Below are 1,153,433 nucleotides of genomic sequence, written 5' to 3'. Positions count from 1 at the left end.
CTTTAACTCTGGCACCTCCAGCTCTGTCTCCTGTTTTTTGGTCAGTGCCACCATCTCCAACCCATATAACATAGCTGGTCTCACTACTGTCCTGTAGACCTTCCCTTTCACTCTTGCTGGTACGCGTCTGTTACAAATGACTCCTGTCACTCTTCTCCACCTACTGCACCCTACCTGCACTCTCCTCTTCACCTTTCTTCTACACTCCTCGTTAATTGGCACTGTTGATCTCAAGTATTTAAATTCATCCACCTTCGCCATCTGTACTCCCTGCATCCTGACCATTCCACTGACCTCCCTCTCATTCACACACATGTATTCTGTCTTGGGCCTACTGACCTTCATTCCTCTCCTCTCTAGGGTATTTCTCCACAGGCTGCATCAAGAAGGGCACCCAGTGTAAAAATTTGCCAGATCGATTTGTGAACAATAATACAGATTGTGAAATTTTAAGCAATATTTATGAATGTCACAGAAGTAGACATAAGACCATTTAATCATATCCATCATGTAGCTAAACATACAAATGGCTAGAAAGCCAAGGCAATGAAGCGAGCCAGATAAGTCGAAATGACAAGGGTTTTGAAATAAAACAATTTTATACGAATACTAAAAGATTCTTCAGGTACCATGAGCAGCACAGAAGTTCAGCAAATGGAGGAATGAGCATGATCATTTAAGAAAGTGTTGGAACATGAAAATAGAGCATAAGGATGACAATAACAAAATTTTAAATACAGAAAGATTACAAGTTCAAATTTGTTTTATAAGGCGTTTGAATTTCAATAGGAGAGAAATTAAATCTGTGTCTCTTTATAGTGACATGGTGTACTGTGTTCCAACACAATCTGTATAGTGCAAGGAAATACTGAAACCCACACAACTTCTTTCCGTTCACAGAAGGCAATCCGGTCCCAATTTATTTTGTTAGATTTCTCACCTCTTGCATGCCCTCTGTGGTGGTCTGTGTCTCCAATAGTGGAAGTTTTCTATGGGAACATCCCCTTGCCACAACAGGCAACATGCCAGTATCGAAGATTAAAAACCTTTAAACAAAGCAGGTAAAACCAGAGGGTAATGGCAAGCTGCATAAACCCAATAGTTGCCACTGTAAATAGAGAAGCAGGCCAGCAGGATAACAGGAGACCAGACGTTTGGGTTAATGGGCCAGCTATATGGGGGAGTCACCAACTGGTCAAAGGTTATGCAGTCCCACAGACAAGACGAGAGTAAAAATCACAACTGTGAAAAATGAGGAAAGGCCAGATCAGCAGAAACATGGGACATTGTGGCTATTTGTTGAATAAGGTCTGTGCAGACAAGGAAAATGTGAGAATATTGTAAGATATACGTAATACAAAAGATGTTTGTGGAAATAGTGCAAAGTCACTTGATCAGTAGCACTGAACTTCTACTGTTTTTATGGGAGCTGTTGAAATAAACTTTGGAAACAAAAGGGCTCAAACAAGCTTCGACCACCAACAAAAAAGAGACAACTCACATGGGAAGTGAAGTTAATGCTCGAGGAAATATTTTTCATCAGAGTTTTGTTCTCTAAACTAAGAAGAAGAAAACAAATAAAATTATTAAATGCACTGATGATATTAATAACACATTAGAAACTGGTAGGAATGTTGCAAAGACTTGGAAACCACCTCATACCACACTGGCAAGTCAATCCTAATGAGTGTCCCATTCACATCATATTGCAGTTCGTTTTTTTTTTTCCTGGCATGGCTATTGTGTTATATATGGATTATTTTTATTAACTGCTCCTGTGTTTACTGACAAGTATCTTGCTGATTCACATTTCACAGTCTGCAGTATTTCGATCCAAACCATAGTGAAGACAGCTTTATACAAATTTATTGAAGTTACATTCATACAGGTAATATTTGGCTCAAACTATTAATAGATTTCTCACAAAGGCTTGAATAGAAACATATTAGCAGAGGACATTAACATTTCAATTCCTTCCATTTGTTATACAACATAGGATATTTACTTACGTTAATGGAAATGTACGTCAATATTTGGAGCCATAAAATAAACATGTACTTCCCCTTGAAAAACGTCAATGTGATTTTCACTGATTTTTAATGTTTCACTTTGTCCATATCATGATAATGAAAAATGACAGTATAAAAAATTTGCATAATGAGCTAAGTCAAAAATAACTTGAAACTTTTGAATATAGAAACCACAAATTAAATTTTCCTTGCAAACTGAATAAATATCCATGCATTATTTGTAAACAATTATAAGTATAGTCTCATTAATGCAGTTTTCCTCAGTTTTAAAGATCTTTTACGGAAAATAAAATGGTGATGACCTTATTAAATGTCCAAGAAGGGAAATAGGCAATATAAAGGCAGAGCACAATTAAGCATTTTTAATGTTTCCTTTTCTATGTCTGTGAGAATATAAGAAATCTATATAGATAATAGTGGCATCTGTAAATTGCAAGGATATAGTTCAACAAGTTAATTTTCATTTTGTCTCTTACCACAAACTTCCAACCAAAGTATCAAAAAAAGTGTCAGAAATATCTTACCATTACCATTACCATACCATGGCAGCTACATAGAGTAAAGAGCAATATATTAGGTTTAATGAAATAACAACAGTTGTTTGTAATAGATGTTTGAGTACTCGTGTGAAAAAGTAACACAAAATACATCGAGATGAAACTGGAAATGACAACCTGGCCCTTGAAGAAGGGAAGGAATATAACACAACACTAACTTTATTGCTTCAATCTTAATATATAAAGCAGAGTCAATATATGTATGTGTGTATTTATGTTTGTTTGTCCGCCATACAAATCTGCACCGGGCATCCGATCGCCACCAAACTGGGGATGGGGCTCCTTTATGACCAGGAGGAGGTCATGGGGTATGTTTGGTTTGGAAAAATGTTTGTGGTGAAGCGCAGGGCACCTTTTCACCGACACAACGTTCGGCACACGTCCCCGTATTTATGATCGACAAGATGACCACACGTTGCAACAGACGTTAACGGCTGCGCCATCTAGCAGCACGTTTGGTCCCTGTGCATCGCTCTTTACCAATGTTTCTTTAAATTGCCAACAGATGGACAGAAGTATCCAAGTATGAGAAGGCTGACTGCTTTAATCAGGTGAAGGGGAACTGCCGTATGGATGTAAAACATGAACGACCTAGTGCGCGTGACTGGCTTTACGTATTTGTGGTGCTATTTGCTCGCTTTCCGACTCACAGTACGATTTCAGTCTTGGTCTTTCTGACTGACTGGTGCTAGTTGTTCGCTTTCCAACGTATTGTAAATAACATACATTCATCTCACTGTGGTGCTTATTCCGTACGTAATACCATGTAATACATTATAATTGTCCTTCTTTTCGCTAATATACCCATGCCACTGAAAAAAAGATGTAAAATTAGAAAGTTCACTTCTGATGCCAGAAAAAAGTCTATTTCAAGGGCGCAAGACGTGAAGATGTTTTCATACCAAGAATTCTGCTGATTCCGAATGATTTACCCTTTGATTTCAAACAGCTACAATTTCATGTTCGTTTGGCTTTTGCTATGTCAATTAATAAGGCTCAAGGGCAATCACTGCAAGTTAAACGCATCAATTTGGAAAATCCATGCTTTTCACACGGACAACTCTACGTAGCATGTTCTACAGTGGGCAATCCTCAGAATTTGTTCATTTTCACACCACAAGGCAAAACAAACAATATAGTGTATCCAAAGGCCCTGGAATGACCACTTATATTGACTATTACAATAAAATGTCAATCAGAAAACTATTTGTTCTATTTCTATGTTCTGTTTATTTCATTTAGGAAATTCACCGGTTATAGATTCCCGGGAAAAGCCGGGTACTCCTGCTAGTTCCATATAAATACCAGTTACATAGAATCTGTTTTACTGGAGCTTGCACAAATAGAATGATGCACAGTCAATGCAGGTGACCCTCAGGTTATTTATGAATGTCAGAAGGAATAGAGCTTGTTTATGTAAGTCAGACCTTACACTGAAAATTCCTTATAATGAAAATATCAGCAAGAATACATAATGTTTTATTACTTATTTAACAGAAAGCTTCAGAATTTCAAATGTATTAATAAAATGACAGTGAAACAATATTACTGTACTTTAACATACAAAACATTTAAACTAAAATGGACCATTACATTATGTTTTCCTTTTCCTTGAACATCCCACAGTTTTTGATAATGATGCCACACCCCAATTAGAAAAGGCATAACGATGGCAAGACAACCCACCACAGCACTATGTTCTGGCTCAGCAGGAAACTAAATTTTGGGTTTAACTGGGAGATCCCTAAAAAAGGCAAAACAAAACAAATGAAAGTAAAAACAAAGCAACCGAAAACCCAGATGAGACACAAGAATCACTGTCAAAATTCAGGCAAGAAGTCAAAAACTGTGCAAGACACAAAAATCAATCACAAAGACAATTGCTGTAAAGGTCTTGAAGGTTTTATCCTCAGATCAGATAAAACTTAGTGGAACTGCTGACCTTTTATCTCATCTGCTGATAAACTTGAGGTCACGGCCCTGAAGACCATGCCCCCAGAAACGCAGGACACAACCCTAACAATGGTTAAACAAAATGGCTTCCACAATAGAAAAAGACTATAAGACTCTAAAATTCAACCCTGATTATGACACACTAACTGATAGTTCATCCCTCAGTTGAGATATGCTGTCTTTGTTGAGGAACTTCTAAGAGTGGCACCCCCCTTTCTTAGCATCTGTACTTCATATGAAGCCCATGACACACATTTAATTGGTTTCTATTGCTTACCTGTGATTGATCTTACTGCACAGCTGTACATGCTGCTGGTAGCATTTGGTGACACATGCGCACAAAATCTTTGAAAATGGGAAAATAGTGACGAAGATGGTACTATGCGATGTATTCACATCAAAACGACTTTTTGCTTCGTTCATAAGTAAAAAAATGGACGTTACAAGATTAAATTATTTGAAATTCAGTTTCTGAGGTTTAATGTACTCAGTCATATCTACGAAATTGCCAGAACACCGAGACCACTGTAACTAAGACCCAGACTTGTTGTGTAATACTTCCAACATCATGCTTCATGGAGGGGATGGTGTGTTGTTGGTAATATACTCTGCCTGAACATGGTATTTAGTTTGAGAACCAAAAAGCTCAATTTTGGTCTCATTAGATCATAGAACCTTCTTCCAGCTGATGCTAGAGTCCCCCATATGCCTTCTTGCAAACTTTAGACAGATGTCATATGTGTTGTTTTTCTTTGCCTTCTTTCACATAAAGCTATGACTGGTGAAGTGCCCGGGTAACAGTTGTTGTATGCACAGTCTCTTCAAACTCAGACACTGTAGCTAGTAACTCAGTTTTTGTGGATAAGTTGCTCTAGGCAAAGTTATAGCTGTACTATACCCTTTCCATTTTCTTCATGATTGATATAACTGGACTTTAAAGGACATCCATTGACTTAGGAATTTTCTTGTATCCATCCTCTGATTTGTGCTTTCAGTCACTTTTTCATGGAAAGAGTCGCTCGCGTGTGTGCGTGCGTAGGCTAGGCCACCATTCTGCCTCACCACAAGCAGGACCTCCCAGATGAGGTGCATTTATACAGTATAACCAGTTAAAACCCCAGACAGCTGATCTTCATTGAACAAATTATGTGACTTCTAAAACCGATTGACTTCCCAAGTGATGATTTGGCTTTGTCAGACAGAAGAGAAAGAATACTTATTCAGTCAATTATTTTGTGTTTTATAGTTGCAGTTAATTTAGATCACTTTGCAGAGGTCTGTTTTCACATTGACATTATAGAGTCAAAATAGAGAATCTTCTGTGATTCAATATTATGTAACGGGGTCCCCGACTCCGATCCTGGAGGGCCACAGTGGCTGCAGATTATCATTCCAACTCTTTTCTTAATTAGTGATCTGTTTATGTTTGAATTTTAATTGACATGTTTTTGTTCCTATCAACTTCTGTTTTTAATTGGACACCTTGCATTATTAAGGGAACTGTTATTTCCCAGTTTCTGCATTTTAGGGTCAATGTTGAAATTACAAAACTAACTTTGGTAAATTTTTAATTAAAATATACTAAGCAGTTATATTTATTTTTACTTTTTAATAATATTTTTGTCCTGATTTTCATTCTGTGTTTGCAGGTGTTCTGGTTCTTTAATCCACTCTTGGTTAATTGGTGAGTTTGACAATGAAGCAGCCATTCGTCAGTCAGTATTGTTTGTCCAGGTGTCTGATCTGCTTTTTTTATTGTTATTATTAGGATACAATTAACAGAGAAATCTACACAGAAAAAGGGCAAATAAAAAGGACAAATTAATAGGAAGACAGCAAAAGACAGTTAAGCATTTAAAGCTATACCAAAAATAGAAATATTTATAAATATAATATACATGTAAAAACCATACTGCTGTGCTTTTCTGAATGCAGAATAAAAGAAGAGAAAAAGACCAGCTAATTAAATGAGACCAGTTATTATTACTGATTGTGAAACTGGTCAGAACAAACACCTGATGTCACAGTGGGTCCCCAGGACCGAGTTTGGGTACCACTGATTTAGAGAAGCAATTATTTTCTGATTTTCAATACATTGACAGAGCTGAATATGGTATGAACTCAACATAACCCAAATATAGAAACACAAAAAAAATCTACCTTCAAGCAACTGATGGTGGTCCAATTCAAGATCCAGCTACGCCAGGGATCTCAAACTTCAGTCCTGGATGGCCCCAGGGGCTGCAGGTTTTCATTCTAACCATTTTCTTAATTAGTGAGCTGTTTTTGCTGCTAATTAACTTCTTTTGAATTAATTTTAATTGACTTGTCTTTTAAGATTTGTTCCTCTGAATTTCTGCATTGTTCCACTGAATTGCTACATTCTTTCCTTAAACAGAAATGAAAAGTGAGTGATCTAACAGAAGACCAACTAAGTCAGGTCCAACCAAATAAAATTAATTCTAAAGAAGTTAATTAGTAGCAAAAAGACCTCACTAACTAAGAAAAAGGTTAGAATGAAAACCTGCAGCCACTGCGGCTCTCCAGGACTGGAGTTGGGGACCCAATCCATCCATCCATTATCCAACCCGCTATATCCTAACTACAGGTTAGGTACTCCGGTTTCCTCCCACAGTCCAAAGACATGCAGGTTAGGTGCATTGGCAATTCTAAATTGTCCCTAGTGTGTGCTTGGTTTGTGTGTGTGTGTGTGTGTGCGCCCTGCAGTGGGCTGGCACCCTGCCCAGGGTTTATTTCCTGCCTTGCGCCCTGTGTTGGCTGGGATTGGCTCCAGCAGACCCCCGTGACCCTGTAGTTAGGATATAGCGGGTTTTTCATATTCATATTCTTCCAAAAGTGTTGCCTCAAAGGCAATCTTCCAGGAGGGCATGGGTGAAGAAGTTGCATGACACAGTCTCCATGATATTCTCATGTTTTCCTCCAGCTTCAGCCATGGATCCAGTTTCCCCCCACAGGTTCAATGTCTGTAAATGTGTAAATCTCTCAGGATCAATCTTCTGAGCTCTTTAATTTTGCCGACATGAGATTTTTAAAGTTTCTTTTAACTGTCTAAAATAAAACAGCTTCCGAAGAGCTTTCATAACTGTAAAGGGTAAATTCACCTCTCGTGTTTGAGAGTTACAAACATTTGTTCCCAAGAACCTGAAATTCTCTAATGCCTTTACTTCCTGCCCATTGATGAGTAAGAGTGAGATTGTTGTTTTCCATTGCTTTTGTTCCAGTTGCAAACAATACAAATGCAGAAGCTAGATGGTAGGCTGGAAGTAAGACATGTAGATGTGGATATCAGGCATTTGACAAAATGCATTACACTTATTTTTGGCCTATTGACCTTCCTAACATTACCTACCTCCAGGAATAACTTACACCTTTCAGCTTTAAAAATCATTAACCATTCTTATGTGATCAAGAAGAGGGCAGATACCGCTAACCAAATCAAATAATGTTGATGAAATGAAATGACTGATTCACCTTTGTCTGTTCTTTGTAAAAACGGTAATGGGAATGGGTAAAAAATGCTTTTTAAAAATTAAAATAGGCCATTTGGGCAGCACACATTCCTGGGTGCACCCAAGATGAGTAAACCCAAGGTGATAATTCCCAGCACACTAGTAGGTAACTTGTTCCTTATGTCCATATGGTTGCTAGTCCATTATAGACCATGCACCTTAAACAATCAGCTTTAAATGTAGCCTTTGACATCATAGTGGAGGGACACAAGTTTATATTTTTTAATACCAGATTTAGAAACCTAGTTGCTCCGACAATTTAGGTGATAGATTTTTCTACATGCAAACGTGGAAGATTTTGCAGGTATTTTTGTGAATAAATAAGGAAGGACTTTTTTAAATTAAAGGAGGGAGATGAATGAGTGTTCCTGGAACAAGAACTCTGATATTATATCAGGAATAAAACTATCAGCTTGCCTATTTCTATACTTCTCTGTAAAAGTAAAGTTTGGTAAAAGAGTTAGAAAACTGCATTTAACAAAATAAACATTAAAGCATTCTATCACACTACAGCAATACTGTGCACCTAATTTGCCTAACGGCATCATTCTGACATTTTTACCTACTCAAGTCTTTCCTTATCTCCTTTTTCTTTTGATTATTTTTCTCCCTCAAGGAAACCCTTACTTTCTCCTTATAATTTTGATCATTCTAGCAAGAAAATGACCATAAAAACGTAATCAGAGATTATATTCAAGGTTATGTCATGGCATTTTATTGGATCAAAGGTGATCTTATAAGCACTAAAGCTATCAGCTCCAAATCCAATACAGATTTAAAGAGCCAGAAATCAAAGACTGCTCTTGTACTTCCTGATCTCCTTTGGGTTCCTGCTATGATCTAATGGCCTGGGACATCACCTGACCTTTTCTGAAGCTTCCATCAATTCTATACTGTGCAGTTGCCTTTACTGGAGCATTTACTGTTAATAACAACACCATTGCCCTCCTGGTGACACCCAATCCCTCTCAAACGGTCCCTTTGCGTCCTATGCCATCTCAATATTCCTTTTGTTCGTAACATTTTGTGATGTAGAAAACCTGCTTTCAGTAATAAAATGGAAGAAAAGACAGACCTTTCAAGAAGTTGATTTTGTTTATACTTCCCATATTGACAAACAAAAAATACATATGAATTATATGATGAATAAGAATAACAGTCCTAGCTTGCTGTGAGATTGTAATTTAATGGTGATGCATGTGAAAATGAAGGCAGGCAAACAGCTTGAAAGCACTGACTAAACCATAATCACTTCGTTCCGTATTGCAGTGAGAAATACACCAATTACAGGCAGAGGACAGGCAAGCCCTGCAAAGTTTTAATTGCTATTTTAACTCTTTTTCCTGCAGTATTCACACACTAATGAACAACAAAAACAATGTTGTTGGCTCATTATTTTTGACTTTGAATGGAACTAAAAAAGTCTCTTCTAAGCTGCCATTTCTTTTTACAAGATGAAAGAATCTGGTTCAAATGTAGGAAAGACTAGCACAGGCATCATTTTATTATCGTACAATATGTAGCTCTATGTGAACACCATAAGACGTGAGTAGGTTTTTCACTGGTAAAGTAAATGTAAACAGTGAGATTAATGGGAGTTAACACAACAAATACATGGCTGAGGATTTTAGTTTTAAAAACTCTTTATCAGAATAAAGGTTCTAAAACTGGAGTGACATTAGAAAGTAGACTGGTACAGTTTCAAAGTCACTTATACTGGCATTTTTTGAACAAAGTACTTTTAAACTCCATTTATTTGTGGAAAAAAAAATGTTTTAAATATTTTGAAAGAACATCCTGGACAATCTTGAGATGATGGCACTGCTCTTATAAGGATGCTGGTTAGGCAGTTGTGACTGATACTGTACTGGACATGACAAGAAGTATAGAGACCTTACAATGGACCCCGAACACATTGCAGAGGTTGCATCTCTGGGCTGGCCTGAGAACATCAGGTGGATTCTGCTATTTGGAAAATAAAAAGTTATCTGCCTTTCTCCTATTGTGACTGCCTATTTGACCCATCATGAGATATGAGTCACAAAATTTCAATTTCACATCACGCACAGAACTGAAAACATAGATTAACATATCCAAAACGCCATGCAAAATAAATAGGAATTGGTTATCAAAGGCAATACCCATCAAAAAATAATTCATTCATCATAAAACTTACTTAATTCAATTCAAAGTCACAGGCGTAAAAGCCCATTCAGGTCGTGCTCTGTACAAGATGGGAAACAGACCTGAAAAGGGTGCCAAGTCCATGGCAGAGCCCACTCATTCATGTACCCACATTCATACAGTACTCCTATGACAGCTTAGAACTGGCGATTAACCCAACCTGAACAGCATTGTTAATGTCAGTTTGAAAAAGGTTTATAAAATGAATTCTGTTACAAGTCTATAAAGTATAACATCTTGCTCATGGAGATTAGAGAAAGCAGAAAATACAAAAAGGTGTTGCTTTAAAGGAAGACATTTCACTTTGGTTTATTTGTTCTTCTTACCTGTTTTTTCAAAACTCCTTTAAGTTTTGCCATTTAGTTGGGCATTCCTTTTGAAATAAAAAACTCAAATAACTAACAGATGTCAATGCATTACTATATTGTAGGTGGGACACCAGGAACCAGGAAGATCCCTTACCATAGACGGGAGGCCCCATGGGAACAAAAGGCATCCCGGCCAAAAGAGGGAAGGAGGTCGCACCTGGACTTGGCAGCCCTAATGGGTGGATGGACATCCCAGCCAGAACAAATGGTTCCTTACCTGGACGGGAAGCCCCAAATAAATGGACAGGCATCTCGACCGGACACGATCTTCATAACTTCCCTGGCTACGACAGAAGAAGAGGACAGAGAAGGACTGTCTCAGAAGGATATTTAATCCCCCCCAGGCACTAGATGGAAGCAGCCCACCATATCGGTGCCCATTCGGGAACCAGCAGGGAATGCAGTTGTGACCCGCTTAGCTGGCTACTTTGAGCAGTTGTTCAAAGCTGATCCTCTGGCTAGGACATTGGATATCTCTGGGTCCAGGGTTCTCAAGGCTGATCCTCCAATTAGCTGTGAACCACCCAATCTCACTGAGATTGCATAGGTGGTGAACCATCTGAGGAGAGGAAAGTGCAGTTTTTGGGAGTGCATATTGCAGAAGACCTTATCTGGACACTCAGCTGTGGAAAAAAAGGTGACACAGTGTCTCCACTTCCTACGATGCCTAAATAGAGAAAGACCCCCATCCTCTCCATGTTCTACTGGAGCACTACGGAGAGCATCCCGAACTACTGCATCACTACTTGATGTGAGAACTGCAGCACCTCACACCACAAATGACTGCCGCAGATAGTGAGGACAGCAGAGAAAAACATTAAAGGGTTCTCTCGCATCTCTCCAAGACAGTTACCAAAAAAGTGTACAGAAGGCTTATAGTATTGTGGACCCCTTCCAATGACTCTTTGTTGTCATACCATCTGGTAAGCAGTACCACAGCATTCATTCTTACTCTGCCAGACTGTGTAACAGTCTCTGTCCACCAGCTGTGAGGCTCCTCAACACCCTGCTGCCCCCCTGACCCACATGACAATGAGGATAAACCATCGGAAACCATGGTCTGCCTACTACAGAGACCTTACACTCACACTCATGTGTGAAATGTGCTTTTAACTACACTGCCTGTTCCCAGTATTTCTATACTTAGAGCTACATATATGTTGGACTAATCTTCTGTTAACACGCTTACTGTACGTATAAACAGTATATCCATGTCTGCAAATTCTTCTGAGATCCTCTATAGGCATTCTTTCACTTTATTTTACTGCAGAATACTGTGGAACGTCTTTCTGCTAGGAGTCTGTTTGTTACAATCTGCACAGTAATATCCACACACTTCTTTTGCTGCCTACATTTCTCTTGCTACATGCTGCTGACGTCATGTAAGATCATAATAATGCTGTTTCTCTTAATTCTTCCTCTGATTTTTCATGCTTCTACAACTCTTAAGCAGCAAACACTAACTGTACTGAACCTTTGACTTTTAATTTTTCTGTTTTTAGTTAGTATCACGTTGCACTGGGGTTCTACACACAAATCATTTCATCTCTATTTGTGCTATGTATATAGTTGAGATGACAAAGCTGACTTGCTGGACCCAGTTGTGAATGCTGTGAATTCTTTAGATTTCTTGAGCTAATACCAATATTTCATGTGAATAGCCTCAATGGAAACATATTTACTAAAAAAAAGTTTTTCACTTTCAATACTTATTTCCCCCAATATATATATATATATATATATATATATAGTGTGTATATATATATATATATATATATATATATATATATATATATATATATATATATATATATATATCCATCCATCCATCCATTTTCCAACCCGCTGAATCCGAACACAGGGTCACGGGGGTCTGCTGGAGCCAATCCCAGCCAACACAGGGCACAAGGCAGGGAACCAATTCCTGGGCAGGGTGCCAACCCACCGCAGGACATATATATGTGTGTGTGTGTGTGTTTGGGAGGCAGTCTAAGGGTTTAACTGGGAGTAAAGGGTTAATGAACGGTACTAATCCCTTTTCTCCCTCTACAACAGACCACCAGAAGGAAAAAACAGTTAAGACACCACCCACTTCCACTTCTTCCCTTACGCCCTCCTGCAGGCCTCATTTCTGCCAGAGATCCATCCTCTTCCTGTCATCCACTTATAAAATCCCAAGCATTCATTCTGCTGATCAGTCTGTATTCTGACTCAGTCTTATATGATTACTCACTGTTTTTTTTGCTTATTGTCACAATATATAGGGTGGACTCACCAAACCATCATCTTTGTTATTTATATTTTCTTCAAAATATACAGTACTGTGCAAAAGATTTAGGCAGGTGTGAAAAAATACTGTAAACAAAGAATGCTTTCAGAAATATAAATAATGATTGTTTATTGTTATCAATTTACAAAATGCAAAGTGAGCGAACAAAAGAAAAATCTAAATCAAATCAATATTTGGTGTTACTACCTTTTGCCTTCAAACCAGCATCAATTCTTATAGGTACACTTGCACAAAGTCAGGGATTTTATAGGATTCTAGTCAGGTGTATGATCAACCAATTCTACCAAACAGGTGCTAATGATCATCAATGTCACACGTAGGTTGAAACACAGTCATTAACTGAAACAGAAACAGATGTGCAGGAGGCTTAAAACTGGGTGAGGAACAGCTAAACTCTGCTACCAAGGTGATGTTGTGGAAGACAGTTTCATGTCATGGCAACATTAAGCACAGCAATAAGACACAAGGTAGTTATACTGCATCAGCAAGGTCTCTCCCAGACAAAGATTTCAAAGCAGACTGGGGTTTCAAGATGTGCTGTTCAAGCTCTTTTGAAGAAGCACAAAGAAACGGGCAACTTTGAGGATCGTAGACGCAGTGGTCGGCCAAGGAAACTTAGTGCAGCAGATGAAAGACACATCAAGCTTATTACCCTTCATAATCGGAAGATGTCCAGCAGTGCCATCAGCTCAGAACTGGCAGAAATCAGTGGGACACAGGTACATCCATCTACTGTCCGGAGAAGTCTGGCCAGAAGTGGTCTTCATGGAAGAGTTGCAGCCAAAAAGCCATACCTCCGACGTGGAAACAAGGCCAAGCGACTCAAGTATGCACGAAAACATAGGAACTGGGGTGCAGAAAAATGGCAGCAGGTGCTCTGGACTGATGAGTCAAAATTTGAAATATTTGGCTGTAGCAGAAGGCAGTTTGTTCGTCGAAGGGCTGGAGAGTGGTACAATAATGAGTGTCTGCAGGCAACAGTGAAGCATGGTGGAGATTCCTTGAACGTTTGGGGCTGCATTTCTGCAAATGGAGTTGGAGATTTGGTCAGGATTAATGGTGTTCTCAATGCTAAGAAATACAGGCAGATACTTATCCATCATGCAATACCATCAGGGAGGCATATGATTGGCCCCAAATTTATTCTGCAGCAGGACAACGACCCCAAACATACAGCCAAAGTCATTAAGAACTATCTTCAGCGTAAAGAAGAACAAGAAGTCCTGGAAGTGATGGTATGGCCCCCACAGAGCCCTGATCTCAACATCATCGTGTGTGTCTCGGATTACATGAGGAGACAGCAGGATGTGAGGAAGTCTACATCCACAGAAGATCTGTGGTTAGTTCTCCAAGATGTTTGGAACAACCTACCAGCCGAGTTCCTTCAAAAACTGTGTGCAAGTGTACCTAGAAGAACTGATGCTGTTTTGAAGGCAAAGGGTGGTCACACTAAATATTGATTTGATTTAGATTTCTCTTTTGTTCATTCACTGCATTTTGTTGATTGATGAAAATAAATGATTAACACTTCCATTTTTGAAAGCATTCTTTGTTTACAGCATTTTTTCACACCTGCCTAAAACTTTTGCACAGTACTGTATATATATATTACACTATATATATTGTGATGTGTGAGTCACTGTCTTGCACCCCAAAACACAAGGCTGGGTCTCAGTCTTCAGAATGATTAGCTTTATTAACAACCTTCAAACGGGAACAGCAAGTATATTTATTGAAGCAGGAGGTACCACTCCATGACAAACAAACACAGCAAACAAGCAGTGACTTCATTAGTCATTCCGCCTCGGCTCCCTCCATCAGTCCTCATCAGGTTGGTCTGGTGACTGCGGATCCGTGACTGGGAACGGATCGTCCTGGAGGAGAGGGGACAAAGAGAGAGTGAGCCAGGTTATTGGCTGAATTAAAGTACCCCACAGCTTGGCGATCAGCCCCTGGCCGACAGATGCTCTGCGTGGGGAGCTGTGAGCACACGTTGTTGCGATGATGAGTTTTCTATGGCCGACAGACTCATAGCTGCATGACAGGGCAGTGAAGGCGCTGTTCAAACAGGACGTGTAGCGTGAACGGGCTGCGTGCACGTCACAATATATATATATATATATATATATATATTGCAACAACGTTGGACAAATTAAATCAGCCAAGGATGAGTCATCAAACATATGAGCTGGCATTACATCACCAATGGCAGGGCCCCTATAAAAATGGTAACTCTGGAAAGCTGCATGCTTTTTGTTTGTCTTAAAACTAGTAATGCTTTCAAGGATAGCAAACAACTAAAGAAGCATAAAATGAACATGAATCCACTGGGTCCGCGCTAGCAGGTACCGCACAGCATTACACTATATACACTATATACTGTACATCTCAGATGACTCTGCCTGCACGTATGGGTTGATAAGGGGAATAAGACAGAGAATAGCAGTCAGATGAAGAACTTTATAAAAATATAAAATATCTGCAACTTAACATCAGCAAAACCAAGCAACTGGTTATTGACTTCTACTGCACTTTCGCATCTATGTCTGGTCTGGACTATATAAAAAAGGGCAGAGCAGTCTCTTTTCCCTTAGATAACTGCGTTCCTTTAATGTGAGTAATGATATCTTTCACATATTCTATAACTATGTGAAGGTCAGTGCAATTTTCTACTCTGTTTGCCTGTCTGGTAACATTATTTCAAGAGAGGCCCAGTTATAGGACACACTCTGGACCCCTTGTCATTATAAACAATACTGCACATCCTCTCTCTGGCACACTAACACTGAAGACTTTCAGCTAAAAATTATTCAGCAGAAGTGTGTCAAGAAACACTACTGGGGCTCCTCCTTAACAGCAAGAGCAATACACCTGCATAATGTGACTGTGACTGTTAAGTCAGAGGTTTTCTTTCTTTGGAATTTTCTTGCTGTATGGTCAATCTGGTGTGTGTTCTGACTACAGTATCTATCTATCCATCTATCTATCTATCTATGAGCTTCTGTAAAAAGTGAAAGTATTGTCACATGGGGACAAATAATGGCCTACTGTATAGGCACAACACCGCAATGTCCAAACACACACACATTTATTCCACTATTTACAAAACTATTTACACAATTACACTCAGTACTTGGTCCTTCAGGCCGCCTCCATTCCTGTCTAGCAAGCTCCGTCCTCTTCCACCCGACTCTGGCTCCTCAAAGAGAGTGAGGTGGCCCCTTTTATAATGCCCTGAATGTGGCGTTTCCTAGTGTGGCGGAAGTGCTGCCCTTGCACCCGGAAGTGCTCCGGGTGTACACCATCCCTGGTCTGTCAGAACTTCCTGGTGTACCGGAAGCACTGTCCCCCAGGGATCAAGGACCGTCCAGGTCATAGACATATATAGATAGACGCCACATTCACTGTGTTGCCCAGTTGACACGATACGTCAGCGCGTCCGCCATATTGCGAGTGGCAAAAGTGCAATTTAAACTAATACAGGTAAATGTGGAAACTGGGTTTTCTGATGAAAAAACCATAACATTTAAAACAGTATAATTTACATACAACAGATTTTGGTGAGTCATTTAAATGCAATTATTTATATCCATTTATACACTAATAATGGCAATTATTTATTATTATTAATTATTACTAATATTATTATTATATTATTATTAAATAATTCTTCCCATATAAGTAACATTTCTCAGACTTCTTCCATCTCCGAAGCATTTCTAGACTTCGTCCAGTTCTTACGCAACACAGTACGGAAGTATTGGTTAATGCCCTAGACACCTCACGTACAGATTACTGTAATGCTATTCTATCTGGCATCCCACAAAAACTTATCCATCGCTTACAACGTATACAAAATTCTGCTGCCAGGATAATAACCTTGCTGTTCTAAATCCACTGAACACATTACACCTATTCTCTCTCAGCGTCACTGGCTCCCTGTTAACTACAGAATACAATACAAAATACTGCTCTTAACATTTAAAACTCTCCACCACCTCACTGATCTCCTCCAGACTTACACTCCCTCTCGCTCACTCAGATCCTCATCTGCAGGTCTACTTTCTGTACCACACATCACACTCAGTGCTCTGGGAGCTCGAGCATCTCTCATAGTGCTTCTCAACTGGAATTCTCTTCCCTCTCATATATGTCAGCTCGATTCAATAACACATTTTGAAATTACCCTCAAAACTTATCTTTTCAAACTGGCATACCAATTGTGAATTTTGCATTGTTACTGCCAGTTATCTTTGTTTGTTTGCTAATTATTGCTTTTGATTTATCATTCTCTTGTTTTAATTTTACTAATGTTTAATTTTATTGTAAGGTGTCCTTGAGTGCTAAGAAAGATGCCTATTAAATAAAATGTATTATTATTATTATTATTATTAATTATTGAGACGAAAACTTGACCAATGTCTGAAAGTCAAAATAGTAAGACTGCAACTGTCAGTCTGGTCTTTCTTTTAACAGTGAAATGATACATTCAATGACAAAAATAAACAATTTTATTATATACAAATTGGCTTAATAATTTCTGAAAACATTTCACTCATGTGGGCGGCATGGTGGCGCAGTGGTAGCGCTGCTGCCTCGCAGTTAGAAGACCCGGGTTCGCTTCCCGGGTCCTCCCTGCGTGGAGTTTGCATGTTCTCCCCGTGTCTGCATGGGTTTCCTCCGGGCGCTCCGGTTTCCTCCCACAGTCCAAAGACATGCAGGTTAGGTGGATTGGCAATTCTAAATTGGCCCTAGTGTGTGCTTGGTGTGTGTTTGTGTGTGTCGTGCGGTGGGTTGGCACCCTGCCCAGGATTGGTTCCTGCCTTGTGCCCTGTGTTGGCTGGGATTGGCTCCAGCAGACCCCCGTGACCCTGTGTTCGGATTCAGTGGGTTGGAAAATGGATGGATGGATTTCACTCATTCCTCTTTCAATCTCTCTCTCTCTCACATGCGCACACACACAAAATGTGGTTACTTAAATATATACAGGACAGGATCTAAAATCCATGAAACAGAACTGTCTTACATAGCCTTTTCCGTGTGTTGCCACTCTGTAATTTAGGAATTCAGTCTGGCAATATGGTGCAGCCTTAGTTTGTGGAAAACAGACACAACTAAAGACATGAGCATAAAATGATGGTTGTCAATTTCAAACTCTGTTTCCTCAATGAGCTCCTTGAGAAAAAACACATCATCTGAACCAATCTTACCCTGAACAAACTGATTGATCAAAGATCCACTTACAGCATGCCCTAATGTCGACTGTTGGATGACACGCTCAGCTACTTTGACCACCTTGACTGTACCCTCAGAAGGAATCATCACACCTCCTTTGTTTTTTAATGTGAGCAAGTGGTAGCTTTGATCATATGATGCCGGTACAGCATCTGTTACCAAACTAGCATGGCACACATCACAGGACAGCTTTCTCAAAATCCCGTCTAGGGGGTACCTCCCACTGCTTCCTTTCAAAGTTTGAGAAATGTTAACAGCTGACAACAATCTACATAGGTAGTGACTAAATACGTTTAGCTAAAATGTTGTTTGGAGGTTCACTTGAGCACATAAATGCATAGCTTTGCTAGCTTAGCCTGACGTAGCTAAAGTTAAGATTATAAAACAGGATTTTGTAATGGCCAAATATAACCAAAACAATCCCTGTGATCTGGTTTGGAGCATACAGCGGCTTGTACAATTCCAAGCAGCACATGCGTGAGGCATCTTTATCCATTATTTCACTCCACAGCAGTGCCACTTGCAATATGGCGGCAACATTGACGTACGATGCTGCTGGTCATGAGGCGTCTAGTAATACTATGTCTATGGTCCAGGTGCCCAGGGAAGAGAAGTGCCGCTTTCCCGGTCCCTAGTTCCTCCAAGCGTCTATCACAATGTGTATATATATATATATATATATATATATGTATATATATACACAGCGCATCACTTTTTCCACATTTTGTTATGTTACAGCCTTATTCCAAAATGGATTAAATTAATTTTTTTCCTCAGAACTCTACACACAACACCCCATAATGACAACGTGAAAAAAGTTTACTTGAGGTTTTTGCAAATTTATTAAAAATAAAAAAACTGAGAAATCCCATGTATATAAGTATTCACAGCCTTTGCTCAATACTTTGTCGATGCACCTTTGGCAGCAATTACAGCCTCAAGTCTTTTTGAATATGATGCCACAAGCTTGGCACACCTATCCTTGGCCAGTTTCGCCCATTCCTCTTTACAGCACCTCTCAAGCTCCATCAGGTTGGATGGGAAGCGTCAGTGCACAGCCATTTTAAGATCTCTCCAGAGATGTTCAATCGGATTCAAGTCTGGGCTCTGGCTGGGCCACTCAAGGACATTCACAGAGTTGTCCTGAAGCCACTCCTTTGATATCTTGGCTGTGTGCTTAGGGTTGTTGTCCTGCTGAAAGATGAACCGTCGCCCCAGTCTGAGGTCAAGAGCGCTCTGGAGCAGGTTTTCATCCAGGATGTCTCTGTACATTGCTGCAGTCATCTTTCCCTTTATCCTGACTAGTCTCCCAGTCCCTGCCGCTGAAGAACATCCCCACAGCATGATGCTGCCACCACCATGCTTCACTGTAGGGAGGGTATTGGCCTGGTGATGAGCGGTGCCTGGTTTCCTCCAAACGTGATGCCTGGCATTCACACCAAAGAGTTCAATCTTTGTCTCATCAGACCAGAGAATTTTCTTTCTCATGGTCTGAGAGTCCTTCAGGTGCCTTTTGGCAAACTCCAGGAGGGCTGCCATGTGCCTTTTACTAAGGAGTGGCTTCCGTCTGGCCACTCTACCATACAGGCCTGATTGGTGGATTGCTGCAGAGATGGTTGCCCTTCTTGAAGGTTCTCCTCTCTCCACAGAGGACCTCTGACAGAGTGACCATCGGGTTCTTGGTCACCTCCCTGACTAAGGCCCTTCTCCCCCGATCACTCAGTTTAGATGGCCAGCCAGCTCTAGGAAGAGTCCTGGTGGTTTCGAATCTCTTTCACTTACGGATGATGGAGGCCACTGTGCTCATTGGGACCTTCAAAGCAACAGAAATTTTTCTGTAACCTTCACCAGATTTGTGCCTTGAGACAATTCCTTTGACTTCATGCTTGGTTTGTGCTCTGACATGAACTGTCAACTGTGGGACCTTATATAGAGAGGTGTGTGCCTTTCCAAATCATGTCCAATCAACTGAATTTACCACAGGTGGACTCCAATTAAGCTGCAGAAACATCTCAAGGATGATCAGGGGAAACAGGATGCACCTGAGCTCAATTTTGAGCTTCATGGCAAAGGCTGTGAATACTTATATACATGTGCTTTCTCAATTTTTTTATTTTTAATAAATTTGCAAAAATCTCAAGTAAACTTTTTTCACATTGTCATTATGGGGTGTTGTGTGTAGAATTCTGAGGAAAAAAATGAATTTAATCCATTTTGGAAAAAGGCTGTAACATAACAAAATGTGGAAAAAGTGATGCGCTGTGAATACTTTCCGGATGCACTGTATATATATATATATATATATATATATATACTGCATGTGTATATATACTTTTTAATATATTTTGGGATTAATTATGCAACTAATATAGTTTTTAATATCAAAAGTGGTAAGGTATACATTGGTGGAATATAAGTACAAAGGTACTTTGAAGTTGAGCAAAGATCTGAAAGCTCTTGTAATGCTTTTCTGACATTTATTTCACTCTTTTGGCACTTCCTCCAAATGGATTTTTGTAAGCGCTCACATTTCTTTCAAACACATCAAATGAATAGAAACATTCCTGGCAGTAATGCTAATGTTAAAGAGCAATAAAATCTCTCTGAGGTTTAATAAAGGTAAGACTGCTTAATGCAAAGCCTTGTGCAATAGCTTCAAAGAGACCAAAACTCATGCGAAGCAGAATGACAGAAAGGTCTCACAGTTAGACTGAAATATCCTTTGTGGCATCTAGCATTAGAATTTGTTTCCAGTCAACACCAGTCTGCTTCTTGTTCATACAATATTAAACTATTTTTAGCAATAAAAGTGTATAAAAAGCATTAATCTTTTAGTTTAACTTTAAAAAACCGTTTCATTTATCATTTTACACAGATTTTAATAAATCAATAAACTCATAGTTGTTGTTAAAATAAATGTAAGTAAAGGGAAAGATGGACTTGCAGGCTTCGAAATAGTGTTTCTTCAATATGTCAATACAATTCTTTCTTTGGTCCCATACATGCATGCATTCATCCATTTTCTAAACCTGCCTATTTCAGTTCTGGGTCTTGGGCTGCCTTTGACTGTAGCGTTAGGCACAAGATGCAACTGGGACTCACCACATCACAGTATATTCAAAGACAAACATATTAGCCCAACTTAGAGTCCCTAGTTAATGTAAAACACGGGTGTCGAACTCCGGTCCTGGAGGGCCGCAGTGGCTGCAGGTTTTCATTCTAACCATCTTTTTCATTAGTGACCAGTTTTTGCTGCTAATTGACTTATTTTCCCTTAGTTTTAATTAACGTGACTCAGGCCCCTTAGTTATTTCTTTTTCCTTAATTAGCAGGCAAACATTAATGAGACACAATACGAGCTGCCACATGACCAGTTGACCTGTGCCCATCACACAATGTCTGAAAATAAAGAAAGGTGAAGGTGGTCTCAGGAAGGTTGATCTCTCAGGTCACCTAAACATTTGAACGGTGTTCTTAGAAAAAAATACAAAAATCAAGAGTTTTGGAAATGTCTGCTGTGGCAGAATGAGAGCAACAACAAGTCAAGGAATTAAATAATGGGTTTAATTAACAGCAAGAATTGGCTTCTCATTAAGAGATTGGCTGGAGTGAAATTGGTTGGAGTTTGATGTTCCAATTTAGCTGGTCATCTGTTGGCTCGTCTTGCATCTCATTTCTTTTTGGTTGTCATTTAATGAAGAAACTGATCAATTCAGAGGACTGAATCCTTAAAAACAGGGCTATTAAAATGAAGGGAAAAGGAATTAATTAGCAGTGAAAACTTGTCACTGATTAGGAAAAGGGTTAGAATGAAAACCTGCAGCCACTGCGGCCCTTCAGGCCTGGAGTTCGACACCCCTGATATAAACCTAAGTGCATTTGTGAGGTGAGTGAAAACCCAAATATGCAGAGAAAATCCTCACTGGCATGTGGTATATGTCCAAATGAAAGTGACCGATCAAGCCAGGAATTTAACTAGAACATCTGGCACTGTCATATCACACTGTTTACTAATGCAATATGTACTATTATGAATTTCTTAATTAATCTGACTTTACAACCAAAAGGAAACATGTAATATTCATTTTAATCTAGTACGTCAATGTATCATACATCATACCATATATTGTGACATGTAAAACTGCTTGCCAGTAGTATGGAATAATGAAAAACAAAGAAATACAAGCGCCTGTCCTCTTATTGTTACACTATTCAGCTACAACAGTTCTAATATCTGAGTGTAGCCTCTTTAACGCTCTCCAGAAAAAAAAAAAAGTATTAGCAGTCAGGCCAGGGAAAACATAACAGTAATAGATAACGCTGCTTGTTTAATAATCAAAAGAACTAAAGTAAAATGGCCTCAGGCAGTGATGAGTGTAACTGCGGAGTTTTGTTCCACATAAAGTATTATAAAATTGACAATAAATTAAAATTAGCAGGCGATTTAACAACCAGGAAACTCAATAAAAAAGTTGTTTTTTTAAAGGGAGGAGGGGGTTAAAACTACAGATATTGCTCCCTATAGCCTTGTTCACACTTTTTGCCTTTACGTGCGTTTTTTTCCATCGTCATGTAATTCATGTAAATCTGCACCACACCAGTAAAACAATGATAGTTTATGGCTGTGATTTTCATTATTGGAGAGAAATGCAGTGCGACATGCTGCATCCTTTTCATCTGAAGATGCAACAAAATGCACTTTTGTGCACATTACTTCACTTTCTCTGCACTACTTTGGAACTCAGCCCTTGCTGTCACCATCATTTGCAGTTTTCAGATCACTATGAAGTAATATTTTGAGAATAGTTCCTGCCTCCAACATGTCTTTAGGATTACAACCAGCAAGACTCTCATAATTATTGATAAAGTGTGCATTGTACTACTGGAACACTCATAACACATGTCTCATAGCTTATAAAAAGGTCTACACATGACAGGAAATGACTCCTCTACTTGTTGTTTCACTAAAAAAACTTCATTTTAACACTAAATGAGAGGCAGACATGCGTAAAATTAATGCATGAAAATGCATCCAAACAGCAGGTAACAGCTTTCTTCCTGCACCCTTGGAATGAGTTTCGAAGTTTCACTGCAAACCATGCTGAAGTGTTCCAATGGACTGCTTTTTTATTTTCAACCTCTGTTTTTTGATTCTGAAAGCATTTTATTGTTAGATTTACATTTTCACAGCATCTTTTTGTTTGTTGTTTTAGGTCACTTTCGCCGCCATTTTCTGTTCTGTTTTTGGAGGCTCACCTATGCCTGTCTGAATAGCCATGGAGGTATAGTTTTCAGGTTGGGATGCCCATTGCTAGTCATCTAATACTGCAATCACATGACATTTTGTGTCATCATTGCTCCCCTATAAAAATTTAAAATTTTTGGATGTCACAAACAATTTCTCATGTGGTAGCACCTAGTGCTATAAATGTTTTCATAGAGACAGGATTTTTTGGTGTATCTATTTGACTTTGCTTCTGTTTTTTTCCGTATAGGGCTTTGTTGAGTTTGTATTTTTTTTCTCCTGTCTTTGAATTTGGCCTTTTTTGTTAATTATCTGATTTTGTCTCATAACTCCTGGTCCTTGCAACCTTTTGTTTCCATCCTAGACACTTTTCTTATTATATCAGATATTATATCTTATTATGTCAGACTAAAGGGAATACACAGCATATTCTTGGAAATAGAGGGCGTGGCAAAGAGCCTTTCAGCCCCTCATCTAACATGTAATGTCAAGAAAACATATAAAACATTTAAACGAATTGTACTTGTAGTAGGTAAAAAGCTCCTAGGCTTCAAGAAGAAAGTTCAACAGGGAAAATGGGAATGATAAAGAGAAAATCAGCACTTTGGTAAATCGCAAGCAAAAGGTTGTGCCACATATAGGTAGAAGATGGCTGATGTGACTGTCTCATGCTATTGTATGTTAGATTACAAAACTGCTATACTCCAGGGGCCTCATGTATAAACGGTACATATGCACAGAAATGTTGCGTAAGAACGTTTCCATATTCAAATCACGATGTATAAAACCTAAACTTGCCGTAAAGCCACGCACATTTCCACGGTAGCTCATACCCTGTCGTACGCAAGTTCTCTGCTTGGTTTTGCAGACAGGCGGCACCCAGCGTCAAAGCAGTGCTACTGTTCCTGTGTGATTACCCTTTCTTTTTTAGATCCACATCCCTGATGCGGCTTTATAAATACACTGAAATTAACCGCATATTGTTTATAAGTTTAATGCATCTGATTGTAATTAACCTGTAACAATATAATGGTCCACAGAATTGTCAAACTATTCTAAAAACCATAACTGCTTTAGCGTTGTTACTCTCACTGCACCTTCTTCTTCTTCTGTCAGCTGCTCCCGTTAGGGGTTGCCACAGCGGATCATCTTTTTCCATATTACTCTCACTGCACCACTCGGAGTATTTATATCACTGTATCTGAGTGTGAATCACAGATCTACAGCAATTGGAAAGAGAATTATTGGTATACAGCATCAAGCACTCGCTGCCTCAGCCATTCGCCATTTGAACTGCTCTCATCCGACCAATGCTTCACAGCCTCGCGGTTCACAAACAGTTTCATCCCAAGAACTATACACGCACTCAATCAGTCCATCAAGTGCTCCTTGTAGAAATGTTCGTACTTGCAAGTTACCGTGAGGTAATTGTACTTATGATACATTTATAATATTGCACAACCTGAGCCATTTTATAAAGCGCGTATTTACATATGATGACAATATCATTTTTAAGATGAAATGCAGCAAAATATGTTTATTATTTTATACAGATAAAACTTTAACTACACGGTGCTGCAGCGCTAGCGAGCTTGAGCTTCGTTCACGGTTTGTTCCTGCCTCGCGCTGTATTCATGCTGTGGCTGGCGCGACACTGGAAGGATAGATGGATAGAATAATTAAACATTACGAAGATATTTCGATGTTCCTTAAAAGTTTTGAAGAATCGGCATTCTAAGCTTACAGATGGCTTAACGTCTATTACAGAGCTGATTGTATGGCAATTGGGTATTTGGAGAAAGAAAAGTAAGGACAGGAATTGGGGGTTAGTACGTTTGAAAAAGACAGTACTTCTGTAATAAAGCATTTCATTGAAGGTCGTGCATGGCGCAGCAAGCATCTTGCGTAAGACATGAACAATCACCGTGCCACCGTGTTCCCATGTTTAATAACATGCTTTAACTCATATCATCACGAAAATGATATCACGTATACTTCTCAGTATTTTAATTATTCAGAGAGCTGTAATATTACAGACGTAATGGATTCTGTGTCCTGTCGGAGAAAGAGCACGTAGTGATTCGGGCACATAGAGCACATATAAGATCAAATACACAACAAAACATTTAACGTGCTACTTTAGTTACGATGGGACTTGAGAAACTAGTAAATTAAACGATTTTAAGATGAAGTTTATGATGTTCTACTTTAATGACAAAATAAACTACTTGATTATAGTGGAAATTTTGAGATTAAAGTTGACATTTCGTGCTTTTTTCACGCTGTGTGCCTTTTTTTTTTCACTGTACCCTAATAAGCATTCATATGACACTCAAATGGTGGGCTCCGAGTCGCCTTTTCACGGCCAACTTTGATATGTGACAACTTCTTTTTTATTTTGGGCAATGTGCGAGCTTTTGAGTTTCTCCGACACGCTATGTCACTCGATCAACTTCCCTTTGTTGCTTATATAACTGTTTAAACCAACAAATAGTATGTTTTTCTTTGCCTCCATTTGGTATTCGCTGAAATTCTTCTATTTTTCCTCGTACTTTTGCCATTGCCTTTTCACAGAACACTGAGCTTAAGGGCTATTTATATTGCTTTGCATATTCAAAGAGGCGTAATTCTGGGAGGAGTTGGGGCGGGACAGCAGGCGCGTGCACAAGCGTTATTTTTCACGCTGATTGGGATTTATGTAGTGGAAAAACGTGGAAGTTTGCATATGCACAGATTCCTGCATCTGGATTTTTCTGTGCGTAAGCACATTTCGGTTTTTGTGCTTACGTCATGTTATAGTGCGAATTCTACGCACAGCGTTATGCATGAGGCCCCAGATGCCCTTTCTAGTTTGCCATTTGATTGCAATTGACTGTGCTATTCTTGTCCACTGAATTGCTGTTGGCATAGATGTGCACCTACTGTAAGTATCATCTTCCTGGCTCTACTAAGGTATGTGATTCCACTCCAGAATGAGAAGTGGTGCTGTCGATAGCTGTATCTTCTCTTTCTCCTGTAGTTATAATCCCGGGAGGACACCTAACCCTGTCCATTGTGCTCTGAGCAGGCCCCACCCCTTCTGGTTGAGTGCTACAAAACCAAATGATCCCCTAAAGGTGGTGTCTCATCATGACCCAACCATTACAGCAGCTCCAGTGTGGCAGACCAGAAGCTAGTGCACATTTTAATTTTTCCTTTCAACATTAAATGGGATTGCCTGGTTGGTACCCCAGTACTCCTTGTGGCAATTTGTTGTCTATCTGCCTGGTCACTCATGCTCTTCCATAAACCCCTCAAACTCTGGCTAAAATGCAAGAAAAGAAGTGTAATCTATTTTGACTATCACTAAAGAATATTGGAAAACAATGCTACTTCAACAACAACAGCAACAACATTTATTTATATACCTCATTTTCATACAAATGATGTAGCTCAATGTGCTTTACAGATGAAAAAAGAAAAGAAGAAAAAAAAAACATATTTATAAATTAGGCAATACTAATTAACAAAGACTGCAGTGGGCTGGCGCCCTGCCTAGGCTTTGTTTCCTGCCTTGCGCCCTGTTTTGGCCGGGATTGGCTCCAGCAGACACCCGTGACCCTGTAGTTAGGATTGGCATAATTAGCGGTTTGGATAATGGATGGATGAATGGATGGATAATTAACAAAGAATAAAGTAAGGTCAGGCCTGGGGAGACAGAAAAAACAAAAAAAACTCCAGAGGTCTGGAGAAAAAAACAAAATCTGTAGGGGTTCCAAGGCCATGAGACCGCCCAGCCTTCTCTAGGCATTCTACGTAACATAAATGACCTCAATCAGTCTTCATGGTATTCAGGGTTCACATAGAAGAACTTGATGATGATGGTCATGTGGACTTCTGGACTTCTGGTCTTTAATCCATCAATGTAGGGACATCATGGTGCTTTGATCAGGTGGTGGTGCAGATCGACACCACAGAAAACTGGAAAAAGAACAGCAGAGAATAACGAGGATCTAAAACGTAGCAAATATTTTTTACTACTGTGACATTTCCTTCCACTTTTTTTGCAGCTCCTACCTCTTTCATACATGGCCTTAGTACCTAAATAAGAAGCACTTTATCTACTTTTCTAGGAAGCAACTTTGCCAGTCACGCGTGGGTTTCTCAGTATAGCTCCGGTTTTTGCTGCAGGATGATGACTCATTTGGACAAAGTTTGAAAATGACCCAGGCTTCAAATAAAGGCAATCAGGAACATATTCCTGTTCCACTTAGACAACAATTTATCATCCTTATAAAAGTGGAAATTACAGATGCAGATCCACTTCCCAGGGTGTTCTTCATTTTTCAGTTACAGATCATTTTTAGTGGTGTTAATTAATGCTTTATAAAATTTTATTTAAAATAAAATAAACCTCATATGCATTTTTAACTGTTTTACCTAGATGGGTAATTTGCGCTAAATCACTAAAATAATGCTCACTGTATTTCTGCATTATTGCACCCAAGAACAATTCCAATGTGTTCCCTAGCGTCTCTTTTACTGAAAATGAAAGTTCAACCCACCGCAGTTATGATCTTGGAAAAGAAAAAGCATTCATACCTTGGAAAAGATATTGCTAGAAAACTTCCATAGTGACTAAGATTATATGCATTTTTATAATCAAATTCCCAAATACAATTATAGTTTAATAAATTATACTAAAAACTACGCACTGTCAATACATAAAATGATTTGTTCTGTTAAACTTTAAGCTACAAATATAAATACATTCAATTTGGTAAGTTTCAAATTTTATTTAAACTATTTATATTTTAACTTAGGATTAAGAGTACCAAGCAATGAAGTATTACAGCTGTTAAGCATCACTGTACCATACACATTTAAATTAAGTTTCTGTATTCAGCAGGGGGTGCACGCTCCCTGGGAATATGTTCTACTAAATCAAAAGTTTTTATATATAATACTGTATATACAGTAATCCCTCCTCCATCGCGGGGGTTGCGTTCCAGAGCCACCCGCGAAATAAGAAAATCCGCGAAGTAGAAACCATATGTTTATATGGTTATTTTTATATTGTCATGCTTGGGTCACAGATTTGCGCATAAACACAGGAGGTTGTAGAGAGACAGGAACGTTATTCAAACACTGCAAACAAACATTTGTCTTTTTTTCAAAAGTTTAAACTGTGCTCCATGACAAGACAGAGATGACAGTTCCGTCTCACAATTAAAAGAATGCAAACATATCTTCCTCTTCAAAGGAGTGCCCGTCAGGAGCATATAAAGTCACAGAGATAGAGAAAAGCAAACAAATCAATAGGGCTGTTTGGCTTAAGTATGCGAAGCACCGCGGCACAAAGCTGTTGAAGGCAGCAGCTCACACCCCCTCCATCAGGAGCAGGGAGAGAGAGAGAGAGAGAGAGAGAGATAGAGAGAGACAGAGTTTGTTTTTCAAGCAAAAATCAATACGTGCCCTTCGAGCTTTTAAGTATGCGAAGCACCGTGCAGAATGTCGTTTCAGGAAGCAGCTGCACAAAAGATAGCAACGTGAAGATAATCTTTCAGCATTTTTAGACGAGCGTCCGTATCGTCTAGGTGTGCGAACAGCCCCCCTGCTCAATCCCCCTACGTCAGGATCAGAGAAATTCAGCGCAAGAGAGACAGAGAAAAGTAAGTTGGGTAGCTTCTCAGCCATCTGCCAATAGCGTCCCTTGTATGAAATCAACTGGGCAAACCAACTGAGGAAGCATGTACCAGAAATTAAAAGACCTATTGTCCGCAGAAATCCGCGAACCAGCAAAAAATCTGCGATATATATTTAAATATGCTTACATATAAAATCCGCGATGGAGTGAAGCTGCGAAAGGCGAAGCGCGATATAGCGAGGGATTACTGTATTGTAAAATGTAATATCTTTCCCTAGTAGTCTGGTGGTGATTCTAAGATCAAGAAAAAATAACACTAAAGAAAGAATACACTTAGCTTCTTTTTTAATATTGGCTGGACACTCACAATAGTACAATATTTGAAGAAGAGCTAATGACAAAAGCATGACACCGTCAGTAGTTCCTGCAGTCAGCTCTTGCCTGCTTCCAGTGAGAGAGAATGCGGAAGGCATTGCTCTTCAGTATGGGCAGGAACAATGTCTTTCATCCAATCCATAGGTGAGCCATAATGTTCAGTGCATTTCCCTGAGTTTTATACTTTTCCAGCTTCCAAACTAAGAACATGCATTTGCCAAACATGGGACTCATTCACAGGAACACTCTAAATCAGTGTTTCCCAAACTCAGTCCTGGTGAACCCCTGTGGCTGCAGGTTTTTGTTCCAACCGGATTCCTAATCAGTGACAACACCTGAGAGCACTGATCTCATTTAATTAGCTGGTATTTTTTTTCTTTTATTCGACATTCAGAAAAGCATAGCAGCATGATTTTTATATTTATAAGACATTTAGAAATATTTCTGCTTTTGCTATAGATTTAAATGCTTAACTCTCTTTTGTTGATTTCATTATACTTTGCCTTTTCTCTGTGCAGTTTTTCCCCCTTTGTTGTATCTTAATAATGACAATTTAAAACGAGCAGAGCAGACACACTGGCAAACAACATTGAATAATCAAAGGCTGCAAGTACTTTAGCAACCGACCCACTAATGAGTAAATAATGGATTAATTAAACAATTAGAAGACCTAGAAAAGTAGAATGAAAATCAAGATGAAAATACTGTTAAAAAGAAAAAAAAAAAACATTATTCCTATATAACTGCTTGGTACATTTTAATTTTTTTTTTAGCAAACTTAGTTTTCTAATTTCTATATTGTTCCCTAAACACAGAACTTGGGAAATATCAGTTCACTTAATTAGCCCAGGAGTTCAATTAAAAACAGAAGCTGGTTGGAACAAAAACCTGCAGCCACAGGGGTTCACCAGGACAGAGTTTGGGAAACACTGCTCTAAATAGAAGACAGTGTCCTCTTGGCCACATATGGATCATCACCAAGCAGAAAGCACATCAGCATTTTTGAATAGCGCGCCAGAGTTGTCTTCCACTTGTTTCTTCCCATCTCCCTGTCAGGTTCTCCCTGTCAGATGGTTTGCGTGGCTTCACCTATATTTATTTATGCCCTCAATTACCCCTTTTAAAAAAAATAATGTGTTTGGAATAAACTGCACGGATCTCAGTGGCACAATTCAAACCTTTAGCTTCAGTTACAGTAATTGAATAAAAACATTTGTCTGTTTCCTGAAATCATTTATTCCCAAACAAAAACAGGCACAGAGCAAGAAGTATCCCTCGATGAGGACTATTGCCAGTCAGACTCACATATACACCCAGAAATGCTAATATAAGTGGATGTGAATAAATGCAGCAGAGATTTAAAGAAATAAATCAGGATAAAAATACTCATAGAGAAGTAAATAAGTACTTCATTTAATGTAAAACAATTCCTAAATTAATATAAAAAATCAAAAAAGGAAAAAAATTAATAAAATAAAATCTGTAGAAAATAAATAAATTTAATTTCCTTATTAAATGAATACAAGGATAATAAACAGATTATTGAATAAAAAGCTGCCATATAGTACATGTAAGAAAAATCCCACCATCACTAAATGTAGGACTCATGAGGACATGAAAGCAGCAAAGTAAAACTAGAAATGGAGAAGATTATTAATAATGCAAAAGATAACACTAAGAAGTCCTTTCAGAGTTTTAGCAGTAAAAGAACAGTCAGTGAAGACGTGAAGTGTATTAAGATCACCATTGGTGAAATAAATTATGCAAAAAAGGATACATCAAATATTCTCTGTTCTTATTTATATGAGGTTTATAACCTGTGATGAGGTTAGTAACATGTAGGTAGCTGCAAAGAATTTGAAAGAATTTCTAAACAATTTGAAGATTAAAGAAAGAAAGAAGGAGGACAAAGAGCTATGCCACAAGACACAGCAGGACTTGTATGAAGGTAGAATCTGGAGGAAAGTAGTGGTAAATTAAGTTGTGATATTCTCCTTGGGATTAATAAAGTATCTATCTATCTATCTATCTATCTATCTATCTATCTATCTATCTATCTATCTATCTATCTATCTATCTATATATCTAATGATAGACAAGAATAAGGACAGGAGAGAGAAGCAGCTTGAGTCAGGCCAAGAGCACTTGAGACTGAAATTAGAGCAGTGTCTGTGGGAGGCTTCTGAAGAAACCAGACTGGCAATAATCCTAACCAACAGAAACAATGAGACTTGTTTTTGAAATATCCATTCTAGTAGCTGATAGAAAAGACAGAAGGGAGACTATGTAGTAATTCCAATAGTGGCCAAGCTGAGAGAGTTTTTTTGAGAAAGGGGATCAAATGAGCTTTTTTGGATTCTGTAGAAGAGGTGTCTGCACAGAGAGAGGAGCTGAAAAGAGAAGAGATGTATGAAATCAGAAGAGGAATGATGAGCTGAAGAAGATGTGTGGGTATGGAATCCAGTGAATAGGTGGTGATAAGTGATTGCAGAGCAGTCCTGAAATATAAGAATCTGTTATAGATGAGGAGTAGGAAAGCGATTGAGTTGGAGGACACAAGACCAGTTTTCAACTGTTGCTGGGTTGCTGAATGACTTGTAAGTAAAGTGGGAGACAACAATATCAGAAAAAATGGAGGACAAATTTGGAATAGCAGGAGGATTCAAGACAGAATTGAAGGTAGGGAAGAGGAGCGCACATACCAAAGAAAACATGGAGTCTGGGAGTGACAAACCAGAAATTGACATTATTAATAAGTGTGTCATTTGCCTGCAAATTAACAACAGCTTTCATTAAGTTGCTTCAGGTTATTACAGTTTGCATTTTCAGAGGTATATTGTAGTCAAAGGTTTGAAGTGTGCCACTTGATCAGTGAGATTTATTCCATAGCATATTATTTTACTCAAAACAGGTAACTAGGCCATAGATTAACACAGTGCTGTGCAAACCAGCTGTCAGGGAGAACATTACTGCCATTTGAGCAACCTGTCAGGGAGATGGGAAGAGAGAAGTAGAGACAACTCAGGCAGGCTATTGATAGAGAGTAGATGTACCCCGTGGTCTAAAGGTCTATTTATGGTCAACAGTTACTGTTTGCTATTTTCATTTAATCTATACCAACAAAATATTTTAGTTCATATTTGGCCAGTGCATGTTCTTATTTTGGAAGCAAAGACTGTGAGAAAAGTATAAAGATCTGGCAACTTCACTGTACATTAGAGCTCACCAACAGACGAATGGAAGATGTCGCTCCTGCGCATACCTAAGAACCATGGCTCCCTCATTCTTGAAGTGGCCAGAGCTGATTGCAGGAACTCCAAAGTTGCACACTTTTGCCGGAAGCTTTTCTTCGAGAATTGTATTATTGTGTGTTCAGCCCATATTTAAAGAAGCTATGTGTATCTTTTCTTCAGTGTTTTTTTTTTCTTTTTTCATCTTAAAATCACATCCGTACCAAGCCCCCTGCTGGATGCGGACATAATAATTTAAGATTGGTCAGATACAAGAGCAGCAGATACAATTCAGCTTCAGTTGATTTTTTCATCAAGGGAGCCATTATTTTCCTTGACTGAGCTGTAGTAGGGCTGAAGAGAAGAATATACTTGCCAAACCAAGAGTTTTTGGAGCCTCACAAGGGACAGTTTGGTGATCAGCATAATCACAATTTGAGGTATACATTCTACATCATGTCTCTAGTATAACAGCAAAGACAAACATAAGGGTGTAACAAATTTGGGGGGAACTCTGACACAAACACTGTTACCCAGAAAAAGAACGGCACATTTTACATAGGAAAGGTATTTTATTGAAGAATGCTACGTATATACAGAAGAGTATATAGAAGAATACATGCAATATGAAAAAAAGGATTACCAAAGTAGCAAATTCTGTAGTATTCCAGGCTTACCTTTAGACTCTGAGGCTATCTAGATGAACCTATAATTAAAGTGCTATTTCCTGCCTCCCAGCCTTAACTATTGTTGCAACATACAATACTCGCTGCCACCATGACCACCATTGTTGCTGTCACTACCACCTTTCTCATCTACAAGTCAACTAACTGAGGAGGTGGAGGTATTTATAAGCCAGGACCAGGCAATATTTCCAGAGCCAAAATAGATTGAACTAGGTCTCAGTAGGAGAGTACTACTGCTGCCAATTAATAGATGGTGGTCTTAAAGCATTTTAAAGGTGCATTACAAGGATCTAATATTTTGGCATTACATCCAGATAGTGGCATCTTGTCTGGGATGTGAATTTTCTTCAATTCTTGTTCTTATTCAATTTTTCATTACAAGGGAAGCACAACCAGCCATACCTTCTACAAAAATCAAATTATACACCCCTTCTTAGAATATTTTTTTGTTCTAAGAATATTAAAATTTCAACTTTTGTTCTCCAACTTTTTAAGTTAACACTCAAGGCCATGATCCGATCTTTTAATATTCAGGATATCTGTGGCCTAGTTTTCATTAGTGCCCCAAACAGCTGTGAGTTCTTGTTCAATTCATCTTTAATTTCTTTCAATTTGTTGGGTAGCACCAACATCAACTTGAAATGTCTGCTGAATGAAGCCACCCACGATCGTTCTATAATATTTCTGGTTTTAAGCACATTAATTCATATTCCCCAATCCCTGCATGTTTTGAGATATTTCCTTTGATACGATGGGAAAGGACAGAGATAAACCCACACAGGCAGTTGGTCACAACTTCATTAACAGCCTTCTACTTCTCATCAAGTCCTAAAAATAGCTAAATATAACTGCAGCTGAGAAAAAATGTAAACATTTTACTTTGTCATTATTTATTCAGCAAACAACTATACCAACATACAGAAGCCATGCATGAAATGTTACTACAAAACATATACCAGATGCTTGCAGAACGTCCTGTAGAAACACTTGAACTTGAAGTAAGCATTTTCGGTGTGAGTTGCTCAGTCTTTAAGTATTGGAGAAGTTTTAGCCTACCTTGCCTTGAAGCACTGCTTCAATTCATTGACATTTGAGTATGGATTTATGCCCAGCTCTGTTAAATGTTAAAGCAGCAGTAAGGTGGAAACTTTTGAAGTCCCTAAATCTTCAGTGATTTAGAATTCTTTTGAGTAAATTTCTAAAATAAGAACCATGTTGACTGAATACCCTGCGGTGGGCTGGCGCCCTGCCCAGGGTTTGCTTCCTGCCTTGCACCCTGTGTTGGCTGGGATTGGCTCCAGCAGACCACTGTGACCCTGTGTTAGGATATAGCGGGTTGGACAATGGATGGATGGATGTTTTGGTCAAAGTGACTAGTATTGTAATACAAAAGGCCTTCAAGGTAATAGACAGTAGGATGAAAGCTAAATCAACAGATTATTCTGGTGATCCATTATAATGTACAGTGCATCCGGAAAGTATTCACAGCGCATCACTTTTTCCACATTTTGTTATGTTCCAAAATGGATTAAATTAATTTTTTTCCTCAGATTTCTACACACAACACCTCATAATGACAACGTGAAAAAAATTTACTTGAGATTTTTGCAAATTTATTAAAAATAAAAACATTGAGAAAGCACATGTACATAAGTATTCACAGCCTTTGCCATGAAGCTCAAAATTGAGCTCAGGTGCATCCTGTTTCCCCTGATCATCCTTGAGATGTTTCTGCAGCTTAATTGGAGTTCACCTTGTGGTAAATTCAGTTGATTGGACATGATTTGGAAAGGCACACACCTGTCTATATAAGGTCCCACAGTTGACAGTTCATGTCAGAGCACAAACTAAGCATGAAGTCAAAGGAATTGTCTGTAGACCTCCGAGACAGGATTGTCTTGAGGCACAAATCTGGAGAAGGTTACAGAAAAATTTCTGCTGCTTTGATGGTCCCAATGAGCACAGTGGCCTCCATCATCCGTAAGTGGAAGAAGTTTGAAGCCACCAGGACTCTTCCTAGAGCTGGCCGGCCATCTAAACTGAGCAATCGGGGGAGAAGGGCCTTAGTCAGGGAGGTGACCAAGAACCCAATGATCACTCTGTCAGAGCTCCAGAGGTCCTCCAGAAGGACAACCATCTCTGCAGCAATCCACCAATCAGGCCTGTATGGTAGAGTGGCCAGACAGAAGCCACTCCTTAGTAAAAGGCACATGGCAGCCCATCTGGAGTTTGCCAAAAGGCACCTGAAGGACTCTCAGACCATGAGAAATAAAATTCTCTGGTCTGATGAGACAAAGATTGAACTCTTTGGTGTGAATGCCAGGCGTCACGTTTGGAGGAAACCTGGCATTCACACCAAAAGTGAAGCATGGTGGTGGCAGCATCATGCTGTGGGGATGTTTTTCAGCGGCAGGAACTGGGAGACTAGTCAGGATAAAGGGAAAGATGACTGCAGCAATGTACAGAGATATCCTTTTAATGAAAACCTGCTCCAGAGCACTCTTGACCTCAGACTGGGGTGACGGTTCGTCTTTCAGCAGGACAACGACCCTAAGCACACAGCCAAGATATCAAAGGAGTGGCTTCAGGACAACTCTGTGAGTGTCCTTGAGTGGCCCAGCCAGAGCCCAGACTTGAATCCGATTGAACATCTCTGGAGAGATCTTAAAATGGCTGTCCACCGACGCTTCCCATCCAACCTGATGGAGCTTGAGAGGTGCTGCAAAGAGGAATGGGCGAAACTGGCCAAGGATAGGTGTGCCAAGCTTGTGGCATCATATTCAAAAAGACTTGAGGCTGTAATTACTGCCAAAGGTGCATCGACAAAGTATTGAGCAAAGGCTGTGAATACTTATGTACATGGGATTTCTCAGTTTTTTTATTTTTAATAAATTTGCAAAAACCTCAAGTAAACTTTTTTCACGTTGTCATTATGGGGTGTTGTAGAATTCTGAGGAAAAAAATGAATTTAATCCATTTTGGAATAAGGCTGTAACATAACAAAAGGTGGAAAAAGTGATGCGCTGTGAATACTTTCCGGATGCACTGTAAATGTATGCAAATGATTGGTTCAGAATTTACTTTTTGTTAACTAATTTGTTTAAAATTCACATTCATTTGTTTTTTGAAGTGGATTGCAGGAGATTGAAGCTTATCTTGGTAGCACTGGGCAAAAGGTGGGAACCAACATGGTATGAGATGCTAAATATTACAGGGGACACATGTTCACATATCCACATTCAGATATACACGGTCAGTTTATAGTCAACTTAATTTGCACTTACCTGAGATGTCAGAGGAAGGCTGAATAACATGCAAACTGCACAAATACAGTGACCTTCTTACCACTGTGTCAGCACTTAATGAAAGTTTGAATTTTAAATATTCCAATTTAATCATTACACCCTTGTGACAGACAGACCGACCACAGACAGACAGACACCGGATGTCAAATGCCACACACGTTTTATTAAACTATTTACACTAATGAAACAGTCCTGCACCACACACAGTGCTCCAGCACCAAACACCCTCTAATACGGGCCTTTAAATATCCGTGGGCCGCCTTTCTTCCTCCTGTCACTGGAGCGTCGTCCATCTCCAGCTCCCGACTCTAGCTCCTCGACTGTAGGAAGGCGGCCCCCTTTATAGTCACCTGGAAGTGTCGCATGAGCACCCATAAGCACTTCGGGTATTGCTGAAAGGTCCTTCCTCCACCTTCCCAGGTGTGGCGGAAGTGTCGATCTCCTGGGTTTTATGAGGCTTGGGGCGCCCCCTGGCGGTAGCGACGGGCCCCCACGGGTTTGAACCTCCCTGCTACTTCCCCGTGGTTCACTTGCTATCCAGGGCAGTTGCCCCCTCATGGCCCAGGGGACGTATAGATCTCCTTCCAGGCATCCCGGCTGGGTCTGACCCCCAGCCTCCTGCCACACCCTTTATCCATAATGGTAACCCAATAAAAGTCAATATTTGTTATATTTTGTGTAGAAGACTGCTGACTGCCAAGCAGACAAATAATCAATGAAATATAGTACTAGAAAAAAAATCAAACTGCAATCATTCGACCAGGTTTGGCATCGTTGTGCTTTGCACGTTGTGTAAAGGTGTTTGATTCTTAGTAATGCTGTAATGGCTTTATTCGGCCCCCATAAGGCAGAATACTATAATAAGCTCAGGTCTTTAAGTAAATCATCTGATGCACTACGTGGGGTGTATAAATAGGGTCTAACAATAATCCATCATAAAATGTATCATTGGCTAGATCTATACTTGCACGGCTGAAGAGTTTCACAGTATGAATTTGATTCTAAATATCTGACAATTATGACTGTAATGACAATTTATTCACTCATTTAGAAGAAAGAAATTAAGCCGTGCATACAGCATCTCTAGACTTCCCTGAAATCACACTGCCTTAATCCATAAGCATCCTCCCCAACACCCCCCACTACTTCTTATAAGACTTGCCTACTGAAACTCAGGCACTGAAAACAGGCTAGACATCTTAATGGGCTCAGAATGACTCAATACATTTATTAATCATTAATACATACATACAAAAAAAGCAAAATAGACTAAATACTGATGGAGCTATGAATATCTTCTAAAACGCAGGCTTTTTGCAGTTTTTACTGAACCACAGCAGGGGAAAAAAAACCATTTTATTTTCTCTGCTTCAACAGAATGTTTCATCTTGCAGACCTCCTTGGATGAGAAAACCAGCTTTGTTGGCGTGAATTTTCTTTCTTGAAAACAAAGGGATTGTGAATGGACTGCTGAACTGGGCGCATAAATCTCTTTGCGTGGTGTGCCTTTTTTTTTTCTACTGTTCGCTGATAAATAAACCCAAGCAAAATCACAATAGTCAATTGGCTCATTTATATGTATCTGTATTAAACAGAGGTGACACATGCAGGAATCCTACAGAAATGTTTTCTGTCTATTCCGCATACATTTAAATGTAATTCAGAGCATCATTCTGCCGACTATAACACCATTGAAAAGTGCATCTTTGTTTTATGCATCTGAATTTATTTGTAAATTGCTAGAAAACACATATCACAAAAGAGCTCAAAGCACCTACTTGAAACTGGTTAATTACTTTCGGGTGCTTTTATTCATAAAAAAAGTGTCAGGTTGCAAAGAATACAAGCAATAAAAATTCAATAATTTTGATTTAGAGCTGGAATTAAAAGTAAACAAATGCAGCTACCACATGCCTGTGGCCAGATTCCACTGCAATGATACGTATGTGTGCCATTATGCTACAGGAACACTATTTAATGATAATCATTCTTTTTTATGTACTACTCATATATCCATTTTTGAACAGGTTTTATCCATGGTGGGCTCTCTCCAGTAGTGGGTGCAATCATTGCTAGGACATGTATAAAAGAATGTGCAAACTCCAAGGCTTGCCATCTGGGAACTGAATGAGGTTCAAGTGTAGTAAATTAGCAATACTGTTTGCTCCCTCATTTAAACAAACAATCAAAAAATAGTATTACTAAGCAGTAAAGGAATACTAGTGTGGTGACATTAAAGAGTACCAAATTCTCAGGCCAATTTCACATCACAACATACAGTTCCCAAACCTACTAAATTTAAGTTGGGATTGTGAAGGGCTGAACCCTTTCTCAGTAAAGTTGGACCCATCTGCCTTAGAGAGCACTTGTCCATTCCAGGACCCACTTAGCCATTCACACGTTCACTCAGACTAACACAGAACTAACTGAGTGCTTCCATTTAACCTAACCTGAGCATTGAATGTGAAAAGGAATATTGGGGCTACCCTGAGAAGAACCCACAAAGACCAGTGGAGAATGTGCAAACTAAACATGGACAACGACTGAGCATGGAAATGGAAACCCAGGATCATGGGGCAGCAGCACTCACTACTGTGCCACCCTATTATCTCTTTATGTAAGATCAGGTAAGAACCTCACAACTGAAGACCATACAAATTAATTTATTGGTCTATTGTTGCTGTATAAATACAAAACACAGCTTTCAGCGTGCAAGAAAAAAAGTTTCCAGTGTTATGTTTGTCTAAATTCCATCGATTTTGGTGAAAATTTAGCTTGAATGCTCTTCACAGGTCTGTTTTTGTTGTTTTGTTTTTCTGAACACACTCTGATTCCTGCCCAGGAACATCTCATTTTCATTTTTTATTCTTGGAAAATAGCACATTCAAACAATTCAAAAACTTGCCATTATTACAGCTAACTGTCCCTTGATTTAAAACTGTTATTCTCCTTGGCAGTGACTCAGACCTCTTCTTAATTGCTATAACCTCTGTTTTTTCAGAGCCATCACCTCTTGAAGTATAAATGAATAAGGCTGATAGAGAAATCAAAACGTATCATTTGGGGCACAATTCAGACTGATCAATCAGTTTGGAAATTTTCAGTTTTATTCATGCCATATTAAGTGACTTAAACTGAGCTGCAAAATAAATGCAGCTGACAATATCAGAATACAAATGCTAATATTTTCAGTTTTATTTCCTCTGGATTTTCTACATTTTCTCACTGACAAAAAGCTTCCATCACATGTGGAAATCTAATAATTTCTTGCCTCTTAATACCTGTCTTTGGTGCCACAGTGGATGGCAATGTTGTCTCATGAATCCAGAATCCTGGGGACAAACGACGCTTTGAATCGTTGTGTTTGTGCCTGTCTGTGTCTGAGTTCTCTTCACATATCCTTAAAGCTGTCAGGTTTTGGCAGTTCTAAATTGTCCCTGTGTATTTGTGCATGTGTAGGCCATGCAATGGACTTACAAACTTTCTTGCATAGTTTGCTGCCTTGTGCTCAGTGGTATCAGAACCAAGAAATTCTCCTGCCCAGTTCTAGCCACCTACTGCCTTGAAATAGGTGAGCTGAAGAGTATCTTATATATAAACGTCTACATGTGAAAGTGTGTGTATCTGTCCATCCTGGAAGTGAGAGGTGGAGTCGGGGTAAGGGCTCCACCTCAGAGGAAACAGAGAACTCGCTTAGCCGCTGATAGCACAAGCGAGGCCAGCATGTCAGCAAAACAAAACCTCAGAAGAAAGACAAAGTCACTTAGCTGCTAATGCACAAGCGATGCAAACACGTCGGCAAAACTAAACCTCCTTGGAGAGAGATGCCCAGAGTAGTTCCTTTCAATTACCTGACATCTTCACATTTCAATTCTTTTTCTGACGATTTCAACAGTTTCTAGGACCCCGTGCTTTTTACAGCACAGGCTTACACAGCTAGTATATATATATATATATCTATATATATATATCCATCCATATATGAATCCGAACACAGGGTCACGGGGCTCTGCTGGAGCCAATCCCATATATATATATATATATATATATAGTCACATGTGTGTGTTTCAGGAACAGCTAAATGGCCAGGGACCAAAAGGGGAGTTCTATAGTCTTTTCTTCTCCTACCACTGCAGGACAGAAGATTGACACCTGTTCCACCTCTGATGTCACTTCCACCATATGCCCTCCTGGATCCACCTCTTTCTGCCTGGATCCTATATAAACACCGCCTACCTCACATCACCTCAGTCATTTTTATATTTTTTGCTGTTGTTCAGCCTTATTCACCATTGGTTCACATTATTTTAGAAATGTTGTCATGCATGTTCTTCAAATATTTTTTCTTGATCATTATTAAAGAACACATGGGGTAGATAGATAGATAGATAGATAGATAGATAGATAGATAGATAGATAGATAGATAGATAGATAGATAGATAGATAGATAGATAGATAGATAGATAGATAGATAGATAGATACTTTATTAATCCCAGGGGGAAATTCACATAAAAAACTATAAAAAACAATATAATTACTGGGTTGAGTATTCTTTTAAGAGAAGTCATTAAATCAAAGGTCTGCACGCTGAGTGAAAAATAACACAAAACCAGAAGTCAGAGTCAAGACAGAATCAAAGTTCATTGTCCTTAAATTCTTTAAGTGCATGGATTATTCTTTTGGAAGGGAGAGACTTTCCTTTATTAATAAAAAATGTAAATGTCATGTAATGTGTGCCACAAATTTAAACTGTGTACATGCCCCGTGACCATTAAGGAAATAAACATTAATTTAATGCAAAAAAAGTAGCTCTCTCACTTTGCTTACTCTTACTGTCAGACCAGGGGAACAAATCCATCCATCCATCCATTTTCCAACCCGCTGAATCCGAACACAGGGTCACGGGGGTCGGCTGGAGCCAATCCCAGCCAACACAGGGCACAAGGCAGGAACCAATCCTGGGCAGGGTGCCAACCCACCCCAGGACAAACACAAACACACTCACACACCAAGCACACACTAGGGCCAATTTAGAATCACCAATCCACCTAACCTGCATGTCTTTGGACTGTGGGAGGAAACCGGAGCGCCTGGAGGAAACCCACGCAGACACGGGAAGAACATGCAAACTCCACGCAGGGAGGACTCGGGAAGCGAACCCAGGTCCCTAGGTCTCCCAACTGCGAGGCAGCAGAGCTACCCACTACTATATATATAAAGGTTTATTTCAAAGTCATTGCTATCAAAGTTGCCATTCATATGTCCACTTTTTGAGTGTGCCCTCTTTGATTATAGATGGCATGCCTGTCCCTGTATTAGCAGGCACAAGACAGAAAGCAAACATGGAACAAAGACAAGTCTCTAATCACTCATGCATACACTACAACACTGCATTTTAGGAATAAATATGTTTATGTTGTCCATAAGCAATGCAACATTTGTTACTGTGAAATATGTGGATTGTCAATCAGGGAAGCATGTCACCCTTGGCAGTTATGGGAGAGCCTGTTCGTGATATGACGAGATGGTCTTCCTTCATTGGTATGTAGCAGCAAAAAAGGGCAAGGCAAGTGCAAAGTCAGCTGTTATAACATCCTCCTGGCTGGTAACATAAAACAGTAAGTTTCAGAAAACACTTTTTTCAGGTGATTTTTTTTCAAATAGGTATAAAAATTTCAAAGCTGATACTTCTAGCTGAACTAGTATAAATGATTGACTATAGATAATTCATATTCATCCCTTTTGTATACCCAGCAGATCAATTGTATTTTCCAGTACTTGGACATGGCTGGAAGGCTGAGAACCCAAAGAAAGAAAGAATATGCAAACTCAACATTAATAGTAACCTAGTTGGAAATTAAATCCAGGCTCCTGGAACAGTGCATAGTATCTTTTATATTTCTATAGTGACTGTATTCTATTTTAGAACTGACAAAATTTCTTGTCATATAAATGTGATTCTATTAGGTGTTGCCATCTCACATCTTCAGGTGTGTATTCCTAGGTTTGCTCAGGTTACCTCCATTAACTCCTTTTCCCTTTCACATTACATAGAAATGCTATTTTGTAAAGCGGTAATTCTAAACTGTATCAATAGTGAATTAATGTGTATGTGTGAGTGACAATATTCTACAACCAACTGGAGTCTTGCCCTGCTTGCTGCCTTGAGCTCATTGTTCCTGAGATAAGATGTGATTTATCACAAAAATGTACATGAAAATTTTGTTTACAAAACTGATGCATGCATATTTGTCATCCATCCATTATCCAACCCGCTATATCCTAACTACAGGGCCACGGGGGTCTGCTGGAGCCAATCCCAGCCAACACAGGGCACCCACACACACACGCTATGGACAATTTAGGATCGCCAATGCACCTAACCTGCATGTCTTTGGACTGTGGGAGGAAACCGGATCACCCGGAGGAAACCCACGCAGACACGGGGAGAACATGCAAACTCCATATTTGTCATTGATCTCTAATATATATTTTAATCTGGTTTGAATTTATTACCTGTAAAAAAAATCTGTCATTTTTCAAACCATTATTTGGATCCCTTCTTCTAATAATTTTTCAAAAGTGCTTTCATATATTTAGATAACATTTTGATTACTTGATTATGTTTTGGGTTCCGTGGTTAATGCTCCAGAGTTTAAATTCTAACCTTGCTGCTGTCAATGTGAAGTTTGCATTTTCTCCCCTTATCTGTGTGGATTTTCTCTGAGGCACTCTGGTCCCATTCAGGATCCTAGACTTGCATACTATGCTAATTCTCGTTCGTGCAGGTTTATGCTGTACAATATTTGCAAGAACAGACCTTATTTGACAGAATATGCAGCACAACTGTTGGTCCAGGCTTTGGTCTTGTCACATCTGGACTACTGCAACTCACTTCTGGCAGGAGTACCCGCATGAGCTATCAAGCCACTGCAGATGATCCACAATGCAGCATCCCATCTTGTAATTAGGAAGCTAAGATGAGCACATGTCACCCCTCTCTTCAGGTCACCACATTGGCACCCTGTAGCAGCACGCATTAAGTTGAAATCCATGATGCTTGCTTACAAAGTAGTCAGTGGATCAGCACCTGTGTATATGGAGATACTAGTGAGGTGCTATGCTCCTTCTCGCCCATCACAGGTCTGCCATTGAACAGCATCTGGTGATGGCACTTCTGTGCGGTATCAAGTCACAGTCCAGATTCTTTTCTTCTGTAGTTCCCAGTTGGTGGAATGGGCTACCCACCTCCATCCATATTACTGATTCCCTTAATGTATTTAAGAAGCAATTGAAAACCCATCTGCTCTGTGAATATCTCTAATTGATAGAAAAAAATGCTTTGCTCTGTGATCATTTATATTATTGGCTAATTTATTGTTCAAGTTTAATTGGCATATTGATTATAATCTCTGATTGTAAATTATTAGTTATCACATCTTTTCACTTGTGGCAATCAACTTTTGTTACCTGACCTACTAGAGTTGCTGAACAAACAGGCTATAGCCTAATGCTATTCGATTATGTTTATCTCATTTGTAAGTTGCTTTGGATAAAAGCGTCTGCCAAGGAAATAAATGCAAATGTAAATGTAATTAGTGACTATGAAGCGGTCTGGTGGGTGTGAAATATCATTCAAGATTGGTTTTCACCTCTTGTCTAATGCTGTAAAAGGCATATTTCGCGCATTATGTATAGGATTTTTCGTTAAAAGTGATTTTTTTTTTATTGCAGCACAATACCACCCATCATTTAAATCCATTTTTAAGTTCAGTGGGATCCAGGGCCTAGTCAGTATCAGGTGCAATGTTATACCCCACTTCCAGATGGTGCACTAGTTCCTTCATCATAACATGAATAGTGATTGATGACTATGATTAACATGTCTACCAATGATGTAAGCATCTCAACTGTTCAGATTATGAAAGTGGCACAAGTAATGTACAGAAAGCAGGTAATAGTAAAGACAGAGCTACATGCTGTATCTATGGAGACTGGCAGAAGAACTATCAAGTAAGCAAATTATTTGCATACTGATTTATAACAGTGTGTCATAGAAATGTCATCTAGCATTTTATGCAACAAATAGAGTATATCATTATGAAAACTGCTTTAAACAAAATGCATCATTGCAAAAAAAATCCTTCAGACATTTTTTTGGCATAGAAACTAAAATGACACAATGCTTTATTTTGTCTGCATGTTACGTTGGTGTAAGCTCTACATCAGTGTGTAATAGCAGGTGCCACTTTGTCAAAGTGTAAATTCTGCATTACAGTTATCAAATTCTGTTTTCTATGTCTACTGATATAAAAAATATAGTAATGATTCAAGGTGTAAAATGAATAACTAAAACAAGTAGTGGATTGTAGCCCTGAACAGTTTAAGGAGAACACTTTTTGAGATGACCTAAGAAAGACAACAAACACACTACCCCAAACAGGATGTCAACAACAACAACAACAACATTTATTTATATAGCACATTTTCATACAAAAAGTAGCTCAAAGTGCTTTACATAATGAAGAAAAGAAGAATAAAAGACAAATAAGAAATTAAAATAAGACAACCTTAGTTAACATAAAAAAGGAGTAAGGTCCGATGGCCAGGGTGGACAGAAAAAACAAAAAAAAACTCCAGAAGGCTGGAGAAAAAAATAAAATCTGTAGGGGTTCCAGGCCACGAGACCGCCCAGTCCCCTTTGGGCATTCTACCTAACATAAATGAAATAGTCCTCTTTGTAGTTAGGGTTCTCACGGAGTCACTTGATGCTGATGGTTATACAGACTTCTGGCTTTTAATCCATCCATCATTGTTGGAACATCATGGTGCTTTGGGTAGATGGTGGTGGCACAAGCCACCACCAATAGGACACCGGAAAAGGAAACAGAAGAGAGAGTAGGGGTTAGTACAAATTTTGAATGAATAGTTATTATAATGAATTGGATATACAGAGTGTCAGGATTAAATTACAGTGAAGTTATGAGAAGGCCATGTTAAAGTAATGTGTTTTCAGTAGTTTTTTAAAGTGCTCCACTGTATTAGCCTGGCGAATTCCTACTGGCAGGCTATTCCAGATTTTAGGTGCATAACAGCAGAAGGCCGCCTCACCACTTCTTTTAAGTTTTGCTCTTGGAATTCTAAGGAGACACTCAGTTGAGGATCTGAGGTTGCGATTTGGAATATAAGGTGTCAGACATTCCGATATATAAGACGGGGCGAGATTATTTAAAGCTTTATAAACCATAAGCAGAATTTTAAAGTCAATTCTGAATGACACAGGTAACCAGTGTAGTGACATCAAAACTGGAGAAATGTGTTCGGATTTTCTTTTCCTGGTAAGGATTCTAGCAGCTGCATTCTGCACTAACTGCAAACGATTGATGTCTTTTTTGGGTAGTCCTGAGAGGAGTGCATTACAGTAATCTAGCCGACTAAAGACAAACGCATGAACTAATTTCTCTGCATCTTTCGATGATATAAGAGGTCTAATTTTGCTATGTTCCTTAGGTGAAAAAATGCTGTCCTAGTGATTTTATTAATACGCGATTTAAAATTCAGATTACAATCAACGGTTACCCCTAAGCTTTTTACCTCCGATTTGACTTTTAATCCTAATGCATCCAGTTTATTTCTAATAGCCTCATTGTATCCATTATTGCCAATCACTAAGATTTCGGTTTTTTCTTTATTTAATTTGAGAAAGTTACTATTCATCCATCAAACTCATGCTACTTTTCAGTCGTTTTCTGTGTCAAACGTTATAAAAAAAAATCCTGAGCTTCCATGCAGGCTCTTTTTTTATTTGGTCTTACCACGTCTTACCTGCAGTCTTCACTCAGGTCCAGGCAATATACACAGTCCATATTTGCATCTCTTGACTGCCATGTGCTTGAATTTGCCAGGCTGGAAGGAAAATTTACTGAACATTACAATATCAACATTAAATCTAAAGTTGCTTGATTTAGCATACATTGCAAAGTCGTCAGTTTCACCAGGAGCCTCATGCATAACGGCGTGCGTAGAATTCACACTATAACATGGCGTATGAACAAAAGCGGAAATGTGCGTATGCATAAAAAAATCCAGATGCATAAATCTGTGTGTACACCAAGTTCCATGTTCTTCTGCTCCATAAATCCCAGTCAGTATGAAAAGTAACACACATGCACGCGACTGCCTCCCCACCCTGTCTCCTCCCAAAATTATGCCTCTTTGAATATGCAAATCAATATAAATAGCCCTTAAGTTCAACATTCTGTAAAAAGACAATGGCAAAAGCATGGGGGAAAATAGAAGAATTTCAGCGAATACCAAATGGAGGCAAGGAAAAATGTTCTATTTGTTGGTTTAAACAGTGGTATAAACAACAAAAGGAAGTTGATCGAGTGACATGGAGTGTTGGAGAAACTCCAAAGGTCAAGTTCACAAAGTCGCACAGTGCCCGAAATAAAAAAGAAGTTATCAAAGTCACCGTGAAAAGGTGAGTCGTAGTGTCATACGAAAGCTTATTAGGGTACAGAGAAAAGAAAAAAAATAGGGGCACAGTGAGAAAAAAGCTTGAAATGTCAGCGTTAATCTTGAAATTTCCACTGTAATCAATTAGTTTATTTTGTCATTAAAGTAGAACGTCATAAACTTCATCTTGAAATCATTTAATTTACTAGTTTCTCAAATACCATCATAACTAAAGCAGCACATTAAATGCTTTGTTTTGTATGTGTTCTTCTATGTGCTCTATGTATGTGAATCACTATGTGCTTCTTAAATGAGATTTCTCTTCCTCCGACAGGACACAGAATCCATTACATTTGTGATATTACAGCTTTCTGAATAATTTAATACTGAGATGTATACTTGATATCATTTTCATGATGATAGGAATTAAAGCATGTTATTAAACACGGGAACACGGTGGCGCAGTGATAATGATGAGCTGGCGCCCCATCCAGAGATTGTTCCTGCATCCTGTAAGATGCTTGCTATGCCATACGCGGCCTTCGATGAAATAATTTATTGCAGCAGTACTGTCACTTTCAAATGTACTAACCCCCAATTCCTGTCCTTCCTTTTCTTTCTCCAAGTAACCAATCGCCACACAATCAGCTCTGTAATAGATGTCAAGCCATCTGTATGCTTACAATGCCGATTCTTCAAAACGTTTAAGGAACATTAAAATATCTTCATAGTACATGTTTAATTTCTATCCATTGTAGCAAGCAGCTGGGGGTGGTACCCAGCCAGGATGCCCAGAAGGACCGGAGGAGATCTTACACCTCCTCCAAACCACGAGGGGCCGACCGCCCTGGTGGCTTTGGGGACCACGGGAACACAGCTTAGAAGCTCAACCCTATAGGGGCCCGTGGTCACCGCCAGGGGGCGCCCAGATGCCTGAGGAGTGCTGGCCCTCAGCACTTCCGCCACACCAGGGAGTTCCGGCAGTTGCTCATTGGGAGGCACCTGGAGCATGTCCGGGTGGGTTTAAAAGGGGCCGCCTCCCTCCATTCGATGGCTGGAGTCAGGTGGAAGAGGACTGAGCTCAGAGGAGAGGCGGTCAGGTGGTCAGGAGAAGAGGCATTGCAGAGAGGGGCCTGGACTAAGGGTGATTGGTGCAGGGGCACTGGGTTGTGTGTGGCACTTTGTAATATAGCAGAAATGAATAAACGTGTGTTGGTATTTGAACCTTTGGTGTCCGCCTGTCTGTGTCCGGGCTGCTTTCCACACCATCTATCCATCCAGTGTCGTGGTAGTCCCAGCAAGAATACAGCGCGAGGCAGGAACAATCCCTGAATAGGGTGCCAGCTCACCACTAGCGTGTCCTCACATGTTTAATTATTAACAATATAGATTATTTAAATGATGTTAAAATTTTATCTGTATAATGTAATAATCATAATTTGCTGCATTTCATTGTAAAAATGATATTGTCATCATATGTAAATACACACTTTATGAAGTGGCTCAGGTTGTGCAATATTATAACTATTGCAAGTTTACAGTGAGGTAATTGTAATAAGTACAAACAGTTCTACAAGGAGCACTTGATGGACTGATTGAGTGCATTTATAGTTCCTGGGATGTTAAACTGTTTCTGAACTGCGAGTTCCCATCAGGAAAGGCACTGAAGTGTTTTCCATATGGGAGCAGTTCAACACACAGACTGTGTGCATGGCTGAGGAAGCGTGTGCTAGATGCTGTATCCTGATAATTCTCTTTCCAATCAGCTGCTGCAGAGCTGTGATTCCACACTCACGATACAGTGGGATAAATACTTTGAGTGGTGCAGTGAGTAACAATGCTAAAGCAGCTATAGTATTTGGAATAGTCTGGCCATTGCGTGGACCATTATATTGTTATGGGTTAATTACAATTTGATGCCTTAAACTAATAAACAATATGTGGTTAATTTCAGTGTATTTGATAAAGCCGTGTCAGGCATGTGGATCTAAAAAAGAAAAGGAAACCACACCGGAACAACAGCACTGCTTTGATGCCGGGTGCCGCCAGTTTGCAAAACAGAGTGGAGAATTTGCGTATGCCAGAAATTGAGCTGGCATGAAAATGTGCGTGGCTTTACGCAAAGTTTACTTTTTATATATTGCGATGTGAGTGTGAAAACATTTTTGTGCGTACACACCGTTTATACATGAGGCCCTAGGTGATCCATACTAAACTGTTTTCCTTGAAGATGGTATTATGAGTGACAGACTGAGAAAATGAATACAGCAGAAGTAAGGGATTACTTTTGCCAGTGGCCAGCTTTCCAGGTGGACTTTGCAGTGAATTTAAACAAAAATGTTCCATGAGCTTGTTTGGTTTAGTCTGAAAAATATTGAAAGAGAAAAAGAGAAAGCAAACAGGCATGGAGTAGAAGTGAAAAATATTATGGTTAGCAAGAAAGTCAAACTTGTCAAACCAATGGTGGTTACACATTTTCAAAAAAAGGATGTAGGTCAAAGTGCTTTATATGTCAAAAAACTAGTTATATCCAAAGTAAAACAAATTACAATTAGGTAAGAATAATAATGAATAAATAATATACAAAAGATAAATAAAAAATGCACACTTACACACGAAAGATTGTCACACATGTGTGTCGAAGGATCTCCTCACTGGCTCGATCAAGCCATGAATGATGCCTCAAGAACCGTGGACCCAGAGATATCCAACGTCCTAGCAGGAGGATCAGCTTTGAACAACTGCTCAAAGTAGCAAGCCCAGTGGGTCACAACTGCAGTGTCATCCGTAAGGACCGTTCCATCAGCTGCCCTGACTGTGACTCTCCAAGGAACAGATTCAGATGTGATACAGACAGTGATGCTGATAATATCCATAGAAATATGATCTGTCTAGATACATACAGTAGACAAGATGCCCAAGGACAGTTATGAGAGTCTGGCATTTTAAATGCAATTCAGGATCAGAGGCGCAGTGTAACCTAAGGTCACTATCTGAGTTTGTCCCAAGGTTATAAAGTGAATTGACATACTCCAGTGATGCCTTGTGTCCACAGCAGTGGTTCCCAAACTTGGTCCTGGTGAACCCCTGTTTTGTCTTGGTAGAGTAATATATTGCTGTACTTTCCCCTATTGTATTATTAATATGTAGCCTTAGAATGCCTAATCTCACAGACTTACCACTGTTTATAAGGTACTATTGTATATAACTTATCCCCACCTTCCCTTCTATATCTATAACCTCGGGTAATTAGATGTAGTAAAAAGACAAGCAGAAGTTAAGTTACACATAAGATAATGTATTATTGATAATATTCATAAATAATAACAAAATGCAAAGTATATTTGAATATTGGCAACCATATAACCTGATTAAATGATGATATGTAGTTCAGGCGGCACATAGACTTGTAGTTACTTAAAATGTCTCTAGTTAAGGCATCATTGGTGCTCAACTTTCAGTCACATGTCTGTTCAAAATGGCTGCTAAACTGTGCTCTTCATTGTGTTTTCTTCATCATTACAGGCCAGCAAGAGATGCTTACTTCATCACAGGTCAGCAAAAGAGAGATTGTGAGGTTAAACACATACATTTATAGATGTTCTGTCCAACCCCGAGAGCCAATAGGACATCATGGTACTTAAAGGCCTCTGAGACAAACCAATTCCAAACAGCCACACCTCAGACCAATGGGGGAATAGAACATCTTAATACCTGCCACCGTCTTTCTTGCAGGGGTAGAAATGAATAAAGCAAGGAAACACTAACCAAACCGGTTTAAGGCACATCTTCCCCCAAATCCTGTCGTAAAATTCAAAGAGGCTCAGTCGTAAAAGGGGGGGCAAACACGAATGCCTCTCACCAAAGTAACATTAAATTACATTGCTTTGCCTAAAAATCAAATAAAGACATACAAAATATTCATCAAGTTATATGTAAAATCTCACATCACAACAACCCCTATGCCTGAAGGTTTTTGTTCCAACCAACTTCCATTTTTCATTGGACTCCTAGCCTAACTGTGTCATTATTTCCCAGTCTCTGTGTTTTGGGGTTAATAAAGAAAATACAAAACTAAGTTTGGTAAAAATGCACTAAGCAGGTATATGTGGAATATGTAATTTTTTAACTTGTTAACAGTTTCTTCATCCAATTTTCATTCTGCTGTTCCAGGTGCTCTGCTTATTTAATTCATTATTTACTAATTAGTCTGACTTTGAAGTAGTTGCAGCTTTCATCATCCCAGGTGTCCGCTCTGCTTGTTGTTAATTGTCACTGTTAGGGTTAAATGAAGGAAGCAAACTACACAGGAAAAGAGGAAACTAATAGGAAAACAGCAAAAGAGTGTTAAGCATTTAAATCTTTAGAAAAAATACAAATATTTCTAAATATCTTACAAATATAAAAAAACATACTGCTGTGCTTTTCTTAATGCAGAATAAGAGAAAATGGAAAAAAGACCAGCTAATTAAACCAGATCAGTTGTTATTCATTATTATCACTGATTGTGAATCTGGTTGGAACAAAAACATAGAGACCCAAAGGGTCCCCAGGACTGAGTTTGGAACCACTGGTCTAAAGCATATGGGATCAATGCACACATCCTAACACTAATGCTGTCATTGCTGAACTGAAGACTTTGGAGGCAAACAATCAACTAGCTGGGGGTTAAAATGGCTATGAGGTTTGGGGCACATTGAATAGCAATAGGAATTGTTGGTTGGTGAGTTTTAAGTGGTAGGCAATAATGCAAGATACCCAAGCAAACAGAAAATTATGTTTATCAGAAGGAACCTGTATAGCTTTTTTATTCAATACTTCCCACCTCTCCCGTTTTTAAACCTTTGTTGCAGTTTGTGTATGAAACACTAAATTTATTAATCAAATGTATGGCTAGTTTTCTTTCATTTGGCCTCTTTTATTTTGGGCAGAGTCTGAGAGTGAAACACACCACTTCTTTGAATGTGCAGCACATCCTAACAATGCACAGAAAATAATCAGTCAATCAAAGGATTACTTGAAGATTTGTTGCCAATAAAAATTTGTTCAAAAATCCAGAGTCAAAAGATGCTACAGTGATACTAGAGAACTTGTCTGTTCAAATGTACAATCTGTTATCTTCCTAATAGGTAACATCGCTTTCCAGTATGCATTTCCAGGGTGGTTAATTAGTCACCTCAGCCATCATGCACAGACTTCGGGAAACTAACAGAGGAATCTCTGGACTCGACAAGGACGGTATAGTTGACAAGTGATGATTGAGTACTATCATTTGGCTTAAACAAACACTGGATTAGCAAAAATCCTAGAACAGCATTAATTTGCATTTATGTCAAGTTAACTTCATGCTCTCACAAATTAAAAATGATCACTGCTATCATCATATTTAATGCACAGACCAGTGGAATAGCTCTGAATGACATTTGCAAGGAGTACTCCAGCATTCACTCAGCCGAGGAGCATATTGAAGAGTTCCTTTCACTTGGCCTATAATTTATTAGAATTGTCCTTATTATCATGAGTGTACTTCATCTATATATGTTTTCCTGGCAACAGAGGGGGATGGAGGAATGAATGAATGAAGAAAAGGATATTAGCGCAAGGCCCAAAAGAATATGTTTATTTTCTCTGCCAAGTTAATAGCAATAATATCCTGTTTAATGAGAATATTCTTTCAGTTGTATGGTGTCTTGCTGTAATATATGCACTGTAGGAGATAGTGGAGGTACCTTGGTCTCAGAAGTCAACACTATATTTAGTATATTAAGTATATTGTATTCCTAGATGTACAGTATTGTTTTTCCAAAATATTTCATTATCAGTTCACGTTTGTCCTTAGTCTTCACTCTTAACCATAACCTACTTTTCATACATACACTATCATTTATCCCACATTTTAATGTAAATTTAAGCATTCTGCTTTATATAGTACTTTTAGACACTAATGAATTACAATGCTTTTAATGAATTACTTTAACTGTGTTGTGTTGTTTCTTAAACACTTTCTGTAAAAGATGCCATATGATATTAAAAATATGTTCAAAGATCCTCTGTAACATTTGTGGTGGATTGCCGGCTTCTTATTCCGGCCCTCACCCCCAGGCCGCCAGGAGGAGCTCTCCGGACAGCACGAACGTGCCCCGAGTTCCAGCAGGGCCTCATGGACTTTGTAGTTTCTACACACAGCCCTGCTGGATACCTTGGATGCCACTGGCAGTCGCTGTAGGGGGGCTCGTGGGCTTTTATGTGCCCTATAACCCGAGAGTACGTCATGGTCACATGACATGAAGAAACGACGTGCTCCCGGGGTGAAGAAAAGGACTGTTTACCCTGACCCGGAAGGAATAAGGAACTGCGGACTGGTGGGCAAGAACACCTCCAGGTCAGGGTGTATAAAAGGACTGTGGGAAAGCCCAGACAGGGAGCTGAGCTGGGAGGTAGGGTGGCGAAGTGTCTGGGCGAGGAGGAGAGCATATTGTATTTGCAGAATTGAGTATATGTGTAGTGAGGAGTGTAGAGTGCTTTGTGCACAGTATAGTTGTAAAATAAATAAGTGTTGTACTATTACCTGGTGTATGGAGTGGTACCTGAAGGTTTAAGAGGTGGACAAAAGCCTTATCTGCTACAGATTGAATGATATTAACATCTCAAAGTAATTAATTGACTATAACATAATAAAATTCACGGTCACATACTGTAAAGTGAAACCAATTAATGGCAGTTTTGTCAGATTTTATACATAAATCGTTCTGTTGCTGTTTGTTTATAGTGAGAAGGTTTACTTTCTATAGGAATTAATTAGAAAGGGCAAATATATGTGAAGAAAATAATATGCCACGTGCATTGGTGTGAGATCTTTCAGGCAAGGATGACAACAGTTCTGAGGTAACGCAGTTATACTCACTAATCATGGCGCTGGAGAGTGGCAGTGTGTTGCATGTTGATTAGCAGATGCATGTAAGAATTGCAGTGTATTCTGTACATGCGACATTAACTTCCCTATAAACTATAAACACTTTCTTGATATAGCAACTATCCAAATCATGTTCAGATTGTATTTTACTGGATTCGAATGGCGTGGCAATTTTGGCGACGTAGTTAGCACTACTACTGCTACTTCACATTACCAGGAACCTGAGTTCAGTGCCCAGTTGTTTTCTTAACCCCTTCACCGCCCTCTGCCGGATATATCCGGCACCGCTGTTTTAATGCTAACGCCATACTGCCGGAATTATCCGGCACATTTGCCTGTGGTTATATGAATGCCTGGCAAGTAGTATAACTGACGGTTTGGCGTGGGTATTATTACTACGTTGTATTTCGACAAGTCTGTGGTTGTTTTGGCCGGTCATGTGACGTGATTCGCATGTAACAGCTGTGAATATGGCGAAACGTAAACTGACTTCAAGTGAGGCTTTGCAGGCGATTTTGGACAGTTCTGATCATGATTGTAGCAGTTCTGAAGAAGATTTTAGTGACAGTGATGAGCAGCAACGTGCGCTGCATGATACTGTGAATGAAGACGCATCGGATGACGGCGCTGAGTGGGTGTATCCCCAGCATCTCAGCTGGGCTGCTGCCCGTGGTGAACTACCTTTTCTGCATTCGTTTGAGGGAACGTGTGGCTTTATTGTTGATGTAAACAATTACACTGCTGAGCAGTTTTATGAGCTGTTTGTGTCACCTGATTTGATCAGACATTTTGTTCATCAGACAAATCTGTATGCAGCACAGTTTACTGAGAAAAATCCCAATTTACCTCCACATTCCCGTGTTCGTGCTTGGTTTGACACTGATGAAAACGAAATGAAAAAATTCATTGGGATTTTGATGTTGATGGGAATAATCAGAAAACCAGATATTGAGATGTACTGGTCTACAGATCCTATGTATGCAACACCTATTTTTGCAGCTGTCATGACACGTAACCGATTCTCTTTGCTGCTGAAATTCTTTCATTTGAATGACAAAAAAAAACGAGCCAGATAAGAAAGATCCAAACCGCGACCACTTGTTCAAGCTACGTCCTTTGATTGATCATTTATTTGAAGCATTTCAGTTGCCCTACATGCCAGGACCGTCAGTTGCAGTTGATGAAAGTTTATTGTCGTGGAAGGGCCGCTTACAGTTTCGACAGTATCTACCATTGAAAAGGGCACGGTTTGGTATCAAGATGTTTTGCTTAGCTGAGAATTCAGGTTACATTTATACATTTCGTGTATACACTGGCAACTTGCACAACATTTAGTGGTCAATACTGCTTGAATAAATGTAAAAAATGTAAAAAAAAATGTAAAAAAGTAAAAAAACAAAAATTGTTCACATTTCGCCTGGCTTGGGGAATATTTAGGGAGTTGGCGGTTAAAGGGTTAATGTAACGTGTATTAGGGTGGAGTTTTATCCGCATATTCCACATCCATACTGTTGATTGCTATGAACTGCTTTGTGAATCCCCTGTAATGCATTACAATCTCATCCTGGGTTTGTTCCTGTCATGTACGAGGACAGACCATTATGATCCCATCAGCCCTATGTTTAAAAAACCCTTTCAGAAAATGAATACATTAATTATTAGCAAATAGTACCACTTTTAAATTTGCAATCAAAAGACAGTACAAAGAACACAATTTCAGACTCAAACAAATAAATATTATAAATTCAAGTAGTTTTATCTTGAAAAATAGTTGAGGTTGACAGTGTTTTAGAGAAGTGACAATTTGTGTCTGAAAACTGAAAGTAAAATATTGATAATTACCTCAGAATGGCAGCGTTAGTAGCAAAAGGGGGCGGCAGGGTTGACAGCTCAACAGCTTGAAGGAAAGTTCAGGTCTATGATGAGCAGGAGCTAATGAGTTCACTGAGTGGGAATGGAGTGAATAGCAATTCTCTTGATACATTTGTATCTATCATCAGGGCAGGTTTCTTAATGAGGCTGTCTGCCAATGTGGACCTCAAAATAAGTTTAAATCTCAGGCTGATTTAGAAAGTAAGTAAGTTTTCTCTTTTTTGAATGAGCTTTTATGCTCATTTTAGTACACCTCTTAAAAATGCAACAGTAGAATTATATGTGCATATTTGTAAACCTTTATTTCATGCTTCATGGAAAAAAAAATGACTGCATCAGGAAATAGCCTGGGAAATGTGTCCCTGGTCACTAGTTGAATCATTCATCATCCACAGTTTAAATAGTCTGCTGTGCAGCTTTCAGAACTAACATTGTCTTGTTATATTATATTTTAATATTTTTTTTCTACAGGTTGAGGCTATTGCATCCTGCATGACATTATGCACATTTTAGGAGGTGTCCTAAGATCTGAATGAATCAGCAGATTGCTTCTGTTTCACAGAGCACCGTTAAAGTCAATTGGTGTGTAATTGATTTTTATTACATAATAACTTCACAATAATTTTGTTGAAATTTTTGCTTAATACAATAGTAGTGTTACATTTAAAAAAAATAATACAATTTAAACAGCCCAGGTAAGCTTGGAATAATAAAATATACTGTGCTCAGCTTGTTTTTGCTTCTTAACAAAGAACCCCCCAAGCAACTCCATGCCCTACAGCCTGTTATTAATCAAGCTGCCATTTAAAAGGGCTGTTCTGTTTACCCAGAACTCAGCCTTCGAGATCTGCACACTCTTGTCTCTTTGTTTTACATTTTTTCTTGTGATTACCATGTTTTTGTCACTTTTCTTGTTTTTTAACTGCTTACTCTTAATACCAGTTTACCTTGTGTTTTCCATCGTATCTTGGCAGGCAGGATTGGTGGAGCAGGCTTCCCTGAAAAGATTGTTTAGGCATTGAGTGTCTTATGCACTCAAGTTGCTTCCCCAGGAGACCACAGTGTAGAACCTAGCACTGGCTACTACACACTGGTAGAACTTCTTTAGCAACTTGCTGCACACATAAGAAGACCTGAGTCTCCATAGGAGGTACAGTCAGCTCTGGCCCTTCTTGTACAGCACCACTGTGTTGTCAGACCACTCCAGTTTGCTGTTTATGTGAAGCCACATGTATTTGTAGCTTTGCCCCATTTTTGCATCCTTCCCCTAAATGGTGACTGGTCTCAGAGGCTTCTTTGGGATGCCAGTAGTTCTGCTGGAAGTTCTTTTTATCTTTCTAATGTTGAGCTGCAGGTAGTTCTCCCTGCACCACCAGATGAAGTCCACCACAAGCCTCCAGCATTTCGAGTCATCTCCGTTATAAAAGCAGCCTACGATGAAGGAATCATCTGAGAATTTCTTTAAGTGGCAAGCACTGGTATTGTGCAGGAAACTGGTTGTGTAGAGGGTAAACAGGAAAGGAGACAGGACAGTTCCCTGAGGTGCTTCAGTATTACACCCCTCTGAGACACACATTTAAAGAAATGTATGCTAAACAAAAGGCAGAAAACATTTATAAATGAGTTATTAACAGACTTCAGAAAAAAAATGGAAAGGAAGATAGCCTAAAAGAAAATATATATCAACCAGGAAGCAAAACTTTCATAAAAAGATAAAAAAAATAATTAAGAGATCAAATCCTGGGTAAAGAATTCTAAATGAGTCAATAATTCTAAAAAAACCTAGGCATCACTTATCCTTCCAATAATTCTCAAAGAGAAAGATTTGAATTCTTACTTCCAAAGTCAAAACAATCACAAAGAAATCGAGAATCAAACAAATCTAATGAAAACCCCACATCTGAAGACTAACATAATAAAACTGCACCAACAAGGGGAAAGTTATAGAGGGAACTTAAGCAAGTGAGACCATTTCTTTTTCAATTGGCTGTTCTTTGTAAATCCTTTGGAAAGCCACAATACCTGAAAGCCATATGTTAATTAGAAGTCCTGGCCATTTTACCTCTGAAGTTGATAATTATTAACAAATAACTGGGGCAAAAAGAAAGTGAAGCCTGGACAAGACACAAGAACTGGCAAAACATGACAGGATCATATTTTATGTTGATCTTTTCAGTGATCAATATTAAATGCAAAAAAGCATTTCTTGTAATTGTAGAAAGTAAATATACTTAGTCATTTAGCTAGATATGAACCATATTAAGCTGAGTGCGATAAACATTTGAAGAACATTTTACACACTTATGTGGTCATTTCCTGCAAAAAACAAATCAGATTGACTGACATCACTCAGTAGTTTTCAAGATGTATGAAATGCACTACTGCAAAAGGTCTCAGATGTTTTTTTCTTGGTTCTTTTTATTCAGAGGGAGATTCTTCTAACCTTATCAGTTATATTTCAAGCTATAGGTTCATCTACTGTACTGTATATTAATAATAATTACGAAAGTTTTCTGTCCATATGGTTCAAAAGTCTACATGAAAGTGTTATATAAGCAAACTACTCATCTAATGCATCTTGGCAATTATATTACTAACTACATGAAGCTGGAGACTTTTTTTTGCAGCAAGGAACAGATGGAAGAATATAATATTCCTAATGAACCTAAAAAGCATGTCTTTGAGCAGTTCGAGAAAAATTAAAATTCCCAGAGGAAACTAATTTGAGCGTACAGATGACAGGCAAACAACTCCAGCACCAAGCATCTTTGTACCACTTTTTCATTAAAAAGTATTGTATTGGATAACAGTTTTACTAACTTAACTAGTATGTCATTACTTGTGTTGTATATGTATGTTTCTGAGCCAATAATATTAGCTATGCAAGACGCCTCTGTAAGCTTGGCTCAGTAAATGTCTTGAATGGCAGACATTCTGTTTTGCATAAGATTTGCGCAGTGCCAGCTCTACCATGTAGGTGAACAAGGTGGTCACCTTGAGGGTGGCAAATTGTTGGGGCCCATCATTTTGTTAGCTATAACAGACATAGCCATTGGAGTCAGGAAGGGGCAGCTTTTGGGGGATCATTAGGCTCCAGGAGTGACTCGCATGGATTTCAATAGGGATACCTCACGCTCCTCAATCAGGGACGACTTGCATGAAAATTTAAGGAGATCACACCTACACACCCCCACTCTTCAATTCAACACCTGCTGCCTTCAATACTCTGTGGTTTGGGCACAATAATTTCAATTTTGCCTAAAGCAGCAAAAAAGCTAGTGCCTGCACTGGTCTAGAAAACTGACAATATCCAGCAGTGAAGTATCCCGATATGCACTTTAATTTTTACATTATACCCTTCTGACATTCCAGCAAAAATGACAATGTTATGATTTGTGCTATTTCTTAATTTTTTTTTTTTTTTACTTTTACTAGGGGCCTCTGCCCCCTGCTCACTTCGCTCGCCAACCTCCAGGGGGTGTCGGGGCACTCCTCCATTAGAGAAAGCAATTGTATTTAAAGAGATAGTATATAGAAGAGTATGAGGGGTGCAGGAGGAAGATGGTTTGGTCCATAGTTATTATATACAGAAAATCAGTTACCTGAGTATTTTACTACAACTGTGTATTTTAAATACCAATGAATAATAAAACGTAGTAAAAAGTAAAAGTAACAAAATAAACTTAATAGTAAAAAAAGTAAAACGTAATGAAACATAATAAAAAGTACATAAAAAATTAAATTACATTAAGCCTTGTCAAAAACAATATTAATTACTTTATCCTCTAACAGAGTGGTGGCTCTGAGGCTAGGGATCTGCACTGGCAATCGGAAGGTTGTCGGTTCGAATCCCGTAAATGCCAATAGGGACTCTGCTCTGTTGGGCCCTTCAGCAAGGCCCTTAACCTGCAATTGCTGAGCGCTTTGAGTAGTGAGAAAAGCGCTATATAAATGCAAAAATTATTAAAAAAAAAAAAAAAATGATTAACTTACATTCTATAAACATTGCATTTCTGTTCACATATTGTTCAGGATATTTTTCTCTTTTTTGTTTATTATGACTTGCCATTATAACCAACTGCGTTGAAGGGTGAATTGGCACTGAGAGTGTCACAGAGTGATATGGAGAGAAGATATGCGCAGTAGGAGTAATGATTGGGCGAGCGATGTGGAGGGGAGTGGTCAAGGCTGAATAACGCGGACATGACGGAACACTTTTTTAGAGTAATTGATAGATTTTAATTTTATTATATATTTTAAAACCTGGCCTGGCTTGCTTTATGTTCATATATGTTTCATTTTTATGTTGTTGCCCAAAAACTATTTTAATAATTGTTTTGTTTAATATTTAAATGTGTCACAATTTAATTTTCCATTCTTAGCATTCGGTTATAGAGTTTCTAGGGTCCGTGTCATGGTTGCTAAGGACCACATTGACGACTCACATCATAAAGGATAGGTAATAAATTCCAAAGCAGCAAAAAAGGCCCTTTTTGGTCCAAGATTTGAGATTCTTCAACCTACCCCTGAGTGGTGAACACCTTTGGAGAAATACATTTTTGTGTCTTCATTTTTGTAGAAAAACAGATTCAGAAAAAAATAAGTTTAAGTTTGGATCTTTGTGGTGGCATGACTTCATAGCAGCTTTTTTCAAATTTTATTTTGGTGGTAGCACAACTTCACTCTAAAGTTGATTTTCAGGTTCAGATTTTGTGTGCTTACATTCCTTAATAATAAGGTGAAATGGCGACCTTAGATTTAGTGGCAAATAGAGTGGTGTGGGGCGGCACGGTGGCACAATGGTGGTGCTGCTGCCTCGTAGTAAGGAGACCTGGGGTCTTCCCGGGTCATCCCTGCATGGAGTTTGCATGTTCTCCCTGTGTCTGTGTGGGTTTCCTCCAGGTACTCCGGTTTACTCCCACAGTCCAAAGACATGCAGGTTAGGTGCATTGGTGATCCTAAATTGTCCCTAGTGTGTGCTTGGTGTGGTGGGTGGGTGTGTGCCCTGTGGTGGGCTGGCGCCCTGCCCGGGATTTGTTCCTGCCTTGCGCCCTGTGTTGGCTGGGATTGGCTCCAGCAGACCCCTGTGACCCTGTGTTAGGATATAGCGGTTGGACAATGGATGGATGGATGGATAGAGTGTTGTGATGAATGCTCACCTTCCAGTTACAGAGAATTTAAGAATTTAGATTTTTGTGGCAATAGCTTGTTTTCTGGTCACAGTGATTTTACAAGCAGTAAAAACTCTCCAGTCGCAGAGAATTTCTGAGTTTTGATTTTAGTGACAGCTGATTCCATAAACAGAGTTCTTCCAAATATTTTTTTTAGATATATTCTTTCATAACTGCATAGCATTGTGGAAGTTTTGTCTTCTGACAGTTTGCCTTCAGTTCTTTGTACTTATTCTGCCAATAAACAAGTGCTATAACAAAGTATACTTTTCCATATTCTGGTCTTGATCCTGTTCTTTAGTCTCAACCTAGTAAGTATCTTAGTGTTTGGCTCTGGCTATTTAATAAGATTTTAGTGAGTAACTCTTTGTAATTCTTGCCTGACAATGATTATGTTTAAGCCCTTAGCTTTTGAAAATCAAAAATCAGTGCTCAGAAAAGTTCACTTTTTCTTTTCAATTTTATTTCTAGTTCTCAAAAAAGAAATATTTTATGTTATTTCTGAAAGAATCATGCATCTCCTAGTTAACTTTGTATGACATTTGAAAAGTAATCTGTAATACACCATTCCAATAGTCAATCTGACACAGTCAGTTTGGGAAAAGAGAGGCAGTGGGCCTCAGAGCCACGAATTGCTTTTCCATACTAGGCACAAGAGAAGTCTGTGTATATAGTAAGCATTGTACTGCCAGCCTGAAACCTTGTGGACTGAGATCATTGCTGGTAGCCTTTTGTGGCAGCAGATTCCCTTCTCTTAACTCAGACTGCAGTATTGTTTTCAACTATAAGAGCTGTGTATAACAATTGTCAGTCAGGTGACATGAAATCATTTGCTATGTGCTTGGACTATCCATCCATCCATCCATCCATTTTCCAACCCGCTGAATCCAAACACAGGGTCACGGGGGTCTGCTGGAGCCAATCCCAGCCAACACAGGGCACAAGGCAGGAACCAATCCTGGGCAGGGTGCCAACCCACCGCAGGACGTGCTTGGACTACTTTATGTTCATTAATCTCATAATTTGTATACTGAGTTGCTATATTTTACAAAACCCATAAAGAAGTTATACTTTGTTTTCATGTCAAACTATCAGACTTTGTAATATCCAATTCAATTCTGAATGCAGTTATTTCACACAAACAGGTGTTGGATTCTGTGTGAACTCACACTTTTACAAAGGAAAAACATTGAGCAAATAAAAATAATGCAAAGATGAGATGCAGTTAATATAAACTGTCATGAGAGAAAATGAAGAACACAAGCCCTGCTATAAAGTCACTACAAAGCGGGAAATCAGCAGGCCCTGATGGTTACCCCGTAGAATTTTATAAGAAATTCTCCACTCAGCTAGCTCCCCTCTTATTGGCAACATTTAAAGAAGCTAGAGATAACCAAATACTACCTCAAACATTTTGTCAAGCATTAATCACTGTCTTTCCTAAACAAAATAAGGACTTGTTACAATGTGCATCATACAGACCAATTTCACTCTTGAATAATGATGTTAAGATACTCTCAAAATTATAGCTAGAAGGATGGAGAAAGTGTTGCCCTTGGTAATATCACAGGATCAAACTGGATTTATTAAAGGCCGACATCTATCTTCCAATCTCCGATGCTTGTTTAATATTATATATTCACCAGCAAAATCAAACACCCCAGAGATATTACTATCATTAGATGCAGAAAAAGCATTTGGTATGATTGAATGGAACTACCTTTTCACTGCATTGGAGAAATTTGGGTTTGGCCCGAATATTTGTGCATGGATCAAACTACTGTATACCAATCCAGAAGCTTCAGTTTGTATTAATAACATTTGCTCAGACTACTTTAAACTAGAACGTGGCACCAGACAAGGATGTCCCTTGTCGCCACTGCTGTTTGCAATCGCCATTGAACCACTGGCGGTTCATTGCCGAAATTCTTATCAGATAAAGGGGATTATCAGAGAAGGACTGGAACAGAAAATTTCTCTATATGCAGATGATATGGTTTTATATATATCAGACCCAGAAAACACTGTCCCTGCAGTTTTAACAGCGCTAACAGAATTTCAAAAGATATCTGGTCTTAAAGTTAATCTGAATAAAAGTATACTCTTTCCAGAGAATTCACAAGCATATAATATTAGATTGGACACCCTACCTTTTACCATAGCAGATCAGTTTAAATACCTAGGGGTAAATATCACAAGTAAACATAAAGCTCTTTATCAACAAAATTTTGCCGTCTGTATGGAAAAAATTAAGCAAGACTTATATAGCATAGATGGTCAACCCTTCATCTCACTCTAGCCAGAAGAATTAACGTTGTTAAGATGAATATCCTTTCTAAACTTCTTTTTTTATTTCAAAACATTCCAATATATATCAATAAATCATTTTTTAAACAGTTAGCTTCAACAATAACCTCATTCATTTGGAACTCAAAACACCCACGTATCCGAAGAGCGACCCTACAAAGACCTCAGGCAGAAGGTGGCATGGCTTTACCTAATTTTCAGTTTTATTACTGGGCAGCAAACATACAAGCCTTAAAATCCTGGACACAAATAAATGAACATACACAGGCTTGATCCGCAATAGAAGTAAAATCCTGTAGTACTTCTTTATATTCCCTGCTCTGCTCTCCAATAAATGCAAGTTATCGCAAATATACTAAAAACCCAATTGTGCTTTACTCACTCAGAATATGGAACCAAATTAGAAAGCATTTTAAGATGGAAAATCTTTTATTGGTGGCACCTCTGCAAGAGAACCACCTCTTTCAACCCTCACAAACATATCCAGTTTTTAATACCTGGAAAAGTTTTGGGATTAAAATCCTCAGAGATCTTTATATTGACAACATATTTACATCTTTTGAACAATTATGTTCAAAATTCAACCTCCCAGCTACACATTTCTTTCACTATCTTCAAATTAGAAATTTTGTTAAACAAATATTGCCCGATTTCCCCCACCTCGCACCCCCCACAATGCTGGAAAAAATACTGCTCAATTTTGAGGAATTAAACACCATTTCTGCATTATATAAAATCCTATTAGAGTCCCTACCTTTCAAAGATCCAAGAGGACATTGGGAAGAATATCTCTTAATCAATATATCAGAAAATGAGTGGAAGGTAGCAAAGCAGAGAATTCACTCAAGCTCCATATGTGCAAAGCATAGAATTATTCAACTAAAAATTATATATCGAGCTCATCTCTCTTGCTTAAAACTGTCCAAAATGTTTCCAGGGCAAGATCCAACCTGCGAACGCTGCAACCAAGCTCCTGCCTCACTGGGTCACATGTTCTGGGCCTGCACCAAACTAACATCATTTTGGGCCAAAATATTTAAGTGCCTTTCAGACAGCCTTGGGGTCACAATCCCTCCTAACCCATTAACAGCTGTGTTCGGTGTTCTTCTAGACGGACTTGAAGTGGAGAAGGACAAGTAAACTGTGATTGCATTCACTACACTTTTGGCACGCAGACTTATTCTGTTAAATTGGAAGAATCCTAACTCTCCTCTGATAAGTCAGTGGGAAACCGATGTTTTATATTATTTGAAATTGGAAAAAATCAAATTCTCAGTTAGAGGATCTGTACAAAATTTTTTCAAAACCTGGCAGGATCTAATCAATATTATTTTAGAATAAGAGAAATAACTATTACCGCATTTAATTCCCTTCTCCATCTCTTATTTACATATATATTTATTTCTTCCTTTCTTTTGTTTATTGTTGCCTTATTAAAAAGCCCTAAGCAATTCTCCTTTGGCTAAGCTCTCCTTCTCAGGGGTGGGGTTTGATTTGTCTTCAATTTTGTTTGGTTATAAATTGATCTATTTGTATGGAATGATTAAAATAAAAATTAATAAATAAAAAAAAGAAAAAGAAAAAAAAAAAGAACACAAGCCCTGAACCACAAGGTGAAAAAAATATGGAGACTTCCTATCTTGTATGTATGACACAGGACATTTTATGTTTAAGGTAGAATTAAAAATGAGCAGTATGCAGGACAGGTTACTTATGTTGTATATAAAACTTTGCAAAGATTAGTGCATTTGAATACAGTAGGGAAGAGTTTAGATCTGTATTAGTGTTCATAGTTGTTATAAAACTGGTTTATTAATGCAATGTCACCTTGTCTGCAATTGTTTCAGAGAAGCAGCTTGTAGTGTCATCACTTCCACATTTATTTTGCAAGCCCATATAATCCAGTTTAGTTTGGTGTGTAGTAACATGGGAGACAAGTCAAAAACACGCAGAATAATAAATTGCACAAATGCATTCATGCCTTTGAACAGTACATAACTGCAGTCAGCAATGATCTAAAGTGTGTACTAGTGAGTGTGGATACGACTTACACTGTGCCCCCCTGTTGGGATACCTAACAACAGCAGAAGATGCATCCATACTACAAATTAGGTTTTTACACTTCACTAAAGTAAAAATGGATTTTAGAAGGGCAATTATTACATTAAATTGTTACATAACAATTTCAGAATTGTTTATCTTTAATAAGAGTTGTGCTGGCTAGGACATTGGGATAGACAATACTCTTTATGAAGAATGCCAAAGGGATTTTTTATGACCACAGAGAGTCAGGACCTCAGTTTTATGTCCCATCCGAAGGACAGTGCCATTTTAACAGCACAGTGTCCCCATCACTGCACTGGGGTATTGGAATCCACATTCAGATCACAGGGTAAGTGCCCCCTGCTGGCTTCGTTCAGCAGAAACTAAAGCTTTTCCTGGTTGGTCTCCCATTCAAGTATTGGCCGGATCCAAACATGCTTAGCTTCAGGTGGATCACCTGTTCTGAAGTGCATGAAAAATGAGTTTAATAAGAACACGGGAACAGTTGGAAACTGGTTAAGGGTAAATTTTGCACAAACGTTTTTAAGTTGTTTTTTTTTTTACACACAGTGAACTATAGAAACATGAAATAAGTTCCCAAGTAATGTGGTGGAAAGTTGGACTGGACTATATGGACATTGAAAACTCAACTTGGAGGAATTAGGTGGATAGGACTGGTCAGCTTTGTTCAGCAGAATGGCCTGTTCTCGTCTATGTTTTTTCTAATGTTCTAATGTCTGAGATTAGAACTCAGTAATCTGGAGAAATGAGGCAGCTGAACTAACTACATCCTAAAGCTGGCAGGTTAGGTCAATAAGCAAATTTAAATTAGTGCACTATGAGTGTGTGTGTGCTAGGCAATCGAATAACCAACTCACACACACACAAGGTCTTGGTACAATTGGTTTTGGAAACTGATAAATGTCCAGGATCGTTACATTCATGACACATGCATTTTTATTGCTGTTGGTGAGTGTGTAAAGAGTGTTGCTATTTAGGTATAATGTAAGGAGCTATACAGTTACTGCACATAGCATATTTATGAATATTTTCATTTTTTGAATGAATCTGCTGTTTAATCATTCAAAGAGTTGGAGAACATTGCAAAGAAATAAAAAGTTCCATCCCATGTGAACGTGTTTTGTCTGCATGCGCTGCTCTGATTGATTGACTTACCGATATTTTAGCAAAAAATGTACTTCTTTTACCCATTATCAGCATACTACTATGTCTTGACATGTGGATTATGTAATACGAGTAACGTGACATTTTTTCATGGACGTTTTTATATTGTTTGCTGTGGTCCAATATTTTTCTCCATAGATGTCCATTTTATCAGACGGTTTCTTTTCTGTGTTCTCCATGAAAACGTGACATTACATTTTTTTCTGAGACATCATTACAAACCACATGGGATATGCAACATATAAAAAATATAATTTTTGGGTGGTATATTCTTGTAACTGTGTTGTCTCAATGAAAAAAAGCAAAATTGTTTTTTTGTGAAAAAGGTTGTGCTAATATAGTGAAAACAACCTAGACTTCCACAACCAAAGAAAACTCTTGAGTGCTGCAGGTTACCATATGGATTATTACTAGAATATTACATTAAAAATAGATAGTGAGTATGTCTAATGAAAGTGTCTCTCTGTCTTTCTTCAAAAGATCATGTCTTGTCGCTGAAAAAAAGTCTTGTCCCAAGACTTTTTATATAATAGAGAGGTGCATATTAAAAAGAGTGGCAGCCCTGAGGTACACCACTTTTAACATGTCTTAATTAAAAAAAAAAATCCTCTAACCATACGTCTTCGTTCACGGTGTTTAAGAAATTTGGCACACTTTGCCTTGAATTCCAACTTCTTCTAATTTAATGACTAGCCATGCATGTGGGACCTTATTAAACACTTTCTGAAAATCTTAGTTAAATTACATCATATACACCTCTCTGGTCATACACTTTTGTTGCTTACACATAGATTTTCATCATATTAGTGAATCACAATCACCCCCCATCTAAACCTGTGCTGCCTATTTACCAATATACTTGTTTCTAACATACTCTGCTCAATTTTTTACCTAGTAACTGATTTCTTCACTTTAGTCATGATGCATATTAAGTGTACTGCTCTATAGATGGATCAGCCTATAAACCCTTTTCAGATACATAGATGATATTTGCTCATATATAGCTTCCCCTGTGTGCTGTGATTTTTTAAAAATAAGCATCAATGGTTTATATATTTATTCAATAGCCTTCTTTATGTACGCTATGATAAATGTTATTTGGGCCTGGCAATTTGTTAGATTTCATCCTACTGAATCCACAAAGCACGTCTTCCTTTCCAATTTCCAAATCACTAAGTACTGTTGGGACATTATTAACATCTTCATACATGTAAACTTCAGAAAAATGCAAGGTCCGTATATTTGTTATTTTACTGTCTGTACATTTTAGTTTGCTCTTACTGTTTCTGATACACCTCACTCCCTCCTTGGCTGTTCTTTTACTACTAAAATACTGAATGAATCTCTTTATGTCATTTTTCATCTTTTCCACATTTTCTCTCTTCTTGCCCTTTAGCTTTACCTTGTTAATCATTAATTACATTTGTGCTCTCATTAGCCCTACACTTTTAACTGAAAGTATTTGGCCTGTGCACTTTATAAAAGTGTTTTATTTTCCTGTGCAGCTTTTTCAGTTCCTTATTTGTCCACAATATGCGTCTCTTTTAATTTCCTGCTACTTTTAAATTTCAAGACAAACTTGTCTTGCATTTTATGTAAAATACTTTTAGATTTGCTTCACTGCTCCTTGACTGTCTTCACATTTAAAAGCTTATCCCAATTTATCTTACTTAGAATTTGCCAAATCCGCTCAAATTTTGTCTGACTAGACTTAAACTTAATAGTTTTGTTTTTGAATATCGTTAAATGTATTGTACTATGGTCACTACAGCTTAATGGTTCAATTACATTAATCCTCAAAAATCTATCTTAAATGTTACAAAATATCAAATCTAAACAGGCTTCTACTCTTGTTGAGGGTCTCTGATTAAAAAACAGTCACTGATTATGTCTACAAGCAGCTTTCTTGTGCTCAATTATTTGGAAAGCTAGCTCAGTTGATATTTGGGTAATTAAAGTCTCCCATGATTATATATCCCTTTCTCAACTTACTTTTTAATATTATTTAAAAGATGCTTGAGATTGAGACATTTGGAAATCTCTACATTGATAATGTATTTGCATCTTTTCAACAATTACACTCCAAATTTGCCCTCCTAGCTAAACACTTTTTCCTTATATACAAATTAGATACTTTGTTATAAGCAACCTACACAATTTTCCAAACCTCTAATCCATATCAATGTTGGCTTGTCTGAATAAAGATTCAGAAACAATCTCCACAGAATATATATATATATATATAACTTTTAATTTTGTTATTCTTTAATGAACCTAGAGAACAATGTCTGAAGGATCTTTCAAATAAAATCTCAGAAGAGGACTGGAACTCAGCCATTCATAGGGAATTCTATAGTTTAAAATGTAGCAACCATACCATAATCTAGCTAAATGTTTAGTGAGACCCAATCTATGAACATTGTTATTTAGTGCCTGCATTGCTAGTCCATTTGTTTTCAGAATGCCCTATACTAACATAATTTTGGTGTACTACTAGACAGGATTAAAGCGTGTAATAAGAAATCAGTTGTAATATCTCATATCACACCACTAGCATGTAAATTTATTTTGCTCAATTGAAAGAATTTCAATCCAACCTTCGATAGTTCTGTGGGAAAGTGATGTTGTACATTATATCAGATTGGGAAAAAAATCTAATTCTGTTTAAGAGGATCTGTATTAATTTTTTCAGAAACATGGCATGATTTCATCAGTATATTTTTAAAATAAAAATATTGGCCTCTTAATTAAGTCTCTTATGCTGTTAGGTGTTTTATTAAATATTAACGGGGCTCTCTACTCATTTTGCTCTCTTTTTTTTGGGGTAGCATCTCAATATTGATTTCCCAACTATTATTCTTTTGTTTTTTTAATATGTTGTTCTTATTTGTTTGACTGACCTCTGTGCTGTTGGAATGTTATGTTTTTTGGAATTAAAAAAAAAAGTTGCTTATTAACCCTGTCATTTTCATTGTGTTGTCTATAACACACTCCCAGTATCAGGCCTTTTATTCCTACTACTCTTAAGTCAAAGCCAGACGTCCTTCTTAAGATGTGGCTCACTATGTAATTAAAGAAGATATGCACACCAGTCCTGTTTTATATAAACGGCAACACCCCAAACGCCATGGTTTTGCCATTCCTAAAGATGATGTAACCATCGAAGTTATTCTCATCCCCATCTCTGTTACTTATCAAGGTTTTTAATATTGCTATGATATCATGGTTTTGTGTAGCTACTGCACATATACTGTAACTCTACCTCACTTGTTTTATGGTAGATACTGTTAGCATTACAGCAATAACATTTTAACATATCACTCATTTTACTTAGGGTTTTTACCTGTGTGCTAGAAATTTAAAAGTTGTCTTGTGAAGTTATTTTTACAATGTTGTGTGTCCCTTTAAATGAAGCTATTAATTTGAAAAATCAAGCATAGCTTCAGGGCAACAAAGTAAAAGTCTTATAGATAGATAGATAGATAGATAGATAGATAGATAGATAGATAGATAGATAGATAGATAGATAGATAGATAGATAGATAGATAGATAGATAGATACTTTATTAATCCCAATGGGAAATTCACAGATAGATAGATAGATAGATAGATAGATAGATAGATAGATAGATAGATAGATAGATAGATAGATAGATAGATAGATACTTTATTAATCTCAATGGGAAATTCAATTAATTAATTAAATTAAATTAATTACAATGTTAAAAAGTATTAAAAAAAACTATGACTTCTATTCTAGATTAATCGATGACCACAGAAATAATCATCACATACTGTTAAGAATATTGTGACTATCATCAATATTGTTTCACTAATATCACTGCACAACAAAGTTTTTGCTTTTTGAACACTCTTGGTGTTTCTTATCTATTTTTCTCTATTTCACTGATCACTCCTACCACTTTCTTTTATGTGGACTCGTTCCCTGGACACTTTTGACTATTGTTTTTTATCAATATACTGCTGCTGGAGTATGTGAATTTCCCCTTGGGATTAATAAAGTATCTATCTATAGATTTTTGGGTGCTGATCTTGAATATCACATCAAAATTTACCCATCACGTACCGTTTCAGAGAAATCTTCAGTTCTGTCATGATTTTTTTCTTATATTTGTATACAAACGTTTTCGCTCCCATAAGTGACTTATCAACAACGGTTTGTGCAGCCTGGGCATGTCCAGGCATGGAATCAGGCCAGGTTGGCAGCTGTTCTGTGGAAGATGACATCCTAGGCAGGTCTGAACGAGCTTGACGCTGTCTAAGCATGCTATAAAGGTGGCTTGCATACACCGATCCTGCTCATTTGGTTAATAGAGATAGTCAGTGTGTATGTATAGTATCAGTATAGTAAAGTATAGTATCTGTAGCAATATAACAGTAACTAAACTTGATGCTATAGACGTTATGGTGTTGGGCGATATGTCTCGTCAATGTCGTAACAGCCGCGATACATTCTGCTATATCTGTGGCGAATATACACTTGCGCCTCAGAGACGTTGGATGAATGCTCTTGTGAAGAAAGCTTATCATCTGTATTTTGGCTGCAAACTTGGTGATCAAGACAAGGAATGGGCGCCTCACATTTGCTGTGTGACATGTGCTGTCAGTCTGAGAGCCTGGCTCAGAGGCACTCGAAAGACAATGCTGTTTGCTGTTTTGATGATATGGCAAGAACAGAAAGCCTATGTGACGGACTGTTATTTCTGTTTGACTAATGTGTCTGGTTTCTCTGCCAAAAACAAGAAGTCAACTGAATATCCTCATCTGCCTTCAGCAATGAGACCCGTGCCACATGACAACAGTCTTCCAGTTCCGAAACCACCAGAGGATTGGACCTTAGACAAACCAGATGAAGAAACTGCAATGCAGGGTACTGACAGTGACATTCACCCGGATTTTGAATTGTGCTCATCAGGCGATCCACATCTGATAACATAGTCCGAATTGAACGATTTGGTCAGAGATTTGGGTCTGTCAAAAGCAAAAGCTGAGCTCCTTGGTTTGAGACAGTAGGAATGGTGTTTGCTGTCACCAGCTACAAAAACTTCTGTGTTTCAAGGCCAACATCATGATATAACCAAATTTTTTGTACAAGTCGACAGTCTCTGTTTCTGTTGTGCTATTGAAAGATTGTTCTCGGCCTTGGGTTGTGATCACAACCCGGAAGAGTGGCGTCTCTTCTTTGATTCGTCAATGTTAAGCCTGAAAGCTGTTCTGCTACACAATGGCAACGTTTATTCTTCAGTACCTGTTGGCTATGCAGCACACATGAAAGAAATGTATGAGAATATGTAACTGTAGCTGAAGCACGTCCAGTATAGCAGGTACAACTGGAATATCTGTGGAGATCTTAAAGTCATTGCTCTGTTACTAGGACTGCAGCTCGGCTATACAAAGTACTGTTGTTTCATCTGTGAATGGGACAGCCAATGCAAAGAGTCGCACTATTCTCGACAGAACTGGCCACTCCGTTAGTTAGTTCCAGGACAGAAAAATGTGGCACATGAATTGCTTGTCGACCTGGCAAAGATATTTTTGCCTCCTCTTCACATACAACTGGGACTCATGAAGAATTTCTTGAAAGCACTGAACTAGGAAGGTGAAGGTTTTCGTTATTTAAGACAGATGTTCCCAAGAATAACTGACGCCAAGATCAAAGAGGGCATTTTTGTTGACCCCCAGATCAGACATGTTATGAGTGACAAGCGGTTTGAAAATCTGTTAGTTGGGCCGGAAAATATTGCCTGGAAAGTCTTCAAAGATGTTGTTGACAATTTTCTGGGCAATTACAGAGCCCCAAAATACATTCAGCTGGTAGACAAACTTCTTAAAGCATACAAGACAATGAAATGCAACATGTCACTCAAGATTCATTTACTCCACTCACACTTCTTCTTGGACTTCTTCCCCACAAATCTCGGTGTTGTCAGTGACGAACACGGTGAAAGGTTTCACCAGGACATTGCTACGATGGAATCCATCAATGCTTGCTGACTACTGTTGGACACTGCAACGTGATGCACCAGACATTGAATACAATACAAAATCAGGAGCAAAACACTTTTAATTTAATGAAACACAAACGTGACTAAATATGTTATTGTCAGTAAACATATAAATGTCTATTTCTCAGAGTTCCTATGTGATGCAGTAAAACCAAAACTATATTTGTGCATACCCAGTAGGTACCTGTCGCAATCAGCAAAAACTTTTCAGGAAGCAAGACTTTTCAAAAAAATTGTTGTGCAGTGGAATTCTTTCTCATAAATCTAAATGACAAACTCTAACAAATGGGAATTTTGTACTGCAATACAAAATGCCTATGAACATTAGCAGTGAAGAGTTTATGAACTTCTTTAATGATAAAATTGACAGTATAAGACCCCAGAATTTAGCATCACCTTATAAAACTAAACAGGGGATTTTCTTCTGAACTACGAGTCCCAAGCAATTCTGCGAGTGCCCAAACTGGGACCATATCAGAGGAGCACTGTCACTTATCAAACTGGGGGATGAACTGTTCCTAGCATACAGGCTCCCACTGTCCATCTAATATTTTTTCTCCCCAACTGGAAGATGAACTGGGAAAGTCACAAGAGAGAATAATATACATTAATATCTATAGTAAATACTGTGCTGTTCTCAATTACTCATTCATTTTTAAAAACACTGGACAAAACTCCATCGGCTCCAGCCAAGTAGTGAAAGTAGGAGTGAAACTGTAAGTGAGTCAGGCCAGGAGAACTTGTCAATTCCAGAAGGTTCATTGAAACTAAACATGGCCTTACTAGCTGCGCTGTGAACTACCCCTCCACAAGTCAGCGGCACCAGCTCCAGCAACTGGACCTGCTACTCCAACCACGGAGCACGAAGGAGATCGAAACGAACAGTCAGAGTTGAAGGCAATGACCACCGCAATGATTACCACAATAACTACTGTTTTCGGTGGGGACATAAAGGAGCTAAAGAAGGTTACAAATGATATAAGGAAAGATATAAAGGACATAAGCATGACAAACAAGAAACTGCTTCAGGATATTAAAGACCAGGAGAAATGTTTAAATAACTGATTTGAGGCAACCTCATTGTCCAACCCACTATATCCTAACACAGGGTCACGGGGGTTCGATGGAGCCAGTCCCAGCCAGCACATGGTGCAAGGCAGGAACAAACCCCGAGCAGGGTGCCAGCCCACCACAGACCTTTAAAAGTCATCTTTTTCTTTCGGCTGCTCCCAAACTGGGGTCGCCACAGCAGATAATCTTCTTCCGTATCTTTCTGTCCTCTGCATCTTGTTCTGTTACACCCATCACCTGCGTGTCCTCTCTCACCACATCCATAAACCTTCTCTTGGGCCTTCCTCTTTTTCTCTTGCCTGGCAGATCTATCCTTAACATCCTTCTCCCAATATACTCAGCATCTCTCCTCTGCACATGTCCAAACCAATGCAATCTCGCCTCTCTGACTTTGTCTCCCAACCGTCCAACTTGAGCTGACCCTCTAATGTACTCATTTCTAATCCTATCCATCCTCGTCACCCCCAATGCAAACCTTAGCATCTCTAACTCTGCCATCTCCAGCTCTGTCTCCTGCTTTCTGGTCAGTGCCACCGTCTCCAACCCATATAACATAGCTGTTCTCACTACCGTCCTGTAGACCATCCTTTTCACTCTTGCTGATACCCGTCCGTCACAAATTACTCCTGACACTGTTCTCCACCCATTCCACCCTGCCTGCACTCTCTTTTTTCACCTCACTTCCACAATCCCCATTACTCTGTACTGTTGATCCCAAGTATTTAAACTCATCCACCTTCACCAACTCTACTCCTTGCATCCTCACCATTCCACTGACCTCCCTCTCATTTACACACATGTATTCTGTCTTGTTCCTACTGACCTTCATTCCTCTCCTCTCTAGAGCATATCTCCACCTCTCCAGGGTCTCCTCAACCTGCTCCCTACTATCGTTACAGATCACAATGTCATCAGCAAACATCATAGTCCATGGGGACTCCTGTCTAATCTCGTCTGCCAACCAGTCCATCATCATTGCAAATAAGAAAGGGCTCAGAGCCGATCCCTGATGTAATCCCACCTCCACCTCGAATGCATCTATTGCTCCTACCGCAGATCTCACCACAGTCACACTTCCCTCGTACATATCCTGTACAACTCTTACATACTTCTCTGCCACTCCCGGCTTCCTCATACAATACCACAGCTCCTCTCGAGGCACCCTGTCATATGCTTTCTCCAGGTTCACAAAGAGGCAATGCAACTGCTTCTGGCCTTCTCTACACTTCTCCATCAACACCCTAAGAGCAAACATTTCATCTGTGGTGTTCTTTCTTGTCATGAAACCATACTGCTGCTCACTAACCATCTCCTCAATTCTTAACCTACCTTCCACTACTCTTTCCGATAACTTCATGCTGTGGCTCATCGATTTTATCCCCCTGTAGTTACTACAATCCTGCACATCCCCCTTATTCTTAAATATCGGCACCAGTACACTTCTTCTCCACTCCTCAGGCACCCTCTCACTTTCCAAGATTCCATTTAACAATCTGGTTAAAAACTCCACTGCCATCTCTCCTAAACACCTCCATGCTTCCACGAGTATGTCATCTGGACCAACGGCTTTTCCATTCTTCATCCTCTCCATAGCTGTCCTTACTCCCTCCTTGGTTATCCGTTGCACTTCCTGATTCACTATCGCCACATCATCCAACCTCTTCTCTCTCTCGTTCTCTTCATTCATAAGCCTCTCAAAGTACTCTTTCCATCTACTCAACACACTCTCCTTGCTTGTGAGTATGTTTCCATCTTTATTCTTTATTACCCTAATCTGCTGCACATCTTTCCCAGTTCGGTCCCTCTGTCTAGCCAAACGGTACAGTGCCTTTTCTCCCTCTTTAGTGTCCAACCTCTCATACAACTCATCATACGCTTTTTCTTTAGCCTTTGCCACCTCTCTCTTCACCTTGCGCCTTATCTCCTTGTACTCTTGTCTACTTTCTACATCTCTCTGACTATCCCACCACTTCTTTGCAATCCTTCTTCCTCTGTATACTCTCCTGTATTTCCTCATTCCACCACCAGGTTTCCTTTTCCTCTTTCCTCTGTCCAGATGTCACGCCAAGCACCCTTCTTACTGTCACCCTTACTATATCTGCTGTAGTTTCCCAGCTGTCTGGTAAGCTCTTCACTGCCACCCAGTGCCTGTCTCACCTTCTCCCTAAACTCAACCTTGCAGTCTTCCTTTTTCAACTTCCACAATTTGATCCTTGGCTCTGCCCTCACTCTCTTCCTCTTCTTGATCTCCAACGTCATTGTACAGACCACCATCCTATGCTGCTTAATTACACTTTCCCCTGCCACTTCTTTACAGTCTTCAATCTCCTTCAGATCAACTCTTCTGCATAGGATGTAATCTACCTGTGTGCATCTTCCTCCACTCTTGTACGTCACCCTATGTTCCTCCCTTTTCTTAAAATACGTATTCACCACAGCCATGTTCATGCTTTTGGCAAAATCCACTATCCTCTGATCTTCTTCATTCCTCTCCTTGACACCATACCTACCCATCACCTCCTCGTCTCCACTGTTCCCTTCACCAACATGCCCACTGAAATCCGCTCCAATTACCACTTTCTGTCCCTTGGGTACACTGTTCATCACTTCACCCAACTCACTCCAAAAATCTTCTTTCTCATCCATTGCACACCCAACTTGCGGTGCATATGCACTAATAACATTCATCATCACATCTCCAATTTCCATTTTCATAATTATTACTCCGTCTGACACTCTTTTCACCTCCAAAACACTCTTGACATACTGTTCCTTCAGAATAACTCCTACCCCATTTCTCCTCCTATCCACACCATGATAGAACAATTTGAATCCACCTCCAATCTACCTGGCCTTACTCCCCTTCCATTTAGTCTCTTGCACGCACAATATATAAACCTTCCTTCTCTCCATCATATCTGATAACTCTCTCCCGTTACCAGTCATACTGCCAACATTCAATGTTCCCACCCTTAGTTCCACTCTCTTTACCTTCCTCCTCTCCTCCTGCTTCCGGACACTTCTCCCCCCTCTTCTTCTCCTTCATCCTCATCGGCCAACAGTAGCCTAATTTCCGCCAGCACCCTGTTGGCTAGCAGTACTGGTGGCGGTCGTTGTTAACCTGGGGCTCGACGAATCCGGTATGGAAATTTGTATTGTTGTCTGCATATTGATGTGGCAAAGTTTTACACCGGCTGCCCTCCCTGACATAACCCTCCCCATTAATCCAGGCTTGGGACCGGCGTGAAGAAACACACTGGTCTGTGCATCCCCTGTGGCTGGGTTACAGACCTTTAAAGGTATGCTAAAAAAATTTGAGGAAAAAAATACAAGAAAATGTATTTGAACAATAGGCATCCACTCCTGATGAAAAAGCAAGGGATACAAAATCCGAATGCAAAGTGCTTGGAGACAGACTAACTGCACTGGAGGATGGCTGCAGAAGAAATAATATCAGAATCGAAGGTCTACCTGAAAACCGTGACAGTACAAACCTAATAAAATTTATAGATATTTTCTAAAATAATTGGAGAGGACTTTAACTCAGACAAGAAGATATCTGCAGCTTACCACATACGTGGATCAAATGCCTCAAAACCTAGAAGCTTTATTGTTCATTTTGAAGTTACAATCTAAAGTAAATTTGATGTCGCTTCTCAGACTGAAACAAGAGATTATATTGGAAAATAACCACATTAATATTTTCCCTGATTTCTCACCTTCAACAGCTGCTAAACATGCCAGATTTTATAGCATTAAACAGCGCTTACACAGCCTCTTGCATTCTGCTGAATTGAGAGTAGATATTCAAGGCAAGCTGTACATCTGTAATTCTCCTGATGGAGTAGAAAAAGAGCTAAGAAAATTGATCCTGACACTTTTTGAAATATGATTTGTGAAATACATCGTGTCCTGGAAAGGCAAAGAAGATTTTACCTGTAATTTGGTCCATTCTCAATAAAACATTTGCCATAACTTTTATGTTTTAATTACAATTACAACTTTTTTTCCCCAAAGGGGATTGTATAATCATGTTATCTGCTTCTCTATGGGTACTGTTTAACATAATTCCCTGGGTTTATTCTTTCAGGACTTTTTAAGGTTATATTCAAAAGATATCTCTACTTTAATCTTTCTACACTGCAGCTGTGGGGCTTGTTTTGTTTTGGACATACTCTGAACCTAGGCATGTCAGAGGGCAGTGACTTCATGAATTGGGATATAGCTTTACTTGGTGAGGCAAAATGAAGCAGGGATGGGCTGGGGGAAGAGAGAAAGAGAGCAAGCTATTTCTAATCTATCCTTTTTACCCCCACAATTGTAAGTACCAATACAACAGTAGGCTTTATAGCCATAACTCCTGGCAAAATTGGAAATGAAAGTTAAAGCTATCTTATGAATAATGTACTATCTTAATTTAAAACTATAAAATATCAAGAAAAGTTCAGAAGCAGTGTCTCTCCTTTGCGAACTGGAATGTCAAAGGTCTCAATCACGAATTAGAGAGAAAAAATATTCTCTCACCTAAATGCCAAGATAGTATTTTACAGGTGTCTCGCTTATTAAGCAAGGATCAATTTCATTTACAAAGAGGTTGGACTGGCCAAATATTCCCCTCCAGCAATACAAAGAAAACTAGAGGTGAGGGAATCTTAATACATAGAACAATTTCATTTTTAGTATCAGATGTAGTATCTGACACTGAAGGGTGATATGTGATCATGATGAGTAATTTATTTAATTGTAAAGTGATTTTGATAAATATCTACATACCCAATATGGATGATAGAGACTTCATTCAAAATGTATTTGCATCTATTCCTAATGTGAACACTCATAAAATTATAATGACTGGAGACTTTAATTGTGTTTTAAATCTAGACCTGGATAGGTCCTCAGCTACAGGTGTGGTAACATCTTTAAAAACAATCACATAGTTTGTAATTGATCAAAACTTATCAGAGGATGTCCCTTGTCACTACTGTTATTTGCCCTAGCCATTGAACCATTGGCTGTTTATTTTCAAAATGCATCAGAGATAAAGAGAATTTTCAGAGAAGGCCTAGAACAGAAAATATCACTATATGTAGATGATATGGTACTATATATATCAGACCCACAACATTCTGTGCAGACCTAACTGCACTAGCAGAAATTCCAAATATATGTGGACTCAAAATTAATTTGAACAAAAATGTGCTTTTCGCAGTGAATTCTTAGCAAACAACTTTAGATTGGACACCTTCCTTTTATCATTGTAGATCAGTTTAAATACCTAGGAGTAAACATCACAAGTAAATATAAAGCTGTTTTTCAAAAAACTTTTGCTGTCTGCTTGGAAAAATATAAATAAGATGTGCATAGATGGTCTACCCTCCATTTTACTTTAGCAGGGAGAATTAATACTATCAACAACAACAACATTTATTTATATAGCACATTTTCATACAAAAAATGTAGCTCAAAGTGCTTTACATGATGAAGAAAGAGAAAAAAAGACAAAATAAAAATTAAAATAAGACAACACTAATTAACATAGAATAAAAGTAAGGTCCAATGGCCAGAGAGAACAGAAAAAACAAAAAAACTCCAGACAACTGGAGAAAAAAATAAAATCTGCAGGGGTTCCATGCCATGACACCGCCCAGCCCCCTACAGGCATTCTACCTAACATAAATGACAGCAATCAGTCCTCATTGTATTCAGGGTTCTCATGGAAGGACTTGATGATGACGGTCACGTGGGCTTCTGCGCTTTAATCCATCAATGTAGGGACATCACAGTGCTTTGATTAGGTCGTGGTGGCGCAGATCGCCACCACAGAAAACCAGAAAAAGAACAGAACAGAGAGTAGGTGTTAGTATGGATTTTGGAGCCACCATGAATAATAATGATAGTTAATTGAATATACAGGCATCAGCATTAAACTAAAATGAAGCTATGAGAAAGCCATGTTAAAGTAATGTGTTTTCAGCAGTGTTTTAAAGTGTTCCACTGTATTAGCCTGGCAAATTCCTATTGGCAAGCTATTCCAGATTTTAGGTGCATAACAGCAGAAGGCCTCCTCACCACTTCTTTTAAGTTTAGCTCTTGGAATTCTAAGCAGACACTCATTTGAAGATCTAAGGTTACGATTTGGAGTGTAAGGTGTCAGACATTCCGAAATATAAGATGGAGCAAGATTATTTAAGGCTTTATAAACCATAAGCAGTATTTTAAAGTCAATTCTGAATGACACAAGTAACTAGTGTAGTGACATCAAAACGGGGGTGATGTGCTCGGATTTTCTTTTCCTAGTTAAAATTCTAGCAGCTGCATTCTGCACTAGTTGCAATCGATTAATGTCTTTTTTGGGTAGTCCTGAGAGGAGTGTGTTACAGTAATCTAGTCGACTGAAAACAAAAGCGTGAACTAATTTCTCAGCATCTTTCAATGATATAAGAGGTCTAACTTTTGCTATATTTCTTAAGTGAAAAAATACTGTCCTAGTGATCTGATTAATATGTGATATAAAATTAACAACCTCTGCTAGGAGACAGAAAGAGAAAGTAAGGGAAGAGAAGGAGGAGAAGAACTAGAGGGGACAAAGGAATGGGGAAAGAAAGTATTGTAGAGAGGGATTCTGCTACATAGCACCAGAGAGCCGTAGCCGGAGGGAATTCCCAGAACATGTGAAGAAAAATGCCAGGGATTTTAAGAGGACAGTGGTGACATAGGGGATCTAATTCCAGTCCGATTAGATGGTGTCTCTGGGGAGTTAAGTTTGACTTGATTGTTTGGAATGTTATTTGTTTTCAATAAAATCAATTAAAAAAGAAAATAGTAGACGCATTGCTGCAATTGTATGGTGCTCTTTTCCAGAGGTGGCTCTCGTTTTATGCTTAATATTGTCGCTATAAGTTATGGCTGCCCAAGGCACTGAATTGGACTATGCTGGTTCAGAATTTGAATGGACAGAGAGCAGAGCCATCCACCAGTATTCTTTCCTGATAATTCAGTTTCAGGATTGTAGAAAGACAGGTCTACATTGCTATCCTCAAGGACCCCTTATGGCAAATCTTGATTAGCAAAGACAATGGTCCTCCTCACAATCCCAATATCAAGGGGTTAAGTAATGCATAATGACAAGACGGATATTGTTTTATTTCATTGATTGGGGTCTAGCAATCCTTATTTAAATAAATATACATCCCACTGAACATATGAACATAAGAAATTTGACAAACAAAAGGAGATCATTTAGTCCATCAAGCCCATTTTTTTAGCGAATAACTAAGCTGTCCTGGTATCTCATCCAGATTCTTCTTAAATGTTGTCAAGGCTTCTGCTACAACTACATGTCTCAGTAGTTTGCTCCAGAGCATAAAGAAGTGCTTCCTGGCTTCTGTTTTAAATGCACTTCCCTTTCCATTTCCACTGATGTCCTCGAGTATGTGATTCTCCCTTAAGTTGAAAGAATGTTGCTGGATTTGCTTTATCAATGACTTATGTGCATTGCTTAGTGGATGAAAATGTTGCGTCAACGTACAGTAATCCCTCGCTATATCGCGCTTCGCCTTTCGCGGCTTCACTCCATCGCGGATTTTATATGTAAGCATATTTAAATATATATCGCGGATTTTTCGCTGCTTCGCGGGTTTCTGCGGACAATGGGTCTTTTAATTTCTGGTACATGCTTCCTCAGTTGGTTTGCCCAGTTGATTTCATACAAGGGACGCTATTGGCAGATGGCTGAGAAGCTACCCAACTTACTTTTCTTTCTCTCTCTCTTGCGCTGACTATCTGTGATCCTGACGTAGGGGGTGTGAGCAGGGGGGCTGTTCGCACACCTAGACGATACGGACGCTCGTCTGAAAATGCTGAAAGATTATCTTCACGTTGCTACATTCTGTGTGCAGCTTTTAACTATGCTGCACGGTGCTTCGCATACTTAAAAGCTCAAAGGGCACGTATTGATTTTTTTTTATCTGTCTCTCTCTCTCTCACTCTCACTCTCTCTCTGCTCCTGACGGAGGGGGTGTGAGCTGCCGCCTTCAACAGCTTTGTGCCGCGGTGCTTCGCATACTTACAAGCCAAACAGCCCTATTGATTTTTTTGCTCCTTTGAAGAGGAAGATATGTTTGCATTCTTTTAATTGTGAGACTGAACTGTCATCTCTGTCTTGTCATTGAGCACAGTTTAAACTTTTGAAAAAGAGACAAATGTTTGTTTGCAGTGTTTGAATAACGTTCCTGTCTCTCTACAACCTCCTGTGTTTCTGCGCAAATCTGTGACCTAAGCATGAGAATATAAAAATAACCATATAAACATATGGTTTCTACTTCGCGGATTTTCTTATTTCGCGGGTGGCTCTGGAACGCAACCCCCGCGATGGAGGAGGGATTACTGTATACCCCTAAATCCTTTGCAGGGGTTGCTTCCTGTATGACAGTGTCACACATCTTGTATTTATACTTTAATTGATGTTCCTTTTGCCCAAGTGTAACATTTTGCACTTTTCTACTTTAAACTGAATTTTCCAGGTGTTTGCCAAGTTTCTGAAGTCTGGCCAGATCCATTTTGAATTCTTTTTGCTGCCTCCTCAGTGTCTGCCATCCCTCCAGTTTTTAGTATTATCTGTGAATTTGACAAGTTTACTAACTATACCAGAATCAGTGTCACTAATATAAATCAAAAAATGTAATGATCCAAAGACTGGACACCTTAGTGACTCTACTGATGACCTCGCTCCTTATCTGTACTCTTTGTCTCCTGCCAGTTTAACAACTAGAGATCCAGTTTTGTGGGTTACCTCTGATGCCTATAGCTCCTAGTTTCAGAATTAATCTTTGGTGGGGGACTGGAGCAAAGATTTTGTGAAAGTCTAGGTAAATTGTGTTGTATGCTTTATTTTTGTCAACTATTCCATTTGCTTCTTCAAAAACATCTAAAAGATTGGCTTAGCGCACCTTACTCTCATAAAACCATGCTGGCTGTTATTTAGAATATAATTTACATTTTGTTTTTATTTTCATTTACATGTATAAATTAACTATGACTGCTTACATCATGAACCTTATCTTCTTATATAATATGTGGCTGTTCATTTGTCTGTCCAGGACTTTAAATCACCTGTAGCTCGCAAACCATTTGAACTATTGACCTGAAATTTGGTACACATATTTCATACATCATACACATATATGACCTTCAATGTTGTTCCTCTTTTTATTTTTATTTTATTTTATTGTAGAATCAACTCTCGGTAGCAGCCAGCAGGGCAGCAGTGCGGCACATGCGTATGGGCATTGTTCTCATCCCTACCATCTTCGCCGTCACTTCCCCTACCTCTTCATATCTTAAATCATTCTTGAGGCAGATTGAAGACTTAAGTGCCAGCTTAAGTGAAAAATTAAGGAAAACGTACTAAGTAATTGCAACACAAACACTGATTTGATCGCTTTTAATGTGAAAAGATGCAGATGAAAGAAGAGAAGAAGCAGGCCGCTAGAGTGGAGAAAAGAAGAGCTGCTTAGGCCGTATCAACCTCAGAGCAAACGAATGCTAAACATACAGAGAAAAAGTATGAAAACTATGAATGCTCAAGTCAAGTGTATTCACTGCATGTTATCGTGCAGTGCGCCGTTACTGGTACCCTAATAAAATACATGGAAATTAAGCCACAAAAATTATTTTTCTCTTGAAAATTGCTTGGGTGTTTGTATAATTCTTTCCACCTAAGCTTAGTAGTGTTGTTTTCCAGTTAGGGACAATTGTTTGTTAAGCCTACCTTTCTTTATTAGAAACATACATGCAGTATCTGTAGCGGAAAAACAGAACATCAAAGGCAAAAGGAAAGTCAAAGGCAAGTATTTGCAATGACAGTATAGTTCTGTGGTCTGCAACAAGAACAGTGTGCTTTGGTAAGACAGTATGGCAAGAGAATGGTGGACACAGGGGGAAAAGCTATGACCAAAAATGTACCTTTTCAGTAAATGGTTAATCAGGCAAGATATAAATTGCTTTATTGCTTTCTGATAATTTACTGCAAATAAATCCTTTTATTGCTAAAAATTAGCATACCCATTTAAATATTGCCGACACCCTTTTCTAAAAGCTCACCACCAGTATCTCATAGTCCATGCTGCTCAACCTTTAAATGAGAGCTGCATCTGTGAGTGTAAAAGACATGTCTTATCAGAGGGTTAAGCATTCTGAACTGAGCTCATGAACTTGTCACAAGCAATGATTTTTGTAGCAGAAATCCACACAAGAACCATTTTTATTCTAATTCTGTTTCTCAGTGTTATTGGCTTCCCCAGGTTCCAATCTTATTAGGGTTCACCTTCAGCATGAGACAGTTTAATATCTGTCTCTCTGTGTCCCATCCATAAAACACATTTAACAATTTTGGCTTCCCTTGAATTGAGCTGATTGTGGCTGCTGAGAGATGAAGTCGTATTATTTTATGCTATGGTTGGCTGGTGCCAGACTCAGACGCCCTAATAGAATATTGATTTAGGTGAGTAAGAAAGTCTTCTGTTAGGCAACAAAATAAAATGCTGAGACCTGAGCTGTGGTACTTTTGACAAGCACTACTAGACAACTGGACTGGTTATATACATGAAAAAAAAGTTTTGAGGAAGATGACTTCCTAAGAAAGGGATAATCACATTATGGACGCAAGTATTAAATGCATATTTGCAAAAAAAAAAAAAAAAAGAATTTGGGAACAGCACTGGGGCTTCAACCTCATTGCTTTAGCTGAACATGCTTTCTTAATTTGGTCCTATATTTCAGGTTTGAGGTGCCACTCCTAGTCAATCTGGGGCTTTAAGTGGAATTGTCTTGGGTCTCCCCCATCCCCAAACCCCATTCCTCCCTGAATCCACTACATTAGTATTTCTTATAACAACTTTAATTTGAACACTAAATATATAAATAAGTAATAAACAAACAAAGAAGCAACCATCACAAGCTCAACTATAACTTTCAACATTAAACAGAAATACTTTTTTTAAATAATCAAAACTTGAAAGTGAATGTACAGGGATTCTTTCAGTTTCTTTGCTTCAAATCACAACAAGACATGTCTACATTTTCTTAAGGTAAATTAATCTATGAGGTCATCACACACCATCTTCTGTGTGAGGTCTCAGCAGATGCTTATGACAGCCAAGATGCTCATCATATTCTTGTGCCATGGATGACCTCAAGTATGTCTTGGGCTTAAGATCTGAAAAACTGGGAACTGGGAGGGTTGCTGCATTCTGGGGCAACCCATAGATTTGAACTTCAATAATATTTAATAGCAAAGATATACCAATTGGTTTGTGTCTTTTATAAGTGAAAGCCTTATTAGTAATAATAATAATAATGGTCCTGGTTATCTATGTGCTGTTACTTGATACAACCAAAGTATCACTTGTGACTTGTGACACAACAACAAAAACAATTTTAATGCTACTTCTACTACTATTAATAATAACATATAAAATACAGGTAGTCGGCGATGTATGACCTATGTGTCTTATGACCATTCAACTTACAACTGTTACTGTGTCTCATAAGCAAATGACAGTTTTAGCCACACCAGCTCCATATGCCGTGACCCATTCATCTTGATCTCAGTTTAATGTGCTTCAATGTGCTTCTCCTGGTCATGGTCACAATGGCAACCTGCTGAGCTAAGACCAGGCCACCCTGTCTCAGTGGCTCCAACTGGTCAATTTTTTCAGTTAGGTCCCAGATAATAGGCAAGGCTGGGGTTGTGGACTAATTGGTAGATATAATTTAAACAAATACATTCTTCGAAACCACACAATCCTGCTCAGGATGAAGAAGGTTTAGAAAATGGATGGATAGACATTCTAAAACAATTGTATGCTTTTTTCAGATGTGGGAACAAGTATGCGATATGTATTGTTGGAAGTATTTAGTTTTAAAATTGATATTCACCTTTAACTGAAAAAAGCATGATGACACAGAGTTTAGTTTGAGTAGTTCTGGTTCCTCATTAGTCCAGTGTCTTGATTTCAAATTTCTCATCCAGTTACTGTCTGTGTGGAATTTTTTACATTATCCCATTGTTTGTATAGATTTTCCTCCAGGTTTTCTCCAAGGGCCGCATGCATAACGCTGTGTGTAGAACTCACGCTAAAACATGTCATACAGACTAAAGTGGAAATGTGCGTAAGTACAAAAATATTCAGTTTCACAAAACCATGCATAAACCATCTTTCACACACTTCAGCTCCATAAATCCCAGTCAGTGTGAAAAGTAATGCACATACACAAGTCTGTAGTCCCACCCCAACTCCACCAATAATTCTGCATATTTTAATATGCAAATCAATATAAATATCAACTTCCCAATTCAGTGTTAGATAGATAGATAGATAGATAGATAGATAGATAGATAGATAGATAGATAGATAGATACTTTATTAATCCTAGGGGGAAATTCACATACTCCAGCAGCAAAAAATATTAAATTAAAGAGTAATAAAAAATGCAGGTAAAAAAACAGACAATAACTTGAATAATGTTCAACGTTTACCCCCTCTGGTGGAATTGAAGAGTCGCATAGTTTGGGGGAGGAATGATCTTCTCACTCTGTCAGTGGAGCAGGACAGTGACAGCAGTCTGTCGCTGAAACTGCTCCTCTGTCTGGAGATGACACTGTTTAATGGATGTAGTGGATTCTCCATAATTGATAGGAGCCTGCTGAGTGCCTGTTGCTCTGCTACGGATGTCAAACCGTCCAGCTCTATGCCAACAATAGAGCCTGCCTTCCTCACCAGTTTGTCCAGGCGTGAGGCATCCTTCTTCTTAATGCTGCCTCCCCAGCACACCACTGCGTAGAAGAGGGCACTCGCCACAACCATCTGATAGAACATCTGCAGCATCTTACTGCAGATGTTGAAGGATGCCAGTCTTCTAAGGAAGTACAGGCGGCTCTGTCCTTTCTTGCACAGAGAATCAGTATTGGCAGTCCAGTCCAATTTATCGTCCAGCTGCACTCCCAGGTATTTATAGGTCTGCACCCTCTGCACACAGTCACCTCTGATGATCACGGGGTCCATGAGGGGCCTGGGTCTCCTAAAATCCACCACCAGTTCCTTGGTTTTGCTGGTGTTCAGTTGTAGGTGGTTTGAGTCGCACCATTTAACAAAGTCCTTGATGAGGTTTCTATACTCCTCCTCCTGCCCACTCCTGATGCAGCCCACGATAGCAGTGTCGTCAGCAAACTTTTGCACGTGGCACATGCACGAGTTATATTGGAAGTCCGATGTATATAGGCTGAACAGGACCGGAGAAAGTACAGTCCCCTGCGGCGCTCCTGTGTTGCTGACCACAATGTTTGGTTAAAAGACAATGACAAAAGCATGTGAAAAAAGAATTTCAGTGAGTGCAAAAAAGAAGGCAAGGAAAAACGTACTATTTGTTGCCTTAAGCAGAGGTATAAACAACAAATGGAGGTTGATCGAGTAATACAGAGCCACAGAGAAACTCAGAAGTTCAAGTTCAGGAAGTCGCATAGTGCCCAAAATAAAAAAGAAGTGGTCAGATATCAAAGTCAACATGAAAAGGCAAGTCATAGCTCATACTGAGGCATATTAGGGTTTAGAGGAAAGAAAAAACAATAGGGACACAGTGAAAAAAAAGGTTGAAATGTCCACTTACATCGTAAACTTCATCTTAAAATCAATGTTAAATTTACTAGAGTTTCTCAGATCCCATCGTAACTAAAGTAGCACATTGAATGCTTCATATTGTATGTGTTCTTCTGTTTCCTTAAGAGGCATTAGCTCTCTGGAAATGTGCTGTTTCAATTGCGGAGTTTTAATTAACCTGAATTTAAATAATTATAAATAAAAAAGGTATTATCCCCCCCTGCATGCAATATGACGGTTACAAGATTACACGAGAAGTATAAAGGATAATTTAGCTCTTTACTGACGGGTTCACGCGGTATTACAGATGGAAGCTTATGACAGACTCTATCAAGCAATGTGGGGGTCTTGACGTACACAGTCTGCCATCTTTCGTCGCCGAGCTGAAAGGATTTTCACCGGACAGAAGACATAATCTTCCGCCAGGCAGCTTCAAAGTGTATTGGCCATAGGTCCATCCTTATATACTGGCTTCTCCACTTGCAGGCTCTTTTTTCTGGATCCAAACAAGGACAGGAAAGGACTCAAACCCCACCTTCAAAAATACAGGAATAGCACAATGCCTACATGCGGTTCTCATTCTCCCAACAAGGAAAGAGGATTTTTGTGCTGACAAAAGACAAAAATATACTAGTCTGACTATTCAATTCTCCAGTTGTCTTTGGCTCTCTAGTCCTGTGCTTGGCTCGGCAATTCTAAATGCTGATGCTGAGCCCCTGTGTACCATACTTGGTCTGCCTGTATGAATGAGTCCATAACAGTGGGCACAGAGAACAGTGACATTAAACTTAATAACAAAACATATTATAACATCTTCTATGTGTTGTACATGTGTGAATCACTACATGCTTCTTAAACGGGCTTTCTCTTACGCCAACAGGACACAGAATACATTACAATCACGATATAATAACTCTCTGAACAATTTAAATACTAAGATGTATAATTGATATATTTCCATGATGACGTGAATTAAAGCATGTATTAAACATGGGGGCATGGAGGCGCAGTGGTAGCGATGAGCTGGCACACCGTCCAAAGATTGTTCCTGCCTCCAGCAAGATTCTTGGTAAGACGTGTACAACCCTCAATGAAATATTTTAATACAGCAGTACTGTTTCTTTCAAACATACTAACCCCCAATTCCTATCCTTTCTTTTCTTTCTCATCATAACCAATCACCACACAATAAGCTCTTTAGTAAATGTAAAATCATCTCTAAGCTTAGAACGGTGATTCTTCAAAACTTTTAAGGAACATTGAAATGTCTTCATAGTACATGATTCATTATTCCATTCATCTATCCATCCAGTCCCAGCAATCATACAGCGCGAGACAGTACCAATCCCTGTATAGGGCACCAGCTCATCGCTACTGCTGCACCACCGTGTCCACACATTTAATTATTAACAGTATACATTATTTAAATGAAGTTAAAAATGTATCTGTATGATGTAAAATACATACTTTAATGCATTTCATCTTAAAATATCAAGAGTTCTAAGAAGATAGCACTTGAAAATCAAAATCGACCTATAAGCCAGTCATCATCATCTGTAAATATGTGCTCTCTTTTATTGAATTGAATTAAATTCCTTTATCTATACTAATAAAAGGCAAAGCCCTCACTCACTCACTCACTCATCACTAATTCTCCAACTTCCCATGTAGGTGGAAGGCTGAAATTTGGCAGGCTCATTCCTTACAGCTTACTTACAAAAGTTAGGCAGGTTTCATTTCGAAATTCAAAGCGTAACGGTCATAACTGGAACCTCTTTTTTGTCCATATACAGTAATGGACTGCAGCTCTCTGGCCGTGGGAGGCGGGGTTGAGGGGGTTGTGTATCGCGTCATCACGCCTCGCACGTAATCACGTGAACTGACTGTGAAGGAGAAAGGACGGCCTTATATGGCGTTCGTTTATAAAACAGCGGACAGGCTGTGTAAAGGCAGCTTCACAAAAAAACAGATCCTTAACAAATTGTTATTGGTATATTTTCCCTCAATTTAAAAAGGTTTTCTTTTCTTCTTAATTAAAATTTAAAAGCAATACTTCACAGCTGCAAAGCCCCTCTAGCGCTGACGTCCGAGGTTTGATTCCCTTAAGGGAGTGCAGTGAGTGTGTACGCCTGATGAGCTAAGAATTAGGGCGAAACACGTGTCGCGTACTCTTTGCATTATTTGACAGTAAACTATTTTCAACCATTCTATGATCTGCTTCTCACAACTGAAGGCACCGTGGCTGATGTTAGCTGACTTGGTGGCCAACCATAAGCATTACCTGGTAGGTAACCACCCATACAATCAGATTGTGATTCAGCTGACTTGCTGGCCAACCATAAGCGTTACCTGGTAGATAACCACCCATACAATCAGATTGTGATTTAGACTACGAATGCCATCAATGTAATTACCCCGATCTACATGCTGTCAAATAAACGAACCACACGCCGTGGCGCAATGTTAGGGGCTTCGCCTCTAGCGCTGACGTCCGAGGTTCGATTCCCATAAGCGAGTGCAGTGAGTGTGTATGCCTGATGAGCCAAAAATTAGGGCGAAACACGTGTCGCGTACTCTTTGCATTATTTGACAGTAAACTATTTTCAACCATTCTATGATCTGGTTCTCACAACTGAAGGCACCGTGGCTGATGTTAGCTGACTTGCTGGCCAACCATAAGCGTTACCTGGTAGGTAACCACCCATACAATCAGATTGTGATTCAGACTACGAATGCCGTGAATGTAATTACCCCAATCTACATGCTAGAGAAAACCTCAATGAAGAAGAAACAGTGTGTAAGCATACATATTAACACATGTGAAATTAAACGTGTGCATTTACGGGGTGATTTCTCAGGCTTAAAAGCTCGCCTTTTATTAAAAAGGTAAATGCAAACTGTTTTCATTCTGAAGGGCACAAACCACGTTGGATTTCAGCCATTAAACGCGCAAAAATGTCGGTACACCAGATAAATAAGCGCAACATATTATCAGTTGTATTGTATGCTTACAATACATATAGAAATGTGTTAATCATTAACTAATAGTATGGGATGGTGTTTTTCAACTCACGCCTTGATTTAAACGATTCCATGTCTTGGTGGGTTTGCGTAGCTTATTGTCAATATCTTTACACCTGTTTTTAAGACTTATTGACTGAAACGGGCTTTCACAAAAAAAGTTAGGGCTTTGCTACAGGATACACCCTCCACAATTTAAGGAAGTAAAAATAAAGGTATATATTTCTGTTTTATTGAAACCTTTTAAGTTCGTATGCATAGCCCCATTTGGCTGTTTTAGTTTTTTTTTTTCTTTCTTCAGTAATATTTAATCTCCTTAAAGAAAAACAACATATGCATTTTACTTTTTTTGTATCTCTTTAGTAATATTTTAGTGTAAAAGGATAACCAGTATTTAAACCTTTTATGTTACTTTATAAAGTTATTTTACACAATTTGAAAAATTAATAAGAAAGCTACATATTTTAGCAGCTGCTGCTTTAATTTTCAATGAAATGAAAAAAGCTCTCCAAGAGAAAACCTCAATGAAGAAGAAACAGTTTGCACTATCTAAAAAGGAGAAACCCTCATTTATAAAGGTTTGCTGCAGATGACTTAACTGAAAATAAATGAATAGTTTCTATGTGTATAATACATATTTATCTATTTGACTTATGCCTTTATTCCAGCAACTTGCAACATCTGAGATACAATTTGTTACATTACTTTTGTTTTTTGCAGCACAGGCAGGTGAAGTGACTTCCTCAGGGTCACACAGTGGTGTCAGTACCAGGATTTGAACTGACAAGCTCCGGGTTTGCTGAAATATTACTGAAGAAAGAAAAAAAATGAAAACGGGCAAATGGGGCTATGCATACAAATGTCCATCCATCCATTATCCAACCCGCTATATCCTAAATACAGGAGCCAATCCCTGCCAACACAGGGCACAAGGCAGGAAACAAACCCCGGGCAAGGTGCCAGCCCACCGCAGGGCGCACACACCCACACACCAGGGACAATTTAGAATCGCCAATGCACCTAACCTGCATGTCTTTGGACTGTGGGAGGAAACCGGAGTACCCGGAGGAAACCCAGACAGACACGGGGAGAACATTCAAACTCCACGCAGGGAAGCGAACCTGGGTCTCCTAACTGGCACCTTTTACTGCGCCACCATACCGCCCGCATACAAACTTAAAAGGTTTAAATAAAACAGAAATATATACCTTTATTTTTACTTCCTTAACTTGTGGAGGGTGTATCCTGTAGCAAAGCCCTAACTTTTTTCATGAAAGCCCCTTTCAGTCAATAAGCCTTAAAAACAGGTGTAAAGCTAAACTTGCAGCACCGCTATTCAATTACACTTGCCTAATGCCTCCCCTAAGGGGAGATACTGTGGGATCTGGGCATCAGTCAAAGCACCAATCACAGGCCCGATTAGAAAGCGGGAAGCTGTGATTTGTCGTCTCCCTCCCATGTAACAATCACAGCCCGTGTTACAACGCACTATGTATGTATGTGTATATGTATATATGTATATGTGTGTGTGTATGTATGTGTGTATATGTATGTGTATATATATGTTGATATGTGTATATATATATATATATATATATATATATATATATATATATATATATATATATATATATATGTATATATATGTGGATGTGTATATGTATATATATATATATATATATATATATATATATATATATGTATATACTGTATATGTATATGTATATACTGTATATGTATATGTAGATATGTGTATATGTAGATATGTATATATATATGTATATGTATATGTATATATATGTTTACATAACCTCTTTAACACACTACTTCTCCGCTGCGAAGCGCGGGTATTTTGCTAGTTGTTATTATATGGTACAATGAGATTCAATATGCAAATCCTCCATAAACTTATTTTCCTATAAAATGATATAATAACAATAATAATAATAATAATATGATAAAAAACAATATGAAAGCATAAGTACAATATACATTTACATATAGTGCAGATAGGACAAATTGTTCATAAAGTGGCTCAGGTTGCGCAATATTTCAACTGTAGGGAAAGTTTACAGTGAAGTAGTTGTAATTCTAAGTACAAACAGTTCTACCAGGAACACTTGATGGAGTGATTGAGTGTGCTTATAGCTGTTGGGATGAAACTGTTTCTGAACCTCGAGGTTCATGCAGGAAAGGCTCTGAAGTGTTTACCAAATGGGGAAAGTTCAAATAGACTGTGCACATGGCTGAGGCAGTGAGGGGTGCACTGAGAGTAACAACGCTAAAGCAGCTATGTTATCTGGAATAGATTTGCCATTCCATGAACCATTATATTGTTACAGATTGATTAAAATGAGATACCTTAAATGTATAAATGATATGCGGTTAACTAAAGTATATTTGATGAAGTCGCGTCAGGGATGTTAATCTAAAAATGAAAGGGAAACCACACAGGAACAGTAACACTGCTTTGATTCTTGGTGCTGCTAGTTTGCAAACTTGAAACTTGTGTATGCAAAAATAAAAGGCTTGTTCATTATAGATAACAACTGATTAGCTGCTCTAAGTGGAAGACTTCAAATATCTCAGCACTTTATACATGATTAAAGATGGATGAAAATGTACGATTAACCAGCAAATCAGTACAGAAGCAGCAGTTTTATAGCCAGTATGGTTGAGAGGTGCAAGCTAAGCGGGAGAAGATTAAGGGACAGATCAAAAACTTTGGCATACAGTGGTATCCAAGGTATATCGATTTATAGGTTAATTATTGTCACATATACAGAGTACAATGATATTCTTAATGGCATGTGCTAATCAACATGCAACACATTGCTATTTCTTGGCACCAGGATAAGTGAAAATAATTGCCTTTACAGAATATTGCCAGTCTGGGAAGCTCATCAAACGCTGTTGTTTTCAAGTATGCTGTTCTGCTGGTTTTGATAAAAAAAAGAGTGTTAATGTGCCAAATCTACACCATATTCAGACAGAGTTTGGATCTGGATCTGTACGCAACAAATGTTTTGTTACTAACATTGCCTTATTACAAACAAGGTCTATCAACAGTAAAGCGCTGGTGCTGTCTGATTTCATTATGTTCCGTAATCTTGATGTTATCATTTACAGGAATATTTTGATTATTTTGTTTCATTAATATTATTTTTGATTATTTTGCTAATATTTTTAATCTCCATTTTGAATCAGCATGGACAACACCTTTTCTGTGATACCTTTGTCATCGTTGCCATGCATGGTCTCTGCTCACGTGACACGTATCATGTGACTTTTACACATGATTCCATCACTCAAAAAAATTACAGAAAGGGGACATAAACATTAAGGGTTTAGGATTATCTTCCAGCTAAAAGTAAATTATATTTTGTGATTCTTTTGAATAGTTGTAGTTTTAACCTTTGTTCCTGGATTTTTTGATTTTTATCTTACAATCTGGTTTTGGTTATTTTTCACCAGGGGGTATATTATTTTATACTTTAAGCTTAACTGAAACATGACAAAAACACAAAAATTGATGACTTTTAATCTATAAAAAATAATATTTGCTTGGTTATGTTTTATTCTGAAACTAGCAGCTATTGGCAGTTGAACTGACTTACAAAACTGAATTGCTAACTGCTTAATCAGAAGGAGATCAACATTACAGATAAGTATTATGGACACACAGAGTTCCTGAAGATTATTGTGGCCTGAAAAAGGACTAGGAGGTGAAATAAACACTGAGCAGTTGTGGTCAAAAGGAAAAAAGCATGGGTCAAAAGCCAGGAGGAAGAACAATAATAATCAACCAAAACTGTAGGGCAAAACAAGAGTCAAAATCAAAAGGGAATAAAGTTCAAAACCAGAAAATGAAACCTGATGTTAGGGCCTACTTAGATATGAAACTAACCAACACTGAAGAAGATGAGACTTTGCTTTTCCAAGGGATAACTTTAAACTGCATTCACCACTCTTTTTATATGTAATGTGTAATGACATCAAAGGTGCAACATTCACAGTCACATGATGAACACTAATGTATCACATAAACAAGAAAAATTAAGACTCAAAATGCAAAATAACCCTCAAAAATAGAGTCCGCGTGTATAAAAATACAAGATAACACAAAAATGCACAAAAAGAGATGTTGAAATATTAAAATAAGAGGAAAGTGAGAGAAAAGAGTGAGGTCATTTGTGGAATCCCTCAGGAGCGTGTCCTTGGACTGTTACTTTATCGAATTTATATTAATAATATAGATCCTAGTATAATTATTAAGCTTGTGAAATTTGCAAATGACACTAAGATTGAATGGATAGTAGAAAATGAGGAGACAGAAAAAACTATTCAAAAAGACTCTGACAATCTTGAGGACTAGGCAAACAAATGGAAAATGACAGGCAAATGGATCTTTAATTATAAGTACAAAATATAAGAGACCAACTTAAGAGCCTCTGGAAAGGATTTAGGTGATATTGTAAAAACTATTGAATATAAATGAAGGATCATTATGCTCGGACTGTATAATGCACTAGTGAGACCATATCTGATGCAGAGTGTGCAGTTTTGGTCACAAAACTAGAAAAAAGACATAGCGGCACTGGAAGCTATTCAGAGGAGAGCAACCAAGTGTATCCTGGGACTAAATGGCATGTCCTAATCTGATAGGTTTAAGTAAAGAATGCAGTATAGAGACCTAAGCCAGGTTTTCAGAATTCTGAAAATGATTGATAAAATTGATTCAGCTTTTAATTAAGCATGGGAGACAAATGGGAATTAAGTGCTTTTAAGACTGGAGCCAGGAAGACACTTTGTGGAAGTCTTAAACAAACTACAAACACATGTACTTGAAAGGGGAAACCTTGATATTGGGACAGTTAGCTATTATCTAACAAAACAAGCTGGACTGACTGGTCTCCTTTCATTTATCCAGATTCTTATGTTCTTAACTTCTTACACATTCTCTGTGTTCGCCTTCTCTTCCCAAGTGCTTACGATAATGTGTGGTACACTACTTTATGCTATTTGTTCATAGTTTTTAGGTGTTATTCCTGCTTAATTTTCTCTTGCGCTTACCCAGAACCTTGTGCTTCATTTCTTTATACTTAATTGGGTGTGTAATGTTTTGATATTAGTTTTTATCCAGAGTTATTTTATTTTTTCTAACCTTCTAATCCAATTTGATTCCATTTGAATATTTCTGAAATGCTTTGATCTTGAGAAAAATGCTATATAATTAATGTGTATTATAATTATCATTGTTATTCCCAGGTAGAAACATACTCCTACCATTTTCTTTTTACCATTTATAAAAAAAAATGTTATAAAATATGAAAGATAACTAAGGATAGTAAAATATTCAGGAGAAGGCACTAAGACAACTTGGCTAATATTAATTTCTCATCAGTGTTTACAAGGCTCAAGAAATGTAATCTTTATGTGATTCCATTACCTAGCTGTTTCACTCTTCTGATTTATTATCATTGCATGCTGCTGTTGAACAGGCAAGTGAAAACGAAAGAAACATTAACTCAGTGTATAACTATTAGGAATGGCAGGTACAGCTTGTTGGTATACAGTATGGCATGTGTGATTTGTAGGATCATTTATGAACTTTTTTTGACGTGATTAATATAGGAGTGTCCTACATGGCTTTGTAACAGAGAGATATTTGAGTGGACCATTAAGAGTGGCAAGCCCACAAGCTGGAGGACATAGTGATGTATCTTTTCTCTCTTCAGTGAAGGAGCACCACTGGAAGATAAGCCATAAACAATGTTGACTGTTTAAATGGAGCCCTGGCCTTTGTACTTTTCACAAATGACTCATTCAATTGAAAGAATGAGTAAAAGAGAGAGAGAGAGAGAGCGGGGAGAACAAGGATGGGGACCATTATCATTTTACTTCAGTGGAACTGCTGTGAATTAATGGACACCCAATGAAAGAGAACCAAGGTGTCAACTCAGATTTTTAACTTTGCTTACAATGCTTTTCTATCAAATCCTTTATTGTGTTCAAAACAATGACTTTTAAACATTTTAATGTCATGTTCTTTTTTGTCATTTCCTCTTGATTCATCGTAACAAGAAAACCTGCACCTATGATATACTGTTTAACTCATCATCATGTCACGTTAAGCAAGATGTCGAACTTTTTGGGTTCTCTGTCTTTTTGGCCCTCTAGACCCAAAAAACCCTCATTTTGAGCTATTTTTGACTATATTATGAGGAGGAAATTACACCCTTACAATAAAGAGTAAACCAAAAGATGTCTACAGCAAAAATGATCAGAACTTGAAGTAGTGCATAACGCATCAATTGACTCTAGAGGTTCACCCCTAATGGGATATGTTTTCACAAAACTTTTAAAAAATGGGGATCGGTATTTGGAGTGTCCTTTTATGCTATTTTGAGGCTCTTGATCATGAATATAATAATATTTTTTATGTTTGACCAGTGGCCCTATACACTAAGAGTCAAAATAGAATTGTCAGTGGTGTCAAATGCTGCACTTAAGTCTAACAACATAATTACAGTAGAGTTTTCTTTATCAGCGGATATCAGAATGTCGTTTCAAACATGCATTAGTGCCATTTCTGTACTATGACCAGACTGAAATTTCTCAAATAAATTGTGATGCATAAGGTGTGACTGAAGCTGATTGTCGACTACTTTTTCTACTATTTTGGAGAGAAGGGGTAAATTTGAAGTGGGTGTATGATTATTAAGTATGTGTGGGTCTAGGTCTGAGTTTTTAAGTAATGGTTTGATGACTGACACTTCTAGTGCATCAGGTACTGTTCAAGTTCAAGTTGGGGAGCATGCACTGGTACAGTGCATTGCCGCACCCACTACACGACGAAACAACTTGGGATCCCGGTTGGCAACCTGTGCCATGCAATAATAATTATTGATAATGTTAAGAATAGGCACTGCAAGAACATCCATTGTGCTTTTTACTATTTTTTTTGGCACTGGATATAGGGAAAAAGTAGTAGGTTTCATTTCAGAAATTGAAGTCAAGACTTCCTGCTCTGTTACAGGATTAAAATTTCTAAAGTGTTGAATGCAATGTGAGACAGGATCTGCCAAGCAAGTATGTGGTTTGCACTATGATGTTGAGATCTGGGATCTTATATTTTTAATTTTCCCTAAAATATACAGAAAATAGGTATTAATATGCAATGCTATTGATTGTAGTAGTCAGTATGTGGTAGATGCACCACTGGTGGCCTTGACTGCCTTCAGTCTCTGTGATTAGATCTCTTTCACCTTTGAATATCTGGACCCTGCAATTTTTCCTCATTCTTCTTTGTAAAACCAATCAAGCTCTGTCAGGTTCCATGAGATAATGGATGAACAGCCCTTATAGATAAATATATAATATAAATATAAAAAATAAAAGCAATGGTATGAAATGGTTTTCAAGAGGAACGTTCAGGACTTTAATCATACCACTGAACAAAACATTGATCCTGTGAAGGTGAAATTATTATTTTCTTTAGTTAAAACTCAGGTGCGTAATTATTGGGAATGAACAGAACGATTTAGAGACGAGATGCAAGTGACCACTAATTCAGTTCATGACATGCAAAAACTGAATGAATCTTAAAATGAGTTGGTAAATACAATCATAGCAGAGCCTTACATCCCTGGTGCAATATTTAACATATTTTACAGTTTGCAGTTCATTAACTTTATATTAGAAGCTCAGCCTTTCTCAAAGTACTCACATACTCAAGCCTAGATATATTTCTAAATTGTGAAGCATAGGAATAATTCTTACTGGAGACAAAGATGCCAAGAATAACTTAGAGTAAGGACTGAACATTACCCAAACTCAGATAAAATGCCTACTCATAAGGGTAATGGTGCAGAACACAGGGGTTGCATATTACATATGATGTCCTCCTCAGGCCATCTAACATCTTCCGTTGGAGCAAGAAACAGACTTCATTGTGCCCCCTGTGTGGTAAGAGTGGGGCCCTGGATCCTGTTCTCAGCTGTTGCTTTAAGGCAGTAGTAGAGGGATGCAACTGCTGGTACCATGACGATGTTCTGAAGGAAGTACCCACTGCCATTTTCACCACCATCTTCCAGTACAGCACCATCACTTAGTTTGATCATATAAATGGAGAAGCCACAAATACATTCAAAGGAGTTGGACTTGCAATTCAGAGCCAACATTCACAAGGAACTGATGTTGTCAAGTTTTATCACAGATTACATACTGAGGCCAGACCATGGCCTTGCTGTCAGAAGTAACAAGGCAGATGATTTTTAGAGATCACAGTATGCTGGACAAAACAGATGGAGGCTTTTGAGAGAAAAAGAGCAGTGGACTAAGAATTGGTAGAAGAATCAATAGAAAGAGGCTGTGTGTACAGTGCTAGTCCATTTAAGTAGGATGCAGGGTTGTTGCTGGTAGAAGTCTCTATTAGGCATCACAGATCCACAACGTCACAACAGAGGCAGCAGAGAAGATCTCTAGGTGGCTATGATTTAGCAGAAGAAATTTATGGACATTTTCTACTCAGACATAAGCTAGGACCTGATCGACCCCCACTAGGTTGCCTGCTCCAGGGAGTCTTATATTAAGAGCCAAAATATCCTATGGCCCCAGGTACATCTCTGAGAATGTGTCTATGTGCATCAGCAGATGTATTTTGTTAATTGGTGCCATGCACCCAAAACAAACTTAAAGTGGGAGTAACAATCAGACTTACATTTTGATTACTTATTCATTTAATTTCTTATGGTATCAGCATGTTAAATTTATTCTGCTAATGAAATACAAACTCCCCCACCCCCCCCGAAAACCTTACTTATTTGAGAAATCCATGTAATCTGTTAACATTTGTATTGAATGTCTCTTAACAGACCTACAAGTGTGGGAAGCCGAATAAAATGGACAGATATAGAAAACAAACAATATAGTATTTTCTGCAAGAGATTCTGAATAAAATAAAATCAAAGTTCTCTGCGACTTGAAAAATGTTGCAATTACCTTGCTTGACAACAGATTTTGTTTGATTATATATAATATAACATAAATGTACTTCTTACAGCTAGAAATAACTATACGTCCTTAAATTCAGAAGTCATTACTCCCAAATAAAATATATTTACAGACTTTTCAGGTACAAATAATGAAATATCTGGTATGTCATCAGTAAGTAAAACACCTCTTTGAACATCTATAACAGATTGTTCTGTGTCTAACAAAGGTAGTGCTAAATGTTTTTTATTATCTGAAATAAAATCTGTTTCTGTGACAAAAAGTACCAGAGGTTGTGAAGGAAGCCACATGTTAACCTGTTAACAAGACATAATGTTTGTATGATGTTTTTCTCTGCTGAATATGTTACAAAATTGAAACAATACAGATTTTACCAGATATAAATTTACTGTATTCTCTTCACAGTATTTAGACACAAAAGATTTTGATCATCTATAAAGATATCTAATAAGGCTAACAATGAAAAGGAGAAAAATATAGTAAAAGAAACAGCAAATAATAGGGCTAAAGTAAAATACAATTGCAGAAGGTAACTAATTGTTAGATATACAGTACTTTCTAAATAAAGTTAACCCTTTGTTTTTGGTTAACCGTGCTAAAATGAAAAGGAGATTATAATTATTTTAATAGCAGTTTTACTTAAATCTCTGTAACTGATGCAGCACTAAAAGATCCTTCTGCCTTATTGATAAAAATAAAATGAGAACTTTAAAGACTGTTAGATGCTTTAATAAATCCACCAACAAGGTTTTGCTTCATAAAATTGTCTAGAGCTTGATTTTCTAGTCTAAAGATAGCAAGTAATCACTCCTTAGGAAGTGGAGCTTCTGGAAGTAAGTTAATAATTCAGTCATGACTATGACATTGAGGTAGGTCAATGCCCACTTTCTCACTAAAATGGTCTCAGACATTCTAATCATGATTAGATAATGAATAAATAGCAAAAAATGAAACAACGAAGGTTTAAAATCTAGTAGAAGATTTTTTTAAAACAGCTAGAACCATGAGCATCTAAATGTGTTCTGTCTTGTTCTAGTTAAAAATAGTATTATCTAGTTCAAACCAGGGTTATTTGTCAAGTTCTACATGAGCTCATTTTATGCTCTTGTTATACTATCTTATATTATATTGGTTTGTCTTTATTTTGCATTATTCATCTAGTTATCTCCCATTTTTACAAGAAAATAACATGTCTATAATATTAAGTGGGCATGCCTAGACAACACCATTTGCGTTGCTACATAAGCTAAAATATGAAACCACAGTGGTCCTTTTATAGTAGACTACTAGTTGATTACCCAGTGGCTTCGCTCACTGAGTGCAAGGGAAAAAAATAAAATGTAGTCTATAAGTTATTAAACAGTAAAACATTAACATTTAAGAAGTAAAGATACATTGAGCATTACTGGAGTGGTTTCGGGTAAACTACATTTTAAAGGCGTTATAACACAACAGGTAAGTAGTAGATCCCTTGTGAAAGGCGCTACACGACTGCTGTGGTATAGAAATTACATTTTCTATGTGATTGTCCAAATTTTTGCCTGACAACCTTGCACTACATGCCTGTGATTTACTTGTTAAAATAATTAATCACAAAAGCAACCTTGAATGTTGTGGGATTTTAGTGACCCGAACTCACCTTAAAGGACATTAAATAGTTGTGCAGGGCAATTTACAAACAGAGTCCTGCTTCGATGGCACCGATTACACTCATTCGCAAAGATTTCCACTCTCCCAGGAACTGGCGGGGGACTTGAAGTGTCACAAACAGTGCGAGAAGAGAGGACGCTGCCCGAAACTGTGAAGCTCTCGACTCAGCAGAGCAGCCTGACATTCTGCGCCTCCCAGAGTCCACTTTGTTCTCATGACCCCTCGCAGCTGAAGGTGGTCTCGTCTTCACATTGTTTACAGCTTGGCGCAATTAAAAAGTAGAAATACGCAAAGCTGTTTTCTTCATCTCTTCTACTATTAAGTATTCCCAATTAAAAAAAAGTTACAATGTGGCAGTTTCAGAGACAGTCACGTGGACGAATAAATAAAACTTATCTGTCAGAACGTGCCTGGCAGCGGACGGCTCAGCGCTGTAGTCCAGACAGGAGGGGTGGGAGAGGGCGACGTGGGGCGCACACAAATAATAACAATTCGTAAAGATGATATAATAATGGCGTCCACAAACGAAGTGATTAAGAAACTATGGCCTGAATGTGTTCCTGAACAGGATTTAGAAAGATTTGAGCCTCCTGTTGTGGATGAGATTGTGTCCATGGGGAAGAGCATGGGTCTTGAAGTGGACAATGAGGACATTAAGGAGCTGGTCCTGGATCACAAGGAGAAGCTAACAATAGAGGAACTCGCTCAACTCTAGCAGGAGCATCATAAGTTGCTCACCGAGGAGCAGTCCTCAGGGGAAGAAGAGGAATGGGTGGTTATAAAAAGTGATCCAATAAAAGCCGTCATGGAAAAATGGAATGAGTGCCAGGATTTTTTCGAGAAGAACCACCCTGACAATGCGGTTGCAAACAGAGTGATAAACATGATGAGCGACCATGATGTCTCACATTTCCGAAAAATTTTAATGCGTAGGAAAAAGCAAGTCACATTAGACCGCTATTTCGCGAAGTCTGATCCACCAGCTAAACAGCTAAAAACACAAGAAATCACAAGAGAGAAAACACCTGAAGGAGAACATCCCTCCATCGTGCAGAGGGTCTCTCCCTCAAAGCTGTGTAACCCCCTTGCACCACCCTTCCGTTATCGGTATGCAAGGTCCTGAGCTCTTTTTTAATGGTGTCGCCACCTCTATTGTGGGAAGGTACACTATTACCCACCTTCAGCCTTATAATCAATAATCAAATCAGTTACTCAAATATATAAACAAAACTCTCTTTATTAAATTGAAACGTGAACAGTTTTTCTAAATTGATAAATTACAACTATATACACTATACATAAAACACAAACAATAACGTATTTAGAACCATATATATATATATATATATATATATATATATATATATATATATATATATATATATACACATATACATATACATATATATATATATATATATATATATATATATATATATATATATATATATATATATAGGCCTATATACAATGGGTCCGAAACTATTGGTGAGCTCACCCGGACGTATTTCCACAGTCAATGAATATTACTCACTCCGTTGGGGGCCCCAAACGTAGCTTGGGTGCGTAGTGGCCAAACAAACAAAACGGAAACTGGCCCCTTCACTTGAAAGTTTACTCAAGCCACTTTAAAACAAATAAACAAAAAAACACACCGACCTTGTTTTTTATATTCTTCCTTCTCCATCTTTCTCAACCACTCTCTTTACTCACTGATCGCCATTTCTACACTTGTGTCCTGCCTGCCGTCTTTCTCTTTATCCACCAACTCTTCTTTTTGTTTTAGCCGCTTGCTACATTTAGTCCTTCTTTCTTTCTGTCTGTCTTGTATTGGCGCTTTGCCTCCACAGCACCTCTCTTTTCTTTTTCGTTCTGTCAGTCTTGCTTCAGCGTGCTGCCTCAACTGCGACTGTCTTTCTTTCGTTTGGTCTTGTTTCGGCGTGCTGCCTCAACTGCGACTGTCTTTCTTTCGTTTCGTCTTATTTCGGCGTGCTGCCTCAACTGCGACTGTCTTTCTTTCGTTTGGTCTTGTTTCGGCGTGCTGCCTCAACTGCAACTGTCTTTCTTTCGTTTCGTGTTGTTTCGGCGTGCTGCCTCAACTGCGACTCCTTCCCGTTCTTTTTTTCGTCTTGTTTCTGCGTTTTGCCTCAACAGTCCTCCTTCTCATTCTTTCTTCTCGTCTTGTTTCGGCGTTTTGCCTGAAACTCTCTTTCTTCTCTTTCTCTCTCACCACTCCCGTCTTCTCCTCTTCGTACCGCGACTCTTCCGAACTATCTTACATCTCTTGATTAACAATCTTACAATGGCGTCTCTCTTCCTGACCAATCTGAGGACACCTACCTATATACTCAACTTCAATAAACTTTATTTACACAAACTCGCAGTTATATATATTCCTTTGAAACCTGACCCAGGTTACAACTGTAACCTCCTTTCCACCCAGCTTCCTCCTCACTTCCTTCATGCCAGAACTTGACTCATGCAAGTTTAGTTTTCTTGGTTGTTTATGGTTAGTTTTTGTATAAATTAAGAATTTTTCAAATTTTAGTTTTTTTCCCTGTGCTTAAAACTCATTAAAAAAAGTGTTTACAGTGAGCGGTTCGCAAGGCTGTATTGTGAACTCTTACAATGTTAGTTTTCTCTGTTGTTCAAGGTTTTTCACAGCGGTTCGTAAGGCTGTAGCGTTAACTCTTGCAATGTTAGTTTTCTTAGTTGTTTATGGTTAGTTTTTGTATAAATTAAGGATTTTTCAAATTTTCATTTTTTCCCTGTGCTTAAAACTCATTAAAATAAAGTGTTTACAGCGAGCGGTTTGTAAGGCTGTAGCGTGAACTCTTGCAATGTTAGTTTTCTCTGTTCAAGGTTTTCTCAGTGTTATTCAATGTTTTTACATTTAGTTTACTATTACACTGTGCATTCTATGATATAATTAACTATTTTTGTGCTTGAAAATCTTAAAAAAAAAATATATTTACATACAATTTGTACGGTCTGGAATGGATTAATTGTATTTACACACAGTCCTATGGGGGAAATTAGTTCGGGTCATGACCAAATCGGGTTGCGACCAGAGTTTTTGAACGAATTACAGTTGTGATTCAAGGTTTCACTGTACTTGATTAAAGTGGAAATTTCTAGATTAAAGTTGACAGGGACTGTGTCCCTATTTTTTATCTTTTCCTTGTACCCTAATAAGCTTTCATATGACACTGAGACCGTGGGCTACGACTCGCCTTTTCACGGCGACTTGATATCTGACAACTTCTTTTTTATTTCGGGCAATGTGCGACTTTGTGAATTTGAGCTTTCGAGTTTCTCCGACACTCTATGTCACTCGATTAACTTCCTTTTGTTGTTTATACCACTGTTTAAACCAACAAATAGTACATTTTTCCTTGCATCCACTTGGTACTCGCTGAAATTCTTCTATTTTCCCCTGTGCTTTTGTCATTGCCTTTTCACAGAACGCTGAGCTTAAGGGCTATTTATATTTATTTGCATATTCAAAGAGGCGTAATTCTGGGAGGAGTTGGGGCGGAACAGCAGGCATGTGCACGTGTGTTACTTTTCATGCTGACCGGGATTCATGGAGCGGAAGAACGTGGAAGTTGGCGTTCGCACAGATTTATGCATCTTGATTTTTTTGTGCATACGCACATTTCCACTTTTGTCCGTACGCCTTGTTTTAGTGTGAATTCTACGCACGCTGTTATGCATGAGGCCCCTGTTCTGTTGTCAATGTAAGATTTAAGTATTTTGTGAGAGTCTGGGTTGGTTGCAGCTGCTATAATCCTTGAATCCAGAACTACTGATAGTCATAACCAAGGATATGTGATGCAATGAGGACAAGTAACAGTAAAAGGTGATGCAAAGTGCTTTGTCCTTTTAAAAAATGTAAAAAATCTAAAACATGGTGCAAAGAATTCTGGTACTCTTTCCCTTAAAGATAAATAAACAATTCCAGTAAAAACAGGTGTGCTGATGGAGGTTAAAATGTTTAAAAAATGATCAATAAATATATCCAGAAAAATGAGGTTAAAATCACTGGCAGAGTTCTATGCTTTAAAACAATCCCCAGTCACTGTGCTTCTTTTTGAAAACAGACATCTCCTCTGCTTGTCCTTTGGGGGTCTCGGCAGGCAGAGCAGACATCCACCAACAGGTGCAGTTAACCTTTAAATGGGCTTGTGTCCCCGTTACTATCCAAGGCATTAAGCAGAGACCTGGGCTGAACTTTGCTCCCATCCTCCGCCACCATTCATTGGTCTTCAAGTGGGAGACATCCGAAATGGTAGGGTTCTCTACATCGATTCGAGTGCCAGCGACCACTAGTGACGCAGGTATGCTGATGTTGATTTTAGACCGCAGAGCACTAATGAAGTAATCGACTGAATCACATCTATTTGTTTGTGAATGCACAATTAGCCAGTCACCTCATCAACACTCTAGAGCTGCTCTGCCACATTACCACACACACATACACCCCTCTGAAGCATGAGCGCTCCTTTTTTTATTTAAAAACTGTGCATCACTGTGGATCCGCATGTATCCTTCCACATTTTATCATTTAATCAGACAAGTGTCATTAAACTGTTATTTGTCTGAAATTACACAAGTCTGATTCTGTTCCCTACAAAACTAGTGAAGTGTTTAGTTTTGCTCTAAATAATTTGTTCTACAATGATAAAAACAAAGGGCTACTGTTACATGTTTACTGTGTTACTCTGAATTAAACATGGATTTGGCCAGTTCTACAGGAGAATCAAGTTCTCTCATCTCACTTATCATTCTGTTTATTAGTTATAAAAGTTTTCTTTTTCAGTTTATTCAGTATGCCAGTTATCTTTAATCCAAATTTGTTTGAATTATTGCAATCAACAGCCAGTATCACAGTCTGGTATTTCATGTATGATTTCCACAGATAACCTGCCCAAAAAAAAAGTCAAGGATTTATTATTCCACCTTCAATTATAAATGTTACTATTCTCATAGTCCTTGGTTTAAGAATCAATAATCTAATGCTATTTCAATTGTTGCAAAAACCTAGATAATCCTTTAGGATTTCAGCTAGAACAAAGTTACAATGATGGCCACTGTTACTCACTCCAGTTGTGCAATGACTAGCAATTAAAAGATTTTTCAAAGGAAGTATTCTGTAAGTTTCAATATAAGTAACATTGCAATAGTCACTTCCACTGTGCTTAATGATATCATCAACACTTGACAGAACAAGCACCAAAACACAAAACAAATACAAAACAAATAAAAAAAGTGTAAATGTGCTTGAATACACTTCAGATCTGACACTGAGAAATCTATTCTTCAGTCTGGTGTGTCCTTAAATAATTTTTCAGTAATGCTGTCCCCAGTATATTTATGTCTAATGTTTCTGGGTGGCAGAGAAACCTGGGTCATTCACTGGTCATCATTTTTGCTAAGAGCCAGGTTATTCTTTAGAATCATATAGTTTGTATGTCCATGGTTGTCAGGATAGCCACCTTCTACAGATAGTACCACTGTCTGAACCATAGTTCACAGTAAAATAATGTCAAAGGCAAACAAAAATGAAATGCCAAATGTAAATTTTACATTCATCCAGTCATTTTCAAAACCTGCACATTCCAGTTTAGGTTCATGGGAATTCTGAAGCTTTTCCATGCATATCAGGAATTATTCCTTTTCTTTTTTGGTTCATTGCTTGGCATACTAATGCACATGCTCATAATCACTCCTGGGGGTGTGGTACCCCCTACCATTTTTAAATACTTTTACTGTTTAACACAATGAAAAATATTTGCTACTAGTCCCATTGGTACAAAAAATGTAGTGACAATATACAGTAATACATTTCAGTAATTTTGAGAAAATTACAATAATTATCACAAAACATGAAACTATATAATACTAATAATAGGTAAATATCAGTTATAAACAAGCAACATTTATCAAACAGACCAAGTAACTTATGCAAACAAATTGGTAGTACTGATGCTAATATTGTGGGGCCAGACATGATTCTCAAACAAGAATACACATCTGAGGACAACCCGTTGGAATAAGTTCCTTTGTAATTGCGGTATGTTACATAACCCAAAACTGTATAGATATGATATTTAAAGGCGATAACTTAGCTTTCTTTAATGACGGTTTACAAGGAAGCCATGACAAGATCTTTCGGTTGGTGGGAGCTCGATGTATAGAGTCTGCCATTTTCGTCGCTGCGCTGGAAGGATTTTCAGGATCGGATGACGGTGTCTCCCATCCGTCCATCGGTTTCAAAGGTATGCCGGGCAATGTTCCAAGGTTTTATACTCTTTCTTCATGTGCAGGCCTCCACTTAGGTAAATCATGCCATTCTAAAAAAGGAAAAGAAGATCCAGTGTCATGCTGACTCTGACACACAGAAATAGTACAATGCCCATTTTGCAGTTGTCCTTAACTTGTCTTGTATTAAAAAGCTTGCCTAGCAGTCCTAAATGCTGGGCCCCTGTACTAAATCTGGCTTTGTGTTAGCTGTACATGTGAGAAGAAAAGAAAAACAGATTTAAAATATTTGCATAGAGCACAGTGATATATTAAACTTAAATTCTGATTACAGATCTATGGATACACAACGTGTTAAAATGCCGTGGCCATATTTTGTCATGGCGTGTTTGCTTTTCCAATTATACAGTAACTAGACATTAAGCCCGTTACAATAACAGGCTGTTAGTAGGAACAGTCTATATTAAATGGCAAGGGACCTTGACCTCATTCTGTTTCTTGTCTTAATTTTTTTTTGTCAAAAATATTTTTGCAAGAAGCCTTATGTAAAATAATAATAAAAATAGAATAGAAACGTATATGACAATACAGTAAATATAATTAATATTACATTTATCCTCTCCTCTGTGGCTGTTGATTGATAAGTTGTTTCCATTTGAAGATCTCCTATCCTGCCTCTCTTTATTTTAGCTTGCTGTGGCATCTCTCCAGCAAGTACTGTGCAGTTCCCCAGCAAGTATTTTAATCTGTGCTGGCGTGCAGCTGATTATTTTATGTATGGCGTCATGATTTTATGTGCGCGAAAATAAATCTACTTTTAAAAGTCACCCTATTGTAATATCATGAAAATTCATATATTTAGGAAAACCCCTTCAACGACTGACACTTTACACTTTACTGGGTCAAGCTTCTTAATTGCAAATCTGACATCCTCAGAGTGAACACTTGCACAACAACAAACACTAATCCCACCTCTTTGGGGAAGCTGGTCTCCGCGTCTCAGTACCCGATTGGATTTTTCATGCCTTATGTTTTAGGTGTTACCTCATTTACCGAAATCCGATTGGATCGGCCACGCGATATTTTATAGGTCCCGCCCACTCTGTCTTGTGTGATGTGTCAGGCGGCCTTTGAAGCATCTGCTTTGAAGCGTCGCACCGCGCCCTGCGCATGCGCACTTCACCAGAAGACACACACACACACGGACACATGGACACACACAGGGATTTTATTAAAGAGGATGTTAAATTTCTAGTTATTCATTTAGACATGCAGTCAAACAGTGGCTGTTGTGCATCCTCATTTGTACATCTGCTGGAAGTGTTAGGCAGATTTGTTAATTCTGGTGTTTAGAGTACTGAAATCTTCATCTCCTTTGGCTCTTCGTTATTGCCAGTGCTTTCGACACAGTGTGACATACCATTTACTTCAAATGTATATTTTGCAGTTCATACTTTCTTCCAGACTCACACCGACTTCTGTGCCATCATCGTAATGGTGAACAATGGAGAGTACACATAGCATCCACGATGACATCTAGTTCACATGTACCACTCGTCCATTGATGCTGTCGAAGGCCAATGTATAATCTGATGCTACAGAAAGGGGTTTCCCTTACATCAGGTTATGTTTCTTTTAAAAATGTGCAATTTGCTCTTGTGACATACAATAGGGATTTTTTTAGAAGACTTCTCGACTGTAGACAGTTTATCATAAACAGAAGCTTTTTGTCTTTTGGTCCAGGTTAATAAGAACATCTCTGATTGCCTTTCAAAATCACTGACCTTACTTTGAGCACCACCTTCATGAGGTGTTGGATTTGTTCAGAAATGTGATACTCAGTGAGCCATCTAATTGTTTTCATCCAGTTTTAAGCAAACTTCACTCATTGTCTCCAGATATATAGATTATATGTCTGGCTTCAATGAGACTACACTGATGCTTCCATAATGGAGTCTTGGTCACAGGTCAATCAGATAAGACTACACTTGATAAAAGAAAGACTAGCACCTTTAAGGTAGACAAAATGCACCAAATGGCTTAATAACATTAAAAAAATCTCATCTAGATAGATAGATAGATAGATAGATAGATAGATAGATAGATAGATAGATAGATAGATAGATAGATACTTTATTAATCCCAAGGGGAAATTCATCTAATCCTATGTGTAAAGTTAAACAAAAAAGCTATCTCTATTTAATATTAGAAGTAAAGTCTGCCATTCATCTGTTTTACTCATACTTAGCAACAGTCATGCTTGCTGTCAGAGAGCTTGAAGGAGGCTTATCAAGTCATAACTTATGTCACCTGAATGCCAGTGGTCCAAGTTGAAGCAGCTTACCTAATATTCACTTTAATTTTAATGTTAATTCATAGATTACACAAAAACAGTAAAATAATTAATAGCAAATGTACAAAAAGATTATTCTAAAGTGAATTCAATGGAAACGTTAAAAGTTAAAAAGAAAAAGCAATGGTATTTGTAAAAAAAATGAGTTTGTAAAAAAACAGCCTTCTTATGTTGATCTTGTAATGGTTGATAGTGGAGAAAGAAATATAAAATAAATAGTAAAGCTCTCAGCATTAGTAAAGAAAAGCAGTATGTTTAAGGCCTCTAGCAGTGGTAACAGGTGCAAGGATACAAATTGTTATAAAATGCATCCAATTTTTTTGACACTTCCAATGATAGTTTTTTTCTAAGAATGTTATAATTTCTTTATTATTTTTTTTGTTTTGTTTTTTTAACCAGTCTAAAGACAAGTTTTCTCGTCAGCTATTCTGTTTTTTTTTTGTTGTTTTTTTTTTTTAAACAATCATAGCTGCTCAGTATTCGGTACGTTATGTTGCTGGCAGAAGAGTCTGGCATGTTAACAGAGTGAAAAAGAGGCACAAATGTCCTTTCACAACCTGTGGGGGGCTTCAATACTAAATTAAGCACCACAGTAAAATACATAATACAGTAACCACTCAGACTGTTACATTAGGTAGATTCTGCCCATTATCAATCACCTTGCAAGAAAAGTCTCTTTTGAATCGTAACTGTGATTTTTTTTTGTGTCACCACTTATCTACATGAACTGTGCAACCACAAGGGGGTGGTGTCACTGAGCCCCAAACCACAGACACAGTATCACCCAACACAGTCACAGGTTCAAATAAAGAATTTTATTTCTCACCAACATGTTTCTTAGTGAGCACAGCCCGAACACACAATTACAAAACACAAGAGTCATTCCACTCTCCTTCCTTCCTCCAAATGTGTCTTTGCAGTGGTCATACAGAGCGCTTCCAGGTCATATGGAAACCAGGGTAGTCTTCCCCTGACAGCGCCCTCTTGTGGCACCCAAGGTCTCTGACAGGACTGCTCTGAAATCCGTGTTTGACAAGTTTATCTATTAATATTTTACCTCGCCAATCATCCTGGCTGGGTTGCAGCTTCTTCTTTACTGTCCTTCCATGTTGGCCTCCCGGCCAGATAATAAGTCACTCTCCATCCCAGCCGGGATGCTAGTCCAGTCGCCTTGGTATTTACAACTGCTTTAAGATTTTGAGGTATGACATTATGTTCTTCCTTTTGTGATAAGATAAAATTGTTAGGAAATATTGCTGTAGTGATTTTGTGAGCACCACCATCCTTTATAATTGCAATCAAATGTGTTATCGGTGTTCAGTTTATATTGGAAGTGACAGTATCACTCCATATAGCTGCTCTGCAAATATGCAGTAATCTAAAAAATACTATGTTCAGTCAGGGTAACCACAGAAGCAAGATATACTGTAATTTAAATTTAGAGATTGAAATTACAATCGAGAAGAAACAGAATAGAAAGAGCCAAAGAAGATAAAAGGAAATCCTGCTGACAAACTATTCCTTACTAGACAAAGCTTTTACCCCATTGTCAGGTTTTTCAGGTGGGGTGGGAAAGTAAAAAGCATGGTTTTCCATGTTGCATGTTGGTAAGATACAGTATGTAAAAAACCATATACTTTATTACAAGGACTGTATTGCCCAAACTAAATCTAACTGTTATACTCTCATTATTTCTTCCAATGAAGGAAACACCAAGTCATTGTTTTCACTACTTAACAATATCACACAACCCCGTATTCTTTACCTTCTCACCTTTACTCAACTGAATTTTGCAATTCCCTTATGTCCTTTTTTAATGAAAAAATCCAGAAGATTCATCAGTCTCTTGGTACGGATTCCTCCAGTACTTTATTTGAATTTCACCCACCAACTCACTCATTTTCCTCTTTTCAACTTCCTACCTTCTCAGAAATCTTATATCTTGTCTGTAAGTCTAAGCCATCCACCTGTCAACTAGACCCCCTCCCTACAGTTGTAGTCAAAGCCTGCCTCCCCTCTCTGGTCCCTCTTATTTCTGCTATATTCCACTTTTCTCTCACTACTGGTACTGTTCCTTCATCTTTTAAAACTGCTGCAATAACCCCAATACTGAAAAAACCTGGTGCCGATCCGACTAATTTCCTATTTCTAATCTACCCTTCATTTCCAAAATTCTTGAAAAAATAGTGGCTGTTCAACTTCATTCTCATTTATCTCAAAATAATCTGTATGAACAGTTCCAGTCTGGTTTTCGTCCCCTCCACAGTACAGAAACAGCACTTATAAAAATGACTAATGACCTCCTTATGGCAGCTGATTCTGGTTTAATTACTATTCTCATCCTTCTTGATCTGAGTGCAGCATTTGACACTATTTGTCACACTACTCTTCTCAATAGATTACCTTCGATTGGCATTACCCACACTCCACTAGATTGGTTCAGATCCTACCTCTTAGGCCGCACTCAGTTTGTTCAGCTTAAAACTTTCACATCCCAACCCACCGCTGTTACTTCAGGTGTGCCCCAGGGCTCTGTCCTGGGGCCCCTCCTTTTCATTATTTACTTCCTTTCCCTTGGCAATATCTTTCGTAAATATAACATTAGCTTCCACTGTTATGCTGATGATACCCAGCTCTATCTCACTAGCAAACCTACTGCTTCCTTTCCACCCTCCTCACTTACTGACTGCATAGCAGAAATCAAATCCTGGTTTTCTTCAAATTTTCTTAATTTAAATACTGACAAAACTGAGGTTCTCCTCATTGGTACAAAATCAGCATTATCCAAAACTGATCACTTTTCATTTGTTTTGAGTCAGGTTAAGAGTCTGGGTGTCATTCTTGACAGTACTTTATCCTTTCAGTCCCACATCAATAACACTTCCCGGTCTGCATATTTCCACTTGTGTAATATTAATCATATTCACCCCTCTCTCACTCCCCACACCACTGCTATCCTCGTTCATAGCCTTGTCACTTCTCATCTGGATTATTGCAATTCCCTTTTCTTTGGTCTTTCTCGCAAATCTCTTTATACGCTTCAACTGGTCCAGAATTCAGCTGCCCGCATCATTACTAGAACCCCCTCTATTCACCATATCACTCCCGTTTTGCAGCAGCTTCATTGGCTTCTAGTTCAGTTCCGAATTCAATTCAAAATTCTCCTACTAACTTTTAAGGCTATCCACAACCTTGCCCCTCCATATCTGTCTGACCTCCTCCATATTGCCATTCCCTCCCATACCCTTAGATCCTCTTCCTCCATCCACTTGACTGTCCCCTTCGTCCGTCTTACCACTATGGGGAGCAGAGCATTCTGTTGCTCAGCAACCCAGCTTTGGAACTCACTACCAGCTGAGCTTAGAAATATTGAATCATTTTCACTTTTGAAATCCATCCATCCATCCATCCATTTTCCAACCCGCTGAATCCAAACACAGGGTCACGGGGGTCTGCTGGAGCCAGTCCCAGTCAACACAGGGCGCAAGGCAGGAACCAGTCCTGGTTTTTGAAATCTAAACTTAAAATTAATTTGTTTAAGACTGTTTTTTCTCTTTGATTACCATTGCTCTGTCTGATTTTAACTTTTGTATTTTACTATTGTTTATGATCTGGGTTTTGTCTATTGTTCGGTGTCCTTGAGTGTTTAGAAAGGCCCCTACAAATAAATAAAATGTATTATTATTATTATTATTATTATTATTATTATTATTATTATTATTATTAAATGGAAGTTCACTGTTCTCTGTACACTTGACAATACAACTGCTGCTACTACTACTACTTCTACTGCTGCTTAACTCACTTCTTCAACCAATGCTAATGATTATATTTCCAGAGAGAAACCCTTTAATCCCTATTTAAGGGTGATCTGCTTATGCCCCAGAACCACTCTCAAGATTGGGGTACCCCATACAAGTACAGCAATACTAGCTCAGAGAGACATGAACTGAATCTCTAAGCCCTGAAGGACCTTGAATTAAGATCAGGCCTGCATAGCAGCCTTAGTGCTTCCTGCTGTTTATTGTGTTCATAAAAGGACCCATCTGTTCACAGTTGGTACCTTTTTTGACCTGTCAGCCTAGGTAAATTGAAATAAGCTTATCTATCTTGTATCTTTGAAAAATGAATGTTCAAAGTCACATTCACATTTGTACAGTAACTTGTTTCTGTGTGTGGATGGGTCCAACCTTTTGTCTTGCAAATTCCTGCTAGCTACAGTATGTGCAGTATTTCTGCTGTAAACTCTGATATGATCTTACTAGTGCATTTTAGACTCTGAAAATAACATCCCGTCATTTGTATTTGATAGTACTGAATGGAAAATTTGTTATTTCCAAATTAAAATTCTACACAGAAATTGATGGAAGACTTTCTGTGCCAAAATGAACTGAAATACAATGTGAAAAATATATTTATTTTGGCACTTTTTTTAAATGTCACAATCAAAAAGAAATCAACAAAATGGTCCGTTGCTGTTCAGTATGACACACAATATTTGTACCAGTATGAAATGCAATGCAAAGGCTATTATATTTTCATTCATCTCCATTCAATTATACACTGAGTGTACCTCAACTAAACATATAGCAGGCTAGTTACATTTCTTTATTTCTCCATGTCTTAATGCTGACTGGTCTTTCATTTTCATTTAGTTTGGCACAATTAGCGTATGGTGTTATTGAAAAAAAAACAATGCACTCCAATGTGTGCCATATTGAAAAGCAATTAATCAACTGATTGAATTATTTTTAATTATGGTAGAAAAATATTGTACTAAAATTAAATGCACAACATGAATACATTTCAGCATATTGTGCATGTCAAACTAAATTTGACTTTGGCACCAGTAGTGTTCCACAGAAATATTTTTATATTGGTTTATGTGAACTTATTTTCAAACATATATATATATATATATATATATATATATATATATATATATATTATAACAAGGCGCTATATAAATGCCTGACCCGACACAGATGGACACGGGAGGCACGTATAAAATAAATAGACTTTTATTGTTCTTCACCTGTGGGGTACGTCTTCCCCATAGGCACAACACAGTCCCAAGTGTACAAGAACACCAATAAGCACACCTCACTCCTCTCTTTCGGCACCACCACCACCACCACCACCACCACTCCTCCTCCTCCTCCTCCTCTAAGCTTTGTCCTCCTCCTCCTGACTCTGGCCATTGAGTGGTGGTTGCTGGATCCTTTTATTAGGCACCCGGAAGTGCTCCAGGTGCTTGATTGCTGACATCCGGCTGCACTTCCGGGTTTGGCGAAACTAGTGCCCAGAAGGGCCTAGCAGCTCCTGCTGCAGCACCTCTTGGCAGCGCCTGCAGAACCCAACAGGGCTGCACCAAACTCCAACCCCTATGAAGCCCTGCGGGAGTCCGAGGCACCACTGCAACCCAGGGAGGCTGCCATCCAGCGTCCAAGGGGAGATATTGGGTTTCCCATGCTTGCTCCTCTGGAACATATGCTGCAGGGCCGTATATATATATACCTGAATATCAGAGTGAGCAGGTAATTAGTATAAAGCTATATTTTCTATATGTATTCTGCATACTGTGTGAAGTAACAAAATAAAATACACACATACGGAATTAGACGCTAAAGAAAGGGTAACACGTTATTATTAAATGTAGCAAAATATTGTGTAAAAGCAGTGACGGTGAGTTTATCATTTGTAAAAAGATATTTTTAATATTCCACTAAATATTTTTTTATTGATCGTTTTACTTACAGTACTGACAAAAGGCGCAATGTTGAGTTTCTAATCAAGCTACTTTGCCCACAGTTGCAGTTTTTTTTGTTTTGTTTTAAATACTAAAGATGTCATAAATGTCCAATTATAAAAGCAAACAATAATGCTAGAAAAGAAAAATATTGAATGACTGGGTGAAAATGAATGCTCTCCCTGACAGACTTCAGATAAGCACTTCTTCAGCAACCTGTAAGTAACCAGAAGCCATTGCAATCCATACTGTACTTTTTTTATTATACAAAACGTAAGTATCTCAAATGTTTAACTGATAATTGAAAGTAAATGTTTATACAGATTTTACTTAGATAACCCTCGACCACAAGGATTGACAATATATGCACTTTTCCCTTTTCCTTTTTATTTTTAATGTTGTAACATATACCATAATAAAATATTGATGTTTCCTCAAACTGCAAGACCCCTATTGAAATTTTCTGTTTAATAGGCCTGTTTATGAAGTAATGTCACACTTTTAGTTACAATCCTGCTGTACCACTTGTCAGCAACTTGTACATTAATGTAATGTGCTTTGTCATGCTGTTGCTGTTGATTAATATACCTATTCCTGGAGAACTATATGCAATAACGAGTTACATGAATTAATACTTTCGTTTTCAAACAGAGGTCTCTTTGTTCTCCTTAAAGTCTGTTTTATAAATGTTAACTGGAGTTCTTCTTCAAGATGAGATAATAATCCTGCAGCAGAAACAATTAATTCTGATACTGTGAATTAAAAAAGTCAAGTTCATTGCAGATAAAAGCCGCCTATGGGAATCTGTTACAGTAGCCGAGCATAATTTACTGCAGTGTCGTTAGAACTGGTTAGATAATTACTAGATATGTCGAGGTTCACAATTCCTGCTTTCCAGATGCAGAAATTAACCAAGACAGATCATTTGAAGAATAGCCATTCTCCATGCTGATAAGAAGAAAGCAGAGACACAGCATATGTACGGTAACTATTGCTGTGTTTTTATATATTAATATATAGAGATATGTGTTTACACACACACACTTATAAAGTGGTAGAACCTGTGGTTTCTAAAACTCTGTGTAATTCCTTTGTCCCTGAGATTTTAATGACAGAGCAAAAGAGCAATGTGCTGTTTTAAAACTCCTGGCGTAGCTTTTTCACATACAGTTACAGATAAAGCAAGAAAAACAAAAAGAAAAGAATAGCATTTTTTATAGAATTTTATTTCAAATATTTTAATCAATACATGATCATTTTTACAATTTATTATAAGCATATACTTAAATGAAGTTGTAACAATGGATTATTAAAAGCTTAAGGAAAGGGACTGAAGATAACTAAATGGTTAACTAAATGTGGCTTAAAGCTTGGGCGCGTGAGTCTTTTGCCTCATCTAGAGGAGCCACCAAGATAGCGGCTAAGGTTAAAATGAAATAAATGTGTAATGAACATTCCCTTAAAAAGCGAGAACAAACTAGTGAGAAAGCCCAAACACCTCTATTATGAAGCGGTGATAAGATCAATGAGAAAACCTGTAGGACACCCCTGTTAATGAAGTGATGTTTAGAATGATGGAAGATTCAACGTGTATATGAACTTAATGGTGGCTGTAGTCGATTGGCTAAGATTATGGAATGCTGCATATTAAGAGTCAGATAACATGATGTTCTAGATAAGGTAATGGTACTAGAAATGTATAAAAGGGAATATATTGTATTAATGATCACTCACTCCATGGACTGAGACATTTGTGCATATCTATCTGCACATAAGGAATTGTTCTGCATTTTCATCTGGTCTTCAAGAATGATTTATTTGAATGCAAAGAAAAGTTTTTTCCACAACAAGAACTTCATGAATTTTCACTGGGTTCTCGAGTGTCCTTCTACATCTCAAACATGAACATGATAGGTTTGTCAATGACACTAAACTGGCCTAATATGAGAAGGTGTATGAGCTTGGAAGAGAACACTGTGATGGCTTATGACCTGCCAAAGGGTGGTTACTGTCTTAATTCAAATGCTAGTCGGATTGGTTATAGCACAAGGAATTTTTAAATCAATAAAACTTGTTCAGTAGAAGCATGAATGGATGTGGTGCCAAGTATATGTGTGATTGAACTGCAGAATGAAAGGATAATGACTGACCATGTCATGCAGGAGCTGGAAAGGTAGATTATAAAGTTCAAATAACAAGTCTAAAAGCTGCTCTCTGAATTATAATGTGGTATCAGGGAGTTTCATGCCCTTCAAGACTATACTAATATTTTTTTTTGTTTACCTTGTCAGTAAACCCTTAAAACAAAACTGAGCCATGATTAAAAAAAAATCAAAAAACAGCTTGTTTAGAAAAGTAATTTTATTTTCAATTCCACTTTAACATATGCCCTTTAAATAAGGAGACTCAAAAGGTTTTGGGGATGGCCACCCCCTATACTGAAAATGTAATCGAGCTCAAAACAGAACTGAATACAGAAGGGAACAAAAAGGCATTTATATGGTGAAGACAGAAAGGGGATGATCCAGGGTGGCTGGAAGAGGAAGTGGTCTCTTGATAGGTGGTTTCTGAGAGGGAAGGTGTCATCATAGGGTGGGTTGGAGGTGACGTCACTATTTGGTTGATTCTTCTGCTGGTCTACAGAGAGACAGATGGATAGATGACAGCGCTAACCCTTGGTCTGGCCGAGACACAATTCTTGAGCCTATCAACCTTCTCCCATGCGCATGTGTGTGATAGCCCCTTATTAGCAAATTTTCAACAGTCTTAAAACTGTTTAAATGGAAGTCTAGTACTTACAATGGGAACATCAGCCATGCGCTGCAATGAAATCTAAAAAAAGAAACCTTACCTTACTGTTACCTTATTTTGGTTTCTTTTTCTGTGTTTATATCTATATGTATATTTACTGCGTCTACATATTTCTATCTACTGCATCTATATATATATAATATACAGTAGTTTAATGAAAGCTGTCTGTTCACATACAGTACCTTCATCCATCCATTTTCCAAACCGCTGAATCCGAACACAGGGTCATGGGGTCTGCTGGAGCCAATCCCAGCCAACACAGGGTGCAAGGCAGGAATCAATCCCAGGCAGGGCGCCAAGCCACTGCAGGACACACACACACACACACCAAGCACACACTAGGGCCAATTTGGAACCGCCAATCCACCTAACCTGCATGTCTTTGGACTGTGGGAGGAAACCATACAGTACCTGCAAATGGGAAATAGATAAATGTTTATTCAGTAAAGAAAAACATAAGAAGAAATTTAGAGACGTAACTTCTAAGCTATTGAATCTTATTGGTTGTGTAATTGAAATGAAGTAATCAAGTATAAGAAAAGTGGGGAGCAAGTAAACAAACTCAGGAAAGAGGAAAGGAGTGAAAAGCCAGATTAAATAGGAAATACAGTAGCAAATAAAGTGGGAGATACAAGTTTTATTAATCTTTCAGTGCTTTAAGAATGTGTTGCCTGAGTTTGAAATGGGGCGTAGGATATCCTTTTTAGATATATTTGAAACCCTATGACCCAGTCCTGATTCAAAAAAGTGAAATATTTTACAAATATTTCAGTGAGATTGTTGTTCCTAAATGTTTTCTAAAACAGTCCCCCTGCTTCATGTATGTAGATAGCATGACCTTTTCTACAAAAATGTAGTTAATTATGTTTTAATATAGGCAGCATTATTGTAAACATTTTTGCATGCGATTCATTAGAATGTGCCGGTGAGGTGAGTAGTTCTGTATTGTGAAAAGAGCAGCAAACAAGAAGTTCACATAAATAAGGTACTCACTTAAGCACTAGTGTATTTGATCAGTTTGTAAAATGATGTTACATTAATTGACCTGTGGAAAAAATAAGTTGTGTGTTTGGGGGAATAGGAATTAGTGAAATGTGCTTTGGAATTTTATTCTAGCATCCATCCATCCATTTTCCAACCAGCTGAATCCGAACACAGGGTCACGGGGGTCTGCTGGAGCCAATCCCCGCCAACACAGAGCAGGAACCAATCCCGGGTAGGGTGCCAACCCACCGCAGGACACACATCCACACACCAAGCACACACTAGGGCCATGTAGAATCGCCAATCCACCTAACCTGCATGTCTTCGGACTGTGGGAGGAAACCGGAGCGCTCAGAGGAAACCCACGCAGACACGGGGAGAACATGCAATCTCCACGCAGGGTGGACCCGGGAAGCAAACCCAGGTCTCCTAACTGCGAGGCAGCAGCGCTACCACTGTACCACCGTGCCGCTTTTATTCTAGCATTCAAATTACAATTTATTCTTCCTTGGTCAAATATTCTGGAGTCATCTCTTAGTCTGAGTGAAGGAAATGTTCACAGTATGAGAAAAATATTCACTCCTATCTGTATGCTTCATTATGTAAAGTTGCTTGATTGTTGCAGCTGAAAAAAACTAAATGTTTAGGTTGCCTGAGATAGAAAGAGTAAAGAATACCACTGTGCTTTATGGTAAAGTTTTTAGTTGCAAAAACTTTATGATAAGACTTACAGTATGTCAAAAAATTGAAAAGTAGCTGATGACACACCAACTGTAAATTCCGGAGATGGATGTAAACTGGTAATTTGGTTGACAAACTGACTTCTGAAGCAGGAGGAAGCACTCTTACAAATCTAGAAATATATCTTGTATGGGTCAGATAAACAGGGTAGGAGGGGAAAACACTTCTTCCATTACATTAGTTTACATCCCGATCGACTGAACTGCCATTATGGCTGTCACTGAAGAAGATTTGCTGCTATGAATCCTTTTCTCCTCCCCAATGCATTTATGTACACTCTTAAAAATAATAGTTATTTAATGTAATTTTATAGTTCTTTACTGGGTTGCTCATAAAATTATTATTTGACAAAGCACCATTCTGTTCTGGGAAGGGTTAACTGCGTGTGATGTTGCTTCTTTGTGCTTTGAAAAACATCCTAATATGCAGAAAAAACAAACTGAAATCTTTAATGTATGGTACACTACCTGGCAGGATAGTAACAGATTAAGAAAACCTGGACTTAATCTGTGTTATAGTAAGAAATAATCCTTTTAAATTCATGACACTTTGGTATTTCACAAATCTGCTGCTATCTCTTCATGGATATTTACTGTATGGAGCTTATTATAGATCTCTATAATAAAATTAAGGTTCTTTATGGGACCTTCATGTTGATGGGTATTTTGGGAACCAAAAATGGTTCCCTTATGACATTGCTCTGAAGAACCACTCTGGCAACTTTATTTTTAAAACTGTACAGTATGAATTAAGTGTGCCTTAAGTTATTGGTATTCTACCTTTCTATTTAACTAGCATGGTTCATTATCAGGTTCATTAACAAATTTAATTCCTATAAGCTGCACTTCAAAATTAAATCTACATCCTATCATTAGTAATTTTTACAGGTTTTGAGCACATAGAATGATTCCCCTGATTAATTAAACAATTTTGAATCTAAGATATGACATGGCCTGAATGTGTTGTCCAATGCAGGATATTCTGAGACAGCGAAAGATTTGGGTAAACACTGTTCTTCCTATTTATTGTGAAGCTGTGTGACCGAAGAGTAACATGTGGAGAGGCGCTTTACTGATCCTACTGATATACAGTATATTAGATCCTGTGAAGTGTTTTGATCAGCTTCACTGTTTCTCTCATTTTTCCTCTAGATCTCTCTCTCATACACTTGATTCTCCTCCTGATCTGATTTATATGCAATGTAGGTAGATAGTCTGGGACATCTGTCTTAAGGTTGAAGTGGAAGACTGGCTTGCCTCAAACATGCATCCTCTCAAGGGGGAGAAAAAAAACACATTTGTTAGATTTATGACTAGTGAACCGGGCCCTTTACGTGTTTTTCTGAAAGATTTCCCTGAAACTGAGCTCTGATTAATGGTCATATGACTGAATAAATGATTGCTTTTAACTTTCTTCTTTTAACCAATTTCAAACAACATCAACTGAACTAGCAGCACACATAGCATATTCTAGCATTATCATTATCACATCAGAATGAAAACTTTCAGATTTGTTTGGTGTTTGTTTGCTCTGCATTAGCAAAACTGAACTTGAAAAAGGTTAATAATCTGCAGCCAGGAAGAGGGATTTGACGAAAACCTTGTGGGAGGAACTATGTGTAAGAAATGTAATCACAGTTGAACAGGGACTGCTTCAGACAGATGGCAAAAACATGTCATGTTCAAGTAAGCTTGACAAGGAATCATTCACTAGCTATTAAAGTAGCAAATCTGCCAATTAGGATTTAGGTGTTGGAGAGTTGATTACATACATGGGTTAATTAAGAACGTAACAGGCCACACAAATAATGCCATTTTGCACTTTTTGCTCAACTTGATGTTTTTAGAACCTTTTTCTAAATCCTGTTACTTTTCATTTTAATTATAATATTTCTTAAATATCTTTTTCTGTCTGTTTATTTCATGCATCTCACATAGAATTAACTCATTCCAAGCTCACTGATTCCAGCTAATGTGTTATCAAGAATGTTTCTATGTTCAAAGTCCGCTGTGGTGTTTAGTGGTTGGAATTGTTAAGTATACACCATTATGAAACAGGCACAAGCTCAGATTTTCATGGTGAAGAGTCTCTAAAGTCAAGTCAATGAGGCCAGCATGTGTTGCATTTACAGCAGTTCATTTTAAAGACATATTGTGAAATGAGAACATTATTCACATTATCGGGGTTATACCGTTCCATGGTCATTGTTCAACTGCTTATTAGGATGAATCACTTGGTCCAGCAAAAAAGGGAAGTGAAGGGAAGCATGTTCTGTATCAACAGAGTTATTTAAATAGAGATAAGTGTGAAATGCAGTTGACAGGTTTTACTGCGGGTCTGCTGGAGGCACCTGCTACTTGGAACTCTAATATGCTCTCTCTTTAAATTTGAGAGTCTTTCTCACAGATTGCACTCTGTTACTTTCAAAAAGATTTTTTTATCATTGTCATTTTTTTTAACATGCAGTGTCATAGCCAAAGGGAAACATTTTGGGGTCTGGAGGACTGTCCTCTTCTAAAATATCTGTTTGTTCATTGATAGAGTTTTATATAAAAGGAAAAAAAATGACAGTAACCACAAGAGGCCACAGGAGCCTGCTGTGAGGTATTAGATAACGATGCAGCTTTGCAATGGGAGAAATACAATAAAAAAGGAAAGAGATGTGTGGCACAGGAGATACTGCTTTTGTATCACGGTTCCAGGGACGTACTTTCAAATCCTACTCGCAACAAAGCATTGCCTGTTAATATACTCCCAACTCCACACTCAATTTAATGATGTCCAAAAAATGCTTCCTGGGTAATTCCAGTGATAACTTTCAGGGATGAGAATGGTCTTGGAAACTTTTCTTGGAGCTCTTCTAGAACTCAACTATCCTGTCCAGGTATCCCTTGTAAGTGCTGTCAGGGATCGTCTGTTGTCCCGACCGAGGTCAAGTACTGATCTCTTGCCAGGAAGGGAGGCCAGAAGAATGCAGGCATCAGAGGAGTTGGCCTTTCTGAAACATATACTCCCCCAATACTCTGGAGAGCAGCATTCTTGTCTCTTTGCCCTTACTTTTCAACCTACAGCCATTATGGAAAATGTAGTCCCAAGCTGCAGTCTGGTGGTACGCTATGCCTACCACCAAGGGGAACTGCGGGGTGGAACCATCTCTGCCTTCTAGAGACTTCTGCCTGACCCAGAAGTGCTTCAATTGAACTATGCCCTGGCACGAGAAGTACTCGTGGGTCTTAGATAAAGGGAACCACCCTTCCACATCTAGTCGAGTCAGAGCTTCAAGGAAGGAAGGCGACACTCACCGGAGGGTGGTGGACAGAAAGAAATGAGAGACCAAAGAGCAAGTATTTATTATTGGCTGTGCTAATTGTCCTCTTAAGAGCTGTGTGGCGTGAGAAAAGCTTACTGGAAGGGTTTACCACAGTAAAAAATCCTTTGGTGTTGGGTGTTTTGTGTCTGGGGTTTGGAGGCTTGACAGCACCCAATACTGTTCACATCCGGCAGTGAAGAATCTCAGTTCTCTATTAACAGAACAGGCAGCCTGCTGGTCACCCTTTTCTCTATAGTGGATAGCAGATGGTCATACATAACATAAAAGTGCCACTCTTCTGTCACCTTTCATACTTGGAAACTACTGCTCCATTGACCAGTGTCAATATATATTTTGACCATCACATGAGTATCTCCCACATATATTTTGGATTTCTCTCCTATAATACTAATATTATTGTGAGACTTTTCTGATATAAAAAGAGACATTTTGATGTAAGGCAGTTATTTCAGATAATTAAGGCAGATTTTTTGAAGTAAGGTAATTATATTGACTAATTTTGGTGCTGGATAGTGCAGTGTGTTACCTGTTGATTAGCATATGCAGGTAAGTGTTTCACTATATTCTGCTCATATGACAATAATGATGTTATAAACCTTAAATTTACAAGGTGTAATACCTTTTGGAGGTGGCTGTTTTGCAACAAGAGTTGACATTGCCAGTGCATAATCTACCATGGCTGGGCTCCAGTTTGGAATCAAATTACATGACTTGATGTTCCTATAATCAGCACCTGCTCCACAATAACTAAATCTGATCATTACCTTATGAATAATTTAATACCATTAACAGTTTTAACAAACTGAAAAACTAGGCAGAAATCTATTGATGATTATGTGCACAGATATACAGTTGTGAACTTTCTATCTATATATTGTTATGACCTACTCTAGATCTACTTGGTAAACTAAGCTTGTTTTCCTTAATTTGGTGCAGATGATTTAATTGGGACCTGTCCTAATTACTCACCTATTGAATTGCCCACTGTTATTAAATCATTTGGGTTTGTGGGTTGGGTGTAAGTATAAAAAAGAAGCTTGTTTGGGTTTAGTGAGTGAGTGAGTGAGTGAGTGAGTGAGTGAGTGAGTGAGTGAGTGAGTGAGTGAGTGAGTGAGTGAATGAGTGAAGAAGAAGAAGAAGAAGAAGAAGAAGAAGAAGAAGAAGAAGAAGAAGAAGTAGTAGTAGTAGTAGTAGTAGTAGTAGTAGTGTGATAGTTTGGGCTTAACAGAGTAAGGTATGGAAAGTTAGGGCTGGATTGTTCTGGCTTTTGGTTTCTTTTTTTTTGTTGTAAGTTCACCATTCAGGTGATAAATGTGGGTAGAGTATCTATCTACGTAAACTTTGTTTAGCAAGATAGCAAACTTAGTGTTGTCCTCCTGCCCTACTTCTGTTTTGTGTGTAACTGTCTCCATATCTGGTGAGGTTTTCTTTTTGACAATAAGTAGAGTCTGTTTTTATTGAGCTGGTTTAGTTATTTTTTTTTCTGGGTTTTGTCTCCCGCTTTCTCACTTGTGTGCGGCCTATTTATATATCCCTAGGCCTTGGGTAGGCCGTAACAATATTGCATGAGAATTTGTGTTTTATTATAAATATTATATTTGGGGAATGTGGAATGGGCATGAGGGCGGCACGGTGGCGCAGTGGGTAGTTCTGCTGCCTCGCAGTTGGGAGACCTGGGGACCCGGGTTCGCTTCCCAGGCCCTCCCTGCGTGGAGTTTGCATGTTCTCCCCGTGTCTGCGTGGGTTTCCTCCGGGTGCTCCGGTTTCCTCCCACAGTCCAAAGACATGCAGGTTAGGTGGATTGGCGATTCTAAATTGGCCCTAGTGTATGCTTGGTGTGTTTGTGTGTGTCCTGCGGTGGGTTGGCACCCTGCCCGGGATTGGTTCCTGCCTTGTGCCCTGTGTTGGCTGGGATTGGCTCCAGCAGACCCCCATGACCCTATGTTCGGATTCAGCGGGTTGGAAAATGGATGGATGGATGGATGGAATGGGCATGGTGCTGGGCGGAATTGAATCAGTTATTTGAATACAGCTTTACAATACCCTTAAAAGTATTCACCCTCTTGGAAGCATTCACATTTTGTTGTTATACAACACTGAATCTCAGGGAATTTAATTTAGCTTTTTTGATACTGATCAATTGAAGAAAAACTCTACACCATCAAAGTGAAAACAGATCTCTGCATAATGATCTAAATTAATTACAAATATCCATCCATCCACATTCTTAACCTGCTTTTTCAGGGCAGGGTCCTGGGGCATCTGGAGCCTACCCCACTGATCAATTGAAGAAAAACTCTACACCATCAAAGTGAAAACAGATCTCTGCATAATGATCTAAATTAATTACAAATATCCATCCATCCACATTTTTAACCTGCTTTTTCAGGGCAGGGTCCTGGGGCATCTGGAGCCTACCCCAGTAGTCATCAGACACAAGAGAGGACCTGAACAGGGTACAAGTCCTTTGCTGGACAAACAATCACACACTAGGGACAGTTAGACAACAATTATTCACCTAATATAAAACACAAAATAACTGATTGCATTAATACAGTGTTTACCCCTGTTAATATGACACAGACTTATACTTATCACTGGTGCAGCTAATAGGATTTAGAAGTCACATCATTAGTTCAATGTAGATCACCTGTCTGTAGTCAAAGTTGGTCATTTAATTGTATTATAAGTGCAACTTGTCTCAAATGTCCAATTTTTGGTGAGTCAGTATGATGACCTAACCTACACAATGAACATTAAAGAGCACTCCAGGCAACTCTCTGAAAAGGTGATTGAAAAGCACAAGTCAGGCGATGGATACAAGAATATATTCATGTCATTGAATATCCCTTGGAGTCCAGTAAAATCAATTATTAATAACAGGGAAGAGTGTGGCACAACTATAAATCGACCTAGAGTAGGCTGTCCACAAAAACTGTGTGACCATGTAAGAAGAACTCTAGTAAGAGAACTATGATAACTTTGAAGGAGTTATAAACCTCAATGGCTGAGATTGGAGAGACTGTGCATATAACAGATGTTGCTTGGTTGCTTTATGGGAGAGTGGCAAAAAGAAAGCCACTCACTAAAAATGGATAAAGAGTTGCCAGAAGGCACATTGGGGACTCTAAAGTCAGCTGGAAGGCGGTTCTACAGTTTGTTGAGACCAAAATTAAAGTTTTTGGCCAACAGACTAAGCCAAACACTAAATGTTATCAAAAACACACAGTATGAAAAGCATGGTGGTGGTAGCAGAATCATGCTGAGGAAATGCTTCTCTGCAGCAGACCCTTGAAGACTTGTGAGGGTAGAAGGTAAAATGAATACAGCAAAATATATCTAAATCATGGAAGAATGCCTCATGGATTTTGTAAGAAATCGATGCCTTAGGAGAAGATTTGTTTTCCAGCAAAACAAAAACAACAAGCATAAAGCCAAGGCTACACAAGAATGGCTTAAAATCAACAATGTTAATGACCTGCAGTGGACGAGTCAGAGTCCAGATCTCACTCCAATTAAGTATTTCTGGTTGGATTTGAATAGTGGTGTTGAATTATGATCCCCATACAACCTGACAGAGCCTGGGAAGTTTTTCAAAGAAGAATGGGAGAAAATTGCAGTGTCCAGATGTGCAAAGATGACAGAGAGAACCTGTGCACCCAGACTCAATGTTGGAATGGCTGCCAAAGGTGCATCTCCTAAAGGGATGACTACTTGAGTGATCAATTATTGTGTGTTTTGTATTTGTAAATAATTTAGATTATTTTTCATTTTGACATTAAAGGCTCTTTTTATGTTCATCAATGCAAAAAAAACAAATTAAATCCAATGTGGTTTAATATTACATAACAATAAAATGTGAAAATTTCCAAGGGAGTGAATACTTTTTATAGGCACTGTATATTCCAACATTTATTAAATAGTCTGGAAATCTAAATGGTTTTGCATTTAACCTCCTCTCTATCCTTTTTCTGAACCCATATTTTTCCATTTGAAAAGACGTGCAGGTTAGGTGCATTGGCAATCCTAAATTGTCGCTAGTGTGTGCTTGGTGTGTGTGTGTGTGTGTCCCCTGTGGTGGGCTGGCACCCCGCCCGGGGTTTGTTCCTGCCTTGCTCCCTGTGTTGGCTGGGATTGGCTCCAGCAGACCCCCGTGACCCTGTGTTAGGATATAGCGGGATGGACAATGACTGACTGACTGACTATTATTTCAACATAATGCATTTGTAGACAACAAGGATGTAGGAAATTGAATGAAAGGTAAAAATGTACAAAGCTAAATTCTGATAAGTGATTATTAAAATAAACAACCAGATTTATCTATAGTGTTTATTAGTTCCAATGACGTTATTTCTGTATTTTTTTCTTGACTCCTTCACAATTACATCTTTATTTTATAAGGCTTTAGCAAACATCCAGCTTGTATTATAGTTGTCTAGCACTGTCACTGACGCCACCCATTACACCATATACAAGCTGTAGAAGGTTCAGTTGTACACAGTGCATAGCTTTAACAAAGTAGAAGCCATCTTCTTCTTCTTTCACCTGCACCCATTAGGGGCTGCCAGAGCAGATCATCTTTTTCCAAATCGTAGAAGCCATTTGATATAAATGTTCTAAAGAAAAGTAGTATTTCTTTATAGATAAAAGAAAGGTTTTGGTGGCTCTGAGGCTAAAGATCTGTGCTGGTATCCAGAAGGTTGCCGGTTCGAATCCCCGTCACTGCCAAAAGAGATCCTACTCTGCTGGGTCCTTGAGCAAGACCCTTAACCTGTAATTGTTCCAGGGGCGCTGTACAATGGCTGACCCTGTGTCTGACCCCAAGGGGTATGCGAAAACCAACAAATTCCTAATACAAGAAATTGTATAAGGCGAAATAAAGAACAAAAAAAAATTACTATTTCCATGTGGCTATTAAATGGTTGTTTGAGAAAAGGTGAACAATCCATTTGACATATAACAAAAAGGAGGAGCAAGCAGAGGCAAAGCCACCAAACAAAATCTAAGTAAGGGAGTCACTCAGAGGAGCTGAGCATTTCAAACAACACATTTAAAAAGAGTACATTAGCAGAGCTGAACATATAGACAGAGGTCAACAGCAAGAACTGCATCCTCCAAACAATTGCTTTGAAGAAGAGGGTCAGGGAACAGGGCTTAAGTCTTCAGATGGTTGTTAAACGAGAGACTGTTATGCACAGAAAATGTGGTGAGAATTTGAGAAATGAATAAAATTCTTCACACAAGTGAGCTGCAGCTGCCAAATGTGATTTCAAAGAAGCGTATGGTAATAATGCTGAGACATAGGGATATTTCAAACAGGGGTTAAACATCATTGTTATTCAGCTTTATGAAGACAGTCCAAACAGTGAATCTAAGTCTATTACTTCCAGTTAATGTATAAGCAATGTTGATGGGAATAAATGTCCTTAATATTTCTGGTCTAATTTCACATAAACTTCATGATCTGATCGGCAAATAACTAGGAATAATTTAATATTCTGAATTTGTTTAGACAGTGTGAGAAGCAGCCCGGACACAGACAGACGGACATCGTTATGTCACCCAACACACGTTTATTCTATACAATATTTACAGTTTATCGTTGCACACACCCAGTGCCTCCAGCACCAATCCTCCAAAGTCCAGGCCTCTCTCTACAGTGCCTGCTTCCTTCAGGCCGCCTCCACTCCTCTCCAACACAACTCTCGTCCACATCCGCCCAACTCCAGTCCTTGTTTGCAGGGAGGCGGCCCCTTTTATACACGCCCGGATGGGCTCTAGGTGCTTCCCGACACTCCTCCACGGACACTCTCCTGTGTGGCAGAAGTGCCGGCTGTGTTCCCGGAAGCCCTCCGGGTGTCCCCAGTCTTCTTCCCCCCAGCACTTCTAGGTGTGACTGAAGTGCTGAGGTCCAGGGCTCTCCAGGCACTGGGGCGCCCCTTGGTGGTGATCACGGGACCCTACAGGGTCTGTACCCATGGCCCCCAAAGGAACCAGGGTGGTCGCCCCTCGTGGTCCGGAGGAGGCATGAGCCCTTCTCCTGTCCTCCTGGGAGTCCCGGCTGGGTGCCACCCCCAGCCGTGTGCCACAACAGTAAGTAATGTAATGCTACTGTGACCCTAGGCCAGGATAGGACAAGTTCAGTGATGGATATATGGAGGGATTAATTGTTTCTGATAATGGCAAAAAAAAAATGAGTTAAGAAAACTGATGGATGGATAGATAGTCACTCATAGTACTAGGACTGTTTTCTCTCTTTTTGAAAATTACATGCAGGTATAGATAATAAAGGTAGCCATTTCTGTCCCTAATTCAGGCCTTATACTGATCATTCCAGCTGCAGTGTAAGTAAAAGAAGATTCCACTCTGTTTTACCTTATAAGGATCTGACCTATATTAAGAATGTGTTAACTCTCATTTTAAAAAATGTGATTCATTAATGCTGCCCAAAGACATTAAATCAATAATTCATATGTCTGCCTCCCTGTTAACATTTTGTGGCAAAAGGAGGTGAAGTGTGTTGTAAGTAAATAATCTGCACCTTTCAGAAGACACAAAGGCCAGATTTAACAAACAGAAATGTAACTGTCATTTACACTTCCGGCAATGCGCCACGCAGCAGCCTTTACAGAGGCTCTCATTCTCCTTTTTTTAAAATGTATTTAGAATTATTAATAGAATTATTAATGGTTTGAATGTAATTAATTAATGTTATTAATTAGTAATTTAAAAGATTTGGCCTGTGGCTTGTTACCATACATTTTGGAATTAAGTTTTAAACTAAACTGAATAGATGTTGCAATAAGCGTAGACCTGGGCACCAGCCCACCTCAAGTACCTCTCAGGCAAGCTGCAAACTTGAGAAATGTCACATGGCGAGCATAAAAGATCTGATCGCTGCCTACATCTATAACATCTGTGATAAAAGGCTCTATATTGCACCCGACTTAACACAGACTCACACTGATGCATGTGTAAAATACAAGACTTTACTTTTCTTCTGCTGGAGGGCACGTCTTCCCTGTGAACCCCCCAGCCACAACACAGTCCAAATAAGCACACAACATAGTCCTTTCCTCCTGGCACCACCACTCCTCCCGTCTAGTTTCGTCTTCCACCTCTCGACTCTGGCTACTGGGTGGTGGTTGCTGGCCCTTTTTATAGCCCACCCGAAAGTGCTCCAGGTGCTTGATCACTTGTTTCTAATTGCACTTCCGGGCAGGGCTGTATAGTTGTCCAGGCCGGCTCAGGGACCCATGCAGCACCCCCTGGCGGCCACTCCAGGTCCCAACAGGACTGTGGAGAACTCCATCTCCCATGGAGCCCTGCAAGAAACTGAGGCACCATCGTCAGCCAGGGAGGCTGCCACCAAGCGTCCCGTGGGAGGTACTGAGATGCCCATGGTTGCTTACCCGGAACATATGTAGAAGGGGCGTCCCAGCTGGGCATGGGACCCGGGCACCCACCACACATTAAGAAGAACAGAAGAACCATAGTGAGGATTAAAGTAAGAGTTATGGAGAGATCAGGAACTGTGATATTTTGGGTACTGCTGAGAACCTCTTATTTCAGATGCTATTTTAATGCTGGGTGGATTTCATCAGACTGTGCATTGATGAAAAAGGTATAATTAAAACTAATTGTGCGATGCAGGCATTGAAGTGTGGACTGAATTTGTCCCTGTCACTGCCCAGGAAAGTAAATTTACATCATCATGTATCATCAGCAACAGAAATGATTCACTCTGTGCCAATATCCTTTTGATGAATCATTCTTAATGCTGGTGACTTCAAAGAATGAATCAAAGCCTATTAGGCGTGTTTCTTTCGTGGACACTGCTCTATCCAAATATTAATGCATTTAAATATAAGTCTATGGCACAATCCAAGCTGGTCTGACCTCATCTAACTGCCACCTACAAGCCTGTATTGTCAGTAGCAGCTCTTTGTTATCCAGACCAGAAGTAGTCATGTATGTTTGGGGGGACTGTCATTTGTTTTTATCGTATTTATTTATTTATTTATTTTGAAGCTTCTGTAAAATTTTAATTTCCCCTTGGGGTCAAATAAAGTATAATCTAATCTAATTTAGGTGAAGGTGAACTGCATGTGAGAAGTCTATATTGTTTCTGTTAATACCTTGAGAAGCGTGTGAATACTTCAGTTCCATTAATGATCTTGCAAGTGGGCATCAAATAGAGAGTTAAGCAGCACATTCCTCAGCCACACACCACTTATTATTACAATTTGATGATTTATCTCATTCAAAGAGCTAGTCTATGTAGACTGTCAGTATTATACGTGTCCTAGCCAATGGCAGCACACAGACAGTCTTAGCTGCCAGCTATGAAAAGGAATTAAGGATGGTGTGCAACATTGTTGTCTAATCACAAGCAGTGTTGGGTGGGGTTTCATCTTCTCAGTTATTTTTATCTAATCAATGGACGTTTTCACTTACTTGTGTTTTTTGCACTAGGTGTGCATATGCCAAACGAGTGACAACATGAATCAACTTTCTCTGCGAAGTATATCCTTCTCCTCTTTTGCTCCAATGACATCATCCCTTGCACGTCTCTGCATGAAGTATAAATCAGCCTCAGTTTCATAGGAGAAACCTGAAAATAACATCAATTAGATGGAGCATCCCTGGGGACCCCAACACTTTTTTTGACTTTTTGTTCTTAATACACAGGATTTATGCAGTGGACACCATCAAGTGGTGACATATGCCTGCACTATTCCTGGCAATCCAATTCATGTTCAGTTCCTTCACTGCATTTTATTTTAGAATAATCAGTTAATTAAATTCACAAAAAAAGGCCAAATGCACATGAACACCACTCCTTATTAATGAGTTCTGGTGTTTCAATTGCCACCATTGTTAACAGGTCCATAAAATCAAGCATATAGTCATGCAGTCTCCATTGACAAACATTGCCAGTAGAATGGGTCATACAGAAGAGCTTGGTGACTTCCTCTTGGTGACTTTATCAATGGCACTGTTATAGTTTGCCACCTTTGCCACAAGTTAGTGCATTTCTGTTTCAAATTTCTTCTCTGCTAGATTTGCTCTGGTCAATTATAAGTCCTGTTATTGTAAACTGGAAACATCTATGAGTAACAAGAGCTCACTTATGAAGTGATAAAACTCACAGAATGGTGCTGCTGTGTGCTGAAGCTCATGGCATATTAAATCTCCTGTTCTCTGTTGTACCACTCACTGCAGAGTTCCAAACTGCTTCTGAAAGCTACATTAGCACAAGAACCATACATCAGGAGCATCATGAAATAGGTTCCGTGGCCGAGCACCTCATTTTGATTTCTTCTCCTTCCATAATGTTGTTTCCATCTTTGCCTTTTATTATACTTAATTTGGCCTGAGATGTTCCTTTTATATCATTTTGTATATTGGCATACTGCAAGAAAGTGTTTTACATGGCCTTTAGCATGTTTAAAGCATCACAAATAAATATATTCCACGAAAGTATTAAATATGCAGAACAGCAAAATTAAATCTTTGAAAAAGTCAATAGGACAATACGTTTAAAAAGGCATGATTGATATATGGGTGAAAATAAAGAGGCACATAAGAATATCAATTATTCAGATACAGTACACCAAACTTTATCTTCAACTTGGACATTACTACAAAAGTGCACAGGGTAATCTTCACAAAGTAGGTGTCACTAATATAAATGAGTAATTTGTAGTATTTGGTACACTTTATTATAAAAGGAAAGCTAATTTAAAATAAGAAGACTAGCACCAGGTAATCTTGAGTGTCTCAGAATAGAATGAGATTTTGGAGCATTAGAACTCAAAGCTACACTGGGGAGTGATAGAACCATGCTGCCATTCTGAAATGGAAAAGAAGACAAAATACTCAAATTACTCATTGGTCCATTCCTTTTCTGAACACTTAATCCAATTCCACACTGGAACATCAGCTGCAATATGGAATTCAAGACTGGAAGACAAAGTAGTTTAGTGATATGTGAAGAAATTATTTCCAAAATGACACAAGTTCGAATTAGTGGTGTTTTAGAAACTGTCTTGTTTTTACGTTCAAGTACTACTCAATTGTGTTTGTTTTTTTAGTAAGTTACCGTGAACATCTCATATTGCTGATATAAAAAAATGTGTAATTTATTCCACAATGCAACAGATAACTGTAACTATATAAGAATACTCAATATATTGCAGTAATTGGTGTAATATAATTGCCATGTATATGTTTACTTTATATTTAAGTTGGTTGTGTTTATATCTATATAAGCTGCTGTCAAAATAAGCTTATTAATTAGATTCAGAAGTTACAGAAGATAGAGGAATGATGAGGATAAACCTCAGAGAAGGACAAAGAGAGGTCAGATGTGTTTCGACTAATTTGGAAGTTGCCATCATCAAGCTGACAGTTTGTTGTAGCATGGTGTAGAGTTGTGAATTCAACAGGCTGGCTATCTGTCTGGTCATTTTAAATAAGTAAAGAATGTGCAAACATATGTCAAGTTAGATTACCGTATAATTTCAAATAAATGTATCCATATCTCACTGGCTGTGGTGGGCTGGCGCTCTGCCCGGGGTTTGTTTCCTGCTTTGTGTCCTGTGTTGGCTGGGATTGGCTCCAGCAGACCCCCGTGACCCTGTAGTTAGGATATAGCGGGTTGGATAATGGATGGATGGATGGATATCTCACTGCATGGACTTAAAATATAAAACAGCCACCATTTGACGTAATGTTTGAAGTCTTTATGAGGAGAAATAAGTTTTGTGAGAACAATATTCCTGAGGCTCTGGTAAATGTTGTGACCACTGGGATTTTCTATTCCTGTTAGTCCTGACAGAACACATTATTTAACTAGGTTTCAGAGATTTTAGGGTCATTATTGAAGTTAAGTGAGATGTTGCTATGATCAAATAATATAAGACAAGAGATCAGTCATTACATTGAAGAGCATGCATTAAATTCATACTCAGAAGCACAGATTTCCCATCCTGAAAGAGAGCTCAGAAACAAGAATTATTACCTTTATAGTTCTACAAAGTTCACAATGTGGCTACTATGTTGTCATAGGACATATGAAACATAAATCATTTGACTAGCAGCTACATAGCATCATAGCACCTAGGCACAAAAAAATGGCAGCACCTATGAAAACAAACACAAAATCGTAATACCCATAACAACAAGTATACGAAAGACGCTGCCAAGAAAAATAATCTTACAAACCAGGGTGAAATGACAAAATTTAACAAATGGTAAAATAATAGATGCATTTCTAAACAAAAACAGAATATTACCTGGTCAAGTGAACCTGAAGAAGACTGCCCTCCAGCCTCACTGAAGAGGAACTCCCATAATAAGTTCGATTGGATTCTAACAGCATTTGGGAGTGTACATCAGCTTTAAAAGTAAAGTAAGTGCATCTGTTCTTTAGAGCTTTACTTCTTTTCTACATTGATGGCTTTTGGTGGAGTTTATATGTAGTTATAATCTCAACAAAGGGTTCAGTTTTAAAAGAACATATTCCCTGAAAATGTGTATTCTACAGATATAATAACTGTAGTAATTTGTGACAAATGTTGAGGTTTTGTTTTTGGAAATTAGTTCTTCATTTTATCATTTTTAATATTTTGTTGAAAGAGAAATATAAAAAAAGCACATATTTCAGTAAGGCAAGTAGATAGATAGATAGATAGATAGATAGATAGATAGATAGATAGATAGATAGATAGATAGATAGATAGATAGATAGATAGATAGATAGATAGATAGATAGATAGATAGATAGATAGATGTTGGCCAGACTTAAAGGCTTCATTCAAATTAGAGAGCATGCAATAAAAAGAAGACAAGAAAGTGTGGATATGCACATATTGTTTGCATCAATCCTTTGATAAGGTGGAATATACTGTAAGCTCCATTGATCAGCAGGGCAGCAAGTCAAATAATGATGTCTCAGTGAAACTGCAAGGGATTAGAGAATTTGCAATTAGCTGTAATGATGTACAGATCCCTATGTACTGTATCTTATCCTCTGGCCCCTGCAATTAAGTTTGGTGTTCAATTGTGCATAATAATGTGCACCTTAAAGACAATGTATATACATTTGAATCTATCTGCTATGTTAAGCACTTGAGACACACTTCTTAACAGAAAACATTTTAATGCAAAACACCTACACACACCTACAAATTTCTTCTTCATTTCAAATTTTAATGATAAGGAGAATATGCTTTTGTTAGTAAGACATTATTTTTCCTATGAGTGCATATGATGAAGTAAACAAATGTGTTCGAGATATATGAATAACAGACACTATTTTCTATTCTTGTTGTTTATTTGATGATTCCCAGAAATAAAAGCAATTAAAATGCTGATGCTGCACACATTTGTTGCAAAAGGTGCTCATCTATGAGTGTATGAGACCATGTGCATTTGTGAGAGCACGACATTAGTTTATGATAAATTTTAAAATGATTTGATTCCACAATAGCATTTGTATCTTCATGCAGATAAAAAGTTCTTCATACTGGTAACATAAGGAAATATTTATTTTGTTTTAAGAATCCATGTAATAGAGATTACACCGAGGTGTCCAACTTTGATCCTGGAGGGCCGCAGTGGCTGCAGGTTTTCATTCTAACCATCTTTTTAATTGGTGAGTGTTTTTGCTGCTGATTAATTTGTCTTGCCTTAGTTTTAATTGACGTGACTCAGACCCCTTAATTGTTTATTTTTCCTTAATGAGCAGCCAAACAATAATGAGACACAAAATAAGTGGCCACATGACCAGCTAACCTGAAAATAAAGAAAGGTGAAGGTCATGTTGGTCTGCTCAGATCACCAAAGCATCATGACGGTGGTCTTAGAAAAAACAGAAAATCAACAGTCTGCTGTGGCAGAATGAGAGCAGCAAGAAGTCATGATATTTAATAATGGCTTTAATTAACAGTAATAATTGCCTTCTCGTTAAGAAACTGATTGGAGTGAAACTGGCTGACGTTCCAATTTAGCTGGTCATCTTTTGGCTCGTTTCACATCTCATTTCTGTTTGGCTGACATTTAATGAAGAAACAAATCAATTCAGAGGACTGAATCCTTAAAAACAGGGCTATTACAATGAAGGGAAAAAACGTTATGTAGCAGTGAAAACTGCTCACTGATTAGGAAAAGGGTTAAAATGAAAACCTGCAGCCACTGTGGCCCATCAGGACCGGAGCTGAACACCCCTGGATTACACCATGTGTGATTTCTGTCAGTACGGTGTCTCACAATGAACTGTGTTTAAATGACATGCTAAACTGCAAGTTCTTGGCTTCAGTCCTACAACAATAGAAATAGAATATGTAATAATAATAATAAGCTCAACATATTTGTATTATCTAAAACTATTTGATCTGTGCATCCATGGAGTAAAACAGAAACAAACCAATAAAGACATTTTCATCTTCCAGAAGGTTACAGGTCATTGTTTATCCTGTAGGTAGATTGACAGAATGACAAGGATACACGACAAAATAAATTTCACTAAGAAACAGAGAATATACAATTTCTTCTTAGAGCCATCCATTTTTGAACTCATCCAGTCCAGTTCAAGCTTGGGGGAACGCTTTTTTAAATATGTGTAGATAGTCATATCTCCCATAAATAAAGTATCTAATACAACTGCAAAAAGAAAGCACTTGAATGAACACCTGACCAGTTATTTATTAGCAATGCTGCAGTTCAGATATGATGCTCATTTATTGTTCTTTCATGAGTTTGTGTGTTGCTGTTTGTGCACGAGTGAAAAGAAAACTTTTTGACATACCTAAGTTTAAGCCCAGTGTTTCACTGTCCATGCTATCTGTGTTCTATTATGTCAGATATTGTAGATGATGTACAGTAGATCATAAAAGAGGCCATAGTGTGAGCGACCTTTGTTATCTTCACTGAGACATAATAAAGAATTACCTGTAACAAATACAAATTGATTAGCAGTCATATTCTAACTTGTTTTTTAGGGTCACAAAGTATATAAGGAATAAAATATTTGAAGTAAGGTCCACCTTAAGATTGGAGTCAAATAGTATTGTGATACCAGACTTTCTGGAGATAGTCAGGAAAATGAATTAGACTTGTACTTTACTGGCACCATGAGAGAGGACTCATGTGTTAATCCTGGGTTTACGCTCTTTTTTTTTTATTCAATTTTGATTCAATGTTTTATCTTATCACAGGAAGCACCACACTTTTGAATTGACCTGTGATGAATGCCTTTGCCTTTACACCTTTTCTTAAATTTCGCTCATTCAGTGTTAAACATCCAACCACCCATCCATTTTCCAACCCGCTGAATCCGAACACAGGGTCACGGGGGTCTGCTGGAGCCAATCCCAGCCAACACAGGGCACAAGGCAGGGAACCAATCCTGGGCAGGGTGCCAACCCACCGCAGGACACACACAAACACACCCACACACCAAGCACACACTAGGGCCAATTTAGAATCGCCAATCCACCTAACCTGCATGTCTTTGGACTGTGGGAGGAAACCGGAGCGCCCGGAGGAAACCCACGCAGACACGGGGAGAACATGCAAACTCCACGCAGGGCGGACCCGGGAAGCGAACCCAGGTCCCCAGATCTCCCAACTGCGAGGCAGCAGCGCTACCCACTGCGCCACCGTGCCGCCCGTGTTAAACATCACCTGCATAATTTAATGTGATCTTGAGAATTTTAAAATCCCTTCATTCATAGTCCAGACCTACTCTACATCTTCTCCCATCATTTCCACAGGCAGGAAGGTAGGAAGCAGCCCTTGACTGGACACTAGACACTCACAGGACACAGTCATGGCTTCACTTTCTCTGGTCTAATTTCAAATTGCCATTTTACCTACACCATGTCTGTTGGCAACTGAACTGTGGCTCAGATACCCCAAAAAGGCATTGATACTCATTGTGCCACACATCCATGCCAGATTATTTCATATTAAATTAAGAAATGAGGATCAGTTAACAGATGACAGCTACATTTAATAATCACCACTTTCTCTGGTTTGATGAGTCTAAGCCATCTGCAATGGATTTAAACAGTTGTCACAATTAATGTTTCAGATTTTTTAAATAAAGAAATTATCCTAAGCCTTAATAAGTCATTCTTTGTCACCTGGCTAACCCTCACTATATCAATGCACTAGAGTGCAGACATACATGAAAGCTTTGGCCTCAAATGCCAATAAATCTTTGCTAATTATGGCATATGGTAACTTTTCCAAACACCCCAGGGCTTTCATTATCATGTAGCACACCTACACAGCTCTGCCCTTTCTCCCAGACACCGGATTTCTTAACTTTATTCAGTTCACGACTCTTAGAAAACAAAACACATATCTTGCAACTTAAAAAGGGGAAAAAAATCAATTTGCTGGCCTAGCACTATGAATACCAATATAAAACCTGACAATGTCTTCAGCATTTACATAAACCCCATCCAGCGTTCTTTATTAGTGTTATATTTCATCACGTCGCATATCTGATATCTTTCACAGAAAAGTGACAAAGGCCATACTCGTATGGTACTGACAGTGACGTTAAGAAAAATGTTGTCCTTCAGCCAAATCATTTTAGCGTCGCCTGCATTGCAAATGTTTATTGCTTGCCGGAGACCTTCTGCGACCTCATCATTTCATAAAGGATAGCTCTGAGAGACACAAACAGTAGCCTAAACTAAATGTGTCACAGTTGCTCTGCAGGCGTTAAGACTCTAGTCGGAGAGCTCAGCCCCACATTTTCCTCAATTTAGCTTACATGCTAACACTTCTTTAACAAAATAAATCCACCGTCAATCCACAGCAACACAAGGCTGAAAATATTAAGACAGCTAGATTGAGACCAGTAATGGAGGTTTAAAACCTGGAACAAAAGCATGCAAACTTTCGATTGAATGTCCAATTTACTATGACTAGCTACTGCGGAACAAAAGAATTGTACTGGAAAAAAACTGTCACTTTTCATCAAACATGCAGTAATTTTCAAGTGAAAGGAAAGAAGTCCCTTTCAATAATGCATAAAAAGGGAACTTGAAGAGATTTTCATTCTTTTATGTGGAAACTGATAAAAAAAGAAGTTTCTTTGTTAGAAAACTATTTACTTCAAGACCTTCTGAAAATGTTACAGTGGCCTTTCTAAGGGAATTGGGGAAGGTGTCAATTCTCCTTGGTAATTTTTATCATCTTCGTCACATTAGAAAAATGATTAAAATGAGTAAATACCAAATGTAGTAAACTTTCATACTGAAAAAAAATATACGTTGCTTTACAATTTTAATTAAGTTTTCAAATACAGCACCATGTTTCCAGTAGTTCCAATCACAACTAGATAGAAACTGTATAATATGTATATGGGAATTCAAATTGTTCTTCTTTTGGCTGCTCCCATTTAGGGGTCGCCAGAGTGGATCATCCGTCTCCATCTCTCCCTATCTTTTACACAATTTTCTGCCACACTGAATGCCTTCATGTCCTCCCTCACCACATCCATAAACTTCTCTTTGGCCTTTCTTCTTGCCTGATGATTCCATCCACAACATTTGTTTTATGATGTAAACCTCACATCTCCATTGCACGTGCCCACACCATCTCAATCTAGTGAAGGATATGAGGGGGGCACTATATATTGTCTTTTTTTTCACCAGCAGGGGGGCACCTAAATTCCTAACTCTCCTGAACTCCACCCCCACTCAATACCCAAGAAATAACTGACCGACAACGTCACCCAGTAAGGGAAGGGAGCTGGGACCCAAATTAGCTAAACTCCAAAGTGCTGCTAAGCACAGGTTCTTTTATATAAAGGGATGACTAACCACCACATCGGATAGACAATCTTTTTAAACAAAAATTGTAATTTTTAATAAAAAAAATACACAATCACCAACATCTAAACCAGTGTTTCCCAACCTTGGTCTTGTGGCCCGCCTGTGACTGCAGGTTTTTGTTCCAACCAGATTCCTAATCAGTGACAACACCTGGTAAAACTGATCTCATTTAATTAGCTGGTATTATTTTTCTTTTATTCTACATTCAGAAAAGCACAGCAGCATGATTTTTACATTTATAAGACATTTAGAAATGTTTCTGCTTTTGCTATAGATTTAAATTTCTTAACTCTCTTTTGTTGATTTCATTATATTTTTTCCTTTCTCTGTGCAGCTTTTCCCCTTCGTTCTTATTAATGACAATTAAAAATGAGCAGAGCAGATATGCTGGCAAATAACGCTGAATAATCAAAGGCTGTAACTACTTTAGTGTCAGACCCACTAATTAGTATATAATGGATTAATTAAACAGTTAGAACACCTACAAAAGTAGAATGAAAATCAAGATGAAAATATTGTTAAAAAGAAAAAAAAAATACATTATTCCCATATAACTGCTTGGTACATTTATATGTATATATATATATATATATATATATATATATAACCAAACTTAGTTTTCTAATTGCTATACAGTATTGTTCCCAAAACACAGGACTTGGGAAATAACACATCACTTAATTAGCTCAAGAGTCCAATTAAAACAGAAGCTGGTTGGAACAAAAACCTGCAGCGAAAGGGGGGGCCACAGGACCAAGGTTGGGAAACACTGATCTAAAAAGAACAAATCAGAGTCCAATGCAGCGCTTGCACAGATGCTCGTGAGTTCCCGCCTCTGTCGATTATCTTCATATCTGTGTAAAACTCTGGAAGTTAAAAAGCTCTACAGACTTTACTCATTCAGCTCGATACTGCATCTACCAAAGGTACTCCACATGATCTTGTCTCAAGGGGCGGCTTCCCACGCTGATCCATCAGCTCCTACAATGACACACACACGGTGGCAGACAGGGCTCTCCTCTCTAATCAACTTGAATGAGCACAAGTAGTTAAGATCAGAGTCTAAATCACCCCAATTAAAGACAACATTGAAAGTAGGGCTGGGCGATTTGGGCTAAAATCAAAATCTCGATTAATTGAACATTTTAACTCGATTACGATTAATGAACGATTATTTTATTTATTTATTTATTTTTTTGCCCTCATAGTTCACTGACAAGTTTTGTACAGTAAATATGCTCACATATTACAAGTGAGAGATTTTTGAATGAAGGGTGCATTACTTGATTTTAAAATAATTGAAGGAAACACACTATCTACTATCTGTGATTATTTATTGAACATCAATGTTGAACAACTGAAATTAAAGCACACATTGCCTAAAACGAACAGTCACTTTGTTCTTATAAAAAAAGTCAAAATAAATAACTTGCACTTTTGGAAACAAAATAAATTATTTTCAATGTTTTTCTTATTAAAAGTAGAAAATAAGTAGTATCTCTTCTAAATAAAATAACTCTTATATATCCTGTAAATAATATTTTAAACAGTGCATTTCTTGCATCTTCTGTAAACAAATATTTTAATGTTGTAATGAAAATAGAACTCTCTAAACACTGTTGCATGAGGTGATCTTAGCGATCTTGTCATGTCACTATATGAACATGAATTTACTCTAAGTTCTTACTAAGAAACACGAGCATGTTAACCTTTTCAGGTTTCAGGCAGGACCTGAGGCATGTAACAATGTTTCCGCCCGAACTGAAAACCCGCTCTGATGGGGAGCTAGTAGCTGGTATGCAGAGATACTTTTTTGCCACCTTACTTAGAGTGGAAAAGTGTACATGATGCTTCCTCCACCAGTCCAGTGGATTTGCCTCACTATCCAGCATGGGGGACACCAAATAGCTGCTCATCTCTGCTTCTAGCGATTGCTGAAGTGACAGAGTGGGTGTAGCTGAACTTGCTGAAGGTGTTGCCTCACTCCCTTTAAAAAAGCTTCCTAATGACCTCTTTTGCTTTTATGCTATTATATTTAATTAAGCTGACGTGTACTTACCAATTGCAAGGTGTAGGCGGTGTTCAAAACACTGCTGCCGTAACCATCCATTAAGCACAGCAGCTTTGACAACATTAGCACCGTTCTCTATCGTAATGGCTGAAAGTTTTTCTTCCGCGAGGTCCCATTCAGAAAGCATATCTTTCGTACCTTGCGCAATCATATCTGCCGTGTGATCGGCTAGAAAATATGCCGTCTCAAGGCATCTCTGGTGCAGCTTCCAATCGTCGTCAATGTAGTGCAAAGTAAGGCTCAAGAATTGGTCCATCGTCCTACTTGACCAGAGATCAGATGTGGCTGCAAAGTGTTGAACATTTTTCATTACAGCAGCTACATTTTTACAACATGTCTTGTACATGTCTGGCAGCGCATTTTTAGAAAAATGTGATCGCGATGGCACAGTGTATCTTCTGTCGAGGTGTTTAAACCCGCTTCGCTCCACTGTAGCCAAGGGAGTCATATCCTTTGCGATGTAATAACAAATAGCGTCAGTTATTTCTTTCCATCTTCTTGAACTCTTCTCATACTGTGTGGCATTTGTGAACGCTTGTGTTATTGACATCTGCTTTGCGGAGGCACTTGTTACTGGGCGCTTGTCAGTCTCTTTTTGTTTTTTTTGAGCCATGCACTGTTCATATTCAGTAACGTGATTGTGCTTCAAGTGTTGAAACAAATTGGTGGTGTTACCTTTGGGCGTCGAAACTGTTTTTTTACAGTGTCTACATCTGACTTCATTTTGTTCAATGTCATCCTTACTGAAGCCAAAATGTGTCCAAATGACGGAGACTGCGTTTTTCTTTGATACAAGCTGCTCTTGTTGCTCAGTTGTGTCAGTGTTTAAGCTCTCCATGCCCGACATGTCGGCGGAATAACTTAACGTAACGGAGCGGGGTTACGTGACTCCACACGCGGTAGTGTTTTTAAAGGGAAAGTAATCGAAATAATCGACCTGGAAAAATTTGATCGATTATAGGTTCTGAATGTCGATTTCGATTACTTTTCGATTAATCGCCCAGCCCTAATTGAAGGTACTCACATCTTCCAGGCTTCAAATAAGCCAATTGGACACACCATTCAGATGATTCCCTGATCTCTTCTCACTCGCGCTGCCTCTCTCCTTCTCACTGGTCGTACCGTCCATCTTGGATCCTGTCAATTTAAGGCAATGCACCCACTGAATGTATCTGGCATAAAACAATCTCCTCCAGCTTTCTGCACTCCTTTGGTGTGGCTGAAAGCAGCACTCACTCTCAGGATACCGCACATAAAACCCCCCAAGTTCAAAACAGATGGCTGATCCTTTAAAGTAAAAGTCCTGCCTCCCAATTAGTCCAAATGCGGAACACGTGACATAGGCTAAATTAAATCCCAAAATGATAGTAGTGAATGCCGCTCCAAAAAAGAATTCAAGAACACAAACACCATAACTAAAAAAATACATTTAAAATAATCCCCTCCTTACCATCCAATAATATAGTGACAAATTACAAAACTTATTTAAATAATCATCCTACACGATGTGAAAAGAGAAAAAAAACTCCAAATAAAAATACCACACAAATCCCTCACCTCTCCCCCAGGTCACATCAGCCTCTCTCACTTGGTCACCAAACTATCGTACCTGTGTTGTCCCTCATTACTTCGAGAGAAAATCATAGCATCTTCAACTCTGCCACTTCCGGCTCTGCCTTCTGTCTTTTCATCAGTCCACTATCTGCAAACCACACAAATATAGCTGGTCTCACCACTGTTTTATAGACCTTTCCTTTCACTCTTGCAGTTACTCTACTCTTCTGTCACAAATCACTCCTGCCACTCTTCTCCACCCTGTCCAACCTGCCTACACTCTCTTCTTCACCTTTCTGCCGCATTCTCCATTGCTTTGGACTGTTGAACCTAAGTACCATATTTTTTGCTCCATAAGACGCACCTGACCATTAGACGCACCTAGGTTTAGAGAAGGAAAACAAGAAAACAAATATTCTGAACCAAATGGTGTACTAATATGTTTAATAAAATATAGCAGAATATTATTTCAACCATGTAAATTCAACAGCGGTATTAAGAATTATTATCACTGTCATTAACAAATAAGGAGAGACTTTAAGGTTCAAGCGCTCTTCTAGTTTTCTGGAAACCCCAAGAACTCCTCATCGCTAGTGTCAGAATTTATGAAGCTCAGTTGCTCACAATCACTTTGCAGGAGCATGTACCTATCATCACGCACGTTTGGACCAATGCTCCCTGAAGTTATATCGCCAGTCTAGTCCCATCTATATTTGTAATGCCACAAAGCCCTTCATCTCGTGTTTTGTTGTGGGTTTTCAGTTTGAAAAACGAGAATGCGGTGCAAGCACAGCCCTCCATTCAAAAAATTGCTCTGCATACCTGTTTGTCTTGTCTGACAGTAGCTGAAAGCTATAGCCTGAAGTAGTCCAGCGGCTGGTAATCTGTCGAGTCCAACAGCAAGCCATGCTGTCTTGTGAAGTCCGGTAGCCAGTTTGGCTCCCACGGATCAATGTCTAGGTATTCCTCCCACACGAACCTTGCTATAGGTGTCCCGATCAGCTGATGCCAGTTCCTCACTCTCTTGTTCGATCTCCTGATCACTCTCAACAAAAGTCCGACTCAGTGATAATGCGCAAAATTTGTTTTCTGCACTCGCTTCGCTCCCTCATGAGATGTCGATGCCATCTTGCCTTTGTTTATATTTGTTTACATTTCGCAACTCACGCACACGCAAGGATTAGATGCCGAGTCAATGAGTCTAACATTCCTCCAAGCACAGAGGGAATGCCTGTAACGTAACAGTGAGCTTTGTCACCCTGTACCCCTGGATGTCAACTTTTGTCAGGTAATACACATCATGGTCTGTGACGCAATATTCGCTCCATAAGACACATAGACATTTCCAACCTTCTTTTGGGGATAAACAAGTGCGTCTTATGGTGCGAAAAATACAGTATTTAAGTTTGTCTACCTTCCCCAACTTTCAGCTGGCAGTCACATCCTTCTATCACCTTCCCTCTCATTCATGAACATGTACTCTGTCTTACTCCTATTGATGTTTATTCCCCTCCAACGTGTATCTCTTCAGTTTCATCTCAACCTGCTGTCTACTATCAATACAGGTCACAGTGTCATCCGCAAACATCATAGTCCATGGAGACTCTAGTCTGAAATCATCTGTCAACCTGTCTATCACCTTTGCAAACAGGAAAGGGTTCAGAGCCAGTTCTTGATGTAATCCCACTCTCACTTTGAACCAGGCTGTCATTCCAACTGCACACCTCCTCACAGTCAAACTGACCTCTTACCTATCCTGTACCACCCTCACATACTTTTCTGTTACTCCCGACATAACTCCTCTCTTGGCACCCTGTCACACACTTTTTCTAAGTCCACAAACACGCAATGCAATTCCTTCTGACCTTCTCTGTATTTCTCCCAAAACACCCTTAAAGCAAACATCACATATGTAGTACTCTTTCCTTGCATGAAACCAAATAGGAATTCAAATTATATAAGATTATTAAAAAATACAGGAAAGGAGGGTCTCTGCTAGATGAAAGGAAGTGGGTAATGAGCCACTAGTAAAATATCAAACGCATACAAGAACTACAAAAAATTTAATAATTTGAGGTCCTTTGATTTGTAACAAAAAACAAATGATAGGAGATAAAGAAAGGTAATTTAATGCCTTAAATGAGATGCTTACCTGGATGAGTGTAGGCTTTGATTATATTGCCTGCTTGCTTCCTGCCCTAGGATGTGCATTTGTTCTGACTGGATGCCAGGTTCAAGCCTAAAATCCTTTTTGCTGTTCAGACAGTGTGCTGCTGTTCATTGTTTTAATGAGCCAACACACCGTGAAACCAAACCATAATGTATGAAGTAAGAAGGGTAAAAGTCTGCACAGAAATAAAAAACATTATGCTCTTGATAGAGTTGAGAAATGTTTTCAACCCAGTTCAATCTGTGAGTCATAGTAGAGTCACGTACTTTAAATGTTTCTACTCTGTTAACAGTGACATTGTCTATTACCAGATTAGTATATGGGGTTAGGTGGGGTGTCCTAAAATCCACAACCATTTCCACAGTTGTCAGGTCTAGATTGTGGAAGCCAAACCAACTGGCCAGCTTATCCACCTTCATCAGATATGGCACCTCATCCTCATGTATGATTAGGTGGTACCATCAGCAAACTTCAGCACATTTACAGATGGATAGCTGGAGGCGCATTTGTTGGTTCAGAAAAGTAGAGAAAACAGAACACACCTTGGTTATGGCATGGTGCTCAGGGTCATGAGCTCTGATTGATACTGACTTAGCTTTTGTTGCCTGATGCCTGATCCTCAGAACGACAGAGATAGAGACATCTGTGGAATAATCTGAGTTCATTATGAGGAGTTTTAGTATGTTATTGTATTAGATGCTGAGCTAAAATTCATAAATAGGAACCTTCCATAAGTATCTGGAGAGGTTAAATGGTACAAGATGCATTGGAGAGCCATGTTAACTGCTTTTTCAACTTTCAACAGAAAAGAAGCGGAAGAGCTCCAAAGCACAATCTGTAGAATCTTGAGATACTGAAGAATTAATCATTCAAATGTTCTTGCTACTAATCACACCGGTACCACTGGTCAGTTTTCATTAAGGCAGGAAATGCTTTGCTTTCTGGGTGCAGTGATAATTTGTGGATAATTTGTACCAGCCAGGACCTCTTGAATCAAAAATGGGTTAAAAATGTCTGTAATCACAAGTGTTGACTCATCAACACAATGCCTCAATGGAGAGACAGGCAAGGATATTGTCTGGGCCTATTGCTTTACAACAGTTCTGTCTCTTTAAGAGCAAACATACTTCACAGATGTACAGCACTTCAGGTAGAGAAATGTCAGTCAGAGGTAGGTAATCATCTGTAGACCTTTCTCAACAGATGAACAATCACTGGTGAAAAAGTGAAATCATAGAAATTGTATTTGGCACTACCATCATGCCTCATTAGTGTGCATTCTATAAAATTCAAATATTGATTTTGACATTAAACAGCATTCAGGCATCAAAAGCAACTCTTTTTGTAATTCTTTCTTTTAAGAAAGATTTAAGCATGAATGAAATAGGACAGTTTTACGATGCATATCGCCATACCACAAGTGCAAAAGAGCTCTGAGCTGTATCAAAATAGTAATAAAAAATAAGCAAAAAGGTATAAAAGAGTGATGTGTGTAGGAAGAATACAAAGTACAAATAAAAGAAAATAAAGCCTCTTTGTTCCAGGGAGACTAACTATACAAAAACTGGACCATGTATGGTGAGGTGGCTTATCCACTTACTTGCCTATAAAAAAGGAAATATCAAGAGTATCCTTCTTCACCTGCCATTACCTCTCTGCAGCCTCTGGACACATTATCTTCCTGCCACTTGAGGTCTTTTCCTAAAGTGAATTATTCATTAAAGGAATACGGCACCCAAATCTTTTTTTAATAGAAAGTGTTACTCACCCCATGTAGTTTATAGTTAGGGATGAGAAAAAAAAATAATCTCATGTTTTCAGGCAGAACATAGAAAAAAACGTATAATACAAGCCAACAATGTGAACAACACATTTAAAAAACCCTGTATTACTCATGTTGCGAAACAAAGGTATTTTTTATTAAAATATTGTCAAGTAGATACTCCTGGGGGGTATTTTTCGTATGCGGATTACTCGTTTAGCCAGATGTAATTGTTAACGATTTGGCCTGATCCTGGATCTGTCGGTTTTTCGAAACTCTTGCTGGATGTGTTGTCATAGCAGCACATCCAAATCCTCAAACCTGCTCAGAGCAGGTTTGTTCTATGTAAACAAGGATTAGCTCACACATGTAATCAGTGTCCGTGCATGGAATTCATTCAGTCATGGCTTCACCGTTCATGAATGAACAACCAATTGATATTGGTGTGCAAATTATAAGAAGAGAATTTCATATAGAGAGGGATTTGCGCTATCGGCAAGATCCTTTATTGCTCCCAGAGGAAATTCTTTTCGAAAGAGACCGCTTTAGCCGAGGGGGAATATTGTACCTCAAAAATTTATTAGGACCTTATATTCGAAGTCAAACTCGGTGAAGTCGGGCTCTCACAACCACACAGACAGTATGCATTGCTTTGAGGTTTTTTGCAAGCAGCACTTTTTTTATATACTGTAGGCGATGCAGAAAATCTATCTAAAAGTGCAGTTTGCCAGGCAATTCGGAAAGTCTGTTTGGCTCTGAAATATTTCCTTTGGGTTTTCATAGTGTTTCCTGGACACCTGCGTGTGCAGACAATAAAAGAGGCGTTTCATGCCATTGCAGGTAGGTAATACACAGGCAAAAACTCCCACAGTTCCATAAAGAATCTCACAATCAGCCTAACATTCTCATTACCAGGATTTCCAGATGTGATTGGGGCACATGGAACAATGTAACTCTCCTCCTGATTAATAATCAGACACAGTGTCTTCATCAAATATTTGACCTTTGTCAATATCTCGTTGGTCAGACACAGGTTCTAGGGATATGACATTCCCTGCAACTGACCCAACAAAAAAGAGGGCTATATGGAACATACATATGGCACACATTGAGGACAAATATATGCAATGACCATCCTTTACCTGAAAAGAAGTGACCACTGTATCCTGCCACTGGTTCTGAGGAGGAGCTTCCCCCTGGAATGCCCTCAGAAACAGGGCGATGGGCATTTTGGTGGAGAGCCAACTCTTCTGTAGGGGTTAGGTGTGGACTGTATGGTCCTCCACCTGTTTTTTTGCTTGTCTGCCTTCTTATTAGCTTTAAAATTAATGTTCTTTACATTATATATGATTCTTTATGTCAACAATTCTTTAAATAGTTATATACCAATATTTACCAGTTTGAAGTATATTCTTGTACTTCACTTTAACCTGTTCCCATGTTCTCCTTGTGCTCACGTTTGATCTGGAATTATGACATATTAAATAATAATTAATCTGACACATAGAAAATGAAACGCTGCTTTCAGTAAGTACAATGCACACGCGTTTAATTTGTCGGCCACTTTTTGCCAGCCTTCTTTTCTGGTTTGGGCTGCTTTTGCAGTGTTACCCCTCGTGCATATTAAATCTTGAAATCCTTCAAGTAACAAACTAACTAACTAATGAACTAACTAACTAACACCCACACACACACACACACACACACACAGCTTGTGTGAAAAAAATGCGTCCGTTCTTTCGTCATTTTGTTACAGCCTATGAAAGACTTGCTGATCATGTTTTCTAGACTCAATATATATGGGCTTTTCACTCAGCGCGGGCGCGCGCATTTATCTCGGATGATTAAATCCAGCTAGACTAATCTAGTACACGGCTGCGTTTGAAAAACCGACTTATCCCGGATGAGTTTCACCGGCATTAACTCATCCAAGATCAGGCATCTGATCTCAGATGATTTAAGCGACGTACGGAAAATACCCCCCTGGAAAAATCAGCACACATCATAAACAAAAAAAAAAAAACACAAGTCACATAGGGCTGATTTTTCTAATGAAAGATAAGATGCTTGCAAATTTATTAAAAATCAAAAAGTGTAATCTCTCTTTTATTTAAGTATTCAGACCCTTTGGTGTGGCACTCCAAATTGTGGTTAGGTAAATCTTGTTTGCTTTAAGTATCTTTGAGACGCATCCAAACTGAATTGATTGAACATTGTTTGAAAAGGCACAAACCTGTGTATATAAGTTTGCACAATTCACACTGCATGTCAGGACAAAAAATAGTCCAAGAAACTTTCTGTAGACTTCTGTGATCAAATTAGGGTATGGGCAAAGGTGAAAAAAGCACTTCTAAAGCACTGCATGTTCTCTGGAGCACAGTAGGCTGAATAGCCTAGCAAGAAAGACTGGCCAGAACCGAGGGAAGGATGAATGCCTTGGTCAGGAAGGTGACCAAGAATCTAATGGTCACTCTTAGAGAGCTTCAGAAATGTTCTGCTAAGATGGAAGTTCTTGTCAGAGGGATGATCATCTCAGCAGCACTCTATCAATCAGGCATTTTTGGTAGAGTCTGGCAAAGCATTTTGACTGGCAAAGAACATACTGCTCCTTGTCTGCCTAATACCATCCCTACTGTGAAGAGTGAGGATGGCAGCATCATGTTATAGTGGCACTTCTCAGTGTCAGAGACATGGAGACTGGACAGAATTGAGTGAAGGATGAATGCAGCCAAATACAGAAAGCTCCTTTGAAGAAAATCTGCACCGGAGTGCACACCATTATGCTGGGACAACGCTTTACCTTTCAGCATGAAAATGTACCAGAAGTACAGTATGTAGCCAAGACAAACGCTGGAGTGACTTGGAAAAAATCTCCAACCGTTCTAGAGTGGCCCAGCCAAAGTCCAAACTTAAACTTCATAGAACATCTGAGGAGACCTGAAAATAGCAGTCTACAGACATCTCCAAACCAATCTAATAGAGCTTGAGAGGATCAGGAAGAATGGGATAAACCGACCAAGTGTGCAAAGCTTGTAGAATACTGAAAGCTGTAATTGTTGCCAAAGGGGCTTCTGTGAACTGCTGAATTAAGTGTTGTTAAGAATGACAAATCTGAGTTTTTGATTTTTATTAAATTTGTTAACCTCTCTAAAATCATGTTTTCACTTTTTCATTTTGGGTTATTGAGAGTAAATTGATGGGCAAAAATGGCAAATGTGTCCATTTACAACTACATTTACAGCACAACACAGTGTGCAGAAACTAAAATAGTCTGAATACCTTCTGAATCCATTGAATCTATTTAACAATTTATTCAGCAAAAACTGCATCTGTTTTTTACATTTTGAGCATATAACTAGATAACTGACATGTGGATTATGCACACACAAGTAACGTGATTTTGTTTCTTTTTTCTATGTGTGATTTTTAGTATCATTTGCCATTGTACAGCATTGGTAATCACTCACTTGTATTATATGGTATTTTTTTTTTAATTTCCATTCTGCTTGTAAACATAAGGTTCAAATTTTTTTCTTGGTCATCACTACAAGCAGAGTGTATATAACACATAAAAAGACTATCATTTTTGGGTGGAGTACTTCTTTAAACAACATCCTGGGGTTGTTTCAAGCCCAACTCTAAAATTACAAAATCACAAGACAAGCAAGTTAGAGTTTCTTCTAGATCCCCTTGAGACCATCATGGTCATAAACCCTAACCCGCCTTATAACACTAGAATCCTTGAAATCTACAAAAAAACTTGTAAACCTGGCCCACCTTAAATTCCTTCGCAACCTCTCCATCAGTGTATTTTGTTTTGTAAATGTGTTGATCAGCACAAGCAGCAGGAAGCCTGCTGTCCCATTGATGGAGCTCAACCTGGGCAAAAAGTTATCCCAGCTCAAGGCTCCTTATCTGTGTGTGAAATGCCTGGAGTTATATATGGTAAATAATACAATATCCTTGAATGGTGAAGAGGTAAGAACTGCTGCCTTAGGGTACTGGGTTTGAGACCGGGCATTCTGCATTTTGAGTAGTGAGCTTGTAACTTGTAAACTTGTAAATACACCATCATCAAGGCACTGCCAGATCTAAAGAGCAGCGTGGCGAATTGCTCATGTACTGAAGTGACTTTAGCTGCAGGCAGAAGTCCCATTTTACTTTATGGTGCCAAGCAGAGTTGTATTGCGGTGCAGCAGTAGTGAAAGCGCTGTAAAGAAGCTGTCTGTTGATATGGTCCTGTCTTTGTCCAGCCTGATAGTGGTCATGAGACATTGTATTTTGATTGCCAGTACAACAAATAGTTCTGAGCAGGGATCAGCCGCAATGCTGCTCTTGTGAAAAGAATGGAGATAAATGCCATCAACTCAGAGAGGGAGAGGCAAGTTCGTTGTACCACTTGAACGTCACTGAGAGAATAATACTGAATGATAAAAAACGAGCGCTAACTTTTACAAGAAGCCAAACTTTACAGCAGGTGTTACAGATTCAAATCAAATGTATTTTTTTTACTATATAATAATAATAATAATAGCAACTCATTACTCAAAATGCACAGTGTCCAGTCTCGAACCCGGTACCTTTGAGTTATAAGTCAGCAATTCTTACCTCTACACCATTCAAGAATACGTATACTGTAAATCTTCGTGTCCATTGATATTTGAGTTTGGGTTTATAACTCATTGGCAGCAACATGTAAATCAAATGCTTTTATTTTCTTTGGTTATGTTCTTGAATAAAAGTGTTCATGTTTATTTGATATTTGGACTAAAGTCTTCACACATTATACTCTTCACATCATTATTAGTATAACATGGAAAACGTTTCTGCTTTATGTATGTGTTCAGCATTTCTTGCATTTCTCGCATTTCCTTTCATCCTAAACTTACCCAGATCTTTATAGACACAGAATACACATGAAATGCATGTATTCCAAATAATGATATACTGTATTATTTACCCTATACAACTGCAGGCACCTCACCTCACACACAGATAAGGATCCTTGGCATGAGTTGGGAGAACTTTTTGACCGAGCTGAGCTCTGTTAAGGGGGATAGCAGGCTGCTTGCTGCTTGCGCTGATCAATGCATTTACAAAACAAAGACAAGGATAGTAGAGGTGAGAAGGGATTTAAGGTGGGCTGGGATTACACATTTTTTCGTAGGCTTCACGGATTCTAGTGTTAACCACCAAACTTCCAGGGCATTTTCTTTTTATTACAAATCTCAAAATTAATATTTCTCCTGTCCTGTGACTTTATATCCCATCACTTTGTTTTGTCAAACCTACAATTCATATGCCCATACTTTTGTAGGCTTTAATTGGTTTTATTTTTATTTATTCATTTATTTTTGTAAATGAGTTCCTAAAAACATTCCAAAGTGTTGTTTGTGACTGTGCTTGTTATCAGGTGGGGAACTGCTTGTGATGTCTCATCTGTGCTGCTCAGCACTGCCAACATGCACAGACTGTGTCTGCGTGGATGAATGGAAGAAAAGCAAAGCAAGCCGTGTCCTTAACCTGATGAGAATTGAATCAGACAACTAAAGTAAACACACCTGTTTTGCAGACTGTTTGCTTGAAAATGGAACTGAACTCTCAAACTAAAGTTCTGTTCAATGAAAGCGTCGTTAGGCAATCTGTTTCAACACAAACTTACATAACACTTTTATCTTCACGTAAAACTGTGTACAGTGGCAGAAAGTATTATGCAGTGATATTTCACACCACCCAGTTTTTTTATTTTTAACTAAACTGTCATCTCAGCTGTTACTTCATATACATTAGGATTATATATAATGATTAAACCAATGTAAAATACCATCCCCACACCTATTTCAATTAAATAATTTGCTCAGATAGAAGAAGGAGAAGTCATTATAATGTGAATCGGTGGTTGTGGTGAGCTGCAAAGACCAGTGTTTAAAAGCACTGGTTAAGTATGGTGTGTTTAAAGGTGCATTAGCTTTAATATCTATCATAGGAATGCATACAGTATTTCACCTTATACGATATAAAAAACTTTGTGGTTAAATCAGGGTACTCTTTTATGCTCTGTAAATATACAGTAATAATATAATGAGTTAATGATAGTGAAATTCTGTACACTCCTATTTTAAATGCACAGCTATCTAGTGCTATCAGGCTTTTTAAGGAATGACATCATTGTCTAACCCCCTTAATCCAAACTAGGGTCTCTCTTTGTGGGGCTGGTGCCTATTCCAGCTAGTTACAAATATATATCCTTCCATATTCTTAACCTGCTTTTTCAGGGTAAGGTTGTAGGGCATCTGGAGCCTATCCCAGCAATCATCAGACACAAGGCAGGAACAAATCCTGGATGGGGTGGGTGCCAATCCATAGCAGGGTGACCACACACACATCACCAGTTCACCTTACCTGGATGTATTTCAACAGTGGGAGTAAAGCAGAACACCTGGAGGAGACCAACACATAGAACATGTTATCTCCACACAGAGAGGTCCTGGGTCATGAACCTTGGTCCCCTTACTACGAGGCAGCAGCACTTTCACAGTACCACCCCTTTTAGGGAATGCTTACCATTAAACATATACAGTACATGGCATTAAAAGCCTGTACATCTATCACCCCTAAGCCTTATTAGAATGAAGATAGCATTCATGTCACTTTCAGGTAGACTAGACTGCTTCCAGATGCTGAGTATCAATTTTATGATAAAGTTCTATAGTTATGATAGCATGATCAGTGACGGTCCTTGGCTCAAAGGCTACCCTTGGATAACTTCTGGCTCACGATCTTCCTAACTGCAAGATAAGCCTGTGCGACAAGCCTGATCTAGTTAACTCCAAAATGTATTTTGCTACTATTGCTAAATTACGTCCCTCATTTATTTAATTGGGATGGAAAGAAAACCTTACTGTATGAATTTGTAAAGTTCCTGAAACTGCCCGAGTGTTTAACTTCGTCATCCGTAATCATTTGTACTGAACAAATCACTACAGATATGAGATTATATCACACTTTAACTTTTAATTTTGTTTTCTGTTCTCTAATAATTTAAATATAAGAAGGCCTGTTCTATGAGCCATATATTTCCCAAAGATTTCTAATCTGTTTAACTATTTTAGTTAAAATTTAAGATATAGGTGTGTTCAAAGATCATACCATTTAACTGTACTGTGATTGGTGCAATTAAAATGCTTTCTAGCTATATTATGTAAATGAACCTAACTTGTAAAAGATGCTGCTCTGTTGAGATAAATCAGTGAGTCGTGCTGCACTGAAATAAAGGGACATGGCATTTCCATCAGTCTGATGTAATAAAGGACATCCATCTTGAATTCATTTGTAAAAATACAACTTCTGCTAAAAAAAATACATAACACTTGTAACATAAAATTCCATCTTCATGCAATAAACAGGCAAAGTTCAAGAATACTGCAAAACACTAAAAATGGCTAAGACCTCAGTGGGTTAACATTTATGAATCTTATTAGAACATTAGAACACTCTAGATGAGAACAGGCCATTCAGCCCAACAAAGCTCGCCAGTCCTATCCACTTATTTCTTCCAAAACAACATCAAGTCGAGTTTTGAAAGTCCCCAGCGTCTTACTGTCTATGAATGAATTGGCTTTTCACTCATATTTCTTCTTCTGGTCCCTTGTCATTTGAGCAGAACAAAAGAAGCAGTGTCCTGTCACCACCAAATGAGAAGAAACACAGAAGCAAGCCTATACTACAGATTATGAATGTGGCAACAAGCAAAAGACAACGAAGCCCAGACCTGCCCTCTGGTTTGTGTCTTCTTGTCAATGTAAGCCATGTAATTGTGAAACTATTCTGATGTCGACATGTCTTACTTTTTGACCAATCTGCATTTCCAGCTCATACAATTGAATGGCCATACTGTCTCCTGGAAAATCTTTAGATATACCGTAGATCATCATGCTCCTGATACTGCAAGCGTCTCAAAACCATGACAATACCATAATGTGCTTGATACCGTTCATGAAGATTTGACTGTAAAGTGCAGTTTTTCTTCAAATGTAATGGGGTTCATGTTAGCCAGACAGGATCCCTTTTTGAAGGTAGTTCACAAGCATTTTGGCAAAGTTTAGGCAAACTGACATATTTTTAGACAAATTAAGTTTCAGTTTAGATATTCTAGCATAGATTACATTTTCTCAAAGCACATATCTGATTGTAGAATCATAAACACCACCATTGATGGAGATGTGAAAGGCCTGCAGATTCCTAGATAAAGTTCAACATCTCTTTGTGATTTAAAGGAAAGTAATATGCCTTGGTGTTGGGGAGATTTTGGCATGATGGCAACTCTTGTGAAGTCTACTGTCCCAAAGTATCCTGATTTTGTTATCCCAAGTTTCATTTGCTTTCTAAAGGTTTTATTTCCCTTCTGCACAGAATCAAACATGGTCCAATCTGATGCCAAGTTTACACCTCCTGCAAACTATTAAGCCAGGTCTAGACAATAGTCTTTTAAATGTCAAACAAGTGCTGCATACAGTACATTCTGCATGACCTTAGCAGGCACAACTCATATTTTTTAATTTGAGTTCAGTTGTCACTTTTGTGTTGTGAGTGTCAAGTTAACCTGTCCCTTAACAACAATTCAAAATTGACATTTTTTACTTGATGTATCTTCTTTATGGATACTTTAGGTTTTGTTTGTCTTTAAATAACAATGGAACATAGCTGCCACATGCTTGTTTTTTAGGAGTCAGGTTTAAGAGACTCTTCTATATTACCAATGGTCTTTTAGCTCTCTTTGCCATGAAAAAATTTAAAACTAAACCAGTTGCAGCTTATCTCACTGTGCCCTCATTGACTTTGACATTAGCACACACTGCTTTAAACAGCAAGCTGCAGTCTAAAACACTAATAATTTGGATTTTTAAGCACCAATAGAACAGAAAGGTTTTTTGGTAGTCAAAATATGTTGGTTCCAGTTGTTATTTCTTGATTACCCACTCCAGTCCACAGAACTACAATTATGTCCCATTCTGCAAAGAATTAAGCTGGGTCCTGCAGGATTAAAGTACCAGAGTAATTCAGGCCCCTGTAACCATACATTTTACTTAAAGGTTAAACATATAGAAGAGAGTGTTACCAAAGTTATCTACAACATAGCAGTAATTACCACAAAATGTGGAAGAGCTTTTTTTGACATACTTTGTTCATCCTCAAGTGGAAATTGTCTTTTTGCATGACCTTAGTGGGTAAGAGTGCAGGTCAGCCATTGTATTTTTCCTGTGTTTAAGAATTTCTTTTAGTGGCCTGTAATTATATCTGCCCTATTAAGCCTAACAGATTCAAATAAAATCACCTATCATGAAATACTAAAGATAATGATGTGACAGTGTTTTCTCAAACATTTCAGTTGAGCTAATGGTTGGTTATTCAGCTTTATGTAGTATTTTGCAGAATAAAAGGACTTCACTACTAATGCAAGTTATTTGTCTATTTATTCTCGTACAGTCTGATAAAAATGAACTTCTAGAACACATAATTAGACTAAAAAATTAGAACAGCCAATCTCCCATCATACCTCCTTCTTTGGGCACCCTGTTCCAGACAAACTCCTTCCAGAATTGGTTAATATGACTGCATGACAGAAAAGCAACCACTTCATCACAATTAAAACACTTTGGGTACTGAAGATTCTAAAGACTTTAAATGAAAAGACATAAACTGTCCTCATGTCCTTATTTTAGTGTTTACTGTGAATTATTGGAGGCTTTCAGTTAATTATTAAGTGGACTTTTCACTCTTCTTGTATGTAACATGTTTTTTAACCATTTGCTATGTTTGTAAAATAATACTTGTTTTGCCCTGGGGATATTTCTTAAATTTATACTTAATTTCTACTTTGACTGTTACGTTTCCTACTTTGACTGTTATGCCTCCTTCATGCTGCTACATATGCTAATCTCCTTAGAGCTGTCTGGTGTCCATGGTTGTGTATGTTCATCACCTTCATGTCAGACCTGTGCTGATCACCTGTGCCTCTAAGGTGGGTATCTTGTATATTACCTTACATTGAAGCCAACCTTTGCTTAATGGAAGCTGATCAGACCTATATGCATAAGTCATATGGATGAGACAGAATCAGGAGGATAGCCACAGAGAGAACCACAACAAAAAGATATGCTAGGAGAAAGGGATCAAATACAAATACAGTATGTCTGTATGGCTTAGGCAGGGACAGATACACAGGCTAGAAGAAATAGGCAAAGGCATTCAAAACAGTAAGGCAAAGATGTAACACCCCTTCCCTTCTAAGCGCCATGTTACGGCTGCCTTAGGCTAACCTGGGGAGGGGGGGCCTGAGTTTTTTCTCCTGCATCTAGCCAATATAAACACATATTGATCATCTCCTGGCGTGAATTGTCTTAGGGAGTAACTATTTAACTTACACAGTTTCAAACTAGGAAACCTGGTTGAAGTCATTGCAAAACCTTCAACTTCCATCAGGCTTAGGAACCAAGACAATGGAACTGGACCAGGGACTATGACTGTCCTCTATTACATCTATTAATTCCAGCATACACTTGATTTCAAGTTCCACCTCTGCACGTTTTGCCTCCGGGACAGATAGGATGACTGTTTCCAGCTCCTGTTGCTGTTTGAGCATCAAATCAGGGCCGAAATTAAGGACTGATTTGTGAGTGAAAAGTGAATGTGGCTTTCCAGAGGGGGGACCGGGGTCCTTTTCCTTCCATGGTTTCAGCAGGTTGACATGATAAACTTGTTTGCTCGGTCGATGATTAGGTAGTTTCACCAAATAACCAACAAACCCCTTCCTCTCTTTAACTTTGAGAGAGAGAGACATGCCACAGTTATAACAGTAGGCCTGTGGAATGGGATGTTGTGTGCATTGGCCATTTATCAGAAGCACTGCATTTGTGGCAAACTTTAGGGAATCGTTGTTCCACTGTTCCTGTTTAAAGGAAGCTGGGGTTTGCCTAAATTGAAAGTGTAAAATAGAGAAAGGGTCATGGTCTACCTCAGTGGGCATGGTTTCTGCCCAGGATGTAGCAGCATCGACTGGTATCACTTCTGTCTGTGACACCACAGGCTCTACCAAATTACACTGGGTGGCATATGACTCCTCAGTGCCGGCTGTAAATATGGCACAGAGACAACTTGAGACAGGTTTCCCATCCATTACTACATTTAAAGGCTTCTCAGGAGTGAGTCATGTTTTACAGCTTTGGATTTCAGAGGACTGCTACTTGAAATGCCCTTATGGTCCTCCTATAATTGATAATACACAAGGCATACCTATACCACAAGTTTCCCCTTGGATACAGGTCAGACTGGTCTTTCCTTCAATCCACTGTCGTGGTAACACGAATCAGCGAGCGTCATTGGAAATGTTGCTGCCGGAATTAATTAATGCAATAACCTTATGGCCATTTACAAGCACCACTCCTGTACAGGGAAAATACAAGGGGTTAGTAGCTGCACAGTACCTTCCTCCTTTCACAATTGGGGATGGTGTGCCCTGCCTCCCCACACTTGAAACAATGCAGGGAGGACAGCACTGTTGCCTTGGAGCGAGGGCTCCTGGTGGGCGACACGCCACATCCGGACTCAATGAGTGGACCTCTCTGTGTACTTGGACTACGAGGCCGCCCTATGCCACTCGAGTGTATTGATTAAGGGCTTCATGTTTTTGTACAACTGTTTATAGACCAGCTGGGCGAGGTATTCGGGAAGGGCATTTGCCAGAATGCTGCAAGCGACCTGCTCAAAGACTTTGCAGGAATCATTTATATCTGGCAGTAACCAGCAACCTACCTTTCTCCAAATGCCTGTGAGGGGGGTGGCCACTAAGGGTTAAACATCCACTCTCTGAATATCTTCGCCTGCTGGTCCAATGAAATACCACACCTATCCAATACTTCGAACATGAGGGTGTGGTAGTCAACAGCGGCAACCTCCCCAAGGTCATAGAAGGTCCACTGCGCTTCACATTTTAGGAATGGTGCCAATATGTTATGTCATTTCCTTGATTGTGTTAAGCTCAAAAATGAGGAAATAAGAGTCAATATCGTCATTCTCTTGTAATGGTAATAATACCTGTGATGGTGCCTTATCCTGTTGGACAACCACACTTGCTTGAATTCATGCCTTTGACTTGGCAAACTAGATTCGGTATTCTCCTACCTGGACCTTGAGTATCTGGAGTTCTGTGGCCATAGCAGTGACAGCTATGTTCAGGTCTTGCTCTTCGCTCATTGTTCAGCAAAACTCCTACCGACTATGCTAACTGCAGAATAAACATAAAAAAAACACAGATACAATGTTGTGGAATACCAGTGTTGTACCCTAGTATACTTGAAAACAAGTAAAAAAAACAGCAAGTTACCGAAGAAGCTCTGGAAATTAACTGAAATACAGAGAAAAACAATGGTTATATATGGTGAGACAGGAAGGAGTGTGTCAAGAGGTGCCAGAACTGGAAGTGAGGTCATCAATTGGTATTCCCTTCTGTAGGTCTACAGATGAAGAAAGAGAGAAAGTGTTAGGTGACAGTGCCAAGTATTCAAACCCATAAACTGTATCCCATGTGTGACAAGTGTTACAGTTTCAGGCCACTGTATCTTCATTGCATTTCTTTAAGTTACTACATTGCCATGTGACTGCATTACTACTAAACTACTATTGTCAAAACTATGTATGTTATTACAGACGGCCTGAATACTATATGTCTGTATACACAACATCTACATGAGCATATTGAAGTACATATTTATTATTATTATTATTACACTGGAACCTCGGTTTGCTAGTAACTTGGTTTACGAGTGTTTTGCAAGATGAACTAAAATTTTTAATAAATTTTGACTTGATAAACGAGCGAGGTCTTGCAATACGAGTAGTATGTATACGCTTTGTCTGCTGAGCGTCATGTGATCACAACTGAGCTGATGGTTCTTCTCTCTCTCTCTTGCTGTGGGATTGTGGGTGATTGTCTCCTATTCTCCGTCTGAGTCGACGTGTCTCACTCATATAGTCAACATCCGTATGAGTGTATACTGTTTACTACAGCATTGTGTGTGTGTGCATGTGCGTGTGTGCGTGCGTGTGTGTGTGTGTGTGTGTGTGTGTGCTGTGATGTGCAATTCCCCATCTTGCACCCCAAAGCACGAAGCTGAGTCTCAGTACTTTAGCGACACCAGCTTTATTCAGCTTGAAACAGCAACAGGACGGTTATTTATTGTAACAGGATCTGCTACTCTCCTATACACAGACACTGCGCATTTATAATGTTCCTTGTTCCTTGTATCACCCATCGATGGCAGGCACTTATAGCATGTCTGCGATCTTTTCGGATTTGCTTTTACGGCGAACTGCTACAGCGCTGGGAGACTGCGATTGCTTTGGGATGCTCTTCCACGTGTTGTCCCATTGGGTGGAATCCCACAAGAGTTTAGAAACTCACTCACACCAGCCATGATTCTTTTCAAAGGTAAAGTGCAGGTTAATTTGTTTTATGTATTTTTACTTTATATTTTGTATTAATCATTTTTATAGGAATAGTTTTGGGTTGTGGAACGAATCATGGATGAGTTTCCATTATTTCTTATGGGGAAATTCACTTTGATATACGAGTGCTTTGGACTGCGAGCACATTTCTGGAACGAATTATGCTCGCAAACCGAGGTTCCACTGTATTACATTGTAACAAGTTGGCAGATATTATCTGTTTAAGCATTCTATTCATCAATACAAAATCAATCATTTTATCTTGGCAAAAAAAAAAAAAAAACTTGTATGAAACATCAACACTGAGAATGGTTGTTACAATGTGTTACAGGTAAAAATGTCCAAAAACAGGCACTTGTAATTTTTCCTTCTCTTTTTTCACTCATTTCAGGCTCTCATGGGGTTGTTTTGATTGAATCAGCAATTACCTGTGAGCCCAATTTAAGACACCTGCTGCCACAGCTATCTCACTGTGGCATTTGTTTCTGTAGTTATTCCCAGGCTTTTATTAGACCTTGGTAGGAAATTAATATAAATTAGTAAACACACTAAGATCAAAACTTTTATATTATCACAAACACCAAAATGCTAACAAGAATTTATTGCTGAAGGAATTGCCTTAACAAGGTGAAAATTAATAGATTTGTCACTAAACACACACCTGGGGGGTATTTTCCGTACATCGCTTAAATCATCCGAGATCAGATGCCTCATCTTGGGTGAGTTAATGCCGGTGACACTCATCTGGGATAAGTTGGTATTTCAAACGCAGCTGTGTAGTAGATTAGTTTAGCTGGATCTAATCATCCGAGATGAATGCGTGCGCCCGCGTTGACTGAAAAGCACATATATATTGAGTCTAGAAAACATGATCAGCAAGTCTTTGATAGGCTGTAACAAAATGACGAAAGAACGGGTGCATTTTTTTTCACACAAGCTGAGCAAGAACTTTTATTCGAAGGACATGAAGAATTTCAAGATTCAATATGCACAAGGGGTAACACTGCAAAAGCAGCCCAAACCAGAAAAGACGGCTGCCAAAACGTGGCCGACAAACTAAACGCTAAGTAGTGTGCATTGTACTTACTGAATGCAGCGTTTCATTTCCTATGTGTCAGATTAATTATTATTTAATATGTCATAATTCCAGATCAAACGTGAGCACAAGGAGAACACGGGAACAGGTTAAAGTGAAGTACAAGAATATACTTCAAACTGGTAAATATTGGTATATAACTATTTAAAGAATTGTTGACATAAAGAATCATATATAATGTAAAGAACATTAATTTTAAAGCTAATAAGAAGGCAGACAAGCAAAAAACAGGTGGAGGTCCACACAGTCCAGACCTAACCCCTGCAGAAGAGTTGGCTCTCCACCAAAATGCCAATCGCCCTGTTTCTGAGGGCATTCCAGGGGGAAGCTCCTCCTCAGAACCAGTGGTTAGGTACCACTTCAGGTAAAGGATGGTCATTGCATATATTTGTCCTCAATGTGTGCCATAGGTAGGTTCCATATAGCCTTCTTTTTTTGTTGGGTCAGTTGCAGGGAATGTCATATCCCTAGAACCTGTGTCTCACCAACGAGATATTGACAAAGGTCAAATATTTGATGAAGACACTGTGTCTGATTATTAATCAGGAGGAGAGTTACATTTTCCAAATAATGTTTGATCAAACTCCACTGTGATCAGTCCCTTGTGCCCCAATCACATTTGGAAACCCTGGGTAATGAGAATGTTAGGCTGATTGTGAGATTCTTTATGGAACTGTGGGTGTTTTTGCTTGTGTATTACCTACCTACAATGGCATGAAACGCCTCTTTTATTGTCTGCACACACAGGTGTCCAGGAAACACTATGAAAGCCCTAAGGAAATATTTCAGAGCCAAACAGACTTTCCGAATTGCCTGGCAAACTGCACTTTTAGTTAGATTTTCCGCATCGCCTACAGTATATAAAAAAAGTGCCGCTTGCAAAAAACCTCAAAGCAATGCATATTGTCTATGTGGTTGTGAGAGCCCGACTTCACCGAGTTTAACTTCGAATATAAGGTCCTAATAAATTTTTGAGGTACAATATACCCCTCGGCTAAAGCAGTATCTTTCAAAAAGAATTTCCTCCGGGAGCAATAAAGGATCTTGCCGATCGCGCAAAACCCTCTCCATATGAAATTCTCTTCTTATAATTTGCGTACCGATATCAATTGGTCGCTTATTCATGAACGGCGAAGTCATGACTAAATGAATTCCACGCACGGACACTGATTAAGTGTGTGAGCTAATGCCTTGTTTACATAGAACAAACCTGCTCTGAGCATGTTTGAGGATTAGGATGTGTTGCTATGACAACACATCCAGCAAGAGTTTCGAAAAACCGACAGATCCAGGATCAGGCCAAATCGTCAACAATTAGATCCGGCAAAACAAGTAATCCACATATGAAAAATACCTCCCTGCTGCAGAAACAACTGAAGTAGGATTTTAATGAGAATGAAAAAGGAGATTAAATATAGAAATGTACAAATGTCTTGAAAAGTTTGTAACCAGGAAATTTCATAAACTTTAAATGTTTTGTGTTGGGTTTTGAGTTTTTGATTGTTTTGGTCTCCTTGTAGAGTTAATCATAACAACAATAGTGTAGCACTGTCGGGGAAACAAAAACAAACTCCAAAAGGGGTGCTTTCATTTTATTTTGCCTACTCTTTCTAGTGTGCCTGCTGGTTACTACATTTGGGTTGAATCTTGCAGCTGGATACCTAAAAAAGGAGAAATTTACTAAAGCACTCAAGCATGGCTAGTGATTTGTTCAATGGCAGGGAACAATCTTATTATGTAGTTTAGATTTGTTTTTGTCTTCTATTAGGATGGCACAATTTCTTGTGCTGCTATCTCGTACAGCAAGAATTCTGGGTTCAAACTGTCTACCTAGTCACGGTTTCTATAGAGTCTAAATGACCTCCCAATTTCTGTTTTAAGGTTTTTTTTTTGCTCATACGTCAAAAAGATGTATATGTAATTGATTTGAGTCTATGTAATTAGTGCCCCATCCATAACTGACTCCTGTTTTTTGCCTAGTGCTACTAGGATAGGCTCACCTGCACGATAAATCAAAATTCACGGGTACTAGAAACAGAGTTACACTTACTATACCAGCAGTTTCCACGTATGTTATCAGAACAGAGGAATGCTGATGTCACCTCTGGCTCAACAAACTGCTTTTCCATCATAGCTGACATAAAATCTGAACCCAAAAAGGAAGATGTTGTCATTTAGATCACAGCAGCATAAACATACACATTCCTTGAGATAGAATGCTGAAGTAAAGATGACATGCCTTCTGCTACTTTACACTGTAAGCTTACCCACAAAATTAAACAGGATTTTCCAACCTGGGACCCCAGCTCTTTTTACAATACAATTTATTTTTGTACAGTGGAACCTCGGTTCACGAACGTCTCGGTACACATACAACTTGGTTTACGACCAAAAAGTTTGCCAAACTTTTGCCTTGGTTCACGACCACACACTCGGTATACGAACAAGCCAAATTCCCTTTCGGTTTGTGCGCGCCGATAATTTCCGCACGTGTTGCATTGTTCTCCATGCGTGCGTGCTTTGGCTGTGAAGTGTTTGTGCTCTATTTCATTTCCCTTCCGGTTCGTACGCACTGATTACTGTATTTAAGCACGTGTTCAGCCTCTCCCTGTTCATTGTTCTCAGTCAGACGTGCGTGCTTTACCTGTGAACTCTTTGTGCTCTACAGTATTTCGTGTGCTTTTGCAGTTAACCATGGCTTCTAAGCAAGTGAAGAGTGGTGAGAATTATTGAGACTTAATTATGAGAAGTGTTGAAATGTTACTTTTCTCTTTTTTCAAATGTTCATTTTTTTCCCTATGCTTAAAACTCATTTAAAAAGAGTGTTTACAGCGATCGGGTTGTAATGCTATTAGTGTGAACTCCTGCAATGTTACTGTCTTGGTTGGCTTTTAAATAAAGTTCGGATTTGTTCAAATGTTCCTTTTTTGCCCCTGTGCTTAAAACTCATTTAAAAAGTGTGTTTACAGCGATCGGGTTGTAATGCTATTCGTGTGAACTTGGTTGGTTTTTAAATAAAGTTCGGATTTGTTCAAATGTTCCTTTTTTTTCCCCCTGTGCTTAAAACTCATTTAAAAAGTGTTTATACAGCGATCAGATTGTAAGGCTATAGCGCGAACTGCTGCAATGTTAGAGAGGGTTGGGGCTCACGTGCTGCTGAGAGAGAGAGCCTGCGCATGCAGCTGAGCAGGGACCCTGGGTGTTTGTGTCAGTGTTATTCAATGTTTTTACAATTACTATTTACTGTTTACTATTACACTGTGCATTCTATGGTGTAATTAACTATATTTGTGCTTAAAAATCTTTAAAAAGATATATTTACATACAGTTCGTATGGTTTGGAACGGATTAATTGTATTTACATACAATCCTATGGGGGAAATTGCTTCGGTTCACGACCAAATCGGTTTACGACCAGAGGTTTGGAACGAATTATGGTCGTGAACCGAGGTTCCACTGTATAGCCCAAAACCACACAAGAAGTGCCGCAGTGGGTTTAACAGGCCCTGCCTCTTGACAGCCCCCCAGCCTTGACTCTCTAAGAAGACAAGGAAAAACTCCCAAAAAAACCCTTGTTGGGAAAAAATGGAAGAAACCTTGGGAAAGGCAGTTCAAAGAGAGACCCCTTTCCAGGTAGGTTGGGCATGCAGTGGGTGTCAAAAAGAAGGGGGTCAATACAATACAATACACAGAACAGAACATATCCTCAATACAGTACGGAGCAGAATTTAACAGTAGATGATATCACATAATATGATTTGGATTTGTTATTATGGCTGATATTTTTTTTACAGAATGTTATATTACTTCATCCCCTCATGAGTAAGAAGACTAATTTAGTTCAACTTAAATGCTTTTCTAAAAGGGAATAAGCCACAATAAGATGAAGATATTTGTTGTGGTGTGAAATTGTGCATACAAGTTGATACATATTTTGTATGTCTTTATTTGTAACTTACACAAACCAATGTTTAATAGTATTTCATTAATTAGTATTTCATTAGTGAGAAGCATTCATGTTTACCCCGTAGGACTGAGTCAGGATAGTGAATTTTATGGCAGGGTTTGGAGAAGTGCCTCAAACAAGTTTGGCAAATGTTTCTCTGCTGGACTCTCTCAGTCAGCCCCCACAGGAAAGCCAGGCTACCTAACTGGCAAGCTTCAGCTCAACATATGGTTTGGAGGGCAGGTGTGAAGGTGTTCTATGCCCCTTTGGTCTGAAGTATGGCTGTCTGGAATTGGCTTGTATCAAAAGCCTTTAAGTAACATGACACTCTATTGCCTCAAGGAGTTGGATAGAAACCCTATAAATTTGCTTACTTTACCTCTGTCTCTCTCTTACAAACATCAATGAAGGAACATCTCTCTGTCACACCATGAACTGAAAAGGACAACACAATGAATTGCACAGGTCAGCAGCCATATTGAGACAGGCATGCGGCCTGTTCTGAAGAAAGCTGACCAAAAATGAGGACTTAACTAGAGACATTTTTAAGTAACTAACAAGTCTGTGTGCTGCCTGAAACTACACATCACCATTCATCAGGTTGTATGATTGCCAATATTCAAATGTACTTTGCATATTGTTATTATTTATTAATATTATCAATAATACATTATTTAAAGTGTAACTAAACTTCTGCTTGTCTTTTACTACACCTAATTAATTGTCTGAGGTTATAGGTGTAGAAGGGAAGGTGGGGAGAAGTTCTAAAGTATAAAACCTTATAAACAGTGGTAAGTCTGTGAGATCTGAGGCATTCTGACAAAGGCTACACATTAATAATACAAAAGGGGAAAGTAGAGTAAAATATTTCTCTACAAAGACAAAACTATATTACTGAAGGAATCTCAAAGACAGTGTGAATCACAGTATTTCTTAAGTCTACTACTAATTTGGATCAGGCAATGCTCATGATTTATGTGTATGTGGGGGAGAAAATAATGAAATGCTTTAAACCTCCGTCATTTGAGGCAAATAATAAACGGGGAGCTAGACTGATATTACAGGTGCCTACTGTGTTGGGAAAGGGGAGAAGGACAGGCACCCTAAATTTGACCCTGTGCCTACTGAATGTGTTTGTGTATCAGTTGACATGAAGAAATTGGCTATTTTAGTTAACCTTCTCCCTCACATTGCCTCTTGCAAATACAGGCTGTGCATTCAGGGAAGGTACTACCCTAGCATTGCGCATTGCATTTCAGAGCCATAATGAAACAAGTGATTATGCTGATGCATGTACAATAACTGCAAATCTGCTTGATTAGCCACCTTGATTTGAATGGAAAATAAGTATAAAAATGATAATAATGTACCAGACTTCAATTTTACACTCACATTATGTCTTGCATTTAAACCTGTGATCAGGGAAGGTATTGCACTTATTGTCTTCTCATTCTTCTGTACTTATCACTGGAGTTTAAATCAGTAATAAAGTTTATTAGTACTTTTAACAATTACAGCTTATTGATACTAGTCACAATAAAGTATTTAATTAAGTGCCTTAGTTTAAATGAAAAAAAAACGTTTGTATTAGCACAAAATGCCCTAATTTGGAGTTCTCATAGGGAATTTAATGTTTAATCTGATGATGTATAAGTACTGTACATAATAAAGAAAAATAGTTGCATCAAATATTTGAATTTATTTGAATAAACATTTTAATTTAAATGTTGTGACCTGAAAAGGTTGCTGCTCAGCCCAAACACCCAACAGAATTGCACAGACAAATCCTGGGTAAACACAATGGTTTTAGTTAACAGAAGTATCTTTCCATAGGCTTCCTTTCCTACCACCTGGCACAATCAAATTCTTTAATTTTCCTTCTCTTTTTCTCTTCCAAAAATGAGTGTTGCCCTGCTCCGCACCCGACTCCAACTGTCAGATATACGTGAGCGCCACCACACTGCATGACAGAAGCACTTCCGGGTCAGGAAGAAGCCTCCCCAAGTAGAAATGTGTCATTTTTCACCCTCTTATGGAGGTCCATAGAAGGTTAGATCACCAGTAAAGGGTCAAAAATTAACAATTGCATTATATTCATAATCACTGACCTGAAGTGAAACCTTAAATACTTGTATTTGAAATTTGTCATTTAGTAACATTCAGGGAGGGCTAAAACCAACAGTACAGAAAAAAATATCAAAAATATTATTATATAACCTCAAAAATAGCATAAAATGACACTCCACATATTTATATTACTAATCCTAACTTTTTGGACGTTTTGTGAAAAGGAGTAACATTGACCCATTCTTTCCCATTATGAGTTGAATCTCTGGGGTCGGTTGATGTTGCACGCACAGCTTCAAGTCCTTCTGATCATATTTCTAAAGACACCTTTTGATTTATTCTTTATCATAAGGCTGTAATTTCCTGTACAAAATATGGTCCAAAAATGGCCTACAAATTAGGGTTTATTTGGCCTAGAGGACTAAAAAAAAAGCTTGACTTGTTGAATAACAAGACATTGTGGAAGATGCCCCGGACACAGACAGGCGGACACGTTTAAGTCACCCAACACACATTTATTCCAGTACTCCATATTTACAAATGTGCACCACAGCCCCCAAAGTCCCCAAAAGTCCTGGCCAACAGTCCAAATGCCTTACTCTCTTCAGGCCGCCTCCTTTCCTCCTCCAAGACTTTGTCTTCCTTCACTCCCGACTCCAGCCCCTGAATGGAGGGAGGCAGCCCCTTTTATAATCACCCGGATGTGCTCCAGGTGCCTCCTGACAATCTTCCGCCGGCACTCCCCAGTGTGGCGGAAGTGCTGAGGTCCAGGGCTCCGTAGGCACCACGGGCCCCTACAGGGTTGAGTTTCAAAGTTCTGTACCCATGGTCCCCATAGCCATCAGGGCGGTCGCCCCCACGTGGTCTGGGGGAGGCGTAAGCCCTCCTCCGGTCCTCTGGGGCGTCCTGGCTGGGTCACCCCCCCAGCCACTTGTGACAACATAAAGATGAGTTGAACGGTATATCCTGTTATTGGGGTTTTCTCATTCCGGTGAGACAGGAAGCACTGGATTAAAAAAATAAAGTGATTTCAAACCGTGATTTCTTAAGAACACAATTTAAAAAAAATAAAATTGCCGGTCCAGGGTCATTAATGGAGCCTGTACTGTCAGTGCAGGGTGTAAAGGCAGGAAACAGCCCTGGGAGGACATAACAAACCCCCCCCCCCCCCCCCCCCAAAGTGACAATGACTACGCATAGAATTCAAAACCCATGATTCTTGATCTGTGAAGCACTACCATGGAAAATCATTATGATATAAATTTAGGTGAATGATGAGTTTTACACCACAGTGCAAAGTGGCAACACAGGGTTTATCTAACCTTTCATCTGTTTAAATTCAATTCAGAAATTGTCAGGGTAATAAAGGGGTGACATCCACTAACTACCATGTATACTATTACAATATGCACAGATGACTAAGCTCATCTCCTCTACTACAAAAGAAACGGCCTAAAATGAAATGATGAGATGAAAAGATGTGCTAAAAACATTTGCTTTTTCTTATGCCTCAGCCCCTTTAAATAAAAACATGAATATCTATAAACTCAGGCTATCTGCCTTCTCTAGGAGGAAGGATCGATGTGACAAGGTCCTTTGAGGGAACTGCTTCTTTCTCGCTCTTGGGAGTTTGGGAGTTTGTATTGGTGGGCACATTCAGGGTTGAATGTCACCTGTCTGTTAACAACATTTACAATTTATCAGTTTTAAGACACAATCACAAGGGTTATGTTTCTGTACACAGCATACAAAACAGTGAGAAAAGAATCTCCCTGATTGATATTCAGAAGCCTTTATCTCACTATGTGCTGCAAAGCAATTAGTTTTCAAAACCACGATGAACCCAGCAGGAAAACCAATTTGAAAATGTGGTAGACACAGGGCTCCAACAGCACTTTGCGGGGAAAGGTTGATCAGTTCTGAGGCGAACTTGACATGAACTTGGCATGGCTTGTCTCAGGCAAAGCACTTATCATGTCTGACACCGGTGTGTCTGCTATGAGGTGGTCAAGCACAATGAAATTGACATCTGCTGACATCAGAATGTTATGTTTTTCATTTATTTCATTTTGCCCATCTTTTCATTTCTATGCCATTAAACTCAGGCTTTCTGTGAAGTGTTACACAATTCAGTATACTTATAGTTACATGCAGTGTTTAGAGCCAAGTTATTAGAAGGATCATTTCTCAGCAACACTCATAAGTGATTTTTTTCATTTATTTCTTTCATCAGTTAAACAAAAACAGGATACACTAAATGTATTAAACATGATGCAGGTTGTGACCCTTGTGATGTTACCTGGGATGCTGAAGAACTTTATATTTCTTTGCTATTTACATAAATGTTGGGTGTATTACCTATTATATAACTATTTTTCTATTGCTGTTTAATATTTGTAAATCTGAGTGAGAAGAATACATTGAAATGACTTTAACTATATCAAATAATATTAGCGAGTAAGAAATAAACAGTAGAAATGCACTATAAAACACATACATTTTTTGACTTTTAAAGCTTGCATTATATGCCATAGCTTACATGTGCGCTTAAAGAATGTGATAAATGAAATCTAAAGTACAAAATACTAAATGCACCAATGAAAAATACATATCTATTTATTAATCCATTTCCTGAACTTCATTTCTCTATATTGGGTAACATTGAAGTTGATGTCTTTCCTACTAAGAACTAATAGGATACAAAGAAACATTTTCATTTGCCAATCAACCTTAAAAGGTGTTTTTAGGTACTGGGAGTCCCCAGCAGAATTGAAGAGGAATACAGAGAGAACATTTAAAATCCAAACATGAGACTCCTCAAACACATTTTCAGGGTTTAACCACTGGATTACTAGTAAGTTGGAGATAATTAGTAGGTGGGGAGCAAAACAAGAGACTGCGCAGGGTATCCTTTCCATACCTAATGGTACAGGTACAATTTTATTACTTTCTGTTTCCTTTTGTTAACTTAAAGTAGTTATATTCATGAGCAGAGTTGGGGTAGTTACTCAAAGAAAGTAATCACTGTAATCAATTACAGGTCACTAGTTAAAAGTCTCAAATTGTAGCAGGATTACTTTACTCACTACTTCCCTAGAAAAAGTTACAGTACCTTACCTGTATGCAGATTTCTTTGTTTTTGCAGGAATGTAAAAGAAATGTGACAGAAAAAAGTAAAAATGAATGCCATGATACACTGCTACATTTTATGACACATGATGCTTATAGCATTTACATTTGATTGTAAATGAAAGACTTTTTTGCTTCTGAAAAAGTAATTCCAAATGAGCTGTTTGATGAAAAGGATGTACATCACAATGAGCATAAATACGAATGCAGCTAAACTTTTATTATATAAGGTGCTGGACACTTCGTGGCTCAATTCACTCTATTACCATGTAACTAGAATTAAAGTCTTCTGTTAACTTTCAATGAGTTGTAAATTTGAAAAGTTCTTTATTTGTTAAAGGAATGCTCCACCCCAAAAAAATATTTTTTATATGTTACTTACCCCCATGTACTTTGCACTGTGGTGGGCTGGCGCCCTGCCCGGGGTTTGTTTCCTGCCTTGCACCCTGTGTTGGCTGGGATTGGCTCCAGCAGACCCCCGTGACCCTGTAGTTAGGATATAGTGGGTTGGATAATGGATGAATGGATGAACTTTGCAATGGTGGACAAGAAAAAAAAAATCATCTAATGTTTTCATGCAAAATGGAGAGAAAGACATTTAGAAGGCAATAGTGACCAATTTTGGGTAATACAACAGCAAACAAAGTGAAAAACATCCACCTGGAAAAAAAAACTCAGATTGCTTGAGTTGCATAATCTACATGTCAATTGCCATTATCCAGTCATATCCTCAAAACATGAAATATGGTTTTCTTTTTCTAAAATACAGTATTATTAAATAGTTACTTCCTGAATTCTCTCTTTCTCTCTGATCCTTAGCTGGCGACTGGAAGTGGTGATTGACCATGCAACTGATATACTGCTGTTGGTGCCATAGGGTCTTCGATGTTGCTTAAGATTCCTTTCCATGCTTTATGGTCCATGGCAACTGTCCTTGCCTGATCAAGGTCAACACCTTGGCTCTTCAAGTCTTGCAGTACATACTTGATCCAGGTTTTCTTGGGTGCAGTTTGTTGTATTCTCCATTGGGTGGGGGACCTCCTCCTCCATAGGAGTCAATGTGGTATGCTGTCTATGCCCAATCAGTAGACATGACCAAACAATCTAGCCGTCACTGCTGAATTTTCTCCTCTACAGTGAGTTGTTGTGCAGATGTTGTCTGGATGACTTCGTTTGAAATACAATTGCAAATTGAAATGTGGAGAATGTGTCGCAGGCATCACATTTGAAATACCTCGAGTTGGTTCAAGTCAGCTTGAAGTAGTGTCCACGTTTCCGGTCCATAGAGCGGAATCAGCAGGATGAGCATGTGGAAGAGACCAATTTTGGTGTTTAGGGTGATGTTGGTCTTCCACAGGCACCACTTGAGTTAGGTAAATGCTGCAGTGGCCTGTCTAATCCTACTGCAGATCTCTATTGACACTTTCTTCTCTTGGAATAGTGACCCCAGGTACTTGAATTCCTGGTCTTGTTCGATTTATAATCCTTCAAGGTGGACAATGGACTGCAATCCATCTGTCACTAGAACCTTAGTCTTGTTTGTGTTGATCTTTAGACTGTATGACTGGCCATTGAGGGAGATAGTGTAGAGAATATCAGTTGCCTCGGTGGCGTTTGTTGTCAGTGAACATCAAGTCTGTCAGAAACTCGTCCTCATCATATTGCATTCCACACCTACCATCGAGTGCCCTCCTCTTGACTGCATTAACCATAAAATTAAATAGGAAGGGGGCACCATGTCTCCCTGGTGAACTCCAGTCTGGATAAAAAACTCTTCAGATAGTTCGTTTCAGATCCATACATGCCTGGTCAAGCCATTTTATGATGCCTGGAGGATCCTGATGACTTCAGGCAGCACTAGTTCTGTCTCCAGTGTCTTTCATAGTGTGGGCCAGTGGATACAGTCAAATGCTGACTTGAAGTCAATGAAGACAATGACAATCTGTTTCCCACATCTGATGCTCTTTTCCATCTATTGGCAAAGGGTGAAGATTTGATCACAACAGCCCCTGTGTGGTCAAAACCCTGCTTGCTCTTCCCAACTGGTTTGTTCCTGATGTTTCTGTAGCCTCGTTTAGATGACCTTTAAGAAATCTTGCTGGTAATAGAGAGGAGGCTAATACCACAATAGTTCTTGCTCTTGTGTTTGTCTCCTTTTTCATGGATTGGCACGATGATTTCTTTCTTCCATGCTGAAGGCACTTTTTTCATATGCCAGATCATTTGGAGCATTGCATAGAGTCGATGCAGTAGAACTTCTCCTCCAGATTTAACTGTCACTGCAGCAACCTGGTCCACTCCAGGTGCCTTGCCATTTTTCAGCAATTTTATGGCTTCTTTCACTTCTTTGATTCCTTGTACATTGGTATTGAACAGAATCTTGAGTTGATTAATAGGTGGGGAAGCTGCTGGTGGTCCCTGTGGTGAGTTGGTGTTGTAGAGTTCTTGAAAGAATTCTCTCCATTGTTACAGTTGTTCTCTTGGTGATCTCACAAAGGTGTGGTACTCATGTTTGGATACTGTTTCCACCAGGTTTGCTGCCACAATGCTCTAGTACGTCTCCCATTCTACTCTCATCTTCTGACAAACCTCCTGGTTTAGCTGCCAATAGAGTTTGCAATTGGTCAGCTTTGCCTGTTTTCATTTTGCTACCAGGTCTAGGCACTGGTCCAAGATCCAGGGTTGCGGGTTATGGGGCATAATGGTTTGGCACATTCCAGGCTGGTTTCAGATATTTGCTTTTCTTCTATGTTCACATCGTCCAGTGGGTCCAACGTGGAAAATCAAGCCGTTCCGGTCCAACAGGTGAGACCAGTCAATCTTGGCTTGAGGTGGTTATTTGCACTTAGATCATTGAAGGTGTAGCTGTGCTGCAGCCCAAACAAGGCAATGGTTCCAAAGTCTGGTCTGCTAATGTTGCATACATCCTGAAGTGATGATCGTGAACTGATTAAAACATAATCTAGTACTGCTGAATTTCTCTCAGGTGGGTTGCACCATGTGAGCTGGTATTTGTGTAGGTGCTGGAAGATGCTATTTCCTACGACCAAGTTGTTTGATGTGGAAAAGGACCACAGGCGCATACTGCTATCATTGACTTCTCCATGTCCAAATTTACCCATCTCTGCCTCCCATCCAGACCAATTTGGTGCTTATGAGGGCATTGAAATTGCCAGCAAGGGTGGTCATTTTGGCTGTAGGAATCGAGTTCATTACATTTTGAAGCTGTGTATAAAATTTGTCTTTGGCTGGGTTAGCGGTGGCCTCAGTCATTGCGTAAATTGAGAGAATGTGGTTCTTGATGGTGCCATCAACAGTGAGTGCTGCCAGCTGGCTGGATATTGGCTGAAAAGCAACTACGCTTTTGATGGCTCAACTGTCCACCATGAATCCTAAACCTGTTTTTTGTTTCTCATCTCAGAGTAGAAGAGGGTCATTATTTTGTCAGTAGTTGGTAGTTGGACAATTGTTGTCACGGATCCAGTGAGTCTCATTTCCCATAATGCTGCAGTCAATATTTTGCATTTTGATGGTTCTTGCACAATGATTTCCTTTTGGCCTATGTGATGTCCATTCGTTCATTCCACTTGGCTACTTGAATCTTCATTTTTGGGTTAATGAATTTCTTATTTCAGTCAGTAATCCATTTCTCACCAGCAACCTAGATCTCCAGTGATTTTGCATCAGCTGTTCAAATACAGTAGCATGAGCACTTAAATTAGTTACAATTTCAATTTCCACACTTTTTTTGCCTGGTTTCCCTAGTTTCCTGGTTCTGTTCATTTTAGCAGAATGACCACCCTGCTCCTTTTGAAGCCTGGCTTGGGACCATCCTTGGAGGAGTTACTTCCTGAATTATCAGTGCATACATACAAAAGAAACCTAAAGCCTCATGGGAAGGACTATTTTGAATTAAAGACAGGACTCTAGACCTATGAATAAAGGGCAGAAGTGGGTCTTCAGTTCTAAAATTCCTCACCATATGGCTTTAGGTTTCCTGTTTTTACATGAGCAGCAGTGCTAATCACTGTACCACCATGCTTCAAACAATAAAAGACACAGACACAACAAATACCACAAACAAGATATAAGAAATGGTCACAAACAAAAATAAGTTAATAAAATATAGATCACTAGTTACAGTGCTTGTTAAAAACAGGTAATAGTCAGTCAATCAGTTTCCAACCCGCTATATCCTAACACAGGGTCACGGGGGTCTGCTGGAGCTAATCCCAGCCAACACAGGGCGCAAGGCAGGAACAAATCCTGGGCAGAGCGCTAGCCCACCACAGGACACACACCCACACACACCCACACACAAAGCACACACTAGGGACAATTTAGGATTGCCAATGCACCTAACCTTCATGTCTTTGGACTGTGGGAGGAAACTGGAGCACCCGGAGGAAACCCACACAGACACAGGGAGAACATGTAAACTCCACGCAGGGAGTTACAAGACAGGTAATAGAATGTTTAAAAAATATTTGCTATCTCTTGCCCTATGTGTACCTTCAGTGCCCTTCTACTATATTTGCGTATGTAAACATCTCTTCATCAGTGCTCCATCTTTCGAGTGTGTTCCCATACAGCCTACTTCTCAGACACTGTCATTATTTTCGAGACATCTTTCTTGCCTCCTGTCTGGTTTTATATGTTTCATCTTTGAAGGCCCCTTTCTCAGAGCACCTCATACACCTTTACTTGTCGTCGTGTGTTCGACACTTGCACTTCCTCATTTGTTGCGTCGCCAAACCCAAATTGACCTATCAGATTGCTTAGAGTGATTGAAATCACAGAACATAGTGTTTTATTATTTTCGAGCTTGGGTCACAAAGTTGCACAGGAGAGTACAGGAATCCAGCCTCACAAAGAACAGCTGTCAAACTTGACATATCAGCCCCAACTCCTACTCAAAAGAACACAAAGTCTTCTTCATCAAGGGAGTACACCAGCTCGGTAGCAGCGGCCAGAGCAGAGGGAGTCTGGGGGAAGAGGGACAGGAGAGTGAGACATCAGGATGACTGTGGCTTGGTCTTTTAAAAGTTCTAAGCCCCTCATGAGGATCATGTTGTGCAGCAAGCCTGCAGCTGATCCTGCTAAGAGGAGCTGTAAGAGTATGTTTGTTTTACATTGAAAAACTGTTTAATAGGGGTTTTGTGAAGGGTTCCCGTGTCCCCCTGCACCAGCGGTTACATTATATAGTAGATAGATTCCAGTATTGGGGTATATATTGGCCATGCCATGAAATGACAGGGGGACTGGCTCATTCCATTATATGAAGTCGTTTCTCTGGGTGTAGCTGAAACAACATTTTTGCTTTCTGTATGTGAAGATGCTTCGCGGTATTTTTCTTCCATCAAGAAAAAGGAAATGCATTAAAAATAACAATACATCTTTTGTTATTATTATTTGACAGGCTCTCTTCTGTTTTCTGATGAGAGGAGAGCTCCTTTAAAGCTTGATTTGAAATCATAGCTGGGTGCTGTGCTGCCAGTGCACAGCATTCAGTGTTTTATATCTAGTTGCAGTCTTCATAATATTCTTATTATGGTCAGCTAGACATGGGATAGAAATCTGACTAGAGTACTGATTGGGTCGTGAAGCACTTTAGCAATGATCTTACAGTGGGCATGCATAAAAATTCTGCACCTGGCTATTATAGTTCTGCGATGTCATATTCGCCTAGCAAAGCATCATGGAGAGCTGAACAAAAAATATTCACCCAAGAAGACCAAATTCAATATTTCCAGAATAATGTTCAGCGAACAAGGTCACCGGCGAATACAGCATATTTGCTGTGATAAACACTTGTTAAATTTCATCGAGCAACAATAGTAATAAGTTACTTTTAACTCTCATCTCTGTTCATGAGCCAGTAATACAATTGGAAATTCATCTCTATTTCCTGCAAAAATACTTTACTGTATCTGACCTCAAAGTGTCAAGGTGTGACAGAACAATTTTCCCTTGAGGTCATGACTGATTTCAACATTCCAGTTTACAAAATTTAACGAGCTACTAATATTATATGCTTTTGTATTTTAGAGTTCTTTTTTCAAAACAGATTGCATCTTTTTAAAAGTAATAACAGTACTTTCCAAATGAACACTAAATAGTTAAGTCTTCTCACACATCATGAAGCATGGCTCACTCAAAAAATATTTCCCCTGACATTAGTGAACTGGCAAGTTGCTTAGATATTAATAGTTATGAAAAATGACAAAAATATCCTAATAAAATTGACATATGGAGTAGCATTATACAAGTAATATAAAAATAAAAGGTTGCAATTATTAATTTCAAACTATATATTTCCCCAGAAATGAGAAAACGGAAAGGAAAGAAAAAGAGCAAGAGATATTATTAAATGTCATTGCCAACTAAAATGATCTTAAGAAGCAGATCAACACAACTATGCAGAAAGGTCCATTTAAATAAACAAAAACTAAACTATGTGATATGGAAGTATACAGTAACTGTAATGGTGTGATATAGTAATAGAAATAATGATAGTATTATGATAAACAATGAAAAGAAAAATAAACAGAAAAGAGGTCAAGAAATTTTTAAATAAAGCAGGCATTATTAACATAACAAGCAGAGAAAAAATTACGATGAGTTTGGTTAAGGGCACTTACTGTATATATCACAAAAAGGCATATTACTTCTAGATGTGAGACATTAGCTAAACTATTTCTCACATTTTCCTATGACTGTAGTATTCAGTGCTTATTTCTATTGTGTGTTAAAGGGAAAGGGAGCAAAGAGAAGAGCAAAATGCAGATTTACCAGAAGATCCTAATGCCATAAAAGAATGAAAATAATTCAACAAACTCCCAGAATTATAGAAACATCCATGGGCCCATTTGTTTTATCTTTTCCAGTTCTAAAATAATCCTTTTTTAAATGTGACCTTCAAAAAGAACTCTTGGCTTACCTGGGTTCATAAGCTTTTCATGGACACCTGAAGTATAGAATCTCTACCTAACAGCATTGTACACAACCCTCTTCTCATTGGTTATCTACATTTATCTGATGTAGATATAGAATTAACTGTTCTCAAAAAGAATCAATCTGGCTCCTCATATTCCTTTTAATGAAGATGAAAGTCCTCAGAGAACGTTTACTTGGTAAATGATGCAATCTTTCAGTTTCTAGGTTTTCCTTCATGATAACTTCTAGGATTTTAATTAGTATTCCCACATGATTTTAATAAGTTTTCCATATTTCTCCCTTTCAAGTATTCCAAGAATTCTCACACTTTCTCATCTGACTGTATATTCAGAATATGATCACTTATTTTGAAGATGTATCTATACTAATAAAAGGCAAAGCCCTCACTGACTCACTCACTCATCACTAATTGTCCAACTTCCCATGTAGGTGGAAGGCTGAAATTTGGCAGGCTCATTCCTTACAGCTTACTTACAAAAGTTAGGCAGGTTTCATTTTGAAATTCTATGCGTAATGGTAATAACTGGAACCTCTTTTTTGTCCATATACTGTAATGGAAGAGGCGGAGTCACGTATCGCGTCATCATGCCTCCTACGTAATCACGTGAACTGAAAACAAGGAAGAGATTTACAGCACGACTCAAACGCGGGAACGAAGGTAAATGACGTTAATTGTTGAGTGTCTTTTAATACTGTGTAAGCATACATATTAACACATGTGCGATTAAACGTGTGCATTTACAGGGTGATTTCTCAGGCTTAAAAGCTCGCCTTTTATTAAAAAGGTGAATGCAAACTGTTTTCATTCTGAAGGGCACAAACCACGTTAGATTTCAGCCATTAAACGCGCAAAAATGTTGGTACACCAGATAAATAAGCGCAACATATTATCAGTTGTATTGTATGCTTATAATACATATAGAAATGTGTTAATCGTTAACTAATAGTATGGGATGGTGTTTTTCGACTCGCGCCTTGATTTAAACGATTCCATGTCTTGGGGGGTTTGCGTAGCTTATTGTGAATATCTTTACACCTCTTTTTAAGACTTATTGACTGAAACGGGCTTTCACAAAAAAACTTAGGGCTTTGCTACAGGATACACCCTCCACAAGTTAAGGAAGTAAAAATAAAAGTATATATTTCTGTTTTATTTAAACCTTTTAAGTTCGTATGCATAGCCCCATTTGGCTGTTTTAGTTTTTTTTTTTCTTTCTTCAGTAATATTTAATCTCTTTAAAGAAAAACAACATATGCATTTTACTTTTTTTGTATCTCTTTAGTAATATTTTAGTGTAAAAGGATAACCAGTATTTAAACCTTTTATGTTACTTTATAAATTTATTTTACACAATGTTGAAAAATTAATAAGAAAGCTACATATTTTGGCAGCTGCTGCTTTAATTTTCAATGAAATGAAAAAAGCTCTTCAAGAGAAAACCTCAATGAACAAGAAACAGTTTGCACTATCTAAAAAGGAGAAACCCTCATTTATAAAGGTTTGCTGCAGATGACTTAACTGAAAATAAATGAATAGTTCCTATGTGTATAATACAATTTATCTATTTGACTTATGCCTTTATTCCAGCAACTTGCAACATCTGAGATACAATTTGTTACATTACTTTTGTTTTTTGCAGCACAGGCAGGTGAAGTGACTTCCTCAGGGTCACACAGTGGTGTCAGTACCAGGATTTGAACTGACAAGCTCCGGGTTTGCTGAAATATTACTGAAGAAAGAAAAAAAATGAAAACGGGCAAATGGGGCTATGCATACAAATGTCCATCCATCCATTATCCAACCCGCTATATCCTAAATACAGGAGCCAATCCCTGCCAACACAGGGCACAAGGCAGGAAACAAACCCCGGGCAAGGTGCCAGCCCACCGCAGGGCGCACACACCCACACACACCCACACACCACGGACAATTTAGAATCGCCAATACACCTAACCTGCATGTCTTTGGACTGTGGGAGGAAACCGGAGTACCTGGAGGAAACCCAGACAGACATGGGGAGAACATTCAAACTCCACGCAGGGAAGCGAACCCGAGTCTCCTAACTGGCACCTTTCACTGCGCCACCATACCGCCCGCATACAAACTTAAAAGGTTTAAATAAAACAGAAATATATGCCTTTATTTTTACTTCCTTAACTTGTGGAGGGTGTATCCTGTAGCAAAGCCCTAACTTTTTTCATGAAAGCCCCTTTCAGTCAATAAGCCTTAAAAACAGGTGTAAAGCTAAACTTGCAGCACCGCTATTCAATTACACTTGCCTAACGCCTCTCCTAAGGGGAGATACTGTGGGATCTGGGCATCAGTCAAAGCACCAATCACAGGCCCGTGGATTTGTATATGTATGTGTATATGTATATATATATATGTATATATGTATATGTAGATATGTATATATATGTATATATGTATATGTATATACAGTATATGTTTACATAACCTCTTTAACACACTACTTCTCCGCTGCGAAGCGCGGGTATTTTGCTAGTTCATTTATATACTGTATTAGTGTTGTCAACCAGTTGTTGCTGTCTTTCCCAGGAGTTTAATGCATTATGTTTAAATTTATTTCACAAATCACTTTCATTTTGCTATACATTTTTGTTTATAATATTTGCCTAAATGTATAATTTCCTACTTTACTTCCTTAACTGTAACATTCTTACTTCTTCTTTTCTTTCATATCTACTTCCCACCTTAATATCAAATTCCTAAGCTCTTTCAATTTGAAAAAAAAAATCTTTCTATTCAGAAGCATTATGTTCTTGCAGTGTGTCATAACTGGTAAGTGTCAGAGTTGTAGAAGAGAATAACAAATAGGATGCTGTTTTTGTTTTGTGAGATGAATACCATAGGTCTGCTACCCTTGTTGGTTGCCTCAGCATTGGCCAAGCTAGGAACTGTGGAAAGCACTGGCAGTGTTTCTTCTGCAAATGCAACTCCAGGCATATATGGGACTGCATCAGGGCCAGAGCTTGTCTCTTCAGGGCCAATGCTTGCTTTTTCCATTTCATCATCCCTTTGTTACGAGTCTTATCATCTTACATGTTTTGGCTTTGGTGAGTCTTTAGAAAGTGATGAATTGTGGGACAAATCATGCTTTGTTCAGTCAGAAATCTTACCAGCAGTATTAGAATTCAGGATAGCCATAATAATTGAAGGACAATGAAGTTAAATTCCAGCAGCTGAAGTTTCTCAAGCTCTCATGACTGGCAATTACATGATCCCTGTAAGAAAAAGTGGGTTTTGACAAAGGTATGAAATTCACAGCTGGAAAGTTGCAGCACATAACCAATGGTAAACCAAAGATGAGTTCCTGAGTTGCTTTTTCAAAGTTTTTTGGAAGTGAAAGCATTATAGTTTACAGGTCTTACGCTTATCAAATGATTTTCTTCCTTGTAAGAAGCCAGGATAGTTAAATAATTATTTCTTAATCTAAAGTCATATTGACTGCCACATTAGATGGTAATATTATTTTTTATTTGTTTCATAATCTGCCTTGCAGATTGATAGTTCTTGTAATTTCCAGACATTGCTTAGAAATATATTTGATTTTTCTTTTATTCACAAGTCACTTAACATTGATATTAAATGAGATGTTAAATCTAATCCTTCCCAGAGAATTCAAAATTTAGAAATATACCTCAAGCAGAAGAATCTGATCAAACTATTTTTCATTGAATGTTTTTAAAGAGAATTTAAGGTATTAACTTTGAAATGATCCTTAGCATAAAATTGCTCAGCTGAGGGCTTAAATATTGTCTCAGGTGGCTTATGATAATAGATTTTACTTTCCTTAGTCCTCATTGCAGAAAATGACCAGATGGATGGATGAACTGATTGTTGGGCACACGTTTGTGGCTTATGCATGTCTAAAATGCCTTAAATATAATGTGAAATATGCCGGGCTGGATTAAGACATTTAGAGTCCCTATGCACTTAAAAGATTTTGGTTCCCTCGACTATATGAGCTGCACTAACTCTCAGTGGACAACTGAACGGGACAGCCAGCATGACCAAGACAAAAACAATCACGTGAACCTCGGTAGACTGTGTGGCAACTTTATTAGATTCTAATTTTGTTGTATTCCTAAGATTAATAAGCAACATTCTATAATTACTATTTTATTACTATTTTTATTACAGTAATCCCTCCTCCATCGCGGGGGTTGGGTTCCAGAGCCACCCGCGAAATAAGAAAATCCGCGAAGTAGAAACCATATGTTTATATGGTTATTTTTATATTGTCATGCTGGGGTCACAGATTTGCGCAGAAACACAGGAGGTTGTAGAGAGACAGGAACGTTATTCAAACACTGCAAACAAACATTTGTCTCTTTTTCAAAAGTTTAAACTGTGCTCCATGACAAGACAGAGATGACAGTTCTGTCTCACAATTAAAAGAATGCAAACATATCTTCCTCTTCAAAGGAGCAAACAAATCAATAGGGCTGTTTGGCTTTTTAAGTATGCGAAGCACCGCGGCACAAAGCTGTTGAAGGTGGCAGCTCACACCCCCTCCGTCAGGAGCAGACAGAGAGAGAGAGATAAAAAAATCAATACGTGCCCTTCGTGCTTTTAAGCAGCTGCACAGAAGGTAGCCAACGTGAAGATAATCTTTCAGCATTTTTAGACGAGCGTCCGTATCGTCTAGGTGTGCGAACAGCCCCCCTGCTCAATCCCCCTACGTAAGGATCAGAAAAAGTCAGCGCAAGAGAGAGAGAGAGAAAAGTAAGCCAGGTAGCTTCTCAGCCATCTGCCAATAGCGTCCCTTGTATGAAATCAACTGGGCAAACCAACTGAGGAAGCATGTACCAGAAATTAAAAGACCCATTGTCCGCAGAAACCCGCGAAGCAGCGAAAAATCTGCGATATATATTTAAATATGCTTACATATAAAATCCGCGATGGAGTGAAGCCGCGAAAGGTGAAGCGCGATATAGCGAGGGATCACTGTATTGTATATATGTATATATTTTTTTCATTTAATATGGGAGCCCTTATTTGTGAAACCTGGTTCAGCTGTGCCATTTGCAATTTTGCACCATATGGTTTATGGCAAATCTGGCAATGGAAAATTTCTGTGGTGCCCCCTCTTCCATTGATGCCCTATGCATATGCTTATTTTGCTTAATGGTTAATCCAGCCATGGAGATATAGTTTGAGTAAGTGGATACTATTGAGCTTTTTTCCTTGCACTATACATAAAGTGTCCTTTCTAGTAGTGTTACAATGAGATACCTGTATAACTACAAAATATCTAAGGAACTTTGAAAACAAGTGGGAGCCTCCAGTCAAACCCAAAGAGTCTTAAACACCTGATCTGTGCCAAAGCCACTTTGGTGTCATATTGTAGTTCCCATACTTGCTGCTAGATGCCTTTAGAGGCTATCTGGACATGAAACACCCTAAAAGCACAGAAGTGATTCCAGAGACCACAGGTTAACAGAAATTATACAAAACATCCACATATCCAAAGGGCAACCCTACAAAGACCTAAGGCAGAAGGCAGCATGGCTCTATCTTTCAATTCTATTACTGGGCAGCAAATATACAAGCGATTAAAAACATGGACATGGAGAGAAATAGATGAACAAAAACAGGCTTGGTACACAATTGAAATAAAATCCTGCAGTACTTCTTTATATTCCTTACTTTGCACCCCAATAAATACGAGTTATCGTCAATATGCTAACAACCCAATTGTGCTTCACTCACTCAGAATATGGAACCAATATAGGATGTATTTTAAGATAGAGAAGCTTTTATCTGTGGCACTTCTGCACAAGAACCACCTTTTTCTACCCTCTCAAACACACAGTTTTTAATGTCTGGAAAACATTCAGGATTAAATCACTTAGAGATCTGTACATAGATCTTTGCATCCTACGAACAATTACACTCCAAATTGAACTTTCCAGCAACACATTTCTTTCACTACCTTCAAATTAGAAACTTTGTTAAACAGAACTTCCCCGATTTTCCTCACCTCCCACCTACCTCTATTTTTAAACTTGTATTGCCAAACCTTTAATTGTTCTGTGTCAACTGGTAGCTCTGAGGTTAGGGATCTGCACTGGCAATCGGAATGGTTGCCTGACTCCTGGAAGTGACTCTACTTCATTGGGCCCTTGAGCAAGGCCCTTAACCTGCAGTTGCTCCATCCTGGGTATGACATTATTCTGCATCCAGCGCTACAAGCAAGTCCTCCAATTTACAGGGAAAACTTGGGGGTTGTTGGCAGGATTGGTGTTTCAGCCACCATAAAAAAACACTTCCAAGTGTGGTGCTGAAGTGTCACCTGCTGCACTCGGCCCCCAATCCAGGTGCTTTGTCGTGTGGTGGGTGCGGCAACCATGCTCCCAGCCTCTCTCTCTGTCTCATTTACCCTGCTGTCTACTTTGTTTATTGTTAATTATCATTATTAAGACACTATTAAGTACAATGGCCAAAGTAAAACTAAAGAAATAAATTTCACAATAAATTTCTTTTATAAATGTACAATAAATTTCCCATTGGGATTAATAAAGTATCTATCTATCTATCTATCTATCTATCTATCTATCTATCTATCTATCTATCTATCTATCTATCTATCTATCTATCTAAAAGAAAAAGAAAGCTAATTTAACAATGAGATTGATTATAGAATGATTATAGAATGGCTACTGAACACCATTGGTTTACAGGTATTTGTATTGTGTTTTGTTTTAATGGTACTATATTTGTAAATATATTCAGAAATTGCATAGGTTTGAGTTGGATTATTAGGCAGAAGAGTAGAACCAGATCTTTACTGAGTAATGTTATTTAAAATATTGCCATTTGGCTTATCTTTCTTACAGAAGTACATAACACATATCTCATTGTTTTTCTCTCATTTCATATTCTATCCACTTGCCCCAGTAAGGGACCTAGTGGCATACAGCTGTCAAAATGTATGCAACTTTTTATAATGATTTTTTTTCACATCGAAAAAAAATTAACTTTTTTTCCAAAAAAGGTAATACTTGTACAATGCCTTCCAAATAATAATATACAATTGTGTTATGCTTCAACCATCTGTCATTTAAAAGGACGCTGTTTTTTATTTCTGTTGTTATGTAAGAATAAATTGAATAATAATAATATATTTAATAATTATTTCTAACAGGCAATTCATAAATACAACTCAAAGTATTTACATATTAATAAAACACAAACCACAAAAGCCAAGGATCGGACCACCAAGGTCCCCGCCTTCGGCCACCACCCAACTCACACTGCACCCGACCTCCTTGGCCCCTCCCATAGGTGGTGAGCCCATGGGAAGGGGGACCCACGTTGTCTCTTCGGGCTGTGCCCGGCCGAGCCCCATGGGTGCAAGCCTGGCCACCAGGCGCTCGCCATCGAGCCCCACCTCCAGGCCTGGCTCCAGAGGGGGGCCCCAGTGACCCGCGTCCGGGCGAGGGAAAACGCTGTCCAAATTTTGTATTCATCATGGAGGTTTTGTTGAACCGCACTTTGTCTCATCCCTCACCTAGGACCAGTTTGCCTTGGGTGGCCCTACCAGGGGCATAAAGCCCCAGACAACAGAGCTCCTAGGATCATTGGGACACGCAAACCCCTCCACCACGATAAGGACACTTGGACACTCGGGTGAAGAGAGGGGCGGAGCTGTCAACTGATCACCACCTGGTGGTGAGTTGGCTCCGATGGTGGGGGAGGATGCCGGTCAGGCCTGGTAGGCCCAAACGTGTTGTGAGGGTCTGCTGGGAACGTCTGGCAGAGCCCCCTGTCAGAAGTAGCTTCAACTCCCACCTCCGGCAAAACTTCGACCATGTCCCGAGTGAGGTGGGGGACATTGAGTCCGAATGGGCCATGTTCCGTGCCTCTATTGTTGAGGTGGCTGACCGGAGCTGTGGCCGTAAGGTAGTCGGTGCCTGTCGTGGCGGCAAACCCCGAACCCGTTGGTGGACACCAGCGGTGAAGGATGCCGTCAAGCTGAAGAAAGAGTCCTACCGGTCCCTTTTGTCTTGTGGGACTCTGGAGGCAGCTGATAGGTACCGGCAGGCCAAGCGGAATGCGGCTTCGGTGGTTGCTGAGGCAAAAACTTGGGCATGGGAGGAGTTTGAGGAGGCCATGGAGAATGACTTTCGGACGGCTTCGAGGAGATTCTGGTCCACCGTCCGGCATCTCAGGAGGGGGAAGCAGTGCAGTGTCAACACTGTGTATGGTGGGGATGGTGCGCTGCTGACCTCGACTCGGGACGTTGTGGGTCGGTGGGGGGAGTACTTCGAAGACCTTCTCAATCCCACTAACATGTCTTCCAATGAGGAAGCAGAGCCTGGGGACTCGGAAGTGGGCTCCCCCATCTCTGGGACTGAGGTCACCGAGGTGGTCAAAAAACTTCTTGGTGGCAGGGCCCCGGGGGTTGATGAGATACGCCCGGAGTTCCTCAAGGCTCTGGATGTTGTAGGGCTGTCTTGGTTGACACGTCTCTGCAACATCGCATGGACATCAGGGACAGTGCCTGATTTCGGCATTTGGGCTGTGCCTGGCTGAGCCCCATGGGTGCAAGCCCGGCCACCAGGTGCTCGCCATTGAGCCCCACCTCGAGGCCTGGCTCCAGAGAGGGGCCCCGGTGACCCGCGTCTGGGCGAGGGAAAACGCTGTCCAAATTTTTTATTCATCATAGAAGGTCTGTTGAACCACACTTTGTCTCATCCCTCACCTAGGACCAGTTTGCTTTGGGTGGCCATACCAGGGGCATAAAGCCTCACTTATGATCATGAGCTATGGGTAGTGACCGAAAGAACGAGATTGCGAATACAAGCGGCTGAAATGAGTTTCCTCTGCAGGGTGTCTGGGCTCTCCCTTAAAGATAGGGTGAGAAGCTCAGTCATCCGGGAGGAGCTGAGAGTACAGCCACTGCTCCTCCGAATTGAGAGGAGTCAGATGAGGTGGCTTGGGCATCTGATCAGGATGCCTCCTGGACGCCTCACTGGTGAGGTGTTCTGGGCACGTCCAACTGGGAGGAGGCCCCGGGGAAGACCCAGCACACGCTGGAGGGACTATGTCTCCCGGCTGGCCTGGGAACGCCTCGGGATTCTCCCGGAAGAAGAAGTCTAGAAGAAGTGGCCGGGGAGAGGGAAGTCTGGGCATCTCTACTTAAGCTGCTGCCCCCGCAACCTCAGATAAGTGGAAGAGGATGGATGGATGGATGGCTGGATGGACAAACCACAACAGTATTAATATGTGTTAAGACAAGGTTTATAAGGGTGTAAGAAAATTTAAGCTCATTCTGGAGATGTACTACAAGTCGATAAAAACCACAAACCCCAATGCAACAAAGTTTTGTTCTCAACAGCAGAAGCCGAAAATACCAACAAGACCTAAGACTGTGGAGGGTCAGCAATATGCACAGTAGCTTCTCCACACATGGTGGGTGAGCTCTTATGTACACTTAACATAACAATTTGCTCTTTGATAGGAAGCCGGTATAATGCTGCCAGCACAGGGCTGATGACTGCCTCACCTTCAGATCAACATCATGGCAGCACTGTTCAGAACATACTATAGACTCCTTTAAAAGAGAGAGATACAAAAAATGAACACTATACATTGGTAATGATATGAATATCTGGGCAAGTTCTTCAGCATCAGATTATAACAAGTAAAGGTCTGGAAATGTTCGTGAAATACATTGTGATGACTTTTTTAGGATGCTCAAAAGACAAATATAAGTCAAATTTGATTCCTAAGGTTAAAACATAAATAGTGACGGTGATATTCCTACCACGTTTTGTGGGGTTTAAAGCATTTAATAGTCTAAAGTACCAATAAGCAAATTTTCAGCCTTACTAGAGAGTTTATCTGTAATGAATTATGCCCTCATTCATGTTCTTATCTAATCAGAAGCAAGTGTTCAGGCCTACAAGACCCATTTTCAGTGTTTACATTTAAAAAAGATACAACAATTATTTTTTTCAACCTGAGATGCAATGTTCTTGGCTCATATTCTTTGAAGAACATGTTAAGGTATGAGTATTTATCAAGTACATACTGTGTTCTCCCCCCAACCCCCCACATCACATTTACTGTATGTTATATAAGGTGGTGTTTGGGTCTTCTAGACTCGGGATCAATGCAGGTGTGGAGACTTTGTAAAACAACAATAACACCAATTTAGGGACATTGTTTCCAAATACCCCAAACCTAATCCTATCAAGCCAATTATTTACATCACCACCAAAGATGAACACACCTATCAACTCCTTCATACCCATCTAACCTCCAACAATACCTTTCCCTTTCACACACAATAACTAATCCCATCTTTTAAAAATGGAATTGTTCAGGGACTCAACAAATAAATAATTCTGTTTATGTGGCTTCTTTCCAAAAACTAACCAGTATGGCAAACAAAATCTCTGCTCAGATGGATTGAAATTGTTTTTTTTTAAGAGAGAGAAGCCAACTTGGCAGGAGTGCCCACTTTGGAAGATGAAGAATTTTCAGAAAACAAAGATCAAGTTTCTGTCAATTTGGAGTCTGAAGGTGAGTTTAAAGAAGAATGTAGGGTTGACTCTCAGATAGGAGGAGAAATGTGGATGTCAGAATTACAGTGAAATTGAATGGTATTCTTGTCCAAAGAGGCAGCCTCCCTGCCTTCCTGCCAATGTGATAAAGATGCAACCAAGGTCAATGCAGAAGGTAGTTATTTATGTGCAAGATCATCATTCATGATTCAAGATCATAAGTGTAAGAAAATCATTCTGCATTAATCTGGAGGAGAGGTGTGTTTTTGGAGAGCAGTGGATGGAAATTGACCAAACCAATTTACATGTGTACTTTGGGCTTCATATACTTGGTGCTGTTTTCAGGTCCAATGGGGAATCCACTGTATCCCTGTGGGATAAAGAAACTGGCCAAGAGCTTTTCAATGCACAAATGTCTCTGCAAACCTTTCACAGTATTTCCTGGAGTATAAGCTTTAATAATCAAGACACTAGATCAGTTTTATGACAGAGAGACACATTAGCTACAATCAGGTTTGTATGGAAAAAGTGGGTGGAACACCTTCCCTTGTGCAGGAACCCTGGGCCCAATGTTACTTTTGATGAGCAGCTTATACTGTTTAGGGGCGACTGTAATTTTCAGGTTAAGGGCCTAACTGAAGGGCTCAATGGAGTAGTTCTTGACATAAAGACAACCAGGATAAGAATACCAATTGCTGTTATGAGCAAATCCTTCTACCATTTAGGAATATAATTGTAACCATTGTTAAAGAACAGTGCTTTGATATCAAAGGTCATACCCTAGTCTGGAACCCGCTTTATATTTGGATCTTGGATCATTATTGCTCTTTTCATTTTGTAACAGGATGGCTGCAGCGGTTTGGAGTGAACAGTTAACATAGACAAAAATTGTATTTGCAGACATGGTAAATACCATTAAAATTCCAGTCTATTATTGTAAAGTACAAATTTGTTTTTTCTATATTTATTGTACCCTTTGAAGTGGAGGAGTGGTCATTGCATGCAGGCAAGGGAGCTAAGAGATAATGGAAGGCAATGGGGCACCTGTGCCCTCCAGACAACACCTGTTAGTCAGCATTGGTGAGCAGAAGTCAAGGAAGAAACTGTTGCCACTGGACTAGTATACCTTTATTCCTAGTCAATTCATAATTAATTTTAGAAAATAGATCAAAAAAAGCAAAAACAGTTAGGTTCCCCATTCATTTTTCTATTTACAGAATATTGTTAAGGTACATACACATTTTTTTCATATTTCAGTTTCAGGTTTTTTAAATCATTTTAAACAGTGACAGATATTTTAGGGTGTCTAAAGCTAACAGGTAATTCATAAAAAATGTGTTTGAACTTTTTCTATAGAAAGTGTTTTAAGTTATTTCAAAAGCTATTTAGATAAGCAGACATTATCTTGAAATATATCTGTTAAGTATATCTTCTAACATGTTATTGTAAAACTAAAACAGTTTTGTTATATATATATCCATTTGTTTCTATAAGCTGTTATTTTTACAACTAATTACATTTACACATATAGTTCTACCTTAGGCATTAGAATATTAAAAAAGAGTCCAAAAAGATTCACTGGAACATTAAATTATAGGCAATATAACAAAAGCATCCATCAGCTATGTAGTCTTACAAACATTAGCATTTTATTCGTTTTTACATTCAAAATATACAAATTACATACATATAACAGTGGATGGGAAAAGAAATAAATATATCAAATGCTAAGTTTTGGGGTTTTTTGGTTAAGTTAAACAATACTTTTATTCTTATTAGAAGAAAATAGTCTAACAAATAAATGTAAAATTTATGTATGGTCAACATTGATTTCTTTACCCATATTTTCTTATGAAGGCTAGTTCATGCACAAATTGTAGGCATCTTGTATTATTTATACACTACCCTGATTGCTAGACTGGACAGGACACAAGTTCATCACATGCACTATTCATACTTGAGATAGTAAGTTCTCCTTTAGGCAGGCGGGTGGTCTCACACAGAGTTTCTGTATATTATCCTCAATCATGTAGGGACTCTAACCCTCACTTGGGAAAAGACACTGGGGTCTTGCACCCTAACATAGTTCCCTCCTTAAACCCTACCTATTATACAATACAATACAATACAATTTATTTTTGTATAGCCCAAAATCACACAGGAAGTGCCGCAATGGGCTTTAACAAGCCCTGCCTCTTGACAGTCCCCCAGCCTTGACTCTCTAAGAAAACAAGGAAAAACTCCCCAAAAAAAAAACCTTGTAGGTAAAAGATGGAAGAAACTTTGGGAAAGGCAGTTCAAAGAGAGATCCCTTTCCAGGTAGGTTGGGCGTGCAGTGGGTGTCAAAAAGAAGGGGGTCAATACAATACAATACAATACAATACGCAGAACAGAACAAATCCTCAATACAGTATTAAAATAAAAATTTTAGATGTACGGAGCAGAATTTAACAGTAGATGATATCACATAATATGATTTGGATTTGTTTACAGTCCTGGAGACCTCATCCATCAAGCTGCCTCCCCCATTTAGCCATTCCACGGCTGAAACAGTGCTGGGCCAGCCAATCCGATGAAAGGACCCCTCTTTTCCACGATTCCTGCGATCCTCTATCAGGGATGACTTTACCTTAGGCAGGCAAAACAACCTGGCAGGTGGACCATGGCAACAAGTGCCACATTTGAGTAACCAGAAGAGAAACAGAATAGGTGAGGGTTAGTATCCAATTATAACTATCATGTTACTTATGTTTTAGTGCTAAAGACTAACAACAGAGATGCAGTATGTACAGTTAATCAGCAGCTCTAGTCAGGATATGCCAAACTGAAGTAGTGAGTCTTCAGCCGGGATTTAAAAGCTGAGACCGAAAGGGGCATCTCTTATAGTAGCAGGCAGACCATTCCATAGTTTAGGGGCCCTGTAACTAAAAGCTCGACCTCCCACTGTTATTTAATTAATCCTTGGAATCATAAGCAGAACGGCATCTTGAGATCTTAATGTGTGCTCTGGTTTGTAAGTCATGATAAGTTCAGATAAGTAAGCCGGACCTTGGCCATTTAATGCTTTATACGTTAAAATATATATTCCCTCCATTCCCTCCAACAATTAACATCTCTGTTTTATCTGTATTTAAAGACAAGTAATTCGCATTCATCTACTCCTTTAATTTACTAACACAACTAATTAAAGACAATATTGGAGAAACTTCATTTGATCTAAATGAAAGGTATAACTGAATGTCATCTTCATACAAGTGAAAATTAACATTATGTTTCCTAATGAGAGATCCCAGTGGAAGCATGTAAAGTGAAAACAGTAAAGGTCCCAGTACTGAGCCCTGTGGGACATCATATTGAACTTCTGTGTATAATGATGGAGTACTGTCAGCACATTTCTGTACATATTGGAATCGATTTGATAAATAAAAACTAAACCAAGCGAGCACGGTGCCTGTAAGCCCAACATCATTTTCTAGCCTGTGCAGTAAAATAGAATGGACAATGGTGTCAAATGCTGCACTTAAGTCTAACAACATAATTACAGTGGAGTTTCCTTAATCAGACGATATCAGAATGTCATTTACAACCCGCGTTACAGTGATCCCTCGCTATATCACGCTTCGTCTTTCGCGGCTTCACTCCATCGTGGATTTTAAATGTAAGCATATGTGAATATATATCGCGGATTTTTCACTGCTTCGCGGATGTCTGCGGTCTACAGTACCTGTGCTTCCTCAGTTGATTTGCCCATTTGAATTCAAACAAGGGACTCATTTGAATTCAAACAAGGGACGCTATTGGCGGATGGCTGAGAAGCTACCCAATCAGAGCACGCGGTTAAGTTCCTGTGTGCTGCTGATTGGCTCAGCAATGGAGTGCTGCATTAACCAGGAAGTCTAATATCACTCATTCAGCATTAACGCACGTTACTGCTAATGCTTCAGGACTGCAGAAAAGGTAAATGTTTTGGATATGTTGAAGGAAGGAAACAGCTACACCGCTGCAGGACACAATTACAGCATCAATGAGTCCACGATTCTTTTTATTAAAAAAGGAGGAAAAACATATGAGATCTACGGCTGCAGTGTCCTTTAATCAGGGCGCAAAACGAGTTGCAAGTGGACGTGATAAGGCAGTAGTCTGGATGGAATCTGCTTTAGGGATTTGGATTGAAGAGTGCTGGAAGAAGAACAACGGCGGTGCTAAACAGTCGCCTGAAGAGGCTCCTTTAGAAGAGCTGTAACGCTATCCTTTGTTGGGCAGTAAAATTAAACTCATCGTTATTGGACAAGTCGTCGTGTCATTGTTGGTGAGTAACCATAATTAATTATTTACGTACAGTACTTATTACATGTACATAGTTTAGTGTCGCTGTACACACATTTTACTGTATACAATTTTTCTTGCATTGTACGTATTTATTGCTGGTGGCCTGTCTGTTGTAATGGCTGTAACGTATGTGATATCGGAGACGCTCGATATCTTTAAAATAATATTTAGGTTTTACTGTATGTAAACTGTTTACATACATAATTTCAATGATTCTTACCTAATATCTAAGAGAATACAAAGGGTTTATGCTGTATAACTGTGCGTGAAATGTTTATAATAGTGTGGGAGAGTTTATAAGGGCTTAAAATATATAAAAATAACCATATAAACATATGGTTTCTACTTCGCGGATTTTCTTATTTCGCGGGTGGCTCTGGAATGCAACCCCCGCGATGGAGGAGGGATTACTGTAGTGCCATTTCTGTACTATGACCAGTGCAGAAACCAGACTGGAATTTCTCAAATAAATTGTAATGTGTAAGGTGTGACTGTAGCTGACTGGCAACTACTTTTTCTAGTATTTTAGAGAGAAAGGGTAAATTTGAAATAGGCCTATAATTATTTAGTATGTGTGGGTCTAGGTCTGACATTTTAAGTAATGGTTTAATGACTGACGCTTTTAGTGCTTCGGGTACTGTGCCATGCAATAATGAACTACTGGTAATGTTTAGAATAGGCGCTGCAAGAACATCCATTGCACTTTTTACTGGTTTTTTAGAATAGGCGCTGCAAGAACATCCATTGCACTTTTTACTGGTTTTATTGGCACTGGATCTAGGGAACAAGTAGTGGGCTTCATTTTAGAAATTAAAGTTAAGACTTCCTGCTCAGTTACAGGATTAAAATTACTAAAGTGCTGAATGCAATGTGAGACAGGGTCTGCTAAGCTAGTATTTGGTTTGTACTGTGATGCTGAGATCTGGGATCTTATATTTTTAATTTTCTCATTGAAGAAGTTCATAAAGTCTGTGCTGCTAATATCTGTTGGTATTTTGCACTGTTGATCTGAATTTCCATTTGTTAATTTAGCCACTGTTCTAAACAATACCGAGGATTTTTATTAGTGCTATTTATTATTGTAGAATAGTATTCTGAGCGAGCTTTAAAGAGGGCTTTTTTATACTTATTAACACTCTCTGTCCATGAAATTTGAAAGACATGTAGCTTTGTTGTTCTCCATCTGCGCTCCAGTTTTCGACACTCTAATTTAAGAGCTCGAGTGTTTTCATTAAACCAGGGAGAGTTTCTATGTGCTTTGATCACTTTTATTTTAAGGGGAGCCACTGCGTCCAGAGCATCTCTAAAGGTCACATTATAATGTGATATTAGCTGATCTAAATGGTTTTCCACAATTACACTCGACTTACTCAAAGTATCTTCAAATTTTGAAGCAGAATTATAAGCTAGATGTCGCACTGTCTTTGTTTTAATCTGAGAGTGTGTTGGCAAGGGCAGGACTAAATCAAATGTAATTAAGTAGTGATCAGAAATAGCTTCATTTAATGAAGTAATATTTAAATTTTGAATTTCAACTTTGTAAGTTATAATTAAATCTAATATGTGGTTATGATTATGAGTTGGACCTTTGACAATCTGACAAACTCCTACTTAATTTAACAAATAAGTAAAACATTTGCTAAAAGTGTCAGTTTCCATATCAATGTGTACATTAAAATCCCCCATCAGTACTACGTGATCATAATTTATAACCAAATCAGTTAGAAAGTTACTAAATAAAGACATGAACAATGAATACGGCCCTGGTAGTCTGTAGACTGGCACTATAATTGTGTTAGAATCTGTTTTAATATTTAAAATGAATGCCTCAAAGGATGTAAAGTTGCCTAAATTTTTAGACATGATTTGGATTTTGTTACAGAGAATTATTCCAAGTCCTCCTCCTCGACCAGAATCTCTAGACTTATGAAGGAACGAGTATCCATCTGGTGACACCTCAGCTAGGGGAACAGTGTCACATTTACTTAGCCAGGTTTCAGTGAGAAGACACAGATCAGATTTTGTACTTAATATAATATCATTTACCAAAACAGCTTTACTGCCAAGAGAGCGAATGTTCAATAAGCAGCATTTAAAACTGCATGGTTCTTTCTGAACTGCTGATATATTTTTTGTTTTAATTTTAAGTAAATTTCTATTACAGATGCCCCTGGTAGAGGGTCTGGGTTTTATCCCTTGGTCTAATTACACACCTTATTTTTTGGTTATCAATTCATTTAAGGTTTGTATCAAGACTAAATTTACTGGATGCCCCACAACAGGGATTTTGGGTAACAGTTTCAGGATAGTAACAGGTGGGATAAACAACAGCCTGTGATTTAAGATCATATGACTGTGGCCTGGATGGTGCTCTAATCAGACAACCAGGCAGTTTTGCTTCCATATTTTGGGATAATACATAAGATCCCCTCCAGTTAGGATGAAGACCATCTCTTTTGAAGAATCCAGGCCTTTCCCAAAAATCATCCCAATTGTTCACAAACGCTATGCTTTTATTTGCACACAAGGGGGGTATTTTTCGTACGTGGATTAGTCGTTTAGCCGGATGTAATTGTTGACGATTTGGCATGGTCCTGGATCTGTCGGTTTTTCGAAACTCTTGCTGGAAGTGTTGTCATAGCAACACATCCTAATCCTCAAACCTGCTCGGAGCAGGTTTGTTCTACGTAATCAAGGATTAGTTTACACACGTAATCAGTGATGGTGCGTGGAAGTCATCCAGTCATGGCTTCGCCATTCATGAATGAGCGACCAATTGATATTGGTGCGCAAATTATACGAAGAGAATTTCATATAGAGAGGGTTTTGCGCGATCGGCAAGATCCTTTATTGCTCCCGGACTAAATTCTTTTCGAAAGATACCGCTTTAGCTGAGGGGGAATATTGTACCTCAAAGATTTATTAGCACCTTATATTCGAAGTCAAACTAGGTGAAGTCGGGCTCTCACAACCACACAGACAGTATGCATTGCTTTGAGGTTTTTTACAAGTGGCACTTTTTTATATACTGTAGGCAATGCGGAAAATCTAACTAAAAGTGCAGTTTGCCAGGCAATTCGTAAAGTCTGTTTTGCTCTGAAAGATTTCCTTTGGGTTTTTATTGTGTTTTCTGGACACCTGTGTGTGTAGACAAAAGAGGCGTTTCATGCCATTGCAGGTAGGTAATACACAGGTAAAAACACCCACAGTTCCATGAAGAATCTCAATCAGCCTAACATTCTCATTACCCAGGATTTCCAAATGTGATTGGGGCACATGGGACTGATCAGAGTGGAGTTTGATCAAACATTATTTGGAAAATGTACCTCTCCTCCTGATGAATAATCAGACACAGTGTCTTCATCAAATATTTGACCTTCGTCAATATCTCGTTGGTCAGACACAGGTTCTAGGGATATGACATTCCCTGCAACTGACCCAACAAAAAAGAGGGCTATATGGAACATACCTATGGCACACATGGAGGACAAATATATGCAAAGACCATCCTTTACCTGAAATGAAGTGACCACTGCATCCTGCCACTGGTTCTGAGGAGGAGCTTCCCCCTGGAATGCCCTCAGAAACAGGGCGATGGGCATTTTGCAGGAGAGCCAACTCTTCTGCAGGGGTTAGGTCTGTACCGCGTGGACCTCTACCTGTTTTTTGCTTGTCTGCCTTCTTATTAGCTTTAAAATTAATGTTTTTAAAATTATATATGATTATTTATGTCAACAATTCTTTAAATAGTTATATACCAATATTTACCAGTTTGAAGTATATTCTTGTACTTCACTTTAACCTGATCCCATGTTCTCCTTGTGCTCACGTTTGATCTGGAATTATGACATATTAAATACTAATTAATCTGACACATAGGAAATTAAACGCTGCATTCAGTAAGTACAATGCACACTACTCAGCGTTTAATTTGTTGGCCACTTTTTGCCAGCCGTCTTTTCTGGTCTGGGCTGCTTTTGCAGTGTTACCCCTTGTGCATATTAAATCTTGAAGTTCTTCATGTCCTTTGAATAAAAGGTCTTGCGCCGCGTGTGTGAAAAAAAAATGCGCCCGTTCTTTCGTCATTTTGTTACAGCCTATCAAAGACTTGCTGATCATGTTTTCTAGACTCAATATATATGGGCTTTTCACTCAGCGCGGGCACGTGCATTCATCTCGGATGATTAGATCCAGCTCGACTAATCTAATACACGGCTGCATTTGAAAAACCGACCTATCCCGGATGAGTGTCACCGGCATTAACTTATCCAAGATGAGGCACCTGATCTCGGATGATTTAAACGACGTACGAAAAATACCCCCCAGGTTTCTAGCCTGCAGTGAAGGGAATGCAATCTGCTATAAATCACATCCCCTCTATATAATCTTGGTAAGGGGCCAGATACAACTAAATTCCGACATTTTCTTTTAGCTTTGGTGCATAGAGAGATGAAGTTCCTCTTTAATACTTCAGATTGCTGTAAATAAATATCATTAGTGTCGACATGCAGCAATAAGGTAGATACTTCATCGTCGGCGACACAGTCCAATGCGGCCTCTATGCCAGAAATCTTGGCCCCTGCGAGGCATTTAACATTAACTGCTGGTTTAACATAGTTTGGAATGCTAACATTCCACACTATGGAATCGCCAATTATGAGCACTTTCTTATTCTCAGTTTCCACAGGCACGCTGTGGAGTGCTGAGAATCTGTTCTGGGTCCGAATTGATAACCTGGGTGCCGGGGTACTAAATTTTGGCTTCTTAGACCCCCGTCTTACTGTTACCCACTCACCCTGTGGCTGAATTTGTGCTGCTGACTTCGGCAGCGCACTGACTACAGTGGGACCTGGAGAGACTGAAGCTGAATCAGAAGTAGCCGAATTGGTTAAACAAACCGAGTGGATCCAATATTTTGTTTGCCTAATTGCTATCAGGTTCCTAACACGGTCCTCCAGTTTGTGTATTTTCCCGACCAACTCTAAATTAACTAAACACTTTTGGCAGGTGAAGCTGTCTGCACTGTCGGCCGGAAAACCTGAACTGTACATTATAGTATGTAGTATTATATATAGTATTATAATGGACTGCAGTTGTGAAATCCACAAAAACACAATATAAATTTTTAAATAACACTTACCAAAGGTTTCTGTCACATTCGCCTATCCATTACGCATGTCCAGCTGGAAATTCCCTGCCATACTGAAAAGGAAAATCCCTAAATTTGGGACAATGCTGGAATTGCAGACAAAGTTGGAAGCACAGTGAGATGATGCAAACCAGTCAGTTATTACACCCCCAAACTTTTGTAGAAAATACTTAGTAATTAAAAAAAATTCTTGAGACATCATTATATATGAACTCCAAACACGGACGTCCTTTATTTACACCTGTAGATGGAATGTGGCATGCTCTCGTTAATGCAGCATGGCAGACTGAGGAAATCTTTAAGAAAGCTCCCATTACTCAGCTAGGTTCATTTACATATAATTACTACAAAGCATTTCAAGCACACCAATCAGCATACAGATAAATGGTATGGTGCAGAAACCTATCTCTGCTATTAAGTATTATGTAAAGTCACAAAATAGTTCATCATTAGCAGTCATGAGTGATTCCTGGTTGTTATATTTAATTTGTTAACAGAGAACAAAATATAAAGTTAAGTCAGAACATTAAAAGTTAAATCTCATTTTGTAATTTAAATATAGTGGTACAAATGTCAGCATGTCCTAGTTAAACAGTCCTCTTACTTACTCAACCCCTCTTTCATAACAGACAAACATTTAACAACATAACTAATTAACTAAATAACTAGAGATGGGGGGCCTAATTAAAGTAGCAGCAAAAACTATGCAATTTACAAAAATTAGGTCTAAACAGAATATTGTACAAAAACATAAGAGAATACAAAGCTTCTGCACATACTTATTTATGTATGAAACATTTATTTTATGTTCTGTAGCTTCTAAAAAATTATTATTTACTTTGTGCCATATTTTTCCAGGGTAATGATTTGGTTGTAGACTGGTGGCAAGTGGGAGGAAGATGAGCCAGATTGTTGGAAGGTGCGTATGCTGAAGGTAAGTAGGAAGACCACTGAGGATTCTGGGAGTGCTGCTATGTAGGTGGTCTTGCAAGCATAGTTTTCTGTTGTTTACCTGTCTGTTGTACATTCCCTGTAGTGTTTCTCTTCTATCTCAGAGAGATAGGAAGGGATTTTATGAAAAGGACTGGTAGATTGAGGAGCAGTCATATAATAAACCAAGTTCAAAATATCAAAATTTCAATCTCATTTTTCAGCAATCCTAATTACCAACCAAAGACCAAAGTTCAAAAACATGAAGCAAAGGATGAATATGCCAGTAAGAACAGAAACAAAACTAACAGATCACAAAAAGGTTTGGAGTAATCATTCTTAGATAAAGTGAGTTTGTATGCAACAATTAAAATACTGTTGGACGTTACAATGTCTGCAGTTACTCTCTCCCAAAGGCTCACAAGAGAATCTCCATAGCATGTCAAACTCAGAATATGGTGACACCTAAAAAAAAAAAAAATGTGAAAAAATGAAAATCAAAAATTAACTTTTTTTGAAGAAGTATAAAAATATAACTACATCAGAAATAAATTCTATAGAGTAAGAAAATATATATAAAAAGATGCCAGCAAAGGAATAATAAATAAAAACAATAAATCCCTTTTTTATTTAGTACTTTGGATTCCAATATTTAAGTTTTGGGTTTGGTAATAGTTCAGTTGCACCCATATCGTCCATACTTTCAAAGAAAACAAAATTCCCTGAATAAAACATACATCCATGATTAAAGTCTTCCACGTATCTGTGCACTATTGGGTCATGGTATCTAAAACACATTAAGATAATTTTGGAATGGGGTCATTGTTAGCAGGTGTAAATGTACCAGCTTCACTATATTTTCATTACAGCTAGAAATCAGTGCTAACATTTATTTAACAAATACTTAATAGGCTGTAGAACAGAAAACAGCATAGACAGGAAGATCAAAGCCAATGGATTGTCCCAATTACAGTGGTGCTAAACAAGAAAGTCTCATGACGCACTTTATTACTTACTCATAGGGCAATGCAGGGTGATCCCTCCCCAACAACCTCATAAAACGTAAATTAGAGGACTCACTCCCTTCAAACTGATAGGTTGCGCCAGGCTTTAGAAATTATATATATATAAAAAAAGTGTTTTTATTTTTTTTATTTGTTAAATGCTACATTTCATACAAGCTGAACTGACAATAGCTATCAGAGAGAGAGAGGCTTGAAACAGCAGTAAAAAAAAAAAGTCAAGGCAGTCGCTTAACAACCTTTTAATTGTCAGATTCATCGACTCAGCATGATTCTGTCAGCAGAGGACCATGGAATGTTGTGAAAAAACCTGCCGCTCATTTACCTGAATGAAGGACTGTCTCTCTAAAGCTCACTTCAATCATGTCAGAAAAAGCAAGAAAATTAGCAGCTTAGGTGTGAAATACTGGCTTTTCCACCTGCCATACTAACAATCTGAACAAGCAGGAACATCCCAAGATTGCAATTAAAAAACTCCAATGAGAAATATGAAGGCATTTTGACCTTCAAACCTCTCAACCCCCCGTATCTTCTCTTCTATCATTTCACTCTCATTTATGTCTAATTTATACACAGCTTTCATTTACACTCACATCCAGCTCTGCATGCAATTTGTGGCAGCGTTCTCAAGAGACACACTCATTGTTCTAAGTTACCAGTCTGTGACTTTTCTTGCTTATCAAAACATAATGAGTCTTGAAACCAGTTTGTCATCTGCGGTATCACTTGGTGAGACACAGGGGAATGAGATAATAGGGTGTTGTTTCATTGTTGTTCTGCTAATTTCAATCATATTTCTAAAACCAACCTCCACACTGAAATACTATACAACCGTTCAGCCATATTTATGAGTTTTTTTGTTTTGCCTTTATTATTATCACTATTATTTTGTGCTTTCTTTGACAATGTGTAAAATAATAAATGGCCTTATTTTCGGAAAGGTGATGATATTTGCACAGCCAGGTGCGCTTCTGCTCAAATACTATATTGTTAACAGAATTGGTTTTCTATCTAGTAGGAAAAAGGCCAGGCTATATGAGAGAAAGAGAAAAAGTGCTTCCATTAAATTGCCACTACTGCAGTGCACTATCAGTCATGAGCCATGCCTTGTGCTGCAGGTCCTCTGCTTCCATACACACAATACAGAGAGCTTTACTTGTACCTTTGGAGAAGTTATTTCTCGAAATATAGCATTTTCTTATCCAAAAAGTCATTGCATATGGCTCTTTACCTTTAAATTGTCCCTGGTAAAATCAGACCCATATACAGAACATGCAAACAACTTTATTGAGCATTTATTCCCTGTTTTCAAAGAAAAGCATTACTTGAATACATGGCATTGCTGATTCAGCATGGTTGAAAGGGACTTTAGCATAACTTGGCATAAAAAATGAACCTAATAATGTAGCAGGCCTCAGCTTGGAAGATGAGCATGTATGTAATTTTTATATTTGTAACTTTGCTTTTGGTTAGCAACCCTCCTTTCATAAAATCTATCCAGATATAAATCCAATTTCCTCTGCTTCTGGAGAGACCATCCTCACCTGAAAAGGACTGATAAAGCTATACCTTGGACTGAGCATAGAGACAGACAATAATAATAATAATAATAATAATAATAATAATCCATTTTATTTATTTAGCACCTTTCCCAGCTCATTTGCACTTCTCAACATACTGTAGATGGACTGTACTGATTGCCTGTTTAATTAGTTAAAACAACAAATGCATTAGCCAATTTGCTGAGAATAAAATACAAGTCAAAACCAATTACAGTTCTTAAGTTAATGGGTAGGGGCCAGGACAGTAAGGGATTTAATAGAATCCTGGGGAATCATGTGTGTCACACTGGAAAACTTAATAAACATACACACCATATAATGTTGTTCCTGGAAAAAAAAACATCTCCACTACCACTGAGGTAGCATAGGACAATTTTCAAGATGTTGCAGACACTTTGTACGTTTATCTAAGGGAAGATAGATAGATTCTATAGTCTGAACACAGACCAGAGTGACAAAAAGGAAGAAAATTAGAAAGAAAAACTTGACTTGGCTTTCACAGACACAATGAGGCATCATGCAGGCTTATTGCTGTTGGTTTAAAGAAGCCCCACTAACATTTCTTGACACAATGTGTCAGCTGAAAGTTCTAAGTGTTAGTGTGTCAGAAAGAGGATATGTAGCATTGTTCATAATGGTACTCAGCTTTGTTTTCATTCTCTCCTATGTTATTACCTAAAGGGGGTGTCCCAGAGTGTCACCCATAACTGAGCCTGCCTTTGAAATTGAATAATTTATTTTTCTTTTGTTATAGTCTTGAATAAAGGTGCACTTGTTTTGTTATACCTTTTGTGAAAATGTTTACACATTATGCATTTCACATTAACATTTTATCAATTTTTACTATAACAAAAAAAAAAATTCCATTTTAGTTTTGTTTTCAACATTTCTTGCCTCGCATTTCCTGTCATCCTACATTTATCCAGAAAGTTGTACACATGAAACACACATGAAATGTATGTATTCCAAATTAAAGATATATTATTTACCCTATACAATTCCAGGCACCTAACACCCAGATAAACAGACTTGAGCTGGGAGGACTTCAGCTGTCTCGGTGGGGGATGGGATAGCAGGCTGCTTGCTGCTTGTGCCGATCGACACATTTGCAAAACAAAGATGCTGATGAGGAGGTGAGAAGGAAATTAAGGTGGGCCAGTATTGCAACTTTTTTGTAGGCTTCAGGGATTCTAGTGTTAATTAGATCGTTGATCTGGTGGGCCTCTCTTGAATTGATGTTACCAGCCAAGCACACCACAGTGTAGAAAATTGAACTAACCATCACAGAATTGTAAAAGATGTGAAATATGTCACTACTCACATTAAAGGAACACAGTCTCCTAAGAAAAAAGAGCCTGCTCAGTCTTTTCTTATATAGTTCATCTGTGCTACAAGACCAACCCAACCAGTCACTGATGTAGACCGCAAAGTACTTGTAGGAGTGCACAACTTCTACTTCCACTCCCCGAATAGTGACCTAACATAGAGGCTCTTCGGTGCGGTGAAAGTCAGTGGTTTTGCTGATGTTATGTTGCATACAGCTCTTTCTGCAAGAAGAAACAAAGTTCTCCATCTGATTCCTTCACTCTGTCTCATCTCCATTATTGTCCAGGACACCACATGCTCATTTGCCTGCTTATCTCTGAGCTTACCCCTTAACAGGGATGGTTGGATGGTATTGAAGGCACAGGAGAAACTCAAAAAATATAATCCTCACAGTGTAGGTAGTTTTGTCTTGGTGAACATAAGAAGATGCATCCTCCACTCCAATATTTTTCAAATTGTAGTGGGTCCAGCTGGTTGACCACAAAAGGACTCATATAGTCCAGGACCAGCCTCTCAAAGGTCTATATGATGTGCAAAAAAACTGCCACTGGTCTGTAGTCATCATGTTCTTTGGAATAGGAAAAATTCAAGATGTTTTCCAAAGCAATGGCATTTTTTGAGCCCTTAGGTAGAAACTGAACAGGTGACAGAATATACCACAAAGTTGCTCAGAACAGGCCTTAAGAACTCAAGGACCGACTCCATTTTGTCCTGCAGCTTTTTCTATGTGTATTTTCTTTAGATGTCTTCAGTTATGGACATACTGATCATCAGTGACAAACTCACTAGGATGAACATGAAATATGTCTGGAGTGAAATGGGCAAAATTACTGTCAAAATTACAAGCCAACTTCTATCTATCTATCTATCTATCTATCTATCTATCTATCTATCTATCTATCTATCTATCTATCTATCTATCTATCTATCTATCTATCTATCTATCTGCTACTATCAGTGACAAGCAAGATGCCAGATCAAATCTAATTGTAATAGTAAATTGTATAGTAAAATCAAGAGAGAACATGGAGCCTTTGTAAAAAGGATGCTAACTGCACAGATCCCGGAACCAACCATACTCAGGCTATGTTCACATTACTATGTTTTCATTTAAAAACACAGACATTAATCTCCATTTTTGCCTTCTGTCCACACTACCTCAGAGTTTATAACCCTTGTAAAAGGAGATTTTTGAAATTTCTTTGTAGAGCTACAGTATATACATTTCAAAATGCCTGCAGAACGTTGCCAAGTGGACAGGTAAAAACACAGACTTCTGAAAACACAGACTCTAGTTAAAATTGTAATTGGTTCGTGCTTATAACATAGCACTTCCCTGATTGGATCCTGCTCAATAAAATGTCTCATTCTCTAATTGGTAACTCTTTATGGAAGAAAACGATATTCCAACATAGTGGACATAGAGGTGCTGCTTTCAACACCGCTGGTTGTGATGCTTAACTGTATGCATCTAAATTGCATCTTGTGCAGTCTGAATGCTGCATACTTGAGCAAAAGGCTAATCATTTGGCAGTCACTACAGTTTTGCAATAAATCTCATGGCTGGCAATGTTACTATTCCTTCATGAATTTTTCCTCTGGTCTACACAGTTTTGGTAATTTTAGTGTGGATAGAGATCCTTCTGTAAACAATGTGAAAACATTAATGAGGTGGAGATCATTTTCATTCAAAAATGTCATTTTTAAATTAAAACATAGTAGTGTGGATGTAGCCACAGTAGCAACTGACAATAACTCTTGAAAGGGTAAGGCTTTTCCAGTAAATTAACCTACTCAATATGCTGTGGTGCCATGCAATCTTATCTCTTTGAAGATTAATTCCAGTGCAACATGTTCTCTTATGCTTTTTCATATGTAACTGTGTTACATTATGTGATCAGTGTGGTGGCATAGTGATTAGCTTCAAACAGTGACTTGGTCTGTGTCTGTCTGTGGTTTGCACAATATTGCTTGATCTTTGCAGGTATTTCTCCAAATCTCCAGATTTTCCTGCAAAGTCCCAAAAAAGTGCTGGATTAACTGTTGATTCTAAATTGAGTGAATGAGGCTGTGTAAATGTCACTAACATATATTACTAACATATCACATTACATAAATTAAAAAAAAGGACATTAGTTACAGTCTACTCTGAATTTCTTTCTTTGAACAGTTGCCTTAATTGAGGCCTGCACTAGTTACCAACCCACTGTGATCAGACCCCTGGGTTTGTGCGTGGAGCGTTCTTTGTAAAAAACTTTCACGTTTGGGGATAGGAGGAGAGGAGAAGGACTTGTCTTTAATAGAGCTAGTATGGTGAGATAGGGTTGCATGGTCTGGCTTTGTTTTTTGGGAATTGTTAAAAGAAATGCAATTGTTTTTAATCCAGCAATCCTGGTGGTAATTGGTTGTTGAATTGTGGAGTGTGTCTAGCTGTATAAATTCTGTTTGGCTAAATAGTCAGGTTAGTGTTGTCCGCATGCCTTTCACCTGTTTTTGTGTGCAAATGTCTCCATATTCTTATGATTATCTTCGAAAATAAAGTGTTTTTGGGGGGTCTCTCTCTCTTTTACAGTACAGGTGGTACCCCACAATTCGACCCTAATCTGTTGCTGGACTAGGGTCGAATTGTGAAATGGTCGAATTGCGAGACACCATTTCCCATACAAGTCTATGGGAATTCAATTAATTGGTTGCAGGGCCAAGAAAAAACCCCAAATACACTTTAAACCTAAAAAAAGTACAGGAAAAAATACTGTAAAATTTAATTAAAAGTTTAACTCACCAACCAACTCACCACCAACTCAAAACCATGAGTTGTAGACCTGCTTTTGTCCACAACTTTTTTTGCTCCCACAGAAACCTTTGCACCCAGAATCTGTTCCCTATTTTTCCAAAATGTTGACACAGTTGTCCTGGGAACACCATACTCCTTCGCAACATCCACGATTCTGGCACCTTTCTTAATTTTTTCACAAATTTTCTTCTTTTTTTCTATGTTCAGCCAAGTGTGCTTCTTGTCTGAATCACTTTTCTGTTCACTTCGCTTGGGTCCCATTTTGCTTTTGTGGCCCACAAAAAACTGCGCAAACAAGTTTCAAAGTTTCTGTTGAAGACAAATCAAGAAAATTACTGTGTAAAATTAAGTAAGAGCAGCACAAAAACACTAGAAAAGTGGCTGAAGGGAGCAAAAACGCGAGTCGACTCTCCCAGGACGGCGCGGACATGTTTTCTACATCGCATTTGACGTTTTGCGTCTCTCAACCTGCACGCTGCACAGAGTGCGTGCAGGTCAAATTGCAGGGCAGAGGTCAAATTGCGAGTCGACCTCCCAGCAAATTCGACCATCGAATTACGGGACGGACGAATTGCGGGAGGTCGAATTGCGAGGTACCACCTGTATTTGTGTGCAGCCTACTTATGTACTCCTAGACCTTTAGTAGACTACATGATTGAATCTATGCATTAATTTAATTTGGATTGTTTGTCTGTGTCCATTGTCAAAGTTCATAAAAAAATCTACAAATATTTAGAAATTAACTAGAAAAAAAGCTGACATTCTAGATATTTACCCCACTGAGTCAACATTTAGCAGAAGCATAAATTAACATGGGTGGCACGGTGGCACAGTGATAGCGCTGTTGCCTCGCAGTCAGGAGACCTGGGTTCACTTCCTGGGTCCTCCCTGTGTGGAGTTTGCATGTTCTCCCCGTGTCTGTGTGGGTTTCCTCCCACAGTCCAAAGACATGCAGGTTAGGGGCATTGGTGATCCGAAAATGTCCCTAGTGTGTGCTTGGTGTGTGTGTGTGCACGTATGTGTCCTGCGGTAGGTTGGCGCCCTGCCTGGGATTGGTTCCTGCCTTGCGCCCTGTGTTGGCTGGGATTCGCTCCAGCAGACCCCCGTGACCCTGTGTTCAGATTCAGCGGGTTGGAAAATGGATGGATGGATGGATAAATTAACATCAGCAATCTTTTAGAATAACTGCACACTGCTCATGTTGCTCATTATCCTTTGGAAAATTGTTCAAGATTCTTCAGGTTCAACGAACGGTTAATGAGAAGCTGTTCTTGCCACTTATTCTTGATGTAATAAACATTCAGGTTTTGGGTAAATCATGTCAGTGTGTCCACTGTTTTAATTTTAAGCCACTTCAATGTTACTTTGCTTGTATGTCTTGGAACATCTCCTGAATGAATGCCCATCTGAATGAAGGGTATTTAAAGTCAATGTAAAGCATTCTCTGGAATTTAGCTGTAAATTATTAGGCTTACTCGCTTATCACACTCTCAGGAATACATAAGGAAATGAATGCATTTTTTATGATGACAACAACCACCCTGACAGTTAAATGTCACATCTCCCCAGGGATGTAGTAGAACAAACAGCTGAAAGACAATGCAATTTTTTATTTAACCAGTTATTGTTACACTAATCAAAGAGGAATTATCTCTTCAGAATCTAATCTCCTGCTGACTGTAGCTACTTTTCCTCTAAGATTTCTTTGGGCTGCATTACATCCATTTTGCAGTAGGCATTCAGCTTTACAAGTCTTTCAGGCCTTCATGTGGAGAACATCCCCACAGCATGTTAGAACAGTACTCTCAGGGTGACATACAGTGTTGTACTTTTTACAGACTTAGCACTCCTGGCCAAGGACACTAAAGGATAACTTGTTATATTATCAGACCATGGAATCATTTTCTGGATATCCAGTGAGACTCTGGTGAGCCTTGTAAATATAATTTGAAGATAAAATTGGAGGTAAATATTAAAGGTTTAGGTTCCATAGCCAGTTAAACATGCTGTCTTACAGTGCATTCCGTATAGTTCATCATGATCTCATTTTGATTAGTTATTCGTCTTCTAGGGGTTCAAGTGAACATTATGTCCCACGTTGGTGTTTGCAATGCTGAGGCTCATTCCAGGGTATTGCTGTGTCTAGGCTTAGTTATGTATGAGAAGGCATGTTCCATGCCAAGTTGTTCTATTTTTTAAACTAATTGAAGGGATATTCAGAAAGAATAGGAACTGTCAGCTTTTCTGAATTTCCAGAGTGTCAGACAATATCTGTCCTTTATCAGGTTCTACTTTTGGTATATTTTGTGGGTTTTTTTTTTTTTTTACTTTTTTTTTATGACCATAAATTAATTTTTGATACTACGTTTAAATATTTTACTGGCAGATGTCCATGTACCCTGCCCAATAAGACTAAAGGTAAAATTACATTTTAATTTCATGATAGGAATGTTAGCAGCAACAACAACATGTATTTCTATAGCATATTTGCATATACTGGATGTAGCTCAAAGTGCTTTAGAAAATGTCAAAGAGGTAGGTATGATATGTCAGAGGGTATTTTTTAAAGGTACGTACTTTGTATACCAACTAATATATAATGTGGACTGATTAATTCCCTTTCATGCAGAAATTTTTAGTATATATAATTTGTTTTCTGAATCTGAAGTATTATTCTTGGGCAACTCATGTATTATCACATAATCATCACACAAACCTTATTTAAGACGGCAGTACCCTTGTCCTAACTCCTCACTTTGGTTTAAATATGAAAACAATCAAGACTTTATGTAGGTAGGGGAAATTTTCAAAATTACTGTAGGCTGTTTTGGTTTTAATCTCTTTTGGTACCAGACTTTTGTTTTGGTGAAAGATTTAATTTTGAGCTCTTGTCTCTTAACCTTCTGCTCATTTCCTCTCCATGGTTTTCCCGGCCTTTAGTTGCCATAATATGTCCATAATATAAACATACTAAAATTTGAAAGACAATGTGTAAATACTGATTTCATTCAGTGGGTCCACAGCTCTTTTCAATCTACATGCTTCCGTTAGGTCAGCTTATCTCGGGGCATAACGTGAGCTACTACAGCTATGCTGATAACACACATCCGTATTTAGCAATAGCACCTGATGACCCCGAATCTCTTTGTTCATTGACACAATGTCGTACTTGTGTTTCTGAATGGATAAGTAGGAATTGTCTCAAGCTAAATAAGGAGAAAACAGAAATTTTAGTGATTGGCAAAAATGGATATAATGAGGGTATTAGAAATAAACCTAATCCATTAGGCTTTAAAGTCAAGACAGAGGTGAATAATTTAGGGGTAATTATTGATTCTGACCTAAATTTTAAATCACATATTAATCAGATTACTAGGGCAGCATTTTTTCACTTAAGAAATAAAGCAAAAGGTTAGGCCCCTTAAAACTTTGCAAGATGCTAAAAAATTAGTTTACACTTTTGTTTTTAGTCAACTAGATTATTGTAACACACACCTTTCAGGACTACCCAAAAAAGACATCAATCGATTGCAACTAGTGCAGAATGCAGCTGTCAGAATCTTAACTAGGAAAAGAAAATCCGAGCACATCTCTCCAGTTTTGATGTCACTACATTGGTTACCTGTGCCATTTAGAAATGACCTTAAAATACTGCTTATGGTTTACAAAGCCTTAAATAATCTTGCTCCATCCTATATTTCAGAATGTCTTTCACCTTACACTCCAAATTGTAACCTTAGATCTTCAAATGAGTGTCTGCTTAGAATTCCAAGAGCTAAACTTAAAAGAAGTGGTGAGGAGACCTTCTGCTGTTATGCACCTAAAATCTGGAATAGCTTACCAATAGAAATTCGCCAGGCTAATACAATGGAGCACTTTAAAAAACTGCTAAAAACTCATTATTTTAACATGGCTTTCTCATGGCTTTCCTTCATTTTAGTTTAACCCTGATATTCTGTATATGCATTTAATTATATTTTTTTTCATAGCTCCAAAAACCTCTATTTTCTCTGCTGTTCTCTTTCTGCTTTTCTGTGGTGGCAATCTGCACCACCACCACCTGATCAAAGCACCGCACAGTCCCTAGATTGATAGACTGAAGGCCAGAGGTCCAAATGACCATCATCGTCTAATTCTTCCATTTGAAGCCTGAAAACCATGAGGACTGATTGAGATCATTTATGTTAAGTAGAATGCCTAGAGGGGGCTGGACAGTCTCATGGCCTTGGAACCCCTGCAGATTTTGTTTTTTTCTCCAGCCTTCTGGAGTTTTTTTGTTTTTTCTGTCTTCCCTGGCCTGACCTTACTTTATTCTTTGTTAATGAGTATTGCCTAATTTATATATACATAAATATACAGTTAGGTCCATAAATATTTGGAAAGAGACAACTTTTTTCTAATTTTGGTTCTGTATATTACCACAATGAATTTTAAATGAAACAACTCAGATACAGTTGAAGTGCAGACTTTCAGCTTTAATTCAGTGGGGTGAACAAAACGATTGCATAAAAATGCGAGGCAAGTAAAGCATTTTTTAACACAATCCCTTCATTTCAGGGGCTCAAAAGTAATTGGAGAATTGACTCAAAGGCTATTTCATGGGCAGGTGTGGGCAAGTCCGTCATTATGTCATTATCAATTAAGCAGATAAAAGGCCTGGAGTTAATTTGAGGTGTGGTGCTTACATGTGGAAGATTTTGCTGTGAACAGACAACATGCGATCAAAGGAGCTCTCCATGCAGGTGAAAGAAGCCATCCTTAAGCTGCGAAAACAGAAAAAACCCATCCGAGAAATTGCTACAATATTACAAGTGGCAAAATCTACAGTTTGGTACATCCTGAGAAAGAAAGCAAGCACTGGTGAACTCAGCAACACAAAAAGACCTGGATGTCCACGGAAGACAACAGTGGTGGATGATCGCAGAATCATTTCCATGGTGAAGAGAAACCCCTTCACAACAGCCAACCAAGTGAACAACACTCTCCAGGGGGTAGGCATATAGATATCCAAGTCTACCATAAAGAGAAGACTGCATGAAAGTAAATACAGAGGGTGCAGTGCAAGGTGCAAGTCACTCATAAGCCTCAAGATTAGAAAGGCTAGATTGGACTTTGCTAAAGAACATCTAAAAAAGCCAGCACAGTTCTGGAAAAACATTCTTTGGACAGATGAAACCAAGATTAACCTCTACCAGAATGATGGCAAGAAAAAAGTATGCAGAAGGTGTGGAACAACTCATTATCCAAAGCATACCACATCATCTGTAAAACACGGTGGAGGCAGTATGATGGCTTGGGCATGCATGGCTGCCAGTGGCACTGGGACACTAGTGTTTATTGATGATGTGACACAGGACAGAAGCAGCCAAATGAATTCTGAGGTGTTCAGAGACATACTGTCTGCTCAAATCCAGCTAAATGCAGTCAAATTGATTGGGCTGAGTTTCATGATACAAATGGACAATGACCCAAAACATACATCCAAAGCAACCCAGGAGTTTATTAAAGCAAAGAAGTGGAAAATTCTTGAATGGCCAAGTCAGTCACCTGATCTTAACCCAATTGAGCATGCATTTCACTTGTTGAAGACTAAACTTTGGACAGAAAGACCCACAAACAAACAGCAACTGAAAGCCGCTGCAGTAAAGGCCTGGCAGAGCATTAAAAAGGAGGAAACCCAGGATCTGGTGATGTCCATGAGTTCAAGACTTCAGGCTGTCATTTCCAGCAAAGGGTTTTCAACCAAGTATTAGAAATGAACATTTCATTTCCAGTTATTTAATTTGTCCAAATACTTTTGAGCCCCTGAAATGAAGGGATTGTGTTAAAAAAATGCTTTAGTTGTCTCACATTTTTATGCAATTGTTTTGTTCACCCCACTGAATTAAAGCTGAAAGTTTACACTTCAAGTGCATCTGAGTTGTTTAATTTAAAATTCATTGTGGTAATGTACAGAACCAAAATTAGAAAAAAGTTGTCTCTGTCCAAATATTTATGGACCTAACTCTGTGTGTGTGTATATATATATATATATATATATATATATATATATATATATATATATATATATATATATATATATATTCTTCTTTTCAGTTTTCATCTGTAAAGCACTTTGAGCTACATCATTTGTATGAAAATGTGCTATATAAATAAATGTTCTTGTTGTTGTTTATAAACTCACTGAGAAAACTGTTTAAAAAAGTTCAGTAATTGGGGGAAAATGCTATGTAGTGACATTTTGTAACCAGCAGAGGTTAATATCACCAAACAATTCGTTTGTTTAGAATCCGGAATTCATTAAGGCATCTCCTATCATACTACATATATGAAGACTCTCTTGTTGCTAAAGGCCATTCCACAGTAATATACAGTCATGGAACATTATCATCAAGATACTGGGGAGGACATATGGCTCTCACTGATATAGCTCTGTGCTACTGGTACAGTATGTCGGAGCACCAGGTGGGAAATTTACCTGTACAGCCCCAGTGCTTTATGATTTGATCCGGAACCTAAGAAATGAATACTACTGGCTATCTGGAAGTGATTAATGACCAGGGCTTGAAAGCCCCTTCCTGCTTCCAGATTGGTGAGTTTCATTGTTGTGACGTTATGTTGTTCATTTGCTCAACTGGTATAACATAGTAAGGCCAGAGTCGTGACGAATCATGGAGTTCAGAAGATGAGCAGAAAGTATATTATTGTATGGTAGGAACATGGACTAGTCAGGACTGTGAGGTGCTGGTAATGTTGAAGTAGGCCTAGGTTTTTAGTATCTTTCCATTTGTGCATTTTACTGCTGTACTTTTTCCTTTTTATTTCAAATAATACCCTTTTTCTTGTACTGTGGCTTTTATGATAAATATTCACGCAGCAGTGTGCCTCAAGAATGAAAAAAGAACACAACCAGGAGATGAAAAGGCACAACAGAGTTCTTGATAACTGCAGAGCTAGAAAAAAGGTTACCATGGTTCAGGCAATGGGCAGAATATTGTGAGTCTACATTAAAGAAAACGCATAAACTTTCAGATCATTGTATAATTTCAGAGAGCTATTATTTTTACAACATTAAAATCTACTATAAAACCATGTTGGGAAAACACAGAGAAATAGTAAACACATATATTATGTGACACAGACAGACACGGGAGGCACACTTATAAAACAAATAAATGTTTTATTTTTCTTTTCTTCTGCCTGTTGGCAACACCTTCCCAGTTTCCACAGGCACAACACAGTTCCAATAAGCACAGCACAAAACCAATCCTTCTCTTTATTTCTTACATCTTCGGCAAACTTTGTCTCCCTCCTCGTGACTCTGGCTCCCGGAGTAGTGGCTGCTGGCTCCTTTTATGACACACCCGGAAGTTCTCCAGGTACTTGATGATTTATTTCTGGCAGCACTTCCGGGTGTGGTGGAAGAACTGCCCATAAGGGCTCAGCAGCTCCTGGTGCAGCTCTCCCTAGCTACGCCTGCGGATTACAACAGGGCTGCACCAAACTCCAACTCCCATGGAGCCCTGCAGGAGTCCAAGGCACTGTTGCAACCCAGGGGGGTTGCCATCTAGTGTCCTGGGGGAGGTAATGCTCTGGCCACGCTGGCTCCCCGGGTCGTCCCAGCGTGGAGACATCCCTTCCAGGCAAGGGCCCCAGCCACATGCTACAATTAATAATAGCAGTTATAAAAAAAATTCTTTAGCGCAAAACTAGCTACTTTAATTTTGCAGTGCAGAGCTTTCAATCACTAGAATTGCTGAACTTGTTAAATGCAGCTTATAATAGGACATAAATTGTTTTTGATTCTTTATTATAAGTATGCTGAACAACCTGTTGGCAGGTATATTTGATGATGGCAATGAGTTCTTTTATGTGTTTTATGGCATCACTACTACATCTTAAAGATGTGGGTGCTTGTAGCATATGTTTCAGTAGTTTCACAAAACATGAAAAACACACTTTTATTTTTCTGAACAATACTGCAGGGTCCACTCACTGAACAACATCCTAGTGTTCCTGCCATGAATTGACCTGGAATATCACAATCACTTTGCCACTGCTTTTGTGCATTGTGGATAAAGTTGATATCAACAAGAATCTATAAGACTGAAACCTTGATATTTGTTTCAGAATCACAGAAAGTACAGCCTTGTCATGTACTGAAAGGTAGAAAAAGTACACATTTTTAGCAATTTTCTGAATTTGGAGTAGAGGGCCCTATTTCTGTGCCTCCTATGCCTACTTATACATCTGCCACAGAATCCACTCCTCCAAATGAGAGTTGTCCCCGTGTGGCTTGCACTTTTAATTGAAGAGACAGGAGACTTTCATAGTGTGTTGTTTACCCAAGTAGTGTGTTAAAATTGACTCAAGAAAGAAATAATTATAAAGTACTGAAATTGAACATCTGAGTGTCATCATGAGGCACTTTTTCTTTCTTGCTCAGAGACACATAGCTTCGCCCAACTAACCAACCATGCTCATGCTTATCTGAATATTTCACTCTTATGTTAGACGTTTGTTTTCTCACGGGGATGCTGCTGACTAGCCATAGTTCAACACTTACTTTAATGGACAGGTTTTGTTAATGTCCATTTATGTTTGGAACTGTGTCCTATGCCTTTAAACAAATCTATGTCTCTATGAGAATTCATCATTTAATTAGTATTTTGTAAAGTTTGTGAATTATACAGAAACTAAATGAACTGAATTCAAAAACTTCCCTAAGAGTTGTCTAGGGAATGAAGCCTACAGAGACAGGAAAGCCGTAAAGCTGGCATGATACGGAAATGTTGTGCCTGCGATTACTGAGGTCCAGGTGAACAAAACAACTCCTTATGAAATCTGAACCTGCAGTAACTGAAGTGCCGCATAATGGTCCAATTAATTATGGTACACCTGTAAAATTCTGGCTTCATTTAATTACTTAATTAATAATACTTCACAATGTGCAAACTTGGCATCTGTTTAAAGGAATTATAAACAAACACTGCGTCTGAAATACATGGAGTCCATTGTAATTAAATGATTAATTAATAATACTTCACCAGCAATGCTGTATGCCTAAGTTAATTATCAACTTAATTAATAATGTCCTGGTCATGTATTGGTTTATTTTAATCCAGGGTAATAGCTTATTTCGTTTTATGCTAATCCACTGATTCCTTCATTTGCTGAACCATTTTTTTCATTATATGATCACAGAAAGTCAAATATATCATAGTAGCATGGTGGCAAAGTGTAAATGAACTGTGGATTGGGTATCACAGACATCACCCTGTGCTAGCCTACATTTGGACAGATTCCTTGCATTAACACGACAAATTGTGAAGGGATACCAAGCTGGCAGGAAGCTGTGTCAATAATGGGACCCCTTTTTAGACCGACGGGCTATGAAGTTGAGCCAAATTTGAAAGAAGTTGAAAATCAATTGGCAGTTCTTAATTGTTCAATACAGATAAATAAATAGTGTATGAAGAATTTAAGGAACTGATGAAGTCTTTAAAAATTAAAGAATCATACTTAAAGCAAGGGTAAGTTTGAGCTAGGCATTGAATAATTACTGGCAGTTTGTGTTCTTTGATAAAGCACATAAAATTGCCAGAAGTTGTTAAGTACAAGTTTGTTCACAAATTCCTTTTCTTATCTATTGTGAATTTTAGAAGTAAATATTTTTAGAGCATGTACATTAGTGTAACAAGTAACCATGAAAAAGTTTATGTAATGAGCTTATTTTTTTTTCTGAATATTTCTAGAATTAATTTGCTATAATTCATAAAATTGTAATAAGTGGAAATTATGTTTTTAATGCTAATTGGACAAATGGTATTCCATTTATTTCTAAACCAAATTTTCATACAAAGATTCTAGCCCAAAGTGCTTTGTAAACAGAAAAGAGCAATTAAAATTGGAAAAGGCAAATGTAAAACTAAAGAAACCCCTAACAGCTGAGATAGTAAATTAAAGTATAACTTAAGAAGTTTCCCTGACTCTACTCAAAGGCAAAAATCAGTGTCCAAGTTGACAAATACTGTATATGCTATGGTCATATGGCCAGAGAGGACAGGAAAACAATCTCCAGCAGGTATGAATGCTGGAAAAATTAAATCTCTAAGTGTTAAATGACCAAATGACCATCCAGCCCCACCTTGGCACGCTATCCTCACAGGTGGAGCAGCGGTAGTGATGCTGCTTTGCAGTAAGGAGATTGTGGGTTCTGTTCCTGGGTCCTCCCTGTGTGAAGAGCACTTTGAGTAGTGAAAAAAGTGCTACATAAATGTAAAGAATTATTATTATTATTAGTATTAGTGTCTATATATAATGAACCGATCAAGAGGATTTAGCTCTGGAGGTCTCATCATAGCAGGATCATCTTCAACCTTTCTAGCATCCAAGGCAGCTAGAGACTACTTGTGTAAGGTATAGGTGGCACAGAATAACATCACAGGATAGCGAAAAGAGAAAACAAAGATAAAAATAATGATTAGTACTAGTTTAAATTAGTGTATTACTATTGTCAATGAAATCCTCCAGTTCAGCAGATGTATATAAAGATTCTTCAGACTCCAGAAATGTTTTGAATATTCTGTTCAGCCAAGATATATTAAGGGGGTACAGTACACAAAAGTTTCCTAGTCTATGCTACAAATCCACTGTAAGAGACAGCCGGCAGCCTTACCTGGCAGGATGCCCAGTAGATGGAATGAGGACAGAGACAGAGAGTAGAGGAGAAGACAAAGTGCTGAGTGCTTTATTGTTATTATTGTGCTTGTGTACTGTGCACTGCAGGTGGGAAACAATTGGGAAGATTTTCCCATAGCCAAATAAAAGTCTGTGTTGTGCTAGAACTTGTGTTTGCATCTCACTGTGTCGGATTTGGGGAGTTGTTAAGCCACCTGCAAGCCACAAGTGGCGTAGTTGGCAGGATTCCTGGCCATCTCTGAGACAGGAACCTACAATTTTATTCTTATGGCGAATTCTGTGGCTCACAGGAGCTTGCCAAAGACCTCACCTGCTCAGAATGGGAAGGAAAAGGAGTAGGCAGTCTAAGAAAACTGCGAGGAGCCAGGTGCACACTACTGTCTTTGCCAGGGTAAAGAGAATTAGGAGAGCTGAGTTAAGATCAGGCAGGGATTCCTGTCCTGCTTCTAATCTCACAGGTCACAGGCCCCATGAGGGGGGCAACGGTGCAATGAGTGCTATTTGCCAGGACACAGCTGGAGACGTTGTTCATATATGGTGCAGGAAAATGCCTAAGGCGACATCTGCACAGTGTTTCCCTGTCTCTTTGTTTTTATTTTGCATGAAACACAAGGCTGAGTCTCAGTACTTTAGCAAAACCATCTTTATTCAGCTTGAAAGAGGAAAAGCACGGATATTTATTGTAGCGGGATCTACCACTTTCCTATACACAGACACAGCAGTCAGGCAGAGTTGTGGCCAGGTTAGTGGCCAAGTAATCCTCTTCCCTGCATTTACAATGTTGCTTGCATCACCCATCGAGATCTTTTCTGTTTGCTTTGGTGGCAAGCTGCAGCAGAGCTGTGAACCTGCTGTTGCTCCGGCAATGGATAAGCAGTCTTCCACAGACGCGGTGATCACAATTTGGGAAGCTCTTCGGCATGTTGTTTAGTTGGGGGAGGTCCCAAGAGAGTTTGGAAACCTCACATTTTCTTGAATGAGTGTTGCATTAATAGGAATGTTTCTTGAACGAGCATCACTGAACCACATAAAAACGACTTTTTCAACGTCTTCAAATGCATCAGTTTGTAACCCAAGATCTTTCTTCTTTTTTTTGCTCGGTCTTTCAAGAAAGTTAATAATGTCGATGGCAAAATTCCAAATTCACTGACATCTTTTTTCTTTTTGCTGCAACTGAGAGCTGCAAAAATGTAAAATTTTTTTTTTTCTAATATCAACTGTTGTCGTTTTTTCGTATCTGCCGTTTCTATAGGAGGGTGACAATGAGTTAAATTCCAATGGTTGTTTTTCAAATGTTGACGAGCAATAAGCAAAAGGTATCAGTGAAAACCACAGAAAACAAAAACAGCAAAAAAAAATAGTCAGAGGAAAGTTCGAAGAAAGAAAAAAAATTGACAGTGTTTCTGTTTGGCGATCATTGTGCACAACTGAGCGGCGACCACAGAACTAACTGCTCTGTGGATGATTCATTCAGGCATTTCAAGGTCTTTTGGGCACTTCGTTGTAATGAAAATATCTGCTGAATGTATTTTGTAGTAATGAGATTTCTATAGACTCGTGTCATATGGGGAAACTGTTGGGACCATAAAAATACTTTGTTGTAATGAAAATTTTGTTGTAAAGATATTCATTGTGTCACACACGTACGCATGGGAGGCAGCTAAAGGGCTTGAGCAAGGGCAGTTCCGAGGCATATCAGGATGTGGCAGAGTGCACTGACTCTTATTCTCCCTTTCATGTAGACCGTTCACGGGAGATTCCACCTGGCTCTCTTGACGTCACTTCCGGGACCGAACCTATGGAAGGAGACCTTGCCGGCTCCGGCCCCTGTGATCTCATGTCCGGGCTCGAACCAATCGCTGAAGACCTTCATGAGCCCGACCCCTATGATCTCACTTCCTGTCTTCCCCTTTAAAAGCCCGCACCTTTTCCCTATTCCCTCAGTTCTGTTTTGGACTTGGTTATGTGCACATTAGTGCCGTATTCATTTAAACGACTTTTGCAGCCAGGAAACCAATTATACGGGTGGCTGCCCCTAACCTTTCTATTACTCTGTGTCGAGTTTGTAACAGTTGTAATGGGATTTTACCTGTAGTATATTGCATACTCATACAAATACATATATTTAGTAACCACTGTCGTCACCTGATTATTGCCTCTGATGGCGGTGGCAGCTGTACAAAGACAGTTCGGTGCTAGCAGCTGCATTCTGACATTCTGTTAAACAGTAAAACAATGGCAAAGTAACACATTTGCCCTTTGAAAAATTCTTTCTTAGACATACTATTTCATTGGAAAACGAGCACACTCTTAACTTGGCCTCTGCAGGATCAGCTGCAGGTTTTCCGTGTAACATGCTTGTCGCACAATGTTTAAAATTTTTAAAACCGAGCTCTGGCCTTCCCAATTGCTAATTCTCCAGTCCTCTCTAACCCAGACCGTGTCTGCCCCAGCCAGTGTTTCCAAGCTGCTGAACCTGCTCAATGAAAAAGTCATTGTGTTCTTTTAATCTGTAGAAGGGAACTAAAGCAGAACGATTACCTTTGTCATTGCTTGTATTTCTGTATGCTTATGTGCTGAAGAAAAACTCCTATTTTGAATAAAGCCTTGAAACTGTTCCTGCATACTCAGCAACTCTGTGACCCAAGCTTTACACAACAATTTATACAGACAAGGGTAAATCAAAATGTAAAAGCAATTTGAAAATTATGGAGTAACTGCTGCGGATAAAAGCTCACGATGGCTTATGTGTTATTCAACATGCACATGCAGTGCTCTGCCATTAGTCTAGTTGTGGTTAATGTCAAATGAACATGGACGCTCTGCTGAGGGATTGCTCCATTGTTGAACAACACTATCGCACCACGTGCCCTTTCTGTCTTTCTGAAATGTTTGCACCACCTTAACACTTTTGTCCTGCTCATTGTCTCTTTTCCATGTGCTTGACTCAAGATTTAAAAAATCTCTTGAACACATGTCTGATAAAGTATTACAACTGGGTGTGGCAAATCAAGGCCTAAACAGAAACTGGTCGTACTTGTGAAGTATACATTGTCATGAATTTAACACCATCATGCAACAGTAGGATAAATGAGAATTGTGAAGTCTCAAAATGTTTTAATTAGCCCTCACAATTTTTTTATTGATCTTGTTGTTTTTTTTCTTTTGAATGTTGCTGCTTAAATACATTTAAAATGTTTTACCATTAACCTATCCTAGACTTTTTTTTTTTTACTTTTTTCACTCAAGAGGTTTAAGTGGGTGGAATGCCAACCTAGGGATTTCATTGAAGGCATTGGGGATGCAAACTGTGGTCAAGAAGATACCTTAACAAAAACAAAAACATTTATTTATATAGCACATTTTCATACAATAATATAGCTCAAAGTGCTTTACAAGATGTCAAAGAGAAAGTTACCAGAAAAGAAAAACAATTAAAAGTAGGCAATGACATTAAAGAATTAAGTAACAACAAAAAAAGGTGAGGTAAACTGCAAAAAAGAGTGTCACTTTTATTGACTTTTTGTTTTCCTTAGGGGTGTTGTGGATAAGAAACTTTTCCACTAGGAAGTTTGTTGATGGACCTTGAGCGTGTGTGGGAAGTTAGTGGATTACCTGTTTTCAAAACAGTTCAAAACCTGTCAGTTTTGAAAAGTAAATATTCTACATTACAGAAATGTTTAAAAGAAAGCCACAAAAGGAAGTCAAAAGATCATTCTAATTATGTAATCAGATTACATAAAGTCTGGGTAAAAATCATATTCCTTGCAGCTCAGTGCAGTGAAGTGCAGAAGTGAGAAAAATATGACATTACTGTATCATCACTTAAATAAGGCTAACCTTTTAAACTTACTTTACAGATGATTCTTCGCCTTTTAGGGAAGCTACAACTAAACTAATAATGACTGTGAATGATGTACAGAAGTCAGTAGTTGTAATTAAAGATGATGTTTAAGGACTCACAGGCCATTAAATAAAGGCCCTTATTGGAAAGTGGCAAAGAACAAGCACTGAATATAAATAAATAAGACCTTTCCCACACTTTATGTCTTTAAATTTGGTTTTGTTCACAACATGTGTTGATGATGACATCTGCACCTGCCATGGGGTCTGAATTTCTTTGCAGTGGCATTGTTGCTGCTTATACTTATGTTTGAAATGAATGTAAATGAATGAATTAAAACTCTGTAAATTGAGACAGAGAGTTTGTTCACATAGTAACAAAATAGAAAAGAATATTTGTTTTCATTTCTAGTGTCAGGAATCCATAGGCTTGGATCATGTGGGGTCTGCAGCAAATATCCAGGTGACCAGCTCTCATCACACTGTAGCTGTGTTGTTTCCTTGGGTGGCCATCTCACATCAAGTGTAATAAATTGTTCCTCTCGTAAAGTGCAAACTATTGAGTATTTCCACCTGCTTGACTAAACTAAACCTGATTGGTTTAGTTCTTTGAACATTAGAATAAAAGCTCAACAGCCGTCTAGCTGTTTCTCCTGCTCTTTTAGAGCAATTCCTGGCTAGCTCTTATCAGTTAATATATAATATCTTACTAATATAAAGTTTTAATGAAACATGTTCAGTTTTCTCAAAAGACTCATCCTGAGCTTGGTAAACATTTTTAAAATTCTTCACCTGTCAAAAACCTGATTAAATGCACAGTTCAAACTAATGGACTATTAAATAATTTTATAGTTAGTAAGATATTTAGTTAAAACCAATGTGGAGGATGACCAGGGTTCATGCCTGGCCAGGACATCCCTTCTACTTGTATTCCGGGGGAGCAGTCATGGACTCCTCAATACCTCCCCCGGGACACTTGGTGGCAGCCTCCCTGGTTGATGCCTCAGTTTCCCACAGGGTTTCATGGGAGATGGAGTTCTTCCCAACCCTGTGGGGACCTGGGATGGCCGCCAGGGGGCGAGACAGAGATGGGTAAGCCCAGCTGGTCTAATCATGGGCCCCACATGGGAATGCAATTGGGTACAGGTGAGCAAGCACCAAGAGCACTCCCAGAAGGGCCATAAAAGAGGCCAGCAACCACCACTCAGGGCCAGAATTGGGAGGAAGAGGACGAGGTGCCTGAGAGGAGTGGTGTTGCCAAAGTAAGGATTGCTGACATTATTAAAGAGGTACTTTGGGACTGTGTTATACCTGTGGGGTTCACGGGGAAGACGTGCCCCACAGTTGAAGAAAAAGATTTGTGTTGTGTTAAGTGCTTGTGGGACTGTGTTGGGCCTGTGGGACACGGGGAAGATGTGCCCCACGGCTGAAGAGAAAATAAAAAGAGTTGTGTTTAATTTATACGTGTCTCAGTGTGAGTCTGTGCCGGGTCGGACGCTTATATAGCGCCTTTATTCACACCAACAATATACATGTTGGATAAGTTTTGCAAAAGCATATAAAATAATGATAGTTTATCCATGCATTTGACAATTTCATCTAGTTATTTACAGTGGAAATGAAAAAACTCCACTTCAAGGTGCCCAAAACCCTATACACAAATGCATGCTGGAAAGCTCAATTGCATGTAGTGCAAAATTGTTCCTTGTAGATAGAGAGATAGATAGATAGATAGATACTTTGTTAATCCCAAGGGGAAATTCACATACTCCAGCAGCAGCATACTGATAAAAAACAATATTAAATTAAAGAGTGATAAAAATGCAGGTAAAAACAGACAATAACTTTGTATAATGTTAATGTTTACTCCCCTGGGTGGAATTGAAGAGTCGCATAGTGTGGGGGAGGAACAATCTCCTCAGTCTGTCCATGGAGCAGGACAGTGACAGCAGTCTGTCGCTGAAGCTGCTCCTCTGTCTGGAGATGATCCTGTTTAGTGGATGCAGCGGATTCTTCATGATTGACATTGTGTACCAAGACATGTCCCTTCTTCCCCCTGGGTCATCAGACCTTTAAGGTTTTGGTTCAGACACCCCTTTAACGAATGTAGGAGGAGCCGGGAAGGAGGATGATATATTACCCAGATGGGAGGTCAGTGCAGAAAGACAAGCAAATTGTCCGGGAGGATGGAAAAATAACTTGTGCCTGGCTTGTATGCTATAACAGATGAACCTGTGGAATCTGACAGTTGAGAACTGTTCCATCCCCCCTATATGCCAGGTGGCAGTGGTCCTCATATGACAACCTAGTCGGGACACCCACTGGGGTGCATGGGAGTACAGAAGTACACCTCTACAAACTGATAGGGAGTGCTGTTGGGGGAGGATCTCCTTACTTTCTTTATGGCCTGGAAGTGTTACCTGGAAGACATGGCATGGGACTGGAAGCATTCCTGGGTCTGACTTAAAAGGAGCTCACTGCCCCACATCAATGAGTCAGAGTCGGGAGGGAGCAGGCAACACTCAACGGAGGATTGAAGGAGACAGTTGTGAACTTATTGTGTAATTGTGGCTGATTTCTGGTAAGGTGATTGCGGAGAAGTACTTTGTTTAAATAAATATCATTTATTTTATCATAGTAACATGTTGAGTATTACTGGGCCCTGGGTTTGGGGCTCATTGAATGCCCCCTTGTGGTCACAAGGATAAACAGATGCTCAGAGTCAGGTCAGGATTAAAGTTATTCATGTGGGTTGGAGACTTCAGATAAGACATACTTAAGGATTTAGCAACTACTGCTTCATGTTTTCTCTGGAATTTGTTCCCATTTTGGTAACAATATAGAAATATTCATATGAGGAGCAAATGCATGTGGTGGGATCTGGTGTTCTGTTAAACAGCCAAGACTGGCAGGTAGACATCTGACTTGAATTAAGTGCTATTCTATCACAGAACACACTGTAGTGTTTATTGCTTTATAATCTAGCATGTTGGCATGAAAGTAGATGTAGTCCTTTGGAAGAAGTCCACATTAACATTAAGATTAAAATACATATTGTATCTGAAATGGAATTCAACCAAAATCCAGATGTTGGGGAAATAGCAAAGCTATTCAAATTGCTTTAGTTAAAGTATATTGACTGGGGTACAGAAGAGTTATAAATAGTAAAGTAAGATGGCTGTTATATTGTCCTAAAATATACTGTATGTCTCAAATTTATATGGATTGGCTAATCAACGTCTGTGTGGAGTCTTCACATTGTCCCAATGTCTGCGTGAGTTTTACATCCTGTGTGTGTGTTATGTGAATTGGTGAGTTTGTAGCCCTGCAACAATTAAATTGTATTAAACATCATTTGAAAACTGACAGATAGACTAACTTATGATTCAGTATATGAAGCATATAAAAATAATAGTTACTATAAAAAAACAAGATACTGGACAGCAGTTGATTTGGAGCAATATTGAATTGCAGCAGCAGCACCATGCGCAAACACAAATTGGTTTAATAAGTGATTCTTTGTTAACTGTGTGCACTCTATAGTTCCCAGTGTATCATCCTTAATTATAGATTAAATGGTCGAGTGACTCAAGTTAATGCTTCATTTATTGTTTGAAAATACAAACTATTTAGAGGGTATTGTGTAGGTTTCATAGGCAGTGAAATGCCATAATTTTGTTTTTGTGACTCTGAACAATTTGCAAACAAAAGCAGCTCTTTTTATTGTTTATAAGTAATAGAAATAATAAATCATGCACTATTATCATTTTTGTGGCAAAAATGAAACCCTAGCAGAATGATTTTCACTTTATCATTTTATAAGGATACAAGGATATCAGCTAAATTAAACAGACACAAATTAATGAGGAATAGTGCTCTGCTTTCTAAAGACTTTATTATTACTTGTATTATTGAAATAATTTTTATAGCCTTTAAGCCAGGAGTAAAATAATACAAATACAGAATAACTGAAAAAACAAATGCAAACAAAAAAAATGCTATACACAAAAACGATACAGTGCTATCAAGTTTTACAGGTTATTGGCAACACTTTTTTAATTTTTTTGTGTATTTGTTTTAAATACTTTTTGCTTTTTTCTGACAAATTCTCCTCGTTTCCAGCCACCATGCTATGACCTAATGTGGTGTGGACCATGGTCAGTTGTTCTTGGTGGTCATTTTAAGATACTTTAAAGGAGACCAGAAAATATAGCCAGATCTGGAGAAATTGTTGAAAAAGGGAATCTAACTGCAAATGAATTGAATAAGTAATTCACCCAAGTAATTGTAAAAGAAAATGTGTTAAAATAATATACTAAACAACAGCCAGTATGGGTTGATAAGAAGAAAATTCTACAAAACCATTCTGTTAAATCTAACCTACTCCTACAAGCTCAGGGAATTAAACCTCTAAACTTGAGCAGAGAAGGCTTTATGGGGACCGATTTTAGTAGAGCCAACAAAGCTGATCCATCAGAATTCTTTAGGTTAAATACTGAATCAAATGGAAATTATGGGTAAGTGTATATAAGGCTGAACCCAGTATGTACTTCTTCACACAAAGAGTTGCCATTTTTACATCACATGAGTTAGACTGTGCTGTCTATGAAAGTTACTGAGCAACCACAAGGTTATTTGGCTACATTCTTTTAAACATGAATTTAGAAATTGCTCTAAAAAGCACATATTTTTTGTAGTCTACTGTTGCATGTGATTGCATTCTATTATTGCTGTTAGTTCTGAATATAACCCAGTTACAAAAATATGTATCAATCTGCAAACAAAAGCAACTGTTTTATTGTTTATAAGTAATAGAAACAATAAAGCATGCACTATTATCATTTTTGTGGCAAAATTAAAACCCCTAATTGAATGATTTTCACTTTATAATTTTTTTTTTCACTTTATCATTTAGGGACCTTTCATGGACACAATGACACTGCTAAAGAAGGCACAGCAATGGCTATTTTTCTTAAGAATGTTTAAAAAACTGGCCTCCTTCGACAGGTGCTGCTGGCTTACGACCACTGCACCCCTGAGAGTATTTTAACCCATTGTATCTGTATGGGGAATCACAGCTGATCAACAGTGGGTTGTGTCGGGAATGCAGAAGATTATTGGGTTGCAACGTCCAGCCCTGGAGGACATTTATACCGTACACTGACTCAGGAAAGCCACCAGCATCTGCATGGACTCACCCATGCCACAGTCTATTTGAACTTCAACTTCTCCCGTTTGTCAAATGCTTCAGAGCTTTTCCTGCACAGACCTTGAGGCTCAGAAACAGATTCATCCCTAGAGCTATAAACGTACTCAATCAGTCCATCAAGTGCTCCTGGTAGAACTATTTGTACTTATAAGTACAATTACCTTAATGTAAACTTGCATTACAGTTGTAATATTGCACAACCTGTGCCATTTTATTATCTGAACTACATGTACATTTACAGTCATATGAAAACGTTTGGGAAACCCTCTCAGCCTGCATAATAATTTACTCTACTTTCAACAAAAAAGATAACAATGGTATGTCTTTCATTTCCTAGGAACATCTGAGTACTGGAATGTTTTCCGAACAAACATTTTTAGTGAAGCAGTATTTAGTTGTATGAAATTAACTCAAATGTGAAAAACTGGCTGTGCAAAAATTTGGGTACCCTTGTAATTTTGCTGATTTGAATGCATGTCACTGCTCAATATTGATTACCTGCAACACCAAATTGGTTGGATTAGCTTGTTAAGCCTTGAACTTCATAGACAGGTGTGTCCAATCATGAGAAAAGGTATTTAAGGTGGTCAATTGCAAGTCGTGCTTCCCTTTGATTCTCCTCTGAAGAGTGACAGCATGGGATCCTTAAAGCAACTCTCAAAAGATCTGAAAACAAAGATTGTTCAGTATCATGGTTTAGGGGAAGGCTACAAAAAGCTATCTCAGCGGTTTAAACTGTCAGTTTTAACTGTAAGGAATGGAATCAGGAAATGGGAGGCCACAGGCACAGTTGCTGTTAAACCCAGCAGTTTTGGCAGGCCAAAAAAATGCAGGAGCATATGTGCAGGATTGTGAGAATGGTTACAGACAACCCACAGATCACCTCCAAAGACCTGCAAGAACATCTTGCTGCAGATGGTATATCAGTACATCGTTCTACAATTCAGCACAATTTGCACAAAGAACATCTGTATGGCAGGGTGATGAGAAAGAAGCCCTTTCTGCACTCGTGCCACAAACAGATTCGCTTGTTGTATGCAAATGCTCATTTAGACAAGCCAGATTCATTTTGGAACAAAGTGCTTTGGACTGATGAGACAAAAATTCAGTTATTTGGTCATAACAAAAAGCGCTTTGCATGGTGGAAGAAGAACACTGCATTCCAAGAAAAACACCTGCTACCTACTGTCAAATTTGTTGGAGGTTCCATCATGCTGTGGGAGTGTGTGACTAGTTCAGGGACTGGGGCCCTTGTTAAAGTCGAGGGTCGGATGAATTCAACCCAATATCAACAAATTCTTCAGGATAATGTTCAGGCATCAGTCACAAAGTTGAAGTAACGCAGGGGTTGGATATTCCAACAAGACAATGACCCAAAACACAGTTCGAAATCTACAAAGGCATTCATGCAGAGGGAGAAGTACAATGTTCTGGAATGGCCGTCACAGTCCCCTGACTTGAATATCATTGAAAATCTATGGGATGATTTGAAGCGGGCTGTCCATGCTCAAATTTAACTGAACTGCAGAGATTTTGTATGGAAGAATGGTCAAAAATACCTCCATCCAGAATCCAGACATTCATCAACGGCAAAAGGAGGCATCTAGAGGCTGTTATATTTACAAAAGGAGGCTCAACTAAGTATTGATGTAATATCTCTGTTGGGGTGCCCAAATTTATGCACCTGTCTAATTTTGTTATGGTGCATATTGGATATTTTCTGTTAATCCAATAAACTTAATGTCACTGCTGAAATACTATTGTTTCCATAATGCACATCATATATTAAAAGGAAGTTGCTACTTTGAAAGCTCAGCCAATGATAAACAAAAATCCAAAGAATTAAGAGGGGTTCCCAAACCTTTTCATATGACTGTATATTGTACTTATGCTTTCATATTGTGGCATTATTAAATGTGCTTTATCTGGTTGCTGTGTATGTTGTTTATGTGTTATGGAACTCATCAGCTATCAGAGAAAAGAGAACATTTGTTTTCATTGACTGTATATGGGATAGCTCTAAACTCGTCACTTTCACTTAGAAGAGTCAGTAAAACACTTCATGGATGTTTTCTTGTCATTTCTGCTTACTCAACATTTATTGAATTAACAGTACATCAGTTGGAATAGAGGATTTAACAGCTAAAAGGGATCTTTATGTGGTATATTGTCAGGAAAAATAATATACTATATGAACATAAATGATTAATGAGTATGTCTACAGAACACAAATATGATTAATGAGTATGTCTATAGAACAAGGTAATGCTAACCTCTGTCAAGCATCAAATAACAAATATCTTTCTTTTTTTTTTACTAATAATTGCGAAATCATGTAAAACAAAACTTTCACAAAGGTATTTCTCTTATAGTACAAGCAGAGTTTGACGTGGTATGGCGTACCTGCATTTTTCTGTTTCAGTGTCGTAGTACTGGCTGTAAATAGTTGCTTTCCAGAGTGTACCAGCACCTTTTACTCTGACCCCCAAGAGTGGCCTCCCCCAGCTCTTGAAAGCAATATATTGGATGTATATTATTATGCTTGAGACTCCAGGGGGGAACCTTCACCCCTTTCTTTTCAATGTAATATATGTACAGTATATCAACACACTCAAAATTATAAGGAGGATCCTCCACTCTTTGATATAATATTCATTTAAAACTCTGAAAAGGACCCACTCAATTACGAAATAGTGTAAAATTTGTAATGCATTACAAGGAGAACCAAACAGCCAGTCCTCTCTATAGGTTATGGCTATGCCTCTGTCCTTTTAACATTGTTTTTTCATTGTATTAAATACAGTAATCCCTCCTCCATCACGGGGGTTGCGTTCCAGAGCCACCCGCGAAATAAGAAAATCCGCGAAGTAGAAACCATATGTTTATATGGTTATTTTTATATTGTCATGCTTGGGTCACAGATTTGCACAGAAACACAGGAGGTTGTAGAGAGACAGGAACGTTATTCATACACTGCAAACAAACATTTGTCTCTTTTTCAAAAGTTTAAACTGTGCTGCACGACAAGACAGAGATGACAGTTCTGTCTCACAATTAAAAGAATGCAAACATATCTTCCTCTTCAAAGGAGTGCGCATCAGGAGCACAGACTGTCAGAGAGATAGAGAAAAGCAAACAAATCAATAGGGCTGTTTGGCTTTTAAGTATGCGAAGCACCGCCGGTATAAAGCTGTTGAAGGCGGCAGCTCACACCCCCTCCGTAAGGAGCAGAGAGAGAGAGACAGAGAAAAACAAACAGTCAAAAATCAATACGTGCCCTTCGAGCTTTTAAGTATGCGAAGCACCGTGCAGCATGTCGCTTCACGAAGCAGCTGCACAGAAGGTAGCAACGTGAAGATAATCTTTCAGCATTTTTAGACGAGCGTCCGTATCGTCTAGGTGTGCAAACAGCCCCCCTGCTCACACCCCCTACGTCAGGATCAGAGAAAGTCAGCGCAAGAGAGAGAGAGAGAAAAGTAAGTTGGGTAGCTTCTCAGCCATCTGCCAATAGCGTCCCTTGTATGAAATCAACTGGGCAAACCAACTGAGGAAGCATGTACCAGAAATTAAAAGACCCATTGTCCTCAGAAATCCATGAACCAGCAAAAAATCCGCGATATATATTTAAATATGCTTACATATAAAATCCGCGATAGAGTGAAGCCGCGAAAGGCGAAGCGCGATATAGTGAGGGATCACTGTAAAGCACATCAATTAAGGCTTCACTTGAGCAGTGCGGGTACCCTATGATAACTTAATGCCCTGTCAAGGGTTGTGTAGTGCATGCTGGTGATATTGTGAACAAAATGACATGTTTTGTTTTTGTGCACTTAATTGAAGTTAGTATAACAAATATGAATGATTTTAAAAATAATTCAAAGAGATTTTTTTCCTCCATCCATCAACTTTCTAAATTTATTTAAGTTCAGTACAAAGACACAAGAGGGAACAGCCTTCTCAGTTAGTAGCACTGAGCCTAAACAGGCCCTCTGCTCCACTGCACGTCACACTTACACCTTCATGTTAACACTATATTCACTCACATAGCTCTGCTTTCATTGAAACCACAATAAAGATACACAAATTGAAATTAAATTTAAAAAATATTCATTTACAACAACACATTGCAGAAGATAGGAGGCAATATCCTTTCAATTTAATATTTACATACATACATTCTCATCTACTCTTCTTGTACAGCTTGGCTCACTGTCGCTAACACCCGCCAGGTCAGTTTGCAATCTTGGGGTGGTGATTGATGAGTTTTTCTGACCACATTTCTGCTATTTCTCATTCATGCAGGTTCACAATGTACAACACCCAAAAGATCAGACCCTGTCTGACAGAGTATGCCACTCAACTTCTGGTGCTTCTGGCAGGAGTACCCACATGTGCTATCAAGCCACAGCAAATTGTACAGAATGCAGCAGCCCGTCTTGTATTTAGCCAGCCAGGGTGGGCACATATCACTCCTCTCTTCAGGTCGCTACATTGGTTCTCTGTAGCAGCACACATTAAGTTCAAATCCCCAGTGCTTTCCTACAGAGTAATCAATGGGTCAGCACCTGAGTATACAGTATGGAGACACTGGTGAAGTCCTATACTTCTTGTTCTTCCCACTCAGGTCTTCCAGAGAATAGCGTCTGGTGATGCTACCTCTGTGTGGTATCAAGTGACAGTCTAGACTTTTTTTCCTTTGTAGTTCCCACTTGGTAGAATGGGCTACCCACCTCCTTCCGTACTATTGTCTTCTTCAATGTATTTAAGAAGCAATTGAAAGCCCATACGTTCTGTTAATACCTCTAATTGACAGAAAAAATGCTCTGTGATAATTTATATTGTTGGTTAATTTGTTGTTTGAGTTTAATCGCTATATTGATTATAATCTATGATTATAAATGATTAGTTATCACATCTTTTCACTTATAAAAATCAACTTTTGTTACCCGCCCTACTACACTTGCTGAACAAACAGGCCTAAGCCTAATGTTACTTGATTATGTTCACCTCTTTTGTAAGTCACTTTGGATAAAAGCATCTGCCAAGAAAATAAATGTAAATGTACTCATCTCTTCTTATCTCATCTGACATTCTCAAACATGGTTAATCAGATACAGGATCATGGAGCACTGGAGACAAACTTGATACAATTGGGTACAAGGCAAAAAACAGCATTGGCTATGCAACCAGTCCATTACAAGGCCCACTTACATAATAACTAACACTTATATGGGGCCAGTTTGAAATCTCTGATGAACTTAACATACATACATGTCTGTGAAGATATCCAGACAATTCACACGGATATGGGGGAATGTTCAGACTCTACACCAACATTAGCCGAACACTGGATTCATAAAAAAAAGCTTGGATGACTATTTTTCTTTTTATTTTCTAATCTTCCACTGATAACCAATTTTCACAGCACTCTCCACTGACCATTTTTGTCACATCTTAGTATATCTAAAGTACTGCACTCATTCATCAGCCATGGAGATTAAAAGACAGGAAAATGGAAAAGAAAATTTTGAACGCAAGCACTGTCACTCATTTGGAGCTAATTTAGTAATTGGAGCATGGGGGAAAAATGGATAGAATGTGTAAACCTCTCAAAGACAGTGATAATTTATAGCTTAAATGCAGCCCATTTCCAACAGTATGAAATACACACACACATAAATGAGGCTGTCTTGCACATACTGGCCTAAGAAAGTAGGTCAATCTCTGGCTAAGATAAGAACCAAGCACTTTTACTATAAGCAGCCAAACCAATTACTGCATGCCAAAAGGAATTATGATTTGGGGAACAGTGAATTGTCCGTTCAGAACAGCTAGATATGTAAACTCCCAGCAATATAGATATGCTTTGTTTTTAGCAATTTAAAATTAGTTTAATTTTAGATTAAAAAGGCTGATGCTGTGCATCACCAGTATGTTGCCAAATTCTCTCCTGATCCTGAGCCCATCTTACACACAAACGTGTCTCGATTCTTGATTATGGCAAATCTGGGCTTTTAACCACTTAAAACTCTTTTTTCCCTTGAACCAATTTAGGGCATTGTAGAATCACAGGCTATCCCACTCCAGGAGAAATTTTCCTTTTTTTTTTCTTGCCTTGGTTTATATTGATGTTTTGGCTTGCGGTCGTGGTCTACTGAAAGCTGGTTACTCTGGTCTCAGATTCCTTAAGAATTTATTTCTAGGCATTTTTGTTGCTCCATCGTGGATTCTTACATCAAATAATGTGTTATGTAGCAACCCTTTGGGAGTATGTAGAGGACAAGAATACATACACAAGAGCTTAAGTATGTTTAAAGGCCACTTGGGGAATTTATTTACAACTAGAGCAAATAAATGACAATGCACACTTCCCACTGTTGTGGCCATGGGAGATGTCTGGCTTTTTAAATCTGGTGCTTTTGCCACAGAGCATGCTGTTAGATGATTATCTCCTCTGGTATCAGGCCACAGATGACTCAGTCCAACATGTGGTCTATTGTTGTGGCACCAGAGCACACTATACAGTATTTAATACACTCTAGATTTAATGGCCCAAGAATACACAAATACAGTCTTAACAGTTATGAATGTTCTTTCAGCACTCAGCTGCTGCTCCATAGCTCTTTGCACCTTCTTGGTCTTGATTGTGTGTTTTGTGTCTTAATCAATGCTGTCACTCTCAGATGCCCTTATATCTCTGGCATCAGTATCCACAGCAATAGCTGCTCTCCAATTCTTTTATGTTCACTAGAAGGGTGCTGCCTCTGACCAACAGATTTGCACAGCGCAATTGGCTCTCTCCTTTTTAACTAGATAAGTGACCAGAGACTCCACCTCCCACAACTTGAAGCATCTACTTTGCAGCCCACACAGTAGTGCTTCCTACTCTTCTATCAGCCTTAAGCAAATGGCTGGTACAGATGCTCAGAAAGCAAGCACCAAGTAGCCACAATGAAATATCCATGCATCCATCCATTATCCAACCCGCTGAATCCGAACACAGGGTCACGGGAGTCTGATGGAGCCAATCCCAGCCAACACAGGGCACAAGGCAGGAACCAGTCCCAGGCAGGGTGCCAACCCACCGCAGGAACAATGAAATGTGTAATATGTTAAAGCACAGGTGTCAAACTCCGGTCCTGGAGTGCCGCAGTGGCTGCAGGTTTTCATTCTAACCATCTTCTTAATTTGTGACCAGTTTTTGCTGCTAATTACCTTCTTTTGCCTTAATTTTAATAACCTTGACTCAGGCCCCTTAGTTGTTTCCTTTTTCTGAATTAGCAGTCAAACAATGACGAGACACAAAACAAGAATCCATATGACCAGCTCACCTGTGCTCATCACTAAATATGTGAAAATAAAGAAAGGTGGAGGTCTCAGTACGGCTGATCTCTCAGCTCACCAAAACATTGTGAGGGTGGTCTTAGAAAAAACAGAAAAATCAACAGTTCTGGAAATGTCTGCTGTGGCAGAATGAGAGTACCAACAAGCCATGGAATTAAATAACGAGTTTAATTAACAGCAAGAATCTGCTTCTCATTGTGAAACTGGTTGGAGTCTGAAGACCCGATTTAGCTGGTCATCTGTTGGCTCGTTTCATGCCTTATTTCTGTTTGGCTGCCATTTAATAAAGAAAGAAATCAATTCAGAGGAATGAATCCTTAAGAACAAGGCTATTAAAATGAAGGGAACAGGAGTTAATTAGTAGTGAAAATTGGTCACTGATTAGGAAAAGGGTTAGAATGAAAACCTGCAGCCACTGCAGCCCTCCAGGCCTGGAGTTTGACACCCCTGTATTAAAGGAAACTTCATTGCTGTCCAGCAAACCTGAATCCCACCAGCCTACCCAGAGAAAGTGCACCAAAGGGCAGCCACCTTATACTTGAGTTGATTGGTCCTAAAGTGGGCTTAACTCTTAAAATTAAAAAATATACTCTGAAATGTCCCATAATACATTTAAATTACCCCATTAAAGAGGGGAAAACCATCAACCTCTGGCTTGTACAGGGCAAAGCAACAAAAATCTTTATTAAAGCAGAATTTATTAAAAAACAAAAATATGAGGCAAAAAAGATTTCCCAGCAAGGCATTCATAAATAGTAAAGTCCCAAAAGTCCTAACCAGATAAGCCAGTAAAACCAAAGCATAAGCAGTAGAAAATAGAAAAAACTCACCAACCACCAAGTGCATTCAATGTACCGCAGAGGGACTGGATTTCAGATGAGATGTTTGATGGTTTTCCCCTTCCCAGTAGCGGTGCTGATTATAAAAGTGTCACAATGTGTTTGTAGAAATCCATAGCTCTCCATTTCTACTTATCTTCTAAGGTTACTTACAGTTGTTGGGAGCATTCCCTCAAAAGAGCCTGACAGGTGGCCCTGCCTCTTGGAGAACTATTACAAAATACAAGGGACATGACACTTCAAATTTAAACACATAGGAACTATAGAATATACAAAACTGACATAAAATACATAATTATGTGAATAAATAACAGTATTAACATAAATGATGATAATCAAAGAATCAAAAATAAATAAAATGGACATAAGCATAAGCCAGAGGGGAAACTCTGGCGTATACATAACAAATGATATCCAAAATATCCAAAACAAATGAACAAAAATATATATATATATAACTAAGACATACATTTTTTTACTGATATGTCTGAGGTTTACATATTCTTAATACCATAATTATTTCCACTTTTTTGCCCTTGCAGGCTTTGTTTGTAATTATGGCTGTGTTGTATTTGTAAGTTTTTATACTTTTGTTAATTGTTTTGCATTATTTAATCATGTATTTACTATGGTAATTGTTTGTTGGAGGCAGATTTTCTGATTCAGTTACGGTCTTCAGGTGCTGAAGCTGTTAAGACTGTAGTTACCTGAGACATTTTTAAACTACTTCCAGTCATAGCTTCCTTGCTATGGCATTAGCACTTAGTAATCGGGTTGTTCAACTCAAAGTTTTTATTTGAAATTTGAATTTGTGATTTTTGGCATTTGGTTATACCTATAATGAATTCAATTCAGTTCTTTTCCTTTTTTTGAATTTTAAATGTAATATACAGTATATTGCAGCTTACAGTATTTTTATTACATTCCTAATTATTAACTTAATACATAAAATAATTTTTGTGTGGTTAAGGTGTTTGATGGTTTTGCCCTTCCCAGTAGCGGTGCTGATTATAAAAGTGTCACAATAAGTTTGTAGCAATCCATATCTCTCCATTTCTACTTATCTTCTAAGGTAACTTAAATTATTTCAACTAGTACTTTACAAGTAGCTTTGAATTGCTAACTGAAACCCTTGCAACATTCTTTCATCTAAGTGTGACTGTGAGTCAGGATAAACATTACTGGTGATAGTGCACCTCCTCTGGGATATAATGAACTGTTGCAACAGTCATATCTTTTGCTTTAGTTTAATATTCCAATCACCTTCTCTCAACCAAACTGTTTCCAGCTGTAAAAACACCTGCACTACACCTGTTTCAGGCAGGCTGTACAGTGTTCCATCTGTTTTATTCTTGATTCAAGTCCTTTTACTGCCAGAAGGGATCCTACCCCGTTGGGTGGTTGAACAAGGCACGTAATTTGAAAATTGCTCCAAGGGCACTGTACAATGGCTGACCCTGCACTCTTACCTCTAAATGCCATGGGAAAAGATAATTCCCCTTGGGGATTAATAGAGAATTTCAAAACAAAAAAATGATGAAGTGGCATGTTTGCTACTCTTGTTTTAGAGAGTTATCCTGTAGCTTTGTCCTGGCATACCAATCTAAGTGTTACACACGAAGCAAAGTAAAGATTGTTTATCATTTTGAGTGTAATTCTAGTTTAGGCCTTAAAAGTCTATTTCCTAAGTGTTAGTGTCTCACCCATGCTTTAATGGTCACTCTCACAGCTTTGCCAAAGAATAAACATTCACCAAATTCAATTCAAGGAAATGCAGTAATAGAGAAAGGAGTAATCCATCACACAATGTACAAAAAGTAATTAGAGCATGGAGACCTCAATTAACCGTGTAAATGATTTCCAATAAGCAGGCAATGAATGCCCTAAAAAAGATGACAGCACATTTCAGTGTTGCTTATTCTTATGCTTCACAAAATGCTACTTAGAGTCTGACATTCTTTCAAAATTGCCTTTTGTTTTATTTCATACAATTGTTGACTCTGGGATGTGTCTAATAGGTGAACTACATTAGGACTGTCCCAGTGCCATAATGAACAGATATTTAAAGTGAAAAATAAATGAAATATTCAAAAATTCAATATATGCTTCTGAGTCACCAAGAGTTAAGCAGTAACAGGTAAACAGGTGGGTAGCATGCACTGGTACAGCGTGTTGCCGTACCCACCACATGACGAAACAGCTTGGGATCCTGGTTGGCAAATCCCCAGGCAGACACGTGGTCCAGACCCACCACCCGGAAATTACCATCAATCTGCCGCAGCCAGGTGTTACAGGTGCGTCCCTTTGGCCTGGTCCAGCCACTCGGGTCCTCAACAAGGAGAATCGCCCTCAGGGAATCGCGCCACATGGCCGTAGTGCCATAACTGACACTTCCTCAAACTGCAAGTAATGTGCCTCATTTGGGACTCCGTGAGCAACCGGTCATTCAACAGAGTGGTACCTAAAGATTCTCAGAAGAGACACAGTACCAAAGGAGTCCAATCTTCATCTCAGGTCTCTGAATAGCATCCATGTTTTGCAAAACAAGAAGCACTGTGACTCTTAAAGACTTGGACCTTCATCCTTTTGCTAAGATATCAGGAGTGCCACACACTACCTTTTGAGCGACCTCATGAACCCCCCAAGTAGAAATGAACCTTGTGTGGCACACCAATCCTACTACAATTAACCTAGTATGGAGAAATTGACAAACAAGCAAACACAAGAGCAGAAGAAGACCTGGCACAGGTGATAAAGTGTTTCAGAAGTTCAACAAAGAAGTTCTAAAAGCTGAGGAGTACAGCATATCGTACCATTTTGCAGGCCTGCTTTTCATAGTGAGGGAAAATAACCACTGAGAGAATCTCTCTGTATTAACCATTTGGCCATACTAATTGCACCCCCAATAATCCCCACAATGTCATACTTCAGATATCTGGAACAATGTGGGATCAGAAGCCCAAAATAAAGAAAACACAAGGTGCCATAATAGTAAAGAGTTCAATCAACAGGCTGATTACCTGCGTAGTCTCACAGGGCCAGATTAGATTATCTGGATGAGAATACACCTCTGGGAACAACTTTTTAAAAAGCTTGTAGAGAATAGAATCAAAATCCACCACTGAAAACCTGCTCCCAATTTCTTCTAGTCCATGCTCTTTAAATGGTCGTGGTTTCTACTTATGTATAAGACAGACAGGGAGAGACAAACTGAACAAAAGACTTGACAGTGAAAGAAAATATGTAGCACAAACTGAAGCACATCTTGCTTCTATTTTGACTCTTGCATCATGTGACAGATTAAGGTCTCTCTCGACCCCTTGAACCCTCAGAACACTCTTCAGACACCATGTAAAAGTCCAATTATTATTTATTCGGACACTACTAAAGTGCACAAAGCACCTACGATCCACAATACTCATATAATAAATCAAATAATCAATCACTACAATAAACAATCCTCTACTCCCAGATGTGTTGCCACCCTTCCACCCAGCTCAGCTCGACGTCTGGGATTTCCCACAGTCCGTTTATAGTCCTTGACCCGGAAGTGTTTTGCCCTCTCTGTCCATGTGACTAGGAACACTTCCGGGTCAGATAAAAATCCTTTCTTCTTCACCCCGGAAGCATGTCATTCCTCCTGTCCATGTGACTTGGATGTACTTCCGGGGCATAGGGCAAATAATCCTTGTTCCTCCCTGCAGCGTCCCCTAGCGGCCCCCACGGCATCCAGCAGGATTGGGGATAAAAACTGCATTGTCCAGGATTCCCTGCTGGCATTCGGGGCACCACCATGCTGCAGGGAGGGCTCCACCTGGCGGCCTGGGGGTATTGGCTGGGATGAATGGCCGGCCACATATCACAGTACTCTCCTCCCAGCGAAAAATCATGGTTTGTTCAGCCCCGTGAGAGACATCTTCCTCCAAGGTGATCCAAAGGTCGGACCTCTGCGATCTCGCTGACACTCCCGTGCAAACCTAGGAGGAACAGTATAAGAATAAATATTTTGGTCCCCTGTCCTCCTAGGACAACTTCTCCATCCGTGGCCCGGCCTGCGGCATTCATAGCACAGCCGCGGTCCCCTTGGTAGTCTCTCTCTATTAGACTGGAAGCCCCTTGGAACATCTGGCTCCACCCTTTTCTCCGCTGAGGAGGATTTTTCAGCCGTCCTTGAGCTTTCCAACTTGTCAGGAGACCCCTTTTTTATTTTAGTGATCTCCTGTTTAATCTGGGGCTTGTTCACAATTTGAGTCTCCCTATCAGTAAAAGAAAGCCCCTTTCCTGTCTGCACCCCTTTAGATTTAACAACGACCGGTGGTGGCGTCTTTAGATCCGCCTCGCTCCGTAAGACAGCACTGTTCAGCTGCTACGGTACGATCGGATCTTCCCCCGCCCACTCGGTCATCGTTTCAGACTCTTCTGTGGGGTTCACAGAGGATTGGCACCCGCTACTGAACAATCGCGGGCCCGGTTCACTCTGTGTCCCTCTATTATGTATGGTACGGGTCTCGCTTACCTGTACCGTCGCATTCTTTAGTACGGGAGGCTCCCAACCAAACCACCGCAGGTATTCTTTCACCTTCCTCAACGGTGCTTCGGCCACTGCTCCCAATTCTCTGATGATCCTCTCAATGTTTGTCAGGACCTGCAAGAAACTACTTACGGGCTCGATTAACTTGAGTTCCTGCAAGTCCAAAATGTTATTTACTTCGACCGGGGATAAGCTTACTTCCTTGTTCGCCTTACCTACCGGCCGGGAGCCAATGAGCCCGCTTGTTGCTGGCACGTGCTCTGACGCGTCTTGCGGAGGCTTCTGGGAATTGGAGTTCTTATTGTCTGAGGGCCAGGTTGCCTTCTTCGACGAACTGCGGTCTGTCTTTATTAATTTGTCAACAGACCGATCAGCCACTTCCCGGCCCTCCTTACCTTCTTGCAGGGTGAGCGGTGCTTCACTCGCCTCCCCCTTCCCCTTTGGAAAGTCCAAGTCCGTCTTTTCACAGACGAAGGCGCAAACAGCGGGATGTGGACCTCCTCCTTCCCGGAATGCTTCGGGTTGGGTCATGTGTCCCTCGCTGGCAGCCAACATGCGGAAGTCTTTAGTCCCTCTCTCCAGCTCGAACAAGAGCGTACCACCTTCTGTAGGAGCTTTTTCTGCATCCCGCAGAGCCTCCGGATGATGATTTCCAAGGTATGTGCAAGGTTCAAAGTATGTTATTTTAAAAATATTATCCATTATATCCCCGCCACATACCTTGATGCATTCTTCCTCCTTAGGCTGCTCCTACGCTCATCCCAAACGTCGGCCATGATGAGTAGAGCTTCTCCGCTGCCGCTCTGCTTACCTCTCTTCTTTCCCATGATGGACTTGGTGATCCTGCCGTCTTAGGGTTCTCTGTCAACAGAAATTTTATAAACAGGTCCTCTGCCAAAACAACGGCCAGAGAATCCTGCCGACTACGCCACTGTGACAGATTAAGGTCTCTCTCGACCCCTTGAACCCTCAGACCACTCTTCAGACACCAGGTAAAAGTCCAATAATTATTTATTCGGACACTACTAAAGTGCACAAAGCACCTACACTCCACAATACTCATATAATAAATCAAATAATCAATCACTACAATAAACAATCCTCCAGTCCCAGACGCATTGCCACCCTTCCACCCAGCTCAGCTCGATGTCTGGGATTTCCCACAGTCCGTTTATAGTCCTTGACCCGGAAGTGTTTTGCCCTCTCTGTCCATGTGACTAGGAACACTTCCGGGTCAGATAAAAATCCTTTCTTCTTCACCCCGGAAGCACGTCATTCCTCCTGTCCATGTGACTTGGATGTACTTCCGGGCTGTAGGGCAAATAATCCTTGTTCCTCCCTGCAGCGTCCCCTAGCGGCCCCCACAGCATCCAGCAGGGTTGGGGATAAAAACTGCATTGTCCAGGATTCCCTGCTGGCATTCGGGGCACCTCCATGCTGCAAGGAAGGCTCCACCTGGCGGCCTGGGGGTATTGGCCGGGATGAACGGCCGGCCACATATCACAATCACCATGTGGTATAATAACAGAAAATAGTGTTTAGAGAATATTATGCTAAAATATAATCCATTATTACAGAAAGGTTTTTCCCTTGCAACAGGTTATGTTTATTTTTAACACATATAATGTGTGATCTGTACACACTACACACATTTATTTGTTTAACAGGTGTTTTTTAAATAGACATTTCAGCCATTGAACGTTTATTCATCGAAACTGCAGGCTTGCTGTCAGTCGGGCAATGTTAACAAGAATGTTATTGGTCTTTGTTGCTTAAAATTATCATCCCTACTTTGAGCTCTGCCTTCATTAAAGAGCAGGGAAATATATATATAGTATGAAAAAATCAAAAGACTTACAGAAGTGAGATTACACTGACACATAACACAAGTTTTGCTCTAAAGTGCATCATGATTCCATCAACAGAAGTATGGCAATAGTAAAAGAATCTGTAAATACAGTATTAGTATGCATAAAACATCATTTTTACTTGCTTTAATTCTCGTAAAAAGACTTGCAATAAGTATAAATTAAAATTTGACAGAGTGATACTGAATGTATCAAGTTATCTAAATGTTGTTTACTGATTAATTAAAGACCATTTATTATAGAATTTATGTGCGGAGTAGGAAAAGTGTACTAGGGGAGTAGTGGTGGGTAAAGAACTTATAAAGTTTATTTCAAAACTAAAAAATAAAAAGTGTCCTAATTATAAGTATACTGAAAACAATTTACAGAGATTTGATATAACCTAGTTTACAATTCAAAACATATATTGTATACAATATTATGGAGGTGATGGGCATGGTTTTCCATTGCGGATGACATTATTGTTGAGATGTTTAACTATGTGCGAAAGGCAAATTCTTGCTCCACAGCACTGCAAAAATGTGGGTTCAGCAGTCTCCTGATCCCGTTTTACTCAGGTAAATCTTGTAAAGGGCCATAGTCATAAACTTACTGTGACAGCACCTGTGAGTTTCAGCAAGATTCACAGGCTGGTGAGCAGTTGGGGAATAAAAATATGAAACCCTTGGGATATGGGACAACTATCAGTGCTTGGAATATAGATATACTTTGTTACAAATAAACCTAGACACCTTCTACAGTATACCACAAATAATAAGTGACATGCAAAGAGGCAGTTTGTAAGATTAATCAGTCTTCACGTTTTATACCCCTTTCAACATGAAATATTATTTCATCTACACTTCCAAAAGCAATATTTATAGATATACTGGACTGAATATGTGTAAGTTTTTATTAGGTATTTTGCATTAGAAGCTGAAAGAGGGACTACTGATTTTAGGAAACCAAAAACACGTTTTTGTTTCTTTGGTCAATCCTAGTTCCATCTGGAATGTTAGTTATTAATTATTCTTTAGTAATTACCATCAGTATGTTATATTCAAAAACTTGCTTTGTTGCATTATGTTTTAAAACTATGTGCTCTAATAAGTATGACATAGATAGGGATAACCACAGTTTTATCTGTTTCTTGGTATTTTGTATCATTTCAGACATATTACCTCTCCCAGAAGTTCTAGGAGTCTCCTGCATACTTGTAGCTGTTCCCTGATGCCTGCCAATTGTATACGATATCCCAGAAATCATTTTTTGAGAATGAGAGACAGACAAGAGAGAGAGAGTAGAAGAAAGTTAAAATAAAGCATCCAGATTGGTCTGTCTTTGTGTACAGTTTTCACTGTAGATAGGCTTTAAAATCCAACTCTCTCTCTCTCTTTCAATATCATTCAGTTCAGTTTAAGGTCCTGCAGTGGCATGGCTGAGTGTGCTAAAAAAAGAAAATACAAAATGTTTGTCAGCCCAGACTAGGCTAAAGAGTCCAGTTACCTAATAGAGATAAAAAATAATGACAGTGTCGTTCGCTGCCCTCTTTGCAGCAGCAATTTTTCTATTGCTCATGATAGGTTAAATGACTATAAAAGTTGGACCCTTGAGCAGGGCCCTTACCCTGCAATTGCTCTGTCCTGGGTATGACGTTAATCTGCATCCATCCCTGCATGTAGGCCCTCCACCCTGCAGGGAAAACCTGGGGATTGGTGGCAGAATTGGCCTTGAATGATCTAACTGTGTAGGATTTAAAAAAGAAAATTGAAATGTGACGATTGGCAAAAACAACTCTACACAGGCCCTTCATATTTACAGTGTTGGTTGTCCAAGTCACCTGGTCAACATTTGTGCCAAAACCACTATTAAGGATCTCTCAGTGTCACTTGAAGAACTGCTCATTGACATCTACTACCACTTAAACATTTTCAAGAGTTCTACAATATTGCCCAGCAGAGAGTACAAAAGCATTGTCCTACACACTGGCATTCTTTAGGAAAAGGTTTGGACCATCTGCTCAATTAACAACCAGCCTTTATTGTATATTTTGAGTCAAGTGAGAATCAGAAGTCATCTCAAATTCAGAAGAGGCTGAAATGAAAATATACAATGTTTTGAGAAAATTCAATTAGATTTTTCAAAACAAGGCGCCCAGCCTCTTCAAGCTGAATCAGAGTGTAGAAGTGGTCCTACATGACACAGTAAGCAAATTTACTAAGCCAAAGGTATTGAGTGGACAGGACACTCAGGAGATAAATGTGAGCAACCCTGAAATTTACCGTGTAGATGAACAACTTTTAATTTGGGTACCTAGCAAGGTGGAATTACAAGAGTTCCTCCAACCGTACTAGACAAACTAATTCTTTAAAGATGCCAGTGCATTCTGCATCAGGAGCTTTCAAAAAATCTTGGAAAGTTCCCAATGAGTGACCAAATCTTGGAAAATCTGTCACTGGTCAATTCAGAAGGCCAAAATGAGGTGAAATCAGAACACATTTTGACTTTGACAGAGAGATTTCCAAATGTGAACAAGGCAGATGCCAGAGAAAAGTTCCACTTGGAAGTCCTGGACTATGAGAGTCAGATAAACTCAACCAACCTTGAAAGACTGGTGCCAAACTAGAAATGTTTGCCCATCTATTTGCTGTCCAATATAAAATCTGTGAGTGCACAACAGTTGAGATTCAGAGAATCCTTTCACTTGATGAAGCTGCTTCTGATGCTACCCCAAATTCTAACTGTGATGTAGAAAGTTCATCCAGAATGGTGCATCACATTAAGACAGAACTCAGAAGTCAGCTGTCTCACAAAACACTTGTGAAACTGACGTCTTGCAAAATTAACAAATTCATTGACACACACCAACATGAGGTTGCTCATGCTCAGATCTGCCAAACGAGCCACATCACCGTACAAGGAAAGATTTCAAAAGAAACAGATACTCCATCAAGTAAAAAAAGAAAAAACACAATAAAGAATATATATGTACTTGAATAATGGGATTGTGGAGGGGCGTGGTAATGGTGCTACCTCCCTACCTCCTGAAATGAGTGTATACAAAGTGGCATGTCTGTCCATGCTTCTGTTGTCATCTCACTGTCTGTCTCTGGCATGAGTGTGATAGAAATACAGATAATATACCGTACATCTTTTGACTATTGCTAATTTTATGGTTACTGTGTTTAGTTGCCAGGCAATGGATTCTTACCATTAAGGAATATTTCAGAGTGCAGTACATGTGTTGATATGAGGTTATGTAAAAATGAAAAAAAGAAGAAAAAAAAAATAAAATAAAAGCTTTACAGGATTTTTAGCAAGCTGAGTATAAGACATAAAAAAGCAGCCTCTCACGTTCAAGACAGTCAAGGAACATAGCATAATACATGAGCCAAGCACTGCAACTACAACACTGCAGGAGGTCATTTTTCCCTACTGTAAAATCTGAAAATACACCTTGATAAATTAATTCTTTGATGAAAAGAAAACAATTTTTTTGCCAGGGGCAGCTAAAATATAAAATATGTACTCTGTTCACTTTTCCCATTTTCGTGCCTTTGTGTGAGATTTCAAAATATAAACGGCAAGTCTGCTAAAGCAAATGGAATCCAGACACTATTCTTCAAATAATTCAGATCAAGATCAAGAAAATATGAAGATTTGATCTTGTTGGGTAAGTCAGCCCCTTGCATTTGCTGTACATTTTATGCATACATAAGATATACATCTAAACAACTGGCAAAGCCAAAAAATGCATTACTAAAGAAATAATTTTGCTTGAATGATTCAAAGGTAGATAGACAGCAGTGTATATATACAGTATATGCTCGATCCTGCAGAATCACCATGGAGGTAGGAAAGTTTGCAGAAGCATCAGTAATGAATAGTGCCATGTTACTGACTGAAATAAAAATGGCATCTATTTTCAAATTCAACAGAAGTCCACATAGGTTATGAGGAAAATAAATGCTGGATGTCTAAAAAGAAGGTTTCTGTCTAAAAAAAAATGTGTTGACTTGCTGGAAGAATATGTGAGGATTGGGAGCTGTTTAAGTGCCTTTACACATTATTTTGAATGTTGTAATATACTTTGTGTTTATTTGTAAAATGGCTTCCCCATTGCTTCCAATTTCATAGGCCAAGTGCTCTACCTTAAGAAATGAAAGGCAGGACAGATAAAAGGTAACCAAGAAATGGAGCCAAAGCAAATTCTTTGAACAAGCCAAGGGTCACAAACCAGTAGAAACAAATAAGACCAAAGTAACCAAACCAAAATGCTAATCAGACATCAAAGACAAATGAAACAGGGCAGTAAATTGTAATCCTAGAGTCATTTAAAAAAAAGCTTTAATACTCGGATATTTGATTTAATTATTCAGACTTGGATGATAAGAAATGTGATGTCACTGCTTTAAATTTTTCGATGATAATGACGTTAACACAAATGCTGAACACAAGTTTGTCAACACCATTCCCTTGCTACAAGAAAATGGTTGTGGCCACACAGTTGTGGTAATCATGATCAAAAAATAAAATAGTGGTATGAAATATCACAATAATGAACACAATAATTTCTAATCATAACCAAATTTAAATGCAAATAACTTAATGTTTGGTGTCTGTTCTTAAATTCTGGGACACACATTTTTCAATAAGAAATCCTTGCAGTTTTTATAGTTTAAGAAAAAAATATTCATCTATGACTATTGTTTAAAAAATAGCAGAAATAAATCTGAGGACCAGAAGAAGAAATGTAAGTCAGGAAGCATAGTAAGTTTTTAAACCAGGTATTCAAGCTAATGGTTCATCAAATTAAAACAAAACCCTAAATTGTAGTCAGAATAACATTGACAAAGAATCAAATACCAAAAAAAAGAGAAAACAGAGTGTTAAATGTCACAGAGTTTACCCATCAGACTCACGTGCCGCAACTCATGACATGATCACCAAGCACCATGGTGATGCTGTAATAGCAATATCACAAAATGTTGTCAGAAAGGCATAAAAACAATTCTAAACAAAAGTAAAACAGAAAACTAACATCAGAATTGGATTCAGCAACCCTAAAACACACAATAATCAAATAATCATTCAGAAATATGCCTCTGAAAAGGAGTAAAAATATTAAAAAGAACATAATTAAATTTGCTTAATCCAATTCTGGGTCCTGACTGGATTTAGTGCTGACAGAGGTGTCAGTAAACACAAATGTACTTTTTTCATTTATTTTCAAGAAACTTTAATTCTGGAATAAGTTGGAGCTCCAGGAAAAATGGAGGATTTTTTGTTTAATTTCCCCATTTATTTCACAGCTCTGTTGTGTTTTTATTTTTTATTTTTTTGTTTCTGGACCAAGCACTCCAGCAATTCTGTTTGTTTTTGAAAGTCTTATTTTTAATGAGCCTTGCTTTGGCCCTTTCCTGCTTGAGACTAACACTCTGGTTTAGTGGCTATAATGTTTTTTTTCACTCATATGCCACTCTCAAAGGAAAAAAAAAACTGTGATACTGTGATATAAACAAAGATCAAGGTAGTAGTTCTGTTTTCCTTCTGGATTAGATCTCTTTCAACTATTATTACAGATGTGAGTGGACCTCTATAAGGAAGTTATGTATCGTAAATATGGTATTAGATGATGGAAGACTTATTGTCTGTAGTGTATGGCACTCCATCCTATGAGCAGGCAACCTCCTTCCACAGAACTGGCTGCTGTAATTCACGTTTATTTACTTTTATTTTAGTTTTCCTGAAACTTTAAAATTGAGTTATATACCCTTTCTGGGGTTAGAGACTTTCTTTAAAAGTTTTGAATTTTTTAATGTTACTTTCAATGCCATTTTGTTTTTCCAACAGGCATCACAATTTTAAGGATTTTGGATCACTCATTGATGTTTTGACACATCCCACAATGCACTGAGACAGTGTGATGATGATGTCATTGGCATAACTATATAAACATCCACCCTTGCAGCTTTAGTTTTTTAAAGGTTGAAAGTATTTTCAAAATACTTGCTTTCTTTTGTCAATTTTTAGGATAAATGCAAAGAATTATTATTATTATTAACAATCTGTACTTTGATTTTTGGGTTAGAATAGATTAGATTAAACTAACTTTATTAATCCCCTGGGGAAATTCAGATGCAGAAACATAAAAATAAGGACAAATAATAGCCAATCAATCAATAATCAAACAATAGCTAAATAAAAATAAATATATAAATAATTAAATATAAATAAATAAATGTATATTGTTCTGATATGTCAAAATGGTATTTCAAATGATCCTGATTATATTGTTTCTCTCTTTGAACATTGGTTTTGACCTTTGCTACATTATGTTTGACCTAATATTTTCTTCTGGTCCTTTCTGAAAAAAATATTCGGAATTTCATTTTAAAGTCACTACACTGGCAGTAATCCCTTGGGTTCATTATGTCTCCACTCCCTGTGCTCCCAATTTTTATCCCCCATAAGTGATCACATTCTTGACATTCTTCAGATGAAATATGTCAAATATATTGTTTTGGCTCTAGTCTGCCAGAACCCTGAATCTGATTAACACAATGACTGCTGGACCATTTATTACCAGGACACTGCATTATAGGTATATACATAAATGATAAATAATGAATTCTATCAAAAATCGTTAAAAATGTAAAGAAATTATTAGAAAGCAACCGTTTTATTATCAACAGTAACTCTGTTAAAAATGTAAACAAACTGCTAATTACTTTATTTTCATCACAAACATTACTAAAAGCCTCGCTCTGAATAAGAGTGCTAAAACATGGCGTAACGTAGAGTACAGGATTAGAAGCACATATTTCACAAATATAATGTTTCTCTGTGCTGTCAAAACTTGTTTCACATAAAACATTTGGTAGCTGGTAATTGTTTTCTGTCATTGGTGCATGTAGTGCTGCCTTGCCAGTTGTGAGAAGTGATGAAGAAACACCTACGAGGCAGGTATCCACATTAGTACCAGAGTCCTCGGGTTCCACATCATTCATTCTCAATCACTGCCATTATCATCAAAATATTCATCTTGAAATAAATCTAGTTGTTTCAAAACATCAGCAGTTCTATATCTTTTTCAGAACAACAAAACTATAGACTATTTATGGCACTATATTCCACAAGCTGTTGCCACCAAAAAAAATCCATGCCTCTCCACTAGATAGCAGCACTATAGTAGGAAACTAAGATAAGCTGGCTGCGCCTGTAGTTGCTGTATACTGACATACAAGTTCTCGGGTATGTCACAGGCTGAATGAGATACAAATTAACTCATACCTTGCATTCAAAATGTGAACCAGTTTTGATAATGTTATATTAAATCCACTGTTTTACTATTATATGCAAACTGTATGTTTTATGATCAATCAAGATATTGCTGTTTCCACAAACATGTATAGCAGCATTTTTCTCTATCCATTTAATTGTACTGAGTTGGAATGTGCACTTTTCTTGTGTTGTAAAATTGGAAGTGAAGTTGAGCGCAGATCCTAAATTAATGCTTTCAAAGGGAAAAATCTGATGTTTTCACAATACAGTTAACACTATTTTGTCCTTTTTCATTATTATTTTTGTAATTTTAGGAGATAATTGCATGGCCTCAACTGAGCAAATCCTTACTGGCTATCAAATAATGCAAAAAATATTTGCTCTTTGTGCTTTTATTATCTTCCTGTCTTTACTCCTTCTGTAGGGCATTTTTTTCTTCCACCAATTTTTTTAGGTTTTTGGCAAATGAATCATAGCATGGTGGAATGTAAAGAGTGCTATCTCCTTGTACAAATTCAGTAGTCATCTGACCCAGGTTGAAGTCGGACTCGGCACTCCAGTAGTTCAAAGAGCTCCAACTCATCATCAGTCTAGGAGAAGGCAAAAATGTCAGTTAGTCACTGCCTGCAAATTTAAACCAAGTTTGATAAATTGTAAATTCAATAAAATTATTTGTAAATTTATTGTAAATTCAATAAAACTGTTGCAAGAAATTATGTCATAGAATTGGACAGTCAAGCATCCTGACAAATAAATTCCACACATTCTTCAGTTGTTTGATTTATAGGTCACTTTTGTGATGTTATAAATGCCACTGTAGTTTGCCTCTTGATAATAGTAGGTGAGAAAAACTTTAGACATAAGGTGACTGCTTGAAAATAACTGCCATATATTCCAATTTTATGATTGTCTTTTTATTGGGTGTAAAACTGAAGAGATTTTTGACACTGGCAACACATATTTCAGCTGATATTACCAACATGCAGTTTTATACTAATCTAAGTACAGCTTCAAACATGGCAGGAGTGCTGTTTCATGGTCTGAGTCTTCATTGACTGCTACACATTGTACTTAGAGGAAAAAAATAATCACACTGCAAAGGACTAATATTTGGAAAAAAAGAATCAAAGGATTGAGGCTTAGGGTGGAAAACAAAAGTGAAATCTTCAAATGGACAAAAGTCAAAACCAAGTGAAAAAGCCTAATTGTTATAACAGAAAATACTTACCAAACCTCAAAGTAAAAAAAGTAAAGCCAAAAATCCCATATGCCTTTAAATAGTTTCTCTAAATAACTAATGATCACTGACAAAGTACTGATGCTGATGAAATGCATCACCATCTTAAATACCCTCAAAAACTTCCTGGGATCACATTGTGGCAATTGAACTCTGTTGCTACCAACACGTCTTCTTAAAATAGTAGCACAAGCAAACGACAAAATAGTGTCATATAAAAACAAAAATATAAAGTGAGAAAATATCCATTACAGTAAAATGAAACCAAAAGCACAAAATAAGTCTAGAATTGAATCGAGGCCATTCTAAAACTTTTGAAAGTCTGAAAAAATAAAAAATACAAAATTAAAATAAAAATCTCTGAATTCATAGCACTGTGTTGGTAAACAGTTTAAAACAGTAAGTTGTAGCTTCTAAACAATTATTCATATCTATGTTAACTGAAAAAATACAATCTTTTAAAAATTCAAATGATTTCAGTCATCCATGTCTTTCTTGTTGACTATCTGCTGCCACTTGTAGCTCTAATATTACATTCAGAGCAGTGACAAAGAAAAAACTGGAGTCAATATTTGTCACAAAAGAGTTTGTTTAAAATGTCTTTCCTTGACTGTTGAGTGCATATGCCCTGGTTAAACCTTATATTCTAACTCAAAAGACTGAATACAGTATATTTTACAGGACATGGTAGGGCACCCAAAAAAGAACACTTTTATAGCTTTGTATGTATTTGGTAACACATTCTGTTTGTCTAATTTGACATACTTGATATAGAACGCTAGAACCCATGACTAGACAGACCTTGTTACTTTGGAACTTTTAGAACTTGTTACTTTGGGAAAATTCAGCCCATTTCCTTTGCAAATAATATTTTGGTCCACTAGGTCAGGAACTTTGGGCCACCTAAATAGTTGATGGGAAGTGTTTTTCCTGTGAATCTCTAAAATCTATTCTAATTGGTGTTAAAAAGGGATCTGCATTGGCAATCGGAAGGTTGCCGGTTTGAATCCCGTAAATGCCAATAGGAACTCTGCTCTGTTGGGCCCTTGAGTAAAGGCCCTTAACCTGAAATTGCTGAGCGCTTTGAGTAGTGAGAAAAGCGCTATATAAATGCAAAGAATTATTATTATTATTGTTATTATTATTATTATTAAAATATTCCTACAATGGCCAGTGTTATCCTCCATCCTACCAATTCAGTTGACATTTGCTGCAATAGGTTGGGAAGATCCCAATGCCTCTTTAATACCATCAATTAAATGAATATCAGAATCACCACCTTGTTCATATGACTAATAAGCACACAGTGGTGGCCTTGCCAGCTTTCAAAAGGTCAGCTCAATGAGGTACCTGTCTGGGTCTGCTCCTACAGTACATCCGGAAAGTATTCACAGCACATCACTTTTTCTACATTTTGTTATGTTACAGCCTTATTCCAAAATGGATTAAATTCATTTTTTTCCTCAGAATTCTACACATAACACCCCATAATGACAACATGAAAAAAGTTTACTTGAGATTTTTGCAAATTTATTAAAAATAAAAAAACTGAGAAATCACATGTACATAAGTATTCACAGCCTTTGCCATGAAGCTCAAAATTGAGCTCAGGTGCATTCTGTTTCCACTTGATCATCCTTGAGATGTTTCTGCAGCTTAATTGGAGTCCAATTAACAATTAACAATTGGTGTTGTGTGTAGAATTCTGAGGAAAAAAATGAATTTAATCCATTTTGGAATAAGGCTGTAACATAACAAAATGTGGAAAAAGTGATGCGCTGTGAATACTTTCCGGATGCACTGTATAAAAGTGAGTTCAATAAATGGCCCTCAAGTGGCTACTCTGATTTCATGTATCAACTAACATGCAAACTGGACTGCTACATCTTAGCACAATTATTCTTTCGTGTAAATGCAATTCATTGCTGTAGGTAAGTAGTGTCATTGTCAATCATTAAATAAGAAAATTCCACACTTCAACCTTTATTGAAGTAATAGTTTTACTGAAGTGTACTGTTAGAAAACAGATGGTTAGGCAAATCAAAAGTAACTTATAGGTCAGTAAAATTAAAATGCATTATGGGCAGTCATGGAAGGAATTATTAAGGAAAAATCTGGGACGCATATGGCAAGAATACATGTTTTATTAAAACACTCAACCTGGGGGAGGTCATGTTTTATACTGGAACTCTATGAAGGAGCAACAAAAGTATATGATAAAAGACGTGCATATGATATTATTTATCTTGTTTATCAGAAGGCATTTGATAAAGGCCCACATGAGAGGGCAGACATCAAAAGAAGCGTAAATTCAGTGTATAGTGTGTAGATATGTGCAAAATTGGTTAAAACACAGAAAGCAAACAGTTATTATGTGAGCAACCTCACCAGGATTATGTGTTGTTAAAAGTGGAGTACCTCATCAGTTAGTACTGGGGACACTGCTATTTTTAATATACAATAAAAACTTGGATTGCGAGTAACTTGATGTGCAAGTGTTTTGCAAGATGAGAAAAAACTTTTAATAAATTTTAACTTGATAAACGAGCGAGGTCTTGGAATACGAGAAGTACGTATATGCTTTGTCTACCGAGTGTCATGTGATCACAACTGAGCCGATGGTTCTTCTCTCTCTCTTGCTGCAGGATTCTGGGTAATCGTCTCCCATGCTTGGTTTCAGTCAGCATGCCTCACTCGTATTGTCAACATCCGTACGAGCATATACTGCTTACTATAGCATTGTGACCATGTGTGTATGCGTAAAGCATTTTTTAATTTTGTGTCCAAGTGTAGTAACTGTTCTTTAGTAATGGTACTAGAATAGAGAGGTATGTAAAATGTAGGAAAGAGTGCCATATTTTGTAGAAAAGAACCACCCAAATAAGGCTGTAGCAGTGCGAGCGATGAATCTGTTTAATGACAATGCAATGTCACATTTCCGCAAAATCCTCAAAAGGAGGCAAAAGCAACTGTCATTGTATAGGTTCCTTGTTAAAGTTGCAAAAAAAAGAAAAAGATTCCAGTGAGCCAACAGATAGCACTGATTCCATTAGTTATAGTGAAAGTCGTCTTACACAATAACCCTCCTCCTCCTCTCTTCCCTCTCCTCTCTCTCGTCTCTCTCACACCAACCACAATTCTTTTCAAAGGTAAAGTGCAGGTTAATTAGTTTATACAATACAATACAATACAGTTTATTTTTGTGTAGCCCAAAATCACACAGGATGTGCCGCAATGGGCTTTAACAGGCCCTGCCTCTTGACAGCCCCCAGCCTTGACTCTCTAAGAAGACAAGGAAAAACTCCCAAAAAAACCTTGTAGGGAAAAAATGGAAGAAACCTAGGGAAATGCAGTTCAAAGAGAGACCCCTTTCCAGGTAGGTTGGGCATGCAGTGGGTGTCAAAAGAAGGGGGTCAATACAATACAATGCAGTACACAGAACAGAACAATTTCTCAATATAGTAAGAAATAAAAAATATAAATTTTAGAAGTACAGAGCAGAATTTAACAGTAGATGATATATCCCATAATAAGATTTGGATTTGTGTAGTCCTGGAGACCTCATCCTTCAAGCTGCCTCCCCCATTTGGCCATTCCACGGCTGAAACGGTGCTGGGCGAGCCAATCCGATGAAAGGACCCCTCTTTCCCACGATTCCTGCGATCCTCCATCTGGGATGACTTTTCCTTAGGCAGGCAAAACAACTTGGCAGGTGGGCCGTGGCACCAAGTGCCACATTTGAGTACCGAAAAGAAAAACAGAATAAGTGAGGGTTATTATACAATTAAACATAAGTAACATGACAGTTATAAGTGCTAATGACTAGCAACAGAGATGCAGTCTGTACAGTTAATCAGCAGCTCTAGTCAGGATATGCTAAACTGAAGTAGTGAGTCTTCAGCCGGTATTTAAAAGCTGAGACCGAAGGGGCATCTCTTATAGTAGCAGGCAGACCATTCCACAGTTTAGGGGCCCTGTAACTAAAAGCTCGACCTCCCACTGTTATTTTATTAATCCTTGGAATCATAAGCAGACCGGCATCTTGAGATCTTAATGTGCGCTCAGGTTTGTAAGTCATGATAAGTTCAGACAAATAAGCCGGACCGCGACCATTTAATGCTTTATATGTTAAAAGAAGGATTTTGAAATCTGCCCTAAACGTAACCGGGAGCCAGTGTAAGGATTTAAGAACTGGAGTTGTGTGTTTATATTTTCTTGTTCTTGTAATAATTCTTGCAGCCGCATTTTGGATTAACTGGAGGCTGTATAAAGAACAGTTTGAACATCCAGTGAACACCGCATTGCAGTAGTCAATCCTACCAGAGATAAATGCATGAATTATTTATGTATTTTTACTTCATATTTTGTATTAATCATTTTTATATGAATATTTTTGGGTTGTGTAACGAATCATCTGAGTTTCCATTATTTCTTATGGGAAAATTTGCTTTGATATACGAGCGCTTTGGACTACAAGCATGTTTCTGGAACTAATTATGCTCGCAAACCATTGCACCACTGTATATAAATGATGTGAATGTTACTAAACTTGGTGGAAGGGCAGATAATGCAGGATCAGCTAAATTGTTTCAAAGGGATTTGGACAGAAGGCAGGCTTGGCCAGATTTGCAGCAAATTAATTTTAAAGTAAGTGAAAATAAGGTATTACACATAAGAAGTTGAAATTCTTGGTTTGAATACACAATGGGATGGGTCTGAAACTTAAAAGTATCCCTTACGGGAAGATTCAAAGAGTCATAGTGGACTTTTCACTATCTACATCCAGACAGTATGCAGTGATCAAGAAATCTAATAGGGTAATTATAGTCTGAGTTGTGGAGTAATAATCAAGGGAGGTTAGGCTTAAGTCATATAGTACAACACACAAGTGAGGGCTCATCTGGAGTACTGTGTTTAGTTTTAGCCTCCATATTACAAACAAGAAGTAGCAGCACTATAGAAACTCCAGAGAAGTCCAAATTGGCTGATTCTGGGACTAAGAGGTATGAGCTATGAGGACACTGAAGGAGTTGAACCTTTTCACTTTAAGCAAAAAGAGATTAAGAGGTGACAAGATTGAAGTGTTTAAAATTCTGAAATGAATTAAGACAGTATTTCTTCCCAGATGTTTCTTTAAAAAAAATTCTGCTACAAGAACACAGAAACGGGGTTGGAAACTTGTTAAGGGCAGATTTCCCACACATGTCAGAAGGATTGTCTTCATGCAAAGAACTACAGAAGCATGGAATGAATTACCAAAGTAGTAAAGTAAAGTAGAGTGTAGGACTTTAGACACCTTCAAATGTTGACTTGATATTATTTTGAATATTGTTGGTGAATAGGATGGATGAGCTTGATGGACTGAATGGTCTGTTCGCATCACAATTGTTGCAATGTTCTAATTAAAACTGTTCATTATTTTCCAAAATGTTTGGCTAAAAGATTAATGACAAATGCCTTTACATAGGAAAACTAACATCAGTAAAGAAGAGTCAATGAAGTCTTTATAGGCTTACCGTCATCTGAACATGGTTATTCAATCAGCAATACATATATCTTCAGTGTCTCTGAGCTCCAGTGTTCATGTTCGAGTACCTATTGTTACAGGTACTATGTAGCTTCCATGTGACTCTGAACAGCATTGAAGCCCCATCCTTTAATCTGTGCAGCACCTCCCATAATCATTGTTTTAATTATTTGTAATGTGAATGATTTTTGAATAATGTGCTTCATAAAACACATTATTTTGAGAGGCACTTATCTCCAGGTCTTCAGCTTTATTTCTACTGTTTATATGTGTCTTTCTGTGTTTTCAGGAACATTAAGTGCCAATGAGGAAACCCTAGGAACACAGAAATACCCACAATGCCATTTTCCGAATTTAAGCACTAGGTTTAGAGACCAGTAAAAAGATAAAAAGAGTATTTTCATTACATAGAGCAAAAAGGCAAAGAAAAAAATTAAACAAGGAGTTATGTTGTTGACAAGAAATTATTTAAAGATACTGTACTGTATAAAGATTGTGGATTAGGGTTTAGCTATACAGAAATGCATGCACACATACTGTGCAGCCAGTGTCCAGAAGCAGAACTGCAACTTAGAAAATAAGCAGTCCTAATTTAGGCACCTTTGATATGAGCTGTGTCCTATACTCTGGATAAATTATTTTTATCCAAAAGTAATTGTGGGTTTAATCATCTTTCATCTGTTTTATACTGTCTGCCAGGGATCTGTAAAAGTATAATAATTCACTCTGTAGAATAATGAAAGCATGTAAATCAAAGAGATGCTATTGGTGGACATTCTTGATATACCTGTAATTTACATAATATAGGATCCTTGACACTCCACTTTATAAAGAGAAAGAGTGAGATAGTAAAATACATTTATGGCAACAGCACAAACACAAAGAAATTCATCAATAAATCATGGAAATGTTAGAAAGAAACAGAAGCAAAAGTCTCATATTCATCACTAGCTCTTTCTGCAAATTCTGTATACACTTTTAAATGAGCAAAACGGTTAAAGAACTGTACTTGAAGCGGCAAGACTATTGGTTTTTGGATATTATTGTTATTAACTGTAAATTTTTTTTTGCGTTAAATAATTTATTTTCCACTGCCCTATTCTAGTTTCTTGAAGGTTTTCAAACTCAGGGAATAGTGATACAGTACATAGATGTTTTGTACCTATTAGTACAAGTTTAACAGAATGTTACTATCATTAGTTTTTGAGTTGGCTATACCACCGTTTTGTAAGCTTCAATATTTTATAGTCATGTTGTGCACTGCGGTTACCTACATTTCCTCTTGTGGACACAGTCCGTTAGTATAGATTTGACTCCTAGGAGGCATGTTGCACAATGTCACCAGTGCTTCTCTTTATAACCCCACACTGCATTCAGTGCAGCATCCAAGATTTTGGATTTTCAATTTGAACATTGCAAATACGTGAACTCTCTGTAATGAACATTGTTTGGTTGGATAGCAATTCTCCTTTCAACTTTGTTAACAGTTATGCATCTGGGTTTAAGTGATAGTATGCTTTTTGGTTATTGATTTCTGTCTTTTCTACTTGTGACAACTTTCACTGTTTAGCGCTTTGGTTTCTTCAACAGTTTTGATCATTTTTGGTATGAACCCTTGTTGCAGTTTCCAGCATAATTTCCTGGTTAACTACATTTAACTACAGTTGACTACATTCCCTGTTGCCAGCAGCCAATTGAGGAGAATTGGCTAGAACTAAAAAAGCTGGTGAGATCTGCCTACACAGCAAATCACTTCTGGATTTTGTAACTGACATAAAATTGATGTAGGAACCGGGCTATTGTAGGCCCACTGCGCATTTCTTCTTTAAATACATACAAAATTCATCTTAATTTTTTTGCATTTCTCATCCTTCCCGTCAAATACCAAGAAGATGTGGCGAAGCATTGCCTACAATGAATCATTTCCATTATATTTTCATTTCGTATTTTTATGTTAGCTTACAAACTTTATATGCCTTAGGACATGTGCCTATCCTGCATGAGACTCTCTTCATGTCACTCAAACACTTTATACTTTTATTGACTGCATACCTCAGGACATTTTTCTGTACATCAGTAAAAGGTTAATGCTCACAATGAAGTTTGCTTCATAAAAACATTGCTGCTTTAATGAATTACATACTTAAAATTAAAGCCAGATATTTAGGGAAACTGATTGTATGGTCAAAAATAGATAGAGGGAAATGGCAATTTCTTTGAGGACCCACTGTTGAAAAGAAAGAAAGGGCAAAGAAAATAGAGACAAGAACCTTTCTTTGAACCTGATTTTTGTTGATGTCTGTGCCATTGTCTGTATCTTGGGAAATAATTTGCTTTGTTTAATTTATAAATTTTACATGGGTTTATTTATTATAGAAGCTTGAATAAGGACTCTGGAACCTAAAGGATTTACTGCTTCTGTATATTCCTTTCTTTGTTTGCTGGCCAAGCTAGCAAAGGTCTTTTAAAAATGGTTTCTGTGCAACACTTTGCTATAGTTACTGAAAACTTCAAGTAATGTCTTATTGTTGTATTGTTTGCTTGTTGAAAATAGCATACTTTAGTCAATCACTAGGGCTTTGCATTGTGTAACATTTTAAAACTTTCCAAAAAACAAAAAATGAATATTTTCTACTAACTTTAAAAAGAACAAATAAATTCTCTTTTATATATTTTATTTTTGTTTATTTCCAATTAAATTAGAATCGTAAGTGCCAACCTAAGTCTCTATTTTTCATTTATAACACAAGCTGTGGCACACCTACGCCAAATTTTTAAGATACTGAAATATTTTTAATTTTAATATGAGAAATAACTTGACACATACTGTAACTGCCTCTGGTAAGACCATTTCACCCCTTCTTTGATACTCACTGTTAATCCCAATTTTGGAGCAAGGCAATTCTTTGGCTTGAAGGAACTGGCTGAATAAGGGAGGACTGAAGTTCATGGTAACATTATTAATGGGCACATTTAGTAGTAATAAAGGGATACGAATGAGTCAAATATGGCCAGGTTAAAAACAAGGAAAAAACTATCAAAAGGGCTAAGCAGAACTAGTCAAGGGGATTAAATGAATGAACAGTGAGACAGGTCATGAGCTTGTTTTAGAACAACCCAAAGGTGAACGAAACGTCTGAAGCATGGCAAATGGCTAATAGCAGATGGAAAGTGTGATCAAAGCCAAATATCATGTGAAAGCCATTGCCCAAGGCAAGCAGACAGTCGAGGGCATGGCAGGTCTTTCTTGGTTCAAGGCTGTATCTTGAAAGTTATTCATATATAATATGCATGGTGTTTGTGTAATCACAGTATAAACATATAGTGGATTTAAAAGCTAAACATGAAATGGGCCATACATAAACATAAGCAGCTACATATTAAAAAGTAAATAAATAAATAATAAAAAATAATGTAATTCATGAAACAAAATTAAGTCATTACATCCAAGAGGTATCTTTAGAGGAGCACTCTCTCTTTTTTAATAATTATTAATGTTTTTAATGTTATTTATAATAAGTGTTAATATTTGGCCTCTGGTTTGTTACTATAAATTTCTGAATGAATTTTAAAATTAAATTAAAGAGATGTTGCTGTCAACAAATCTGCCTATCTCAACTGCCTTTCGGACAAACTGTGAACTTGAGAGTCACGGAGTGTGAGCCTAAAGGACCTGATGGATGCCTACATCTATAACATCTGAGAATGTTGGAGACTTTGAGGAACATAAAGTGGGATGTATGAAATATTCCCATTTTCACCTGGTAGCAGTGTGATCAATGCTGCCTAAAGAAAAGGCAAACAGGTGAAAATCTGGGATGAGGATACAAGTTACAAACTCATCCAAGAATTGAAGAGATGAAGATCCAAAGCAAGAATAAAAGAAAAGCAGAAAGGATTTACCATATATATTCACGTTTAAGTTCTCCCTCATATAAGTTGGGGCATGATTTTACCGTATAATTTCCGGTATTTTATAATGTCAGTCATATACTGTAAGTCGAATGCGGAAAACTCACGCTATTGATCCAAAATATTACGATATGCTAACGCCCACCTGAGAGAGTAACCACTGAGCACACTTCCTTTTTTTTCTATGTATTGTATCTTACATGACCACAGAGTAATACCCAAACTATTCCAAAGTGACGTTTGCACTGTTTTGTGTTTTTTGTATCTTACACCCTCATACACCTTTATTGTAAGAGCATCTCTTATCTATGATGGAGCGTTCGATCAGAAGAAAATATGAAGCTGGTTTTAAATTAAGTCATTGAAGTGGCGAAAGAAATTGGTAACTGCGCTGCTGCAACAAAATTTGATGTGTCTGAGAGACTGATGTGAGATTGGAGGAAGCAAGAAGATGTAAAAAAAAATAAAAAATTAAGTGTCGTATTTTTGAAAGGGTGTATAAGTAGGGGTCTGATTTTATGATCGATTTTTCAGATTTCAAGACCTGACTTATACGTGAGAATATACGGTAGACCTGGCCTGACACTATATAGTGAAGAAATGCTTGATTGCATTTATAGGTTGTATGAACTGTTACATCTCAGAGAGTTATATAGACTTCAGATACTGTGACATTTTGAGTACTGGCTTAAACCACTAATTTCAGATATTATTTTAATGGACAGGTTTCATAAGAATGAGAGGAAAAAGCAGGAGGTCAGTTGGAGATTTATTTCAATCAGCAATGTTGAAAAAAATGGAGCACAGTTCAATTAAAACTGACTGCCCAGGGAGATAAATTACATCAACCTGATTGACTAAGCAATAGAAATGATTCACTGTGTTACAAATATCTTGATGATGAATCATTCTGTATGTTAGCAAGTTCAAACAAGGAAATCAACTTCTAGCATGTTCCATTCATGCACACTACGAGCTGGGCCTGCTCTACTCAAATGTTAATGACTTTAAATATAAACCTGTAGTACAATCTGGTCAGTTCTGACCTCATCTTATTGCCACCTACATCCCTGTTATTGTCAGCAGTGGCTCTCTGTTATCCAAGCCAAAAGTTTTTAACTCTTTGAGGGCTGAACATTTTCTCCAAAAAACAGTTTCTGAAAAGCAATGGTTTCACACAGAAATCAACATAAAACATCTGTTGCTGCATGCTGTGGCTGCCAGTTTGCCAAGAATATGCATCAGGCTTACTGCCAGGCTGTCTTTGCATGGCTGAGTCAAAGTCACAGTGCATTGCAATCTGGTTTCTACCTCTTATCATTGTTAAGTGGCAGACCTCCCTGGCGAACATTGTGCAGTACAACGATTAGCTGGGGACCAATCAGCTGAAGCTGGAACCTGACATTTGTTTCCAATCACTTGTATCAAAATCTGAGTCCGACGAGTCCAGTTCAGAGATAACAGGCAAAACGTCTTCCACGGAGTGTTTTGCTTTACACATTCACTTTGATCTCTCGCCAAATGTCAGTGCCATTTTTGCTGTTGTTTGCGCCTTGCTACTCACATGAGGGCAGGAAATCTCGGTCAAACCAATGAATCTAATTTTCCTTCTAGCAACAAGCGTCCAACTAAAGCATAACAGTTGGTTTTGTCAAAGCTTACAGTCAATTACCATCGTCAACTCCTCCTTTTTGACAAAAGTCGACATCAGCCCTGAAAGAGTTAAATGTGTTTATTTGTTATTATTATATGCAGGATAAGTGGAAATATTTAGGATATGCATGACCTTGTCAACCATTTAAAAATAGATGTGTTTATTAATTAGGTCCATTTATCAGCTAGAAATCTTTGTTGAAAATGTATCTTTTTACTTTTATTTAACATCAACTCATATTTGTTAAATATATTACTTCAGTACTTTATACAGTAGTTGTACGATACTTGGTTGCATTATTTCATGTTGTATTATTCTCTAGTAACAACCCTTATCAAGAACCAAGGTTACATTTCTTCCATATAAAATCAATACAAAGTATTTATTGTTGCCCTCGTATTTTGAAAGTTTTCTCTGTCAACCACAAGTGAACTGGAGATGGAAACAAAGTAACTCATCGTTTCTCTTTAGAACACAAAACAAATAAACTAGGAGTGTGAAAACACCCTAAAATCATCAAGCAATGACTCAAGTTGTTAAATCTGGAAATGCCATCAATAACTTCAACAGGTCCAGCTAGTACAGAGCAGTTTCAACCATGGTTATTAATGGAATATTTGAGAAGTTGTGCAAGTTTCTTTTAACAAAATTTCTAAGTTACACATAGTAAAACTAGTGTGCTACTAGAAGATTGCATTATAAGCTGAATTGGTGAATTGTAAATAAATACCCAGATGTCAGGTAACATGGGCCCAACACTTTATTTTTACTGGCTCTTTGATCAAGTTTTTGTTTTTGTACGAGCTTAATCAGACCAAAATTCCAGTTTGTCCCACACTATCAGTGTTAACAGCAGGCTTACTCAAAATGTAACAGAATACTCTTGCTAATGCAAAGCACCACATATTTATTTTATTCTCTGTGTATTCTGTCCACATTTACCTTAGCTATCTGTTCCCATTCTCAATACCATGCAGAAAACAGACAATTAAACATTGCCTGGACAAAAGGATATGTGTTTGTTACAGCTGCAATGAAGCCTGTGTGTTTCCTGAGCAATGAGAGCTTATCAGTGATAAAGAAATATAACATAAGAAGGCATTTCAATACTACCCACCTCACTACCCAACTCTGACACAGACTTTCCACTGGTCTCTTTCCACTTTCTGCACTAGCCTTTTGCAATGAGCAACAATGTACAACCTTGCTTCAATGATCAAGAGAAAGTTAAATTAGCATTGCTATGAGTGGCGTGCATATAAGCTAAGAGGAAAAGACCATTTATAGATGCAGAGACAGTTACAGAATGTATGCTTGCCTCAGCTGAGGATTTATTTATTTATTATGATGACAATTTTTTTATTTTATGTTCAGTAATTACAAAAACCAGAATTAGGAATTTTTGAAATTGGAACAGGGTATTAGCAACAAACCCACATCTGAAATTCCCATGTAAAAGGCATTCCATATTGAATTAAAAACTACTGATGCCCATGCAGACTGATGAAAGTGAATTAGGCATTATGATTAGTGGCTTGGCATTGGATTAGTGCACAACAGTTTGCCAGTTTTCTGTATTGGAGCCAGATGATCCAATGACCCTCACCACTGCAGGATTAAGTAGGGTTAGATCGAACGTTTGCATAAAGTGAGAGGTTAAAATGAGTTTAGCAGAGATAGTATCCAGACAAAATTATCTTCAGAGGATAGAGCTCAAGGCAACAGAAGAGCTTGAAATATTGTTGAAATATCCTTCCACAAGATAGGAGCAAAACTAAGGAGGTCACACTGTTAAACTGAAAGTAAAGGTAGATCTCTGGAAGATGCCTTATGCAGACTTGCACATAAAGATGATACTGGCTTAACGTTTAGAGATACTAAGCAGGAAAAGGGGGAGGAGGTAGTTATTGATGGGAAGACCCAAAATAGTATCATGTATTCAATTAAGAATATCGAATGGTAAGATACAACAGCCGTAAGTAGGGTGGAGGTCCTTGCACTGGATGTTTTTGAGAATCTTTTGAAGAGACAGAGGGCGTGATGTCCCTTGCAGTGGATGAATCAGCTAGCAGCCACTATGTACCACACTTGCACATCTATGTTAGTCTCTTTGACTTTTGTGAGGGTATACTTTGGCTAATTCCTTTGGAGGGGCACACAACTGGTGAGATTATTTGCCTTAAGATTTTATCATTTTTTGAGGGGAATGGATTGGTGTTAAGATGGATAAATATGCTACAGGGCCTTCCTGCTCAAATGGCATTCCATGGCTCTGTAGTGGAGATCGCTGCATTGCCTTATCCATCAAAGTAAGCTGTGTGCAAAATTTTACAAGTGAGTTAAAAACAATCATGGACTCTGTTATGGCAATTATTAACATCATTCATTGTACTTCAAGTTTCCAGCATTGTCTTTTTTGCCAGTTATTGACAAGCATGTCATCTGAGTATAATGATTTGCTTGTCTCTAATAACGTTTGATTGGCTTAGCAAAGGAAATACCTTGAAATGATTTTGTGAACTTAGGGAGGAAACACTGGTCTCTCTCCATAATTGCAAACAGAAAAAAAGAAGGCACTTTTATGTTTTGATGGCAGAATGACAATTTTACCACTACTGTTTGTTTTCAGAGTGATATTTTCTATCACTTGAATCAACTTAACATAGAGCTGCAGGGCAGAAACAAAATAGTCATCCATCTTGTTGAAAATCTCCATGCATTTCAAAAGAAGTTAACCATTTTTTCTGCTGATTTATGTCCTGGCCAAATGCTTCATTTTCCTACATCACACAGTTTGACCCACACTTCACAAGTACAAATCACTGATGTAATGATGGGTTTTTTAGAGAAACTGAAAAGCAATTTTGCTTCTCATTTTGATAATTTCTGCATTCCCACAGAAGTGATGAAAAGTTTGTAAAAGATCCTTTCATGGTGGATGTTTAAGGAGAGTTTGTGTTGAAGGCATAGATTCTGTTAATGACATTAAACGAAGTGTTGCTAGAACTGGAACTTTAACATTCAGTCATTAGACAACCTTTGAGGCTGGCTGGGTCTGAAAAATTCTGGACAAATGAAATCATTGAGGAGAAATTAGTTCATTCAAGGAGGCTTATGCTGTTTATCCTCACAATGTTTGGTTAAACATATATATGGAGGGAAGTCAGAATTTTTGAGAATGAATGCTATTGTAACAAATAATGGCAAATCTATTACTAGCCAGCACCTCTGCATCACTACCTGCAAATTGTGCTGACAATTTATGAGCATGACTTCACTAATAGTGTATAATCAAAACAATGCAATTTTCTCATTAGATAACAAATACAGCACATGCAAACATAATGTGGGTTGTCATGTAAAAGAGTGAAATGTATGTAAGGATATGTGATGTCAATTAAAAATGGAAATGACTTGCTTGTTTTTACAGAGAGCTATGCTTCTGTGCGTTTTGATTCATGCACCGAGAAATATGTAGTCGAACAATGTGTACAGTAAATTAGTTGAATTGATTGCTTGTTCTTTGTTAAATTAGTCACTTTACAATTGTGAAGTTGAATTGTGAAATCAATGTGTGAAAATGATAAAATACAAGAGACTGTATATACAAAATTGTTTTGGAACCCAAATTGTCTTGTGTAATTTATGATGAATGAAACCCTCTGTAATTACAATAGTAACTAAATGTATGGCCCTTCAACTGGCATTATTATAATAATCATAGAAAAAATTGAGTAGTCCTGCTGTATCGGATGTGTATAGCTATACTGAAATGCTGGTGTATGTACTGATTAAATACAACATACTCCAGTATATTGTATGTTACTACCCAAATTTGAATTGTGGCCTTATTCTCCTTCAGTTCATTATATAAGTGATTTTTATAATCATTTATATTTTTAAGTTCATGTAATAAAATGATATGATATTTTGAAATCTTTTGTTCCACAATACTCCACCTACCATGTTTTCCTTTCCCCATGTCAAGCTGATGCAGATACTTTGTATTCCAAGTTCTGTTTATATATTGAAATGCAATTTCAGGTGAATTTATATTGTTTGCTTTAGCTAACAAAAGTATCACAGATCGTTTCAGATTAGCATATCATCTTAGTACATGTACTGAACAATAAAAGTGATTATAAGGGATGATTTTTCTGTAATTATTATATAGCTGTCTGGAGGACAGTAAGTGAGACTGCATATTTGTGTAGCAACAATATGTGTGAGTGTGTGTATAAGATTCAGTACATGTGCCAGTATGTAAATAGTTGCACAAAAATCATATATATAATATACATGTATACTGTATATATATATATATATATATATATATATATATATATATATATATATATATATATAGGTAAAATTCCATTACAACGAACTCCCAGGAACCTAAAAAATATTTCTTTGTAACGAAAATTTTGTTGTATTGAGATTCTGCATTTATTACTATAGTGCTTTCTTTAACTTGTATCCAGGCGTTTGCAATCATTTCAACAGCTTCTTTCGCGTTAATTTTAATCTCCTCCTGCCTACAAGTTATGCTGATGAGAATTTTTCTCAGCATTTCCTTGTGATGATACACTTTCAGGGTGCGAATGATGCCCAAGTCCAATGGCTGAAGTGCTGCCATGCAATTGGGTGGGAGGAATTCAATGCGAATATTATCTAAATGCAGAAGCATGCTGTGGGCAGCACAGTTATCAATCAGAATCATCCTTTTTTTTTCTTCATATTGTGAGGTTTCTGAACTCTTTTGAGACAGCAGTCAGGCAGAGTCGTGCAGGTCAGTGATCAAGTAATCCTGTTATCTGCATTTACAATGTACGTGCTCCTAACCTTGCATCACCCACTGAGATCTTTTCTGTTTACTTTGGTGGAGAGACGCAGTATATCTGTGAGCCTGCTTTTGCCCCGTACAGACGCGGAGATCGCACTTCGGGACGCTCTTCGGCTTGATGTCTAGTTGTGGGAGGTCCCAAGAGAGTTTACAAACCTCACATTTTCTTGATCGAGTGCCGCATTAATAGGAATGTTTCTTGAATGAGCATCACTGAACCACATAGAAACTGCTTTTTCGACGTTTTCAAATGCAGCAGTACACATACGTTTGCAACTGAGATTTTTCTTCTTTTTTTGCTCTGTCTTTCAAGAAAGTTGACAGTGTCGATGGCAAAATTCCGAATTCACTGGCAACGTCTTTTTTCTTTTTGCTGCAATCGAGAGATGCAACAAAATTAAAGTTTTTTTTTTCTAATATGAACTGTTATCTTTTTTTCGTGTCTGTTGTTTCTATAGGAGGGTGACAAAGAGTTAATTTCCAATGGATGTTTTTCAAATATTGACAAGCAATAAGCAAAAGGTATCAGTGAAAACCACTGAAAACAAAAACAGCAAAAAATAAAAAATAAATAAAAAACAGTATGAGGAAAGTTCGAACAAAGAAATGAAAATGACAGTGTTTCTGTTTGGGGATCATTGTGCACAACTGAGCTGCGGCCACAGAAGTAACTGCTCTGTGGATGATTCATTCAGGCATTTCAAGGTCTTTTGTGCACTTCGTTGTAATGAAAGTATCTGCTGAATGTACTTCGTAGCAGGCCCGGTCTTAGGTATTATGGGGCCCTAGGCGAAAGGGGGGTCCAGGGGCCCCTTGAGAGGGGGCGGAGCCCCCCTGGAAGCTCTGTGAAATGCGTGAAAATTAGACCAAGGAGTCGATCTGGGGCCCCCCGGACGCCGGGGCCCTAGGCGGTCGCCTACTTCGCCTATGCCTAAGGCCGGGCCTGATTGGGACAAATAATGCTGTAGTATATTTAAGTATATATGACAATTGCTCACTCGGACAATTTGTTTTGGGGGCCCCCAAGAAGGCGGGGGCCCTAAGCTATAGCTTGTGTAGCTTATACGTAAATCCTGCACTGCTTCATAGTAATGAGATTTCTATAGACTTGTGTCATATGGGGAAGCTGTTGGGACCATAAACATACTTCGTTGTAATGAAAATTTCGTTGTAACGATATTCGTTGTAATGGATTTTTACCTGTATTGCATTCGTGGTCTGAGTCTCGATGACAAACTCGACAAATGTCAAATAATGCAAAGAGTACGCGACACGCGTTTCACCCTCATTTCGCCTTTGCATTATTTGACAGTAAACTATGCAACATTCCATGATCTGTTTCTCGCAACTGAAAGAGGGCACCGTGGCAGATGTTTGCTGCCCCAAACCTTTTTCTACGTGCCGAGTTGTATAATTTTCACAATATATATACAGTTTATATATATTCCTTAAAGGAACTTATTCATGGCCAAGTAATATTTTGCTTTGGTCCTTCCATTTTCACAAAGAAAGCCCACTGTCCATTCCTGCATTTACATACATCATCAGGTCGGCCATGTCTGTGAAAACTGAAAGGAATACGCTTCACTCTAAGGTTACTCCATCCACAATGTTCCATCTCACATGTTCTCCTTTTCCAATGTTAAATTGATGCTGGTGGTGTACTTTGTATTCCAAGTGTGTAAAAATATTGTAATGCCATTTCAATGAAATGTATATGTTTTTTAGCTAACAAAGAACTGGTACACTGACAGACTGTAGACAGTTTTATAATCAATTTGTTATGCTGCTTAACCTTTACCTACATATTCCATGAAATATGTAAGCATGGCTATAATTTTTATGATCTCTTTATATAGAGACATATTTGTTTTTACTTTTGTCATTATTTTATGTACCTTGACAATTGAAATCACAAATAAATACATTTCACAAATTAATATTGATGAAGTGCACCTCATGGTTTTTTTTTTTTTTTTTAATTGAAAACGTACATAACATTCAAAGTGAAAATACATTCAAATGGTATATATGCTGCATAACAAGAACGTACAGTATTTATTTTTACATTAATTCAAGCTATATTAGGAGCTCTGAGAACATGTGACTACCCATTGCTCCAGTGTACTGTGTAACTAACACATCTCTTATTAAAATCGCTTATTAAAATGCTTCAACTGCATATTTGGGTACATACCCCTTGAGGTGTCATTAACAGTGCAGCTTGAAAATCAACTCACTAATGTTTTAAAAATCTTTAAAAAATTGTTTCTTCAAATCCCAAAAGGGGCTTGCTTGAGTTCAGTAAAAGATTTCAACTTGAAGAAGTTGTAAAATTACAGTGCTTGTAAATCTGAGCATCACTTAGCAGAAGCCTAAGGGAAGATACAATAATTTTCACAGCAGCCCAGATGCAAATAATGAAAATAAGGCCACAAAGCAATTGGAAAATCACAAATTCTGTGAAAATAAATCCTTGTTCTACAGAGATGTATTACATTGTGTAGACCAGAACAGATGGTCTGTGCTGAAAAGATTTTACATTGGGCTAAGTATTGATTGCATGACTGTGTGATTGCTATGATTTTAATTTTTTTTTGTTTGTTTTTTACCATGTAATTCCAGTCTGTCTATTGCATATTTTGTCTTTTCAAATGGTATTGTAAAAACTTGACTTAATAGGGTTTTTAATATAACACCATAACTAGATCTTGGATTTTCACCACTCAAGTCAGATGAAGCATACATTTTTCATGAACAGTCTAAACTAACAGCTTCTGAATACATAAAGTATGTACTTTGGAAAAAAGAAACAGAAATCAAAATTTGCAATTTGATGAGCTCAAAAACTATTCTATTTCATCACTCTTTCACAAAGTGTAGCTAAAATAGGAGCAGCTCAGTCACAGATAGCAAACAGGAGAGAGGTGAGTCCGGCAGGCAGTAAGCTGAGGCTGGGAGGTGAGGATGGAAGTATCAGGGATTTTCTTTAAAGGAGCTTAATTAAAAAAGAAAATAAATAAACTGCATGCATATAGAATAACTCTACAGTCACTCAGGTAACACAAGCTGCATTATTATTGCTCTGTAAACAACACATTACACATGTCAGGTCAACAATGAAAAAAACAAGCAAGCAGATCACCCCACAGGACACAAAATATTAACCACAAACCTAAATTTCACAATGAATACAACCATAAATATTAAGTACAGGATAATTTACAAAAGCATTATTTAAAAAAAAAAAATCGGTCTTATCTGTATGCGTTTAGTTGCTCCTTCTCTGTCTGTGTTTCTGAATTGAAGTAGTATGTTGCAGGGTACACAAATGTCTAAAAAAGAGCAATCTGGCTGAAGTGTGCATTAATAGAGAACTAGCAATGTTCCCATCCAGCAAGATTCCCAAACATAAGACATCTCTTTGATTAGATTTTGACTCTTTCAACAGAATAATGTTAAGTAGTCATTAAACATAGCATGCAACCATGTGCACAGTATAGCCTATAGGAAGATTCCACTGCTGAAAGGATGGTCTTTGCTGGCTATTGAGACTTAAGAGATTCTCATTTATGTTTCATTTAAGAATCAACTTTGTCACAAATATTTCTCCTAAAATTCCTTAGGAGAAATAGCTTTGAACAAAAAGGAGACATGACATACAACTGAGGTAAAATGAGCTAAAATTGAGAATTTGATTTGAAATGCATATTATATTTTATGAGGTCTCTTGGTAGTCTTGTTTTAATCTCTTTCAAGACTTCATATTTTTTACGTATCAATGGGCTAAAACCTTTATCCAAGGTGACTTACAACATTTGAGATATGATATGAGATATGGTTACATTTCTTTTGTTTTTCCAATTGCCGCCAGGCAGATGAAGTGACTTTCTTACACAGTATCAGTAGTGGGATTTGAACCCACAACCTCTGATTTTGTAGTCCAAAGTCTTGACCACTATGTCCTACTGCCTGCCTTTTCTTCTAGAACGAGTATGATGTAATTGGAGCACAGAAATATAAGTTAGAGCAACTAACAGTATTAGTCAGAAGCAAGGACTACAGTTTAGTAATCATAGTAAAGTGTTTTATTACCACAGACAAACTTAATTGAATACACATACGAGACTCCCAGGGTATTTTTTCTCATGAGTTGTGGATGCTAGGGGTCACTGGTGCCCCTTAAACCCAACAGAGAGTGACACAAGGTAAAAGCAGTAGAACATTTTTATTCCTTTGTTCTTTCTTGCACAGTGCTCCGTTAGCACCATAGCCACAGTAAATAGGCATATAAACAAGCACAAACATAAATCTTCTCTCTCTTTCTTCCTCCGTACCTCCCAGCAAGCTTCGTCCACCATCCACCCGACTCTGGCTCCATCTGCTGGGTTCACAGCAGTCCTTTATATAGTGTCCGACAACACCCCTCTTTGGTACACTCGTTTTTTTTTTATTATTATAACCAGTAACGGTGCACTACACGATAACGTGCAGTGAATACACTTGACTTGAGCATTCATAGTTTACATCCTCTTTCTGTGTACGTTTAGCATTCATTTGCTCAGAGGTTGATTCGTTTGCTGCTTCCTGAGCAGCTCTTCCATTCTCCACCCGAGCGGCCCGCTTCTTCTCTTCTTTCATCTGCATCTTTTCGCATTAAAACTGATTAAGTCAGTGTTTGTATTGCAATTACAAAGTATGTTTTCTTTAATTTTCATGTAAGTCTTCAATCTGCCTCAAGAATGAATTAAGATATGAAGAGGTAGGGGAAGTGATGGGGAAGGTTGTAGGGATGAGAACGGCGCCCATATGCATGCGTCACACGACCTCCCTGCTGGCTGCTGCAGAAAGTTGATTCTACAATAAAATAAAAATAAAAAGAGGAATAACCTTGGAGGTCAAACATCACCCCAAAAGCAGATAGCAGACTACACGTAGTATATGTGTACCAAATTTCAGGTCAATAGGTCAAACGGTTTACGAGCTACAGGTGATTTAAAATCCTGGACAGACAAACGAACAGCCACGGTAGCATATTCTGTATAAAGATTCAGGAAAAGGTAGCATGCCAAATCACATTGTGTCATTTTTATTTTGAACCTGTGACTTGGTATAACTCAAGTAAGTGCTGAGCAACAGTTCCTGGAGAGATTTTAACTTTTTACATAATACAAATCTTTCAGTATTAGGACATTGTGTTATTCAAATCCTGTACTTAGCTGAAAACTGCTTTCCAATACACAGATGATGGCAGATCACCCACAGAGTCAAGTAAGGTCAGTAAGTGGTCTTTATATATGCAGTGCATGTGCAAATGATTTGATTTGTGTCTGAGTTCTTAAACACAGGGAATTAAAATATAATTACATTGAGTCCAATATATTTTTGATTTGTCTATATGTAGACAAATCAGCTCAGAAAGGCTTTTCATTACTTAAGATGATGTTTTTATTATTAGCCATTATTTTCTGTCCCTCCACTTCTGACCTCAATTTGAATTTATTCTTATTAGCATAGATCACTATAGAAAAACAGTATGAAAAAAATAACACAAACTCAAAATATAAAGAGAGACACATTTGCAATTTTACAAATATATAATAAACCGAGAAGAGATGCAGAGAAAGTAAAAAGAGATGCAGTAAGAATAAATTGGAGACAATTACTGCAATTAATTTGATAAAGCAATATAAGAAAGAAACATGAAACTTGGGCAGTAACAAAAAAAACCCCTTGTAGCCTAAAAAAATGAATCTTTAATCTCAACATACTGTACAATAATCCCTAATATTGTGTTTCTGCATTATTGGTAATTAATATTAGCCATATAATTGGCAATATATGCCTGGAGCATAACACTATAAGTTTTTAAGGTAAGAAGAGTTAAACCTTTTATGACTTTATATGTGAGAAGGAGAACTTTAAACCTAATTAGAAGCCAGTGAAGTGATTTAAGAAGTGGAGTTATAAGATAATAGATTTTAGTTTTAGTTATGATCCTTGCTGACGTGTGTTGAATTAACTGTAGAGCAGGAAGTGAGTTATCTGAGCAGCCTGACCATAAAGCATTACAATACTTAATTTTGCTTGAAATGAATGAACTAGCATTTTAAAATCCAGCAGGACATCTCCTTCATTTTGTAATATTTCTAAACTGGAGAAAGTAGGCTATAGAAAGTGCAGAAATATGACCACTAAATATTAAATCCATGCCAAAGATGACAATGAACATTATGAATGGATTCCTCAAAACTAAAACGAAACACTTTTAGTTAAGAATATTCGGTTTTACTTTACTATTTACCCACTAAAAGAAGTTAATTTATTTATATTTTTTTAAATTTTTACACACATACTTCACCTAGTGCTTTACTTCAATAAAAATTATTTAATAATATAAGTGAAAATGTGTTATTTGGTTTAAGTAATAAATGCAGCACAGAAATAAACATTAATACAATGTTTCTGTATTGCATCTCCTAACGGCAGTAATATACAGAGAAAAGAGAATTTGTCTCAACATCCAACCGTAAAGTTCACCATCTCTGACTGTGGACAGGGATGGGGAAGCACTCATCCAATTCATGCCTGTGAGAAGCTGTAGCCTATTCTGGCAGCATCTGAACAGGAGGCAGGAAATATCTCTGGACAGGGCACCAGTTCACTACAAGGCCCACATTAACACTTCCAATGATCCAGTTTAGAATTACGAAACAGCCAGGCTTTGGAACTTGGAAGGAAAACCAGAGGACCCACTCTCAAAAAGAGAGCAGACGCAAACTTCACACAGAATACAAGCAGGCATGGGATTTGAACCCATGACATATACCTACTAGCATATCTAAAAGCACAGAATCAGTAGAGGATGAAATACCATTTACAATGCACGCTAAAGCAGTTTCTGTGCTGAGACTCTGGTAAGAGCCAGACTCATTATTTATGTCAAATGTTGCAAGTGACTTTTTCAGCAAAGCCAGTTTGAATTTTGTCTAAAGGATAAAGGGTAGGTTTCACTTTAGAAATCTGACTTAAGGTCTCCTGTTGTGCCATCATTTTAATTTACTGAGATGGCTAGTAGAAGAAGATACATGAGATGAAACAGTGCTACTCAATATGGAAGTTGATGCCTATAATCTTGTGTTTCTATTATGCTTTACATAGCAGACACCATTATCCAAGGCAACTTACGTTATTTAGTTTATTATTTAAGAAAAGTCTGTAACTAATACAAAATGCCATGAAACAGTATCCCCACTTGCTGATTTCTGCTGTTATTGCACATTTTTGACCTGGAATGTTTTCAGATCTTTCACCAAAATCTGATATTAGAAAAAAGGACTTGAGTGAACAAATAATATTTATGTTATTAAATATGTAAATAAATAATGTGATACTTTTCATGTCAAGACAACCTTATCTAATATTAGTTTGCTTGAAGACCTAAAAACATTTGATGTGAAACATTTGCCTTAATATAGAAAAATGCTTTATCATGGCAACGTAAGCCTTTTCAGGTTTCTTATTTGCCATGTTAGCTCTTTTTCTGAATAAAATATTTAATCAACATTTGCATCTGTTAATCTTGGAAAAAATAATCAGAGAGCACCTTGTAGGGAGCTTTGCTACAAACTTTAATACTTTAAGCCCCTGCAGAGTTGTAAACCTGTCACTTTATTGTTCCTCATTTAGGCTCTAATTTACTGCTGTATAGTTAATGATGATAAAAGTTTTCATTAAACTTAGGTGAAAAATTTTCACTTTGAACACCTCTGTTTTGAGAGAAGCTTTCTTTAATACCTCTTTCATATGTGAATAGTAGTTGTTTGACAGCTCATTTATGTCATTAGTTTTCAAGCTTATGTCTGAGGTTAAGATAATGTCAATAAATCTTTAAATACTATTATTACTGAAATCTTTCACAGTCCTCTTTTAAAACTGAATGTTTACTTACAAGGTAAGAAGCGCATCAAAGATAATCAAATAATGATCTACAATTGTTTCTGAATATTAACAACCATATGTAATATTTCAGTTTAAAGTATGATATTAAGAGTGTGGAAGATCTGTCACATTTTGCAGACACACCACAGAGTCAATAATGGAGATAAAAATGTACTAGTGAGTGTATCATCTTCTAAATTTATGTGTATATATGAATATTAAAGTGAATCTGTAACATTACTTGTAGAATAGGGTTGCCATCTTTTACATGGAGAAATAAGGGACAACCCCCCCATCTCCTGTCCCCCAAGCTTGATCCTATAATACATGGGGCTTTATTGAAAGACAATACATGGGCATGTTCCCAATTTTAAAATATGATGTACGAATATACAAAACAATTTGTGTTAGTATTAGTTAGAGTGGTGGCTCTGAGGCTAAGTATTTGCACTGGTATCTGGATGGTTGCTGGTTCAAATCCCATTACTGCCAGAAGGGATCCTACTCTGTTAAGTTCTTGAACAAGGTCCTTAACACTAGAATTATGAAAAAACTTGTAAATCAGGTACACCTTAAATCCCTTCACACCTTTCTGTCAGCGTCTTTTGTGTCTTATACATGTGTCGATCAAGACAAGCAGCAAGCAGCCTGCTATACCATCCAACCCCCCAACCCACTGCCGCAGAAAGGGCAAAAAGTTCTCCCAACTTGAGCCTTGATTATCTTGCAGTGAAGTGCTGAAGTTTTAGAGGGGAAATAATCCCCAAATTATATTATAAAGTTCAAATATACAATACAATGCAATTTATTTTTGTATAGCCCAAAATCACACAAGAAGTGCCACAATGGTCATTAAAAGGCCCTGCCTCTTGACAGCCCCCCAGCCTTGACTCTCTAAGAATACAAGGAATAACTCCCAAAAAAACCCTTGTAGGGAAAAAATGGAAGAAATCTTGGGAAAGGCAGTTCAAAAAGAGACCCCTTTCCAGGTGGGTTGGTCGCGCAGTGGGTGTCAAAAAGAAAGGGGTCAATACAATACAATACACAGAACCGAACAAATCCTCAATACAGTATAAAAATAAAAAATTTACAACTACGGACCAGAATTTAACAGTAGATGATATCACGTAATATGATTTAGATTTGTTTATAGAATCCTGGAGACCTCAGCCATCAAGCTGCCTCCCCCATTTGGCCATTCTACAGCTGAAACAGCGGTGGGCCAGCCAATCTGATGAAAAAACCCCTCTACCACACGATTCCTGTGATCCTCCATCAGGGATGATTAGGCAGGCAAAACAACTTGGCAGGTGGGCCATGGCACCAAGTGCCACATTTGAGTACCGAGAAGAGAAACAAAATAGGTGAGGGTTAGTAACAAATTTAACTATCATGTTACTTACAGTATGTTTTAGTGCTAATGACTAACAACAGAGATGCAGTCTGTACAGTTAATCAGCAGCTCTAGTCAGGATATGCTAAACTGAAGTAGTGAGTCTTCAGCTGGGATTTAAAAATAAACACTTTCACAAAAGGTGCAAGTGCAATACGACAGCGGTAAGAACTGCTGCCTTGTAATCAAGAGGCTGAGGGATCGATCCTGGGTGTTTCGCAAATTTACCGTTTTGAGTAGTAAGTTGCTCTTATTGTTAATATTATACAATAAAAACATACATTTGATTTGTGTCTGTAACAGCCAGGGTAAATTTATAGTACTTGTAAAAGTTAGCGGTTTTTTTCAGTTTTATTCTCTCAGTCACAATCACGATACAACACCCCCCCAAACCCCAGATCTGACCCTGTTAGTTTTTATTTGAAACTGGGGATAACTGTAGATGTGAGTGATGTTTTGAGACAATGGAAATGGAAATTCTCTGATCTCGAGGGATAAAAGCTGACACACAAACGCTGGTGAATCTACCTTCTTCGTATCTCATTGTCACTTGAATTTTTTTTATTCACTTTTATTGAGTGTTCCTGCTCACTCTGAATTATGGTCCATGATGTCAAAGCCGCACTGACAAAAAACAGAGACACAGGTATATATGATATTTGGAATAATTCATTTTATGACCTGTATAGTACATTTCAGAAAACATTGTGGCACTGATGCAACATTATTCATATTATTCATATTCATTCACATACCTTCTTGTGGTTGTAATCAGTGAACTGCACTTTTTTTTCTGATCTTGCCCAGTCCCCACATGTTGCTGTATGGTGCCGTTTCTTTTGTACTCCATGACATGCAGAGGAAAGAATATTACAGAGAGGTCAATTCCACGCTATATGCAATCATCAAATTCAAATGTTAACAGTTCCTACACACACAAGGACCATCCTTCCTACATTTACAACATGTGTACCTGTTGCAATGTACACACTTCTCTCTATTCTGTGGTTCCGATTACATTGAGACCTTTTTCACCACGTGCTCCACTGCACCATCAAACTAAATAAAGAGAAATCGCAAATCTTAGTGTTTGGCAAAAATGGATATAATGAGGGTATTAGAAATAAACTTGATCCATTAGTCCTAAAAGTCAAGACAGAAGTAAAGAATTTAGGGGTAATTATTGACTCTGAACTAAATTTTAAATCACATATTAATTAGATTACTAGGACAGAATTTTAGTTAGACTTCCCTTATAACTTTGCAAGATGGTGAAAAATTAGTTCACGCTTTTGTTTTCAGTCGACTAGATTACTGTAATGCACTCCTCTCAGGATTACCCAAAAAAGACATCAATCAAAAAGAATGCAGCTGCTAGAATCTTAACTATGAAAAGAAAAATCTGAGCACACCTCTCCAGTTCTGATGTCGCTCCATTGGTTACTTGTGTCATTTAGAATTGACTTTAAAATACTGCTTATGGTTTACAAAGCCTGACATAATCTTGCTCTATCCTATATTTCGGAATGCCTTTCACCTTACACTCTAAATCGTAACCTTAGATCTTCAAATGAGTACCTGTTTAGAATTCCAAGAGCTAAACTTAAAAGAAGTGGTGAGGCGGCCTTCTGCACCTAAAATCTGGAATAGTTTACCGATAGAAGTTCACCAGGCTAACACAGTGGAGCACTTTAGAAAACTGCTAAAAACCCATTATTTTAACATGACTTTCTCATAGCTTCATTTTTGTGTAACCCTGATATTCTGTATATGCATTTAATTATAATTTTTTTTTTCATTGCTCTGAAATCCGTTCTAACTTCTACTTCTCTGCTGTTCTTTTCTGGTTTTCTGTGGTGGCGATCTGTGCCACCACCACCCAATCAAAGGGTGTTGCCCCTACATTGATGAATTAAAGACCAGAGGTCCACATGACCATTATCATCTAATTGTTCCACATGAAGTCTGAAAACCATGAGGACTGATTAAGATCATTTATGTTAGGTAGAATGCCTAGTGGGGGCCGGGTGGTCTCGTGGTCTCCCAAGTATACATACTGGTAAATGATAAGATTTTGTTTTTTTCTCCATCCCCTCTGGAGTTTTTTTTTTTTTTGTTTGTTTTTTCTGTCTTCCCTGGCCATCGGACCTTACTTTATTCTACAGTATGTTAATTAGTATTGCCTAATTTTATTTTTATATTTTTTCTTTTTTCTTTCTTCATCTTTTAAAGCACTTTGAGCTACATCATTTGTATGAAAACGTGCAATATAAATAAATGTTTTTGTTCACAGTGACCCTTGCAAAAACACTCACCAAGCTAGCATGTGACACGTGTTTTACAGGGATCATTCATAGTTTCTCCTTTAACTATTTTAAAATAAATTATACAACATAAATTTCCATGGCAGTTACTTTGACCTCATTTACCTCACAACAGATTAATAATACTCAGTTCATTGATTCAGATGGCGAGTGTAGTAAAGCAACACATGCAAGGTCTAATCAGCTTTCATATGCTGCACGCAGAACCATCAATGAGTGGAAGGTAGCAGCAAAACATTCATCAGAGCATTACTGTGTGACGAGGGTAAGATGTTGTGTGCTGAAGATGCAGAAATTTGAGTCAGGTTTTAGTGGATTGGTTATGGTTGAATTATAATGCATCATAACTCTTAAATTACACTGCCTTCTCCATTTCACTGTTCAGCCAGGTGTACATGAAAAGCTCAAACAGACCAGAAGAGTTACTGTCTTTTTTGGCATCCACATAGAAATATGATTTTATACCTATAAACCCAGTAGGTAGTGTGAATTAAAATGTGCTAAGAGTAAATATGGGGTGCAGCTGGTAGTCTTGGCAACCATTTTTAAGAGTTCCCAGGTTCCTGTTTTCATGTGTAGATTTATTACTCTAACAGTAAAGGGAAAAACTAAAGAATCATTTACTTTTCATCATCTCAGTGAAGAAAAGAATGAAAAGGATAAACTTTAAAATGCTGAAGTCTTAATGTTTATTCCAATTAAGGAGTTTACAAATCATTTTCTAATACACAGTCTGTGAAATACTGTCTGTTGTATCCTGCTTCTTATGCCTATGTAGAGTGCACCATGAGGAAGAATTGACTGGATCTACATTAAAGAGAGGTCTCCATGCTATTGTGGGCATGAAGGAGCAAGGCTTCTATACAGCAGAGTATGTTAACCAGAAGGTGAGGTCTAATAACAATGAAAATGAATATATGTACTCTATATATCTAAGCACCGTGTCACAAAAGATAGCACTGGGTTATGGATAAGACTCCTGGGTTCTGATCCCAGCTCAAGCACTGTCTATGTAGAGTTTGCACATGTTTTCCTGTGTGAACATGGATCTTAGTTTCTGATGCTTAATTTTTCTCCAACCTCTTAACTAGATATACATGAGTACCAGATGAAGCATTAATGAGCCTTCCAATCAACTGATATCCTGTACAGAGTTACATTTTTCCTGATCCTTAATGTTTTTTTGGATAGGCGCCAACTCACATGGTATGCAGTAATTTTAGTTGCTTATTAATGACAATGCAGTTTTTAAACGGAGACTGAAACAAATGTTAGTCCAGAAAACCTCGTGTAACACAATACAAAGCTGAAAAAATATTAAAATGGTTCTATCTGTGATGATCTCTTGGGCTTTACCTCACACTCACTAGGATTAAGGATTGCCTCTTAAACAAACATGTAGCTCTTTTGGATTTGACATGAAATCCTATAGATCGAGAGAAACCCATACAGATATCTGCAGACTTTCATAGATTATGACCTTGGCTGAACCAGAAGTGTTGCCATTTTTATATTTTCAGATTGAAATTGCTTCTACCAAAATTTTCAAAATAATATGTGTGTGTGTGTGTGTGAGAATTAATCTTAAATTAAACTGAATGTACATGCATTTTAAGGTTTACTCCTGTTCAGTTATCAAAGTAGAATTCAGATTGTGTTCAATCTCAAACATATTTCTCCTACTGTTCAGAAATGTATTTTGATCTGTTTTGCTAAATCTAATTATATAAATATTCATCCATTCATTGTGAAACCTGCTTAATTCAGTTCAGAGGTGCTATACACAATGTATATCTTCTATTACATAGTGTCACAAAAACGACCATAAGACGTTGAGAAGGTTTGGGGCAGCCACCCATATAATTGTTCCTGGCTGCAAAACAGTTGCAAAACCATTGCCATGTTCACACAATCGAGTCCAAAACAGAACTGATTCTCTATACACAAGATGGCAGCTTTAAAGGCCAGTGGAGGAAGTGATGTCATCAGGACCGGAACTGGAAGTGACATCATTGGCTGCCCCACAGCCAGGCAGGATTTCCCTAGAATGGTCTGCAAAAGATCGAGAGGGAGAATTAGTGCACTTCGCCACCCCCTCGTCCAGCGTGGAATCACATGTATTCAAGCCCTTTAGTTGTGTCCTAAACACGTGTGTGACAGAAGACAATGCAGATTTACAACCTTAAAGACAAATTCACTGACCCTAACACAGTAACTATAATTGTGGCCACCAGGAGGTGCACCAACTCTCCAAATTCCTGACACAACAAATACAGGCATAAGTCCAGCAACAAACAAGGCTTTATTGAGGTGTGGGAAACTTTTTCCCTTCATTCTGACACAGCACCAAATCACAATATAACAAAGCACAAAGCACAATTATAAAGCAGCAGTTTGACTTCTTTCTCTCTCTCTGTCTTTTTCCGCCTCCACTTCTCCTCCGGCAAGCTTCGTCCTCTTCCTCCCAACACTGGCTCCCCAAGTGGAGTGAGGAGGCTCCTTTTAAAGAGCACCTGGAAATGCTCTGTGTGCAGTGGAAGACCTGCAATATAGGGCTCAATTCGCTCCCTGGATGTGACCACGGACCCCACCAGGGCTGAGCTTCCAAGCTTCAAGTCCGTAGCGCTGTAACAAGTCAGGAAGGCTGTCCTCTATTGTTCCGGGGGAGATAAGAGCCCTGGCTGTCCATCACACAATACAATTTTTTTTTCACAGAGTGCAAGTGCAGAGGGCCATGGAAAATTCTCAGGTAAAATGCAAGTATAGATTATACTAATTACTAAATACAGGAATAATACTATACATATAAAAGCACAGATTTGTTAAAACACAAAGAAAATTAAATGGAAACTGATTAACATAAATGGAAGCCAACAATATCTATCCATTAATTGATTGTTAAACAATGGCAAGTTACAAGTTGTAAGGAAGCAAGTCAAAGACCATATCAGACACAGGTGAAATGCTAGAACCCTTGGCCAACTTACCACCTACCCCCATCTGGGCATTCTACAGCAGAGTCAGTGTTGGGCCGTCCATTCGGACGAGAGAATCTTTCTATCAGATGATTCCAAAGTTACTTTACCTGAGGAGACTTTTCCATAGGTAGGAGAAAATCTTGGCATTAGAGCAGTGGCACAAAGTGCTAAATCAAGATACTAAGAAAAGAAACAGAATAGAAGAGCTTTAGTAACAGCTTATAAATATCACATTACTTCTATTGAATAACAAGCAGAGATGCCTTATGCATAGCTGATCAGCAGCTCTAGTCAGGGTATGACCGACTCATGTTGTGAGTCTTCAGCCTGGATTTAAAAGCTGACACTGAAGTGGCATCCCTTAGGCAGATCATTCCACAGCTCTGGGACTAAATCAGGCAAGGACAGTGCCTGAGAGCCCAATGTAATTATCACTAAGAATAAGATTCTTATCAATTTTTAGTACCAGTCTTAAATGCTAGTATTGTAGTAAATCCAATAAAGATTAAATGTGTTGACTTGTAAAATACATATGATATGTTCTTAATACTTTTTCAAATGCACTTCACATTAATAAATTGTAAGAATGTATCTTAAGTATTAAGAAGTCACTCACTTTACTTAACTCACCTGCATAATGAAGGAGCTGAAATATATGTTAAATTAATAAGTGCCACAGAGCCTACTTAACTAGAGCTACTGTGAAATGATAAATCGAACATACCATTTTAAGTAAAAAAAATGTACCTAACCACAAAAAACAAAAAAAAAACTCCAAGTGTTTTACATTTGACTTTCTTCTTATTGCAGAAAATGTCTTTAGTAAGCGAAACAGATGGCACTGACCCAAAGAGCTGATGGCCATTCATGAGATTTAGACACTTTTTTTAGTTTCTTTCAGTTCGCTAAGTTTAATACTGCTGTCAGAAATTTATGAGCCTGTAATAATGATAGATGCACATAGTATACGCACATTTTCTTTAAAGTGCAAGTGAATCTATTTGTTTCACAGTCAGTGAATTGCAACAAATATGTAGTGTACAGCAAACTGCACATGCTGAATTGGTATTTTACCAATAATATGAGAAAAAAATATAGCAGAGAACAACTTTATTTAAACTCTTTTAAATTAAATAAATTGAAAACTAAAACAAAGATATATATTTTTGCAATTTCCAAGGAATACTTAAAATTACACTCATTAACATGCTATACTTCAATTCCATTTGATCTAATAATGCTGCTTAAGTACAAATGGACTAGCATACAGGTTTATGTTATTGTATAGCAAAAACATTCAGTTTTGTTCTCATCAGCAAAAGGTCTATCATGATTAACTGTGCCTCATGAATTAGGCAACTGTTTTGTTCTGCCATTTGTAGAAACTGAACTTTTTTACATATCCATACTATCTGCCTTTGCCCTCTGAACCTCCACTTTGTATAACATACATATCTCAGAAACTGATACTAATAAAATCTTAATTTCTGTTTCAAAATACTGTTGTAAAAGTAGCAGTCATAGTTTGTATTAATGATTACAAAGCTTGCATAAGAATGCCAACTTTAAACCAATTTTCTACTTTATGTATCCTCATATTCCAGAAAAGGGTATCAAAGCAGCTTTAGGTACAAGGCAAGGACTAACCCAGAAAAAGTCTGCCCACTAACCCAGAATATATGTGCCCATTTCATGATAACGAACACACATGATAATAACTGAAATGTAACACCAAACCTTCACTGCACTAAATTATAAATATACAGTTAAAAATGGTTTTGTTCTTGTAGTATTCATGAAATATAGTTTTATATATATATATATATATATATATTCTGGAGGTTGGCTGGGGGCTGTACCCAGGAAGGACCAGGAGATGGATTATGCCAACCCCGGACCACAAGAGGGCAGCCACCCTGGTTTGTATGGGGGCCACGGGAACTGAGCATGGAAACTCAACCCTGTAAGGGCCTGTGGCCACCGCCAGGGGGTGCCCGGAGGATTGAGGAGCCCTGGACGGCAGCACTTCCGCCACACCTGGAAGTGCTGCCAAAAGGATTACCAGGGATGCCCAGAGTGCTTCCGGGTGCTCATGCGGCACTTCCACCACACCAGGAAGTGCCGCAGGAACATTGTCAGAGGGCACCTGGAGCACATCCGGGTGGGTATAAAAGAGGCTGCCTTCCTCCAGTCATTAGCCGGAGTCGGGAGGGAAGAGGACACAGCTCGGGAGAGAAGAGCAGAGGCAGTAAAAGGAAGGACTGTTGCAAGGCCTGGACTTAAGGGTTTTTGGTGTTTGGTTTGGGGCACTGTGTGCTGTGTGGGACTTTATAAAGACTGTAAATAGTGTAAATAAATACTGTGTGTTTGAACCATCGGTGTCTGTCTGTCTGTGTCCGGGCTGAACGTCTACAATGGCATCCCAGATGGGACTTCTGGCCCGTTTATTGGCTGGGAGCCCGGTTAAAAACGAATTTTGTGGACAGCCCGGCACAGCAGGACAGTCTAGACACACTCCGTTGAGAGGCAGTAGGCACACACACCACGTTAAGGGCGACTCACCTATAGACCGCCGAGCAGTTCACAGAAGCACCGTCTTTGCCTGATTGGGGAAAGGAAGAACAGGTGAGGCGGGAGAGCAGCGGACTCCCCGACACACGCCGTCGCCACGGACACCCGGGTTGGCAGTGCTAAGAGAGAAGCCACACGGAGAAGGCTCATGGTCCAGGAGGTAAGTCCCGTGCCCAGTGGCAGCCGACCCTGGGGGGTCAGATTTGCTGTCCCCTGTTTTTGTGTTTCAGGCAGGGACTACCTGGATCCACGTCAGTGTCTCAAGCACGCCGACCTGTGGAGTAGTGCTGGGATGTTCTGGAGAGGAGGAACCGCTGCGCGTCAGAAAGCCACGGCATTGGAACATCTGCTGGGAGGCTTGCCACCCCATTGGGCTTCCAAAGGAAGAGACAGCGGGGGACCAGAAAGCCCTCCCTGAAGCAGGCGACGGATTAGATGGTGTGTGTTGCGTCCCCTCCCAGACCGTCAGGGTGCCCCAGAGGAAAAGGAGGACCCGGAGGAAAGGAAGCGGGTCACCCGACAAAGTGAGACGAGAGTCTGTGGGCTCACGTCTGTTGCAGGGTGACGCTCTGCGGAGGCAGAGGTAGACTCTGATCTCAGCTGAGGAGACGGGGGTTCGATCGTTCCCATCTTGCCTTAAGGTCGCATGGGTACAATGAAATCGAAGGGGAAGTCGACGTTATGAATGCCAGGGTGCCGGTCAAGGGGGGAGACGTTATCCAGACGGAGTAACGGTGTATGCCTAGAGACTAGGACTGGACCCTGGACAAGTATGTCCTGGCTCCCTGCTGTGGAAGATCTGCCCTCGCAGGATGGGCCGCTGCGCCCTACGGGTCTCAGCTGAGAGAGGGGCAATGTGGCGGATGGCCAGGACCCATGCCCAGCCGGGAAGCCTGGAAGCACCAGGAGAGGGACAATACCTCCCCTGGACCACAGGAGGACCACCGCTAGGGGGGCCCGGACAGTTGTGGAGCAATGAAGGCCAGCACTTCCGCCACACCCGGAGGTGCTGGGGGGAAGGAATTCCAGGGACACCCAGAGTGCTTCCCTGTGCTCATGCAGCACGTCCGCCACACCAGGAAGTGCCGCCGGAAGTTCATCAGAGAGCATGTGGAGCACGTCCGGGTGATTATAAAAGAGGCCGCCTCCCTCGAGTGAGTGAGCTGAGTCAGGAGGAAGAAGGCAACGCTTGGAAGGAGAGGTGGAAAGGCGGATGTAGAAGTCCGGAGAGGAGAGAAAGGGACTGACAAAGGTGTTTGGTGCTGGGGCACTGTGTTGTGTGCAGGACTTTTATAATTAAAAGAGTATGTTTTCTGGAACATTGTGTCTGTGTCTGTCTGTGCCGAGGCTGAACTACCACAATATTTATGTTTAAATAACTTATGAAAGGGTTAAATCATTTATATTTAAATGGGAAAAAACAGATAACCTGTGTGCAGGGTATTTTATGACTTCTAGTGCCAGGTCTGTTAGTAGCTTGATGCCTTGCCTGCAGTCTTTGATGTGCATTTGGTTGTTTGTGCCGCAAAGGATGCAGTTTGGGAAGCTCACGCTGTGTACTTCATTCGCCATAAAGTTACTGATAAGAAAACAAGTGTGGCATGAATTACCTATTAATTATCTCCCTTTCAGGAGTACTATGCCTGCTCTATCATTTGCACTTTAATTTTGTTGATCACTTTCTGTGTGGTGAGAACTGCAAGTTGTTGGCCAGGGTAATAAAAAGTGATGCAATGCAGTAAAAATAATAAAATAAGTAGACATATTGCAGGTTCTTTTTTTAAGGGAATATGGCAATTTTCCCACTTCAGATTATTAATTCCTATTCACCCAGTCCACAAAACATAATTAAAGTGCTATTGTTAAGCCATCTATATAAGTATTTATTTTTTTCACATTTTGAATGAAACATTCTCAATACCAGATTCCTGCTACGCCATAACATCTTTGTGGAAAATATACTTTAAAGTGATATCTGCCATCATAATACAGTGCAATGTCTTAAGTAAACAGTTAGAAAATCTACTGCATTCTAGTTTTTGACAGCCTTGGAAAAATGAAAACATAACTATGCAGCACATACACTATGGAGGGAGAGAAAGAAGAGGAAACTGGCTCTTCTCAGTCTGCAGTCAGTCTCTAGTTAGCTTGCTCTCAGCTGCCTACTGCTTGATACGATTATTGACCGGGAAGCAATCTCAAATACTGCATTAGTGTTAAGGTAATTAGGTAACTGTGTGATATTTCTCTCCTCACAAGCACTTAAGTAACAGTTATTGCATTACTACTTGACTAGCTGTTATATGACAAGGAGAAAAAGCTGAGGAAAAAGAAAGAAGACCTTTGAAATGTCTTGATACATAAACTTTAAAATTTGTTTTATTGATGTTTTAGGAAATCCAAGGAGAATATATACTTTGTCTCTTCTGGATTGCCAATGTAGTTTAATTCTGCAGTTGCTAGATGTGTCCATGAGACAGTTACCTGCCAAGTCACACTGCTTTGTCCTCGTTCCTCTAAAATGCCAAAGAGTTATTACTTTGAAGCAAGCTGTTTCTTCTGTTTCTTTCTCATTTCAAAAGCATAATAATGAATGTCATTATTGAAATAAGAAATAAATGCATGAATTAGATCAAAACATTTATTGTTAGTATGTGTGATATAATTTTCTAACAATTTTGTGTTCTGGGCAAAATGAAAGACTGAAGGTTGGGAAAGTATAGATTGTACTACTTTAGTAAAATCACATCAATACAGAAAGTTCAGATGCAATTTACATAGTAAAGCTCTCCTCTATATCGATTTCAATAAATTGAAATTGTTCATCTCAAGCACATTGTAATTTTTTTTTAGATGTTGATAATATAAGGCACAAAAAGGTCAGTAATTATCAGTTCTTTTGTGCTTACCAAACAGCGATAGCACTTTTGTTTCATGCTGGCTTATTATAATTATAAGAGCATACTAGAATCAAACTAAACTACCAAAGGATCAGATCACAAACAGAAATTTTCAATTGCATTTGAATTATAGATTTATAAACAGTAAGGATTGTACATTTGGGAAAATGTGTTTACTGTATGTCCAATAGAAATAAAAAGTAGATTCACAATTTGTTTAAAAATACAAATATACAGAAATATATATGTGAATGTGGAATTTACATCATAAGAGGAAAATTGCTATGCATACACATAAACAAATATAAACAAAAACAAATATAAACAAATAAAAAGGAAAGGAAAAAAATATTTAAAAAAATGCATTTTTGAAAAATTTCTAAAAAATAACATGAACATATTTATACAATCAAAATCATATAAAACAAAAATATGTGGTTAATCAAAATGACAATACAAAATAAAAAAAGCAACAGAACAAAATAACAAAATCAAACTAAAACCAAAAGGAATAAAAAATAGGGCTAAAATGAGGGCAAATGGCCAGGTTGTTGAGTCATTGATGCCACCCTGCTCTATGTGTCATTGCATTTCATGGTGGACTGGCATCCATGTTCAAAGCTGTAGCTTCTACCTGATGCTTTAGGACAGTCCTTCACTTCTGGTGGCATTGCAATCTATATATATAATTCACTAAGTCCATGGCAAGCAAGACGCACGCAAGACAGCCACGCCCGCCAACTCACAGAGCCCCGCCCACCAACAATTCACTAAACAGCCGACCATGGCGCGAGAGCGAAAGCATTTGCCAAGAATGTGTTCATTAATCAAGAACGAAAGTCGGAGGTTCGAAGAAGATCACATACCGTCGTAGTTCCGACCATACACGATGCCAACTGGCGATCCGGCGGCATTATTCCCATGAATAACCAAAGTCTTTGGGTTCTGGGGGGAGTATGGTTGCAAAGCTGAAACTGAAAGGAATTGACAGAAGGGCACCACCAGGTGTGGAGCCTGTGGCTTAATGTGACTCAACACGGGAAACCTCACCCGGCCTGAACGAGGCTCACAGGTGCATGTGAACTGTAGCGTATGGTTGCAAAGCTGAAACTTAAAGGAACTGACGGAAGGGCACCACCAGGTATGGACCCTTTGGAGCCAGGTGTGGTTTCCCGTTTTGCTATCATATAACGTGGCTCACAGGTGCATGCGACTGAGGCGGTGTGTGGAAAATGAACAGTCAACGTGACTCACAAGTGCATGTGGACTGTACACAGACGAAAGCAATTCAGGTGAGGAGTTGGGGGCGGACACATGAGCAGACAGTGCGTACTGAAAGATGACTAAGAGATGACGTAAGAAATCGGCAGACTTGAATGGCGGGGGCGGAATGGGCGTCAGACGATCGAACTTGTCCATCTAGAGGATGTAAATGTCCTAATATGGGTTCCGTAGGTGAACCTGCGGAAGGATCGTTACCGGTTGTGCCGACCCGTCGTTGGATGGTTAGGACCCGAAACCTCTCGGGCCTGCTTCCCCACCCTCTCTCCAGAGTTCCATCTTTGCATTCATTTACAGTCGTATCCTCAAACCCACCTCATTTGGACAACTGTGTCTTTCAGGAAGTGTTCACCCATCAATACATACAGTAGTTATGCGGCGTATGCTATGCCGCAGGTTGGCTAGTACAGAATAAACTTCTAAGCTTCTAAGACAGCGCCTGATATTCATATGTAAGTTTTCTGCATTTGTGAAAGTAACATAAAAAAGTGAGGTATTTTAGTGTGGTTTAAGATTAAAAATCTTAACTCTTTTTGTGATATTTTTGTAGTCTGCTGGTAGTGCCTAAGGAGCTCTCCTACACTTTATTGGATAACCAGCTCATCCAAAAACGAAATGGGGTGAAGAGCTGGATATAAGTAAAATAGAATGAGTTCATAACTGGCCTGATTCTATATAATGAGTAATGTTCAATTGCTTTTGAATAAAAGGGTTGAACTGTCACCTCTCTTGGAAGATCACAGTGCTTTCAAATACCATGGCATTTTGCATGTTGTGGACTGACTTAAACATCTTATTCTTGATGCTATCCTAATGTTGGACAGATTTCATCTGATATAAATCAGATGGACTGTAAAAATATAGGACAAATTTTTGATATTTAGGTAAATGAGCATCATATAATAGCAAGAATATCACATTTAAAACTAAAATGTGTAATCCAGGCATTGTCTGTGATACCTGCCAAGGGAGTAGTTACTGTATATCATCCTAACTAATGTTATTATTCCTCATTCCACACATAGGGACTCAGACACAGAATTGAGTCATTCTTAGCAGCTCTCTAACAATGAATCATTCTGACCTTGACCTGGTGGTAACTACAACCAAGGAAACTTTGGAAGGAACAGTGAAAAACTTCCATCAGTATGTGTCATATTCTACTTGTGGACTCAACAAGCTGGACCTGCTTTATTCAAATAATGACTTTAAATATAAATGTAAATGTAAGGCAGATTTGACTACAATGTGATCTTTCTTACTCCCACCTACAAGCTACAGCAACAGGCCTCTGATCATTATCTTGTGTGTGTTTGGGAGGGGTAGTTTTTTGTTAGGATATTTCTGTTTTTCTTCAGCTTCTGTAAAGTCTTCATTTCCCCCGAGGGGACAAAAATAGTATTGCTTGTCTATCTACAGTATCTATCTGGTTATGGGATTGAATGCATTTTTTTAGATTATTTGAAACATCTATATGAGAATAGTTTTTTCAGCTCAACAAAGCACGCTAGTCCTATCCACTTAATTCTTCCAAAAATACATCAAGTCTAGTTTTAAGGGTCCTACTGTCCACCACACCACGTGGTAACTTATTCCATGTGTCTTTTGAATGAACCTTTTTTTTTTGTTTTTGAAATCTGTGTTTGATTGTCATTTTGTAACACTTCAGCATTTAATTTGTAATGTCTACTTTACAGTATATCATGCTGTTTCTCTGGGCTAATCCTAAACTTTAGGCTAAATTCTATCATTTGAGAGTTTTGTAATAGTTAGTATGATACTAAATACTTCCCTTTGAATCCAGCTTTGTGGACATTGTATTAACTTGTAACTGACGTAATAATACATAAAAACTTAATGAGCTGTGAGATGTTATGTGTTAATTAAATGCAAAGGGTGAAAAGAGAATTCAAAAAGAGAATAAATTTGTTTATTTAATAAATACACCCATGTTAAAGTGAAAACAAATAAATAAGGACAAATAACAAAGAAGTGACATATATGGGAATTAACCAGCAAACATTGACTTCAACAGAAGAACATGGCGTCATATTACACTTCTGTGCCAAAGTGAATTTAATTTAATGTCACAACCAAATGAATATTGTACTGATTTTATTGATTATATATCGATAAACTTTAAGCAGTAGTACAGTCTTAGCTTCAGGTCAAAGGAGAGTAGCAGGATCAGTTAATTAAAATTAATTACCCATAAAACAACCCAATCCATTCTCTAATCCTTCCTTTTCCTTTTCCTTTTATAAGTACCAAAGATATAAAGCTGAATCTGGCAACAGACAAAAAAGGTATGTAACATTTCTCAACGGGACTCAAGGTCATCACAGAGCACATTTACACATAGACACGCACACACCCACACACACACACACACACACACACACACCACCTTAATGTCAAAAATAAGCCTAACATTCACATCATTTAGCATGTGGGAGGAAATCTGAGTACTTTAGAGAAAAACCATAAAAAGACGGACATAGAGCAAAGACAGCAACCAAGCTGGGAATCAAATAACAAGCTGAAGAGCAAACTCCGGTGTCATCAGACCAGACAAAGATAAACCATATTGTTTATTGACTCGAATGACCTTTCAACTTGTAGATCTGCAGTTTCTGCTACTTTTTCATTTCTACATTGCAAGCTGAAAAGAACATCTACAATTGTTACACCTGTGCCTAGCCTCAAATTTCAGGATTGGGCCACCTTTTGGTATATTCATTTTGTAACCCTTGACAATTAGTAAACTTGTAAATACCTACTATATAATAAAATGCCCATGTCTGTGTGTCCGGCTCCACTAAGAATTTTGATTGGGCAGTCATGCAAGTATGAGACACACGAGCATTCTACCTAACATATTGTAAATGTTCCTAAATCAGTCCTCTTTGTTTTCACGCTTCACATGATAGGATTATGATGAAGTTGGTCTCGTGGACAGACATCCATCCTTATTCCATCATTTCAGGGAGCTGCAAGTTGCCTTGATCAGGTGGTGGTAGCGCAGATTGTCACAGAAGAACCGGAAAAGACAGCAGAGAATATTGGGGATTAGTACACATTGCATATCCATTAAGAATAGGATCATTCTATACACATACAGTCAAAAAAAGCCACATTAAAATAATGGGTTTGTAGCACTTTTTTAAAATGTTCCAAAGTATTCCAGATTTTAGATACATAACAACAAAAGGCTACCTCACCACTTCTTTTAAGTTTGTCTCTTGAAATTATACGCAGACCTCCATTCGAAGATCTAAAGTTAAACGCTTTATAAGCCAGCAGTAGTATTTTATAATCAATTCTGAGCAACACAGTTAATCAATGTAATACTCTAATTTTCTTTTCCTGTTAAGATTCTGGCTGCTGCATTCTGCACTAATTGCAACTGATTAATGTCTTTCTTAGGTAGTCCTTTTAGGAGTGCATTGCTGTAATCTAGTTGACTAAAAAATAAAGTGAGAACTAATTTTTCAGCATCTTTTAAAGTTATCAGAGGTCTAACTTTAGTTATATTCCTTAAGAGAAAAAATGCAGTCCTTGTAATGATGTTAATATGCAATTTAAAGTTTAGATCAGAGTCAATGATTACCCCTGAATTCTTTACCTCCACCTTGATCTTTAAACCTAAGTGATCAAGTTGATTTCTAATGCCCTCACTATATCCATATTTGCCAATCACTAAGATTCTTGTTTTTTCCTTATTTAGTATGAGATAGTTACTACTCATCCTTTTGGAAATACTGCTAAGACATTGGATCAGAGAGCAAAGAGCTTCAGGGTAATCAGGCACTATTGATATATAAAGCTGTGTGTCATCTGCATAGCTGTGGTAGTTCACCTTTTGCTTTGAGATTATCTGACCTAATGGAAGAATGAAGATTGAAAAGAGCAGCAGACCCAGAATAGATCTTTGTGATACATCATATACAATATCATGTATCTCTTGTGGCGAGCAGCTGGGGACGGTACCCAGCCGGGACGCCCGGAAGGACTGGAGGAGGGATTACGCCTCCTCCAGATAACGAGGAGGCGACCGCCCTGGTGGCTATGGGGACCACGGGAAAGGAGCTTGGAAGCTCAACCCTATAGGGGCCCGTGGTCACCACCAGAGGGCGCCCCGATGCCTGAGGAGCCCTGGACCACAGCACTTCCGCCACACCCGGAAGTGCTGGGGGAAAGAAGACCAGGGACACCCGAAGTGCTTCCGGGTGCACAGCCGGCACTTCTGCCACACCAGGATTGCTCATCAGGCGCTCATTGGGAGGCACCTGGAGCACATCCGGGTGGATATAAAAGGGGCCGCCTCCCTCCATTTGACGGCTGGAGTCGGAAGGAAGAGAGACAGAGCTCGGGAGGAGAGGAGAGCAGTGGAGGCGGACCTGAAGAGAGGCATTGTAGAGATGCCTGAACTTTGGGAGTGAAAGTCGGTTGTGTGCTGTGTCACTATGAACATGTATAATACACGTGCGTTGGGTTTTGTACTTACGGTGTCCACCTGTCTGTGTCAGGGCCAGTCTCCACACTCTGAAGTACAATCACCACAACTAACAAAGAATTTTCTATATGTTAAATAAGACTATAGCCAATTTAAGATACTGCCAGTGCCATTGTTTAAGGCGATTTATAAGAATACTGTGGTCAATGGTGTCAAATGCTAGACTCAAGTCTAAGAGAACAAGAGCAGATATATGGCCTCTGTCCGCATTAACTTGCAAATCACTTGCTACTTTAACCATTGCAGTTTCTATACTATAATTTGTTCCAAAAACTGAGAGAGACTTATCAAGAATATAACATTTATTCAAGTAATCATTAAGCTGCTTAATAACTGCCTTTTCTAGAATTTTACTTAAGAAAGGCAGGTTAGAAATTGTTCTAAAATTGTCAAAGTCGAAATTATTTTTTTTTCTTTTTGTTTTTTTATTGAATTTATTAAAAACATGTAACATTCCATGCAATCAAGTCAAAACTTAACAGAAGTAAATTTAAATTAACAGCCACCCATGAGAAAGACACAAAGGCAAAGAGCCAGAGTAAAACAACTGAGAATAGTAAAGAGAGAAAAGAGTCTCTTCCCTCAATATAAATGCTTATTCTAAAATATTACTGATTAGGTCCTGCCAGGTTTTAAAAAAATTTGAACAGATCATTTAAGTGAGAATTAGACTTTTTCCAGTTTCAAGTAGTATATAACATCAGTTACCCATCAGGTAACTTAAAAGAGGTGGGTTAGGATTCTTCCAGTTGAGCAAGACAACTCTACATGCTAATAGTGAAGTAAGGGCAATTACAGTTTGTTTGTCCTTCTCCACTTTAAGAGTACACCAAACATAGCTATTAATGGGTTAGGAGTGATTTTGACACCAAGGCTGTCTGATAGGCATTTCAAAAAATTTGTCCAGAATGATGTTTATTTGGTGCATGCCCAAAACATGTGACCCAGTGAAGCTGGTGCTCACATCTTGCCATGGAAATATTTAGGACAATTTTAAGCATGATAGATGTGCTTGAAAAAAGATTTTGAGTTGAATACTTGAATGCTTTGCATATACAGTATGGAGCTAGAGAGAATATTGTGCGAGGCTCCCACTTTGTTTCTGAAATGTTGTGTGAGAGATCCTTTTCCCACTGTACTCTAGGATCGTTAAAAGGAAAGAACTTTAAAATGTGTTTTTATATATCATAGAAATGCTCTCGGAGTCCCCAAGACTGATTAATATCTCTTCTGGAATAGAAATTGGTGAGAGGTGAGGAAAATTGGGCAGATTTCTTTTAGCAAACTTTCTAATTTGGAGATAGTGGAAAAATTGTGTTGATGGGAGACTAAATTTGGAGAGTAATTGTTTATAGGATGAGAAGACAGTATTTATATACAAATCTCTAAATGATTTAATCCCATTTGTTTTCCAAACATTAAAAACTGTGTAAGTTTGAGAGGGTGGAAAAAGGTGGTTATCATGTAGAGGTGCCACAGATAAAATATTCTCTAACTTAAACTGCTTCCTACATTGGTTCCATATTCTGAGTGAATGAAGGACAATTGGGTTGTTAGTATATTGACGATACCTTGTGTTTACTGGTGTACAAGGCAAGGAATATACAAGTATTGCAGGATTTCATTTCTATTGCAGACCAAGCTAATGTGTGTTCATCTATTTGTGTTAATGTCCAGATTTTTATAGCTTGTATGTTTGCTACCTAGTAATAAAATTGAAAATTAGATAGAGCCATGCCACCTTCTGATTTAGGTCATTGTAGGGTTGCCTTTTGGATGCATGGGCTTTTCAAATTCCAAATAAATTATGTTATGATTGAATCTAATTTCTTAAAAAAAAAACTTCTGCTATAAACTTCTCTGTCTGTCCTTCATTGTTGTTTCTGTTTCTTGGGTTTTTAGTATGCATACAAGGCATTACTCTTGCTGGCAGTGCATTTCTTCCTTCAAATGATAATGTGTGAAGTTATTTTCAGAGAATACCTTCCTTCTACCGAGAAAAATATGGTATGTGCTCAGCATCACATTTTTCTGAATGAAATCTCCTTGCCCATCAAGATACCCATCACACAATGTTTCCACCACAATAAAACATGAAATAATGACAATCCTCTTTGAAGAACAGTAGTAATTCCAGTCAAATGAAAAAATTGTGCCTAGTTGCCTTGAAGGTGTTCTTACGGCTTGAGGTAACCAAATACACTAGCACATTATGTAGATTGCTGCCTACTTTTGCAGCTTGTGCCTGGTTTGGAGCCTACTTAGAGTTTTTTAATGTGAGCCATTACCTTTATTGAACTTGTCTTTTCACATCTTCCCATCTAGATGTTAAATAAAGTTAAGACAATCATTGGTAATATATAAGTAAAGATAAACTCATTTAATCTTTTTACAAACAGCGAAAGGTATTAAAATATTGCATACGAAAGACAAACTGTAAAGTAGAGGAGTAAAGTTAAATCTCTTTTGTTCAAAAACAGCTATTGAGCAACTCAAGCTGACATGCGGCAAAGTAGCCTTCTTTGTCTAAGAGCTTACAGATAAATAGAAGAGGTTTTTCTAATCATTCCTCTACATGGTGTCTGCTACTTAAATACTGTAGATGATCATCCAATCAATAACAAATGAGCTCTGGCTATTATTACTTGCTTAAATTGGAATCGAAACCAATCAGGACGTTAATTTAACTACAAACTGGAGCATCTGAATAGGTCTCTACTGTAGGTTCCAGATCTATAAGGTGATCAAGAAACTGCTGGCAATTTGCCTGCTATGTGTGACGTGGTTGTCTAAAAATACTCTGCTCCTTGTCTTTTGTGCTGCAATGCTAGAGGTTTTTTTTTTTTTTTTTTTGCTGTTGGCTACCCATCCATCCTTGGATAACAGCAACAGGCAAGTTCCATACTGAATTCCTGCTTTCAGTAAAACCAAAGAAATTTCACAATTACCTCAGAAGCCTCAACACAGTAACAGAGTGGCTGTGAATTATAAGTAGGAGGAGTAGAGACGTGACAAGCATGCTTTATGTACTTGTTCCCAGAATGAATGGCAAGCCTCTTTGTTTAAGCTGACTTTAACTATACTTTTCCATAATGTTTTATTGTGGAACAATTATAGAATGGGGACTGCTGGGGACGTTGTAGTGCCACAAAGCTTATTGGAGTCAGCACATTGTACGATTGACATGGAGAAGTGGAAACTCTCATTTTATCACTCCCAACTTCTAGATTAACTTGTATAGCATATGTTACGTCAAAGAGAGTTGCAATTACCAGAATGCTGGCAGCAGCACTTTCTTGGCTTATTTGTTGCCTCTTTGGAGAATCTGGGTATTGAGTTTTAGATTCCCTGTTGTTCTGTGTCTGCCAACTCTTTGTTTTTTGATGAATAGTGAATGTTAACATGGTGTATGTCCCCATAGGATAAGACATTATGTCACATAAACATCCAAATAGAACTAAACTGAAACATTATGGAAATATAAAAAAAATCAAAAGCAGTATACATATTTTATAGTAATCCATTATTTTTTTAAGCTTTATCCATCACTTTGATTGTGTTTGAAGTTGTGTACATATCTGCTAGGTTCACTGTACTACCTGTAATGCGCATATTTTAATATTTATTGATTTTCAATGCAGATTGTTGCAAGTGCTGACCACTAAGGATGCTATAAGATCGTTTTTTTTCACTCTAAACACTGAAATTGCCTGCCCTTCAACTTTTTTTGTTGGTTGACATGAAGACAGCCTATAGTATTACTTCAACAACAAAATGGTATTGTAAGTGTTCTTCTCAAACTTTGATCTACTGTACTGGAACAGCACCAACAATGGAAACTTTCTTCCTTCCAATACTTCTCATGTCGTTTTGTGGCTGGAGGTTTCAGAACTCTAACTACTGTAAAATGCAGCACACTCTCTTATTGACTTGTTTGCGGGAGAATATTATACTGTGTAGAGGTTCTTGATTTTGCTATCGTGCTCTTTTGCCAATGACTATGTAATCATGTATAATAATTAATTGCCAGGAGGTGTAAGACTGTAGATTGCACTTGAAGCGACAACATGGCAATATTGCCTTTGTGTAAAATGATTTCTGTTAAAATAACTACTCTGTGAATTGCATAGCAAATTTTCAGTTTGCATCCACAGACTTCACATAACCATCCTGTTTTCATCTGAAATACTATGGTCTTTAATGAACTCAACTACATATACATATTAGATTAGATTAGATAAACTTTACTAATCCCATGGGGAAATTCAGATGCATACAGCAGCAGAAACAAGGATATGTATTCAAAATAAATAAATAAATAAATGCATATTGTGCAGATATTTCAAAGTGTTATTTCAAAATTAACTTAACGAGTTCCCCAGCCTGATAGTAGTAAGCAAAAAAGACCCTCAGAGGAGCTTCTTAGCACATAGTCGGTGGCTAAAATTGCTCCATGAAAGCACCACCTGGAGGGGATGTAAGGGATTAGAATTATGCTGATATGATTAAAATGTTTAGAATTTTTATATTTTAACTCATTGAAAATAGTATAAATTTTCTCTACAATTTCCTACATTAGTTTATAATGTATGAAATAAATTGAGTGTTATAAACTGAAATGTGACTTTACAGTTATTTTAATCTGCTTTCCTCAATTGAAAATTCTCTTTTAAATTTAACACGCACATTATTTAATTCACATAATGTAGAGACCTACCTGGGTAAAATGAACATTTACTGTTGCTTTGATCATAAAGGTTACAACATATGGAGCATTAACTCAACAAAGGAGATCTTATAAATGTTCTTTTTAAGCAATAATCTTCACAGTGCAAGACCCTGCAACATTCAACATAATGAAACTGCTGACTTCCCATTAAGGCCAGATATCAGGAGACTACACCTTTATTTTGCCTGCGATAAAACAGCGCAAATTCTCCCAGTAGAGTGCTTTTTATAGGCTTACACCATTTGTCTGGCCTGAAACTAACAATCAGTTATCATGTTATGCTCTGTGGATCACTCCCCCCTTTAACAGTAAAAAAAAAATACTGTAAGTGGAAAGTTACTAAGTCAGATTTATATAAAAAAATTATCTAAAACAAGTAGAGATATTCTTTCATTATTTTCCATTCCTTACACTGAATTTCCTGACATTAGTTAGGATACTAGATCAAAATATGTGTAATCTCATCATGTTATATATCACCCAGAAAGAAGTTGGCAATATATGCTGCCATAGGTAAATTTTTCTGCCTCAAAGTGCTCTGGACTAGGTTTCCGTCCTCTGAAATATTCATTCTTTTCAAATATTTACATGGATTTACAATAAAAACTTCATTTCTTCCCATTACCTAAAATGAAACTGTTGTGTTGTTTGCAGGTCTTAAATGGCTCATGGTAAAGTAGCTGGTGGCTGCCCTTAAACAGACCAGTGTTCCATATGGTGCTTGACTTTAAATGTGTCAGAAAGGTGTTACACAGTACAGTTTACAGGTTAATGGGATAATTATTTGCAACAAAAATTATTAATAATAATGCTATTTGTTATTGCTATTTTGTTTATTTTTTCTATGTGCAACAGAATGTTTCATTGCTTTGATATGGGTGCCATTAACTCATGTATACATTTTATTTTACAAATCCTATCACCTGTCATGCAAGTGTGACATAAGACATCATGTGGGTGTGAAATATGTATGACAACTTCCACATAGATTTACAATAAAACGCATCATTGGTAGTCCTGTTAGTTAATGGAAGGACTGAAGATTATTCTTAGAAGTTTGTGTTGATTATTTTTTTGACTTATTTTTAACAATATTGTTATGATCTTTGGTGCTCAATTTTATTTTGTTTTTTTTTTCCTTTTGTACTAGACTCCTATGCTGCTTCTGCAGGATGACATTAGCCTTAACAGAGTATAATGAAATAAAGAGATGGTACAGACTTGTCAAAATTCAAGAAAGGGATAACATAAATAAGAAGACTATAATCAAGTAAAGAAAGTTCAGTATGTGTAGCCAAATTTGTGAATAACAAACAGAGTGGTAAAGCCACAAAACTACAGCCAAAATACAAAATGCAATTCATAGCCAAAGGGTAAAAAATAAAATAGTCCAGAAAAAACAGAACTAGCAACAAGCAATAACGCTCTGATTTTTTCTTTCAATACAATCTTGGAAAAACTTTATACCATCACAGGAGTGACATCACATGGTATATATTCCTGGTTGTCCAGTCCAGTAAATAGCAAAACAACCATCAAGAAAATTATCAAGAGATGGCAGCGACTATAAACAAACAAAATGGTGTCATGGAAGAATATGAATCATTTATGTTCTCATACAGCAAACACTTCAGAGCCTTTCCTGTAGGGACATCGCAGTTCAGAAACAGTTTCATCCCAAGAACTATAAACGCACTCAATCAGTCCATCAAGTGCTCCTTGTAGAACTGTTGGTACTTATTAGTACAATTACTGTAAACTTGCGATGCAGTTCTAATATTGCACAACCTGAGCCACCTTATAAAGCGCGCATTTACATATGATGATATCATTTTTAAGATGAAATGCAGCAAAATATGTTTATTACATTATACAGATAAAATGTTAACATCATTTAAATAATCTATATTGTTAATAATTAAACATGTGAGGACACGGTGTCACAGCACTATCAAGGAGCTGGCGCCCTGTTCAGGGATTGTTCCTGCCTTGCACTGTATGCTTACTGGGGCTGTTGATCCGCTGTGGCAACCCCTAACGGAAGCAGCTGAAAGTAGAAGAAGAAGGTGCAGTGAGAGTAACAACGCTAAAGCAACTATTGTATTTAGAATAGTTTGACCATTCTGTGGACCATTATATTGTTACAGGTTAGTTACAATTAGATGCATTAAACTAATAAACAATATGCGGTTAATTTCAGTGTATTTATAAAGCCGTGTCAGGGATGTGGATCTAAAAAAGAAAGGGAAACCACACTGGAACAGTAGCACTGCTTTGATGCTGGGTGCTGCCAGTCTGCAAAACAGAGCAGAGAACTTGCGTATGCCAGGGTATGAGCTACTGTGGAAATGTGCGTGGCTTTAAGCCAAGTTTAGGTTTTATACGTCGCGTTTTGAACGTAGAAACATTCGAATGCAACATTTATACATGAGGCCCAAGGCGTGTGCTTACTTTTCACGCTGACTGGGATTTATGAACCATAATAACGTGGAAATTGGCGAACACACAGATTTATGCATCTGGATTTTTTTGTACATACACACATTTCTGCTTTTGTCCTTACGCCATGTTTTAGTGTAAATTCTACACGCACGGCATTATGCATGAGGCCCGTGATCTTTTTCACTTCCATCTGCCTTATTGTCTTGCCTCCTTGTAATCTGTCATTACAGTGTATAGCCGTCACAACCAGTAGGTATGTAAAAATATTGCTGATATGGCCTATTAAAGACAGAGTGCAGTAGGCTGCATACAACTGCGTGACCAAAAACCACCAAAAAAAAAAAACACCACAGCATAATAAAAAAAAAAGTTCCATTTTATTTTTTTCTTATTACTCACAGAAAAATGTAGGCAATTACACAAAATGGGAGTAAACAAAAGAGAACAACTCTAACTTAGCTAACTAAATGAATGAACACAAAGTTAGGTACACATCACTAATCACATTAATTAAGTCACAGTTACAAGCAGGACATATAACTTAAATACAAAACAACGAAATTTTCATAACAGAACCATAGCCAAACCATCCCAGCCTAACTCTCCACACCTTGATCTGCTAAACACAAGTCCTCTCCCCTCTCTGTTCCCCAAACCTATACAAAAGTTTCAGGTCATCTAATCACAATAGGCAACTTACCTATCATCAAAGAATGAAATACTAGAAAAAAAAGCAAAGCATAGTTATGTAAGTCAAAGCTGTTGTCCTTTCCCCGTCTAAATTAAAATCAGACAGTTTTTTGAATAAATCCAAAATGGCAGAACCCACAACAAAATAAACCACAAAATGGTGCTATGCTATAATGCATTACTATTGCATTATTAATACATGAGGCCGGAGAACAATTGGAAAAAATAGCAGAAAATGTAAAATTACAAGGACAAACTAATACATTTTGATTATCTTACATTATTAGCAACTGTGTTTGGGTCAGTTTACAAAATTCTGTGACAAACTTGGTCATTGGGAAGCTGTTAGAGTAGCTCAGTGCAGAATAATAATTTCCTAGAATTACAGTATAATGGTTTACAAAACATATGATTTACAAGATGATATCAAAATTTTCCCATTTCAGAGGAACTGCAATGCAATGTACTTCACCATGAAAACTATAAAATTGCAAAATGTGAAGTCCACATGGGCCTTTTTATGTGGTCATTTTTTGATAAAGGCTGTGGCCTTTATAAAGGCTATATTCAAAAAAGTTAAAACTATAAATAGGAAGAAAAGTTTTATCCCTCAGTGAAAAGTATACTCCACTGGCACATATGTGCCATTTTAAAGGCATCTTGCATCTCAGTGCCTTGTTGGACAAGCTATTGCACTATGGAAAAAAAGCAGTGACAACAGATGGCTACCTAAATCCTGTAAATGCTTTGGCAGCTTCATATCTACTAGCTTGTTATAATATTTTTGATTTCAATTAAAATTTTATTTAGTCATCAACATGACTGTGCCAAATTTATAAAAACAATCCTCTAATAAAAAACAACAAAACATATTTCCCTTACATTTTTAATTAATTAGAAGTATTTTAGCATGCCGATGTTTGTTTTCAATGTTTCAATTTCAGTTACTCTAATATGTATATAATGAAAATCCCTGATTAGATCTCTTTGGTGCCTAATGTTTTGTACTTCATGCTTATAAACCCAAATAAAAGCCAGACACACTGTCTTGTGCTATAAATGTGCATTCTGTCCAATCAGACTATGAACATGCCAAAGATCCCAAAGTGGGAGGATGAGTTATGTTAAGGGCCTAGGAAAATGAAGAGATGACCTTCTTCTTAGATGAGCAAAACTGAACAAAACACAGAGATATGGAAAGGTTTTACATTTCAAACACCCAGGTCACAGCCTAATTGGGCAAGTAAAAAAAAAAGTAACAAATTATTTCTTGTAAGCATGCTGCTTTTTGTTATTTTTTACTGGTAAATGTTAGGTGCCTTGGTGTTAGACAAAATTATAGTCAAAAAGTAGTTGTACCTAGACAAGTATACACAGATATTTATTTAGAAAGGTGTGACTATAATTCTGCATTGGGGTCAGGGAAGCATTCAATCAGAAAACTAAAATGGCAAGCTACCGCATCTTAAGAAGGCAGAACATCAGCATCTCAAATAGACAACATGCAGAGTGAGAAAGAGAAAAAACATTATTAACTGAAATGATTATAAGTATTTAACTGTCAATACCAATAACTGTAATTTACATTAAGCATGACGCAGAGAGCTATATGATTTATTATTTCTATATGATTTGTTTATTATATATAGAGAGAAAGAATTAAGCTTGTGTACAGTTTAAGGATGTATTAAGCTAACTGAACAAATGTAATTTAATACAGGCACTAAGCTGTAAGAAGTGTTTTCCTGTATGACAAATGTACTAAACTAACTTTTAAGATAGCTTTTGATATTGTATAACCAATTATTATGTGTGATGATCATTATGTGTGAAATGTAAGTTATAATAAGATTCTTAAATTGTAACTGCCTCATAGCTGTTGAAGTGTTGTAACCCTGATGATGCAGAAGAATAGGGAAGTACATGTTTTGCAAAGTGCTGTCTCTGTAACTGTCTTGCAAAATTAGCCATAGCTGAATTGCATAGCCTAAGCTGGGTAGGAAGCCTGGGACTATGGATAGGCCAACAGTTCCTCTTATCTAAAGACTACCGTGTACTTCTCCAGTACTGATCTGATGTGTGATGTGAAGCTACTTGCAGACTCTGCTTGACCTCAAATTGAACTGCCATACTTCCTCTTTCTGTTTAGTACTTTACTACTATAAAACTGAGCTAACTTCCATCCTTGGACAGGCTATCTGATCTAACTGTCAGTGGAACTGGCTGACAGGGGCTGGAAGTCTCTCTGCCACCAAGAATAAAGAAATGGCTTTTTTACTTTTTTATTGGTGTCTGCCTGCTGTTGTCTCGACTTTCGTCCACAGAAGTCAAACAGAACATTTTAACAGTTTTACCTGTGGCTTATGTGCCATTTAGTCAGCTGTGTGGTAAACTGTTTACAATCACCCATGAGGAACAGCAGCTAGGCAGACAGGAACAACGCTAAACTGATTGGCCAATCATTTATGGTTAGACAGCTGTAAAAACAAGGAGAACAATCAGGCAACTACCATTTTGGTTTTGGGTTGGCCGAATGCACAAAAAACACATACATGGCAGCTAATGGCTGATGACATGTTTATGCTTGGTTGCTTCACTGATCGTTTGGCTGGCTGCAGATGCACAAAGTGAGATTTGGCCCTGGCCCTCCAGAGTGCATAGTTAAGATAAATACAGTAAGAAAGAGATGTTCATGAGTCATCTCTTGCAACTTCTCTGTCAACAGACTGACACTAAACACTTGACAGAAAACAAAAGCTTGTCACAACATAGTGATGACTGCAGATGTATATCACTAAGAATGAACAAACAAGCACAGAACACAAGAAACTGAAATGACCAGACAGAAACAGAAACAGAAATATAAATAAGTAGATAAAACAAACCCTTCCACAACATGTCTCCTAAAGCCCTTGATGATTCTGAGACTGGACATCCATCTTTTCAAAGAGAAAACAACTAAAAAACAAAACATACTGCTCCAAAACAGTGGTTGGGATATAGCGGGTTGGATAATGGATGGATGGAAGGATGTTCATTTCATGTTTTCGATTGCTCATTTTTGCATAGCATCTTTAAAAAACACTTTGTTGCTGATCTACTTGTGTTACAATTTCCAATCCTCTGTATTTGTTTCCTGGCTTTTTAATTATACATAAAAATGTAAACCATTTCACTTTGGGGAATTGTTAACCTAAGGAATCTAATTCTGCTATTTTGGTTTGTGAGTTACTATTTTACAGCAATCCCTCACCTATCGCGGGGGTTACGTTCCAGAGCCCCCCGCGATAGGTGAAAATCCGCGAAGTAGCGACCTATATTTATTTATTATTTATACATATTTTAAGGCTTTATAAACCCTTCCCACACTCTTATAAACCTTTCTCACTCTCTTGTTAACCTTTCCCACGCTCTTATAAACACTTCCTATGCTCTTAAACACTTTCTGCATTCTTAAACACCGCAGACCAACACTGCACGCAGCGATCAGACGTCAATGTGTCTGCACTCGCTTTGTGAAGGGGGGCAGCTGAACTCTCAGCAGAGCAGAAATGGACTTTGTGCTGCTTCTGCCAAAATGCCTGCTTGTCGCTCTGCGCGTTCGGAAGGAGGAGGAGGAGTGGGGGTGTGTGAGGGCTGAACGCACGTTCACTCAAACCCCACTCCCCGGAGGCGCAGTACGCTCCTGCCACTTCGCATTGTCAAGGGGGTGGGGAGCTGAATGAACACTAAGGAGAAGTGGACTTTGTGCTGGCTTTGTGCTGCTTGTCGCTCTGCGTGTCAATAATTTAAAAGCCTGTACAATCAGGCTTTTAGGTGTACATCACCTATTTTCCTGTCTCACTGTCTTGTCTTGCGTGAAGTTAAAATGTTTTATAATAGTGAGATGTTACTCATATCCTTAGCCCGACATCCACATATCATATGTGTTAACAAAGTGTGTTTTACAAGTTTACATGTGTTTAAAGCATGTTGGATGGGTATTTTAAGGCTTAAACTATAAAAATGTTTATTAATATGGTCTTTCTATATCGCGGATTTTCTCCTGTTGCTGATGGGTCTGGAACATAACTTCCGCGATAGGCGGGCAATCACTTGTATTTAAAAACCCGCAAAGTCATGAATCCGCGAAAAGTGAACCGCGAAGTATCGAGGGAATACTGTACTTAAGAGTTCACTGAATTCAATTTACTACGGTAGTAAAATACAATTAAGCATTGAGTTACATTTTTATTTTACACTAATATTCATTTAGCAAACGCATAACATTTTTATCTTAATCATTCTTTAAAAGAAAAATAAACTTTTTAAATCTTTTCACTTTTTATTTCACAATTAAAAACCATTTGCAGAAAAATATGAAAATTCTAGTTTGTTAATGAAGCAGAATAAAGATAGATGTGATAACTTATATGTACATACAAATTGTACATGCCAGATAATATCAAAAACAACACAAGCTCTTGCCAAAAATTAAATACAGATTTTTAATAGCTAACTTGCCTCTGTCCTCACATTTATTCCTGTTATTGTTTGCTTTCTGTTTCAATTAAAAGGGACACAAATATGAAATAAAGACAAAAGTTATTGGTGAATTTAACACATTTTTGTTACAACACCAATTTAAAACCTACAGATAAGAAATCACATTGATTAAAAACTGACAATGAACTGTACTTTCAATAACTAAAATGAAACCCATAGCGTTAATGTAGTTTTATACAGCTAAAATATACACTTAAAAGTATCATTCCAAAATTAAAATAAAGCACTGTACAATATTTTCTGTACAGTGTTTATTATATTGGCATGTCACCAATTAATGTTGCATTAAGCACAAAATACATATTTTTATGAATTTAGCAACTTATTAAAAATTAACAATTTGAAATGAAAGTATTGCAGCATTGGTCTTAAAATGTATAGAAAAAGTGATGTCACTGACATGCTATAATTGGGGCCCCCAACTCAGGCATTCTTATATAGGTATGTACCTTGCCTACCTACGCTTAAATCCAGCCTTGGATAAACTTGTGACGAAATTCAAACATTTTTGACAATTCATCTTGCTTTACTGACTTGATACATCACTCAAATAGTAAAAAGTAGCTTCTTCCTCAGGCCTCAGCATGTCAAAACACATTCTGCAGTTGGCATTCCATACCAGTATAATTAGGAAATACAGTGAGTATCTATCTCATAAAAATATATAAAAACCTATAAAAACCTGTGGGAAGCACAAAGGAGGAGGACTCGCTCTCTATGTTAATACACGGTGGTGTAACTCTGGACATATTAACGTCAAAATCTCCACTTGCTGCAGGGATATCGAACTGTTGGCCGTAAGTTTACGTCCCTACTACTTGCCCAGAGAGTTTGGACATGTCATTGTTGTCATCGTGTGCATCCCTCCTGTGGAGACAGCAAGTGACATCATCCATTCCGCTGTTGCTAAGTTACAAACGCAGCACCCTGAGGTGCTTGTGCTAATCGCTGGAGACTTTAACCATGTGATGCTGGACAAAACATTACCTGCATTCTCCCAGTATGTGGACTGTAACACCCGGGGAAATAAGACTATTGATTTACTGTATGCAAACTTTAAAGATGCATACAGCGCCACCCCGCTGCCTGCGCTTGGCAAAGCAGATCATAACCTGGTTCTGCTTCAGCCTCACTATAAACCAAAAGTGAGAGTCCTACCTGTAACCACACGATCATTCAGGAAATGGACCCCGGAGGCTGAGAATACTCTGAGAGAATTTTTTGGAACTACAGACTGGGAAATCCTGCAGGGATCTCATAATGAGAACATTGAGGAAGTTGTTGACTGCACTACTGACTACATCAACTTCTGTATGGACATTGTAGTTCCAGTAAAAACTGTACGCTGCTATACTAACAACAAGCCATGGATTACAAGTGACATCAAGGGCCTTTTGAACCAGAAGAAAAGGGCTTTTAAAGACTGTGATCAGCATGAGCTCAAGCGCGTGCAGAAGGAACTCCGAGTCCAGCTCAGGGCGGCAAAGGAGCAGTACAGGAGAAAGCTGGAGCAGAAGTTGCAGAATAACAGCATGAAGGAAGTGTGGGATGGGATGAAGATCATCACTGGCTGCAGCTCGAAGCGGGGTACCACCATCGAGAGAGACGTGAAGAGAGCAAACCAAATGAACAACTTCTTTAACAGGTTTGACCACCCTAACCCACTCTCACTCTCACCTCGGAGTATTGCACCCTCCACACATCCTTCTGCTGATACCAGCATAGGAAAGACATCCCCACCCATAATTACAACAGCGCAAGTGAGCAGAGAGCTGAGAAGACTTCGTGCCAGCAAAGCAGCGGGTCCAGATGGAGTATCGCCACGACTGCTGAAGGTCTGTGCATCGGAGCTGGGGGGCCCTCTACAGCGCATCTTCAACCTGAGCCTGGAACAGGGGAGAGTCCCGAGGCTTTGGAAAACATCTTGTATCACCCCAGTCCCAAAGGTATCACATCCTAGTGAGCTGAATGACTTTCGGCCTGTTGCTCTGACATCACATGTGATGAAGACCATGGAGAGGCTGCTGCTTCACCACCTTAGGCCAAAGGTTCAACACGCCCTTGACCCTCTGCAGTTTGCATATCAGGAGAAGGTGGGAGCAGAGGATGCCATCATCTATATGCTACACCGATCCCTCTCTCACTTGGACAGAGGTAGTGGTGCTGTAAGAATTATGTTTCTAGACTTCTCTAGCACCTTCAACACAATCCAACCTCTGCTCCTTAGGGACAAGCTGACAGAGATGGGATTAGATTCATACCTAGTGGCATGGATCGTGGACTATCTTAAAGACAGACCTCAGTATGTGCGTCTTGGGAACTGCACGTCTGACATTGTGGTCAGCAACACAGGAGTGCCACAGGGGACTGAACTTTCTCCGGTCCTGTTCAGCCTATATACATCGGACTTCCAATACAACTCGGAGTCCTGCCATGTGCAAAAGTTCGCTGATGACACTGCTATCGTGGGCTGCATCAGGAATGGGCTGGAGGAGGAGTATAGGGACCTAATCAATGACTTTGTTAAATGGTGCGACTCAAACCACCTACACCTGAACACCAGCAAAACCAAAGAGCTGGTGGTGGATTTTAGGAGGCCCAGACCCCTCATAGACCCAGTGATCATCAAAGGTGACTGTGTGCAGATGGTGCAGACCTATAAATATCTGGGAGTGCAGCTGGATGATAAATTAGACTGGACTGCCAATACTGATGCGCTGTGCAAGAAAGGACAGAGCCAGTTATACTACCTTAGAAGGCTGGCGTCCTTCAACATCTGCAATAAGATGCTGCAGATGTTCTATCAGACAGTTGTGGCGAGCGCCCTCTTCTACGCAGTGGTGTGCTGGGGAGGCAGCATTAAGAGGAAAGACGCCTCACGTCTGGACAAACTGGTGAGGAAGGCAAGCTCTATTGTTGGCATGGAGCTGGCCAGTTTAACATCTGTGGCAGAGAGAAGGGCGCTCAGCAGGCTCCTATCAATTATGGAGAATCCACTGCATCCACTTAATAGTATCATCTCCAGACAGAAGAGCAGCTTCAGCGACACACTGCTGTCACTGTCCTGCTCCACTGACAGATTGAGGAGATCGTTTCTCCCCCAAACTATGTGACTCTTTAATTCCACCCGGGGGGGTAAACGTTAACATTCAACATTATACATAGTTATTGTCTGTTTTTCACCTGCATTATTATCATTCTTTAATTTGATATTATTTATTGTATCAGTATGCTGCTGCTGAAGAATGTGAATTTCCCATTGGGATTAATAAAGTATCTATCTATCTATCTATCTATCTATCTATCTATCTATCTATCTATCTATCTATCTATCTATGACCAAAACACTGTGAAATGGGAATCTGGAATTGATTGCTTTATAAAATCATTGAGGAAACCTGGTTTAACTATCAGTTAATTCTTTGCAATAAGAATTACCTGATAGGTGTTAGGATACAGTGCATACTATTTCGAGAGAATAATGTTAAGAGAGTTCAAACTCTCTAAATGTTTCAAAGTGGTTTTATTGCTTTATTCAGGGGAATTCTTTCAGAGGTAATTACGTGAGACAAAAATTAATCCGCAAGAATATTATTGTGAATAGCGATGAATGAACACTAATAATTTTGCTTCACATCAAAATCATGGAAATGTTCGTGATCTTCTCCAGACTCCACAAAATGCATTGAAGTCAGAGGAAAAAGAGAAACATAACTATTGTAGATTATAATGGTACAATGGTCTTTTTAGTGTCCCTGAGAGCTGGGGAAAAGACTGCCAACTATGCTGGAACAATTATTGTGGCTAAATTTGTGATCTGAGCTGTGAGGCCGCCATGTTAACCACTATGCTACAGTGCTTCAAACAACAAAAGATGCAGATGGAACGGATACCCCAAACAAATTGCAACAAAGAGCCACAAATTAGCAATAATGAAATAACATATTAATTATTGCACTCACAGATTCTCAATATTGGGGCACACATTGGCCATGCAATTAACCAGAGGCATGGGACTGGCTTTTTCCATTGTGGGAAGTTGCATCTCTGGTCACAGTAGGAATGACTTTTTTGTTTCCTATATCAGTACTGATGTTTTGTACTTTCTTTTTTCAATCAGAAGAAATAAACACCTTTTAAATAGTAATAATTCTTTTATTTTTCTTATTTCAAAGCATGTCCAGTGTTTTCTGATGGATCTTCTTTTATTCTTGTTTTGAGATTGATGCTGGATACATGGCTAATTTCCATGCATAATTAACCATGTGGTGCTGTGCTGTGAGTGCGCAAGGGTCAGTATTATACAGTATATCCAGTAGCAGCACTTGTAATACTCCAGGTTTTTTGTTTATTTTTGTAAATGCATGTTGTGTGGAAATCTTTCAGTCTTTCTCAACATTTGTGGCTTTGGTGCCCACTTTTATCTTTTTTAAGTTCACTGATGAACAACATACAGCAATTAAAGAGACCTAGAGGTTGAAATGACTGCAAGTTCAAGAAATGAATGCTGTTAGAGATTGTGAAAAATATCACACTGCAAGATGCAAACCACTATTTAACCACAAAAACAGGTTGTCCATTGTGTAAAAATAAACACAAAGCCTGCAATTCTGGAAAAAGATCCTGTGGACAAATGAGACAAATATGGACCTGTATGAGAGTGATGGCAATAGGAAAGAACACCAACATTTATTTATATAATGCATTTTCATACAACAATGTAACTCAAAGTGCTTTTCAAGGTAATGAATAGAAAGATACAAAAAAAGAAAAACAATTAAGGCAAGGCAATAATATTATATTAAAGAATAAGTAGCAAAAAAAAAAGTTAAGGTCAAATGGCTGGGAGGTCAGAATAAAAACTCTTTAGGCTGGAGAAAAAACAAAATCTGCAGGGGTTCCAAGGCCAAAAGACTGCTCAGCCCCCACTGGGCATTGAACCTAACATAAATGTTCCTAAATCAGTCGTCTTTGTTTTAATGCTTCACATGATAGGATTCTGATGAAGTTGGTCTTGTTGACAGATGAGACACCTGCCTTCGATAAATGATTTTTTTATTTATACTAGCCGACGCCCGCTGTAGCATACAGCGGTGTAAGAATAGGAACAGAAAGCCGTGAGAAAGGAATTCAGAAATCAAGAAGAAATAAATACTTCTTGAAAGACACAGTGTGCATGTAGAATTTCTGGCCAAGCAGGATTACATGTGAAAGTGATAAATAAATCAGGCTTTCCGAATTTATGTACTATGGCCGTGGCATCCTGATAGTTTTGTTGCATGTATCTTGCACTTCCTGGAAATGTGGACGGTAATTTGATCATTTTGCCTACACATACGTTATTTTCAGCGTTTGCTTGCAGTGCGTCTGATAGTTCCACGCGCAGATCTTGTTGATGTAATCTGAGATAGTTGAGACGCACGCCCTCTGTTTAAACATACGCATCTACGACGTACTGTTGGAATAGTTTGTCGCTGGAGTGCAAAATACTAAATGTATTCCTCATTGCTAATCTGTACGCGTAAAATTGGCATTGAGTAAGCCTTATTCGCTTGGTGCTTCTTTTATCGGGAACATGTTGTAAATCTTTGTGCCAGCCAATGTCTCCGTAAGGGAATAAAAGTGGGTAAACCATAGGATCGCAATTCATATTGAGCATGGAAATCTGTTTACAGGAGTTGCCTATTGGATAGATGCAAATGTCCCTTTTTGCAGGCGTTTCGCCATCTTCTCCGACGAAAATCGCTGCAATGTCGGGGCATTATATCGTCGTAAATCCTGCCCAGGGTTTTCCTTGAAAACCATTTGTACAGATGCTGTTGGATTGGACTGAGCGATTTCATGCATGTGTTTGTATGTTTTATTGAAGGGGCTGATGGTTCTGAGCATGGAATCTAGCTGGAGAAGTACATTTTCGCTGCATGCAGTTTGCTTTATTTTGTAAGTGTACTTCAGTAGCTTGCGCTGTGTCAAAAACATGCAACTGTCCATATCCTGGAGAGATAGAAGTGTTAGTGTATAGTGGAGAGATTTGGTGATAAATTTGCCCGTGTATTTTAAAACAGTATGGTCCGTGGCCAGGAGGATGAGTTATCTATGCACCCATGGAAGCAAACGCTAAAGAAGAATTGTATTCTCGAATGCGTTAACAATAATTTTTAGCTTCTGATGTTTGCTGTGTAAGAAACTGTTGTAAAGACACAGGTGGCTCCTGAAAAGGTGGTAAAGCTACTTTACAGTTGTGGTAGCACCTCGAGTACTTGTTGGATGTATTACGCTCAGCAGGCCAGTATAGTGCATGACATGGAAAACGACGAATAGGAATCGAGAAATGCCGTGTCGGCTGCGTGTGGGAGGGACTGGTTTTGAAGTGGAAGCAGGACGAACCAGAAGAGAAATATATATGAGATGTTTTTTAATTATTTAATTAAGTTGATTTGACCTCTTCTTAAGTTAAACCATCAAGCTCCTAAAAACCTACTATATTTTTATCAAGAAAATTAATAAAATGCAGTGGTGTAAAATAAACACAGTAGTAGGACATATAAGGGGCTAATTTCCATCCATCCATTATCCAACCCGCTATATCCTAACTACAGGGTCACGGGGGTCTGCTGGAGCCAATCCCAGCCAACACAGGGCGCAAGGCAGGAAACAAACCTCCCAGGCAGGGTGCCAGCCCACCGCAGGGCACGCACACACACACACACACCAAGCACACACTAGGGACAATTTAGGATCGCCAATGCACCTAACCTGCATGTCTGCATGGAGCACCCAGAGGTCTGCATGGAACACCCAGAGGAAACCCACACAGACACGGGGAGAACATGCAAACTCCACGCAGGGAGGACCCAGGAAGCGAACCTGGTTCTCCTAACTGAGAGGCAAGGGGCTAATTTAAAGATAAGAATAACAGAAAGTTCTGAGTTTCTAAACTGTGGATATAAGAGAAACATGTCTTGCTGGCAAATGCAAACATGAGACCTGACTTTTCAAGGGGCTGATACTCAAGAGGAAACATTAGAGCCGGGGCAAGGACTTAGAACCATCAAAATTACTGCATGAGAGTTTATCCAAATTTGAGTTTTAATTGATTGTTGACTACAACCAGAACCTAATCAGATTTCATTTCACAGTTGTCATTTTACACAATATGTGTTTATCTCAAAGTGCTATATGCAGGAAGAGTGTTTTGTTTCTGATTTATGAATTATGCATGTGTCATCAGAGAAAATGAAATTACACTTCGTTGGATAGGCATTTCATGCATTACCATAATATTAGATTACGTGAAAGACAAAAAACATATACAAGTTACTTCTAGTACCAGTAACAGCCTGCAACTTTAAATATCTCTTTTCTTAACTCTGTAAAAAATCATTTTAGTGTATTTATTTGGCAATGCATGTCTCATACTGTTGTAAATTAACCAACCTTTTCATTAGCCTATCGAAAATTATAAGCAAACAAACTTAATACAACTTTGATTGGGAAGGTTGTACCTTTTAAAGGAGTCCACCGTAATGGCCCATTTGAACACAAGTAGTGAATGTTGTTAGTAGCACATGCTTTTTCCCTCCTCTGACTGTTCTTCTAATAAATGTTTATTGGTTCAATATTCAAAACTTGTGAAAATATTTCATTACAATATGTTAAATGAGTTTGATGTAGAAACATTGCATGCTGTATTTTTTCACAGAAATGTTTATTTAATTTTGCAGGGTATTGCTGTTCAGAATTGTTAAAAATAACTGATTCTGAATTATCAAAGGTCTCTGGAAGATGCATGACATTAAAAGTACCGTGGAGTAAACGATCTGTATATTAATAAAATACTTACATAATACAGCCTACCCGGTAATGGGGACCTTCATGCACTTCTAAACTCCCAGTGCATCACTCTCCGAAGTGTATTTGACATGTCTTGAAATACATAGCTAGATCCTTTGGAATATCTGAAAATGTACTTGAGATGTCTTGAAAAGTATTTCAGATATCTAAAAATGTAAAGTAACTTATTTTAAGATATTTTGAAAAGTTCCAGATATCTTTAGAGATGTTAGATTCATTTGAAGAAATCTGAAAAAAATAATAAAAGGTGATTTCAAGATATATTAAAATTAATCAAATTTGGTTAAACCCTCATCACATGCAGTAATTTTGATATCTTAAAATGAAGAGAAAGTGATTTGCAGATAGTTCTGACAGCATTTCAGATGTCTTAAAATTCCTACAGACTTATTTTAAGAGAATTCAAAATATATTTGAGATATCTCAAAACGCACAGGACGTTATTTCAAGAAAAGGTAATATAAGAGCTACAAGCACCTGGAGGTTCACAGAGACAAGTGTCACTGTACAAGAACGGCCAGAATAGACTGTACTTTCTAAAGAGACTAAGGTCTTATGATGTATGTTACAAGCTGCTGGAAATGTTCTACCAGTTCGTAGTAGTCACTGTGGTACTCTACACTGCAGTCTCCTGGGGAAGCAATTTGAGCTCAAAAGAAGCACAATGCCTGAACAAACTTATCAGGAAAGCCTGCTCCATCATAGGGCAAACCCTGGATACACTAGAAGCTGTTGTGGAAAAGAGGATGATGGCAAAACTGGATGCCATCATGAAAAATCCCCTCCATCTGCTGTGCTAAGAAGTTCTTCTGGGGGTCTTTTCAACCAACTACAATCAGACATTTAGGTTAATTTTTAAATATAACCACAATATAAATGTATTTATTTATTTGTCAATTGACTGAATGAGGGGAGGAACGGTGGCACAGTGGTAGCACTGCTGCCTCGCACTCCTCCCTGCGTGGAGTTTGCATGTTCTCCCCGTGTCTGTGTGGGTTTCCTCCGGGTGCTCTGGTTTCCTCCCACTGTCCAAAGACATGCAGGTTAGATGCATTGGTGATCCTAAATTGTCCCTAGTGTGAGCTTGGTGTGTGAGTGTGTATTTGTGTGCCCTGGGGTGGGATGGTGCCCTGCCCGGGTTTTGTTCCTGCCTTGCACCCTGTGTTGGCTGGGATTGGCTCCAGCAGACCCCCATGACCCTGTGTTAGGATATATCGGGTTGGACAATGACTGACTGATTGATTGAGTGGCTATATTATTTGTCTTGTGATCCTGTAACTTTGTTTTTCATGTTTCTGCTGCTGTATGCATCTTAATTACCCCATGGGATTAGTAAAGTTTATCTTATCTAATAATCTAATAATTTGAATTGTAGTTCAGATATCTTGAAAATACATTTCAGATATCGTAAAATGTATAGGGTATCATTTTAAGGTATTTAAAAAAAAATTTTAAACAGATTTTCAGATATGTTTTCTTTTTGAGATATCTTCAGTGCAATTCCAGATACCTTAAAATGCATTTTGAGATATCTTTAAATGTTCATTTGGCTTCTCATATACAATTACTATTAAGAAGACTAATAGGTTGCTAGGTTACAAAGCATGATGTGTCAAGTACAAATAAAGGGTGGCTATTCTAAGGATATACAACATATTAGTGAGGCTTCATCTGGCATATCTTGTACATTTCTTGTCTCCATATTATAATAAAGATGTAGTGGTGATAGTGAAAATTAAGTGAAGAGCATCTAGTATGATGAAGTTAAAAGGAGACTAGTCGAAGTGTTAAAAATTATGAAGGAAGTTAGTACAGTTGATTCCAGCTGTTATTTTAACATGAGTTCATCAACAAATGTTGCACAATTTTTAGAAAACTTTTCTTCATACAGAGAACCATAGAATTACGACACAGTAATAACACACCATACTAAATTACAATAAAGTAGTGTGGCTGACTTTGGATGCTTCAAAACTAGATTGAATTAATATTTTGTTAGTTGAATAGGGTTTCAGAAATTGTGTTGGGTTTAATTACCTGTTGTCATCAAAATTGTTCTCATTTTCTGAGTCTGATGTTCCAATGGGGAAAAAGATTTTTTTAATTTCATTCACTCAGATAGATAGTAAAAAAATTCCAGCCACTGGCAGCAATACTGGATAACCTTGTTTTAAAAATCTAAAGATATGAACACTTTCAACATTGGTTTAGCAAATTTATCACAGCTATGGGGCGTAAAGAGCAGTCTGAGGGACTTTAACATTTCAAGCAGTTTTGCGTTCAAATATCCTATGCAGTTTTTACACTTCTACAGCGAAATGATGCTCAGTCTGACAAGATATCCTCAGGGTTTGTCTCAGTGTTATGAGATTTAGAGGTAACCTTCAAATTTACTTTTGAGAATGCTCTGTCAAAGGTGAGAGTATTATGAATTAGAAAACCCATTTTGAACCTTTAAGAGTTTTATTTTTCTTTTCATAATTTATGTGAAAAGCCAAATTCTGAGGCTTTATTTTCATGTATGTGTTTTAATATTATTTCTTTGATAGAAAAAGATTTTTCCATCCATCCATTACCCAACCCACTATATCCTAACTGGGGGTCATGGGGGTCTGCTGGAGCCAATCCCAGCCAACACAGGGTGCAAGGCAGGAAACAAACCCTGGGCAGGGTGCCAGCCCACTGCAGAAAAATATTTTTTTTCCATATAATTTTTAAGAGCATCACACACCTATTTTAGAATCTCTGCATATTGATAATGGGTTGCCTAAAGGCCTTGCCTGGTGGCTAAAAATTACCTCCCAAGAGGCACCATGGTTTGACTCACTTATAAATTCCACTGCAGGACTAGTAACACTTTATCCGAGATTCCGGATTTGACATGTGAACAGTGGGGTTTAATGATTCAGGTTTGTCATTCTATGTTTTAGTTCATTGCTTTCTGTTCTTGACTCAAATCACTATCCTAGAATTGTGTCTCCAGTTAAATAATAGTACTTTAGTAAATGACTCCTTGCAACTATTGTGTGACCATGATAACGGTTTAGCCCTTTAGTTTTTCAGAGCAAATCGCAAATCCCTTGAGAAACCTGTTTTGTTGCTAGGTTTTTTGTTAAAAGACACACTCAACTCCTGGTTTATTGCTAATTACATCCTGACTGTTGCTTTCTCTTTCTTTTTGTCAGCAGGATATTCAAAAGGGTCAGCTGGAGATAAAAAGGCTGTCAGTTAGCATCTATGCTGTGATAGAGCCAAACCGATGGAATAACAGATAGTGACAGAATTGATCATGTTTTGACATTTAGAAAGAGATTTGAGATCGCATCTACCCACAGAAGTGGGGAATTTCCTTGAAAAGTAAATTATGCAGCCTGATCCAAAGCCAATTCTGTTGATTTCAAAGGCAGTGCTGACACTGATAGGTGTGAAAAATAGTGAGCCACACCCTGCACTGGCACAGGGAGGATACTATGATAGGATAACAGAAGCACCAGAAACTTTGGGTTCAGAGGAACCAGAGCTGTGAGCCTGAAGTAACTCAGGCTATATAGTGTTCCTGCAGTTCGTGAAAGTGACAATAAAACATAAACTAGTTGGGGTTCCTTTATTGCCATGGTTTTTGTCCTTCCACAGGTCTGTGCATAATGGAATTTAAGGTTGCTTATAAGTTTGGGCAAAGTTTCTAGGATCTTTGTGAGGCAGATCGGCAATGATTGATATACAGTACAAGGGGAAATTTCACCTAAGATTCTGTGTCTACTTATGCTAGTAGCATGACCGGAGCAACTCATGTCACTTCTTTATGTTGTTGGCTTTCTTCAGAATTTGAAATTGTCATGGGTTTACACTACAGACTAAGGAAGGGTTTGTGGGACATGACATAAAAACAATTCCTGACTCACAGTCTATGGGAAATGGGGAATCCAGAATAGACAGAGAGGGATTTGGCAGACCTCAGCTTTCAGATTTTGTCTGTGATCCTGGAGTCAGTGTCCTTTAAGATTTTTATTGTTTTTGTTTTATTGTTTGTGTACTGTCTTTTTATTATTTAGTTGATGTCATATTGTTGTCATTTTGTGTGTTGGTGTTAAAGGACACTGCTATTTTAGTGTTTGTTCAGTATGATGCTATGGTAGCCATAATATGTAAGATTGCTGCACAGTTAAAGTAGCAATGAAACATTGTTGGAGCATAAAGAAATTCCTGGGGAATTTCCTGATATTGATGTTCATTTTGGTTTGACTACACATTTTATGAAAGTCTCTTGAACTTGATGGCTTTGAATTAGGCAACATCTGACTTCCCTTTTGAACAATCTAAAAACCTCTGCCACCCAGTCTATTCCATTTCACCCTTTATAGAACAATCCAGATAGACATAAAATTTTTTCATTAGATGATGCATATCAAAACTCTTTCCTGAGATAAAAATAAGTACTGTATTTCTGAACCCTGGCTCTGTTGTTCCCCTTTTCCTTTTTAACCTTTTTTGCCACAGATATATAGAAAGTTTTGTTGGTGAGATTTTACTAGGAATTTTTTATGTCTTTGCAAAAAAAATTATGAAGGCATTACTTTCTTTTTGGGTAATAAGATTTTTGATATCTGTGGCCCGTGAATTTTATATTTGCAGTTTTGTTTTGATGAGATCATCAGTGCATCTGAGAGGGTGGGGTAGGTGTGTTTTGCTTTTCCAGCTCTTTCTGGAAGGCATCACCTTGTTTTGGTTTCTGTTCTGACTAATCGTCTAGCCAGACAGTGACAGTTTTTTTTTCTGATCAAATCACCAAATAAATGTGACTTTGTTTTGTCAGCTCTCTTTCTCTGGACCCTGGATCCTACACATAGTTAATCTGAAGCAATCCTATTTCTAGTTTCTGTAGTCATCTATGTGTCAAATTTTCTTTTTTTTTTATGTTCTTTGATTCAGTCTAACCGTGTTATATTTTTTGTCTGTCTTTGTGCTAACCTGCATGGGCAGCAGCTATTTATATCCTAGTTTTGAATTTGTCATGTTCTTTGGATTTAAAGTTTTGTATTTTTTTCTTAATTTATAACACGCTGACTTATTTTGCAAACTACCAGGCCTGAGTAGTGTGCTTTTGGTCCATAAGTTACTACACCTCACTTTATGTCTGAGTGGCACGTCAAAATGGTGTGCTTTGCCACTCAAAACTGTGTTTCCAAGGCAGCAGGCATAAAGAAAAAAATAGAAATTTTATTTTTATTCATTCCATTGTAACTCTATTCCTTTAGAACTAGATTTTACTGTACTCCAGGCTGTTCATACAACAAGTCAGTGTAAGTGATATTTTCTTTTATTGAAAACTTTACCTGGGATGCTAGCCACTAAAAATACATTTTTCTTGCAGTGTTGGTCTATTACTACACTACAGTGTGGTCCAGATCTAATTATGCAATTTTCATTACGCTATAACTTAAGTTTATTACATAGAGAATTCACAAAAAATTATTTTTGTTGCCGATAGATGGCAGCACCTGCCCTGCATTCGTTTATTATAAGATATTTTGAACAATTCTTTTGTCTTGCATTGTTTTCCTGCATTGCATTAAAAGTTGCATAATTAGATCTGGACCACCCTATAGACATTTATTTTAAAAGTAGGGTTTTTCTTCTCAAACTGCTAATTGTTCAAACAAGAAATCGCTGTAAGCTGAATGCTTTTAAGAACTGAGCCTGTAAGGTTTGCCAATAACAATCACTCAAACACTTTTGTATCCTAACAGCATAAATAGCTGAAATGATTAGCTATCACACACAATATCACATTTAAAAGGAAAGCTTAGTTTATTAACCATCCTATAAGCCTAAACACACCAACAGAAAATATTTTCAGATGGTTCCATCTTAAACACACTACTGTTTTTTCTGTGTACACACTTCTTTACCTGGGACATGCACCGTCTTAGGCAAAGTGAAAGTTCAATTTCTGCCAAAAATGTTGTGCATCCTGCTTCATTGAAGCTACTACGGGATTAAATTGGGACATTTCATTGATCAGTAAAAAATAATGTGCTTGAATGGTTATTCTTATGCACAATTATGTATTCTGTTTAATGTGGAAATGAGGCTTGACGCTCTCCTTTTTGTTCTAAAATTATGATTCTCCGTACCACAACTTTCTCAATGAAGGTTGCAGAATGTGTCAAGATGGAGCTGATGTACTGTATATAAAAACTTGCTCACAGGATGAGGGCTGCTTTAAAACAAACTGTTCTTATTAGGCCTTTTTTATGGAATTGGCATTGGCCATATCACAGTTTGTCTTTTGATTTCAACTTCTAAGAGATAAATCTCCTCTAAAAAGGATTTGTAATTATAAAATACTAATGTTGAAAAAGGAAAACTAATAAATGTCAAGAAATACCTTCTTCTCGTACACCACTTACTGTTGATTTGTACAATCAGATGTGACAGTAAGGTTCATAAATGTATAACACCTCGAAGCAGGGTGTGCCAGGAAAAAGAGTAAAGACTGGAAAATAAAAGCACCAAAGGAGTAAGGCAAAAATTTTATTCTAGGCCAAAGTCTCAATACTGAGAAAGAATGAGAGATGGAGCCAAACTACTAAACCGTAAATGCAAAGAATTAAACAAGTAGAAAACACAAATATCCTAACAGTAATGTCTTCTTACAAACACAGTTCTTCAAATTCGCAAATCAATGGAATTTGATTACATAATGTGACACATGACTTCCCCACTGGTCAAAAATCAAAATATAGTAAGTTAATACATCCTACCGATCAAAAACATCTCTCCTAATACAGTACATTCAACTATAAGTGACAAAGCCACTAAATTAATCTCCTCAAGAACAAACCAAGCACTCCTATGTCTACCATGTTGGATTGTACTTTCATCTTTAGGTAAACTATTTGAAAGTTTCAGACAGACTTTTGCCTTACTAACAGCACAAAGATAATCTAAACAACACTCTCATATTCTCAAACAGAGAATGCCACCATTATTATGGTGGAAGGTTTACCATAGCTTTTTAACACAATTGATAACTATATACTGCAACTATTGCCTTTCACATTGCCTTGAGAAATATGATTGGTTGTCAGGCACAATTGTTTAGTTCATGTATATACAAATCCTGTTTAAAGTGTACAATAATGTGAAGGTTCTTTTCTGTTAACAATTATTAAGTTTGATGTGATGTTCATATTGTCAGGGCTCAGTACTGGGACAGTAGGGAAGGCATCATTAAAATTAAACCAACTGAGTCAAAAGCTGAAACTAGGTTTGGGGATTAGGATTTTGGACCTTCTTGTCTAGTTAGATTTTCTAAAACATTCAGTCCTGGTAATAGGTGATGGCCATTAGTTCAGTTAGGGTATTAAGCAGAGATCACTTTGATGGCTATATTGTTTTGTTTGTAGCTCTGCAGAATCACTCTGGTACAACCCTCTGCCAGTTGTAACACTAGATGTTTAGATAGATAGATAGATAGATAGATAGATAGATGCTCACACACTATGGTCTGAACACACCTAAAAAGGAAGACAATAATTAAACAAAGCTTAAATATCCTAACACTAATGTCTTCTTGCAAATATATTTTAGCTTTCTCTAACATGTATAAAAATAGCTACAAATTTGCAAATTTACCTAAAAAGAAGAAAATTAAAAAGAAAGAAAACACCATAGTTTGTGAGCATCAGCAAAATCCATTACTGCACTGTTCATTTGGCTGTAGCATGGACAATCTCAGTTCGTGAAAACTAGTAGCTGTGATTTTTCTGACCATTCATGAGAAAAAAGCTGTCAGATGATGATCATATTATTTTCCAGTTCATGCTGTTGTAAGTCTTTTTATGGTGGGGTTTTACTGCTTTTGTGTTTTATTGCTGAATTCAAAGTGTATATAGTGTTTTTACCCAGTTCCTGTTCTTTACTTGTATGTAAAGCATGCTAATGCCAAATCAAATCATTGTCAATGATGTAATATGTGCCATCTAATGAGTTTGCATAATGAAGTTATTAGATTGTGTCCTATAAATACAAATAATCACTGACATTTGCATGAATAATGCACTTTTTTTTCAACATGTCTGTAGGTTGGTTCTGGGTGGCAGCTTGGGTTGTGGGACCCAATATCTTGCCATACCCAAGGCCCCCTACATTTGGGATCCATCCCTGAATACACTCACCTGTATTTATCAATCAAACTAATAATATTTCCTCAATCATCTTTTTAATAAATTCCATTAGTAAGTTAAAATATTGAATGTGTGTTAACTATTTCCCTTTAGACATAGAAAAACAAATTCTAGTAATTGGTGAAAGATACTGTAGTATAAGATACTGTAAGAAAATGTGCACTTCTAATTTAGCATGGGGAACTTGAATGAGCAGAGCTGTTATTATGTACAGTATGTTTGACACTAATGTGTTTTTTGGACTCGCATAAGATGCCCTATAATGGGTCATTTTTAACATCTAAGAAATCAAAGAAATTACATTTTTCTACCTCTGTAGGAAAAACATTAAAGTAAAAGCAAATGTGTGCATATATTTCAAGTCCAATTGATTACTGACTTCACTTACATTTTATTCAATTTGTATTTCCATATTACACTTAATTAAAAACACTGACGCAAGGGTCATTTTTGGAACTAATGAGAACTGCTGTGATTAATTCCCTTCTTTGCCTTGATGGTAAACTTAGGGCAATTTTAAAAATATGATTCTAACATATAAAGCTTTGAATGTAATTGCTTCACTTAACTAAACAGACAACCTGAACGTGTATATTCCAGAGTGCCCATTACAATTGCAGAATGCAAGTCTTTTAAAAGTTACTTGAACAATTTAAATTCTACTAAAAGACAAATCCTTTACTTGAAGGACACCCAAACACTGGAAGTACTTTTTCATTTTGTTCTTCTTCTCAGCATCCTGTGGGTGAAGTTATTGCCACTACATATTTGACCCATCTGGCTTTGGAATGAGACATCTAAATAGCTGGGAACTTTAGGTATTAATGGATATTGAAACAGCAGCAGATCATCACATTTAGTCTGATTATGGACTTCGCCAAGTGGTTTTTCATATTTCAGGATTCCTAGAAGCGAGCAAGCCAGTAAGCCTACTAAGCCTAGTAAACTGAATTTTGAATTGACTCGAACAAGACTATTCCCAGAATTAGTTGTAATTTTAAGTTCTAATAAAGATCCTTGCAGTAATATTTGTGTGAGCTCAGAAAGTCTGCATGGTTTCTCATTGCATCTGACTACTTTTCATGTTATCCTAACCAATGTACAGAACACAAAATACTATAAAGTACTGTGGAGGCCTGGAAAATGCAAAGGCTATAGAACTACTTTGAAACTTTTCACCTATACCTAGACTAGCGAATATTACAATTACTAAATGCCATAACTATTTCTTCACTGAATTCAGTACACTGTTTTAAGTATTTGCAAGTCTTTCGCTTTCCACATTTTTCTACAGATAAGTGTGGCTTAAAAAGAAGCATGCATTATTCAGTAGACTTGAGAAGAATGGCTCTGATTCCAGTCACATCCCATTACATCACAACTAGTCTTTTTTATTTTCCAGGATGCTGTTACCAGTGTACATGCTGTGAATGTGCAAACACTAAATATGACGATGCGAAGAACACGGAGGGCCATGTAAAGTGGAGTAGAACTAAGAAAGATGAGCACTTTAGTCACAAAAGGAAATACTACTTTATTCTGCTTATGTTTTCCTTAACACAACTGGGCCCTGTTGGGTATTTTGTTTAACTTTAGCCATTAACTTAACTTAGCACAAATTCTGGATCACCATGTTATCTTTATTTTGATCAAGATTGCTTATGGTAACAATAAGGTTTCTGCTTTGAGCTTGATCTTTTTGTTTTCTTAAAACAGAACAGCTTGTAACAAGTATAATTTATCGGTCAAAAGAAAGCTCCACCTTGATGATATTTTAGATGCTTCAGGTAATGTCTGAAATAATTCTTTCACAACACTGTGTGTATGTCTATGTGTGCTTTTGGTTTGTTCTCAGTAACCAGTTTAGGTGAATTCATGCATGGTATGCATGTTTTCTTCTATGGAAACTAAATGAAGAACACAGAAGAAAATTAAAAAAAACATGAACAGATGGTCTACCTTTTGATTTCATAATGTTCATACAGTACATTTATGTCTGTTTATTTTCAGGGTTCTGTTTTGATAGTGGTAAGTACTCATTTGCAAAAATCCATCTTAAACACGAGAGGAAGTCAAAGATCAGTAAATTTAAGTATAGAAAGAAATATATTCAAAGAGTACATTCTTTTACACCAACTGATACTGCTAGAGTCTCCTTAACTATATGCCGCAATTACAACTCTATTGCATTTTTGCAAAAACATACTGTATATACAATAGCATATAATACAACTGATTATGCTAGACACTCTTATTTCAGGATATTGTTGAATGCAGTTTAGGGTTCTGATAAATCATACAGAGCTGACATTCTTAAGCAGCATCACCAGAAGGTGTAGATGTCCGATTATAATCGGACTATAATTATTTGTTCATGAATGAGGTTTGCAGTTTCTTATATTTAGGTATTAGCAGAGGTAGAAAGAACTAGTTGTCATTATAGTATATAGGTAGGGTGGCAACCAAGGAACAGTCTTGGGAAACTGGATGTTTAAATGGCACAGGCAGGTTGTTTTTATCTCAGGTACCAATAAGTGTGAGAGACCTAAAATACCATGGGTAATACAGAGGATAGCAATCAATGCTGTTGCAGGGAAGGAGGCTAGCTAAGCCCCTAAAATATAATTTTCCTATATAGGTTGATTTACATAGAACAGACAGTGCCATAGAATAGAATCTCAAACCAATAATTTCCAAAGTCAGGAGCCATTGATTTCAGTGACTTTATTAACACATAACAAAGCCATGCTCTGTCCAGAGAGAGAGAGAGAGACGCTGTTTCTGGGCTCAGAAACAATTTTATATATAGCTTAACATAGATAAGTTACTTTGACACTCCTGCATATGCTAATGGACAACACCTAATATCATTTTGCCACTTTTATCCAATCACCTTTCAGTCAAGCCCACTTTCCATTAGGTTACACCCATCCATGGCCATTATTTGTTATCCTAATAGCCAACACCTTTTGGCATTTGGCCATCTTTGTCCCCTATCCTTTTCAGCCACGCCCCCTTATTGTTAATCCTCCACCGAGTCTTTGCCATTGGCTTTCAGGGTGTCATTTTATACATTGGTAGAGTAGTTACAGGTACGATTCAGTGCATTCCACTGTTTTAACTGTCTAAGGCTCAGTGTAATTCAGTGTTCAACGGTGCATAAACCATATTGGTGGTGAGATTACAATATGCAGTACTTTGAAAATAACATCTTATAAGGTACTGAATCACAGAGTAGAACAAGTGCTTAATTAAAATAAGTGCTTAATCATATTATACATTCTAATTTCTGTGCATACTATGTTCTAATTATCCAGTGTGATTGTATATTAAAATATCTGGTAAACATTCATGTAGATATATTTCCATTACAGCCATGCTTTTGGTAATATTTTTGTGGTACCCTTTCAACTTATCATAATTTATATAAAAGATATATTTATATAAAATATTTCATTGTAATTTTAAAAATCACATTTACTATTCCCTATGTGTAGCTATAAAATATTATGTTTTGCACACCCTCTTCCTGATGTTACAAAAGAATCAATTTATATATCATTTGAAGGCATGAAGTAGCTAACAGTGGGCACACCCCCAGGAATAGGCAACAAGTACGTTAAATAAAAAGTGTTAACCTTTCCTAATGTCGTACGTAATGTACACAGACCCACAAACAAGTGGCTTAACTGTGATGGAGCCTATTGTCTGTCTGTCCGCACTGTTAGTTACATTTGGTATTCATCCGTAAAGATGCTACTTCACTTTGTAAGTGATTGACAGGAGTTGCTAAATAAAATTTGGTTGAAATTCAGTTCAAAAGAAGAATTTGGTGTTTTTTTAGCAAGTTTTAGAAAGTACTGAAATGTTACTTTCAGTTATAACTATTATAATGCCCATGATTTACCAGGATGGCATATACCTTCACTATACGGTTTGGAATCTGTTACCAATATGGGTTTAATTTTAAAATATGTTTTATTATGCAAGTTGACTCATATTAGCAATCCTCAAAGTGGATAAAAGTCAAGGCAAAACTAAATATGAGGCAAAATCTGTGTTGTTGCTATAATGTTGTAGAAAAGAAAATAGAAGAGTTTGGTGTTTGCTCTGGGTGAATGCTATGTAGCTATGATTATCTTAAAACAAAGTCAAACTTTTATTTTCTTTTGTTCCTAACATTAAGACTCAGGCCTTGTGCTGTGACGATGTTCAAGAAAGAGTTTACAATCTTTTGGTACGTTTTGTTTTTTAGTCTTGCTGTTTCATTGAGTGACCACTGTCTTGTTCTTTAGCTGAAGCAGATATGATGATTCTTTTAGCTGGACATGTTTTCCTGACTTCAGTATATTTTGTATTTTTTTTTCTTGGGGGGTGTATTGGGTATCCTTGACTGTCATCTCACTGCTATCTGTTGCCAAATGGGCAATGTCCAGGCCTTGAAGCTGTCCATCAAACAAAGCAAAGACTGCGTTTATGTATGTCTATGTTTGCTTACTAAAGTGGCAAAGTGCTAATGTTTCTGTGCATATACAGCAGAACTGCCTGTGTATGTACTGAGTTGCCATAACCAGCCAGTCCAGTGTGGATGTACAAAGCCATAGAATCCCCTTCACTGTGATTCCTGATACAAAATTCTTGGCCATGGCCTGTTTGTAACTTTGTTGGTAAACATCGTTTGAAAGTCTCTTGCAGTCTTTATTCCTGTTTTTCAATGGAACTGCTGAGGTTTATTTAGAAAATACACCATAACCACCATACCGTCTGGTAGGTCAGAATCCAAGTAATTAATGCTTATTGTGCTTCTATCTAACTACCTCGTCTGGGCTGGAAGACAAATCAAACAGCAGAAAATGTTTTTTGCATTTTACCTTTTATCTTTGACCCCACCTCCTCCACCATACGCCCCCAACTCATTTTTGTCTAACACACACATCCATAATTTCCAGTAAAGTCGCCACCTTATAGTGCCACCTTATAGCGCCACCTTATAGCTACCACCTATCACTATTCTATAATGGGTCAGACATGTTAGCTGTTAACTGCCAGCCTATGGGCACGAGCAGGAAAGGCTTATGCTGCAATGCACACTGCCTTTGTAAAAAAGGAGCTATTCACCTTATAATTGTCCATAAATGGAAAGAATTATTTATCTATTTTATGAAATGTATTCACTATGTTTGTAAAATAGCATTAATTATATATGGCAAAGTCTAATGTGTTGCTGGTTTTACATGCTATTTTAGTTAACAGGTATTTGCAGTTGGTACAGTTAGTTCTACTAGTTAAAGTGCAGGCGATAAAGCTGCTCTTTTCATTTCAAACATGACAATTGCAATAAAGTGTGTTTTTTTTACAGCTAAAAACTGGATTTTACCACTGAACTTTAATATTGCAAAGATTGATTGTGTTCTTTAACTGTTGATACATAGAGTATATTAACTTTTTTCTATAGTTGTAGAACACTAAATGGAAGAAAGTCAGATTGACAAATGTTGGGCTTTGGCTTCCTTCAATGTAAGTACAAAGAAGACAAAAGCCTAAAACGTCTGTAGATGGCTTTGTTTCATTGATTTTTTTTTTCAAATAGCTAACATAAAACTTGCCAGTATGATGGATGATAACAGCTTAGTTTTTCACAATTGCGCTTGAGCTAAATTCTTCTTCCTATTTCAGTTCTTTAGCATATTGTCCATACTAATTATAATGAAGCACTTGTGAATAAGTCTAAATGTATGCTTGACATAATGATTTGACAAGGTAATTTAAAAATCAGCAAAGAGTGCGTATACGATTATGTGTCTAAAGCAGGTTCACTTACAATATTATGTCTGTGCTGAACCGGAAAATTATAAATGGAAGTATTTCTTTACATTTGAGTTTTTGAAACTGTTAAAAGCTAAGTGAAAAGGAACATTAAAAAAAACGATAATTTAAGTATAGTGCACAAAGACGGCAAAGGACTTTTTGATGGGATTTATGCTCCATAATTTTACATTCACTATGGTGTTTTTGTGTGCAGTATTTTATACTATGTTTTAGCTACATGTAATTGTGTCCATTTCTTTGTGCTTCTAAATGTGATCTATTATAATTATTCAGATTACATATTAGCTTGAAAATAAATTATATATATATAAATATATAAAATTAATAGAACAGAAAAAATAACTTTCCTTGGTTGTAAACATTTCATACAAATTTAAATAAATCAGTAAATAAATAACACAAAGCTACAACATCTATGTAATGAATTATTATTATTAACATCTATCTAAAGAAAGTTTCAGATGAGCAACTAGCAGTCAAATGATTAAACAGCATTTCAAAGATGCTTAAAGGAATGCAGGGTGAGGCAATGGGGGCCTCCTCTCCTGACCTCCACCAAGTCAGCCACAAACAATTATTGCAAAAATAAAACAATTTGTGTGCATTTTTAGGCTAAATGTAACAGTGAAAAACTGGCGTGTGGCTTTGCATGTTGCTACAGGCAACTGACGGACAAATGTGAGAAAATCTGCATGAGTTAGCTTGTAAAAATCAAAGAAATCTATTAGTATGAGAAAAAGAGAATAACTAAGCACTGCCCAAATCAAGCAACCTTGCACAAAAGATCATTGCCAAACTATCAAAGATAACATCAATGCTTAAAGTTTCGGTGAAAGAGGGAGCTGGCTAAATGCTGGCCGTGTCACAAAAACTGAGCAGATTAGGGCACACCTGGTGAACAGAGCACAGTGGCAAGTGTGCAGAAAAGGCTTCTTCTGTTTGTCCTCCTTGTCCACCTCTTCCCATTGCAGACAGTTGCAAGCTTATTTAGTTTTGTAACAATGTCCCAAGCAATCTGGCAGCCCCAGTCCCAGGTAGTAATAAGGATTTGAAGTATTTGCAGTATGAATAGAAATAAGTAAGTAATAACATTGGGGTCTCGAATGTTTCATTTTTTTATATTAATGAAACAGAAGCATTCCTCTGAACTGCAACAAACTGGCCAGGCACACACACACACCATATGTTCACTGGGGTTATTTTTAGAATTAATTAGTTATCACCCAGTTTGAAGATAGTTTGGTATGAATATACATTTTTACCCTGAATTATTTCTTTCCACCTCTCTTCTTGGTAAGGCTCTTTCAGATACCTGGACTTGAACCACATTGACTTCCTGGCTGTTTGCAATATCCTTGAAAAAAATTCAAACAAGACAAATCATTACCAATTACATGGCAACAGCACTTCCTTTTGAAAACAGATTCTTTCTCAGTTCTGGTTCTAAGGCATTTTTTGGAAATAATCATAAAATCTGGCAAAAATTAAAAGTGGATAAATTGCATTTCATGCTTTGGTAGTTAGGGTATTGTAGGCCCACAGAAATTTAAACCTTCATTTTATGGAAACATTCCACAGACAACAGAAATTTTTTTTTAGCACAGCTGCCCGAACTTTGCACCATTGCTTTTCATTTAATTGTATTATTGCTTTTTATATATATGAATAGTTCTTGTTCATTTTTGTACTAACTGTAAATTGCATGGGTTTCAGTGACTGATGATTTTAACTAATTTTCATAAAATTCATCAAGAACACTTTTGTTCAATTTCTCAATCACATATGAACATAAAGCTTATAGACTGAAGAAAGCTATTCAAACAGTTTCATTTAGATTTCAGATTAAGCGATACACTTCAAATCCTATAAGAACAGGTGTTTTTAAAAAGTGGAACTGACATGCACCAGGCTATGATCTGGCTGGGAAAGCACTGTAGGTGGTGGGTGTTTTCTTTCCCATACCAAATACCAAATTTCCTTTTTTAATTTTACATTTCACATTAAAAGATTATTTCCAAAATGTTCAACCACATTTTTCCAAATATAGTAAAAGTGATAAATGTTGTGTAAAGGACTGTGGGGGACATCCAACTCCATCCAACAATATACACACACATGCATTATCATTAACCACTTTTATCCTGAATTTTGGGGTCAAAGTGATCCAATGCCCATCTCCAGTGACTTAGGGTGCTGGGCCCAGGACAAAGTGCCAGCTCATCCCAAGACACATATAGACAGACAAGCTAGACGCTCAAGCTCACAACCACGCAAAGATCACATGCCAAATTTGCATCCCCAATTCATTTAACTTCCATGTCTTTGGATTGTTGGAGTATCTGGAGTAAACCCACATAAGCATGTGGGAAAATGTTTACAGATTTCTGATCTATGGAATAAAAAAACGTTTGGAAAACTTTGCTCTGTAAAGCATGCCTTTTACAATAAACAGATGTTTGCATACTTACAAAGTACTCTTTTGTGATGTCTTGAGTGTCCTCATCCTGGTAAATGACAAGTGCTTCTAGTATGCAAGCTCTTGTTATTTCAATTCTGTTGTTCTGCAGCAAAAAGGTGTAGAACAACATTGCAGTTTTTCCTCTTATAAATATGTAGGACACGCTTCTGTACATTAAAACAATACACATCAATAACAATAACTCCCCATATTACTTAGCCAACTGGAACCGAGACATTAGATTTGCTTGCACGGTAGTAAAAGGTAATTAAAATAAATTATAAAAAGAATAGTCCCAAATATCGTTTTTGCTTTATAATAAAGCCTATTGTCTAGCCAATTAAAAAGCCACACATAAATACAAGAACACAAATCCTTAAGTGCAGCTATTTATTACAGCTTTGTAAAATACAAAATTATATTGCTTAAACAGTATCTTGTATGTAAATGTTACATAAATTGAAATCTTTCAAACAGCACTTCCCCCAGTCCAACACCATCTCATGAACAGCACCTTTAGCCCCTCTCTGTAAAACTTTGGAACAATGCAACATTTTGTTTGTCATGCTATACAAATAAAACATGACTGACTGAATTTAAAAATTGTAGAGCTATATAATACGCACACTTTGTCAATAGCTGCCATAATGTTACTGATTTTTCTTCCTTGTACCCCACCTTTCTTTTGGTAACCTGTCAGAGTGGCAATCTAGTTGCTGCATGAACTTGGATTTCAGTGAGACAGTAGTGATACTATTAAATTTTGCATATAGTATTTTAACAAAAGTAAACTAAAGAGTACAAAATGTTTAATAATTACCTTCAAAAATGTGGAATGGCTTTAATAATCTAGAATACTTCATCAATTTCTTAAATGCTTCTCACAGCAAACTTTGAAAATTTCCACAATGTTTATGATATGGAAGAATCGATGTCTTTCATAGAACTACTGAGAATGTTAGCTGATTGATTCATATAAACATTCAACATTATTTACACTTACTTCACACTCAGAAAAGAGAGTTGGCCATCTTGTCTTGAACTCTGCAATGAACGGCGTGTCTTCAATAACTTCACAACATCTAACAGCAAATGCTCTCTTCATTTTATCCCCACCTGGGGACAAATACATTTCTATTTATTTATCTGTCTATAATGGCTTGGCTGTATCTCTTCTTTAGCTCAGACAGTAACTATATTCTTTCTTCCTCCAGGCTGTCCTTCGTGTCCTCCAGGGTAATCAGGACAGTAATTTACTTATGCCCATATATGTTTCTTTACTTGATTTGGAGATCAGTTCTCTTGGACTTGAAGGTGTTCATGTTCATCACTTCCCAGCCAGTGTTTCAAAGCTAGATTTCAATAGTTTTCCCTTGTTATATTTTAAACATATCTTCTAGCCATAGAATCCCATTACTGACCTTTGCTCCTTCAAAGACACTATTATAGATTATCTGCCATAGAATCAAAGTCAGAACTTGATTGGAAGACTTTATATTTTATTATTTATGAGACAAATACATCCAGGATATCTATCTTCATTTTTGGATCAGGGTAGAACAGAGTGCCATTATTCTGAAAAATCACTATTTGCATGCTGCAGTTAGATCTCTATATTATCATTAAACACTGGCATAAGGAAGATGATTGAAGAAAGAATATGTGTCCAAAGTGGAAGAGGACTGGTGGTTGAAGATGAGACACCTGGAAGATATATTATTTGACTGTAGCCTTGTTTTTTTATCTCAGAGGTAAATGTCAAGTTCACAGATGTCATTGTCAAAGTCAAGATCCTTTTACTGAAGTCTGAATTCTCTTGGAATTTCACACTGTCTCTTGATCTCACTTTGCAGTTCTTCAACAGAGTTTGGTATCCCAAAAGGCAGGTTTAGTTTGGAAGAGTCATTTTCTCCCAAGATGACAAGAATCACTGCTGGATCAGTCATTTTAATTACTCTTTTTCTGCAAAAGATGACAATATCATAGTAACATATTAAAACTATGAGTTCAACAGCTGATCATTTAGCAGTGAAACAATACCAACATCTGAAAATTTCCAGATATGTAAAAAGTGCCTTGATTTATTATTACTATTGACATACAGTTAAAACAAACAAAATAAGAGAAAAAAACTAAAAGAAATGACGTAAAGCATGAATAAATGAATGACAAGGGAAAGAGGAAAAAGATTGCAATGATTTTTGGTAAAATATTTAAGATGGTTTCTAGAGATTCTGTGGTTGCTAGTCTGCACTCAGCACACTATGGTTGTATCTATTTCCAGTACATTACGTGATAGGACTGAGTGATTAATTGAATTTTACGATTTTGGTATCCCATGAACAACATAACTGAGATATAATGATTTCTATGCAGGAAAACTGTATTATCAGTTTGCTGTAATGCACACATTTTCTTGTGTTGTAACTCAAATGCAGATTGCCTCTTTAGAGACAAAAACCCTTCATGATATGGTACAGCCCATGCAACAGAAATGTGTCTAATCAAAAAAGGTCATATTCTTGAAGTCAGGTAACAATATGTTCTAATAAGTATTCTATCAAAACACAAAATTAAAAACCTAATTATACCAATTCTACAAACTGGCTTTAAAATGTTTCTATTTGTCTAGACATCAGTTAATGTAAAAAGATTATTTTCCTTGAAAAGCTCAACAGTTCATATATTACCAGGTGGTTGAAAAATGGTTACTTCTAGGAAACAGTATTAATTATACAGTATTATACAGTATTAGCAATAATATTAGTATTGGTAGTAGCAAGAAATTTGAAGGATAGCAATGTAACATGTTTAAGTTTATATACTACCAGAGATATGTATGTATCTTATAAGGCTCACCATTCTGAGTATTCCACACTTCTAAGTGGCCAAAGGATTCTTGGTAGTCAGTTCATTTAACCCAACCAAGAAAGTCTCACTTGCTAAAGATGGGCAAACTGGTAGGCTCTGTAGTGCTCACTATACCATGAAGTCAGTTTTCTGCACATAAAAATCACTGTCTCCTCCAAAATACACATTTGAATCATCTCTGGAAATTCAGGTAGCCCACCTACTCTTCCATGCACTAGAATCATTCCATTAGTTTGGTCCAGTCCTTTTCGGGAGATAGACATCTGAGACAGAATTCCGTTAGCTGTGGTGTTATTTTACTTTTTTTTAATTATCATACCGAGGTATCCTGTATTTACTGTACCTGAGGGGATGCAAGTATATATAAATATATACAAGCATGAGTAGCAGAAGAAGGCTCAGAAAGAAAAGGAAACGACAGCTAAAGCTTCATTTAAGTCTAAACAGGCCTCAAGTTCAAGGTACGACCTGCCAGAGACATCAGCTCCAGCCGAGAGTAAAAGTGGGAAGAAAATTTGAATTGAGCATGGCTTTACTATCCATGCTGTCAACTACCCCCTGCGAGTTAGTGGCAGTGACTCCAACTGGGCTTGATATTCCCCCCAAGGAGTGCAGTGAAGACTGAAACAAGCAGTCCAAGCAGAAGGTAACGATCACCGCAGTGATTACTGCAATAACTACCACTCGCAGGGGCTATATAAAGGAGATAAGGAAAAATATATAGAACATAAACAAGACAAACTAGAAGCTGCTTCAGGACATTAAAGATCAGGAGAAATGTTTAAGTAATTGTTTTGAAGTAACCTTTAGACCACTTGGTGCTTAGCTTTAAGACGTTAAGCAAACATCCACTGCTCATATTAAAATAGTCGAACAATTGGCATCTGCTGCTGATGAATAAGTAACAGCTACAAAATTTGAATGAAAAGTGCTTGGAGACAGATTAGCTGCACTGGAAGTTGGATACAGAAGGAAAAATATCCATGAAAACTATAAAAGTCCAAACCCAGTGAAAACCATAGCTGAACTATTGTCTAAAATAATTGGAGAGGATTTTAAATTAGACACCAAGATATCAGCAGCTTACCGCATATGTGGATCGAATGCCTCAAAACTTATAAGCCTTATTGTATGTTTCAACAAATTACAGTCTAAGTTAAATTTGATGTTGCTTCTCAAAGTGAAACAAGAGATTATACTTGAAAATAACAGCATATGTATTTTCCCCGATTTCTCACCTTCAAAGGCTGCTAAATGTGCTGCATTTTGCAGCATTAAACAGTGATTTAAAAAGCCAGAATCAGAACCAGCCTCTTGTATCTTGCTAAATTTACAGTAGATATTCAAGGCAAGTTCTACATTTCTTCAGATGAAGCAGGAAAAGAGCTAATAAAATTGATCCAAATACGTTTTGAAATATAATCATGAGTCACATCGCGTCCTGGAAGAGCAATGAATATTTTACCTGCAATTTAGTCCATTTTGCAATGAAACTTTTGCCATAATTATACCTTCGATTTCCTTCTTGGCTATTTTACATTTTGATTACAATTATAATTATATTTTTTTCCCCAAAGGGGACTGTTTAATATCATACCTTTGGTTTAATGTATTAGGATTGTACTATCATACGTTACCTGCTTCTCCATGGGTATTGTTTAACATCATTCCCTGGGTTTATTCTTTCAGGACTGTTTCAGGTTATATACTAGGTTTATGGTATATGGACTGTATTGCCAATAGATCTCTGTAATCTGTGTACACTGCTGCTGAGAGGCTTGTTTTGTTTTGGATGTGCTCTAGAGGACTGGGACCTTTGTAAAATGTGGTCTTGCCTCACATGGGGAGGCAAAATGAGAGGGTGGGGGGTTGGGGCTGGGGGGTAGAGAAAGAGAGCAAGGTATTTTTAATCTATCTTTTTTACCCTGATAATTGTAAGAGCCTAAACAATAACAGGCTTTATAGCCATAACTCCGGGGAAAACTGGAAATTAAGGTTAAAACAATCTTATGTAATAATATACTAACTACTAAAATTTAAGACTATAAAATGTCAACAAAAGTTCAGAAACTATGTCTCTATGACCAAACTGAATTTTGTGAGCTGGAATGTCAAAGGTCTCAATCATGAATTAAAGAGAAAAAAAAAGCATTCTCTCACCTAGCAGGTCTAAACGGCAAGATCGTATTTTTACAGGAGACTCTCTTATTAAACATTTTCAGTTGCAAAGAGATTGGACTGGCCAAATATTCCACTCCAGCAACAAAGTAACTAGAGGTGTGGGGATCTTAATACATAGAACAATTTAATTTGTAGTATTAGATGTAGTATCTGATTCTAAAGAGCAATATGTGATTGCTATGGGTAATTTATTTAATTGTACAATGATTTTGATAAATACCCAATGTGAATGATAGAGACTTCATCCAGAACATATTTGCCCCCATTTCTAATGTGAACACTCATAAAATTATAATGGCCAGAGACTTTAACTGTGTTTTAAATCCAGACCTGGATAGGTCTTTGCTACAAAGGTGATAATATCAAGCACTGCAAAAACAATTACACAGTTTGTAATTGATCATAACTTATCAGACCCATGGAGATTTCTAAATCCAAACTTAAGAGCATATTCCTTCTTCTCACCAGTACATCACTGTTACTCAATAATTGATTATTTCTTTATAGATAACAATTTTTTGCCACAGTCAAATCTTGCGTGTATGAAGCTATTGTTATCTCCACCCATGCCCCTTTGATCGTGGAGCTGAAATCATTTACATTACACTTAGCTTCCAATCTTTGACACCTGTTTAATGTAATATATTTACCCATAAAGTCAAACACCCCGAAAATATTATTATCTTTGGATGCAGAAAAAGCATTCGATATGATTGAATGGGACTACCTCTTCACTACATTGCACAAATTTGGGTTTGGCCGAACATAAATGCATCGATCAAACTACTGTATACCAGTCCAAAAGCTTCAGTTTCTATTAACAACATTACCTCAGACTACTTCAAACTAGAACGCTGTACTAGACAAGAATGATCCCTGTCACCACTGCTATTTGCAATCACCATTGAGCCATTGGCTGTTTACTTTTGAAAAGATATCTGAGATAAAGGAACTTATCAGAGAAGGACTTGAACAGAAAATATCGCTATATGCAAATGATATGGTACTGTATATATCAGATTCACAAAATCCTATGCCTGCATTCCTAACAGCACTAGCAGAATTTCAAAAGGTATCTAGACTAAAAATTAATTTGAATAAAAGTGTGTTTTTTTTCCAGTGAACTCTCTACCACACAACATTAGATCAGACACCTTCCCTTTTATCACTAGAGATCAGTTTAAATAATTAGTGGTAAACATCCCAAGTAAGTATAAAACTCCTCTTCAACAAACGTTTGCTCTCTGCATGGAAAAACTTTAACAATATGTGCATAGATGGACTACCCTCCATGTCACGTTAGCAGGGAGAATTAACACTGTCAAGATGAATATTCTTCTTAAGCTTCTTTTTCTATTTCAAAGCATTCATATACATTAACAAATAATTTTGTAAGAAATTAGATCTAATCATAACCTAATTTATCAGGAATTCAAAACATCCATCTATCCAAAGGGCAACCCTGCAATGACCTAACATTTCAGTTTTATTACTGGGTAGCAAATATAAAAGCTATAAAAACCTGGACATTGACAGAAATAGATGAACACACAGAAGCTTGGTCTGCAATAGACATACATTCCTGCAGAACTTCTTTATATTCCTTGCTTTGTACCCCAGTAAATATAATTTATCATCAATATACTAACAACCCAATTTTCCTTTATTCACTCAGAATATGGAACCAATGTAGGAAACACTTTTTTTTTTTTTTTTATTTTATTAATTTTATTGTAATCATTCCATACAAACAGATCAATTTATAACCCAACAAATTTGAAAACAAATCAAACCCCACCCCTGAGAAGGACAGCTTAGCTAAAGGAAAATTTCTTTAAGCTTTTTAATAAGGCAACATTAGACAAAAGAAGGGGAGAAGTAAATATCTATATAAATAAGAGATGGAGAAGGGAGTTAAATGCAATAATAGTTAATTCTCTTATTCTAAAATAATATTGATTAAATCCTGCCAAGTTTTGAAAAAATTTTGTACAGATCCTCTAACTGAAAATTTGATTTTTTCCAATTTCAAATAATATAAAACATCGGTTTCCCACTGACTTATAAGAGGAGAATTAGGATTCTTCCAATTTAACAAAATAAGTCTGCGTGCCAAGAGTGTAGTGAATGCAATCACCATTTGCTTGTCCTTCTCCAATTCAAGTCCATCTGGAAGGACACCAAACACAGCTGTTAGTGGGTTAGGAGGGATTGTGATACTGAGGCTGTCTGAGAGGCACTTAAAAATTTTTGTCCAAAATGATGTTAGTTTGGTGCAGGCCCAGAACATGTGACCCAGTGAGGCAGGAGCTTGGTTGCAGCGCTCGCAGGTCGGATCCTGGCCTGGAAACATTTTGGACAGTTTTAAGCGAGACAGATGAGCTCGATATATAATTTTTAGTTGAATAATTCTATGCTTTGCGCATATAGAACTCGAGTGAATTCTCTGCTTTGCTACCTTCCACTCCTTTTCTGATATATTGATTAAGAGATCTTCTTCCCAATGTCCTCTTGGATCTTTGAAAGGTAGGGACTCTAATAAGATTTTATATATTACGGAAATAGTGTTTGATTCCTCGGAATTGAGCAGTATTTTTTCCAGCATTGTGGAGGGTGCAAGGTGGGGGAAATCGGGCAATTTCTGTTTAACAAAATTTCTAATTTGAAGATAGTAAAAGAAATGTGTAGCTGGGAGGTTAAATTTTGAACGTAATTGTTCAAAAGATGTAAATATGTTGTCTATATAAAGATCTCTGAGCATTTTAATCCCAAAACTTTTCCAGGTATTAAAAACTGGATATACTTGCGAAGGTTGAAAGAGGTGGTTCCCTTGCAGAGGTGCCACTGATAAAAGATTTTCCATCTTAAAATGCTTCCTAATTTGGTTCCATATTCTGAGTGAGTAAAGCACAATTGGGTTATTAGTATATTTGCGATAACTTTCATTTATTGGAGAGCAGAGCAGGGAATATAAAGAAGTACTACAGGATTTTACTTCTATTGCAGACCAAGCCTGTGTATGTGCATTTATTTGTGTCCAGGTTTTTATGGCTTGTATGTTTACTGCCCAGTAATAAAACTGAAAATTAGGTAAAGCCATGCCACCTTCTGCCTGAGGTCTTTGTAGGGTCACTCTTCGGATACGTGGGTGTTTTGAGTTCCAAATGAATGAGGTTATTATTGAATCTAACTGTTTAAAAAACGATTTATTGATATATATTGAAATGTTTTGAAATAAAAAGAGAAGTTTAGGAAGGATATTCATCTTAACAATGTTAATTCTTCCGGCTAGAGTGAGATGAAGGGTTGACCATCTATGCAAGTCTTGCTTAATTTTTTCCATACAGACGCCAAAATTTTGTTGATAAAGAGCTTTATGTTTACTTGTGATATTTACCCCTAGGTATTTAAACTGATCTGCTATGGTAAAAGGTAGGGTGTCTAATTTAATATTATATGCTTGTGAGTTCACTGGAAAGAGTATACTTTTATTCAGATTAATTCTAAGACCAGATATCTTTTGAAATTCTGTTAGTGCTGTTAAAACAGCAGGGACAGTGTTTTCTGGGTCCGATATATATAAGACCATATCATCTGCATATAGAGAAATTTTCTGTTCCAGTCCTTTTCTGACAATCCCCTTTATCTGATAAGAATTTCGGCAGTGAACCGCCAGTGGTTCAATAGCGATTGCAAACAGCAGTGGCGACAAGGGACATCCTTGTCTGGTACCACGTTCTAGTTTAAAGTAGTCTGAGCAAATTTTATTAATACAAACTGAAGCTTCTGGACTGGTATACAGTAGTTTAATCCAAGCACAAATATTCGGGCCAAACCCAAATTTCTCCAATGCAGTGAAAAGGTAATTCCATTCGATCATGTCAAATGCCTTTTCTGCGTCTAATGATAGTAATATCTCTGGGGTGTTTGATTTTGCTGGTGAATATATAACATTAAACAAGCGTCGGAGATTTGAAGATAGATGTCGGCCTTTAATAAATCCAGTTTGATCTTGTGATATTACCGAGGGCAGCACTTTCTCCATCCTTCTAGCTAGGATTTTTGAGAGTATCTTAACATCATTATTCAGGAGTGAAATTGGTCTATATGATGCACATTGTAACAAGTCCTTATTTTGTTTAGGAAAGACGGTGATTAATGCTTGTTGAAATGTTTGAGGTAGTATTTGGTGGTCTTTAGCTTCTGTAAATGTTACCAATAAGAGTGGAGCTAGCTGAGTGGAGAATTTCTTATAAAACTCTATGGGGTAACCATCAGGGCCTGATGATTTCCCGCTTTGTAGTGACTTTATAGCGTCTAGTAATTCTGTTAGCGTTAGAGGTTTATCTAGTTCCTCAGCACTTAAAGCATCTATTTGTGGTATTTGTGAATTATCCAGAAATGCATTAGATTGCGTGTTGTCTTCTTTGGGCTCAGTGGAATATAAAGACTTATAGTAATCTCTAAATGTGTGCATTATTTTATTATGGTCGATGATTTCTTCTCCATTCTTGTTGGTGATTACTGGTATTGCATTGTGAACTTCTTGTTTATGAATTTGTTGAGCTAAAAGCTTATTAGCTTTTTCTCCGTGTTCATAGTAATGCTGTCTAGACTTATAAATAAGTTGTTCAGTTTCTTTAGTTGTTAAGATGTTAAGTTCTGTATGCAGGGCCTGCCTTTTCCTGTGAAGAGCTTCACTTGGACGCCTGGCTTGTTCTTCATCTATTCTAGTAATTTCATTTCTTAGCTCTGACACTTTCTTGGTTTCTAATTTATTTCTATGGGAAAGATATGAAATAATCTGGCCTCTTAAGAAGGCCTTTAGAGTTTCCCAGAGTGTTCCTGAAGAAACCTCTGTGGACGTGTTTGTCTCTAGGAAGAAGCTGATTTGTTTGGATATAAATTCTGTGCAGTTCTCGTCTGCCAATAAAAGAGGGTTAAGACGCCATCTGCGAGGTGAGTACGAGGGGCTTATTGATTTTAGCTCCAAGACTAGAGGGGCATGGTCAGAGATAACAATTGTGTCATATTTGCATGATTTAATTGTAGGCAGGAAATTATTATCTATAAAAAAATAATCAATTCTTGAGTAGCTATAATGCACTGGTGAGTAGAACGAATATGTTCTTGAGTTTGGGTTAAGAAACCTCCAGGGGTCTGATAAGTTGTGATCATTTAAAAACTGTGTAATTATCTTTGCAGTATTAGATGTCGTCCCCCCTGTCACAGGAGTCCTATCTAAGAGTGGATTTAAAACACAATTAAAGTCCCCAGCCATTATAATTTTATGAGTGTTCACATTGGGAATGGATGCAAATAGATTTTGCATGAATTCCTTATCATCAACATTGGGTGCATAAACATTTATCAAAATCATTTTACTGTTATATAAGTTGCCCATGACCATCACATATCTCCCTTCAGGGTCCGACACTACCTCTGATGCTACAAATGGAACTGTTCTATGTATGAGAATTCCCACCCCTCTAGTTTTCTTTATAAAGCTAGAATGGAACATTTGGCCAGTCCAGTCTTTTTGTAATCTGAACTGATCCTTGGTTAGTAAGTGGGTCTCCTGTAGAAATACTATTTTAGCGTTTAAGCCTGTTAGGTGAGAGCATACTTTCTTTCTCTTTAATTCGTGATTCAGGCCTTTAACATTCCAGCTCACAAAGTTAACTGTCCCATCATGGAGACATTGATTCTGAGTTTTTAATGTCATTTTATAGTTTTAATTGGTAATATGGCAGTTTTAATCTTAGTTTCAAGATTCCCCATGAGTTGTTGCATGTTAGCCTGTTGTTGCATTGATATTTATAATTATAAGGATTATAAGAATAGATTAGATATAACCTGCTCTCCTTCTCTCCCCCCTTTATCCCCCCACCCCCCCATTTTGCCTCCCCACATGAGGCTAGACCCCACTTCGCGATGTTCCAGTCCTCTGACATACGAAGAGACAGAGCACGTCCAAAACAAAACAAACCCCACCCTGCAACGGCGTTACAGAATTAAAACAGAGATATCTTTTACAGTTAAATCCTTAATACTATCTGCCGAAAATGTTCTCATTAACAATATTTAAGCTTGAAATAATCTTCAGCGCTTTTAAGTTAAGATATTAAGATTGAAAAAAAAAAAAACAAAAAAAAACCAACCCTGGGAGTGATTTTAAAAACTAGTCTAGGATAAACCTGGTAATTCATACTGTAATAGTATAATGGTAATTGTATAAATAGTAGAACAAGCATTAAACCAAGGGTATGTAGTTAAACAGTCTACTTTAAGGTATAGTAAAATAAAAAAAATATAAACATATAACATATAAAGTCCAGATAAAAACAAAATAAAAAAAAAAAGAAAATAAGAGATGTATAATTATAATACCAGTCTCTTTAAACATGGATCCAGCGATCAGATCATAGGTCTTTCCCGTGCCTTGATAGAATACGGCTCTTTAATTTTAATTAACTTTCAAAAAAGTGTCGGAAACAGCTTCTTTAATTCTTTTTCAGCTTCTTCTTTGCTGAAGAAAATATAATGTCGATCTTGAACTTCCACTTTCAGTTTGGCAGGATACAAGAGGCTGTATTTGATATCGGCTTCCCGTAGCATCCTTTTAATGTCGTTGTAGGATCTGCGTTTTGCAGCTGTTGATGGTGAGAAGTCGGGAAAAATACGAATAAGATTATTTTCGAATATAATCTCTTGCTTGTGTCTGAGAAGTGCCATCACATCAAGCTTACATCTTAGTCATTCGAAGCGGACAATAAAAGACCTAGGTTTAAAGGCGCTTGGCATCTTTGTGCGATAAGCCGTGGCTATCTCATTGTCGAGTTTAAAGTCATCTCCAATTATTTTAGACAGTAATTCTACTGCAAATTTCACTGGGCTTGAGCTTTCTCGTTTCTCAGGTATACCCTCAATTCTTATATTATTTCTTCTGCACCCATCCTCCAGGGCTGCAAGTCTGTCTCCAAGTTTTTTGTATTCCGAGTTCGCAGCTGTGGCTTTTTCATCGGCGTTAGATGCCATTTGTTCCGCTGTTTCCACTCGAGTCGTGAGTCCCTGCTTAACGTCTTCCAGCTGATCTGAAACGTCGTTAATATGATCATCAAGCCTTTTCAGTTTGGAGTTAGTTTCTTCAATGTGTTCCACTAATTTCTCCAACATGCCTTTAAAGTTCACGTCGAAACGTTTAAATAGACGCGTTTCCTTATCTTTGTTATCCTTCTTGAGCTCACACTTTTTTTTTTAGAGAAGCCTTTATCTGTGGTGCCTCTATGTGATAACCACCTTTTTGCAGCCTCTCAAACTTAAACAGGTTTAATGTCTGGAAAATGTAATAAATAATTTAGATATCTGTATGTAAATTTAGCTTCCCATCAACACAATTTTTCCATATTTCCAAATTAGAAACTTTGCTAAATGAAATCTGCCCAATTTTCCTCACCTACCACCAATTTCTATTCCAGAAGAAATATTTTTCATTCTTGAAGACTCAGACATACATTCATTAATTTTCCAACCTGCTGAATCCAAACACAGGGTCACGGGGGTCTGCTGGAGTCAATCGCAGCCAACACAGGGCGCAAGGCAGGAACCAATCCCACCGCAGGACACACACACACCAAGCCCACACTAGGGACAATTTAGAATTGCCAATCCACCTAACTTGCATGTCTTTGGACTGTGGGAGGAAACCGGAGCACCCGGATGAAACCCACGCAAACACGAGGAGAACATGCAAACTCCACGCAGGGAGGACACGGGAAGCGAACCCAGGTCTCCTAACTGCGAGGCAGTAGCGCTACCCACTGCGCCACCGTGTCGCTCAAAGACTCAGACAGAATTTCTATAATATTTAAAAACATTTTAAAGTCACTTCCTTTCAAAGATCCCAAAATACAGTGGGAAAAGGATCTCTTACTCAACATTTTAGAGAAGGAGTGGAAGGCAGTCATGCACAGAACTCCATATGCGCAAAGCATACAACTATTAAACTTAAAATCTTATATTGAGCACATCTATCTCATTTAAAAATGTCCATAATGTTCCCAGGGCAAAATCCAACCTGATAACATTGCAATCGAGTTCCTGCCTCACTGGGCCACATGTTGTGGACCTGCATCAAATTAACATCATTCTGGACCAAAATCTTTAAATGCCTTTCAGACAGCCTTGGTGTCACAATCCCTCCTAATCCATTAACAGCTGTGTTTGGTGTACTTCCAGATGGGCTTAAGGTGGAAAAGGACAAACAAGCTGTAATTGCATTTACTTTACTACTAGCACTTAGACTTATCTCAACTGGAAGAATCCTAGCCCACCAATTTTACTGATATTATATACTATTTGAAATTGGAAAAATCAAATTATCACTTAGAAGATCTGTTCAAAACTTTTTTAAAACCTGGCAGGATCTAATCAATGACATTTTAGAATAAGCAATTATATTGGGGAAAAGGATTCTCTTCCCTCTTTTCTACTCTTTAAGCTTTACTTTGTTGGCCTTTCACTCTTGGGTGGAGGTGGAATTGAATTTAGTTTTGTTAAGTTTGACTTGTTTGTATGGAATTTTATGTTTTTAATAAATTCATTAAAAATCACTGAGCCAATTTCATTACATGAACAGTGTAGGCAACTAAATGTGGTGTTAACTGCTGAAGTCTGTGCAATCTGAGTAGCTTGTCCTTCATAAACAAGTTCACGGTCATTCCATGTATTTCATGAGCTCAGTGTTGCATTATTAACAAGCCAAGATATGCCATAAAATGCTACTCACCACTACTTAAAAAGCTACGCTTCCATATTATCCCGCAATTCAATATATATCCTCCTGAAACCACATATTATGCCGTTGTGTTAAAGTATTTAAACAATTAAGAAAAAAAAAATGACTGGTCACATCAAACGTTAAAAATGTATTTATGTAAAAGCAAAGCAATAAAATAATTTTAGTATATTACACTATTTTACTACAGAACAGCTCATCTCTTGTGCAGAAATATACTGTCAAGGATATCAATGCCCTTTACAATATAACAGGTGTGAAAATTTTATAAACTGTGCTACAAACTGAGAAACAGTTTGATTTGTGTTCAGGAAACAATATTTCATTAATACTAAGTATTTTCAAATGCTTGCTAATAATTTTGGTGGTTAAAAAATTTGTTATTAAACCCAAACTTTAATTAACTAATTACCTAATATTTTTGTTGGCCATGAGGCCATGACCTTTATACTTTTAATTACGCACACAATACATTATGAAAAATGTTCATGTTTGGTAACTTGAAAAGGTGGCGTTAAAATAAATGAAGTACTTACAAGGATTTGTAATGATGGCAAAGGATTAAATCAGTTATGCCATGTCGATTAAATCATTTATGCAGATTTGGACAACACATGTACACGAACGTGTCTACTTCTCATGAGAACAAACAATTTACAAAACTCAGTTAGGTGACTGGATGTCAATGGGAGATAATGGAAGTGAAAGGGACATATTTCTTACCACCCTGAAAATGTTTTTATATGGAAGTGAATGCTAAAATAGTAAATGTTCTTTCTGTGCACTCATGCCCAACCTGTTTTACCTTATACGCTTCTTCCAGAACAAGACAGGATGTTTGTATTAAGGAAAAAGACTGTTTTGAAAGTTGTATGCTGATAGTTTCTATTGTGACAGTTAGGATTTGTTAGCGGCACTATGGTTTGCCTTGGAAAATCAAGTTAGAAGCAGTACGATCTGCTTATAAAAAAATATGGAACGAATAGTGTATGAAATCGTGTGCACTGCTCTGAAATGAAAAATTATGTTCTGACCACATTGAGAAATGTCACGTATGCCACTTCTTAATGAATTAATTTATTATTGAATTGAATAATTACAAATTACAATTACACAAATTACAAATTGCCTTGGAGTTATTAAAAATAATTCCAAACAAGACTGCACTATATGGCTTTCTTATTTGTAGAGAGTCCAGTATTTTCTATGTAATAACCAAATTCTCAACAGAAGACTGCAAAAGGAGTTTCTTATTGTGAAACAGGACATATTAATATAATAATACAAATCATTGACAGGTTTGTCATTAAGCAGTTTAGATAATTTCTATCATAATTTTTGGTGCACAAACAGTGCCAGAAAACATGGGGTATATTTTCCGGTTGCATTCTGAAAAAAGAAATAATTGACATCCACATCTTTTTAAAATTTGGGGAGGAAATGCAAAATTTAAAAAGATATCCCTTTTACATCATTTGTAAAAAATATTCTGGGGCAATACCACACTCTTCCAAAGAGTAAAATTCACAAATTTGTTCCAATAGGCATATACATAAGGAACAGAGAGTGGATAGCTCTATTATCTGCTGCTTCTGAGCATGTGCAAAGCCCCGAACTGTGGAATCCCTTAATGGACAAAACTGGCCATAATACTGTACTTGCCTTGTGCGATTTGATAAATGGCGTTTTGTAAATATAAAAATGGTGGCTTTAGTGTTTCTACTAACATTTTTATTCATGTTCATCTTAATAGAATGCAGTATGTTTTTCATAAAACACAGCTTAGTTATTTAAATTTTGAGATATTGGTTTATTAATTCAAACAATTCACAAAGTTCATTTTTTTAGTGTGCAAAATATACTGCATTTAATGAGTCAGGTGTTGAAGCATTCCCTTCTCTGCAGTCTAGATATCCTACCCCTTCCACCTCCTACTTTTTCCTTTTGCAGTTGAGGTCTGTTTTCAGAGCATGTGGTGTTTGTATTCCTTCCCTTTTTTCCACTTCGTCCTTTGTACTCGTTTGCTTGAAACCTTTCCCCAAGTCTAAACTTGTGCGTGATTTGTACTGCCTTCTCCACAAAGCCTTCCTTAAAGTTTTTTAAAGTTTTTCTCCACCGTCATATCAAATTGGCTAACTGACCTTTCCCTATGTTAAGTTTCAAAACATCAAAAATTGTTCTAAAAATCCTGTTTGCTAGCATACACAATGGCGAATGTGTTGTTCTTATATATCCCCCCAAAAAAGTTCTTGTTTTTTTCATTTTGTTAATAAAAACTTGATCACACACAAAAAAAAAGATAATCATAGATCCATGGAATATGATACCTAGTAAGGTAGTGGTTAGTAGTACCTTGGGGACAATAGAGATTGATGAGGTATATTGGGCCAAATGGCCCGTTCTCATCAGAAATGTTTCATGGCGATAATTTGCTGGGGAGTTGTGCCAATTACATGATTAGAATAAAAGATTTTCTTTTTATTCTTTATCTATTCTATGTTGCAAAGATTTTCTAGTCCCACTGTTACCCAAGATGGTGATGGTAAGATCATGTGATGAGTTGTTTTTCTTTACTTTTCATTAATTTTCCTGTCCAGAAAAGATACAGAGTGTATAATGATGTAACGTGTGCTCTAATAATTAGCATGTTTCTGAATTAGAGAAATGTGTTTCTGGTATATAGTGCTAGTGTAAAGGTATACATGGCCGCATGTCTATCATCACTCTGTTTTGATTCCTATAAGAGTGTATGCAATAGCAAGTATTGCCAGTGGTCTACACAAAGACGCAACTACAGAAAAGATACTTCACGTCCGCAAGTCTTTAAGCTTTACCTGTGTGAGGGCTTATGAGGTGTAGGGGAGACTTACTGTTGTGCAGACATTTTAGAGAAAGTCAGCCAAGCAGGCCAGGAGCTTTTTAGGGAGGCAGCCAGAAAAAACAACTTAATCACACCTGATCAAAATTAAAAGAACAGTTCAGTGACTCAGTACTGCATAAATGGCATTGTTCTCTGTTTTTCTTTTATATATTTGTATTTTATTTGCATTACTAAATGTAAAAACATTGAATAACACTGAGAAAACCTTGAACAACAGAGAAAACAAACATTGCAAGAGTTCGTGCTATAGCGTATAATTATAGCTATAGATTTAAGCACAGGGAAAAAAAGGAACATTTGAACAAATCCGTACCGAAACGTTGTGAACCTAGGTTCCACTGTATACAGGTAGTCCCCGGGTTACGTACGAGATAGGGACTGTAGGTTTGTTCTTAAGTTGAATTTGTATGTAAGTTGGAACAGGTACATTATTTTAATAAATGCTGTTGTTGACCGACTGTAACCAAGTGCTCTGCCAATGAATAATGGAGATTTACCTCTCTCTGACCTTTTTATTATTTCTACTTTATTTTCTATGGTGATGGTTTTTCTTTTCTTTAACTGTATCACCAGCACTTGCATCAGATTTGTGTTTCAGAGACATTGTTGAAGGGTGAAGACAAAAGGTTAAGATGAGCTGTTCTGCACAGCACTGTACAGCTATCACAGCAGCAAGGCACCTCTCATAAGCACATCTGGTGTACTAACAAGAGACAACTTCCTGCTAATGTATGTAACAGTACAAGCAAGCTTGCTATTGAGAATGAATGGGGGCAGCGAGGGGTGATTCACCACCCACCCACCACACAGTCACCTCCGCTTGCATAAAGTATGCTACTTGCAGTGTCTACCCACCGAGCGCGAACAGGGTGTGGCCAAAGGCGGGAAGCGAATCACACACCACCGTCCACATTCAACAGGAAACCACCCGAGGCACACTACAATGCTGCCCCCACATAACCCCCACCCCTCCCGCTGCCCCATTCACCCTCAATGGCCTCCGTTCAGCCACAACTGGGTCACCACTTGCAGCATCACCAGCCGCCCACTGAGAAAGAATGAGGCAGCCGTTCGAGGGACACTGCAAGGGGCTGAAATGCACCCCACTGCCCCATCCAGTCAGGAGCAGTAGCTGTGGCGGCATGGTGGGTGGGCAGTGAACCGCCCCCTCCACCCCATCAAGCCTCCGTCCTGCACACGAGCTCTTGCCATGCACCCAGCCGCCCACTGAGAATGAATGGGGTGCGGCCACCACCGCCGCCCAAGGGATACTATACTGTGCGAACAGCGAAACCGCCCCCTCCAGCCACTGCTTGCAGCGTCCCCAGACCGGAGATGAAGGAGCGGCAGTTACTGAGGAGCCTGCATTGCGTCCCCCAGACAAATGAAGGAGCAACTGTGGCCCCATTCGTAAGTCGTATGTCGGATGTCCGTAACTCGGGGACTACTTGTAGTAATTCATTACCTGGATGGGAGGTTAGTGGGATGATTCAGATGGATTGACTGGCAGAGCAAAAAAATAACTGGTTCTGGCCGGTATAAAATAATGGATGGACCAGCAGAAGCTGAACTTAGGAGCAGTTCGATCCTCTATATGACAGGTGGCAGTGGTCCTCTTGTGGTAGCCCAGTCGGGACACCTGCAGGGTCCAGAAGTGCAGCCCTGTTGGGGTCCCTGGGTGTTGATAGAGGGCGCTGTCAGTGGAGGACCTCCCTATTTTCTTTACAGCCCAGAAGTGCTTCCAGGAAGAGACGGCATAGCAATGGAAGTATTCCTGGGTCTGGCTTAAAAGGAAGCCCGCTGCCTAACATTGAGGAGTTGGGAGGCAGCACTCAGTGGGAGGTAGAGAGGAGATTATTTTTGTGGCAAATTTTTGGAAGGTGTTCCTTTGTGGTCTATATATATATATATATATATATATATATATATATATATACTGTGTATATATATATATATATATATATATATATATATATATATATATATATATATATATATATATACAGTATAAATTTTTTTTTTGCTACTTTGTAGCCATTTGTTATATTTTATTTGTGGTTATCATTCAGGTCACATCATAATAGGTCCAGCACCATTATAAGCCACTCAAAACTAGTTTAGGTCTTCCCCCCACATTGACTTCAAAGCTTTTTATGTAGTTTGGCGAAGTTTCCAAACTTTCATGTGACTTTGCCAAACTCATGATGAAGCATTTATCCAAAGCAGCATTGGTGGGAATCCTCAAATTAGTTCATAAAATCTGATTGATCAGGGTTTAATATTGATTATTATAAGAAAAGTAAAAAACATGTCATGCTTCTGAGCTAACATATCAAGAGTTACTTCATAAATGGTGTAGATTAATCTATCAATTATCACAAACTGGATTATCCCCAGATTTTGACTTTTTTTTTTTTTACTAACCTCAGCCACATCTATGTTTCCTCTAGAACCAAAAGCATTCTGATCTAGCCATTACATATTGTCATAGTCATATTCATATATTTGGAGAAGAGAACCAAAGATGGTTGCAGAAATTGTTAATTTTATTCTGCTGGGATTATGATGTAAAGATGACCATAAGTATAAAAAGCCATTCATAACAATTATCTCTCAAATGGTAAAAAAATGTACAGGGGCCTTTTGTGGTTCTCAGAAAAATGGGATGGTATTACTGTTTTTGACATTTCATTATGATAATCTGCACATAGCACGCTGTAAACCACTAAATAGTTCTGTAATGAGAGTGTGTAAAGCTGCTTCAATATACCTTTTGTTATACTTTTTAGTGTTGTCTATGTGTCATTTCATTCTTTTTCTGAAGCTGCATATTCCATTTGAGGGTCACAAGGAATCTGGTCCTATCTCAACTTTAGAAACAAGGTGATAGCAGCTCTGGATGGATCACAAGTTTAAAGGAGGGTATACTCATGCATATGCCTCCCCTCAAACACCCACCACCCACTCATATTGGGCTAACAGAGATTTGCCCATTTTCTTTAAAAACATGGAAAAAAAAAAAAAACCTGAGTGCCCAGTAGAAAACCCACATCGACAATCTTAAGTCTCCTTTGCCAGCAGCTGAAATGATGAAAGGCAGACCCAGAACCTGATGTGGCTTTTGGTTGTACTTCATGATTATATTCATTTTAACAAATGCCTAAAGTGTATTGTGATGAATGTATTATCAGTCATACATCAATCTGATCATTTGATTTACAAATGAAGTACACAGTTTGAAGACCGGCCACAGATATTCAGGCATTTTACACTGTGTTTATACTACAGCTAAAGACACAACCAAGCAATGCAAAGTTGTTTGATACCGTACAAGTGTCACAAATGCTGTGAAGGAAATAAAATTAGAGCCAAGATATTTGGTACAATATGAGATCAAAAAAGATACAAAGTCTTTCTCCACTCTGAAATTTGATTTGGACCAGTCTAATAACAGAAGAAATAAGTAATATATAATCAAAAATTCAGAAGATTTCTTATACTGCCAGTTCCTACAACATTTCATCAGTTTCATCAATTTCTTCCTTTTAGAGTCGTTGTAGTGACAGTGCTCTATTTATACTAACATTGGCTTTTAATTTCAGTTGAAGACATATCTGAAAAATGTTGGAACTGTTCATGTGCTCTGCTGCTAGTTGGTTTATAGCTTTTATATTTTTTATTGACTGCCAGCTTGAGCTGAGTGCAATAAACACAGGAAACTACAACCTCATAAATACTGACAGCCCAATGAGGACACTTAAAAGCTGACACACAACCTGGAAAAGGCATACCTTTTAAATATTTATTCAAAGATGTAATACATCCATCTTTGTGCAGTATGTGCCAAAAAGACACACAGGTCAAATCATCACATAAATGCATGCTCAGTTATAGAGGACCAGTACATGGGGTTGTGATAAACCTCAGTTGAGTTTCTGAGAAAGACTGTATATACACTGGAAAATATGCAAACTCTGCAACGACAGTTACTGGGCCACAAACTGAACTGAGGCCCTGGGCATATGAGGTAGCAAAACTGTACACTTTGTAACCATGCCACGCTAAAAGGTACAATGCTCAATCTTATTTTTAGCTAGCCAAGAATGTTCTTCTTCTATTCATCCTTTCCCAATTCTATGTGTACTCAATGTACTTGATCCACTTTCACCATACAGCTCGGTCCTACACCTCCTCTTCCCCTCTCTTTTTATCTTCCCCGGTACTTCCATTCCCATCACTCTTTTGCCCACATATTCATTGTCTGTCCTCATCAACAACAACAACATTTATTTCTTGTATAGCCCAAATCACACAATAAGTGGCACAATGGGCTTTAACAGACCGTGTTTTTTTGACATCCTCCCAGCCTAAGAAGACAAGAGAAAACTCCTAAAGAAAATACATTTGAAGGAGAAAAAAATGGAAGAAATCTTGGGAAAGGCAATTCAGAGAGAGACCCCTTTCCAGGTAGGCTGAGTATACAATGGGTATCAAAAAATGGGGTAAATACTATACACAAAACAGAACACAAGTAATCCTCTTTACAGAGCTAGATGGCCAATCTATCGTTGCCACCTCGGGAATACAATAAAATAGTACAACAGTCATAGAACAAACTACAAAGCAAAATGTAAGAATGGATTATATCACTGACTAAATACAGAACTATCACATATGAGGATACGGATTTGTTCAGAGTCCCGGAGACTTCAGCCAACAAGCTGCCTCCCTCTTACTGGCCATTCCACAGATGAGTCAGTGCTGGGCCGGCCAATCTAATGAAAGGACCCTTTTATCCAGTGATTCGAGTGCTCCTTTATCTGAGATGATTTTTTCCAAAGGCAGGCAAACTATTTGGCAGTAGAGCAGTGGCACCAAGTGCCGCAAATGAGTTCCGAGAAGAGAAACAGTGTAGGTGAGCATTAGTAACAGTTTATAAATATCATATTACTTTGTGGAGATCTTGGACCTGGACACAGACAGGCAGACAACAAATGTCTCAAATCACACACATTTAATTACAACCCCTTTTCCCAATACCACAAATAGTGCAGTAATCACCACTAAACGTCATCTAGACCTCCTTCTCTCTCTTCAGCTGCCTCCAACTCCTCACTCGCAAGCTCTGTCCTCTTCCACTCGACTCCGGCTTCCCGAATGGAGTGAGGCGGCCCTTTTTATAGAGCACCCGGAAGTACTCCAGGTGCTTCACAATTAACACCAGGCAGCCCTTCCAGGTGTGGTGGAAGTGTTGCCTGGGCATCCAGCTCCTCTTCTGGCAGCAGTTCCGGAGCTGTCCAGGCACTCCCTGGTGGTGGCCACGTCCCTCCATGGGGTTGAGCTCCCAAGCTCTGTGACCCCCACGTAATCCCAGGAGGTTGCCCCCCTGTGGTCCAGGGAAGATACTGCCCTTTTCCTGGTCCTTCCCTTCTTCCGGTGTTCCAGTGGGGCAAGGTCCCTCGACATCTGTCACAACTTATATTTTAGTACAAATGACTAACAACATAGACGCAGTATGCACAGATAATCAGCAGCTCTACTCAGGGTATGCTAAACTGAAGTAGTGAGTCTCCAGCCGGGATTTAAACACTGGAACTGAAGAGGCATCTCTTATAGTAGCAGGCAGACCATTCAACAGTTTCGGGGTACTGTAACTAAAAGCTCAACCTCCCACTGTTATTTTATGAATCTTTGGAATTATAATCTGACTAGCATTTTAAGATCTTAATTTGTGCTCTGGTTTGTAAGTAATGATAAGTTCAGATAAGAAAGCAGGACCCTGGCCATTTAAGGAGGATTTTGAAATCTGCCCAAAATTTAACCAAGTGCCAGTGTAAGGAATTGAGAATTGGAGTTATGTGTTTGTATTTTCTAGTGTGCTTTAAATGACATGCTAGTGTCAAAGATAACACCTAGATTTTGGGCTGATTCAGTAAAATTAATGGTGATTTCAACTGAGTTAAATAATGACAAATATTTATATTACATCATCACATGTCCATACCACTTCAACATACTTTCCTGTACTTTCTTAGACAACTCTCCCATTTTTGTCATACCTGTGATCGTCTGATTTCTTAATTTTGTTTATAATAATAATAATAATTCTTTGCATTTATATAGCGCTTTTCTCACTACTCAAAGCGCTCAGCAATTGCAGGTTAAGAGCCTTGCTCAAGGGCCCAACAGAGCAGAGTCCCTATTGGCATTTACGGGATTTGAACCGGCAACCTTCCGATTGCCAGTGCAGATCCCTAGCCTCAGAGCCACCACTCCACCTTTTAGTCCTTTTTGGTAACTCCACACATCCATCTCAACATTCTCATTTCTGACATATGTAACTTCTTCTCCTGCACTCCCTTTACTACACATGTCTCAACTCCATACATCATTCCTGGTCTTACTACTGTCTTAAAAACCATCCATAACCAGATCAAAGAGGTAGGGACTTAAAGAAGATCCTTGGTACAGACATACTTTAACTCAGACCTTGCCTGTTACCCCAACACTGCTTTTAACTGGAGTTCTCAATCACTGATATATATCCTGAACAACCCTCACATACTTCTCTGGTACTCCTTTCTCTCTAATGCATTACCAAACCTCTTGCATGACTGCATCAGTTGTTCCTCTCCCTGGAATAAAACCAAACTGATCCTCCCCTATGGTGGTCTCTCCCCTAAGCCTTCTCTCTATAACCCATTCCCAAATTTTCATTGCGTGTGACAACAGCTTTATCCCTTTACGGTTTCCACAATCCCGAATATCACACTTCTCTCATAAATGTGTACAATCTCCTGTTCCTCCACTCTTCTGGTATTCTCTCATGTTCATGGATCTTCTGCATCAGATCCCACAACACATCTACTCCCTCTTCTCCTAAACTCTTTCACATTTCTGCTGGTATTTCATCCTGTCCCAACACCTTTCTATTTTTCATTCCTTTCAGTGCCTCCTTTACTTCCTTCCTCCTTATTCATAATACTGGCCCTTCATTTGGTTCTCCATCCCCAAATACTACTCTTGGATTTTCTACATTCAGCATCTTTTCCATGTACCTGTTCCATCTCTTCTTGATCCTGTCATGCTCATTTAAGATCACACCTTGCTTATTTTTTATCTGAGTTATCTGACTAAAATCCTTTACTGCCTTGTTCCAATTCTTACAATATTCAAAAAATAATTCTCTTGTTCACTATTGTTTCCAATTTTTCATACACCTCCTTCAAAGATTGTGCCATGGCTCTTGCCACTGCCCTCTTCGTCTCCTACTTTGTTTGCCTATACATTTCTCTATCTCCCTCCATCCCTGATTAGTACCATGTCTTCTTTGCCTCCTTCTTAGCATTTATCGCATCTCTATTCCACCATGTCTCTTTGTCTCCCCGTGGACTCCTTCCTGCCATCCTACACAACACCTCTTCACCTATTCTAAATACAACTTTGCTATTCATCTCCCACTATTCCCCCACACTCTCAAATGACAGCACTTCATTTAAATCCTTCTCCCTACACCTGTTCCTAAGCCCTTCCTTTTTTTACCTCCTCCACTTTATCCTTGGTGCTGCTTGCTCTCATTTTATTCTCCTGCTGATTCTGATCTCCCAGTCAATCACCACCAGTATATGCTGCACTGTCACACTTTTCCCATTTATGACCTTACATTTGGCTTTCCCTTCCTCTGCTATTGTAAGCCACAAGCTGATTTATTTTCTTTTCAAATAGAGTATTAAGTATTACCAAATAGTTTGCAATCAGATACCACTGCAAAATCCTTTCCCATTCCTCATTTCTGTCCCCCTCTCCCCACTCTCCATGTATCCTCTCTATCATCTCTCTACTCTTTCCCACATACCTTTCAAGATCACCACCAACAATCCCTTTTGCAGTGCGTTAAGCTCTTCATCCATTTGTGTCCTCTTCCTCAAAGTCCACTCGAGGAGCTTATGCACAAATTTGTTCTGTTGCGTTTATTGTATTGTATCTTTCCCCCTTTTTTTGACACCCACTGAATGCCCAACCTACCTGGAAAGTGGTCTCTTTTTGAACTGCCTTTCCCAAGGTTTCATCCATTTTTTCCCTTAGAGAGTAATGTTCTGGGAGTTTTTTCTTGTCTTCTTAGAGAGTCAAGGCTGGGGGGCTGTCAAAAGACAGGGCCTGTTAAAGCCCATTGTGGCACTCCCTGTGTGATTTTAGGCTGTGCAAAAATATATTGTATTGTAAATGACATTAACTACAGTCTCACCAAGGCCAAGCTTGACACTCATCACCCTATCAGTCTATTTATTAATACTAACAAGACTATCTTTTAGTTCTTTGGATACTACTATACCTACACCATTTCTCCCTTGCTCATTTGCTCCACTGTACAACGATTTAAATCCTCTTCCAATTCTCTTGCCTTATTTCCCTTCCATCAAATCTGCCAACTCTCTTCCTTTTCCAGTCATTGTTTTAACATTCAGTCTCTACTCTTACCTTTAATTTTTCTCCAGACCCCTCAAATAGGTTCTCTGTAGGTTCTTCTGGAGTAACGTCTTTAAAAGAAGCCACCCTTGGCCAAGTAGCCCTTGCTTACTGGCCACAGAGATTAGGCGAGGCCCCTGCGTGTCACCTATGCGGTGCACCCCAGCATTTTCTGAAGCTCTCACCTTCATTAAGGTTTTGGCTAGGTTTTACAGACCTATGCCCTCCCTCACACTAAAACATCAAATTTAGTTAAATTGTGAAGTTGAGTATATAAACATTATAAGCATCTCTTGCTTCAGGACATTGCTCATAGTTCTAGCTTCCTTTACTCTTGTTCTCAGTGATAGATATTCTCATTTAGTCTTTGTGTGTTTTAATCTTGCTGCCTGCTATTGACTTCAATTAGCCTTTATGAAAACTTCTGCCTACCAATCTTTGCCTTCACTTTTTTCTAGTAGCATGTGTCTTACAATTTTCAGCCTTCTGTTAAAGAATCCACTTTATCTTGTGCTAGAGTGAGTTTTATCTTTCACCTTCTGTGACTAAACAACTTTGTTATCAAGTTTAATCAACAGTATCTAATATGTGTCTTCAATTTATAACAATACTATTGAAAAAGAAATGGAGATTGCTTGATTGCTGCCATTGCAAAACAATGTCTTTGGATTAATCCTCTGCTTTGATTATACACATCCAGAGCCCCCAGACGTTGGGTCATGAATTTAGAGAGGCCTTATTTTATGACTCACAATGGCTGGATTCACTTACCTATGTTGTGTTTTGAACTGGGAAAGGCAAAGAGTAATAGAGGTTAACAGGAAAATAAAGTCAAAACTACCCAGAAATTCCATAAGCAAGAGTCAGTCATATGTTTTATTAATACTAAAACAGTAACTAAAAATCATAGTCTTTACACAAAAAAAAAAAAATCCTAAGTCATTAAATCAGGAGATCTGAAGAGCACTGGCTAAATACAAATGCATGATGTATTTTCTTTGTTTATTTGCAAACTCAAAAGATGACGAATCCATGGTGTGGTTTTCAAAGAGCTGTGCTAATAGATAGATTCATAGATTTATTTATGGACACTCATGCACTTGTAGCAGTGCACCACCTCTACATCCACTCCCAAAATAGTGACTGGACATAGAGACTCTTTACTGTGGCAAAGGTCAGTAACCACTTCTTTAGTTTTGCTGAGATTAAGATGCAGACAATTCTTCCAGCACCAAGAAACAAACTTCTCCACCTGACTCCTATACTCTGTCTCATCCTCTTTATCAATACACCACATAAGTGCAGGGTCATTTTGAGAATTTCTGCAAGTGACAAGACCTGGAGTTATATTTATATGTTATATACTGTATATTTATAGTCTGAGGTGTACAGGTTGAAGAGTAAAGGAGACAGGACTTGTTGTGATGTGAAATTTTTGTATGTCTTTACTTGTAACTTACGCAAAGCAATGTAATATTAGTATTTCATTAGTGAGAAGCATTTATGTTTATCCCCTAGGACTAAGTCAGGATAGAGAATTTTATGACAGTGTTGGGGGGAAGTGCCTCAAACAAGTTTGGCAAATGTTTCTCTGCTGGTGTCTCTCAGTCAACCCCCACAGGAAAGCCAGACTGCCTAGCTGGCAAGCCTCATCTCAACATATGGTTTTGGGGGCAGGTGTGAAGGTATTCCATGTCCCATTGGTCTGAAGTATGGCTGTTTGGAATTGGCTTGTATCAAAAGCCTTTAAGTACCACGGCACCCTATTGGCTCTAGGGGTTGGACAGAAAACCTATATATTTGCTTGCTTTACCTCTGTCTCTTTCTTATAAACATCAGTGAAGGAGCATCTCTCTGTCACACCATGAACTGAAAAGGACAACACAATGAAAAGCACAGGTCGGCAGCCATATTGAGACAGGAATGCGGCCTGTTCTGAAGAAAGCTGACCACAAAATGATGCCTTAACTAGAGACATTTTAAGTAACTAACAAGTCTGTGTGCCGCCTGAAACTACACATCACAATTTATCAGGTTGTATGGTTGCCAATATTCAAATGAACTTTGCATATTGTTATTATTTATGAATATTATCAATAATATATTGTTTAAATTGTAACTAAACTCCTGTTTGTCTTTTACTACACGTAATTGCCTGAGGTTATAGATGTAGAAGGGAAAGTGGGGAGAAGTTATATACTATAATACCTTATACACAGTGGTAAGTCTGTGAGATTTGAGGCATTCTGACTAAGGCTACATATTAATAATATAAAAGGGGAAAGTAGAATAATATATCACTCTACCAAGACAAAACAGGACTGTTCCTTGTTTTGCTCCAGTGTTGCTCATATCCACATCAGAAGCACAGTACTTGAGTCTCACAAACTGCACTCCGCCTGACAGACAGTCTGTTATCCAGGACACCATAGGCTGAGTTTACCCCTTAAAAAGGATGGCTGGATGATACTGAAGGGACTGGAGAAACCAAAAAACAATCTGCCAACAGTGCTGCCAGCTTTGTCCAGGTGTGAAAGAGCCTTGTGGAGCAGATAGACAATTGTATCTTCCACTCCAATCTTTAATATCACTCCTACCTTAACTCCACTGTTCTATCTTTAAGAACACCAAACATGTGACTTTAGGGACCGCGGTCCTCGTGTTGTGGTAACAGCATCTTAAAATGACAACACCTCAAGAAAACAAATTGCTTAATATGGGATTCAATGAACACTTAATTAATAAGGAATTATTATTATTATTTGTCTTACTTTATGATTTAATGTGTTCTACAATGTTATATTTAGTATCAAGGAATCCTCTGACCTTTGATTGGATAGTTTGACATTTGAGGTAAATCATAACAACAGGTGGTATTTGATACAAAATACATTTGATTGTCCAAGTTGCACTGTGATTTGGGATGTAAATCTTATTAACATGTAGATAATGTATAACTATAATGTATTTGTAATAATAATTTGAGATTATAAGTTGAAGTATGCTTTATTAAGAATAAATTAAAATAAATTGGAAACCTTTGCTGAAATAAAATGCACAAATGTTTTTGCAACCACAGAGCCTTTTTATTCTAACTTAAAAAGTCATATTTGAATATTAAATCTATATTGAAAGTTAATAATCATACCAATAATCACTGACATCATTATTATTCAATTTTTTTCATTTGTCATTTCAGCTGTTCGTTTAATGAAATTCAGAATCACATAAATGCAGAATATATGAAAAGTACAGTACTCCCAGGTGCAAAGGGAATCAAATAAACTGGAAAACTGATGGCACACCAGTCTGTTCAGTCTTGCATTTAATTATTAATTGACAGCAGATTAAGACAAAAGAAACAAAGACTCAAACTTTAACGTTTAAGAGTAAAAGTAGCAATTGAGGGTTATAAATGTTAATAATGTGGCATGTTGGCACAGCGGTTTACACTGCTATCTGACAGCAATTTGGTTTGAATCATCATGGCTGTTGTTTAGTCCCTCAATCCATCTCTTCAGCTGACCACTGAATTACAGAGAGCCACCAAATTTGATCCTTTCTCACTCTTCATTTTCATTAAATATTTGGAAACAAATGAATTTCTTGCAGTGTGCTTCGACATGGTAGAATTAGAGCACCAACCAGCTACATCATTAATTAACAGTAGGCACTGGAATCTGCTTAAGGAAATGGTTGGCGTGAAGTCTTGTAAAAGTTTTCGGGTTTGACACTGCAGGGCATAGAACACCTGCTGCTCCTGTGATATTATCTTGGTAAAGGCTGCAGACCCAGTAGAGATTAGAGTACTCCAGACGTGTCTCCTTCAATTTCACCCACATGTGAAAAGCAGCAGGTTCACAGTCTTAGCCTGTCCCTGCTGTGTCTGATGTATAATCAAGGCTGGAGTTGTGACGCATTCTTTCAAATGTTAACTGAGAACATGGCTATGTGTAGTAGATGCAGTTTTCTTTATAATTTCAAAAGAGTACATGTTGATTGCTGGTGACCAGAACAAACAAACTTTTGTGCAGAAATGTCACATTGCTTTGAGGGGATTCACTCTTGAATACTTCCTGATGGGAGTGTGCTTGTACTATATTATACCTGTGTTAGGTGTGCTCTTAATTTATTTTCCTGTGTCTACCTACCTATTTGGCACCTTTTGTGGGTATGAGTGGGTTCAACTTTAACCCATGCATGTTCCTGTCTAGCATGGGCTCTTGGTTAATCTACCATTCTTACAAGACTATGGAGACATGTGTGAGTTAAGAGCATAAAAAGCTTTGAGTATATCATTTAAGACATCAAAAAAGACGTCAATTGATTGCAACTAGTGCAGAATGCAGCTGCTAGAATCTTAACTAGGAAAAGAAAATCCGAGCACATCTCTCAAGTTCTGATGTCACTACACTGGTTTAATTTACAAAGCCATAAATAATTTCGCTCCATCCTATATTTCAGAATGTCTTTCACCTTACACTCCAAATCGTAACCTTAGATCTTCAAATGAGTGTCTGCTTATAATACCAGGAGCTAAACTTAAAAGAAGTGGTTAGGCAGCCTTTTGCTGTTAGGCACCTAAAATCTGGAATAGCTTAGCAATAGAAATTCGCCAGGGTAATACAGTAGAGCACTTTAAAAAATTGCTAAAAACACATTATTTTAGTATGGCTTTCTCATAGCTTCATTTTAGTGCAATCCTGATATTCTGTATATGCATTTAATTATCATTATCATTCATGGTTTCTCCGAAATCCGTACTAACCCCTACTTTTTCTGCTGGTCTTTTTCCGGTTTTCTGTGGTGCCGATCTATGCCACCACCACCTGATCAAAGCACCAAGCCTGAAAACCAAGAGGACTGATTGAGATCATTTATGTTAGGTAGAATGCCTAGAGGAGCTGGGCGGTCTCATGGCCTCGGAACCCCTGCAGATTTTGTTTTTTTTTTTTTTTCTCCAGCCATTTGGAGGTTGTTTTTTTTTTTTCTGTCCTCCCTGGCCATCGGACCTAACTTTTATTCTATGTTAATTAATATTGCCCAATTTTATTTTTATATTTTCTTTTTTTCTTTTTTTTCTCTTCCTTTTTCTTGTAAAGCACTTTAAACTACATTTTTTTGTATGAAAGTGTGCTATATAAATAAATGTTGTTGTTGTTGTTAAGAGTCAGCACTAGGCTTACTTAACAGAATTACTTTCCTGTAAAATGTGTAAGTGACATGAGTGACGTGATCCTTTTAATAAACAACTACTGCCTCATAATTTTCTTACTTGTTTTATAATGATACACTGGTGGATAATACACAAAATATATACACAGTATTACTGTTTAAACATATTTCTCTCTCCCAAAACTATTTTTAACGTCTTAAACATTTGAACTGAAAAAGCAAATAACAACTGCTATTACTGTCACTGAAACACCCGAATCCTTTCAAAATTTTAATTTCTTACCTTCCTGGCCAAGAACACTTAATATTCTAAGCCAACTCTGAGTTCAGCTTTCTTTTTTTGGAAAGTTAGAGGAAGCATTTGCTTTCCAGACACCTCCCTGCTGCAGAGTTGTTGGAGTCCGCTGCTCCATTTATAGTTCAGATCACCAGGGACTGATCCGCTTACTGTAGATTCTTTCTGTTAACAATAATACGATTTCTTGAAATCTTTTTTTTAAACTGATTAAGGGAAAAAATGCATATTATTTTTTTAAGCATATATACCAGCATGACCTAAAGGCAAAGGTGTAGGAATTTTATACTATGTTTCTTGTGTTACAGTCTGAGCATCATGCTGAATGATAATAAAATAAAAGCAATAATTAATATTTAGTAAGGAAAATGCTTTCACTGCCATAAATTTACAGGCATGTTCATAAGTCCCAACTGTAAGTCATTATTAATATTTCAACATCTTAATATCATAAATTAGACTTGTATCTTTGAGCTATTTTATCTTTGTATTTTTAAATGTCACTGGATATCCTCAAGGATCATACTGTTCAGATATTTAATAATCAGCTAAAGAATGCCATGGTGTGTGAAAGCAACCAAAACAATTCAATAGTGAGTCTATGAATCCTTATAAGGTTATAGAATATGAAAAAACAGAAACAAAAGACTTGGGGTCTCTGCAGGGCCATCTTAACGCATGGGCATGCTGGGCAGTTGCTGGGGGCCCTATGCTAATCTATGGATGTTGTGACTTGCTGAGTGGTTGTGCAGGTAGGGGTCCCAGTGCACTGCTTTGTCTGGGGGACTATAATGCTGGGTCTCGGTTCATCTGCTTTATTTTAAAGTATTTCTTTTTTAACAGATTTTTTGTCTAAAACTTTGCTGTGAATGTTAAAGTGCAGAATAATCACTGCATGTAAAGTTTAAATAATTGCACACCTGAAGATTTAATATTGAGCTGTTTAGAATGGTTAAAAATGTAATTTTGATGAAATGTGCTGTGAAAACAAGGGTTGTTTATTAATAAAGCAATAACTTCTCAATTTGCTATACTGTATATCAATAGTGCTAGATTGTCAGGTAATCTGGAATCCTTTAAATCATTACAGCAGGACTTGGACAGTATACAGGCTTGGGCAGATTTGTGGCAGATGAAATTTAATGTCAGTAAATGTAAAGTATTACACATAGGAAGTAAAAATGATTTAATGTCAGTACATGTAAAGTAGTACATGTATAAAGTAAATATGTTAAGCTTGAATACACAATGAGCGGTGGGAAAATCGAGAGTACACCTTATGAGAAGGATTTAGGAGTCATAGTGGACTCTAAGCTATCGACTTCCCGACAGTGTTCAGAAGCCATTAAGAAGGCTAACAGAATGTTAGGATATATAGCACGATGTGTGGAGTACAAGTCCAAGGAGGTTATGCTCAAGCTTTGTAATGCACTGGTGAGGCCTCATCTTGAGTACTGTGTGCAGGTTTGGTCTCCAGGCTACAAAAAGGACATATCAGCACTAGAAAAGGTCCAGAGAAGAGTGACTAGGCTGATTCAAGGGCTAAAGGGATAAATTGTGAAGAAACATTACAACAGCTGAGCCTTTTCAGTTTAAGCAAAAGAAGATTAAAAGGTGACACGATTGAAGTGCTTAAAATTAAGAAGGGAATTAGTACATTGGATCAAGACTGTTATTTTAAAATGAGTTCATCAAGAACACGGGGACACAGTTGGAAACTTGTTAAGGGTAAATTTTACACGAACATTAGGAAACATTTCTTCATACAGAGAACCACAGACACATGGAATTAGTTGCCAAGTAATGTAGTGGACAGTAAGATTTTAGGGACTTTCAAAACCCGACTTGGTGTTTATGTGAAAGTCAAAATTTTAGGGAATAAACATCTTTACCTTTCCTATAAACCATTACAGTCATCTCACCTAAAAAAGAAAGAATCACTAAGAAATACTTTTGATCAGCGATATTTGCCAAAGCGTTTTCTGCAGCAAATTTGCCATGTTCACAGGTGACATTGTTGGCTGAGTATTTTCCTGAAACTTCACTTTGTGGCCAGTTTAGACAAAGTTTTTTTTTTCTCAGTGCTATATAATGCTTTGTGAAGCCTGTATGAAATCACAGAGCTGTAGCAGGCAATGTTGGATAGGACGTCGCTAAGAATATTTAACACTGACCCTAACAGTGAGCTAAAAATTAGCGGAAGGCTTGCAAGTACATTTAAATATAAAATACTAGCTTATTACACAGTGGCTTCTCTCACTGAGTGCAAGGGAAAAAAATAAAATGTAGTCTATAAGTTATTAAACAGTAAAACAATAACATTTAAGAAGTAAAGATACACTGAGCACTACTGGAGTGGTTTCGGGTAAACTACTTTTTAAAGGCGCTATAACACAACAGGTAAGTAGTACTAACAGCAGCTAAAATGTATTTGGATCATTTCTCGGTAGTAGATCCCTTGTGAAAGGCGCTACACGACCGCTGTGGTATAGAAATTACATTTTCTATGTGATTGTCCAAAAATTTCTACCTGACAACCTTGCACTAATTGTCTGTGATTTACTTCTTAAAATAATTAATCACAAAAGCAACCTTGAATGTTGCAGGGTTTTAGTGACCCGAACTCACCTTAAGGAACAGTAAGTAATCGTGCAGGGCAATTTACAAACAGAGTCCTGCTTCGATGGTGCAGATTATATCCATTCACAAAGATTTCCACTCTCCCAGGAGCCGACGGGGCACAAACAGTGCGAGAAGAGAGGACACTGTGCGAAACTGTGAAGCTCTCGACCCGGCGGAGGAGCCCAACATTCCTTGCCTCCCAGCGTCCACTTTGTTCTCACGACCCCTTGCCGCTGAAGGCGGTCTCGTCTTCACATTGTTTACAGCTCGGCGCAGTTAAAAAGTAAAAAGACGCAAAACTGTTTTCCTCATCTCTTCTACTATTAAGTACTGCCAACTAAAAAAAAGTTACAATGTGGCAGTTTCCACAACAGTCACGTGGACGAATAAATAAAACTTCTCTGTCAGAACACGCCTGGCGGCGGATGGGTCAGCATTGTAGTCCAGAGAGGAGGGCTGGGAGAGGGCAACGCGGGGCGCACTTCTATGCTATAGATCGGCGTGTTTGTGTTTACTTCTTTTCAATATCAGTAAAACAACTCTCACACAAATAATAACAATTTCGTAAAGACGATATAAAAATGGCGTCCACAAACGAAGTGATTAGTTCCTGTATTATAATATATTCTGTGGTCATACGTAATTTCCATATCGTGTGGTCGTACGTAATTTCTGTTTCATACGTAATTTCCATATCGCGTGGTCATACATAATTTCCGTTTCAAACGCAAAAAGAATTTTATATATACTGTAGATGCACGCAGAAGGAAACTGGAAAAGTGTTCTTAAAAAGTGTTGTTCTGGAAAAGTGTTGGTCTTAAAGGTAATGTCTTTTGGTATGGACTTGTATGTGATCTTTATATAATATGGGCACCTACCCCTTTATTGGTATTACCCAGAATGCTGTGCAGTTCATGCCAAAAGGATAAAGTGAAGGATCCACATTCTTGTGCTTGAAAAAAACAAAACATACATTTCAGTTTGAGGTAGGCGAGTACCTGTTGTTGAATCTCTGTTGGGCAAGTCTTAGTAAATTTATGCTTCCTGTCTGCCATTGTCTGCAAGAAATTTTACTGTTCTGCTATTACATTAGTTAATTTTATCTTAGAAAGGCACGGTGGCACTGCATTTGGGACTGTTGCCTCACAGTTCTGGTCGCATTTTTGGCCACAATAATTGGTGCATCATAGTTGGCAGAGATTTTCCTAGTAATTAAAGACATTTTAAAGGCTATTGCACCATTATAACGCACTCAAAACTAATTGATTTTATTTTTTCCCATTGACTTGAATAAGGCAAAGGGAATTCGGCAGGATTTGCTCTTGACTACTGAGAAAGGATGCTGAGAGTAGAGCTTTATAATGTCTTAATTGAGTTTTCATCTTGCTATTCTCTAAAGTCTTTTTGTGCACATTACTATGGATTTCCTCTTGTATCTAAATACAGTGGTACCTCGGTATACATCCTTAATCCATTCCAGATCCTTTGACTTATACCAAACAGGACGTATACCAAACAAATTTTTCCCATAAGAAATAAAGGGAAAATGATTAATCCGTTCCCATGAAAAAAAATCCTATTGTTATTGGCATATTATATACATTGATGGGGTTGTATAAAATAATTTAAACACTGCTTAATGCTAAAATACATAAATACAAAAGCAATTAGATGAAATAAATTAAAATTTAACCTCACTTTACTTTTTAATAACGTCTTTTTTTTTCACAATCGTAGATACCGTCGTTCTCAGCATACGGTATGCAGCAGCCATGTCCCAGATACGCATGCCACCTTCATACTTCATACATCAATTCAAATTTACGCGAAAAAACACAAAATCACGTGAAAATTCACATAGAGTTATAGCCCGGATTGTTCACTGAATGCTAGCAACTGGCATACTGATGCTCATGGGCAGTCATGGCTTTGTCTCGAGAGAGGTAAACAAGGGTAGCACGCGGGTTGTTCACTGAATGCTAGCAACTGGCGTACTGACGCTCGTGGGCAGTGTAGGGTAGCACACAGTGTCCATTCTCCCATATGTCCTTATGGGGAGCCCTGAACCCGACACCAAGATGAGCTGACAAATGAGGACAATTCTCAAATGAAGCCACGGGATAGTGCAAGAATGCCAAGTGCTTTTATTTAAAACAAAAATCAGAGTCCAAACAAAAAGTGCAGTGCATCTGGTTTCCATAAATAATTATTTAATAAATATCCAAAAAAACAAGTGTTCTGTGGGGATAAAAACAACAATAAATAAATCAGATAAAATCCAAGGTTAAAAATGCAGTCTCACTCTTCCTGATCACAGCCCACCTGTGCAGGTGTGACTCACGCCAACTACCTCATTAACTTCCCTGCGGTCATGCAATCGTGCCCACTGAGAACGACACGGCTATACGGGTTAAAACCTGGCCCTTTTTTTGAAGCCGCAGACCCGCTATACCACACGCGGTGTTCTAGCACGCGAGTTGTATTCCAAACAAAGGTCGTACACCAAGTAAAATTTTTCGCGTCCAAACAGGACGTATACCAAGTTGGACTTATTCCAAAGCAGACGTATACCGACTCGTACCACTGTACATTTGTTAAGTTAACTGGTGTCTCTAAATTGGCCCAGCCTGAATGTGAAGGAGTTAATGATTATTTTCTGCAATGGACTACAATTCAAGATACCAGTTAACCAGAAAGTTATCAATAGCTTCACATAGCAGCTTTGGGTCATTGAAGACAACTTGACCAACGCTTTGTGAGAATATGAAGGGAGCAGGTTAAATGGGAAAGGGCTGCAGACCTGCCTCACAGGAGATCCTAGTTATTGTAATTACTGGATTCATCATTTTGTGTTGGTTTGGGGTTATAGGAAAATAAATGTTGAAACATTTATTCTGTGAACTTTGAGAAGTTGGACTTGCATCCTTTCCTCGAATTAAGAACGCTTAGCATGAAGGACCTTGGGCTTGCTGAACTCTTCTTACAAGTATATACTCTGTGACACCATTTCATTACTAGACAAAAGTTGAGTTCTACTAGAAAAACTGCAGTCCACAGGTTCCTAAGACAAAGCACAGGGTTGCCAGTAAGTTCAATAATGTTTCTTCTAGTTCTGTCTTTGGGGTCCACCAGTTTGGAAGATCAATTTCCTACCCGAGTTTCCAAGGATTGAATTTTAATCTTGTGCTGGCTTACTGATTTGAACATCAAACCCTGTTATTTATTATTTTGTTGTCTACATTTTCCACAATTCATTCTAAGTCTGCCTGGAAAGAGCATCAAATGGATGACAGCTGCTATCCCAAAAAATTATTTAAATCAGTAGAGAAACCATCTATGTTAGCATAATCAGCATCTTCCCCATCTCTGAAGATGGCTTTCTATGCAGGACTGAACAATTCACCCTGAAGCTTTATGTTTGCTACTACTATCCACTACTAAGTTTTAAACTATAATATAATTAAGATGTAAGAGGAAATAACAGTAAATACAGGCTAAAAATTCAAGGAATTCCTGAGAGCAGAAAACTCATTTGCTGCTGAAGATCACATGACTTTCAAAGGAAGGTTTTTTTTTTCCCCATATAGTTTTAGGACCAACTTAAAACCAGTAAAAGACTGCAGGAGTAAATTAATACACAGACAGCCTTGAGCAGGAAGCAGGGCACCATCCCAGTTTCTGCACTCACATCACCACATGCTAAAAACCAAAGTCACCTACACAAAACTACTTTTTATTGAATATACAATAAAGTTCCTTGAGTAAAAAATCAACTTTTTTTATCAATCAAACACAGTAGCATTGTGTGGAAGGCAGAAGTCAGTGTGTTTATGTTTGTATGTACTGGTATTTACTAAATTAAACACAAACAGCCATGAAGAAAAACACAAACTCCATATGGATAACAGCAGTGTACTTTTCAATTTCCTTAATATTTAGTAAGAGAATTCTATAATTTGCATACCAACCTCATCATGCGTTACTATATCTAAAATGTGACAATTTATCATTAACCTGCATACAGAGAAAAAAACAAAACATAAAAAAACAACCACCCACCCACACTCATTTGGAGCCAGTTTAACAGATAGAACAAAGTAACTGAACAAATTCTAACTGAATACAGTATATGTAATAAGGTATAATTTAAAATAGAGCACATTTCCAATAGAAGAAAAAAGAATAATGCACAAAAAATGTTGCCACCTTTTATATAATTGCATAAGAATATCTTTCAGTCTTTGGCTGTTACAATCATCAAGATATTGTAAGAGATTTATCAAGATGACTAAATGAAGATGAATTTCCCCTTGGGATTAATAAAATATCTATCTATCAAGATGTATCAGATGATCAGTGCCTTTGTGAATTCTGTCATTTGTGTGTATGAAACAAAACTCTAAAACATCCCTAACATGTGTGTGTTTCTGTAAGTCAGGAGTGTCAAACTCCAGGCCGGGAGGGTCACAGTGGCTGCAGGTTTTCATTCTAACCCTTTTCCTAATCAGTGACCAGTTTTCACTGCTAATTAACTTCTTTTCCCTTCATTTTAATAGCCCTGTTTTTAAGGATTTAATTCTCTGAATTGATTCTTTTCTTCAATGAATGACAGCCAAACAGAATTGAGATGTGAAATGAGCCGACAGATGACAAGCTAAACTGGCATTTCAAACTCCAACCATTTTCACTCCAACCAGTTTCTCAATGAGAAGCCAATTCTCGCTGTTAATTAAGCCCGTTATTTAATTCTGTAGCCTGTTGCTGCTCTCATTCTGCCACAGCAGACATTTTCAGAACTGTTCATTTTCTGTTGTTTCTAAGAACACGTGTTTTGGTGAGCAGACAGATCAACCTTACTGAGACCATCACTTTTTTTATTTTCAGATATTGTGTGATGGGCACAGATGAGCCGATCATGTGGCATCTTGTTTCTCATGATTGTTTGGCTGCTCATTAAGGAAAAAGAGACAACAAAGGGGCCTGAGTGAAGTTAATTACGACTAAAGCAAGTTAAGAAGTTAATTAGCAGCAAAAACTGGTCACTGATGAAGAAGATGGTTAGAATGAAAACCTGCAGCCACTGCGGCCCTCCAGGACTGGAGTTTGACATCCGTTGTGTAAATAATCAGTTGATGGTTGAAAAAGCATATTTGAAAACAGCACATCAATCAGTCATTGATTAGCCTTTGAGCAAATTTGAAACAGTCATAATGCAAATATACTAAATCTAATTCTTGGTCATGAGGTGATCCACCTACATGGCAAGAGCTAGCACTGGACAAGGGAACGAGTCAATTGCAGGGAAAGAGCAGAATGTAATCTTCATATGCTTAGAATGAAAGTATTTTCAGTCTGCCCACTGCTACATCATTGATTCAGTGCAATCACACACGAAAACAGAAATGTCAGTCATTTTATATGGTGTGGCAAGCGGCTGGGGGTGGCACCCAGCTGGGATGCCCAGAAGGACCGGAGGAGGGCTTGCACCACTTGCAGACCATGACAGGGTGACCACCCTGGTGGCTTTGGGGACCACGGGAACAGAGCTTAGAAGCTCAACCCTATAGGGGCCTGTGGTCACCGCCAGGGGGTGCCCCAATGCCTGAGGAGCCCTGGCCCTCCGCACTTCTGCCACACCCGGAAGTGCTGGGGGGAAGAAGAGCAGGGACACCCGGAGTGCTTCTGGTTGTGCAGTGTACTTCCGTCACACTTGGGAGTCCCGGCGGAAGCTAATTGGGAGGCACCTGGAGCACGTCCGGGTGTGTATAAAAGGGGCTGCCTCCCTCCATTCGACGGCTGGAGTTGGGTGGAAGTGGACAGAGCTCGGAGGAGAGGAGTGGAGATGGCCAGAAGACAGACAAAGGCATTGTGAAGAGGCCTGGACTTTGTGGGGGTATTGGGTTGTGTGTGTGCACTGTAAATAGTGTTATGATTAAACGTGTTTTGGTTGGTGAACCATTGGTGTCCGCCTGTCTGTGTCCGGGTCATATTCCACAATGGGTTCCAATCTAGTTCATGTCTGGGCCTTTTATAGAATATCATATCAGAACTTGTAGTTAATACATGATGATATTTAACCCAATATCTTAAGTGCCTTCTATTGCTTATGTGTGCTTGTAGACAGTGTTGTGTGCTTACAATGGGGCATCCACGTCACTCATATAAGGACTCCCCACTTTGAGAAATTAAATCTAAATCTACTCTTTTAAAAATAAAGGTACCAGAGTGGTTCATCAGAGCCTTATGCCACAGGAGACCAATTTTTGGCTCCCAAAAGACCCATCCACATGGAGGTTTCAGAAAGAACCTTTATTTATTATCTGCAACAGGCTCCATAACCAGGAATAGACAGTAACAGTTTGTGAAATACTGACAGCTCATTATTTTAACAGGATTCTCGCTACATAGAGTAACACAGGCTAGTTTAGTTTTTTAATTGGCTAGTGTCCTGCAAGGTAGCCTAATATTCTTTAAATACTTCTTTTTTATCTACATATTTGAAAGTTTTTCAAAGCACAAAAAAACAACTTCTTATGTTGTTAGGAAACTTTCCCAGAATGAAATGTTGTATGGTCAAGGAACGAGGAACATCACAACCCATTAACCATAAGATGCCATTAAAGAACCATTGTTTTTAGGAGTGTTGGGGGTGTTCCTGAACTCTCTCTCTAAACTTAATTAATTCTGAGGAAGCCAAAAATTATTATAAATAGGGTGTATTTATTAGAATATAAATAACACAAGGGATAAACACAATATATATACGAATTAAAAAAAAAAACAATTAAACTACTGTATCTTAATACACCTTACTAAACAGTGACTACACCCCTGTCTAATATGTGAAGCACATTCTATACTTTCTCAATAAAATATGCTGAAAGCACTTGTCTTACACACATCCTTTACCTTTATGACTTCCACCAGATAAAGTTTTACCAAACCCTTTGCTCCTAATTCCAAACTCCAATGTTTTCTGGCTATTAAACCCTGGACAGGGGCTACTTCAGGGACTCTGGAACTCCTGAGTGTGCTCTTTCAGAGTTCCTTTGAGTAGTCCCAGGTGTCCTAAGTCCCACATCCTGCTTAAATTGCTTGTTGATATCTGTTGACTTGTCCTATAAAAGTGTTTTTGCCCCCAATCTCTGAATGAATATTACTGACAAAGGCACACAATCTGATACTTGCCAGTTCACGTGCTATAGGAGCTCTTTTGCAGTCTGGCTTCTATACCTTATAAAAAAATTTTCATTTGCAATCTCTATTGGATCAACCATCTAAATGTGTAAAATGTTTTTATTTATATTAAACTTAAACATTTTTCAATAGCCAATCATCACCTTCTGCCCAAGTTTCAATTCTGTCTTGGTTCAACTGTCTAGGTCCATCTGTAATACAACTATATATGCATCTAATTTAACATGTAAAAAAATAATCTAAAATAATCTAATAATCTCACCACGGTCACACTTCCCTCGTACATATCCTGTACAACTCGTACATACTTCTCTGCCACTCCCGACTTCCTCATACAATACCACAGCTCCTTTCAAGTCATATGGTTTCTCCAGAGGCGTGACCACGGGGGGGCTGGGGTGGGCACTGCCCCCCCCCAGAGACAAGCCGTGCCCCCCCTGCGAAATGCTCTGTCTGTCCAATGAAAATTCTGGAGAAGAATAATATTTGATTTTAAAAACTGAGTTGCTTTCCAATCGGCCCATTTGAATTTGGGGCGTATCCATCAGTGTCTCCTCCACTAGACAGGCACCGTGCTGCTCACAGTTCACTTCGCAGCACGTTTTGAACCTGTTGACCGCATTCTTTAATTAAAACAGCGTATAAGTTCCATTCTTCTTTTATTTTCTGGTTGGTAACACCAAAGGCTATGCATAGGTGGCTTATTAAAAAGCAGACATCTTCAACCTCTGTCCCTCTGCAAGCTGCTGGCTCCATGGTGGAGCCAGCTCCATGGTTGCACTGCTGCTACCAACATGGAGCACAGCGCACCCACATCGGGAACTGAAACTTCACTTCACGGGCAACTGAAACTCCAAAAGATGTAGATAAGCCTACATAATCCTCCAGCTCTGCGCCCGTGTCGGGTACTCCAAACCTCTGCCTTCAACAAAATATACAGTCCGGTCCGCCTGACTTAAATATGGATAGCCCATCCCAGCCCATTTTAATTATTATCCCAAACGCACATTCGGAAAGACACTCAGATATTTTAGTGCAAGCTGGTATCAGTCTCGACCATGGCTTGAATATTCTGTTGTCCGTGATGGCAGCTTTTGCTTTGCCTGCCACAAATTTAGTGTTTCCAATTCGGACCGCGAGGACATATTCACCAAACACAGCTACACTAATTGGAAAAAAGCTCTAGAAAAAGATGATGGCGGCTTCCACAAACACGCGTCTAGTATCCCACACGTCAGAGCCATGTCTGCATCACAGCACTCATCATTGGTGTGTCTTCAGCTGCATGCGAAAGCTTTTTCTCTACTTTGAACCGCATTCTCACTCCACTCCGCCGAACAATGCTGCATTCAAGGAAGAGAAATTTAGTCATTCTGGCACATGAGAAAAACATCACAGAAAATCTAGACATGAATGAATTTATTTCAGAATTTGCCAAGAGTAACTGCAGACTGGTCCTGTAGATACTATCCAGGTTAAACACTGGAAACTGATGTCCTATAGCCTCCCATGACTACAATAAGCCACGTTTCTGTTCTTGCTCTCATATGTTGTATACATTTGACTTTATTGATATTTACCTTGTATATGTAGTTCTATATTTGATCACTAAAAATAATAATAATACAAGTTCCATTGCCTCTGTTAATTTTATTGAACAATAGGTTATGATTTATGCCACAATTTTTGCTTTTATATGTTTTATATAACTATGTTGTTATTATTATTTGACCCCCCTACAAAAATGGGGATGGATGGATGGATATTTTTTGCCCCCCGAGACAAGCCAAATGCCCACCCACACATGATGTTCTGGTCACACCTCTGCTTTCTCCAGGTCCACAAAGACACAATGCAACTCCTTCTGGCCTTCCCTAAACTTCTCCATCAACATCCTCAGAGCAAACATCACATCTATGGTTCTCTGTCTTGGCATGAAACCATACTTCTGCTCACTAATCATCACCTCACTTCTTAACCTAGCTTCCACTACTCTTTCCCATAACTTCATGCTGTGGCTCATCAATTTTATCCCCCTGTAGTTACTGCAGTCCTGCACATCCCCCTTATTCTTAAATATCGGCACCAGTACACTTCTTCTCCATCCATCCATCCATTTTCCAACCCGCTGAATCCGAACACAGGGTCACGGGGGTCTGCTGGAGCCAATCCCAGCCAACACAGGGCACAAGGCAGGAAACAATCTTGGGCAGGGTGCCAACCCACCGCAGGACACACACAAACACACCCACACACCAAGCACACACTAGGGACAATTTAGAATCGCCAATCCACCTAACCTGCATGTCTTTGGACTGTGGGAGGAAACCAGAGCGCCCGGAGGAAACCCACGCAGACACGGGGAGAACATGCAAACTCCACGCAGGGAGGACCCGGGAAGCGAACCCGGGTCCCCAGGTCTCCCAACTGCGAGGCAGCAGCGCTACCCACTGCGCCACTGTGCCGCCCCACTTCTTCTCCCTTAATACTATTATGGCTTTCTAAGAGCTTACTTCCTTCTAGGCCACAGCTGTAGTTTTCCTCATTAGTGTTCACTTATGTGATATCTGTAAAAGTTTTTACATCAGGCAACAGCTTGTTAACTGTGAATTAACTTCCTTTCTCACATACAGATTACAGGATGACTCACCAAGTACTCCTTACACTCTTACAGCTGACAAATGTTCTTGTCCAGTCAAACTCCCCATTACCAGATCCTTAAGCTATATTGTTTTTGTAGGTAGGAATTTTTACATGCCAGAAACAATTACTCACTAAATTGGAATTTACTGTTAACTTTCTATTTTTCTTACCTGTAAGATTTGAGTCTTCTAATGTTCTGGCATTTCCTCACTGGAAGAGTATTCATTTTTATTTAAAAATGTTCATGTTACCAATTCTCTCACAGGCTAATCTGATGCCACTGAGGCATTTGGTTCCTTAACACTTCTCTCAAGATATAGCATGGAAAAAATCATACAAACCCTTCTAGGCAGAAACTGGGAAAGTACTGGATAACTCTTTGATGGTAACCAAAATCCAAATACAACTTACAAACTATTGGATGGCAATTTAACCCCATTTAGGCCCATTGTATAAGATATTTTCTCAGGATGATCATTCCATCATTATAACAAAAATAACTGGTAAGAAATAGATAATTGCTGGTAAAACGGTATACTTAACCATTGTATCGTATCAGTGCAGGTTAACTCGAAATATGCAGCCATTGATTAAAAAGTTAAAAGTTACCAGTGTCCCAGTAAGCTCCTGTTCAGGCAGGACAGAAGCCATCACTATACCCTTTCCTATAATCGGCAGAAGGTAGTAAAAGAAAGTTAAGATTATTGTTTAGTGAGATAAAAAATATAGAATAATTCAGAGTAACTCTGGACTGTTTATTTGTATTTGTTTATTCCACCTTTCTTCATATATATATATATAGTTTCTGTGTTCTGCTACAAGAAAATCACTGGAAGAAATTTTCCTAAGTGTACATATTTGTTAGACATTACATCAAATGTTTCTGCTTAAATGCAAGAAAATCAGTAACCAAAAGAAACCAGCTTAATAGTAAAAAAAACCTATTAATTCTGACTAATTAAACCATTTAAAACTTCTAGAAACTTCTAGAATTAAAAATAAAAAAGTTCTTTACATTTATATAGCACTTTTCTCACTACTCAGACCGCTTTTTATAGTGAGTGGGGAGCCACTTCAAGCACCACTAATGTGTAGCATCCGCTTGGATGATGCAACAGCAGCCACTTCTGCACCAGTATGCTCACCACACATTAGCTGCTAGATGGTGAAGGGGTGAGAGAATAATGTAAGTGTCAGTTGCTATGTAAAAAAAAAAATACACACACACACACACATACATATATACAGTGTATATATATATATATATATATATATATATATATATATATATATTGTATATATGTATGTATGTATGTATGTATGTGTGTGTGTGGGTGTGCGTGCATGTGTGTGTGTGTGTGTGTTTTGGCAGCCTGAAATGAAATGGAGAAAACAGTAAAGGCCCTGGTTTCAGCTCACAATTCCTTACTTCACTAAACTAACTAACCAAATATTAACTAATTAACCTACATTCTAGAGGATAAAACACCACAGTACTATAACCAATAAGCAAAACTGAAAAAAAAAACTTTGAAAAACAAAACAAACAAGGAGCTCCAATTTCAAAAATACCCATGTCTAACAGCACTTGCAATTTATCTTCAATTTTTCAGAGAATAAAATAACATCAAAATGATGTGAGTCGAATATTTACAAGAACATGTGACCATGATCATTGTGCCACGTTACCACATCCTGTGTGGTCATAATGTGGTGGATATTTTGAAAGGACTAGAAGGAATACCAGCCCAAAAAAATACTGAAATGAAGATGGAGTTAATCAACAATAAAAAGGCACAAAATGCAACTCTAAAACAAAACAAAAAAAAACAGAAGTAATTTGGACTATATTCTATATGAAAAGGAAATAAAAGCATGTTATCAGATTAGAATGTCAATAGTCTTGTTAATCGTCTTTGCATGTTAAAAATAATGCTCCAGAGATTGTATCAGAATTAGTATTTAATAACCTGGAACCAAATACAAATACTGGATAATTATGTATCAAGAGTGCTCCAGAACAATTATATCTGGAAAGTGACATTTTTGGAAACTACTGAGAAATATCTGGTACAGGAATATTTAGGACATATAAAGCTAAAAAATAATTTGATGGTTTAGTTATAAACTGTGCTAACCCAGGCACAGGGGATGCACAAACCAGTGTGTTTCTTCATGCCGGTCCCAAGCCCGGATAATTGGGGAGGGTTACGTCAGGAAGGCCATCCGGTGTAAAATTTTGCCAAATCAATATGAGGACAACAATACAAATTTCCATACCGGATCGGTCAAACCCTGGGATAACAACGACTGCCACCAGTACTGTTAACCAATAGGTTGCTGGCAGAAATTGGGCTACTGTTGGCTGAAGAAGAAGAAGGAGAAGAAGAGGGGGGAGATGTGTCCGGGGGCAAGATGAGAGGAGGAAGGTAAAGAGAGTGGAATTGAAGGTATGAACTTTGAATGTTGGCAGTATGACTGGTAAGGGGAGAGAGTTATCAGATATGATGGAGAGAAGGAAGGTTTATATATTGTGCGTGCAAGAGACTAAATGGAAGGGGAGTAAGGCCTGGTGGAGTGGAGGTGGATTCAAATTGTTCTATCATGATGTGGATGGGAGGAGAAATGGGGTAGGGGTTATTCTGAAGGAACAACATGTCAGGAGTGTTTTGGAAGTGAAAAGAGTGTCAGGCAGAGTAATGATTATGAAACTGGAAATTGGAGATGTAATGATGAATGTTGTTAGTGCATATGCACCGCAAGTTGGGTGTGCAATGGGTGAGAAAGAAGATTTTTGGAGTGAGTTGGATGAAGTGATGAACAGTGTACCCAAGGGACAGAAAGTGGCAATTGGAGCGAATTTCAATGGGCATGTTGGTGAAGGGAACAGTGGAGACGAGGAGGTGATGGGTAGGTATGGTGTCAGAGGAATGAAGAAGGTCAGAGGATAGTGGATTTTGCCAAAAGGATGGACATGGCTGTGGTGAATACATATTTTAAGAAGAGGGAGGAACATAGGGTTACGTACAAGAGTGGAGGAAGATGCACACAGGTAGATTACATCCTATGCAAAAGAGTTGATCTGAAGGAGATTGAAGACTGAAAAGTGGTGTCAGGGGAAAGTGTAGTTAAGCAGCATAGGATGGTGGTCTGTATGATGACGTTGGAGATCAAGAAGAGGAAGAGAGTGAGGGCAGAGCCAAAGATCAAATGGTGGAAGTTGAAAAAGGAAGACTGCAAGGCTGAATTTAGGGAGGAGGTGAGACAGGCACTGGGTGGCAGTGAAGAGTTACCAGACAAATGGGAAACTACAGCAGATGTAGTAAGGGTGACAGCAAGAAGGGTGCTTGGCATGACATCTGGAAAGAGGAAGGAGGAAAAGGAAACCTGGTGGTGGAATGAGGAAATACAGGAGAGTATACAGAGGAAGAGGATGGCAAAGAAGAAGTTGGATAGTCAGAGAGATGCAGAAAGTAGACAAGAGTACAAGGAGATAAGGCGCAAGGTGAAGAGAGAAGTGGTGAAGGCTAAAGAAAAGGCGTATGATGAGCTGTATGAGAGGTTGGACACTAAGGAGGGAGAAAAGGACAGACAGAGGGACCGAACTGGGAAAGATGTGCAGCAGGTTAGAGAGATAAAGGATAAAGATGGAAACGTACTCACAAGCAAGGAGAGTGTGTTGAGCAGATGGAAAGAGTACTTTGAGAGGCTGATGAATGAAGAGAACGAGAGAGAGAAGAGGTTGGATGATGTGGAGATAGTGAATGAGGAAGTGCAACAGATTAGCAAGGAGGAAGTAAGGACAGCTATGAAGAGGATGAAAAATGGAAAGGCCGTTGGTCCAGATGACATACCCATGGAAGCATGGAGGTGTTTAGGAGAGATGGCAGTAGAGTTTTTAACCAGATTGTTTAATGGAATCTTGGAAACTGAGAGGATGCCTGAGGAGTGGAGAAGAAGTGTACTGGTTGCCGATATTTAAGAATATGGGGGATGTGCAGGACTGCAGTAACTACAGGGGGATAAAATTGATAAGCCACAGCATAAAGTTATGGGAAAGAGTAGTGGAAGCTAGGTTAAGAAGTGAGGCGATGATTAGTGAGCAGCAGTATGGTTTCATGCCAAGAAAGAGCACTACAGATGCAATGTTTGCTCTGAGGATGTTGATGGAGAAGTTTAGAGAAGGCCAGAAGGAGTTGCATTGCGTCTTTGTGGACCTGGAGAAAGCATATGACAGGGTGCCTCGAGAGGAGTTGTGGTATTGTATGAGGAAGTTGGGAGTGGCAGAGAAGTATGTAAGAGTTGTACAGGATATGTACGAGGGAAGTGTGACAGTGGTGAGGTCTGTGGTAGGAGTGACAGATGCATTCAAGTTGGAGGTGGGATTACATCAGGGATCGACTCTGAGCCCTTTCTTATTTGCAATGGTGATGGACAGGTTGACAGACGAGATTAGATAGGAGTCACTGTGGACTATGATGTTTGCTGATGACATTGTGATCTGTAGCGATAGTAGGGAGCAGGTTGAGGAGACCCTGGAGAGGTGGAGATATGCTCTAGAGAGGAGAGGAATGAAGGTCAGTAGGAACAAGACAGAATACATGTGTGTAAATGAGAGGGAGGTCAGTGGAATGGTGAGGATGCAGGGAGTAGAGTTGGCGAAGGTGGATGAGTTTAAATACTTGGGATCAACAGTACAGAGCAATGGGGATTGTGGAAGAGAGGTGAAAAAGAAAGTGCAGGCAGGGTGGAATGGGTGGAGAAGAGTGTCAGGAGTAATTTGTGACAGACGGGTATCAGCAAGAGTGAAAGGGAAGGTCTACAGGACGGTAGTGAGACCAGCTATGTTATATGGGTTGGAGACGGTGGCACTGACCAGAAAGCAGGAGACAGAGCTGGAGGTGGCAAAGTTAAAGATGCTAAGATTTGCACTGGATGTGACGAGGATGGATAGGATTAGAAATGAGTACATTAGAGGGTCAGCTCAGGTTGGACGGTTGGGACACAAAGTCAGAGAGGATTGCGTTGGTTTGGACATGTGCAGAGGAGAGATGCTGGGTATATTGGGAGAAGGATGCTAAGGATAGAGCTTCCAGGGAAGAGGAAAAGAGGAAGGCCTAAGCAAAGGTTTATGGATGTGGTGAGAGAGGACATGCAGGTGATGGGTGTAACAGAACAAGACGCAGAGGACAGAAAGATATGCAAGAAGATGATCTGCTGTGGCAAACCCTAGTGGGAGCAGCTGAAAGAAGAAGAAGTTATAAACTGTGATGCAAATGGAAAGTGTGGACAAAATTATTATAGTACTATTATAGTACATTCAACTGTTATAAAACGATTATGTTCATGTTCACCTTATTTTCTTTTTTTTTTTTATTATTATTATTTTTGTATTTAGGTATGTAGGTAGGTGATGACAGCTTGAGTTCACCTGAAAATCAAAGGGTCTTATATTCTTCAGTCTTTTAGCATTAGAAAAGTCTACTAGCAGCATTATTATACTGTTAATAGACTATTTTTTCCCAAAATATTTGCATTGATGTATTTAAAACAAGAGTTATTGAGTCTGGAAATAGAACATATTCTTAACTGCTAGACGAAGGAAGAAAACACCTATATGAAAATAACTAATTTGCCAAAAATTAAAGTCAAATGAACTTATTATATTCCCATGATTCTATGATGATACCTGTAGTCCCTCTTTACATAAGGCATTAACATGTCAGGATAGCACATGACAAGTAAATACCATATATAAATGCACATGGGCTTGGATTGTAAACATATCACCCAGGACACCTGCACATGTGGTCAGATACAGATATGACCATTTTTAAAACCAGTGTAAATGCAAAAGCTGATTATTAGGAAAGGTGACCTTGGATTTTGAATTTGGACAAAACCCGGACCCTGGAGACGCATTATAATGCCAGATGTAAATGTAATCTGGTAGGCTGTTATCTGGCTACATAATGGATGTTAATGCCAGGTGTAAAGAGAATGCATAAGAATTAACTTTCCAAATAGAAAAGGTTTAGGGGAGTAACAGAATATAAACATGCTAAACAGGTCAAACAGTTGAGAAGTTTGAAGAGCCACTTTTCTTTGAAATGATCACAAAGGAGTTACAGAGCAGCATATTTTCAATTCACTGTCATCAAGATCCATTCAATGGAATTTAATATGTGCATTTCTTCAAGTATTTGGATAAGGGGTACAAAGTTGTATAAAACATTGACATATTCATTTCATGAATAAGGGGTGATACAATACAAGCTCAAAATATATACAAAAAAGTCTATGAATTAATTTATTATATACTACCATTAAACAATATAATGTTGGAGTGAGATGCATCCTTAACATTCCACCAAGATAGAGTAAACCTGTTAGTTTTTCAGAACAATTTTGTAAAATGTTACTCCCGACTGAATTAAAAAGAATATAAAGTAAAAAATATGTAAAGTCCATTTTTCTGCTCTCATCCACACTATAATAACAAAAAAAAACACAAAACACATTGGCAAAAGGTTTCCAAATCATCTAGACTTTGTAAAAGTGATTTATTCCAATAAAATACATAAAGATACAATATTTCATTTTCACAAGGGTGAGTCCTCTTTAAAATGGTTAGGTTGTAAAATGTAAAGGGGTTGAAGAAGTGTGCAGTTTGAGAAGAAAAAGGTAGGGTCATGCGCTGATGTGTAGCTACATTTTTAATGTGAATGTGGTGAATGTAAATGACAGCATAACAGACTGAGTGCTCCCAATGTAAAATTCTGACGATATCTACAGATGGTTTCTTCCTATTGTGCATCAGTTCTTTTCCATTTCCTTTTTGGTGTCCAGATTTTCTGGTAGTGTTTTCGGATCTTCTGGAGAGTTTAAAATATCAGGTTTCTGCCATGGTGGACCTTGTGGATTCTGTGAAACAGATAGAAAAATAATAGAAATGTTTATTTTCATTGGCTCCAGCAGACCCCCGTGACCCTATAGTTAGGATATAGCGGGTTGGATAATGGATGGATGGATGGATGTTTATTTTCAATTTAATGTAATGCTTTCTGTACCAGCACAATGAAGTGTTACTTTTGTAGTCTACTAGACTACTCACTACAGTGAGTTGGGAAGTTGATGGAATCTTATAGAGAGTGCTGGAAGCTTGTTAAGATAATACAGTTGAGGGAACAATGGGCTAATAAATTGAGCACAATGATTGTACAACAGTACTTTATTTATTCTAAAAGCTGTTTGTCCCTTTTTGATAGTCTGAGATTTAATTCATTAGGCCCCTTTCATATTGTGTTTTGTGCTAGTCAAAAACTGCAGAGTAATCACGAAGAACGGTTGTGTAATTGGTGTCAGAAAAACAATGCTGGTTTCCAGCAATCTGCTGGTATCTGATCAAATGAAAGACTTTACTTGCTGCTTGCTTCCACATATGACATACCCAGCAAAAAGAAAATTCAATAGCATGTAATCTACCAACACTTTCACAACACGAACAATGGTTAGACGTTTAAGATTTTCATCACTGTATCAACAACTTCTCAAAATCTCTGAAATTGCTCAGGTTATTTTTTGGGACAAATCACTTTTAGATAGACTTTCACGTTGGACTAGTTATATTCACTGATCAAGATGCCAGATTGTGGCGATATATAGCATGTTGATTAGACATAGAAGTGCTCTGTACATGTGACAATAAACTTAAACTAATGCTGCTTTGTTTTGCTCAAGGATTTTGCTAAAGTAAATGGTTAATGAGCAGATTATATTAGTGCTCATACTGTTACTCACAAAATGTAATAATATGATTATGCACTTGGTGTTGAGCGGAATGGCACAGAGAAATATCTTGGTATTCATTTCAGTATACAGATCAAGGTGTGCAGAGCAGGCATCATGATTGTTACTTACGCACTACATCAATACTAGCAGTATTGTAGCACATTTTCACTAAATAAAGGTTTGTATTGTTTTATACTGTATATTGCCATTACAGTGTATTGCAAGCCTTAAGTAATGAGAGCAAACTAATTGTCCGTTCTTCTTACTCTGGTAAAGCCATTATTTAATTGACATACAAATGATGTAGATTAATGGCTATTATTTCTTTAAACACTGAATAGGTAACTTGACCACTGACAAGTCAGATTTGTCAGATACAGTTCCTCTTACAAGTATTATCAGGAATGCTATGGATAATCTGAAATGATCAATAAAATGCATTATAAAGTCCAGCGCCTCCTGACTCACTAGTACAAGATAAACCCACAAATATATACGGTTCAACTTGTCTTTATATCTTGTTTTTCAAATCATCAAGCGTGTGCCTGCCCAACCCCACCCCAGAATTTGGCCCTCTAGACCCGAAAAACTCATTTGTGGACCATTTCTGCAACATGTTTTGTGCAGGAAATAATATCCTTATAATAAAGACTAAACCAACAGGTGTCTTCAGTAAAAATGATCAGAAGTTCTTGACGCTGTACAGGCCACATCAAGCAACCCCAAGAGTTCACTCCCTAATGGAATACAAGGGGTAAAAGTTACTCTTTTTCATAAAATCTTCCAAAAGATATGGATCAGTAATATAGGCATGTGGAGTGTCGTTGTATGCCATTTTGAGGTTGCTGATCACTGATATGATACTATTTTTGATATATGATTCTTTGAAACAATGTCTGATATTTGATCCAATGTTTGAACCTGTGGCATCCTTGGCGTTATTCTGGGTGTGAAGAAACACAGGATGAATAAAGCACTCATTATATTAATACAGCTCTATTGATTTCTGAACACAGTTAGGACAAATAAAATGGTGTAATGAGAAATACAAATTATCTGTAAAACTTTCCTTCATTTGGATCACTGTTATTACAGGTACACATCCGTCATGTGACTATGAACAAACCAAACATTTTTTGAGTAGCAAAGATTAAATTTCATTCATTCTGTAAAAGTTTTCAGCTAGGTTGACAAATGGTAAACCTTTTTAACCTAAATTTCAAAGCTTAAATCACACGAACATGGATGTATTTGAAAAATTCCATTTTAAAGGTTTTCATCAAATATTGGGGCATTAATTGGGCATACAAAATTTGTCAGCCAGTTTTGAGGTTTGTTCATAGAGCCAACCTGAAGTAAACTGAAATGCAAAAAGAAAGGAAAAAACAAAGAATATGTGAAACATCAAAGTGGACATCTTGGTCAGCATAGAGAAGTTACTAACTAGTAAATGGTACCCAAACCTAAATATTCAGATATTTCAGGGCACCATTCTCATTAACTGATTCTGACAATTTAAAGTTCACCACTATCCCCACAGGACATGATCAGGACAAAACTGGACTGAAGTCAGTGCCATGTTACATTTAGAAAAGCTCTGTTTGCCCCTGTCACACTTTATACACTTTGACGAGCATTTTTGAAAGGATTTGTTTTTGGTGACAGATAGTTCGATTTGAAAGAACGTTATTAGATAGCGATAGAAAATGCCATTTGAGTGCAGATGGAAGGACAAACCAAATTAAAAATATGCATCTTCAGATTTATCCGTGTTAGTGTGGATTAGATCTAAGAGGAAACTGAAACTCATTAAATGAGAAATATGAAAGTTAGAAGACAGATTAGTTAACTCACCTCCAATTAGTTCTCTAATTGTGTTTTGTATTAAGAAGTGACTTTTTTATTTTCTGTCATCCCTCACATAGGAATCTGTTCCTCTTAAAAGTAAGTTTTTCTGAATTCTTTTCAGTCTAGACTTTTCTCCCTCCTAACTGGATAAGACATTATTTTCTTTTTATCTTTAATGTTGAATTGTTCCTTGTTCTCAGTGTGATAGTTGTTTCCCACTAAAAAGTTTGTTTTTCCCTGGAATATTTCCATACCTTACAGAATACAGCTATATTCAAAGAATCTTTCCCCAAACCTCCCCCAACCGTAGTACTTTTAACAGGGCAAAGATCTGACAAAAAGACCCCACTCCATATTCTTATGTATGAAACATTATGTTGACACATGTATTATATCAGCAATCACCAGTGCCATGAGTATGTTAGCAAACTAAAGAACAAGGAAAAAACATATTTTAAATAACAAAAACAAAGAATATGCCAAAGCACGCCTCTATCTCAACATATTATAGTTATAATGGTGACAGTGTCTCCAACTTTATATTAGAGAACAGATGTACAGTTTTGGGGCCTTCAGGTGTGCACTGTTCCTATTTAGTTATTTAAAATTACACTATTATGATAATGTATATATATAGGAAGAAGGGCCATTATGGTAGTTTGGAAACAATGAAACAGATGAGATTAGAAGACCAACTGCTGAATATTGGGCTAAACTATAACAGACAACAGCAGTGGTTCTTAAACTTTTTTTCCCACAACCCAGTTTTGATTATTACTTTTCCTTGCAACCCGCAACTGCCGCTTTAAAAGTGGTGGGAGTTAAAGTTCCCCTTTCTCTATTTTTTTCCTTTTAGAGAATTGCAGCCGATCATAGTCCCGTCCCTTTGGACAACTGCAACCACATATCATCTGTGGGGGGTTTGTTTCAGCCATGCATGTGGAAACTCATGGTGGGGCTTTACACAAACTGCTTGTGACCCTTTCTTATTCGCTTCATTTTTAATTGTCGACTCAGATGGACCCAATTAGAGATGTTTAAGAAACACTGGACAAGAGCATTGTTGCTGAGTTGTTTTGCTGCAAGCTCTTTATTAAAAAATGAAACTCAAAATAAGGTTAATTTTGTATTTTTATTCCTTTTTATTTTTCTGTATTGAACTGGAATAACTGGAATAACAGCCCCTCACTTCTTATTTGAATTTTATTAAATCTAGAATTGTATGCTAGAAAAGGCAAAAAGAAATATTAAAGAATTGTGAATTTTAGTTCTATGATTCCTGTGCATTCTCAGTTTTAATTTTTGATATGGCCATTTATCTAATAGTTTAACGACTGACTGTTTAATGTTCCTGATTTCATGGTCTGAATTTCTAAACCTAAGCCATTTGGCTTTCCACCCTCAATTACTGTTTTGTGTTGAAAGTTGTGTGTCACCCCATGCTCCCTACACCTGCAGGTATATTTTCAAGCTCTTAAAGTATTCTCTATGTAAATTGCATCCAGTTCCTCAAAAGGTTAGAGTGAGACTATAATGGTCTTCATATAATGGATGTAAATGTGGATTTTCCAGCTGAATGCTTCAGAAAGCTCTACTCTTGGTATGCAGCAATAAAGTAACAGAACACTAAATGCAATGTGTACTTTAGAATAACAGTTTAAAGGTATTAAATAGATGGGTGTTTTTCAATCGTATTTTAAAATATGGTTAGTAGCTGCCTTAAGTACGAAATCCTCACACTGTTCCATTTTTATATCTCAATCCTTAAAGCAATAAACCATGTTGTGTAAAAAGAATTAATTCCAGCTCTTTTCAGTCTGTTCCTTACATGCAGGGCTGCAGCTGCAGGGCATTTCCCTAGCTGCTCTAACCTGGCAGTCACGTTAACGTTATCAGTGTAGATTAATAATTGTGTCCTATGGAAGTATATTATCACCATATTAAATTGTCTGTGACAAGTTAAGAACTTGTGTCTGAGGCATTATCTAGAAAATGTACAGCCAATCACAGAAAATAATTGACACTGTAAATTAACTAATCTTTTAAACGTTCAGTAATGTTACTGAGCCTTACTTCATCTCAACACATCAAGTAAAACTGCATGCAATTACATTTTATTGCAATAACCCTGTTTAATGATATACTCTTAAATGCAAAACTTAGTTAAAGGTGATGAGTTGGAATGTGAAGAAATAATTGAAAATTCCATTTGATGGTTGAGTAATAAAAATGCATCCACAGAACAAAATGAATTAATATGCTTGATTGTTATTTTATTGTATTGGAATTCCTCTTGTGAAACCTTACTGTTATGGAATTACTTTTATTTTTATATTGTTACTTCAAGCTTGAAAAGTTGATGAAAAAAGTTTTTTCTTTCAATCTTATGTTTTGCCAGTGTAAATTATTATTATTATGTACAGCTACCATTATTAGATAGATTACTATGCCGTGCCAGATCATCAAATGTTCTTGGGTAAAAACCCAATAACCAAACCAGTTGCTACCCAGCCCCAATTTGCTGCAAATGTAACTTTAAAATAGTTGTAGGATTACATTTTTCTAGTGAAACCTGAAAACAAACAGATACATGGATATGTAAGAACATGGGAAATTTCACATGGCCTTGTAGTATAAATAACAGAAAAAAAAGACTATAGAGGTTTTATTTCTGTAGTGTGTCAGGGCAGGGCATGGCCTTTAGTCCCTGGGTGCATTTTAGAAGTAAATGTTGATTCAGTTGTCCATTTTATAAGGGCACAAAGGTTGGGAATGAAAAAAACATTTTATATAGTACCTCCGTAGTGAACACTATTGTACAGTGCTTAGTCAGTTTTTGTCCAGTTGAAGTACAGGGTCATGGCACAAGACAAGAGTTATCTAAAGCCTAATTCATTTACTATCATCAATAAGATGCAAAATACATTTGGTCACACAAATGTACTGTACACTATTGAAATTTATACATGATTAGCAGCTGAATACTTTTTGAAATAAAAGATGCAGTTAAAACACAAATATTGTATTTTGCAAATGCATGTTGTAAAGGACTAAAGAAGAAGAAGAATTATTAAAACATATATATTGTCAAGCACCTGCAACTACAGAATGCAGGAGAGTTTGAAAATAAGGACTGACTTACTTTCTTTACTGAAATGCTCTTTATGCTCTATAATTGAATATTCATCACTCAAAAGTAAAAAAATATAATAATTAGAATAATCATGAATATGGTACCAGCTTGCCTTATGTGCCTTAATCTTCAACTTTTGTTTTTATCACACAGACCACAGGGACATCTCCTTGTGGACTTTATTACAAGCATATTCCCATCTCAAAGTTTTGCCACCATCCTAGTACTTGCAGATTGTTTTTTTGAAACCAGTGCATTTTGTGACATTAATAAACTCTGCTGAAGAATTTGCTAAACTATTCACTACAAAAACATTCCTGCTGCATGCCTTTTCAATATCTGTATGGTCATATACCTCAATTTGTCATTCTTGGCAGAGCTTTTGTTTTGAGTTAGACTTTTAATTTAATCCTAGTTTAATGTCAAGATACCATCCAATGACAAATGAGAAAATAGAAAGAGTAATTCAAAATTGGAAAACTATGTTATGTATGATATTGATGATTTTCAAAGATATCCTCAAATCGAAGACCACTGTAATTTCACATTTTATGGCTAAATAAAATAAATTTCAAATAATGTTGTGATATACAAAGTCGGTTACTGAAGTAATACTAAATTAATAGCACCACATGTCTGCTAGATGGCAGTAACAGATCAATAGTGAGCTTTATAAGAACTGCCCAGAAAAAATGGCACTCCTGTTTATTTACATACGATGTATCTTACTTTATATCTTATTCTATATAAGGCTGGATTTTTGCCTGTCTGTCTGTTCGGGCATCACGCGATAACCAATTGTGAATGCCCATTTAGTTGACCAGTTAGTTACTGAGAATTATTATACTGTATTGAAAAAGAACAAGATTTGTACGTTTCCTGCTCAATAACTCTTTACTATGATATTTTGATCATATCAAAAATCAGTTATCTCTTTTTTGAATACTCATTATATGACAAACAAACAGATCACATTTCATTTTGCTCAGAGCAAATAATAAGCAAGCAAATGCCCCCCTTTGTGATGAGATTCATGCTTTGAGGTGGAATAACAAAAGTATTATAAGAAAGTAGGAGTGAGAGGGGTTTGGACACTTAATGTTGATATGCCAGGAGTGTTACCCAGTGACAAGAAGGGCATGTGTGCCACTCAACTCTCATTTGTCTCTATGGGATCAAATAGTACATTATGACTGTGGTACCTTCAATATAATCACTGAACTATTAACAAAATTATTACTCTTGCTTCAAATGTCCTCTATGTCTGTAAATCGTATACTTAATTTCATAATAAGTTTTTGTAAGTACTTAATAAACTCAGAAGCACTACATGCTAAATAATACTACAGAAAAATACATCTTGCTGCCATGATGAGAAAGTCATAAGTGCAAGGTCTGCTTTTTATTTATTTTAAGCATGCAATGTACTGTACATTTTATCATTCTTTTTTGGGTGGAGCCAGCTAGGACAGCTAGTATAAACTAGTATGAGCTGTGCAATGTTGACTAGCACATGGCCTCAGATTTAACATTTTTACCCTTTCACAGAAATGGAGATGGATGTTTTGGGTTGACCAACTTTACCTCGACATCAGTCTGATTCTTTGCTTCCAATGTTGCTGTTGCCATTTGTTTCTCTGAACAAAGGTTATCGTCCTAAATAAGGAAAAAAAAATACAAAGATCATTAACTTTTTATTAAAGTGTTTATACTGTATATATGTACAGTAATCCCTCCTCCATCGCGGGGGTTGCGTTCCAGAGCCACCCGCGAAATAAGAAAATCCGCGAAGTAGAAACCATATGTTTATATGGTTATTTTTATATTGTCATGCTTGGGTCACAGATTTGCGCAGAAACACAGGAGGTTGTAGAGAGACAGGAACGTTATTCAAACACTGCAAACAAACATTTGTCTCTTTTTCAAAAGTTTAAACTGTGCTCCATGACAAGACAGAGATGACAGTTCAGTCTCACAATTAAAAGAATGCAAACATATCTTCCTCTTCAAAGGAGCAAACAAATCAATAGGGCTGTTTGGCTTTTAAGTATGCGAAGCACCGCGGCACAAAGCTGTTGAAGGCGGCAGCTCACACCCCCTCCGTCAGGAGCAGAGAGAGAGAGAGAGACAGTTAAAAAAATCAATACGTGCCCTTTGAGCTTTTAAGTATGCGAAGCACCGTGCAGCATACTTAAAAGCTGCACACAGAAGGTAGCAACGTGAAGATATTCTTTCAGCATTTTTAGAAGAGCGTCCGTATCGTCTAGGTGTGCGAACAGCCCCCCTGCTCAATCCCCCTACGTCAGGATCAGAAAAAGTCAGCGCGAGAGAGAGAGAGAAAAGTAAGCTGGGTAGCTTCTCAGCCATCTGCCAATAGCGTCCCTTGTATGAAATCAACTGGGCAAACCAACTGAGGAAGCATGTACCAGAAATTAAAAGACCCATTGTCCGCAGAAATCCGCGAAGCAGCGAAAAATCCGCGATATATATTTAAATATGCTTACATATAAAATCCGCGATGGAGTGAAGCCGCGAAAGGCGAAGCGCGATATAGCGAGGGATCACTGTGTATATATATATATATATATATATATATATATATCTATCCATCCATCCATTTTCCAACCCGCTGAATCCGAACACAGGGTCACGGGGGTCTGCTGGAGCCAATCCCAGCCAACACAGGGCACAAGGCAGGGAACCAATCCCGGGCAGGGTGCCAACCCACCGCAGGACACACACAAACACACCCACACACCAAGCACACACTAGGGCCAATTTAGAATCACCAATCCACCTAACCTGCATGTCTTTGGACTGTGGGAGGAAACCGGAGCGCCCGGAGGAAACCCACGCAGACACGGGGAGAACATGCAAACTCCACGCAGGGTGGACCCGGGAAGCGAACCCGGGTCCCCTAACTGCGAGGCAGCAGCGCTACCACTGCGCCACCGTGCCGCCCTATATATATATATACAGTAATCCCTTGCTATATCGTGCTTCGCCTTTCGCAGCTTCACTCCATCGCGGATTTTATATGTAAGCATATTTAAATATATATCGCGGATTTTTCGCTGCTTCGCGGGTTTCTGAGGACAATGGGTCTTTTAATTTCTGGTACATGCTTCCTCAGTTGGTTTGCCCAGTTGATTTCATACAAGGGACGCTATTGGCAGATGGCTGAGAAGCTACCCAACTTACTTTTCTTTCTCTCTCTCTTGTGCTGACTATCTGTGATCCTGACGTAGGGGGTGTAAGCAGGGGGGCTGTTCGCACACCTAGACGATACGGACGCTCGTCTAAAAATGCTGAAAGATTATCTTCATGTTGCTACCTTCTGTGTGCAGCTTTTAAGTATGCTGCACGGTGCTTCGCATACTTAAAAGCTCAAAGGGCACGTATTGATTTTTTTAACTGTCTCTCTCTCTCTTTCTCTCTGCTCCTGACGGAGGGGGTGTGAGCTGCCGCCTTCAACAGCTTTGTGCCGCGGTGCTTCGCATACTTACAAGCCAAACAGCCCTATTGATTTGTTTGCTCCTTTGAAGAGGAAGATATGTTTGCATTCTTTTAATTGTGAGACTGAACTGTCATCTCTGTCTTGTCATGGAGCACAGTTTAAACTTTTGAAAAAGAGACACATGTTTGTTTGCAGTGTTTGAATAACGTTCCTGTCTCTCTACAACCTCCTGTGTTTCTGCACAAATCTGTGACCCAAGCATGACAATATAAAAATAACCATATAAACATATGGTTTCTACTTCGCGGATTTACTTATTTCGCGGGTGGCTCTGGAACGCAACCCCCGCGATGGAGGAGGGATTACTGTATATATATATATATATATATATATATATATATATCTATACATATTAATAAAAGGCAAAGCCCTCACTGACTCACTGACTGACTGACTGACTCACTCACTCACTCATCACTAATTCTCGAACTTCCCGTGTAGGTGGAAGGCTGAAATTTGGCAGGCTCATTCCTTACAACTTACTTACAAAAGTTAGGCAGGTTTCATTTCGAAATTCTACGCGTAATGGTCATAACTGGAACCTGTTTTTTGTCCATATACTCTAATGGAGGAGGCGGAGTCACGTATCGCATCATCACGCCACCTACGTAATCACGTGAACTAAAAACAAGGAAGAGATTTACAGAACGAGTCAAACGCGGGAACGAAGGTAAATGACGTTAATTTTTGAGTGTCTTTTAATACTGTGTAAGCATACATATTAACACTTGTGCAATTAAATGTGTGCATTTACGGGGTGATTTCTCAGGCTTAAAAGCTCGCCTTTTACTAAAAAGGTAAATGCAAACTGTTTTCATTCTGAAGGGCACAAACCACATTAGATTTCAGACGTTAACCGCGCAAAAATGTCGGTACACCAGATAAATAAGCACAACATATTATCAGTTGTATTGTATGCTTACAATACATATAGAAATGTGTTAATCGTTAACTAATATTATGGGATGGTGTTTTTCGACTCGTGCCTTGATTTAAACGATTGCATTTCTTGGTGGGTTTGCGTAGCTTATTGTCAATATCTTTACACCTCTTTTTAAGACTTAATTTAAAAAGGTTAACTTTTCTTCTTAATTAAAATTTAAAAGCAATACTTCACCGCTGCGAAGCCCCTCTAGCGCTGACGTCCGAGGTTCGATTACCGTAAGCGAGTGCAGTGAGTGTGTACGCCTGATGAGCCAAGAATAAGGGGGAAAGACGTGTCGCGTACTCTTTGCATTATTTGACAGTAAACTATTTTCAATCATTCTATGATCTGCTTCTCACAACTGAAGGCACCGTGGCTGATGTTACCTCACTTGCTGGCCAACCATAAGCGCTACCTGGTAGGTAACCAGCCACTCACTTCACTCCCTTACGGGAATCGAACCTTGGTCGTCAGCGCTACAGGCAAAGCCCCTAAAATTGCGCCACGGCATGTGGTTCGTTTATTTGACAACATGTAGATCGGGGTAATTACATTCACGGCATTCGTAGTCTGATTCACAATCTGATTGTATGGGTGGTTACCTACCAGGTAATGCTTATAGTTGGCCAGCAAGTCAGGTCGAAGTGATCACTCGAGTGAAGGCAGCTTCACAAAAAAACAGATCCTTAACAAACTTATTACTATATTTTCCCTCAATTTAAAAAGGTTTTCTTTTCTTCTTAATAAAAATTTAAAAGCGGTACTTCGCCGGTGCGAAGCGCGTGGATTTGACCGACTGACACATACAGACATATTCATGAGTGCAGGTACTTCAGAAAGAAAGCACCGTGTAAACCTAAAGTTTAAATTAAGTTCATAGACCTACAAAAGGTTGCCATTCATTTGAGGCAAGATTGCTTTTCTCATGTACAACTATACGTTGCATTCTCAAGAGTGTGCTTGCACAGCTTCGGATATATATATATATATATATATATATATATATATATATATGTATGTCTATATATAAATATGTAAGCTTATAAGTACTGCCTTACTTCTCTTTAAGAAAGGAAGATGTAATGATACTTGATTTAAACGATTCCATGTCTTCCAGGGTTTGCTTAGCTTATTGTCAATATCTTTACACCTTTTTTTAAGACTTATTGACTGAAACGGGCTTTCACAAAAAAAGTTAGGGCTTTGCTACAGGATACACCCTCCACAAGTTAAGCAAGTAAAAATAAAATATATATTTCTGTTTTATTTAAACCTTTTAAGTTCGTATGCATAGCCCCATTTGGCTGTTTTATTTTTTTTTTCTTTCTTCAGTAATATTTAATCTCCTTAAAGAAAAAGAACATATCCATTTTACTTTTTTTGTATCTCTTTAGTAATATTTTAGTGTAAAAGGATAACCAGTATTTAAACCTTTTATGTTACTTTATAAATTTATTTTACACAATGTTGAAAAATTAATAAGAAAGCTACATATTTTGGCAGCTGCTGCTTTAATTTTCAATGAAATGAAAAAACCTCTCCAAGAGAAAACGTCAATGAAGAAGAAACAGTTTGCACTATCTAAAAATAAGAAACCCTCATTTATAAAAGTTTGCTGCAGATGACTTAACTGAAAATAAATGAATAGTTCCTATGTGTATAATACATATTTATCTATTTTACTTATGCCTTTATTCCAGCAACTTGCAACATCTGAGGTACAATTTGTTACATTACTTTTGTTTTTTGCAGCACAGGCAGGTGAAGTGACTTCCTCAGGGTCACACAGTGGTGTCAGTACCACGATTTGAACTGACAAGCTCCGGGTTTACTGAAATATTACTGAAGAAAGAAAAAAAACGAAAACGGGCAAATAGGGCTATGCATACAGATGTCTATCCATCCATTATCCAACCCGCTATATCCTAAATACAGGAGCCAATAAGTAGATATGTATATATAGAGTATATATATATATATATATATATATATATATATATATATATATATATATATATATATGTGAATGTATGTATGTATATATGTATGTCTATATTTGTATCTATATATATATATATGTAGATATGTAAATTTGTATATGTGTATATATATATATATATGTATATGTGGATGTGTATATATGTAGATATGTATATATATGTATATATGTTTATGTATATATATGGTTACATAACCTCTTTAACACACTACTTCTCCGCTGCGAAGCGCGGGTATTTTGCTATATATATATATATATATATATATGACAGCAACACTCATAACAATGACAACACAATTACATATATATATATATGTAGATATGTATATATATATATGTGTCAATCTATCTATGTATGTATGTCTAGAGATATATATATATATATATATATATATATATATATACAGTATATATATATATATATGTGTGTGTGTGTGTGTGTAGATATGTACTGTATATATATGTGTATATATATGTAGATGTGTATATATGTAGATATGTAAATATTTATGTATATATATGTGTCTGTGTATATATATATATATATATTTTGCTAGTATATATATATATATCAAATTCAGCAAAAAGAATTTGAAGTATGTGCATGTTTCTAAAAGTCCTATGTTAATGAAGACCATTTAAACATATAGTGAATTTAAGCTTTCTGAAATAGTGTGGAGTATCACAGCAGTTAATGCTGCTCTCAGGAACATGGAACTGAATCTTGGATATGCTAGACTTTCTCCCACACCACAAAAACATGTTACATAAAATACGATCACATTCTGAAACCCACTTCATCCAATTAAGGGTCATAGGGGTTGTGTCCAACCTGCCTGCAGTGGGCATAAGAGAGGAAACAAGGCCCAAGAAATGTTTTGTTAGGTTAATTAGTGAGTCTAATCTGGTCTGGTATAAAAGGTTCATGGGAAATAATGAATTGATGAATGGAGGACAAAGTGAATCTATTAGTCCTGTTGTGGCACAAACACACAATAACATGGGGGCTCATATAAAGTAAAGGATCATACAGTATTAATATTGAATGTGAAAGATTATTTGTCAAAAGCCTGGGTAAAGATTATGCTTTTATCTGTTGCCTTACAAGTGCAGAATAAATGCAAAGTGTTACCCATTGGAGTTCATCCATTTGTCCTTTAATTTAAATTTTTTATAAACACTAGGTTTTCATAGTTATCCAAATATGAATGTGTCACACACGTGTTCTTGGGGAACAACCTAAAGGTTTGCATGAGTGTAATTTACTGTCGAGACATGAGGGGGCACTGTTTAATAGCGTTCTCTCTTCTCCTTTCCTTCCTTCCCTACCTCTCCAAATGTGACGTCTCTTCTGCGTTCAAATGACCTGGATCCGCCTCTTCCTTCCAGAATCCATCATAAGAGGAAACAATGCCATCTTGGGCAGACTGAATGATTTTCAAAGACATCTCAACATTGCGCTATATAACCTTTTGTGTAATTTAAATATATGAAATTTGCTTCCAGGTGTCCCAGACCCTTTAATTTTGCTCTTGTCTCTATACAAATGATACCCATCACACTGCATAAAATAAAAAAACTGATTATCTTGCTGACAATGGTTTCAAGAGCTTTCAAATTGTACGCTGTCAGAAGAAATAGCATGACTTACAGTATACATCTGAAAAGGTCTCTAAATAAATTGAAATGCTGTATAACAGACGTTTTACATCAGAATCCAAAAAAATCTGGAATTTCATTGGTTCTCTTCTCCTGCATTTGCATATTGTTTTGCTTTTCATTTTGTGTGAAAATACACGTTATTATTGACTTTATTATGTGACTTACTGAGAAGGCAGTATCTCATACCACTAAGAAACCTTGCAGTAAGTTATAGAAAAGGCTTGCCACATTCAAATTCCTAAAACCTTTATTTTAAGCATTAACCACAGATTTTAGGTGTTTTAGCTCTGTATGTACCATACATTAAATTGTACAATTAAGGTCCAGAATGAAGCTTAGCTTCAATAGTTTAAACCTGTGAAGGAAAAGTCGAGTGAAATTTTTGGAGGATTAAACCAGAACATTACTAAACATTAAAAAAATTCTGAAACTCATCTGGCTTCCCCTGACTTAGCAAATGTCAGTGTTCATGATTCTGTAATCAGAAAGACACTGGGCAAAAATGGCCTTCATTGGGGAATAGCAAGGTGGAAACCACTGCTTGCCATGAAGAGCATAAATGATTATGTCCTTTACCAGGAGAAGGCACCTTGGTATATCCATTGCTTTTTGGAAAAATATTCTACGGTTAGATGAAACAAAATGAGAACTTTCTGGATGACATAGGTTCTATTATTTATGTTTCCCATAAAGCAAACATCACATTCCACAGTAAGAGCCAGGGGCTGGCAAATGGTATGCAGCAATAAGGTGATTGCCTCAGGTGACATTTTGTTAAGGGTGTCATTTTTGTTTACTTTTTTTTTACCATTATGAATTAACAATACAAAAAAGGTTAAGCAAGATCCTTAAGAATTATATACACATCCAGTGTCTTATTTATATATTACCTTTAAAAAATTATATGAAATATTTTCATTTAAAAATTTCACATAAAGCAGATTACAGTACAACACCTCAGCATACTGTGAACATCCAGGAATCAAAAGGTGCATGCACTTATCAAAGTATCAGTACATAGTACTGGCATTCGTTTTCCTTATTTTTACATATAACCATAGGTGCTGTCCTGATGGAGGGTCAGGCAATCCTGGAGCAATGCTAGAAAAAAGTTATGATGGTAAAAATAACTTGAAACATCCATACTCCTCCAAAGGTTATGCAAAAAGAAAATTGCACCTAGGGGATTAATGCAGTGTACCACATACCAAAATACCGGCTGCTTTTGACTGTACAGTCTACTAAGACTGCATTTCGACTACAGTTAGAAGCATCTCAGTTCAGTTTTGCATGTGATTTAAATCCTATATGAACATATATCTATATCTATTCTGAATCTGCAAAATTAATAAAAATGAATAAATCATATTGATGAAATTTAATAAACAAACATGAATCTAGCTACATGATTATTTCAAAATTCTTTACTGAACAGGACTTCTGCTATTGTGCACAGACCAATTTGCAATAGTTTAAAGATTCCATCAATTGAATCATTGTTGCTGAATCTGTCTGTGAGACTCTCTCAAAAAAAAAACAAACACATGGTTGAGACGCGACATTGCAGAAAAAATGTTGCAATGCAGATGCATTGGGCATCTTGCTTTCTTTTTTTTTTTTTTTACTTTTGTGTAAAAAGATAAAGTGTGAAAAAAGAGTGAAAAATAAGTTATCTTTGAATGGCAGTATAAACAAACCTCACCTACAGTGTTGATTTTGTTGAAAAAAAAAAACTAAGATGAAAAATACTGGACAACGACATTTTTTCTGTGACATAAACGGAATAAAAACTAAATAACAATGTGCCCTTAACGAGATGAATGATTTTAAAATCTTTGTTGTCAAAAACTAAATAAAATGAAAATGTTACAGACAGACAACTGGACATGTTCTACCCGTGTCTGCGTGGGTTTCCTCCGGGTGCTCCGGTTTCCTCCCACAGTCCAAAGACATGCAGGTTAGGTCTAAATTGACCCTAGTGTTTGTGAGCAACCTGCAGTGGGCTGGCGCCCTGCCTGGGGTTTGTTTCCTGCCTTGCGCCCTGTGTTGGCTGGGATTGGATCCAACAGACCCCCGTGACCCTGTAGCGGGTTGGATAATGGATGGATGGATGGATGCAATACCTTCATCCAGTTAATACTAGAGCTTCAGTTTTTCTAGCTAGGGAGGATTTTTTACAGAGCCAGGAGCAGGAGTGAATGTGAAGACTATCCTCATCAAGTAATTGATGGTGGGGAACTATAGAGGACAGAATTTGGGGAGTTTAAATGCCCATTTGTGAGATGTTTATGCTTTGAATTAAATTAGTCTTTAGTAATGCATTCAAAGTCTACAGTTGTAGTTGATCATTTAATTTTACTTTACCACATCTACAGTATGTCTCTTATGCTGCACCAGGGGGATACAATCACATGGAAGTGGTTATGAATGAAACTGATTAATTCCTAGTAGAATTTCAGTTCAAACTCCTAAGCTCCTCCAACACTTCTACAGACACACTTTATCTGAAATGCTTCATCAGTTCTGGGTTATATTTGTGGTCACAGTTCTTTGTTTTGATAAGTGAACATTGTAATCATTATGCACTGTGGTGTGATTTTGTTTTGGAATTCTTGTTTTATACACTTTATCGTTATCATGGATCTTGGTTTTGAATGATGCTTTTTTTATTATACTATTAGTTTGTTTGAATCAGTTTTATTGTTGTTATTGTTTATTTTTGTATAAATTTGAATGCATTTTTACATTGTTTAGGCATGGAAATTTACATGTAGTGTAGTTTATAATAATCTTGCCTATTGCTGGAGGACTAATGCTATTACTTCTCCACTATAAATATGGTGCCACTTAACTTTCTGGTATGCCTTGGTGATTTGAAAAATACTCAAAGCAAAGTTCTTTAGTGTAGCTGGCAAAAAAAATCATAAAGTTTAATTAGGTCTGTTTTCTGTTTTTAAAACTCTTTTGCTTTTGACTTCCAGTTCAGTTTTTTTTTCTTTTCCTTTTGATGATCAAGTGTCACTTTTTTGGATTTGACCCTTACATGTTTACTGACCATGAACCTGCCTGAGTCTTTCTTGTCATAAATACCCAAGATGCTAACACTATGTCCATTACAACCTTAGAGTTCTGAATTTATTCTGTCTAGGTGGTTTGAGATGTCAGTCAAAAAAACCAGACTGATAATCCTCTATTTATTTTCCATGTTTGACTTATCTGTACACACCTTCCTTCAATGAAGCTTTAATTCTTGGAAAAGGTTCAGAATATGTTTGAGTGCTCTGCTGCAAAACAACCATCACATCATCATGCGTCACCCAATATAAAATCCATAAATCGGCCTTCGGCTAGCACTGCCACGGGAGCAATGATATATGTTAGTGCACCCACGGCAATGTTGAAATACTTGTAAGATGAAAGAAAATGGCATCTCCAAAATCTGTGGCCCAGGCAGGCAGGTGCTTGAAGACATCATTCATTGTTTCAGGTATAATTTGGACTTTCTTGAATGATACAGATATCTGTGATGAGCAATTCTAGCTCATATTAAGGAAGATGTAGTTTATTTCAAATCAACCATGGTCCCATTGCTGTCCCATGTCACACACGTGCGCATAGGTGGAAGCTGAATGGACCAACTGAAGGTAATTCCACGCCAGGCCAAGGGGTGGCGGGGTGCACTAAAGATTTCTCTGTTGTCTCTGCAGACCAAGCACAGAAAATTCTGCCTGATGCAACCTAGAAGACACCACTTCTGGTTCCAGCCCAAAAGACCGACGTGACTTCCAGTTCTGGACCCCGAGACTGACATCACTTCCAGTGACATCATTTCTGACTCTGGCCCACAATGACATCACTTCCGGCTCCCTGCCTTAAATAACAGACCACTTCCTTCTCTGCTCAGTTCAGTCTTGAACTCCGTTCTGTGCACATCAGTGTGATTTATACTCTTTCGCAGCCTGGGACAATATACAGGTGGCTGCCCCAAACCTTTTTTGTGTGTATTGAGGCTGGTTATTTCACACTCAGAATGTACAGATGTATTTTTTGCCATCAGCTGGTTCCACGTTTAAGATATTTCTTGTAGAAGTTATAAATTATATTGTGGGAAAGGGTATGAACATTAACTTTTTTTTTTTTTTTTTGTAACATCTCTAAATGGAATAAAATAGGAAAGAAATCAAAGACGATTGTATTTGAAACAGTTTTTCAAAAGATTAAAATATATTATTAGTATGCATATTTTTCAAAATCTCTATATCAAGTGTAGTTCATTTATTTCGTATATATATTGCATAGTTTATGAAAGCTGAAAATATATGATAATCATGTAATGAGGCAACTGAGAGTGATACTGGTACCATATTCCAAGATAGCATTGGACCACTGGATTTCTATGTCTAACAAATGCTGCAGCCTTGTGCATTTACATCATTCTCTCTTAACAATTGTTGTATGGTTATTAGGACAGGCTACTACTTCACATAAATAAGAGAAAAAAATGTTCTAATAACAGTGTATGTCCAGCTCCCTCTAAACTAAAAGTGTGTCTCTCATGTCACCCATTTATTGGAAAAAAAAAGATTTTTAATCCAAACCTCTCCGAAAGTGAGTTGGCAAGATAAACTCAAGGAAAAATAATGCAGATTTCACATAAGTACAGAACTAGGGGGAAACGACAGAGCTCAATATACTGATTCATTTATTGGGAGCAATAGCAGTGTCAGATGGAAAGACATATGCAGTTCTCTTTACAGCAGGATTAGAGATAAAACATTAAACAAATACAGTGTCTGATTCTCAGTGACAGCACTGCTTTTTTAAAACGTGTGGTAAATAACAGATAGCAATATTACTACATGCACCAAGTACATGAATATATAAATTAGAAACTTAAAATACAGCAGAGCATCGCAGTATCTTTGGACTATGATATTCATGTACTGATTCAAGATGAATATAAAAAAGAGACAAATAGCTCTGACATAAAATGATCCAATCTAAGCTGAGAGTAAGACATTTCATCAAGGACAGTCTATTTAGAACTTCACAGAGAGGGCTGTAGTGTATGAGCCTGTTATTAAAGCTGAAAATACTACATATGTTAAATAATGAACACAGAGGGTAAAGTAAAAAAAGCCTGACAATAATGTAAACCATATCCCATGTCTGCCCCATCACTAGCTTTCATCCTAAATTAGTACTTAATGGGAGATTCTGTAGTCCTGTCTCAGACAATGGCCACCACCATGATCAAAACACCATGTGTTGGAAATCTTTATTATAATAGGCCATTGCATCCCTCCAATACACTTCCAGAATTTACAGTGTGTGTAAATGCTTTGAAACTATTCAGATGGTTTGTGATTGCCCACAGCCCTGTCAAGACAAATTATTATTAAGCATATTCTCAGTTTAGCATATGGCTTTATCCAAGGTAACTGATAAAAACAAATCACAATATGTTTATATCAAATTATTTTGTCTGTCTCCTGCATGTGTATATAAGTTATAGGTTTTCCATATGTAGGGTGCTACATAAAATAAGCACAATGCACAATATTCACAATGCACCATTTGTTGTCTATAAATGTTGTTTCTCATTCATTTAGAAGTTTAATACTGAGATACAGTATGTGGTCAGAGACATTCTTTATGTGCAGTAAACTTTTCCAGGACTGAACCATTTGACAGATGAGCCATTTTAAATGAAATGTGAGAAATCTGATTAGAAGAAAGTCTTAAAAAAACAGGGGTTTTGACACCAGAAAGTGTGGTAGAGCTGGTCCAGACACAAGGTGATAGGTGGATTTGAGACAAACAGCATCGAACAAAGCAGGTCAAAAAAGAAAAAGAAGCACAATATAGCATTATGAGTTTGGTACCTGAAAAGTTTGTAAATAAGACCAGGAAAAGCATACTGCAAGCTAAAAATGTGTACAAGATATCATATGTACAGTGTGCTTCACTATCAGAAAAACATATTGAAATCCGGATAAATATGCACATTCTCCATAAGTTCTTAAGTAGTCAACTCCAAGTTGGCCCAGTTAAAGGACAGGTGGGTGTTTTCATGAGCGTTCCCTGCAGTGGACTGGCACTCCATCCAAGGTTGGCTGATTAAGTGGGTTTCATAAATAGATGAAATATGTCATTCATTTTAATGAATTCTGATATTTAATAGCAACACTGTATCCAGCAGGAGACGCATATCTTACATCAATACACATACAATTTTTTTCAGGCACATTCATAGGATTTGAAAACCTGCATGCCTCCTAGTGATGAAAGCATCGCACATTTAAAAGATGAAAAACTAACTGCAGCATCTGTTGGGACTAACATCTCTAACCATTTCAAATCAAATTACATAAAACTGGATCTATTGTGGTTTGTGCTTCCCATCCATTTGAGAATAAAAGCTTCACTTCCACACCAATACATTTTAGCGTAGAAGCATATTGCTTTTTCAACATTATTAATGTTAAGAATAGTAATTTTAAAGTAAATATAATTTGTTTTTTTTATCCTGTCACTTTTATCATTTGACATTCAACAACAAAAACAAAACATAACTGTGTCACCGTCTCGTTCAGCTTGTTTTGTCACAGTAAAAATCTGCCAGTCAGTCCTCTGGCTGAGGTAACCATAACACCTATGGCATGTGTAGCATACACAATTCATTGTGTCTATTTTCATTTCTGCAAAGATTAAATAATCACTTTCCTGACTACTGCTGGTGCTTCAGAGCCCGCAGTATGAAAAATAAAATGTTTTTTCACAGTTTAATAAAGGAATGACTATGAACGTCCTTCTGTACAGACAAAATAATTTTGTGTTTTTTTGCATTATTATTATTATTATTAATAACCACATGCCTAAAACTACCTTCCATAATAAATTCTCTGTGCTTGCTTCCCTCAAAGGAGCTGTCAATTCTGACACTTAATTAGAACCCCGAGGCATTTCATTCCCCAAGTGCTTAGTTTAGCAAGACAGTAATAATTGATGTGACATACCATCTACTGCAAGAAACAGATTCAGAATTCACCACAGCATAAATTCCACTTTTTCTAGTTTTCAGGAAATTTAACTTTTTGCATGCTGAACCTGGAAACTGCATGACTAAAATGACAAAAAAGTAATGAAAAGCCTCATAACTGTGATATTCTTTGTTAGCTTGTAATTAGCACATGGCGTCAAGCCAAATAACTTAGTATGCAAAAACAGGCATAAGCCAAAGGAAACAAGTTACTTTTCTTTAATGTAACAAATTTTTGTTAAAGCACTCATGACTAACCTCTTGTTGGACAGGGGGTCTTTGATGAACACTGAGAATCAAACCATCCGTGAACAACTGATAACAGCTAGAGACATATGTTAAATAAAAGATGGGATCTAAGCTACTGGAAGATATACAAGAATAGTTTTATGAGCAAACGTGGCAATCTGAATGGGTGTGAACACGTGTACATAAATAAAAGAAAATGTAAGTGAAGCTCATCAACAGGTACAAAATCAAACCCCAAAAACAAAAGATACATGTGTTACTACTCAATAAGAGATAGCTGACGAAGTCTTAAACGGGAAGCAAAATGCCAAAGTAGCCTTAGGTGCCTGACAAGCAAAGGCATGCAAGAAGACTTGTGCAAATTTATGCAAACTATTTTAACAAATTAATAGTAGCTCATAAATAATATTTTAACTTTGGGTGAGTTACACTTGGAGAGACAGAAATCATTAAAGAAAAGTAAAATTATCAGATTAAGGTAAGGTTAAAAATAATTCACGGTCTGTAATTATTGATGAACTTTGTTCGGCTGAATGGCTTGTTCTGGCCAAAGTTGCTCTAATGTCCTAATAATTTAGTAGTGCAGTCTGAAATATGAGTTCACAGTATTTTGATTAATATCATCTATAGGGAGTGCTACTGGGTCCATGGCCTCACTTACAAAAATAATCATATAAACACATCTGGTTTTAAATCCCTGGAGTCTGATCTTATGTGAAAATTGACACATAAACTGGGATGTATAAAACCATTGATGTGAAAATGGTGTTATATTTATAAAAACTGAAATGAAAAAACTTGATTTCTGAAATTGGTATAAAAAATAAATAATTCTCCTGTTTTAGTTCCTTCCCCTAAGGGGAAACTTACATGTTTGTGGACAATTCAATCACCCTGCCTTTGGGCAGGTGAGGGGATTAAAGGGTACACAACCAGAGAGGTATGCGTCCCTAAATTCCCAAAGTTAAATTACTCTAACCCTGCATGCGCTGTCTTTTATAGACGCCTAATATTTGTAGATTGTACATAATTTTAATGTAACTAAAAAAAAAATGTTTTGGAGGATGCCTTCGGGCCAGAGGAAATGTGTGTCAATATTTAATGATCCTGGCACTGGAAATCTGTGTGATATGTTACCTATGATAATCAGAGAGAGCGTCTGTGATGTTTATGTGTTGAAAGCCTGAAACAAATTAACTTTATTACACTGACCCACTGCATGCTGGATCACTGTGCATCCCAAATGCAAAAGAATACAACCAGGTAAGTTTATTGTAACATACTTGTGTATATCACAGTATAGGCAATTAATTCAGCTTATTTTTGAATAGCACTCTTCACTAAGTACAGGCTAAGAGCACTTGCGCTTAATTATAACTACTAATAATTACACCATACATTAATATGCAATACTTTAAAAAGCCAATTAAGTTAAACACACTGAAAAACTGAATACATTTCAGCATAAACATATCAGGATACTATAAAGTTAATTAACATTACAATTAAGATATGACCAGTTGACAACTCTAGTCCTGGAGGGCCGCAGTGGCTGCAGGTTTTCATTCTAACCATCTTCTTAATTAATTTGCTGCGAATTAACTTTTTTTGCCTTAATTTGAATTAACTTGATTCAGGCCCCTTAGTTGTTTCTTTTTCCTTATTTAGTAGCCAAACAGTATCGAGACAGAAAATGAGCATCCACATGACCAGCTCACCTGTGCCCATTACACAATATCTGAAAATAAAGAAAGGTGAAGGTCTCAGTAAGGCTGATCTCTCAGGTCACCAAAACATTTTGACGGTGTTCTTAGAAAAAATAGAAAATCAACAGTTTTAGGAATGTCTGCTGTGGCAGAATGAGAGCAACAACAAGCTGTGGAATTAAATAACGGGTTTACTTAACACCAAGAATCAGCTTCTCGTTAAGAAACTGGTTGGAGTGAAATTGGTTGGAGTTTGAAGCTCCAATTTTGCTGTTCATCTTTTGGCTTGTTTCACGTGTCATTTCTGTTTGGCTGCCATTTAATGAAGAAAAGGATCAGTTCAGAGGACTGAATGCTTAAAAACAGGGCTATTAAAATAAAGGGAAAAGAAGTGAATTAGCAGTGAAAACTGATCACTGATTAGGGGAAGGGTTAGAATGAAAACCTGCAGCCACTGCGGCCCTCCAGGCCCGAAGTTCGACACCCCTGCTCTAGGGGGTCCACAGTCAGTTAAAATAAACAAAGATTTTAAAAATTTATTTATACATTGTTTGTTTTCTCTCTATCCTTTAAAGGATTACTCCATACAAAAATTATATTTTTTATATGTTACTTAACCCATGTAGTTTGAAGTGGTGGCCAGAAAAAAATTTTAATCTCATAAAGAATTGTCACGTAATTTGTGTCATTTATCTGTTCATACACTCAAATTGTTGTATTTATTTTTTGCAAAAATATTCATACTTACTTCTGGACAAGTCAGAGTACAATATTAACAGGAAAGATGCATTCCCATAATACAGTGATTTTTTGAGTGGAGCATTCCTCTTTTGTGGCTCTCCAGGCAATGTCGTTATTTAGCCTTCATCTTAAAGGTGAACAGTCACAGTTTTGTATATTTTGAAAGCAAAAATTACTCTTTTATTTAGGATCTTTGAAAAAAATTGTAGGGTATATCAAGGCAGACATTTTTTAATATTCATTTCCAGAAAATTATTCAGTAATCTTTGACCTGAAAGTTTGGACATTTTTGGCATTTGACTCTTTTTAAATTTTATTATTGTATCACTAATTATTGGCTTCCTTGGTCTTTCCTGTTTGTTTTCTCCAGTTTAATTTCTTTTTTTTATTTGTATTTTTAAAAATCTTTATTTTTGTTCTCTTTGAAATTTTAAAAATTCTAAATTTTGTAATTAGACTTTTATTTCTCCGTAGTGTTTACTGAGGTTGTTATTGGTTTTCATTAATTTTTAGCATTTTATCTTTTACTATCCAGTTTAAAAATATTTGCAGTCTCTTGCCTATATGCACTTTCAGCACCTTTCCTCAGTATCTGCATGTGTCTGAAACTCTCTTCACCACCACTCCTCCTCCCGAGTGCGTTACAGTAAAGCCTGCTTCTCAAATTCTTGTCATTTCTTTTCAAGGGGTCTTTCTCACCTCCTGTCCACTTTTATATTTGCTGTCTTTGAGCTTGACTGGAAGGTGAATCTCTGCATGCCTTCCATGCCTTTTGTTCTCATTGTGTGTCTCACACTCACACTTCTTGTTTTGTCTCATCACCAAATCCAACCTGACCAATCATACCAAAGTCAGATTGACCAATCATATTGCTCAGAGGGACTGGAGACACACAGACTTTAGTATTTTTTTTATATAATAGAAGATTTTAATGTGTGAAACCATATTGTATTATTTTTCTGTGGGTGTGGTCATGTTGTTTATTGTTGTCATCCTATAAGTTGTTGCATGGTATGCACCACACAGGTTCTGAAATGTCATACCGTTAAGATTGTGGCAGACAGCCTTTGATATTCTAGCTTTGTGATAATTAAAAGAGAAAGAGAAAATCTACTGGGGACTAATGTTTACAGATTATCTTTCGGATCTTTGCTTTGAGATTTGTTTACTTTCATTCTTGCTGCAGGTTTTGGTTGGTAGATTTTTGTGTTTCTAGGTAATGTTACATCACGAGAAGTGACTATATCCTAACATGCACATTTCTTATATTTGGAAGAAAACAGAAATGGACTATAGGAAATAAATCCATAAAGACAGGGATCAACTCGTAGAATAGACCCAAAGTTCCAACATCTGAAAAGTAGCCATTCTGTTGAAGTTTTGTGGAATATGTGCATATTTTAAGGTCCATGAAATAAAGTCTGCTAGTGTATATTGCATTACGTGTTTAACAGAATCACTGTTAATTTAACCAAAGTTGGATAAACAAAGATTTGAGTGAATGCTGTATATCGGTAAGAAACATTATAGTACATTGAGACAAATATAAACAATAATAATCTTATGCTGTTCTTAAATGAGGATGATTGCAATGAGAAAAGTAGTACGATGCATGCACAGTGATCACTGTAGCTTTGTCTCGGTTAGTTTTTTTTTATTTTTGTAATTCTCTTTCCACATCCCAAAGTCAAGGCTGCTGGCACCATAGGAATAAGTCTGGGTATGTAATTGGGGGTTTCTATGATGACTGCTTCCTCCATTGTGAGCATGGCTGACACCTTATTACCCCAAACAGCACATAAAAATATGGATTCCTGGTTGTAGATTTAGTTGTTTCTTGCTGTCATAAACTTTCCTATATTTTAATTTTACCAGTTTTTTTTAGCACTTTCATACATTATTTATTAAAAAGAAACAATTTAAAGACTCAATCTTTCCTTTGCCTTAGGGCTAGATGACCTGTAAAATGGTTATTCTTTAGTAACAAGGTTAAAATGTTTGTCATTTTAGGTAGAATACCTTGAGCTGTCAGAAAATGGAGAACAGTAACATTCAATTATTTGAAAAATGAATGTGCCTCATATTACATAGGTGAACATAACTAAATCTTTAAATTTCATTCATTTTTCACTATACAGGACATCTTTTTGAAACAGATCATACAGTATACTCTTCATTTACACTATGTAGTAAAATAGACTGCCATTTACTTCTATTAAGAAATAGGATCTCTGCTTTGACTCCAAAGGAATCATTCAGTAGTGTGGAGTAGTTTCTCTAAATCTCATGCCTGACAAGAGCAGCAAGCAACTATACATGATATACTTTACTATATAACAAAGGAAGGGTATGTGCTGTAACTGTAAGTGAAACAAAAGCTAAACTGCAAGGAAACACATTTCTGAGCTCATATCAGATTTTCTTTGTGAAACACAGGAATGATGCATAAAGTCTTCTACAAACGAAGGAAGATTACTGCTTATTACTTTAGTGGCTTTGCTTATATAATAAACTCTACCATCTTCTGTAAACACAAGGTCAGGTTTCTTCCCATAAAATTGAACATTTGTAAAAGAAATCAAATTTTATAGCCAGTATTTTAGCAGTGGAGAATGCGTTGCATTTTTAAATTGAAAGTGTGATAAACTGTCAACAGTAGATGTTTTATTTAGGCTTACAAATTATACTTTAGTAGGGACTTTTTTAACTTAAAGTAATTCATGACAAGCTTGTGTTACAGATTTATTTTAATTTGCTTGTTCAGCTTAAATTAGACTAGTGCGAAAGACATGTTAGACATGCAGTTTAATTAAAAGGTTATGAAGATCTTGACCGATAGCATTTTTTAAATGTCAGAAGTAGGAAGTGAAATTAGTTAGTTCATGGACTACAAAGAAACATGGGAAGGTGCCAGTGGCAAATACTGTAAATGACCTGCTGAGATGTGAAACAATCCAAGCAGTACAACTACTACAGGCACTGCACTCTGAATAAATATTAATTTGGTTTCCTTCAGTAATATGGTTCTAAGCAAAGTAAGAAGCAGCCTATTTTTTTGACACTGAAATAAAATTAACATTAACCAATTTTTAAATATTTTATGAATGACATTATAGTGAATTAGACACAGAATAAAGCCTGTAATGAATGCTTGTACAATACATTTATGTTTCATATAAAATCAATATCAACACCCCTACCCTATCCCGTTTGGGGAAATATGGGAGCTAAAAGCTTAACATTCTTTAGTCCCAATTATATACAGACCAGTTTGTCTTAACACATCATTAGTGCATTCCTTCCTCACAGACAGACTTTAGTCTTTACTAATGTTAAATAAAATAGGAGGTCATTTTTTTATTGAGGTATGGTGGATTAGGGTTCTTTCAACTGAGTATTACAAGCCAGTGAGCAGGCAGTGTAGTGTAAGATATCAGAATCGATTTTTCACAGAGTTGCCCCATCTGGTGTTATACAATTTAATGATATCAGAGGCTTTGTATTAATTGTGAATCTAAAGCATTCAGACAAACAACATTTTTCCCAAATATGATTTGTATGTAGGGCATACCCAAAACATATGTCCTAACAAGGCATTAGGAGGGTCTATTAAGAGGCTCACACTTACACTTTGTGAATTGCAGTCCTTGCCTTTCATATTGTTCCTTTTCACAGATTCATTGTTTGTGATCTCTCTGTTTGTGCCAGTGTTCTTCAAAGACTGAGAAACACCCTGTAGAGTAGATATTAAAATGCATCAATCCATGACAATAAAGGTCAGATTGTAAGATTCAACACAAAATCAAATACACCAGAATTTGTTATAACAAAACTCTGATAGTCAACTGAGAAGGAAGTGTACAGTTTTAGTTAGCACATTCAAGAAAATTAAATCTATTTAATCAGCTTCTATACAGCTATAAACCTCCCGTACTACTGAGGTATAATACATGACACACATTATGATGCTTGGCACTTGCCAGTGTTGAAATGGCTATATCATCTCAATTTTATAATTTTTTTTGTTTCTGTTTCAGTTGCCTTGAGGGTTGTGTATGTCATATGTACATTTAAAGCTGCATGAGCTATACCAGTACACTGCAGAATGCTCTCACCATCCTTTTTTAGAATGTAGCATAACTTTTTCAGGGTGGTACTTTATGGTGGGGCATTGTTTGGCACTTTTATAAAAGTACCAGTTTTGTATTAATGAGTGTTTACCACCTGTGTGGAGTTTGCACAGTGTCTCTAGGGTTTCTTTTAGCTTTCTCGATAGATGTGTGTGCAAGGTAAACTCATAGTTCTAAATTGGCCCTATATATTCTGTAATGGTTTGGTGCCATGGTCGTTTCCTTCTTTGAAGAATAGACACCAGCTACCCATGCCACTGAACTGGAGAAGAGGGTTCGAAAATTGATGGATGGATAACTTAACCTTAACAACATCAAAGAGCAGAAAGAATCCCTCATCTACTGTAAGACTACTACCTAAGAAAAGCATATGAAAGCAGAATTCTTTTTTATTAGGTTTAGCTTGTGTTTGCATCTGTTAGCAAGAAACAATTATTAATCGATCACTGTCAATCATAAAGACATAGTCCAGTTAAAAAATCTTCTATTGTAAGTTTATAAAAGATACTGAAAGTAAACCAGACCATTTTTATGTCCACAAAATAGTATAAAGAAGTTTAAGGTTTAATTTAAAACATAGTATAATGGGTTATCTTAAAAGCTGCAGATTATTAAAATTGATAAACTTAAGGATTGTAATAAATTGTAAAGATATATGAAATGACTTACCTAAAAAAAAAGAAAGAAAATCATGAGGTACATTTTTTGAATATTCCTTGTAAAATCTTCAATTTGTTACATTGTGAGATTTGTGAACTCTTTTAGGAGCTAACCCTCCAAAAGGGGCGGCACACTAAAGTGCCCCTGGTGCATCTGTGGAGGACTGCTTCTCCATTGCCGAGGCAACCACAGGTTCGCAGTGCAGCAGAAGAGTGCCACAGAGACAACAAGGAAACGATCGAGATCGTGCTATACGTCCCTGTCACCAATGGGCAATGCAAGGGACATTATAAATGCAGGGAACAGTGTAACTTGGCCACTGACCTGGCCCCGGCCCTGCCCGTTTGATGTGTCTGGGTATAGGAGACTGGTCACTCCCACTGCAATAAATAACTGTGCTGTTCCTGTTTCAAGTTGAATAAAACTGGTTTTGCTAAAGTACTGAGACTCAGCCTCGTGTTTTGGGGTGCAAGACAGGGACTCACACATCACAACACATAACAATTAATTTCACTCTCCTGAAATTACCACAAACTTAAATTTATCTACTAACATGGCAAATTATTGTGTATATGTCAGAGGATCATGATTTTAATGCTGTGTAGGAAATAATGAGTTTCACGTGAATACCCTCGAAGAGTATCTCCTTGAAATCACTGATACAACTTGTTGGTACTCATTTCAGTCTGATACTGTTCGCTAAGTATTCATACTTGGTATCAATTATGTCTTTTGGACTTTTATGGGTAACAAATGAATACTGAAGTAGAAGATAAGGTGAAGAAAATTTTAAACACATGCTTGGCTTAAAATGCAAAAAGTTGTAAAACTGTAAGTAAATAACTAAAATCTGATACAAAAAACTGGAGAAGTATGTAGTTGTAGAAATCTCTGATGATTGTTTCTCACCAGAGAAAGGAGGACACCGGCTGTGCAAAACATTTCCCGTTATGAACTGGTGCCTATGTATCAGTTAGATTTCCATATTCTTAATGCATAGCTTATTTCCACCAGAACCATTACATGCAAATCACAAGTTAGAATATATATGAATTTATTATACACACCCCTTTTAAAATGTGAAATAAAATTCAAAGTTCCAAGTCTCTACACTTGGCTTTGTGTTACTGCATTTGATACACTTTCATTTGCTGGAGGACCAACTTGTGCCGCAAGACGCATGATCAGGTTCAGGATGCAGCAAACTTTACGCATAGATGCCATTGCCGACAATATGATCACTATGTGTTTAAAAACAAAAAATATATATAAAAAGATAAGGATAGATTAATTTTCCCAATCACACAATGCCATGGTGTGGCTCGTTAGCGAGGTCTGGAATCTCTCCCAGGTGTGGTGAAAGCCCAAAGTAGGGATTTGCAGCTTCTTCACCTGCCCCTGGTGGCATCCCCAGAACCCAACAGGGCTGAGCAGACAAATACCAATTCCCATATAGCCCTGTGGGAATCTGAGGGGCCATTGCAACCCAGGGGTGCTGCCAAGTAGTAGTTTGGGGGAGATAATGCCCTTCAAAAGCCATCTCCCCCTGTCCTTCCTTTAAGTAGGTGCCCTGGCCATCCCTCACAATATATATATATGTATATATTTATAAAAGAATGCAGACATATTAGACAGACACACATATAACCTAGAAGAGAGTGGCTCTTTACTTGTGATTTAGAGTTTTAATTTAACTTGGTACAGATAAATAATTTTACAATACCAATTCTTTAAAGATGATGCTCAGCACTGTGTGGAGATGTTACTATTTTTGCTACTCTGGTTTAAAGTGCTGTGGTGTAAAGTGCTTTCCTCAGTTAGGCCCTTTGCTGTGTCAATTACAACTTCATATGGAAAAGCTTTACTCTTTCTGGCACAAGAACTAAGACGCCAAAGTTTCCTTCTTGAAGTAATGGCTGCTTCTCAACTTTTCAGACTGACACAGTGCTTAGCTTGGCAGACTGGATCTCAGCTTTCCAGTCTGTACAGAGAAGAGATTGTCAGCTTTCAGCTCCCAAGAGAGGGAGTGGCGTGTTAGCTTTTTGGTTTCAGAGGGTGCAAGAGGTCACTTTGGAGGGTGTGAGCACAGAGTGCCCCTGGGTGTTCCCCTGGGTGTTCCCCAGAGACAGTGCCATCAGAATTCCCCAGAGAGTCCTCCTTTAAGTATGGTGGAGCTGGTTTTGTAGGAATGTGTAATCTCATGTGACTGGAGTAGTTCCTTCCAGTTACAAAATCAGTGCCCATCAGAATTGTCATTCATTGAATTATAGCTGTTGTTCTTGGGTGTCTATTCTAGCCTGAAAGAATATCTGCAAAGAGGCCTTTGCAAAGATGCCAGTGTAACTCTAATTTACACCTTTGTTATAATAATAATAATGATAATTCTTTACATTTATATAGTGCTTTTCTCACTACTCAAAGCGCTCTCCACACAGGGAGGACCTGAGAAGCAAACCCACAATCTCATTACTGCAAAGCAGCAGCACTACCACTGCGCCACCTGTGAGGTGGTCCTGATCCTGAAATGAAGAGTTCAGTTTACTGCAGCTGGATGAGTGAATCCCTGTTAAATCTGCTGTCTTAAAAGGCCTAGAGTGCCACTAAAGCCTAGCAGAATGTGCAATGCCCACTTTGTCCTACAGTATGCACTGATTTGATGCTGCTTTGATTTTTGCACTTTGCCCCTTCATGCATCAAACCCCGATATAAATTTTAAGTGCACTGCCTTTAGTTCTTTGCAGGTTACACTTCAGATACACTGGATCTCCAAATCCACCTTACATGCAAATAAAGTTACATTTGCTGTTTGCTATGACAACATTTATTGCTTGAGTTCAGAGACTGGTCTCTGGTATTGGAAGATTCATAAGCCAAGAACCACTTTAAAAGCATTCATGCTTTTATTTAAACGAACCATTAAACATTTTGACATTTGAGAGGAACTTCTGAGATATTACACACAGCATACTTAGTAAATATGCCTCACTTAATTTGATAAGCCAGGCTTGGATGTTTGGGCAACACTGAAAGTGGCTTGAGAGTTTATGAAACTTTCATTAAGTGAGAAAAAAAAACCTCAGAGAATGCTTTTAACATTTTTCTAAAGGCACATCTAATGTTTCCTTACCCACTGCCCTGTCCTGTGTAGTGTATCCCGACAGGCCAGTGGCCTGTGATACAAGGCAATCCATTGGCCTGTGAGGAAGGGCCACTGGTCTGTGACACATAACAGTACCATTTATATACATTAGTACATTGTATATAAGTTATCACTAGCAGTTTAAACATCATCTTCTAGATGAAGTTTGTGAAATTCTTGAGTGGTTTGCGTGGATCATTAGTAGTAGCAAATAATGATGCATCTGTTAGTACAAAGCATGTAAAGACCCTCTGTGTGTACCTTTATATTTTGGGGCCTACTTAATGAAGCAACCTGCTCTTAATGTCTGTGCATGTCTGACACTAATGCAATTGTCAAAACTTCATGATGGGAAAAAAAAACTTTTTGTCAGAGTAAATCTAGGACAATGTGGCCAAGTAGGATTAAGTGTCAGAGCACTTTCTCTTTGATCAAGTCAAATTGTGTGCCCAGAGATTCTCATTTTTGTGAGGGACTGCATTTAACTGCATTTTTATCAAGCAGTAGTCTATTAGTTACTGTATAAGCTCATCACACTGTACAAACACACAATGAGCTAACGAAAAAGTAAAATATTGATTATACAAACAAGCACATAGAACACTAACATTTGCATGGGTGTCTTTTGTTGGTAATGTACTATAGTCAGTAGTCTGAGGAGACATGCAAATAAGAATTTCATTCTACTATGTAAACAAGACAATAAACTTGAAATTGAAGTGCAGAGACTCCTATCTGCATCTAATATTCTAAGATCAGAACCACATTCTCCACTAAAGGGCAAGCAATTTAATCTGACTGTCTTCAAATGACTACTTTAGCATGAAAGTTTCTCAAAATACTGTGTATCAGTGTGGTCAGTGAAGGGCTTTTTTTGTGTAGCTTCAAGAGGTATGATTCAAGTGAAGAAACTGCCTGATTTGGAATGTTTTTGTTTATTAAAAAGAAGTTAGCTGAAACATTTGAAAGCTTTGTTAAGATAGATGTATATTTCACTTGCCAAGAATTACAACTAGGATCCTGCTTGTTTTTTTAATAGAAATTGAAGTTTTGTTAAAGAGTTTCTATCTGTTGTTTTTAGTATATATTAAGGTTTTGGTAAGGAACTTGTCTTAAAATATTTGTTATAAATATTTGGTTGTGAAAAATTGAGTCATATTGTACAGGTTGAACAGATGAAAAGGTCACAAATCTCTAACGGTCAGCTGTTCCTTTTTTCTTTTCATTTCTGTGATACATTGGGTTATACATTTGAAGTAAATTATTTTATAGAAAATAACTCAGATAGCTTAGGGCTGTGAGATTAAGATAAGAAGACCATCTCTATATGTTCATAGAAGGATACACTAGCTGTATTGTTTTTCATTCTGTTATTTAACAAGGTCATCTTAAGCTAGAAAATGAGTCTTTTACCTGCATATTTATAAGAAGATTTGTATGGGCTACCACCAGTGCTAATTGGATTCCAATGACACTTTGTATAATAAAACTTTTGGACAACACCCGCTTTCACTAATATTCTGCTTAGCCTTAGGATCAAGCTTTGTGCATTTCTGTACATTCTGCATACCGGTATTCACAGGAAATATACTATAAAAGAACTTTTAAGAGCCTGAACCTGGGAGTGCACATAGTCATACAGTGGCATGCAAAAATATTCATGATATCTTTGTACATGACAAAGGATTTGTACATATATTTATCCATTCAGTATTTTTAATGTGAACACTTATACTATAACAATACATTTCCAAAGTCAAAATAAAACTTTTTCTATAGATATTTATGATAACTAAAATATATCCAACTGAAGGTACTCTGGAGTGCAAGTTCATCAAAGGGACCACTCTCACTCACTTACACAGACACATATACACACCATATCTAAACACAGTGACAATTTACAATGGACATTTACCATAACATAAACAAAAAAACAAACAAACAAAAAAAAAACTTGCCATTGTAGTTTTCCTGAAATGGAAATTACAAAGCTATTTGATCATGACAATTTTTTGGGAATGACATAAGTGAAAGGCAAACTTTATTACAGTGAGTGACCAGTGGATATCAGGTGAAATGTGACACTCTGATGGTAGATTGTAAGGAAACCAGATTTTCAGGTCAGGTCAGGTCAGGTTGGGGAGCATGCACTGGTACAGCGCATTGTTGCATTCACCACACGATCCTGACTGACAACCCCACAGGCAGACCTGCAGTCCAGTTCCACCCTCTGGAAATGACCCTCGATCTTCTGCAGCCAGGTGTTATGTGAGCATCCCCTTGGCCTGGTCCAGCCACTTCAACAATCCTCAACAATGAGGATCCTGTGAGCTGGATCACCCTCTGGGAATCATGCCACATAGCTGTAGTGCGGTAACTGACACTCCCTCACAAGGCAGGTAATGTGCCTCATTCGGGACACTGTGAGCCACTGCTCATTCAACACAAAGTTAAACCAGTGGTACCCAAGGATTCTCTGAAGAGACCCAGTACTGAAGGAGTCCAGTCTTCATCTCAGGTGACTGGGCAGCATTCATGTCTCACAATCACATAGCAAAACAGGAATCACAAGAACTCTAAAGACTTGGACGTTTGTCCTTTTTTAAAGACATCAGAAGCACCACACACCCCTTTCCAGTGACCTCATGACCCCCCATGCTCTCCCAATTCGTCTACTGACTTCATAGGAAGAGTCACCAGAGACATGAATGTGACTGCTGAGGTAACTAAACCACTCGACAAGGTCGACACTCTGTACGCAGACAAACACACTGCTGATGACTGTACCTAAGAGGTCATTAAAGGCCTGGTTCTTGGTTTTTAACCAGGACATTGGCAAGCCCAGACACTCCGACTCCTCACTCAGTCTCTCGAGACCCCAATCAGAATGTCCATTGACTTTCAGATTTTCCAAATCCCAAACCAGCATCAGTAGTGCCAGACATGCCCACACATAAATCCTATCCTCTTTTATTTAAGTGTCTGATTTATTTCATTGTCATCAGAGAGGGATCACAGAAAAAAAAACACTTTCACAAATTAACTGTTTTTATCTGCTTCTTGTTCCTCCTCATGATGCTGTTCTAATTTAATACAAGTTCTTAATCAAGCTTTCCACTTTGGAATTTTGACCGTGCTGTCTGCAAATTTAAAACTTAAGTTTCAGTTGACCCCTGAAAAGGAGATGACTTTATACACTTTTCCAAGATAGCTTTTGAGGTCAGAAATATGGCTTACCCGATCACCTGACTAAAGTTATTACCAGCAGCCTCAACTCTTAATCCATGGAGATCATGAAGGGCTAGTTCTCCACAACAGCTCCCAAAATGCTCATTCTCAAATAAGGATAATACAGTATTACTTAGTCAGAAATCATATGCTACCTTCAGAAGCAAGAAGGTGGATAGGCCTTCGTCCAATCCTGCATAGCCTTCCTTGTTCCAGCTACAGATTCTGTGTTGCTGGCTGTTAATTAGAAGTGTTTTTGGCCTGCCAACATGGCATCTCTGAGAAAGGATTTACTTATCTTGCCTGATTTTTAACATTTTAGAGATATATTGCATCTTTCCATCATTAATTTCAAGTACAAATCAATACAGTTTATTTTTGTATAGCCCAAAATCACACAGGAAGTGCCGCAATGGGCTTTAACAAGCCCTGCCTCTTGACAGCCCCCCAGCCTTGACTCTCTAAGAAGACAAGAAAAAACTCCCAAAGAAACCTAGTAGGGAAAAATGGAAGAAACCTTGGGAAAGGCAGTTCAAAGAGAGACCCCTTTCCAGGTAGGTTGGGCGTGCAGTGGGTGTCAAAAGAAAGGGGGTCAATACAATACAATACACAGAACAGAACAAATCCTCAATAAAAAATAAAAAATAAAAATTTTTTAGAAGTACAGAGCAGAATTTAACAGTAGATGATATCACATAATAAGATTTGGATAATTTTAGACTCCTGGAGACCTCATCCATCAAGCTGCCTCCCCCATTTGGCCATTCCACAGCTGAAACAGTGTTGGGCCAGCCAATCCGATGAAAGGACCCCTCTTTCCCACGATTCCTGCGATCCTCCATCAGGGATGACTTTACCTTAGGCAGGCAAAACAACTTGGCAGGTGGGCCGTGGCACCAAGTGCCACATTTGAGTACCAAGAAGAGAAACAGAATAGGTGAGGGTTAGTATCCAATTCTAACTATCATGTTACTTATGTTTTAGTGCTAATGACTGACAACAGAGATGCAGTATGTACAGTTAATCAGCAGCTCTAGTCAGGATATGCTAAACTGAAGTAGTGAGTCTTCAGCCGGGATTTAAAAGCTGAGACCGAAGGGGCATCTCTTATAGTAGCAGGTAGACCATTCCACAGTTTAGGGGCCCTGTAACTAAAAGCTCGACCTCCCATTGTTATTTTATTAATCCTTGGAACTATAAGCAGACCAGCATCTTGAGATCTTAATGTGCGCTCTGGTTTGTAAGTCATGATAAGTTCAGACAAGTAAGCCGGACCTCGGTCATTTAATGCTTTATATGTTAAAAGAAGGATTTTGAAATCTGCCCTAAACTTAACCAGGAGCCATGTAGCATCTTATTTGCCTGACACCTTTATCCATGGTGACGTACAACATGTGTGATTCAATTAGTTACATTTCTTTTGGTTTTCCATTTGGAGCACAGGCAGATGAAGTGACTTGCTCATGGTTGTACTGTGTCCACTGCACGATTTGAATCCACAACCTCAGGGTTTGAAATCCAAAGTCCATCACCTTAACTACTACTCCACACTGCCAATGTTGTTTGAAAACAACGATATTTCTTTATTGACTGAAAGATTATGCAGTAGCTCTAAAGAAAGTAAAAAATGAAAAAAAAAAACATTTAAAGAGCAAACTTGATGCCCAGTTTTATACGATGTGGCTTGTGACATCATTTGTCAGCACTCGCATGGTAATTGCTCTTGCTGAACAGGAACACATGGTGTAAGCCATTAAATTATTATATAATATACTTTCCACACAGACAGTGATTTACTCCCAGGACGCTGGATCTTTGAGGAAGCAGCACTAACCACTGCTCTATCATGTTATCTGCGTACAACCCAAAAAAGTATTGCTTCTAAAAGCATTGCTGTCAATCTTGTGTTTTACCTCAAAAATGCTTAACTATTTCACAGCCCCAGGATTAATGGAAGATTAACAATTTGCTTAAAATAGATAAGTTGCCTGGTTTTCTTAATGCTTAATTCATTGTTATGCACTACGAGAAGCTCACTTTATGCAAAGTATATACAGAAAGGTAAATTAATATATGCTCTGCAGGGAGACGGGAAATTACATTTATTATCATTTGACTCACTGCAATATTTTTCATTCTGTCTGCAAATATCATTAGATGCTTAATCCAACAGATGTTGGCCCTGTCGGAAGACTGATCACATTCTAGATTAAGCATTAACTGTTTACTGTATCCTATGTCTCCTTATAAAGAAAGAAAAAAGACAGAAAATTACATTGATTTATTTATTATACACATCGTGAAAATATGGGAGGAAATCTATTCACTATTTAGTATCTAACATTTTTCAGACTATGATGGAAGTTAGCATGACAATTAGCAACAATCATTTACATTGAACAGAATATATATGTAAAAAAAACCTGTGCACAGACCTGTGCAGCGATTAACACTACTGTCTCTATGGAATTTTTAACACATATATATAGTATATGAAGCTATAACACAATAAATTATTAAATGAAGCAAAAAGATTGAATGTAATTTTAAGATGAAATGGCAAGAAGTCTTTGCCTCATCTTAGAGAAGCCACTAATGTAATTTTCCAAGGTTAGAATGAGGTAAATGAGTAACAAACACCACTCCACAAAGTGAGTATAAACTGAAATGAAAGCCAATATACCCCTCCTATGAAGTGGTACTAACATCAATTGGACAATCCGCCAAACAACTCTCTTAACGAAGCAGTGTTCAGTATATGGGAGAATTGACATGAGTCAGAAATTACTGGTGGCATTAGTTGATTGGAGGAGATAATAAAGTTCTGTATATTAACAGTCAGATGACATGATGCATTATTTAAGGTGAAATAATCAGAAAAAATATAAAAGCAGATGAATTATTTAACTGATTGCTTACTCCATGAGCTGAGGCTTTCATCGATAACTCTATGCAAAAAAGTAATGTTCTGCATTCTCATCTAGGCTCCATTACTGCCTTCTTTGAAGATAGATGAAAGGTTTTTTCATGACATTTCACAACCCTAGGAACTTGCATTGGAATATATTCATTGTGCCCTTTTCAATTCTCTGGTTTCGTCCCATGTCCCCAAGATGTGGAGAATAATTTATTCATAGACTAAATTGTCCCATAGACTGTATGTTTGTGTGTTTATTTAAAGTGCTTGATAATGCCCTTTGATGAACTTGTTTCCTTATCTAGTGTCACACACATGCGCTTGGGAGGCAGACTAAGGGCTTAACCAAGAGCAGAAAATGGGGGCAGGGACTGACAAAGTGCACTAACCTTTCTTCTCCCTCTTCTGCAGATCACCTGAACAGAAACTTGCGTAAAGCTCCTCCAGTTCCCGCACTCCCTTCCTAGCCCCGACTCCTTCTGACCTCACTTCTGGCTTGAACCCTCATGGACCTGCCTCTTCCTCTAATGCAACTATAAAAGCCTAGCACCTTTACTTTCTATCCTGTCCATATTTGGATGCTGGCCCAGACAGTTCTCTGGAGCTAATAATTTTTTTGCTTAAAATTGTGTACAATATATGTGGTGGATCCCCAGATCTTTTTCTGTCTTTTCTTGTGTTTTGCACTATATTTACTATGTTTCCTTGCATAAGTACACTGCTGATGTGGTAGTCTATAGCTGACCATACAAAGAATTTCAAACTTTCAACCCAGTTATCTAAAAAAAAATCCCCTATTGTTTCCACCCCATGCATGGATTCAATGATCAGACTAATGCCTATTTTATGTAAATTTTTTTTCTACATGCATAATCCCCCATTGGCCACAAGGGTTTTTCATTTACTGTATATACTCACACTTAAGTTCTCCCGCATATACAGTAAGTTGGGGCTTGATTTTACCTTATAATTTCCGGTATTTTATAATTTCAGTTGTAGAAGTCGAATGTGGAAAACTCACGCTATTGGTCCAAGAGATTATGATATGCTGCCACCTTAAAGAGTAACCACTTAGCACACTGCCTTTTTTTTCTATGTATTGTGCCTACGTGACCACACTGTATTACCCAAACTATTCCGAAGCGACGTTTGCACTGTTTTGTGTTTTTGTATTCCACACCCTCATATACCTTTATCGTAAGAGCATCCCTTACCTACAATGGAGCGATCGAAAAAAAGAACATAAGAAGTGGGTTTAAAATTAAAAGTTGTTGAAGTGGTGAAAGAAATTGGTAACTGCGCTGCTGCAACAAAATTCGATGTGTCTGAGAAACTGATGCGAGATTTGAGGAAGCAAGAAGATGTAAAAAAAAAGTATTGCTAAACCAGTTATTGCAACTCTTGTTGAATAAATAGTTATAAATGTTACATTTTACATGTTTTTCAGTTATATTCTTGTTTAATGGTCTTTGTATATAATGAATTATTAATAAATTTAACTTAATACATTTGTTTAAAGTTAAGAAAATGTACACATTCAATGCAGAGGTTATTATGACCCAAAGAAAATAGAAATACATATCTGGAAACATGTAGTATGAGGCCACTTAACTAAATTCTAAATGTATTCCAATTTGATTCAATTATATTATTATTCTTATATTTTTCTGATGTGTTTACTCAAGGCATTTTACAATTGCAGGATATAGTGCAATTGCTTACATACATTTAGAACATACAGTATGTAGATAATGTGACTTGCTTAGCATCAAAGAGTTAGTCAAATATAAGAACCAAACTGGCAACTTGGGCTGTTACCTTAGCAGCCACATTTAAAGAACTGCCTACAAGTAGTAATATTAACCACACTTGAGCTTTTGATGTCAGGTGGTCTGAGTTAACACAACAAATACAAGAAGTGTTTAAAAGTAACTAACAGAATTGAAGACAGCAGCACAGACCCTTCTGATTATTCTGTTTTTATTTTTGTGATATTAATAATGAGAACATTTAAAATTTTGTTGTCTGTTGTGTGTCAGTTATGTCTGGAATTCTCACCCCATATTAAAAACACATTACCAGAACGGCGGTGAGAATGTTTTATACACAGTATACTTAGTGGAGAACTCTGCTGTGACAAATTTGTTTTCTATGCGGTGAGAAGATTAATGAAGTTATCTCCAAAAAATTTAGATGACTTAAATCTCTGAACACTGATGTTTGTCTCTTTTTTTTAAAGTAAAATGATAATAAGAGTTTGCAGACTGGTAACAAGTTCAATAATTTTTTATTCAGAAATTGTATATGTGACATACTTATCACTGATACATTTAATAAATATGTGCTTCAACATCAGAAAACCCTTTTCTGCAATGTCAGATTACCTTTTTGAGATAAATTGTAGAGCAGTTAATGTAACAAATCAGATCACCTTTGGAAAATTTACCATTAGTTAAACTATAATCCCAATAATATTTCAAGAATTGCAACAGCTGCTATGGATCACATCTCATAGTTTATTTATTGAAGTTTTCAGTGTGCAGAATAACAGCACAGTTCATTCACTTGAATATGTCTGCCATTAAATTAGGGGAGTTAGTTTACACAAGTTCATCTGACCCTTCTTTGCCCCTTTGCAAATTTAAATACTGTAAAATGTTTTGGTTTAAAAGCTTAGGCAAGGTACTATTCTTAGCACAGATGTTCATCTTTCCTCTAAAATATGGTCATTCTTCTCTACTCAATACTGAAGGAGTACCTTAAAGATTATAGGCTTTCGAACTTTAATTAAGTCAGCCAACTATAATTTTAGAAGCACTTTGGTTCAAATATCCAAAACTATCCAGCCACCCGATGTGTTTCAGGACCTGGGGCCTCATGTATAACACCGTGCATAGAATTCACACTATAACATGGCGTACGGACAAAAGCGGAAATGTGCGTACACATGCATGCATAGATGCATAAATCTGTGCAAACGCCAATTTCCACGTTCTTTCACTACATAAATCCCGGTCAGCGTGAAAAGTAACGCACGTGGACGTGCCTGCTATCCTGCCCCAACTCCTCCCAGAATTTCGCCTCTTTGAATATACAAATCAATATAAATAGCCCTTAAGCTCAGCCTTCTGTGAAAAGACAATGGCAAAAGCACGGGGAAAATAGAAGAATTTCAGCGAAAACCAAGTGGAGGCAAGGAAAAACGTACTATTTGTTGGTTTAAACAGTGATATAATCAACAAAAGGAAGTTGATCGAGTGACATAGAGTGTTGGAGAAACTCGAAAGTTCAAGTTCACAAAGTCGCACAGTGCCTGAAATAAAAAAGAAGCAGTCAGATATCAAAGTCAGGTGAAAAGGCGAGTTGTAGCCCACCGTCTGAGTGTCATATGAAAGCTTATTAGGGTACAGAGAAAAAAAAATAGGCACACAGTGGGAAAAAAGCACAAAATGTCAACTTTAATCTCGACATTTAATTTCCACTTTAATCACATAGTTTATTTTGTCATTAAAGTAGAACATCATAAACTTCATCTTAAAATCGTTTAATTTACTAGTTTTTCAAATCCCATTGTAACTAAAGTAGCACATTAAATGCTTTGTTTTGTATTTGATCTTCTATGTGCTCTATGTGCACTACCTGCTTCTTAAACGGACTTTCTCTTCCTCCGATAGGACACAGAATCCATTACATTCATAATATTAAAGCTCTCTGAATAATTAAAATACTGAGATGTATACGTGATATCATTTTCATGATGATAGGAGTTAAAGCATGTTATTAAACATGGAACACGGTGGCGCAGTGATAGTGACGAGCAGGCGCCTCCTCCACAGATTGTTCCTGCCTCCCGCAAGATGCTTGCTGCGCTGTGCGCGACCTTCAATGAAACAATTTATTGCAGCAGTACTGTCTCTTTCAAACGCACTAACCCCAATTCCTGTCCTTCCTTTTCTTTCTCCAAGTAACCAATCGTCACACAATCAGCTCTGTAATAGATGTTAAGCCATCTATAAGCTTAGAATGCAGATTCTTCAAAACTTTTAAGGAACATTGAAATATCTTCGTAGTACATGTTTAATTATTCTATCCCTCTGTCTTTCCGCAGTGTTGCGCCAGCCCCAGCAAGAATACAGCGTGAGTCAGGAATAATCGGGGCGCCAACTCGTAGCTAGCGCTGCGACACCGTGTCCTCTCATGTTTAATTATTAACAATATAGATTATTTAAATGATGTTACCATTTTATCTGTATAATGTAATAAACATATTTTACTGCATTTCATCTTAAAAATGATATCATCATCATATGTAAATACGCGCTTTATAAAGTGGCACAGGTTGTGCAATATTATAACTGTATCGCAAGTTTACATTGAGATAATTGTACTTGTAAGTACAAACAGTTCTATAAGGAGCACTTGATAAACTGATTGAGTGCATCTATAGTTCTTGTGATGACACTGTTTCTGAACCACGAGGTCCGTACAGGAAAGGCTGTGAAGCGTTTGTTGGATGAGAGCAGTTCAAACAGCAAATGGCTGAGGCAGCGTGTGCTTGATTCTGTATACCGATAATTCTCTTTCCGATCAGCTGCTCCGAGAGGTGCAGTGACAGTAATATGGAAAAAGATGATCCACTGTGGCAACCCCTAACAGGAGCAGCTGAAAGTAGAAGAAGAAGGTGCAGTGAGAGTAACAACGCTAAAGCAGATATGGTATTTGGAATAGTTTGGCCATTCTGTAGACCATTATATTGTTACAGGTTAATTACAATCAGATGCCTTAAACTGATGAACAATATGTGGTTAATTTCAGAGTATATGATAAAGCCGCGTCAGGAATGTGGATCTAAAAAGAAAGAGAAACCACACTGCTTTGATGCTGGGTGCCGCCAGTTTGCAGAACCGAGCAGAGAACTTGCATACACCAGGGTTGGATCTACCGTGAAAATGTGCATGGCTTTACAAGTTTAGGTTTTATACATCATGATTTGAGCATGGAAACGGGCTTACGCAACATTTTTGTGCATACGAACCATTTATACATGAGGCCCCTGATCATTACACTTAAGTAAATATCATTATACTTAAGAAAACGTCAGGGAGCCAGAGTGTATCCTAACAACATTTACATTGTTTTTTTATTCTCAAGCCTGTCTCCTTTTCCCCTTTTTGTTAAGTTCCTGTTCTTGTTTCCTATTGTTATTAATTAGTTTATTTAGCTTGGTTCTGCTGCAATTAGTTGCAAGATCACCAAAGGGAGATTTAAGAACTAGTCTGGCCATTGGCATTGGCCATTTCTCTCCAGAAGATCTTTAGCCCTTCTCAAATTCAAGTGTTTATTTTGGGGATATTTAACTTTTGGCTTGTGTAATGGTTAAAGAAATCATTTTTCCTTTTTAATTTGTTCTATCAAGTATAAGGATTTAATATTTGAGGAATTAATAGCTTTGGAAAATTAGTTTTGACTCTGCTTGCTGTTATTTGATTTTTGATGTTTGTTTTTCATTTGAGCTGGTTAATTAAGAGTTCTTATTCTTAAATTGCATTATATCTTTTGTTAATTCTTTTCTTTAGCTTCTCCTCTTTGTTGTTATATTAATTGTGTCTTTTTTAATTCCTTTCTTACTTTTTTAAAGAGCTTAATTTGAAATAAATGCATTTTTATTGGTGGCTCATGCTTTTGGAACAGTTTTGCGGCTTTGTTCTTCACTTTGTGTAAAAAACATATCAAAATTCATGTGTAAGGCATGAAAGGAATCTGGACAGTTCCCCAGTTCATCACAGGAAATGCTGAAAGGTAATGTAAATTTTGAACTCCAAGGTGGCTCCCTTTGCTTTGATTGGAATAATCACTGACCAGACTAGTACATAGAAGCGTGGGGACACAAGAGGCGAGTCAGGACTGGGGAGAGCGACAGGGGGAAGGTTTGGAAACAAAACAGAACGTGTGGAGGGGAATGTTCGACTACTTACAGGAATGTCTGATTACAAGAATGTCGCAGGCAAATATACATTTGAGAGGTGCCATTTCAGAAAACTTGTAGGAATTGGACAGTTTTAGCAGGCTTTATTTATTTATTAATTGCATTAAACTATTCTCGAAAGAAAAAAAAAACACATTTGCATCACATAGCAAAATTTTACTTAAACTATAGCTACAGTCTGTTGCTTTCTGTTTAAACTGCCCACCTAACAGGTAGGTTACGATGATGGCAGCAATATAGTTCTAATCCTATCAAACATAAAGCAAATGCATTGCATTTGGGTTACTGAGATAAATAGACAAGCTTGATATCATTGCAAAATTCAATTGAAAATAAGTATAATGACTGCCTTTGAACATTTAGCCATGATTCCCATTTACTGTATCCTCATTAATGTATGTAAATGATGCAATATAACTATCCAGTTCAATCATGACTTTAGAGAAATTGTCTATTGAGAGATGAACTATGGAAAACTTTTTTTTGACATAGATGGAGGTAAACAACAGACAATGATATTTGCCCAGATTTAACACGAGTTTTAATGTAGCCCATTTGGAAATGGTTATAATTTGCCTTTACATCAGCCTTTAGCAATGCATTCAAGAGCTGCAGTCCTGTTGCCATTTTCATTGCTTAATTTTGCTTTGCCACATCTATATGTCACTTTGACGATTATTATTATCATTTTTCTTCTTGGATTACTATCTGTGTGTTGTCTATTTTTTTTTTGCCCCCAACCTTCATCCTTATTACAAATTGGCACCTGGATAAGAAAACTAAAACCCCTGAAGAAAATAAAGAAATGAGAGCCTCTGAGTAGCTGAGTACAGTGCATCCTGGGATTTGGGAGACCACCCATAATAGGCTTGTGTAAGTCATCAGACAAGTTGAAACTTTGCTAGTGTGTGAAAATAATATAAACAATATAATCAGGTTATTGGAAATTGGACAATTGTATTGAGTCTGAATATTCGTAAGTAAGAGTATGCATTGTTTTAAAAAAAATGCTGCATCCATCCCCCAAATTTTGCCACTCAATGTGACCACCTAGTTCACCTAAATGGAGGAGCTAGCCCTGGTTGAACGTAAATGGACACCTTACATCTACAGTCAAATGAAGGAATGTCAGATGTAATGACCTGAATATTGTCTTTTTTGCAGTTTCTTGGGCATTGTATTAAGAATCTGAAAAAAAATGCTTGCCCATGACAGCATATTGTATTTAATGTGCTCATTCTACAATTGATCTTCAAATGCTCTAATTGATTTTAAACATAACTATCCTATTCAGTGTAAAATAATATAGGAAGTGTAATTGCATATTTGTCTCATAACTATGAATACACCTGTCTGGCGGTTTTACTTCACCTGACAGGAATCTCATTAAGATAAAGGATCTAATTTGCAGATGTGGACATCTGCATACCAGTTGGATTATGTTTCTCCATGTCATTAGTATGCACAAGGAACGGCTGTTTGTAACATAAATCAAAATGATTGTGCATAATCATTCAGCCCCTCAACGCTTAGCCTCACTCATGAAACATTTTTAAGTAGATACTGTTCCACTACGTAAAAAACGGGGGGTCAAAGTGTAAAACAACACAACGTGGAAGAGTTTTGCACCAGTACAAGCCCAGGCAATGTACAGCACTGCTTTATGTGCAGACGTCTGCAGTTCCACTGATTGTTGCAAACACTTATTTTCATCAGGTAGTGTCTGTTATTATTGTAAACACGAAATAAATACCATCTTAAATCACTCTGTTGTTCTACCTCCTGCTGTGAACCTTACATTTACTGGCATGAACCTTCTGCAGCAGTATCACCATACTCCAGATTCTGTTGGATCCATGAATGGGGACTGCTATACATTTCATTAATGGATTTTTAAAAATGGAAATGTTTCCTACCGTAAAATCCATCTCCTGACAGGGAGAAATAGTATTAATGAAGAATTATTCAAATGTGTTGCCAGTAGAACAAAATAGGTCAGCTTTGAGAATCAGGAGTTTACTCTTTTAATGAAAATTGTTTTGCCACAGGAACTGTGCTTAATCTGACAAAACATTTTATAATGCTCTTTGTAGCAGTGGAAGAGGCCGAAGATAAGCGTATAAAGTGATTAACACAATTACATATTCTCTCTAATGAAGTGAATAAAAAGGTCAGGAGATTATCAGTTTTACATCAGACCTTCAAATCATATAAAACAAAATACCAAGCAAAACATGCCTGTTGGGAGTCTGTTATAAATGAACAAATAAATAAGTGCTCAAGCAGTACAAATGTACACATTTATACTATTGTTCAAAACTCTCTCACATCAAAAACCTCAGCTCTACCAAATCTCATTTAAATTGTTTTTAATACATTTATTCTTTGCATTTATTGTAGAAATACACAAAACATTTTAATATTCCATTTAGAAAATCATATATAATAAATATTTAAAAGGCAAGTTTATAGTCAGTGGATTAATACAGTAGAAATTGAGGAATACCAAATATAACTGACAGTTACTGTCATGTAAAACAAGAAATCATTTGCTGTTTAAGAATTAGAAAACGAAACAACATTTATATACCACTTTTGTCAACACTCAAGATCTTTACTTAGAGAGAGGGGAACCACTTCAAATGCACTAATGTGCAGCATTAGCCATGATGATGCAATGGCAGTCATTTTGCACCAGTATGATCTCAACACATTAGCCACTAGGTAATAAAGGGTTGAGAGAGATAGTTAGACAATAAGGGGCCCAGAATGACTAGGTCATGGTAGGCAACTTAGCCAGGACATCAGGATACACTCTACTAATTATGAAGGATGCCTAGGTATCCTTTATGACCACAGAAAGACTGGACTTCAGTTTTACTTCTCATCCGAAGGACGGCACCATTTTTACAGCACAGTGCCCCTGTCACTACCCTGGGACATTTGGATCCACACACAGTGAATGTACTATGGCTGCTAGCTAGTACATTCAGTATACTGTATATGTGCCAGATCACTTCTCTCACAGTTTTTCCACATAGCTAAACACATCTCTGTAATTTACCTAACCTTTCAGTTTCTCTTTTGCCACTCATCTGCCTCTTCCATGAAGCTAGTATATTTTATTTATCCAGCTATTCATTCTGTTAATTTTCTTTCTCCCATAACAGGTGCAGGGGGAGTTAGATCCCCACAGAGTACAGTTTAAGGCAGTGTGAGAGCTGGTCCGAACACCATCACACAAACACCAGCACTTTTACAAAACACATGTTTATTAAACTAATAAAGTCGACACAGCACACAGTGTTCCTGCACCAATCACTCCCAACACGGGCCTCTCTCAATGTCCGTGGGCCGCCTCTCTTCTTCCTGTCCCTGAAGCTTTGTCCTGCTCCAGTTCCCGACTCTAGTTCCCCGACTGTAGGAAGGCGGCCCCTATTATGTCCACCCAGATGTGCTCCAGGTGCTCATTGATGACCTTCCGGTGGCACTTCCTGGTGTGGCGGAAGTGCCGCACTAGCATCCGGAAGCACTTCAGGTGTCCCTGGAAGGTTCTTCCTCCACTTGCCCAGGTGTGGTGGAAGTGCAGGTCTCTTGGGCTCTACGATGCTTGGGGTGCCCCTGGCGGTGCCCACGGGCCCCAATGGGTTTGAGCCTCTTGTCTCCGTCCCTGTGGTCCCCTCATCATCCAAGGCGGTTGCCCCCTTGTGGCCTGGGGAACGTATAGACCACCTCCCGGTCCTTCCAGGCGTCCCAGTTGGGTCTGGCCCCCAGCCTCCTGCCACAGCAGAAATAAATGTTGAGCAGTATAGACTATCTTTGTCATATCATAGTGAGACACGGGAAGAATGTGTAAACCCTGCAGTAAAAATGACAGGTCTATGCAGTTGTGAGGAAACAATACTAAACACTGCACCACAATGCTTGCCCTTTTCAATACACATTTTACTATCAGCTGAAAAGACAGGCTGAAACATTACATTGGCCTCACAGACACTGTGCTTGCCTGGTGTAGTTCTTATTTATCAAATCAACTTCAATACGTACAGATATTTGCTGACAGTACTTCCATCTTTATACTCAGAAATTAAACATGGTACAATTCACTTTACTTGCTTCCAGTGGGATCTGTCATTAGAAAACATAAAATTAACTTTCACTCATATGCAGGTGACACCCAATTACACCTTTCTTTTAGACCAAATAATATTTCTCAGAATCTGTCCTTAATTCATTGGGTCAGTGAGTTAAAAAAGTGGATGAATGAAAACTACTTGTATCTGAATACAGAAAATACTAAAAGGTCCGTTATTGGAGGGAATGATGCTGACTGCAATGACATTCTGACACTTTTTAACTCAGTTAAAATCACCTTTAGTTTTATGGAATTACCATGCAAATTTATGTGTTTTCTTTGACACAAGTATGTCATTTAAAGCACTCATTACAAAACTATCCAAAACATGTTTTTTTCCATTTTAACAATGGTGGAAGATTAAGCTGTTTTCTAAATGTGCAAGATACTACTAAAATAATTCATGCATTTCATTCTAGTAGGGTTGACTATTGCCATGCATTTTCCACTGGCTCTTCTACTTGTTTATGCAGTTGCATGAACTGGAAAATGCAAACACATAAATCCAAGTTTAAAGTCCTTACTCTGGCTCCAAGTTAATCTTAGGGCTGATTTTAAATCCTCCTTTTAACTCATAAAGCCTTATATGGCCAAGGCCCTGTGTACAAACCAGAACACACATAGAAATCTCAAGATACTGGCCAACTTAACTTTCTAAGGATTAGTAACATAACAGCTGGAGGTTGTGCTTTTAGTTGCAGTGTCCCTAAGTTTTGAATGATTTATCTTCTAATATAAGTGATGCCCAACTTTTAAATCCAGGCAGAACATTCACCACATTAGTCTAGCATACCCCGACTAGAGCTGCTGATTAGCTGTGTATACTACATTTCTGTCTGTTAATCAATTGTATAGAGATATAAGTAACACAATATTTTTAAGCTGTTCTCTCGTCAGAATGAATGACCCAGCAAAGACTCCACTATAGAATGCCCAGGAGGGAGTAAGCAGGCAGTTGACCGAGGTCTCCAGGACTGTGACTGTGTATGACTTTTTTACTTTCTCTTTTCTAATTTATGTCGTCAATTAGTCACAATTCATCAATAAATGAATGGACAAATATTGTTGGTTTCCATTTTTGGTTAATCATTGTTCTTGGTGTGTTTTTACAAATCTGCAGTTCTGTATTTAGTTATTAGTGTAATCTGTACTTGTATTTTAACTGAAAATTGTTCACAGCACTCTGCGTCTGCACTCAATGAAGAGCACTACTTAAAAAATATGTTGTATTGTAAACTTTTTTTTGTATTTTAGGTGAAAAATGCAGAGAATAGACTTGAGTACATGTGTTGTTTTAAATACCATAAAAGTATCTAACATTTGTTTGAGGTGTTTTTTTTTTTAAAGTACAGCTGAGGTTTTGTAAGAAAACTCATTATAAACTCACCATGGTTACACTGACTTCTGACTATTTCACTAAAGGGTAGGTGTATTAAACATGCATTAAAAATGCTTAAAATAAGCTTCATGTTGATTAGTACACTTGCTTGCTGCAGATATATAGCACTATTTTAATTGTGTTGCACAGACAAATGTGGAACTACTATAAATAATAGAGATAACATTTTGAAGGAAAATGTTCATAAGAATAATGTACAGTTGGAAACTAAAAATTGAAATTACTGCGTAGTTCAAAGTGTGTGTAACTGTTGGCTGGTAATAATTAAAAAAAAACTTACTTAATAGCAGTAGAGCAGGAACTTTGAGGGCTTGCAGTGGTGAATCTGTGACCTGAGTCTCTTAATGCTGTGTAACTAGCTGGGGGATGTTGTGCTTGATTAGTATGTAGCATTTTATGTATAACTGTCTCATTTTTTGAAATTTAATTGCAGTACAATGATAAAAAAAAACAATAAATAACTTTTTTACATGATTTAATTATTTATTTAAAGCAAGTTTCTATATGACGACAACCTGTCTTTATGCTTTTAACTATAGTAGTCCTATGTACAACATAGTTTTAAATTTTTAATTATTTCATTATTGACAATGTCACGCTCCTGTCCATCCTTGACTTTCGCAAATTGGTGCACTGAAAATACCAATGTAGTTGTAACTCTAAAATTCTATTAAGTAAACACAATTTCCTTACATGAAAGACATCACCATCACCACTGCAAGTAATGCTGTTGACCGCGGGTGCCCAGGCTTGCACCTGATTACATCTGAATATCCCTTTCACCTTGAACAACTTTTCCAGCTGCCATTATCGAGACTGATGAACGTTGCTAATCAAATAATATTTGCTCTCTCTTTTACTTACAGTTAGTCTCATCTCTTCACTGCATGTCATAAATTAGATCATACACAAATCTGCAAAAACTGTTCAAGCGCCAGTTATATCTGATATAGTAGCTAAAACTTTATATAAACTTGCCTGAAATCACATCATAATGTTTTTTACACAATTTCAAATGACCAGTAAAAATAGTTTTCAAAATGTTGCAGAGCATGGACGTCACTGGCTCTGATGTGTTTGATGTTAGACATTTACTTTACACTGTAGAGTGACACATCATTTGATTTGGTGCCACAGTCTGAGTGTGTACCAGAAAAAGTGCCTGGGTGTGAGCCGTAAACCATGCAGAAACATCCCAAGATTCCGCCCGCAAAAGTAGTGGAGCCGAGACACACAGCCAACATCAGTTTCTACAGGGAGAGGGGGGAAGTGACAAGATGGCAAAGAGTAGATGGAGAAAACCACTGGGGAATAGCATGGTGCAGGTAGGTGGTCTGCTCACATTGTTTTCACGGCCTTAAAATGCATGCAAAAGGAAAAGTAATCAGTCTCTTGACAGTTTTCTTTGCTTGTGTGACATGAAAATGATGACACGTATTAGCAAATATGCCATGACTAGAGCCCAGAGGACCAATGTAATGTGGGATTTGACAGTAAACAAACTGATGGCTTTTATTGCTATTTATTGTGTGTTACGACTTCCACATTTATCAGTTTTTGTTCAATTCCTGTGCAACTCCTATCAATCTGCACATGGATTATTTGTTTATGAGACTCAAGGAATTTGAATATGAGATTTAATTTTCTCTAAAACCTGTTTTGAGAAAGTTAATTATTTAAGCCTGTTTTGCCACAACGTCATTTTGTTTCCAGTATAGGTTTTGTTATGTTAAGTTTCTGTTTCTGCTGTCTCCATGGAGGCCTTTCCCAGAATTCCATGGGGTATTCTGATTTATGACTTCAATTTTGCAATGCAACAAAGGTCACTCCTGGTGTTTTAAGTGTATTTGAGCTTGAAAAATAAACCTTGTTATGTTGCATTAAAAACAAAATCTTGTTTTAGGCTTTCTGGTTTTTCAAATCTCCACAAATGTTTTTGACAAAGAGTTTTCCAGCAGTGTCTTGGCTTTGACTAAAGGTCTCCTTGACTCCAGGTCATGACCTTTAAATGTACAATTCTCCCGGTCATTTTCAATTTGTCTTTAGTGTCTCTTGCGAGTCAGTATATTGTGAAGTATATGGTGGGAGAGCTACTAGTTGGAGAAGACTGGGAATTTAGGAAAACTATACCATGGCTCTGCCAATGCCAAATCATAAACATTTTGTGGTTTGACATCAAGGATACTTGACAGGAGTGTCTGCAGACACTTGCCACATTTTTTTGCAGAACTCTGAAATATGCCAAAAACAATTTGATTCAATACATGGCAAGCAGAGTTGACAAGTTTGGCAATAGATTTTGGATAGTGATAATGTAAATAGCAAATATATTGTTTGCTAAATGTTACTTCCTATTTTTTGGGGAGAGATCCCACAAAACCATGTGTGGAAAAGCTGTCAAGGACTGTGGTGATCCAATGCATTGAGAACTTTACAAGACAAGGGATAAAGGTCACCACTGACTATTTTTTCACATCACTTTCCTTAGCCAACAAAATGCAAGTCAAGTCAAGTTGGGGAGCATGCACTGGTACATTGCGTTGCTGCACCCACTACATGACGAAACAACTTGGGATCCCGGGCGGCAACTCCCCTGGCAGACACATGGTCCAGTCCCACCCTCCGGAAATGACCCTCTATCTGCCGCAGCCAGGTGTTACATGGGTGACCCCTTGGCCTGGTCCAGCCACTCGGGTTCTCAACAATGAAGATCCTATGAGCTGGATCACCCTCGGGGAAACGCGCCACATGGCTGTAGTGCCGTAACTGACATTCTCTCACAATGCAGGTAATGTGCCTCATTCGGGAAAATCCAAGGATTTTCTGGAGAGACTTGGACCTTGTCCTTTTGCATAGATATCGGTAGCACTACACACCCCTTTCCAGAGACCTCATGACCCCCTCCCCATGCTCTCCCAATCCATCTACTGACCTCATAGGAAGAGTCACCAGAGGCATGAATGTCACTGCCAAGGTAAGTAAACCTCTCAACAAGGTCAACACTCTCTCTGCAAACAGACACACTGCCGATGGCTGTGCCCAAGAGATCATTAAAGGCCTGGATTCCACTGCATTTCTTATTTTTGTGTAACCATCTCACTTTTAGAGAAAAAGAAAAAATATATATATATTTTATTATTTTTAAAAGGCTATTGTGGATGTGCTCAACCAGCTGGCAAGCTCTACATAATGAAAAGAGTGAGCCACTAGTGGCCTTTTGACATGTTGCATAACCATTAGAATTGGCTCTGAGAATATACACAATATATGGACATATACACATGTGTTTGGGCAAAAGAGAACGCAGAAGGCAATTCAATATGAACTTGGCATGGAAGTATGGAGTCAAGACAGCTACAGTATCCAATAGGAAAGCAACAAATGCTACAGCATTTCATTAGATCTCTCATTCTCTGATCTTGCATGCCATCAAGTCTCTCATTCTCTCTTCTTTTGAATTATTTTACACCCCTCCACCATCCCTGATTTCAACTTTTCCTTAATATTCTGTTTGAATGGGGTCCCTTTCATTTAATCTGTCTAAAGGATGTTTAAATGTGTTTAATATTATAAAACACATAATTTTTGGACTTTACCACCTATTGAAATGGAACAAAAACATTTGTAGCTGCTTTATTTCCTTTATTTGTCAAAATTTTGTTGTTAGTACTATAACATGAAATAAGTTTCTGTTTTAGCTATGTGTTCAACATTTATTGCATTTCTCACATTTCCTGCCATCCTACATTTACATTGATTGTTGTGGACACGGAAGACACATGAAATGCATGTGTTCCAAATAATGATATACAGTAGACCCCCGTAAAGTCGCTGTTCAGAGTTCGCGGCATCAGTCATTCACGGATTTTTCCTTAGAACCTAACTAATAATTGTTAACTGAAACCGCAAATATCCTCTGCAATTTTTATGGCTTTTATCGTGGCAATACTGTACTGTAGAGAAAACGCGGCTTGGGATGGTGAAAGTAGTCAATAGAATATGAAACTGCAACTCCCAGCAGTCCCTGCAGTGGATCTGATTGGTCTTCTGCTGAGGGTGCAGGAGCTGTTGGGGTCAAAGGCTGTCAGCGCGGCTTTTAAAAAGGGTGCCGATGACGAAGAGCAAAAAAAAAGTTTGTGTAATTTGTGTTTCAAGTTCCTGCCTGTCTGCCTTCTGTTGGGTTACCTGTACTTCTTCATTTTGTCCTGGATCGTTTCGTGTGTGTGGATTGTCTGCTGTCTGCCTGTGTACATGAGGACTGTAAGTGGATACATGGCCATCCTGCAAAGAAAGGAGCACTCCTGAACCCGTCCACCTGTCTTCACCATTTCAGGAACTACCAGTAGGACTATCTTTACATTCCCATTCAATGTGCTAATCTCTGGATTATCTGTTTTCATCATTACATTTCATCCGTTGCCGTTTTTCATGAACTTTTTCATGATTTACTGTTTGTGTTTTGTTTGTGCTTTGTTGTATTTAATGTGTAATCGCCGTAAGGGGAACAGGGGTGGTATCGTTGTTTTCTTATTTCATTTGTTTTCATTACATTCTTTATTTGTTGTTTGATTACCGGTTTGCTTTATTTTTGTCTCTGTTTGTGATTGTTGGGTCAAGGCTGGGTGCGTCCCTGGAATCTCCACCATAAAAATAAATAAATCACCGTCTTCTCGACGTGTTTTGGGGGCATATTTATGGTTTAAACTATGAAAATATGCATTTTTTTAACCACATCCAAAATTTGCGGTTTTTCACAATTCACGGGTGCTCTAGGAACGTAACCCCCACGAATTTTGGGGGTGTACTGTATTATTTACCCTCTACAATTCTAGGCACATCACACCGAGATAAACAAGACTTGAAGTGGGAGAACTTTTTGCCCAAGTTGAGCTGCAGCGGTGAGGTTGATGGGACAGCAGGCTGCTTGCTGTTTGTGCCGATCAACACATTTACAAAACAAAAGATGCTGATGGAGAGGTGCAAAGGAATTTAAGGTGGCCTGGGATTATGAGTTTTTTCGTAGGCTTCAGGGATTCTAGTGTTAAATTAAACAATATCACTTTAGAAACATTTCAATTCTATTAAAATATGACTGTTTTAGCTGATCCACACAGCTAGAAAAAATTATTGAAACTAATATTGTTGTTGGAACTGCATATTTATTTTCACAAGCTTATAGCCAAGTATAAGGTACTGGTCAAGAAGTGGCATGCATGGCTTGTCCTGCACCTCTATGGAAAAATTAAGTGCTGTAACCAGTAGGTAATTTTGACTCTACAAGCACATTGATTTCCTTATAAAAGAAACAATTTGATTACTTCTTTGAAATAGTTATAGCAGAGGATCCAGAGTGCTGCAGTTCCAATGTCCACTGGAGACAGTATTGTCTGGTATTTAGGACAGTTTGAATGAGACATCAGATGTTGACTGCATTGTGAAATGTTTTAGTGACAGGTAAAAATGCTGACCTGTTTAGTTTAATTTTCTTATTCTCATACTATATCTTTCTCAATTATGCTAAAGAAAAATGCATAAAAATTGCTATATTAACCTGTAAGTTTTAAATTACCTAGATGAGAGTGTTTGAGCTGCATTCTGGTGATAGTTTATGTCAGGGCATCCTCAGGATTGGTTCCTGCCTTGTGCCACTTGAAGCTAGGTTGTTGACAGGTTTACTATCCCAGAGACGCAGAGATCGAATAACTGGGCACAAAAAGGATTGGAGTTAAAGAATTAAGTTTGCTGTAGTTGCTTATGGCAATGTTTGCCATTTGGATTCTAGTCTAATGTAATTAATCAATATTTCACTACATTCACGATCACGTTACAGCTGCAGCTGGAAATAATTGCTTCACATAAAACCCTTTTGTTTCAGCAATTACTTCCAAATGCAGTAAACTGAACAAATATTAATCACTAAGACCTGAAACTTATTGGCATTGTAAATATTTTCCAGTGCCCTCAATTTTTCACATCTTTTAAGCAATGGCCTCTTCAATTAATTTTATGTAGTCCAAACTAAAAACCCTTTACTGTTTTTGTTGTACAATTGGCAGACAAAGGGGATGTACTACTGCTCTGGTTTAAGGACTGAGAGAGCTGCTTATCTATTGTCTTAAAAATACTTGCCTACTAATACTAAACACAAGACTGTAAAAAACCTTGATATCTTGTTTCAGATTTCTTTTCAGCTTTTACTCTGTTGTTTCTGCACATAAATGATTCACTGCTCTTATTTTGTGTTTCTTTGACACATTAATGACACAGTTATTGAGTATCTGTAAAATATACTAATTATGCTGCTCACTTGTTTGAGATATTTTAACATCAGGGTTTCTGATTACCATGTCTTAATATGATGGTTCTCATCTTCATTAGACATCACTTTAGTCTGCAGTTTCATACCAAGTCATAAAGTCCTCATAGTCCTCAGACAAGCCTTTGACAAAGTTAAAGTGCAGGCATTTCACACACACTCATCAGACTGGCAGAATTTGAACTTATTTTCCATTAGTTATATAACAAGCATGCACTGAAAAGGATACAAGAATTATTAATATTAATGTATTGTATATAAACACATATCTAAATTTGACCAAGATTCACCTTAATGCACACTAGAAAGGGAATAACAGTGTGCTTGAATGAGCTTTTGATGAGTAATGTGACACGTAAGTATATCAATTTATAAGACACAATGAAAGGAAGGCCCTGAAATTAAACTGATGAGTGAAGGGGCACACCATGAATATTATACCTTCATGCATGATTATTTTTAACACAGGAATCCTCTGGAGCTCAACCATTTTCCTTAACACATAACACTTTTAAGGAGATTTTTCAGTTTAGGCTTCCCCCTTAAATTTTCAGTCTCTGCCCTGTTTAGACAGACTGAGACACTGGATAGCAATGGTAACAACAGAAACATAGTTGGTTCTTGACTTCTGCTACAATTTAAAGGGAAATCTGTGAGTGGCATCTGGTGGAGGAAAAACAGAAAAAAAGATTCTTTTGATGGTCTTATTTACACAATCTGATGCTACCTTGGTTAGTTATTTAGAGGTGGGGAATGTCAAGCAGCTTTTAATATGTACCACAAATGGTTGATTCCGCTAGATGTTTTTTGAGGAACCACAACATCTTTTGCACCAACAAACCTAAATGTAGAATTTAGAGTAACGTCATGAAGTAATCTAGCTATTCTTGATGCTGGTACTTTGATCTTAAAAAAATAACATTTAAATCCCTTAAAAGGCAAATGATAAAAAAATGGTTAAACACATTTCAAATCTATGTTATGTATTTGGCTTGTGATCCCATCTGTCACTCGTGTTCTTTAAATATTCCTGGCACTTTTCTCCATTTGTTTTGAGGTTGTCCTCCTATCTTTGCTTTCCCGGAGAGTGTCTGTAACTGTCTGACCTCAATTCTGACTATTAATATTCCCCACCCCATCAGCGGTTATTCAGTCTGTGTGCCATCTCTACAAAACTTAGCGTCTTCCTAGAAGTCTTCTAAGCCTCCCTGTCTCTATGTAAAGGTCTGGATATCTTCTTTCTTTAATCTAATTTTACTCAAACTTTCCGTAGTACGGATAAATGGATTATCTACCTTAAGAATAGAAAAAGTAAAAATCTGCTGTCCTAGGCAGGCAGTGTGGTTGTGGTTAAGGCTTTGCACTTCAAACCCTGAGACTGTGGGCTCAAATCCTGCTCCTGACACTGTGTGACCAAGAGCAAGTCACTTCACCTAGAAGTATAATCAATTGTGTCTTAAATGTTATAAGTTGCCTTCTTGGCTGGGGATCTGCATTATGCTACTCACCCGTTAGATTCTTCTCTGCTTATGGGCTTACTGTGTCTGTCGGTTGTCTCTCTACTGGTCTATAAATTTATTAGCAACTTTCAATCTTTTAAGGACCCATTTAAAGTATGATTTGGGTAGGGTGGGCACTAGTACTGTGTAGCTACAGTATATAGTCATGTATAAGTCGGGTCTTGAAACCCAAAAAATTGATCATAAACTCAGACCCCGACTTATATGCCTGTTCAAAAAATATGATACTTATTATTTTTTTTTCATTTTGCTTCCTTCAATCTCATATCAGTTTTTCAGACTCGTCGAATTTTGTTGCAGCAGTGCAGTTACCAATTTCTTTCGCCACTTCAACGACTTTTAATTTAAAACCAGCTTCATATTTTCTTCTGATGGAATGCTCCATCGTGGATTAGGGACGCTCTTATGATAAAGTTGTATGAGGGGGTGAGTCACACAAAACAGTGCAAATGTCACTTTGGAATAGTTTGGGTATTACTGTGTGGTCATGTAGGCACAATGCATAGAAAAAAAGGCAGTGTGCTCCATGGTTACTCTCTCAGGTGGGCGTTAGCTTATCATAATCTCTTGGACCAATAGCGTGAGTTTTCCAAATTCGACTCATACGACCGACCTTACAAAATACGGGAAATTATATGGCAAAATCAAGAACTTAAACGCAAGTATATACAGTACTTTTGATTGATTGTTGATTATTGTTTTTTCTTATTGAAGTCAATTAAAAAAATTATAACACAAAAAGAGCTCTTTCTAGATTAATAAATGCACTTTGCATTCTAGGATTACACAGATTGTATGGCATCAGCTGCTGGCTTCCTTGCACATCATTATGGCAGCATTATGTGTATATTGCCAAATGCATAGTGATGTTAACAAAACTTAGGTACAAATAAAAAAACAAGTCAGTTAAGATGTTATGTGTTATGAATAACCCAAAATCCCACAACAAGCAGACATGTAAAAATAAAAAAAATACTCAATATGTATCACCATGAGGAAGAAAAAACATTATTAACTGTAATGATTATAAGTATTCTCAAGGACTGCATTTTGTATCAATCATGCTGCAGAGAGCTATATGATTTTTACTTTTATATGAATTTGTTCTTCATTTAGGTAGAAAAAGAATTAAGCTTGTGCACAGTTTAAGAGACTAACTTGCATTCTTTTATGAGAAAATGCTGACATCTTTATAACAGAACACCCTGTGATATTATAAATCAATGTGATAGTTTCTGAATTCTTGCTTAAAACCAAGAAACATGTCCCTTATGGATTAATAAATAAGAATTTATTAATCTAACCAAACAAAATCTAACGAAGATATTAAAACTATAAGAATGTAACTTCTTTATAACTAATGTACTATAAGAAACTGCTTTAAACTGGTCTTATGTGTGTGTTCTGATAAGAGCGTATTCCTTAGGAACGTTAGCGCCCTAATAGGTCTTTATTTGGATAAGAAATTCTGTGCACTTGTGCATGTAATAATCAGAATGTAACCGTAATTTACAGCAATTTATGTATGACCTTAAAATGAACTGTCATGTGTTTTTTTCTATGGCTAATGAATAAGCTAGGTAATATAAGAGGATTTTTTCTTTCTTTTACGCTGACTGTCTGTTCTGACCAGCCAGTGGCACTGAGCTGTGGGGGCTCCAGTCTCTTCAGAGGCGTGGGGTGGCAGCAGTCTCTTTAACTCACCAAGAATAAAGAATAAAGAAATTGCTTTTTATTTTAAATTGGTATGTTTGTCTCTCATTGTTATCGAGTTCAACGTCCACAACCACTATGTGAATCTTGTCAATTTTAGCAGCAACAGAGAAACTAAATTCAATAAACAGCACATGATTTAAAAGTCCTAAATAGCCCTAATACCACCCTAAAGAATGGAATTAATTACATAGGTTTTATAGTTGAATTAGCAATATTCATGTACAGCTGCTAAGTGCCTGTCTAAAACATAAGCTAGCTTTAAAATTCTTTTATTTGTTTTTAAGTCCTTAAATGGGCTTGCTCTGCCCTACCTCACTGAGATGCTGCATATGCACTCTCCTTCCCGCTCACTCAGATCAGCTGGTCAGCTGCTTCTGGATGTGCCTAGGACTCAGTGAAAGCTCAGGGGGGATAGGGCTTTTTCCGTTGTGGCTCCAAGGCTCTGGAATTCACTGCCGATCCACATTAGACAGGCCTCCTCACTGCCCATTTTTAAGTCTGCTCTTAAGACTTACCTTTTTGGTTTGGCGTTTGATCCTGTTTGAGCAGTTGATTTACTCTGTTTTAACTCTGTTTAGTTGTGTTTACTATGTTTTAATTAGTTTCATTTATTGTATTTTATTTACTTATTTATTATTTTGTTTTTGTTTAAAATTTATTTTAGCCTATGTTCAGCACTTTGGTCAGCGGCTGTTGTATGTAAAGTGCTTTATAAATAAAGTTGACTTGACTTGACTTGACTTCTAGCGAGCAAACAAAAATTAAGGGAAGAATACCAAAATACTGTCCGAGCCCAACAAACAACAGCACACAAATGGACACAAATGCAAAATAAATTAACATGAAAAAGTAAATTCACAAATTTTTCAAAAAATTCTAAGGATCTGAGCATTGTTCTAGTGCTGTACTTATAGTGGGCAAAACTGGCCACAACAACCATGTGACAATGTAACACTGACCGCATGTGCATACCAAGTTGCTGTTTATGTCCCTATTATATAATGATGTGGTGGCCATCTTATATCCCTGGAAAACTGGAAAGGAACCAATCAGAAGCACAGAAAAAAAATAACTATTAAAACCAATATTAAATGTGCTCAAGAGGCTGCAGAAACAGACACAAAGATATTTATGGCTGCTTCTTTAATTTCCATCCATCCTTTTTCTGAATTGTCTCAATCTTTTAAAGAGATGGTCATTGTTGTCACCTTTCATTTTCTGTAAGGCAGAATTATCTCTTTCAACAAACAAGATATGCAGGTACACACACATTTTAGGGCAGTTTAAACAAACATACACATATTTGGGATATGGGCGACTCTAGGAGTACCGACAGGAAAGGCCCATGGACATATCAAACTCAGGCCATTGCAGTTGTCAAGTAAAAGTGCACTTCACTTACCACTGATGTCCCTTTTAAGTAATTCAGAGAAAATATTGATGTTAGCTGCTTAATAATGCAATACATAATACGTTTGTTTGGCACTTCCTGATTTTGGCTACAATTACTGAGGATAGCATGCTTTCTATTTCCTTCATGCCCCATGTCACTTGTTAATATTGCACATGGACATAAGTAGACAAGCATCTGTCTTGAATTATGCTCTGCAAATTGAGTAACCAAATGATTAAGCTCTTTTGTGGTCTAAGGTTTTGATCCTTGTCATACATTTTTTATTCATTCATTATGCTTTGCATTTACAGCTTCATATCTGTCTGAAGGGCTGAAAGGCATAATAGTTAAGATGTTTCAAGAGGCATGCTTTCCATGTTTATGTGGATTGTGAAACTAACTATATAAATTGCTCTCTTCATAAACTTGTTACATTTTGTGGCCAAATGTACTTTTAGATGTGTTTGCATAAATGCAGAAGCACCAACTGTCACTGTCATGTCAGTCTTTCTTTCACTCTGTTTGTCCAAATGAAACATCTCAGCTCCCAGTGGACCAATTTCATAGAAATTTGTATACTTATATTCTGCAAATAAATTTGTTTAAAATGTTCAGTTTTTTGTTGCAATATCTCAAATAGAGCTTTCAAAACCTGCCATTTAAAAAAGAACAATTTGGCAAATTTTTAAATCTTCTACCCTAAAATAAAGAAACATTCTTTGCAACCTCAAGTACTGATTCTCTTACAAATTTACCTCGAGAGATTATTTGAACTCAGATATTTCCCTTTTTTGTACATTTGATTGCCACTATTGATGGCAAAACAGATCCCAAATACAATTTAAAATAAATTTTAACTCTCTATTAGGCACCTCTCTTAAAAATTTAATATTTTAGATTTATGAAGTTCAATTGACCATTGAACCTCCAACCACTCACAAAAAAACATCAAAGAATTCAATGAATTCTATCATTAAAAAAATTCTGTCATATTAAAAAATTATTTAATAAACAAAATTGTGACGTCTTTGTCTATAAGTAATAATTTAAACCAGTGAACTAAGTTGCTGAACACACCTAAATGTTAACGCCATGCATATATTTTCTTTCACTTTCAAATTAAATGGTATAAAGAAATTACATGTTAAAGCACAGAAGATGAATGACAAACATTAATAAAGGACCAATGGGGATTTGTAACCAAATAAATCTAACAAAACCCAAAGAGCCCAAAATGCTATTCAGGAATCAAGTGAAATGATATATCAAAAAATCCTAACTGACAGAAAATCTCTGAAGATAACTATTACTAGCAAACATTTTTGTAAAAGTTATCCATAAACTCTGCCAAAGAAAGGGGCGTGGTCAACAGCCAGCAGTCCTGTGTTAGCATGTTGCAGCTAATCATGAAAGAATGCAGCAGAATTCAGAAGCACCGAGCAAAATGACGCTACAGTGGCACCATGAAAATAACAATTATAAGCAAAATCGATTTATGTACAAGCCAAACCCTTGAAACCATAACAAAAATAGGTGTTTTTGTAATTTTTCTGGTTTGTGTTTAAAATATTTAGAAATAGCTGTATAGTTTTTTTGAGGGGATTGTTGAATTAATTTAAAAAAAAAATCTAATCCTAAAGTATAAAAAGCATTTGGAGACTTGCCTCCACCCTCTTTTCTCTTGTAACAAGTGTTTGTTAAGTAAACTTTGTTTATCTCTTCACTGGCTGTTTCATTCAGGGTGTTTTGCATCAGGGTCCTTCATGGTGATAGTATAGGTATATATGTGAACAGTTCTATTTAACAGCTTAACACTGCATAAAAAAACACTCACACCTGGACAAACTGGTGAGGAAGGCAGGCTCTATTGTTGGCATGGAGCTGGACAGTTTAACATCTGTGGCGGAGCGACGGGTGCTAAGCAGGCTCCTATCAATTATGGAGAATCCACTGCATCCACTAAACAGTGTCATCTCTAGACAGAAGAGCAGCTTCAGCGACAGACTGCTGTCACTGTCCTGCTCCACTGACAGATTGAGAAGATCATTCCTCCCCCAAACTATGCGACTCTTCAATTCCACCAGGGGGGGTAAACGTTAACATTATAAAAAGTTATTGTCTGTTTTTTCCTGCATTATTTTCAATCTTTAATTTAATATTGTTTTTTTGTATCAGTATGCTGCTGCTGGAAAATGTGAATTTCCCCCTGGGATTAATAAAGTATCTATCTATCTATCTATCTATCTATCTATCTATCTATCTATCTATCTATCTATCTATCTATCTATCTATCTATCTATCTATCTATCTATCTATCTATCTATCTATCTATCTATCTATCTAAAAATATACTAAGAATCATGCCCTTTTAAGCTGTGTCAGTGTTGTCAGTTTTGTACTTTCTTATTATTCTTAGCACTCAGTGAGTAGTACAAAAGGTCTTATATTGGATAAATATAAAGCGAAACATCTTGTGAGGAGTAAGCAATGCTTATTTAAAAAAGTTTTCATCTGCATTAGCACTGTGTTTCACTTATATTGTGTAGGGTAGAAATAATAAATTAGTCACACAGATACTTCCTAGGGCGGCACGGTGGCGCAGTGGGTAGCGCTGCTGCCTCGCAGTTGGGAGATCTGGGGACCTGGGTTCGCTTCCCGGGTCCTCCCTGCGTGGAGTTTGCATGTTCTCCCCATGTCCACGTGGGTTTCCTCCGGGCGCTCCGGTTTCCTCCCACAGTCCAAAGACATGCTGGTTAGGTGGATTGGCGATTCTAAATTGGCCCTAGTGTGTGCTTGGTGTGTGAGTGTGTTTGTGTGTGTCCTGCGGTGGGTTGGCACCCTGCCCAGGATTGTTTCCTGCCTTGTGCCCTGTGTTGGCTGGGATTGGCTCCAACAGACCCCCCGTGACCCTGTGTTCGGATTCAGCGGGTTGGAAAATGGATGGATGGATGGATACTTCCTATATATGTCCTTTGTAGTGCATTTAAATCATAAATTTGGACTTTCTGTTATTATAAGATCAGTTCTTATACAGTTTTTAAAAGTGAGAACATTGATTTCAACTAAAATACAATGTAAACATTAACTGCTTCAAGTTTTATTGTGGGCTAATTCAAACACCCATTCAGAGTAGAAAAATTGAAGTAAATGTTCAGAAAAAAAATTGTGACTAAGGCTTAATTTGAGGAGGCAGACAAGAATGCTAGACATAAAACGGCTAGAATGTTGTCTAGTTTAACATTTAGTTGAACATAAGTCAGGGTAGACCAATGTAACAAGTGGTACACTTTCTAAAGCTGCTGAAATTCAAATAACAGATATGGAAATTCAAGAAATATATGATTAGAATGCTTTTGGTCTCTCAATTCTCCATACATATTTTTTTTCCAACAGTAAAATAATGGCTTATGCAAACATGCCTAGGATGATATTAATTAAGTAAATGACAGATTTGTATTTGCATATGCAAATTACAGCAATCTCTTGATCATTAGCACGCACTATGCTCTATGCTGGAGACCCCCCTGCTGTTCCTTGAGATGAATTTTCTAATGTACCTGATTTCCATATGCAAACGCTTGAGGACAGGTTTTGCTTATTTTAAACATGGGCAACAAAAAGTTTTTTTTTTAATTTTCTAAAGGTGTGTACTCTCTGATACTGTTAATAGAAACTGTAAAGGTCACAGCTTAGCATTTGTTTGCTGCATTTGTTTAATCCTTGCTATCTACAAATTCAGAAAGATATAAAGTGGGTTAAATTTTCTTTAGAGTGCATTCTACCCTGAAAAATATCATGGTATATAAGACAAAGTTTTACAATGATCATGCACAAGCACTAATTTGGCATTACAATTCCAAAAAATGACAACCTCACAATTGTTTAAAAATCACATAGTATTATTCCACCTTGTATGTTGTATGTTGTATGTATGCAGTATGTGTATTTCCCCTTGGGATTAATAAAGTATCTATCTATCTATCTATCTATCTATCTATCTATCTATCTATCTATCTATCTATCTATCTATCTATCTATCTATCTATCTATCTATCTATCTATGTTACATTTAAATGATATTTCATTGTAATTCCCATGGGCTCACCACCTGTAGGAGGTTGGGTGCAGTGTGAGTCAGGTGGTGGCCGAAGGCCAGGACCTTGGCTGCCGATCCTTGGCTACAGAAGCTGGCTCTTGGTATGTGCAATGTCACCTCTCTGAAGGGGAAGGAGCCTGAGCTAGTGCACGAGGTTGAGAGGTTCCGGCTAGATATAGTCGGGCTCACCTCGACGCACAGCCTGACCTCTGGAACCAATCTCCTTGAGAGGGGTTGGACTCTCTACCACTCTGGAGTTGCCCCCGGTGAGAGGCGTCGAGCAGGTGTGGGCATACTTATTGCCCCCCGACTTGAAGCCTTTTCATTGGGGTTCACCCTGGTAGATGAGAGAGTAGCCTCCCTCCGCCTTCAGGTGGGGGGTCGGGTCCTAACTGTTGTTTGTGTGTATGTGCCGAACAGCAGTCTGGAGTACCCACCCTTTTTGGAGTCCCTGGAGAGGGTGCTAAAGGGCGCACCTGCTGGGGACTCCATCGTTCTGCTGGGAGACTTCAATGCTCACGTGGGCAATGAGAGTGAGACCTGGAAGGGTGTGATTGGGAGGAATGGCCCCCCCGATCTGAACCTGAGTGGTGTTTTGTTATTGGACTTCTGTGCTCGTCACAGATTGTCCATAACAAACACCATGTTCAGGCATAGGGGTGTCCATATGTGCACCTGGCACCAGGATACCCTAGGCCTCCGTTCGATGATCGACTTCGTGGTCGTGTCATTGAACTTGCGGCCACATGTCCTGGACACTCGGGCGAAGAGAGGGGTGGAGCTGTCAACTGATCGCCACCCTGTGGTGAGTTGGCTTCGATGGTGGGGGAGGATGCCGGTCAGGCCTGGTAGGCCCAAACGTATTGTGAGGGTCTGCTGGGAACATCTGGCAGAGTGCCCTGTCAGAAGTAGCTTCAACTCCCACCTCCAGGAGAACTTCGACCGTGTCCCGAGGGAGGTGGGGGACATTAAGTCTGAATGGGCCATGTTCCGTGCCTCTATTGTTGAGGCGGCTGACCGGAGCTGTGGCCATAAGGTGGTCAGTGCCTGTCGTGGTGGCAATCCCCGAACCTGTTGGTGAAGACCGGCGGTGAGGGATGCCGTCAAGTTGAAGAAGGAGTCCTACACGACCCTTTTGTCCTGTGGGACTCCAGAGGTGGCTAACAGGTACCAGCAGGCCAAGCGGTATGTGGCTTCGGTGGTTGCTGAGGCAAAATCTCGAGTGTGGGAGGATTCTGGGGAGACCATGGAGAACGACTTCTGGATGAGGGTGAGAAGCTCGGTCATCCGGGAGGAGCTCAGAGTAGAGCCACTGCTCCTCCACGTCAAGAGGAGTCAGATGAGGTGGCTCGGGGATCTGATCAGGATGCCTCCTGAACGCCTCCCTGGTGAAGTGTTCCAGGCACGTCTAACCAGGAGGAGGCCCCGGGGAAGACCCAGGGCACGCTGGAGGGACTATGTCACTTGGCTGGCCTGGAAATGCCTTGGAATTCCCCCAGAAGAACTAGTAGAAGTGGCTGGGGAGAGGGAAGTCTAGGCATCTCTGTTCAAGCAGCTGCCCACCGCGACCCGATCTCGGATAAGCGGAAGAGGATGGATGGATGGATGGATTCATTGTAATAAACATAGTCATTTAATTGTTTGCAAAAAATGGGATTCCTCATGTGCATGACTAGTTCTATTATGATACTTTTAGAATAGCAGGAACATGTGGTTTCTTCGTCTCTGTCTAACTACCAGTGCTATAACTGTTTCAGTACTTCAACTGTAGCTTCACTAGCATCAATTTAGAATTGTACTGGGAAGCAACCTTGGAAAAAAACACTGCCATATCTAGAAACAAAACCTCAAAACAACCCATGAACCTTTACTGAAGTAAAAATGTTCAAAGAAAAATCAAAAGACCATGAATTCACTTAAATGTCAAATAGAACTATAACATCAGATTACAAAGAAAAACATTGTCCGAAATGCAAACTACAGCCAAAGGTTCAAATACCAAGAGAGCTTCTACTGAAGAACAAGACTGGCTTTAATTCACCTTAGGGCACAAGGTAATGTTTAAGCACCGCACAGCTGCCATGCTAATCTTTTATTTTCTCGATCTGACGAGTAATTATTGGCCACATCTATGCAGTGGTGGTGAACCTATGGCACGTGTGCCAGAGGGGGCACTCAGTGCCCTCTCTGTGGGCATGCGTGCCGTCTCCCCAGCACAGAGTTCGTTACTAGAAAGCCAAAGGGACATGAGGCCGGGCTGCTCCCCTCCCCCTCTCCACAAGTCGTGCACTTTTAGAGGGCTAAACTGGCCATTATTTTAAGAAATGCAGCCATTGAGGCTTTGGTCATGAGAGAAAACCAAATAGGCTGTTTACTTCCATTTGCAGCAGCTGGGCCTCTGCCTCCCTGTCTGCTTGCCTGAACAGGTGATGACAAGCCAAGGAAAATGCAGCTTATAAGAAACAGCGCTGTTGTTTTAGGAGCGCAACTGCCCCAACCTCTAGCCCAATATCTAAATGTGTGGGTCTGCCTGATTCCGACTTACTGGTGGGAATCGATTGATAAATACGTTTTGGACACCTCCACAGGGTATGAAGTAATGATGGCAATTTCGGTCAGGTGATGGCAATGATGTGAAGAGTCAGAAGGAGGAGAGTATTTTGCATAAGTGATAAGAATTGTAGTAAATGTAAGCTTGCTGAATTTGCTAATTGCTCATTTCATTTGATTTGGGTTCGTGTATGCATCATGCAATAAAACTGGATTTTGCTACCTTCCTGAAACTCCGCGGGTCTTCTTTGAGCAGCGTGTTTGTGCCACAAGAATCCCTGGCTAGATCGTTGCACGCTAGCTTGGCCATTGTCTTACATGTTAGTAGCCTGCTTCAGAACTTTTCCTGCTTAGTAAAACAATTAATGCAATTTTAAATTAAAAATTAAAATAGTTGTAGACACCCCTGATATTCATGTACCTATATATTTTTTTTATTTATTAAGCTTCTGTAAAAAGACAAATTTAAAGTAATATTTATCTATCTAAAATGGTAAAAAGGTGTGCAAACATGCGCAAATGCCCTAAGCTCCTGACACCATTTCATTCGCATAAAACAGTAAAAGTCTGAGTCCTATTTCAGACCCTTGTGAGACACCACATATAGTCCCACCCCATGAGGAACATTCCTTCCTCATTTCTTCTCTTTTCTTTTCCTGTAAATCAGCTAGCTAACAATCATAATTGGTCATTTGGGTAAAGTGCAGGCAGCAGCCTTATACAAAAGCACTGTCTTCTCTCCATGTTTTTGTTTGGTATTTACAAGTTTTTTATTTACTTTTATTTACTCATTTTTAAATGGTTAGATTAGATGGTATATAGCTTATTACCGTAATTAGACACTAGAAGTCATACAGAATACATTTTAAATGTATAAATGATCTGCTGCTGTCATTGCAAACCTGAGCACTGGCTCATTTCAACTGCCTTTCAGACAAGCTGGTGAAGTCACAGGGAGAGCAAAGAGGATCTAAAGGCTACCTTATGTCTGCACAACCCAAAATCATGAGACACTAAGAAATGTAAAGTTGGGTATATTAAGGTATTCTGGTATTCAGCAGCTAGCCCTGCAATCTTCAGTTCCTAAGCAGTTTTGTTTCACCTTATCAAAGGAGCTGTTTGCCCAAAAATAGAGAGGGCGAAGAGTGGTCATCTATGTGAATGAGCAATGGTGGAAAACAGAGCCTATTACAATTAACTACAGTATGTCATATGCTTTCTTTTTTGACCCTACTGCAATTGCCTGTTCAAATATGTCAAACATATTTGTTTGATGGGAACTTCCACCTGTAAATATTTGCTTGCTGTATGACTGTTCATGTAAAAATGTATATAACAAAGGAATTTCTGGTGTAATTAGCTTCAGTTGTTGAAGTTGTTGCGTAGCCATTTCAGGAGTGTCCACGACCTGACAGTGGATAAAGCACACTTAAAAATAAACAGACTTTTTAATATGAATAAGCAAGGATCAAGGCAGCACTGATTATATAATTATGCAACAAATATAATAAAATCAACACCAAAAATACCAAAATATGGACTATTCACTTTAATTTCTGAAAGTGTTGAACGTTTTGGAAGTGGAATTACTTTCTATTCATTCAAACATTAAATCCAGTCTTTTAGAGGAAACCTCAGTAACTAGCAGAATTTTTAGTAGAATTTATTTATTAAAAATAATCTAAGAAATAACTAACTCCGTATATTGTGAAAACATTTTTAATTATTGTATCTGCCATGGTAGAGAATTGTAGTGTACTGCTAAAATGGATTAAAGGCAGACCACAAGGGCAATTAATGTCAGAAGAAAGAAATTAATCCAAGAATATGTTAAAGCAAATAACCAGAGAAATCAGTCCTATCTTTTGTCGAAAACCACAGCATAAACTAAAATCATAGTCAGAAAGTACTGTTGTTAAATTGTAGCCTTAATCTGAAACATGAAACACTTAGAATTGAGTAAAGATCAGTACTTTGATGATGATAGCCGCCAGCGAAGAGTTTATAAGTCAATGATGTCACCCGATGTGACTATTGAGGACGTGCCACCAGCAACCGCACAACAGGAACACATAGAAACAGCGAATGATTCACAAAGGAAGCATAAATAATTTTTCTATAATACCATATCAAAGTAAAACACATATTATGAACCTAGATAATCAATAATACAAGGAACTGCCAAGAAATTGCAGTAAGTAATTATATTTTAAAATTTTTACAAAAGAGCTCAGTCACAAGAGAGCCCCCTACTAAGGTGTAGATTCTGAATGTACCCATCTGGGCTATTAGGATGGCGACTCTGAAAACACTGGAGAAGTGTAGGAACATAAATATCAGGAAAAGGTATCCTTAGGACCATAACTCTCCCAATGAATCAAATAGTCATCAGTGACAACCCTTCAATGAGAATCCAATATCAGTTGAATTTTATATTCATGTTCTCCTTCTACTTGAATAGACGGAGGTAGGTCTGTAATAAGGACTGGCATGGATTAGTTTCAGACAAGATACATAAATAACAGGGTGACCTTTGAAATAAACTGGAAGAGTTAATTTATAAGTGGCTGGGCCCAATTTCTTTACTACAGAATGTAAACCAATGAAGTTCTGAAGATATTTTTGGATAGCATAATCATTCTATTTTTACTCTGATTGTATATATATGTTTTTTGCAATCCGATTTTTATTGGACATTGTAACTGAATGTAAAGAAAAAACATGCATTTTTTATTGTTGTTTTGTTCACAGAAAAAGAGGAAACCACCAAAATACAACCCCCTTTGCACCCGGCATTGAAAAGTGGTAACAGTTAATTAAAACAAAAAGGACTCTTGTTTATAGGCAACCAGTTGAATGTTATTGGGTACTAAGTAGTTTTCTTAAAGAAAATTAGTTTCTAGCTTCTTTCTAAGCAGAAAGTCAGCTGTAATCGATAAATTCTGTGGTATGGTCAAGCCCAAAACATTTTGTGATGCAATGTTTTAGAGCAGCCAGTTGTGCTCTGTGCAATGGCACTGTTGCACAATTTCAGACTCCTGGCACTTGGAGCCGTAACCTAATGACCGGGGGATGAGAGAATTGAGACACAGATAATGATGACTGTTAAAAAAAAATAGAATTCTGATTTGTTCTATAGGTGCCAATAACTACTTACAGTAATGTCTTGCAAATATATACATAACCAAGTGGAACCTCGGTTCACGACCATAATTCGTTCCAAACCTCTGGTGGTAAACCGATTTGGTCGTGAACCGAAGCAATTTCCCCCATAAGATTGTATGTAAATACAATTAATCCGTTCCAGACCGTACGAACTGTATGTAAATATAATTTTTTTAAAGATTTTTAAGCACAAATATAGTTAATTACACCATAGAATGCACAGCGTAATAGTAAACTAATGTAAAAACATTGAATAACACTGACACAAACACCCAGGCTCCCTGCTCAGCTGCACGCACAGGCTCTCCCTCTCTCTCAGCAGCACGTGAGCCCCCTTCCCCTCTGTCTCTCAGAAGCCATCGAGCCCTCTCTCTCTCTGTAACATTGCAGCAGTTCGCGCTATAGCCTTACAATCCGATCGTTGTATAAACACTTTTTATTTAAAATTAGTTTTAAGCACAGGGGGAAAAAAAGGAACATTTGAACAAATCCGAACTTTATTTAAAAGCCAACCAAGACAGTAACATTGCAGTAGTTCATGCTAATAGCATTACAGCCCGATCGCTGTAAACACTCTTTTTAAATGAGTTTTAAGCACATGGAAAAATATATAAACATTTGAAAAAAAGAGAAAAGTAACATTGCAACACTTTCTTCTCACCACTCTTCACTTGCTTAGAAGCCATGGTTAACTGCAAAAGCACACGAAATACTGTAGAGCACAGAGTTCACAGGTAAAGCACTCAAGTCTGACTGAGAACAATGAACAGGGAGAGGCTGAACACATGCTTAAATACAGTAATCGGCGTGCACAAACCGGAAGGGAAATGAAATAGAGCACAAAGAGTTCACAGAGAAAGCACGCATGCACGTGCAAGCACGCACGTCTGACTGAGAACAATGCAACAGGTGCGGAAATCATCGGCGCGCACAAACCGAAAGGGAAACTGGCTTGTTCGTATACCGAGTGTATGGTCGTGAACCGAGGCAAAAGTTTGGCGAACGTTTTGGTCGTAAACCGAGTTGTACGTGTACCGAGACGTTCGTGAATCGAGGTTCCACTATTGCAAGAACATTAACAAAAACAAAAAAATAAATGCAGGTTCCACTGTATATACAATAATTACAGTGACTCCAAAGTAAAAAGTGACAGTTCAGGAAAGACGGGCAGAAAAAGTAAATCACAAAGACAAAGACAATAATGAAAAAATAAGCACCCACAACCGCAGATTACTTCTACCCAAAAATATATACAAATCAGAAGTAAACTGTCCTTACTAATATACAAACTTACAAACTTAAACACTCTTCTCTCTGCTCCATCAATTCAGCAGTAAAAAAAAACTCTCTAGCAAGATTGCCCCTGGCAGTCTGGACTACAGTTTTTTACAGTTAGTCCTCTTGCCTAGCTAACCCTTACACAGGCCTTCCGGGGTCCTCCAATAGCAAACGACATCAAGTCATGCCCCCTACATCCTCCTCTGATCAGGTGCAGTTGTCCTATTTTAAACCTCCACCTTTTCCTGCGTGTGCGTAGGTGTTTGCAGCCATGTTTCACTGGCTGCTCGTTCATCTTTTAGGAATCTTTCCTCTACTGTCACTTTGTCTTTTTATTTTCTCTGCATGTTGCCTCTCTGTGACAAACTCTGCTCTTCACGCAGTGTATTTGGGTATACACTTTGCCTTCAGACCCCTTCAATTTGAAAGCGTGCCTAGCAGTAATATAGTGGCGCCAGGCACAAGCTTTTGTGTAATGCCAATTCAGATCCAGAGAAGCCATCTGACTTGTAGGACTCCAAATCAATGGGACAACTCGTAAGAAGACACCAGACACTGGTGTGACTTTGCCCCACCACTACGTTCTCCCTCACTAGAGCTCTAAAACAACAGGTAGGTCATTTTTACCTCTGTAATTATTCTAACGTTCGTGATAAGCTAGAAATAATTCTATCACAACTACTCTTTTAAATTGTCTACAGACCTGGCTTATCACATAACCATATACTGAAAGAAAACAGAAAAAAGACAAGAGAACAAGTAAATAACACAGAAATCAAGACGTTAACATGCCTTCCACACTCTGACAACAGCCCGTGGCTGCTACCCATTCATGTTGCACTGTCCTACCTTTCAAAGCATCTACCCTCACCCAGAAAAAATGTCTAAGAAAAAAAAGATCTCCATGCTCAAGTCACTAAACATTCCACCAACTTTAAAGATATGAAGACAAAGTCATTCCAATGGTGCGTCCAGCTCTTCCTTGATAGGCTCTGATAACCTAATAGGTCTGGGAGATCAGGAAGCCAGATGTTTACTACTGAACACATTAGAGAACAAAAACATAATGACAAGGTAGTGATTTAAAGTGACACCCAGCATCTATAGGCTGATTCTTATACAAAAATAGTGCAGATATGTCTCAATCCACACTGCCTCAGAAAGAGAAAGAAAAAGAAAACATAAAAATTCACATATCATCCTATATCAACAATAATATGTATTATGAAGAAGACGGCAGCAATAACAATATTAACAAAGCTGATCTAAAGCTATCCTTAACCTTCTGAAACTGAGTAATGAAAATAAGTGAGCATAAACATTGCACTCAGGCACAAACTGTCTGTAGAGCTGGCATGTGTGTGTTAGCAACAAATAAGGGATCTAGCGACTTAGAAGCTCATGTTTACCCTTCAAAGCACAAAACTGCTGTTAAGGGAGAGAGCTCATCAGCAAAAGTGACAAACTATTTTGTGAGACCGGATAAAAGACAGGATGCGGTGACTGCAGCTAAGGGTGTTTTGGCATTTCACATGGCTAAGCATCACAATAGTTACACTTAATGGAAGAAAAGGGTGTTTGTGTATGTGTGTGCGTGTATGTGTTTATGTGTCCGCATGTGACTTTCTCCATGGCCATGAGAAATAACAATCTTTGTTTCATTATGTTTCCAACTATTTAATTCAAGATGATCATTTTTGCAACAAATTTTTCAATGTAACTGTCATTGTTTTTTAATCATATGTTAAAGACTTTTGTTGTGTGCTTTAAAAAGCTTTAAGTTTAAAATTGTGATATGTTCTTGTTTTGTTTTATCATTTTTAACATTATGGAAGATGCTAAGGTGTTTAAATTGATTATTTCTTTATTAGAAAAATTAACAAAGATTTGTTGCTTTGAGGGCATATTTCAAGTGTGGATTACTCTCCTGAAGCCCCCACAATTTACCATAACCTCTTTTTTTGAAAACCAAAATATTGTCAACCCTAACTTAGCTGTATACCATTTTTAATTACACCTTTAACACAACGAGATAATTAAAATCAATAAAAGCTGATTTAAAATTTATACAAATCACAAATTATCAGAGTCTAAAACCAGAGTCTGGACAGAAACATATTTCATTTTAAACATAAATACGGTTTTCCATCCACACATCTATTCATGGATGATCTAATCCATTTATTCCACCAAAGACTAAACCAACCAAAAAAAATAGAAATGGAAGTAAAGAGCTAGAAACCATTTAGAAAGCATATAGCCACCTTCAAAAAAGCAGGTGACAGAGAGCAAGGATAAGAAAATAAGCTTACTGTAAACTGGGTATGATGAGGGGGGCCAAAGTGATGTCCATATCACAACCCAAAAAGCACCACAGCTCATTCCAGTGTATATTTGAGTTTGAACATTTTACAGAAAGCAGCATTTTCTGCTATGTTGTGTTCAAACCAGTTACACTTTGCATGGTACTGTGATTTTTCTGAATATTCTAATTGTTAAAGGTGCAACAAATAATGTCCTTCTTTGTGACTCCTGTCTGATCAAATGGTTAGCGATCAGGTCAAATATTAGGGCTTTCTTCTTCAATCAAGACTATTTGTTGAAATATTTAGCCATTGAGGTTTTCTTTGCTTTCATGAACAAAAGATACTTCAAAGTGAATAACAGTCAAACTGTGCATGAATAAACTTTACGATCGTTGGGCTCAAGAGAAACTGCCAATAAGCTTTCCAGACATGTTTAATTTTAGTAATCCATTTCTGAAAGAAGAGCTGTTGTCCATATGACTCCACCACCTGGATTCTTGTTTCTACAGTGATGGGCACTTTTTTATACCTTTGGAGGGTGGGGGGTGTATATTTATTCCCTACTGGAAAATTTGGTGTGCTGAACCAGTAAAAGTTGTGCAAACTGACACATACACACACCTTCGAGGGAGCACTGCAAGCTGATAATTGTGTTGGTAACTCTGTTATTGACATAAAATTCCTCTGCTCAGAAAACCTTCTTTACTGGAATGCAGAGTCCAGTTCTTAAGAAAGCAGCCATAGTAGGAACACCTGCTTATCATGATGTGGGTCGAAATAGCAATAAACTGTACAGAAATGACTGAGTAAGCCACCATATTCTCAGCAACTTCTTCCAACATGTTCTGAGGAATTCTCAAATGCCAGGTCAGCTGAGAGATATAATTCCTCCAGAATGTCCTGGGTTTTCTCCCACTTGGCCAAACCTTGTATAAGTCTTGTATGTAGATAAGAGGACTGATGCATCTGCTGGGAAGGAAGGTTATCCCTTGCCCAGCCAGAAAGATACCATGCTGTTGGAAGCAGTGAGATGGATATGCATCCTGGCCAGGATGAGTGCTGATCCCTGCCTCAGGTGTAAGATAATGGAAGGACAATGAGAGACTTCTCCACAGAGGCAGAGTCCCACAGTGGACTAGGTAGCAATGCTTCTCTGGCTTTCACAGAGATTCATGGGAGACATAGTACAGGAGGACAGCACTGTTTGGTGTCCCAGGTGTTGCCTGGGCACTGTCAAGAAAGATTTCCACCTGATCCGGTGCTGGAAGTTCTCCCGTGTCTAGTATACAAGGGGCCAGTCTGCCTCACTCAGGGAAATGGAGTCAGGAGGAAGTGGACAAGGCTTGCCAAGGAGTAGTGGAAGGAGAGACAAGGAAAGAAATGAAATGTGAGACTATTCTGAATAGTTGTTTGGTGCATACAAGTCAACTATTATAATATATGATTTATTTCATTTTTTGCTCATTCATTATTAGGATTCTATATATTTGAGGGCTTCTGTTTGGGGATTTTTAGTTGTTGCATTTACTCCTTTGCTACAGTGTGTGGTTTGGATTCTTATAACTTACTTTATATTGTTTCATTTAGGATTGAAATTTTGGATTTTGGACAATTTGGATTTTTTTATAACCTCTTCTCAATCCCCCAGTTTTCACCTTTGCTTTCATTTTTGACTTAAACCAGTCTCCCAATCTGTCTCAGCATTCTCTTGCTATCTTATACAACACAAGAACAACTACACTTTCCTTTCTGTAACTTGAAGTTATGCTAAGGCAACCCTCTTGTCCTCTTGGCTGGAGCCTCTCTTATAGGGAAAGTAGGAGCACTACCATCCTTGGAACCCGACTGTATAAGAAATGCTACAAGTAGAGGTCAGTCTGACTATGTCTGGCTTGTATTACTTATCCTCCTGCAGGAGCTTGAGTTCATTCTTCACCAAATAACCTATGCTTCACATTGTAAAAGCTAGTTTCTACTGTCAATGTACAGAATACCTGGATTAATCCCACTCTTGCTGATCATCGAACTTGCCTTGCACCCAGCCCTCATTAGTCTAACTGATGAACTTACATGACAGCTGCATGTAGATATTTTGGAGTTAGCCTGACCGGTTAATTGGGTCATCCACCCACCAAGTGCTAACCAGCACACTGTAATCTTAGGGCTGGCTTCAAATGTGGGTCTCAGGATCACTGTTCTAGGTGAGGTTATCTCTGATTAATTTCAGCTCACCCTGAAGGTTATCAATAAATTGATCTTTGTTTGGCCCCTCTCCCATACCAACTTGCCATGGGTAACCCTACCAGAAATACACAACATGAGACAACATAGTTCAAAACATTGCTGTGGCACATGAGTGTCCCTACCATGATCAGGTCACAATCATGGAGAGGAGACCGCAGTGGCAGAGGTTAGCACCTGTGCTAATTTCTTTCCACTGTTTCTGTCTCAAGTTTGTTTTTCTGTCCATGAATTTTCCAAAAACATGGTCATTGGATGTTTAGCATGTTTGCATCGGTCAGGTACAAGTGAGTTTGAAAGTGTGTGTGCACACTTGGATAGGATAGCTGTGATAGACAGTCATTCTATATAAGACTGATAACTGCTGATGTTTCTGGCAAATCTTTAATGGAAAGACAGGTTAAGAAACTGAATGGACAGAAATACGCTGTTTAGATGACCACAGAAAGCAAGAATGGATACATGGGAGACGACATACATTTAAATAGAAAATCTGATCTGGGCAAAAAACACAGCATTTTAAAATAACAGCCAAACAAACAACAGAGTATATACAGTATATAAGCTTATAAAGCAATGCTAAGAATATTTAAATTCTAATCATTCATAGTTCAGTGCCTCCTTGTCACTTAGTGCAAACATTAGCTATATTGTATTGAAATTTAGGCACAAATAATGCAAATAGTATGTGTTCCTGCCTAACTTTAGTTTTGAAAATATTGATTTATTTCTCTTTGATATACACAACATTTTGGACAATTTTAAAGGGTATCATGGATGGATGGAATAACATTTTTTGAAAAAGGAAAAATAAAATCTCTTATCTAATTAAAAATTGAAACCAAACCCAAATCTGAATTTTGAATATATCTGTTTTAGCTGTGCTCATCTGGATTTCAATATTGTTTCACATTCTGTTGTGTCACAGATGGCTGGGGCCCTTACCCAGCCGGGATGCCTGGAAGGACCGGAAGGTGGACTTTATATCTTCCGGGTCACGAGGGGGCAACTAGGACTAGGAGAAGACCACAGGAGAAGAGTAAAAAGGTTTTAACTCGTTGGGACCCGTGGCCACCTCCAGGGGGTGCTTTAAGCCTCGTGGAACCCGGAAATAGTTACTACCACCACACTCGGCAAGATGACGGAAGAACCTGCCAGGGACACCTGGAGTGCTTCCGGTGTAAAGGGCAGCACTTCCGCCACACCAGGAAGTGCTGCCGGAAGGACGTGATCAGCCACCTGGAGCACATCCAGGCGGGAATAAAAGGGGCTGCCTTCCTACAGTCGGGGAGCTTGAGTCGGGAGTGGGTGCAGGACGAAGCTCCCATAAGGAGAGGAAAGGCGGCCACGGACATTGAGAGAGAAGCCCGAATAAGGGGGATTGGTGCTGAGTGCACTGTGTGTTGTTTGGGACTGTGATTCTGTGTTTATTTGTGGATGAATAAACGTGTGCATTTTATAAAGATGTGGTTTCCGACTGGTGGTGTCCGGGAAAGTCTCACAGTTGTTGGTTTGCTTAACCTCATTTGAGGCTGAGGGGGAACATTTACAGACCAGAATTTAAAGGAATACTCCACCCCAAAATTATATATATGTATATGTTACTTACCCCAAGTAGTCTGTAGTGATGGCTCAGAAAAATTTTTAATCTCATATTTTCATGATGAACAGGCTTAACAAACTTTGTGATAGAATGGGTGATAGCAGAGACAAAAGCTGGATCAAAGCAAACAATAAGAAATGTTCATGAAAAAAAATCTCATGTTACTCATGTCACATAATCCACACATCAGTTTGTGCAGTCATATCCTCACAATGGGAAAACATCAGCATTTTTTGCTAAAATATTGTTACATACAGTAAACAGTTGCAAAATCAGAGCAGTGCTCACAGATGAAATACATTCACACAGAATCAAGCTTTTGAATTGAAGATCTGCTGCTCTCCCTCATTTATTTGGTCAAGAGTCCTGTCTTCATTTCAAAGGCTCCAAAAGAATTTAAGAATACTTTACTTCTACAAAAAATGCATGCGTTTTGACCTTTGCGAGCATCTGACTGGAAGATTTGACATGTGAATTATATGACACAAGTAACGTGAATTTTTTTAATTGGACATTTTTGTATTGTTTGCTATTGCTATTTCATCAGAAAGTCCATCCATCCATTATCCAACCCGCTATATCCTATATCCTAACTACAGGGTCACGGGGGTCTGCTGGAGCCAACACAGGGCGCAAGGCAGGAAACAAACCCCGGGCAGGACGCCAACCCACTGCAGGGCACACAAACACACACACACACACACACCTGCATGTCTTTGGACTGTGGGAGGAAACCCGTAGGAAAACCACGCAGACACGGGGAGAACATGCAAACTCCACGCAGGGAGAACCCGGAAAGCGAACCCGGGTCTCCTAACTGCGAGGCAGCAGCGCTACCCACTGTGGCACCGTGCCGCCCTCATCAGAAAGTGTGAGAGATAAAGAGCTTTTTTGGCCACCACAACAAACTACACAGGATAAGTAATATATTAAAAAAATATAATTTTTGAGTGGAGTTAGACCTTAGTCTGGGTCACTGAAGGACATTTACTATTTTGTTCTACAGCTTCTGCAACATTACTCAGATATACATTTGTGGTCATCTGGCATAAGTTTTTCTCTACACATCAGTTTAAATTTTATCACAGAATAGACTTTTCCTTCACAGCAATATTTGGCTTGACTGAATTTTCCTCTGATCCTGGAACCTTTCCTGGTCTCTGCTAAAGATGCATTCATTGCGATGTTCAGTGGTATTGGTGCTGTTTACATAAATGATGAGGTCAAGGAAATTTGGGATAGAAATACAATTGTTCTAATTATGTTTATTTACACCAAACAAAGTTTTACCATGTTACCTTTTTAGCAAACTCCAGACACACTTTTACTCAAAATATCCATTCTTTTCTTAGGAGTGCCTTTTATCTGTCCTCTAATAAGATTACATTTATGAAGTGTCAATGATAATGTTGCCCTCTGGGCAGGTTAGCCTATAACAAAAGTGGAAATCTTTAGTGCAGTCATTGTTCACCTCTGTTTTCTATGGGAGTATTCTGAACAATATTATCTGTCTCCATGGTAGTAAGAGATCAATATTTCACCAATTGATTATTGATCAAGCAGTTGCCAAGATTTTAGTATTTAAAAAAAAATCTCTTCTACACTATAAGCCTTACAGAATTATATAATGTAACTTAACTTTACATTAAAACCATTAACCAAAATGTGACTAAGGAAAAAAAAATCATATAATCTGGTAAAGGGAAAACAGTATTCATCTGTCATATTCCCTAAATGCTGTTGAATATATTGTCCATTTGTTAGTGTCTACTTCACAATGCCTATTAATCAGGTGCAGTGGCATTTTTGGCATGCAAATTCTTGTAAAGCCATACCAGAATTTTTCTTTTATGTGTGAAGACTTCTCTAACATTAATATTAACCTATCTAACTAATAACATCTGCACCTCCTTTGCTAATGACTAGTGAGCCATGAAAATGCATGCACTATTTGTGTCACAAATAATCAATATAACAATAGGATGCTGGTGCCTGGTCTGTTTCATTATACATTAGGTCATTGTGATGCTTCATTATTTGACAAAATACAGTACAATAATTTAATCTTAAAGTAAAAAAAAAAATCTGTAAACTGAGAGCCTAACAACCACCTGCTTCCCAGGATAATATATCGGTTATGAACTGTCTAAATTCAAGCAGCAAAACCTTCATGTATAGAATGGCTTTGGGGTGGAAAAGGACAGGTCAAAATAATGCAGAATAATTATGCAGACTACACACATTGAATGACTTGAACAGAAATCTCTGGAGCTGTCTGCTAGCAGGGCTAACCACTATAACGTGGGTTGTTTACTGGACAAGGCAAGGCTGACAAACTATTGAAAAAAGCAATTTTTTTATATACCTGTTCTTACTGCACAAGGACTCTGTATGTTTTTCAAATAGGAGCATCATACCTGCTGGCTTCTTTCCTGTGAAAAATGAGCTCAAATTAACTTTCCCAAAGCCACTTTTAAGTAACATATTTGATGCTGAGTACACAGCCCCTTCTCTTAGCTAGTCTTTTCACCTCCACTCCTGATGAGCTTTGTCCACTTCCTCCCGACTCTGGCCATTGAGTGGTCGTGACTGGCTCCTTTTATAGGGCACCCAGAAGGAGTCCAGGTGTCCAACAAGCTTCTCCCGGGTGTGGTGGAAATGATGCCAAATAGGGGGCTGCCCTTGGTCGGTCCAGGGGAGAAACGGTCTTGAAAATACTCCTTCCCCTGGTCCTTCCAAGGTCGGGACGTCCTGGCCGTCCTCCACAATATCTCTCTCTCTCTCTCTCTCTCTCTCTCTCTCTCTCTATATATATATATATATATATATATATATATACATTTCTTCAAACAGTTTTATTATACACTAGTAGCTTGAATTTATGATACGACATTAATGTAGGTAGACTTCCATGGGCTATGCATTCCAAAAATTCAAAATGACTGGTTACCACTGTATTTCTTTAAACAATATTTGAAATTCAGTTTTTAAATAGCATTTTAAAGGCAACTTAATTAGTACTGATTACTTTTACTCCCTATGTGAAAACCTTTATTTACTTTATACATGTGGGTATATAGATGCCTCCCTGTTTCATCAGGCTGTGTTTTGAATCTGATCCATATTTGCTATCTCTGTGAAGTTTGCGCACCCTCTCTGTGTTTGTTTGAGCTTTTTTCTGACACTCTGGCCTAGTTCTAATTTCCCAAACACATATGTTCCATTAATTGGAGATTCCAACTCAGCCCATTGTGATTGCTAGTTTGGGAGTGTGCAGGAATGGGTTCAGGGATGGAACTGTGCCCATTCAAGGTTGCTTTGAGATATTCAGCTGGAGAATTTCTTTCTCCTAGAAATAATTCTTCTAAGCAAAAGTATACATAGGAATATGGACTTCTTCATGTTGGGTACATTTATGTGCAGTTACCGTTTTATAATGTTGCTGTTCATAATGATTGTTTAGTTAACGGTGCCGCAACATAAGTTTGTTTTGCACATGGGTGCCCCCTTTTTATCATTCTAGTTACTGATATGCGGTTCCCGGTTGACAAAAAATATGGTTTGACATGGTGCCATGTCTCACATCATCAGCGTGACCCCTTAAATATCAGCGCAGTGGTTCATTCATATCCATGATTTGAATTAAAAAAAATTGCAGTTCAACTTTATCTCTTTAATTTCTGGTTTCTGAAGCTTTAATTTTCCCTCTGATTTTGATTTCTAATTAGCAATTAGCCTGTGGTGCAGTAGATTTTGTCTTCTCAGTTTTAACTTGTTTCTGTTTTTGACTATGTTCCTTATCCTCGTTTGCTTCCAGTCTTCAGGCAAACTACAGAGTTACGTTCTGCCTGATGCTACCAGTTTAGGCTCCAGTCTGCTGCTACACTGAATTAGATTAAGCAGGGTATAAAACATTATATTAAACTTTGCTATGTACAGCTGAAATGTTAATATCATTCAAGTACAGTATATCTATAATGATTTTGTTCAGTCTAGTTCACGGGTCCCCAGCTCTGGTCCTGGAGGGTCCCAGTGGTTGCAGGTTTTCATTCTAACCCTTTTCTTAATTAGTGACCTGTTTTTGCTCCTAATTAACTTCTTTTGAATTCATTTTAATTGACTTGCTTTTGAAGACTCAGACCCCTTAATTGTTTCTTTTTACTTAATTAGCAGCCAAACAATAATGAGATACAAAATGAGCCAAAACAGGACCAGCAAACTGTGTCCATCATACAATATCTGAAAATAAAGAAAGATGAAGATCTCTGGAATAGTGATCTTCTCAAGTCCCCAATACATTTACAGTACTCTTAGAAAAGAGAAAATCAACAGTTTTGAAAATGTCTGCTATTGCACAATGAGAGCAGAAGCAAGCTTTGGAATTAAAGAATGGGTTTAATTAACAACAAGAATCAGCACCTAATTAAACAACCAGTTGAAGTTTGAGGCCCTGACTTTGTTGGTCTTCTGTTGGCTCACTCATTTCACATTTCATTTCTGTTTGGGGGCTGTTTAAAGAAAGAAATGAAGCAATTCAGAAGAACAAATCCTAAAAAACAAGTCAATTAAAATTAATTCAAAAGAAGTTAATTAGCAGCAAAAACCTGCAGCCACTGGGGCCCTCCAGGACCAGAGTTGGGGGCCCTGGTCTAGTTTATTTTCTAATCCCTATAATTTATTCATTTGCACATTTAGTCAACCTGTTTATCTAAGCTATTTATATTAATTAAAAGATGAGCAGCAGCACTAATGGTCTATGTTGAAGTCCACGTTTATCATCACCTCATTTCATGAAAGTTCCCACCATCGAAATATTGGGACACATATTTTTATAGGACATGTTGATTTATGTGTGAAATGGTGGGAAGATTATGTATTAAGAAAGCATATGTACAGTTTGCTGAGAAACTATTTAATGTACTGACGCCATGTTGGAAGGCGATGAGGTTCCAGTGCTGTCAGGAGAATTTGGAGATGCTCCGTGAAGACCAAGTTAATTTATTTAACTGATTGGTGACTTGAGATGAGATTTGGGTCTATTACAGAGATCCTGAGTCCAAAATGGAGTTAATGCAGTGGAAGCACAAGTCACCCAAAAAAAAAAATTCAAGACAGAAAAATCTGCATGCAAAGTCATGGCAACTGTCTTCTGGGATACTGAAGGGCTTTTGCTTCTGGAGTTCATGCCACACAAGACAACCATAACCAGGGAGTGTTACGCCAACACAATTACCGCTTTCTGGGAGTCAATCAAGGAGAAAAACGAGGAAACCTCACAGCAGGCATGCTACTTCTTCATGGCAACATGCCAGTTCACAAGTCATGTCAATCACAGGGTGACATCCAAGAATGTGAGTTCCAGCATCTGAACCATCCACCCTTCAGTCCTGACCTGGCTCTCTCAGATTATTTCTCGTTCCGAGTTTTGAAGAAATCTCTCCATGGACAGCAGTTTTCAAGTGATGAAGATGCCAAGGTGGCTGTGATGTCCTGGTTTGAAGGTTAAACAGGAGATTTTTTTTTCAAAAGCGTTAAAGTCGTTGCAGGAAAAGTGAATGACATGTATGGAGCTATCAGAGGACTATATTGAAAAATAAAACATTTTTTGAAAACTCCTTTCTTTCCTACTGAGGTAGATAAATTATTGAACGCCCCTCATAAGTATGAGTGTGAATGCAACTCTGATTTAAAATAAACAATTCTGAAAAAGAATGGATGGACATGCAAAAACAAATCTGGTTTGCATATGGAGACACGTAATGCTGGGGACTAAACACAGTAAATTAAAGAACAAAGAATGAATAGTAGAGTGATAGGAGACACAGGACATACATTAAGTTTCCCACTTCCCTCTTCTCAATCTATAAACACAGCAGACTGTTTATTCTGCAATAGGTTGAGGTGTAACTTGGCAAGTCAAATTCAATATCTTTTTCATTTTCTATTTGGGTATCTTTCGCCTCTGACCACCAACATCCAGATTAATAGTTGGTTCGACTTTCCAAAATAGAATAGGTGTATGAAAACCTGACATTTAGTAAAATGAGTTCTCAGAGGGGCTTTGAAATTTCCAGTCCAGACCTAATACTTCCCTAAAGGTTAATCTGCTGCTTATCAAACATGACAAAATTCATGAGCACGGCTTGTCTAAGCTCTATCCTCTGCAAAAAGAAAATGCATTTGTATTAAAAAATATTAATAGCTTATATTGTTAAATTCAGTTTTCTTGCCCCAGAGGAAGCAGGCAACACATTGTTTCTGGAATTCTGTTGGGAGGTAATAAGAAGACAAAATTGAGCTTGTATTTCTTTATACCCGCTAGGCTGATAGTGTGGAAAGATACAGTCATTACAATGTATTATAAAGATTGCCCAGCAGTGCATCTTGCTTTTGTCATTTTCTTTAGCCCTGCTACTTTTTAATACTGTCAAAACCATATGACATGGATGAAAATAAGTGTGCCTCAGTGCTGTGATATTTTGAATTGTCTTGCTGGTTTGGAACAATGCACTACGCAAAATGGTAATTTGTGGAGGAGGCAAAATGGTACAAGACTGTGATAATATATTATCATTTACACTTACACAAATGGGGAAAATAATCATCTCAGGTATGGTAAAAACTAGGAGGCATGTAGGGTCATATTTATTAAAGTGATGAGAGGTCAAAATCATTGCCAAGTAAGACAGAGAAACATCTGCCAGATGTAAGAAATGCTTTACAGTGCAAATGTCTAGCTGTTAGCTGACTGTAGTAACTATTAGTGTTAATACAGAATTTTGACTGCATGGTTATTCAGTATAAAATGCAGTTACACTAATGAGTGTCAGTATTTCGAGATTATAATACATATATTTGAATGTAAACATTAAAGCTAGAGGTCATTATGATGAAAGATTTTGCACATATTCATCTGTCTTCAAGGGGATGCATTTTCTAAGCTTGTACCTGGACTTTACAATATACCAGATATTACTTTAAGGTATATACATAAGCATAACAAAGAAATTTATTAAAGCTTATGTGCTACTTTCACATGTGAAAAATCAATACAAGAACACACTATTTACAATTATGCATTTTGTACACAAATCAAAGTAAATACAATAGCAGGCCTACTTCATTAGATGCCGGGTACTCTTTCTTGCCTACTTCTTCAACCTCCACATTGCTTACATCTACACCTCTCACCTTGATTCTCCTGACTGAATTCTCTTTACCAAAGAATTCTTAGCTCTGCTTTAAGTTCTAAATATAATACGTCCTGACTGCCCTACCTGGGAACTTACTTACGGTCCATACCCTAAAATATCTGGTGGGGTCAGGGAATGTCCTACAATGTCTAAGGTATGTAAATCTTAACGTTAAATCAAATGATACAGTATTAAACAAAATTAAACTAATTTCTTCTTTTACCAGAAAACTTTGCAGAAATTACATTTTCAGTGTAATTCCTGAGCATTTTTTCACTGGTTGCTATTCCACACATTGATTTTAACTTACGCCTCGCGGCTCAGTATTTTTTCAGCCATGTTAATTTCAAACTTGAAATACTCATGCTTGTGATAGTGTTATATTGTTGATCTTGTACATTATTCTGATAATTGGGCTCTGAGGTAATTTTACCAAGATCTTTTAGGTGTTTCACATATGAGACTGAAGACACACGGTCATTGAGCTTTTCAGTCTGTCACACAGAGATTATGAAACAGTCTTCCTCCTGCTTTGTGTATGGAGTAATTAAACAGCAGTTAAAAACATATCTTTTTAGGAATTTAATTTGGTGGAGTGATTAAAGTGACTTGTATGTCTATTTGCTGCTTATTGTTTGTTTTTATTGGTGCAATCGTTTTTTAAATTTTTTTTTATGTCCATGTAACATGTCACTTTTTGTACAGTCCTTTGTGACTGCTGTCTGAGATAGGCACTTTATAAATAATTAAATAAATAAATGGCATTGGATAAACAAGGATTCCAAGGCTTATCATGCCATTGGTCACCCTTATTCAGATTCTAAAACTGTGAACCTTACTACCTCACCAGTGTTTTATCGAGAAATCACACCACAATCCTTCATTGTTTGTACATTTGCACTGTGGTAACTGCTGGTGACAAGCCTTGAACAGATAACATTTGGATTACAAAGGAACTGAGAAGCAGCTCCTTTATTCTTTACAGCACGAGAACTAAGATGCTCGTGCAGACAGGGACTGCCCCCAAAGCACTGCAAGCAGAGCACTTCCTTTTGCGCAGCACTGCCATTAAAAACTGACATTATTGACTGGATTGTATATATTTTACTGACACATGCAAACCTGTTTTTTTCATTACCTTTTCTGCTTCATTTATGTAAAGCTATTTATAGCTCAAAAATGTTTCATGCTTTCAGAGTTTCTTATCTAACATATGTCTGGTCTCATTGACATGAGTCTTTTATGAGCTGAGAGAACCTGCTCTCTTTATAGCTGTCTCATAACTTGGTATGTGCCACTAATGTCTCTATTTGCTGTTAAGCTTATTGATTTGTCATTGTTGTAGAACTGATTTTGCAGGTTTTTTGTTTTATATTCAACTGCTATAAAGTGTTACTTATGATTGGCATATATAAATAATAATGTGCATTAAACATAGAATTACATATCTGAATATCTGTCAATCCTTGGGATGCGTCAGTATCTGTGAGTATTTCCCTCTGAGTCCTGAGTTTCTGGTCTCTGGATAAATGGGTAAAGGGATGTCAGATCTTTATTGGCTGTGCTGTACATCTACCTTACTTATAAATCATTCATTGTAACACAATTTATAAAACAAATAAATAAAACTAACAAAGTCATTTTAAAAATAAATTTTATTAAATAGGCATACGTATGGTTTCAAAAATTAAACTGTCTGTGTATATAAAACTCAGACATAACGGATGTCTGCTACTGTTTCACCAGGATATGAAAAGGTACCCTCCACACAAAAACTATTTTAGAAAAGCAAGAGAACTGATATAAACAGACATGTACACTTTAAAAAATGAAATCTAAGCAAGTGGAAAGTACTTATATCATGACATTAAATATTGTTTTCCTTGTTGTAAGAATTAGTGACTTAGGAAGAAATTTGTATTTATGATTTTTTAGCTTACTTTAAGAAACCTTGTGAAGTAATGTTTTGCTTTCGGATCATCTGCTGGCTTGCTGCTGCTGGCGAGCTGCGCGTTCTGCTTGTCGCTTGTCGTTGTTTTAAGAGCTGGGAGCACCGAAGTGTGTCTGCCAAAAGCATTCCAATAACTGTTAGGTTAGATGTCTGTGAACTTGTTTTAAATGTTGTCTCACTGCCTTGTCTTGCGGGACGTCAAATTGTCTTCCGAGAAGATCATGTCTCGTCTCCCTAGTCTCCCTCCCAAGAATTTTTTTTATAATAGAGAGACATCATTTATTCTTATTACTATTAATATAGAATTATCCATAATTTAGAAGAAATCTTTACTTGCAGGTTTATTTAAATAGTAAGGAGTCTGAGTTGGCTAAGTGCCTGCCCTTCAGTCTGGCACTTAGATAACACAACTCAATCAAGTGCAGATTTTTTACCTTTCAGTCATTAAGGATCTATTCTATTGGTAGTGCACAGAATATAAAAATCACATCTGCAGAGGGTACACTTGCCTAGAGGGAAATGTGTCAACATAGTAACTGTAGGAAAGAAGTGCACCAGACGACTTAATGAAAGATGCACTATGAGCTAAGCAAATGAAAGAACAGGGATCTAGATGAGCCTGTTTGATTCTGCTTCAGTAAGATGAAGTGCTCCGTTTCATAGTTTGTGCTTCAAGACTGTCACACACACAACTGCACTCAGTATTACTGCAGTGGGATCAGTAAGACCTTTCTTGCAGATTTTAAACTATAACATAGGATATTGAAAATGACAGAAATAACTAAAACAGAAAAGCTAATTCAAAGCAGCTTGATGCATAAAGCTGAACCTTGGTTTTGTATATAATATGCTCTTCAGCAAAGAGTGAAAGTGAAGGATATTTATTATTTTTTATTTTATTCTCTCTATTAAACGTTTTCTTTTATTCTTTTAACTTTTTCTAGTGATGGCAAATTTTGGTGTACATTAAAAGGTCCATGTTCTTTAAATAATGGGCAGGACAGGACCTAGTATTACTGCTAACGAAATTTTTGATAAACAGACCTGCAGTTTTCTGACTGGAATATTAAAAAACTATACCGAACATTTTTAAAACTGAATATTATTTTTGTCATTAATAAATAAATGATTAATAAAAGATATTGTTCCAATCTAGTTGGCCAGAAAAATAAAGATTTTCTTAACTCTAGAATCCCTTAAGTCTATGAAAAGAGTCAACCCACCATAAATCCGTTAGCACCTCTCCATCAGCGTCTTTTGTTTTGTAAATGCGTCGATTAGCACAAGCAGCAAGCAGCCTGCTGTCCCATCCCCCGCCTTGATGAGAAGTGTATAAACATGCGCACTGTCATTCAAGAATATAACCAAAGAAAAAAAAAGCATTCAATTTTTTCTTTGGTTATATTCTTGAATAAAAGTGCACGTGTTTATTTAATATTTGGACTAAAGTCTTCACACATTATACACTTCTCATCATTATTAGTATAACATGAAAAAAGTTTCTGCTTTAGGTATGTGTTCAGCATTTCTTGCATTTACTTTCATCCTACATTTACCCAGAACGTTGTAGACACCGAACACACATGAAATGCATGTATTCCAATAGCGATATACTGTATTATTTACCCCGTACATCACATGCAGATAAGGAGCCTCCATCAAGGAAGTGGATGGGACAGCAGTCTGCTTACTGTTTGCGCTGATCGAGGCATTTACAAAACAAAAGACGCTGGTGAAGAGGTGCGAAGGAATTGAAGGTGGGCCGGGATTACGAGTTTTTTCGTAGGCTTCAGGAATTTTAGTGTTAATGGTCACTAGATTATTTATTATATTTTGAACAGGTGAAGTATCCTAGATAGAAGACATAGCTGTCAAAGTCATTATCAGCATATTCTTCAAAATCAAGTTGTTATTTAGAGCAAAATTCTTAAACTTGGTAAAACAAATGTAGGACAAATTAATCTGTGCTAATCATTTTTACTATATAAAGAAAGACCAAAAATTCTGTTAGGGGGAAAGACTAGCAAGATAGATAGTCAAAATCAAAGAGAAAGACCTTTGAGCATTCACTACCACAGCTCATAAGCAGTAAGTAACTCATAAATCAGCGTTCTTTTTATGCACATATACAGTATTGTATGAAACCTAAGAGCTAAAGTAAAGTGGTTGATGGAAATTATGGAGAAGTAATTTTTTTTCATTAAAATTACACCAAAGAAAGACAATGTGTTCCATATTGAATGGTGTCACACACGTGCGCATGGGAGGCAGCTAAAAGGCTTGAGTAAAGGCAGTTCCCAGTCATACCAGGATGTAGCAGAGTGCACTGACTCTTTTTCTCCCTTTCCTGTAGACCATTCACGGGAGATTCCACCTGGCCCTCTTGACGTCACTTCCGGGACTGAGCCTATGGAAGAAGACCTTGCCGGCTCCAGCCCCTGTGATGTCACGTCCGGGCTCGAGCCTATGGCTGAAGACCTTCATGAGCCTGACCCCTTTGATCTCACTTCCTGTCTTCCCCTTTAAAAGCCTCCACCTTCTCCCTATTCCCTCAGTTCTGTTTTGGACTCGGTTTAGTGCACAGCAGTGCTAGCATTTAAATGACATTTGCAGCCAGGAAATCAAATATACGGGTGGCTGCCCCAAACCTTGCTATGATTCTTTGTAGCTTTTGTGACAATGGACTGCAAGTTAAAACTTCACTGTTCTCCAGTCGTACATCCTGAGCATGTGCATCTGTAACTGTTTTAGCTGAGAGGCAGTGTAATGTTGAACAGCTACAGGTCCCTGCTACTCCAGTGTTTGCAATTTGGAAGTGGGTTCAAACTTGCTGGCCTATTTTTTCTCTTACATAAAAAATCCACCCATGATATTTACTGTGAACAGAGAAGCAAACCAGTACGTATCCTCTGCTTAGGAAAGATGTCACGAGTCCATAATAAAAATGAATTCCTTTTGTTGTCATAAATATCCCTCTGAAATGAGGAAGGCACACTTTCTGATCAAAACATTGGCCACACTGAAGTAAACATATTTGAAATGTTTTAAGGATTCTATTTGACATTTGCTTTTCTGCCCTATAGACCAACACTTCAAGCCTGTATGCAAGTTGTTTTTTTTAAACTTATAAAAATAATCCTTCACTTCACAACACAGTTTTCTGTAGAAAATGAATAAACACCATGGTTATAAAAAAAACTTAGACTTTGAAAAGAGCATACTTGTCTTGCAATGCTTTTCCCACATAATAAAAGAGAACTTTCATTGTTTCTTGCTATTTGTTTATGGAAAATGGTAGCCTTAAAACCCGTTACAAAAAAGAATGAACAAATAAACAGATGCATTGATTTAATAATGCAAACAGATTTTACTCTTTTTTAGTAAAATATTTGTTCAGATAGACAATCATAAGGCTTGAAGAAATTTTCCATATTAACTATTTTTTGTTTTTTTTTTGTCAATTAAACATCCTTTAAAAAATCACCTTCTTGTAAATTAATATTACTATTGCTACTATTACTGCAACTAATACTAATAACAATATATTAAAAGTTTTTATACTGAAAATTCTGCGTAAAAAGTCTTGACCAAGATTGATGAGTGGAAAAAGCTCATTATACGCCAGCAGGATGTGATAAGGAATATTTCCTGTATTTTAATATTTTACTTATCCATTTGCCTTATCTCAAAGCTGTTTTAATGGTGCAAACCTGCTGACTGTGCACTAATTAACAGGAAAGTCTTATTGTATACAGAAGAAATTTAGTCACATTGTCAGTCAATTGGCAGAACCCATTATAGTTGATGACACTCTGGCAGAAATAATCTCCACTTAATATTTAAATTACATGACTAGGTTTAAAACAATATGCACAAAGTAGGCTGATACCGAAGAAAAATTAATTCTCAAATAGATCAGCACAATCAATGAAGTTCTAAGGCCATTGAAATAACAATGAAATTAAGAAGTAAAATGTTTTTTGTAATAGCTGGCCCTTTCTAAATGTTCTGCTTAGTAATACTCTTTACTCTCTATACGTGTCTACTGAAACAGACTACAATGAACCAAACATTGGAATTTTTAAAGCTTTGGTGATAATGCTAATATAATATTAATATTAATGTTATAATGGTAATAAATAATTTTACTTCCTTAGAAGGCTGGCGTCCTTCAACATCTGCAATAAGATGCTGCAGATGTTCTATCAGACGGTTGTGGCGAGTGCCCTCTTCTACGCAGTGGTGTGCTGGGGAGGCAGCATAAAGAAGAAGGACGCCTCATGCCTGGACAAACTGGTGAGGAAGGCAGGCTCTATTGTAGGCATGGAGCTGGACAGTTTGACATCTGTGGCAGAGCGACAGGCACTGAGCAGGCTCCTGTCAATCATGGAGAATCCACTGCATCCACTAAACAGTATCATCTCCAGACAGAGGAGCAGCTTCAGCGACAGACTGCTGTCAATGTCCTGCTCCACTGACAGACTGAGGAGATCATTCCTCCCCAACACTATGTGACTCTTCAATTCCACCCAGGGGGGTAAACGTTAACATTATACAAAGTTATTGTCTGTTTTACCTGCATTTTTTATCACTCTTTAATTTAATATTGTTTCTTTATCAGTATGCTGCTGTTGGAGTATGTGAATTTCCCCTTGGAATTAATAAAGTATCTATCTATCTATCTATCTATCTATCTATCTATCTATCTATCTATCTATCTATCTATCTATCTATCTATCTATCTATCTATCTATCTATCTATCTAATGCAGTAATCATCTGCCTGCCATCACCTATCTATCCATCACTTTTTTAGCTTGCCTTTTATGTTTCAGAGTTGCATGTAGTCAGTATTGGTCCTGCATGATAGAATGAGGTTTAATTTTTGCCTCATTCCTAATCTTGCTGGGACATCCTTCAGCACCCTGCTACTCTAATTTGACACAAGTCGCTTCATAAAATGAATGAATGAATGCTATGAAATATTAAATTGAGCCAGTCATGACTATTACTATGAATATTATGAGATGCTAGAGTATACAAATGCAAAGGAAAGGAAAAAACATCATTCATCAATTTGTTGCTAAATCTCTTTACATAACAAGTATACAGTACAAATAGTAAATAACATGAATTTGCCAGTCTATTTCAATTTATTTTGTTTTTTTGTTTATTTTCATACTAAAAGGAAAAAAAAGTTCCACTTTGTAATGTAATGATGAGTAAAGAGCTATGGGCTCTAATTTGTGTGGTAACAAGTATCAGAGATAATTATCATTTTTTAAAATTTTGGTGGATTTTATTGTATTGTAATATTTTTATTGTAATATTGGTGCTAATTACTTTTACTATTTTTTTACTTTGTTTTCAATATAATTATATGTTCATGTATATAAATGTTGTACAGCTTAATGGTTTAATGTTAATGCATGATGACAGTTGTGAAAAGTCACAGTTAACTTGCCTTTTAAGATTCCCAACCTTTTACTGCTTTGTTTATGGTTAAACAGCTGCATTTACCTGCTTTCTACTGATTCTTCCTTCTGTAACAAAACTGCCAGTTAATAATGACAAAGAAGACACATTCACGGTTGACTTGGTCCTGCATGCTGCAACAGCCACTGCTTGATGTTCTGCAAGTTAAAGCACCTACTGTGGCTGTGCAGCAGCTTGGACTAACCTCAATCACAACAGATCACTTCTCCTGCTCCTTGTAATAAGTAAAGAACATTATGCTTGTCACAGTCAAAAGAAAAAATGCAAGTGCCTTAAATCAAAAGAGATTTTTTTTTTCCATAACTCTTACTAGAAAACCTGTAATGGTGTGGGCTGTTGCTTTTAATTATACAAGGGGGTACCCAAAAATAACCGGAATTGAAAAATTGTTTTCCCACTGGTGGAAACATTTTTCGAATTGCTGAAGAGGAACGTTGTCTAATGCCTGCATTGATCACCCATCACAAAAATCACAGAACAGGTTTAATAAGCACCAAAAAAACTGACATGGAATGGCGTACGAACAATACAGAGCAACTCCACTTGGCAGACTGTCGCAGAATATTGTAAGTATGCTACATCTAGCGGCGAAATTTGCAACTAAGTCTGGATTGCATGCCAGGTACAGATTCCAGTTATTTTTGGGTACCCCCTCATACAGGTAGACTGGTTAGCAAATATGCAGAACATTTTACGTGTGAAAAGCAATTATCGTCATTGTCTGTCTGTCAGTCTTTCTGTTTGACTGATGCAACTCGGCTCCCAGTATACCAATTTTGTTGAAATTTGGCACATTTATTATTTTTTATTGAGATTGAATATAGCATGCTGTACAAAGTTTTGACCGAAACTCATCTGTCTTAAAACAGAGAAATATTTTGTGCACCTTCAATTACTGATAAATGTACAGTTTGAAACTGTGCTTGAGACCAGCTGCTTCAACCTGTACATTTTACATACTGTATGTTTGTCTTCAACTCATTTCACAGGTATCCTTACAGTAAAACACCTGCAGTGAAGTGCATTCTGCATTGGACCCTGCTTGATGTGCTGCCTGCAGAAGCAGCTCTTGTGGCTGTGTAGGAGCTTGGACGAACCTCAGTCACAGCAAATCACTTCTCCTGCTCATTGAAATTGTTAAAGTCTAAACTATGTTATGTTTGTGACTGTAAAAAGGAAAAATACAATCAGCTTAACTTACATAGGAATGAATGAAAGAGGAAACACGCTCCCTAACAGTGGCTGATTATTCATACAGTAAAAACAACCTCACAACTGCATCATATGCAAACCATAATCATTCACTATTTCTCTAATTCTATTTATTATCCGCAAACAAGCACAATGACCAGCTATCAATCAAGGTCAGATGCAGTCACCAATTTTAGCATGAGATTTCAACAAAGATTTTATATCTTATGGAGTACTTTACAAAAGTTGTTTAAGAATCTCGAATTACAATTAGCAATCAACACTCTACAGCCACAAACTAACAATAGCATATCAGTCTTTTTAATGTTTTCATCACTGGAGATGGAATCTGCTGTCTATGAAAGGTATTGCAGCCCCCACAAGCCAATTTGGATTCTACTTTCAACTACATTGTCCTGTAAAAGTGTTATTAAAATGACATGCATTTTATGTACCTAACTAAAACATGTAATTACATTCTATTATTACTGTCACCTTTTGATAAGACCTACTGCTAAAAAACATTTTATACAAAATTGTGGTAACAATAGAGTCAATAGAAAATTTCTAAATGCTTGAACATTCAAATTAGTTACCGTATATACTCGAATATAAGCCGAGTTTTTCAGCACCCAAAATATGTTGAAAAACGTCACCCTCGGCTTATATTCAAGTCAGGTCCCGCTGTGAGCAAGAGAGTGAGCGTGAGAGACAGACAGACAGACAGACATACACACACACACATGTGAACCATGCGAGAGAGAGATCGAGCTAGAGAGAGGAGGCTGGCCGCATAAGGCAGAGAAGGCAGTTAAAGAATGCACCGGGCTTGTTTTTAAAGATTTAAATTAATGTATGGTAATTTTATTGGTATTTATTTTGATTATTGAAACGTACCAGTAGCTGCTGCATTTCCCACCCTAGGCTTATACTCGAGTCAATAAGTTTTCCAGTTTTTGTAGGTAAAATTAGGTTCCTCGGCTTATATTCGGGGCGGCTTATACTTGAGTATATACGGTAACTAAGTCTCTGAATACCCAGGAATGTGATACTATATGTACATTTTCTTACTTGTTTACTGCTACCATGACAGGGCTCTAATTGGCCTATAGACTCAAAAGCAAATTTAACTAGGAAACAAGTGCTTTTAATTAATTCAAATGGTTTATGATATGTGCCCTTACTGTGCCTCAAGCATAAAAACAATGGTGACAGAAGAAGGAGCAGCAGGATTTTAGGTAATAGATGAGTGAAGAAAAAGGGTTAGGCCATTTGGAAAAAGTATCCTACCCTCTAAATACAATTTTCTGCTACAGCTAAGGAAGAGTCCAATGAAAGCGTGTCTTCTCAGAGCTGCAGTGCCCTGGCCTTACACCTAACTTCACGTGCTTTTGTTGAACTTATAGTTCTCATGTGTGATGTTCTTCAAGAGCTGACATAGCTGTCACTTGCTCTTCAAAAGTGGGAAAGCCTATGCCACATCATGGCACAAAAATAATCATGTTTAGGGTGTCTAAATCTAGTGTATAACAATCATGAGGATTGTTTATGGACCAACAGATGCAAACTATTTATAAGGCATTACACGATTTAAAAAAATCAAATGAGAATGTTTTCTTTGGAAAGCACTTTGAAGGTGGACAGACACCTACAATAACAGTAATACTCCAAATTTGCTGATGAGCTTCTGATATATTTCACAGTATTAGCCCAAGAATACAAACCCATTACAGGAGGAAGCTGAAGTAGAATTACTTTAGTTTGACATTGACAGCCATCAAACTGCTGTGTGGACCTTCAGGCAGTATTGGAGGCAGATGGAAAAACATGTATTGGATACACTAAATGAGCTGCTGAAAGCAATGAATGCAATTCCCATGTCTACTGCAGAATGAGAATGGGGATTTTTTTTGTAAATGAACTTGATTTGCACAGCAAATCATGCTTTCCTTAATACTGACTATTATACTGTAACTGCTCTCTATAAATATTGTCATCCTACCTCTGAGAAAATTTAACCCCATGCCATATGTGAGGTATTGATTTGCTAAGGAACACAAAACACTTTTGACATAAATAGCAAAGCAAGGAATAGAGAGGAGGATGGCAAGGCAAATTTATGTGCACTTGTTTTTGATCTCCTGGTTTTCTGACTTCAGCTTTGGTATTTACCTCATATTTATATCATTGGCATGACAGTTTTTGCGTTAAATATTTTTAAAGGTTTTCCTCTTCCCCTTTTGAAGACATTTTTAAATATGCTTTTTAAAAGCCTCATTTCTGGTTCTTGGTAGGTCTAAAACCTGTCTGCTGAGTTTGGGCCTTGATGGCCTGTGGTGATACTGACTATGGGTACCTAGATCAAGGTAAAGTTCTGGTCTAACTGGTGGTTTTGAGGTCTGCACATCCTCTTGTGTGGTGCATAGTAGAAGGTTTCATTATAGCTTGGCATATCACCACCTCATTAACTCTTTTAGGAATATTTTTCCAAAAACTCACTTTTTTAAATAGGGCACAAAGCAATGGTTTTTACACATCAATGAATAAAATATTTATGACAAATGTCACTGTTTTACATGTTGTAGGAGCCTCTATATTATGTGAGTTCACATACATATTACATACATGTTACACAGCAATGTCCTGCAAATTATGATAAAGTTCAAAGAAGCCAATTGTGTGCATTGCCATACTGCACTGCTTGTAATATGTGTTGCATTGGTGCCTCTTTTTTAGTTGTATGTTGCTGCACACAACCCAATCATATTTGTACCTGTTGTTCTCATATGTTGCAGGAAAGTGGCGCTCAGTCAGCCTTTCTGGAACTGCTCTTTGTGATGTCCTTCCTCGCTTTGCAATAGGAACTTTTACACACTCTGCCAGCAAGGTGTCGACCTCCTTCTTATGGAAATCTGCCACTGTCATGGTACTGTCTCTGTTTGCCTGCTTGAACATTATATATCCATTTGTCAGTGCAACCTCACGCACACAATGGGTACACAGTGTGGTATCATTTGGTGGAGTTATGGCCATAGGCATACATCCTCATCATCTGATCCAGGCGATAGACTCCTGCAATTTTATGATTGTACTCCTCAGTTGCAAAAGGTTTGTCCAGCTTTCTACCTTCTGGGTTTCACCTTTGACGAATGACTGTCATGTGTTTTTTTGTGTGAAATGCAGTGAGACAAGTCATTCATTTGACATTGTGTCATGTCAATACCACCAAATTTTCTGCCCGCATATAAACAGGGTTTGTCACCTCTTTTTATTTTCAGCCTGCTTGGCTTCAGGTGTAAAGGCATGTATCTCCTGTTCATCCTCACTGTGCCACAAGCTCCAATTCCCCTGCCCTGTAACTAGATGAATAAGTTTGGAGACATGTAGAAATTGTCTATGTACTCTACATGACCCAAATGTTTGTACTCCTGTAGTGGCACAGCACAACCTTTCTTGTCAAGGGACCATCCTCTCTATGAAAGGAGTACTTTCCTGTGTATGTCATTACTTTTAAGCAGAAACCAGTGTTTGCTTCTCCCAACACAAAATCTTTTATTCCATACCTCATGGATTTGTCTGGCATATACTGGTGGAAAAAAGGCACCCCTTGTATTTTATCATTGATTCATCCACAGACAAATCACAGCCAGGCTGATAAAATTGTTTATATGTGGGCTCCAACAAGGTCTAGTATGGAATAAATTTCATACATGGGATTATACCCTGGCTCACCCCTCAGGATTTGCTTCTGGTTATCACAAAAACAAATAATACTTTGTAGAAGCACGAATCTGTCATGCAACATAATCTGTCCAAAGCCACCAGGGGACAGAGCATTTTTGGACATTGCTACCTAAAGTTATTTTGCCAGTCCAGTCCCATCTCTATTCGTAATGCCATGAAGGCCTTGATCTTGTCTGTTGTTGAGGGCTTCCACTTTCAAAAATGAGAATACGGTGCAAGTGTGGCCCATGATTCAAAAAATTACTTGGTATACCTATTTGTCTTGTCTGACAGTAGCTGAAAGGCAGCCTTAGGAGAGAACAGCCTGAAGTAGTCCAGTGGCTGGTAATCCAGCAGCAAGCCGTGCCATCTTGTGAATTCTGGTAGCAAGCCTGGCTCCCACAGATTGATGTCTGGGTATTCCTCTCAGGCGAGGAGCATGGGCATGTCAGTTGCATGAACATTCTCAGCCAGGGGCCAATCAGCTGGGGTCTGATCATCTGATGCCAGTTCCTCACTCTCTTGCTTGATCTTCTGATTACTTGCAACATAATCAGAGTCCAAAAAGTCACAGTCTGACTCAGAGATAATATGCAAAACGTTGTCCACTAAGTATTTTGCTTTGTGCATTTATGTCAATATGATTTTTGCTTTTGTTTACACTTTGCTACTTATGCACATGCAGCCATTAAACGTCAAGTCAACGAGTCTAATATTCCTCCAAGCAAAGAGGGTCTTGGTGAGGATTAACCCAAAGAAATGCTTTTTTGGATTGGACAAAGCCAAATATTTAGGCTACCTAGTGGGCTGGGGTACCGTGAAGCCACAGGGCTCCAAAGTGGATTAATGGGTTACTACCGCCAGTTTGTACCCCGATTTTCTGAGAGAGCGGTGCCCTTGTCTGATTTGATAAAGAAGAGGGCCCCAATCATTGTGATATGGATTGATAAGGCAGACACTATATTTGGTGACTTGAAACAGGCCCTTACGTCAGCACCAGTCTAGAAAACACCTAACTTTTCATTACCTTTCATTCTCCAGACAGACACTTCGGACACAAGCCTTGATGCCGTGCTGAGGAGGAGCGTCGATGGTGCTGAACACCCCGTCATGTTCCTGAATCAGAAACTGCTGGAACGAGAAACCAGATATGTGGTGGTGGAGAGGTAGGCCTTGGTGATCAAATGGGCGGTCATGCAGCTGAGGTACTACCTCTTGGGCCAGGAGTTCACCCTTGTTCATGCACCTTTACAGTGGATGGCCCTTCATAAGGAGTTGAATCCGCGGGTCACCAGGTGGTTCTTGACCTACAGCCTTACAAGTTCTTGCTTGCTCATCGATGAGGATCCCTCCACGCTAACGATGATGCTCTTTCTCGGGTTCACGACCTCTCGATCAGGAATGTCTGCCCAGTGGATCTGGGCTTTGGGGGTTCTTGCCACACACATGCACATGGAAGGCAGCTAAAGGGCTTGAATGAGTGTAATTCTAAGCCAGACCAGGGTGTGGATAAATTAAATACATCAAAATCTCCAAAATGTCTTGACGGTTTTTGATTGAAACTTGGTGACATTACAGAAAAAAGAAAATTAGCCGAAACATGTTTTTATATTTGCTGATATTTATTAATCCTATCCTAACTTACATGCTACATGCTGCACTGACAGAGGCTTAGTACAAACAAAAGATACAGCAGAAGCAGTTGACAGCAGCACCAACTGAAAGGGTGAAAGGAAGACTGAAGAAGAAGTAGTATACTGGACAAGGGAAAAAAAGATGTAATCATGTTTGCCATCAACTCAGTATTTAGCAAGGATACTGTAGAGCTCCAGGGATGGTGGAAGCCTCTTTGCTCTGTTAGAAGCAAAAAGGAAGGGAAAGTGTGTCACTGTCTGACCTGTGCTAGAATTAGAGGCAGAAGTGGCATCTTCAGGTCCAAGACGGTTTGGACAGAATGCATAAGTTTAAACTTAACAGGTCGCCCACGAGACTACTCCATTGTAATATACATTTGCTTCTACGGACTTTGAAAGGGGACCCCCACCTCGCCCTCCAAAATGGTTCACATCTACATGCACTTAATTTGAACGGGGATGCCACAGCCCCACTCCCCACAATTCTTTACATATTGTGACCAATCATGTTGAGCTTTTGTTCTCTGGGACTGGATCAGTCACAGAGAAAACACACTTTCAAACATCTTAAAAGTGTACCAGTACAAAATCAGCTGTACTCAATAGCATGTAAGTTATATATGGCTCTAAAGCCAGCTCACTTACCCATTATTTTGTCCTCTGTTCAAATCAAACCGCCTGTGGCTCAGCTCCTGCCTCCCTTCAACTGAATGCTGAAGGAAGACGCGTTTGAGGTCTTTTAATTAGAAGGAACTGCCGACAGGGCAAAATAACTAAGAAATTGTCAAATTTTCTGTGTGTTTCAAAAAAGATCCATTGCTGAATAAAGCTGCAATACCATTTCTTCAAGTCCCAAAATAAAAGTTTCTTTGCCTAGTCCTCTACCAAAAACTCTACCAGAATTTCAAGAAGCATCCAAACAGTACTAGCAGTTATTTTTTATCACTCCAAAAGTAAAAACATATCATTACATTACATGGGCAGCATAAATGTATAGTCTGTAAATATCTTTGCTGTTTGTGATAAATTAAAGTAAAATACAATTCAGTGTTAGCAGTTTATTGTCTGCATAAGGCTATTTCAAAAAAAAGAAATTAAAATACAAAAAAACACAAAAAGAAGTACTTGACTGAATGATGTAAATTAGTGAAAATTGTAAACATCTAATGATAATAATACAGTGTATACTCAAATTACGCATTATTCCTACTGATTACCCATTTCAACTGAAAAGAATACACTTTCCTGCAAGATCATGTTTTGTTGATGTGACTATCAACAAAAGTCAAGTCACTAGGAAAAGGAATTGATCTGCAGCAAAAATGTTTTACTTGTGTATAATATGGTATGTTCAAGAGTAAGCAGCTCCTGTGACCTAACAATATTAATATTAATTATTTGTCTGGTGTACTTTTTTAAGGTGACTTACAACATTTGAGATACAATTGGTTTCATTTATTTTGTGTTTACAATTGGAGCACATGAAGGTGAAGTGACTTGTTCATGGTCATACAATGTCCGTAGCAGGATTTGAACCCGCACCCTCAGGGTTTGAAGGCCTAGGTCCAAAGCTCTACCCATACACCACACTACCTGCCAAAAATATTAGCCTTTGGTAAAAAAAAAAATACTCCTGCTACATCTGATTAACTGATGGCACTATAACTGAATTAGCACATGCTCCCAACCAACCAACTGTAAATGAGGCCTATTGTCTTTGAAATTTCCTGGATAAATTTGGTTAATACAGCTGGTAGTATATATTGTATATATGTGTGTGCAGGGTTTTTAGTAAACCATAGGGGATGCTGGTAAGCAATTCACAAACTCTAAATATGCTCTGAAGAGGCCATCATCACACAAAAAGGATGTCTTTACTGAAAATAAAGCACACAGAGGTGGAATGAACAGTAAAAGTAAGATAAAGCAAAAGGTCAAATGGCTGAGCCACTATAAAAGAGAGCGTTCCTTAAGCTGTAATAGATTTTTTCTCTTTAGAGAAAGCTACAAAATAAGACTTTGCTATTTGTTAAAAAACCTTTATTCCCCCCTTACCTGCTATAAGTAACAGAATGCCTCTTTCATATTTTCCACTGCATGTGTGCATTACCAAACAGTGGTAAAATAAAAGTTGTAGCCTTTATTCTCCAATAAATAGTAATAAAAGCATGTCTCTTACCCTAAAATAATGTATTTTTTGAAAATAGTGTGTTTTGTGTTCTTGGACTCGATTCTCATAAAAAGCAAACATAAAAAAAGGAATGCTATGATTAAACTTGTAGTGACTCACCTTTGCCTGTGGTTGTTGGAATGTCACCCTTGAGCTGTTTGTGAGTGTGACCATCATCTTCTCCAAATGCTTTGAAGGAATCCGATTATCCGTGGGAGGCTGATTCTGCAGTACTGATGACAGACATAGATGTACTGTCTCCTTCAGTGCTTTCAGCTGTGACTCCTGTACAAATAAGAATTAAAATGCTGCTTATCGATAGGTGCATTTCAACTCATATCCAGTCCCCAAGTGGCACATGTATTGTATAATTACAGCAAACGTAGTGTCATTTGTATAAAAGCATGTGTCACACTTTTTAAATCATTTTAATGCAATTGTCAATGTAGACTTTTAAGGTAAATGGGACATACAATTTGTCATTGCAAATAATATCACTGCTGTCAAACAACAGCAACTGATATGACCCAATTAGCAGTCTGAACTTTGAGTTAAGTTTATTGATTTAAACACCGCTTGAGATCTGGTCTGCAATCAAATTACACTTTGGGTGCAACTTACTTCAAAGTCGAGGCAGTAAGCCAAAATAGCTTAAGTTATAGCTCGCTGTTGGAAGTCTTACACTTGTGTAGAAAAATTCACTATTTGTTTAGCTTTCTAGTATTATCCTTTGCCTCCATATACAGATCAGGGGAAGGTTCAAAGCAGATAAATTAGACATTGATTGTTTTGACTGAAAACCTCAGCTTAAAGCTGCTGTAAATTGTTTTTTGAAAACCACAGCCAACATAAGGGAGGTTTTTTTTTATTATTTTTGTTTCTTATGGGTGATAGTGGCTGTTTTCATTAGTCTGTGAGGGAAGTTGAAGAAAATTTATTCTCATAAGCAGACTTGACTTATACAGTAGAGGTCTTACAAACTGGGATATTTAAAGTGAATGATAAAGGAATGCTAAATGTAGCCCAATATTTAACACTAGAAAACTATATACTGTAAACACCTTAGTGGATAACTATAAAATAAAATACTAAGATGTTTCAGTTTCACAAGACAGAAAGCAAAGTTTGTATCAGAACTGTGTCCTTGCTGGTTGCACAGATGTTGTGATAGATATCACCACGGAGTATAAGCTGCCCCATGCACAGATTGATATTTCTATTTTAAATTAGTAGCTAAATGCAACAGCAAAGAACTCAGGCTGTTACAGTTTTGGGCACATTGTAAACTGCAACAAACCATGGTGAAAGAAACTGGCTTGCAACTACTTTTTTCTAGTTGAAAAGCACAAAAGTATCTGGGTGCTAAAATGATCAATATGTCTGAACGTTAGGCCTCTACTTAATGCCAGTACTACTTAGCAGATTCTGAAAAATTGGCAAGAACCTGTGTTAAAGTAAGGGTGGCTCCAGAAACAACAATGTGTTTAATTTAACTTACATATACTTTTAACATCTCAACCCAGCCACATGGGATGCACAAACCAGTGTGTTTCTTCGTGCTGGTCCCAAGCCCGGATAAATGGGGAGGGTTACGTCAGGAAGGGCATCCGGTGTAAAATTTTGCCAAATCAATATGCGGACAACAATACAAATTTCCATACCGGATCGGTCGAGCCCCGGATTAACAACAACCGCCACCAGTACTGTTAGCCAACAGGGTGCTGGCGGAAATTGGGCTACTGTTGGCTGAAGAAGAAGAAGGAGAAGAAGAGGGGGGAGACGTGTCTGGAGGCAGGAGGAGAGGAGGAAAGTATAGAGAGAATGTTGGCAGTATGACTGGTAAGGGGAGAGAGTTAGTAGATATGATGGAGAGAAGGAAGGTTGATATATTGTTCGTGCAAGAGACTAAATGGAAGGGGAGTAAGGCCAGGTGGATTGGAGGTGGATTCAAATTGTTCTATCATGGTGCGGATGGGAGGAGAAATGGGGTAGGAGTTATTCTGAAGGAACAGTATGTCAAGAGTGTTTTGGAGGTGAAAAGAGTGTCAGGCAGAGTAATGATTATGAAGCTGGAAATTGGAGGTGTGATGATGAACGTTGTTAGTGCATATGCACCACAAGTTGGATGTGCATTGGGTGAGAAAGAAGATTTTTGGAGTGAGTTGGATGAAGTGATGAACAGTGTACCCAAGGGACAGAAAGTGGTGATTGGAGCAGATTTCAATGGGCATGTTGGTGAAGGGAATAGTGGAGACGAGGAGGTGATGGGTAGGTATGGTGTCAAGGAGAGGAATGAAGAAGGTCAGAGGATAGTGGATTTTGCCAAAAGGATGAACATGGCTGTGGTGAATATGTATTTTAAGAAGAGGGAGGAACATAGGGTTACATACAAGAGTGGAGGAAGATGCACACAGGTAGATTACATCCTATGCAGAAGAGTTGATCTGAAGGAGATTGAAGACTGAAAAGTGGTGGCAGGGGAAAGTGTAGTTAATCTGTAGGATGATGTTGGAGATCAAGAAGAGGAAGAGAGTGAGAGCAGAGCCAATGATCAAATGGTGGAAGTTGAAAAAGGAAGACTGCAAGGTTGAGTTTAGGGAGGAGGTGAGACAGGCACTGGGTGGCAGTGAAGAGTTACCAGGCAGCTGGGAAACTACAATAGATGTAGTAAGGGTGACAGCAAGAAAAGAAAAGGGTGACATCTGGAAAGAGGAAGGAGGAAAAGGAAACCTGGTGGTAGAATGAGGAAATACAGGAAAGTATAGAGCAGGGGTAGGCAACGTCGGTAATGGAGTGCCACAGTATGTGCAGGTTTTTGTTCCAACCCAGTTCCTTAACGAGAACTCAATTATTGCTGATGAAGCACATATTGCTTAAGTGACATTTTAATGCTTCATTTTAGTGGTCTCGCTTGTTAAAGTTCTCCAACCTTAATTGCTTATTTCAATCTTAAACTGCTGCATTCAGTGTTTTAATTGCTCCTTATTAGCAATAAGACTTCTCTAGCGCCTTCAACACAATCCAACCTCTGCTCCTTAGGGACAAGCTGACAGAGATGGGATTAGATTCATACCTAGTGGCATGGATCGTGGACTATCTTAAAGACAGACCTCAGTATGTGCGTCTTGGGAACTGCACGTCTGACATTGTGGTCAGCAACACAGGAGCGCCACAAGGGACTGTACTTTCTCCGGTCCTGTTCAGCCTATATACATCGGACTTCCAATACAACTCGGAGTCCTGCCATGTGCAAAAGTTCGCTGATGACACTGCTATCGTGGGCTGTATCAGGAATGGGCTGGAGGAGGAGTATAGGGACCTAATCAATGACTTTGTTAAATGGTCCGACTCAAACCACCTACACCTGAACACCAGCAAAACCAAGGAGCTGGTGGTGGATTTTAGGAGGCCCAGACCCCTCATAGACCCAGTGATCATCAAAGGTGACTGTGTGCAGATGGTGCAGACCTATAAATATCTGGGAGTGCAGCTGGATGATAAATTAGACTGGACTGCCAATACTGATGCGCTGTGCAAGAAAGGACAAAGCCGGTTATACTTCCTTAGAAGGCTGGCTTCCTTCAACATCTGCAATAAGATGCTGCAGATGTTCTATCAAACAGTTGTGGCGAGCGCCCTCTTCTACGCAGTGGTGTGCTGGGGAGGCAGCATTAAGAGGAAAGACGCCTCACGCCTGGACAAACTGATGAGGAAGGCAGGCTCTATTGTTGGCATGGAGCTGGACAGTTTAACATCTGTGGCAGAGCGAAGGGCGCTCAGCAGGCTCCTATCAATTATGGAGAATCTACTGCATCCACTAAATAATGTCATCTCCAGACAGAAGAGCAGCTTCAGCGACAGACTGCTGTCACTGTCCTGCTCCACAGACAGATTGAGGAGATCGTTCCTCCCCCAAACTATGCGACTCTTTAATTCCACCAGGGGGGGTAAACGTTAATATTTAACATTATACATAGTTATTGTCTGTTTTTTTTCACCTGTATTATTATCATTCTTTAATTTAATATTATTTATTGTATCAGTATGCTGCTGCTGAAGAATGTGAATTTCCCATCGGGATTAATAAAGTATCTATCTATCTATCTATCTATCTATCTATCTATCTATCTATCTATCTATCTATCTATCTATCTATCTATCTATCTATCTATCTATCTATCTATCTATCTATCTATCTATCTATCTATCTATCTATCTATCTAAAACAGGGGTAGGCAATGTTGGTCCTGGTGAGCCGCAGTGGCTACAGGTTTTCATTCAACCCAATTGCTTAATTAGAAACCAATCATTGCCAATCTCAGACCTTATTTAATTTTATGGCTTGTTAGTCTGTGCAATGTAAGGCTTTTATATCGTAGATTTTTTTCCTTTCCAAGGATATCATCCAAATGATTTGAAGCCTAAAACAGATCATTTTCAGTCTGTCACATTTTTCTATTAAGTGTTTTATTAAATCAAACCGTGCATGATGAACACACACAGATGTAATTGGAAAAAAGCTACCTGGAGAACTGCTGGCTGCTTTGTCTTTTACATCTTATTGCTAATAAGGAGCAATTAAAACACTGAATGCAGCAGTTTAAGATTGAAATAAGCAATTAAGGTTGGAGAACCTTAACAAGCGAGACCACTAAAATGAAGCATTAAAATGTCACTTAAGCAATATGTGCTTCATCAGCAATAATTGAGTTCTCGTTAAGGAACTGGGTTGGAACAAAAACCTGCACATACTGTGGCACTCCAGGACCGACGTTGCCTACCCCTGGTATAGAGGGAAGAGGATGGCAAAAAAGAAGTGGGATAGTCAGAGAGATGTAGAAAGTAGACAAGAGTACAAGGAGATAAGGCGCAAGGTGAAGAGAGAGGTGGCGAAGGCTAAAGAAAAGGCGTATGATGAGTTGTATGAGAGGTTGGACACTAAGGAGGGAGAAAAGGACCTGTACCGATTGGCTAGACAGAGGGGCCGAGCTGGAAAAGATGTGCAGCAGGTTAGGGTGATAAAGGATAAAGAGGAAAACGTACTCACAAGCGAGGAGAGTATGTTGAGCAGATAGAAAGAGTACTTTGAAAGGCTGATGAATGAAGAGAATGAGAGAGAGAAGAGGTTGGATGATGTGGAGATAGTGAATCAGGAAGTGCAACGGATTAGCAAGGAGGAAGTAAGGACAGCTATGAAGAGGATGAAAAATGGAAAGGCCGTTGGTCCAGATGACATACCTATGGAAGCATGGAAGTGTTTAGGAGAGATGGCAGTAGAGTTTTTAACCAGATTGTTTAATGGTATCTTGGAAAGTGAGAGGATGCCTGAGGAGTGGAGAAGAAGTGTACTGGTGCCGATATTTAAGAATAAGGGGGATGTGCAGGACTGCAGTAACTACAGGGGAATAAAATTGATGAGCCACAGCATGAAGTTATGGGAAAGAGTAGTGGAAGCTAGGTTAAGAAGTGAGGTGATGATTAGTGAGCAGCAATATGGTTTCATGCCAAGAAAGAGCACCACAGGTGCAATGTTTGCTCTGAGGATGTTGATGGAGAGGTTTAGAGAAGGCCAGAAGGAGGTGCACTGTGTCTTTGTGGACCTGGAGAAAGCATATGACAAGGTGCCTCAAGAGGAGCTGTGGTATTGTATGAGGAAGTTGGGAGTGGCAGAGAAGTACGTAAGATTTGTACAGGATATGTACGAGGGAAGTGTGACAGTGGTGAGGTCTGCAGTAGGAGTGACGGATTCAGTCAACGTGGAGGTGGGATTACATCAGGGATCAGCTCTGAGCCCTTTCTTATTTGCAATGGTGATGGACAGGTTGACAGCCGAGATTAGACAGGAGTCCCCGTGGACTATGATGTTTGCTGATGAGATGTGATCTGTAGCAATAATACGGAGCAAGTTGAGGAGACCCTGGAGAGGTGGAGATATGCTCTAGAGAGGAGAGGAATGAAGGTCAGTAGGAACAAGACAGAATACATGTGTGTAAATGAGAGGGAGGTCAGTGGAATGGTGAGGATGCAAGGAGTAGAGTTGGCGAGGGTGGATGAGTTTAAATACTTGGGATCAACAGTACAGAGTAATGGGGATTGTGGAAGAGAGGTGAAAAAGAGAGTGCAAGCAGGGTGGAATGGGTGGAGAAGAGTGTTAGGAGTAATTCGTGACAGACGGGTATCAGCAAGAGTGAAAGGGAAGGTCTACAGGATGGTAGTGAGACCAGCTATGTTATATAATAATAATAATAATTCATTACATTTATATGGGTTGGAGACAGTGGCACTGACCAGAAAGCAGGAGACAGAGCTGGAGGTAGCAGAGTTAAGGATGCTAAGATTTGCACCGGGTGTGATGAGGATGGATAGGATTAGAAATGAGTACATTAGAGGGTTGGGAGACAAAGTCAGAGAGGCGAGATTGCGTTGGTTTGGACATGTGCAGAGGAGAGATGCTGGGTATATTGGGAGAAGGATGCTAAGGATAGAGCTGCCAGGGAAGAGGAAAAGAGGAAGGCCTAAGCGAAAGTTTGTGGATGTGGTTAGAGAGGACATGCAGGTGATGGTTGTAACAGAACAAGATGCAGAGGACAGAGAGATATGGAAGAAGATGTTCCGCTGTAGCAACCCCTAACGGGAGCAGCTGAAAGAAGAAGAAGAAGATACTTTTAACATCTCATTGATCTAGCTGCAGGTCTGATGCATGTTGGATGGATGGATGGGTGCTCACAGACTATAGTATGCTAGTAATTTGGTAATTAGGTTAGGTTAGGTAGACTTTATTATCAGAGAGGGAAATTAGACTGGCTATGTTTACATGGAACCTAATATTTTATCATAAACAATTGGTTATAATCATTTCACCACAGCAATACAACTGCTTTGGTAAATTTGCAGGAGAGCTGGTTTCAAACTCACAACCTCTGGATTATAACTCAGCAGTTCTTACCACTGCTGTTGTATTACATTTGTAACTTTTGTGAAAGTGTTTATTTGATATTTGGCCATCAGACTTCATACATTATACAGTTCATGTCTACATTTTGTCATTTATTACTAAAACATGAAAAACGTTTCTGTTTTAACAATGTTTTTATATAGATTGTTGTAGACACGGAACACACATGAAATTATTTCCCCTATACAGCTCTAGGTAGCTCACTCCCTGATAATCAAGGCTTGAACTGGGAGAACTTCTTACCCATTCTATGGTGGTGGGGGGATGGTATAGCAGGCTGCTTGCTGCTTGGGCCTATTGACATATTTACAAGTCAAAAGACCCTGATGGAGAGGTGCGAAGGGATTTAAGGTGGGCTGGGTTTATAAGTTTTTTCGTAGGCTTTGGTAAGTCTAGTTTTAATCCCATCACCGTCAATCTCAATTTTTCATTCCACATTTTTCATGCAGTTCTCTACTATATCTTGTCTTTTATTTTGGCATCTGCTTCATGATCCTGAACAAATGTTTCTTCCCTTCCTCATGTACTCATGTCTTTTGGTTTCTTCCACGCTCCCAAATGTGTTTTCAGCATTTCGCTTTGCTTCATACTAGACTGCCTCATCATCTTCTGCCTTTATTTCTTGCCACTCATATAACATTTCCTATTTTCCTCAAATGCCATTTCACCACCTGTTATCCTTATGTTTTGGTGGGCCCTTTGTGCAACTTCTGGCTTTTTGTTGTTTTCAACCAGATGTTCTTTATTTCTCCCCACTTGCCATTCCCACTTGTTGAGTCTGAAAACACATTGCATTTGTTCCAATGTTTTGAGTAAATTTACTTCTCATACGCTCCTCTTTTAACTTCTAGACTTTAAGCCTTGGTACATACTTGTTTTACTTTTCTTCCTGTCTTTTACTAAACGATCTCCTATGCCAGCGTTTCTCAACCTTTAAGTATTTGTAACCTGAGTTTTCATAACAGTTTTAATCGCACCCCCCTAACGATTTTTTGAAACCCTAATAAAATTTATTCCTATATTTTTTGCTGCCGATACACCGCTGCAAGTTTAAAATTTTCCTATGAATAGCGAAATTACACCACATATGGCAACATTTGTGCCCCCTTTTTTTTACGCGCACCACAGTTTGAGAACTGCTGTCCAATAGCAAGTGATGTTTTGATACATAACCTTTTTTTTCACATGTTTCTCCATATCCCATTCAACTTTCCTCCACAAGAAATAGCCTGTTGTATCCCTTACCCCACCAAATTCCCATGTCATCAGCTTGTTTTCTTCCCTCTTAAACAATGGATCTAACATCAACATTTCCATTCCATTGCCAAAATCCAGACTCCTCTCACCCTCAACATTCTTGGCACTGAAGCTACAGCTCCTTTGAACTCCTTCATAACCATCAGCATAGGCCCAGTGTTTCACCCCTGTAACTTGTGGTTAAAATTCACCTTCCCTCTTATATGTCGTAAAAGATAACTAAAGGAAACTGGAGTCAGGAAGGGCATCTGGCATCAAACATTTCTGCTCCAGTACTGCATAATGAAATGCAAAAATGTAAGTTGCAAAACTACCATGCTGCCCAATTACAAAAATTGGCTTTGCTTCCCTGTTATATACAGTATTAACATGTTAAAAAATAAATAGATCACATTGTATTTATTCCTTTAAGCATTTCTCAATAATAATTAGTGATGAGCGATCCATGCTGAAATTGCTTTGCCTTGAAATTATGGAAATGGTTGGGAGCTATGCCAAACTTAGTAAAATGCATTGAAGTCAATGGGGAAAGAGAAACTTAACTAGTTTTGATTGGATCATAATAGTGAAATGGTCTTTTAAGTGTCCCTAATGGCTAGTGGAATCATCTGCCAACCATTAAGACACAAACACACTGACAATTTTTCCAGTTATCTTCAGTGTGTGCATTTTGTATTTAAAGGTATTCAGAAGTTTTCCACCAATTTTAGCCTATTTTTAGGATCAGCGTTTTTTTTTTCTCTTGTCTAATCTAACATTGGCCACTACAGCTCTGTGATGACACACTAGCATCACAAAGTATCATTGGACACAAAATATTTGATAATCAATGTCACCAGCAAACAGAGCATATTCTCTGTGGAACACACTTTGGTGAATTTCGCCAATCAACACTAGAAATAATAAACACTACTTTTTTGGGGTTTACTGGTTGTTCACTGATGTGGAATAATGGGAATCACAGTAAACATGAGTCGTTTTAAAAGGATAACAACAATTTATTTTTTACACAGCCCAAAACACCACAAGGAATGCCTCAATGGGCTTTAACAGGCCCAGTTTTTGACAGTCTTAACTCCACAAGAATACAAAAAACCTTCCAAAAAAAAACTTTATTCTGTGTTATTTAATTTCATGCTGCGTTTGCTGTTTTACATCTTTCAGTCTACCCTATTATAAATTCAATCAAAGTTAAAAACTTCAGGGGATGTCTGTATCAATATTTGATCTGATGGTAAATACCATCATATATAAAAAAGTACATATTTTTCATTTAAACTGCACCCTGTTTTTCTTTATTACAGTTTGAGATGGGATGACATGAAATGACAGTTTATTGTTAAATGCACAGTAAACAGTCAGTCAGACTCTACAATGAAAATCATACTCTGCATGTTCCTCCATCCACCAGTATACGAAAAGTAAACACAACACAATACAATCAATATGCTCTATGGTATCCTTATAAAAGCTAACAAGAATTCTTGCTGTCATGCTAAATTTCTTTAGCGTTCTCAGGAAATACACATACCTTTGAGATTTGAGTTTTTTTTAAATAATGAAATAATGTTGTGGGACCAGGTAATACCCTCACTAATATTAATGTAGAGAAATTTCATTGTTTTCACTCTCTCCATCTCTGCCTTAGCTATGTACAGTGGTGTATGCTGGTGCCTACTGTTCCATGGATCCACAATCATTACCTTTTTTTCATTAACTTTAAGGAGAGATTGTTGTCCTGGCACCGTGTTACCAGTTTTACCAACACACCCTTCTCTAAGCTGTCTTGTCTCTCCCAGTAATCAGTCCAATGACTGTGGTATCACCAGCAAACTAAAGGATACTGATGTTATTCTGGAATGCAACACAGTCATTCGTGAAAAGGTTATAAAGCAGAGGGGTTAGCACATAGCCGGTTTCCAATTCAGACTGCCGGAGGTCTGCCTGTTAGAGAGTCCGGAACCCAATTACAGATGGCAGATAGAAGATAACTGTGAGGAGCTTGTTTGTCAGTTTTGATGGTATCACTGTATAGAATGCAGAGATGAAATCAATAAATAGAATTCTGACATAACTACCCTTGTTCTCACTGTATTAGAGAACTACAGCATACATATTTAAAAAATGTTGCTATAAAATCACTTCACAGAAGGACTAATATTTAAACATAGAAATGATCTTTTAAATAGAAAGTTTATTGCATAAATAATGTTTGAAATGTTTAAAGTGCTTTGTGGGACTTCTTTTAATAAGTTTTGAGCGCTATCAGCTTGCTTCTCTTTGTAATAAATGATCAAGAACAAATGTTTTTGTTTGATCTTCTAATTAGAAATAACAACACCCTGGCCACCGAATTGACAAGCTAATTAAAAGGGCAGGCTCATTTATGGGACACATGCTGGACGCCCCTGGAAGTAGTTGCAAAGGAGAGAATTAAAACAAAACTGAGTGCCATTGTGAAAAATGCTCTATATCCTCTCCATGACATGCTAACACTGAGGACTTTGTGCTAATGAATTATTCAGCAGAAGTGGGTCAAGAAACACTACAGGGGCTCCTTTATACCAACAGCAATATGCCTGCATAATGCCGCACTGTGACTACTAAGTCAGAAGTTTTTAAAATTTTCTTCCTTTTTTGTCATTCTGGAGTGTGTGTGGACCATAGTGTGCATGCATACTGTATATATTTATCTATCCATGTGTGTCCCCTATGGGGACAAATAAAGATCTATCCTCTACTTCTTCTACCTTAGTCATTTGCTAATGGGCAACTACCAACAGCTCAGTTATATAAGGGCAGCCTGGTGTTGCAGAAGTTAGTGCAGTTACTTTCCAGATCCAGTTTTGTCATATGGTTGTTATCTGTGTAGGATTTTATCCAGGTACTCTGTCTTTCTTTGCACATCAGAAAACATGTGAATGTTTATGATTTGGCAATTCTAAATTGTGTGAATGTGATTGAATGTATCGCACCTCATCCACTCCTGATTTGTGCCCAATTCTCCTGGGACAGGCTTTGGCTCCCCACAACATCAAATTGAATTAAGTAGGTTTCAGAGTGTTATGTTGTGTGAGTTACTTAAATAACCACGGTGAGTAACCAATTGATTAGTTTACTACAACATGGAAATGAGAAAATAAAATAGTCAAATTATGGATTAAATAATATTCGTAATTATTGATTTGACATGTAATTATGACATTAGGAAAATTACGTCATCCATACATCTATTATATGAATGTGTTTATTCCTTTACAGGTTTGTTCTGAGAAACTGAAGCCTATCCTACCAGGATCTGGAACAAAACTGAACCCAATCCAGGAAGGAACACTGGTCCATTTTCTTACAGACAGTAAACTCAGGGAAGATTTAGAGCTGCCATTCAACCCAAGGTTCATGTCTTTGAGATGTCCGAGAAAACCTATGCAAACACTCGGAATACATTGTCACACATGTGTGCATGGGAGGCAGCTAAAGGGCTTGAATGAAGGCAATTTCACGCCAGACCAGGAGGTGGCAGAGTGTGCTAATTCCTTCTCTTTTTCCACTGCAGACCAGTTAGGGAAATTCTGCCTGGCCCCAGTGACATCACTTCCTGCCCCGACGATGTCACTTCCTCAGCCTTCCTTTAAAAGTGCCATCTCAGTTAGTTGTGTTTTGGACTCCAATCTGTACACAATTGTGCAATCAATTTACCATTTTGCAACTGGGTTCAATTATACGGGAGGCTGCCCCTAACCTTTTTGTGGCTCTTTGTGTAACTCAGCACAAATTTTAAGAGATTGAAGATTCAAATTTGGATTTTCATTACTATTAACAGCATGTCTTATGGCAAAATATATTTACAACCAAATTGAGAAAACATAAATCAATCAGTCAGTCAGACATTTTCTAAAACACTTAGTCCTGAACAGAGTCACATTAAAAATGGACAGAACAATTTGCAAAATAAATAAAACACAAGAATATTACTTTGCAAAAATCATGACATTAAAATTAGAATATAAAACACAGTGATGAATGTACTGAGAAATCGACAGAAACTAAGATGTGATATCAGAGAAAAGTCAGACTCAGTACAGTAGGTACAGACTATTTTAAAATAATTTCATTAAACAATACCAGGTTTAAAATACAAACAACCAAAATGGTTTTGTAGGTAATTTATCTTATTCTATGAATCCTCACCATAATTCATTTGTTCATCAACTTATGATATGACAGTGATGAATCTGTAATGAGGATTGAAAAACTACAGGCTAACCTGGCAGGAAGAAAAGGGCAGGTTGGATCACAGTATGAACAAGACAATAATCCATCACTGAGACACTGACTGCACATCTGTGACCTGTGCGATGGAGTTTTGAAATAAGACAAGCTTTGTTAAAACAAAATCAAATCACACCACACTCCTGAGCGTATAAGTGCTCATCAAATGATACTTTGCTGCACTAGTTATAATAATAATACTGTATGTGTATTGACGCAGATTAAGATTCATATACTCTGTCACTGTAAAACAAATGGTATTTCAGGCAGGACAGCTTAAAACTTCCACTTAGAATCAGATTAAAATATCACATATCTCAATTGTCATTCTTCTGCTCTGTTTAACCTAAGCCAGTGTAAGTGTCTTACACTACCAACCACTCTGAAAGTGCTGTAATAGGGTTCTGCAATTTTGTGGAGGTTTTAGATTAGATTAGATAAACTTTATTAATTGAATGGGGAAATTTAGATGCATGCAGCAGCAGAAACATAAAAAAAAGATTAGTATTCATAGCACAAATAATACAGTGTCACACACGTGCGATTAGGAGGCAGCTAAAGGGATTGAGTAATTGTAATACCACATCAGACCAGGGGATGGTGGGGTGCAGTCTTTCTCAGTTCCTTGCAAACCCTTTTCAGGACATCCCACCAGGTTCTGACCACTATGATGATGTCACTTCTTCTACGGGCCTTTAAAGCCGCCATCTTGCTTCTAGTTAATCATTTCTGTTTTGGACTCAGTCTTGTGAACAACTCTGTTTGAAATCTCAACCTTTTGCAGCCAGGGCATATTATACGGGTGGCTGCCCCAAACGATTATGATGTCTGGTGTTCCTATTTATCAGAACAGTCAATCTATCAATCAATCCATCGATTAATAAATAAACATAAATACATTTTTAAATAAATGCATATTGTGCAGATATTTCAAAATTGCATTTTAAAATGAAGTTAACAGGTGCTCCAGGAGGAAGCATTGAATTGCCTGATAGCGATGGGTAGAAGAGACCCCTAGAGATGCCTTCTTAGCACACCGTGGAGGAATGAGCCGGTGGCTACAAGTGCTCCCAGAGAGAGCCCCCTGGAGTTTAATGGAGGGGATTTATCATGATGGCATCCAATTTTGCCACCATCCACTTTTCTATAAGGGTTTCCAGTGTCCAGGGTTCGCCCAGTGATGGTTAACTTGGTTGTGCCTAGAGGGGTCAGCATGACATGGGTTGAAGTGTTATTGATTTTGATTTTATCTGATATATTTTATTAACTTGTAACTTTCCTGACATGTGGCATTTTTCAAGGGATCTGTGGATGAGAGATTTTGTGGCTCTTACATATTTAGCCTGTGATGCACTGAGAATGATTCAGGTGGGAAATATCATTGCCAAGGCCCCAAAAATGCAGAACACAGGGCCACCCAAAGAAATGGACTCCAATAAAAACTAAGTTCCACCTGAAAGATTACTCTGCATATGAAACCTATCCAAAGCTGGGTTTGTATTAAGAGATACAGTTTTGAATGAATCTTAAAATATATATCTGCCTGAGCACCGCATTTAGGGGAATTTAAATTACAGAAGTGAATTTTATCACTACCTTAGAGGCAATCTCTTCAGAAACGATTCAGTGCTTTAAGAAAAATTACTGCTTGCCTCTCCTGGCCAAGATGTCGGGAATTGTTTATTGGGTCAGTGATGCGTAAGAGGGAAACCTCAAATGTCCACAATTTAGTGAATATTTTAATGGCTAACACTGCACACCAGAAATACTTTTTAAAGCAGTAAATTACAGCTAAAAGCTACTGTTTTTATTCACAGAAAAAAAAACTGAAGAAAACCGGCATTATTATTTTTATTGTACAACTTGCATTGGATAAATTATAAAAACAATAGCAGTAATATGTTTTAGAGACAAACATACACATTTTCAGTTTCAAACAATTATTTCATTATTTACAAATATATTAAGAATAGGGGAGCACCTTAGCATTGTAGGTAGGGCTTATGCTTCCCAGATGCAGAATCCTAGACTGGAATTCTATTTCTAGTAATTGTATGCTTGAACTTTGCACTCTTACCCTGTGTCTCTGTGAGTTTTCTGTGGATACTTTAGTCCTCCTATATCCCCAAAGGTATCCTGGGTAAGTTCATTGAGTTTGGGTGTATGAGTGTACCTTGCGATGTGCTGCTGCCATGCGCCCAAAGTTGCTGGGATAGATTTTGGCCCTTTGTGATTCATATTTGGACTAAGTGAGTTACAGAATGTTAATATTATATTCAGAATGTTATATATGAATTGTTAGCAGTGCTGCCAATGCTTTGATCTGTTTCCTGTTTCATTTTTTGCCTGAGCTTGATTTTGTTTGGTTTTCTCTCATTTACCCCAACATCCTAAACTCATGGAATTCCTTGAAATGTTTAAATTAGACTGATAAGATGGTGTTTGTATGAGAGATTGGCTGTTCCCTGTAATGGACTGGCATCCCATCTAGAATTCTTGCACTTCAGTTGAATATACTGACAAAGACTATGGCATTCAGTGATGCTCTTTAATATCACAGTGTCCCAATCTTATGCTCTAGTAGGAACTCAGGCATATGAAGTATGAAGACCGAGAGTCAGTGGGACAATAATGGAGGTGGACACCATTGATATAAAAGTAAAAAAAAGTGTATTTACTATAAAAATATGAACGCAAACACTGTAATAATTAAGAAAAAAACAAACAAACAAAAAAAAACCAATGTTCATTAAAAAATTACATTTACCATATAGCATGGACCTTAAAAAAACCTTCCAAATAAAACCAAAAATCAATCCTTTTTTAACAAGCTCTGTTGAATCATCATTTAATTAAAAAGAATGCTTAGCTTGTAATGTCAGTTGATTAGTAAGGTCTATTAATGAACACTTACAATATGATGAGTAATGTCGTTTAGAGAGATAGTGTGCACCCCTAAGGTGGTGTGAAAGGAGATCCCAGACCTGACAGGTAAAGGGTGCACACTTTCCAGGGGCATCAACCCAAGAACTGGAAGCATCAAATCATTTTGAGGTCCTTGTGGTGCTGGACGGTGTCTCTGATAATTCTAAGGTGGTAGGTAGGCATGAGGAGCCCCAACAGGCCACCTCAAAACCAGTTCACAGAAAGAGAGAGGCAGTGATATTTGAGGACTCAAATATTAGGGGGACTGAAGTGCAGGTTTGCTCCAGAGAGAGAGAGAGTGTCTTGGATGGTGTGTTGCCTTCTGGGTGCACAGGTGGGAGACCTCCCTTGAAGGGTAGATAGGTTCTTGGGCAGAGCGGGGATGGATCCAGTTGTCATTGTCCATGTTGGAACAAATGAAATGCAGAAGGGTAGTCTGTTAGTTCTGCAATCCAAATTCAAAGAGTTAGGTGCTAGGCTGAGGAGCAGCACCGACAAGGTAGCCTACTCTGAAGTTGTGCCTGTGCCACACACCAGTCCAGGTAAGACTAATGGATTAGAAGGCTTAACATGTGGCTCAGACCTTGGTGCAGGGTAGAAGGGAATAGGTTGGTAGGAAACTGGGACAGATGGGACCTGCTCCGCCGTGACATGTTACATCTGAACCGGAGGGGCACCAATGTATTAGGGAGGCATATGAGTAGGTTAGTCAAGGATTGTTTGAACTAGGGAATGGGGGAGCTGGGAGTTTAGGGCAGGCCATGTTTAGAGTTATACATGGAGGAACAAACAATAGTGTAAAAATAAAAATATGTAGTAAGGTATATTCTAACCCAAAATTTAAATGTAGAAGGAGTAATAAATTAAAGTACCAAAAATAAGGCAAGTGAGTTGGAATTGTATGTAGCAGAGCATAATTATCATTTTATAGCAATAACTGAAACCTGGCTAAATAACAAAAATGGGGCTGAGTATAACATAGAGGAATACACAATTTTTAGGAAGGACAGACAGAACAGAAAAGAAGGTGGGATTGCGGTTTATATCAAACAGAATTTAAATACAAGTCCTCTTCATCTGGACGATGACCCCCATCTTAGTGAGGACATGTGGCTTTGCCTGGAAAACATTAGGGAAAGAGGGTGATAGTGCAAGGAACCTTATCAGAATTGGCCGATGTTAATTGTGGTGTTCCACAGAGAATTAGTACAGTGGATCGAGACTGTTATTTTAAAATGAGATCATCAAGAACACGGGGACACAGTTGAAAAGTTGTTAAGGGTACATTTCGCACAAACATTAGGAAGTTTTTCTTTACACAGAGAACCATGGATACTTAGAATTAGCAGAATTAAGTGGATAGGACTGACAAAGTTTATTGGGCTGAATGGCCTGTTCTTGTCTGGATTGTTCAAATATTCCAATGTCTGTGTGTGTGGTATGCAATCGCTGATTTAAGTGAGGTCAGTAGGTTTTTGACTAAAAAACTAGTTTTAAAGGTAATGCCTATAAGCACTGTTTAACAACAATAATTAGATATGACAGTCAATCACAGGATGCACATACTGACTAACCTACAATACATATATTGACACTGGTCCAATTTAGAGCCGCTGCTCAACCTAACTTGCACTTCTTTAGGACGTGGGAAGAAAACTGGATTGCCCTGGGAAAGACCAACACTGCTAGACTCCAGACCCTGGACTCTTGGTCTGTGGGGCAGCACTACCCTGTTGTCCATTTGTAGAGCCTCCTTGCACATTATAGTATTCTTTCCTTTTCCCAAAGTCAGGCATATTTTGATATTTTTGTGATTAGCCAGGTTTAAGCAAACATGAACTTGTGAGACTGTCATCCCACAAAAGTTTAATTTCACTTGCATTGGACCTAACTCTGAGGGGATCGACTATGAAATGGAAAAGGCAGGGTTAGAAAATGGCTGAAAGAATGACTGGTGTGACTTAGTATAAAAAACTTTGTAAAAAACACTACACTTAACAGGAAGACTGTTTAGATATTGATTTTTAAATTGCACATACAGTATACAGTGGATTCAGAAAGTATTAAGACCTCTTCACTTTCTGTGCACTTTATTGTGCTGCAGATGTAATTTTAAATGGATAAATTTGCAATTTTTGCCTATCAATCTACATTCAAGAACCCATAATGACAAAGTGAAAACAAATTTTAGAAAGTTATTAAAAAGCAAAAACCAAAATCTCTCATTCATATAAGTATTAAGGACCTTAATTCAATATTTTAAAGAAGCCCCTTTGGTAGCAATTACACTTTATATCTTTTCTTCTCGTGGGGTCCTAATCTAGGTGTTTAAAATCCTAAAAGACATAGATAAAGCAGATCCAGAAAACATTCTAACTTAAGGGTGAAGTGCATTTAAAACTGAAGCCAGGAAGCACTTCTTTAGGCGAAGAGTTTAGGCCAAGATATATAGTTGAAGTTGAAATCTTGACAACCTTTAAGGGGAATCTGGATGAGATATTGGGACATCTTAGCTATTAGCTAAACAATCAGGCTTGACGGACTGAATGACCTCCTCTCATCTGCCAAATTTCTTATGTTCTTGAGTAAGTCTGAATCTTGAGTTCTGCATGCCTGGATTTGGGCAGTTCATCTCATTTTTCTTGGCAGATCTTCGGTTCTGTTGGACAGGATGAAAGCATCTGTAAACTGCCATCTTCAGGTGTTCTCTACAGGTGCTCCATGAAGTCTGGGCTTCAACTGGGTCACTCAAGGACATTCAGTGACTTGTCTTGAAGCCACTCTAGTGTTGTCTTGAGTGATTGTGATTGTTGGGTGATTGTTGTGCTGAAAGGTGAGCTGATGCCCCAGTCTGAGGCCCCATGCACTCTAGACCAGGATTTCTTCAAGGACCTCTCTGTATTTGTCTACATCCACGTTTTCAATAACAATGTGTGCAAAAAGTGAACTGTACGTGCCTCTCTATTATCTACTGTAGTGCAAGGTTTTCCATAAACTGCTGCTAGATGGTGTACTGCCAACCTTCAGTTTATTTTTCATGCCATTTAAATTTATTTATTACTGTAAAATCTGTTAGCACGTTAGACTTTGTGATTTCACATACACCTTTATTGTTTGTCATGATGTGATTTTTGAGAAACATACTGTACAATATATTATTGTATAAGATTCTGAAATAAAATAAAATTTTAATGAAGTATACAGTACTCAACCACATATCAAACAAATGTATGTCACATTAATACCTGATTCTACATTGGCTGAATGTGATTGTGTCTGTGGGTGAACTGCTGCCCCATCCTTGTTTACTTTCTTCTTTGCTCCCAATCCTGCAGGAACAGGCTTTAGCCAGCCATGATTCATGAATTTCAATAAGCATCCCTGAGAATATTGTGTTATTTTACATAAACTATACATAAATAATGCATCTACTTATTTGTTTCCTAATGTATTTGTCTTGCATACTTCACACATACCTTGTCAAGTGCAGCCTTTTCCAGCTCTTCTTTTGCAGCTGTTAGTTTGCGTTCCAAATCAGTTAGTTGTTGCCCCTGTGACAAGACAAAATAAAACAAATGAACATAAGAATTATACAAGGCAAGAAGGCAGGTCCCTGTTTCACACTTGTTGCCAAGCAGTCAACCCCATTTTTAATAGCTTTGGCTACTATATTTGTAGCACAATGAGCAACATCATGTCTGAAGAATTCTGCTTGATGTGTGCACACTAATTGATAGTAGAGGGGGTGTCATATGTCTGTCCCTTTATGTGTTAATTTGTTGTCTCTGTACAAATAGTGAAAAGCTGTAACTGCAATTATTTCAAAAGCCTAATTAAATTATGACAGTTTACCATTTCAGCAGTGCATGCATTGTCTGTTTGACATTAAGCAGTGTATGTATGTGTGGCACTCTTCAAGCTAATTCTATTCCAGTCACACAGTAGCAGTGCTGCATTTGGTGGTCTCTGTGGTGCCAAAAGGACTTGGTGGTAGCGGCGCATTTCAAATTCCAGTAGATTACTCCCATTAACAGGAATGACTCCTCCTGGGACACGCTTACCTTTCCTACAAAGGCTTTTAAGATTCACAATGGTACAGAGATGGAAAGAGAAATCATAATTTAGCGAGACGGACAAAATGAAACTACAATGAACTGTGGAATATTGCACTTTGGAAACTAATATCTGTCTCAGTCTAGGAATGAATGGGTAGAAAAACAACATTGCAGATCCATTCTTTTTCTTTTAATTACAACTTACCAGCTCATGCCTGTATTTAGAAGACTAATGAGCTTTTCTGAAAATCAGTAGAAGCAGCTCTTAAATGAGTATCTCTTGATGTTTCTGAGCAAAAAAGTGATTAAACTGAACGCAGGCCTAGAGTGGAGTGTTTGAAGTCAAATTAGCCAGGCTATTATGGAAGCACTACTGTATTTGGGCTTTTACAAGTTGTGAAGACCCGGGGACGCACAGCTCCCCAAACACCCAAAACAACTGTCACAGGCACAAGTCTCTGTAACACAGAAATTTATTATTTACGTGGGAAGCACTTTCCCTCTGTCCCCACTGCAGCCCAGTACAAATACACTTCACTAAGGCACCAATACACAGTTCCTTTATCCTCCTTGTCTCTTCTTTCTCTCTTCCTTCCACCTCCATTCCTCCCTCAAGCTTTGTCCTCTTCCTCCTGACTCTAGCTTTCTCAATGGAGTGAGGTGGCTCCTTTTATAGGGCACCCGGAAGTACTCTAAGTGTCCGGTGATCTTCTTCCAGTAGCACTTCCGGGTGTGGTGGCAGTCCTGCTAAGGATGACTCAGCTGTTCAACTTTTGCCCCTGGCAGTGGAAACTGACCCTGACAGTGTTGAGCTTCCATGCTCCAACCTTGTGGCACCACAGCAAGCCAGGGGGGCTGCCCTCTGTCGTCCCGGAGGAAGTATTGTGCCATGCATGCTACTTCCCCAAGTCCTTCCATTGAAGGTGTCCAGTCAGAGTAAGAGTCCCAGCTGTCCATCGCAAAGTGTACTTTTTTTCTGAAAGTGATCATGTTGCCTGACCAACTACATCAGACCTTATAATGCTCTTATTAATGAGACAATGTTATCTCATTTCATTTTTAACCCTCAGTGGAGGCAGCTTGACGGCCAAGATCTCCAGGACTCTGAATAAATCCATATCGTATTATGTAATATTATCTACTGTTGTATTGAGGATTACTTGTGTTCTGTTATGTTTATTGTATTGTATTGACCCCCTTTTTTGACACCCACTGCACACCCATCCTACCTGGAAAGGGGTTTCTCTTTGAACTGCTTTTCCCGAGGTTTCTTCCATTTTTTTCCCTACAAGGGTTTTTTTTGGGAGTTTTTCCTTGTCTTCTTAGAGAGTCAAGGCTGGGGGGCTGTCAAAAGGCAGGGACTGTTAAAGCCCATTGCGGCACTCCTTGTGTGATTTTGGGCTATACAAAAATAAATTGTATTGTATTGTATTGTATTAACTTTATTCAGAGGTGTGGGAGTGGAGCCCCATCTTGGCTGTACATAGCACAAGACAGGAGACAACCCATGCCAGGGTGCCAGTTGATTGCAGGGCCCAGTCATGCATAAACCTACACTGGGGTCAGTTGGAAGTTCATCAGTTCATCAGTTTAAATTGAGGCGAATGGCTCAGGCAACACTGTCAGACACTAAAATACACAGGTATCACATTGCCAATTCTAGTGGGAAAGTCAGCATCTAAAAACAACACCATCAGGAAACTGATGGGCAAAACCAGGGGAGCTAAACCTCAAACTTTGAGAACCTCAGCCTTGGCACTGTTCATGCCTGCCTCGGAGTACACCACACCAGCATGGAATTCTATGGTGCCACAGGGTTGGAGCACATGAAGCTGGTGGATGTTGCAGTTAATGAAACCGTGTGGACCGTGACAGGATATTTGAAGCAGACCCTAGTGTACAAAATGTACTTGCTCATCGGAATAGCCCCACTTCACCACTAAAGAGAAATTGCAACAGATGTGAAGAGAGCAAAGGCAGAGGCAGACCCTCGAGACTCCCTGCAAGGATACCAACCTGCAGCACAACTACTAGATCCAAAAAGAGCTTCCTTTCAAGGACATGGATCATGGAAGGAACTCAGGAAGATAACTTAATCACAATTAAAGCACAAACTGGGTAACCCAGATTTCCCAGTTAAAGAAGAACTGGCACCTAGCAGTGATCTGCTTTTTACATTGTGGAGAACCCTAAATCGTATTAGAGTGGGTGTGCCAAGATGTAAGACCATCCTGCAAACTGGGGATTCCTGCCAGCTGATGCGGAAGTTCTGTGCAAGTGTGTTGCTGTCAAGGATCTTAATCATTTGCTGATCTGCCCCAGATTACACCATCCATGCACAATGGAAGAAATCTAAGAAGCCAACAACAATGTCATCTTCTCTGCACATTTGTCAAAGTGTTGTGTTTGACCATCCATCCATCCATTCATTTTCCAACCCGCTGAATCCGAACACAGGGTCACGGGGGTCCGCTGGAGACAATCCCAGCCAACACAGGGCACAAGGCAGGAAACAATCCTGGGCAGGGTGCCAACCCACCGCAGGACACACACAAACACACCCACACACCAAGCACACACTAGGGCCAATTTAGAATCGCCAATCCATCTAACCTGCATGTCTTTGGACTGTGGGAGGAAACCGGAGCATGGAATAATAATTCTTTACATTTATATAGCGCTTTTCTCACTACTCAAAGCGCTCAAAAAGAAGAACCATTTCAGTTCACTTGTCCTGCATGTCTTTGAGAATGTGGGAGGAATATGAATTGTTTCTTATCTTTATACACATCAATAATTATTTCATATGGCAGTTATGAAACCCTGTGAAATCATTCAGGTATAATAGGTGAAAGGTCAGATAGTAATACAATGGTTAGTGTTTCTGCTTTGGGAAATGTTCTGGATGCATATTCTGGCCCAGTCAATATCTGTGTAGATTTTCTATGTTCTCCTCAGGTCTGTAACTGTTTTCTATGGATACACCAGTTTAGCTTCCACTAATTTTAAGAATATTGCAAAGAAAGTTAAAAGAAGATGTAGTAGTTGACCTTCTCAAATAAATGGAGAGCTGTTTGATTCAGTACATTCTACATATACTGTATTTAGTCAGCGATAATCTACTGTAATTTTCTGATTGGTCCCTGTTTTATCCGCATAAAGTGAATGACTGAATTCAATACAGTATAGCTGTGGTATTTTACAAATGTTCTGTTTAACTGTATTTAAATGTCTTTCACTCACTTGTTGAAAGATTTTTAGAAACATATACTGTATACTTAAGGTAAAACAAACTTGTGATGATAAAACAGCAAATAGAAAAAATAGGTTCAAATAAAAGTGTGGGGTACTGTTATAAACCTATCTTTCAAAAAAGGTTTGATCAAATTCTTCATGATCTCAGTCATCCCCTGCATTATGAATTCGGTTTCAACACTAACGGGTGATAGAGACTTACAGTGAAGAATAAAAACAATGCTCTTTAAGAGAACATTTGTACCTTCAACAACTGAGCTGTTTAATGACTATAAATATGAGCTAGAAATGTGAAGTGTGTTTTGTTCTTCAAGTAAGTTTTGTTCTTTTTATTGTACATATTCTCTTTTCTTTCATTGACACGTTTAAGTTATTAAATTGTAATGGACATGACTACCCGAATTTCCCATTAAGAAATAACCACATTCACCTCGTTGGTTTGAGTGTGCCCACTTATGGATTAAGACACACAATCCAGTATTGGTTCCCAGCATCCAATGCTGTTATGACCTGCAACCCGCCACTGGGTTAAGCTGGCTTGATAATGGATGGGTTGGGTCTTTTGATGATGAAAGACAGTTGTTAAGACTTGCAAATCCACTACTATATTGAGTTCTGACCTTGAATATGAATCCCTGTCTCTGGCTGTTCGTAATCTTCAACTTTCCTAAATTCCTCAGACCTCTTCGATGACATGTATAATTGCTGTCTCTGGTGAAAATTAGCATGATCTTGTGTCAAATTTTAAATAAATAAGCATATGAAGGTTTCTTAATTTTATAATTTAATTACAAAGAACTATACTGAATGGCGGCTGAGTGCTTAGCATTGCTGCCTCATAAATCCACAATACTTGATTCAAATCCAGTTCCTGGTTGAATTTTTGCATGATTCTCCAAGTGTTTGTTTTTCCACCATATCCCAAACATGGACATGTTTTGTAATCAAATGATTCTGAATTTTCCCCACATAAGTTTATGTGAACATATTAGTGGATTATGAGATACTGACTGGTCCTGTGTCTAGTGATGATAACATTCCAAATGTCCAATGCTGCCAGAATAGGCTGCATCTTCCTGGAACCCTGAATTGGCCTGCAACGGTTTGACAATATTATGTTACGCTAATTTAGATAATGAAAAATAATTTAATATATGTTTTCACATGGATGGAAAGAATAATATTGCCATTTCATAACTCTTGCATTCTTGGTTGTACAGTATCTGTTGTTTGTGACATTATTCAGTATTTTAGCACAGCATACACTTTTTTAATAATTGCCAATGTTTTTGATAGCTTGTAACAGAAACATTTCCACTCCCTCTTTTCTGAGGTTTCTGGTTATGTTGCTTAGAGTCACTGCCATTTTTATAATAGTATCCATTCTCCGGCTTTGGAATGGATTTATGGTATCTGCACAAATATTGGGAGCCATATCACATTTTTTTCATATTATGGCTGCAATTGACATTTATCTAACAAAAGGTTGCAATATTGCAATGGACACTAAGGAACTTAACGACTGGTAGGACAATAGAAATGGATTTTATACAGAGTTGAATTTTGTCTTTTGCTTTTTTCACTTTGCTAGCTGGTTCCAAGTTAAACTCATAGTTAATAATTTACAAGCCAAAGTACTGGGTATATATGTCGACTAGATTAAAGAAATAAAGCAAAGGTTTTTAAATAGTCACCCTGTTGTTTTTACTAGCTGTTCCATTCATAATCCACACTGCCTCTCCATCAATATTTCTACTCTTGTGAATTGAGAAATTTGTTCTTTTTGGGTAAGATTGGATTCTAGAATGGCAGTAACTCCTTGCTTGGTTGCAACCAAGAATGCTGTCATGTCTGATTCGTCTTTTTAGTTCAAGGTCAACAGGCCATAGTGCTTAAATTGTGAAGAAAATCCACTCTTTGATTTTCTGTTGTGTTGTGCTGCACTTCCACTTTCAGTTAAGCCTCACCCAACATCACCCCTTCAAATGGGCACGATACTCCTTTTTATATTACAATGGATAAAAGCAGCATGCATCATTGATCGGGTAAGTACCGCTAAGCTCTGTTCATTTTGTCTGCTATTCATTCTTCCTCTTTTTCAGATGTTTTATTTGCTCTGAGCCAGCAGGTGCCAATGGTGTACAAACTGTAGCACACAGGAAAAACAAAAAAAAAACATTGGGATGTCCAGCATCAAACTTTTGTGTTCCAAAGAAGTCTATCTTGATTGTATGATCCTGGAGAGCAAATCTGCAAAATCTGGTCCAGTTTGGTCAAAATGTGTAGGGTTGTATAGGGAACGAACAGACAAACAGATATACTATGTTATATATACTATATAGATTACCAATATTTACAGTACTGTATGTGTATTTAAAAATATTTATTTAAAGAAAATAGTCTCTCTTCATATATATAAATTTGTATATATCTTATGTTTAAATGATGTTTTAGTGTTTATGTATTTTTATTAATGAGGCTACATTTGAAAGTGCTTCTTAATGTGCACTATGTAACAATAAACTGAGTTGTGTATGTTTGTGTGTGCTCCAGTGCCTTTCTAACAAGTACTCCCGTTTCTTCCACAGACATGCACTTGATAAATCTAAATGGGCCTGTTTGAACAAAAGTAGGTGAGTATATATTTGTGTTCAGTGATGGAGTGATATTTCTCATAAGGCAGTTTTCTGCTACTGAGAATGGTTCTTGTTCCCTGTTGCCCTGTGCTAGAATTAGTCAATGAAGGACATCATGGTTGCACCATGGTTAGCTTTGTGGGTATCTGGGTGTAACTTCTCTGTCTCCCCCTCTGTGTCTGTTATGTGTTTTCCCCACAGCCTAATATTCAACTGAGGTTGACATGTGTCTCTAAATTAGTCCTGTATGATTGGGTATGGGCATGTGTATGGATGTGCCAGTGATGAACTGGCATGTCATCCACAACTAGCTTCGGTCTTATGCCTGATACTGCTGAGATAGGCTCTGGTTCTTTGAAATCCTGCATTGGAATATTCATTTTAAAAAGTGAATGGATAATTGCATGATGTTCAAAAAGACCAAACAGTTCAGACAATTTTATAAAAGAAAATTGTCTCCTATCTTAAAGAACAACATTTGTATTTTTACAGTGTTTAATGTGTATTATACTGTTAATCAGTATTAAAATGCTTATCTTCATCTGTATGACTTAAAGCAACCTTTTGCAAAGACACAAGGCTATACTAGTGATTTTAGAGACCTGATTGACAAGTATATTTTAATACACTCCTCCAAAAGTCAGTGAATGTTTTAAATGTACTATTTGCCTGTTGTGTTCTACTCGACTGACTGAAGCTGTTGATTGATTGCCTCTAATGTTCTATAATGTTATTCTGCTTAGCTTGATAACATATTTCTGTATTCAGCATTCAGTGCACAAAACGGAGGCTTCTTGAATATATTCAGCTACCAGTTAGGAAGCTATCCTCTTTTCATTCATCCATCTGTTTGCTAAACCCTTTTTATCATCCATAACGACAGTAAATAGCAAAACCCTCTCAGAGCATGCTCACATACTGTGATACAGGGTGACATGCACATACACAAATATAAACTAAGAAATTATTTTTTAATATTTATACAATATATCAAAAATATAATTAAATCCTGTGCAATCATTGAGTGTTACATCTTTCGGTCAATGGTGGGATTGTAGTACAGTGGTTAATGCTGCTGCTTCGTGGCCATTTCAATGTCTGTGTAGATTTTGCATGTACTCCTGAAATCTATATATGTTTTCTGTGGTTGCTCCACTTTTTCTCCCACTTTCCAAGGAGATGCATGTTACTGTTATTAGAAACAGTAAACCAACTCCAAATTAATATGGCACTTCATCCTAGGAATGTTTTAAAAGTGAAACATTACTAAATTTACTAAATGGTGACCTGGTTAGTGTAAAAGAAATGAAAAAGAATGTAATGGGTTTCAGAAAGAAAAATATAGTTGACTCACTTCCTCAAATAAATGGAGAGCCTTTTGAATCAGTTACATCCTACACCTAGCCAGAGTGATAATTAACTGTAATTTTCTTGTTGTTCCATTTTATTTACATAAAGGGGCATGACTGAACTGAATGCACATATTGTACAGTATCTTAAAAATGGTCAATGTACCTGTATTGCAGAAAATTCTGCATGGCATTTTTAGAGACTTATACACTCAAGGTAAAATTAAACTGTAATGCCAGACTAAAAGAGCAAAAGGGTGACCAGGATCAATGAAATGTGTGTGGAATTGCTATGTGCCTATCTTTTCAAAAAAGGCTTCATGATCTCAGTCATCCCCTGCATTATGAATTCTGTTTCAACAGTGATGGCTGATAGAACCTTACAGTGAAGAGTAAAAACAATGGGCCTTAAGAGATCATTTGTAACTTTAACAACTGAGCTGTTTAATGATTATGGGTAACTCAACAAGAAATGTGAAGAGTGCTTTGTTTTTCAAGAAAGCCTTTCTTTTAATTTTACTGTTTGTGTTCTCTTTCCTTTGACTCGCTTCTTTCTGTTATTAAATTTTAATGGACTTGACCAACTGAATTTCCCATTCATAGATAACGATGTCTACCTTGTTGGCCTGAGTGTGGCCACTTATGGCTTGACACTCCCTCCACTATTGACTTCTGCTGCATACCCAATGCTGTTATGACCAGTGACCTTCAACTTTGTTAAGCTTGCTTGATAATGGATGGGTGGATAAGTCTTTTGATAATTAAAATTTGTTGTGAAGCACTACAAACACTCTGATGCTCACTCACTCCAAGTCGATTTCCAGTTACCAATCAACATATCATGTTCATCTTTGGTATTTAGGATGAAGCCACTCATGCAAACCTTGAAATTGCTAATGACTATTGATGCCCCAGGAAACAGAAAATGCCAAGGCTGCAAGCACCCAAGGCATAATAGTAATTTGTCGCTATAAAATGGTTGTCATGTTCTTGAAATCTTAAACATATTGTATCTGTCTTTGGTAGCTTTTCTTTCAATTAAATTTAATGATAGATTTTAAGTCTTAATTAACATGAAATGTGAGTAGTTTTAGATTATAAAAACATACACAGACATAAGCTCACACATGTGGGAATTGAGTTGTTCCTCTAGGACACATCCTCTTTACAAGGATTGCACCAGTAATGTTACTTTTTCTATCAATATGCACAGCCCACAGACATAAAAGGGAAAGTGGATGTAGTGTGACCTTCTTCTAAGGTTCTATTTATTAGGATTTTGTTATATTTCCCACATTAATACTGCACCTCTGCTTCATGGACCCATTGATCTGTCTCACAATTCAACTTCATCTTTAAGTGGGAATAAGATCCGAAAGTACTTGGAATTATGGAATCAGCAAATATACAACACCATTTGAAGGACACCTTTAAGTAACTTAAATGGTTTCAGTTTAACATGGTGGAATGCAGACGCAACTATGATTACACAAATACAGAAGCATGCAACAATATATCCAATTTCATACATTCATAGCCTTCTGTAGAACTACAAAATTAATGTACAGAAGGTGGGTAGATCACATGGCTACTGAAATCCCTGTCCAGAAACAAACATTTGGTCCACTGTTCCACAACCAGGATCGAATATGCATTGCTACCTCTGAATGTGAATTTCAGCCATTGGCCAGAATGTTGCCATACTAGTGCCATAACATAGGTGCTCTAGGGCAGGGGTCCCCAACCACCGGTTCGCGACCCACTACCGGGCCGCAGCCGTCTGACAGCCGGGCCGCGAGAGAACTGCCGGCAACGGAGACTCACTCAGACTTTTCAGAACGCTTGGCGAACGGGGCTTTGCAGCGGCGCAGAGAGAGGAGAGAGTATTACAACAAAGTATTGTTACGGTCCCGATAGTTTCCCAATATGACACGAGTCTATAGAAATCACGTTACTACGAAGTACATTCAGCAGATGCTTTCATTACAACGAAGTGACCTTGAAATGCCTGAATGAATCATCCACAGAGCAGTTAGATCTGTGGTCGCAGCTCAGTTGTACACATTTACACAACGATCCCCACACAGAAACATTGTAAAAAAAATTCTTTCTTCGAACTTTCCTCGTACTGTTTTTTTTTTTTGCTGTTTTTGTTTTCTGTGGTTTTCAGTGATACCTTTTGCTTATTGCTTGTCAACATTTGAAAAACATCCATTGGAATTTAACTCATTGTCACCCTCCTATAGAAATGGCAGACACAAAAAAAACGATAATAGTGTTAATGTTTGTGATGTGCAATCTGTTGGAATGGCAAATGCAAAGCATATGTCTTTGTTATATGCAAAAAAAGAAGAAAAATCTTGGGTTGCAAACGTATGCGAACTGCTTAATAATAATAGAAATGTTATGTAAATTGTGTATAAAACTGCCAAACCCACCCCCCACCCCCCCAACCAGTGGAAAAATTTGCGTCTAATTAAATGGTCCTTGCTGTCAAAAAGGTTGGGGACCACTGCTCTAGGGAATGGAAATATTATTTGGCAATAAGAGACCACCATTTGTCTTCCTTTTTGAAAACTGGAAACATCACCACAGTCTAACAATCCAGAGGTACTTCCATGCTTTACTGGATTTGTATGTTAGCAATAGCTCCTTAACAATTTGAAGTATATTAGCATTTCTTGTCTGACCTCATCCAGCCCTGCAACTTTCCACTGTCGAGGTTTTCACTCACTGCAGAAACCTCAGCCACAGAAATGGTGCCAGCCCTTGCCTTTGACACTGGGATGTAGGCTGGGTTTGCTTTTCATGTTGAGTCTAACATTTCCTCTCCCTTCCTAAGAGCAACTGATAGAATATCTTTGAGAACATTTGCAGTGAAATTAAACCCTCATGGCCTTGCTTTTCCTCCTCATGATTACAGTTGTCCCTATAAATGCTACCTTTTTTAGCCTGTTATTACATTTCAGTCAAGTCAAGCTTAACGTGCATCACATGAAAAATAACGGAAAGAATTATTAAGGATACAATTGACCAGCACAGGGCAAGTACAGGAGTTTTTCATGTTTTACTAACATACTGATGTTCTATATGGAAGCAACAAAAGGATATAATCAAAGGGGAGCTTATGATATTATTTATCTTGACTTTCAGAAAGCATTTGATAAGGTGCCACATGAGAGGTTGGGCATCAAACTAAAAGAAGTGGGAGTTCAGGGTGATGTTTTTAGATGGGTGCAGAATTGGCTCAGATACAGAAAGCACAGGGTGATGATCCGAGGAACCTCATCAGAATTGGCAGAGTTTAAGAGTGGCGTTCCACAGGGGTCAGTGCTAGGGCCGTTGCTATTTTTAATATATATATAAATGATTTGGATAGAAATATAAGTAACAAGCTGGTTAAGTTTGCAGATGATACCAAGACAGGTGGGTGGCAGATAATCTGGAATCCGTTAAATAATTACAGAGGGATTTAACAGCATAAAGGCAGATCTGAGGCAGATAAAGTTTAATATTAGTAAATGTAAAGTATTATACATAGGAAGTAAAAATGTTAGGTTTGAATACACAATAAGGTGTCTGAAAATCGTGAGTACAATGTAAGAGGAGGACTCAGGAGTTGTAGTGGACTCTACGCTATCAATTTCCCGACAGTGTTCAGAAGCCATTAAGAAGGCTGACAGAATGTTAGGTTATATAGCATGATGAGTGGAGTATAAGTCCGAGGAGGTTATGCTCAAGATTTATAACACACTGGTGAGGCCTCATCTGTAGTACTGTGTGCAGTTTTGGTCTCCAGACTACAAAAAGTCCCTTCTTGGATCGAGGCCTTGCCGTGGCAGAAGGGCTTGTGCGATCTAGTGATCCTCGGAGCTATGTTGTCGGGAGCTACGTGCTCCTGGTAGGGCTCCCCAAGGGAAACAGGTCTAAGGTGAAGATCCAGACTGGAGCCAGGCCCGGGGGAGGGGCTCGCTGGACCTTCAACCACGGGGCCCAGCCGGGCTCAGCCCGAAGGAGCAACGTGGTTCCGCTCTCTTGTGGGCCCACCACCTGCAAGAGAGGCCATAGGGGTCGGGTGCAATGCAATATGGGTGGTAGCCGAAGGCGGAAACTCTGGCGTTCCGACCCTCGGTTGCCGAAACTGGCTCTTGGGACATAGAATGTTACCTCTGTGGCGGGGAAGGCGCTTGAACTGGTGTGAGAGGTTGAGAGGTACCAGCTAGATATAGTCGGGCTCACCTCTACGTATGGTCTGGGCTCTGGAACCATTCCTCTTGAGAGAGGCTGAACTTTGTTCCACTCTGGAGTTGCTATGGGTGAGGGGCGTCGGGCAGGGGTGGGCTTGCTTATGGCCCCCCAGCTCGAGGCCTGCATGTTGGGGTTCTCCCCGTTGGACAAGAGGGTTGTTTCCTTACGCCTTAAAGTTGGGGGAAGGACTCTGACTGTTGTTTGCGCTTATGCGCCAAACAGCAGTTCAGAGTACCCAGCCTTCTTGGAGTCCCTGGAAGAGGCGCTGCGAGGCGCAGCTCCTAGGGACTCTATCTACTGCTGGGAGACTTAAACGCTCACATCGGCAATGACAGTGAAACCTGGAGAGGTGTGATTGGGAGGAACGGCCTCCCTGATCTAAACTCTAGTGGTGTTCAGTTGTTGGACTTCTGTGCTGGCCATGGATTGTCCATAACGAACACCATGTTCAAGCATAAGGGTGTCCATAAGTGCACTTGGTGCCAGGATGCCCAAGGTTGCAGCTTGATGATCGACTTTGTAATCGTGTCATCAGATCTGCGACCTTATGTCTTGGACACTCAGGTGAAGAGAGGGGCTGAGCTGTCAACTGATCACCACCTGGTGGTAAGTTGGTTCAGATGGCAGGAGAGGCTGCCGGACAGACCAGGCAGACCCAAACGAATAATGAGGGTCTGCAGGGAACGTCTGGCGGAGGAACCGGTCAGAAAGATCTTTAACTGCCACCTCTGTCAGAACTTCAACCTCATTCTGAGGGAGGCGAAGGACATTGAGTCTGAATGGGCCATGTTCCGAGCCTCCATTGTTGAAACAGCAGAATGGAGCTGTGGCTGCAAGGTTGTCGGTGCCTCTTGTGGCGGCAATCCACGAACCCGGTGGTGGACACCTAAGGTTCGAGAGGCCGTCAAGCTGAAGAAAGAGTCCTATTGGGTCTGGTTGACCAGTGGGACTCCAGAGGCAGCTGAGGGGTACCAGCGAGTCAAGCGTGTGGCAGCATCGGCTGTTGCAGAGGCAAAAACTCGGGCATGGGAGAAGTTTGGGGAAGCCATGGAAAACGACTTTCGGTCGGCACCAAGAAGGTTCTGGCAAACCGTCAGGCACCTCAGGAGGGGAAAGCGGTGCTCCACCAACACTGTGTACAGTAGAGATTGGGCCCTGCTGACTTCAACTGTAGACGTTATTGACCAGTGGAAGGGATACTTCAAGGATCTTCTCAACAACATCGCATGGACATCAGGGGCAGTACCTCTGGATTGGCAAACCAGACTGGTGGTCCCCCATTTTAAGAAGGGTGACCGGAGGATGTGCTCCAACTATAGGGGGATCACACTCCTCAGCCTCCCTGATAAGGTCTATTCAGGGGTGCTGGAGAAGAGCGTTCGGTCGATGGTCGAATCTTGGATTCAAGAGGAACAATGCGGATTCTGTCCCGGCCATGGAACACTGGACCAGCTCTACACCCTGGCCAGGATCCTGGAGGGGTCATGGGAGTTTGTCCAACCAGTCCACATGTGTTTTGTGGATTTGGAGAAGGCATTCGACCGTGTCCCTCGAAGCATCCTGTGGGGTGTGCTCCAGGAGTACGGGGTACAAGGCTCGTTGTTACGAGCCATTCAGTCTGTGTACAGGAGGAGCAGGAGCTTGGTCCGCATTGCTGGTAATAAGTCGGACTCGTTTCCTGTTGAGGTTGGACTCCGTCAGGGCTGTTCTTTGACACCGATTCTGTTCATAAGTTATATGGACAGAATTTCTAGGCGCAGCCAAGGAGCGGAGGGGGTCTTGTTCGGTGACTGCAGAATCTCATCTCTGCTATTTGCGGATGACGTGGTTCTGTTGGCTTCATTGGACAGTGACCTCCAGCTCTCACTGGAGTGGTTCGCAGCCGAGTGCGAAGCAGCGGGGATGAGAGTCAGCACCTCTAAATCCGAGGCCATGGTTCTCAGCCAGAAAAGGGTGGAATGCTCTCTCCGGGTTGGGAACACATTACTGCCTCAAGTGGAGGAGTTGTTAAGGGTGAATCTTCCACAAACATTTGGAAGTTATTATTTACACAGAGAAACATAGATACTTGGAATACGCTACCAAGCAGTGTGGTAGACAATAAGACTTTATGGACTTTAAAACTAAACTTGATGTTTTTTAGAAGAATTAAGTGAATAGGACTGTCAAGCTTTGTTAGGCTGAATGGCCTATTCTCGTCTAGATTGTTCTAATGTTCTAAAGTCTGAAGAATTCTTTGGTACAATTTCAAAGAATGCCTCCTTACTTAATCTGATGCCTTCTCTTACCGACTGGTCTTCATCAATAGTATTTAAAGTTGCCACTATAAGATTAAGAGTTGTCACCATGAGATTAAGAAAGTACCATTCAACTAAAGCTACTTGTAGCTACTGGAAGTGAGAGTTGAATTCATACTGGGAAAAGACATCCAATTAAACATTGTCACTGCATCTTTCCTACTCTTTTTGGTCTTCGAGTGTTTCCAGTTGATGCCCTGGCAGTCTGAACCAACTCACAGCAAAGATCTAGTAAATTAATCACACCATCCCAACTTCTGACTTGTATCCAGACTATAAAGCCAAAGAGCAGATTACACAACTTAAAATGCTGATCCTTTTTCCTCCATGGTATACATATGACCTATCTTAAATCTGAACATGGTATTCATTATGGACAATCTCTGACTAGCACAAAAAATAATTAACCACTCAGATTCAGATAGGTCATCCATTCCAGTCATACCTGACCAAATGTTATTCTCATACTTTGAGCAGTGAAGTCTCCCAGTAGGACTAACGAGTCAGAAGGGGGTAACCAACAATGTGAACAAAAAGTATTTAGTACTGAGTCTCTGTGTTCAACTGAACAATTTACTTAATCAGCCTGGGTTCTCATGGTGAAAAGCATATGCAATACTTATTAGAATTATATGACAGTTTGTGTTCTATTGTGTCATGTGATCATGTTCATGAAATGAAGCTGCTATATAAAATAGAGGCTGTCTCTTTGCCTGTAGGGAGATTGTTCTAATGTTTAAATAGACTCCATTTTATACTAATAAATGAATAGGAGTATGAGTGTGAGTTAGAGAAGCAAGGGGATATTGTTGTATTTCTTGAAAACTAAATAATCAAATTGTGAAAAAAATGTAAATATGAAGTAAACCTGATTTAAAAAATAGAAGTTGTAGCCACAGAGAAATATTTTATTTATACAAAAAGTAAGAACACATGTGTACAAAGGTGGCACTGAAGAATACAGTCATCATATTCTTTCCTTCAAAATAGCAGCAGTTTTTTTAAATAATCTTTTTGGATGAAGGACTGACTGATTGCAACTTGAAGATGTCATTTACTTTTAAAAGAGGAAGCTCTTTACTTGAACAGATATGTGGTCCAGAGACTTGCAATGAAATAGCAATGCAAAACAGCATACAGTGTGATCAAGCCATGATAGCATTAGGCACATGAAACCATGGCTTTCCTTTATGTTGCAGTTGGGCTTTTAGAAATAATTGTAGTATTTCGTTTAGCAGCATTCCTAAAATAAAGACAAATTAAGTGCACATCATTACAGGTTTTAATGCTGGCGGCATTCTTTTCTTTTATTAAGACAACAATGATAACATGCTCATAAATGATCTCTTCAAACAAACTCTGTAAGTGCCATAGAGGACAGACTGGCTTCCCAACTGGGATGGAGGGAGATTTCTTGCCTGACCAGGATGCCATAATGGAAGGACAGTAAGAGTGGAGACACAATGCAGCCCAGACACCCTGCAATCTTAGTCCCAGTTGGGAACAAAGAATATTGAATGGACTGGAGGAAGGTAGATGCCAGGAGCAATTCATTCCCCGACATAACAGGTGGCCATGTTCCTCTGAGCTGAACCCAATTAGGACACCCACAGGGTGGCATGGGAATTAAAGTCTGGAAGCACAGCTCTGTCAGGGTCCTTGGGTGATGCCAGAGGGCACTACTGGGGTAGGACTGCCCTGGTTTCCACACAACCAATAAAGTGCTCTGGTGGCTGTTGCACTAGAAGTAGTCTCAGGTCTGATTTAAGAGAAGCCATGCAGCCTCACCAGAGTCAGAGTCAGGAGGCAGTGGGTGACACTCAACAGGTTGAATGGAAAGAAAGAAAGAATATTAATTTGTTTTATAATTGTGGCCTTGTTGATTATGCACACTTGGTGAGGTATTTTGATGTAACAAAAATCATTTATTTGAACCCAGGACTGCGTCTAAGTTTTGGGGAGCAGTGGTGCTCCCTGGTGGTTACAATCCATTCAACATTTCTTGGGCCATTTCATGTTTACTAGGCTTTTTTATAACAATATATTAAATATACATAAATGTACAAAAAACGTTAGAGATACATGATGTCTCTAACCTGCTCTTGTATTTTCTACAGTGTGGAAAAACTTATTTTACCTGTTTTTGCCTTTTGCACATTCTAAACTTACACAACCCTTCACTAACTTTTTTATTTTAAATTGCTGTCATTGTACTAGAAAGAGGATTCAGCAAGAATATAATCCTTTTGTACGGTATGATTCATACTAAGGTAATGTCTAAGAGTTTGACAAAACACAGCCTACAGAGTGACAGTAATAAAAACATTGAAAAGATATCTATTAAAAACAGAACATGCAGTGAAGGTGGGCAAAAACGGCATGAGAATATTTTAAACACCAGACTAGGTACTCAGTTTTTCATATTTGTAATGCACTACAATTACTCAGTAATATGATTTATTATAGCATCTTTAATAAGAGGAAATCACACAGAAGACTACAGCGGATGAACACACTACAATTCTGTAAAACTGCTGTACATGTGAAGAGATTTACTGAGTTAAAATTGGAATAAATTTGCAGGTGCAAAGTTGTTTTTGTGACTTAATTCCTTATGTGATTATGTTATTCTTCCAGTTTACCCTTCTACATCATGTTTATATTTTATTATTCAAATATTTTAGGATTGTATTAAACGTAAGGGTTATAGCATCCCAAGTGGAGTGGTTGTGATTATTCCAGTTAGAACTCACTGTTCAGTTCATGCTGGAAAATTGGTCCTTAGCCATTTAATACAGTGAAATCCCATCTAGAATTGGCTGTGCACTGTGATTGGTTTCTCATAACCGTGGCAGGTATTGAAAATGGAAGAGGATTGACAATTAACATAGCATGAGGATTCATAAATTGCGTTGAAGATTGCCAAATAAGTAATTTAGTTTTGCTATGATTTGTTTGAAGGACATTTTTGACTAAGGTGGCAGGAGAGCCTTAGCACACCTTTCTTCAACTAATGATTGCTTCAACAAGTCATACATTTATTTTGCAGTATGGCTGCTTCTATTCTTTATGAATTATCCAATACAGTTGGAAGTAACTATAAATATACATAAAATATTTATGTAAATACAAATGGAAACAAAAATGCAAAGTGGTTATTAAAATATCTGAACAACAAAAAACAAAATACACTGATGCCACATATCCTTCCAATTCCAGAGAGTTGCTTTCTTCTATCTATCTATCTATCTATCTATCTATCTATCTATCTATCTATCTATCTATCTATCTATCTATCTATCTATCTATCTATCTATCTATCTATCTATCTATCTATCTATCTATCTATCTATCTATCTATCTATCTATCTAAGGTACAGAGCAGGGCCTCTATGCTTCATTTCTGTTTCTTCCCCCTTTTTTTTTAGGACTAAATCTGAAATATACAATAGGGCTGCTCAGGCCACTTATTGTGGAGATGCTCAATCTAACCAGCCTGCTGTCATTCACATTCCTGTTTTTTTTTTTTGAAGCATTGTATTGTTGGCCAACTAACCAGCAAGGAGCTCCATGGCTTTACGTTTTTTTGCACAAGAAGGAACAGTCATGACAGGGTGTGATCCTTTACTGTCAGATAAGAATAGAAAAATGAAAGGGAACAAGGAACAGGCTATCTACAGTAAATGACTGTTTCTGAATAAACCTTTTCTAGGTCCCTATCTGCAACTGCAACACTCCATCTTTAAATTATTTAAAAGTTTCATCAGCAGGCAAAAACATTCTCACTGCTACTTCAGTTTATAGGCTTGTTTACACTTACACATACTTTAAAAATGTTTTCACTTTAAAATGCTATGTAATACTCTGCCAGAAAGACATTATGTGCTTTCAATTTAATATACACACGTGGGCAAGTAATCTCTGATCAGCAGTTATGATGATATTCACTTTCCTGACAGATCACCTCTAAGTCTACACTGAACTTTTCTGATGTCTCTCTCTGTGAATGAAAGCAATACTAACCTCTTAGAAGAAAAAAAAACACTCAGCTTTTATATTTTTTATTTTTAACCCCAATTTTCTTTTTTTTTTCTTATTGAAGTGTAATTCTCTATACATAGAGAAAGGTCACATGGTTGAACTGCTGCTGTTTTTTCAGCAATACATTTTCCATAAATCTTGCCCTATGATATGTGGCTTGATAAAAGTAGCTTTAAAATGATTTTAATCAACTCTGGAAAACATGTAATTTGTAAATATTTCAACATTTTCATTAATGGGTATGTGATTCCAACCACATACACCTAGAGGTTTAACAAATTGAATTGGGCAAATCATGTTGATGGTGCCTCTCCAGGAATCGCCACCTTATCGTGGTGGAGAGGTTTGAGTACCCCGTGTCCCTGGTATCTTTGTTGTCCATAGCAGAAGCTCCTGGTTGGGTGACACAAAGCAAATTGGTCCAAGGTGAGGGATCAGATAAAGAATATTTTACAGCCCCTAATAATGCAGCTCTATAAAGATATAAAGAGAACTTCAGTATGAGTTTGTAACAAATCGGCCCCACTAAGCCAAAACAGGTCGATCGTTACTGCAAACCTGACATACTTTAAGGCAGCTAATAAAAAGGATAGGCCAATATTGCACCCTGCAGCGCACCACCGTACACACCCTTTTAAAATGTTGAGTTCAAACTGACGACAGATCATATACAGTATGAGGGAAAAAATAGGTAGAGGACAATATCAATAAACACTGCAAAATTATTATTATTATACACAAGGAAAGACCTAAAAATAACCCTTATATGTGCCGATACAAATATATATATATATCCATCCATCCATCCATTTTCCAACCCGCTGAATCCAAACACAGGGTCACGGGGGTCTGCTGGAGCCAATCCCAGCCAACACAGGGCACAAGGCAGGAAACAATCCTGGGAAGGGTGCCAACCCACCTCAGGACACACACAAACACACCCACAAGGGACAAGTTAGAATCGCCAATCCACCTAACCTGCATGTCTTTGGACTGTGGGGAGGAAACCCACGCAGACACGGGGAGAACATTGCAAACTCCACGCAGGGAGGACCCAGGAATTGAACCCAGGTCCCCAGATCTCCCAACTGCGAGGCAGCAGCGCTACCCACTGCGCCACCGTGCCGCTATATATATATATATATTATATATATATATATATATATATATATATATATATATATATATATATAATATATATATATATATATATATACACATATATATATATATATATATATATATATATATATATATATACACAGTAGGAATATCACTCCCCCAGTTCTTCTTCCAAAGTTCACATGCAAGTCCAAAGTTCCAGCCCCAGTTGGCAGCAGGTGAAATGAAGAGTATAATTGAATGCCAACCCCAAACAGTTAAAATCTTAACTGTATAATGCTCTACAGTCAGTCTGTGCCACAATAAGGAAAAATAAGGTTTTCGTGAGCTCACCCGAGTCCGTGGGAAATAACGGAACGCCAAATTCACAAGTTATAAGTGAATCAGCAAATTCCACCTAACAGTTAGGAACTCTTCTCACGGCCCAGGCAGATGCTGATCTGTTTAGTCTGATTTTTCCTGTCTTCTTCATGGCTGCCATTCTCTCCTTTTAAAACGGCGCGCTTTATGCAAATTTCTCCCAGAAAAAAAAAGGAAATCTTCTGGGGGACCGCTGTCAATCACAGTCTGTAAGTACTAACACAAGCAAACCCGATCGACAGCAGAAAAACGCAATTACTTCTATTTATGTGACAGCGCTACAAGGTTACCGGAGACTTCCTGGAGCCAGGCGAGGAAGAAATGCCCACAGGCGAGTGCCTGGCAGCCGGGCCAACAACGGGGTCCAGTCGGGCTCAGCCTGAAAACGTAACATGGGACTGCCCTCCTGTGCAACCACCATCTGCAGGAGGAATGGGCACTGGGTGCAATGTGACCAGGGTGGCAGTCAAGGGGCAGAGTCTTTGGTAGACAGAAACCCACACAAACAGAACGATTCTTGGGACACGGAATGTCACCTCTCTTGGGGAGAAGGAGCTGGAGTTGGTGGGTGAGGAGGAGAGATACTAACTAGTGTCACGCACGCGCGATTAGGGAGCTGCGGAACGACCTAAACTGTTGCGCGAAGACATATACCAGACGGGAATGGCGGAGTACTAACCTTTCTCTATTTATTTCCAACAGAAAGAAAGACACAACACCGCCATGAACGTCTGAACATGGAATCTCAACACGCCACTTCCGCCTTCCCTCTGTCGCATCCCAATGACGTCAGCAGTCCCATCATCCATCTCGGTTCCTTACCAGCAGCGCTTCATCCATTTCCAGTCCCTCCCTCATAAATGTTCCCCCCGTCCGCCATGATGGCGAACGGTGTTATGACAATTGTATTGAAAATTCAATTATTTGATCGCACTTTTCCCACAGTATACGGGGCCAGAAAACCCCAAACCTTTTTTGACTATTTGTGTCTTTTTTACAGTGGCGTAGTCGGCAGGAGAGAAAGGTTGTCCGAACATGACAGAAGGACAGGACCTAAACGAAGTGCTGACCGGGATGGCTGCCCAAATTCAGAATCTTCGGATCGCACACGCAGAAACAACGAGGGAGCTTGAAGCAACTAAGGCAAGGCTGACAACGGCAGAAGCGGTAAGACCGGAGCCCTCCAGACCTCCGCCTCCTCTGATGATACCGTTGTCCGATGCCGACGATATAGAGTCATACCTCGGCATATTTGAGAGGACCGCCTCTCGCAACCAGTGGCCGCGGGCGGAGTGGGCGTCCATTTTGGCTCCGTACCTGAAGGGTGCTGCGCAGCGGGCCTATTATGATCTCCCCGAGGAGGAGGCCGCAGATTACGACCTCCTAAAGCCAGAGATCCTTAGTCGCTACGGCATCACTACGGACCAGCAGGCGAGTGAATGGCGAACCTGGCAGTTCAACCCCGACCACCCTGCCCGAGCCCAGGCTTTCGAGTTCTGGAGCAAGATGGGGCGTTGGTTAAGACCAGAAGGTCCCCAGGCACGTAAAGTCGTAGAGCAGGTGGCTTGTGAGGGCTTAGTAAACGCTATGCCGGGATATCTCGCCCAGCAGGTCCGTAGACACCCTTACAAAGACATGAAAGGACTCTTGGAGGTCCTGGAGCGTCAACTTGCGGTTCACCGAGCCGGGGGATCGGAAAAGTTGGCTCGTGGCGCCCGACAGGGACGGTCCAGTCACTCCGAGCCCACACGTCGCGCGGCGGAAGCACCGCAGAAAGCCAAGGACAGACCCGGGCCACCGCGCTGTTTCAAGTGCGGGGACCTCGGTCACCTGTTGTCTGCCTGCCCGTTGTATCAGCCACTCCAGGAGCCAATGGACTGCACTTGGGCCACCACCGAAAGGTACTGTGCTCTGTCAAACCCTCTGGCTATTCCAAATACGGGAGTGGTTTTAGTAAATGGTCATTCTGTGCTTGCATTGTTTGATTCCGGCAGTAACATTACCATTGTTGCTCGCCGTTATGTTTTACCGCAACAATGGCGATACCAGTACGTTAGTGTAACTTGTGTACATGGGGAGACAAAGTCTTATAAGTCCGCAAAGTGTTTTCTGTCATGGAATGGTGGCTTGTCTCGATTAATGGTCGCAGTGTTACCCGAGCCACCTTTTCCTGTCATTTTGGGACACGACTGGTCCAATAGCAACAGCGGGAAACAATTAACCACTCCTAGGGCTAAGTTGGGTCTTGTTATGGGTACGCGAAGCACCACCCCCGCGGCTCCCAGGCCGTGCACACGGGCGACCGCCGTAAATAACAGTGACCGGGGGGAAGAGTCTCTAGCGTCGGACCACGACCCGGAAGAAGGTCCGGGCGAGGGCACGAGCCAAAGAGTCTGCAGAGCTCCCGTACATGCGGACCCAATAGACTCTATGATCAATCAGTTCCGGTCTACCCCCGCGTCATTTAAAAGGGAGCAATGGAATGATGATTCCCTAAAAAACGCCCGGAATGCAATTGTTTCAATAAATGACCATTTGTCTGATGATTCCTTGCCACCGGAGCCCTACTTTGTATTAGAACATGATCTGTTGTATCGCATTGCGAGTCACGAAGGTGGAGCGCGGAAGTTATTGTTAGTGCCGCGAACCTTCCGGCGGGAGGTTTGCGAACTGGCACACTCCCACCTCCTGGGCGCCCATTTGGGAACCGAAAAAACGCTGGAGAGAATTAAACAGCGGTTTTATTGGCCAGGAATAAATGAGGAGGTCCGACGTTTCTGTCAGTCCTGCCCGGAGTGTCAGATCCGTCAGATTCCTAGGAGGGACCGTGCTCCTTTAGTTCCTATTCCCCTTATTGATGTTCCCTTCGAGAGGATCGGTATTGATCTTGTAGGTCCCCTAGAACCTTCGAACCGTGGCCAAAAATACATATTGGTCATGGTAGATTACGCAACTCGATACCCAGAAGCGGTACCTTTACGGTCCGCTACTTCCAAGAATATCGCACGGGAATTAGTCAGGCTCTTTGCCCGAGTGGGAATACCTAAAGAAGTCCTCACGGATCAAGGTACTCCCTTTACTTCGGATACGTTCAGGGAGGTTGCTAAGTTACTGAAAATCAAACATCTGAGGACGTTGGTTTATCACCCGCAAACCGATGGCTTAGTGGAGCGGTTTAATCAGACACTTAAACAGATGTTACGTAAGGTAGTCAGCGCGGACGGTCGGAACTGGGACGAGCTTTTGCCCTTCATGCTCTTTGCTTACCGGGAAGTCCCACAGGCCTCCACGGGTTTCTCCCCCTTTGAACTCTTATATGGACGTCAGCCCCGGGGGCTTTTAGATATATTAAAAGAAGGCTGGGAGGAGGAGGCTCTGCCTGGCTGTAATGTTTTGGAGTACATCGCGCAAATGCGCGATAGAATGAACAAAATCCGACCCATCCTAAAAGATCACATGACCCGTGCTCAAGCAACGCAAGCCCGGTCCTATAATAAAAATGCTGTCCTCCGGGAATTTCACCCCGGAGACCGCGTAATGGTGCTCGTACCCACATCCCATTCTAAATTGCTGGCCCATTGGCAGGGTCCCTATGAGGTAAAGGAGCGGAAAGGGCTGGTGGATTATTTGGTGAAACAACCGAATCATAGACCTGCCGAGAGAGTGTACCACGTGAACTTGTTAAAGCCGTGGAGAGATAGGGACGAGGCTCCACCCTCCGGTACCGCCCTCTCCCTTTGCGCAAGTAAACTCACACTTAACCTCGGACCAGACTTAACCCCATCACAACGGCTGGAGCTGGAACATGCTATCCATGCCGTCCCCGAAGTGGTTAGCGAGGTACCTGGCCGTACTTCATTGATTGAGCACGATATTGTTACTGACCCGGGGGTGATAGTCAGGGAGAGACCCTATCACCTCCCGGAAGCAAAGAGGACGGAAGTGGAATTGGAAATCCAAAGGATGCTGGACATGAATATTATTGAGGAAAGCTATAGTCCCTGGTCCAGTCCTATCGTCCTCGTATCTAAGCCAGACGGGTCCTGGAGGTTCTGCAACGACTTCAGGCGTCTGAACCAAGTCTCTAAGTTCGATGCCTACCCTATGCCCCGAGTGGACGATCTCATGGAGCTCCTAGGGAGGGCACAATACTTGACTACCTTGGACATGACAAAAGGGTACTGGCAAATTCCCCTAACGGCATCCGCCAGAGAGAAAACAGCATTCAGTACCCCTAGTGGACATTGGCAGTATAAGGTCCTCCCATTCGGGTTGAACGGGGCACCTGCTACGTTCCAGCGTCTGGTGGACAGAGTGCTACGACCCCATCAATCCTATTGTGCCGCCTACTTGGATGACGTAGTCATTTATTCCGGCACCTGGGAGGAACATATACTGCAGGTGTATGCTGTTCTTGCCACACTAGCGAAAGCCGGCCTCCGCATTAATCCCCGTAAGTGTTACTTTGGCTTAAGGGAGGCCAAATATTTAGGCTACCTAGTTGGGCGGGGACAGGTGAAACCCCAATGCTCCAAAATAAAAGACATCTTAGAATGGCCCCGTCCGATGACCAAGAAACAGGTGCAGGCTTTCTTAGGGTTGGCGGGGTATTACCGCCGGTTTGTTCCCCGTTTCTCTGAAAAGGCAGCACCCTTGACTGATCTGACAAAGAAAGGGTCTCCTGTCTATGTGGTATGGAACCAGAAAGCGGAACTGGCATTCAGTGACTTGAAAAAGGCCCTGACGTCGGCACCTATATTACACACCCCTGATTTCTCTTTACCTTTTCTTCTCCAGACCGACGCTTCGGACACAGGCCTGGGTGCAGTGTTGAGCCAGAGCGTCGACGGTGCCGAACACCCCATGTTTTACCTGAGCCGGAAACTGTTGGACCGAGAGACCCGGTACGCGGCGGTTGAGAGGGAGGCCTTGGCCATTAAGTGGGCGGTGACTCATCTGCGGTACTACCTGCTGGGTCGTGAGTTCACTCTGGTAACGGACCATGCCGCCCTGCAGTGGATGGCCCTGCACAAGGAGTCGAACCCTCGTGTCACCAGGTGGTTTTTGGACCTGCAGCCATACAAGTTTACCGTTACTTATTGCCGGGGTCCCCTTCAGGCCAATGCTGATGCCCTCTCCCGGGTTCACGACCTCTCGGTTCGGTCCGCCCGACCCGGTGGGTCTGGGCTGAGGGGGGGGGTCATGTCACACACGCGCGATTAGGGAGCCGCAGAACGACCTAAACTGTTGCGCGAAGACATATACCAGACGGGAATGGCGGAATACTAACCTTTCTCTATTTATTTCCAACAGAAAGAAAGACACAACACCGCCATGAACGTCTGAACATGGAATCTCAACACGCCACTTCCGCCTTCCCTCTGTCGTATCCCAATGACGTCAGCAGTCCCATCATCCATCTCGGTTCCTTCCCAGCAGCGCTTCATCCATTTCCGGTCCCTCCCTCATAAATGTTCCCCCCGTCCGCCATGATGGCGAACGGTGTTATGACAATTGTATTGAAAATTCAATTATTTGATCGCACTTTTCCCACAGTATACGGGGCCGGAAAACCCCAAACCTTTTTTGACTATTTGTGTCTTTTTTACACTAGATATAGCTGGGCTCATGTCCACTCACTCGCTTGGTTTTGGAATCAAACCCCTTGAAGGAGGCTGCACTGTGCTTTACTCTAGAGTTGTCTGGGGGGGAGCGAGTAAGGCATCGCCTTGGAATGGGCTTCTTATTGAGTACCTGCCTGGTCGAAGGCAGGTTGGAGTTTGTCCTGGGAATTGAGAGGGCTGCCTCTGTATAGCTGAAGGTCTCAAAGGGGATGACTCTGACTGTTATATGTGCCTATGCAGCAAATGACAGTTCGGAGTGCCAGGCCTTCTTGGAGTCACTGGAGGAGATCCTGGAAAGGGTCCCAGCTGGGGTCTCTATAGTTCTGCTGGGAGACTTCAATGATCACGTGGGTAATAATGGAGACACCTGGCATGATTGGGAGGAACAGCCTCCCTGATCTAAACCCAAATGGTGTTCTGTTATTGGACTTCCTTGCTAGGCGTGGTTTGTCCACAACAAACTCCATGATTGAACATAATGTGGCTCACATGTGTAGTTGGTACCGGAGCACATTAGTCCAAAGATCTATGATCAATTTCATGATGGTATCATCAGATTTGCGGCCGTATGTTTTGGACACTCAGGTGAAGAGAGGGGCTGAGTTGTCAACTGAACACAACATGGCAAGCTGGGTCACATGGTGGGGGAGGCACCTGGATAGACCTGAAAGGCCAAGCTAGTTGTGAGGGTGAACTGGGAACGTCATGGGGAGGCTCCTGTCCAGAAGGCTTTCAAACCCAACCTCCAAAAGAGCTTTTCCCACATCCCTGGGGACAAAGAGTCCAAATAGGCTTTGTTCAAAGTGTCAATTGTGAAAGTGACTGCAAAGAGCTATGGCCTGATGGCCATAGGTGCCTCTTGAAGTGGCAACCCAAAGACCCAGTGGTGAACACCAGAGGTGAGGGATGCCATCAGGCTGTAAAAGGGGGCCTTCTGTGTATGGGTAGCAACAGGCCAAAAGCGCTGCGGCCTTGGTGATCAGGGAAGCAAAAACCTGGGTGTGGGAGGAGTTTGGAGAGACCATGGAAACCAACTGTTGATTGGTCTCAAAGAGGTTTTGGCAAACCATCAGGCAACTCAGAAATGGAAGACAGAGATTGACCTAGGCCAGGGATAGGCAATGTCGGTCCTGGAGAGCCGCAGTATGTGCAGGTTTTTGTTCCAACCCAGTTCCTTAACAAGAACTCAATTATTGCTGATGAAGCACATATTGTTTAAGTGACATTTTGATGCTTCATTTTAGTGGTATCGCTTGTTAAGGTTCTCCAACCTTAATTGCTTATTTCAATCTTAAACTGCTGCATTCAGTGTTTTAATTGCTCCTTATTGGCAATAAGATGTAAAAGACAAAGCAGCCAGCAGTTCTCCAGCTAGCTTTTTTCCAATTACATCTGTGTGTGTTCATCATGCACTGTTTGATTTAATAAAACACTTAATAGAAAAATGTGACAGACTGAAAATGATCTGTTTTAGGCTTCAAATCATTTGGATGATATCCTTGGAAAGGAAAAAAATCTACGATATAAGAGCCTTACATTGCACAGACTAACAAGCCATAAAATTAAATAAGGTCTGAGATTGGCAATGATTGGTTTCTAATTAAGCAATTGGGTTGGAATGAAAACCTGTAGCCACTGCGGCTCACCAGGACCGACATTGCCTACCCCTGACCTAGGCTGTTCAAGGGTGGAGAAGTGCTGATCTGGACAGAGGATGTTGTCTGGTGGTAGAAGCAAAACTTTGAGGAGCTCCTAAATCCGATGGACGTACCCTCTGTTGAGGAGGCAGAACCATAAAGTGATGAGGAATCAATGCCCATTTCCTTGAGGGAGGTCACTGAGGTAGTAAAGCAACTCTGAAGTGGCAACGCCTCAGGGTTGGATGAGATCTGCCCAGAAATGCTGAAGGTTCTGGGCACTGTTGGGCTGTTATGGCTGACATAACTGTTCAATATTGCATGGTAATCAGAAGTTGTGCCATTGTAGCAGACCGAAGTGGTGGGTCTCATTTTTAAAAAGGGGAACAGAAGGGTGTGCTCTAACTATCAGGAATCACACTCCTCAGCATTCCTGGGAAAGCTTATGCCAGGGTACTAGAAAGGAGACTCCACCTAGTCGTGGAACATCAGATCCAGGAGGAACAATGTGCATTCCGCCCAGTTCGGGGTACACTGGTCCAGCTCTTTACCCTCAAGAGGATTCTGAAAGGGGCATGGGGGTACACCCAATTGGTCTCTATGTTTTTTGTGGACTTAGAGAAGGCATATAACCGAGTTCCTTGAGGTATACTGTGGGGGGTGCTGGGAGAGTATGAGGTTCCAGTGCCACTAATAAGGGCTATTCAGCCCCTATATAATTACTGCGAGAGTTGTGTCCGCATACTCGGAAAAACATCAGCACCATTTCCAGTGGGTGTGGGACTCCTCCAGAGGTTATAGATGTAAAGGGGAAAGGGGAAGGAAGTGCTGAGCTGTATACAGTACCTGTGAGTTGGTAAGAGTTTGGGATTTAAGACATTTTGTTAAGGACTACATATTAAAGAGTATAAAGGGGAACAACATAAAATCAGAGAAATGTGTTAATATGTCAAATTTGTTATTGTTAGGATAGGATGCAATTGCATGTATCCTGCAAAATAAACAGGATACATTTATCCCTTCATAACAGAGTTATCTCAGTAAAAAAAAAAATCTTAGAATGATAAATATAATTTTGGCAAAGCAGTAATCCTATGACATGTTATGCTGCATTTGACAGAAGAGTTTTCTGATCTCTCACATACTGTATTACAACACTTCGTTTCCTGATTAAAATTATAATTGCTTTGCGATGACAGCCGTGGAAGCAGAGGTTAGATCTATCTTCACTGTTGTTTATTAGTTAATCACACAGTATATCTATAAGTACTTTATAACCTACTGCTCTTCATTTGTTTCATTATACATATAACTTTAACAGCAAATAAAGCATTATGTGCCTTCTTTTACTGAAAAAGGTTAACTGTGACTCAGTTCAGTAATGATGTAAACAGGAAGAATGTGGGGATCCACAAGACTGTTCACATGTGATGCAGTTTACTTGGTAGAACAAAACCAACCAGAGTTGTTAAAATATTTTAATATACACATGCAGAGTGCACAAATGAGCTTGTACTAACCTGCATGAACACCTCCATCACCATATCTGAGCTCTGATAGAATGTAAGCAGTACCTGCAGTTCCATGCTGAATGCTTTTTCTTTAAGTTCTTATTTACATCAAAACAGAAGAACTTTTATTAGGTGGTCTCCTGAAATTTTATTACCACTGCACCCTGGAAATCTTCAGGACTGATTTTTCAAATTTAATGCAAATGCTTCCCGCATCATGCTCTTCAAAACAATGACAAAATAAACTGAAAATCAAAGTAACTCAGACTTTGCAATGTTCCCACAAGGAAATGAGAAATAATAATGTACCACTAAGAAGCCTTCTTACAACATTTCATTATATATCCACCAAGTGTCCAGTCGGGTGTCACGGTGGAGCAGTGGTAGCACTGCTGCCTCGCAGTTGGGAGACCTGGGTTCGCTTTCCGGGTCCTCCCTGCGTGGAGTTTGCATGTTCTCCCCGTGTCTGCATGGGTTTCCTCCGGGCGCTCCGGTTTCCTCCCACAGTCCAAAGACATGCAGGTTAGGTGGATTGGCGATTCTAAATTGGCCCTAGTGTGTGCTTGGTGTGTGGGTGTGTTTGTGTGTGTCCTGCGGTGGGTTGGCACTCTGCCTGGGATTGGTTCCTGCCTTGTGCCCTGTGTTGGCTGGGATTGGCTCCAGCAGACCCCCGTGACCCTGTGTTCGGATTCAGCAGGTTGGAAAATGGACGGATGGATGTCCAGTCATCCCTGGATGTGGTGCTATTTCATTACAAGGAACACTCAAACAGAGTGGGAGCTTTGTGGCTGAGGATCTGAACTGGTGTCTGGAAGTTTGCTAGTTCTAATCCCATTACTGACAGAAGGGATTAGCAAAGTTCTTAACCTGTTCAATGCCTGATACTAATCCAAAGGTTTTGCAAAAAAACAATTTCCCCTGAGATATTAATAAAGTATATAATAAAAAAACCCTAATTTACTCACACCAAACGTGCCAATTAACATAAAAAAACGTGGGTGAGGAAGTCGGGGGAAATAAACAACAGAGGAAGAATATGGACACTCTCTACTGGCTGTGTTCAAAGTGAAATTTTAACCCAGAATTCTAGAGCAGTTTCAGAGAACCAGTGACTTAGAGCAAAAAGAGCATTTCTTTGTTACAAGCCTGGTTGTGATTTTGGATGTTAAATGATAAGGTTTAAATAAACAGCTTTTAAAATTGCAAGCACAGAAACTGTATTATATACAATATCTTCAATTTTTTCTTTTCTCAAAATAAAAGAGGTGGACTTACCATATAAAAATAGGTTTAACAGGGTGAAGAAAAAGCATGGGGGTGGTGGTTTTAAAAAAGAAGGGTGCTACTCTTACCTTAAAAATCAAATCCTTTTTTCCGTAGCGTAGTTCTTTCAGTTGTGCTTGTATTTTCTTGGACTGCAAAATGAAGATAAGAAAATGTACATTAGCCAGTTTCAATATTAAAACTGCCTTTAGAGCTGTCACTCACTTTCCGGTAAGCTGTTTAGGTTCTTCTCTCCATAGTGTCAGGTATTGCCAATATTTACAAAAGCTCTTTTAGAGACTCAAAACAAAAAAAGAGCATTTCTCTGAAGAATGAAAGTTAAAAGGCAACCAGCTACTGAAGCATTTTTTGAGGTGCAAAAGAGGCTCGGCAAAACCAATTTACTTGATTCTTAAAATGTTATTACATGTCTCTCTGCTTCCCTGTGTTTTAATGGTCTATCTGTACTTATGCAGTATATTATTTTTTTCTTTTATGTCTGTAAGATTGGTTAACCACATTATTTATACACTCTATCTGTATTTGGAGACTTTATTTATTATATACAGTGCAGTGAATAAACAGTTGAAGAGATCAAATGTAAGTACCTCTGACGATGTCACTACAGCTTGGGCCTTGTCTATCCAAAAGCCGAAGAACGGACAGTATTGAGAACGGTGCCCAGTTGAAGAAAGAAAGCACAGGTGCAGACAGGGTCAAGCAGGGGCAGCATTTTCCCCAAAAGCTGGCACAAATGGACGTCAGGTAATGTTAAAAAATACAAAAGAGGACTGGTAGACAAGTAATGGGAAGTCAGTACTCTTTTCCTGGCACCAAGATTATGGAGTTTCTGGATCTCAGATTATTAACAAGTAGTTAAGGGTTGAAAGGGTATGGACAAGCTTGCAGATCTATAGTAGATGAAAGGACCAGAGTCTTGTCAAGAGTCTGCTGAACTTTTTGGTATTTAGAATGTTATAATTGCTCTCATTATTTTTCATAAGAGGGTACTTCTGTTGATTACTTAAAAACTACAAGTTTATCTGGACTGAATGTGTTGTCTACAGTATTATTTATATATCAAGCATCATGTGCATTCAAAGTGTTAGTCCCAATGATGTTTTTCTAGGGTGTAGGAGTGAAGGCAGGTACTCTTCACTTATCCCTGCTGACTCTTGCTTTACCAGTTTTTCTTGATTCAATCATGTCTTACCATCTATGTGGTATACATCTTATGTGTTTGACTACACCACCCTGGGCCCTAAATTAATATCTGCCCATCCAGCAGGATTCAGGAGAAGTGAGCTTTTTACATAAAGAACTTTAAAACATCGCCCTACCCGGGATTGGTTCCTGCCTTGCACCCTGTGTTGGCTGGGATTGGCACCAGCAGACCCCTGTGACCCTGTGTTCGGATTCAGCGGGTTGGAAAATGGATGGATGAATGGACTTTAAAACATTACAAAAATTTAGATATGGAACAAGATGATCTGAGGTGGTGACCCCTAATGGGAGAAGAAGAAGAAGAAGAAGAAGAAGAAGAAGAAGAAGTTTGTTCAGTCTAGTGAAGTTTGCCAGTCCTATGCACGTAATTTCTCCAAAATAACATCAAATCTAGTTTTCATGGTCACAAAAGTCCTATTGTCTACCACAATTTATGGTAACTTATTCCATGTGTCTATGGTTCTCTGTGTGAAGAAATACTCCCTAGTATTTCTGTGAAATGTACCCTTAACAAGTTTCTAGCTATGTGTCTGTGTTTTTGTTGAACTCAATTTCATGTAACAATCTCGATTCTCTATATTAAATCCTTTCACAATTTTAAACACTTCACTCATGCCACCTCTTGCTGTCATTTTTTTCAGCTGGAAATGTTCAGCTTAGTTAAGCTTGGCATTACAATTCACTTTACTGATTCAATTCGTTTGAAATACCCGTTTAAGTGAATCGATTCTTTCATTTGATTCATTTAGAGTGTGATGTATTTGAGTCTGACAGCATCGCAAATATATAATTTAAATAATTTGTTCATTATTTTGACAGATATGTATTATATATTGAACACGATAATTTATATATCATTATCCTGCTTCTGTATACAAAGCGTGATAAAACATTTAAGATGCATAATTAAAATAAAGTGTTTTAGAATCAAAAGTGAATGAGAATTGCACAACACATAATGATTCGTTTGCAAATTAAATGAATGAGAATTATTAGACTGTGTCTAAGGAAGTGACTCGTTCACGAATCAAATGAGCTAAGACTCATGGTTCAGGAAGTTCTTGCATATGCACTTAAAACATCTACCAGCAAAATGGAAGGAGCTGATGACATCTCACATGACATACATGTGCTTTAGTACTTAAGCTCCACAGATCTGATCCATTTCTGTTAAATTGTTTTTTATGATTAACTGAAAAGAATCATTCAAGAATGAATGAATAGTTTGTGAATCACCCATTGCTAGTTCAACACTTTTAATGTTTTCTGACAATTCATCCCCTGCAGTCCTTGAGTCAGCCTAATCACACCTCTATAGCACTGCATAATCTTTTTTGTAGTCCACAGATCAAAACTGCACACAGTACTCCAGAGCAGGCCTCACTGGTACATTATGCACATTAAGCATATACTCCTTGGACTTATACTCTTTATATCATGCTATATAACCTAACATTCTTTTAGCCTTCTTTATGGATTCTGAACACTTTCAGGAAGTTAATAGTGATAAGTCCACCATGACTCCTAAATACTTCTCATAAGCAGTATTTTAAATTTTCAGAACTCCCATTGTGTATTCAAATCTATCACTTTTACTTTCTACGTGTAATACTTTTCATTTTCTTAAATTTCATCTGACACAAATCTGCCCAAGCCTGTATCCTGTCCAAGTCCCTTTGTAATGATTCAACCGATTCTAGATTATCTGCCAATCTGTCTATCTTGGTATCATCCACTTCCCGGGTCCTCCCTGCGTGGAGTTTGCATGCTCTCCCCGTGTCTGCGTGGGTTTCCTCCCACAGTCCAAAGACATGCAGGTTAGGTGCATTGGCGATCCTAAACTGTCCCTAGTGTGTGCTTGGTGTCTGGGTGTGTGTGTGTGTGCCCTGTGGTGGGCTGGCACCCTGCCCGGGATTTGTTCCTGCCTTGCGCCCTGTGTTGGCTGGGATTGGCTCCAGCAGACCCCCGTGACCCTGTGTTAGGATATAGCGGGTTGGATAATGGACAGTTGGATTGATGTTATTTATAATCCTATCCAAATCATTAAAAATAGGAATAGTCCTAGCAATGACCCATGAGGGACACCACTCTGAACATCACCCAAGATAAGGTTCCTCAAACTATATTCCTCTAATTCCCTTGTTTGAGCCAGTTCTGCATCCATCCACACATTAATACCCTGAACTCCCACTTCTTTCAGTTTCACACCCAATCTCTCATGTGGCACCATATTAAATGCTTTCTGAGTCAAGATTAACAATATTATATGTACCACTTTGAGCGTACCCTTTTGTTGGTTCCTCATAGAATTCCAGTATGTTAGTAAATCATCGTCATTTAATTTCCCAATATGGGCTAATACCATGACGATTGCTAAATAAACACTTTATCATGATAATGTACAATGCACTACTTCCTTGTCTCTTCATTTTGCTCATTTCATTCTAACATCCTTATGCCATATGCTGAATTACAAATGTGACATACTGTAAATTCTATGTTTTATGCTGAATTAACATTTTCATATGCTCACCTTATCTTATATTAACTCATATTATATTAATTTTAGGATAATCTAATTTGGTGGGCAGCAGAATGGAACAGTGTTAGTATTGCTGCCTCACAGTAAAGAGACTTCATGTCCCGGGTGTTCCCTGCATGCTGTTTGCATGTTCTCGCCTTGTCTATGATGGCTTTCCTCCAGATGCTCTGGTTTCCTTCCACAGACCACTGACCAGGTGCCCTGCAACTCTGCCCTGAATAAACAACTTTGGAAGATGGATGGATAATCTACGTTTTGTTTTCTATCCAATAAAACAAAATTTATCAGTGTGTCAAACAGAGGTAACATGATTCATGTTGGTTGAACATGCAACAAAGAATGTCAGGGCACTTTTTATGCGATTACATCTACAATTACTACAACACTACTACTACTATAGTGCAATGAGAAAATTATGTCTTGTATTACTTACAATGGAAGAAAGTTAAATTTACCCTGACAGCAAAAACATTATTTTTTAGAGCCATACATCAGCTACCCTTCTTTAAAGCAATCAATGAAAATGCAAGCCTTTTAGGCATTTTAACAGTTCTGCCTGACTACTTGTTTTTATTTATGCTGTATCATTTTCACTATTTGTAAATTAGTGGCAAAGGAGAGTTTGAATTTGTTTGGCTGGCAGGCTTGCTATATGGTTGTTATTTATAATTTACTGTGGGTGGATTGCACTGATATTCTATTTCCAAATGTAAATGATGCAAACGATTCACTCATTTGCAGACCCAAGGTATACTAATGTGAAATGATAGGGAGCTGGAGGTGACAATGACAGAAAGAGGTGCACAGCCAGAACCAGCCCTGGATGGGGTGCTAATCCTTGACAGGGCTTGATGCACTTACAAATCATTCAAGATTTTCTGAATGCACAGACTTCCTTCTAAATACTTAAAGGCCCTCTGGGATGCATAACCCCTATCTTCATAATCACATTATGGTTTTTGCAGGCATTCGAGATTTTTAATAGGTCACAATTCATATAGAAGTCATAGAACTCAATAGCACATCCAAAAAGCTGAATGTATATCAAGAAATACATTCTGTGACACGTGGCTCTGAGGCTAGGGATCTGCACTGGCAATCGGAAGGTTGCCGGTTCGAATCCCGCAAATGCCAAAAGGGACTCTGCTCTGTTGGGCCCTTAAGCAAGGCCCTTAACCTGCAATTGCTAAGCGCTTTGAGTAGTGAGAAAAGCACTATATAAATGCAAAAAATTATAAAAAAAAAAAAAAAAAAAAATTATTATAATGTTAATCAGAAAAATGGAAAATAGAGCAGGAGGCATTTACACACACCTCTAAAAGCATAGATAAATAATTGAACTGTTGTTTTTCTTAGCATTTACTACTTAATACTGTATGTTAACACATAAAGTCATTTTTTTCTTTTTTTTGACCTGTTTGAGCTTTTCATGCAATAGACAAAGCTGTGATCAATTCTATAATAAAATCTTCAATCTTAAAAAGCTATCAGGAAAATAAGGAGGATTCTTGAAAATTAATTAGCTTAGTAAAAAAGTACCTGTTTATATGGATTCAATGCATTTTAATATGAATAAAGGTGAAAAGTAATAAAAGCAGGAAGAAACTGAATAATGTATCGCTTTGGGGCATAGAGGTGACCTGATTTTAAAAGAGAGAATCAGGTTCAGTACTCAAGTGCTCAATTTACTAACTTCTTGAGACAGACATTTATTATTTTGTCAATGGACAGAAACTTACACTATATACATAAATGCAGTTTGATCTGTTCTTAACAATATTTTCAAGTAGTTTTGCGATACTTCAGACTATAATACTTCTCTGCAGGATGCTGCCAGTTTAGTACTATCACCTGGTAGTCAGAAAAACAGCTGACTCTGTAATGTTTTTAATCATTGAAAATTCAATTGATCACTAGGTGCTTTATCACACAGTCATGTCAGGTCACAATATGATTTTGCAACAAGTATACAGTGCATCTGGAAAGTATTCACAGCGCATCACTTTTTCCACATTTTGTTATGTTACAGCCTTATTCCAAAATGGATTAAATTCATTTTTTTCCTCAGAATTCTACACACAACACCCCATAATGACAACGTGAAAAAAGTTTACTTGAGGTTTTTGCAAATTTATTAAAAATAAAAAAATTGAGAAAGCACATGTACATAAGTATTCACAGCCTTTGCCATGAAGCTCAAAATTGAGCTCAGGTGTATCCTGTTTCCCCTGATCATCCTTGAGATGTTTCTGCAGCTTAATTGGAGTCCACCTGTGGTAAATTCAGTTGACTGGACATGATTTGGAAAGGCACACACCTGTCTATATAAGGTCCCACAGTTGACAGTTCATGTCAGAGCACAAACCAAGCATGGAGTCAAAGGAATTGTCTGTAGACCTCCGAGACAGGATTGTCTCGAGGCACAAATCTGGGGAAGGTTACAGAAAAATTTCTGCTGCTTTGAAGGTTCCAATGAGCACAGTGGCCTCCATCATCCGTAAGTGGAAGAAGTTTGAAACCACCAGGACTCTTCCTAGAGCTGGCCGGCCATCTAAACTGAGTGATCGGGGGAGAAGGGCCTTAGTCAGGGAGGTGACCAAGAACCCGATGGTCACTCTGTCAGAGCTCCAGAGGTCCTCTGTGGAGAGAGGAGAACCTTCCAGAAGGACAACCATCTCTGCAGCAATCCACCAGTCAGGCCTGTATGGTAGAGTGGCCAGACGGAAGCCATTCCTTAGTAAAAGGCACATGGCAGCCCGCCTGGAGTTTGGCAAAAGGTACCTGAAGGACTCTCAGACCATGAGAAGGAAAATTCTCTGGTCTGATGAGACAAAGATTGAACTCTTTGGTGTGAATGCCAGGTGTCACGTTTGGAGGAAACCTGGCACCATCCCTACAGTGAAGCACGGTGGTGGCAGCATCATGCTGTGGGGATGTTTTTCAGCGGCAGGAACTGGGAGACTAGGCCGGATAAAGGGAAAGATGACTGCAGCAATGTACAGAGACATCCTGGATGAAAACCTGCTTCAGAGCGCTCTTGACCTCAGACTGGGGCGACGGTTCATCTTTCAGCAGGACAACGACCCTAAGCACACAGCCAAGATATCAAAGGAGTGGCTTCTGGACAACTCTGTGAATGTCCTTGAGTGGCCCAGCCAGAGCCCAGACTTGAATCTGATTGAACATCTCTGGAGAGATCTTAAAATGGTTGTGCACCGACGCTTCCCATCCAACCTGATGGGGCTTGAGAGGTGCTGCAAAGAGGAATGGGCGAAACTGGCCAAGGATAGGTGTGCCAAGCTTGTGGCATCATATTCAAAACGACTTGAGGCTGTAATTGCTGCCAAAGGTGCATCGACAAAGTATTGAGCAAAGGCTGTGAATACTTATGTACATGGGATTTCTCAGTTTTTTTATTTTTAATAAATTTGCAAAAACCTCAAGTAAACTTTTTTCACGTTGTCATTATGGGGTGTTGTTTGCAGAATTCTGAGGAAAAAAAATGAATTTAATCCATTTTGGAATAAGGCTGTGACATAACAAAATGTGGAAAAAGTGATACGCTGTGAATACTTTCTGGATGCACTGTATGTGCAAGAGTGTCATATACTGGATTTAATATTTTTTATTAACAAAACAACAAAATAATAAACAACCTAATATGGAATTATATACTGTATGAGTCCTAGAAAGTTCATGCCTTCTTAAGACCATGCCTTACAGGCTGTCAATCCACAGGCTACTGACGCAGCAATAATGACTCTTACCACATCTGCAAATCCATATGAGGACTGGTTTGGGATGCTGTCTTATCATAGTAAAATACAGTAAATCAAACATAAAAAAATGAGATCATAGTTGCTAAAAAAGTTAATGGACAAAATTAACCAGATATTACGTATGTTATATACTGCTCAAAAAAATTAAAGGAACACTTTTTAATCAGAGTTAGCATCAAGTCAATTAAACTTCTGGGATATTGATCTGGTCAGTTAAGTAGCAGAGGGGGTTGTTAATCAGTTTCAGCTCCTTTGGTGTTAATGAAATTAACAACAGGGCACTAAAGGGGCAACAATGAGACAACCCCCAAAACAGGAAGGGTTTAACAGGTGGAGGCCAGTGTAATGGGCTAGAATTCAGTATTCTAAAGAAAATGACATTTGTGTGTGTTGCTTAGTGTAATGGGCTATAAACCAGTGTTTTAAAGAAAAGGCAGAATTTCTGGAAAATTCTGCTACAGGTTATTGTTGATGGCTATCTATAGGACATAAATATTTACCTGCCTTGCTATAGTCAGACTGCTTTGATTTAGTATCTCATCTACACACAATGTGGGGACACAGAACTGTCTGCTTCCTGTCTGAGTTCTGGGGACATTGGTTTCTAATCAATTACTCAAAGTAAATGTGTTTACACTATTTGTTATGCAGAGGAAATTGGCTTGCACCATTGTTACACTGATTGCCATGTTGATCTATGCAGAAATTGAAGCATTTATATATTTCTGGGTAAAGTAGAATACAACAGAACAGAGAAGTATGGTCTGGGACTTGTGACTGCTGCCTGCTTCTTTTATGCTTTTCTTCACCATATCACTGTGGCTACACCCTTTAGCAACAGTGGCTTGTACCTGGTCCAGGTTCCTCTAGGCCTGAGGTTGGTAACACCGCTGACATTTTTCCCTCCTCATCTTTTCTGACTGTTTTTTCACTAGTTTTGAATTTGACTATGGTCAGTGTCACTACTGGTAGCATGAGGCGATACCAGGACCCTACAGAGGTTGCACAGGTAGTCCAGCTTCTCCAGGATGGCACATCAATATGTGAATTGCCAGAAGGTTTGCTGTGTCTCCCAGCACAGTCTCAAGGGCATGGAGGAGATTCCAGGAGGCAGGCAGTTACTCTAGGAGAGCCAGACAGGGCTATAGAAGGTCCTTAACCCATCAGCAGGACCGGTATCTGCTCCTTTGGGCAAGGAGGAACAGGATGAGCACTGCCAGAGCCCTACAAAATGACTTCCAGCAGGCTACTGGTGTGAATGTCTCTGACCAAACAATCAGAAACAGACTTCATGAGGGTGGCCTAAGGGCCTGACGTCCTCTAGTAGGCCCTGTGCTCACTACCCAGCACAGTGGAGCTTGATTGGCATTTGCCATGGACAATGTTATGCTGCCTGTAACATTGCTCAGCATGACCGATTTGGTGATGGGTCATTGATGGTCTGGGGAGGCATATTCATGGATGGATGTACAGACCTCTACAGGCTAGACAATGGCACCTTGACTGCCATTAGGTATTAAATGAAATCCTCTGACCCATTGTCAGAACCTATGCTGGTGCAGTGGATCCTGAGTTCCTCCTGGTGCACGACAATGCCTAGCCTCATGTGGCAAGAGTAAGCAGGCAGTTCCTAGAGGATGAAGGAATTGATACCATTGACTGGCCTCCATGGTCACCTGACCTAAATACAATTGAACACCTCTGGGACATTATGTTTCGGTCCATCCGAGCTCAGTGATGCCCTGGTCCAGATCTGGGAGGAGATCCCCCAGGACACCGTCATCTCATTAAGAGCATGGCCCCCCTACCCCGACGTTGTCAGGCATGCATACAAGCATGTGTGGGCCAGACAAACTACTGAGTACAATTTTGAGTTACTGCAATGACATTTTGGCAAAATGGACTAGCCTGCCGTATCATTTTTTCACTTTGATTTCTGGGGTGTCTTTGAATTCAACCCTCTGTAGGTTGATAATTTTCATTTCTATCAAACGATGTGGCATCCTTTCGTTCCTAACACATTACCCAGTCCATATCAGTATAGATATCCAGCAGGATTGTTTTTCCCCATTGAGATCTGATGTGTTTTCAAAGTGTTCCTTTAATATTTTTTGAGCAGTTTATATTTTACAAGAAGGACATGTACTGTATATTTCTCACCTCTTCTGCATGGATACCACAAAGCTTGCTGCCGGACAAGAGCTTGTTTTTCAGGCTTTTGTTCTGAGGAAAAAAAAAAGAAACAATTAAACACATAAATAAGTCATATAATTGATAATCCTTAAAGTGAGATACAGTATAGTCATGGATTAAATCAGGATGATTTCATTTGTTGCTTCCATATGCCATAAGCAAGGACATACACAAACACATATTGTGTTGTACTGTACTACTTAGTTCCTGTCATTGACTTAAAACTGTATTTCCTTTCATGTATTATGTATTAGTGAATGATTTCTCTGTAAAAAAAAAGAGATTTTGTTCTTATAAACTTAACAAGTGTAGTCTGATCAACATACATTTTTCACTAGCCGATATTCACCTTAATCTGGAGATACAGTATCCTTTGATCCATTCCACTATCTATCCATTTTCCAAACACACCTATTTCAATACTGGGTTGCAGGATGCAGGTGCCTAACCTGGCTGCATTGGGCACAAGGCAGAAATCAACTCAGAACAGGACATCAGTTCATGACAGGATATCTGCACATATGTGTACTCATTTTTACTGGGCCAGATAACATAACTCAACATGCATAGGAAGGCCATAACAATCAGACATTTTTCCAAGATTTCTATCCCCGTAATGAATTATACCTTCTATCATGGTGTGGAAATAACAAATACAGTTAAAAATAATTGAAGAAAGAAAAGCATAATCTACAGCGGTACTTGTAAAGTTAAGTTATTTCACAACTATCAAATAAGACTGACACAAAGGGCAACTCTATTCCTAATGCATGAAAAAACAGCAACACATTTATTCTCCCCTGGCTCACTTTTGTTATAGTCTGTATTAGGGTAATTATTTATTTTTATCTTGCATGGATTACACATTTTACTATGGAAATTGAGTAAATAGTACACATTTATATTATCCATTAGAAATAAAAATGACTTGCAGTATTCTAAGCCCCATGCTTCTCGCCTTGTGTACTCCATGGGGTTTTTATGTGTGAATTGATTTTCATAATAAAGATGAGCTTGTCTACAGTTTGTTAGTTGTATGAATTTATTTTGTGTTTGATTTACCAGTAGTTATCAGTCTTTACAAAGACCTTTAACCCTTGTTGTCTAAAGTATTCCATAAGTGTTATGCAATTTTGATTGTGCAACCTAGTAATTTTATGGTTTAATTAACACATAAAACAGTGTAATGGGCAAAATAGTTTGGATAGCATCCCGGCTGGATGACTCTTTAACCTGTCTGGGAGGCCCCTTTAATGGAAGGATATGGGTGGATGGGCATCCTGACCAGGTTGGTTAGTTTCTTTTGTGGTTTGGAGGTTATTATAATAGATGGACAGGATAAGAATGCTTTCCAGGGTCATGTGCTTCCCTAGTACACTGGGTGGTGACGTCCCTCTGGCATGCATTCCATTTGGATACCCGGAGGGCTGCATGGGAATTAATCACATTAAGAAACTTTCTTACTTTCACCTCCGTAACATATCCCGTGTTCGCTCCTTCCTCTCCTTCTCTAATGCTGAGAAACTTGTCCATGCTTTTATCACATCCCGCATTGATTATTGTAATTCCCTACTGGCAGGTGTCCCTTCTAATCTTATATCACAGCTCCAGCTTATTCAAAACTCAGCTGCAAGAGTCCTTACTCGAACCAGCAGCAGCGAGCACATCACACCCATCCTGCTCTGCCTTCACTGGCTCCCTGTGTGTTACAGAATCGAATATAAAATCCTACTAATAACCTACAAAGCCTTAAACGACCTCGCGCCAAACTACATCAGTGACCTTCTCCATCACTATGTGCCTGCCCGCCCACTAAGGTCCTCTGATTCTGGCAATCTTGTTGTACCCCACACTAATCTACACTCCATGGGTGACAGGGCCTTCAGCTGTATAGCGCCCAGACTCTGGAATGACCTACCGAAATTAATCAGGTCAGCTGACTCCATGAATTCTTTTTAAAAACAACTCAAAACTCATCTATTCAGGAAGGCTTTTAGCTCTACTTGACTTTATTACCCTTCTCTCAATTTACTTCTCTGTCAAGATGCTCATGTAACCTGTGTGTGTGTGTGTGCGAGACCATCAATTATGTTGTATGTTTTTTTTTTTTTCAGAATTCACTGTCTTAATCTTCTTTATTTATTTATCTGGTTTGTACAATGCTATGTACTGTATACGCTGCTGTTCTTTATTATATTCTGTAAGTGCCTTGAGCATGGGAAAGGTGCTATATAAATAAAATTTATTATTATTATTATTATTATGGGAATTGTAGTTTTGTCCTGTTGGGGTTTTTGGGTACCGCTAGGGGAAGCTGGAAACAGGATCTCCTTTCACAGGGAGGTTCTGCCTGATCCAGAGGGACTTCCTGGATGCAATGTGATAGCACTGGAAGTACTTCTGGGTCCGGTATAAAGGAGGCTGCTTTGCTTCACCCGGGAGAGTTTTCAGACAAAGCTCACCTGGGTGAAGTGGCGAAGGGAATTGTCGTATTGCTGGAATTGTGGAGTGCATTGAGGTATTTGTGGCAATAAATCTCATTATTGGAGTCTGAAACTGTGTCTGTGCATTTGTGTTTGGGGTGCTACAATGCCCCCTGGTGGTTCCCAACAGTCACTGTAAATTCCCAGTAATTACACCAGACCTTGGACTGGGAAGTTGCCAGGTCAAATACAGAATGCCAGCCTATTTCACTCCAGCTTTGTTCACAAAAGGTCTCATTCTAACAATTCCTTGGATGCATAAAAGGAAGCTAATAGTTACTAGTCACCTTCAACAGCAGGTTAAGTGCTGTTATTTTTGTATTTATATTGATATATTTTTTGTTTTATTTGGCCAACTGTCATAAATACGGTCAAAGGGCAGAGAGAGCATAGTCTTACGACGTGTTCTTATGAAAGGAGGCCGGAGGACATGGTTCATATCATTAGATGTACTAGAATTCTTTGTAAAAGCCACAAAATGTGACACTCTCTTTTGTCTAGCATTTTTCTGCAAGGAACATTTTTGGTAGCAGCTGTTAAGCCAATAAATGTCTAATCCTTTCAGTTAAAGAGTTCATTAGGAAGCACAAACACTGTGTCAGGTTCTTTAGCCATTTAATTGCATTTTTTGCACTCTGTTTCACTTTTGTCATTTGCCTATGCTTTACTTTGTTTTGATTGCTACTGATCTTCCAGTGTTTCCAGGTATCCAGGATGACCACCATGTTACAATGTCACAGGGATGTGGTTGTGGATATGGTATATGATCCACACAAATAATGCTCCTTTTTTGTTGTATTAGCTATGTACTAATTTTACCATTGCTTTGGTGATGTCGTTTCAGCTATATTTTATAGTCTCTTAAGTTGATGATTGATCTCTTGTTTTAACATGTTTTGGACTCAACTACATTAGATTGGTCTGTTACTCTAATTAAACTAGAAGTGATTGGCATGACCATAAAATCTTTATGGTCTTATGGTCTTGGCACCCATCTGTGGCCCTGTAGAAAGTCCTAGAAGTAAGGTCAAGCTTTTCTGATTTTTTTAATTGCCAAATTCTTTACTGTTGTATTTGCTGAAATTTTTAAATATTTTTCCATCCAGTCTTTCTAGCACAATATTCTTTGTTGTATTTGTAAGCCTATTTTAATGTTACTGCTTCTGTTTCCTTTGTTTAAAGGGGTGTGAGATATGGCCGGCCATTCATCCCGGCCAATGCCCCCAGGCCGCCAGATGGAGCCCTCCTTGCAGCATGGAGGTGCCCCAAATGCCAGCAGGGAATCATGGACAGTGGAGTTATAATGCACAGCCCTGCTGGATACCATGGGGGCCGCCAGGAGTCGCTGCAGGGAGGCCCAGGAATTTATATTTTCCGTATAGCCCGGAAGTATTTCCAAGTCACGGGAACAGAAGAAATGATATACTTCCGGGCTGAAGAAAAAGAGAAGTTTTTACCTGACCTGGATAATCACATGGACTGAGGGCTCAGAAGCACTTCCAGGTCAAGGACTATAAAGGACTGTGGGAGATCCCAGACAGGGGAGCTGAGTTGGGAGGCAGGGTGGCTAAGCGTCTGGGAATGGAGGATTGTTTATTTGAATATTGTTTATTGGAGATTTGTGGAGTGGAGGGTGCTTCGTGCACATTATTATTATAATAAATTCATTTTTGGACTTTTATCTGGTGTCTGACGTCTGGTCTGAGGGTTCAAGGGGTCGACAGTGCCTCTATTTGTCACAGGGGCCAAACAGATATGGAGGTAGAACACAGAAGTGCTGGATGTGATAAAGGCTATGAAGGAGGCAAAGAAGACATGGAACCAGTCAGGGAGGGAGGAAGGCAGAGAAATGTATAGGCAGACAAACAAGGAGGCAAACAGTGTAGTGGCAAGAGCCAAGGCACAAGCTTTGGAGGTGTATGAAAAATTGGATAAAAAAGAGGGAGGGATAGAGAATGATTTTTAGAATAGAAAAGGCTAGGGACAAATCTGTAAAGGGTTTTATTCAGATAAAGCAGATGAAAGATGAGCAAGGTGTGGTCCCGACTAAGCATGAAAGAATCAAAAATAGATGAAAGAGGTACTTTGAAAAGTGCTGAATGAAGAAAATCCAAGGGTAATACTTGGGAAAAATGTCCCAAGTAAAGGGCCAGTACCAAGAAAAAGGATGGAGGAAATAAAGGAAAAGAATGAAAAATTGAAAAGAATGAAAAACAGAAAGGCAACAGGACTGGACGAAATACCAGCAAACGTGTGGAGGAGTTTAGGACATGAGGGAGTAGATGTGTTGTGGGATCTAATGCAGAAGATCTATAAACAGGAGAGAATACCTGAGTGTGGAGGAACAGTGTGATTGTGCCCATTTATAAGGAGAAGGGTGATATTCAGGATTGTGGAAACAATAGCGGGATAAAGCTGATGATTCACACAATGAAAATTTTGGAAAGGGTAAAAGAGAGAAAGATTAGGAAAGAGACCACCACAGGGGAGGATCAGTTTGATTTTATGCCAAGGAAGGCTCATAGAGAAGCATTGAGAAAAACAGAAAGGTTTGCCTAATTTCTTTTGAACAATGTAATGTTTTTATTGTTATTTAGAAGATAGTTTATGTAATTACATGCCCACATTGAATTGGGTTAAATCAGTCTCTTCAAAGCCCTGTCTAATACAACTGTTAGATTCTGATTTTTCAGTTTAGTCATATGGATTACTAGAGTTTTGCATCATGAGCTATTTCCTGATTTTTTCCGTCTCCCTGACACTGCCAATAATCAGGCTACTCAACACCATATTTGAAAATATTTGTATTTTTCCCCTATGCTAGCTGATTGTGACACAATAGACACCAGAATATTAGGATAATCTAATGAATTGCATTATCTGATTTAGTCCTTGTTAATAATGATAGTTGGGGGGACCAGAATATGGTGAAATCTTGATTCCGTGAGTTCATGGATTCATTTTACCAGGCATGAAATATATCCAGACTGGTAGTGTTATCATGACAGAACCTGGCAAATTGTCAAGAGAAGAGTAATATCTGAATATATAAAAAAACAAAACAAAATAATAATAGTATCCACCATCAGTGATCTAAAATTAAATAAAAACCAAAACAGAACAGATACAGTAGCTTGTGACAAGATCCTTCCAAAATGATTTCAAAGTCAAAATATATTGGCTCTGAATGGATCTACATGTGGGAGGTGTTACCATCAAAAAAATATAATTGTCGGTTATATAAGTACTTGGCTTCAGCAGACCCCCGTGACCCTGTGTTCGGATTCAGCGGGTTGGAAAATGGATGGATGGATGGATGGATATAAGTAGCCATTTTTGTGACATAAAGTTGTTCAAGAACCAAATGGCATATCCAGCTAGGCATGGTGCAATTTATCTTGTGTAACGTTTCACAGAGGGTGGGAGAAAGTTGCAGTAGGTACCAAAAATATTCCAAACAGGCTGTGCTGAAGGCAGCTGGGAGTTGACCACTCTGTTTTGTATATTATTATTCTGCTAGAAAAAAACTACAGAAAGTAAGCCTGCTAGGAATGGTAGTATGGTGGATGCCAGGTTCTCCTCAATTTATCATGCCACAGACAAATGGCACATAACAAGTGCTATAGGCAATGGACTTGTCATAAATACATTGGGTCTCCATTGCACCACGTACAATTTTTGGTAGTTATCAGCTCCAAGCAAGACATGGAAGCATAGAATAGGGAAAGGCTCCAAAAAGATATCTTGAATTATTAATAGGTTTGATGACACCATATGTATTGGTCAGCAGTATTGGTAAGAGGAAATTCTTTGTTTTAGTTACATGAAAAGTTAATGAAATGAGTTTTGGCTAAAGCCTGGTAAAATTCTGTGGTATTGGGTCAATGAAACAGTAAGCATAATAAAAGATATACTGTCTTTATATATAATACGCTACTGTGGCTGTCTGTTTGTCCAGGATTTTAAATCACCTGTAGCTCACAAACTGTTTGACCTATTGACCTGAAATTTGGTACACACATACCCTGCACTACATGATGTCTACTATTCGCTTTCAGGGTGATGATTGACCTCCAAGGTTATTGCTGTTTTTATTTTTATTTTATTTTATTGTAGAATAAACAGCAGCCAGCAGGGTTTGGCCATCACTTCCCCTACCTCTTCATATCATTAAATGAATGGATGGTTGGAGTATAAAAGATTGGATTTTAAAGGGTTAAGAGCTGAAGGATAGGCTAACTTCAAATTTGTTTTAAAGGGTATCATTTATAACAAAAAGAATTAGTAATTAAATTGTAGAGGTTAACTGCTTCAAGATTTCTAAGAGTAACTGTATGCTGACACCTAACTATTGTCTTTAGTAAACGGATACCAGAAACTATGGATTCACATTTAAACAATTATTAGTCTATTCACAATATGTTCTTAACACCTCTCTATATGCATAGGCTAGATCAAGTAAAGTAAGTAAAAATGAATTTATAGTGAGCCTATTGCAAACAGAAGTCACAAAGCGCTGAACAACAAAACATAGATTAAAAAGAAATATCAAAACATAAGAACAGAATATCAAAACATAAAACACAGAATAAAATAGAAAACACAAATCAAGGATACTCAAATGCCTGTCTGAACAGATGTGTTTTAAGTTGACACTTAAACAGTTCAATAGATTCTGCTAATCTCAATGACAGTGGAAGACTGTTCCATTACCTTGAAGCAATTGTTTGAAATGTGTGATCCCCACATGTCTTTAATTTGGTTTTAGGAACTGAAAGGAGATCTAAATGATCAGATCTAAGAGCACAGCATGAGGTGTACTCTTGGAGGAGGTTCATAATATATTGGGGAGCTTGACAATCCAGAGCACTGTGTGTAAGAACCAGAGTTTTGAATGGGATCCTAAATTCCACTACGGTCCAATGTAGAGTGTAAAACTGGGGAAATGTGGGTCTGTTTGTGTGAGTGTGTTAAAAGTCTGGCAGCTTCATTTTGGACAGTTTGAAGATGAGACAAACCAGATTTACGTAGACAGGTAAAGAGGGAATTGCAATAATCCAGATGGGATGAGATGAAAGCATGGATAAGCATTTCTATCTCAGCCGTGGTAACAACGCATCTCAGGTGCATACATTTCTTAAATGGAAAAAACAACAACGACACCTGATATGTGCATCAAAACTCAGAAACTGATTAAATATGACACCTTGATTATGTAAGGATGCAGGAGAAGAGGTGGAAGTGGTGGAAAGTTTTTGAGAAATTGCTAGGTGCAGATCTGGAAAGGCAAAGATTAAACTCCCTGTTTTCTGAGTATTTAACTTTAAGTAATTGGCGGGAAGCCGGTTATTGACCTCCCTCAAACAGTTCACCAAAGAAGACAACTTGTGTAGTTCTTACAGCTTAAAAGAATAATAAAGCTGAATATTGTCGGCATAAAAATGGTAGGAGATACCATTAAAAGAACTGATAATTGTGCTAGAGGAAGCATACACAGTGAAAACAAGATGGGTCTAAGGACAGATCCTTGGGGCACTCCACAAGTCAAAGAAGCAGAAACAAAAGTAGACTTGCCAACAGAGATGGAGATAAACCAAGCCAATGCTGAAACAGTGATTTCCACAGAGTGACTTAACTTTGCTAAGAGGGTCTTATGATCAACCATCTCAAAGGTTGAACTAAGACCAAGCAGTACTAACACTGAACACTCACCTGCATCTGCAGCCATTAATAAATTGTTTGACACTTTAAGGAGAACTGTTTCTGTGGAGTGATGCTTTTGAAAGCCTGACTGGAAGGGATTCAGAAGTTTATGTTTCTGAAGAAAAACAACCAGCTGTTGCACAAAAACCTTTTCAAAGATTTTTGAGAGAAATGGGAGTTTAGAAATGGGCCTTTAATTTTTAGGAACTGAATGATCAAGATTAGTTTTTTCAGCAAAGGATGAACAATGGCATATTTAAAATGTTCCAACAGATGGCACTAATTCTCAGTGGAGAAACTAATTTTAAAAGTGAAAAACAAGCAAGAAATTATTAGCTGGTTTACAGTTTGACAAATCCACATTTAAAACATCAACACCTAAAAACAGAACACGTCATTGATTTCAGCACTGTGATAAGCTGAGAAACATTACTAACTGTCTTCTATTTTGTTTCTCTTCTCAGTGTCCTCATGTAACACTTGGTGACACTGCTATACTTTCAAGCTGTTTTCCTGCCAATGATGATGGAAGTTTAGATTATATAGTAAAAGACAGCAGTTTTAATGCTTGTCATACACGTGCGTTTGGGAGACAGTTTACATGCTCAAATAGATGCAGTAACCCACTGAGCCAGGGGTCGGCGCTGCCCCTAACTTTTTTTCTCCTGGCAGAACAACTGAAGAATCCACCCAGTAACATCACTTTCGGTTCCAATCCACCAATCCAAGACCCACTTCTTCATGACATCACTTCTGGTTCCAACCCCAAAAATCCCACCTCTTCATAACATCACTTCCTACAAAAATCTTCTATATATACCCTGATCATTTCCTCATTTGTCACTCTGTCTGTAAAGACGTCATTTCCTTTGCTTGTGCTACAGTATATGGGGGATCCCCCCAAACCTTTGACAGTGTTTTTGTCTTTATTTTACACACCATTATTTTTAAAAGCTCCGTTGCATGAAGGTACCACGGACACCACTGAAATGGAAACAAGCACACTTGTACTGGTTTTAGTTCAGATGTTAGACAACAAGTCCACCATAACTGTTTGACAAGATAAAAGTGCAACAATCATTTATTAACCTATATTCACCTCTGTGTTCACCTAGACCAGGGGTAGGCAATGTCGGTCCTGGTGAGCCGCAGTGGCTACAGGTTTTCATTCCAACCCAATTGCTTAATTAGAAACCAATCATTGCCAATCTCAGACCTTATTTAATTTTATGGCTTGTTAGTCTGTGCAATGTAAGGCTCTTATATCGTAGATTTTTTTCCTTTCCAAGGATATCATCCAAATGATATGAAGCCTAAAACAGATCATTTTCAGTCTGTCACATTTTTCTATTAAGTGTTTTATTAAATCAAACAGTGCATGATGAACACACACAGATGTAATTGGAAAAAAGCTAGCTGGAGAACTGCTGGCTGCTTTGTCTTTTACATCTTATTGCTAATAAGGAGCAATTAAAACACTGAATGCAGCAGTTTAAGATTGAAATAAGCAATTAAGGTTGGAGAACCTTAACAAGCGAGACCACTAAAATGAAGCATCAAAATGTCACTTAAGCAATATGTGCTTCATCAGCAATAATTGAGTTCTCGTTAAGGAACTGGGTTGGAACAAAAACCTGCACATACTGCGGCTCACCAGGACCGATGTTGCCTACCCCTGACCTAGACGCGTACTTAGGACAGCAACTATATCAAGTTCTAGAAGAGCATGTAGATCACAAGTGAAAAATAAAGTTCCTGGGACAAAAGCCAAATAAACAGCAGAAGCAGTCAAGTTTTCTTGCTAATCTAACAGACAGGAAGCATTATGAAAAAAGCATGATCTTGAATATTTGTGTTAATAATTGGAAATTATTATATTTTTTTTTTTTTTTGTGATTTGGATCTTTTTTTTTGGTTCATGAGACTTTCATATTTTGGAAGCTTAATTTTTTAAAAACTTTTTTATATGTGCAATTTTTTCCATTTGAATTTTAAATGCATCACATTGCCATTTTAGAAGCTGTTATTGGCGCATAAGGGGATGCTAGGGGACTGTGTCTGCTTGCTAGGGACCTGATTTGCGTCATGAAGACTTGCCAATAAATTAAAATGCCGTGCAGGAGCTCTTTTGCCTGAGATACAGATTTGATTGTATCTCTGTCAAATAGTCTTCATTTAGATACTCTGATTTTGACTCAGCTTTCATCTTAGTGTTTTGTATGTGACAAAATAATACAAATTTGGCTAACAACTTTTGTCATTCTTGTCTGACTTCAATTACAGTTAAACACCGTGGCTTGAAAAATAACTCCCAACCCATACATAAGACTTCTCTCTGTTTTTCATTTCAGTTTTCATTTTATTCCTGAAGGAAATGCCAGTCTCCTGATTAGCTGCATTCAAATGTCATAGCAGTTACTCCTAAATACTCATTGCCAGGGAGGTAGTGGGTGTCCATGCTGGGGAGCTATTGGGCTGCTTTGTGTGAAACTCTTTCCAAGGAAATAATCAAGAGTGAGAAAAATAAGCAGCTATCCACTACATACAAGCAAATTTAACAGATAGGAGAACATTGAATTTGGAAGTAGGTAAAATAAATATCTATCTATCTATCTATCTATCTATCTATCTATCTATCTATCTATCTATCTATCTATCTATCTATCTATCTATCTATCTATCTATCTATCTATCTATCTATCTATCTATCTATCTATCTATCTATCTATCTATCTATCTATCTATCTATCTATCTAAATATTTATTAAAATAAATAAAGGTAAAAATAACACTCTGAACCACCAAACTCTGATGAAAAATTGAAATGAAATAAAAGGTATGGAAAGGAATCCAGTCAGCTACTCTCCAAACCCTGGAAAAGGTAATTTATTTATCACAATCATTGACCATCAACAGTTCATTTTAGCTAGAGTTATTACACACAGATGTTTCATACTTGATACTTAGTTAGATTAGTTTTTCTGCACTTGTTGAAGTCTCTCAGTTTTTCATAAGTTATTCCTGACTACTTCAGCAGAGGTGCACAGTCCATCTATGAAGCATTAGAATGCACAATAAGCAAATGTAAAATTTTAAATTTTGAATAAAGCAAATGAAATCATTTGTGTAATTTCCTTAATTTATAGTAGGCCGTACTGCACTTGTCTTTTAATTTATTTTATTGAAAACGTTTGTAGTGAGAAGTCAAGCAAAATGACACCTTTCATTGCCTAACTAAAAATATTACAATATGCAAGCTTTCGAGGCAACTCAGGCCCCTTCTTCAGGCAAGATATAATGAGTTGCCTTGAAAAAATGCATATTGTAATCTTTTTAGTTACCCAATAAAAGGTGTCATTTTGCTTGACTTCTCATTACATCCATAATGGCGAACACGGTACAACACCCTAGTATTAAAAACTTTTGTAATTTTCACTTAAATGAACACAATCATGTGACAGATAATAAATTAGCAGTTTTCTTGCATGAGACACAAACTATTGCTTTTATGTTTATTTTGCAGGATTGGTTAGCCTTTTAGAAACAATTTAGACAGAACAAAATCACTTAGAAAACACATAAAAGAGATGGAATAGGCCTTAAAGAATGAAATATCACGAACACAAATCATTTTGCCTACAGTTCTTTGAGAATGAAAATACCCTGGGGAGCGTTGAGTAAAAGAGGAAAGTAATTATTCAGGAAGTTCGAAAACAGGAATTAGCTTATAATTATGCAAATCTATATCTGCTCTTTTCCTCTAGGATTACGTTATTAACAGTTGTAAGATCAGTCTTACATTACATTCAGTATATGGAAGGTCCCTCCTTCTAAGTTGTGTACTGCAGGGGTAATGCCATCTATTATATTCAAGAATTACGTCTGAAGAAGTGAGTCAAACTTTATGCTGCTTAGTATTTATAGGCACATTAACGTTAATCTTAAAATGGTAATAAACATGCCATCCTCAATTACACATCTCAATAAGATCAAAAACAATGTCTTTTCCCAGTTTTATCTGTACATTTGTATTTTACATATCAAGGTATTAATTAATTCTAGATCACTTATGATTAAGTTTCTTATACAATATACTAATAACATACCATACATCCATCTCCAACTCTCAAACCATCTAATGTAATAATATCCTAATAATTAAATGATGCTTTCTGTATTTTATTAGAAGAAGAATACTGCACATTTCAAGAGAGCTGGGTTCAGCTCCTGACTCGGTTACTATGTAGAAGTTGCATATTCTCTTTTTGAACTCTGGTTTTCTCCCTGAGTAATTGGACTAATTGTTGAGTTAAAACCATTCCCATCTAGGAGAGTGTGACAGCCTGTATAAGTCTCGTTTTTTGTCAAGGAGTGGTATTTGCTTTGTGCTTAATAAAGCTTTGATAAATGTCTACTCTCAGCAAAGCTGTAATGCAGGAGTGGACTGGGTCTCAAAACTGGCCCGGGCATTCTTCAATGAGTGAGGTGACGAGGTCGACCCACTCGGCCAATTATTCATTGTAATTTTCTTAAAATTTGTGATAAGTACACGGCTCGCTACTTGCTATGAGCCTATGATATGAACTCTATCTAAACTGTTGCCAAACTCAATCTGTACACTGTTTTTTAGACACACCTTAAAATTTGACGACATGCTTAGAAATAAAAGTTAATGAAAAATAAAAATTTAGTAACACGGCTTAAATGTTATTAGAGTACATGTCAAATGTCAATGTCATGTCCAAGTGCCAGTAACCTAGTAGTCTAGTAGCTGCTCATTTACTATGGAATAAATTATAACCTAGGTTATAATGAAAACCTCACATGACTGAAATGTTCCATTAACTTAACGATAAACTATAAATGTTCCGTCCTGATAAGAAAAATTCCTATCCTGTGCTTTATAACTTTATTTCATCATACTAATAATCGCAGCTGAAAACCACTAATTACAATAAAATGCATAATACATAATGTACACTAATTAGTACCAAAGAATTTAAATACTAGATATGAGATAAAATAAATTGCAATAATGTATATGCTAACCAAAATGTAATGGTATCGAAACAGAAATTGGCAAAAGGTAGTTCTGACAAAATTTTTCACTGCAACGTTGTGAACTAACAACTAAAACAACTTGATGATGTAATATGGTATATTATATAGGACTATATAAATCACAGTACCAGACAGGTAATGTTTAGTAGTTTAGAAAATTAATTTTAATGTCAAACCAGTACATAAAATTTATTTCATGAAACAAACGGCCCATGGCCAGACCAGAGTCTGCGGCCCACCAGGCATTGCCCAAATGCCCTAATGGCCAGTCCACCCCTGCTGTAATGGAATAAGCATGCTCAGATAACAAATGGGTAGATAAGTAAGGGGAAAATAAGTGAAATTAGTGGAAGAAGGGACTCAAAACACTTAAAATTTTGGAAAGTTTGATCAAAACAACTACACAACATGGAAGTTTGCCTTATGGTGGACTTTTGATATATACTGCAAAATTTCTCAACCATGCAAGATTGAACTCCTTCACTCATAGTTACATTCATCTACAGATATCCTACTGAATGTGCCTACAAATTTCTATATACTCAATTATTCATTTACCAATTACGAAGCCAGTGCTGCAGGGCCTGGAGCCTGTCCTGGCATCATTTAGTGCCTGGTAGGAATCAGCCCTGGATGGGGCAGCAATTCCTCACAGTGCACACTCACTCTGTACCAGTCGAGATTCACCAGTTTATCTAATACACAAATCTTTAGCATTATCATAACATCTGCCTTGGTTAAATGCCACAATAATAATTTATTCTGTGCAAAATGGCATTCTAAAATATCTTCCTGCTGTTTTATATTATCATATAATCTGAGTTCAACAGGAAGAAAATTAGTCAGGATGACTTGGCGTTTAGTCATTTCCCTTTATGCAGTAAGTTTTCCATATTCATTCATCACCTTGTTCGGGCTTTGTCCCTGCCTTGCATCTAATGTTGTTTATGACAGCATGCAAAACGAAAATTGGTTTAAACAAGTTCATAAAATGGATGGATAGTCATTCTGTCTTCATGTATCACTAACTAGAACATGCTTAGCTTGAATGACCACATTTTATTTTAAATGTTAGCCTTAATCATTCTATTCAGTTTATCCTGGGATGGATAAGTTGAGTGAAAAAAATTAAACCTGTTTTATAAAATCTGCCATTGCTACTGTACATTGTTCTCATTTGTAAACAAAATGGAAAAAAACCCTATCTACTGTAAAAATCAAAACTTTATTAACAAAGTAGCATCTAGACACTATAAGCAGCCATCACTTATCATTGAAATAGAAAGTGTTTTTCCTAGCTGACCTATACAGTATATCATACATGTTAAAGCCTTGCTCTCCCCATTGATTTTTTGGAAATACTGTAGAATAATTGAGTTTCAGCAGAGCCCAGGCAGGAGATCAAGTGGTAAGGAGACTGAACCTTTACAAGTGACATTGCTGCAGACGGATTTCACAGCACCTAATTGAGAAATCACTTCAGAACTGGATCACTACAAGCCCCACTACACATCTGCCAGCATACAATGGCAAAGCAGGTGACAGCAGCTCCCAATCATGACAGTAACAATAATAGTGACAGTGGCACATAGATGACATTCTGCTAGCAGTGTATCTTGACAGCTCAGGAGAGATGGAGGGTGACTGTACTGTGCTCAATGCAGCAGGCTGTTGAATTAGGAAGAGTGAACACCACTATGCACACAAACACTCCTTACTCCAACACTCTGCCCCAGATATGGCAGACGACAAACTTCTCTTAGTTCAAAAAATAAGCGCAATGGCATGAAAGACTGGGAAGCAAAGGAATTGCCTATTCTGAGATATGAGTGGAAGACTGAGTGAGAGTGATGTCCTCTACTTAGCCATGGGAGATCCCTGTTGTATGAAAAGTGCTGTGTGGCTGCCTGTTGAGAAAGAAGATGTTTTTGCTAAAGGGTTTCAGATTGACGTAAGGTGAGAAATTACAGCAAAAGCATGAATCAAGTGCAGGATTTGCTCTATTCAGCCATTTTTATCATATGACAAAACCAAAAAGTAATAAATATCTGTACATACTGTCACAATAACAGTTCACAGACATCAAAAAGGTTTGGGACAGCCACCTGTATATTATGCCCTGGCTGCAAATGGGTAATTTTGGTTGAGTTGTTCACAAAGTTGAAGTCCAAAACAGAACTGATTTTAGAGTGAAATTATGGCAGGTTTAAAGGCCAGAACAGGAAGTGACTTCATCAGGTCCAGGACTAGAAGTGACATCGTCGGGACCTGAAATGATGTCATCAGTAGTGCGGGAACCTAATGGGATTTCCAGTGGATGGTCTGCAGAGGATTAATAATAATAATAATAATAATAATTCTTTGCATTTATATAGTGCTTTTCTCACTACTCAAAGCGCTCAGCAATTGCAGGTTAAGGGCCTTGCTGAAGGGCCCAACAGAGCAGAGTCCCTATTGGCATTTTACAGGATTTGAACCGGCAACCTTCCGATTGCCAGTGCAGATCCCTAGCCTCAGAGCCACCACTCCGCCCATGAGTGAATTGATTGATTGAGAGAGAAAGTCAGAGCAGCTCAACACCCCCTACTCTGGTGTGGTACTATTATTCAGGCCCTTTAGCTGCCTCCCAAACGCACGTGTGTGACAATACACAGACAGACAGACAGACAGACAGACAGACAGACAGACAGACAGACAGACAGACAGACAGACAGACAGACAGATAGATAGATAGATAGATAGATAGATAGATAGATAGATAGATAGATAGATAGATAGATAGATAGATAGATAGATAGATAGATAGATAGATTAGCTTGCCAGTTTTATCATCCTTACTTGACACTGATACTCCCACCTTTAAACTCTCTTGTGAAAATGATCTGCCATGGCTTCTGTCATATACGCGATTGTTCTAACCTTAATTTCAACCTAGCCTTCTTTTTCTTTTTGAATGAAAAATGTACATTGTGTACATTTTAACATTTTATTGATGTCACTGAAAATAAACATAAAGGTATCATCGGACTCAGCTGCTCAGTGTTTACTTTAGTACCAGTGGTGGTGCTTCTCAGCAATGTAAACTTACAAGGTGTTTTACACAGTTAACAAGAAAAGGGCATAAGACATCACAAGGTTAAATAACGAAGATAAAATCCGGCTAACTGGAATAAAAATAACTTCTGAGAGGAGCCCTATAATATTTTGTCATTACTTTCACATATAAACCAAAGAACTCACTTTGAATAGGAGTCATCAAGACAGCAAGACAGCTATCATAAATAGCATAGGTTTAGCTGAGTCATAAGTGTTAAATATAGAAACAGCAGATCTAAATTACACCAAAGGAATAAGTGTGGGCTAACAGGTGTTATTTTAATAGTGCGAAGGCATCTTACACATGTGGTAAAAGGGAAGTGAGTCTACAATAAAATTAACAAGGAAGCTTGAGATATTTTAAGGCTTTTAATAAATTATGCACCAGGTATATAGAAGTGAAGGACTACACCAGACCATTTAGTTAGCATTAAAATGACAAAATTTGATGAGTCACAGTACTGACGTACATTGTCACAAAGTTGCCATCATTTTAAAACTATAATATCTGCTTTTTTTTACATAGTCATTTAAGCTATTCAAGCTATTTTATAAGTGTAAAGACAAGTTTGACTTACACAAAAAAATATAAATATATTTCTGATTTATCAGCAAGTTGTGAATATACAGAAAGTCAAATTTACTAAGCAGTTCAGTTCCCAAAAAAAAAAACTACACAAGTGAAAAATATATATAGTAATATATATAGTATGCCATATTTTCACTTACTAGCCAATATAAAAATGTGTACATTATACACAGAATAGAAAGCTTGGACCTCCTAAAATCTATCAAGGATAAGATCCTAGCTGTGACCGAGATTGTTAAGTATATGCCTCTTTCAGCCACACGTTCCTTCATGAAAACTTTGCAGCACTACTGTGCCTCATTCTGCTCAACTGGAGTGCTAACTCTCCGTCTCTACCACAATTAAAATCATACCCAACATTACTAAACGGACGGAGTGGTGGCTCTGAGGCTAGGGATATGCCCCGGCAATCGGAAGGTTGCCAGTTCGAATCCCGTAAATGCCAAAAGGTACTCTGCTCTGTTGGGCCCTTCAGCAAGGCCCTTAACCTGCAATTGCTGAGCGCTTTGAGTAATGAGAAAAGCGCTATATAAATGCAAAGAATTATTATTATAATTATTAAACTAAATTCATTCTAGAAGGAACAACTTTTTCATACATTTTTTTTCAGTAAATGGCATCTTTTCCTTAATGCCCTCCAAGGCTAGCAATATGCTTAAAGTAATTCAAATATCTCTATTCTGTCTCACAAAATAATTCAGCTGCCCCAATCTAAACTCATAACAATTTTCCCTTCTTCCTGTAAGAACACAGAGTAGATGAAACATTTTAATCCCCAAGCAGAAAAACAGGAAGAAGGAAAAACATAAATATTACATATTAGTTAATACATAATGAATAGTACTAAATAATTAATAGATAAATCAGTTTATTTACAGAATCTCAGCCAATTGCAGATTTCTAAGGTTGCTGTGTAACAGAATTTAAAATATTTCTATGTGGTAATGGTTAGGTTGCCTGCTCACTAAACATTTTAGCAAGTCAAAAATATAAACAAGGTTAAAATCAGAAATGTTAATCAACATACAGAAAGTATTTAATCTGAAGCAAAGTCAGACTCAAGGTCAAGAACATTTCAAGATCAAAAAATAAATATTAAAGTAAATTTCAAATTGGTGTTTGCTGCAATTACCACTAATCTTAATTAGTTTTATCAAATACTTAGAAACCAGCTTTTAAAACTTAACTTAAATATAAACAAGTGTTGCATCTATTGGTTCTATCCCTTTCTCAAATACTGAATCTGCCTCATTATCAGACCACAAAGCTCTTCTTCTACTGTATTTCATCTCCAACTTCTCACAACTTGTGCAGCTTGTCTGTGTTTCAACTCATCTTCACTCTGCAGCACCTACTTCTGCGTTAAGCTATCTACAAAGCAGGAATGTTTTTTCCTATTAACATTAATTCAGTAGAAGATCTGGCTTTTGTTTGGATGGCAACTGAGGGTATTGTACAAGATTTTACTATAAGCAAAATTCAGAAATTTGCTCTGACCCACTAACAGGGAATTCTACAATTAGAAACTCACCTTTCATCCCTTGCAGGTACTCATGGTGATGGTGATGAAGCCTAGTTATGAATTGATCAAATTTAACTCATTGCTGATACAAAAATCTGAATTTGAAACTCATTATATCAGTGCTCGATATTAAGCTTTATGTGCTAGACCCAGTAGGCAGCTTACAATTAAGCTAAGAGAATGCAATGCCCTGACATCTATCCATTCAATTAGATGTAAATCCTACAATTTAACCAATAACTCTATGCATATTAATGATTGCTTCTGAAAATTGTTTTTGGACCTATTTTCTGAAGACCCTAAATTCTCTAGTTCTGAATGTGGGTCCTTCTTGGAAAGTCTGTCTCTCCTGTGACCTTTAACATAATTTCATCAATTACCGACATATAATTTTTCAAAATGTGCATAACCAGCCAAAACAATATTTTACAGTCAGCACATAGTTTTAGCTGATGACTACTCAAATGAGATTGAGCAGACACAATGTCTGGTGACTTTAGGTTTAAGGACAGCAAGGGAGCTGGGACTTCAGCCCTTTTATTTGTATCCTGCCCATGTCAAGAGCGGAGGCTCTGTTATTTACGACAGACCTGAGTGTGCTTTAGAAGCTATTATTTGATTCCAAGTTAAAGGTATTCTGTCTTCCTGAAAGTCGACTTCAGATCTGCATTCTGGAATCTTTTGTGCACATGACATTTTCACTACTGAAAGTGATTTACACCAGGAAGTACTGCCCACTGATTTGTGGTTTTACCCACCCAGGACAGCTCTAACTGTGCAATCTGACTTCTTACACTGCTTTTGTGGGTTTTTATTGATTGCAGTTTTTATTCTTGCTGCTGATTTACAGGTTAAATATTTCACTCATTTTTTTTAGTAAGGCATTATTTCAATGTATTTGATGTATTATGGGGATTGGTTAATTACTGTTTGTTACTGTTGTTTAGGAGAATGTGGGTGGCCCCTCCACTCTTGCAATATTCATCACTGTAGTAATAAAAAAGACTCTACACTCTCCAGTTCTGAACTTAATTCCATCTTGAGAAATTTCTCTCTTTCCAAGCTCTCTGTTAATGACTCTGGTAGAATAGCTGCTTCAAACTCATTACCTGCATTTAATTTGGATTCAACGCAGGTCCAAAAATCAACAGGACCTGAGGCACTGCCCTCTGACGTCTATTCAAGTTTATGGGGTCAACCAATTGTTTATTATGTAAAAACATTGAATACTGCTATTTTGGTCTCACACATACATTGTAAGGAGTAAGGATCCACTGACTGTGCTACCTATTATTCTATATCTTTAAGGAATACTAACACACAATTACTGGTAATGGTTAATGTAGGGTGACCTCGCCTGGTAATCCAAATATGAATATATCCTGACTGCTCCAACCAAGTATCTGACAACATGCGTTCACTCCACATATTATCAACAATTCCTCAAAATTATCCCTACTGACTGCTCTCATCGCACTATATTCTGAGAAGGTCTTTGACCAAGTGAGCTGAACGTTTTTGTGCCAAATCCTGAAGACTATAGGCCTGGGTGATAATTTCATCAATATGACAAAAATCCTCTATTCTTCCCCATCACATCAAATTCTTACAAATTCTAATATTTCTTGACCTATAAAGATTTCCACAGGTGCTAGACAAGACTTGTTCTTTTTCTCCTTCGCAGTTCAATCTATCACTCACACTCTTTGCTGCCACCTATGTTGCTTACACCAGTTATAGTTCATTGCTTCCTATACTGAAAATCTCTCTTTGCACTCTCTTTATAGGTAATGATCTCTCAGATTTCTTTTACATCTTAAGTCTAACAAACATATATGAGTCTTTGTCAGATTATAAAATCAACTGAGAAAACTCAGCTCTCATTATCCTAAACTTTCTGTGTAAGCATTGTAATGTTCCTTCTTAATTTTCACTAAAAATCTTAAATCTTAGTGATTGGCAAAAATTGATATAATGAAGATATTAGAAATAAACCTGATCCATTAGGCTTAAAAGTCAAGACAGAATTTAGGGGTAATTATTGACTCTGGCCCAAGTTTTAAATCACATAATAATCAGATCACTAAGACAACATTTTTCACTAAAGAAATATAGCATAAATTAGACCCCTTATAACTTTGCAAGATGCTGAAAAATTAGTTCGCATTTTTGTTTTTAGTCAGCTAGATCACTGTAACACACTCCTCTCAGGACTACCAAAAAAAGACATCAATCGATTGCAACTAGTGCAGAATGCAGCTGCCAGAATCTTAACTAGGAAAAGAAAATCTAAGCACATCACTCCAGTTTTGATGTCACTACATTGGTTACCTGTGTCATTTAGAATTGACTTTAAAATACTGCTTATGGTTTACAAAGCCATAAATAATCTCACTCCATCCTATATTTTAGAATGTCTTTCACCTTACAGTCCAAATCGTAACCTTAGATCTTCAAATGAGTGTCTGCTTATAATTTCAAGAGCTAAACTTAAATGAAGTGGTGAGTCAGGCTTCTGCTGTTATGTGCCTAAAATCTGGAATAGTTTACCAATAGAAATTTGCCAGGCTAATAGAGTGGAACACTTTAAAAAACTGCTAAAAACACATTATTTTAACATGACTTTCTTATAGCTTCATTTTAGTGTAACCTTGATATTCTGTATATGTATTTAATTATCATTTTGATCATGGCTCCACAATCCGTACTAACCCCTACTTTCTTTGCTGTTATTTTCTTTGGTGGCAATCTGTGCCACCACCACCTGATCAAAGCACCGTGCAGTCCCTACATTGATGGATTGAAGGCCAGAGGTCCACATGACCATCATCGTCTAATTCTTCCACATGAAGCCTGAAAACCATGAGGACTGATTGAGATCATTGATGTTAGGTAGAGTGCCTAGTGGGGGCCGGATGGTCTTCTGGCCTCGGAACCCCTGCAGATTTTTTGTCTCAAGCCCCTCTGGAGTTTTTTACTTTACTTCTTTACTTACTTTATTCTTTGTTACTTAGTATTGCCTAATCTTATTTTTATATTTTTCTTTTATCTTCCTTCATCACGTAAAGCACTTTGAACTACGTCATTTGTATGAAAATGTGCTATTTAAATAAATGTTGTTGTTGTTGGTTAATTCAATTAAATATTTGAAATTTGACAATTTTTCTTCCATATCTCAGACAGTTGCTTCTAACTACAAACATATTTTTAAAAAAGTTAAGGGCTCTCTTGTATCCTAGTCATTTGTTCCTTTGTCTTTCAAATCTTGCCCAGCAGTTATTAAAGTAAATATTTTACAATGGTTTAACTTTGCTGCCTCTTCCACTCCTAAAGACTTAGACCAAATGTTAGATTTCTAATATCCAAATCTTTATGGAATTAAACATCACCTACTAATAAACATAATACTCTGATTAGGAATATGTTGGAGGATGCAATCTCTTTGCCTGAACTTCTTTTTACAATTGGGCCCTTACTCTCTGGTTGATCCAGAGTATTCCCTCACCCGGTGTTATTGAATACAATATTGCAGCACCCAGATCTGAACCTTGTCTTCTTATTTTCTAAGATCAAGCTAAAGGCCTGCACCCTAATTTAGGGACTTCTGACAAATATCTATCTATCTATCTATCTATCTATCTATCTATCTATCTATCTATCTATCTATCTATCTATCTATCTATCTATCTATCTATCTATCTATCTATCTATCTATCTATCTATCTATCTATCTATCTATCTATCTATCTATCTATCTATCTATCTATCTTTTGAGCAAAACTTTGGAAACATGTGGTAAAGAGAATCCTGGCAAATACACACCCCAATTTTCCACAACTTTCAGTTTCTAGGTTTTATGTTTTCATCCATTTTAACTCCTAGCATGTGATATGTCTGTTTATTTCTGCAAACAAACCTATAGAGGTTTAAATAAAATGTAATTTGTTATCATCTCACTTACGCAACCTTCTTGGGGTGAGTGATGCATTATTACAGGAGTTAACATTCTGGGCCTAAACTGCACTGATTTTGCTCTTGTTAATTGTGCATGAAATCCAGATTCAGCTGACTCACTAATCTTTGACACTACATTTCCTCCTTATCCATCTCTTGACTGAGGCATATGAAGGGGACTGCTCAATTAATACATTGACTAAGCAAGAAAACATTTTAAAGGTATATTGTTCTTTAGGATTAGAAATTCAGTGAAAGTATAATATTTTATATTTTGGTACCCATGTCGATATTGCTTTCAAACATGAAATATGTGCAATAAACCACAAATGACAGAGATGTAAAATTCACATAATTTAATATATGTAAAGTAATCTTTGGGCACATACAAAATCAGCATGTAGAGTCTATCTTTCAGGTTTAGATTGTAAAATATAAATTTATACAAAATTTTGTGAGTATAAATTCAACTAATAATTGCAACTTCTTAGGCCATGATTTTATAAGACAGTCTTTTTTTCCAGACAGCAATGTTAACAAAACAGAGCAGATTATGAGAATAGACCTGCAGTACATGTAATAGACAATGAAGCCCTTACCTCCTGCTGCAAATCTTTGATTATTTTGCTTTTTCTTTCCATTTCAGTCTTCAAGAAATTGATCTAAGGGAAAAAGAACAAGATTAACTGGTAAGTTGTAAATAGAAAAAATAATCTTCTAAACTCACCAAGCTTTTGGGGGATTCCCAGTGAAGCCGTGAGCTAATTTCATGAAGTACAGTAACCTAAAGCACAGATTATGTTTGATTTTAGATAAGAGCTAAGATACTTTTTGGTGGATTACTGAGGTACACATACGTTTGATATGAAAACAATATTTTCTAGGCTAAAAGCTATTTGATGATAGTTCTATAATTTATACAGTATATCACTATAGTGAATTATTAATAGAAATTCTATCTGTGCTAGGCTCTGCTTAAATTTCAAAATAAATTACGTTACAGAGAAGTTTGATTTACTTTTTATTTGCTTCAAAATTCAATCCATTGTGTAACTGGCTTAATCCCATTCAGGGCTGCAGGGGCATCATGGGTTCAAGGCAGGAACCAACTGTGGATGGGATACCTTTGGTTCTGGATACCTCCTGACTGCGCTATACTGTTCACACAAACTAACAGTAAAACCCGTCTCTCTTACAGTTCAGCAATTTACAGTCCTCACTGCTAATGATAATTTACCTCTTTGTGAATCGAGGAAAGTTTTTTTTTAATATGTGGTGTTGGGAATTTTTTTATTTTTTGCCACATGTTCACTTGCCTTTTTCCATTAGCTTTTTACTTAATACTACTCAAATGTATAGAGGGCAAGCTCAAGTAAATATAATCACCAAATAAAATTAATTAACTCCTGATATACACTAAGTGATATTACCACATTGCAACCCATTTATCCAATATCAAAACCACATAATCCTGACTAAAATCAGGGGATGAAGCCCCAAGTAGTAACACTGTGCACAAGACCGTAAACAACTCTGAAGAGGCCTTGAGTGTATTAAGTAAAAGTATTGGAATATAATAACATGGATGGGGAAAACTAATGCAGAATGAAAGCACTTATTATCTTGTTATCAAGTACAGCTGACCATTTCTGTTAATATAGTGAGACCATTGCAAATTTCCAGAATGTGACACCTAAGCTGTGTGGTCAGGCGGTGGAAGGACAGACTGGAAACAGTCGAAATGTTGGGACGCCAACCGGGTTGTCCCTTTTAATCATCGCGAGATGAAACAAGCAAAATAAAAAAAATTAACGAAAAACAGAGCCAATGAATTATCCCAATCAGGGTTTTCTTCCTTCTAAGGGATTTTTTGAGAGTCACGTGCTCCACCGACTTTTATAACACAACTTCCAGAAGGGGCGGGGTTAAGTGCCCTTACCGGACGGCTTCTTGTAGCTGTGAGGGAAGAAGAACAACAGGACAAAGTCAGTGGTAGCACCCCCTCTCGTCTTGGTGTACCTTTCCCTGGCCCTTAGAGGAGTCCTCCGATGGTCATGCCTGACAGGTGGTAAACCTGTCCAAGACCAGGAGGATACAACACTAGAAATATGAAATCTAAGGACTTTATTGAAATTTAAATGTGCAAGTTGGTACATGGTGCAACTAGTGGCAAGTGGGAATTGGCCATTATAGTGGACAAAGATTTACAAGGAGCACTGCAGCTGAAATATCTCTCCTATATAATACCATTTTTGCACCTAATGCATACATCATTTGATTCCAAGTTATAAATCTGATAATTCAAGAGAAAAATTTTCTTATATTGAGTTGTTCTTGAGAAACTAAGTGACCCTTGTAAACAGAATGAATTTTTCACTTCTCCAAGCCAGTGACTCCCACAAGCATAAAATGACTAGAGCAGGGCTGCAATGAGGTTCACTGCTACTGTCTGTACAACACAGCTGCAATGTCAAGACTAGCTGCATATACGTAATGCACTCCTTGATCAGTGTTACTGAGTGTAAATCAAACTAGTAGAGGGGACCAACTTTAAACTGCTGGATGAGAGAGAAAGAATTGGACAAATTTAAGACAAATGGCATGAATCAAGATGCCAGCAAAGATTGAAAGATTTTACCACAATTTAAAGATAAAAATGCATTCCTGAAATTGTGTCCTTTAACTTAAAGCAGCACTAGAATTGTTTTCTTCCTTCTCTTCAGTCCTCAGGTATTAAGTGATTGTGACATCATAGCTAGTAACTTGCAAGGGCCAATTAGGTTTGTCTCAGAATGCAACCAATGATTCCAGGACACCAACAGATCAACATGAAGAAGGGTCAAAATTAAATAGAATGGTCTTGAAAGTATAACTAAACTTGAACATTTGTGAACCCTTAAATATGCTTTTTATTTTAGATATTACAGAGATATTACAAGAATCTGAACTTTTGATGAAAATATAAAATGAATTTCCTAAATAAAGACTTGCCAGACAAAAAAGGATTTAAACTCGGACTGAGATATTTAACACATTGCTACAGGATAGATGTTCTTTAGCGTCAATGCCTTCACACAGTTGCCTCCTTTAACCAATCAGTCTCTGACATCTTTCTGGAGTTATTTTCTTCACACCTCTTCAAAAACCTACCACTTTGTGAGGTTTGAAGGATGTCTTGCACGAACACCCTCTTTAGGCCCTGCCACAGCATTGACAGCGGAGAGTATTCAGGTCATGGATTTGGCTTGGCCATTCAAGAACACAAAAATTGTATTTCTTAAATAATTTTGATTGAAGTTATTTGAACATTTAGGATTGCTGTCGGGCGGCACGGTGGCGCAGTGGGTAGCGCTGCTGCCTCGCAGTTGGGAGACCTGGGGACCTGGGTTCGCTTCCCGGGTCCTCCCTGCGTGGAGTTTGCATGTTCTCCCCGTGTCTGCGTGGGTTTCCTCCGGGCGCTCCGGTTTCCTCCCACAGTCCAAAGACGTGCTGGTTAGGTGGATTGGCGATTCTAAATTGTCCCTAGTGTGTGCTTGGTGTGTGGGTGTGTTTGTGTGTGTCCTGCGGTGGGTTGGCACCCTGCCCGGGATTGGTTCCTGCCTTGTGCCCTGTGTTGGCTGGGATTGGCTCCAGCAGACCCCCGTGACCCTGTGTTCGGATTCAGCGGGATGGAAAATGGATGGATGGATGGATGGATGGATTGCTGTCCTAAACATCCACCTTATGCCCACCTTGAGTTATTTTACCTTATGGCTTCATATTCTTCTCTAGAATTACTGGTTATTTCACAGACTTCATGATTCCTATAATGATGTCAAGTTGTTCAGGGCCAAAGTAAGAAAAAAACTGCTCTATACAAGGACATTTTCATTCCCATTCTTGACTATAGGAATAAGATTTTGTTGGTGCTAGGCTGGGTTGGTTCTTTGCCAAGTATTGGTCCTCTGGTGTGTTAAAATAGTTACATTTTGGACTTATCTGTACAGAGAACAGATTTATATAACTCTTCAGGGTTGTCCAGGTGGTATTTGGCAAACTTCAGATGGGCTGCTTTGCTCTTTTTTGACAGGAGTTGCTTCTTCCTAATGGCTCTTCCATACATGACATTTCTTTTCAAGGTTCTTTTTATTGTGGATCTGTAATCCACTAAGCCAGAAGAAGCTAAGGAAGCCTGTAGATCATTGAACGTTATTAAAGGATTAACCTTTACCTCTTTAATTATTGCTTTTGTGCCACTGAGTGTTTTTTGTCGGGGTTAACAGTTTTTAATTGCACTCCAATAGCATGCCATTTGCGTAATGTTACATTTAATGAACTAAGTGTTCACTTATTTCTATATCAGCACAGTATCTTTACACTGTGTGTATTATTTTGCTGTACGAACATCTTCTTTAAAAACAATCAAATTGCTAAATTATAATATGTTATTTCAATCTGATTGAATGTGTATTTTTGTGATTACAAAATAAATTATAAGATTTTTCCACAAAATGTCAAGAATGACAGTCTATATTTAATACTTCTAATGCACTACTGAAACAGTAGTGTACAAACATAGCACCTGAGATGTTTGAACCCAAGTATGTAGCCAGAGTGGCATTCCCCTGGGGAGGTGGTGATTTTTACATTTTGTAAAGGTAGTAGTGTGAAAGAATAAGAAGTTAGCAGAAGGCCAAGGTATTTTGTCTAGGTTTACAATTGGCCAAAGGGTGACATAAAGAGGGCAGTGGGTCCTTGAGAGTTTGAGAGCATGCTGATGTGTGCATATACAATAGTAAACAAACAGTCAGCACAGAGTTAGAGCTCTGGATATACAGTATGTACAAATATGACCTGTTGGGCTGTTCTGTATTAACTGTTCTTGAGGGAGCTTCTTGATCATTTTTATTAACCTTTCCTTTGGAAAACAAACACCTTTATTTTAAATATCTCTCTTGTGGGTCAGAATTTTTTCCACATTCCAGGCAGTGTCTAATGATATACACCCCAATTTTTACAGTTTGTATTGCAATTTAAGCAGTCAAGTCCTGTGAGTAACCTGAAATGGCAAAAAGATCTATAGTAAACTGCTAGAGGTTAAAAAAATGTAGGTTATGAAAAACTGAAAAAAAACAACAAATTGTGTTGCTACATCCTTGAGCATTTTTGGATAATATTGCAATTTTTATTTCTATGGAAAGAAAAAGATAATTAATAAAGGAAAACAGACAGACCATTGGAACACTTAAAACTGTAGGCCTTTCTTATAGATAAATTTCAAAGAAAGCCAAGGTGTCAGTGAGTATAGTTTCCCACACCATCAAAAAGAACTTAGAAACTTGAGGAAACAGTGACAGGAACAGGTCTGACAGACCCAAAGCCTCAAAAGAATGAGTGTGAGCAGCCTGTGTGATAAGCAACTCACAGGAAAACAGCTTCATTTTTTTAGCAAAAACTAGAAACATTGGACTGTTCGAAAACTTTTGAAAAGTTTTAGTTTATTCCTTGGCAGTAACTTGTTGGTTTAAGCACAAACTTACCTCTGATCTCAGTGGACCAGGGGCCTCATGTATAAACGGTGCATACACACAAAAATGTTGCGTATGCCAATTTCCACACTCACATCGCGATGTATAAAAACTAAACTTGCCGTAAAGTCACGCACATTCTCACGCCAGGTCAAACAATTGCGTATGCACGTTTTTGCCTCAGTTTTGCAAACTGGCAGCACCCAGCCTCAAAGCAGTGCTGCTGTTCCTGTGTGGTTTCCCTTTATTTATTTGATTCACATCCCTGATGCAGCTTTATCAAATACACTGAAATTAACCGCATATTGTTTTTTAGTCTAAGGCATCTGATTGTAATCAATCTGTAACCATATAATGGTGCATGGAATGGCCAAACTATTCCAAATATTATAGCTGCTTTAGCGTTGTTACTATCAGTGCACCTCTCAGAGAATTTTAACCCATTGTCTCTGAGTGTGGAATCACAGCTATACAGCAGCTGATCGGAAAGCTCTACTGCAGATTGTTTCGAGAGCTGAGAGAATTCTCGGGGTACAGCTTCCAGCACTGCCTCAGCCATGCGCATAGTCTATTTGAACTTCTCCCATTTGGCAAACGCTTCAGAGCCTTTCCTGCACGAACCTCGTGGTTCAGAAACAGTTTCATCCAGAACACACTCAAGCAATCCATCAAGTACTCCTGGTAGAACTGTTTGTACTTATAAGTACAATTACCTCACTGTAAACCTGCATTACAGTTGTAATATTGCACAACCTGAGCCACTTATGCTTTCATATTGTATATTTTTCATTGCTTTTTTATTATTATTACTAGTCATTTAGCCCGTTACAATAACGGGCGCTAGAACAGTAGTGCATAAACATTAGTAAGAACAGTCTATATTAAATGGCAAGGGACTTTGACCTCATTCTTTTTGTTGTTCGTATTTTTCTTTATTTCAGCCTTTCTTTTGTTGATGTTTACTTGCTGAGCTGACCGTTCTTTGTGGGCTGCCGCCGTGTATTGTGTGTCTTTAATTTTCTGTGACAGTAATACTGTCTTGTATGGCTCTATTCAATAAGGGCGCGTAGATAATTTAGTTCAAATGGCTCTGGAATATGTGAAGAGCAACAGGTGCAGATCTTTATTTACGCGCGCCTTTATTCGCTGCGCCCAATTGAGGTCGTCCTTTTGAGGCTCGCCTTTTTGTGTGCTCCCTTATTGAAGGATACCGTCTTGTACGTCTGCTGGCTTGTACGTCCGTACGTCCGTAATATACCTTTAATTTTCTCTGGCAGTAATACAGGTGTGCGCGTCGGTAATATGCCTTTAATCTCCTCTGACAGTAATACTGGCTTGTATGTGGCTGTAATATGCGTCACTGTATTGTGTACCTTTAATTTCCTCTCGCAGTAATACTGGTTTGTATTTCTGTAAAACGCCTCTAACTTTCTCTGACAGTAATATCGCGCATAGCACCGTGCCCCGCGCATGCGCACTTCACCAGAAGACACCCACACACGGACACCTGGACGCACATAGGGATTTTATATATATAGATTATTATTGTTGTTGTTGTTATTATACCATTTTATAGGAAAATATGTTTATGGAGTATTTACATATTAAATCTCATTGTACTATACAATAACAATAAAGGAATTCAATCCATTTCAATAGAAGATTGCACATATTTACAGATGATGACTGGCTTCTAAGTCGATTTAGATTTCCAGGTGCTGTCTTCTTGGAGCTCTTGATATCATTTTTAAGATGAAATGCAGTAAAGTATATACGGTCATATAAAAAACTTTGGGAACCCCTCTTAATTCTTTGGATTTTTGTTTATCATTGGCTGAGCTTTCAAAGTAGCAATTTCCTTTTAATATATCACATGCCTTATGGAAACAATAGTATTTCAGTAGTGACATTAAGTTTATTGGATTAACAGAAAATATGTGATATGCATCATAAAAAAATTAGCCAAGTGCATAAATTTGGGCACCCCAACAGAGATATTACATCAATACTTAGTTGAGCCTCCCTTTGCAAATATAGCAGCCTCTAGATGCCTCCTATAGCGTTTGATGAGTGTCTGGATTCTGGATGGAGATATTTTTGACCATTCTTCCTTACAAAATCTCTCCAGTTCAGTTAAATTTCATGACTGCCAAACATGGACAGCCTGCTTCAAATCATCCCATAGATTTTTGATTATATTCAAGTCAAGGGACTGTGACAGCCATTCCAGAACATTGTACTTCTCCCTCTTCTGCATGAATGCCTTTGTAGATTTCGAACTGTGTTTTGGGTCATTGTCTTGTTAGAATATCCAACCCCTGCGTAACTTCAACTTTGTGACTGATGCTTGAACATTATCCTGAAGAATTTGTTGATATTAGGTTAAATTCATCCAACCTTCGACTTTAACAAGGGCCCCAGTCCCTGAACTAGCCACACAGCATGATGGAACCTCCATCGAATTTGACAATAGCTAGCAGGCGTTTTTCTTGGAATGTGGTGTTCTTCTTCCGCCATGCAAAGCACTTTTTCTTATGACCAAATAACTAAATTTTTGTCTCATCAGTCCAAAGCACTTTATTCCAAAATGAATCTGGCTTGTCTAAATGAGCATTTGTATACAACAAGCGACTCTGTTTGTAGCGTGAGTGCAGAAAGGGCTTCTTTCTCATCACCCTGCCATACAGATGTTGTTTGTGCAAATTGTGCTGAATTGTAGAACGATGTACAGATACACCATCTGCAGCAAGATGTTCTTGCAGGTCTTTGGAGGTGATCTGTGGGTTGTCTGTAACCATTCTCACAATCCTGCGCATATGCTGCTCCTGTATTTTTCTTGGCCTGCCAGACCTGCTGGGTTTAACAGCAACTGTGCCTGTGGCCTTCCATTTCCTGATTACATTCCTTACAGTTGAAACTGACAGTTTTAACCTCTGAGATAGCTTTTTGTAGCCTTCCCTTAAACCATGATACTGAATAATCTTTGTTTACAGATCTTTTAAAAGTTGCTTTGAGGATCCCATGCTGTCACTCTTCAGAGGAAAGTCAAAGGGAAGCACAGTGTTGCAATTGACCACCTTAAATACCTTTTCTCATGATTGGACACACCTGTCTATGAAGTTCAAGGCTTAACGAGCTAATCCAACCAATTTGGTGTTGTAAGTAATCAGTATTGAGCAGTTACCTGCATTCAAATCAGCAAAATTACAGGGGTACCCAAATTTTTGCACAGCCAGTTTTTCACATTTGATTTAATTTCATACAACTAAATAAGCTTCATTAAAACTCTTTGTTCGGAAAACACCCCAGTACTCAGATGTTCCTAGGAAATTAAATACATACCACTGTTATCTTTTTTGTTGAAAGTAGAGTAAATTATTATGCAGGCTGAGACGGGTTCCCAAACTTTTTCATATGACTGTATATTACATTATACAAATACATTTTTAATTTCATTAACATCTGGACACAGTGAAACAGCGCTAGCAATGAACTTGTGCCCCGTTCAGGGATTGTTCCTGCCGCGTGCTGTATGCTTGCTAGGACTGGCGCGACCCTGGATGGATAGATGGATGGAATAATTACACATGTACTACGAAGATATTTCAATGTTCCTTAAAAGTTTTGAAGAATCGGCGTTCTAAGCTTACAGATAGCTTGACTTTTATTAAAGAGCTGATTGTGTGGCGAATGGTTATTTGGAAAAAGAAAAGGAAGGAATTGGGGGTTAGTATGTTTGAAAGAGACAGTACTGCTGCAATAAATTATTTCATTGAGGGTTGGCGTAGCAAGCATTTTGCGGGAGGCACAAACAATCTCTGGACAGGGCGCCAGCTCATCGCTACTACTGAGCCACTGTGGCCAAATGTTTAATACATGCTTTAATTAATTTCATCATGAAAATGATATCAAGCATACATCTTAGTATTTACATTGTTCATAGAACTGTAATATCATGAATGTAATGTATTCTGTGTCCTGTCAGCATAAGAGAAAACCTGTTTAAGAAGCAAGTAGTGATTCACATACATAGAACACATAGAAGAACACATAGAACATGAAGCATTTAATGTGCTACTTTAGTTATGATGGGATTTGAGAAACTAGTAAATCAAAAGATTTTAAGACAAAGTTTATGATGTTCTACTTTAATGTCACTGGCAGAATTTAAAGGAGATCAGAAAAGCTGACAATTGATCATTGTCTTCAGGCCTCCTTTTATAGTGAAAATTGTCACTGTGATGTCACATATTTGTATGTAACTGGCTGCACCCATCTCATTGCATAATCATACCCAATTACAACCTGCTAGACAGTATAAGATAGCCAGCTAGTAGGAAATTAATTATAAAGATCAATTATAAAAATGCACAAAAACAACAAGACAATCTTTTCAATTGGTTCTATAGCCTGAAAAAATCAGATAGCTTTCTGTAAACTATGTATAAAGGTACAGTATTAAAACAGATTAACTATTCAGTGTTTTTTAAATACTGTAAGAGGACAGAATATTAAAAATCATTCTTTATGTACATCATTTTTTTTAATGATTGCACTACTAATATGCATTTGTGCAGACAATATAACAATCATGTGTAGTACCCATAGCAAAAATCTCCATAATATTTCCATCAAAATATACCGGCGCTCTTTGGCATAAGCATCAATATGTTTGTAATCGATCTGACCCAAATCTTTGTGAAATGGTAATGTTCCATTTCACATACTGATAAAATTGTTAGGGGGACTAGTTAGAGTCAGTTATTTTGAAATTGTCTTGATTTGTGTCAAAAATAGCTCCACCTATGCACTTGCAGTCTGATGATCTGGGTGTTTGCATGGAATTGATGTAATGTAATCAATAAATAATTTGTGTACTTTTTTGATAGTCTAAACTGGGAATACTTTTCATTGGTAATCCAGTATACAGGATGTGGTTCAACTTATATAAATAATATAAAATCAAAGTATTATACACAACAAATGCAAATACATCTCATCCAAATCTTGTAGCTTGACTGTCTGTATCTTGATCATCTAATTCATATACTTTATATTCATGTATCAATTTATTCTAGTTTGTGCCTCTCATATTGATTCCCAATATACTGTTATTATTTTACTTCTGAATAACAGCTCTCATTTTCTTGCCTTATTTGATTATTTTGCTAAAAAATCCATCTATGAAATCATCTTAAAAAATCTCCCGGCTCCCTCTTCCTTCTCTACAGATACATTATGCACTGTATCTCCCTTGTTTCTCCCATATTAGCAATATTGTTATTTAGTTTAAAAATGTAGACGTGTTTCTCAGATCTTAATCAAGAGCAGTAAAACAACATCCTGTACATGGTCACTGAAAGGAGAAACCAGCATTGCTGTTTTAGAGGCTAAACAATAAACCTAAAAATTAATGAGAATTAAATAAACACAATGAGTGCATTTACATGTGCTTTAATAATATGGTTACTCACAAAAACCTGGTTTACAAAATGCCATGTAAACCCTTATTCCTTTTAGAGAAGCCATGGTATTGGTCTCTGAGAAACCAGGTTAACGTATATAGATTTCTCTGTGAGTAACCCAGTTATTTGGCCATGTAAACCCTTAACCAAGTTACACTTAAGGATGTTGTGGGCTCTACATGTCTGATGAACTCTGTTTACCTATTTAGCTTGGCACATGCTTTCAGCAGCCACAGGTAGAAGCATCCACAAGATACATTTTCTGAGGCAAATATGTGTTATTCCTCCTCATGCCTGAAGTAATCTGACTCAGTATTTTAGATAATGCTAATTTAAGCCAAACACGCAGTACTAAGATGGGAAGCACAATTTTGGGAGGAGTAGGGTAGTCTTAAAAGTAACATGATTTAAGTAGTCAGATTACTTTTTAAAAAACCTAATGCAATACTTCTTGTTTTGACTTGTAGTTGCAGGTGTAATTTGCAGGACGCAGGTGCACAGCCAAGAACAAGAGGGTGCTGCATGCACTCCATTAACAGAAAAATACGAATAAAGTGTCAGTTTAGTTAGCTATCTGCTATAGATATGTTAAATCAGTGTGATTAGGTGTCAAAACGGCCAGTGTTCATACTATGAACGATTAGTGGCTAAGGTTGAGGATGTAATAAGGGGATGAGTGTTACTTACACTAGAATGACTAAACATATTTATAAACTATACTGTACATTGTATATAAAAGCCAGATTGAATGTTATTTACCTATTTACCTTGATTTATTTACTTATCTACCTACAGCGTAAAGTCACAAGTAGACTGCAGAGCTTCTTGTGTACATATACAAAGTATAGCGCTGGCAAAAGTGCAATGTGCATTCTTTCTCTGATGCAGAACCCTCGTCATCATCTGAGTTCACCTCTGCTATAGCACATCTTTATATGAAAACAGTAGTGTAGGATCAGGGGGAACGTGAACGTGACTGGGAGAATTAATTAATTAAAAAAAAACAAAGCTAGCCTTTACATGTACCATAAATTTATATCGGCTGTTACAGACTCAAATCAAATGTATGTTTTTATTCTAAAATAGTTAGAATAAGAGCTGCTCACTTCTCAAAACAGAGTCCTCCGGGGTCAAACTTGTGACCCTTTGATTACCAGTGAACAGTTCTTACCGTTATGCCACCAAAGCAGTCAGATTAAAGACATGTCAATGTTGCACCCTAATGCGGTTTCTTTTTCTGCAGTTATATTCTTGAATAAAAGTGCACTTGTTTTGTTATACTTGCAACTTTTGTGAAAGTGTTTATTTGATATTTGGACTTCAGGCTTCACACATTACACGCTTCATGTCTACATTTTGTCAGTTATTACTAAAACATGAAAAATGTTTCTGTTTTAACGATGTGTTTACATAGATTGTTGTAGACACGGAACACACATGAAATGCATGTGTTCCAAATAACGATATAGTATTTACTCTATACAACTCTGAGCAACTGACATGCAGGTAAACAGACTTGAGCTGAGAAAACTTTGTGCGGCGGTGGGGGATGTGATAGCAGGCTGCTTGCTGCTTATTGACACATTTACAGGACAAAAGACACTGATGGAGAGGTGTGAAGGGATTTAAGGTAGGACGGATTTGCGAGTTTTTTTGTAGGCTTTGGTAATTCTAGTGTTAAACAGGCTGAGGTCACCATACCAAAACAAACACACTCACTCTTAGAATTCTTAGCCCTCTCTCTTTATGTATATGTTATTCAGTAGAGAATCCAAAGTCTGAATGTCTGAAGCTGTACACAACTATTTTAAGTATGCAGGGCATGTTGACATAATGTGTCATGTGTGCTGCATTCCCCACAGCCATAGAAGGGAAGACACAAAATGGCAGTGTCTATACCAAAGCCAAAAACAAAATTGTGCTGCCAGAATGGCAATAAAAATTTAAAACAATCAGAAAAAACAACTCTAACTAGTTCAAAAATCAGTTAAACAGATCATTACACTTTATTAAGTAATAACATCTTGACTATTTAGAAGCATATTTCCATGTGTGCATGTCCATTTTGTACATCATTTTCTTTGAACTGAGGAAAAAATAAATTAAATTATTTTTAATTGAATAATAAAACTCATCCTCCTACTTTCTGCATCGCTGAGTCCGTCAATCAACTTTTATTCCATAATAAGTTCCCTTAATTAAATTAAACATTGTTGTTTGCTTCTACAATCCTGAATTACGAGGGGGAGTCAAGCTAAAGTTAGAAAATGAGTGGCTGCGAGGACAAGAGAAAACCTTTTATTCTGCTGGAATCGAGGCACTTCCAGGCAGGTGGCACAAGTGCATTGAGAAGGGTGGAGATTACATTGAGAAATGACATTATCAGTGTTGTTAAGTTTCATTCCATTTTCTAATAATCCCATTTTCTAACTTTAGCTTGACTCCCCCTCGTAGACAGACAGATAGAACTTTATTAGATAGATAGAACTTTATTTATCCCTATGGGGGGGGGGGGGTTATAGAGATATTTAAATAAATACATAATAAGTAAGTAAATGCATAATTAATTAAATAAATAAATATACACACATACTTTTGTCTGAACACACACTGATTTAAGGCATTTGTTAGTGTTATATTATTTTTTTGTTGCATGCATCAGTTTTTTGAGACTTCTATTTCTTTTTCCTCTGCCATCAAATACTGAGTCATAACAATGCTTAAAACTGGCTTTACCATACCAAGTTTTATTGCGATTAAATACCAAAGAGAAATAACTATGTAATCCTTCTAATTTGGCACCATTTATTCTATAGTTTAGCTTTTTTTTCCCTCTAAAGGACTTTTTCTGCATGCCATGAAGGATTAAACATTTTCTACTGCACTAAAGTCTCATGGGTCAGTGTTTTCTACAGGAAGAAATTGTGCTGTCAGGTTAGAATTTAAAATGTAAGTAATGACTACTGCTGTCATTCTTTATAAACTATTAGAAAGATGATATTGAAAGTTACGGTAAATGTGGGGGATATGTGAGTAATTAAGGCTAGGCTATAAGAAGTCACTATTTTTGTTTTGCAGGATCATTTTTGTACAACTATTAATATTGTTTTTGCTGCAGCTTTATTTGTTATAGGAATGTGCAACACCTCGATTATCTTATATCAATATTCAGTCAAAGCTGCCAAAGTATTCACCTTCAAACATGACAACTAATTCAGACAGTTGGCAAGCTTTACACATCCACTGGCACTAGCATCATTCACTTTTGTTTGAGTCATGGAGACTTCATGTTATATGACCACAGGCAGTGTACACTTTCACTGCATCCTTAAACATTGTACTGTATTATTTCACACTCTACTGAATTTATACAAGTGAAAGACTTGTGTCCACATTTGCAGGACCGTCTCATTTATTCTTTACATCTTTTGTCAGATGCAGTATGTGGTATTTGGGTAATAGCCTGCTTCAGCAGAAATCCTACTTGAAACTGTTAACTGCCTTAAAAGTTATCAGATATCAAGTTTATGATGTTTTATTAAAAGTAAATGCACAAGTGTCTTGGGGAATGGGGTCTACTTCATACAAAGGTAGTGATTATTGTTTTTTAAATCTGTCTGCCATTTGCTGCCTCCTGCTTAAACAAGAAGCGCTGCTGTTGACTTAGAGCATCACAATCTAACCAAAGGACATTTTCCTGTTATCTGTATGGGTCTTCTCTGATTGCTCCAGTTTTACTCTTACGTCTAAAGATATAGTTAGGTTAACTGGTACTTCTAAACTGGCCTACTGTGAGTGAGTAAGAATGAGTCTGTGTGTGAATGTGACCTGTGATGAACTGACCTGTTATACTGTTACTCTGTTATTTGCCCCAGGAAAGTCACTTTAAGATTGTGCATTTTGTACTAATGTTTTTAGCAAATATGAATCTAAAAATGCAAATGGAGAGTACTTTCTCACTATGGTTACAGAGAATGTAAAAATGTTTTGTATTTAATCATACTATTTCAAAACTATAATTTTATAAGTGTGCACTCAAATTATGCATAACTCTCAACAGATTATCGCGTGGAAAATTCCATTGTCCCACTTAGTAAAGCATAAACTATACAAGTTTGATTTTTTTCTGCAAGGTAGAAAATAAAGCAAACTTCTTAAATATTTTCTATTTTTGCTCTAAGTTGAACTGTAATTGTGATTTTTTTTCCATTTTATTTTATGCAGGAAACTTCTGGCATGTAATATATTATTTCTAAAATCGCTACTTTATGTTAGGAAAAAGTCATGTCCTGAGGCCATTTTTTTTTTATAAAACTTTGCAGATTTGATTCTGAATATATACACATGGGGACGGCATGGTGGTGCAGTGGGTAGAGCTGCTGCCTCGCAGTTAGGAGACGCGGGTTCGCTTCCTGGGTCCTCCCTGCGTGGAGTTTGCATGTTCTCCCCGTGTCTGCGTGGGGTTACTCCGGTTTCCTCCCACAGTCCAAAGACATGCAGGTTAGGTGCACTGGTGATTCTAAATTGTCCCCAGTGTTTGCTTGGTGTGTGTGTGTGTGTGTGCACCCTGCGGTGGGCTGGCACCCTGCCTAGGGTTTGTTTCCTGCCTTGCGCCCTGTGTTGGCTGGGATTGGCTACAGCAGACCCCCGTGACATTGTAGTTAGGATATAGCGGGTTGGATAATGGATGGATGGATATACAGTAATCCTTCCTCCATCGCGGGGGTTGCGTTCCAGAGCCACCCGCGAAATAAGAAAATCCGCGAAGTAGAAACCATATGTTTATATGGTTATTTTTATATTGTCATGCTTGGGTCACAGATTTGCGCAGAAACACAGGAGGTTGTAGAGAGACAGGAACGTTATTCAAACACTGCAAACAAACATTTGTCTCTTTTTCAAAAGTTTAAACTGTGCTCCATGACAAGACAGAGATGACAGTTCTGTCTCACAATTAAAAGAATGCAAACATATCTTCCTCTTCAAAGGAGCAAACAAATCAATAGGGCTGTTTGGCTTGTAAGTATGCGAAGCACCGCGGCACAAAGCTGTTGAAGGCGGCAGCTCACACCCCCTCCGTCAGGAGCAGAGAGAGATGGAGAGATAAAAAAATCAATACGTGCCCTTTGAGCTTTTAAGTATGCGAAGCACCGTGCAGCATACTTAAAAGCTGCACACAGAAGGTAGCAACATGAACATAATCTTTCAGCATTTTTAGACGAGCGTCCGTATCGTCTAGGTGTGCGAACAGCCCCCCTGCTCACACCCCCTACGTCAGGATCACAGATAGTCAGCGCAAGAGAGAGAGAAAGAAAAGTAAGTTGGGTAGCTTCTCAGCCATCTGCCAATAGCGTCCCTTGTATGAAATCAACTGGGCAAACCAACTGAGGAAGCATGTACCAGAAATTAAAAGACCCATTGTCCTCAGAAACCCGCGAAGCAGCGAAAAATCCGCGATATATATTTAAATATGCTTACATATAAAATCCGCGATGGAGTGAAGCCGCGAAAGGCGAAGCGCGATATAGCGAGGGATTACTGTATACACATGAAAAAAAAACAGAAAAATGCATACGATAAAAAAAATCTAATTTATAAAACCTGCTGTATGCACATTTCTATACAATTAATTTTATAAATCACAATAATTTTGTAAATGTGTACTCACATGCAAATACTAACGCTAATCAACCTCCTTCATGCTGCAAATGTTCATTGGCCGGTACAGCAGCCTCCCTTCTGATGAGTCAAGACCCCGCCACATCCATTCAAGAGCATCTGACTGTGTTCTGCAACTGAGTGTGCAAGATTGTCCACTGCATTACAGAGTCTCTCCTCTGCATTCTGGGGGTCTGGGAAATGCGTAATGTAATGACATGATTGCTGATACAATGAATATTGTGAAGCACATGAAAAACTAAGAGTTTAGCCACTTACCTTACTAACAAGCCAGCCACCACGTACAGTACCATCACATCTGCCAAAGCTAATTTGCCTTAAAGTAAATGAGTCAGGAGTTGACCCAGGCCATGAAGACTTGATGTTTGTCAGTCTTATCTTGGTGTTAACGGAATGTAACAGCTTACAGTTAACTAAAGCAGTTTCATTTTTATTACATGCTCCTATTGCAATATGTTTGCAGTAAAGTGTTCCGATTACATTAGGTGAACCGGACACTTCTGGCAAGTTGTCTGTTTATGTTAGCAAAAATATGTTATGTTTTATAGATGTACACCCACACTATACCAAAACTGGATGTAGCACCTCCTTAGTCAGCAGGAATGATAGAGTAAAGCTTGGCTAAGATATTCATGACCTGTTGGCCAGTTCTCTGAGAAGTGACAACAGATAGGCTATATAACTGACGAAAACTAAAAAAAGTTGCTCAATGAAATACACATCATTTACCCTCTTAAAAGGGAACTAAAATAGTGTATCTACCTCATATTTAAAACTTTTGAGGTTTAATATGTTTGTCACATTAAGGCATAATAATGAATCCGTGATATGAATTATCATTGTATATGCGTGAGTCATCATCTAACTGGTCAGGCTGCATGTCCCCGTATCATTAAGGTTGTCGTGATTTCCCAGTTTCTCAGAAATGTTGCTTACATGGGTCAGAGTTGCCATATATATACACAAGTTTTTGCATCAAGTTTTCTTTTTTAAATTTCAACGTTTGCATGGGAAGTTCCATATGCACATTTCAAGCCTAATTTTGAAGCAAGGATTTTAAAAGAAGCAACACATCAGTTTTTGTAAATTTTCTTTTAAAACTAGCAATATGCTATTTGGCCAGAATGGATTTGGCATAGGAAAAGGAGAATAAAGAAGAATCAGGAGACATTATAAAAGTCATGGTCAAAATAAAGAAGTCAAAATGCTAAAAAAAAAAAAAATCTGAGACCATAACTAACAGAAATATAAAGAATTGCATTTTGCACCTGGTTAAAAAAATAAAGAAAAAAAACTAAATTATGACTAAAAAATTAAGTTTATATGTACATTTTTATAATTGTTTAATCTTTTAAATTCAGAAATCAGCTTTAGGTTTATCAGGCAGTGTAAGTGTTTAATAACAATGTGGAACAGTTCTTTTTCTTCCACTTTGATATAAACTTAACATTCTAAGTCTGCTTAATCCAAGTCCAGAGCCTTTTCTTGCAGCAAAATGGGAATCAACTTTGGAAAAACAAAGTGGCAGGGACCCAGTCATGCACACAACCATGAATTACCAATTAACCTAGGGCACATATTAAATATACAGTAAGTGACATGGAAGGAAAGTCAGAGGACCAGGAGTAAAATGCTTGTAGCTGCACAGAGGATGTAGAAACACTTTACATGCGTCTTTGGTGCAACATTAGGATACTGGATCTGTGTGGCAGAAGCACTAGTGGTGTATACATAATTACAATTAATAACAATGTGAAAAGTATAGTAATATTTTATGAGCATAATTTTTTCTGTTTTAAGAGATAAAGACTAGGTAAGAAACTGAGCTTTTCAAAAACTCCACATCACTAATTGTTCTGAAGCCATCTGAGAATTTTTACATTTTTTTTATATATATGTCAACGAGGTAAGCAGAAAAGCAGCATGTATTGGTAAAGGATGGATCGAGTGATACATTTTATCTTTATATATCGTTATCAAAACATGTTTTATATTAACAGCTACTGCCTCAAATGCTAGCTTACATGTATAAAATGTGTTAATTTGCTCCTAACCATCTTATACCCATTTTGCATACCTGATTTTTCACAGAAATGGACATTAGGAGCTAGAGGCTATTTCAAACTGTAATAGGGAAAAAACATAAGCTCACACTAACGCTTACAGCAGGCTTTCACATTAGGAGGCAGCTTATAGTCATCAGTCAAATAAACTAAAAAGTCTCTCAAGGAAACCCCACAAAGGGAAAAAACCAAAAAAAGGACCCTACAGCTAAGAAAAGTACTAGGGTTCAAGAGCTGGGAGATGGCAGCAGGACCTGAGTGTCATTGGGATACACTTGCCAGTAACGTGTCACAACCAAATAATCTTAAAGTATTAAAAAACAAGTAGCCAAAGAGTACTAACTCTTGAAGCTGGACACATATATTGTTGTAAAATGCAGCACCATTCTTGCTTTATTTTTTAACTCTTAGTTATACTTATTCACGTTTTTTACATATCAAATATTTATATTATAGGTGAGGAAGCTTCAGATGTGATTGTGGACTGCACTTAATTTAGCTTAAAAGGTACGAGAGCACTTCCCAAATTGCAATAAATAACAAGTCTTAAATACCTCGCATCTGTGAATTATGATCTGCACATAAATGCTGTATCCAGCTCTCAAGTGAATAGATAATAGAAAAAAGTTCATCCTAGAAGTTTTATCATATTCGTTTGAGGAAAGGCACACTCAGAACATTAACATCTTTGAACAGCAGGACAATTTAGAGATGCCAGTGCTCACTAAAAAAGATTACAATCTTACTTTTGTCATATGTTTCAGTAAACAACACTTCTATTCACTTTACTATGCCCCCATACTTATAACCAATTCCCTATTAAATGTTTTTCTAATTGAGTTTACATGTTCTCCTCTTCTGGTATTCCTTCCTGTACCGCAAAGATATGCAGGCTAAATTATTTGACTACTCCGTATTTGCCCAGTGCAGCCAGAATGGGTCAAGACCACTAACTAAAAGAGAAGTTAGGAAAATGGGCAGATGGTTAATTTTCTATTCGAACTTTTGATACATTAAGAGACTTATTGATTTGTTGAAATAATGGTTTCCTGTTAATTGCATAAAGAACCACTAAAATGGGTATCAGACTAGGGATTGTGAATTTTCATATATGCACGCAGAAAATGAGAAATTAGAAACAATTTGTATCTAAGAAAGATAGTGGTTACCATCTGAAAGACAAACAATAGTGACTCCACAGGTGGGAAATCTTAATGTAAGTTTTACATCTTTATGAAAATTATGATTCGAGTCTTAGCGTCTGCATTCTTTTTAACATGACTACTAATGTCTTTCATTCCGGTGTTCTGTCTGCCAGCATGTTTCAGAAGCAATTATGTGCTGTAATGTAACATTTATGTTAGTACTAACTGAACAGTATGACATGTATATACTGTATATATATATATATATATATATGCTTTACATAATTTGTTAAAGCTTACAATTATGTTATCTTGTGGAAGACGCTAGAAGAGATGGGTTCCAGGGATTTTGAGAGCTTTATATACATAAGATGTTAAGTTGTGTCCAGTCAGCCTTGTTGCAGGATTTTGCTGAAGGTGTGTCGTATACAGCATAACAGCTTGTTCATGATTTTCAACAAAATAATATCAAGGCCTGACTGAGGCTAGGACAGTCCCAGTTCATTCTGTGAATTTAAGGATTCTATCTTTGGTGTTTACAGAAACTGTTGTCCTCTTGACCTCATAATACTGTGATCTGTGGCATGCACTGCAGCAGTTAACAGCTTAGTGTGATACAAATAGAATAAAAATGGCTAACATTAGTACTGAAGTCAAAGATCTTTTCTAGAAAGAAAATGCTCCCTGAGGATTGGTGTGAGCAGCTGGCCCAAGTGAGAAATTCAAGCACTTCAGAACGTAGTTAATGAAAAGGTGACCATCAGATTGACTGAAGAATTCCAAGTTCATGGTCATTGTCACATGTTCAGAGTATAGTCAAACCCTTTCTTGCATGTTTGACCAATTAGTATAGCAGCAATAGTCTTTGTACCAGAGCATGGTGGTTAAGCAAGAATCAAATCTTCTGAAAAACCTTTTTAAGTGACTATTCAGTTTACATCCTCATCCTTGTCTCCTTGTCTATGGGTCATGAAACTTGTGGAACATCTAACAGAATGTGGTCATGAGTTGAAAAAAATGTCTTGTGCAAAGATGGGTTACAGGCCTTATTCTTTGTGTAAAGATGAGCAGCTGTGCAATTTGAGAAGACCTCCAAATAGAACAGCTGCTTTCGTAGATTGAGACAAGCCAGTTGAGATGCTTTGCCATGTGGTTGGGATTCTACCAGACACCTCACACGGTTGGGGGGTATACCAGATACGACCCACACTAAAAGGATTATATCTCTCAGTTAGCCTGGAAGTGTCTGGGAATCGTCTGGGTTTCCAGCTTAGCATGTTTTTGCCACCAAGACCTTCAGCAGAAAATGTTGATCTAAGGTGAAATGAAGTGACTTGAGTTTAGTAACTGCAAATGAATAAATCTCAAGCACATAATCAAATTGAATGTATTCATATATTTTTTCATCCTTTTTTAAATCCTCTTTTCTGCGCAGAGATGATCCAGTTAAACTATATCAAAAGGAGTGAGGTGAAGACTGGTCATCCTTATTGGTGGGTTGTTGATATTGTTGTAGTCACTTACCTAGGTGTCTATTCTTACAAGACCTAAAAAAGCTAATGATGCTCTCAGTAGAAACCTGTATGCATGGATAGAATTGATCATAATGTCACAGGCAGATTTTTCAAAGTTTAGCATGGAATAAATATCGTCTAAACATGGACCTAAGTTTTATTTATTGTCTAAACACAAACTTACTGGAGAGTCAGGGCCAATCGTGGAAACAATGGACTTGAGTCAGTTAATACATTCAAACAGAACATCAAGTGCTTAAATGAATTTCAGAGCAGTGGGAATATGCAGGGAGCATGACGTGTTTGGAAACTCATTACAACAACTATCTGATCAAAGTAACAGCTGTTTTAGTATTAAAGTATTTTTTTCATCTAATCAGCAAATATAGGAAAGATACTTTTGTCACTGCCTGATGTGATTGCTTTAGTGTAAGTTGGCTCTTAATACTGTAGTTCTTGCAAAAGTAGCCCATCTCAATGCAACGGCAAACAATATTCACAACTTTTTACAGCCAGAAGGTGCATTGTCTTTTCCTTTATCCTTCTCTTTCTTTAATAGACTTGTGCTTGCATGCTTACATATTATTTGGAACCAAAGAATAAGTAAACACCCAATGGCTGCCAAACAACACCTCTGCTGTTTTATAGAAAGTGCTAAGTGAGAAGGATGGTGCTTAAATAATGTGGACAAAAGCAGGTCTTTACCCACATGTCCAACACTCTGGGCTAGAGGTTGTACAGGATTTTGAATTTTATGTTAAAAATGGAAAAGGAACATTTCAATTGAAGGAATTGCTTAGGCAGGCATTTGATGGTTTCCATGGTGACTAAGGTTTTTAAAGAATTCTAATGGTGCTTGAATATTCCTTTTACAAGATTTTCCACAGGTAACAGAAACTCATTATTCACATACCAAGGATCAGAATACTATTCTGTTTTTATGATATTATTGAAGCAGAAATGCTGTTTATTTTATATAGTGACTATGGTAGCACATACTGCCATAAATTACAAATGAAACAGATTGAAGTTGCACATTACATTGACATCACAATTATTAAAATTAAAAAAAAAATCAAGGTATTGTTTTAAATGTTGCATTTGAAAAACACCATCAAAACAGGTTTACAGTAAAATGTAATGGTTGAGTAGAATTCTTATTTATAGAATATTCAAGCAGCCTAAGGTCACCTCAAGAGTATTTGGTGAGCTTTGAACTTGTAAGTTAATGGACTCCATGCCAGCACTGGAGTGTGGTCAGTACAGTAAAGCAAGCCAATGATAAGATTACTGAGGACTAGTCCAATAAGCATAGCAATGGTGGTATTTTTTAGAATGCAAATAAGTCTCTAGTTTGCTATTAAGCAATCATCTGAATTTAGAGTTTCATAAACCTGAAAGTCATGCCAATATATTTCATTTTCTGTATGTTTTATGTTGAAGCAATTTTGACCTCCTTTAACAGTGTATGCTGCCAACCAGACTTCTTTCCTTTAATACTTGGAGTGACTCAACAGACAGATGCTGCTGCAACTGCATATGCCGAATAAGAATCAGGTACCACAGTGCACAATGATTTACATTGCAGGTTTGTCACAGATATCTAAATGAAAAACTATTTCTTATCATGTTACCTTATGCAGCAGGTGTCCCACTATCAGTGTGTTCACCTACAGACCATTTTTTCCTATTTTACGTTTGTTTCCATCCACTGCATTCCTTTTCTCCACCCTATAAATAAGAGTTTTATTTTTTACATGTGTAAAACAATTACAGGCATCAATGATTTCAAGTAAAGTTAGGATACAAACAGGACTTGGACCAGATAAGGGGAAAAAAGTCTTCATTATTATTTGTGAGTGCCCTGTGTTAGACTGGCGCAATGTACAGGCCTGCTTCCTGCCTTACAAGCTCCAGCCCCTGGTAAACCTAAATAGAACTAGGAAGATTTGAGAATGACTTGTGTGATCCGACTCTTGACCTAGGTTTTAAAGATTTCTTATGTAGGGGTAGCTTCAAGAGTGAATTTTTTATTCCAGTTTCACATTATAATACATAATACATTCGGTTTTTGATGCTTCTGTCAACCTAATCTTTGTTTCAAAAAGTTGGCGGTATTGTATAAATGTCATACTAGATAAACCTATTAATAAATTTTTTAAAATAATACAAATTGTTGTGAGACAGATAACATTTGGTTTTGTACACCTCTTCACACTCTCTTCACTAAATGCTGACATACACATAATTTTGTTAGATTGGACTAAAAATTGAGATATCTTCTATCCACTGAAACATTCAACTGTTCCGCCAAAGTAACTTATCATAAAAGGTTGGGATTAAATTCCATTCCATTCAGATTTCCAGTCTCTACCCCACCTTTCGTCAGAATCTGACACTTCTCAGATTCTCATATAATGCAAAGGTTATTGCTTCTTCTGATTTACACAGTGTAAATGACCCCTCTAGGGAGATGGCTCTTGTGTTCATGTTGTACTTTTTTATTTGCAAATGCCTCCAAGATGTTTTGTGCTTCTGCTATTCTCCCAGATGTGGGAGAGACGTTTCACATTCTGTAATCACTGGCAGATTGCCTACTGAAGGTACATACATCATTTTAATTACTGTCTTTGGCGAGCAGCCAGTACAAGTAAATCATTTTAACATTGTGATTTCCATTTTATTAATATTATTACTGTTATTATTATTCTTGACCAAACAGCTCAACTTGCCCAAATAAACAGCACTTCTGCTTTATTACTCTCTACTTTCAGTTAAATATATTAGCTGGCAGATGTCTCCTGACTAATCATTATGGTCTAGTTCAACTTCAAACTCTTAAATTGTGGCGAGTTCAGACCAGACAATAAAAAAACTTTGATAAACATTAAGCAGCATCCTGTCAAGGGCACCCGTTAAAATGGCACACACAATGTGCTCACTTTTTCAATTTGAGTAACTTAAAGTCATAATAATTTATAGCACACAAAGTTTTCTGCTGATGTTGTTTTCTAGTTTTTTTTAGTATTACCTCTGTCAATGACTGCAGAAATGAAAACAGTTTTCAACATACATTTCACAAAAATGTAATTTTAGCAAGGAAACAGATTACTGAACTTTTTATGTGATTAGTGCAAATGCATGTAATTTATAATGTATTTCTGGTACTATAACAACTTCTTGATTGGTTAATTGATTTATTATTTCCGTAATACTTTATTGACATATTAATCACTCTCTACTCTAATACAAGAGTACCAAAAACTTGTAAAGCAATACATAACAATTATTGCAGTACAAAATATATTTTCTTCTAGAAGGGTGGCAGAGGAGAAGTGAAAAAATGCAACTTGGAAAACTGTATATGGGAATCTAAAGCTGTATTTGAACGAAGTGATGCTATCAATAAAATGCGAAACAATTAAATGCAATGAAAATAAGACACTGCAAAAGAATCACTACACTACAAGAACATCAAAAGTGATATGGCACACTTTGAAAGATGTGACCTACAGTTCCTGTAAAGAATACATGATTTTATCTAAAGTGCCTATAGGCATTGTTTACAACTTTTAAATGTTTTTTTTAGTTGTACCGTGTTACAATATAGAGGTTTTTTCATGTTTTGCCATTGAAAAAGTTGAAAGAAAACTATAAGCATTTATTAAATCAAAAAATTAGGAAAATAAATAATTCTGTAAGAATTTAAACTCTTTGAATCAACAACTGGTAATTGCACTATGAAGCACCATACCCACTACATACAGTACCTTGTGACAGTCTGACCATGGGGTATCAAGTAAACCAGGGTGAGTTAGAAAAACACAGACAAGATGCTACAAAAAGAGACAGTTCTTTATTAAAAACAGGGTGCTATGAAAATATCCAAATGTCAAAATTTGAAGTTAAGTGAATCAATCAAAAAAACGAAAAATAAGTCAAATTATTCACAGTTCATCTATATAAGGATAAATATGATGAAATAAGAAGAAAGACATTGCAGAAATGGGACAAAAACTCAGTGACGGTCCAAGCTGCTCGAGGGGACACCAAAGACATGCAGAGTCAAAAACATAAACACCACAAGACTCCCAGTCCTTTCCCTTTTCCCAGGTTACTTAATGGAAGAGGAAAACTAAAATAAATGAAACCAATGCCCCAGCTCACCACATTATCCCTATTTTTCTGTGCTCTAGGAGACATTAGAGTATGTTCACCCCTTCCTATTCTTACTTAGGCTGCTCAAGAATTCTGAAGTGCACCGTCTACTAGTGACAGACTCTTTCCTGAAAAAGGAAGACGCCCCCTGATATCTCTCTTCCCATTATTATACACCCTAGGTATCCATTCTGTCAATCATGAAAAATACGTCACCCAGTCCCCTCCAATTACCAGCAGGCATAACCCAGAAATAAGAACATAAATCTGTGAACCACTCTCATGTGCATGCACAACCTCAAATGCTCCAACTTTGACTACTCATGGGAAAGCCACTATATAAATAAAATGTATTATTATTATTATCATTATTATCACCATCATCATCTCTGGTAGTTTATCAATCTCTGTATCTCTCTCTAGGGCCTTTTTCTCATACTGGCTGCCTCCTCACATAACGACTGGGTCGAGTGGTGTAGCACTCCACCACTCTCCCTCGCTCACTGCTACAGATGTGCACACCTGTGCAGCTGCCCTGCTGGTTATCTCTACCAAAGTCCTCTTAATGACACCACCTTTCAATACTCAAGGTAAGCACCCTTATAACTATCCATCCATCCATTAGCCAACCTGCTATATCGTAACACAGGGTCACGGGGGTCTGCTGATAGCCAATCCCAGCCAGCACAGGGTGCAGGCAGGAACAAACCCCGGGCAGGGCGCCAGCCCACTGCAGATATAACTATTTAAACTAAACAAAAAGGCTATTAAAAAAGGTTACACACACACACACACACATACCCATTGCTATAGCTTAACTTACACAGGCACTTTAGGCAAAAATTGCAGACCACGAAATATCTAGAATCAAATTTACACATTTGACCACTACAACTATTGGCCATTCTTTTTTCCAGAATTGTTAAAGTTTCCTCATAATTGATAGGAAAAACTGGTGAAGATTAACTTTTAACTCCTGCATATTCTCAATTGCACTGAGGTGTTTTTAACAGCAGAAATTATATACTTTTTGATTTTAATCTTATCCTGTAATGCTTTAGTTATATGTTTGATGATATTTTCCTACAGGAAGATTCATCTGCTGTCATTCCCCAGGAATCTTTTAGAACACAACAAACATTCCTCTAGAATTTCTCCATACTGTTATGGCACTGCACTTTGGTGTGTTATCAGGTAGTCTGCTTCATTTTAAGATAATTCACATATAATGTGTAAAGTATTTGCTTGGAAAGCCGTGTCTGCCTGTATGCATGAAACAACCCAGCTCCCAGTGGGATGACTTTGTTAAAATTGAATACATTTCTTCTTCAAGAAAATTTATCAATTCAATTTTCATTAAGATGTTTTAAATACAGCACACTATACTTCAAAATTTCAAAATCTCCCACTGAAAAGCATCGGTGAATTTTCAGACTCATCTATATTAAAACAGAGAAACATTCTGTACAAATTAAACTGTGATTTAGTTTAGTATTTCAGCTTTACCTTGAGAGCAGTTACATTAACTTCAACACCATTTCATATTTTTGACAGTGAAACAGTGAAATACCTGAAGTACTGCTCACTATGCAAGTACACCTCTCTGCAGGAGATGGAGTTTTGGGTGAAATCAGATGTAGGCAGGACTGGATGACCAAATATTACCATATAAGGAAGGTATGCTGTTAGATATATATTTATTTGTTCAACTGTTAATAATATTCTATAATTATTTGATACAGTAGTAATAATGCTCTTTTATTCATCACTGTACCAGGTAAGTAAGTACTGTCCCTTACCGTACCAGAATGCAGCAGCAACTCTCATTATAAGCTAAAAACATCTGCTTTCACCCCATCTAACGCTCATCTCTGCGACTGTGCGGCATCAGGCATAAACCTCAGTCACAGCAGCTCACTTCTACTTCTTGAAATCAGAGCAGCTAAGTGACATGATGTTCACGTCCGCAAAAATGTAAAATATGAAAGCAAATTAACTTATATAGAAATGTATGAAAAATGGCTTAGTGAAACATTATGCTACAGTAACTGAACATAGACTCATAGTTTTTGTTACACTAAAAACAACTTCTCAGCTGCATTTCTAAAGATAATTATGATTCAGTACTTCTCTGACACTATAATTAATCAGCAAAGTGCCACAATAATCCTCTATCTATCATGTTCAGATGCAGCCAACAATTATAGCTTTAGAATTTGGCACAGATTTTAAACGTCTAGCTGATATTACTTTTAAAACTTTTATGTGTAAGAAATGTGAACAGCACTTAGGCACATACCTGTCACACCCAACTACTAACAATTCAGTTGTAATCTAGTGTCTATGAAAGCAATTTCAGCCTCTTGATGCTGTAAAGTGGTATTAAAAAACTATTTTTGCATGTTACTATTACATATAATTACATTCTGTTATCACTGTCATTTTTGAATAAGACTCACTATTACAAAAACATGTAATAAATAAAATTGTGATAGCTTTCAAAATAGCTACTGTAACTAAGTCTACAATTACATATGAACATTATATTACATGTGCATTTTTTTACTTGTTTCACATGTGTTTTTGTAGTAATTTATTTTTTCTGTCATTATTCTGGTAACAAATTTTGTGACCATTTCTGAATAGCACTAGTCATACTGTTTACACTGGCTATGAGAGTCACTTGTTCTTATGCTCCACTTAAATAAATGATGGTGTGCCTTAGACTGAAAATAATTTTTCAGACTAATTTAAGATTTTTTTTGGAGTGAGTCAGGTAAAGGACAATAGAATGGTGATAAGGATTTTTGACTTTGAAATTTACGTTGTGAGTATGATTTTGATGGTCACTTTCTTGTTTTCTGGTTATGAGTCCCCTGCCTGTAGTTTTGACTTTGATTTCTGCATAGCACTTTATTTCAGAATCACTTTATCCTTACTACAGATTGGCTAGCTCTGCTGAAACACCAGAAAACATTACCAATACAGATTGTTTATCAATCATCAGCATATTTTGCAAATCACTTAAACATTTGAGGATACTTCACAAAAGACTATACAACAACCAAGAGAGACACAGACACCCCGTATGTTTCAGTGGCATAGCCTTTGCAATCTCTCTCTCTCTCTCTTTGTTGGATTTTGGTTGGGTGGGGTGTCTCATGGTCTTGGATCAAGTCAATTCTAGTCAAGTCAAACTGTATTTATAAAGAACATTTACAACAGCTGAAACTAAACCAAAGTGCTCTACAAGAAAGGGTAAAAAATAGGCAGTTTTTTTTTATATATATATATAGTGAAAGATAGAGGCACTGTCGACCCCTTGAACCCTCAGACCAGACGTCAGACACCAGATAAAAGTCCAAAATATTATTTATTATAATAATAAATGTGCACAAAGCACCCTCCTCTCCATTATCCTCATACAATACACAAACAATAACCAATCCTCCACTCCCAGACGCTTAGCCACCCTGCCTCCCAACTCAGCTTGATGTCTGGGATCTCCCATCGTCCTTTTATAATCCCTGACCTGGAAGTGTTCTCAATCCTTCTGTCCATGTGACCTCAGATCACTTCCGGGTCAGATAAAAAGTCCTTTTCTTCATCCAGGAAGCACATCGTTCCTTTTGTCCATGTGACCTGGACGCACTTCCAGGTTTTAGGGCACATAGTATTTCCTGAGCCTCCCTACAGCGTCCCTTGGTGGTCCCCACGGTATCCAGCAGGGTTGGTTATAAAAACTACAAGGTCCATGAGGCCCTGCTGGAATTCGGGGAACTTACAGCCTTATTCCAAAATGGATTAAATTCATTTTTTTCCTCAGAATTCTACACACAACACCCCATAATGACAATGTGAAAAAAGTTTACTTGAGATTTTTGCAAATTTATTAAAAATAAAAAAATTGTACATAAGTATTCACAGCCTTTGCCATGAAACTCAAAATTGAGCTCAGGTGCATCCTGTTTCCCCTGGTCATCCTTGAGATGTTTCTGCAGCTTAATTGGAGTCCACCTGTGGTAAATTCAGTTGATTGGACATGATTTGGAAAGGCACACACCTGTCTATATAAGGTCCCACAGTTGACAGTTCATGTCAGAACACAAACCAAGCATGAAGTCAAAGGAATTGTCTGTAGACCTCCGAGACAGGATTGTCTCAAGGCATAAATCTGGACAAGGTTACAGAAAACTTTCTGCTGCTTTGAAGGTCCCAATGAGCACAGTGGCCTCCATCATCCGTAAGTGGAAGAAGTTCGAAACCACCAGGACTCTTCCTAGAGCTGGCCGGCCATGTAAACTGAGCGATCGGGGGAGAAGGGCCTTAGTCAGGGAGGTCATCAAGAACCCGATGGTCACTGTGTCAGAACTCCAGAGGTCCTCTGTGGAGAGAGGAGAACCTTCCAGAAGGACAACCATCTCTGCAGCAATCCACCAATCAGGACAGTATGGTAGAGTGGCCAGACCGAAGCCACCCCTTAGTAAAAGGCACATGGCAGCCCGCCTGGAGTTTGCCAAAAAGCACCTGAAGGACTCTCAGACCATGAGAAAGAAAATTCTCTGGTCTGATGAGACAAAGATTGAGCTCTTTGGTGTGAATGCCAGGCGTCACGTTTGGAGGAAACCTGGCACCATCCCTACAGTGAAGCATGGTGGTGGTAGCATCATGCTGTGGGGATGTTTTTCAGCGGCAGGAACTGGGAGACTAGTCAGGATAAAGGGAAAGATGACTGCAGTAATGTACAGAGACATCCTGGATGAAAACCTGCTCCAGAGCACTCTTGACCTCAGACTGGGGCAACGGTTCATCTTTCAGCAGGACAACGACCCTAAGCACACAGCCAAGATATCAAAGGAGTGGCTTCAGGACAACTCTGTGAATGTCCTTGAGTGGCCCAGCCAAAGCCAGGACTTGAATCTGATTCAACATCTCTGGAGAGATCTTAAAATGGCTGTGCATCGACGCTTTCCATCCAACCTGATGGAGCTTGAGAGGTGCTGCAAAGAGGAATGGGTGAAACTGGCCAAGGATAGGTGTGCCAAGCTTGTGGCATCATATTCAATAAGACTTGAGGCTGTAATTGCTGCCAAAGGTGCATCGACAAAGTATTGAGCAAAGGCTGTGAATACTTATGTACATGTGATTTCTCAGTTATTTTATTTTTAATAAATTTGCAAAAACCTCAAGTAAACTTTTTTCACGTTGTCATTATGGGGTGTTGTGTGTAGAATTCTGAGGAAAAAAATGAATTAAATCCATTTTGGAATAAGGCAGTGGGTAGCACTGCTGCCTCGCAGTTAGGAGACCTGGGAACCTGGGTTCGCTTCCCGGGTCCTCCCTGCGTGGAGTTTGCATGTTCTCCCCGTGTCTGCGTGGGTTTCCTCCGGGCGCTTCGGTTTCCTCCCACAGTCCAAAGACATGCAGGTTAGGTGGATTGGAGATTCTAAATTGGCCTTAGTGTGTGCTTGGTGTGTGGGTGTGTTTGTGTGTGTCCTGCGGTGAGTTGGCACCCTGCCCGGGATTGGTTCCTGCCTTGTGCCCTGTGTTGGTTGGGATTGACTCCAGCAGACCCCCGTGACCCTGTGTTTGGATTCAGCGGGTTGGATAATGGATGGATGGATGGAATAAGGCTGTAACATAACAAAATGTGGAAAAAGTGATGCGCTGTGAATACTTTCCGGATGCACTGTATATATATATCACAGCACTGCAAACATAACCAGCTATTACATAAATACTCATACCCATACATACATATTTATAATCATGAATGTACATGAGCCAACATACAACAGACAAACATAATGTCAACCTCTTACAGAGTCAAATGCCAGTGAAAAGAGATCAAACTTTAATGATGACTTAAAAATGGGCAATGTTGGAGCAGACCTAATATAAAAAGGCAAGCCATTCCAAAGGAAAGGAGCAGCCACCACAAAAGCCCAATTTCCCCCTTGACTGCAAGCAAGCTGTCATGATGATCTGTGAATCTCTCTGTTGCAGTTAGTGTCTCCACAAAGGACGCCTGACCATACCCTGACTATGAAGGCTATGCACCTCTTAATTATAATTGTTTTGAATCTTGTTGCATTAGTACACTGAAGACAAGAGTCCTTTATTTTTTTTATAAGTGCCTTAACTTGGTTCCCATTCATATACCACAATGTAGATTGAAGCTGTTATCTGTCCATATACCAGGGATGGGGTACCTGACTCCCTCTTTTGTTATGTTCATCATGTGAACAAGTATATCTTCAAGTTGCCTCTTGGAGCCTGCATTCTTTTTAAGTGCTTTTGCCTCCTGTGTCTCTTTATGCCAGCTCAAACTGTATGTGAAGCAGCAAGGCAAAACAGGTTTGCTTTTATTCACTGCACTACAATGAATTGGACATCTTCTTAAATACTTTCTTGAATTTTTGCTTTTCAATAACTATATGTTGGATTTTTTGTGTTTATAACGTAGCTTTAGTTGCAATGACTGTGATATTTCCCAGAAACACGTATTTAAATTGAACTCATGGAAACATCTTAACTGTATGCAGGTGGAGTCCATTAAATGCATTATCTGATTTTGTACGACAAAAGGTTGCTATGGAATTGATTTAACTTTTTTATAGCTAAGATGGTGAATCAGTCACTTTTCTGCCTTTATTTTTTTATTTTAGAACTGTGAGTTACAGTGACTGGCTTCAACACTGTTGCTGTGCATGCAGTATATGACAAATTTCTTCAGAACATTTAAGTTTCTACTATCTACATATGTAACAAAACATAATATTCTGAAAACGTCATAATTTATTTGAGATTTTTTTGAAGGCTGAAACAACCTTGGATGGGGCACCCATCTGCTGAGTTAGCAATTAACAGAACAGGCATGTAATTGGGAACAACTTAGTTATTAGCTAAACAACTGAGCTTGATGGAATGGTCTCCTCTCATTTGTCAGATTTCTTTTATTCTAATAGTAAGGAAAACCAAAGTAGCTAGAGAATACCCCACACAGAATGAGGATTACCTGCAAATTTCACACAGAAGTGGAACCTGGCCTCCAGGAGATATGAAGCTATAGTGCTAAGTAGTGCACTAACACTGATAGATAGATAGATAGATAGATAGATAGATAGATAGATAGATAGATAGATAGATAGATAGATAGATAGATAGATAGATAGATAGATAGATAGATAGATAGATAGATGTCTATAAATGAAAAAAAAAACATATTGACTATACTAGTAACAGACAGGGAATAGAAGTAAATGTGTTAAAATCAATTACTCTGTTAGAGGTTTCAGCTGCCCAGCCCTTAAACTGTTTTTTACGCGGTGATTTCTCCTGGCATTAGCTCATTACAGATAAATAGTAGATGGAAAGCTGCTGCATTGATATTTAGAATTTGATCTTAAGGGCATTTAATGAGGTATTGCTGCCACTGTAAATGGTGCACATACTGTACATTCATTTAAAATGCCTGATTATTTTAATTAAAATGAATAAATTAATATTTTGATAAAAAAAACTTTCAGAGAGAAGCTGCATTTAATTTTTATGAATCCTATACTTATCGATATCTTTATCTTAATCTAAATGATTAGATGTCCATCCTTGTATTAGGGTGATTATTACATGCTTGAAAATTATGGCTGAACAATAAGAAAGTTTTAATTTGTACAAAATTACTCTTTTGAATTAATATTTTTCATGCTGAATGAATGGTTTACTCAGTGCTCCATCCCTTGTCTTTTATTTGTTAAATTTCCTTTTTTTTAACATTAACATTATTTCTAAGTCATGTTTTTTGCTATTTATTATTCATGTGTTTATCTGTTCTGCAGTATCAATTTTATTATCACTATTTAATACTCCAATTCTGCTTCACTTACTCAAAAGTTAGAACCAGTGTAGGAAACATTTTAAATCAGAGATGCTGTTTTCTGCAGGTCCACTACACAGTCAAGCTGTACTCAAGCCCTCCCTCAACTATAAACTGTTTCATTCATAGCTACGTGGACTTTCAGAGATCTTTATAGGGCAATGTGTTTGCATCATTTGATCAACTCTGTAGTAAATATGACCTTCACTTAGTAAACTTATTTTTCTAATTACAAGTCAGAAACTTTCTTTAAAAGAATCTGCTTAACTTCCAGAACCCTCCAGTGATGACTACACTTGAAAATATTTTAGCTAGTAAGGATGAGGACGTTAGCAGTATTTGTACACTTTATCAATTATTGTCATGATGAACATCATTAGACAATCTTACACAATGCAGAGAAACAGATCTTTCAACTAATATCTTAGGCAAGGATTGGAATTTGATCATTCACAACACTGAATCCATATTGATTTGTGTAAAACACACTCATTCAACAAAATTTTTATTTCATTTTTTGAACATGCACAGTGCAGCTCTCTGCCATTAGTCTAGTTGAAATCAAGAACAAATGATCATTAATGCTATACTGCAGGATTACACCATTGTTGAACAACATGCCGTAGTAGTGAGGTTTAGGTTGGGTGGAGGGAGTGAAACCTGCTGAAATTCACAGATGGATGCTGGCTCAATATGGAAATGAAAGCACAATGACTCAAAAGCATTTTATAAATGGGTAGAAAGGTTTAAAGTAGGAAAAACAAGTGTAACCAACAAAGCTCGATCTGCATGGCCATCAAAGTCGCACACAGAAGTCCACATTGATATAGCAAATGTCTTCATCAGAGAACACCAACGGATTATGTTGTCCACCGTTTAAGCACATTTGGATATCAGCTATGGATCTGCACATGCCATAGTGCATGATAACCTGTGGCACCGTAAAGTGTGCACAAGATGATTACCCAAACAGCTTAGAGATCTGCACAAACCAACATCATTTGGTTAATATCAGCAACTGAACCGTAATTGTGAACCATGTTGTCTTGTTCTAACCTTGCTAAGACCATATGTTTTGGGTCTGTACATTAATTTAGACCTTTTTGGACAAAGATAAGTTGCTTATTTCTTAGATAATGTCATATTTACAATCATTCAAAATCCTCTGACAGCAGTGTCTGGAGTAATACCAGACTGAACTAAAATATCTAGTGATAAACTCAGTGAGATTTCATACGCCTACGTTGTTAATACATTGACTAATTGTGCTCAACTGGAGGAATTCTAATACACACTCCATAGCTCATTTTGAGAGAATGATGTGTTTTATTGGATAAAATTAGAAATAAAAAACAAAAATTTTCTTTAGAATCTGGAAAAAATTCTTTTGGGGTCCTGCCCATGTCTTGTTACTTAAGTCTTTGTCTTGGGTTTTCAGTGTTGCTTTAGATTATCAAATCTTTTTTCTAGATTGAAAATCTTTGAATTGGACTGATTTTTTATGTCTTGCTCATAGCAATGTGAGTTTAATTGTACTGTTATATGTCTTCCATCGTAATGCATACTTCTAGAAATCAATACAATTTTATTAAAAAGGGTACTGTTCAGTTTACTATCATTTTGAAATTTGAAAGATTTCCTAAATGTCTTACCAGTACTTTTTAATTTGTAGACTCAATATATGAAGAAATGAAGCCCGACTCAGATGCTCTTTTTGCAGAAAAAAGAAGTCACTTCAGTGTTTGTTATGAAAGGACATATGCTAAACCGATTTTAGCAGTCTCGAATGAGAGCGGGCTGACATTTTCTGCAAATCTCTTATATTAGGCTTGTGTATTTTAGTATGTCATTTTATTCTTACTAAACCCTAGCCTACATATTGTATATTATAATTTTAATCTGTTTTTCTTTGCATGTAATTTCTACCTTCAAATCTTATAAAGTACTTCTACCTACATCAATTGTATGAAAATAGAAATAAATGTTGTTTTACTTTATTGTGTTTCTTTGAAGAATTGACTTTTAAATCAACTTTTGATGGTGTGCTTTTATGAAAAGTGTCCTCTGTAAAGGATCTACCAATGATATTTGTTTCTCTTATTGTGGTCTCCATTCAGCCTTTTTCTAATTGCACTTTTTCCACAGCAAGGTTATGGGAAATCAAAGGCCATACCAGCATCATCATAGGCAAGGCAGAAGTCATATGTAGTGAGGACATCAGTCCATCAAAGGACGCAGAGACATAGATTTACTGGTACCAATAAGTCTAATATGTACATATATCAAAGGAGAAGTGAAAACAGAATATCTGAAGAAATCCAACATAGACATGGGATGAATACAGAAAATGAACACAGGCAGCAGCTAGGATCTTAATTAAGTATACTGTACAATAGTCATTCTAGTCTACAGCATCAAATCTTGGAAATGCTAAAGCCCCAGAATAGCCTTATTTTACAACACCAACACCCTGATATACAGTAAGTGCTATCAAAATAAATCACAAAAATAAGAAAAAATTCCAGTCATCCTCTGCAAACATTTGTTTAAGATATAATGAATAACCGTTGTAAATATGTCTTATGTATTGGTCAAATAAAAGAAAATAATCTGCAGACCACTTGAAATTGTTCTGAACTGGGATAAAACTTTTCTGAAATACAATACTGAGGCCTTTCAGATAACTTTGCTCTCAGCATTACATGTTGATAATCCTTACTGACTGATTTTGATCAATAAATTGATTCACATTTCCCTTCAATGTTTATATAACATATGGCAGTTACATGCCTCCCTGAATATCTGTTAGATATTAGAAACTGATTTGACAATAATGTTTTTAATCTTAATGCCAAAACTGACAGTATATGCCACATATTTCCAAAAAAATGGCACATTCCAGGAAACATACATGCAGTGGCTGATGTGGGGCAGACTGTTGGAAGTGTGGGCTTGGAAAAACCCACAGACCCAATGTGGGGGCTACTACAATAGGACCTCTAACAAAGCTCCCCTTAAGGTAATTACTGGCAGGACAAGTCCACTAAATTCCTCCTTGGCTCTGTGGTGGTGTGGTAATGTTAGGCAAATGTCATAAGGATCCCTGGAGTTCCCAGATTTTCAATGTCGTCACAAAGTAAGTAATGCTGTAGATTAGTATTGTAAGTGGGTTTCAGATTTTGATTGTAAAAGCATAAATATAATATATTTTTATAATGGCTAAAATTGCACATTTTTTATATATTCTTGGCATCATTTTCTTGTTCAGGAAAAAAGTTGGACTGGTATTAAAAAACAGAAAGGCATTTTGTAAGAATAAATAGTTTAAAGCCACATTAGTTTGCATGTTCACCCCATGTTTGTGTGGGTTTCCTTCCACAGTCCAAACACATGCAGTTGAGGTGGACTGGTGACACCAAATTAGACACTGATGTGTGTGTGTGTTTATCCTATGATGGGCTGGTGACCTGTCCAGGGATTGTTCTTACTTGTTCCCATTGATTGCTGGGATAGATTCCAACTATCCCTCAACCCCACACTGGATAAGTAGATATTGAAAATGGATGTATGGACAAGTAAGATATGGATTTTGTTCAAGTTCAAGTTGGGCTGATGTAGCCCCATGTGCAAATCTGAACTGGGCCATTGCTGGCTTCCCACATAGGACTTGCACTGGCCCAATGTCACTTTGTTTACTGGTCTATTTTTGTCATTTTTGACATTCCTGTAAGTGTCATGAATTTAATATATATTAAACCCAGTCATGGCCAAGCGTTTTCAGAATGACACAAATATCCATTTTCACAAAGATTGCTGCCTCAGTTTTTATGATAGAAATTTGCATATACTCCAGAATGTTATGAAGAGTGATCAGATGAATTGCAATTAATTGCAAAGTCCCTCTTTGCCATGAAAATGGACTTAATCCTCAAAAAAAAACATTTCCACTGCATTTCAGCCCTGCCATCATCTCGTTAATACAGAGGAGAGTGTTGAAGAGGAAAAGGCTGGAGATCACTCTGTCATGCCAATTGAGTTAGAATAGAGAGGTTCAATTGTTGTGAAGAAGGCTTCAGGGTGCCCAAGAAAGTCCAGCAAGCGCTAGGACCATCTCCTAATGTTGATTCAGCTGCGGGATCAGGGCACTACCATTGTAGAGCTTGCTTAGGAATGGCAGCAGGCAGGTATGAGTGCATCTGCACGCACAGTGAGGCGAAGACTTTTGGAGGATGGAGGGGTATCAAGAAGGGCAGCAAAGAAGCCACATTTCTCGAAGAAAAACATCAGGGACAGACTGATATTCTGCTAAACATACAGGGATTGGACTTTTGAGGAAGTGGGGTAAAGTAATTTTCTCTGATGAATCCCCTTTCTGATTGTTTGGGGTATCCGGAAAAAAGATTGCCTAGAGAAGAAAAGGTGAGTGCTACCATCACTCACTCCTGTGTTATGCCAACAGTTAAGCTTCTTGAGACCATTCATGTGTGGGGTTGATTCTCAGCCAAGGGAGTGGGATCACTCACAATTTTGCTTAAGAATACAGCTATGAATAAAGAATGGTACCAAAACATCCTCTGAGAGCAACGTGTCCCAACCATCCAAGAACAGTTTGGTGACCAACAATACTTTTTCCAGCATGATGGAGCACCGTGCCATAAGGCAAAAGTGATAACTAAACATAACATCAAAATTTTGGGTCTATGACCAGGAAATTCCCCAGACCTTAATCCTATTGAGAACTTGTGATCAATCCTCAAGAGGCGGGTGGACAAACAAAAACCCAAAAATTCTGACAAACTCCAAGCATTGATTATGCAAGAATGGGCTGCCATCAGTCAGGATTTGGCCCAGAAGTTGATTGACAGCATGCCAGGGTGAATTGCAGAGGTCTTGAAAAAGAAGGGCCAACACTGCAAATATTGACTCTTTGGATAAACTTAATGTATTCGTCAATAAAAGCCTTTGAAATTTATGAAATGTTTGTAATTATACTTCAGTATACCATAGAAACATCTGACAAAAAGATCTAAAAACGCTGAAGCAGCAAACTTTGTGAAAACCAATATTTGTGTCATTCTCAAAATTTTTGGCCACGACTGTACAGGTTGAAAGATTATGTTTTACTGCACATGCTCCCAAAATATTGTTCTCAGTGAGCTTTTATAAAAAATAAAAAAAGGAGTAAAATCTGGTTTTCCTTTAAATGCCTGTAGAAATGTAAAGTTATATTTATTGAATTCAATGGCCTAAATATCTGTTTCACAGTTAAAAGATATGAAAAAAAATGTATTGTGGTTATACAATATACATAAAGCTATGAAACTGTTTCCTTACCTCAGCGATATCCAAAAAGTAAATAAAGAAATAAAAATTGATACTCCAGTAAATATGCTTTATACATATTTCATAATAATCCTACTGTATGTAAATTCAAATTCAAAACTAAAGCATTAGAGCTCTCTGGTTATGATTGTTTCTGGCTAAAAGACAATCAGGAATGCTCATGGCAGTGGTTATCAGGTTTTATCACAGTTTTAGCCACTTTGTAGAATGTGATCCCTTGACAATGACAGTGTTGATTAAAAATTTATTCCAACTTGGAAATGTTAAATTATTTATTTCCTCAATGCAGTAAAAACATTAAACCAGCTCACAATCAATATGAGTTTGTAATCCTACAATGATTACACAATGAATAAAAAACTGAAAATTTTAAAATAAATAATCATTTGAAAGAAGCAATTGAATGTGACCCATCAAGTGACAGATGCCAATTTACAGCTCTTATTACTAGCACAGAAACAAAGACTTTAAGCAGTGATGAAGATAAATGTGCACTAATCAAATTTTTTGTGCATACTGTAATATTCTTCAAAGAGGGCATAAAAATGGCATGCCCTTGTTAGCAAAGATGCATTTAGAATTTTATTTAGAAATATTGTTAAGGCATTTATTAATGATTTTTGAATAAATAAATCCTGTTTTCAGCATATCTATATACAGTAAATAAATATACTTCTTGATTAATTAAACTGTGTGGCCATTAGGGGGCGTTTAAGCACCCCAAAACCCCAGACACAGCTACACGGACAAAACTCCCGGGTTCAAATAAATGATTAATTGTTCAAGTACCTTTAAACACAGGCTGCTTGTCAACCGTATAATAAAATCAATTTTTCTCTTTCTTTCTTCTCTTCCATGCCAGGTGAGCTTTGTCCTTCTTCCTCCTGACTCCATCTCATCTGGGTTATGCAGAGTAATTTCTTTTATACCAGACTCGGGAATACTTCTGGTAAATGGGCAAAGCCCATACAAAGCACTTCAGTATCAGGCAGAAGTCCCCAAAAATAGTGATCATAAATCCCTGCAGTGTCCTCCAGGCAGTACCTATGGAAGCCAGCTGGGCTCCACAGTACTATAATTCCAAACATATCCTGCAGGTGTCTGAATGGGTATTGAGGCCCAGGGATGTTGTCCTCTAGCATATCAGGGGAGCAAATAGTTACAACGGATTGCCTCCTCTTGTTTCTCCTTTTTACTGGCCTCCCAGTCAGGTAAGGATCTTCATTCCATCCTAGGACGCCACATGTTCACATGGACATCTCTTGCTAGCCACCTGGCCAAGGTAGGGTGTTCTTCGCCTCTCTTCTTGTTCACGTGATGAGCTGACAACCCAGACAAGCATGGAACCTCGACCCATCCCAACCGGGATGCCCGCACACACATGGCATCCATCACAACTGAAATGTGTGAAGCCATCATTCCCCATTCATCTTACAGTATTTATTAATGTTCATACTTTAGTGTATAAATTGTGTCTTCAGCTACTGACTTCACAACCTTTAGAATGATCTTCCTGCTAATGTATGAAATGTCTGATTGATAGCTGCATTTCAGCGATACAGGCTGAAAGCCCATTATTGTAACCTGGTCTAGTCTTATTAAAGATACTGGTAATGTTGTTCTTATTGCAAAGAAAAATGGTTAGGTATCTGTCTCAGCTAATGTTGTGTCATTTATTGTATAGTGATTTATTGTTAGCAACCCTTTTCACTTTTATCTTTTTCTTCTCAGTATCCAGCTGTGATACTTGGCACCACTTCTACTGTTTTCTCTTTTTTTGTTTTCCAATCCTTATTAAGTAAATTGCAATAAGAGTTACAGTAAATAAAACAAAACCATGAAAATGTCAATACAAAATGAAACTATCCCATGGAAACAGACACTGATAGCACAAGTTAATCACGGAGGAGAGAAGGCAGAGCTGCACATAGGAAAAACTAAGTGGCCATTAAGCAAAGCTCCCATCCAAGTGAGTCTGAACAAGCACACCAGCTCTACCTTGATCAGGGAACAAGACATGAAAATGTTCAAATAATGACAGCAACATTGACAGACATGACACGGTACCATCTATGATTCTACAATAGCATGACCTCCGGCAAGTTTGTGTTTTAGAAAGAATGCAAACTAGAAGATTTGTTTTTTTTCTTCTATGTTGCTAACTAGCTTTCTCAACTTATGTTTCTTTACAGTTACAGTTTACAGTTTTGGACACATTGATGTTAACTAATATGGAAATTTTATTTATTTAATATACAGGTTTAAGTGCATTAATACTAAAATACATGGATTTTTTATTAACTTATTATCATCTTTTTATCACATATTACAAAGTTGCGAACTCATCCTGAAATATCAGTCATAGGGCAGGAATACAAGGAAGAAGTCCACCAGGTGGTCCACATCAAGTAAAGTCCCCATTTAACCTGACATGCACGACTGGACTATTGAGATGAAAACCCACACATGGAGATTGAATGGATTCAGCATAGAAAATGACCACATGTGGGTGACTTGAACAAAGTGTTCAAAAAGTGTACTGAACAATCTGCCCAGGATTTACCATATACTTTGAAATCTACATATATAAACGTTAATATATGTGTGGGTGTATGTATGTATGTTCCAGCATCACTTCCGAATGGCTGGAGCGATTTTCATGAAACTTGGTACACTTGTTTCTCATTGGTCGACTAAAAATACTGTAGGGTGAAATCAACCCTAACCAACCCCCTTCTGGATAGGGTGGGGGTGATCTTGCGGTCTTGTATGCATGTTATCATCCAATTGACACTCGGAATGACCACCAGATGGCGAACTGGAGGTGACTGCCAGCATGCTTTGTTTGAGCACCACCATGCACCTGTTGCTTTTGAAATTAAATAGAGTTGGTCAGATCTGAGCATCAACTAACGATAACATACATACAAGACCGCAAGACAAGCACATTAGTGATTCTTCAGTGTTAATTATTTTTTATTAGTATTAGTATTAATTTATTTTTATTTTTAAAGTTGTGTTTTTTTTTTAAATTATATTTTTCTCAAACAGTTAAAAAAAAACCTTCATTTTCCTCCCGGGCAACGCTGGGTATTTCAGCTAGTCTGAACTATTGGTTGGCCTCAGGGAAGTCCACAGATATGACTCAGCTCATAAAATCCCCATTTTTTTTCTTTTCAACTAAAATGTTTTTTACATATGAATGATGGAAACTTGTTTTGATGGGTATGAAAATGCAGCATGCATCAGTAATGGTGAGAAGTAGTACCACACACTATGGACTTTTCCACCATTTTCAATTATTTTGTGCTTTTGCGGACATTTGTCACTGAATATAACCAGCAGCATTCACAGCTGTTCAGTAACCTTTGCCACAGGTAAACAGCTTAAATAGCAGCTGGCTGTTTAGCTGGGCTGTAGAAATTAATGCTTATAATTCCCAGTGTCCTATTTATAACCATGTTGTCTTTAGGAGTATAGCTGCTGGGAATGGAAGGTGAAACTCTTAGTGACCCCTCAGCAAGGACGGTACATCTCTGCTGAGAGATCAATTGTCAGTTTGCAGTAGCTTTTTGCGCTATCAATAAGCTTTTTTTAACTCATTGAGGTGCTGTGTTGTTATCAAAATTGCAAACTGTTTAAGCATAAGGTTGACATAGTGTATACACCTGTAGTTAATTTTAGTTTTAATTATTTGTGTTTTGCAATTTAAAGTACAGTAATATTGCTTCTTTTTACTATTAATTTTAAAATGTTTTTCTTTAAAATAAGTAATAAAACATATATTTTCACTGATTTTTCCATTAATGGACATTTTCAGTGTTTATTCTACTGCACTGGAAATTGGGTTAAAATAAAATCAGGTTACATCCATAGTAGCAGAATTTGCATTCTTACATCTGAAAAGCATTATGCATTTGTATTGGAATCCATACAAACCATTTTTTGCCATATAATTCTTAAACTATTCAACAGATGAACACTTTTACTAAAACATGAGTTCACTTTTTAGGTAAAAGGAGAAAACGCCCTTTTATATTTTTCCACTTACATCTCACCTTTACAATATGTGTATGGTTGAAAATCCAGTCATTCTGCAATTTTTGAAATGAACAATCTTGACAATTGCTCAATATCTGTTTGGGATAATGTACTGAAGACTACTATACTATACTACTATACTTATACACCATTGTTCAAAAGTTTGAATTACTCATAAATTTTCATCTTTTTGATCAAAATGTACAATTTTTTAAATTAAGGTACCATTAAATTGACTGAAAAATACAACCATCACAACGCTAATATTCAAATGGCTATTACTGCTGTGAACCACCAGGGGGCACACAGCTCCCCAAACACCTGACACAACAGACACAGACACAAGTGCAGCAACACACACGTTTATTTAGATGTGGAAATCCTTTCCAAATCGTTCCCCTCAGCAGCACAGCAAAAAAGCACAATATACAATGTAGTACTTTTCCTGTCTTCTCTGGCTGTCTTTCCTCCTCCACAGGCAAGTTTCGTCCCTCTTCCACCCGACTCTGGCCCTCTCTGTGAGGCAGCTGACTCCTTGTTAAGCCACACCCGGGAGCATTCCAGGTGGCTGGTTAGGGAGGTCTGGAATTACTCCTAGGTGTGGCGGAAGCCCAAAGCAGGGCTCTGCAGGTCCCACAGCTCCCCCCTGGCGACATCCACAGAATCCAACAAGACTGTGCTAACAAATAGTAATTGCCATACAGCCCTGTGGGAATCTGAGATACCATTGCAACCCAGAGGGCCTGCCCAGTAGTAGTTCGGGGCAGATAGTGGCCTTCAAAAACCATCTCCCCCTGTCCTTCCTTTAAGGAGGCACCCTGACTGGGTAAAGACCTCAGCAGTCCCTCACATTGCTTAAAATGACTGATTAAATTTTTTTTTATTCGCATATGGCTGCAAAGCTCCATTTGCAGCAGCCATTATTCTGTCCTAATGGTAAACTGTCTTGAATGTTATCCTTAATTAATCATGTTAAATTCTAATTTTTTATTAGAGAAAACTTTGTAATTCTTTGTTGTTGTGCTAACACTTTCCTTCGGATGCAAGATACTGACATTTCTAAAGTTAAATTCTGGATTCATGGCCAAAATATAAAAACAACTTTCTCAAGAAACATGTCAGTCTGTTGCTGTTTTGCAATATGAAGGTTAATCCATGTGGACCACTTGCCCAAAAATTCAAGACTTCAAATAAAGGTGTCCACTCCTGTCATGGGAGAAGAGGGCAAATTGATGCTAACCAGGATAAAATAAAGAAATGGAAGGCCCAAATACACAAGAGGATAAGTACATTAGAGTCTGATGTTGGAGAAACATCTGCTTTACAAAACAATTCCAGTGTCATCTACAACATTTCATAATTTTCAGAGAAAAGGCTGTGCCTGAAACTGTCAAATAAAAAGAAAAGCCTGGAATCACATATAAATCCACAGTCGAATGTTCATGTTCTTTTGCCCATTTTAGACTTTTTTAAAGAACTTTCAGAAACATACTGTAACATGGAATAAATAACCAAATGAAGACAAAACTATGGCAAGTTTTAATGTCCCACTATACTTCTTTCCCAAAGAAATGTTTCTTTGTGAACAATGACAAAATTATGGACATATAGTACACGTTGATTCACCATGAAATTACTAATTACTAATACACTTTTCCCAAATACAATCCAAAAGAATATGTACTATGTGGTATCAAAAATATTTTAGTCAATTCAAAATCATTTTTCAGAGATTTTTATATTGTTCAGTAGGGACATTGCACTATATGACATTTTAGTTTGTCCTTCTGACATTTTAATTGACATGAAAAACATGACTTTTCATCCAAATCTAAGCCTTTTAGCATACAGTTTAGGATTCTTTTTCCAAAACATCCCTCAAACACAATGCTGTAATATATGGATAAAAAATTCTGCTCAGAATGTACGATTACCTTTGCAGAAATCCTGTTCTGAAGCCATTGCTGAAGTGCCTGAATGCACAATAAACTTCACTGTGAGGCAATGGCTCCCAATTAAGTGTAACCCTTGGTAATAAATCACTGGGAAACCAAGGAAGTGCCAAAAATACTCTGTTAGAAAATAAAACTGCTTGTAAGAGATTAGTGACGGTTCTTCTTTTTCAACTAGTCTCTACTGCTGTGGAATGTGATTTCATTTGCATGGTGGTATGTAAAATCAATAATGAAATACATAAAATAAAAGATGCTACATTCTTTTGCAGATAAAGTGGTGCGGTTGACAAGCTGAAACATTGGTTTAGTAACAGAGCACTTTTGATGATAGAATCTACAATCTAAGGAAAAAGGAAATAAAAATGAATGAAAACATCTATATTAAATACTGCATAGCATAGAATCTGTTCTTAAGCAAAACATGTGATAGCTCATTTTCCTTACAACATTAAGTAGAAGTAGAAGGTCTGCACGGCAATTTTTAAAGTAAGCACTAAAACGGCACATGATATAAGAAGGGAATATGAAGAAAGAAAGAGAATCTCAATAAGGAGCGTGAGAGAAAATAAAGGAGTGATATAGTTATATATTCAGGGGTAATACAGTTATTCTGCATGAATTGTTTTAGTATGAAGAAGTAGAGAAGAAGTAGTTATCATTTAAGACCAACATAAAAGAAAGAGCACTGGTGGCCCCACACTTTTAATATTCTTCATTTTTTTAACCTAGCCTATTTTTAATGGCTGTTAAATGTGGTTACTTTTTGGTACCTAACCCTTTCATGTTATTTTTGTACTATGTATATTGTCAAGCTCGGTTCACAAAGTTGCATAGGGGACTGAAAAAGGGATCAGGTTTCCAAGGGTTTGTCAACAGGAGAAAACCACACAGGTTGCAGCTATCAAACATGACAGTCCAGCTTGCCTCTCCAGGTCAAAAGAACACAAAGCCCTCCTCATCAAGTGGGTTCAGTGGCTCGGAAGCAGCGGCTGGAGCAGACACAGTCAGACCGAGAGGAGACAGGAGAATGAGCCATTAGGTTGGCCGGGGCTTGGCCTTTTAAATGTTCTAAACCTTGTGCGAGAAGCATGTTTTGTGGTATATCTGCAAGCCTTCAGCTGATTCCGCAAAGGGGACAGGTAAGAGTGTGTTTGTTTCTCATTGAAATGCTGTTTAAGAGGGAGTTTCTGAAGGGCAGCTGTGTTTCTTTGCCATACGTTTAATGTTTAACAGAGAGATAGCTCACAGTTAAGAGTGTAAGAGTGTGTAGCTGGCAGTGATATGCGGGAGGAAAAACAGAGCAAGGGAACTACTGAACTGCACAAAAGTGACGGTCGCCACCGTTATGGGAAACTGACCAGCAGCGACACTGGTCACAATATATACTGCTCAAAAAAAAAAAATGTGACAAGAAAAAGTCTAAGTATCACTATTTCTTAGTATTTATGGTTCCACTGCTAACACTGTATGTAATCTCATAGAGTAAAAGCCAGTAAATGTATTAGCTTGTTATCCATTAACTGGTGAAGAAGGAATAACCTATTTGTGTCAGGGAAATCTTTGTTTAATAGTGTTCATATGGCAAACTGCAAATGGAGGAAGGTCTGAAAAAGATAAACTGAGATAAGCTTTTAAGGGTGGATTCAGTCAAAGAGCATTGCAGCAGGTTCGCATACAGTGTTAGGTTAGGTTAGGTTAGGTTTAGGTTTATTTGTCATATATAGGTTAACACATGGTCAACATACAAGGAAATGTGTATGATGAGAAAAACAAGTCACTCAGCCTAGATCTAATAAAGCTGAAAAAAATAATTTAAAAAAATTACAAGTTAAAAATAGACAAGCCATATAAAATAAAATATGTACGTTTTAAAAGAAGTTATAGAGCAATATGAGTTGAATGAGCAGCAAGTACAAATGACAGTTATTGCACAGATAATGTTTTATGAGTACAGATGCATATTCCATAAAGTGCAGATGCATGTTCCAGTCAGTATTCAGAGTGTGTGCAGGTACAGTGTGTGTGTGAGTATTGCAATGTAGATGTAATGCAATGTAGGTGTAATGTAAGTGTATGTAAGTGTTCAGGTGTTGGTGTTGAGGAGTCGAATGGCCTGGTGGTAAAAACTGTTCTTAAGTCTTGTAGTCCGAGCATCCAGACTCCTGTATCGTCTTCCAGACGGTAACAAGGAGAACAGCTGGCGTGCTGGATGGCTGTGGTCCTTTATGATGCTGCTTGTCTTACGCAAGCACCGATGGAGGTAAATGTCCTCAATGGCAGGAAGACTCATGCTGCCTTCACCACTCTCTGTAGTGATATCCGGCTGCTGGCAGAGCAGCTCCCATACCAAATGGTAATGCAGCCCATCAGCAGACTCTCGACCACACTCCTGTAAAAGTTTGAGGTGATGTTGGCATTCATGCCAAACTTCTTCAGTCTCCTCAGGAAGTAGAGCCGCTGACAAGCTTTCTTAACCACAGTGTCTATGTGAAGGGTCCACAGTGCACTCCATGCCAAAATTTAGAAGAAGTAAAAACAGTGCAGTGGATAATTAAGGACCCAGAAAAGAACTGCAAAGGAATAAGAGCTTGTGATACCATAAAGGCAATGGTTAAAAAGGATATTAGGAAAGGTAAATGGCAACTAGAGAGAAATACAACAGAAAAGACGAAAGATGAACAAATTAGAGTTTTTCAGTGCTTTAATAGTTAAACTGTTATGGAGGTGCTGAAGGGTTGTGGCATGTTGCGCATTAGCACATACAAGGGAGAATTTCATTTCACTCTGCACATGTTTAAATATTGACATTGTGAACCTATAAGCCTATTTATTTTCTATTCTCTAAACTGAATAGGAAAAACTATTCTTGTAAAATTCAAAGCTTGCCTCCCACCATAAATACACGGGCTACCACTCTAACTGCATCAATTTGCCTTAGAGTTGCCACACAGAATTCTATCCTGGTATCAAATGCATACAGACTAAAGGTTGAACCACCTTTCCAGTTAACAGACTACAAATCTTTGTGGAGCATTTTAAAGCCAGATTAGGAAATTACTTTCTGAGTGAGCAGTCTAGCATTCTGACAGGCCTCAATACAACAGTGAAAAATGTAAAAGTTGCACCTACATTTTCCTTCATGATAATTATTTATCATACTGTATATGGGTTTTCTGTAGAATGGATTAATGGAAGGCCAGTGTATATGTATATTGGTGTAATCAACAGGATTTTGTCAACCAGGTAAATCTTCAAATGATCCTGGAGGAGTTTAAGAATATAAGGAGCAGATGCAGTAAGTACAGCTCCAGGCTGCAGCAGAATAACAGAGTCAAAAATTTGTCAGAGGGCTAAAACATTTTCAAGTCATATGGAAGTGATACTGCCACAGAGAAAACAATATGTGGAGGCATTCCTCTTTGTCTTTGAGAGCTCAGCTTTTACACGCTGGTGGCCCAAATTAGACTACACCAATATGAAGGCCAACTATGACCTTGACAAGTACTGTGCAGACAGTTATAAAATGCTTAAAAAAGAATGACAAACTAATGGAATGTGTCTGTGGATTTTTAAAGAAATATTCTGTGTGCTTGCCACATTTTTCAACGCATGTATGACTTTGTAGTAGTAGGTGAAAGTAAAAGGGTTATAGATCAACTCACTGCCGACCCATTGTTGAATATGTAGAGGCAAAATGATAAGTATAAAAATATACCAGAAATTCAGTAAAGAACATCCCACCATTCCACAGGGGCAGTTGTAATAGCAATCCTTTTAAGTTAGTGTTATTGTTAAATTTACATAAGTATTTGCATAAGTGGAATAAAATGTTAATTATAATTTTTCATTAAATTTATATAGCACTTTTCTCACTACTCAAAGTGCTACAGTGGGTGGGAATCCACTTCAACCATCGCTAATGTGCAGCATCCACCTGGTTGATGCGATGGCAACCACTCTGTGCCAGTATGCTCGGCACGCATTAGCTGTTAGATGGTGAAGTGGTGAGACAGAGAGAGCTAATTAGAGGATTATTTAGAGAAAATTAGGGGTCCAGAATGTCTAGGCAATTTTAGTCTGGACATCAAGATGCACCCTACTCTTATGGAAGATCCCAAGTATCTTTTACGACCACAAAAAGTCAGGACCTCAGTTTTACGTCTTGTCCAAAGGACAGCACCATTTTTATAGCACAGTGTTCCTGTTACTGCACTGGGTCATTGGTATCCACATTCAGACCACAGGGTAAGTGTCCAATGCTGGGCTCACTAATATCTCTTCCTGCAGCAACCCAAGCTTTTCCTGGTTGGCCTCCTATCCAAGTACTGGCCAGGCCCAAACATGCTTAACTTCAGGTGGATTACCTGTATGTGGTATGGCTGCTGATGAGTTAGTTTTATATACAGTAGCTACAATGACAATAGAAGGTTTTGTTTTTGCCCAACAAGCTAACATGTTAACCTGACTCTCTGCTTTAATTCTGATGTAAAAAAACCCAAAAACTAATGTATGTATAAACTTATGAATTTATGTATACTATTCAATAATTTAAGGGAACACTTAATCATCACAGTCTAACACCAAGTGAATTAAGCTTCAGGTATACCAATCTGTCCAGTTGGAAGCATAAGTGATTGTGAATTAACTTCACCTGCTTTGGTGAAAATGAAAGTGACTACAGGTGCACTGCAGTGACAAGAGCAAGACACCCCCCAGAAAGGGAACTGTTTGGCAGATGGTGGCCACAGACAGTTGCTCTCTTCTTATCCTTCCTGACTGATTCTTCTCTAGTTTTGCATTTTGCTAGTGTCATTGTCACTACTGGTAGCAAAAAACGGTAACTGCAGACAATTCAGGTTGCACATTTAGTCCAGCTACTCCAGGATGGCACATCCATATATGCCATCGCAAAAAGGTTTGCTGTGTCTCTCAGCAGTCTCAAAAAACATGGAGGAGATACCAGTACATGGGCCATTACACGGGGAGAGATGAACATGTTTGTAAAAGGGCATCAGCTCATCAGCATGATTGGTATCTGCTCATTTGTGTGAGGAGGAGCAGAAGGAGCACTGACAAAGCCCTACAAAACAACCTCCAGCTGGCTACTGGTGTGCATGCTTCTGACTAAACATGTCCTCTAGTGGGACCTGTGCTCACAGCCCATCAGTGTACAGCTCGATTGGCTTTTGTCAGTGAATACAGAATTGACAGCTCCACCACTCTCACAGAAGAGAGAATGTTCACACTGAGCACATGTGACAGGCCTGAAAGAGTCTGTAGATGCTGTGGTGAATGTTATGCAGTTTGTAACATCATCCAGTACGACCTGTTCGGCAGCAGATCAGTGATGGTCTGGGATGGCATACCTTGGAGGTTCACAGAGACCGTTAAATGGTAAGCAAAGATACCCTGACTGCTGTTAGTTACTGGGATGAACTCCTTTGAGCCATTGTCAGACCTTAAATTGGTGCAGTGGGCCCTCAGTTCCTATTGGGGTAGGACAATGCCCAGTCTCCTGTGGCCAGAGTGTGTTGGCAGTACCTGGATGAAGAAGGCACTGATGTCATTGACTGGCCCGCACATTCTCCAGACCTGAATCCATTTGAGAACCTCTGGAACGTTATGTATCGGAGCATCCGATGCCACCAAGTAGCACCACAGACTGTCCAGGAGCTCACTGATGCCCTGATCCATGTCTGGAAGGAAATCCCCCAGGATACCATCCACCATCTCATCAGGAGCATGCCCAGACATTGTCAGGAGTGCATACAAGCACATGGGGGCCATACATCCATTTGAGTCAGATTATGAGTTGCCATGATGAAATTCATGCAACTTGGATCAGACTGTGATTTCATTTTTTGACTTTGTTTTTCGGTGTGATGTTGAATTCAACCCTCAATGGATTGGCAATTTTGGTTTCCATTTACCATTGTTACATCATTTTGTTCTCAATGAATTGCACAGTTATTGCTAAGTTAAGATTTTCATCTTGAATATTTTGTTCGAGATCCAATATGTGATTTAAGTACTCCCTTAATTTTTTTAAGCAGTGTATGTAATTAGAAATGAAAACAATATCTTAAAGAAAATTAATTAAGATATATTTGCCAGACCCTGAAACATAACATTGTAAGCAATACGTTTTTTATGTGCATTATCATTATTTGTCTTAATTTTTGTGTAAACTGTTTTTGCTTTAACTTTTATTAAAACTTTACAAACAAATATACTTGAATTGTGTATTTTTTATCTGTACACATCTTACTAATGTCTGAAAATTTCCCGTTAGTGCAGAACTTTGAAAACAATGAAACACAGCTACATTGTAAGTCAGGAAATTGCTATTTGAAATCTGCTTGCAGCAGACAGAAAACGGACAGAAAGAGCTGTGCTAAATAAGGTAGTGTATTATGCCAACTTGCTGATTGGAATTGAAAGTAAAAGACATTGACGTGGAAATTTAAGAAGCTGTGCTAACATTTATAAAGGAATTGAAAACTCTCCTTTGTGTCACTGGTTAAAAGAAAAACGAAATTTGACTCACACTGGTATTGTTGGGTAATCTCTGCACTGGTAAAGAAGCTGCTACTAAGAAGCCCTTGTGTGGAGATGTTAAATTACTTCTTGAGCACTGGTTAATAATGGAGGAGATACTTGGAAGTCAGAATGAGGAAACAGGGAGTGAGAGCAGCACTGAATCAGAGTGTAACCAACTGCACAACTTGAAAGATGCTACGAAAATGATAAACTTTCAATCAACTTACAGTATGTAGCACTAGGGTGTTGTACTGTGTTTAGCCATTATGAATGTACAGTATTGAGACATCAAGCAAAATGACACCTTTTATTGGCTAACTAGAAAGATTACAATATGCAAGTTTTTGAGGCAACTCAGGCCCCTTGACGCTACGGTTCAACTGAAAGATAACACCCTGTAACTTCTGTGTTTCACAAACCAACAGATCAGACGGACCAACCTGAGAAGGGGTAGCTTCCACCCCAAACATATAAGGTGCTCCATTATTTTCAGCCAAGCAATACGATACAACCGTCTTTGCTCAGACCCGACAGACTGAAATAAACAACTGCAGGAGCTGAGACAAGGTTATTCCCCCAAAACAACAGACACTCAAATAAGAAGAGCTACCTGTACTGCCGTACCCAGAGACAACCTTCTGGAATACAAAAACAAAGACAACAAGAATCGCATTTCCCTAGTTTAGTTGTCATCTATAACCCACATCTTGAAGCACTTCAAAAAATTATAAAAGAACTTCAGCCAATGCTAAACAATGACGAAATGCTGAAAAATGTATTTCTAGAACCTCCCCTCCGGGCATACAGACAACCGCCAAACCTGCAGCAACTAATTGTCCGAAGCTCCCTAAGTGAAAGGGTTCTAGATAAGTTACATTTCTTGAGTAGTATACAGGAGGGCAGCCACAAGAACTTTTTCATTGTTGTGGATTCAAATCACTAGGAAAAGATTGTAAATAAGCAGGGAAAATGCATAAGATTTGTTATGGAGATTCAGAGCATATTCATACAGCATTGCTATGGCCTCAAATTAAGTTAGAAAATGGGTGATTATGCACATTTTCTTGTTGACTTAGTTGCTGTCATGGACAACATCAAAGTATAGGAATGAATTTGACGATAATGTAAACAGTCCTATATTCTTAAAGCTGAAAGTGAGTAGAGTAGAAAGAGTTGAGAAAAAATAGCTCACAATATTGAATTAACTATAGGTAGACAAATAGAATTTGCTGATTTGGTTGATTTCTTAAATAAACAGGCTTAGATTATCTGACATCCTTTACATGGATGCCACACATAGAAATAAAAGAGAAGACTGTTAAAAAAAAAGTTAAAAAAAAAAGCAGTTTTGCTATATGAACTTCGGTCACTATCGAAAAGTGGATGCAGGACATTACGGTCAAAAAGACTGTGACAGCTCTATGTACATTTAAAAAATCCTGTACATTATGCAGTGACAAACACACTATCACTAAATATAGTAATATCAAAGAAATATCAAATAGAGGTGGAATTGGCCTTTTGAAATCTAAATGTTTATGGTTTCAATGTCTTAAAGAGCGGCAATTTGGTAAAAATATTAAAGAGAAAATGAAATCTCAGATATGTTCTCTGCAGCTCCCAGGTGTCCTATATATTTACAAAGAGGCTGGATTAACTGTACATCCACAAAAGAAGAAGATAACAATTCTAGAGATTCCATTGGAGAAGAGGACCTGTGCAGTCATGGAGGTCAGTGAAGAATGAGCATTATTTGTGGTCCCAGTCTCAGAAGAGTGAGAGGTATGTAGAAAATATGTCTTTATAGAATCTGGTTGTATGGTAACTTTTTGTACAGAAACTATTCAATGGCAGTTTAACCTTCACAGTAGACAAACTCAGATCCTACTCAGTACCCTGGGAAGAGTTATGCTGATTCAAAAAAAGGTATTTAAATATTCTATTTTATCAGATTTACAGATCTGCAGTTTTGATGATAACACATACATTGATAGCAGTGCCTTATGCCAGTGAAACAAGAAAACATTGCACAGCAGGAGGACTTTGCAAAGTGCTTATATCTTGGAGAAGCAGAGTTTGTCTGCCATTACCATAGAGGCAGAGGTTGGTCTGTTAATAGGTATCACAATTCCTAAAGCCCTGGCAAGTCTTACACAATACAGGGGAGTGTGCATATGCTCTTAAGTCTGTTCCTGGATGGACAGTCACTGTACTGCTGAAGAAAAAAGAGGATCTTGCAGCAAGCATTTTCAAACTGTAAAAACATACAATTAATGGTTTGTCAGTAATATGAATAGAAGAAATGTTGCATTACATTATAATAAATATTTTCCAGAGTGAAGCTGTGAAGATAAAAAAGAAATGTCGCAGCAAGTCTCAGACTCTGCAAAGCTGGTAGGTGGCCAATACTGTATAAAATCTACCTTTAAAAGATGAGATACTTAAGATGCAGAACAATTGCTGTATTGCAAAACAGCATGTTATCAGCCTCAAGAGGAAACTGAATAAAATCCAAATTTCCATGAAGACTATAAAGCTTTGATGAGAGACAGAATACAAAGGGATTATGCTGTCAAGGTTACTAACGAAAACCTTAATAGCAATGACAGGATGTGGTATATTCTTCGTCATCCAGTACATAATCTGAAAAAAAAAAGAAAATTAGAGTGGTTTTTAATTGTGCAACCACATACCAAGGAACTTTTCTTAACGAGCAAATTCTGAGAGGTCCTGACCTAACTAACACGCTTATTAGCCTCCTTATGAGATGTTTGGCAGAGCCAGCATCATTAATGCCAAATATTAAGTCCTTATTCTACCAGGTAAGGGTCCCAGGTGAACACAATGGTCTTCTGTTTTTGGGGTGACCAGAAGGCAATCTAAGCAAAGACATGACATTTAAAACTACAATGCATCTTTAAGGTGCTACATCTTCACCCAGCTTTGCTTCTTATACTTCACAAAGAAGAACTGAAGATTCAAGCGTAACAATTTCAGCTGAAGCAATTAAAACCTCTCCCTCTCTTCACAACTTCTACGTGGATGACTGCTTAATGTTGTTTGCAAAAGAAGAACAAACAATAAACCTGGCCTGAAATTTTCAAAGTGTATATTTCAGAGGAAAGAATTCCATCTGACCAAATGGGCGAGTTATTTGTTCCTGAAGAAGACACAGCAATTAAGAAAGATGACCTAACTTTCAGGCATAATCTGCTCCCATGAAGAGCCTACCACATGATGTGGTATTTTCTATGTTGTCAGCTCAGTACTGTATATGACCCCCTTGGATTTTTATCTTCAGTTATACTGCCATATAAAGCTAATTTTAAGAGAGTTTTGTAAGGAGAATTGTGGATGGGATGAAGAAGTGGAAGGCAAATACATCAAGAAATAGAAATACTGTAAATGGATGGACTACTTGAAGGCATCTTTAAGCCATAATATAAGTAGATACATATAAAGTATGCTTCACTTTTCTGATACCATTGAAAATGGTTATGGCTCTATAACATATTTTCTATTGATTAAGAAAAAAAGGCAAAAAATGCTCATTGTAATGGGCAAATCAAGAGTGGCACCATTGAAGTATTTCATAGTTCCTAGACTGAAGCTAACATCTGCTGATGTGATGCTGTCAAAATAGATAAGATGCTAAAAAGTGAACTTCAGATATCTCTTGAAGAATCTACATGATGGACTGTATCATCACAGTGCTAAAATACACTTCATAAGAAAACACTCATTTCAAAGCCAACAAAGTCTCACTGATAAGAGATCATTCACAACCTTCACAGTGGAGTTATGCTTTATCTGATTTAAATACAGCTGATCAAGTATCAAGAGGACTGAGGATAGAAAGCTTCATCAAAAGCAAAACATGGATACAGGTTCTTATTTTCTTATTATAGCCAGAACGTGAATGTCCAGAAACATCTGATCAAAAGGGTTCACTCATTGATGATGATGATGATGATGATGATGACGATGATGATGACGATGACGATGATGATGATGCAGAGATTAAAAGCTGAATAGTTAACCTGACAAGCATAGAAGGGATTTCTGAACTAATAAATAAACTCAGAGTCTACTACTCAGGATGGCTATATTTGAAGAACGCTGTGGCATGGTTTCTCAGGTTAAAAGGTCAATCTAAAAATCACCCAGAAAGAGAAAAGATGTTTATAACAAAACATATGAAAAGGTACAGATTTCTTCAGAAGATCTGGCTAAATGTATCTAGAACTTATTCATCTCAGTCAGCAAGAAGAATGCCCAAAGAAATGGCTTTAAAGAAAAACACTTTTGTGAAATGAATAGTCAAATCCTTAAATTGGATCCAGTTTTGCATGAAGACTCAAATGTAGGTTAAACAAATCTGCCATGCCAGAAGAAGCTAAACATATGGCAGTTCTCCACAAAACTTTGCATATTGCTTCTCTTATTTTGCAGCACTTCCACAAGGACACTGGACGTTGTGGATGTAATTAAATATTAATACCTAATTAATATTATCAGTATTAATAAATCAGTATATTGTAAGGGAAGTGAATAAAATACTGAGACATTCTGTTTTGAGATTTCGACCTTGGGCATTTCTCTAGAATGCCCCTATAGCAATGTCAACAATTTCCCTTTGTACAGGTAATGCATGAATACACTTTGCTTTCATTTCTGCAGTAACTAATGCCAAATCTATAAGAATGAGTTTAAAGAAAACTCTCCCAACTGAAAAGCCGTCATGTGCAAGGACTTTGTGACTGCTGAACATAAAATTGTATGTGAAAGGCACCATTTTAATTAGCAAGCACAGTCATGGTCAATCTTTTTACAAAAAATAACTTTTTTTTTGTTGCTCTTTTCACTATTTCAGGTTCTATGTAATTTATGCAAAGCCTGTTGTGCTGGTGACTGACTCTAAAAAGCATCTTTGACAATGAAATTACATTGATATAAAAGAATTCAAAACAAACTTTGTTTGATTGTGATGCTTTAAATACTGTATTTTAATCTAACTTTAATGGCATCCATTAAAAATGCTTCCCAAAAATTAAAAAAAAAATACAAATTCCACTATTATCTTTATGCTATTGCAGAGTGAAACCTGCCCTTTGGCATCAGAAACAAAGCAGTTTATATGCCTGACTGGAAATTGGTGTATGGGAAGCATGTTTTCAAGGTTCATAAAACAGTGTTTTAAATTTTAAATCATTTTTGCACATATGAATATTTTATAAATGCGATACTGGATCTTGTTTCCTGTGACACTTTAAGTACTGTAGCTCTAAAAACACAAAAAAAATGTTCATCTAAAGCACAAAATATCAATTCAAGGGGAGAATTTACACACACACTGATCTTGTGGCCTTTTTAGAATGCTATGTTTAGCTTAAGTTTTTGCACAACTCCTTTTGTGACGTGATGTCTGAGTGGTTGAAAGAGTTGCTCAGAGCAGATTGAGCATTAAAGTGACACAATCAACAAAAGGGTTCGACAAAAGTTGTACCAAAGAAATATAGAGAAAAAAATCTCTTCTGAGAGTCTGACAATTTAACTGAAGTTATTTTTGGATTTGTATTGCCATGAATGAACGCTTGGGGAACGTCTGCATGGCTCAGGTCTCCGAGTAATACCACCATTGGGCAGGAGGGGGTGCTGCCACCAAACATGTCTCTTGTTTCCTCCACAGTGATGATGCCAAGCCCTGCTTCTCCCTACTTGGAGTCAGATGTTCTGCCCCTTCTGAGAGTGGGCCGATATTAATGGAGAGACCAGAGATGGCGATTGTGTTTTGAAAAGAGCTAAGTCTGCATAACACCTCAATGTGATTGTGACAGCCAAGTTAGAACTTTTCTTTCTTTTGAATTTTCTTGCTAAATAGTCATTCCAGTGTGTGTTCCGACCAGTGCATGTGTGTATATTTATTTATCTACATACTTATCTATCTATTAATTTATTTATTTATTAAGGAACTTCTGTAAAAAGTCGGATTTCCCCTGGGGGCCAATAAAGTTCTATCTATCTATCTATCTATCTATCTATCTATCTATCTATCTATCTATCTATCTATCTATCTATCTATCTATCTATCTATCTATCTATCTATCTATCTATCTATCTATCTATCTATCTATCTATCTATCTATCACATTGAGATGTAGCTCTAGGTTACATTAATTTCAAAGAGCAAGAGAGAAGCGTAACTTTCTTTTGTTTTTTTGGATCCTGCTGAACTTTGATTTACTGTGTTCACCACCTCATTATTAAATAGGGTTGTGGCCAGGTTGGCACCTCAAATATCGCAATGCCACAGCAAGTTTCTTGATTCACGCTTTTAATGGTTGAAGCAACCAAGACCTGTAATTTTTCTGATGATGTCCTAAGTGTAAAATAAAAATGACCCACACAAAACATATCAGTGATTCAAGAGCTGATATCAAAGAAAGAAAGAAAGAAAGAAAGAAAGAAAGAAAGAAAGAAAGAAAGAAAGAAAGAAAGAAAGAAAGAAAGACCTTGCATCAAAATCATTTATCTATATTAAAATGTATTTGGCAGCAAATAAGGTGTCTGCTATAAACAAATTATGATGCAGGGATAATTCAGTCAACTTTTAACTGTCTGGATTGTTTTGGACAATCAGAAGAGCTGACAAATACAAACAAAGTAAAGATTACAATTTTGCTTTCTTTTTTTTTCTTTTTTTTTTTTGAAATTACATGTTTCACTGCAGTTACCTGAGTAGCTAGAAGACCTGTCAATGCTTAACTGAAATACAGCTTTCAGGATAACACTCTGTGTCCTCTAAAGTAACAAGCAATTCTGTGCACGAGGCACGTCATCCTCCGAAATTTTCATGCTAGTTGACAGTCATTAAATCTGCCACATCCGTGTGTCAAAAGTGTTCTCTGCAGACACATTATAAATATTCATGCAGCATCTCGGCTGTCGCACAAGTTAATGTGTAGATCCAATCCAATACTTCAATACTTGTGTAGTTCCTGTAGACTGAAACATCAAGATACTCCTGGGAGAGCCCAGAAAACAAGACTTGCCATTCAACAGTAGTGCAATTTATTGTGAGAAAATGTCTTAGATCAGAACAATGGGTTTTCTGGCTAACCTGTCTTTAAATAAAGCTAGAACAGGTAATGCCTTCCATCTGTGCCTTGGCTAAAATGTCCCAATCGCATACAAAAGGCTAATCAGAATAGTAAACTGTATCAGCTACATATTGAGTGGACTAGTCACAGTAGACTGTGAGATATCTGGGCAAACGTACACTTGATAAAAGGTGTCTTTCTGCTTGCATTTTTAATGATCTATGTTTTAATGTACTGCTTCAACCTGATATGACAGGCTATGTCATAAAATGTTGATGCATTGTATGATATGTAACAATGCCTTCTTGTTGCACATTTGTAAGAAAAAATTAACTCACTGTGTGGAAACAGGAAAAGAATTCCACACCAACTATACCTAATCATTTCATTTATTGAAAGTGTTTGTTTAACTAATGTAATCTTTGAAATGTTTAGGGATTATCTTTTGTTTCTATTGTGTAGTCTGTAGATTCAAAATTTTTCAGACTACAAGCTAATTTGCGATACATTTCATTACTGACTTGGTCCCCTTTGTGATGATAGCAGGTGTCTTAAATAAGCCCAAAACACAGAATACCATTGGGCACTCAGTATATTTCAAGTATAATTCACTCCAGGCTGTTTAAATGCATTTTTTTGCCTTTATTCCCCTTTTATTTTATAAAAACAAGAACAAATGTGCTTGAGAAAAGATGAGATTTAAAAAAAAGAAGAAAATCTTACTTGGACTAAAATTTGTAATGTGGGTTAAAAAGCAGAATAAAACATTTGGCCCTTGGGACAGTCTGCTGGAAGATGGTAAGATGTAGTGACATTTGAGTACTGAACCTGCATTTAATTATCTGTGCTCCCAAATGTTACGTTCTAAGTTAACTAACATGAACAATGCATAATTAAACACAGTTACACAGTAATAGGGCTTAGTTTATATCTACTAAAATAATGGCTTTTTAATAATTCTGAATCTATTGTTCTTTGGAAAGGAGTACAAATGAGACTTCTAGCTATTATGGATTACTTATCATTGCAGGACAGGTTGGAGAAGATCACTCTTAATGAAATTTCTTCTTCCTCTAGTTTTTTAGAAATACCTATTTCGTTTTTGGCACTTTCACTCAAATATACAACACTGCTCTTACATAGCAGAACACCCACAGTGTCATTAGAGTTCAAAAAGGACTTTATTTTTATTTCAAATGTTTTAGCTGGTTAAATGCTATGAATAACATTATTAATTATTACAATTAAAGTTTAATTAAGGATGATATGGAAAAAGATGACCCAATATGGCAATCCCTAATGGTAGCAGCCGAAAGAGAAGAAGAAGAATTAAGGGCCACCAAGACCTATAATTATTCTGATGATGTCCTAAGTGTAAAATAAAAATGACTCACACACAACACATCAGTGATTCAACAGCTGATATCAAAGAAAGAAAGAAAGAAAGAAAGAAAGAAAGAAAGAAAGAAAGAAAGAAAGAAAGAAAGAAAGAAAGACCTTGGATCAAAAGCATTTCTCTATGTTAAAATGTATTTGATAGCAACATGTCTGCTGTAAACTAATAGGTGGATATGGAAAAAGGTGAGAAAAATGGGAGCAGCTGAAAGAAGAAGAAGAAGAAGAATTAAGGGCTAATTTCACTGTTGTTTCTATTGATTTATATTGAATTCATAACTACAATTAAATATAAGATCAGAAAATGGCACTGTGAAATAAATACTGAGTGCTTCAGAACTTAAATTTTTTACTAGTTCATTAAGATATTAAAATATATGAATAATTGTTGTCCTGAAAATTCACAGAAGTTGGGAGAACATTACACGCTTCTTACATGAAATATCTTTGGTTTATTTATTTTTTAATATTGTTACTTTAGTTTCCATGCATTCACACCAGTAACCACATGTTTTGATAATTAAGGGGGGCATTCACTGAAAGAATGAGGCACCTTTTAAATATCTCTTAAAAATTTCTTAAGCTGTACATTTTTTTTCTAAGGAAGTTTATTTGTGTCAAAATAAAATGCAATCCAAAGTGTTCACTAGATTTAAATGTAATAATATGCAAGTGGTGCATTTCATTTTGGCATGCTTTTTTCAAATCATAATTAAAAAAATATCAACCAAATGATAGATTGATTTTCACTATAGCATACAATTTTTTGTCATTTTAAAATGCAATACAAAGCGTGTTTCATTTTAATTAATTTCCATAGATCATGTGTCATAACAAAAAGCAAAGCATGCCCCTTGCCTGACCTTTTGGCACTGGCTGCTCATTTGATTATATTCAATATTGTCACGATTAATGGGTGGTCTTGAATCGAAATGCAGCACACACCAAGCAGCCACTAAGGAAAATGCAACAAGTTGGCTTTGCTTTTAATTATGACTCGTGATCTATGGCCATGAATAAAAGTGCAATATGCTTTTCTATTCCTTTATAAACTGGTATGAAATTGTGTGCCATAGTGAAAATCTATCAGTCATTTAGTTGGTATGTTTTTAATTATGACATGATGAAATTGTGTGAAAATCAGATGCACCACTTGCATATGTAGCCCACTGCAATGTAGTTAACACATTGGATTACATTTAATTTTCATTAATAATTTTCCATATCTTTTAATATATTGTGACGTGTCTTGCCATTGCATGGACTATAGGGAAGGGAAGCAGTGTTGGGGTGGAGTCTTGAGGGAACCCTGTTTGTAAGGGCTTGGGGCACCTCCCTAGAGAGAGATGAGTGACAGGGATATGGGTTAATTAATGGGGCGTGATAAAAAGGTGTGTGTGGCCAGAAGTTGGAGTTGGAGGCGGAAAAACAGTATAAGGTGTAAGGAAGGGAAGTAACTGTTTGGAGAGTAAGAGAGGTAGATAGGACGAAGGTGATTAGTCTTTGTTATTTTGGAGGTGTCCCCGTGACCCAGACAATGGGCGGCTGTAGGGCACCGTTTATATCGCGGCTGATTGAATAAAAAGCCAGTCGGCATTTTGGAAGGCTTCCCTGGACAAGCGGCTCCTGAGTGTGTTATTCGACGGGACGTCACATTGGTGATCAGAAGTGGGATTTGGTTATTAGACAAACGGAGTCGCGACAGTGTGGAAATGAAACGAAGCAGCAGTCAAAGTCCGGGTGAGAGTGTATTTAAAGAAGCGTTCACGCCGAATATAAGTTCGCCTAGGCAGTTAGCACTCATGGAGGAGGGCGGGTTTTCAGCCCGCGTGAAGCAAGAGGGCGACTTAGAGCCTCCGTCGGAGCAGTTTGCATTTATGAGGCTGAATGCTGTTGAGCCTGCAGCGCGACCCCATTTTATGGAAGACGCTCAATTTAATGCGAGGCCGGATGGAGCGATAGAAACGAAAGAATTGCAGTGCTTCCCGAGTGTGTTGGCGTGGACCGAATTTAAACAGCGCTTCCTTTATTTAGCAAATAAGTACGGATGGGCGGAGGATTATGGAGCAGGGCAGTTATTGGCACATGTAGATGGAGAGGCAATAAACGTGTTGGCTGAAGGATTGCGCGAAGGGCGCCGTGGCTACACAGAACTGTTATGCTGCATGGACAACACGTGGCTGAGGGCAGCTAGGGAGGCGGTGCATGTGAGTGATGAAATAAAGACACAACGGATGGGTGGGACTGTATTGAAGATTGGCAGATTTGATGGAACTGGGTCTTGGGAAGCATACAACACTCGTTTTCACATGATTGCCAGGGCAAATGGCTGGAGTTTGGAGGACCAAGCTGTACAGCTGGCTGCAGCATTAGATGGTGATGCATTGGTGGTGCTGACGGATGTGCCAGAAGATGAGCTGTTAAATGCCCTTGCTTTGGAAATTGCATTGGAGCGACGGTTTGGCCATATAGAAGCTGTGACTACAATAAGACAACAGCTGGAGCAGAGGGTTCGCAGGACAACTGAGGCCCTGGGGGCATTTGCAGCAGATGTACAGTCTCTGGTGCGACGGGGTTATCCCCATTTTGACAGATCCGTGCAGGCAGAGTTGGCTAAGGAGGCATTTCTGCGGGGTTTGAGCCCACCATATCTCCGACAGCAGGTCCGTTTCGCTAAGCCTGAGACCTTGGAACAAGCTTTGTCTGCAGCCCAGGAGGCAGAACAAATACTTTAAGAGGGTTACAGCCAAGCACCTCTCGCATCAGCAGAGTCGACCAAGGGGAGGAGACCGGAAGCTATCCACCAAAGTAAGGCCATAGATGTAGAACAAGAGTATGAGGCAGTGGCTCCAGTGACTACCGTACAGAAATTCAGGAATCCTTCACGCCTAATGCGCCCACCCCGCTGCTGGTACTGTGGACAACATGGACACTTACAACGTGACTGCCCCAGTAGGGCTAAACAAGAGGACTCCCAACTAAGCATTGTACCGGGAAACGACATGGGACCAGTGTAGGAGGGACAACGCTGGCCCCAAGAACAGTCCCTGTTGGTCAGTTGGGTGAGGGAGATTACTGTCACCTTTCAGTTTTGGTTGGCGGCCATGTATGCAAGGCACTGGTGGATACAGGGTCAACTGCATCTATTATCCATCCTGACATGTTGGATGTGGCGGTCCTATGTGCAGCCGATTCTACTAAGTTGATGACAGCGACAGGTGAGATGACCCCCATGTTAGGCAGAGCACAAATAGACATTTGTATTGCTAAGAAGCAGTGGGTGCAGGATGTCTGGGTGGCTAATATCAACAACTCCTGTATCTTGGGACTTGATTTCTTACAAGCAGTTGGAGCACGAATGGATCTTCAGATGGGGACTCTGTATCTTCAAGGCATTGGGACACTCCCCTTGTTAGGGCACCAGCAAGGAAGGAGGGAACCACCAGTGGTGGCTCCCCAAGAAGAACATGTGCCTATTTTCACTAACGTCACTCAAACCGTACCAGTAATGAAGGTTGTCCGCACTGTTTGGAATGCCAACAGGGAAGGGTTAACACACAAGCAACAGCGCCAGCTCTGGCAGTTGTTACATGACTTTAGGGACCGTTTTGCTACCTCTGCAGATGATGTTGGCCAGACTTCTCTTGTGCAGCATGACATCAATACTGGGAGTGCTTTCCCTATCAAACAGCGCCCCCGCCGTATGCCACTAGCTAAACAGACAGCAGCTGAGAACATTCTACAGGAAATGAGACAGGCCGGAATTATCGAACCCTCTGAGTCTCCCTGGGTCTCTCCTGTGGTCCTTGTCCCTAAGAAGGATGGCAAGTGGCGATTTTGTGTTGATTATCGGCAGGTAAATGCTGTAACCATCAAGGACTCCTATCCGTTGCCTCGCATTGATGAATCCCTGGACTTGGTGGCAGGATCAGCCTGGTTTTCATCACTAGACCTGCGCAGTGGCTACTGGCAGGTGCCGCTAACACCTGAAGCTCGACCTAAGACTGCATTCTCCACAGGAAAGGGGCTCTGGCAGTTCCGAGTTATGCCTTTTGGTCTTTGCAATGCTCCAGCTACCTTTGAACGGTTAATGGATAAAGTATTGGCAGGTATGTCTGGTACTCAATGCCTTGTCTACTTGGATGATTTACTGGTTCATGGCAAGACATTCCAGGAAGCTCTGGAGTCCTTGAGGGAAGTTCTGCAGAAGCTTCGTGTGGCCAACCTTAAACTTCATCCTGATAAGTGCCACCTTCTCCGGAGAGAAGTGTCATTTCTGGGTCACTGTGTGAGTCAAAGAGGTGTCACCACAGAGAAAGATAAGGTGTCTGTTGTGCAAGAGTGGCCAGAGCCACAGGATCGAAGGCAGATTCGTGAATTTCTTGGACTGGCCTCTTACTATAGGCGATTTGTACCTGAATTTGCCACTATTGCTGCACCCTTGCATCATTTATTGAGCCCAGATGAAGCATTCCAGTGGGGGGAGGACCAACAAACCGCCTTTTGTAAATTGAAAGAAGCCCTTTGCGGTGCACCGATCTTAGCTCCACCCAATATTGACCTGCCATTCCTCCTTGACACCGATGCCAGTGATGTGGGTTTAGGGGCTGTGCTGTCACAGCGGCACCCAGAGGGAGAGCGTGTGGTGGCTTATTATAGCCGTGCTCTCAGAAAAGCTGAGAAGAATTATTGTGTGACTCGGAGGGAGCTCCTCGCCCTGGTGGAATCTGTTCGTCACTTCAAGCACTACCTGTGTGGCCTCTCTTTTGTGGTCCGCACTGATCATGCTGCTCTTCAGTGGTTACTGTCTTTTCGAGAACCTGAGGGTCAGATTGCTCGTTGGTTGGAGGAGCTTCAGACTTACAACTTTCAAGTAGAGCATCGACCTGGTGAGCAACACAAAAATGCAGATGCTCTGTCTCGACGACCCTGCGCCGATCAGGGATGTGCCTATTGTGAAAAAAGGGAGCGTCAAGATCAAAGCTGTGAGGATCTTGATAAGGTTCAGTGCCAAGCTCTTTCAGTTCCAGGTTGTACCCAAGAATGGCGAGTTAGTCAGGAATGTGATCCTGGGGTCAAGAAGGTTCTCCAGTGGAAAGAGGAACAGCATCGTCCCTGCTGGGAGGAAGTGGCACTTGAATCACCTGCAGTCAAGGGTCTTTGGTCCCAGTGGGACAGCTTGGTTGTGGAAGAGGGGGTATTGAAGCGACAATGGAGGGACCCTGCAACTGGAGAAGGGAGGTGGCAGATCGTTGTACCACAACAGCTGCGTGAAGAGATCCTGAGGAACATGCATGGAACGCTTGGAGTTGGTCATTTTGGAGTCACCAAGACCTTAAGGCGGGTGAGGCAGGCGTTTTATTGGGGACAGTGCAGGCGCGATGTAGAGGACTACTGCCGCAGGTGTGATTTATGCACAGCCAGGAAAGGACCCCAAGGAAGGTCTACTGCCCCACTACAACAGTATCAGGTAGGGGCTCCAATGGAACGGGTGGCAATTGACATTCTTGGGCCATTTCCCTGCTCAGCTATGGGGAATCGGTTTGTTTTAGTCGCAATGGACTATTTTACCAAGTGGCCCGAGGCCTATGCACTACCTAATCAAGAAGCTGAGACTGTTGCTGAAGCCCTAATTACAGGATTCTTTAGTCGGTTTGGGATGCCTGTCGAACTGCATTCAGACCAAGGGAGAAACTTTGAAAGCCAGGTCTTTCAAAAAGTATGTGAGAGACTTGGCATCCAGAAAACCCAAACCACCCCTCTACACCCCCAGAGTGACGGGCTAGCTGAGCGGTTTATCCAGACTCTGACCACACAGCTGGCTCTTACCACCTCTAAGGATCAAAGGGACTGGGACCAACAGCTGGCTCTGGTTCTGATGGCCTGCCGATCTGCTGTGCAGGAATCCTCTGGATGCACCCCTGCTTTATTAATGCTAGGACGAGAGCTGCGAACACCGTCTGCACTTGTATATGGTGTTCCCCCTGACACCCCAGCTGAACCTCCAGGCCCTGACTATGCTCGCAAGTTGCAGGATCGATTGGAGGTGGCACATAACTTTGCAAGGGGCCGGATAAGAGTAGCAGCAGAGAAACAGAAGCGCCACTATGACATTAGGGTTCGGGGGCAGCCTTTTCAAGCAGGTGATCAAGTTTGGGTGTATGGGCCAAAAAGACAGAAGGGACGCTCTCCAAAGCTGGACAGTCCTTGGGTGGGACCCTGTCAAGTATTGGAACGGGTGGGGGAGGTTGTGTACTGGGTCCAGTTACCACCTCCGGGCAGGAGAGTGTTTTTGCATCAGGACCGTCTGGCCAGTTACAGAGGTTGTGCTCCTTCACAACCTGCACCCATGACTGCCACAGCACCTTCCACAAATCCTGGCTCAGACATTATACCACTTGCCCGGCCTGACTCCACTAACAGACGCCCACGCCGGCGAAGACAGCTGCCAAGACATCTGCATGATTATGTGCTTCCTCGGGGACGAGGAGCTGAGGAGGGGGCAGTGTGACGTGTCTTGCCATTGCATGGACTATAGGGAAGGGAAGCAGTGTTGGGGTGGAGTCTTGAGGGAACCCTGTTTGTAAGGGCTTGGGGCACCTCCCTAAAGAGAGATGAGTGACAGGGATATGGGTTAATTAATGGGGCGTGATAAAAAGGTGTGTGTGGCCAGAAGTTGGAGGCGGAAAAACAGTATAAGGTGTAAGGAAGGGAAGTAACTGTTTGGAGAGTAAGAGAGGTAGATAGGACGAAGGTGATTAGTCTTTGTTATTTTGGAGGTGTCCCTGTGACCCAGACAACGGGCGGCTGTAGGGCACCGTTTATATCGCGGCTGATTGAATAAAAAGCCAGTCGGCATTTTGGAAGGCTTCCCCGGACAAGCGGCTCCTGAGTGTGTTATTCGACGGGACGTCACAATATATTCTAGGACCATTATGCTTTGACAATTAAGAAGCCAAGCACTGAAAGAACAGGTACCCTTTTCTGTTGAAGCATTTTTAAATTTTTTGTTGTTATATACAGTGGTGTGAAAAACTATTTGCCCCCTTCCTGATTTCTTATTCTTTTGCATGTTTGTCACACAAAATGTTTCTGATCATCAAACACATTTAACCATTAGTCAAATATAACACAAGTAAACACAAAATTCAGTTTGTAAATGGTGGTTTTTATTATTTAGGGAGAAAAAAAAATCCAAACCTACATGGCCCTGTGTGAAAAAGTAATTGCCCCCTGAACCTAATAACTGGTTGGGCCACCCTTAGCAGCAATAACTGCAATCAAGCGTTTGCGATAACTTGCAATGAGTCTTTTACAGCACTCTGGAGGAATTTTGGCCCACTCATCTTTGCAAAATTGTTGTAATTCAGCTTTATTTGAGGATTTTCTAGCATGAACCGCCTTTTTAAGGTCATGCCATAGCATCTCAATTGGATTCAGGTCAGGACTTTGACTAGGCCACTCCAAAGTCTTCATTTTGTTTTTCTTCAGCCATTCAGAGGTGGATTTGCTGGTGTGTTTTGGGTCATTGTCCTGTTGCAGCACCCAAGATCGCTTCAGCTTGAGTTGACGAACAGATGGCCGGACATTCTCCTTCAGGATTTTTTGGTAGACAGTAGAATTCATGGTTCCATCTATCACAGCAAGCCTTCCAGGTCCTGAAGCAGCAAAACAACCCCAGACCATCACACTACCACCACCATATTTTACTGTTGGTATGATGTTCTTTTTCTGAAATGCTGTGTTCCTTTTACGCCAGATGTAACGGGACATTTGCCTTCCAAAAAGTTCAACTTTTGTCTCATCAGTCCACAAGGTATTTTCCCAAAAGTCTTGGCAATCATTGAGATGTTTCTTAGCAAAATTGAGACGAGCCCTAATGTTCTTTTTGCTTAACAGTGGTTTGCGTCTTGGAAATCTGCCATGCAGGCCATTTTTGCCCAGTCTCTTTCTTATGGTGGAGTCGTGAACACCGACCTTAATTGAGGCAAGTGAGGCCTGCAGTTCTTTAGACGTTGTCCTGGGGTCTTTTGTGACCTCTCGGATGAGTCGTCTCTGCGCTCTTGGGGTAATTTTGGTCGGCCGGCCACTCCTGGGAAGGTTCACCACTGTTCCATGTTTTTGCCATTTGTGGATAATGGCTCTCACTGTGGTTCGCTGGAGTCCCAAAGCTTTAGAAATGGCTTTATAACCTTTACCAGACTGATAGATCTCAATTACTTCTGTTCTCATTTGTTCCTGAATTTCTTTGGATCTTGGCATGATGTCTAGCTTTTGAGGTGCTTTTGGTCTACTTCTCTGTGTCAGGCAGCTCCTATTTAAGTGACTTCTTGATTGAAACAGGTGTGGCAGTAATCAGGCCTGGGGGTGGCTACGGAAATTGAACTCAGGTGTGATACACCACAGTTAGGTTATTTTTTAACAAGGGGGCAATTACTTTTTCACACAGGGCCATGTAGGTTTGGATTTTTTTTCTCCCTAAATAATAAAAACCATCATTTAAAAACTGCATGTTGTGTTTACTTGTGTTATATTTGACTAATGGTTAAATGTGTTAGATGATCAGAAACATATTGTGTGACAAACATGCAAAAGAATAAGAAATCAGGAAGGGGGCAAATAGTTTTTCACACCACTGTATATCCTTTAACATTCTTTATATAAAACCTCCGACAAAATGGAAGGAAACTAATGATTGAAATTTGGGAAAAAAATAAAATGTGCGATAGGTTTCCAATCATGTTTGCAATTTTTTCGCAACAAACAATAGTTGCCTAATATTTCACTATAGTCAGATGGCAGTTGATCTGTGAGTCATCAGCTGCTTTTGTATAAATAGCTTTACTGTTAAATCTATGCCAAACATCATCCGCAATAGTCAGTCACAGGTAAGAAACATATAAGGAGAGGATAAAAAAGTAGCAGGTTAACAGAACAGTGCTGTCATAAACCACTCAAGAAATTCAGATTGACAACCACTCAATATTGTATAAAGTAACATGTTAGTTAACTCCACATTAAATGTCTTTCTGGAGTTTATTACCAAAGGTAATGTTTTTACAGTTTTACAATGTAACTTGTAGGAGCGCTCCTTTGCACAAACAAAAGAATGTAGTTCATGAAATTTGCTGTGCAAAAAATGCATTATATCTTTGCTGTATGTTACAATCACAAAAGAAATAAGTGCAAAGCTGAGAATCCTTTCATTTTAAACAGCTTGCATTAAAACATTAATTTACATGAAACTTTTATTTTTCTTTAATTTAGTATACTGGGAAGTCCTTGTCAGATAAAAATATACCAGCAACATTTTTAATGTAGTCTTGAATTGAATTTGAATTTTTTAAAGATTAAGTCATGATATTGTTTGGTTTGTAATTCAGCTATCATACAAGTCTCAAAGAGGTTATAACTTTAATAAACAGAACTTGGAGGCATTACACTTTTATATATAATATTTATGTTCAAACACATGCAAGTCTCCCTCACTCTCTCTCTTGTCTGTACCCCCACGTCACCGCCGAAAGACATGGGAAAGGTGCTACATAAATAAACTGTATCATTATTATTATTATTAATATTGATATCTCAAGAATATATATATATATATATATATATATATATATATATATATATGGGCGGCACGGTGGCGCAGTGGTAGCGCTGCTGCCTCGCAGTTAGGAGACCTGGGTTCACTTCCCGGGTCCTCCCTGCGTGGAGTTTGCATGTTCTCCCCGTGTCTGCGTGGGTTTCCTCCGGGCGCTCTGGTTTCCTCCCACAGTCCAAAGACATGCAGGTTAGGTGGATTGGTGATTCTAAATTGGCCCTAGTGTGTGCTTGGTGTGTGGGTGTGTTTGTGTGTGTCCTGCGGTGGGTTGGCGCCCTGCCCGGGATTGGTTCCCTGCCTTGTGCCCTGTGTTGGCTGGGTTTGGCTCCAGCAGACCCCCGTGACCCTGTGTTCGGATTCAGCGGGTTGGATGATGGATGGATGGATGGATGTATATATATATATATATATATATATATATATATATATATGTGTGTGTATATACAGTATTATCTGGTATAAAATATACCAGAAAATCAACCAAATATATTCAGTGATTCCAGAACAACAAAAAAAAGTAAAATGAAAAAGAGCAGCAGACATTAAATTACATATACTGTATATGAATGAAAGAAATACAAAATAAAAGAAACTCAAGGAAAAAACTTAAAAAGATACTAAAACAATATGAACAGCATGGTGAAATATTCTTTAAAAGTTTATAAATGGCTCGCCACGCAAAAATATCAGTTGAAGAAGAACATTTCTGAGATCTTTCACTTCTTTTGGTTTTTCATCTTCTCCTTTATCTCAGTGAGAAGAATCAACATCCTCTTTTTCTTCCTCCTGCTCTTCTCACTTTTTAGAACCACAAACAATTACACAGAGCATATTATTACAGCGGGTTGGATAATGGATGGATGGATATTATTACCCAGACCCAACAGCAAACAAATGTGTCAAACCAGATTGAGGTTGCAAGTGCAGTTCTAACAATCAGTATTTCATTGAGACAACCATCAGTAGATGGGACATCAGTTCTTTCAAAAGGGAATTTTGATGATTTATGAAAACCCATTTGTAATCACCACACTGGTTCAAGAATCCCCTTTTCACAAGCTGTAAAGACCCAAAGTGGCTGAACCTTTTTCCTGTATGTTTTTGTTACTCCTTCCACATGGGAATATGTTACATGAATATACAGAATATATTAATATCTATGTTTATTTATGTTGGTTTTGAGTTTCTTTTATTTCTATTGCCCTTTTCTCAATAAATTCCATAGTTATGTGTATTTCTCCTTTTGTTTTTAATTTTACCTGTTGTTCTGGAATTGTGGAATAAATATATTTGGTTGTTTATCTTCTGATTAATTTTTCTCATTTTTTATTATCCTTTCACATTTAATATTTGTGTATGTGCTGAGAACTAGTGCTGCATATATTTGTTTCTATACATGCCTTTTACTTTATAATGGATTATTCATAACATGTCTCCTTGAGACACCTGCTCCTTTGCCAATTAATTACTTCTGCACATTATCGTGTGTTTTGCTATATTAGATGTTTTTTTTTTCTGTGCAGACCCTAAATACTCCTGCGGTGGGTTGGCACCCTGCCCGGGATTGTTTCCTGCCTTGTGCCCTGTGTTGGCTGGGATTGGCTCCAGCAGACCCCCGTGACCCTGTGTTCGGATTCAGCGGGTTGGAAAATGGATGGATGGATGGACCCTAAATACAAAATACTTGAATAAGATATTTTGAAAAGACAGATTAACATCAGTCATCCACGGATTGTTTACAATTGTTGTCCACATAAGTGGCACTGAATGATTATCAGCATTTTACAAAAATATCTGTATGAAAAAAAATGCAGCTATCCAAGAAGCTTCAAGTATTCAAGTATAGGTGAATAATCTGGCATCTTTTTCTCATTCTCCACTTTACATTTGGTTTTGTGTCTTCGTGAAGTGATAACCTGTTGCTAAAAGATTTTAATTACAAAAAAACATGAAACTGAGAAAAGTTTAATCTCATCTAGAATTAACTTAAAACAGTCTACATATCTGGTATGATTGTGTTGACTATGAAAGCTGCTATGGTATATAAAATAAATGTCATCATCAAATTAACTAGAGCTATTTTCAATGTCTGTCTTTTGGATATAATGTGTTTAGTAAAACTATTAGGCAGTACTTTTTAAGAAACTGTTTTATAGACAGTTTATGTTCATTGTCCAGTTTAGACTTCAAACAGAGGCGTTGTGTACAAGATGTTGTGTATTTTAGTATATTATCACAGTAATTACTACATGTTCGTTTTGGTGCCTCCATGTTATTCATTCTTTGCAGCGTGTGGCCAAACTTGTGTTTGTGGTCGCACTTTCATTCATTCACAGCAACATAGTTTTTGCCGCTGTGATACTGCAGTTTGAAGTACTGTCTCATTGCTATTGATTGCAGTCGAAGCTACAGTTTATGGGTTTTCTGTGTATTCTACAGTATTCTTGTTTCCATTCACATAAAAATGTCCTGGTAAATTTAAACTGTTCTTTTAAGATCAGTGAAAGATTGTTGTTTATGACAGATTTTTATAAATGCATACGATGATGCTGTGAAGGTCTTCACCTCCCCACAACTCACTACTGATAAAATAATGAATAAATGGATGCACATGTTTTAAAAGGGGCAGCACGGTGGCGCAGTGGGTAGCGCTGCTGCCTTGCAGTTGGGAGACCTGGGGACCTGGGTTCGCTTCCCGGGTCCTCCCTGCATGGAGTTTGCATGTTCTCCCCGTGTCTGTGTTGGTTTCCTCCCCCAGTCCAAAGACATGCGGTTAGGTGGATTGGCGATTCTAAATTGGCCCTAGTGTGGGTGTGTTTGTATGTGTGTCCTGCGGTGGGTTGGCACCCTGCCCAGGATTGGTTCCTGCCTTGTGCCCTATGTTGGCTGGGATTGGCTCCAGCAGACCCCTGTGACCCTGTGTTCAGTTTCAGCGGGTTGTAAAATGGATGGATGGATGGACATGTTTTAACATTATTACTGGGTTCACAATACAGAGTGAGATCACTCTCCTTTACTTTCAAAATTATTCTTCCTGCCAGTCCTTAAAACAATTTCTGTTTACCACTAGACAAAGCAAAGCCTTACATTTTGTATACTTAATTAGGGTTTTTGTGCAGCACTTCAAACATCTTCTCCTGCTGTCTGTTGCAGTTGCCCCACAGAAGTTAAGTGTGCTTTTATTTATTTATTTATTTATTTTTCTTGTTGCTGTTGTTTTTTTCTTGCATTTCACATCTTTAATAAACTAAATACACACATACATTTTCATACCAGCTTCTTCCAGTTCTGGGTTACAGGGGAGGGGACAATACATTTCCTGACTGCCCAGGGCACAGAGGTAGTCATACAGACACATATACCTAAACCAGTGTTTCTTAGCCACTTCTGAGTTACTGGATAGATAGATAGATAGATAGATAGATAGATAGATAGATAGATAGATAGATAGATAGATAGATAGATAGATAGATAGATAGATAGATAGATAGATAGATAGATAGATAGATAGATAGATAGATAGATAGATAGATAGATAGATACTTTATTAATCCCAAGGGGAAATTCACATATAAACCACTACACCACTTCCACCAGCACCAAAAAGATCAGCTTGCATTTATACCATGAACAAGCCACTAGCTGATGCAACTTTTTCTTTTCTCTCATGTGCTCACAATACAGCAGTGTCAGCAGTGGGATACAGTGACATTCAATTGAAGGAGGGGGTCTTCACATTAAGCATCAAGAGGTACGAGTGCAGTGTAACAGCAATCACAAGTATGCTAAAAAACATTGGCTGTGCAGCAGTTAGCATCAAACCGTATAACTGCACACTGCAACGCTTTACTTTTACTGGAAGCAGTGCTTACAAATCAAGCGATGCATAAAGATTAGCTGCCACGGAAACAATTAATTTCCTGTCTTTAACACTAGAATTACCAGAGCCTACGAAAAAACTCGTATATCCGGCCCACCTTAAATCGCTTCTTAAATCCGTTCACACCTCTCCGCCAGCGTCCTTTGTCCTCTAAATGTGCTGATAAAAGACAAGCTGCCAGCAGCCGGCTATTCCATCCCCCCACCGAGTTAGAACGTGAGTGAACTTTTCCCAGCTCATGACTTGATTGATTATGTGGGAGTGAAGTGGAGTTTTACAGTGGAAATAAGAGATTGTTATTCTAAAGTAATCTGTGTAACCACATTGTTAAAACAGAAACTTTGTCATATTTTAGTAATAAATGTTACAAAATGTAGTAGGCATAAACTATAGAATGTGTAAAGCCCGAGTTCCAAAGATCAAATAAACACTTTCACAAAAGCTTCAAGGACGATACAACAGCCTCCGTGGCGTAGCGCGTTAAGATTTGCCTCTTAGAGCACAACAGCTCTGCCGCCTTACAGACCTGAGTTTGATTCCCCACTGGGGATAAAATGTTGCTTTTTTTTTTCTTTTTAACCTCAAACGGACATAAAATTTATAAATTGGTATGCACTGTCAGTTAATGAGATCGTTATATTTTCATGTGGGATGCTCCTTTTAAAATATTTTTTTAACAGTTGAGACTGCAATTAACAGGAACAACTGTCCTTATAACTGTTATTTTTAAGATCCATAACACACAGACAGACGAGCACTGCGTAATAGAGAGACAGACAGGCAGAGATATACAAACAAACAGGGAAGGCACATGTACTGAAAGAAAAAAAAAGATCAACGTGCGTTGTTTCTGCAGCACTGAATAAGCTCACCCGCTCTAACATCCCCCCTCCCCCCGATCTGACTCTCTAAGTAACAGCGCAAGTACAGACACAAACCAAGTGTAATCAAGAGTCCTGGTTCGATCCCCACTCACTCCTATATTTGCCGTTTTCAGTAGTAAGCTGCTCTTTTTGTTAATATTATACAGTACACACATGCACTTGATTTGTGTCTGTACTTGTGCTGTTACTTAGAGAGTCAGATCGGGGGAGGGGTGATGTTAGAGCGGGTGAGCTCATTCAGTGCTGCAGAAACAACGCACGTTGGTCTTTTTTTTTTCTTTCAGTACATGTGCCTTCCCTGTTTATTTATATATCTCTGCCTGTCTGTCTCTCTATTATGCAGTGCTCGTCTGTCTGTGTGTTATGGATCTTAAAAATAACAGTTATAAGGACAGTTGTTCCTGTTAATTGCAGTCTCAATTGTTAAAAAAATATTTTAAAAGGAGCATCCCACATGAAAATATAACGATCTCATTAACTGACAGTGCATACCAATTTATAAATTTTATGTCCGTTTGAGGTTAAAAAGAAAAAAAAAAAGCAACATTTTATCCCCAGTGGGGAATCGAACTCAGGTCTGTAAGGCGGCAGAGCTGTTGTGCTCTAAGAGGCAAATCTTAACACGCTATGCCATGGAGGTTGTTGTATCATCCTTGAAGCTTTTGTGAAAGTGTTTATTTGATCTTTGGAACTCGGGCTTTACACATTCTATAGTTTATGCCTACTACATTTTGTAACATTTATTACTAAAATATGACAAAGTTTCTGTTTTAACAATGTGTTTACACAGATTACTTTAGAATAACAATCTCTTATTTCCACTGTAAAACTCCACTTCACTCCCACATAATCAATCAAGTCATGAGCTGGGAAAAGTTCGCTCATGTTCTAAGTCGGTGGGGGGATGGAATAGCCGGCTGCTGGCAGCTTGTCTTTTATCAGCACATTTAGAGGACAAAGGATGCTGGCGGAGAGGTGTGAACGGATTTAAGAAGCGATTTAAGGTGGGCCGGATATACGAGTTTTTTCGTAGGCTCTGGTAATTCTAGTGTTAAGCACATCTGTGACATGTGATATGAATAGCCAATCACAGACAACAAGACCTCATTAGAATGTGTTGAAATTCCTTTATCCAATTTCAATCAGCCTTTCACTATATTTGGCTTGAAGTAGCTGAGATATTTCATAAAAACAGATTCATTCAGTTGTGATGCATTGCTCATCTCAGGGTATACATGTGCAAATCACATCTTAATACATAATTCGCCTGCCTCCTCTCTCACTCACTCACGTCTCTCCGAAGCCGAATGCGCAGTCGCCTTCTGCGCAGCTGGCCGAAAAACCTTACGAGACCGACATCCAACCCCAACATTGCGGCAGGCGGCGGATTTACAGCCGCAAAAATTCAAAGAGAAAGGCGACTTCGATTAAAGCTCTAGAGGCCTGAAAGGCGATTTCGACTACAGCTCAAGGCCTAATTACGCATTCTGATTCAATTATGTATTCATTCAATACACCTATATCAGGTTTGTGGCGCTTATACTTATTACTATTCCATATTGTACTGGAACATTCATCACTCAATATTATACTATAGGCCTGGAAAATTCATCAACTAACAGTACAAGCCTGTACAGTAATGAGTTAAGCGGACTACAATCATTACAAAACAACTTCTTCGTTACTTATCATTTGTTCTTCATACACTGCTGACACAAACTCGTGCCCGTTTCATCTCACGTTGTCGAAACGGGCTCTTTGTCTAGTACTTTAATAATGAAAGAAAGCAGACAACATATAAACTTGTAATTCATAATTATATTCTTGGAGGCTACTGTTCAAGTTTGTAATGGGTGCTGTTCCATAAACACAAAAAGCACATATGTTTTGTGTACCGCAACCGTAAGCTAAGACGACGTGCTATCACTTTCAGATCATCACAAATGTCCCAGTTATCTGCTGAGTAGTTTATCACCTTCAAAATGAGCTCCATTGGTCATACATCTCTTTCATGCCTACAACATGGTACAGAAGGTTCATCATTACCATTGTGCAATTATACACCTTTCAAGCTTGCTTTACTAGAATTTATAAATAGTCTCCACTGATCAAGCACATATTCACAACCCCCAGCATTTTCCAGTTTGTAGTAGTCAGTTAACTGTATGTGGAAATCACAAAAGTGTGAACATCTGGTACGTTTTTGTAACAGATTTCATTCCTGTGGTCTGCAGGATAACAATTCAAATTTCTTTTTTGACAGTGACAGATTCATCTAAATCAGGTTGGCCTAACAAGTATGGCTTGCTCTGTTCAAATTCTGGATCGTTCAACTCATCAAAATAAACATCATCTTCCAGATCTTTGTCAGAATGGTCAGTTTGAATTGCAGCAACTTCAGGAGGAATTGGCATGGATTCTCTTCATCATGCAGCACCAGCTTAAGTGTAGACTCACAGTCAGGATAAACAATTTTTGACTTCTTTGAAAGTCCAGCAATTTCAGTCATACAGATATAACAGCTGATTGATATTTTTTTTTGTTCACCATTCAACCACTGAGTAAACCCAGAACCACACACTTTGCAGCAGACACAAGGTGCCCAACTTTCATTCTGATCTCTGACTTTGATATCCAAAATAAAACTTTTGAACAATTGTCACTCCCTTTGTCAGGTTCTTACGCTGATTAAGTAGAGTATATTCACAACAAATGTAACAAAAATTGTTGGATGGCTCACTCATGTGCACCTATTGATTTTAAGTTTAAAGCAGAAACACTCATTAACTAAAACTTAGCAAGCTTTAGGCATGCCCTCAGTCTTCTATATTTACTGATGACATCATTTGACTGGCCTCTGCAATTGTGTCCAGACACTTCCGCCAGCATAGTACCAGGAATATTTTGATGCTAGAGGCTAGCATGTGTACAGGTGTTAGTAGTGGTAATCTTGGTGACACGCAATAAGATGTACAGCAAACTATATTATGAATGTGTGTATAACGTAAGATCTGGATGTGCTTGGCAAATGCTGGGTTAACATTTGGAATCAGCATGCTCAATTTATTATATAACGTGTTTGACCCTGAGCAGCAAAATGTCTGTGTAGTAACCATTAGTGCCTCCTTGAATCTGTAATGTTCAAGATCTTAAACATAAATCTTGAAGGACAAGATTTATTTATCAAGCAGAACAGATTTGCTCAGGGGCATTAGACCAGGGGCAAAAAATGGAACTAAAGTTGATAACACTAAATAGAAAAATTCAAAGTTATTAAAAATGTAGTACTCATAAACAGTTTTCTCACAAGACTTTTCATTATTATCCAACACAATTTGGACACTAATTTTACCACAAGGTCATTTTATAGTATGTTGTCGATGTGATGGCACATGATGTGGAACATAACAGTCAGTCAGTTAGTCATTTTCCAACCCGCTATATCCTAACACAGGGTCACAGGGGTCTGCTGGAGCCAATCCCAGCCAACACAGGGTGCAAGGCAGGAACAAATCCCAGGCAGGGTGCCAGCCCACCTTAGGATACACACACCAAGCACACACACACACCCAAACACCAAGCACATACTAGGGACAATTTAGGAATGCCAATGCACCTAACCTGCATGTCTTTGGACTGTGGGAGGAAACCGGGGCACCCGGAGGAAACCCACGTAGACATGGGGAGAACATGCAAACTCCACGCAGGGAGGACCCGGGAAGCGAACCCAGGTCTCCTTACTGTGAGGCAGCAGCGCTATCACTGCACCACTGTGCTGCCCGAAACATAACATATGGAGCAAAAATATAGCACCATAGGAACTAGGTATATGAAATGGATAATGCCAATGAAATGAAACAAATCATTTTAGAAAATGGTGCCAATGATGATGCAACCATCATAATAGTAAAATAAGTATTAAATAAATAAATGAGAAAGAATATTATCTGCATGATCCTGACACTTTTCGTATGATTTAACACTTTCTATGCTCATTCAGAATCGAACAACCCACGGACTTCCAGCAGAATGCCAATTTTACAGAAAGGTGTTTGTCTCACACTGTCTGTTAATGAAGTAAGGAGATCCTTGACAAAAGTCGACACTCTGAAAAATGAAGGTCCAGGTGGTATCTCCACTCATGCTTTCCAAACATGCTAATCTGCTCGGTTGCCATTTTGTGCAAGATGTTCAGGATGTCTCTGGTTCAGAATAAAAATTCCCCACTTCCTTTAAGACAACCATCATTGTTACAGTAACCAAGATATAGTTGTCTGAAAGAGTAATGGCCCGTGGCTTCTCACAATATCATGAAATGTTTTGAGTGGTCGGCCGTTGTCTATATCAAGTCCAATATCCTAGACACTCTGAGGTTACTTCAGTTCACCTTTTACACAAACAGCTCCATGGAAGACACAGTTTTCATAGCCAGCCATGCAGCATTAACCCAACAAGACATAAGAAGCATTTGTGTGAGAAGGGTGTTTATTGTCTTTAGCTGGGCATTCAACACCATTATCCCCCTCAAGGTAGCACACCTTCCTGTGTAACCGGATCCTGACTGATGAACCTCAAGTAATATTACTAACAGCCACTGGAGTGGAAGGCATGTACATTTTTCCTAGAATTTGACTGACATGTATGAGGGAATAAAACAGATGTTGAGACCAGAGCCGACAAAAAGAAAAACTTTTATTATGTCATTCAAAACAATGCCTTTAACAATGCCTTTTCTCATTTGAACAAAAAGATAAAACCCACAATGTGGGCAGAAATTCATATTTTTCACACAACTTAAAAACAAAAGTTAGCATTTGCTATTTTACTGTCAACCAGACTCCAGCTGAACTCATTCACAGTTGTTCTACAATACATCATTTTAATTCCTTGTCCACATAGTTAGACACCTTGATAAAAAATATGTAAATTGTTATGTACATGCACTTGAGAGGCAGTGTAAGGGTTCTGGTGATGGTAGTTACCAGCCAAACCAGGGGTTGGCACTGGTGTGCTAATGCCTTCACTCTTCCTCAGTCTGCAGAAGGCCATTCCACCTCTCAGGTCACTTTAATTATCTGCCCTATTTGACCTGGATCTTTCTACCTGGAACCCATATGCAATTCTGCCATCTTTGAGTAAGTTCAATATCAGACTCCCCTCTGAAAACATGTCAACCTTATCTTTGATTTATTTTCATTATACAGGGTCAGAGATGTGTCCCAAACCTTTTTTCTGTGTCTGCTTCTTCTATATATATATATATTGTCATGCATGTGCCCCTAAGGATCACCATCCAAGCTCTTCCCAGGTATGTGATACCACCCCAGGCCAAGAGGGGGCACTGCTGCTGTCTGTCTTGTAATTTTTTTCCTCTACATTTACAAGAAACTGCCCAGTAAGAGCAACTGATTCCACCCCTCCCAGTCCCTGGGCTACAAAATGACTTAATAGGGAGATGACCTAAAAGAAGGAGCTCTGTAACACTCCACCCAATGGCAGATCGGGATAAATACGCAGCAACCCTCTTTAAGTGGCGACTAATTTTTGTTGATTCTTTACGTCACCAAGCTTTGTTTTTTATTTGTGACTAAAAGTAAATAGGGAGGACCATGTTGGCACCCCAAAATCTCATCTTGTTGTGACCTTCACTTACTTGGATGACTACAAAATATAATTATACAGTATATATCATAGTGCAGATATCACCAACTATGGCTCAGCATTCTGGCCTCATAGTGTAGGTCAGTAGTAGCAACACAAAATATACGCATTATTTAAAAGTGATTTCAAAAAGATAAATAGCCATGGGAAATAATAATTGCAACACAACACAAAAAAATCTGTAAACCTTCACATTTCCTGTTCCCATGTGATTTCATTTCCCACATGCCCATGCTGATGGAACTAAGAATTATGTTTCATAAAAAAAAAAAATGTCTTGCAGTATAAATCAAACAGTTAATGTAAAAATTCTCACGTTCAGCTGTTATAATAACATGATGACATAATATAGGAAACTAACAAAGGTTTAGCTTATATTTTAAATATAAAAGTTAGCTATATTAATTTAAGTCTGCATGGTGGCACAGTGGAAGGCACTGTTGACTTGAAACCCCACAATCTGAATGTTATACTATTTCACGTTCTTTTACATCATGCTCATTTTTGTAAGTGTACTGTGCTTTCTTCCACATTCTAAACACAAATGTTGAAGCTGATGTGTGCTTGAATGTGTCCCAGCTCTTTTCAACACTGTAGTGGACTAAGAAAATTATAAAAGTGAAATGATGGCATCTACTCCTGAGAAAGTTTCATTTAGCATGATATCATAGACACTGGACACATATACATGTGTCTTATGCTCAGGAATAGCCTATAGTATTTTAAGCAAATTTAAAGGATATCTAGAATAAAGAACAGGGACAGCATTCTGTGGAGCTTGATAGAATTCAATGCTTCTCAATTCCCTAGTTTGGAATGAGGTTCCTCTGCATGAATATTTTACACAGTGTAATATTGTCATATGTCCTCTGATTTTGTGGTACTGTCATGCTGGACGTCAGTTTCACAGTAGTACTCACGGTGGCCTGTTGCTTCTCCGCCTTCTCTGCAGCTTCATTAAGCTGTTTTTGCAGGGCTTCCTGTAGGGACTTCATCTCTTCCCTGACAGAAACAAAACAGAAGCTGTCAGCCTTCATTGTCAATACACGGTGTGACATTGCCTTCTGAAATCAAACTCTAGACTGACGTCTGGCCTTTGCGGCATTTTCATCACATTCTTTCTTGTGACACAACACAATGATCTATGCAACTTTTTTATGTAAAGGCAATCACATACTCAGATATACTTCTAAAATGTTAAAGGTAGTGCAAGCAAAAATATTTTTTAAACAAATAAAGCATTTTGCACTTACAATAAGGTAAGTCAAAAAATGATTACCTTTCACATTCTATCTGTGCATCCATGTAATGAAGTACTTAATCTCATTTTTTGGGGCACTGGGAGCACCGATTGCCAGGGTGTCAGTCTACAAAACTTAAGTACTCCATGTAGAAGTGGAGATCTTGATAAATCCATGGAGACAATGAGCAGTATGTATTTGAACCCAATCTCTGTTAGCTGTGACACATGAACACTAATCAATGTGTGCTGCTTTTAATACTGAATTGCTAAATAATTCTCCTCCTATTGGACAGTAGATGCAAAACTCTATTTCAATGGACGACTTTGCTGCTGGTTATTATTCTAATCAAATTCTGAACTACAAGCAAATCCATTCTTCAGATTGGACCTTTATTAAACATTTTATTGCTCTGTTTCTTTATTTATAGTGAAACACACATATGATTTTTTACAGCAATAAACTTGAACATTTTCCTGTAAAAATTGAATTGGTTTTGGATTGCGTAATTTGCCTTTTGAGAACTACCAATAACTGGATATATTTCTAAAGACCACACAGAGATGTAAATTAAACTGAATTAACTACTCATCAGGATACATTTGCATTTCCCTCTGTTCCTTAATAATTTTCAGATTTAAAAAAAACTTTGTATGCTATAAACAGTTAAGAAGGACAATGCCTAAAAAAAAACTGTTATTCAAATATAAAAGAAAATGAATAAGTGGAATATGCTTATACCTGTGAACTGAAAAATATTATAAAACACATTTCTAAACTGCTTAAAACACACTGTAGTGCACTTTCAACTCTACTAAACAGAAGCATATATCATTGAGGAAAAAGTGAGCTAAAAAAAACAGTTAAGTAAAAATTCAAAATCTTCACATTTTGCTATCTTAAGAGATATCAATGCACAATATAATTCCACTCTTCTCAATCCAGTATGTTAATGTTTTAATATTTTCAAAATTGTGCCTGACACCTGTATAATAGATGACAATGGTTCACAAAAAAATACGTTGTGTACAGAATGGTAATGTCTCCAAGAAAGCATCTTTGTCAATTGTCAAAAAATTGTGTATGAGCAAACTAAAATGCAAGTTGTGCTATTTTCATATTTTCTGCTATTTTTGTAATCACATACACAGACCTCGAAGTGTGGGTTGCTGCTGATTGAGAGATGACCAAATGTGCAAATAAGGCTAAAACAAAGCCTGGACCACCAAAAATGGAGACTGTCTGGACGAGAAGAAATCAGCGGCATTTTTGGCGAGGGTGGTATTTTCATATAGGCATATAATAATGATAATAAAAATATAAAGAATGAGAGTTGAGTGTAAACTGTAGAAATTACGTACATATCAATCACCCAGTTTTATGCTGTCTTTAAAACTTTTAAAAAGTATTTTATTTTTAAAAGTTTCAAATATCTCAGGACTGCAAACAGTGCATTAGAATTTTGAAAGCTTTTATTTGGCTTTCATTTTCCTGATTTTCACATATTGCATTGTGTAAATATTGATTGTCATTTTATAAAATTCGGTTAATATCTGAAATGATATGCGGAATTTGGGGGGAGTTCTGAGATGTTAGAATCTTGAAGGTTGAGTACTTAGGGTTAATGCATATTTGCTTTAGCTCATATTTACTTTACCTCAAAGCTTGTTTCAAAGGTCAAAGACAAAGAAACAGCACAGGTGTTAGACGTTGCTGTTTATTATAATTTAGCCTTACCACTTTTTTTAACATTGTTTTATCTTCCTTCCAAGACATTACACTTGATAAGAGATGCACAATAACATGTATGTGTGAACTGATAAAAGTCTCCTGCTCGATGCACTCAGTGCACACACCACAGAAGCTGCAGCAGGATCCAGCACAGGGCATTTATGTGCGTCTAACAGTAAACCTTTACATCAGTGTACTGAATTGCGAGTCCATTGTCTGCAGTTTGTTTCTCAGTTCTGTACATAAACTGATTCTTTATGATTCTTTATGATAAATGTTTAATCCTCTATAGCAATGACTGTGCGGCTAGGAACAGGTCTAACATCACTGTGAAATTTGCTGGCAACACAAAGATGGTGGGTCTTATTTCCAACAGCGACAAGACTAAATACAGAGAGGAAATCAGTGCCCTGACACACTGGTGCCAAAAAATTACTTCTCCCTCAAAGTGGCCAAGGCCAAAGAGATGGTAGTGGACTTCAGGAAGCCAAGTAGGTCTACACTCCCCTATCAACATTAACAGGACTAATGTGGATAACGTGAGCAGTTTTACGTTCCTCTATTTGCATATCACCAAAGACTCCACATGTACCGTTTACACCAAAAAGTGGTGAAGATGGTGCCTTTTTATCTTAGGCACTATTTAAAGCATTCTATATAGTTGCATGACTGCCTGGTATGGGTGCTGCACTGCCCTCAATTGCAAAGTCTTGAAAAGGCTAGTTTGTTCTGCCCAAAAAATCATTGAAGGTGACATTCCTAACCTACAAGACATTGATGTTAGGCTATCTTGAAGGAAGGCCAGGAAAATCATCAATGACCCCAGTCACCTGAGTCGTGAACTGATGACATTGTTACATTCAGGCAGACAATAACTGTAGTATTACTGCTCCAAAACAGCTTCTTCTATCAGGCTGTTAAGATACTGAACTCTCAATAGTGACTGGTACTAACACTTATCAACACCCCATCCTCCTCAACATTCATGCTGCTGTTCCTTCATTCCATTGTATCACAACTATTTTGGGTTATTAGTATACATTGTATAGTGTACAAACTGTTGGTATGCCTAATTGTTTACTTATGTATTGCATTTATTTTGTACAGTGTATGACTGAAGACTTAATATTTCTTCTTCTTCTTTCAGCTGCTCCCGTTAGGGGTTGCCACAGCGGATCATCTTTGAAGACTTAATATTTAAATGTATTTACTATGTGTATATTCTATTGTGTAAATTTGCACTCACATATTTCTGTGGACCTTACATAATTTTTTTTGCTCACCTGTACATATATTTGTGTTATGTGAGCAACATATTTCAAGACTAAGAATACCTAGTATTCTTAATATTTGTACAGTAAATGATTTGTATAGGAAAATAATTAACAAGCTGGTTAAGTTTGCAGATGATACCAAGATAGGTAGATTGACAGATAATCTGGAATGTGTTAAATCATTACAGAAGGACCACATACAGGCTTGGGCAGATTTGTGGCAGATAAAATGTAATGTAAGTAAATGTAAAGTTTTACACATAAGAAGTAAAAATGTTAGGTTTGAATACAGAATGGGAAGTCTGAAACTTGAGAGTACAACTTATGAGAAGGATTTAGGAGTTCGTGGTGGACTCTACGCTATAAATGGTGTACAGAAACCATTACGAAAGCTAACAGAACATTAGGTTATGTAGTACGATGTGTACAGTACAAGTCCAAAGAGGTTCTGCTCAAGCTTTAAAATAAACTGGTTAAACCTCACCTGGGGTTTTGGTCTCCAGGTTACAAAATAGAAATAGCAGTGCTGGAAAAAGTCCAGAGAAGTGTGACTAGGCTCATTCGAGGGCTACAAAGGATGAATTATGAGGAGGGAGTAAAAGAGCTGAGACTTTTCAGTTTAAGTAATAGAAGATTAAGAGCTGACATGATTGAACTGTTTAAAATTATGAGGGTAATTAGTACAGTGGATAGAGACTGTTTATTTTAAAATGAGTTCACCAAGAACACAGGGACACAGCTGGAAACGTGTTAAGAGTAAATTTTGCACAAACATTAGTAAGTTTTTCTTTACGACGAGAAACATAGACACTTGGAATAAGCTACCTAGTAACGTGGTAGACAGTACAACTTTAGGGACATTCAAAACCTGAGTTGATGGTATTTTAGAAGAATTAAGTGGATAGGACTGGCAAGCTTTTGTAGGGCTGAATGGCCTGGTCTCGTCTTGCTTGTTCTAATGTTGTAATTATAATTTTTGTTAATGGCACAGTCAATAAATTGATTATAGACTGTTAATAGCTGGTTTATAATGGATGCCTAACCTAAACTGTAACCTATATGTTTAAAAACGAAGACAACGCAGTGTCAAACTGATTAACATAAATAGATCCTAGTTATATCTGTCCATTGACATGATCATTGAATTATGTCCAGCTGACAAATGAGGAAAGGAAAACAAAAAATGCCAGTCAAACAAAAACTGTATATTAATGTTTTAAATGTAAACATGGAAGAATGTCTTTGCAAAAAAAATGAAGTTTATATGAAGACTAATTCCCATTATGTGTGGGTAACAGGTGTTATTTAAAGCATCTGGCATCACGTTGTGGCTTTTATGCTTAATTTGGGAGTAATTGTTGGAATGATTTTGGTGAATCACATTTGCCCCTGCTTGTTACCTGTACAAAAAATGTTAAATGTATTAAAATACCTTTAGTGCAATGAAGCCTACTATTAAAACAGCTTATTTTTTCTGCTGCACATTGAAGAAATTTACCATGATTTGTTTTCTAGGAATTTTTATGGTGTTTAATATAATTGTAGTTTTGCCTTTTTTATAGTTTCATTTACATAAAGTGATGCATCTTTAACCTTTTGAATTTTTATTGAAATTATCAACCTATTAAGTCTTCAAAAGTCTTTCAGTTTCTGTAAGCCTCCCCAATTACACTGCTTACTATAGAAGAACTTTTAATATATGGCTAGGATTTTTTTGTTGGCAAATTACATTACTACTAATTTTCCGCTTGCTTACACAGAGCTGTAGTTGCTCTTCAGGACATTAACTATTTTTGGAGAAATTTCTTGCTACAATACCAAGCATTGATTTAGGCTAAGGTTTTGTTTAGTCCTAAGGTACTTAGCTTCTGCAAATTATAATCAGCTCTTTAGTGGACATAAACAAAATATATATATATTTGTTTCCTTGTTCATCCAGCTGGATCATGAGACACAGCTAGATGTTATCTTCATGACAATACAGGCCAAAACAAATTAGTATTCACGGCCTCCTTGAAGACCATTAAGTTATGAAATATATATGTGATTCCTGGAATCTCCCGAAAGAAAGGCAGCTGAAATAATCAGTTGAAAGGAATTGGAATAATGTTTTCATTTTTACAGAGTTTTCCAGGAAAACAGACGAAAGATACCAACAATATCTCCGAATCAATTAAACAAAATGCCTCTCACAGCAAACCCAATTACAAGGCACACTAAAAAGAACAACGTATGGAGTTACAGCATTTGTTCACTTACAACAAGAGCAATGTAATCTGTATTTTGCTTGATGCAATGATAACAATATAGAAGACACCAAATCAGCCAAGATTAGATCTAAAATAAATCAGCTAAGGCTGCCAGCCACAAACACACCAGCTGCTGAAGACTTAGCAGCCAGCTGGTGGCAATATGCCCTCGTGCTATGAATACTAAGAGCAGCAGGAGCCGCTGGTGAGTGGCAGCACCACATACACAGAAAATAAAGCACATTTTAAGCTTTACCTAAACATTACCATGACCAACTTCTGACTAACTAAACATGCTCAGTTTTGAAATATTAACAATAATTTACCTACTCTCATTAATCAGTCTATGATTATATAACATTTTATATCATGATTAGGAATGACACATGTATTTATCATGATATACTAGCGACTGTATTAATTGATCTTGACATGTTATTAAAACTATTCTTGGAATAGTGTATTTTGGCATTTTAACATTTTTAAACAGACTTTAAAGGAATACTAAATTGTGCACTTGTCAGTTCCAGCATTTCTGATCGAAAATATATGTTTTCTGGCTACATTTTGATATTAAAGCACTTAAATAGGATTTGAAATTCATGTATCTGCTTGTTCATACTGAAAAAAATTATTTGGCATATAGTACAGAACTTAACTAATGAATTAATCCATAAACAGCCGACATATGATTCACAGTTTCACAAGATATGTCTCTTTGACTCATTGGTAAAACTTCTACATTTTTTGAGCCAAAACTACATTTTTATCTAATTACTGCAATTTATAGGTCTGTTATGGTTTACAGTCCTTGAAAGCTGGTGTTTCCCCCAAAACGTGTCTGAAACCTTATCAATTCATGCCAGTGTTCTGCTAATTTTCATTTTTTAACTGGAAACATTATTACTCACATTTTACTTCTCTTATTTTCCCAATATATATGTATGTATGTATGTATGTATGTTATGGCAAGTGGCTGGGGGTGGTACCCAGCCAGGACGCCCAGGAGGACCGGAGGAGGGCTTACGCCTCCTCCAGACCATGAGGGGGCAACTGCCCTGGTGGCTTTGGGGACCACGGGAACAGAGCTTAGAAGCTCAACCCTGTAGGGGCCCGTGGTCACTGCCAGGGGACGCCCAGATGCCAGGAGAGCCCTGGTCCTCAGCACTTCCACCACACCCGGGAGTGCTGGGGGGAAGAAGACCAGGGACACCAGAAGTGCTTCCAGGTGCGCAGCCTGTACTTCCTCCACACCAGGAAAGGCCGGCGGAAGCTAATCGGGAGGCACCTGGAGCACGTCCGGGTGAGCTTCAAAGGGGCCGCCTCCCTCCATTCGATGGCTGGAGTAGGGAGCGGAGAAAGACAGAGCTCGGAGGAGAGGAGTGGAGGCGGACCAGAGGAAAAGGCATTGAGGAAAGAGGCCTTGACTTTGGGGTGAAGTGGGTTGTGTGTATCATCTTTGTATATAATAGTTGTAAATAAATGTGTGTGGTGCTTAAAACAATGTCTGCCTGTCTGTGTTCGGGCTGTTCCCCACAATGTATGTATGTATGTATGTATACAGGGAAAATAGGATTTTGAATTTTTAACAGACTTGCACATTTTAGACATCCTTGAAAAGGACCTAAAATGTCTCAGAGTCTGTCTATCTGTTACGTGTGTGTTTGTGTGTCCATGGATATACAGTATGTGTCAGAATGTGCATCTGTGAACACAATAACTCAATAACTAATCACGCAGTTCAAATGAAACTTGACACTGTAAATTACTAGTTGCTTATTCATTTTAAATACATTTGATCCAGTGGATGGTTATTTCTAAAGGGATAACTACATATTGTGATGTTTCAAAAATAATATGACACATATATCAGATATTTTGCTACAGGTTTTTACCAATAAATATCTGTTTATGCTGGATGCCTGAGGATTAATACAGTTTTTGTTAAATGTGATCATTTTCATTTTTATTGACAACTATTTAACTTTTATATTACATTTTTAAACATCCTATCCCCAAAGATGTGAATTTTAGTTTAACTGGAGATTGAAAATTGGCAATGTGAGTGTGAATATGTGTGGGGATCTTGTAATGGACTCCAATTCTCAACACCCTTAAATGAAGGTGAGAAAATTATTATTTACTCCTCTCAGGATTGTGACCTTGGCATGGTAGGGGAACATGTACACCTTGATAACTCTTAGAACTACTTTGTCAAGATGTAAGTACCTTAGCAAAGTTATCCATGGCAAATTAGTCTAAGGAGGGGGCCAGACAAACAATTCATTAAATGATAGACTCAATTAAATCAAAGGGAACCACACCAAGAATAGGAGCCCTCAATGTAAAGTGGTAGTGACACTCTCTTGGAAGTGACTACTTTATATCTCCTTTTGGGATGATGTCATTCCTTACTTCAGGAAGGGCTTCTCCTGCAGAAACGCAGATTCTGAAATGACTATTTTTTATTCAATTGATGTGGAAACAAAAGCATTATAACAGACAACGCATCAGTTAAACAAATGAAAATATCATACTAAATACAATTAAGAGCAAAGCCGATTAAGAGCTCCCTCTATAATAGTTTTTTATAGGTGATCAATCAGTAAGTAGAATAAAAAAGCTAAGCACAGGCTTGGCATGTTTACTGAAGAATTATACAGTATAAACTAGTTCTTTTAAAGTTCTGAATGTTTTAAACAAATAGTAAAGAGAATTTGATTTCTTTCCAACTTGGGATAATATTGAACATTGCATTCTGACTGAGTTATAGAGCAAAATAAGTGTTCATAGTGTAAGAAGTGTGTTATAGCATATTACACCAAAATTTTTCATACTGTAGGACACTTTTATCCCATTTGGTATTACTACAAATATTTCTGTTAAGGCATTAAGAGTGATTTTAAATCCAAGGCTATCTGAGAATGGACTATGTTGGACACTGCAAGGGTTTGTGGCCAGAAGGTTGTTGGTGCCATACATGGTGGCCAACCACAGGACCTGCTGGTGGACACCATCGGGGTTGTGGACCATTGTCCAATTTGCTTTGACACTGCAAACAAGCTCATCTTTCATTGACAATAAAGTTCAACTAAACTGTACATTCTCTTTGAAATGCAGTTTCTGGGTCAAATGATATTTAGAGATGTCTCAGACAAGCACCGTTTACTGCAGTTGATCAGTCATAACTCACCATAGTCAATACAATTATAGTCTATAGGTTTCACACATAAGTGCACCCAAGAAACCAATGGCAAAATGTCCACATCTTCCTTTCATTGCCTGGCCTTAACTTAAACTCTATAGCAGCACCACTATTGCATAGGGCAGTGTTTCCCAACCTTTTTTGAGCCACGGCACATATTTTACATGGAAAGATCCCACGGTGCACCACCAAACAAAAATGTCACAAAAAATATATGTAATGAAACATAATGATCTTCTAGTTTCAATTTACTCAGTTTACTGACTCAGTGTGAAACCCGGGCCTGTTTAGTTGAACACAACGCTAATAAACACGCAGGAATTGAAGAAAGACACACACGAAGATCTTCTTCAACAGCTCGGAGTCTCACTCTTTTTTTGACTTTTTATAGCAGTCATGCTTGAAAAGCCAAACTCGCATAGGTAGGTTGTGGAAATTGGGAGCAGGGCTGAACGATCACATTGAGCACAGGGGCCCCACAAGGGCGTGTGCTCAGCCTGTTGCTCTTTACCCTGCAGACCCACGACTGTGTACCAATCTACAATTCTAATCACGTTGTTAAGTTTGCAGACGATACAACCATGGTCGGCCTCATCACCAACAATGACGAAGCCAACTACAGGAACGAGGTGAGCCAACTGATCTAGTGGTGTAAAGACAACAATCTTTTCCTGAACGTGGGAAAGACCAAAGAGATCGTGGTCGATTTCAGGAGAAGTCATTCACATCACCCCCACTGATCATCGACGGTGCAGCTGTGGAAAGGGTGAGTAGCACCAAGTTCCTGGGGACCTACATCTCCGAGGACCTCTCCTGGTTAGATGACATCACATCACTGGCCAAGAAAGCTCATTCCTGCCTCTACTTTCTACACAAACTGAGGAGAGCACAAGTTCCACCCCCCATCATGTGGTCTTTCTACCAGGGCACAATCGATAGCATCCTCACCAGCTGCATCTCTGTGTGGTATGGAAGCTGCACTGCCTCCTGTAGGAAGTTCCTGCAACGCATAGTGGATGTGGCCAGTAAGATCATTGCTGCCCCACTGCCCTCCCTCAAGGACATTTTCCACACCTGTCTTACCCGTAGAGCTATCAGCATTGCTGGTGACTCCTCCCACCACTTTCACTCCCTTTTTAGCCTCCTCCCCTCAGGGAAAAGGTACCGGAGCCTCCGAGCCCGCTCCACAAGACTGTCTAACAGCTTCTTCCACCAAGCTGTCAGGATGCTGAACTCTGTCCACTACCTTCCACCCATGCCCCGTGCCCCTGGACCGTATCAAGAGTCACTATCTACCAAGTAACCTACCTCAGCTGGTATTATATAAAGACTCAAATTACATCTGCTGATAACTGTTTGTCTTTTTGTACATCTCATAAGCTACTCTATAATGCACCTTCTCATTTTTTACTGTAATTGGATTTTGCTCTAATGACTATTGCACATTGTACACAGGTCTACTTTACAAGTTCTAATGTTATTTATCTTATATGTTATACTTTTATACTTTTTTATATTTTATTGTACTACGAAGATGAGAGAGAAACAGTATTTCGGTTCTCCTGTATGTTCTGCACATATAGTGAATTGATAATAAAAGGCTATTTGATTTGATTTAATTTGATTTGAAATAGCTCTGCTTGCCAGAATGGAGAACTCCTTGGCAGCAGTCAGTTAAAAACTGTCCAAAGGTAGAACAGCAAAACTCAACTTTAAACCACGATTTTCTCTCAGTACAGTTATTTCCTCCTGCTCCTGCAAAGTCATGTCCTTTCCAAATACAGTTGAGCTATATGGGTTCCTAACCCAGTCAAGGCAATCGGTGGAAACTGAAAGGAAATAAAATGACAAACTTCTGTTTAAGAGTTTTCAAATGCTTGCCTATTGTCTCACACAGTGCAGCAATGTTGATACCATGCCATTTCTAGGTGTGTCAAGGTTGGCACTTTCCACATGTTGTTGCCAGAGCTGCACCTTTGAACGAAATCCATTTATTTTATCAGTACTTGGGAGCAGGTTTTCATTTCAGCCTTGCATCCGTGTGTTCAGGTCTTTCACATGTTGAAATATATCCGGCAGATGTGCCAGTCTTGCACACCACTCATCACTTGAAAGCAACTTAGCGTCATCACACCTCTCATTTGTCAAAAACACGTTTAGTTCCTCCCGCAGCTCATACACTAAAACTTTGCCACGGGACAACCACCGGACCTACGTACGCAGCAATAGCACTTTATGCTCCACTCCCATTCCCTCACACAAACATGCGAAATTTTTACAGGTCTTGTCTTCACAAAGTTTATCATGTGCACAACATCGTCCAATACAGGAGCTAGGTCTGCTGGTAATGTCTTGGCAACGAGTGCCTCACGAGTGCAGAAAACAATACGTCACAATAACATTTGGATGTTGCTCTTTCACTCTGCTTACAAATCATTTGGTGCGCCTGAACATGGTGGCTGCTCCATCAGTGCAAACACTTATGCAGTTTTCCCACTTAAGTCCTCCTTGTTCAAGGTACTCTGATACAATTCTAAAAATTTCCTCTCCTATTCTTCTTTCTGGAAATTCCTTATGAAGTTTTCTCTGATGGTGTCTCCGTCTACACACATTTGCCAAAAGTTGTGCATGTCCACTGATATCCGTAGATTCATTGAGTTGCAATGCAAATTTTCCACTGACGTGCAACTTTTCCAAAACAATCATTTCAATGTCTGCAGACATGTCATCAATATGTCTGGCAATTGTATTATTTGAGAGAGGAACGTGGGCTATTTCTTTAAGAGTGCCAGAGCTGAGCATCTCATTTACAATGATTTTGCAGGCAGGTAGTATTAATGTCTCTGCCACCGTGTGTGGCTGTTTTGATTTGGCGATGAGTTCAGCAACTTGGTACATAGCTTTGATATCTCTCTGATTCGTATTTGTGGTTTTCCTCACTAAAGCTGCCTGTTTTTCAGTCTGTTCATGAAGCTGAATAAAATAGTCTGCGTTCTTGTTTTGAAGTGATGGGTGTTTTGTTTGGAGACGACGTTTAAGCTTGCTAGGAACCATGGCACTGTTGGACAGCTTTTCCACACATACCAACCATAACAGAAGCGGCTTGGTTGGTTCCCTGGTAAAAGTAAATGCAAAGGAAAGATAACTTTCATCTGTGGTGGGCTGGTGCCCTGCTCGGGGTTTGTTTCCTGTCTTGTGCCCTGTGTTGGCTGGGATTGGCTCCAGCAGACCCCCGTGACCCTGTAGTTAGGATATAGGGGGTTGAATAATGGATGGCTGGATTTATAACTTTCATTGTATTGTCTTGAGCTCACCTTTTTTGCTTTCTTCTGACCACTACTCATACTAGGGCCTTCATCTGAATCACAATTTTCTCCAGGACTCAGTTCGAATCGTGTACTTCTTCTTCTTTTCAGATATTTATCCATCGCTATCACTGCTATCACAGCCAAAGCATCACTAATTCTATTGTTTGAATGGCAACAGGTAGATACACAGATTAATTAGCCATCTGCTGCCACCTAGAGGAAGAGTATTTAATTGTTCTGCCTGTCACTGTCGCATAGACGAACAAAGACAAATTATTTCCAGTAAATAAATAATAATTTTCAGACCAATTAAGTGAAATTGGATAATTTTCCATGGTATACCTGATGATCTCTCATGGCACACTAATGTACCACGGCACAGTGGTTGGGAATCACTGGCATAGAGTGATTACATTAACAAAGGGTAAGTGAACCTTTTTCTCCAAAAAGTATGAGTGGAAAACAATTTATAATGGAGTTGGATGCAGGTGCTGTTTTGAATCCAGCCTAATCTAAGGACATGAAGGTGCACAAGCAAGACAAACCTACGTAAAACAACACATTCATCTTGCTGAAGAAGGGAACCAACTGGTACAGCCAACAGCTACACAGCAGATGTAATTTTTATGCTTGCAAAAGATATCTCATACACAAGTGAGAAAAGAAATTATGGTGAGAATGTCCTGCAGCAGAACCCTTGTGGGCATTGTACTAGACTTGACCATTTGAACTGAGTTTAGATTTACTTGTCAGCCCATGGTACAACATGGTGACACAGTGTTAGCACTGCTTGCATCAGTGAGACCGGAGTTTTCATGTTCTCCCCATGTCCGGGTGGGTTTCATTTGGGTGCTTCAGTTTCTTCCCACAGTGTATAGATATACATGTTAGGTAGATTGGCATTTTTTAATTGGCTCTGGAGTGTGCGTGTATGTGCTTGAATTCGACTCCTGTCGAGGGATTGTTCCTGCCTTGCGCTTGATGCTTGCAAGGATAGATTCCTTCTTCCCAGCAACTCTGCTTTAGATAAGTTGATGGATGGATAGTCACTTAACATTCCCATCCTCACCAGTCATAAGCTCCAGGTATTGCTGTAATAAGTGAAATTAGAAGTACAAATGAAGGGTTTTCACTAACTCTCTTTGTAATAGGATGAGGAGTTCAGCAATATGAGGGTACATTGGTATAGGTCCATTCTCTGTCCAGACAAAGATGAGTTGATTGAGGTGGTTTGGGCATAAAGTCAGAATCCTCCCACAGGGAGTGTGAATGGCATAGCCCACTGGGAACAGATCCAGAACATGCCAGAAGGATTATATCTCTCAACTGCCTGGCAGCATAAGGGAATTCCCTGGGAGGTGTTGTTGTAAGAAATTGCTGAGGATACGATGGCCTAGTAGGCCCAGCTCAGTGCATTGCTACCTTGAACCTCATTGGGATAAGCAGAAAGGAGATGATGATTATATTTATATTCATTTAGTATTTTTGAATTGGGTAAGTAACAAAAAATTGAAACCTTGAAAATATTTATTTTGGTTAATCACACACTTGGAAGGATAGTGCATGATTGTGATTTTCTCTCATACTTTTGGATAAATATTTAATTTTTGCATTTACTGACTGTATGTACAAAAACATGTGTAGCATCAGGTTTGCACAATCCAGGAAGTTTAAACTGTGCATTTAAAACTTTTTTTTTCACTGTTACTTTTTACGTAATGGATGTATTATCACCACTGGAAATATTCACTCAAACACATATTTCTACTGGGTTAAACACAAAATGATCATATTGGATCCATGATGGTAAGAAGAATAAACAGCCTTTTATTTTCTTTCTAATTCTGCTGACTTTGTGACCACTTGCACAGTTTCAATTCTTCACATTGATTAATGCATGTAAATGATGGTAAAACAGTAAAATTCAAATATCCAGCAGATGGCTCTTCCAAAAAAGTATGACTTGCTCATCTGCATGTGGCCGAAACAGAGATGTTAATTCCAATTCCAACAAGTTGTTATAGTGAGCTTAGATTGATCAAAATTTTGCCCTTACTATACAACTCCAGTAGCTAACACCATAAAATAGATGATTTCACCAGGTTTCCTGGGCAAATCACCACAATGACAATAAAACGTGACTGGCTAGAAGAAGTCGTTAACAGGCTACCATAGGTGAGTCTGGCAAAGTTTAATGCACCACTTGTAATTTGGTGCTGTGCTTAAATCTAGTTAGATTAGTTTTGGTTAACCTTGCATTTGGATTACCAATGACCCCTGTCTTCTACTACAGCCCACTCAATAAAGATTTGATTGTATAAATGACTGCATACAATATATCATTTGATACTTTTTCACCTACAGCGAAACAAAAAAACTACATATTAACTGGTAAATATACTGTAGGTTTCAAACCTACAAAAGGGAAGTCTAATTTTAATTTATAAACCTAGCTATTAGCAAATCACACTAATACAGCCAGCACTTACATGTAGCCAGAAAGCAGAACAAATGCCATAGTAATACACTGCAAAAGTGAATCTCACTATTCAGCAATTGAAAATAAATATGCAGTTTGTACAAGTAATTTGTCTGTAAAAGCTTTTTATTGCTATGTGGATAACAAGCATGCCCTTGAAAACATATAAACTAAACGATACAGAATAAAAATGGTTAAATATGACAATAAAACATATAGTAGAACAAGAACCTAAAATTACACTTAATTCAAGGTAAGAAATTTAATTATTCAATTTCATTTTACAATTAAGGTCAAGTGATGTCCAAGCAAGCAATGAAGAACTGCGTGCTTGATAAGTAATTAGGCACAGGAAGCACAAAAATGAATGGATGTGTTCTTGAAGGTCTACATAATCTAGCTGATGAAACTGAGTATTTCTGAATTTGACAATAATGCTGGGAACGCTTTGAGAACTCAACTAGATGGCTGCATCTTTATTACTGTATTTTGTCACCTTGATACTGACAACCTGATGAACATTTCTTTTTGTTATTTATTTTGTCTCAGTTAAAATGAAAATAAACTACAGTATATTTACATCAGCAAAGCGTCTTATGGCGCCTCTGCAGTGTGTTCTGCAATAATGTTAAATGATTGGGGTGATACTAAATAAAACATTTTGGTTTAGTTTCCAATAGCCCTATAATATGTGTCTTACCTTTCTGTATATCATTTAGCTGAGCTGTGTTAGCCCGTTGATTTGCATTTGAATTCTCTCTTCTGATTGCCTACAATAGCTCATCAACTGAGCTGAATTTGTGTTCAGTTGCAACATTATGATATAAGACAGAGTAAACTTTATCTTCTGGAAAGTGTCTTAAATCTTAGTGAGCAAAAAATAACCAAATTTAAACCTGGCAACTGTAAATCAAGAAAGTGTTCAGTAACACCGACTGATTTTGTGCAAGTATATTTTGTAACTTTTTGACAAGCAGTAAGTTTGACAGGTGGTAATTGTAATAACAATAATCATTTTTTGCATTTATATAGCGCTTTTCTCACTACTCAAAGCGCTCAGCAATTGCAGGTTAAGGGCCTTGCTCAAGGGCCCAACAGAGCAGAGTCCCTATTGGCATTTACGGGATTTGAACCAGCAAAGTTTTATTTTTTCCACCCAATATCTGTTACTTAGGATTTGATGTTTGGCATGCCATTCAGTGTCAGTCCTGGCAGACTAACACAAACATATTTGTTCATAAATTATTTTCTTTTTTAACTGAAAAGGAGTAGTTACTTCCTAACTGAAATGGAAGAACCCCAGTGCTCTTCAATATCATGCATCGCATTTAAGTTTCTCACTCAAGGTTAATTTTAAACTTACAGAAGTACAAAGTGGCTAAACAAGGATTTCAATTGGAAAAAGCAAGTGGCATCTTATTAATGGAATTATTCAATAAATATCTATACCTGTGTTTGACCCTCAAGAATAAAAAGAGTAGCCATGTACTCTGTTTGACAAGAAAGTTGACAAAGGCAATCTGTATTTGGACAAGCTTTATAAAAGTTTTCAAAAAAAGTCAGATAAAACATTTTGGCAGGAACTTGTATGGGATTTTTGATCAACATGGCATTACATGGGTACCCACCACACATCGCATCATATTCACCTCTGTTTCTGGCTGAGCTCCAGAATCCTTTGAACATCCTTCTTTGCGACAGCTTCATCATTTTTGAGTAACTAGATCAAAACAAAATAAAAATAGTTGGTTACTCTTTTTTCCTTCATTCCAAAAACTTCTGTCATCAAAGTCTACAATGTGGCAGATTATCAAGCAATTCTAGAGCCTGCCACAAAGTGTTTTGTGGATTATTTACGATGTGCCTCTTATGATCTTAGTTTATAGCTGCAGTTCTAATTAGAACATTTATGCTCAAATTTGATTTACACTGAGATAAAAATGAATCATCACATTTTTATTCTACAGCATATAGAATCTTTCAATGTGACCATAGCTGGAAAGAGATTTAGGAAACAATTAAAAAAAAAAAGTAAGAGTGAAATATTCGTAGTAACAAGTATAATAAATTAAAGACAGCAGCAAAGCAAAGTATACAGTCCTTAGGAAAATGATTTATGTTTATGTTCCATTGACATTATAACAGCAAAGAATACACAGGTATAAAGAGAGTTCTCTTGTCAACAATAGTCTTAAATATAAACACAAGTAACAATAATTGATGTCAATATCAATCATATCCAAATGGCTGCGGGGTTTTTTTTTTCTTAAAGTTTCAACTAAATATCTCCACTAATGCAGTTAATTCAACAGACTGAAAATCCATTGCAGTTTTTTTTGTTTTTATATGATGCATAGGGCACTTCACACACTGAATCTGCAAAAAATAAAATTTACATTTCTCAGGTAAGTCTGAATGTGGTATTCTCTACCTCACTACTTGTTCCAAATTGAAGCATAATACTCTCAAACTCATATAATCCACACCAGGGCTACGAGGAGCATTTCTTTAAATATGAATTGGTCATTTATTCTCTTTACTTCTTTACCTATAGTACTAGGGTGTTGTACCATGTTAGCCATTATGAATGTAGAGTAAAGCCAAGCAAAATGACACCTTTTATTGGCTAACTAAAAAGATTACAATATGCAAGCTTTCGAGGCAACTCAGGCCCCTTCTTCAGGCAAGATGTAATCAATCAATTTACATCTTGCCTGAAGAAGGGGCCTGAGTTGCCTCGAAAGCTTGCATATTGTAATCTTTTTAGTTAGCCAATAAAAGGTGTCATTTTGCTTGGCCTTTCTTCTTTACCTATGAGCATTGAGTATAGACAGCTATATCTGACAACACTTGTCAATATACTTGTGAAATACAAGTACTTCAGAGAATTCTGTGTTGTCCTAGTGTAACTTTTAACTCTGGAAACTGTAATTATATGCTATTAAGCAATCTTAGTTTTTAATAAACCCAAATCCCAAAACACCCTTTAATGCCAGCTTCAACATGGCAGCAAGTTACCTCATTGATTGACGATACATTGATCAAAGACATACAGATGAAACAATATTGGCATATTTTAAAATGATCGTGTTCAATGTGACCTGATCATTTCTTCTTTTGATTTCTTACTCAAACAGGAGGATCACATACCATACAGAAATTATTTCACACTTTTAACACTTTTAGAGAAAGACATCAGCATTTTCATTAAGCATAGCATGATGGCTAATGAACCAAATTACCATGAAGAAAAATATGCTGCCTCATATACAGTATGTTTAGAAATATGACAATGTCAACAACTTTATGACAAGTAATTTTAATATTTGTAAAAAAAGTTCTGTGTCACTAGAGACACTGCTGTTTGAGGAAAAATGGCAAGTCAGTTCTGGAGCCCACAGTGCCTTTTGTTCCAGCCAATTAATGCATCACTTTACCTCTAACTGATCTCATTGTTTAATTAGTTGATCTTTTTTCTTATTCTTAATCTTCCATTCAGAAAAATGCTGTGAAATTTAAGTTATGAGAAATTTAAAGTATTTATATTTTTGCCATATCTGTGTTTTAACTTTCTTTTGTTGTTTTCCTATTAGTTTACCATTTTCTGTGGTGTTTATCCAGTTCATTTTACTCTAATAATGACAATTGACAATGAGTGGAGTAGACACCAAGGCAAATGACACTGAATTCACTGAATAATGCCTTAGATAACCAAGACAGCTATAAAAGTGGAATGAAATTATGATAATGATGAGGAGGAAAACCAAACAAAACCAAGATAAAAAAACCAAAAATGATCCCATGTAATATACATAAATGTTTGCAACATTCCAACAAAAATTTAGCAAAACTAATTTTGTAATTTGTTACAGAAATTGGGAAACAGCAGCTTGCTTAATCAAGTTAGGAGTCCAATTAAATGCAGAAGTTTGTTGGGATGAAAACCTGCAGCCACAGGACTGAATTTGAGACTGGTATTTGGGTTTGAGATGGTATTATGGGGAGAGGGATGGGTTTAGAAATCATATTTGGGAGAAGGTAAGGTGAAAACTTTACAAAGAAAAGTATAAAACTCTCTTTATTACTAAAGACTTTAAAAGTGTACACAATAAAGGGGGTATTTTACTGCACTCCTACAGAAAACTAAATTTATGACAAAAAATTGACTGCCTCATACCCACCAAGTAGAAAATTATCTGGAAATTTAGTAAAACTAGATAAGACACATTTTTACGTGAAACTGTCGGTTATCATATAGATGATGACATTTAATATGGAAGCGCTTGCACAACATGCAGAGCATCTCAGTGAGCACTTAGATGACAAAAAACAGATCACAGTTGAAATGGCAGCTTCACAAAGCCATAGAAATGACTTTCCATATTTTTACATGCACACAAGTATGAAGCAAAGCTACCAAAGAATGTTTTAGCTAATGTAGGTGGCATCTGTTATCACTGAGATGACAATCACACCGCTGAAACATGCAGGTTTAATTATTGCCAAAAGACAGGACACACTGCCAGAAAGTGTGCAGTGTGCAGCCAACAAAAAAGAAATCATCTTTCTTTTAAACAGAGCTTTTTTCAGAATACACAGTCAGAGGTGCTTTTTCACAAGTGTTCTGTACAGTAAATATGACTACAGATTAAGGTAAAAAGAAAAATAGAAGTGAATAATATACTGTATTCAATTATTCAATGCATAATACTGTAAATTACAAACATATTAATGACATTTATGAATTACCAACAAATTATCAAATGTGTGTTTGATGATGTTATCAAGCAGCAAAATGTAGGCAAAATAAAGATTAAAGTAAAACAGAAAAACAAAAATTCTTTCCTTAAACCTATTGTATCAATCACTACAGTCACTATATTTTCAAGTGGCAGAAAGCAGGGATATTCAACAAAATCTTCAGCAACAAGTCATAATCAGAAAGAATTTTCACAATCAAGTAAGCATCCATCCATTATCCAACCCACTATATCCTAACTACAGGGTCACGGGGTCTGCTGGAGCCAATCCCAGCCAACACAGGGCGCAAGGCAGGAAACAAACCCTGGGCAGGGCGCCAGCCCACCGCAGGGCACGCGCACACACACACACACACACACTAGGGACAATTTATGATCGCCAATGCACCTAACTTGCATGTCTTTGGACTGTGGGAGGAAACCGGAGTACCCGGAGGAAAGCCACGCAGACACGGGGAGAACATGCAAACTCCATGCAGCGAGGACCCGGGAAGCGAACCCAGGTCTCATAACTGCGAGGCAGCAGTAATCATTAAGTAATCATTAGCTAGAGGAATATCCAGCTTTTAAAAATTAAAGAAAGTTGGCATCAAAATCAGGAAATTCAAATTATGAACCACAGTGTCTTAACAATGAAGAAATACAAAAAGACAAAAAGCAGACATGCTACTGTCAGAGAAAGAATGCAAAGCAGTACTACTGTTTACTTGATGTCTATGAAGGTGAAAATGGCTTCAGTTATTTTTAAATTTGATAATTTTAAAGATTTTAACTCTTTAAAAGTAGTTTCACCTTATTCCTTCTCTAATAAAAACACTGATGTTATTTAATGATACAAATGTGTCTTTGTCTACTAGAGACTGCCAAAAATGCTAAAAAGTACATTTGAATACCAGAATGATAATATCATGCTCAATAGAAAATAAAGTGTAGTTCAAAGGAAGAAAAAATACAAACAAGTTGAAAAGAAACCAATAAGAAGACAAATTACAGAAGCTATCTAAACAAATGTCTTGAGTGAGGTGGACGGTTACCAGATGACTAAAATAACATTATCAAAAGTACCCAAAATGCAAAAGTCTCAAAGACAAAACTATTCTGAGAATCTCTAACCAAAATCATCACACAGAAGGTCAGTAATTATTAGTTAATCCAAAAAACTGGACACAGACTGCTGCATGTTGTCTTCTTAAACAGGAAGGGGCTACTGACTGTGGTGGATGACAATCACTCTTGCCCAACCGGGATGCCTTCTTAATAGAAGGACCAAGGGCGAGAACATACACGGGGCATTATCTCTCCCAGAGCATGAGATGGCAACCCCTCCAGGGTTGCAGTGGTGCCTCAGATTCCCACAGAGCTTTATGGGGATTGGAGTTCGGCACAGCCCTTTTCGGTTCCGTGGGTGCTGCCAGGTGGTGCAGCAGGGGCCTTACTTTGTCGGGCGTCTGCCTCACCTGAAGTACTTCCAAACCACATTAATGGGCCACTGGAAGTATTTCCAAGTTACAGGATAAAAGAAGCCTGCTGCCACTGCTCCAAGGGGTAAAGGAGGAGTGGAGGCAGAAGGAGAGACAGAGACACAGACAGAAAGAAAGAAAAAGAAGAGAAAGGCATTGCTGTCTGCTATATTGTGCTTTGTACTGTGTGCTTACAAGTGGGAAACAATTGGAAAGAGTTTCCCACAACAGAATAAAAGCGTGTGTTGTACTGGAACTTGAGCCTGCGTCTGTCTGTGTTGGGTGTTGGGGAGCTGGTGTGCCCCTCTGCAGGCCACAGACACAACATGACATGTGACCTCTGTGTCACATGACCAGTAACAGGTCTGTTGATGATGAACAACATGATCAAGGCTTTGCTGAAAAACAACATGAACTAATGTCAATTGTAAAAAAAAAAGCTGCATGAAAATCAGGCCACAGACACAACATGACATGTGACCTCTGTGTCACATGACCAGTAACAGGTCTGTTGATGATGAACAACATGATCAAGGCTTTGCTGAAAAACAACATGAACTAATATCAATTGTAAAAAAAAGCTGCATGAAAATCAGGCCACAGACACAACATGACATGACATAATTATGACAGATTTGTTCAACATGTTAAGTTATCATCCACATTGTTATCTTTTTTAGATCTGATTGTACTGTGTACTGAGTGCTGCATGTAGTAATTCACTTCCATAGAAAGTAAATGGGGCTTTATCTTTGGTACCAGAATGCTGAAGGTGAAAGGGTTCTGGAGTGGTTATGTAGAACAGCATATTTAAGAAGGAGGAAACTGAGCTTGTGATACATGAATGTTGTGGTGTAAGGAGCAAAATAGACTACTTATTGGGGTGGAGAAAAAAGGAGAATAATGTTGAACATAAGAAACTAGAAGGACCAAGACATAAGCTTTCAGAGATAATGTCACAAAAACATAACGAAGACAAGTAAAGCAGCAGGCCCATGTGGAGTGATGTCAGAAATTTTGAAGATAGCAGAAAGTCCTGCAGCTGAAGGGTTGTAAAAGGAGTTTGCTCAATCCAGTCTACAAAAAAGAAGGTGGTTCATTGGTGTGTGAATTATATTGAACAATCGAGGTTTTCAAGCGGGTAATGAAGGTAGTTGAGAGAGTGCTGGACAAGAGAATCAGGCATCAAGTGAATGTTATTGAAATCTGGTTTGGTTTTATGTCTGAGAATGTAACAATTGATGCAATCCTCATTGTCAAGGCAAAAACAGAAAAAGCACTAAGTGAAGGGAGTTAAAATTCAAAACACTAAACAGTTCCATAAAATGTAGTCCTAAATAGTACCAAAAATACCCATTAGAGGGGTATACTGCTAAACCCCAGCTAGATATAACGGCAAGCGCAGAAACTTTATAAAAATAAAAGGATTTATTTTCTCAAAATGCTCTTTTGCACAAAAGATCCTGTTTGGAACAAAATGGCAAAAAGAAATTGACTAAACAATAAGGCATTCCAAAGCAGACGCAGTCCCAAAACAGAATCCAATAGCATGGTCAAAACACAAAGCAAAAGGTCAAAAATCCAGAAAAGTAAAAAAGTATAAAGTACAGCAAAAGACATCAACTCCAGAGCACAATTCACAATGAACTGCCTGGAAATGTGGGAGACCTTCCAGCTTTATGGGGCAGAGGGCAGTTCCTGGTGAAGATTGGCAGGTGGCCTCACCTCTTGGTGGATATCACCTGCTTGTGGTCCCGACAGGGCAAGTGAGAAAGTCAGACTGCCGCCTGGTAGTCTCCATAAGGAAAACAAGAAGGGCAGAACTCCAGAAATTCACAAAATCACTAAGCATAGCAAAATACACCAGAACTCACCAATTCCAGTCCAACTCCAGAACACATTCATAATGAAAAGCCAGGAACTGTGGGAGACCATTTGGTTTTATGGGGTGGTAAGCATTACCTGACAGTGACTGGTAGTTCCCACAAAACACATGAAACATAACACAGGCAAAAAAAAAATATAGCAGATAATTAACAAAAGTGACATTAGCATAAAAATGGCTCAACAAAGGACAAAAAGAACATAAAATATGGATTTGAAACTAAGCCAGGGAGGAACTCTGGCTGAAATATAACAAAGGGAAAGAAACTGCATCATGTATTTGTAGCTCTGGGAAAGGAGTTTGGCAGGGTGCTGTGAGAGGCAGTGAGGTGGTCATTGAGAAAGTTAGGTGTGGATGAATAGTGTCTGCAGTGAAGTAAAATGTATGAGAAACACAAACAGTGGTCAGGACAGCAGATGTGGTACTAGGAGTTTTGAGGTTGCAGTGCGGCTGCAGCAGGTTACTCTTCTGAGTTCATTTCTTGTGAATGAAGTGGTGCTTGGAGAAGTGTGAAGGATTGCCATGGACAGTCTTGTAAGCAGATGTAGTATGCAGACAGTGAGTGTGATCTTTACTTGTGTAAATTGCATGAGAGCGCTGCAGAATGCTGATGCAGTAAGTACAAATTCAAGTATTGGCAATGAAGTTGTTTAGGAGAAAGTAGGTGACATGTTGAGTGCAGACTGAGGTGTGGGCACAGTACTGACAGCAAACATTAGAGGTGTGTGGAAGACATTCTGGGAGAACTTCCCATTCTGATTTGTAAGAAGCTTATGAAAACTACCTCAGAGGATGAAGAAGGTATGGTTGGATATGGTGTCAGATAATATGAAGAGAATGGGTCTCACAACAATGTATGGCGAGGAATGCAGGGAGTGAAGGTTGCAGATTTGGGGGAACAACTGGGTAAGCCTGGAAAAAGGCAGGTGATGATGATAGAAAATAAAGGGGCAAGTTGAAGACTTTCTAGCTATATAACTGATAACTCCAGAGTGAAATGTGCAATGTATTATGTGAGGCAACTATTGAAATTCTCTTTATGTAGGACATACTGCTTTCTATTAGGCTGCTGTTCAAATATATGTATGTGCTATTTAACTTTAACCTTTTCACATTATGCAGGGCGGCACGGTGGCGCAGTGGGTAGCGCTGCTGCCTCGCAGTTGGGAGATCTGGGGACCTGGGTTCGCTTCCCGGGTCCTCCCTGTGTGGAGTTTGCATGTTCTCCCCGTGTCTGCGTGGGTTTCCTCCGGGCACTCCGGTTTCCTCCCACAGTCCAAAGACATGCAGGTTAGGTGGATTGGCGATTCTAAATTGGCCCTAGTGTGTGCTTGGTGTGTGGGTGTGTTTGTGTGTGTCCTGCGGTGGGTTGGCACCCTGCCCGGGATTGGTTCCCTGCCTTGTGCCCTGTGTTGGCTGGGATTGGCTCCAGCAGACCCCCGTGACCCTGTGTTTGGATTCAGCGGGTTGGAAAATGGATGGATGGATACATTATGCAACTTTTTTAGTTTTAGTTTTCATCGACATAATCTTAGCGAGCGAGGGGCCTTCAGCATCACACTCCCCTGAAACCAGTTGCGTCATGTAACATGCCCAGCGACTCACTCTGATAAAATCAAACAGGTTTCATTTTGTCTTTAGTTGTAGGGATGGTTCTGTGTGCATGAGAGCTGATAAGCAATGCATATAATGCAGTGACAAGTAATAAGGAACATGGGTGTTTTGGACCTCACAAATAACAGAGAAGCTTGCCTGTCTGAAGTCTCGTAGTTTATGAATCATTACAGAATAAAATAAAGAAAAAAAAGGGAAGAGACTGCGGCTGTACCCACCACACCCGTTAACCCTTCATACAGCACCAGCTTCGATAGGCAGCAGAGTATTAGCTGTCAGAAAAAGGGGCGAGCAAGACTCAGCATGCGATTGGCAGTTGTGACATGCCCAGTGATTTTCAGTCACGTAATTGACAAAGACCATCGACAAGATCAGCAACTGCCACCTGCAAATTTGACACACCCCACTGCTAAAAGTCACATAATGTAACATCATCTTTAGTAGTGTGTACTGTGAGGTAATTCAATAAAGAAGAAAGTCGTCTTTTACATCACCTGTTGTTGGCTATGTCATTCAAAACAGATACACAAACAGCATTGTTCTCTTTTTGAATGTTTTGGTATTCAGGACAAAATAAAAAAATTAAGTCAGCACAGCCTTCAGTAGTCAAGATACTTGAACATCCACAGAAAAATATCTTTAAAAACTTTAGTGTGCAATTAAATTTTAAACATTCAGTGTTAATATGAATTCATAACAGTAGTTAACATACATGTGAGGAGCACAGACAACAAATGAAAAATGTTCTCTTTGGGAAAATTGAAAAATAATTTAAGAAACATTTGTCTATAAAAAAATAAAAGTATTTCAAAGAGGTCTCATTTAACATAAAATACATGCATATTTGCCACATTTACTCTCATCAAGCAAATATGATCTCAAATAAAAGCATTGTCTTCCATTCAGCACTGAAAAGATACAGCACAGCTCATAAGAGAAAAAAAATCATTTCTAAATGAGCTTCATTGTTTGCTCTTGTGTCTTTTGCCGTGCTTTGAAAAGCTATGAAGTGACAAAAAGTTTATGTTTTGAAAATAAACAGGAGCAACAGAATATGTCCTTGTTTGTAATTAAAGACAGCTGCTCCTTTCTGAATGTCATTTTAATTTAAATCTGTACAATCAACCTCTGTTTTTTAATTAATGTGCACCGGCTCATACTAAAATGAAGCATCAAAAACTCAAAGAAAAATAAGCAAGCATCAAAATGAAGGCGTATGCGTCTAGATATTAAATTCTACAGATTTTATGATAAAGCCACACACATTGTAAAAACTGCAATCAGTATCCTTGCCTAATTTTGGCAAAATATCTGTAAACAGGCCAGATGACACCTTAGGGTTTTAAGTTTTTCAGCAGACTAGTAAAATCCCATAACATTTGTGGCACTTAGTCCACTGCACAGTTCCTTGAGCTTATATTGCTTTCTCTGAGTGTTATGCTGTCTACTATGCAGCCCTAAAAAGATTTGTCACCGGACATATAATGTCGTCTTATCTTGTAGTTGAACCTCAACTTTTGTTTGAAGAGCAACAAAGATCATATAAGTGTGAGGCAGACTTCAGCTTGAATTTAAATGTTGATTATCTTCCATTATTACAAATGAACACAAATCTGAGTGGCACAGAGAGCAGTAGTTTGTCCTAGAAACTCCGGAATCCAGCATCCTCAATTTGAAGTTTGTGACTGGTCATTGTATATATAAAGTCTGCATGTTCTTCCCAGTGGTTAAGTGAGATAGAGCACCGTGGCAGCATTCGTGTTTTTAATAAAAACAGTTCACTCAGGCTCTACATAGGTGTGCGCACTACCATAGCTGGGTGGCTCCAGGGTGTTGAAAGGGAAAGAATGTGCAGAACGGTCAGCCCAGCTAGTTTCCACATTAGTGCTCTAGTGCTCCGGTTTCCTCCCACAGTCCAAAGACATGCTGGTTAGGTGGATTGGCAATTCTAAATTGGCCCTAGTGTATGCTTGGTGTGGGTGTGTTTGTGTGTGTGTCCTGCGGTGGGTTGGCACCCTGCCCGGGATTGATTCCTGCTTTGTGCCCTTTGTTGGCTGGGATTGGCTCCAGCAGACCCCCGTGACCCTGTGTTCGGATTCAGCGGGTTAGAAAATGGATGGATGGATAATCATAATTATGGTGCCTTTGGTCTGATGTAGTATAAAGGAAGATCAAAAGAGCGAAAAATGAAAAAGAAAAGAGACAAAAGGTGAAAAGAAAAGAGTGAAAGAGAAAAAGAGTCACAATTGTGGCAGACTGGCCGCTACAGTGAGGAGGTAAGCAGTTGGGGAAGTGACCTTGGGTGTAATGAGCAGACAGTGTTTACAGGTCACGGTCACTTCTGCTAAGCGCCCATAGAGCAGGAGCAACCAACCAATCCAAGTTACTCTTGCTAAATGGTGAGGGTTTGGCGTGTTAAATAATGCAGCCTGAGGTAAGGTACGTTTTTGCCAAGCCCACTGCACTGCCACCCCCTCCATACTAGGTGTTAGAGCCGTAATGCAAGTGAACCTTTTAATTTAAACAAGAGTAGTTTTTAAATATTTGTAAATGCACCATTATTAATTTCATGTGTTTCAGTGAGAGTTCTTGTGTTCTGTGATTCCATTTGTGAGAGGGGGGAATTTGGCAGGCAAATATTACTGTGTCTTAATATTTACAAACTGTTATAAGATTAATTTGTTATTGTTGTTCGAAATAAAGTTGTTGAACTTTTAAAAGAAGACTTGCGTCAAGTCTATGCAACAAATTAATTAATTGGAAATTACATCCTGCTATGAAAAGAAACGTTGCTACACAGGGCATGAGTCAATAGACTTAATCCATATAAAGTACAGTACATACTATGATGCAGGCTTCTTAATACAATACTCACAATATAGTTTTTTTTCTGAGAACAATGGGAAAAATAAATAAATATGTTTTTGAAAAAATAGTCAAATGAATTAAAAGGATAACCTTAAAGTCAATGAAACACACACAAAACTGAAAGCAATACAAGTGCATAAATTCTACAATGCTCCTGTTTGACCGAAGTATATATTTTTATTGAGTTTTATGACTTTTTCTTGTTGAGTTTTGTGACCATCTTTTGTGAGTTTTGTAAATGCGAAATGAAACTCGACTCTTTTACTCATCCTGCATGTTTCTCTAAGTACCTTGACAGTTTAATACTCCGTTCTAAAAGCTAAAAGATGTGTGCCTTTTTTAAGTAAACATGCATGTTGCTTAATTAGGACACATTTAACAGGCATTATAGCTATGACTGACAACTTCATAAAATCCTGAAATTAACAAAATTTTTCAAAACGACATTCAATAAATGCCAATATCAGGTACTGACATGCAGCTTTGAAATATGGAGGCACTGTTTTCATGCTTGGAAGATCACAGTGTGGTGAAACAGCATGAACTGAGATATCTGAAGCTTCTCAAATAAAAATATTTCTTGATATGCATGGAACTCTTAGAGTTAAAGTTTCTTTATTCCAGAGGCAATGCCTAAAAATGAGTTCTTTGATGGGTGTAATTATTGGCAGTTTTGGTAATCCTCATTGAGAGTATTTGGATAGTTTATCTAATGTTGCCTGTCTTATCTTTTTAAAGAAACGTACTTTTGCCAAAATCCTGGTTATGACTGTTAGATTACATTTTTAGGCATAATACATAATATGGGTGTTATAGTTAATGCAACATCATCACAAATTCAGTAGCCTGAAATCTGCACATTCTTTCCGTGTGTGTGTTCTTCTCTGAGCACCCTCATTTGCCTTCCATATCCTAACAGATGTACAGACTTGGTTTAATGGCAACTTTATATTGGCCCTAGTGCAAGTGTAGGTGTGAGAGAATGCATTGAACTGTGTGTGTATGTGTGTTAGGCCATAGGATGGCATCCTGTCTGATACTATTAACACACGCTCCGATTCCCTATGTCCCGAAATGGATTAAATATGTTTGAGAATGTTAAAGTATTGTTTGCTTTTTCAATGGCTAGATGAATAATTAAAGGTTTCAAGTTTTTCTCCCCTTGAAAATGCACATAAAGAGCAATCACAATCTTAGTCTAGGGAATAACAGATAAAAAAATACAAGTTTGGACACCAGCCCATTGTACAGTGACATACTGTACACAGCAGCAGGCAATTTGGATCGATTTATATCAGCTAATTTACCTTGTCATGTGGGAGGCTAGAGAAAAGCAGCATCCATGGCGAAAACTCACTCAGAGAAAGCACAATATAGCACTAAGACAGCTCTAATTATCATTTGATCCCTTCTGGTTTGCAGCAAACAGATGACCATACTGAACATGTTAATTAAATCCACTTAATTTCACTAAATCATAGCAAGGCCACACTTGATGAAGATGCACTTGGATTCATAAATACGCATGCAATTAAAGCAAGTGATTTTCAAACCATACACTGTGTAGTATTACACCCTATGGCCCTGAATGAAACAAGTGAACTGGAAAATGGAGTGGGAGATGTATCTTCTATTAAAATGCATTCATCTGTGGTATCATAATATTCAAGAGCATAAAACATCCATCCATTGTCCCTGTTTGCTATTCTCATTTGTGGTCATGGGTACACCAAGGTGCAGTCTTGTACAACCTGGAAGAAAACTTCTTTAAATACACTGCTAGGTATTGACTTGAAACTCGGCTTGCAACATTCATAACGACACACTGCAATGAATAAAGTGTTTCTTCCTGCTGTTAAATTTTGGGTCAAGGAAACCAACAATGTGACACTGGAATGTGTGTTTAAGTGCACAGTTTGTGCATCAATGTGCTAGGATATAGGCGCTTGAGTCTATTATTTATGTATTTTAGTATGAAGTATGTTTTAGTACAGAATGTATGTGTACTAGAATACATTGTATGCCTTTCAGGGTCAACGTAAAGTTTCAGTGTACTATATATGTTTCTGCACACACAGAGTTAATGTGGATTAAGTATTGAATTATGTTTATAAACTGTATGTATTTGTTTGCATTTCCAAAGCACTTGGTTCTTCATGGCTTCAGTGCAAAAGAAGTGGGTTTCTGATATTATACAAAATTTCTATCTCCACAGCACTTACAGCCTTATATTGTGGTTGACCCTTTTGTTTGAAAAGCAACAAAGATCATATGAATGTGAAATAGACTTCAGCTTTAATTTATAGATTTAAATGCGCATCTTCTATTTTTCCAATGTGTACACAAATCTGGGTGGCCCGGTGGGCAGTAATTAGTCCTTGAGACTCTAGAATCCATCATTCTGGATTTGAATTTTGTGACTAGGCGTTGTATATACCGGCCGGGATGCCCCTTCTACTTAAGTTCCATGGGAACAGCCATGGGCTCCTCAGTACCTCCCTTCGTGACACTTGGTGGCAGCCTCCCTGGTTGACGATAGTGCCTCAGTTTCCTGCAGGGTTCCATGGGAGATGGAGTTCTCCACAACGCTGTGGGGATCTGGGGTGGCCACCAGGGGGTGCTGCATGGATCCTGGAGCCAACCTGGTCACCTCTACAGCCCAGCCCGGAAGTGCAATTAGCAACAGGTGATCAAGCACCTGGAGTACTTCCGGGTGGGCTATAAAAAGGGCCCACATCCACCACTCAGGAGCCAGAATCGGGAGGAAGAGGACGAGGTTGCCTGGGAGGAGTGGTGGTGCCAAGTTGGAGAGGATTGTGATTTATATTAAGTGTATTTGGGACTGTGTTGTGGCTGGGGGGTTCACGGGGAAGATGTGCCCTCCAGCTGAAGAAAAATAAAAGTCTTGTGTGTTTTTACACGTGCCTCTAAGTGAGTCTGTGCCGGGTCGGGCAGTATATAGCGCCTTTATTACAATACAAAGTCTTTGTATTTTTCCCTGTGGTGAAGTAAGATAGAGACCTGTAGCAGTGTGCCTGTTTTTATTAGAAACAGTATTGCTCAAGTTCATGGGAGTGTAGGCACATGTGGTAGTGTGGCCAGGGGCATTGATGGGGAAATTGGCTGATCCCATATTCACATGCAGAGAGGCCAGTCCAGCTTGTTACCTCATTAGCATTCTGGGGAACATAATTATGGTGTCTATGACCGATGAAATATAAAGGAGCCTGAGTAGGAAGATCGAGAGATCCAGAGAGAGAGAGAGAGAGATCAAGAAAGAAATGAAAAAGAATCTGGAGCTTAAAGGGAATGAATGAAAGAGAAGAAGAGTCAGGATTATGGCAGAATGGGTGTTGTTGTTGAGGAGGTAAGCAACCAGGAAGTGGCACTGGATGGAGGGAGCAGACAGCACTCATAGAACAAGGTCACTCCTGCTGAACGTTCAAGTAGCAGGAGCAACCAACTGGTTCTAACAACTCTCTCTGAATGCTAAGTGTTGGTAGCAGGAGCAGGGAGCAGGTCTCATACATTCCCCCCGAATGACTAGGGACTGTGGCAGGAACTTGAGCCAGACTGAAGGATGACTGCCCTTGCTGGTGGACACCTTCCCTTGCTAAAGAGACCAGAATGGGTGAGCCAAGCAGACGTAGGTTTTAGAGAGATGCACCAAGAATTTTATCGATAGATCCTGACTGTTTTTTTAACCTTCAGTTTTAATCTATTAATAGTTTATTTATTGATTGATTTTAACCTCCACTAACCACGTGTTTTTATTTGATTATTTATGTATTTGGAAGACTGCAGTGCACTTTGTTTTTGACATTCTGTTTATAAAAAAAGCACTAAATACTCTGCGCCATGCCTTGCTGTGTTTGTATTTGTCCACATTACCCAGTTTATACTCAGTTTATACATATTGATGATCCCGGTTCAAGGACATACCATTGGCATCACATACCTATGTCTGCATGGAATCTTCTTTTACTACTTTAGTTTCCTCTCACACCCCAAAGGCATGTGTGTTAGGTAGATGGGCAATTCTAAACTGCCCCCATATATATGTGACTGCAGATGTATGCATAATGAGAAAATGTAATGGATGGGTGCTTCAGCCAGGAATCAGGATAGACTCTGATTCTAAACCAAGCTGAATTAGCTTAAGTGAGTGTGAAGCCATTATTATATACAGTATTATGTACAAAGACTGCATAAGAGCATATCCTTCATCTGCTAAACTGCCACACAACTCTTGAGTGCTCCCTTATATTGCTGATTTTGACCTGGGACACTTTTTAATAATAATAATAATAATAAATTTTATTTATATAGTGCCTTTCCCATGCTCAAGGCACTTGCAGAATATAATAAAGAACAGCAGTGTATATAGTATATAGCATTGTACAAACCAGATAAATAAATAAAGAAGATTAAGAGTGAATTCCAGTGAATTCTGGAAAAAAACAGACAACATAATTGATGGCATAGCACACACACACAGGTTACATTAGCATCTTGACAGAGAAGTAAACTGAGAGAAGGATAATAAAGTCAAGTAGAGCTAAAAGCCTTCCTGAACAGATGAGTTTTGAGTTGTTTTTTAAAAGAATTCGTGGAGTCAGCTGACTTGATTAATTTCGGTAGGTCAGGGCGCTATAGAGCTGAAGGCCCTATCACCCATGGAGTGTAGATTAGTGTGGGGTACAACAAGATTGCCAGAATCAGAGGACCTTAGTGGGCGGGCAGGCACATAGTGATGGAGAAGGTCACTGATGTAGTTTGGCGTGAGGCTATTTAAGGCTTTGTAGGTTATTAGTAGGATTTTATATTTGATTCTGTAAGACACAGGGAACCAGTGAAGACGGAGCAGGATGGGTGTGATGTGCTCGCTGCGGCTGGTTCGAGTAAGGACTCTTGCAGCTGAGTTTTGAATAAGCTGGAGCTGTGATATAAGATTAGAAGGGGCACGTGCCAGTAGGGAATTACAATAATCGATGCGGGATGTGATAAAAGCATGGACAAATTTCTCAGCATTAGAGAAGGAGAGGAAGGAGCGAACACGGGGAATGTTACGGAGATGAAAGTAAGAAAGTTTCTTAATGTGATTTATGTGGGCGGAATAAGAGAGGGAGGAATCAAAAATGACACCAAGATTTTTACAGTAGAGGCAGGTCTGATGAGATCACCGCCAAGATAGACTAGGAAGGAGCTCATTTTATTAAGTTGCATTTTAGTCCCAATTTGCAGGAGTTCAGTTTTATTGCAATTTAATTTTAAAGAGTTCTGCTCCATCCAGGTTTTAATTTCACTAAGGTAGGTTGTGAGCTAAGAAAGCTCTGATGAAGTTCCACTTTTAACATTGAAGTAGAGTTGAGTATCATCTGCATAAAAATGATAACCCAGTCCATAGCTATGGATAATATGGCCAAGGGGAAGCATGTAAATACAGAAAAGCAGAGGACTGAGGATAGAGCCTTGAGGGACTCCTTGTGTGACCGGCGCTGAGCTGGATCTGCTGTTGCCAAGACTAACAAACTCTTGCCTATCAGTCAGATAGGACTTGAACCACTGGAGGGCAGTGCCAGAGATACCCAGCATGTTCTCCATTCTGGACAGTAGGATATCATGTCTGACAGTGTCAAATGCTGCACTGAGGTCTAACAGAATTAATATGCTGGTTTGTCCAGAGTCTGCTGCCATAAGCAAATCATTGGTTACCCGTAGCAGAGCAGTTTCACAGCTGTGCCGCACCCTGAAACCAGACTGAAAGGGTTCCATCAAATTATTAGAGGTTAGGTAATTGGTGAGTTGGGAAGCTACGACACGCTCAAGAGCTTTTGACAGGAAATAGGCTGGAAATTGTTAAGATTGTCAGCATCAAGACCAGACTTTTTTAACATTGGGGTTACAGAAGCAATTTTAAAAGTGAGTGGCACAAAGCCAGTGTCAAGGGATGAGTTTATTATTGTTGTAACAGTCGGGATTATGGCATGAAGGCAGGATTTAAGTAGTGTGGTGGGGATGGGGTCCAATACACAAGTAGTCGGCCTCATCTTACAAAGCAGGTTATTAACAAACGCAGAAGTGACTGGTGAGAACTTAGAGACGGAGCTGGATGGAGTGGGAAAACAGGGAGAGATATAAACAGATGATGTATTTATGTTAGTTTAATTATTTAGATCGTTAATTTTGTTATGGAAAAAGTGGAGGAATTCCTCACAGACTTCAGTAGAAGAGGTAGTTGGGCCAGATGCGGGTTTGAGAAGTTTATTAACTACAGAAAACAAAACCCTTGGGTTATCATGGCCACTTTCTATTATTCTGCCGTAATGGGTGTTCTTGGCAGAAGTTAGTGCTTCTCTGTAAGCTCTTTGGTAGTCAGAGAAAGCCTGGATGTGCACGGTGAGGCCAGTCTTACGTGACATTCTCTCAAGGCGTCGGCCAGCTGTTTTCATAGATCGCAATTCTGAGTTATACCAAGGAGCTGAACGTTTAAAGGAAACCTCCTTATGTTTTAAAGGAGCTGTTTTATCTAATGCTGAATGAAGTGCTGAGTTATAGTGGTCAACAAGACCATCTAGTGTTGATGGATTAGCTGAAGACAGTAAATGATCAGAAATGGATCCAGAAAGGATAGAGGGAAGGTTTCTGTAAGAACTTTGTCGTTTTACAGGTAAGAGGAGGGAAAGGCAGTGAAACAGTGAAAAATACTGCTTTATCGTCAGAGAGTCCCAAATCAGTGCTATAAATGTTGGCAACAGATAGTCCAGAAGTGCAGATCAGATCCAATATATGACCGCCAGAGTGGGTTGGAAAATCAACATGTTGTGTCAAGTCAAAACAGTCCAGTAAGGATAGGAATTCATTTCTCAGTTTAAATGTGGGGGTGTCAATATGGATGTTGAAATCACCAAGAAGGATAATTCTGAGAGTAAGAGCTTAGGTGGGTCAAAAGTTCAATCAGATCGGATAAGAAGGATGCATTGTATTTTGGGGGACGATAAAGAACAATGAGTGAGACAGGACCTGATTCCGTTATTAGTTTAAGAGCCAGGCACTCAAAGGACAATGGACAGTCAATTGGGATTCGTTTAATGTTTAAGTCTGCTCTGACAGTTACTGCAAGCCCACCGCCTTGTCTTGAGCTGCGAGGCTCTGTATGGAAAGTGAAACCAATTGGAGTCGCCTCTGTGAGAGATGCAAATTCGTTTGGCTTTTGCCAAGTCTCCGTTAAACACAGAATATCAAGTTTGGTGTCAGTGATGAGTTCTGACAGCACCAATGCTTTGCCATTAAGAGACCTTGAGTTAAACAGTGCAATATTAGTTAATGAGGCTTCTTTTTGCACAGAGCCGCGATCAGGGTTTATTTCCACATAATGTAAATTTGGCACACTGACACTTCTATTTCCAGGGTCATGAGAAGGACGGCGTATTCCTGAGAAAATGCTGCCGGTGGTCTTTTCATTCGCAGTCCGGCAGTGGCGGCGACCTGACCCGCGATGTACAGTATATATTTCGGGCGCTGCAAAATACTGGCATCCTTTAGGATGTTCCAGTCAGACCATTTGCTCTGGACAAACTGTTTAATAAGAAGGAGTTTGTCATGAGAGTATTTTAGCATGATACTGGGCAATACTTATATGAATAGAAGTGGAGAAGCAGCACAGCACAATGGAGCCGGTAGGACAGGCAGGTGTGGTAGCATAGGTGAGCGGCGATAGCTAGCAGCAGAAAGCATAGCAGGAGGAGGTAGCAGGATTTGGAGGTTCCAATACACAGCCACAAACAGTAACGCTTGGTAATTCCAGGCGTGATTGCCCCGGAGCCAAAAGCCAGATTAGTATGAACATCAGATCAGTTCCCAGTCGTAGAGTACTGTAAGATGAAACGGGAGCAGATCAGCATAGCAAATTTAATATAATAATGGAGACAGATCATCCCGAGGTCCTAGATTGCCAGGTACAAAGAAATGTTCATAGTTTCTCGTCCCACGATCCACAGACTCAGCTGTTCCCAGTCAAAGTAGAGTCCATAAAATCTGTAAATATTAAGCCAAATCCATACAACTTGAGTCAGCTGTATCCACGAACTATACATACAATAAAAGAAATAAAACAAGGGTAAGAAAGTGTAGAATTTAGGCGAATTTTGCAAAAAGTGTTGTTAACAGGGAGGAGCGGCAACAACATCTGTTCGCCAGCGTCCCCTCACCTATTGAATAATAGGCACTTCACTTTAGGATCTCAATAGGCATTCCTAACACCAAGCAAGGCTAAGTATGACTAACAAATAGTGCAGAATAAGTGTTGTTTTCAGGTAAAGATGAAAGTCATTTTTCTACATTCATCTTATGTAACTTCGTCAGTTGTGTTTTTTACTTGTTGGATATCATTTGTCAACATTTCTTGGAATGGCCAGTATCTGAAGGTTTTATGGATTTTTCCCCAATAAATGCTATCTATGTGTACCAGTTTTGAGGAGTTGCTAGGGAAACAAGGGGTTTTCCAGATAAGACTCACTCACATATGCTACATTAATCTTTGTTTTCATCAAAAGACAAGGTGAATATAGTCATCATCATTCTTGTTTTTTGTTTATATGGTTTCAGTTTTATACTTTGTAATTAGTCCATCTAAGAGAAATGTAGAAACTCTAAATTTATTTTCTACTATCCTGTTATCTTGCTCTGTAATAAACCTTAGGCTCTGACAGACACGCTTCACTTTAATGTAAATTAGTTGCACTAATTTTAGTTAATTGACTCACAAAGGCAATTATTTTTGCTATACCTACAGAGCTGACTATTTGACAAATTAACAGCTCCCAGAGGATTAACTGTTAGCTTGTTTGGGCCATCAACTAAGAGATGAAGACAATCCTATTACTGTAACATTATATATTCATTTATTTTCAAAACTTGTATGTTCTATTACAAGGTGTTTGGAAACCAGGACCAGTCCTGGCAGCCTCAAGTACATACATTACTGACAAAACAAAGTCACTGTTAGTGTTTGGTCCAAAATGCATTCACACTTACATATCTGCACTTCTGCGTTTTTCTTGGCAGTGGGAGTTAATCTACCAGGAATTCAACAGATCACTGCCTGAAGCCACTGATTCTCATCTGATTAAAAGTAAAAAAAAAAAAAAAAAAAAAAAACGTCCTCAGAGGCTCAGCTACATTTTAACCAGTTCAATAAAAAAATCTCAGTAAATTAGAGCCTATAATTGCATCCAAATGTGTGAAATCCATGAATGACATTTAATTCTGAATGAATGACCCAAAGTCAGGATAGTCATTAAATACATGTTGGAAGAAAGTGTCTGGAAAGTGTGAATCCATTTTCACCTAATACGTCATTTGCTTGATACAGAGCACAAGCTGGTAACTGCCCTTATTAGATTTTTAGAGCTGATACTGTCAGAATTATGTCTACTTAACACCTACCATAGTGTCGACAAACACTGAGTGTCATTTTTTTTAAAAGCGTACTCTGTTTGAGATATAATAATTACATTCGGCTTCTATTTAGGGGTCACCACAGTGGATCATCCGTCTGCACCTATCCCTGTCTTTTACATAATTTTCTGCCACACTGAATGCCTTCATGTCACCACATCCATAAACCTCCTCTTTGGCCTTCCTCTTTTGTCTCTTGTCTGGCAGTTCCATCCTCACCTTTCTTTTACAAGTGTATCCCTCATCTTTCCCCTGTATGTGCCCAAACCATCTCAGTCTAGCCTCTCTCACTTGGTCACCAAACTGTCGTACCTGTGCTGTCCCTCTAATATACTAATTTCTAATCCTGTCTGCCCTCACTACTCTGAGCAAAAATTGTACCATCTTCAACTCTGCCACTTCTAGCTCTGCCTCCTGCCTTTTCATCAGTGCCACTGTCTCCAAACCATACAATATAACTACTGTCTTATAGACCTTTCCTTTCACTCTTGCAGCTTTCTCTAGGTCCACAAACACGTGATGCAATTCCTTCTGATCTTCTCTGAACTTCTCCATCAGCACTCTTAAAGTAAACATCGCATATATAGTACTCTTTCCTGGCATGAAACTATTGGTGCTCACAGATCGCTACCTCTCTAGCATCCATCACTCTTTCGCATATCTTCATGGTGTGGCTGATGAACTTTATAACCCTGTATTTACTGAAGCTCTGCACATGTCCCTTATTCTTGAAAGTTGGTACTAATATACTTCTCCACTGCACATGTATCTACTTGCTTTTCAAGATTTTGTTAAACAATCTATTTAGAAACTCTGTTGCCATCTTACTAAAACATTTCTATACCTCCACTGGTATATCATTGTTCCAACTGCTTTTCCACTTTTCATCCTCTTCATACCTTCCTTCACTTCAGCCTTTGCTGGTACTTTGTGATTTACTATCTCCACTTCATCCAACATGCACTCTCTTTCATTTTCTATATTCATTTGTCCTTCAAAGTACTCCTTCCACCTTTTCAACACACTCTCCTGGCTTGTCATCCTGACCTGCAGCATGTCCTAGCCAATCGATACAAGTATTCTTCTCCTTTCTTTGTTTCTAGATTCTCATATAGCTCAGCATATGCCTTTTCCTTAGCCTTCTCCACCCCTCTCTTTACCTCTCACCACATCTTTTCGTACACCTGTCTGCTTTCATCGTCTCTCTGGTTATCCCAATTCTTTTTTGCTAACTTTTTCCACTTTATGCTTTCCTGTGCTTCCTCATTCTACCAACAAGTTTCTTTGTCATCCTTTCTCTGTCCAGATGTCATATCAAGCACCTTCCTAGCTCTCTCCCTTACCTCTTTAGTTGTGGTGTTCCAATCATCTATCATGTCTTCACCACCACCCGGCGCCTGTTTCACTTCCTCACTGAATTTCATACTATAGTCTTCCTCTTTCAAGTATATGGAGAAGTATAGAGAAGGCCAGAAGGAGTTGCATTGTGTCTTTGTGGACCTCGAAAAAGCATATGACCAGGTGCCTCGAGAGGAGCTATAGTACTGTATGAGGAAGTTGGTTGTGGCAGAGAAGTACGTAAGAGTTGTACAGGATATGTATGAGGGAAGTGTGACAGTGGTAAGGTCTACGGTAGGAGTGACAGATGCATTCAAGGTGGAGGTGGGATTACATCAGGGATCAGCTCTGAGCCCTTTCTTATTTGCAATGGTGATGGACAGGTTGACAGACAAGATTAAGCAGGGGTTCCCATGGCCTATGATGTTTGCTGATGACATTGTAATCTGTAGCAATAGTAGGGCGCAGGTTGAGGAGACCCTGGAGAGGTGGAGATATGCTCTAGAGAGGACAGGAATTAAGGTCAGTAGGAACAACACAGAACACGTGTGTGTAAATGAGAGGGAGGTCAGTGGAATGGTGAGGTTGCAAGGAGTAGAGTTGGTGAAGGTGGATGAGTTTAAATACTTGGGATCAACAGTACAGAGTGATGGGGATTGTGCAAGAGAGGTGAAAAAGAGAGTGCAGGCAGGGTGGAATAGGTGGAGAAGAGTGACAGAAGTAATTTGTGACAGACGGGTATCAGCAAGAGTGAAAGGGAAGGTCTACAGGACGGTAGTGAGACCAGCTATGTTATATGGGTTGGAGATGGTGGCACTGACCAGAAAGCAGGAGACAGAGCTAGAGGTAACAGAATTAAAGATGCTAAGATTTTTACTGGCTGTGATGAGAATGGATAGGATTATAAATGAGTACATTAGAGGGACAACTCAAGTTGGACGGTTGGGAGACAAAATCAGAGAGGCGAGATTGCTGGGATTTTGGATATTAAAGATAGTGCTGCCAGGAAAGAGGAAAAGAGGAAGGCCTAAGAGAAGGTTTATGGATGTGGTGAGAAGAGGACGTACAGGTGATGGGAGTAACAGAGCAAGATGCAGAGGGCAGAAAGATATGGAAGAAGATGATCCGCTGTGGCAACCCCTAACGGGAGCAGCCAAAAGAAGTAGAAGTCTTCCTCTTTCAGCTTCCACCACAGGATCCTTGATTCCATTCACACTCTCTTCTTCCTTTTCACCTCAAAATTCATCCTGCATTCCTCCAATTGATGCTATCTAGCTACACTATCCCCTGCCACCACCTTACAGTCTCTAATCTCTTTCACATTGCACCTCCTCCTTAGGACATTGTCTACTTGTATGTGTGTTCCTCCTTCTTCTTAAAATATGTATTCACCACCGCTATTTTCATCGTCAAAGATGAAACGAGAGAGACCAAAAAAGGTTTGGGTCAGCCTCCTGTACAATCGATCCTGGCTGCAAAATTATTGAATTTTGTGTACAAGTATGTACAGGTTGGAGTCCAAAACAGAACTAACTGATGAGGTTAAGATGGTGGGTTTTTAAAGTGCGGCAGAGGAAGTGAGGTAATAATAACTGGAACTGGAAGATATGTCATCGGGGTCATGACCAGAAGTGGCATCATCTGGACCAGAATAAATGTCATGGAGGCCAGGTGGAATTTCCTGTAATGGGTCTGCAGTGAAAAAAGGGAAAGGATCAGTGCACCTCGCCTCCCCCTGGTCTGGTGTGGAATTACTTTCCTTCGAGCCCTTTAGCTGCCTCCCATGTGCACATGTGTGGCACTATCCTTTTTGCAAACTCAGCTACCACCTGCCCTTCAACATTTCTCTCCTTAATATCACAACCGTTCCCCTAGCCAAGATCCACCCCAATCACCACTCTTTCTTCTTTGGGCATACTCTCCAGCATTTCATCTAACTCACTACAGAAATCTTTTTTCTCCTCCATTTCACATCCAACTTGCAGAGCATATGTGCTGATGACATATAACATTACTCCTTCAATTTCCAACTTTATGCTCATCACCCTGTCAGACATTCTCTTCACCTCCAAAACCCTCCTAACATACTCTTCCTTTACAATTATCACTACCCATTTCTCTTCCCACCTACACCATGATAGAACAGTTTGCACCCACCTCTGGCGTTACTCCCTTTCCACTTGGTCTCCTGTACACACAATACATCTACCTTTCTCTGCTCTATCATGTCAGCAAGCTCTCTCCTTATACCAATCATAGTGCCACCATTCAAAGTTCCAACTCTGAACTCCACACTCTTTCCCTTCCTGCTCTCCCACTGTCTTTGAGCCCACTTTCCCATTCTTGTTTTCCTACGCCTTTACCTTCTTTGCCCAGTGGTAGCATAGTTTCTGCAGATACCCCGGGCAACTGGACAGCAGCATTGGTGGCGATCATTGGTAACTCAGGCCTCGACCGATCAGATATGGACATTATGTTTCTAATGCGCATGTTTGATTTTGCACAGGTATTATGCCGCATGCCCTTCTTGACACAACCTTCCCCAATTTACCTGAGCATGGGACCAACACTAAGACTGCACTGGCTTGTGTGACCCCGGCGGCTGGGTTATAATAATTACAGAGTGTAGTGAGTTAATTATTTTCAGGAATAATTCCTTTGTTTTGATGCTGTACCTTGTAAAAGACACATTTGTGAGGAATATTTGTGAAGCTTGATTTTAGAATTTCATTCCAACACACTTCAGGGGCCTGGAGCTGCAACCACCCAGTATCAGAACCTGAAACACTTTAGAGGCCTGGAGCTTTACAGCATTGAATTTTGATCCTAATGGAACTCCAAGACCTGCAGCTTTACTACCAAATAGTAAATCATTCAAGGTTTCATGCAGCATCATACCTGTAATAGTCTATAGTAATAATATAGCATTTCTGCCTGTCCCTCAGTACAACTGCTCTGATAATCTAAAGCCTAGAGACATGAAACATATCCCTGTTAAAAAAAAAACTCAGAGAGCATACGAATACAGTATGTGTTAGTAGCATATACACTTCTCCATGTAGTATTTTAAAGCCATTTTTCCATCAAGGGAGTGGCTAAACTAAGAGTTTCAAGAATGCATTGTGGTCGGAAACCAAGCTTAAAGGACAGCACTCTATTTAGTCAGGTACACAGAGCAAATCTGCAGTGGTGATTTGGGAAGTGCGTTAGGGGAGAAAGTAATAACAAAAAATATATTATTTTTTAAGTTAAGTTTGTATTCCAACACCAAGGGCAAAAAAAAAAAAAAAAAACAGGCAACCAGTAAAACGCATTTGCAGGAAAAACAACACAAAAAAAATCTTTCCTGAATGCAAGTTTTGATATGATATAAATACAGCTCCTGCATGATTAGTGGCAGCATAACCAGATGTAGTAGGTGAGGTGCAAGCAGCACATGAAAGAAAGGACAAGGGGTGAGCTCAAACCCCTCTCTGACACTGCCATGAAACATTTCTATGCTTCAGCATTGCAGTTAAATACTGAATCTATTGTAATGAATAAAGCTATCTTGTAGTCATGAAAGGTGTAAATGAGCTAAACACAAAAGCAACACAGTCTGATGCCTCAAAATCTTGCATTTTTAATCTTTTTAGTTAGCCAATAAAAGGTTTCATTTTGCTTTACTCCGCATTGCATCCATAATGGCTAACATGATACAACACCCTACTACTATGTTACTTTAAAATAAATTCTTCATCAAGAACATGGGAACATTTGGAAAGATTTTAAGGTCACATTTTACACAAATGTACAAATGTTAGAAAATGTTTCTTTGCAGAAAGAGCCATAGATACATTGAGTAAAATATCAAGTAGTGAGGTAGAAACAAGGACTTTAGGGACTTCCATCCATCCATTTTCCAACCCGCTGAATCCGAACACAGGGTCACGGGGGTCTGCTGGAGCCAGTCCCAGCCAACACAGGACGCAAGGCAGGGAACCAATCCTGGGCAGGGCGCCAACCCACCGCAGGACACACACACACAAACACCCACACACCAAGCACACACTAGGGCCAATTTAGAATCGCCAATCAACCTAACCTGCATGTCTTTGGACTGTGGGAGGAAACCGGAGCACCCGGAGGAAACCCACGCAGACACGGGGAGAATATGCAAACTCCATGCAGGGAGGACCCGGGAAGCGAACCCGGGTCTCCTTACTGCGAGGCAGCAGCGCTACCACTGCGCCACCGTGCCGCCACTTTAGGGACTTTCAAATCTAAATTCAGTGCAATTTTGGAAAATCAATGATGATTGGATTAGTGTGTATGTTTTACCGAATGCCTTGTTCTTGTTAAAATTCTTATAATGTTTGACTCACACCAAAAGTCTTGAGTCATCGAGTCTGGCCATTTTTAATATGGTTTCAATTTTCAAACACCAATACGGATTTCCCTACTGTTCAGGTGCACTCCCAGGTACTTAAATACTTGGAGCACCTCAACTTCTTGTCCCATTATCTTTCTGAAATCCACCTGTGTGTTTAATTTTGGTAAGAAACACCTGTACAGCTCAACAAAGTCATACTGTATATCTTATACAGCAGACAGATGATACTGTTATTGCTCACGCCATTACCTGCCTGATACACAAATAACAGGTGGTTAAGGCCTGTTTTCACTTGGGTTCTTAGGTGACTGAGTAGAGAATTTACAGAGGTTTCATGATGTGAAATGGAAATTACAAGGTATTACACACTAACTTAAAATCAATTTAAAGTCATCTCTCTTCAGTACCAGATAATATAGTACTTTTTTAGGCAACATAACACAGTGTTGTACTTTTATACTGCATTATCGTGTATTATGGGTCATTTCAGTTAAACAAACATATAACAAGAAATGCACATCCTGACTCATTGGCCCTTCATCTAGCATCTTTTATTCTTCCAGTATGTATAATCAGGGTTAAGAGGAAGAAAAATACAAGAATAATTTTAACAGCCATTAATTTTAATAAGCTACATTAGTGTCATTACTTCTGTAGACGTCTCTCTGTGAAATTTAGTCTCTAAAGAATAAAAACTCATTCTGTCAGAATTAATATATTTTAGTGTAACCCAAGGACAAGAAAGAAATTTTCAGATTTAAGTCTGACTTTACACGTTTTTGTTTTCTTTGGAAGAATATCCACTAGATAAAATGATTACAAGGAATTTAATATTTCAAACCTTCAACCCAAATAAGTAAGTAGAAATAGGACTGAGTTTTATGATACAAGATAATATGTATCTGTCCACAAGTAAATTTTCTTCTGTCCCTAAATTGCTCAAAATATGCAGGAGTTAGACCCTAACCCATCATTTACAGTACTAATACTATTACTACTATTAGTAGCAGTAATAATAATAACTTCATTATTATTAACAATAATACAGTAGTTCAGTAATAATAATAATTCTGAATTAGGACATTGCTCTATTAAAATACAATCAATACAGAGGGTAGTTAAATTTGCTAATCATTCTGACTGCATGACATTAAATTAAGGTGGATTTTTATGGTCCAAAATGAAACTCTTCTGAAAATAATCAGGGCTTTTTTGCATTCAATTAAGAATTTGCTTTTTCACTTTTATAATACAAGAGAGTAACTTGATGAATCTAAGGATTCAGTCTCCCCATGTCTCCAATGATTGTAAACACTGTCTGATAAAACTCTTTTAGGGTGTCAACTGAAAAATGATATCCTAAAAATATGGAAGTAGATGATAAAATTATAAAGAAGGTGTCAAACGTGAGACAGATTAACATTTGCAAAGTTGATTTACTGTAAATATGGAATTTTTAGTTAATATATAATAATCTTTTACAGTTTATTTATTATAAGTATATACAGTATATATAAATAAATGAATAACAAACACCCCTCCAGAAAGAGGGGATAAACTGATGGAAAAGCCCATACATCCCTCATATGAAATGGTGCTAAGATCAATAAGACAATCCACAAAATACCCCTCTTAACGAAGCGGTGTTCAGAATAATGAGAGAATCAACAAGAGTCAGAAATTACTGGTGGCGTTAGCTGATTGGAGGAGGTGATAAAGTTCTGCACATTAAGGTTTCAGATGATGTGATGTATTAGATAAGGTGATGCAATCAGAACATGTATAAAACCAAAAATAAAATGTAAAGAAAATAAAGAAATGTTCTGCATTCTCATTTGAGCTCTGTGACAGCCTGGTTTGAAAATAGAGGAAAGTTTTTTAAGACATAAACTGTAGGTCAGGATATAATAGCTATGTAAAATCTATGTAGTGCAACTATTTGTAAAGCCAAAGCAGTACAGCAGTAATATACAGTACTTGATTTAAAACTGCTTAAAACTTTGGGGGAGGGGGGCATAATGGTGGTAGGGTGCATTCAAATGTATGTTGGACTTCCACTGATTGGAGCTTTGCTGAGACTGATTGTAGTTTTGGTGACATGCTGTGTTGGGTGCTGCATGATGTTTAATTAAAATGCTGTGTTTACTTGTTTGTAGGTCCCACTAAGTGGTTAGTCAGTATTTTTATAGCATTTTATCTTTCAGAAGTTTTTTTTTGTTTGTTTTGCAATCTTTTTTAACTGCCCAGGAGCAATGGCATGTTGTGAGTGAAGTGTGTGTGTGTGTGTGTATCTCGGCAGCACATACAAGCAAAGCAGCATCAGGCACCATACATCTTAGAAGTACATAAGTAATTAATTGGCTTTGAACCTGTAAATGATATAAGAATGAGTGGGCTCCTACAGTAGTAAGAAAGGTGAAAGTAATTAACTCATAAAAGGTAACATTCTGGTTTATATTGTACACAAATTATGGCAGCATATTTTATCACCCAAATCAACACATTAACCATTTTTCCTTTTCAATGCAAACACAAATATGTCATATTTAGCACCACAGGTACTTGTGTTCAGGTCTCTAAATACATGCCAGCCATTAGTGTTAGTACCTGATGCCTTGTTAAGCGCCAGGATCATGCGAGTGGCTAAATATGTATTTATTTTAATGTCCGTAATTCTTGCTTTCTACAAACTCTTTAAAACTTTCCAGTCTCCCAAACAAGACTTTTATATGTTTCATTCTTTATATATTGAATGTTGTCTAACATTCTTATTTGCATGGGATTTACAAAAATACAACACAGAGGACCCTTATTAACTAAATGGGTCTTTGTCAGATGTACGAATGCAAAGCAGACTGTTAAAATGCCAAGCACTAGAGTGTTCATACCCTGGCTATGCTGGTCACCATCCAGCTAGACAAATGGAATTGATGATGACAAAATAGTCAGAATATTGGTCAGAAAAACAAGTACAGTATTTGTAACTGGGAAGTCCAGGCATGTCCAATCCTGATTCTGAAGTTCCATCATGCCTTCAGAATTTTCTTTTAATTAGTTTCTTTTCATCTCAGTCCATGCTATAAACTGACTTTTACTTTTGTTTGAAATTCATAAAGATGCATATTGCTATCATGACTTTCAGTACACTGGATTCTATTCAGTCTGGGCATTTTTATTGCTTCATTTTAATTCACTTGCTGTTGAGAATGTTAAGTGTCAATTTTATTTCTTTAACTGACCAGCGATTAACAATGAGCTGTAAACAGCATTAGTAGTGAACAACTAATCATGTAAGTTTGCAGTATTTGTGTCTCTATGTGTCCTTATCATTAAGAAGCTCTCCTAACAAACTATTTAAAAAACACAAAAAAGGTGACCCTGTTGTAATCTTGTCATGTCTACAAAACAGTCATAATTTGATTAGAAAAGTAAAATACATAGTCAAATTCATGGTATGCAAAATAGTAGGGAAATGTACACAGCATCTAATTGTCCTATCACAGTTAGGCAGAAAGAACATCAGAAATGGGCAGGAAATGTACATCTAGCTCCAAATGTCCTTTAGGTGATATAGATATTCTGTTAAATAAGCGATTAAAGAGTTTACTGACATTAGATTGATCATATGCGGTTTAACACTATATTGGTTCTCAAACTAAGACATCGCCACAAATTAATTATATATAACATTACTAGCAATATCTGCTAGTGGCACCATAGCATACCAGTCATTCTGAAAAAAAATTGCTATAAATAAGAAAAACTTTCTAAATCCTTGTTGACCAACTTAGTTTGTTCATAGGCCTCTGGACAGTATTTGCATGGTATATGGAAAACTGCTGGGACCTAAGCTAAGCCATAAAACATTTTAAGATAGTCATAATATCCACTGGAACTATTAAAAGTGTTTTTCCATTTGTCTCTCTTTTTATTAGGTTTTATATGTTCCTAAAATCGAAATTTGTAAAAATCGTTGAACACATTACCTAATTCAAATTGGACAAAATTATTACAAAATAAAGACATAGCAACACTGGAGAAAGTCCAGAGAAGAGTGACTAAACTTTTGCCAGGACTGGTATGTATGAAAGACTGAAGGAGTTCAAGAACTTCAATTTAATCAAAGAGAGATTAAATGGTGACATGATCGACACTTTTAAACTTATGAAAGAAATTAATATGGTGGATCCCAGTTAGCGACATGGTGGCGCATTTGTAGCACTGCTGCCTTGCAGTTAGGACACCCGGGTTCGCTTCCTGGGTCCTCCCTGCGTGGAGTCTGCATGTTCTTCCCGTGTCTGTGTGGGTTTCCTCCGAGTATTCTGGTTTCCTCCCACAGTCCAAAGACATGCAGGTTAGGTGCACTGGCGATTCCCAATTGTGCTTGGTGTGTGTGTGTGTGTGCCCTGCCCAGGGTTTGTTTCCTGCCTTGCACCCTGTGTTGGCTAGGATTGGCTCCTGTGACCCTGTAGTTAGGATATAGCGGGTTGGATAATGGATGGATGGATCCCAGTTATTACTTTACATTTTTCAATGCCATACAATACTTGAATAAATTACCAAGTAGTGTGGTACAGAGTGCTACTTTATGCACATATGAAACTGGAGTTAATGTTATTTTGAATAAACTAGCCAAAGTTTATTAAAGTTTGTTGCAAAAGTTCCTGGTTACATATAAAATTTTTCGTGATAATAACTAATTGGAATGCAAAGTTTTTTCATTGAGGTTTTCAGTCTAGAATGATGGAGGCAAAGGATAACACACCATTGCCCTTTATACTTAGTGGATTATAACATCAGGCCATGTCATGTCATTTCCTGGTATTACGTGACTACAAAAGTTATGCGCTGCTTCGAAAATGACAGTGATCGTGCAACCCAAAATGGACCCTAATATAAGTAAAATAATAAAGAAACACTAAGAAATCAAAACAATCGAAGATAATTATTCTAGAATAGACAACATTTACAATAACTTCCCCAAAATGCCTAAAATCATTTCAGCTGTTCTTGTCAACACTGTTCTAATGTTCTAAATTTATGGGAGAAACTTCGATTTTATGTGAATGTAATATTTTTAAACTTCTGATTACCAATGCAAGAGTGCACAGAGTCATCTTTTTTTTCTACATGAAAAAGAATCTGCCCCTTAAAGGACAGCTAGGATGTCTAATAATGCCATTTCGAGGAATTTTTTGTATTCTTCCATGGCTTTGGATGCAGGCTTAAACAGTGCATAGATTTTACTCTTATGCAACAACACCACTGGGATTAAATCATTTAAGAAATCATATTACCTACTTGGGTGAAGTTTCCAGAAAGGGGGGCACCCCTGTATGCTATTCACAAAACAAAAGAAATTGCATGCTTCTAATTCTTTTGTCACTTAATTTATACAAGGAATACACTGTACTTGTTAGGGTTATGGTAAACTAAAATTAAATGTGGATAAGAGATTTTATCAGAAAAAATAAAACATCTTCAAAATGCAGGTTTCTCACCTGCATCTTTAAGGGTGGGGGGATTGATATATTGTAAAAGTATGCTATTGCAGTCACTTAATCCAGGATAACTGCTCAGCTGCAGTGTGGACAGTGCCAACCTCCTTTTTTAGTTCCAGCAGATGCTCCTGAATTGGCTGCTGGTAAAAAGGAATGTGATCAACCGGTAGGATGGAGTTATCTGGACTCGGAGATGTGCATATTCTCAAGAAACTGGGGTTGATACCAGAAATCTGAGAAAAAACAATTGCCAAAACTGAAACATTGAACCATAAGCAATGCTGAAAGAAGGACTGCCAGATGTGGACGATGAAGAGACATTCTATTATCAAAACCCTGACACTAAATTGTTTACAATGTCAGGAAGAGAACAGCTAAGAGCTGATGACAAAGGGATGCCAACCGCTAAGAGCACACACACCAAGCTGTTTGGAGTAAGAATCCTTAATTGCAGATGCTGCATTAAATGCTCCCTTGGGTAATAAAACACAGCATCAGTGACATTGGCACATCATGATTTCTCAAAGCAATGCTCCCAGCAACAGTGCAGACATGACGTGCCGAAGATTACAATGGGAAAAACAAAAGCCACATGAAGAAAAATATTTTGAAAAAACTAGTGGAAAGGAGCAAAATATTCCCAGCATCCAAACATCAGCAGTGTTCTTGATTAACTTTATGTTTATTTTAAATGTGTGTGCCTGATTAGACATTCCATTTTACTTTCAGTTTTTGTATTAATCAAAACTTTTGTTCCCAGACTCACTTTTGATCAGATGTAACCTGAAAACCGGCATTTGTTATTGATTTTTACCCTTCTTTTTATTTTTAAATAGTGTTCTGCTGCAGGACAGCACAGTGACTTCTGTGAACTAGGACACCTTGAAGTGAAGCTTGAACTTAATAGGACAGTGTGGGAGCAAGGCATGTTTTTGGGAAAAAATCAATGCAGTATATTATTGCAATATGTTTCACATGAGATATTTATTGATACTTTCATTTTGCATTTTAAGGCAATGTGTTTTTGTACTTGCATAACAAAATGCATTGATCCAATAATACATTAGATGAACTCTCCTGAGATCAGAAATAGCCTGTGAATAATTTTCTTTACTTGTGTGAGAGGTGTGAAGGTGAGTTGTAACTTTAGCACAATTGATATTCATGTTTTTCTTCTATGGTGATTGCAGCTTGTTTGTATGTTTTGTTTCCTGCAGGAATTCTATAGAAAGCTATGGCACTCGTCTCTGAAATTGTTTATTTTTTTGGTGCTGTTCATTTAACTTGAGCTGGCCAAACCACTTTATAATAGCCATTTTCTTTTCGTTCAGTCGCTCAACAGCCATGAGGAAATCATCCTTTAGAAAAGTGAAATATATATATTTTTAGAAAATATATTACTACCACTAGGAATATACTTTAAAATGCTATAAAATATTTCAGTAATAAACATACTGCTATATTTTGCAGTATACTGAACTGTATTGTAAAATATGTAAATTATTTTCATTTTTACATATTGCAATATGTTTTCCAGAATATAAAATATATATATGGGAATAATGTACTATAAAATATATTTTAGAAACTGATACATTATATTTTTAAAATGTGTAATTTACATTTAGTTATATATACTGTACAATATATTTTAGAGTTTAAATTTCAAGATATCTGTCCTTTATTGTGTATGTCAGTATATTTTGGAAAATACATTGCTCTGGCATTAAATATATGATACAGTTAGGTACTACTTATACTGAGATATGTTTTAGACCAAAATGCACTGTGACACAGCAGAAATTTAAAGCTCATTATTAGCTAAGTACAAGTAGTAAGACTATAAATTAAAGCCTACATATTTTGGTGGAGAGACCTGCTTGCACTACTTTTAGTGAATGTATGTAGGAGTGCCATGGGGTATGCAACATGGTTTTTTTTTTAACTTTGGTTTTAGAGGTGTATGTTGTGCTAGAGGCGTGATGTGGCATGGAACGGTGATCCTTTAACAACCTGCAAGTAGTGACCCTCAGAAACTTGTCTTCTGAATGAGTTGTGATTTTGGGTCTACCAGATTTCTTCCTATCAGTTTCTTCCAGTTTTCAATTGCCTTTGGATTGTGTAGGACACCATAGTCAGTAACACTTTGATTTGTGTTGCAATTTCTTTAAATGAATGTCCTACACTTCTAAGGGTAATAAAGCTCTGTCTCATTTCATTTGTTAATTGCCGTTTTCTTGCCATTATCACTGGAATATTGCCCAAGTAGTACTACAGAGGGTGTAGTAGCACAGTGTGTTCCAACTTTGCTTTAAGACAGACAGAGGCTTTTTAAGTAATCAACAGAAGTTGGGACACCTGTGCAAATTGTAATTTACTTTAATTGCTGCAGAACATCTGTAGGTTGTAACCTATTAGTTGCTCCCTGAAGAAGGCCCATTAGTAATAGTCTGATATTTCTTTTTTTTTCAGTTTTTGCTAACTTAAACATTTAAACCTCTGGCAGTTTACTGTTTACCTTTTCACCATTTTAGATCATTCATTGCTTTTGAACTGATTAAATCTGAAGAAAGATTGAAAAGCTGAGGTGTTTTAAAACTTTTGATTGGTAGTGTATATTTAATTTGCAAATCTCACATTACAGTGATTTATCCACTCAATATATTTCACTTTTATAAGGGATATATACAAAAATATAGCTCTGATACTTGTATGTTTATAATTCCTTGGAAAAAAGATGTAGGTGGTGGTATCTGTAGTTAGGGGTCTTATACTTTGTAATGTTGTGCCAACAAATGTATGGAAAGCCCCATCTGACTCAGTACTTACAGTTAGCTTAAAGGAGCTTTACTTTAGCATAGCCTGTTCTACTTAAAATTACTGGTTAAACCCCTGTTTACACCTACTAAAGTTTAGTATGTAAAATGATACAATTATTGCTTATAACAGTTTTGTTAATAGTTTTTTTGGCTTGGCTAGTTTGATACACTATCACTCAATTGTCCAAGTGACTCATACAGGCCATAGAAATACAAAATACTGGGAAAGTGTTATATTACTCTGAACACAAAATGAGATAACACTGAGTAGTTTTATACCCCAGCACTACAGTCATAAGACATCTGCACAGTCGTTTCTGTTTATTATTAGACTTCCCTCAGAGGGTATGGTTTGCCAGCTTGTTAATGTCTGTCAAAAAGGAATTTGTTTTACTCTCTTCAACTGCAACCAGGCTTACTGATTTACAGTTTTTATGTGGTCTGTGCATCAGTGTGAGCCAAGTAATTAATATGTCTATATAAATAAAATAAAATACAATTCCATGCATAAATGCAGCTGGGTTGCGGTATGTTATTATACTATCCTAGGGGTCACTTCAGTCTGGGATAAAAGCATCAAAATGATTTCATTTTATTATAAGTTACAAGGCACAGATGATAAAAGTGATAAAACTAAATTTGAAATTGGTAAAAAAAATGGTAGCTCTCATGTGCCAATCTATCAGTCCTAGTCTACAATACAACTAACACATTTGAAATCATTTGTTTTAAAAATTTGTCTAATTTTTAGTCTTCTACAAGGTAAGGACCACAGCGATAGACCTGTTGTTGATGAGTGTGTTCAGTGGCGTGGTTGTCCTCTTTACAATTTTCCTCTTTACTCTTCGCAGCAGAGTGGTGGCTCTGAGGCTAGGGATCTACACTGGCAATCAGAAGGTTGCCGGTTCGAATGCCAATAGGGACTCTGCTCTGTTGGGCCCTTGAGCAAGGCCCTTAACCTGCAATTGCTGAGTGCTTTGAGTAGTGAGAAAAGCGCTATTTAAATGCAAAGAATTATTATTACAGCTAAATATGTCTAAGACAAAGGATGTGGTTGTAGATCTTAGGTGTGCCCCTCCTTCCACTGTCTCAGCTTTAACACTATGGACATGGTGGAAAACTACAAATATCTGGAGACAATCATTGATAACAGGCTAAACTTTGATCTTTCTTAGGAAACTCAATAGTTTGAAAGTGGACAAAATCATAAAGGAACTTTTTAATAAGTCCTTTATTGAATCTATTATTACATTTGCTTTTATATGTTGGTTTGGCAACCTCAGCATTAAGAATGTAAACCATCTTAAAAACGTTGTAAAAACTAGCAGTAAAACAATTGGTTCACAGCAGACGACCATTACTGAATTGTATTACAAGCAGGTTTGAAAGACTGGCTCAGTTCTGTCAGACAGTAGCCATCAGCTTTTCTTTAAATTTCAGATATTATCAGGCACCAGATTTAGGTTTTCGAAGCTAAAGAAAACAGATTTAAGAACTTTTTTATTCTACTGTATAAGTATTCTGAATACTGTTACTAGCAGAGATACTGCTAAATGCTTAATTCTAAATTTTACTTTGGTGTGCTGTTAAAGATAATTATTCATCTTTGTAGAAGACTGATGAACTGCAAGTCTCAGACAAATAATTTTTGGGGCGCCAAATTGGTCATCCCTGTTTATTTATGGAAGGTTTAATGAAAATACAGTCAAGCACAGCACAAAGACAGCAAAATAATAACAGCAAAAATGGTCTCAGTGTGGCTTAGATCAAGTATAGATAACGTCACAGTATCTCCGTCGCTGTGTTGCTCTGCTCATAATGCCTCCTTCTGTTGATTTATATTTTAGTATTCAGGTTGAAATGCTAACTGGTTATTAGAGAAACCTTTCTAAATGTATTATAGCTGGAATCTGTTATTCTGTCCAATAAAGTGAGCTTTCCTTGGGTTACAATGTTATGGCATTCCTAAAATTCAATTCAGGGCGGAGTGGTGGCTCTGAGGCTAAGGATCTGTGCTGGTATCCCGAAGGTTGCTGGTTCAAATCTCCGCCACTGCCAAAAAAGATCCTACTTTGATGGGCCCTTGAGCAAGACCCTTAACCTGTAATTGCTCCGGGGGCGCTGTAAAATGTCTGACCCCAAGGGGTATGAGAAAACTACCAAATTCCTAATACAAGAAATTGTATAAGGCGAAATAAAGAACAAAAAATAACCAAACCACAACAGCCTTTCCAAGAAACAGTCTGTTTTTGTTTTGTGAAATGAAGGTTGATGAAAGACTGCCAAGAAACTGAAGATTTCATAAAAGTTGTCAACTACTGACTAGAGAGAAGAGGGCAAACTGGATCTAATCAGGATAGAAAATGAAAAAGAATGGGAATGAGGAGATGCACAACTGCATCAGAGAAGAAGTACATCAGAGTCTGTAGTTTGAGAAAGAAAAGCCTCACAGGTCCTCAGTAAGACAGTGGTCAGGCTGATACTTGAGCCTAAAATACTGAAGACCTGAAAACCTGAATTATTAACCCTGAAAAATAAACGTTTATGTATTAGTAAGTTGTGCATTTTTAGCATAAAAATTATTTTGGATTTTAAACTATTAGCGCATTGAAGATAAAAGAAACAGAGGACTCAGATCTGCAATGCAAATCTCTCACATATACTTTTCAGTATCTCTTTTTAAGCCACGAAACATTACACTTATTAATTTCTTAATTCAATATTTTTCATTGTTGTTTAAGCAATCATGTATGTTTATTCTTGTTGTCTTCCAAACAGACTAATTTTAGAAATGTATTTAGTTTTTTTTTTTTGCAAAGTCCCTATCCACATACTGTACATTTTTTTTGTGCTATTTTTGCATGACTGTAAAGTCGAACATGTATAAGAACTTAAAGGTGTGAAAACCTTAGCACAGATTTTATAGTCTGAGTTTGTAGTTGGGCCAATACATTTTTCAACATACTGCAACAAGTTTTTTGAAAAAGTATTTTGAGCATCTGAATTCAAAAGTCCAATACAAAATATAGCAAATGTTTGCAAATACGATGGACACTAAAGTTGCCATTGTAGGTTATATATAAATGTGTTAGGAAATTGCTCCATTTTGGTGTCTTTAGAACCATGATTCATCTCCCTTAAGGAAGCATGTGTTGCAAAGAACATAACACACACTATGTCTGAGTCTCTCAACTTTTGCTGATGTTCACAAAGTAGTAAGGAAATCAGTTTACTCATTTTCATGAATAATTTTGCTTGGATAACTGTTCCGTTTACATCCTGCAGATGTAAATCATGCTTTGTCACAGATTTCTCAATAATCATATACGAGGGACGTTCAAGAAGTTTCCGCACTTTTATATTTTCGTTGGAAACGGTGAAGGCCAGCGGAGTAGTAACTGGTCGTGTCTAAGAGTGTCATGTGACTAGTTCTGTCTGGCAAGCCGGCTGCCCTTGCAGTTTAATATAAGAGTTGTCACCCTGTGGTGAAGATGACTGCACCAAAGAGGAACAGCGTTCTGTCATATGCTTTTTGTGTGCCGGGAGCACAAATTGATCTGTGCATGTGTGCTCAGTATGGAGATAAAGTTCTCTCTTGTAGAGTCATCTATGAATGGATTGAAATGTTTCGAAAATGGTCGTATTAGTGTGATGGATGCAAAGCGCTCCGGACATCCAGCTGCAGCCACGATGATGTGAAAGCAGCAGTGCATCAGTGGCTACGCGCTCAACCAAAAACATTTTTTGCTGATGGCATTAAAAAGTTGATATGATGCTGGGAAAATTGCATCACAAAGGAAGGTGACTATGTAGAAATTTGTTTTTGAAATTCTTATTGAATAAAGTTAAAAAGAAGTGTGAAAACTTTTTGAACGTCCCTCGTATATAGTTTTGTTGACTTCCTGCTATGCTTATTTGTACATTCACAATTAATAATGATTTTTTGACAGTGTGATTTGTCTGAGATTTTGGTTTTGCTAATAAAAGGTACGGATTTTCTGGAGTTTGACCTTCACTTTTTGAATATTCATTTGCTTTGTAACTAGAAACTTGTTTTTTTCATTTCCTGATTATCAAGATAACCATAAAATTCAGCAAGCTCAAACTAATGGTGCACATAACATGACTAACTACTTGCTAGTTCCATACAATCTAATTAATGAGACTGTTTTGGAGTAGTGTTAATGACCCAGAGACCTCTGTCACAAGTCAAAATACTAAAAAAAGTCAGAGACTGACAAACTAATTTAAGGGCAAAACAAAACTTGCGATCAAAAACCAAGCACTGCACTACATTTATTTTTTCTTTCTTTCTATTTTTCTGTCTAGATTGCGCAAGATTTGAATTTTCTGATGAAATTCTTGGCAAAAAATGCGGGCAATACTTATCTTGTGGTCCTGGTTTAAAGCTTATTCAGCTGTTCAGTGACATGCAGCATGATGGCCATTAAAAGGGGCAATACCCATGAAATGTCAGGAAAACATATCAAATATAGGCAAAAATAAAACAGAATCACATAAGTCTTGATAGTGTGATAGATTCAATGATAAAACACAATTATATTTATTTTTGTAGTCCCTGCTTAATGATAATGTACCCTTTGTTTGTAGGTGGAGATGACTTCTCAGTCTTCATATGCAGCCTAAGGGCAAACCCTTCTTTCTCAAATGTATTTAAAATGTAATATTCTGTTCACATGAATTACATAAGAATTATGAACACTTGGAAATCACTTCAACTTCTTTTATCAGGTGGCACCCATTTTACAAGAAAATCCCTACATATGATATACCATTCTTGAAGTCTAGTTATGCGAGATGTCCAGCTTTTTGGTCCACCCAACCCTGCCATTTTTGACCCTCTAGACACAAAAAAACATAATTTTTAGGCCATTTGTGGACCCTATTTTACACCGGAAATTACACCTCTATGATAAAGAGTAAACTAATTGGTGTCTTCAGCAAAAATGATCAGAAGGACTTGAAGTTGTGCCTGCCACATCAATCGGTCCCAAGGGTTCACACAAACTACTCCTTTTTACGAAACGTCGGAAAAAATTGTGGTAATAATCGGTAACATAGACTTGTAGAGTGTCGTGAATTTGATAATATTTTTGGTATTTGATTCTTTAACAGTGGTCCCAGCTCTATAAGAGCCACCCCAGAACGTTAAAAATGAGAAATTTTAAACATAAGCATGTGATTACAAATATATTATTTTGGATGTTTGATCATTTTACTTTGAATCTAACACTCTATGGACCTCAATCAGAGGGTGAAAATGTCAAATTTCTATTACAATTGAAAATATTTAGACTTCAAACATTTAAACTGAAGCGCATATTTTAATATTTGATGCAACTATTCTTGTTATTTATGTAATTCTTCTTCATGAATTAAATCATTACATTTCTTAAGAACACCCCAAATTAAGGGGGGTTTATGCTAATTCAGATTTTTTCACATTCCTATGGTGGAGCTTTGAACTGATTTTCTTTACTACACTTGCCGCTGCTCACTGCACACACTGAGTAATTTGGTTTTATTTACTAATCTTTTTGTAATTCAACACGTTGTTGAATTCCTTTTGAATAATATTCAAAGCAGCCTTGTATTCTGTGGAGAGTTTGTTTGTTCTGTCATAGATTAAAAATATTGGGTTAGATCATCTCTCTTCATTAAATTATGCCACTTTTCTTGCAACTGGTTTATTTGAATATCTCTAGATTCCTTTCTTTAATATTTACTGTGCAAATAATACCATTTATATTAGTGTGGATTTTAAATAACATTACTGAACATACAGTAATAACATAAGTATCTTGCTATGGATGCCACCATTTTCTATGATATGTTTTATAGCAACAGCCATACTGTTGCTGAAATTGATCATTACATCACTTGACAGTTATACTAAAAATAATATCTACATTGTTAAAAAAGTCACAAATGGGTCAGAAACAGGGAAGGAACTGCACCATAACCAAAGCCAAATTGCAAGAGAAAAGCAAAGTCAAAAAGGACTGCACAAGTTGAAACCAGAGTTTCTAGGTAGTAAAGGATATTTTTTAGTAAAACGATGAACGACTAAAAGGTTTTTTGAATTTACAAATGCAGATAAAGATGTGACAGTTCAGAGTGATTTTTAACCCTGTAGGTTCATTAGTCAGCGGTCACAACCTTCGAGGGTGTGCCCTTAAGAAACACAGAAGCTGTACTAACAACAAATGAACCACATGGTGCTGATCATCAAACAAAATGGTGGCAATAACAGTAAAATTAAAATAACAAAACCAAAAGTAAGTTTCAAATGAAAAACTAATAAACTAATTCATAATCTGCAGCAACAAAAAAAAAAACAAATTAGTAGTTTTCAAAATTTGAGTAAGGGGGAGGCAGAAATATGTAAATATATACTCGGCTACAGCAGTAACCTTCTCTCCCCTAACTTGTAAAGCCAGTGATGTCACCTTATAAAAATCATGACACAGTATCATTTGCGTTCAAGCTCTTGGAAAGCCTTAGGATTCTGAAATCCTTTAACCATAGTTTAACTCAGGGGTAGGCAACGTCGGTCCTGGAGTGCCACAGTATGTGCAGGTTTTTGTTCCAACCCAGTTCCTTAACGAGAACTCAATTATTGCTGATGAAGCACATATTGCTTAAGTGACATTTTAATGCTTCATTTTAGTGGTCTCGCTTGTTAAGGTTCTCCAACCTTAATTGCTTATTTCAATCTTAAACTGCTGCATTCAGTGTTTTAATTGCTCCTTATTAGCAATAAGATGTAAAAGACAAAGCATCCAGCAGTTCTCCAGCTAGCTTTTTTCCAATTACATCTGTGTGTGTTCATCATGCACGGTTTGATTTAATAAAACACTTAATAGAAAAATGTGACAGACTGAAAATGATCTGTTGTAGGCTTCAAATCATTTGGATGATATCCTTGGAAAGGAAAAAAATCTACGATATAAAAGCCTTACATTGCACAGACTAACAAGCCATAAAATTAAATAAGGTCTGAGATTGGCAATGATTGGTTTCTAATTAAGCAATTGGGTTGAATGAAAACCTGTAGCCACTGCGGCTCACCAGGACCGACATTGCCTACCCCTGTTTTACATCTTATTGCTAATAAGGAGCAATTAAAACACTGAATGCAGCAGTTTAAGATTGAAATAAGCAATTAAGGTTGGAGAACCTTAACAAGCGAGACCACTAAAATGAAGCATTAAAATGTCACTTAAGCAATATGTGCTTCATCAGCAATAATTGAGTTCTCGTTAAGGAACTGGGTTGGAACAAAAACCTGCACATACTGTGGCACTCCAGGACCGACGTTGCCTACCCCTGGTAACTTCTTGTTTTTTGATCTTAGTTGTTGTAATAGTAAAAGTTTACTCAGTACTTTGACCCCTTGAAAATTTTCCTGAACATTCTTTCGTTTGATCTCTCTAATCGTCTTGATTTCCCAGTGAGCTAAATATCCTTAGCATTTTGCTTTATAGGCTTAGAACACATCATCACTTTCCGGCACGATGATTTGTGAATATAACCACCTTATCTCAAAACTTCTGTCATCCTTTTCTGGTGCATGTTTGTCGACCACATACACAATGGTGCTCTTGCTGATGGGCTTGCTGCTCTCCTGCCTTTCAACAAAGCCTGGCCTGATCTGGATAGTCAATGGTTCTCTGCGTATATCAGGTACTTTTTAGTTTTTGAAATACTTTTTGCTTTTGGTTGTGAAGCGGAATGAAAGGAAGAAAAGCAGCTAAGTAAGCCATCACCTTTCAAAATATGTCTTATTTTTTTATCTGATGTTTTTCTTTTTGAGATGAAGTTAACAAATGTCAGGTGAAGATGAAAATCAAAGGTGAATTAAATGTATGTAATTACAATAAAAGCATGCAGTATTTAAGAATGGAATGATAAAATAATATTATTTGCAATGAGATTTGTTTTTTATTTCTCACGTGCCAGTTTTGTACTGCTATAATAGTCGACTTTACTTATTCTATGCAAGATTGACAAATAAGCAGTTTGGTACAAGCAGAAGGGACTACAGTTTGTTTGCAGAGTTCAATTCTCAAAAGAGAAGAACAAACCTATTATGTAAAGCCTCTTTCTTCATTGATAAAGATTAATGGATTTAAGTTTAGCTTCTGCTTTATATTTCTATTGTGCAAAGGGAGGGGTGACTTTTAGATGACCTTAGGAAAAAGTCAGCATTGCTAATTAATCAAGACCCATAAAGAGCAGAGCACAAATGAGTCTGCAATCTATCAACTTTGGTTTGTAGAAAGCACAGGATAATTTCTCAAGATGAAGCAATTAGGGCATTAAAGAAATCTTTGCAGCTCTAGAAATTACTGAACATAGGTGAATGTACCTAAACTCTGACATTTTCTCTCTATTGCTATACTGTTGTTTGAAGAAATTAACCCTTTTATTTAAAAATGTATTCAAATTGCTATTTTCTATATCACAAAGTAATTAAAGGGACAAATATTTTTAATGAAAGTAAGTCACTGAAAACTATTAACCAAGATATCTTTCAGAAATTAATGTAATTTGACAAGTACAGATTTATTTTCTTCATACTACATACAAGTTAAAACAACAGCAGATGTTTATTAAAGACATAACAGCTGTGCACAACAAAACTTCAAGTTGACAACTTTGGAAAAACCTGGAAGTTTTTTTTATTTATAGAATTTATGATAAGATACATTAGTATATTCACAGATTTGCACTACAACACATATATAAGCTTACTTTTTCTAAAATTTATGTTGAATTATATAGCTGGAAAGGAATGGCCAGGAGTAAAGGTGGATTTAGATAGTTTGAGTATGGAGAAGGTCCACAAGACAATAAAACACTCAACTGCAAAAAAGTAGTTCCTTTACATGTCAGTTTGAATATTCAAGAAATGCCAGATGATAGTACAGGGTGGCACACGGAAACGGGAAATTTTCCATTGACGTTCAATGCACGAATAAACACATTACAAAACACATTTAGTGATGAAATGTATTGTACGGGATATGCAATTAATGATGGTAATCAATATTCTTTCAGTATTCCATCCATCCATCCATTATCCAACCCGCTATATCCTAACTACAGGGTCACAGGGTTCTGCTGGAGTCAATCCCAGCCAACACACAGTGCAAGGCAGGAAACAAATCCCAGGCAGGGCGCCAGCCCACCGCAGTCTTTCAATATTCGTTTTAGGTTTTGATGAAAACATCATGAAGGTGTTGTCCATTTCTCCATTCACATTCTGACAGCCTGCTGTGGACATTCTGCATTGCTCGATGTAACATGTCAAAAGGAAAGCCAGCAATTTCCTCTTCAATCCTCCTTTTTAGTTCAGCAATGGTTGCAGGACATGTGCGGTACACTTGGCTTTTAAGATGTCCTCATAGAAAAAAATCACAAACAGTGAGTTCTGGGGATCTCAAAGGCCGTGGAATGTCACTGTTGCGTGAAATGATGTGCCTTTCAAACAATCATCGAATAACTGCCATTGGTTGTCGGGCAGTATGCAAAGTGGATCCACCTGGGGACTTTGTTTTTAAGGCTGAACCCATTTCTTCGAAATTATGCACCCATGTTGTAATTGCTTGAGCAGATGGGACATGATTATACTGTCTTAAATGGTAATGACACCAAAATTCCCTTTGTGTAGCAGTCACACTATCAACATTCTTATAAAAGGTTTCCACAGTGAACGCTCATAGGGCACCACAACACTGCTCCATTATAACTAACTAAACATACTATAACTAATAACAAATGAGGTTGCAATGGTCCAAAAAACAACTGCTGACGCCCCAGGGTCGCCAACACCCATCCATCCATTTTCCAACCCGCTGAATCCGAACACAGGATCACGGGGTTCTGCTAGAGCCAATCCCAGCCAACACATGGCACAAGGCAGGAACCAATCCCGGGCAGGGTGTCAACCCACCGCAAGTCGCCAACACCTAGTTACAAAATTTCCCATTTCCCTGCGCCACCCTGTATATTATGCCTCTGCAAAGGCAAACCTGGGAGCACCTCTCCTGAAGGATCCAAAGTGAGACTTGCAGAAGATCGATGCGAAGTACTAGGAGATGATACATAGGCAGTTTAGTTTTGTAGCAAGGTTGCTCTTTTACTCTCTGCCTGCTGCTCATCTTGTAACCCTGAATTAATAAAATAAAAGATCATGTTCCATTTTTAAAAAGTATATGAAAATAATTGCACTATATGCTAATCTTGTAACTTTCCTTATCCCAATATACAATAATAATGACAGTTCCTGACTGAAACAAAAGGGACTTTCTTTTCCTTTAAGAACAAAGTAACATAGTGGTTAACCTGGAGTAGTGTCCCCTTTAAGGTTGAGCAGGGCTGGGAACTGGAGGATGTCCACAACTGTGCCATTTGTAGTGAGCCATGGGTATGCACTGCTGTGTCACAGGTGATCTTGCTGAATGTGTGTTGGCGCAATACTTTAACATCTAGCAGCAGTCGCAAATTTATTTTTCTGAGAGTTGGTGGTAAAGAAAGAAAACAACGTAAAGATTTTTTAATTTATTTTAGGGAAAAGGGAACAATGACTTTGATATTACTACTGGCCAAATATTTTTGTTTTTATTGCTTGTTTGAAAATTAAGTGGTTGTATGCTTAGACAAAAATGCCTCAAACTTGTAGAGCAAAACTAACTGAGCAACCAGGGATCAAAGGTTAACCAGAAAACAAGAGTCAGAAACAACAAAAAAGCCCACAGCTACAGTAGGGCCTACTTAGGAAATAAGGAAGCTGTGCTATAAGGAACAAGATTTTGTTTATCTATTGAGGGGTAATACTGACACAGATATGTATTTATTTATTCACGATCATGACATCACAAAGAGAACGGTGAGATCATGTGATGCATCTCAAAAGTCTCATGTAAACGTATAAAACTGAAAGAAATGGTAGTGAAATTAAAACCTAAATTAAGTCAAAATAAAAATGAAATATCAAAAGCAGAATCTGCAAATCAGAAAACCACAACACAAATAAAAAAAAACACACACAGACATAAAAACTGTGCTTATTGTTACAGTGTTCTGTTTTTAACTTTTAGGTCCTGGAATCCAGAATTGAGATGGGATGCTAGGAAATAACTAGTTTAGGGATATTTTGTTTTTAGTTTGTTTTTGTTCTGGTCTTGTTAGCAATCTCTTGCAAATCAGCAGTCTTGCTTCTTTCAGCCTGGTCTTCTCTACCTGTGCTGCAGCTCTTCTGTTAAGCTAATTATGTTTTCTTGGTTACCAGCAGTGCTGTGTTTTATTAATTTGTTCCTGGGAGTTGACTGTCAGACATGTGCACAGTTTAAAAAATTTTAGTTTCTGTTAAGCAGTCTGCATATCACAGAATGCTGCTGGATCAGATCACTGTAGTATGTGCTGGTACCTGCTATCGAGTTTCCTCCAGAGGAAAATATGGTGAGATCTACAAAAAGAAGCTAGGAAGCAGACTGGAAACATACCTGGTCTTCCCAGCAGATGCAATGTGATCCTCAGCCAGGCCCAGGGGCAAGCGTCTTTAGCAGGTCCCAGTAATGGGAAGCTGGCAAAACAGCTTAGTAAAGTCCAAAAAATTTTGCAAAAGTCCTACAAGTAATAGGGTCACCATGAACCTTTGGTATGTTAGAAAAAGGTGAACAAGTAATCTTTATAAAATAAAAAACGATTTATTTTTCAACATCACTCTTAACAAGCAAAGGCCTCAAAAAAGCACCAAGAGCACAGATGGACTTGCCATAGGCAATCCAGACACAAACAAAGTAAAGACACAAAGTCCCAGTACGTAATCCAAGTGGGACAGTCGAAAACAGAGCTGAAAAGTTGAATTATAGTAATCATACAACAAATTAAATACAAAACACAAGTGCAAACTCCCCAGCACCAAGCAATGACAAGGTATCCCACTGAACTGCTGGTTTTAACAGCCTTTATAGGGCTGTGCGCAGTTCCAAGATAGAGATGGACAGAAGGACTCTATGGAAACCATACACAGAACACAAGGGAGACAGCAGAGCACATACTTCTATAGAAACATAATTACACAAAACTGAAATATTATGAACATAAAGTAAATAACTATTATAAACATATAAAAAATACTTTAAACTAAAATTACATAAAAAGTAGTACAAACAGAAAATACATGACATGAACTGGAAGACACGTAACAGCTGGCATTCCATTATTCAAATGAGCCACTTCAGTGCCAGTCACAGTCACACAATCACCATTCTATTGTGGTATCCTAAGGATATCGAGCCTCCTAAAAGAGCAAAAGTCTGTTGGGTCAGCACCGGCAATCTCGGCGCAGCATTACAATATGCATCTAACCAGATGGAATTAGCTCTAATAATATGCTGTAATTTAATGACAAGGGAAAATTATATTAGTAGTACATGCTGTATAATGTTTACTCACCCTCAAAAAATTTCTGAAAGATGAGGGGGTAATTCTGTAAATGGTGTGAAGGGGTAGGATGAGTTAGGGCATGGACTGCAAATGAATAAAGAATAGGTTAAAATACACAAAACAGCAGTTTATGTTGCAATAATAATTTTTGGGGGCAAAGATGTTAAAGTCATATTCTTCAGTGTTCTACCCTTTAACCAAGCCATTTATTACATGCAGTATTTATATTAATGTGCCTTCCAATACGTATCAAAGTATAGAGTCTATACATGGATGAATGATTTAGGAAATATCTAGTTCTTTATTTCTTTGTAAAAAAGGCACTTTATCCTATGGCGGATGGCAGGCTGTTCAACCTGGCCAAGACGCCCTAAGAGAAGAAAGATGGGGGAAGGCACCTATTCAGGGACATTGCCTCTCCCAAGACGCCACATGGCGAGTTCCCTGCAGCGTAGCGGTGCCCCGGATTCCCTCAGGGCATCATGGACTTTGTAGTTTGGCTTCACAGCCTTGCTGGGTACCGTGGATGCCGCCAGGGGATGCTGCCAGGAGACATGAGGCTTTATACTTTCCATGTAGCCCGGAAGTACTCCCAAGTCATGGGGACGGAAGGACAGAAGCACTTCCAGGCTGAAGAAAAATATAATTCTTCATCTGACCCAAAGTGTTGACAAATCACGTGAACAGAAGAGGAGAAGCACTTTCGGGTCAAGAACTATATAAAGGACTTGGGAAACCCAGCAAGCGAGCCGGAGTTTGGAGGGAGTGTAACAGCTTGCTGGGAGGTGTGGAGGAGAATTGTATTATTTACTAGCTGATTACCCAGTGGCTTCACTCACTGAGTGCAAGGAAAAAAAATAAAATGTAGTATTTATAAAATAAGTTTGTTAATTGCCAATTTTATTTTTCAACAAATAAAGAGCACTTACAATAACATAGAAATCAATATAAACAACATTATTAACATCATTATCATATGAGAATATGAAGTAATATATAAGAAGCACATTGCATATAAATATAAATTATTAAACAGTAAAATCTTCTTCTACAATATGCTACCGTGGCTGTTCGTTTGTCTGTCCAGGATATTAAATCACCTGTAGCTCGCAAACCGCTTCACCTATTGACTTGAAATTTGGTACACATATACTATGTGACGTCTACTATCCGCTTTCAGGGTGATGATTTTATTACTCTTTTTATCTTTATTTTATTTTATTGTAGAATCAACTCTCGGCAGCGCACAGCAGGGCGGCCGTGTGGCGGATGCGTACGGCACCGTTCTCATTCCCTACCACCTTCTCTAATCATTCTTGAGGCAGATTGAAGACTTAAGTGCCAGATTAAGTGAAAGGTTAAAGAAAACGTACTAAGCAATTGCAACACAAAAACTAACTTAATCAGTTTTAACGCGAAAAGATGCCGAGAAAAGAGAAGCAGCAGGCCGTAAAGCAGCAGCAGGAGTAAAGAAGTGCTGCTCAGGAAGCAGCAAGCACATCAACCTCCTAGAAAACGAATGCTAAACGTACAGAGAAAGAGGATGAATACTATGAATGCTCAAGTCAAGTGGATTCTGCAGTGCGCTGTTACTGGTGTTTTGATAAAAGAATTTGAACAACATATAAGAAGCGTATAAATTATTAAACAGTAATACATTAACATTTAAGAAGTAAAGATACATTGAGTACTACTGCAGTGCTTTCAGGTATACTACATTTTTTGTTTGCCCATTACGTGCAAAAATGTATAAATTTTTTGGTGTACCTACCTGAGAACACACGACATATAACTGACCGTGGGAGAAGCATGGATTTTAAACACGCGTTGAGTTCATCTGCTGGTGTCCCTTGTAGAATAACTATGTTTATGTTCGTAATGTTTGACAAAAATCTCCTGCGAGTAAAACGTCAGTGTCTCCCATTATTTTGGTAGGATCTCTGAGATCTTGCATTGTTCGGTTCAAGGCTTCATAAGCTTTATTATGTGCCATGGTGCACTCATCTCAAACTATTATCTTTGAATGCTGCAAGACTTTGCCTTTCCAGAGCCCTTGCGTATGTTGCAAATTGGATTTTAGTCATGAGCGAGGTTTAATGGTAATTGTAATGCTGAATGTGCTGTATGGCCTCCACCTAATAATGTAGAAGCGATTCCCCATGATGCTACAGCCAGATCTATGTCACCATTTGCTCCCTTGGCAACAATCAGGTTTATTAAGAATGTTTTTCCTGTTCCTCTGTGGTCATACGTAATTTCTGTTTCAAACGCTCATACGTAATTTCTGTTTCAAACGCGAAAAGAATTTTATATATATAGATTATTTGTTTATTGTTTATTGTGGTGGTTGTGGTGCTTTGGGGCACAACACAGAAAAGAGAAGAAATGAATTACTTCTTAGTGATTTTATCCCATGTCTTGCGTACTGTCCGTAGGGGAAAAGGTGAGCAACAGCGCCACCAGGCATCCACATTGTGACAATCCATTAAATCTTACCATACAAAAAAAAAAAAAGATACCCAGAGATTTTGCCCTTTCTTTGTAATATGGTGAGTATATAGTGACTAACAAATATATTAACTTTGATGCTGCTTATATTGTAACTCATAGGCATGGCACAAAGCTCACCATCACCTCCTGGAATTAAACTCAATAGCACACATCCAAAGCTTCCATGTTCTTTTTGCCTCCTACTACAACAAGTGCAATTTGAGTCTGTTAGAAGCTACTGTTTTACTGTGTATCTTTAAATATACATTTTTTAAATTAGTAGTGTACAATTGCTGTTATGTGGAAAAATATCAGCAGTCGGTCCTTAAGATGAGGTGGTTTGCAAAACATATAGTCAAAGTCTGACATTTTAGATTACCTACTTGAGAGAAGATTGATGCATGTATAATTTAAATACTTTCAATACACCTGTCAATGATTTGCCATATGCTTAAAATAGAAACTCTACTAGTTCAGTATGTCTGTGCAGAACATGTTAAAAGAAAATAATTTTATTGAAACAAAATAAGACATGCAGTGTAAATTGGTAAGTTGGTGTGTAATTGATAGGATTTCCAGTGTGTGAAGGCTTTACATAACAATTTAGATCTGAGCAATCCTGTGAGGTCTAGGAACAAGAATGAGCCTGGTCCCAAACTCAAAGACCTGCTTTCATGAGCTGAACAAAAAAACAAAAAATAACTGTTTAACATCTGGCTCAATACACAAAACAGTACTTTTTAATATATTTAAAAGTTTAAATCAAAGGATAAAACGGCAAAAACAAGATCAAAAGGTGCCAAAAAGGATTGCCTGACAGGGATAAGCCCAAAGATTAACAAAATCAAGTACACAATCCAAAAGTCAGAATTCAAGTACCAAAGCACTAGAACTTGCAGAATCCACAAAATGAAAATCAAATCCGAATAAAAATTAACAGGAACCTGTGCCTCAGTGCCCAACTTGTGGCCTGCAAAACTCTTAAATAGGCACTTGGCAGTCCTATAGCTGAAGAATCAGTAGGTGCAATATACGGTACATAAAACAATGACAATAACATCAAGAAAATTACATTAATAAAAAGTTATAAGAAAAAAAGCAATGTCCATCAAGAAATAATAAAAAATAAACAGAAACAAAGCACAAAAAGAAAAATACTATTGAAAACACAAAAAAAAGTTTAAATGAAAAGAACAGAAATAGAGAAGAAACCCTGGGTAATAGCACAATGTTTACAAGTATTGTTTTTCTGCCAATGCTTTTTTGTTTCTTGGTTACACTAGGTCACTGCCATTTTATATCAGTCCTTCATGATGTTTCTTTTTGTGACATCTGGCTCAATATACAAAACAGTACTTTTTACTATTTAAAAGTTTAAATCAAAGGGTAAAAATGGCAAAAAGAAGATCAAAAGTTGCCAAAAAGGATTGCATGACAGGCATAAGCCCAAAGATTAACAAAATCAAGTACACAATACAAAAGTCAGAATTTAATGTCCATCAGACATGTTATGTCATTCTCTCCCACCTATTTAAGATTTCTGTGACCAGCTTCAGACAAACAGGCGTTTGGATCATTTAACAAAAACAAAATGTTCACTTTGTGTGCCTTTAAGAATTCCATCCATCCATTATCCAACCCGCTATATCCTAACTACAGGGTCACGGGGCTCTGCTGGAGCCAATCCCAGCCAACACAGGGCACAAGGCAGGAAACAAACCCTGGGCAGGGCGCCAGCCCACCACAGCCTTTAAGAATTTACTTTGATTATATGAAACTTGTCTAATTGTTTCTTCCTGTTTCTTAGTTTTTTGTTTTTCCTAGTTCTATTCTCACTACATTTTATTGTGCATACTTTTCTCAGTTTTGAATTTGTCGCTTACTTTAGTTTGACTAATTTTTCAATGATATAAATTATGTAGACATCATGCCGTGCATGGTATTTTATACAGTGGCTTGTAGGTATATCACTGTGCTACGTTTAATCATCAGTCACATCCTATGATTGCAAAACGCACACCTGTAATATATCAATGTGTTTGCTAGTAAGATAGCTCGCTTTAGGCATCTATCCACCTTGCAAAAGATCACTTCAAGTGGAAAATACAGAAGAGAATTATCAGCCTCCAGCTAGGAGAGAACATTTTTAAATTATGTTTCTGTAAACTAGAGCACTTCTGTAAGTGGCTCTGTCAGAGACTGGTTTTAGAGTTTGTTGGATAAGATGGTTAGAAAATGGATGGACTGGAAAACTGCAGAAAGAGAGGGCTTGGGTAAGAACATTGTAGGCAAGTTATAATTGTGAGACAACACAAAAATTCACCCACTATGTCATTAAAGAATCTTTTCTAGGCAGTGCATTTTAACGTATCATTTATGTGTGTAATCGTGTAGCAAGTTGTGCCCCAGGTTCTCTATTAATCAACTTAGTGTTTGTGTGAATGTTCCTGGAGAAGGGGGGGGGGGGGGGGGGGGCGATGCAGGTGATGTGCTGTAAGCAGCATGTATGTGCGTGTGGGAGTGCACGGTGGTCCTGGCATGGAGGAGGGGCACTGGGGAAAGAAATGCAAGCAAAGAAAGTAAAGGAGACCAAAATTAAGAAATGTAATGGAGTGTACAGGGAGGGTCTCACATGTAGGCAAACACTGGCAAGACAGTGGAGCTGATTAAGCTGATCAAGGGGATCGCATGCCAGTGTGAGATGCGGCGTAATTGGGAAAAAACAATCGCAAACAGCTGAGGGTGAGTGCTCTTTTCTCTGCCAGGGTCTGTAAAGCTGGGTAGATATAAGTCAGTTTAGCATGTTTAACAGCCAGTGAGTAGACTCTTGAAAAAGCATTATTGCTGTTATTGTTTATATTAATATTCCTGCAGATGGAATTATGAACAGCTGACCATCTGGGAAAGAAAAGCAGGGAGGGAAAGAGGGCACAAATCAGTCTCTGATCTAAGTTGAAGAGAGGGATGGATGACTGGTGTGTGATCTGGAGAAATGAGAGAACAGAGACAGCAAGAGAGTGAGAACTGGGCCAGTGGCTCTGCACCATTTGACAGAAGGGATCCAACAGGTAGAGTTTATATCCACTGGTCGTAAGGTTGCTGAACAGTCAATTGTACAAGTGCTAATAGTGTAACATAACAGTGTGTGTGTGTTTGTATTGTAATAATTGTATTTAATTGCATAAAAATATATGATGCATGATATTTGTACATATATTTATTTGTTTTGTATATTTCTTTACTGTTAGGATAAATGCAAGTATGGATTTCACTGTACTATAAACAGATGACAATAAACTTGACTTGATGGATGGATTTTTCTTTTTCTTGTAATTTTTTTTTAAATATTTAAACACAGAATTATATTTTGGAGTTTTAATTTAAATATTCAATATTAAAGAATAATTGTTGTTCTCATTTGTTTAATATTTTAATGCAAACTCTAACTTGCTTAGATGGAGCCTTGGTCATTCACAACCTGAAAGTTGGGCAGGGTCTTTGACTTAATTTTCAGCCCTGCATTACTTTTATACACATTTTAAATCATTTTTATATGCAATACAGTAATTGGGATCCATATGCATTGTTGATAAATGGGAGTCTGGGAGTTTTAATATCATGCAGATTGCCTTTGTAAGCTGGTCCAGGCTGCAGATGTTAATTCATTCAGATTTACACAAAGACTGAACAACTATCTCCCTGATGAGAGGGTGACATGATTAATAACTCTGGTCAAATAGAGATTTTGCATATTAAGGACAACACAGCAGCTTTTTTTCCTTGCCTGTAAACAGTCTTGCTATGAGATGGCCTGTCTGATTCCTATTGTTTAATACTGTTATGTTTTACATCCTAAACAATCAGCAACAAAATTAAGAACAAATTCGAAAATGCATATTTTATAAAATGAAAAGTTTTAATTTGTCATCTATTGATACTAATGTTTTGCAGTGTGCTATTTTAAGAAGAATCAGAAAAAATAACACATGGTAATAAAATGTTGTATTGTGTGTTCTAATCACTTGCAAATGTTGGTATTTAAGTTTAAGAATACGGGTATATTCATCTCAATGATAATGTCAGAAGGAGCTTTCATCTAGATGTCCTATGTCACATTAGCTCTCTGAAAAAGACAAAATACAAAAAAGAAAAAACAGAAATAGGTAAAAAATGTCCTTTCATTTTATTAATGATGCTTATAAAAAAGTGATTTTTTAAAAAATATTATAAATTGATAGAAATCATTTAGTCAGCCAGGCTTGTTTAGAAAGCTAATTACAAATATTACCCGATACCAGTTACTTTAACAAATCTCTTAAATGTTTTTGCTTCTGTCAGATTTTCATGACAGTTTATGTGAAGGAGTGCTTCTTAGTTTCCATTTTCAGTACACCTTATTGTAATTTAAGTAGGGATCCTTAAGTCCGTGATTCATTCTTCAACGTAATGAAGTCTGGATCATCTTTAATGATGCCTTTGAGAGTTTTGAGTACGTAGATATATTGTTCAAGTTCTCATCGTTTTTTTGTCCAGGGATGTGTTTGGTTCCTCCTACGTACAAAGCTTCTTGAAGTGCTACAACTTCTTCATTATGTGGTGACCACAACTCCACATAATACACCAAGCGCAGTAGCATTTGAAACTATTAACAGAACAGTTAGTATTTTTAAAAACACCTACACCATAGTCCAATATTTTATTTTCATTTTTAACTGCTTCTGCATATTGCCTGGGAGGTCTCTCAATCCTTTTCATTTTTTCCCTACTGTAGAGTTGTGTCCATCTTCCTTCATTTATATTTTCTCTTCATGTCAAGTCAAGCTGGGGAGCATGCACTGGTACAGTGCATTGCTGCACCCACCACACGATGAAATAGCTCAGGATCCCGGCTGGCAGCACCTGGAAATCCAAAAGCTTTGGAAATGAGTTTCTATCTGACGCAGCCAGGTGTTACGTGGGCGACCCCTTGGCTTGGTCCAGCCATTTGGGTCCTCAATGAGGATCCTACAAGCCGGATAATAATAATAATAATAAATAATTCATTACATTTATATAGCGATTTTCTCCATACTCAAATCGCTATCCACACAGGGAGGAACCAGGAAGCGAACCCACAATCTTCCACAGTCTCCTTACTGCAAAGCAGCAGCACTACCACTGTGCCACATGTGAGGATCACCCTCAGGAAATTGCGCCACATGGCTGTAGTACCATAACTGACGGTCCCTCAGAATGCAGGTAATGTGCCTTATATTGGGACTCCATGAGCAACCGCTCATTGGACACAAAGTCAAGAGAGATACAGTACCAAAGGAGTCCAGTCCATGTCTCAGCTCACTGGATAGTGTCCATGTCTCGCAACCATATAGCAAGACATGAAGCACCAGGACTCTAAAGACTTGGACCTTCGTCCTTTTGCATATTTAGTACTTTACACTGTCTTAAGCTGATGTGCATTTTCAAACTGTTTGCTCAGTTTTGAAGTTTGTCCAGGTCTTTTTGAGAGGGGTTGACTCCTTCCTCAGTATTTGTTATCAATCTGTTCTTACTGTCATTTTTACATATTATTGGTTTACCCACTATATCAAAATCAATATTATTAATACTTCAAAAATCAATAGTGTATAATTCAGTGTATTACTCCCAGTGCAGATCCCACCCCATCCCATGTGGAATGTTATCTATACTTGCTCTCTCCCATTAACCAGCTTGATATCCAGGTTTGTAATGTAGCACTGAAGCCAATCGCTTCCAGCTTAAGGATTAATCTTTGTTGTGGAATCACATCAAAAGCTTTTTTGAAAGTCTATGAAAGATTTTGTCATACACTTTGCTTTTGTCTTCTGCTCCCATGTGATTTTGATAAGTGCTTTGGGACTACAACTAACATTAGGAGGAAAATGAAATAAAAAATTAGACAATGAAAATTCACTTTGACAGCTACAAATTCGTTAATACATTTTCTAAAATTGACTTTTGTTGTACAAGGAAGAAAAGGAGTGGGAGTATATGATGAGAACATCAGATACATGAGAAGACTGAACCATGAATCAGACGGCAATGCAAAATAGGGTTTAAAAATATTACTACACTCACATGCTTACTAGGCCAATTAAAAGGCATTAATTATCTGACAAACACATCCGTGAGAGGTGATAGGAAGCCAGAGTACCTTGGCAAAACTCTAGCTGATACAGTAGGAATGTCCTCAATACACATAAACATTCACTGGACTGAAAATTGCAGTGATAACCAGTTGGAAAGTTAACATTCAGACTCACTAAATCCAACCCAGGTTTACCGGGTCCCATTCTAGTAGCACTGGGCACATAAGATAGGCACAAACATTTGATGAGGTGCCAGTCCATTGCAGAGACCGCTAATGCACACATCTATACTGGACCAAGGTAGAATTTCCAAATAACCTAACACACGTCCTTGGGTTGAACCAGAAAAAAAAAAAAAAAGAAAAACAAAGACACAGACAGATCTTGTAAGCCATACAGACAACAACTGGGCATGTGATGGAAATCTAGGTTTATGAGATGGCAGTGGAAACATTTTGCCATTGTGGTAAGCACAGGTCCAAAAATATTACACTTTCTATTTCTAAGACTAAAAGTCCTCTTTAGTGAATTCAGGGAATAATATTTAAGGAAAACTTTTCATGTTAAAAAGGTAACATACAAAACATCTGACAGATTATCAAAGCTCATACATTCTTTCTAATAAGGTTTTATAATTTTGTTTATTTTTTTTCAGATGAATAAAAGGAACTTATATGAAATGCTAGTTTAGATTTTACAACACTGACACAAATGAATTAGTGAGAAAAAGATGTGGAGTTTTTACTCTCAAATAAATTGCACCTTACAGACAAAAGCAATTATTAAAACAATAACATGTAAAATTAATAAAAAAATGTACTTTCATTCTTAAACCCTCTTAATGCAATGAAAACTGGAAAATGTTCAATTAATTCAATGTATTAAGAAGTTACCAAACACCGTAAAAGTAACTTGTGAATCAGTATAATGTTCCTCCAAATGCAACTTTACCCAAACTGTGTCCCAGTCTGCTCTGATATATTCTTTGTACACCCACACAACAGAAATGGCTGGAAAACATCTTATGGGCTAAGTATTAAATAAATGAAGTTATGCATTTTAAGACATTCTTGTTTATCATGGCACTGGAGATGTGTTGAACTGTTGAACATTCAAGTAAGAATTTCACAATAAACTGTGCACGTGACAATGCTTGCAGTACTACTACTGCTACCATAACTGAACAATCTGGACTTTGGTAGACTTGGGAAAGTCATCCAAGTGGAGATTCAATGATATAATTCAACAGCAGAGATTTTACTTTGCTGCCTTAAACACACTAAATTAATTGCAGCAAACACTCTGACAACAAGAGCAGGCAAACAAAGAGAGACTTCTGGGAGTAGAAAGTGTACTTACAAATGTAAATATAAGGGGCCTGTATGTTAATCTATCTTCTGAACCCACTGTTTTTCAAAGAGAGTTCAGTTTGCAGCTGGACTGGGTGAATGGAAGAAACAAACTCTGTCAAGAGATGCCAGTCCATTTCACAAGATAGTTGTATACACACGCATACACACTTATATAACATTCACACCGATTTAGAATGTGCAGTAAACCCAATGTTTGAATGAACACAAAAAGAACAAACAAATTAGAACAAGCAAATTCTCCACAGAAGGTGCCCATAGCCCGGAACAGAACCAAATACTATGAGATAGCAGCACTACCTCCACCACCACCTACTGTCACATTTTCTGTTTTTGGTCATAGCTAGCCAACCATGTACTTGAACCAATCAGCAAAATATCCTGTGGTGCTTGAGGGTCTTGTTAGTAGTCCTTTGTTGGCTGACTAATGAAATCTTATTCTGGTACTATAGAGTATAATTTAAATTAGCTGTGGAGTAGGAGTAATCTAGCACAAGGATAGTGGAAAGACCAAAGTAGTCAGAAATCATGCAAAGATCATAACCGGGAATGACAAAATACTCAAAACTTAATTGAAAACTAGAAATCAGAATCGAAGAAGTATGGTTTAAGGAATTTAACCAGCAAAGTAAACTATAAAAACCACGACGAAGAGAGAGTTTAGGGCTGGTATCCACACTCTGGTATAGTGACAGGAAGTGAGGGGTGACTTTTTATTACACATGTGTCATTACCAAGGTGACACAACAACAGATTGCACGCACTCTTTAGTAAAGTAACAAAAATAGTATTGGAAATGGCACAAAAAATGTATATCCATCCATCCATCCATTACCCAACCCGCTATTATCCTAACTACTGGGTCACGGAGGTCTGCTAGATCCCAGCCAACACAGGGCGCAAGGCAGGAAACAAACCCTGGGCAGGGTGCCAGCCCACCACAGAAAAATTTATATTTTTGGTTTTTTTTGTTCTTTATTTCGTCTTATACGATTTCTCGTATTAGAAATTTGTTAGTTTTCGCATACCCCTTGGGGTCAGAGCGCAGGGTCAGCCATTGTACAGCGCCCCTGGAGCAATTACAGGTTAAGGGTCTTGCTCAAGGGCCCAGCAGAGTAGGATCTCTTTTGGCAGTGACGGGGATTCGAACCGGCAACCTTCAGGATACCAGCGCAGATCCTTAGCCTCAGAGCCACCACTCCACCCCAAATATAAAGTACAATTAGATTCTGCATGAATCGAAACCTCATATAGGTATCAAATATCTTGATAACATTTAACAAATAAATCCATAAAATAAAAAACAGAAACATCTCATAACACTTGAACTTCTGACCAGCACCACGCAGGACAGATAGCAGCAATACTAATGCTAGCTTAAATAGCAGCAAAACCTCTGGATGAAATATCGTCGTTTGTAACATTTCCATTGTTCTGTCCCAAACCCAACCAACATTTACAAATGGAGAGTTTTGTTTCCTTTTCTTAAAAAAGCAGGGTTAAAATAAATGAAATTTCACAAGCTAAAATGATTATTTTATTGTGCAGATACAGGTGATTTTCTGCCATAAACCAATCTTCTGCAGTGCCACCCTGCAACAGACCAGAGCTGCAGCTCCAGTTAATTAAGAGCATTGAAGGCAGAAACAAGCTATTTCATGCAGGCTACAATAAAAAATAATCTTAACAATGAGGTTCGTCTTTGAGCATATTTTCACATTCAACTAATAATGGGCACTGACTGATGTATATCATCAGCATGACATGTTTTTTAAATTTATATTTAGAAACACCCTACAATTCTAATTTAAGGATTCCAAAAGGTTAGACTTCCTGGGACCCCATTTCGCACACTGATTTGACCTAATCAACATTATTCAGATCTATCCTGTTGATTCAGTGTGACTCTATTACAAGCAATGCACGAATATTTCCTAACTGACGTTCATTTTTTTTAAAAAATTTTCTTCAGTGTGTGCTTCAACAAAGATATTTTTGAAGTGAAATGAGTACAAGTCTTATAAAATGGAGGCATATTCAGCCCAATTTGTGAATATGTACATACGCAAAATGATCTAATGCAAATTATAACTCCTGAAATATGTACAGTGCCTGTGAAACATATCCAGCTACACACCCCCACCATTATTGATCAAATGGTAAAGAAATCCTAGTTGAATTTATTCTGATTTCATTTTGTCATAGCAACTGTATTTCTCCTGATTTTCATAGCCGTTGTTAAAAATGAATATAAATTAATTTTCAAAATATGTTTCACTAGAAATGAATGAGAGAGGGAGCACAGTTGGGTTGGGTTTGGCATTACTGCCTTACAGTTCCAGATTCCATGTTCAGATCCTTGCCCAGTCATTGTCTGTATGAAGTTTGCATGTTCTCTCTGTGCCTGCATGTGTCTTACTTCCTAAAGACTGCAGATTCACTCAATTTGCAACTCTCAACTGGCCTTGTATTAGCAAATGCTGGCATGTTTTTGAGTTTGTCCTGTTTATTCTTGCCATACACTAATGTCCTGGATAGGCTCCAGCCCACTGCAGTCTTTCCTAGGAGGAAATGGATATGGAAAAAAAGGATGGAATAGAGGAAGAAGACAGTGGATAGTGTTGTTGCTTCAAAACTCCAAGGATCTGTGGTGAAGTTCTGACCTGGCCACTGTATGAATGCTGTCTGCCCATGAGCATTTTCTTTGGGCACATCACTTTACTCTCACATCTCTAAGATGTTATGTAAGTTAACTGTCAGTTTTACATTGGCCATTTAAAGGTGAATGTAAACAGGTTGGAACCCCATGTTATGTTTGATTAACGTTAGAATGAAGGATTCAAAAATGGATGGCTGGATGCGTACTTCACTAAAAAAATGAGAGGCACTGATTAAGAAGTGCAAATCTGTTACTGAATATTGACAACTTTCCCTATTTTGGAAAAATACTGAAACAATTACTGGAAAGTTTCTCACATACAGACATCACCAGATTTTCAGCACATTCTTTTTAAATGTGTTTTCCAAAGATATATTTTGTTTAAGAGCCAAAGTTTTTGTTTGTTGTGTAATTTTGCTTGAGGCAAGGATAAGATTTTTACATTTAAAAAGCAAGAGTCTGTCAAAAGTCCCCATTAGTAAAACAGTGCTAAAATGTGAGTGACCTTTGTTTCTGAATGATTATCTTTCATGTGCCAGATGCTGAACACATAAATTTCTTACATTTTCAGCAAGTAAATAATTGGTCTATCTTGAGTTTGTGCAAGGCCTTTCTTGTTTTTACAAAAGGTATCCAAATGGTAAAAGAGGACAATTCTGACCTTTAAATTCCCTTTGATTCCTTCAAGCTCCTTTGTAGTTTTGGAAAGTTGCCGCAGGATGCCACTTCGCTCCATGAAAACTTCCTTGAGCTTCCTTTCTAGGCCCTCATAGCCATGTCTAATTCAAAAATAAGAGAAGACACATTCAGGTAAATTTTGACATTGGATGTGAAACAAACAAAAATTATATGTAGTCCATCATTTCTTTCTAGGAGGGAACATCTTTTTTTTTGGCTTTTGTCATCATCTAATATCCATCAAAACACTGAGATGAAATTTTTGTTTTTCATATTCCACTGAAAACATATTTTGCCCATTTATTTCAGTCAGTGCCTGCTGTATTGATCATACTGATATTGAGTACTCCGCAGTCTTATCAAGCAAACAACATATTTCATCTTTTTATTTTGACATATGAGAGTTCTGTCCTAAAATATGGATGTTAAAAGCAGAAACCGGTTGCCAAGATATGATTAATTTTAGCTGCATCTTTGTACTTTTGTGTTTGTGACTAGTGTGTGCTCATCTTGTCAATAGCGGGGATGCTGGATGTGAAAAATATCCAGAAACTCGTATGCACCATATAATGTGTGATTAAAAAGTGTGGCATAAAAGAAATTCAAAGAAACGCATGTGGTGTTAGTCTGGGAATGAAATATTAAAAATTGTGGAGCCAAGTACAGATTGGTGAATGTTAAAATTCTAATGTAGTATTTGAAATGGTAGGAAAAAAATATTTACCAAAAAGTGATGAAGAAAGGAATTGTGGAACAGATTAATAAATGAAAAATAATATTATTGGTAAATTTTTTTAACCTGAGTTCACCTGCAGTCTTCAGCGAGATACGGTGGCTCTGACGATCAAAGCCAGACAAATACATATTTCTATCACTTACTACATTTAAATCACACTCTAATATGAACTTCATGCCATTCAAGAACATTTACTGTCTTTATAACAAATTCAACATATAAACAGATTATGTAGAATTTTATGGAACCACTAACTCCTGAAGGGACCGAGATGATAGAGTTGAGTAGATTTGACAGGACTGATAAGTTGAGAATCAAAAGCAATACCCAGAATTGTAGATGAATGACAGTAGACACTGGAGTGCACATAATAGTAGACTGTGCCTGGAAAAGTGACGGCAGTAATTGCTGTTCATAATGAAATTTTCATTTGCTCACATTGTAAAAGCTTGAAACTTGTGATTAAAACATAAGTTAGGATAATGCAGAGTTTTCAGTAATACCTGTTGTAAACTGAATTACAAGGTACTGTCTTGAAACTAACAGATTGTACAGATAACCCACTTACTCCTCTTCATTCCCAAGCTTTCATCTCCCAGGTTCCTTTTTTCTCTTTTTTTATTCCGTATTTGGGCTAAATTCGTTCTTTCAAAGGTTGCCTATTTTAATCAACAACCAGGATTAAATTCCCAGCCTACACAAAGGTCTTAACTGAGATTTGAGATGTCATTCAAAGCAAAGCATTCTCAATGACTTTGATGTTAACTGAGCCTAAAGTCCAAATACTATTAAAAGGCCGGGCACCCAAATGTGAACATAGACTCTGTACTTATGGTAGGCCCCAGAAGCCTCCTCCTGCATGGCAACCCTCACGGGCACCTAACAACCTTCATTTCAATTACATTTATTTTACATGAAATCTTTCAAATAATGAAGCATTCTTTTCCAAGGGAAATATGTTGCATTTATAGGCAAATAGTGCAATGTTTTTCAACAAATGTAGCACAGTTGGATTTAGAGACTTACTTAGGGTCATGCAGTTAGAGGCTTGGAATAACTTGACTATCGTTGAGTAAAGTTCTAATCTGATGGTTTTGGAGATGTAATTTGGCCTGCTTGGATGACACCCATCAAACCCCCACTTATATAGAGTGCAGCCAGTGAATAAATACCTTGCCTGGACTTCCCAGCTTCTCCCTTTTCCTTTGTGTTTAATTTTCTACTCTGGAAGCTAACTTTATAACGTTTGGCACATTTTCAATATCCCCTGTTGTTGGCAGTGCTTGGCTGTACAGTTAGGTCCATAAATATTTGGACAGAGACAACTTTTTTCTAATTTTGGTTCTGTACATTACCACAATGAATTTTAAATGAAACAACTCAGATGCAGTTGAAGTGCAGACTTTCAGCTTTAATTCAGTGGGGTGAACAAAACGATTGCATAAAAATGTGAGGCAACTAAAGCATTTTTTAACACAATCCCTTCATTTCAGGGGCTCAAAAGTAATTGGACAAATTAAATAACTGGATATAAAATGTTCATTTCTAGTACTTGGTTGAAAACCCTTTGCTGGCAATGACAGCCTGAAGTCTTGAACTCATGGATATCACCAGATGCTGGGTTTCCTTCTTTTTAATGCTCTGCCAGGCCTTTACTGCAGCGGCTTTCAGTTGCTATTTGTTTGTGGGCCTTTCTGTCCGAAGTTTAGTCTTCAACAAGTGAAATGCATGCTCAATTGGGTTACGATCAGGTGACTGACTTGGCCATTCAAGAATTTTCCACTTCTTTGCTTTATTAAATCCCTGGGTTACTTTGGCTGTATGTTTTGGGTCATTGTCCATCTGTATCATGAAATGCCGCCCAATCAATTTGACTGCATTTAGCTGGATTTGAGCAGACAGTATGTCTCTGAACACCTCAGAATTCATTTGGCTGCTTCTGTCCTGTGTCACATCATCAATAAACACTAGTGTCCCAGTGCCACTAGCAGCCATGCATGCCCAAGCCATCACACTGCCTCCACCATGTTTTACAGATGATGTGGTATGCTTTGGATAATGAGCTGTTCCACGCCTTCTCCATACTTTTTTCTTGCCATCATTCTGGTAGAGGTTGATCTTGGTTTCATCTGTCCAAAGAATGTTATTCCAGAACTGTGCTGACTTTTTTAGATGTTCTTTAGCAAAGTTCAATCTAGCCTTTCTATTCTTGAGGCTTATGAGTGGCTTGCACCTTGCAGTGCACCCTCTGTATTTACTTTCATGCAGTCTTCTCTTTATGGTAGACTTGGATATCGATACGCCTACCCCCTGGAGAGTGTTGTTCACTTGGTTGGGTGTTGTGAAGGGGTTTCACTTCACCATGGAAATAATTCTGTGATCATCCACCACTGTTGTCTTCTGTGGATGTCCAGGTCTTTTTGCGTTGCTGAGTTCACCAGTGCTTGCTTTCTTTCAGGATGTACAAACTGTAGATTTTGCCACTCGTAATATTGTAGCAATTTCTCGGATGGGCTTTTTCTGTTTTCGCAGTTTAAGGATGGCTTCTTTCACCTGCATGGAGAACTCCTTGGACCGCATGTTGTCTGTTCACAGCAAAATCTTCCACATGCAAGCACCACACCTCAAATCAACTCCAGGCCTTTTATCTGCTTAATTGATAATGACATAACGACGGACTTGCCCACACCTGTCCATGAAATAGCCTTTGAGTCAATTGTCCGATTACTTTTGAGCCCCTGAAATGAAGGGATTGTGTTAAAAAATGCTTTAGTTGCCTCACATTTTTATGCAATCGTTTTGTTCACCCCACTTAATTAAAGCTGAAAGTCTGCACTCCAACTGCATCTGAGTTGTTTCATTTAAAATTCATTGTGGTAATGTGCAGAACCAAAATTAGAAAAAAGTTGTCTCTGTCCAAATATTTATGGAACTAACTGTATGTCCCTGCATCACTGAACAAGTGGACATATGTTTTCTATTAAAAATGGATTTAGGTATTTTAATATGACAATACTACTACTATTATTGCTACTACTATTATTACGGATCACATTATCCACGCTGCATATGCTACATAGTACAGGAATATAAAGTACACTACAAGTACAGAGTAGGCATAACCAGGTGAATGTTCTTCACATTTAGTAGTAGTAGTAGTAGTAGTAGTAGTAGTAGTAGTAGTATCAGTAGTAGTAATAGTATTGTTACGTGTACAGAGTTCAGTGAAATGTTTACATGCATGTTCAACAAACATGCAAAACATCACCACTCTCTGGCACCATGATAAACTTCATTTTATGGAAAAGAAAACACAAATCACCTAACTTTACCTGATATTCAGTTGTGCACCCCATTCACTTAATTTGTTTACTGCTTCTGTCAATTCTTTATTTCTTCTAATAAATAAATTTGCAGCTTTATCCAGGAATTCGCTGACTTTTTAATCTTTGTTGCTGACACATTTTGATAGCCTGCTGGTTCTGGGAGATTTAAATATTCATGTTTGTTGTCCACCGAAACCCCTTGTTAGAGACTTTGTAGGTCTGGTGGACTCCTTTAACTTAGCCCAGGTGGTTTCAAGTACTACTCATCAGAAGGGTCATGTGCTCGGCCTAGTCCTTATTCCTGGCCTTCCTGTAAAAAATGTAGTGGTTTTTGATGCCTGCATTTCAGATCACTTTATCCTGTAATTTTTCAACTTGATCTCAATGGCCGTCCAGGAATATTACACATCACTTACCACTCAATAAATGTGGAATCTGTGTGATACCTTTTCAAACCTTCACTCATCCGTGGTGACTGCAATCTGTGTGCTGTAATGCTAATAGTCTAGTTAGGCACCTAGAGTCTATATGTGAGGAAACACCAGACCTGATTGCATCCTTAAAGTTAAGGTGAGCTAGGGTTAAGGCCAGAGCCTTTCACAGAAGGATTTGGTAACAGTGATTCATGCTTTTACTACATCTCGGCTTGATTATTGTATATATATGTGGGATTGCCCAAAACTGCCCTGTTGTTACAGAATGCTGCAGCTAGATTTCTGGCTAGCACTCGTAGAAGAGAGCGTATCTCACCATTATTGGCCTCCCTCCATTGGCTGCCAGTGAGATTTCGTATTGACTTCAAGGTTTTAATGTTTGTTTATAAGGACTTGCATGGCGTCGCCCCTAAATATATCTGCGATCTCTTTCATCCCCTCTCGAGAACAAGAGTTTTGAGGTCACCTGCTCAATTATTTCTTGCAGTTCCTAGATCACGTCTAAAGTTTAAGGGTGACAGGGCTTTTTCAGTTATTGCTCCAAGACTTTGGAATGATCTGCTGCTCCATATCAGATCTTCTCCTTCGATTGAGGTTTTCAAGAAAAAATAATCCACTTTTTCTCCTTCACTTTCTATGGTGGGTGAGGTCATCAGAAGGGGAGGGAGAGGATAGATATTAAATCATTTTAATTAACTGTTTTATAGAATTATTTGTAGTTTTATAGTAGCCATATATGTTTTTTGTACAGCACTTTGGTACAATTTCTGTTGCTATATAAATAAATTTGAGCTTACATCATAATGCTACAGTGAAGAGCTATGCCAAGTAGGTGTCTTTCATAATCCTCTGGCAAATGTAACTGTAATAGCTGTAGCCACTGAGGGTCATAATCTTTTAATAAGCCTTGTCCCTTTTTACTTCATTAGGGATTGAAAACAATTATCATGGGGAAAAAGCAGGATAAAACCCAAAACACCAAACATTATGAAAGCAAAGTCTGGCACTGATGCAGTCCTAAAAATTACAGTTAGGTCCATGAATATTTGGACAGAGACAACTTTTTTTCTAATTTTGGTTCTGTACATTACCACAATGAATTTTAAATGAAATAACTCAGATGCAGTTGAAGTGTAGACTTTCAGCTTTAATTCAGTGGGGTGAACAAAACGATTGCATAAAAATGTGAGGCAACTAAAGCATTTTTTTAACACAATCCCTTCATTTCAAATTTGCTTGTGTTCAGCATTTTTCCATTGGCTAACAGTTTTTCAAGCTAGTTTAGTAATGCTGCATTCTACAATAACTTTTAGCTTTCAACTAATTAGGATGGGAAAGATGTACAGTAACTACAGTTCATAGTGAGTACAAATAATCATGAGATTTGAGTGTTGGTTTGTGGAAACATTTAAATATACAAGTATCTCTATATATAATCTTCATTTGGATCTTGATCTTTGTTTGTTCGCGAATTAATTAGAAGAAGCACTAGATGGCAGTAGAGAGACAGCTAAAACATAGGCATTGCATTAAGAATCTCCTCCAGGCTTATAGTACTGAAGACTGTAGTACTCCAGTCACACCTCAAAACACAGACATTCAAACTAAACAAATTGTTGTGCTTTAAATTAACTAATCTTTATATATAATCTTCATTTGGATCTTGATCTTTGTTTGTCCACGAATTTATGTTCCCCTGACACTGCCTTGGTTGTTACTTTTCTTTACAAATACTGTCGATACCACTCTTTGTGTTTAGATCTGGCGTCGACACCGTGCTTTGTGTTTAGATCTGGCATCGACACCTGCTTCGTTGTCAAGACTGTGGTTTTTTCTGTTTCTATCCACCATCGTTGGCAGCACTTCGTCCAAATCGAATGTTCACCCGCTTCTTGGAGTCGGCAGTCAGAGTATATAAGTCGGACACACTTCTGTGATTTTTCCATCAGTCTGCATTTGGAGTTCAAGAAAGAAACATTGGTTCTTCCTTACTCTTTGGATTGCCACAAAGCAACCTGCGAGATTGGAGAAAGGATGAGAAGAGATAGTGAGAGGAATCGACAGCGTCGTGAAAACGAGACGGACTGTGAACGGAGAGAAGCAGAAATGCTCCTCCACCACCACATAATTACTATTCGGACAGTGATTCAGAGTAGGCCGTTCCTATCGAATCAATGTCCAAGGGTTTTGTTTTGTAATTTTGTTTCCCTTATAAAAAATCATAATGCTGTGCGACGAAGGGCCCAGTTCACGACTGGCAGCCACGTTTAAACAGGAAGCCCTTCACAGACAACTTTAACACGTGCAACGTAGTTGTGCGCACATGGCTAGTTTATATATGTTTTTATATATTTTTTTTATTTTTATATGTGTGTGAAGATTGTCTCAAAATTGGGGAAGGGGGGTTTTGCCCCACGCAGAGATCTGGACTGTAGCCCAATTTACCCCCTGCTTTGAGATGGCTTTGACCAATAACAGTGCTGTATGATAGGCCAGACATAAGCAATGGTTTATCCCACCACAATGAAAACAAAACAACTAGAGCTCCACCCCCCACCTCATGACTGATGCTTACCAAAAAGACAGTGACAGATTGTAAGCAGGTTGGTTCAAGCTCAAATCTATTGTTATGTTTACATAGCACACAGGCTAGTGATAGTAGCAGTACTGGCAACAGACAATGAATATAAAATACCATACATTAAGTGGAACATTAGATGTCAGCTATAAGAAACACTTGTAATTGTCAGTATGAGTGCCTGCTCACGAGGCTTATTAACCATAGATAAAAACTGCCTGATGCTGTGTATGCTAATGGATAACCTTTGAACTTTTGTTTTTCATATAGGCTTGGGAGAAAGGACAGTAATTGACTTCTTGTACTCAACTTTGAATTTTGTGTTCTATAGGTTGTTAACTTTGTACTTTCAAACCACTTAATTGAATTTTTGTCAGGCATCTGATAGATAAACAATAGCAATAATAATAATACTGTAAAATAGCTGCTTAGAATGTTACTCATTTGAATATGCTAGAAAAGCTGACAATGGATGTTTGACCTGTCTGTTTGGCTCAAGTCTTAGATTGGTCCACTTGAATATATCAGCAGAGTTTGGGTATACACTATCATTAATAAATTTAAGCCTATTAATAAGAAGAAATACAACTGACAAACGAAGAGAAACATCTCTAATCGAAATCAGCTGCACCCATGCAGCCTGTTTGAGCAAAATGGTGGAAAACAACACTGCTTACTGAAGCTAGCAACAGCTTCATAGCTAAACACAAGTGGCTGGCATTATAGAGGACATTTAACAGTAGAATATTCTGGCCACCCTGTAAAAGAGATGGACTCAAAACAGTTTGCTGTGGCATGACTGTGTATTCTGTAGAGGTAGGGTACCACACAATAAGATGGACTCAAGCAAGCCTATCACCGAGATGATAGTAGTTGAAGTTACAAGCTAAGCAACAAATGAGGCTGCAAAGTCTGCTAAGAAAGATATTAGCACTCTGTGGGAAGGGAACCAAAGCAGAAGTAATTTACAATGGAAGCACTGGACAGTATACTGCAGATAGGGAGCCATGGAGAGTTGATTTACTTGCAAGTGTCAAATAAATTACATAAAACCACAACCAGTAGTGCCAGGTCTGATCTGTGGCATCAATGATTCACCTTAGTGTTGCAATACAAAAGAGATGAGTGGAAATCTTATTTCATGATACTGGCAGGCATTAAGAATGACTATACTGTATCCACTACAACAGTGACACAAATGTATCCTAGAGGAAGATGTCTTGTCAAGAATAGTGAACACGGAGACTTCTGGCTGCTGCCTGTCTTCATGTTTATCAATAATAATCATAATGCATTTTATTTATATAGCACCTTTCCCATACTGAAAGTCATTTAGAGCGGCTGAAACAGCTGGCACCGGGCAGGGTGCAGTATTAAAAAAATGTACTCTCCAGGCAACATGTTGTACCTGGGAAAGGGAATCCAAAGAGTCCAGAATGAACATCACAACCGTGTGCAGCTTTCATCAACAGGATAGGATTTCCCTATGTGTGTCTCATAAAGTAAAAAAGGACGCACAAAGCAGTTGATCATACAGTAGGAGAAGAATGATTCAGCTTGACTTAAGGGTGTGTGATGCTAATGCTTTCTCATAGATGTAGCAGGAAACATTGCAAGTTTACCCCCTTGCTTGATTTCACCAAAAAATGTAGTTGGTCTCAGTACATTTATGCTTGCTGACAGCTATGAACAAACAATAACACGCACAGATGATTATATGAGGAGAATTTAGGTTCTAACTAGTTTTAATTGACCTTTTAACATGTGTTGCCATATTAAACTATGTACTTATGAAAGACAGAAAAGCTTTTGCTTAGTTTTTAATTAGAACATGTAAAGAATCAGTCACTGTTAAACGTCTATCGATTAAATTCCTTCTTGTTTCTGGACTTACAACAGGCTGTGATTAAAGCAGCCATCTGGTTTAACATTAGCATGAAGTGCTGTCCCTCTTGGTTCCTTTCATCATACACATTTAGAGACATTAATGACTTATCCAGAAAAAAAGTCAAATAGAGAAAGGTAAGGCACAGAGAAAATTGTTCCTGAAAAGTAGTAATATCTAAATGATGGTGCCCTTTGAGCCAGTGAAGCTTTATATACTGTACTGTATATTTTTTATGTTCTTAAGAATGTTTCTTTCTCAGCTCTGAGCAATTTGAGTATATTCAAATATTTCAGACCAAATCATTTGGTCATAAACCCAATAATAATTTTATCCATCCATCCATGTATTCTCTAACCTTCTTAATGAAAATCAGGATCCCAGGGGTTAAAACCTCACCTTGCAGCATATGTTACAAAGCAGGAAGCAGCCCTGGGTGAGGCCAGGGGCATCTAAACTGTTCTCAATTACTGTCAAACAAGTATGAAAATGGTGCTTGGGTCGGGTCCTCATTGGATGCCCGACAGAATTGTTTTATTTTGTGGAGTTTGCATTTCCTTACTGTGTCTAATCAGCCAGCTTAATTTCAGAGTGGCTGCAGTCAAATTTCTAAGGTACCTTGTGTGAATTTATCTGACAATTACATTTCTAATATGTTCTCATTGTCAGGATTAATGTAACACATAGTAGGGTTTAAAGGTGTAGAGCTGTACACTTCAAGAATGCTCACTTCATAAGGCTGTTGTAGAATTTATGAGATGTCCCTTGAGAGTGATATCCTGGATTAAATTACAGATATCTATAAAAGATGTATAGATATCTATAAATGATTTATAGATATATTTAAATCATTTAACATACAATGTGATTATTTAAACATTTCTTTATATTACTACCTGTTTGCTTCAAAATATCTAACATTGGTTTATACCTAACTTTAAATCATTTCCGATTGCTTTAGCAATCACGCAGCTCAAGTAGGCCACAGCTGATCAAGCCAAACACTGCTTAGTGCCCCCTTGAATATTTAATACAAAATGGCAAACGTTATTATGAAGGAATGAAACTGCAGATGCAATGAGGCTGCAACTTTCACACTCCTTTCTTATTTGTAGCATCTGCATAATTCATTTTCCCAAGCCCTGCTGCTCAGAGAATCTTTGGGAAGTAGCTTATGTCTACAGTTGTGCCACTGTTTGGGCAAAGAGTTGTGTAGCAGTGTCAAGGGAATTCAGGAAAATGTATGCTTAGATAGCCTGCACACATACATCTGCATATATGCAATTAAATGGTTTATTGCAGATCTACACACTTTTTCACACTATTTTAATGGTCTTAAATATAAATAACTGGACAAATGCATGAGTACTTTCCTAACTGATCTGTAAATAAAAAGGAAGTGACTCAAAAATACCTGAAATCCATTTCAACATATCTTTAAATGTTTTCAAGATATCAGCAAATAATTTAGAGATATATTTAAACCATTTTAAAATTTATGTAAAAAATTTCAAGAGATTTCTAGATGGTTAAATCTTCTAATAATAAACTACAATAAAAATCTGCTAAGCAAACTAATATTTTAGAAATGGCATCATTTGTTTTAATGAACTCAATCTGAATCAAGGAATGCTTGATTGCATTTAAAAATATTTCTGAATGATAATTTGAGTTTCCACAGTGGAGCATCAGTTAAATGTTTAGTTTCTCTATTACAGTAGGTCTTTTATTAGGTGCATTTGCATATAATGTGAATAGTCCCTACGGTTGCTGTCATTTCGGTCCATCTGTCTGTCTATTTGTCTGTCAGCATGAAATAACGACTCACAGTGAACTGATTTGGTTGAAATATGGCACACTTAGTCAATGAAATTTGTTAAGAAAGTTTAGCTTTCATAGAGATGTCTCAAATACAGTGCACTATACTGTACACATAGTTTGTAGTAATAGAGTGTTGTACCATGTTAGCCATTATGGATGTGTGAGAATTTAAGCAAAATGACACTTTTAATTGGCTAACTAGAAAGATTACAATATGCAAGCTTTCGAGGCAACTCAGGCCCCTTCTTCAGGCAAGATGGAAACATAATTGAAAAGAATTGGCGACTTAACAGACTCTTCAGCATTAATACTAAAAAAGCATTCTGAGCAACTTCAGTTATGGGTTGGTTTACTGTTTTACCTTGACAGAGGTTACTTTAACAGATTTTTGTCTTTTACTCATTTGACAGCTGCTTCTGATTTTCTAAAGCTGATTGGATTAATTTCATCATTAAGGGAGGTATCAAATCAGACTTTAACTCATACAGTAATAACTTGACAGAAACTCATGCTTTTTTATATGTGTTCGTTTTTAGGGAATTGTTTTTATTGTCAACTGTTCTGAGGTGACATGCAAGTAAGTATTTCATTGTACTGATTATGCGTGGCAAAAACTTGATTGGACCTGATGTAATAACATACATTAGATTTTTTAGTGCCATATCAGACTAGCTATGGAGAAACTGGTTAGATGGAGTATCAACTCACAGAAACCATATCAATCGTGTCTCATTCTGTTATTATGTGTAGAAATTTTTGCAATGCATACATGAGTCTGCAGATTATACTTCACTTCATAGTGAAGTGAAACACCAAAAGTCAGGCGGCATCAACAAAAACACCTTCTTAAATTTGTGCCCATCACATCCTTCCCTTTGGCAGCTAATGATGGTGACAGATACTGTCAAATTGGAATGAAAGATATGAAGTTGATGCATCTCTTGGCTAAAATCACATCCCAGACTGACAGACTGCATAAATGAAATACAAAAGGCCCAGAAGGACAGAAGAGGAATACAGTGCTGAGCTTTCAAACTAAAGTTTCTGTTTTATGCCAGAGGCTGGGTTTAGTTTAAATTCTTGTAGGTGTAAAAATACCATCTCTAATAATCATGTGTGGTTCAAGTGAGACAACATAGAGCTAGAAAGGATTTCAACAAAAATTAAAATACAATATAGACAAAATGCTGCAGCCATAAATAGCTGCAGCTTTGAGTTTGTTTATTTCTAATGAGAAGTTTTTTTATGTAAACAATTTGACTACTAGAAGAAATGCAAAAGGAAGCACCACACTACACCATTTCAACAGTAATCTAGCTATGTGGTGATTTCACTGCTCAGCTAGATCTTTATTCCACTGGCTTCGTTCCTTGTGAACATTTTATACTATCATTCCATCCATTTGTTAACTAAACCCAATTATTCCGGTATTGGGCTGCTGGGTGAGCTTATCCTGTTGTCATCCTAAAAGCCAGTTCTAGATGGGACGTAAGTCTACATACAGTACATGTGCACTCATACCCAACCAATTTATACTCACCAATCACACTCACCTGCAGGAAACTGAGAAACAGAACATACATACAGAAGGGAATGTAATAATCCTACAGAAAGTGTCAGGGCTATGAATAAACTTATTAACTGAACAGTGTCAACCATGTATTAAAGTCAGCTTCATGGCGGGCAGAGTCTATCCAAGCAGCACTGGATGCACGGTAGAAACCAACACTGGATGAGATATCAATTCATTGCAGGTGCAACTCAGAGGAAAAAAATGATTTCGAAAACTAAGTTAACACCTAAGGGATCAGAATGTGGGAAAAAATGGAGTACCTGAAGAAAAAAATATGCAGACTTGTGGAAAATGTGTCGACTCCATACACCACACCCCTGGTTGCATCAGTCAAAACTGTCATGCTGGGTCTATGAGTAATTTATAATATTTTATACATTAATAATATTTTTCTGTATTTGTACATTTAGGATGATTATAAAGGATTTTTTGCTGTATGACCATGATAAATAGGACACCCTTTCCTTAAGGTTGATTAAAAATTGCTTGACATTGGTTCTCAACATCCACTACTACTGAGTTCAAGTGCTTTATAATGAACACAGTACAATAAGAGCTAACATGTTCTTCTGTTTGATTTCTGTTAACTCAACACAACACACAGTCACTGTTTCATCTGAAGGTTTAGCCAACCAGACCTAATCTGTTACAGTAGATGGTACTGTGGCACCGTAACTCTGAACCAGGGTTCCATTCCTGACCTGGCCACCATCTGTATGGAATTTGCACATCATTACTCTTTCTCCATGGCATTTTCTCAAGTAACCTGACATTATCCCGCATTCTTAATACAGTATATGTGGATTTGCAACACTAAACTACAAGCTCTTATGTCTTGTGCAGTGTGGTGTCCTTCCTTAGACTTTATGGTGCTAAGAATGGTACCCTACAACCCCAATAACAGTGAAAATATCCATTGTTCAATTGATTTTTCATCCAACTTCATGCAGTTCAAAGTTGTGGGAAGCCTGAATTAAAACACCCTAGATACAGAAAATTATCAGATGGATGGATGCTTTGCATAGTTTTACATATTATGTGCTAAATTTAACAAATGTATTCTGGCATACTCTCTAAAATCACAATTGAATATAGACTGAACATAGTGGCAGAAAACAGTTTGAATATGCACAATTGTTTGTAAAATTTGTATTAGATAGTGCAATTCTCAGCATCCCAAATACAATAAAAATGGTTAAACATTCTGCTGCTTGCTGTGGCTCCTAAACTTATAACAGAAAAGCCCAATTGAGCTTAAGGTGCTCTCCCAAAGGTGCAGTGATTTATAATATCTCATGGCTTTCACATTTAATCTTTTGTTCCAGAATTCCTAGCAAATCTGCCTGACCTAGTTAAGAAACTCAGAAAAATAAATTACTTGTATCTACTTGAATGCATTGTGATTACTCAAAATTAAAAAAATGCCAAGCCAGCAGTTCTGAATCCTTCTCAGGCACAGCACAATACATATTTCTATCTATTGAAAAAAAAGATACAAATTCTAATCTAGATTCTTCAAAATCTATTACAGACTTTATTGAATTAATTTATATTTCCTTTATTAGTATTTAGTGGATAGAACTGTCAAGCTTTGTTGGGCTGAATGGCCTGTTCTAATCTAGATTGTTCTAATGTTCTAATATTTGCCTTAAAGAATAAATAATAATATTTTAGAACACAGTTTCACAGAACACAGAGTGTATTTTTAAAATGTTTGCACAAGAGAATTTGGAGTAAACTGAGAACAGGATATCATGATGGCCTATAGATGCAATCTCACAGCTTTGATTAGCCTTGGACCAGTGTTTGTTTATTATTTCATTCTTTAATGAAATTTTACTGTACTGCACAATATGCTTGGTTCCATTAGGTGGGCCGGAACATTACAAGACGTCAAAACAGAATAATGTACTAAATACGATTTCTACAAGAATGCGTATAGAAGTACTGGTACCTTTATTATGGCAATATACTGTAGTTATGTAACTTTCAGGTAAAGAAACAATCTGCTGGCTGCTGACATGTATTTAAACTATTTAAACAACACCAGTGAATTTAAATATTAAGAACATTTTAGTACTTGGTGAAAATCATCAGTTTGATAGGACTTTGTAATTCTTAAGGGCTTCTTATGAAAATGATTTAAGACTGGAAAATAGAGTATTATGAATATGAAGAAGTGAGCCCCTTCATTACCAAATGGTATTTCCAAGATAAAATAAGGAATTAAACACAAACACAGAGAAGGAAATTATTGAATTGGAATTCATTTCAGCATTTTTAAGGATAACCACATCATGCTTTAACATATCAGGACACTTTAACTCTAGCCTGAGCAATGCCTTACTTCAGATACACAGATAAAAGTTGACAGTGCTTTGTCTTTTTGCTTATACATCACTGAAAAACTGAATTTTATAACAGAGAGTCCGGGTGAAAGAAAATTAGAATGGATTATCCCTTGAAATGTTCTTAGTGTAAATAAACTGGAACATCTGATCCCTCACACATCCTGGTATTCAAGGAGAAATGTAATTTTCTTAGGTAAAAGCATTAGTAAGGTACAATAGGCTACACCAGTGCTTTTCAAAAAATTAGCCCTGTGTCTCAAGAAATACAGTAAAATGAAGGGAAATCAAAGTTTTCAAGGTCAAGGTTCCTTTTATAATTAATTATAAAATAACAAAAAAAAATCAAATTGACACGGCACAGGGTTAAATTTGCTCGTTGGCTATATCTAGGATATGGCAAGAAACCTATAAAGCCTGAAAAGTTACTATCTTAAATGAAAACAATAAAATATTTTGACAACTATCTTTGTTTAAGATTTTTGTACACTGTAACTAGCAAAAGAAGATAGCACTATCTCTTAGGACAAAAAATGAGTATGCACAGAAGACAAAAGATAAAATTACAATAAACATGTGAACAAGCCATTAGAAAGTGGGATAAATATAATGTCTAGTAAAAATATTTATTGAAATTGATTTCAGTACGTACCAAACTTCAAGGTGCCTTCTACCATGTAGTGTGCTTAATCATAGGGTACACAAAAACACAACCATTGGCAGGGAAATGAATTATATAAACAGCACTCAACAAGGTTTGTACAGTGCCAAGTGAAACACCAAAAATTAAGCTATTCAAATATTAATGCACTTCTGCCCAATTTTCCTGACGATGGTGATGTTAGCAACAAACAGAATTGATCACGCTAGACTTCACAATACCAGAGAATGTCTCCATTTCCCTCTGGGAATTTGTCCAGAAAGTCCCAGGCCAGCTGAGAGAAGTAACCTTTTAAATTGTGCTCTTGGTTTTCTTCCATTGAGCTGTGCCTTATACACCTCCTTAGGTGGGTACTCAGCGGGGATATGGAAAAGCAACAGTGTGGCTATGAAGTTCTTCCATATTGTTGAAATGTATATGCTATTATAGAGAAAGAGCCCAGCAACTTCATTTCAGCCTGTTGTCCCTATGACCTCATACTTCTACTCATTACCCATAACTTGAGAATATAAATGAGGGTGTAGATATAGAGTGACATCTAAATTGGAGCAAAAGGTGTTTCAAGAGAGGACTACGACCTCAAATCTCGGAATGCTAATTCTCACCCTAATTGCTTTAAATGTGGCAAATCATAGGGATGGTTCAAAGATCACAGACACATGAAGTCATGAGTACAATGTCATCTTCAAAACCCAAAGATGCAAACTGATGGTCTACAAACTGTGCTTTAATATCTCTTTCATGAAAATCACATCTATGGCCACTTTAAAAGGAAGTGAATTGATGCATGTTATTTACTCAGTTTAGGACCTAATACAAGGTTGTATGTCATGTGCTGCCATCATGTTATCAAAGTTTCCAGTTAAACTTTGTACTAACAACAATAAAGTAAAAAAAAACAAAATGAAACCACTGAAAGGTACTCTGTTCATGTGTTGTGAGGTAACAGGATCAGTTTACAAAGCTTTGCTTTCTCTGTTCAATGGAAGAAACCACTACATTCATGTCTGTCCAACACAGATTCTTTATTCTTTCAGCCTGTGAGCCTTACAGCAAAACTGCCAGGCTTTCCTCATATATAACGAACTATATATACAACTGTCAGCTCTTAAAGGAACCAAGGCATGCCTGTCTGAACATAACAGTACTGTTTTCCTGTGATTTCTGGAAGCTCCCATGAGGAAAAGTGTTGACTTGAATATTTAAGCTGGGAGATAAAATACATATTTTCATTGCGTTAATCACACCATTTTAAGACACCATGTGACCTAACAAACAGCAGAAACACAAAGAGACACAGAGAGTGACATTGCTATGGAATACTAGCAAAAACTGGGGAAACAGTGTAGGCTTTCTAGAGGTCCCTTCTCAATAAAGCAAATGTATTATTCAGCAGAACGAGATCCCTTTAGGAAGACTGGCTCATAAGTCTGTGCCTCAAATTGACAGGGAGCCAATGTACCACCGTCATGAACACACAGACCTAGAATCTGAACATTAACTTCAAAGATGTATTCAACCATCCATTTTTGTATCCTACTTTTCTTTTCTTTTTGCTGTTTTTTACAGAGTCTTGAGGAATTGTGACCTACCCTACCAGATTACATTTTTGGCAGGACATATGTCTATTATAGGACGCACACGCACATTCCCATACTCATTCATAATGAAGGTCAAAAATTTATCTAACTTGCACATCATTGGCAGGAAGACAGAGCTACCAGGAAATACCTGGAGAATGGGCAAACTCTTTAAACACAGTGATGAAGCCAAAAAAATAAATCCAACACCCTCGGAGCTGTGAGGAAGCAAGAAGTGACCACAATCACCATTCCCTGCCATATGTCTCTCAGAAAATCAAAAACAGATACTGACACAAAGTGAAAAGAATTCTACCTGAAAGAATTCTGAAATTAAAAAAAAAAACCCTCAAATGGCATTTCATTAAACCAAAAACACTGGATCTGGAATATCACATATACACTTTTCTGCCAGAAGATGCCATGGCAACTCTTGATACTGAAGTCAATAAATAAATAAATACAGTATCTATCTATCTATCTATCTATCTATCTATCTATCTATCTATCTATCTATCTATCTATCTATCTATCTATCTATCTATCTATCTATCTATCTATCTATCTATCTATCTATCTATCTATCTATCTATCTATCTATCTATCTATCTATATATTGTAAATGTGTGGACGCCAGGAGTCACTATTGCCCCTTTTAACCCCAACAGATAGATGTAGGACACAGGCTAAAACATCAAGAAATTTTAAAATTTCTTCTTTAAAGTGCCTACAAGCACCACAGCCACAAATAATCAGGCAAATAGTCACTAAATCTCTCAATATAATTCTCTCTTTTCTCCACCACACCTCCCAGCAAGCTCTGTCCTCCACCTCCCGACTCTGGCTCACCTGATGGGTCCCCAACAGTCCTTTAAATAGTTCTTGACCCAGAAGTCCTTCCGTTCTTCCGATCACGTGATTTGTCCACACTTCCGGGTCAGATGGAAAGAAGCAGGGTCCCAAATTAACTGCCTTCCACCATTATTACACTCTTGGGGCGTCCCATCTGGGTTGAACTGTCAGGCGTCCATCACAATATATATATATATATACCCAGTTAATTTACAAAAAATAAATAACTTGTTGAAGTAGTATGCATTAAAAAAATATTTTACACTTTAAATATATGTTAATTTCACCCCAACGATGTACTGTGTATTTGTTCAAAGTTCTGATAATATTCCATCCATCCATCCATCCATTGTCTCCCGCTTATCCGAGGTCGGGTCGCGGGGGCAGCAGCTTGAGCAGAGATGCCCAGACTTCCCTCTCCCCGGCCACTTCTTCTAGCTCTTCCGGGAGAATCCCAAGGCGTTCCCAGGCCAGTCGAGAGACATAGTCCCTCCAGCGTGTCCTGGGTCTTCCCCGGGGCCTCCTCCCAGTTAGACGTGCCCGGAACACCTCACCAGGGAGGCGTCCAGGAGGCATCCTGATCAGATGCCCGAGCCACCTCATCTGACTCCTCTCGATGCGGAGGAGCAGCAGCTCTACTCTGAGCCCCTCCCGGATGACTGAGCTTTTCACCCTATCTTTAAGGGAAAGCCCAGACACCCTGCGGAGGAAACTCATTTCAGCCGCTTGTATTCGCGATCTCGTTCTTTCGGTCACTACCCATAGCTCATGACCATAGGTGAGGGTAGGAACATAGATCGACTGGTAAATTGAGAGCTTCGCCTTACGGCTCAGCTCCTTTTTCACCACGACAGACCGATGCAGCGCCCGCATTACTGCGGATGCCGCACCGATCCGCCTGTCGATCTCACGCTCCATTCTTCCCTCACTCGTGAACAAGACCCCGAGATACTTGAACTCCTCCACTTGGGGCAGGATCTCGCTACCAACCCTGAGAGGGCACTCCACCCTTTTCCGGCTGAGGACCATGGTCTCGGATTTGGAGGTGCTGATTCTCATCCCAGCCGCTTCACACTCGGCTGCGAACCGATCCAGAGAGAGCTGAAGATCACGGCCTGATGAAGCAAACAGGACAACATCATCTGCAAAAAGCAGTGACCCAATCCTGAGCCCACCAAACCGGACCCTCTCAACGCCCTGGCTGCGCCTAGAAATTCTGTCCATAAAAGTTATGAACAGAATCGGTGACAAAGGGCAGCCCTGGCGGAGTCCAACTCTCACTGGAAATGGGTTCGACTTACTGCCGGCAATGCGGACCAAGCTCTGGCACCGATCGTACAGGGACTGAACAGCCCTTATCAGGGGGGCCGGTACCCCATACTCTCGGAGTACCCCCCACAGGATTCCCCGAGGGACACGGTCGAATGCCTTTTCCAAGTCCACAAAACACATGTAGACTGGTTGGGCAAACTCCCATGCACCCTCCAGGACCCTGCTAAGGGTATAGAGCTGGTCCACTGTTCCGCGACCAGGACGAAAACCACACTGTTCCTCCTGAATCCGAGGCTCGACTATCCGACGGACCCTCCTCTCCAGGACCCCTGAATAGACTTTTCCAGGGAGGCTGAGGAGTGTGATCCCTCTGTAGTTGGAACACACCCTCCGATCCCCCTTCTTAAAGAGGGGGACCACCACCCCGGTCTGCCAATCCAGAGGCACTGTCCCTGATGTCCATGCGATGTTGCAGAGGCGTGTCAGCCAAGACAGTCCTACAACATCCAGAGCCTTGAGGAACTCCGGGCGTATCTCATCCACCCCCGGGGCCCTGCCACCAAGGAGTTTTTTGACCACCTCGGTGACCTCAGTCCCAGAGATGGGGGAGCCCACCTCTGAGTCCCCAGGCTCTGCTTCCTCATTGGAAGGCATGTTAATGGGATTGAGGAGGTCTTCGAAGTATTCCCCCCACCGACCCACAACGTCCCGAGTCGAGGTCAGCAGCGCACCATCCCCACCATATACAGTGTTGACACTGCACTGCTTCCCCTTCCTGAGACGCCGGATGGTGGACCAGAATCTCCTCGAAGCCGTCCGAAAGTCATTCTTCATGGCCTCCCCAAACTCCTCCCACGCCCGAGTTTTTGCCTCAGCAACCACCAAAGCCGCATTCCGCTTGGCCTGCCGGTACCTATCAGCTACCTCCGGGGTCCCACAGGACAAAAGGGTCCTGTAGGACTCCTTCTTCAGCTTGACGGCATCCTTCACCGTCGGTGTCCACCAGCGGGTTCGGGGATTGCCGCCACGACAGGCACCGACCACCTTACGGCCACAGCTCCGGTCAGCTGCCTCAACAATAGAGGCACGGAACATGGCCCATTCGGACTCAATGTCCCCCACCTCCCTCGGGATGTGGTCGAAGTTCTGCCGGAGGTGGGAGTTGAAGCTACTTCTGACAGGGGGCTCTGCCAGACGTTCCCAGCAGACCCTCACAACACGTTTGGGCCTACCACGCCTGACCGGCATCCTCCCCCACCATCGAAGCCAACTCACCACCAGGTGGTGATCAGTTGACAGCTCCGCCCCTCTCTTCACCCGAGTGTCCAAGACATGTGGCCGCAAGTCCGACGACACGACCACAAAGTCGATCATCGAACTGAGGCCTAGGGTGTCCTGGTGCCAAGTGCACATATGAACACCCCTATGCTTGAACATGGTGTTCGTTATGGACAATCCGTGACGAGCACAGAAGTCCAATAACAAAACACCGCTCGGGTTCAGATCAGGGGGGCCATTCCTCCCAATCACGCCCTTCCAGGTCTCACTGTCATTGCCCACGTGAGCATTGAAGTCTCCCAGCAGAACGAGGGAGTCCCCCGAAGGTATGCCCTCTAGCACCCCCTCCAGGGACTCCAAAAAGGGTGGGTACTCCGAACTGCTGTTCGGTGCATACGCACAAGCAACAGTTAGGACCCGTCCCCCCACCCGAAGGCGAAGGGAGGCTACCCTCTCGTCCACCGGGGTAAACCCCAATGTACAGGCTCCAAGTTGGGGGGCAATAAGTATACCCACACCTGCTCGGCGCCTCTCACCGGGGGCAACTCCAGAGTGGTAGAGAGTCCAGCCCCTCTCAAGGAGATTGGTTCCAGAGTCCAAGCTGTGCGTCGAGGTGAGTCCGACTATATCTAGCCGGAACCTCTCAACTTCGCGCACTAGCTCAGGCTCCTTCCCCTTCAGAGAGGTGACATTCCACGTCCCAAGAGCCAGTTTCTGTAGCCGAGGATCGGACCGCCAAGGTCCCCGCCTTCGGCCACCACCCAACTCACACTGCACCCGACCTCCTTGGCCCCTCCCATAGGTGGTGAGCCCATGGGAATCTGATAATATTGCAATCATCCATTTTCAAACTTACACATTACAATTCAAGGTCATGATGAGATGAAGCCTCTTTGTATAGCTATAAGCATAAGACATGACCTCGGACAGGACCAGTGATCCATTGTTTATTACAGAATACAAATAATCTCATGCATACACACAGGCAATAGAGAATTGCCTTCGTATAACCAAATAAAATTATCTAGCATCAAAAGATTTAACTCTTATAATGGATTTCTAAGCTGTTAAGGAGTAAAAAGAAAAAAAAAGGAGATACTAAAAAGGGTTCAGGGTAGGTGAATGGTCCAACATTAGTCACTGTGGCAGGGAGGGGGCACTCTGCAAACCATGGGACAACACTCAGGAATAGTTTTATTTTAAATATAGCAGTTATTGTTTACAACTAGCCACCTGGCAAAGAATAAACTGTCCTTAACTTAAACCTAACAAGTCTCCAACTTGGAAGACTTCAATCAGAGCTCCTTATTGCTTGGAGTAAAAGCAAACTTCCACCTTCTCTGTCCCTTCTCCTTTTATATTTTTTTTAAGTAGAATAGGTCCCCCAGTCTCAATTTTGACCATCTTAGACAATGCTGGTGTTTTTGGGCTTTTTTTTCCCTGCGTGAAAAGGTGCAGCAACTTGTGACACCATTTAGAGACCAAGCAACTCATACTGGTGACTGGTGTGGGTGGGCAAGAAGTTACAAATGAACAAACAGTCTTACACCTGACTAGATACTCATTATAAAGCTGTACAATAGAGAAGGTTTGGACAACTGATAGGAATGAAACTTTCCAAGCTCTCTTGTGTTAGCAAAGGGTTCTTACTTTGGACAAGTGATATCTTTATATCTAGTATAGAAGGTAAACAGTCCATAAATTACTGTAAGCTTTTAAATAGTATTGGGCCTAATGGAGACAATGTATTCAACAGTTACCAACGAGCTCATTTGTAACTTCATTGCTCACTCAGCCCAGACTATGACAGATCTTTATTTGTCTCTTCAGCATTTATTCCTATCCAACTTTTAAAGGTATTTATGAGCACTGTCATCTAAGCCGAGCAAGTAAGAATATTAATTTGAGAGTAGTATTAAAGGAATGATTGTGTTTAGGAGAAATGACAGTGGAGTTTTTAACCAGACTGTTTAATGGAATCTTGGAAAGTGAGAGGATGCCTGAGGAGTGGAGAAGAAGAGTACTGGTGCCGATATTTAAGAATAAGGGGGATGTGCAGAACTGCAGTAACTAGGGGTGAGTAAAATTGATGAGCCACAGCATGATGTTATGGGAAAGAGTAGTGGAAGCTAGGTTAAGAAGTGAGGTGATGATTAGCGAGCAGCAGTATGGTTTCCTGCCAAGAAAGAGCACCACAGATGCAATGTTTGCTCTGAGGATGTTAATGGAGAAGTTTAGAGAAGGCCAGAAGGAGTTGCATTGCGTCTTTGTGGACCTGGAGAAAGCATATGACAGGGTGCCTCGAGAGGAGTTATATTATTGTATGAGGAAATCGGGAGTGGCAGAGAAATACGTAAAAGTTGCACAGGATATGTACAAGAGAAGTGTGACCATGGTGAGGTCTGCGGTAGGAGTGACGGATGCATTCAAGTTGGAGGTGGGATTACATCAGGGATCGGCTCTGAGACAGGAGTCCCCACAGATTTGATGTTTGTTGATGACATTGTGATCTGTAGCGATAGTAGGGAGCAGGTTGAGGAAACCCAGGAGAAGTGGAGATATGCTCTAGAGAGGAGAGGAATGAAGGTCAGTAGGAACAAGATAGAATACATGTGTGTAAATGAGAGGGAGGTCAGTGGAATGGTGAGGATGCAGGGAGTAGAGATGGTGAAGGTGGATGAGTTTAAATGCTTGGGATAAACAGTACACAGTAATGAGGATTGAGGAAGAGAGGTGAAAAGAGAGTGCAGGTAGGGTGGAATGGGTGGAGAAGAGTGTCAGGAGTAATTTGTGACAGATGGGTATCAGCAAGAGTGAAAGGGAAGGTCTACAGGACGGTAGTGAGACCAGCTATGTTATATGGGTTGGAGACGGTGGCACTGACCAGAAAGCAGGAGACAGAGCTGGAGATGGCAGAGTTAAAGATGCTAAGATTTGCATTGGGTGTGATGAGGGTAGACATGATTAGGTTCAGGTTGGATGGTTGGGAGACAAAGTCAGAGAGGCGAGATTGCGTTGGTTTGGACATGTGCAGAGGAGAGATGCTGAGTATATTGGAAGAAGGATGTTAAGGATAGAGCTGCAGAAAAAGGAAAAGAGGAAGGCCTAAGAGAAGGTTTATGGATGTGGTGAGAGAGGAAATGCAGGTGATGAGTGTGACAGAGCAAGATGCAGACGACAGAAAGATATGGAAGAAGATGATCCGCTGTGGCAACCCCTAACGGGAGCAGCCGAAAGAAGTAGAAGATTAAAGGAATGATTGACATGATCAGCTGGAGAATGAGGAGACACTGGCAAAGCATTCAAAAGGTTAGAAGGATAATCAAATAACAAACAACAAAAAGGAATATAAAATAAAACAACATATCCAAAATTACTATACAGAATCATTATGAATATATCAGATACGAGATGTGCAAAAGCAGGATGATGCAAAATGTAAGAACTTGCGAAATTTATGACCAAGAGAAAACAATTCAGTCCATCAAACTGATTTGGTTACCTAAAACCTAATTAATCTCCCGGTCACATTGATACATTTTTTAAAGCTGCCATTGTCTCTATTTCAGTTACATGACTCTCTAGTTATAGCCTTTTGTGTGAAGAATTGTTTCATGTTTTTTTTTCTCTCGAAACTACTTCTACTTAATTTGAAATTGAACTTGCATTTGAACGTGAACATTATTGTCAGGCAACATAGTTGCTAGAAATTTCTCTTAAGGTTGCATTCATGCTCAATAACTCAGTAAATACAATTAAACAGAACAATATACAATATATTATACTATCATATTATGTATGGTAGTAGTGAAAGATAAATTGGATAAAACATAAATATATAAAACAATATAGTCTTGTAAAACTGCCCTCCTGCCCAGTAATATATCAAGTACGTCTTTATAAAATCAGCACAAAATAGACATGACTTATATTGGATGGTGCCGTTTAGGAATCATGAAAAGCCAGAGATGAATCAGAGACTGTGTTTAACCATAGTGACTGCAGTAATAAACAAACTGTTTATATGTCTGGTAATCATTGCTTTTATTGACTGGTAACGTTTCCTCGATGATAATAACTGAAAGAGATGGTGGCCTGGGTGAGTGTAATCAGTCTTTGATTTTATTTCCAGCATGTTTTTTGACCCATGCTGTACACAGAACCACAGTGGAGTCCAATTTCAAGCCTACAACCTTTCCTGCTGTCTGAATAACACCACCAGTTATGGAGACATTGACAATGTGTCTTCCAGAGAAGGGAGAGGCACCCCGATAAAGTTCTCTGCTAATCTCACTATTCTCTGTAAGAAAAGAGTACTTTGCAAGTACTGTAGTTGAAGCCCTGTTAATAGAGAAATCACAACCACATAACACCTTAATAGGTTAAACAGCAGTGATCGCCTTTTCATCTGTTTTTTTGTCCTAAACGGAATAAACTTTTATCTAACTGGGTTGTTCCTGCTTTCTATATGTCATAATTGACTGTATTTTGTAATGTTTTATTTGTTTGCTTTTTGAGTGCCGCTGTTTGTGAGCTTCAGGGTCCTATGTTTCTGTGGCAGTGTTCCTGTGAATCTCCAGGACCTCTGACATCATCAGTGTGACAGAACTTAAAACATTCACATACAGCCCTGATCTGTCTGAGAGTGGATGCAAAGAACCTTACGTCCAATTAATTTTACTTTTCTATTTTGAATCTCGGCCTTGTTTCTAGACTTTGATTTTCTGAGTTTATGATAGATTGGTTTTGTCTTTTTGGTAACAACTTCGGTGTATACTTTTGACAATGTTTCTTTCTCATGGTTCTTAACAAAAAACTTTTGACTGGCTTCCTCTAGTTCTTTCAATGATATGCCTCCAAGTATTTTTTCATTCCATCTTCCCCTTGCTCTTTTAATGGACTGTTTATTTTGTTATTTTACTGTTATGTCTTCTTCTCTACATTACACTTTACATTCTGCCATAATTAATTGTCTGATTAATTTTGTTCTCATGTGCTAAGTTTTAATGTTCTTATAATGGATTTTACTGGTAAACATCTTTATTTACCATAACCTACAAAATCAGTATTCATTATTACAATTGTTGACTGATACTTTTTTACACTTGGACTAAAAGCAAGTTAAGTGACACAGTGTGATAGAGGCTGAAATTTAACTGAAAATTGTTGCTTTTTTACGTCCATTTTCCTATCCATTACACTACACTACCTACCTGGTTTAAATGTTAATGCAACCACTTCAAAAATAGGATACAATGTGTACCTTTAAAATATGCTTTTGATAAGTGATTGAATGAGGTTTCCAGCAGGATGTATAAAAGGTACTACACATTTATTTTTATTTTTCTGATGTAGAATATGCACATGGACTGAAACCGCACTTGTATTCTGGGTAAACAAACAAAAAAAAAAATCAGAAAGTGCAACTGTTATAATGTGGTTTTTCATTTTTTTCACATACTTCTTAAAGCAGAGATGTAGAATAAATCACTTTTCACAAACAGTATTATAGCATGTGGGCAATAAACACACAAAGTGGGCCAATTAAATTTTGAGTCAAGTGTACTGTATATGCATATGTGTGTGTGTATGTATATATATCACTATATATATATATCCCCTCCTTTAACCGTCACCTTATCGTGGTGGAGGGGTTTGCGTGTCCCAATGATCCTAGGAGCTCTGTTGTCCGGGGCTTTATGCCCCTGGTAGGGCCACCCAAGGCAAATTGGTCCTAGGTGAGGGATGAGACAAAGAGCGGTTAAACAAACCTCCTATGAAGAAAAACAATTTTGGATGGCGTTTTCCCTTGCCCGGACGCGGGTCACCGGGGCCCCACTCTGGAGCCAGGCCTGGAGGTGGGGCTCGATGGCGAGCGCCTGGTGGCCGGGCCTGCACCCATGGGGCTCGACAGGGCACAGCCCGAAGAGGCAACGTGGGTCCCCCTTCCCATGGGCTCACCACCTATGGGAGGGGCCAAGGAGGTCGGGTGCAGTGTGAGTTGGGTGGTGGCCGAAGGCGGGGACCTTGGCGGTCCGATCCTCGGCTACAGAAACTGGCTCTTGGGACGTGGAATGTCACCTCTCTGAAGGGGAAGGAGCCTGAGCTAGTGCGCGAAGTTGAGAGGTTCCGGCTAGATATAGTCGGACTCACCTTGACGCACAGCTTGGACTCTAGAACCAATCTCCTTGAGAGGGGCTGGACTCTGTACCACTCTGGAGTTGCCCCCGGTGAGAGGCGCCGAGCAGGTTTGGGTATACTTATTGCCCCCCAACTTGGAGCCTGTACATTGGGGTTTACCCCGGTGGACGAGAGGGTAGCCTCCCTTCGCCTTCGGGTGGGGGGACGGGTCCTAACTGTTGCTTGTGCGTATGCACCGAACAGCAGTTCGGAGTACCCACCCTTTTTGGAGTCCCTGGAGGGGGGTGCTAGAGGGCATACCTTCGGGGGACTCCCTCGTTCTGCTGGGAGACTTCAATGCTCACGTGGGCAATGACAGTGAGACCTGGAAGGGCGTGATTGGGAGGAATGGCCCCCCTGATCTGAACCCGAGCGGTGTTTTGTTATTGGACTTCTGTGCTCGTCACGGATTGTCCATAACGAACACCATGTTCAAGCATAGGGGTGTTCATATGTGCACTTGGCACCAGGACACCCTAGGCCTCAGTTCGATGATCGACTTTGTGGTCGTGTCGTCGGACTTGCGGCCACATGTCTTGGACACTCGGGTGAAGAGAGGGGCGGAGCTGTCAACTGATCACCACCTGGTGGTGAGTTGGCTTCGATGGTGGGGGAGGATGCCGGTCAGGCGTGGTAGGCCCAAACGTGTTGTGAGGGTCTGCTGGGAACGTCTGGCAGAGCCCCCTGTCAGAAGTAGCTTCAACTCCCACCTCCGGCAGAACTTCGACCACATCCCGAGGGAGGTGGGGGACATTGAGTCCGAATGGGCCATGTTCCGTGCCTCTATTGTTGAGGCAGCTGACCGGAGCTGTGGCCGTAAGGTGGTCGGTGCCTGTCGTGGCGGCAATCCCCGAACCCGCTGGTGGACACCGACGGTGAAGGATGCCGTCAAGCTGAAGAAGGAGTCCTACAGGACCCTTTTGTCCTGTGGGACCCCGGAGGCAGCTGATAGGTACCGGCAGGCCAAGCGGAATGCGGCTTTGGTGGTTGCTGAGGCAAAAACTCGGGCGTGGGAGGAGTTTGGGGAGGCCATGAAGAATGACTTTCGGACGGCTTCGAGGAGATTCTGGTCCACCATCCTGCGTCTCAGGAAGGGGAAGCAGTGCAGTGTCAACACTGTATATGGTGGGGATGGTGCGCTGCTGACCTCGACTCGGGACGTTGTGGGTCGGTGGGGGGGGAATACTTCGAAGACCTCCTCAATCCCATTAACATGCCTTCCAATGAGGAAGCAGAGCCTGGGGACTCAGAGGTGGGCTCCCTCATCTCTGGGACTGAGGTCACTGAGGTGGTCAAAAAACTCCTTGGTGGCAGGGCCCCGGGGGTGGATGAGATACGCCCGGAGTTCCTCAAGGCTCTGGATGTTGTAGGACTGTCTTGGCTGACACGCCTCTGCAACATCGCATGGACATCAGGGACAGTGCCTCTGGATTGGCAGACCGGGGTGGTGGTCCCCCTCTTTAAGAAGGGGGATCGGAGGGTGTGTTCCAACTACAGAGGGATCACACTCCTCAGCCTCCCTCGAAAAGTCTATTCAGGGGTCCTGGAGAGGAGGGTCCGTCGGATAGTCGAGCCTCGGATTCAGGAGGAACAGTGTGGTTTTCGTCCTGGTCGCGGAACAGTGGACCAGCTCTATACCCTTAGCAGGGTCCTGGAGGGTGCATGGGAGTTTGCCCAACCAGTCTACATGTGTTTTGTGGACTTAGAAAAGGCATTCGACCGTGTCCCTCGGGGAATCCTGTGGGGGGTACTCCGAGAGTATGGGGTACCGGCCCCCCTGATAAGGGCTGTTCAGTCCCTGTACGATCGGTGCCAGAGCTTGGTCCGCATTGCCGGCAGTAAGTCGAACCCGTTTCCAGTGAGAGTTGGACTTTGTCACCGATTCTGTTTATAACTTTTATGGACAGAATTTCTAGGCGCAGCCAGGGTGTTGAGGGGGTCCGGTTTGGTGGGCTCAGGATTGGGTCACTGCTTTTTGCAGATGATGTTGTCCTGTTTGCTTCATCAGGCCGTGATCTTCAGCTCTCTTTGGATTGGTTCGCAGCCGAGTGTGAAGCGGCTGGGATGAGAATCAGCACCTCCAAATCCGAGACCATGGTCCTCAGCCGGAAAAGGGTGGAGTGCCCTCTCAGGGTTGGTAGCGAGATCCTGCCCCAAGTGGAGGAGTTCAAGTATCTCGGGGTCTTGTTCACGAGTGAGGGAAGAATGGAGCGTGAGATCGACAGGCGGATCGGTGCGGCATCCGCAGTAATGCGGGCATTGCATCGGTCTGTCGTGGTGAAAAAGGAGCTGAGCCACAAGGCGAAGCTCTCAATTTACCAGTCGATCTATGTTCCTACCCTCACCTATGGTCATGAGCTATGGGTAGTGACCGAAAGAACGAGATCGCGAATACAAGCGGCTGAAATGAGTTTCCTCCGCAGGGTGTCTGGGCTTTCTCTTAAAGATAGGGTGAGAAGCTCAGTCATCCGGGAGGGGCTCAGAGTAGAGCCGCTGCTCCTCCGCATCGAGAGGAGTCAGATGAGGTGGCTCGGGCATCTGATCAGGATGCCTCCTGGACGCCTCCCTGGTGAGGTGTTCCGGGCACGTCCAACCGGGAGGAGGCCCCGGGGAAGACCCAGGACACGCTGGAGGGACTATGTCTCTCGACTGGCCTGGGAACGCCTTGGGATTCTCCCGGAAGAGCTAGAAGAAGTGGCCGGGGAGAGGGAAGTCTGGGCATCTCTGCTCAAGCTGCTGCCCCCGCGACCCGACCTCGGATAAGCGGGAGACAATGGATGGATGGATGGATGGAATATTATCAGAACTTTGAACAAATACACAGTACATCGTTGGGGTGAAATTAACATATATTTAAAGTGTAAAATATTTTTTTAATGCATACTACTTCAACAAGTTATTTATTTTTTGTAAATTAACTGGGTAGCTAATATTGTATATAAAAAATAAGAGCTTGCCTACATACATAAATATAAGCCTAAACTCATTCACATAATATTTAGCCTTGAAAAGCTGAAGGTTTCTCCTACAAATGTGCCGTAAAATGTTAGTGTCAGGACAGCAGCAGTAGTTAATCTTCCAGACATCTTTTTCATTATTAACTAATACTTACCATCAACTTCACTTATGCTTTAAGTGTTTTCATATTTTTAATTGCAGAGTATTACAAAGGTTAAGAGTAGAATTTAGTGTTGCAATAGGATTGTTTAATACTGTTTTTCCTCTTAGTAATTATAGTTGTTCTCATTTTGTGGAAATAAATGTGGATATGAGTGTAAATCCTAATGTACAGTATGCATTGGGTGAAAGATAATTTTTAAGTGTCTTTTTTTATGAAAGAAGTGCATGCTGTGAAATGTGAATATATGACTAGTCAAAGAATAATAAATCATGTTTAACCAAAGGTGACATTTTAGATTAAATAACATAAAAACACTTCACAACGGCGCCACATACAACCAGTGCATGTCTTCAGACTTGCATGTCAATGTGATTAGGTCCTTGAGAATGATAACAGGAGACTAATAAAATTCTTAATACTGGGAATAATCATCATTGAATTGAAAGGGGAAAATACATTTTATGCGACAGCATTAGAACAATGGGACCAGATAAGATTAAAATAGTGACTTTGCAATTAAATACTTCTGTTGTTCCAATATTTACTTTTAAACTCTTTTTAAGTGTCAACTAAACATACATGCCAGGGAACCTTTCATTCATGCTTACATAACATAATATAACATAACATAACATTCTCAAGTCTGCTTAATTCTGGGACACAAGAGGGCTTTGTCATCCAACATCTTTGGATAAATAGGGTAGGAAATGTATTGATGGATACATGGATAGCTCAAACAGGTTCCTTGATTTGCTCTGACCTACAAAGTGAGTCTGGTGTGTATTGTACCATTTCAAAATTCAATTTAATCTCAATATAGCTTCCTTGCTTCTCATTTAATTTTAGAGATCTATAAATTTTGAAGATAATTTTCCACTGAACCATTTTTAATACACTATCAGACTGGCTGAACGTTGACTGAGGCAAAGTTTTAATGTAGTTTTCTTTATCATTAATCTTCTGTCAGTGATAATGATGCCTCTGACTTCTTCCTGTTTCTTATTAATGGTTGATGTTGGCAGTCATCCTGAGACTTCTGAATCTGTCACCCTTCTCTACCCATTTGTGAACACCTCTATACACTTGTGTCTACAAGATGGTGAGGTAAAGCATTGTTCCTATCCAGAATGCATAAACAGGCGTACATTTCAGCTCTTTCAACATCATCTGCCTACAAAACTTACATAACACCTCAATGTTTTGCTTTGATAGACACACAGACATTTTCACAAAGTGGTCATAGCTTGCACACTGCCAGCATGGTCAATAGCAGTGTGCCTTAAACATTATGGTACATGTTGATATTTTATTCTCTTTGGACCTACTAAGCTTGCTTCTGTTTTTTTGAAGTCAATGACAGACACTCTTTAACTCATAATATTTATTAGCCTATCTGTTCTGGAGCACTGTTTCAGAAGTTCTTCCTCAGTAGTCAGACTTTTGAATACTTAATTCATTCTTGTGAATTTTCTTAATTTGTAATTAAGTAATTTGTAAACCAATTAATGCATAAGTTATTTATGAATTGTAAATTAAGAAGAACAGCATGCTAGATAAAGGGAACAAGTATCATGTTAGTTTGACTAGACCCTTAGATTAACATTATCATTTAAAGGTGGTATTCCAATTAAAATATAAATTGCTAGTTTCACACGTTATATTCCCACCATTTATTAATAAAATTCCAAATTCCAAAAATACCCTCCAAAGACCACATATAATATCTCAGTGGAGGATTACCAGATCACAAACACAGTGCAAAACCTTTTCTTACACAGATTTCAAATTAAAAAAAATGTTACTCAGTGTTTAATGATTTAGTCTGTTATATATATGTAATATGAAAAAAAAATGTATACGTCTTGCTAGGCCTGTTGAAGAATCACCAGAGCCCCACTGGCTAATTGCTTCAGGGAGATGGTCTTCATGGCTACCATAACAGTTTTGTGGAATAAAATAACAAGATGGGTAGTTTTAGCCTGTGGTGAGAAAGCTATTCTGTGGCTAATAGAGATGTTGCAGAAGGCATGTGAAAAAACAAGAGTAGCAGAGGACTGGCAGGTGGCTTTGCTTATGCCAATTTGGAACAAAGAGGAGAGCCAAAACACAGTGGTACATACAGAGCCATTGCACTCCTTAACTATGTACAGCAAAATCTCAAAACACTAGAGCAGATATAAAGAGAAAGCACACCTCCACAGTTCAGCTTGAAACAGGGCAAAGGATGCAATCTTTGCCCTTAGATGGCTAAGTAGGAAGACTATATAGCACAACAAACACATCCTGTGTTTGTGAATCAAGAGAAAGCCTTTGATCACGTCAACAGATGTAAGTTATGGAGAATCTTAGAATATGGTGTCATAGGACAGCTACTTTTCAATGTCAGAGCCATGTGCAGTACTGACCAACTACTTCAGTCTAAAATGAGGGGGGAGACAAGGGTGTGTTTTATCACCACTGGTTTTCATCGTTTACATCAAGGGTGTCCAGCTCCGGTCCTGGTGGGCCGCAGTGGCTGCAGGTTTTCATTCTAACTATCTTCTCAATTAGTTTTAATTGACATGACTCAGACCCCTTAGTTGTTTCTTTTTCCTTAATGAGCAGCCAAACAATGAGACACAAAACAAGTCACCACATGACCAGCTAACCTCAAAATAAAAGAAAGGTGAAGGCTTCAGTCATGTTGGTCTGCTCAGATCACCAAAATATCATGACGGTGATCTTAGAGAAAACAGAAAATTATTCTGTGGTTGAATGAGAGCAGCAAGAAGTCATGATATTCAATAACAGCTTTGATTAACAGCAAGAATTGGCTTTGCATTAAGAAACTGGTTGGAGTGAATTTAGCTGGTCATCTGTTGGCTCGTTTCAAATCTCATTTCTGTTTGGCTGCCATTTAATGAAGAAACTAATCAATTCAGAGGACTGAATCCTTAAAAATAGGGCTATTAAAATGAAGGGAAAAGGAGTTAATTAGCAGTGAAAACTGCTCACTGATTAGGAAAAGGGTTAGAATGAAAACCTGCAGCCACTGCAGCCCACCAGGACTGGAGGAGGTGGACACCCCTAATTTAAGTGGACCAGATCATGAGAGAGTCAAATCCTGTCATGCAGGTGCTGAATGAAGAGTAAAATTGAGACTGATGCACTGATTATGAAACTGGTTGGAATAAAAACCTGCGGCATTGGGGGTCTCCCAGGACTGAACTTGGGAACCACATTGTTAGGTTAAACGTTGTTCTGTGTAAAATAATGTCTTTTAATCTGATTTTCTCAAAGGTTCTCAAGCAGGAGTGTTTTCTCTACTGATCACATTTCCGTTCTTTTTCTTTTCTGTTCATTTCTTTCAGAGTCTGATGTGCAGTGGAGTGTGATGAATGTGCTTTTCAATTGGCCTGGAAGACCTTTTCCCTTTGTTACTTCAAGTTGTTGGCCTAAAGATTATTGTTTCTTAAGCAGCCTGCCTTCCGTTTTATTTCTGGTAACATTATTTAAAGCAGCAAGAGATTTGTTTTATGTTACTCTTTTAATTTATATCTTGAGTCAGTGGGATAAGTTAATACATGCTGAGATACTTTAGGTGGAAATTACTCTCTTTCTATGTATTGTACAAAAAATAACTTTTAAAAGAGTCAGACTCCTAAGACTGAGGTAAAAATAAATATATAAATAAAGCCTTACACCAGAAATAGATTAAAGAAACAATGGTCACTACACTTGTCACAGCTGCCTAGTTGTTTTTTGCTTCGCCTTAATTTTTTCTTTACTGCGAACACAGATTCATGTAAAAGAGTAATGAAAAACTGTGCCCACTGGCAGCTTGGTATTTATCACACTGATGGGTCCAGTAGGTGAAGGGGGAACTTTGACAGCTCTAAGCAAAGATGAGCTTTAACAGCTCCTTTCTTTTACTTGGCATCTTCCGTTTAATGTAATCGCTACTCACGACAGCCAGGAACATGAAACACTATAAAAGAAAAAACATGAGAACATGGTGATTTGGTCAAAAGAGACACTTAAAGGGGATGTCAGCAATAATTAGTTTAATTTCACAAGGAAAGAGCAAACCATTTATAAGTTACACAAAGGTATACAATAAAAATAAAAAAAATAAAATCTACAGAAATATCAATTCAGACCAATGAGTTGCTAGATGTCTGCACAATCCAAGGGCTTGCATTCAACGTGCTGCAAATGTCACCTAGGCAGTTGAAGAGACTGCCATTGATACTTTACAGAATAAGCTCAAGAGAGAGCCTGTTTGACTGACACTATGTTAAACAAAGACTCTCAGGGCAAGAGTTTCCATTTGTGTTTTCCAGCTTGAACAGAGATGGGTTAAGTGACTTATTCAATGAGTCTGACAAAGGGACTGAACCAACAACTTTATGGTTTAAAGTTCGGAGCCTCTGGGACACATTGAAAGATAAACGTTATAGTGATGACGGCTTTGAAATAGTAAAATGCCTGATAATTATACAGTTACAACATTCTGGGCTTGTAAAATTGTTTCTGTTCCGTATATAAATACTTATCTTCCTAATTTTACAATTGGATGATAACAGTGCTTTATAACATTTAGAAATAAGGGTTTTGTGACTTGTGGGACTCACATAGCTCAAGCTTTTGCTTTAGATAACTGATGCTGTGCAAAGTGTATCCTCCAGGCAGAAACAGAAAAATATATTTGTTCAAAATATAAAAACACCAGAGGGATCATATATTGGGCAATAAAACTGCACAGATGGTTTCCTGGAGGTGATTCAGGAGTTCCACAAAAGAGACAAGCTTGTGTGGTGTATTGAGACACCACTTTTTGCTTTTGTTGAATGAAATTTCATGGGTAGCTTCCATGAATGAATATGAACACTCAGACTGGGCACTGTACTCCCCCACAAACCAGGACTTGCTTCTAAGAAGGTCCAAATCAGCAGTAATAAATAAGAAAGTATTTATCAAATGATTTAGACGACATGGTACTGCGTGAAGGGACTGATGGAGTGTAGGCGGCTTCTTCGGGAGACTAGTCTATGTGAGGTGTTCCCTTGAGGGATGAAACTGCATGCATATATTCTTAAAATACCGAAAGAGCAAAGGCTATTCTTCACAGTAGAGTGAGTTCAGTTAAAAAAAAAGATAATACAATGTGTTTGGCAGGGTTCAGAAAATAACAATATGTTTCTTGAGAGCTCAAGGGACTGAAAAAGTTCAGATTGTTCCCTTAAAACTTTAAATTGTTGCTGAGTGTTCACTAGAAGGACTGATGAAGCTTTCATTATCTTTTTGAGGTATTGAAAATTTATGAGCAAATGAGAGAGTTCAGACTGTTCCATAAAATGATGGAGACCTATAGATTTGAAGACAAAAATTGTCTGTCCCTTTTAAAAGGTATTTCATCAAAGGGTCAAGCAGTCTACCATATTCCCTGAAACAACAAAGAGAGCTATTCCCAGGAAAGATAATTTTTTTCCTTTCAAAGAACCGATTCTACTGGAAGTTCACACAGGATACTACAACAACACTGGGTGTCTGGTTGAGGGATATAGTGAATTAAAATGGTTTCCATGATGAGTTTGGAAGGTTGCTTCCCCAATGATAAGAAAGAGAAAGAAAGAGAGAAAGAGCAACATTTTTCCTCAGAGTAAAGCCATTCAGAGGACACTTTCCAGGGAAATGATTACCTTTAAAAAATGTTCAGTCAAAAAAAATAAATTGTGAAATTAATTTTACATAATAACATAATAAATCTGACAAACTTGTCCATCAAGCTTGTTTGTTTAGTTACTAGCTAAGATATCCCAATATCTCATCCAGATGCTTCTTATAGGATCTCAAGCTTTCCGTTTCAGCTACATGTCTCAGTAGTTTCTTACAAATTCTGTATTAAGAAGTGCTTTCTGGCCTTAGTCTTAAATGCATGTCCCCTTTCAGTCATAAATGCACATTCCCTTAATTTCTATCTATGTCCTTGGGTATGTGATTCAGAATTTAGGAAAAAGAATTCTGCTGAGTCAATTAATGCCTTTGAGAATTTTCGAAACACTGGATTAGGTTCCCATGCAGTCTCCTCTGATCAAGGCTAACTGGTTTAATTCGCTAAACCTGTCACAGTAAGACATGTCCTTGTCCTGGGCTGTACCTGGTTGCTCTCTTCTACAGAGCTTCAGTTGCTATTATGTCTACAGTGGGGGTGAGTTGTAGACAATACCTCAGATGTGGTCTCACTAGTGCATTATATAGTCCAAGCATAGTGCCCCTATATTTATATTCAACAGTCTTTACAGTATAACTTCATATTTTATTTCCCTTATAATCACTTCTATGCATTGTTTAGGTCAAGAAATTGTTGTGTCAATATAGACCCCTAACTTCTTTTCAGAAGTTGCTTCCTTTGGGACAATGTCTCTTATCTTGTATTTACAACTACCTAACATAGCTGAAACACCCGGCGTTACCCGGGAGGAAAATAAAGTGTTTTTTTTAATTGTTTGAGAAAAATATAATTAAAAAAAAAAAAAAACTTTAAATATAAAGATAAATTAACGAACAATGAAAACACATTAATGTGTTTGTCTTGTGGTCTTGTATGTATATTATCATCCAGTTGACCCTCAGATTCAGCCAACTCTATTTAATTTCAAAAGCAGCAGGGGTGCGGTGGTGCTCAAACATAGAGAATGCTGGCAGTCACCTCCAGTTCGCCCTCTGGTGGTCGTTCCGAGTGTCAGCTGGATGATAACATGCATACAAGACCGCAAGATCACCCCCGACCCTACCCAGAAGTGGGTGGGTTAGGGTTGATTTCACCCTACAGTATTTTTAGTCGACCAATGAGAAACGTGTACCCAGTTTCATGAAAATCGCTCCAGCCATTCGGAAGTGATACCAGAACATACATACATACACACACACATACATTGACTTTTATATATATAGATTGACTTTCCTTTTGCCTAAATGTAACACTTTGCACTTCTCCTAAACCTCTCTTGTCCACCAGTAGATTGTCTATTGTGCTAAGATAACTCTTGTGCCTTTTCTGTTCCTTGGAGCTTTATGTGGTATGGAGCATTTTTGATAATAATTCTTTTATTTTATAACAATCCATCATTTGCCCTTCTGACATAAAGGTTGATGGACCCTTCAACTTGTGGCGCTTTATGCAGCAGTTTTAGGACTTTATTTGCATGAATGAACTTCCAAGTTAATGACAGTATTTACCGTCCTAAAACAAAACAAAAGCAGAATAATGCAAATAATTAACATAAAAAACAAAAAGTCTGAATTAGCATAAGCGACTCTAATTCAGGGTTTTCATAAGAAATGTAATGATTTAATTGATGATGTAATTGATGAAGTAGATAACAATGGGGTGTATGATAAGAAAAATTAGTGCACCTGATCTGGCAGACAAGACATCAGCACTGCACGAGGTTACCATAGCAGTTCTATGCAAGGAAATACAAGTTTTTCTAAATAGTAATATAATTTTAAATTCAGTCTTATAAAATACAGGTAGCCAGTGAAGCTGGAAAGAGCAGACATTATGTGCTCACTGTTTAGAGTCTGAAAGGGCACTTGCAGCAGGTTTTGAAACCAGCTGGATCTGAGGTAACATGTTAGAAGGGACATGTGCCAACAGAGAGTTAAACAATCAGGTCAGGATGTGATGAAAGCATGGACAAGCCTATCCATATCAGAAAGAAGAGGAAGGAGTGAATATGGGATAAGCTGCAGTGGTGGAAATATCACCCATGGTAAGTGTGAGTTAAGACAGGGAGTAATCAAAAATTACATCAAGATTTCTTGCTGTAGATAAGGAATGATTGTATCATCATCCAGAGTAAATGGAAAGAAGACACTTTTCCTAAACTGGGCCTTAGTGTCAATTACTGTGACTTCTGTTTTATTGCTGTTTAATTTTAAAAGGTTGTGTGCCAGTTAGATATCTCTAATGAACATGTAAAACTGAAATAGTGTGTCATCCATAAAAAATGACAACAAAGTTCAAAGCTACAAATGACATGGACACGGGGAGGCATGTAGATACGGAAACAGCATAGGGCAGAGGACAGAGCCTTGAGGAAGGTGTTGTGTGAACTTGTGCTAATCTGCACCTCCTCCTGCCAAGAGAGAGATATCCAGAATTTTTTCATTCCTGGACAATACAATATCCATGATTAACAATATTAAATTCTGTATTAAGGCATAATAAAATTAATATGCTGATTTGCCCAGTCAAAAAACATTACCATATTCATGATCAGCAACCTCAAAACAGCATAAAATAACACTTCACATGCCTATTTTATCGATCCCCATTTTTTCAAAATTTTTTAAAACGGAGTAACTTTGAACCTTTGTATACCATTAAGGGGCAAACCTCGGTTAATATGGCCTGCACAACTTCAAGACCTTCTGATAATTTCTGCTGAAGGCAACTATTGGTTTATTCTTTATTATAAGGATGTAATTTCCTCCACAAAATGTTGTCCAAAAATGGCCTAAAAAAGAGGATGTTTGGGTCTGGAGGACCAGAAATAAGGAAAAGCCCCAAAAAGCTTGCAAAACTAGACATCGAGAAGAGACAATGTTGGGGTTTTCTCACATCGAGTGAGTCAGGAGCCATCAGACAAAAATAAATAAATGAAAAGTAATTCTTCATACAATCAAATGAATCAAACATGAGAAAAAAAGAAACAAAACAGGAATTTGTAAACTGACCAGTAATGGAACCCTGTCTGAAGCATTCTTGGCATTTTACCTTTTGGGTCAGTATTAAATTGTTCAACTTGATTAACATTATTAAGTTGTACTCTTTTCTCTTTTCACTTTCAAACCCGCAAATGCTCAGCTCTTAACTTTGCTGTCCAACAATGTTGCTTCTACAAATTTGATTTGCATTACCCAACCCAACGCTCTATTGTATTAATCAAGTTGGGGACGGACATACAGGTACTACATAATGTTATGATTTGCATCACATGAAACACAGTTATTGTTAAAAAAATGGGATAGAGGTTTTGCAAAAAAGCATTTTTCAAATAGTCATACGGGCACTATTCAGATTAAAGAAAAAGGAGAGTCCCCTCTGCACTTGCCCTTCAATGATTCCTATATTAAATAGGAAAATGAAGGAAGCCTGCTACATACATCTCATTTGTGAATAATCGGTATGTTTCCCTTTAGTGGTTTGACTGGGAAGGCCAGGCAGTCTCACAAATTGAGCTTAAGACATTAATCAGGCAGTCTTTTTGCCAATCTTTGCACGATTGCAGGACCTTGCAGTTTAAGTAAAGGGTAAATTGGAGGATTTTAACTAAATTGGCCTTTAATTAGAAGATATAAGGAGCTTAGGGATGGATATATTGTGTTGAGGAGTCTGGCAGATAATGCTTCCAGCAATCCGAAACCTGGAATGAGCCTAATCAGTCAGATTTGCTCATCTTGTGTGATAACAAGGCCTCCTAGCTTGTAATTGTTTTGCCAGCCCTGTTTCCAAGCGTAAATTTGAATCTCAATTTGTTTATTGCTGAAAATTAATAGAACAAGGCAGAGGGTATGAAATGTCTATTTGGCTGTAATAGCCGCCTGAATGTGTATAAATGGATGGGAGATGGCAGGATGTTTTGGCAATTTTTCAATATACAGAGATCGCACGTCCCAGCAGGCTTGTAATTGTTTACTTTCCCTGCACGCTGTATTGATCTGCTTCCCGAGTGCAATCTGAGTGTCATCTATTACATGAGTGAATATTTCGGCAATAACCATTTAGTCTCTGAAGCAGAAATCACTTAGACTGTCGAAACATATCCCTCTATCCTGATAGTCCGATGCACTGAAGCAGGCAGGAACCAAGATCTTTTCTTTGTCTGTTGGCTGCATTCTCTTTACGCAAAGTGGAGAAATGGCTTTCCAATTCACAATTAGATTCTAATGTGTACAAAGAAGCTAATATTCTCACAATGTTTCTGCTTCAGTGAATGAAAGAAAATACAATGGTCTTTTTAAAATTTATTTTTGTTAGTACCTTCTTCTTTTAAATCTTGTATGATCATATGTATGGGGTGGTTATTGTTGATGCCTCACAGTTATGGCTTCAGACCACAGCCTGAGCAATGACTGTGTCGAGTCATCACCTTTTTCCCAATTTTTAAGAGAGTTCCCTCAAGATACTCTCATTTCCACTGTCAGATGTGAGTGTCAGGTTTATCAAGTGCGCTTAGTTATCCGCATATGAGCTATCATCTTACTTGAGCCCCTCTAATAGTGCCCAATGTTGTGTTCCCTTACAAAATGTACTGAAATAAGTGGGTTCAGGAAATAAATAATCTAATACTTTAGAAAATCACTTACTGCCCACAGTATGCTAATCCTAACTGGATTGGGCTAGTGATAAATTATTTCAACTTTCTGCCTTTTCTTTTGCGTGACAAAAATCTCCAGACAGACATGAAAGGCTGAAGATACGTTTCCATCTCACCTCTGAGAGTTTTCCACAATACCTTTGAATATCATCATTTGTGCCACAGCCAAGAGCAGCACTAGACTTCTCCCCAGGCTGTTCCCCTCATCAAGTAATCCAAATCACTTATCGGAAAACCAATAACATGGAAAGTGGCAAAGGATGACTTTCCAAGAGTTTAGAGACAAGGGCTTCACCTGCAGACTGAACTGAGATGCTGAGATTTTGCTGATAGAATAGGGCTGTGAGTAAATAGGTGATGTACGCATTAACGTGCAGCTCATTACTATTACTGTACGCAGACATAGTCTGGTTTATTGGCTAACAAGAAAACTGATAAAACCGTAGTATGTAATGTATCTGTCCTTCTATTTTTTCCGTCTTACCCAAAGCATATTAATGAATGCAAGTATACTGGTCAGAACAATGCTAAATGATTTTTTATACAAACAAGTAGGTTTTCATTTACAATTTTAGCCAAATAAAAGACTGAAATCTGGTCAAATTTACATGCACTTATTGTGACAAAACATAGTATCTTCTTCACCTATATTGCATTTTCATGCAAAACATATTTTCCCCATCTAACAAACTTTTACTTTACATTCTACTGCCATTTAAGCAAATTAAGGTCACCTTCATCATTAATCAGGAGGAGACAACTTTGGGGGCAAAGCAGGTACCAACCAAAGACAGGCCTCCATTGCATTAGAATACACCTTCATGCACATCCCTGCACTCTCAAACAGCATGCCAACTCTTGCTAAATTGTATCAAATACATACACTATTTCTAAAATGTGGGAGGAAAACTAAACTATCAGTAAAAAAAAAAGCTTTCCAAATCAATACCTACAAGACCAGAATCTGAACAACTTCCCTGGAGCTGCAAAGCATCAACACTAACCACTGTATCCTGAGCTGCCCCAATACTGAGATGAGATGGTTATTTATAACTTGTTTTTACTGAAAGAAAGTCAAGAATGACTGGATATTTTCACATTTGCAGCAGGAATAAACGATTAACATAAGGGGTCAGTCTGAGAGAAAATTGAGGCAAAATGCCAGAACAGCTAATGTAACAGAGGCAAGAGGGGGTGAAGGAGTAGAAAACATGCAGGATGTCAACATGACTAGTAAATAAACAAAGTAGTGTACAGCACTGTCTACTAGAACTGAAAATGAAAGAAGAGCGTTGAGCACAGTACATGTTGGAGGGCAGTCGCATAGCCCAGACTCAATGGGCTCCATTTGTGTAAGCCAGCCACACTTCACACATTATTAACACACTGCACACAGCATAATTGACATTATTGTAATTGTGAACTCTTGCATATGCATTGAAACACTGTGACTCCTTACACAACAAGGGTAGAGATGACTCTGATTATTCTCACCCAAAGCATATTAATGAATGCCAGTATACTGGTCCGAACATTGCAAATTACTTTCTATACAGACATATATATTTTGTGTTACTATCTTGGCTTGAAGACCAAATGAAAAATGGAAATCTGGTCAAATTTACATGTACGTATTGCGACAAGACAAAAGACCTTGTTCACATCCATTTCAAACTAAGAGTATTTACCCATCTAAACAAAGTGTAAGCAAATTAAGGACACCTTCATCTCTAATTAGACTCTATTGCTGCATGCCAACTACGTGCCTGAGCATCCTTTAAAATGGATTTAATGTGTCTAAATGCGATTTTCAGCAGAGTATCACAAAAAAATTAGAAGAACTAAATAGAAGTACAGTAATGGATTTCATATGTAGGATCAGGGAGTTATACCCCACTTTCCATAGCACACTGTGCATCCATTTTTCCACAACCTAGAAAACAAATGATCATATTCTCTCTGTGCCTTCATTCAGCAAAGCTGAAATTCTGATGTTGTAAGAGACTTCATTGTGCAATGCATTTGCTTTGCATAACTAAATATTTGGACTCAGCTTAGGTGGCCCCAAAAATATATAGATCATCCAAGATAAAAGAACATTCTCTAAATTAAAAATAGTCATCCAGTGGAAATAAATGAGCAAATAATGGTCAGAGGTTTTGACAGATAAGCCTCCACACCAATGATATCCAGATAGATGGCAGAAACTGGGTGGAATGGTGGCACACTGATAGCGTTGATACCTCTCAGTAAGAAGATCAAGGTTTGTGTCCCAGATCCTCCCTGCGTTGAGTTTTCATGTTCTCCCCGTGTCTGCATGCGTTTCCTCCAGGTGCTCCAGTTTCCTCCCACAATCCAAAAAAATGCAAGTTAAATGCATTGGCAGCACTAAACTGGCCATAGTGTGTGTTTTTGTTGTGTGTGTGTTCACCCTGTGAAGGACCGGCACCCCGTCCAGGATTTGCCCCTGATCATAGGTAGTAGGCTCCTGCATCTCCTACCACCCTGGTCTGGATTAACCAAGTTAGAAAATGACATGGCTTCAAGATCTGAATATTTATCGAATAGGCAACAGTTGATGCCTTGTTCTTAAGTTCAATCGCAAACAGAAAAGATAAGTTAAGAAGAGTTAATAGATCAGATGAATGACTTCTGTGCCAATGCTTTAATGAATGAAAAGGTTAGTACAACTAAAGCAAAAGCAAACATGCAAAGCTACAATGTTTGTGTGCTTCCAGTGGTTTCATAGTGCTGAAACCTATAAGTGAAACACAAAATAATTTGAAAAGAGCCACCAAAATGCTCACCTACCTCAACTAAAGACAATATTTTTTTCCAGTAGTGCAAAAGTTACCTTTGCAGTAAGAGGGACACTATTTTAAATCCCAATAATGCACAGCTACAGCCAAGAGCTCAACAAAAAACAAAAAGGACAGATTTCAGAGTTCAAACATCACTGAGAACTTTATAAAAGACAATTCTGCTTCAGGGATGGGAACCTCAGCCCAAAAGAGAAAGATGGAAAACACACAGATAGTAAGGTATGTCACTTTTTGAGTCTGTGTTTCCAGATATGCTGATATATATGATATACTGTATGTATTAATATATTTGCTTATAGCTATAATTATTGCTGCAGACAGTATTTTGTATTTGCTTTTGTTTTTCATCTTATAAAAAATCCTGCTTTTAATTTTACTTTAAAGAAAAAACGTTTTGAGAGCAATCTCTAAGGGTGCACAGAGGTTTGTGCTGTATGTCTCACAGCAGTAGAGTGATATCACATAAAGCCTGTGATGTAAACAGAAAGTAAATCTTCTCCTTCAGGGTATGGTAAGTTTAAAGTTAAGTTTTCTTAAACTTGAAGGGTATGTTTGTTGTGTTCCCCCTTGGCTTTTGGATGAATGTGATAATGAGGTTGATTCAACAGGACAGAAATCAGAAAGATACAGCGCTTGACGATACTATGAAAAAAAAACTCTGCAATTTGCATTTTTGTTTGATGTTTTATATTGTCTGCTAGATTTTGTTCCCAGCCATATGAACTCCTGACTTCAATTATCTAATATATAATATAATTTTTCTTCTTTTCAGAAAAATGTGTTTCTCAAGGTTCATCAATAAGAATACAATGTAGATGTCTTCACCATTATGTGTCTATTAATGCATACTTAAATAGATTTGCCTTTTATAGTTTGCCCTTTGTTAGTATCTTAAATTTATAAATCTGATGGAAGACTCTGTGCAAAGGGATATACTGTATAAGATAATTTGAATTCAACTAAATTGACGTCTTTTTATGCATTTATTGTTCTCAAACAGTGCTTATGTAAAACGATTTCATTAGAAGAAGAAGCAATTGTAATTAAAATACCATTTACATTTACATTTATTTGCTTGGCAAACACTTTTACCCAAAAGTGACTTAACATAATCGAGTAGCATCATGCTAGGGCCTGTTTGTTCAGCAAGTGTAGTAGGACAGGTAACAAAAGTTGATTGCCACAAGTGAAAAGGTATAATAACTAATAAATTTACGAACATAGATTAACAATCGAAAGCAATTAAACTTAATGTAACAACAAATCAACCAACAGTATGAAAGATCACAGAGCAAAGGTTTGTAGTTACTTGAGCAGAGTTTTCTTTCAGTGCGAATGGCAGTGACGAGTGACTTTTGCTTTGTGTTTGGAGATAAGGAAGCAAAGGTGTCTATTGGAATGGGAATGGCTCTATTCAAGTGTGCTGACCTTAGACATTAGGCCCTGTTAGATTAATGCTGTAACTTGCATTTGTCAGTTCATCCATTCATATACAGTACATTGGAATTTGTTGATTGCTTCTGTAAGAGGGCACATGTAAATTGATAGGAATACTTCTAGTCAAAAGCCCCAATAGTCCCTTTAAAAAGTACTGTTATCCTGCTTCTGTTCAGTTACTCAAGGAGGCTTTATTCTTTCCCTGCCCAATAGGATAAGACCTAGCTTTGTACACACATTAAGGTGGGTGCTATTACTGCAAGAACCTGTATTCTTTAAATAGGTATTGTGAGATAGAAAGTAGCAAAGTGCGAGATTAGGAGACTAAATGGCCCTCTCCCTGCACCCAGAACCCTGTTACGCTTCTACTCTCCTTGCTGATATAAATAAATAGTGCTCCTCAACTCTGGAATTCTCTTCCCTCTCATATCCGTCAACTAGACTCAGTAACACATTTTAAAACTGCCCTCAAAACTTATCTTTTCAAACTGGCATACCAACTATGAATTTAACACTGTTACTGTCTGTTATCTTTATATGTTTGCTACTACCTCGGTACCTTATTGCTATTTGATTTTATCGTCCTCTTTGTTTTTATATTTTATTAATGTTTAATTTCATTGTAAGGTGACCTTAAATGTAAAGAAAGGCATCTATTAAATAAAATTTATTATTATTATTATTGTTATTAAATTAATATTGCTTTATATCTTAAAATGAGCACAGGGTTAATTTGTCACACCTAAAACTCTATTTTATTCTACTTAAAAGTTTATAACCAGTATATAAGTCAAAAGACCTCAAGAATGAAATTATAAATATAGTCATTTTCCTAAAACTGAAATATTTATTATACTGGCCTATGAGATAATACCAGTTTAAAGAGAGAATCTGTCATGTTGGAAGAATGTTTTTTTTCATTATTTTGATAGATGAGATCATTTTTGAAAATTGTGAATTTGTGTCACTGGGGCAGTGTGGTAAAGTGACTTAAGGGTGAGTTAAATAAAAATAATGCAGCTTGGACTCTGAAGGGGTATGTGGCTGCAGTGCTGCATGGCTGTGGATGTTAGATGTGGAGGCAAATTGATTGCTTGATTAGTTCTGCTGTTCCACATTGGTACTCTATGAATTGTAATTAGAAGTGAATGGGAAAAAACAAAGAAAAAAGAAAAAGTGGAAGAGAAACAAAAGACAAAAAAAGGAATATGGTTGAGAAGGTGCTGTGGAGAGGAGTCAAGCGGTTAGGGACGATGCTCCAGGTGGAGCGAGTGGACGACACTCAAATGGGAAGGCCTTGGTGGCAGAAGTGATCAGCTTCTTCAGGAGATCCCAAGGAAGCCAAGGGATGGCAGTGGAAGAATAGTGCAGGACACAAGCCAGTTGAACACTGACTGTGCTCGCTTAAGGATGTCTCCCCTCACTTAGCAGGCCATATAGGGTGAGCAGAGGGGATGTTGTTTTAGTTGGATGCATTGCAGATTGGGATTTGTCTTATATGAATCCTGATTGTGTTTTAACCTTCAGTTTGGATTATCTAATTATTTATTGAATTTTAACCTCTGCAAAACACATTGTTTTCTTTGCAGTGTTTATGTATTTATTGAGAAGAGAAGCACTTCACTTTATGTGTATTTTGGACACTGGCTTGGACTATTGTGAATACAACCATTGCTGGCATTTTCACCTTCTTCTGTTGTTCTGTGTCCTCATTCACCCTTGTCCACCTTAGTACATGACAATGGATGTCTGGGTGTAAGAGGTGAATATGGCAGCTGAGGGGCGACCTTGGCATCAGAGGTGGCTCAATTTTTTTGTGAGGTCGGTTGCCTTCAGATTTGCCAATAAAAAATTATTAAATCCCAGAATAACTGCTTAGTAAGTGTTCTTTATATGAGGAACATATAGAGACACTTACATTTACTGCAATAAATAAGCATAGGACGGACGGACGGACAGACAGACAGACAGACAGACAGACAGACAGACAGACAGACAGACAGACAGACAGACAGACAGACAGACAGACAGACAGACAGATAGATAGATAGATAGATAGATAGATAGATAGATAGATAGATAGATAGATAGATAGATAGATAAAATGTAAACAGTGATATTTTGAATATGCTATACAAGCCCTATGATGAAAACAATACCCTTGATGGCATAGCATGTTTTAGGCTTTTAAACTGAATTTTGTTTTCTTCAGATTAGTGTAACTCATTTAGAATCTTAAGACTGACTACTCTAAATACATGCTCTACTTGATCTGTAGATCTATTCACTTACAAAGGATCAGATAAAGCAGAAAACTAACTCACTGAAAATAATATATTACACTGAAATTAACTGAGAAATACTGAGTAACTCCAGGACAAACACAATATAATTGCAAGTAACTTGTCTGATGATTAACTAAACAGGCTAAAGATAATGGTCTCAGGACATTTTACCTTGATTTCAGTGTTTCACCTTAAAACAGCTGTAATCATTCCTTCACTTAGTGGTTTTCACAAGAGTAAGGACAGATAGTAAAAACAAGGACATATTTAAATCTATGAAAATATTAACATATTTGCTATTTGATTCATTTGTAAGATTCTTGGCAGTGCCTAGTACTGACTAAAACATTAGACTGCAAAACACAAGACTGTTGTTTGAATTCCCATCAGTACTTCACAGTGCGACCATGACCTGCCAGTTAACTGTAAAAATGTGAAAATAATTGCACCATTGTGATTCCATGTGGCTTAGGTTAAAAGCATGTAAATGTGTTAGTTACGCTTTAAGGACTTTGACAAAGGAGAAGAAGCCGGGAGGAAAACACTTAGGTGAGCAATTGGAATGGCTGATGTAGAAAATAGCTAATATACTACAAGCACTGAACTTTACAAGCTTAGTAATGTGGAATTGTAAGACTATCATTTACTTGTGTTAAGAGAGGGCAGTTTTTTTCAAAATATTATAAATATGTAAATTAAAATATTGGAGCAGCTAAAGAACTTCAAGATATAGTGCAAGTGAGAAAATAAATAATAAAACACCTTTAGAAACAGAGACCTATGAACAACTAATGAAAAGTTTTAAAAAGTTATAAAGATGTTGCCTGTGAAGTGTTCTGTTTGGAAGTTATAAACTTTTTATTATTGTAAATTTTTATTTGCATAGTAAGTTTACAGTAAGCAAGGGATAACATGAAAATAAAGTGATGGCTAACAATGTTCAAGAACTTATTACGCTTAAGTAATATACAGTATGTCTATAAGTCAACATTCATGAGGACACTGCCCAGTGGGAGTTTAGCATAGATGGCCACATATCACTGGCATGAAAACTGACTCTTAATAAGTTCACCCCTCTGCACCACAAAAATAAAACATACATACACCTTAGATACAAATATAAATAACATAGATGTAGCAAGGAAGTGATTTTTAATGTTAAATTTGATCCTTAATTGTTGTTTTTTATTTCTGATCTATGAAGTACCATAATTACCACCTATACACAAATGCCAAAAGTCAATAAACAGCATTGTGAACAATTTTTCAATCATTTTTTGCAAACAAAAATTGTATTGTGCATTGAAATAAAAAACGTAGTGACTGCTGTTTGAATAAGAAATAAAAAATAAATAAATAAATAAAATGGAGTAGCTGCCCTATTACTTCCAAGACATCCTATATATATAAACAATAAAATAATGCAATAAAAACATTGTCAAACACACGACAATATGGGACATGTCATTCAGCATTTTGAAGTCTTACTTCCACCCAGCGTAATGAACACTCCACCCATTCTGCTTCTGCCTTACTATTTAGAGCCTGACTAGGAGCTTGCTGTCATTGGACCAAACACTCAAGAATAAACATAAATTAACGTCAGCTTGATGTTCTAAACCTAAGATTTTTTTTTCACAACTACTCTTGGACATTAAATGTGTTCACTCGTGTTTCCCCAACCCTTCCTTTTTAATTTGTCTCCTTTTTACTATGCATACATGGGTATATTTACAGTTAGGTCCATAAATATTTGGACAGAGACAACTTTTTTCTAATTTTGGTTCTGTACATTACCACAATGAATTTTAAATGAAACAACTCAGATGCAGTTGAAGTGTAGACTTTCAGCTTTAATTCAGTGGGGTGAAAAAAACAATTGCATAAAAATGTGAGGCAACTAAAGCATTTTTTAACACAATCCCTTCATTTCAGGGGCTCAAAAGTAATTGGACAATTGACTCAAAGGCTATTTCATGGGCAGGTGTGGGCAAGTCCGTCGTTATGTCATTATCAATTAAGCAGATTAAAGGCTTGGAGTTGATTTGAGGTGTGGTGCTTGCATGTGGAAGATTTTGCTGTGAACAGACAACAAGCGGTCAAAGGAGCTCTCCATGCAGGTGAAAGAAGCCATCCTTAACCTGCAAAAACAGAAAAAACACATCCGAGAAATTGCTACAATATTACGAGTGGGAAAATCTACAGTTTGGTACATCCTGAGAAAGAAAGCAAGCACTGGTGAACTCAGCAACGCAAAAAGACCTGGACGTCCACAGAAGACAACAGTGGTGGATGATCACAGAATTATTTCCATGGTGAAGAGAAACCCCTTCACAATAGCCAACCAAGTGAACAACACTCTCCAGGAGGTAGGCGTATTGATATCCAAGTCTACCATAAAGAGAAGACTGCATGGAAGTAAATACAGAGGGTGAACTGCAAGGTGCAAGCCACTCATAAGCCTCAAGAATAGAAAGGCTAGATTGGACTTTGCTAAAGAACATCTAAAAAAGCCAGCACAGTTCTAGAAAAACATTCTTTGGACAGATGAAACCAAGATCAATCTCTACCAGAATGATGGCAAGAAAAAAGTATGGAGAAGGCGTGGAACAGTTCATTATCCAAAGCATACCACATCATCTGTAAAACACGGTGGAGGCAGTGTGATGGCTTAGGCGTGCATGGCTGCCAGTAGCACTGGGACACTAGTGTTTAATGATGATGTGACACAGTACAGAAGCAGCCGAATGAATTCTGAGGTGTTCAGAGACATACTGTCTGCTCAAATCCCAGCTAAATGCAGTCAAATTGATTGGGCGGTGTTTCATGATACAGGTGGACAATGACCCAAAACATACAGCCAAAGCAACCCAGGAGTTTATTAAAGCAAAGAAGTGGAAAATTCTTGAATGGCCAAGTCAGTCACCTGATCTTAATCCAATTGAGCATGCATTTCACTTCAGACAGAAAGGCCCACAAACAAACAGCAACTGAAAGCCGCTGCAGTAAAGGCCTGGCAGAGCATTAAAAAGGAGGAAACCCAGCATCTGCTGATGTCCATGAGTTCAAGACTTCAGGCTGTCATTGCCAGCAAAGGGTTTTCAACCAAGTATTAGAAATGAACATTTTATTTCCAGTTATTTAATTTGTCCAATTACTTTTGAGCCCCTGAAATGAAGGGATTGTGTTAAAAAATGCTTTAGTTGCCTCACATTTTTATGCAATCGTTTTGTTCACCCACTGAATTAAAGCTGAAAGTCTGCACTTCAACTGCATCTGAGTTGTTTCATTTAAAATTCATTGTGGTAATGTACAGAACCAAAATTAGAAAAAAGTTGTCTCTGTCCAAATATTTATGGACCTAACTGTATGTATATATATATATTATATATATATATATATATATATATATATATATATATATATATATATATATATATATATATATATATATATATATATATATATAGCAACCTTACCCAGCTAGAAAGCCCCCGGAATGTAAGGACTGGGGAGAGAGTGTGCACAGGCCACTATTTCCCCCGGAGTGCTAAATGACAGCCCCCTAGGTTACAGTGGTGCTTCAGATTCCCACAGTGCAACATGGGATATGGAGTTCTTCAGCTCAGCCCTATTGGGTTCAACAGGTGTGCCAGGGGGTGCTGTAGGGACAGGGGAACCCTACTCATGGGGATTCAACCTCACCCGGACTTGCTACAAGACTGGAAGTACTCCTGGGTGGGAGATAAAAGGAGCTACCTGTCTCAGAGTTGGGAGGAAGGTGGACAGCGCTTGTGAGGAGGAGTGAAGGAGGCAGTGAGAGACAGACACCAAAAAACGGAAAACAAAATATTGTGTGCTATACAGTGCTCTATTGTACTTGTGGCTGTGGCGGTAGGAAACACTTGCTGAGAAGAGTTTTTCTACAATAAAAGACTCTGTGCTTTTACCTTATGTCCTTGCCTGTTTTTATTGGGTGTTTGAGGGGCTGGAGCACCCACAATATATATACTTACAGACACAGACAGACATGTGGGTTCCTGCCTACTATATAAATAAGAAGTAAAGCTTTTTTTCTGTTCATTGCAATTAAATTACATTCAAATGCTGCCCTGCTGCACATGCAATGTATTGAAATAACAACAAAACACTTAAATTAAAATATTGCTCTGAAATGTATTTTCAAAGCAGCTTTTGCATTAGTGCATAGTACAAAAGCTGCTATATTAAGTGATTGACTAATTTAAAATTAAATTATTAGAATGAATTAAACCTTGGCACATATGAGAAATAAGAATTGACATTATGTGAAAGTCAAAAGGAAGAAAACATAACTAAGATGAAATGTGAAGTAGAAATACACTAAGAAAGAAAGTTCCAAATCTGAAAATGATTGCAGGGATGTTAGATGCACAAAATTATAGTATGTTATCAGGAACAATCTGAGTGGTTCTGGGTAAAGCAGAGAAACAAATGAAGAAATTAATTTTAATTTTTAAAATTACTGTCATGATACCTGATAAATGATTAATCTCATCCTGAGGAAAGATGCCCTATTAAAATAGAATAATAATTGGACATCCAGATATCAATGATAGCAATTGCATTTGGTATATTGTATATCGTAAGGCTGAGCAAGGGATAATAATAAAATAAAGTGATGCCTAACAATGGTAAACTGGTAATACTCCTGCCTGATAGTTGCAGTAGTGACATTCAAAAAGGAATACGCTAATATGTTTTATTTTTTTATTTTTATCAAATACTATTTGATGTGAATGATGTGGGGCTTCTTTCTCTGGTTATAAAAATACTGTCAGAACTAAAACCACCAGGAAGATACCCCATTTGATATAGATGTTCAGATACCCTGTGGCAATCAAGCCTTGCTCTGCAAATATCAAGGGATTCACGTGTAACATGAAAAGACAATCCTCATCATTGCATATTCCCTCCAGCTTGCATTTTTGATCACTGCCAGAATGGATCAATGGGCTCTCTCCATTTGTGTCAATCAGCAGGAACTGGGACCCATTATTCCAAGTAATATTCTTCCTGTCCAGTATTTAGGTTCCTTAGATCACATTCTTTTCTTCTCCCAAGAGATGTGGACCTCAATTGCAACTCTGGCCATCATTTTTCGTGCATGACAAGCGTTTTACAGTAACAGCTGTTCATTGGCTGGGTAATTGCCTTCTGTTGCTTTGCATTAATTGTCTAACCCCTCTTTGATTGTCTGTTTCCAACCATTAGGGCGTATTGGCTCAATGATTTTCGAGAGGTATCCCATTCACCTGTGACAAAGTGTTGTGTGAAATCACCACCAGGGATGCTACTCTGGGATATTTGCAGCCCTGGCTATTGGTGCCCATTTGGACACCAGCAGGGAATACCAGAAATTGTAGTCTGGAAACGCAGACCTCCTGGGATCAGTGGGTGCTGCAACAGAGTGCTGCAGGGAGATACAGTCCATTATTCATGACTTCCGTATGACCCTGAAGTGCTTCCAATGGGCAAAAGCCCTGCCACCATAAGTATTCCCAGGCAAAAGAATAAATGGGACCACACTGCCTTGTCCAGGCGAGTCGGAGCTGAGCTAGGAGGAAGGAAGGAAGGCATCACTCAACTGGACAAAAGCTTGGGTTCAGTGGTATGTGTTTCTGCCGGGTTTAATCTGTTAGGGAATTACTGTGAAGGTTTAAAGTAATCCTGCGTCTTCAGTGCTGAAAATGCAACTGTTAACTTGTTATCTGCATTCCTACCTGAACAAGACAGCGACGATGAAGAGTCATGTCGATCTAGTAGCGTGAATCTTGGAACACTATTCAAGGATAGCTGTAATATACAGACTCCCAGGGATGTCTGGGAAAACTAAGATGGCGACTGGAAAATCGAGCCACCAGAGTTTAACAAAAGCCCTGGGAAGCTACAAATAGTGAATAAACAGTTGAGTGTCTCTTCTATTTCTCCCAGGGGTGATTGTACAGAACACACTAAGTGTTCTGATCCCGGCAGATGGATCAGTCCTGTCCACGATTGTCCGGAGCCACTCCCCTCTGGTATCCCCCTGTCTAGGACGAGGCCTCCACCTGAAGTCAATGCCGTGTCTGACTCAGGAGTTGTTGATGGGGATGTATAAAGTTCTCAATAAAAACCAACAGAAAAGCCACGGCAGCCAATTGACCTGAAGAAACTTGCAGAGTTACTGGAGCTGGTGCAAATGCTTTGATCAGTCCTCAGCTCAACAGAAACAGCTCTTACAGTAATATGAATCATACTGAGGTTGTTTTCCCCTACCCTTCTCATGTTTTGGAGGAGCATGCACTACTTCACACAAAATCACATCATCTGGGGTCCCTTTTCACGATGTCTTTAATTCCAGATTGGACCTCATTAGTCAGGGGAAATGCCTGTGAAACTTTAGGCGTCACCCTAGAAAACTCCTTCAAAGTTTCAAATACAGCTGTAGGAACAACTGTTTTGTGGCTCCCCTCAGCTTTATCAAGGTCCATTTTGCACTGTGTCCCCTTTTCTTTTCCCAGTCTAACCTCCACAGCCTGAGCAGTTGCCCCAGAGACTTGCAGTTCACACAGAGAAAAGTTTTCTAACACACGTGACATCATATTTGTTAGAGCGAGTGTTACTTGATTCCCATCACCTATCTCAAGGATCAATTCACACTGCGTTCCTTTATGATTTACTATACAGAGCTCATTCACCTGTATAGCCAAATTGATGTTAGATACTAATCTTACACCCAGATGCCGAAGATACTGGTGAACTTCATTGAGAGGGGCTGTTGCCAAACTTTCAATCTCCTTAAGGCCACAAAGATGGTGCAGGGCTCCTCTTTAATCAATAGAGGGTCCCAAAATGTAGGATGGTCACATATGAAAATGGGTAGCTGGTTAACTTGGAATGATGTGCCTGACAAATGGGGGAAGCCAGTCAGATGTGCCACCCTGTGCCATTTCAGTTTGTTTCCTCCAGATCGCCTATGTCAGGGGACAAAGGGTCCAATCAGGGGGTCACACAATGGAATAAAGAACGAAAAAGGACAGAGCATATTCAGTTTTCCTCCTGTTTTGCTGATCACAGGGGATGGTGTTTGAGACACCATTGGAGACACTGCCTTGCATGTTATTCTTGTGGATCAGACCCACTTCTGTGGCAACAGTAACTATAAAGCTCAGCTGGGAGGAGGACTATACAGTATAAGTGCCACATGGGAAGGACAGGCATCCCGACCAGGAGTGGGGATGGTTCCTTACCCTGATGGAGGCTTCAAGGGGATAGACAGGCATCCGGACCAAGAGAGAGAAAGGTACCGTACCCAAACGAGAGTTCCCAGGTGGATGGACAGACATCCCAGCCAAAAGGGAAGAACATTAATGACCGGACATATTTTAAGTACCTTCCCTGGCCAAGATGAAAGGAAAGGACAAAGAAGGAATGGCTATAAGGGATGTTCATTCTTCCAGGATGCTAGATGGCAGCAGCCCTGGATATTGGTGCCTGTTTGGACACGAGCAGGGAATGCCAGAATTGTAGTCTGGTAACGCAGCCCTGCTGGGGTCTATGGGTACCACAAGAGGACAATGCAGGGAGATACACCCCCTGTTATTTGGGACTTCCGTATGACCCAGAAGTGATTCCATTGGGGCAAAGCCCTGGCACCGGAAGAACTCCAGGGTAAAAGAATAAAAAGGAACCGCACTGCATTATCAACAGGAGTCGCAGCTTTGATGTAGGAAGGCAACACTTGACTGGAGGACAGCAGTGCGGTAGAGAGTGGAGAGTAAGAGAAAGAAAGAAGAAGCGACTTGTTTTAAGCTTGTGTTTACAAGGATGGTGTTTCAGTTTGTTCATGTTTGGGGCTCACTTTCAACCCCTAGCCTTCACAACATATATACAGTATGTGTGCATAGCATATGTATATAGTATGTGTATATATAAATATATATCAAAAATATATATATATATATATTGTAAGGTTTCTGAACTCTTTTGGGACTTCCCCCCCCCAATGGGACGACACACCGAAGAGATTCCGGAAGTGCGATCACCGCGTCTGTGGAAGATAGTTTATCAGCTACCGGGGCTCCCAACATTGCAGCAGCTCGCAGCTAAAACAGATCCAAAATGATTGTGTTCGCGCTGTAAGTGCCTGTCATCGATGGGTGATGCAAGGAACATTATAAATGCAGGGAACAGGATTACTTGGCCACTAACCTGGCCACAACCCTGCCTGATTGCTGTGACTGTTTATAGGAGAATGGCAGATCCCACTACAATAAATAACCTTGCTGTTCCTGTTTCAAGCTGAATAAAGTTGATTGTGCTAAAGTACTGAGACTTAGCTTCGTGTTTTGGGGTGCAAGACAGGGACTCATATGTCTCAATATATACACATATATAAATATCTTTTCCCTTTTTGCACAATTTATTGTGCTATAGGTTTAGTTTTAAATGGATAATTTTGCCATTTTTGCACATCAGTCTACACTTAATAACCCATAATGACAAAGGTAAAACATGTTTTCTAAAAGGATTACTAGTTTATTAAAAATTCAAAACTGAAATCTCTCATTCAATACTCAAATATTCAGTCCCTTAATTCAGTACTTTTTTTTTTAGCAGAGTGAAGAATTTTAGATCTATGTCATCTTTAATATTTAGGTGTTGGGAATCAAATGAAAAACTGCTGCTGAATATTGCTGATTATCTCAGTATTTCAAAACCAAGCATGTTTAATTCCATTGTAGCAGCAAGTTTTTAAATCCTGGTTATCAGAAATGCTCACCTTTCATTCTTTTTCTTTTTTTAATAATATACAGTGCTGTACATTGTCGCTTTCAGTGTATAGTACTAATGCTAAAAGCCAGATGCTCAGAGGATTGGGGAAAAAAGCTAGAAATGTCAGTCATTCAGTAGATTGGGACAAATAATTAAAAAGCAGATGGTCTATAACAAGGCAGAGCTGGGCCATAGCCAGAACAGTATGAAAGGGAGGGAATTTGGTTTTAACTAGTAAAGTCAGTGTATGTGTGCCAGTTTGAGAAATGTGACTCTGTAGATGATAGTTACCTAATCAGCACTACCATACAGGAGGTAAAGTCAAATGTAGTGCAGAAAATACACCAGTATAAGAACAGGAAAAATTCTTTAAATCATTTGAAAGCAAAGCTGCACAAGCTGGGTCTTGCATACATGAGGTATGGTGTGCCTCGCAGTTAGAAGACCTGGGTTCGCTTCCTGGGTCCTCCCTGTGTGGAGTTTGCATGTTCTCCCCCTGTCTGCGTGGGTTTCCTCCAAGTACTCCAGTTTCCTCCCACAGTCCAAAGACATGCAGGTTAGGTGCATTGGCGATTCTAAATTGTCCCTAATGTGTGCTTGGTGTGTGTGTGCCCTACACTGGGCTGGCACCCTGCCCGAGGTTTGTTTCCTGCTTTGCGTCCTGTGTTGGCTGGGATTGGCTCCAGCAGACCCTCGTGACCCTGTAGTTAGGATATGAACACTTCATATGTATTTTGTGATGGGTTAGGAGTTGTTTATTCTACTTTTGCTCTCTTTTTCAACACTCTTTTTATTTGTGAGAAAACTGTATTGTCACTGTGAATGGGCGTTATCAGCAAAAATACATATCATAGATAGATAGATAGATAGATAGATAGATAGATAGATAGATAGATAGATAGATAGATAGATAGATAGATAGATAGATAGATAGATAGATAGATAGATAGATAGATAGATAGTTTGGGGGAGGAACGATCTCCTCAATCTGTCAGTGGAGCAGGACAGTGACAGCAGTCTGTCACTGAAGCTGCTCCTCTGTCTGGAGATGATACTATTTAGTGGATGCAGTGGATTCTCCATAATTGATAAGAGCCTGCTGAGCGCCCTTCGCTGTGCCACAGATGTCAAATTGTCCAGCTCCATGCCAACAATAGAGCCTGCCTTCCTCACCAGTTTGTCCAGGCGTGAGGCGTCTTTCCTCTTAATGCTGCCTCTGCAGCACACCACCGCGTAGAAGAGGGCGCTCGCCACAACTGTCTGATAGAACATCTGCAGCATCTTATTGCAGATGTTGAAGGACACGAGCCTTCTAAGGAAGTATAGTTATAATGGTATAATTTCAAATACTGATGGCTTCAGTAGATACTGGTATACTGTATTTGTATATATTTTTAAGATTGAAAAGTATTTGTTGAGAAATAACAGTTGTATTAATGATTATTTGTGCATATAGGTGCTACTCTTACCCATTGAAATGTATGGTAACACTCTGCTATTCAAATGTATTCAACAGCAAATTTTCACCTCTCCGACTTCAGTTGATAAAAGTGTAGCTAGTTTTTTTCTCACTCACTTACTTATGCCACCACCAAGCAAACACAAGACAATTCAAAGCTTTTTGCCTATCCTCTTTCATTGGTTTAAGTCAGCTTGAAAAATACCCACATTGTCAAATCCACTTAATCCAATGCAGAGTCGAGGGAGTCAGAGACAGCATCAACTCACCAATAAGGTGAAACTGTATGCCACTTTGGGTAATATTCTTAAAGCGGTAGGCTAGATTACTACACACAGTTCATATACCAGGTTGTACTCAAAAACATTATCTTTAATGCTCTAAGTCACATTTCCCATTTCTTTTTGTTGGAAATTGCCTTTTCATGTTGGCAAAAATTTTATGTTTTATGTGAGTAGATGGACATCAAATGAAAAATGAATGTAGTGTCACATCTGTCAGTTAATGGCTTCCAGCACAGCAGGCATGATAGAGTGAAGCTTAGCTGAGATACCTGTCGGCCAGTTCTCTGAGAAGTGACAACAAGTAGCTGATATAAAGTGACAAAAAAACAAAAATGTTTTTCAGTGCAAATATGCAGCATTGACCTTCTTAAAAGGTAAGCAAAATAGTCTGTACATTGTATTCATCACTTTTAAGGTTAAATATGTTTGTGACATCAATGCACTATATAAAGGCTCAGTGATATCAATTGTTATACATGTTAGTCACTATTAAGCCAGTTTGGCTGCATTTCCCTAATAATCAAGAATGTCATCATTTCCTAGTTTCTCCAAAATGTTGTGTTAATGATGAGTCAGAGTTGCTGTAAAATATACGCAAATTCTCCGTTCAAGTTTTCTTGTGTAAATCCAGACTTTTGAGTGGAAAGTTGCATTTGTACATTTGTATTTGTCAAGGATTGAAGCACCTGACTTGTGAAAATGAAAATAAGATTTTGAGGCATCTCTTGCTTTGTGCCTTGGCTTCTGTATCTTGTTTCACAGAACTGGCCACCTTTTTGTGAGTTTAATGTCCTTTTCAGGCTAGTGTTAAGATCTTTTAAAATTTTTAACCCCACATGCTGTTTCCTTTGCCTGTGTTTGTGTCACTACTAAATCCCTGAGCAATTTAGTTGCATGCCTTTTGACTGTGAGAAATAAATACTGGGGTATCTACTTTTATTCATCTAGAAATATACTGGGATTGTAGTACTATTATTTAGATGTGGTCGTGTTGTCATATTATCAATACTCTGTCTTCAGGGGAGTTATTTGGAAAACCAATTCTCACACATTTTGCAACCTACTATTAGAATCAGCAGGTTTATAATGTGAATAAAAGAATTAATGAATGGATGTTTCTGCAAGCTAAGTAAGTATTCCTTGATCAATGAATGGTATTCATTTTGGGCACTTCATTATCTGTAATTGCTAAAATGCACAAGAAATGCCAAACAGTAATTGCCAAATGCTCAGGAACAATTAAGGTAAAAGTCTTTTTTGTAAATGAAAGCAGGTATGTATCAAAGTTTTATACAAAAAAAAAACTACATCATAACCTATTGTGGATTTAGAAAGAAATGTAATCCACAAGCAATTAAACTGCAGGGTGAAAATGTGTTACCAAGTAACATTGCTTCTAAGAAATATTTATTTGAACTACGTTGAGAGGGGCTGTTACATATAATAGAAATAACACAAAATAATACAACATGAAAAATTAGTGGTGCACTGGTAGGGAAGATTAAGCTCATATTTCCATTTGAATTTTTCTCTTAATACCTTTCACATAACAAGGACATTTAGATCAGGATGACTGGAACTCAAAACCGGCATGGTACAAGTGAATACACCCTGTGACGGACTGCACACCACAAACTCTTTGTTTGCTATCTTGAAGTGGATTAAGTGGGTTGGAAAAATGATGAATGTATTGATAATACATAACACACACATCGATATATCAATCTGTATATTCTAGTCATGCCTCATGCTCCATCAACCAACTCAGTAAAAATTTGGTGGGATGGATGAGACACAGCTGTGCCAAACCTTCTTCTTGACCACAGTAACAGCTGCATTAAATAAACTGTTCACACAACGAATGGTTGTTGTTTTGACTGAACTCGTTGTTTTATGAAAGGAAGAAAAAAAAGAGACATTACCCTCATGATCAGATCCCCTTTGATTATATTTTTTGGCCATTATTTGTTCTTCTTCTTTCAGCTGCTCCCGTTAGGGGTTGCCACAGCGGATCATCTTTTTTCCATGTCTTCCTGTCCTCTGCATCTTGCTCTATTACACCCATCACCTGCATGTCCTCTCTCACCACATCCAAAAACCTCCTCTTAGGCCTTCCTCTTTTTCTCTTACTTGGCAGCTCTATCCTTAATATCCTTCTCCCAATATACTCAGCATCTCTGCTCTGCACATGTCCAAACCAACGCAATCTCGCCTCTCTGACTTTGTCTCCCAACCATCCAACTTGAGTTGACCCTCTAATGTACTCATTTCTAATCCTTGTCCATCCTCATCACACCCAATGCAAATCTTAGCATCTTTAACTCTGCCACCTCCAGCTCCGTCTCCTGCTTTCTGGTCCGTGCCACCGTCTCCAACCCATATAACATAGCTGGTCTCACTACCGTCCTGTAGACCTTCCCTTTCACTCTTGCTGATACCCATCTGTCACAAATTACCCCTGACACTCTTCTCCACCCATTCCACCCTGCCTGCACTCTCTTTTTCACCTCTCTTCCACAATCTCCATTACTCTGTACTGTTGATCCCAAGTATTTAAACTCATCCACCTTCGCCAACTCTACTCCCTGCATCCTCGCCATTCCACTGACCTCCCTCTCATTTACACACATGTATTCTGTCTTGTTCCTACTGACCTTTATTCCTCTCCTCTCCAGAGCATAGGTTCTTTTTTTCCCAAACAGCATTTTGCGCATTAGTTTTTTGAGAAGGTAGATGCTTTGCCAAACCAAACCATTATGGAGAAAGTATAAATGCTTTCAATGCAATGACTTGAACAGATTAAGCAGAAGGAAAAAAAAAACTTCCAATTTGTTTTGGAGTTTGCTTTGTGTTAGAGAGAAATTAAAAAGATACTACTAATGTTTAGCTCAGAAAGTTTAGGCAGCTTTCTTCCAGTATCAGAGTGAAGGTCATCCCCAAATGGTAGTTTTAACATTTATTTATCATCAGAGATAGAAAAAAGAAAGTGAAGCACAATGTCCAGCCACACAGCCTGACATTTATTTCCCAGAATGTTGGAGACAGAGGTACATGTTGCATTGTTCACGTTTATACAGTATGCAGGGGCTTTTTGGTGGTGGAGTTCTGATCTAATTGAGTTAGATTTACATCTCAATTCCTTGAAGAAGAGCCTAGTGAAATTCATTAAAGAGTTTAAAGATGTGAAATATTACAGAAATCATATTTACCGTGTCTTCTACATACAGTACCTTCAGGCACAACAGGCAAACTGAATTGGGTCAATGAATGAATCAGTGGCAGAAATGCTGGAGAATAACTCTCATTTTTTTCAATATTTCATTAAAAAAAAAACACCAGTGGTCTGAAATTGTTAGGACATAAACTGTTCTGCTTCTTGAATGTCAGTACTACGGAACAAGCAGGCCAAATGTATATGCTAAAGGTAGAATAAATAAAGATATTCATAAACTTGGATTTTATGTCGCCATCTCACTGTTTTAGCATGGATGGAAAAACATTATCATGGCTGGCTGCTTCATGACATTTTTGTCTTTGTTCATGCTCAATAGTGCCAAGGGGAAAAGGAAATTCAAAGTTTAAGAGAGAAGAGAGAGAGAGATCAGGAGGTGAGCTACCATAAATAGAACCTTAAGCTGTGAGGCTGTGCCTCTGAAACTTGCAGGAGAATGTATTTTAGCTGACTAGGTAGAGAAAGATCAATCGATGTCAGGAAGATTTGCATATATAGTCAATATATTGTAGACCTTTTCAGCCTTAGGAATAATAATTGGTAGGAAAGTACTGTGCTGGTTTGTCCTAGCATCTGTATTTGGCACTCACTTACTTGCTCTTTCGTGCTGAAACTTGGCTTCTTTGTATGCAGACTTACATTCACTTTTTGTAAGCCTTCTCTTTAACTGTGACAATCAAATTGAGCTCTAAGCCTTAATTTATCATTGTATTTGACGAATGTTTTAGCTAAAAAGTATATTATTGCCCTTGTGTGCTTCTCCGAAAACATCACAGTGAGTGAAATCTCGGCCTCACTGGAGGAATTCTACATCTAAAAATCCAAAAGCAGTTTTTGCAATGCATACAATTCGCCTGAAAGAAGTGTTTGTTGTCTTTGAAAAAGCAACGACATGTTCAAAGAGAATGATGTTTTAGAAGCCAAAAAAAAAAAGAAATAAATAAGATTCTGTGTGAATACTGAAGACATTCAATGAGGCAATGTACAATAAAAACCCTGGGTAATGGAAAATAAGTACATAATTAAATCAAACCAGACAAAAAAACTGCAATTTATCATGGCCTAATAATGAAGCTGGTTGGAAAAATGTGCATGTGCCTAAAACAAAAGTTTAAAACACACACCCTATATCAGTTTAATAACCAAAATGGGAGGATGCATGATGTGATAATGCAAAGTAACAAGATAACAGACAAAAACAAACACCTACTGTTTTCTCAATAATGACCCAATAAACCCATATTATGTGCAATCACAATACTGCACAAAAGTCTCAGAAACCCTAGACATTTCATATAAATTATGAGCACAAAGAAATAGGCAAAGGTGAGGACCATGGAAGCTGAGTGCTAGATGTACATCAAACTGACACACCTTTGAAAAGGCCAGCACTGATATCAGCTCTAAAGTGGAGCTGAGTGTCTGCAGCCAACCATAAAGCATGGCAGAGGTTGCTTGCAGGCTAAGGGTGGCATTTCTGCTAATATAGTTGATGATCTACTAAGAATGAATGGATTCCTAAATGCTGAGAAGTTCAGCAGAATCTCATCCATCACAGAGTTCAGTTTGGGAGTAATCTGGTCTCTCTCAACTTCATTCTGCAGTACAACAATTATCTCAACTACATAGCCAAAATCATAAAAAACTATCTGCTCTGAAAAGCGGAACAAGAAGTTCTGCCACAAAAGGTGACCCCTGATCTCAACACCATGGAGGCTGTCTGCGATTCTGTTTTTTTTTTTTTTTTTGCAGCAAATATTCTATGTTCACAGAATATTTTTCTGGAAATTTGCAGGGCGATAATTTATTAGACAGCCATTTTCTTCCATATGCCCATGATGCTTTGCTAGGCCAGAGTAACATCACAGAGCTGTATCAGCTATGTGCAGAACGTTTGCACACTTACTGCAAGATCACTGTCCAATTTACTTCAGTCACGACAATATCTAGCCAAATTTGCACCTGCATACGCAGTATTTTCTTTTGAAGGGTACATTAGCTGACGAAAATGTCACTGGAACAATGATCTCTGTGCAGTGTAGCATGGCATAGCTAATTTGCAGGTATAATTAGCCATCTGCTGCCCTTATGAGTCAAAGCAAGCTTTAAAGGAGCCCTCCTCCCGCCCCACCTCAATTCAGAATGAGACCTACTGAAATAAGAATAATAAAATATTTATTACTATTCACAAGGCATTTCAACTTCCTGATAGAAGAAAAAAAATGCAAAGTAGCTGCACAGAAAGAATGGAAACCTATAAAAAAAAAAATTGAGCAGAGTGGTCGCTGTGAGGCTAAGGATCTGTGCTGGTATCTGGAAGGTTGCCAGTTTGAATCCCTGTTACTGCCAATAGAGAGCCTATCTGCTGGGCCCTTGAGCAAGGTCCTTAACCTGCAATTGCTCCAGGGGCGCTCTACAATGGCTGACCCTGTGCTCTGACCCCAAGGGATACGTAAAACTAACAAATTCCTAATATAAGAACAAAAAAAACAAAAGCCTGGAGCCCTGACTTCAGACAATGGATTGTGCCAGTACCACACTGCTTCTTTGTGGCATGGCCAATGTGTGCTCTAAAACTGTAACTCATTTGCGTACAATAAATATATATTATTATTACCATATATATATATAGTGAAGATCTGTGGCACGGTTTGATTATTTGTAGCTAGTAATCCACAAAGGGAGAAAATGAATAACATGTCTTAACATAGTTTAACAACCTACCAGGTGTCATCATCAGAGGAAAATGATTATAGACATACAGGAATCTAGATATACAATAGGGTTTTGCAGCTGTAAGACCATAATATTCAGCCTAAGTTGTAGGTTATGCAAACATGAGACTTTCTATTTCTGCCTCCATTACCATAAGCAGTCAGAGGTTTCATTCTGGGCTTCAGCTCAGTAATCTAAACATTCTAGCTAGAAGTGTCACCAGGACGTCTTGTCCAACTTTCCCACCATGGAAGCGTAAGCTCTATTTAGAGACAGACCACCAGTCTTTTTATCTACTCTTATAATTATAGACACAATTTTGCCTTCTCCTATGAACTAGCCCCTCACCACTGTAATTGCTTTTTCCACAAAACCATGCACCACAACTTGAATTTATGAGCATTTTTTAAAGCTGGGCATCCTCCTTTTACCTGCATTATTACACTTCTAGTCCAATTAGTGCTGCTCCAGCAAGTCTGGCTCTCATTACCGCAGGTTTCTTGATTCTTCATCTGAGCTTTCAACCCTTACTTCAATATCATCTTGTCAGTGGGAGTAGTGCCAATAATTTTGCCCTCACCACCACGGTAATTACTTACTGCTTTTATCGACACTGTTTTTTCTCTCTTGCCAAACAACAGCAGTCATTCTTTCTGCCAATGGGCTTCCTGCATTGCCTACTTCTAGGCTCCAACGGAGGCATCAATGTCCCCCAGGATGAGTCTAGTTTGACTTCATTAGGCCCTACATCTGTGAATCCTTAAAGCTTGGTCCTTCATGAATTATCCCCTCAGTGGTATGGTTATGGTCTTTATTCAATGTCATGTCCACTGCCATTTGTTAACGCATGTCGACTCCTGCTAGATTGTTTTTGTCCAGCCTTTCACACCTGCACACCATATGCTTTTTCTTTTCATACATCTTCCCTCTGATTTAAATGCTATAATCTTCAATCCACCTCAATTTTCAGCAGTGCCTTTTACAGGGATATTCTGTCTCCGCAATGCACTCAGTAACTTTTCTAGCCAAGATATGTTTCAAAAAAGTCACATGCATTACTGTACATATACAATGTGTTCACATCTCTCTTAATGTCGTTTAAACTAATCAAATAGGCAAAGACCACAGAAGACCCCTTAGCCTGTTCACTGCAGACTGAATACTGCCTAAAATTTATTTAGGAATATTGTATCCACCCCTGCTTAGGATTAAGACTATTTAGCAGAAAATATTAATAAAAACATGCTGTTATCACCAGCTACTCACCACTCCTATCACCAGATAGACAGTATACTGTACAAAACCAACAATAAGATATATGCAAACATGCAAGAAAGTTAGTGTAAACAAATGAAAAGTGTATTAAGTATCTGATATATTATTGTATAAATTTGAATTGGTGGAGAAGGATATATACTAAAACGTACAGTATATACATGTAGAGTAATTGATCACTGAAATACTATTGCATAAATATCAATTAGGTAGAGAAGAATATAGCTTCAGGCACTGAAACCAGCAGTATTGTGAACCTTAGTCAATGCAGCTTCACTATTTTTATGAGCAAACCATGCATCTAAGTCCAATACTGAACACAGGATCATACACCTAGCAGCCAAGACCAATCAAGGCTAAATCAAAGTTAAAATCACTAAAAGTTGGTGCATCAAGTGCCTTGAGCATGGGGAAGGTACTATATAAATAAAATGTATTATTATTATTATTATCAGAAAAAACTTATGAAATGCATTGCTTTTGCCATTCAAAATACAAATGCTTTTATGAATCCCTGACCAAATGGCATATAACAAAGACATATACATTGCATGGAGAACTGTAAGCATTAATGCTGAGGTTAACGGTGATTACTTAGATTTCTACCCATCTTTGTTGGTTAGCACAGCAAGTGAAGGTATAACTTGAATTCATTCCATTATTAGACAAACAGCAGCACTAGAGACACATTGCTTTGTTTAACAGCAGCATTGCTACCAGAAACTTCTGCTGAGAGCCTGGCTGTGTCATCGTGGGAACAGCAGGCAGGAGCTGAAAAGGTTGCATCACATTAGTCAAAGACTTCCAGCCTTATGCATGAGCAGACTTTGGTTCCCCTGTATTTCCTGATCAGAGTGTTTACCAGTGCAGCCCACATACAAAACTGACTCACATTCAGGATTTTCAGTGATTCCAGTAAAAATGTCTTTTAACATATATAAAAATAATCATTTATGAATATTTAACAAACATAACTGAATTTCAGAAAATGTAAACTGTATGAAATTTATTTGACTTTTTTTGCATCATATCTGGCAAAGTTATGATTACCAAGTTGAGTTTACATTCAAATCAAGTTTATTCCTTGGCATTTATTTTTACTTTATAGTAGACATTCGTGGCATTATATTATTTCAGAATTTTGTTTTTGCTGTAAGTCTTTATAGGTTTTAATTAGACTTGTGATAGTTTATAACAAACTAAACTTTCTAGATAACATTTGTTTTGGAAGAACAGCTAAATAAATAGTGTGCAAGTTCTGTAAAATCTCAATATATGTTTTGCAACAACAATGGTGATAAAAAATGAAAAAAGTAAGGCTGAGAACAGATGAGTTAAAAGTGGAGTACTTAGGATCAATGATTCTAAAGTGTGGAGGTTATCAGGTGGAAATTAAACACAGAACCAGAGCAGGAAAAACATACAAATGGTAGTAAGAGCAGCAATGTCCTTTAATTCCAAAACTTGGGTATCAGCTAGAAGGGACACTAAGAGAAGATGCTCGAACCATTTTGGCAGAGTGACAAAAAAGGATAGAGCAGAAAATAAGTATCTTAAAGGAAGATTAAAGAGGAAAGGAATACAACAGAAGATAATGGAGAGGAGACTCCAGTGAGTTACACACATATGGAGATAAAAGGAAAATAGTGTGCTAAGGAGAGTATTAGAGATGGAGTTACCGGGAGAAATAAAGAGAGGGAGAACAAAAGCAAAATGGAAAGATGTAGCCAAGAAGGATGTGAAAGAAAAAGGGTGTAATTAAGTATGTAGTTATAAATAAAATAAAGTTGATAAGAGAGATTCACCTTCACTGGGGCAACGAAAGAAGAAAAAGAAGTGTGGACATGAGCTTAAGTGTGATCTCCGATGTGATGGAACTCTGTCCAGAGTTGGTTTGAAATAAAATGCAATGGAAAAGAGGGAATCATCTTCACTGGGGCAGTTTTGGATAAGGAAAAACACAGAAGGAATGAAGAAGAAGAAGAAGTGTTCACATGAGTATTAATGTGACCTCCGATGGAATGGTACAATGTCCAGAGTTGGTCTTGTGACCAGTGATGTTAGAAAGGACATTGACACCCTATGACCCTGAGCAGGAACAGAAATATGATGAACGGATTAATTACTTTTATTTTAAAAGTGAGAGCAGACTGTCACTTTTCTATGTTTTTGCTATTGCTGCAAAATAAGCAGCATAATGCAGCATAAAGAATATGCATATTAAAATGTGAAAAAACAGTTCAGTTCTACTTGCAACTTATCATGTGTCTGTGAAGCAATCTGTGCTTAACACTCATCAAGCAAACGACTACATACAATATGACTGATTCAGAATTAGTCCCATAAAAATATTTAAAATCCACAGCTCACAAGATTTTTATTTATTGTGTTCCCTGTGAAAACAAAACAAAAATATCATGAAAATTAAAGTTGACATTTTTTTTAATGAAGTGCATTAAGACTTACAACTGTTTTTCTAGTTTTGATTGAAAAGGAAAATGCTATTAAAATTTAAGATCTCTAAGCATGGGATTCAACTCCAGACATTTTTTTTGATACTTAAATTTCATGACATACTGTGGACAGGACAGTGTGCTCTACAGAAGTCCACAAATCAAGAATAATACCAGGGAAAGCAAATTATTACAAAAGGAGTTTAAACAAACAACAAGATAAAGCAAAAATTTCAAGAGGAATAACCAAAATGACCAACATAAATAGAAAACACAAGACTACAGTTTCCCTTGATCTGCTTGTACAAGACATATCTACAAAACTGATTGCAGGCAAAATACTAAAATAGATAATATATTGTTTGAAAAGAAGTGAGCAAAACATTAAAGCACAAGCCTACAGCATCTACCAGTTTAAGGTAACAATTCCTAAGGTAATTCCTTTACCTCTTTTCTAAACCTTTTTTCCTGGTGAAAGCTAGGTCAACTTCTTTTATTTTAGGATTATGTCTCTTTACAATGAATAGTTCTTTTAAAATGAATGACATCTGTAGACAATTAAACCTATATTGATGTTATGTAACACTGTTACCTCACAGCTCCAGATTCCTGCTGATAAGAATTGGGAAACCTGTTGTGGCAGGTTAGAACATTTTCTTTGTGCTTTGAATAACTTTATTTTTTGGCTCACGAGACTATTAGATTTTAAAACCTTAATCTTTAAGCAGCATTCTCATACAGTATATGAGTTTGAGAAAGATTTGTTTTCATTTAAATTATAAGTGTGTCACATTGCACTTTTAGAAGCCACTACGGGTGGATAATACGTTGCTAGAGGACGTGATCTGACTGGAAGGGACCTCTATCATGAACACTCGTCAATAAATTGCAATGCAGCAGAGGAGCCTTTTTGTCTGACATGCAAATTTGATCAGTGAATAAATGTGGTTAGATAGCCTTGATTTCGATCCTCTGGTTTTGACTTGTAGATCTTTTCATCAGCTTTTGTTTTGTATTAGTGTTTCAGCTCTGTTTAAATAACTGTATTTTTCTGACTAAGATTACAGTTAATCCCTCTGACTTAAAAAACAACACACCACCCTTATAAAAGGCTTCCTTCTTTTTTCGATTATATTTTCAGTCTTTGATGTGCATCTACTGGATGTATATCTCTGATAACCAGCTGCTATTAAACACTTACATTGTGGTGAGTTTTGGGAAAAGATGGGCAGTGGGTGTCCTTGCTGTAGAGCTGTCGATCCACGTTTGGTTCCCATAACTGGCATAATACCTGGAACCATGTCACTGTCTATGTAGAGTTTACATGTTTTTCTCACATCTGTGTGGCACTCTTGTATTTTGGATGAGGCAAGAAAATAAGTGTATTTCGTTAAGTGCCAGACTACAAAATTTCCTGGGTATGAGTAAGTGTGGGAATGTGGATGACTGTCCTCAATAACAGGCTGGCGCCCTGTCCATGAATGGCCTCTGCTTTGTATCCATTGCTACTTGAATGGGTTTCAGTTGCCATGATAATGAAATTGAAATAGAAGAATCTGCTAGTGAGTAGATGGACTGGAATTTTGTCAAAGTATCACATGCCTTGGATTTTTACCCAAGTATAATATGCTGTAATATGAAGTCAGCCTATGTTGACAATTGGTTAGATTAAAATTGCAGTGGAAATCAGTTAGCTTGGTACACTACACTTCTTGCCCCACTTGCTATCTCTTCCACCACTCCGAAAGGGTCACTCTCTGTTTCCTTTTTTGACCCCTTAACCTCATGTTTCCTGACTACCAGTTACTCTAGTGCTGGAAACATCTGAAGTAGAGATCTGTTAGAGGTATGTGTCTATTAGAACTGGTTAATAATAAACTTTGTGTATATTTAAACACCTTTATGTGCATTATGTGAGGCACGATGGTCACATTCTGTGTAGTGAGTCGTCACTACAATAGATTTTATTCTGCCAGTGACATGGGGCAGCAGTATACTGGTACCGATTGTAGATGAATGTCATTTCTAGATAATAGCTTCAGATACTGTGAAATCAGAGAAGGAGAAGCATACATTGGTAGGCCTTCCCCGTAACAAGTCTGTGCAAAGAGAAAAACAATGTAAATACTAGAGGCTTGATCCAATGCTTATCGTTTAGGAACAGAGGGGAAATATGCTTACAAAAAAGCATGCTTCCTCAGCTCCTTTTCCTCCTTAAAAGATTTCCGTCTTCTTTATCTCTACCTATATTTCTCTTTCCTAACATTGTTGGTATGGCATACTGCAGCCCTGTTATTTGAAAGTAAGCAAATGTTTGATTAAGTCTGGTTCTTACCCAAAACTTCTGCCTTTCTCCTTAGTATGGTGCATTTTATTGGATTATATCTATTTTCATGTATGTGAAGATCCCAGCCATAATTGTTTTAGCTGTATTATTTTAGACTTACTTGCTTGTTTGCCCCTTGTATGGAGAAAAGAGTGTGCCTTGTGAATACATAAATGAACTTGAAGAGTACAAAACAATCCAGCATTGATTAAAAATGCAGCTCATTCAGTACAGAAGATGACGTCCATTGGGGTTTGTTCCAACCAATCACAAACAATATTCTTAAAGTTCATTTAGTAAATTAAAGTTTTTTTTTTGACCTTTACAAGGGCTGTCAGGTCATGCTGTTTTGCAAATACCTTCTGGCAAATAAAGAAGCACTGGTTAAGTACATACTGGCAGGTGCCGTTGAGGGCTACTGCTGTTTGGTATTCAGCAGTTCTGTAAACACAGCTAATTCATTTATGTTTTATAGGGCTAAGGCATTTCCATGGGCAATTCTGATGCAGAGAGAATTGTGGCACAAGAGGGAATTTTTAAAATGTGAATGAGAGTTTCCAATATTTGAGATGTGTAGAACTCTAACCTCTCTTGAATTTAATATTGTTTTCCCTTCTAGCCCCTGTAAAACATCATACAATATAAATATCATTTAATATGGCTTGAATTGCTGACGGCATCAGCAAATATGGAGCACTTACACATCTAATTCCATTATCTGTCTCCTAACAACAATAGCATCAAAAGAAATAGACAAGATAGAATATTGAGAATGGAAAGAAACCTGCACTATTTGAAATACAACTAACTACAAGCACGTCACTTGGCCCCAGTCTGGCAATTGATCCACAGCTCCCTGATGACATCCAGAGCAGAGCAACAGATGTGATTACTTGACAGCAAGATGAGCACTCATAATACAATACAGTCATTCCCATTGTTACAGTTTACAGCTTTGATTACTTTGGTTTCACTCTAGCCATCCTGTTAACTCACAGAGCAGATCAGCACAGCTTAGCTGGTGAAGGTCTTCTCGGGCACATTACACAATGTAGTATAATGTGTGTACTTGTAAGTAGGACTTGCAGCCCCAATTCATGAGTTCATATTCCTATCAGTTTTAAATTCTCTTCACTTACCCTGTCAAATTCATTCGAACTGCAAGGCCACCTCATATTTTAAAAGTTATGCACTGAACTGGCCACACATCTGTCCACTCCAAAACTTCAACTTACAACGTTGCATTAACATTAGCAATGCAGAGCATTAACGCAAACAACCTTGCCTGCCAAACTAAAGGAACTTCCCTGTATTCTAGGAAGCTCTCTTCATTCTTCTGCTGGTACAGTGGTCTCTCAATGAATGTGTTTTGCTCTTTAATGCTTCCTTTTTTAAATTTTCTATTTATGGAAAAGGACTGTCCATGCGGCACATGCGTACGGGCACCGTCCTCATCCCTACCACGTCAGTTCCCCTACCTCGTCATATCTTAAATCACTCTTGAGGCACATTGAAGACCTAAGTGCCAGCTTAAATAAAAAAGTAAGGAAAACGTAATTGCAACACAAACACTGACTTAATCAGTTTTAACGAGAAAAGATGCCGACAAAAGAAGAGAAGAAGCAGTCCGCTAGGGTGGAGAAAAGAAGAGCTGCTCAGGAAGCAGCAAGCACATCGACCTCTGAGCAAACAAATGCTAAGCGTACAGAGAAAGAGAATGAAAACTATGAATGCTCAAGTCAAGTGTAACGTGCATTGCGCCATTACTGGTATATTATAACATGTTATTAATCACTTATATTTGATGGCTAAACTAAAATATTACTGACTAAACATGGTTTGAAGGCTTAAGAGTAAACCAACTTGTATAACTTACTTTTGATAAACTGTTGTGTTACAAGTCTCATCTAAGTTGTGTTTTCAACCAGTTACACCCATTGTATTATAAGATTCACTCAAGAACTGGCAATTTGTTTACTTGTGTTATAACAAGTGCTTTTCGATGTTCTGTTCTGTAACCTTGCCAAAAAGTGAGAACACCAAACAAACCTTTGTACCAATAATCAAGAGACTTAATTAATAATAGATATCTATGGAATGGCTACATCAGTTGATTAAGCTGAAATCCAATGGAAAATGTTTAGTCTCTTCTTCAGTCTCACAGGAGACATTTTAAAGGTGATGTACCTTATGTGAGTGAGAGAATAGCTCTTACAACTAATATGAGATGGCTGGGGGGACCCCAGATTAGGCAATGAACAAAGATTTCTACCATGTATTGTAAATAGCATGTTTCGTAACTCCATTAAGTCCGGCCTAAACCTCTCGGTACTGCCATGTGACAGACTTTACAAAAGCTCTCTCTCTCTCTCTGTTTTTATACAATTATTTATTACTATTATATTTTTAATGTTATTAATTATTAATCTTAGGATTTGGCCTCTGGCTTGTTACATTTTTTAATTAATCTTACATTTTTAAATGAAATTGAACAGATGCTGGTGTCAACAGACCTGAGCTTCGGCTCGTCTCAACTGGTTTTTGGACAAGCTGTGAAGTTCAGAGGTGTCACAGGGTGATCATAAAGGATATGATGACCACCCACATCAGCTGTATAACATCTGAGAATGTAAGAGACTCTGAGGAATATAAAGTGGGATACATTAAATATTCACATATTAAGCCTTAGCACTGTGATCACTGCCACCCAAGGAGCTCTGTTACAACGAATCGGTGGAGCTGCTAGAAAAAACATTGTGAAAAGATGGAAAGGGCGATGATCTGGAGCGAGGACAAAAGGACTGAGGATAAAATGAATGTGGAAAAGATGGAACCTGGCTTGACTCCATATAATGAGGAATGTTCGATTGATTTCATAAAAGTTGCATGAATTGCTACATCTCATAGCAAGTTATGGCTAGTACAGGTACTGTGACATTTTGGGTACTGAGGAGAACTGGTTTAAACCTCTTCTTTCAAATGGTATTTTAATGCTGGAGGGGGAACACCAGAGTAGTAAAAGCTACAGGGGAACTGGAGATCTATATGGATGATTAATGGTAGGAAAAGGAGCACAGCATAATTAAAACTAAATGTGTGATACAGATATTGAAATGTGAACTGAATTTGTTCATGTTACTGCTCAGGTAGATAAGTAATATCACCATGGATGATTCAGCAATAGAAATTAATCACTCTGTACCAATATCTTAATGATGAATCATTCTGAATGCTGGTGACTTCAAAATAGAAAACCAATGTTTATCAGCATGTTACATTCATGGACACTGCAAGTCAGATGTGCTCTATTTAGATATTAATGACTTTAAATACAAATCTGTGCTACAATCTGGTCATCTTACTGCCATCTGCAAGCCTGTTATTGACAGCAGCAGCTCTTTGTCATCCAGCCCTGAAAATTCTTATATGAGTTTTTTTGGGGGATGCGTTCTTTGTTTCTGTTATGTATCTATTTATTTACTTGTTTATTTAGAGCTTCTGTAAAATTTTAATTTCACCTTGGGGACAAACAGATGATACTTCTTTATCTATCTATCTATCTATCTATCTATCTATCTATCTATCTATCTATCTATCTATCTATCTATCTATCTATCTATCTATCTATCTATCTATCTATTATAGAATTTTAATCAATATTTTTAATCAATACATGATGTAATTTTACAATTTAATACAAGTATATACTTATATGAAGTTATAACAATGAATTATTAAACATAAGGATAACAGCTGAATGTAACTAAAAGGTGTGGCAGGTGGCCGGGTGTGGTCGTCAGCCGCCTGCCTATTTAAGGAGCCGCCTCCATTCATTAAGGACTGGAGTCAGGTGAGGAGGTGGACGAGGTCTAAGAAGAGGTGGCAAGGAGAGGCCTGAAGAGAGAGAGAGAGAGAGAAGAAGAGAAAGAGAGGTGGCTGTATGAGAAGCCTGGACTTTGGGAGACTGTTGGGGTTTGTGGTGGTGCACTTATGGACATTGTAAATATAGAGGTAAATAAACGTGTGGTGGTGACTTTAAACATGTCTGCCTCTCTGTGTCTGGGGCCCTCCTTTCACAAAGGTCAACTAAATGCTCTTTTAAACTTAGGCACGTGAGGCTTTTGCCTTATCTCAGTGGAACCACCAAGATAGTTGCTAAGGTTAAAATGAAGTAAATGAGTAACAAACAGTCCTCTAGAAAGCATGAATAAACTAACTGGAAAGCCCAAACACCCCTCTATGAAGTGATTCTAAAATCACTAAAATCAATAGAAAAGTCCACAGATCACCCCAATTTACAAGGCAATATTCAGATTAAAGGAAGAGTTAAAAGGAGTTAGAAAATACTGGTGGCACTCTTTGACTGGATGAAGCTCTGCATATTATGCATTTTAAGAAACAGATGACGTAATGTAAAAGTTGAGGTAATGTAATAGAAAAGCATAAAATCAGATTAATTGTTTTATTAATTGCTCACTTCATGGACTGAGACATTTGTGCATACCTGTGTACAAATAAAGAATTGTTCAGCATTTTCATTTGGTATCCAAGAAAGACTTCTTTAAAATAGAAGTTTTTTTTCCACAATACTATTTAACTAGAACTATATATTAAACAAGTCTAGATTGTGATGCCTTTCAGTAGTAGACCTGGGTGGACAAAAAGGAGCATAGGATCTCATTAGTGCCTACATGTACAGTACATAGCTACTGATCCATTGACTACTCTGTAGGAAAGCATCAAGAATTTAAACTTAATGCGTGCTGCTACATGGGGCCAGTGTAGCAACCCGAAAAGAGCTGGTTGAACACATGGTGTGCCCCTGTATTTTGAATAATTTGCATCTTTTTATTAGCACATGTAGGCTCCTGTCAGTAGGAAGTTAAAGAAGTCAAGGCATGACAAGACCAATGTCTGGACCATAGATGACTATTATTTTGTCTTCAGTAGAAAATTGTTTTCATTACAGGGTAGGAATTCATTTGACAAAAAAATTAAGGAGTTAATCTAGCATGGATTGCTATTAACATTATTGTGCAATGTAGAGATTATAACACTAGATAGATAGATAGATAGATAGATAGATAGATAGATAGATAGATAGATAGATAGATAGATAGATAGATAGATAGATAGATAGATAGATAGATAGATAGATAGATAGATAGATAGATAGATAGATAGATAGATACTTTATTAATCCCAAGGGGAAATTCACAGTTTCACACTACTATTACTTCTATTGCTACTACACTACTTTCTATTAGTAGAACAACAGGCAACTACAAAAATACTGACTGAAGCACATCCTGATGGCCGTGTAGCTGATAGTAACAATTTGGAACTATGGGATCAGATCAAGAGTTTAATTATAGAAAGATGGAGGGGAGTTATTGAAAGCCCTTAACATTAATGACAGATCCCAGATACCTAGCAGTTCTTTTTCTTATTGAGCATAGAGAGTGATATAGTTTCATTAAATCTGGGTAATGGCTATTAACTCATCACAGTATAAGATGTTGTAAAAGTAAAATAACAGATTTTCCATTGCAAGCATAAAGTATTGGATAAAGTTTTAAAAGAAGGAACAATGTTAGGCTAGCACCATCCTTAAAATGTATTTCCTACTACCCTAAGAGAGAAATACGAAACATTCACATGCAAAAAAAAAATGTTAAGAAAGACATGCAGTAGCATAATGAAAAGAGTTTGAAATTGAAGAGGCTTTTTTTCCAATCTCTGTTCACAAAAGAACTTAGAGAAACATAATCATTGTTGTGTTTTTAATAAAAACCGAGTGTTCATCCCAGGGGCATGTATCTGTCTTGAGGAAGCTCAGGAACACACTCGCCTCTCATCAGACCCCCAGGGAATTAATTTCGACTCCCGCTTGTATTTCAGGCAATGTCAGATTTGGGTTCAGCAATTTCTGATTTGATCTCTGTACTATCTTTTTAATTATGTATGCTCTCCATCTTTTTACTGTTTACAAGCATTTTCAATCCACAAGAAAACACGAAAAGAGAAAATCAAACCTAAGTGCATACAAAGTTATATTAAACTGTTAGGCTTAGAGAGGTGGGCAAAGTCTAAAACAGGCTGTAAATGTATCTGTTTTTTCTCTTATTAGTTTCATCAAGCTCTTGATATCTTAAAATCGGATTTACTGTTATATATACAAATTAAATAGAAATCAACCTACATAGACTATTTCATTTAATACTCTTATTTCTTAATAACACTAAAAACTGTCTTCTTATAACCATGTGATGTGTTCAAGAATTGTATAAAGAACTCAATATATTAATTTATCTTTCTGCCTATTTTCAAAGCCTACTTTACATAAAACAGGGTAGTGTAAGGTGGGACAATGACCTAGTCATTACTGCTGTGAGATTACTTTTAAAGCAGCCAGAGTTCAGTAAAGTCCTTTGGACACTTGATAATATCTTCCCTTTGTGGATTTTGGTATCCCTACATTACTGAGCCCTGCACAAGTCACCTTCAATTACTCAGAAACTGTCTACTCATCAAAATACAGAGCATTGCCCCATGATCCTCTGCTACTATCTGTATATTTAGTTATGAACAATGATGCACAGCCCCTCTCTGACACACTAGCACTGAGAAATTTGAACTAACGAATTATTCAACAGAAGTTTGTCAAGAAATGCTACTGGGACTCCTTCACATCTAAAGCAATACACCTTTATAATACCGCACTGCGAATGCTCTTGTATCATTAGTAAAGTCAGAATTTTTTTTTTGTAATTCTTGTGTATATTTGAGGGGGTTTGGTTGTTGTTTTGTTCTAATATTTCTTGAGCTTCTGTAAAAAAACTACATTTTACCCTGGGGATAAAAAACGTTCCATACATGTATCTAACCACCTATCTATTGGCATTCTGTTAGTCCCCCTTGGTTTCTTTTTTACTTTGGTACCTATGGAGTAATTACACCGGGGTACCTTTTTAAACAAGTAAGGTGTATAATTCCCTGGTGGCTCTTGTTTACCTATACTGCTGCCATGGTTAGGGTCTCCGGTCACTAGTGTGGGCTAGTTCCTCAAAACAAGTTCCCTATTAGTATCATCCTTTATTGTAAGCAAACTATTTGTCACCCATGCAATACCATGATGGTTAAGCTATTCTCAAATAATTCCGAACTGTTTAATAAATGTGTCCTAGAGTTCATGGTTAACAGGCAGAGCCTAGATGGGGTTTGCCATTTATGTTGGAGTGATATTTTGTATAAAAGTTGATGAATATTTTGTATATTTATTTTGTAAGTCAGATGTAGCAAAAGTAATAATTGAGTTTCAAAAGTCATGTTTTATTTCATTGATATGAACAGCAGTATTTTGATGTCTAACTAACCAACCCCTGAGTCTTTAGGACGGAGTCAGGATGTGAAATTTATTGCAGGGTTTTTTGTTATGGGGGGGTGCCTCAAACTGGTTTAGGAAAAGGGATTCTGTGCAGAACATTCTATAAGCCAACCCCTGCTAGAAGGCGATAAAGCTACATAGCTGGCAAGCTTCAGCTAAGCAAATGGTATCCATTACTTGAGAGCAGATGTGAAAAGGCAGTGTGTGCACCCATTGGTCTGAAGTATGGCTGTTTGTGATTGGCTTTGAATCAGAGGCCATTCTACCTCACAACACCTTACTGTATATTTTTCATCATTTTTACACAGCGTGAAAGTTCAAAGAGAAGCCAGCTGACACGATAGTCTAGACTGACTAGATTTGCACTTTTCAAAAAAAATTGTGGGTCCCAAAAAGATTAGCTTCAACAGGATTCTTTTTTTTTCTCTTGTTGAAGAAAACCCTTTTCTTTGTAATTTTCATCTTCTTTATTTGACTTTCAATGTGGTTTTAAAGGCTTTGCATTTAGCATTTTGGTAATGTGCAGTGATCAAAAAATAAAAAATATCAAATAAATAGCCTGCTCTTGTCATGCATTGGATTTTGGTATGCATGGTACATAGTGTAACTGCAGACAAAAACAAACTTAAATGACAAGATGCATCCAATCTTGTTTTTTTATTTTTGTCCAAGCAAAATAAATAGCAAGGGAAGAGTATTGTTTTCTTTTTTCCCCTAGAATATACAGCCACTATGCCAGTAAAGTCAGTTTTCAATACAAACTATTTTTGCTTTTAAGCAGAATTTTCTGTCAATAAGCTAAGGTGATTGTATAACAGAAATGGCCTCCCTTGCAATGGTTATGTTCATCCTGGGACCTGACACAGCCTGCTATCTCTATTTTGAACATATGATGATATGGCTCAGAACTGGCAAAAATGAATAAATTAACACTGCATAATATCTGGTTGGTTTTAAATCAGTACCACACAGATGTTCAGGTGACGGCCTGTGTCTTTAACATATGCATTACATGTTTATAAAACAAAGCATAAAACTTCTTTAGCTCCCATATCCAGCTTCACATTTTCAGATCTCTGAACTATGAGAACACTAAGCATAATTCTGTTATTAACTTATGGATACATATCACTAAAGGCAAATCCCAAAGTGGAACACATCCATCCATTCCTCACAATTTAAAACAGAAAAAGAGGAGATGCCCATATTCCATATGTGGTAATCACAGTAACGCTATAGATAGTACTTGGAAGAACTTAGAATACAGTGCTTGTCATATTGCTGTTAATCCTATAAAACAAGCAATGGCATGTGTTGAAATATCATTTGGATTTGCTCTTTGAGTTCTGTGTTTACTGCTTCACTTACCTCCAAAAAGCTGAACATCTCTAGGCTGTCCTAGAGACCTATTATATTACATAGTATCAGTGTGTGGTGCTGGGTGGAGAAGCTCCTTACATGTTCTTTGACTACCCTTTCCTCACTATATGTGGTCAGCTCTGGGTATTCACCTCTTGCCAGGGTGCAGGGATAACCTTGGTTAGTTATCTGTTTCATGGCTTGGGGCTCTGTATGTGATACTCATTACAGACTTGTTTCAATTTTTCGATAAGTTCTACCTACAACTCCCATTGCTCCTCTCTCTACTCACCTGCTGTATTTTTTCCTTATTCTTTCTCAAACAAGGTACAAGTCTGCCTTAACACTGAATTAATTAATTTTGTAAATCTCTTTTTTCCACGCTCATAGGATACTATAATTTCTGATAATTAACACTGTCGCAAAAACACTACCAATACAGTTGGCTTAAAATACTCCATAAAATCCACCCTGTCACCCAGAAGTGTCATCTGATGGGCCTCACCCCTAACCCATGCTATCATTCGTGTCCCTTTGGTATACCAGCCACTTTTCCTATTGATCTTATATAATTCACTCCTTCTGTTATTTTTGTAAATATTTCTCTATTACCTTAAACCATTCTTCTCTATGCCCTTTCTAATGCTCCACTTTAACTCTTACTAATTTAAGTTGCTCTGATTTGGTATTCTGGCAGCTAAACTACTTCTGACTGGAAGGCTCCTGATCTAGTCACTGAGAACCGGCAATCTTCTCTGTGCAATGTAATTTACCTGAAAATGTCTACATTGCACATCAATGGACCATCCAGGAAATCAATTGAAAACCAGCCTACATCAGCTCAGTTTTTCAAATTCTGTCTCGCTGTTGCCCCGTTAAGTGGTTTTCCTTCACTGTTGCTCTTTTTCTTGTGGTGTGGTTTGATTATTTGTCTTTCTCCCTCTTGTTGCCTTTAGAACTGGGATATCATATCCTGTATGCCTATTGGCTCGCAGTGTTGTAAATATATTCATTCATGTATTCATTCATAGGTACTGAATTTACAGCACATAGTACTGCAGCTTATAAAACAAGGGCTTCACTGTCACTGAAGAAAAGATTTCTGACATTTAGCTTTTCAGTTCCTTGGGCTTATGTTGCCAACTTTTTTTAAACAGTTGTTTGAATATCAGATGAAAGCATATGCTACAAAAGGCAAATCTGCATTTTCTTCTCATGTTTTATGTAGGCCATTTGCAAATTTCGTTAACCGCGGTACAACACCATAAAACTTGCATCCTTTTCCAAAATGTGTATTATTTAATAGAATATGTGCTCAGTTTCAAAGCAGAGCTTACTATAACAGTGATCAAGATATGTTGTGTTCAGCCCTGTTGCTTTTGTTTTGTACAAATGCACAACATCAGTCCAACAGTTATTCTTCTTCAGTGTATTCCTGACCCAAAAATACTTGGAAGGTATGCAAAACTGTAATACAAGCTGGTCCTTTTGAATTATGTATTTTTACAAAAATTATGGCTTTCAGTGGCATAAAATGGGTAACCTATTTCGCTTATTCAGCAGTCTAGGTTGTCTATAACAATGAGACAAATACAATTTGAATGCTTATTTAACTAAATGGATTTTGTCTATTCACTGAAGGCTGACATCTGTAAAATATGCTCATAAAAGAACCATTCTAAATGAGTAAGCTCTACATGGGAATGTTATTTTTCCTTTTTTAATATGAATTACACTAAGTGTGTGTTATTTATTGTTGATACATATATTATGCAATCCTATAGTTCCTTACTTTCCAAAGAATATTAATATAATTGTATCACAAAGATGACTAGAAGTTTGGCTTATTTTTTCACTTTGCCTTGTGTTATAGGTTGTCCAGTTGCCAGCAGCAGAAGGGGTGTTGGGCTACTGGATGTGCTTATTATGAAAAGTGGGCAGCACTGAAGCTACCAAGGACTGGTCTGCTGAAGATGCTAGCAGAACTTGGAGAGATGGCTCCAGGATTTTTGGCAAGTGTTCTTGACCCTGGAAGTGATTGTGGACATTGACCTATAAAAGCCAACCCTTACCAGAGAAATACAGGATTTGGAAGTTGAGTGGTACAGTTCTTGGTGTTTGTGCCACTGTTTTTAATGTGAGGGCAAGTAGGTACTTTAAGCGATCATAGGTGGCAAATAGGGACTTGAACATGCCCAGCCAAGCACTGGACATACATAAAATTTGACTTGTTTCTGCTTATTTTGGTACTTTAGTGTTCAATCTTTATTTATCCATCCCTTGTGGGTTGTGTGTTAATAATCCAATATTTTAGATATACACTTTGTTACACAGGGATCATAATTTGCAATACATCCATAACTTCTACAGCATACAAAATATGCCTAGTGTCTGATTTCAGAACCTCTGTCAAAATACAATATAAACTATGACACTGAATGAAAACTACTGAAGTGCAGCATGTCTGCTCAGTGTGTAGGGCTACTGCGTCATGGAGCCAGCTTTCTGTCTTCTGCAGGTTGGTGTTACGATTTTTATCCAGGATACTCCAGCTATCTCCAACATCTCCAAAGATAGATTGACTAGTGAATCTAAACTCGCTCCAGTGGGTATGTACATGAGTGTGGCTTGTAATGCACTGGCACCCACTCAGGACTGTTTGCTGCCTTATGCCAAGTGTTTTCAGTTTAGGCTCTGGCTCCTTTCTACCTTAAACTGAAATAAAAATGTTTGAGAAGATACAGTATAGTGTACAGTGTAAGTACAGAATGTATATTCTGCCATTAAACTGATAACAAAAGAAGTCTCAGCTATGCTGAGATTTAATATATTTCTATTTAGTTTAATTAAATATCATAACCAAATGTACCGAAGGTTAGCATAAAACAAGGAACATAAAGCATGGAAATGTGTGTTGTTTGCTATCCAATGGCTTGTGTGCTCCGTTCCTGAATTACAGATGGTGAGATATTCATAAGTCAGTGCTCTGCAAATACACCGCCCTCAGGATATTACAAATGGAGACTGTGTGATGCGGTCCAAAAGACAGGTGGAAAATACAAATCCGGTGTTTCAATATGATGCCTGTCTCCGTGCAATTCATTACTGGATAATACAATCTGGCATGCTGTATGTGTACTGCATTTACATCGCTGACTTGATGTCTAGTGTTGATATTTGTTAGGAATTATATGCCTGCTGGTTGTGGGACAGTTTATTTTTACTTCAGTTCTTAATGTAATTGCTCAAGATTTGATTTGCATACTTTCCTCTTCAAACAACATTAAAATCATAAGAGCAATATGTTTCAAATTTTGAAAACGGGGGTCATTGTCCTAAAATAGTATACACCTTAATCTAGCTCAATTCAATTACAGTACACTGACTTAAAAATGAACAATATTTAAATATTTTGCTTTCCTTTAAAGGTGGTGAGAATATAAAGCATCAAACCAATGATATAATATTGCAGAAAATTAATTTACTTCTGCTCTTTTATTTCCAAACTAACTTTAATATCATACTAAAGCATGGTCTATCAAAGGTGTGAGCTGGCCAAATATATTTGATGATATTTTTGTATTGTGTTGCAAGTGCAAAAGTGTCAAAAGACAAGTTTAGCAAAATAATGGGTCTGCGGAAAAGGTACAGGCAAGAATAAGCAAAATCATGGTCAGGTACAGACAGAGAGAACCTGATCATTAAATCAGAAATTCAAAAGCAAGAAAACATAGTCAAAGAAACAAAGCAAATGTCCTACTACTGATTTCTTCTTGGAACCATACAAAAATCAGATGGTGGAAGCTATCTTTCATGTGCATAATAAGAATACTGAATATGTCATGTTAAGTGACTGTCAATGTGTATAGCAATCTATAAACAATATGGTCGTAGTAATGAAAAGGGTCAACACAAAATGGCACAAAACTTGCAACAAGAAACAATTGTCTACCTGTAAAATGGTAACCATGCCATAGCATCACAAGATTGTAGCCACATTTTGGCCCATTCTATACACGCAGAATGCCAAGGATCATTGTGAGTGCAAAATAAACCAATGACCGAGAAACAAGAAATCAAGGGCAAAAGACAAGCAAGGGTTAGAAAACTGGAAAAGTCAAAACAAGAACAAAAAGCCAGAATCAAAAAACAAAACAAAAACTGAAAGTCGGGTTCCTTCCACTGTGTCATCTCATTTACAAGTCATCATACTTGCTGCAATAAAGTATTATGATCTCCTCTTCATTAACATGTTTTTGTACTGGAACACAATTGTTTTCCATTCTGTCATCATAGGTATATCCAGTTTTATTTTGAATAAAGATTAAACAACACCCAAAGGTACTGGCATGAGATTAGTTATACCACTTAATTTCCCAAAAAGACATCTGCAATATTTTGCAAATGTTATGGCATTGCACTCTGGTGATCTCAATTTGGCATGATATCTGCAAATTTCACACCTTAAATTGCCTCCCAGGCTCTCAGTCCCCATAGAGCTAGCATTGACGGCAGTTATTTAATTTCTTCACCATGTATAATTTGTTAATTTTTTTCTGGGCACAATTGTGGCTTCACTTCTAAATGTTTGTATCTTGTGTTTAAATAAATCTTGAGCCGTCATCGGGATTTAAATGTTGTAAACAGAACAATATCAAACATCCACACTGGAAATCCCCTGAAGAAGTGACACCCCAATGCTGATGAAGCCTTTTCTGTAAATCAGTCCATCTTGATTTCTGCATCTAGGTCTAAGTATTCTACTTATGCTACCATCAAGCACTGGGAACAAGACATTCTAAATATGTACCTAATGTATGTCAATTCCATGAGTAGCTGAATGAGATCAAAGTGGAGCCTTTTTTTCCTTATTACAATTTTGTCATTTCTTTGTTCTTCTTTTATTCTTTTCCTTAATAATTTAAACATTCATATTTCTTCAAATAAATATTCATTCACAATGTTCTTGTTTTATTTGGTTTCTTTGAATGAAAAATCCATCATAAAAAGCATTTCTGGTTGCAAATATGAAAATGTTCTGTCAGGCAGCGAGCATTGGGAGTGTCTGGGAAAGGAAAGCACAGGGAGATGAGTAAAGGTGTTACAGAATTACTAATTTGTTGCCAAATTCCATTCCTAAAGTAGACTAAAAGTCTCTGGATGATGTGTGATGTAACTTCTGCCATGATGCTTCAAGCCCCGTCCTTTCCAGCTTCAGGGTTATTTAAGATACTAACAGACTAGAGGTCAGGATTCACTGTTTGACCATCATCTACTGAGGATGGTGCCTTTTATGATAACACTTTATTTGGCGACTACTGCCATTATGCACCTAAATGCCCATTTTTATCCATTGGACATTTCACTAATTACACAGAGCATCTCTCAGAACCCTAACACTTCTTTTGACTTTTTGTCTTTTCATTCACAGTAAATTTAACAAATCAAAAAAAAAAATCAAAATTGTGTGCAACTCTAAGTATAGTTACTTAGAATTGTTACTCTTATTAATTACTATCTGTGTAAGCCCATGCTGTAAAAAGCCCAGGGTCCTAGAAAGTACAGGTACTGAAACTATTGAAACTGAAATGTAGAGTTGTCAGGTAATTGAAAGGGACTACTCTGGGCATCTGTCTCCTAGGAGGATTTGTTTTGCCAACGTGCTCGCCTCGCTTGTGTATTAGCGGTGGGAGGAAAAGTAAAAGGAATACCGTTTAGCCAATGTTAGCGACTTTGTCTTTCTTCTGAGGTTTTGTTTTGCTGACATGCTGGCCTCACTTGTGTTATTAGCGGCTAAACGAGTTTTCTGTTTCCTCGGAGGTGGAGCCTTTACCCTGACTCCACCTCTCACTTCCAGGCCAGACAGACAAACACAAAATGGAAAAAGTGATACGCTGTGAATACTTTCCGGATGCACTGTATATGTCTACTGTGGTAGATAGGGGCGCTGTCGACCCCTTGAACCCTCAGACAACACATTCTGACACCAGGTAAAAGTCCAATATTATATTTATTATAATAACAATGTGCACAAAGCACCTCCACTCCACAATACTCCAATAAATCAATAATAAATCAACACACTAATCAATCCTCCACTCCCAGCTAGCTCTGTTCTACACCCTCCCAACTTGGCTCAGTCTGCTGGGGTTTCCCATAGTCCTTTTAAAGTCCTTGACCCGGAAATGCCTCAGTCCACATGACTTCCTAGCACTTCCGGGTCAGATCAAAAACTCTTCTTTTTCTTCAGCCCGGAAGTACTTAATTTCTTACGTCCTCATGACGAGGTAGAACTTCCAGGCTATAATGGAAATATAAATCCTTGTGCCTCCCTGCAGCGTCCTCTGGTGGCCCCCACTGTGTCCAGCAGGGCTGTGAAGGAAAACTCTAATGTCCATTATGCCCTGCGGGAATTCGGGGCACCTCCATGTTGCAGGGAGGACTTCACCTAGTGGCGTGGGGCTATTGGCCAGGATACACTGCCGGCCATATATCACAGTACCAAATTTGAGGTCAATAGGTCAAACGGTTTGCGAGCCACAGGTGATTTAAAATCCTGGACAGACAAACGAACAGCCACGGTAGAGAGTTTAATATATGAAGATATTGCTGTTGGTGTACCATTTCTTGGCACTCTTCTGCTGAACAGTTTATTGGCTAAAATGCTCAATGTTAGTGTATCAGAGAGAGGATATGGAGCATTGTTCATAATGGCACTAAATTTTGTTTTCATCTGTCTTTTGCTATGACCTCCAGGGATCCAGAATGTCTACTATAACTGAGCTTGCCCTTTAAATTAGCTTGCTGATTCGGTGGGCCTGTCTCAAATTGATGTTACCAGCTCAGCACACCAGACCGGAGGAAATTGTGCTAGACATCATAGAGTTACAGAAGATGTGAAGGATGTCATTACTCACATTAAAGGAATGCAGTTTCCTAAGAAACAGAGACCGCTCTCCCCTTTCTTATATAGATCCTCTGTGTTATGAGACCAGTCCAGACTGTAATTGACAGGGACCCTCATGAACATGTAGAAGTGCACCACCTCTACATCCACTCCCTGAACAGTGACTGGACTAAGAGGCTCTTTGGTGCAGCAAAAGTCAATAACCAGTTCATCTGTTTTACTAATGCTAAGTTTCAGACAGCTTTTTCTGCAGAAGAAATAAAGTTCTCCACCTGACTCCTATATTCTGTCTCATCCCCTTTATCAATACGCCCCATAAGTGCAGAATCATTTGAGAATTTCTGCACGTGACATGATCTGGTGTTATATTTATAGTCTCAGATATACAGAGTAAAGAGAAAAGTAAACAGGAATGGTCCCTGTGGTACTCCATTATTGCTCAAATCCATATGACAGACACGGTCCTTGAGCCTCACAAACTATAGTCTGCCCAGAAGATAGTCCATTATGCAGGACACCATAGGCTCATCCACCTGCATATCTCTTAGCTTACCCCTTATCATTGATGGCTGCCAGCTTTGTCCTGGTTGAGAATAAGCCTTGCAGAGTAGACAGATAATTTCATCCTTCTCTTCCATATTTGTCAAATAGGCAAACTGTAGTCTACCACAAGAGGATTGATATAGTCCACGACCAACCTTTCAAATGTCTTCATGATATGAGATGTAAGAGCCACTGGTCTATAGTCATTACGCCTTAAGAACTCGATGACTGACTAAAGAGTATTCTGTGTGCAGCTTCCTCAATTGTCTCCTTTCTTGATCTTCAGTTATGGAGAGCCCATGCTGATGGTCACAGTTGGACTCAGATGTATAACTACTTCAATAGAACCTTTCACATTTACAACCCAAGAAATTCCTGTCAACCTTTCAAGGAGTTTACTAGAATTTACATAACTGAGACACCTAACCTGGCCAGGGTCCCTTCTTTGGCTAATGTTTATGTTCCTTTTCTTTGTCTTTTTTTATTAATTTCTAAGTTTGAATTATTTGGTTTCATTCTTTCTGTTAGATTGTTCTGTTCACTTATCATTTTGTCAACATGTTTGATGATTATTGTTCTTGTTATGTTTAAAATATGTATGTACCGGTTCTTTAAATATCTTTATGTTCCCTGTGCTTTGTCGGTGGTTCTCTAAGAGGAATGTCCATTACAATTGATGGACTGCATATCCCATGAGCCTTTGCAGGGATGGGATCTGGTAATAACAGAGTCCCTCTTTACTTAGAAGTAAAGTAGCACAAATATTTCAAATTGTCAAATTAGTAGACAGTTTGTAAATACTTAACTTCACGAAATTACCACATTCCACAAAATTATCATGCTAGTACCTCAAGTCTGTTATGATTAGTCCTCTCACAGAAATGTATATAAGCTATGATATTTTGTATACTTTATCTAGTAATATCGAAAACTTGACCAGGCTTTCTTTCTTTCTGAGAATTTACTGGTAAATTCCTGGCAAAGCAGTCATGTTTATTTATTTTTGTTCTTTATTACACCTTATACAATTTCTTGTATTAGGAGTTTGTTGTTTTCGCATACCCCTTGGGGTCAGAGTGCAGGGTCAACCAATTTACAGCGCCCCTGGAGCAATTGAAGGTTAAGGGCCTTGCTCAAGGGCCCAGCAGAGTAGGATCTCTTTTTGGCAGTGACGGGGATTTGAACCAGCAACCTTTGGGATACCAGCGCAGATCCTTAGCCTCAGAGCCACCACTCTGCCCCATAAAATGAGCTTTTAACTTTAAATAATATACTCAGATGAAAATTAGCACTCTGTGTAATACAGAAATGCTTAGAGGTTGAGTCATAAACAAGTATAAGCAGTTCTCAGTAATAATCAATAACAATCAATATGATCATCAAACACTCTGAAAAAAAGAGACTTATAAGAGTTTTAATAAAGTAAAGCAAGTTGCATTGCTGCAGAAACAGGATGAGGAAGTAGATATGATTGTGCAGCTTAGATGATGTGGTAGTGAATATGTAATCACTGGATAGCAACGTTGATGGATCACAGCACCGGACTGACTAGTACAGCGGTACGATAGACTATTGTTTTATAATTCATAGATTTGTGCCAGAAATCATGCATTCCTGATCCAGCAGGGGTTTCATCTGTCTTAACAGTTTAATGTTAAGATTGCATACTTGATTCATCTGATTAAGGAGAAGGTGTGTGCTTTATGATCAATAAATCCTGATTCATAGACAATGAAGTGTTGTTGCCGGATTGTGCTCAAGTAAATTGGGTTATATCACTGTTAAATGTCAACATTTCTACAGTACCTGCTTAGGGAGTTTTCTTCTGTTATTACATCGGATGTGTACTGTATATACAGCTACAGGCTAATGATAAATCATCTCTGAATGATCTTTACAGCATCGTCTCTGAACATAAAAACATGTTTAGAGACTGCATTCACTGTAAAGTGGGACTATAACTGTTGAATTATTTAAAAAATGCTATTAATGCATTTTTTATACAAAAGGATTTGGCATTCCTGGGATTACCATTATTCCTATATTAAAGTGATATATTGTTTTTGGAATAGTATGTCCAAGATTCACTCTGTCTGACTACATGTTTTTAAATTCATATATATAAATAAAAACTAAACTGCACATCACCTGCTATAATATTTTACAGGGTTGCATATATGGGGAGAGCAGCATTAGCTACAGTACATTGAAACAACAGAATGTAACAAGTTCAAAGATGTTTTTGGTGATCCTTTATTAAACAGCCTTTGGAAAAAATATGTACCTACCAAACAGACCCAGTTATACCTAAAATAAAGATGTTTATGTCAAACTTAGTAATCAGCTTAAAACCTCAAGAAAGTAGAAAAGACAAAGGGGAAACCTAATGTTGGAGCATCTGAGATAAAATGAATTGAGTCAATACTTGCAAAGCTGTCTTTAAACTGTAAAGGGAATGCCCTTGAATTAGCCAACTCAGACACGTTTTACACCGTTGAGCTGAAAATATTTGAAACTAGATATTTTGTTATTAAAACTGAAACAATCAACAAACATCCATGTGATTCAAGGCCACAACTCTGTGCCAGTTATGTACAGTGCATCCGGAAAGTGTTCACAGCGCATCACTTTTTCCACATTTTGTTATGTTACAGCCTTATTCCAAAATGGATTAAATTCATTTTTTTCCTCAGAATTCTACACACAACATCCCATAATGACAACGTGAAAAAAGTTTACTTGAGATTTTTGCAAATTTATTAAAAATAAAAAAAATGAGAAAGCACATGTACATAAGTATTCACAGCCTTTGTCATGAAGCTCAAAATTGAGCTCAGGTGCATCCTGTTTCCCCTGATCATCCTTGAGATGTTTCTGCAGCTTAATTGGAGTCCACCTGTGGTAAATTCAGTTGATTGGACATGATTTGGAAAGGCACACACCTGTCTATATAAGGTCCCACAGTTGACAGTTCATGTCAGAGCACAAACCAAGCATGAAGTCAAAGGAATTGTCTGTAGACCTCCGAGACAGGATTGTCTCAAGGCACAAATCTGGGGAAGGTTACAGAAAAATTTCTGCTGCTTTGAAGGTCCCAATGAGCACAGTGGCCTCCGTCATCCGTAAGTGGAAGAAGTTCGAAACCACCGGGACTCTTCCTAGAGCTGGCTGGCCATCTAAACTGAGTGATCAGGGGAGAAGGGCCTTAGTCAGGGAGGTGACCAAGAACCCGATGGTAACTCTGTCAGAGCTCCAGAGGTCCTCTGTGGAGAAAGGAGAACCTTCCAGAAGGACAACCATCTCAGCAGCAATCCAACAATCAGGCCTGTATGGTAGAGTGGCCAGACGGAAGCCACTCCTTAGTAAAAGGCACATGGCAAGCCCGCCTGGTGTTTGGCAAAAGGCACCTGAAGGACTCTCAGACCATGAGAAAGAAAATTCTCTGGTCAGATGAGACAAAGATTGATCTCTTTGGTGTGAATGCCAGGCATCACGTTTGGAGGAAACCAGGCACCGCTCATCACCAGGCCCATACCATCCCTACAGTGAAGTATGGTGGTGGCAGCATCATGCTGTGGCGATATTTTTCAGCGGCAGGGACTGGGAGACTAGTCAGGATAAATGGAAAGCTGACTGCAGCAATGTACAGAGACATCCTGGATGAAAACCTGCTCCAGAGCGCTCTTGACCTCAGACTGGGGCGACGGTTCATCTTTCAGCAGGATAACGACCCTAAGCACACAGCTAAGATATCAAAGGAGTGGCTTCAGGACAACTCTGTGAATGTTCTTGAGTGGCCCAGCCAGAGCCCAGACTTGATTCCAATTGAACATCTCTGGAGAGATCTTAAAATGGCTGTGCACCGACGCTTCCCATCCAACCTGATGGAGCTTGAGAGGTGCTGCAAAGAGGAATGGGCGAAACTGGCCAAGGATAGGTGTGCCAAGCTTGTGGCATCATATTCAAAAAGACTTGAGGCTGTAATTGCTGCCAAAGGTGCATCGACAAAGTATTGAGCAAAGGCTGTGAATACTTATGTACATGTGATTTCTCAATTTTTTTATTTTTAATAAATTTGTAAAAACCTCAAGTAAACTTTTTTCACATTGTCATTATGGGGTGTTGTGTGTAGAATTGTGAGGAAAAAAATGAATTTAATCCATTTTGGAATAAGGCTGTAGAATAAGAAAATGTGGAAAAAGTGATGCGTTGTGAATACTTTCCGGATGCACTGTATACAAGACCTTTAAGAAGGTGAAAAGCCAACAAAGCAACTGGACCAGATCAGATAATCCCATAATTAACAGATATTTTTAGTCTCACTGTTCATGTCTTTTGTATTTAGAGCTTTAGGAAAACTGCCATACAACATCCCGGTATGACAGCACCTCAGTGGCCATATTTATTTTTAGAAATTGGTTGGAAACTTTGGTATTGGCTCAAATAGAACAGGTGGTCTTGAATTGCGGCAGTCTCAAATTATAGCAATTCCATAGATACAAATCTCCCATTTTTTTTTCAGCTGAATTTCAAATAATTTTTGATTTAGAGACTTCAATTTTTTGCTTAGCATGTGAATAGCATGTCACCTTATAGACTTTGTCACAATCATTATGTGCGATCGTACGCACGTTTGCTGAATGAAGCCAGCAACCTGCACTGCAAGTTCAGTCACAGATAAACAGCTCAATCTCCTCCTTGCTCATTAGTTGGAGCAGTAGAACCCTCTGCTTGTAATTCCCTGCCTCCTTAGTACACGTCCCAGTTATGCCGTCACAGAGGTGATAGTCTTAGCAATCCTCCAGCAAACTCTGCTGATGGATCATTGGCAGTTGGTGGTGGATTTTTGTGCCATCATTATTGCCATGTGGAAAAAAGTCATTATCAAAAACTACAGAATATTTAAGCATAAAGTCAACATGCTACACATACCTGTTGTTCATTTTGTTTAAATTATTTGTGGTTTGTGACTTAAAGTACATTAATACTGTATGGTCACTAGGGTGCTGTAATTTTAACAACAAGTTCAAAAAGAAAAATAAATAGTAAAGCATTGTGCATTTTTTGACAATATTTCCATCGATGGATAGCTTCAGTACAAGTTCCAGCTTAACTTTCAAAACCGGGTTAAGAATGTCAGCAGGAGCAGAAATTGTTAATAACTAGGGGACCTCTTGTAAGTTTTCCTCAGCTTTCTAGATACACTCTAGTTGCATATCCAATTAAGATATCAGCAAATAATTAACTCTCTTTTGTTAGGATTCTGTTTAATCTGTAGTCATTTACTGATGACCTCACCAATTTTCTTGGAATCTGAAATTCTGGACCCAGGTAACTCCATTTATAATTACTTACGGGATTTTCTTACGGATCAACATCAAGCTGACAAATAATTTAAACACTAGTGCTCCTAACAAACCACCCATGACTGTACAGCCAATTACTATAATCAGATTTGTTTACAACAAAATACAATTTGGCTGATCAAACACTCAAGACAGTAGATGCCTGGCCCTAAACAGCAACATAAGAAATCAACATAAAGCAGACATCAGGAGATGCAAAGAGATCTAAATCTGTGTCAGCACTGATTGAGTATTAACAGAATGTATCACTTTTCACATTCCTGAGAGTACAGGTGATAGAATAAATCACAACAAGAACTCATCCACTTTAGGTGGAGCCTAAACACTGACTTACTAAATCAGATGTACAGCTCTATTCCAAATCTACCAAAAGTACACTCTGAATTCTTACTAACCCTGGTGCAACTTGTTCTTGCCTGTGTGTTTGGCTAGACCGTACTAAACCATCCAAGCTCAGAGCAGTACAATTCAAACTTTTTTTTTCTTTCTGACTGCTAAATGTCATGAATAACTGAGGTACAGGTTATGTTTGAGCATTATTCTTTTGTCATATGCCAGGCTTTCAAACTGTAATTTCAAGAAATGGCCACAGCACCTAGTCAACATGTATGGGAACTTGGACTCAAAAAAATTGTTCACCACCTACAGACCTTTATAGGTGTACTATTCAGTCCATGTAATAAATGGTTTTCCACTTCCCAATAAACCAGAAACACTAAACAATAAAAAACAAAAATATAACATTTATTTAGGCAACATCAAAAAAAATTAATGAATAAAGTCATTAAAAATACAGGGGTTTCTTGGAGTCCCCATACTTGCGAATCTTGCTGACTCCCGTACTACTGATGCAGGCAGGTCTATTTCACCTCAATCACTTTTTATAAATTAGGAATCTGGCAATTAAAATTAAATATGCTGTCCAAACAGCATTTTCAAAGCCTTTCCAGAATTTCACTCTCATTCTGATCATCGTTCCGGTGGGCTTCACAGTGATAATTCAGTCTGGCTGCAACATTGTTTGAGCTTTTTGTTACTTTTGTTATTGTCCCTTGCTTGTGCTTTGTTTTAATTTTCTTTTATTAGTTTTCCTTTATGTACAATATCTTACTCATAATTGAGGATACCACCTTAACGGTAAATTCCTCCCAAGTGCTGTTGTAATTGATACTACAACTACTTAAAGGAATGTATTTGTAGTTCTCTTATATTGCACCCATGTCATTAAATGGTGTTTTATTTAACAAAATTTGCTGAAGTGACTTGTTAAATATAGCCTTTACAGATATTAAAACTTGAATTAGGCCTCATAAAAACATTGTTTGTGACTGAAAAGGCTAACTACAGTGGCATTTGTTACAATTAGGGATGGGAATCGAAAACCGGTTCGGTTCCCACTGTTTCAATTCCTTGGAATTGTTTGCCATTTTTGCAAACGATTCCCCTATCGATTCCAGTCGCCTCGAATGACGTCACCACGTTGCGTAGCGTCATTTGCCCAGCAGGAAACATGGCGCCTAAGCGGCACAAACGGTCAAAAGTTTGGTTATACTTTACGAGAAAGGATGACAACAGGGCAACTTGCAAAGTAGATATTTCATCAAAGGGACACTACGAATATGCAAAAGCATTTGCTCACAAAACACGCGATAACCTTAAATGAATGTCGTATTTTTGATCCGCTCCGGACTAGTGAATCTCAACCCAGCAGCAGCGGTAACATTTGCACGTCCCCTCCCGTTAATATGGCAGGTAACTAATCAACTAACATTGCATATTATGTTAGCGCGATTTGCCTTATTACAAAACCTGCTATTACTGTGCATTGCATTTAGATGACCATGACGAGGGAGACAGTCAGAGTCTGGCTGTCTCAGATGCTGGCAGTTCTCGCTGCAGTCTACCGGTAGCTTCTCCTTTCACAGAGGCGGGGAAAAGTAAAATGACACAGGCCAGGATAGACGAATGTCACCGAGCAGTGACTACGTTTGTGGTAAAAGGCTTGCACCCATTTGCCACGGTAGATGCCCCCGATTTTCGGTAAGTGAATGTGTTTAATTGTAGGCTAAGTCAGGGAATGTCAAAGTTGCATGTTCTCTCTGTTTCCATTTATATATCTGTTAGAGAAATGACAAAGACCAGTTTAACCAACCACTTGATCCCTGTTTGGTATGCGGTCGAAAAGGCAAATCTGATTTCTGAGCTGAAACATGTGTTGAAGGCAGCCGTCACTGCAGATGGATGGGCAAGTTTTAGTCAAGATCATTACCTCACAGTAACGCTGCATTATGTCAGGAATGGCAAGGCTCAAGAAAAAGTCCTCAAAACCAAACCAGTGTACCAGGCACAGACAGGGACAGGTGTAGCAGAGGAGATTGTTGAGATCTTGGAGGAGTATGGTATCAAAGACAAGGTTGTGGCAGCCACTGTTGATATTGCGGCCAACATAGATGTAGCTGTCAAAATAGTTGATGGTTACAGAATTGCACAGTGCACAGTTCCATTGGACTTGAGTTGATTGTATTTGTTGCTGGCTGATGTAGTTTTATTTTTGAGTGCTCAGCTCATATATACTTTTAAAAAGGAGATTGTAAATGTTACTGGACATTCTTGTGTAATTGCCACAGAATAATTTATGTTATACTTTGTTATTGCTACAGAAGAATATTTATTTTATTATTATTTTACATTTACAAATTTTTTTCTGGGGACCCCGTGGCACCCCATCGAGGAGCCGTAGGCTGTGGATCTCTTAAGATCTTACTGTTGGGTAGGTAAGGTCATGCTACTCCTAAATTTCTATCTTGTTCAAAGATAGGATATAAAACAAAGTTCTAAGCTGATCGACCTGTCTGTTCTCCTTTTTTAAAAATAAGAATCGATAGGAGAATCGATAAAGAATCGAATTGTTAAACAGAATCGAAAATGGAATCGGAATCGTGAAAATCTTATCAATTCCCATCCCTAGTTACAATTAGCTGTATTCTCCACTGTTTTTTATGCATTGCAATATTTTACTTTTTTGACCATTTTATTTTGATTAAGATCTTGTATTTATTTGCTTTGTACATTTCTATTTTGGACATTTTTGGATTAATAAAAATTTATATGGCTTATTTGACTTTTCTTTATTTGTATGTTTAGCATTTCTTTCACATTCTTTGAAATGTTGTAATTTTTATTTTTTTTGATTATTGTATTCTGAAGTTAGACGGTTGGGAGACAATGTCAGAGAGGCGAGATTGTGTTGGTTTGGACATGTGCAGAGGAGAGATGGGTATAATGGGAGAAGGATGCTAAGGATAGAGCTGCCATGGAAGAGGAAAAGAGGAAGGCCTAAGCAAAGGTTTATGGATGTGGTGGGAGAGGACATGCAGGTGATGGTGTAACAGAGCAAGATGCAGAGGACAGAAAGATATGGAAGAAGGTGATCCGCTGTGGCGACCCCAAACGGGAGCAGCCAAAAGAAGAAGAAGAAGATTGTATTTTTTTCTTCATTGAGGTGTTTGTGGATTCTGACATTTTGTGTACGCCTGTTATGCTTTATAGAAAAGTTTTTGTTACTGTGGCCAGAATTTTTGACAGTTTTCCTCTTCAGTTTGGCCATTCAGATCAGAAAACACCTTAACATTTTGACATGGAGCACCTCTGAGGTAAAGAGTATTATTAGGAGACTCAGAAAGATTTATGAAGGCATCTTCCATTTGTGGTTGCCACTCACTATCTTGTTCCTGTTCTTCCAGCTTGCTCTCTCTGATGTCTGACACAGAGTATATTGAAGTGTTAATTCAGTAGAATAAAAATGTGTAACTCTAAAAATTGGGACAGGTTATAATTTCAAAATGTACACTAAAATAGTACAGTGTGATGCATTATTCAACTTAACAATAAACAAAGAAAAAGGAATTAAATCCAAACATGGTACAGCTTCACTGCTTTCCATGTTAACACCTCAAACCCCATTTATCTATCTGTTTTCAAATGCACTTTATCCACAGGTATAGTTGTTGGGGCTCGGAGCATATCCTAGTAGCACTGTGTGTAAGTTATGGACTAACCCACGATAGGACACCAGTTCCTTGCAGGGCATATTCAAGCATGACACACCACTTCCAGCAATGCTCAAGCACACACTTTCAAATCAGTGATTCCAATTACGCACACATGTATATGTGAAATGTCACAAAAAAAATTACAGAAATAAGGCTGGGATTCAGTCCTAGAACTACGGACATTAGCAATAGGTCAGAAATGACAACTTTTATAGCAAAAGACTGCCCTGCCAACAGAAACTGTAAAACATTATAGTTACCACATAAACACTTTTAAAATACTTCTTATGGCTTTGCAAACTCTACGTGTAGGGGTTTCATGACAAGGCATCTTAAATTTATTTCCACTCTTTTTTTTTTACTGTTATTGAAGTTCAAACGCAAATACAATTGCACAAAGAAAATAAAAGTTGAACTTGACTGCACATCTCTTGAGTCTGATGAGCAATGCAGACTCCTTGCATTTACTATCAAAATTCCTGAAAGGCAAACTTCTTATTGAAAAGTCTATGAACTGTGTCAGACTGAATGCTGCTTGTTCAGTTCATACATGAACCTCTTTTCTGCCTTTCAAAAATTGTAAATCTGTATGCAAGAGGTCCTAAATTTATCAAAGCCACACTGGTAATGATGGTGCCAGTCTGGCGAATTTCCAATAACAGCACCTGCTTTTAAAGATGTTCTAGCTGTTTGAACTGATGCCAACCCTAGAACTGTACATAATGTTGAAGTCTGTAAATAAAACAAGAACAAAGAGAGGAGCAAAGGAAGAATCAAGTGCTTCTGGTCCTTTACTCTTATTTATGATTTTGCTGTTCATTAAAAGGCTGATGTACTGTATATTGAAGAGTACAGTGTAACAAACTGAGAGAATGAGGCATCTGATTTGGTTAAACTACTTATTTTATATACTTATAAACTGAAGCAAGTGCACCTTTTTTCAGTTCCATTGTTTTACACTTCAGTGCATGACTAAAAATAATCAAGCAGTAAAATTTGCAGGCCTAAAATTAGGTCAATTTAAGTACTGGTTAACACATAACAGATATTACCAAGTCATTATTTTGTCAATTTCTAAAATTGTTCAGAGTTGTATTTTTTCAAATTATACTAAACCCATGAAACACAATAGAAATAAAATAATAAACAAATTGACAGAGTAAATAAATAAAGGGTAATAACTTACAGGGTGTCAGGTTACAGTATCTTGTCTCTAATATCTCCCCAGACATTGAAGGTTATAACTGTAAAATGGATTTATTCATACTGAAAAGAAGACTGAACAGCCTACTTTATTTTCACCTTGTGTAAAAAAGCAGTCTCTCTTGTTACAGCTAAACACAACTTTAATATCAGCCTCACAACTTTCCATGTGGGATTGGAATTTGTAGTAAGTGAGTGACTTTCTACATCTCTGGAGTGAAACCCATAAGGAAGATTATGATATATCATCTAAGCAGAAAAGAAACCATATTCTGCTGCCTCACTGGGCATCACCAGACTGGTGTTTTTTTTTTTTCCCTGACTGTTAGATGAGCTTGCTTGCAGACTTTTCAGTCTCTTGTTACCCTTAATACATACTGTCTTTCATCTTCTGTCTCTCTGTGCTTCTCACCTCTTTCTTCTTCTTTCTTCAAACTCAAAGCGTTCAAGCTATGAGTGAAATTTTGAACCTTATGCTAGAGTTATTTCTACAGTAAGACTTGGAATCATTTTAGAGTTCAAAGGCATTCTTCAAAACCCTGTGGTCACTAGGGTCCTGTATTTCCTGATCCTACCAATCCCAAGAAGTACAAGACCCTCGAGCCATCTCTCTTTCAGAGAGGTGTGATTACCTTAGAATAGCTATCCTTTGAGCAGTGTAAAAAGGTCCCACCTTTCAGAAGTAAGGTACTTCTACTATTCTTTGCCATTTTGGAAAGCTTCTGATGATCTCCTGAAATCCAAGGAGTATTTTGATGTGTTATCTGCAGTTTCTCTACCTATGTTAGCACATTAAAGAGTTTTTCTAGTGCTAGTTTCCTCTTACCATCTATACAGTCTCTTACAAGAGAAAGATAATTGTCAACTTTTTTTTAACAAATGATTTATCATTGTCAACACTGAAGAGTTCTTCTTCTTCAACTTTTCCCACTCCTATGTGGGGTTGATGTGCTTGATCAACATTTTCTATACAGCTCGGTCCTGCACATCCTTCCCAGTCAGACCATTTTCCTTCAGATCTTCTTTTTCTTTATCCATCCACCACAACTTTGGCTTCCATTGCTCTCTCTTCCCATGTACTTCCATTTCCATCACTCTTTTGCCCACATATTCATTGTCTCTCCTCATCACATGTCCATACCACTTCAACTTCCTTACCTGTACTTTCTTAGATATCTCTCCCACTTTTATTAAACTTCTGATTGTCTCATTTCTTATTCTGTCCTGTTTGTAACTCCACATATCCATTTCAACATTCTCATTTTGCCACATCTAACTTATTCTCCTGCACTCTCTTTACTGCCCAACTCTGAGCTCCTATCTTACTATTATCTTAAAAACCTTTGCTTAAATTCTTTGTTCACACACTACTTCTGATATTTCTTCCAATTGTTCCTTCCACACTCTACTCTATGGTTTATATCTGAATTGAATTTTCCATCTTGGGCTACCACTAATCCTAGATATTTAAATTTATCTACTCTTTTCAATAGTTCTCACTGCAGGCCAACTTGAATCATTGTAACTTGACGGAGTAATACTAACCAATTGTAATTTAAATCAGTTTTGAAATGGCAGCATATTTAAGATGAATTTAAGGAGAATATGCTTTTAGCAAGTCAAAAAGGATGTTCTTGAACTTTTATAAAATTGTGTATTCAATGAATATCACTTCAGCATGTGCTCATCATATACTCAGTGTCCTTGATGTTAGTGCTCTTAAACTGTTATCATCACTGATTAAAATGGCCATAATAAATCTTCTGTACCTTCCAGTCAGCTCGGTAGGTACCACCTGAACCATCCCTATGTGACTAATACTGATAATATATTGAATAAAAAAATGTATTGTTTTAGGTTTTTTTGTCTGTTACTGTATGCTATTGTGAAGCAAACATTTAACCTTTATTTGCCAGTCATCCTTCTGCAGGATCGCAGCCCCATATTCAAATGGCCTTCTGAAGAGACTTGATAATAGAGGTTATTGGCTTTGAATAAGACTGTATGAATGAACAGCAGAAACTAACTAGCGGAGGAGGAGGGGGAAACGAATTGATCTGAAAGTACTGAACTTTTATTTTTTTATTTTTTGCAACATAAGTGATTTTTCATTAAGAATAATGTGGCCCATTAAAAGTAAAGGGCTACATAAGCCTGGTCCTGTGGGTGCCATTTTCTGTCAAGACTCTAATTTTACTAAAGAATTATAATACACTCTGGCAACTCTTATTGAGTTTATTATGCAAGTGTTAATATCTGCAAAGGCCATATTTGACGAGTGACTTCAGCAAATTTCGTTATATAAAACACTATTTAATTACACGTGTGCAATATAACGGAAAGTGACTTCAGATGAGGTACACCATAAAATGAAAAGAAAAGCCAGCTTCACACGCTGAGAACACATGCAACATTAATTAAAAATAAAAGGACACAATTTTTCTTGTTTTCACTTCCTATAATGTGTTAACTTTTCAGTTACAAACACTGTCATAATATTGAAGCAGTGTGCAGTGGATCTGGAAAAGTGATAGAATTCAGCTGACAAATCACTGACTATAACTACCTTTTCCAAAAAAAATTAATTCTATTCATCTTATCGTCATATTAAAAACAAAACTATCACAATAAGTTATTAAAAAGAAGAGGTGGAACAGAATCTGAATTTGTCTATTGCAAACAACGAATGCCTAGTTTTGTCTTTAGAAGAGCATAAACAGAAATAAACAATCCAGATCTTCACTGCATGTTTACAGTTTACAGGAATGCACCAGGGATATCATCACTTCAGGAGAGGCCCACCGAATCAACAAGCTAATTAAAGGGGAAAGTGCAGTTATAGGACACACTCTGGACTTCCTGGAGGTAGTAGCAAAGGACAGAATTAAGAAAAAATGTACTACCATTATGAACAATGCTTCACATTCCCTCTCTCTGACACACTAACACTAAGTAGAGTAGATGACAAAGTAGAACATCATAAAGAGGTTCAAAAACGTTGGCACAATACACATGCAGAGCAGGTTAATGAAAGATGAGATAATGACAGAACTAAAATTCGAAAGTCTCAAAATAGTGATAATAAAGATTGCATTAGTGCGAAAAGAGATTGAATATATGGACATACGCGAGCAGCAGAGATGTGAAGTGGCTGATGCGTAGCTTAGGCCGGGGGGTTGGCGAGCAAAGCGAGCAGGAGGCAAAGCCCCCTAGTATTTATTTATTTTAGCAGCTTCTGTAAAAAGCCAAATTTCCCACGGGGGCAAATATTTTTTCTATCTATCTATCTATCTATCTATCTATCTATCTATCTATCTATCTATCTATCTATCTATCTATCTATCTATCTATCTATCTATCTATCTATCTATCTATCTATCTATCTATATGTCTTTGCTGGAGACTCTCATTTTTTTTATTCAGAGTTGGGGATTCAGCAGTAAACTTTGTGTTTCATAATATATTAAGCTTTTAAGCAACAGTGATGAGAAAATGTCAGTCAATTAATACTATTAAAAAAATCACTGAAAATGAATATCTATCAAGAAGTTGTCATACAGGGCGGCACAGTGGTGCAGTGGTAGCGCTGCTGCCTCGCAGTTAGGAGACCCGGGTTCGCTTCCTGGGTCCACCCTGCGTGGAGTTTGCATGTTCTCCCCGTGTCTGCGTGGGTTTCCTCCGGGCGCTCCGGTTTCCTCCCACAGTCCAAAGACATGCAGGTTAGGTGGATTGGCTATTCTAAATTGGCCCTAGTGTGTGCTTGGTGTGTGTTTGTGTGTGTCCTGCGGTGGGTTGGCACCCTGCCTGGGATTGGTTCCCTGCCTTGTGCCCTGTGTTGGCTGGGATTGGCTCCAGCAGACCCCCGTGACCCTGTGTTCGGATTCAGCGGGTTGGAAAATGGATGGATGGATGGATGTTGTCATACAGTTCAAACACCAAAAGACATTAGATATCTCAGCATCAAATGTTCAACACAAAAATGTTAAATCATATTATTATTAACTATGTATTTCAATTTATAATGATGACAATTACTCCAAAATGACAAGATGTTCATGTTCATACACATTTCAAATTTTATCACAAAAAATCAAACACTAGATGGTTTAATAAGAGTTGCAGTCTTTAGGCCTCAAGGTGGAAGTGAAAAGTACAGGCTGCATATGCACAATGGAGCAAAGATAGGAGTATGAAATTTCACATACTCAAATAAATATTCTTCCACATAAGAAATTGCATTGGAAATATCGTGGAAGCTTAGAAAAATGTATGATGTCTTTAATGGTTGCTACAAATACTTTAACAAAATGTTACATTATTTAGAGTTTAAGTACTTATTAAATTTTACACAACAGCACCTTTTTTTGGGAGATGGGAAAAATGCCCCATGTGTCCCGATAGCACTGTTTAAGAATATATTTTTGTCAGAAAAATGGATATAAAAACTATTTGGTATATTGACACTAGCCCTTGGAAAAACAACACTGAGCCCATTTGTCTAAGCTCTAAAGTTACTCTTTAGCACTGAAAACCTCTAATAAGAACATATACTAAAATTTTAATATCTAATACAAGCAAATTATGTTAATATATTTTATTATTGTATTTTGCCAAAAAATCCGATCACAAAAAATAAGGTATAGTAAGTTCCTGGGCGTATTATTGCCTTTTACATCTGCTTCCTTTGCAGAGTTTATTTCAATAACAACAAAGTTCATTAACATACTCAGTACTGGTGAGCGTATCAATATTATTTACCACACTCATTATACTTTTACTACAAAAACACAATTAAAGAGCTAACCTCCCAGCTGTATACACTGGCATCAGATGAATAACATAACAAAATTAATAATTTCCTTCAGTCAGTCAGTATCCAATCCACTATATCTTAACACAGGGTCATGGAGGTCTGCTGGAGCCAATCCCAGCCAACACAGGGTGCAAGGCAGGAACAAATCCTGGGCAGGGCGGCAGCCCACTGCAGGGCACACACACACACACCACACACAATTTAGGATCATCAGTGCATCTAACCTGCATGTCTTTGGACTGTGGGAGGAAATCGGAGCACCCAGAGGAAACCCACGCAGATATGGGGAGAACATGCAAACTCCACACAGGGAGGGCCCGGGAAGCGAACCCAGGTTTCCTTACTGCAAGGCAGCAGCGCTACCACTGTGCCACCGTACCGCCTTAATTTCCTTCATGGTTGGCATTATATCCTGAATCACTGAACCAAAATGTTGTTTCAGTTTTCACTGTGGCAGTAAATCCTCCTACTGCTTGATGCTCTTTGCCTGGTTTAAAATGTGTCTATTACTTTGGAGCCTGTGTCCGTGCGTACCATAGTTACTTATGCATGTCTCCTAAAATGAGCTGTCACATATACATCAAAAAGAGTTACAAGTCCACTGGGAAAATCTAGAATTGATAGAAATGATCAGATTTGAAATATGGTATTTTGACCTTGAGCACTGTAAAATTACAGTGTGTGGCTCTCCAGTATGTATTTCAGGCAGCTATCATATCCCTTTAGGTCAGATTACATGCTCTTCTGTTTTCCTTCATGCGTCCTTACAGAACCCAAGAATATTCAGTTGATACATTGAAGACACCATAGTATTGGCTTGAGAGTCTGCTTGTTTGTTTGTATATAGCTTCAGGAGTCACACCACCTTAATGGGGTTGAAGAGTATTTTGAGAAAGTGAGACTGAGATAACAGTATATGTGTACACAATTCAGCTTGATCAAACCTGGGTCTAGATGGGGGATTATTTTTTAAAGCTTGTTTTTAGTTATTTATAGAGGTGCACATAGCACTGAAAGTGCGATACCCCTGCGGCCTCGTTTTAACTGAATGATCACCGTTGGAAGTGGAAGTTGGTTGTTAATAATCCCACAGCAGCTGAGATTGGTTGGGGTAATGAGGACAGAAAAGCTTTTAAGAACGTGCAGTGGGGAGGTCAATTTTTGCCAGGATTGGACAGTGAGAAGTCAGTTGTTTGGAGGGATCCAAAATGAAAAGGAGTAAGACGGATGTGATTGTGGTGTCAACGGACAACAATGCAAAGAGAAGTAAAGGAGGAGTTTTAAAGCACTTTAAATTGCAAAGGGCTGGACAGCGAGTATCCACTGGGAATATGTCAAGGAGGTTATGAGGTGGGTTATGCCAATCTCCACTGGGAATAGAACAAGCAGGAGCTAAGGTGGGCCTGGCTATCGAGAGCCGGTGACATTGGTGCACGGCTGCTACCAGAACTTCTTGACGGTATACCATAGTAAGGTGAGGTGACAAGGAGCTCTGCTGCCACAGTGTAGAGAGGATGAATGCTTTCAGGAGTACCTTGGGGCAACTGAAGTGCCTATTCATATGGCTGCGTGAAGTGGCTGAGCCCATGATCCCGCCAGAAATGCAGAGAAAAACTGAGAAAAACACATTCTTTGAGTTCTCAGAAATTCCTACATAAATTCCTACAGTAGTACAGACCATGAATGCAACTCTCCACATAGCTGATCAACATTCAGCCGTCAATGCAGCGGGTTGTTGTGTGTCTAGAACTGGTGGTAATAGTCTATGATGCGGTGATTTTTTTGGTTTGTTTTGTAATGGCCACGATAGCTGGTTTTGGTATCGACTACATACTGCATTAAATGATTCTATAATCAATTGTGTGTTGGGTCTTAGTTGCATTCCAGTTTCATCAAGTGAGTGCAAACATGAGTTTTTGCAAATGAATCTAATTGTTACTCCAATGTCAGCCAAGCACTGACTCTGCACTTCACTTCATACGATTTGTTGGCCCTTCACTCACACGCTTCGACCATGTGGATTCAAAGCTGTTACAAGGACGATGGTCAGCCACTGACACTCAAAGCAAAGAATGAATTATAAAGACTCTGTTTAATGAAAATATTTGAATTTTCTTTAAAACTCGATTAAATTAAGCATTAATTGCTTTGCGGTACTACATAACAACTTTTTTGTAGAATGTAGTGCTTGTTGTAAACCTGTGGTTAATATTCTTCAATTTTGGAAATTCTGCATTTGTAATTTTAAATAATCAAGCATAATATTATACAACACAGTAAACCTATAAATATGGCATAATGGCAGTGCCATTGCCTTGCACTAAGGAGATCACGGGTTTTCTGGGTCCCCCCTGCATGGACTTTGCAAAGTGCTTTGAGTAGTAAGTAAAGAGTTACAATTTCTTATTTTAAATGTTATATTCTTTCACTAATTAAACTAAACATGTAGCGCTAAGCCTCTCGCCCTCTATATACCTTCACAGTACTTCAAACCTGCTCAAAACACAACGTATGCGTACCGCCACCTTTTTGCTTACAAAAAAGGCACTGCTAATCACGCATGTGGTGATTTAAAACAAACCTCTGTTCTGTCAATGTGCAGTAGACGTGGTATTCAAGTGTGTTTGTCACTGTTACAGTTGTAATGGGTTTGTGCAGTGACAGCTTTGATAGCATTGATAGTTCTTTTTTATTCTGTTAAATGCCCTTTATGATGTGCCTAGGTCATATATGACCAAAATATTTATTTTATTTCAAAAGGTAAATTTTATGCACTTTGAGATGTACCTGGGTCAGATGTGAGTAAAATGTTTATTTTATTTCAAAAGGGAAACAAATGTTATTGCTAATACTGTGAACTATTCTGTTTTTAAGCACTTTGAGACCAAAATAGGTTTTTTTTTTTCAAAAATGAAAAAAAAGTATTGGTACTACCTCAGATTCTCTTCAGTTATACTGTAGCTTTTTTCGTTGTTTGTTTTGCACTTTTTCATGTCTCTGTGTCAGATGTAACCAAATTTAAAAGGGAAACAATGAATAAACATTACTTATTTTTCAATGCCTTTCATTTGTTTGGTTTAAAATTTGTTATTACCTGCTGCTAACTGGACGCTGAAAATGTCTGGCCCAGTTATATTTCTTGGATTGAAAATGTGGCCCAACTAAATTTGTAATTGAATAGCCCTGGACTAGAGCACTGAAGTGTGCATATCTGTGCTAATGACGGCTGTACTGGGTCCCAGAAATGCTTATTAGGGGTTAGCTCTTCTGGTGTCAGCATAACTGTAGTGTGGAGGTTTACTCTCCTGAGAAAATCTAGTTCATTTAAAGAAACTCATTTTAAGGAAGACATTTTAATGATTTGTTTTTCTGTAATTTTACCCACTTCATACTCTGAACTGATATGAATATTTTAACTATTTATCCATCCATCCATCCATTTTCCAACCCGCTGAATCCGAACACAGGGTCACGGGGGTCTGCTGGAGCCAGTCCCAGCCAACACAGGGCACAAAGCAGGAACCAATCCCGGGCAGGGTGCCAACCCACCGCAGGACATTAACTATTTATGTACCTGTTTAATGTATTCTTTTGCCAATCTGCACAATAAACTTTGTACCTTTTTTAGTACCGTTTAACAAAAAGACCTGCTTAATGTCTCTCACTCACCACTATGTCCATCCTCAGGTTAACAAACTATTAGAGGGTCAACCACTCATATGAGTGCCAGATACACCCTAGCATAGTGACCCCTGAACAAACTGCAAAATGATTACAATACAGCATCATACAGTACAAATTGTACAAACTGAGATGTGCTATATGACAAATTAAAAAACACTCGCAAATATTGAACCAAATACAAATTAATGCAGTACTGCCAGACATCAGTTAGAGCTTGAAGTATACCAAAGGTTAAAATCATATGTCATAAAGAGCTTTAAAAGCCAAAAAAATAAAAAGAAGGGATCAACATTGTAGGCACAAAGTACCCGTAGACAAAAGAATAACGAGTTATAGTATAATTTCAACACTAGCAGTCTAATGTAATATAATTTATAAGTGAAAACACTAAAATAGAGACGAGCAGGGACTATTAAAACTTGTAAAGTAAGGGACAACAGTTAGATCTGAATGTTAAGACAGATGGAATGAGGTCATAGAATTAGTGTCAGTAAACTGCAAAATATCATCATGATTTCTGAGGAAGATAAAAAACACCTTCATTGGTGTCATTTTGTGGCTTGTGGTTCTGTATAATCATGTTGTCATTCATTCTCAAAGGTGATCTCATAATCCCAGCTGGGAGTAAGTGTAGGGCGCTTCATAAATAGTTTTCATGTCCTATTCTGACGTAGGAGAAATTCTTATCCTAGACAGACGTTTAGGGCAATTCATTTGGGTAATTCTGAACACTTGATAATTACGAACACTGGAACATTTTCACCAAATTAGCATTGTGGCTGTTACAAAACCATAATTTATTATTACTTGCCTCAGGATTAAATACAGGAAATGTCACAACAATGCATTGTGATGGAACAGTTTTGTCATACATGAGAATTCATCTGTGCATTTGTGAAAGAAATATCTTAACATTTACCTGCTCATGAATCTAAAGCAAGTTAATAGTATCTTCTCTGTAAATAAGGTAGCAGACAACAGGCTAATATGCTAAGAAAAATTCATTGCAAAGTCTGTCAGCAAGATTCAGTAGAGTAACAGCTCTCCTATTCAATCTGCTCTAAAGAAGCCCGAGTGAAATCATCATGTCAGTCTCATTAAAGAAAGCACCTTAGCCTGCACCTTGACAGTCTGACTGAAAGAATCCAATAGGGTGACACAATAAATTAAAGCCTATGTGAACCTGAGGAACTAAAAATAATCTATCCATGTTCCTAAAGTAAGCCTAGTTGTAATGGAGAAAAAAACATGCCAGAGTTTTTTAGAAGCAGGATTTAAACTTTTGCATCTCCAAAATTTTTGTTAATTTGCGGTGTGACCGTATGTGGGATCTCTGCTTGTCTTCCTGAGCGGCACTAATACATTCAGCTGTGCATTGGAGTATTTCCCAGTGTTCCTGTGGTCCAGTCTTCCCAGAAAGGCTCCTTTGTCTAATTGTTTTTTAAAGCTGGCAGCATGAAATATATACCTCCGGAAGCCTATTAAGTTCAATCCACCTGCTACCTCAGTGTGACGATCACAATGACATCTGTGAACAGAGCGTGCTGAGCAGCACAAACTGTGAAAGGAAAGAAGCGCTCCTAGACTATAGTGCCCTTCATGGAGCTTGATGTATTACCTACAATGAGCTAAAAATGAAAATGTCAATGTTGAAAACCTTCAGATAGAATCTTTGCTTTGAATAATGACAAAGAACTAATTTAGCGAGGAAGTTCTCTGCTGAAAATATAGACGCCCCGGTTGCAGTGACACTAAGCAACAAGGACAGATGAACATTTATAAGCAAGCTGTTCAGGAAGCACAAGGCACCAAGAGTCTCTTGCTCCCAAATTCTTTGAATATTTGCATAAAGATCAATGTGGTGGTCTTCTTTAATACACTGCTACATTATACATTTTTGTGTTCAGACTAATTCCAGTGTTTACTCAAACATAATCTTTCTATTTTATAGCATACATCACCACAAATATCATCATACAGCAAACAGTTTATATCTTTTAGCATCTAAGCAAGCTAACCTTCAGCATATCATTGAGTAGTATGCTATAACTTTATTGTTGCTCAAAATAAACAGATGACATCGTCATTATAGATTTATATTTTTACTCCCCTCAAAGCTGACAAGGACATAATGTTAAAATGAATTAGGGATGGGGTTAAGGTTGGGTGGAAGACAGCAGTAAAAAGGCAGATGAGACAGAAGAATGAGCAAGTACGTCATCTGTTGAGCTAAACCCTAAACCAATCCATCAAAAAAACAGTTCATCTTTATGTTACCTAACACCTTTCAGAAAGCACACAATAGCAAGACATTGCAGAAAGTAATCAAGAATTGAAGTGTAGAATATTTCAGATTAAAAATGTATGATATCACCGTGGAAAAAAATAAAAGATACTGGAAAGAGGGCAAAAAAGAAAATATAAGCTTAACAGTGCTTAGGTGTAAATTGAATGTAAAAGTTAATAAATAACTCACAAGAATTAGGGTCAATAATTATGTGTGTTAGTGGGTGAAATAAGCAGAAGTATAGTTAATCAAAAATGCAAGTGTGACAATATTACATTAACACATTGTTATATGCACTATTTTGTGTATTTCATATGTTTTTCAACTTAGGATTTAGTTTCTGTGGTCTGTTTTTACTTTGATATAATTCAACAAAGTTTATTTTTGCTCATATTCTCTTTTCTTTCTTTATGTAATGCCTTTTGGAGGTATATGTGACGGTCACAGTATGTGTTATTCCTCAGTGCATACATATCAAAGCAAATAACTTTCAAGCAGGCCCTAGTTCTAGGTTTGTTCTAATTTCCCAGTGCTAATCATTTAGGTTTGCATTTCTGTAATCTGTTTTAATTTTATTCCCCTTAGCCATACCACTGAGTCATTGTTAAAGTCATCTCTCCATCTGATGTATGAAACTCAACAATATCCTATCAACATCACTTTTTAGATGTTCAGGTGTATGTCCTTTGTCTTTGGTCCATTGTAAACTGTGTGAATATATTCATCCATGGACAGGCAGTCAGGTGATTCAGATGATGTTTCTGTCATCCAAGAACACCCTATCTATCTTTTTCTTTGTTGTATAATCACTGCACTATAATACAAGAATACTTAACATTTGCTAACGGACGAGTTAACTTGGGTTGACAATAAAGAAGGTTCATAGTCAATAACTCATTCAAGCAACAACCTGTGTAGAAGTATTCTGCTATTTAGCACTTTGTAGTAATTCTTTCAAGTGACAAATGATAAATTACTGAAAATAAACCCCTTTACTATAAAGAACAATAACCTGTTTCACACAGATTACTTGTGAAATTATTGTTCTGTCTATTAAGTGCAATTGTTTAAAAGTGCAGATGTATAATTCAAAGGTAACAAAAAACAGAAGAAGCAATGGTCTAGCATGTTTCACTTTATTCTTGTAAGCCTTAAGGCAAGTCATTTTATAAAGGTACAATTGCCCCTGCATGATGAAACAAATCAAGTGAAGCTACTGGTACCCAGTATAAATGTAGTCCCATTCAGCTCCTTGGCACTTTGAAGTGAAGATTAAATGAATCAAGTGAAAATAGAGTCTGTTACGGTAGGACATCACTCTCATTTAAATTATCGATGCAAGGAGCATTGAATCTGTGACATCCAATTTCTTACAAGCGAATGTCATTTTAAACATGCAAATGTATAGTTCAGAGTCGCTATGGTTACATTGTTAAATTACAGAGACAGCAATGGTTTTGTATGTGTTACTTTACTTACACAATCATGCTTGATTGTTGCTGTCGGTTTGTGTTACTTCCAAGGTAACGCACAAATGATTAGTAAATGGAACTGAGAGCTTCTCTAATGTACTTTTTTAAATGATATGAAACAAGATAGCTTTTCTTGATGCATCACTGTGGAATGTTTCTAATAAAATATCACCATTAATGCCATACTGACTCTTGTATGTTTAATATTACACATCATTTCTATGACAGCTTAAATTTGTGATATAAAATCACTTTATCAATTTCCCTTTTTACTTTTAAATGGAATTTATGGGCAGAATTGCTTAAAATTCATAAATGACCTTTTCCCACAATTAATTTGTTTCTAAGAAAGATCCAGTATTTATTGGGGTGTAGTGCTACTTTTTGTCTTCAGAGGTAAGATTTTTCAAAATAATTACTTGTTAAAAGAAGACATATGATAAGAAATCATAACCCTTTTTCATACGGGTGTCAAAGCATACATTTACTAGAGAAAACCAGAAATTTTATTAGATAGATAGATAGATAGATAGATAGATAGATAGATAGATAGATAGATAGATAGATAGATAGATAGATAGATAGATAGATAGATAGATAGATAGATAGATAGATAGATAGATACTTTATTAATCCCAATGGGAAATTCACAATTATGTGCCAACTGAATAATTTAACATGAATTTGAATTGTAGATACCATTCTTATAAAAGTTTGTGATTAGTAGTGAGCATGATGACCAAACTTTTATCGCACTTATCTTTCGCAAAGATTTGTCTTAATTCAAAATGACTGATAGATCACAAGCTACCTTGTCAGTATAAGCTGTGTGACTTACTTTTTTCAAAATCCAAAATTATTTTGGAAGTGGAGATACAGGTTGTGCGCTGGTTACCCAGATTGGCTGAAAGCTCCTCTAACGTTGCCTTGAAATTCAGCCTGGTCACTGTCTGTATGGTGTTTGAACATTCTACCAATGGAACTTTTTCAATGTAATCGATTTTTTCTAATAACCTTTAAGACTAGCATGGTAGTTTCACTGGTGACTTTAAGCTGGCCTGGTGAGAATTAGTATACAGTTAGGTCCATAAATATTTGGACAGAGACAACTTTTTTCTAATTTTGGTTCTGTACATTACCACAATGAATTTTAAATGAAACAACTCAGATGCAGTTGAAGTGCAGACTTTCAGCTTTAATTCAGTGGGGTGAAAAAAAACAACTGCATAAAAATGTGAGGCAACTAAAGCATTTTTTTAACACAATCCCTTCATTTCAGGGGCTCAAAAGTAATTGGACAATTGACTCAAAGGCTATTTCATGGGCAGGTGTGGGCAAGTCCGTCGTTATGTCATTATCAATTAAGCAAGCACTGGTGAACTCAGCAACGCAAAAAGACCTGGACGTCCACGGAAGACAACAGTGGTGGATGATCGCAGAATCATTTCCATGGTGAAGAGAAACCCCTTCACAACAGCCAACCAAGTGAACAACACTCTCCAGGGGGTAGGCGTATCGATATCCAAGTCTACCATAAAGAGAAGACTGCATGAAAGTAAATACAGAGGGTGCACTGCAATTACCAGGGTCTACGAAAAAACTCGTAGCTCCGTCCCACCTTAAAACCGTTCTCACCTCTCTTTTGTCTTCTAAATGAGCCGATTAAGAGGAGCCAGCAAGCAGCCGGCTATTCTATCCCCCACCGTCGCAGAACGTTCACTAAGTTTTCCCAGCTCATGCCTTGTTTGATTATCTGGGAGTGACTGAACTGCTAGAGTTTTAGAGTGGAAATAATAGATCGTTATTTGGAACACACACATTTCATGCGTGTTCCGTTTCTACAGTAATCTGTGTAAACACATTGAAACTTTTCATATTTTAGTAATAAATGTTACAAAATGTGGCATAAACTATAGAATTTGTGAAGCCTGACGTCCAAATATCAAATAAACACTTTCACAAAAGGTTCAAAGCTGTTACAACACATTCCGTGGCATACTGGTAAGATTTGCTGACTCAGAGCACAGCAGCCTTGCTGTGCCTTAGAAACATGAGTTTGATTCCCCGCTGGCGAGGAAGTGGTTTTTTTTTCTTTGTAACCTCAAACGGACATAAAATTTATAAATTGGTATGCACTGTAAATCGTTAAGTTTAAAATGTCGATCGTGGTTATTTCTGTTGATTAATTCATACTTTTTTACTTTGAGTCAGAACAGGAGCTTATTCAGCTTCTGATCTGACTCTAACAGCGCCACAGTATAAATTCACACCCAATCTGACGCTGTTCGTTTTCAAATAATATTGCATTAGTGCGATTATGTTTTCTGATTGGTACTATTCGCGTCATAAAATGATTTCTTCAAAACGTCACATATATTTGTCTCTTTCTTTTTTTTAAATGTGCGTTGATCACCGCCAGCATGTTGTAGCACACAGCAACTGGAACTGCATGTTCTTGCGCGCACTGAATAAGCGCACTGAATAAGACGTTCTATATGCAATCATCAGATTCAAATGTTAACAGTTCACAGTTCACACACACACAAGGATCGTCTTTCTTACATTTACAACATGTGTACCTGTTACAATGTACTCACTTCTCTATATGCTGTGGTTTCTATTACACACCTGAAAGAAAGACAATATATGTTAAAACATCATCGCACTAATGCAATATTATTTGAAAACGAACAGCATCAGATCGTTTGTGAATTTATGCTGGAACTGGAAATTCTCTGATGTGGAATCAGTTCTGTATGGTTGTGGGCATGGGTGTGAGTGGTGGACATAACTGGGAATTACTGTGAATGTGCGTGGTGTTTTGAGATAATGAATAGAGCTGCAAATTACAGGTGCTTGTTCAGCGTAATAGGAACCATAGCACAGAGAGGTGTGTACACTGCAACAAGTACACATGTCGTAAATGTAGGAAGGACGCTCCTTGGGTGAGCTATAGCGTGTCTTTATGTGAAAACAGCAGTGTCAGATGGGGAGCATCTGATTATTGCATATAGCGCTGAAGTTACTACTCTTTACTATGCTTTCCTCTGCATGTCCTGGAGTAGAAAAGAAACAGCATACAGCAGCATGTGGGGACTGGCAAGATTGGGGGAAAAAAACACGCGGTCGTATGTATAGTGATACACTGCAGAGCTATAGCGCGTCTTTATGTGAAAACAGCAGTGTCAGATGGGGGGTGGTAGGGAAGGATCCTGAGAGAATGAAAAGTGAATTAAAAAAAACAAAAACAAAGCTAACCTTTACAAATATCAGAAATTACACCGGTTGTTACAGACTGAAATCAAATGTATCTTTTTATTCTAAAATAGTAAAAATAAGAGCAGTTCACTGCTCAAAAGGGAGTTGTGCAGGATCAAACTCGTGACCTTTTGTTTCCCAGTCAGCAACTGATACAGTTGCGCCACGGCGGCAATCATAGTAAATGAGTGTCAATGTCGCACACTAAGGCGGCTTTTTTTTCTGCAGTTATATTTTTCAATAAAAGTGAACTTGTTCTGTTATATTTGTACCTTTCGTGAAAGTGTTTATTTGAAGTTTGGATTTCATGCTTCATACATTCTATAGTTTATGCCTACATTTTATAACATGTATTACTAAAATATGAAAAAGTTTCTGTTTTAACAATGTGTTTACACAGATTGCTGTAGAAACGGAACACACATGAACTGCGTGTGTTCCAAATAACGATTTATTATTTCCACTCTAAAACTCCACTTCATTACCAGATAATCAATCAAGGCATGAGCTGGGAGAAGTTCGTGCACGTTCTAAGTCGGTGGGGGGATGGAATAGCCAGCTACTTGCAGCTTGTGTTTATCAGCACATTTAGATGACAAAAGACGCTGGCGGAGAGCTGCAAATGGATTTAAGAAGCGATTTAAGGTGGGACGGATCTACAAGTTTTTTCATAGGCTCTGGTAATTCTAGTGTTAAAGCAACAAAGTGGAAAATTCTTGAATGGCCAAGTCAGTCACCTGATCTTAGCCCAATTGAGCATGCATTTCACTTGTTCAAGACTAAACTTCAGACAGAAAGGCCCACAGACAAACAGCAACTGAAAGCCGCTGCAATAAAGGCCTGGCAGAGCATTAAAAAGGAGGAAACCCAGCATCTGCTGATGTCCATGAGTTCAAGACTTCAGGCTGTCATTGCCAGCAAAGGGTTTTCAACCAAGTATTAGAAATGAACATTTTATTTCCAGTTATTTAATTTGTCCAATTACTTTTGAGCCCCTGAAATGAAGGGATTGTGTTAAAAAATGCTTTAGTTGCCTCACATTTTTAAGCAATCGTTTTGTTCACCCCACTGAATTAAAGCTGAAAGTCTGCTCTTCAACTGCATCTGAGTTGTTTCATTTAAAATTCATTGTGGTAATGTACAGAACCAAAATTAGAAAAAAGTTGTCTCTGTCCAAATATTTATGGACCTAACTGTATATAAGTGTGGAGTGAGATTTATCTATAGTTGGATCTTGCCATTCACCTAATGCTGCTGTTAAATATATGGAATACAGAGTTAATGGAATACCCTTAATGTCGGTGACTGAGTAATGGATCACACAATGGATTACTACGTGTATCTTTTTTCAGAGTGAATGTGATTGAAAATGTGCACATACAAAACTCTAAGTGCCTTTGATTAGATAACTTATAAGTCAAAAACTATGTTTAAGATTATTCTTTATAAATATAAAAAAGAGCCTCTATTTTATATATCAACATCCTAAAGTAAACATCATCTTAAGTATAGAGATGCTGTTTAATACTGTCAGAACTCAAATAAAGAATGTTGGATTGTACTATGTTTTGCATGATTTCTACTGGCATCCTTCAGCTGCCAAAAGGGAACCCTGCCACAAAGAATACCCATAGACAGATGATATGCAAAACAGGGCCAATTTGAAATGACCAATTAACCTAACCTGTGCATCTTTAGGAATGTGAGGGGAAAAAGCTGAGCATCTTAGGGAAAACCTACACAAATAATGAGAGAATCTACAAACTCCACATTAACAACAATCAGACTTAAAATTACGACCCCATACACCGGAATCATGGGGCAGCAGCACTTACCGCCATGTCATTCAGAAGCCCTACCATATTTCCCTTCATGATTTTAAACTTTTCTAACATGTTACCTTTTAAAATCAGATTGGTTAAACTTTTCAACTATTTCAGTCTTTCTTCATAGCTCAAGCTTTGCAGTCCAGGTATAGGTTTAGTTGATCTTCTTTGGACTAGTTTCTTCTTGTAATATGGAGATTAAAACTGTACACAATATTCAAGATAGGGTTTTATTGTGCAGCTTACACATAACATTTCTTACTTTGTTTTGGCTATGTACCTGGAATTCCGTTTTTGTTCTTAATCACTTGCGTAAGTCAGGTTCCATCTGGCACTTTGTCACAGGTTATAGATTTGCTTATTGTTACTTATCTGTCTTTGTATTCTTTTTGATTAATTAAATTGACCTAATTTCTTGTATTTGTCATTATTATTATTTTTTCATTAATCATTTGGTATTATCTTTCTTTAGTTTCCTATTGAACTATTTTATTTTATCTGCTACCTTTTCCTCTTTTTGTTGAGCCAAGGGGTGCTGGGCCTCCTAATATTGCAGATGGGCTAAAATGGAGTTGCCATCTTAGTCCCTATTTTAATGAAACTGCTGTGGCACTGGGTTGCACACTGATGTTTTCAATCTTTTTGTATCTATTTATAACTATTTATAAAGTCAAAGCTTCAGTTTATTTAAATACAGTTAACTATTAAAAACATTCTTTGATTAAGAGATTATCCCCCTTTGGAGTGGCCTTTCTTTTCAAGTTGGCCTTCCGATTAATTATATTTATCCCTTTATTTTTGAGCTTTCCCTTTTCCTAACTACATGAATTATTCTTAATTTTTCTTTTTGTAATTCATTTGTTTGAGAAGTTTATTTTTTTCTTGAATTCTTAATGATTCCTTTTATTTTGTTAGCAACCGACAATTGCAGGTTTTTACCTTTGAAAAAGAGTACCTAACAATAGTGCTCAGTGTGTGTTGATTCATTCATTCAGCTTTTCAGTAAAATATCTTGCATTTGGGGCTCACTGTCTTTTCCTTTTTCTTTGAGAACAAATTCTACCAGTATAAACTGGATGTGGCCAAGGATGAGTATCATATGGCATACTTTCACATTTTAACCTCTTTTAGGTATTTACAGTATATCTAATATTTTTACTTAATGTATGTATTACTTTTCTTTTCCATTAACCCTTATATGTCATGTGCCCTTCAAGTCATTTTTACTAACTCAGGAGGACCCAGTCCACCTAATTAAGTGTCATCTAGATATCAAATTCACTTAGCTTAGAGTTACCTGCAATATTACCAACTTGTTACTTAGATTGTTATCTAGATCTTTTCAGTCTATATTCTCAGTTATGAATGGGTAATGCACATGCTAACAGATCTGTCATCAATGCTCCTATAAATAGCTTCTTTCTGACTTTTATCCATTTGTTTTTTGACTCCCTCATTCCAATGCAGAGTCATAGGATTGCAGACTAACCTGGCTGTTGCCATCACTACTGTAACCTCAAAGTGATTCAGCTAACTAGTAAGTTTTTGTCAAGAATTTCAGAAAAACATATCAATCGACACAATAGCAGTATTCTCCTAGCTTTACCCGTTTTAAACACTCATCAATCATCTACTTGAAATGTGAAAAGCAGAAGTGGTTGCCAAATTATAGCTTCTTATTAAAAACAAAACTGCAGGCACGCTGCTGTGGAATTTCAAAGCCTTAATTATTGCAGTTTCAGTAAAATCTTATTTTTGCTCAATACTAATACCAAAATTTGCGGATTAGAAGCTGTCAAACTGGGCCTTTCTGAAGCAATAAAAATGTGATGTACTTCAGTGTAGTATCAATAATTCATCACAGGATAGCAAATTACAAAGCAGGTCTGCTTACATGAGCTAAAGTTCTTCACCTCATGCAGGTTGCCTCAGAAGGCTATTTGTTTGTGGCTACAGTAATGTAATTGACTTAAAATGGAGTCTAGCACATTATTAAACACTGTTTCCATAATACGCAGGGTAATGGGGCTCTGAAGCTTATTCTGGCAACAGCAGATAATTGCATGCTTTTGCCTTCAAAAAAGAGTGCTTAACAGTAGTCCCCTTTTGCAAACACGCATAGTTAGGGTTAAGTCAGTGCAACCATTGTTTCCTTACATTTCCTGTTATTTTATCCAGCTTTAGGGATAAAACATGCATGCAAGTAATTCTTTCTTGTTTACTTCTCAGTATTCCTTTTGCTGCCTGTTGACAAGCAATTCTCAATAGATGCTCTCATGCAGGTAGCCTTGTTGTAGAGGGATTCCAGGAAACCATTCTGATTCTCAGAAGTGCCATAATTTATTGTCTGTCTACCTGGCAGTTTCAAAGCAAGGCCTGACCCCAGAACCAATGAAAAGCCTCGAAAGTGAGAGATGCCTAGGGACACTTTCAGAGAGAAGGGATGAGAAAGCAAAGGTATGTGAGAAACACAACTTAGCTTACTCAGTTACAGGAAAGAAAATATGCTGCCCATTTTGTTCACTACTGCACTTCTATACATTTTCTGTGCCAACACCATGCTAATACAGGTCAGGTCAGGTTGGGGAGCATGCACTTGCAGAGCATGTTGCTGCACCCACCACATGACAAAACAGCTTGGGATCCTGGTTGGCAACCCCCAAGGCAGACACGCGGTCCAGTCCCATCCTCTGGAAATTACCATCTATCTGCCGCAGCCAGGTGTTGCGTGGGCGTCCCCTTGGCCTGCCAATACCATATTTTATTATTAGGGATATTTTTCATTAATTGAGTAATTCATTCATTCATTCTCTTTGAATGCTCTCTCTTTTCCAGTCAAGGAACCAACCCTAGATGAGGTGTCAGTTGCTTACAGAGGAATATTCTCTTTTTGTCAGACATGGTTAGCAGGAAAAGCTGCTGTGAGCTCCGTGTTTCAAGAGCGCAAAGCCCCCAAAGACATCACAGAATATAATTTTGAAACTTTAACACACCTTTAAATGCTTTGCTTTTTGACAAATATGGATGACAAGGTGTGATGGTCTGGGTTGCCTTCACTCTCCCTTGTCACCTCCCAGAGACAACCCAGAAACGTCAAAAGTCATGAACCGAAATGAGCCGGGCAAATGAGGACACATACAGTACATGCAGCAAGGGGTTGGTGCCCAAAGTGTCAGTGCTTTTATTAAAATTACTCAAAACAAAGTGAAAACAGTGCAGTGATTCAATTTCTTCTTTAAATAAATAAATAATCTATAAAACAAGTTCTGACGTGAAGGTTGAAAAGTCCAAAAAATAAGCCATAAATGATCCATAAAATGGAGGTTAAAATCAAATGCAGGACTCTGTTTCAAGCACATGTAGTGCAACCCCCAACTTTTAGCAAGTATGGAGGTTGCCACCAGATTTACACAGCAAAGAAGCTGCTATGCTTTTAAAATATAGGGATGGATACAATCAGACCAACACCTAAGCCATTCTGCGTTTCCATCCTGCCACTCAAATATTAGCAGCACCCCAGGAAAATGCTCATATAGACTAAGCACACCTCACACATAAATATATAAATAGTCCTTATTTACTAGAATAGCTACTTACAAGTATGGTAAAGCAAAATAATAACAAAAGTACTAAACAAACGGCACAAACAAACCCCCCACACAATGATATTTATAGTCCTGAAAAAGGTCCAGAACAGTAGTCTTTCAGAGGCGCGTCACTTCTCAAAGAGCATCGGTGAACTGGATTGGGAGTAAAAGGAACCCACTGCCACCCTTAAATCCAGTGGTTAAGCACCATCCTTCTCCACTACAAATGCCCAATTAATGAAAGGAGCTGCTGATGATGAAGTTGCCTGGAAAATGGCACAATCAAAAAGTCCTGCCACATCTCTTCCGGTTTTATCAATAGAGTGCATACAAACCACAAATTACAATTCCATTAAGCCCCTCCGCATCAATGAAAACCTGTTTAAAGACACCAACCTCAATTTACAAACAGGAAACGATGCAACCAGTGTTGTTATTCACATTTAACAATCACTCAACAGGACATACTTACACACAAATAAAACCCCCTATGTGGCCCCGCTACACACATAAGCCCCAATGGTTCCTACTAAAACATGATGTCACCTCTGCTTATCCTGTCCGGACCTTGCAGCCAGAAGAACCGTCCTTCTGACAGGTGCAGTCAACCCTACCTACCTGGCTCGTGTCCCCATTACCGGTCCTTTGGCATCCAACGGGTGTTACACCAAGACAACTTTTTTCTAATTTTGGTTCTGTACATTACCACAATGAATTTTAAATGAAACACAATCCCTTCATTTCAGGGTCTCAAAAGTAATTGGACAATTGACTCAAAGGCTATTTCATGGGCAGGTGTGGGCAACTGTGTCATTATGTCATTATCAGTTAAGCAGATAAAAAGCCTGGAGTTGACTTGAGGTGTGGTGCTTGCATGTGGACGATTTTGCTATGAACAGACAACATGCGGTCAAAGGAGCTTTCCATGCAGGTGAAAGAAGCCATCCTTAAGCTACGAAAACAGAAAAAAACCCATCCGAGAAACTGCTACAATATTACGAGTGGCAAAATCTAGAGTTTGGTGCATCCTGAGAAATAAAGCAAGCACTGGTGATCTCAGCAACGCAAAAAGACTTGGACATCCATGGAAGACAACAGTGGTGGATGATCGCAGAATCATTTCCATGGTGAAGAGAAACCCCTTCACAACAGCCAACCAAGTGAACAACACTCTCCAGGGGGTAGGCGTATCCATATCCAAGTCTACCATAAAGAGAAGATTGCATGAAAGTAAATACAGAGGGTGCACTGCAAGGTGCAAGCCACTCATAAGCCTCAAGAATAGAAAGGCTAGATTGGACTTTGCTAAAGAACATCTAAAAAAGCAAGCACTGTTCTGGAAAAACATTCTTTGGACAGATGAAACCAAGATCAACCTCTACCAGAATGATGGCAAGAAAAAAGTATGGAGAAGGCGTGGAACAGCTCATTATCCAAAGCATACCACATCATCTGTAATACACAGTGGAGGCAGTGTGATGGCTTGGGCGTACATGACTGTCAGTGGCACTGGGACATTAGTGTTTATTGATGATGTGACACAGGACAGAAGCAGCCGAATGAATTCTGAGGTGTTCAGAGACATACTGTCTGCTCAAATCCAGCTAAATGCAGTTAAATTGCATTTCATAATACAGATGGACAATGACCCAAAACATTCAGCCAAAGCAACCCAGGAGTTTATTAAAGCAAAGAAGTGGAAAATTCTTGAATGGCCAAGTCAGTCACCTGATCTTAACCCAATTGAGCATGCATTTCAACTTTGACAGAAAGGCCCACAAACAAACAGCAACAGAAAGCCGCTGCAGTAAAGGTCTGGCAGAGCATTAAAAAGGAGGAAACCCAGCATCTGGTGATGTCCATGAGTTCAAGACTTCAGGCTGTCATTGCCAGCAAAGGGTTTTCAACCAAGTATTAGAAATGAACATTTCATTTCCAGTTATTTAATTTGTCCAATTACTTTTGAGCCCCTGAAATGAAGGAATTGTGTTAAATAATGCTTTAGTTGCCTCACATTTTTATGCAATCGTTTCTTTCACCCCACTGAATTAAAGCTGAAAGTCTGCACTTCAACTGCATCTGAGTTGTTTCATTTAAAATTCATTGTGGTAATGTACAGAAACAAAACTAGAAAAAAGTTGTCTCTGTCCAAATATTTATGGACCTAGCTGTACATCTCCCACTTTATTCCTTTGCCATCTATGAGAGACACTGCATCATGGGCCGCTCCAAATCCCTAGTATCGCTCAATAGGAGTGCCCCTTCTTCAGCCCCAGGTTTTTCTCACTGAGGTTCACTCCCAGCCACTTGCTTACATTCCTCTTTAGCATGGGCCTCACATATCCTGCCTCCGCTTTAACCTCTGTTCCCTGCTTTTCATTCTTTCTCTGTTCTTTTTTCTGTCCTCTTCTTTTCCCCTAGACATGCAGGCTCCTTTATACAGTCTGATCAGGTGGAGATGTGACACACCACCCACTCTGAGATGTGAGTGAGGCACCTGACTGATCCGCTCACATTGCACATGCAGCGCAATCAACCCCAAAGTGGCGCCATTATGCACACACCTGCGCCTTTTCTGAGCCTGCACGCTCTTAGGATGCAATAATTTATTTAAAAACCTGCACAACACCATGGACCAATTATCACACATGGTGACTCAGAGGCAGCTAGGTTCAGCTTTAGATTGGAGTGCCTAAAGTTTGATTTGAACGTGTATGTTATTCTAGTGTAATTTCATCAGGGATCCCAAAGTTTCCACATTAGATTATTTACTCACTGTAAACCGACAGCATGTGGACACCCTGTCCAGGGTTGGTACCTTGCTTGTGGTCAGTGTTGAAAGGTTAAGCAATGAATTTGTAATGAAAACAAAAACAGATTCAGGATGTCCTAGGACATCAGTACCAATTAGAGAGGGAAGTGGTTTTCCTGTCAGCTCATAAACCCTCAAAAAAGTACAAAATCTGTTAAAACTATGCTAACAGAAAACATCACTATGGCCTACTGGACAGTAATATTGCACAGCAGAAATTAATACGAAAATGTGTATTCCAAACTACATATCTCAATATAGAGTACAAGTTCATCATAGGAATGATGAGGTTATCTTATGTAGCAAATGTCATCCTTTATTTCTCCAAGGCCCCCCACTACAATATGTGAGGGCCATGATATTTACCCTCTGGCACTTTTGCTGCAGTCTTGACAATTGTGGTTTTTCAAATTACATTTGTTATCAAAAGCATATTTGCTGCTAGTGCTGTTACACTGCCTGTGTTTCTGAAAGCACAATACAAAATTAATAGGCAATTTCAAAAACAGAGTTTTTTTTATTAAGTAAGTAGGGGTGGAGTGGTGGCTGTGAGGCTAAGGTTCTGCTCTGGTATCCAGAGTGTTGCAGGTTCAAATCCCCTACTCTGCTGGGCCCTTGAGCAAAGCCCTTAACCTGCACTTGCTTCAGGGGCGCTGTACGATGGCTGACCCTACGCTCTGACCCCAAGAGGTATGGGGAAAACTAACAAATTCCTAATACACCAAATTGTATAAGGCAAAATAAAGAACAAAAAAATCCCCTTTTACAGTACAGAATTTGTCACTGCAAATATTTTTAGTAACAATAAAAACTGCTCACTACTCTTTGGGCTTAAGTATTCCTTTTAAGTATTAAGAATAAAATGATGAATTATTTTTGAAAATAAAAAAATCTAAAGTAATTTTCAAAATACAGAATTAGGTGCCGTGGACATTTTTTCATAACTTAATTACAGAAGCTACTTGGTTATCCTCTTAATTCACAGCCCTGTAGCTTTTCCATCAACCACAGCCACAATAAACACATGTGGAAAGACAAATACATTTTCTCTCCACAAACAATTAAGTCACCTAAAATGAAGACAAAAGAATCATGTAGGGCAGTGGCAATGGTCAGGTATGTCATGGAAGGGAGACCAGTGCTGACAACTGTCTTAAAAATTGAGCCGAGTGACAGCATCAGCAGTATGTCTATAGTTGACCTATTGTCTCTTTCATGAGACATCTTTGGCGTCATTCTGAAACACTAAAGTTGTTTATGGCAGTGAGGCATTCACTTTCTTTTCACTTTTTCTTGTTGGGCCATTACAAACAGCTCATTTCCATTCTAACTACAGGTTAGTAGCTGCAATGTGCTCTTCTGTGCAGATAAATGCAAATAACCACTAAACCCATAATTGCTTTGCCTATTTGGGGATTCCATCCTATCTCTATCTGGATATCATGTAGACATGTGAGATGTTTTTTTAATGGCAGGTCACCCAGATGTAAACGTAATCCAGCTAAATTATATACGGATACAATCTATCAATGAAATTGACTTTAAAGGGGGTCTTTGAGAAATCTGACAGTCATTGAGTGCTGTATATAACATGTTTTGAATATAAACAAAGTAGGTAAAGATCCCAGAACCAGATCTTTGATGAACATTTGACACTGCAGCCATAGCTTGATTTTTGTATTTTGCTGCTATTTTATAATTATTTTCACTAATCTTTCAGCTCCTCTGGAAGTTTAATTGAGGCTTCTACTGGGCCACATCCGCCTGATTGAGGGCCACTGATCTAATATATAAATGCAATACCATTTGCATTTATGATTGCTATTTAATAAAACAAAGAATTAAAGGGGTTGAAGCATATACGTTATGAAAATATTGAAGCAGCTTAATGCTTTCAGACTGACCACAGCAAGTTCAAAAGATAATATGACAGACATGTTTAAACGTAGGAATGCAGAGATGCAACTCTAATCTAGGCTGGGATAGATTTCCACATGTTTTAGTCAACATTTATTCATACAGAGGACTGTATGATTGATACACATCATTTAAAAAGTCATCGTGGTTTCATGAAATCACTCCTATAAAGACTGTTATGCCTTAAATGGAAACACTATGAACAGAAGCAATTTTCAAGCTACTGTGGATTATATAGTGACCTTTCTAGAGTTATTGATAAGAGTAATAATAATAATACATTTTATTTATATAGCGCCTTTCCCATGCGGAGCTTAAGAGTAAACATATCCTACAAACCCTATAGCAACTTTACATTGTGCATTTCTTAGGATTAGCTGTGCATCAAAAAGACACTATATCATGGCTGATAAATAAAGTTGTCTTCAAGCACCATGACTCAAGCACCATGATCATTTAGGTCCATTGCAGGGCTGTGCACATACCCACACACTTTGAATGAGCAGGTGTAAGCTGCTTTCCCACAACACCCCAGTCTGGTACCCATTTTATTTTCATTTCTTTTTCCTTGTGCTTCTGTAAAGTTTCAATTTCCCCTTGGGGACAAATAAATTCCCCATTTAATAAAGTATTTCTGATTAAAATGGAAAAGCACCTGAAATAAGGTTCAGTTTCTATGAAGCTCATAATGTCACAAAAAATAAGAATTAGAGTCAACATGTAGCCTATTAGTGTGTCCTTCGGTTGTGGAATAAAAAGTGGAATTTTCAGATAAGGGCGGCACGGTGGCGCAGTGGGTAGCACTGCTGCCTCGCAGTTGGGAGATCTGTGGACCTGGGTTCACTTCCCGGGTCCTCCCTGTGTGGAGTTTGCATGTTCTCCCCGTGTCTGCGTGGGTTTCCTCCGGGTGCTCCGGTTTCCTCCCACAGTCCAAAGACATGCAGGTTAGGTGGATTGGCGATTCCAAATTGGCCCTAGTGTGTGCTTGGTGTGTGTGTGTTTGTGTGTGTCCTGCGGTGGGTTGGCACCCTGCCCAGGATTGGTTCCTGCCTTGTGCCCTGTGTTGGCTGGGATTGGCTCCAGCAGACCCCCGTGACCCTGTGTTCGGATTCAGCGGGTTGGAAAATGGATGGATGGATGGATTTTCAGATAAAATATAGGCTAACACGGGGGAACAAGCAAACTCTCTGATGAAGATGTGCCTTAGCTGAGAATGTCAATGCTAGCTTTAAAAACTGTAGATGATGAGATTCAACAATACTAAAGCGGGATTGCACTAAAGGGGCATTGCATGTGCTCTTCTCTTATTTTGGACGAGGATGTTCTTGAATGCATGATCAACAGAAATGGATCAAGCACAGCAGAATGGCACTACTTTCAGGGACACCAGGACTCAACCAATGTCCCTTTGAGGTTTTCCCTTGTATTGTGTGCTTTCTCTGTTGTCTAATTTTCTTCAGGTATTTTGGTTTCCTTTTGCATTTCAAGGCTGGATAATTAACAATAGTGACTTTAAAACTGGCCTGGTTTGAGTTAGTAAGGGTGTTGGCAATAGTGGTAATGCAGGCATGTATTTGGCAGGTAGTTCCTACATTGTGCTTAATGCTACCAGAATAGGAGTGGATTCTCACAGGTCTTAAATAGACTAGCAATCAAAGGAAAATGGTTGGAGTGAGTTAGAAAATAGGGAAAGTCTTTAACACTGTTGGCTGGTAAACGTCTTACAGCTGGAAAGGATGGAGGTCTGAGCATAGCCAGCATCCAGATATGCCACACTTTGTGTGAATAATTGAAATGTATTATTTGTTATGCAAGCAGGTTGGGAAGTTCTACAGAGTAATAGGGCATGTAATAGAAAAAATACCTGGACCATATTTGAAGCATTTCTGTCACATTTACAGTAAGTATTTGCAGCATCTTAACATTAAGGCTGTAATTTTCATAAGAGTCATATGTATTATTGATTCTTTTCACCATTTCCTTATTCTAGTCATGCATGTAATATACATCAGAGCTGAAAGCACTCATTCATCAGATATTTCATTTGTATGCCTGATACATTTCTAAATCTGAGAAGGAAAGCATCTGTAGAAGAAACATATGCAATGTGTTGGCATTATGTTTATGCACCATGAAAAGACTGATGAGACTTTAATTTTAAAGTCTATAAATAATTATTCTGTTCTGTCATTTAAAATCTATGCTCGGTGGCATGAAGTGAATTCATTGATAAATAATCGGCTCGTAACAATAAAATTTATGAATATCAACTCCACAAGGAATGAACATATGGTTGAAATATCAGACAAACATGCAGTGAATTAAAATGCTTTAAATAAGTCTAACTTGTCCTCCAAATGAAGTTCACTGAGGATGTTTAATATAAAGTAGTATATAAATAGGTCAAGAAAAAAATTGATTTCAGATTCTAAAAGTTTCAAAGCCATGCTATTTACAACACTTAACTAGCTTAATGCAATCTTAAAGTGCAGTTCTGAAAACTGTAAAAATCTGTGTTTAAATTAGCTATTGCTATTACATTGAAAGAATTTGGTAAACAGCAACCTGACAGTAAAATACAATACTACATTATGGAGTGCAAGAATTAGAAAGCATCACTGATTAAAATGGTAACATGGATTATTACATAACTTTAGCATAGCTAGTAATATATTAATCTAAAACAAGTAACTGCAATGCACAAATAATTGTTTAGAAAATGATTTTAATGGCAGAATCTCTCTGATACATTAACCTGTATTGCTGTGTCATAATATATTTTAATTTAAGAAGTGGTAGAACGGTTAGTGCTGCTGCCTCACGTTTCTTAAGCTGTGGATTCCAATTCCGAGTCCTTTCTAATTATTTGTGTGTATATTGCATGTTCTACTTGTACTCTCTTATTCCTCATGCATCTACTTTATAACTTAAAATACAAAAGTTAAATCATCAACACAAAAAAATGACACATAAATTGAGACAAGTAATAAAGGCCTTCTAGATCTGCAGATGATTAGAGCTGATGGTGCAAGCAAGTCATAGCTTCAAGAAAGGCCCACCGAATCAGCAAGCTAATGAAAAGGGCAGGCTCAGTTATGGGGCACACTCTAGACATCCTCGAAGTAGCAGAGGAGGAGAAAATTAAAACAAAACTCAATGCCATTTTGAACAATGCTGCTTATCCTCAAGGTATTATTCAGCAGAAGTGTGTCAAGAAACACTGCTGGGGCTCCTTTATAACAACAACAATATTTCTGCATAGTACCTCACTGGGTCGGAGACTGCCAAGTCAGAAGTTTTTTTTTCTTTCTTTTGAAATTTTTCACCCTTTTTAGTCATTCTATTGGGTGTTCAGACAAAGTTGTGTATGTATGTATACAGTATAGATATATATTCATTTATTTATCTATATTTATGTATTCATTTATTTGTTACACTTTAATCTATCTATCTAAAATTAAAATGCATTAAGGCAGAATTTCAGATTTTAGTATATCAAAGAGACAACACTGTTTTGTATAGTGTAGTTGGAGTTTATTTAAGCTGTGATGTCTGTAGCTACTCCACGTGTAACTGTCGACTGAGTGATTGTTAGTACAGATTCTTTAGGTTGAGTCTGACCTGGCTATTTGAATCACCTGGTGGTTGCTGTCAATCACTAACCTCAAGATTGATTTCAGGAGTATCCCTATACCCCAGTATAGCTGTTTTGGGATGATATTTGCTGACACCATTGATCAGGGAAACTCTCACCGCAGAGAGATTTTCCTTACAGAATTCTAAAGTGACATCAGGTGGATTATGATTTCGTTGACTACACCATTTAAAATATGAAAACAATACTAAGGACAAAATACTTGTAGAAAGATATATATAAATATCTATACTTCATTTTACACCAGTCAAATGGAGTCTATTGCTTAGAACTGTTTAAATGATGCTTATAGGTTCCCAGTTTTTTTCCAGTTTCATCATTCAGGTTTTTGTTGGCTTATGAGCTATGTGTCTTACGACCATTCGACTGCTACTGAGTCTCACGGGCAAATGACAGTTTTCACAACACCAGCTCAATATGCCGTAACTCATTTATCTCAATCTCAGTTTATTACCTGCAGCCGTTTTGACTATGCTCACTTACATTTCACTTATAATTACAGGAAAATTACACAAAAATGAAGGTGATCAAGCAATATGAGGGAGGAATGAAAGCAAATGCAATCACATGTAACTTTAATTTTTGTAACCAGTATTCACTGTAGTGCTGTATGGCTGTACTCTGTCCTTGAATCTGGTTAACCTCCGAAGCTTCTGTGCTGTGTCCCATCATGGCCCGGTTTGTGTGAATCGCCACAAAGGGGTGATGAAACAGCACTAAACTCCTTTACCTGTTAATGTTTAATTATTAACGAGTTGAAATGTTAAAACACAAATCATATGAGTGCTCAAACTCTGCCGGAACAATTCCTCCTCTCACAGTTAACACAATGAACACTGGGAGAGGCTCACACTGATTACTCAACATAGCACAAAGAAAGAATTTGTGAAGCTGTTAAAGGTTTGGCACCCATGTGAGCAACAGTAATAATGAAACAAAATAATAAAGCAAAAAATAATTTACACAAAAAAGATAAAAAATCAAAACAATGTACTAAGAATGAAGATAAAAAAGGATATAAAACAAACAAAATGACGTAAGGGACTCAGTACTATACATACAGCCAGGATTGAATACTGTATATATACCGGTCTGTCTTACATCTAGATTGACTTATGACCAGTCCATCGGAACCGAACATGGTTGTACGTCGACAATTATTTGTACTATTATTCTCTCAGGAAAAGGACTCGAGCACAACAAGGTGCTCTGAGATGGATCTCTTTTTATCTATAAAGGGGCTAATTTCTTTTTTTGTACATAGCAACCCACCAACATACAAAGGCAGAATGTCTTGATAGATATATTCACATATTATAACCTTCCTGTTGTACCCTTCAGTTACCTGTCAGCCTGTTCTTAGGGCTTTTACTGATAATTTCTTTCTAAATGACAAATTAAAAGTTATGTTTTCCACTGTCTTCTGCCTCAAGGATACAGTCTCCTTGGTTCAAATCCTGCGCCTGCTCATTGCTATGGAGGAGTTTGCACATTCACCCCATATCTGCATGGTTTTACCTCACACATTCCCAAAAACATGCAGGTTAGGTTAGCTTATGATTCCACTCACAATCCTGAGTGTGAGTGTAGGTGTATATGCGAGTGTTTAAATAATGATTCTTTGCCATTTCATATGCTAAAGTCACAACCTTTACAGGGTTGTTTAGTGCCTTGTGCCCTGGGCCGCCAGGATAGATGTTAGATTAAGTGACTTTGTTATAAGAGTGCAGTAATTGCAAATTTATATATATTATGGCATGAATTCTCAACCTGTTTTTCATTTAGGTTTATTTTTTTAATATGCTTGGTCTAAACACGCAAGGTCACATTAAATGTCAAGTGTCAATATGGCAGCTGTGTGTTGCTAAACAAACCTGATGTCGCAAACCAATGCATTAGGATTGGAATTTACAGTGAAGTAAGTACATTTATAATGTTTGCTATAATTAACACTTATTTTGAAAATTATTACATTATAAATAAACATTTAAGTAATAACGATGTCCACGATGCAGTATGCAATAGAGTGAGGATCTAATTGTTACCTAGAAAAAGTACCTTTCTTACATTGGCAACAAAACAGAGTACATAGCAAAATCACCAGTGTTCATTTATTTGAAAAAGACCTGTTAGGGTTTACTTTAACTCTATGAGAGCTCATTTAATACCAGTAATTTTGCTATGTACCTCTTTATAGATGTACTAGCTCCTTATTATTTTTTAAAAGTTTTTCTAAATTCTCTACTGACACTCGACTTTCAAAACCATCTACTTTCCTACTTAATAAGCAATCCCTGTAGTGGATTACATGTCATTACTATAAAAATTAATAACAAGTAATCAAACTTCATTAAGAACGAATTATGTTAATTTGTACAGATAACTTATATTAGAAGACACTTAATAAATAACCATCTGTTTGGTTTAGAGATTAATCTTATGCTTCCAGACATTCAACTCATTAAATTTAATGCTTCATTTTAATATGTATAAATTTGATAAGGTGTCCCTTTAGCAGTATGCTTGTTGTCTGCCCAAGATACAGTATGTTTATTGTTAAGTTTTCTTAGATTATACTCAATGTTATAAACTTCATTATTTTTACCTTCAGTCTTGCCTTCAATAAAATATGGGCTCTTCATCAACACCGTTCAAAATTGCTTGACTTGCAAACCCTAGCATTAGGAATCTGTGCTGGGTGATTGCTTTGCATCATGAATAATGCAAAACAGTTTGCCAGCTTAAAAATTGTGATTTAATAACTAATATTGGGCTCCCCATTGCAGCTGAACTCCTTTCTGTCTACTTTAATGAAAATGAATTACCCTAGCAATAGAGAGCGATGAAGAGAGAAGATGGCATATCTAAATAAACGAGAAAATAAAATAAATATATCTGTAGTGTGGTAAGATTTGTGAAAAAAAAAGGATTCTTTTAGAGTTGGGAAGACCAAAATGAACTAGCCTAGCTGCTTATTTGCTTTTCCATTTTGACAGTTTGAGACTAACATAGTTATGTGACAACCCAAAAAAAGCAAAAATCCCATTTACTTTTTCTTTTATACAGTGTGCATCTTCTGCCAGCCCACATTACTTTATATACACCATCAACAGTTTGGATGAGCTAGACTTCTTTTTATCTATAAGCTCTTTCGAGAGGGACTAATGTCTTTTCTTAAACATAGCAACCCACCAACTTACAGAGGAAGAATGTCTTGATAGATATATTCACATATTATTACCTTCCCGTTGTGCCCCTCAGTTACTTGTCAGTCTGTTCTTAGGGCTTTTACTTGCTTTAGACATTTTAAACAAAAACAACTGATGCCATTCATGGTCAAAATTTCAATGAACATTGCTGCTTTCAGAAAAATGAATTTGAATGACATGCACTGTGCAAAATGTGCAGCATACAAAGTCAGTATGTTCAGCTACACCTCTTTCCAAACTTTTGTTCAGTTAGATTTAGTAGAAAAATATACAAAAAAATGAAAAGAACAACAAATTGATGTTCAAGATCATTTTGCTTGGCCAAGTCATATGTGAAAGTGATAAATGTGCACAAAAATTGAAAAAAAATTTGTGAATTTCCCCTTTGGTTGGAAAATGGATGGATGGATGGATTAATAAAGTATCTATCTATCTATCTATCTATCTATCTATCTATCTATCTATCTATCTATCTATCTATCTATCTATCTATCTATCTATCTATCTATCTATCTATCTATCTATCTATCTATCTATCTATCTATCTAAAATACCACAGCACACACATTCCATGGTCTTTACTGATCCATCAAATGCAAAATATTTCAGCCACCCCGAATAATAAAAAAATAAAATAAAACATGTTAGAATAGCTCTGGTCAAGACTGACCATATCTGACCATATGGCATTTAATGTCACATTAAAATCCAGTGAATTCATTGGAACAGGCTGTTGCCTATTTGTAGGCCTTAATCATATCTAAACAATTTATCTACAAAAGGAAAGCAGTAAATGTATATAAAGGCTGTTAACCTCTCATTAACTATATACTTTCTACTTCTTTCAAGTGACGGTTAATACCATGCCATACCATTTTTAAGCCTACTAAATCTTGAGCAGGGCTGTGGGCAGCTGGAGCCTATCCCAGCAAGCACAGGGCTCAAGGTATGAACAATCCCTGGATCAAGCAGCAGTCAATAGCAGAGCCAACACACACACACACACACACACCACACACCCACTAGTGCCAAGTTAGCGATGCCAATCCACCTAACATTCATGCTAAACATTGTATTTTATCAACGTCTATTAATGTGTTAGTTTGTATTGGCCAGCTACAGAGAACATTTCTACCATCTTTCTTAATATCATTGTTTTTTTCATTATTATAATGCACAAGTTGGAAAATTTGATTATTGTACATTATATGATATGATTACATGATACATTATAACATATATGATTTTTCTCTTTATTTTGTCAGTTTAAACACACAGATCAGCCTACGCTTACAGTATGTCTTTAGAATGTGCAAGAAAACCAAAATAGTCTGGTGAAACACATAAACATGTAAACCATGCATACACTCAACAAAAACAGCAACCCGGATTAAGCAGCAGTGACAACCACCAAGTCACTCTATTGCCTTCTGACGACTAGTATGGAAAAATGAAATATCCACAGCAAGTTGTATTTTAAGCGATCACTCTGTAATATAAACATAATGTAAATCAAATCTACACAGGTAATCACCAACTGACCTAAAGCAAACTTCAGTTTTTATTCATTCATTCATTTTTAACTGATTTATTTAAAAACAGGGTCACAGGAAGTCAACACAAAAGTGTCAGCCTTGCTTGCAAGGCACCAATCAGCCTTGGATGGAGTGCATGGTACACTTAAGCAGACACATACATTACACTCACTATTATGGGAACATTTAACAGCCATTAATCAACTCAACTTGTATGACCTTAGATTGTGGGCAAAAAACTGCAACCAGAGAAAATCCCATGCAGACACAGATCGAATGTGCAACACCACACAGATAGTGGGCAAAGCAGAACTTTATTTTGGTCTTCCAGAGCAGCCCTAACCACTGCTTCAGCATCTTGACTTATTTAATTAGGCCTTTAAAATTAATTGAGTTCTTATATTATGCATGCAAGGTTATATTTTGTGGCTAAGGTAGTTAACACTTTTTTTTTCTTAAAATATACGAGGGATGTTCAAAAAGTGTCCATTTTTATATTTATATTGGAAACGCTGAAGGAGGGAAGAGTAGTAATTGGGCATTAAAAAGTTGGCATGACACTGGGAAAACTGCATCACAAATAAAGATGACTATGTAGAAAGTGATGTATTTTGTTTTTGAAATTCTTAATAAATAGAGATTAAAAAAAAGTGTGGAAACTTTTTGAACATTCCTATATATATATATATATATATATATATACTGCTGAAAAAAATTAAAGGACACTTTTTAATCAAAGTATAGCATCAAATCAATGAAACCTCTGGGATATTGATCTGGTCAGTTAAGTAGCACTTAATCAATTTCAGCTGCTTTGGTGTTAATGAAATTAACAACAGGTGCACTAGAGGGGCAACAATGAGATGACCCCCAACACAGGAATGGTTTAACAGGTGGAGGCCACTGACATTTTCCCCTCCTCATCTTTTCTGACTGTTTTTTCACTAGTTTTGCATTTGGCTGCAGTCAATGTCACTACTGGTACATAAGGCGATACCTGGACCCTACAGAGGTCCCCACAGGTAGTCCAGCTTCTCCAGGATGGCACATCAATACGTGCCATTACCAGAAGGTTTGCTGTGTCTCCCAACACAGTCTCAAAGGCATGGAGGAGATTCCAGGAGACCGACAGTTACTCTAGGAGAGCTGGACAGGGTCGTAGAAGGTCCTTAACCCATCAGCAGGACCAGTATCTGCTCCTTTGGGCAAGAAGGAACAGGATGAGCACTGCCAGAGCCCTACAAAATGACCTCCAGCAGTCCACTGGTGTGAAACAATCAGAAACAGACTTCATGAGGGTGGCTTGAGGGCCTGACGTCCTCAAGTGGGCCCTGTGCTCACTGCTCGGCACTGTGGACCTCGATTGGCAATTGCCATAGAATACCAGAATTGGCAGGTCCACCACTGGTGCCCTGTGCTTTTCACAGATGGGATCAGGTTCACCCTGAGCACATGTGACAGACGTGAAAGGGTCTGGAGAAGCCGTGGAGAATGTTATGCTGCCTGTAACATCATTCATCATGACCAGTTTGGTAGTGGGTCAGTGATGGTCTGGGGAGACATATCTATGGAGGGACGCACAGACCTGTACAGGCTAGACAACAGCACCTTGACTGCCATTAGGTATCGGGATGAAATCCTTGGACCCATTGTCAGACCCTATGCTGGTTATTAATAAAATGATCATTAACACTTTCCTTTAGCTGTAAACTCTCTGACTGGATCAGTTTATTATCATTTTCAGAAATGTAAATCTATTATCCTATAATAGATGTTCAAAATAACCTGTCAGGAGATTGAAAAACATATTTAATTCTTCCAGTTGAATAAATAGTGAGCAAGGAATCTTTTCAAATATTACTGTTACCTTTTGTTTTTTTTAAATGTCTACACATCCATCAATCACCTATCAAACCAGCATAATTCTCTTTTACAATTCATTTTCTTTCATTTTAATAATTTCATTATATTTCCTCCTTGAGTCTGTTCAGAAAAGATTTATCTTAACATAATAATAAAGATTAATAGAAATGATCCAAGTTTAATTTTTCTGTATCTTTCTGTAATATTCATCATTTATAGTGTTAAACAAATTAGTAGGAAATTGAAAAGCAAGCAGTCTGACAGCAATGGTTTTATTGAAACAACTGTTTGGGATCAGTGGTGCATTCGTTTTTCTAATAACATCCCAAAGGAGTGTGAATAAAAATAGTACAGCATTTTAACAAAAGTATTACAACAAATATCTGTTTTCTCAATACTATGAATGCATAGCTCACTGTGTTAACCCAATACATATTTGGCTTTAATTTAAAAAACAATCATCTATCTCGCCATCCACTTTGAGAAATTGGGCCAATTCAGAATTGTAGGATAACTTCAAATTCTTAACCCAGTCAGTAAGCCTTAATTGTCTTTTGTTTTTTTTTTTAACTGTACTTTATAATTTCTAATACTTTATAACTTATACATTCACCTGCACAAGGGATGCTCCCAGAGAAACTGCATTGCACAGTATAATTTATTGTATTTTTGTGGCACATTTCAGTATCTGCAAAGGAGAATAAGTGGTACAACTGGAAAGCTGGGAGTATGGCTTTTGCTGTTTCAGTGAACAGAAAAATGGCAATTCATAGCTGAAAATTCACCTAACATCCAACCTGGAAAAATGTCAAAGAATTTATTGGCAGGAGTTAATTGGAGAGCCCCCGGCAGGAGTTGCAGCTGAAAGGATTCATGAACACATGAATTAAGGAACAAATGTCTCAGCAGGTGGTAGTTTCTGTGGCCAGTGAGGAACACTTTTAAACTAAGATGAGTCAAGCCAATATCTGTTCCAATCACAAATGCGAAAAATGACCTTTACATTTTTCTGTTATAGAAACAGACAAGTAACTAGTAAGAACAAGACCAGTTACATCCTTAAAACAAGCCTTTAACAACAAAGGGGGAAAATCCAAGGGCAGAAGTTGGAGAGTCCCACATACTCATTATGTGTGATTCCATTGATCCATCTATAAGAAGTCATGACTCTTTTAGCTAAACAGGTTGTTTCAAACCCATCACAACGGTATAGCATACAAACCTTACTCAAAGGGTTCAAATTGGCCAGATTTAACCCTCCTTTTGTCCTGTATCTCCTAAAATTGATATATTGTTTTAGGATATGAATATATCCACTAGCATCTAATCAGTGATGAGTGAACCCTGCAGAGTTCACTTTGCCATGAGGTTGGTGAAATCATGGAAGTGTTCAGGAACTTCACAAAACTCCACAAAATGCTTTGAAGTCAATAAGGAAGGTGAAAATGAATTAGTTCTGAGTGGATTAAAATGTTGAGTTAGTGTTTCAATTGTCCCAGAGGGCTATGGAAGCATCTGCCAACTATGCTGAACCAATTATTGTGGCCAAAAACATGTGATCTGAGATATGAGTCACAGGTGCTAACCACCTCACCACCGTACCTCAAAGAACAAAAGACAGAGACGGAATCTGCAGGAGCAGCTGGGAGGTTATTTTGTTTCCAATCTATCTGTGCAAATGCTTTGCACATTTTTCTTCCATGTAGAATATAGAAATGCCTTGTAAACATAATATTCATAATATTCTTATTATAGTTTGGTAATATACCCCTTAAATGAAAATACTGCAAGTTTTTTTTTTTGGTGGGTGGAAGGCTAGAATACTGATCAGGCCTTGACGTCATGCATGCATGACGCAGATCAGCAACAATCTTACATTATACATACAAATAAATTCTGAGCATGACTACTATAGCTCTGTGATTTTACACTGGGCTTGCAAAGCATTATGGGACACTGAGAAAAAAAATCTTTGTCTAAGCCAGTGAACTTTTTGGTAAACTAGGTTACCAACAGATTCTCTGTGAAAAATGTGTTGCAAAATTTTGTTGATCAACATTATATTTTTAAAGCTGTTTTCCTGACACACTTCATAAATTCAGTAAATAGAATTGTATAAATTACATGTATGATTCAAAAGCAACCAACCCAACATCCATCTTAGCATAATAACTAAGCCATAAAATCAAATGGCTATGCTATCCTGCTACCAACTGCTCACAAAACTTGTGCAAAGCTCCATCCAACTTTTGCACAAAACCAACTTCAGTCCCTCCCACAGCACTAAAATCAAGTCCGACACTGCAAAATTAACACAGGTCACGCCACGGAGGAAAAAGGCAGAGTGAAAAAAAGAAAAAAATCTTTTAATCACCAAATTGAAAAGCTAGCAGTTAAGCTGGGTCACAGCATAGGTCAAAGCCCACCAAACTTCTCTGCTACAAAACATAGTTGGCAAAAATTAATCAGGAAATGGACTGAAATCTTAAACAAAACAAAGTTAAAATCAAATACCAAAGCCAAATATTAGGCATAAAAATTTCCCCTTGGGATTAATAAAGTATCTATCTATCTATCTATCTATCTATCTATCTATCTATCTATCTATCTATCTATCTATCTATCTATCTATCTATCTATCTATCTATCTATCTATCTATCTATCTATCTAAAGAAACTGACAAAAAGGAAAGAAGCTTAAAGACAAAATACTTCAATTCTATAGCCTTCACCAGGTGTGAAACTGCAAAGGAAAGAACAGGTAACATATATAGCAGGGAATGGAGGGAACAAATCCATAGCAGATGAAAGGAAAAAAGGTGAGAGTAGGTGTGATGATGATAGAGTTAAAGAAGGATCAGATATAAAACTGTTGAATCTTTCATTAAGACCTAGAGAAATATATGATACAAGGGTGAGGATGAGCTTAGCCTTTTCTGTTTTTCTTTGAAAAGTCTCTTTAAAGAACTGTGAAAGAACAGAAACAGAGAACTCATGAATTGATCCACAGTAGGCTATGTCAGGTCATTGATTTTAACAACCTGAATGTGCTCAACTGAAATGGCATGCTAGCCCATCTTCCTCTTTCACCTGTGTAGGTGGCTGGACACTTCCTACAAGAAACGTGGTACATACAATTATCAGACAAGCAAGAGGCGCTCTGTTTAAAATTGAATTTACCAGAGGGACCAGAAATTAGAGTATGGTTGGTGATATATTTACATGTGACACAATGGTTCCAGTTACAGTTCAAAGTACCTGTTGATTAATGTGGTTGTCCTCTGTGAAGTGAGCCAGGGAAAAGAAGTTTAAGATGATTAATAGAAGTAGATCAAGGGAAGGTTAGGAAAAAAAAAACTTATGTGAAAGGATCAGTGTGCAAAATTGGGAAATTTTGTTTGATGACCTGTGGGTGTGAACGAGTATTAGGGTGGAAAGGGAGGACCAGTGAGATGAGGGTTTCTTTATTGGGGTTCCTTCTTAGAGTGTAAATACAATATCAAGATCTGCTAATGGCATAATTGAAGGCCTTGTCCACAATACAAGAAGGGTATCCTTATCAATGAAGAAGTTCCCCATTCTGTGTGCTTCCTTAGGGAAGTCAACCTTCTCAGTGCAGAGGAAGTGGAGTCTAAGGAACTGTGAAAGAAGTTTAAAAAGTTAGTAGTATGCCAGGGATGAAAGGAGCTGAGAGAAGGTAACTATGTGAGTCAGATGGCTTGTAACAGATAGAGATTTTAAGTCTTGGAATCTTACAGAAAGACTGATCATCTAAAATTAGTAGAGGTGTGGTGAAAATATCATCTGTAAACCTGAGAGATGGATGGAAACTCATTAATGAGTACCAGTAGCTGACTTCTGGAGCAAGATACAACACCAACACAATCATTGATATGTCTGTTCTACAGGTCCAGTATAAAGCCTAGGTGGAACGAAAAATAACAAGGAAAATAACTCTTCCATCAAGCTGACAAACACAATGGCATAGCAGTTATGCTTACTATAATCATTGAACTGAAAATCACTAAACAGAGTGAAACGTTCCGAAAATAACCAATGGCAACATCAATTGTCAATGAGTATGCGGTGCTGGCTTTTAAAGTGTTAACTTAAAAAAATTATCACACAGAGCGATTACTTTATGTGGAAAACCTTTCCAAAATATCAAAAGTGCCTGAAACAAAATTCATGCCAAGCAAAAAAAGAACACTTGTCTCAATTATATCCACATGACATACGTAAGAATGAATACATGCTAAGTGTCATTCTTGAGTTGTATATATTTTTAGAGATCATGTTGTCAAATATTTAGACAAATATGTTTTGATTATTTGACTTTAAGGTCACTTTTCGCTTTGCTGTGTGTTGTGAAAAAATCTCAGTGACGATTAAAAACTTAAACTTGATGTGCTTGACATCTTGATGCACACCTTTGAACCTCCAACACAGCAAACAAACAGCAGCGGGTTTCCTTTCTTTTGAAAGGAAGCTGGAAATAATTGCCATATGTCTAATTTTCCTTTGCTCATTGTAATTCATCTGAAATCATCATTTTTAAAAAGCTTTTCAATGTTGATGATGCTCTTTTTAGCTCCATCTGGAAAAATGTAGTTTAATACAAATTTAAGTGAAGCTTTCGACCTGCCAGAAGTGTGATCTCAATGATCTTGCATGATGCTTAAACCAGCAAGGTGTAGCTTAAAAACAAGAAGTTAAATTTGTTTAGAAGCTAGGAAAAAAATGAAACTTTTTTTAAAATATAAAATTATTTCTGTCTCACATGTTATTCCTCAACTTCCTTCTCCCTCCAATGGCACAATTACTTGCTGTGCTGAAAAAAGATGTTGATTCCCATGAGACTACCATGAATTTGCAAATATCTACAACAAAGCACCTAACAAAAAAGATAAAGTTATACAGGAGATCATTACAAGAGCTAGCTATAACATAGCAGTAATGTTCTAGAAAGTGAAAACAACACTTTGGGCAGCTGTTGAGAGCACAGTATCTCTTAAAATAATCCCTGCATCTATGATATGAGGTCACACATCTCATGGCGTCTTCAAAAAGCTAACCAAATTCCAAAGGTACCAGGGTAAGAACATTTAAGAAAACTACGATGCCTCTTCGGACCCCTCAGTACTAAACAGAATTCAAACAAGTCTAGAGATGATAGAAGATTACAAGAAAATCCACCAATAATAAACAGTTCACAAATGCCCAGTGGTAAAAGTTGATAGTAGAAAATGCTACCAAAGAGAATCAGCCAACACATTCCGAGACCTTTAGAATCTAAGCACTATTCAAGCACTACTCAGGTAAAAAGATTCTCAAAGTGAAGTCTTTTTTTCTTCAGGTAAAAAAGAGAGAGAAAGACAGGAGAATCCAGGCCTCCAGAACATCCAAGAGTACCATCCTTCACACTGAAGGAGTGTAACAGAGGAGCAGCAGGTTAAATGGCTTTTACCCACCAAAGAGAAAGTGTAGCGTCAGTTTGATGAAGACATAGATTGGATTCTTGAGGTAACAGCTTAGGTCAATGTTGATACTAGACAGCAGATAATAATAATGATCACAGCCTCTCTTGGTGCAGAGAGATGTGGTGTCATGTAGAAATATACAGCTAGGGACCTTATGTTATGAATTGCATGGCAATAAAGATCAGACAGTTAAGGCTGAAGCTAGGATCAGTGAATTGTCAGTTTAAAATGGTGACAGAAAAAAGAATATAACTACCTGTGCTTAAACATATGCTGACAAAGAAACTCTTCACCTGTGTACAGCAGGGTGGCACTGGAAGTAAAGGTGACAAAGAACTAAAAAGTGGGCAACCTTCATTGAAGGTCCATTTCAGTTTACTAGCCAGCTCCATGGAAAACTAGTCTGAAAGAGGAGACTGACCATTATCTCCAGAAGGCATACAGAAATACAATAATTGAACAGAACATGAGGTACTACGAGGCCATGGTATCCACCTCGACCCAGCAATGCATCTGATAGCAAGGAGTTCATTGGATGGGGTTAAAGGTGTTATCAAGTTGACAGAGTAGGATAAGCCACAGGAGTGCTATAAGGTTTCCTAGAGTTTACCTCGAATTTTATATAGGCTGTTCTAAGTGCAATGAGCAGTTTAGGAAAATCGCTGAATTTAATGTTGGAGGAAAGACATTTTTCCGCATTGACCCACTGAAGAATGCATATATTAAAACCTTTAGCATGATGGGATAACTAGGTTTCCTGAATTCATGAAGCTCATTCTGTGGTCACAAAACTGATAAAGAAGATACAAGAGAATAAAAGAGTTCTGAGGATGTTTTGGTTGGATTTAAGCAATCCCCAATAGTTGGTGGAGATGGTGCAAGAATATCATTATATCTGAGGGAAAATCAAAAGCCTTGTTTTAGTCAACTAAGAAAACTTCATCTTGAGAGTCCTTTCTGCAATTACAACATGAGGATATCATCATTTACATCTATATATATGTACTAGTCATTTAGCCCGTTACAATAACGGGCGCTAGAACAGTAGTGCATAAACATTAGTAGGAACAGTCTATATTAAATGGCAAGGGACTTTGACCTCATTCTTTTTGTTGGTCGTATTTTTCTTTCTTTCAGCCTTTCTTTTGTTGATGTTTACTTGCTGAGCTGACCGTTCTTCGTGGGCTGCCGTCATGTATTGTGTGTCTTTAATTTTCTGTGACAGTAATACTGTCTTGTACGTCCGCTGGCTTGTACGTCCGTAATATACCTTTAATTTTCTCTGGCGGTAATACAGGCGTGCGCGTCGGTAATATGCCTTTAATCTCCTCTGACAGTAATACTGGCTTGTATGTGGCTGTAATATGAGTCACTGTATTGTGTACCTTTAATTTCCTCTCACAGTAATACTGGTTTGTATTTTCATAAAACGTCTGCAACTTTCTCTGACAGTAATATCGCGCATCGCACCGTGCCCTGCGCATGCGCACTTCACCAGAAGACACACACATATGGACACCTGGACGCACACAGGGATTTTATTAAAGAGGATATATATATATATATATATATATATATATATATATATATATATATATATATATATATAAACACACACACTGTCCTACTCTTCGATTTTATCTATATTATTCTGACAAGAAACATTACTAAGTGTAAACATAAGTTTAATATGTAATTGTGCTCTGTGCAAATATATCTTATAAATCTGCTTAGTTCTATTCACATACACAGCTGACACAGAGCCAGATTAAGCACAGGGGTTCACCATACAGAACTGCTAGGCAAGCAGTATGACCTAAGACAGATTGAAACAACTGGAAAACGTGCAGTCAGGCTAAGAGCTAATATGTACTATTTTTTTATCTGTCAAGTCAGCATGGAATTGTATCCTCATTTAAGCTTTGTTGCCTTGTTTGGAATGGCATGTTCGCCTAACTGGGGACCCTGCATGTTTAGAAAACAGTATAAAGCCTTGGAACACTGCCAAGCAAACCTCTGAAGCCGACAGACAGATCGGAGATAATGTCATTCATTCCTGAAAATTCCTTCCACTGCACTGATGGTGTCGACAGACTCTACACCTAGGGCCCCCAGTCCTGGACTGGATTTTGTCATTGGCTTCCTTCGTCTAATATGCAGCGTAAGCCGACATTAAACAATGCTAAATTATTTCTCCTATGTGATTTCTTATCACTAAGGGAGGGGTATTGCCTTTTTATATTACAGTATATCTATATAGATTTGGGTTATGTAACATGCCACAATTACAAAAGAACTCATTTGCAGGGAGTTAATACCCCCTGCTGGACACACCAAGGTTCTGCACAGAGTGGTGTGATCAGCAGAACATATCACTGGGTGTGCACTCCCCAGCTATCTACACCAATTGAGATCAGACAAGAGCAAAGAAAGTTAGCCATCCCAACAGCAACCTCTTTTCTGTTCTGCCATTATTTAAATGCTTCCATTGCCTAAAGTCCAGCTCAGAGAGACTGAGGAGTTTTTCCTACAGTCCATCCACACCTTCAATAAGTAAAGTATTTAGAATTATGGTTAACACTCTTAAAATAAGTTATTTAAGTTATTCACCTATGTATTTAGTTATTATTTATCACATATTTACAATTCCAATAATGTTTTTGGAACATTTGTAAAGTCATGTATGTATTATTGTTATTGTCCCTTTATATTCTTCTTAATTGCACAATCATTGGAGTTATGCAACTAAGCATTTCACTGCATACTGCACTGTATGTATAATTTATATGTGGCAAATAACATTTTATTTAATTTTAATCTGATTTGATATAATTTTCCTATACAGTGAAACATTCCATCTATTTTTTGTCACAACCCTGCAATAGACCATAACAACTGGAAATCAGCTCAATGACTTTTGGTAGCTTTTTTAATTAAGAATGGTTTACTTGCTAAAGCCTATAACTGAAACAGGTTCCTTTAACAGAAAACTTTTATCACAGCATCAAAGGAAGCCACACAACTTCCATACATTGTGAAATTAACAGATTCTTAGAGCTGACCCCTCACATCAACAGTAGCAACTGAAGTAATAATAAACTCAAAACTGTGTCTAGATGCCATCTTCTTTCTGGAAAAATGGACAGAAACTAAGCATATTTCTGGCAATTACAGTATATAAACATTAACTAAGACTTAAATGTACATTTTTTCTTTTTTTTCTTTAAAGAATTTAAATTTAAACCAGTAAAAGAGGACACAAGCACAAATTTTGTCATATGTTGGAAAAACTGGTAGTGTTAAGAAATACATGTGTTCTGGTATCGAGTGCAGCAGATAAGAAAATACTATGAGTGACAAAGTATTGCAATTAATAGCTTTACAAAAATAAATGTTACTTTTTGTTTTGATTGCTTTCAAACAGAAATACCTTGGAAACATTGGCCAAGTTAGACCATTAAGACTGTCATTTCTGGTTATTCTAATGAACCATAAAAATGGGATATTTTAGAACCACAACCACTTTGCTATATATTTACATCACATCTCATGTCAAATACCACAAATTGTTCGTAATATAACGTTGCGATATTAAGTAAATCTCACTTGAATTAAAAAAATCATTACTGTGAGAAAATACACAAGTACTGAAATAGTAAATTACAGAAAACTTAGATTTTTGTTTATTTTGTTTAGTTACTGCAATTGTGACATAATAAGCACTTTTAGTTTTTTTAATGAGTTAGAAAATGTACAGATGGCACATCATTGGGGTCAGTTCAGGAATTGCGCTTAACTGTTTTGAAACTTAAGAGTGTTTATCATTTTTTTATTTCCTTCACCAAAGAGACAGATATTTTGCTTTTGTTTATTAAATATTTCTTAATGGGGTTGGGTGATGCATGTTAGAGTGTACACAGGCCGGGCCACTGTTTGTACAGGTTAAGGTGGCACCTTCAGACGTAAGCCACAGACATGCATGTACTGGCATTTCAATAGCTTGTACTGACTACTGAGAATTTATTTGTCAGCAGAAGCAGCTATGGGATGTGAAAAAGCCAAAAATACTGTATACAAAATTTACAAACTGAAATAACCTCTCTCAAGCTAAATTTGAAAAAGTAAACCTACTCATAATTGAAATTGTACAGAATGTTTCTCTGTTTCATATGCGGCCCCCAAACGAAATCTTAAGGCTGGTATTTGTCAATATGAATTTGCAATATAATATCAAATTCATTCTTAATTAAGTCTATGTTACTAGTTTTTAAAAAAAGCATTGGTGTCAAAGGAATTTAAAAGGAATGAGCGTCAGTGATGCTGGTGTTGTAATCAATCATCACCAGACGGAAGAGATGGTACTTAACAAGAAGTCAATGCCACTCCGAGGACACATCGGAAGAGAACTTTTACTCGGAAGCCACATTAGAGTTAACCAAAAAACAGCACAAAAACACAACTAGACAATAAATGCATTCAATATTTTGAACACCAAACTGAATACTGTAGTCATTAAATTTAGACATATATTAATCAAATATAACTAGGCATGCTACCAGTCTAAGACAGTTTAAAATCTAAGCAATCAACATAGACTTCAGCGTTAACATTTGCAGTTCACCACACAATGCATATGCATCTCTTAAATGCGGTTTGGTATGGGACTCTTAATTTTTATGACGCATCATCTATTGGAATGACAAACACAAACCATTTTATTTCTAAAAATGGTTGTGATGCACCATCTTTTGGAATGACAGAGACATAACAACCACACAGACAAGACACTGAGACACATCCTTTTATTAAGATGGACGTAATCTATGCTCTTCAATAATTACCCTTTTAACTCCATGACAAAACATCACCAGGCAGACCAAACATGTACGTAGAGTATAAACAGTACAAACACTATAATTCTGATAATAATAACTCGTTGCATTTATATAGCGCTTTTCTCACTACTTAAAGCGCTCAGCAATTCCAGGTTAAGGGCCTTGCTCAAAGGCCCAACAGAGCAGAGTCCCTATTGGTATTTGCAGGATTCGAACCGGCAACCTTCTGATTGCCAGTGCAGATGTACAAAATCATGTCTAATGCAGAGATTTCAAGCCTCAGAGAGTACTGTTTTCAAATACAACACCAGGAAATGTGTCCCTAGAAACTAAAGGTATATGCATAAATAATATTTTAAAAAATGAAAACAAACATTACATAAACATGCTGTAAAATAAAAGCCGACCTCAAACTTACTTAGTCATTAGTTTGTTTAAGATGAACAGATTTAACAGCTTCAACCTGTTTTCATAACTTATACTCACAATTCCAGGTACTCTACTCTAAACTTTATCTGGGAATGTAAAGTCATTATTACAATACAGACATCATGATGGCACATAATATTGGGGGTAAGCGGTAGCCTTTCAAGAGCATAAAGTAGCTTATGTATGACTTTCCTTGATTTGTACTCCATGCTATGCACATTATAATGTTGCTTGTTGTTAGCTTTTAATTGTGGACAGTGGTGATTTTACCAGAAATCTCATTTTCTTCAAAATCAGAATCAGAAAAACTTCAGAAATTTCCCAAGGGAAATGATTTATGCTACAACTGTACAAATAGACAAAGGCACAAGTAACACAAAGAATAAGTATAAAAAAAGCATGTAAAATAAAAACAGAATATACATATCAAAGTATAATATACCTCATTGACTAAGCTCCACAGGTACATGGTGAATGAAATAAAATAAATACTATGCATGTGAGTATCTTACAAAATCCCTAGTATACTAATCATTATTAGCACACTGAGCTTGAAGTATTTCACATATCTGCATGTTAATTGTAGTACTAGGGTGTTGTACCATGTTAGCCATTATGAATGTAGAGAAAAGCCAAGCAAAATGATACCTTTTATCGGCTAACTAAAAAGATTACAATATGCAAGCTTTCGAGGCAACTCAGGCCCCTGCCTGAAGAAGGGGCCTGAGTTGCCTCGAAAGCTTGCATATTGTAATCTTTTTAGTTAGCCAATAAAAGGTGTCATTTTGCTTGGCTTTTCTCTGCATGTTAATTGAAATATTGCACATTCTGAGAACAAAAAAGTTATTCACATGAGAAGAACAGACAAATGTTTGCACATCTAAGTAGTTGAAAATGTACTGGGAAATCCATTAAAGAAAAAGGGACCCGCTTATACTGTGAATGAATGAAGAGGAGTTATGGAGTCAGATGGCTGTGGAGAGGAAGGATTTCCAGAGTCATTCGGTGGAGAATATTTTCTTTTATATACACAAAAAGTACATTTTACTCTAAAATGTTTCACTAATTGATGTGAATCTGATTTTTTTTTCATCACTTACTTCTAAGATTAAGTTTATCCTAGCACATCTGGCCATTCTTACTAGTTTGGTTTCATTAGGAAATTAATGATTCTTATTTGCAGTATTTTTTTGTAAGTTCATTATGCAATTTTAAAACAAATTCAGCAGTGACCTATGTATGACCCAAATTTGACACCTAATTCTGAAAAAAATATTCTGCTGTTATATATCTGCACAGTAATCATCTAAAGAATACTGTATATTATAATTCCCTTTATTATGTTTTTTGATGGTTTGTTTCTCATGGAGGTATTTTAGCAAAGGCTAATGGAGAGTGAAGATGCAGTAGATATGTTCTCTACTGCTTTCGAATGTTTTAATAGCTGTCCTATAAAAATACAGCATGTGGCATTAGTAAATCTGAACTCTTCCTGTGTAAAGCTGCATTGACTATTTGGCAAGAAGTATATCTACTTTTCTATTTCATTTTTTAAAGTCACTTCCATTAATTAAACATGATATAATTTATGCTAAACGTCCAGTAACTATCACTGTCATCTCTACTTTTAAAACATTGCTTGGTGTCCAGTCCTTAACAATTTGCATCAATACATAATTTATTTAATTCTGCTTTCTAATCCTTAAAAAAATAAATGTTTTCAGTTGTGGGTATGCTTGTTTGATTATGCTAGGTTATATCTTTTCCAGTTTTGGTTATTTATTCATTGTTTGCAGATATAATCTTTGTAGTACATTGCTATAATATCCAAAGTTGTATAATTTGACCTGTATGTTTTCCACTGCTACTGACATGTTACTAGAAAATAATAAAAATAAGGTGTTTGATATTTTCTCAGTCTGTGTTATTTCCCAGTTTTATTCTTAACACCTTTCACTCTTTCCTCAGGACTGACTTTTCTATTATCAGAAGGATTCTTCTCCTGCTGCCTATGGTCACTTCAAATATCAATTTTAACTGCTCATCCCTTGAGTTTATTGTCCTTATGGAGAAATGCTCTTTTTGTTATTTCCTTAAATGTTACAGAGATGCCCTTTCTTGTTATCTAACTTATCTACTGAGATATTCTATCTATTCCTACTTCTGTTTCTAAAATATATAACAGTATGGTATTGCATTTACTTTCCTACATCTAGACCTTTACACTAGCTTATTTCTGTAAGGCATTTTCTTCATTGCTGGAAGATCTCTCCTCTCTCTATCTTCCCAACCCCCTTATCCAGTTTAGGGTCCCAGCAATCATTAAGTACAAGGCAGGAACGACATCTGGACAGAGCGCCAGTCCTTAACAGGGTGAACTCAAATGGTCCAATTTAGCAGCACAAATGCATATGTTTGGACTGAAGGGGAGAATGTGGTATGGCGGGCTCAGAAAAAGGTGGCTGATTTTTAACAAATAAATAGTTGAATGACTTGCTTAGTTTCAATGGGTGTGTTTTCTCATTGGTGAAGTAACTGGAGCAAGACAAACCTGTATGTGAGGGTACGTTCTGTCTCAATTACATCATTAGCTTCCTGTGCTGCACCCATGGAGGCATAAAAGGAAAAGCCGGCACAAAAAAAGGAAGGGAGACTGATCAGGAGGAAAAAGAAAAAGATGGATTGGAAGAAAAGAGAGATGAAGGCAAGACGCAGAGGGAGCCGGTACGTGTAAACCGAGAGAGAGAAAGCAGACAGCTGGGAAAGTCCCTCGGGAGAGTGCGAGAAGGAGGTCACTTCAGTTGAGCAGTCAGGGAGCTGGAGTGACTGATGCGCTGGTCGGGTTGGCGCAACTCTGCGTAAGGCCCAGAGAAACACTGTGAGAGATGCAGGAATATCAGAATTCTGAGTGAGGCTTCCTGCAGGAGAGCCATGGACCGCAGGAACACAAGCTTGGCAGCGGGAGTCGGAGGCTTGGCATAGTGCTCTGCCAGGGCAGCAGACAGCAGCAGGGGCCCGAGCCTAGGAGCGGCACAGAAGGTTGGCTGAACTGCCGATTAGGCGTCTCCTTAACTGCGAGAGTCTGTATTGGATGAAGCTAAGGAGACGTCCATTTTTAAAGGATTGCACCATGCACCAAGGCTCATGTTTTTATAGACGGCTTCCTGCACTGTATTTGTTTTTAACCTCCACCTTTACATGATTATTAATTTATTATTTGGACTTTTGCACTGTACTTTGAACACTGTATGGTTTTGACTGTTAATAAAAGCACTTTTATGCACAGAACCCTTGTTATGTTTGGGTGTTGTGTCCTCATCCACTGACTCATACCTCTGGTACATTATCGGCGGTAGCGGGTTCAACAGACTACCCAGATCAGCCAGGAGAGTGGAGCTGACCCGCACCATCACAGAGAAAACCATAACACCCAGAGGTTAGAGACACAAACAGAGAGAACATGCAAACTCCATGATGGGAACACTCATGACATAAACCCTGATCTCCTTATTGCAAGGCAGCAGCGCCACCTCTGGACCAACATGCTGCCCCTGAAAAGTTAATATTTAATAATTAACTTTAATAGTTGTGTTATTACAAATTCTCTGATACATTTTCTATGATCATGGATTCCTAATGGTTCAATAAACTTTGTACTATGAGTTCTCTCATATTTATTACAAAATATTGAATTAAGACAGCATGTAACCAACAGAAAAAATAAACATTAATTCTAATGAACTACTATGAATAAATCATGGCAATAAATGATTTAAAACCATTATTGAAACTAAGTGAAGGAGAAGATGTGTGTCACCATACTGTATGTAAGATTGGTTTTGAAATGGACATTCTTCACAGATTCTGTGAAGACTGGTTGGGTCAGTAGCTTAAATCTGTTTAAAAATCTGTTCAGGTAACACCTATAACAATGATTTGGGCATTGGCAATAGAACTGCGGTAAGTCCATGGGTGACATTACTACTGCTTCTGCTACCACGGCAAAAAAGTATTAAATTAACCTTTAATAAGGAATTCCCTGAAAAAATAAATGTACTCTTCAATTGACACGTGTCTGCTATATACCATAGTCTATTATCGATGTGAATAGGCCAAGCGCTTGAGACTGTGAAAAACATTGCACTACATGTCCGTAGACATTTCTCTTGTTGCTATCCATTTGCATGAAGATTTATTATCTTCCTTCTCTCCTGAATGTTCCTTCCTTTTTGCGGTAAGACGATGACTTGCATATGAACATCACTGCTGTTTATAATAATGATCAATATAAATCTATATTAGTAAAATAACTGATCCATTTCTTTAATGACACGATTAAATAAAAAATAAATAAATAATTCAAAGCCAGCCTTGTAGCATTTAGAAATGTTCTGCACCGTGGAGGAGTTGAACATGTGCTGCCTGGAAGTGGCTCCAGGGATTCAATGTGATTGCTTACTTTCAGAGTAACAATACTTCCAAATAAAGTCCTAGTAAAGGTTGGAACAAATTTCTGAACTGTGAGGCAAAAATAGGCCTGCAAACACAATTGTACCGGGGTCAGCAAGCTGTCATATCCATAACATAAAATAGGAAAATTGAAAATGGTCCAAATTGTATTCCCTTCCCTGAGATGGTGGTTACGCAGATTTTGTCAAAAAATGTTGAAATTTTATTGTAGATGGCTAGTTTTGAGGCAGACTCTGGTACTCATCAATATATAATATATACAAACATCTGGAATAAAAACAGCATGAGAAACCAGAAAGCAATAGTGGTTAAGTGACAGATGTCATGCTTTATTGCACACTGCACCACCTGTTAAGTGTTTAAAATGCATAAGCAAAATGAATAATTTATGAGGAAGCATATACATTACAAACAGTCTATTGGGAGTCTTGGTAGTATAAACTGGGCAACAAAACACAGATTTTCTATTTGAATTCTTGTACATAATAAACAATTATTTATGGTTACATTTTTTTTGCAATGTATATATAACATGCAGTTTTTAGGAAAGATGAATATAATTTGAAAAAAGAAATAGGAATTGAGTAATGTAACTTGGCGAAAATGACCAAGGTGCATGAAAATTTACATTTGCTGATCTGATTTTGCATATTCTTATTAAAAATTATAAGCCACATAGGAGTGGACTTTTTGTAAATGGGATTGAGTATCTGGAGTAACATATGTTCTCGGTAATAAAGCCTCTGAGCTTATCTGACCAGCTGGAACAAGAAGGACTTCATGACCTCAAAGGGTTGTTATTAATTTTAATTTAACATAGTTAAAGCAAAAGTAGTATTTACACCCTTCAGTTTTTTCTCTCTCTCATATACTGGCCCATTACACAATTTGTGAATATTTTATAACTGAAAATTAAAACATATGTTTTATGAATTTAATAATGTCTCATAACAATGGTACAAATAAAATTAACTGTGAGTGGTATCACCTTAAATTATCACAGGCCTACATTTTGGAATGATCTGTTAGTAGGTGTAACAGATACCTTATTAAATTAATTATTGAAAGTGACAGTGAAAGATAACTCCTGCTAGAACTTCTACTTCTTAGGTGTATAATACACTAATGTGTGTGAACATTCCAGGCTGCTGTGGATGTTAAAACCAATTTAATTTGTATAATATACTGTACTGCATGGCGGTACATCTGGGAGTAGGGTGGGGTAGTGGTAACATCAGCTGAAGAGATGTCTGACACCTGAATAAAGTGATCAAGAAGGTCAGCTATATTATAGTAATGATCCTGGACTCACTGGAGACCAAGATAGATGATGACATAAAGTAAAAGAAAATGATTGTAAAATTAGAGGATATCATGGCTTTTGTTACCAATGCTGTCAAAAATTTGATTGGCAATATTTCTGTGTGCACTTTATAATCTGCTGGAGGGAAATAATAAATTATCTATCTATCTATCATATACTATTTATTACATGACACTTTGAAAAATCAAACGAGGATACATTTTACATAAAAAGTAAATACAGCGCTCAGTCACATACTGTATTACTGTAATGGCTCAAATATACATAAATAAAAAAGAACATAAGAGTCATAAAGTAAAGTAGATTACCAGACTGAGTAAAATGCATGATGGTAAAGTGAAGATTAGTATAACTGTTGCAAAAGAATAGAATAAGAATAAAGTTACAATGAAGTTGATTACAATGCAAAAAGAGGCATATAAGAGAAGTTTTAATGAGTCCACCAAGGGAGATCCACAAACACATCACCAAAAAGCTGAATGAGTGCTTACTAAAATTTTCAAAATGGGATTGTGGGAAGGCTTGCATAAGAGGTTCTCATTTTTTTGGTGGTTTGGCATGATGAGGCAAGTAGTGAAAACAGATCATCTCTGGTGTTGAAATTAGCAGTTTATTAATCAAGTATCCGTATGTCTGTCTTCTTCAGTTAAACAAACTAGAAACAAAAAATAGTCACCTTAATTATTGTATGAAGGATGAACACTTAAGTTGACTTGTGTTTCTCATTTAGAGGATATTCTGTGATTCATTTTTGGATGCATTAAGATTTTTTCTTCTACATTGTATTCAGAGGGATATTTATGACATGGTACTGGTGACCAATCTCTCTTCTTTCTTTTCCACTTGTCTAAGAGAACCACTGTTTCCCTGTCCTTTCTAATTCAGTACTTCAAGATATACTCATTTCCCATGTGCACTAGACCGTAGTTTATATTGATTGGTGCTGCCCTCCACTGCGCTTGTGCTTACCATGCTGGAGTAATCTCCGATTACAATCCTCCTCTGTCGAAAATGACTTTTGCCCATCACATTGGTTCTCTGACCTCCCAGTGGTCCTTAATCTTATTTCAGTCAATCAATCCTAAATTATTTTCCAGTATGACATTGCACACAAGAAAACCTCTTCATTGTAAGAGAAAATCCTTATGTCATATGTTTGAAATAATTCAGTCTGTAAAATGCTTGTCACTTTCCAATAAAATGAAACAAAATCAACTTAACATCTTACCCAAGAATCTGATGGCAGGAAAAAAACTGTCACCTACTTTGTTTTGAGAAACTCGTTCAGCCAATAAATGCAAAAGATACTTGAGTCATAATCTTAGATACTGAATAGAAAAGGCATTAGAAAATGGACAGTGTTTCCCAAAGAATAATTTACAAATAAAAACAAGGACTGTGAGGCAGCTGTTTTTTTCTCGCTTTTATAGTTTAATTACAGTGCCACAGTACTGCAGGAGAGAGTAACTGTACCCTGACAGATCTTCTGCTGTGAATTGATACTGGGCTGGAGTCTGCATATTCTTAACTTTACAGATGTTTCTCAAAATGCAAAGACATGCTATCAGTGTTAATAAAGATACTATATTGTGCATTGTGACAATGAATGTCTGCCAGTTGCTGCCAATATGGCCTCTGGTGCCATATCTCTCGTTATGGTTGTTTGTCTAGCCCTCTGCTGCAGAACTGCATAGGTAGAGTATCCTGGCTCTTGTGCTGTTCCTGCTAATGATTTCATTCTCCATCCTGAATCACTGGGTCATTAACACTAAAAATATTAATAAATTCCTTTATTAGATATACATAATTGTCACACTAGAAGCCCTTTATTCCCCTCTGCTTAGCTGTTGTATGACTAGGAGGTAGAAAGCACATTAATAAGTTGATTGTTAATCAACTGTGCTTATCACTGAAACTACTGACAGCACACAATTTTGTAAAAAAATACTTAGCTAGTCCAGCAACCATTTTCCTAAACCTCTGTCTTCGTTTGAGCTGATCGCACTGGTTGACGTGCTTCTAACGTGCTACTCAATTTACAAATTTAAAAATTCAAACAGATTGGTAAAAGGTTTGTCAACTTTTACACCACTTGACCATACTCACTTGGCGGAGCTCAGAATGGGCCATATTGTGTAAAACATCTCACTGTAAACTGTTTCAAAATCATACAATTTCATGGTTACTGAGCACTTGGCCATTAAGCAACTGTCTGCCCACCATTTGTCACACACTGAATGAAATTACATTAATAAAATTCTGATAAGCTTTTGCTGAAAATCTAATTGCCTGCTAATGATCTTTTATCAAGCCTACAGGTCTGCTGTATCATTTTCTACACAGTGAAACATCAACAGCTGTTAAACAGATGGAAGAATTTAAGTGGAACTTAGCCACCCTAAGCTGCAACAGCCATCTCTTCTGAAAAATTAGAAAGTCTATGAGGAGGAAACAAAACATGAACACTGTCGCAGAACCAATAACGTGGAGTGACCTCCTGCCGTCTGGTTTAATATTTTCCATTGGAAGCACATAGGTATTTTATCTTTGTAAGAAAATCAAATAACCATTTTAATAAAAACCTTTTCTTCATTTTATTTTAAATAGCGCTTTTCAGTGAGTAAAGGCACAGAGTATTTGAACAGGTTTCTACCTAGTGCAGTGACAGAAATAATTACTTTATACAATAATTTACATATATGAACAAACAATTAAGGTTGAACACATAGTCAAACAAACTGGCATTTTAATGAATAATGTAAACTTGTGACAATATAAGCACTTTAAAATTATAATTGTGGTATGACTAGTTGACAACAGAGGAGTTAAAAACAAATAGCTTTCCTGGAGAAAATAAACCTCAAGTCCCATGGTCAGTTACTAATAAATAAATGTCAACAGTGCACATAGTCACAGTTCTGGTACCCTCCTTGACATTCTGCAATAGAAAAATGTCTTGGACAGTCGAATAACAAGAATAAATCCTCAAATACTTAGATTTCAAAGCTATCTCTTGTGTCAGTCCCTACGGCCAGGCGTAGTATCCAGGTAGCAGCGGCACTGAGTGCTACAGAAGGATATCAACAACAGAAACAGAACAGAGTAGGGTCGGTAACAGTTCACATTATCACGGTTGTGAAAGTTTTCCTGAAGAAGACTTTGTAAACGTGGATCATAATCTAGTCATTGAGACTTAAAACTAAGGGCTCATACAAACCATAATATAATCAGAAGCACAATCACTCTCCAAGATCAACAAACAAGAACTTGCTATCAAGTGAATATTGGTGGTAGATTTGAGCTGAATGAACAGTAGACCCAAAAACAACCAAGAAAGCCCTGAGTTTGTCAGAGCACATTAGAAGCGACAGAAGATAAGAAAAAAAAAAACTAAAAGGGAAAGGAGAGCTCAAGATCCTGGAAATAGAAGCAAATATAAAACTCAATTGAAAGGCACAAAAAGGCAGTTGCAGCAAATTATGAGGAATGGTTGAGCAATCAAAGTTTGATTTTTGTTTAGTTCAATGCACACAATTACATCAGAGAAACCACCTTAAGTGAATGTAATAAAAAGTAAAGAAGGAAACCTGATTAAACAGAAACATGAGGTCATTAACAGATGGGTAGAGTACTGCAGTGAACTATTTTCAAGGAATCCATTGATGCATCAAGGGCGATTAATGAAGAAATCATATCCCTGCAAATAATATGAGCTGATATTACAAGAGATTAACTTGCAATTACAATTAAAGAACTGAAGAATAAGAAAAGTCTTGGAATTGATAACAACGACTCAGACTTTAATGAGTTTGGAGGCATGAAACAGTAAATGTAATGTTCAAAATCTGTGGTCAAATGGGAAAATGTAGTAAAATACCAAGTGAACAGTCATAGAGTATTATAATATTTGAGATTAAAAAAACATTTAAATTATCAAACAATAGCATCAATGTGCCACTCCGGCAAGATCCTACTTAAGATCGTTCACAGAAGAATAAACAAACATTTGGAGAATAACATTTGTGGAAAGCATCATTAGCCAGCCGCTCATTCCATCACAAAGTACTGAGAGGCCCAATTTGGAGCATATTTTTTGCCCACAGCCATCAGACTGTATAATGCTTTCAATGGTCTCATTTTCACCATTGCCAGGTACAGTATAACAGACATATTAGCATACAGATCATTACGTTATGCCGGGGCATCAAACTCAATTTTATTCAGTTCCAAACACTTTGTATAACCAGTGCTAGCCAGAATATATCAAACGACAACGGCACATTTTCTTTACAAACCTCTCTGCTCAATACAATCATATATACTGGACTCACTTTCTCTCTTAAAACTTTCTTCCCTCTTTATCAGCTCTGCTTTTCTTGGACATTGCAGCAAGTTAGGAAAGTTGCCAGCAGCTGAAGTCAGCACTGAGTGAAAGGAATTGCACGGACATATGCAAACATTTGTAGCTAAAGCAAAGTACACCTTTGTTAACTTGTGTCATGATCAGAGGGCACTTGAGCACATTATAAAAACTGGGCTTAAGCATGTTGGTGGTGGGGCACGCAGAGCACATTCAAAGTTGCTCAGATTGAGATTACATTTAACACAAGCAGAAATGCAAATGCGTTTTTGATTCACATACAACAGTTCAGTCAGAAAAAGATAAAAAAAAACAATGTGGAAGCAGTTGGGTAAGCCACAGAAGGATGGCCAGTCCTGACGTCTGTCTAGCTTAAAAAACTAAGCACCGTGGTAGCAGCAGCATGTGAAGTCATGCTACAATCTCTTTCATGAGACTGTAACAATTTTGGTATCATCCTCTTACAGTACGTCACATGACCTTCTTTATACTTTTTCTTGTAAGGTCCTTACAAGCAGACAGTTCCTTTCTAACTACAGATTAGTAGTTTTAGTGCAGATAAATGCGATACTGTGAATGCATCCAACAACATTTATTTATATAGCACATTTTCATACAAATGATGTAGCTCAAAGTAATTTATATAATGAAGAAAGTAAAAATAAATAAGAAAATAGAATTCGGGAACAGTATTTAACATAGAGTAAAAGTGAGGTCAGATGGCCAGGGAGGACAGAAAAAACAAAAAAAACTCCAGATGGCTGGACAAAAAAATAAAATCTGCAGGGGTTCCTAGGCCACGAGACCGCTTTGGAAAAAATGAATGGTGCTTTTGGGCCATATGATGAAGTGTACCATTTTAATAAGGTCGAAGGGCTGGATCTGGCCTGTAGGCCTTGAGCTTGACACCCCTGCTTTAGAGGCAGTCTACATTATATATGTACAGTACATGGGGTATATTCTGTGTTACGTTCTGGGTCTTTCACTTGGAAATTTGTTTATAATTTGTTTTATTTTATGCTCTATATTTTTATGTTTTATATTATTTTATTACAGCAAGTGATTATACCTTTGAGGAACACTAAAGGACTATCTATCCATCTATTTCCATTCCAGCCAGAAGAGTAAATCTTGAAGTGTTGAACAGAAGCAATCCTGCGTAACATTAGCACAAATAAAAAATAGGCTGTAAGCTTATATAGACGCTTAATCAATCAGAGAATTAATTAGTTTAGGTCTTTCATACTTTTTAATCTTTCCACTTTCTCAGGGTTCAAAACTGTATCAATGTTTGCTCAAATATGTTAGCCAAAGTCATTTAGAAATTATTGAAATTATTTTGCAATATACGTGTATGTATACAATCATATCTATTTAATATACTGACAACTTTATTTCAAATAAAGCTTGGATGCTAAGATGCCAGTCATCACATGTGTTATTCAGACTCTGCACTTATAATTAAGCAAACATGTCTTAAAAGTCATAAAAATATGTTTGAACAAATATCTGAGCCCCTTGACTTATGCAAAAGAAGAATCAATTAAAAGTCAGTGTTTAATTCTTTTTATAGTAACCACCTTAGTCTACTAAAAAAATATCTACTGCAGCACGACTTTAACCCCTGCTCCAACAGAAATGTGCTTTATTGCTAATTATAAAAAAAAATGTGCAAAGCATTTATATAATTTAAAATTTTAATCATTAAGGGCTTCATTTGGCACTGAGAAAAGTACCGTATAATCTGTTAAAACGTCTTGGTAAGCAAAAGAGCTTATGGCAATTAAATGAACACTGGTAGATTACATTTACTAGATAAAATCTGGACTTTTTGCTCTGTTTTACTGCACAGTGTGGCTTCCTTCTGTTGTATAACTGCTCCCTAATAATAGAAAATAATAGATGGCTATCGAAGCTGCAGATAAAGTAAAATGAATTCATCAATACTCTGCGGTAATCATTAGCATTTTAAAGGTGTTAAAATCGACAGACCACTGCATTTCTTGCTTAAAAAAACAATCTACTGGTGTTCATATGTTGAACTGTGCATTTTCACCAAAAAAGCACTTTCACTGACCATTTCTTTAGGCTTCTGTATTCCTTGCCTTTTTAGCTCTGCCTAGTCTGTTTATCAGAGTTTAAACTTCATTGTCAAGATAATGTTGTTGTCCTATTTTCAGGTGGCAGCTACTGTAAATAACTCGGTTTCATTGATGAACTGATATACAGTACAGTTCATGGCATAGATTCCAAGTTGACGTCCCTGAATTGCTGTGGTTACTATGGCTGTTTAACTCATGCATTCCTGCAGCCCAGGGTGATTATTCTCTCGCATAATCCGCATTAAAGGGATTCCCCTAATCAGATTATCCAACAGAACTGTTTTGTTCCTGGTGGTTTCTGCAGCTTCTTTGTTTAGCTTCAGGGTTAAACAGGGCAAGATTTTGCTTGAATACATCTACAATAGTTGTAATTAACCCCTTGTTATTTAATCAATAGTGATATATCTGTCAATTTTCATTTTTAAGGTTTTCTCTTAAAACTCCAATGACTGCTACAAGGGATTGTACAAAGAGTTTAATGCATTTTTTTTTTCTTAGAAGATTTTATGGCTGGCTTTTATTCACATGGGGTAAAGTTTCCAGCACTAGAAGATGATTAACATTGTCCCATTATATAATAAAATTTATTGGAATGACCCAAGTAATTATAGATCAGTTATCTTAACTTATAACAGGTGCAGATAGGTGAAAGTGAGCACAAACCACATGATAGAATAGGAGAGCATATGTGCGTTAGTGGAAAGGCAGCAGCATCCCCTCAAAAAAACCAACAAAACAATATCAATAGAGCACATTGTATTATTTTGACTTTCCAAACATTGTTGGTAATGCATACCTGATCAGACTTCTAGTAGTAGGATGCAGTGTGCAAATGAGTTTAGTCAATTAATGAGTCATTTAAGCTTTATTTGCTATAATGACTTTGACAGAGCTTAGGCTGATTGGTAAATGTGACTTGGCCCAGAGAAACAGCTGCAGATAAACAAGAAAGCTCTTAAATAATCACATAATAAATTAAAAGAGATGGAAAATAAATAAGGAGGGGGTATTATGACTTTGCAAGGCTCAGCCATGCAGTGGTTTCTTTTTCCACTGTGCCAATCTTTCCGAGAAGCGAACATTTGATTTCTGTGAGATTTTTAAGCCTTCTTCAAGCTTTTAAAAGAGCAAGAAACATTCTTATGAAGATAAATTAATACTCACAAAAGCACCTACTAGTTCTTATATGGGGTTTTATGAGTTCAGAGCACTTTATGAAAGATGTAAGTCCGCATTTGCCCATTTTAACATGAAAGAGCAAAAAACTTAATGTTGGTTGCCAGATTAATGTCTCTTTTTTCTCATAACCCCTGAAAATTGTACACACAGAAGCCTACTTGGTACATGCATGCTCCAAAGGAATAATATTATAAATGTAAAAGAAAACAAGAAGTGTATAATAATCCTTAAGGGTAAATAGGGTATATAGCAACCCTAGGCAGACTCATTTCCAAGCAACCAAAAAGAGACATCCAACAGGGAGACTCACTTTTTGGACCTTCACCTGAAATCGACGAGCTCTCCCTTGGAGCTTGGTGCCCTTGTGATCACATGTGAAACTAACGAGTGGGCGGGTAATCCCTCTTGGAGATTGGCACCCTTAGAATTGCATGGTGTGCCTAGTCTGGTGTCTATGGCTAGAGCCAGCCCTACCTACAGTATAACACTTGTTTCAGAACAGTCCTCCAAACTGATGTTTTGCTTGAATATGTTGACCTTTTTTGTAAGACACTTTGGATAAAAGTGTTGTCACACACGCACACATAGGGAGCAGCCAAATGGTCTAAACAACAGCAAGAACACAAAGTTTGGGGGACTGGAAACGAGTGTTAATGCCTTTTCTGCTCTTTGCACAGACCTCCAGAAGTCTAGTCTCACTTTTCGACCCCAGTATGAAGAAAACAAAGTCCCTATGTGGTTTTTGTCCTCCACTTCCGTTCATCCTCAGATGACGCCGCTTCTGGCCAATCCCAAAGACGTCACTTCTGGCCAATCTTGATGACGTCACTTCCGCTTCCTCCTTCTGGTCTCCTTGTCACTTCCATTTGCCATTTTGTCTATGGTATTTCCTGTTCATTTGCTATATAAACAACCATTGCTGTATCTCTCATTGTCAACTGAATTTTTTACAAACTGACCCAATGTCAGTCTTTTTTGACTTCAGGAGATTATACGGGGAAGCTTCCCTAAAACTTTATGGTCTTTTTCGACTATTTATTTTGTGACAATGTCTACTAAGCAAAAAATATGTATTATTATTCATCTGATTCTGTAACATAGCAATTCAAAATTTTGTGATGATGTTGACACCATCAATTTACAAAAGAAAAGAATGATTAAAAAGCAAAACTCAATAAAACCCGCTCCTGACACTTCATTGTCTTTTTTGACTTTGTCTATCTCTCCTCATATGAAATGTGTCTCCTGTTATGGTCTACTTTAAGCTAGAGAGTTCTGGATAGAGTATTCTACCTCAGTACACCAACTAAGAAGCATGTGGAAGTGTAACATTTTGTATCAACTGTAAACACAGATTTTTGCTGTCACCAGAACTCTTACGCACCTGTAAGTGGTTGAAGAAATGTTACTGAAAAGTCTGTCAAGTTCACAATTTTCTAATTTTAACATGAAAGGTTTTGTGAGACGTATAATGTAAAATAAAGATAGACTGAATGGTTAATTAATTCATTCCTTCAATAAATACAAAGTCTTGAAATATAACTCCTCTGAGTTCCATTAGAGACTCTCAGAAGTCAGCCTACTACTAAATTAGAAGCCTCTAAGCACACTTGTCAGTCGAGCTCATTTAGGTTTCTTTCATGTACTGTGCCATAGATTTATCCCTTTACACCTTATCTGTTTCATTCAAATTCAAGATTCCTTTTGAATCTTTTGGTACAATCCCATAATACACATTTCTTGCCCTAAATATTAAACTCAAGTGTATGCTTGAATGGTTTTGTACAATTTTATTTAAAATTCAGATCATACAGAAATAATCCAAGTATTACTACAATTCATGACATTTAAAAAAGCTGCCTCTTGGTGAAGCTGCAAAGTTCCACCCTGGCACTTTAGATTGTAGTTTCAACAATCCAATTTCTTTCTTAACTTAATGTTTTCAATTATGCACTTCTAAAGAAGCAATTTAATGAACACTGTATGAAATAACATTAGAGAACCCAGGGGGAATTTATAGCCACTAACATTCACTGGGTCTGCAGATGAAGCAGAGGTAAAATACACCAACATATCTAAGCGGCTCTCTGTTGCTGCCCTGTAGAATTAGAAAGTCATCCAATATTTTCCCTCATGGCTCCTCTGCCTGCATAAATTCTCTCTGTTCGTTACGTACCTGCACATACTCAATTAAATCTGTCCCTTTAGACAAAAAAAATAATAATTCTCAAACTTTTAATACTGAATACTTGCAAAGACTAATTGGTAAGCTGCATAAAGGGCTACATTAAAGTGTTTTCATTTTCTAATTAAACTTCAGGTACAGTATAGGGCGGTAATCATGTCTTTGTGGCCAAATCTCGATTATTATTGGATCACTTTAGGTTAAAACTCCCAAGAATTTGAGCCGTGAAATTCTATTAACTATTTGAATATACTGGATGTATTTAGCTAAAATATTTGTCTGTTGTAATATCGTGAATTAGAAGACACTGAAATTTCCTAAAAAAATATTTAGAATAACGTGCTCATCCATTTCCTCAGAATTAAATACATTCAGAACAATCTGATCTACAAATACCAGAATATTTAAAGCAACATATATTATTTCAAAATATAACACATTTTAAATCAGCAAGACGCAAAACTGTTACTTTTTAATAAATAAAATAAAATCTGAAAATTGAAAGCTATACCTTATGAGCTCTTAACGTCTCTTTAGCTGTAAAAGCAGCAGTTTTGGATAAAGATGCTCCTTTGTACAATAATAATGAAAGCAACTCATTTAACTCACCGAAGTTAATTTTTGATAAGTTTGAAGCCAAATACTTGTATCTGTTCAAAAAATAACTTAGTGTTTATTAAACAGCAGCTTATCAGGAAATAATTCATAGTGTAATTCTGATTATGACATATTTTAGCATTCACTTATATCCAAACAGAAATGTCAAATTAGCATTTAATGCTTGATCAGGTAGGGGAAGGGGTAATGAGTGTTCAGTTTAATGGAATTTTTTTTTTGGAACACAATGTCTGTGTTGCTCTGTTGATTGCATCTGACTGAATTGTACTTTCCTGTTCATTTGGTGTTCTAATAATAATAATAATAATAATAAATGCTCACATTTACTAAACCAATATATAACCTCTGAAGCTGAAGACTGCAAATGGGAAAGAAAAAATGGAGAGGGGAGGCTACCGGTCAGGAGACTCTTAAACTTTAATCCATATATAAACTGAAACTAAAAACGGGTTGTTACAACTAATTATGAAACGATAGAGCTCTAGGAATGGTAGAAGGGCACCTGATACTTTTTTAACATTTTTTTTACAGTTATGTTTAGAGTCCCACTGCCTTGTTTTACTATAAAAAGTGTGAACATCACTTAAAACAGGAGGAATTCATTTCATGTACACAAGGGATTTTCAGGCCCACATCATTCCCTTTTTATAATTCTACTTACATGGAGTGAAATCTTCCTCTTTCATTTAAATTGTATAAGTTATAGTATGATGCTACTTTGTATAAGTCCAGTTTAAGAAAAACAAGTTATGTACCCTTTCAGTGTGGAAGAAAGCACCATGAGAGTATCATTTTGGTTTTAGCCACAGGGGGATATGTGGGGAAATAGATATGAAAGCGCATAACAGAGGAAACTACCTAATGTATATTGTACTCATTATAATAATATAATGAATATGTATATATCTACTGTATATTAATATAATGTATCTACCTATACTTTATGAGAAGCAATTTCACATGTGATGGAATTCTAAAAGTAAAGGGCACAAAATCAGTTATAAACAAACTCTGACAAGGACGTGTCTAGAGTAAAAGGTTTAACATAATAGCACCCACAATGATGATTTTAAGAGTTGGCACCAAACCAGAAACTGCCAACACTGGGGAGTTCTGTGGCTGCTCTTATAGGGTTAGGGGAAAAGAGGGCACAGCTTTTTAATAAATATGAGGGCTGAGGGCTAAGGGATGCAGGGAGACTAGGGTCCATGACAAGGAAATCAAGAGGACTTTCTGTGGGCACTAATGATCCTGGAATTGGACAGACAGCCTGTGGCAGAGGCTTAATCTGGTAAAGTGGTCATGCCCAATGGATTAAAAAAAAGAATATTGGAGAATTCCTTTGGAGAAGCTGCAAGATTATCTTGTGTGAGTGTGTACTGCATTTCTTATGTTATTTTTGTGTTACCATATGTACAGTAACCCATTCGTATATTTTCTAACATGTAATAAGTCTCTTTATTTTAATAAACAGCTTTATTTTAGAGAGGGGTTCCCCTCATCATCACAACACATACAAAACATAAGGTATACATACTGGGTGGAAGTAAAGTCATTTGCCAGCAGTCATACCACATGCACAAGTAATGAAGCTAAGCATTTTGGGCCTGGCCAGTACTTTGATGGAAGACCAACCAGGAAAAGCTTGGATTGCTGCTGGAAGAGGTGCCAACAAGGCAAGCAGGTGGCACTTAATCTGTGGTCTGAATGTGGATCTCAATGCTCCAGTACAGGAACGGGGAAACTGTGCTGTAAAAATGACACTCTCCTTCAGATGAGACATAAAATCAAGGTCCTGGCTCTCTGTAGTCATAAAAGATCCCTGGGCATCCATCATAAAGAGTAGGATGTAGTCCAACGTCCTGGCTAAATTGCCCACCTCAGCCTAGTCATTCTGGCCCCCTAATCATCTCCAGTCTATAATTGGCTAATTATCTCTCAGCTCTTCACCACTTAACAGCTAATGTGTGGTGAGTACATTGGTGCAAAAATGGCTGCTGTCGGATCATCCAGGTAGATGTTGCACAATAGTGGTGGCTGAAGTGGCTTCCACTCACTATGTAAAGCACATTCAATTGTCTGAAAAGTCTCAAAAGCATGTATATAAATGTAAAGAAGTATTACTATTATTATTATTAATTATTATTATCTGGGCATATACTCATTTGTAGTGATTAAACATGTAATCTCCACACAGAGGCCATCACAGTCCAAATTAGAAACCAAGACCTTTGCTAAGCTCCAATAAACTGTGCTGTCAAAGAACACACTAGCACTGAGTTAATCAGACATTTAAGATGATGCTTGAGTCACTGGGTAATATTAGTGCATTGGTTAATGGGTCAATCCTTGTATTTGTGGTGTTTATTGCTATGAATTTTTAAATCTATTTTATAATCTATCTCTGGACATTAACATAGATGTCACATATAAGAATAATTGAATAAAAAAATTAATGCATATGTCATTGGGTTCATAAATAAAAATAATAAATAAATAGGGAAAGGCTTGTTGTAAGTGTGCCATCTAGTGATACCAATAGACCAATAATAAACCATGCAATATTTGTTCCTGCAGAGATCCAAAAAAGAAACCTACAACAACAAAATTACAATTGACATTGGTGGCATTTTCAGGACATGTATGAAATGAATGTCAAGGGATTACTGCACTGCTGGCTGAATAGACACAGATGCAATACATCATCAGTATGGATGAGGTAATCTTAAAAAAGTAGAGAAGGTGGACAAAATACAGATAATGCATAATGATTTCCTAAATTTTGACCAATGAGAAGATAATTTAATCAATTGTCTTGAATAATTCAGCTTTACACAAAGAAAAAAAATATGAGAGGATGATGTTTTGTTTCCCTGGAGCCTGCTGAAGATGTTTAATGTTGAGGTGGATTAAGGCTGTTGACTACAGAAGCATCAATCTCATTTTATGGAAAATTCTACCTACTTTTATTTTGCATTAGATAAGGTTCACCTGTGTAGTGTTTGTATTTAGTAAGCTACAGTTTGATTACAGAGTCAGGCATGATTACATGAGTCAGGAAGCTAAGTGCAAATTGCAAGAATTGCTAAGCTCAAACAATGCATAAAGTGTAATATTGCCAAATGAGCTATGAAATATGTGAATTGCAAAGCAAAGTAGAAAGTGGCACAATTCCTTTAGTTAAAATGGACAAACAAGCAGGGTAGGAAATACATTTGTTTTTAAGGGGCAACTTTTGACTCCACTGACTGAAATCAAGGGACATTTTATAAACAATAAAGGCATTTTGATAAAAAATACAAAATTAAATTTTACATCATCAAAATAGTGAAATCGAATATTTAGTCTCAACAATAGCAGAAAAAAGTGTATAGATTAAATTCCATTTCTTTTTAGTAAAAAATGTAATGATACAATAAAAAGAACACACAATAAATTAGAGATACTGAGGGTGTTTTAAACTGAAGACAAAATTTGCTAAAGCCAAAGGTCCAGTGGACCACCTAAAGCTAACGATCAGTTGATAGATGAATTCAAGTTACATTTACCACATTTACTTTACTGAAGGTATTTATGTCCAAAATACTAAAATTTGAATCTAGCATTGGTGGATTTGCTTTTCAGAGTCCCGGATTTCAGCCATGGATCAATAATAACCCTTCGGTCGTGATGATACTATATGAGCCTAACAGGACTGATGGAGCCAAAGTGGCACACATTACTGGCTTCTTGGGATTAAAGGATTTCTATGGCCACAGTTAGGATATTCAGGCTGACATTAATGTGAATTTTTATAGAACAGCATAGTAACCAATAACAGTTGGGCAGCTGAGTTTGAAGGAATGAAAGAAAGAAAAGGAAGACCAGAACAATCAAACAAGAGAAGAGAGAGAAGGTAAAAGTTGTTACTGTACTACATGGGTCCTCAAGCTCAGCTCTAGAAGGCTGCAGTGGCTGCAGATTTTTGCTACAATCCCTAAGCTTACTCAGAAGCACATCCTTGTCAATAGCAGAACTTGTTGGCTTGATAGTGCTTTTATTCTGTCACGTCAAATATTTTCTTCACTTTACATTCGTAATGTAGATTTCATTATTACTTTTCAATCTTTTTTTTCCCATTTCTTTCCAAATATGTTACTAAACCAGATATTGCACAATAGCTGTAAAGGAAAGTCAGATCAGTTTTCTTGAATTTCAGATGGAATCAGACTGTCAAAGTGAAGTTTCGTTGCAGTAGTGACAGGAATACATGTAAAATTATTACTAATACTGCACAGAATTTTAAGTGAAAAAGAGAGGGAAAATTCTTTAATTTGGGAGAATTTTTGCCCTATTCTGCTGATTATTTCAGACACAGCAGACATATTTAGTATTATGTAATGAAATCCACACTTCCTTATTTAAGCTGGCAAATCAATACCAGTTACAGTATTTAAATATTTAAGGGTCAAGGCTTAAATATATTTTAGTCCAACAGACTCCCAGGCATGTATATGTCAAAGCATCACCTTCATCTCACAGATACAATACATACACGTTCTGCATGAAAGTTACATTTAGAAAGGCTTTCCTTGCAATCTTTAACCTAACCAGGCATTGAGCTTATAACAACTGGCCATTTTCACTTGATAGCTATTTACCTTGCAAGCTCTACGTATTGTCTGAATTTCCCTTTGAAAAATAAAAATTATTCTATGTTGTATCAGCATTTATGCAAAGTTTTTCTTGCCTTTTTGTCTGAATGAAAATCCCATCTGTGTGCAAATTGTGGGACATGGGTGAATATGCAAGTGTGTGCAGTGTGTTGGTCAATTGTTACTTAAAAGGAACCAGGAACACAACTTTGGCAATTTAAAAGTTAAATTGTCTTAATGATTTGTGATGTTCTATTATTTGCATTTTGTTTTTTTACATTTTGTAAATTATTTTGGCATACTTTTTTTGTTTTTTCTCAAATAAATTTTTTATTGCTGTTATCTGTTTCTGGATGGTCATTTGTTCTCTGTAGAAGCTAGTTGCTTTAGGATTGCACTTACTTTTGCTCACACAGGTCAGATGGTTGAAGTAAGCCCTTGGTGGCTGTTCAGGAAAATCTCTATAATAGCTTCCTTTTTCAATCAAATACTAGGATTTGCTACATATTTAACATCACATTATTTATAATAATAACCTGCTATAATAGTTGTATAACCAGGAAAGGATGAAAAAGGGACTACTCAGTAAAGACTGAAAAAACTGCAACTTACCTTCTCTGTCACTGAGCTATAGAAGGCCAACTCAGTTTTGTCAGACAGTAGCCATTCTCTTTTCCTAAATTTCAGTTGTTGCCATCAGGCTGCAGATTTAGGTTCCCAAGGATGAGAAGCAACACATTCAAAAGCTCTTTTATTCCTAGAGCTATAAGTATTTTGAATTCTATTAGATATTGAGGTGCTACTGAAATCTGAATTCTAATTTATGTGTCTGTGTTTGTACTGATGATAATACTGGTTAGCAGATGTTGCATCTTGGCGTATTTTCTTGTATCTGTGTAACATCTTTTAATATTTTTCTGCTGCACAACAATTTTCATCTGAAACAATATAGTCTACGTAATTACATGCTCCATTTCATAGTTTATTAAATTATGAAAAATGTTTTTGCACCTTTGGAAAATGTTCTATATGTTTATGAAACTAGACATGCATTTTGAACATTATATTTTCAAAGCTATTCATTTATCCATTTATGCATATTCTGAATCCATTTTTTGTATTACAGAATTGTGGTAAAGAAAACACAGTGGTGCAGGTTACTGTCTATTTTGAAATTGTGTATTCCCATTTTTGCTCAGGTCTTATTAAAGTTCTCTGGTCTCGTCAAAGACATGAGTGTTAGGTAAATGGATTTTTTTGAACTGCTTTGCTAAGAGTAAGTGTGTGAAATACCCTCCGATAATCATGGTTTCCTTTTAGTTCTGGACATTCCAGTCATACTTGGCTACTATAGAATATACAATTAATTATGCAGAATGAAATAATTTAGGATAGTCATATAGTAAATAACAAATCACATTATTCATGGATATGCAGTCTGCAAATAAAAGTCACACCGCCAACTACTGATAACATCACAGATATATGTAAAAGAGCGAAAGCAGCCAACTTACTCTCCATTACAGTATTGATGCTCGCTTCAACAACAGTGAACCTTTCAGTTGAAATTTATTTTCATTTTATTATTCATTTTTAGTGTTCTGTTTCATCTTTGTTTTTATGTACAGTAAATCCAAAAATTACAAGCAGAGAAGCTTATTTTCTTCATTTTAGAGCAGAGTTAGGCTAAAGAAAATGTCACTAACTAAAATGGCAACTTCATTGTGCAGATTAAGGCAATCCTACCCATGAATCTGCTACAGTGCCACCCTGCAACTGGTCAGAGGTGCCACTCTAGTTAATTAAAAGCATGGCAGGCAGAAGGATGTTATTTAGATGACAAAGCAGGCTAAAATAAAAAATAAATAAATAAAATAAAATTTACCTTCTTCAGAAATTGTATTTAAGTATGTTTTCCTGCAAACCTAGTAAAGGGCATTGAATGATTTATAACAGAATAATGAGTTTTTAAAATTTATATTCATGGTCCCCTACAATATTAATTTTGAGTCTTTTAGAGAGTTTACAGGATTAACTAGGGGTCCCGGAGAGTATTTGTATTGGGGAGTTTATGAATTTATGAGTATGCACCTGCTCCCAATACCCCTGCAGTAGAGGACGCAGATTTGGTAATGAAATGAATGAATGTAATGCAGGACACTTTCATCTATTTTAACAGTATTAGGTGTAAGGAAGTCACATTTATTATATATTCACTCAAGCCAGTGCAAATTTACAATAACCAGTTTATCGAAACAACGTATGTCTGAGTTGTGTTAGTCCATGTGAACACTGTGAAAATGCTAAAACTGCACACAGAGTGGGCCAGGAGTTAAATCCAGCCCTCAAAAGCTGTATGATAGCTTATTTTTATGACAATCCAACCAATTCCACAACACTTCTAATGAAAAAAAAAAAAAATATATAAAGGGTTGACCAACCGACGTCTCCAGCAAAACTACTTTCTTGTAAAAAATCATTTGAATCAATACAGTCTGCAATAAAAATTAGATTATTGCCTTATCTGTGCTAGATCGTTCATGACTGGAAAATGCAGTTCATTGATGTGTTGCTTTAGAAACCATACAGTGTAATGAAGTAGTTCTCCATAGATGTATTCAGAGATGTTAAAATTGACTATGTAAAGGGAATTTAATATTTGAGTTTAATTTAATATCACAATGGTTATGCTCTATTGGAAGCTGACATCAGCATTTTCCCCTTTTCTTGCCTGCTACTTTGCTGTAGGAAAAAGGGTAGATTATGATATAATTATGAATAGCCAAAACATTTGGTGACTATGCAGCCATCCTATACTTTTGGTGTACCCAGTTCTTGTCTATTGCATCCTAAAAGCAACATTTTTTAAGAATTGTTGCATTATTCTACATTTTGTATTTAATGTATTTTTATTCTGTTTTGGGTTTTATTTGTGCTTATGTCTATATGGCTCTGTTACTAAGGATCTGTGCTTATATCTGGAAGGTTACTGGTTCAAATCCCATTACTGCTAGAAGGGATCCGACTCCGTTAGGCCCTTGAGCAAGGCCCTTAACCTGAAAGTTGCTCTAGGAGTGCTGTACAATGAACGACAGTGCGCTGTGATCCCCAAAAGACATCCAAAAAGACAATTTCCCTTTGGGGATTAACAAAGTATAAAAAATCAAGAAATCCAAAAATGTAATATATATTTCCTTTTGTTTATTAGCATAATAGTTATAAAAATGAAGCTGTCAGGTAACATACTAGTTAAAGACAGATTGACTGAAGGAAGGAAGCAGGCACTACCTGGAATGAGTATAAAGTGGAGCAGTTAAGTGCAGAACAATACAACTCCAACTGTAGGTCATCTCTCACATTGGCATGTGCATTATGCTATGAAAGACAGTAATCTCCATATCAGGAAATGTATGGCAATATAATACTTTTATGAGAAATACATTCAGAACAATAATAATTTCTGTTTGAAGTAGTGTGATAACCAACGACTATGTACTATACTATACTTGAGTGGGTATAAGTCATGTACTTTTGAAATGAATTCCCTTGCTGCACAAGAGCTAAGTGCATTGTATTTCAGAAAACTCTGTATTATATTCTGAACAGCTGACAGTAACTGTCAATATAACTGATGGACAGTTATTGTTTTTGGAGAAATTCTCACACAGTACATTAAACAGAGCAGTTTATTTTATTGCAAAGGCAAAAAAAAATTAAAGAATACATCCAGTAAAAATGTAGTATCTTTCACAATAAGAGTCATAACTTATTGTTCCGCAAAAAACACAGAAGAGGGAAGCGAGTGCCAGGACAGCAGATACAAAAGCAACATGCATCAGCAATGAACAGTAAAATTAATTTCCTGCAATGTTACTGTAAACTAGATTAAGCCAACAAAGGCAAGCAGATTTTTAGGTGAATATGCAGTATTTGGTAACAATGTTGTAAAATTGTGCACACTGTATATACATTAGTCATATTTAATATAGTTTTATTCATATTTGTTTAATTCCTTGTGGCACACTAGCCCTAATATACACAGCTACCAGTTCAAATCTTAACCTGTCTGCTCCAGTCGTACTTTATATCTCTACTTCTAAAGACCTGTGGGATGGTGTTTGCTATAGAAATACGCTATATAAGGGAAAAGGTATTAGTTGATAAAAAGAACTTACTGTGTATTCTGTGAGTGAAAGGATATTGTTTTACTTATGATCACTGCTCAATATTCATCATGAAAGAATGCCTCAGATATTCTTCTTCTTCTTTCAGCTGCTCCCGTTAGGGGTTGCCACAGCGGATCATCTTTTTCCATATCTTTCTGTCCTCTGCATCTTGTTCTATTACACCCATCACCTGCATGTTCTCTCTCACCACATCCATAAACCTTCTTTTAGGCCTTCCTCTTTTTCTCTTACCAGGCAGCTGTATCCTTTTTTTTTTTTTTTTGTTCTTTATTTCGTCTTATACGATTTCTCATATTAGAAATTTGTTAGTTTTCGCATACCCCTTGGGGTCAGAGCGCAGGGTCAGCCATTGTACAGCGCCCCTGGAGCAATTACAGGTTAAGGGTCTTGCTCAAGGGCCCAGCAGAGTAGGATCTCTTTTGGCAGTGACAGAGATTCGAACCGGCAACCTTCAGGATACCAGCGCAGATCCTTAGCCTCAGAGCCACCACTCCACCCCTTAGAATCCTTCTCCCAATATACTCAGCATCCCTCCTCTGCACATGTCCAAACCAATGCAATCTTGCCTCTCTGACTTTGTCTCCCAACCGTCCAACTTGAGCTGACCCTCTAATGTACTCACTTCTAATCCTATGCATTGAAAAACTAGAACTAATGTAGACAAGCAAAATGCTGCCATACTTCAAAAGGCAGTGCTGAGGATAAAGTGAATGTGTATTTAAGAAGCTCAATTAGTAGTCACACATATCGGTATTGTGAGTTTGCACTTAGACTCGCAACTACAAGGAGGAACAATTCTGGTCTGGTAGGGTAAGCAACTACTATCTGACATCTTGAGCTCATTCAGAATGCAGCTGCCTGACTGAAATGTTCTGTTCTTTCTTCACCCACATCACTCCCCTGGTTTTCAGGTGTGGCCCAAATCTAGCTGAAAAGTAGTTTTAGAACAAAAGTTAACTTTATACTTTTTAATTGTATTGTATGTTTATTCATTTTTGTAAAGCATCTCAGATAAATGCATCTGTTAAGTAAATAATAATTATGACCGTATATACTCGTGGATAAGTCGGGACTTGATTTTACAGTATAATTTCAGGTATTTTATAATGTCAATCGTATAATTCGAATGCGGAAAACTCATGTTATTGGTACAAGGGATTACGATCTGCTAACGCCCACCTAACAGAGTAACCACGGAGCACACTGCCTTTTTTTTCTATGAATTGTGCCTACGTGACCACACGGTAATACCCAAACTATTCTGAAGCAACATTTGCACCTGATTTGTGTTTTTGGTATCTCACACCCTCATACACCTTTATCGTAAGAGCATCCCTTATCTACAATGGAGTGTTCGATCAGAAGAAAATATGAAGCTGGTTTTAAATTAAATGTCGTTGAAGTAGTGAAAGAAATTGGTAACTGCACTGCTGCAACAAAATTCAATGTATCTGAGAAACTGATATGAGATTGGAGAAAGCAAGAAGATGTAAAAAAAAAAAAATTGTGTCGCATTTTTGAACTGGCATATAAGTCGGGGTCTGATTTTATGATCGATTTTTCGGGGTTCACAGACCCAGCTTATACGTGAGCATATATGGTAAATATTAGAAGGCTTATCAGTTCATCTTTACTTATATGAACTTTTATATATTTCTTTTCTTGTAATAAAGCATGTATTGAATGTTTCTGTATTTTGTATCTTTTGTTTACTCTGTAAAGTTCTCTGTGGTGATAAACTCTTAGAAGAACACTCTATAAAATGAGCACTGAAATGTGCATAACTGTTGATTTGTCAGGCTGGATATAGGAAGACGGAAATATTACATGAGCGTGTATGTGAAGAGGCCCTGTGATGGACTGCTGGCTTATCCAGGGCTGGTCCCTGCCTTGGACCTGATGCTACCAGGACAGTTTTTGGATTACAAATTGATTAACTGAATCTGAGAATGCTATGCTGCATTCATAGTGTGACCTTTCTGAAAAGTTGTATGACTTACTGCTTAAGGCATTGAAGATCGAATACCACAAGCTTACTGCTTCAGTACTTGATTAACTGAGTCACTTACATTGTCTTCAGATCAACTGTAAAACAATACACATAAACGATCATTGAGTTGCACTGATAAAGTGTCTTGGGTTGGTGTCCACTCTAAGTAAATGTGTGTCTGTGTTTCTGCTGCACCAATTAAGTCACTGTTTGTTCTCTGCTGATAAGCAGTAGCTGGACTGTAAAACAAATAGACAAAGACAGCTGAAATCTTACTTGCTTGATAACACTGGCTAAAATATGGATGCTGTGTTTGTGACAGAGAGCAGTAAGTACTGTATGCAATGTGCATAACTGTTGTACTAGTGAAATTGACATATCAAACGGTGAAAATAACGACATTAATTGTAGAACTCTGAGAAATATGGTTGTTCTCATACTACAATGAAACCTGCAATGCATTTGTAAACAGAAAACATGAAAATTGAATTCCTTGAGTAAACCACCAGCCTTTTAATATACAGGAAGGGCTTGATCTTCACTTCTGATCATTCAATATTATATATACTGTAAGTGCACAAGGTGGGCTGCCATGCTAGAGATAAATGCTGCAGTTCAGATAGCATAATGGAGATCCTCTCATTTTTCCTAATGCATGATGAATAATGGATGTCTGATGCCTTGCTGATATTATGGCATGTGCAAGGTCACAAGGGAGACAAACCTACTTTGGTATCTTTTACTATGCTAGTGTAAGAATAAGGAAACCTCCAGGGATTAAAGAGAGATGCTGCAGTGTGTTTTGAGGCATTGTCTCTACTTCATTGAAATATTATTACCAACCAAGATGGAATAAAGTAACAAGAAACATGTTAACTCTTCCAGAGGCATTTCAGAATTCATAAGTAAGATTATGTCAGATTGAACAGTATAGAGTGAATTTAGTTGAGTTAAACTAAAGAGATCCTAGCATAGGTACGTTACACAAATGTTTTTATATGTGTTTTTCCCCACATAAAATCCAACAGAGATTGTGAGTTTTTTTTTAGAATCTCAGAAGCAGAAATGATTAGGTATGCATTGAAGATAGTTCATTGATTCTATTTCCATTAACACCTGATGCCTTCTTTAATATGTTGTAGATAAGAACAATTGCACATTCTGTCTCTGCATGTCTTTTCTCTCTGGTTACTCCAGTCATCTTCCCACATACTAAACATATGAATATACAGTTAATTGGCCACTCTACATTGGTCATTTACAAGGGATTGTGGGTATATGCTTAAGTGAGTGCTGTCAAAGCATCTCATCTTTAGTCAGAGAAGCTTTGTAGGTGTAGACCTAAATGAACATACGCATTGACATAGTGTGGGCATCAAACATAGCGATCTCTTCAAGGTAGATAAGAAGGCTGGTTGCCAGCAATATAGACATTTAATACATACAATAGGATCGATTACATACCAGCTCTCAGTTATTTTAAACAAACCGCATTTATAATTGATCTTAAGTTGTAAAGTATATCAAATTTGAAATTGTGCCATCCTTTATTACATAATAAGGCACTCAAAGATTCACTAATAATTTATACTTTCCTACTCTTCAGATTTATTAATGTTATGAACAAATTATGAACAAGTTAGTGTACTTTAATGTGGGGAAAATATTTTGCAATATTTTGTAGTTTCTTGCTATGTAGCCTACTCCTGTCAAAATGTTGAAAACAGCTAAAAGCGTAATTCCAGGATGAAAAGTTTAACAGCACAATGGGCTGTTACACCTTAATCATGTGTCATCCATCCATCCATTTTCCAACCCGCTGAATCCGAACACAGGGTCACGGGGGTCTGCCGTAGCCAATCCCAGCCAACACAGGGCACAAGGCAGGAACCAATCCTGGGGAGGGTGCCAACCCACCGCAGGACACACACAAACACACCCACACACCAAGCACACACTAGGGCCAATTTAGAATCGCCAATCCACCTAACCTGCATGTCTTTGGACTGTGGGAGGAAACCGGAGCGCCCGGAGGAAACCCACGCAGACACGGGGAGAACATGCAAACTCCACGCAGGGAGGACCCGGGAAGTGAACCCAGGTCCCCAGGTCTCCCAACTGCGAGGCAGCAGCGCTACCCACTGCGACACCGTGCCGCCCTCATGTGTCAGTGTTTAAGAAAACTTTATGAATATTAGTATATTTAGTAAATAAAAATGTTATTGTTTGCACCTTGCACATATTAAATCAAACACCAGTTCAGGCTCTGTTAATGCATATCCACATACATTTCTCCACACAACTACAATACAAACAGCTCGTGATACAGAAAGTTGATAGTTGACTTGAAATTGGACTGGAATGAGAAAAGTAAGTCTTCTTAATGCCTGGCATCCCCATCAATGGCTGATTCCTGATTTTGCAAACAGTGCTGTCAGGGCAGACTCCTGTTGTCAAGTACATTGAATCAATGAGAACAACAGACTAGATTTTTTGCACCAAGTGGGCAAAACAAAAATCATGGAAAAGCAGCTGTATCAGAAAGAGCATTTTAAAAACAATATTTCTCCATGTGGACAGTGAAGTACTATTTATCTAGTAGTGGCTTAACTATCTATCTGTCTGTCCTATAATGTATTTTATTTCTATCTATCTGAATGTAGAGAAAAGCCAAGCAAAATGACAGCTTTTATTGGCTAACTAAAAAGATTACAATATGCAAGCTTTTGAGGCAACTCAGGCCCCTTCTTCAGGCAAGATGTAATCTATCTATCTGAATAAATTTGTCAAAAGCTGCAGCTAAACACAAAACAAAGTCACATAACTGTATTCAACATTCTGTAATGAGGTCAATAAAAGCCATTTTATTCCTTCATTTATGAATCAGAAGAAGCAAATTAATGAGCTTAACAAAATCAAAGATCATGCAAAGGGCACACAAGTAACCCATAATAATTATAAACAGAGAGAACACTCAAAGGCATGGTTGCAGAAGCCATGCCTAAATTTTCTTGCACTCAAAGCACTGTTCAACGTTTTGGATTTTCTGCTTTGCAGTACAAACATGATGAAAGCTGAACAGCTGAAATATTCCACTTAAGCTTTTTTTCATTTCTCAGTTTGAACTTAATTATCCTTAGGTGAGCCCTGATGCTGCCATTCTTTACTTAATAGAAATGTCTAATAGTTAAAGCACTTTCTTGGTCAGTTAAATGCTTATTAAAGGAAGAAAAATACTTTAAAATTCATTTTTAAAGGATAAAATGGAACTTAAGAAACAGTAATTACACATCTCTGCCAGGTGTGCCTCAGATTGATAAAATGAGTTTAATAAAGAGTTAGTATTTTTGTTATGAATATTTAATATTGATTATCATTATATTTAAAATTGATTTTCCAATCCAGTATACTATGCTGAACATTAAATGATAACCAAGTGCATGAGTATTTAATTTTAGCAAAAGGCATGAAAATGTTTTGTGAATGTCTGTAATGTTAGTTTTTTTGTTTTTTTTTACCTTATTGTTTTTAGTGACCTTTGTTATGGATGTATGAATGCTACCATAGTGCAGCTGTACTGTATTGCTCACTCTCTGCCTGCTTAGTCTTGCATGGATTACCAATCATGCAATGCACTAATTGGCAGCAATTCTTAGGATGCCATCAGCTGCTTTAATTCCACTTATTTCTCTGCATAGCCTTGATGTGCCAAGGTGTTTGCATTCTGATCACAAATAAGGAGAGCTGCTTGTTCAAAATCAATTGCTAAGCATCTAAGCACTGTTCAGGAAAAATGTGAAGAAAATTGGCTGAGTCATGGTCAGATTACTTAGTAATAAATGAGCCAGCTGAAAAAAGTTATATTATGTTTAACCTTGCAACCCGTAATAATTATTATAAGAACTAGTGTTCAACAATTTGGAATAACCCAGACATGTTCATGTTTTTCATAGAAATTGATAACTTTTTATCAAAGTACTATTAAACTAATTTAAAAATCAACTGGCTGTGTTGATCAATGATCCTTTCTCTCTTTCATCTGCAGACCAGCTGAAGGAAATCCCCCCTAAGTCTAAGATGTCACTTCAAGTTCTGACCATTCTGACGCTACTTCCAGTTCTGGCCATTTTGACATCACTTTCTCTGGCTCATCTATATAACTGCCATTTTCATTTTGTTTCACAGTGCTGGAAAGACATATCTATTGCCAGATCTACTTGTTTCAAGTATATGGGGTGGCTACCCCAAACCTTTTTCTGTTTCTAGTTGTTTTATTTACACATTCTAGATATATTTTTTTTAGTTTATACATATATATATATATATATATATATATATATATATATATATATATATATATATATATATATATATATATATACAGTGGTGTGAAAAACTATTTGCCCCCTTCCTCATTTCTTATTCTTTTGCATGTTTGTCACACAAAATGTTTCTGATCATCAAACACATTTAACCATTAGTCAAATATAACACAAGTAAACACAAAATGCAGTTTGTAAATGGTGGTTTTTATTATTTAGGGAGAAAAAAAAATCCAAACCTACATGGCCCTGTGTGAAAAAGTAATTGCCCCCTGAACCTAATAACTGGTTGGGCCACCCTTAGCAGCAATAACTGCAATCAAGCGTTTGTGATAACTTGCAATGAGTCTTTTACAGCGCTCTGGAGGAATTTTGGCCCACTCATCTTTGCAAAATTGTTGTAATTCAGCTTTATTTGAGGGTTTTCTAGCATGAACCGCCTTTTTAAGGTCATGCCATAGCATCTCAATTGGATTCAGGTCAGGACTTTGACTGGGCCACTCCAAAGTCTTCATTTTGTTTTTCTTCAGCCATTCAGAGGTGGATTTGCTGGTGTGTTTTGGGTCATTGTCCTGTTGCAGCACCCAAGATCGCTTCAGCTTGAGTTGACGAACAGATGGCCGGACATTCTCCTTCAGGATTTTTTGGTAGACAGTAGAATTCATGGTTCCATCTATCACAGCAAGCCTTCCAGGTCCTGAAGCAGCAAAACAACCCCAGACCATCACACTACCACCACCATATTTTACTGTTGGTATGATGTTCTTTTTCTGAAATGCTGTGTTCCTTTTACGCCAGATGTAACGGAACATTTGCCTTCCAAAAAGTTCAGCTTTTGACTCATCAGTCCACAAGGTATTTTCCCAAAAGTCTTGGCAATCATTGAGATGTTTCTTAGCAAAATTGAGACGAGCCCTAATGTTCTTTTTGCTTAACAGTGGTTTGCGTCTTGGAAATCTGCCATGCAGGCCGTTTTTGCCCAGTCTCTTTCTTATGGTGGAGTCGTGAACACTGACCTTAATTGAGGCAAGTGAGGCCTGCAGTTCTTTAGACGTTGTCCTGGGGTCTTTTGTGACCTCTCGGATGAGTCGTCTCTGCGCTCTTGGGGTAATTTTGGTCGGCCGGCCACTCCTGGGAAGGTTCACCACTGTTCCATGTTTTTGCCATTTGTGGATAATGGCTCTCACTGTGGTTCGCTGGAGTCCCAAAGCTTTAGAAATGGCTTTATAACCTTTACCAGACTGATAGATCTCAATTACTTCTGTTCTCATTTGTTCCTGAATTTCTTTGGATCTTGGCATGATGTCTAGCTTTTGAGGTGCTTTTGGTCTACTTCTCTGTGTCAGGCAGCTCCTATTTAAGTGATTTCTTGATTGAAACAGGTGTGGCAGTAATCAGGCCTGGGGGTGGCTACGGAAATTGAACTCAGGTGTGATACACCACAGTTAGGTTATTTTTTAACAAGGGGGCAATTACTTTTTCACACAGGGCCATGTAGGTTTGGATTTTTTTTCTCCCTAAATAATAAACACCATCATTTAAAAACTGCATTTTGTGTTTACTTGTGTTATATTTGACTAATGGTTAAATGTGTTTGATGATCAGAAACATTTTGTGTGACAAACATGCAAAAGAATAAGAAATCAGGAAGGGGGCAAATAGTTTTTCACACCACTGTATATATATATATATATATATATATATATATACTGTATATATTTATATATATATATATATAAACTATATACAGTGCATCTGGAAAGTATTCACAGCGCATCACTTTTTCCACATTTTGTTATGTTTTACAGCCTTATTCCAAAATGGATTAAATTCATTTTTTTCCTCAGAATTCTACACACAACACCCCATAATGACAACATGAAAAAAGTTTACTTGAGATTTTTGCAAATTTATTAAAAATAAAAAAAATTGAGAAAGCACATGTACATAAGTATTCACAGCCTTTGCCATGAAGCTCAAAATTGAGCTCAGGTGCATCCTTTTTCCCCTGATCATCCTTGAGATGTTTCTGCAGCTTAATTGGAGTCCACCTGTGGTAAATTCAGTTGACTGGACATGATTTGGAAAGGCACACACCTGTCTATATAAGGTCCTACAGTTGACAGTTCATGTCAGAGCACAAACCAAGCATGAAGTCAAAGGAATTGTCTGTAGACCTCCGAGACAGGATTATCTCGAGGCACAAATCTGGGGAAGGTTACAGAAAAATTTCTGCTGCTTTGAAGGTCCCAATGAGCACAGTGGTCTCCACCATCCGTAAGTGGAAGAAGTTCGAAACCACCAGGACTCTTCCTAGAGCTGGCCGGCCATCTAAACTGAGCGATCGAGGGAGAAGGGCCTTAGTCAGGGAGGAGACCAAGAACCCAATGATCACTCTGTCAGAGCTCCAGAAGTCCTCTGTGGAGAGAGGAGAACCTTCCAGAAGGACAACCATCTTTGCAGCAATCCACCAATCAGGCCTGTTTGGTAGAGTGGCCAGATGGAAGCCACTCCTTAGTAAAAGGCACATGGCAGCCCGCCTGGAGTTTGCCAAAAGGCACCTGAAGGACTCTCAAACCATGAGAAAGAAAATTCTCTGGTCTGATGAGACAAAGATTGAACTCTTTGGTGTGAATGCCAGGCGTCACGTTTGGAGGAAACCTGGCACCATCCGTACAGTGAAGCATGGTGGTGGCAGCATCATGCTGTGGGGATGTTTTTCAGTGGCAGGAACTGGGAGACTAGTCAGGATAAAGGGAAAGATGACTGCAGCAATGTACAGAGACATCCTGGATGAAAACCTGCTCCAGAGCGCTCTTGACCTCAGACTGGGGCGACGGTTCATCTTTCAACAGGACAACGACCCTAAGCACACAGCCAAGATATCAAAGGAGTGGTTTCAGGACAACTCTGTGAATGTCCTTGAGTGGCCCAGCCAGAGCCCAGACTTGAATCCGATTGAACATCTCTGGAGAGATCTTAAAATGGCTGTGCACCGACGCTTCCCATCCAACCTGATGGAGCTTGAGAGGTGCTGCAAAGAGGAATGGGCAAAACTGGCCAAGGATAGGTGTGCCAAGCTTGTGGCATCATATTCAAAAAGACTTGAGGCTATAATTGCTGCCAAAGGTGCATCGATAAAGTATTGAGCAAAGGCTGTGAATACTTATGTACATGTGATTTCTCAGTTTTTTTATTTTTAATAAATTTGCAAAAACCTCAAGTAAACTTTTTTCACGTTGTCATTATGGGGTTGTGTGTAGAATTCTGAGGAACAAAAATGAATTTAATCCATTTTGGAATAAGGCTGTAACATAACAAAATGTGGAAAAAGTGATGCGCTGTGAATACTTTCCGGATGCACTGTACATAGTGAGGTTTCTGAACTCTTTTAGGATCCCCCCAGAACAAGACGGCACACCGAAGCGCGCCTGCCACGCCTGTGGACAACTGCTTGTCTGTTGCCAAGGCAACCACAAGTTGGCAGCATAGCACCTTGGAAACAAATACGAGCCGATCGTGGTCCCGCTGTAAGTGCCTGTCACTGTTCGGTGATACAAGGGACATTATAAATGCAGGGAACATTATAACTTGGCCACTGACCTGGCCCTGACCCTGCCCGTTTGCTGTGTCAGTGTATGGGAGAGTGGTAGACCCCACTGCAACAAATGACCGTGCTGTTCCTGTTTCAATCTGAATAAAGCTGGTTTTGCTAAAGTACTGAAAATCAGCCACATGTTTTGGGTTGCAAGACAGTGACTCACGCATCACTATATATGCATGTTAATGCTTTCAGAATTCATTTTCTTTTTATTACATTTAAATGACTGTGGCGTGGTTTGAAGCTGCCAGCTTACAGCTATTTAGCCCTATCTATGAATGTTTCCCTCTTTAATGTTGATGAACTTTCCTCCCACAGTTCAAACACATGATAGTAGGACAACTGGTGACTCTAAAATAGTAATGTGTAAGAGATGCAAACAAACCTGTGATGGACTAATGTAATTCCAAGAATGCTGCAAACAGGAAAGCAGCTTCAACTAAGAAAGGCAATAGATGAATTGATATGAACAAAATTAAAATTTGATTTGATTTTACTGAAAAGATGGCCCCTAGTGGATCAGGAACACACAAGTTGCATCTCAAAAAGTTAAGTGGTAATCTCCTGGGTTACCTTTTAACTGTTGCTTTCCCTCCCTTATCAGGTGAGTCTGTTCAAACATGAATTAATGAGTAATGTAAAAAAAACAAAGCAAGGTAAAGGAATCTTGGGAACAATTAAACAAGTGCACTTTTGCTGTGTTGTCTACAGTAGATATGTCCAGATAACGGTACATAAAAATACAATAATAACCTCAGTCCAAGTGACAAAGTGTGAAGACAAGCAATACAAAGAGAAACTCCCATCATACCTCACACCTTGTGACTCCAGGGGTTTCTCTTCTAAGATTTTTTTGTTTCACTCTCTCTTCTATGACTCATATTTAAATACACATTGACACCTTTCTGTAATTTTTCCAGTTAGTCATGCTGAAAACTGCTTGGCAAGCTCTTGCTAACCAATATATTCAGTAACACTTTAAATTGTTTGAACTGTGTGTACTGTGTAATCTTTAACTTACGGTAGTCATTTTTAATTGTGACTTGAGTTTATTATTTATATCATCTGTGATAACCTGCTATTAGGAATCTTCAGGTTCGGTCTGATGAAACATCAATGATATGAAGTTACACTTAGAAAAACTAAAGTTTTAAAAATGGTGGTGAAATGGCTGGCACTGCTGTCTTACTGCTTATATAAGACCTAGGTTTGTACCCAAGCTGTGTGTCAGAGTTTACATGGTCATACTGTGTCGGGCTACACCACATTCCCGCCATGTGCATGTCAGTTTAATTATTAATTCTGAACAAGAACTGTGGATTTGTGCATAAGGGTGTTCTACAAAGAATCTGCATTAGTTTACAAGTCAGTTCCTTCCTGCCTTTTTGCATGTTGCTTCTGTAATATCCTATATTCTCCACAGCCCTATAATGTAGTATTAAAAATTAGTGCATAAATTTGTAAAAAAAAAAAGCAAAGCTGAGTGGAGGAGACTCAATCTGCATATCTACAGCATAACAAGCATGCAAGAGGAAAAAGTCCTAAAATGGAAAGAGCAGGAACAGGAGAACCTATAGTAAATGAACCAGAAAGCCAGGTGTATGAGAACATACTGTACAACTGAGCTGGATTCATGCTATGACACTGCATTTGGTTAAATTTACACAAAACCACCCCAAGGGAAATGTTGATACATTTACTCTTGTTTATTTCTCTGTTACTAATACTTTAATTAGGCATCTGGGTTTGTACAGAAAACAGAAGAGCAAATGTGATTACAGTACATTTAAAATGACAGCACCAACAAGGCTGTCTTTAGACTACATTTTATTTCTGCTACATTTTATCTCACATTTTTCATTAGATTGCTGATTATTTAATAACTTCACTGGTTTGCTTGTGCAATTTCCTAAAATTTCACACATAAATGTCAAAGCAAAACTAAAACCTATAATGGTAAATAGTGTTACAGAACACATGAAACAAGAAAACATTTTTGCTCTCAATTAAAAATTTTATGCAGGGGAGTTTACTATTACTATTATTATTAATACTTCAGTGTCATACATCTGCTTATAATAAAAAAAAAATGTTTGTTGCAGTGTGAGTGGACTCCTCATTATGGAAGGCAACATTTTGCCTGCCTTGGTGAAGTTTCCTTACTCCTTTTATACCTACTGCATTTACAAGTGATTTATTCTTATTCTATATGATAAAAGACCCTGTAATTGTAACATTAGCACGCCGGTAAACCAATCACAATGATGAGCTGAATTATATCCTTGCTTTCTATTTCAAGGTGAAAACTTCACTCTGCTTTATGATTTTGTGTATTGCTGTCAGGCATGAGAGGTACCAACAGCACACAGCTGCTAAAGCAATAAATAAAAAAATAAAAGACAAAAATAACTGAAAAGAGATTTTTGCTAAGCCAAGTCCAGCAAGCTCTGCTGGAGACATTTGCTTTCAGAGGCTCTAGAGCACAATGGGCAATAATGCTGGTGGACAGAAAGGTTGTGTAATTAGATATTAGATAACCTTTCAGCACTTGTCTATGAGGGTCCAGCTGTACTTCACTCTGAGCAGACAATCCCCTCTGACATCTCTTAAGGTCCAACACAAAGTCTAATAAGCCGGGCAACTTGCAATTTTTTTTTCTAAAAATAATACTAATGATAATAACTTTCCTCTTTACAGTTTAAAAATCAGTGCTTTTTTATAAAGGTTTTTTTCTGCTATATCAATAAATTCCAAAAATCAGGAGTTGAGAAGAAGCACTGGTTTATTAGCTTATATTTTGACTACTTTTTTGTCTCATTGACTTTGTTCATCTTGTGGTACTTTTTTGTCATATGTCCTTTTTAGGACAAGTGTTCTTCTCTCCTGAATGTATAATAATATTGTGCAGAAATCTATTGAACTGAAAGAGCACTGTATTACACAATGAAATGCAATACATTGTGTTAAAGTGTACTGTAAGCCAAACCATAAGTTACTATTAGTGCAGACTGGCAAAATTCACCAAAGCATCTTTGTTAGCACAAATATACGGTTTCCACAACTGATCTTGTTTGCCACTTTTTTTCTTAAAAATTTGCCTTCCAGCATTTTTTTTTAAAATGTTCCATGATACTTTCTGAGGCCAGCATGACATCACAGCTGTAGCGGCCTTTGCCAGGCCAGGACGCTTCCATGCTGGGAAGACTACAGGAGTAAGCGTGCCCAGTACGTTACCTCCCCCGGGATGCTAGATGGCAACCCCAACCCCCAAGGGTTGCAGTGGTACCTCGGACTCCCGCAGGGCTTTAAGGGAGTTGGAGTTTGGTGCAGCCCTGTTGGGATCCTCAGGTGCTGCCAGGGGGTGCTGCATCTGGAGTTGCTGAGCCCTTATGGGCAGTCCTTCCGCCACACCTGGAAGTGCTGCTGGAAATGAAGTCATCAAGCACCTGGAGCACTTCCGGGTGCATTATAAAAGGAGCCAGCAGCTACTACTCCAGATGCCCGAGTCGGAAGGAGGAAGATGAAGCTTGCAGAGGAGGAGTGGAGAAAGAATAAGAGAAATATAAAAGTATTGCGTGGAGTTGTGCTTGTGGGGACTGTGTTATGTCTATGGGTACGGGAAAGACGTAGCCCAAAGACGAAGAAAATAAATAATTATTTGTTTTTTAAGTGTGCCTCCCATGTCTGACTGTGTCGGGTCGGTGTTCATATAGCGCCTTTTTGTCACAAAGCGTACTCCACCTCACATTTTACATCACTACTTGATCTGCTGCGCACATGTGTGATGTCACTACTATCCACTGGTAAAAAAAAAAAACTCATAGTATATTCAATTGAGGGGTACATTAGTTGACCATGATGAGAATATTGTGAAATTACTTCATTGTTCTGCATAGATTTGTTGCACTGTATGTTGTATCTTTACTGCTGGAATAAGCATCTCATACTCCTTGTGAAGTGAAGTGAAGAGCAGGCAGTGACAGGCATGGCCCCTCAACACTTCCCTTGCCCTCGTGGACAGTTAAAAGACCACTGAACCATTAAAATACTCTCAAAACTTGTTCAGTTCCTCCTTTAACATTGAATTCAAAGTATTTCGTGAACATTTCCAGGATTTTTCTGAATTCACAGTCTGTGGGATTCTCTCATCACTGGTAACTTAGTAATGAACAATACCAGTTTATAAAGAAGGAAGTGCATTCAAAGTAAGAAAAAATAAAGATAATGAAAGCAGTACTGGTAACTGTGTAATAACACCGTCACAGACTAGGAAAACAACTAATCTATAGCTCTCAAGGTCCATGAGCTAATAATACTACTGTAATATAAACTTAAATAAAAGTTTTAACAGTTGAAAGTGCTGCCCATTGTAAGAATGTAACATTTATACATCAAATAACAAGAGACTCTACAGTCCAGCAAGCTTTTTTGGTTACAGTATCTAGTAGCTAAGTTATAATTTATCTGCGAGGACTGTGCCAAAAGTAACATAATGGAATAAACAAGAAATGACTATCAATATTAAAATAAGTAGTTATCATAACTAATAATGCTACTTATCACATCACACCTGAATGAAACATCATGTTATTTATCTCAGTCATGTGTTCATAGTCCAGTGTTGTTTTGGCAGTGCAATAATGTAATTTCACAAGAAAGTTGAAATTCCTGTAGCCTAGCGTTAATGGACATTGTGCATATGGATAAGGCCTTATGGGGCCCACCAGCATTTTAAAGACAGGAGCACAGACATCCCTGATTAATTCCATAGCTGATGCCTGAAAAGCAGCCTATCAATGAAGAAGAAAAAAAAAATGGCTATGCATTGGTTTTTATGCTCAACTTGAAAAAAGTTCAACTGCAAGAAAATTTTAAAAATGGTGATAAGAAAGCATCAATCAAGACAGAGACATTGTGGACAGGTCAACAAAGATATATATATTCCATCCATCCATTTTCCAACCCACTGAATCCGAACACAGGGTCACGGGGGTCTGCTGGAGCCAATCCCAACCAACACAGGGTGCAAGGCAGGGAACCCGGGCAGGGCGCCAACCCACCGCAGATATATATATTTAAGTGACATATAGTAATATCTTTATCTAGTTATATCTTCATTGAAATATAACATTGGTATGGTCTTGTGAAGGACTATATGACGTGATACTTTGTTTCACATTTCCAGGACTTTCTGTACATTCTATATTGAATGTTCATCTAAAGTGCCAAATATAAAAAGAGCAGTAGGGAAACACTATCCACTAGCCAAACCTCCCGATTGGATATAAATTTAAATTAATAGTTGCTAAATAATGAGAGTACAAATGTGCTTATTTTTAAATATATCAAATTTTCCTCTGGAAATGAAACTTTTTGGAAAATTTACATTTTGAATTGCAGTGCAGTGTGCCACTCTGGTAACTCACAGCTTTAGGTGACTAGGCTTGAATTCATTAGCTCTGCCAGTGTGGAGATTGAACATCTTCAAGGTATCTATGCAAGTTTTCTCTCCAGGAACTCTGATTTTCCTTTATTATCCCAAAGAAATGTCACTTAATTTGCGACCCCACCACGGGCTCCATGTGAATGATTGAGGGAGGGTGTATGTGAGTGTGCTGCCATATTCAGCGATGGTTTTTGCTAAGTGCTTATGAATATATAATTGGATTACATGGTTTAGGCAAGGAATGGACGTGTTTATGATCCCAAATTGTTTAATTAAGAGGTAAACAAAAGATAAAAAGAACATAGAATGGGTGTCCTATTTGTTTCACCAAACTGACATCCTCTGATGTTACTTATCTTATGTGTGCACACAAGAAATACTGAATAACCAAAAATCTCTTTTTGGCAGAAGAAAATATTGGAGTACAGTACAGTAGCTAAGACTTTAGGAATCTAAATATATAGGTATATTTTTTACATCTTAAAGTTCACTTTTTCTTTCATACTTTCAATGTTAAAAAAAAAGCTTTTAAGTCACATAACTATCCTTGTCATTTGTAGCAGCTCCAGTTTCTAGAAAAGCTATGGATTTTACACATGGAAGCCTGAGAGTGCATTTATTCCATTTCAGCCCACAACCGTGCAGAATGTTGTCTTTGAAAGCAAAAATATCACAAAAGTAGCCTCAGGCATGGATAAGTGCATCCTGTCTAGAAGCTGCACAGAAGGACTGAAAGCAAAAGGAACGTCAAGGTCAAACTTTTCTAGTATTCTGAGTTCAGAAAAGAACTAGAAAAATGTAAAGTTTTGTTGTAAGATTTGCTTCTTCTTTTTTGTGTACTGTTAATAAAAAGACATGTTAAAGTAGAGTATGACCGTCCTTGGTAAAGCTGGAACAGCCACCTTATTAAGCTGACTATTTAATTTTACACTTTCAGATGCGATTGAGGCAATGTTTGAGGTCTACTAAAACTAGTCAAACTACTAATTTCTGAGCTACATCATCATTGTACTCATTTCAGCTGACTGTAAGCAATACTAGATCAGAAGACAAATGGCATGCACAGCAGGCACATTCACATATTTTTATACCCGATTCTTTCTGGTTATGCAGAGTTTGACTCTAACCTGGCAGGAAACATCACAAATTCTACTGAGGAAAATCATTCTGCAAGCAACCCTTCTTTAATATGGTGCCATTCTGCAGTAAACATCAACTATGCCACTTTATAAGCACAGTTACAGTGCCTGTCTCAGAAACTTAGGGTGCCTATGACAAGATAACAAACACCCTCACACTGACATATACCTGACCACTTCAGGCTCCAAACTCAGCCTAGCCTGCAGTTCTTCAAAAAGTGGGAGGAAAAATCAAGGACCCAAGGAAATAATGGAGAGAATGAACAAATCGTATAGAGACAGTTACAAAGCCAGGATTCAGACATGTGACTCTAGAACTCCAGCCTCTAGAGCAGCGATAACAAAGCACCATTGTGCCACTCTCCTCAAATAAGAAAAAAAAAAGTAGTAATGCTTCTTAGTAATTTACATCATAGTCCATTGACTTTTTCAAAAAGTTCTCACATTCTTCCACAACTGTATGTCTTCTGGATAATTGCTGAAATCGTTTGATGCCTTCAGTGGTATTCACCAGCCACCGTTCTTTGGCTCGTCTAAATCACAGGTGTCGAACTCCGGTCCAGGAGGGCCGCAGTGGCTGCAGGTTTTCATTCTAACCATCTTCTTAATTTGTGACCAGTTTTTGCTGCAGCGGCTTTCGGTTGCTGTTTGTTTGTGGGCCTTTCTTTCCAAAGTTTAGTCTTCAACAAGTGAAATGCATGCTCAATTGGGTTAAGATCAGGTGACTGACTTGGCCATTCAAGAATTTTCCACTTCTTTGCTTTAATAAACTCCTGGGTTGCTTTGGCTGTATGTTTTGGGTCATTGTCCATCTGTATCATGAAACGCTGTTCCACGCCTTCTCCATACTTTTTTCTTGCCATCATTCTGGTAGAGGTTGATCTTGGTTTCATCTGTCCAAAGAATGTTTTTCTAGAACTGTGCTGGCTTTTTTAGATGTTCTTTAGCAAAGTCCAATCTAGCCTTTCTATTCTTGAGGCTTATGAGTGGCTTGCACCTTGCAGTGCACCCTCTGTATTTACTTTCATGCAGTCTTCTTTTTATGGTAGACTTGGATATCGATACACCTACCCCCTGGAGAGTGTTGTTCACTTGGTTGGCTGTTGGGAAGGGGTTTCTCTTCACCATGGAAATGATTCTGCAATCATCCACCACTGTTGTCTTCCGTGGACGTCCAGGTCTTTTTGCGTAGCTGAGTTCACCAGTGCTTGCTTTCTTTCTCAGGATGTACCAAACTGTAGATTTTGCCACTCATAATATTGTAGCAATTTCTCGATGGGTTTTTTCTGTTTTTACAGCTTAAGGATGGCTTCTTTCACCTGCATGGAGAGCTCCTTTGACCGCATGTTGTCTGTTCACAGCAAAATCTTCCACATGCAAGCACCACATCTCAAATCAACTCCAGGCCTTTTATCTGCTTAATTGATAATGACATAACGACGGACTTGCCCACACCTGCCCATGAAATAGCCTTTCAGTCAATTGTCCAATTACTTTTGAGCTCCAGAAATGAAGGGATTGTGTTAAAAAAATGCTTTAGTTGCCTCACATTTTTATGTAATCATTTTTTTCACCCCACTGAATTAAAGCTGAAAGTCTGCACTTCAGCTGCATCTAAGTTGTTTCATTTAAAATTCATTGTGGTAATGTACAGAACCAAAATTAGAAAAAAGTTGTCTCTGTCCAAATATTTATGGACCTAACTGTAATTACCAGCCAAACAATAGAATAGACACAAAAGAATTCATATGACCAGCTCATCTGTGCCCATCACAAACTATGTGAAAATAAAGAAAGGTGGAGGTCTCAGTAAGGCTGATCTCTCAGCTCACCAAAACATTGTGAGGGTGGTCTTAGGAAAAACAGAAAAATCAACAGTTCTGGAAATGTCTGCTGTGGCAGAATGAGAGTACCAACAAGCCATGGAATTAAGTAACAAGTTTAATTAACAGCAAGAATGTTCTTCTCATTGTGAAACTGGTTGGAGTCTGAAGCCCCACTTTAGCTGGTCATCTCGTTTCATGCCCCATTTCTGTTTGGCTGCCATTTAATGAAGAAAGGAATCAATTCAGAGGAATGTATCCTTAAGAACAGGGCTATTAAAATGAAGGGAACAGAAGTTAATTAGCAATGAAAACTGGTCACTGATAAGGAAAAGAGTTAGAATGAAAACCTGCAGCCACTGTGGCCCTCCAGGCCTGGTGTTAGACACCCCTGTTCTAAATCATTCCTTCTATTTGACCAAATTTGTGTAACTAACATGTTATTCTTATTTTTTTCTGTGAAAGTAAGTGGTTTAGTGAACAAAACAATCAATGCATATATGCACACACTGTAAACAAAAAACAAAAAAAAAATAAAAAGTATTAAAGTTATGACAAGCACAAACCGAGCAGCCTAAGATACTATCCCATTCAGCTAATGTTTTCAATATGTTGAGATGTTTAAAGCTCTCAAAGTACAATTTTAACTTATACCCCTAAGTAACTGTTTCCTCTCAGTTTATAACCCTCTAAGCACACATTAGTTGACAAGTTACATTACATTAATACTACATGTGGGCAGAAAAGCAGACTAGCAAGCTGTGTCACAGCAGTCAGGTACTGAGCTGAAATGCACATCTGGATCACAATATTTAACTTAAGGTTAACCTCTTATTTTATTCAGTTTTAGTGCAGGACTGCGACCAGGATAATTGTGTCTGTATGGAGATTTCAAATTTTCTCAAAAACAAAAATTGATTATGTAAATCATTATATAAATGGAATATAAGGTGAGTGTAGGTAAAGTGGATGCCTATGCTATAGTTATTTACTGTTATTAAATTTTGAACAACATACTGTAAGACACAGCATTTGGATTGGGTTTATTTGTCTATTGCACAAGAAATCTTTATTGTGAACAAGTAAAAAAATAAGTAGAAACAGTAAACACGTAATAATTAATAATGTAAAAGCATAAAGGATATTCATATGATATAGTGTCTTTTTCTGCAGATGTTAAAAGTGAGAAGTGATTTGTCTCTCCATTAGTGTGATACTTTACATTTTCAATGCGCTTATTCTGAATCATAAATATAATGATAATAAAGTTGTGATGTTATCATACAGTATGTGCTCATGTCAATGATTATGCTTTGCATGCAAATATGAAACTCTGCATGGCCACCTGGAGGCCACATTTTGATAGTGGAAGATCAGAGGTGAAATTGGGGCTTTAGCAAGGATCTTTCCTAATTTGTTGCTTTTTAGTGGTTGAAATGAAGGTAAGGAGCACAGAGAACTGCCCCTTCCGAAGTGCACACTTATATCATATGTAAACCAAACATATGTCTGAAGGACAAGATACTAAAAAGAATATGATGTAAAATACTTGATCAAGACAAGATGATCACTGGCAAAGAAGGAGCTGAAGAAAATAGACAGAATGAAGTGACAAGAGAGGGTTTCACGACTACTATTTTTGGATTACAGAAAGACAAAGCTAACTTGACGAAATGGGTAAAAAAAGATGAAACCTGTTTAAATAATGTTTCATTTTTTCATTAACTTTTCAAAATATTAATAAAGTACGGTTGTATGGGCTGGAAATTTCACTGGTCACGTAACCCCACTCCATAAGTGTTAGAGTGGTAACACATTCTTCATCCTAAATTTTAAAATCTGAGAAAAATAAATGCCTTTATTAACTTGGTTTTAATTTTTATTGATTTATTTTGAACCTACAGCTTAAATGTAAAAACATTTTTTGAAATGTGACAAATCTAGAAGATCTGACTGATCAAGGAATGGCATTCTGTGCCTTTTGACCTGCATGTTAAGAGCTCCCCTTTAATTCAGCCATTGTAAAAAGAGGCCAGTTAAAATGAGCCGCCGTTATGATCAGCATAGAAACAGCTTGTTTATTGACTTATCTACCAATAGCTCATGCGGTAGAATGTCAGGCTCTAAATCCATTTAGAAGAAAAAAGAAAAAGTAAAGTAGTGAAAGCAAGTCAGGTATTTAATGCACTTCTATGCACTAAAAGCCATGCAACTTTATTTCACTCTGAAGAACCATTTGAATCCACAAACTGATTACTAAATAAGACATCTTGGAGTCTAATTTAGCAATGAATTAAGCTAAAAGCACTTATTTGTCTGTGGATAACAAATTGGATGTAACAAAAACCTTTAATCACTGCCTTTCTATGACCAGGATATCTGGCCCTGAGTATATTTCGTCTGCCTTTTAATGTTTGAGGAATAAATACAGTGAACTATAATTACTTTTCTTCAACAAGTAAATAATGAGTAGGTTAATTCATTATATAACAATAATATATTCATTTTAATTTAACATTGTAAAAGAATATAACATCATTCTCAGGCTTTTCACATTTATGGTCACAGAAGGCCATAGTTTTTTCTGGCAGAAAAAAGCAACATAGAAAACAACCCTACATAGGGAGCCAGTCAAACACAGGGCCCACTCACACACCCACACTCACACATGCATGGGGAGAAAATACAAACTCTACATGGACAACGGCAGGGTACAGGATTCAAACCCCAAGATATGGACTGGTAAGGTCGTAGCACCAAACACTGTTCCACCATGCCACACCATTTAATTTAGTAATGCTTACATTATCTTAGTATATATTTTGTTGACCATAATTACCTGCCGAACTAGGGGTTGCGGCTGTGTTTTAATGTCTTCTCTTCTCCTCCATCTGCACAACAGAAGATTGACAACCACTCCATCACTGACATTACTTCCATTGTGATTCTACCTGTACCCCCCCCAACCCACTTCCTGCTGCATAACTATATAAAATGACAAGTGTCTATGTGTGTGTCTGTGTGTCAATCTGGGAATGCAATGAATTTTATTACATGGTGCACTGCAAACGTTAATGCTGAAAACGCTGAGCTCTACATTGATTACTTAGATTTCATGCCATCTTAGTATATGAATGTGTGTGTGTGCACGTGTGTCTATTTGTGTATATAATTAATCATATATTTTACATGAACTTATGTGACATTGCCCCTGCTCATGAACTGTGTGACTCGTTCGTGGGTAATAATTCAGTTCATGAACCAAATGACTGAGAATGTTTCAGGTTGAACTCTAAATAATCAGATTATGATACATATCCAGGACAGGAAATAAGCTGTAAAAAAGGGTCCACAAAAGTAAAGTTGAAAGCAAATAATTGTTAGCAATTATAATATTTTTATAAGGATCAGTTCTAATTTATTGACTGTACAAAGTAACATATGTATTAGTTTTAATACTGTTTATTTATTCAGTTTGAAACAATTCCAATAGCGAAATGCACACAACAAAACAAGCAAGAAATTCTAAAATAAATGTGTTGTTACTGTATTGCATTAATATGATGAATGAGAGAACCATTAGTGGCAGAGTTTTCGTTCGTCAATACTGATATAGTTTGAATTCAAAGGAATGCAAGTCGAGACTCATGATTCCAGCAGTTCTTGCTTGCTTTTGTACCAGCATCAGTGAAACAAAAGACGCTGATGATATCATGCAGGACACGCATGCACTTTAGCACTGCTGTTGAGTTCCACTAAATCGATTCTTGCTCAAAAACCGATTCATATGATTCACTGAAAAGAGACATTCAAAAAGAAGGAATTGCTCACGAGTCACCCATCATTAATTTTCTGCTACATCTTCAGTGTTTACTCACTGTTGGCTCAAGATGGTCTATCTAAGCTGATAATTACCACATCTTCACGGTGCACTGATTTACAAATTCAACATGAGCATATATAAAAAGGGAAAACTCTGCTTCCTTCTTGTACACTATGTTATGTTTTTCCATTTGATGTTCTATACTACCTGGGTTCGCCTCCCGGGTCCTCCCTGTGTGGAGTTTGCATGTTCTCCCCGTGTCTGCGTGGGTTTCCTCCGGGTACTCCGGTTTCCTCCCACAGTCCAAAGACATGCAGGTTAGGTGCATTGGCGATTCTAAATGGTCCCTACTGTGTGCCTGGTGTGTGGGTGGGAGTGAGTGTGTGTGTGTGTGTGCGCGCCCTGCCCGTTGTTTGTTTCCTGCCTTGCGCCCTGTGTTGGCTGGGATTGGCTCCAGCAGACCCCCATGAACCTGTAGTTAGGATATAGCAGGTTGGATAATGGATGGATGGATGGTCTGTACTATCCATACTAAAAACCATTCTAAAGTGAATCTTAAACAATGTTTGATTTATGTTTTACTTTAATACAACACATTGATTGATTTATACTTCTGATTTTACTATGTAAAACATGATTTCGTGTTTCTTTAAATAAATTAACTGTTTTTTAAAAAGCTCTTTGAAGTCAAGTGCCTCCAATTTGCAAACAAAATGCAATCAATTTTAGTGTAATTGATGAAGCAGGCATCATGGATGCAAATCTGAAAAAGAAAGGTAGACCACACAGAAACAGTTGTACTGATTTGACGCTGCCCATTTGCAAAACCAAGCATAAACATGCATACGTATGGTGTGAGGCTGCCATGAAAATGTGTGTGGCTTTACACCAAGTTTAGTTTTTATACATCTTAAAGTGAGCATGGAAATGGGCGTACTCAACATTTTTGTGCCTACGCACTGTTTATACATGAGGCCTAAGATCTGGTGATACTTCAGAGCAGGCCAAGCAACCGTAAATGTACAAGACTTCCTGCATCTTAAATAGCAAATTGTAGCTATGTTTTTAATCAAAATTAATTTTCATAGCTGCTTGCCTAATCATTTCATCTAACTCTATATGCATGTTTATATTAATTTCATATCTATAGCACTGTTTTTTTACTATGCTGCATTTCAAAATATAATGTATCAATTTTCAAACACATTTAATTCAGTTTAGGGTTGTGGGAAAATGTAGTCTATTTTGACAGCATTAAAGTTAACAAAGAAATGTACCCTGGATGAGCTTCGAGTCTCACACACCTATGAACACTCAATCAAATGGTCAATTTACAATCATTATGTCAAGGTATGAGAGCAACACTGAAGTCCTGTAAGAGCCAATGCAAAATCTACATCAACTTTACTTAAACTAAAATCTGAGCCAAGACAGAACAACAGATTGTAACTGTTATGCAACCATGCTGCACCACATAAAATAATCACAAAAATTAAAGCATACATACACTTATTCACCAACTCAGGCCTTTATTGCTCCAGCCAGTTGACCTCTTTCCAAAACTCATCTATCTCACGCTTACCTCAAAGAAACTTTGGCCGAAAAGGCCTCTTAAAAACTCAGTACTTCCAGAGTCATCTCCAGTACCTATTAAGTTACTTCTACGTCTGAGGCAGGTCTATAAGGCACAGAACAGCATAATAGTCTGTTTGTAACATTTGTTTGCCAGACAACTTTTTTACAATTAACAGGGCTGTGTTTCATCAAAAGCAGCAGGCTATCAACAATTGATTTCTGACAGTAATAAAATCAACATTAGACAGGCATACATTGAAAAACTTATTCTGAATATTTCAAGAGATTTGTATTTTTGGGCAGAGAATTCAAAAATGAAAAACATTCACACACTTTTTTTAGAAAACAGATTTTTTAATTGTCAATTAAAGTTTTTACATTTTTTGCACTATAATTAATTAAATATCAGTATTTATATCAGTATATTTTAGTAATTTATTTAAATTTAATATTTTCTAATCTTAGATAGATAGATAGATAGATAGATAGATAGATAGATAGATAGATAGATAGATAGATAGATAGATAGATAGATAGATAGATAGATAGATAGATAGATAGATAGATAGATACTTTATTAATCCCAGGGGGAAATTCACATACTCCAGCAGCAAAAAATATTAAATTAAAGAGTAATAAAAAATGCAGGTAAAAAACAGACAATAACTTGAATAATGTTCAACGTTTACCCCCTCTGGTGGAATTGAAGAGTCGCATAGTTTGGGGGAGGAATGATCTTCTCAGTCTGTATGTTTAAAGTAAACCAATTAAAATGAAATGCAATCAGGACATTTGGTTTGTATGTGGGGTCCTGAATGTTCCAACATTCCATTGTTTTCTCTGTGAGTAGGACAGCAGAGCCAAGAAATGACAATGGGTTAAGAAGTAATGGCCATCTACAAATAACCTATAGCTTGGTGCCAAAGACATCATCAGACCTATCTTGATGGATCCAGATAAAGTGCTGCTACCACCGCTTCATACAGTATTAGGCTTGGTATAATGACGTAGTTTGTAAAGCCCTACTAAAAAGATGGAGACTGTTTTATGTATTTGTGCTGAAAGTTTCTACGTTTCTCTGAGGCTAAATTGAAAGAGGGTATATTTGCAAGATCTAATATTAGAATTTCCGATGCAGAAATGCATGGTGTTATGAACGACCTGGAATGAGAGGCTTGGGTATAATTCAAAGAAGATTTTAGGTAACAATAAAGATCTAAATTATATACAAACTAGCATATTAAGATGGGGTTGATGGGTAAGTCCATCTGTTTCGATTGTATTGTGAATTTACAAACTTCTGTTCACCAGATATGCCAGCTGTCTTTCTTTGTGCTACTTGTTTCCTTTGTTCATCAGACATTGCCACCCTCTTGTGGACGCAGGATGGCATTATGCCTGTGCACAGATGGATGTTTCATTGCTTTATATATCAAGATTGTAAAAAATTCATCAGTTAAGTATAATGAATTGGGTTGCAACATGAATTTCAAAGTTCAGTTATTGGATTCGCATTTAGAATTTTTCCTTGACAATCTTGGAGCAGTGAGTGAAGGATATCAAAAACATCGAAAGAAGGTACCACGAATGTTAGCATGTCAATCCGAGATGGACTACAGCTGACGATTGACAGGGACGCACCAGAAAAAGTGGACAAACAGCATTCCATAAAACAAAGCTTTTGGATCAAAAAAAAAAAAATGACGTGACAAAAATGTAAAAAAATATATGCAAGTCAATGAATCTGTACTGCTGTTTTCTTTACATAGACAGTAAGTTTAAAAATATTCGATTTACTAAATATTATGTTAAGTTGATTAGAACAATGTTGTATTCATGACAAACTCATGATTGAAACTCCAGAGAACAAGTCAAGTCAAGTTGGGGAGCATGCACTAGTACAGCGCGTTGCCACACCCACTACAAAACAAAACAACTCGGGATCCCAGTTGGCAAAAACCCAGGCAGACACACAAGGTCCAGTCCCACCCTCCGGAAATGACCCTCTATCTGCCGCAGCCAGATGTTATGTGGGCAACCCCTTGGCCTGGTCCAGCCAGTTGGATCCCCAACAATGAGGATCTTACGAGCTGGATCACTCTAGGGGAAACGCGCCACATGACTGTAGTGTCGTAACTGACGCTCCCTCACAATGCAGGTAATGTGCCTCATTCGGGATTCCATGAGCAACCGCTCATTCAACACAAAGTCAAACCCACGGTACCCAAGGATTTTCCGGAGAGACACAGTACCAAAGGAGTCCAGTCTTTGTCTCAGGTCACTGGATAGCGTCCATGTCCATGTCTCGCAACCATATAGCAATACAGGAAGCACCAGGACTCTAAAGACTTGGACCTTCGTCCTTTTGCATAGCTATCAGGTGTGCCAGAGAACGCTGGTGTTTTAAGAACATCAAGACCAGTTGTTTCCAAGTTCATTACCAGGGCATCAATATGGCTGCAAATTCTTTTATCCAACCAGTTTTAAAATCAGTACATCATTTTACCTCAAATTCATCTCATTATTTAATTAGCTGGTCTTTTAGTCTTATCTTATCCTGTATTTAGAAAAGATAAGTAATGTGAAATTTAGAAATATTCATATTTTGCCATAGTACTAAGGTCCTAGCTCTCTTTGTCATTTTCCTGTTAATTCACCTTTTTCTGTGAAGTTTGTGCCCTTAATTGCATCCTAATTATGACAATTAACAATGAGCAGAATAGACACTAGGGCAATTCTCTTTTCTCTTCTTCTGTTTTGGTTAATAGTATCCTTCAGGATAACCACATATAGGCCTGCTTTGAATATGGTCTTTCATATGCTAATTTGAGAGAGGGTTCAAAAAATTCATTTTTAAGTTGACAAACAAAGAGACAGCAAATAGTATCAGGTTTTCATACATACAGTATTTCCTTGTGTAAAACTGAAAAATATACATAAAAACAGATCAAGTGACTGCTACAGCAATAAAGTGCATTTAAAACGCCTAGAAAATCTAAGATGATGTTAAAAGTGATTAAATAAATACTGTATAACAGTTATAACAGAAGAAATAAACAATAACATTTCTGACCAGATGTCATTATTTGTATTGAGGCATATGCCTCCTTTCATCATGGAAGCTAACAATTTGCAAAACAGCTATTAGGCACCCACTGCTAAATAGCTGGTACTTTCTTTTTATAGCTGAAGTGTTCTGTTTACCTTGTGCCAGCTGTGGAGTGCAGTCAGAATTTGGAAGTAACTGTTAAAAGTACCAAACCACTGTCAAGTTCAGGTCTCTCACAGAATACACATGAAAGATCTTGAAGTAAATTGTATTTCTGATTCTAAAAATAATCGTCTTTGTTATGAACTGTCAAGCTGCCTGAGGAAAGATGGTACCCGTGTACATACAATCTATTTTCTTATCCGTAAATGCAACAAAAGGTCATACAGAGCTGCAGTCAATCTCTGAGGCATTTGACTTACGGAAGGAATTGTCTCTGAGCGGGTCACCAGAGTACAACGTGGCACAAATAAGCATACACCCACATTAATTTACAACTTAGAGAAGCTGATAAGTCTAACATGCATGTACAGTATTTAGGAATAAGAAACAACAAACACACAAAAAAAAAACACTTGGAAAAACACACATGAATAGGAGATTGGGTAAACTCATCAGCCTGGGATTCAAACTCAGGAAAAATGACACAGCATCACTAACTCCAGCACTACCATTCTATATTAGTTTTATTAACTAGAATATTATTATTTGAAATCTGTTAATAAATCTTGCACATACATTCAAATGGAGCTCTGTTTACCTTTTTCAGCATTTCTGCAATTAGAACATTAAAGGCCTGCAAGCCTATAAAACCTTGAGCATGGGAAAGGCACTATATAAATAAAATGTATTATTATTATTATTATTAATATTATATTATTATGATTATTATCCATTAGGGTGGAGCAGATGTCAGCACTGTTTCATTATTCCTGGACTTGATACCTGTATACAGCCACAATGTGTGCAGCTTGCAGATTATTCACTTGGCCTTTTCTCTGGGTACAACATTCCTCCTCTCCAATCACAAACGCAAGCAGATTAGGTTAATTATGTCATCATCATATCATCTCAAACCACTTTTCCTAGTGAGGGTCATGGCAGTAGCAGGCCATGCAGGTCAGGTCTGACTTCCCAGTCCAATCTACAGACTCCATCACTTCCTGGGAATTTCCCAGGCATTCCTAAGCCAGCCAAGAAATATAATGCGTCCAGCATGTCCTAGTCCTGCCACATTGGCCGGCTGGATGCACCCGGAACAGCTTCAGGGGGAGCCACCATACAACATGCCCAAACAACACTTGAAACAAAAAAAATCCTGTACAAATACATTATATTAACTGTATATTTTCACAGCTGCGGTGGGCTGGAACCCTGCCCGGGGTTTGTTTCCTGCCTTGCTCCCTGTGTTGGCTGGGATTGGCTCCAGCAGACCCCTGTGACCCTGTAGATAGGATATATAGCGGGTTGGATAATGGATGGATGGATGGATATTTTCACAGTAAAAAATGTAACATAATAAAAGGTTGAAACAATGATAAACAGATAATGCAAATAAATTTTAATTTAAGGAGTGTTTTAGCTCTCAGTATCATTTTAATGTTTCAATGTGCAAGACTTTTTTGTGAATAACTGTTGTATTGCCGTAAAGTCACAATGGCACAAATTCCTACATTTGCATATAGTAGGTATATTTGCATAGGAACGCCCCCTTTGCCGCAACACTGCAGACTGTTTTGGGTGCCCCCACAGCTTTGCACTAGGGAAAGAAAAACTTAAAGATAGCAAATGTGTGCTGAAGGTTTTTTATAGTTATGGAAGCTGGTTTATTGTGGTTTATTTTCAATAAACTGGTAAACCTGTGGCACAACCTCCATTACTAAAGCAACCTCTATTTCTCCAATTGACAACATGAGGAGCTTCCTTTAAATGCTGAATTAATTTCAATGAATATAAATTGTGGTTTCACAGGCAATGCCTTTTAGTCTCATTATTAAGTGTTGTTAGTTTCAAACAGGTATATAATTTGTGTATTATAGACAAACAAATACATTCCCCAACCTATTAGTATGAGTTGGGGCGGCACGGTGGCGCAGTGGGTAGCGCTGCTGCCTCGCAGTTGGGAGACCTGGGGACCCGGGTTCACTTCCCGGGTCCTCTCTGCATGGAGTTTGCATGTTCTCCCCGTGTCTGCGTGGGTTTCCTCCGGGTGCTCCGGTTTCCTCCCACAGTCCAAAGACATGCAGGTTAGGTGGATTGGCAATTCTACATTGGCCCTAGTGTGTGCTTGGTGTGTGGGTGTGTTTGTGTGTGTCCTGCGGTGGGTTGGCACCCTGCCCAGGATTGGTTCCCCGCCTTGTGCCCTGTGTTGGCTGGGTTTGGCTCCAGCAGACCCCCGTGACCCTGTGTTCGGATTCAGCGGGTTGGAAAATGGATGGATGGATTAGTATGAGTTGTAATTGTCTGACATAATTGTAATGTGTACTTGAACAATTAATGATAGAATAATTGCTGATTGCAATAAATTTATTGATATGATCCATTCTCTGGTCTACACTTCTGACAGTTTTTAAAGGTTTATAGTCTAGAGTTGTTTTTTTGATTTTTGCCCAAAACTGTTTGGATTAACCCTGATCCCTGAATTGGATTAAATGGATTATAATGCCACAAACATCAAGTAATGACAAATCTGGTCTTTTTCTATTTGACAGTGTGTTAGGAAAGTTTCAGATTATTTGATATTCTCAAGAGATGTTTTATCATAGGAAGGCTTTTGGGAAAACCTTTCCTTAAAACATTAAATCCCTTTTTATCAGATGCACAGATTCTATCACTACTCCCATTTCTCTATTTATACACTCACCAACCTTTTCACTTTTAATATATGTTTACTAGTCAGAAAACTGTTTCGTTCTTTAAAAATATCCAGTTCAATCTTAATTTATTCTTAAAAGACATAAGAAAAACAAATATAACATTTTTATTTCTGAACATGTTTAATCACTATTACTGTACAAGACAGCATAATAAAGTTTCAATTGTGTGGAGAAGCCAAAGGGCTTAAGTTTGTCAAGAGGGAAAGGTATGCTGAAGTGAGCCACATGACATGAAATGACACTGGGCAATGGTAAAGATGTGGAAGTCAAATGAACTGCTGTGCTCTGAAATAATAAAAACAATTTATAGTGACAAGTTGAACCCATTATACTGAATTGCCTACTAGTCTTGTGCACATGGCTACAAATAAATGGGTATCCATCTGACTTGTTGAAAGACAAAATCAGGAACAAAAAGTATCTGTGGTCATATTGGTAGGATCAGCGACAGTGAAGCAAACTTGGGAAGCAATAACAAATTTGAAGACCAGGCAAGAGTCAAAAAGTGAACAAAATGAGCCCCAAAGGAAAATCAACTCAAAACTTGTAACAGGTGACTTCTTATGTCACTGACAATTAAAAGAGGCAGAATGCACATACAATATATACAATTTTAGAAAATAAAAACACAGTATTACAGTCCAAATTATGGCAACAGTAGTATTGCACCAATGATTGTTAGTTAGCAATGTATCTTCATAAGTAACAGGTGATGAATGTGTTCGTGTCCGCTTTCAAGGGCAGAACCATGATGGGAAACAGCCAATGCACACACAAGACTGCTTGTGTTTAGCACTTGGAAGTATACCATGACAGCTACTCATCACATCATTTTCAGTGTGCACAAAAGACTGCCTACTGGCACTGCACCTTTATAGTGCAGCAAGAAACTTAGTTGGAAGATGACCACTAAAAATAAAAAAAGACAAAACAAACTCTTTGCTTTGGTGAGACCTGGATCAAGACATTGCTCTTTCAGTTAAACTTTATCACTGCTCAATCCTGTTCACAATCATATTTTTGCTATTGTAGTAATGATCAGAAGAATAAATGTTGATAATACATTGCAATCACATGATTGGTCACAAGCCATTTTCTTCATAATTATATGAGTGCAGAAATCATTATTGAGTCCCAAAGTGGTCACATGTTTGTACGCTTGTGAGGGAGATAGTGCACACAGGGCATTTTTTTTCCTCTGGGTTGCAGCAGTGTCATGGATTCCAATAGGACATCATGGGAATTGGAGTCTTTCAACTCAGCCCTGTTGAGTTCTGTGGGTGTCTCAAGGGGGTGCTGCGGAGTATGGCAAGCCCTTATTTGTGGGGCTCCCACCTCACCCGGAAATGCTTCCAATCCATAGCTTCTGGACTCTGGACGTCCTTCCAGGTGTAAAATAAAAGGAGCTACCTGCCACAACTCCGGGAGCCAGAGTTGGGAGGAGGATGAAGCTTGCATGAGGAGCAAAGGAGGGAGAGAGAGGGTGAGAGACAATGTACTGCTGTGTGCTACTGTGCTTATTCTAACTGTGCTGGTGGTGTACAAGAGTTTCCCACTGAATAAAAGCCTTTGTTTGTTGAAACTTGTTTCAAAGACTGTGTGTGTGGAGTGTTTGGGGGCTAGAGCACCCCCTGGTGGCCACACACTTCAATAGTCAATTTAGCAAATGAGGAATTATTTTAAAGATAGGGTGAGAAGCTCGGTCATCTGGGAGGAGCTCAGAGTAGACCCACTGTTCCTCTGCAGCGAGAGGAGTCAGATGAGGTGGCTCGAGCATCTGTTCAGGATGCCTCCTGGACCCCTCCCTGGTGAGGTGTTCCGGGCACGTCTAACCGGGAGGAGGCCCCGGGGAAGACCCAGGACACGCTGGAGGGACTATGTCTCTTGGCTGGCCTGGGAACGCCTCAGGATTCGCCCGGATGAGCTAGTAGAAGTGGCCAGGGAGTAGGAAGTCTGGTCATCTCTGCTCAAGCTGCTGCCCCCACGACCCGTTCTCAGATAAGCGGAAGAGGATGGATGGATGGATGGAATTAGCACTTAATGACTAATACTGTATATATTTTTTATTTGTAATCAATTTTTTATTGACGTCATACAAATAATAAAGTAACAAAAACGAGAAGACAAAAAAAAAACAACAGTGCTCACCCAAAACCCACCCCACCCCAGAACTATTTAAGAAAGTAGATACTAATTTAGGACTGATGGTACACACGGTCACTGACAGGGCCTAGGTGAAAAAAATCGAATAGAAAATTGTCAGATTAAAATCAAGGGTTTGCAGTCAGCCATGACTTGATCAGGGAGATAGTATTTTCCCATTTACTAATAGTATGTGCAGGTTAATCCATGCTGCTGACAGTTCTAATCATGCTAGATTGTAAAAAGAGGACTAATATTGTATATAAACAGATTTATAGATAGATAGATAGATAGATAGATAGATAGATAGATAGATAGATAGATAGATAGATAGATAGATAGATAGATAGATAGATAGATAGATAGATAGAAATGGATGAATTACTAATTTATCTAAAGTAATATGCATATTAATAAATATACTTACAGTACATGTGAAACCTTGTTCAATCATCCATTAAATTCAGTATTTCAAGAGGAATGATCTCTGCTTCTTGTAGCCATTCTATTTTTATAGGGCATCACCGAAATATTTCAAAATGTAAACATATAGTAACAAAGGCATATCACAACAAAAATAATAAAAACACAATATGTCAAGTTAGAGGACACAACTCTAACAAAATAAAACTGCACAGAAGTACGGCTTCAAAAGTCTATGTTTATTGATGAGCATGAAGATCATCACAGCAACAAAAGTTCAAGTGATGCACAAATTAGTTTTATTGTATGTTGTACTTTATTTCACACAATGCTTTAGCTTTACGATGCTCTGTGTCTTTCAGAAATGTTTCATTTTCACTCTCTCACAGAATCATGCTTAACCATTATTTATACACAAGTCACATATGTGGTGTATAACAAGGATTATATTAAAATACCTGAAATTATACATCGTGTCCCATCCACTAGTTAATAGTTTCTGCTACTTACTCTGTTGTGTGATCTGCAATAGTCCAGTGATTTGGATGTCCCATTAGAAGAGGGTTTTTAGCCCCTTTTTTAACATGAATGATTATTGTGGATCTGCACTTCTATGCATGTCTTTTATGAATATGTTATTCATATCTGCTTTATAAAAGTAATTTTTTGTTAATGGGAACAACACAATATTCTCAATGAAGCTTAATCCAATTCAGAGTTGAGAGGGGCCAGAGACTATCCCAGCAGCACCAGGCACAAAGCAGGAAACAGTCTCAAATGTTGTGCCAGTTCATCACAGGGTCGACTCACACAATTGCCAGTTAATCTAACCTGCACATTTTTGCGGATGTGGGAGGAAAAGAAACACAGAAATGAGGGTAAAATACAAACTGCACACTGGCAATGTCAGGATGTAGGACGCTTGCTCTATGCAGTGGCAGCAATGCATACCGTGCAACCCTTAATGGGGACTTTTTTGTAGTTTCAATTGCTTAGACTTCTTCTTATTATTATGTATTAACTAAGCATGTGATTATTAGCAACTTTCGTTCATACAGAGTTTTGTCGTTTTCTAACCAGGGTTGTCTCTTTTTAACAGTTTATTTCTTTGAAAATAGTTCTTATGTATTGACAGGTGAAAGCAGAAAGCTGTGAGTTTTTTTCTTGATTAAAAAGATAAGTGGCAGCAATATCCATTAACAGTCTTTCTGGGCAAACATTTACCTCTGTCCTTTTTATCATCGCCTGAATGATTCCTTCAAAGATACAACAGTCTCATTTCCTGACGACTAATATATTTCCTCTAAATGCTTAGAGACTTCCACTCTCAAAAATGCAACACTAGATTCTTTAAATTATACATTAGAATGCTTTGTAAAGCACCTTCTGATGAAGGGCATTATATAAAAACACACTTTTCTAGATTTGTAATTACTATATAAATATGATAGCAAGTTTGGTGAGCTGGTTTACAAAAGAAGACACAGTTGTATATTTTTTTTCACCTATGCTGTGCATTTAGTATATTTTAAGTATTGTAAGAACTCCTACTTATACTTATGCATTGCTCAGCCTTGTTTCAAATATGTAAGTTGGTAGTGTGATCAGTTTTTGGCACAAGGAGCCATTTTGTAACCTTTAAAAAGCAACAGCAATTACATCTCAACCTTTACGTATTTCATTATGAAATGATTGTTCCAGAATTACAGTATAAGCTTATCAACTGGCTGCAGACATTAAAAGAGACACTTCTTTCAAGCTCAGACCATAATAAAAATAGTAAATCCTGCATTACATAAGTAGTTATTTATTGTCTATATTACATGTACAGTACAGCTAATGTTTCTCTGCTATCTACCTTCTTCAAAGGCCATCCAATAATATCCAATTTAATATCTTGAGTAGATAAGATAAACAGCAAACCTGAAGAATAAATAGTAAATACAACAAAATTAAAAGAACCTTTTTTTTTTAAAGTGCTCTGCAAATGAATAAATGAATGAATGACTTGAAGGTTTGTTTAATATCATGGACATAGAACAAGATTATTGCCCACTCTTTGAAGTGTCAATCACTAACTGAAAAGATGATTTTTAGGTTGCATGGCACAATACAGTAAATCTAAAGATGTGATAAAAAAAGTTTGCCGTTGTTAAGTACTGAAGGCCAAATCATAAGGGGGTGGTATTTATTTTTCTCTATTAAAGTAAGGCAATAATAAGTATTTTATACTAGTAACCTTTTCATTTATTGTATTTTGGAGGCATTATGCCTTTTTCTTTCTTTTTTAAAATGTTATCTTTAGGAGTATGCTTAATCCATTAGCAGTGAAAACTGAACAACATAAAAAATGACAAAAGCCATGAACAAACTGTCAAGATGGTTGATATTCTTTTTAGCAATAAAACTCTATGCCTCTTGAGGTATAAGACATTCAGAAGGCATTGTGAAAAACTTTATTGCATAAATCCCCAGCAGCAATGGCTTTTATTTCATTCATTATTTGGTCTGATTATTTTCCAAATGAACTGTACCCTACAGTAGTTTTAAACTAGATGATGCTATCTCTTCCTTTCTCTCTTTGATCAACAACTGTATGATCTCAAAATAAGACCCTTATTTGTTATTCTTTTCAGGCCTGAATCAATATAAAGCTACAATGATTTTTCAGAATTTCTGCACTCCAGTCTCAAATTACTTTGTATGGTAGTCTTCATGGTCTCATTAAGTCCAACCGCTTCCTTCCATAACCTTATGCACAGTAACAGCAAAAGAACAGGTACAAGGTAAAGCATTGGGGGACCTCCTCTGTGAAAAACCCTTCAATAAAAGAAAAGTAAATGGAATGAAAAATGAACGTCTCAGCCTACAGCTACAAAAGTGTCGATCACTTATAAAAAAAAAAAAAAAATGTTCTGAGTCCAGTGAATGAATATCCATTTCTCGTTGCTGACCAGTTTACATGGGGTGGATTCTGGAAGGGGCAGGACTTTCGGGGTTGTAGAGGATATAATGTCATTCGGCTCCAGAACTGAGAAAGAAAAAGGAAGAAGGTTTTAACAACCGCATCCCCTCACGGTGTGGTGGGACTCTCCTTACCTTATTATTATTATTATTATTAATTATTATTATTATTATTATTACTGGAGCCTCGAATGTGTCCCCTAAGCACTCTAACTATATTATTAAAAATAATCAAGAGTAAGTAACGGGAAAGAAAAATTTTTTTACTGATTTCAAATATTTATGTTATAATGAACCCCTTTGAACATCAAGATATATTTGGTTGCCTAAAACTGTACTTGTTTATCACAATTTTGTCTTATAGTTCCAACAGTCTTTTTACCTTACCACTATTAGTAGCCACAGCACCAATAACACATACTGCTAGTCAAACACACACAGTTCCGAAGAATAATAATGTAGAAGTCTGGCTAAGTGAATGGTGTTTGCCATAATGTTTATTGCTATATTTTAACATGGTGTAATCAGCACTATGAGGAGGAAAGCACAGCTAGTCAAGGCATAAATATGTTCTGTTTGAGTACAAAGTATGCAGCATTTTAATTTATTTACTGCTTTCTTTGTTAGAGACTGAAGACAGCACCAAGGAATATATAACTACATATAAGCTATACATATCCATATAACTAACCGAGAATGTTAAACCGGATGGCATGGACGCAGGTACACGGCGATGGGACCATGAGACATACTGCGCAGGCGCATATAGCGCGCGTCTCATAAACCGCAAGCGAAGTCGTATCCACCGCGAACGAAGGAGTCACGGCCCAAAAACGAAAGAGCTCAACTGACGTGAATGAGAAATGAAGCAACAACGCGCCCATAGCTAATGACTAACGACACAGCCACACAAAAAAGAGGATTCTGCGCTGCAGCCCAGATTCAAATGGAAGAGGCTACGGAGGCCCCACAGGTCCACAAAGGTAGTACGGAAGGCGCAGGAAAGTACAAAAGGCAAAGGTGCCTACACAGCATAGTGAAACCCGACATAGTATGGAAGGCGCAGGCGTCACCGCCATATTGTGAGTGGCACTACTGCGGAGTGAAGTTAGGAATAATGTGCTGCTTGGGATTGTACAAACCGCTGAACGCTTTACACCAAATTCAAACACAATACAGCTCAACGATACAAACACAAGCCCACCTGGATAAGATCAATGAACGCAGGCACCTACAACGCGCGTCTGAAACTGCGGAAGCAAAGCAGGCACGGGTTCAAAACGAATGAGCTCGACTGACGGATATACAAACACGAGCCCGCCTGGATAAAATCAATGAATGCAGGCGCCTACAACGTGCGTCTGAAATGCCGCGGGCAAAGCGGGCACGGCTCCAAAATGAACGAGCTCGACTAATGTATTTCAGGATACCCAACGCCAGGGGTAGGCGAGCGAAGCGAGCTCCCTTGTTTGAAATAAACTATCAAGTAGTGTGGCAGACAAATAGACTTAAGATAAGTTTGAAATGATGTTATTTTGAAGAAATTAGGTGAATAGTATGTTGGGCTGAATGACCAGATATTCATCTAATGTTTAACTTGTGACAGGTGAACCCAATGTTTTATTATTATTTACTTTCTGACTTACACCATTAGTGTGTATATCGAATCTCTATATATAAAAAGATTAGCAAAATCGTACATTTTCACATGCAATGTTTTCATGCAATGCTCTTTCTTCAAACCCGTACGTCGTATAGTATACATCTATATATCATTTTTTCATCTTCATTAGGAGAATACAACAATGATATCTCTCATGTCAATACAACAAATTTAACATGCATATGTCAGACAAAATAACTTATATACAGTACATCTGCTCCACTAAGAACAGTAGTAGTTCAGTTGCATGTTAGCAGTTGACAAATACAGCCTATATAATGACGCATGCTTACAAATTGTAAAACTGCATAAACATTCAATTGCCGGCAAAATCATTACTGGTGATCATTCAGGAGAAGTCGTATTCCAGTTAGATACTGATATATGTGTGTGTGTATATATATATATATATATATATATATATATATATATATATATATATATATATATAGATTATATATAAATATAAATATATATATATATATATATACTGTATATATATATATACAGTGATCCCTCGCTATATCGCGCTTCGCCTTTCGCGGCTTCACTCCATCGCGGATTTTATATGTAAGTATATTTAAATATATATCGCGGATTTTTCGCTGCTTCGCGGGTTTCTGCGGACAATGGGTCTTTTAATTTCTGGCACATGCTTCCTCAGTTGGTTTGCCCAGTTGATTTCATACAAGGGACGCTATTGGCAGATGGCTGAGAAACTACCCAACTTACTTTCTCTCTCTCTCTCTCTCTCTTGCGCTGACGTAGGGGGGTGTGAGCAGGGGGGCTGTGTGCAGCTGCTTCCTGAAGGACATGCTGCACAGTGCTTCGCATACTTAAAAGCTCAAAGGGCACGTATTGATTTTTGACTTTGTTTTTCTGTGGCTCTCTCTCTGTCTCTTCCTGCTCCTGACAGAGGGGGTGTGAGCTGCCGCCTTCAACAGCTTTGTACCGGCGGTGCTTCGCATACTTAAAAGCCAAAAAGCCCTATTGATTATTTTTTTTTGACTGCTTGCTTTGCACTCCTTTGAAAAGGAAGATATGTTTGCATTCTTTTAATTGTGAGACAGAACTGTCATCTCTGTCTTGTCATGGAGCACAGTTTAAACTTTTGAAAAAGACACAAATGTTTGTTTGCAGTGTTTGAATAACGTTCCTGTCTCTCTACAACCTCCTGTGTTTCTGCGCAAATCTGTGACCCAAGCATGACATTCTAAAAATAACCATATAAACATATGGTTTCTACTTCGCGGATTTTCCTATTTCGCGGGTGGCTCTGGAACGCAACCCCCGCGATGGAGGAGGGATTACTGTATATATATATATATACACAAACTCATTTAATAGACAATTTTAATGGACATTTAATGGACAATCTACACATATAATATTTTAACAAACAGAGATTTGACTGTCATAATTATTACATGTCATTTAGCGTGGTGCAGTGGTAGTGCTGCTGCTTTGCAGTAAGGAGATTATGGGTTCGCTTCCTGGGTCCTCCCTGTGTGGAGAGCACTTTGAGTAGTGAGAAAAGCGCTATATAAATGTAAAGAATTATTATTATTAATATATTGAATCAGAGGGAACTTAATAAAACTGACTATAAAAGGAAGTGTGACACAGTGGTAGCACTGCTGCCTTGCAGTATGAAGACCAGGGTTTGCATCCCAGGTCCTCCCTGAAAGGTTTTTTGCATTTTCTCCCCATATCTGTGTGGATGTCCTCTGGGTGCTCCAGTTTCCTGGCATCCTGTGCAGGGTTTCTTCCTACTAGCTGGAATAGGCTCAGGCAGCCCCTGTTCAGGACCAGGCAGGTTAGAAAATGATTGTCCCACTATAAAAGACTAGGTAAAAATTCAATTATACAGTATCTGTGTTAGAAGATAATCAGCATGATTAGACAGGCCACAGCCAGTTTTACTGATATGCTAAGTGTAAAGTGTTGCCCAGGTGCCAAAAAACAAAAAACAGAAATGGTACTGGGAAGAAGCTTATCCAGAATTTTCACAAACGCTAGAGGATAACCAACCCAGCACATTTTTAAACAGAAAGATCAATGGAGGCAATCCTGGATTAGAAGAGAACAGCAGAGAAATCACATTTTGTATAAGTAAGACCCTAGTGCCTACTGTTTAGGATATACTAGATGGTAGAAATGGATGAGGTACTACACATATTGAATTGAATGACCTGTTCTCCAAATTGTTTTTTTATTTTGTTCTTTAATTGTTGTATTTTCACAGATACCTCTATAACGTTTAAGTTATTCACCTCCATTCCTTCCCCTTTTCAGGTATCTTCTCTTTAGTAATTTTTGATTTCCATTGCATTGTTCTATGGCACAAAACCCATATGACTGCTCACCTATAGGAATGGAAATGGACATTCCATGTATTTTACACTGCATTGCTACGTGGTAAAATAAAAGATTGCCCACTTCCCATTTACAATTCTTTTTTTTTCTTGTGTAAAACTCAAACTTTTTAAAGAGATTACTGCAATGTCAAGGTAAAATTACCCAGTGATAAATATTAGCTGGACTGTACCAGAACTGATCATGCATTAAAAAACTCAGACCTTAGTAACAATTAACTTGTGCTTAACTTTTGATTTGACACTTTTGGTGCCCAGTTGTTGTCTGTGCGGAGTCTGCACATTGTTCCCTTGTGTGTATGGTTTTGCCAAAATAAATGTGTGTTACATTAAATGCAAATTCTAAATTGGGAAAGTGTGGGTATGTAAGTAAGGGAACTCTGAAAAATACTGGTGTCCTGTCCAGTGTTGGGATCTGCCTTGTGCCTAATGATGCCAAAATAAGCTCTAGTCATCACAACACGCATTTGACAGGTCTGACAATGATATGTCACATTATTTTAACAAATGACTGCAGAAAGATAACTAATGATGATCTTTGAAACATTTTTAAAAAGGTGTACATGATAATGTATGGATTATAATATTTACATAATCATTATAATAAAATATGGTCAGCTTCACAAAATTGTTTGAAGACTGCTTTTGGGATCAACTATATTTATAAAACATTAGACCAATGTGAGAGTCAGTAGGGAAATATTGCATAATTAATAATATACAAAAGAAAAAGAACTTGTATCCATTCACTTTAAAACATTGTCATGCTCAGAGCTGCACGAGCAACATGTTGTAACACTGAATGTATTTGTGTCCTGTGGAAGTGCATCCTTCCGAGTTCAGCTATTCTTTACAATGGTGCTAATGTGGTGCCACCTAAATGGGAAAAAGGCCTTACCAGTTTGGATGAGGCAAGTCTTGTCTTTTCTTGAAGGTACACTTACTACTATTATTATTACTAATACCACTAAAATTATTTCAGTTATCATGCTTATAGTTATGATTTTTTTGAAGTTAATTGTTACATTTTTTTATATTTCTTGTGGACTATTTACTGCACTACATAAGGTTCATGAAAGTCTGCAGGCATATATCCCTGACTGTCTAACTGGGTAAGGAGGCACAGTGTGGTTCTTTTGAGTGATATTTTAAAATCAGTGTAGTAGGAAGCTTGATCTGTTGGGTTGAAGACCTTACTAACTGGAGTCAAGTGGTCCCAAAGGTTAGACTGTTGTTAAATGTTTTTACATGTCTGTTCATGAGCTTACTGCTGTTTGGGAGCAACTGACAAGAAAATAACTGAAGAAGATAATGATGTTGCTGATTAGGCATCACAAGTAGCTTTCTTAGATCATTGCACTCTGGTAAGGTCAGGATTGTCCTAGGGAATTTATATAAAAAAAAAAAAAAAAAAACTAAGCAAACTAAGAAACCCTAACAAGCTAACTGAACATGTACAGTGCAGCACCTGTCCGTGTCATTTGTCACTGAGGACTGCTACATGTTTCTGCCATATATTCACTGCATGTCCTTTAGTTGCATAGATTACAATGGTACTGTGTATTTGGTATGATTTATATTAGGGTACGGAACAACTTTGCAGAACAAGATAAAAAATTATTAATGCAGCATATACATTAATGTTGCTACATACATTATTAATGACTCTTTATTTACAAAAAAAAAGAGATAAAAATGTAATTAAACAAATTAAACCGTTCTTTCAATTAGATTTCTCTTACCTAAAATAGTGCTGTAGAACGTATGACTAACACCACATCTCTGTTTCTTTGCCAGTAAAATCAGTTTGACTGATGCTATGAAATTAGAGTCCTAGGTGACTAACACTACAAGAATATGTTTTTGCATTTATTGTTTTCTACCTGAAGCCCTGAAATGGATAAGCAACTTATAAATATTTTATTTTTTTTACAGACTGAATGTCTTTTAATTCATTCATTAATCTAACGAACCCATTTACTGTATTTTATTATTGATGTGCAGTGTGTGGTAAGCATATCCCAAAAGAATCTCGTGCAATGAAGAAACCAACACTGAACATGTGTCAGACCACACTCACGCATGCACCCCCATTCATTTATAGAGTGCCAATTTAGAGTTGGAAAAATGACTCTACTCTGCACAGCTTTTGAAGGCATGTTGCCAAACTAGGCAGAACAGGTATACTCTAAAGCCAATGCTAGGAAGTCGGCCCTGGACTCCGAAGCAGTGAAGCCTACCAACTATACCCAACCAGAAAATGAACAATCAGCAGTGCACACCAGTTCTGAAGATTAAAATGTCAAGTTTCTCCTACAATTCATTACAATTAGCACAGTATGAAATCAAAACAATTAAATGTGGCACACATACAGTGCACAATCACCAGAATGTATCATCCCTGTTGACAAATCTTAAACAATGAATTATTTATCAGTTATTTTGCACATTTGTCAGTATCTGCACGTGCAGACTAATAATATTTATATCCTAACTGGTGGTATCCCCCCCCCACCTCACCTTTCTCAAAAGAAGAAAATTACATTTTGTAGTTTGTACACTCCTGGGATTTAATAGCAAATTGATTAAAAAAGAGTTGCTAATTAAATCAGGTGAAGGTGATTCAAGATGACATCAGCCTATGTGCTCAAATTAGAAGACTGTCTCACTGCATTACCAAGTGTTCATTTCTCCACAAGAAAATCTTCTTCCTGTTTATCAGGCAAGACAAACAGGTGGGAAGGAGAATCAAAATGAAAAGAGCACATGAAACCCACAGCTGCTCTTTTTAGGGTTTTTTTTTCCTCAAGCAACTGCAGGGCCAGTGTGTATTTTTTTTTAATTCTGCACATTGTGTTTCTACTTGACAGCTTATTTATATTTTAAAGATTTAATTAACTAATTTGGGCACATATTCTTCCATCGTATTACTTCTTTCAGTCATATAAAGCAACAGATCTCTGACATTATATCCCATGTTGAACATCCTGTAGCTCTGAAGCAAGGTGAGGGTGAAAATCAATGGATAACAAAACCATCAGTGGTAGTTTATACAATGGTAGTTATTGTAAAAGAGCTTTTTTCACAGAAGAGTGTGCATGGCTGGATCATTCAGGAGACACATATGCTTACTGTTTAACATTTTTCAATAATGTTGTATGATCATATAAACATGTTCCTATCATTTATTCAGCAAATATAAAAGCACCCAAAATGCAGGACTTTAAAACATTGACTGTCTGTCTAAATTCAAGAGATTTTAGGTAAAAGGGCCAGTGAAGGAAGATAAAACATTTCGTTCTAAAAAAAAAAAAAATTGTTGGATGTGTGGATCACTTTTGCTGGCTTTGAAACACGCAACCAAAGAAACCTCAATGCTTTATTCAGGATGTCTGTCTAATTACATAACAAAACATGATATTCTCAAACCTCCATAATTCAATTCAGGATCACAACGGACTGGACTCTTCCCAGTAGGAACCATCCCTGGCTTGCACTCACCTGCTTTTATACAGGACCAATTTAGAATTGCCAGCAGCACTCAGTTCTTGGTGATATGTGAGGAAAAACAAAAAGAAAAATGACGATAGATGGGAGAAAGCATGCAAACAACACAAAGGCAGTAACCGGGCACAGGATTTGGGCACCTTGCCATCCTGTCTGTCTAGCCTTTAGCTTTAAATGCAGATGCATAGTGAGGGCCTACTCAGACATAATTCTGTAAAAAGAATAAACCTTTCCGAATTGAAAGACATTAACAATTCAGCTGCTGTCATATTTTCCTAGATAGATAGATAGATAGATAGATAGATAGATAGATAGATAGATAGATAGATAGATAGATAGATAGATAGATAGATAGATAGATAGATAGATAGATAGATAGATAGATAGATAGATAGATAGATAGATAGATAGATAGATAGATAGATAGATAGATAGATAGATAGATAGATAGATAAGGTGTTCCCACTGGTAATTTTCCAAATATATTCACTCCAAGAGGGTAAATGGCAGAGACTTAATGAAAAGAGGTAGGAGGACCACCCTTTGGCATAAGCTCACATCTAGGTACACCACACCAGTGAAAAATGTCCAAATATTATTACCTACTTGAAGAATAGGTTGCAATTCAGATGGCTCTGGACATACAAATAATACTAAGGATACTACTAAAAATTCTACTTTTTGATATTTTTACATAAGTCACACTGAAAAAGACAGAACTGAGGTATCCATTTGATTCATACAAAGGTTTTTATGGGTAGCGTGGGAAATATGAATAAATCCAAAAGAAAGGAATGAGTTTAATATCAATCAATATATACTTATACCATACATTTTATAGAAAAGGCAAAGTAGGTTTAAAAAGAGAAGGCTTGGCAATTTCGGATCAATTCATCTTTCCCTTTTCAGAACTCATTCAGTCCAACAGGGGTTAGATCGGAGTCCATTTTGGCAACAGCAGGTGCGAAATAGAAACCAACCTAAATGACTCACCAGTCTGTCACTGGACAACACATTCTGCAATGTTTTCCACTGTGTCATGTACCACTGTGTGTATATACGGCTTATAAAAATAAAACCAAAAGGCAGGAAATAATAATAACATTTTACCACTGTATATCAAATTGCAGAAAAAGGGAATGTCTAACTTTAATTTAGAATATGAAATACAGTAATTAGACAGTATGAAGTACAGAAATTATTGCATTGCATTTCATGAAGAGGATGCAATAAAATATATATTAATACGTTTAATAATCTTTTAACCATGGTCTTTTTTTGAACAGCTAAATTGGTTAATAATGTTACTTTACAGCACCAAGTACAAAATTCCAGTTCCTGGCCAGGGCACAGAAGGCTCTGTTTTGTCTATTTTCAGAAGGCATTGTCCAAGCACAGTCCAAAGAATTGCATGTTAAGTTACTCGAAATTGTAAACTTGCCCGCTGTGCATGCGTGTACTAGAAAGAAATGGCCTAGAATCCCAAGCCAGGATGATTTCTGCCTTACAACTCTCCATTAAATAAGAGGCTTCAGAAATGTGATCTATGGGTGGGAATTTTTAGCAGGAGCAGTACAAGTGTTAGCACTGCCACCTCATAACTTAGTGGACTGAGTTTTGACTTCTGGCTCATTCACTGTCATAATGGAATCTCTCAGTTCTTCATGGAGCTGTATGGGTTTTCTCTGGGTTTGCTGGTTTCCTATTATAAGAACACAGAAAATAAGACGCATCTTAACACAGCCCTTCAACACCTATTCACCTAACTTTACAAAAACTTTTTGAAGGTCTGTCACAGTACTTGCCAACATATTCCCTGTGTTTGTGATTCTCTCTGTGAAGAAAAACTTTCTAACATGTGTGAGAAATTTGCATTTAACCAGATTTCGTTCAGGTTCCTATATTCCTGCTAAAGAATTAATTTAAGGTAACAACTGGCATCCATTGTACGAATTCTCTTTATAATACTGGAGGCTATCATGGCTCCTCTTAACCTCCATTTGTTTTAACTGAGAAAAATGTAACATATAGCTTATACTGCCAAGTCTTAGATTAAGTCTAGTCTCTCTACTCCAAATTTTCCCTTTAATTTTTTTTTTTGTAATATGGAGACCAAAACTGTACATACTATTCCAGAAGGTGTCTCTCTAATGTGTTTTTTAACTTCAGTACAACCTTGCTAGATCTGTATGCGACACAGCACTGTATGTACAAATCCTATCAGTAATCTTAACCAACCTGGATGTGGCCAGTAATGCAATATGTTCAGCCAAAACATGCATATACTGTATGCATTATTTGTGAGGAAATATGGACATGTGTATAACTGTGCTCACAAAGAACTGACATCCTATCCAGGGTTGGTTGTAGTTTTGTACTCAAACCTTTCAAGAATATGCCAACTATCCTTTAATAACAAAAATGGACTCAGAAAGTTTCATTAGGTATAGGAAAGCTTTAAGGACTTGAGATAAAGATAGGTTTACAGAAAAATAAGTGTTAAGATTGGAAAAATTCATTCATGTTATTTAAAATAGTTTAAAAATGTTTTTTTCTCTGCATTTTTTTTTGCCTATAGGTGCAGAGAAGGCTAAAACAAAAAACGTTCTTATTTTTAAATGTGAAATAATACAGCTATATTTTTGTATTTCTTAATTATTTTTCCTTGTTGTTAAAATACACGTACAGAAGATGGATGCTACAAAAATACTAAGCAGTTGACTGGAAAATGTTGACTTGTGGACTGGAACAGATAATAGACAGTCAAAGTAGGCCCTTAATTTATTAAGAAAATGTACTGAATCATTCACTCTGTACTATTTCATACTTATATGTTTTGTGACATATATACCTGGCACAATTTATGCTGTATAAAACATAGTTGTGGTTTCATCAGTGCACCAAACATTTCCAAAATCCATATTACTCAAGTTTCTAAGTTTGACTACCGTCGTCGACTCTAAGGAACACACAAATTCAGATGACACTTTGGGCTACCAACCACGTTACCCCATTTAGTGAAACAATAAATTCAAACAAACTAACAGGTACACAATAGTGCAAACAGAACAAAAATGGTGTGTGCTATTAGCTGAAGTGATAAGGCTCTGATAGAGTGGCCAGGTTTCACATTGCTCGTTCCCAAATGAGAAGCCTCCTTCCCTGAGTACCCTTCTCTTATAGTCCTTGGACTGGAAGGGGTGACGTAAGCTGCCCTCATTGAGCATCTCCACATAGCTGCGGGTGGGAAAAGAGACAAGAAGTGAGTGGCAAGTGGCAACACCCCTCGTGTCCCAGGGTGGTAGTGCTTATCTCTATTAAGCCTGGAAGGTGCCCCTTTGATGCGCATGCATGAAACTACACTTGAATCAGTGGTACAGCAATGTATCAGAAATATCCCACACACTGCTTTTTATAGTTGTCATATCCAAACTGAAATTATTTGTATGTCTTTTATTAAACTGCAAAAGATTTTATGCAAATAGAGCTTATAAAAATAAAGGAAAAACTTCAATGATTACGGAATTTTTTTCTTCAGTTACAATATATTGATCACTTCTTCATGCGGCTTACAGTGTACCATCCATCCATTTGTTGTTCCAATATTTTATAGGTCTAGATCACAGGGTGAATTAAGTTATGGTTGAAATCAGACCACACACTCATAACCAAAAACACCAGGCAATTTTATTGTCAGTAGTCAAACTAATGTTAAGTATTGTTACTAAGATAGACAGATAGATAGATACTTTATTAATCCCAAGGGGAAATTCACAAAGGATATAAAACAGATTTCTTGAAGAAAACATATTTGAGTTATAGGAGGCATCCCATGTCAAACTAAATCATAGTGAACTGGCATAACAAACCATAATTCAAATTTCAATGATTACTAACATTTTCTAACATTGGGCAGAGTGGTGGCTCTAAGGCTAAGGATCTGCACTGGCAATCGGAAGGTTGCCAGTTCTAAAACCGTAAATGCTAAATGGGACTCTGCTCTGTTGGGCCCTTGAACAAGGCCCTTAACCTGCATTTACTTCGTCCTGGGTATGACATTACTCTGCATCCAGCCCTGCATGTAGGCTCTCCAACCTGCAGGGAAAAACCTGGGGGTTGGTGGCAGAATTGGCACTCCAGCTTTCATAAAAAAACCCAAACTGGTCCCACTCCTTCTGAACTAGAGTGGCACTGAGGTGTCACCCGTTGCATGGCTGCACTCAGGTCCTAATCTGGATCCTGAGTTGGTTTGTCATGTGGTGGGTGCTGTACTATATCAGCGCGTGCTCCTAACCTCTCTCTCTCTCTCTTTGTACAATTAAATGGAGAACCATGTTGCAACTATTTAGAACTTAAAGGTAAACATTAAAAGACAAAGAGTGCAACATTGTTTGGACACTTCAGAAACAACTTCTAGCCATTACTCTTTACACATGCTGGCAATGAGAATCACAAGCAATTCATAAGGAGTTATTGAACAAGGTCAATTTATTACTAAGCTAATATGTAGCCTGATTGTGTCCCCTACCTGCAGCTGTGCAGACGGTTGGCTTAAAACTTCTTTACTGAAATAACAGCAGGGCTGTGACTAAATTATTATTCTTCTCTGAAAGATGTGGTTTGTAATTAAGCATTAGTATCCAAGGCAGAAGTCCATTACCTGCTGGATAATTCATCATGACGACAGTTATCAAAGGACAAGGTCAGTCATGTAGCTGGCAGCGTCCTTTGCAAAGGACATCAAATTTTTTTCTACTCTTTGGCCTATTCTATTTTACACTATGAGCAGTTTTATGAACACACAAAGGCATACACACCGAGACACATATACTGTGTAATGTTTATAAGTTACTTGAATATGTGATTATTTATGAAATATTTAATGCAAATGTGGACAAAAAGAGCGGCACGGTGGTAAAGTCACTTGTTGGTATGGATAGCAAGGTATACAACCTTAAAACAATTCAAGAAAAAATAAAACAGTAGTGGGCTTTAGTAGGGATTCAATTTTGAGTTGTGATTGTCTAGACATCACAAAGTAGTTAAAGTAGTTGTAGTGAGGCTGATTCAATACAGGTTGTGTGCAGGTGTGGCTCTTAGTGACATCACAGATCTTTGGGTCTTTGTGGCTGTGGGTAGACATGGAGATTATTCAGTCTGTGATATGACTATGACTGTGACACGCACACACACACACACATATATATATATATATATATATATATATATACAGTATATATACATAGTCAAACATGTGTGTCGGGGGTCCACTTTCCTAGCTCTGAAAAGGTAAACACTACCACCCCAGAAAGTAATGGGGTGCTGTTGCTTCTCCTTTGCCTCCGTCCAAATCCAAAGTCCGAGGAGGTATCATAGCATTCCACACTTTGCCCAGATGTCCCACCCCCTTTTCAGTGGAGCCACCATCAAACTGAAGAATGGTGTAAAAATACGACCGAGCATCACCAAGCACAGAGTTCCTGACAAACCCTTGCTTTTAAATTGTAGAGAGTGAGAGCAAAACAGCCTATTTTGTTATTCATTTTATAAACTTATTAAAAGGTGGTGGACCGATGGGGTCCAGAAATTCCTATTTTGTTACTGTGGGTCTCTCTCTCTCTCTACATATATATATATATATATATATATATATATATATATATATATATATATATATATATATATATATATATATATACACACACTAAATTTTACATAATATATTGAGATATTAATACTAAATTCTAATACAGGAACTATTCACTAACAATAATCTCTAAACTGTTTGTCTTTCTTTTCTTTCATGCTTTGTGATTGTTTGCATATTGCAAAATGTACTATAAAATACAAGAAATACAGAAAAGAAGTATCTAACAAATATATAAAACAAGTAAATCATTTAATTTATTACATTGAAGAGGAAAAAATAAAAATAATCTTTTCTGTGCTACATAACACAAAGAGAAAAATATTTTTTACAACCATGAAATCACTTGTCCATCATTTAAAAGAAAATATTTTATGACATAAATGCCATAAGTTAAACAAACAAGACAAGACTATACAGTTATGGATTTGTTTCCTTACATCTCTCATTAACATTTTATTTACATTTTTGCTTGTGTCAGTAATCATGAAGTTACTTCAATTAAATGTTTAATGTTTACATAGAGAACCATAAGAATAACCACTTGGAATAAGCTACCAATTAGTGAGGTAGACAAGTAAGACTTTAGGGACTTTCAAAACTTGACTTGATGTTTTTTTAGAAGAATTAAGTGGATAGGGCTGGCAAGCTTTGTTGAGCTTAATGACCTGTTCTTGTCTAGTTTGTTCTAATGTTCTAATGTATTCTTCTGCTACACTACAGCTTAGCTAAAACCCATATTAGATTAACTGACTTTGAAAATGTTATTTTGTCTGCATTCTAATTATGATGAAAATGATTCAAACTTCATGAGTTTTTAATCATTTATTACAGATACAAAATATTACAAATTCAGTCTTTAAGATATTTTTCTAGTGTGCATAAAGGTAGTATACATGACCAGAAAGCATCCTTTAAATGCATTATTTGTTTAATATAGCTTAACATAATGTTTCAAACTTTCTTAACTTATTTCAGAGTTTTGGGTATTGTAGTCTATCCAGGTAGCATCTGGAGCAAGGCAAGAACTGACTCTGAGAATAGCATCAGCTCATTACAGAGCCCAGTGAGATGGCCAGTTTGAAACTGCCACTTGACCTAACAAACATACACACACACACAAACACACAAATTTTTGGGTATGTGAGAGTACAAAAAAAAAAAATCACACGGGATAATCATGCAAACACAACACAGGACAGCAACCAGGCATTGTATTAGAGCCCACAATACTGGATCCTTGAAGCAACAGGCCTAATGCATGCACCTCCATATCACCCTAAAACACATTTTTACATTATTTAATTTATATGTATTACACATTAATGACTCTCTTTAGTCTTAAACTGAAAACTTGCTTTCTGTTTTGATTCCAGATTCTCTTCTTTTCCATAGTTTTATTTGTATGCATCAAACACACATTTACTTTCTTGAGATACCATGTTCTGTATGCTATACTGTATCTGTGTCCTCCAAAGGCTTTTGTTTCCTGCATCTGACTAAATGCTGTAGTTTTCCCTACATACTGTATTGTCCTTAAAACAATATTCATGTAATGCAAAAATTACCTGCAATTAACCTAATTCAGGACACAAGGCATAGACACAGATGTGTTTAATTAGGCTGAATTCAAACTTTTCACTGACATAAGCCCTACCCGTATTCGACTTTCACAAAAGACAGGCAGTATGGCTTAGTGCCTAAAGAACTGAACATTATACACAATGTTGCCAGTTCATTTCTCGCCACTATTTCAATGTGTCACTAAAACACTCTTATATGGTATTTACTGTATAGTGTGGAATTATATAAAGTAAAGGTTGCTGTTTACTCTAAAAATAGGGAGTAAGGAGGGTAGCAAAATATGCTGCTCTGAATAATTCCAGTAATGTAGAAGTTGCATTAAACATACACTACAGAGACAATATGACTCAAGCTTACTAGATCACATACATTTTACTTTGTTCTGAAACATCATTAAAAATAACTTAAGCATTTGATAGTAATATCAATATTCCCCCTCTCCTTCTTGCATCCTGCACACAAATCCATCTTAAAGCAGCTTACGCAACAGTCTGAACAGCATGCAGTATCTTTGTCTACCTGCAATGTGATGTGCTTCAAAATGACATAACAATTAAGAATATTGCATTTGTAACCTATTGTCAAGATAATGAAAACCAAATCAGGTAATTTAGGTAAAACTGGAGCAGAAGAAAAGTAAAAGCTTGACAGGAAGACTACCTCAAGCAGCAAATTGTTAACAGTAAAATCAAGACATGTCTTAAACTGCAAACTTGCGTTCTGTTTTATTTCTAGATTCTCTATTTTTCCATAGCTTGTTTGTATGTATCTCGCACACATTTGCTTTCTGGAGATGCCCTTTTCTGAATGCTATAGCTGTGTCCTCTAAAGGTTTTATCTCTTGCATCCGTCTAAAGGATCTTTCTGTCCCACACAATCACTCAGTTCAGAATCTGGTTTCTTGGCTACTGTTCTACTAATAAATGACAAAATATTAATGTTATTTATATAATATCTAACAAGCATTCCACAACTGTCAAATTACTGCTCTGAATAAAGTGATTTTGACTTGACTTAGCTTTTATTTGGGTACCAAATTGAAAATAACAACACAAGATAGACAGCCTTCCCATATACTGAAACTCGCTTTTTCATGCCATAATACTTGCCTACTATATATTAGCAGGACCCTTGCTTAGATACTGTCATATGCATGTGCATAGGGGACAGCTTAAGGGCTCTACTAGTGGTGATTCCCCACCATTCCACGGGTTGGTGCAGTGTACAAACACTCTCTGTTCCTCCTCTGCAAACTGGAAGACTGACAGCATTAACACAGATGACATCAATTCTGGTGTCCGTCCACCTGGATCTGCCTCTTCCGCCCGTAAGTACAGAAAAACGAAGTCATCGCTATCTTAGTCAGTCTCTGTTAAGACTCCCATTTGAAAGGACGTAACTATACTGGGTTTGCCTTCAGTTGCCCCAACTCTTTATGTGTCTCTGTCTCTCTGTCTTACAATACAGACACACATACATAATTAAATATTAACAAGAATTATCATATTTTGTTGCTTTGTTGTCTTTCAAAGTAAGCAAGTATTTTGTTATTTAAAATGTTTTCTTTAATAGATCACAAAATTGGTAACCACCAAGGTAATAAGCAAGTTAGATGACTAATAATTATCTGTAGTTGAGATCTTAGCAGCGGTTACTCCTTAGATGTATTTTAATTGGATATCTACACAGATATCTTGTTCTCTTGCTGTAAGTTTTTCAGAAAGGCTTGGAACTTCTTCCTTGTCTCTTTGAATATTTTCAGGTTTGTGCAGCAATGCACACGTACAGGGTCTCATGGGGCAAAAATTCTCCCTCTCATCCTGTCTGTTCACTGCTGTGTCCCTTTTACAACATAAATATGAGATGGTGTGACTGATCTTGCTCTTTTTTAAATCCAGTTTCTTTAATCATAGCTTGCTTCATAGTTTTAGTCTTGTGTGACCTCAACATATTATGTTCCATTATGCAGAGAAATAATGACCTTTAATCTGACAATTCTAATAATTTTAGGTCACCCAGGATTTTAATTATTTTCATCAAGAAATTCATTTTTAGAACTTCCAGTTTATCTACACTACAGAAAAGAGAATCTAAGCAACTTTTTTATATCAAGCCATTAAATCTTGTTTCCTTATTGTGAAAAAGCAAAACAACTATTTTATTTATAAAAACTGATCTGCCAATGGGTTAAGCAAAATGTACTTGACAAGAGTTTTGATAGATAGATAGATAGATAGATAGATAGATAGATAGATAGATAGATAGATAGATAGATAGATAGATAGATAGATAGATAGATAGATAGATAGATAGATAGATAGATAGATAGATAGATAGATAGATAGATAGATAGATAGATAGATAGATAGATACTTTATTAATCCCAAGGGGAAATTCACATACTCCAGCAGCAGCATATTGATATAAAAAACAATATTAAATTAAAGAGTAATATAAATGCAGGTAAAAACAGACAAAAACTTTGAATAATGTTAACGTTTACTCCCCCCGGGTGGAATTGAAGAGTCGCATAGTGTGGGGGAGGAACGATCTCCTCAGTCTGTCAGTGGAGCAGGACAGTGACAGCAGTCTGTCGCTGAAGCTGCCCTTCTGTCTGGAGATGACACTGTTTAGTGGATGCAGTGGATTCTCCATAATTGATAGGAGCCTGCTGAGCGCCCGTCGCTCTGCCACGGATGTCATACTGTCCAGCTCCATGCCTATAATAGAGCCTGCTTTCCTCACCAGTTTGTCCAGGTGTGAGGCGTCCTTCTTCTTAATGCTGCCTCCCCAGCACACCACCGCATAGAAGAGGGCGCTCGCCACAACCGGCATCTTATTGCAGATGTTGAAGGACGCCAGTCTTCTAAGGAAGTATAGTCGACTCTGTCCTCTCTTACACAGAGCGTCAGTATTGGCAGTCCAGTCCAATTTATCATCCAGCTGCACTCCCAGGTATTTATAGGTCTGTACCCTCTGCACACAGTCACCTCTGACGATCATGGGGTCCATGAGGGGCCTGGGCCTCCTGAAATCCACTACCAGCTCCTTGGTTTTGCTGGTGTTCAGGTGTAGGTGGTTTGAGTTGCACCATTTAACAAAGTCCTTGATGAGGTTCCTATACTCTAAATAATCTTAAATAGAAATTTTGTGAAAAAACTATATGCCATGCAATAAGGAAAACACTATTAATGGCTTGATAGAAAAACTTTTCACTTGCTTAGATTTCATTTTTTGCAGTGCAGAATCTCATCTTCTATTGTTTGCAGGTGCTTCCAGGTACTTAGGTTCAGCACATTTAATTTATTATGAAATTTAATTACAGGGACACTTTGAACCCATGCATTTAATGCAATTTCTTTGTAAGTTCAGGTAAAGTACAATAAGAGGAAACACAATCTTAAGGAGCACATATACAAACAAATGGAAAAAACGAAACAATGCACCTAGATACCATGTCTTGCTTGTAAAAATGCAACTGGAACTCCTAGTGATTAACCAAGGAGTAATGTAGAGTGCATCATGGGTCCATACTTTAATTCAAGAGCAGGTTAACAGATGATGGTGCTGAATGATGAAAAACTATCAATCCACCCATCTACTTTTTGAACCACTTTTTCCTTCCCAGGTTTGCAGTAACACTAGTAACAGAAGCAACTCTGTATGAGGCAGCAGTTATCTGAAGATCATTAACTAGGTCCCGGACCATTTAAAAATCACAAATTTACTAAACATGTTCAGGTTTCAAATGTTGCAGGGAAATGGAAAGTACAGAAAAGGACATAACAGTCAAATAATTATTATTGTAATTGCATCAAACATCAATGGCCAGTCGAAACACCATCATATATGCCTTTAAACTAAAAGAAGTGGAAATTCAGGACATAGTGTGTAAATGGGTGCAGAACTGGCTAAAACACCGGAAGCAAAGGTCTGCAATGCAAAGATCTTTATCAGAATTAGATTATGTTACAAATGGTGTCCTTCAAGAGTCAGTGCTAGGACTGCTGCTGCTTTTAATATACATGAACGCACTGGATAGGAATATAATTACCAAATTAGGTGGAAGGGCAAATTACAGAAGGACTTGGAGGGAATACAGGCTTGGGCAGATTTGTGGCAGAAGAAATTTAATGTAAATAGATGTAAGGTACTACATGTGGGAAGAAAATATAGGAGATGTGAGTACCCATTATGAGTCATAGTGGACATATCACTATTTATATCCAGCCAGTATATAGAAGCCAATAAGAAGGCTAAAAGAACATTAGTTTATATAGAGTGATGTATAGAGTACAAGTCAAAGGAGGTTTTACTTAAGCTTTATAACACACTGGTGAGACATCACCTGGAGTACTGTGTATAGTTTTGGTCTCCAGGCTATAACACAGTGCTGGAAAAATCCAGAGAAGATTGACTAGGCTGATTCTGGAACTGAGAGGTCTATCTATCTATCTATCTATCTATCTATCTATCTATCTATCTATCTATCTATCTATCTATCTATCTATCTATCTATCTATCTATCTATCTATCTATCTATCTATCTATCTATCTATCTATCTATCTATCATTGAATAAATTACCAAGTAGTGTGATGGAGAGCAGGAACCTAGTAATCTTCAAAACCTGATATTATTTTGGCAGAATGTGCTGAATTCCCTGTGCACATCAATTTTTTTCTAAGGTTTAATATAATATTCATTCAATTTCTTAATTCGATTATCTGGGGGCACAAGGAAACTGGAGCCTACCATAGCAAGCAGGAGCTCAAGGCAGGAACAATCCCAAGACAGAGTGCCAGCCCATCACAGGGTGAACACACACACTAGGGCTACATTAAAAACTCCAATTCAAATAACGTGAAACTCAATTGGAAATGAGAAGAACATGCAAACGTCATGCAGGGAGCACCCAGGATACAAACCCCAGTCTCCTTGTTGCAAGTCTTTATCATTGCTATTGCTCCACCAGCTAATTATAAATTAAGATTTGATAAAAACAAAAATTATTTTTTAATGAAAAAATCCTTTCCTACTTGAAAGGAACACTTACTCCAGAAAGTATAAATAACATAACAAAAACAGCATTACTCAGCTGCAAGCAGTTCCTGTGCCTCAGGGGTGCAAATGGGAGACTTGAATTGAACTGTTGCATCTCATCATTTTTGGATCTATTTTTGAGCATTTCTGCTACCTTAACTTGCACTGTAAAATGCAGTTGTTATTTGTCAGCAGTCAAATAAATACACTATCCACTAATTTCTAATTTACAACAAAAGCAAAACAATAGTAAAGGCAATATGCAAATATGATATCATGAAAAAGTGGATAAATAAATTTCAGAAAGCTGAGCCATTTTACACTTAGTTTTGTGAGTTGTTGTAAAATCTCTGTTGACAGCTGCTTCTTTCCCTATATCCTGTACTGTCCTTTAAACAAAATTCACTTCATGCAAAAATTACTTTCAATTAACCACAATGCCTGGCTAATTCAGGTCACAAGGCAGATGCAGACTTACTTAATTCAGGTGATTTCAAACTTTTTACTTACACAAACCCTACCTAGATTTGACTTTCACAACAGACTTGTAGCATAGCCTAGTGGAACTGAACATTATACACAATGCCAACAGTTCACTTCTCACCACTATTTCACTCTGACCAAGTTGCCTGTGCACCAATTATACAATATATTTCAAATAAAACACTTTTATATGGTGTTCACTACATAGTTGAATTATATAAAATAAAGGTTGGTATTTATTCTAACAATAGGGTGTAAAGAGGGTAAGACAATGTGGTGAGCTGAATAATTCCAATAATGCAGGAGTTGCACTAAACATGCAGTACAGAGACAATGTGACTTGAGCCCACTAGAGTAGTAAATTTCGTTTTGTTCTGGAACATCATTAAAAATAACTTAATCATTTGATAGTAAATGTAATATTCTTCTCCTTCTTGCTTCCTGCACACCAATCCAAGTTAAAGAAGCTTACACAACAGTCTGAATAGCATGCAGTATCTTTGTCTACCTACAATGTGATGTATTTGAAAATGACATAAGCATTTAGAATACTGCAGCTTTAACAAGATAATGAAAACAAGCCCTGGTAACTACTGTAAAACTAAGGAAAAGACATGGGAAAAATCATGACAGAAAGACTACCTCAAATAGCGAGAATAAGAAGGGTGCAATTAAGATATTTAAGATTTAAATATGGGCCATGGTGAATAGACCCAGCTCCCTTTAGCCTCTCTAGAGGTGGAATAGCAGCCTACAAACAAACACTTGGTGGTTCCTAGACATTTAAGTGTGTATTAGCTCCATAGTGCTAGCATGTACCACAGCATGCTTAGCCTAGAGTCAAAAGTGAGCAAGATTAAAGGATCACTGACAAGGTGGTGTGCAGGCAGGAGCAGTTAATCGTACTTGATAGAATCGTATATTATATTCAGACTTGAGGCCAACTTTTGTTGACTTATCTAAGTTTAATTGAGTTGTTTTAACATACATATCACCTGCTGTATGCCACCCCATATTTCTAGTGACACCAGATTGACACTGACAGTGGATGGATTGAAGGATGGTTGGAAGATATCCTGATGATTTACTCCGGATTATTAGTATTGCTGGGTATTGTATTTGGAAAACGTTCAAGCAATTTTAAGATTTACATGATACTGGTATTAATGCAAATCTTAGATATGAAAAATGGCTGACATTAGACTTGGTCTATAAGCACTAAAACTATTGTAATAGTCATAAGGTGAGTGATGGCAAAAATTGACAGTGACTTTCTTCAGTAACATGGTGATTAAACTGACATATCACAGAGGATGTGCATCACTGGTACATTATCTAAATCTACTTTAGCTTTAGAGCTCACTACACTTTCTCTTATAATACTAGATTTATTATTGTTAGGTGCTTCCTGCCCAATTGCAACCTCTGATAGAAATGCCTGGATATAGAAGCAAGATTTTGAGGATAGTGATTGAAGGTATACATGCTGTTGCGGAAAAACAGATTGGAAGGACCCAAAATAATGAGAACTAATAAAAATAAATTATTATTAATTAACAGACACAATCCAAATGTCAACAAAAAATACAAACAAAAGGTTATAGAGAGTGAATAAAAAATACATGGAACAAGAAAAAGTACCAGGCAAATTTTAAGAATAGATCACAAAAATACTTCAAGTCTTTGAACACAATCAACCACTGGATTCTCCTTGCCAGCTTCTCTGACTTTGGCATCACTGGGACTGCCATCAGGTGGTGTGAGTCCTACCTCTTGAGTAGATCCCATCGTGTGTCCTGGCATGAAGAGATGTCAAGGGTGCACCAGGCAAGCATGGGGGTGTCCTCTTCTCTAATCTCTGTACACCTCTTCACTAGGCCCTATCATTGTGTCCCAAGGTTTTTCTGATCTGATCTGCTATGCCAATGATACGCAGCTGTACAGGAAATTCCCTCCAGATGATCACATGGTATCAGCTAGAATCGCTGCATGTCTCATTGATATTACAGCTTGAATGAAGGTGTACAATCTCCACCTCAGCTTGACAAACGCAGTCAACTTCTCAGTCTATTCAGCACCCCATTTTTGTTCATCTTGGTTAATTTTCACTAAAATCTGCTAAATCTGTATGCAACCTTGGGATGGTGATCGATGACCATCCGTTCTTCAGGGGCCATGTTGCTATGGTCCGTCTTGCAAATTCACTCTATAAAATTTCTGCAAGGTCAGACAGTAACTGACAGAGTATGCAGCACATATCCTACCGTGTTTCCCCGAAAATAAGCCCTACCCCAAAAATAAGCCCTAGTCAAGATCGTCAGCTGAAAAGCAAGGCACCTAAGGCTGGGTTGATACTTCACGTGATGTGACACGTATGCCTGAAACATCCATTAAATTCCGAGGACACCTTACCACAATATCTCTGAAAAGGATGTTTAATGATTACATCCATCAATCCAGGGATGCATCCATTCCAGCAAGCATCGGGCGCGAGGCAGAAATAATCCCTTGATGGGGCATCAGCTCATCGCAAGGTGAACACAAGCACTCACATACACTAACGTCATTTTAGCTTCACCAAATACCCAAACCATCATGTCTTTGGATGGAAAACGGAGCACACAGTGGAAACCCACAAGGGAAACATGCAGACTCCATAAGGACGTGACTCCCTGCAAGACAGCAGTGCTACCGCTCTGCCACCATGTCACCCACACATGTGTAACTACTGTGTTAACAGAATTCATTATTTAAACAAAGTTAATGAATTATCTGTAAAATGTAACATATATAACTTTAATGGATTTCATCATGAAAGTGATATCAAGTATAAATCTAGGATTCTAAATGTGCAGAGAGCTGGAATATCAGAAATGTAATGTGTTCTGTGTGGCGATTGCTGCTGTTAGCTCTGGATGAAGCCCCAGAAGCACATAGTGTTTAAGAACTGGGTCGGTTTTAAGATGATGTTTACGACGGTCTGCTTTAATGATAAAATAAACTATGAGATTAAAGTGGACATTTCGAGGTTAAAGCCGAAGTTTCCACTTTAATCACAAAACAGACAATTTCACCATGTCCTTAATTTTTTTCTCTGTGGCTCAAATATGCCACCGTACATTCTGATCTTATTGTGAAGGTAAAAAAAAAGACGGCACAGAAGATGGCATGTGAGACTTTTAAAATGTATCGTGTCATTACGATCGGGAATATGCGACGCTTGAATATAAAAGCACCATGAGTGCATTTGTATGTCGGCATTTTGCTTCACCACATCGAACCATTCATCAAACATCGAAGCATGCACATCGATCCCGTAGGATCCTAAAAGAGGCTGGAGTAGCAAGAAATTCAGGCTAGAATTCAAGGTTTGAATGTGGAGAGTTATGACGATATTCCAGAAGAAGATGACATGACTGTATTTGGATAAATGTATATTATTGTACATTAATAAATATAAGACATCCCCTGAAAATAAGCCCTAGTGCATCTTTTGGAGTAAAAATTAATATAAGACCTGGTCTTATTTTCAGGGAAACACGGTAGTTCTGGGTTTGGTTGTGTTACGATTGGGCTACTGCATCTCTCTGCTGGCTTATGTCATCAAGCCATTGATGATTCAAAATGCCCTGACGTATTCAATTGTAATGTTTAACAAGCCGAGGTGGACACATGTCACTCCTCTTTTCAGATCACTACATTATCTTCCTGTAGCGGCACATATTAAAGTCAAATCCTTGATACTTGCCAACAGAGTACTCGGTTGTTCAGCACCTACAGTATACAAAAATATGGAGCAACTTCTGAGTTCCTACACTCTTTCTCGACCTCTCATGTATGCTGATGAAGAGCATCTGGTGATGCCACCTCTGTATGGCATCAAACTTCAATCAAGAATCTTTTCATTTGTAGCTCTTTGATGGTAGAACAAGCTGCCTAACTCCATTCTAAATTCTAACTCCCTCAATGTGTTTAAGAAGCATTTGAAATGTCTTGTCTGCTGAATTTCTGTCAAACTGATTTTAGCTGTTAGGATTTTGTAATCTAGGAATTGTAACTTCCTTGAATTTTGTTCTGAGGTTTTCTCTTGGGATGATTAATTTTGTATCCTTGTCCTGTAACACTTGCTCAACAGTTCCCTAGACTGATGTTTACTCAGTTATGTTGACCTCTTTTGAATGCTGCTTTGGATAAAAGCATCTGCTAAGCAAATAAATGTAAATGTAAATGAATACAAGGTTTGTAAACACACTAAAGCAATGCTATCATCTGAGATTTCTTTTATATTTCCCCTGTTCACCCAATATTTGGTATTATAATGAAACAGATACTGATAAGAGATGCCTGGCAAACTCTGGGGCAGTCTTGGCTTTACATTCTAAAGGAATATATTATTAAAGTGTATAAAAACAGGTTAACATTCTTAATTCTTAGGGAATTATTTTTCTGATGAGCACTCAACTTAAATACAATCACTGCAAGATGAATTATACCGTATAAACTAGAGATACAAGTAATATAAAATGCATTTTAATAGAATGTGAACTGTTATATTTTACATTTCATCAGATACCTTCAAGCCATCTTAATTAATTATTTAACAGGTTCAAATTAAAACTCCGGACTTTTTTAATTGCACTTCTTATTAAAATGAAATAACAACATTCCAATGCTATGACATTTTTTTCCACAACACATCATCATTTTACTTAGTTATGAACTTTTGTTGGCAGAGCTTTATCGCTATGCATTTTTTTACAGGAGATTGCAAAAAAATATATTCACACATATTATTTGAGCTCATTGGCAAATTTCTTTGTTTTTCTTCCCAGCATGGCTTGGAGAATTGTTATGCCTGGAGGAAACTAGGAAAGGCAACTGGATTAGTGTGATACCAATTAGGACAGCACTTTATAGCAAGGTACTTTTTCTTTGCCCTTTAGCCTGCAATCAATGTAGAGCTCTACCGAACAGATCTATTGAGCCTTTGTGCTTTACTAACGATCGGTCTGAAAAGAGCTGCTCAATCCAAATGTCTCTTGTCAAACACATATTCCAATTGAAAGTTGCATCGTGGGATGTCTCAAGAGGCAGTAAAATCCTCATATAGTCAGTCACTCTCATACAGATCCATCTTGATATTCTATACCCTATGAAAAGTCTAGTCAAGAGACATTTTTAATGTTGTTGAATTTGGGGATTGCTATTGATCGTGGATCATGAGTGTTATAAAAAAGTTATTGTGACAATGAAACTTTAAAAAAGGTCAACCCAAAAATGATCGCCCCATTCTTTTATGATTCAGATATTTAGACTTGAACAGCACGATATCAAATTAGGTTTTGCTGCTACCCTACAGTGCTTCGAGCACATTTAGGTTTCTAGTTGAAATTCCTTTTCAGTTGTACCTCCAATTTGCAAAGAGCTTTGCAAATGCACCAAATTTTAAACTATATACACTTGTGCCCCCCTTGTGTCTAATGTGATTTCTTTAACATGAGGCCTACAAAAAATATGAAACCATTAATGATCTGTCAAAGAAAAGTCTGTAAATTTTGCAAAATGATATCCAGCACACCACTAAACAGTGTCATATCTAGACAGAGGAGCAGCTTCAGCGACAGACTGCTGTCACTGTCCTGCTCCACTGACAGACTGAGGAGATCGTTCCTCCCCCAAACTATGCGACTTTTCAATTCCACCCGGGGGGGTAAACGTTAACATTATATTAAGTTATTGTCTGTTTTTACCTGCATTATTATCAATCTTTAATTTAATATTGTTTTTTATATCAGTAAGGTGCTGCTGGAGTATGTGAATTTCCCCTTGGGATTAATAAAGTATCTATCTATCTATCTATCTATCTAAGACCACATAAGACTTGTAATAACTATGAAACTGGAACATTTTTATATATATCCATCCATTTCCTGTAAGTGTGTTACCCAATTTAGAGTAGTTGGGGCTGACCTTTATTCTGTCAGTGTCAGAAACCAGGCAGAAACCAATTATGAACAATCCATTGAAGGGCACGCTCATACACACACTGTGACATACACACCTCAGGCCAGTTAAATGTTGCCAAATAACCTAATGAACATGTGTTTGAAATCAGAAGAAAAGAGAACATGCAAACTTTACACTGAAAGAATTTGAGCCATGATTGAAACCCAATAACCAGGAGCAGTGAGGCACAAGCAACTGCCTTACACTGATGTCCATTAACTGGAACATTACCAAAAAATTGTCTGTATATATACTGAAAAGTGTCATTTTTGTTATATAGAAGGGCATAAAAATAATTGTTTAATGGTAAAAGTAAAATTTTAACATGCACTTCTTATGTTTAGCTAGGTATAGATAAGCATTCATCAGTTTCCTATTCTTGTTGTTTCTGCTAAAAGAAACTTAAAATTTAAAGGCAAAACTCAGTCTTGGACAGGACCACAGTCAGTCCTTGGCCACATTTACTTATGCAAAAACACATATTCATATATCTACTGTGCCCTCCATGTTGTTTGGGACAAAGACACATTCCTCCTTGATTTACTCCTCTGCTCCACAGTTTAAAATTACAAATCAAACAATTCTGACGTGATTAAATTGCACATTGCAAACTTTTTTTTGCATACATTTGCATACAGTCACACCGTTCAAATGACTCATTTTCTACATGCCAACCCTCCCACCTCCCACTTCAGGGCACCAAAATGTTTTGGGACAATTGGCATCACAGGTGTCTGTGATTACTCAGGTCTGTTTCATTGCTTCATTAGTGCAGGTATAAGATACCTGGGCTTGGGGGTCTGTAGTTGCCTTTGTTCAACATGTGGACAAGAGCTGTGCCAATAAAAGTCAAAGAAGCCATTATGAGGCTGAAAAACAATAATATAACTATTAGAGACATTGGTAAAACCTTACAATGACCTAAATCAACTGGAATATCATTAGGAAGAAAGAACACATTGATGAGCTCATCAATCACAAAGGGACTGGTAGGACCATGTAAGACCGCCACTGCTGATGACAGAATAATCCTCATCATGGTAAAGAAAAAGCCCCAATCGCCTGTCCAGCAGATCAGAAACAGTCTTCAGGAGGCAGATGTGTTTGTGTCAGAGGCTACTATCTACAGATGACTGATGACTCATGAACAGAAATACAGAGGCCACACTGCAAGATGTAAACCACTAGTCAGCCACAAAAACAGGATGGTTAGATTACAGTTTCTGAATTAGTATTTATTAGAGCCTGCAGAATTCTTGAAAAAGGTCTTATGGACAGATGAGACAAAGATACAGTGGTGTGAAAAACTATTTGCCCCCTTCCTGATTTCTTATTCTTTTGCATGTTTGTCACACAAAATGTTTCTGATCATCAAACACATTTAACCATTAGTCAAATATAACACAAGTAAACACAAAATGCAGTTTGTAAATGGTGGTTTTTATTATTTAGGGAGAAAAAAAAATCCAAACCTACATGGCCCTGTGTGAAAAAGTAATTGCCCCCCTGAACCTAATAACTGGTTGGGCCACCCTTAGCAGCAATAACTGCAATCAAGCGTTTGCGATAACTTGCAATGAGTCTTTTACAGCGCTCTGGAGGAATTTTGGCCCACTCATCTTTGCAAAATTGTTGTAATTCAGCTTTATTTGAGGGTTTTCTAGCATGAACCGCCTTTTTAAGGTCATGCCATAGCATCTCAATTGGATTCAGGTCAGGACTTTGACTAGGCCACTCCAAAGTCTTCATTTTGTTTTTCTTCAGCCATTCAGAGGTGGATTTGCTGGTGTGTTTTGGGTCATTGTCCTGTTGCAGCACCCAAGATCGCTTCAGCTTGAGTTGATGAACAGATGGCCGGACATTCTCCTTCAGGATTTTTTGGTAGACAGTAGAATTCATGGTTCCATCTATCACAGCAAGCCTTCCAGGTCCTGAAGCAGCAAAACAACCCCAGACCATCACACTACCACCACCATATTTTACTGTTGGTATGATGTTCTTTTTCTGAAATGCTGTGTTCCTTTTACGCCAGATGTAACGGGACATTTGCCTTCCAAAAAGTTCAACTTTTGACTCATCAGTCCACAAGGTATTTTCCCAAAAGTCTTGGCAATCATTGAGATGTTTCTTAGCAAAATTGAGACGAGCCCTGATGTTCTTTTTGCTTAACAGTGGTTTGCGTCTTGGAAATCTGCCATGCAGGCCGTTTTTGCCCAGTCTCTTTCTTATGGTGGAGTCGTGAACACTGACCTTAATTGAGGCAAGTGAGGCCTGCAGTTCTTTAGACGTTGTCCTGGGGTCTTTTGTGACCTCTCGGATGAGTCGTCTCTGCGCTCTTGGGGTAATTTTGGTCGGCCGGCCACTCCTGGGAAGGTTCACCACTGTTCCATGTTTTTGCCATTTGTGGATAATGGCTCTCACTGTGGTTCGCTGGAGTCCCAAAGCTTTAGAAATGGCTTTATAACCTTTACCAGACTGATAGATCTCAATTACTTCTGTTCTCATTTGTTCCTGAATTTCTTTGGATCTTGGCATGATGTCTAGCTTTTGAGGTGCTTTTGGTCTACTTCTCTGTGTCAGGCAGCTCCTATTTAAGTGATTTCTTGATTGAAACAGGTGTGGCAGTAATCAGGCCTGGGGATGGCTACGGAAATTGAACTCAGGTGTGATACACCACAGTTAGGTTATTTTTTAACAAGGGGGCAATTACTTTTTCACACAGGGCCATGTAGGTTTGGATTTTTTTTCTCCCTAAATAATAAACACCATCATTTAAAAACTGCATTTTGTGTTTACTTGTGTTATATTTGACTAATGATTAAATGTGTTTGATGATCAGAAACATTTTGTGTGACAAACATGCAAAAGAATAAGAAATCAGGAAGGGGGCAAATAGTTTTTCACACCACTGTAAATCTGTATCAGAGTGATGGCAACAGCAAAGTGTGGGGACTAAAAGGAACTACCCAAGATCCAAAGCATACCACATCATGTGTTAAACATGGTGGTATAGATGTTATGGCTTGGGCATGTATGGCTGCCACAGATACTGGCACACTTATCTTCATTGATGATGGAACTGCTGATGGCAGTTGCACAATGGCTTCTGAGGTGTACAGGGACATTTTATCTGCTCAAGTTCCAGTAAATGGCTCCAAACTCGTTGAACGGTGCTTCATTCACAACAAGATAATGATCCCAAAGATACTGTTAAGTCAACATAGGAGTTTTCAAAGCTACAAAATTGAAAATTCTTCAATGGCCAAGACAATCACCCAGTTTAAATCCAATTGAGCAAGTCTTCCATATGCTGAAAAGAAAACTTAAGGAGACAAACCCCTGAAACAAGCAGGAGCTGATGATGGCTGCATTAGAGGCTTGGCAGAACATCACCAGAGAAGACCCTCAGCACCTGGTGATATCAATGAATCACAGACTTCAATAAGTCACTGCATGTAAAGGATATGCAACAAAGCACTAAATATGAATACTTTAATGTACCTCTCATTGCTTTGTCCCAAATATTATGGTGCCTTGAAATGGAGGGTCCATGCATAAAAAGTATTGTTATTTCTATATGGTGTGTATATACGTATACATTTAAATTAAAGTCTGCAATGTGCACTTTAATCACCTCTGAATTATTTGATTTGTAATTTTAAATTGTGGAGCAGAGGAGTAAATCAAGAAAAAAATATGTGTCTTTGTTTCAAACATTATAGAGGCAACTACTGTATATATCTAGGGCAGTGGTCTCAAATTCCAGTCCTGGATGGCCGCAGTGACTGCAGGTTTTCATTCTAATCCTTTCCCTAATTGGTGATCAGTTTTTGCAGCTAATTAACTCCTTTTCCTTTCATTTTAATTTAATTGTTTTTTAAGATTTGTTCCCCTGAATTTCATTGTCCCTCTGAACTGCTTCATTTCTTTCCTTAAATGGCACCCAAACAGAAATGAAATGTGAAGTGAGTCAACTAAAAGAAGGCCAACTAAGTCAGGGCCCTAGACTCCAAATGGTTGCTTAATTAGGTGCTGATTCTTGTTGTTAATTAAATACTTTCTTTAATTCCGTTACTTGTTGCTCATTGTGCATTAGCATACATTTCCGAAATTGATTTTCTCTGTTCTAAGAGTGCTGTTAAAATGCTTTGAGGACCTGAGCAGATCAACATTCCTGAGACCTTCATCTTTCTTTATTTTCAGGTACTTTATGATGGACACTGTTTACTGGTTCTGTTTTGGCTCATTTTCTATCTCATTATTGTTTGGCTGATAATTAAGTAAAAAGAAACAATTAAGGGATCTGAGTCGTCATGAGCAAGTCAAACAAAATTAATTCAAAAGAAGTTAATTAGCAGCAAAAACAGGTCACTAATTAAGAAAAGGGTTGGAATTAAAACCTGCAGCCACTACAGCCCTTCAGGACTGGAGTTTGAGACCACTGATCTACAGGATCAAACTTGCATATCAAGATGTGTAAGCAAATAACCCTAATGTCTGTACCTTCATGCTGATCTAGGGCTCAGCTTTACTAATTTAATTTGCTCTTAGTGAAATAACTGAAATACTCCTCAAAATTTTAAAAGATCATACAATTTTTCTAGAATTCTGAGTAGAAGTTCAGTAGCCTGTGGGGTTTTTTTTTGTGTAATGATTTAGTTAGCTTTACATTTTTTTACCTTACCTTACTTTAGCTATATTCTTAACCTCTGTTGGATGTTGTGTAGTGAGATTTTAATTCTAAAGTGTCTTAGTACAGGTGAAGTAAGTGTCTTAGTACAGGTGAAGTATCTGTTGGTGATGATGAAAGCATGCTCTATTGCTAAATATTGCCTTCCACCCTTGAAAAATACCTTTTCAGCAAGCAAAGTGCTCTTACTGTGCATTAAATGAGGAGAAGTGCTGCTAGAGGCTGGAAGTGGAGAGACACACTTACATGTACAGGATACTTAATGTACCGTGTTGCTCAAGCTGGTGGAATGGATGTCCACTTGAAAAAGCAACCAGCTATTGTCCAGCATCTTTAACACCTCTGCACAAGCAATTCACAGAGTCTTCATTTAAAGGTTACAACCTGAATAGTTTTATTTCCTTTGCTTTTTTAAATATTAAGTTAAATGTATTCCCACTGACTGAACATTCTGGAAGAGGTAAAGAATGACAGTCCTAATTTAATTGTAATGTAACTGTTTTCCAAAGCTTTAAAATAAAACTATAAGCTGTGAAAAAAATGGTATATACAGTATACCAGCCCTATTAAACATATTCAACCCCTTGAAAGTTTTTGTATTTTATTGTTATACATTAGACACTGATCAACAGAAAAAGACTCTTTAATGTTAGAGTGAAAACAGATTTCTGCAAGGTGATCTAAATTAATTACAAATGTACTCACCCCATTGAAGTCAGTATTTAAAAGAGGCACTTTTGGCCTTGAGTCTTTGAGCACAGGTCATCCTCAGCTTTGCACAATTGGACACCGGAGATTTTCTCCATTTTTCTTTGTGAAAGTGCTCAAGCTCTGCAAGGTCCCATGGGAATTGTGAGAAAACAGCCTTTTCAAGTCTAGCCATAAATTTTCGATCGGATTAAGATCTGGACTCTGACTCTGATCTTCCAGGAAATTATCATTGTTGATTTTAAGTCATTCCCATGTAGCTTTGGCTTTATGGTTGAGGTTGTTCTCTTGCTCAAAATAACATAACTTCTCCCATGGAGCAGGTTTCTTGCAGACTGCATCAGGTTTTCCTTCTGGATATCCATGCATTTTGTCTGCATTCATTTTTTTTCCCTCAACCCTGATAAGCTGCCAGGGCCTGTTGCAGACACGCATCCCCACAGCATGATGCTGCCTTTACCATACTTCACGATGGGAATGGTTTGTTTTTGATAATGTGCAATGTCTGGCTTATGCCATACATGGTGTTTAGTCCAATTGCCAAAAAATCAGCGCATAGAACTTTCTTCCAGCTGATTTCAGAGTCTCCCATATGTCTTCTAGCAAACTCTAGGCAAATTTGTATGTGCATTTCCTTTAAAAGTGGTTTTCACTTTACCACTAAGTTACGAATGGTGAAGCATCTGGGATAAAGTTGCTGAATGCACAATCTCTCTAATCTTAGCCACTATAGTTTATAACTCCTTCAGAATTATCACATCCCTTGGTGGCCTCCATTACTAGTCTTCTTCTTGTATGATCGCTCAGTTTTCATGGACAGTCTGCTTTAGGTAGATTTATCGCTGTACCACAATCTTACTATTTCTTAAGCATTGATTTATCTGGACTCTAAGAGATATGCAGTGACTTGAATTTTTCCTTGTCCCCATCTCCTGACTTGATCTTTTTCAAACACCTTTTTCAAGGAATTGCTTGTAGTGTTCTTTTGTCTTTATTGTGTAGGTTAGGCTGCAGTGCAAGTTGGACCTTCCAAATAATGTGCATTTATATTAAAATCAGTCGATTCCCCTTGACTACAGACGTTATGTGACTTCTAAAACTAGTCAGCTGCACCAGTTAAGATTAACATGTGTCATATTAAAGGGGTTGAATATTTATGTGGTAATTTAATTTTTCTTGTGGAATAAATAATGCATTTATCATTATAGTACAAATGTTAGAATACAGAAATTCATATACTTTAATACTAGACACACTAATGAACAAGTGTGATAATTTTAAACTCCCAGCTACATAATTGTGCAGTAGCAAGTCAAACATGTTAATGAATAAAAACAAAAAAGCATAGACAGAGATGGTGACATTTCTGCTTTCTTAAGTTGAATTAGTAATGGAAATTATAGGAAAATCAAAACATATTATACTTGAGGCAAAAAAAAATCATAGAAAAATCCACTTCTTAATACACAAGACAACAGTACAAGTGAAGACTGAACTGTCAAGATCAAGATGGTACTCAAACTATGATGCCTCTAACTGGGATTTAGACAATGTCACCATGTGTACTACTTTGTAGACTTCAACTAAGATCACCCTTTCCTTCTATTAAATGTGAAGCAACATTATGGTTTTCTATGATTTTTTCATGATTACATCTTCTTCTTCTTCCCATTCAACTGTTCCCGATGTTGAGTCAATGTGCTTGATCAATCTTCTCCATAATGCTTGATACTGCACCTCCTCTTCAGTCAGATCCTTCTCCTTTAAATCTTCTTTTACTTTATCCATCTACCTTTTCTTCGGCCCCCTCGCTTACTCTTTCCCTGCATATCCATTCCCATCACTCTTTTGCCCACATGTTCATTTTCTCCCATAGTCACATGTACATTTCACTTCAATCTACTTTCCTTTACTTTCTTAGGTATCTCTCCCACTTTTGTTGTACCTGTGATTGTCTCATTTTTAATTCAGCCATTTTTTGTATTTATGCACATTCATCTTAACATTCTCATTTCTGACATCACACTTCTTCCCCTATGCTTAGTTTACTGCCCATGGCTTAGTTCCAAACATTATTATTGGTCTTACCAATGTTTTAAAAACCTTACCTTTAACCTTCACCTCAATTCTTCGATCACACAATACTCCTGATAACTTCTTCAACTTATTCCATTCAAATTACTCTCTAATTAATCTAATTTTCCATAGTGGCAAACTTCTGAATCCTGATTATCATTAAACCTCATATATACTGTCTTCTTTCTATTTATCATCAGTCCTCTATCTTCCAAAGCCTTTCTCCATTCTTCCAACTTCCTCTCTACTCCCTCTTTTCTGGTGCTATACAATACAATGTCATCACCTAAAAGCATGCACCACAGGGATTTGTACTTTATCTCATGATTCAACACATTCATAACAAATCAAAGAGGTAAGGACTTATAGAAGATCCCTAGTGCAGACTTACTTAAACTGGGATCTTAGTCTGTTACTACAACACTGATTTTAACCCGAGTCCTCACTCCTCATATACATCATGGACAATCCTCACATACTGTACGTCTCTGGTACTCCTTGTATGCACCTCCAGATATCTTGACATGGCACTCATCATAAACCTTCATCAAATTGATAAATGTCATATACAATCCTTTCTGTTTTTCTCAATGCTTCTCTATGAGCTGTCTCAATGCAAAGACTGCAATTTTTCATGATTACATGATTTCACAAATTCAGTGAAGTTGGAGTTTAGTGATCTTGAGGGACATGAGATTAATCCCTTAATAAAACCATTGTTCCTTAGGTTGTCTGCAAATGGCCAAGTATTTTTGTCAGTCAGTTAGTGAGTCAATCAGCAATGTATAACTTTATATAGAGAGATACAGTACATATTTCTTACATGCTGTCTACTCTTAAGGATGTATTCCATTTGTGTGAAGTTTGCAACATCTCCCAGTGCGTGTGGCCTTTTCTCTGGGCACTCCGGATTTCTTTCCAAATCCCAAAAAAATGTGTAATGATGATAGGTGAATTGGTGAATTTAAATTGGCTCATTTTGAGTGACTTCATCATGGACTTGTGTGCTGTTTACAGTTGGTTCGTGTCTTGTGCCTAATTTTGCTGGAATAGACTTCAGCTCAAGTGTATCCTCCTTGTTATTGGATTATTTGTTTCCTGTAAACTGACCCAAAGGGTAGATGGGAATAATAAAAGGCTTTGGAAGGAGTTAAGTTTCAGAATAAAATAATGAAGGCTGTGAACTAGAATTACATGAGAACTGGTTATGCTTTGCTGGCACTGAATTGCAGAATGATTGTTAGCATTCAACCAATGGAATTAGTGAAACAAGCAGTGAGCCGGTCCTTCGTTAAGGAGCTGTGAAGCAATGAAATGAAAAGAAAACAATAGTAATTTATTATTTCACACAAATATTTTGAACTGTTAACACTTTCTGCCTACACCATAACAAAACTAACATTTGCATATAGAGTGCACGGATAATGCATTTTTAATGCACTCAACATTTAACTGAAAGAAACCCCTTCATAAAAATGAATGCAATGATATTGAAACAAATTGACTACAACGTAGTGCCAAGCTAGATGGTATATGATAATAGGCAGATAGATCTCACATGTTACCCTTGACTAATATTTATTATAATGAATACATTTTACACCTATACCTATGTGGTATAATGATTATGTATTTCTAGAAAAAAAAAAAGTCACTGCCCAGCCATATGGCAAAGTATAATTATAGAATTGTTATATGAATAATAACTTCCTACAGTTAAAAATGAATACACACATTGTACAATTAAAAACTATTTTGTCCTCTCCAAAGTCTAATTGATCGGTGTCTGGAATGCACAGGAATGTCTGGAAACATCCCAGTTCTGGGTCGCAGCTTAAATGATACACTGGTGTCATCAGCGTGCCATTTATATTTTATTTTCTCTCACTTCCTCCTTCAGGACTTTAGCAAAATGTTAAAATAAAATATTCAGGAGTGCCCTTTACTGCCACTGTTCTGAAACCCATATGTAAAATTCCCCAGTGTTGAGGTCTTTCGAATAATTTAGAAAAAAAAAAGAAAGAAAAAAACAGACTTAACTGTTCTTCTACTAGATTTTACTTGCATCTTTTTCAATCAGTTGCAAACATCCAATGAGTTTCTGAAGTGCTCTTTTTTCCTTTATAGCATTTTTAACAATATTAGGCACAAGAGAGAAGCCAAGAGTATAGATGTGATGCTGGTCTTTGGGATCTGAGGGAATTCTCAAGTCACATCAAGTCTAAGACACAATGAGAACATCTAAACTCCTACATAGGCATTAAAGAACTCAATAACTGGGTCTAGGCCTGAGATGTTGTGGGGTTTGAGATGCTAGCTATTCTGTTAGCATGAAACCGCATCCCTGAAAAGTAGTTTTACGGTTTATAAGAAAGCAATTAACAACAAAGCTTGGGATAAAATTATCTTCTTTTGTTTTTATGTCTTTAGTTTTGTTTGGATGAATTATATTGTTCTTCTATGTTGCCTGCAGCTGGTAAATTGTTGTGAGAAAAAGTAGGCACCGATGAGTGACTTGATTGTTGATTTCGAAAGGTATATTTTCAACTAATTCCATGTAGAAAATTTTTAAATCAACCAAATGAAAATATGCCTTGGAAATCCAGTTGTTAAACGCTGACATCAATCCAAGTATTTTCTTAAGCTGTGTAGTCCAACACAGTATTGGAGCTTATCCCAGGAGTAGCAATCCAGAAACCAGCTCTGGCTGTGCATTGCCACACAGGCCGTGAACATTATGCATGGATCACTGGAGCAAAGAGACAGTCGGCCTAGTAACTGTAACAGTAATTTCTGAATAGCTAGAGTCTTTAATCATTACATTCAAATATACCAACTTATATTTAAATACCTCTTTTTTCTTTTACTGTAGTTTAGGAAAGGAGTAGTTATTATTTTATTTATTAAATGTCCATTATTTGGTTTCATGGTACCTACAATGTCAGGTGAAATAAACAGCATTTTCCGTAATCTGGCATTCTTCTTAGTACCAGTCATTGAATAAACAAAGAAAAACGCTTGTTTTAAGGCTATAATTGTTAATTGAAACAGTATGAAGAAAAAGGTTAAGATCATCCCCATTTACTCTATCACACTCACTTACAGTATATTAGTGATAAATGTGACTATACTTTATATTCTTCATGTATCCAGTTGAAGTAATCATCCTGCACAAATAACAAAACCTCCATGACACCTACTCAGCCTCCTTCAGTTCAGTTAGAGCCACTTCAGCTTATTTCTGCTGTCTCCCGCAAGTGCTAGCAATCAGCTAAGAACTATGGGTACTTCAGAACTGTGGGTTACCCTGTGCAATTACTGTTAGCCACAGAAGCAAGTTTTTTGATGATGATAAGCTACAACATGTGTTGTCATACAAGTAACTCTAATCAACAAATTCTTTTTATATAGTGCCTACAGTTGGGCGGTCTACAGTAAACCACTTTTCACTGACATAAGTAACAATAAAAAATACCACTTCCTAAAATTCAAGATTTAATTTCAAAAAGAAGAAAAGAAATTCCAATGCTTTATTAAATTGGTATTTGCAGCCCTAGTATACAGAGGAAGACGATGGCAAAGAAGAAGTGGGATAGTCAGAGAGATGCAGAAAGTAGACAAGAGTACAAGGAGATAAGGCGCAAGGTGAAGAGAGAGGTGGCGAAGGCTAAAGAAAAGACGTATGATGAATTTTATGAGAGGTTGGACACTAAGGAGGGAGAAAAGGACCTGTACCGATTGGCTAGACAGAGGGACCGAGCTGGGAAAGATGTGCAGGAGGTTAGGGTAATAAAGGATAAAGATGGAAACATACTCACAAGCGAGGAGAGTGTGTTGAGCAGATTGAAAGAGTACTATAAGAGGCTGATGAATGAAGAGAACGAGAGAGAGAAGAGGTTGGATGATGTGGAGATAGTGAATCAGGAAGTGCAACAGATTAGCAAGGAGGAAGTAAGGACAGCTATGAAGAGGAAGATGAATGGAAAAGCCGTTGGTCCAGATGACATACCTATGGAAGCATGGAAGTGTTTAGGAGAAATGGCAGTGGAGTTTTTAACCAGATTGTTTAATGGAATCTTGGAAAGTGAGAGGATGCCTGAGGAGTGGAGAAGAAGTGTACTGGTGCCGATATTTAAGAATAAGGGGGATGTGCAGGACTGTAGTAACTACAGGGGGATAAAATTGATGAGTCACAGCATGAAGTTATCGGAAAAAGTAGTGGAAGCTAGGTTAAGAAGTTAAGTGATGATTAGTGAGCAGCAGTATGGTTTCATGCCAAGAAAGAGCACCACAGATGCGATGTTTGCTCTGAGGATGTTGATGGAGAAGTTTAGAGAAGGCCAGAAGGAGGTGCATTGCGTCTTTGTGGACCTGGAGAGGCATATGACAGGGTGCCTCAAGAGGAGCTGTGGTATTGTATGTGGAAGTCGTGAGTGGCAGAGAAGTATGTAAGAGTTGTACAGGATATGTATGAGGGAAGTGTGACAGTGGTGAGGTCTGAGGTAGGAGTGACAGATACATTCAAGGTGGAGGTGGGATTACATCAGGGATCGGCTCTGAGCCCTTTCTTATTTGCAATGGTTATGGACAGGATGACAGACGAGATTAGACAGGAGTCCCCGTGGACTATGATGTTTGCTGATGACATTGTGATTTGTAGTGATAGTAGGGAGCAGGTTGAGGAGACCCTGGAAAGGTGGAAATATGCTCTAGAGAGGAGAGGAATGAAGGTCAGTAGGAACAAGACAGATACATGTGTGTAAATGAGAGGGAAGTTAGTGGAATGGTGAGGATGCAGGGAGTAGAGTTGGCGAAGGTGGATGAGTTTAAATACTTGGGATCAACAGTACAGAGAAATGGGGATTGTGGAAGAGATGTGAAAAAGAGAGTGCAGGCAGGGTGGAATGGGTGGAGAAGAGTGTCAGGAGTAATTTGTGACAGACGGTTATCAGCAAGAGTGAAAGGGAAGGTCTACAGGACGGTAGTGAGACCAGCTATGTTATATTGGTTGGAGACGGTGGCACTGACCAGAAAGCAGGAGACAGAGCTGGAGGTGGCAGAGTTAAAGATGCTAAGATTTGCACTGGGTGTGACGAGGATGGACAGGATTAGAAATGAGTACATTAGAGGGTCATCTCAGGTTGGACGGTTTGGAGACAAAGTCAGAGAGGTGAGATTGCGTTGGTTTGGACATGTGCAGAGGAGAGATGCTGAGTATATTGGGAGAAGGATGCTAAGGATAGAGCTGCCAGGCAAGAGAAAAAGAGGAAGGCCTAAGAGAAGGTTTATGGATGTGATGATGCAGAGAACAGAAAGATATGGAAGAAGGTGATCCGCTGTGGGAACCCCTAATGGGAGCAGCCAAAAGAAGAAGAAGAAGATCTGTTCTGTATGTGTAATATCCTGATAGAGTAAATGCTATTTGTCTTTACTTAGTGCTTGTATTTATTTTTTATATTCTATTTAATGTCACATTTTTCCTTTTATGAATAATTCTATTGAGAATATACAACTGAAAACAAAATTTCAGCCTAACTTTTTTTAATTGCTAGTTTTAAACTGATGCAAAGTTAAATCTCTTTCTCATAATGCAATTTGAGAGTATTATGATGATGATGATGATGATGATGATGATGATTATGATTATTATTATTATTGACACCTTTCCCAAAGGCAAAATGTTCTTCCTAACATAACACTGTGTACAGATATTTGGTTACAGATTATGAACAGCCTAAGTGACTAGCTGTCAGTCATACAGTGTTGAGGGAAATGAACCACAATCTTGGGTTTTAAAGTCACAATATGCCACCATGCCACACTATCTCAAATACTCTACTAGCACTATACTCAGAGAATTTCATCAAATATGATCTTTTACACAGAATGGTGTCAGTATAATGTGTCATAAAGAGAAAAATATATTTCAAGCTTGTGTGTTCATAAAGTGAACTTCTCCAACTAGTCCAAGATAACAAACAGTACCTGTTCTGTTTTGTCATGACACCTTGATAAGCATATTGTACCATAATAATTAGTGTTTGGATGGATATTTGCTCCAAAGGTTCAATGTAGTAGATAGTTAACATTTAGAAGAAAAAGTAATCTTTTCTTTTTTTAAGTATTAGCTTATAACTATTGATACATCGTTACTAAAACCTTTTGTACTGTAAATCATCCATCCATCCATCCATTTTCTAAACCAGCTTATCCAGAGCAGGGTCAAGTGGGAAATGTAAATCCACTGAATTTAAATATCATATTGTCAAGCCCTGCAACGCATGGTGCTAATAAGAATAAAATGAATTTAACTAAACTGGCAATAGCAATTTTAAATAGTACCATAAAAGTACTGCTGTCATTTTAAATACTCAGATTTGTTATATTATTTTTATACTGTATATCTATTTTAAGTATTTTAGCCAAACAAATGTAATTTCTTTGTTTTCTATATTTTGTATTGTGTAGCTGGTAATCTTACAGTGTCCCACAAATCCAAGGTGATTGCTAAAGCATGATGGCACAGAGTATGGTAGCTGAACTAATATGACATATCTTGTTACATGAGCCTGGTGGCCATTTCTCCAGATTAAAAACAAGGCTTGTACAATAATAATACTGTCTTTTTAAAAGCTTAACTTAATTTTTTGATTAAATCTGTACTAATTGTTAGTTACCATTTTGTTTTGTAATTGTCTTTGCAATCTTTTTTGTGATTTTAGACAAATTTATTTTGTTGTTTCTTGCTTTCAGCATTGTCATGACTGTACTCATTAGCTGCTAGTCAAAATAGGCAGGTGCTCAATCTAGCTTCATACAGCCTCCATTTAGCAGCATGCATTTCGCTTCCGTTCACTTCCTCTGCTAGTCGATGCTAGTGTCACCTTGCGTTTTGTAGCACATGCTCTTTTTCGAAAATCTTCCAATCATGGCTACAATTTAGACAACACAGTAGTACTTTTTTGGCATGTAACACTATACATTTTTGTTAAATGATTTAACAATAAAACCAAAATAATTTCACTTTTAACATCACATTGACACTACAAAACTAATATGATATATAACCAAAACGTGTATTCTATTACAATTAACAGATAAAGATTTTAGTAAGCTGATATGAATTAACACGTACAGTAAGGTTCACTGCTTTAAGGTCCCCTGTTCATTTAATATCATGTCATTAAAATGAATCATGCAAACATTACAACTTTTCAAGCAGAACAACTCGTGAGCACAGAAAGGATGCTGTTTTCCTATCATTTTGAAAGCACAGTAAATGGCGCCATCATCTGCTGTCTGGCCTCTCTTAGGTAACACAAGTGGCCAGCAACAATTATAATGGAGATGACAGGGACGAGGACTGTAGGCAGCAGTCCTTCCATTCCTTTCTCCTTTTGTGAATTACTAAAACTGTAGCTCTGTCAGTTGTGACAACTGGCTACTGGATGCATTAATTGATCAGTGGAAGCATCCTAAAAGAAACACCTACATTGTCTCAGGTCTAAAAACATGGAGCCTCTAAACCATAAAAAGGACTAATAATGCATATAAGACAGATGAAACTTTCAATTTTGGAATCTGATGGATCCAAAATATTTAAGACAATGGCTTTTCTAGTAATTACACTTGAAACAAAAGAACAGTAATTGACATTTATAATGGAAAAAGCTTTTATGCAAAGCCTTCAAATTAGGAAAATGACCATTTTTCTCCTATTAATACAAACACAATGCAATGATACAGAATCCAAATTGTATCTTTTGCAAGCCTTAAAATATCTTATTGACCTTTGTTACAATGATTGTCATTAATAGGAATTTAATTAAAGAAGATTCTTGTAATCTGCAGGTCACTGCTTGGTCACTGACTTTAATGCTGGGTAAACAGCCAACTATGCAATACAACTCCATCTGATACAAATTACCAGTCAATGTTTTAACTGCGTTTCTTAATACATACTGCTTGCAAACAATGAGATAGTGATTGATCTTTAATTCCTTTTAAAACATGTTTAAATAAATGCATGACTCAGTTGATTAATTGTGTTTTATTTGGGGCATTTCAGATCAGATACTAATCGAAGATCGTTAGTAGACTTGACTAATATGATAGAAAAAAATCCAGATTCATACTTAACTAAATTACCTATTGGCTGGAAAGTCAGGTGTTACCAACAATGAAAAATAACGAGAAATTTTTTGTGGTGCTATGATTGAGCAACCTGTTCAAATATAAGGAAATATTTTTTAATCCTGCATCTGTTAATCTCATTATTACCAGAGTTCAGTATAATGTAACGAGCTCTAGGTCCAGATCTCAGAGCGACATGTTGTTTATAAGGTGGCGGACTGTCTGAAGGGGAGAGAATACCTGGAAAAGCTGGCAATAAAGCAGCCCATGGGCAGCAGGTAAGGTTGGTTGTTACAGTACATTCAAAATAGAGCTGGCTGCTTGTGATTGCACTCATAAAATAAGCTTTTGTATATCAACAAAATATTACTTTATTCCCATACTTTGTGGCTGCTTTATTTCCTTTCTCAGATTTTAGATACCCATTAAAATACTTTCCAGGACTTCATTGAGAACAATAGGAAATCAGTACTGGGCCTTTGTTGCTATGCTGCTTATTTTTGTATTTACAGCATATGAAATTTTCCAAACAAGGAAACAATTAAGTTGTTCAGGCACGTTTTGTTAAAAATCACTTTGAGTTAACAGACCCCAGCTCACGTCTTCCTGAAACTGCACTGCTGACATAGCCTAATAACCTATGGTACACAATAATGACTTGCCCATGCCTTGTTAGAGAGGATTTCAGTCTCAGGCAAGGTGCTTTCTCTTCCTGTTGTGTATATTCTGTGGTATTTTATTCACGCTGTCTCTTTCAAGTATAGTGCCTTTAAGGCAAGGTTTTAAAATATTGCTTTAAAAATAATTTTTATATGAAGCAGAATCCAGCATGATTTACAATTTCATTGCCACATCTTTCAATGTTTATTCTTGGTAAATCAGATGTTAATTTTTCAAAAAGCCTTGTCTTGTACTCAGCTTTACAGTCACGTCTACAATTGCTTCTTAAATGAGGGCTATTTTCTGAAGCCTTACATTTGAGATGAGGAAATTAGATCAACTCATGATAGCATATCAAGGAGCAAGAGAAAGAGGGCAAAGATGCTGTATGAATGGCTTAAAATTGTGTTTTCATAATGTTAGGATGAATAGCAAAGTGTATAATTAAAACATTGAGTACTAGTTATTCAGAAAGGATTGTAAGTACTGTCTGATTCTGCATCTCATATGTGTTCCTTAGGTGTGGTTGACATTTTAAATAGTTATGTTTATCTGTAATGGATTGGTGGGTTGTACCTGTCCGCTCTCACAGGATGCTGTGAAAGGGTAAAGCCCGGACACAGACAGGAGGACACGTTCTTAAGCATTACCACACGTTTATTATACAACTAATATATTCAAGTCCTATGTGCACCGCCACCAAACACCCCACAGTCTCCCAACAGTCCAGTATTCCTTCTTCCTCTCTCTTCACACACTCTCAGGCCTCTCTTCGCCCACCTCCTTCTCCGACCTCGTCCACCTCCTCACCCGACTCCAGCCTTGATTGTCTGGAGGCAGACCCTTTTATAGGCAGCTGAATGCCGACCACACCCAGCCACCTGTGACAATACTTCCCCGCTAGCTGAGACCTCCATGGGCCAGTGGACCGATCCGCGAGGACTGGCCTTCCTCGGCGGCAAGCCGACACTCCGTAGCCTAGGGCCCGATCCTGTATTCAAAAAAGAAAAACAAGGGTGGAGGCGTTGCCCTGACACAGCCCATCGGCTCATCCTCTGTTGGGCCAACGCTCTCGGCCCCGATCGGCACCCCGATGCTCCCTTTCTCGGCTTCCCAGCCCGACAAGTCCTCGGCCCTCGCCACGGGACCACCAGCGGGAGCACACATGCTCGTCTCCTCCCAGCCAACAGGTTATTCCTCTGCTTCCGCAGAGGACGGCCCTTCGAGGAATGCGCGCACCCAGCTGCACATCCTCCCGTGTCGGAGGAACTGGCTTTCTCAAGCCGCTTCCTCCTTTCATTTTGGGACGACGTGACGGTTCGAATCTGCCCATTGCAAGAGGGCAGACCCAGCCCCGCTGGCGTCCGGAGCTTCACGGGGTTGGTCTCTCTTATCTTCCCCGCTGTGCCTTTTCCGGTCAGAACTCCTGCAGCGCGCTGATCCTCCTTTGCCTGCAGCTCCTGATCGCATGCCACTGCCACCTCTCCTGACTCCTGCGTCTCCGCCCGGAGGGCACATCGCTGGGCCGGCAGCAATAGCACAAGCCGCAGCTCTTCTTGCAGCTCCTGCAAAACCGCTGCCAAGGAGAGAGAAACAGCCTGCAGTGAGCTTACCTTGCGAGCAGCGTCACTCGCCGACTGCTCTCTATGGGCCCTTCCCTGCAGCCCACTCGGGTTTCTTTGAGGCACGAGACGGACATTCCAACCAATCATTGGCGAGAAAACAGGACACGCTGTCCAATCCCGTGCCTGTCACGAGGAGGGACTTCTGGTCGGCTGCCATCTCGTCATCCTCTCTCACAGGGAGACAAGATTCCGGGCAGCTCCACGGCTGCTGCGGCTGTCGAATCTGCAGCCCTTCCTTCTCGGCAGCTCCTCCTGCTGCCGCCGCATCTTTGAGCCGCCCCTGAAACATACAGTCCAACGGCGGACCGCTAATGGTCCGTGACTCTACGTTTCCCTGCGGGGTTCGGTGCACGCCACCCCTGCGGCACGTGGGTGAGCTTCCCTGCTGTGCCGGGCCTTCCACAGACTTTTTAAACAATGCAGGTCCGCACCTTGAGCCAGGTGCAGCATCCTGCCGACTACGCCACTGTGAAAGGGTACAGCCCGGACACAGACAGGAGGACACTTTCTTAAGCATCACCACGCGTTTATTCTACAACTAATATATACAAGTCCTATGTGCACCACCACCAAACACCCCACAGTCTCCCAACAGTCCAGTATTCCTTCTTCCTCTCTCTTCACACACTCTCAGGCCTCTCTTCGCCCACCTCCTTCTCCGACCTCGTCCACCTCCTCACCTGACTCCAGCCTTGATTGTCGGGAGGCGGACCCTTTCATAGGTAGCTGAATGCCGAGCACACCCAGCCACATGTGACAATGCTAAACTGGGTGAATGGGTTTGAAAATGGATGGATGTATGTATCAGACTTATGTTTCCCTAATTTATTCTATCCATTTTGGAACCTTTCAAAACATTTCTGGGTTTACGAGGAGCTGGAGCTTTTACCAGCCATATCTAGTACAAAGCTGAAACCAAGCCTTTTCAGGGGACAAGCTCAATAGAGGGATACTCACACTTACACACAGGCCAATGTATGGTTACCAATTGCAGACTTTTGGTTATACAAGAAAAAAAGACCCATGCAGATTTGGAACAAGTGTGCAAACTTCAGATAGTTAGTGAGCAGGATTCAAAACCAGATGTAAGGAAGCAGTGCAAAACTAGTCAACATATTTAGTCATATCAGCAGCTACAAAATTAGATACTTTATTATGAACAGAAATTTCAGATTGGTTTTATTAAATTACATACAGTATTACGGGGGCAAGTGCTACAATGATTTTCATTTTAACTTTTTATTTTTTTGTGTCCATTCTTTAAATTAGTTTTTCTATTTCAATACAGTATCTGGGTAAGAGGTGTTGTGATCAAGTATTCACTTACAGTATATGTTTGATATGTATGTTGTTCATTATACAAAAATAAAACTACGGGGGAGTCTACTCACATGGACTTTTGAATTTGTTCCCTATGGTTGATTTTTCATTGATTTTTTTTCAACTGGTCACAAAAACCTTTCAAGTCTGTAGGTCTTCATGGAGGCAAGAAATGAAGGTGGAACTGAATGTGACACGATCCTATGAGTGAATTTCTCTGATGAGAACAGATGAGTGCTCATGTTCTGCCACATTTTTATTTCTACTTATCTGTGGCAGAAAGCTTCAAAAAGCTAGAAGCTGATCTTTGTGACCTGGTGTCAACTCAGAGAACTGTTCAGAAGTGGTTTGCCCGGTTTCAAACATCTGCACAAAGAAGTGTTTTGCTGAAGCTCTCCAAAACCTCAAGAGAGATCACCCCAAATGCAAGCTGAGTGACTGGTTCCTTCACTACAGCAGTGCTCTTAAGCATCAGGCCACCAAGATCATCGTCTTCATTGGTGTCTTAGAGATCAACATGTTGGATATCCCACCCTGCTTGCCTTACCTGGCCCCTTGTGATTTCTGGCTCTTCCCCAAAATCAAGGCGAACATGCATGGAAAAAACTATGAAAATTGAGAAGACATGATAAAGTCACTGAAAGAAGAGCTGGTATAACTGAAAAAATGATTATTTCAGGAGGGTGTTTTGAAAAATGGATCCACAGATTACAAAAGTGCATTGAGTTCGGTAGTAAATATGTGGAGTAGTAAATGAATAAGGTTTCTGAGGAAAAAAAAATTGAGATTAACTCTTTTATTTCTATTAAAGTGAATGAGCTTTTGGAACTATCCTTGTATAATACATAAGAAAAATATAATCAAGTAGAATCAAGCTTTTTATATGGTCTGATGGCTCCATTGAATGGCTTTACGAAAGCTGTTTTATGGCCACAATGTACATCTCCTTGCCTCAAGTTAATATAAAGTAGCTTCATATAGCCTTCCTCTTATTTGTGATCCTAATATGAGCAACACAATCAAATAAACAAACAAAAAAAAGGTATACTGTATATTATATATATATATATATATATATATATATATATATATATATATATATATATATATATATATACATACAGTATATATATACATATATATATATATATATATATATATATATATATATATACAGTATATATATATACACTGTGACACTTGGACAACATGTACTGACACCAGATAAAATTCCAAATGATGAATTTATTATAATAACAATGTGCACAAAGCACCCTCCACTCCACAATACACCATAAACAATCAATAATCAATCACAATAATAATTCTTCCACACCTCCAAGCAGCTCAGTCACCCTTCCTCCCAACTCGGCTCCCTGCTGGGATCACCCAGAGTCCTTTTATAGTCCTTGACCCGGAAGTGTTTCTGTCCCTTAGTCCATGTGACTTTATAACACTTCCGGGTCGGGTGAAAACTCCTTTTCTTCAGCCCGGAAGTACGTCATTTCCTCTGTCCCATGACTAGGACGTACTTCTGGGTTAAATGGAAAATACAAGTCCTTGAGCCTCCCTGCAGCGTCCCCTGGCGGCCCCCATGGTATCCAGCAGGGTTGTGATGAAAGACTCCAAGTTCCATGATGCCCTGCTGGAATTCGGGGCACCTCCATGTTGCAGGGATGGCTCCATGTGGCGGCTTGGGGGTATTGGCCGGGATAAGCTGCCGGCCATATTCCACAACACATACCCTGTACACTACTGCCTGTATCCTGATGTACTCCCTAGCATTAATTGAACATAACATATAGAGTTCCTCCTGGTCTGACACACATACAGTATACATTGGATTTCTCTACATGGATGTGCACTCACCCTGCCTACAGCAATGAAAATCTTTGATTGCTTACCATCTAACCTAATCACATCCTGACAATCTCTGTTTGGCATTATGCACAAAATTTCCTTACACTGAATAAGTAATAATTAACCTCACCTTCCAATTAAAGTTGCCACTTCCAAGTCAAATTTCACTAAATGCACATGATGAGGCTTAGGATGTATTAGTAATATGTCCTTCTCCATGTTGTCACAGAGCAGCAAAATCTCCCGACTGACAGTTACTATTATTTCTTTTTTTCTTTTTAAATATATTGTTAATGTAATATCTGAACATCTTCCCGTTTTTGTTGCAGCTTTTGAAGATCAGCAGATATGTGTCTCCTGATGTGAGAAAAGGACACTCTTAATTCCTCACTAAAATAACATAAAAACACTTTCAAATGTGTAACAGAGGAGCATATCATTGATATACAGTACGGCATAGATACATAAAGTGTTAGATTTATTTTATTGTTAAGGAATCAGTTAAAAGATTTCAGGGCTAAATCCATCCATAGGCAGCCTTGATCACTTCAATATAATCACAAAGGTGGCCAGAACATCTAAACATAAGCTGAAGAATAGTGAAATAAAGATTTACCAATCAAGGTAGGTTGCCAGATAGGAGATGATAAACCATAAACTAACCATGGCCTAGCTAAGTCTTGTGACAAAGAGGAAATCATGCTGTGGCAGTGGTGATGAGGTTCAAGTTCATATTTACTGCCATATGTACCTTGTACAACAAAGTTCTTACTTGCATGTCTCCCACTGGCAAATGACAGTAGTATAGTACTGACAAAAAACAATGAGAACACAAAGACAGTGAATATAACAGGTAAACTGATTTGTGTATTCCATTAAATTAAATGAAGAAACATATTTTAATATTTAATACAATTCTTGTATATCATGGCACAAGAGAGTGGCGAGATATTGCTGATTGTTCGGAAATGTAAGTAAGAATTCCCCTGTACCCTGTACATTTCACACTATTACTATCTACCACTACTACACCTTAAGTACAACATTTCATGATATATACAAGAAACACTAATATAATTGTCAGTATGGAGTGTCAGTTGAATAGCTTTATGTCCTGTGAATAAAAATGGTCTCTGTATCTAGGGGTGTAAGTGCTTATAACGATTCCAGAACTGAGAAGGAAGAAAAGTGACTCATGCAATTTGTCTTTGTAATTCAGTGTTTGTTAGATATATCTTGAACAAAAGTGAGCCATAAACTAGTGATGTTTTGTTCTGTCTTCATCCCACTCTGCTGTGTTTCAGGCTCCTGAGCTGACAGGTGCCATACCAGGATGTCACGCAGCCACTGAGTATGCATTCAACTGTAGAGGTTAGTGAGAAAAGAAGGAGCCATCAAAGGAAGTAAAGACATTGATGGACTTTCTTTACGATAGCTAGGATGTACTGTGGCCACTTTAGGTGACTCAAAATTGTTAAGACTGCTGATCCTCTCTACAGCATTTCCTCTAATGTAGATGGTAATGTGCTTCCCACTGTGCTAAAAGTGTATAGTATGCCGAGTTTTTTTTTTGAAGAAAAAGACCAATTTATAAGAATAAATTGAACTAAATTGAAAACATAATGTGAATGATACTTGCCACACATATCATAAGACAGTTCAAAAGAACGACCAGCCTATTCACTCTGTTAAAAAAATAATAAAAATAATAACCCGTTATGGCCAAATCAGAGAAGTCAATATTGCTGAAATGTTCATCTATAAGATGTGAGTATAGCAGGAGTTCATAACCCAGAATGCCAGAGTGTGTGGGGAAAGTGAAACTAAGGTATGCTGTATCTAATTGTATATGTTGCACTTTCCAAATTCATAGAATTAAAACTGTTTAAAGTGAACGTTTGTCATTTTAACCTCTGTGAAGCAGGCAATTGGTGCCAAGTACAAGAAAAGCTAAAACAAACAAGCAAAATGAAGCAAGCCCTGAAATCTATTTTTATGTGCATAGCTAGCTTAGTAATGACATTAAAAAGCCTTTGCAAAGTCACAAACACAAGTGCCTAATCTGCCTGCCAACCCAAAAATCTTCTGAAATATACTCGAAATTTAAAGGCCATTGATCCAGTTATGGAATGTCAGGTTAGGTGGCAGAGTTAGTTGGATTAGTTTCTCCAGAGACTGAAGTAGCTCAGGTCCCAGAAGCAAAGTAAATTACAAGACATGAATCTTAATACATATATGGGATGTTTGAGAAAATAAATATATAAAAAATGTTGGCAAAAGATTGACACCATAGGTATAACTGTTGCTTCACTGGCTCAACATTGTGGGCACAAATGTTGGTCATTGTCTGTTTGCAATTTGCATATTCTCAATATCTAAGTGGGTTTTTCCACTGGTAATCTAATTCTTACTCCTTATCTCAAGCAGGTTAAAGTTATGTGAAATGATTTTAATAGATATGATAAAATATGTGGGTCAGTAAGGGTCAGGTAAACTGGTTTGAACTGGTTCTGAGAATGTTATGTCATATAAAAAACCATTAAGATTTTTAATCTGGACAGTTGCCTCCAGATGTTTTGTACAACCAACATTGTCACATATTCTAACATAGGATGTTCTTCAAGTGCTTAAAGGCAATGATCTCTGCTTGGAGGCTGAGACATTTGAACGACTGTGTAAAGTGTTAGTATAGACTTTGAATAGAATATGTTTTAATGCAATATTTACATCATAAAATTACATTACTAAAAAAAAGTAAAACATCCTTACTGCACAAGCCCATTTAATACCATATAGAACAGTTTTTGTGTGGGTCTAACTGACACCACATGTTGACTAAGAAGCCCTATTTTTAATCATTGCTCTCATCTATAATTTTCCCTGATTGCCTCTAACTCTAAACACAAATCTCTCTGTTCTTTCAATGGTAGGTACTTGCTTCCAAAATGATCACTTGTTACCTTTAATCCCAACACTTATTGATCATGTCGATAAAGAACATGTTAATTTACAAATATATTACGGTACACTTACAGTATTATTGGGCAAAGATGTGACATGCAATGAACACTGTTTCACACTCTATATGTCCTAACAGATAAAAACATTGCAATTTTATTTTAGACTTTTGCCAAACCTGTATGCTTAGTGGTTCCCTTTATGGGGTTAGAAAAAAGGATTGCACATCTGTCACACTAACTTTTCCACTCCAGTTCTCAATTAAGAGGATGTTCTGCGTGAGAAACCTTGATGTCACTTCCACCTCTTCCAGACTTAAAAGGTCCTCTTGCTAATATAAAACCCTGACACAGAACATTCAGTATCATTCGACAAGAAGATGCCCAAGGAAGCAGTGCAGCCAATTCTACTTCTGAAAGGCATTATCCTTCTGAAATTCCAAAAAGCCTTTAATTTCTAAACACTTTTCCCAAATTAAATGGAGTATCCCAACTGGGACCCCAACAGTTTTTTTTTGGTTCTGTCTACTTTATCCACATCTTACACTGTAATTGAATGATTTTTGTAGAACACAGCATTAGATATTTTTGTCATCTTTCATTATACAAGTGCACCTATGTGGGGTTTATCTTCATTACTTACTGCACTTCAGTTTTTCAGTTTGTAAAAATCCGAATCTACAGTATGTACTGTAACCTGGAATTTCCTGTTTTGAAAAACTGTTAAATGTCTAGAGAGCAACAGTTAAAATTACAAACAAAGTGAACAATTTGGAGTTCGCTTGTCCCTACTCATGACTCATGCCAGTCTCTTTGCTCTGTTCATCCATCCATCAGGATTCTTTTCACACTATGTTGCCTCTCTAGTTTAGTGAAATGATAGAACTAAAATTCCAGAACTGGTGTACAGCCAAAAACAAAAAAAAAAGCATGCCTGTTTAAGAAACTAGGACTTGCTATGTTATCAGTAAAGGCTGATAATGTTACCTCTCTGCCATTTGTGAGTGTATTATACATTTGTTTTGGCTCCACACTATGACTTTAATTTATAGTAAGGACTTAGAACTGTTATTATTATTATTATTACCAGTAGATTCTTGTTACACTTGAGTATTAGTCCAGCTTAAAGACCAGTGTTGTATGATTCATTTCATTGTCCATTGCTAGAGTACATTATTGACTAGTTTATCAGAATAAATTGCAAGAGAATAGGGATAGACATATCACTAAGAAGGACTCAGACAAAGTGAAAATCGAAAGCCATGAAAAGCAGCACTGATGCATTCAAGGAAAGAAATAAACTTCAGGAGCAATTCTGGAGGCCAAAAGAATCAAGGGTAACTTGAAAAGAAGGTGTATATATAGAGCTCATTGTGTGAATTTTGATATGAAATCTAGATGGGCTAACTGACCCAGAATACTAGATGCTGAAATTGCTTTTATTTAAACTGCATTTACTCTCAGTTTTCGTAGATCAAACATTTCTATATAATGACATAAAAAATATCATTTTGCATTTATTATAAACAGTAGATCAAAATAAATCTAAGTGGTTGAAATGGTATTAGTCAGTATGTTTTTTATGAAACTAGTGTTATTGATCTGACTAAGCAGTATAAAGCCTGGACAGATAATTCGCATGATTTCTCTTTTTAATTAGCTTCATTGATTACTGAGGAGGTGGTGAAAGGATGATGATGCAGACAAGCAGTTCATTTGGAAAATGATGTGCAATGCCTGCTTTTGTCAGGCAGGCCCATAATACTAATCTATATTTGCTTCTTGGTGGGCTTTAAAGGTTAACCAAACACAGATGTTGTCAATTAAAACTCCTTCAAATCCAGACTGACAAATGCTTTTTGGAGACAAAACTTTGATGCAATGCACAGTAATAAAAATACCAAAAACTAAATATGCATAGTGTAAAACATGAAAGACATTCATAGAAGTGTGTGTGCGTTAGCAAAACAAAAAAAGGTTATGGTATATATGATAAGCAATAAAACAAAATCTGCGACAAAAGAGTTCATTTCTCCTTTATCCCATGCTAATTTTTTATATTTTTATTTTTGCTGCTTCTGAGCTCAAAGTAGTCTCAAAATGGCATTGTTGTAAATGTGCTTATTATTCATAAACTTTCATTTTGGGTTATTATCTTTACCTCCAACAGAAGTACCACTATAAAAAAAAATATACAAGTATAATAATTTCTAAGTATGACAAAATTCTTTTGTTCATTTTGCAACATAATTACATAATCTAAAACACTATTGGATATGGCAGTAGGGAAACATGGAACATTATATGACATACTGTACTCTAAGATGTGCACTGCTCAGAAGCATATTATCTGACTACTACTTGAAAGCTAAAAGAAGATAGTGAGAGTAAGTTACAAAAGGATCAAAGTAGTTAACAACAGTGAGGCTAATGGTGTTTAGAGCCTCCCAAACCCAAGGGAACACAGAAGATGAAGAAGAAAAGAGAGAAACAGACATACACACACACACAGTAGTTTTTGATTCTATGGATTTAAACTGGAGTGAGACATTTTCTCCTTGCAAAAAGTAAAATACCTACTCTGAGCCCTCACTACAGATCTTTTCAAAGTACTGTATTAGAAAACAAAACAGAAGCTAATAATTTTGAACACATTAAGGGGGAAAAAGGCTAATAAACACAGATAGACCACATGGTATATGCCAAATCTGGAAACTATTGCTCACTGTGAGTATTCAGAATACATCCAGTATATCCAGCTAAGGAATAAGCAAATTAAAAAAGGCTAAGACAATTCCAAAATAATCATTTATATATTCTATCTTTTCTTTTTTTTAACTTTCTCCGTACAATGCAGATTTACTACAGGGTCTCAAAATGAACCAACCCATTAGGTCAGGACTAATTAAAATCATGAGAGAAATGTTCATGTACTATATCTTCATGCCTGGAAGGTACCCAAAGTTCAGAAATGAATGTCTGTGAATTATAAAAAGGCAATTAAGGTTTGTACAAAAGGAACACAAAGTATCAAATAAAGAGACTAAAATTAGCCCTAAAATTAGCTGCCCATGAGAACCTAGCTATAACATATCTTAAATATGTGTCTACTAGTCTTGATCAGCAAATTTTACCAAAGCGTTGTTCGCAGCGAATATGCTGCAATTTCATTTGCCCTTGTTCTTTGAATTATTTACTGTTAATTTAGCTGGTTTAGGAGAACTTTCTTCCTCAGCACCCCATAATGCTTTACGAGGCCAGTTCACTATCCCTCTGGAGCTGTTACAGGCAACATTGGGTGGCACAGCCCCCCGGGTATATAATTCTGATTATTTGCATTACAGACTCTGATATAGGAATTAGTTAGTGGTGAAACAGATAAGTAAATAATGCAGGTTCTCAAAATTTTATATTTATGAAACATAAATAAAGAGCTATCACTGCTTGTTGCCAAATGTGCAGGTCGATCTTCGAGTTCCACATCAGTATAAGAGAAGTAGGCGCGTGCCCTGTGCATGCATAATTAGCTACACGGAGATAAAAAAACTAACATTGAAGGAGCCTGACAACCAATACAGGAGACTCTATGAAATAATAATAACGGAAGACTTATTATTATTAAAAGATGTTTCTATCTTTTTTGATAGAAGAAAAAGTGAAGCATCAGCACAGGCAGATTGGACAGCTTTCAGCACAACTTCAAAAAATAGAACGTTCCAGCAGCCTCAATCATGAGATGCCACTTTGAATTTTCTGCCTTTAAAAGACTTGACCTTTTTGACAACAATTTTAGCATTTCTGCTTTGTTTTGACTAAATATATGACTGCGCTTCTGTAACTGCAGTTTTCTTTGATCTCACAGAGGCACGGTGGTACAGTGGTTGGCACTGCTGCCCCACAACTCAGGTCACTTTTTTGGCCACAATAATCAATATTCATGATCACTTCCGTGATTTCTCCAAACTCGAGGCGAAGCCAACACCATGGAGTTCACTCATCACTGGTGCCTTCAAGGCCCAGTGTTGTATTCACCTGCAAGTGTCTTAAAAGTTTTATATCCTTTTTCACCTTCTCTGTCTTTCTTTCTCTTTAGAAGCTGGCTTCTCTTTGCACCCTCCAGCGAGCCTCCACTTCAGCTCATATTCCTGTTCTAGACTTATTTTCACACTGGCCTGAGACAGCTTTAAGCTCCATCTCAGAGTCATTTCTACTCCAAGAATAGAAATACAGTGTTATATTATATTGACTAGAAGTGCCCCTACCAGCTTCTGATTTTTAGTCATCCCTGAATACTGTGAGTACTCGAAGCAACTCCCCTTAAACTACCCTTAAAAGGGCAACACAATTTATTCCTAGTCAAAGACAGTCTGTTGTACCCCTATCTTTAGGAATCATAAAGAATCATACAGGGCATTTTCTGAAATTCCCAAATGGTGAGATGAGATTTGTTCTCACTACCAATGAAGGCTGCTGTCAGTCTTCTTTAAGGGCATTAAGTCAGATGTTCCTCTGCCATCCTGGAGATACATACATGTAGAAATCTCATTGAGAGCCAATGATAGGCGTTATAGGCATGATAGTGAATTTACTTTAATATTTTATTTAATATGGAGGTAATCTCCCTAATGCTGCATGAACAAACAAATTAGACTTTTTATTTCACTTCTGAGCCTTAGTGTGTAGTGTGCTTCATTACTTTAGTAATTATTAAGATTGTAAGTGCAGAGACGATCACACCTCCAATCGCAAAATCAGAACAAAGTTTTGTACGTGTGTGATTTTAATGTATAATGAATGATCTGCAGCCTAAAATAACTTTGCTGTTAAATCTTTCTATAAGCCTTCTTCCAGATTAGGGTGTAAATTACCCAGTCAAATGACCAAGACTGTGGTAGTGACAAGTGAAATGGCAGTGAAGGTTTAACATTCTAATCATTCTGTAAAAATGCCAGCTCTGCCATCTGCTTACCGGCTATAATTCAGAGATGGGAGAAGTCACTTGGCCAAATATTGATAAAGAAGGGCATTACACACTAATTAAAACTAACACATATGATAACCATTAAGTACATTGATAAAGAAAAAAATACAAAAAACTCTTAAGGAATCATGCACTACTAGATTTAACAAATGTACAGTAGACTGTATAAAAGTAAAGGCTCAAACCAACATAGCTAATTTATGGCTAATCACTCTGGAAAAAAAGAACAAAAATAGAAAGCAAAGGATAGTCAACAGGAAAACACATTAGAACATCAAGTGCTCAGATGGTTGTTTGGTTTAGATGGAGTCAGAATATCAGCACTGAAGGGACGAGCCACACATTGTGTTTGAAACTAGGATGGCCAATGCTTCAGATATCTGACCAAAATGGGTGTTTAATTTATCTTCAGTAGTTCAATGCTGCCCAAGGGTGCTAAAGTTAATATTTAAGAAAAGCAGGACGCCCATATACAGAAAGTTTGATGGGAAAAAACATACTCAATATAAAAAAAAAAAAAACTTCTCTTAAAACAACCATGACCTTAGCCATATTATACATTATACTCTTTACTTTGAGCACATGTAAATGTTGACAGTACTAACTGTTCTTATATTTGAATGGCACTTATGCTCACTGTTTCTCATTGTAGTTGTGTTAAATTTACACTAAAATGATGTAGTCAATCATTAATCTTTTTTATAACACGTTTTGTCCAATTTAAAGCAATTCTATGATGTCCTATTTAACTGTTTAAAAACAACTGATTAGATTTCTCTTTGAAAAAGCAAAGTATTCGTGTGAAGAAGAGAACAAGAGAAAAAAAAGAAACCTTGCAGATCTACAACATCATAGAATTTAGAATGAGATTTAGATCTGTCGTTGCATCTGCAGCAGGTTTCTGTTGTTTTTTTTACAGATGCTATTGACTATCTGTAATGTATAACAGCATAAGCTTTACAACACAGGGCTGTTCTGTGAGTGTAAGATCAGACAGAAGGCTACTAAATATCTTTCTCTTTAAAACTGATTGAAAAATATCAATACAAAACACACATTAGAAGTCAGTTAACTCAACTATAGTTATGCAGTAAGTGCTCAGAAGTCTAAACAAGTACAGTAGAAGACAGAACAGTAACAAGCAACTGAAGGCTTATCAGCAGGTAATGTTGTCCATTGATTGTTTCAAAGAGAGACAGTTAAGGATATCAACTTGAGGATACCATACTTTTTCAAAATTTCTCTCATGATTTTCAAAAAGTGTTTATCATAATGTACAACAAATGTTCTGTAATTCTAAGTAGTACAAAACATCATTTTCTCATTGTAGTACAGTATGGGGATTTGGATTTTTACAGTTAAGTAAAACGATGCTGTTATTAAAGTATATAATTTATTGTAATCAGGAATCAATGTATAGCTTTCTTCATATCCACTTTATGGACAATAGCATATGCTGAAGGCATTTCAAGGGAGATAAATTGTGAAATTTTGTATCAGACAAATGCAGCCTCTATATAGGAAACCAATATAGAGTGTCAATCACTTAGACAGCTATAAGAAAAACAACCTAACGAGATTATCACAGTCTTCTACAAGTATACTGCGTACTTGATTTGATAAAAGTCCAACTTTAAAATATATAAACTATATAGTATATTGCCGAGGTTTTTTTTGGTTTTTACCCTACCAAGTTGAAACAGAAGCCAAGCCCTAAAATATAGTCATACAATACATTTGTTTATAATTTTATTCCATTGCTTGTAGTTTCTAATAGCATGCACAGTATAATTTACTGTATCTTGTAATCTATGAAGCTGAACTGCTTAAAATAAAAAAGTAATATTTCTATGGCTTTCATTTCAAATTCTATATAAAGAAGCTTCAATAGTTTAGCTTTTCTAATTAAATCAGCGCAAACTGGTAAATGAAAAACTTCATACAGAAATTTACTTCACGATGAGAATGAGAGCCTTTTATTTGAAGTGCCTTTTACACTTCAAAAGTAACTAAGACAGAAGTCTTCAATATGGTGTTTAAAACCATTAAATCAATATTTTGATCTGAAAACATTTTCTCCTTTAATTTCCACTTTACTTGTGGACATACAGGGGATCTTGGCAGTTGTGCACCCTAGGCACATCTATTTTTCTCTGTTCTTCCTATTTCTTTTCCTCTTGCAAGACTTCATGTTCTGCAAGAGTGTGAGATTTACGCTAACATTTCGGCACTTGCATGTCCAAAAGGATTTCAGACTGAAAACCATGTCATTCATATTTTGCTCAATCTACCAGAAATGTAATCTAGAAATACAAAAACAGGATTAAAATGATTAAAAAAACACCACTAAAATAAATTTTAAATTTCTCAAGAAGTTCACATACAAACACAGTGTAAATATATCTCTCCAATACAGTCTTGTATGTGTGTGTTAGTGCCAGGTATGCAACCTCACTCCACCAAATTTTGCACAGATTCTCCATTTCTAACTAGGGAAGACTGTAAAAAATGTGCCATCACAACATTTTGTCTGTGCCCCCATCTGGCAGTGCCTATACCCCACCTTGGGCTTGTTGCTACACTGGCAGCACCGGGTACCCCTACTAGTTATTTATATATGAGATTGCATTGACAGCTAAAGCAAGTATTTTTCATGTGCCTAAGCTTTAAAACATTTGTAAAGTCAGGTATTCTTGATTTTAATTTCAAAAAAGATAGTTCTATCCTCATGTCTACTACTTCTAGAATAAGATCCGATTATCTTTAAAAACAGATTTAGAAAATTGTTGGATGGAGATTCCTGTTAATTTTTTGTTCAGATTTCACATTATATCAAACAATCGAAATAGGATTGATAAAACATGTGTAAAAATTATAGAACAAAATTTGTCCTATAAACAAATATACTGCAGATCTTAGAGGGAACATATTTAGATGGAACGTGAGGAAATGATTTGGAGTTTACATGTTTGCTCTTTTTCTTTCATGCCAAGAAACTCAGCAGTATCCCCATCAACACCCAGGTTGCAGAATGTTGGCTTAAAATCACCCAAATACAACAATATGGTGTCAGTTGTTTCACCATTGTGCTGAAGGGAACAACACTGCCTGTTTGTTTTCCACTTCTACTATATGGAAATAAATGTGATGTTCAGGTGGAACTCCAGTTCCTTTTATGTATTGATCTCTGTTTTAAACCCAGTGTTTTCATGACACTCATGTCCTTAAATATCCACCACACGGTACACCCATGAACATGCCCTCAATCAAAGTAACAGCGTGCTTCTCAACATTGTTCTGAAGATGATAATATTGTGTGAACAAAGTTGTATCAACCAGAATAAACAGTCTCAGAAAGTGAAAAGACGATTTACAAGGATGAGATTAAAACAACCTTTTGTGCAAGATAAAAAAAAAACTCTTAAGATGAATCATACACACATACATATTTTCACAAAGAATTTCTATTGAGCGACTGCATGAGATTAGATCATGGTAGCTTTAAAATTTTACTTTTCACATTTGTTGTCCAATGAATGGATGACTAATTAATTGACATAATTAGTGTATTTAGTAGCAATGGGTTAAGCTATATAAAATGTAGAGTTAGTGAGTGGTTTCATTCCCAAGCATCTGAAAAGGAGAACAAGAGGTAAAAGTTTTTTTGATGATGACAAACAAAAATCAGAGACACAATGTTTTACATGTTTAGCCTTTGTCTAGTGTGTGCCTGAAAAAGCAGATATGTTATTTTGATGACGAAGGGGTGAACAATGCCATTGAAGATGAAGGAATAACAGACCAGAGTGGGTGTGAAAGCCAACCATCAGAGAAGATAAAATAAAGAGATTACAAGGATAGTTAGATGTACAGTGCTGGAGTAATCAGTATTCAGAGTTTAAGCCTCTTGTGCTATCCCTTGAAAGATGGTTTGGAATCTTGTGAGAAAACACAAAAAGAACAATTCAGCAATGATAAAGGGATGAGAATTGTTCAACAATAGGCAGGTTGAAATGGTTTTTCTGAAAATTTCTGCAATTCTTACCGCTTGGACATGTTCTATGAAAACCATTTGAAAGTCATTTTCTTTCTTCTGAATAAACACTAAATATGCCTATTTAGACTTATACAATGACCATACAAGGCTTTATTATTGGAGACCAATTTACAAGACATACATTGGCTTCTACCGAATCAGAATGTGACTGGTGGGAAAGTGATGAGGGAGAAGTGGAGAAGAAGTATGTTTAGGTACATGATCTGTGTTGGATATTATGGATAGATTAGGAAAAAAAGCCTTCTAAGGAAAGCTTAATCCTAAAATAGAGAACTGGGGAGTTATTAACCAGTGGGAGGGAGAAAACGTCAAGAAGGATGTGGGAAGAAGAAAAGAATTTATGTTTTCTTTCAGGCTTTCCTCATACGGTTAAAATTATGGAGTCTGCTTGTGACTTAGTGAAGGTTCTGAACACAATATTAGGGGGATATCCTTTGTTGAGGAAAAAAAAAAAACACATATTGTAAGTATTTCATAGGAAAATCAGTTTCACTAAACGATTTAAAAAAAGTAAGAGAGTCGCTCTGGTGTCTTTTGTGAAAAGGTGAGTATGCAAGTCAAGAGGAGGATTAATGTTTGTAATAAAGTATTACAAACAGTTGACACATCACTTTGTTTTTCTTCTTTACCTAATTGTTCATATGCAGAAATTACAGAGAGTACCACTAGTTGAAAAGAACATATGCTCTACATTACAATAATTTTATTTATTTTTATTCAACAGGAGATTCATGAAAATATAGAGAAAGATTTGTATAAGCTAAAAGCTTAAATTTAATTTAGAGCTTGTAACCACATTTGAAAACTGCTTTCAGTCTACTGACATTCACATGCCTCTTGAAGACATGTCTCTTCTCAAAACATTTTGGCACTGCTGTACTGAGCCTGTTAGTCATCAACCAACTGTGGTGTGTATAGATTGCTAAACTCACAGGAAGTCATGCTAAGCTTCTTGTGCTGTTCTTTAAATTTTTATTTGTCTATTGCTTGTTAACTTTATATTTTCTTGTTAATCACTCAGAGGTATTATATACTACCAGTAACAGAATACACTTGAGCATTCATAATTTTCATCCTCTTTCTCTGTAAGTTTAGCATTTGTTTGCTCAGAGGTTGATGTGTTTGCTGCTTCCTGAGCAGCTCTTCTTTACTCTTCCCTAGCGGCCCACTTCTTCTCTTCTTTCGTTGGCATCTTTACGTTACAACTGATTAAGTCAGTGTTTGTGTTGCAATTACTTTGTATGTTTTCTTTAATTTTTCACTTAAGCTGGCACTTAAGTCTTCAATCTGCCACAAGAATGATTTAAGAGGTAGGGGAAGTGACGGCGAAGGTGGTAGGGATGAGAATGGCGCCCCTTACGCATGCACCACAAAGCCGCCCTGCTGCGCGCTGCTGAGAGTTGATTCTACAATAAAATAAAATAAAAATAAAAAGAGGAATAACCTTGCAGGTCAATTATCATCCCGAAAGCGGATAGTAGACATCACACAGTATATGTGAACCAAATTTCAGGTCAATAGGTCAAATGGTTTGTGAGCTACAGGTGATTTAAAATCCTGGACAGACAAACGGACAGCCACAGTAGCGTATTATGTAAAGATATACATTGATATTTCTGAAAGTTGCCTTGAACAAAAGAATCTGCTAAATGAAGGATAAAAGAATAGAAGGCATCCTTTTGTAATTAAACATAAGTAATTCTTTTTATATATAACAGTATTCATATCTATGATTCAAAAATACTGGCAAATCACACAATTAATTTACCTACATACTGTACTGGTGCAAACCGAGTATCAGCATCATAGGCGACCTCTATAGTGTCCCGAAGTAATAGGTAGGAACAGAATCTACACATTTGTCCTGTATAGTCCAAAGGGATAGTATTATTTAATATTTCATGTGATTTTTCACAATGCTCAATTAAAAAAAAAGCCTTTTTTATTTCATTTTATTTTTTGCATTGTTTCACCTAAAGGAAAGAAGTTTAGTAGAGTGGCTAAGACAACACCGAGCTGGTTTGATTTCAACCCTGACCATATTGTGTGACACTAACTTACCAAGTGATGTAACTTATCTGAAGTGTGTAAAGAATTGTACAGTATCAAAAACTTAAGTCAACTTGGATAAAGGCTTCATCTAAAATACTGTATATAATAATAATAAAGATAACTGTTTTGTTGTAAAATAGTCACTCAATTTTATGTCCCATTTTTGTTAAACATTCCTATTACTGTATATAGTTTCAAACAAACCCCCAAGTAGCCTTCAGTTGCTTTCAGCCAGCTATGTATAACTTTAAATGATAGATACTTTTTACTACCTAATTAAAATGACTAGATTCTGGATGACTGGCACTTGATAAACATGGCCTCTGCTTATTGGTATATTAAAAAGTGTTCCTTATATTCTAAATCAAAGCTATCTGTTATACTTCACATCTCAATTGCTCTTATCTTGCTGCCTAAAAACATGAACTGTGGACCGGCAGTCATTTTAGACACCTCAGTAAACAGACCACTCTCATTTGCATTTAGAGTTAATTATCTCTAAAAGATCAGAGAGACAAATATTCATGAAACTAATACATTCTCAATTGATTTTAAATATGACCTTAAAATGACTAACAAACAAAAGAAACAAAAAAAAAAACTCCTTCTGCATTACAAATTGTCTGCTTCATACAAGCCGAACATCAAAGTCATGTCATTTCAGTTATCTAGGATGCATTTGAAGTGAACAGATAGCATGGTTTGTGCAGCTTGTGGTTAATTTATCAAAATTTGGGGTAAGGACTATTCTTTCAAGATAAAAAAGTTTGAACTGGGAATGATCCAATTAAAACAGAGAGAAGCCTAGAGGACACTATTACTTTAAAGAAATTGCACAATTATGTTTTTTCATTTAAGAGGTTGAGGAAAATCCCAGCAGGTCATGGTGAAGCAGCCGCTTTTGTTGCAAAGATGCTACATTTGCTTTGCTTTCTATCAAGAACTTGTTCTCACAAATGTTGCCTATGATTGTGCCTACATGTCCATTTCCAAGGTATACAAATAAACTGACATTTAAAGTAATCATATATTTAATTGCACAAGTTGCTTGAAAAGTAGAAAACTGCTGCTGTTTGCCTATAACAATTACCTTTTAGCAATTTCTACATTAACGTAGACTTGTGTATTATGAAGTGCAATAATAACTTTCTAGGTAAACCTCATTTTTAATGAAATAAGGGTTATAAAATTGGTATTCTCCTGTAATGGCATATATGCAAAGAAAAGCAGTCACAACAGGTGCCCATCCTACCTTTGAAACCATTGTAACTCCTGTATGTGATATTTGTGTAGTGGGTGTGTCTCTCTGGATATAAATCTTAAAAAGAAATTGGTTTATTTCTCTAGGCTACATAGGCTGACTGTAGATTACATGGATGCATGTGTGTCCTGATATAAATGTCTTCCAGGAGTTGCTTATTGCCTTGTACTCATAGCTGTAGCAATAAGCCTGATATTTCTGAACTGGAAACAGGAGTATAGGAAAAGTTGTGTACGTCACAAATATGATATGTATACATTATTTTACTTCAAAATTTCACTGAATTAGACCCAAATGAACATATTCATAATGCTCATAAGAATTACTGTCTGGTGGCTCCTGACTCACTGGTATGAGAATACCCCCACAAATAATATGCTGTTCAATGCATCTTGATGTCTAGTTATGTAAGACCTCAGGGTTTTTGGTCTACCTTTCTATTTACCCTCTAGTCTCATTTTTGGATGATATTTTATACAGAAAAATTCATACACCCTTATACACAGAGTAAACCAATAAATAGGTGTCTCCAGCAAAAATGTTCAGAAGAGACTTGAAATGGTGCATGTCACATCAACAGACACCAAAGGTTCACCCCCTAATGGGATACGAAGGTTCAAAGTTACTTCTTTCACAAAACTTTGAAAAAATGGGGATTCATAATACTGGCATGTGGAGTGTCATTTTATGCTATTTATGCTAAGGTTGTTGATAATAAATGTGATTCTTTACTGGTAGTCCTAGCCATCCAAGAGACACTCCCAGAAGGTTAAATGACAAATTTCAACCACAAGCATCTTGGGTATCATTTTAAACAATTTCATGGTCGGTGATTACGATTATGTTACTTTTGATCTTCTAGTAGGCATCAGCCTTCCATGGACCTCTATTAGAGGGTGAAAAAGGAAATATTTCCATTACAACCAATAACATTTAGACTTTCAAGCTGAAGCACACATTTTACTATTTCAAATATTTGACATAACTATTCTTATTTATTATGTGCTTCTACCCCATGTAGCAAATCATTAAATACTTATGAGTATCCAAAATTAGGGAAGTTTACTCTAATTCAGACATTTTTTATTAATTACTGTGAAGTAGGCTCTGGTTTCCTATAAACCTACACTCTAATAAATGAGTATGAAAATGATTTACTGGACAGACAGATGAATTGATGCAACTGTACATACCCTTGTATCTGTATCTATTGACTGATCAACTTTGCATGACAAAGCCAAAGGCAGAAAAGAAGTACATTTAAAAGCATTGCTGGATGCATGAGACATTGTAGTATACACACAATCCTCTGTGTGTATTTTTTACATTTCTAATGTTTAGAACATATAGAGGTTACTTCTTATGTTTGTTTTACACTTTGAATCAAAATTAAAATTACTTTTTTTTATTGTGATTTTTTTTTCCCTTAGTTTTTCTTTAGCAGCATATGCAGGGATATATATTATATATATATATATATATATATATATATATATATATATATATATATATATATATAAAAATTTAAATTACTGATAATTTGTTGCTCCATGTAAGGAATTTCTGAACTGAATTGTTGCTTATGCTGCTGTAATTCCTTAGCACCGTGTCATAAATCAGATGAATGGATTACCTAAACAGGGATTTGCTGATTTCGTTTTTGAAGGATCTTTGATCAACATGAAAGTAACTGCTCTACTGATGGTACTTTGTATACCAGGGATCGCAGGCTGACATTATGTTGTGTTTTTTTTTCTTTTCTCCACTTGTTATGTGATAACACTTGAGATTGAAATTCTGTAGCAGGTAAAACAAACAAGGTAAATAGAAATTTGCTAGGGTTATAAAGGTTTAAAATACTATTTTATGTCACAGTTTCATTAATAAACTGACATTTTAGCATAGTATCTTAATTACTCCAAATATTGGCTGTTAAAAATGACAACCATACTTTCAGTTTCAGCAAACAAAAGCTGATGCCTGGTTGCCAGCCTGACAAACACTTTTAAAAGTTAGTCTTGAGCTCTGGGAAGTTTTCTGCATTGTGCTGGGGTTCCAGCACTGCTGATGGCATAGACACTGGTTCATACATATTATTTTGCTTCCCGATAAAGCCTTATTTATTTCTGCACACAAGTTTTGAGCCTTTTTGATAAAGGTAAAGCTGTCACCATCATTACTAGTAACTTCTTGACCGCTTAAACAGTTTGAGCAAATTTTGTGCTAGTTCATTGGTTCAAACATCCTTAATAAACCACATTTAACTGGCCTGCATCAGTTCTCTAGATTTAGTATAAGTCAATCTGGGCAAAAATAATGTTTTGATTTACAAAGCACACAGCAGAATCCATTGTCAAACAAAGTGACTTCTTGGTTATCCAGAGCACACAGACATCTCTTTTAAGGCAAATACGCAGGTCATCTTCACAAAGCGCCCAGTGGAGACCATTGTCAGGCAAAGATACTGGTTGTGTACACAAAGCACGCAGGAGAAAACCTTTTTCAAGTACTGAGACAGGTCAGGTTCATGAAGCACACTGGGGAAACCATTTTCAAGTAAAGACAGAGGTCAGACTGACAAAGCAATGGTTGAAATCTTGTACTGTGGAATGGCCTCACAGAGTAGTGTGTAGTATAAAGCCAAAAGACATACAGACTAATACCTCACTTATTTGGGAGAGATACAAATTAAAAATTATAACCTGATAAGGAATGTGAGTGTTCAAAGTAGAGACAGATTAATTTTTATTTCTTTTTAAAAGTGTCAGTTTCTTTGATATATCTTACTGTGGATTTCTGTTTATCTAAATAGATTGTTGTCTGCAGCTAAAGTAGAAATTTGATATTTTATCTAGTTTTTCTTATTCCTGATCTAGCTTTGCAAGAAAAACAATTAAGTGTTTTTACCTTTGCGTGATGCTCTTGTAACATGAGCTATGCTGAGCTTCCTAACCGATCTCAATTTGAATGATCTCAGATAAACCAAGGCATTCAAAATCCAGTACCCATCATCCTTCATAACTGTATTATTGTAAGCCATTTTCATAGTGTAGTATATGCATTGGCTTGTTTTCATTTCTAAAAAAGAGCAACATGACACTATAAACATATAAAAATATTGTTTTGCCAACCTGCCTAAATATTTGAGAAAATTTACATGAAATCTAGTCTGACAGCCTCGCTATTTCAGCTATTTAAAACTGTATTTACACAAAAAATGTATTTCCAATAAAAATGAATATTATATTCTATTATACATATAATTCATTAAAATAATACCAATTAAACATAGTTGTGTATGAACATATATATACTGTATATATTGTGATGGGTGGCTGGGTCCCATGCCGGGCCAGGATGCCCCTGCTGCATATGTTCCAGGGGAGCAACCATGGGCAGCTCAATACCTCCCCTGGGATGCTTGGTGGCAGCCTCCCTGGCCGACGGTGATTCCCCAAACTCCCGCAGGGCTCCATGGGAGATGGAGTCCTCCACAGCCTGGTTGGGAGCTGGGGTGGCCGCTAAGGGGTGCTGCCTGGATTCCACAGCCCAGCTGGACAAATCTTCAGCCCCAACCGGAAGTGCAATAGGGACCAGGTGGTCAAGCACCTAGAACACTTCCGGATAGGCTATAAAAGGGGCCAGCCACCACCACTCAGAGGCCAGAATCGGGAGGAAGAGGACGAGGTTGCCTGGGAGGAGTGGTGGTGCCAGAGGAAGAGTGTTTGTTGGTCAGTGTTTAGTGCTTGGGACTGTGTTGTAGCTGGAGGGATTATGGGGAAGACGTGCCCTCCAGCTGAAGAAAAATAAAAGTCTTTTTGTTTTATATGTGCCTCCCATGTCAAGTCTGTGCCGGGTAGGGCGCAATATAGCACCTTTATTACTATATATATTGGTCAGGCTTTGACTTTGCTGCACACTGAGATAAGTAGATCTTCAAAAATGGAACCAATACAGTTCCAAAACACATTGGAACTTTTTTTACTGATTCAAATACAGAAGCAATCTTCCTCCTATCTTTTTGGAAAGAACATACTGTATGTGTCCTGGCCTCCTAAACCTGAAATTGGAAGAATTTACGTTATTACATTGAACAAGTGGGATCCCAATATTCAGGTGAAGAGGGTTTATTTCATAGTCACTCTCCAGATACAAGGGTTACAGTTACTCCAAGTCTATTAAATGGATTTGACATTTTCCAGATTTTTTTTTTGCAGTGATGGGCATATTTTACCCTGTGGCATGTATATAATCTGTTTGTAGTGATTTATTGAGTATGATTAATGTAATGAAAAAGTACTAATGCACTTTTGGATTAGTTATAATACAAACCATGCATCAAATGGTATATAAAAGTGATGGTTTTCTATTTTCCATATCCCATACTTATCCTTTATTTATTAGTGAGTTATCATCATTTATGCCTTCAATACCATTGTGTAAATGATATTAATATTCTATTTTTTTGTTGACTATCCAAGTTGTACTGAGATGTGGGATGCTATTTTAAGTACAACTGGTTATTTATAAGGTCAGTTTAATTAATTGTAGTTACAGATTATAAATTAGCAAGGTATCATCTCAGTGCTATAAATTGCATTTGACCATGGTGTACAGTACAGGAGTCTATAAGCTTGCAGCAACTATAAAATGTACTCTTCTCTAAGAATTTCAATACAATGGAAGAGCTGTGTATAATGCCCAAAACGTACATCCAGAGCCACAATAAAGCAGTTAAAATAAGAAGTAAACCCTTTAGAATGACAGATTTTACAATTACATAAAAAAAATTTTAGTAGGATAATTGTAATTCATCAATGAACGCCATACTGTGAAGTTTATGTGAGAGGCTGATTTTGATGACAAGAGTGAACTCAACTAATGGGTTACCAGTTATGGTTCATGAAATGTTAAATGGAATACTTGGTATGCCAGTTTCAGTACATATAAATGAACTGAATGCATATTTATTGGAGATATCCTCATTTGTGACTGACTGAAGTAATCCTGGTAACAGTATGCCATCAAAACTGATATCTTAACAGCCTCATGCCCAAATAATTGTCTAAAAGCATTACTTTATGCTTTTACTTTATCATCATAAATGTAAACTGTGTAATCTATCGAGTAATAAATGAGGAAATATAACTAGATTTGGAACAGCATTTGCTGAAAAAATGAAACACGTTAATTTTTTTTTTCCAACAAAATTCTACAGCTAGGCAGTTTCAAGAGTTCAAAATCTGTATGAGTCAGTGACCATGCAATTAGGTCACTACTGAAATGTGTGTCTTGCTAGCATTACTGAATGGATGAGCACCAATTTCCTTAAACTAAAGAAAGAAAACAAGTTAGACAATGCATGTATGGAATAGCATTCAGGTGTATTCAGGGGCTTACATAATGGATTTGAAAGCTTAAGCATTTTGTTTTTTTAGCTACTTTATCAAACAATCAGTTGTGACATATTTTTGTTAAATATTTTTGTAACATTGAGTAACAGGCAGAAATAACAGTGAAAAAAGTATGCAAATAAATGTATAAATAGTATACAACACTAAATCAATGCTTTTTAACAGTATTTTACAATATCTTGTAGACAAAAACAAAGCCAACATAGGCTCAATAGCTTCATAAACAACAGACTCCAATTCAAACAATGTAAAAATGGCATTGATTGATGTTCTAATTTTAGTTGTTGAATGTGGATGGTCTATGATTAATAGTAGTTCAAATTTTTAAAACATTTTTGAAAGAAGTAGCCAATGAACAGTTCAATCGCTCTTGACCTCTCAAGGAAAAATTATGGGTTGCTTCAGACCATGATGGAGAGCAGGTCCAGAGCTTTGCAAACAAATGATAGTGTCAGAGAAATATTGAATCATTGTAATGGGCAGATATTGGAGCGGTGATGATGTTTTTTGTATATCATAAATACTGAGTGCATATTTGTTCACAGTTCTTACACAATTTCTTTCCTCTAGCATTAATTTCTAGATAAGGGGCTCTTCCTTTTATCTCCCAACATCTGACTGACGTATATTAGCCATCTGTTCTGTGATCAGCAGTGGCAGGAAGATGAGTAAAGAGGGAAAAACACAACAATACCATACAAGCTGAAGTAACCTCTCACAATAAATAAATCATTTGTAATTGAAGTCATGCAGAATACTTCTCTGTGTTAAAATAGACAAGTTTGAAAAATCACCAATGTTTTTCAATAAGTGAGTTTGAAATTTCAAACATTTTCACATTGTGCTATCCTTGAGATATCTCATGAAAATTGAATTTTCCAAACAAATTTCCTATATTTCAATAAAATGGTCCACTAAAAGTCAAGTTGTTTCAAGTGGACAGACAAACATAACGATAACAGAAGGTGCTTATTGCATCATACGCAAATACACCTAAAAACAGAAACACTAGTTGTTGGCTACAGTAAAAATAAAAATCCAAGATAATGGTGTAATTGTGAATTTCCCCTTGGGGATTAATGAAGTATCTATTCCTCTATCTATCTATCTATCTATCTATCTATCTGAAAAATGAATATCTTGATTTTTCAAAATAATTCAGAAATAAAGAATTAAGATTTCATCATAGATTCAGAATAAAATTTTAAACATATTAACCACATTATAAAGACTATGTACTATCATTAAAATAGCACTAGTTTAATTGTTTAAATCACTGGAAAATTAACAAAAACATTTGTTTTTTGACAACTAGATTATCAGAATGCTCTCCAGTCAGTAATAACAAAAAAAGGTTATGTCAGCTTCAATTTGTTCAAAATGCAGTAGAAAGAATCTACACAGAAGACAAAAGTTTAAACACATTTCACCAATATCTAGCATCATTACATTAATTGCCTGTGTCTGTCAAGATTAATTCCAAAATATTCTAAATTATATGTAAGGGTAACAGCAATTTTGCACCCTTCTATATTTTGACATGGCTGTTTTATTACATCTCCATGTTCTTAGAGTGAAACATACGTAGAACATAAAAGGTGGCCATTTGCTTTTATACACCAAAAATTTGAAATATTTTACCACCTATATTATATGTTGTTAACTTGTGTAACAAAAATGCTCTCTTGGTGCCCGACTTGACACAGATAGACACATAAAATAAAATACAAATTTTTTTTTCTTCAGCTGGAGGGCACATCTTCCCCATGTCCCCCAGCCACAGCACAGTCCCAAAACACCAACACAATACAAAAGAAATATCCTCCACTCCTCCCAAGCAGCTTCATCCTCCTCCTCCCGACTCTGGCGCCTTGATTAGTGGCTGCAGGATTCTTTTATAGCACACCCAGAAGTGCTCCAGGTGGTAATTGGCCTAATTAGGCTGCACTTCTTGGTGTGGCTGTATTACAGCCCACACAAGCCCAGGAAGCCTTGCAGCTCCCCCTGCCAGTGGCCATGGAGCCCAACAGGGATGAGCTCCAGTGTAACATAATTGTGCCCCGATGCAGCCCAGGGGTGCTGCCACCAAGTGTTCCTGGGGATGTAATGTGCATCCCATGGCTGTTCCCCCGGATCCAGTGCCAAAGGGGAGTCCTGGCCGGGCATGGGTCCCAGCCGTCCGCCATACTTGCTATTTTCATAATTGAGAAAATATCTGTTGTTACAAATTAAAACTACGGCAGCATAATCCATATTTAAGCTTGTGTCCTTGCCTTGGTATGTATGGCTACTTTCGATTGTTGACAGTCCTTATTATTCAGGTAGCATTTACTATTGATATTGTATCCCAGCTGTCCTAAGTGCTTTGTAGCTGCCTTTGATGCTAGAAAGAATGAAGAAGATCTTGCTATGGTGAGACCACAAGCACACTTCATCATATATAAACATTAATGATGACCGAACGCTCGAGTAGGGCTGGGTGGTCACTGGAGGTTTTCTTTCCACAGCATTCACACTAGCTGGAGTTTCTGTTTTCCCCTAATACCTGGCCATCTGACCATAGTTACATTAATTAGTGACACTTAACTGTCCTGTTAAATTGATGAGAGTACCCAGTACTCAGTGATGGATGTAGTATTAACGTTTGGTTTCTGTCACATGCCAGCTTATGGCAGAATAGGGTTCAGCTCCTAATGTAGATAACAGGCAATGAATGAATGAAGGAATGAGTTGTAATCCTTATGTAGTGAAAATTTGCCAACGTGAGATGTGCTTTGCATTTGCGTTTTTGTTCAAAGGTTATTCTTGGTTGAAAATACTAAATTAGAGATTGTTTACAGAAAAATATACAAGAATCTATGGAAACAAAGTCATCTATAGGTAAAAGAATAGCATTAACTTTCATAAATCCCTAGAGAAAAGCCAAGCAAAATGACACCTTTTATTGGCTAACTAGAAAGATTACAATATGCAAGTTTTCGAGGCAACTCAGGCCCCTTCTTCAGGCAAGATGTAATACAGAAACTGAAGTTTCCTATGTTTATATACACACTCTAGGACAAGAAACAACATTGGTAAATATTTAAATGAGAGATTTTGAATGTAAAAAATTAATAGATTCATTCAGGCTAGGGTTAATTTAGCAAGAGAGAAAAGAACAATGTATTGTCATGATCTCTGGATAAGATAACTGTCCAACAAAGTCTTTTGAAGTTTGTAATGAGTTTTTTCAAAACAATGTGGGTCTGTAGACAGGTTGTCTGTCATTCTGAGAGATGTAAACAATCCTCATATCTGGCCATAAAACTCTTGTCTTTATTCAATCCATGTTGTAAAGTATTAAATTTTAGCATGAGTTTAGCATTCTTTTCTCTCTTGCTGTGTTTTGAAGTTGCCCATAAGCACTGTGACCTTAAAGTCCTTCTCACAGTGTCCATGGCTGTTGAAGTGGGCCGCCACAGGAACATCTGTGTTGCCATGTTTAATGTGGAACCTGTGTAAGTTCATTCTCTGGCGGAGTGTTTGTCCAGTTTCTCCCACATAGAGTGCAGTGTCAGGACATTTCATGCAGAAAATTAGGTAGACTACATTAGATGATCTGCAGGAAAATGATCCCTTGATGTGATGTTCAAGTCGGCAGTGTGGTATAACTATACGGTCTGTATCATAGATGTGGGCACATGTTTTGCATCTTTTCTGTAGGCATGGAGATGTGCCATTTTCTGTTGGTTCACTTAGGGAGCCTCGGACAATTAATTGTTGAAGGTTTGGTGGTTGTCTGTATGCCAGGAGGGGAGGTTCAGGAAATACATTTTTCAGTGTTTGGTCATTGTTTAGTATTGGCTGAAGTTCTTTTATAATTTTTCGAAGTGTTTCAAGATGTGGGTTGTAGGTGACAACAAGGGGGATGCGATCCTTGTTGTCTTTGTTTTTATATTCCAGAAGGTTGTCTCTGGGTATGGCAGAAGCTCTTCTTATTTGAGTGTCAGTTGTTTTCGGGGTGTAACCTTGTTTGATGAAATCTTGTCTGAGCTCCTGCAGTTGTTGATCACGGTCTGTTGGGTCTGAGCAAATACGATTGTACCGTATTGCTTGGCTGAAAATAATGGAGCGCCTTATATGCTTGGGGTGGAAGCTATCACTTTTCAGGTAGGTCCGTCTGTCTGTCGGTTTGTGAAAAATAGAAGTTACAAGGGTGTTGTCTTTCAGTTGAACGGTGGTGTCAAGGAAGCTGACTTCTGTTTTTGAGTAATTCAGCTTCAGCTTTATGTTGGGGTGAAAACAATTATATTCATTATGAAAATGGAGGAGGTCCTTTTCACTGGCAGTCCAGATTATGAAGATGTCATCTATGTAACGGAGATACAACATTGGTTTTACGATGCACATTGACATGAAATCTTCCTCCAATTTTGCCATAAAAAGATTTGCATAGTGAGGTGCAAACCGACATCCCATTGCAGTCCCCATTTGTTGTAAGTAGCAATCCTGTCCAAAAGAGAATAGATTATGTGTCAGAGTGAATTTTATCATTTCTATTACTGACTTTGTGGGTAAATCATGTTGTTTGAGGTACATTTCACATGCCAATATGCCATCATCATGGGGGATGTTAGTGTAAAGTGCCTCAACATCCATTGTGGCCAGTAAGGTTCCCTCAGGTAAGGGGCCTAAAGCAAACAGTTTTTTTAAGAAGTCAGTGGTGTCCTGGATGTAGCTGGTTGTGTTACGGGTGAGGGGTTTAAGGATCTGCTCCACCCAACCTGAAACATTTTCTGTAAGGGAGCCAATTCCTGAGATTATAGGCCTTCCTGGGTTCCCTTCTTTGTGGATTTTAGGAAGCATGTAGAAGTAACCCATTTTGGGGTTCTCAGGAATTAAACTGTTTACATGATCCCTGATGTCAAGAGGAAAGCTACTTACTATTTTTTTTAGTTCCTTTTTGTAGAGATCTGTTGGGTCTTCTTGCAGTTTGTGATAATGCATAGTATTGGATTGCTACTTACAACAAATGGGGACTGCAATGGGATGTCGGTTTGCACCTCACTATGCAAATCTTTTTATGGCAAAATTGGAGGAAGATTTCATGTCAATGTGCATCGTAAAACCAATGTTGTATCTCCGTTACATAGATGACATCTTCATAATCTGGACTGCCAGTGAAAAGGACCTCCTCCATTTTCATAATGAATATAATTGTTTTCACCCCAACATAAAGCTGAAGCTGAATTACTCAAAAACAGAAGTCAGCTTCCTTGACACCACCGTTCAACTGAAAGACAACACCCTTGTAACTTCTATTTTTCACAAACCGACAGACAGACGGACCTACCTGAAAAGTGATAGCTTCCACCCCAAGCATATAAGGCGCTCCATTATTTTCAGCCAAGCAATACGGTACAATCGTATTTGCTCAGACCCAACAGACCGTGATCAACAACTGCAGGAGCTCAGACAAGATTTCATCAAACAAGGTTACACCCCGAAAACAACTGACACTCAAATAAGAAGAGCTTCTGCCATACCCAGAGACAACCTTCTGGAATATAAAAACAAAGACAACAAGGATCGCATCCCCCTTGTTGTCACCTACAACCCACATCTTGAAACACTTCGAAAAATTATAAAAGAACTTCAGCCAATACTAAACAATGACCAAACACTGAAAAATGTATTTCCTGAACCTCCCCTCCTGGCATACAGACAACCACCAAACCTTCAACAATTAATTGTCCGAGGCTCCCTAAGTGAACCAACAGAAAATGGCACATCTCCATGCCTACAGAAAAGATGCAAAACATGTGCCCACATCTATGATACAGACCGTATAGTTATACCACACTGCCGACTTGAACATCACATCAAGGGATCATTTTCCTGCAGATCATCTAATGTAGTCTACCTAATTTTCTGCATGAAATGTCCTGACACTGCACTCTATGTGGGAGAAACTGGACAAACACTCCGCCAGAGAATGAACTTACACAGGTTCCACATTAAACATGGCAACACAGATGTTCCTGTGGCGGCCCACTTCAACAGCCATGGACACTGTGAGAAGGACTTTAAGGTCACAGTGCTTATGGGCAACTTCAAAACACAGCAAGAGAGAAAAGAATGCTAAACTCATGCTAAAATTTAATACTTTACAACATGGATTGAATAAAGACAAGAGTTTTATGGCCAGATATGAGGATTGTTTACATCTCTCAGAATGACAGACAACCTGTCTACAGACCCACATTGTTTTGAAAAAACTCATTACAAACTTCAAAAGACTTTGTTGGACAGTTATCTTATCCAGAGATCATGACAATACATTGTTCTTTTCTCTCTTGCTAAATTAACCCTAGCCTGAATGAATCTATTAATTTTTTACATTCAAAATCTCTCATTTAAATATTTACCAATGTTGTTTCTTGTCCTAGAGTGTGTATATAAACATAGGAAACTTCAGTTTCTGTATTACATCTTGCCTGAAGAAGGGGCCTGAGTTGCCTCGAAAGCTTGCATATTGTAATCTTTCTAGTTAGCCAATAAAAGGTGTCATTTTGCTTGGCTTTTCTCTACATTCATAATGGCTAACACGGTACAGCACCCTAGTACTATAAATCCCTAGCAAATTGGTTGAAGGTTTTTCTCCTGCCATCCTTTGTGTATCAGCAAAAAACATATTCCAAATGTATTTTTCAAACAGAAAAAAAATTTCCACTTAAAGCAAACAGAAAATAAATGCAGCAAAAACAAATTAATGAAATAGTGACAGAAGATACAAAAACATGAGAAAAAAATGGTTTGCATGTGGAAACATTTCACTCTATATTTAATAAAAATATAGGATCTAGAGTCAGCTGAACAAATTTAACACATATATTGTGATGTCTACCAGTTATTACCTTTAGTTTTAATTTTATTTTGTAGGGCTAGTGAGGTTTTGCTTTTCCCAGAGTCCAAGAAATTCACATAGGCGTTGAGTTACAAGCTGGGTTTAGCCAAGCACACTGGTGTATGATACCATTTTTTCCAGTAAAATTAATGAATTATAACTTTATTCAGACTCCTCTAATTGTTGTCAGGAAGCCATACTCTAATTTTCTGCTATTTTTTTTTTGTTGTTGTTGTTTGGTGTTACTCCCCTAGACTGGTGGAAGTTCGGAATCTTTTTTTGCATAATGTTTTGTGTCATATTGTGTTTTTTCCTGTAACAGGGTGATTAAATGGGTTACTTTCATCTGGAACTCAAATCTGGCTTTTTCTGTCCCTTGGTTATGACATTTAATGATTTAATGGCAAACAGAACTCTACGACCTTGGAGAGGCAATATAAACTGAACAGTTTTAGGTTTTCATTCTTCAGATATTATTTTTAAATATAGGTTCCAGAGGAAATGTACTTATATCTCTCTTTTCAGATAATCATTATCATATAGGATATCTTCGTACAAAGAATTTAAAAAAAAAATGACTTCATCTGAATACCCAGCTAGAAGTTAAGACACCAAAATTATAATTAAAGAGATAAGGAAATAGCTTTTGCATAGTTGGAGTTTATATAGTGACATATATTTAAAATGGCAAACACTGCATATTAACTGATGTTACTTCCAAAATAATGATTATCGTGCGACAAACACACATGCTAAATGGAAATAAAATATCTTCTGTGTTGAAGAAAATTAAGGACATTACCTAAACTCATTAGAATAACTTTCATGTAGAACTGGTTGGACACCATACTTCTGGGTGGTGTAATTTTGTATATAACAAAAATCTTTAAAAGTAGGAGAATACATTTTAGTTATGGACAATCAAAAGTTTAAATTATTTTTCAAATTCTATTAAACCTTTGAACCAAAACAAAAACAGTATAGTAACAGAGGCAATGCCTGTACTCCATCTGTATCAGCATATAAAATCTTTGTAAATGGACAATATCACAGGGAAATTTCCACAAAGAGTAACACTGGAACTCCAAGAGGAGGCTCTAAACCAGGGAATCTCAAGCTCTGTCCTGGAGGGGGCCACAATGGCTGCAGGTTTTTGCTCCAACCCAATTTCTTGATTGGGTAATTCTACAGCTTTCATTCTGCCATGTCAGGGCATTCTTATATTGCAGAGTTTTATTTTCCAAGAATGTCATCCAAATGATTTGTGGACCAGAGTAGATTAGAAATTTTCGATCCTTCACTTTTTTCTGTTCCGTTTTCTTTCTAAAGAATTTTTTAAGATACAGATACTTCATGACAAACACACAGGTGGAAATGGAACCTTGTTGGATACTGAGCTGCTCATTTCTTTGTCATTTGCATTTCATGGTTAACTGGCAGCTGTGTAAGAAAAAAAGAAGCAATTAACAACAGTAAATGTAGCTGTTTAAGAATTAAAGAAGCAATTAAGGGTTCAGACTCTTAACAAGCAAGTTAAGTAAAATGAAGCACAAAAACGTTGCTTGATCAGTAATTGCTTCAGGAGCTACAATTGGCTTTTAATTAAGTAATTGAGCTGGAAAAAAAACCTGCAGCCACTACAGCCCTCCAAGGCTGATCTTGTGGACCCTTGCTCTAAGTGATTAGAAGAAATAAGGTCAGCACCTTAATCATAAGACATCACAGGCTAGTTAAGGTAAATGATCAGCCCTGTCTAACTGCTACTTTAGCAAGACACGTGAACATAGGGTGGCAGTTCATGCCACAGCCAAGGCACAGTCCTCTTCCATGAAAAGGTTTGACCTTGGGGATAAACGGTTACCAAAAAGCAGACTTCATAAACCGTTAGATTAGATGAGAAGTGGAGAAAAAAGTGTGCACATGAAAGAATAGTTGTTTGTTGTAAATCACATCAAATGAAAAGCAGCCTATGAAGCACTTTTGATGAATGTACTGCACAACTAGAACACAAGAGAGGCGGCCATACCTTGTATTACTTATTCTGTATTTTGCCGCACTGTCTTTCAAAGAGTGGAACATCTCTTTACTTCTGAGAGACCCTGCCTCTCTGGGATGCTCTTTTTATACTCAGTCATGTTACTTGACCTGTTGCCAATTCACCTAATTAGTTGTGACATGTTCCACCAGGTTTTTTTAAGCATTTCACAACTTTTCCAGGCTTCCCTGTCCCAGCTTTTTTGAAACATGTTACTGGCATCAAATTCAAACATTTTTCATAAAACAACCAAATTTATCAGTTTAACATCTGATATATTGTTTTTGTTCTAGCTTCAATTGAATATGCGTTTAAATGGTTTGCAAATCATCACATTCTGTTTTTATTTACATTTCACACAGCATCCCAATGTTTTTGGAAATGGCATTGTACTGCACCTTAAAACGTCCTTGTATGTATAATAAAAATGATGGAGTCAATTCCAATTCCTGGTAGAGTGCACAGGTGAAGACTGAGAGAATGCAAAAGATTTAGAATGGTAAATTTGAGATTGTTCACTAGTGAAGACTTTATGTTATCTGAAACAGAACCTTTGCTCTTTATCATTTTCAAACAGATGGATTCTGACAGAATGAAAAAGATTTTAAAATATGAAGGCGAAAAATCTACTTAAATAATGGAATGGACATGAAAAATTCAGTTGAATGTGTCACAATCCAAGTGCCATAATTCTGAAAATTTTGTGGTACTGGGCTAAAAGAAGCATATTCTTGAAAGAGCATAGGTGTTGATGTTGACACTGAATTCTAATGCTTGAGGTAAAGAGTATGAACAATAGCTAAAAATATAGTAAACATTGTAAGATGACAAAAGGCAAAGAGAAAGTATTCTCATATTCTTTAATGCAATTTTGACATAACATTTGTTTATACTTCTCATCTCACCTAGAATAAATACAGCTACTATACAAGTAGCCAGAAACACCCTTCTTCAACAGGCTAAAGGGTATAAGAATTTTCAACCCTGATTAAAAGAACACTTTGCAGGAAAATAACTGTTTAAAATGACATTATTTCCTTAAAAAATTAAATTATTCTCTTAATGACATTACATGCATTTAAGGCAGAAGCCATGAAGGATTGCTTACCTCTAATAAAATTTTACAAAACCACAAATGGCATTTTAGCAATTAATATGATATGCTTTACATAGAAGACACTTTTACAATATACAGGACGATTTACAAGATCAGAATACAGTACAATTGCTAATACACAGTTTTTTATAAGTTGGGCACAGGCAGCTTAAGTGACTCTCTCAGGATCGCAAAGGAAGACTTGTGTTTTAAAGTTCAGTGCCTCTATTCAACACCAGATCAAACAAGATGCAACCGATTGTAATCTCTATGCCTATCCATTCATTTGCTTAACATCATTTATTTATACATCCATCCATTCATTTACTGAACCTTGTTAATCCAGTTTAAGAACTGTGGATAGTCAGAGCCTATCCCAATAGAGCTGGCCACAAAAAAGAATGAAATCCTGGACGGAACAACAGTGTATTACATGCCTCAGTCATTCACACAACCCCACTCACTGATACCAGCCTTATTTAGACTTGGCAGTAATTTAACACTCACGTATTCAAGAAAAATGGGAGGAAGAATAACACATCCAGAGGAAACTCACATTAATATGGTGAGAACATTGATATTCCACATGAATGTTGTTAGCACTGATTAAAAACAACTGCATTTCCTTATCATCTTGTTCTGTAGTTTATCATATCTTCCTAAAATGGACTCATACTGTATATAAAAATAAAGTGAGATACAACTTTTTAAATATATGTGGTTAAACTGCATTTCCCTAGGTAATGTATCATTAAATGTTTTATAGTCAGTATTGTGCTGCAGTGAGAGAAATCTGTTCAAGTGCATTCATAAATGCTGTACCACTATTTGCAATCTGCTGAGGTAGGCATCCTGTAAATGTTTTCAGCACTTTGTGTGAAACAAGCCTAATGAAAACACACAAACGAATATGCACTATCAGAAGAGCAGGTCTGGGTCTCTTTTCATTGTAACTTCCTCACTTTTTAAGCCCCGAAAGAAGCTAGCAGCAAGAGAGCATTTCAAATAAAGTGTATGTTAAGAGGAGTGTGACTTCATGGATGAAATTTCTACAAAAGTGTATGATGTTTACAGAATCAAATGAAAGGGTAAATGCTGACATTTCAGGCAATAGTGAGCAACTGGGGAAGCTCATCAAGTATTCCACTGGTGAGTGTCAACCCCGTTTGAAGATTATTTTTTTGGATCAAATAGCAGGAAGAACAGACATTCAGTGGAATCAGCACTGCTGACCCCTAGCTTATCTGATTTTTGTTTTTTGTGCTTTGGATGCCTGATGAACTTGCACTGCAGCTAGTGTCCTGGCTGGTATACTGGTCATAGATATTTACAACAATGATTAAATTGGTGTACTATTTTGTTTTCCCTTTTACAAAGAAATAAAATGAGTAAGTAACTGTTAATCATTTTAGCAAGTGCAGGTGGGGTGCTCAAAACAGCATATATACACTATACATTCAGTACTTCTGGTTAATTCTAAACATAAATGGTCCCCAAATATCTAACTAAAAATAAAATCATGCACCAGTCTGAGTTAATTTGTAAAATCTTCTAATTGTAACTTGGACCCTGGTAAAGGCAGAAAGGTGAGGCATCACACCAGAGGAGATCAGTGGATTAAGGAATTGGCAAGTAGTGACAGATGCTTGTACTGTCTTATTCTGTCTACAGTCACATGTTTTTGTTCTTGTGGACTAGTTGCCTCATTCAACTATATGAATTTACACAACCAATGTAACCAATGTCGTTCCTCCCCCACACTATGTGACTCTTCAATTCCACCCGGTGGGGGGTTGGGGTAAATGTTAACATTATACAAAGATATTGTCTGTACCATACCATATCATACCATATTTATTTGTTGAGTGCTTAAAAACACAGCATTACAACCGACCAAAGCGCTGTACAGTTAAAACAAACAGGACTAAAACCAAATATTAAAAGCAAACATTAGGTGAGAATTTGAACTAAGAAACTAACAACAGGTCAGAGGACCCAATAAAATAGAGAAAATAGCGAAAAACAAGTAGAAAATGTAACAAGTTAAGAATTAAAAGCCAATGTGAAGAAGTGCGTTTTTTAAGCATAATTTGAATGTGGCAACTGAAGTGGCTTGCCTAACCACTAAGGGTAGGGAGTTCCAGAGCCTGGGTGCACCAACGGAGAAAGCCCTTTCACCACGAGCTTTGAAACATGCCTTGGGAACGGTTAGAAGCAGCTGATCTGCGGATCTAAGAGCGCGAGGGGGATTGTATCGATGGAGCAAAACACTCAAATAGGCGGGGGCTAGACCATTTAATGCCTTATAAGTTAGGAGGAGTATCTTAAAATCGATTCTGAATCTAACCGGCAGCCAATGTAAGGTTTTTAAAATTGGAGTAATATGTTGGCCTCTGCCACTCCCTGTTAGAAGCCTTGCAGCCGCATTTTGAACCAGTTGTAGTCTAGAAAGAGTGGCTTTGCTGATGCCATAAAGGCAGGAATTAGAGTAATCAAGCCGGGACGTAATAAATGCATGGATTACTGATTCCAGGAGATGGTTAGACAGAATAGGCTTGAGTTTGGCAATACGCCTGAGCTGGAAAAAACAGGATTTTACTGTGCTGTTGACTTGAGTATCCATTTTCAGGAACGAATCCATTTTGACTCCGAGATTAAAGACAGACGAAGTTACTGGAGTGGAAAGAGAGTCGAGGCCAAAAGATGGAATCTGTTTGTAGTCGGGACTAAAAACAATGACCTCGGTTTTTGAATCATTCAGGTGGAGGAAATTTACAGCCAGCCAATCCTTAATGTCAGATAGGCAGTCGAGGAGAGGTTTGGTGGAGTCAGTTGGCTTAAGGGAAAAATAAATTTGGCAGTCGTCAGCATACAGATGATATGAAATTGCATGTTTTCTAAAAATTGCACCTAAAGGCAGAATGTAGATTGAAAAAAGTAGTGGCCCTAAAATGGAATCCTGGGGGACCCCACATGGGAGTAGGACTGATTCAGATGAAAAATTGTCCAACATGACTCTGAGGGTCCTGTTGCAGAAATATGACCTGAACCAGTCGAGGGCTGAGCCAGATACACCAGCCCAGGATTCGAGTCGGGAGATCATGATGCCATGATCGATTGTGTCAAACGCAGCAGATAGATCAAGAAGAACCATAATCACATGAAGTCCTGAGTCCAATGCCAAAAGGACGTCATTTAGGACACGTAAATGCACGGTTTCTGTGCTATATTGGGGCCTAAAGCCTGACTGAAAAAGGTCCATTACCTGATGGTCCTGTAAGTGATGAGTTAATTGCTCATAAACTACTTTTTCTAGTATTTTTGACAAGAAAGGTAGTTTGGAAATTGGACAAAGATTACCTACATTGTTATCACTCTTTAATTTAATATTGTCTTTATCAGTATGTTGCTGCTGGAGTATGTGAATTTCCCCTTGGGATTAATAAAGTTATCTATCTATCTATCTATCTATCTATCTATCTATCTATCTATCTATCTATCTATCTATCTATCTATCTATCTATCTATCTATCTATCTATCTATCTATCTATCTATCTATCTATCTATCTATCTATCATTTTGTTCAGCATTCTTCAAAATTCCAGCATTACAACATAATTGAAACTTTACCATCTAGGGTGCCCACTTCCATTCTGAACACCTCACTCAATATTTTTAAACCATAAAGCTCTATTTTCAAAACTATATACACTTCAAGAGTAAACCTCTGCAAGCTAGATGAGTGTGTTTCAATTGCTTATATAGAGAAAATACAGCAAATTTAGTAAATAGGACTTCAGCTTTTATTTCCTGGACAATAAAGTTTTTGATCTTTGATTTTTAAATTTGACTACACCTCACTTCTTGGATGTAGGATGGGAATTCACATTAGCATTCTTGCAGCTGGGATTTGAAATGTGAGGTGAGAGAAGGAATTGGTTGCAGGCAGTAATAGGGCTGTTATTAAAATTGAGCAGCTACCAGTTAGAGAAATGATAGTTCTTTGAAGGAGAAAATATGTCTACAGGGCTTTACTCTATAAATGCAGATAGATAGATAGATAGATAGATAGATAGATAGATAGATAGATAGATAGATAGATAGATAGATAGATAGATAGATAGATAGATAGATAGATAGATAGATAGATAGATAGATAGATAGATAGATAGATAGATAGATAGATAGATAGATAGATAGATAGATAGATAGATAGATAGATATTACAAAAAACAATCCACCTTAAATACACACAAAGAACTACAAGGAAGAAGAAAACATCTGACTTGGCTAATGAAAAGAGAACACTAACAATGAGGCACTGTAACAGAAGCCCCAGTAGCTTTTCTTGATAAATTTCTGCTAATATTGTTTGTTTAAAGTACTTAATGATAGTGTGTCTGAGAGAGGATATGCAGCATTATTCCTAAATTAATGTACAGTATGCCAGGTGTGTAAACTATTTCACATTACAGCAATAACTTTTTCCATACTGCATATTCTTACTGAGTTCGACACACAGCTTTATTTACTGTAATTTAGAATCATTGTCATTGAGAAGACTATCCATAGGTGCTTTACATGTACAGAATTATAGTACAATTGCTCACAGCTGAAGAGCACTTGAGTTAAGTGGCCAACTCATGGTCATCCAGTGAATCAGACATGGAAACAAAAGTGATAACAACTACTCTGTTGTTGATCATCATAGGCACTAGTCCAAAGTGTCTACACAAATGCCCTTATTTTCAACAGGGCTTTTCTATAATGAATTTTAATTAATTGTCTTTTTAATTAAATACATTGCTATTAATGCTTAAATAATATTTTGAACAGTTGGCCGGTTAAGTGATTTGCTTGGGATGACACAGTGAGATGAAGATGCTGACTCATGATGTGCTCATGGATGTATGAATAACTACATTATATAGTTTCTTGAAATATGTTTTTTTATGTTTATCAAGCATATACTATATTGGTGTGAGCTTGATTGTGCTTGTAAAATTGCAGAGAAAAAATATTTCTAGAGCTGAACATCTTTATTTTTGTGCCTTCAAAATCAATGCATCAGATTTATACTCATTGCTAATATCATATTTGCCTATAGCAATTGTAAATTAATAAAAAGCTGCACATTACTAATTTTAACATACCCTCCAGTTATGAACTGTATATAAGGAGACAACTTCACACTTCAAATATTATTGACCTAAAAAAGAAGGTCTGTGTGTTACTACTTAATTTACAGTATTTTACTCCTTTTAATTTCCAATGACAGCAGACAGAAGTAAAGAATTTTTTCACAAAAAACTATAGCCCTTATATTTTGGAACCCCAGCTCTTTTCAGTTCTTCCTATATTCTGCTCACGTCTGGAATGATGCATGTTCCTGTCAAAGGGAACTTAGTTTGGCACTTACCCCTGCAATCTCTAATTTTTTAAAGGGTTTTAAAGTTTAGTGAATAAGAATGTAAGCATTAACTTTTTATGTATTTATACACTTGAGAGCACACAGTACATTGACTCCCTTTTAACAGAACATGGGGGAAAGGCACAGAATTTTGAAAAAGGTGTTTCCACCCCATCTCCCCAAATAATCAAAATAGCAATTGAAAAAAAAAGGAAAACAAATTCTGTAACTGTTTTAAAAACTTTCAAAAATTAAATATTCACATATACCTTTCATCAAAGTTAATCAAGATTACTGATGAAAACATATTTCCAGAACTATTGCTACTTTTCTATTTATTTGCCTTATTGCTGTATCACATATTAATCTGTAGCCCTCTTTACCGCAGACTTCAGCTCAATTTGCGAAAGGAATATGAAAGAAAATAAATGAAAAAAATGTGGATTATTTATTTTCAAAGATTGGCTGAAGGGTAAATGAAATTGCTTAATTTAAAAAAGCCAATTGCCCTTCTAGCCCAAACCTAGGAAAGGATAATTTTGCAATGCAAAGTGTACAGTCACAATACAGCATAAACTGTGGAGTAAAATCAGAAAAGATCAATATTAAAGCAAGGAAAAGTGATCACTGCTCCACCTCTGAAGTGCCTACCACCATACACTATAGCTATAACAACCATCCATTCGTCCATTATCCAACCCGCTATATCCTAACTACAGGGTCACGGGGGTCTGCTGGAGCCAATCCCAGCCAACACAGGGTGCAAGGCAGGAAACAAACCTTGGGCAGGGCGCCAGCCCACCGCAGGGCACACACACACACCAAGCACACACTAGGGACAATATAGGATCGCCAACGCACCTAACCTGCATGTCTTTGTGCTGTGGGAGGAAACTGGAGTACCCGGAGGAAACCCACGCAGACACGGGGAGAACATGCAAACTCCACGCAGGGAGGACCCGGGAAGCGAACCCAAGTCTCCTTACTGTGAAGCAGCAGCGCTACCCACTGCACCACCATGCCGCCTGCTATAACAACCACAAATGAAAATCATGCAATATTATGTCTCTTAGTATCATTACTATTAAGACTTTATAATGAGTTATAACATTTGTGTTTTCAGTGCAGCAAAATCATCAGTTTTTTCAATGTGCTCTTTGAGGTTTGAAGTTTGGAATATCCAGTTCATTAAAAAAAACCCTAAATGGAATGGCAGCTAATAACAGTGTGTTCACAGATATGGGCAAAGTTAATTTTACCTGATAGCATGCCCAGATGGACTAAACTGCAAATTTCTATACAAGAGGCAAAAGGCTTGAACAAAATGTAGATGCTGACACTCCTACACAACTGAGATTTGCCAATCAACCTAACAGCATGTCTTTGGACAATGGTAGGAAACATAATGTGTATTCCGATATGGCAAAATGGTGTGTGCAGGAGGATATTGATGTCAGGATGTTCTCCTAACCTGTGCATTTCATATATTCACACCCAACAACACAGCACAGGGATGAGAATTTCCAATTGTAATATTGTGGAAAATGCTTTGCTTTTCACAATGGCACTTCCTTTGGTAGCTTGTTATGTGAGATAATATACTCCAATTGGTAGTATTACATACATATTGCTTTCACCTGGGCAGAATTGTCAGCTATTGTGTGTCCATTAGGCAACTGGTGCAACCTTACCAATAGTGTTGATTCACCCAAGTCTACATCATGCACACACTGTTTATTAAACCTGTGTGTTTGTGTTTCTACTCACCAGATTTCAGGACTGTCACCAATAGCTTACCCAGTAGGCAGTTGGGGCTTCAGCTGCTAAGGTACACTCTTGTTCATGTGGTGCTGTTTCACCCAAGGCTATGTTAAGCAGATGTTATTGATAATGTCTTCTCTCACCACTATCCATCCATCCAACCATTTTCCAACCCGCTGAATCCGAACACAGGGTCACGGGGGTCTGCTGGAGCCAATCCCAGCCAACACAGGGCACAAGGCAGGGAACCAATCCCGGGCAGGGTGCCAACCCACCGCAGTCTCTCACCACTACTGACATGGAATTAATAATGACATATTAGCTCCAAAGCAAGGAACCACAGGCAAAATCGCGGTGAAGGCAAACTGTTCTTCTACTTATTCAATATCTACGTATAATAAGATAACCAAAAGCATGGGAAGATGTCCTATATAAAGTATACAATCTGGACTGTTGTAGCTGCGGCACTTTTAAAATGATCTTCATTTCCTGTCCAGGAGACACATAACTTAGTCAGAAAGCCTCTCCAGAGGCAGACTCACAGCAGATTATGTCATTCACAGATTAAAAAAGACGACCCTCTCTCTAGGTTATTATTTAGTGTATATTTCCTATGTGTTAGGAATGCTTATTCTGTAAGTACTGTGTCATGCCTCTTTGTTATATTACTGTAAGAGAAACTTAAAAACATTCACTAAATAATTAATATAGAAATACATCATTGGATTGACCAAACCTTTATCAAAAAGAAAAACAGTTAAACATTAACCAAGTTAAGAAATTCTAGAAATGTCAGTTCAGTATTTCAGCTCTTTTAGTTCAGCATTTCAGTGTACAGAACAATGCCTATGTAATCCCTTGCACCTTCTGTTTAGTTCCAAATCATGAAGCTTTCTAACATTTTCATCCATATATCACCAGGTAACCCATGATATGCTTGTATACTGATATGATAATGTTGAGATATGTTTAATGTTTGGTGATATGTTAAATATTGCATTTCAATTCTGCAATATATTGAAATTATTTGTATTTTATATATGAATGAAGTTGAAGCTGAAATCATATCCCAAACATTTTAATATGTTATACCTAATCAGAGAAACCTTCTCAGTTACTTTCTAATCAACAAAATAAATTTAAAGTATCTTGGCGTTCTCTGGATAATGACAGGAAATATCAGGTTAAAGTATGGAAAACACACGATAGCACATAATTTCACCTATTGTGTAAAAAGAGCCATTATGTTCATAGAAGAGCTGTCAGTCAATTACTGGCATTAGAATATTTCACATTTAAAATATTGTTTGAATATACAGTAAATAAGGTGCATTTCAAGTTCTTTTATTTTCTTATTATACTTGTAGACTACTTTATCATAAGTTTAACATACAGTATTTCAGTCAAGAGTTCAATAGTGTACCATTATAAACATTGGGGTTCATATTTCTTTTCTTTTAAGGAACCTGGCTTTTTTTTAGTTTGCACAGGAGACTTTGATGTAGCTCACACAGAGATTTACTTTAACCAGTCAGGAAAAGACCAAACAACACATCAGCAAGAATGTGTTTTGATAGACGGCCAGGAACCCTGCCCCACCGGGATGCCTGGAGGAAGGAGGGACAGGGAGAGTGGCACTTCTCTTCCCTAGGCACTTGGATGGTCCTTGATCCCTGGGGAACAGCGCTTCCGGTACACCGAGAAGTGCTGACAGACCAGGGATGGTGTACGTCCGGAGTGCTTCTGGGTGCAAGGGCAGCACTTCCGTCACACTGGGGAGTGCTGCCGGAAGTTCATCATCAGGCACCTGGAGCACATCTGGGGCATTATAAAAGGGGCCGCCTCACTCCATTCGGGGAGCTGGAGTCGGGTGGAAGAGGACGGAGATTGCGAGACAGGAGTGGATGCGGCCCGAAGGACCAAGGACTGAGCAAACTGTAAATAGTTGTGTAAATAATAGTGTAATAAATAAGTGCATTGTGGACATTGCGGTGTCGTGTCTGTCTGTGGCTATTACAGTGTATATAAAAAGAGATATGAACCAATTTTTTTAAAATTTTCTGAGATAGATTATAAATCTGCCTTCAAGTGTTCTTGTCAGCTGGAGTTGAAAAGACAGCCTTAGTTTATAATTTGCTCAAGTACTTAAATTTAATATGGCAGTGCTGTGTGTTTCAAATGAAACTCTCTCTCATCTGTGACATTGGGAAAACCAAAACAACACCAAACACACAAGTAAAGCAAATGGAGCATTTTGTTTTGGAACCCCTGCAGTACTGCTAATGTTTCTGGAATGTTATCTATCGGAATTGAACACAAGATATTATAAACTGTTCAAGTAATACGCCTTTCAGCTTTTTAGTCTGAGGTCTTGTCAGTACACATAAGAACAGTGCATGCAAGGGAAATCAGAGCACTAAGCAGAAGTTTGGAGTTTTCTTTTTTTTTGTTATTGTATGTTTTTTCCTACTTACATAGGGATCTTAGAAAATCAACCTTGAGCTTCCAATGACAGCAATGTAAAAAGCATTCATAAGAGAAACTGCAAAAAATGTTAGCATGCCTTGCAACCAGTCTCCCGTTTAGGTGACACAAGAGCAGAGCTAATACTAGAGCCCCTATCCCGTGCCCCAAAGTGCTGTTTTAAAACTGCCAAAGAGTTCTCTATTTCTCATTCGCTTTAAAACACATAACCTGCAACAAAAAAGACAGCTCGGAGTAGAATAATCATCAGCACCTTACTGCTTCAGCTTGAGCTGAATCGAAAATTTAAAGCACCCAGGTTAAATGATTCTGTATATCGCCTTATATACGCTGTTACTAGTTTTAGTGAAAATAAATATAATTAAGTAAATTAAGTTTACTTAAAAAATAAAGTAAAATAAAGTTTAAAAGTCAATACCTTTGTCTAATTATTATAACCAGTGACATGAAGGGTTGGATTTTCTCTTCTTTCTCTATATTAGGAGATTTGAGAATTCCTCTATTGGTGATAAAAGTGGGTTGAAGTAAAGGTTTTAAAAAAAAAACACAATGCGTTTTCATTTAAACAGATGGCAGACTACAAATGTGAGTACTGATGCACAGAATCCCATATCTACACATGGCACAAAAATAGCAGTATTGAATTTTGTACATATTTGACTGCATTGATTCTTTTTCCCACTGCCTCCCTACACAAATGCTCATTCACATCCTCACAGAATGACTGTATCCACTGTAACTCATTGTCATATGCAGCAGAAACTTGTTGACCTTGTTTTCAATTTCAGTGTCTTTGAGATTGATCAATTTCTGATCTTGGTGCTCTTGCAAGTTGGTGAACATGTTCAATAACTCCCTATTTAATCCTCCTGAACCTAGGCATTCTTGGGCCAAGCCAGTACTTGGATGGGAGACCACCTTGGAAAAGCTTGGTTTGCTTCTGGAAGTGGTGTTAGCAAGACAATCAGGGGGCACTTACCCTGTGGTCTGTGTGTTGATCCCTATGCCCCAGTGCAGTGACGGGGATACTGTGTTGTAAACCAGGGGTAGGCAACGTCGGTCCTGGAGTGCCACAGTATGTGCAGGTTTTTGTTCCAACCCAGTTCCTTAACGAGAACTCAATTATTGCTGATGAAGCACATATTGCTTAAGTGACATTTTAATGCTTCATTTTAGTGGTCTCGCTTGTTAAGGTTCTCCAACCTTAATTGCTTATTTCAATCTTAAACTGCTGCATTCAGTGTTTTAATTGCTCCTTATTAGCAATAAGATGTAAAAGACAAAGCAGCCAGCAGTTCTCCAGCTAGCTTTTTTCCAATTACATCTGTGTGTGTTCATCATGCATGGTTTGATTTAATAAAACACTTAATAGAAAAATGTGACAGACTGAAAATGATCTGTTGTAGGCTTCAAATCATTTGGATGATATCCTTGGAAAGGAAAAAAATCTACGATATAAAAGCCTTACATTGCACAGACTAACAAGCCATAAAATTAAATAAGGTCTGAGATTGGCAATGATTGGTTTCTAATTAAGCAATTGGGTTGAATGAAAACCTGTAGCCACTGCGGCTCACCAGGACCGACATTGCCTACCCCTGTTTTACATCTTATTGCTAATAAGGAGCAATTAAAACACTGAATGCAGCAGTTTAAGATTGAAATAAGCAATTAAGGTTGGAGAACCTTAACAAGCGAGACCACTAAAATGAAGCATTAAAATGTCACTTAAGCAATATGTGCTTCATCAGCAATAATTGAGTTCTCGTTAAGGAACTGGGTTGGAACAAAAACCTGCACATACTGTGGCACTCCAGGACCGACGTTGCCTACCCCTGTTGTAAACAATTGTAGCCATCCTTCAGATGAGATGTAAAACCAAGGTTATAACTCTTTGTGGTCATAAAAGGTCTCTGCGCATTTTTTGAAAAGAAAAAGAGTACGGTATTTAGTGACTTCCTGGCTAAATTGTCTATCACGTTCATACTCCTTCACCTTATAATAGCTAATGTATGGTGAGTGCTAAAGAATGGCTGCCATCACATCATCGAGGTGGATGCTACACATTGGTGCTGGTTAAAGTGGTTCCCCATTTTCTAAATAAAGCATAGGTTAGAAAATAACTATACAGTATAGATGTAATTTATTAAAATTATTATTTGTTTAACACAACAAAACATTTATTTTTTATTTTGCAAATGAATAGCTTATGTCTTTACTTTCTGCTTCAAAAATGAATTGCTTGATTAAAAGTGCACATTAATGGAATAAATATGTACAACTGAGCCTGTCATGCACTGGCTTACATGCCATTAAATACATGTGACCTGACCAGATGCATCAAACAAAATAAGAGGAAATTAACTGCTTACAGTGTGTGAAAATGCATTCTGGTAGAGTTCTTAATTCTGGGGCCTCATATACAATGACTTGCATAGAATTCATACTAAAACATGGTGTACAGACAAAACTAGAAATGGCCATATGCAAAAAAAATATCCATATCAATAAGTCTGTGCGTGAGCACTTTCCCTTTTACAAATCCCAATCAACATGAATTTTAATGCAGTGGTCACATATCAAAGTCAATGTGAAAAGGTGAGCCGCAACCCACCACTTGAAAAAAAAAGTCTATGTCAAGATTAAAGTCGAATGTCGACTTTAATCTCAAAATTTCCACTTTAATCTCATAGTTTATTTTGTCATTAAAGTAGAACATCGTAAGCTGCATCTTAATATCAATTCATTTTTAATATTGATCTAATTTACTAGAGTTTCTCAAATCCCACCAGTTAAATCCTTCATATTCTAAGTGTTCCCGACCCAGTCTTAATCACTACGTGCTTCATGGTCTTTCTTTTATTGTGACAGGAGCTCACAGACACAACCTTGGAATAATTTATTGCAGCAGTACTGTCTTTGTCAAACATACCAACCCCCAATTCCTGTCCTTCCATTTTCTTTTTCCACCTAGCCAATCGCAACACAATAAGCATTTGTAAAAAATGTAAATCCAGTTATAAGCTTAGAACATTGATTCCTCAAAACTTTTAAGGAACATTGAAAAATCTTCATTATACATGTTTAATCATTCCATCTATCCATACATCCATCCATTTGTCCATCGAGGGTCACACCAGTCCGAGCAAGCATCAACCATGAGGCAAGAACAAACCCAGGATGGGGCACCAGCTCATCGCAGGGTGAATACAAGCACACACCTAAACTAGTAGCATCAATTTAGCATCAGCAAATCCCCTAACCTGCATACCTTTGGAAGGAAACCAAAGCACTTGGAGAAAACTCACAGGGAAAACATGCAAACTCTTGCCAGGGAACCCTGCAACGTGACCCCCTTACTGAGATTCAGCAGTGCGTCCGCCACACCACCATACTCCCCATGTTTAATTGACATCAAATAATATACATCCTAGTATTCTAACAGCACACAGCTCCAAGGGGATAGCTCTTGGAAATCTAAATCGACTTAGAAGCCAGTCATCATCATAGGACAAGAACACAGTATGATCTGTAAATACAAGCTCTCTTCTAATTCTTCCATTTGCAATGTCTTCTAACAACACTAGAGCAGCCATAGTAGTTGGAATAGTTTGGCCATTATATTTTTGCAGAATGATTACAATCAAGTGAATGCAATTTGTAAACGGTATGCAATTAATTTTGGTGTATTTGACCACGATACAAAGCTAAAAAAGAAAGATAGATCGCACAGACACAGTAACACTGCTTTGACGCTGGGTGCCTCCTGTTTACAAAACAGAGCAGAAACATGTGTACGCATGGTCTGAGGCTGCTGTGAAACTATGCATAACTTCACATCAAATTTAGGTTTTATACATCTTGAACTGAGCGATGCATACACAACATTTTTGTGTGTATACTCTGTTTATACATGAGGCCCCTGGAGTCCTAACCAGGATTTTATGCACATTTCAAGACAATATAATGTAGGCTGTTGAATATGGGGCCAGTTATCAAGACTTCACCATGTAGTTTTCACGTGAAGATGCAGCCTTTCCACTCTGTCCAAGACATTGTACTTACTTGACTGTTCTATGATTTATTTATGAACTATGGTCTTACTAGTGAAGGGTGTGTGTAGTCACATTATCTATTTAAATACAGTATTCCATTTAATTGTCTACATGCAGAAATACACTTATGTGACCATAAGGAAATAATCTAAAATCTTACCAAATTTCTAAAGCAGATTATAGAATTAAAAAACCAAGACTCTAAAGTGAGTAGATTTTGAGCTAGAAAGATAATTTTGTGGATTCAGTGTAAGCAGACTGGAGGTTTAGAGATATCTCATAGCAATATTTTCTCAATTTATTAACTTTGTATGTTACTATACCTCTTAACATTTATTCTGATGCTCTTCAATATTATCATAAACTTTATAATTATATTGTATGCAGTTGTTTGTGCCAGTGCAAGAGGGAAGAAGAAATTTGTAATACATAGCAATACTCTAAAATCCTTAGTGGCCACACAGTTTTACTCTTTGCCATACATCTGATTAATGGAGTGCATGCATGCTTTGTATTATGTGGATGACACTCCTCGTAAATCAATAATTTTCCCCTCCAGCTTTTAAGGCAAATTTTTTTTAACTTACTATAGAAAATCCTTGCCTGATTTGTGAGTGTCTATGCTAGTTGCATCAGTATATTGCCACCTGGCGTGCTACTCCAAGTATAAATTAACTAGAATGAGTTAAAAAACTCATGACTAAAGTAGCTGACAAACTATTTTTTAAATAAGTTGGGTATTTAAAATGGGCATACAGTTCTGGTTTTTAACCTAATTTTCTATAGTGCAAAGAAAATGGCAAAATACATAGTATTATCACCTCACAACTTTTAGATACCAGTTAGATTATTGACTGAACAACCTTGTGTGTGGCTTGAATACTTGCTCTCTGCACTGCAGACTAATACAGCTCTGTTGTAGACAGGGAGCCAGTGGACCAGGTTATTTATATGTGCCTCCCTGTGATGGACTGACATCCAGTCCAGATTTGGTTACTGCCTTTGGTTCATTTTTGTTGGTTATTCTTCAACCTCTGATAACCTTGTACTAAAAAGACAGTTTAGGAAATAGATGGATGACTGGTATGTGTCTGAGCTTTCTCCTATAGTATCCCAGTAGCAATGGGAAAATGCCAAGGAGTAGATATAAACAGAACACTAGTGATTCACTGACCACATTAACATTCAACTTAATAATAATAACAAAAGCACATTTTATTTATACAGCACCTTTCCCATGCTCAAGACGATTACAGCATGTCTTTGGAATAAGAAAATGAGAGACCTTCAAGTAAACCTAATGAAGGCATGAGTGCCAAGCAGAAGTAGTTCTAGCCAGGAACTGAACAGTAGTCCAAATAACAATGCTACCATACATGCTATTCCACCATACTAACCATAATATTAGTTAAAAATAGAAAAGAACACATTTTACCATTTTCAGTTCAAAAAATGTTACTTCAAAATATGGTAAATAAAAATAATTTTAATACTGTATTATGTACTATGACAACAGCAGATAGGATGCATTTGAAAACGTTATAAAGGTTTAAGTTCAAAATAGAAATAAAATGGACATTTGTTAAGAAATTTGAAGGTACAGCTTGGACTAAAGGAAAATCATACTTGCACATTATAAAGATTTGCAAGTTTATTTTTAATTTTTTAGTAAGGTGTTGTGATGTGAAATTTTTCATACAAGTTGATAAATATTTTGTATGTCTTTATTTGTAATTTAGGCAAAGCAATGTAATTTAGTGTTACATTAGTGAGAAGCATTCATGTTTACAACCCACCCCCCCACCAGGAATGGGTCTCTTTTTTACAACAGAGTTGGGGTAGGAAGTGCCTTAAACCAGTTTGGCGAGTGTTTCTCTGCTAAAGTCTTTCAACCCCCGCAAGAAAGCCAGGTTACCTTAACATATGGTTTGTGTGCAGATGTTCTACTTCCCCCATTGGTCTGAAGTATGGCTGTTTGGAATTGGCTTGTGTCAGAAGCCTTTAAGTACTACAACGCCCTATTGGCTGTAGGGGTTGGACAGAACATCTATAAATTTACTTGCTTAACCTCACAATCTCTCTTACTAACCTCTGATGATGAAGAAGTATCTCTCGTACTAACCTCTGATGATGAAGACAACACAATGGAGACCACAGCTCGGCAGCCATATTAAATAGGCATGCGGCCTGTTCTGAAGAAAGCTGAGCACCAATGATGCCTTAACTAGAGACATTTTAAATAACTACAAGTCTGTGTGCCGCCTGAAACTACACATCACCATTTAATCAGGTTGTATGGTTGCCAATATTCAAATGTACTTTGCATATTGTTATTATTTATGAATATTATCAATAATACATTATTTTATGTGCAACTTAACTCTTGCTTGTCTTTTACTACACCTAATTGCCTGAGGTTATTGATATAGAAGAGAAGGTGGGGATAAGTTATATACTATAATACCTTATAAACAGTGGTAAGTCTGGGAGATTAGGCATTCTGACAAAGGCTACTTATTAATAATACAATAGGGGAAAGTAGAGCAATATATTACTCTACCAAGATAAAACAATTAGTGCTACATTATAGATAATAGCAGCAATAGTTTGATGGTTTAAGAACCCCTTACCCTCTTTTAGGAATGAGTCTCTTTGTAATTTTACAACAGGGTTGGGGGAAGTGCCTCAAACAAGTTTGGCTAATATTTCTCTGCTGAAGTCTCTCAGTCAATCCCTATAGGAAAGCCAGGCTGCCTAACTGCCAAGATTTACCTCAGCACATGGTTTGGAGGGCAGGTGTGAAGGTGTTCTATCCTATCCCCCCATTGGTCTGAAGTATGGCTGTTTGCAACTGTCTTTTATCAGAAGCCTTTAAGTACCATGACGCCTTATTGGCTCTAGGGGTTGGACAGAAAACCTATAAATTTGCTTGTTTTACCTCGCTCTCTCTCTCTTACCAAACTGATGAAAGACCATCTCACACCATGAACTGAAAAGGACAACACAATGAAGAGCACAGCTCAGCAGCCATATTGAGACAGGCATGTGGCCTGTTCTAAAAGAAAGCTGACCACAAAAAGATGCCTTAATTAGAGACATTTTAAGTAACTAACAAGTCTGTGTGCCGCCTGAAACTACACATCAACATTTGTCAGGTTGTATGGTTGCCAATATTCAAATGTACTTTGCATATTGTTATTATTTAGGAATATTATCAATAATACATTGTTTAAATTGTAACTTAACTCCTGCTTGTCTTTTACTACACCTAATTGCCTGAAGTTATAGATGTAGAAGGGAAGGTGAGGGAGAAGTTATATACTATAATACCTTATAAACAGTGGTAAGTCTGTGAGATTTGAGGCATTCTGAAAAAGGCTACATATTAATAATACAAAAAGGGGAAAGTAGAGCAATATAATACTCTAACCAAGACAAAACATAATGTATTTTAGCATTCATATATAGGTTGAGCCAAAAGGTTTTAAGATCCTGTTTATGGCTTAACATTATTAGTACATCTATTATAAAGATTACATGTATCTTGATTGAACACCACGCTGCAACGAAACATAATAGCAGAATGATGAGGTATGAATGGCAACTGAGAAAATGAGGCAATGCTATAAGTGTCAGAAAACAAAGGCAGAAGGTGACAATAAGGAAAGTGAAATACTAGAAGAGCAGCTGGGAATGCTGAAGAAGATGAGAGATGGGAATTTGAAAGTGAATAAGAAAACAGAATTGTGCTCAGGATGGTGAAGCAAATACGATTACATTGACAGGATGTAGTAGTTATGAGTTGATTGAAAAATGCTGAAGGGAGCATTGTGATTGATTGTAGTGGGATTATGGAAGAAGTATATGGAGAAGTTACTGAATAAGTAGAATAAATGGAAAAATGACGGTCTTTGTAAGAAAATAGACACACCAAGTGGTAAGTTTTCTAAACAGGAAATCACAAAAGAACTGAAAAAGATGAAGATAGGTAAAGCAGCAGGCCCAGCCAAAGTGTTGAGGACCCAGAGTTGAACAATTGAGAGATCTGTGCAACATGATTGTGTGTGAAAGGTGGATTACTGAAAATTAGAAAACAAGTGTGCCCATTCCAATTTTCAAAGATAGTGGTCGTCCATTGGAATGTGGGTCATATCAAGCAATCAAGCTAATAGAGCAGGTAACTAAGATGGTTAAGAGAGTGCTGGAGAAAAGAATCAGGGATCAGATGAAGGTTACTAAATTGCAGTTTTGATTCAAGTCTGGAAAGGGAGCAACATATGTAATCTTTGTTGTCAGACAAATGCAGGAAATGCATTAGCTGAAGGGAAAGAAGCTGCATTATGCAGTTGTACATCTGGAGAAGGCATTTAACAAAGTGCCTTGAGAGGTGGTGAGGTGGGCATTGGGAAAGTGTTGAGAGAAGTGAAAATGTAATTATGTCAATGTATGAAGAAGCACACACAGTTGTCAGGTCAATAGAAGGAGGTTGGGGCTGTACCAGGAATTCAGTACCAGTCAATTGCTTTCAGTGCTTGATTCAAGCTCAAAAAATATTTGAAGTGGGAGTACTGGCAATTGAGAAAAACATTATTATTTTATAAATTATTTTTGTAATTCCATTTAAATTGTGTTCTCTAGATGAAGAAATATTTATGTATCAGGCTGCCAATTTTCACAGACTCATTTTTTAATTTATCTTGGACCACATGACAGGAATTTCTAAAATGTTTAAAATGTCTTGAACTATGGCATTTAAAATTTGAAACCTGCTTGTTCCTTACCTTTCTTAAAATGTTTAATGCATTTACTATTTGGCATTTTTTATTTCTTTTTTAAGTATGTTACTGTAAATATTTTCTTCCCAAGAATCTACACTTCCTGTCACAAAAAAATGGTAATCATGAAGATTCAGGAGATGTTCTGTTTCTTGGTAGTTACCCTAGGTTCTTGTCTATAAGCCGGACTCGTGTATAAGCCGGAGACCAAAAATCATTCGAATTTTTAAAATAAAATCTTATCATAGATAAGCCGGACTCATGGATAAGCCGAACGTTCTATAACCTATAACTAATAGAAGGGAGGGAGGCCAGTGGTCTCACTCGCACCCATTTAATTTCTTTAAGGGGGGAGAGAGTGTGAGATATTGGCGTCTCTCTCACTCCCCGCATGGCGCGGTTGGAGCGGCCGGAGCGCGTTTTTTCTGCTCTGGGCGTCGCCGAGTCAACACGCACGTGTAGCGGTCATTTAAATTGTGATTTTATATGTAAGCATATTTAAATATATATCGCGGATTTTTTGCTGGTTCGCGGATTTCTGCGGACAATGGGTCTTTTAATTTCTGGTACATGCTTCCTCAGTTGGTTTGCCCAGTTGATTTCATACAAGGGATGCTATTGGCAGATGGCTGAGAAGCTAGATTGCTTACTTTTCTCTCTCTCTTGTGCTGACTATCTGTGATCCTGACATATGGGGATTGAGCAGGGGAGCTGTTCGCACACCTAGACGATACGGACGCTCGTCTAAAAATGCTGAAAGATTATCTTCACGTTGCTATCTTTTGTAAAGCTGATTCCTGAAAAGACATGCTGCACAGTGCTTCGCATACTTAAAAGCTCGAAGGGCACGTATTGATTTTTGACTGATAAACGAACTCTGTCTATCTCTCTCTCTCTCTCTGTGCTCTTGACGGAGGGGGTGTGAGCTGCCGCCTTCAACAGCTTTGTGCCGCGGTGCTTCGCATACCTAAAAGCCAAACAGCACCATTGATTTGTTTGCTAGAGATTGTTTTCTCTATCTATGTGACATTCTGTGCTCCTGACACACACACCTTTGAAGAGGAAGATATGTTTGCATTCTTTTAATTGTGAGACAGAACTGTCATCTCTGTCTTGTCATGGAGCACAGTTTAAACTTTTGAAAAAGAGACAAATGTTTGTTTGCAGTGTTTGAATAACGTTCCTGTCTCTCTACAACCTCCTGTGTTTCTGCGCAAATCTGTGACCCAAGCATGACAATATAAAAATAACCATGTAAACATATGGTTTCTACTTCGCGGATTTTCTTATTTCGCGGGTGGCTCTGGAACACAACCCCCGTGATGGAGGATGGATTACTGTATAAGCCGGACTTATGTATAAGCCGATATTCTATTTTTTCATTTTCACAACTTTTTTCCTTAGATAAGCCGCGGCTTATAGACAAGAACTTAGGGTAATTTGCACGGTTTGACTTTCTCCATTTCTTGAAATCTGTTTTTACTTTCTTCAAAAGAAGACATTTAAATCTACATTTTGTCTTTTATTATAGTAAAAACATGTTTATATGTTCTGCTACAATTGGTCATATTAATTTACAAGCAAGCACTACTTTTCTAATATTTTAAATTAATGAAAATATACTGTTAAACTATTAAAATCTACAGTTGTTTACTTATTATTTTCTCTTTTGAAACGTTTAATCTATTAATGTTTCAGACAATTTGTGAAAATGTACGCTTTTTCTTTCTGATGTATACAGTAGGTCTTTACTTTTCAGTAGATAAAGTAATCAGCCAGTCTTTCAAATATTAGGTTTTACTGTAGACCAACCATATGGCGTTCACATGTTCTCACTGTATGTTGGTTTTACTTTGGGAACCACACTCTCAAGAACTTAAAACTCCAAATTGATCCCAGTGTGAAAGGTGAGTGAGTGGCACTTTGTTCAGGGTTGTTTCCTGCTTTGTACCCTGTGCTGTGTAATCAGGCTCTGGCTCCCCATGATCTTTAATTGGATTGTCCTGGTTTGGAAATGTCTATGACTATTATAAGTCTGCCAGTAAAAATAAAATATTGATTACTTTATATTGTTGCCAACGCACAATTCTAAAAGACAATAAGAGACTATAAGGTTAATTGTGGTATTGTTGGGAAAGGCACTCTCAAAATTTCTAATTTTTCTGCACGGATGTCTTCATTTTCAGAGTTAGAAAGTTGCCAGCCTTATTCATGTGTCACTATGTTTAGTTATGATAGTTTTCTTAGCTTTCTTGTCAACAAAGTAGTATAGTGAATAGAGCTGCTGGCTCTCAGGAGTAAGGAGTATTTCTGTAGATACTCTGGTTTTCTTGTTACATCCCAAATACATTCATGTTAGGTTACATACCTATATATCTCTGACTGACCCAGTTTAAGTGAGAAGGTGTATGACTGCATGAACACTGCTCTGGCCTAGTGTCTCATCTGGTTTTTTCTGACTTGTGAGACCAAGTGCAGATAGGTTGTGTCCATAACAGAAATTGTCGCAATAATTTTACTCAAAATGGAAGCTGTGCTGGACTGGAATGGTGGAAGACTTGCATGTACTGGGGTTGGACATGAGTGCTATTAGTCTAAACCTTGCTGAAGGACAGCAAGTGCACAAGCAGAAAGAGAGGGACCATATACAACAGGCAGCAGATTTGTCTTGCTGTAAACAGAAACTGGCTGATCACCAGTTGCTCAGAAGTCATAATTTTCTTAGCAAGTGAAGACATTGTGTTTATAAAAACTTTGAAAAGAAACTGCATTATCACTTGCAATCAAAAGGTGTGATCAAGGCGAAGCAGGAGACAAGCTCCTAAAACAACACAAAGAAAGCATACTGAATATTCTTCCATGTGTCTGGAAAAAGCCAACCAGGAAAGGAACAAAGCATTGCTTACTCACCATAAGCACTACTAGTCTCAGACACACTCATACACACATACAGAGAACTCTATGTGTGGGGGTCATAACCCAGCATAGAGAAGCTGTGAGCAAATAAATACCACCATGCAAACACAAGGAGCTTAATAACTAGCTAAAGAACTTATTCATCTTGAACACATGAATTGAAAGACCAGAATTCATATGTTATGTGCCTTTTTGTATAAGAGAGAAAAAGTCAACTAAACTTCATAATTGTGTGTATTGTTTTTTGTCTATATATATCTAAATAAATATATTTTTACATGTACAGTATACTTGCATATATCCGTCTTCGATTATCCTCATTTCATAGATAAATTGTATTATTTTGTTTATAGCAACAACAGTGCCTGGGTTATTTGTGAAAGTATGTCTTTGGCCATGGCCACAGCAGAGAAAGTTAAATTGCTAATGTAGACTTTTGCTGATTTATGAACCTTGTTCGAAAATTGTATAGATTTCTTCATATTTCTGCCATCATGGCTGGGAAGTGAAACAGTGATCCCTCACTCAACCAGCATTCAAATTGGCATCTCTTTGGGGGGCATCTTGTCGATTGTTTTAATTAATTAGCAGCATTGCTGAAGGTAAAAACTGAGTGATCAAACACCCCATTCTACAGTGATAAGGCAATTTCTTCAAGACCCTTTGTGCTTCTTGGAGCTTTTGTACTACAGAACATTTGTGATAAAAGATGTTTTATTTTGTAAAGATTCTTCCTTTGCTCTCAAAACAACTAGTGAGCACTTTGATTGTTAATAAAGCAAGACTCAAAGCTTTCAAAATCACATTTAAAAAATTAAAGGAAACATCCCTCAAATATTTGAAAGATCTGAATTGTGCATATAACATTTGGTTGAGAAATTTCCAGAGGCTTTCATTTGCCCAATTTTTTGTTAAATAAATCAGTGATCAGAATTAGCCATAAGAATATTGATTAGTAATCTGTTGTTTTAGTTTTTACTTTCTTACTAAAAAGGGCTGAGGGGAAGAACACTACTCTTGGGTACTGGGCTTGTTGGGGGGCTCAAGACAATCTGTGAAATTCATTGTTTTTGTAACGGCACCATCAATAACAATATTGGCAAGAGTGTCAGTGATAACTGCATAGGAATTAGGGAGACAGGAATGCATAATGACTTGAACCAAGTGAGCAATTATGTAAATCAACTACCTGCTTCTAGTTCCCCACTGCCCACCGCAGGACAAAAGGGGCTTCCAACCTCATTCCTGTTATTTCACAGTGGCTGACTGAGCATTCCTTTTAAAGACAGCGGTCTGAAATCTATGATAATTTATATATGTGCACGTAACATACCAAAAAAGACTTGCAATCCTGTCTATTAAATGGGAACTTGCATATGAAGAGAGTTTTGTGGATATCATTAATAACTTTGCAAGCTCTGAGATGGATCCTGTGAAAATTACTGTAGTAAAATAGGACCAGTATTTATATGTATTTGATAAAACATAATGTTATAAGGACATTTTGTTGCATTTGGGTTGCAGTGCTACTAATTACGAGTAGATAAACTTTTGCATTTGGCATGACATGTAAAAAAAAAACAAAAGTTGGTAATGTTTTGCATTTTTGTTAAAATGTTATAAAATACATGTTGATAATGTTCTGTTAGTAACAGTGTAGCTACATACTGTAAATAAACTCATTATCAAATTAAAAATAGCTCTGCTGCAGCATTATTCAATAATATCATTTAATATGAGGGTAAGAACTGAGTACAAATAACAAAACTAATCTAGCTAGATAATTAAATAAATGAGGACAAAGCTGAATGTCAACAAAGAAGGTCAAACATCTCTTTGAAGATACATGTTACATAACAAACTGAAGGACATATGTTTCTTTCAGAATCTATACATCCCTTTAAGAAATTATGTTCTGTGGGAATATTACATATATGTGTCAGAGAATATCTTATGAAAACGTAAATAAATGCTTTTCAAATGACCATAAACAACTGTTTTTGAGTAGTAAACAACAGGGGTTTCTTGCCTGCTTTTAATGTTTTCAGATGGGTAACCACTGCATCAACATGTTGCTTTCTAACGATATAAAATATGTCATGAGTCCTTTGGGAAATGGCTTGTAGTAACAAGTGTTTTAGTCTGCTCACTGCTTCCTGCCTGTTACACAAATACAATTACAGCAGGAGATTGGCTCATGTGAAAATAATATGTGAAGGAACTTTTGACAGTTGATCCACTTGAGATCTGAGATATTTGACTGCATAATATTGTGTGGAAAAAATAATATTTGAACTCAAGCAACCAATTCAGTAACAAAACCAAGGTAGACCTGCAAGCAATCACAATTGAAATGTCATATCAAGCAACTGGCACAAAACAAAGAGGTAAGTTTACATAACAAATAAAACTAAAAATCCACCCTTTTTATTACATAAATGTCTCTCCATGGAAAGAAAGGCACTCTTAGAGTTAAAAGTGCATTTCACTTGTGCATGGTTGTTGTGGGCTAGGTGCACTGACCATTTTGACCATTTGTGAAGACAATGGAATGCATGAAATAAGGTATTTTAATCAGAATATATCCACCTTCATAAATAACCAACCAAAGAAATGTGCCTCTGGCCCAGTTTATATGTTCTTTTAGTTGAAATTGTATTATTTGGCTATATGTGACTGCTTCTTTTCCTTCATTTTAGCTGATAGTTCTTTTACTATTTTGCTGTCAATCAAGTATCACAGTTACTGTCATCAACAAAACAACCTATAAGCTATAGGCCCCAGTTTGTTCATCATGCTGCCAAATCAACCCTTTCACTTCATACACTGCCTAAATCCAACTAAGTGGCCTACACAATACACAAAATATTACATGCAGTGGCCCTTGTTCACTTTTGAATTGGACCACATATGTTTGTCTCTCACAGACAATACCTTAGTGGCAAAGTGGTGTCATGATTAGCATTGCCTCAAAGCTCTAAAGTCCTGTTGACCCATGCACTGTCACGGGATTTCCCTGCCATATCCAAAAGATGTGCCAGTTAATTGGCAAATATAAATTGGCCCAATATAAATGAATGAGTATTGGTGCCCCAAGGTTGGCACTGATATTGTACCTGAAATTTCCAGGACAGGCTAAGGCTCCCTGCAGGCTGAAATTAGGTAAAGCGTGTTCAGGAAGTAGGGGGATAAATTAATGGATTTCTGTAGCCTCATGAGTACTTTTAATGGTACAGGTTTTTTGTGTTCCAGTCATTTCTGTTCCTCCAAAGAATTTTCATAATACCTTTTATTTCTGTAGCATTTCTATTAATACTGTATGTGTGTCCATGAAAGCTCTATTAATAATGCTTCTTAGTCAGCTATGTTTCTAGAAGAATTTGTCAGTTTCTGTGGCCTATAAAACTTTATCATTTGGACTTTGTGCAAAACTCATTTTAACACATTAAATTTTTTCAACTATGAAAGTCTTTGATTACCATTCAGTTTTATCGGAGACTAGAACTGCAAAAGAGCTCTCTGTTAAAACGGACTTAATAGTACAATGGTAAGATCACATCACATATTTACGATCCTCTATTCATCCTAGCCCTTACGTCTTTCTTTGTGTGTCTTGTTGTTTTTGTTCATTCGACATTCTATCCCTTACAGCCATCTTTCTTTGTGATTCTTGTTGTCTTATTTCATCGTTCACTATAGCCATTACATCTTTCTTGCTTTGCACTTCTTGTTTCCTCCATTCATCAGACATTGCCACACTCTTGACAATGTTGGATGACATTACACCTGGGCACAGACACTGAATGGTTTATCACTTTATATACAGACAGATTAGCAGTGTCTACATTTAAGAAAATAACTCAATTAGAAACCTACTTCTCTCATTGCTACACTATGGCACTTTGGCATTGGTGCCAAAGTATGACCTGGTCAGGCCAGGTCAGGTTGGGAAGCATGCACTAGTACAGCACATTGCCACACGACAAAATGCCTTGGGATCCAAGGCAGACACATGGTCCAGTCCCAACCTCCACAAATGACAATCTATCCACTGCAGCCAGGTGTTATGTGGGCATCCCCTTGGCCTGGTCCATCCAGTTGGGTCCTCAACAATGATGATTCTGCAAGCCAGATCACCCTCAGGGAATTGCGCCACATGGCCATAGCACCGTAACTGATGCTCCCTCACAATGCAGGTAACATGCCTCATTCGGGATTCCGTGATCAACTGCTCATTTGATAGAAAGTCAAAGCAGACTTATCCAAGGATTCTCTGAAGAGACACAGTCACTGGAAAGTGTCCATGTCTCGCAACCATATAGCAAAACAGGAAGCACCAAAACTCTAAAGACTTGGACCTTCATCCTCTTGCAAAGATATCGAGACTGCCACACACCCCTTTCAATCAACCTCATGATTCACCATGCTTTCTAATCTGTCTACTGACTTCATAGGAAAAGACACCAGAGACATATAAGTCACTGCTGAGATAAGTAAACCTTTCAATGTGGTCGTCATCCTCTCCACATGCAGACACACTGCTGATGGCTGTGCCCAAGAGGTCATTAAAGGTCTGGATTTTGTTTTTTATCCAGTACACTTGCAAGCTCAGACACTTAAACTCCTTGCTCAGTCTCTCAAAAGCCTTGATCACAGCCTCCATTGACTCCACAAATACAACAGCTACGTCGGCAAAGTCAAGATTAGTAAATCTATCTTCACCAAGATGCTCTCAGCCAGTTCACCACCTATGCAATCTCAATGAGATTGGGTGGTTCACAGGTTATTGGAGGATCAGCCTCAAGAACAGTGGACCCAGAGATGTCCAACGTCCTAGCTTTAATGCTCAAACTAGCCAGCCCAGCAGGTCACAAATGCAATGTCATCCACAAGGAATTTTCCATCACCTGCCCTGACTGCAACCTTCCGAAGATCAGATTTGGATGTGTGTAATGTTTAAATTCCTCATGAACACGATGTGGGTCACTAGACCATAGATGTGGTGTGTCACCTACTCATAGATTCCTCTAACAAACACATCCTTATCTGGCCTCAGAACCCTTGCAGCCATCCTTTTCAGTTCCCGGAACAGACCAGAGTTACCATCAAGCCATGCACTGCGACTCCTTTCTATAATATCCAGGATGCCCTGTGAGATGAAATACCTCCTTCTCGGAACACCAACAGAACCCTCAGCAACTTTCAGGATCTTGTCATTGAAGGTCCCCCACATCACATTAAAATCGTGAGTCATACCCAAGTCTGCAAGTTCCTCACACAAACTACACGCAAACTCACTAGAAACAGCCAAATCTTAGGGTCCGGCCAGGTCCAGCCTCCTTCACCTAGTAGGTGATAGCCTACTGCACCTAAGCTGGATCTACAGAGTAGCAACAAAAAGTTCGTCATCAGAATTCACACACTGGGTACTTCTGTAGACCCTGCAGTTCCGTAGTTCTGGGCAGAAAATAAAGTTAAATTTATTAGTTTCACAAGACAGGCACTTTTGTTTTATAGTTTATTGAGTACACTTTGTCATTTTATTTTCTAAGCATGTCTATGGATGGCATAGAATAGCATCTGTTTGAGTTGAAACACATGCCTTTACTGTTTTTAACTGGTGGAAAAGCCAAAGCTACATATTGATTAGTTAACATCATAAGTAACATGAAGGGAAAATACACTGCAGGTGTGCAGAAGCAGGTAGTCTTACATTTGATGCGGTCTGGCACTTACTCCATCTCTAATTTTTCACTCTGCTGATGAGAAAAACAATAACCTTCAGACATGAGGGTGATGCATCCATCTGAAGTTTAGCACTGGTTCTAGCCATCCATTTCACTTTGCAGCCAAAGCAAACGAGCCTGACGAGTTGAACCCTGGGGACTTGGACAGATGGACTAGGTTTTCAGGTAGTGCTCTTTTAAATAATAAGTGAGTGCAGCGTAGGATAACAGCCAGAAGCCCTTTAGTTCTCCTCACATGGCTAACCTGCCATAATATGTCTGTCAATGAATATTTAATGCAGTTATTTTTATGGAAACAGTGTTCGTCTTCATGAATCTTCATTGCTGCCTGACAATAAAAGAACAAGAACTAAAAACAAAGTGCTTAAAATGAGTAAAAGGTGTAGATAGCTAACATAAAAGACAGGATTTTTTAATTTAAGGAAATATGATAAGATTGTCTGTGAGTATACAGTATGTCAGAGCAAGTTTAAATTTACAGCAGAGAACTAAAGACTGAAATTGGGTAAAAAAAAGACATAGACTGTAACAAATAACCTGTTTCACTGATAAAGTGACCACGATATGTATTCCAAAGCTAGGAACAAATTAAAAAAGCATTAGGTTTGCACCAGGACTACAGATTTTGTTTTAAAGTCCCCAGAGATGCAAAAAATGAGAATACATGCCACTCAAGATATTCAGGCAGTATTACATTCTTCTCTGTAAATACAGGTTGTATCCCTCAAGCTTCACTGTAAAGAATAACAAACCTTACAATTCCACTGATGTTTAGCACTCTAGGGGCCTAGAAGAAAGTGAATCACTATTACTAGAGTGTTCCCCATCTTTGAATGTGACACACTTCCCAGTAATAATGAGGCTGGTTAGATAAATATTAGCATGAGAAAGATGGTTTACAGCTCCCAAGAGTGAAATCAAATGCTTAGCAATGAAAAGTGCTGTGGGGCCTGTAACATTGACGCGTCCTCCACATGAAGTACCAGTTATCTGAAATCACCTTTGCCAGGAGTTCAGTCTAATGACCTGCTCTCTTCAAAGTCTGGGTAAAAATCTATTTTCCTTTTTGAAACTCTGGATAGAACTCAATCAATCAATCAATCAATCAATCAATCAAATGAACTCAATCAAACTCAATTGAACTCAATTTCCTGTTTTTCTGATACTGGTCAGCTGTAAGTACTACTTTGAAATTTCAGTGTTACCATCTAACATTTTTTAAATATTAATGTGTTTAGTGGATTATAATGTATAAGAACTCTGAGAAAAGCAATCAAATATGGTAATTAGTATAAACAATTTACTGTAGATTCTCCAAATATGTAGAAAATTGAAATATTTTTTTCTCTATTTTCCTTATAACAAACTTTAAAAAGCAATTGATTTTTGCATCATCTCATAATGTCTCTTATACTGGCACACATTACACATCCAGCAAAAGTAAAGTCAGGTACAGTACCATAAAAAAATAAGTGAATCAGTTTTAAATTGTAACTTGCAAATATCTATTGTTAGCCATGCATTTATGACAAAATTAAGGACAAAATAAATAAAGAAATAATAGTTAAGCAAGAGAAATAACATATATATATATATATATATATATATATATATATATATATATATATATATATATATATATATATATATATATACAGTATATACAGTGCATCCAGAAAGTATTCACAGCGCATCACTTTATTAAAGTTACAGAAACCGTTGCTACATTTGTGATAACTTTCAAGAGTCTTTTCATTGAGTGGGAAATTCTGGCTAAACTGAATTGACTGCTTTTATACTATTTAGTTAGTTTTTTATACATTTATGTTTATATTTTCCAAGAAGTTCCACTTCTATGAGTGCACCCATCCACTTACAATATATATATATATATATATATATATATATATATATATACATTACACATATATATTGTAAGTGGATGTATATATATATATATATATATATATATATATATATATATATATATATATATATATATATATATTGTAAGTGAATGGGTGCACTCATAGAAGTGGAACTTCTTGGAAAATATAAAATATAACGAACTAACTAAATAGTATAAAAGCAGTCAATTCAATTTGGCCAGAATATCCCACTCGATGAAAAGACTCTTGAAAGTTATCACAAATGTAGCAACGGTTTCTGTAATTTTAATAACCTATCATTAGCTCTGTTTAACTGGTTTGAAAATCTTAACTCAGAAATCCATAAGGAGTTAAGGAATAGGAAGCCATACAAGTCCCTTTCACATATTCAGGCTAAGTCAAGAATTTATTGGCAGTGAAGAATCCAGGGAAAGTTCAGCAGTTACCCAGGTCAATACTTTCTATAATTCCAGGAATTTTCCAGGGTTGGCATATTTATAAACAAAGACTGCAAATGACAAATGACAAAATGATTTGGTGATTTTGTTTATGAGTGACCTGACTAAAACAGCAACTATCTTACTCTTTCAATAAATTGAGTTACTTTGGAAGGTTAGATGTATTTGAGTAAATTTAAAGTAGAGTGCTACTCTCCATCCAGCAAAGAAACAAACTTTTGGGCCCTATTGGAAGATGCAGCTGTATAACTCCTACTTCACAACTGCTATTTTCCATCATTAAAGTGAGCAACAGAGAAGCATGCTCCAGCTGCAATTAAGCTGTGATGGTGCTATGAGGAGTGGGGCGCACATCTGGTAGAAAGTTTTTCAGCATGTGTACTATAAAAATGCAAGATGATCCTGGTTACTTCATATTTTTTTCAATTTTCAATGTATGGTGTTGTTTTTGCCTTGAATGTATCTTTGTGAATCAAATACATTTGGCAAAACAACGTTGAATTCTAAATAAATTAAATGAATGCAGCACCACTGCTGTTTCTGGAAATAATTCACTAGGTGGTTATGGACTTCATGTGCAACTTCCAGAATTTCTGCTCCCTTGCTGGCATATGTGAAACCCGTAAAATTCCTACAATCGTTACACTGTAAATTTCTCAAGTTATACGAGTATTTGTTAAGGGAGCAAAAGCCTTCACCATTTGATTACTTTTTACTGCTATGTGCCACATAACGTCTTTTCAGGCAACATGCAACCACATACCTGTCCATTGTCCCATAAGGTTATAAAAGAGTTCAGAAATTCCAATAGGAGAATGGAATGTAGCGAACGTAACTGAACATAGTGAACGCAAGAGCTTCCCATGCACAACATGTGTATATCATGTCTCTTGAATACAAAAAGATTGTGCTCCCAGTACTGCACTTGCTGTTATTAATGTGAGCTTTCCCGACTTACAAAAAATATAAAACGTTTAGTGTATAACAGTGTATGTTTAGATGCATAGGCAGCAGCATCCAATTTTGAGCATTACAGATCTCTGGAGCATTGTAACATAATTACTCTGTATTTAGTCAAAACACATACACTACAGTATTCCATATAGCTTTGCTAGGAACTATATATAATATAGTGTTGGCACAACGTTGAAATCACATAATGTTCTGTTTTACAGGGCGTACTGTGGACCTTAAATGGTGTACACCTAACCCTACCCCTAACACTATATATATATATATATATATATATATATATATACTAGGGGGTTCGCCCCCTGCTTGCTTTGCTCGCCAAAGGCCTGTGCTACACGCCAGCCACTTCATGTTTCTGCCGCTTGCGTTGTGAAGAGGGGGGATGAACGCACCCCAAAGAGACATGGTCGCTCCTCAGAAACCCCCTTTTAAACGGTGATACACTGGGAAACAAATACAGTTTTTTTTTACCTCCTCTTTGCTTGATCAGCTTCTGGCTTGCTGCTGCTGCTTCTGCCATGCCACATGATCTGCATCTCATGCGGTGCTTCGAACATTTAAAAGCCTGTACAACAGTTGTCCTACTCTTTGTCTTTTATTTCTGGCCCCAGCGTGTTTGAATCTCTTGGCACAAAGTCTGGCCGCAGGCTCCTTTTATAGCCCTCCCAGAAGTGCTCCAGGTGGTAATTGGCATAATTAGGCTGCTCTTCCGGGTGTGGCTGCATTCCAGCCCACACTGGCTCATTAAGCCTAGCAGCTCCTCCGGGTGGTGGCCACGGAGCCCAACAGGTCTTAGTCCTGGAGTCCCATGCCTATAGCCCCGATGTAACCCAGGAGGGCTGCCACCACGTATTCCGGGGGACGTACTGTGCATCCCATGGCTGTTCCCCTGGTCCCAGTGTCAAAGGGGTGTCCCAGCCGCCCACCACAATATAATTCTCACCACTTTTATTTTTCATTTTCCATTCTATGGCTATCACTCTGCCCTGGTGGAGAGGTGTTATCCACATCTTCCCAAATCCACCAGTAGTTCATGAAGAATTAGCTCGACCTGTTGCAATATCTTCTTGTAACTGTCTACATTCTTAAAAATAAAGGTGTCAAAGTGTTTTTTAGAGCAATGTCATAGTTGAACTATCTTTGGTTCCCAAAAAAACCATCCACATGAAGAACCTTTTATTTCGATCAATAAACGAACTCTTGCTTTACAAAATAACACAGGCTTAGTTCCTTCTTTCTTGATCTATAAGCAACCTACTAAACATTAAAGATTTCTGTTTTATCCACATGTCAAGAACCTTTTCAAAGTCTAAAGAACCAACTTCATATACAAACAACCATTACCAGAATTTAATGGTTCTTTGTCAAGCAATGGTTCAACCAAGAACCACACAAGGCAGTAAAAAGCCAGTATTTTTGCAAGTTTACTCCTATATAAACAAGGTTTGCTAGAGTAGCCTGTACAGATTAATTAATTAAAACCTTCCCCTATTCTATCCTCTATTCCAGTGTTTGTAGGAAACAACAACCTCTAGCTGGCTTCCGGCCTGTAAAACTCTACAATCATCTGGCCAGGAAGCTTTAAATTTTGATTGCATATTATGAATTTTTGTTGTGACACATTAACAAAGCTGAATAAATCAGTGTTTGAAATCCTTGCCCAACAAATTAAAATGATGCTGCTATTGGTCATTAACTATATTCATTCATTTCACAGTTTGTGATTCAAAACTCGAATCCAAGTAATCTTTTGGCCACTTTCACTTCTGCTCTAACGCGCCAAAAGAATCTTGGTCTGTACATGTTGTTTGGGATTCTACGCAGCAACTTTTCTTAAATGTTTACTAGATATCAGTAATCATTATTTAATTCTTCTACATTAGAAAATGCTTTTGCTTCTAATAATTAATTCTTCTTTTAATATACTGCCAGTTTGGGAACACTACCAGGAAAACAGAGGTACAGTAGTATATTCTTTGTGGACCTGAGGAAGGTTCAATGTAAACTCACTTTACAAATGACTGATATTTTTTTAAGTCATGTTATACAGAATATTGCTAAAGTTCTCATTTTCATAATAGAATCTTAAATGTATTATTCAGGAGGCTTAGAAAAATGTATTTGTCATCATTAAATAATATAAAGAAGGGCAATGAAGTAAACCTGACTCACTCCCGACTTTCCATTATGGATGTAGTACACTTTACGTTGTTAAACCTCTGCTTAGAAAGCATTAGGGGGCCTTCAAAGTCATGTACGTCCCTTCCTGCTTCTGCAAAGAAAATAGCTGTCTAAAATTATGTCAAGCCTGGCATCTACTCAGGCTACAAGAAAGCAGTGAACAGCATCCTAATGACTTCAAGAGACAATGAGTGAACTGTTGCTTTGTTTAGAGGACTCTGTGGCTATTCATGTTTAGCTGCCCAATTTCATGCCTGTTATGATTATACAGTTAAAAAGTCCGAATAACATTGGCCTTTAACTTAAGTATTTAAGTATTAAGTAGGATAATAAAGTTCTGATTCTTTTAAAATGAAATAAATATAACTCACAAAGCAATGATGCCATAAAGGCACCTTTCGGGCTAAAGAAACGCCCACATGTATTTGCAGATTGTTTCAATGGAAATCAGAAAAGCGAATAACTGACAAAAGAGAACAATAAGGAGCAACTGCAAGTGCAAAGTTAATCCCTCAACTGCAGTGCAGGCAGATGGTTTTATAAAGACAAAACATTGTAATCCAAGAAAAAGGTTTCCTAAGTACCCACTAAATTGGCAAGTGAACTGAAATTTGTTCTCCACAAAGATCCCTGATGCACTATGTTATAATTAGCACTAAGTGGAGGATTGATCAGAGTCAATAAGTCCACCAAGGAAAATGCTGGAAATGATTTTTGGTTTTTTTTTTTGACAGGGAACTTTACAATATTTTTATCATAATAACTTAGTTTAGTTTGTTTTCAGACCTAGGCATTAACTGTTTGGTGTCTGTGTGTTTTCTCAGCTTTCATATGAGCCTCCAATTTGAACCTATAAGTCATGTGTATGAGCATTACTTTATTTAACTATCCAAGTGAACCAGGTATGAGTGAAAGCAACTATCTGTACAAGGATACCCTGCAATGCAGTGGCATCCACTTTTGTTAATGGGCTCTTTTAATCACTCATTGGCACTGTTATGGCTTATTATTTCATCTTGCTACATTCAATGAAACAGGGCAGCATCTTACTCCAATCCAATGCACTTTATTAGACAATATAGTCTATTAATTTACACATTTAGGTATTTGATTGCTTTAGAAAACACAAGGTTATCAGTTCAGGCTCCACTATTGTCTGACTGTGTGTCCCTCAGCATGCTGCTCAGTCAGTGTTTCAGGAATGTTTAGAGTAAATGTCCAAACTGTACTCAATTCATTCAGCTTATCATTTTTGGAAACTCTCACATTGATAATATTTAAATCTAATGACATTTTCGATCATCTTTATGTGACAATGCGGGTTCGTTCCATGCCCCCATTTTGCTTCTGGGAGCCCTTGAACCCGACACCGTCGGTAAAGTCACCGATGAGCTAGGCAGTGAGGTACAACAAAGCAAGGGGATGGTGCAAAAAGTGCCAAGTGCTTTTATTTAAAATCAACAAACAAACCAGTGTTAAAATAAATAAGTGCAGTGTCTCAAAAATACATCATTAAATAAATAATCCATTAAAACAGAGGTGAAATCGTGGAGGTTAAAATCCAATAGAAAAAATCTTTTAAAAACAATGAGGTTAAAACAATGGCTGGAAGCTGTCTTTTTAAAATCACAAAGCACGGTGCCTTCTTCTTCTGGTGACTGGCGACTAACCTGTTTGTCCCATCCAGGTAATGCACCAGGGGTGTCACCCTAGCTGTAGCTGACCTATTCTGCCTGCTGGTCTGGAGGCTTCCCGATCCCTGGCTTCGGTTCTGTTCTCCCCAGACCGAGACTTGGGTTCCCCAGAGACCAGGACGCTCATGCTGGGGCATCCACCTCCCAAGCCTCCCGACTCCCGCTGTCTTCCGCTGCGAGACATCGTTCTTCCGGTCACTCCTGCTCCTCAACTACACGCTCAGCAGGAGCGACCACTACCAACTGCCCTTGGTGTTGGCCAAACACCCCGCTAGGACTCACTGCTCAGCTGCCTTCTTCACTCACTCACGCACACACACACCAGCTTTCTCCTGCCTGCTTCCTGCCGCCTTCTTCTCTTAACCTCCGCTCACTTCCTTCTTTTTTATTTTTAAATTTTCCTCCCTCCTAGCCACCTCACGCTTCTATTTATCATGGGGATGTGGATCAGATGTGGCAATTAGCAGCTCCCAGGAACAATTACAGATGTGGTTGACTCCTCGCCTATGCACTTAAGCGAGGATCACCTGCACTATGAATTCCCCGGGAACCAATCGGCCTCACTACCACGCCCCCTCTCTAAGCCGCGAAGGCGGCGATTATTTATTTAAAAAGTGGCCTTTTTGACGTGAGCTGTGGACCCGCTTCACCACACTTTACTAGTGTGAAAAAACAAATTCAAAGAGGATATACCAGGTTTCACCTCAAAAACAACTAAACAGAAATTAAATTTTATAACTTTGAAATGCAATTCTGATTTGTTGACCAGCAGATACGTGTTGGGTGTTACAATAGTTAGCAGGGATGCCTCACCTGATCACTATCTGTGTGGTGTTCACAACATCTCTATGTGTCTATTTAGGTGTTTTTCTGACATTAACCAGCATATGCAGATTGAATGATAGATATAGTTAATACATAAATATATATTTGTTAGATAGCATTATTCAGTTTTATAAGTTAATTTGATTTACCAGTATAAATAAAAATGACTAGTATGACCACCTTGTAAACATTAAAGAAAAAAAAAATAATTAAAAACACAAAAAAGCAAGGAAATTTAGAAGTGGTAAAAGCAGAACAGAAAAGTTTCCATTTACTTTCAAATAAAATCTTTGTATTGAGAAGTTAAGCAAAATGACACCTTTTACTAGCTAACTAGTTTCACTACATCTATAATGGCTAACACGGTACAACACCCTAGTACTACAAGTAAAATCTTTGATGCACAAACACAAGCATACTCAGAAATTGTAGTGTTCAGCGTCAATTACGAGACAGACACCTGTGTCAGATCAAGTTAACTACGCCAATATATATCCAATCAATAAAAGCACTATGGGACTACTAATCCGCCAACTTTGTTCTGACAACAGCGGGAGGGCAAATAGAACTGACTACAAACAAGTACATTTAACTGAGGATAATGCACTCCGAAAAGAAACCAATTAGTAATGTCTATTTAATATGTATATGGTGGAAACATGTTTGGAGGCAGGTATTTTTTATATTTTACATGCCTTTTATCTGTTTCCAATTATTTTTACTATACAGAGAAAACAAGTGTAACAATGAAGGAAAGCGTAGTATGAATATCTACTATGCTTTACAGTACCATTTCATTTGTGACAGTGGGCTATGAAATATGTAACAGCTTAATTTTAAATCACTTGTCTTGGAACACCTCACATTATTGTAAATGAAATTACTGTATATATTTAATCTGAAATGCCACTAAAACATTCACATGAACATGAACTGTAAAGTGCCACAATATGAAAATAGTTCAAAATAATGTAACATATCTATAATCACTCATCCAATTCAGGGTCACTAAAGACCAGGGTCGAACACAACAACATCAGCAGCAAGCCCAGAACCAGACCTAGACAGAGCATCAGTCCATCCCAGAAGGGCAATTATTTTATAGACTTGGTTTGGTAAGATACAAGCTACTTACAGTATATCTTATTTTATGATAAGATACAAGCTGCTTACTTTTCCAGCTCCACTTTAGCATATTTTTGCTCTTTGCTCAATATGGAGTGATCTGGGAGCCAGAACCAGATATAGGCAAATTAGGAGCAAGGCAGCAATCTACCACAGATTAGTAATTAGTCAATTGCAAGGCACAAAAAGTTAAACACATATATCATAAGACTGCATGCTTGATTGCATATCTTTTGATTGTGAGAACAACCTGTATTTCATGAAGACATCTATTACAAACACAGAATTCCAAGTTTCATTATAATTATCCGTCTTTATCAAAATGGAATTTGGCGGGGGTGTTGCATTTCATTGATTTTACAGTACTGGCAACAGGAGTCAATTTTATGTGAGATTGTAAAGGAAGGATAGCACTTGCTTTCTTTTATTTAAAGAGCAAAGACAAAAACCATTTTAAAAAGTATGGAAGACATGGCCTAATTTAATAGGTTTCATTAGAAAAAAACACAGAAGTTACAACAATGCATAAATATTTAGTTTGTTGATTATTTTTGAGCTGTAATAGATTGTTCCAATTTTGTAAATCACCTTAGACAGATATACTAGTAAAACATAGAAGTGTAGCAACATTATTGGTATTCATAATGTGTGACTGGAAATTAACTTATCCAAAATGAAGTATTTTTTGCAGCTTTTAACTGTTTTTTTTAGCTTTATTTGATCAATGACAATGAGGTATGCATTAGGATGACAGTATAGGACAGAAAATCAGCAACATGATATTTATGGCAGGAATTTGTAAATGGTGTGCATAGTTGGAAACAATTACCCATAAAACCAGTCACACTGTACAGTTACATAAAACTTGTCTACATAGTGACACATGCCAAACGAGACTCAGTTGACTGTATACATGAAGTAATGCTTTTAATTTGATTTATAATCCATTATGAAATACTGTATATAACAGGTACCTGAGCACCATGACATAACCATTTCAACAATACATGTTCACTAGCCTGACAATTGGATTGTGGAAATCACAAATTAAGCTTGAAGACAAAAATATTGAACTGCTTCACATAAGCTTCACAAAGGGTACGATGGATGGTGAAAATGTAAGGGTTACATGGTAACTTCACACTAAACTTATAGCCAGCCCGTACACTCGCCACCACTTGCCAGTTTCTTCTCAGTGAGAAAGTCACTTTGCCACATTCATGTTTGAAAATGACGGAAATGGTTATTTGCATAGTGGATTTCAGTATAGATACCTAGGCTTTATAAATATGTTGCCAGACAATTTTATTTCACAAATAACTAACAAATGAGCTTATAAGGGAAAAGGGAGTAATTAGCCAGATACATAGTAGGCTGTTGGACTTCCTTTAATTTTTTTTTTTTTCTGAGAAAGTCACACATTTTCCTTGCAATAATTGTGAAGAAACACTGGAAGTCTGCCTGCAGCCTGTTTACTCCCAGAAGAACATGAAGAAGCAGTACTATTAAAGGTCTAACAATGCCACGGGTTGCAAAACTCCAACTAATTGCTCACATTGAGACCTATCACTTTTAACTGAAATAAGTGTTTGGCAGCATTGCATCAAATCCCATTGCTGGCACGGCCATGCATAGTATTGATGTTGACCCCACTCCCCTTGGTAACTGTAAAACGTTTTTCTTCCATGGAATGGGAGCAGATGGTCAGCAATGACTTGCATGCCTTCTATGGACAGGTTCAGGTTAGTCATTTCATTGGACTGCACAATTTTATTAAAAAAAGTCAGGTGATTAGGTTCTGAGAAGTGCAACGTCTTCCACATGCAGACACAGACACCTAGTAGAATCCAGCTGCCAGTTGAATAATAAGAAATCCTTAATATAATATTTCAGTGTCGTTATTCAGTCCATGCATATTATCCATGATATTTATTTAAAGCTTAGAGTAAATAATGCAATTCCCAGCATTACGCAATACTACTTTCATAGGTACCATTCTGATAATGTGAAACACTTCCTTTGTATTGTTTCAAGACAGGATTTGTAAATTTTTATTAGTTACTTTTGACTAACTATTAAAGCAGATATAAACTTTACATACATTTTCATTGAACATAATCAACTTGACAATCCAGTTTTGGATGTTCTCCCTATGTTTTTTGTGGGGTTTTTTTCCCAAAATAAAGACATGCTGATTAAGTTACTGTGTGTTACCGTTTGGTGTGGTATTGGGTCCTGTAATGGAGTGGCAGTCAGTCCAAGATTTGCGCCCAATGCTGCCGCAACAGATCCTACCAGATCCCTAAACTGGATTATGCAGGTTTTTGTACAGTATGTTACATTGTACATTTTTAAAGACAGTTTTCCCTTTATGAAGTTTGTACTTTCTGCACAAGTTGGCCTAGGTTTTCCACCTTGTACTCTGGCTTTCTACCCAAACAAGTGCATGCTAACTGGTAATTTTAAATCGGTTCTGTGTAAGTCTGGGTAAATGCGTGAGGAGCCCTGATGAACTAGAGTCTGTGCACATACAGTATTGTTGTGTATTGTACATTTAAATTTTTCTTTCAACATTATGTTCCAATTCTTTCTGTTTTTTAAGTCAGTCATGTAGTTTTTGCAACTCCTGCAATTAACGTGTGTGCCACCTAACCTAACCACCTAACAGACCTTGGAGTCTGACACACCCAGGAGAGGCTCTGGCTCCCCAAGGCCCTTTCATTAAGTGGCTTTAAAAATCTTATATTATGTAATGTTACATTTGATCATTCAGGTAATAACTAATTTAATCCCTTTATCTTTGTCATAGATAGATAGATAGATAGATAGATAGATAGATAGATAGATAGATAGATAGATAGATAGATAGATAGATAGATAGATAGATAGATAGATAGATAGATAGATAGATAGATAGATAGATAGATAGATAGATAGATAGATAGATAGATAGATAGATAGATAGATAGATAGAATTCCTCTTTTGTGCAATCAAAAATCAACTGAGTTGCATTTTATGGCAAAGGGAGACATTCAGTTACACAGTGTGCGTAATATATTCACAGCTCTTTCTATAACTCAGTCACTGGAGCTGCTATAGCCACAGGCCGTAGGTTCAATTTGCAGTTCCATCAGATGCTGCAATCTTCTGGTTGCAATATCACATCCATTAGGTAGACCTCTGTGTGACAGACAGCAATTTAGAATGATATTGATAACCTCTTGGTGTCACCGGCAAGAACGATACGCAGAGCAGAGGCACATTTTAAGTATTCTGAATGACCAGACAATGACACATCATGCAGGGGTCATAGCCTGTGATAAATTTGCTTTACAGAATCAGTGAAATTAAGACTGCGTACTGTTCGTCACGTGTTCACTTGCAACACATTGTTTTTCTTAAACCAGTCATTGTGGGTTTCATATGAATTTGAAACAGTATAAATTTACAAAAATACTGACAATATATGTGTTTATATACGGCAGAGGAATGTATGCAGAAATACAGTACACATGCTGTTTTTGCTTCACATCATTTGGTAAATTTGAAATAAATTGTCATTGTAATAACACTGTCATGTTATTTACTCATAAAAATCCTTGCCTTACCATGTCCATCTACTTGTTATCACATTCAAACAGCAAACAAAGAAAAGCACAAGTAATCCAATAAAAGAAATTACATTACATTACAGCAAAAATGCTACTATTATAAGAACCAAAACTGGAATTAGGAATAATCTTACAAAAAGAAACAGTGGAAGTGGCTTCTAAAAAAGACATAATTTCAGCATGGGCTGCAGCTCTAGTTGTCAACAAGCTAAATGGGGAGCACAATAAGAAATTAAGTTGTTTCCTTGAAAAAGACACTAAACATTAGACTTAAACATGAAACAAAACATATGTGTTTGCCTGGTAATTAAATCAACATTTGTTTAATAAAATTTTGAAAAAAAAAATGTCAATGAAGAAAAAATCACTGAACAAGAAGAAACTAGAGCACCTTTTTACAATTACTAAAAATAAACCCCACAACCCTGTTTGTTTAATTAATAATATGCTCTGTACAATTTAATTAAACAGCTTTTTAAATATAATTCTTAACTTTTCATAAATAACAAATGCTTATATTAGTGGGCGTTTTGCTGCTGTCTCGAAGAAATTAATTCTTTACAGCCAGGAGACAGGCGAGTGATGAACTTCTGATTACATATTACTGTCCGTGGGATGAGCTTGCAAACATGACTTAATTTGGCACCTTACAGAGAAAGTGTGCTCACATATAAAGAGGGGTTCCTGTACCACTGTCAGCAAAACCAAGGAGTGTCAACCTCCTCACTGCCGTCAAACCTCCACTTCTACATGCCCCCTCAATTACTAACTGTCTTCCGTTTGCATTTCTTGGTCAAAGTATATAAGGGAAAACACACAATCTGAAACACTAATGAGTGCTTTAAAATGTTTTAATAAACTGATTTGACAGACACACACATAATGAAAGGAAGCTGTTACATGTAATATCATGTTAAAAATCCATTACACATAAATATGCAGAGGAATGACCAATGAAAATGATCCATAAAAATCAGGAGTTTGTCCAGGCCACATGCTTTACGAGGGGCTAGCTTCATGGACCAATGTATGCCTATTTAGGATTTTTTTATGTTTTATCCAAGAACACAATAATGTTTTAAAAATTCAGTTTAACGTCTCTTTCAATTTTTTCAGGAAGGATAATGTCCCAAATTATGAGTAAGAGGCTAAAAGTCCTTTCCTCCTTTTCTTAATGTGATAAATCTTTTTAATGTAGTGTGCATTCATCTTATAGGCTTCTTCTGACTGCAAAACTAGTGACTGACACATAGACAAGATGACTTAGGATGCTAACAGTTGAACAGAAGATTTCAGTGGGCACAGTATAGTTATCATTACAAAAAATTTCCACATTTCATTTTTTAGCACTAAATCTCCTCATAGAATTATAAAATTATTGTATATTTCTTTCATAACTGCATGTTTATGATAAGAATAGCAAGAATTAAATTTACGTGTCATTTCTTGTCACAAAACGTTTTTCTCTTTATAATGATTACATGATGAGTGTGACATCTTGATTTTTGTGGGTAATGCTGCCTCAAATCTTGGTCATATACTTAACTTGTTAAATTTTTACAAAGCCCTCTCTTCCATATTTCCAAATTCCAAATATATGTTTCTTCCCTTAAATTGCCTTTGCCAACTATCCCCTTAAACCTCTTCTATCTCCCAGAAAGATGATTTATATATTTGGACATATGATGCCAAAGTTGTCTGCAGCTGGCATTACTTCCTTGAACTCGGACATTGATAGTCCTACACCAAGTTGGACTAGGGTAAATGAGGACATAGAAACAACAAGAGTAGGTTCATCAAAAATGCTCAATGCATTTTATTCATCAACAAAATATTTAAAACGTGCAGTGAAATCATCGTAAATAAATAATCCATAAATAAGTAATTGAACCAGTGCACTGTGAGAAAGTTAAAATGATTAATAAATAAGCTTCTTCAATAACATTCAAGAATAAAATATGATCCAGAATTGGGCTCTCTGCTAAAATCACACTCTCTGTGTCCAGCATGTCTTTCTCCCTTGTCTCTCCTACTCATCCTTCTGGGTCTTCTCAGCAGGCCAGGACACCAGTAGCCAAAGTGCATCCTTCCGGCTCTTATCTGGACTACCATTCTTCACCATTCATCAGGACATTCAGGGCCGGACCTCCATTGTCCTGCCACCAACTTTGGTCCAACAGGAGTGACCAATGACTGCTTTGCCTCCCTTACACCACAATGGCTCACTTTCACAATTATGACTTTCTCTTCTTTCCTTTCTTCTACATATTTCGTTGTTCTCTGACTTTTATTCCATTGTGGGTGGGGCATACTGAATATGACCCATGGAGTGTCAATGTGGAACAGCTGAGCTAATCACACTTTAACGCATTAACAACCATACAGCTCACATGTAATGTTTTTCTTTATTAATATCTCACACATTGCCATGGACCCCTAAAGTGCTTCACCACAGGACATTAATGTTTCTTCCTTAATGCAGGAAACTGCTGACTATAGCTATTGCTGTTTTCTGAGGGGGGTAAATAAGTCTCTTTCCTCTTGGTCTTCTCTCTTTCTGTTCTTCATTAGTGATTATTAAAATTATATTGTTCCCTGCTTTAATTTTGTTAGTGTCATACCTCACCCCTCTCCTCATTAAGTACTATCTAAAGTCATATCCCTTCTCTGTGCTGTTTCTTCTAGAATTCAAAAAGTCCTTTTGTTAAGTATTCTACATTCATTCAGAACAGACTGAATAACTGAATCTTCTCACCAGATTCAGAATTTTACGACTCGTGTACACCTTCTGTCCAGTCAGGAGATGATGCTAACTCATTTACCTTCAATCTAATAATATTATCTCACTGTCTCTTTTTTCACTATTCTCCCATTCCTTTTTTTTTTAAACTTAAGTCACCGTTCTCCAGATTTGGTCCTCTTACTCCTTAAACCCTTGGCACATGGAGGCATGTTAAGGAATACCTGTGATCTTGTCCAGTTAGCACTTCCATACATCAATCTTTTAGAATTTTGCCTTTAGGATTACTGGATGTCTAGTCTCTTTTCCAGTTTACTTTTTTATGATCTAGGTGTTAGACTGCTACCCACCTTCATGGGTACAGTATGTATGTCTACTAGGACTAGGTGTTTTAATCCCTTTGTAATCAGGACAGCATTGATTTCTTAGATAGGACTGGAGGTGTCCTCATGGGTTTTCACCTGGCAGTGTTACTGCCTCCAGTATGACACATCATCAGTTGTATACCCTGGGGTCATTGGGTGTTTCGGCCTTTATCACAATACACCCTCGCCCGAGGACGGCCCACCACAGGCTGATCAGACCTGGGTGTGTGCCACACTGGAGGCTCCATGAGCAGCCCATACGGTCTTATTCCGCATCAGCCACAACCAAAGGCTGCTTTTTATGTCGGTATCTGCCAGCTCCTTTATGATTTTCTGCTGAGCCTGCCCACTGATTCCTACCTCCTTCAGTAGCCTTGTGGTGGAACTAGCTATGAAACCCCTGCAGCCCACCTCCACTGGATGCACAGACACTTTCCAGCCCCGGTCCCCCGCTTCAACTGCCAAGTTTGTATATCACAGCTTTTTCCTTTCGAATGCCTTATCGATGGGACTGTCAGCTCCACAATGAACACACGTTGACAGGATTTAGACCAAAGGACCAGGTCTGGCCGCAGGTTTGTTATTGCGATTTCAGGTGGGAATGTGAGTCTTTGATTTAGATCCACTTGCATTTCCCAGTCTCAGGCTGCATTCAGTGGACATGAGACTGGAGATGCTCTTTTGGCCGGCTGCTTCTCCCCCTCACGGACAAAATATGTTTGTTGCCGAGAGGCAGTTTCAGCCTCCAAGGGTATGGTGTTGTTGGATACCCTCTTAATCTCCAGTGCAGCTGCCAAACTCCTAAACACTTGGTTGTGGCGCCAGGTGTATCTGCCTTGGATAAGGCTTGTCATGCAACCCACCAAGAAGTGTTTAAGAGTTGCTGGGGCAGCACACTGGAGACAGGCCGGATCCTCTCCAAACCAAAGATGCAAGTTTGTTGGAGAGGGCAGGACATCATATGTGTCTCTGATGGTAAAGCTCAGCATATTGGACTCCATATTCCACAGCTCGCTCCAGGTGATCTTTCTCCTCTCCACACCATCCCACTTCATCCAGCAGCCTTGCTTGGCTTGGGACACAGCCCTAGAACATCTGCTCGCTTCCTCCTGGTGGCACACCTCCTCTATCACCAGGCGTTGCCATTCTAACGGGTTAGCCTTATGCCACTTGGGTGTTGTACGCAGGCCTAGGCCCCCTCTGCTGGTTTGGACTTGTCCCACTATGTCCCGATGTCTCAGGGCAGCCTTTGCCTGTGCCACTGCTGCTCCTGGCCTCCACATCCTCCCTGTTACCAATGTGGGAGCAGCACCTCTCACCAAGGGGTCCCTGGATCACTTAACTTTTTTTGCTGTCCCTTTTGGGTTGGAGGAGGCTATTCATAGGGCTTATTTTTTCATCCCTTGGATCTAAAACTGATTGCAATTGTTCACCTACATTTATTTGCTTCAGAAAAAAATTGTGACCAAATAAAAAAAAACAGAAGGAACTTATAAAGTCCACTGAGGCAATAAACTGACCTTTCCATGTTTGTTCCAGGTTATCAGCAGCAGCTTTCAATACTGTCCCGACATGTCCCCTTTGTCTCATTACACCTAGGTATTTAAATTGAATATATCCATAGAATAGCTACTTAATATACAGACAAAGATAAACAACCAAAGACACACAACTGCTTTAAGGTAAAGATTTATGTAAACAGCAAGGTCACATTTAGGACAGAATCAAAGCACAATGATTCAGTTCAGCAGTAGCTTGAGATAGATTCATGGTGGACCACAGATTAAGACAGTGATTTTCAAGTTCAGTCCTAGAAGACCATTGTGGTTGTAGGTTTTTGTTCCAACCAGTTTCAAAATCAGCGAGTTCTTTTGCCTGTATATTATGTCATTGTTCAATTAGCTGGGGATTTTTTATTCTCTTATTTTGCATTGGCAATAGTACAGTAGTGTGAGAATGGAATTCATAAGGAATTTAGAAATATTTGCATTTTAGCTATATTTCGACATACTTAACTGTCTTTTGACATTCTCCTATTAACCTACCATTTTTTTCTTTAGAGTGACAAGCAAAGTAGACTCCAGGTGAAATGAAACTGAATTGAGAAAAGCTGCAGCTACTTTAGTGTTAGAGACAGCAGCGTGCTCTTAAGTACTGTAAATGATGGGTTAGATAACCAGAACAGCTGGAAAAACTGAATGAAAATCATGATGATGATGGTGATGATGATCAAAATGTTAAGAAGCAAAATACACTTAATTATCCCCATGGAACGTTCATAAATGCTTGCTACATTAAGCTTAATTGGAATTTCTGGATTGACACCTAAACAAAGAAACTGAGAAATATCAGTTTGTTTAAATAAGGTAGGAGTCCAACTAAAACCTAAAGTTGATTGGAATAAAAACCTACAGTCACTGGGGCCCCTCTAGATAGATAGATAGATACTTTATTAATCCCCTCTAAGACTTAACTGGAGAATCACTGTGTTAAGAGGAGTGTAATAGATAAGAGAAAAGCTTTACTCGTGTTTTCCTCAAAACTAAGGAATAAATTTAGTTATATTTTAATATGCATGGTCCTTTAAATCAGAGTTTCTCAATCAAGTGGGTGGCAACTCATTTTTGGGTTGTTGGCTGCTATTGTTTATAATAGTTGTGGGTTGCGGTGGGTTGTGAAGTGAGTTGCGGTGGGTTGCCTCTACAACATTCGCAATCAATTCCCCTCCCACTCTAAAAACCACAGTTCTTTCACCAAGGAATCCCCTCCTGTACTGACGACTGTGTTCAATTAGCCAAAAAAGACACTTAAATGTGAAAAAATGTGTCATAAACACCAAAACGAAAACTGTTTTAAATGGCTTCATAAGTAGGGTCAAAAAAAGGCTAGAACTGTCCAGCAGCCTCAGAAATACTGTACATATTATTACAATGTATTAACAGAGAACAACATTAGTGACTAACCACATAACTTCAGAAATAGGATATAAAAATGAGGAAGAAATAGTTTTATAGAATTTTACCAAGGGGGTGAGACCATAACACTCAAGAGAGCCAAGAGTGTTGTTGAAATCATGTGCCATTAAAAATTATGGCTTCCGTACTTGTAAAGAAGGAAGTACCATTACATGCATGGTCAAGCATAATGTGGTAGCAGAGCTTTACATATTTAGTTTACACCTTCTACTTTTATTTAACTTTTGTTTACCCCTTGTTTGTGTGTATGTAGTGAAACATACACTCAAACCAACCATATGATTTGATTTTATTCTTTCTTTTGTAAGTGAAATACAGAATAACAATCCAACCAGTTTCTACCCCCCATCTTTGTCATTGTAAAGCAGGTTGAGAGATCAAATCCTCCTTCAAGGTGCTGCAAGTATAACAAATCCCAATGTTGATCAGAATTCATAGACTGTGATGGTACAAACACTACATCTGCTCTCTGCCAGCTTAAAGGACTTTACATGGCACCACTCCAAGTGAGGCAAGCTGTAACCAGTCTGTCTCTGTTACCAGTGTCAACATTCTACCCTGCGCTGGACACACAGAGTTTCTGAGATTATCCTCTCAGCTGTCTTTTCAGATGATATTCACTTCAGTAATAACTTGATTTTTTTCAGTAAAGCTGCTGTTTCTGGCAAAACACTAAAAACACTGATTCGCAGCCAGCAATGTTACAAATCCATGAGTATATGCTTATTGGCGATATAGTTATAATGTTGTTGAAAGTCAAAAACAATTGTTACTTATGGAATTATTTACTTATTTATTGATTGATTAAAGTAGTGGAATTGACCACTATTGTGTTATTTTTCTGAAGATAAACAAAAATATTCCTTTAAGGTGAAAAAAGAAAGTACTTGTAATAGAAGGTAAGTAATACACACACAAACACACACACACACACACACACACATTATATATATATATATATATATATATATATATATATATATATATATATATATATATATATATATATATATATTTATTTATTTATTTATTTTATAAGTTTATTTTAATATTAAAAGAATGCACCATCACAAGGTGCCTTACAAAAGCAATGCAACTACAACATTATTGAGAAAATGGTAGATTAATCTAATATAAAGCTGGCCATTTTCTATCTATCCATATCCTTATCTTTCTAACCTAGCATCATCAGGCACAAGGCAGTAAACCCAGGAGGTGAGTCCAGGATTCATGAATTGATAGCAAACCCACACACCAAATTAGAAGTCCCAGTTGACAGAAGCAGCACACCTTTAGTTTAGGAGAAAACCGACCAGATCAAGGAAGCAGCAGGCAAACTCAGATTGCCCAGCTATAGATGTGTTTGCTACTTTGTGAATGATCATACAAACCAGCTGCCATTGCCACTGCCGTAATTCATCTTCTGCATGAAATCTACAATGCTACTGAAAATTATAATAAGGATTTACATACTTATTTTGAATGACAATTTGTGAAGCCTACAACATCTCCCATGGGATTTTTCCTGAAGTAATTCACTGGCTAGCATCAGGCTACTCTAATTATTACCAATAATTTATAGTGAATTATTTTGGCAGACAAGGCGCTGCTCATTAAATATATTCATTGGCGTCAATTTTAAGAACTTTTTTTAGCATCCTTATTGTGTTAACTTTCTGCCCTGTTCACTGCCTTTGACTGAAGCATCAGCTGGAATAGTGAAGCATGCAATGATTATGGTGCAAATAATGTGGTCATCCCTGTTTACACAATCCATTTCTGTTCTACTTTAATTTCAGAAAACTGCCAGTAACAAATAACCAGAGAGTTATGTTTACCTAAATATAGAACCACCACCTCACTTCAACTAAGACTGATTGGCATGCACTACATAAAAGCTCATAACAACCTGCTAAGCCATAGCTTCAAAAATGAATGCATTAACTTACCATGGGATATCCCACACCTCAGTGTCAAAAGGTTAAATCAACATGCCGACTTTGAATTATTCCAGTCATTGAAAAATAGAAGTATGAATTTTGAGCACACTGAGTCATCAACCTTTACAGATATATTCCATATCATGAAGCTGGCATTTTTTCCATCATAAAAAGGAATTGAATTTAGTATCCAGATTACTGCATTTTGAATATTCCACAGCAATTCACATATTATGCCATGTCAATCTCTATTTCACAAACAGCACTGACATTCATATGATACTAGGTGTCAGAAATGATCGCTGTGTTTTCATGAGCACGGGGCTTATGGGCTCCTTTAAATTCAGACTAGAAATCACTTTTTTCCCCAGTGCTTTGACATTTTTTCTTATCTTTATTACTTGATATAAGAAAAGAAATAGTTGACTATCTAATGTCTTTAAACTACTACTAAACAATCAGAATAAACACATAATTCAGTTGAAAAATGTAATTACCAATTGAACGTTTTCAACATGAATCCACCAAATCTCATGCGGATCTATGAATGACTAAAACTGAACATCACATATAAAACAGTGTTGCATGTCCAGTGTGTGTGTAAATTAATTTCAGTTTTCAGATTTAATGCATTAATTCATTTTTTGCAGAAACACAATAAACTATGAAAGATGGCATTAAGTTATTATTATTATTACTGCAGCACAGATGCCAATCAAGACATTTTAAACATATACAAAAATATAATGTAATCCACAAAAGAGTTGTGCTGTTGAGAATAGTTGTTTTTTGACAGTCCAATGCAGCAATTAAATAAATCTAAATGCTTTGTTAATTATAGTACACTAAAGGGTTAAATATAGGCATGTAGTGCTCAGTTGGGAACCAATAAGCTAGAGAGAAGACTGAAAATCATAAAAGTGATTTTAGGAGGAATTATGAGTGTAGGGCCTGTCTAGGGTTGGCACAGCAAGCAGGGTACATTCTAAGGAGTTGAAAATCCCGTCCTGGTGCTTTTAGCTATGCATGTGTTTTTGGTTCTTGCATTACTACTTGTGGCCTATTAAACTATACATAAAATGGTAGAGGTTGTGTCTGTATATCACACAAGTACTTGTGAACCACTGGGGAACAACCTTGATCTTAATTAAATGCTTTTGACCTGTAGCTGGCACAAGCCCCTGAAACGTTATTGGGGTTTATGTCTTTTCTGCTGCACTGGTAACATCACTTCAAGAGAGGCCTACCGAATCAACAAGGTAATTTAAAGGGCAGGAGCAGATATGGGATGCAGCATGGGCCCCCTGGAGGTAGCAGTGAAGGAAAGAGTTAAAACAAAACTGAATGCCATTATGATCAATGTTGCACGTCCTCTTTCTGACACACTAAAACTGAGTACTTTCAGCCAACATATTATTCACCAGAAGTATATCAATAAACGCTACTGGGGCTCCTTTACACCAACAGCAATTTGTCTACATAATGCCTCATTTTGACAGTGACTGCCAAATCTTTCTTTTTTAAATTGTCTTTCTGTTTAGTCATTCTGGTGTGTGTTCAGAACATACTGTGTCTGCGTGTGTGTATTTATTTTCCTGTCTATTTATGTATTTATTTATTTATTTAAAGAGCTTTTGTAAAAAGGCAAATTTCTTCCTGGGAACAAATGAAGTTCTATCTATCTATCTATCTATCTATCTATCTATCTATCTATCTATCTATCTATCTATCTATCTATCTATCTATCTATCTATCTATCTATCTATCTATCTATCTATCTATCTATCTATCTATCTGTCTTTGGGAAACTGACTGAGATGTTCACATGGTAGGTACAAAAAGAAAAGTGATGACATGTGTGGATCATGAAACAAATGTAATAAGAAGAACAACAACATTAACAACACTGTGTAACAAGACTGAGCGAGGAGTCTGAGTGTCTGGGCTTGCGAGTGTCCTGGATAAAAACCAAGATCCAGGCCTTTAATGCCTTCTTGGGCACAGCCATCAGCAGTGTGTCTGTTTGCGGAGAGAGTGTTGACCTTGTTGAGAGGTTTACTTACCTTGGCAGTGACATTCATGTCTCTGGTGAGTCATCCTATGAAGTCAGTAGATGGATTAGAAGAGCATAGGGGGTCATGAGGTCGCTGGAAAGGGGTGTGTGGCGCTCCCAATATCTATGGAAAAGGACGAAAGTCCATGTCCTTAGAGTCCTCGTGCTTCCTGTCTTGCTTTATGGTTGTGAGACATGGATGCTAACCAGTGACCTGAGACGAAGACTAGACTCCTTTGGTATTGTGTCTCTCCGGAAAATCCTTGGGTACCGTTGGTTTGACTTTGTGTCGAATGAGCGGTTGCTCATGGAGTTCCGAATGAGGCACATTACCTGCATTGTGAGGGAGCGTCAGTTACGGCACTACAGCCATGTAGGGTGATTCAGCTCGTAAGATCCTCATTGTTGGGGACCCGAGTGGCTGGACCAGACCAAGGGGTCACCCACGTAACACCTGGCTGCGGCAGATAGAGGCTCATTTCCTGAGGGTGGGACTGGACCGCGTGTCTGCCTGGGGGGTTGCAAACCGGGATCCCGAGTTGTTTTGTTGTGTAGTGGGTGCGGCAACGCACTGTACCAGTGCATGCTCCCCAACTTGAACTTTGAACTTGAACTTGTGTAACATGCTGGTGCTTGGAACTTACTAAGGACGGAGTCTTGATTTTGGGAGGACCAAATGTCTGCATGTTTTCTTGTAAAATTTAATTTGAAACCAGCATATGCTTCCATTCCATTTATGCCACCTTGTTAAAAGTTACTTCTTACAAGGATTAAAGACTTTAGGTCCACTATCTCTACTTTAAACACTTGTTTAATGTCTGTGGTCAATCCAATAAGATGTGCACAAGGTGTATTGTATCTATGCTGCTGTCACCATTCTCAGCCAATTCATCTACAGTGTCTTTTTAATTTCTTAAAATCTGTGTCTTCAGCGTTCCTCCTTCAGTCACTAAAGTCATCACAGGTAACACTTCACAGTTCTATTCACAATTCAAAACTTAGAGAAAGAATTTAAAAGCCAGGTGTACAAGGGCCCTGCTGCTTTCAGTTCCATCTGCTGACAGGGAGACCTACAAGCTGATATACAAATACCAAAAAATATCTACTAACTTTACTAACTGATAAAACAAAATTTAGGGTGAAGCAATGTGAATAAGGAATGATAAAGTCAGAAATAATATGCCCTTGGTCTTATTTTTACATTTATTTGAATCCAGATGTAGTATTCCACTGTGCCTGCTTCTATTCTATGGAAGAAAGATATGAATCATTTACCAGGAAAAACTGCCGAACATCTGCTTCCGGCATCTGCCGCTTCACTACATTCAGCCTTGTTTCTGTCAGTCAGGCAGGTGTGGTATTCCTTGGGGCTTCCTGTTAATTAACAGGTCACAGTAGGCAACTTAACTGGCCAGAGGTCTTTAGGAGTCTAAAATTGTTTCTTCATGTCTGACTCTGCTGTGGAGTCAGCAACATTTGTGTATTCTACTTGAAGTTACAGTATGTTCATTAGCTCAGTAAACATAATGTGATCAATTTCACCATGAAATATGCCAGAGAGTAAAGAGGTATACCTAAAAGAAAGACTCTATTCAAATATCTAAGATTTTTTGTTGGTTTTTTTTTCAGGCATGATTAGTAAATCTTAAAGACATGGCTCACTGACTAACAACACAGGCCTGGCTGGGCTAAGTAATGTAGGCGTGATTGCTTTCTTGGAAAGAATGATTATTTGTGGGAAACTGAACATTTTCATTCTACATGTAGCAGCACATTTAAGCCAACAATGCATAAGACAAATGAATCTTTATTTCTTATTTAACTGAGTGCCAGCTTTTCCCACTCTGGCAGTGAAGTGTTAACAGGTGGGAATAAAACACAACAGAGTGTGAAGGATGACCCAATGAGATTCTTTTAATATTTTAGTAGTAAAAGAACAGTCATGGAGGAGGTAAAGAGTTTTCAGAAAGGTAATTGCAAGCTGGAAGATAAAGACAATGCAATATCTTTGAACTTGCAATTTATTTATGTTTACTTGTATTAATAAGTCAACAAACTTCTAAAAGTAACAGGGACTACTAAGGAAGTACTTAGTGATTTAGAAATTGTAGAGGGAGAAGTACTGCTGTTATTAAATATGCTGAAATCACCTGAACAAGTTAACATTTATCCTCGTGCAATGGGAAAATTCCCATAGACTACAAGCTAGCAAATATTAAATCATTGTATAAAAAGGGTGATCAGGTTGATACAAATATCTATAAATTAGTAAGCTTACTGTGCATCAAGGGTGAATTATTGGAAGAACTTATTTAGTAGAAGATCAAGCAGCACATGTCAAGGACAGGTGTATTAGCAAATAGAATGGGCTAAGCCGGGGAATGTCATGTTTCACTAATATGCTGGAATTCTATGAGTAAGCAACAAAAGCATACTACAAGAGAGCTGCATATATTATTTATATTGATTTTCAAAAGGCTTTTGATAAGGTACCATATGAAAGGTTGCTAAACAAACTAATACAAGTCAGAATTCAAGGCGCAGTGTGTAGGTGAATACAAAATTGTCTCATACACAAGAAGCAAAGGGTTACATTGAGCAGAACTTTTCAGAATGAAATTATCCTAAAAGCATAGTCCTATAGAGATCAGTACTGGGGCCGCTGCTCTTTTCAATATACATTCTTCTTCTTTTTCTTCTTTTTCTTCTTTTTCTTCTTCTTCTTTCGGCTGCTCCCGTTAGTGGCTGCCACAGCGGATCATCTTCTTCCATATTATTCTGTCGTTTGCACCTTGCTCTGTTACACCCATCACCTGCATGTCCCCTCTAACCACATACATAAACCTTTGCTTAGGCCTTCCACTTTTCCTCTTGCCTGGCAACTCTATCCTTAATATCCTTCTCCCAATATACCCAGAATCTCTCCTCTGCACATGTCCAAACCAACGCAATCTCGCCTCTCTGACTCCCAACTGTCCCACTTGAGCTGACCCTCTAATGTACTCATTTCTAATCCTATCCATCCTCATTACACCCAGTGCAAATATTAGCATCTTTAACTCTGCTACCTCCAGCTCTGTCTCCTGCTTTCTGGTCATTGCCACCGTCTCCAACCCATATAACATAGCTGGTCTCACTACAGAACTGTAGACCTTCTCTTTCACTCTTGCTGATACCCGTCTGTCACAGATTTCTCTTGTCAAAGTTCTCCACCCATTCCACCCTGCCTGCACTCTCTTTTTCACCTCTCTTCCACAATCCCCATTACTCTGTACTGTTGATCCCAAGTATTTAAACTCATCCACCTTCGCCAACTCTACTCCTTACATCCTCATCATTCCACTAACCTCCCTCTCATTTACACACATGTTTTCTGTCTTGTTCCTACTGACCTTCATTCCTCTCCTCTCTAGAGCATATCTCCTCCTCTCCAGGGTCTCCTAAACTTGCTCCCTACTATCGCTACAGATCACAATGTCATCAGCAAACATCATAGTCCACGGGGACTCCTGTCTAATCTCGTCTGTCAACCTGTCTATCACCATTGCAAATAAGAAAGGGCTCAGAGCCGATCCCTGATGTAATCCCACCTCCATCTTCAATGTACAACTTTTACGTACTTCTCAGCCACTCCCAACTTCTTTAAACAATACCACAGCTCCTCTCAAGGCACCATGTCATATGCTTTCTCCAGGTCTACAAAGACGCAATGCAACTCCTGCTGGCCTTCTCTATACTTTTCCATCAACATCCTCAGAGCACACAATGCATCTGTGGTGCTCTTTCTTGTCATGAAACCATACTGCTGATCACTAATCATCACCTCACTTCTTAACCTAACTTCCACTACTCTTCCCCATAACTTCATGCTGTGGCTCATCAATTTTATTCCCCTGTAGTTATTACAGTCCTGCACATCCCCCTTATTCTTAAATATCTGCACCAGTGCACTTCTTCTCCACTCCTCAGGCATCCTCTCACTTTCCAAGATTCCATTAAACAATCTGGTTAAAAACTCCACTGCCATTTCTCCTAAACACCTCCATGCTTCCACAGGTATGTCATATGGACCAATGGCCCTTCAGTTTTTCATCCTCTTCATAGCTGTCCTTACTTCCTCCTTGCTAATCCGCTGCACTTCCTGATTCACTATCTCCACATCATCCAACCTCTTCTCTCTCTCATTCTCTTCATTCATCAGCCTTTCAAAGTACTCTTTCCATCTGCTCAACACATTCTCCTCGCTTTTGAGTATATTTCCCTCTTTATCCTTTATCACCCTAACCTGCTGCACACCTTTCCCAGCTCAGTACCTCTGCCTAGCCAATCGGTATAGGTCCTTTTCTCCCTCCTTAGTGTCCAGCCTTTCATACAACACATCATACGCCTGTTCTTTAGCCTTCGCCACCTCTCTCTTCACCTTGTGCCTTATCTCCTTGTACTCTTGTCTACTTTCTGCATCTCTCTGACTATCCCACTTCTTCTTTACCATCCTCTTCCTCTGTATACTCTCCTGTACTTACCCATTCCACCACCAGGTTTCCTTTTCCTCCTTCCTCTTTCCAGATGTCATGCCAAGCACTCTTCTTGCTGTCACCCTAACTATATCTGCTGTAGTTTCCCAACTGTCTGGTAACTCTTCACTGCCACCCAGTGTCTGTCTCACCTTCTCCCTAAACTCAACCTTGCAGTCTTCCTTCTTCAAATTCCACCATTTGATCCTTGGCTCTGCTCTCACTCTCTTCCTCTTCTTGATCTCCAACATCATCCTACAGACCACTATCCTATACTGCTTAATTACATTTTCCCCTTCCACCACTCTGCAGTCTTCAATCTCCTTCAGATTGACTCTTCTGCATAGGATGTAATCTACCTGTGTGCATCTCCCTCCACTCTTGTACGTAATTCTGTGTTCCTCCCTCTTCTTAAAATACGTATTCACCACAGCCATATTCATCCTTTTGGCAAAATCCACTATTATCTGACCTTCTTCATTCCTCTTCTTGACACCATACCTACCCATCACCTCCTCACCTCCTCCGTTCCCTTCACCATGTCCATTGAAATCCACTCCAATCACCGCTTTCTACCCCTTGGGTACACTGTTCATCACTTCATCCAACTCACTCCAAAAATCTTCTTTCTCATCCATTGCACACCCAACTTATGGGGCATATGCAGTAACAACATTCATCATCACACCTCCAATTCCCAGCTTCATAATCATTACTCTGTCTGACACTCTTTTCACCTCCAAAACACTCATGACATACTGTTCCTTCAGAATAACCCCTATCCCATTTCCCCTCCCATCTACACCATGATAGAACAATTTGAATCCACCTCCGATCAACCTGGCCTTACTCTCCTTCCATTTAGTCTCTTGCATGCACAATATATCAAACTTCCTTCTCTCCATTATATCTGCTAACTCTCTCCCCTTACCAGTCATGCTGCCAACAATCAAAGTTCCTACACTCAGCTTCACTCTCTTTACTTTCCTCCTGCCTCCAGACATGTCTCCCCCCCCCCCCCCCTTCCCCTTCTTCTTCTTCTTCACCCATACAGTAGCCCAATTTCTGCCAGCGCCCTGTTGGCTAACAGTACTGGTGGCGGTAGTTGTTAACCCGGGGCTTGACCAATCCAGTATGGAAATTTGTATTGTTGTCCGCATATTGATTTGGCAAAAATTTTACACCAGATGCGCTTTTTAATATACAATAATTTTCGATGCTCTTTTTAATATACAATAATGAAGCTTTAATATACATTTGTATGAAGCTTGATAGTATTAAGCAAAAGTGTACATTATATTGACATGTAGAGATTAATTCAAAGAAAGCAAAAAGTGGACTATATTTCAGTTAATAAAATAAGAATATTACTTATTGTGTAGCTTTATAGTGGCTGGACCAGAAAGGGCAGAGTGATTTGCCTTCATTGGGCGGTTTCTCTTGGCTGTAGGTTAAAGAATAGAAAATACTGTCAGCGACAGCATCCCCTCAAGCCACATATATATAATCAAACACAACATTCTATATTAATAATTGTACTTTATTTTTCAGTGTTGGGGCAGTATAATGATAAAGTAGCCAGAGCTGCTGTCTCATTGGTCCATTTTCCTAGGGTTGAATACCAAGTAGCTACTTGTGTGAAGTTTGTACATTCTTTCTGCATTTATACAGATTTTTCTCTAGGCAGTCCAGTTTTCCTCTGACATCCCCGAAGATGTATGTGATAGGTTAATTGCCGATTATAAGTTGGTTCCATGTGAGTGTACATCTGAGTATGGTTGTGTGTGATAGTGATCTCAGTCAAGGACAAATGCCCATTCCAAAGTTAATTCTTGCCCTGCTCCAGATGCTGCTTTGTTGGCCCAGTGACCCTGAACTGTATTAAACAGGTTTGAAAATATTCTATTATTGTTTGGCTTTCACAGTTACATTAACTTTTGAAGGTATACGTTGATACAGTCCCAATATGAGTTAACACAGTGTGTCTTGTAGATTTGTGAGGTGAATAACACTATTTACAATAAAGACTGATTAATTGCTTCACTTGCACACTGGGCTCAGTTTTGTTTTTTGCTTGCAAGAGAGGCTAGGTGGTGTTTACTCCCTGTGATCAAACAACTATTTTAATTTACTCTGTCACTAAACTTATAAATAAGTGAAATAAAATGACATTGTTACCCAACATGTCACTGATAAGATAATTGGGGGTATCAGTGCTTTTTTTCTTTGAATGTTCGATTTTTCTATATTGTCAGATGACATTTTTAAAGCATCTCCTGGGCATATATGTTGACGTTAATGCTATGTTGTTTTAATATATAACGGTAATTAAACTGGCACATTTCTGAGCTTCTTATGTAATGTATGACATTTAATAAATTTTGATATATTTATCCAGGAAAGCAAAATGCATGTAAAATATACATATCAGAAGTTAAAAAAATATGTATATGAAAGTTAATTTCTCTACAAAAGCTAAAATATACTTTGGCTGTTGTACTAGAGCTAATGCAGAATGAAGAGCTAAATGTTTGTATTTCTAACTGTCCTCAACTGTCAGTTATTGTTGCATGAGTATACTCATATGCTCTACCTCTGACTTCAGTTAGTCTTTAAGTCAAAAAGTAAGCCAATGTACAGGTAAAAGAACTGAAACACATATACAGTAATTATTTACAATAATTCAGAATTGTGATTTTGTTTTTTTATAGCTTGAATAAGTAACGATTTGCAGTCTGCACAGTCGTAATATTTTCTGTGATGTATTTATCTGGAGCTTTATCTATACTAATTAATAAAAGGCAAAGCCCTCACTGACTCACTGACTGACTGACTGACTCACTCACTCACTCACTCACTCATCACTAATTCTCCAACTTCCCGTGTAGGTGGAAGGCTGAAATTTGGCAGGCTCATTCCTTACAGCTTACTTACAAAAGTTAGTAAGGTTTCATTTCGAAATTCTACGCGTAATGGTCATAACTGGAACCTGTTTTTTGTCCATATACTCTAAAGGAGGAGGCGGAGTCACGTATCGCATCATCACGCCTCCTACGTAATCACGTGAACTAAAAACAAGGAAGAGATTTACAGCACGAGTCAAACGCGGGAACGAAGGTAAATGACGTTAATTTTTGAGTGTCTTTTAATACTGTGTAAGCATACATATTAACACATGTGCAATTAAACGTGTGCATTTACGGGGTGATTTCTCAGGCTTAAAAGCTCGCCTTTTATCAAACGCGGGAACAAAGGTAAATGACGTTGTTTAGTGTCTTTTAATACTGTGTAAGCATACATATTAACACATGTGCAATTAAACGTGTGCATTTACGGGGTGATTTCTCAGGCTTAAAAGCTCGCCTTTTATTAAAAAGGTAAATGCAAACTGTTTTCATTCTGAAGGACACAAACCACGTTAGATTTCAGACGTTAAACACGCAAAAATGTCGGTACACCAGATAAATAAGCGCAACATATTATCAGTTGTATTGTATGCTTACAATACATATAGAAATGTGTTAATCGTTAACTAATATTATGGGATGGTGTTTTTCGACTTGATTTAACACTAGAATTACCAGAGCCTACGAAAAAACTCGTAAATCCGTCCCACCTTAAATCGCGTCTTAAATCCGTTTGCACATCTCCGCCAGAGTCTTTTGTCATCTAAATGTGCTGATAAACAAAAGCTACTAGCAGCCAGCTATTCCATCCCCCCACTGACTTAGAATGAACTTCTCCTAGCTCATGCCTTGCCTTGATTTGATTATCTGGGATTGAAGTGGAGTTTTAGAGTGGAAATAATTCTAGCGTTATTTGGAATACACGCATTTCATGTGTGTTCCGTTTCTATAGTAGTCTGTGCAAACACATTTTTAAAACAGAAACGTTTTTCATATTCTAATAGTAAATGACAAAATGTAGGCATAAACTATATAACGTATGAAGCCTGAAGTCCATATATCAAAGAAACACTTTCACAAAAGGTACAAATAAGAGAACACGTGCGCTTTTATTCAAAAATATAACTGCACAAAAAAAAAAAGCCGCGTTAGCATGCCACATTGACACTCTTACTACAACCGCCGTGGTGGCGTAATGGTATCAGTTCCTGACTGGGAATCAGAGGGTGGCGAGTTCGATCCCGCATGGCTCCACTTCGAGAAATGAACTGCTCTTATTCTTACAATTTTAGAATAACAACATAAATTTGATTTCAGTCTGTAACAGCCGGTGTAACTTATGATACTGGTAAAGGTATCGAAAAACACCATCCCATAATATTAGTTAACGATTAACACATTTCTATATGTATTGTAAGCATACAATACAACTGATAATATGTTGCGCTTATTTATCCGGTGTACCGACATTTTTGCGCGTTTAACGTTTGAAATCTAACGTGGTTTGTGCCCTTCAGAATGAAAACAGTTTGCATTTACCTTTTTAATAAAAGGCGAGCTTTTAAGCCTGAGAAATCACCCTGTAAATGCACACGTTTAATTGCACATGTGTTAATATGTATGCTTACACAGTATTTTTAGTTTTTTTTTTCTTTCTTCAGTAATATTTAATCTCCTTAAAGAAAAATAACATATGCATTTTACTTTTTTTGTATCTCTTTAGTAATATTTTAGTGTAAAAGGATAACCAGTATTTAAACCTTTTATTTTACTTTATAAATTTATTTTACACAATGTTGAAAAATTAATAAGAAAGCTACATATTTTGGCAGCTGCTGCTTTAATTTTCAATCAAATGAAAAAAGCTCTCCAAGAGAAAACGTCAATGAAGAAGAAACAGTTTGCACTATTTATAAAGGTTTGCTGCAGATGACTTAACTGAAAATAAATTAATAGTTCCTATGTGTATAATACATATTTATCTATTTTACTTATGCCTTTATTCCAGAAACTACAATTTGTTACATTACTTTTGTTTTTTGCAGCACAGGCAGGTGAAGTGACTTCCTCAGGTTCACACAGTGGTGTCAGTACCAGGATTTGAACTGACAAGCTCCGGGTTTACTGAAATATTACTGAAGAAAGAAAAAAAAATGAAAACGGGCAAATAGGGCTATGCATACAAATGTCCATCCGTCCATTATCCAACCCGCTATATCCTAAATACAGGAGCCAATAAGTAGATATGTATATATGCAGTATATATATATATATATACTGTATGTGAATGTATGTATGTATGTATATATGTATGTCTATATTTATATGTATATATATATATATATGTAGATATGTAAATTTGTATATGTATATATATATATATGTATATGTGGATGTGTATATGTATATATATGTATATGTAGATATGTGTATATGTAGATATGTATATATATGTATATATGTTTATGTATATATATGGTTACATAACCTCTTTAACACACTACTTCTCCGCTGCGAAGCGCAGGTATTTTGCTATAGATATATATATATATATATATGTATGTATGTCTATATATATATATATGTAAGCTTATAACTACTGCCTTACTTCTCTTTAAGAAAGGAAGATGTAATGATACTTGATTTAAACGATTCCATGTCTTGCTGGGTTTGCGTAGGTTATTGTCAATATCTTTACACCTTTTTTTAAGACTTATTGACTGAAACGGGCTTTCACGAAAAAAGTTAGGGCTTTGCTACAGGATACACCCTCAACAAGTTAAGCAAGTAAAAATAAAAGTATATATTTCTGTTTTATTTAAACCTTTTAAGTTCATATGCATAGCCCCATTTGGCTGTTTTAGTTTTTTTTTTCTTTCTTCGGTAATATTTAATCTCCTTAAAGAAAAATAACATATGCATTTTACTTTTTTTGTATCTCTTTAGTAATATTTTAGTGTAAAAGGATAACCAGTATTTAAACCTTTTATGTTACTTTATAAATTTATTTTACACAATGTTGAAAAATTAATAAGAAAGCTACATATTTTGGCAGCTGCTGCTTTAATTTTCAATGAAATGAAAAAAGCTCTCCAAGAGAAAACGTCAATGAAGAAGAAACAGTTTGCACTATCTAAAAAGGAGAAACCCTCATTTATAAAGGTTTGCTGCAGTTGACTTAACTGAAAATAAATGAATAGTTCCTATGTGTATAATACATATTTATCTATTTTACTTATGCCTTTATTCCAGCAACTTGCAACATCTGAGGTACAATTTGTTACATTACTTTTGTTTTTTGCAGCACAGGCAGGTGAAGTGACTTCCTCAGGGTCACACAGTGGTGTCAGTACCAGGATTTGAACTGACAAGCTCCGGGTTTACTGAAATATTACTGAAGAAAGAAAAAAAACGAAAACGGGCAAATAGGGCTATGCATACAGATGTCCATCCGTCCATTATCCAACCGGCTATATCCTAAATACAGGTGCCAATAAGTAGATATGTATATATACAGTATATATATATATATATATATATATATATATATATATATATATATATATATATATATATATATATATATATATATATGTGAATGTATGTATGTATGTATATATGTATGTCTATATTTATATGTATATATATATATGTAGATATGTAAATTTGTACATGTATATATATATGTATATGTAGATATGTGTATATGTAGATATGTATATATATATGTATATATGTTTATGTATATATATGGTTACATAACCTCTTTAACACACTACTTCTCTGCTGCGAAGCGCGGGTATTTTGCTAGTTAAGAATATATTTATAATGAAACATCATATTTAAATTGGTTGCAGCACAGTTGTTTGAATTCAAGTTGACACTATATTGCTAAGGTGTTAAACAGTGCTCACTATAATAGTACTGTATTCTGATGATGAGGATTTAGGTACTGAACTTTTATCTATTTATTTATTGATTTTCTCATGTATTTACTTCTATTAAACTTCATTTTTCTTTCTTCTGTTGTTCTTTAAGACCTGCTCTGATTTATACAAGCAGTCTGAAATGTGCATGTGAATGCTATCAATATCAAAGTCTTATTTATTATCCTCTAACTGCTAGTTATTTTGGTTCAGTTTTGTGCATGTATTTCTTCACTATGAATGCTGAAAACTGAATAATATCTAAAAGAGAGAAATGGCATAAAAATACAGAAAATGCTTTGATGCTTACTTACATATTGTAATATGCCTATAGACAAACAAACAGTTTTATATTTTAAACAAAGCATTCAAAACTTCTGTTAGATAACTAAATAAATATAGCATTCTATCTTTGAGGCAGGCACAGAAAATCAATACCTACAGTAACATTAATCAATGGAAAAAAGCTGAGTTATTTTCATACTGATAATAAAAACAAAATTAGAAATACAATGTTTGAATATTAAGATACAGATGAAGCCTGAAATATTGTGTTTTTAAAATTCAGAATACCACTGAACTGAACTGAACTTTCAGCTGTTAATTTGTTATTTATATGCACACTGACACAGCTGCAATATTAACACCTGAATTAAGTGAAATAATCAGCACTACATTACTTAAATGGTTGACAATGAATAGGAAGAAGACAGAATATTTGAGGTTTAATGATAATCAGGATTCAGAAGGTCCTGCGGTGGGTTGGCACCCTGCCCGGGATTGGTTCCTGCCTTGTGCCCTGTGTTGGCTGGGATTGGCTCCAGCAGACCCCCGTGACCCTGTGTTCGGATTCAGCGGGTTGGAAAATGGATGGATGGATGGAATCAGAAGTTAGCCTGTATGGAGAGCTATTGAAAAGAGTGGATGCATTTAAATGCATAGGATCAGTGGTATCCCAAGATAACCCACAGAGTGTAGTATGGATGGAACAATTGGACAAACATATCAGGAGTATTGTGTGATTGTAGAATTAGGGTGAAGGTTAAAGATAAAGTTTTTAAGACAGTGGTAAGGTCAGAAATGACGTATGTAGCTGAGATGTGGGCAGTAAAGGGAGCACAGAGGAATAAGTTAAATGTGACAGAAATGAGAACTTTGGGATGGATGTGTGGAGTTACAAAAAAAGGACAAAATAAAAAATAGACAATCAGTGGTACAGCATAAGTGGGAGAGATATCTTATAGGAAAGGAGGTTGAAGTGGCATGGGCATGTGATGAAGAGAGACAATGAATATGTGGGCAAAGAGGGAAGGGAATGTAAATAACAGGGGAAGAAAAAGAGAGAGAGAGGTCAAAGTGGAGATGGATAGATAAAGTAAAAGAAGATCTGAAGGGAAAAGGCTTGACCGGTGAGAAAGTGCACAATCAAACTGTTTGAAGTAGGTTGATTAAGCACATCAACCCCATATAGAAGTGTAAAAAGATCATGAAGAACAAGAAGACATTAATATTTCACAATTTTGTTCATGTCCATTTCTTGGCTTTTACAAATTCTTCCTCATTGTCATGTGGTTGGGTACGGCAACACACACAATTAGCAAGCTTATAAAAATAAAATATACATTCTGGTGATAATAATAATAATCATACTACCGAGACACCTTTATTTAGAATAACCAAAACAGAGCGCACAAAACTATAGGCCCAGAAAATGGTTTAAAACAGACAAAGCAAATCAATAGACTGTCATGGACTGCAGGGGGCCCTGCCCGGCCCAGATGCCAATATTGTGGAAGGACCAAGCGACAGAGAGTGGTCAAGGAATTATCCCCCCTAGGTTGCTGTGATGCCATGAATTCCTGTAGGGCTTCATGGGGGTTCGGTGCTTCCCTGTTGGGTTCCGTGAATGCCTCCGGGGGAGCTGCAGAGACTGCAAAGCCCTGTGATGCCAGACTTCTACCACACCTGGGAGTACTTCCATAACATGCTAAAGGACCACCTGGAGTGCTGCCAGGTGTGACTTAAAAGGAGCCAGCTGCCACTACTCTGTAAGCCAGAGTCGCATGGAGGTGGCCAAAACTTATGAGAGATGGAATGGAGGTGAAGGACAAGAGACAGAAAGGAGGAAGAGATAGAAAGTACTGTGTTTAAGTGTTTTATTGTACTGCTGCTGTGAGGAGCAAAAGAAAAGCACTTCCCCAGCAAATAAACATTTGGGGTGAAACTTGTGCCTGGTGTCTGCTTGTGTCGGGTTTGGGTGGCTGGTGTGCCCCCTGCAAGCCACAAGACCCAAGTAGAGATTGCAAAAGTAAAGAGAACAACAAAACACACTTGAGCAACAAAACACAGGAGCACAGAAAGTAAAATTTCCAATAAGATAAAAAAATCAAAAATAAAAAGCACAAGAAAGATAGCAAGAAGCAGCTAAGAAGAAAAAAAAACAAATATAAAGTGAGAGATCCAATGTTTAAAGAAGATTCAAAAGGATGCCAAGACCATGTGACATCACATCAAGTATCAAGTGGTCTCACCCAATAATTATAAAGCAGCCTTCTAAGGTTCTTCTAACAATGTGTAATCACCATTTAAACAATGCTAAATGAAAAATCATTTAAAATATCTGACAATTTTTTTGCATGTGTAAAATATGCTCACCCTACTGTAAATTATAACATTAGTCACCAATGTTTTTTATAAAGACCTTCAAGTGCAATTTACCTTAGCCCTGCCCTTTTTACTGATTTCCTTGCTAATAATAATTATTATTATATGCAAATAATAAGATGCATGGAAATGCATAACTGAAGTGACTTTAAATTCCCCTTCACCCCACATCACTTTTGCAAAACTTTCAGTCATTGCCTTCATTTACATAATCTAAGCAAGTCGTGGATGTTGTGTCTTTAAAGTGAAAAGATTTATTTAAATAGGAATTGGCAGATGACACATAATCAGAAACCAAACAAAAGTTCATAACCAATCATTAGTCCTATGTGAAGGACAGCTGGGTTCTCTTCCCAGCTGGGAGACCAATACTCTGGAAGGATCGGGGAGAAGATGTGCACAGGACACTGCCTCCCGCAGAGTGCTAGATGGCAGCCCCATTGGTTTGCAGTGGCATCTCGGATTCCCTCAGGGCTCCATGGGAGTTGGAGTTTAGAACAGCCCTGTTTGGTTCCATGAGGGCCACCGGGGACAGCTACAGACCCCTACTTTAGGTATCACCACACCTGGAAGTACTTCCAGAAAATGCTGATGAGCCACATCAAGTGCTCCCAGGTGCAGCATTTAGGACCGTCTCACTTCACTCGAGAAAGCCAGAGTCTGGAGGAAGAGGGACAAAGCTTGCCAGTGGAAGAGTGGAGGCGAAGGACAAGAAAGAAGAGATCAAAGTGGAGGTGGATGGAATTGTGAAAAGGAATTGTGCGCTGTATTCTGTGCTTCATTGTACTGTGCTTGCTACAGGGGGGACGAATAGGAAAGTGTTTCCCCCTTGTAAGTAAAATATGTGTGTTGCTGGACTAGTGCCTGGTGTCTGTCTGTGTTGGTTATGGGAAGGTGGTGAACTCCCTGGTGGTCACACCTATCATTTACCAAAACATAAAGAAAGAAAAATAAAAGTCATAGTCGAAAAAGTCAAAGTGAGAAGTCTTTATACTAGAGATCAAAAATAAAGCAAAGTATTTCACATAGAAAAGAAAATTCAATTCAATGTTGGATGACCCGGGAGTGCATGATCTTGCACACACACTTGCATGCTAATCATAGTAATGAAGGACACAATAACCACAACATGCCCTTCGCAAAACAGTGTAGCACTCTGTGTACGGTTAGTAGTGCTCATTTACCCTTTACTTGTTAATCCATACAAAGCAATTAACAGAAATTAAATTATTTTCCTAGCCTATATAGGATGGTTCTTCACTATTAAATTGACTGGTTAATCAACATATTCAAAGGCAAACTATTTGACTTTAAACAAAAACAAATCTAGAATTCCATTGTGAAATTTGTGCTTAATGCTGCACATTTAATGACATAAGTCCTCTTCGTATTTTTTTTCCTATTGTAGGACAGGCATAACTAGCATTGTATTCTGCAGTTTGTGCTTAGCTCTGCCTCTAGTGGAAAGATGATAATTATCCTACAGTAGCAATTCACATTTAGAAAAGGTGACTCTAAGTACTCCTTCTGCCAATGTGACATTCAACCTGCCACTGTGGAACCAATCGTGACGGTCATCTGAAAAAATGTGTATTTATTTCTGTCTTTCAAAGTTACAACAAAGGGAAAGAACAGTGTTTAGCAGATGCGGCCTTGAGTCTGTGTAGGGTATGGCAAAGCAGCTATTTGGAGTATTATAACTATAGCAGAACGTTTTTTCACATTAAGCATTTTACACTATTTTTTTTTTGCTTGGTTGTTTAATGATCAATTGAGGTAACTCATATCCTGAAATTATTATTTTATTTTATTTTTTTTTTTACAATTATCTTTGCCCTCAGTTGTGACATTTCTCTTTTACATACTTTAACCATTGATGGTCCACATCACTTGAAATTTTTTTAATGAACTACTTCAAATGCATGAAAATGACGTTAATAGCCATATTAAAGTGACCTTTAAAAAAGGGGAATTTCAATCTATGGTTAGCCTACAAAATTGGACTTGGCCTTTGTGCAAATATTGAAAAAGTTAATGCTAAAGTTAGGCAGGCAGACAGCAATATCAGAGAGAAACAGAAAATGTGTATAGAAAAAATATAATTATGTATTAAAACAATTTGAGAGACTGCAAGCAGCTCTGAGGGACGCATGGTCAAAGGTTTAATTATAACCATCATTTAGATATTAGAGGGCATGAAAGACACATTGAATTCTTTTAGATTTCAATTTTGTGAAGTTATCTTTTTTCTTTTTTCAGGATCACTATTTCTTCCAGTAAACGCCAAAGAAAAGGAGCCTGTAACCATATAGATGGACCTACATACGTATTCCTGTACAACCAAATGACTTTATTTAAAACTAAACTGAAATATGCCTCAGTGATGAACAATATTGGATGTACTTTTTGGTAATGTGCAGCACCATCCTATCTCTTATTTTCCCAATGGTTATTCTCTTTGAATTTTCATCAGCCTGAACCTCGTTAGAGCTGCTGGCTCACATTAGTCTAAACAATCTTTAATTAGTTGTCACTCTTGTTCTCCTCCACATGACTTCTACTGACAGAGCAACCAAAGACAGATGAACAAGTTGAAGATATATTAATGTATTTTCTAACCTCAAAAATATATGCCATTTTTTCTGTCTTCTCTGACAATCCGAGTTTTACTGGCAGGCAGTCAAATAAGGAATTAAATCATGTTTAACAGTACATACTGTAAGTCTTGCTAAAAGTCTAATTTTTTAGCTACAAAAATATAGGTGCTTTCTAACCTAGTACAATGTTATTTTATTCACGACAGTCTAAAGTGTTTAGTATCTTTTTTCCAAACTACAAAATTACTACAGCTCTTTGTGACTTGTATGTCTACATTTAGTGGAAGTCAATCATAATTGCTGAGAAAGCACAGTGATAAATCTAAAAAATCCTGTTTAGTGGAAGGAAGAAACTTGTCGTTATGCAGTTATGAAGAACCTAGGTTTCAGGATGAATATTTTGAAAAATTTTCTCTTATAATAATTAGCAAAGCAATGAATCTTACTCAGAGATCATGTTAAGACTCCCCATGCTCCCCATGCTGCCTCATGACACATTGGCTTTCTGGAGCCATGTGCATTAAAACATTTGTGCCCCCTCTAATTTCAGGCTGATATTAATTTTTACATATTTCACATGATGTTTAGTTTTCAGTAGTTCATGCATCTCTTTATTTACCATGATGCCTTGTAATGATGCATTTCCTGCCTGCAGATTCAGGGAGGTGGATTTGGCATCTTTGTATTTAAAAACATAACATTTGTTTGTTGCATGTTCTTTTGAGGTATTTTAGCAGGTGCATTATGAAAAGGACAGGAGAGATTTTTGGGGGTCTGTGACTGTCGCAGGGAGTCTTGTGAGGAGTTCTATGAATCCGGCGGAATTTCTAGTTTCATACCCTCCTTGTTTTTGCTGTTCTTCTCTTTCTCCAATGGTTAGCCTGACAGTCACTTCCTGGAATGTCCAAGGTCTCAGGTACCAATGTACAAATATCCTCCATTCTTGATTTTTTTTGTGATATAATAAAATAGACACTGCCTTTATACAAGAGTCTAAACTTTTAGGCAAAAATGTAACAGTAAGCAGTACTATGTGGCAGCTTCCACCACCTTTGAATCATGAATTACCCTTTCACTTATTTAACCCTTCTGTGCCAAAGAATATTCCTTTTACCTTATTATTTCTCCTTAAATCCCAAATTAAACTCCACTCTATTTCCAATTCACAATCACTCTTTCCTGCCGTCATGATCTCAGTGACCACAAATCTTCCCACAATGACTTCCCAAGATCTTAATGCTGAGGCCTCTCTCTAGCCCTATTCATTCCCCTTTGCTCCTACATGTTGATTTCTGAGAGAACTCACTGTTCACCTGTCAAATTTTATATCTCTAAATGTTAGTACAGCAAACATTCCTGCTTTCATTTGGTTAGGTGCAATTCCGATTTTAATTGATGAAGTATTAACGCTGCTACTTACTATTTAACCTTTACTTGTTCTCGCTGCCTGACACATTTTAAAAGGCCCAGAGTGCAGCCATGCAATGATTAAATTTCCTGATTTTACTTAAGGCTGAATTTGGAATCCAATACACTTGGGCTACATATTATGTACGTGAGACCAAGCTCAGTAGATGATTGCCACTCAGGCATCAGGGGGAGGTACTTATTTGCATCCATTTGTACCAGTAAAATAAATGAAGGCTTTCTACTAATAATTCCTATAATTGCAATGAAGTTTATTTGAGAATATCCATCGTGTTTCCTTTTCAATTTGATGTAGCCCCTACTTTATTCTCACCAGAGCTCTTCTTTCCTTTGAAAGACCACATGAAATTTACTTTTCTCTGGCAGATCCTAGGACAAATAGGTTTGGAACTGAGTTTATTAACATGATTAAAACCCTTTATTCATTCCCATTGGAAGTAATTATGTCTAATTTTGTGCAGAATACAGTCGCGTCCAATTATCATCATTACTTCTCTGCATTTTGTATTTCCTCATTCCTTCTTCTTCTTCTTTCTTCATTATCTTATCCTGTAAAACCATTTTAATTATATCACTCTATTCTTCTGGAACCCCAATAACCAGCATACTCAGGTTAATGTTATCCATAAGTTATACCTTAACCCTTATAAACATTTTGCAATAAGTTTATTCAATGACCTGTTTTATCATTTTTGCTCCCTTCATGTTCATAGAGCCTTTATCCACAATGTGCTTCAGTCACTCCCTATTGTTCCAAATTCTGCTCTCACCCAACATTTTCCTTTTCCTGGACCTTTCCATGGTCCCCCCCTTAATACAATCCAGCAAAACTTGTTGTACCTGGGTGCGAAGGCTGCCAAGACGGTACTGTCTTCTTGCTGGAAAGTCCTTCTTTCTTTCTTTGTTAACTTTAGAAAAATCTTTCTATAACCTGAGTCATCTTGAGTTTTCTACATTGAGAATCAATAGAGTGTCTGGTCTAACGTCAGAAAATGGCTTTTGATCACCAATCTTGTAGGTGACTGGATGTCTGGTGGGCACTGATGGTGTGACTTCATTCTCCACATTGTCTTTTCTTTTTCTTTCATTTGTCACAGAGGCTAAAATTAGTAATCTCTCCCATATTTATATAATATTGTTTGTTATATGTTAGGAGTTGGGGTGGGTGCCAGTTGAGGGTGTTTTTTATGTTTCCATTGCAAATAATCCATTTTGTCGTATATTTCACTTATTCTTTTCTATAAAAATGTGGTTGCAAATAAAAAAGAAAAAAGAATGTCAGGCCAGCTATCCTTAAGCTAACATGCAGCCAGGTCATTCAGCAAGACAACGTTCTGAAACTCAAAAGCAAGGTTAAATGAAAATGATTAATGAAAGACAATTTACTTTTGCATTGTCATGTCAAAGTCTAGCTCTAAATATTAATGAGATTTTGTGACAGGAACCAAAACAAATAATTCATGTTCAAAAATTCCCAAATGACAGTGAGTTGAAAAAGTCTGGCAAACAGCAGTAAACTAAAATTTCAACAAAAGCAATGAGAGTCTGAAAAATGCCCACATGGATCAGTTAATACAGCTAAAATGATACATTATAGAGATCAATGGGGAAACTAGTTTTTCACATGTGTAACTTTCGTTAACAAAGTAATATCACAGTTCTGCATAGTCTATTTAGGATACTTTTTATCTAACGTTTTAAATGAAGACTTGCAGTAAATAAGATAGGACAATTACTTTTCCACACCACTGTGCATCTACAACTGGAGTGTCAGATTCTTTTGACAAAAAACACACTGAATCAGAGGCTTCTTGTCAAACATCATATTACCAGGCCACTCTACATCATGTGGAGGATAATTCTGAGAGGACAGGGTGAGTGGTTCCTCCTTTGACTTTGAAAAATGCTACACTTTAAATGAGATAAAAATATAAAAGAACTAGGCAAGTATACATGAATGCCAGGGTGAAAGAAAAATAAACAAATAACAGAATAATTAAATTGACATTTACTCTTGAGAAACCATTTATGTGGTTTCATGCTTTGTGCATCTCATAAAGACATTAACAATAATCTCCTAATAGAAACAACGATAATCGCATAAAGGAAACAATGATAATAATCACAAAACAGAATCAACAACAATAATAATGCATTTAAATTAGACAGCTTGGAATACATATAAAATAATTTGCCTGGCACAGGATATTTTTTAAACAGACTTATTTTATTCAAGCTATGAAACATTGATTAAATCATGACTACTGTAGTAAAAAAAATATTTATAGATAATTTGTGCAATGTATTTGTTGAAACTGCTCTGTTGCATACAGTATGAAATAAAAACAAAACTAACATTTATTTGTTTACTGTTTCTAACTTTACATAATTGCCTCACTAGAGTACATCAATAAACAAATTCAGCATACCTTAATGCCCTAGTTTATTGTTGATGACTGTTGGTGACTAAGCCTCGTCACCTCTTTGGACCTTTTGGAGTAGTATAGGCTATCTGGCTTTATTGCAGAATAAAGGAAGATAAAGGTTTGCGTAGCACCACCAGCTCTCTGTTTTACCCAAATCACTCAATCCTACATGAAACTTTAGTCCGCTTCTTAAAATCGTTAAATAGTACTCTCACTTAAGGAAAAGGAAGTTAGGCCATTTATTTTAAGTACAGCTGTTCAGACTTAAAAGTGTTCTTTAATGCAGACACTGTGCATTCTTTATTAAGATCAGCCCTTAACATAGACAGTGACAGAGTCATTAAGGAGAGAAGAAAAAAAAAACCTTTGGCATAACCCCTTGCTGGTCTGAGGGGCACTGTGCAAAGCATTTAACAGACTGGAAAATGTTTCTTTCATTAAACAGATATGAAGCAGCAAAATAACTTGAAGAAGAAAATTCTTAGTTTTATTCATTATCGTGAACAGATAATCAAAGGACTGCAAGCTTCCTAAAAACTTTTATCAGGGCTATTTCTCAAATATAAAAAACTAGACATACTATTTGATTCTGAATATTTATTTAAATACAAAAGATCCATTTCCATTTAGATTGCTTCTGTCCATGTAACAAAAGCATCACCATCATCTCTAGAGCAAAGTATCGTGCTCCTGTTATCGGGCTATATGCAGAACAGAGAGCTATTGGACATCTGAGCCCTAGCCAGCCACGCTGCCAAGCACACAGCACACAGACTGACAGTGTTTCATAACTATTACTGGAAGAAAAATATGCTATACTTGGCTAATAGAATGTCAGTTAAAAAAAACAAATCAGCTGCCTCACTTTAAAATAATCACTTCTACATTAGCAGACCTTTACTGTGTGAAAAAAAGCTTATACTGTATGTCTAAAAAATGCTCATGTAAATATGTGTATCTCTGTTAACCTTTATATACTGATCATATTTCATGCTTTCACAGTATTCCCTTATAATAAGAGTCTACACTGAATTTTGAACTACAAATCTATATAGAATGTATACATAGCTTATCTGACATTAATAAATGAATGAATAATCCTTAATTAATAGTTTCAGAGAGCAGGGAGAGTATATTTTTTAGGTTTTACAACACTTGCCTTTGGAGAAAAACATCTTCTATCGCACAATATCATGTCCGATTTTACCTAATGCATGAAAACATAACAGCCATAATGATTTAAATATGTTTAACTGAAAGTGAAAATGTCAAGAACATTTCGGAACTGTTGGGATTTTTTATCTAACCACGTATAACCATTACAACCATTAAACATTGTCCTCACTGCTATATCTTAAAAAAATCCTTATAACTACCATTCATAATTATCACTATTAATTCAACATCAAGAAGAAGAAAAGTCAGGTATACAAGACCATCACAAGGAATGACTGACTTTGGTAAAGCTAGCTCCTTAAAAAAAGTCATCTGAATAGAGACCACATCTTTAATACAGTGTTGCTTAAACTACACGTGGTGACCCATCGCGAGATACTTCACAAATCATGTAAGACCCCTTTCCACTTGCAACCAATAGATTAAGAAACTATACTTTAATACAGGGTGATCCAGATCTAACTATGCAACTTTTAATGCAATGCAATAATTGCATAGTTAGATCAGGACTACCCTATATAGGGATAACCCATTGCCTTACTTCTACAGCACATTCCAGGTGGACGGTAGAAAGTGTGAAAAGAAATAATACCTTGGACTAAAAGCAAAAATGAACAAAAAGAATGTGACATACTCCTCGTTTTTTCCTCAGATATGCAATAATTTCAAGATTTCTCTCAAGTCAAATCAGAACTATGGACAATCCTCTGGATTACCTTTTTCAGGTGTTTCTTCCCCACTAGAATCCCCTCTTTCATTACCTTCTTTCCTGTACCTTTTACCTGATGCTAATGCAGCATCTACCATTCACTACCTATTCCTCTTCTCAAAGTGCCCTGTACTAAAGTTGCTGCTAATGTTAAATACAGCTTACAGTTTTTAATTTTGTCCAACTCAGTTTTAAATCTTATATACATATATTCCATACTGCATATTGATTCTTCTCAGCTCATTCAATGTCCAGCTGATAATTATTTATTTAGATCAGTTTAATGTAGTTTCCAATAATAGATCATCTGCTACTCTTCTTGTCCACAACCCCTCACAAAAATGCTCAAATAACAATGTTTAACTCACTACAATCTGCTAAGCTTTAAAGAGCTCCAATTTCATTTGTTCATCAAAGCAGGAAACAGTAAACATGGAAGTCAGGACAGAAAAAAGAGAGGACTCTGATATTCAGAGATGGGCATGGTTACTAAGCAGCTTCTTGTGACTAAGAAAATAAACAATTAAGGAACCATTAAAACTCCACAAAACATGTGTTGTTGATTTCACACATTTGTGCATGGTTGGATGTACTCTGATATCCCAAGGTTCAAGGGAAATTGATTATTAAACAAACAGTTAAGTCGATTCCCTTTTTTATGAAGCAATAGCAATCTGGAGATTTCGGAGGATCAAGGGAAGTTAAACTGTCAAACTCTAAACAGCAAAACATAAAAAAGAATAATGTATGTATTTCCTTATGCATATGAAGCAGCATACTGTATATTCTATGGGCATCACAGTATTTTAATTGTTGTCTGGGCTCATTTTGCATTGACAACCAGCAAACATTTACAATTTGGACCTGAAAACAAGGGAGTCTGGTATTTTTCCTTGTGGTACAGTGGGATACCACTGCCTTTAAAATATTCTATTAATTTACCAATTTAACTGTTTAATTAAAGTACATACATAACAGATCAATACCACATATAGTACAACATTTTTTAAATTATATCACATACAGTATTCTCTTCCATACCCATCTAGAGAGCAGAGAACAAAATGAGACTTAATTTGAAGGGATGCTGAAATATCCAAAACAACTAAAAAAGAAATCTTTTGAATTATTCCTTATAGATATAATTTTTTTCCAGTTTTAGGTAAAATAGGCCATCATTTTTCCATTCTGTTATGATTGGTGAGATAGCATTCCTTTACTTGTGCAAGATAAAAGTGGCATGAGTATAGTGTAGTGTAAGATATCATAACAGATTTTTCACTAAGAACTAGTGATCCATTCGACATTTCTCCAAATAGAAATGATAAACAATTTTGGAAAATCTACACTGTACACCTTGCAAAAATTACTGAAACTCAAAGATACTCAAACATCATCCATCTCACTATTTAAGTTCCTCCCTACATACTCTTTGGCCAAAAGCTATACATATTTGAACTCAAACTCTATTCTAAAATTGTGTAAAGAATTTAGAATGGCCCTGAACTGAATATTTTACATTCAAGGTTCTAAGATTGGAGTCTATTGGCTTTATTTTTTGTTATATTTTATTATTTAGAAAGGGTAGGCTTGCAAGTGCCTGGGCTTGGAGAGAAGCTGCAAGAATTACCAATTTTTTTACTAAAGATCTTTATTCTACATATCTCTTCTTTTTCCTTCATTATGTAGAATCAACATAAGCGGACCTAACAATGTCTTCTTAGACAACTCACATTTAAATGATGTGTTGCTTTTTGGGAAAAATTAAGACAAAGCAATGTTTCCAAAGGTCTGGTCATTGTCATTGCTTAAGTTATTTTACATTTTTACTGCATATTTATGTATAACAGATCGAATAAGAATGGTCAGTCGTTGTTGTGAAATCATTAGATAGTATAGTGCATCGTTACAGTTTGAAACATAATTAGTATAAATACTGTGAAGTATGGCTATACTTGTCAGGAAAGCTCTGACAGAGCTGATATCTTAATATTCCACTCACTGTGTTAACATGATCAATAAGCATGTTTTCTGATTTCACCTGCCAACCTGGGAGTAAAGCCTGTTACTTTCACACATTTTTTTGTCTTTAGTTCTTCCATTTGAAACATACAAACACATAATAAACACTTGTCTATCATCTACTACATTCTAAAAGTTGCTTGTTTAGACAGACAGACAGACAGACAGACAGACAGACAGACAGACAGACAGACAGATAGATAGATAGATAGATAGATAGATAGATAGATAGATAGATAGATAGATAGATAGATAGAACAAACTTATTATATCTAAAATAAGATTTATACTTCGAGTTTGTATTACCTCTATCTCTTTGATGTACAGTAATATTATCTAAGCTGTCTAGTTCTATTTTTGGAAATATTCAATGTATGTCTAGGTATAGTATTATTTGATTGTAAAATTTTTGCAGTAGTAGAATCTAATAATATTGTTATTTAAAATAACAACGGTCAAGCTGAGACCTAGTGTACATATTGTCACACTGTAAAAAAATGTACATACAGGGTATGCTAGTGATGCTGCTCCCTTATAGACCCAAGAAACTGGGCCTGGTTCTTTGGCTGGTCACATTCTCCCAATGCCTGTGCAGGTCTTCTTTGAGCACTCTGATTTACAACTACATTACAAACACGTGCATGTTAGATTAACTGGTGTCTGTGAATAGGCCTAATGTTCCTAAATATGTAGGTGTGCATGAGGTTCAGACAATGGATGAGTGGATGGACAGTGTCTAAAGGCCATTTCACATTAGATGACTTTCATAATGATCTTCAGTTGTACCCTCCACTTCCATAATCTTAGTGAGTCAGAAGAAGTCGATATTACACTCCAGTGACGATCAGTCCACATAATGTGACATCTCCAGTGAAAAGACCATGAGTCACCCCAACAAAATAAAACAGATTTGAATTTGTCTATGGTGGTAGGGGAAGGCTCTGTGTGCATGAGAGCTGACAGCCAAAGAATCCACATCCGGAAGTACAATGCATATAAGACAGTGATGAGTAATAAGGAACGTAGATGTTCTGGACATCACAAACAGAAGTTTGTATTGCATTTCCTCATTCAGGCAGGATGATATTGGCTGTCACAAAAAGTGGTAAGCATGACTGTGCTAGACGTTCAGCACATACTCATAAAATTAACATGCCTGATGATTTTCATTCATGTAAACTGGTAAGGTCTGGCGACATGATCAGCCACTGTTGTAGGCAAGTCATTGGACGTGACATGACCTAACATTGAGAGGTTTTTTTTTTTGATGTTTTCTATTAAACTTCCTCTCTGTGTAGATGTATAAGAAAAAGGCAGAAGAAAAAACAAACTTTGGAAACTTTGCTTTGTATTTTGTCTGTCCTATCGCCTATGGGATACGAAGGGTTTAGCTGCTTGCAATATGTTAATTAAACCACATATTTTGGTTCTGTAGTTTAAAGTAACTTTCATAAGCAATCTTTATGAACAGCAATAACTAAGTAGTATGCCAGTTAGATCTATAACCCAGAGAAATCATCATCCCAGCATGATATGCTAACAAAAGTCAATTAGAAGTGATTTGATAGACTAGTTGATGAAAATGGTTGTCCTGTTAAATGTAGCAGCAACCTGGAAAAGTCATAAATGTGTAGAACTGATTAGACATGAAGATGCTTAATATAATAATTAAATACTCACATCTCTTTAATACAGCATCTACACTTTAATTTCCTTCCCAAAATAGGTTTATCAGTGTAGAATAAGTCTAGTATCACTAAGGAAATTTCCATCATTTGACTGAAAACAGTTAATAACATTAGCAATTCCTCTCTTGACCACTGCTTCAACAAGGCCTTATTTCATCTTCAGAAATGATATGCTATAACACGGGACATTTTTATTATGAAAATAAAATTCTAGTAAGACAGGACTGCAAGTTTATTTAAATCATGGAAGGCTACACCTGAGTTTCTTCCACCCTGAGGTCAAGTTATTAACAACACAAATCATATATGTATTGACCTTTGACAAAACATCCACTTTTGCTAAGGGGAAACGATATAGATTTCTGGGCATTGCAATCACTTGCTCAATGAAGTGAGAAATGCATTCATCTTTATATGCTATAATTTTAGAACTGTTTTAAAAGTAACTTCCATTAGAAAAAGGTTTGCCTAGCTCTGCTGGAACACCTGTGCAGTCAGCCTGTTATTAAGTTTAAAAGGATCATTAGGTATAATCAGATAGGGACAGCATGCGCTACCTCACCTCAAGGGTACTCCAGTGACATTCAATTTAGCTGCATTGTTCACCTCTTCGTTAAAAACTGTCATCAGTGGCACTGATTAAAGATACTGGATTAATTTGCTCATTTTAAAAGGGACTGGCTTGCAAACTGTTCACTTATCACACGTGGTACCTAGATCGAAGAGTAGGGCATCTGCTATATAGAGCTTTAATAGCACTCACAATGCCCTAGACAGATGGTCTTTTCTGTGCAACCTTACACTAACCAAAGAACCTTAACATTAATATCACCTTAAATACATAATTACGAAGTAGTAGAGCAAATCATTTGATTTCTGAAACCCTAACTAGTGTGTGACTTTTGCTCAAAGGGATGCAAAAAATTGTGAGGTATTGAATCAGTGCTAGTGTCCTGATAGACCATTACTTATATCACATTTAACCATTACAGGCAAAAGAGCTTCACTCTAAAGAATATCGATAGACTAAAAAAGTGCTGGGGTGCAAGCTGTCATAATGCATTTTTTCCAAAGATGATTTTGAGGATTAAATTTGAAAACTTTGTAACATTATGCCATGCTTTCCAACATCACATAGAAGGCCACTGACATGGAATAATACTGTACATATTGCAGCAGTGTTTTCTTTTTTGAGCTCATACTTTTTCAGAGAGTGTTTGTTGACACAGTGGGTAGCACTACTTTCTCATGGTGCTTGCAAGCTGACTAATTTCCAGGCTGGTTTATACTGAGTCTATTGGCTATAAATATATTAGTGTGAATATCCCTCTTGATCAAAGATAAGTTTTTTGGTTAATTGATAGCTTGTCATGTGTAAATGTGTGTGTGCGTGTGTGTGTGAGAAAGAGAAAGTGCCCTTCTATGTTGGTTAAGTATACCTCTTTAAATTGAGTGGAGAGCTAACAAAAATAAGACTTCCTGGGATTGTAACTTCAAAGATTTAAGAATATATGAAATATAAGGTGATCTCTGTTCTCTCTAAAATTGTTGAGGGTGTGTTCTGAAGAACAAGCAAAATATCACTACAGTAAAGGCAAAAAATGATATTAAATTATCAATAACTGAGAGCTGTGCTTTCCATTTTCTATCAAAATACTGATACGATGGTTTTTTAATGACCTTACCTTGGAATTAAAATTCAAACGCACATCCTCTTGGCTAAATATAGTCTAGAAGGAGTATTCTAATCAATTTGGGTAGTGCTTTTCACAAGTCAAGTTGCCTGAAGGCACAAATAAGACTCTGTCAAGGCTGTTCAGGGCTGCTCGATCCAACCTGACATATGGAGTGCAGACATCACAATACAGCTTTATTATATGAAATGGTATTCGGCACCTGCGTCTATTAGGCTTAAGTACTTTACAGCTACAGTGAAAGTATTTCAAAGGGACTAAGAATTGCTCTGTCTCTTCTGCTTTCACTTTCTTTTCTCATTCTATCAACTTACTCATATGATACCTGAAGGACACCCCTTCATGGAGTTTTGGTTTTTCAGTTACATATGAAAGTTTCACATTTGGCTATCTGTCATATTATGGTGTTGTAGAATAAATACTTCACCTAACATTGTTCATTTATTTTTCCTTTATTTTTAACACATTTTATACTTATATTTCTGTATTTAGCTTGACAATTAAAGTAAATTCAAAAAGTACCTGTAAAGTTATATTAACATGATTTCTATTTTTTAATTACATAATTATATCTTATATTCTAAATTGGCCCTAGTGTGCTTAGTGTGTGGGTGTGTTTGTGTGTGTCCTGCGGTGGGTTGGCACCCTGCCCGGGATTGGTTCCTGCCTTGTGCCCTCTGTTGGCTGGGATTGGCTCCAGCAGACCCCCGTATCCCCGTGTTCAGATTCAGCTGTTTGGAAAATGGATGGATGGATGGATGCTATTAAAGAACTCTGAGTTTCGGAAAGGTGCTATATAAATATAATGCATTATTATTTATTGTATATTGAACATGGATTAATAGACATGGGAAGGAAATGTTTTAATCAATGTTTATGAAGCCACAGCCTCTACCTAAATTTTTGAGTTTGAATTAGTTAATTCTTGACGGCGAATTTTACATAGACTGTAAACAATTTGTGCAAACATTTGAAAGGAATAAATAAATCTGATCCAAAATTTAATAAAGTCTGAATTAGCAGAAGCCGCCCTAATTCAGGGTGTTCATAAGAAAGGTAATGATTTACTTCATGTGATAGAAGTACGTAATTAATAGGGACAGTTGCATCAAAGATTTGAAAAAATAAAATGTGTTCTTCAATTTAAATGTTTAAAGTCTAAATATTCTGGATTGTAATAGAAAGTTGTCATTTTTTTATCCTCTAATAGATACCCAAACAGGGCTAAATCCCTAATAAAGAATCAAAAATAACATCATATTTATAATCTCTGACCTTGAAATACCCCACAGGTTCATGTTTGAAATTTATCATTTTTAACCTTCCAGGAGTGGCTCTTAAAGAGCTAGAACTACCAGTAAAGTATCAATAATCAAAAATATGGATAATCCACCTTGAAATAACATAAAATGAAACTTCATGTGCCTATATAAATAATTGTCATTTTTTTTGATGTTTGGTGAAAATGAGTAATTTTGACCCCATATATCCCATTAAAGAGTGAACTCCAGGGATCAGTTAATGTGGCTACATAATTTCAAGTCCTTTTGATCAATTTTGTCCCAGACACTTATTGATTTACTCTTTACTGTAAGGGTGTAATTTCCTGCACAAAATATGGCCCAAACATGGTATAATAGTAAGGTTTTTGTTGGAGTATATGGGGCCCCCATTCTGCATAACTAGACATCAAGATGAGTCTAACAATATATCACATGTATGGCTTTTCCTGAACTGTTGAGTCAGGTGGTGCTGGACAAAAAAATAAATAAATAAATAAGTGATTTCAAAGTATGTATAAGCAATTCTTATGAACACAGTAACATTCTCAAACCTGTTTCATTCAATTTATGGTCATGGAGGGCCAAAGCCTGCGAATGTTGATATCACTGGGCACAAGGCTTGAAACAGCCCATTCATGACTAGAACTGGTTACATACATCAACGCCCACACTGGGACCACTTTAGGGTCACCAGTTACTCTTTAATGTGCGTTTATAAGGAGGGGAGTGGAAGCATGGAGAAGCCAGAGCAAAACCCAGCACTAATGTGCAAAACTCATGCAAACAACAACCAAATGTGAGATATGAGAATCAAAATACTAGAGTCAACAAGCAGTAGTACTAACCACTGCACTACCTTGCTGTCCCTGACCTGGAATAATCAATTTGAATTTTACAGTTATGCAATATTTGCTGCTATACTATAATACTGAATATTACAACATAAATAAAATTTACCAAAAGACTGATGTCTGTTTGTCAAAGATGCATATTGATGGTATCTACTTCAATAAGATTTAAAAAATTAAGAAAACCTCTCAAAATATGCTTTTTATTATCTTTATTTCAATTCCATTATTCATCAAAGGGCAGCATGCTGATTATTTTGCCTTGTTCCAGTTATGTGTATATTTCCAGCATTCTACTATTTCAATACGAGCATCAGACAAATTATATTTGATTATACACTCTATAGCACAAGCTGATTTCCTGGGGAATGAATGATTTACTATTATATATAAAATCATCTGGAAGAGATAAGCATTTGCATCAGCAGCTCCCTCTAGTGGAAGATACATCAAATTTCAAGCCTAGATTTAAGATGAAAAAACTTGTTTCCTCAGTGACCCATTGGCATTTTAATAGTTGTCAGTAATAATGAGAATTTAAAAAGCAATAAGTGTACCCATGACAGCAGGTTTTCTCTGAATTTTAGAATTTCAAATGTGTTTTTTACAACCTATTATTATTCATTCCCTAACCCTCCTTCTGCTGAAATTAGCAGGGAACCATCAGTGTGTCTTTTCTGAGACTATGATGCAATCAACTCCTATGGGGGCTAATTAAAGGCCATTTCAATAATAAACTAAAAATAATTATGAAAAACCTTGTACAAGCATAACTGGGCAAACTGCTCAGCTGTAAGAGATGGATTTTACACTGATTCTAATAAATTATTGATAATGTATCTTTTTCAGACCATGACTGATATGACACGTATGATGAATTTTTTTCAAACTAGGTTGGCAATAATCATTAAAAACTGCATCTAATATTGTTATTTTGGTGTAACTGTAAAGGACTGCAGGGAAGAGAATTCTATGTGTCAGTTTTCAGCTCAAATTAAAGATTAATCCAAGTTATGTTTAGTCATTCTCAGGCAACAAACTGACAACTACACAACTAACTGTGAAATGTGGACAAACGCTACTTCTACCTGTCAGTACGATCATTCAGAATCAGGTACCTAATGAACACGGTGCCATTAGTGATAGCAAAGCTACTGACAAATGCCAGGATAACACTGTAACACACTATGTAAAACTGAAAAAAAGATTTTTCCACTTACACAAAACTTCAATTAAAAGAAATCAAAAATATTGTTCTTGTAGAGTTACGTAAGAATCCTCAAATGTGTTCATTCCCATTACTACAGTATATAATGCAGACACTCGCTTCAGAGAAAATGAGCAGAACCTGTATTATATAGTATACAAGTCTTCCAACTGCTAGGCTTTTTCAGAGATAAAATCACCACACATATATTTTGTGGTTTTTAACACTTTAACAATTGTATTGGTTCTGTCAGCCATCAGGGCCAAGGTGACACAAGTGAGTTTCCAACAGCCATGTGTTGTCAGTAGAAAGTCCCAGCAGTGCAATTCATTTTGCAGCAAGCTAGCAGGGATGCTTAATCAGCAAGGTGCATTCTGGCACTGTGCAAGAATTGTTAACACCAGGTAATAAAAGCAAAAATGTTTGTAAATCCACTCAGCCATTTCACTCCCTTTGGTTCTTCTAGTAAGTAATGCATCCTGATTGGAATGGAGCATGTTTAAAAAAGACGGTTAAGAAGATTGGCAGTGCATGATGTTATTTCAGCAATTGTGCCGGATCACAGTAAAGCTGATGCCATTTCTTAGTGACTGAGCTAATCAGAATGATGCATTAACTTGGCAAATATTGAACCACTTTAACGATTAGTTAGAAAATAAAGTTTGGTAGTGATAACTGTAAAGACTAACCATAATGATAACAAAATGAATATGGACTAATATTACCATTTGTATAATTACCCATTATAATTGCCATAATTATCAATGATGAATGTGAGCAGCAATATTATTATTGTTATTACTCTTATTAAGAATAATTACTATTATTTTGAAGTATAATTATCATTACACTTCATTTATAGATGTTTCCAGCTCTAATTTCATTAATTAGATGTTAAAAAAAGAATAAGTACAAATGTTTAAATCCATCACAGAAGTAAAAAGAATGAATACATGTGTAAGACAGTCTTCTTCATCTGAAATGAGGATGAAAGTAGAGAAATGAGGTGCTGCTGTTGAAAGAGAAGAGAGTAGAAATAAATGTTTGATTTAACAATCACTATGTAAGGTGTGAGGAACATGGTGGCGTAGTAGTTAGTCCTGCTGCCTCACTATTTCAATGTCCCAGGTTTGAATCTTGCACCTGGTCACTCTCATTGTGGTGTCTGCATATTATCCCTGTGAGTTTAACCCCTGGTGGTCCAGTCTTCCTACTACATCCCCAAAGGCATGAATGTTAATTAAATATCGACTCCAAACTGGCCTTGTGTGAGTGTAAGTAACAATGTGTGTCAGAGTGGACCCTGAAATAGACTAGCATCCTGCATAGGGTTGTTTCTTCTGCAGTGCATGATTATTCTGGGACAGGCTCAAGCATCCTACAATTTTAAATTGTACTAAGTGGGGTTAAGAATGTACTCTTTGTAAGTATGCAGTTCAGATGTGCTAAATACCCCAATTATAGGTCTTACCAGTAAAATTAATTTTAGACAGTGAAGTGCATGCCATGAACTCCTAGGAACAACAAAATTTAGATGTGGATAATGCCTTCTGAATTTGTGCTATTTATTCTGACTTATATTTTCTACAAAAAATTTAAAAAAAAACAGTTTTTAACACAACCCACAGTGAGATGGTTCTCATAGATATCTTTCTGTTTTGAGTACAATAAAAATATAGCTGCCTTTGGAGGGGAAAAAAACGGTCAATGTCTAATTCCAATATAACTGCCAGACATTATTTTCACCAACCTAACTGTGTCAGGTTACCACTAACAATAATTTACAGAAAAAGCATTTTGAAATGATTGTCATAGCAAACAGATAAGAGACTCAAGAGTGGCGTTTAGGGGGTGGCAAGTCGGGCGACCGCCCCAGGCCCCACGCCTAAGGAGGCCCTGTTTTTGAGGTCTGTATGTTCCGTTCGAGCGGATTTGTCAAGTTGTATTCTCTAGTTATATTTTAATAAAGTCCACGTGTTATCTTGCAAAAATTTAGCTGAATACTGTAATGAGAAAATCTGGTATATGTTAAAAACATTATTTTTATTAAATTCGCGTGCAAGTTTATACAGTCCACACATACAGAGTTTGACGTAAACAGTCCCATGTGGGGTTGGTCAGCTCTAGGCCCTGCACACCCCTAAGGCTGCCTCTGAAGACTCTACACTGCTAAAATGAAATGTGCATTTTTTGTTAATGTTAATGGTTTACCTAATTAAAAAGTTACATTAAAAAGTATTCGCATCACCCTAGCATGGTTAAAATAAATGTGAGTTCTAGTGGATTTCACAAACTTCAATGAAAAAAACAGTTTTTTGCATGATATCCACACTATTCATACAACATTTCAAGATATCCTCCATTGGGTGTAAGGGCTGACTAGGTGTGTACAGAAGCAGAGTGATCCTAACAAATTACAAAGAGATGATTTTGAGTAGCACAAGCGTTTAACTAGCATAGATCGATACATTACATGGAGCCTTCAACTCTCTGTTTGGCACTGGGACCTGCCATTTGATAAGCTATATCTTCATAGGTACAAACCTAACCTAACCTAACAATCAAACCTCTGTTAGAACAAAGATTATTGATGGTGATTTACAAGTACAGAGACATAATATAATTGTTTATATTGATTTTATACATTTGGAGCACCATCAGGTTAAGTGAATTGCTTGGGGTCACACTGTAAGTCAGAGGCAAAGATTAAACTGGCAGTTTTGGGTTTTTAAAGTCCATTGCTTTAACAATTACACCACACGCTTCACCCATACTGAAAAGTATATCTGAGAGTCTAAATCATATGCTGAGTGAACTGTCCTTAGTTTTGTTTGCAGACAATTCCTCAAAATGAGACAGAACTTCTTATAAGACATTAGTCAGTCAGTCATTGTTCAACCCGCTATATCCTAACACAGGGTCACGGGGGTTTGCTGGAGCCAATTCCAGCCAACACAGAGCGCAAGGCAGGAACAAATCCCGGGAAGGGCGCCAGCCCACCACAGTAAGACATTAGTTCATGTTGCTATTTGGATTGATGTTCAAAATATCATTTGAATGCTCAATATAAACAATTTAAATAAAATGTACTTAAATATTCCCAATTTGAAAGACAAATGTGTAGCTTCTTTTTAAAAAAAAAATAACATATTACATTAATATATTTGAATATCCTTTAAAGTTAGAATTATGTTAAAGCTGAAAGCTCATCCTTCAATTGTTGTTTTCACTATTAACCCTCAGAGTTAACATGTCTACTTTTTACTTTTACCATACTTAAAAAAAACATATCCTATTAACACAAAGCTGGATTATGGTTCAACACAGAAACAATGACATGTTAGTAAATGCCTTTTAAAACATTTTCCCTTGTAACTCAAAAAATGTAAAAAATCAGAAGACCCCAGATATTCCTGTGACAAACTATTGTCTCTCATTAAATTTTTCATGTTTTGGTGTTCTCTACCCATTAACCTCTACAAAGGAGCAAGGTGAATTGTGGACAATGGTTACCTAGATTGCAGTTTCAACAGGTTAGAGATTGTGAAGCAGTCAAAGAAAAAACAAAAAAGTGATTGCGTTATCTTAACACAATGGCAGGCAGGCCAGTTGGCCTAAAGTGTTTAAATGCACAGAAGTAAATGAATCTGTGCTCACAATATTGTGCCAGGGTTCCCAAAATACAGCTGTTATACCTTAATTCCAACAACAAGTAACAAATATTGTAATGTGTTCAGTTAAAGAATCTTTGAACCAAATGTGAAAAATGAGAGAATAATACAAAGTGACAGCTCTAGAAAAATAATAATGAATTAATGCACAGTCAACATGAAGTTCGGTATTTCGAGAATCAGGACCACACAAGGAAATCAAATCATCTCAGCATAAACAAAAGCAATACTTTTAATCTTCAGGTTTTAAGGTCAAACAACTCTGCCATACAGACAATTCACACAATAGTATTATACACGCATGGACGATGGTATTTTTCTATACTAAAACATCCTTTATCATCCTGTTGCAGACCATGAGACTTGTTGTGTCAACAGAAAATGCTGACAACTCAAAATGCTTGAAATATAAAACTAAATCAGATCAAACTAATCAAATCAAATCATCACCAGGCAAAGTCATCCCCTTATAACAAAGTTTATCTTATCTATATTCTCAAAGAGACTACAAATTGGCAAATGCAATGCTTAAGTTGTCTTTAAATAGCAATTATTAACATAACCTGTCAATGACACTTTTGGAGTATTCAAATGTCGTATTTGACAAATCAAGAGTGTGTTGTTGAAGAATAAACTCAGCAAACATGTTCAGCACAACATCAGGGTGTAGCAGAGGACCCCACCAGAAACGACCCAACAGGTGCTCAGAAATCTCAAAGACATTGACACTAAATAATGAAACATGCACTTATGAACACCGGAGAAAACTTCAAAAAAGTTTTCACAAAGCAATTTTTTATACAGAGGGAAACTGATGTTACTGAAAAGGGGACATTCAATTGCTTAAACCTATTAGAGCTCTGTTTCTCATATTTACTCAAGAATATGTAACTGCTTATTAAAGAAATGTAGTTATGTTAGACATGCCATATTATTCTTTACTTATTTTAAAGTTTCAGTTATTGAACTGCTTGTTTATGTATTTACATTTTAAATATACATTTACTGTATTTCTCCACATTTAATTCAAAATATGACTAAAGATAATAACTATAAGTATCAAGAATTTCCAGGTACTTCAAGTTTTTAAATTATTACATTGGCTTCTGTTAACTGTAAAGTAATTTTAATTTAGTTTTGACAAATAAACTTTTCAATGTTTCAACTTTATTTACATCTAAGAATTTCACAATGTTATACTCAACAACATATAACCTGCATATACCTACACATGGACACCAAAAGCTATAATGGCCTACCTGCCAATATCCAAGACAATGACAACTCATTTTTTTAGTATAGCATGCACGTGAAAAGCCACCTGTGAGGCTGCTTATATAACTTTTACATAATTTGGCAATCTTTGTAATCAGCAGTTGCTGAGTTTTTCTCATTCTTCGTCCCTTTTATGTGATTGGGATTGGTACTTGGAGTATTTTGGTCAGGTTTTCCCTGATGGTAATAAAACAAGACTTAAACAGGTGCAGTATGTGTCATCACCAGAGATGGACTTGCATTTAACTGGAGTCATTGATGTTTCCCTGTGCTGAGATGCAGCTTTGTAGGGCCTTGTGACGAGATGGATGAAAGTTTCTGAAAAATAGGTTTACATGTTTTGTTGGTAATTACATTATCTATGTAAATCTGTACAATGCTCTAGGCTTATTAATGAAAGTGCATCATAAAAGAATAAATAAACTGCACTGAGCTGAATTATTTATGACAAAGAAAATAAGAATCCACGTTAACACACTTTCAAAGTACCATCTCCCAACCCAGAATCAAATGTGAATCCAACATAAGGGCACATTGTCCCACAAATACTAGTTGTCCTATCAAAGGTGGTGCAGTGGGTAGCATTGTGTTCATTGCTTCCAGGTTAGGCTCCAGTCTTCCGTGACTCTGAGTTAGATTATATGGGTTTGGAAATGAAAAAAGTTTTCATAAAAACTAAGTATGTAGGATTTAGGAAGAAACCAGAGCAAACAAATAAATGCTCAGAAGTAATTGAATTTGTACTCACAATATTTTACCAGGGATCCCAAACTAAAATCTATTTAAACAAGCAAGCAGAGTGAACAATCCAAATGTTGAGTATGCTGGAAAATAAACCCAGATCCATGGAGCTCTAAAGCAGAAGTGTTAATCAATGTTCCACCGTACTGCCCCAGGTTAATTCCATTTCTTCTAGTACCATTCCAAGCAGATTATTTTGAGGAACTACACAGTTTATTAAATGTATTAGAAGCCTATAATTACAAAATCAATACAATTCTGAACATATTATTAGTTCATTATTTTTCTAATTACACATAAAACGTAAATTAACACATAGCGTGATATACTAGAAAAGTTGTTAAAAAGTTGAACGTTATTTTAAAAACAATTTAATCTGCAAAGACAGATATTCCAGATTGATTTCAACTCCACATGGGCACATACCTAGACCAAAAAAGCCATCCAGCAGTTTTATCCTAAAATTCATAGAAAGTATTTACAAAAAAAATGCCTCTTATCAGAACAAACCATTTTTAATACTCATTTTTATTCTCAAGACTGTTACTGGAGCGATTCAGTGAGGTTTTCCCAAAAAATACTTGAAATATAAGCATGTCACTGAAAATCACTTGTGCACAATCAATTGAGACAAATGCATCATTACTTCCACTTGAAGATAAGGGTACAGTAGTAAATAAAAGTGTGCTTACTTTATCTTTGTATTTACTTTCCTTTTCCTCCTTAGATAGATAGATAGATAGATAGATAGATAGATAGATAGATAGATAGATAGATAGATAGATAGATAGATAGATAGATAGATAGATAGATAGATAGATAGATAGATAGATAGATATGAAAGGTATTATATGATCTGCAAGTTTCAGCATTTTTACAGCGCAGCTCAAATAAGCCAGGACCTTAATTATTTGTATTTATTAAGACCTGGCCGTTGGCCACAGGACTGTAAACAAGGTATCTGCAGTGTTTTTGGACTCTGTGTTTGTTTGAACAGATTGAAATCCAAGTCCCCTGAGATGATAAAATCTGCTGAAGTGGGAAGATGAATTGCAAACTCCGAAAGCTATAGGCGTGGAGGCACAACTCGTTTTAACCTCCGCCTCACTTCTTATCTCCAGTCAGACAGTTTCGCATGTGATAAACGCGACACTTGAGCCCGAAGATGACTCTTCCGGACTCTGAGTTAGAGCACGTCACCTTGCTCGACTGAGTACCTGTCGCGCACTTATCAGTGGCACCTCGATCTCGGGGACATGCAGGTAAACATGTGTGTCATCTTCTTCTGATTGTTTATTATTAACGATTCCTCTTTTGGTGTTGCTTCCCTCACAGATGATACCGGCGTGCGATCGGGGCCCCTCAGGGTCTACTCGCATTCTTTATAAACAAAAAGATAGTTGAATCCGGGGAAGATGCCTAGACGTAAGAGAAAAGTGATATGCAAAAACAGTCATTGCCTCGTGAGACTGCAAAAGTAAAACAAGTCGAATCTACTGTATGTGGCAAGGTGTGATGCTGATTGGATGGTCTATTCAGTCATTCCGTTTAGTAATTAAAAGTGTTTAAAATGAAGCGATAATGAAACGAATCCTTCATTATCCCTACTCAATCATAAAAAGTATGTTTTGCTGCATTATTTAATAAACAATACAAAAAGACAAATCGAAGTAACCTAGTCAGATGCTTAACAAATTGCGTACGGTGGATGTGAAGTGTGGGATGAATTGGCCACAAACAGAGAAAGCAACAATGGTAAGAATGTGCAGCGGAAGGTCTAGCAGGTTCAGTACCATTCCAGCCTGTCTAGTTTCGCTACTCCCTATCAGCTACCAGCTCCACTTAAAAAAAAAAAAAAAAAAGTTCCGCAAAAAGTGAAGGGCTCCTCGCTACCTGACCAGCACTCGACCCGCGACGGGTGTCTTTTGTAGAGGTGATGCGCGATCCAGGGCGCATTTCAAGGCGCGCGCACACATTCTCGCATTCACTCTCGGCGGCAAAGGCGGTAAGGTAAGATGTACTTACCTGCTGTTGAGACTCAATGCTGGGCACAGTAGGAGCAGGCACACGGCACAGATGAATCTCATCGCTTTGTCTCGCACACTCCCTCTCTCTTTCTTTCCAGCGCGTCCTGCCTTTCTCCCTCTCCCTCTCTCTCTTTCTCTCTCTCTCTCCCTCTCTATTTTTCTCTCTCTCTTGCTTGATTATATATATATATACACACACACACACACACTGCCGCCTTTTGAGGGAGGCGATACCCCTGAACGAAAGAAAGAGGCGTGATGTCAGCCGGTGCTCCCGACTGTCAGTGGCGAAAATCTCTTGATATCTCTAGGGGGAATCGCGGTGAGTGGCCGTACGAGTGCCAGCCGCCTGGTGTCTCTGGGCTGATATTCATCGGGACGGTGGGCATTAATGACAGAGACGTGAATTCAAGGCCGTTATGTAGAAAATCAAGTCGTGAGTCAGTATGTTTCAAGGAACATTTGTATTTTCTTGTATCAATTTAAAATAACAAATACGGATAAAAGAGACATGTATGAAAAGCAAGACGAAACTTTGCCGGGGTAAGGCGGGACAGCATTAAAAAGGAGTGATATCCATCGATTGTCGCGTATTCTGTTATATTACGCAGCCTAAGCATCACATATGAATATGTGATTGCCCGATTATATATATATATATATATATATATATATATATATATATATATATATATATATATATATATATATATATAGTATAAACATAATATCAACTAATAGCATATTCATAAGATGATAGTATAAATGATTTTAATGGCATTGTTATTTAATACTGAAATGTTATACCGCTGCGCGAGTAATTTTTTTATGTTGTCGCAATTGCGGCGATATGGGAAATCGTACTTGTGCTCACTCACCTTTCATAGTTGTATTTTATGAAGTACTATTCCATGTCCCTATACATAGCCCGTTATGCGTGAACATAGCACATTGTTGATTGCTTTATTTTATTTTAATTAGGTAACTCTGATGTATTTTTTATTATTATTTTCGCTTTGTTGTAGTATGCACCGTGCATTTGCTCTTTTCCGTAATAATTATGTTCACTAGCTTTTTATTTTATTAATCTTTTTAATATACAGTATGTAACCTATTCCATATGTTGTAATTCATTACATTCATGCAAAAGTTACTGTTGGGAAGTATTTAGGGGCAGTATTAACATTATTTCTATCTTCATATTCCATGAGCACCATTCCATTCCGCTTAACTTATACTGTCCAGAGGTACAGCTGTTTATAGGTAGAGAGTAGAAGGTTGTGTAACTTGGTAAGCTTCAGCGTTAGCCTGAGATTAAGCATGTAACATTATTAGCTGAATGGTGTTTTTCCACAATTTAGTTGCTTAAATATCATCACATTATCAGTATTTTGTTTTTTCATCATACCTTTGTTATATTTTTTCATCAGATGCCACATTACTGTACATGATGTCAGCAGTGTTGTCTCTAATATTACTATGATTTATGCTGAAGATAGAAGATGTGTTGGTTCTTTAAAGTAATATAAAGATATCTGTCTATGACAATACTGTTAAGCATTCCTCAATAAGCACTTTAACAGAAATCCTATCCTAAATATTTGAAGATATTTTGTTGTGATATGTAAAGTTGTGACACGCCTCATGACATCATTTAACATAGCTCCTGTAGGGCAGAACTTAAAAATGACATATTTGTGCATATCGTAAAGGAAATTTGCTATTTATTTGTTGAACATAAAATATATTTTCTAATACTGAACAAGGGAGGTCATTTCAGTGAATCAGGCTCATTTCGTTAGCTAGTATCAACGCTTAGCTAATATTTTATCCAGGTATCTTTTAAAAGTTAGGACAAGGAACAAGACAGTGCTTAGAAGTACTATTAAGGAAGAAAAGTGAAGGAGTAACCAGGAGAAATAAAATGATTTAAAAAAATCAATTAAGGCAAGCATACACATGTAACTTCACACATGAAACAAAATGGAAAAATAACAAGAATATTGCGAGCAAAAAAAAAAATCTAACTTAAGAAATTATTAAAACCCAAAGTCTTATTAAATCAACTCAAAGAGTGTCCCTACATTTCCAACATTCATTTTTTACTGTGTTAAATGCACAAAATAAATAGTAAATGCAGACCAAATTGTGTAGTGTGACAGATAGGGGCGCTCTTGCTCCCTTGAACCCTCGGACAATACGCCAGACACCGGATAAAAGTCCAAATATGATACAGTATTTATTATAATAATACTGTGCACAAAGCACCACCACTCCACAAATCTCCAATAAACCATACACAATAAACAAATCACAATAATCCTCCACTCCCAGACGCTTAGCCACCCTGCCTCCCAACTCAGCTCAACCCTGGGATCTCCCACAATCCTTTATATAGTCCGTGACCTGGAAGTGCTTCTGAACCCCTATTCATGTGACTTCTTAGCACTTCCGGGTCAGATCAAAACTCTTCTCTTTCATCCCGGAAGTACGTAATTCCCTCTGTCGCTGTGACTAAGGGCTCATTTATACTTCACGCTCAGAACGCGTACGCGCTCGCATCATGGCCGCCACATGTTCTGAGCATTCATTTGATGCGTCCTCTGAGCAGTTCCTCAGAAATTAATGTGACGCGTGCGCGAGTTGCAGTACCAGCAAAAAGTCGGGGGGGCGCAGTGTGCTAAAAGTTGGAATGTGACGTCAGAGTCTCTGTTTACTATCTACATGTGACAGAAAGCCACTTTGTGGATCCTACGAGATCGGTGTGCACGCTTCGATATTTGATAAATGGTTTGATGTGGTGAAGCAAAATACCGACATACAGATGTATTTGTGGTGCTTTTATATTCAAGCGTCGCATATTCCCGATCATAATAACATGACAAATTCTCACATACTGTGCCGTCTTTTTTTCTAGGGCTTCCTCTGCTCCTGACAGCAGTGAATCGCCAGCAATAGATCGTCACTCCGCGCACATTAAATTTAGGATATTCCAAATATCCGCACATTTAGAATCCTTAGATTTATACTTGATATCATTTTCATGATGAAAAGCATTAAAGTATGTATATTACATTTTACAGATAAATCGGTAATTTCGTTTAAATAATGAATAATGTTAAAAGGACAGAGTGGTGGCTCTGAGGCTAGGGATATGCACTGGCAATCAGAAGGTTGCCGGTTTGAATCTTGTAAATGCCAAAAGGGACTCTGCTCTGTTGGGCCCTTCAACAAGGCCCTTAACCTGCAATTGCTGAGCACTTTGAGTAGTGAGAAAAGCGCTATATAAATGCAAAGAATTATTTTTATTATAATTACACACATGGGGTGACACAGTGGCAGAGCGTTAGCGCTGCTGTCTTGCAGGGAGTCACGTCGCTGGTATTCCCTGCCTGGCGTTTACACATTTTCCTGCTGGGTTTCCTCAGTCTGCTCCAGTTTCCTTCCAAAGATATGCAGATTTGGGGATTTGGTGCTGCTAAAATGACGCTAGTATATGTGTGTGCTTGTATTCACCTTGCGATGAGCCGAGGCATCGTCCATGGATTATTTCTCACTCGTGCCCAATGCTTGCTGGAATGGACACATCCCTGGATTTATTCAATAAACATCCTTTTCAGAAATATTGCAGTAAGGTGTCTTCGGAATTTAATGGGTGTTCTAGGCAATTCACAACACAGAGAAGCTGAACATGTTTTCACCGTGATATCTCGCACTGCCACCTGGCGGATTCCTTCAGATTTACATAAAGTACGCACGCAACTATAAACACTTCAACGCTTGTGTAGCAGGAGCGTCCGCTGCAGCATGCGTCGTGTCGCGTGAAGTATAACTCCGGCCTAAGACGCACTTCTGGGTTATAGGGCACATAATAGTCCTTGGGCCTCCCAGCAGCGACTCCTAGCGGCCCCCATGGTATCCAGCAGGGTTGTGCATTAAAAGTCCACTGTCCATAATTCCCTGTTGGCATTCGGGGCACCTCCATGCTGCAAGGAGGGCTCCATCTGGCGGCCTGGGGGTATTGGTCGGGATGAATGGCTGGCCATATCTCACAGTAGCTATACAGTAAGAAGATCATGGGTTCACATCCCTGGTCCTCCCTGCATGTAGAGTGCTTTGAGTCCTGAGAAAAGTGTTATATGAATGTAAATAATAATAATAATAATTATTATTATTATTACTATGATTATTATTATTATTGTCACTTTTACATCTGTACATGTTTGCCTACTGTTTTGAATACCACTGCTAATATGATGGCAGTCAATTACCAAAACAAAATACATGTCTTTGCTGTGCTTACCCTGTAAAAAACCCAAGAAATTAAATAAAGCTTTCAAAATAATTGTGAATGTAGATTTGATTTTGTTCTACCTACAATCTGACATTCCGTCTGAAGGTTTGTTTGTGAGTCTACATCAAAGTTGACAATCCACCCATTCTTTTTTGGATTCCCATACTTTTTCTTAAACTGGATGTAGTGTGCTTTACTATACTCCCTCCCCTTTTGTTTTACCTGAATTTACATTTTTCCACAGTGCAGTTCTTTTTTTAAATGTCTGCACTAGTTCAAGATTTTCACATTGTCTGTCGATACTGCTTTCTTGGTTCTTCTTGTATTGCCCTATTAATTTTACAATGCTCTTGCACTTCACAGATTTACACTTTGATGTTAAATACTGGGCGGCACGGTGGTGCAGTGGGTAGCGCTGCTACCTCGCAGTTGGGAAAACCTGGGGACCTGGGTTCGCCTCCCGGGCCCTCCCTGCGTGGAGTTTGCATGTTCTCCCCGTGTCTGTGTGGGTTTCCTCCGGGCGCTCCGGTTTCCTCCCACATTCCAAAGACATGCTGGTTAGGTGGATTGGCGATTCTAAATTGGCCCTAGTGTGTGCTTGGTGTGTGGGTGTGTTTGTGTGTGTCCTGCGGTGGGTTGGCACCCTGCCCAGGATTGGTTCCCTGCCTTGTGCCCTGTGTTGGCTGGGATTGGCTCCAGCAGACCCCCGTGACCCTGTGTTCGGATTCAGCAGGTTGGATAATGGATGGATGGATGGATGTTAAATACTGGGCGGCATGGTGGCGCAGTGGGTAGTGCTGCTGCCTCACAGTTGGGAGACCTGGGTTCGCTTCCCGGGTCCTCCCTGCGTAGAGTTTGCATGTTCTCCCTGTGTCTGCGTGGGTTCCCTCCAGGTGCTCCAGTTTCCGTCCACAGTCCAAAGACATGCAGGTTAGGTGCATTGGCGATTCTAAATTGGCCTTGGTGTGTGCGTGTGTTTGTGTGTGTCCTGTGGTGGGTTGGCACCCTGCCTGGGATTAGTTCCTGTGTTAGCTGGGATTGGCTCCAGCAGACCCCCATGACCCTGTGTTCGGATTCAGTGGGTTGGTAAATGGATGGATGGATGTTAAATACTGTTAATGTCATTAGATAAAATATAAACTTGACTTATTGATTTTGTGTGTTATAATGTAATTAGAAAGGTCACCTTGCAAAAATAAGTGATAAATTATTGAGTTATCTAAAATGTATTTGGTTTTGCCACTGGTAAGAGCATGAGGATGAACAGAAAATACTATACAAGTGAAATCAGAAAGTATTCAGACTCCATCCATTTTTTTTACATTTTTGTCATGTTGCAGCCTTCTGCTAAAATCATTTTAATTAGTTTTTCACCAACATCAAGCAAACTCAGTAACCGAGACAGAAAAAGCAAAAACATAGTTTTAGAAATTTTTGCAAACTTTAAAAAAATATCACAATAACACAAGTATTCAGACCCTTTATTCAGTAATTAGTTTAAGTACCTTTGGTAGTATTTATAGCCTGGAATCCTCTTAAATATGACGTGACAAGTTTTGCATACCAGGATTTGGGAATTTACTGGCCATTCTTTTCTCCAGAGCCTCCTAAGTTTTGTCAGATTGTATGGAGACCATCACAACACAGCTAGTCTGAGGTCTCTCCAGTGATGTTTTTTTGGGTTCAGGCTCTGACTGAGTAACTCCAGGACATTCCCAGAGTTTTCTCTAAGCCACCCCTGTGTTGTCTTTGTTTTGTGCTTATTGTTCTGTTGGAAGGTGAACATTCAGCCCAGTCTGAGATGCAGAGCACTCTGTGGCAGGTTTTCATTAAGGACATCTCTGTAATTTGATCTGTTCAGCTTTTCTTCAACCATGACTAGTCCCCCAGTCCCTGCTGATGAAAAATAACCCCACAGCATACTGCTGCTGTCACCATGCTTCACCGTTGGAATGGTATTGCACAGGTGATGAGCAGTGCCTGGTTTCCTCCAGGCATGACGCTAATCTTAGTTCTATTAGTGGCAGAGAATCTTGTTTCTCACATTCTGAGAGTTCTTCACGTTCCGTTTTGTGAAGTACAAATGGATTTCCATGTATTTTACTAAGGGGAGGCTTCTGTCTAACCACTTTGTCATAAAGCCCAGATTATTGTATTGCTGTAGTGATGGCTGTACTTCTGGATGTTTCTCCCATCTCCACACAGGTTCTTGCTTTAGACCTTTTTCCACAATTGCTCAGTTTAACTGAGATGTGGTTGTTCCAGACTTCTTCCATTCAAAAATTATGTAGACAACTATGCTCCCAGGAGCCTTCATTGCTGCAGGAATTTTTGTAGGTTTTCCCAGATCTGTGTCTCGACCCAGTCCTCAGTATCTAAGCTCTGCAGGTAATTTCATCGACCTTATAGCTTTTTTTTTTTTTTTTTGCTCTGATACATGTTGTCAACTTGCAAGGTTGGGACCTTCTATAGACGGGTGTGTGCATTTCCTTATCATGTCCAATCAAATGAATTGATAACAGGAGGACTCCAAACAAGCTTTAGAAACATCTCAAGGGCAAAATAAGATTTGGGCTGGTCTTGTCCTGTTAGTGTAGTACAAGACAGGTTAAGGGGCGACTTATGTTTTAAGATGGGGTCTGTGGACCTTACAATGTGAATTTGTGCCCAGGTGAGGTAAGCCTGGCAAACTTGTATAGGACTTGGTAGACTGGCTGCAAGTGTAGAATAAAATTAGTCTGGGAATGAATCTGTGGATGTGGTAAATGATACACTGGGATGCAAGATGATCAAAATCAGAGGGACAGTGATTTTATGATATGGATTTATGGAATACAGTGGAAATGGCCAAGGACTGGATACTGTATTAGCAGAGGAAGAATAAGATTTGGACTGGACTTATACTATGGATGTGTTATAGGACAGACAGAACATCACGTTATTGGAATATTGGTGGGAGGTGGGAGTGCCAACATTATGGTGTGGGTTTTGGCAGATTGGGGAATTAGGCAAGTTGGCAGTGGATTGGGCAATTTAGAGGCAGGTGTAGTATAAAGTTTGGGTGGCAGGTGCACCTGTTCCTTTCCACATCTATGGGCAAGTTAGGGGAAGAATTAGGGGACTATGGATGTCACAGATTGATGTTTTGGAGCACAATAGAAATGGGAAAGCTAGCATCAGATTGGGCAGCATGGTGGAAAGGGTATAATGCATTTTATCCTAGATTTATCCTAGATTTGTCCTATGGGTCTGGTACTGGATAGGCCAAGATGTGCATTGACATTATGACGATGACCACAAGAGCATGTAGAATGACCAGATAAATAAATAGAACACACTATATAATAAATAGTTTAAAATGCACTATATAATAGATAGATAGATAGATAGATAGATAGATAGATAGATAGATAGATAGATAGATAGATAGATAGATAGATAGATAGATAGATAGATAGATAGATAGATAGATAGATAGATAGATAGATAGATAGATAGATAGATAGATAGATAGATAGATGTGAAACACATTGCAATAGATAGAGAGATGTGAAAGGCACTATATAATAGATAAGTGCTGCTTCAGTTTGTCCCCCCAAAAGCTGTGCGCTGCCCAAATTTTTTTAACCAGCTGCCACTGATAATGAAATGAAGAAATTGAAAGTGGCAAAAACATGGCAAGACATAATTGAAAATTTTTAGAATTAGCATTCACATAGGTGAAAACTATGTTTGTTTTTTGTGTTTTTTTCCCCTTGTTTTTGGCTTTCTTCTCTTTCTCTCAGGTAGGGGTTGAATTCTTGCTCTGTTAGGTTTTGTGTTATTCTGTATTCTTTGTATACAGGTTGAGAATCCCTAATCTGAAATTCCAAAATGCTACACAATCTAAAGCTGAAACTGCTGTTGTTCAGTTACAATGATAGTATTGGATCAATGGAAGATTGAAAAAATTGGCAGAAATGTTTGTGAAATTATGAACTGTAAAATATGCATTGAAGTAAACGATGTGTCGCATCCTGTCAAAAGCTTGTGAAAAGGACTGCGGTTAAGAGAGTTAATAATGAAGAGCCACTGGAGATTCAGATTTCAGTGCTGAAATCACTCAAATCAGTAAATGTGCCTAATGACACCAGTATACAAGCATTGTCCTCCTTCTGGCTGCATACATAAATGAATAACTAATTACTGTCTAATTGAAAATGCAAACATGCCATTCCAGAATATAGTTGTGATGCTTTAACATGCAGTATATACATACACCACAATGCTTATCTAAAGTCATGTTTGCTGTTGTTATGCCACATAGAGATGGAATAGTCAAAATTTAAAGAAATGTATCATAGCAGACAGAAGCCCTTCTCAAACCTGTGGAGTCAAGTAGCTGCAGTGGTCTATGTGTGGCATTCGGTCTCCTCTGTCACTGTGCTCATTGCAATGCTCAGATTAATTGTTAAGCTTCAGTTACCCTGTATTACTGATATCTAAGGCTATTTTAGCCTTTTATTGTCTGATAGTCTCAAGTCTTTTGCTCAGTTTCTTCTTTTTTCTCTCCCTGAAACTGCTACAGTTTAAAGTACATAGACTGGAGGAATTGAGGGCTGTAAGAAGATGCAGATTTGCAAAATATGCAAATATTCCAAAATCCAAAAATATCCAAAATACAAAATATTTCTGGGCCCAGGCATTATGGATTAGGGATACTTAACCTGTATATTATATATTTGCACCCCAAAACACAAGGCTGATTCTCAGTACTTTAGCAAAACCAGCTTTATTCTACTTGAAACAGGAACAGCACGGTCATTTATTGCTGCAGGATCTACCACTCTCCCATACACTGACACAGCAAACGGGCAGGGTCGGGGCCAGGTCAATGGTCAAGTTATACTGTTCCCTGCATTTATAATGTTCCTTGCATCACCCATTGGCGACAGGCACTTATAGTGTGACTATAATCGGCTCATATTTGTTTCAGTGGTGCTATGCTGCTGTGCTGTGCTGTGAACCTGCAGTTGCCTCAGCAATGGTCAAGCAGCCCTCCACAGATGTGGCAGTCATGGTACGGCATGTCATCCTGTTTTGGGGTTCCAAAAGAGTTCAGAAACCTCACAGTATATATATATATATATATATATATATATATATATATATATATATATATACACACACGCCTCAGACGCTGACATTGAATGCAACCACAACATTTTTTTTGACTGAAGGCACACAGTGATTTCTGGTATTCCGTGCCTGGTATGCCACTGTATCCCATTCACTGGAGAGAACACTTATTTCCACCACTGGAGCAGAGCCGTAGGCTTGTGTTCACCCTGTCTGCTGCTTTCAGAATGATCACTGGATAAGTGACATTGTCTAAAATCTATGATTAAAACATTGATGAAAGTGTTCTACATCACTTTCAAGTCTACTGTGCTTCATTGTTCTCTCCACTCAAGGAGACATTCATTTCTACAGCTGAGCCTTTACTTCAGAGTTGTGTGCCCCTGACTGCTGCTTACAAAATGAGCACTAGATGGCTACAATTGTTGTTGGAATAGTTGTTGTTATTTTTCCTTAAATAATAATATTAATTTATTTATTCATTGATCTTCTGTAAAAAAACAATAATACCCTTTGAGGACAAATAAAGTGCTATCTATCTATCTATCTATCTATCTATCTATCTATCTATCTATCTATTTATCTATCTATCTATCTATCTATCAGAAATATACAAGGCTTTGAGACATTCATTTTATTTGTCAAATGATGTACCCAAATATCCACTAATGCACATTTGTATGACAAGTTAATTAAAGAGCCCACAGTAACCCAGATGTTAAACATTTTATTGAGTCTGTTTTGACAATTATAGTCTTTTACTTAAAAATAATGATTATAATTACCAGAAAACATAGCCATTTCAATGTCAACATAAAAAACAGGCCAGTAATATCTTGGTGAAATAATTTCAGCTATTTTATAAAGTCGAGAATGTGTACCAATTTTTTGCTGCTGGAGTATGTGAATTTCCCCCTGGGATTAATAAAGTATCTATCTATCTATCTATCTATCTATCTATCTATCTATCTATCTATCTATCTATCAATTGCTGTAGCATGAACATCCTTATAAGTATCCTTTGTCTCCTAAACTGAACAACTAACTTTCATATCCTTCCTTGTCCATTTTGACTAAGTAAAGACCACCCCGTTGAAAAATTATATTCACACAGTAATTAATAATATGGTGTAATATAAAACTTTTCAAACAAACTTCCAAAATGTAAGTTTTCTTTATTTAATTTAACTTCAATATGAGACACTACAAAACACATACAAAAATATCTTTTAGTAGTTTGTTTTAAATTGCCTTGAAAATTGGTAATATCCATCCTCTATCCAAGCCCCCCTTTTGCAAAACAGGTTCACAGGCATGGTCCAGAAGACCAAAAATGAGGCTGGAAGAAATGCCAGTCTAGTGCTTACCACACTCACACTCGCTCACAACACTACAGTTTAAAAGTGCTACCCAACATGATGCTAAGTATTTGAGATGGGTAGTGAAACCCAGAAATGTGTTAATGGGTAGAAAATGCAAGCACATGGGTAAATAATTGTCTTCAGTTACAATTTAAATGTATAATTGCAAATTATACTTCATCCTACAATGCCAAATTAGAAATGAGAGAATGATGAAAATTTATATTTTGCTTGATATACTTTGAACAAACTGTGATCACAAAATTTCCTAATCAATCTGACTTCTTTGGTACCCTGCAGCAGCTCATATCTTGGAAGAAGTCTTATCAGCTTTATTTGGATTTAAGAAAATCAGAAATACTACTACTAATATTAATAATAATAATAATAATAATAATAATAATAATAATGATAGTACTTTATATTTATATAGTGCTTTTCTCACTACTCAAAGTGTTTTTCATAGGTGTAGCTTAAAAAGACAGTGGAAGTGCTTGTTTTTGGTTTTTTTTTAAATTAAAAATGTTCAATATTTTGGTTACATTTTTCAGAACAGAAATAGAATTATACAGGTTAGCTTTAGCCATGGAAATGAGTATCCCTGCCAGCTGACAGAACTACGGAAGCTCTCAACCACACAGTGAAAAAAATTATGGGATAACCCTTATCTCATATGTATGGGATACTTTCATGTACATACAAGATAAAGTTAGATTGAAAAATTACCAAACTGTGCTTCAGGGCTACCTAATTACGAATTAACCAAGGCCACGGCACTTCAGTGTGATGTCACTTCCATCTCTTGTAGCGATGTGATATAAAAAGCAGATGGGTGGGCGTTTATTTATTAAAGGAGTGTGGGAATGGTTTAGGTTTGTATTTTATGTTTACAGTTATCAGTTTGCATACACCGTTATGGTGGGACATGGTATATTTTTTTTTTTTCTGGGAAACAATTTAGTTCATACAATTTACTATCCCATTCCCACCAATTACTATCTTGTGCCCACAATTTATATATCTCAAGCTCACTACTTACTATCTCGTGCCTACCACTTAACCTGTGCACCAGTTACTTTCAGAGGGCACCAGATACATTATTGTGTGGGTGCCGCATACATTCAGATGAGCACCAAATACCATAGTGTGTGGCTCTTCATTATGTTCTGGAAACAGGACATATCACTAACTGTTTGATGTTTTACTCACACAGTTACAGTCCACAGAAATGGATATTGGTGGGTTTGTAAAAACAGACTATACATTCAAGCCCAGGTCATGGGATCCAAGAAGCAGCAGCACCAACCATTGCACTTTGACAATGCGAGTTCCGCTCCAAGCTCCCATGTTGCTTTTGGGAGCTCTTGAACCCTACTCCGTCGGTATTGTCATCGATGAGCTTAGCAGTGAGGCACAACAAAGCAAGGGGATGGTGCAAAAAGTGCAAAAGTGCTTTTATTTAAAATCAACAAACAAAACAGTGTTCAAATAAATAAGTGCAGTGTCTCTCAAATCTTCAAATAGAAAATCCAATAAATACATCCTTTTAAAAACAACGAGGTTAAAATAACGGCTGGAAGCAGTCTTTCTTTAAAAAATACGGTGCATAGTTCTTTAGCCCGGCTACTCCCCTGCTTATCCCTTCCGGGCCCCGCAACAGGAGATTCGCCCTACCAGCAAAATGCAGCTCCTTCCATACTGGTCCAATAGCCCTTCGATCCCTGACTATGTCAGACTCCAGCCGGACCAAGACTTGGGTTTCTTCCCCCAGCGGCCAGGGCGCTCATGCTGGGGCTCAACACGCCCAAAGCCTCCACGACTCCCGCTATTATCAACGGCCAGTCAACTCCACTGCTGGTCACTCCAGCTACTCCCAATTACTCAGCTCGAGCGACCGCATCAATCTGCCCCCTCCAAGAGTTGGCCGCACTCCTCCGGGGCTCTCCTACCAGCTGCCTGCCTTTGCTCAAGCGAGCCTACTGTCACTCGCTCGCACCGGCTCCCCACTTTTCCAGCCTTCTTCTCCTTTAACCTCCCGTTCTTTCTCACTCTCTTCCTTTTCTCTCTTCTCTGTCCCCTATTTCACTTATCTTTTCTCTTCCCTCCTAGCCGTCTCGCACTTCTATTTATTACAGGGACGTGGATCAGATGTGGCAATTAGCAGCTCTTGGCATCAATTACAGATGCGGACAACTCCTCACCTGTGCACTTTAATGAGGACCGTCCGCATCACGCATCACCCGGGAACCGCTCCGGCCACACATACCACGCCCCCTTGCTAAGCCACGAGTGCGTAAATTATTTATTTAAAAAGTGGCCTTTTTGACTTGAGCTGTGGACCCGCTACACCACATGCACTAATGGGTAATAAAAAGACATTACATTAATTAGCTAACTACTCACTGTCCAGCTTACAGCCAGCTTCTTATTCGTACAAGTTAGGAAAGGAATTCATATTTCACATACTGATTGCATGTGAAGTTTACCCAGTTCAATGTGTGTACACTAATTTAATTCTCTGGTAAACTTGGCACACTCGTTTATCTACACTGATGAACCTGCATCTAAAGAGTTAAATTCAAATTGGGCCAGTTTAACTCCCACTGTTTTTAGACAAGAGATGTGCCCTTTTTAAAAGGCCAAACTTGAATATCCTAGTTAAATCCACTGGCAAACCTTACACACTGTAACATCTGTTGCACTGTTCAAAACGAATTGCGATATTTAAAGGGCACAGTGGAGAGTTAAATCGTGTTGCAGCCATTTTTATTATCACATTTTTGACAAGACGAATCCCTAAGTTAAACTGCAGATGCTATTTGCTTAGCCCAAACGTAGGTACACTTGGTAAAGTATTTGACTAACTTGTCACATTATTGTGTTTATAGTGATATCTTCATAACACATGTTCAGATATATGTTAATTGGTTTAGATCAGTGATTTTCAATGGTTCACAGGTGTGACGCAAGATTTTGTCAAACAAATTAGTTAAAGACTTCTTAGAAATACAACGCAAAAGAAGTCTATGACACAAATGTTATACCATTTTATATTTTATATATCATTATTTTAATAATAATGTGATGTGTGAGTTGCTCTCTTCCACTCCCTTTAGCAAAACCATCTTTATTCCCCTTGAAACAGGAACAGCAGGGTTATTTATTGTGGCGGGGTCTACCACTCTCCTATATGCAGGCACAGCAAATGGGCAGGGTCGGAGTCAGGTCAATGGACAAGTTATACTGTTCCCTGCATTTATAATGTTCCTTGCATCACCCATCGGCAACAGGCACTTATAGCGCAACTGTGATCAGCTCGTAGTTGTTTCCACAGCGTTATGCTGTGGCATTGTGAACCTGCAGTTGCCTCTGCAACAGACAAGCAGTCTTCCACAGATGCGGCAATTGTGCTTCGGTGTGTCGTCCTGTTGGGAGGGAGGGTCCCAAAAGAGTTCAGAAACCTCACAATATACATATACCATACTAGCTGCCCCACCCACATAGTAGTGAAACAGGACAAACTTTAAAAATTAAAAAAAAATGTAATTCTGGCCAAGCGGAAGGTACGTACGCTCCAACGTCAAATGTTGGCACTGTATCTGATCATGTTCAGCTCTGACGGGAGAGTGTCCCCTGCGTGGGAAGAAAAGCATGTGGCCGTGATATCTCTGGCAATCAGCAGCTACCTTCTAAAACACATGTAGCTGTGATCTCTCTCTCAAAAACGTTAAACGTTACTCCTTAAAAATCTGTAGATGATAATGTCTGTTGAACAAACAGGTATCACTAGTTACTAGCGATTAAAAATTTGTATACTCAAAATTATTTAATAAAATCAATTTACATGAATATCCATATTACTAACCGAGAATGCTAAACCGGATGGACGCAGGGACATCCGGCCATGGGCCGTAGCCGCAAAAAGACGTACTGCGCAGGCGCCCCAAGAAATGAGGGGCCGCGAGAGGCGGATGAGGGGCCGCGAGAGGCGGACAAGACCACAGAAAAAAGGAGTGAGCACAGAAAAAAGGAAAAGGCACAGAAAAAAGTAGTCAAACGCAGGCGCCGCACGAAACCCATTGCACACGAAACTAGCACACAGAAAAAAGAAGACGCTCGCGGACAACAGCAAGGCACCCCCCCCCCCCCACCCTACAGGCACCGGACGGGACACACACCAAGAGGGGGATTCAACAAGCCCCTGGAACACAAAAAAAAAGAACACAAAACCACCCCACACACCCTACAAGCAACGGACGGGAAACACACAAAGAGGGGGATTCAACAAGCCCCTGGAACACAAAAAGAAAGAAGACGCTCGCGCAACAACAATCCTCACCCCCCCCCTCCCCCCACACACATCAATAAGAATTGACACCAAAAGCCACATTTCTAAAGGAAACGTCCATATTAAACATACGTCATCTCAACACCTTCACACTAGGCAGCATAGGTGTCAGCATAGGTGGATCTCCTTACAATAAAGCACTATTAACCGTTCAACTGCAGAAAAGGCTACATATTAACAGTGAGTGCGATCCTCCTTATTACTTATACATATTTCGCATGCTGAGGAACAAACAAGTCATGAATACACGGTCACGGGTACAAAACGATTCGGATCGGATAACGGGACCAAACACACGAACACGAATGAAACAACAAAATACACGGCGGCGCATAAAACGCGCTTCGGAAACTCCGGGAGAAAAAATGTCTCGGATCAAAAAACGCAAAGCTCAAGTAACCCCGTTACAGAGACGTGCCCAAATGGACAGACAATGAACGTAGACGCATACAGCACGCGTCTCAAAGTGCTGCATCGAAACAAGCACGATTTCAAACCGAAAGAGATCGCGTCTCAGACATACAAAAAAGGGAGCGAAGAGATAGAATAAATGAACGCAGACGTGTACAACGCGCATATGAACTGCCAGAAAACAAGCAAGCAAGACTCCAAAAGCAGAAAGCTCAACTGACTGACATACAAAAACGGACAAGGCTCGATACAAACAATGCACGACGAAGACTGAAACGGACTTTTCGCAAAGCGGAGGCGAATCAATTAAAACTCCAAAATAGCGTGTCACAAATAATGGACATGCAACAACGCGGCACTCAAACACCACAAGCAAAACATGCCCGTCGCGGACATCAACGCAAGACACCTGCTAAACGCTTACACCAGTTGGCTGACAATGCCTTCAATAATGAGTCCACTATTGAGGAAAATTCATTGGGATTAATGAATGTCATTTGCAATCATTGTCATTCACTTAACTTCACAGAAGAAACAACTGGCAATACAAATAATGAATTTACACGTTGTTGTCAAAAGGGGCAGATTAGACTGCCTCCTTTACATTCATATCCTGAATATCTACAGAAGCTTCTAACTAACGATGTGCCTGAAAGTAAAAACTTTATGAACTGCATTAGATCCTACAATAGTTCATTTGCTTTTGCATCTACCGGAGTACATATCAGGCCACCAAAAGGCAATGGCCCATACTGCTTTCGCATATGTGGTTAACACAACGCACTATATTATGTCCAAAAAATATTAATGTTAATCACATTAATAACCAGGTCATTTCATTACTTCCTGGAGAGACACGGCTCTTTCTAAGCTCTGACAAAGTTGACTCTGATGACGACAATGAACATCTGAATTTCCCCTTAGAATATTTGAACACTATTAACCCGGCCGGATGACCACAACACAACCTTACCCTTAAAAACGGAACAATAATCATGCTATTAAGAAACCTTAACACTAAACAGGGTTTATGCAATGGCACACGGTTAGTCGTCAACACCATGACACACAATGTTATTCAAGCAACAGTTCTTACAGGGTCACATGCTAACAATACTGTTCTCATTCCTAGAATTGACCTTATGAGTTCTGACCTAGAATTACCTTTTACATTGAAACGCCAACAGTTCCCCATTAAACCTGCATTTGCCATGACCATCAACAAATCACAAGGACAAACCATGGACAAGGTTGGCATCTACCTTTCTGAAACCGTTTTTGGACATGGACAACTTTATGTTGCCTTCTCATGTGTTCGACGTTCATCTGACGTTAAAGTTAAAGTTATAAATGATCCATGCCAATGAAGACTCATTCAAGGACAAGACACCATCTTTACTACTAATGTTGTATACAAAGAAATATTCCAATAAAACATTACTCTATGCCAAACACTCTATTTTTTATTTCTATAGGCATCATCCAAACCTGCACACTATTCTATATCTAATTCATACATCTCACTCTTTGTCATGCCCCAACGCCAGGGGTTGGCGAGCGAAGCGAGCAGGGGGCGGAGCCCCCTAGTTCACTTCAATAATACACCCATTATGTTTGTATTGCGTGTGCACTGTGCTGTGTAATTATTCCCATGAACACATCTTATTGTCGAGCATACCTAGTGTCCCTATTTATTCCCCACTACGCCACAGCTAAATTTGATCAAGCATACACACATATAATAATTGCTAATTCTTATATTTATACAGAGTTTTTCTCACTGCTCAAAGTGCTTTGGAAAAAATATACAGTATACATAACATATAATAACATTGGTTTAGATATGTATTTCCAGGTTCGGATATATTTAAATCTGTTTGGATGTACATTGGTTTAGATATATATATACACTGGTTTAGACATGTATAAATCAGTTCAGATACACGAGTTTAGATATTCTGTACTTGTTGGTCGGCGCATAAAAAGAAGATCATCCTTTCAGATTAAGACACCCATACTACTTTCCTGATGTAGATCACCCTTTAATGAAAAGCTGCCAATAAAGAATAACAGAAATCACCATGCTGCTTTCCATCAACGATGAACTAACGTTTTATGGGGCCAAAAAATGATCGTCACTGACAGATAAACTTATTCAGTATTACTGTTGATTTGTGAGTGTGTGTATGTGTGTGTGTGAGTGTGTGTTTGTGAGGGTGTGCGTGCGTGTGTGTGCATGTATGTGTGTGTGTGTGCTATGTCAATTTTACTATAAAAAGGGAGCGAGTGAGACAGGCAGAACAAGGGTTGGGATGGAGCAGGGTGAGGAGGCGGGTGTTTGTGCGACTGTTTTAAATAATGAATTAAAAGAAAAGTGCCTTACGAAAGTGGTTTATGAAATAAAATATGCATATGCTACTTGTCTAAAATATGTACACTAATGACAACAATGTTGAAGCAGTGATGAAGCAAAACAGAAATGCTAAACTTAGGTGGCCACACCATGCCTGCCTGTAAATCCCAACCATTTGGTGTAATTATCTGGACTGACTTGTACATCCAAACAGATATATCTCAGCCTATATATATATATATATATATACAGTATATATCCATCCATTTTCCAACCTGCTGAATCCGAACACAGGGTCACGGGGGTCTGCTGGAGCCAATCCCAGCCAACACAGGGCACAAGGCAGGAACCAATCCCAGGCAGGGTGCCAACCCACCGCAGGACACTTACAAACACACCCACACACCAAGCACACATTAGGGCCAATTTAGAATCGCCAATCCACCTAACCTGCATGTCTTTGGACTGTGAGAGGAAACCGGAGCGCCTGGAGGAAACCCACGCAGACACGGGGAGAACATGCAAACTCCACGCAGGGAGGACCTGGGAAGCGAACCCAGGTCTCCTAACTGCGAGGCAGCAGCGCTACCACTGCACCACCGTGCCGCCCACATATATATATTGTGAAGGATTGCCGGCTTTCTACTCCGGCCCTCACCCCCAGGCCGCCAGGAGGAGCTCTCCCACAGCATGGACGTGCCCCGAATTCCAGCAGGGCATCATGGACTCTGTAGTTTATATGCACAGCCCTGCTGGATACCATGGGGGCCACCAGGAGTCGCTGTAGGGAGGCTGTCGGACTCTTACGTGCCCTATAACCCGGAGGTGCGTCATGATCACATGACAGGAAACAACGTGCCTCCGGGTTGAAGAAGAGTTTTTATATGACCCGGAAGTGTTCCTAGTCACGTGGACAGAGAGGGCGAAACACTTCCGGATCAAGGACTATAAAAGGACTATGGGAAATCCCAGACGTCGAGCTGAGCTGGGTGGAAGGGTGGCAACGCGTCTGGGAGTGTGGAGGATTATTGTTATTATTGATTATTGATTTATTATTGAGTTTTGTGGAGAGGAGGGTGCTTTGTGCACTATTATTATTATTATTATTATTATTATTATTAATAATAAACCATTATTTGGACTTTTATCTGGTGTCTGACGTCCAGTCTGAGGATTCAAGGGGTCACGGAGACCCTAATCTATCACAGTTGGCGTAGTCGGCAGGATTCTCTGGCCGTCGATTTTGGCAGAGGACCTGAATTTAAATAAATTGTACTGTGAACAGAACCCTAAGAAGGTAACGTCGGAGCACCCGAAGGTTGAAGAAACACTCCATTTCAAGAGCGCTGCGTTAACCAACCTTGTGCCACTTCGAACCGTGATGGGAAAGAAATCGGGAAAGAAGAAGGGCAGTCCCGACTGGGTGAGGAATATGACAGATGCCGAGTTGGCCTGGACTCGCCTGACTGGGTGTGAGGAGGACCGAGAGCTGATAATGGCTGAAGAAGCCCGAAGGGAGCAACAGCAGGAACGCTGTCAGCCATCGGCTGCGCCGAAATCCCGAAATGGATTGGGGACACCGCTACCACGTCTGGAGGTATGTGCCGGGAAAAAGGCCGAAGTTTTGGGCAGCTTTTATTCCTATTTTGCAGAAACATACCTCCAGAGAGCGGACGGTGCGTCGGATGCCTGCCTCATACCTCACCAAAATGGCCGCGACAGAGAGATGACGAGTCCATCTAGGAGTCTGAAAGGGAGAAGTCTATTCGCCAACGACGATCACGTGTACTATCCTGGTGCAGGCTGGGTATATCGTCACCAAAACAACGAGTCACCTGACCAGGAAGACACCTGCTGATTGGCAGATACATGCTTCATGCTTTTGCCCGAAGGATGTTGGGAGGAAGGTCAACGGCAGTCCGTTAGTGAGGTCGTGTGTTCTCAGATGGAACCAGACTCCCTGGAAGGGAAGGGGGAGGCGAACGAAGCAGCGCCGGAGTTAAAACAATGTAAAGAGGGGCGGGACGTGACTGAAGGGTCTGACGTTAAATTAAAAAAGGCAGATCTCAGTTGGCCACGAGTGGCCACCCGTCCCTCTAAAGACTTCAATTCCCGAGAGCCTTTGCGCGACCCAATCGAGCACATACCGACAACGGACGTATCCATTGGCTCCCGTCCGGTAGCAGCGCCCCAGCCCTCTAAAAGGCGAGACTCCAATTCCCAGAAGCCTCCGCGAAGCCCGTCAGACCACGTGCCGACAGCGGACGTGCTCATTGGCTCCCGGCCGACAGGTAAGGCGAATGAGGAAATAACCTTGCCTCCAGCCGAATTAAATAACTTTCTAGACGTGTGGGAGCTCAAAAAACTGATCGAGCCCGTACAAAGTATTTTTCAGGTGCTGACTGAGATCAAGAGGATCGTCGGAGACTTGGGAGCATCGGCCGAAGCCCCGATAAAGAAGGTGGAGGAATACCTGCGGCGGCTGGGTCGTGAGCGTCCCGTGTTATATAATTTGGCGGTACAGGTTAGTAAAGACGGTACCGTATATAATGAAATAGGGACGCAGTGTGAAATGGGCCCGCGTTTGATAAGTAGCGGGTGCCAAACCACTGCGAGCCCTACAAGAGAGGCGGAAACGATGACCGTTGGCTTAGTGGAAGGGTCGGTCGAACCGGAACAGCTGGATGGTGCTGTCTCCGGGAACGATCTGATCCTGAAGACACCGAATTACACAAATTAAATCAAAGGGTGTGCAGACAGCAAAGGGGCTCTTTTTTTCCAATAGAGAGACCCAAGCTGTGCACAATCCCCAGAGCAAACAGGAGATCCCCAAACTAACACGCGGGTCTCCTGACAGGGTGGAGAAACGGGCTAAGAGCAGCGGGGCGGCTGTAAAACCTCCCTTGGTGGAGGAAAGGGTGGAGCTAACAGAATTCCCGAGATGTTTCAGGTCTCGGGAAGAGAGGCAACCAGGAGGAAAACGGCGGTGCTACAACTGTCGGCAACCGGGCCACGTTTGGCGAAGTTGTCCCCGGAGGACAGGGGAATGGAGGAATAACCGCTACATCGTTCCCCCTAGGTTCTCTGGGGGACCTAGACAACATGGCCAAGGCCCGGCAGATGCGTCATCCTGGAGGAGGACGTCCCTCGCGGGGCTGGTCGCTTCGCCCCAGTTGGCTTCACTAAGGGGGGGGAATTGTGAAGGATTGCCGGCTTTCTACTCCGGCCCTCACCCCCAGGCCACCAGGAGGCGCTCTCCCAGCAGCGTGGACGTGCCCCAAATTCCAGCAGGGCATCATGGACTCTGTAGTTTATATGCACAGCCCTGCTGGATACCATGGGGGCCACCAGGAGTCGTTGTAGGGAGGCTGTCGGACTCTTACGTGCCCTATAACCCGGAGGTGCGTCATGATCACATGACAGGAAACAACGTGCCTCCGGGGTTAAGAAGAGTTTTTATATGACCCGGAAGTGTTCCTAGTCACGTGGACAGAGAGGGCGAAACACTTCCGGATCAAGGACTATAAAAGGACTATGGGAAATCCCAGACGTCGAGCTGAGCTGGGTGGAAGGGTGGCAACGCGTCTGGGAGTGTGGAGGATTATTGTTATGATTGATTATTGATTTATTATTGAGTATTGTGGAGAGGAGGGTGCTTTGTGCTATTATTATTATTATTATTATTATTAATAATAAACCATTATTTGGACTTTTATCTGGTGTCTGACGTCCAGTCTGAGGGTTCAAGGGGTCACGGAGACCCTAATCTATCACAATATATATATATATATATATATATATACATGTATATGAACAGATGTATCCAAAGCAATATTTATATTCAAAGCAATATATCTGAATCTGACATATGTATCTGAACCATTTTATTTATATATATGTATATATATATATATATATATATATATATATATATATATATATATATATATATTTACAAGCCAATCTTTTTTTTCCTGAATATATATATGCAGTTATAGAATTGGTGACTGACAGCAGCATGTATTATTGCTTCTAGGGTACTATATTGCACAAAAGACAGGCAGGAGAGACCTGAGCAAATAGATCTTTTTATTAGCACTTGGAAAAATAGTTCTCAACCTTTATTCAATATCTGAGCCTTTATTCAAACCCTCAGCAAAGCAGTGTCTCTGTTTCTCCCACTTTGTTTTTTAAGTTTAAAAGAACCCGTAGGTGTCTTCTTTAAGAGGATTTAGCTGTAGAGAGGAAGGCACTGCAGGGGCCAGGATGTGGTTACATGCAGTCTTCACAGGGCAGGGAGACCACTGAGCAACAAATGAGAATGGCTTTAAAGACTCGTAGCAACTGGTGATGAGTGCTTTATGCAATGTGGCGATAACTGAAGTGGCATTTGGCGGTCTGAGACTGTGTTTCTTTTGCATTAGAATGGTTTATAAAAAAGTGTTTTACCCCAGGGCAGAAGCTGCATCAAGGAATGAGGCCAAGCACAAACAGGCACGCACGCACACACATACACAGACACATATATACCCATCCATCCATCCATTTTCCAACCCGCTGAATCCGAACACAGGGTCACGGGGGTCTGCTGGAGCCAATCCCAGCCAACACAGGGCACAAGGCAGGAAACAATCCTGGGCAGGGTGCCAACCCACCGCAGGAACATATATACCCTTATATTTATATATATATATGTGTGTGTGTATATATATATATATATATACCCTGTATATATATACAGTAGAACCCAGATTGTCCAAGGTAATGTGGACAAACTATAGATGGGTACTGTAGTGGCAACGCAGAGAAGGTGGGGACTGATGCACAGAGAGATCAGCTGACATCACCAGGCAAGAGCACCTTTCACAATGGTCAGAGACAGGCTCTGCGCACCTGATGGATGGAGGTCTCCATATAAATCACACTGCAAAGCACAGATCACCACTGGCAGTTCAACATAGCACAAATCTTCAAACAAATATGCTTCATGGTGTGAGTTCACAGCAATTAATTTGGTAGTAAAGGTGGCATTTGCAAAGTGGACAGGTGGAATGTAGTAGTGATACTATTTAGGTAAGGTATATCTAACATTACCAAGGAAGCTGGAGAACATGGGGTCGCCACTCACCACTGGCAGTTCACCACAGCACTTTGAAATGTATAAACATAAAAATCCTATGTGAATGAAACAGTAGAGCATATGTACAAGGTCAACACTGGTGAATCACTGACAATGGCTGATAGGTGCAGTTGGGGAGGGGTGAGTGAGTCACACCCAACTTCCTACAGTCACCAGCCCAGAAGGGTACTGTTTCCAATTCAGTGAACCACAAACCCAAAACACAGTAAAGCATTAGACTTTTACAGAATAAAATAAAAGTTTTTTATTCCTCCAAAGCATTTTCCACAATCACCTCTCTAAATATAAGCCACAACAGAACTCAAACAATAAACTAACAATTCTTCCCCTTTACTACCTCCCGCTGAGTGTTACCCACTGCCTCCCAAACCTGACTCAATTATATGAGCCAGTGGGTTCCTTTTAAGTTGGACCTTGCAGTGCCATGCCATGTCTTCCTGGAAACACTTAGGGGTCATACTAAATGTAAGAACATCCTCCAAGACATCTCTTTCTGTCTGCACCCTAGGATCTCGACAGGGTTGCCCTTCCTGACTCCAGTTCTCAAGCACCCCTGCAGGTGTTCCGATTGGGTTGCCATTTGAGGACCTCTCCCACCAAGTGTATGGGGGACAGACCCAATCCTGATCCTCGATTATCCGCAGTCCGTCTATTAAAACATTCCGGCAGGGTACAAATTCATTTTGATATTCTTACGGCCAAACAGTGTGCATCATTGTCCTGGCCTCCCGTCTGGGTAAAGAACAACCTTCCATCCCAGCCAGGATCCCCGTTCTCTTCCTACAATGGCTATATACAAACAAAACTGTAGTGAAATAAATTTAATTAAACCTTTGCACTCATCTCTTTTTTCTCCAGCCTTTTAGTTTTTCATAAGTTCCTGATTTTTTACACCTCAAAGACTTTTAATTAAATACCTCTAACAAAACTAAAGCATTGCATACATTTACACAGACTTTGTACTTGAAAACAAACATATGGAACAATACACAAATAATGAAAAAAAATGGCATGCAGTGTAACTGAAATTCAAATTATGTTGTGGATCCATCTGCAATGAATAAGCTACTGCACTTGCTTATTTATTGCAGTTCAGGTCTCGTGAAGAGCAAAAATGCACCTAAATATTAATAATTAAATGAAAATACCTATATCAAATTCAAACTGAATTGCAGCATATTGCAGTGAGTGTGCCTTATGTACAATATGGACAGGGAAGACTTGACTCTCTCCTATACTATAATGCACTATCAGAAGTTGGATCAAGTAAATTAATGGAAAATTAGTGTATTAATTCCAACACACACGCTGAACAAGGTCTTCTTTCTGCTGTTGTCACCAATTCTATAATTGCATGCTCTTTGAAGATTTGCGTTTTTTAGCCCTTTTTGTGACCATGGCTTTGTTCTAACATTGGTAATATATTCAGGAAGTTTTCTTCAATACAACTGTCATATTGTATGTTTTTTGATTGTAGTATGTACTAAATGTTGTTTAAATTGTATTATTTATATCTTAAAATACTGGACTAAATAAACAGGTAGAAAAATGAGTAGCTGAGTGGATTGACAGTTTTGTTAGTGACAGTATTGTTATTTGTTTCTCTTTGAGTATGACAGAGTCACTTACATATTACAACAGAATACATCTTTTGTACTTTTTAAAAATGTTCATTCATCCTTGTTATTTCATTAAAACACATCATTTGCTACTCATCAAGCCTCATGTCCTTGAAATGTTCAACAGAAAAGCTCCTTAAAGAGAAGGTATTTCCAGGTGTGGTTTTGTGCCACCAGACTTCATTTTTCATTTGGTCACTCCTCTTGCAAGGCTTCTAGGCTTCTATAAGAATTTGGTAAATAAAGTAGTGAGAAGAGTTTGCATATTATTCTCACTGTAGGTTTTATGGAAACCAACCCATGATCTGTAGAAAAAAAGGATTTAGTATGAAAGTGTAATGAGTACATTTTGGATATGGCATATTGTAATTATATAAAATTACTTTATATGGTAAGAGGATACAGTACATTTGATTTTTTTAATTGTTATGAGGTATTGTAATATTACATTGTATTTAGTAGCCAAGGTTCTTTGACCTTTTGTTGCAATAAAATTATTAATTTTAATCTTTTACATCATATTGTCTCTGTTGCTGTACGAGGGATAACATGCATAAGTAAGTGGAATGCGAGGCACTGTCTAGTCTCTAAAAGTTTCTCTCTCCTCTTTCTCTCCTCTTTCTGTTACTAGGGGACCTAAAGCTTCAAAAGAATGATCTGTTTCTGATGGGAACCTGAAGATCTAGACCAGCCAAATAAAGTTAGTCACATTGACAACTTCACTTCCTGTCACCTGACTCCACTTCAGCATAAAAGAGGGTCTAGGCCCAGCCCTCCTCCGTTCACTTGCTGCAGCTACAAGAGGAGGATTTCTGTTTCTCCAGCCAAAGGCATTACAACCGAAAAAATCCTGGTCTACAGACTACTGAAAAAGCAACATGAGAAGCCCTGTAAGAGACTGAAATCTTGGTTCAAAGACTGTTCTTTGTTAATCATTATGAGAAGGAGCCCAAGTCTGATAAGTGACATAAGCTAATTACTTAAAAAAACTAGAATTCTTTGATTAAGTACTCTTTAAAAAAATTTTGTAATATCTATTCACATTATAATAAATAAAATACATAAAACCACACATCTGAATGCTGTTTAATACCTATGGCCATCTTTTTTAGCGTGACCGTCATAATATCATGCGTGTCTCTTAATATGCAATTTATGTGCCCAGCAATGCACTGCGTAATATTAATGCAAAGCACAAAAAATGATTTTTGGTTCTTTGTATATTAATAATTTTGAGATGCACAGAAATATTTTTTTATTTGTATCAGAAAAACTCTTATTTTTCTTGTTTTGTTCAAACTCTAATATGTGTTGATATTCTTTTTTAATTTTGCAGTGATATTTATTTTACTAACTTGAAAGGAAATCCAAATCCACTTGAAGAAGAAATGCAGAAAATGACAGACAATCACGTGTGCAGATCCTCCAAAAATCAGTCATTTATTGCAGTTGTTTTCAAGAGAGCAGGTTGCATGCATAAACATAAAACCATTGAAAGAAAAATGGAGCCGTGTGATATAGTGGGTCCGTGGCTGGGAAATTAATGGCCAGTTTTAAATAAATAAGTGTGCCCGGAGAAGGTGCAGGCTTCAAACGGGAGTGGGTGTGGATGAGTGCATTTCACTCCGTGGTTAATTGGGGAACTGGCTGACCACCTTGTGCAAAGGTGAGCAGTTCAGTCAGACACCTCAAAGATGCCATAGTGGGAGCGGCTCCTCACACCCGTACCCCATTAGGAAACAGAAGATAAAGGAACCTGCATGGGCCAGAAGGTGACAATGAAACAGAGAAACAAGAGGAAGAAGAAAGGAGGTTAAAGAGAGGAACTGAGAAAAGCAGGAGCGAGTGAGAGCTGGTGCAAGACAGTAGGAAGCAGGCAGACAGGAAGGTGAGCCCCAGGAATGAGCGTATGGCTGGTACTTAAGAGGGGACTGAAGGATCGTTCCTGTTCAGCAACCAGGTAGCAGGAGTGGTCATTGTGCTCAGGATGTGCTTTTCCCAGGAGGATCCAGTAATTGGCAGTGGTGAGAGGACAGCAAACTCTGTCCGGTAGGATTCAGGTAGTGGCAGCCATGGGATTGGTGGCAGGGACACAAGCTGGTATAAGATGTTGTCTGCGCCTGTTGGATGGACGTCTCTCCATGCTGCAAGGCCCGATCAGGGTAAGATGCAGAGATGTCAGTTTTAAAAGGAAGGCACCTGGGCTTGTGGCTTTAGAAGAATGTCTCCTGTGTTTTTAACCTTGTTTTAAGGGATTATTTATTTGGATTTTAACCTCCACAGACACTTCCTTTTATGGGTTATTTATTTATTTATTGACTAATGGAGCATTGTGCCACTTTGAACACTGTTTGTTTTTGATGGCTGTTTGTAATAAAAGCACTGTAGCAATTATACACCTACCCCTTGCTATATGTGTGTTGTGTCCTCATCTGCTGGCTCATCCCTCGTTACGTTGTCAGTGGCGGGTTCAAGATGCTCCCCGGAAAGACTCAGTAGTATGGGGCCAGCTGGCACTGTCACAAGTTGTTGTATAATTTCCAACAAAGTGGTGCTGACTTGACTAGGCTTCAAATTACAGTTTTACAAGGTCCTAGTCCAATCTCATTTTTTATGTAGTGAGTACAAAAAAATGTTCTTAATTGACAAAACATTAATAGCTGGAACCATCAAGCTGTGAAGATGTGTTAATTTTCACAAAGTGTTTGCTGCACGATGCCTGCACATAAATTACTTAGATGTTTTTAGAGTTACAACTGGTGCTCATATTGAGACTTAAAACAACACCAAATTAAGAAATCCAGAAATATTTTATGTGTCCCTTCCCTGTAGAGGAAAGGTTTGTAAAATAGACTGCTATATGTGTTACACCAGATATCAAGAATCTTCAGACCTTTTCTTTTTGAACATTCAGCTTATGTTGCTGTAAAGACTAAAATCAAGACAAATCTTGTTATGCATTTTCATATTTAACTATACCCAGTAACAAAGAATATTTGAGTAAAAATTGATCATTTTTAGGGCTTCCTTTTTATAATGGTGCATGTGACTATGTGCATATTTAACCAATCCTAATGCACATCATATGCAAAGTTAATTTGCCTCCATGTTGCATCCATTAAAGTGATTCTGATTAGGTCAAAATAAAATTAGGTGATCCAGCACGGTTTCCCTGAAGGGTTATTGCTTGGATAGTGCAGAAATAACCAAGGTTCTCAAAGATATAACAAAAGGTCTGCGTAGGATTTTATTGATGAAAAGTATAGATCATGAGAAGCATATTAAAGAGTTCTGAAGGTATTAGCTACAGTATATCATTGAACACAGTAAACACCATCACAAATACAACACCATGCCTTAAATATAATATTAGATAGCATTGATAAGAAGCACACATTAGGCAACTGCTCATGGAGTTGTTAGTACAAGAGGCTGTTTAATACAATCTTATGATTTAAGGATAAAAACTGCTCCTGAATCTAGTGGTGTGAGCACTAATACCATAATTCCTGAATGGAAGAGCAAGGAAAATGATTGTGAAGAATGACTAAGGTCTTTAAAAATACTGCTTATTTTTTTAAGGCAGTGTATGTTGTAAAGTACATGTCAATGGACATTATTTTTTTGTTTTGTGGTTCTCATCTGAGAAAGTGCAGTAGAACGATGCAATGCAGCCAGTGAAGATGGATCCTACTGTTCATCTATAATGGTTGGTAAGCATAGATTGTGACACCTAGACTTCCCTCAGATGTGTACTGACTGTGCAGGGCAGCAGCAGTAAGATGAAATCAGTACATGAATTTTACGTGTAATAACTAGCTAGGGTCATAACCAGGAGTCCAGGAATTACATAAACAAAGGACAGAAAGTGAAAAAAAATCAAAAATAACAGTAGCTAAAGTCAGTAACTAGAATATTTAATGCAGTCAAAGCCAAAACACAAGACATAAATCAAAGTTCAAAAGCAGAAAATATCTGCAACCAGAGGGAGCCTTAAACAATACTAATGTTGTACTGGTAGGAAGAAAAATTGTCAGTGAAGATTTTGTGAGAAAAGATTGAGAAAAAAGATGTAGCCTGAAAAGCAAATGCATAATCGTCACAGCCATTGGTGCTAATCAAAAAAATCTGAGTCAAAAAAACAAGCAAAGATTCATGAACCTCAGAGTATCAAGGAAAGTAATACACATAATCGCTCAGGATTTTTTTATCTAAATGCAGATAAATTAGAACTGTGAGATATGAAATTTTTATAGTTATGCCAAAGATGTCATTGTCACACTGACCTGGTGCATTGTGGGAAGTATCACCAAGGCAACAGGTGATGCAAAACTCTCAAAGCAAATAATAAACTTATAAATAAAGTCTCTAGTTGAAAAACAGACATCATTATAGCCTTTTCGGGTCAGAATACCCCAAAAAATGTGTAACCTAATTTTGAACTTTAAGGAGAACCCAAGTGCAATCAGAACATAAGGTTAATATGTCACTGTCCTCTGTACAAATATATTTTATAAATCTACTTTTCTTTCTTCTCACATGCACAGTTGACACAGAGCCAGATTTAGCACAGAGGCTCATCATTTAGAACTGCTAGGCAAAGGATAAGACAAGACAGATAAAGACAGCTGGGGAAACGTGCAGTCAGACTGACAACAGTCGTATACTATTTTTCGTCTGTCAGAGTCAGCATGAAATTGTATCCTCTTTGCCTTGTTTGGAATTGTATTATTCATCTAAGTGGGGGCCTGCACATGAAGAAGGATTGGAACATTGCCCGGCACACCTTTGAAGCCGACGGACAGATGGAAGATATAACGTCATCTGATCCTGAAAATCCTTCCAACGCAGCAGCGAAAATGGCAAACTCTACGTCAGGCCCCCACTCCCAAACTGGGTCCCTGTCATTGGCTTCCTTCGTCTGTTATGCAGCGTAAGCCATCATTTAAGAAAGCTAAGTTATTTCTCCTATGTAATTTCTTACTGCCGTATCACTAAGGGAGGGGTATCATCTTTTAACATCATATCTATATAGATACGGGTTATGTAGCATGCCGCAATTACAAAAGAACTCATTTCATCAAGGGAGCTACCACCCCCTGTTGGATACACCAAGAAAAATTAATAAAGAATGCCAGTGATAACAAAAGTGGGGTTTTATTTTTAGTTTTGATTTATCCACTGTCACACACGTGCACATGGGAGACAACTTAAGGGCTAAATTACCTGTCGAACCAGAGGTTACCGAAGTAGTCTAATGCCTTCTCTCTTCATTCATCTGCAGCACAGAAGACTGACAGCCACTCCACTGTTGAAACTTGGACAGTTGAGGAAATATATGATGCTGAAATTTATGTTGTCACATTAATGATGTCACTTGTTGCAAACTCCCTGTCACCTTGCCTAGCAGCAGCCTGGCAACCCTGCATCACAAATAGCAAACAATGGCAGCATGGCAAGATGTATTTCAAAAATAATGTTTTCACAGACGCTGTGAGTCATAAAGCCAACCTGACCTTTAAAACCTCCAAAATGATATATACATTATTTTTAAAGGCCAAGGTCAACTCACCACCCAACTCTTCACTCAAGAATCACTGACATTAGGTACACTGTAGGTTCCGCTTATCCTTCTGCCTCCTGTTGCTCCAGTGGAATTTAGCTACCATTTTAATAAATCCTCCAGGGCTATACTCGCATTTGGTGCTGTTAAAGTTTTAAAACATCACTCAAAATGACAGGACAAACTGTCATTTGGTTGTTCCTTTTTACCCCCCTGGCACCTTTTGAGTTCACTCTTCTCATTCTCTTACAATGTAGACGCCTCTCAGCACTGTCATGTGCCTCCCACATTTAATCTCTGCCACTCTGACAACTGCTTACACAAAACCTATGTATATTATTTCCAACATGTTCTAATTCCAGATAGCTGTCTGATCGTCCTGTGAACAAAAGCTAATTCACCTCCTGGCCACTAAGATGAACCTGACTGATTCAATTAAAATCCCAAATCAGTCACCTAGATTCCTATTCAGTGTTCTTGAGCTTAAACAACTATGTTATAGTAATGTATGCCTTTGTCTTTTTTGATGAAAGGTAAGGGAAAATACAGAATTGCTGCTTAACAAAGCATTGGTCATTCGGTAACTACTGTAATATTCCACATTTGCAGATCAAGAGGAGGAGCTGTATATTTGTAAAGCAAGAAGGCACACTTTAAATAATTTACAGGTAGATTTATGTGATACTGAGCCTGCATTCAAATCACACTGGGATCTGACCTTTCAGTATCTTTTATGCTTCATACATCCATATGAAAAACCTTCCAGCAAAATATACTGTTTACAGTAACCTTGTGTACAACTAACCAATGATAATTTTTTCAGCAGCTTGCCTTTCTTGTATTTATTTATTAAAACCTCCTTCACTGTTTCAGTTTATTTTAACTTGAAGGTAGGAGGGAAGCTTGTAAGCTTTCTAGACAGCATATATTTGCAGATGTAGTAGATGATATACTGCACTTAAATAAAACACTGTAATTTAAAAATATATTGCTGGATATGAGATATAAAGAAATGAAAAATAATACAATTTATACTGCGTGTTTTACAATTTCTCAATGTGAATGAAAATAAATGATTTAAGGTGACTTGTAGCATGGTGCTGCTTCAAAACCCCAGGGAGCACTACTCTCTGTCTTTAGATTATGTGTTCTGCTTGTTTGTTTTAGCAAGGTTTTCCTTCCTTGTATTCCCAGAGACAGCACCAAAGACCAGAAATTTAGTTCAATTTCCTTCTCCGAATAGAGCCCAAGGAATTGCTTGAAGGCTGTGAAGAGTTGGCATTCACAATGCACTTATTGCACTGTGCACGCTGCCACTGTATACTTAGTAAAGTACACTTGTTTAGGTGAATGAATTGGTGTTGGGAAAACATTTCAGTGTTAGGAATTCTTGAATCACAATGACAGCACAAGTTGTCTTTCAGGTTAAATTGAAATTGTTTTCTATTCTGAAAGAGCTGGATTTCCGCACCCACTTGTTTCAGGGCCATTTTATAGTTGTCAGTAAACCTAACAGGCCAATCTTTGGAATGTAACAAGAGACTGAATTATATGGTATAAATTCACACAATCAATAACTAATATGGATAATTAATTTGGGTATCTGTTGTGGTACAAATTAGGCAACAGATAGAAAAAGGTTTGGGGATGGCAACCCCGTAAACTGAAAAATCAGCAGAAGAAAAGGAACACATCTTTACATAAGCTCTGCATAGTCAGTTTATAAATATGGTGGATAGGAGGAAGGGGTGGAGTGAGGGCAGTTGGAAGAGGAACTGATGTGGCAGGAAGGTGGATTCTGGGTACCAGAAATGATGTCATCAGGGTTTGCTGGAAATTATGTCAACAGTGGGTGGGCCGGTGGTGATGTCATTACGAGGCAGGACCTTTGGCTAAACTGCAGAGGAACAAGAGGACAGAGGATCAGGTGAAAGTGCCAAACCACGATCTGACTGACGAATAACACTTTTGATTAAAAGTAATCTTATTCTCTCTTCATTTATTTTTTATTCAAGGACTCATTTACCTTATGTGTAGTATTCCAGTGCCAGCAGTACTTTATAAATGCTTTATTTATTTATATATGTTGGAACTTTTACTACTTTCTTTATGCCTTATAAATTGTTTACCAACACAAGTAGGCATTATTTTAATGCTGAGGTTTTATAGCCAGCAGATGTATTTTTTAACTCACTTGGAAGGAACGTTTTATTACTGCTTCTCAGATCCTCAGTAAGTAGTCAGACAGACTGTCACTTCACAGTAATTAAACTTAACAATACACAATACACAAAAAATCAACAGTTAGATATGATGATCTTGGGCTTTAATTTGATTTCCTGACTTTGTCCATCACAATGATGAGCTGGATATGCTGCTCTCGTCTATTCCAAATAATGGCAGTTCAGTTCTAATCCTCAGGGACCTGGACATCCACCTGGATAGTCCTTCTTCTGCGGACTTCCTTTCTCATCTTACCTCTTTTAACCTGACATAGCTCCATATCCCACTAACTTACAAATCTAGTAAACTTCTTGATCTCATTCTCTCACAGAACTATATATCCAGTAACTCTACTGCCACTCCACTACATACGTGCAACCACTTTTTCATTCAGTTATCTCTGCTCCCTTCAACTTTTTCCACTGCCATTCCGCCCACTGTGTCCTCCTTATTGTAACACCCTGCTCCCTCTTTCTTTCCTAGTCTACTCTGCTCTTCCTGACCACTTCTCCCTACTTCTCTGGTATTGACACCATATTTTCTCTGTTTTCTTTCCTTCAGACTGTCAGTCCTCTCTACACTAAGCCTGCACACAAAAGACTCTTCTGCCCATGGTTTTCAGGAGGTCTATATAGGCTACAGAAAGACCTTAAAACAACTGAAAAGAACTGAAAAGAAACAGAGGAAGTCAAAGTCCCAGGCTGACTTGGGTAGGCTTCAATCTCTTATATCTTCCATCTCTTCTGCTACTATCAACACAAAGGTAAGTTTTTTTTTTTTCAAAACAGGATTAGAAACATATCTGATGCTCATGGCTTTTTCTTTTTTTTCACATCTCTTCTCAAAATCCTTGACTGTTGATGACTTTGCATTTTTCCTACATTGTTCAAACAGACCCTAATAATTTCACTTCTCAAGAAGCTTACTCTCAACCCATTTCAAGTAGGTAATTGCAGAACCAGTGTCACTCCTCTCTGTTCTTTCCAAAACACTGGAACAGACTGCTTAATCCTAATCAGTCAGGATTCAAGAAGAGCCATTCCACCAAGATGGCTGTACTTACCATTATTAACAGATTATGGCAAGCCAGAGCTACCAACATGTGATCTGTGCTCATCCTGCTAGATCTCCCCTCTACATTTAACACAGATCCTTATTGACACCAATGTTCCCTCAAACTTTTTTTTTACCGATGAGTGGATGTGAATATAGTATGAGCTAGTACTTATTGTATAGCGCTGCAGACTACCCTTAGGAATTCCACACAGAGCCCTGACCATTGTGCAAACCACCAAAACACAAATGATGATCTCTAGAATGTAAAAAAAGGGAAAGATGTTATTTATAAAACACAAGAAAATTATCACAGCCTTCATGCTTGTTTTCGGATTCACACCAGCCAATGATAAAGTTTAACTGTTTTTGGCATGGTTTAATGATTTTCGAGCACATTGCCAAGGAAGAACAACAGAAGTGTAGTTCCATTGTAAATGCAGGTTTTTAAGAAGCCAGGTTTCTACCTTAACCTGGTTGTTTATCTTATGTTGGTTTTGTGTGTGCATGTAAATCCCCTCAATGTAATTAAGAAGTGTTTGAAGCCTCTCTTGTTGGGCGAATTTCTGTATAACTGATATTAGTTGTTAGGTTTTGTAACCTAGTAATTGTAAATAACGTGAATTTTGTTCCAAGCACTTTTTTACATTGATCAATTTAGTAACCTTGTCCTGTAACCCTGATTCCCAAACAGTCCCCCAGGCTGATGTTTACTCGATTATGTTGACCTTTTTTGTAGGTCACTTTGTATACAAGCATCTGTTAAGCAAATATAATTGTACACCTATAATTGTAAATGTAACATAATTTAAATGTAATGTGAAGGTACAGTGGCTTTCTGATGGCATTAGCCTTCTTTTGGCAGGTTCCAGTATATTAATGTAAAGCAAAGAAACTCAAAGCACTTATGCCTATTAAACATTTTCAGCAACTTGTACTAATGTAAAGCAAACACAATAACCATTCTTAGTTCTTCACAAAAAGGAACATCAAATGTTTAATAAATAATAAAATCCATTTAGCTTTGATTGTACATACATGTACAATCATACATGTCAAGGTTAAGGCACATACAGGCACAACAGCTCAGAGCTATCAATGTAGATGCCAATCTTTATTTTATTTACATTATTTTATTTTTAAGTACACTAAATCACTTTATACAGTCAGTACTAACAGGTACAACATACAGTCACCAAGGTGCACTGGATATTGGAATAAAAGGCTTTATTCCACCTTCCCAATATTGCAGCTAAACTACTTCACACATTAGTACTTGCCTGGATTCCTATCCTGGCAAAGATGTGGCGCAGCCTGTTCACAGAGAACATCCAGTCCATAGTCAGCAAGATAGACAAGCTGAGGCTGAGGATTTCTTCACACAGGATGAAGAGTTGAATGCTAACATTCCTGATACAGCTATCAAGCTGGTAGTCTGAACTGTTTATCGTTTGGATTGAACCATCGAATCCGGAAAGGACAAAGGCGACTGTGGGTACATATATGTGAGTAACACTTGGTGCACTTCCACAAACATTACTGAATAATTTTTCTCTCTGGAATTGGACATGGTAGTGTTTCTCACTGCAGTTTAAATTTCTCCACAACTCAATACTAAGCACTAGCTAATCTGCTTGATGTTATAAATAAACTGCAAAAACCCCCTTAGACAGCATATTATAGTGGGAAATTTTAATCATGTTAACCTTAAGACTGTGCTCCCCAAATTTTATCAGTTTATTGAATTACAGGAAATAATATGTGGGACCATATCTATTGCAAAGTAACAAACGCTTAGAGATTGTTGCTCTCCCCCAACCTCGACTGATCTTGTCATATTACTTTGTTCCTGACCTTGGTATACAAACTCCTCATTGCCAGGACAAATCCCACTGTGAAGACTAACATTGTCTGGCCAGCAAGAAGCATGACTAAAGTACAGGGTTGCATCAACAATAAAAATTAGGACTTGTTCAACCAGAAAACCACTCAGAACAACCAGACTTAAACACCTATACTTCCTCTGTTCTAGCCTACATTAAATTCTGTATGGACAATGTTACCATTGTTAAGAGCATTCATACATTCCCAAACCAGAAATCTTGGATGATCAGAGATGTTCATAACCTGTGAAGGGATGTGATAATATTTTTCATATGGGAGATTCAGAAACTTACAAAATAACCAGGTCCAAACTGAGAAAAGGTATTAAGGCTGCTACAGAATAAGAATAGAGGGGCATTTTAACAGTTCAGACTACCAGCTTATGTGGCGGGCCATTAAATTCATCATGGACTATAAAGGTAACAACACTTACTGTATCTAACCTAAACAACAAACTCACCTCTCAATGACAACCTGAACTACTTCTTTTCATGGTTTGACAGAGTCAGCAACAATCCATTACCAAGCTGACTCTGCAGGAAGCATCATCACATGTACTGGTAATGAATTCACACAAGGTGAGATGAACCCTAAGACACATCAACCCCAACAAAACTGCTGGAGCCGATGGGGTTCCTGGACAGGTCCTGAAACATTTTGTTGGACAACTAAGAGCAATGTTCAGCCGCCTGTTTAACATCTCTTTGGAAGAGGCCACTCTCTGCTACAATAATCCCTGCTCTAAAATAGACAGCAGTCAGGTTCCTAAAATGATTATTGCCCAGTGGCCTTGACCCCATTTTTTATGAAATGCTTCAAGGAACTTGTCTTAACACATGTCAAAACTAACATCCCATCTGCTCTGGGCCAATACCAGTTTGCTTACAGAACAAGTTGGTTAACTGAAGAGGCTGTTTCACTGGCCTTTCACATTGTCCTAAAACATTTGGAACAATACTCCTCTAACAATGATGTGTTACTTCAATACCAGCATTTTATATTTTATTTTTACTCTTCTTTGTTAATGGTGTATATATTTATATTTTATTTATAATGTATCTGACCTGTACTTAAAGTGTATAAGAGTTACTCTATTTATAGTTTTATCCTTCCCTTTGCATCTACAGACTTGCTCCAAACATCTTGTATTTCTACAGTAACAATAAAGGTATATTATCTTATCATATCTTATTTTATCTTATCAGATCTTATCTTATCTTGTAACAGAGTGTGATTGAACAACTCATACATGAACTGCTATTGAATAGCCAGTAGACATGAGAGTCAGAAAATACCACTTAACAGGCAAAATACACAACAAACTATTGAATATTTAAGACCTACACAGCACAATTTGTAATGGTAGATCCAATAATAAGGGAGTGGGTGGTACCACTAAGAGCAGCCATATGTTAGCCATTTGTATGCTTCATATACACACAAGCAGAGTTCAAACACATTCCCACATATTCCAACTACATTATTTTATTATATTATGCATGCAATCATAAGGCATATTTGCTTTCCAACCAGTCCTGGGCAGTGCAATAGAGAGATAGTCCATATGGTCCACAAGTGTGTCTTGAAGAGATGCAAATTCACTCAATTTGTTAATCATTACATAACACATGGTAAAGTGTATACACTGATTAAAAAAATCCTGTAAATGGTTCAGTATGAGGGTTTTTTTGATGGCCCTTTAGAAAAGTATTTAGTATTACCTGGCTGTTTTCTAGAGTAAATCTTTTAATGGTTTGATATGTAAGAGTAAATGAGATTAATAACAACTGCATATTTCAATGGTTCAAGAATGTACTGAATTCTCCCATTTTAAACTGTTTTAGTCTTGGCCTATTACATTCACTAAGATCCATGAACATCTTTTGGAATAACATGACATTCACTCTTTGCAACAAAGTCAGCTGCCTTCAATTATCAAATCAGAGTTGTAATCAAACCCTGAGATTGCTTCTGAACCAGGGACGTGCGGTCAGGGGAAGCACTGCCTTACCTATCATCATGAAAAGTAAAAAAAACCAATAATGATAACATAAAATAAATTTGTCCACTGGTCTATGCTATAAATTTGTTTTCTTTATGATTCCAAAAATTTTGATAATTTTTATAGTCAAAATTGCTGAATTGGCGCATTTCCTGTTCAAATATACAGTAATCCCTCCTCCATCGCGGGGGTTGCGTTCCAGACCCCCCGCGAAAGGTGAAAATCCGCGAAGTAGAAACCATATGTTTATATGGTTATTTTTATATTGTCATGCTTGGGTCACAGATTTGCACAGAAACACAGGAGGTTGTAGAGAGACAGGAACGTTATTCAAACACTGCAAACAAACATTTGTCTTTTTTTCAAAAGTTTAAACTGTGCTCCATGACAAGACAGAGATGACAGTTCCGTCTCACAATTAAAAGAATGCAAACATATCTTCCTCTTCAAAGGAGTGCGCGTCAGGAGCAGAGACTGTCAGAAAGAGAGAGGAAAGCAAACAAATCAATAGGGCTGTTTGGCTTTTAAGTATGCTAAGCACCGTGGCACAAAGCTGTTGAAGGCGGCAGCTCACACCCCCTCCGTCAGGAGCAGAGAAAGAGAGAGAGAGAGACAGAGAAAAACAAACAATCAAAAATCAGTACGTGCCCTTCGAGCTTTTAAGTATGCGAAGCACCGTGCAGCATGTCGCTTCACGAAGCAGCTGCACAGAAGGTAGCAACATGAAGATAATCTTTCAGCATTTTTAGACTAGCGTCCCTATCGTCTAGGTGTGCGAACAGCCCCCCTGCTCAATCCCCCTAGTCAGGATCAGAGAATGTCAGCGCAAGAGAGAGAAAAGTAAGTTGGGTAGTTTCTCAGCCATCTGCCAATAGCGTCCCTTGTATGAAATCAACTGGGCAAACCAACTGAGGAAGCATGTACCAGAAATTAAAAGACCCATTGTCCACAGAAATCCGCGAACCAGCAAAAAATCCACGATATATATTTAAATATGCTTACATATAAAATCCGCGATAGAGTGAAGCCGCGAAAGGTGAAGCGCGATATAGCGAGGGATTACTGTAGAGGAGAAACGCGAGGTGTGGTAGCAACAAGCCAAGCCTCACCTTGGACTGCGCTCTCCCTCACACACTGGGATGATGCATGCAACTGGCACATGCCTGCTACTGTCTCTCTGTATGTCACCAAAATAATGTTTGCAGACATGTTTATTATACACCCTGACTTTCCATAGTTTAGCTAATTTCTTTAATGAATGTGTGTAACATATTTAGTCTTGCTGATCGGACATACAACCACAGTGAAAAGGCACAAGGTGAGGCAGACAATACCGTGCCACACTGAAGGGGGGCGCATGTGAGCCCAACAGGTGCTTGTTGCTGCTGTTCTTCTACATGGAGACTCTGGGCGCCAATAAGTTAGCGATATCAGAAAGTCAAGGGAACTGAAGCGGTCCGTTTGTTTTTATTTTTTTGTTCCAACTGACAGCCAAAATGGAAGATTAAGATTTTTAAACCTAAAGGAAAATAAGGAAGACTTTTACAAGAGAGTGACAGAGATTTTCATGGAGAAGGATAGGCGCACGGACTTCGTTTACAAATAAAGGAAAGAGCATAAACGGTTTTTCAATTTTATAAAAAATGGGACTAAGAAAAAAACAATCCAATATTTAAAAACTAGATTTTGACCTTAAATAAAATATTCTTTTTTTTTTCTTGTTATCCTTTTGTTGAATAGTCTGTATTAAAATTGTTTAAAGCATCAGTATTAAAAGCTTTTAAAAACAACTAAATATTTCAGTTAATGTCAAAATTGAATCCGTTTTTTTTCTACTTCAATCTATACTTGAATTTGCACCGAATGATTATGAATTGTGGAATTGCAATGGTAAATTTAGAACACATGGAGTGTGCAGAGCAAATGCATTCTCTCCGCTCTCTCTCACCGCTATAAATGTAATATTCTTTCTTAGCCAAATATGTACCTTACCTATGTGTGTGTAAAGAATGCTGATGAGATATGAAACATAACCAGTAGTCAATGTGCATGCTGACAACTGAATAGTGAATAAGCTACTCTTCTGGGTTCATATCTTTGTAAATTTGACTCTGAAGGAGTCAGTGCCTCACCAGCCATGAACCTCACTGCACGTCACTGTTCTTATCCCTGTCCTGGAGTTACTTCCAAGATCAGCAGCAAGTCTATAAAGCATCAGAGCCACCGTGTAAAGCTTCATAGGTTAAAGATTTTAAAATGAATATGCTGTTCAACTGGGCACCAGTGCTAGGCTATCATCAGATTGAGCAGTATAAGTATCGTACACAGCTGAATTGTGTACCATGCCTAGTATATGGAAGGACTACTTTGGAAGACCACTATACAGAACATTGCAATATTCCAAGCAAGAAAACAATAACATCATAAATAAGAGTTTTAGGAGCAGGAGAATTTGAATAGAGACAAATTTGCTTAATTTATGTAGACTTAAATGTTGACTTTATTTGTGCCTGTTATTCAGAATCATACAGAAGGCCAAATGCTATGCAATAAAAAAGACATTACAATTGATTTGGATGTATTCTAAAGTTTCAGAACTAACAAATAGGGTTTTCAAATGATTGTATTATACTGCACATCAGCACTTCAGTTTTTCTCACAGTTAAATTAAAGTTTAAATTTCATCAAAACAATCAGAGAGAATAGCTTAACAGAAGGGTCATTGTTACTAATTGTTTAGAAATCGTTGTCTTTTTCATAAAAATGAAATTTTAAACCTTATTTCTGAAAAACATTACCTATGAAATAGTAAATATAAGAAAATAATGTAAATAAATTGTAGCAATATAAATTATGTATAGTAAATATATAAAATCAAGCCTGAGGCACACCATAAAAAGAGGAAAAGTTGCAGAACTGGTTATTTACAGCAAAAAAAGTGGCCACTGACATTTAACAGTACTACCAGATACAACTGCATATGATTCTACATTATGTAGCAGAAGTGAACTGGCATGGTGACTAGTGTGGGCAGTTATAATATTCCAATGGTTGGGTGGCTGCTGGTTTTAGTCAGCTTTCAGCTCATTGATCAACTGTAAAATTCCATCTATGGAATGCTGCAAGACTCCATGACAGGATACACAGGCAATAATAATAATAATAATAATAATAATAATTCTTTACATTTACAAAGTGCTTTTCTCAGTACTAAAAGTGCTTGGCATAGTGAGAAGCTTCAGGTTGATGACCTCTTCTAAAGTGCATGTGGTATGGCTGCTGTTATACTGGGATCTAAAACATTATAAACATAATCCTGATTGCTATTGCAGTTTATTTATTACTGTATTTATCAGTTTGGCACTGTGTATACTGCATATTTGTCAATTTATCAGTGTACGTGCCAATTCAGCACTGAACTCCATTTTGACTACACTTTTTACTCTTTAAGGGGCTATGCTTTGACCTCAAAAATATGTTTAACCATCAATGTTATGGCAATTGTATATGTGTACTGTCTCAATTTTGTTGAAGCACATGAGCTGCAGAAGTCCGGTTTCTGAACCTAAATACTCTATTTGAAGTTTGGGAAGCTGAATTCTATTCCAACTGCTTGTATGGTGTCAATGCAATGAAAAAGGAATGCAGATGTAAATTGCACATTTTCATTTCTGACACTAAGAATACTTCCCAAGTTATTAGCTTTTCTGTAGCCGAAAATGGGAAAGATAAACACTGCTATGATTTGAACCTTTCATCTGTTCACAGAAAAGATCTGTAACACATATTTTTTTATGAAATTACCTTTCTCACCCTTGTTATTTGGGCAGCAAACTTATATTGATAAAAAAAAAAGTTGTTTCTATTATAACAACTGGTTTACTTGCCATAAAAATGTCAACAAGTACCATCCATATGGAAGTGGTCCTCACTGTTTTTTTTTCAAAGGAGCTAAATTGCTGGGAGACAATGAAATGGAGAGCTGTACTGAACATATCAATATAAAAGATATTCTGCAAATGTGTCAGTTTTTACTGTCCCACCACTCAGTATTTGACCTATATTTCTTTACCAGAATACAACATGACAAGCTCAAGTTGCAGCTTTTTGAGATCAACATATGCCTGTCTTGATGGTGATACAAATGCAAGTGTGCATCCTCTGCTTGATAGTCATTATGTCGTAATTATAGCCCAGCTATTGTTGTTTCCTACTTCAAGTATGCATTGGTCAGTCTGTTTCTGTGTTCTTTTTTTTTCATCATATTTATTGTGGAAAATATAGGACCACAAGTTGAATCTTTAAATGCTTTATCATTTGCACACTTCTGAAGCTCAACTATTTCACTTTCCAGAGCAGCACACTCTGCAGGGCAGAACCAAGTGATTACTGGGGTCAAGAAGAATACTGTCGCATGAAAGGGATGAAAAATGAAATAGAACAACTTCTTGCACTCCATCACATTCAGAAATTTCAGCTTAAACTCACATTTCCACAAATACACTGTACTTGAAGTGCTTCATCAATTCTGGGTTATCTGTGGTCACTGTACTTGGGTTTTAAAAGTGAACATTTTCTTTATCAGCCATGTATAGTGCTTTGATCTGGTTTTGGAATACCTTATCACAGACACCCAAATATCTGGATGTTATCTATGCACTTAGAGTTTAAATTAAGTGTTTTCAGGTGGTATGCAATATTAGATAAAAAATGAAATCCTTTCTGGATTTTCCAAATCCACCTCATCCCTCCCTTTATAGTGAAAACAATGTTATTATTCGTTAAGGAAAGCATTTAAGTTCTCCACTGTGATGCAACTATCTCATCTTATGGCAAATTTTACACTACACATGGATGCCATGCACGCAGGACATACAGCACTCAATGTATAAAGTATAAGCCAGCCTTCAGTCAGCGCTTGCAAAAAAATGACAAAACATGAACGTATCTAAGGAAATGTTAAAATACTTGTACACTGCAATCCTGTAGACAAGACAAGCATCAGTATGAAAAATTAATACGAAGTTGTCTTTCTTAAGTCATTTCATTTACTACTTTATGCCATCATATTGCGGGCTAATAGGAAAGGAACTGTCAATGAAAGCCTGGAGAGCTAAATGTGGCCCACAAGCTGTGCCAAGAATAACAAGGCCTTACAGGCTTTAATATGATTCTAACATGGTTGTAAGAGCCATTCTTAGCAAGTTAGTGCTAATACTTACATTGATTCATTGACTATGTAAATACATAACTGAATGTTCTGCTTTATCCCCTAGGAACTAACATCTAAATAGAACATCTCTTCCTCTAGTTCTGAAGTAACAGCAAAATAAATTCAAATAGTTTGTTACCAAATGGTAAGGAATAAGGACATACAGTTTTCTAACTATATATAGTAATGTCATGTAGTCACTTAGTAATATAGTAATGTCAAGATACATAACAAAGATGTTAAAGCCTGAAACTGAAACATTACATTCTCCCTGACAATGATTTGTATTCTACATGCAAGTTTTATCCCCCTTTCCCATTCTGAGACTGATTCTCATCTCTAAGTTCATCCAGAAGTGGCACCATATCAGGAGCACTATCAACATCCTCAATTGACACAAGAGCAGGTGCTAATTTCCTATGTGACACCTCAGATCCGTTCTCACATGGTGGTTACTCTCATGTTTACACTCATACACGTAGACATCATCAGCCTACTTGACATCACCTCCTGGTCTTTACTAATTCATCGAGTAGCCCTTAGGCCTCACATCTTTAGGATGAAAACCAAGTAGTGTACTCCTCTATCGAAATAATCAATGGCCTTTGAGCATTATTCTTGATGGCAGCAGACCCACCTTTTCAAAATGTTTATCATCCCATAAGTGCATGTCCAGGTGTTGTGCTTTCTCCATCACAGTTTTGCATACTGACACAATTACTTTTTGTTTCTCACTTTTTTCATCAATCATATTGTGGACCACCACAGTAAAGACTACGAAACAGTGACTGACTAGAGGTGGGTATCATTGATTTAGCTTGGTGCTTTATCTTTTTGATTCTTAATTTTCCTTTAACTGTTGCTACTCTTTTACCGTCACTGGCAGTCCCTGTACAAGATCCTATAACTGATCTTCCAAAACTCCAATGTTACACATAAGCACCTGCAATTTTTAAAATAATTCCTCACTTTTTAGTTGCTCTTGTTTTTGCTGTTTAACTGGCAATATTATTATAATATTAATAAGCTTTCCCCAGTAAGACACTCATTCGTTTGTCTTAGTAATATAACTTGGGTCTAAGGTGACATTAGTATGTTTTCCTTATAAGAGGTTAAACAATGTATTAAGGATTGTGACTCTTGACATTTATTCACACCAGAAATAATAACAACAGAATGCATAGGTATATAAAAATGGTTGTTTTTATTTGTCAAAATACACAGAAGTGAGAAGTGAGCAAAGGATGAATGCAAAGTCACAAAACAAAGAGAATGCACAAAAAGACCCTTGCTATCTAGGTTGCTTCCCTGTCAGTTTGATGTTGTGGCTCCCTTTCTTTTCCAGTTTTGAAATTCACAACAAAAACTTTCTCATATCCCTCTTATGTGCCGTATATATTTTCTCTTCCTCCCTGCCAGGAAGTCTTTGCCTTACAGTTGGCTCCACCAGGACTTTAGACTCAATACTGGGAAGCCTATATTCTCTATACCACCCCCAGAGCAATGGAATCTGTTCTTGTAATTGTACAGTTGTGTTCATTAGTCTCTTTGGTTCCAAGGAAAACTAAGAATAAATTCACAACACAATTTCCTAATAATTACATTTCTGCATAGGCTGCCTTTCAGTAGATTTGTTCTTCAGCTTTTGCGGGCCACTGTGTAAATGCGTCATACAATGCTGTCTGTCTTTCTTTGGATAAAGTTTTTTTAAGCTGACAAACATATAGTTATTTTACTATAGTAAACTACACATTAATAATAATAATTGATAATTATTATTATCAATAATAATTTGGGTTGATAATAATAACACAATTATTATCAACCCAGATTAACTCAATTTCTAAACTAATATGATGTATTAAATATTTTTAAAGAAACATATGCCAAAACATTTATTGTTTCTTGCCAATAAAACAAGACACATTTTGAAACTTGATCAGTTCTATGGATCCCTTGGACATTACGTTGTTTGCTTTGAAGCATACTGGAAATTAAAATATCTTTTAATGTGATTTTCAATATTATTTTGTTGCCAGAATATTATACTCCTATTTTGATAATTCTTTGGTGATGTTTTGTTAGTGGTCTGCTCCTACAAAACCATCATTACCTTAACTTGTTTTACACCGGTTCCATTTTCCAGTCAGTGAAGTCACTCAAACTTAAATGTTAACTTCTGATACTCAGAGTGCATCAGGGATTCCATGTCAGGCATGCCTTTGGAATTCTGTATGTACTGTAGATAACAAGGGGATTTTTTCCCTTTCTTAAACTTCAATCTGCTTGCAAATGTTTTTTTTTGTTATTACACTTCCATCTTTTTGTGTTAAAGTGATTTTAGGGTCCATTTTTTTGGATTAAACTACTTCAGGTCACTAACAATGGAGTTCCTGGTACCATGTTCCATGTTATTAATGTTTGCTGTATCATTAAATTCAAGATATCTAACATCCATTCATCAATCAATCCATTTTCGACCCTGTTTATGTGGTTCGTGATCAAGGTGAACCAGCCCCTGTCCCATCGGTATTAATTTTGAGGCATGAAACTAATAAAGGATATGGCACCAGTCCATCTCACCGTACTGTAATTCACACAACCATACTGAAATGGGACCAATTGAAATGGTGGCCATTAATGAGACTTGCAAAGTACAAACTCCACACAGACTGGGAATAGCCCAGGATTCAAATCCAGGACTCAGGTGTTGCAAGGCACCTGCACACGTCTTTGAGCCACTTTGTTGCACAGGCATCTAAAAATGACTTTCATATAAGAATATTTAGAAAACAAATTTACCTGTCTCAAGTAATAACCGTAATAAAATTATTACTTACACCAGGAATAATATCTGTTCAATAAAACCTTCTTCACCTCACACTAGCATATTTCCACAGGTATACACTAACATTATAGATAACTAAATAAAACACACACTCACATTTTGCTTCTGAAGACTTAAAAAACCAGATAGTTTACCACTCTAAAGTTATTAGTTGATAAATTCACTTTGCAAATATTTGCTATGATGCTGACCTTTCTGTTGAGTGGTATCTTAGTGGCAGCAAGTATGACATGTAGAGCTTGTTTATTTGCTTCTGTGATTTTCTCTAATTTGTCTGTATCTTAGCATGCCCTTGCTTTCTACTGTAATACTTAAATGAAATTATTAAGCTTTTAACAGATAAGCAGACCTCAATCTTTGTCTTTAAAAGTTATGCCACTATCTCCAATAGTGGTCTTACATAGGACAATTAAAAAGGATATGGTAAATACTGTATATGGAGCTGGAACGTCACAGTACAAAAATGCAGATACATTAATGTAAGTTTTTCAGTATTTATTTCTGTACAACACCAAGTACTGTGCTTACTAACAGCACTTGTGCTCATGTCCAGCTATAATCCAATCTATAATCCGATGACATTAAATCAACCATCATTTACATTCATGAACACACAAATTATGTTGAACACACAGAGCTATTTCAGTTTGATTAATATAAAAAATCATAAAAACATAAGTACATTAACATTATAATTAAGATATGGGAACTTGACTAAGAAAAAAAAGTAAAACAAAAACAACAGTCACATTCTACAATATTATAGGTATATGCTAGACAGTCTAATAAGAAAACTAAGTCCAGTCATCTTTGGCATGAGAGGCTCTCATTTTCTCTGGTGTTCCCATTTGGACAGAAGCTTAGTAACACAGCAGTGGTACTAAGTACAACAGTAGGATAATGAGAAGAAAATCCAAATAGGGGGAGATCAGAAACAATTCTGAATGATTATTATACAGTACTTATATTTTTGGGCAAATGATCAACATAGTTGAATTTGTTGTGATGATGTGTCCCAAACATGGTGTGGGACTTGCCCGGACACCACCAGACAGACACCGCATCTTTATAAAACTAACATTTATTTTTCCGTTCTCCAACACACAACTCAGTCCCGCACAACACACTGTGCCACTAGCCCCAGTCACCTTTCTCCTGGGACTTTCTCTCACTGTCCTTGGGCCTCCTTTTTCTCTCTCTATCCAGGAGCTTCGTCCTGCTCCTGCTCCCCACTCCAGCTCACTGAGTGGTTGGAGGTGGCCCCTTTTATCTTTACCCGGATGAGCTCCAGGTGCTCTGTCTGACGTCACCTCCTGGTGTGGCGGAAGTGTCAGGAGAGCACCCGGAAGCACTCCTGGTGTCCCTGGAAGGATCAATGTCCATGGGGGTGGCGGAAGTAAATATGTCCCGGGCTCCATGAGTTTCGGTGCGCCCCCTGGCGGTGGATACTGGCCCCAACTGGCTTGAGCCTCCCTGCTCCCCTTCAATGGGCCTCTTCTAATCCAGGGCGGTTGCCCCCTCGTGGCCCGGAGGACGAATACACCACAACCCGGGTCCTTCCAGGCGTCCCGGCCAGGTCTGACCCCCAGCCTCGTACGACAATGGAGAAAAGTTGATGAGGCCTCCAAAAATAGCCACAAGTCTGGCCAGGACCTTCACTGCCCAGGCAGAAGAATTTCATCCCAATCTCTCTAGACCTACAGGATCTACCTGGTAGCTTCTAGCATAGCAGGCCCCAAAATGGCTGAATTACTGTTAAAGTTCAAAAATACCAAGAAATATCCCAAAATATATCAAAATGTCCTACAAGAAAAAAGTTAATCATACATCTTTATATCGCAAGAAGACATAGTCAAGAGATTTAGTTTTTTAAATAAACATTAGAATATCAGTGTGTGTTATGCAGATGACTTTGACTACAATATGATTGTTAGTGTAAGACATGATGACTCCAGCATCTCAAAAACAACTGCCCTTCTGTTATTTTCATTCACTGCAGTCTTTAAAGTTTATAGGGAATAGTGTGACTAACAAAAACATTTAGTAAGTGGCAGTTTTTGAGACACACACGCATATGGGAGGCAGACAATGGGCTTGACTAAATGTGGTATGCTGGATCAGGGGTTGACAGAGTGTACTAACATCTTTTCTCCTTCCTCTGCAGATCCTCAGAACAGGAGCATGCCTAATCCTCAAACAGACTCCACTTCCATTTCCAGAACCCACCCTATGCCTGACCTCACTTCCGCCTATAGCCCCTTGGACAAACCTCTTCCTCCTCGCAAGCTATAAAGCCAGCCATATTCCTTTGTTTGTTAGTCCCATCTTGGACTCAGTCGCAGATGATTACTCAGTCAGCTTTAATAAATTATTTTTTTCTTTTGCAGATTAGTGTGAATATACAGGGTGGAACCCTAAACCTTTTTTGTTCTTTTCTCACACATGTTAATAAGACAGATCAGTGGAGAATGGTAAATAACCTTATAATAGCCCTTTACTAAATGGTGTGCCTCACTAAATGTATGACTCATTGGACTTTGAAGTGGATGAACTGTAGCAGTAGAATCTGATACTGGGTTTTATTCATGTTAAGCATAACAGGATGAGGTATCTTAAGATGGATTAAAAAATGAAAAAAGCATTATTTGGTGTAAAATATTTACATTTTTGGTATCATAAACATGACAATGACTTCACTTTGCTTCAATGGTCTGCAAAGATTGCTTGGCTTCTTAAACAAATCAAATAAATTGATGTCCACTTTTAACAAAGCTTGCATCCAGAAGAAGTGGTCCAATAATCCCCTCTGGAAGTGTCCTGGGACAGGTTGGCTTTCTAGATTTCTTTCTCCTGAAATGCCTTGGTATACACTTTTTAGTGGCAATTAGAATAGTTCACTTCTTAATGCATCTGGAGTCTCAAACCTTTTTTTTTATATGGTCTCATCTGTGCCACCAAGACAACTGATGCAAGCAGCAAACTGTTTTCTCAGGCTTAATCCCTGATTCTATGAGGCCCCTGAAATTTAATTTTACAGTTTATTTTTTGTGGTTTATTCTATATATAATATGGCCATCATTCTGCACATGAAGTTCCTAATAAAAAAACAGTTATTTGGAAATAATTGAATTAAACTGAATTGGATTTGACGTGGAGGATATTAGCCCAGATTCTAGGAAAAATTCCCTCTCATAAATACTTTTCAATAAGTTTAATACTGTCAGCTCATTCTTCTAGGTAATAGGTTCCTGTTAGCTTTCTCTTTCTATAGTGTTTTAGCAAAATTTTACTTTATCTGAAGGTCTGATTTAAAATGACAGAAGTGGCATAACATAACATTCATCCATTTTTTTATTAACATTCCTCTCACTGTGCAGTATATTTTCATTTTTGATATGTAATTAAACAGACTCTTTTCAGATCTTGTTTATGTTGTCTTATACTGATACTTTCCTCCTTCTACTGTTTCCAACTTGGCATATACACCTGACCTTTACGTCTTTCCAAAGTTAAGCCTTTCAGCACATATCATCTTGGTTTTTTGAGCTATCAAATCCAGGTTGGTTGAATGGCTGTCCTGCTTAATGATAAATGATTTGCTTTGCTGTTTGGCTTTGTTAATTTGTTCTGTATTGAATATGACAGTCGCTTTCTGAACTACAAATGTTTAGAAATGAATCATTCCCTACTCTTTCACTCCCTTTCTTTCTCATGTGCGTAACTCTCATGTCTGAACACACCAGATAAGAATCCCAGTTCTTCTGACCAGTTTTAGAAAAGCCAGGCTCTGTGTTTTTGATGGCTTTGGTAATGAACATTGTTTAAGCAATTTTTACATTTGTACCAGTGCATTTTATTGTTATCTTTGGTCTCATTTATTTTGTGCCATATTTCTTATGTTTGTTTCACCTTTTAGGTTTATATTTTATAGGTTCTTTAATGCCATCTCTTTCTACGCATCCTAAATTGGTAAGTAGCTTGTAATTAGTTCTCCAAGTTCATGAGTTTTTGTTTTAACGCACAAATTATTTTCTTTGTCTCTCTTCCTATTTATTGTGACAGGAGAAGTACTTGATGACCAAAAAGATGTAAATGAAACTCCACTCCACAAGGTGGAAGACAAAAATGGATCCCAGTAATTACATACTAACAAATCTTTCCACTAACCCTTGTATAACTATGGAAACTGTAATCAGAAATTAGTCAGTGTGGGTTTATAAAAGAAAGAACCTGCCAAATGAAATCTGTTAGACTTTTCTGAACAAGCAAATGAAGCTGCAGACAAACACAGAACGCACACGTATTTTACTTTGACTTTCAAAAACCAGATGACAAGGTTCTGCGTTAAACATTAATTTGGTATTAGTGTTAACTTACTGTATACCGTATGTCTGGATTCTGAGTTTATCAGTATATCTTTAGTGATAACCTTGAGTTCTTTTTCTAAACTATATTCATAAAATTAATTTTTATAAAATGAGTGAATGTGTTACAATTGGATGGAATCAAAATTGGAAGCAAATTAAATATTGGGAATTAAAAAAAACAAAAACACCTGAATAACTATAACACTTTATAAAACTATAAAACCGGAGAAACAATTAAAAGGGTATTTAAAGCCAAACGAGCAAAATGCTGCACTTAAAAAAATTATAAACACTAGACAGGAGAAAATGAGGCACAAAGCAAACTCCAAAAGGAATTTATAGGATAGGTCAGGTCTGGTCAGGCTAGAGAGCATGCACTGGTACAGCACGTTGCTGCACCCACCACACAACAAAACAGACCAGGATCCTGTTTGGCAACCCCCCAGGCAGATACACAGTTCAGTCTCATCCTCCTGAAATGACCATCTAGCTGCTGCAGCCAGGTGTTACATGGGTGTCCCCTTTGCCTGGTTCAACAATGAAGATCCTGTGCGGTAATTGATGCTCCGTCACAATACTGGTAATGAGTGTCAATTGGGACTCCGTGAGCAATCGCTCATTCGACACAAAGTCAAACCAGAAGTACCCAAGGATTCTCCAAAGAGATACAGTACCAAAGGAGTCCAGTCTTTGTCTTAGGTCACTGGATAGCATCCAAGTCTCTCAATCAAAAAGCAAAACAGGAAGCACCAGGATTCTAAAGACTTGGACTTTTGTCCTTTTTCAAAGAAATCAGCGACGTCATGACCCTCCCATTCTCTCCCAATCCATTTACTGGCTTTACGGGAAGAGTCACCAGAGACATGAATGTCGGTGCTGAGGTAAATAAACTTCTCAATGTGGTCGACTCTCTTACTGCAGACAGACACAATTGATGAATGAGCCCAAGAGGTATTTAAAGGCCTGGATCTTGGTTTTTAACCAGGACACTTCCAAGCTCAGACACTCAGTTTCCTCACTCAGTCTCTCGAGAACCCTGATCAGAACCTCCATTGACTCCGTGAAGATCACAGCATTGTTGGCAAAATCAAGATCAGTGAATCTTTCTTCACCAACAGATGCACCACAGCCGCTGGACCCCATGACCCTGCCCAAAACCCAGTTCATGCAAGCATTGAACAAGGTAGGAACAAGAACACACACATGGCGAAGCACAGAATCAACCGGGCCAAATGCAAAGGTTCTGCCTCCACTCTTCACAGCACTCACAGTATCAGTGTACTGGCTACCCATGAGAACCAGCAACTTTGGGGAAATCCCACAAAGTCTCAAGATGTCCCACAGGACAGTTCGATCAACCGAGTCAACAGCTTTACTAAAATTGACAAAGGCTGCAAGGAAATTTGCTGATATTTGCATTTGCTCTCAATGAAAACCCTCTGAGTCAGAATGCAGTTGATGGTTTACTTCTTAGGTGTAAAACCACAGTGGATGAGGATGACCCTAGTAAGGATTTTACCTGGAACCGAGGGCAGTGTTATCCCCCTGTAGTTGCTACAATCCAGGCGATCACCCTTCCCTTTCCAGATAAGGACAAGTCCCGTTTTCCAGTGAGTTGGGATGATGCCATTCTCCCAGATGGAAGCAAAGATTACTTGCAATGCCAGGAGGGCAGCCTTACCACTAGCCTGGCGAAGTTCACCCCGGATAACACAGATCCCTGCAGCCTTCCCTACCCTCAACTGGTTCACCACCTGTACAATCTCAGTGAGACTGGGTGATTCACAACTAATTGGAGGACTAGCCTCAAGAAACGTGGACTCAGAGATGTCCAAAGTCCTAGCCTGAGGATTAGTTTTAAACAGCTGCTAAAAGTAGCCAGCCCAGGATAGGTTTAGTATTTTTCATTCAGTCATTGTTCAACCCGCTATATCCTAACACAGGGTCACGGGGGTCTGCTGGAGCCAATCCCAGCCAACACAGGGCGCAAGGCAGGAACAAATCCTGGGCAGGACACACGCACACACACACCCACAAACCAAGCACACACTAGGGACAATTTAGGATCGCCAATGCACCTAACCTGCATGTCTTTGGACTGTGGGAGGAAACCGGAGCACCCAGAGGAAACCCACACAGACACGGTGAGAACATGCAAACTCCACGCAGGGAGGACCCAGGAAGCAAACCCAGGCCTTCTTACTGCAAGGCAGCAGCGCTACCACTGCTCCACCATGCCACATAGTATTTTTCAAGTCGAGTTTATTTCTTCACAAACATTGCATACTATACATGCATTTGCAATGCAAAATTGGGTTATAAGGTTTAAGCATTTCTTACACATTTTTAAAAATACATAGCCAGTCCTGCCATCTAACAATGAGCTCTTTCAGGCACTCTGAAGAACTCTGAAGAGTCCATGATTGGATTTAGCAGACACCAGAAATTAATGCTATTTCTGTAGTGTAAGTGGCGAGAAAAAATATTCATGAACTACTACTTTTTCAAGAGCATTAAAAGAGGCGTATTTGAAATTGGGGTATAACAATTAAGCATACTGTATATAAGAAAACTTTTTTTCCAATAATGGAGTAAAAATCAGCCCTTTGTGAAAAGTACTAAGAACTAATCTTGTGAGCTATGATAGACTTTGTAATGAGGAACAGGCAAATACGTTTATACGTGACCATGAGCACAATGTTGTAGATTGTAAGTGCTTAATTATCACACTATACATTTGTACAGAAGTGTCTGGTTTAAATACTGATCTTAGGTATGATTAGATGGTAATTACTTAATTACATCAGTGATAACTTTTGAGTAGAAGCACCTGGTACTTCACCTTTCCCCAAGTAGAGGTTTTCGTTTATTTCAACCTTTCATTGACAAAGTTGTCAGAGTTAGGAAAATCATTGGAACATTTCTTAAAAGACTGAGCAGTATTTACAATAAACAAACAAGAAGTTTGTAGATAAACTCTGATGATTCTCATATACTGTGTAATTAAATATCCTTATTCCACTGGGTGCTGATACAGCTCTGTACCTTTCTCATACAAAACACATTTTGGCCTGACTGGTATTGGGTCCTTGTTCAACCACAAGAAGTGATTCTTGAAAATTTCTTTGACTCTAGACATTCAGCTTCATCCATTTAACATAATAAATGTTGTCTGTCCCACAGGACTCATCATTCCTTAATGACCTGGGAAAGATTCCTTGGCTTCTTAAGAAAATCAAGTGAATGGCTGTCTACTTTTACCAAGGTTGCATCCAGAAGAAGTGGTCCAATAATTCTCTCTAGAAGCGATAAGGATCATGTTGGCTTTCTGGGTGTGTATCTCCTGGAAAACCTTGCTGTTCACTCTTTTGGTGCACTCTGAAAATAAGAATAGTTCCCTTCTTGAGGCATTCAGAGTCTCAACCCTTTTTTAATGGCCTCATCTCTGCCACCAAGACAACTGATATAAGCAGCAAAATATTTTCTCAAGTTTCATCCCTGATTCCAGGAAGTCCCTGAAGTTTCATCTTACAGATTATTTTTTTAATGGTTTATTCTGTATATAACATGGCCATCAATCTGCACATGAAGTTCCTAATACAATAACACAGTTGGTATTACAATGGATTTTCTGAATATTTCCTGGCATAAATATGTTCCTATAACTTTAATATTGTCAGCTCATTCTTCTAGTCACTGTGACACAGGTAAGAGTTTTCTGTTAACCTTTTGTCCTATAGTGTTTTAGTAGTATGTTGTTTTATCTCAAGGCCTGATTTGAAATGACAGAAATGGCAGAACACAACATTCATCCATAGGAAAAATTGTAAGTTGTCCCCCTGGAAAGCTTTTTATGTAAGTGATAGCTTGCTCATCTAAGAAAACAAGCACTTCTTCTGTTATCAAACATTCATTTCATTCATTTTCAATCTCATCAAGTTTTTTTTATTTTTAGTATGAAATGTGTCTTGATATTACAGCACCTCACCTTCTTTCTGCATTAAATTTGATGTGTATTTACTGGATGATTTCCTGTAATTGACTAAACCAATGCTTTCTCCTGTACTCTTAAATTCTAGTTTTTATCCATTACATGTATTTTTCCAATTAATGATATACATTCAGTGAAATCATTTTTGGTATCCTCTACTTCAATGAAAGGTAAAGAAAAAATGAAGTGCATTATTTGGAAATTACAAGTGGTAGTGTAATGCTAAAATGGATCTCCTACAGCAGAGAACTGAAGAATATTTAACTTGCACTTCATTCCCAACTTCATTATCGACAGACAGATAGTTCTAATTTATGACTAATGCTGTTGCTCAAGATAACCAATAACATAACTCATTTACTTAAATGTTAATGAATTAAGCTCATATAGTTCAGAAAGGGCAAAGTGATTTTTTCTAATTAGCAGTAAGCACTGTTATTAGTGTTGGCCAAACATCTGTAGAACAGATATATATATATATATATATATATATATATATATATATACTAGCAAAATACCCGCGCTTTGCAGCGGAGAAGTAGTGTGTTAAAGAGGTTATGAAAAAAAAAAAAGGAAACATTTTAAAAATAACGTAACATGATTGTCAATGTAATTGTGTTGTCATTGTTATGAGTGTTGCTGTCTTTTATATATATACTAGCAAAATACCCGCGCTTCGCAGCGGAGAAGTAGTGTGTTAAAGAGGTTATGAAAAAAAAAAAAGGAAGCATTTTAAAAATAACGTAACATGATTATCAATGTAATTGTGTTGTCATTGTTATGAGTGTTGCTGTCTTTTATATATATAATACACACACACACACACACATAAACATATATATACATATACATATATATATATACATATCTACATATACACATATCTACATATACATACGTATATACACATATACACATCCACATAAACATATATAGGGCGGCACGGTGGCGCAGTGGGTAGCACTGCTGCCTCGCAGTTGGGAGATCTGGGGACCTGGGTTCGATTCCCGGGTCCTCCCTGCGTGGAGTTTGCATGTTCTCCCCGTGTCTGCGTGGGTTTCCTCCGGGCGCTCCGGTTTCCTCCCACATTCCAAAGACATGCAGGTTAGGTGGATTGGTGATTCTAAATTGGCCCTAGTGTGTGCTTGGTGTGTGAGTGTGTTTGTGTGTGTCCTGCGGTGGGTTGGCACCCTGCCCAGGATTGTTTCCTGCCTTGTGCCCTGTGTTGGCTGGGATTGGCTCCAGCAGACCCCCGTGACCCTGTGTTCGGATTCAGCGGGTTGGAAAATGGATGGATGGATGGATAAACATATATATACATATACAAATCTACATATATATATATATAGACATACATATATACATACATACATTCACATATATTATATATATATATATATATATATATATATATATATATATATATATATATATATATATATATATATATACTGTATATATACATATGTACTTATTGGCTGCTGTATTTAGGATATGGCAGGTTGGATAATGGACGGATGGACATCTGTATGCATAGCCGTATTTGCCTGTTTTTGTTTTTTTTCTTTGTTCAGTAATATTTCAGTAAACCCGGAGCTTGTCAGTTCAAATCGTGGTACTGACACCACTGTGTGACCCTGAGAAAGTCACTTCACCTGCCTGTGCTGCAAAAAACAAAAGTAATGTAACAAATTGTACCTCAGATGTTGTAAGTTGGTGGAATAAAGGCATAAGTAAAATAGAAAAATATGTATTATACACATAGGAACTATTCATTTATTTTCAGTTAAGTCATCTGCAGCAAACTTTTATAAATGAGGGTTTCTGATTTTTAGATTTTTTCTAAAAGCTTTTTTCATTTCATTGAAAATGAAAGCAGCAGCTGCCAAAATATGTAGCTTTCTTATTAATTTTTCAACATTGTGTAAAATAAATGTATAAAGTAACATAAAAGGTTTAAATACTGGTTATTCTTTTACACTAAAATATTACTAAAGAGATACAAAAAAAGTAAAATGGATATGTTCTTTTTCTTTAAGGAGATTAAATATTACTGAAGAAAGAAAAAAAAAAATTAAACAGCCAAATGGGGCTATGCATACGAACTTAAAAGGTTTAAATAAAAATGAAATATATATTTTATTTTTACTTGCTTAACTTGTGGAGGGTGTATCCTGTAGCAAAGCCCTAACTTTTTTCGTGAAAGTCCGTTTCAGTCAATAAGTGTTAAAAACAGGTGTAAAGATATTGACAATAAGCTACGCAAACCCAGGAAGACATGGAATCGTTTAAATCAAGTATCATTACATCTTCCTTATTTAAAGAGAAGTAAGGCAGTACTTATAAGCTTACATATTTATATATAGACATACATATATATATATATATATATATATATATATATATCTATATCCGAAGCCGTGCAAGCACACTCTTGAGAATGCAACGTATAGTTGTACAGAAGAAAAGCAATCTTGCCTCAAATGAATGGCAACCTTTTGTAGGTCTATGAACTTAATTTAAACTTTAGGTTTACACGGTGCTTTCTTTCCGAAGTACCTGCACTCATGAATATGTCTATATGTGTCAGTCGGTCAAATCCACGCACTTCGCACCGGCGAAGTACCACTTTTAAATTTTTATTAAGAAGAAAATAAAACGTTTTTAAATTGAGGGAAAATATACTAATAACAGTTTGTTAAGGATCTGTTTTTTTGTGAAGCTGCCTTTACTCGAGTGATCACTTCGACCTGACTTGGTGGCCAAGTATAAGCGTTACCTGGTAGGTAACCACCCATACAATCAGATTGTGAATCAGACTACGAATGCCGTGAATGTAATTACACACTCACTGCACTTGCTTACGGTAATCGAACCTGGGACGTCAGCGCTAGAGGGGCTTAGCAGCAGTGAAGTATTGCTTTTAAATTTTAATTAAGAACAAAAGAAAACCTCAGAGGTTCGATTCCCGAAAGGGAGTGAAGAGAGTGTCCGGTTACCTACCAGGTAACGCTTATGGTTGGACAGCAAGTGACGTAACATCAGCCACGGTGCCTTCAGTTGTGAGAAGCAGATCATAGAATGATTGAAAATAGTTTTGCATTTACCTTTTTAGTAAAAGGCGAGCTTTTAAGCCTGAGAAATCACCCCGTAAATGCACACGTTTAATTGCACATGTGTTAATATGTATGGTTACACAGTATTAAAAGACAGTGAAGAACATGATTTACCTTTGTTCCCGCGTTTGATAAAAGGCGAGCTTTTAAGCCTGAGAAATCACCCCGTAAATGCACACGTTTAATTGCACGTGTTAATATGTATGCTTACACAGTATTAAAAGACACTCAAAAATTAACGTCATTTACCATCAGCCACGGTGCCTTCAGTTGTGAGAAGCAGATCATAGAATGATTGAAAATAGTTTTGCATTTACCTTTTTAGTAAAAGGCGAGCTTTTAAGTCTGAGAAATCACCCCGTAAATGCACACGTTTAATTGCACATGTGTTAATATGTATGGTTACACAGTATTAAAAGACAGTGAAGAACATGATTTACCTTTGTTCCCGCGTTTGATAAAAGGCGAGCTTTTAAGCCTGAGAAATCACCCCGTAAATGCACACGTTTAATTGCACGTGTTAATATGTATGCTTACACAGTATTAAAAGACACTCAAAAATTAACGTCATTTACCATCAGCCACGGTGCCTTCAGTTGTGAGAAGCAGATCATAGAATGATTGAAAATAGTTTTGCATTTACCTTTTTAGTAAAAGGCGAGCTTTTAAGCCTGAGAAATCACCCCGTAAATGCACACGTTTAATTGCACATGTGTTAATATGTATGCTTACACAGTATTAAAAGACAGTCAAAAATTAACGTCATTTACCTTCGTTCCCGCGTTTGACTCGTGCTGTAAATCTCTTCCTTGTTTTTAGTTCACGTGATTACATAGGAGGCGTGATGACGCGATACGTGACTCCGCCTCCTCCATTAGAGTATATGGACAAAAAATATGTTCCAGTTATGACCATTACGCGTAGAATTTCGAAATGAAACCTGCCTAACTTTTGTAAGTAAGCTGTAAGGAATGAGCCTGCCAAATTTCAGCCTTCCACCTACACGGGAAGTTCGAGAATTAGTGATGAGTGAGTCAGTCAGTCAGTCAGTCAGTCAGTGAGTCAGTGAGTCAGTGAGGGCTTTGCCTTTTATTAATATGTATAGATATATAGATCTTGTCTTGAAAAACACTGCTCATATCCTCACATTACCTTTTGCCAGATTAGTGGAGAAAAGAATCCTGAGATACACAGCAATAAAAATGTGATTTAAGATGTCATTAGTGCCTTTACAAAATTTAGGAGTAAATCAAATTTGATGACTGTCATCTAATTTTAATGCACAATATATACGTATGTTTATGTTATTTGCAGGTAGATGTGCTGTATTAAATTATGTTTTGTCCATTTACTATTTAAATATCCAGCCAACAAACTCTTTAATTAGGACATGACTCATATTCTAGACACAGCATTTCTAACTAAATAGTAAAAATAAAGGCATTACTTTAGAAGTATGCCAGAGATCTTGCTCCTTTAGGCAAATCTGACCACAAACTGGTTCATCTTATTCCCAGCTATAAGCCTATTATTAAACAACAACCTGTAACCACCAGAATAGTGGAGAAGTGGATGCTGGGGGCTGAATTGGCACTGAATGATTGCTTCCAAAAGACAGACTGGGAAATGATGTGCAAGGCAAATGGGGACAATGTTGTTGCTAAAGAAAAAGCTGAGTAAAGGAAAGGAAGCTTACAAAATTAAAACTCACTTTAATATAAAGGATGTCTGGAATGGAATTGGCATAATTACTGGACTCAAGCAGTCCAGGGTTCAGGTGCTAGAAGGGAATGTGGACAAAGCTAATACCCTGAACCATTTTTTAATTGATTTTCCCTCCCACTGCCACCTTCTTCCAATGTCCAGTCTCCCCAAACCATCCCTACTACATCAACAACTCCTACCATGTCAACTGGAATGGCCAGTGGCAAGTCTACCTCTGACCATCAGTATGAATTGTCTATGTCTATAGACAAGTAAGTAAATAACTGAGAAAGCTATACATAGGAATAGGTGCGGGACCAGATGGAGTCAGTCCTCAAGAACTTAAGGCCCGTGCTGACCAACCTTGTGGTGTCCTCTGTCATTTGTTCAGTCTGTCACTAAGGCTTCAAGTAGTATTATTCCTATGGAAAACATCCTATATTGTTCCTGTACCAAAGAAGACAGACACCTCTTCACATAACGACGACAGACTAATGGTGCTTACATCCTACATCACAAAAACCTTAGAGAGAATTGTCCCGGATTATATCAGTCCTCTTGTGGTAATCCACCTGGACCCACTGCAGTTTGCCAATCAGACAAAGATTGGAGTGAAGTTAAGAATGCAATTATCTATCTGCTCCACAATGCTTATTCTCACCAGGACAAATCTGGCAGCACTGTGAGAAAGATTTCTACAGCTTCTTCAATACAAATAAGCCATCCCTGTTAAGGGATAAACTCAGAGGTATGCAGGTGGATGAGACGATGGTCCCCTGGATAATGAACCATCTGTCAGGAAGATTGCAGTCGGTGAGACTCAAGGACTGTGGTTCTGATATGGATGTGAGCAACACTGGAACACCACAAGGAACAGTCCTGTCTCCTTTTCACTTCATTCTGTACACCCCCAACTATAAATATTTCACCAGGTCCCATCACTTGCAGATATTCTCCGCTAATTTTACACATATGGATGTATTGATAAAGTGGATTAGACAGTGTATAACAGTCTGGTGGAGAACTTTGTTTCTTTTGCATCACAACATCAGCAATACCAAGGAGCTTGTTATTAATCTTCGGCAAAACACCAAAGAAGATCTATGTCAAGTCACTATTCACGGAGTGGATGTAAAGGTGGTGCATCAGTGACAGGCTGGACTGGCCTGATAACACAGAGGAAAGGACAGAGCAGACTCTTTATTCTTAGGAGACTGGGTTCCTTTAACGTGGGAAGTGACATCTTTCATGTCTTCTACAACTCTGAGATGGCCAGTGCGATTTTCTATGCTGTAGTGTGAAGTGATAACATCACTTTGAGAGAGGTCCACTGAATCAAAAGCTAATTTAAAGGTCAGGCTCAGGTATGGATCAAAGGAGAGGATGAAAACAAAACTGAGTGCCATTAAGAACAATGCTGCACATCCTCTCTCTGACAAAACTAACACAGAGGACTTTTAGCCAACAAATTATTCAGCAGAAGTGTGTCAGATAATGCTACTGGGGCTCCATCGTACCAGCAGCAATACACCTGCATAATGCCTCACTGTGACTGGGTCAGCCAAGTCAGAACTATTCTTTCTTTTTAAATTTTATTAATTTTCAGTTATTCTGGTGTGTGTTCAGACCAAATTGTGTGTATATATATATATATATATATATATATATATATATATATATATATATATATATATATATATATATACAGGTAAAATTCCATTACAACGAACTCCCAGGGACCAAAAAAATATTTCGTTGTAATGAAAATTTTGTTGTAATGAGATTCTGTATTTGTTACTGTAGTGCTTTCTTTAACTTGTATCCAGGCGTTTGCAATCATTTCAACAGCTTCTTTCGCATTAATTTTAATCTCCTCCTGCCTACAAGTTATGCTGACAAGAATTTTTCTCAGCATTTCCTTGTGATGATACACTTTCAGGGTGTGAATGACGCCCAAGTCCAATGGCTGAAGCGCTGCCATGCAATTGGGTGGAAGGAATTCAACACAAATATTATCTAAATGCGGATGGACAGTTATCAATCAGAATCATCCTTTATTTTTCTTCATATTGTGAGGTTTCTGAACTCTTTTGAGAATCCCCCACTCCCCACCCAATGGGAACGACATGCTGAAGTGCGTCCTGAAGTACAATTACAGCGTCTGTAGAAGATTGTTTGTCTGTTGCTGGGGCAGGGCAATAGGAGGCTCACAGTGGTGCAGTGAGGCGCCACAGAAGCAAATCATAAAAGATCGGGGTTACACTATAAGTCTCTGTCTAGCACCTCAAAACACAAGGCCGAGTCTCAGTACTTTAGCAAAACCAGCTTTATTCAGCTTGAAACGGGAACAGCACAGTTATTTATTGTAGCGTGATCTGCCACTCTGCTATACACAGACACAGCAGTCAGGCAGGGTAATGCAGGTCAGTGATCAAGTAATCCTGTTATCTGCATTTACAATGTACGTGCTCCTAACCTTGCATCACCCATTGAGATCTTTTCTGTTTACTTTGGTGGAGAGACGCAGCATATCTGTGAGCCTGCTTTTGCCCCGTACAGACACGGAGATCGCACTTCAGGATGCTCTTCGGCTTGATGTCTAGTTGTGGGAGGTCCCAAGAGAGTTTACAAACCTCACATTTTCTTGATCGAGTGCCGCATTATTAGGAATGTTTCTTGAACGAGCATCACTGAACCACATAGAAACTGCTTTTTCGACGTCTTCAAATGCAACAGTACACATATGTTTGCAACCCGAGATTTTTCTTCTTTTTTTGCTCTATTTTTCAAGAAAGTTGACAGTGTCGATGGCGAAATTCCGAATTCACTGGCAACACCTTTTTTTGTTTTTTTTTTCCAATATGAAGTGTTATCGTTTTTTCGTGTCTGTCATTTCTATAGGAGGGTGACAATGAGTTAAATTCCAATGGATGTTTTTCAAATGTTGACGAGCAATAAGCAAAATGTATCCCTGAAAACCACCGAAAACAAAAACAGCAAAAAAAAAAAAAAGTACGAGGAAAGTTCGAACAAAGAAACAAAAATGACAGTGTTTCTATTTGGGGATCATTGTGCACAACTGAGCTGCGGCCACAGAACTAACTGCTCTGTGGATGATTCATTCAGCCATTTCAAGGTCTTTTGTGCACTTTGTTGTAATGAGAGTATCTGCTGAATATACTTCGTAGTAATGAGATTTCTATAGACTGGTGTCATATGGGGAAGCTGTTGGGACCATAAACATACTTCGTTGTAATGAAAATTTCATTGTAAAGATATTCATTGCAATGGAATTTTACCTGTATATATATATATATATATATATATATATATATATATATATATATATATATGTATTTGTTTGTTTATCTATCTGTTTATGTATTTATTTCTTTAAAGAAATAAATAAAAGCGAAATTCTGTAAAAAGCTAAATTTCCCCCAGAGGTCAAATAAAGTTCTATCTAATCTAATATTAACTTGGAAACATCCTATCCAGTATCAATGACAATGTTATGTATAAATGTATAAATTATAATCTATCAAATCTATAAATTATAACAACATCCATCCATCCATTTTCCAACCCGCTGAATCTAAACACAGGGTCACGGGGGTCTGCTGGAGCCAATCCCAGCCAACACAGGGCACAAGGCAGGAACCAATCCCGGGCAGGGTGCCAACCCACCGCAGGACACACACAAACACCAGGGCCAATTTAGAATCACCAATCCTCCTAACCTGCATGCCTTTGGACTGTGGGAGGAAACCGGAGTGCCCGGAGGAAACCCACACAGACACGGGGAGAACATGCAAACTCCACGCAGGGAGGACCCGGGAAGCGAACCCAGGTCCCCAGGTCTACCCAACTGCGAGGCAGCAGCGCTACCCACTGCGCCGCCCTTATAACAACATACATTTCCAAAATTAAGGGACAGGTTGTAAGCAGTAGGATAGATCTTAATAATCAAACTCCAAAATTTTCATGCTGCACAAACAAAACCAACGCTAAAGATATTTGCAGAAAAATAGTACCTAAGACCAGAATTTGAAAATCAGATATGAATCTGGTGCCATGTCAAACTAAGAGTAACAGAACCCCACATACTCCATGATTTTTCAGAAGCCTTACTGTCGAATGCCAAGAAACTGAAAAATGGGAGTGAAAACCTAAAAGAGGCTTTTTCTTTAATGCTATGAGAAAATAAGAATTACAATGTACTTATTAATAAATGAATCTGATTTAAAAAAGAGTAAAGTATTTAGTTTAAATTGAAATGTGTTTGTTTCTCAAATTAATAATAATGTAGCACAGGAAGGTGCTAGCCAACATTGAATAATTACAAATATTGTTTAAGGTTATAGGTCTATAAATATCATTATGGCAGCCATCTAAAGTCAAGTACGGTCTGTTTATTCATATTAAGCCAACTGTTGAAGTGCAGCTATTTTTTACTTTTGCTCCTGCTTGGTTACTCATGCTATGAGGAGGTATCAGTCGTATTTCTGTTCAACTGGCCAAGCCCCAAGGCTGCTGCATTTTCATTTCCCTGCACAGCTGCTGATCACTATCTTAAGCAACAAAACCCTGTTTTTGCCTTGGGTTTACCTTGTTGGTGCACTTGACTAATTTATCATATTCATCATCTAAGCATCGGTTGCCAAGTTCCTACTGTATTTGCCTATGTGCTTGTCTTGCCTTGATGCATCTTTCTGAATTTTCCACAACTTTCTTGTGGTATGTTTTTTTTTTTTTTAAACTTTTTTTGGAAAGGGCTTTTGATCGCTTTCTGTAATTTGTTTTGGTTGTATCATGTCATTCATATGCAATTACCCTTTCATTTCAAATTATGGATGTCACCTTTATATATGTGGGGTGTAAGCACAACACTCTCACTGGTGCTGTGTAAATTAAAAAAATATACATTCCTACACCCAGATTCTTTGTTATGTAGACCCAACAACACTTTTTATCTCATCCTTGCTCTCACCTAGCCTAGAAAGATAGACAGCCCAGCAGTTACAATGCATGACAGCTTCCAAAATATCCCCAAACTGCCCAATAGATGAAGAAATCATCTAACCTGGCTAATAACAAACACAGAATCTTCATAAATAAAATGATTTATTCATCACAAAAATACTCCCTAATAATAAGAACCTCAATGGAGCACAAATGGCAAAATTGAATTGCCTGAAAAAGCAAAGTCAATCCAAGGTGAACAGTCCTCATACCAAATCCAAAGAGTGGTCAAGAACAAAGCAAAAAGGTCCAAAAAATCACAATAAACACTCACAAATTCCCAAACGCATTAAATATGAAATGAAAAGAACTGTGAGTTGTTCCTACCTTTATAAGGTCCCTTGCGGTGATGGTCAGGTGCCAACACCTTTTATTGAACTCCCCACAAAACACAAAGAACATAACACATGCATCGGATATATAGCAAATAAATAACAAAAATAACATTGACATAAACTAATGACTCAAAAATGAAGGATTTGAACCACAGCAAGGGAAGGAACTCTGACTGAAATACAACATCATGCTTCACTTCTACTTTTATAGGATGTCTCCTCTTTATTCATTTATAACCCAGGTGGCAACAGGGAACATATACTAAATGAAAGCACGGAGGGTAAGTAATACACTTGTATTCAGTCATTATAGTGCTTAACATTATTAAATATTCTTAATGCGCAAAAAAGCAAAGCATATAATAGTAAAAGGATGTGGCAAATCACTAATAATACAACCTAGAATATTTCAAGAGCTGTGAGCGATGATACTGACCAACACAACCAATGTGTTTATCTTTGAGTCTCTTAGATTACATTGCTGGTCACATGGCATGTGTCTTCTGTGTGCCAATGTTCTTCCTATTTCTCCACCTCTTTCCTGGTTCTTCTCTCTCACCTTATTTAAAACTAGCTTTTTGAAGCTTTTCAGGGCCAAGGTGAGCACCCCTATCCCCTGTAAGGGAATATATGCTTGAAACTACCCGCCTGTTAAGATAGGGAGGGCATCCTGACTTCATTTTTCCCGGCATATTCAAATTAGAGATGAGATCATATGAAATTTTAACTTTTATTTTCTCCTCCACATATAAGAAATTTTATTGTATGAACCAGATATTTACCCACAACTTTCAATAATTAACTATTTTGGGACCATTTATTACTCTAGATTGTACTTAATAGTGTTGGAATGTTTGAGGAATTTGTCATGTATCTATGTGCAGATTAAAGGATGCTATTCTGTTAATCCTTTCAATCTTAACATTGAGGACCCAGCTGCTCTCACGATGAGATTCTACCACTTAGTGTAAAAAAAAGGGTGTCCATCTTTGAATGTATTTGTAACTATGACTCAAGACTATTCTTTGTTTGCTAAGAATTTCCCTAATAGCCCTTGTCTGTCCAATGTCATTTGGACAGACCATGTCAGTACATGTGTACAATGTGTTCATGTACAAAGATAATCAATTATTCAGGAGCTTTGCTTTTACAGATGTGGGAAGTCCAGAAAATTACCATTTTACCATTTAAAGGTCTAAATCTCTTATCTTGCTAGGCTGCCTTTTTACTTTCTCATATACGAACTATTGGGAAAGTATTGTAATCGAATTGTAAGATTTCGATGTTGAGATTTTGATGAATCTCAACGTTTTAGACCTCCCTGACTTTCTCATATATGAAGCATAGAGAAAGTTTAGGAATCCATCAAAAATTCAATTTCGAGATTTTGATGAATTCTGATGTTTTAGACCTCCCTGGGTCCAAAAATACCATTTTTGGAATGATGTCTGTGTGTGTGTGTGTATGTAAACATGATAACTTGAGTACACTTTCACTTTGGTTAACCAAATTTTGCATACAAGTATTAGGTACAAAATGCAGATTTCTATCAAATTTTGGGCTATTAACCAGAAGTGGTACTTTACCTTTTATTCATACAGCTACAGAGTCTGATTTATTCAACTTTACTTTTATAGTACTAATTATTCAATATATTACTAATTTGATTTGATTTGTTGTTGGTGGTTCTTTAATGTACATAATATAAAAATATAATCATTGTGTTGTGGATCAGACGTTCAAGTAAAATAAAAGACTTTACAGTTAAAGCATTTTTAACCATAAACACATCTATAATCCTTCTTAACACATTAATAAGAAATATAACATCTATTACAATAATAAAGTAACATTCCCCTACAGCAGGGGCTGTCAAATTCAGTCCTAGGGGACCACTGTGGTTCCAGGTTTTTGTTTCAACCAGATTTATAATCAGTGACAACAACTGATAGCACTGATCTCATTTAATTAGCTGGTATTTTTTTCTCTTATTCTACATTTAAAAAAGCACAGCAGGATGATTTTTACATTTATAAGACATTTGGAAATATTTCTATTTTTGACATAGATTTAAATACTTAACTCTTTTTGGTTTATTTCATTATATTTTGCCCTTTCTCTGTGCAGTTTGGTCCCGTCATTGTATCTTAATGACAAAAACTAGTCGAGTAGACACCCAGGCAATGAACACTGAATCATGAAAGGCTCCAACTACTTCAGCGCCAGACCTGCTAATTATTAAATAATGGATAAATTGAACACTTAGAACACCTGGAAAAGTAGAATGGAAATCAAGATGAAAATATTGTTAAAAAGAAAAAAAATACATTATTCCCATATAACTGCTTAGTACATTTTAATACCAAACTTAGTTTTCTAATGTCTATATAGTTTCCAAAATACAGAATCTAGGAAATAACAGTTCACTTAATTAGCCCAGGAGTCCAATTAAAAACAGAAGCTGGGTAGAACAAAAACCAGGACCGACTTTCAGGATCCCTGCCCTAAGCTGTTGTATGAACTTTCATTACTTATAATCGGGTTCTGCCTTCTCCTATAAGCAACACTTATGTTGTTTTTTTAAATTACAACTTTTTTCTGAAATATACTCCTACCCATTTACCCATGTTACCACTGTTTTGTTTGGTTTTAATTTACTCTTACCTGTTTTACCAGACCTTATTTGAAGCTTTAACTACTGTATATGATGCTTCTACAGAAATGAAAAACTCAATCAAAGGTGAAAGCAAGCATCACTGGCATAGTCCCCTGAAAACTGAAACCAGGTATTCTCATATTTCTTTCCCTATAACTGCGGTTCATCTTATGATAAATTAATTTTATTTTAGGTGGCAATGTAGATTATTTATTTATAAAAACACATTTAAAACAACAAAAGTTGCACCAAACTACTCTACAAAGAAGCGTTAAAATAAACACAATGCAAACAATCATACAGAAGCGGATTAATAAAACAACCAATTAACACATCCCCACAATCCCATCATACCCAGTGAAAGGCAGAAGAAAACAAATAGGTCTGAAGCTGACTTTTAAAAACCTTGATAGAGGATGACAACCTGACGTGAAAAGGCAAGTCATTCCAAAGCCAAGGAGCAATAACTGAGAAAGCTCTGTCTCCCCTAGACTTCGGCCAAGATCTTGGAACTACAAGGAGTAGTCGTCCAGATGACCTCATTGCTCTTGGTGCCACATAGGGGTGACAGAGGTCACAGATGTTCTGGAGTAAGACCATGCAAGGCTTTAAACAGAAACAACAAGATTTTAAAAGCAATGTGACACCTCACCGGTAGCCAGTGGAGAGAGGCTGAAATGGGGGAGATGTGATCCTTTTTTCTA

General features: G+C 38.0%; 1 protein-coding gene across 1 annotated transcript; it reads right to left on the bottom strand.

The window, feature by feature from the left end:
• Positions 1 to 377,069: 377,069 nt before the first annotated feature.
• luzp2 (leucine zipper protein 2) lies at positions 377,070 to 1,086,263 on the bottom strand. The gene is made up of 12 exons (XM_028794214.2): positions 1,086,108 to 1,086,263; positions 716,388 to 716,505; positions 656,197 to 656,267; positions 639,981 to 640,062; positions 559,847 to 559,909; positions 536,807 to 536,869; positions 527,191 to 527,253; positions 497,180 to 497,254; positions 478,415 to 478,579; positions 404,785 to 404,889; positions 384,900 to 384,971; positions 377,070 to 377,467 (listed from the first exon to the last, which is right to left on the bottom strand). The coding sequence occupies exons 1-12, from the start codon at positions 1,086,167 to 1,086,169 to the stop codon at positions 377,360 to 377,362; spliced, it is 1,047 nt and encodes a 348-aa protein (XP_028650047.1). The 5' UTR covers positions 1,086,170 to 1,086,263; the 3' UTR covers positions 377,070 to 377,359.
• Positions 1,086,264 to 1,153,433: the final 67,170 nt, after the last annotated feature.

Source organism: Erpetoichthys calabaricus, chromosome 2, assembly GCF_900747795.2.
Source record: "Erpetoichthys calabaricus chromosome 2, fErpCal1.3, whole genome shotgun sequence".
In the NCBI taxonomy this organism is placed as follows: domain Eukaryota; kingdom Metazoa; phylum Chordata; class Cladistia; order Polypteriformes; family Polypteridae; genus Erpetoichthys; species Erpetoichthys calabaricus.
The sequence above is the reverse complement of the archived record's forward strand: the minus strand, read 5'-3'. Positions and strand labels throughout refer to the sequence as shown.

Bases quoted from the DNA above. Each gene is read 5' to 3' on its own strand.
- luzp2 (XM_028794214.2), bottom strand. From the start codon at position 1,086,169: ATGAGATTCATCTGTGCCGTGTGCCTGCTCCTACTGTGCCCAGCATTG. The intron at 656,268-716,387 runs GTCAGAATTGTC...GTTTTGATCTAG, and splicing joins GAATCAAAGGGAATTTAAAG to TTACTCAAAAATGATGAAGC. The intron at 536,870-559,846 runs GTAAGGGCTTCA...TTTTTTCCTCAG, and splicing joins TCAAAGATTTGCAGCAGGAG to AACAAAAGCCTGAAAAACAA.